Below are 1,153,433 nucleotides of genomic sequence, written 5' to 3' on the forward strand. Positions count from 1 at the left end.
ATCCTGTTACCGTTAGGTGGATCTGTAACTGGTTGACAGATCGCACCCAAAGAGTGCTTGTGAATGGTTCCTCATCCTCTTGGAGAGGAGTGACAAGTGGAATGCCTCAAGGATCTGTCCTGGGACCTGTTTCATTCAACATTTTTATCAACGATTTGGATGAAGGAATAGAGGGAATGATTATTAAATTTGCAGATGATATGAAAGAAGACAGAAGAAGACAGAAACAGGATACAGGATGACCTTGTCAGGCTGGAAAACTGGACTAAAACCAATAAAATGAATTTTAACAGGGATAAATGTAAAGTTCTGCATTTAGGTAGGAAAAATCCAATGCATGGTTATAGGATGGGGGAGACTTGTCTTAGCAGTAGTATGTGCAAAAAGACTCTAGGGATCTTAGTGGATCATATGCTGAACATGAGTCAACAGTGTGATGTGGTGGCTAAAAAAGGCAAATGCAATTTTGAGCTGTATCAACAGAAGTATAGTGTCCAGATCTGGTGTGGTCTAGTGGTTATAGTGTCCTCTTAGTATAAGAATGAGGAGATCTCAGTTCAAATTTTCATTCTGCTATGAAGCTCTGAGTGACCCAGTACCAAGCCCTGCTGCACCCCACTGCTTACCGTCCTCCATTGCGAAGACTGCCCATTTATACTCACTCTCTGCTTCCTATTACTCAGCCAGTTTTTGATCCACAAGAGGACCTGTCCTTTTACTCCATGACTCTCAGGCTTTCTAAGGAGCCTTTGATGAGGAACTTTATCAAAAGCTTTCTGGAAGTCAAGGTAAACAACATCTATCGGGTCTCCTTTGTCCACATGTTTGTTCACCCCCTCAAAGAACTGTAACAGGTTAGTGAAGCAAGATCTTCCCTTACAGAACCCATGCTGAGTCTTCCTCAATAACCCATGTTCATCAATGTGCCTACTCATTCTGTCCTTGTTAATGGTTTCTACCAACTTTCCCGGTATTGAAGTCAGTCGGTATGTTGTAATTGTATCCTGAATTCCGGCAACCTTCCATCTTCGGTATGCTGGCCAAATACAGAGTATATGTTGAAGGCTTTTAATATTTTTTCAGTGGGAATGGATGGATGAATCATTTTTTTTGGAGTTCAAGAACTCTAGTAGCATGAGGAACTCTCTTGCTTCGATAAACTTTGGCCCCATGTTATTCCAGCTACACATCAATGGTAAATCAAATTTAGGGTTGCCAAACCCCGGGTGGGGGCAGGGGATCCTGTGGTTTGGAGGCCCTCCCCCTGCTTCATGGTCATCAGAAAGGGGGGGAGGGAAATGTCTGCTGGGCACTCCATTATTCCCTATGGAGGCTGATTCCCATAGGGTATAATGGAGAATTGATCCATGGGTATCTGGGGCTCTGGGGAGGACCATAGCTACAGTGGGGCCCGGAGGGGCCAGGTCACTCAATTAAAAAAACCCCTTCCCTGTGTATGGCTCCTCCATTCAGTGGCAGGGCCAGCTACAGGACCCAAGGTAAAGGAGGCAGCAGTGGGAGTGGAGGGAAACTTCCTCCTCCTCATCTTCCCCTTCGGAGAAGGGCATGAGGGAGGTGACAGAGGAAGCGGGCAATGGGCTCCACATGCTTATAGCTCACCGAACCAGAGTTGTTGGCATCGTGCTCACCCTTAACCCTCCCTTCTGCTACCCTGTTTGAAGTGGTGTCCCTTCCACAGTCATATCAGGATCTCTGGGGATTTTTAAAGCCAACGCTCCCATGCCATTGACTACAATGGGCTTGATGCTGCCAGCCTTTTGGCAGGCTGCATCGATTTCTGGAGGACTTGAGCTTAGCTGCTTCACACAGATAGGACTGCTTTCCTTAAGCTGTAAATGACAACACCTCTGCCTAGGATTGCTCTGGAGGGCTCTGAGGCCACACCAGATTTGCTGCCAGTGCAGGACCATGCCAGCGACAAGGCCCCCTTCCCCTAAAATTTTATCCTCTGCCCCCCCTAAAATTTTCTGGCTACTGGCCTGTCTCGGGGGGGGGGGCTATTTTTTGAGGTAGAGGAACCAGATTTTCAGCATAACATCCAGTACCTTCCCCCAAAATACCTTCCAAGTTTCAAAAGGATTGAACCAAGGTGTCCAGTTCTATGACCCCCCCTAAAGAAGGTGCCCTTATCCTTCATTATTTCCAATGGAGGAAAGGCATTTAAAGGTGTGTGGTCCCTTTAAATGTGATGGCCAGAACTCCCTTTGGAGTTCAATTATGCTTGTCATAACCTGGCTCCACTCCCAATTTCTTCTGCCTCCACCCCCAAAGTCTCCTGGCTCCACCCTCAAAGTCCCCAGATATTTTCCTGAATTGGACTTGGCAACCCTAGTTAAGTGCATTAGCTTTCTGTATTTATTCACAGGGTGATCTCTATCTAACTGCATATAACTGAGCACTGATGATTAAAAGAAATCTTGCACTCAAACTGTAACACTTTTTAAATTCTGCTATTACCAGTAAAGTAAGAGATGGATCTCTCCAGGGGTTGTTTTGTAGAAAAATAGGTGGTGGAGCTCATCCAGGGATTGTTATGCAGCTGCACATGCTATTCAATGGACAAGGAGGTGGAACTCTCAGAAGGAGGAGATGGAACTCTCAGAAAGTTGTGCTCCTGTGAGCTCCCACTCAATCTGAGGCCTGGATATCTCACAGGTCCACATAGCAGAATGCAAACAGTTGTTACGAGCGGAAAACTTCAGGTTTTCTTACCAAGCAGTATGCATAGCAATCCAAAGAAGAGATCCATTGATGCCAATGGGATAAGAAGTGTATACTTCAGTTCGCAATTGCATTGGTATTCTCTTATTCAGACTGATACATGAACACTGTGGTCAAAACTTATTTGTCCATTTTTTTTCCTGTTTTAAATTATGTCACTTCATCGTTCAGTCCATTTGTTCCTGAGGTTCTTCTACTAAGTAGGTCTGCAAAATAATATTGAATTTCCAGTATGATGACTTCCACTTTTTTCCCTTTTGAAGGCTCATTTGCAAGCCTAATGGCCATGCTTTCCCCCTCCCCACCCTAGTGGAGAAAAAACCTAGGGGGCAAATTGCAACCAAGCTTGTAAGCTTTCTGATGAGTGGCATCTTTGCCAAAGGGGCAAGCGCTCAGCACAGCTGCAGGGAAAGAACCAGCTTTTTATACTTGCAAATCACATGCATTTACAATTAGTGTGGAAGAGTGCTTTTTCAATATTATACTCTGTGTGAGTATGTTTCGCTTGAATAAAAGGAACAAATCACTTAGAGGCTATTCTGTTCTGGAGGATTTTAAACGACACTTTAGCTACTAAAATGTTTATTTTCACCCAAATCAATTACTAGGAAACAGGAAAGGTTAAATCATTTGGAATCCTTTTTGGTAGTTCAAGGTTTTGTTTTGGTTTTTTTCTTTTTTTTTTTACATAAATGTTAGCTCAGTTTGTACTTCGTGCGGTAAAAAAAAAATCATGCTTGCAATCATATATGAATAATCATCCAGTCCCATGCCAAAACATAATATGGACACATTTAAACTAAAGCATGTCTTTTCAAGAGTATTCATAGTTCCTGCTAGGACAGCAGTATGTGTCAAACGACCCTTTGGTTGAGTGACAACATATTAAGTTCTCTGCCTTTGTGAATCTTCTAGGGAGGATGCTTAGGCATATGACCCACCAGGAATAGTGCTCTTAAACAAAAGTTCTGTCCATACACAGCAAAATTGAAAAAAAAAAATTGTCTAAAATTCACTTAGTACTGAGAGTGGGGCCCAGTCCTACATTCCCTGAACAGTCCTATTCATATAACGTAGGGAGTGGGACATAATATTCTAATGGGGGTACAAGCACAATTAGAGGCACCCATTCATTCCTTCGCTAATCAAGGACCACTACTATTAACATTCTATTAATTCATTTAAAACTGTTGAAATCATTATCATGAACTATCATGAATTCTTGGGGCAGAGGACGAAAGCCCATTCTAGGGGAAGGCAGGTTATAAATTGAAATAATAAATAAATAAAAGCAATCAAAAGATACAAATAGTGCTATAATGCAATGAAACTATCAACAATTACAAAATTATCATATACAACTTCAGTAATTAATAGCCACATATTCTCAGCACTAACCTAATCTACCTCACAGAGTGGATGTGAAGATAAAATGGAGGTGATGCTATATCCTGTAGGCTGCTCTGAGCTCCCTGAAGGAAGGGTGAGATAAAAGTAAGTAAGATAAAAGCAGATGAAATAGATGTGAATCACATGTGTCTCCAACTCAGTACGTGGCATGGCTCTTGCAGCCCCAAGAGCAAGATACGATTTTTGCATGTGGAAGATTTAGACTCAGTTCAATACTATGAGTAAACTGTGGCATGTTTGTGATGGGTGTGACTTGGTTAACTAAGTTTATTCATGCCATCCTTTCTTGTCCCTGTCTCCTCCTGTTGCATTGTGTATCAAGACAAAAAACATTCAACAAATTCCATGTAGTTATGATGTCCAGTTAGGCATCTTTATGGACTAAATTTTTTCTCCCACAAACTAGGTTTCTTAATCATAGTCTAATCCAAGTTAACAAACTGAGTAATTTGGAAATAAATAAATCATAGTCCTAAACAGAGTTATACTAAGTCCACTGACGTCAATGGGCTTAGAAAGGCATGACTGTTTATTTTAAACATATTTAGGGTTGCACTGCTAGTTTTTGTTTTTTTACAATACCCATTTTCAGACATCTTGACAATCCTAAGACAAGAGCAATCCTAAGGTGTGTGTGAAAGTACTCTGGGAGCCTACTGACCTGTACATTGGTGTATGCCTGAGATACATCTATGTAAGGGCCAGTTACAATGGTGCAGGTCCTCAGCACTGCTCCATCGCTGTTGTTCATCATCGGTGGGCTGCAGCTGCCACTGGTGTGATTGTGGGCGATTCAGGGATGTGACCTGAGTTAGTTCATTCCATGAGCCCTTTCAGCCTCTGCCAGAGGCAAAAAGTTACACCAACAAAAACATGGTATAGCCAATGGGACACAATAAAACTGAAAACTCAAGTCTCCCCCCATAGAATTGAAAACTCAAGTCTCCCCCCACCACTGCAGTCTCAGCACTTAGGCCCGGAGGAGGTCAGGATGCTGACTACAGGCTTGGCTAATCGCCTCCCTCCCACAGCAGCCAAGACCTCTTGCCAGTACCCAGTCATGGGCCCCTCCACCGTATAAAAACTCTAGCCAGGACTTCTCACAACTCAGTAGTTAGGGCATGCAGCATGGGACTTTGTCTTGGAGCGCCTTGCTATGCAGACTTAGAGCAAGTGGCAAGGCACTTTGGTGGTAGGAAAAGCACAGAGGGCACTTAGTACTGCCAGATGAGCACTTAGCACTAACACCCAAGGAGGAAAGCAAACTCCATTCTCTGTGGCTGACCTTTCCCATTTCAGAGCCGTTACAGATACCTCACTGTTGGAGACTCGGCCCAAAGGGGCAACCCTTCACTGACAGGTAAGCATGGGCAAGCATCCCAAACCTGCTTCCCCACTCCCCTCATTTGAGGCTGGGTGCTACAACACTGTCTCCTGCACTGAAGCCCATCATGGAATTCATGCAAGGGCAGCACAAGTCACCGTCACGCAGTTCCATGGCCCCCGACATGCCATTGAAAAAGATCCCAGGAAAGTTTCCCAGGAGATCTTGGGGGGCGAGGTGCTCTGTCATTTGCTTATTTCCCACCCTCAGCAAAGGACAGGACATGTTGGGGGAGGGGTCCTGCAGCTGCTCCACCATCGGTGGTCAACGAGCCTGACATGCGACCCTTTAACTCATTGCCTTGCAGAGTCAGAGCCATGAGCAGCAGCTGTAGGTATTGCTATGGATGGGTTGCCAGCAGTCTGTGAACACTTCAGCACAAGACAGGTGAGTGTAATTTGGATGGTAACATCATGTTCCACAAGGGGGGTTCATGGTGAAGCCCTCCCAATACACTCATGGCTGAGCCCAACATGACACTCGTGCCTGCTTGCTATGGCTGGACATACCTACTTTTCTGCAGGTGGATATTTAACAGGGAGATGTGGGTGCCCTCCTCCCCCATCACACTCTGCTCAGTCTGCCGTTGCAGCACCCCACCAGCCCTTCCAAGTTCCACCTACAATGTGATCCCACTGAGATGCTGGCCACGGCGGGGATTCTCAGCCATCTTCCCTGTGGCCCCAGGGAGACATATAGAGGAACAAGGCCTGATGCTGAAGGGAGATCAATGTGTCTTTTGCAAAGGGAAGTCCTACCTCAACAGCCTCTTGGAATTCTTGCAGGGCAGTGCTAGGGTTTTTGGTACCCTAGGTAAGCTGCCCACTAGTGCCTCTCCCTGAAATTTAAAAACCAGAGAATTGTAAGAGAAACTTGAAACTATTTACATTCTTAATTTACAGTTTTTTATTTTTCATTTTATTTGTTTTAATTGTAAGATTAAACAATAAAAATTGTGAGAATACTACTTGATCCTTTTAGTTGGAGATGCCAGTGACAAGACCTTGTGCATGCGAGAAAGATGCTCTACCACTGAACTGTGGCTCCCATCCCATGGCTCTGTTAAAGTAGAGTAGGAAGGATGAGTGGCAGCATACAACTTCAATAGGAGACAATTTTTAGAAACTGTAATTGACTCTTCTTCAGCTTTTACAATTGGTTAATTTATCCCTGCTGGGCTCTGAGGAGCACACTGTGCAGGTGCCATCCGCTTTCATGTTTCCTGGGTCAGTAACAGACCTGGGGAAAGTGAAACTGACCAGGCAGTGTGTGCGCTCCTTGGAGCCTGCTTTCCATTGGGGAAGGCAGGCTCCAAGAAGTACACACATTGTGCGTGGGGATAGGAGGTACCGGTGACACCCTAGGCAGCCACCTACTTGGCCTACTCCCACACACCGGCCATGTGAACAAGCATGTAGATAATGGTAACCTGATAGACCAGGAGTGGTCAAACTTGTTTAAAGTAAAAGCCACAACACCAAACACTCATACTCCCAAAATACATTCAAAAACAATTCCTGAATAGTTTAAAGACTGTGTACAGAAGAAATCTGCATTACTAAGTTCAAGTGAACACGAACCAGAAGAACCATGGGTTGAAACAAAGAGATATTATCAAGGAAAAATGAGCAAAAAGACTATTCCTATAGCCAAAAGAAATGAAAAGCCTTGATGAGTGGATGGTGAAACACTTAAAATTGCTGAAGATAGATAAAAAGCAAAAGTATAAAGGTGACAGAAATAGGATAAAAAGTCTAAATGCAGAGTTCCAGCAACTCGCACGTAGAGAAAAAGAACTATTATAACAATCAGTGTAAAGAAACAGAAGAGAAAACAAAAAAGGAAGAACAAAAGATCTGTTCCACAAAATCCATGAAATAAAAGGGAAGTTTAAAAGCATGGTTAGGCATGCTGAAAGATCAACTCAAATATTAATTGAACAGGACAAAATAAAGAAAATATGTGAACAATACTTTGAAAAACTATACAGAAAGGGTGGAAGGATAACAGATTCCTTCCAGGAAGAAAATTTGAAGAACCTACAATTTTAGAAAGTGAAGTGAAAGCTTCAATGGAAACAATTGGGAGAAACAACTCACCAGCAGTATATGGTATAGCAACAGAGTTATATCAAGTCAGAGTTATATCAGAGTCATATTAAGAGGAGGACAATGAAGATGGTGAGGAGTCTGGAGACCAAGTCCTATGAAGAAAGGTTGAAGGAGCTGGGCATGTTTAGCCTGAAGAGGAGGTGGCTGAGAGATGATATGATCACCACCTTCAAGTATTTGAAGGGCTGCCATATAGAGGATAGTGTGGAATTGTTTTCTGTGGCCTCAGAAGGTAGGACCATTAATTTTAATGGGTTAAAATTAAATCAAAAAAGTTTCCGGCTCAACATTAGGAAGAACTTCCTGACCATTAGAGCGGTTCATCAGTGGAACAGGCTTCCTCAGAAGGTGCTGGACTCTCCTTCCTTGGAGGTTTTTTAAACAGAGACTAGATGGCCATCTGACAGCAATGAAGATCCTGTGAATATAGGGGCAGGTATTTGTGAGTTTCCTGCATTGTGCAGGGGGTTGAACTAGATAACCCTGGAGGTCCCTTCCAATTCTATGATTCTAAATCACAGGAACAGTCAATCAAATTCTTAAGTTAAGACTATGCCAACAAATGTGGAAAACAATACAATGGCCCACAGACTGTAAAACAATGCAATGGCCCACAGCTATATAAATGTTGCCTTTTCTGTTTTTGTTCTTAGACTTGAATACAGAGAATCTTCCAAAGGCTTGGAAAGGTCCTGTGGAACTGTTGACCCTTTTGCTTTTGAACCTTTTATTTCTTTGCTCCCTACACTGAGTGCCAGATGCTGGGAGCCAGGTCACAGGAATAGATTTTGTGACCCTGCTATGGGCCTTCTGTAGCATCTGGTTGGTCACCATGGAAAACAGGATGCCACTGATCTGATTCTCAACCTTCTTGGATGTTTGGAACTAGTGATATGGCGCTTTGGGTCCCAGTCTTCGGTGTTTTGTTTTGCAAATATGAACATTTTGTGAGAGCATCATATTATCTGGAGGTTAATAGCTATAAATGGTTTCTTTCTGAACATTCTTTCAAGATAGAACTCAAAATTCCTTTTTACATAAATCCAAGTGCCTTTTTTAGTGAAACAACTCTAAGAGGATAATAGGTAGATGAAGAATCTCTTAGGCATCTACTTTGCATTTCTATAGCTCCCCTCATTTAAGACACTGCAGACACTTTACAAACAATAACATGTTTAGCTTCACAAAGCTTTGGTGAAGTATGCATTTATCCATAGTTTTTGTGCAGGAAAACTGAGGCACTGAGAATAGTTTTTATATATTTTTAAAAAACATTATTTTGAAGCACTTCCATTTTCCTATGTCCACCTTGTGTATACGGTAAAATTGTCTGTTACCCCATCATCAGTCTACTTGTAGGCATCTGAACCAAACTACCATTTCAGAGGGCACAAGGACTTCTACCTATGGAGAGCGATTTTTCCCTCCTCCTCCTTCCTGCATCAGCCTGAATCTCCCTCCTCCCCCCCAAAAAATTCTGTTCCTAAGGAGGTATTTTAGGCTGCTGTTGGATAGTGAGGCAGAAAAAATTGTACTCAGTCTTTATGCCCACAGTCTTGACTCAAGTTTCTGTTTATTGTATTTTAAATCCATTTCATGACTTTAATGCATGATTTGCGTGCTTGATTTAAAGTTGTGAGCTAGAATCCATACATCTGTATTTCTTTGTGCTATCTATAAGCAGGGTTTTAAAAAAATGTCTAGGTACTGGTCTGCTTGTTCCAGTTCAGTCCATAACAGCTCTAACTATTGACTGTCCTCCATTGTCTGGATCCCAATCTTGATACATTAGCTTCGCCTTCTTTTAGCCACCACCCCCATACCGCAATCCGAATTGAAGGTCCCAGCAGCTGCTGTTTCCATTTTGAAAGCACTGGGGAGATCCATTCATAATCTCTTAGAGTTTTGTCTAGTTTTGTCCTTGCAACCCACTGAAGATGACTGTCAAGCGCCTTTCCTCTTAGCCATTAATACTTCATGGTGACTGCTTGTCTTTTGTTTTAAATCAAAGCTGTTTTATTGTTAGAAACTCAGGAGCTGTACCAAGGACACAAGCTTTGGGAGTAATGACGTACACACAGTCACACAGTTGCTATATAGGATATCATCAAAGGTTACTATATAGATGCATACTTGAGTCACGGGTTCAAAGATTGCTAAACAACTTATCTATTTTATTACTAAGGAATTTAGGCTATTGGAAACATCAACCATTCTCACACTATTCTGGGAGAAGATAAGAGTTGTCTGTGTGAACCTGTGGGAGAGGTGACTTGAAAGTAATGCCAGCCAGGCTGTAGCATAAACATCCTTGGGCCAGATGGATTTATTACTTGCCCCATTGTTGTAAATAAAGGGGGAAGCAGAAGAGAGCTGGTGACCTGCTCTTTCTCTAGAAGAAAAATATGTTATAGAAATAAGCGTGCTTGACATACTGCCCCTCCTAAACCCCCCTTTGGGTTTTTTAAGGATATTTAGCATAGAACTGTTTAATCAGCGCTGGTGCCCTCACATTTGAGCTAATTACCCATTCATCATGTGCGGTTGAGAAATGTTTCCATCTAATCAGAAAATACAATACACCCCGCTTCAGCTTAGCATCTAAGATCTCTTTTACTTCATGGTGATTCTGATCCCCCACTGGAATAGGTTCTGGAGCTTTGGGTCTGGGGTGCCAGGGCGTCGCTCCAGGATCTCTCCGAAGTAAATTGCAATGAAAGATGGGATGTATCTGAACAGTTTTGGTAATTCGAGTTATACAGTCACTTTATTGATTACACGTTTAATACGGAACGGTCCCAAAAACTTGTATGCCAGCTTTTTAGAAGTTTGTGGTAAAGGCAAGTTCTTGGTAGACAGAAACATGGTATCTCCCACTTTAAAATCCCAAGCAGGTGAATGAACGATGAATGCTTGTCGTAATGTTTTTTGTAAGTCTCTTTAGCCAATTCTAGATTTTCTTGGATGTTGTTCCAAGTTTTTCCCAACTTTCCCCACCACTGCTCAAAAGTCGATGGGGTTTCAGGCGTTGCTCCTCCCGGTAGTTGTGGAAAGGGTTTCCCTTCATAACCATTCACCACCATGAAGGGGGAGGATTTGGTGGAGCTATTTATGCTGTTATTATATCCATATTCTCCAAATGGAAGTAACTCTGCCCAGTTCGACTGCTGATAGTTCACAAAATATCTTAAATATTGCTCCAATAGCGCGTTTATCCCCTCCGCCTGCCCATCAGTCTGGGGGTGATACGCTGAGTTCAATCCCTGCTTGATCCCGGTTAACTTACAAAACTCCCGCCAGAAGTTGGCAACGAACTGTACTCCTCTGTCATTAATTAACTTATCCGGAAAAGAGTGTAATTTCACCAAGTGTTGGAAAAATAACTGGGCTAGTCTTTTAGCCGTGGGTATCTGAGAGCATGGGATAAAGTGAGCTTGCTTAGAGAAGGTGTCCACTACTACCAGAATTATGGTCTTTCCCTGAGAAGGGGGAAGTTCCATGATAAAATCCAATGACACTACGGACCATGGTCTGGTTGCTGTTTCCAATGGTTGTAACAACCCTGGGGGTTTTCCCCCTCTCCTCTTAGCCATTAAGCATATTGGGCATAAAGCAACATAGTTAGATATGTCTCTTTTCATAAACGGTCACCAGAATTGCCTATTCACTCGATGCAGGGTTTTGACGTATCCAAAGTGCCTGGATAGTTTGTTGTCATGACAAAATTGTAGCACTTCTTTCCAGAGGCTCTCTGGCACATAAAGTTTTTTGTCCTTATACCAGAAGCCCCCTTCCCCCCTTTTCACTCCCTCGGATACTACATCTCCTTCTTTTTCCACCTCTTTAATCAGTCTTTCTCCCCCCCACTTCTCATCTGGTTTTTCGCACTTTGCTTGTGAGCAGGTAGTTACTACTCCCCCCAGATGGTTGGGGGAGATGAATGAATCGATTACCTCCTCCCTTTGGCTATTGTGCTGGGGAAGATGAGATAAAGCATCAGCCAGAAAATTCTTGGATCCCAGGATGTGTTTCAGTTTGAAATAAAATTTAGCAAAAAATCCCGCCCACTGGATCTGTTTCTCAGTTCGCTTCCTGCGACCTGTTAGAGCTTCTAAGTTCTTATGGTCGGTCCATATCTCAAATGGGACCCTCGCTCCTTCTAACCATGATCTCCATGTCTTACCGCGAATGTTACAGCGAACGCTTCCTTGTCCCACACCGACCAGTTCCTCTGATCTTGGGAGAACTTTTTAGAGATGTAAGCACTCAGTTTTAGGGACCTCCCCTCATCTGGTTGCAAGAGAATTGCCCCCCACAGCAACATCGCTGGCGTCACATTGGACCACAAAGGGTTTTAACTCATTGGGGTGAATCAGGATGGGTTCACTGGTGAACAATCTCTTTAACTTGTTGAATGCCTCTTGACAGCTTTCTGTCCAATTTAGTTTTGCTCCTGGCTGCTTGGTCTCGAGACCTCTTCCTTTCATTTTAAGGAGGTCTCTCAAGGGGAGCATGGTGTGGGTGAACCCTTATATAAAATTATGGTAAAAATTTGCGAATCCGATGAAGGATTAGAGCTGTCTATGTGTCCTTGGGGGTTGTTAATCTAGCACGGCTTGTATTTTGGCAGGGTCCATTGCCAAACCCCTCCCCGACACTCAGTAGCCCAGGTAATCCAATTCTGTCTTATGGAACTCACACTTGGATAGCTTTGCATACAGTTGGTTCTCATAGAGCAGGGGTAGGGAACGTTGGCTCTCCAGATGTTTTTGCCTACAACTCCCATCAGCCCCAGCCAGCATAGCCAATGGCTGGGGCTGATGGGAGTTGTAGGCAAAAAATCTGGAGAGCCAACGTTCCCTACCCCTGTCATAAAGGGTTGCTAAGACTTCCCTCACCAGTGTTACATGTGAGGGGAGGTCATTGGAATAAACAATTATATCATCCAGGTACACCACCACCCCTCGGTACAAATACTTTCACAGGACTTGCAACCCAAATGGCATGACTAAGTATTCAAATTGCCCAATCGGTGTGTTAAACGCCATCTTCCATTCATCCCCTTCTTTTATGTGTACCCAGAAGTAAGCGTCTCTTAGATCCAGCTTGGTGAAAATCTTTCCCTCTGACACAGTGCTTAATAAATCCTTTATTAGGGGTATGGGGTATGTATTTGATGTTGAAATCGTGTTGATCCCCCTAAAATCCGTACATAACCTGAGCCCCCCGTCTTTCTTCTTCCTAAAAAGCACTGGGGGAGCATGCGGGGCTGTGGCCAGTCTGATGTACCCCCGCTTTAGGTTCTTATCTAGAAACTTGCGGCGCTCTGCTTTTTTGGCCCACCCCACAGAGTATAGTTTAGCTTGCGGGAGGCTTTGCCCCAGAATCAATTCTTTGGCACAGTCAGTATCTCAGTGGGGGGAAGTTCATTAGCTTCTTCTTCACTGGATACCTGTTTTAAGTCTCTGTACTCTTTCAGAATCGATCTCACCTCTTCTATGGTGAGGCATAGTTTTTCATTCAAGGGGGGTGGTTCTGGGCCCCACTCCACATTCCATTGATGAGGCTCACACTCTCCATCTCTAAAGTCTATGATCTGGTCTCTCCACTTTATGTTGGGTTCATGTTTGGGCAACCATCCCACTCCCAGGACAATGTCAAATGATGATGAAGGGGCCACAACAAAAATCTCTGTGTCCCAGTGGTCTTCTATCCCCACGGGCACTCCTTGGGTTTGTTCCATGCAGGGTTTCCCCTTCACTACTGTCCCATCCATCTGTTCAAATTGTATGGGGTGTTGCAGTGGACTCATAGGGAGTCCGAGAGCTTCCACTTGTATGGGTATGATTATGTCTCTGGTGCACCCAGAATCTAGTAGTGCTCGGGCGTGTATAAAATGTTTAAGTCTAGGGTTCAGTAAAGTCAGTGGAATGAAAAACAAAGTCCCTGTAATTCTCACCCTCAGTGGCGCCGTTAGTTCCACAACCTGCTGCTTGACACCTCTCAATGCAGGTCGATCCTGTTTCCCACCGGCTCATCTCCCCAGGCGTCTTCTCCCATTTCGTTGATAACGATGATCTCCTCCTCCCGTGGGGCTGCAGACGCTGACCTGCCCTTCGCTGGTTCTTTCGCTTGTCCCTTCACCTTCTTCGCTTTGGGTGTGCCGGTCTTCAAGGTGAGAGGGGGCCTCGAAGCCACTCAGGGCAATTTGCCACCATGTGGTTGGGGTCGCTCCATCGAAAGCAGCACCTGGGGCTGGTTGGTTTAGTTGTTCCCCCAGGCTGACCTGCTTTCCGCCCTTCTGCTTTTGCCCTCGGCCGAGACTCACGTCCCCCCTTACCCCCTTTTTGCTGTTGATGCTGGAGAGCCACTCTCTTCATGCTGGTTTCTACTTCTCCTGCCAGTTGCACCCACCCTACCAGTGTGATAGGGCGAGCCTGTTGGAGGGCTCGATCCAGCACGCTGGCATTCAGGCCCCTCTGGAACTGCTTGATCTTCATCTGCTCGTTCCACCCTCCTACTTTAGCTGTGTTGGCCCAAAACTCTGCTGCGTATTCTCTCATGGTTTTGGACCCCTGTTGTAGGTCTCTCAGGGTCATCAGCGCTCGGGTCTCTAGCAGGGGGTCTTCGTATTGCATCAGTAGTGCTCGTAGGAACGCTGCCACCGTGTCTAATTCAGGGCTCCAGGTCTCATACAGGCTTACGTACCATCTTTTGGCTGCCCCCTTCAGTTTGGATCCCAAGTAATCCACTCTGCTGAATTCATCAGGGAAAGTGTACCCCCAATAGAACATAAAAATGTTAGCTTGTATTGAAAAGTACTTCACCTCTTCGTGGTCTCCGTCGAATGTGGCATCCAGCTCACGGCCTCAGCCATAATCCCTCTGCAGCGGCAGCAGCGGCTGAGGTTGTTAGGGTAATTGCCCCCCTCTTTGTGCCGGAGGTTGCAGTGCCCGGTCTAGTTGCCTTCTCACTTCTTGGGCCATGAATGCGTTGTTTGCTCACATTTCTTCTCTTAGACCTCTGGCCATCTTTGCCATCTCTACCCTCATCGTTTGGAGGAAGTCCCTTGGGTCGGGGTTTTGTTTTTCCTCCTCCTCGTCTGGGATCAGATCAGGGCCTTGTTCTTCCAGACCATCTCCTCCACTTGCCTCCAAGGTGCCTTGGTCACTGTTGTCCCCCATCAGTGTGCGTAGGGAGGGGCAACACTAGGATCACCTCTCTCTAAGCAGGTGCTTCATCCATTAGGCTAGTGGACCTTCTGGAGCACAATCCGTTGGGGTTATGAATAGTCGCTGTATGTGCAGCGGAGACCCTTGCCCTGCTGGCCTCCTGGCATCAAGTATATGCCACGGATGTTGTCTTGGGGCTGTGCTGGGTCCTTGATGCTCACCAATTGGTTGTTCTGGATTTTCGGGGGCTTCTCCATTATCTGGGGCTTTCTCCGCCATTGTGGTAGAAGTTTCCAATTCGGTTACGTCCCCAAGTGGGATTACTCTCAAAATGTCAAGTGCTGATATTTCTCCATAAGCAGTCTTTTGTTTTAAATCAAAGCTGTTTTATTGTTAGAAACTCAGGAGCTGTACCAAGGACACAAGCCTTGGGAGTAATGACATACACACAGTTACACAGTTGCTATATAGGATATCATCAAAGGTAACCATACAGATGCATACTTGAGTCACGGGTTCAAAGGTTGCTAAACAACTATCTATTTTATTACTAAGGAATTTAGGCTATTGGAAACATCAACCATTCTCACACTATTCTGGGAGAAGATAAGAGTTGTCTGTGTGAACCTGTGAGACAGGTGACTTGAAAGTAATGCCAGCCAGGCTGTAGCATAAACACCCTTGGGCCAGATGGATTTATTACTTGCCCCTTGGTTGTAAATAAGGGGGGAGCAGAAGAGAGCTGGTGACCTGCTCTTTCTCTAGAAGAAAAATATGTTATAGAAATAAGCGCGCTTGACAATAACAGGATCTGTAGCTGAAAATGGCACCAGCAGCTGGGGCAATATTTGTCTGGAGTACACAGATATTTGGGACATCAAACAATTGCCTCTTGAGTTTTCAGCTCTCCTCTTTGTAGTGTTGTATTTGCTAAAGCATCAGACAGGAAACTATTGGGAAGAGGAAGCTACTTATGTTCTTACCTTAAACAGCACTTGGAATGTAATGCTCTTCTTGTTCTACCTGCAGTGGATCCATTATATTTTGACAAATAGAGGTATGTTGCATAAATGTGACTGTTCATAGACACATGTTTTTCCGTATAAGAAGATTCATGAATGACTCACTAAAAGAATATTAAAATATAAATTCAAGAGAAAAACTTTTTTTAAAAAAAATCAAAATTTGAAACCATGACAAGAACAAAAGCAGCAAAAGAATAATCTCTAAGCAATAACACATCTATCAGACAGTAAAATAAAAGGAGAAAAAGTTCAGGCATAATTTGAAACTAGGGCTGGCCCTGCCACTAGGCAAAATAGGTGTCAGTCTAGGGTGTGGCCTTTGGGGGGCACCAAATTGGATGCCTTCCATGAGACTCCATGACTTCACACTGCTGCTGCTGGCCAGCTTCCCTCCTGGGCTTCCCCTGTGCAACAGCTGGGAGCCTGTGTGGGGATGTGAAGGGGTGGCAGATGCCTGCAAGGGAGGGCTGGCCCTACCACCTCCAAGAGGAGTCTGGCCGGGAGCAGCCTTTCCACAGGCTGACCTGGGAACATCCCATTGAGCCCCCACTCCAAGGCGGTGCGGGCTGTGCTCAAGAGCTGCCAGGTGAGTGGGAAGAGCCTTGATCTCCCACCCCAATGGCCAGCCTCGACGCATCTTGGCAGGGAGGAACAAGCCGTCATAGTGAGGAGGAGGAGCATGAGTAGTTTGCATGTCCACTGTTGGCCCGGGGAGGGTTTTTGGGGATTGCAAGCATGCAGCTCGAGCTGGTGCTGGACCCTTTCCTGCCCTCGAATAAACCCCAGATTTGTCCTGGCTGTGCCTGGCATTGGAGCCACCCCCAAGCCAGCTCCTTTGCCAAGGTAGACAGGGGGGAGGAAGGGGGGGCTCTCCCTCCACTTTCTCTGCTTTGATAGATCTAGCCTCCTGGAGTTTGTCTAATTGTACAGGCTAGGTTTCCTCCATCACTTTTTGTGGATGTGAGTTCCACAAGAGTCTAAGAACTGCCCTGCCACCTCAGACCAAGAAACGTCAGCATCCTCATTCCAGCAGAGGTCAGCCAGGCATTTCTGGGAAGCTCTCCAAGTTGCAAGGAAGAAGAGGAAGGCAAGAGATCAAAATAGGAGTTTTGCCTAAAAAAAATTATTTCGGCTTTAGCTTTGGTCAACAAGAGCCCACATTGTCAGGTGCTATGAGTGAACCCTTGTGAGGTAGCCAGGCTACTAAGGGGAGCAATTTCCCCCCCACCTCAATGACTGCACAGTAAATATCTGTTCATTGTATCTGGTGTCATGGTTAGAGTGTTGGACTTATTCTGGGGGACATGGGTTCGAATCCCCACTCTGTCAAGGAAGCTTGCTTGGACCGCTCACACACTTTCTGTTTAACCTACCTAATGGGATAAAACAAAAGTTCAGGAGTACCTTGAAGACTCACACAATTTGTGGCAGGGAATGAGCTTTTGTGAGTCACTCATCCCCCTACCCAGTGACTGAATCAGGGGAAAAAATATCATAAAGAGGCTGCCCACATAAATTGGGCTTCATAATAAACCCCAGGAGGCTATCCTGACCTGGCCCTTCCTTTGAAGCTATGCTGGTTGGCTTTGCATAAAAAAGTCTTTTTAGAAATTTAGGAGCTTTGAGTGGCCAAACGTTACCAATCAGATGCTAATCAGATGCAAGACTGGGGTGGATAATTATTCTAGTGTCAGCTCCCGGAGACTTGAACTCAGGACTAGGGGGAGAGAGGTGAATTCAAATCCCTGACCACCTTCAAAGCTCAGAGGGTCACTTTCCAGTCACTATCAACCCAACTGAGACCAATTTCAGTTCACGGAAGGAAACTTTTCAAGCCTCTTGAACAGGCTAGATATGTAGAATGCAGCTAAGGGGGGGGGGGTGGTAGCATCAGAACGCTTCAAAATACATGGCACAAAAGTCAGATAAATGCACTAGGGTTGCCACTCTGGTTTGGGAAATACCTGGAGATTTTTAAGGAGGAGCTTGAAGAGGATAGAGTTTGCTGAGGGAGGGACTTCAATGGAGTATAATGCCATACAGCCCAACTTCCAAAGTGGCCATTTTCTCCAGGGCAATTGATCTCTGTCACCTGGAGATCAGTTGTAATCCATGAGATCTCCAGCCATGACCTGGAGGATGACAACCATAAAATGCATGCATGTTTTCCGTTATACTAATAGCCACTGGCATATAGAAACACTCAAGCTTGAGAGTTGATGCAGAATGCTGTAGCAGGCAGTGGGCATAGTGGTTAAGGTTGGGTTAGGGCTAGGGTGGTTGGAGTTCGAATCCTGCTTGGCTATTAAGCTTGTTAGGTGACTTCTGTCACCTCCCTCACAGGGTTGCTGTGAGGAGCAAATGAAGGTGGGGAAATCTGTACATGATGGCTGGAGTCCCGTGGAGACCACCTCTGTTCATCTTTTGCCTTGAAAACCCTCAAAGCCAAGGTTAATTAACTGCAGTTAGTTTATGAAGCCAGGTTTAATGCATATTTCATTGTTTAGCATGTCACTAGTAACTGTCTGGATGTGCATTTGAAGCCTACCAACATCATAATCTGTTTGGCAAGGAATGCCAGTGATATCACTATCTATCATTTTGAATTTCCACACCTCTCTGACTGTTCCAGAAACCCTGACAAGGTAATGGGATGTTTTGTATCACCTATGCAGTTTTCCAGTAGTACAAGAGCTGTAAATCTAAATTAATGCCTTAAATGTCATGTTTACCTCTACATTTCTGCATTAGCATTGACCTTCTCATACCGTGCTTTACTCTTGAGTGCTTTACTCAAAAGCAATGGATTTCAAAAGGAACAATGAATAGGCATCTCTTTACAACTAGGTCTAACTTACATCCATGTTTTGTGTATAATATAGGCTTTTTTAAAAAAGTCAAAGTCAAAACCATTCATCCTTTTCATTTATTGGGCATTTTGGGTTTTATGTATTTGGCTATACTCTAAAACATCAGCTCAGTTCACTGAGATGATAAAGAAGGCAAATGGAATGACAGGGAAAAGATTAAAAATAATGTAGAAAACTGTCATTGCAGAAGTCCTTGATATGACCATACCACAAATAATATGTTTATCTGAGGTCACCCTGTCTCAGTAATGACATCACATAGCTTGAAATGGCACAAAGAAGGACAATAGAAGACTATAGTAATGCAATTACTTTTGAATAAACTACAAGGTTTAAAAAATTGGCCTCTTCATTTTAAAAGAGCTGTAAAGTCATCAATAGGTATAATGGAGACCATGAACACTATGCAGAAAGAGAACAGTTTATTTTCTCATAAAAAACAAGAAGTCTTTATTAAGTGATATGTTTAAGTTTTGCAAGATCAAAAACTTGAATTTCAGGTAGATCATATACACCAGCTTGCAGGGGTATGGAGCCATATCAGACTTTTATTACTCATTCATACAATGTTCCTAATACATTATTTTTATTCTGACATTTAGAAATGCTAGTTATTCTGGTGCCTGTCTGATTTCTGGATTCTGAGATAGTGGGACTATAGCAGTAGAGGAAAAGAGTAACTCTGCACATGTGCATGGTAGAGACATCTGGGATAGGACTATCTTGGCTGGCATTCAGTATTCCCAACAATCACTACACCATCTAAATGGCTCGGGGCGTGCTGCCTGATTCTGTGTCAGCACATCCATATTTTACTGTTATTTAGGATTATATGCATGCTAAGCAGGCAAAGGGGAGGCTTTGCTTGTATATGCTGGAAGTAAGATGGGGCAGGCTGAGACAAGGTTGGGGGGGAGTTACTATCAGTGCAATTACCAAGAAGTCCAAAGCTGAATCCCATGGGTTCCCAAGGCTGTTGCATACAAGTAACCAAACTTTTTGTTTATTTTATTAAGATATTATGAAGTTTTATTGAATTCCTGTAAAAACAAAGAATTATTCTACTGACAACACAGTGTCTAAAGTCATACAATAGAAAACAAGAAAAATAGCTTAACTGTCTAACGCACTTTCAGAATTTATATTAGATGGCATAAACCTTAAGTCCGAGAAACAAAGGCCATAGCTGATATGTTTTCTACACTGCTATCTATAGCAATATAAGCATATCATAGTCCATATCGCAATATAAGCATAAGTCCAGGCCTTCAGTCCATGAGAATTCAAGCTAATCTCTCCCCCCCCCCCCGGTTCTTAATTATAGTTTTTTGGTCAAATAGCACCAGGTGATGATGACATCCCATCAGTGCATAGTCTCACTAGAACCCTCTAGAAAATTCCCTCATCACTGCTGACCTCCTCCCTCCCATTCTGTGAGCCACAAGTTCTCATAAAAAGCTAATTACCACTTTCCAGCTCTGGCCTTGAAGATAAGGACTATGTAAGCTGAGAGATCAATTAGTGTCACCTGCAGGAGGGAACAAGAAGAAGAGCAGGTGGAGACTGGATTTATTTCCTTTCCCTTCCCCTTCCTACAACAGACACATTGTGAGGTAGGTGGGGCAGAGAGAGCGCTTCAAGAACTGCTCTTGAGAGAACAGCTCTGAGAGAACTTTGACTGACCCAAGGTCACCTAGCAGCTGCATGTAGAGGAGTGGAGACTCAAACCCAGTTCTCCAGATTAGGGACCAATGCTCTTAACCACTACACCAAACCCTTGAGGGGGGAAGCTGGGGGTACATTGCCTCACAGCAGTCCTAGAATTACAACCTTCCAAGCCCATTGACTTCAATGGATGTAGAAATGTATAATTCTGCCATTTGGTGGCTGAGCCCACCATGTTGCAGCCTTCTAATCACCTTGATTGCCCTCTTTTGTACTTTTTCCAGGATTTAAAAGGTGTTTGCAGGTTCAAAAAGTCTGAGGATTCCTGGCTTAGACACTAGGGCTGCCAACACCATCTTGGTATCTCCCACTAATTTCTAGGAGCTTCCATACAGAGGGTAGAGACTGGGGAGGGAACACAGGAGGGATGGGTTGTCATATAGTTCACCTTTTGAGGCTGTTTTTGCTCTAAAGGAGTTCATCTTTGTAGTCTGGAGATCAGCTGAGGTACTTAGTCAGGGGGTGAGGTTCTTTACCAAGTCTTTGGGACGTCAAGTATATGATGTCTTCCCAATTGCCTTTCTGCATGTACTTGTTAACCAACTCAAAGAACTCTAAGAGGTTTATAAGATGGGACTTCTCTTTTCAGAACCCATGTTAATTTTCCCTTTGCAGTCTTTGTTCCTTGATGTGCTTAATAATTTTCTTTAATAGTTTCTTCTAATTTACCTAGAACAGATGTTATGCCTGTGGATAATAATAGAGTAATAGAATAATAGAGTTGGAAGGGACCGCTCGGGTCATCTAGTCCAACCCCCTGCACAATGCAGGAAATTCACAAATACCTCTCCCTAAATTAACAGGATCCACATTGCTGTCAGTTCCTTTGAACAGCTTCTTAAAAACTGGACAATACCTAGCAAATAACACACCAGCAAATAACACTTTCAATGCACAGCAGCCAAGAAGGTCAGAGCGCCCACTCCGGTTGCAACTCCGCCTACTCCGGTTGCAACACGGGGCCACTGAGGATGTTCTCCGCAGCCGAGAACGAAACGTCTGGAAGATAAACTTTCTCCAGTAGAACACGGCACTTGAGCCCGAAAGATTCTACAAACCCTAATGATGTTACCAGCCGTGAAAACCTGAAATCTTTGAACACACCAGTCATTTAGCAAAGAGGCTGATTTTAGCAAAAAGGTATACATGCTTGTTAGGAAGTGCGTCTTGGTCCCCGCAGGGAGATTTTTTAAGATGTGATATAACTTTTTTGAACCTACTTGAAACAAAATGATTTCCCTACCTCAGTGCACTCCAGTAACCTTGCTTTTCATGTAACATATATCCCAACCCAACTGGAAAGCCAACTCAAGTGTTTACTCTAATAGTCATAATGTTTAAAATTAATCCGTAGCAGCTAAATCACCCCCTAACTTAATCATTGGATCTCATGATCTTTCTCTGGTTCATCAACATTCTTTAGTTAACAGTGATTCATATGCTTTTCACTGCAGCATTATAAAAATAACCAACTGTCTATTTAATGTATTTGTTCCAAGCCTCAGAAGTCCTTTGATAGCTGAACTTTTCTTATTATACAGAAATAAAGGTGTTTTTGAAGCTAAAACTATTTTGCATTACAAGATTGATTGTCATCAAATCTCTGGCACTAAGTTCATCAAAACATTCTCCTAGAGAATCAGTCTGCAGTGTAATCACATTAAGAACAAAAGAGCCTGTTGAGTCAGACTAGTGGTCCATATAGTCCAGCATACTGTTTCACACAGCAGTCAAATAGTTGAGGGCCAATCAAACAGGACATAGAGGCTGAGGCCCTCCTCTCCTAATTCCTCTCAGTGTTGGTAGAAATTGCTGCCTCTGTAGATAGAAGTTCCATTCACTCACTATGGCTAGTAGCCACTAGTAGAGGTTTCCTCCATAAATCTATCTAAGCCAATTTTCAAGTTCTTTATGCATGTGATAATCACTATCTTCCCCATCATTACTCATTGAGTAAATAAGTATTTCCTTTTGTCCATCCTGAACCTGTTTCCCAATAATTCCACTGAGTACTTTCAACCTCTAGTGCTATGGGAGAGGGACAATAAACTCCATGCCATATGTAGTTTTATAAGCCTCTGCCATGTCTCCCATTAGCCCTCTTTTTTCTAAACTGAGAAGTCGCAGATTCGCCAGCCTCTCCTCATAGGAAGGTGGGGCAGCCTTCTAATCACCTTGATTGCCCTCTTTTGTACTTTTTCCAGTTCTACAATATCCTTTTTGAAATACAATGGCCAGAACTGCACACAGTAGTCCACATGAGGCCACACCATAGCTTTATATAAAGCCATTACAATATCGGACATTTTATTTCCAATGCTTTCCTAATAATTCCTAGCATGGGTTATCAATAGATTTAAAATTAGGATTTGTTTTTTGTTCTAAGACACATCACCTTACACTTACTCATACTGAACTTCACTTGCCACATTGTTGCCCACTTACCCAGTTTAGGGAGCTCCTTCTGGAGCTCTTCACAATCCACCTTGGTAATTTGAAAACTTGACTGCTACATTGCTCTGTCCCAATTCCAGTTCATTTAAGAACAAATTAAATGGCACTGACCCCAATACTTATCCTTGTGCAACCCTGCTGCTCACTTCCCTCCATTACAGTCCAGAATCATAGCCTAAAAGCAGTCTACAGATCCAACAAATCAACATTTCTTTTATTGGTGCATTGTCACCAGATGAGCAGAAATTACTATCAATTGATAACATTTGATTTGCAAATATTCAAACTGATTGTTAGTGGTATGAGATGTACTTTTCTATAGTGGGATTTCACACCATTACTGTATCAATACTAGGCCTATGTGGGCAGATAATAGCACATGAATCTTTTCAAATTGAAAGAAAGTGAGTGATTATAATAAGGTAATAAAAAGGTACATGATTTGCCTTCTTTGCATTATTCCAATGTGAAATGGACCTGAGATTCCCAAATGCTTCTAATTTGGGGAGGGACGGTGGCTCAGTGGTAGAGCATCTGCTTGGTAAGCAGAAGGTCCCAGGTTCAATCCCTGGCATCTCCAAAAAAGGGTCCAGGCAAATAGGTCTGAAAAACCTCAGCTGGAGACCCTGGAGAGCCGCTGCCAGTCTGAGTAGGCAATACTGACTTGGATGGACCAAGGGTCTGATTCAATATAAGGCAGCTTCATATGTTCCTTCCTTCCTTCCTTCCTTCCTTCCTTCCTTCCTTCCTTCCTTCCTTCCTTCCTTCCTTCCTTCCTTCCTTCCTTCCTTCCTTCCTTCCTTCCTTCCTCCCTCCCTCCCTCCCTTCCTTCCTTCCTTCCCCCCTCCCCTCCCCTTCCGATATTTTTGTATTTTGTCATGTCAACCTCTGGTGACTGGCCCCTACTGGAGGCCTGGAGAATATTCAAGGAGGTGGCTGAATAAGCCTGCCCCTATCTCCTGATTGGGTATTTCAAGGACAGTCTCCCATCCAAGTACTAAAAACAGTTGACCTTGCTTAGCTTCCAAGATCTGATGAAATAGGGCTTGCCTGGACTATCCAGGTTGTGCTTTTTTAGCTACATTTCCTGATGCCCAACATGTCATCTTCACAAATCCACTAAAATTTATCCGAGGACTGTCATGGGGAAAGCCATTGCTCAGCCTCAGAAGTAGCAAAGCATTTATATTTTGCAACAGGCCTCAGATTCAGCAAGAGCTCACAGGAGTACAGCTCCTGAACCTTTCTGACAGCTCTACCTCTTCCTCTCCACCTACCTTATCCATTGAATAGTAGGTGCAGCTGCATAACAATCCCTGGATTAGGAGAGTGGGCAGCTAGCCAGCCACCAGGGGCTTTGCCACGCCCCCAACAGCCCTCATTAACCCCTGGAGAAGCCTGTGCCACACTTTCTCCACTTCTTATGTGATTTGGGGTAGTGGGTGGCTTGCTGACCTTTTGACCTGGGGGGGCGGCCCAGGTGAGCCCTAGGTGAACAAGGCCTGCTTGGGCTGGCTGGATCTCTAGCCAGCCCAAGAAGGTCTCGATTGCCCAGGGCTCTCTTTTCTTGCAGTGGGTTGCTTTTGGCTTGGGGGGTAGGGTGGCATGTGCTAATAAATTATGCTAATGAGCTCCACCACCTATTTTTCTACAAAATGACCCCTGCTTTGCAAGCAGAAGATCCCAGGTTCAGTTCAGTAAAAAGTTTCAGCTCAGAAGGGATGGAAAAGATAGCACTGGCCAGGAAGACCAGTGGTTTGAATTTGTATGCCAGTCTTGTAATATCATAAATGGTCATGTTGGTCCATGCAAAATCTAACAAAACCAAAACAAGATCGGTGTAATACCATTTATCAAGACCAACCAAATCAACCCAAACATTCTATATAACAGTTTCATATATCCGCTAATGATCTTCATAGGCTCACCACCAAAGGCTATGACAGAAGGAAAAAGGAAAGGTCCCCTGTGCAAGCACCAGTCGTTTCCCACTCTGGGGTGACGTTGCTTTCACAACGTTTTCACGGCAGACTTGGGAGGGATAACTTGCTGCTCAAAGAATTCCCTTGGAGAGTCTAGTAATGTGTTAGTGTCATCTGATATTTAAAATTTCACTCAGATATCACAAGAAACTGAGATTAAACAGAGTCAGTCTGTTTGCTGTATTCACGCTTCCCTTGCTTCTCCCCTACTTGAAAAGACACCAAGCTCCAGTTTGATGTGATGAAGTTCCAGTTTGGCGTGACACCCAAATACTGGGGCTTAGGAGAATTGGACTGTGTTTATTCCCTACCTAACATAAAGTTCAGTTTGCAATCTCAGTCTGTGTATCATGGATGTTCCTGAGAAGAAAAAGACTGTAATGGGTGCTGTTCTACATGATCAATCACCTAAAGTGATTCTTACAAAACAATGTTGGCCCCACTGAAAATATTTCCCAAAATAGTCTGTCAGTTTTTTACTGGGTTTGGCAATTACTGATGCAACAGAATATATCTAAAATGGTGTTATGTTCTTCACCACTGTCCATTCTTCCGCCCTGAAAGTCCAAATCTGGGATATATATGGCCCTGCAGTAAAAACCATCATTTTGCTCTCTGAGGCTAAATGAAGTCAAATTCCAACCCCCCATCCCATCTCACTGACAACAGAAAATAAAATATTAAACATTTGGAAAATTTGGTGCCCTTTAAAGGCACCCCATATCTGCTAATGAAGGTCTTCCAATTGGGTAAGCCCTATTTTGGATTGAACTCCTTGATGTGAAATGGTCTTAATTTAAACTAAGAATGTGTATTTCTTGCCCAAGTCATGTATCTAAATGTCCTTTTGATAACACTCTTCCAAAGGCTTCACAAGGGTACACAAATGGCAGTCACATCCCTATGGGATTTACCACATATCCCAGCAGAGTGACATTTTTAGCATGCTTTTCCAAGTTGTTACATTAACAAATTTGCACTGATTTCCTTCTCCTGTCATCTAAAGACCACCTTGTAGTAAGACAGTGAACTTTTACAGCATTCCGGAGCTGATGTACTGTCTAATGTCACAAGTGTCTGCTCGCATTACCTCATGAAGGCTTGAGAAGATTCTACATTGTGCTTTCCATTTGAGTTTGATTTGACAGAATCAGTCCCCACACTAGCTCATGGCACTTATCAGTTAGTCAGCCGTCCTAGGGGAAGAGAATTTAGAGTGCACCATATTCTGTTTTCAAATCAAGCCTTGTCCCCTTAGGAATCTGACTGCTGCATTATTAATCAGGGTGCCATCAGCCATACCACCATGCATAAACATTCAGTCAGATAAAAGACTACATCATTATGTTAACTCTTTTTTTTTTTATCAAGTTCATTCATCTTTTAGTGATCTGAAATGGAACTCTTAGGGACAATGAAGAACTTTCCCCTTCCAAATCTGTATACCTGAGCAGTTACTACCAGACAGGAAGACATAAGAATGATTAAGAAACATCTACTTAAGTACAATTATAACAGTATAATCTGCAGAGCATGATGTGTTTGTCCTACTCAGTTTGTTGGTATTCTTCCACCTGGAGAGCTTCCTGATTACTGCTCATATGTGACTGTTCCTTGCTATAGATGTGCCATAATGTTTTGCAAGGGAAGTATCTTAAGACATCATAATCTGATAGAGTATGCGATTCTGGGGCAGGTAGTGTGGACACCCTGCATCACATGACCTTTGGATGTGATTACTTTTCTGGGCTTAGAAAATCTTAAATTCTTCCTTTGCTCCAAAATATAGATCATATTGAGACATTACCTCTTTTATGAGAAGATAATAGCAGATGTATCACTCCTTTAGCTGCAAGATTTTATGCATCTGCGACAAATTTTCATAGCCATTCAAATGCAGTCTAGTTTCTCCTGAATTTTAGTAAGTATTTATTTATTTTGTAGGCTTATGTTCCGCCTTTTCCCGTAAACAGGCTCAAGGCAGATCACAACATATAAAAATAACAATAAAAACCTACATATCAAAGTTAAAACACCAAATTAAAATTAACAGTAAAAACAATAAATAAAACATACCACTGGCAGACAGGGCACAGCATATCAATAACCAATTGTAGGTCCACCTTCAACTATGGTAATAACGGCTCTGTAATAAAGCATGATGTCACCACAAGGGAGGCCAAATGATGGAATAATAGGACGCTTGCTGCCTCAACCACAGGCCCAGCAGAACAGCTCCATCTTGCAGGCCCTACGAAATGGCAGTAATTCAGGTAGGGCCCGGATCTCCACAGGGAGCTGATTCCACCAGGCAGGGGCCAGGGTCAAAAAGGCCCTGGCCCTCGTTGAGACAAGTCGGAGGTCCTTAGGGCCAGGGGTGGTCAGGAGGTGTTGCGTAGCTGATCGCAATGACCTCTGGGGCATATATGGAGAAAGGTATGGAGAGTATATGGAGAAAGGTCCCTCAGGTATGTTGGTCCCAGACCACGTAAGGCTTTAAATGTCAGTACCAAAACCTTGAAGTGGATCCAGTACTTGATACGTAGTCAGTGCTGTTGGCACAGCACTGGCCGAATGCTTGCTCACAAAGGCAATGCAGTTAACAGCCGTGCTGCCGCATTCTGCACTAGCTGGAGTTTCCGGATCAGCCACAAGGGTAGGCCTGCATAGAACGAGTTACAGTAATCCAACCTGGAAGTGACTGTTGCATGGATCACAGTAGCTAAATCCTGGGGGGATAGGTAGGGCGCCAGCTGCCTGACCTGCCAAAGGTGGTGAAAGGCAGGTAGAGCAACTGCTGTGACCTGGGCCTCCATGATAAGTGAGGCATCCAGTATCACTCCCAGACTCCTCACCTGAACTGGGGCAAGAGATGCACCATCCAGGGTTGGGAGTCGGAGGCCCAACTCTAGTCCCCCACGGTTCAGGTACAGGACCTCCGTCTTGGTTGGATTGAGTTTCAGCCGGCTTTGTTGCAACCATCCAGCCATAGGCCCCGGTCAAATGCTCCAGAGTGATGTCTGAATGGCCGTCCATCAACAGATAGTATGAGGTCGAAAAAGTATACCTGAGCTCCTTGGGGGAAGGATAAGGTAGAAGTGTATATCAAATAAGGGGGGGGGGAATACTTGCCTTTATAGTAGAAACAGATAAATGAAATTATGTTAGATTAGAAAGATTGGATATTATGGTACTTTGCACAGATGCCAATAAGCAACAGAATATAGAGTGTAACTACTTATTTGCATACTCAAAACAATGGTAAAAATTTACATCCTTCAGTGATATATACAGTGTTAATTTTAAAGAAACACTTATTAACAATCTGATCCTGAAGACATTACAAAACACTTTTGATGTTATAGGAGCAATGAGTAAGTGTTCCTCTTTTGTTTATTTTTATATTGCTAATATTTATTAGTTCCAGTTCTCAGCTTTTTTATATTGGTTTTTGTAGATTTGTTTGTATTTAATAAATATTTTGTAATCTATTTCTCAATGTATACTACTGATTTATTAATTCACAAATAATGTTGAAAATGTGTACATTTTCCAGAAAAAATGCAGTGTGAGGAACAAAAAGTAGAAGGAAAACAAGATCACTTCTCACAAGGGAGAAGAGAAGCTGAAACTCAGAATGGCTTAGGTCAAAACAACATAGATCATAGGTGAAAAATTGAAAATCATACATAGCGACAAAAATGCAAGCTATAACTGGAAGTGCCCTGACCTCACATGCTTGCAGGTTCTTAAATAGCTTTGGTATGAAGTGCAACAGGATTCCTAGGGCTGCCAACCTCCAGGTGGTGTCTGAAGATCTCTTAAGATTACAACTGATCTCCAGGGAACAATGATCACTTCACTGGAGAAAATGGATACTTTGGATGATGGACTTTATGGCATTAGAATAATAGAATCATAGAGTTGGCAGTAACCTCCAGGTTCAGGGTTTCCTGAACAATGCAGGAAACTCACAATTGGAATATTATACCCCATTGAAGTCCCTCCCCTCCCCAAACCCTGCCCTCCTCAAGTTCCACCCTCAAAATCTCTGGGTATTACCCAGACCTGGCAACCCAAGTTTCTACTGCTCTGAAAGCACACTGAGATCCACCAAGAAGTGAGGGAACCAGGGAAGGAAGTCTACTAGCCTAAGGACCAATCCTAATCTTACTGCACATGGTGGTATTGGGTATAACATTTGAAAAGGCTCTCTGTGGGTTTCAGATTGAGGTAAAACTCAATTAACTCACCATCCGTCATGAGAGCATAGTTTTATCCAGTGCTTGACAAAAAAAGGAAAGAGGAAAAAAACCCACCTTAATTAGGGCTGCCATGACACAGTTGATTACTATATTTGAAGAGACTGGAAAATTCCAACATGGGAATTTTGCCTCTGTGATTATTTATTTATTCAACTGATTTTAAAATATCAATATTTTGTTTTTTCACAAAGCTGAAAGTGGATTGCAAACAATCTTAAAAGTTTTCATTTAAAGCAAAAATAAAACATGAATGCATATAATATGCCATCATGAAAGTCACTAGCAAATTTCATCACCACAACAAAAGCATTTCAAACACAGTAAAATCAGAAGCAAGGTTATGACAGAGCAACAAAGTTTCAAGAAACTAATAAACAAGATGGATAACAGCAGTATCTAACAATCCTGAGTCAGCAGAAAGCCCTGAGGAAAAGGACTGTCTGCCTAAATAAAGCAGGGTAGGTACTGTATGCCCAACTTCAGGGTTGGGTGGCTATGGAGACAGTTCCAGAAATAAAGGAAGATGTGCATGTCGCTTAGTGGAAAGGGATAAGGAGCAGAGGCTGCTGTGAAGAGGGCAAGAGGCTCATAAGGCTCACTATGTGCAAATCGTAATTGAAGAATGTAGAGCTCACTTCTGATCCTAAGGCTACAATAAATCTGGTGTTTTTCTTCCTTCCCATAATGGAAAGTGAGATGGATAGATGTATAATCAAGCTCAGCATATGGGGCAATGGTCATAAGGGTGCATCTGAGCAGCATCTTTGAAAGGGAACAGATGTGAGCATTATGCACAATCATCCTTGCAGATCACATATGCTTGCAATGGCATCCCATGCTGTTCCCTGCTTGTATACAGTTCATACTGCAGGCACTAGCAACTGTGGGCAGTGTGCTATAGTGTGCCTGGTAGGAATAATGTTCTGCCTTCATTTGCAGCGAGTTGGGGTGTGTGCTTTTTCAGAGTTCTTTCTTCCTGCCCCTCTGATTTAGTGACTCTCAAAAAGAGAATCTGAGAAATAAACAATCCTGGTACACGCACCCGTTAATCTGCTATTCCAAATGCCATGAAAGGGTAAGCAAAACTAAAGTGCAGGGGAAGGGAAATACAAACAAAACAGTAAAATTAGTATCACATTACTTCAAATCTCCCCTGGTAATTTTCACCCTCATACCAAGATGTAGCTTTTGTTTAAATCATATAGACCAGCATTTGGAAGTGTGTTCTGAGAAGAGGAAAGAAAGTCCATCTGAAACTTCATGTCAGTAAACGTACAAAAATGAATTAAAGTCTGCTTCTAATTTCCAAACATATGTACTTCAATGAATATTAAATGGTAGACCTATATCACCATCATGACTTATTTACTCAGTAGGGGACTTTAAAAAAATAATAAAAGGACCAGAGTTTGCTTTGGAGGGTGAAACTCCAGTGTAATTGAGTTTAGAGTGGTAAAACCACTAAAGAGGCCATGGCCCCAGAGAGTTCCCTGAAACCCACCTGTCAAGTAATGTTACATCACAGCTCAAACAAGCCATGCCATCTTGTTCCTGCGAAAGCCTTTTGTGCCTGGAGGGGGTGGGGATTGGGAAAAAAATGAAGTTGCTCCTAGGGAAGGGAGGGGGTAGAATTTGACAACAGCTGCACAGTGTCAGCAGAAATAATGATCTGAAATTCAGCCTCTGGGGTGCCAGGCTGGGCCCTAATTCTGTAAGGTGTCATGTTTAGCATTGTGGCACCGTTAAGCAGGAAAATAACAGAGTGGATATTAAGCACTTTTTGGCAAAGCAGAATGAACAAATGAATGAATGGCCAAACAAGAAACCTTGGGGTGGGGGGGAAGGGGAATTGATAGAGTAAGGGTGAATTGCTTCTAAAGAGTACCATGCACTAATGTGGATTTGAGCTGTTTTGAAAAAAGGTGCATTTTGTAGTGAAGAAAAGGAAAGTTCTTGCTGCTTGAGCAGGTGTATTAAGAGTAAATGGGGAAAATGTGGACTCAAATGCTTCACTCCTTGAGTTAAATAATTGTTGTAGGAAGACTTGAATGGCCCAGGGAACTGGTAGTAATAACATACAGAGCATCTTCCATTTAGATTGTTGATGTGATCCAGACTCTCTCTGTCTAAAGCCCCATTAAGTCCCATCCACTGAAGTTATAATATCTGTGGAGAATTTAGTTTTTCAGTGGAAGCAACAAGAAGTCAACACAACTATTTGACAATGGTTTAGTGATTGTGGCTCATATGGAAAAGGGACTCTAGTCTTCCTCCTCACACCATTTTATTGGAACTCCCAAGCCATGTGCAGGATTTACAATTTTCAGAAGCTTTAAAACTATGGGGAAAAATCCAGCTTTTCCAGTCCTGAGGGATGGAAAGGCAGAAATGGTGTGTGTGTGTGTGTGTGTGTGAAATATATCTTCCTATGAAACCCAAAATTTTTCTACAGCTTTGACAACATAAAATGCATAATTTATGACCTACTGAACAAACTTGTATGATTTGGACAAAATAGGAGTCAAGTTGTATCTTTAAGACCAACAAAGTTTTATTCAGAATGTAAGGAAGATTTGGTTCTCACTTGATTATTGCTGGACCTATTGAAGATGGAGGAAAAGGGGCCTTGAACTCCAGAGCTGTTCGTCAGGGAAACTTTCCAAACTGTGAGATTGTGTTAGAAAGGGGGAGAAACACCAGATGAGATTGTTTTCTCAAGCTAAAGCAGATAAGCACTGAGTCACCTGCTTAGCAGAGTGAATGAAGCCTCTCAAATTTGGCTTATTTCAAAGATTCTTCCTTAGGGCCAGATTGTTTAGAAAATTGTTCTTGCTGGTACATATCCATTATGTCCCTATTATTATCCCATGCAAATGAATCTTCTTTTTTTAAATGTACTTTGATTTACTGTGGTAATTAGTGGTAGCAAGATGACAGGAAGAGAATATAGCATTTGACAGGGTTTCATCAGTCCTGTATATTGAAGACTGCCAACCTGCTTACCTACAGGAGCTCTCTTGCAGACGGAGTTGTCCTGCTGTAACTCACTTTGGAACAATGATTGCTGTGAGTCGATTGTCAATTGCTCTGAAACTCTGGTGTGACCCTGGAATTCAGGCTTATTGAAAACTGAACTCAGAACAAGACAACTGCTGAGAGATGCATACACAAAAACCTCAATCTGCTTGGGAACTCATTTGAGCTGCATCCCTCCTCCAACAGGGGAATGGTGGTTAGGATTTCAATTAGCTTTGTTGCTTTTCCAGTGTATTCTGGGGGGTGTCAAGAGAGTCTCTTTGCAAACAACCTGCAGCCTCCAATTATGTTTAGCTCCAGATGCAGTCCCAGGAGCAGTTTTGCAACAATCGTATATAGAAAGTTGGGGGTTGGAGGTGCTACTGCTTCCTGGAGATAACCTTTTCACAAAAAATCAAGCCAACATGGCACTATTATCATAGAGAAACTAAAAATATCAGCATATACATTTTACAGGTGGTGAATGACATATTACTCATGCATCAAAATGATCCACTGTCTTATGCCTTGATCACAAAGAAACTAAATAATTTTGCATTGAATTTAATGAAAGGTAACAGGGTTATTGTTTTTGCTTCAAAAACAATGTATCTGTTTATTCCGTTTCTTTTTTAAAAAATTCTCTTATTCACCTCCCCTCCCAGAGTTTCCTTTAAACTGTGTGTGTGAGGGACCACTCATTAACACAGGAAGCCCCCAACTCTCAGCAGCAATTGAGAGCCACACAGGGTCTTGTACTGCCCATTGCCCATTTTAAGAGTTTGGGAGTTATATTCTGTGAACTGCTCTGCTCAGGAGGGAGGGGGGAAATTAGGAGGGACATTGCCCCCACCCCCAATGTTATGGATGGTTGCAGCTTTAGGGATGGAGGGTGCATACATTATTCTTCCCCATTTAAAAACTCAGGGCCTGATGCAAAGATAATTTAGTACTCTTTCATTGCCAAAGGATTCTCTTAGAACTCAGAATCCCATATTGTTTAAAAACTGTTAAATTACACAAGTCAACAAACACGAGTCTTTATTGGGTCCATTTTGAAGATGGCCATAAAGAACTAATAGATACACTTAAGAATGGTGTTTTAAAATATATTCAAGAAAAATACTGGTCAGGAAACATTTACATGATCCTAACCTAAATAAAGAGATTTGCTGCTGGATCCCATGTGTGCTTACTTAGAAATTCTGCTGAAGGAAGCATTTACAAGAGTGCAGTCTAGAAAAATGGCTACTTTGCTCTAGCATGTATTCTTTCAAGGGGAGGATAGATATTCATCAGCAATCGGGAATAGAGATCAGTTAATCCACACTACACAGACGAATGTCATTAATTGTATAGGACCACAGTTCAGCAAAACTGATGTAGACCTGCAATAGGATTCTCCTGTTTGCTAGGTGGAAGGTTGGAAGGAAGGGAGCTTTGGATGGTACTATGCATTCTATACCAAGGAATGAGATCCCAGTCTGTACATTCAAGGTTTTTCATCTTTGGGTAGGGATGCCAGACTCAAGGTGGGACCTGGGGATCCCACAGAATTACAGATCATTTCCAAACTACAGAGAAAATGGATGATTTGAACTCTATGGCACTGTATCCCACTGAGGTATCTGTCCTCCCCAGACTCCATCCCCAAATCTCCAGGAGTTTTCAGCATGGATCAGCAACCTTAACCTCCCTTCCCCAACTGGTGGGCAAGGGGGATCTGACAACCTGATTATTATTATTTGTTTATTTATATTCTGCCCATTTCCCATAGGGGCTCAGAATGGAGCACAACATAAATGATAAAATCACCATAAAATCACAACAGCATAACAATAAAAAACAATTACAATGTTCAGTCAACAGAATGGTTGAGCAGGACTATATGGTAAGATGGTGTAACAATACAATACAGCGAAACAATGCAGTAGAATAGCATAGTAGAGGAGGCCAATCGATCTAATGAATAGATGCCCATTGCCTCACCCAAAAACCTGGGGGAACAGCTCCGTTTTACAGGTCCTACAAAAGGCTAACAAGCCAGGTAGGCCCTGGATCTCCATAGGGAGCTGATTTCACCAGGTTGAGGTCAGGTCCGAGAAAGACCTGGCCCTGGAAGAGGCAAGACGGGCATCTCTTGGGCCGGGGACAGTCAGTCTATCTTGGGAGGCCAAACAAAGCGACCGCCGGGGCATATTTGGGAAGAGACGGTCCCGCAGGTATGTTGGTCCCAGGCCACGTAAGGCTTTAAAAGTCTGAAGCGAATCCGGTACTCTATAGGCAGCCAGTGCAGGCTGCGGAGCACCGGCTGCATGCTCGCCTGTACAGGTGATGCAGTCGATAGGCGAGCTGCCGCATTCTGCACTCGCTGCAGTTTCTGGATCAGCTTCAAGGGCAAGCCAGCATAGAGCGAGTTACAGTAATCTAGTCTGGAAGTGACCATTGCATTGGTCACTGTAGCCAGGTCTTGGGGGGAAAGATAGGGTGCTAGCTGCCTGATCTGCCGTAGATGGAAGAAGGCAGACCCGGCAGCTGCCATGACCTGGGCCTCCATAGAAAGTGAGGCATCCAGGATCACTCCCAGACTCTTCACCTGTTGGGTCGGCACTAACACAGCACTGTCCAAGGTTGGGAGCTGGGTGCACAACCCCCCCCCCCCCCCTTGACTTAGGCACAGGACCTCTGTCTTAGTTGGATTTAACTTCAGTTGGCTCTGCTGTAACCATCCTGCTACGGCATCTAATGCCTCAGACAGATGTTCAGGGGCAGAAGACGGTCTGCCATTCATTAACAGATAGAACTGGGTGTCATCAGAGAACTGGTGACAACCCAATCCAAAACCTCGGGTAATTGCGGCAAAGGGGCACATATAGCTGTTAAATAATATGGGTGAGAGAATAGCTCCCTGCGGCACTCCACATATAAGTGGGTGTCGCAGGGAAGTCTGCTCGCCCAACATCACCTGGGGGCTATGGTGCTATGTGCTTTCCTCTGCCCACTTTTTGTCCTTTTTGTCCTTGGGGAGGGATGGTGGCTCAGTGGTACAGCATCTGCTTGGTAAGCTGAAGGTTCCAGGTTCAATCCCTGGCATCTCCAACTAAAAAGAATCCAGGCAAATAGGCGTGAAAAACCTCAGCTTGAGACCCTGGAGAGCTGCTGCCAGTCTGAGTAGGCAATAGTGACTTTGATGGACCGAGTGTCTGATTCACTATAAGGCAGCTTCATATGTTCATATGTTCACTGGTGATGCAGAAGAAAAAGATCACTGCAGGCACTAAGCTGCAATAATACTCTCTACAATGACCACAGTAGCCTCCTCAACGGAATGTCTGCTGCTGAGAAAGTGGGGAACTGGGCTGGGGCATGAGGGATGGAAAAGCATTTCAGTGGTAGCACCCTTGTGTAATTACTAAATCAATTAACATCCTGTCACAGGAACTTTCTGCTCTAACTGCTTATCACACCCTCAATGTTTTTCTGGTTTCTCTAAAGACTGCTGGGTAGCCTTCCAACACCCACATGGATAGCAGTGTTTCCCAACCTGTAGCATACAAACCACCTATAATATAGTGAGTTTAATGCAACGAAGAGGCAAGGTGATAGTGATCATCAGCTCTTTATTAGGTACAACATAGTATAGGGCTGCATTCAAAGACTGGTTAACTGGGCCCACAGGGCCAACTATATACAACTAAGGATTCCCACGCAAGCATGTTATTGGATCATTCAAACCAGCAGGGGGCCCGGGATTAGAGCAGGACAGCAGGGATTTTGGATCCTGCTGCCCATTGTTCCTGAGTCCCCAAGCTCAGTCCTTATGGCTCCAATGAGCCCTACAGGAACACCAAATAAGTCTTCACTTAGGTCCACATATACAATACCACCAGTGAGGCCTACAACAGCAGCAGCAGCTACTGATGGGAAGCCAGTTGTGCGTCTGCAGAGTTGCCACCTTTCGTCTCCAGGACTCTTGTCGTTTTAGAAAACAGCAACTAACAGATATCAATGCAACAGGTACAGCAGTAGCCAGCTTGAGAATACAGCAAGAGACAAAACTGCACCTTTTAAATCTAATATTTGCTGTACAGTGCAGAGACACTGCAAGAATAGAAAGGTTAACAAGCCCATTTACAGGTGCAGCTTGAAGAATTCACTCCATGGCAGTAATAACAATGAGTAATTGCCTGTTGAGCTGTATCTTCATCTTTCTAGTAAGTAGCGATTGGGAACCCTTTCTCTGCCTTGCTACTCCCCTCAGCTGTCTTCACTTAAGGGGAGAGTCAAGTGGGATCCGGGGCTGGAAGCCTGCATCTGCCCCATGACCTTAATACTTACAGCACAAGAAAGGGTGACGAGAGGTCCAAAAAATTCAGTATCCTGCCTCTCTCATCCTCCCCTATGCATGGCTGCTTTGACAATACTAAAGACTGTTGCTGCAATGATGCACACTGGAAGAGTGTGTGTGTCATCCCCTTACACTCATTATTTGTTTGTAACCACTCAAAGGCTTAGACTGCTTCCTAGCCAAAGCTCTGAAATTCTTATTTAAAATCCTTATTACATACAATAAATGATACACAATTGCATACAATAAATGGTAACCATGTAGGCAAATATTTAAAGTACATAATCTAGTAATGAGGGGAAAATTCAGATGAGCACAAATTTTTGCAGACACTAAAAAAAAAAAAGCATAGATTGTTTTTAAAAATCCTTTCGCCAGCAACCTTTCTTTTTAATTTTTACCACTAGATGGCACACGTACTCTCAGAATTACAGCCTCTTGTTTTACTCAAGGTTCTGTCCCTTCTTTTCTTTTTTATACACTTTGGAGTGGTTGGTGGTAAATGTGGTGTTTCAGTTCACATTTTGGGGAGTGAAAGTTATAGTTGTACATATTCAGGATTACAAGGGCTCAAAAGATATCTGTGCTGAGAAAGAGGGGCTACTACAAGTGAGACCAAGTCAGGCATTACACGTTACTAAGGGCTTATCTAGGTAAATATCCATTGCAGGGGTTTGTCGATGTGGATTGTGGGGTGAGTAGTCCTTTCCCCACCTTATGTTCATTTCCTGATAACTATTTTCCTCCTTTCTCAGTTGGCGCACTAGGAGCAGGACCATGGTGTGTGGGGGGGGGAGGGGGGGACTTATGCAAAATTCCTAGGGATAAAGTGAGCTTGCAGGTCCAGTGAAGCTAGAACTATCCTGCATTCAAGGAATGCATTTAAGTTCTTTTTCTTTTAGTGTAGTTCTTCACTGAAGGCACCAGGGATGCACGCAAGGCCCAGCAGAGCAAACAGAAAGAAACTCTGACTTCCTGATTCTGTTTGCCATTTTTAGCAGTGATTTTCATTTTATTTTATTTGCAGCCATGGCTGCAAACTTATTATGAGGCTGAGGAAACCATTGTCCTATCATGAGTTGTTCCTGAGCTCATCAGCCAACCTGATAGATCAAGATGGGTAGCTGTGTCAGTCTGTGTGTAGCATAAGGTTGCCAGGTCCAACTCAGGTACTATCTGGGGTCTTTGGGGGTGGAGCCAGGAGCATGTTTGTGACAAGTGTGATTGAATTCCAAAGAGATTTCTGGCCATTACATTTAAAGGGACTGCGCTCTTTTTTAATGCCTTTCCTCCACTGGAAATAACGGAGGATGGGGGCATTTTCTTTTGGGGCTCATAGAATTGGACCCCTGGTCCAATCATTTTGAAACTTGCTGGGGGGGGGGTGCAGTTGAGGACAAGCACCAGATGCTATGCTGAAAATTTGGTGCCTCTACCTCAAAAAACAGCCCTCCAGAGCCCCAGATACCCATGGATCAATTCTCCATTATACCCTATGGGGACCAGTCTCCACATGGTATAATGGAGTGGCCAGTGGACATTCCCCCTCTCCATGCTTACTGATAACCCTGAAATGGGGGAGGGCTTCCAAAACAGTGGATCCCCTGCCCCGAACTGGGGATTAGCAACCCAAGAGAAACCATGGATCAGAGGAAGCAAAGGAAAGCCAAAACTCCACAGAACTAAGCCTCACAAAAATCAGCAAAAATGAATCCAAAGTTGAATTTTATAACATAATCAATCATAAACATTCAAAGAAAGCCACAGAATATTCCAAAGAAAGCCACAATACATTTAAATAAAGCTACAAAAAGGATTCATCCAAAGGAACATTCATAACACAGTCTTAGAAAGTTCTCATAAAGTGCATATTCTTCAGGTGTGTAGAACACGTCCAATATCCAGATGCGCAGCTATGCACGATCCATTCTTGTGCGACAGGTCAGTACTCCAGTTTCCCATTTCACAAATGCTTTTTCCAGCTTAGTGCTTTACATTTCAGGATAAGGCAAAAACACTTCAAGGCACCTTGCAGAAACTCAAGTGCAGCAGTTCAAATTCTTGTGCACAGACCCCGGAAGGAGAAAAGGGGTGGGTGCCTAGAATAATAGAATCATAGTGTTGGAAGGAACCTCCAGGGTCATCTAGTCCAACCCCCTGCACAATGCAAGAAACTCACAAATACCTCCCCCTAAATTCACAGGATCTTCATTGCTGTCAGATGGCCATCTAGCCTCTGTTTAAAAACCTCCAAGCCTGTGTGTGTGCGGGAAGACTGGGGGTGGGTTGTGGTTTGCCTGTGTGGGGATGGGGGCACCTTGCCTGGGGCAGCAGGCATGCCCCCCCCCCCAATTTTTGAGTGGGTGCGCCATTTTTTAGTTTTGCTGCCACTAAAAAAAAGGCAGATTTGTCCCTGCTGTGACTTGATGGTACTTTCTACCACTGCCTATCAAGAGTACTTTTGCAGCTAAAGTTCATAATGTCTTTTTTGTCTTGTTTTTTAAAGCCTTGCCAATGTGTTACGTGGCATTTAACATAGAGAAGAACTATTTCTAGTATGAATTCTAGTCTTGAAAGGAAACCCATTCTGTGATATTGCATGGCAATGATAATCCTATTGTAAAACTTCCTCATGAGAACTTGTGATTGAAATGGTTATTTCAAAAAATGCATTTGTCTGGAGAAAGTGATGTGAAAGATTTGGCATATACTTCCATTGTAATTATCACATAAAAATGTTGAGACTAGGAGATGGAGAGTGAACCAGGAGCTCTTAATCTGTGGGCTGATACTTGAGAGTTCAATTAAATGCTGGAGAGAACTCCCTTGTATATCTGTTGAATGAAACTTAGTAGGTCCCATTGACCTTCATTTTCTGATCAACATATGAATACCATTGGTCATGTAGTCTATTGTGGTTTTGGATTTTGACTAATAAATCTCTATGTTTCAGTTACAATATTTTAATGCTTTTTAAAGGAGAAACATGAAAGATCATGAAAATTATATATGAGATGTAGAGCTGGGGCAATGTCTTTGATTATGGAGTCAACTTTCATGTCTATTTCTCCTACTTCCATATGGTTATAAATAGCTTTAAAAACAGAGGGAGAGATTGTGGGAATAATGATGCTCCGCATCTTTTTTCTTTTCTGTACAGTAAAACTGAAACCGTAGAAAGTAACTGTATGTTTCCCTCCTAATTTATTTATTTATTTCATTTGATTTATATCCCGCCCTCCCCGCCGAAGCAGGCTTAGGGTGGCTCACAGCATAAAATCACAGCAGACAATTAAAATAATAAATATTAAAAATTACACAATTCAGCATTTAAAACAGAATATTAATTTTAGTGCTATTTCAGTGGCAATGGCATTTCTTCAAATTCTCTGAGATACAGGCGCTATGTCAGTTAAACGCCAGCTGGAAGAGAACAGTCTTACAGGCCCTGCAGAACTGCATAAGGTTCCACAAGGCCCTCACTTCTTCTAGCAGTTGATTCCACCAGTAGGGGGCTGCAATCGAGAAGGCCCTGTCTCTGGTGGTTTTTAATTTGGCCTCCTTTGGCCCCGGGGATTACTAGTAGATTTTGTGATCCCGATCTAAATACCCTCTGGAGAACATGTGGGGAGAGATGGTCCCTAAGGTTGGCAGATCCTAGGCCATACAGGGCTTTAAAGGTAATAACCAGCACCTTGTAACAAATCCGGTATACTATTGGCACCCAGTGCAGTTCCCGCAGTCCCAGCTGTATGTGCTCCCACCTGGGGAGCCCCAGTAACAGCCTGACGGCCATGTTCTGCACTAGCTACAGCTTCTGGGTTTGGCACAAGGGCAGCCCCATGTAGAGGACATTACAGTAGTACAACCTCGAGGTGACCATTGCATGGATCACTGTTGCCAGGTTGCTGCGCTCCAGGAAGGGGACCAACTGCCTTGCCTGCCTAAGATGGAAAAAAGCGGATTTAGCAGGGGCTGCTATCTGGGCCTCCATTATCAAGGCAGGCTCCAGTAGTACCCCCAAGCTCTTGACCTTGTGTGCCATTGTCAGTGGCACATCGTCAAATGCCGGTAGGGGAATTTCCCTACCCAGACCGCCGCAACTCAGGCAAAAGACCTCTGTCTTCGCTGTATTAAGCTTCAATCTACTCAGCCTAAGCCATCCAGCCATGGCTTGTAGCACCAGGTCCAGATTTTCTGGGGGACAGTCAGACCAGCCATCCATCAGCAGATAGAGCTGAGTGTCATCAGCGTACTGGTGACAACCCAACCCATACGTCCAGGCAATCTGGGCAAGAGGGCACATATAGATGTTGAACAACATCGGGGAGAGCACCGCCCCCTGAGGCACCCCGCAATCAAGTGTGTGCCTCCTGGACAGTTCACCCCCAATCACCACCCTTTGTCCCCAACCATCTAGGAAAGAGGAAAGCCATTGCAAGTCCAACCCCTGAATCCCTGTGTTAGCAAGGCGGTGGGTCAGCAACCCATGGTCGATGGTATCGAACGCTGCCAATAGGTCCAACAACATCAGTACCACTGAGTCGCCTTGATCCAGATGCTGCTGGAGGTCATCCACTAGGGTGACCAGCACTCTCCATCCCATGACCTGGGCAAAAGCCGGACTGGTGAGGGTCTAGAACGGAAGTGTGAGGACTAGGACGGAAGTCCTAACACATGGCTGAAAATGTGCATTTTCATAAGGTCCTCACTGGCCCAGTGAACCGGCCTTAGAATATTCTGAGCCTGAACAATTTGTTATTGTACCAACCACAGGATTAAGCATTGCTAGTAACACAACCCACACTTCAGACATATCAGGCTGCATCAACACATCATTATATATTGCACTATTGTCACTCTATATTCCTGTATTGACATGATAATCTAGTTGTAAATTATGGCTAGTACTGTGCAATGGTAGCACAATATGCAATGAAGGGTGGATGCTGCCTCAGTTGTGGGGGATGAATAAAAAGCTCTCAAGGTAAGTCACCATCATGTTCACAGCCCAAGACAAGGGCAGGCCAATAAGACTTGGTTTTCCAGCATATATCTTTTCTTAAAACTATTATATGGAGTAACAGAGATTTGTCTCAAGTGTTGGCCCAAATTGCTGGATACTATCTACTGACATAGCCCTCTTAATGGCTAAAGAAGGACAATGGCAAAGTCCACTAATCAGGTCATAGTCAGATGGAAGAGGGTTATGCTAGCATTTGGTTTCTCCTCATCTTCTTTCCAGGTTCCCTCTCTAAGAAAATCCTTTGAGTTTTCCTCCTTGCTCTAGCTAGTGTGTTTTGCCATTCAAACATGCACATAATCTTGTACAATGACTTGTAAGAACCACTGGTCTTGCCAAGACACAGTCTGTTTCCATTGCTTGGAACAAGAATTGAAACTCTAGCAATGAAAGTAGAAAACATCTACTCTTTCTTCATCCAAGCTATCCTTACAGTCCAACTATGCTAAGTGATATGATTTTTGGGTATACACACCTGAGAAAGGTAAGATTCTTAACAGTAAACAAATCAGGGGTCAGGAGACAGATATATTTTGTCCACACAGAGACACACAACAAATATTTTCAGAATAAATAAGTGATGGTAATCTCATTATTTATATCCAATCATTTTCCAGGCAGAAGCGTGAATTTTTGTGGTGGTACTAGAGTTTTACTCTAAAAGGAAATAATTGGAATGACCATTATGCCATATCAAAACATCACACAGTTATCACATTAATATGTAATTTGTTTTTTTAAAAAAGATTTGCTTTTCATTGCATATTTACAAACAGGCAGATATGACTCATTGGAAGAATGTAGTCTACAGAGTTATATATAACTGTACAGAAAAATTATGGCTATGTTGTAATGATGACTTAATTATACACAATGATTTAACTGTCTATGTGAAATACCGTGCACAGTTTAATTGGCAATCAAACCTGAACATTAATTATGTTGAGCTGTACATGTATTAATCTACTTTTCTGTAAAAGTAAAAACCATCATTCATTCTGTACAGCATGCTGAAGGGTTCAGAGCTCCTCTTCTGGTGGTTTTGCCAGTTCCATATCCAAAGGGCACTCCTGTGACCTTCATGATTCAACACCTTTCCCCCACCTTATTGTCTTTTCGGGTCCGGGCTCAAATATTTAACTGTATTCCAGCTTTTAATTGAAAGGTTAGCCCATCCTTTAGAGATGTTGGTTTTATGACCACCCTCTAACCTGAGGATTGTTTTATGTAGTCTACCAACAGTTTTATGCTGTTGGATAGAATTTTTTAAAATGCTATGCCTCCTTTTGGGGATTAGATATCTCCAGTCCAAATATATATCTGAAAAATACCTTATTGGTATTTTCTGGATATAGTCAGCTCTCCAGATGGTATCTGGGATTTTTTCAGGACACCAGAAGATGGGTCCTGAAAAATCTCAGAAATATTCAGTAATAACTGGAAACATTGGGAGCCAGCTTTTTTAGGCTCCCAGGATAAATTTTCTTTATTTTTTCAGTGAGTCTGTGTCTTCCTGGATCTTAGTATCAGCTTGCCGTGTTGGCTTGGCTTTGATTCTGGCCTTTAAAATTGGTTTTGGTCTTGCAAGATTATATTCTTTGTACAAGTTGTTTGATGTTGGGTTTGCTCTTTGTGTTAGATTCTTGGATCTGACATTGGCTGTTGGTCAGAGTCTCTGTTTTTACATTTGTTGGGTTTGCAACAGCAGTTCTATTTGGTTTAGCTTGGACAGTTCCCTGGTTTGACATTGGGTTGAATGCTCGAATTGTACATTTGTTGGGACCCCCTGATTCTGCATTGTTTTTTGGGGCTTTTTGGTGTTGTCTGGTTTGAGAGGCTTTTGGACAGATGTTGCTTTTCTTGCTGTTTTATGTTTTTGTCTATTCTTTACCCTGGAGAAAGCATGGAATCCCACCTCTGCCCCAGAAAACACTGAAGGATGGCTGGAGGCACCTGGTTCAGTAACCAACAGAATTGGATCTATCTTTCCAATTCATTTGAAATGTGGGGGTTATGTAAGTACAGGTACCAGCTGCTGTCCTGCAATTTTGGTGCAATCTGCTCAAAAAACAGCCACTTCAGCCCTCTAGAAATATTCCCATAGGGAATAGTGGAGCTGAATAATCTTGGAATCCTGGGGGGGCGGACCTGTATCCAAATACCAAATCAGTATTTGGAACCAGGAAACCAGGTAAACTGATATTTTTCAGCTACCTGATATCTGTGTCTGGAAAATATTGGGGGGGGGGGGTTGTTTTTTGGCTGCACATCCCTATTTGGGGATATTAAACTGATTTCATAAGAACATAAGAGAAGCCATGTTGGATCAGGCCAATGGCCCATCCAGTCCAAAACTGTGTCACACAGTGGCCCCCCCAAAATTATATATCTATATATCTATATATCTATATCTATATACACACACTGTGGCTAATAGCCACTGATGGACCTCTCCTCCATATTTTTATCCAATCCCCTCTTGAAGCTGGCTATGCTTGTAGCTGCCACCACCTCCTGTGGCAATGAATTCCACATGTTAATCACCCTTTGGGTGAAGAAGTACTTCCTTTTATCCATTTTAACCTGACTGCTCAGCAATTTCATCGAAGGCCCACAAGTTCTTGTATTGTGAGAAAGGGAGAAAAGTACTTCTTTCTCTACTTTCTCCATCCCATGCATTATCTTGTAAATCTCTATCATGTCACCCTGCAGTCGACGTTTCTCCAAGCTAAAGAGCACCAAGCGTTTCAACCTTTCTTCATAGGGAAAGTGCTCCAAACTTTTAATTATTCTAGTTGCCCTTTTCTGGACTTTCTCCAATGCTATAATATCTTTTTTGAGGTGCGGCGACCAGAACTGCACACAGTACTCCAAATGAGACCGCACTATCGATTTATACAGGGGCATTATGATACTGGCTGATTTGTTTTCAGTTCCCTTCCTAATAATTCCCAGCATGGTGTTGGCCTTTTTTATTGCAATCGCACACTGTCTTGACATTTTCAGTGAGTTATCTACCACAACCCCAAGATCACTCTCTTGGTCAGTCTCTGCCAGTTCACACCCCATCAACTTGTATTTGTAGCTGGGATTCTTGGCCCCAATGTACATTACTTTGCACTTGGCCACATTGAATCTCATCTGCCACGTTGACGCCCACTCATCCAGCCTCAACAGATCCCTTTGGAGTGTCTCACAATCCTCTCTAGTTCTCACCACCCTGAATAATTTAGTGTCATCTGCAAACTTGGCCACTTCACTGCTCACTCCCAACTCCAAATCATTTATGAACAAGTTAAAGAGCATGGGACCCAGGAAGGTGAGGGAGAGATTAATCCTTCCTGTCCCAGCCCTGAAGCCATTAGGATCCTTCCCCCCAGGTTTCTTCATAAGATTAAAGTAATATGATCACAGATCTCCATTGTATTTGATCCCTAATGTTATTGGTGAATTAGGATTCCAGATGTGCTGAGTGCTGCCACTTTCCTTTAAAGTCAGTATATGCAGCAAAAGCTTATCAACTTTAAAAATCAGACCAATTTCGCACTAGTGTTTAACCCAAGGTGGCATCCCATTTTTCTCCGGGGCATTTGCTGGATTTTGCACATGTTACTCCGCATCCTCGTTCTGATCTGCGGCTTAACCATTTCCACCACACAGTATCGGAATGCTCATTTTTGCAGAGTTTCTGAAAACCTGCGGATCCAATCCAAGGACTTGCAGTGGGAAAATCATCCCATTTCGCAGCAACTGCTTTTGGGGCGTTACCCTCCATTGCCGGTTAGTCCTCCCACTGCCTCCCCTTTTGACGTCTTACACAAATAATCAGCCGTAGAACCTAGCAGTGTGTTCACATATGACTTCCGACATGTACCCGCCATTTTTGGGGGGGCATTTTAACTTGATTGCATTACAACGATATTTCACAGCGGCGAAAATCCATTAAATGCAACACGTCATCATACATGAGGGTTGATCCAAGTGGGCAGCCGTGTTGGTCTGAAGCAATAGAACAAAGCGCTAGACAAATGCACCTTTAACACCAACTAAGTTCTATTCAGAATGTAAGCTTTCATATGGCTTTGACAGACAAAGCATAAGGGTTTGGCACGGACCTTCAGACTATTAACACCACAGATCTCGGGACTTCCACCCCTGATTCAACTCCAGGTGAGTTTCTCGACCATGCATTGTTCCTTGAACTATAACTTTTTTGAATCCACCCCCCTTTTCACTCCTAATCAAACCCACATTAAGGAGTCTTATCTACTTTTCATTGAATTCAACTTTCTCTCGGGCCTTCTTTTGTCATTAAATTCAACATTCTCTCAATGCCCCACCTCTTAAAGGGCTCAGGAAGATAGAGCGGGTGCTTGGGGGAGGGGAGTGAGGAAGCAATGATGGGGAGGTGGCAAATGAAAACTAGCCCCCCCTTTTTTTTGCTCCAGCAGTTTTTAACATGTGATTGGAGAGGCTAACATGCCGCGGAGGGGGAACACTTTCATGTAGGGCTATGAGGAATTACGCCGTATTTTAATTGAGGAGGGAAGTGATCAACTTATGTCACCTTGGCAGAAAAAGAGGAAACGTTGTGTTGGGCTGTTGGGCTGATCCATTAACACAGAGATGCTGACCCACCCCTAAAACTTTGCAAGGTTGATTGAGTGATGGTTCCTGTGTGTTGCCTTTATTTTCCCTCCCTGAGCTACCATAATCGGATTTATTTTGCATCATTTCTATAGGCTCCAGCTGTGTGAATATTCAGAATACATTTCATGACCAAAGTCTGCCTGCTAAAGATCCATGTATCACTGACGAGTCTATGAGGGGTAAGTGCAGCATGCAGTCCTTTCAGCCACAGACCCTTGAGAGAGCAGGGATGTGGCCTATGCATACCTTTCCTATAAATTAAAAGCATTGGCCATGTCAGAAATCCAAATGCGCATTGTTGAACTTTTAACACTTATAACCCTATTACCACAATTTAAGATACTGAGATCCCTGTATGGTGGAGAGTTCCTGGACATCGAGGAGACTGCTTTATGTATTAAGAGCTCTTTAAATTGTAGTACATTTTTTAACAAAGGACACTGGAAGGTATTAATGTAACTGACAATTATATTTGTGACTACTCAACAGGCGGAGGACGGAGTAATGTGTCACTTTTTTGATGACGGTGATGAGGAAGAGGGGTGCACAACTGAAAGGCAAGGAGCAGGGGAAGCTGTCCTGTCGGAACAGGAAAGAGGGGAAGGAGGTATGTTCATGTGCTTGGTGATTACTCCACAGCTGCAATGACCATAAATGCAGTAACACAGAACATGTCTAAAATGGTAATTTTTATAAGTATTCAAACATGGGTTACAGGAACGCACTACTTCAGACAAGCTAATCTTTGTCTCATTGTGCTTTCAGATAGTTCAGGAGAGGAGAGGCCTGTATCACCAAGACAGCAGATGAGAAGTGAGAGAACGAGGCACAGCGACAATGGAGGGTTGCCATGCTGAATGAGGTCGCTACTAAGATGATGAATCGGAGTCATTTGGATCACACTGATGCCATGGAGTGCTTTGACAGTCTGATAACACTGGAAAACCGGAAGTTCTCTGTCTTAGCAGAGGAGGGGGAGTGTGACAGACAGGCATTGAATGAGGCCACACAGAAAACTGTAGATGTGATGAGGGCAGCCATAGATATGCTAGCCAATATAAGTGAAATTTGCAAAGGCAGTAGGGCAGAGACAAGGGTCAGTGATCTACCAGGCACTGGAACATCTGTGCTGTCACACATAGGCAACTACATGTTTCCTGTGTCTGTAACCATAGTTGGGCAACATTGCCATCAGATATAGTTTACCCAGCGTTGGCAGAAGACACTATGCCTGAGAGTCAGAGCCTCCTGGGCAATACTCCCTCCTCAAGTGACAGCAGGGTGGCTTCCCGTAGAGGCAAGAAATGTTCATGCACAGGAAAGCAGCAGGTGTATTTTGAGCCATAATCAAATTGCCATAAGGATAGATAAGGATAAATGCATGGAAGTATTGGATGGCAATTGCACACATATAATACTTGCTCTATTACAGATGTAAATCCTACTATACTGTTATTTTGTTGTGTGTTTATGAAATTTTATTTAATGGGTTGAAGAAGAAATGCACATCAAGGGACGTTGTAACTTAGAGCCATAATTTCCTTGATTCATGACTGATGTTAACGATGCTAAAATTTATCTTATTATAATTGCACAACAAAGGCAATCCATTCATATACAACAGCTCTAAAGTTGTTGTGCTCTTCTTGTCAGGTTTCTCTGGCTAAAGTAATGTTATAATGTTATTTCACTTTTAATAAAGTTATGTTTGGCACAGCTCACACCGTAGGACTTAAAAATCATTTTAGTGCAATGGCAACATACCAGAGAACCATAGAGTAACATCAAACATGATATTTTATTTATTATAACAACAATAAGGAATTTTTTTAACAGAATACTAACAGGGGAATATTGCTGTTTGCTTGCTATTTCTCTCTTCCCCAACACCCCACCCCCGTTAATTCATTCACCCTAGAGTGTAACGATCTCAGCTCTCTTTCAAATCTCCACATCCTCTTCTCCACGGCATCCATTCTTCTTGGGAAGGCACTGACTGAAAGTGAAGAGGAAACCCTGTAAACTAAATGTCTTCATCCATGCATGCAAATGACTCACATGAAATGACTATCATGTAATTATTGAGCACTCACATGTAGACCTGCACAGGGCCTCTAAGTGTGAGAACGCAGTGAGGAAATTCTCCCCAGGGCCTACTGCTTGAGGTGTGTCAGATCCTCCAGATGACCCTGCAATGTAAGCACACCCTCCATCTAAGCAAACTTTCAAAATGGGATGCATTGCTTTATCGAGCTTCTTCAGTAAACCTTGTTTACTTCACTGCCTTTCAGCAATGAGCACTTAATGGTGCTACAGAAGCCCACACTGACCATCCTTAAATCTTGGAGAAGACAATTTACTCATATAATCATCTCACATAGCAATTTGAAGGGGCGTAATTTAAGTTAAATCTGCAGCACCTGAAACTGCTGACGCGGGACGCTGTTGGCTGCAACCGTGCTCCTGTGAAACTGCCACACAACGCACTTCGGCTGCTGCGATTTCCTGTGGTTCCTCCTGCTGCTCCCGCTCAGTTCTAGGACTAGTGTTACTTAAGATGCGTGATCACAGAATATATTTAATACTGGCAAAACATGCATACCTGAAGCATTGCATGAGCATTGGTAGATTTAACATGGTAATCATCTGCACGCTAAGAGACATTTGGAATTTTCACTGCAATAGCGCTTTTTTACTCCCTCCATGCCACCCGCCCTCTCTTCCTTCCTTCCTCCCTCCCCGACCTACCTAACTACCGACCTGCCTTCTGGTCTTCCCTCCTTCCTTCATGCCTTACTTAATGCCTTCATCCCTTCCTCACCCACCTCCCTTGCTCAATAAAGGAATGTATGAGCACCAAACGTTGGCATTCACATACTGCCGCAATCAATGTAAAGTTATTAGCCATCTCACTTCAACATCAGGTTGCTTTAACGTATATCAGGTTTAGCCACCCCTGCTCACAGCTACACTTCTTACGTTCAGTCTAGAGCACCTGAGACAGTAGACGCTTGATCAGGTGGTGTACGGCCGTGCACCTCCATTGCCACTTGAAGGCCCTCCCCGCTGGATCTGCGTCACCCTCAGCATCCTCTGGCAGCTCCTGCCACAATGGCATCAGCTCATGGTGCCCAGGTCTTGGACGGGTGTCAACTGGTATATGTGATGGAAGCATTGTTAGCAATCCAATGAAAAAAAGTCATACCTGCAATCACTGGGAATTAAATTTATGTAATGATACGTGCTGCCTCTGCCTACACACAGCCAAAGGCATCTTAAAGCTGTGCTTAATTGAACGTCACTGGGGACTACCCATTTGTTAACAAAAGACAATGCCATAAGCAGTGGTGCATCTAAGATGCATCTAATAAGTCCTGTGTGTGGAGTTATAATTTGAGAGCCATCACCATTGCATTGGTGAGTGTAAGCTTGGGCAATGCTACCATTGCCTGTTGAACCAAAATTGCTCTGCAAATTGGAGGCCCTATTTTTAGTTCTAGAAGCCATATCAGAACAGAAAATGAGGGGGGGGGGGAATCATTCTCATAGTACTTATGCCTTAAAGCAGTAATAAGGAATGAGGGGGGACACTTGTGTGTTGGGATCATACTCACAATCATGGTGTCTATCCTCCCAGCGTGGTCTCCCAGCAAGCTCCCACAAGCACAGCATAGTGTCGTGGTGTGGTGTCCTACCAGACGCCCTTGGTATCCCTCTCCAGGCCTGCAGACTTGCCATGAAATTGCACCGCAGTCTCTTAAATTTAGAGCGGCACTGAGCAGTGTTCCTGTTGTAACTCCTCCTTCCTAGCCTCCTGGAAATTGCCTCATAAATTGCCCTGGTCTCAATGTGTGTGCTGGTCATTAGTTCCCCTACATGGCTGCTCCTTTCAACTATCTCCAGCATAGCATTCACTTCATCCCTTTGCCAAAAAGTTCCTCTTTGCCGCCTGGCCGCCATTTTGAAACTGTTGTATTGTAACAACACAGTTTCACGTTAGTGTGATATCAGCCACCCCCCCTTTTGAATTATCCAATCAGGCGGCAATGCATGAAATGATGGACATAAGAGAAAATAAGGCAAGCATAAGCACCTTTAATAACCCCGTGTCCATTCCAGTGTTCTCCCCCCACCACCAAAAAAAGAACACCAAACGGTTATTTTAGTGCCATTTATAAGGAACAGGTTTTAATAGCAGCAGTCAGGAATACAGTAGTGAAACAAATGGTGCAATAACTTTATTAGATAGGAAAGCATTTAGTGTTACAAAGCAGGGAAGGAATACTGGCATGGTTTGATTTCTTAGAATTTCTCAATAGCAATGTTATTATGCAATGACATAACTGCGCAAGCACAAGAGTTTTTCAATGACAGTAAAGTTAATGGCTGGCTTTCAGGAGCCAGCTGAGTCAGCGGGACAGATTAACAGAATCGAATTTAGAGAAAACTGCAAATTTATCTACGGTTTCTGTAAATGAACTCCGCGACAGCACTGCGCACAATTTTCCTCCTCTCTAACTGCCTCCTGTTAATAACCCTGTAGTCAGCCTCGTCTGGTTCCGGGCATAATGCTGTTTCCTGCTCTGCCATATCAAGGTAAACTTCATGACCCTTTTCTTCACATATGTTATGAAGGATAATGCATGCAGTGACAATGGAGAAAACGTTAGCAAGTTGAACATAGAGTCTTGAAGATATCACACGCCAACAACCCTTAAGTCTTCCAAAAGCTCGCTCTACAACGTTCCTGGCCCTGCATTGTCTCTTATTAAAATATTTCTGGATGGCCCCCATAGGTTTCCTGAATGGAGTCATCAACCAAGGCCTCAGTGGGTACGCTCCATTTGCCAAGACAAGCGGGGGGACCCTCACATTGCCCAAAGTAACCTTTGGATTCCCAGGTACAAAGATTCTGGCATCCATGCTGTAGTATAGGTTGCTGTTGGCGAAAACAAAGGCATCATGAGTCTTGCCACTGAACCCAACCTCAGCATCAATAAACCGACCGGTATGATCCACCGTGCCTTGGAGGATCATCGAGCAGTACTGTTTTCGATTACTGAATTCCTCAATTTTTCTCCCAGGCGCGTGTATCGGTATATGCGTCCTGTCAACAACCGTGAAAGTATGAGGCATTCCAAGCTTCCCAAAACCATCCATAATCTGTTGATTAATAAAACACAGTGGATCAGTTACCGGTTATCAACATAATGCAATGCAACGGCCATATATTAGCAATGGAGAATCACCCCTCATTAAGCTCCACCATGTAACTCTAACGTTATAAAGCAAAACTGGCTAAGAAAATAATAATAAAAAAGAAAATCATACCTTTTCAATCTTGTCACCAAGACATACGACCTTGGAAAACAGACGTGACTCGAGGGCTTCACAAATCTCCATCGCTATTCCAAAAATGGTGGACACGCCAATGCCGAACTGAACACTGACCAGACGATAGGTTATTCCATTTGAAAGATACCAGAGTCCTACAGCGAGCCATTTTTCTGAGTGGACAGGAGACCTCATCCTTGTTTGTCTGTCCATTTTATCCTTAACAACAGAATAAATCTCCATGAAGGTTCCTCTGCTCATCCGGAAGTGTGTTATTCTGGAGAGCCAGTTTGGTGTAGTGGAGAGCCAGTTTGGTGTAGTGGTTAAGTGGAGAGCCAGTTTGGTGTAGTGGTTAAGTGTGCGGACTCTTATCTGGGAGAACCGGGTTTGATTCCCCACTCCTCCACTTGCACCTGCTGAAATGGCCTTGGGTCAGCCATAGCTCTGGCAGAGGTTGTCCTTGAAAGGGCAGCTGCTGTGAGAGCCCTCTCCAGCCCCACCCACCTCACAGGGTGTCTGTTGTGGGGGAGGAAGGTAAAGGAGATTGTGAGCCGCTCTGAGACTCTTCGGAGTGGAGGGCGGGATATAAATCCAATATCTTCTTCTTATTATTCATTGCTCGTCACTCCAAACAGCGAGCATGAAATTCTCCCACCAATCTACGCTACGGGGGTACACCCAATACCTGGGTGACAAATGCAAGCTGGCAAGATAATGCCAGCGAGGTATATTGCAGTGAGTGCCAATTCCATGCAGTCCAAGACCGCTATCGGACACCGACGATGAGAACAGAGCCCTGAAATTGCACCTTTGTTTCCGGGATCTATTGGCATGTGCATTGATGAGTTGGCTTGCTGCATGTAGGCACAAAACCAGCACCTCCATCATGGAATAAAGGCATGCCACACTCTTGGTCTCAAGATTCTCCATTGTGAATGTGGATATCGCAATAGAAATGGCTGTGGGGGATGCTAGAACCAATAGTACAGGATGCTAGAGCCAATAGTAAAGCTCAAACATCACACGTGATGCAGTTAGCCCGCAAAAAAGGGAAGGAGGGACACCATTCAACGTTGTTACGTTGTTACACAATAACACAACCAAGCATGCACTTAAAAAAAAAATTGAATGATAGGACTTTGATGCCAATCCGATGCTAATGCGAAAAGTTTGGCGTGGGGATGCGCGCAAAGCGACCTCGCAAAAGAGACCATGGTGCGAAATCCGTGAAAATGATCCAGAAAGAATCACTCCACAGATAAATGGTAGGAAACGCTAAATGCGAAATCGGTTTCAGACTGCATGCCCATCAGAGTGGCTCATTCCAGGGATACCTGCTAGAAATCTTCAAAATTTAGCTCCCTTGGTAGTAATTTAACCAATTGGCTTTCCCTCCGTTTCTTCTTTGCTGAGGGAGATGAATTCATTTGCAAAGCAATAAAGTGACTTTTATAAATGTCTTATTTTTCTCACAGCAAATACACACAACATATCATTGTTTTCATTCCATATAAAACTAGAATGTGATAAAATATGAAATTCATTTAGTATCGTTATCTCAGTTGTGGCAAAATATTGTATGCAGTCAAATTCACAGGCATAGCTTTGTAAGTACTAAGAAGTCACTTGCTCTCCATGAATCCAATCACCACGGCAGGGACACCTAAAATCTGGAATACACATCATTCTATAAAAGCAAAGTTGTCCAACCTCAACTCTTTGTTACTAAATTCATGCATATACTTTTCAGACTTGGGAGGCTACTGAGCAGGAAAGTTGATATTGGACAAATCTCTGATTAGACCCTTTGTAATGTTAACCATCCCCACTGTGCTGGAATTGATTACTCACATTTGGAGAAAGGCTATTTGAACAGTAAGTCACTTAGTCATATTCTCATTTTCACACACCATTCAGTGTCCTCCTGCCCATTCTTTACTCCTTTTCTCACAATGGTATGCACAGCTTTTCCCTCCATTGTTTGGCATAGCTGAAAAATGGCTTTGAGAAGAGAATGGTGAGGGAAACAGATGGAAATCATTCCCCACTGAAATGGTTAGCATAACCCCAGCAAATGTACAGCTGCGACATTTGCATCTCCCATGCAGCAAAAAAAGAGAAAGAAATTAGTGGCACTTCAATCAAAGAGATGAAGTAATTGCTACAAACAAGTTTAGGGTCCAAGTCTGAGCACCCTTCATTCTCAGATGAGTGCTTTGAATGGAAGGGTTTTTAGCACCTTGCAGAATATAGCACTTAATGAGGTTTAAGTATTTTTAATAACAAGCAAACAAACATGTTGCTTGCTCATTATGTATATTTGGAGCTGAGAATACAATGAATGAAGCTAGAGTAAATCTGAACAGCAGATGTGAATACCGAATCTGGATTTGCATTTCTCTTTAATAATATGGATTGCTGTTTTGGTAATCAGACCAGCCAAGGTTCAAATAAAATTGAATAAAACTCTTTCTAGAATGACCTCTGTTTTCATGGCTATTGATAACCAGCACTGGATAACCAACAATCTGATGTAAGACTGGCTTTGTAAGTATCACTGCTTTATAATTATTTGGTTTCTGGTCTTCGTGTTCATGAAGAAGCATCTGAAAAGATGTTACATGCTGAATGCTTAATAACCAGTAGTATTTTCATTGGCATCCACTGAAGTATGCATGGTATAATAATGTGATATTAGAATTGTCTGAGGGGAAGGTATGCCACTCAACTAGTCAGCATCTGGATCATGGACAGTCCTGTCAAAATAGTTGCAGCTGCAGGGTAGCAACTATCTACCATGCAGGGGGAAAATTGTTTTCTAACACTTGTCCTCTGAGCTCCTTTAATGCAGGATGCCACACATTGAACCTAGGCCCTTCTGTATACAAAGTGTGTGCTTAGCCACTGAACCATGGCCAGCTGTAGCAACTGGGGACAGAATCTGATAAAATTTGAATGAATTCAATAGACCTGATCAGTCCAGGTATAATAAGACCCATGCTGCTATGATTACCTCCAACAGGATGACATTTTCTATAAGCTATCAACGTTTGCACCAGTACTCCGCATCTTTATTGCAGTCGATACATAAGTGCTCAGTATTGTGCATGCACCACTGGGATGCGTAAGTGTTTGAAGAATCGTTCCATGATGTTTGAAGAATTGTTCCAGGGTGTAGGTACTCTGAAGGATGAGTATAACAAACTTAAAAAAACAAAACAAAGTATTTAATACACAGTGTAATAATTAACTATTAAAACCAAGACAGATACACAGAAATGTTGAAATCCAACCTATAGAAATTGCACATCACCTGAACAGGAACCACATAACAAAATATCTAATAAAAAGCCACTAGACCAAATGCATTTCAGCTCTGAGAGCCTTATTCAGTGGCCTAAAACCAAATAGCACACACTTAAAACAAACAGTAAAAATTAAGGGCTGGGTAGGTTTGTAGTATTTCCTAAAAATAATGAAAAATAAATCATTATTACATTATTATTAATCAAAAAATTGAAAAAGGCTTAAAGGGAGTGATAATAACTTACACTGTAAGGATGGGCTTCAGGTGAAAATTAGACCTGTATATAATTCTGAACCAACCAATAAAGAAGATAGTGTCTCTCTCAAATTATTTTGTGGAAAAGAAGGCATGTCTTCTGAAATATCTTCCACGGCCCTTCTCTATTCTTATCCTTTTTTTATTAGAAAAAATAATTTAGAAATTTTTTAAAGAAGAATTATATTATAAATATGAACCTGTCCCTGGCCAATTGTTCTATGATGCCATTTCTTTCTATCAAGCCCCCATCTTGCTTCCACTGAAAATGGTGAATTTTGAACTGGTTTTAGTGATGCTTGACTTTCAGCTTCTCTGAAATCACAAATGGTTAGTTAAAAGTGACTTTGCCTTTGACTCCAACCAAAAGAAATTTCAAGCAAGCATCAGCATGTATCGCTTTCATTCAGAGGGAACAAGCAAATTTACTGCTTACTGCCCATCTTGCCTGCTGAAAACAGATGTTCAGTGTTACTTCCAGTGTGCTGTCATCTACAGATAGACAGGTGAGTTTTGCAATCTTTATTTTAAGGGCGAGGGTCTAGAAACATGGCTGAGGACACAAATTAGAGCACATAGCATATGGCAGGAAAGAATTATAATGCAGAAGAAATTTGGGTGACAGTTAAAATGCTGAACAGCACAACTGCAGAAATAAAATTAAACCTTGTGTGAGTGTGTGTATGTGTGTGCACAAGGATGTGTGTCGAGAGAGAGAGATTGAGATCCTTTTATATTAAGTTTAAGAATTATATGCATGAGAAACATAAACTATAGCCTCATTTACAAAACAATACAGAAAAGCACAAAATATCAAACAAGTCACAGGATTCTGGTTACAAGGAAGAATCTCTTCTATAGATATTATCCATAAAGATCTGGAAATCATTAAGATACCAGTTACTATAGCCCAGACACAATTCAACAAAACACTGGATCAAAAGAAAACCAATAGCTATTAACAGGGCTTTTTTTGTAGAAAAAGCCCAGCAGGAACCAATTTGCATATTAGGCCACACACCCTGATACCACCATTGTTTCATACAGAGCTTTTTTGTAGAAAAGCCTATTTGCATATTAGGCGACACCCCTTGACACCAAGCCATCCGGAACTGCGTTCCTGTGTATTCCTGCTAAAAAACCCCCTGGCTATTAATACTTAAATGCAAATGCTGGCTCATAGAAAAGAGGAAAAAATTGTGGCACCTTTCATGAGTCATTGCGTCTTCATACAGCTATAATCTGAGTCCATCTGTCCTATATACTGGAAAGTGCAGTGATTTCAGATGCTGAATGACATTAGCAGACAAATGACAATAGCAGGTTAATGTAGGTGTGATAGGAATAGGTGTGATATGCAGAAGGGTAGTATGTATGGATAAATCAGCCTTGGTAATGAGACAGGAAACTTAGATCTTGATTAAGTCCAGGTGGATGCATTGTTGCAAGTTGTTTCAGGCTGTCTGAAAACTAGCTGTGTGGCAGAGAGGTGCCAACTACTCTGCAGCTGTTTTGTGCTGTCATCTGTAGCCCCTTAAAACTTTAAAACAGGTGTGTCAAACATGCAGATTGGGGGCCGAATTAGGCCCCCGGAGGGCTTCTATTAAGCAACTGGCTGTCATCTGCTTCCTTCTCCCTCGCTCGTTTCCTTCTGCATAACAGCTTGCCTTGCCAGGCTTGCTCAATTGCACAGGAGCTACAGAGCAAAACCTCTATTTTCTCCATTGGCTGATGCTCCTCCCTTGGGGAGGAAGGGGGGAGGAATAGCTTGCTTTGTCAGACTCTCTCAATCAAACAGCAGAGCCATTGAGTCAAGCCTCTCTTCCTTCTATTGGCTGAGGCTCTGCCCCCCCCTCGGTCCCTGGGGAAGTAAAGAAATAGCCAGAGCTTCCTTTGCTCAGTTCCCTGGATCTCGTAGGAGAAATACAAAGAAAGCATCTTTAAGACCAATAAGTGCTAATGTTTTAAGCATGCTTTATGTTTTTTAAAAATATATATATATTTGTGTTTGTCTGTGTTCTTTATAAAATTTATATCTCTGTTACCTAATCTTAAATAGGTACATACATGGCCTGGCCAGACATGGCTCAGCCCAACCCAGCATGGTGCGGCCAAGCAAGGTCTCATTTATGTCAGATCCAGCCCTCATAACAAATGAGTTCGACACCCCCGCTTTAAAAGGACTGTAAAACAGTGGCCAGCAGAAAGGGATGGAGATCTCCTGGTAAGATCTCCCAGGAAGGGAAATCCTCCTCTCCTCCTTTATGGTGGCTGCAAAGAGTCCCTGCCACCAAGAAGGAGGGATGGAAGTAATGTTTCCTCTAAGCTCCACAGTACTCTGGGCAAAAATTCTACCTCATGGAGTTGAGTGAGTCTACATTGTGTAAATTAGTTTTTTAGATGATGATTTCCAAAACTTTGCAATAATCTCAGAATGAAATTTTAAACTATTTTTAGCCTTCTCAAAAGTGCTACCTGTTCCACGTGCAAGGTTGGAGAGACAAGCACAAATTAGAAGTCTCAATGTGTGGATGAGACGATGGTGTAGGGAGGAAGGGTTTAAGTTTGTTAGGCACTGGGATGCTTTCTGGAACAAGCAGGAGCTGTACAAAAGAGACAGTCTCCACTTGTCCCCAGATGGAACCAAGCTGCTGGTGCTTAAAATCAAAAAGGTGGCAGAGCAGTTTTTAAACTAAATCTTGGGGGAAAGCCGACAGCAGATGAAATGTCTCTGGTTCAGGAGGACTCATCTCAAAGAGATGAAGGGTTAGCTGTTATTTTTTTACTGGGTAATGGATCAGAGTTGTCCACTGAGATGGTGACAAACAGTATGGAGTGTCTGCCAAAGTCTCGAGGCAGCAGGAGGAAGGTTAGCGGGCCTAACTTGCCTGGGAAATTACAGATGTTTGTATACAAATGCTAGAAGTGTTCGAAATAAAAATGGTGAGTTGGAATGTTTAGTATTGGGGGGAAACATAGACATTGTGGGAATTTCAGAAACTTGGTGGAATGAGGAGAATCAGTGGGACACGGTGATTCCTGGATATAAGTTATATCGGAAGGATAGGGAGAGAAGGGTTGGAGGTGGAGTGGCTCTGTATGTTAGAGAGGGTATACAGTGCAGTAAGAGTGAGGTCAAAGAATTAGATTCCCTTCTAGAAATGCTTTGGGTTGAAATAGAGGGCCCAAAAGGAAATTTAACTATGGGAGTTTGTTATCGCCCACCAAATCAAAAGATAGAGGATGATTATAATATGATGGAAGGATTAAAGATAGCGGCTAAACGTAAAAACCTAAAAATCCCTGTGATGCCAGCTAAATTTTTGGGCATTAGCACTTCCTAGCACAGCTTAGAGGGAACATCAGAGGGAAGATCTACTGGCAGTGGGATCAGCCTCACACTCAGTGTCTGATAGATCCTAAGAAATGCTTAGTAGTTTACAGTACAATAAATGCATGTACAAGATAATATATATGCTCTGATTCACATAAGCTGATGATGGAGTAGATTTTGGGACACTTAAAAGGACCACTGGAATAAGTGGAAATTTTAAAAAAGAGCTTGTACATGGATATGTGGTTTAGAAACCAGAGCTGAAATTTTAGTCCATTTACCATGTTGCACAATATAGCTCAGGGGTGTCAAACATGTGGTCTGAGGGCTGGATCAGGCCCCTGGATGGCTCCTATCAGGTTCACAAGCAACTCACTGTCATCTGCTTCCTTCTCTCTCTTGCTGCCTTCTGTGTTACACTTGCTTTACCAGGCTTGCTCAGTTGCACAGCTAAATGTAAAAACTGTGTCGTAATAGGTGATTTTAACTACCCGCAGATTGATTGGGTCAATATGTGTTCTGGTCGAGAGAAAGAGATTGAGTTTCTTGATGCTCTCAATGACTGTGCTATGGAGCAGATGGTCTCAGAACCTACCAGGGGTGGGGCGATCCTGGATTTGGTCCTAAGTAATGCCCAAGACTTGGTGAGAGATGTAAAAGTGATTGCGCCGCTTGGGAGCAGTGACCATAATGTTATTGATTTCACCGTTTGTATAAATAGGGAGTTGTCCAAAAAGACTGCCACAACCACGTTTAACTTTAAAAGGGGTAAATACACTGAGATGAGGAGGCATGTGAGGAGGAAGCTGAAAGGAAAGGTACATACGGTCAAAATCCTTGGGGAAGCTTGGATGCTATTTAAAACTATAATCCTAGAAGCTCAGATAAAATACATACCACAAGTTAGGAAAGGCACAAACAGGCATAAGAAAAGGCCTGCGTGGTTGACAAACAAAGTAATGGAAGCTGTAAAAGGTAAGAAGGACTCCTTTAAGCGGTGGAAAACCAGTCCAAGTGAGATTAGTAAAAGGGAACACAGGCTGTGGCAAATCAAATGCAAGACTGTGATCAGGCAGGCAAAAAGGGACTATGAGGAGCATATTGCAAAAAACATAAAGACCAACAATAAAACTTTCTTCAAATATATTAGAAGTAGGAAACCAGCCAGGGAGGCAGTGGGGCCCTTGGATGACCATGGGGTAAAAGGATTACTGAAGGAGGATAGGGAAATGGCTGAGAAGCTAAATGAATTTTTTGCCTCCGTCTTCACTGTGGAAGATGAGAACTTTTTGCCCGCCCCAGAACCACTAATTTTGGAAGGGGTATTGAAAGACCTGAGTCAGATTGAGGTGACAAAAGAGGAGGTCCTACAACTGATAGACAAATTAAAAACTAATAAGTCACCAGGTCCGGATGGCATACATCCGAGAGTTCTGAAAGAACTCAAAGTTGATCTTGTGGATCTTCTAACAAAAATCTGTAATCTTTCATTGAAATCTGCCTCCATTCCTGAGGACTGGAAGGTAGCAAATGTCACCCCCATCTTTAAAAAAGGTTCCAGAGGAGACCCGGGAAATTACAGGCCAGTCAGTCTGACTTCAATACCGGGAAAGTTGGTAGAAACCATTATCAAGGACAGAATGAGTAGGCACATTGATGAATGCGGGTTATTGAGGAAGATTCAGCATGGGTTCTGCAAGGGAAGATATTACCTCACTAACCTGTTACATTTCTTTGAGGGGGTGAACAAACATGTGGACAACGGAGACCTGATAGATGTTGTTTACCTTGACTTCCAGAAAGCTTTTGATAAAGTTCCTCATCAAAGGCTCCTTAGAAAGCTTGAGAGTCATGGAGTAAAAGGACAGGTCCTCTTGTGGATCAAAAACTGGCTGAGTAATAGGAAGCAGAGAGTCAGTATAAATGGGCAGTCTTCGCAGTGGAGGATGGTAAGCAGTGGGGTGCCGCAGGGCTCAGTACTGGCTCCCATGCTCTTTAACTTGTTCATAAATGATTTAGAGTTGGGAGTGAGCAGTGAAGTGGCCAAGTTTGCGGATGACACTAAATTGTTCAGGGTGGTGAGAACCAGAGAGGATTGTGAGGCACTCCAAAGGGATCTGTTGAGGCTGGGTGAGTGGGCGTCAACGTGGCAGATGCGGTTCAATGTGGCCAAGTGCAAAGTAATGCACATTGGGGCCAAGAATCCCAGCTACAAATACAAGTTGATGGGGTGTGAACTGGCAGAGACTGACCAAGAGAGCAATCCTGGGGTCGTGGTAGATAACTCACTGAAAATGTCAAGACAGTGTGCGTTTGCAATAAAAAAGGCCAACGCCATGCTGGGAATTATTAGGAAGGGAATTGAAAACAAATCAGCCAGTATCATAATGCCCCTGTATAAATCGATGGTGCGGTCTCATTTGGAGTACTGTGTGCAGTTCTGGTCGCCGCACCTCCAAAAAGATATTATAGAATTGGAGAAAGTCCAGAGAAGGGCAACTAGAATGATTAATGGGCTGGAGCACTTTCCCTATGAAGAAAGGTTGAAACGCTTGGGACTCTTTAGCTTGGAGAAACATCGACTGCGGGGTGACATGATAGAGGTTTACAAGATAATGCATGGGATGGAGAAAGTAGAGAAAGAAGTACTTTTCTCCCTTTCTCACAATACAAGAACTCGTGGGCATTCGATGAAATTGCTGAGCAGACAGGTTAAAACGGATAAAAGGAAGTACTTCTTCACCCAAAGGGTGATTAACATGTGGAATTCACTGCCACAGGAGGTGGTGGCGGCCACAAGTATAGCCACCTTCAAGAAGGGTTTAGATAAAAATATGGAGCACAGCTCCATCAGTGGCTATTAGCCACAGTGTATGTGTGTATATAAATTTTTTTGCCACTGTGTGACACAGAGTGTTGGACTTGATGGGCCGTTGGCCTGATCCAACATGGCTTCTCTTATGTTCTTATGTTCTAAAGCCTCTATTTTCTCCATTGGCTAACCAGCACATGAAGCAACTTACGTACAAAAGCTCACAATGCCCAGTCATTTCATGTTTTCATGTGGGTCTTAGCTGAAAGCATTGACCACAAGATTTCTATAATGAATGTCAATAAATTAAAAGTAGGTTTGCAACTTACAGACACACCAGAACACCTGAACAGCATACTCAAGACATAGACATTGTCTTCAGATTTTGATGCAATAATTCAAAGCAAGAGGTGTCAATTATTTATTTATTTGGCTTATATTCCACCCTTTCTCATAACGGTCTTAGGGTGAATCACAACATGAACTGAACAACAATAAAAAAACCTCTACCAGGTGTAGATGTGTCTACAAGACATCATAAAGTGTACAAAAACATCAGCTTTCTCAGAACTTCTCCTTGCATCAGATATAGTCTCTTCATCCAGTCAATGTACCATTTGTAGCTGATATGTCCATAGACTTAGAAGTGTTCTTGGGATTTGGCAGCAAGCATAAAACAAATTTGAGGGGGGGGGGGTTTCCTGAGCTGACAGACTGTGTGAATAATGTCAAATCTGAAATAATTCTAAATATGCCTCTTGATGCTGCATCACAGACTGCAACAAAGATCAAAATTCTGTTGCACCAATTTAAGATCCTGAGCCTCAGTTACATAACACCCCAAGTTGCACCACTCTTTCCATTGCCTCAAATATACTGCTTTCCATTTGAGCAACTACAAAAGAAAATCTCTTTAGGCAGCTCACAGCCGACTTCTTCTTTTATCTAAAGATGCACTCAGTGACTTATTCACGTATCTTTTCTTTTTCCCAAGTGAAAGAGTTTTTAGAGTTTCAGTAAACCTGACAGCTGGGGCTGGCAAAGCAGGGCTGCATGGGGTCAACTGGAGCTTAGTGAGAAGCACTGAGCCTCAAAAAAAAAAAGCTGCCAGCGGCAAGGAAGGTACAGGATGGGTTGTGCTTCAGCCCTGCCTGGAGAAAACATCTCAAAAGCACCCAAATCCTTTCCATTGCAGTAATCTGTCTTTGTATAATATACTTTTTGATTATGGCCATCAAGTAGTGTGTACACAACCTGCATCCATTCCTATTCCTGCCTTAGCTTCAGGCCTAAGCTTATTTTTCTTATCTCCAGATAGGATAATAGGAAATAGAACGCATACCTCGAGCTCTCAGCAAGTTTATTGTACTCAGCTCACTGATATGTCAATCATGCCGGTTGGGTTTTGTTATCACTTTTTCATTTACTTTGGTCTCTCACCTACGGCTATGATCTCATCGGCCTCTCACTCACTGCATAGGGTTAGTCCAGGTCAAGTGTTGAAAGGGAAAAATTTGCAAGGGAAAGTTGAGAAGTGCAGGAAGTGGGAGTATTTTTAATAGCAGATATCCGTATGCCTGTTCTTGTGGCATAGAAGTACCCAGGAGTATAATCATAAGAATTTTGGCTTAAAAGAGAAAGTGGAAGGAAAGTACAGTCAGTATGGAGCACCTAAGGTAAAGGAACTAACTTTGGGCATTGTGCAACTATACGTTAAATTGGAGTGGATCTCTTTAGGACTGGCTTTGGCCTCTTCTGATCTGTTCATCCCTAACCCTTTTCTGAGCACTGAAATTGCCTTCTAGAAATCCTGAGTATATTTTTTCATCTTCACTCAAAATTTTGCTCCTGGACTTTCTCCTCTACACTTGCTTGCTTCACTGCGATTCTTGTCATTGATTTATATAAGTTTCTGCAGGATATGCATGCCTAACTTAAAAGCTGCTTGAAACCATGGAGGAGGGGAGGGGGGCAGGTTTAAGAGTTCCTTTGTTCTTTCTTGAGAAAGCAGTTTAGTGCCCTGTTTCCCAGGAAAGATATCATCTTTATGGTTTCAGCACCTTTTGTCCTGTGGAGTCAAAACAAATGCTTTCTTTTAAAAGGAACTACTTTGCCTAAGCATTCTATCCTATATTATCTTCTACTTTAGCCATATGCACTACTACTTATAACAATTTTATAAATACAAATCAGATTGTCATAGCTGATCTATAGGTCTGAGAAACATCATAGGTACCAACAACTAGTAGCAAGTGATGCTCAAAAGGACATCTGCTGTCGTTAACTAAACAATATGTGCCAAACAGAAGCAAAACATCTACACATGGCCTTAGATCCAAAGCTTCCTGGAAAACCTTCATTCAAAAATAGTCTTGGAAAGTCAGCAGCAACTCAGTGACTAAAACGTTTTCAGAGCCAATTCAGGGTTTTAAATGTAAATGACAGTCAAAACACTGCAGCAAAACTGAAGTGAAGGCAGATTGTAATGTAGATGGTCACTTTCAGAAGCACAGCATTACTGGATCTTTTGCCCAGTGTAAAATCAGCCACAGTCAGGCTTTCTGTACATAAACAGGAACTTTCTGCATGTTGTTTTTTACACTGCATTTCTCAAGTACATTTTTCTACTGGAATTCAAACAATTCCTATAAGAAACATTCCTTTAGCTAGAAATTCATGGCGGTGATTCTATCCAAAGGACAGAAATAAGCATTCATGTGAAACATTTTAGTACTATTTGCACATTTCCCCTTATGTCTCTGTAAATAAATTAGACATTGACTTCTTTCAAAATGAAAGCAGAAGATCGAGGGACAGAGACTACAATATCTCATAGCAGGTGAATTCTTCCACAGAGCTCTTGTTGACTAGGTGTAGTCCACTAGGAAGATGCCCAGTGACACTAGGCAGAAAGGAAAAATCCAAGGAGAAATATGTGAACTCATGACAAATCCAATGTGCAAAATTTTCTAGATATGATCTCTGTTATGAAAAGAAAGGGAAAATGGTCTTTACTTGATGGGAAATCCCTTTCAAGCAAGGATTCTCCATAGAAAATAATGAACCCTCCACAATTCAGAATTCCAACAAAACAAAACTCAGATCCAAATACCAGAATGGTAGTGGGGTCCCCAAGTAATTCACTTCTCCATTTGCATTACAGATATGCATTCCAATAACAAATATTGAATGTGCTGTCAGTCTTAATTAGGAATTAACACATATGAGGAAAATGAAGGTTTGTAAAGGTTTATGGGTTCCCACGAACCACAAACCTCCATGAACCTTTCTGTTTAGCGAACTGGTTCATGGTTCATGATGAGGCATGGCTTGCAAAAGCCATTTAAAGGGTTCCCTTTAAAAGGCCTTTACAAGCCAAGCTGCAACTCACAAATGAACTCAGAAGGCATTTAATTACCTTCTGAATTCACTTGCCAAGTTGTTCCACAATAGCAGTGCAGCTTAGAGAAGGCTTTTAAAGAGACCATGGTCTCTTTAAATACCTTTTCCAAGCCCCACTGCCAGCATCAGCCTGTCAACATGAACCACATGAAACTCCCAAAGCCATCAGCAAAGTTCGTGGGGATGGGATGGCACGAGCCAAGCCTGGTTTGTGACAAATTTTAGTTTGTAATTTGGTTTGTGCCCATTCCTAGTTTTAATCATTCCACCATGTATCAGACTGACTGTTTTTTAAAAATGTCACATATATGTTCATTTGTTTGTATATACATTTTTCATGCCAGAAAAATCACAAACATTTGAAATTCAGTTGCAAAGCTACTCAAGGGATATTTGGAAAGGAAGCTGTATTAGTGATCTCACAGGTAATAGCCAATAGTCCCCCCACCCCCCGTAGTTCACCTGAACACTGTAAATTCATGGAATCACAATTTCTAAACATTCCCTTGAGGTAGTGATTAAAATAACAGACTAGGATCTGGGAAATACAGGTTCAAATCCCTGTTACACCATGGACACTTGCTGGGTGACCTTGGCCCAGTCACACGCTCTCAGTCTAACCTACCTCACAGGGTTGTTGAGCCTTAAATGGAGGAGAGGATAATTATGTAAGCTACTTTGGGTCCCCACTGGGGAGAAAGATGGGATATAACAAAAAAACATGGAGAGACTATAGATCTATAGATCTGTGGTAACAGCAAGCCAAGTGATATATTTGTTTTGTTGTGATATTTGGTTTGGATTAGGATAGATGCGGGGGGAGAGCTGATGATATCTTTGGCTGGGGGCCCATGGTGGCTCTTGGCAGCCCTGCAGATGATAACCTATGGGCTTCTTTTGTCATCTGATTACAATATTCTCTGGCCTCTGGTGAGAGGTCAAAAAGCTGCAATCAAGTCAACAGTGCCGTGTTGCTGCAGAGAGTAAGGTACCAGGGCCCTGATGGCAGGTCCCCCCAATTTGGCATCTTAGAAGGCAAAGCATTTCATAGCACTACATATCCATGGAAAAATAAACTTCATCTGCTGATTTCCTCGTCATGCAGCTGTTCAAGGCCCAGACTCACTGTCCATTAAAAAGATGGCTACCATAATGGCTCTATAGATTTGATTTTTGTCTTCCACAAACAGCCCAAGTGCCATAAGGCAGGAGCACTTCTTAGCATCTTCCTATATAGGAAGAGAGGATGATTTGACAAGTAGCAGTCACCAAATTGCACCTGCAGTCAGATTATTATATACTGGGACACATTTCTGGGTAAATCCTATGTTTCTGTTTGACCTTCTCTTTAAACCTCACTTTGAATCTGACTCTACCATAATTGCAGCTCATCGCTTTATCACCATAATTGAACTGTCCTCTGTCACCTTTTTCTTTCCTTCACATCACCGACTGTGATGTAACCACTTATCTGTCTGAGGCTTGAAGGAAAAGTGAAGGAGGTTTTCTTAGCCTGAAGGGTCTTGATACAGGTGAATGATTAGTTGCTAGGTAAGCAACTTGGTTCCCAACACATAGCTGCCAGTTATCGAAAGTATCACATCATTTATCTTCTAGGACTTAATCCAAATGGCAGCAAAGATGGCTGAGGCCAAAGGATGACACACTTTCTCAGTTAGTTTTATCATACAGGACAGCATCTGGAACACTCTTTTGAGGCACTCCCTCAAAGCCAATTGGAGGAAATCCACTCCCCAAAGAACTGAGATATTTATAGTCCCATTTTGGCTAAGCTCAAAATCTCTGAAGTGTGAGGTGGATGTAAGTGGAGGTTTTTTTCTGTGTGGGTTTTTTTTTTTGCAGGTGCATTATGTAGGTGGAACTTCTTCCCTAATCTGAATAATGGAGTGAACACTACCCTGTTTGATTGCAAATCACAAGCAACAGCCTTGAAATCTTTAAAAAAGATTAAAATAATTCTACATTGTATTGTAATTGATTTTCACATGTGTTCTTACATAGCAGCTCTCACACACCCCACCCCCCATCTAACCAATCCATCTGACAGGGGAGGAAAACTGACTTACAACTGAGCAGACAGGTTAAGACGGATAAAAGGAAGTACTTCTTCACCCAAAGGGTGATTAACATGTGGAATTCACTGCCACAGGAGGTGGTGGCGGCCACAAGTATAGCCACCTTCAAGAGGGGTTTAGATAAAAATATGGAGCACAGGTCCATCAGTGGCTATTAGCCACAGTGTATGGAGCACAGGTCCACCAGTGGCTATTAGCCACAGTGTATGTGTGTATATAACATTTTTTGCCACTGTGTGACACAGAGTGTTGGACTTGATGGGCCGTTGGCCTGATCCAACATGGCTTCTCTTATGTTCTTATGTTCTTACAACAGAGGTGTTTCTCTCATTTTCTTGAGCCTGTTGATGTGGTGAGAGCGGTGGGGAAATGGCTTAGCTTGTCCATCCTTGCCTCTTTTGCCTAACTGGGTTTCTAAACTGGATCCCACATGCTTTGTGCATTCTTGCAGTCATTCTAGGAGAACTGTTGTGCAGGTACAGAAGCAGCCCATAATCTGAAATGTAGCTGATTTTAAATGATGCCTTGGTTCTGGGGCATATTCGTAATCCAAGCAAACAAAGAAACAATGTGTGTGCCTGAACTGTAAGTACCCACTCAGCCACCATGCAACTAGGTAGATTCCAAACTGCTTGGAATACTGTTTTTTTATATTAAGAAAAAATCACTGCAGTCATCAACATTTATTTAGGTATTTATTTATTTCAATACCATTATATAACATTATAACAATATGTGCCTCAGGTTGTCTGAATTCCCACCTTTAATTTATTTTAAAAGTATGCCTCTAGCTCCTTTTGTTGTGGAGATAAAAGGGGAAAAGCAGTCTCTGCAACAAAAGGAGCTAGAGATATTCTTTTTAAAAACAATGAAAGCTGGGAATTCATATAGCTGGGAATTCTTAACAATATAACTATATTCAATTATCAATTTAAAAAACAAAAAGCCCCCCAGTGGTGGGGAAATGGCTAACATAAGGAATGAGGCAGGGAAAATGGCTGCTGTGTGCACAGGACAGGGGAAAAAAAATCTTTCCTACCCATGCAGCAACCATCCAGATTTTGCTTCAGCCTTTACCAAATGTTCACAGTAATGCAGGTTTGGGAAAGATCAGAGAAAAGCTAAGGAAAACTGGAAGGTACATGAATGCACCATGGTGCTTTGAGGAAACAGGGGTGGGGGCAAAAGTTGGACCTCTTCACAGTAGCACTGAACCCTTAGCATATAACCTGTTTGGGAAAAGGTCTAAGCTTCAGGTACTAGTTTGGTGAGAGCCAGTTCGATGTAGTGGTTAAGTTTGCGGACTCTTATCTGGGTGAATCTGGTTTGATTCCCCACTGCTCCACTTACAGCTGCTGGAATGGCCTTGAGTTAGCCATAACTATGGCAGGGGTTGTCCTTGAAAGGGCAGCTGCTGTGAGAGCCCTCTCAGCCCCACCCACCTCACAGGTATCTGTTGTGGGGGGAGAAGATATAGGAGATTGTAAGCCTCTCTGATTCAGAGAGGCAGGCGGGGTATAAATCTGCAGTCTTCTTCTTCTACTACTACTATAGAACCTGAGAAAGCTCCTATAACTTCCTCAAATGTGACTGTGGCTCAATAGTATAGCAGCTGCTTGGCAAGCAGAAAGCCCAAGGTCCAATCCCTGGCATTTCCAGTTAAGAGATAGTAGGTGATGTGCAAGACCTCTGTCTGAGACCCTGGAATGCTGCTGCCAGTCTGAGTAGACAATACTGAGTAGACAATACAAGAGTCTGATTCAGTAAAAGCAGCTTCATATGAAGTTGAAAGGAATTTTAAGGGTCAGTGCTGTAGGCTGTACATAGTGATACCTCTGAACATCCTCAGATAGTATCTTTGCCTTCTTTAAGAGACAAGAAGAACCAGGAGCCTTGAATTGCTGGTGAGTCAGTTCAGGTCTCATCTCATCTCATCTTCTGAATCCAATCATTTCTATCCCTTCTCTGAAGGGAGGCCATCTGTATTTCCAATGAATTCTGGAGCTGTGACATCTCTAACACATCTCTATTTATTTTAAATAGAGGAATGACAACACATGCACATCAGTGTTACCTATAACCTACAGACCAAACAATTTGTGGGTTATTGAAGCCTTAAGGATGTGCAGCTAGCAAGGTTCATGTTGCATCTTAGCAGAAACAATCATTATAAAGTTGCAATTCTGTTGCTTCTCAGGTAGGAAGTAGGCTGTCAAGGATAGGCTGGAGTCTACTTCCAGGGTTGGAAAATGGTGAGCTAAGTTGCTTTCCCTAACGGGGGCAGGCTGGCACTTCTGTTCAGGGTAGTAAAAGGCAAATTAATGCCTTCTGCCTATATTTCTCAGCTAGAGAATTGTCCAAGATATGCACAGATACTTTGAGGAGACTTACCTTGGCTGAAAGGGAGTCCCGGGGGACGGGGGGCTCCTTTGAGGCTTTGAGGTATCTCCAAAGAGAAGTTGCATATTCATCATCTGCAGAAGTTTCCAGAGTCATCAATTTGGCATAATCTCGACAGGATCCAAACCTTCTTTTACAATTTTAAACATCTAATCTACAAAGGACTGGTGTTGATTTGGTTAAACTACGGAAAAAAAGGTGCTTTTTGCTATCTCTTCATTCCGGGACTAATTAAAGTTAAATAAAACAAAAGTGAAAGGTGGGAATTGGAAATACTGAAAGCCTGAAAGGAGAAGATAAGGGGCTAAATGTGAACTTTGTAAACTTAAAAGACAGTGTTAAAAGAAGAAAGGAATTTATTGTTTAGTCTATCTGTGGTTGAGGAGGCAGCCCCCAGCTTCACAGAGCTGAGCGTTCTCAGTGAACCCAGGAAATACGTCAGATATCATGAGATTTCTCTACCAGTGAAACGAGATTTGAAGGCAAGAAAAGCAGGAAGTATTGGAGGAAGAAGAAGGAAGTCAATGAAGTAAACAGCATACTCTAGGATTATAATACCAGAGAGAAACATCGGTGGCCATTGTTTTATTTTTATTTTTATTTTTTATTTATTTAGGATTTATATCCCGCCCTTCCCACAAGTGGCTCAGGGTGGCTTCCAAAAATTGGTCAAACATAAAAATTAAACAATTTTAAATATATAAATAATTAAACATTTAAACAATTGGGAAGACTAAGTTTTAACATCATTTTTAAAGTGATTGGGACATTAAAAATTGGTGGAGTTAACAGATCTGGCAATTAAAAAATTACTACTGTTGAATAGTAGATAAGAAGATTTGAACTGGTAAAAGGGTAAAGAGAAATTTTTTTTTTTAAGTGAAGCAAACTTTAAACATTAATATCTGAGCCTGGGAGGCTCAGAGGACAGCAAAATTGGGTGCATTGGAAAGGGCAAGCTTCACTTTATCAAACCTGATGGTTCAAATTTAATTTGGTGAGATAAAAATCTTTGATTTTTTTTTATATGTCAGACCCGAAACAAACTCGTGCTAGGTCTGCTTCAATAGAGAAAATGCAAGCCCAATTAGATGCAATGAAGCTAGGATAATGAAGGGAGTGAAAGAAATGATAACTGCCTCTAAAAAAGAAATAAGAAAGGATATTGAGGACTCAAAGAAAGAATTAAAAAAAGAAATAGAGAATCTCAGAAATGACACTATGGTAATAACAAAGAAAGTACAAGAAGTGGAAGAGACAGTGAAAACACATGACTCCACCTTGTTAAAATTACAAAAAGTGACAATTCATGACTGCAAACTGATGGAAACTCAGATCCGTCTGAGAGATGTACCTGAAGATGAAGAATCAGACCTGAAAGAATACATAATAAAAATAATTGCAGAATTTTTGGAGGAAGATCCTGAAGGGAATAGAAATATGTATGACTATATGTATAGAGTAAATTCACTCTATGCAAAAAAGAACAATCTGCCAAGAGATGTGGTCATAAGATTTATGACAAAAGAAATGGTGAGAAAGATCATGGATAAAAACTGAAGAGTGTTTGACAGTGGGAGGCAGTGGAGTAAGAATTATGAAAGAACTGCCAAGACAAGTGCTAACTGGCAGAAAGGCATATAAAAATTGACAGACAAACTACGTGACAATGGAATGAGGTACAGATGGATAATACCTGAAGGTTTGAGCTTTGAACTTCAAGGGAAAAGGATTACAATCACAAATACACAGGAACTGCATAGATTTTATGAAGAAAATAAAGAATTTGCACCATGATGGATTACAAATTGATAACTTGGAATGTAAATGGACTCAATTCACCACAAAAAAGAAAGACAACGTTTCATTGGATAAAAAAACAAAATTGTAATATAGTATGTTTACAAGAAGTGCATATTAGACAAAAGGATTATAAATTTTTATGGAATAAACAATTGGGACTAGAATTTTTTACATTGGCTGAACAGAAGAAGAGAGGAGTAGTCTTTTATATTAAACAAGCATTAGACCCGAAATTGGTATTTAAAGATAAAGATGGAAGATATATAGCAGTGGAAATTACTTTGAATGCCAAAAAAACGTTGTTGGGACTTTATGCTCCAAATGGTGCTAAAGACATTTTCTTTAAAAATATTACACAACATTTTGATGAAGTGACCTATGACTTTAACAGAACAATTCAGAATACGATAGATAGATCTGGGAAGAAAAAAAATGATAAAGAAGGGAAATTGCCAAAGTCTTTTTTTGAATTGGTTAAACAGGAGAGTTTGGAAGATATATGGAGGAAGTTTAATCCTGAAGTACGAGACTATACCTTCTTTTCAGCTAGACATAGCTCTTTCTCTAGAATTGACATGTTATGGGGTACTAAAGATTTGGGACTTATAACAAAGAAAATAGAGATATTACCTAAAATAGGAGCTGATCATAACCCAATAACATGGATTACAAAACTGTCGAAAAAGTCAAAAAGATGGAGATTAAATGAAGATTTACTACCAAATAAAGAAATAGTAACATCTCTAGAAAATGAAACCAAAGCATACTTCCAAGTAAATGACAGAGAGGATATAGAATTTCAGATGGTATGGGATGCCTACAAGGCAGTAATGAGAGGATTACTAATAACATTGAATAATAAAGACAAGAGAGCAAAAGATAAACAGATGTTGGACATTCAAAATGAAATTAAGAAAAAAGAAGGTGAATTATGGAAAAGGCCAGGAAAAAAAGAAAATTATAAGGGAGATTACAATATTGCAAGCACAAATGAGACATCTGTTAAATAAAGAATTGGAATGGAATTTGAAAAAATTAAAACAGAAATCTTTCGAGGGAGCGAATAAACCTGGAAAATATTTGGCCTGGCAATTGAAGAAAAAGAGAGAAAGTAAAATTATTAATAAAATTTTGGTTGATGGAAGAGAGATGGTAGATCAAGAAGGAATAAAGAGAGAATTTTTTTAAATATTATGCTAAACTATTTAAAGGTGTTAAAGTAAAGAAGGAAAAGATGGAAGCGTATTTGCAGAAGATTAAAATAGCACCCTTAACTGATTATATGGAAAAAGTTTTGAATGATCCAATTGAAAAAATAGAAATTGAAGTAGTGATTAATGCAATGAAAACTGGAAAGGCACCTGGACCAGATGGATTTACGGCAAAAAAATTTAAAACGTTTAAAGAAGAATTAATACCGAAATTTCAAAAATTAATGAATATGATAAGAATAAATGGGAAAATACCAAATACATGGAAGGAAGCAGTAATTTCGTTGATTCCAAAGGAAGATGTCACTAATGTAAAGAACTATAGACCAATCTCATTATTAAACAATGACTATAAGATATACACAAGAATCTTAGCAGAACGGCTTAAACAATATCTAATAAACTTTATAAAGGAAGACCAAGCAGGTTTTCTCCCTAAAAGGCAAATAAGAGACAATATTAGAACTGTTGTAAATATTGTAGAATACTATGAAAGACATCCAGAGAAGGAAGTTGAATTATTCTTTGTGGACGCTGAGAAAGCTTTTGATAATTTGAATTGGGACTTTATGTTTGCAGTAATAGAGAAAATAAAGTTGGGGGGGGAACTTTATAAGAATGATAAAAGCAATTTATACTGAACAACGTGCAAGGTTATGTATAAATGCAGATCTTACAGAAGAAATGATAATCAGCAAAGGTACAAGGCAAGGTTGTCCGCTTTCACCATTTTTGTTTATAATGACTCTTGAAATCTTATTGATGCAAATACAAGATGATGAAGAAATTGAAGGAACGAGAATTAAAGTATTTTCCTATAAATATAGAGCATTTGCAGATGATATAATGTTTATAAATGATAATCCTATGCAAGTAACACCTTTGTTGTTAGCCAAAATACAAGATTTTGGAGAATTGGCGGGACTTTGTTAATAAAGAAAAATCAAAACTTTTATGTAAAAATATGCAAGTAAATAAACAAAAGGAACTGCAGAGGCTAACGGGTTGTGAGGTTACTTCTAAAGTAAAATATTTGGGTGTGGAAATAACAATGAAGAATATGGATCCGTTTAAAAACAATTATGAAAAGTTATGGCGTAAAATGGACGAAGATATGATAAAATGGAATAAGCTTAATTTGTCACTGCTTGGTAGAATAGCTGCAATTAAGATGAACATTTTGCCAAGAATAATGTATTTGTTTCAAACTATTCCGACTGTGAAAGACAGTAAACAATTTAATAAATGGCAAAGAAAGATTTCAGAATTTGTATGGGCCGGGAAAAAACCAAGGATTAAAATGAAAGTTTTAACAGATGCTAAAGAAAGAGGAGGTTTTCAACTACCAGATTTAAAATTATATCATGAAGCAGTTTGTCTAGTGTGGATAAAAGATTGGGTGATGCTGTTGAATAAAAAACTTTTAACATTGGAAGGTCATGGAAATAAATTTGGCTGGCACGCTTATATATACTATGGAAAGAAAAAGTTGGATGGTTTTTTTTCTCACCATTATATAAGAAATAATCTACTAAATATTTGGACGAAGTACAAGAAATATGGTGATGAGAGAAAACAACTATGGATAGTGCCAGCAGAAGTAATAAGAATAACAACTGAGAGTTTGGATAGATAAAAAAGTAATTATTAATGATGTAAGAAATTGAAATTTGTTACCATATGTTACTAATAAAATTGTTTGAAGATAAGAGTAGGTTGGAGTCAACATGGTCACTGGAGAAAGGAGCAACAGTCAGAAAAATCTTCCCTTTAAAGTAAAACAACAACAGATTTCTTCCTGATAACTTAAACCAATAGATTTTTGCTTTAACATTTATCTCCAAAACCCTTGAATTCCAAAACAACAAGGCTATAAAGGATAGCATTTCCTCTGAACCATCCCTGAGAATGCATGGTATCTGAGTCAAATTCTGTGAGCCAGCCCTCCTGTGGACTAGAGGTCTAGGCTTCCTGCCTCTGTGGTTGAATCAGCAGATCCTACTTTGGCAAAGATCTCAGCTGACAGGTCACATTAGGAATTGGGTCAAGTGTGGCTCATTCAGCAAGGTGATCCGGCCTTCAGTCAGCAGAAATTTGCAAGGCTAAGCTAGTGATCCCTCAAGGGTTTGCTAACTTACAGTACAAATCCATGCAGAGTTGCTCCAGCCTAAATCCGTTTAAATCAATAGGTATAGTCTATTTGCTTGTGGTCCATCTTCATGAATGTGAATGACAACTGCTATCTCAAGGACAATATCTTCCCTCATTCTGTATCAGGAGTATGACCTTGTGAAGTTTCAGAAACTAGATTCCTGTTATGCACTGCTGAAAGATGGGCAGTTCCTCAAATCAGATGAAATTAAATAAGAAAAAATTTCCCCTTCAAAGAAATGAAGATGGCTTTCCTGATTAAACTTGTGTTTATAACAGACAGAATGATATGCAGGATCAGTAGAGGATTCTGGGTGTAGTGTATCAGGAGCTTCAAGCAAAGACCCTTTGTTTGAGAGGCTCCTGATGGCTGCACTCAGATTGGTCGCTCTTGTGGAACCAGCCAATTAGGAAATATCCATTTGAATGAAGCCCATTGCTGAGTCAGCCAGTTAGGTAATATCTATTCAAATAAAGTCCATGCAAATGAAGGATCCAAGTGCCTGTTTTTCTATTGGGTTGTTTGTTGATGGAGGTGTGTTTTGAGCGAAGTTCTTGTGTATATAGTTGCATCTTGCTGCATGTGTTTTCAGAGTGTGTTCTCGCTAAATAAAGAGCTATGCTGAAATCACTCTAGCGTCTGAACCCACTACCTAACACTGGGGAAGTTACAGTGGCTGCTTCATCCAAAGAATTGGGGTCCAGTCTACAAAAGCTTATGCTGAATTAAAGCCATTGTTTGTCTTCTGGGTGCTGTGGTGGAACAGTTCTCCTCTGGCCTGCAGGTCCTGTTCCACCCTGCCCTATTGGGTTTTCCCAGCACCTGAAGGAGCTTTTCTCTCTCTCAGTTCTACTGCCACTGCCACCTGACTTTTGTAGGAATTGCCCTCTGGGAGGGTCAGGACACCCAGCTTCCCTTCCACTTTCTGAGGCCTTGCCTCTGCTGTGTCTCCCACTACCCAGAGGGACCACTAACTTCCTTTTACACTACTAGGGCAGTAGTTACTTGCCAGCTGACTGCCCTCCCCTTCCTCCTGATGCTCCTTTTAAAATACCATATCCAAGATGGTGGGGGGGGGTGGGTCTGTGTGGTACAGAGAACCACTTCAGGTCAAAAGTTATTAAGCATTTATTTAAAAGCAGATGTTCACAATACTTTTAGCACAGCATCAGACTGAGCAAGGGATTCAAAAGGAAAGGGTAAAATGCAATTTCTCTATTCTATCCCTCTCTACATGCCCTATCAGTTGTTAAATATAGGGCAGGCTCCTTAGCTTTGAAAGTACCAGATGTTGAAGGATAAGAGGGGGAAAGACAGAGATGAAGACATATTAGACCAGGGTTGTTGAACTCATTTGTTATGAGGGTCGAATCTGACATAAATGACACCTTGTCAGGCTGGGCCAGGACATGTCTGTACCTATTTAAAATTAGATAGCAAAGATAAAAACTTTATAAAGGACACAGACAAACACAATTAAAGGGATTTTTTTTTTTGTAAAACATGCTTAAAAGATTAGCATGTGTTGGTCTTAAAGGTGCTTTCTTGGTAGGGTGGCCATAATGTCTGAAGGCCAGCCAGGGACACCTTGGGGGGGGGGAGGTAGGGGTGCGTGCGCGCGAAGCGCGCGTCGCCGGAAACAGGAAGTGACGTCACTTCCGGTGACGTCACTTCCGGTGACGGCACGCCACAGCCAGAAACAGGAAGTGACATCACTTCCTGTGACATCACTTCCCCCACGCCACCTGCCGGAAGCAGGAAGTGACATCACTTCCTGTGACATCACTTCCCCTGCGCCACCTGCCGGAAGCAGGAAGTGACGTCACTTCCTGTGACATCACTTCCCCTGCGCCACCTGCTGGAAGCAGGAAGTGACGTCACTTCCTGTGACATCATTTCCCCCGCGCCACCTGCCGGAAGCGGGAAGTGACATCACTTCCCCAAACTGCCACTGCTGGAAACAGAGACTTCTGGTTACATTACCACCCCCAAAATATACAACTTGAAAAAAGAAGAGAAACTTCACAATGTTCCCTGCTAAAGAAAAAAAAGGCTCCAACAGCAACCCCTCTTGAGTCAGATTCACAGGAAAACAATCCACTATCCTTGATACCTGCTTGTGCTGACAAACATTTCAACAAGACTGCCCACAATATCAAAGGGTCTTGATCAACCCAGTAATAGCAACAAAGCAACCCCTATCTACAATCAAACTGAGATCAGCAGCTAAAGCCACCACTGCCAGTCTGTGTCCTGTAGCCCAGCCTGAAGGCAGGCGGATACAGGTCTAGAAAAGCAGGTCCTCCCCAAGCAGCACACAAAAAGGAAAAGGTGTTCAGGTGTCACTAAAATACTAAGAATTGCAGTCATGATTTCATCACCTCTGGAACTGAGATCACATCAGTCCTACATGCAGAATTGCCTTTTTAGCCTCCAACAACTTGGGAGCAATAGACTTAAAGGAATGTGAATGGATGGTCTCTTATTCACCCCACCCCACCCCTACCCCAGGAACCCATCTAACACATTATAAACAGATGACAGCCCAGCTGGCATGACTACAAGAACAACCATAATATCACAGGCACTCGGTGGCCAATTTGTTTTATGAAGGTATTTCAGCTAAATAAATTTAAAAAAACAACAGGCATGCAGGGTTTGCCAAGAGTTCATGGCTGCCTGAGGTCAATATACCACAGTTTTAGAGTCCAGCAGACAGATTGATTTGTATTCAAAATTCTAACTGGGTATGTTAACTGAGGTCAGTTTGAGGAAGAAAATAGCTGGCTTTGCCCTGGGTCACCACCGATTAAGACATACTGAGGCCAGTGGTGGGATTCAAATAAATTAACAACAGGTTCTATGTCCTAATGACCATTTTAACTATACCAAAAGAATCTACCTTCCCAAGCAGCCATATTTGCCAGGGGCACTGATCTTGGTCAACTGGAGATCAATTATAATAGCAGAAGATCTCCAGGTCCCATCTGGAGGTTAGCAACCCTATGACACTCTAACCACTATATCATACTGACTCTCCTCGTGACTTATCCACAAAGTTGCTAGAAATACAGGCAATTCTGAAATGTCAGGCTCTTAAATCACTTGAAAGAAAACTGCATTTCCTCACTAGTCTTTTTTTCTCCCTCCCCTTTTTTCATACTTAATATTCATCTCAAGGAAGAATTCTGGAGACGCTGAAAGCTTGCACTCATTATTTTGTGATATTTTGACTGGTAATAATAATAATGATTGTGATGATGATGGTGATGGGATTTATACCCCACCCTTCACTTGCGGTCTCAGAGTGGCTTACAAGCTCCTTTCCTTTTCCTCCCCACAACAGAAACTCTGCGAGGTTAGTGGGGCTGAGAGAACTCTTTCAAGAACTGCTCTTGAGAGAACAACTCTGAGAGAACTGTAACTGATCCAAGGGCACAACAGCAGCTGCATGTGGAAGAGGTGGAAATCAAACCTGGTTCTCCCAGATTAAAGTCCACGCTCTTAACCACTATACCAAACTGACTCTTGCAGTCCTGTCATTTTGGGATTCTTCTCATGGATCAAAATGTCTGCCTCCTATGTTTATTTATAAAACATCAGCAACTTGCTTTAATCCTTTAAAGCAACATCTTGCTAGACAGATACACTGGAGATAAAGAAAAAAGACCTTTGTGTTTAGACAACAAAGAAAGACTCAGCTTAGCCACTATCCAGGGGAGATCACGTGATTTACAAACAAAGAGACATTTCTTCTTTTGGTTAAAGGTAGTAATGGAGCATAATGCATTATCTTAACAGTATGAAATACAAGGCACCAACTGCAATATGTCAAACTGCAAGACAGGGCGTTACACGGTGCTTTAGTATTGATACACGTGCATTAACATGCATATGCACTAGATCGCAGAATGATGCACACGCCTATCCCAATTCAGTGATTTAGCATCTACAGCAGGGGTCAGCAACTTTTCAGACGTAATGAGCCAAACTACATCAAAGTTCAGAGCAAGAAATCAACGAAGAGCTAGCATAAGAAGGTCTATCTGCATAAATGAGAATATGTATTTTAATGTGGTTGATCACTGACGTGTTGATTAATAATCTGCAGAATTTCTGCAGCTCACATATTGGTTGTTGAGAAGTCCTTTATTAGGAAGTAGCACATTCAAGGGCCCACAATAAGTATTATATAGAGGAGCACACTGGGTGATTGTTTTAGTGCATAAATCTGTGCATGGATTCCTGGCAACTAGCATAGAAATTTTTAAAATAAATAATAAATCAAACTCTTAACCTCTTTTTTTGTGTGTGCAAAGCATCTCTTATAAAGTCCTTGAGTCCCATCAAAATCTTAGCCTGCCAGTTCGTTCACATACTGGTTATTCCAGGGAGGGAAGAAGGGAAGGAAGGGAGGAGGGAGGGAAGGAAGGAAGGAGGGAAGGAAGGAAGGAGGGAAGAAAGGAAGGCCCCCCCCCGCTTTCGGCCCCCTTACCTTCTTCCAGGGCGGCGACGAGTCCGGCGGCGAGTCCCGCGCTGGTCGCTGGAGGGCAGCAGCACAGCCAGGCAAGTCCGGGGATTGCTCTGCGCCTGGGCCGGAGTGCCCAGCCGCCGAGCAGGTGACGGGGGGCGGGCAGGGAGGAGGAAAGGCCGTGGGTGGGGGGGGGAGCTCATCGGAGGCCGCAGCCAGCAGGCCGCGACCCCCGATGAGCTGAACGGGACGGCGGCGGGCGGCGGGAAGGGGGAAAGGGAAGGCCGTGGGTGGGGGGGGGAGCTCATCGGAGGCCGCAGCCGGCAGGCGCGACCCCCGATGAGCTGAACGGGACGGCGGCGGGCGGCGGGAAGGGGGAAAGGGAAGGCCGTGGGTGGGGGGGGGGAGCTCATCGGAGGCCGCAGCCGGCAGGCGCGACCCCCGATGAGCTGAACGGGACGGCGGTGGGCGGCAGGAAGGGGGAAAGGGAAGGCCGTGGGTGGGGGGGGGAGCTCATCGGAGGCCGCAGCCGGCAGGCGCGACCCCCGATGAGCTGAACGGGACGGCGGTGGGAAGGGGGAAAGGGAAGGCTGTGGGTGGGGGGGGGAGCTCATCGGAGGCCGCAGCCGGCAGGCGCGACCCCCGATGAGCTGAACGGGACGGCGGCGGGAAGGGGGAAAGGGAAGGCTGTGGGTGGGGGGGGGAGCTCATCGGAGGCCGCAGCCGGCAGGCGCGACCCCCGATGAGCTGAACGGGACGGCGGTGGGAAGGGGGAAAGGGAAGGCTGTGGGTGGGGGGGGGAGCTCATCGGAGGCCGCAGCCGGCAGGCGCGACCCCCGATGAGCTGAACGGGACGGCGGCGGGCGGCGGGAAGGGGGAATGGCCGTGGGTGGGGGGGGGGAGCTCATCGGAGGCCGCAGCCGGCAGGCGCGACCCCCGATGAGCTGAACGGGACGGCGGCGGGCGGCAGGAAGGGGGAATGGCCGTGGGTGGGGGGGGGAGCTCATCGGAGGCCGCAGCCGGCAGGCGCGACCCCCGATGAGCTGAACGGGACGGCGGCGGGCGGCAGGAAGGGGGAAAGGGAAGGCCGTGGGTGGGGGAGCTCATCGGAGGCCGCAGCCGGCAGGCGCGACCCCCGATGAGCTGAACGGGACGGCGGCGGGAAGGGGGAAAGGGAAGGCTGTGGGTGGGGGGGGGAGCTCATCGGAGGCCGCAGCCAGCAGGCGCGACCCCCGATGAGCTGAACGGGACGGCGGCGGGCGGCGGGAAGGGGGAATGGCCGTGGGTGGGGGGGGGAGCTCATCGGAGGCCGCAGCCGGCAGGCGCGACCCCCGATGAGCTGAACGGGACGGCGGCGGGCGGCAGGAAGGGGGAAAGGGAAGGCCGTGGGTGGGGGGGGGAGCTCATCGGAGGCCGCAGCCGGCAGGCGCGACCCCCGATGAGCTGAACGGGACGGCGGCGGGCGGCGGGAAGGGGGAATGGCCGTGGGTGGGGGGGGGAGCTCATCGGAGGCCGCAGCCGGCAGGCGCGACCCCCGATGAGCTGAACGGGACGGCGGCGGGCGGCAGGAAGGGGGAAAGGGAAGGCCGTGGGTGGGGGGGGGAGCTCATCGGAGGCCGCAGCCGGCAGGCGCGACCCCCGATGAGCTGAACGGGACGGCGGCGGGAAGGGGGAAAGGGAAGGCTGTGGGTGGGGGGGGAGCTCATCGGAGGCCGCAGCCGGCAGGCGCGACCCCCGATGAGCTGAACGGGACGGCGGCGGGCGGCGGGAAGGGGGAAAGGGAATGGCCGTGGGTGGGGGGGGGAGCTCATCGGAGGCCGCAGCCGGCAGGCGCGACCCCCAATGAGCTGAACGGGACGGCGGCGGGCGGCGGGAAGGGGGAAAGGGAAGGCCGTGGGTGGGGGAGCTCATCGGAGGCCGCAGCCGGCAGGCCGCGACCCCCGATGAGGTGAACGGGACGGCGGCGGGCGGCGGGAAGGGGGAAAGGGAAGGCCGTGGGTGGGGGGGGGAGCTCATCGGAGGCCGCAGCCGGCAGGCGCGACCCCCAATGAGGTGAACGGGACGGCGGCGGGCGGCGTCCTGGGCGAGGGAGAGAAGGGAGGAAGGAAGGCTTACCTTACCTTAGCTAGTGGATGGCCTCCCTTCCGGCGGGCGGGCGGGAGGCGCGCAGCAGCGGCTGATACAGTGCTGCTAGGCATGCGCAGAGCCCGCCACCCCCCCTGCGCACGCGCAGGGACACCGGCTCCCTTACTGGCAGCCTTCCCCGCCCGCGCCCGCGGCCACCTGGCTAAACCGGGACGTTTTAATGGTCCCGGTATAGCCAGGGCGGGAGGCGGGAAACAGGGGCCAAAAACGGGAAAGTCCCGGGCAACCGGGACGGTCTGGCCACCCTATTTCTTGGGATCCAGGGAACTGGGAAAAGGAAGCTCTGGCTCTTTCCTTCCTTCCCCAGGGGACCAGGAGTGTGTGTGTGGAGGAGCTTCCAACAATAGAAAGAAGAGAGCCTTGGCTTAGTAGCTCTACTGTGAGACTGAGAAAGCCTGGCAAAGCAAACTCTCCCTCCCCCACTTCCTCCTCAAGGGAGGAGCCTCAGCCAATGGAGAAAATAGAAGTTTTTCTCTGTAGCTCCTGTGCGATTGAGCAAGCCTTGCAAAGCAAGCTGTTATGCAGAAGGAAGGAAGAGAGAGGGAGAAGGAAGCAGATGACAGTCAGTTGCTCGGGGGCCTGATTCAGCCCCCGGAATGCATGTTTGACACCCCTGTATTAGACTGTATGAAAAAAATTCAGAATCACTGACCAAACAAATGCAAGAGTTGACCTCAATTGAAACAGTGTGAAAAACATACCAATCAAAGGATTAAAAAGAAATCCCAGAAGTAAAACAGGAATTAAAAGCAGGATTAACAGATATCCAGAATAAACTGCAAGAAAATTCTCAAGCGATTGAGAAAGTTCAGGATAATCTTAAAGACCTGGAAATACATCAAGAAGCCCAAGATACCCACCTGCAGGGCTTTTTTCCCTGCTGGAGCCCACAGGAATGGAGCTCCACGTGGGCTGGCCAGGGCTCCAGCTGGCCCTGCCCTTCATGCAGCAGCCATATGCCTTCAGGCCTGGTGGTGTGGCCTAAAATGCAAATGAGCTCCTGCTGGGCTTTTTCTACAAAAAAAGGACTGCCTGCCTAAATACCAAAGATCAAAGAACTGAGATTTTAGAGGTCCGTAACAGTCAACCATCTAGGATTTAGAGGAGTTGATGACAATTTTGGCAAATCAAATCTGGAAGATTTGTCTCCACAAAATACTACAAGACTATATATAGATCCAAGAAGATTTCCCAGATATTGACCAGATATATAGAGTCAAGATTAACATCAAGGAACAGACTACCTTGTGATATCCTGGTTAAATTTGCACACAGAAAGTCAAGAGATACCATACTGAAAAAACAGACGGACACACCCCTTAAAATTGCCAGCAAAGAAATTAAGATATTTCATTTACCCATAAAAGTCCTGAAGATTTTGATTTTCTATGGCAAATTCTGCAAGTAAAACAAATAAGATACCATTGGAGAACTCCATATGCCTTAGAAGTTTTGCTACCCAAGGGCAGAAGACTAATTTTGAACCAAGGAACAAGCTAAAAAACAGGCAGAAGAATTAATGGGGGATACTCAGGAAGATCCTAAAGTTCTAAGGACTCTGAGAATCCAAAGAAAAACATTTTGAAAAGCACCAGATTTTCTACCAGACCTGTATCTAGGATTTTATTCTGGAGGGGGCATTAGGCAATGCTAATTTAATTAACAAAGCATAAAGAAGAGTGGGAGATCTGGGGACCAGGAAAGGGTGTGTCTGGCAGATTTGGGAGGGGGCACCAACCCCATGGCCCCTGCCTAGTTACAGCCCTGTGTTCTACAGGGTTTCCTTTACCTTCCAGCCTCTTTCAGGTGTGCAGGCCAACACATGGCAATAGGTGCCTCCTCCAGACAAGAGTTCTGTCTGTGTCACTGGAATCAACACCAAAAAACAAAAACAAAAAAATCAGTTCCTCCTTGCTCCCAGGAGTTTTAGCCTCTCTTTCTCCACCCACTGACCAGGTCAGGCTGGATCAAAGAAGCTTTTCCTGAAGTCTCCAGGAGTTTCTTCCTGAAGTCCTTAATACCTCCAAATTTCTGTTCCCCATTGGCAGTGTGGTGGGAGCTTGACCATGCCGTTGTTCCTTGCTAGACCTATTAGCGTTTCTAAGAGGGTGGCTGAGGTAAGTCTAGAAAGCCACTGAACTGATTTCCCCATTCCTGTCTGTTTTCTGCACAGAGAGAAAAACTTTTAACCTCCTGGTGAAGGTTTTCTCAGTTCAGACCTCTCCAGCAAAAAAAAAAAAAAAAAAAAAAAATTCTTCACAGATGCCATTAGACTACTGTTTATTTTTGGTCCTGCACACTATTATAGCTGCCTCTCTGAAACCTTTGTCTCTTATGCTGGCTATAAGACTGTGCTGTGGAGCATGGCTGGTATTAGGAGCTGAGGAAGAAATCACATTAGCCCAGTGACAAACTATTTCACTTTGAATACTAGGAAAATGCAGCAGCTCAACAACAGAATCAGCACCAAGTCAGATCTAAGCATTTATTGCTCTATAAACTGATTGCCTGAACAGATCCTACCAAAGTTAGTTTGGAAGTAAGCCCCTCTTGAACACAGTGGGTGCATATGTCTCTTTCTCTTTTGGCAACTGATTTCTAACATATATGATTATCTGTTAAAAATCCTTCCATAAACCTCTGTTCACCAGCCTCAAGATGGCACTACTGAACCGCTTCACATTCCACCGGAACAGTTACATAATCTTGTTTATAGAGCAATGGGGTCATTTGAAAGCTAAGATCACACAATGCTAATTTGACCAATGACTTTCAACTCCTCCCCCGCTCACTTTGGCAAAATGCCTCTTATGTCTAGATGGAGACTTCTAAAGGAAATGTTTGTGTGTGGATGTGCTGCCAGTGAAGCCTTGCTCCCTGAAAAATGGCTGGGATTAAGTTTGGATTACTGTCCAATTATTATGGCTCCCTTGGAATTTATTGTTTTACTTTCTTGTTGTAGAGGACAATGATGCAGGAAGTGCTGGCCTTAATTCTAGTTGTTAGTGAGGCTTCTTAGTCTAGTGCTATCCTGAGGACTTTTTCATTCCCATCTTTATCATGAGGGTATAGATTAAATGCATGATCCCATCCAGTGTTCAAGATGCTGTAAAGGAGATAGAATCACACCCAAATGCCTTTGTATTTGGCACAACATGCTCAGAAGTTGTACTGTGACTGGGAAGACAACTCAGCATTTCCCCAGTGAAGAAGACTCAAAACTGCAGAGCTGCTGAGTTGGCACAGAGGAAGAGAAAACTGTGCTCAGAAACGGGCAGAATATGTGGTGGATGCAGAAGTGGTTAGGTTGGTCTCTGTCAGGGACTCCAGGGTTTGAGATAGAAATATCGTACTCCAACAGTGTTACCCCAAGCAGAGTTACACTGTTCTAAGCCAATTGACGTTAATGAATTTGACAACACCTTAGCATTTAAGCAAAGCAAGGCTACTAGACCCTAATGTAGCAACTACTTGGGATGGGCTGTGTACCCTTAAACTTCAGAGCCCTCTTTTAGATACAGAAAGAAACAGGTATGCACAAAGATGTGGTTTGCAGATTGGCAGTCAGCATAAAGTCTCTCAACTGGACAGGGCTGATCTTCTGTTATTACTCAGTCACAGAGTGCCACTTTCTGCCTGCTGCATTTCAGATTCCATGTTGGCCACAGGTTAATTCTAGCTATAGTTCAAGCTTAAACACCATCATTAGTTCCAGCAACTGGAATCAGGCACTCTGGGCTGGAGAATAACCACTCCAGCTCTGGCTCTAGGTATCTGCCCAGGATCATGGACTGGCCCTGATAGATGCCATCCTACAAAGGCCCTACCAAGATGCCATCCCTCTTCCCCCCTTGCATAGGTTCAGTGCAGAGCTCCAAAAACATATGTGAACTCAAAAACAAAATGCCAGTTTTACAAAACCAACAGCAGACTGACTCAGAGCCATGCACGTCCACTACTTGGATCTTAACCAGCATGAGTGGATTTCCATTTGAGGAAGGTAATGGATTCTTCTGTGCTGCCCAAAACTGTGCTCTGTCCAATCAGAGGACCACCAAGAACGGTGCAGAGCAAAATGGAGCTCTGCAGCAGGAGGGAGGGGGAAAGCAGTAAAAATGGCCCTTGGTTCAATATCGGTTGTCAAATATCTTCAAATATGGGAGTTAAGCAAGATACTTTTAAGTCTTTTTTCATGATTTGGGTGCCTAAAGGAAGGAAGATTTTCACCAAGTTCTTCTTATCAAACAGAAGCCTACAGCCAAAGGGTTGACTTCTTGGATCAAAGAAACATTCAAGTCCATCTCTTGACTCTCACTGCTCCTTCAGGTTTGCTAAGTTATAATGCTGCAGGGACGGTAAAAACTACAAATGGTAAGCTATAAAACTGGAAACATTGTACTCACTTGGATGCCTAGAACACAGCCCCCAGACCTTTCCCTCAGGCCTGTTTCTCCCATGTCTTTATCTTTAGTTCTATAACACATTCCACTATGTACTCTACTACTTTCCTTCAACTGTCTTTGAGAATAGCCTATATTCCCTGTGCCTGGGGACCAGCTTCCAGTCAACTTACCACTTGTTAGCCTTCCATGTACATCTCCTTCTCCACAGATGTTGTTTTAATGCCAGCTAAACTATTTCACAGGAGCTGACTTGTGAGAGCATTTTGTTGCTAACTGTCATGGGTGCTGGGGACCCTTCAGAGGAAGTTGAGTCTGATGAGGAAACTGTGCCCCCGCCACCTGCACCAGTGCCCCTGCCTCCTGCTGGAGAAGATCCCAGCCCCCCTGCCTCGCCCTCTCGGGTGGCTCGTGTGCGTGACCGCCTCCGGCAGGACCTCAGGGATCGGAGGAGGGCGGCACGCTCACAAGCAAGACGCTCCCTGAGCCCTGAGTTCTGAGAGGATTCTGGCCCTTCTAAGAGCAAGGATGCTTGAGTGGTAACAGGATCCTGGCTGCCTCCCTGAGCCAGCAATTAGCCCAAACGGGCAACAGCCAGCAGAGGGCTATATAGCTGTGGGCTTTGGGAGGAAGCTTTGTGGAAGCAACTAGTCATCTCCCTGACATTCTAGCATCCACTCCGGCTTGACTTTGGTTCCTGACTCCCTGACTTTGGCTTTGGACTTCTGGACTCCCTGACCTCGGCTTCTGGACCTCAGACCTGCGATACTTCTACAGTGATTCGGATTTGGCGCCTCGGACCCTCCTGCTTACTGGCTACAGACCTCGGACTGCCTCTGGACTTTGCCTGACCCGGCCCCAGCCGTGACAGATTGCTTCCACCGACAAACACCCACTCCACAGGATGGATGCTGAAGCAAGTGAAACCACAGAACTACTGGCTGCGCTCCAAGCCCAGGTACAGCAGCTAACACAGGCAGTAGTGCACTTGCAGCAACAACCTGCGGCCAGTGCTCCAGCCAAGTGCCCAGTTCCCCCACCTGACAGATTTGGGGGTGCCGTGGAAGAATTTCCTGCCTTCCTAGCACAGTGTCGGCTGTACTTTGAACTGAGAGCACGGGACTTCCTCAATGACAAAACCAAGGTGTGTTTCGTCATCAGTCTGTTAAAGGGGCAGGCGGCCAAATGGGCCACACCCTTGCTGGTCGCGTCCTCTCCCCTACTGACTGATTACCAGGGGTTTGAGGCCCACCTGTCTGCTGCTTTCTCAAACCCAGTCCAAGCAGCCACAGCCAACCGGAAGATCAGGGCACTGAAACAAGGCAACTCCTCGGTGGCTCAATATGCCACTGAATTCAAGCTCCTGGCCCAGGACTTGGCGTGGAATGAGGCTGCCCAGATGGACCAGTTTACTGAGGGGTTGGCAGAGGAGGTCCTGGATGAACTGGCCAGGGTGGAGCAGCCACCCACGCTCCAAGAACTTATCACCCTCTGCCTCCGCATCGATGGCCGCCTGGAAAGTCGCCGCCAAGCCAAGACCAGAGGGCGCCAGCTCCCTGCGCCGTGCTACCTGGCTCCTCGCCCGTCCCCAGCTAGTGCCAGCACCAAGGATGAGCCTATGCAGCTTGGAGCTGCTCGACCCCGCCTGACCCCAGAGGAAAAGACCAGACGCCGCACGCAGAATCTGTGCCTCTACTGCGGCACGGCAGGCCACTATGCCTCTGGCTGCCCTGCTAAGCATCGGATACCTGGACCTTCGCTGCCACCGCCGCCAAAAGGGCAGCCCCAGGCGTAAGTGGACCCCCCAGCCTGGGGCGACTAGCTGGGTCCTCCGAACAGCGGGCTGATACCCCAGGGCCATTCCTGCTACCAGTCAAACTCCGTCTGCCTGACGAACGCTGGCTGTTCGTGTATGCCATGCTGGACTCGGGAGCGGCCCACTGTTTTATAGATGCCGCCTTTGTGAAGCAGCACCAGATCCCTGTGCAGACAAAAGGGATTCCGTCGCTGGTGGAGGCTATTGACGGGCGCCTCCTCCGTTCTGGCCCCGTCACCCAGGAGACCTGTCCCATCACCTTCCACGTCCAGCAGCACCAAGAACAGCTGCGGTTTGATGTCGCCCGCATGCCTCGCTTCCCGCTGATTCTAGGCCTTACCTGGCTGAAGCTGCACAACCCCATCGTGGACTGGGCCCAGCAGGAACTACGCTTCCGAGACCCATGCCCCCATCTGACTCCTCCCACCACTCTAGCAGCTGGCATCCCGAGTGGTGGTCCTCAGCTCCCTCAGAAGTATGTGGACTTTGCTGATGTCTTCGAAGAGACAGGAGCTGATCAGCTTCCCCCTCACCGGCCCTACGACTGTGCCATTGATTTGGTACCTGGGGCACCACTCCCGGTGGGGCGTCTGTACCCAATGTCGGAGCCGGAGTTGGCAGCTCTGCGAGACTTCCTGGACAAGAACCTGAAACGCGGATTCATCCGACCCTCAACCTCTCCCCTATCTGCTCCAGTGCTCTTTGTGAAGAAGAAAAGTGGGGAGCTCCGGCTGTGCAATGACTACCGGGCCCTGAACAAGATCACCATCCGCGACCGGTACCCTCTACCACTGATCCCTGAACTCTTGGATCGCCTAAAGGGGGCCCAAATCTACACCAAGCTGGACCTCCGTGGAGCGTACAATTTGGTGCGCATACGGCCCGGAGACGAATGGAAGACCGCGTTTGGGACCCGATACGGGCAGTACGAGCACCTGGTAATGCCCTTCGGACTGACCAACGCCCCCGCTGTCTTCCAGAGGTTCATGAATGACATATTCCGGGACCTGCTCGACCGCTTCGCGATCATATACCTGGATGACATCCTAATTTACTCCCGCAATCCTGCCCAGCACGCCGAGCACGTCCGCCAGGTCCTGCAGCGCCTACGAGCCCATGGTCTCTACGCCAAGCTGGAGAAGTGCGACTTTGACCTGCGCTCCGTCGAGTTCCTTGGGCACATTGTGTCACCGCAGGGGATCCTCATGGACCCGAAAAAAGTAGAAGCGGTCCTGACCTGGCAGGCTCCTCAGAATCGCAAAGACCTGCAGCGGTTCCTCGGTTTTGCCAACTACTATCGGCAATTCATCCCGGCCTACGCATCCCTGACCACACCCCTGACTCAACTACTCCGCCCCAAAGAACCCTTCCACTGGTCCCCAGAGGCCGATAACGCCTTCTCCACCCTGAAGACTCGCTTTGCCACCGGGCCACTCCTGAGATACCCCGACCCCCAGCTTCCCTTTACGGTGGAAGCTGATGCCTCCAACGTGGCCCTGGGAGCAGTGCTGTCCCAGCGCGAGGAGCCGTCCCAGCCACTCCAGCCCTGCGCCTATTACTCGCGGCAGCTCACTGCGGCAGAGAGGAACTATACCATCTGGGAGAGGGAGTTGCTCGCGATCAAGGCGGCGTTTGAGGTTTGGCGACATTACCTCGAAGGGGCTCACCACCCTGTTCAAGTGCTCACCGATCACCGGAACTTGGAACACCTCCAGACCACCCGCCGTCTCAACCAGCGCCAGATCCGGTGGTCCCTATTCTTCTCTCGCTTCGACTTCCGGATCTCCTACATCCCCCATACCCAGAACCGGAAAGCAGACGCGCTCTCCCGGAAACCGGAATACGCCCCTGCCTCAACTGAGACCGCGCCCGCTGCTCCAATCCTGCCGCCCTCAGTATTTGCAGCCACCTCCACTTCACCAGCACTCGTGGAGGACATTCGGGCTAGCCAGGCCAATGATCCCTGGGTCCAGCAACACCTCCAGGCTCTCCAAGATGACCCAACAGGGGAGTTCACGACTCGAGGCGGCCTCTTGCTACACCGTGAACGCCTCTATGTGCCGCCCGGGCCCTTGCGGGCAGAAGTGCTACGCCTGACCCACGACTCGTTACCCGCCGGGCACTTTGGACAGCATAAGACCACCCACTTGCTGACAAGGGAATTCTGGTGGCCACGAGTTCGCGCTGATGTTGCCCGCTATGTCAGCTCCTGTGACGTCTGCCGACGGGCCAAAGACATCCCAGCCAAACCCTCAGGGTTGCTGCAGCCCTTGCCCACATCTTCAGGACCCTGGGATACCATCTCGATGGACTTCATCACGGAACTCCCACGCTCCAAGGGTCAGACTTGTATCTGGGTGGTCGTCGACCTATTTACCAAGATGGCCCACTTCGTTCCGTGCCCGAAACTCCCCACAGCTCAGGAGACGGCCCAGCTTTACCTGCAACACATCTTTCGTCTGCATGGACTCCCAGCCCATCTGATCTCCGATCGGGGCCCTCAGTTCTCCTCTCGGTTCTGGCAAGCCCTCCATTCCAGCCTGGGTACTCGAGTGCACCTGTCCTCAGCCTACCACCCACAGACAGATGGCCAGACAGAGCGCACCAATGCCACGCTAGAGCAATATCTCCGCTGTTACACCTGTTACCAGCAGGATGACTGGACCGCTCTATTGCTCCTAGCGGAGTTTGCATACAACAACGCAGTCCATTCATCCACCCAAATGACCCCGTTTGCTGCAACCTACGGGTACCACCCTCGGTTCTTCCCAGCGATCCTACCACCCACGAATGTCCCCGCCGTCGATGCCTACCTGCAAGAACTCCGTGCCAGCCAAGACTTGCTCCAAGAGCAGCTACAGCAAGCCAAGGAGGCATATAAACGGGCTGCGGACCGAAAGAGGCAAGAAGGCCCTCCAGTGCAGCCGGGGGATCAGGTGTGGCTCTCAACTCGCTACCTGCGCCGGCCTGGTCGGTCTCACAAGCTGGATGCACGGTTCATTGGACCCTACCCCGTCGTTGAACAAATAAACCCCGTCGCCTTCAGGCTCCAGTTGCCACCCCACCTCCGCATTCACCCCGTGTTTCATCGCTCCCTCCTTGTTCTGGCTGCACCCCCTGACCCAGCTCGGACTCCTTCCCCACCGCCGCCACCACCAGTGTTGGTGGATGACGAGGAAGAATATGAGGTGCGCCAGATCCTGGACTCCCGGTACCATCGTGGAGGCCTCCAGTACCTGGTGGACTGGGAGGGATACGGCCCAGAAGACCGGTCTTGGGAGCCCGAGGACAATCTTCATGCCCCGGACTTGGTGCACCAGTTCCACAACGACCACCCCGACCTTCCAGGTCCCTCGACGGAGGGGGGCCCTGGGGGGGGGGATAGTGTCATGGGTGCTGGGGACCCTTCAGAGGAAGTTGAGTCTGATGAGGAAACTGTGCCCCCGCCACCTGCACCAGTGCCCCTGCCTCCTGCTGGAGAAGATCCCAGCCCCCCTGCCTCGCCCTCTCGGGTGGCTCGTGTGCGTGACCGCCTCCGGCAGGACCTCAGGGATCGGAGGAGGGCGGCACGCTCACAAGCAAGACGCTCCCTGAGCCCTGAGTTCTGAGAGGATTCTGGCCCTTCTAAGAGCAAGGATGCTTGAGTGGTAACAGGATCCTGGCTGCCTCCCTGAGCCAGCAATTAGCCCAAACGGGCAACAGCCAGCAGAGGGCTATATAGCTGTGGGCTTTGGGAGGAAGCTTTGTGGAAGCAACTAGTCATCTCCCTGACATTCTAGCATCCACTCCGGCTTGACTTTGGTTCCTGACTCCCTGACTTTGGCTTTGGACTTCTGGACTCCCTGACCTCGGCTTCTGGACCTCAGACCTGCGATACTTCTACAGTGATTCGGATTTGGCGCCTCGGACCCTCCTGCTTACTGGCTACAGACCTCGGACTGCCTCTGGACTTTGCCTGACCCGGCCCCAGCCGTGACACTAACAATTTGAGAAAGTATAATAGCTATGGATACTCTGGATACTCTGCATTGGCTCAGTTATTTGGTTTCAATGCTTTCACTGCCCTGACCACAATATAAAATGGATTCAGATCTGATATGAAACCAAACATTGTGTACACAAAACTGGCTTGATGCCAGAGCATAAGCTCTTAAAGTGGAGCTTATGGCCAAGGCAGCTTGGTGGTGCTGTGGCTCAGTGGTAGAGCATCTGCCTTGCTTTCAGAAGGGCTTCAGCATCTCCACTAAAAGAATCAGGCTGTAGCTAGGTGATGTGAAAGAGCTCTTCCTGAGACTTTGGACAGCTTTTGCCAGTCGGAGCAGTTCCATGTGTTCAAACTGGGTGCCAGGCCTGTCTAAACAGGGTTGTTGCTGCCTCCCTATAAAGTGGGTTGTGTTGATGGAGATTCTTCTTCCCCCATATCTAAACTTCCCAGCTGTTTTTCTCCCAATGGGACTCTGAGATAGGATGTAAACCATTCAGGGGGGGGGGGTGGAATTGGCTAGAAGGAAGTTTGACTGAAGAGAAGCATGTGTACCTCCTCTCACCCTGTCTCTAATAGGAATTTGGCATGCCCCAAATTGGGTTGTCATGTCCGTTTTGGCATTTTGTAAGGAACTGTTAAGCCACCCTTTCAGATAGTCTTCCTCACTAAAAGTGAGATTTGGCAACAATAGATATTTGGCAATCATACTGAATGTAGCACAATCTACTATAGTGACTGTAGGAATTAGGGCAAATGTTATTGGCTCATAAATGTTATTGGCTCAAATGTTGTTTGTCATAAGAATGATCTTGTCAAATCAGGCATATCGACTATAAGAAAGAGGATTAAAGTGCTTCAAGAGCTCTTGTTCATCTGCTGTTTCGCCTACTAGATTCATTCAATCTGATCTATGGTTTCTGATCTTGTGCTCAGTCTTCTATACCATGACATATATGAAGTTGCCTTTAAAGACAACCCAGAAACCAACTTGTGTAAAATGCAGTTGCCTCTTTGCTGTCTGAGATTACCCAGCAAGGGCACATCACAACTGGGTCATTTGCCAGAGATAAATTTCTAGTTCAGACTTTTGCCTTTAAAACCCTTCATTACTTGGGACCCACATATCTAAAGTTGCTTCTCATATAAACCCCATGTGCCAACCAGTGTTCCCTCTAAGCTGAGTTAGTGTGAGCCAGCTCAGTTTTTTAGCCTCTGACTCACACATTTTTGTCTTAGCTCAGGAAAAATAGCCCCAGAGCAAACTGATTTATACAGCAGCTCACAAATTTAATGCCAGTAACTCACAAATTAGAATTTTTGTTCATAGGACTTCACAGCTTAGAGGGAGCATTGGTGCCAGCTATGCTCTTCAAATCAGCTGCTGCTTTCAATCCTCCCATCTAGGTTTCTCAGATCTTCCACTGCCAATGTTACAGAACAGCTTCCCAGAGGAGGAAAGGAGTGCCCTGTCACTGCTGGGTTTCCACAAGAATTATAAGCTGTTCTATTCTACAGTGCTTTTCTTTATCAGTTTCTAAAATGCAAGATGGTTTTCTCTTAACAGAGTCTGGTGTTTAAGCTGTGGGGTGAATTTTGAATGGGATGCTCCCTGCCCTCTCTGAGGTGGTCTGGCAAAAAGAGGAGCAGTCCCAAATTCTCCCAAACTTGAGGCTTCTGTGACTTAAATAAACCAAGATGGTCTCCTTTGGCTCCATTTCCCTTCTCACAAGACCCCAAGACCTTGTGAATCTTTTCCCCTCCCTTGGGCTTAGGGCTAGGGTTCTCTGGACTGGTGCCTTCCTGAGGTTCCAAGGGCTACTGCTTCTGGGAGGCCTGGAAGGGCTGGTCAATGACTGGTGGCACATGCTTCCATTGGCCAGCTGATTGGCACAGCTGTTCTAGTTGGCCCTGGCCATGCCCCAGCTTCCCCATGAATGGCTCTTGGTGGAGCACAGCAGTGAGGTGGGGCTCCCTTGGTAGGGTGCATTTTGGTGGCATGGGTCTTGGTTTCTGGACAGTGGAATGAAATAAGGAAAACTACATCTTCATTGAGAGTGTGCAGAGCATATTTCTATCACTACTAAATAACCACAATCACCTGTAACACATTAAAGAAATAACTAAATGAAAAATGAAATGCACATCTGATTGCTAAAAATAGCAATAGGCAACAAAGGTAACTCTCCTCACTTGCAGTGCTGATTTTCTTTGTTACACAAGGTGGCAGAGGGGAGAAGAAACTGGGAAGAAAGAGAGAGAGTTTGCTGATAATAAAATAACAGGTGCCTTATTCAACTAGAAGAGCTGGACTCTCCTCTGCTGAATGAGGCCTTTTTCATATTCTTGGCTCCTTTTCAGTTTTGATGTCCTATGACAACAAACCATTGTTGTACATATATTTTTCTTTGTTTACTGGTAAAATACTTTTCTTTGTTTAAGCAACCACCTGGGGTGTATTTTTTTCCTGGCCACCCTTTCTTGGCAATATGCATTGAAGTGGCTCATTTTAGGACCTATCACCCACACATTAGTAAGCAATATCCCCCAAATACAGCAACTTACTTCTTACAGGTGTTTCTCCTGTTTGTTTGTTTTTAAATTCTGACATATAAATTTTCTGGGGCTTTTTTTTTTTTTTAAACATTATGAGTCTTTCTAGAAAACACTGCCCCAGAGAAGCATTATTGAGCTTTGGAGAGATTCAGCTTCTCACAGAAAGGTGACCTGATAGAATTCTACAAAGCTAGTGTCAGTAATTAAATATTCAAGGAGAGGGGAAAGCAGCCAAAAAAAGAATTCCTCCTCCTGTGAAAGTGTATATCAAGGTCTGGGACCTTTGAAACAGCTTTGGAGTCTTACAAAGCACAGTGACTGGTGTCACTAAAACTAGGCTTTGTTTGTGGGAGATCTTTTTTTCTACCCCATGGAATTTGCCTCAGGGTAGAAAATAGACCTGAAATACAATCTGTGAAAATTTTTTACATCATTGTCATGTTATCTTCCTTTATATTGGAAGAAATAAGATTAAACAAACAGCCAGGCTAATAATGTCATAAATCTAAACAGGCTAGCATCTCTCCCTGATGGTTGGGTGCCAGAAGATATCCAGTGGTCTTCATGCATTCCCAGTAGTTTTCCATATGGACAATGTGGAACCCAATGCAGTATGTAATTGTAAGGAATCCAGATTAGCATGAGGTCCCAGTGGCACCAATGTGTTGCCTTGTAGTTTAATCCTATAGAGTCGTTCATATTACTAATTGCACGTGACAATGTGTGCATTTGCACTGTAGTACTGCAATGGCAATATTCTTGTGTCTGAGGATATGAAAGAGAATGAAGGTCTGGAATAGCCTTTTTGCAGAAAGTGTAAAGCAACATTAGATGGAACCTGATGCAAGGCTGCTCAGAGGAAGGCTTGGCAGCAAGTCCCAACAGCTGAAATGGAGCAGATGGCTGAATCTGAAGATGTAAACAAAAGTTGATTAAGCAAGCAATGCAGTCTGGTAGATGTCAAAAGTTTGAAGGATGGAAAAAATGTTTGTCTGGAACTATCTACATGGAATTTTCCCCCTATTCTAAGGATGCAAGCATAAGCACTAAGACTGATTTGGTGGTTGAATATTATTCCCTCCCATAAACTCAAAATTAGCCTGGCAGTGAACATATGAAGCTGCCTTATACTGAATCAGACCCTTGGTCCATCGAAGTCAGTATTGCCTTCTCAGACTGGCAGCGGCTCTCCAGGGTCTCAAGCTGAGGATTTTCACGCCTACTTGCCTGGACCCTTTTTGGATATGCCAGGGATTGAACCTGGGACCTTCTGCTTACCAAGCAGATGCTCTACCACTGAGCCACCGTCCCTCCCCAGTGGGGAGGCTAAGATAGAATCTTCTCCTTGGCATGCTTGTATTATATGTGAAAAGTGCTATTCTTGCTTGGAAACAATCAAATATTGAAGCCAAGTCTTCATCTGGAGTAGAATGAAGTGGCAGAAAACTGAGGAGGCTGAATGCATGGTACTACTGTTAGAGGTGGTCCCTCTCACTGACTTTGATTCAGGAGTAGATGTAGAAAAGCCATTCCCTCCACCCAACTGGCACATTGTTCATTTTTCCCCAAGCAGGGAATGTCTCAAAATGCCACACCACTCCCAGTAATGTTATCAGAGGTTGCCTAAAGTCACCTCACAGCCTACTTGTAACCCTCACTGCCACCTTCAATTTCCCTGTACACTCTTACCCAATTCACCAAGCCTTTAAATTGGCTGCTGTGGCAGGTGGCACTGGACTGGTAGGGATCAGCAGCTAGCCAGTCAGTGAGAGGGAAGGAAGGAAGTCTCCCTGACCCTTTACATACTGACAGCTTACTGTGGAGAATTCAAGCAGTTAAGCCTTTAAGCTTGACTTTGGATTTGTGTGCCTGCCTTATGCACTATTCTTTTTTCTCCAGTGTATTTATTTTTCAGCTGCAACAACAGCAACAACAACAAATGCAGCTTCTCTTTATTAGGGTGGGAACATAATTTGTGATGGGGGGGTGGTAGGGTCCAAAGTTTTTTTTTAATTCATGCAATTGTCCTATCACAGCTGTGCAGTACCATCCATCAAGCACCTCCCATTTAAATCCACATGGTCCAAGTTTTGCACATGCCGTTTAGCTTCGTTCGTTGAATGAAAAGGAAACAAAAGGAACACAGGCAAAGGGGAGGGGGGAATCCACTCTTAAAACTGACCAGACTTTTTTTCCTGAAATACACAAGCAGCTGTGAAATCCCATTTTCCATTATGCTGAGCACTAGGGGATTCTCTGCTGGGTTATCAGCCACAGTGAAAATGGGAAAGAGTCACATGATCTCATGTTGAGGGGAACATGTTGAGTTTGCAGAATGCATGGTAGAACCCGCCAACACTGGCATTGCAAGCTGTGATTTTATCATTGGCAAGTGTGTGTGTGTGTCTCTCTCTCTGTGGGAATGCTAAACTCAGGCCCGTATCCAGGATTTGAAATGTCAGGGAGCTTTTAAATTTCTCAGGGGGCCTCACAGGGCCTTGTTGGGTGGGAGGAGGCTTGTGGTTGCTGCTGCCCCCCTGTCATCACAGGGTTACCAAGTCCAATTCAAGAATCTGGGGACTTTGGGGGTGGAGCCAGGGTGTGACGAGTATAATTGAACTCCAATGGGAGTTCTGGCCATCACATGTAAAGGGACCACACACCTTTTAAATGCCTTCTCTACATTGGAAATAATGAAGGATAGGGGCATCTTTTTTAGGGGCTCATAGAACTGGACCCCCTGGTCCAATCCTTTTGAAACTTTGGGGCTATTTTGGGAAGAGGCGCTGGATTCTATACTGAAAATTTGGTGCCTCTACCTCAACTACCCTCCCAGAGCCCCATATACCCGTGGATCAATTCTCCATTATTTTCTATGGGAATTAGTCTCCATAGGGAATAATAGAATGCTCAGCAGACATTTCCCTCTGCTCCCCCCGCTTTCTGATGACCCTGAAGTGGGGGGAGGGCTTCCAAACTGGGGGATCCCCTGCCCCCACCTGGGGATTGGGCAAACTGGAAACTGCAGTGTACTGATTAGCAAACACTAGAAATAAACCACTGCGTTTTTATGTTGCAAATAAATGCTTAAGCAATTTCTTTCATAATGATACAATTATATTATTATCATCACAAACCAAAATTCATTAAATATCCATAGAAAAATCAAAAAGTTATTTCACACCACTCTTGCAAGGTAGTCCTTTCAAAATCAAAAAGTTATTTGACATCACTCTTGTAAGGTAGTACTTTACAGTCCACGGTCTCAGTTCTCCTTTGATTGATGGACGTAGACAGTACCCCGCGTGTATATGATTCCTCCTATGGGTAGCAGACCGAAGTCTGACAGGTGCGGCGGCTACACAGGTCCTAGGTTCAATTCTGTGTTTTGTTCACCTTCCACTGGCCGCTTTCTTTTAGCTTTGGAACCTGTGCTAAAGGCAATTGCTCACAGATTACAATACAATGTTACTTTGCAGCTTTCTCCCCCTCTCAATGAGGCACCATTTTAATCTTAGGTGGAAAGAATGACCTCATTGCAGCAGTGGAGGAGTGGCCTCCAAGGGGTAAAAAAAGACAGGGAAGTAAAATTTGAGGGAATATTTATGCTTTGAATTGCCTTTGGCTTAGAAGTGAAGTAATGGGAAGCATTGCCACTATCAGAAAAGTTGAGAATACAGTGAATGTAAAGTGAACTGAGAGATGAAGGGATGGAAATCAATGTAGAAAAAAGATAACCCAAGTTGAAAGGGGGGTGGGATGCAGAAAGAAAAAGAAAATGCAACAAAGATGCATGGGGACAGCAAGGGAAACTGTTGTTGTTGTTGTTCAGTTGCACAGTCGAGTCCAACTGTTTGCGACCCCATGGACAAAGTCACGCCAGGCCCTCCTGTCTTCTACCATCCTCCAAAGTCTGCTCAAATTCATGTTAGTTACATTAGTAACGCTGTCCAGCTATCTCATCTTTTGCCATCCCCTTCTTCTTTTGCCTTCTGTCTTTCCCAGCATCAAGATCTTCTCCAGGGAGTGCTCCCTTCTCATTTGGTGGCCAAAGTATTTGAGCTTCAGCTTCATCATCTGACCTTCCAGGGAACAGTCTGGGTTGATTTCCCTTAGGACTAACTGATTTGATCTTTCAGTCCAAGGGACTCTCAAGATTCTTCTCCAGCACCACAGCTCAAAAGCATCTATTCTTCTGTGCTCGGCCTTCCTTATGGTTCAGCTCTCACAGCCATACACTACTACTGGGAATACCAACGCTTTGACTATATGGACTTTTGCTGGCAGGGTGATGTCTCTACTTTTTATTATACTGCCCAGTTTCGCCATAGCTGTCCTCCCAAGGAGCAAATGTCTTTTAATTTCATGGCTATAGTCACCATCTGCAGTGATCTTGGATCCCAGAAATGTGAAGTCTGTCACTACTTCCATGTCTTCCCCTTGTATTTGCCAAGGTGTGATGGGGCCGGATGCCTTGATCTTAGTTTTTTGATGTTGAGTTTCAAGCCTACTTTTGTGCTGTCCTCTTTCACCCTCAACAAGAGGTTCTTTAGGTCCTCCTCACTTTCTGCCATTAGTGGTGTTATCTGCATATCTGAGGTTGTTGATGTTTCCCCCGACAATCTTAATTCCGGTTTGTGCTTCATCCAGGCCAGCATTCTGCATGATGTACTCTGCATATAAATTAAATAAGCAGGGTGACAATATACATCCTTGTCGAACCCCCTTTCCTATTCTAAACCAATCAGTTGCTCCATATCCCATTCTGACAGTTGCTTCTTGACCCTTATATAGGTTTCTCAGGAGACATGTGAGGTGGGCTAGTACTCCCATCTCTTTAAGGACTTGCCACAGTTTGTTGTGATGCACACAATCAAAGGCTTTAGCATAGTCAATGAAGCAGAAATTGATGTCTTTCTGATACTCCCGTGCTTTCTGCATAAGTCAGCAAATGTTGGCAATTTGATCCCTAGCTCCTCTACCTCTCTGAAACCCAGCTTGAACTTCTGGTAGTTCCTGATCTACATACTGCTGAAGCCTAGCTTATAGGATCTTTAACATGACCTTGCTGGCATGTGAAATGAGTGCAGTGGTGCGATAGTTTGAACATTCCTTGGCATTACCCTTCTTTGGGATTAACATAAGAACATAAGAGAAGCCATGTTAGATCAGGCCAATGGCCCATCCAGTCCAACATTCTGTGTCACACAGCGGCCAAATATATATATATATATATATATATATATATACACACACACACACACACACACACACACACATACACACTGTGGCTAATAGCCACTGATGGACCTCTGCTCCATATTTTTATCTAACCCCCTCTTGAAGGTGGCCATGCTTGTGGCCGCCACCACCTCCTGTGGCAGTGAATTCCACATGTTAATCACCCTTTGGGTGAAGAAGTACTTCCTTTTATCCGTTTTAACCTGTCTGCTCAGCAATTTCATCGAATGCCCACGAGTTCTCGTATTGTGAGAAAGGGAGAAAAGTACTTCTTTCTCTACTTTCTCCATTCCATGCATTATCTTGTAAACCTCTATCATGTCACCCCTCAGTCGACGTTTCTCCAAGCTAAAGAGCCCTAAGCGTTTCAACCTTTCTTCATAGGGAAGGTGTTCCAGCCCTTTAATCATTCTAGTTGCCCTTTTCTGAACTTTCTCCAATGCTATAATATCCTTTTTGAGGTGCGGCGACCAGAACTGCACACAGTACTCCAAATGAGACCGCACCATCGATTTATACAGGGGCATTATGATACTGGCTGATTTGTTTTCAATTCCCTTCCTAATAATTCCCAGCATGGCGTTGGCCTTTTTTATTGCAAACGCACACTGCCTTGACATTTTCAGTGAATTATCTACCACGACCCCAAGATCTCTCTCTTGGTCAGTCTCTGCCAGTTCACACCCCATCAACTTGTATTTGTAGCTGGGATTCTTGGCCCCAATGTGCATTACTTTGCACTTGGCCACATTGAACCGCATCTGCCACGTTGACGCCCACTCACCCAGCCTCAACAGATCCCTTTGGAGTTCCTCACAATCCTCTCTGGTTCTCACCACCCTGAACAATTTAGTGTCATCCGCAAATTTGGCCACTTCACTGCTCACTCCCAACTCTATATTGGAATATAAACTGATCTTTTCCAATCCTGTGGCCACTGTTGCGTTTTCCAAATTTGCTGACATAATGTGTGCATCGCTTTAACAGCATTGTTTTTTTAGGACTTTGAATAGCTCAACTGGGATACCATCATCTCCGCTCGCTTTGTTGTTATAATGCTTTCTAAGGCCCATTTGACATCACACGTCAGGATGTCTGGCTCGAGGTCAGCGATTTCATTGTCATGGTTGTCAAGGACATTGAGATCCTTCTTGTATAATTCTTCTGTGTATTCTTGCCACCTCTTCCTAATCTCTTCTGTTTCTGTTTGGTCCCTACCATTTTTGTCCTTTATCATGGCCATCTTTGCACGAAACATTCCCTTGATTTCTCCAATTTTCTTGAAGAGATCTCTTGTCCTTCCCATTCTATTATTTTCCTCTATTGCTTTGCATTGTTCCTGCAGGAAGGCCTCCTTATCTCTCCTTGCTGTTCTCTGGAAATCTGCATTCAGTTGGGTGAGTTTTTCCTTTTCACCTTTGCCTTTCGCTTTCCTTCTTTCCTCAGCTATTTGTAAAGCTTCATCAGACAGACACTTTGCTTTCTTGCATTTTTTGTGGGGGGGGGGGGGATGGTGCTGATTGCTGCCTTCTGTAAAGTGTCACGAACCTCTGTCCATAGTTCTTCAGGCACTCTGTCTATCAACTCTAGTTCCTTAAACCTATTCTTCACCTCCACTGTATATTCATAAGGGATGTGATCAAGATCAAACCTGATTGGCCTAATGGTTTCCCCAGTTTTCTTCAGTTTAAGCCTGAATTTTGCAATGAGTAGCTCATGATCTGAGCCACAGTCAGCTCCAGGTCTTGTTTTTGCTGGAGCTTCTCCACCAGAGCATAAAAGGTCCCTGAGTCCCCTTCTTCTCTGTGTTTTCCCAGTACCATGAATGCTACTTTGGCATTGTCCAAAGCAACCAGATATACCCTGGGAGATGTTGTACTCAGAATGTCTAACATTAAGGTATCAGGCTTCCTAATAGAGCCAGTTTGGTGTAGTGATTAAGTGTGCAGACTCTTGTCTGGGAGAACCGGGTTTGATTCCCCACTCCTCCACCTGCACCTGCTAGAATGGCCTTGGGTCAGCCATTGCTTTTGTAGGAGTTGTCCTTGAAAGGGCAGCTGCTGTAAGAGCTCTCTCAGCCCCACCTATCTCACAGGGTGTCTATTGTGGCAGAAGAAGATAAAGGAGATTGCAAAATGGTGTAATTTTGTGTGCTCCAAGCAGAATGTATATGGACATTGCAGTGTTTCTGGAATTTAAAGGAGTCGCCAGTACTCAAACTCTTGATCTGAAATAGAGGAGGTCCATTTGATGGGCAGTTGGCATTTCCCACTTCTGGAAGCTGCTGGGGAGGAACGGCCAATTTCTAGTCATCATTTTGGAGGAAGAACATAAAAGAATTATACCACCTGCTCCATGAAACAGACTGTGTACACAATTCTTTGCTCTTGTGATTTGATATATGTCAAATCTACAACTAGACCAACAAAGATATGGATCTTGGAACACCAGTTAAGGGTGAAGAATAAAGTGACAGGTGCCTCGTTAGTGGAGCACTTCATGAAACTACAACATGATCCTGATTTGTTGAGGTTCTTCATTATTGTCAATATACCTTGGGCTTTTAATTCCATTGACATTAGGAAATTCAGGAGAAGAAATGGATCTTGAGACTGGACACTTTGGTTCCAAATGGTCTGAATAATGAATGGGATTTGTCTTGCTTTCTGTGAAATTAGTCTAAACTGAAGAAACCGTACTTTTGTGGTAAGTATTGTTGGTTGATACTTGGTAAAAAGATTGTGTTGTCCTTTTAGTGGAACATTTTAGTGATGTGATTAACTGCTCCTGGTATAATTACGGGCTTTTTAAATAGATGCATTAGAGATTACTTTTATCTAAACATTGTAACCTGAAGGAAGTATACAGTATTTTGAGCATTCCTTTTTGAGAAGTTTCTTTGATCTTTGTAAAAGTATATACATGTCATTTTTCTGGTGTGAACGGGTATGTATAAAGTACTGCAAGTATTACATTTTATAATTTCAACTTGAGTATAGCTTGGATGAAGCCTCAGCAAAACTACGCATGAAATACTGGTCTGCCTGTCAGATACACAGTGGGATTCAAGATGGACTGCATTTAAGACTTTGAACTGTCTATATTAGGTATTCTTTTTGGAGCGGAAGATTTCCAACTATTGAGAAACTGTGTCTTGGGGCCAAACAAAAAGATTTACTTATTGGATGTGGTTGGTTTCTCTGTTCCATTTTATGTTTATGGTGTATGTTTTTTATTCTGCATTGTCTTGTATAAGATATTTTGATGATTATTCCTGAATTATTTTGATAATCACATTACAAGGATTATATTTGTATTATTTGTAATTTGAGGCTTGTTTGTGCATGGAGGCTTTTTGTTTTTGTTTTATCTACTATATCCGTTTCTCACTTGGTTAAACTCTAGGTTGTAGCTGTAGAACTTTCACTATTACAGCTGGTCTTCAGATGACAGAAATCAGTTCACCTGGAGAAAATGGTTGCTTTGGGGTCTTGGAGGGTAGACTCTATTGCATTATACCTGAAACCCTGCCCTCCTCCCCTCCCCAAATCCCACCTCCTTAGGCTCTATTCCCCAAATCTCCAGGTATTTCCCAACTCAAAGCTGGCATACCTACCACTAGGCCTCAGGCTGCTGCCATTAGGACTGGCTGGAGTGTGCCTCTGATGTAGTTTAAATGTAGATGATAGAGTTGCCAACCTCCAGATGGGGCCTAGAGATATTTTGGAATTACAACTTATTTCCAGACTACACAAATCCATTCCCCTGGAGTAAATGGCTGCTCTATGTCGTCATATCCTGCTGAGATCCCTTCCTTCCCTTTATTTCACCACCCTACCAAATATCTCAGAGTTGGCCAGCCAGGAGTTAGCAAACGCAGCAGAGGAAAAGGGTTCAAACAAAATGAAGAGAGGAACAGAACAAAAGTTTTTCTTTTCTTACTTGTTAATATTTATCTGAAAGGTTTTTTTTCCCTTTTCGTTTTGGTTCACTGCTCAGTGTATTTCCACAATCTGCACCTTGTTTTTCAGAATGTAATTTGAATTATGCCTTCCTGTTGGACTCGAAATAGACTGGACCACCGAGGGGAGGTGTTATGAAATGACATTTCATAAAAGCTATTCTCTGTTCCATTACACTGTACCCTGCCGTGTCCTTCATGCCAGTTATTGATCAGAGAGTCATTCAATGCAAAAAGGCTTCTCTTTGAGCTGGGGCTTGGGATGTAATAATAAAGTAGGGCATTGATTAGTGGAAGGCTGTCAGAGAACTCCTTCAATCTGATCCTGATGTACTGTACAACTTGGGGTGGTGATGGAGAAATGGGACAGATCATCTGGGATGTAAAATGTATCCCCTCCAAACTCAACTCCTTTATTTAGTTTAGCCTTAGCAAAATAGTTTGGTAACAGCAGGATGCTTCTGTATGAATGAAAATGACAGGGAATTTTTAAGCTAAAGAAGCTAGTGAATCAGTAAAAACTACTGAATTGCAGAATACTAAATACAGGAGAACACAGATGTGCTAATAGTACTTAGCAGTTGTATGGTATTGTCAGGGTTCAAACCACCTCACCCATGTTACCATAGTAATCCTTACAATTTGGTAAGGTTGACAAGTATTATAATACCCAAACTCCAGATTGGGGGAGGTGCTAGGGAAACTTTTCTTAGGGCCATCACTTGAATTTGGAGGAGGAGGAGGTCTGGCCATTTATTTTACTGGCCAGCTTTCTGGAGGGCTGCAGCCCTAGAGGCCCATTGGATGCCAGGAACAAGCTGAGCCAAGCCCCTACTGCTCTGTGTCAGAAGGAATACTCCCTTGGAGATGGAAATGCAGTGCTAGTGTAAGAATGTTCTATGTCAATGGTCTCTAGTCTTTCCAGGCTCAGAACCCACCTTTCATCCCAGGAGGCAGCATGAGATCGGCTAAGCTGCAAGTACATCACAGTCATGTGACAGGAAGAGGATGAATCACAAGGTGAAATCCGCCCCCCTTTTCCTCATGTCCCATGGTTTTGACCAAATCCCCTCATCCCTGTGTAGTTGCTTTTTAACCATTAAAGGATATGATGAAAGAGCCATTATACATTTCTCACATACTTTCTTGAGTTTTACCACAATTCCTTCTTGAGTTTGAAGAGATAAGGCAATAGACAAGTGCACCTTTAAGACCAACTAAGTTTTATTCAGAATGTAAGCTTTCATATGCTTAAGAGCACACAAAAGCTTACATTCTGAATAAAACTTAGTTGGTCTTAAAGGTGCACTTGTCTACTGCTTTGTTCTATTGCTTCAGACAAACAGGCTGCCTACTGGGATCTATCTGAAGAGATAAGGGAGTGGTGAAGTGTGTATGTATTTACCTGAATGATAGGATTTTTCAGAACTCATTAATTCATAGGGTTGCCTTAAGGGCACATAACATACACAATAAATAAAATCCTGGGTGTTTCAGCTCTGATACTTGGCACAACACTATAATGTGTGAATTAGAGTTGTGTACATGGATACACACAACAGAAAACAGAAAATCACAACTTCCAAATTCATGTCCACCATATATTTATAGATCCAGGTTTCAAACATATACCAGGATATCACTGACAGGCAAGTATCTCCCACACAGATGTCACTCACACCTTCACTAAGAATGGTAAAGCCACTAAGAATGGTAAAGAACTAGACTCAAAACAGCTTACATAAGCAACACAATTTAAAAAAAACCCAAAACCCTGCACAGAATAAAGTATCTTATCTAACTCACATCCAGAGGGAGGATTCAGTTTATTATATTATTTACTAGATGATTATTATCACATGATAGTCCAGTGATTGACAGCACAGTGTAGATCACACAGTGACTCAAAACATTTTTTTCCTCTGTAGCCATTTCTCATAAGATTGTCCACATATGAAATTAGTTGCTGACAGCCTAACTGAATTCAAGATCAAGAGTTAGGAACTGAACCTAGATCTCTTCAGTGAGAGCCCTGACAAGTTAACCATTAGTAAGTAAGTAATAAGTTTATTATGATCAAAGATCAGAAAATACATTGAGATATTACATATGAATTAACTACAAAAACACAGCCAACTATAAAAACACAGCCAGACAAGTTAACCATTATACCAGATCCATACTATAGAATCCCTTTGTGATAGAGAATCTGAATTCTACCTTTTCAGTCTATATTTGCATCTAAATCATGCTTCCTAAATCATGCATTCCTAAACGGAGTGACACCCTTCTATGGCCATTTTAAAGTTGTAATTCTGCTTAGAATTGCACTGTCAATTATTAAGCTTGTGAACCTTCAGAGGGTATCATCTGTCCTTCTAAAGGTGAAATTGCTGTTATTAGTACTGAGCCCATGGTATAGGAAGGACCATAAATAAATCTTGGAGCAATTGTCAGAAATGTCCCATTTAATTCATCGGGTCTTACTCCTAGGAAAGTGTCCTCAAAATTTCAGCCCTTGCCTCTGTCTGGGTCTAATTAACTCCTGTCAGTCTTATGTAACTTGTATTACCAAATGTCTCTCAGCAGTCCAGTGGAAAATGTCTGCTCACTAGACTCTGCAACACTTGATTGCATTTGAAATGTGACACTGTCTAAGCTCTCTTTGATTCTACATACAATTTGCTTCTTCCCACCTGCATGCCATTTAGAGCTATGTACTCTAAAGGACAGCCAGTGTGGTACAGCAAATTAAATCTTGGATACTTAAAAAAATAAATGAAACCTGGGTTCAAATTCCTACACCACCTTGAAGTTCAGCTCACTTGGTGACCTTGGGCTTCTTACTCATTCTTACCTACCTCACAGAATTATTATGAGGATCAAATGCACACTGCTGCTGTGTGACCCTTGAAGAATGGGTGGGATGAAAAATATATTTAAAAAGGAAGGTTTTTCCATCTATTCCATTGTGTGTGCCCTTTGATTAATCTTAGACTTTCACGTCTGAACATTTTAAATCCAAAACATGAACACATGACCATAGGTTCAAAACTGTAGAGAGCCAAGTGTTGCAAATTACACTGCCTTAAATATATTTTTTCTGCATTCAAGTTTTACCTGACTTATGGAGGGGTTTTCAAGGCAAGAGATAGTCAGAGGTGGTTTGCAACTGCATGCCTCTGTGTTGGAATTCTGGTATTCCTTGGTAGTCTTCCATCCAAATACTGACAAGGGTGAACCCTGCTTAGCTTCTGAGATCTGACAAAATCTGTGCTATCCAGGTCACAGCACCTTAAATATATCCAGCATACTATTCCCAGTAGAAAGTTGTCTTAAATAATGCATCTTATAAGGTGTCAATGCTCTTTGCATACAGATATTGAAAACATTTTAACTAGACAGGCTAGACATTCATATAACTATGACTGTGTCTCAGAGCACTGTTTTTGTTTTTCAAAATGCTATAGTCCTCATGACTGGAAATAAAAACATGAGAAATATTTGTGGTGTCTGTTAAAAGTTTATAAAGCTAAGGGCTTCTGAACAAGGCTTACGGGGACAATGGGGAATAGTATTGTGTTTCACTGCATTAAAAACTGCTTTATAGCAGTTGTGCTAGAGGTTGCAACTAATACTCCCTCTAAGCTGTGAAGTCTTGTGAGCGAAAATTCTAGTTTGTGAGCTGCTGGCATTAAAGTTGTGAGCTACAACATAAATTAGCTTGCTCTGGGGCCATTTTTCCTGAGCTAAGACAAAAATGTGTGAGCTGGGCGCTAAAAAACTCTGAGCTAGCTCACGCTAATTCAGCTTAGAGGGAACACTGGTTGCAACACAAGTCAGCAGAAATAGACTGCTTTCAGTTTCTGCTAGTTTGCTATGACCCTCTGCAGTTACTTGGGAGTCTACCAGGCTGCAAATTAACTTGCACATCAAAGATGCGTTTGTTTTATATACACATTCTAAATTATTCTTGGATCTTGTGGATACTTTATTTGGTTAATAAATATTTTGTATTTAAATATAGATGTAAGCATGGTGCTTTTCTCAAAACATGCTAAAGTAAAAATGCTGAAGAAACGGAAGAAGAAGGATGAAACAAAAAGTAAGAAGAGGGTTAGTAACAAAAAGTAAGAAGAGTGGACTAACTGTAGAAAGGCCACTATCTCTTTAAAGGCCAAAGTTCAAAAGTTCCAAAAGCAGTAAATATATCACCATTGGATAGTGCAACTATGGCTTTGTTGGATTTAATTAAAGGTCTGGCGGTATAGCTGGACTCAGATTCAGAAGCAAGTCAATATTGTTGTAAGGAATGCTTTCCTCCAGTTACATCTCAGCTGCATTCCCTCTTGAACATGGCCAATTGAATTATGCTGACCCATACACTATAAACTCTAGATTGCTGTAATGAACTCTACATGGGGCTGCTTTTGACTTCAGTTAATAGGGAATGTCCCTGCCTGGTTACTGATGTAAGCTAGTAAAATTCTGCAGTATTACAGAAATATTGAACCATCTACATTGGCTTCCAGTTTGTATTTGAGCTCAATTCAAAATGCTGGTTTTCACCTTTAAAGCATTTCAGGTATATTGAACTCATCTGTTAAGAGGGCCAGATTTGACATAAATGAGACATTGTCGGACCAGGCCATGTGTGTCATAGAATGTAATGCCAGGTAGCAGACAAATATACTTTAAAAAGAGCACAAACACAATTAATTTTTTTTTACTTAAAATAAAACATGCTTAAAACATTAGCATGCTTGAAATATTTTGTTTTATAGTCTCTGATAAATGTCACCTCTTGCTATGAATTATTGCATCAAAACCTGCAATGTCTGTGCTGTACCAATGTCTGCTGTGGTGCAGGGGATGGTATGCTGGGTCAGTAGGCACTCGGCAAGGCGGGCCTCCCAGTCCCTTTGGATAATGCAGTGGAGAGATTCCTTAGTTGACCGAACCTTCCTTTCGGTTTGACGGTTTGTGGCTGGGTGGAAAGGGGCTGACCTAATGTGTCTAATCAAGTTTCGGGTGCAAAAATCTTGAAGCTCACCCAACATAAATGCCATCCCACTATCTGAGATGAGGGTATCTGGCAGGCTGCATGTTGCAAAGACCTGGTGGAAGGCAGCTATGGTGGCCCGGGAGGAGGTAGACGCCACGGGGACTATCTCGAGCCATTTAGAGTAGGAGTCCACAATGAGAAAGAAAGTCCAAGTGCAGGTGGGACCAGGGGTTGCGTGTGGACTCCCAGTGTTGGGCTGGAGCCCAGGGCAGTGCTGGTTGGGTTTCCTGGCAGGGTTGGCATTGGGCAACCCAGGACTCAATCGCCTCATCAATCCCTGGCCAACAGACATAGCTATGGGCGAGTGCCTTCATCTGGACAATCCTCGAGTGGATTTCGTACAGCGCAGGGAGGACTCGCTGATGCAGCGCCGGGGGCACCATCACTCTACTCCCCCACAACAAACACCCCTTGTGCACTGAGAGTGCACCCCGGCCAAACACATATGCTGTAAAATCTGGGCCCACCCAGCTGGTGGGCCATCCCCTCCACATCCAGTCCAAAAATCGGATTTTTTTCCTTGGCGGATAAGCGGGCAATGTCCTTTGCGTGCACAGGGTGGTCTGGGAGGGACTCAATGAGCACGATCTGGTGCACCGTGGCAGGATCCCCGATGGTAACGACAGGTGGCTCAGAGTGTCTGTTTGTGGTCCATCGCCTTCCCTGGGTGGTACTAGAAAACATATTGGTACCCCACAAGGAAGATGGACCACCGCAAGACCCATGGCGACAGCATCTGGGGTATTTGGTGGTCAGGGGCAAAGAGGCCAAGCAGCGGTTTATGGTCTGTGAGTATGGTGAAGGGTCAGCCATAGAGGTAATCATGGAACTTTTTAACCTCCGCCACTATGGCCAGACCCTCCTTATCTATCTGCGCATAATTACGCATTGGTTTCTGTAAGGTCCTAGAACAGTAAGCCACTGGGACATCGTGGCTGTCTGGTAACACATGAGCCAGGACCACCCCCACCCCGTATGACGATGCATCGCAAGCCAACACGATGGGCAGCTGCTCGTCAAAGTGAGCCAACAAGCTGTTGGAGGTTAGAAGGTCCTTTACCACCTGGAAAGTGGTGAGTAGCCAGTGGCCCCAAACTCATGGAGCCCTGTTGTCTAACAGGTGGTGGAGCAGTTTGGCCATGGCTGCCTTGTGCGGTAGGAAGACGTGGTAGAAGTTCAAGAAGTCAAGAAATGCCTGTAGCTCTGCCTCGTTGGTGGGGGCCAGTGCATCAAAGATGGCCCAGATCTGTGATGGGTGGATGCCACTAGCCTCCGCTATATAACATAGTCAGTTTTAGGGACCCCCAGGATGCACTTTTCTCGCTTGACCTTCAGGCTGACTGAGTCAAAGTGCTGCAGCACTGCACGGAGGTGGAAAGCAAACTCCTCTTCCGATGCAGTGGTAATCAGCACATCGTCTAAGAATGGTTGGATCCCGGGGATGCCTTTTAATAGAAAGTCCCTTAAGTTCTGGAGTTCCTGAACTTGAGGTGCTTGGCTTGGAAAGTGCCCCTGTGTGCCACGATCATTTGGGCCTTGGCTATGGTGACGTCTACTGGGAACTGTTGGTAAGCTTAAGCTAGATCCAACTTGCTGAAAATTTTAGCCCCAGTCAGTGATGCTAGAACATGGCTGACCACCGGAACTGGGTAGGCATGGTCCTGTAGCACCCTGTTAATGGTGCATTTGTAGTCTGCGCAGATGCAGACTCTGTCATCGGTCTTCACTGGGGTGATAATGGGTGTCTCCCAACATGTGTTGGTGACCAGCTCTAAGACCCCTTGCACCACAAGGCGGTCTAACTCCTCTTCTTTCTTAGGTTAAGGGCAAAGGGTACATGCTGGGCCTTCAGCCATATGGGCTGCACGTTGGGGCTGAGCTGCAACGCTACTGTGGGCCCCATATAAGTCCCTAGGGTCCCATCGAACATGGATGGGAACTCCCCACAAATTTGCTGACAGTCCATGCTTATGGGGGGTATGGTGAATTCCTGCCACCCTGAGTGCCTTCATTAGTGTGAGGTCCTGGAGTCTCCCCAACTTACTTTGCATCTTCTCATCCTGGAGGCTGGCCACAAAGCGATCAAGGAGGGCTTCCTCGAGGTTCAAGAACATGCACTTTAGAGCCAGCCGGCAGAGCTCAGCAATGAATTCGGTTGCAGTCTCTTCTGACTTCTGATTCTGCTTGTGGAAGTCGAGTCAGTGGGTCATGAGAGTTGGCTGGGGTAAGAAGTGCTTGGATATCTTTTCCGCCAGAGTTTTGTATGTTGCCTCCTGGAGCTTGGTGGGTGAGATGAGGCCTTCTGCCAACCGCAAAGTGGCCATGTCTCAGATGATGAGCAGGAAAGACTTCTGCTGTTCCTTGTCTGTAATCTTATGGTACTGTGGTTCAGCCGCTTCTCCCAATTATCCCACATGTTGGGGTGAACTGGGTCGAATTCCGGGATGTACCTGTGCAGTTTGGGAGTGGCAGCCATAGTAGGGCCAGGTGGTGGTGTCCATTGGCGGTGGCGCTGGAGCTCAGTGTGTTGGGCGGTGCCAGTCGGTCCTGGGCTTCGCTCATCCAGATCTCATCCTCATTGCCACTATAATATAGCGGGTTCAACGCAAGGAAGAGGTGGTAGTGATCATGGCTCTTTATTTCAGTAAAGCATAGTATTGGGCTGCACTCTAAGACAGGAGAACTGGATCCACAGGGCCAACTATATACAAGGTTCCTGCACAAGGACGTTATTAGATCATTCAAACCAGTAGGGGGGCCATGACTGAAGCAGGGTAGCAGGGATTTGAATGCTACTGCCCATTGTTTCTGAGTCCCCAAGCTTAGTCCTTATGGCTCCAATGAGCCAGGCAGGAATGCCCATCGTAGTCTTCACTTATGTCCTCATATACAACATTCAATGTCCAACTTTCACACCCATACATACTAATGAGGAATACTGTGGCATTACCTTGATCTTGGTCCCCAGCAACACATCCTTACACACACACTCTTTTCTAGTTCCTTCATGGCTGCCTTCCCAATTTCAATTTCTTTCTGATTTCATGGGTGCAATCTACCTTTTGGTTGATGATGGAGCTTAGAGGAAGTATTGTTCCCCAGTAGACAGTACTGTTGCCTTCTTGATGTTCAGCTAAAATCCTGCTTTGACACTTTCTGCTTTAAAAGCTGGGTTTTAAACCAAGGATTAAAGTGTGCAACCCAATCAGTACGAGTCTTTTCCACTGTTGTACATCTACAGTACCCACAATTTAACATAAAGTCTGCTTAGATCAAAGGAAATAACCTTTCGTTTGCTTGTTTGCTGAATTGCAACCATAATATGTAAAAATGTAATAATTTGTTTCTTTTGCATAACTAAATTCTATGTGCAAATATGCAATGTCACTGGCAGATCCAAATAAGAATGGAAAGGCAGGATACATACATTTTAAATAAAACAAATTATAAAGAAGGAATAATAATAATAAAATAAAATTTTATTTATATCCCCCCCTTTCCGCCGAGGTGGGCTCAGGGCGGCTAACAACATTTCATAAAAATTATACAGAGTTTAAAATCACATTAACTTTAAAACATTCCAATTAATCAAGTATTATACAGGTTTCCAGGTGCTAATTCCATTTATAAATGATAATAGGAAAAGTCACCCAACAGCGGTCTCTCAGCCAGCAAAGGCCATCCTGAAAAGGGTGGTCTTGCAGGCCCTGCGGAACTGGTCAAGGCACCGCAGTGCTTGCACTTCTTCCGGGAGCTGGTTCCATAGCTGTGGAGCTGCGATGGAGAAGGCCCGTGTACGGGTGTTTTGGAGTTTGGCCTCCTTTGGTCCAGGGATAGTCAGCTGGTTCTTCCCTGCTGACCTCAGTGCTCTCTGGGGTTCATATGGGGAGAGATGGTCCCTCAGGTAGGCAGGTCCTCGACCATATAGGGCTTTAAAGGTAATAACCAGCACTTTGTAACGAACCCGGTAGGTAACTGGCAACCAGTGCAGTTCGTGTAGCCCCGGCTGTATGTGCTCCCACTTCGGGAGCCCCAATATCAGCCTAGCCGCCGCGTTCTGCACCAGCTGCGACCTCCGGGTTCGGCACAGAGGCAGCCCCATGTAGAGGGCATTACAGTAATCCAATCTTGAGGTGACCGTTGCATGGATCACTGTTGCTAGGTCCCGGCGCTCCAGGAAGGGAGCCAACTGCTTTGCCCGCTTCAGATGGAAAAACGCCGACTTAGCAGTGGCTGCTATCTGGGCCTATTTTTAAAGTTAATAGAACTTTTAAAAAGTATAGATACATTGCAAACTCGAAACGCCAGTCATGAAAGACAAGTAGGAAAATTAAAAATAAAAGTAGATTTCTGAAGATACTGTTCTATGAAACGAAATGTTTGTGTTGAACACTTGAACATTAATGAAAATTAACAATGTTACCAATAATTTACTTACAACCACGTATTTGATATTTTCTAACTAGCCTTTTTTTCAAGCCCCCCTGCCTTTGTTGCTGTACAAAAAGATTTGTCTTTGTAGTGATAGCAGCTGATGGATCTCTTCATGGATTACATCTGCTTTATGTTCCAGGCAATGATCTGTAAAACACACTTTGACAAAATAACATCAGTAACGGCAGGAAGATACTGGAGCTGACAACATTTTCACATTATTATCTCACCTTTTACCTTTGGTTTTTGAGCTCTGGAAATGTTCAGCTTATGCACATTTGTCAAATGGACTTCACTGATGCTTCACTAAAAGGAACAGTAGATACTGTAATTTTTACAGTAGAGGGTTTTTTACCCACTGAAACACAACCTTTATGGGGGGAGGGGTTTCATACAGGAAAAAAATGCCCAGTTTCTTCTGAATGTCCATATAGTTGGGTCATCATCAATCACTGTAAATCTACTGATTGATAGCTTTGCACTAGAAAGGGACTCAAGATTGGCTTCAGATTTTTGATAACACTGAACTGCTTGTTTCAGGATGGACAAAAGAAAATACTTTTTAAAGCAATGAGTGATTAAAATGTGGAATTCACTGTCAGAGAATGTTGTGATGGCTGCCAACATAGATAGTTTTAATGGAGTTTAGAAAGATTCATGGAGGACAGATCCATCAATGGCTACTAGCTATGGTAACTAACAAAAACTTCCATGTTTGGAGGCAGAAAACTTCAGAATATGCTAGGAGGCAACATCAAAGAAGGCCTTGGTCTCTGTTGCTGGTTTTCTAGGGTAACTGATGGGCCACTGTGTGAAATAGGATGCTAGACTAAATGGACCACTGGTGTGATCCAGCAGGTCTGTTATTAGGGCTTTTTTTAATACCAGGAACTCCTTTGCATATTAGACCACACAACCCTGATGTAGCCAATCCTCCAAGAACTTACAGTAGGCTCTGAAATAAGAGCCCTGTAAGCTCTTGGAGGATTGGCTACATAAGGGGTGTGTGGCCTAATATGCAAATGAGTTTGTTACAAAAAAGCCCTGGCTGTTATTAAGAGTTGAGGTTATATGCAAGCCATAAACAGAGCCAGTTAGCAATGCAGGCAAAAAAGTAATCAATCAGAAATCTTGAATCTAGGTTTCTAGACCCTGACCTCTCCTCCTGCTGAAGAAATTGCTTGGCACCTAGAGAAAGACCAAGTACTCTTCACTCTAATAAGTAGCCCAAAATCACATGTTCTGGGCACTGCCTGGTCTGCAAAATGGTTCTGGTTCCACACAAATTGGATGCCAGCAAACACAGGCCAGAGACATCTGGGCAAGGATTTTGTAAAGTGTAATGTCATGGGTTTGTCTGCTAATAACTCTGTCTCCACTTTCAGACCATACACAATGGCAATAATGGGTATTATCGAAAAGACATTGTTTCACCTTAGACTAACCATTTTCTCACCTGGCCTGACCTCCCCTGATCTGTTTACCATTATTATTAAGCCTTCCAGCCATCCCTGGTAGCTTCCCTTTCCAATAACAGAGGGTTGTCAAGCAACCACTGATTACATTAATGCACAATATCAGAAATTCCTCCAGATTGTTGTCAGTTCTTGGGAACACTATTCAGCATTTCCCAACACATTGTTTTACTTCCAGCAAATCCCATCAGAATATTGTTCGAAGGGGAAATCATGTAATCATGCCCTGTGGTAGCATTTTGCCCTATAAATGGACATGCTTTCTCATGCAGTGTGTGTGTTTTCCTGGATCCAAACTACATACCCAAGCCACTAGGCATCTTGCTTTTCTCCTAGACCTTGCCTCTGCTGGATTGGTAACTATAATCTCCTCCAAATCTCCTATATCCCCCCCCCCCCAATCTCCTATATGTCTGTTTTTGTATGCATTTCTTTCTGTAGGTGTGTTATTTTTGACAATATTCCCTTTTAATAAGAACATTTCTTGATTAAGCAAACTGTCTGGTTCAGTATCTGAGAGTTTCTCTAAGGGAAAAATCCTCGTAAACTCTGGTAGAAGGATCTCACTAGACAACCCCCCCCCCACCGTCAGCAACCACTGTCTCCTTGCTAACTCCCCCAACAAAAACAGGAGCATTTGGGGTAACAAGGTGAGCTTTGTGGCAGATGTGCTATCACACCCTAGAGAGCCCCTTTATAAAGACAGTTTCAGAGAGTAACTGTATTGGTCTGTAGTACAGCAACTAGATTTGAGTCCAGGAGCACCACCTTAGAGACCAGCAAGATTTTTTGGATATGAACTTTGGAGAATCAAAGCTCACTCCACTGAATATCAAGTCAGATACTGATGAAAGAAGTTTTTCTTTTCTTTTACATTATTTATGGTCCACCTTTCTCCCCAGGACTCAAGGTGGATTACACAGAGGGAGTCAGTACAATAAACAAGACGGAACGTTCAGTAAACAATGAAATAGGATTTGGGATGCAGATCCAACTGAAATGAAGCAAAGCATAAGAGATAAAATGTCACATTAAATGATGCAAAGTTACACAAGAGCCAGCCCACAGCAAACTATACACATTAATACAGACCATAGTCCCCAAGTAACTTTGTGAAACCTTTTGTAACAGTGCTAATCTATTGCCTGCATAGAAAAGCCCTCTTGAATACCGTTTTGCACAGTTTGCGGAAAGCCAGGAGAGTGGACGCTTTCCTGACTCTTCTCATGTAGACCATTCACAAGATGGGGGGCCACAATGGAGAACTAAGGTATGCGTACAGGCAGTTGTCAACTTTGCCCATTTTGAAGATCTTTGAGTTCAGTGGCTTGAGCCAGAGTCTGAAGTGCAACAGGTTCTCTCTGGCCAAGCACATGACTAAACTCCTAGCATTTATACCCAGCCTGGCCAATTTGTGGTGATTAGTTTTTTGCATCCTGTTACCTTGAGCATCTGAAACAGCCTCTGAGGCCCAGTGTGAAGCTTGGTTTACCTTTTGAGTTCTTTGTTCTGAGTCGGGGAGTCCTTGATGCCAGCCTCCCAGCCATACATACAATCTAAAGATCTGGGATGCAGCCTTTAGACATAGTAACAAATCTGCTTTTTCCTACTGCTGTTCAAAGGAACTTGAAGTATTTAAAGTTTTTATTGAGAATATAAAAGCAAAAAAGCAAAAACACACATAAAATACGAGAAGGCTTCTGATTTTCTCTACAACAAATAAAGGTTTGATTACAAAGTTTTACCTTGCCGTCTATATAAAGAGCTCTGCGTTTTTTGTATCTTAATATATTAATAATCAAAACTACAAATTATCAAGTCATTATTATTTTTTTCCTGCAAAAAAGTCAATAAGGGGTTTTCAACTTGTAATAAATGAGCTAATTGTCTTTCCCCTAACCAAAGCAGTAAGTTTAGCCACTGCTATAAGGTACAACAATTTCTCCAGCCATTCTTCTATTGTAGGTATTGTCCAACACTTCCATTTCTGTGCGTATAATATTCTTGCTGCTGTAGTCATAGTTCCATGGCTTCTTTCCAACCAGTTGTCCATTAGCCTAACAAACGGGACTTTGGTTTCAATTATATATTAGTCTTTAAAATCTTTTGTATTAATATTTGTACTTTGCGTCCTTTTTTTTTTGGCTTTCTTACAAGTCTACTACTTGATAAAAGGAAGGAAGTTTTGATTCTTGAAAGCTCATACTGCAAAAATCTTGTTGGTCTCTGTTGTATATGTGATCAGAATTGTGACTATTATATGGAGTTCTACAATTTTCAAATTTTTATTAAGTTTGGATACAAAAAGGAAGAATAATGTGGGATTACAGAAGCAAAAATAAAGGGGGGAGATACAAGATAGAGAAACAAAAAAAGAACAGAGAAAAGCAGCAAATATATCTGTTACATTTCTACCTCAAAGCATAATACCAAATTCCTTCTACCTGCAGGTCTTTAAATTTTTACCCATTGTAACCATTAAATTCTACAGTCTTATTATTTCAGTATATACTTTTAACTATTCTATTGCTTATAATATAAATCTAAACTATTAATCTTCAGTACATACAAGTGAGAAAAGCAGAAAAGTCAACCATGAAACAGAGCTAACTGGTTAAATTTAGCAATATTAAAAATAAGAGCTAACTAGTATTAGCAATAACAGTATTAGCAATTAACATAAGCATAAAAATAAATATAGTTTCTTTATCCTTAATACTAACTTACTTGTATCTAGCAGAGGAAAGAAAAGAAGAACAAAAAACACAATACTTTGTCTATTTCAATATAAACAGTTTCTCCATTCAGAAATATCAGGAGCAAATCTTTAAGATTACAAAATATTTGTGTTGTCTGCCTTATTACAAATTGACCCAATTTAATTATTTGTCTACTTCGAATGTTTAAAATTCTTTAAATAACTTTTGGAGAATATAACTCCTATTTTCATATAACTCTAAGAAGCACAAGTTTGATATGCAGTAACTGCCTCATCTCCCACACTTGTTTATTTTTACCTAGAGAAAAAATCATACAATCTCCATAGCCCTCTCTCTATTATAACTTAATTGTAAACCAAATCAGTTTGAATATCTATGTTCAGTCCAATTTAAGTTATTGAAAATTCTCAAGTTTGTTCTTTGTCTTTTTGAAGCCTCCCTCACGGAGAAGGGGGAGGATTAGCCTCCTCTTCCCCTTTCTTTTTGAACAGTTTCAATTGATGTTATGTTAAAAGATCCATTAGTCGGTAGTGGTAGAAAACAGACTTACTTGCATGGTAGAATTTCAGTGATTAAGGTAGAAGAATGATGCATCAAAGCTTGTTAAGAGAGGAAAGCGGTCAGGCATTCACCTCTTGCTGCCAAAATGGCGACCGTGGAGGCAGAGCACCAGAGGAGACAGGAAGAACAGGGAACAGCCGCTGTTATTTCCCTGGCTAATTGTAGAGCTCCTTGCTGTCAGGAGACCCTTCCAGGGTCCCCCTTGAGATGCTGCGGCTGCGACACCCCTCCTACCGCCCGATTTGGAAGGGTCGTTGGAGACGAGCTCTGAGGACCACCACCGAGCTTGAGGCACTGAAACCTGGAAGTCTATTATATGGAATTCTTGCCTGTAAGACTGAGCTTGGGGACTCAGGAACAATAGGCAGCAGGATCCAAATCCCTGCTGCCCTGCTCCAATCACAAGCTCCCTGCTGGTTTGAATAGTCCAGTAGCATGCTAGTGCAGAAACTTTGAGTGTACATATAGTTGGTCCCATTGACCCAGTCCTCAGTCTTTGAGTGCAGCGCTACACCATGCTGTATCTAATAAAAGAGCTATGATCACTACCACCTTGCCTCATCATTGCGTGGAACCCACTATATTATAGTGGCGACGAGGATGGGATCTTGGTAAGCGAGCCCAGCAGCAACCGGCACTACACTTCAGCCTCTGTATCCAGCTCTGTGCACTGCATCACCAGTGCTGATGATGGCCGCTACGCCAGGAATGATTCCAGAGTTCAATGTGGCCAGCCCAGAGCGGTGGGAGACATGGCTGGAGTGGCTGAAGAACTTCATCCATTACCATGGTGTTGAGGGTGCCAAGAAGAAATTGCTACTGCTCAGCTCTTGCAACATGAACACCCTGGAGCTGGTGCAGGGTCTAATGGCGCCTGTCACCCTCAAGGAAGCTACCTTGAAGAACATTACCTCCGTCCTCATGACTCACTTCACACTACAGCCGATGGTCCTGGCCTGCAACTTTGATTTCTCTGAGTGCCGCCAGCAGCCCAACGAGTCCGTGGGAGACTTCATTGCGGCCCTAAGCCAGCTGTCGCAAAATCAGACTCGGAAGAATCAGGGGGAGTCAACGCTCCCAAGCTCCACCGCGCAGCACTGAAGCACCAGCCACCATGTGCGACTGAGACTGCACCTGCCTGAAAGTGCGCCAGCTGTGGGGAGCCACACGAGCACTGTTTCTGCAGGTTCCGGGACTCCGTCTGCCACCAGTGCAGGAAGATGGGTCACCTGGCTTGAGTCTGCCGCTCCAACTCCACTCCAAACCGAGAGAACACCACCCGATGCAAGAGCAGCAGGAATGGCCACCACCATGAGGTCGTCATTGCAGAGGATGCCAACACCCTCACTGGGTCAGTTAGACAGGTATGCCAAATCACCATGAATAGGTATGTGAACTCCCCTGATAAACTTAAAACAACTGTATTCATTGAGGGCACTCCATGTAAAATGCAGATTGACTCGGGGGCCACCCATACCATCATATTGGCCCCGACCCTTAAGAAACTGCTCGAGGGGGGACCCAGGCTGCATCCATCCTCCATCGTCATCTGGGATTTCCAGAAACGGGCAATAGGCATTGTAGGAGTCGGGGTAGTCAATGTAAAATATGGGAACATCTCGGGGACCCTTCCCTTGCTGGTGACTGAGGGGGATCTGAGCAGTTTGTTAGGCCAGGCTTGGTTTGCACCTTCGGGGATCCGGGTGGAGGGAATCCACCACACTTCCATGAGTATGGATTTCCAGAACATTTGTGGGGAGTTCCCATCTGTTTTTGATGGAACACTTGTGACCTATATGGGATCCTCTGTGACGCTGCAGATCAACCCCAAAGTTCAGCTGAAGGCCCGGTGGATACCCTTTGCATTGAAACCAAAAGTCGAGGAGGAACTAGACCACCTTGTGGCACAAGGGGTCCCGGAGCCAATGCATGTTGGGAGACTCTGATTGTCACCCTGGTGAAGCCTAACAGTAGTGTCTGCATCTGCGTGGACTACAAATGCATGATCAACAAGCTGCTGCAGGACCATGCCTACCTGTTCCTGGGGATCAACCATGTTATAGCTTCTCTAGCAGGCACCAAAATTTTTGGAAAGCTGGATCTGGCCCAAGCATACCAGCAGCTTCCTGTTGATGATGCTATGGCTGAGGCCCAAACCAACGTTACATATTGGTGCGCTTTCCGGGTAGCGCCTCCAGTTCGGTGTCAGCGTGGCCCTGGGGATCTTTCAGAACTTAATGGATTCTCTTTTAAAAGGCATTGCTGGGGTCCAGCCATTCTTACTATTTTATAATTGTTATTGATTTTAACTACAAAAGAAAAAAGCATAAGCATAGATACAGAAAAAGAGGTGGGGAGGGCATATACAGAATGGGAAAGGCAGGGGGGAAAAGAAAATACAAATATATCAATTTTAAATCTACCTCCAAATAAAATATCCAATTCATTCTACCTGCAAGTATAAAATTCTCCATATATTTTACCATCTTTATCTTCCATTATAAAACATTTTTACTAAGCTTTATTTGCAATAAAGTCTAAACAGTTCTTCTTCAACACATTTAAGTATAAACAAGTCAGAGCAGTCTCAGCACGAAACTAACTTAACCTTGTTAAAAACACAGACTAATTTGCTAGTTCAGCACTATCCTCATTAACATAGATACAAAAAAATCATATCTTTATCCTTAAAAAACTAAAAAGAAATGCAACATAGTATTTTGTCTGTCTCAATATAAACAGTTTCTCCTGGGAGCAATATTAAAAAACAAATCTAGCAGTTTACATAACATCTGTGTTGTCTGCCTTTTTAACAATTAGTCCACCTCTTGTATCCCTATTGGGCTAGGAAAAACAACTCTTTATGACCCCAAAATAAAAATCCCATGCCTGTTCTTATTGAGAGTTACATACCCACCAAGATAAGAACATTTCAGGAAACCCTTCTTTCTAAAAAGAAATCTATCTCCTGAATGAATGAATGAATGAATGAATGAATGAATGAATGAATGAACTTTTTATTACGGTCATAGACCAATATAAAAATTATAACACATCATGTAAAACCCCTCCTAAAATACATAAAATACAATACAATACTTAAAACTTTTCCGCACCTATACGGGGATAACTAAAATATAATTTAATCAATTTTAAAATCCAGAATCAGTTCAAATTAATATAAAATCCTTTAAATCCGAATATATAAAATCGTTTATAACCTAAAATTCAAAAAGATCATACAAAACCTACCATTTCTTGTTTCTTAGTATGGAACTTCACCAGGTAATGGCAGAATTTAGCTATCTGTCTAGAGATAGATGGACTTGCATCCACCAAAATTTTCTCCAAACACGCCCCGTCGGCATCTGCTATTGGTTTGACTACAAACGGGGAAACAAACCTGTCCCTATATGCTTGGTAGAATGGGCATCGAAAAAACATATGAATCATCGACTCCACCTCTCCCATAGCACAAGAACAGTGTCGATCTTCATACGGAACTTTTCTATATTTCCCTTCTAACACTTTTGAGGGCATGGCTGCGCACCGAGCCAATGTAAAGGCTCTTCTGTGAGCTGGTACCTCCAAATAAGAAAAGTACTTGGCCATCCTCATAACATATTTGGTCTTGGTAGACGCCAAGAAAGAAGGGGCCTGTTCTAGATCCCTTTGTCTCTCTATATCACAGATTCTTTGTTTGATAATACTTTTTGCTTTGGCATTACTCTGCATCAAGAGGTTTTCAAGTGAGAATCCTATACTTTCCAAATTGCTTTCAACCAATTGCAGCCACCTTGGCCTATATAGGTCTTGAATTATTAGAGGAAAGAGGCCTTTTTTGTTTGTATAGATTCTTAGCCATTGGTATGCCGAAGACAACATAATTCTGGCTTCAATTCTCATTTGCCCAGTTTCTAGTCGCAAAAGGGCATTTGGCACACCTTGCGGGAGCTGCAAGATGTTACGGAGAAATTTAGATTGTACTTTCTCAAGAGCCTGTAATTTTTTAGCCGAGATGCCCAGGTTAATACCATAGAGCAGTTGTGTTAAAACTTTATATTGGAACAGTTTCAGTGCTGCAGGAACATAAAAGCCCCCCTTGGAACGAAAAAATCTCAGGATAGTGTACATTGTTTTCTCAGCTTTCTCCACCCTCATATTACAATGTTCAGTATAGGCGCCTGTATCCTGAATTACCATTCCCAAATACGTAAATTTTGTTACTTGTTCTATTTTCTCCCCTTTCATCATCCAATACCTCTTCTTGGCTTTTTTACCAAATGCCATCACTTTTGTTTTTTCAAAATTTATTACCAAACGTTCGTTTTCACAATACTTAACAAAGCTGTCTAATGCCCTCCGCAACCCAATAGGTGTTCTAGATAACAGTAACACGTCATCTGCATATAGCATTACTGAAAGGTGGTGAAGAGCCAGCTTTGGGGGGTGTAATTTAATATCAGTCATATGTTCCACCATATCACTGATGTAATAATTAAATAAGATGGGGGCCAAAAGACAACCCTGTCTTACACCCTTCTTAATTTTTATTGGTTCTGTGGGTAATTCTTGCGTATTGCATCTCACTCTAAGAAATGATTCTTCATGGAGGCCACGAATAAGAAATAGGAGCCTTTTATCAATATTGGAAGCCGCTAGTTTTTGCCACAATCGTTGCCTTGAGATGGAATCAAATGCTGCCTTTAAATCAATAAAAGCCGCATATAGAGCGGTTGTACCTTTGCCAGAGTACTTCTCAATTAGCTGTTGCGATAGGAGGCAATGCTCAGTTGTCGACCTTTCCTAAATCCAGCCTGTTCCAAGGGGATAATTTCTTCTTGTTCCATCCATATTTCTAATTTTTCTAAAAGATAAGATAAGATAAATTTATTTTTATATCCCGCCCTCCCCCGCCAATGGCGGGCTCAGGGCGGCTCACAGACACGGAACACCGTGATATAAATAAAATACAATATAAAACAAACAATTTTAAAATACAATTCAGTTACAAATTCAATCACATAGTTAATTAGATGGATAAAACGGTGCTATAAAGTGCAATAGATCGCGATCATGTACAGGATGGCGGGATGGCTACAGATCCGTTTAACCAGGTTCTGTCCCAAAGGCAAGCTGAAACAGAGAGGTTTTGCAAGCCCTGCGGAACTGGTTCAGGTCCCGCAGGGCTCGCACTATCTCTGGAAGTTGATTCCACCATCGAAGGGCCATTGCTGAAAAGGCTTGCTCCCTGGTTGTCTTCAGTCTAGCCTCTCTTGGCCCAGGGATTTTTAAGAGGTTTTGGGAGCTAGATCTCAGTGCTCTCTGGGGAACATATGGGGAGAGGCGGTCCCTGAGGTAGGCAGGTCCTCGGCCATATAGGGCTTTAAAGGTGATAACCAGCACCTTATAGCGAACACGGTACACAACCGGCAGCCAGTGCAGATCCCGCAGCCCAGGCTGCACGTGTTCCCACCGAGGTAGTCCCAGCAGCAGCCTGGCCGCCGCGTTCTGCACTACCTGAAGTTTCCGTGTTCGGCATAAGGGCAGCCCCATGTAGAGGGCATTGCAGTAGTCTAGTCTCAAGGTGACCGTTGCGTGGATCACAGTTGCTAGGTCGCTGCGTTCCAAGAAGGGAGCCAACTGCCTCGGCCTCTTGAGGTGGAAGAAGGCGGATCTGGCCGTGGCAGCTATCTGGGCCTCCATTGATAAAGAGGATTCCAGTAGCACTCCCAGGCTCTTGACCCTGCGTACTGGTATCAGTGGCGCACCGTCAAAAGCCAGTAGGGTGATCTCCCCTCCTGGTCCGCCCCAGCCCACGCAAAGGACCTCAGTCTTCGCCGGATTCAACTTCAGCCCACTCAGCCTGAGCCAGTCAGCCACGGCTTGTAACGCCTGGTCCAAATTTATAGGGACATCACCAGTCCGGCCGTCCATCAATAGATAGAGCTGGGTATCATCAGCGTACTGATGACAACCAAGCCCGTACCTCCGTGCAATCTGGGCAAGGGGGCGCATGTAGATGTTAAACAACATCTATTTATACAAGGGCCGTTTTCGCACTAGCGTTTACTCCGGCGTAGCACCTCATTTACCTCCGGATCTTTTCCTGGTTTTCCCACCTGTTGCTCCGGCGCTGCGGTTTGCTCCGGCGCTGCAGGGGTTTCACGCCGGAGTATCTAGATCCACCCCCTTCCAGAGTTTTTGAAAACCTCCGGATCCACTCCGGATCCACTCTGCGGAGTTTTCTGTGGGAAATCCATCCACGCCGGATCGACTGCTGTGTGGGCGGCACCCTCTCCCTTTCCGTCCTCCCACCCCATCCACCCCCTTGGCCAATCATCAGCCTTTCGCGGCGCTTCCCCAAAGTGCCGGCACGGCCATTTTTTTTAAAAAACTTCACAGTTTTGCGTAATAGCGATATTTCGAAATTAACAAAGGGAAAAAAAAAAACCCTCCTGGAATAGCCTCAATTGCCACTTCAATTGGTTTTGTTAGAATTTTTTTTTATTATTATTGACTTTAGTTGCGTAATTTCGCTGTTGCGTTATCTCGATAATGCGAAAACGACCATTGTTGGGGGGGGGGAATCTAGTGCCGGTGCGGGCCAAAGCGTTCATGTGTGTGTGTTTTAAAAAGGGAATGCCTCCCTCAGCTGTGCCACCAGGATTTCTGGACCTGCACAAAATCGCCATGTATAAAATGGGAAGTTGGAGTCCTGCATTCTTCTCCCTGGCTACATTCCGCTCGGTTAGAAAATAGACGGAGCTTGCTCTTCACACACGCCACAGAAGGGGAAGGAGAGAATGGGGCGGGGGGGGGGAGCTCTGGCAGCAGGAATCAGTCAGGTCCCCGTTGCAAGCGCCAGCCGGAGAGGGGAAAGAGAGCGGAGGAAATCCCAGCTTCATCACCCGGGAGGGAGCGAAGGGAAGAAGCTGCCACACACACACACACACACACACAAAAACCCCTCGATTTCTCTCTCTTCGTTATTGCGATATTTCGCAACTTCAGAATTTGGGGGGGGAATATAGTGCTAGGATTCTCCACTGTGAATGCTTCTGTTAATACATAAAGGGCTGTGGAGGATTCTACAGCTGCAGCCAATCCATAAGCAGCAGCAGCACACGTGATGCGGTTTGTCCACGAAAGGAAGGGGAGGGAACAGCTCGATGTTACGTTAGTACGTCATTACGCAACCAGACTTGCGCTTAAAAAAAAAATGATTGACAGGGCATCGAACTCAAGTCGATGCCAGTGGGAAAACGATTTGAGCCGGGGCTTCAGGGAAGGCAACTCCGCAAAGAGTCACTAGTGGGAAAACGAGAAAAATGATCCGGACATAATTGCGCCGCGGAATAAGGGGAGCAAATGCTAAGTGCGAAAAAGATGTCTTGTATAAATCTTACTTATAAAATTTAAAAGACTTATGGGCCTATAATTGGCGGGATTATTTCGATTGCCTTTCTTAAAAATAGGGACAACTATAACTGTTCCCCACTGCTTTGGAATTCGACCTGTTTGATCAACATAAGTAAAAAAAGATGCCAGAAACTGTGCCCACCAATTTACATTCTCTTTAAGCACCTCAGGTGGTATGCCGTCTATACCTGGGGCTTTCCTATTTTTCAGTTGCATTATATGGGCTTTTATTTCTTGTGTACTAACTGGTGGCCACTGAGGGAGGTGCTCAATGTTATCTGAAAAAGGGGGTTGAACATTGTCATCATATAAATTCTGAAAGAAAGCAGTCCATGTTTCCACTGGGATATACGTGTCCAGGGGAAAGGTCGTCTTAAACCCCCCAATCTTTGTTAGTTTCCAAAAAAGTGTGGAGTTTTTTAGTTTAACAGCCTGTATCAGTTCCTCCCATAGGTGCCTAGTATGTTCTTTCTTCTTCCTTTGAATAATGTCTTTATAGGTTTTTTTATGTCTCAATAGGGAATTTTGTGTCTCTACCCTTTTTTCTATGCTACTTCTCATCGCAAGGTAATACAAACGATTTAGTTCTTTTTTTGCTTGAACACATTCAGAATCAAACCAAGGTTTGGTTTTCCTATGATGCTGATGTAATCTATTCCCTATTGGTACTGTCATAATAGAGTAAATCTCCTGAATTATATCTTGGAAAACTATTAGTGGGTCTTGGTTTTTCTCTAAAGCTGTAAACACTGACACATGCTTCAGCAAATTTTCTGGAGTTAAGATTTCTTTCACTTTTTTATCCAGTTCCCCATTGTACTCTTCTCCCCCTGATTCCTATCCTTGTTGTATAACGTGCCTCTTTTTGGTTAGTATTTAATGGGAGCGCTATCTGCAGACATAGAGGTAGATGGTCACCCTCCAAGTATGGGAATACTTGGAAATTTTTAATCAGAGGTAATAGAGAATTGCATACCAGCATATAATCAATAGTGCTCATTCTATTCCCATGCATAAAAGTGTATTCGCCTGGATAATCGCCATAGAATGCCCCATTTAAAATATGAGGCTCTCTTCTACCTGCTAATATAGCTAAACACAGGCCAGCAAAGTTTGCCTTACAATCTTTAGAATTTCGTGTGAAGGAGAGTCCATTCTGGCCTTGCTCCTGCTCATCTAGTAGGGAATTATATATTATCTCCTGAATTATAGATTAACTTGTAGAATTACCCATATCTATAACAAACATAGAAGCTAATATCATTATCTATTAAAACAAGTTCAGCAATTTGTCAGGAAATTACGTTATCTGCTTTCTTAAAAGTTAATCTAAGATAACTATTTTTACATAAAATTCTTTTCAAAGACTTTTTAGTCCTTTAACTTTTAAATCCATATTGTTTTAAACAAGACAACTTATTGTAGCCCAAAAACAAACAAAAACAAAAAAGGGAAAAAAAATCTCACTTAGCCTTCTAATTTCACATATCAGATTTTCTTACAAAATCCATGTCCAGCTATCCACTGAGAAAAGTCTAGTTCAGGAGGCTCTTCTTTCTGAAAGATTTCCACATCATGATTTTCTGGTTAAAATGCATCTTCTTACTTCTTAATGCAGTCATCCTTCTCAAAGGAGGTGAGAAAAATTTCACAGCCTTTGTTCCTCTCAACCTAGCTTGAGTCGGTCTCCATTTCTAGGCTTTTTTTAAAACTACGCCACAAGATTCCCTTTTAATTTTCTTTTGTTGATTTCCCAACAGCTCAGTCTCCCATTTCAATTTCACAGAGATCACCAGGTTCTCTTTAGCACTTTGCTCATGTAGATTTGAGATTTCACTAGCTTTCAGCAAAAAATCTCTCATTTGCTTCTTAACCAAGTCTGCCAGTAAACCAAGATCTTGCCTCAGATATTTCAAACTGCTTAAAATATATTTTTATAAGAAATTTCGCTTAGCAAAGCCATTTTTCTCAGCCAGCAAACTCAGTCCATTAATCCTGTATAAAATGTAGCTCAGAGTCCCAGATAGCCCGTCCCTCCCGGTCTCCTCCAACTGAAGTTTTAGATGCTAATGTATGAATTCCAAATCAGACAACAAGGAAAAATCCCTCTAACAGGTATTTCATTTTGTTCAAACTGTATTACAGCCAAATAATAGTCTCTTTAACAAATATCCAATTATGATCTGGGTTGATTTAAATGTCCATATTCTGATTAGTTCAAATTGTTTACAGTACTTAGAGATGCTCTTTGACTTTCCATGGCCTCATTCACAGGGAAATTAGAGATATCGATCTCTTTCCCTTTCTTTGAACTACCAAGTCATTAAAATGTAAAAAGGATCCATTAGCCCTTGGTAATTGAAAGCCGACTTACTTGCATTGCAGAATTGTCATGCTTGAGATAGAGGGGTGATAAATCAAAAGCTTATTGAAGAAAAGAAAAACTAGCAATCAGGCATTCACCTCTTGCTGCTGTAATAGCGATCGCGACAGGGAGAGCTTCAGGGCACACAGAAGGAACAGGAGCAACTGCCGTTGCGCCCCCGTCCTACTGTGAAAGCCCCATGCCTAAGAGACCCCCAGGGTTTCTTTGGGGGTGTCACATCTGTGGCACCCCTCCCCCTGCCCTATCAGGGGGGTCACAAGCAGGAGAGTTCGCGAATCTGCCTGATAGCAAGGCGACATAGCCCGGAAGTGGCTCCAGCCATTCTTTGATGATGTGCTGATCTCTGCAGCCATCAAAGAAGAATTCGCCTTCCGCCTCTGTGCAGTACTTCAGGAATTTGATGAGGCGGGTCTCAAGGTAAAAAGGGAGAAATGTATTCTGGGGGTTCCTATGATAGACTTTTTGGGCTACAAGGTGTATGCGAGACAAGATCACAGCCATCTGTGACACACCAGCTCCCACCAACAAGGCTGAATTACAAGTGTTCCTCGGTCGTCTCAATTTTTAGCACACCTTCCTTCCCCACAAGGCGGCAGTAGCACAGCCCCTGCATAGGCTCCTGGACAAACGAGTTCCGTGGGTTTGGGGTCTCCAGCAAGCCACCAGCTTTCAGGTGGTAAAGGACACTCTAACATCAAATAGATTGCTGGCGCACTTTGATGAGCGGCTGCACCCCTATGGGGTAGGCGCAGTCCTGGTTCACATGCTGCTGGATGGTTGCGAGGTCCCAGTAGCCTATTATTCAAGGACATTGCAGAAACCGGAGTGCAACTATGCAGAAACAGACAAGGAGGACCTGGCGATCGTGACAGGGGTTAAAAAAAATTATGATTACTTATATGGCTGGCCCTTCACCATCCTTACAGACCACAAGCCCGTTTGGCCTCTTCGCCCCAGATGCTGTTGCCTCGAGTATTGAGGTGATCCTTCTTCCTTGCTGGGTACCAGTATGCCCTCCAGTACTGCCCAGGGAAAGCGATGGGCCATGCGGACACCTTGAGCCACCTGCTGTTGCCATCAGAGGACTTGGATGCTGCCCCGGTGCACCAGATCCTGCTGCTGGAATCCCTTCCAGATCTCCTGGTCTATGCTAAGGACATTGCCCGTTGTTCTGCCAGGGATAAGATCCTCTCCCGGGTTTTGGACTGGGTGTTGAGGTGATGGCCCACTGGCTGGGTGGGCCTGGAGTTTATAGCCTTTGCGTTCTGCCGGGATGAACTCTCAGTTCATAAGGGATTTGTTGTGGGAGTGTAGGGTAGTGGTGCCCATGGCACTGAGGCAGTGAGTCCTCACAGCGCTGCATGAAACCCACCCGGGAATCATGTGCATGAAGGCACTCACCCACAGATTTGTCTGGTGGTCCAGGATCGATGATGCAATCAAGTCTTGTGTCGCCCAATGCCAGCCATGACAGGAGACCCAACCAACTGGGCACCAAAGCAGCACTTGAAGTCCACGCGTAACCCCTGGTCCCACCTTCATCTGGACACCTTCATCTGGACTTTGCAGGGCCCTTCCAGGGACATTCTTTCTAATTGTGAACTCCCACTCGAAATGGCTGGAGGTGCTTCCAGTGGCTTCCACCTCCTCCTGGGCTGCCATCAGTGGACTCTGCCAGGTTTTTGCCTTGCACAGCCTACCAGACACACTCGTTTCTGATAATGGAATGGCTTTCACTTCAGGGGAGTTCCAGGATTTTTGTGCCCGGAACCTCATCAGGCATATAAGGTCTGCCCCCTTCCACCCGGCCACCAATGGCCAAGCTGAAAGGATGGTGCAGACAACTAAAGAATTACTCTGTCGCATCATCCACAGGGACTGGGAGGCCCACCTGAGAGTTCTTACTGGCCCTCCACTGCCACCGGCTGCAGCCTGGCTGAGCTCTTAATGGGCCAGCAGCTATCTACCTTACTGAACTGGCTATACCTGGACCCTGCCTTAGAGCTTCAGAAGGTACCAGAGGTAGTTTGGGCGCTCCGCAGGTTAGATATAGGGAACCTGGTCATGGCTAAGAACTTTTTTGGGCGGCAGCATGGATTCCAGCAAGGGTTGCCCGAGTTCTGGGGTCCGTGATGTATGAGGTAACCATGGAGGGTAGGTCCACTCTAAGGTGGCACATAGACCAGCGGTCTCGCAATGTACCAGAGGAAGAGCTAGAGGACTACAGTCCTGATGACCAGTCTGCCGCTCCGACTCCTCCCCAGACCGACTTAGCCGAGTCTGAAGCACAGGACCCCGCTGTTCGGGCACAGCCGGCAGTCACAGAAACCAGGGAACCACTGACCCGTAGCACCACCTCTCCGGCCTCCCCACTCGCCGCTACTGAAACTGTGACCACGCCGCCACCCATTCCAGAGCCCAGGTGGTCCACGTAGGAGCATCGCAAGCCAGCATATCTTAGGGACTATGTCTGCTAGGCTTGTGAACTTGGGGAGGAGGAATGTTGTATATGTGATTGGAATTGTGACTTTTATATGGAGTTCTTGCCTGGCTCATTGGAGCCTGTAGGACTGAGCTTGGGGACTCAGGAACAATAGGCAGCAAGATCCAAATCCCTGCTGCCCTGCTCCAATCATGAGCCCTCTGCTGGTTTGAATGGTCCAATAGCATGCAAGCACGGGAACTTTGAGCGTATATATAGTTGGCCCTGTTTTCAGTCTTTGAGTGCAGTGCTATACTATGCGGTATCTAATGAAACAGCTATGATCACTTCCACCTCGTCTCATCATTGCATGGAACCCACTATATTATAGTCTCTAAGGTTCTACTGGACTTGATTGTAGCTGTTACAGAGCCCTCTTGGAAACAACTCCAGAAGCCATCCTCATTGCATTCATATTGGATGCACCACACAAGAAGACTGACCTGGTTTAGAGTCTCATATGGGAGTTTCCCATCCCTACAAATTAATACTTGGCAAATCCTTTGGAGCTGTGTAGATCTGTCATCTGCCCCCCACCCCTCCATCCTAGTGCTTGCATCACTGGTGCTTCATAAAAGCATAAGCAGAGCCCTGCTGGATCAGATCAATAGTCCATCTACTCCAGCATCCTGTCTCACACAGTGGCCAAGCAGTTCCTCTGGTTGGCCAACAACAGTGCACAGAGGACAAGGCCTTCCCCTGGTGTTTCCTCTTGGCTCTGGAATTCAGAGGATTAGTGCCTGTGAATATGGAGGTTCCCCTCAGTCACCATGGCTAGTAGCCATTAATAGACTTCTGTTCTATGAATCTAACCCCCCTTTTAAAGCTGTTTAGTCCTGCTGCTATCACTACATTATCTGGCAGCAAATTCCACTTTCTGTGTAAAATAGTATCTCTTAACCATGTTTCTTTCCCCCATCTCTAAACTAGCTTGCATCTGAGTTTTAGCGCATAAAAGTGTTTGCTGGGATAACATTTCGTTAGTCAGATGACATAAGACTTTTTTTTTTTCTCATAAAACAACTGACCAGCACCGGCGGCTAACCCTATAGAACCGCGTTCCTCTCGTCTCCCCCCGCCCCCTCCCCCTCCCCGTCTCGGGACAGAGGCCTCTCTTCATATTTTCTCCATATAAATGCTATTTGCCGCCTAATACCCAGGGTTGAAACGCTATGCATGCTTACTTTCGAGTAAAGTCTCATAACTTCAGTGGGACATACTTCCAAATAATCACGCATAGGTTTACCCCCAAACGAGAAATCTACTAACTCACAACGTAACCTCGCCTAAAGGACTGGCCAGGCATTTTGCGTTTTCCTATTGGTCAATGATGATGTAATATGACAGTACATACGGGCATTTCCTGTCCCCCCCCCCCCTCGGCGTTCCTGTTAAATGCTTGAGACAAATCCTCTCCAACCTTTAACCAATCAAAGGCAACAGAATTTTTTGCTGCCTTACAGAGGGAGGGAAGGGTGACTGACTCCGTTGGTTTTCAAACACCACCCTCTTTTCCACCTGTTTCCCCACCCCCAATCGAAGCACAGGATTGACGCCTGCGTCCTTGGCTATTTGAGAAGCTGTCATGAAGGACGCGGAAGCTAGCTAAATGGGCAACGTCTGTAGCCAATGGTAAGACGGAGGCGACGACGAGGGTTGGAGGCATGTCAGATTGTGTTTGCCACGGAAAAGGGGAGGCTGGAAGATAAGTTAATTGGCACTGCTATTGACCAATGAGAATTTAAACGGCATAATCTTTTTTTTAAAAAATAATACGCATAGAAAAGAAGAGGAAGGGGCAGTCTTGATTGGCGGCAGCTTCGACCAATAGATACTGATTTGCGAGGGAGGCGAGCAGCCAAATAATATTGGGAAAAAAAATAGGCTGGAGAATAAATGACAAGCCAACTAGCCAACTGACACTTAAGAAATGAGATTCTGACAGGGACGACATCCACTAGAAATATGAGCCTTCAGCCGAGTTCGAGTGACAGCTACAGTGACCAATAGTAGGAAGGATAGCGGAGCCGGCAGTGCTGAATCCTCTGAGGCACTTAGTAGGCGAGGGTGTGCTCTCCTCGTCTTCCCCCCGCCCGGTGCATTCTGACGTTGCGTAGCGGGGAGGGAGGGCCCAGTAGCGGCCGCTGGGACGGGGGCTCCCAACATGTCCGTGCTGCTGGTTGTGCTCGGACTGCGAGAGCGGCGGACAACGAAGCGAGAGGCCAGTTCGTGAAGCAGCAGTGAAGGAGGCGGCTTGAGTGCAGCCTGGCTCTCATCCGGGGCCTCAGACAGTCGGGTCTGCTTAAGGGAGCAGGAAGACTTCGGCGCCAGGTACAGGCCCGGGCCGGTTCCCCTTAGGTGGGAGGGGGGAGAGCGAACGAGCGAGCCGTGGACGAGCCCTTGGCGGGCTGGCAGGCCCGAAGCCTCGAGCGCCATAAGAAGATACGAGGGGAAGAGGAGGGCCTAGGCCTGGGCCTAAGCTGGCGTTCCGGGCGTCGGCGGCGTCGGGGGCTTCTGCGTAGTGCGCAGTTCGAAGCGGGAAGGAGGCGGGATGGGTGAAGGATCTGTGGCGTAATATGTGGGGAGCGGGGTGTGATTCGGGGGTTATAGGTCAGAGGAAAGGAAAAGCGGGCTGGTTGGCGGCGTCTTTCCCAGCCGGGCCTACTGGGTCGTGCTGAGTGAGAATGGAGGTTCTTTTGGGTCCGGGGGGGGGGGGGGTTGAACGCGGTGTGGGCTGCCGAAAATGGTGGTGGTTCATCGAGGTCAAAGATCGAGCCATTGTCTAGATTATGTGGGAGGAAGGAAGGGGCGAAGCTGCCCCCCCCCCAAAGCACAATACCCCGTTATTTAGTTCTTGGATATGACTAATAAATGACTTGTTTGGGCATTTTTATTCCGCGTCTTTCTGCCTTCTATAACAGAAAGTTTAAAATCTCTGAACACCTGAAATCTGTGGACTAGTTTTTTCAGACCTTGAAATGGGCCAGTTTTAATTTGCTATGTTGATTGCACCGGATAGGTTGGATGTTTGACCTTACTACTTCGTTTAGTAGAGATGTGATGTTGTTTTTGGTGGTTTCCTTTAGGAGAACTGAGGATCGTTGTGGTAAGCAAAGTTCATGAACAACTGCGGCTCAAATTCTGGCTTGGCTTTGAGTTTGCTGGCTGGTCTGGTGATCATGATTTAGACCCAATAACATGCTGAATGCTAAGGTGCAAGAAAATGAAAACATGGTACACATTAGTGTTTTTCAAGTAAGATGGCTTGTAGGTCTACATTGTTTTGTTGTATTTTCTTACTTTAGAATTGGTCAGATGAAAAAGCAGTATCTTGGGACATGGCATGTGGGCCAGGGCTGAACAGCGAGTGTGATGGATTGAAAGTTTGAGTCTAAGCTTCTGCAGAGCCATGAGTTGGCTGGGCTGTGGTTTTTAGAATATAAAATTGTTACTGGAAAATGTGTGTTTTTGATCCTTTAGACCATTTGGAGTAGAGAATTTGTATTATACTTGCATAGATATTTAGCAAAAAACTATTGTGGCCTTGGTGCATACATCAGTATTGCGGGAAGGAGGTAATTTGGTATAAACATTGCTTAGGATGGCATTATTATCTGTATAAGTCTGTTGAAATCAGTGGGTTTAGGAGGGTGTAACTTTATTTCAGATTTCACTGTAAATACTAGTAAATACTTTTCAAATTTTAGTATAGTTTGTGGAGAAGGATGTGCATTTCATGCATGGAACTGACAGTTAACATTAGAATCAGTGGCCATAGTATGTTGAAGCAGTTAGTTTTTTAAGTTTCCATCTTCCTACTTCATGAATGTGGGTCACCTAGGAGCAGGAGCCTGGATCACAGTAGTTGGTAGTTGTATATAAAAGCAGGCTCTCTTCTGCAGAGGGCTAGTTGTGTATATATATCTTAGTGCCTACCCAGGACTTCCCCTGAGGCTTCATGCACAGCAGTCAGTTCTTTTTTACTCCTTAGTAAAGCAGGCTGGCTTGCCTACCAGGTAGACTACTAAACAAATTGCATCAATGCATCTGCAGCCCCTTTGTGAGAGAAAGATGAGGTATCAATGAAGTAAATATTTGTTTTTGTCTGAGTTGTAACTTGAATGTCCAGCTGAAGGAAAAGATTTGGCACTGATACCTCTGGTTGTTGATCCAAGTTCTTCTGGCTCTTCAAAGGTTAAGCCTGGAGTATTTTGTCTTCATCTGTCAGTATATCGGAAAGTAGTCTTGTTGCTTAGTATTTCAACTGTATTAAGTAGCAGTTGCCCTCAGAGGACCAAACATTGTTTGCATTGCCATATTGAGCTCCATGCATAGTGCTGTATATAGTAAGGCAGTTGTGATGAACTGCACTTTTTAAAAGCTTAGATGTGTGTTGCTGTACAAACAGCTGAAGGACTGTGAAGAGTTAATTCTTCAGAGAGCCTTGAGTGACAGGCTGTTCCAAAAGATCTGATTGGTTAGCATCAGCTGAGCAGAGAGGGACTATGGAACTGGATGGTGAGAAGAATTGGGTCTGTGTTCAGTCCTAGGTGAGCAGAGTTGAGTACTGATAGTGTCAGAATTCAGCCCTGAGTGAGAACAGTTTAACCACAGGCAGGAGAACTGGGGAAAAGTTGGCAAGGAAGTTTGGGAAGTAGGCAGAGACTCCCATTTGGACCAAGGAGAGGGATTAGATCTTCTAGAGCGAGAAGAAAATTCCCTACCTAGTCAAAAGGGACTTAGCTCTGAAAAGTACAGAGATCCCTGGTCTGATGTGGTTAGAAACTGCCTTTAGAGACCTAAAAGTTAGTTAAAAACCAAGATGAGTATTGGTGGTTCAAGAGAAGGAGTTTGGGTGCTGGAAAGAGTGTACCAGCCTTCTGGAAACCAAAGAATTTCAGAGTCAGAGAATACTGAAAGAAAGTGTACTGGTGTGGTTGAGAAAATACTGAAACAAAAGTGTCTTGAGATAAAGTTTAAGCAACTGTGACTAGCTTAAGAAACTCTTATTAGCCTGAAATACAAGAACTAAGGTTTGTGCATGCATTGGTTTTAGCTCAGATCTATCTATATTGAGTTACCTCAAAAGTTTCAACCCCTGATTTCACCTGACCTTTCCCCTCCATGTTGAATAGAATATTTTGTTAATTTTGAACTACAAAATGTCTCAAATGCCATTTTCAGTGTACTGATTGAAGTTAAAAGAGTGACCCTGACCCTTCCCTCATGTCCCTGGAGCCAGCAGTTAAATATCATACTGACACAGGGTGAGTCAGCCAGAGTTCTTCAGAAAAGAAGAAAACAGACCACTAGGGCTGCCCAGTCAGAAAGGGAAATAAAGGGAAAATCTTGCTTCTGAGGGAGGGGCAGCATTGTTGAGGCTGCACACAGGGTTTAACATAGCATGTGAACTCTCTCAGTTGAGAAGGGTCATCATGGCAGGTGTCCAGGAAAATACCTGGCTGTTTTTAACAGCTGGCTACCATAGTTTAGCGCTGTTTAAAAATTCTGACCCTGTAGTGGGTGCAGCCACAAAATAGCTGCCACAGGAGGTGGTGCCAGCCACAAAATGACGACCATGGCTTACCTTCAGTCACACAGTGAAGATATTTGTGTTGTGGTGGCAGCTGCTGCCAAAGCAACTTTAAAAACAATCTTCACAGCCAGTCAAACCTCCAGTGGCCAGTCAGTAGGCTGCTGGCCCTGGGCAAAAGCCCCACTTGCCCTGCTGACTTTCTAAAATTGCTAAGTGGGCTCCAGGAAATATGTTGCCCAGGCCTATAGCTATGTTGGGACCCCATGGGGTTCCAGCCCCTCCAATTAACCTGCCAAGATCTGTTTCTGGCCCCACCAGTCAGTCCTCCATTGCTCGCATGAAGCAGCAGTTCTTCTGGTTTTTTTGCCTGGTGTTATGTGCAGCATGCCTGGGCTTTGCAGGGCTGGAGTGGAGAGGAGTGAGGGGAAGAGGGAGAGGGGCAGGCGAGAAGCCTGGTAAAAAGGGAAGCACTTTATATGTGTCTATTGGGGCTACTTGGGGGGCTGGAGCAAAGATGAGCAAGATTGGGCTGGGGCTGCCAGTGGTGACATGCCCACCAGTCCTCTAGTTTCTCCCCTGCCACCAGCAGTGGGAAGAAGGAAGGAAGGACCTTCTCATGTTCGTTGGCAGCTCTTGCAGTTAGGCTGGCCAAGGAGAGGTGAGGAGGGTGCCCACAGCAAGGGGAGGAGTGCTGGTATGCACGTCATAAGAACCATAGTCCTGGCACACCCAGGCACAAGCTGTGGCAATGTGCCCTTCCTCTCCTCCCGCTGGCACTTCAGTCCTCTGGCTGCCACCACTGCTTTGCTCGCCCTTTAGCTGAGGGGCTTGCCTCGACATCCGGACCATTGGTGGGGGGTGGCTCTCACAGGCTGTGGCTGGGCCCTGAGGCAGTGCTCTTGAAAGCAAAAATGCTGCCACCCTTCTTTTGGATTAGCACCCCTGCAGTGTCCCGATCATGCCTGATGTAGTGCAGCAGCCCTCCTTCCATCTTTCCCCACCAGCAGCGGAGGCTCTATCACTGCTGGAAGCTTTGCCCTAGTGCTGGGGGGGGGGGGTTTGCTGCAGGGGTAGTTATTGGTGGCCCACTGGCCCTCCCCCAACAATAATGTCTCTGTGCCCCACCAAATTTGAAATTCTGGCTATGGCCCTCTGGTGAGTGTCATGGTGCCCACATGCACCATGTTGGGGACATAATTGATCAGGTGAGTGCTACATTACAGGCCATGGTCCTGTTATTGATTCCAGTGATTGTTTGGAAAATTGAGCATATTGGTATAAATCATGGCAAAGCAGGAGTAAAAAAGTTTCAGATACACTGGAGTTTTTCTATGACTTTGTGCTGTTTTTTATGATTGTTTAAAGTCTTGCCTCACCTGTGATGTGCAAATAATTTTCAGCTTTACATACATGATAGGATTTTTAATATGTGGCTATAAGTTAAAGCCTTTAATTTCACAAACAGCTGCCTATTCTGGTGAGGGCTACTATGTTCTTATTATATATAAGTGTATAAAGCTGTTGCTACTGTTCCACTATTAACTTTCCATCAATTGAATTTGGGTAAGGATAATGGGCTTAGGCAAAGTTATTTACCAGGCTGCCTAATCCACCCCTTTGATGCCAGCTGCCTCTTTTCCTTTGCTTAGTTTTCTGTCAGCAGTGCTATGGACTTGTAGCCTTAAAAGGGATAGGAGTGCCAGTATATGTAATCATGGTTACAGTATTTTTAAGGTTGGAAATGGATTGTAGGATCGTCTTGGTTACCTCTGTAGACTTTGAAGTGGAAAAGTGGACTCAGACTGCAGTGCTTTTCCCACCTGGGAAAGAGTAATGAAATGGTGGCAGTGGAAAAGAATAATGAAGGAAAGAACAGAGGAAGTGCTGACATTTTCCCTACGATAATTGTCACTTGCCCCAGGTTTACAAGGAAGTAGAAAAGCTGTACCTGTAGGCTTATGTACATTGTTCCTGAATTTTTCAGGCTAGGAGATTCCTCCTCTCCCCCAGTAGAAACAACGAGCGGGATTGGAAGCTTACTTTTAGGCAAATGCAAGTCTAAGTTTAAAACTTTTCTTCTAATCCTTAAACATTTTGGATTGCCTTGTAAATAATAGCTCAATAAGTATTTTAAGCAGAGCTTACTGATGTATCCAGTTTGACTTGACCATACTCATAGTGTAATGGTGATAATTTGTTTCATAATCAAACTTACTTTCTTCCGATGTTGGCTGTAACTATAGCATAGCTTAATTTTCCTTCTATGTACAAAAGAATGTTTCATACACTTGAAAGTAGAGTAGCCTGTTTCTTTCCCACCCACTTAGATTTTAGTACTCTGCATTGTCCATTACACCCTTTGATTATTTAGTGGCTAGGGTTAAGGGTGAAACTCTTTCAAGTTTTACATTTTTAATCTATTTTGCAGTACTACCGAGTTATACAGGTAAAATATATTAAAGACTGATTAACCACAGGTACTAAAAAAAATTAAGAATCCGTTTACTTGTATTCCTTTCTATTCCCTCCTCTTCCTTGCTATTAGAAGGACTTTGGTATAGGGATCTCTCTTGCTACTAAGTAAGTAAAATATATTAGTGCCTTGTAAACGGCATTCAGAAAGATGTTCAGACTGAGCTTTGGTGAGTCTGAGTGGAAAGGAATTTAATGACTAGATGTCATGATGATATCTGATAAACATATCACCAGCGATCTTTAGTAGGGAAGTACCGTATATACTCGAGTATAAGCCGACCCGAATATAAGCCGAGGCTTCTAATTTTACCCCAAAAATCTGGGAAAACTTATTGACTCGAGTATAAGCCGAGGGTGGGAAGCGCAGCAGTTACTGGTAAATTACAAAATTAAAATACTGGTAGATACCAATAAAACGACATTAATTGAGGCAGTAAACTATTGTTCTCCCTCAGAGGTTGTCGGACATCTCTGTGGGTTATTCCTACTATTCCTTCAGGGAGGCAGGAACACTTTTTTCAACTTCCTGTTGGCGCCTTCGGAATAACCCCGCCCTCAGTTTTGTTCCTGCCTCTACAGGGAGCAGCAGCACAAGGCTAGGCTCAGCCTTTTTTCTCTGTTTCTTCTTCTCAATTTCCATTCCATATCCTTTCCTTTCCATATCTACTTATCCCTCCTTTTCCTTCTGCCTTTGCTGATCAAAGACTACCGAGGAAACTTGTTCTGGGTCGTTTTAGAATGGCCTGTAGTAGGGACGGTTTCCTATCGGACGAGGAGGGAGAGTCGCGCGCCGCGCTTCTAGCAGCGCCGACTCACGTCGAAGGAGCCGACCTGCCTTTGCGGCTTGTTCGCGCCCTTCCTGACGCGGCCGCAGACGAGCCAGCTGCCAGCGCCAAGAAACGGCGCGTAATGAAGGCCCAGGCTACGTCCCTCGGGGCGGCAGCAAGCAGCGGCGGCCATTTTGGAAGTGCGGAGCGTAGCTCTCAGACCTTCCAACCCCCAGGAGCAGGCACTCCGGAGACTCGGAACTACCTGCAAACGCGCATCGAAGGCTTCCAGGACGGGGGTAACGTACAAATGGGCAACCCTCTGAATCCAGAGGCTATGCTTTTTATTAGAAGAGCTATGCAGGAGGAAATGGGCTCCTTTTGCGCCCGGCTGGGGCTTCTCCCTCAAGGATCAACCTTTCCTGCAGACCCTCCCCGCTCTTTCTCCTGGCCCACTAAGGCAGCGCGAAAGGCCCCAGTGCAGTCTTCCCAATCCTTAGAGCTCGAGACTATGGCATCTGACTCTGACCAGGAAGACAGGGAAGAGGGGGAATGTTTCTCTGAGGAGGAACAGGAGGAGGTTAAAATTCCTGAACAGGCTAGTCGTTTCTTCCATCAGGAAGATTACCAGTTTCTTCTAGCCAAAACGCTTTCAGCCTTAGAAATTGAGGAGGGCCCTATTGATGAGGAAGTCAAGGTAGCTAAATCTAAGAAGTTTAAGTCAAGAACCAGTGGTAATTCTGAGTTCTTGCCCAGGGGGGAAGCTTCTGAACAAGTCTTCCCTTTTCCAGAATACTTTGAAAAGCAGGTTAGAGCAGAATGGGAAAAGCCAGCTTCCCTTAAGCAGTTTCCTCACTTAGTAAAGAAGTTATATGCACTGCCTGCCTATACCAATGAGTTGTTACAAGCTCCAACTGTGGACGGCCCAGTAGCAGCTCTACAGTCTTCGGGACTGGTTTCAGAGGACGGCCAGGGTTCTCTTAGAGATCCCCTGGACAAAAAAGCTGAGGCAACCTTGAAGAGATTGTACGAATCTGTGGCCATGATAGTTAAGGCGTCCTCCGCGGCCTCCCTGGTCTCCAGGGCGTCCATTGTTTGGGTACGTAAGTTACTCCAGATGTTACCAGAGGACAACAGACGCATGTTAGAGGGCGCCTCACGCATCCTTAAGGCAGCGTCATTCACAGCTGACGCAACCTTAGATATACTGACCTTTGCCTCTAAAACAATGGCTTCCGCTACTGTGGCTAGACGCCTCCTGTGGCTTAGGGCTTGGCAAGCTGACTTCCTCTCTAAATCCACAGTGGCAGCTTATCCCTTTCAAGGGGATCGTCTCTTCGGGGACGCTTTGGACAAGATCCTAGTAGAGACTAGGGATAAAAAGAAGGCCATGCCCAAATCCATTCGGAGGAATGAAAAGAGGGGCCCTCAGTCCTTTCGGACCCAACATTCCTTGGCCAGATATCGTTCTGAATCAAAGAAGTTTAATTGGGAAACACCAAAGAATTCCTTCAAAAGAGGCTCATTCGGCTCCAAATTCAATCGTAATAACTTCTCCAAAATGGACAAGCCTGACAGAGAGGGCAAGTCCAAGCAGGCATGACTACGGTCACGTACCGGTGGGAGCTCGACTACTCCACTTTGCAGAAGCCTGGGAGGCCTCTCAGGCAGACCAATGGTCTTTAGAAATTGTAAAAGAGGGGTATTCAATAGAGTTTCACCGCATTCCACCAGACAGATTTGTCAGATCACCTTCCCCCAAGCAGAAGCACAAACGTCTCATCACCTCAAAAGCAATTCAGCATCTTATCGACATTCGAGCAGTCGAACTAGTCCCAGGGTTGGAGAAGGGGAAAGGCGTATACTCCATCCTTTTCACCATACCCAAGAAGAATGGCGACTGGAGGGCCATCTTGGATCTCAAGTTTCTAAATCGCTATGTCAAAGTACGTCACTTCAGAATGGAAACCTTGAGATTCATTATGGACTCTCTATTGTCAGGGGAGTACCTCACTTCCATAGACCTGACCGAAGCTTATCTCCACATCCCTATCCACCCTTCTCATCGTCGTTTTCTAAGGTTCGTGGTACTGAATCAGCACTTCCAATACAGGGCCTTACCCTTTGGCCTGTCAACAGCGCCCAGAGTTTTTTCCAAAATGTTAATTCACCCAATAGCCCAGCTGAGGAAGCAGGGTATTCACATTCACCCCTATCTGGACGACCTCTTGGTCAGATCCAACAGCAAGGAGAAATCCCTTCGGGGGACAACTCTGGCCATTCAGTGTCTTCAGTCTCACGGATTCCTGGTGAACAAAGAAAAGAGTTCACTTCAGCCGAGTCAGAGGTTGGAGCACCTAGGCGCAATGATCGACTCCACTTGCAATTCGCTATTTCTACCTCTGTCCAAGGCCAGGGCCATCAAGGATTTGGCTTCCAGGGTCATCCAGAGCAAATCATCACCTCTGATGTTGCTTGCCAAACTAATGGGATTTTTGATATCGACCATAGACATGATTCAATGGGCCAGATTCCATTCCAGGCCTCTTCAACTGTTCCTACGACCATTTCAACTTCAGATAATGGAGAGAAAGGCCATAAATCTGATAATTCCGTTGTCAGTCAAGAGGAGTTTGCGATGGTGGACGGACTTGTCTCATCTTCGTCAGGGCAAGTTGTTCCATCCTCCCTCATACCTGGAGGTATTCACAGATGCCAGCCTGGGGGGCTGGGGAGCTTCTCTTCAGGACAAGCCAGTCCAAGGCAGGTGGTCTCAGTCCGAGAGTCTGCTTCCCATCAACCTGCTAGAAATCAGAGCCATACGTCTAGCCCTGGTTGCATTCAGGACCCAATTGTTCCAGAAGCATGTGCTTGTCAGAACGGACAATATCACAGCCAAGGCGTATCTGAACAACCAGGGGGGCTCCAGGTCTTCTCAGTTGCACCGGGAAGCATCAAGAATTCTGACATGGGCAGAAAAACATCTGGCCTCTCTAAGGGCGGAACACATCAGAGGCCAGGACAACATACAGGCAGATTGGTTAAGCAGACAGGAAATCTGCGAGGGCGAGTGGGCCCTCAGCTCAGACATATTCGACCTCATATGCCAGCGTTGGGGTCTACCAGAGGTGGATCTTTTCGCTTCAAACACAAATTCGCAACTACCAAGGTACTTCACAAGGTTCTCCCATCCAGAAGCCGAACAGACAGATGCCTTGACAGCCATATGGCCTCCAGGTCTCTTGTATGCGTTTCCTCCGGTCCCTCTAGTTTCTCGAGTACTGCGGAGGGTGAGAGCTCTACAGGCGGAAATCATCATGGTAGCTCCCTATTGGCCACGGCGTCCGTGGTTCTCAATGTTGACAGAGCTATCAATAGACCTTCCAATGTCACTTCCAGTTCCTCCCGACATGCTTCATCAGGGTCCGGTGTGGCACCCCGACCCGGGGTGGTTTCATCTGACCGCGTGGAGATTGAGCGGGAGACATTCAGAAATCTAGGTTACTCTCCGGAGGTGACGGACACTATGCTAGCATCAAGAAGGCCCTCCACAGTTCGCATATACAACACCACCTGGAAGGCCTTTGTCCGATGGTGTCGTAGAAAAAAGGTTCCTTCGCTTTCCCCTTCCATTGCGGAGATCCTAGCGTTTTTACAGGAGGGCCTGGAGTCCAGGTTAAAACCAGCTACGCTGAGAAGGCAGATAGCTGCCCTGTCCACTGTCTTACCGGTCGTTGGAGGGTATAGGCTATCTCAACATCCACACATCCAATTATTTTTGCAGGGGGCAAAATCGAAATCTCCTCCGACAGTCCATCGCTTTCCGTCTTGGCGGCTCCATACCGTTTTATCAGCGCTTACCAAGAAGCCATTTGAGCCCCTTCGAGAGGTGGACTTAAAATGGGTGCGAATGAAAACTCTCTTCTTAGTAGCCATCACGTCTGCACGTCGAGTCTCGGAACTGGGGGCCTTATCAGTGAAGGCGGGTCTTTGCGTGTTCCACAAAGAAAAGGTGGTTCTGCGCACGGATCCCTCCTTCATTCCTAAGGCTGCTTCTAGGTTCCACCGCTCACAAGAAATCTACTTACCCACCTTTTGTCCAGAACCCAAACACCCAAAGGAGGTAGTCTGGCATACGTTAGATGTCCGCAGGGCCTTGAAGATTTTCATTCTACGATCTGAGTCAATTAGAAAAACTGAATCCATGTTCATCAACATCTCTCCTCCAAGAGTGGGAGACAAGATGTCTAATTCATCCATCAGTGCAGTGCTGAAGGCCTGTATCAGCGAAGCATATAGGGCATCAGGGTTACAGGTACCTGGAGGAATCACGGCACATTCTCTTAGGAGTGCCTCCACAAACGCGGCACTGCTGAATAGGGCTTCAGTCGAAGAGGTGTGTAGAGCTGCTACTTGGTCCTCTCCGTCTACATTCATAAGACATTATAAGATCCATTCCATGGCATCAGCAGATGCAGCATTTGGGAGAAAGGTATTACTGCATGTTCTGGGGGAGGTCAGCGATGAAGACCCACCCGATTAAAGGGGACTGCTCTGATAGGTCCCACAGAGATGTCCGACAACCTCTGAGGGAGAACGGCCCATTGGACTTACCGTGAGGGGTCCTTCTCCTCAGAGGTTCGGAGGACATCTCGCCACTCCCAGATTCATTTCATCGCTTAGGTTTCTTTCTATAGCCTATCTCCCTTGTACTGTGTTACTTTCAGTATTATCGGAGTTCAAGTTTACAGTTTACATGTTAAAACGAGTTGTTAGTTGTGTTTATAGTCCTTCTAGTTAGAGGGAAGACGACACTGCTTTCGGAGTCCCACAACTGAGGGCGGGGTTATTCCGAAGGCGCCAACAGGAAGTTGAAAAAAGTGTTCCTGCCTCCCTGAAGGAATAGTAGGAATAACCCACAGAGATGTCCTCCGAACCTCTGAGGAGAAGGACCCCTCACGGTAAGTCCAATGGGCCGTTCTGCAAGTAGAAAAGAGGGTCAACCTAAACAATATGGTATCAACAATAACTAAAAAGTACAAAACCTTAGCTCAGGTAAGGGGTCTGAGCCGGCGGATGGGGTGAGAAGCCTTGGGGCCAGCATGGGCGAGGCTGGGGGAGGCCTAGGCCCCAATCCGTGTGTCCGGGGAAGCCGCGGGAAACCAGCAGCTGCTTTGTAGGCAGGTGGGCAGGCAGGACGGCTTCCTTTCTGCTCCTCTCGGGCTTCCCAGGGTCTACAAGACGGCGCATGGAAAGGAGTCCCCCGCCCACTTGCAAGGAAGGAAGCAGGAGGGAAAGAGGGAGGAAGGAAGGGAGCCCCCGGGAGGGAGGGAGGGAGGCAGAACTCTTAGGGCGCGGAAACAAGAAGCCGGGGAGCGGTTTCCCGGCGAGGCCGGCGTGCTGTGGCTGCTTCACCCGGAGGCCTTCGGGGAATGGAGCAAGCGTACTGGCAGGCAGGCCTCCCCAGCCAAGGAGCTGCAGAGAGGGACAGACGGATTGCCAGCCATTGTCCCCCTCAAGCTCAGTCGGCGGAGAACCACCCACGGCCCCCTGCCTGGGATCCCACCAGCCACGCTTCTGGCCGGGCAGGCGGCTGATTAATCAATAAAATATGCAGGTGTATGGGCAGGCCAGATAGTGACTCGAGTATAAGCCGAGGAGGGGGTTTTTCTGCCCAAAATTTGGGCAGAAAAACTCGGCTTATACTCGAGTATATACGGTAAGTACATTTGCCTTACCTGCATATCTATATCAGCTAGCCCTGAAATATGACAGAGCTTTGTTTTTAGATTAAGATTTGTGACATGGTGGCAAATTAAAATCTTTGTGTTGGGTCTGCAGTCGTAATTAGAACGGTTCAAGTTGTGAAGTGACCCTTCTGTCATATGTTCCCATGCCCTAATGTTCACCTTGTTTGAAGTCACATTAGACCAGACGTTGTACAGTGCTCTTAGAATCAGCAAACAGTAATACTGCAATGTTATGTAGAAGTTAATAACAGAGTACATAATGGAATGTGATGTGTGGCACGAGTCTGAGTACAGTTAGATAATTAAATATAAAAGGAAGTCCTATTCTTTATCTCTCATAAATATATAAATATTTAAGCTTTATATCAAAAAAGCATTTTGAAGGCATATAAACATTGACAGTAGAACTACTAAAGGCTTTACCAGCTGCCTCTTCATTGACCGCTTGTGAAGTAGGCTGACTCATTAGAGTTCAGAAACAAGTGGTCCTGGGCTGGTGGTAGTGATAAAGACCTGTTGTGTATTGGTGGCAGGGCTAAATGGCAGTGAGATAAGAGTAATTATAATGTATTATGTTCATACATAAGTGGGAACATATTTCTGCAGCTGTAGTACAAGAAATTCTTTTCTGTAAAGTGTTGTGAACTTTCAAATTGTGGTGTGTGCAACTTTTGTTCATTATTAAGATTGGGGTTTATCTCATGCAGGTTGCTTTAAGATGTTTCTGGTAATAGGGTTGCCGTTTCATAACTAGTTGACCAGTTTTTCCTCTAATAACACTTGTATTTTCAAATCTTAGCTGGTTGCAGCTTTGTGTTGTCTGTCCCCTGCTTTCAGTTTCACTTTGGTTCTCAATGGAGAATTTTTCACCCATGTTCAAAATCTCCTGCCTTTAGTGTGATAGAGAAGATCCTCTAAGTGCTCTTTGAGTACAACTGTCAATAAACTGATCAAAAGGAATAAACCTTTTAAGACCTTGGAGCCCCAAAAATGATCCTTTGGATTTTTTAAATAGGACTGTTTGATTCACCTCTTTCTTTACTAGTGCTGTGCAAATGATCTAGTCCCAATTTTGAACACATGAAGCTGTCTTATACTGAATCAGACCATTGGTCCATCAAGGTCAGTATTGGTTAGTCAGACTGGCAGGAGCTTTCCAGGTCTCAGGTCTTTCACATCACCTGCCATTTGGTTCTTTAGGCTGGTGATGGCTGGTGATTTGAACCTGGGACCCTCTGTATGCAAAGCAGATGCTCTGGCATTGAGCTGCAGCCCTTCCCCACAAAGGGAGCCACTACTTTGTATCACAAGATTAAACCGATATTAATTTTAATTTATAATATTTTAGTCTAGAATTAATACTTTCTCATCTTTAACATCACAGTTATGGTTTAGATATGTGACTAAGCCTTGAAGGAACTTTCATACTCACTTATGCTAACACTTTTGTGCCCCAACACCTCATGGCGTGTTCATGGGTTGACCCAATATCCTTCACTGCATCAGGTAAATTAGAAGTATCTTACAGCTGAAGTGTAGTGTTAAAGGTTTTCCTTGCCTCAAATATTAAAAATGGCACTGAAGTGCACTTGTTACTTGGAATGAGCTTTTGTTACGAACACTGGAGTTTCTTAAGTGTACTGCCTAATTCAACCTAAAGAAGAACACTGGGAAATTTGCATTGTCTGGATTACACTGCAGATTGCCCTGTACTAGTAACGTGAGCATAAAATTAATACACATTTTCCTGGATAGTTGGTTGATCCCTCACCAACAGTAGATATCAACTGGGATGTGTGATGCTTTTGGATTAATTTCTTGTTCCATGGTAATTCATGTACCCAAATATATTCAACAACACATCCTTATTTTTAGAGTTCTTGTGAAATAGTCCATGACTTTAAAATGCAAATTAAGTTAATGTTGAAGTAGTGTTTATATAGAAACAAATTATTCAGGTTCTGCAACTGTACTTGTCAGTGGTAGCCATAACTTTCTGATTGAAGAATATTTGTTCCAGCACAGAGAAATTGACAGGAGCTTGTCTGTGATCTCCATGCTGGGCTTTGGAGGACAGCAGGAAGTCTTGCTTCTTTTACATGCAGTGGAAATAGTGGGACTCTGTAGTGTGCCTGCGTTCCTCTTAATCCTTTGAGCAAGAAAATTTTTTTTTCAGGGAAGCAGGGACTACAAGTTTTGGTTGTCAGGTTTGTAGAATCCTTTTGCTGTAGCTTTTCTTGAATTTGTCAACTTGAAAGAAAAACTGCAAAGGGTCATGTGGACTTTCAGTGTGACTATGACTTTAACCTGTGTTTTTCATTTCCATACAGATTGGCCACTAGGAATTCAGTATGGCTTTGTTATTTTATTTATGTTATTTATAGTTCACTTTTCTCACTAAGACTCAAGACAGATTACATAGTGTAAGTTAAATATAATCACCAGGATGGGACATCGAGTAAACAAAGCAATATAGTTTGGATTGTAGAAATCTGAAAATGGAACTGAAATAAAGCTTAAGCGTCTACATGTGACATGTTAAGCAATACAAAATTACATGGAAGGTTTATACTTAAAGCAGCAGACAGTATACCCAAGTGATATATACAGTAATATAGTCCATAGTCCCTCTACTTTTACCAAAGCATATTTCTGAAAAATTTTGTTGCACAGGGCTGTGCTGCAAAAAAAGCTGCACAAGAAAGAGCACAAAACAAACCTCCTCCTAAATAATTCAGTCTTGCATCATTTGTGGGAAGCCAGGAGATTGGGAGCCTTCCTGGCTTTCCACATCAGACAGGCCATTCCATAAGCTGGGAGCCACAACAGAATGCATTCGTATGGGCAGTTGTTGAATCTGTCAGTTTGTAGGGCAGCAGCTGTCAGAGGCCCTCCTCTGATGAACAAAGTATCATGATGAAGCATGGAGGGGGGATGCTGCCCCACAGATATGAGGGGTGAGACCATTAAAGGCTTTGTATAATTTGTGCCCAGTAACTGATGGGGAGGTGACCAATACTCTCTCTAAGCTCTGGAGTCTTGTGAGCAAAAATTCTACTTTGTGAGCTATTGGCATTAAGGTTGTGAGCTACTGCATAAATTGGTTTGCTCTGGGGCCATTTTTCCTGAGCTTAGACAAAAATGTGTGAGCTGGTGGCTAAAAAACTGTGAACTAGCACATACTAACTCTGCTTAGAGGGAACACTGGAGGTGACTGCAGAATGAGAATAATATGCATACTTAGTCTAGCTCCTGGTGATAACCCAGCTACAGTGTTCTGTACTTGCTGGAGTCTTCAAATTGATAACAAGGGAAGACCTATGTAGAGTGCATTAAAGATTTCTAACCTCATTATTCTCCCGAAGGTGGAGGACATCTTGGGTGTTTCCCACCGTCCAATCAGGGAGGCAGGAATCTTAAAGTCTTTCTCTTCCTGTGGCTGTGGGAACCACCCCTTGCTCAGTTCCTGTCCTGCCTCGGCAGGGAGAGCAAGCTGTTAGGATAGGCTCCTATCCTTTTTTCTATTAATTTCTATGTAAAAAAAAATACCTTCCTCTTCTTTTACCTTCGATTTGTTAACTAACTCCTACTTCCCCCACTCTTCTCCGTTCTCCTCTTGTTCTTCCATTTCCTTCCTCACCTTCTGAGGGGAACTGCGTTGCGGCGGCCTAGAGCCTCAGGAAAGAAGCTGCGGTGCGAAGAGGAGACCGAATGGTGTCCCGTGCGAGAGACGACTTCCTGGAATACGACCCCGCATCAGACGTTTGGCGCGGGGTCGAAGCTGAGAAGCCTTCCGGAGCCGGTGTAACCAACAGGCTTGCTGTGGCTACCGGCAGAGTGCCCTGTAGTGGCAAACCGCAAACGAGCGGAAGAAAACAGCGCTGGTCTTCCTCTGCTACGGAAGAGGCGCGTGGTTCAGACATCTCCCCCGGGTCCGGCGGCCATTTTGAACTGCGAATTTTGGCGCGAAACGGAGCCCATCGGTGGCAGAGCACTACTGGCCAGCAGGAATTCCCAGAAGTCAACCTCCAGTCGGGAGACTTTGGCCACAGAGCCTTCCAGCCCGGGCAGGATGATGCACAGCCCTTTCAGCCCCATAGGGTAATGTACCCATGATGGGAACTTCTTTTGTCTCTGAATTTTTAGAGTCTATTAAGCAAACAGTGGGTGCTGCAGTTAGGGCAGCTTCTCACAGGAGACCCTATGCCCCAAGTTCTCGTGCCTCTTCCATGTCACCCTCCCCTAAGAGACCCAAGGATCGCGCCTGGCTTACCAAGGCGCAAAAGAAGACATTAGCCAGTGACCACGGGAGTGAGAGATCTCCTGACGGGGATCAATCAGAGGACTCAGTTAGGTGGGACCGGGAGGAGGGCGAGTTTATATCTGATGAGGAAATAGAAGACATTACAGTCCCAGAACTTTCTTTATGGTTTTTCAAGGCAGAAGAGTACCAACCCCTCTTGGCTAAGGTTCTGGCAGCGTTAGATCTTTACGAATCTCCTGAAGAGCAGGAGACCACCAGCCCTCTCACTAATCCAGAAAATAAGCCCAAGGGGAACACTGAGTTGTTCCCCCGGTACCGTTCTTCAGATAAGGTTTTTCCCTTTCCTGAGTTCTTCGAATGCCAGTTAAAATCGGAGTGGGCTAAACCAAGTGCTAACCAACAAGTTCCTAATTTCATTAAGAAGCTGTATGCCTTACCCTCCTTTGCTAACGACATGTTGCAGGTACCATTGGTTGATGCTCCAGTCTCGGCTCTGCAGTCACATGGACTTCTGGCTGAAGATAGGCATGACTCGGTCTGAGACAACTGGGACAGAAAGATTGACCTGGCTCTGAAGAGGAGCCATGAGGCCACGGCCTTGGCCATTAAGACAGCAGCCACAAACTCTTTAGTACCTTGAGCAGCAGTTGTATGGATACGGCACCTGACTCAACTGCTATCCGATGCAGATAAGAGGATTCTTGAAGGCACCAACAGGCTCCTTAGGGCGGCTGAATTTTCTGCAGATGCCTCCCTAGATACGCTTACCTTCTCCTCCAGAGCAATGGCCTCAACCATAGTGGCAAGGAGGGGTTTATGGCTGCGTGCCTGGCCGGCAGACATTCATTGGAAGTTTATCGTTTCTTCTTACCCTTTTCAAGGTGAGAAGCTGTTTGGAGACGCCCTGGACAAAATTCTGGTGGAGATGCGAGACAAAAAGAAGGCCATGCCTAAGTACCTTAGGCGTTCAGACAGGAGGTGCTTTGGATCTAATTCCTTTCGTGCCTCCACCAGCAACCCAAACTTAAGCAGGACTCTAGGAAATCATCCTGGGGGCAGTCCAGACAAAACTTGCGCAAGAATTTTTCTAACTTACCATTTCAGAGACATCAGCCTGACAGATCAGACAAAACTGAGAGGCATGCCAAGCCCAATAAGGCCTGACTGGGACTCCGTCCCAGTAGGGGGTCGCCTTCTACATTTTCACCAGGCCTGGGCAGCCTCGCAAGCCGATTCTTGGACTCTAGAAATTGTATCTTGGGGCTATGCAATAGAGTTCAAAAGAACTCCTTCAGATCATTTTCTCCTCTCTCCTCTTCAGTCAAACCCGGTCTGTAGGGACATCACCTTCAAAGCAATACATCATCTATTGGAGAGCCCAGCAATAGAACTAGTGCCGCGGCAGCAGAGATGTCAAGGTGTCTATTCGATTTTTTCCCGGTTCCCAAGAAAAATGGGGACTGGAGGGCAATTCTGGATTTGAAATTTTTGAACGGAGCCATCAAACGCCGCCATTTCTGAATGGAGTCCATCAAAAGCATAACGGAGGCCCTTCAACATTATGATTACATGTCATCCCTGGACCTGACAGAGGCCTATCTACATATCCCAATTCTGCTGGCACACCGTAAATTCCTTCATTTTTGTGTGGACGGTTCTCACTTCCAATTCAGAGCCCTGCCTTTCGGCCTGGCGACTGCACCAAGAGTGTTCCCCAAGGTATTGGTGAATCTGATAGCACACCTCAGACAGAAGGGAGTACATGTGCATCCGTACCTCGATGATCCGTTGATAAGGTCTGCGTTGAGGATGAGCGCTACACAGGATGTTCAACACACTAGTTGCCTTCAGCAGCACGGTTTTATGATCAACCTCCCCAAGAGTCACCTACGCCCGACACAGAGGTTGGAACACCTGGGCATGGTCATAGACACAAACCTGGATTCCCTCTTTCTTCCAGAGGAGAAGGTGTTGAAGACCAAGACATTGGTACAACAGGTGATCCAGGAGAGAGCATCGTCTCTCCAGTCCCTGGCAAGACTTATGGGTCTGTTGATTTCGAACCTCGAGGTGGTTCAGTGGAGGAGCTTCCATACCAGGTCATTACAGATGTTTCTATGCCCTTACCAGCTCCAGATCATGGAGAAGCGTACCATGTCCCTTACAGTACCTATGGAGGTCAAGGAGAATCTGTTTTAGTGGACCAAGGACACCAACCTATGCCAGGGGAAAGTCTACAACTCTTCTCCGACGCCAGTCTCCCGGGTTGGGGAGCAATGCTCAACGAGAAACCCACACAGGGCCAGTGGACTACCAAGGAGACAAATCTTCCAATCAACCTCCTAGAACTTCGGGCCATTCGATTGGCGATGCTGCATTTCCAAGATCAGGTGACCAATCAGCATGTTCTGGTCTGGATGGACAACGTAGCGACAAAGGCATACCTAAACAATCAAGGGGGATCCAAGTCTAGTTCCCTCCACAAAGAGGCCGTGAAGTTGTTCAGGTGGGCAGAAGGTCACCTGAGGTCAGTCAAAGCAGAACACATCAAGGGGACCTGCAACATCAATGCAGACTGGCTCAGCCAGTCGGGGGAGTGGTCCCTCAACAAGACACTATTTCAGAAGATTGTGGAGCATTTCGGTCTACCGATTCTGGACCTCTTTGCCTCTTATCAGAATCACCATCTGCCAGGTTTCTTCACGAGGTACTTCCACAGACAGGCAGAGTCCACGGACACTCTGACATCTCCTTGGCCACAAGGTCTTCTTTATGCTTTTGCTCCAATTCCAGTCATTCCAAAATTACTCAGAAGAATCAGGCTATTGAGAGCCGAGGTCCTGCTAGTTGCTACTTGGTGATTCTGATAAATCTGGTGTCCTAGGTTTTCATCAATCCATCACATGTCAATAGAGGAACCATTTCATCTTCCAATTTGGCCAGACATGCTGTTACAGGGGCCGGTTTGGCACCCACATCCCGACTGGCTGCGATTGACCGTGTGGAGATTGAGCGGAGATCTTTACTAGAATTGGGCTATACAAGAGAAGTGACAAACACCATTTTAGCTTCCAGAAAGGATTTCACTACACAGATTTACAACACGCCATGGAAAGCGTTTCACAGGTGGTGTTGAAGAAAGGGTGTGGATCCCTTACATCCTATGATCCCAAAGATTCTCCAATTTCTCCAGGACGGTCTTCATTCTAGTCTGAAACAGGCTGCCCTTCAGCGTCAGGTTGCAGCTCTGTTTTCCGTGCTTCAGCAAGTGGATGAAGTTAATTTATCATCCCATCCTCATTCGTCGTTTTCTTAGGGGGGCTTCTCTGAGTTCTCCTCCACAAGTTCATCATTTTCCTACCTGGCAACTTAATCCAGTGCTCTCGGCATTAACTAACCCACCATTTGAACCTCTAATGTCGGTTCCATTGAAAATTATGCGTATGAAGACTATTTTTCTGGTGGCAGTAACATCGGCTAGAAGGGTTTCCAAGCTTGGAGCTCTATCTGCTAAATGGGAGCTGTGTGTCTTTCACAAGGACAAGGTTGTTCTCTATCCAGATCCTACCTTTCAGCCAAAGGTTTCTTCTAAATTTCACAGAAGCCAAGAGATTAATTTGCCATCCTTTTGCCCGGATCCCAAGCACCACAAGGAGTGCACATGGCATACTCTAGATGTGCGTAGGGCAGTCAAGATTTACCTGATCAGAACAGAACCTATTCGCAAGTCCAATTCTATGTTTACCAACATAGCAGCTCCCAGGTTGGGTCAGAAGATGTCCAGATCAGCCATCAGTTGTGCCATAAAACAGTGCATAGCAGAGGCATACAAGGCACTGCATCTCAAGGTACCCCCAGGGATTACTGCTCATTTGACCAGAAGTGCGGCAACCAATGTGGCCTTTGACAAGAACGCCTCTGTCAAAATGTGTAAGGCAGCTACGTGCTCTTCCATTTCCACATTTGTACGCCACTACAAATTGAACGCAAATGCCTCAGCAGATGCAGCATTTGGCAGACGAATCTTGCAGCACATACTGCCAGAATAGGGCGATCCCCCCCTGACTAACATACTGCTCTTGGAGCACCCAAGATGTCCTCTGCCTCTTAGGGATAACGACCCTTGGCACTTACTGTGAGGGGTCCTTCTCCTAAGAGGATAGGAGGACATCTTGCCCTTCCTTCTATCGCCCTATCTGTTGAAAATACTTCTCTTTGCACTTATTCTAATACTTACTGTTCCAGGTACTGTTACCTATTTCCAACGTTTACGTTGGTAGTCAGGCTCCTGGGTTATCTGTTTACTAGTTGGCTCATCATTAGTTTTTTCTGAGTGGTTCTATATGACAGTTCTTTTACTGCTTCTCGGAGTCACCCGAACTGAGCAAGGGGTGGTTCCCACAGCCACAGGAAGAGGAAGACTGTTCTGCCTCCCTGATTGGATGGTGGGAAACACCCAAGATGTCCTCCTATCCTCTTAGGAGAAGGACCCCTCACGGTAAGTGCCAAGGGTCGTTGTAGTCTCACTGTAACCATACATATCAGCCATTTCAAGGTAGCGGACCATCTTGTGGGCTAGACTTGAGTTAGAAGGTGTTTTTTGCAGCTATGTTAACTTGTTTCTTCAACAGCAGTGCTGGATCCAGTATAATCCGTAGGCTCTTAAGCAAGTCAGCAAGGGTCAGCTGAACCCAATCAAAAGTGAGTAGCACAGTGTCTTCAAAATCCCTACCTTTCCAACCAGTATCATTCCTGTCATATTTCTGTTTGTTCCAGTTTGTTCAGTTTCACCTATTTAATCGCAACAGGTAGGTACTGGTTTAAGATTTCTACTGCATCATATAAGGGTTTGGGTGTTATCAGCATATTGATAACAGCCAGCTCCAAACAAAGCTACAAATGATTTCTCTTAAAGGCGTTACATAGAGGTTGTGTAATATGGGGATAAAATTGCACCTGGTGAGTCCCATAAGACTGCTCGCACGCTAAAGATAACTGGTCTTGAATGGACTCTTTGAGTCCATTCTGTGAGGATCATTTAAAGCCAATTTAAGGCACATCCCCTGATACCTGCTTCTGTATCCAAACTCTTCAACTGGATAGTATGATCTACTGTAGGGGTGGGTCTACCATAGGGGTGGCCAAACTGTGGCTCGGGAGCCATATGTGGCTCTTTCACACACATTGTGTGGCTCTCAAAGCCCCACTGACCTGTTGGCTGGTTTGGAGAAGGCATTTGTCTCTTTAAGTAACTTCTCCAGGCCAAGCCAGCTTGAGAATGCATTTAAAGTTGCTTTCTTTCCATCTCCCCCTCATCTGTTTGCCTCCCTTCCTGAAATCTAATGAAATCATGAAATTTCTCCATGAAATCTGATGTTCATGCCTTGCAGCTCTCAAACATCTGACATTTATTCAGTATGGCTCTTACACTAAGCAAGTTTGACCACCCCAAATCCACTGTATCAAAGATGGCAGATAGATCCAGTAGGAGCAACAAAGATGCATGACCTTTGTCATATGGAGATCATCAGTTAAAGCCACCAGGACCATGTCTGTCTGTAGCCTGGCCTGAAACCATATTGAAAAGGGTCCAAAACACACGAGTTATCCAAGAAGTCCCGGAGCTGGTCTACAGCTGCGCTCTCAATCCCTTTTTCCAGGAAGGGCAGATTAGAGGCTGTGTTAATTGGCCACATTAATTTTTTCTGTAGGAAAGTTTTTAAAACAAAATAATAATGGGCAGATAAATGTATCTTTGGCCAAGGAAAGGTGGCATGAGTTTGTGACTGATTCATTAAGCACCTAGACAAAGAAGCAGAATGCTGCTTTGTCTAGGTGCTTAATGAATCAGAAAAAGAAGCAGAATGCCTAATTTGTCTCTAGACCCCAATGTAAGTAGCATGCAATCAATGTCGGTTACAGTTTGCACTGGGATTCTGCAGAAATTGAAGGACTCACAGAGATAATAGCTACCTCTCCTCCCCGCCCTAAGGTGCAGGGTTGGTGGAGGACCACATAATCAGTCAGTTGGTTGGGACAGACACACATAATTTCCTCCTAGCCATGTCTCATTTATGCATGCCAGGTCAATTTTCTCTTTTCGTAACATCCAGAAGAGCCTAGCAGTTGTTTGCTTCACTGACTTGGTATTGTTGAGTATGATTGAAGAGGTGGGAGAAATAAGAGGAGCCTTTGCATCATCAGCTCTTGGGATGCTACAGAGGTTAGATAGGTAGTGAGCATCCTTTCCAAATGCTGGCCATCTTTGATAAATGCCCTTTCTATATCTACCAGCTCTCATCTGTGCTGAAATAGCATCTTCATCAAACATCTTGCTTCATGTTATGTTTGCTTCCAGCACCACTAATATAAACCCTCCATGTGCAATATGCTGGTGTCTACAGAGAAAAAAATACAAAAGGAGGAAGCTGTGAAAGAAATTAGGAATAATTAAAAAAAGTTCATGGCCAAAATTACTAAGAATAATGTTTACTACATTGAAGAATAAAATGATAATGTATAAAAATACTGTATATGAAATTATTTTAAAAGTGCAAATTACATATCAATTACAAAGGCTGAACAATATACATCTCAGTATCTTCATACAAACTGACTCGAAGACTGAAGCCCTCTTTGGGTATACACACACAACACTTCAGCAATTATTTATACACAATCTTGATTCATCACACCGGAACAAAGTCTTAACAGTGGAGATGTACTCCCTTCCAAAAGCTCCTGTGGATGTCCACAGATGATCTTTGGTGTTCCCACATGTTCTGACAATGGACTGCTAGCTGTTGAGCCGTTTCATGATAGCTTTGTCCGGCGAATGAGCCTCTCAAAAAATGAATTCAATCTTTTTTATTTATGGTGTTTACAGAGAAGCCATACAGCAGTCCAGGGCTACAGTCATGGTATGTACACATTAACATTGTTCAACAGGTGTTGTCCTGTATTAGTACTGGTCCTGGTTACTACAAAGTTACTGGAGTGGCTGTTCCTTCTTTTGCTCATTGTGTGAAATGGCTGGGTCCCAGGCTTAAAGCCACAAACAAAGTGCTGGCTTTTTGTTCTGGCCTCTGGCCAGTGTGAAGCTTACAAAAAAAGCAGAGATGCCAGATTAGTAGAAATCTTGAGTATGCAGAAAAAATGCTGCATATTTGCTTTTGTCAAAGAAAAAAATTGTGGTATTTGCTTGGCTCATTAATTTGAATCCAGAAATGATGCACAAGGTCCAGCCTTTCTACTATATATTACAGTAAAGATGAACTGAGAGTCTGTCAGGAAAGGGGGGGAAATCCCTATCCAGGATTCTTGAAAACATTAAGGGCTTGAGCAGCTGTTCTTCCCACTCCCCCAATTTTTTTCTTTTTAAGTGGCTTTTTGCTACTTTCAGCATTCTGTCCTTTCCATAGCATTCTCAATCCTTATTGAGCTGGTTTTATTTTTTGATTAATTTATAAAGTCATATTTTTGTTCATCCTTGGGGAGTTCACTACGTAGTGATTCTGCTTGGTCCATGTGCTTTATTGACACTGGGTCAACACTGGTGATTAAAAGTAGTTGGTAGTGAAGAAGTGGTAAAGACTGGGGAATCAGTTAAGTTTATAGCCAAAACACTGGTGCCACCAGATCATGTTAATAGCATATACTTAAATATAAGTAAATTTAACCATTCTACATAATAGACAAGGTAATATGATTTTGAAGCACAAAGTACAGTTCAACTCTTTTATTACTGAAATATTTCTATGGGGATATTCCGTAGATTTTGTGCTACTGTGTACAGGATAAATAAACATTTACTCAAATTGAAGTACAATTGTAAACACTTCATCAGTATTTTGCCTTTAAGTGTGTGGTATTTTGAAATGTGGACCTTTGCCAATGCTGGAAATCTCAGGTCAAGATTTTGATCCATGTTAGTATAGAACAAAGTTAGCAGTAGCAAGTGCTAGACTGCTAGGCTTAAAGTGTCCCATTGATTTAACATTTGTACACACCAGAGTGTTTAAAAGTCATGAATGAGTTGTCATATTAAATTTGCCTTTAAAATATTTGTTTTTATTATAAATGTTCTTGTTTAATAAATACTGGCAGACTGGTTTTGGGCTGTTCTAGTAGCTATTCTGATTACTATAAGTATGTGGAATTAGCATTGTACCATTAAGAGCGCTGAGAATTTGCTGTGGACCTGTTAAGTAGCTTTAACATTTAAGAATATAAGAGAAGCCATGTTGGATCAGGCCAACGGCCCATCCAGTTCCAACACTCTGTGTCACACAGTGGCCAAAAGCTAGGTGTCATCAGGCAGTCCACCAGTGGGGCCAGAACTCCAGAAGCCCTCCCATCATGGACCACCAAGCACCAAGAATACAAAGCATCAGTGCCTCAGACATAGTGTTTCATCGGTAAAAAGGTAAAGGTAGTCCTCTGTGCAAGCACCAAGTTGTTACCGATCCATGGGGTGATGTCACACCATGACGTTTCCTTGGCAGACTTTTTGTTACGGGGTGGTTTGCCATTGCCTTCCCCAGTCATCTATGCTTTACCCCTAGCAAGCTGGGTACTCATTTTACTGACCTTGGAAGGATAGAAGGCTGAGTCAACCTTGAGCCATCTACCTGAACCCAGCTTCCACCGGGATCAAACTCAGGTCATGAGCAGAGCTTGGACTGTAGCACTACCGGTACCTTGTGGCTTATAGCCTTTGATGGCCATCTGCTCCATATGTGGTATTGACTATTTGGCTACAAGTGTGGCTACAAGTGTAAGATGAGGTTCCTTGCATATTCTAACCTTGGCCAATTATTTGACTACTTATGTAGTTTAAAAATGCTTAGCAGATCTTGGAAGAAATAGCAATACCAGACATGTTCAGTTGAAGAACAGGCCACAGTTTCTTCAGTGCATTGTTTTCTGGTTTATGAAAATTGTTAGTGTTGAATTATGTATTTAGAAGAAAGGTTATGATTAAACCAGTGTATTTTCTTAATCTATGATCATTTAGGGCTAATTCTTAATTTAGTACAGTAAAACACTGTATAGCAGCTAATTGGAAAATGTCAGAGAACTTAATTATGGGTTGATATCAGGAAATCTATAAAGTTGTTTTTACCAAAGTAATATACTATTCAAGATGCTAATGCATTGAGTAATTCAGTCAGTTTATAATGGTCCTTGAACACATACTTGAACACAATATGGACTTTGGCTTTTTCTCTCCCCCCCCCCCCTTTGTTTCTCTTTCTTTTGGATATATTTTTTGTAAAAAATAAAAGTAAGTTGGGTGGATGTTAATATTGGTATCCCTTACAGATCCACTTTTTTCCATGAAAGACTCTGTAGTCTGACTTGCCAGCTTGGTTTGGTATTAATATGCAGTCCAGAGACAATTACATAGTATTTAATCTACAGGGAGCACTGAAAGAGAGGAGGCTCCAGGCCTTGGTTCTAGATTTAATTAATTTATTATGTCATTGTTAAAAATAATTCCTTATACAAAACTCACTGATGGACCTGATGGCACCTGGGGTTTTTTGCCACTGTGTGACACAGAGGTTTGGACTGGATGGGCCATTGGCCTGATCCAACATGACTTCTCTTATGTTCTTAACTCTAAAGTGCTACAACAAGGAATACCTAAATGCTTAATAGAGAACTCTGTTCATAGTATATATCTTAGAAACTTATATTATACAAATATTGCATGTTTGAAATTTAAGAACAGGGACCTTTACATTCTATTATAGTGATCAAATGCTAAATTTTCCAATATGCTATACCATTAAGTGACTTACAGTGCAATCCTAATGGTCTTAGACTGGAGTAACTCTCTTTAGGATTGCACTGTTAATGTGCAAGTTTCTATAGTCTATAGTATGGATAGTGTTCTCTATTAAGCACTTAAGTATTCTTTGTAGTAGCACTTGTGAGTTTTGTATAAGGGATTGGTTTTAACAGTGACATCAAAATAAGATCGCAGATCATAGCTTGTTCATGCATCCCAGTTAGTCTTCCACTTTTTTCCTTTCCCACTTCTAAATAGAATCTTTAGATGTTGTGAGCTTAAGCCTCACTACATATGCATTTCATTTGCTGTTGGTTAGCTACAATGAATGGGGGAGGGGAGAAACTTACGCTAGCCAAACTTCTTTCTCCTTGGCTAAGGGTAGGCATGCTGCTTCCTCCTAACAAACTGCATCTGATAGCTCTTCTCCCTTATTTATTTTGGTGTTTTGATGCCTTTTAAATTTCCTTTCCGGAGAAGCTAAAGCCTCTGAAGAGTGTTCCTGCTTTGTGAGTCATCACTCACAGAGAAGGAAGTCTTGGAGTGATAGCAGAGAGAAAGACAGAGTATGCTTAAAAGGTACCACTAAGAGCTGAATTTAGTGGAATCGCAAAGTTTTCTGGTGTTCTTTGCTTTCTTTTCTATATGCACGAGTCTAAGATGGGCAGTTATACTTGATAACAACTGCAGTTCTAGCATTTAAATGTCACAGTAAACCAGTTAGTACAAGTCAAATGCAAATTGTGGTTTAGAATCTTGGTTTAGCACTCACTTATAAACCTCTATTCAGGCAACCTGCATTCAAACATGATGCTAAATTGCAGTTTAATCAAACTAATTTATAAATGAGTATGTTAGATTTACTTAACAGCCAGAAGACTTTTACTCACTGCACTCCTAATTTGGTTGTTTTCATCCTATAAAAAAGGCCGCCATGCTGGGAATTATTAGGAAGGGAATTGAAAACAAATCAGCCAGTATCATAATGCCCCTGTATAAATCGATGTTGCGGTCTCATTTGGAATACTGTGTACATTTCTGGTCATCGCACCTCGAAAAGGATATTATCGCATTGGAAAAAGTGCAGAAAAGGGCAACTAGAATGATTAAAGGGTTGGAACACTTTCCCTGTGAAGAAAGGTTAAAACGCTTGGGGCTCTATAGCTTGGAGAAACGTTGATTGTGGGGTGACATGATAGAGGTTTACAAGATTAAGCATGGGATGGAGAAAGTAGAGAAAGAAGTACTTTTCTCCGTTTCTCACAATACAAGAACTCGTGGGCATTCGATGAAATTGCTGAGCCAGTCGGGTTAAAATGGATAAAAGGAAGTACTTCTTCACCCAAAGGGTGATTAACATGTGGAATTCACTGCCACAGGAGTTGGCGGCAGCTAGAAGCATAGCCAGCTTCAAGAGGGGGTTAGATAAAAATATGTATATGTGTGTATAAATTTTTTTTGGCCACTGTGTGACAGAGTGTTGGGCTGGATGGGCCGTTGGCCTGATCCAACATGGCTTCTCTTATGTTCTTATTGCAGTTCAAAAAGTTCCAATTTCCCATTTATTACGATCAATTGACCAGCAATAACAATATACAAAAACTTAAAGTCACAGACCATAATTTCTGACTACATAAAAGCATTCTCATATTTTACTAATGTTAAACCTTAAAAATGGCATTATTAACGATCTCTACTTTTTAAAAAACTTCTAGTTATTTATGGCTAAAAAACAATATTTTGCTATTGCCTGAGTTATAGACTTCTTAGAATTTTCCAATAAGCATTTCAGTAGCATGACATTTGCAAATTTCAGATAATTATCCAGAGGTTTAAATTTAGAGAGTAATGGAAATATTAACCGTTGTCTTAAAAAGTTAAACTGAGTGATGCTTGGAGCATGTACTCTGTCCTTTCTTTACCATCATAACAATGGCACAATGGCACAAGGAAAAAAAAACTCCACATGGACTCCTCCAGAAGGTAGAAATGCCACAATAGATCACTACATAGAATGCTTTCATCATAGAGTCCAAAAACACCACATACAACAGAACTTCAACCATGCTTTCACCATAGAGTCCAAAAACACCACATACAACAGAACTTCAACCATGCTTTCACCATAGAGTCCAAAAACACCACATACAACAGAACTTCAACCATGCTGGAAAATGCCATAGACATAAGAAAATAAGGGGAAACCCCCCCAAAAGCACCAGGAATACAGAGCATCACTGCCCCAGACAAAGAGTTCCAGCAATATGCTGTGGCTAATAGCCACTGATGGACCTCTGCTCCATATGTTTATCTAATCCCCTTTTGAAGCTGTCTATGCTTGCAGCCACTGCCAACTCCTGTGGCAGTGAATTCCATGTGTTAATCACCCTTTGGGTGAAGAAGTACTTCTTTTTATCAATTCTAACCTGACTGCTCAGCTCAGATGATATTTTTATTGTCTGGACAAATGGTAAAGAAGTCCTGGACACATTCCATCAGGCATTCCATAACTTTCACCCCACTATCAACCTGACAATGAACCAGTCTAGGCAAGAAATAGATTTTCTAGACACCACCGTACCAATACTTGACAGATGCATAGACTCCACCTTATACCAGAAACCTACTGACATACTTGCATGCCTCCAGGTACCATCCTAAACATACCATTTGATCCATTGTATTTAGCCAGGCTCTATGCTACAGCCACACTTGCTCCAGTCCCACTGACAAGTTCTCACCCTAGGAATCTATAAGAAACCGTTTTGGAACTAAAGTATCCACCTGATGAAGTCAGGAAACAGATTAACAAAGCCAGAATGATACCTAGAGAAAGGCAGCTACCCCCCCCCCCCAAAGACAACAATAGAACACCACATACACCTCTCAACCCAAAGCTGTTCAATGCATTATCAGTAATTTACAACCTCTATTGACTTTCACAAGTACGGGGGTGGGGGGGGTAGCAAATCTTTTCTTGCACACAGACAGCTTCTCACCCACAATAATGCAGCTTCTCTTTCGAACATGGATATTGGTACCAGCGCTTGTAATAAACTCAAATGCCAACTTTGGTGTCACATACACCCAAACAACACAATCACTGGACCTAATAACATAAATTATAATTACAAGAGAGCCAGTTTGGTATAGTGGTTAAGTGTGTCAACTCTTATCCAGGAGAACTCCACTTGCAGCTGCTAGAATGGCCTTGGGTCAGCCATAGCTCTCATAGGAGTTGTCCTTGAAAGCACAATTGCTATAAGTTCTCTCAGCCCCACATACATCACAGGGTGTCTGTTGTAGGGGGTGGGGAAGATAAAGAAGATTGTAACCGCTCTGAGATTCAAAGCATAAGGTGGGATATAAATCCAATATCATCTCAGGCTCATTCACTTGTTCATCTTCTAACTGTGTATATCCCATTAAGTGCCAACAATGTCCTTTCATTTTCTATATAGGACAAACAAGTCAAACCCTACACCAAAGGATAAATGGACACAACTCTGACATCAGAAATCACAAAACTGAGAAATCAGCCTTCCAGAACATTCAATGCGTGACCTCACAGTAGCTGTGTTATTGTAAAGGAACTTCAAGAACAGAATGGAAAGGGAAATTGCTGAATTACAAATTATTACAACACATGGATCAAACATCTCCAGCAGGGATATTGGTTTTTTTTATCTCACTACATATGCTAAATTCAGTCCTTACATCTGTATTCTCATCATGAAGGGCTACACATTCTTTATTTTAGTGTATTTTTTATTTGAAACAGAGTAGTGATTGTAATGTAATACAATGAATCAGAATGGTATATTGGAATGCATTCCTTTGGTCTGGTGACAGAGGAGACATAACACAGCACAACAAATCACCCCATCTCGAGAAAAAAGATACCATCAGTTACCTCCACACTTGGGAGGAGACAGATGGAGTGTGACATCAGAGTCAGATGATTACTTTTAACCGGGGTGGCAAAACTTGCTTAATGTAAGAGCCACATAGAAAAAACATCAGATTTTGAGAGCTGCAAGACATGAACATCAGAATGATGTTTGAGAGCTGGAAGGAAGTAAATGGGAGGAGGGAAGATGGAAAGGGAGGTAGAGATGGAAAAAAGCAACTTCAATTACATTCTCCAAGCCACTGGCTGACTTGACTTGGAAAAGTGGTTTTAAGAGACAGATGCCTTATTTAAACTGGCTGATGGGATGGGGGGAGGGGCTTTGAGAGCCGCACAATATGTGTGAAAGAGCCACATGTTCCTCCCGAGGCGCAGTTTGGCCAACCCTGCTCTTAACACTTTATAATTAACACATCTGACACATTTATTTCCCTGTTCACTCCCGGAATTGATAACTATAAACTTATCAGCAATGATAACTTTATAAACTTGTTATTCTTGTTTGCATCTGTTAAAACATTTCACGGTATCATATGTTTGCAAACTAGTTTGTTGTTCAACCTCTGCCTTATTTGTATGGACTGATAAGTTTAATTCCATTCTTTCTGATGAAGTGTGCGTGCACATGAAAGCTCACACACTGAATAAAACTTTCTGTAATGTACCATTGGACTATCAAATATATTATGCTCAGCCGTGATTATTGGCTCTTGTAGTCTGTTAATTTTCAGTTAGTGGCTGTATAACTGGGTTGGGACACTACTGTATGTTGTAAATCCAAGAACAGGAAGACACAATTGAATGTTTTGGGAGATTATAGGTTTATTTTGACACAGTGGCTGTGAAATCCAGTTTAATGCTAAATATTCATAAGTACTAAACATTTATCATTATTTACTTGATTTATACTCTGCTTTTCTTCCCAGTGGGAACTTAAAAGTTATTTAATTATTCTCTTCAGTTTATCCTGCAACAAACTTATGAAATAGATTAGTGTGAGAGTGAGTGGGCCAAGGTAACCTATCAAGTTACCAAGGCAGAGTAGGTATTTGAAGCTGGGTCTTCCAGACCCTACCTAGTCTTATATTCTGACCACTACACCACACTGGGTTTTCAATATAAAATATTTTTTTTTAAAAAAAAATGTTCAGTTAATGCTACTTTAGCAGCTGTATCTTAATTTTTGTCCCCCTTGTCCTTGTGAGAGGTAGGAAATGTTGGAAGTTGTAATTGAAAATCAGATTTTGTAATAAACTGTTTTGGATGAAATGCAAACAATAGGATTACCAACATTTTAATATTTAGTTAAATTTAATGTTGAAAATGCAATATGTTATAGTATTGTGTACAGAATTAAAAATAAACATACTGAAAATGCTGTATATATTTACGGTACACATGAGAATTAGCATTACCTAATGCTGTAGCTACCCTGACATGGATGGCCCAGGCTAGCTCTATCTTGTCAGATCTCAGAAGCTCAGCAGAATTGGCTCTGGTTAGTACTTGGAAGGGAGTCCTCTAAGGAAGTCCAGCATCGCTATACAGAGACAGGCAATGGCAAACTACCTCTGTTCATCTCTTCTTGAAAACTCTATGGGTTTGCCTCAAGCTGGCTCCAATGATGGCATTTTACAAACAATGCTGTTGATGGTTATATATAAAAATCTTAATGCTATGTATTTTGAGTGAGTAAAACCTAGTCTTAAAAACCATTTCACTCATGTCTATGTTGAGAGAGCTTTTGTCAGATTTTGTTAATTTAAAAAATGGCAATTTTGGAGACTGGGAAAGGTATGAAGACATGAATTTTGTGTGAAGATGTAAAGAAGCATTCTTAACTTTTCTGTTTTACCTACCCCCCCTCCCCAGGCCTTCACACCACTTGTGGGATTACCCAGGATTGTTTAAAGTTACTTTAAGAGAGGAGAAAACTGGCAGACGTTCAAAACCTTCCACTGAAGTTAGATGTCCAGCCAAACATTTCTAAGGGTTGGAAAACTTTTCATCCCCACCATGTTTCTTGCCTCCCTGTGCAACCCACAGTTCTATTCCCGGGGCAGAATCTTCTTAGAGGGGAATTATGGTTTACTAGGAATAAGGCCCATTGGGGGGGTGGGAAACACAATGGGCTCTAGGAAGAGGCTCTGGGAGACTGTCCCCCCTTGCTGCTTTCCCTCCCACCCAAGTGAAGGCATTCACTCCCTCCCCTTCCCCAACTCCACGGGATTTGATCTCTGCCATCTGGAGAGCAGTTGTAATTCTGAGTGATCTCAGTTTGAATGGTGGAGTCTGACATTGTAGCTGTCTTAGGTTGCACCCCTCCCCATGCTCCACCCTTCAAATACCCAGGAATTTACCAATCTGGAGTTGGCAGCTGCTTAGTTGAACCGGCTGTCATAGGGGGGCTGTTGATGAACAAGAGCAAGCAGTTAGGCTTAGTTAAGTCATACCAGTCAGGTGGCATCAAGTCACCCAGAGGGTGCAGCCAGGCCTAGGGAAGCCAACCTCTAGGTGGATCCTGAAGATCTTCCAATATTACAACTGAACTCCAGGCAACAGATCTCTCTCTCCCTGGAGAAAATAACTGTTTTGGAGGGTGGACTCTGTGGCATTATATTCAGCTGAGGCTTCTCTCCTCCCAAAGCCTCACTTCCTTAGACTCCACCACAGAATCTCCAGGAATTTCCCTCCAACTTGGAGCTGGCAACTGTATTCAGGACTGGGTTCAATGAGTTCTCCATCAAAGGCCAAAATAGGCCTGGAAAGGTCCTATCCCCTTGCTTTTACTGAGGGAACAAAGCTTGGTTGCGTTTTACTGACAGAAGCAACAGCTTCTGTTAGTTGCCTAGCAACAACTTCTGCCTAGAACAGGGATGGCCAAACTTGCTTAATGTAAGAGCCACAAGACATGAACGTCAGATGTTTGAGAACTGGAAGGAAGGAGAAGGGTGGGAGAGTTGAAAAGAAAGCAACTTTAACTTTAAATGTATTCTCCAAGCTACCAGCTGGCTTGGCTTGGAGAATTGATTTAAAGAGAAAATGCCTTCTCCAGGCTGGCCAACGGGATGGTGGGGGCTTCAAGAGCCACACAATATTTGTTAAAGAGCCACATGTGGCTCCTGAGCTGCAGTTTGGCCACTTCTGGCCTAGAAGCTTCCCCAGTGACCCAGTCATCATCTGTCCAGCAGTGGGCAGGGAACAGTGGAGTCAGCCAGCAGGAGTCCAGAGGTGGTGACTAATGTGTGATGGGCCAATGCTTTATGGAGTGCATCCTTAAGCCAATGGGAGACCTGGATTTGGGTTCACCATAGGGCTTTTATTATAGAAAGGATTGTGAACTACACTTCAATTGATAGCCTGTTGGCCAGATCTTATTTGCAGTGGTACTGTGCTTGGTTCTAAGTAACCCCAGTTAAACCTGAATTCTAAAACCTTGCTTGATTTCTGATTGTAGGGAGAACTTTGGAATGTTGAAGTGGTCCAAGATCTTATGTGTTATGAAGTCATAATATTATGAAGCACTGACTCTGAATCCCACTGTGAATAATATATTTCATTGTCGTAAGATGTATTGATGGCCACTAGCTTTGATATGTTAAATAGACAACTTCACTTGTTATTAGCCACAATGGCCAAATAACATCTCCATTTTCAAAGGCAGTAAAGGTGTAGATATCAGTTGCTAGTGGATGACATTAGGAAAGGGTTACAGGTACTTTATGCCCTGCTTGTGAGCTTCCCAACCATATGGTTGGTCCTTGAAGTAGATGGGTCTTTGGCCTGATTTAGTAGGGCTATTCTTAGGTTAATTGCCTTTCTGATTATAAGAAGCTGCTTGCCCTTGCCAAAATGGTATGAACATCTCATAGAAGAGATAAAATGTTACAAAAAGCTGCTGCTTTTGGTTTTGTCCGAGTTCGTTTTACATGTTTCGGTGTTTTGTGCATAAAATGCTCTGTAACTGTGAGCCCTTATTTCTGCAGTTCCGTATCAACATTCGAGCTGTTTGGCTTCAGCTCACCCACACTGCTTTCTGTTATTTACTCCCAGTAAGAGAGATCTTTTTCTTTAGATGATATCGTTGTATTTTGTTTCATTGCTGGACATACTAGGTCTAAAGGCCATGCACTGGATGACCACACAGACAACCCAGTCTGTCATTTGATAAACAACTGGTTCCCTCCCACACAACTTCCAGTCTAAAGACAGAGTGGGAAACACTATGGGAAGGCCAGAACAATAAAATCCTTAAAATCAAATACTGTGTTCATGGCCAGATGCATCTTATAAGAACGATAGAAATATGTCACTCTGTTGCAGGTTGGGCATGCAGTTAGTGCTTGCTAAGAGGGCAGACCCCACCTGTGTGTCTGTCTTATACTGTTCCCTTGACAGTCTGATATGTACTTCTCATGTCTATTTATCCCTGCTGCCTCCCAAACTTTTCCTGCATGCATAGGTATCTGACTCTTTCAGGGAAAACTGCTGAGCCAAATGTCCATATTTGTGAAGACATGGAAGTCAGTATTATGACAGCTACCATAACTAGCAGTGTTTGAAATTTGAGTTTTTTAATTAAATAGAAGCATAAACAGTAGTGCCTTGTTGCACCTTTACCTGAAATGTCATGTAGTGTTCAAGATGCCACTGTGCCAAGAAATTTCTAAGACACCTGTAACTGAATTGCTTCAATGCTGAATAGTGCTTAATCTACTGTAGAGCCTGACCAAATTATTTATAACTCTTATGAGTCACTTTCCTGTTAAATATTCAAAGTGTTGTACAGGTCCATCCTGCAGTACATTTTGAGCCTTCAGCCTCCTGAAAATATCAAAGTTGTCTCTTCAGATAGCCTTAGCCTCTTGTACAACAGCATGACTGCTTATATTTTAGTCATTTTAGAAGGGCATTCGAACTCATATACAATCTAAAGTGAAGTGAGGCAAGATGGAGAAGTTTTAATACTATCATATTGTTAATCACAAAATCATCATGACTATGATATCTCTGATACTTACCTGCTTAAGCCAGTGTTAACTACATGAACTGTGCCCTCCAGGTCTACCAGTTGGAATGGGGGGGAGGAAGGGGTAGTGTCAGCTGAGGCAGCTTGTGTGCTCTGTGGTGGTTGATCCTGGGAAAGTGGTGAGAAGGGAAGAGAATAGGTAGTTGAGCTGTGGAGATTGTGGAGGAGGCAGCAGAAACCACAGTTCCACTTTCTGTGTTCAAAGCACAAAGAAGGCAGAATAATTTTTGTGTATGATGTATCCAGGAGCACCCTAGAACAAGACTGTGTTAGGTGAAAACTTGGTCTGGTTGCCTGAGCATTAGCTCCAAGTGTTTGGAAACTCGTTGAGCTCTTAAGCTCATAGTGAGTGCTTCTGATGGCAAGATATCTAGTCACATTACCAAAAACGTAAGGAATTATGACTGAGGCCAACTAAGTATTTTAACACTTTGTAGAATCACATAGTTGTGTATACATGATGCGACTAAATTTTGGTTAGTTTTGTCTTGCTAACAGTCCTGCCCTATTTTAATGAATAGTTAAAGCATACGTGTTCTCTGGTCACCTTTAGTGCCCATAGCTTTAAGAAATGAATGCTCTCAGTGGCCATTGCTTAGGAACTACAGCAGTATCGCAGCTTTTATACCTTGGTTTCTGTCAGTAAAAGTGCCAGGACCCTTTTCAGGGTTGTTTGGTCTTTAAGAGAACTGACTAGGACCAGGCCTGGCAGCAGTTACCAGGTGACTTGTGTGATTCATCTGTAGTAGCTTGCTGCTGTTCAATAGCATTTACTCCACAAAAGCCAGTGTTGTGTAATGGTTACTTTCAGATGAGGATCTGGGAAACCTGGGTTCCATTCCCCCCTCTGCTGTGGAATATCACAGGGTGATGTTCAGGTAGTCATATACCTTTGGCCAGGGGTCATTTTGTTGAAAAAAGTTGCAGGAGCTCAGTAGCATCTCATTTGCATATGCCCCAGGATCTGTGTGCAGCGGGAAGAGAACTCCCCACTGCATGCAGACCCTGGCTGGAGGTTCAGGAACTGCGCTCCTGTGAGCTCCTGCTAAATTCAAGCCCTGCCTCTGGCCTACCTTAACCATGCATGGTTATTGTGAGGATAAGATGCAGGAGAAGAGAATAATGTAAGCTGCTTTAAGAATATAAGAACATAAGAGAAGCCATTTTGGATCAGGCCAGTGGCCCATCCAGTGCAATACTCTGTCACATAGTGGCAAAAAAAAACCCAGGAGCCATCAGGAGGTCTACCAGTGGGCCAGGACATTAAGAACATAAGAGAAGCCATGCTGGATCAGGCCAATGGCCCATCCAGACCAACACTCTGTGTCACACAGTGGCCAAAAATTTGATAGATAGATAGATACACACACACACACACACACACACACACACAAACACTGTAGCTAATAGCCACTGATGGACCTCGGCTCCATATTTTTATATAACCCACTCTATGCTTGTAGCTGCTACCACCTCCTGTGGCAGTGAATTCCACATGTTAGTCACCCTTTGGGTGAAGAAGTACCTCCTTTTATCCGTTCTAACCCAACTGCTCAGCAATTTCATCGAATGCCCACAAGTTCTTGTATTGTGAGAAAGGGAGAAAAGTACTTCTTTCTCTACCTTCTCCATCCCATGCATAATCTTGTGAAACTCTTATCAAGTCACCCCGCAGTCGACATTTCTCCGAGCTAAAGAGCCCCAACCACTTTAACCTTTTTTCATAGGGAAGTGTTCCAACTCTTTACTCATACTAGTTGCCCTTTTCTGCACTTTTCCAATGCTATAATATCTTTGTTGAGGTGCGGTGACCAGAATTGTACACAGTATTCCAAATGAGGCTGCACCATTGATTTATACAGGGGCATTATGATACTGGCTGATTTGTTTTCACTTCCCTTCCTAATAATCCCCAGCATAGTGTTGGCTTTTTTTTATTGCAGTGGCACACTGTCTCGACATTTTCAGTGGGTCATCTACCATGACTCCAAGATCTCTTTCTTGGTCAGTCTCTGCCAGTTCGGACCCATCAGCGTGTATTTATGGATAGGATTTCTGGGCCTAATATGCTTTACTTTGTACTTGGCCACATTGATGCCCACTCATCCAGCCTCAACAGATCCCTTCGGAGTGCCTCACAGTCCTCCCTGGTTCTCACTACCTTAAACAGTTTAGTCTCATCCACAAACTTAGTCACTTCACTGCTTACTCCCAACTCCAAAACATTAATGAACAAGTTAAAAAGCATTGGACCCAATACTGAGCCCTGTGGTATCCCACTGCTTACCACCCTCCACTGCGAAAATTGCCCTTGATACTCATTCTCTTTTTCCTATTAGCTAGTTTTTGATCTACAAGAAGACTTTTACCCCATGACTCTTGAGCTTACTAAAGAGCCTTTGATGAGGAACTTTATCAGAAGCTTTCTGGAAGTCAAGGTAAACAACATCTATTGGGTCCCCTTTGTCCTCATGTTTGTTCACCCCTTCAAAGACAAGATCTTCCCTTACAGAACCCATGCTGAGTCTTCCTCAATAACTTGTTCATCAATGTGCCTGCTAATTTTCTCTTTAATAACAGTTTCAACCAACTTTTCCGTTATTAAAGTCAGACTGACTGGCCTGTAATTTCTTGGATCTCCTCTGGAACTCTTTTTAAAGATGGGGTGACATTTGCTACCTTCCAGTCCTCAGGAATGGAGCCAGATTTCAGTATTTTGTCAGGAGATCCACAATTTCACCTTTGAGTTTGTTCAGAACTCTTGGATGTATGCAATTCAGGCCTGGTGACTCATCAGTTTTTAAACTATCAGTTATAGGACCTCCTCTCTTGTCACCTCAGTGTCCCCTGGAGCTGCATTTCAGGCCTCAACAGGACAGCAGAGGAAGAGTCCTGTTAACAGTAGTCCCTTCAGTCTGATTTGATTTATTAGATTTATATCCTGCCCTCCCCACCAAAGCAGGCTCAGGGCGGCTCACAACCAGTAAAAGCAATACATTCATTCATTAATTAAACATTAATTAAACATATTAAACAATTCATCAGTAAAACAATTTAAACAATTTAACAGTTAAAACAGTTCAGTGCTGATATCATTTGATTTCTGATGGTATTCAGTGCTCTTAAGTATCCTTTATGTTACTATATTGGCAATTCAGTTAAAGGCTAGCCGAAATAATGTTGTCTTACAGGCATTGCAGAACTGGGTGAGGTCCCGCAAGGCTCTGACCTCTTTTGGCAGTTTGTTCCACCAATGGGGTGCAGCGATTGTGAAGGCTCTGGCTCTGGTGTTTTCAATCTTGCCTCCCTCTGCCTGGGGATTGATAATAGATTTTGGGTTCCAGATCTAAGCACCTCCTGGGGAACGTGTGGGGAGAGACGGTCCCTAAGATAGTCAGGTTCTTGACCATATAGGGCTTTAAAGGCAATGACCAGCACCTTGTAGCAAATCCGGTATACTACTGGCAGGCAGTGCAGCTTCCGCAGCCCCAGCTATATGTGCTCCCACATGAAGAGCCCAAATAACAACCCAGCTGCTGCATTCTGCACCAGCTGCAGTTTCCGGATTTAAGACAAAGTAAGCCTCATGTAGAGGGCATTACAGTAGTCTAGCCTCAAAGTGACCATAGCATGGATCACAGTTGCCAGGTCACCGCAATCGAAGAAGAGGACCAACTTTCCTAAGATGGAAAAAGGCGGATTTAGCAGTGGCTGCTATCTGGGCCTCCATTGTTAAAGAAGGCTCCAGTAGCACTCCCAAGCTTCTGACCTTGGGCGCTATTCTAAGTGGTGCATGATCAAAAGCTGGTTAGGGGGATTTCCCTATCTGGACCGCCGTGATTCAGGCAAAGGACCTCTGTCTTCGTCAGATTCAGCTTCAGTTGGCTCAGCCTAAGCCATCCTGCCATGGCTTGCAGCACCAGGTCCACATTTTTTGGGACACAGTCAGACTGGCTGTCCATCAGTAGATAGAGCTGGGTGTCATCAGCGTACTGATGGCAACCCAGTCCATACCTCCGGGCAATCTGAGCAAGGGGGTGCATGTAGATGTTAACCAACATCAGGGAAAGCACCGCCCCCTGAGGCACACCGCAATTAAGCGGGTGTTTCTGGGATGACTGTCCCCCAGTCACCACCCTTTGTCCCCAACCTTGAAGGAAAGAGGAGAGCCATTGTAAGACCAAGTCCTGAATCCGTGTCAGCGAGGTGGTGGGTCAGCAACTGATGGTCAGCTGTATCAAACACAGTCGAGAGATCTAACAACATCAGTACCGCTGAGCCACCTCGATCCAGATGCCACTGGAGAACATAGTCTGCAAGAACATCTGGTAGATTCAACTCAGTATGTTGAAATTAACATAAGCAAAAACATGCTCCTGTCCTGAGGAGCTCAAAATGTAAATTTCAGAGTTAACAAGAGATTAGGGTATCAAAATGAATTTATATAATTTACATGAACTTGACATGAGACTGACCGGCTTCAGGTTCCTGTTGTGGAGAAAGGAGTGGTTTAAATGAAGTAAATGATAGCTATAGCTGAATATGGGTGCTGAATTTACTTTGGAGCCTTTGATGAGGAGCTTTATCCAAAGCTTTCTGGAGGTCTAGGTAAACAGCATCTACTGGGTCACCCTTGTCCATGTTTGTTCACCCCCTCAAAGAATTCTAAAAGTTTAGCAGGACAAGATCTTCCCTTACAGAATCCATGCTGATTCTTCCTCAGTAGCTTTTGTTCCTCGATGTGCCTACTAATTCTAGCTTGACTAATGGATTCCACCAATTGATATGGTATCAACATTAGACTATCTGGTCTGTAATTTCCCAGATCTTCTCTGGAACTTTTTTTTTTTAAGATGGGGATTACATTAGGTACCTTCCAGTCCTCAAGAATGGAAGCAGATTTTAATGATCCTCAAGAAGCTTTTATTGTTAGTTTTTATGGGTTTCTTTTGCAATTTTTGTTGTTGTCCTTTTTTCATGTCTGATCATCAACCTGCATTTTATTTGCCAAAGCCTGTGCTCCCTTTTGTCTACCTCATTTGGACTAGCCTTCCACCACTTAAAGCAGAGGTGTTTAAGTCATTTGTTATGAGGGCCAGATCTAACATAAATGAGATGTTGTCGAGCCAGGCTATGTGTGCCATGAAATGTAATGCCAGGTTGTGGAGATACAGACTTTATAAAGGACACAGACAAAGATTTTTTTTAAAGCTTAAAACATGCTTAAAAGATTATCACTCTTGCAATATTTTGGTTTTTTAACGGTCTCTTATAACAGACACTTCTTAGAATCATAGAGTTGGAAGGGACCCTCAGGGTAGCTAGTCCAACCCCTTGCACAATGCAGGAAATTAACGAATACCTACCCCTAAATTCACAGGATCTTCATTGCTGTCAGATGGCCATCTAGACTCTGTTTAAAAACCTCCAGGGAAGGAGAACCCACCACCTCCCAAGGAAGCCTGTTCCACTGAGAAACTGCTCTGATGGTCAGGAAGTTCTTCCTGATGTTGAACCGGAAACTCTTTAGATGTAATTTCAACCCGTTGGTTCTGGTCCTACCTTCTGGGGCCGCAGAAGACAATTCTGTACCATCCTCTATGTGACTGCCCTTCAAGTACTTGAAGATGGTGATCACATCATCTCTTAGCCACCTCCTCTCCAGCCTAAACATGCCCAGCTCCTTTAACCTTTCCTCATAGGACTTGGTCTCCATCTCCATCCCCATCTTTGTCACCCTCCTCTGGGCCTGTTCCAGCTTGTCCATATCCTTCTTAAAATGTGGTGTCCAAAACTGAACACAATACTCCAGGTGAGGTCTTATCAGAGCAGCGTAAAGTGATACCATCGCATCACGTGATCTGAACACTATACTTCTGTTGATACAGCCCAAAATTGCATTTGCCTTTTTAGCCACCACATCACACTGTTGATTCATGTTCAGTGTATGGTCCACTAAGACCCCTAGATCCTTTTCACATCCTTTTAATACTACTGCTAAGACAAGTTTCCCCCATCTTATAACTGTGCATTGGATTTTTCCTGTCTAAATGCAGAACTTTACATTTATCCATTCTAAAAATAATTTTATTGGATTCAGCCCAATTTTCCAGCCTGTCAAGATCATCCTGTATCTTGTTTCTGTCTTCTACTGTGTTAGCAACCTCACCCAATTTAGTATCATCTGCATATTTAATAAGCATTCTTGCTCTAAATTATTGCACCCAAATCTGAGGGCAATGTCTATGCTGTAGCAATCGAGTTCGCTGTTCATGTGTTGATCAGGTATGTATCTATAAGTTGTAAACCTACTTTTGATTTATTGCCATTCGTTACAGAAATCTCATGCTTTGAACTTAACACCCAGGGGAAAACATTAAAAGGCTGGGCATTGCAAGCTTTTATATGTAAGTTGCATCATATGCTGGTCACGAACATGCAAAGACATCATGGCACAGACTGAGGACCATGTATTGTCTTCAAAACTATAGTCTTCCCCAGAGAAATAACTACAGCTCCAACAAGGCAGTTCAAGAATAGAGAGAGATTAATGTATAGTGGTCAGTATGAGCCTGCTTATCTAGGAAGCCTAGGTTAAAAATCCCCAGTATACAAAGGAAATGTGCTGGGACTTGATCTGGACACCCATTCTCAGCCTAATCTGCCTCATTGGCTTCTTGTTATTCCTCGTCTAAATAATTCACATTGCTTTCTACTAAGAAGGACTGGATCGTGCCGGCATGAATACAGTGAAAAGGGGGAAGCAAAACCAGTTGCATCCAGGAGAGCCCTGGCATAATGAGCCAACAAACACACACATTCTCTCATTCTCTATTTATCGGCAAAAAACTCATACCTCGAATAAAACTTTGTTGGTCTTAAAGATGCTTTCTTTGTATTTCTCTCGTGTGATCAAGGGAACTGGGCAAAGGAAGCTCTTGCTACTTCCCTTCCCCCCCTCTGTCTCCAGGGAACAATGGGGGAGGAGCCTCAGCCAATAGAAGGAAGAGAGGCTTGGCTCAGTAGCTCTGCTGTGCAATTGAGCAAGCCTGGCAAAGCAAGCTGTGATGCAGAAGAAAGCAAGAGGGAGAGGGAGAAGGAAGTGGACAACAGCCAGTTGATTAGGGTTTGATTTGATACCACTGACTTAAAAGAATCCTTATTTTTTATTGCTTCCATTAGTGTGTTAGCCATGTAGGCCTTTTTTATACCTATTCATACCTTTCCTAACCTGCAGTATACATTGTACCTGAGCTTCCAGGATTGTAGTTTTAAATAGTTTCCAAGCTTCTGAAAGGGGTTTGACCCTCCGTGCCTTTCATTTCAGTTTCTTCTTTACAAGCCCCTTCATTTGAGAGAAGTTGCTTCTTATGTCCAGGAATCACTGTATCTCAGTGATTATTCTCCTCCTAAAGTTAAATGTGGTTGTGTTGGTCTTTTTGTATAACTCCCTATCTACATAGATGCTAAACTGAATAGCATTATGGTCACTATTCCCAACTGGTGCTATCACATTTACATCTCTCACCCAGTCCTGAGCATTAGTTAGAACCAAGTCTAGGATCACCTCCCCATGGTAGGTTTTGTCACCATCTGCTCCATGGTGCAGTCATTGAGAGCATCTAGCAACCCAATCTCTTATGACTTGGATATATTGACCCAATCAGTTTTTGAGTAATTAAAATAACCTGTTATTACCGTTAATTTGTCCATTTGCTTTCCTTAATTCTTTTGCTGTTTCTAAATAATCCTGTAACCTTTAACCTGGTGGACAGTTAACAAATTCCTAGAGTTAAGCTTCCTTTTGGTCCGCTGCTCCCACCTACAGTGTTTCTGTAAATGAATATTTTTTAGATTCTCAGTTTTACTGGGCTGTATGCCCTCTCTGACATAGAGACACCCTGCCTTTAACCTTCGCTCCCTGTCCTTCCAATATAATTTATGTCCAGGAATCACTGTATCCCAGTGATTTTCCTCCTCTCACCAGGTTTCTGAAATGCCCACAGTGTCTATGTTATCCTCTTAACATTAAATATTCCACCTTCCCCATTTTACTTTGGACACAGCTAGCATTTCAATGTAAACATTTATAGATCCCCAGGTACGTTAGGTCTTCAACCTTCCTCCTGTGGCCTCTAGACCTTGCTGGGCACAGTCAGTGTTGTTCATCACTCTCTCAGGGGCCAGTCCTAATCCGCTTTCCTTTAGAACAGTAACAGCTACCCCTTAATTTCTTAGAGATTAGCCATCCCAAATCAGAGACATTTAATCTCTGGTTGTCTTTCCCCCAGGATTTAGTTTAAAAACTGCTCTGCCACCTTTTGGATTTTAAGTACTAACAGCCTGGTTTCTTCTTGGGACACGTGGAGGTCATTTATTTTGTACAGGTCTTGTTTGTTCAAAAAAGCATTCCAGTGCCTAACCAACTTAAACCCTTCCTTCCTACACAATGTCTCATCCACACATTGAGACTCTTTATTTGTGCTTGTCTAACTGGCCTTGCACATGGAACAGGCAATACTTCTGAGAAGGCTACCTTGGAGGTCTGCCTAGCAGCCTAAATTTTCCCTGAATGAACACACAACTACATTACTTTACATTGGTGGTGTCATTTATTATGACTACTGGCTCCTCCCCAGCACTGTCTACCAGCCTGTCTAGACCATGTGTGGTGTTTGCTATGTTCTTGCCAGTATGTGGGTTCATACCCCATGTATCTACCTAGAATCATAGAGTTGGAAGGGATCTCTAGGGTCATCTAGTCCAACCCCCTGCACAATGCAGGAAACTCATAAACACCTCCCCCTAAATTCACAGGATCTTCATTGCTGTCAGATGGCCATCTAGCCTCTGTTTAAAAAACCTCCAAGGAAGGAGAGCTCACCACCTCCCGAGAAAGCCTTTTCCACTGAGGACTCGCTCTAATGGTCAGGAAGTTCTTCCTAATGTTGAGCCGGAAACTCTTTTGATTTAATTTCAACCCACTGGTTCTGGTCCTACCTTCCAGGGCCACAGAAAACAATTCCACACCATCCTCTATATGAAGATGGTGATCATACATCTCTCAGCCACCTCCTCTCCAGGCTAAATATCCCCAGCTCCTTCAACCTTTCCTCATAGGACTTGGTCTCCAAACCCCTCAACATCTTCGTCACCCTCCTCTGGACCCATTCCAGCTTGTCTATATCCTTCTTAAAATGTGGTGCCCAAAACTGAACACAATATTCCAGATGAGGTATTACCAGAGCAGAGTAAAGCGATACCATCGCATCACGTGATCTGAACACTATACTTCTGTTGATACAGCCCAAAATTGCATTTGCCTTTTTAGCCACCGCATCACACTGTTTACTCATGTTCAGCGTATGATCCACTAAGACCTCTAGAGTCTTTTCGCACATACTACTGCTAAGACAAGTCTCCCCATTCTGTAACCATGCATTGGATTTTTCCTACCTAAATGCAGAACTTTACATTTATCCCTGTTAAAATTCATTTTATTGGTTTTAGTCTAGTTTTCCAGCCTGTCAAGGTCATCCTGAATCCTGTTTCTGTCTTCTTCTGTGTTTGCAACCCCTGCCAATTTAGTATCATCTACAAATTTAATAAGCATTCCCTCTATTCCTTCATCCAAATAATTGATAAAGATGTTGAACAAAACAGGTCCCAAGACAGATCCTTGAGGCACTCCATTTGTCACCACTCTCCAAGAGGATGAGGAACCATTCAACCAGTTACAGATCCACCTAATGGTAACAGGATCCAAACCACATTTTACCAACTTGTCAACAAGGATAATATGTGGAACCTTATCAAAAGCCTTACTGAAATCAAGATAAACGATGGCTACGGCATTCCCCTGATCCAGCAAGGTAGTCACTTTTTCAAAAAAAGAGATCAGGTTAGTCTGACATGACTTGTTCTTGAGAAAACCGTGCTGGCTCTTAGTAATCACTTCCATCCTTTCTAAATGTTCCAGGACATGCCTGAGGATTGAATCACAAAGAGTTTCCCTTTCTACCTCCCCAGGGATGGTTCTTTAGTGTGAAGGGATATCTGTTGACAAAGGATATCTGTAGAAGTCTAGAGTCCCTTCTGAGGGAACATTCTCCCTTTCTTCAGTGTGGTGCCCTGTTTACCCTCAAGCTCCCTGACAGTAGCAGGGTTGGCATTCTAGGAGTGGGAGACATCTCACAAGTCCCTGAGAGTTTTATCTGTGTGCCTAACGGGCTGTCTTTGCTTCTCCAGGTCATTCACCTTGGCCTTGAGTAGATGCAAGCCATTTCAGCAATTCCTTTCTCACTCAGACACACCAGTTTCCAAAGAATCGCTGAAATAACATGGTCTTTTGGGCAGTCTAGTTTGAACCAGGCCACCCAGCGGATCAGCAGCCAAGGCTATGGGGAGAATTCTTCCTGGAGGATTGGCTGCTTTGAGGGCTCTCTTGGGCAGTCTGGTTTGTACCAGGCTGCCCAGCAGAGCCTCAGCTGTCCCTGCATGGAAAGTGTTCCCCACAGGATCAACTCCTTTGTGGCCTCTTGTGGGCATTCTGGCTTGAACCAGGCTGCCCGGCAGAGTCCCAGCCAAAGACAGCTTCTGTGAGCTCTCTCAGCCCCACCCACCTCACAGAGTGTCTGTTGTGGGGACAGGAGATAAAGGAGATTATAAGCTCTGAGACTCTGATTCAGAGAGAAGGGTGGGGTATAAATCTGCAATCTTCTTCTTCTTCTGTGGTGGTGTGACTTACAAAAGCCATTTGAAGGGATATTCCCTTCCCTTTAAATGGCTTTTGCAAGGCTCACTGCCCTTGAGTGAAGTCCAGGTGGCAACTTCGCTGGGTCATGAAACAAACTGGTTCGGTAACTGAGGAGGCTCATGAAGGTTCATGGTTCATGTGGCCCCATAAACCTCCGTTTTTGTGGTTGGTGCCCATCCCTACTTCTAGCTTTCCAGCTGCTGGGGGAGATCTGGCCCTGTCCTCTCCCAGGTGTTTTCCTTGGGGCATTGCCCTTTTGTGAGGGGCACCACTAATTCAATTGGTGAGCTCCCTTTCCCATGCTGAGTATGCCAGTGACAGGGAAGTCATGGTGGCCACCACTGGGAGCTGAGCAAGCAGCCCTGCCACCACCCTTTTCTCCTACTTCTGGCCCAGCTGAAGGGTTGTTCCCCCCTCATGCAGGTGGTTATGATGAGGAGAGTTACACCCACTCTCGACAGCCCCCCAGTGTCTCCTTCCCACACTGAGCCCACAGGTGGTGGCAGCAGGGAAGTCACAGTGGCCACCACCAGCAGCAACGGGGGCTCAGACAGCAGCCCTGCTGCAGCCTCTCCTCCATCATCACCTCCTCCTTTGGCTAGGAGGAGGAGGGTAGCCATGGAGAAGACACCACGGTGAAGAAGAAACATGGTGTGGGGGAACGGGGGTGGTGGCCAGGGCCGGTGCATGAGAGTAGGCCAAGTAGGCGGCTGCCTCGGGTGCCACTTGACCTAGGGGTGCCATAAGGCGTCCCTTCTCTCCATGCCTGCTGCCCTCTCTCCCAGTCCCCATGCTTGCCTCCCCGTGCTCGAAGCGCACACGGCCGATGACGCTTCCTGTGAGCACTCAGGCTGGGCTGTGCCTGCTTCAAAGGGCTGAGCGCTCCTGCAAAGTGCGTGCAGCCCAATGACGTCAACCTTTGGTGATATCATTGGGCCGCGCGTGCGAGAGAAGAGACCGGGGGTGGGTGGGGGGGACAGGCCTCGGCCTAGGGGCACCTGAACCCCTATCGCTGGCCATGGTGGTGGCACCTATCTCTAATTTGAAAGGGGGCATTGCCCTTTGTGTCCCTCCGCAGGTTACGACCCTGACACACACACACACACTTTTTAAAACTCACAAAATTTTAAAAAACTCATCTTTATGTAGAAAATCATGATTTAAATCAAAGTGAGTACACCCCTAAGTGATAATGTCCAAATGGGGCCCAAAGTGTCAATATTTTGTGTGGCCGCCATTATTTTCCAGCACTGCCTTAACCCTCTTGAGCATAGAGTTCACCAGAGCTTCACAGGTTGCCACTGGAGTCCTCTTCCACTCCTCCATGACAACATCACATAGCTGGTGGATGTCAGAGACCTTGTGCACCCTCCACCTTTCGTTTCAGGATGCCCCACAGATCCTCAATAGGGTTTAGGTCTGGAGACATGCTTGGCCAGTCCATCTCCTTTACCCTCAGCTTCTTTAGCAAGGTCCATCACCTTTACCCTCAGCTTCTTTAGTGGTCGTTTTGGAGGTGTATTCGGGGTCATTTGGAGGAAGGGGATCATGCTCTGCGTCAGTATGTCACAGTACATGTTGGCATTCATGGTTCCCTCAATGAACTGTAGCTCCCCAGTGTTGGCAGTACTCATGCAGCCCAAGACCATGACATTCCCACCACTGTAGGCGAGACACATTTTCTTTGTACTCCTCACCTGGTTGCCGCCACACATGCTTGACACTGTCTGAACCAAATAAGTCTTATCTTGGTCTCATTGGACCACAGGACATGGTTTCAGAAATCCATGTCCTTAATCTGCTTGTCTGCAGCAAACCGTTTTCAGGCTGTCTTGTGCATCATCTTTAGAAGAGGCTTCTGGGACAACAGCCCTGCAGACCAGTTTGATGCAGCGTGCGGTGTATGGTCTGAGCACTGACAGGCTGACCCCCCCCACCACCACTTCGGCCTCTGTAGCAATGTCATGGTCTGGGGCTGCATGATTGCTGCCGGCACTGGGGAGCTATGGTTCATTGAGGGAACCATGAATGCCAACATGTACTGTGACATACTGAAGCAGAGCATGATCCCCTCCCTTTGGCGACTGGGCTGCAGGGCAGTATTCCAACATGATAACGACCCCAAATACACCTCCAAAACGACCACTGCCTTGCTATAGAAGCTGAGGGTAGGTGATGGACTGGCCAAGCATGTCTCCAGACCTAAACCCTATTGAGCATCTGTGGGGCATCTTGAAACTGAAGGTGGAGGGTGCACAAGGTCTCTGACATCCACCAGCTACGTGACGTCGTCATGGAGAAGTGGAAGAGGACTCCAGTGGCAACCTGTGAAGCTCTGGTGAACTCTACGCCCAAGAGAGCTAAGGCAGTGCTGGAAAATAATGGTGGCCACACAAAATATTGACACTTTGGGCCCCATTTGGACATTATCACTTAGGGGTGTACTCACTTTTGTTGTCAGCAGTTTAGACATTAATGGCTGTGTGTTGTGTAATTTTGAGGGGACAGCACATTTACACTGTTATACAAGCTGTAGACTCACTACTTTATATTGTAGCCAAGTGTCATTTCTTCAGTGTTGTCACATGAAAAGATATACTTAAATATTTACAAAATGTGAGGGGGTGTACTCACTTCTGTAACATACTGTATGTTCCACTGTATTTCATTCTTCTGTCTGAATATAAAGCTTTATTTATTTGCCAGGTCTTTGATTTTGTATCAACTTAGCATGTTTTTGGACTTTTATGATTTTGTTCAGTTTTGCCTTATTTATTAACAGTACTAAAAATTCTGTGTTCACTTTGTTGCCTTTTAATTTGAGGCAGCATTGTCAATTTAAGCTTTTTTTTACTTTGTTATTTTGACTTCTCCTTTTTCTTTTGTTTTCTGTTGTGTTCCAGTCTAAGCTCTATATGAAAGATGTACTTCTTTTTTCGTATGACTGGAAAGTACTCGTGTGTAAATATTTTAAAAAATTGTCTCCATTTAATGTAAAACGTCTATTCTCCCTCTGATTTAAATTTGAACATAAACATATATTAACTTATTAGGCTGATCACTGTGTCCATATTTATTTTTCACTCTTTTACATTATAAGCTTGGATATAAATGTTTTCTTCCTGTATAGTGCTCATAATATATTCTCTGTAAAATTACTTATCTGTGTGTGTGATCTGTCTCTCAAAATCATAGTACCTTACCTGGTGAACTTTCATAGAATCATAGAGTTGGAAAGGATCTCCAGGGTCATCTAGTCCACCCCCCCTGCACAATGCAGGAAACTCACAAACACCTCCCCCTACCTTTCATTGTTTTCCTTAGTTTCATTCACTCCTGCAATTGCAAGTTCCAGTTTCAGCCACTGCCATTTGAGGAGAAGCTTGAGGGAAAAGATCCTACGGTGCATTTTATTGCACAGTTGAGTTGGCAGGTGTCATGGGATATTATGCTCGCTGGATGCTGTTACCAAGGTTACCTAGGATGCAGATTCTAGAAGCTCTTGGGGAGAATAAAAAGGCAGTTGTTTAGTCTGGGAGCATCATTTGTAGAGAACATAGAAAAAGTTTGGCTCCTTTGGTGAGTGAAATGAAGAACAGAGTACTCATCCCAAGTTTAAGTTTCCTTTCCCAGGGAGAAGAAAATGGGAACAGATCTATTTCTAGTCAGGCATGCATAAACTGTTGATGGTGTGACAGGGTTGAATTAGTCAAACTTTCGTCTTTAGTTTACCTGAACTGGTAGTTGGTATGTTTGTTGATATGTATATTACATACACACACTTGTATTGTTCTTGAATTCATGTATCTATATACTGATGTATGAGAAATATTTGGAAGTGGATTCTGAATATTTTATGTATTCATATGTAGTGATTTGAATCCTTATTATTCATATCAGTTTACACTGATAACTGCATTTTGTATTATTTTACAACAGCTAATAATTCTTCATTTGTGTAGCGGCAAGGCTTAATCAGTCAAACTACAGAATGTTTCCCAGGTTGAGAAATTGCTATGGCAACAGATTTATGGTTCTGTTGGACTCTTTACTTTTAACCATTTAAAATTAGAATGTAGCATTGTTTATGCAATTGCCTACACAATGCTGCATGATTTTTCTATGCTTGGAAATTGCATGGATATGTAATTCCTGATGGATAGTAATGTTTAGTCTGTTGCTGTAAGCATCAGCATTGGTGACCAGTGAGTTTTTATTGGCTAAGCCAAGTATTCTTAGGCCACAGAGGCAGCTGCTTCAAAAGGTTTCTGCTCTGAGGCCATAAACACAGTGTCTCCCTCACTGAACTGTTGGTTTTTGGTTTTAGCCTCCCCCCCCAAGAATGTTTGTTTCCTGCATGGTCTCAAGGGAAGCTTTCCAAATCTAAGTCTGTACCCAGACCTGGAAAAAACTTGGCACTCTGCAGCTCACTCATCTCAAGGGAGTCGCCTGAAGTTCCCTGTTCGTTCTCTTGCATTCAAGATTGTTTGGATTGTATCCCTTAAACCCAAAAGCAAGTGGGCACTGGGTAACAAATTGACAATCAGCAAGGCACTTCCAGGCACTGTTGGAGATCTGTAGTACAGTGATTACATGATATTCTTCTCCTATGTCTACCATTAAAGCCTGTGATGACATCATGCGTGGATCAAGATTGGCATTTGCCATAGAAAAGAGTTTTTCTGATGTGATGATACAGGAATGTACTGTGACAGTTGGGTTAAAGACCCAAAGATAAAAGAAGTCAGAATGTGAGGGCCCAGTAGTTCCATATCTAAACATAAATATTACCAAATATACAAAATATGTGTATTTATTACAAACTATATAAAAATGAATTTAGGCCCAAATAGTAGCCTCAAATCAGAATACTATCATACAGTTAGACATTTCATTGACCTTCATTGACCTCCTTCAGTGGTCAAACAATGTTGTGATGCTATGGCTCCAAACATTACAATGATAATACAGTTATTTCTTAAACTTGGACTAAGTTAAAATTGTTCTGCAGGAGAAAGGGAAAGAAAAAAACATTATTAAAATTAGTACATTATTATTAATATGACAAAGATTGTTCAAAAATATTTTGAGTTATTTATAATCAATATCTGTTGAGGCAGAAATACAATTCAGAGGCCTCATTTTAAATAACCTGCTGTCCTGGTCAGGTACATGTGTCTTGAATGGTAAATTCAGTCGTGTAGCTTAAAAAGTATCCAAGGATATCCTGATGAACACAGTTTTTTAAATATTATGGAGAAGAACTCATATGACATGAAAAATTAAAATCAAATAATAGTACATATCCATAGAGATTAATTACCTTCCTCACCTGCTCCCCCCCAAAAAATTTAGATGCAGTCTGATGCCATTAGTATGTAATATTGTATAGTGCAAGTATGCTATCCATATATATCAGGCAAGGGAAAGATGCTATAGAATGGAGAAAAAACACACATTGTGCATGTGACCAACCACAGGTTACAGAAGGGATGGGGGAAGGGAGAAGATTCAGATGTGTTAATAAATACCAGTATTACCTCACACAATAGATTAATACTATAAGGACAACATTCTATCAAACTATAATGGGGTAAAAGCCCACAGGGAAAAAAGCTCACAGAAAAAAAACCCATAGAAAATGCCCACACGGAAAGAAGCCCACATGGGAAAATACCATGTAAAGCACCATAGATACTTATAAATCTTCTTTGTAGTCCCTGTGCAGTCCCACACATGGGTTCGTGCCATTGCTTGAAGCTGACCTCGGAGAACTCCAATAGCAGCGTAGTATGTTTTGGCAGGCTCTTCCCCTGCTCTGGGGATCAAGCATGCAGTGCACATGCCTAGAGCAGAGGAGGAGTTCTGCTGCTCACTGTTTCTTTTTTGCCGCCGCCCTTACTGGGCCTCGCTGTGCTAGCTCCTTTCCTCAGTGTTTCCATTTCACCTTCAAATTTCGCTGTTCTTCATCTTTCTTCATCTTTCTTCCTCTTTGTTGTTGTCTTCTGAATGTTTTTTTTTTTAAAGGACCCTTGTAAGTTTTTTCTTGACTTTCTCCCTCCTTTTCCGCCCCCTCTCACCCTGGCGGACAAGAAAGTGATGGCCACCTTTTAAAAAAGGTGCCTCAAGTGCCGAGCCAAACTTCCCTCAACAGACGGACGTTCCTACTGTCTTTTGTGTTTGAGGGAAGGGCACAAAGTAGATAGTTGTGTCCACTGTTGCGGCTTTGGAAAACAGATGCGAAAAAACCAAGCTGTGCGACTCCGAAGCTACTTACTTACTCTTATGCCCCACTCCGACACTTCGAGATCATCGCCACCTTGAAAAGTACCATGTAAAACACCAAAGATACTTATAATTGTGGATTACCATTCACCTCCATTTATGAGAATGAACAGGTATTACCTATATTTTATGTTCATTCTCATAAATGGAGGTGAATGGTTATCCACAATTACAAGTATCTATGGTGCATTACATGGTATTTTTTCATGTGGGCATCTTTCCATGTGGGTTTTTCCTGTGAGCATTTGTGACCGTGGGTTTTTTCTCTGTGAGCTTTTTTCCTGTGGGCTTTTTTCATGGAAACCTGTGAAACACATAACCCAGTATAAAATTAAATTGGTTTCATTGTTTTCCAGTGCAAAGAATTTCTCATATTGTGAGAGAGACTGCAGTCTAAATCCATAGACAAATACTAGCCAATGATAGTTTTCAGTTGAATATAAGGCATTCAGATGTTGCATAATGCTTGTCTTTTAGCTTCTTCCTGTTCATCTGGCCTCTGACTAGGAGCTGTTAACCAATAATGAAGCTTCTTCCTGACTCTGGTACAAAATCCATTCCAAAAAAGGGGAGAGATGAGTTGTACTTCGGTTTAGGGCCTGTTGAATTGTATGATCCTCTAGAACCAACTACCATCTCAGACTTGACTCTGTAGGTCACGTGTTGACAATTTATACATTTTCCTTAAACTTGCTGTTAAAGTATAGTTAATAGGGGTTCTCATTGTTTCGAAGATATGAGAGAATAGGAGCCTCTGAGGGGCATTTGTAGCTTGCCTTACTCAGTGGTTCAGTGTGTGATATGTCTGTGAGGGACAAGGCTTAGCCATGTGGGTTGGTGAAAAAAATTAGAATCAGGATCCATGGCTTTCTAAAATTTGAGGATTGCTGTTGTAGGGCCTTTATATGAATGAGTTTATTGAGCAGATATATTTCTAGCAGTTTGACAAATTTATGTAGATCTTGTGTAGCACTTTGTTAATATATAAGGAGTTTACCATATTCTTAAACTGAGGCACTAATTATGACTTTCATTTCTTTTAGGAAATCCCAGATGTTGTGTCCTGTGCTATCTGAAGCTTAATCTCTTCTGTAGTAGTTGGCGGAAGGAATGTAAACATAACATTTTAAATCTGTGAAGAAATTGGCAGAGGTGCAGTTGACGGGTAAATAATCTTGTGGAATTGAATGTGTTGGAAATTGTCTTCACCCAGATGTTTAACCCACGGGGCTGATCATATCTGGAAAGCATACATGTGCACAACAGTATTAAATATTCTCCATTGTTTGTGAGAGACACCATTCAGGTTCAAGTTCTTAAATCTAGGCCGTAATAATACACCATGTTGTAGTGAGTTGCAGTAGCACAAGTAGTTGGCCTATGATACATTGTGTTCTCTTACACAGATCAGCATTAGGATGTTGCCCAGCACTGCTTTAGGGATTTTGTCATAGCCAAGAATAGCTCCCATATCTTTCAAACCTCAGTCAGATGGTTGCCTTACAGTTACAAAAGAAGCTTTTCTTGTTTGCTGTATGCTGTACTTTTGTGCATTGCGAATCTTGTTCTGTAGAGCTAGTTTTGGCAGTACCCTAGCAACGGGCAGTTCCTATAGTTTCTTATAGGGAATTTGAGACTAGTTGAATGTGGACCTATAGGCACTTGTGTATCTCGTTAGTATAATAATACTAAGTGTATAATATATAATGTTTTTAACATAAAGTGTAAATACATTATTGTTATGGCTTGAAATCACTATAACCCAGCATAATATATTCCAGTGTAATGTAGTGGGTTTGGAGTGTAGGCTTCTAGGTGTGAATCCAGCATGGCCATATGTGGGGTGATGCTGGAACTGAATACTGTTGCAATAAACTGCCACAAATCTGGTGTGACTTACATGGAGGCAAACTTTACTTCAACCATCCTGGGATCTCCAAAAAGCTGGTGACTGAGGTTGTAGGAACTATGTAGACAAAAAGCTGAACTGCATGGGATGCTACAGTGAGGAAAGTGATCTAGGTGAAATTACTTGCGTTAACAAAGCTCTCTTTGCAAATGTAAGGACTGTAGGAAGAAGGGGAAGTTGGTCATGATTTCAGGTGTTCCATCTTCTTGCTGCAGCTCCCTTGGCAGAGTTGCTTTTTTGTCTGTGTATGAACTGTAACTTTCAGCATCAGCCTTTTGGTTATTGAGAAAAAGGATGTTTGTTGCATTCACACTTAGTAAGATTCAGACATTGTAGTTTGGTAGACTGATTTAAGTCATTTTGAATATTACAGTTACATACTTAAAGCTGTACAGTACTCGGCTTAGTTCCTAAAGTATTTGGTAAGATCTCATCAGTTCTTACTGTCTCTAGCTCAGTATCCTGGTTATAGAGTGAAAGTAATCATTAGCTTACAAGGTTGAATGAGAGAGAGTATAAAGAATTTTGGACATAGGTAAGCTAGCTACATTTATACAGATATGAGTCATAATGCTCATGTTCATGTTCATAGTCATCTTGCAGAAAGCTTCTGTATACTTCACTGTTGATCAGTGGTATTCTTGCCAAGGGTTTCAATAAAAGTAACTAACTCTTAATATAGCATTCATCTGGTATGCTGAGCGGGGCCTTTTGAGTGTCCTGTTACACTAGTGCATCATTGGTTCACAAAGCATAATGGGAGCTAGTTATTTAGTGCTCTTATTGATTTAAAATAATTGTAGTAATTTATTCCAGAGGTGGCCAACGGTAGCTCTCCAGGTGTTTTTTGCCTACAACTCCCATCAGCTTCAGCCATCAGCCATGCTGGCTGGGGCTGATGAGAGTTGTAGGCAAAAAACATCTGGAGAGCTACCATTGACCACCCCTGATTTATTCTATACCTGTTGTGTCGGAAACAAGAATGCTATTTTTGTAATAGCTTAAATTTTCCAGGCTCATGTTTCAGTATGCATGTTAGAAAGTACTGTGTTCTATGTTTACATTACCATTTTTTAAACTCTTTAAATGGTACTTAAATTGCAAGGCTTCCTGCATGCAGTTAAATATGCCTACATTCTCTGCAAACAACTGTGTGCATTGAACTAAATGTCCTAAGACGATCACATATTTGAATCTAGGAGACTATGAGACAATCTACATATTCAAAAGACTCTCTTGGTGCATAGTTTTTGTATAATTTCAGGCTGTGGTGAGTGGAGAATAAGTATACTTGACTTGCTGTTCTGTATAAAAGCAGCAACACAAACCCCTTATTTTTGATAGAGAAAGCTATTGTGTTGGGATGAGAGTTTTAGATTAGGATTCTTATTTTTTATATGCAAGATGTCCTTATATGAAAAAGTATTTATATACAGTTTCAATGTAGTCTGGTTGTACCATCCCTAAAAAGTTGTACAACGTATAATTCTGAAGATACAAATTGAATTCATTAGTGGTGTTTCTTGGTTAAGCTCTATATCTGAAGTCTGTCAGTTAAATGTTATCACAAACAATTGTGATTTTCCAAAGCTGCTGTTTACCATTGTTATTGTGGTTGTCTTAGCAAATTTTGCTTGGCTAATGAAGGTATTTCTTGCATTTTGCAAGAAAATTTATTTTTTATTGATGATTAATTCACTTGTTTTGCAGATTTTGTTGCAAATTAAGCAAGCATGGGTGCATTTTTGGATAAGCCAAAAACTGAGAAGCATAATGCTCATGGGACTGGAAATGGTCTGCGTTATGGGCTTAGCAGTATGCAAGGATGGAGAGTGGAAATGGAAGATGCTCACACAGCTGTTGTAGGCATTCCTCATGGCTTGGAGGACTGGTCCTTTTTTGCTGTTTATGACGGTCATGCAGGTTCTCGTGTGGCAAATTACTGCTCCAACCACTTATTAGAACACATCACTAATAATGAAGACTTCAGGGGAACAGAACAGCCCGGCTCTGCTCTTGAACCTTCCGTGGAGAATGTAAAGAGTGGAATCAGAACTGGCTTTTTGAAAATTGATGAATATATGCGCAATTTTTCAGACCTTAGAAATGGCATGGACAGGAGTGGCTCAACAGCAGTGGGAGTTATGATTTCACCTGAGCACATTTACTTTATCAACTGTGGAGACTCACGTGCTGTTCTCTATAGGAATGGACAAGTCTGCTTTTCAACACAGGATCACAAGCCTTGCAATCCAAGGGAGAAGGAGCGAATCCAGAATGCAGGCGGGAGTGTCATGATTCAACGTGTTAATGGCTCGTTAGCAGTTTCTCGTGCTCTGGGGGACTATGACTACAAGTGTGTTGATGGCAAAGGCCCTACAGAACAACTTGTTTCTCCGGAGCCTGAGGTTTATGAAATTGTAAGAGCAGAAGAGGATGAGTTTGTTGTCTTAGCTTGTGATGGAATCTGGGATGTAATGAGCAACGAGGAGCTCTGTGAATTTGTTAAGTCTAGGCTTGAAGTATCAGATGATCTGGAAAAAGTGTGCAATTGGGTGGTGGATACTTGTTTACACAAGGTATGTAACCTGTTCTTGTCATGAATTTCATCTCAAAAGATGCAGTAAAGTCCTTGGATCTGCTGTACTGTGGCAAAAGTAGTAGATGGTTATAAAAACCGAAACCCTAGTAAAATAAATGGTAATTTGACAACTCTTCTGCATTTGTGGTTAGTGTCTTGTTATGTTTCATTGAGGGATTACTCTGAGAATAAACTTGCACAATTTCATACTTGTTAGGAATTTATATGCTCATTGGATTTGGAATCCTCACTGTATTGTATGCAATATTATATTGAATTGTTTTTATCCCAAGCCCTAAATTTTCATTAGAGTACTTTCTTTCTTTGAGCAAGATATTTTAAATGTCCAAAAATTATGAGACTTCTGGAAAAAAAAGACAAACTCCTCTGTTTTACCCAGTCTCAGGAATTGCTATGGCCCGCATCTAAAAGAGAGCCTCTAATTTACAATTGTTGAAGGTTTTCTGAATTGTTAAGTGATTTTTCCAAACCAAAGTATTTTTCAATCTGGTATTGTTGTTTAGTGTACCGGTATTGCTTTCAGGATGAAAGGAATTCTAGACTTGGAGTGTCGTGTATAAAACTGAGGATAGATTGTTCATTTCCCCCTCCTTTCCCAAACTCATGAATTCCAGAGCTGTGGGAGAGGTAGACATGTGCAGAAACATTATGGTAATATTGACAAAATCAGAATTTGATTTTTTCCCAGGAAAGAAAACTTTCATGGTGCCAATTTATCAAATTTTGATCAACTTTTAGCATTATTTCAGTATTCAGAATCCAAATGCAGAATTGTATGATGCTTAAAGTATTAAGAGTTCAGTGGTTTTTCTTGATCTCATCTTCTTATGGGTTAATGTGAGAGATGACAGTAGTGTTTTTAGTACTGTTGGTGTAAATTTATATTAAATTGCCTGTCAGGAAGTTACAAAGTATTGCATTAGATGTCTGGGAGTCTAATAAGTCACACAGGAAAATATGGTTAGGATAATTCTATTTACGTAGAACATGATGGTGCTCAGGAACACCTTTCCTGACACTGCCAAGTGTTTCTAAATAGTAGGTAGGGCTTTTTCCCAGCAGGGCTTCTGATCAGTGACTGGAGATCTTATTGGCTGTGCCACCATAGCACAGGGATCTTCACAAGGACAGAAGGTGTGTGTATGCAGGAAAATGTTTTTAAACAATGTGTTAATTTTAAAAGGCATCCTGTTAACAGGACTTCTGCCTGAAGTGTTGAAGAATTACCGTATTTTTCGGTCCATAAGGCGCTCCGGACCATAGGACGCACCTTCCTCCTGGGGGGCGATCCGCTGCCTCCGCCTCTGACCCTGGTGCTTCCCCCGCGCCTGCCTGCCTGGCTCCAGCTCTGCTTCCAGCAAGCGCTGGGATCGCTCTACGCTACCCCCACCGCAAACCCAGCGCTTCGCGAGCACCGGCTGCAGAGGGGGCAGCGTGCTTCCTCCGTGCCTGTCTGCCTGGCTCCAGCTCTGACGCTTACAGCAAGCACCAGGATCGCTCCCTCCACCCTCCGATCCCAGCGCTTGCTTTAAGCATCAGAGCTGGAGCCAGGCAGACAGGCACGGAGGAAGCACGCCGCCCCCTCCGCAGCCGGCGCTCGCTCGGGTTTGTGGAGGGGGCAGGTGCTTCCTCTGTGCCTGCCTGCCTGCCTGGCTCCAGCTCTGATTCTTAAAGCGAGCGCCGGGATTGGAGGGCGGAGGGAGCGATCCTGGGCGCTTGCTTTAAGCATCAGAGCTGGAACCAGGCAGACAGGCACAGAGGAAGCACGCTGCCCCCTCCACAGCCGGTGCTCGCGAAGCGCTGGGTTTGCGGTGGGGGCACCGTGGAGCGATCCCAGCGCTTGCTGGAAACAGAGCTGGAGCCAGGCCGGCAGACGCGGGAGAAGCTCCGGGATCGGAGGCGGAGGCAGCAGATCACCCCCCCCAGAGGAAGGTACGTCCTATCGTCCCTTCGCTCCATAAGACGCACACACTCCCCCCCCCACTTTTTTTGAGGGGAAAGTGCGTCTTATGGTCCGAAAAATATGGTACTATTGAATTATGCATGGACCTTACTCCCTGAGATTTTGTCATTGGTGCTGCCTCTTGTGGCAGCTATTTTGTAGCTGGCTCTCTTATGTAGCAGCTTTCTTTTGGTTGCTCCCACCATCCAGTATCTGAATTCTAAAGGTGTCTGAAGGCTCAGAAAGGTTGGACACCCCTGATACAGAACATTTTCTTCAGGAAATCTGCTTGAAGCAGCTTTATTAAGTACAAAGAACAGCAACTGATCAGGCATTTGGAGTACCATCCTGATGAGGAAAGGCTGGAGAATCTGGGTCTTTGGTCTAAAAAAAAAATGAAGAGGAGATGTAATAGAATTATACAATTATGTGTGAGGCAGTTATAGTGGATAGAGAGAACTCTCTTCTCCCTTTTCCATAATGTTAGAACTCTGGGTGGGCACATGTTGCAGTTGTTGAGAAATAGGTTCAGGGCAGACAAAAGGAAGTACTACTTTGCCCAACAGGTAATTAAACTATGAAATTTCTTGCCGGTTGAGGTGGTGATGGTCATGAGCACAGATAGTTTTAAAAGGGACTTTGATTCATGGAGGGAGAGGTCCATAATTGGCTACTGGCCATGGTGAGGAAGACAGCAGCAGGTGAAGCCTTCAGCCTCCGTGCCTTGTTTGCCTCTGGGACAATTGGTTGGCTGCTGTGTGATACAGTATACTGGACTTAATGGACTACAGGGCTGATTCAGATGGTTATTCTTATGTTTTTATGTTCTTACAGTTTGGTGTAGTGGTTAAGTGCACAGAGTCTGATCTGGGAGAACCGGATTTGATTCCCTTCTCCTCCACATGCATCTGCTGATGTGACCTTGAGTCAGTCACAAGTTCTTGCAGAGCTGTTCCTCTTGAGCAGTTTCTGTTAGAACTCTCTCAGCTCCATCTACCTCACAGGGTGTGGGGGGGGAAGGGAAAGGAGATTGTAAGCCACTCTGAGAGTCCTTTAGGTTGTTTTATTGTTATAATGTGACTGTCATCGAATTGTGACTGTTGTTAGCTGCCCTGAGCCTGACTGGGGAGGGTGGGATATAAGTGCAATCAATAAATAACTAATCTCTTCTCTTCTTAGTTTGAATTTCATCTTTTAAAGATATCAATTGTGAATAAGCATATGAGGTTTATTTTAGGTGGAACAATATACACTAAATATCTAAAATGTACTGTTTTTTCCTTTTCAAATATAGGGGAGTCGTGATAATATGAGTATTGTACTAGTTTGCTTTTCAAATGCTCCTAAGGTCTCAGATGAGGCAGTGAAAAGAGATGCAGAGTTGGATAAGCACTTGGAATCACGGGTGGAAGGTAAGCAATCACATTCTGCATTCAAAATTTTTCTTACAATTTGAGTCATATCCACACATTGAACAATTGAAGCAACTTTAGGCAAAATTAGACCACTGTTGAACATTGTGGTCAAAAATGTTAACTTTCTAGAGGCTGGCTTATTGGCTCCTCCTGATGAAAGGTATCTCGGGAAGCAAAACAAGCCCTATTGAAGAGCAGACAAACTTGCTTGTTAGTCAGTAGTAAGTGTTGAATAATTAAGAACTTGTGCTGTATGTGCCTGGATAAGCTAAAACAGCTGCACAATTAATGTCTTGTAAACTTTGTCTCCATGTAAGTACACAGACTGAAAGATAAGTATTGGCAGCCTTGGTCAAATTGGTTACTCTTCTTTGAGGGGGGTGGTGTTGGGTGCATGTGGTGCTCTAGAACTTAACATATTACTTAGCAACAGCTTACTTTTTAAACTCTGAGAATTCTGTGTCCAATGCCTTTAAATGAAAGTCTAAATAGAAGATGAGGAAAAAAGTCAAATTGAATTGGCTTTCTTGGCTTCTTCTTGTAACGTATAGTATCAAATTAAAGTTGCTAAGTTTTCTTGTGCTCTCTTCCATATTTAGAAGACTTTATAAAGGAGTCAACATTCTGTTTACATATAGGAGGGGTTGTGATGGAGCCAGCCTCTAAGTTAGAGAAAGGCTGTGCATACTGTCCTGTTGGATTTAACTCTAAATACAAGATTGGGAAGATCCCATGAGAAGGAGAGATGTGTTGGGTTTTAGAAAATTGTTTAATTGTTATCTTGGCAACCGGTAATAATATGTAGGCCACAGAGAAGAGAAATGGTTTGATTATATATTGTTTCCTAACTGGCTTTTTATTTTTTGAAAACATACCACTCGTTATTTATTTATTCAACTTATTAATTGCCCCATCCCGGCTAACAGTGGGCTCTGGGCAATGTACATCAATAATAAAAGTACATAAATTTTCAATCAGTAAAACAGTTCAAGCCCAAAACATATATTTTGCACCTCTTCCCTGATGGTTCCTTATTAATTTCTTATATTCCAGACTGCTGGGTGTCATATCGAGGGGGGAAGAGCCCAGCTCGGTAACTGTTGCTGACCTTACTCAAAAGCCTGGTGGAATATCTCTGCATTACATGCACTGTGGAATTGCATAAGATTCCACAGGGCCCTTATGCATCTGGCAGGGAGTTCCACCAGGTCAGTGCTAGGACTGAAAATGTCCTGGCCTTGTCAAGGACAGCCAACTTCTTTAGGGCCGGAGATCACCAACAAGTTATTACTAGTAGAGTGTAATGCTCTTCCAGAGATGTAGTGGAGGAGGTGGTCCCATCAATATCTTGGTCCCAGACCTCTCAAGGTCTTGAAGGTGGTAACCAGAACCTTGAATCTGACTCAGTACTTGACTGGAAGCCAGTGTAGCTGATGCAGCACATTTTGAATATGTGCTGACCGTGGTGTTATTGTCAGGACTTGCACTGCCGCATTCTGGACCCATTGGAGCTTCTGGGGCAGATCCAGGGGCAGAGCAGTGTAGAGCGAGTTACAGTAGTCTAACCTAGAGGCAACTGTTGCATGGATTACTGTGGCCAGATCAGAGCTAGACAAGAGGGGAGCCAGTTGCTGAGCTTGGCGGAGATGAAAAAAAAATTCTTAGCTCTTCTTCCAAAAGTCAGATATAAAAAGTAAAATACAAAAAGTAAACTCACATCACAAAACTAGATAGGTAAGAAGTAAAACCAACAATTTAGAATAGCTGCATTATAGCTATGGTCACTGTGTGTGTCCAGGGAAACAGAAATACAGCATGAGGCTTTTTAAAAGGAAACTTTCCAATGAACATATGAAATGTAAACCAAGCATTCTAAAATGCAAGCTTGGTTATAAAAAAGGTAAAGGTAATTCCCTGTGCAAGGACTACTCGTTTCTGCCTCTGGGGTGACGTTGCTTTCACAACGTTTTCATGGCAGACTTCTTACGGGGTGGTTTGCCATTGCCTTCCCCAGTCATCTACACTTTTCCCCCAGCAAGCTGGGTACTCATTTTACCGACCTTGGAAGGATGGAAGGCCGTGTCAACCTGAAGCCGGCTACCTGAAACCAGCTTCTGCAGGGATTGAACTCAGGTCATGAGCAGGGAGCTCAGACTGCAGTACTGCAGCTTTACCACTCTGTGCCATGGGGTTCTGTAGCTTGGTTATACTCTTCACTTAACAGGTCATGACTGAAACATTACTAATCTTCAGTGGCTAAAGTATATCATAATTCTGTATTACTGATCAGTTGAATATATACAGGCAAAACTGCAACAGTACTCTTGAGAAGTTTGTAGATTAGCTCCCGTTGAAACTGAAATCAAGTCAAGTCACTCAGTACCTTTATTGGCATAAAGAAGCCTAAATCCTGAAATGAAGAATTCGTTAACTTGTCGTTTATTAGATTGATTGGTACCTACTACTCCCTCATTGATACCCAGTGCTTTATAAAATCATGCACAGTTTGGAGACAGTTTACAAAGAACTTTTTTTCCTCCTAAAATATTAGAACTCAAGTGAAGCTGACGGGCAGTATCAGGACAGGCAAGAGGAAATACTTCTTTACATAGCAAGTGATTAAAATATAGAATTCACTGTCAGAGGATGCAGTGATGGGCATGGGCATAGACGGTTTTAAAAAGGTATGAGAGAGATTCCTGGAGGATAAGTCTGTCATTGGTTGCTAGCTGTGGTGACTGGCTGGAATTCAGAAGCTGATTGCTTCTGCATGTGGTACAGTGGTTCTGTTAAATCAGGGGTGTCAAATTCATTTGTTATGAGGAACGAATCTGACATAAATGAGACCTTCTCAGGCTGGGCCTTGTTGGGCTGGGCCATATGTGTACCTATTTAAGATTAGGTAGTAGAGATATAAGAACATAAGAGAAGCCATGTTGGATCAGGCCAACGGCTCATCCAGTCCAACACTCTGTGTCACACAGTGGCAAAAATTTTTATATATACACTCACACTGTGGCTAATAGCCACTGATGGACCTGTGCTCCATATTTTTATCTAAACCACTCTTGAAGGTGGCTATACTTGTGGCCGCCACCACCTCTTGTGGCAGTGAATTCCACATATTAATCACCCTTTGGGTGAAGAAGTACTTCCTTTTATCCGTTTTAACCTGTCTGCTCAGCAATTTCATCGAATGCCCACGAGTTCTTGTATTGTGAGAAAGGGAGAAAAGTACTTCTTTCTCTACTTTCTCCATCCCATGCATTATCTTGTAAACCTCTATCATGTCACCCCGCAGTCGACGTTTCTCCAAGCTAAAGAGTCCCAAGCGTTTCAACCTTTCTTCATAGGGAAAGTGCTCCAGCCCTTTAATCATTCTAGTTGCCCTTCTCTGGACTTTCCCCAATGCTATAATATCCTTTTTGAGGTGCGGCAACCAGAACTGCACACAGTACTCCAAATGAGACCACACTATCGATTTATACAGGGGCATTATGATACTGGCTGATTTGTTTTCAATTCCCTTCCTAATAATTCCCAGCATGGCGTTGGCCTTTTTTATTGCAAACGCACACTGTCTTGACATTTTCATACGCAAACGCACACTGTCTTGACATATAAACTTTATAAACAACACACAATTAAAGATTTTTTAAAAACTTAAAACATGCTTAAAAAATTAGCACTCATTGGTCTTAAAGGTGCTTTCTTTGTATTTCTCCCATGGGACCCAGGGAACTGGGCAAAGGAAGCGCTGGCTCTTTCCTTCCTTCTTCGGGCCAGGAGGGGGAGGAGCCTCAGCCAATAGAAGGAAGAGAGGCTTGGCTTTGCCAAGCTTTGCTGTGTGATTGAGAGAGCCTGGCAAGCTCTGCATCCCTCCTTCCTCCCCAAGGGAGGACCCTCAGCCAGTGGAAAAAATAGAGGTTTTGCTCTCTATAGCTCCTGTGCTATTGATTAATTCCCAGCATGGCGTTGGCCTTTTTTATTGCAATCACACACTGTCTTGACATTTTCAGTGAGTTATCTACCACAACCCCAAGATCTCTCTCTTGGTCAGTCTCTGCCAGTTCACACCCCATCAACTTGTATTTGTAGCTGGAATTTTTGGCCCCAATGTGCATTACTTTGCACTTGGCCACATTGAACCTCATCTGCCACGTTGACGCCCACTCACCCAGCCTCAACAGATCCCTTTGGAGTGCCTCACAATTTTCTCTGGTTCTCGCCCCTCTGAACAATTTAGTGTCATCTGCAAACCTGGCCACTTCACTGCTTACTCCCAACTCCAAATCATTTATGAACAAGTTAAAGAGCATGGGACCCAGTACTGAGCCCTGCGGCACCCCACTGCTTACCGTCCTCCACTGGGAAGACTGCCCATTTATACTCACTCTCTGCTTCCTATTAATTAGCCAGTTTTTGATCCACAAGAGGATCTGTCCTTTTACTCTATGACTCTTGAGCTTACTAAGGAGCCTTTGATGAGGAACTTTATCAAAAGCTTTCTGGAAGTCAAGGTAAACAACATCTATCGGGTATCCTTTGTCCACATGTTTGTTCACCCCCTCAAAGAAATGTAACAGGTTGGTGAGGCAAGATCTTCCCTTACAGAACCCATTCTGAGTCTTCCTCAGTAACTCGTATTCATCAATATGCCTACTCATTCTGTCCTTGATAATGTTTTCTACCAACTTTCAGACTGACTGGCCTTTAGTTTCCCGGATTTCCTCTGGAACCCTTTTTAAAGATGCAGGTGACATTTGCTACCTTCCAGTCCTCAGGAACAGATGCAGATTTCAATGAAAGATTACATATTTTTGTCAGGAGATCCACAGGTTCAGCTTTGAGTTCTTTCAGATCTCTTGGATGTATGCCATCCGGACCTGGTGACTTATTAGTTTTTAATTTGTCTATCAGTTGTAGGACCTCCTCTCTTGTCACCTCAGTCTGACTCAGGTCTTTTAACACTCCTTCCAAAATAAGTGGTTCTGGAGCAGGCAAGCACTTCTCATCTTCCACAGTGAAGACAGAGGCAAAAAATGCATTCAGCTTCTCAGCCATTTCCTTATCCTCCAGTAATCCTTTTACCCCTTAGTCATCCAAGGGCCCCACTGCCTCCCTTGCTGGTTTCCTGCTTCTAACATATTTGAAGAAATTTTTATGCTCCTCATAAGCTTTTTTTGCCTGCCTGATCACAGTCTTGCATTTGATTTGCCACAGCCTGTGTTCCCGTTTATTAATCTCACTTGGACTAGCTTTCCACCGCTTAAAGGAGTCCTTCTTACCTTTTACAGCTTCCATTACTTTGTTTGTTAATCATGTAGGCCTTTTCTTATACGTGTTTGTTACTTTCCTAACTTGTAGTATATATTTTATCTGAGCTTCTAGGATTGTAATTTTAAATAGCCTCCAAGCTTCCCCAAGGGTTTTGACTGTATTTACCTTTCCTTTCAGTTTCCTCTTCACATGCCTCCTCATCTCAGAGAATTTACCCCTTTTAAAGTTAAACGTGGTTGTGCTGGTCTTTTGGGACGACTCTCTATTTATACAAATGGTGAAATCAATAACGTTATGGTCATTGCTCCCGAGTGGTGCGATCACTTTTACATCTCTCACCAAGTCTTGGGCATTACGTAGGACCAAATCCAGGATCGCCCCACCCCTGGTAGGTTCTGTTACCATCTGCTGCATAGCACAGTCATTGAGAGCATCTAGAACTTCAATCTCTTTCTCTCAATCTGAATACCTATTGACCCAATCAATCTGCGGGTAGTTAAAATCATCTATTACAACACAGTTTTTACGTTTAGCCGCTATCTTTAATCCTTCCACCATATTATAATTGTCCTCTATCTTTTGATTTGGTGGGCAATAACAAACTTCCATAGTTAAATTTCCTTTTGGGCCCTCTATTTCGACCCTAAGCATTTCTAGAAGGGAATCTAATTCTTTGACCTCAGTCTTACTGGACTGTATACCCTCTCTGACATACAGAGCCACCCCACCTCCAACCCTTTACTCCCTATCCGTCCAATATAACTTATATCCAGGAATCACCGTGTCCCATTGATTCTCCTCATTCCACCAAGTTTCTGAAATTCCCACAATGTCTATGTTTTCCCCCAACACTAAACATTCCAACTCACCAATTTTACTTCGAACACTTCTAGCATCTTCAAACACTTCTAGCAATCTGAACAGTTATTAATCTTAAAATGCAAAATTCTTTGCTCAGGCAATGATGTACAAATGAAAAAGCAGCTGAATTCTGCTGCTTGTCTAAATTGAGCAGATCAGTATTTTACAGAGATCTGGCTTGGTAGTTTTGAAGAGTAAGGGACTGAGCAGTGCACTGAAACTTGGACCATAAACTTTGTAAATCAAATACATAAAGGTTCAGACTTGCTTTTGGCTAGGCAATATGCCTGTATACCTTGAAGAATAACTTTGCACCCATAAAGGCTAGTAACTTGCTCCATTTTTTAAGACAAGTTTCTTGGAAAGCTGACTTCTGCTACTGTTTCTCTGTGCTACTGTAGAATGATGGTATATGTATAGTTATACTTGTGACTTGTCAAGCCAAAAACAGCTGCCTAGCTTTGTCTGTTTTAAGTGTATTGTCACCTAACAGCACCTAGAGTGATAGATAACAAATAAAAGCTAACATACATTAAAATATCAATAGTAGTGGAAAGAATAGCAGTTCAGCATACACATAAAGGCAGAACAATTTTTTTAAAACCCATTTAAAGCAAGCAGTGACTATATTTTAAACTACCCAGAAATTTCCCTGGGCTTACAGAAGCGATGGGGCTAGTAGGCTGTGATTGGCTTGACTGGTATAAAGATGTTTAGGCTTCTGTTCCTTTAGTCTAGGGGTGTACATTTTTTAAAAATGGGGGGGGGGGGAGCTGGATATCAGGGAGCTGGAAAATATCTGTATTTTTGGTTTTCTAGATTCCAAATATTGGTTTGGTGTTCGGATGCTTTTGGAGTGGGAGCTGGGGATTCCAGTATTTGGCAAATCTAGGGGAGGGGGTTTGGTTTTTTAAAAGAAATTGCTCTGCAGCTGCTGGTGCCTATCCACAGAAGAACCCTCAAGTTTCAAGTAGATTGTGTCAAGGGGTCACATTCTATGGGCTCTTGTCTAAGGTGCCCCAGGAATCCTCTATTGTTTTCAATGGGGAAAAATTTAATGCTTTCTCCAGGGCAGATGGCAGGAGCCAAACACACTTGAGCATGCATCTGCTGGTTAAATGCCTCCCAAGCATACTGAAACAAGAAGCCCAACAGAACCAATGCAGAACTAGGGAATCCCAGTGGAACCACAATCTAGTGTGGTAAGCCTCAAAGAACCAATGTTAGAGAATTCCAGCAGAACAAATTTAAACAAGGAGACACTTTCACAAGCCCGACAGAATGAATGTCAATGCACAAAAGCTGAGCAGAATTACAAGCTAATGTGACATTGCAAACCCAACAGAATCAAAGTCACAGAATCTCAGCAGAACCAGATAACTAGGCACACCTTGTGAGATATAGGCACAAGAAAAGCACTTCCCGAAGCAAGGCCTCAGAAAGTGAGGAAGGGGGGTTGTGCACCCAGATTCTTTTCTCTGCAGTCTGTAGCCATCCCTGGCTAAGGAGAGGAGTGTTAGAAGCTGCAGTAGCCCTTCATCAATGATGGTCCTGTTCCCTTGTCCCACCCCTGTAAAGAAGAAACACAACAGCATTGTTAACCTTCCCCCTCTTCCCTTTAGTGTTCTCCTTAGCCCTTCCCTCAGGGCTCCACTGCACACCTCTTCTGCTACTCTTTCTGTCCCGTTAGCTAGAGTCTTTCTCCAACAAGTTAGGTACCCTACTAGCTGCACTGTGACCTAACTGACTAATCTTTTTTCAGTGTCTCATCCATTTGCATACCCAAGTATACTCAGCCGAGCCTTGCTTCGCTGAATTTATATTTGTTTAGTGACTTTATGTTTTAAAAGATTTTTGGAAACTAACCTGGAGATGGAAGTGAATCCTTTTTTAAAAAGCCCTAATGAATTGTGTTTAGGGTTTCCTGACTGTTCAGCGAGCAGAGTCTAATTCTTTTTTTTCAAGAATTAAGCAGCTGCCTCTTGAATAGCAGAACTCAGAAAGGTCAACCTAAAACTGCCTGGCTTCAATTGTTTCAAAGCCCAGATTATTTACAGCTAATCTGGTCGACTGTTAACAACCTGGCCTCTTAATCACCTAACACTAGCCTAATAAAGGTGGAACTAGCCCTAGACTGAGGTTTGTGCTTTTTACAATTCCTCACACACCTTTATTAAATGTTACCTCTTATTAAAACCTTACAAGTAATTGTTTTACAATTAAATGGCTCAAACCAACAGGAACATTACAAAAACTCCAAACACAGATCCCTTATATGTGATTCTTTTAATCTGCTAAAAACATTCCCATGATTCTACGTACCAACTCACTGCCTACTTATAATAATAATAATAAAATTTTATTTATATCCCGCCCTCCCCGCCTAGGCAGGCTCAGGGCGGCTAACAACATGTCCATACAATAATTATACAAAACTTTTAAAATCAGCATTAGTCTTAAAACCATTCTAATTTACAATTAACAATAAATTAACAATAACAGCATTTCTGGTGCTATTCTGTCAGTTAACATGATGGCGAAAGTCACTTAGGCGAAAGTCACTTAGGCGAATCCATCAATCCAGCAATCCTTCCATCAGCAGTCCTCAAAGGCCGTCCTAAAAAAGGATGGTCTTGCAGGCCCTGTGGAATTGGTCAAGGCTTCGCAGGGCCCGCACCTCTTCCGGGAGCTGGTTCCATAGGTGTGGAGCTACAATAGAGAAGGCCCGTGTGCGGGTGTTCTGCAGTTTCACCTCCTTTGGCCCGGGGATAGCCAGCTTGTTTTTCCCTGCTGACCTCAGTGCTCTCTGGGGCTCATATGGGGAGAGACGGTCCCTCAGGTAGGCAGGTCCTCGACCATATAGGGCTTTAAAGGTAATAACCAGCACTTTGTAGCAAACCCGGTATGTAACTGGCAGCCAGTGCAGTCCGCGCAACTCTGGCTGTATGTGCTCCCACTTCGGGAGCCCTAGTAACAGCCTAGCCACTGCGTTCTGCACCAGCTGCAGCTTCCGTGTTCAGCACAGAGGCAGCCCCATGTAGAGGTCATTACAGTAATCCAATCTTGAGGTGACCATCGCATGAATCACTGTTGCTAGGTCCCAACGCTCTAGGAAAGGGGCCAACTGCCTTGCCCACTTCAGATGAAAGAACGGCGACTTGGCAGTGGCTGCTATCTGGGCCTCCATTGATAATGAAGGCTCCAGTAGAACTCCCAGGCTCCTGACTTGGTGCATCGCTTTCAGCGGTACACCGTCAAAAACCGGGAGAGGTATTTCCCTCCCCAGAGCGCCGCGGCCCACGCAAAGGACCTCTGTCTTCGTCAGGTTAAGCTTCAACCCACTCAGCCTAAGCCAAGTTGCCACGGCCTGCAATGCCTGGTCCAGATTCCCTGGGACGCAGTCAGGTCGGCCATCCATTAGCAGATAGAGCTGGGTGTCATCTGAATATTGATGACAACCAAGCCCAAACCTCCGGGCAATCTGGGCAAGGGGGTGCATGTAGATGTTAAATAACATCGGGGAAACGCTCTAGGAAAGGGGCCAACTGCCTTGCCCACTTCAGATGAAAGAATGGCGACTTGGCAGTGGCTGCTATCTGGGCCTCCATTGATAATGAAGGCTCCAGTAGAACTCCCAGGCTCCTGACTTGGTGCGTCGCTTTCAGCGGTACACCGTCAAAAACCGGGAGAGGTATTTCCCTCCCCAGAGCGCCGCGGCCCACGCAAAGGACCTCTGTCTTCGTCAGGTTAAGCTTCAACCCACTCAGCCTAAGCCAAGTTGCCACGGCCTGCAATGCCTGGTCCAGATTCCCTGGGACGCAGTCAGGTCGGCCATCCATTAGCAGATAGAGCTGGGTGTCATCTGAATATTGATGACAACCAAGCCCAAACCTCCGGGCAATCTGGGCAAGGGGGTGCATGTAGATGTTAAATAACATCGGGGAGAGAACTGCTCCCTGGGGCACCCCACAACCTAGTGTGCGCCTCTGGGACAGCTCACTCCCGATTGCCACCCTTTGTCCCCGTCCTTTGAGGAAGGAGGAAAGCCATTGTAAGGCCAACCCCCTAACCCCTATGTCAGCGAGGCGGCGGGTCAGTAACTGATGGTCAACCGTATCGAACACTACCAACAGATCTAACAACATCAGCACCGCCATGCCACCTCGATCCAGATGCCGCTGGAGGTCATCTACCAAGGCGACCAGCACTGTCTCCGTCCCATGGCCCGGACGGAAGCCGGACTGGCAAGGGTCTAGGATGGAAGCGTCATCCAGAAAACTCTGCAGCTGCAACGCCACTGCCCTCTCGATAATTTTACCTAAAAACGGTAAATTAGACACTGGTCAGTAGTTTGCCAATTCGGCCGGGACTTAAATTAAGAATTGCTGCTTGCCATTCCCATTTTGTCTGATGAAGTCTGCTTAGGAACATACAAAAGCTTACATTCTGAATAAAACTTAGTTGGTCTTAAAGGTGCACTTGTCTATTGCTTTGTTCCACTAGCCAGTTACCAAAGAAAAACAGTAACCACTTCAACTAGAAGGAGCAGAACAACCCCCCCTCCAACTGTCAAAAAATTCAAGTGCAAAAAAGGACAGTCCCCAAGTCCTCTTTTCATCCCTTCTCCCTCTTTGCTTCTTTCCTCTTCCTATTTCTCTATCAATCTTCCCTCTAGCTCCATCTCTTTTCCCTTCCATCTGTCAATCTGCCCCCCTCCTCTGATAACCTATCCAATCCAAATACCATTATTGGCATAGAAATGAAAAGTACAGCATAGCAAATTTACATGGAGTTTCAGCTATAAAAACCAGTCAAACATCAAGAAGGGGAGCTAGTTTTTTGCTCCCTAATTGTTAGGGCAGCCAAAAGGTACTTTGCAACCAGGCTTGTGATATGGGAACATTGGTCAGATAGTAGAAAAAAAACTAATTTCGCTTCAGGTAATCCATAAAAATTAAGACAGAATAGGTTTGATTATGCAGTCCTGCACTTCCCCATAAAAATCACAATAATGTAAGACATGGGCAACCGTTTCAAGGTGCCTTCAATTACATGGGCAGACTCTGTCCTGATAAGGGATGTTGGCAAACCTCCCAGACAATACCACTGAAGGTAGAACATAAAAGAGTGGCGTAATATTGCAGGTTGGAAGAAAAAGGTGACTAGCACAGATTTTCGGACTTCCCTCAAACAATTTGATATTATATTATGCCAGGAAACTTGGGCTCAGAGGGAAATACAATTTGAAGGTTATAAGTCCTGTTCCACGCCAGCAATTAAGCTTAAGCGAATGGGCCACTGTAGAGCAGACCTGTGTTGTTTAATTTCTTACCAGATTAAAGCAGAAACTACCTTTTTGCCCCCTTGCTCTTCACTGGCCCAGGTGCTTTTGCTTAAACTTTCAGCCCTAACATTAATAAACAGAGACCTTTCAGCACAGAGGAACAGTTTTAGCATGTATATTGAGAACCTGGAGCAGGAGTACCCCTCTGCCGAATTTATAATTATGGGTGATTTTAATGTTAGAATAGGTAAAGATAATAACACGATATGTACATCCTTGGGTCTTGATCTGCATGACTCCCCAAATTCCTGATTTTTTCAAGGAACTCTTAAGGACCCCCATGTTAATGCAGCGGGAGTATTCCTGGCAAATTTTTGTATCCCCTCTAATAGATCTATATTAAATGGGTGTATGCAACATGACTTGCTGGGGGAGTACACATTTAGTTCCAGATTAGGCAGTAGTGTTGTCGATAACCTACCCTCTGTTTCCCCCCTTTTCTCCATTTCTTCATCTGAACTTCTTTCCCTCTTTCTCTCAACTACTCCCACATCCTTGGCATTCACTCATGCCTGCCCTTGCTCTCTTCCCACCTATGTCCCCATCTTGGCACTCCACTAGCCCTTCATTTTCCCCCTTCTCTGTTCCCCCAAAACAAGCCGTCCTGAGCCCATCAGGGGAGGGTGGGACACAAATGTAATAAAATAAATAAAAGAAAAGAAATTCCCCTTCTTTCTCTCCCTTCAAGCCAATACCCCCCCCCCCCATATTTCACTTTCTTTTTCCCTACCTTTGAGCTGGCAGCTTCTCCCCCACTTGCTTCTTTCCCCCTCCCTCCATCATCCCCCTTCTTTCTCTCCGCAACCCAGTGCCCCCTTTTTTTCTTTCCCTCTCCCCACCAAGCCAGTCTCGCTTCTTTCTCTTGTTTTTGTTTTTTTTTTTGTGGGGGGGATTCCCTGTGCTGCTCCTAACTGCCTGGGCTGCCAAAGTAGCAGAAGCTCTGCACGGAGGAGGTGGCAGCAGCTGCAAGTGAACCTGGCAGGTAGGCAGATGCAGCTTCCCAAGCCCCTCTGCCTTGGCCTCTGGTGCTGCCCTCCCTCTCTTCCCCTGCAGATACAGAGCTGCCACTAGTTCTGGGCAGGTACGTAGTGCCGCAGCCAGACTTCTTCTGGCACTTGTAGCTGGCCCTTTGTGGGCGCCAGCTGGCTTTGGATCATGAGCACACCCTGCTTCTGGCCACCACCAGACACCTCTTCACCTGGGGTGCTGGCAGGTGAGTGGAGGGGAGGGAGGTTCAGGGGTGGGTCCAGTCTCTCTTCTGCCCCAAAAGCAGCAATGGTGGTGAGCCCTGTGCGGCTCTCACCTGCCTGGCCCACCAAAGCTTCCCTCTCCTGGCAGCTATGGCAGTTGAGTCCTGTGTGGCTCCCAGTCTCCCTCACAGCTGCAGTTCCCTACCAGTTCCTAGCAGTGTGTTTTCTGTGCATGCACAGGAAATACTCTTTTACTTTTGGGTGGATTTAAACATCCCCTGTATTTATTTATTTATTTTTATTTTAGTATATTTCTATTCCGCCCATTCTCCGTAGGGCTCAGGGTGGAGTGCAATATATGATGAAACAATAAAATAGTTTTTATTAAAACTATTTTTAAAACTATTTTTAAAATAGTTGCATCGTTTTTTAAATATGTCAGATTTTTCTGCACACCTGGAAAGTGCTCCAAGTGTGCAGGGAAAAAACTGTTTACCCTTCATGTGGCCCCGATATATAGGAATAAGTATCTGCACAGAGGGGCCATGTTGGGAATTAGATATACCAGGGGTGGCCAACGGTAGCTCTCCAGATGTTTTTTGCCTACAACTTGCATAAGCCCCAGCCATTGACTAGGTTGACAAAAAAAAAATCTGACAAAAAAAACCATTGGCCACCCCTGAGTTATATTCAGATGTATTTGGTTTTGCTATATCTAAGTGTATCCCTGGAGAAATTGTGACTTGATGTTGGGAAAGCACAAGCCTGGCTCTTCAATGAATGAACCTGGGAGTGGTTAGTAAGACTGGATTAAAAAAAAAAAAAAGTCCAGTAGGTTCTCCAGTTCACTCCTGGTTGACCTAGTGTGGTCCTTGTCCATTGGGATGGGGGTAGATCAAGATGGTCTGCAATTAGTCTGTATGAATAGAAAACAGTAGCACCTTAAAGACCACTACAACATTTGTTAGTCTTTAAGGTGCTACAGAACTCTTACTCTTTTCTTTACTGCCTTGGGACAGGTGGGAGTAAGGAGGCTTGTAGAAGAATGCTGGGGAAACTAACTTTTCAACTTCTTCAGTAGTGATTCCTAGTTGGATTCCTAGTCTCCCCCCCAAAAAATCGTTGTATACTTTTGCCACACATTTCCTCTGAATTCACTCTGAAGTCTGCATTTGAAAAAGGAGGTACAGATTCACCTTCAGAGTTACCTGTTCTGCTATGGCTAGCTAAAGATCATTTTCGTATAGAATTTTCATTTTTTTTGATTAAACTAGCTTGGCTCACTAAAGATCTTATTCTTAAAACTATTAGTGATCGTTGAGCTTATTCTTAAAACTGTTAGTGAACGTTGAGCTTGCAAATTTGCTTTGCTTTTACAATTTTTTTTTAATCTGTAAAGGTGAACTCTAATAAGTTCCTTTTGATATGGCTATACAGTATCACAAGTTTGCTAGCCTCAGTAGTGTGGTGCAAAATTTTTACTTTCTTGTGGAAGGTTTTGTAGTAGAATTAATAATGGTCACATGAAATAGCTCTTCATGACAGTACCTGCTTCATGGGGAAATTGTGGTTTTCAATTTAGCATTAACTTTATGTAGGACTTTTAGAACAGGGGAGGGAGACAATGCCTTAAAGTAAATCCTCTAAAAGAAGGTTTTTCTTAGATTGTTGCCACTTTATTACTTAGCAAAATATTGTAATTTAGAATGCAGTATGGACATGTAGTATAGTTTGCATTTAATGAAAGTGAGTTGGAATTGGGAACATCTTCTGTATGACAAACTAATATAGTATAAATCATTTAACCTTTTTTTGTATAATTTTTGAGCTGTAAACCAGATTGCATTCTACAGTTACCTTGAGCTCTTCAGTTACCTTGAATTCAGAGTGCTTAATAATTTTTTGCAGTAAGTAGAACATATAAAAAGTTGATAAAATAGTAGTTCTAGAGATCTATAATGAAAATCAAGACTGGTTGGTTCAAGTCAGTGTGGCTTTAATTCCTGTTCTGAACCCCTTATACTTCTTTGAACCACAGTTCCTTCATATCAGTACACTACAGTTTCCTTCATATCAGTACACTACAGTACTTTAGTGGTATAACATTTCTGGACATTTTGAAGCCCATGGAAGGAAGTATATGTTCTGCTTTTGGAGAAAACTCCAATATATGCAGCACTTTGCATAAACCCAAAGCATATTTTATTGCTTTAACAACATAAAATGCATTAATCATAATTTAGCATATAAACTACTATTTGGCATGTTTGTGAAATATAAAAGCATAAATGCTTTAACTTTGTGCAAGTTTACTTGTAAATAACTGAGTACTGGAGAAAGACAGATCTATGAATTGCTGTACCCTTGGAACCTTAACGCATACATCTTGAAAGATAGAGGAAAAGTTGAAGATTTTCCAGTGAAGAACAAAAAAAGTGTAATTTGGACAAAAAAACTCATGCATTGTAATAGAGAAGCAGCATATTTGTGTTAAATTTTGAAAATGCTAAACTGTTCTGTTGTGTATTGTGCACACTGTAGTATTTTATTTATGCTGAAAATTTTTACATTGCCTCTAAAGAGGACTGTTTGAGGAGGCTCACAAATACAATAAACCATATAGTCTTTTAAAAAAACATAAAAAACAGGACAGAGCATAACACATTGGCACAGAGCATTATATTCGGTAAACAGATAGTTGTTAGGCTACAGCTTGCCATAATGTGATCAGTGTTGACCACAACTATCCTATCCAGTCCTTTTATTAGTTCATTTAACCAAAGGTCTTAAACCAAAATTACAACAATTAGTCATCATAGGATTGTAAATAATTGAAATCAGAAGCAACATTCCAAGATAAAGTATTCAAAGTAAAAAACAGTATAAAAGATGATGATGATGATGATGATTATTATTATTATTATTATAACTTTCTCTCCCACCCTCTCCACAAGCGGACTCAGGGGCTAACAATCAATTCAGTAACTTCAAACAATAAATACAGTTAAAACATATTAAAACATTTTATGGTGCTGGTGGTAAAAGATGGTATAAAAGCTAGAATATTTCTAGTAAAATAAAATCAACCTAATCACTGTAATCACAATTGGAATACAAGTAGAACCCCTCAGTAAGTTAAATATATATATCAAATTCTTTTATAGTTAGAGCAGCCAGCTTCTTTGATGTTTTACAGAAAGCATCGTCATCAGGAATTTTGTAACAGAGTAGTTTCTGGATTAGTAGCTGCCAATAGTAGAGAAACCACCCATAGTTCAATAGGTAGTTGTTCAGAGAGAACTGGGATTATCCATAGAGACTTGGGAACCACCCAGTGTTGGCAAAAGAGTAGAAGCACTGAATGCACAGTCAGAAAGGTGGTCTGAATATGGTACTTTAAGAAAGTGTCCTGTTAATTCAGCTGTTGGAAAGGTATTCATTCTAGCAAGTGTGAAAGCATGTCTATGGCTGGGTGGTAAAAAAGATCTCATGTACGAAGGAAGAGTCACAGGAGGAGGAATTTCTAAAGCAAGAGTAGAGTAAAGCTTATACGTCTTGCTGGGGCTAAAGTAGTGGCCTGATCTAAATAAATCACCTTCGACCTAGTCTGCTTCAATGCTTCTTGGTAAGTTACACTATTCCACTGTAGGAGGAAAACTCAAGAGCTCAAATCTAGCATCTATATATCTTTCCCAACCACTTCTATAGTTGTCCTCCTTTAACAAGTGTAAGAGGCCTCCTTGGGCATTAAGCACTGAACATAGGACTTTCAGTCTCAATTTAAAAGCTGTGATCCAGGTAGGGTTGCCAAGTCCAATTCAAGAAATATCTGGGGACATTGGGGGTGGAGCCAGGAGACATTGGGGGTGGATCCAGGAGCAAGGATGTGACAAGGACAATTGAACTCCAAAGGGAGTTCTGGCCATCACATTTAAAGGGACAGCACACCTTTTAGAATGCCTTCCTTCCATAGAAAATAATGAAGGATAGGGGCACCTTCTTTGGGGGCTCATAGAATTGGACCCCCTGGTCCAATCCTTTTGAAACTTGGGAGGTATTTTGGGGAGAGGCACTAGATGCTATATGGAAAATTTGGCACCTCTACCTCAAAAAATAGCCTTCCCATAGCCCCTGACACCCGCGGATCAATTCCCCATCATTCCCTATGGGAATCGTTCCTGGAGGTGCATAGTGGCTTTGGGGGTGGAGCTTCCCCCGCCGGCCAGCTGGCTGGGGGAGGGGGGAAGCCTGTAAAACCAGGGGATCCCCCGCTGGGACCTGGGGATTGGGAAGCCTAGATCCAGGCTCTAGACCAGTGTTTCCCATTTGCAGGGTCACAACCCAGTACCGGGCCACGGAAGCCTCACTACCAGGTCACAAGAAAAGCCAAAGCTAGCCCCGCCCCCAGCAAACCATGACCTCTGCTCTGCTTCCTTCCTTCCCCTGTGTCTCTGTTGTGCAGAGAAAAGCTAGCCTTGAAGACCAGCACAGACTGCAAAGCCTGAGCTCCACTTGGCTTCCTTCCTTCCCCCATCTCTGTGTTGTGCAGAGAAAAGCTAGCCTTGAAGACTGACACAGTCTTCAATGTACCATCGAATAGGGCCGGGGCAACGGGTGAGAGCCGATCTGGGTGGGCGGAGGCTCTGTGGGGGGGCAGGCGGCTGGGCTGCACAAGGAGGGCTATGAGCAGTAGGCAGGTGGCTGGATGGGAGGCATGGCAGAGGAATCGTCCCAATCCTTCACATTCCTTGCTGATGTTGCCTGCCCCCCTTTTGCGGTGCCCAGGGCAAACTCCCCCATCTGCCCCTCCCTAGATCCGGCCCTGCTGGAAGCTGATTTGGCTCAGCTGAGGATTGAAAATAGGCCCTATATACAATCCCACCTGTGTGCATGCTTCACAATTATGATTTTCCTTCTTCCACTTTTAGATGTCTTGCTTTGTTAAATGCATATTCAGCTTTTTAAAAAAATCTCAGCTACCTGATCTACAAACCTAGTTTGCCTTTAAATATGTTGTATGCTGTATTCACATTTATAGAAGTCATTTGCCAGCTGTCTCCCATTTAAAGATTGTGGGACCTAATTGTGGGCTGACGGAGGAAAGTGATGCTTGAATAGGCCTGAAAATTCAATAGCTGCTTAAAGCATATTTCATTGTTTGGTGCATACTGGATCAGCAGCTACTGTGCCGTAGACCTCTTACTGTACCTGCTTACCTACCTGCCGTTTTCCCATCACATCTCATTTTCTTAGTAATATGTCTTATCACCTAACTGTTTTCTCCAGAGAATCTACTATCTCTACCCATCATTCCGCTAAGAATTTTCAGCTCACATCTTATTCTACCTTCACTTCTTTACTTCAGCCATCTTGATTTTCAGTCAGCATACTTGTCTGTTGTACCGGTATTGTTTTCTGCAAATATTCTGTCACTAAGCTGTATGTAAGCTTTTTTCTTAAGCAGTCTCTTCTGTGAAACCCTTCACTGCGTATCTTGTCTGTCCTTTCTCTAAGGCCTTAATCTGTTCTCCAGCTGGATACCTGCTTGTCCTCTGTCTTGTTTCTTTCACCCCTATGTCCTGTGTTACTTGGTTTCCGTTCTTAACCAATAGCTTCTGTTTTCTTGCCTGTGCAGCAGTGCATCCTTGATCCCTGCATAGCATTCATTTCCTCCTGTCCTTACATCCTGTATGGGGTTCTTCCATCTACTTTACTCTTTCACTTATGTCTGGAAACTGTACAATTGTTTGATAATCTATTGCTGATCTATTCAACCAAGTATATAAATGTTCCATAATGTTATAGTATCTCAACCAGCAGTTAGTAACAATTTACAGCATGGTAACATACGTTTTTTATATTACATGCTTCTTTCAGATTATTTTCCTCCAACATGGTTCATATCAGTTGAGAAGTGCAGGCCACAGTCTTCAAACTTGTAAACTTTAGATGAGAGAGGCAGGAAAATAGAATGGAGAGAAAACAGTGACAAAGGTTTTTCTGCCCCTTCTGGAGAAGCATTCCTGCTGAAAAAGACACACAGAAACTAAGAGGTTCTTTGTTCTAAAAAACATGTTGACCTCCAAACCAAAGGACTGTAATAAGACGATTATTCTCTCACAGTAATCTTTATAATAATATATAATAATATAACCTCTTTTCTTGCCACCCTCCATGTCTTCAGAAGGTCTTGGGAATCCTCACTCGCTATAGATGCTTATATCATCCCTTGTAGCTATTAAATCAGCTATATTTCTGTACCTTTCTAATGGAGTCCATTTGTAATGTTTTACCTTGTATTTTGCTAGATTCTATTCTTCATTAGGCAAAGTAGACTTATCTGTCAACAGTTAGTAGTGGTCCTCTCCAGTTCATGGACTTATTAGTTTAGTTTTAGTTTAGTTTATTTGATTTATATCCCGCCCTCCCCAGTGAAGCAGGCTCAGGGCGGCTCACAACACAATAGAATAACAAAAACAGTTATATTAACATTAAAATAAACAGTTTAAAAGTTTAAACAATTTAGTGCCTTTGATGTGTTTAAACAATTTAGTGCCTTTGATGTTTTTAAACAATTATGCCTTTGATTTTTTTAAAAGCTGGCTATTTGGTAACATCTCCCTCCTCCTGTTTTCTGTTTCATGCCTTCAGTATAAATACATCTGCCTAATGCCCACGTCATGCATCTGATGAAGGCTTATGCTAGAATAAATTGTTAGTCTAGCAGCACTTTAAAGATCCCTGCTTTTCTTTTGCGCCAACAAACTCACACAGTTATTTTACTATTTCAGATGACCATGTAAGCCGCCCTGAGCCTGCCTCAACGGGAAGGGCGGGATATAAATGGAATTAAATAAATAAATGACTAGAAACCCCAAGGATGGGACTGATGATGGTTTTTCATGTTTTTGTGTAATACACTTGACTTTTCTTTTTTAAAAAATCCTTTAGGCATTATTTTTTGGTTTTGTAAATGTTTGCATGGATGACTATGGTAATGTGAGGTATTGTAGATACATTGGCCTATATCCAGTCATTTGCACAGAATGTTGGTTTATCACATGTGCCTCTCGGTTCTTGCAACCGCTTTCAGAACACAATTGTTCCTGGGGTTGCAAACCCCTGTGTGGGTCCAGATGCTGCAGTGGGGAGTTGGAATGAGTCATTTCACCACCTTCTGTGTCTTCTGTCAGCACAACTCCACTAATGGAAGAGCGAAGAGAAGGGGTATTTTATCCCCCCCTTCTCCTCACTGTACTGCCCCTACACTGTACTGTGTAGTTAGCTATTCCTCCACAAAGTTTCCAATCCTAGGGATGCTTCTGAAGGGGCTGCCAAAATTAAGGGGAATGTGGGAAAAGTCCATGCCTGCATGATTGAATTGACCTATTTTTATGGCTGCTGTTGAGTAGTAATAGGGTGATTATAATTTACTCCTTCTTGCAGAAGTGGGAAGGAACAGCAGATTGAGATGTAGTAGAATTGTAGCCAGTTAAAAAGCTTTAAAAACTGAAGGAAAACCTTACAATTTTTAAGACATCTCTCATGCATCAAGGAGATGACCCAGTCTCATGATGTGTTTGTCTCCTGCATTTTCTGCTTATTGTATGGCATTCCTGATTACCAGTTGCCCCATAACCAGCTCTTTGATACACATGGAGTTGTGCTTGCCACAGGGCTGCATTTATTGGGAAAGAACAGGAAAATACTAGGCTGTCTTAGTTCATTTGATGGGTTTCTTCCTACATGTTTAGGTAAACTACTGCTTTTAGCAGTCAGTAGGATACGTATAGCACAAATAGTGAATTCAGTATTGGACATGGAAATAAGCTCTGAACATGGAAATAAACCCTGGCCTATCTCTCTCTCTCGGCTTGACTTCGCGAACGAAGATTTAAGAAGGGTGCAGTAGTCCACGTCTGCTGCAGGCTCGCTGGTGGCTGACAAGACCAATGCGGGACAGGCAGATCCGGCCACAGTGGCTGCAGGGAAAAGTCTGATTTGGGGTTGGTGCTGTAGCAGTGCGATTCTTCCTCAATCTCCTTTTGTCCTCAAGACCAGCTATGCGTGCGTTCTCAAAGGAAGAGACAGCCTGGTGGATGGTGTGCCTCCATGCTTTGCGATCTGAGGCTAGGTCAGACCACTGGTGATGGTTGATGCGACAGGTGCCAAGGGATTTCTTCAAGGAGTCCTTGTACCTCTTCTTTGGTGCCCCTCTATTTCGATGGCCGGTGGAAAGTTCGCCATACAGGGCAATCTTGGGAAGGCGGTTGTTTTCCATCCTAGAAATATGCCCTGCCCAGCGCAGCTGCATCTTCAACAGCAGTGCTTCGATGCTTGTAACCTCCGCCCTCTTGAGGACTTCAGTGTTGGTCACAAAGTCACTCCAGTGGATGTTGAGGATGGTGCAAAGGCAGCACTGATGAAAGCGCTCAAGGAGTCGCAGGTGATGATGGTATAAAACCCACGATTCGGAGCCGTAGATGAGGGTTGTCATCACAACCGCTAAGATAATTGAGAAAGAACATTTACAAGTGGCATCCAGACTAAAAACACATTACACAATCAGTGGCTATACAATACAAATAAATATGCCCATGCAAAAGATACTTCATGCTTGGTACCTTAATCTAGGCAAGAACAGAAGTCTTCAAAAATCATGTCACTACATTTCTTCAGCTCTTGATTTCCCAATACATGCATGTAACAATTATGCTATTAGAGTGGTAAACTGAAGTTGAGACTACTGTGATCCAAATAATATTACATTGTGGGAGGGTTTAAACATAATAGTTTGTGTGGAATTGGAGAGACCAAAGAAGAAATCTGGAACTATAGAGGTAAGGTTTGATACATGCAGGCAGTATATTTTATGCAATGTTTTGGTCTTACTTTAAAGTGTAGATTAAACCACAGCAAGCAGACCAAGCTCAATTTGCAGATTTATTCATTTGGATGTAAGTATGTGAATGTGGAGATCCTGTAATGGCAAACCATGGTTTTGCTATTGGATATCAACTGGAAAGACTTTCAGATGAACCTTATGTTTCAAATGTACTTTGGTATCACAATACAACAAACATGTAGAGATTCTCAGTTGCCTCATACAGTTTCTATATTGCTAAACCAGAGTATTCAACAGAATAAGATGCCCATCTTTTTTCAGTCCTATTTGTATTGCTTTTGATTTTTTTTCCCCACAGGAATTTCCCCAGTCATTCAATGTTCTGTACGTTGGATGAACTATAGCAACTTTAAGTGACATGTTCTTGACAAAGAATGAACATTAGAGTATTGAAGGCATTTTATTTCAAGAATAGAAGAATGTAAAGAAAACAGAAGAGAATGCGAAGAGCACAGACTTATTTTTCATTACTCTTTGTCTCCAAATTCCCCTTTCTTTCAATAAATACTCTAACTCAGCAGCCCTTTGACAGATGTCTGTTGCTTCCTTAATTAAACAGTTAAATTTATACACAAAGAGGTTTAGGATTTTGCATCAAATTGGACAAGAACATAAAAGTTAGCCTATTATATGATATTTTGATAAAACAAGAAAAACTTAATAGCATTGATTTTTATTTAGTCTAGATCTTTGTCTTCATTGGTGTTTATTATGTTCAGTCAGAAATACGCCTGAACAATTTGAAAACATTAACTGTTGTCACAGTTTGCATATTTGTGGGGTGAAAATAGTGTGTGTTAACATGCCTTAGATTAAAACCAAGGAGCATTTTAAAATTGTGGGCATCAGTCGTGGACATTTTAACAAGAAGAAATAAGAAAGTCTGGCTGGACTTATGAACATATGAAGCTGCCTTATACTGAATCAGACCCTTGGTCCATCAAAGTCAGTATTGCCTTCTCAGACTGGCAGCGGCTCTCCAGGGTCTCAAGCTGAGGTTTTTCACACTTATTTGCCTGGACCCTTTTTTGGAGATGCCAGGGATTGAACCTGGGACCTTCTGCTTCCCAAGCAGATGTTCTACCACAGAGCCACCGTCCCTCCCCAACATTTTAAAAAGAAGAAATAAGAAAGTTTGGCTGACTTGCTTTTAATTCACAGCTTCATATTTGATTTCTTCTTTCCCTTCCTTTTATAAACAAACATTAACTTCTCTTGCATTATAGTTGTTTTTCCAAGTTTTGAATTGGTCCTGGAGATAAGCTCCATAAGCATAGAATTTAGTACTAGGTGTGACTTCATTACAGTAACTGTGTCCCCCCAATGCAATTTTCTAGTTTGAGGCTGTTCCAGCATATGTAATTGGATTTAAATGATATAAAATTGGTGCATATAAAATGATTACAATAGTGATAGACACAGGGAAAATTTTGTGTAATGCAGAAACAGTTGAAGGTAATCCAGAAAGGAAGCAGACAAAAGGAGGTGGCACCTGAAAACTGCTTCTAAAAATGTCATTGGTTGAATCTTTATTCCTTCAACTACTGATCATCTGAAGTAGGAGCACAGTTTATATTTCAGGCTTTATGAAAAATTCAGTGTAGATGAAAAAGGGCACTAGGGGAAGGGAAATGTAAGGAATATCTGTGTCTGGCATTGCTATGGTGATGCAGGAATAGTTGTTTGAAATATATAATACAAAGTAAATATAGAAGGGAAGAAACGAGTTGCATGATTTGAAGTAGTAAATTTTTACAAGAAAGTTCTAAAAGAAGATGGAAGAAAAGAGCCACAAATGGAACAGGGCTTTCCAACTCCTTTTGTTTTCTGCCAATGGTACAAAATACTGCCCCCTGGTGGACTCCTGGAACCACGTTCAATCTGTAGAAGACATAGTGGGAGAGGGGATATCAGCAGAAAGTGCTGCCACCCAACAGGAGGAGTATCTGCTGGTGGAAAATGGCCACTTGGTATGACAGTAACTGGGGAAAAGCTTTGCAGGGTTGCCTGCAGGAGGGAGCAAAACATCACTTTACTCAGAAATATTTTAAAAATCTCAACCAATAGTATATGTGGATAAAGGTGTTTACGAAGTCAGGAATAAGGTAGCCCCTGACCAGGTGAAGAGTAGCAGCTATGAATGGCATGTGTGTTTGAGTACACGTAATAATTCCACAAGTTCCATCAATAATTTAGTAGCATTAACACAAATTTCAGTTGGTGATTCTACTTCACAAAAATAAATAAGAATTGTGGTATGTTATCTAAATTCAATGTACACTTTCTGTTTAGGTAACTGAACAGAAATATAGAAAATATAGCACAGGATCAAACGAACCATGCAACTGATTCCTTGCCCAAGAGTAATTTGTACACAGTGATAGCCCCATGCTACAAATATTTCTTGCTGAATACATCTCATTGCATCGTTTTTTAAATGTACTCAGTCATTGGGACAGGTAACTGTATTACAATCAAGTGCATTACATTATAAATCTGTATTAAATTGACAAAGTCCTGTAAGTGACAACTTGGATTGTTCCATTTAAGTGGCATTGCTTTTCTCAGGCCCTTGACCTGAGCACTAGTGTTAAAATAGAATATTATTTTTATTTCTCACTGAAACCTGTGTTTTTCTATGCTAAAAACCTTCTGTTTTCTGTGAGGCCCAAGTGTGATATTGCTTGCGTTCTTCTAGAGAATGGCTGACAATGAAACCATTTTTCTGTTTCTCATGATGTTCTAATGCTATGAGTTTTCTCTGCTTTACACATTGTTAAATCAAGTGCCAGTGCCTGAATGCAAATAATGCTTGCATAAAATCTTGCAGTAGTTTCTGGTTTGTCACAAGAGCAGAATTTTAGACACCAGTGATGGTATTGGTTGTCTTTTCTGAAGAGAATTAGTGTTTATGCACACACTGTAAAACTGCCATGATTTACCTTGTTGATGCACTTTTTACAAAACTTTCACTTAATTTTGTGTGGGGAACTGAAAAATGACCTTCTCTTCTGACCTGTAAAAATATTTATGCCTGATGCTTACACATTTTAATCACATATGGATTTTTGTCTACTTCCTGTTTTTAATAATTTGAGGATTCTCTTTTAAATAGAAATTATGGAGAAGTCGGGTGAGGAAGGAATGCCTGATCTTGCTCATGTAATGCGCATTTTGTCTGCAGAGAATATCCCAAATTTACCACCAGGAGGTGGTCTAGCTGGCAAGTAAGTACAGAATGTAAATTAACCTCTGATTTATTACTCTGAACCAATGTGCTTCAGTTTTAACCAAAGCCCTTACTGAAACAATGTATGCAAACAAATCATATCATTACATTGTTCAGATGTTTCAGTAGCACATGCTTTTCATTCCAGGGGAAAAAAATCGATGCCAGTGTATTTTTGAAGAGAGAAAAAGTTGCCATGTATCCTTGTATTAAACTAAATGTGAAAATGTAACATAAACTTGTAGTTATTGCTGCATCTTTTAAATGAGAGCCAGTTAGGTGTAATGGTTAAGTATGTGGACTCTTATCTGGGAGAACTTGGTTTGATTCCCCGCTGCTCCACTTGCACCTGCTGGAATGGCCTTGGGTCAGCCACAGCTCTGGCAGAGGTTGTCCTTGAAAGGGCAGCTGCTGTGACAGCCCTCTCAGCCCCACCCACCTCACAGGCTGTCTGTTGTGGGGGAGGAGGAAGATAAAGGAGATTGTGAGTTGTTCTGAGACTCAAAAGATTTGGAGTGGAGGGCGGGATATAAATTCAATATCTTCTTCTAAATGTGTTACCTGTAGCAGCTGTTGTTGGTATGTTAAATGCATTTTACCTTGGCCTTACAAAAGAGATCATTTTAGTTTAACTCACTCTCTAGATTGAGAAGTAAGCATTTGGTTAAGGCTCACTTTGAAAGCCAATCTATTTGTTCCAGAAAAGCACTCAGTAAAGGCTGCCTTGTTTTACAGTGTTTTTGTGTTTTACAGTGGTGGTGATGCAGAAGTCATCATGGTTGAATGTGCTTGCCCCTCTGCCCCCCTGTCATTTAACTAGCTTCCTGTATATAGAAAGCTAGCACATTGGCTACTGACTTCACTTGCTTTCTTTCTGGTTCTGATCTAGAGGGACATTCAGTCATGAAGTTTTTCGTCTTCATTTGGAAGTGGTTTAAAGCAGTAGTCTGTTTCTATGGAGTTCAGAGTCCACTGAGTTTTAAAAATGTCTGGGGGAAAACTAACAAAGAATAAAAGAACTGATATTAAATCAAGAACACTAATTGCACAGGCCTTTAGTGAAGAGTGAAATAGGATAAGATACAATGGGTTTGATTCACCCAGGTTTTATATACCTGTATTTCTGTACATTGCTTGAATATTTAATATATTGGCTTTAGCACAGTTTATATCCTTGTAGTTTGCAAGTTGCTTACTTTTGCTTTTAAACTTTGTGATTTGTAGAGCTGCAATTTGACTGCTTACATTTTATCAAAATGGTTTTAAGTAGGCAATATTTTTTTTTAAAAAAAAACCCACACAATTGCTTACAAAAACAGTGGATAACATTTCCTACCTAAGAGAAATTCTTTTTGACAAAGGAATTATTCTTCTAATAATTTTCACCCTTATGTGCATCATCAAAAAGAGTATCCTCCTTTTTTCCTGAAGCTCATTTAAAATTTATGCAGTTTTAATACAATGAATTGACAAGGTATTTTAAGATTGTGTGACATCCCCTTCGCATCAATTGTGGCAGTAGAGCTATGCACATGTGGCTTCTGTGAAACTGATCTAAGCCAAAGTATTTTCCCACCAAAATAACTACTTTTAAATGGTATTTCATGCTGCATTAGATTTCAGTTAAAACTGTTGGCTTATGCTTCTCAAACACTTGAAATTGTGAATCTACTAGGATCTGGGAAGCAGCAAAATTCTTAGTTAAATATTAGAGATTTGAGATGAAATCACTTAGTACAATCCTGTGCAGAGTTGCTCCAATCTGAACTAATTGACTGAAGTGGACTAATGACTCTGCATATGATTGTCCTGTTAAAGGCCACTCTTGTATTTCTCAGTAAAATTTACAGTAGCTTTGTACGATAAGGGACTATTTATTATCCCAGTCTTGAAGATGGAGTGGCTTTGATATACTTTGTATGAACTGTTACTGAATTTGTGGCTGATGTGAGATTTGAAAGGGGGACTAATTCATTCACTGTGCTGTGCCAGATCTGCCTTTCAAAGTAAACGTGGTTATATATGTATTCCTTCAGAATATCCATGTCAGTACATAAGCTATCAGAAACCAAGGAACACCAGAGTAAAAGTAGACCTTTATTCTCTGCTGCATGCCCCATCCTAAACATGTCTGTTTGTAATAGCTGGGAAGGCTCAGAACCTAGCTACCTAACCTTATTTCACAGACATGTACTGATAAATTAGAACCCGTATTAGTAGTAAGAATTCATGACTCACCACACTTCACCCAAAATAGGCAATACAGAATTATACCAAGCTTGTCATTGGTTTAAAATATAAATCCTCCAGTTTTAAAAAATTCTCAAGTTCCATAGCAGGTTTCAAGGAGGTGTTTTTTGTCTTGCTCATGTATGCAGAAATTTAAAGCGATACTTACGTCACAAACTTATGCTGAACAAGAAAATGAATGGCTTCTGGAGCTACTTCAGATGTTACCAAGCTACTCGGTGCTCTGTTACCAGTCCTTAGCTTTGTGAACCTTTAAAATACATCTGCTTGCAATCTTTCTTTAGAGTAGAGGTGTACATTCTACTCTGAGTCGATCCCCCCTCCACCCCCCCAAAAATAATTACCAGTATTTTTTCAGTTATATATCAGCCAGGGTATTTTTCTGTCTATCCGATTTTTTTGGCTGAGCCCCCCAAAATCCTGAAACACCAGATAGCTGGTGTTAAAGGGTGTTTAAAGGGATTGCAGTCCTTTTAAACACCTTCCAGGTAAAGCTGTGGCTTGGAGAAGACATTTAATGGGGCCACAAGCCCTAAATGTCTTCAGAGTTCAGCTGTGGCTTGCAAAAGACATTTAAAGGTACCACATTCCCTTTAAATGCCTTTCTCCCAGCCATTGGAAACAATGGAGGATGGGGATGCTTTCTTCAGGGGCCCATAGTATTGGACCCACTGGTCTAGTCTTTTCTAAACTTTTGGGGGGAGGGTAAGGAGAGGTACCAACAGCTATGCTGCAGTTTTGGTGCCTCTGCCTAAAAACCCCCATTTCCAACAGAGCCCCAGATACCCCTGGATTGATTCTTCATTATACTCTATTGGGGGGCACTGACTGTAATGGTCTCCATAGGGTATAATGGGGGGGTGGAATGGCAATCCCAAATATTTACCAAATCCAAATACTGTACTGGTATTGGGATTTGGAAATACCTGGAAATATCAATATTTTTTGGGATCAATATACCTGAATCAAAAGGATTCCATTTTTGCACACTCCTAGATGAGAACTTAGCATATGAAGTATATGTGTTAATGTGTGAATAAGTGCATCAAAAATAACTTTAAAACATTTATCTTCATTCAGGCGAAACATTATTGAAGCTGTTTATAACAGACTGAATCCACACAGAGAAAATGATGGGGTAAGATTTACTTTTGCTGGCTTTCATTGATGCAGATGATGAAATTTCAGTGCAGGAGGTTATTATGTATATGATAAACTACTCTGGTCATTGCCACTTGTGGCAGAATGGGACTGCTCTGGCATTCAGACTCTGTCCCATCCTGGCCTCTGAGGTTTTTGCAACACTTGGAGAGGCTTTTCTTCTCTCTCTCTGGTAACCTACTACCACCTGACCTTTGTACAGAATTGTTTGCTGGGAGGTGCAGGACTTCCAGGCTCCCTTCCACATTCTGAGGGTTTGCCTTTGTGCCCCCCACTGCCCAGTGTCTGGTCATGGGAACGGTTTCGTGCCTTGTGTGCCCTTGAAGGAATAGAAAACTGCCTGCCTTGCCCCTGGCACCCCTTTTAAAATAGTGTGTCCAAGATGGTGGAGGTCTATGTGGCATAGAGAACTACTACCAGAATTATAAAGTGTTTATTAAAAAGAAAATGTTCACACACATGCTTTTATCACAGCACCAGATTGAACAAGTGATTCAAAAGAAATGGGTAAAAATACAAATCCTCTGTCCCTTTCTCTATGCATGTTCTATCAGATACAGGACAGGCTCCTCTAGTTTAGGAAGTCACAGATCTCTACAGAGTTACCATTACCTTGAAGATCTCTCCAGCTCTTCTGAGGCAACTCTTGCAGACCTTAGCTAAGTTTTGTCTGCTCTCACGGATTTAGCCCCAAAGAAAGAAACTTCCTCTGCACTGCAAGCAGTTTTTATCAGATCTGTTTCCCTACTCACTGACCAGGTCATGCCAGGTCAGAGAGGTTTTTCCTGAAGTCTAGCACTTACCACCTCCAAATATCTCTTGCCTGCTTGGAAGGAGGGGGGCTGGCCCATCCAATTAGTCTTTAGCTGGACCTATTAGCATTTGTTTAGGGGTGAGTCCCTTCTAGCTAGTATAGCTACCATCCCTGTCGATATGTGCTTCCTCCTCCGTGCTCATTCTCTGCACACACAGAGAGGAAAAAAACCCAAAGGAAAAAATGCATCTCTTCACCCCACTCATGAAATACCTTTAAATTTAAAGGGGTATAAGTTTCCCAGAGCATCTTGTTCAGAAGATCAGATTTTGAGTCCAGTGGCACCTTTAAGACCAACAAAACTTTATTCAAGGTATGAGCTTTCGTGTGCACAAACACTTCTTCAGACACAGGTGTGTGTGCACATGAAAGCTCATACCCCGATTAAACCTTTGTTGGTGTTAAAGGTGCCACTGGACTCAAAATCTCTTCTACCTTTTCAGACTAACGCAGCTACACACCTTGTTCTGAAGATATTTTATTATAAATGGCTGCTGTTGCTTTAAGAGTCAACAATTTAAGCATTCTTTTAAGACTGCTTTCAGTGGAGTGTTAAGTCAGAAGCAGGCACAAACCTGCTTTACATGCATCATTTCAAAAAATCTATTGTCCATTATGGACTTGGATACATCAGAGTCATTCTGTGGTTGGAATGATTTCTGTCCACAGACTTTGACTTTCTCACCTCGTTTCTCCTGCTGCAGTCTAGAATATCCCCAGAAATACTGTTTCTGAGAGACAGAACACTCCCAGGAGCAAGGATTTTGGGGAGCATTTTGCACTGCAGCTTCTGGGTGAGGCATGGAAATGTTAAAAATGATCCCTTCTAGCTAGTGTAGCTACCATCGCTTTCTATATGTGCTATGATTTTGGTTTGCAAAAAATTGGAGTATAATTATTATCTAAATGACACAATACCATTAATGTATAAAGAGTGGAAAGTTATTTGCCTCTGTTGTAGTGTACAGTAGCTTTCAACATCTAATTGGTGTTTTATTCTGGATTATATAAAATTTGTTGTGGGCAATTTATTGGACTGCCTTTTTCTTCAGCTTTGGTCCAAACCTGCCTCGGTATGTGTATCCATTAATTTCTGAAGCTCAGCATACTCCACCTACATCAAATGAAGCCATGCTGTCAGAACATGGCAGTCACCACATGGTGTAGAGTGAGCTGGTTTTATGTCACAAGTAATTCAAGGGTCCAGCAAAGATAACTTGGTGTGCCATGTGCTGTTTTCATTGATTGTGTGTTATTCTCCATTAAACCTTTATGTACAGATTTATCAGAAATACCTATATTAAAATGAGCAAATAATGATAGTAGATAAGCCAACCTGAGATGACACTGAGTAGTAAAAGCTGTTGTTTATGTGTCTTTTTACTAAGTATATCAGCTTGTTCAAATGTGTTGTAGTCAGTGTGAACAGCTTAATTAAAATGTGTTAAATGAACTGTTACTCTAGTCTGTTGAATTAAGCAATGTTTAATTAAATGTTTAATTGCCCCTCCCCTTATATCTCGGTTTTAAACACCTTGGTGTTTTAAACACCAAAGCTCTGTTTGGGGTGAATTGACTTTCAAATGAACGTAATAGTGATCTCAACCTTAGCTTTGTAAGCCTTATACTTCCACTAGCATAAGGCTTTTCAGCAGAAGGGCATCAGAGGATACCACTCATATTTTGCCATGGAAAGTACTGAGTACTGAGAAATGGTTCAGAGGTAATGCAAATCATAGCTTTTCATTTTATGAACTAGCCTTGGGTTCTTGTGTTGCTTCCGTGTTTCACACACTGCAGTTCCTTTCCCCCGGGGGGGTTCATTGCATCTGAACCATCAAAATATGTCTTGCCCTCCAGAATAGAACTGAAAACTACGGCTTAACTATGGATTTGCAGTTTTGGCTTGGAGGGCAAGAACAAGCCATAGTTTTCTTAATCCAGTGCAAGGGCAAACTCTAGCTCCAAGATGTTTAGGCTTGTTCATGCAACACCACACATGAAATGAAGCTTTAGTATGCTTTCCCTTGACAGCTGGGATGGGGACATATTGGATACTTTCCCTTATCTTTAACCTTGAAGACAGAAATAGCACAGCAAATTGTACAGGAGCTGCTTTCTGTTACCTTCAGAATAATAACAATACCTTTTATTTATATCCCGCCCTCCCCGCCGAAGCAGGCTCAGGGCAGCTAACAACAAAATCCAATATACATAGTACAAAACAACGTTTTAAACCACAATTAATTAAAAGCTATTAAAATTCTAAAACAGTAAAATTAACATTTGTGCAGTAAAATTAACAGTAAAATTAACAGTAAAATTAACATTTTATTACCTGGATGGCGAACTTACTTAGCAGTTCTAGTCTGTGAAGGCCATTTGGAACAAGATGGTCTTGCAGGCCCTGCGGAATTGCTCAAAGTCCCGCAGGGCCCGCATTTCTTCTGGAAGTTGGTTCCATAACTGTGGGGCCATAACAGAGAAAGCCCGGGTACGGGTACTCTGAAGTTTTACCTCTTTTGGCCCAGGGATAGTCAGCAGGTTCTTCCCTGCTGACCTCAGTGCTCTCTGGGGTTCATGTGGGGAGAGACGGTCCCTAAGGTAGGCAGGTCCTCGGCCAGAGGTAGCAAGATTCCCCCCCACACACACTAATGTAGGCTATGAGCTGCATATTGACTGTATCCAGCAGCTTCTGATTGTTTTTGAATATTTCCTGTTAGAAAACCTTTGAGTTTTGACTTGCCGGTCTTGGTTGATATGGCGTGGGGCAAGGTGTAAAAACATAAGAACATAAGAGAAGTCATGTTGGATCCGGCCAATGGCCCATCCAGTTCAACATTCTGTGTCACACAGTGACCAAAACAAAAAACAGGTGCCATCATTAGGTCCATCCATGGGGCCAGGACACTAGAAGCCCTTCCACTGTTTACCCCACCACAAGCACCAAGAATACAGAGCATCAGTACCCCAGACAGAAAGTTCCAACAATATGTTGTGGCTAATAGTCACTGATGGACCTCTGCTCCAAATGTTTATCCAAGGCCCTCTTGAAGCTGGCTGTACTTGTAGTCGCCACCACCTCCTGTGGCAGTGAATTCCATGTGTTAATCATCCTTTGGGTGAAGAAGTACTTCCTTTTATCTGTTCTAACCCAGCTGCTAGCAATTTCATTAAGTGCCCATGAGTTCTTGTATTGTGAGAAAGGGAGAAAAGTCCTTCTTTCTCTACCTTCTCTGTCCCATGCATAGTCTTGTAAACCTCTGTCATGTCACCCCTCAGTCAACGTTTCTCTAAGCTAAAGAGCCCCAAGTGTTTTAACCTTTCTTCATAGGGGAAGTGTTCCAACCCTTTAATCATTCTAGTTGCCCTTTTCTGCACTTTTCCCAGTGTTCTAATACCTTTTTTGGATGTGTGACCAGAATTGTACATAGTACTCCAAATGAGAGGCAACCCCATCAATTTATACAGGGGCATTTTGATACTAGCTAATTTGTTTTCAATTCCCTTCCTAATAATCCCCAGCATAGCATTGGCCTTTTTTATTGCAGTCGCACACTGTCTCAACATTTTCAGTGAGTTATCAACCGTGACCCCAAGATCTCTCTCTTGGTCAGTCTCTGCCAGTTCACACCCCATCAACTTGTATTTATAGTTAGGATTTTGGCCCCAATGTGCATTACTTTGCCCTTGACCATGTTGAACCTCATTTGCCATGGTGACGCCCACTCGCCCAGCCTCAACAGATCTCTTTGGAGTGCCTCACAATCCTCTCTGGTTCTCACCACCCTGAACAATTTATGTAACAGGTGAGATGGATACCAGTATGTAACAGGCATGTAGCAGAGACTCCCATTAATATATAAAAGTTATAAAATTTAGCATGTTACAAGTATTTCAGCTGGGCTAACATGTTCTCTGCTTAAGCAAATCCTGAATAAATAATTAAGCTAAGAATGATACCTTACATCAGGGATGGCCAAATGTATGAGCCACATAGAATAAATGTCAGATATTTGAGAATTGGAAGATATGAATATCAGATGCTTGAGAGCCTCAAGAAGGGCAGGCAGGCAAATAAATGGGGTGAGGGACGGGAGGGGAGGTGACAAGAAAGCAACTTTAATTTTAAATGCCTTCTCCAAGCCAGTGAATGGGGTGCTGGGAGCTTTGAGAGCCACACAAAATGTGTGAAGCAGCCACATGTGGCTCCCAAGCTGCAGTTTGGCCACCCCTGCCTTACATACATTCATTGTGAGTACATGTCCAGAGCTGGTTTGGTGTAATGGTTAAGTGTGTAGACTGTAATCTAGAAGAACTGGGTTTGGTTCTCCACTTCTTCACATGCAGATGCTGGTGTAACCTTGGGTCAGCCACAAGTTCTCAATAGAGCTGTTCTCTCAGCTCCACCTATCTCACAGGGTGTCTGTTGTGGGGAGGGGAAGGTAAAAAAACCCTCCAACTGATAAAATTAGAGGATGCATGTAAGTATAAAATTAGTTTTGCAGCAGTGAAAGTAACTAATTGAAGAAGAAAACTCACACATAATTTAGAAGAAAAGGTGAAGAGATTGGATTTGTACCCGCCCTTCACTCAGAGTTTTAGAGTGGCATACAATCTCCTTTCCCTTCCCTTCCCTCTCCACAACACAACAGACACCCTGTGAGGTAGGTGGGGCTGAGAGAGGTCTTTTGAGAACTGCTCTTGAGAGAACAGCTCTGAGAAAACTTGTGACCGATCCAGGGTCACATCAGCAGTTGCACGTGGAGGAGTGGGGAATTATCAGGCAAATAATTTAGTTTAGGAAGTGAACAACAAAGACTTTCTGCATATAGTGGCAGGGAAGGGAGCTCCATAAATGAATTGTAGCTACAGGAAAGTCCCTTTCCCTCATGGCTTATGACCCTGCTGATCTTAATATGTTCTTTTGTATGGACTTCGTTGCATGTTTAGATTCCTGGTGATTAAAAGTTTTACACGTTTTGCAAAACTGTCATAAAAAATTCCAAGATGCAAATCACTTATGGTGTTTCCTTAACTTATGACAACATGCATAATTAAATATGGCATCAGTCAATACTAGCCATCATGGTAAAATGGTATAATGGGTAAGTATCTCTATTCTGGAGATCCAGGTTTGATTTTCCACTCCTCCACATGAAGCCTGCTGGGTGACCTTGGGTTAGTCACAATTCTCTCAGAACTTTCTCAGCCCCACTTACCATAACCTGTTGTGAGGGAGAGGAAGGGAAGAAAATTATAAGCCACTTTGAGACTCTTTAGGGTAGAAAAAAGTGAGGTATAAAAACCCAGTTCTTCTACTACTAACAGGCATATGTTTTGTGAATATTTTACCACAGTTAAAACTTGTCTGCATATTCATTAGAGATGCTTGTTCAGAATGCCACTACCATTCCAAAACTGATATTTAAACCCTTATCTGAAGAGTTCGTGTTTTACAAATTTATTTTGCTGTGTCTTCCTGTGTTGTTTGTATTTGTCTTTTCAAACCTGCCATTAAATGAATACTTCATAACTCAGGTTACTAAGAAGGTAATTCTTAATGCAGTTTGACAAGAGGACACAAACTAGAAAATGAGTGCATAAAATATGGTTCTCTGAGTTACCAGAATTCTGGAAGAAGCTTCAGTCCTATGAGAGCAATGATTCTAGTAATTGGTGTGAGGAGCTGCCAGTGGTTACCTGTATTTGTATTTCATAACTGGGCAGCTGTAGTTTTAATAGTGAATTGTTATTCTATGCAGTGTAGAGCTTTTCAGACTTCTAGTACACGAACTAATTCACGGAACACAGTTTTATTGATGAAATCAAGTACTAGTCTTCTAAATGTTCATCATGTATGAACTTCGCTAGTTTGAGGTAAAACTTTTATATTTTCACATTTTCAGTGTGATCAGCATAAGCCTGTTCAAAATGAAGTCAAGTGATAGGAGGCCAACGTAGAAGTAGGATTGCTGAAACAGGTTAACATTTTATTGTGTTCTAGTTGGTTTCAAGGTGCTACAAGCAGAGCAACCCATCTTTGAAATGCTCCTGGGATCAAAGGACTCTTTGGAAGAGCATTGGGAATGATTGGCAGGGTGGGTGTCTGCAGCAGTTGGATAACTGGTAAAAATCACTCTGCCCCTCTGCAGTTAGAAGAATTTTCAGTGCAAAAAAAGCTTTGGCTCCAACCCCACATTTCAGAAGGCTTATAGTAGTTCAGTGAGAGATTTTCTTGGTCTTCTGGTGTTTGAGTTTTGAGGATGTCTGCTGAAAAATTTATAAAACCAAAGATATTGTACAGCAACCCCTGTTGTGTTCCTCAGGTAGGATCTGTCCTTGGGCGAATGTAGTTCATTGTGTTTCCATGAATTAATCAAGTTGGCAGGAAGATTTCCCTGGGCTATTTTATCCGGATAAGCAAAAATTCCTATATAAACTTTGTATCTAGACCATCTTTTTTAAAAAGATAAAAAGCAACTAATTTTAATTAAGCTGTTCACAGATTTGTTGTTTGTTGGTTTCAAACGATTTAGCAGATCGCAGCTTTCAAAGATCTAAATTATAAATGGCATCCAGCAGTTTACTATGAACTTGAGTGAACACCATTTGCATCAGATATATTATAACATTATGATGTGTGGGTTTTTATGTTGATCTTGCCTTTCACTGTCACAAACTGGAAACTAACCAGTAGGATGTTCAAAGAACTTCCATAAATGAAACCTTGCAACAGTACTTTGAGATTGGTTGAAAGCTTGATTTGGGGGCACAGAACTTTTTTGTAGCCTGTCTAATGTATTAAATACTTTAAAATATCCTAGTTTCCTCTACTGATTCTGGGGTCTTGAATCTTAAATAAGGACCCTGACGTAGCTGCTGAATGTGGAACACAGGGAAAGTTGGTGGAAGCTCTCAGACAAGTGAGAATTACTCATAGGGGGAACTATCGCCACCTTCTGGAGGACGTGCTGATTAGTTACAGGCTAGCTAAAATGCAGGGAGAAGAATGCACTGCTGATGAATCGGCTACAGCATCAACTTCAGATAATGGTGATGGATCCAGTAACACCCAAGCAGGATGTGAGAGCCAGCTTCCTGAAATGCAGAATGCTAATGAAGATTCAGAGATGAATGATGAACAGTGTAAAGAAAAGTTGTAATATTTTCACTTGCCATAGAGTTGATTGCTTCTTATATTAATCCTTCACAGTATTTGTTACTCATCCTAGAAATCTAGTTTTACCCTTAATTTTAATTGTAAAACTACTTAACAAAAGGAATGCTGGTGGGGGTGGAGTGGGGGTGTTCTATCCAAGAATCTTAAGGCATTATAAACCATAGTTTATAGAATGTTTTGTCACCACAAGTTCCCTATGCGGGAAGAAATAGAGCACCTATGCTTGCAGAAATAGGTCAAGAGTTGTATGGATTTACATTTCATGGCATTAGGCTGGAACTGTTTTTCATAATAAGAATGCCATACTGTAAATGCATTTTGGTGGAAGGTAACTTTTAGATTTTAATTACGTTTTGCTAAAGCCTAAAATTGCCATCCAGAATTTTTAGTTTGCATATCCCACATTCTTTGTGATATAGATATTGCATGTTTGTATTTGAATTGGTCATTCTACTTTTCAGGCTTCAGGCATGTTGCATTAGTAACTGAAATAAATGGTGTGGTATCAGGCTGTAATTTGGACTATATAATCTGTATGCAATTTTCTAACACTGTATTCAGGATGAATTTGTAGCACTATGTATCCAATGGATAAATGTACTTATAATTAGTGTTTAGTTCCAGTTGATGTTTCAGATCAAATAAAGAATGTGTGGAATAATTTGAATGTATATTGACTTTATTTAAGCAGTTTTGCTAATAGAAACTTCTCTTAAACAGAGCAACTATAAATTGTTGGATTATCTAGGCAAAATTTACTGAATTGCATAATTTATATGGGGACTTCATTAATGTTAACTAAGTTTTTATTCCATTAACTGACTGTTTTAGTTTGGAAATAATGAAGTTAAGCATTGCTATTTACTTTTTTGGGTCTCCTTTAGCAAATACTACTACATATGTAGTTCAATTGGTATACAATGAGAAGAGTTAATAGCTACAAAAATGTGGATAGCTTCTGGTACCTTTGTTGGTGTATTAAGCCCTTCTCTGCCTCTTGGGATGTGATCAGTGTTGCACTCACAGAATGCTCACTCAAATGTATTTATATGAACCAGATTCAGCCTGGAACTCTTAAAAGTTTTAGATGGCTAAAAGATAGACAAACTTACTGGGTAATACCTTTTTTTTTGGGGGGGGGGGGGGTTGGATTCATGACAGTTTATTATTTTATTGCTGTCTGAATTATGCTTGGGGTGGGGGGAGACCATATGGTGAAACCTCCGAGAGTCTGGCCTGAAAGTATGAAGATGTGGCCATTTTTATGTTCTTCTGTATAATATATCTTACACTGGGATTCAGGTCAATATGGATTTTACATTTTTGAGGTCAGTTGAGTATTAACAATTTCCCTCTTCTCTCCCTGTAGGGTGCTGGCGATCTAGAAGATCCATGGTAGCCTTACAGATCTACTAAAATGCTTTTTGAATATGAAAAATGGGGGAAAAACTTTTAATCAGTTTTCTTCAATACAAGGGAAAAATTCTGGTGGATTTCCAACACTTTTGTGAAATGGGCAGAGAAATTATTAGGATTTTCCATCACTTGTTCACATTTGTGTTTTCTGATATTGCCACTCTTAGCATTGCCTGTACTACAGTATTCTTACCAGCCTTGGGCATATTGGTTACATCTTTATGGAGCCTCAGCCCTTAAAAAACCAAGGAAGGAATAATGCTGGGAGCACATCACTAATTGTACATAACGTACCATGGGATTGTAGTTGTACTCTGAAGACACACTATGATTTAACAAAACTTAACAATATGAACACGACAAAGTGCAGATAATTGTAATGAGACAGTTACTTACTTCACGTTACCAAGATGGAAGGCTTTTGAAGCTCGGGCTTGGAAGTCATTTCAGTTGGGCAATATGCTATAGGATGTGTATTTTTTTAATTTTTCCAGTTTTACCTGTATTACCAGACTGTTAGGTTTTTCCCTACAGTGTCCAAAAAGTGATATGTTGCCTACTGCTTGCTTAAGAAAAATTGTATTTGGCAATAATATAAGGAGATTTTAGGCATCTAAAACCAATATGAATTTTACGCATGTGTATAACACATCCTTAAACTCTTGCTAGAAGAAATCTTTTTAAACCAAACAAGTTAATTTATGGTTAGTTGTAATTTGCTTTGACATCTCACTCATTGCTGCAAGTTTTTTTAATGCTGAATATTTGCCTTTATTATAATGTAAATTGTGATTTTGTTCTAAATGTGGTTTTCTATAGTTTTTTCCTTTGATTTCTATCCGCTTAAGAGAAGAGAGGTCTTATGTAATATGGGTATAATTTTTAATTGTTTGCATTATTTACAAAGTTCAAATTATCACTTTGAGATTACTATAAATACAACTAAAATTATCTATTTTAAATCTAAGAAAATATTAGAGATATTTTCATGGGTTCAGTGACCTTTCATTTTATAAGCAATGGGCATGGTACAGAGTGGCCGTCATGTAAGGTACTTGAAAATTCTTAGTTTAATTCTATTTTTGCAATAACTTTATTTTTTTCTTAATTCTTTTGAGTTGTGCATGTATTGAGTCCAGTTAATGCTGAAAGTGGAGAAGAGTAAAGTATTTATCTAAAAAATAAATAAATAAAAGCTATTGGGGAGGGGAAACAATGAATGTATCCATCTGTACATGATTGACATGCTGTGGATGCCTTGTAAACATTTTCCTATTTGTTTAAACGGTGTTTCAACCAGGATGTAATTGCCCTTGTGTGTAGTTTAAGCTAACGACAGTCATCAACTGGTTTTGTGTGAAATGAAATTCATGGTATTTTTCTGTAACTTCCCCCCACACACATACTTGAGTGTAGGTCCATGTACACTCTTTATAACCTGGTGCCTACAGGCAGCTTTCCCAATCATTTGGTTCATTGTGTATCTGATTTTGGGGGAGGGTGGGGGAGGGAGTCTAGAGAGGATTATTGCCACAATATATTTTATTTATTCATTAGATTTTAGCCTTGTAAGTTAAAGTGTTCTAAATGATGATGTTAACAGGTATTTGTCCCTACTGGGGTTTTTTTGGGGTTGTTAAAGCTAGGGAACGAAGAATGCAAAATGGTTTATTGTTCAGACTGTCTGCTCTGGTCCAATCCTGTACTGATAGTACCTTCCCAGTATGATATTGTGATGTTTCATACAATACAGTGAACATAACCAACTTGTTATCTTCAATAAAGGATTGCTAAAACAGTGAAAGGTGCTGTTTGTGGGAAAGGATTTAGTAAAAAAGCTATTGCTTTGTGCAGATATGTTCTTATTTGCATAATACAAATGTGATTTTTAATCTAATAAGAGCTTGGCCCTTTTATGTTTGGATTCTGAACAGCAGTTACATGTTTTTGCAGTCCACAGATCACTATAAATTACAAGCTTATGCTGCTGTATAGTTTCAAGTGCAAGGGTAGAAATGATTTTTAGCAGTTCCCTCCACAGCAGCCCAAAGTGGCTCCGGAAAAGTTGTTTCTGGAGTGCAGGGCATCCTCCCTGAAATAGATTGAAGGGGATTGGTGGAAGTTGTCTCCCATCTACAGAAATTGTAGGTGGGATCCAAGAGCATAAGAAGAGCCCATTGGATCAAACCGGTGCTCCATCTAGTCCAGTATCCTGTCTCACATAGTGCCTGACCAGTTACGCTGGAGGCCCACCAACAGGGCATAAGGGCCTTTAATTGATATTGCATCCTGGCACTGGTATTCAGGACGTAAATGTAAGATCAATTTTACATCTTAGTACTAATGGCGGGAATTAAAATTTTTGATGATAATGGGGAAAAGATGATATTATTATTATCATAATTTGAAATGTCCTCTACTGTGATTGGTATAATTGACAAAAATACGCACTTCCAATTTTCATTTTGATGGAGAATGGAAGTGTCTATACATTATGGTGGATTTGTTGTACTGAATGCCAACAAACACCCTGGTATAATGCTTGATGGTGAGACCCTCCATAAATTGATGTCCTTTCTGCCCTCATCAGGGTCACCAAGAAGCTAACAGGACATACATACATACATGATAAAAACATTTTAAAGCTGCTAAATCCAAACACATCATTAAAACTAAACTTGAAATACAATACATACTAAAATTTTAAAACAGATCAGGAAGGAGGGATCATTTATGGATCACTGTACAAAACAAGTCTTTATATCTATTTGGCAGAAGATGACAACAGAAAGAGAAGACGAGTCCCTCTGGGGTGAAACTGCAAAGTTTTGGTGCCATAAATGAGAAGACCCTCTGCTGGATTGCTGCCTACCTAATATCAGATGGCAGAGGCACCCAAACCAGAACTGGCACCCAAACCAAAAAGCAATGATAGTGGTTGGGTTGGTTCATAAGAGAGTAGGTGTTCTTTTAGGTATCTGGGTTTTAAGCAAAAGAGGGCTTTAAAAGTCAACAGCAGCATATTGAATTGAACCTGGAAACAATTGAGAGCCAGCATTGATGGTATAATACTCCAGTCAACATCTTGGCTGCAGCATTCTGCACCAGTTGAAATTTTAAACACTTTCCAAGGGCTATCCTGTATAGAATGTGTCACCAGAATCTAATCTAGATGTAACCAGGGTATGCAGCACAGTGGCCAGACTAACCTGATGAAACTGGTGAATGACACTTCTGGTCACAGATGCCACATGCTTACCTGGCAGTAAGTCTGGGTCCAAGAGCACTCTCAAACTAAACATCTGTTCTTTCAAGGGTAGTGCAACCCCATCTTGCCAGTATTATGCTTCAGTTAATAATAATAATAATAATTTTATTCTTATACCCCGCCCTCCCCCGCCAAAGGCGGGCTCAGGGCGGCTCACAGACATGGAATCCCATGATTCAGTAAAACAATACAAACAATCTCAGTACAATCAATGACAAATAAATTATATAAAATAGATAAAATATATAAAATAGGTGCTAAAATACTGAAGTCGTAATATCCACAAGATGGCTAGGTGGCCGCATGTCAAGTTAATCAGGTTCTGTTTCAAAGGCAAGCTGGAAAAGAAATGTTTTGCAAGCCCTGCGGAATTGATTCAGGTCCCGCAGGACTCGTATCATCTCTGGAAGGTGGTTCCACCAACGCGGGGCCATTATAGAGAAGGCTTGCTCCCTAGTAGCCTTCAACCTAGGTTCTCTTGGCCCAGGGACTGTTAGAAGGTTCTGAGAGCTAGATCTCAGTGCTCTCTGGGGAACATATGGGGAGAGGCGGTCCCTTAGGTAGGCAGGTCCTCGGCCATATAGGGCTTTAAAGGTGATAACCAGCACTTTATAGCGAACACGGTACACAACCGGCAGCCAATGCAGATCCCGCAGCCCAGGCCGCACGTGTTCCCACCGTGGTAGTCCCTCTAGCAGCCTGGCCGCCGCGTTCTGGACTACCTGGAGTTTCCGCGTTCCATATAAGGGCAGCCCCATGTAGAGGGCATTGCAGTAGTCTAGTCTCGAAGTGACCGTTGCGTGGATCACAGTTGCTAGGTCGCTGCACTCCAAGAAGGGAGCCAACTGCCTCGCCCTCTTAAGATGGAAGAAGGCGGTTCTAGCAGTGGCAGCTATCTGGGCCTCCATTGATAAAGAGGATTCCAGTAGCACTCCCAGGCTCTTGACTTGCGCACTGGTATCAGTGGCGCACCGTCAAAAGCCGGTAAGGTAATCTCCCCTTCCGGTCCACCGCGGCCCACGCAAAGGACCTCAGTCTTCGCCGGATTCAACTTCAGCCCGCTCAGCCTGAGCCAGTCAGCCACGGCTTGTAATGCCCGGTCCAGATTTATAGGGACATCACCAGCCCGGCCATCCATCAATAGATAGAGTTGGGTGTCATCTGCATATTGATGACAACCCAGCCCATACCTCCGTATGATCTGGGCAAGGGGGCGCATAAAGATGTTAAACAACATCGGGGAGAGAACTGCTCCCTGGGGCACACCACAATGAAGTGGGTGCCTCTGAGACAGCCCCCCCCAATTGCCACCCTTTGTCCCCGACCTTCAAGAAAGGAGGAGAGCCACTGCAAGGCTAGCCCCCGAATTCCTGCGTCGGCGAGGCGGCGGGTCAGCAGCCGATGGTCGACCATATCGAACGCAGCCGATAGGTCTAGCAGCAGCAGTACTGCCGAACCGCCTCGATCCAGTTGTCGTCGGAGGTCATCCATGAGGGCGACCAGGACTGTTTCCGTCCCAAGTTAGGAGCTTGCACAGCCAAGGAGATATGTGGGGCAGTGCAAAGATAGAATTTAAAACTGATGCATAAAGCAGGATGCTAAAACATGCACCTTGATGAAGAAGGTTGAAATAATGGAAAGGCTAAAACTTAAAACAAGCAAATGGAAATGTGTTATCCAGTAGCAAGCCTGGCCAGGACTGTAGACTGGATTGAAACACAAAATCAATTAGAACTGGAGTCCTGAAATATAGAAAGGATTTTCTAAACAAAACACTCAGAAAAGGTCAAACTCTAACAAGATACTATAGAGGCATAAAATAAAATAGATAAGCATGTAGATGCCTCTTTCCACAGATAAGAGGTTCACCAAATAGCTAAATAGGAAGATTAATATGCACAGTTCATAGATGGAAATAACTATAAATGACATTAAGAGAGCAAATGAAGATATACATTTGAGGAATGCAGAACATTATTAAAGTCTAAATTTCTAATGAAGACCAAGAGTTTTCAGGAATTCTGCCTAGTGAATCACCAACAGATCTAGAAAAGGTATTTCTATGAGAAACATGACACTCAGAGTAATTGGGTCACTGATAAGACAAGGTATTAGTTTTTCAAGACTTAAAAGAGAAGATGCACAATGAGAGGGTAATTTTATCCAAGGAAGGGTACAGATGTTCTTCTATAACACATGCTATAACTTCAAATGAAAAGAGGTCTTGTAGGAACCAAAATTTGTGAGGTAGAATTTTAAAACACTGTTCTTTTCAGAAAATAAAAATTCAGAGCCAACAACAAAAAGAATGTTCAAATTTAAATGAATAAAAATTGTGAAGCAATTCAAAATAAGATGAAAAATTGTGATAAATGTAAAACTAATAGCCTTAACAGGAGACAAAATACATAAATACAAACAATAGAGACTAGTCATGGATTTCATTCTGAGTTGCAAAAATAGCCACCAAATTCTCTGGAGAAGGCTCTTGCCCAGCCTCTTCCAGCGTTCGAGGCTGAGATTGAAATTGGGAATCAGATTTGGGAGACCCTGATGCCATGCCATCTTTAGCCAGGTGAATACAACGTGCCAGAACTCACAAAACACCTGCAAAAGAAAACACAGCAGCATGTCTGCACCCCCAGGTAAGGGGGGAACTGGACCATGCCAAGTAAATAAGACCAAATTCAATTTGAACCCACATTTGGATAAGAACCTTCATTTTCACTCCTGGTTTTCAATGTCTGATTAGCATGTTCCACAATAGATTGACCTGTGGAATTACATGAAATGCCATGCTGGAATTAAATGTTCCATTGTGTACAAAAATCAACAAATTCAGAAAAACAGGTAAAACAAAATGGAATTCAGCAAAAGAAATACAAAAATATACCGTATTTTTCGGACGATTAGATGCACCGGACCATAAGACGCACCTTCGTCTACGTGCGCAAATGGCCATCTTCGGTGATGCAGGTGCCATTGCAGCCTTCGGGCCACCTCGGCCGGGGGCTGCACGCAGGCGCAGGAGAAGCATGCCGGCGCCTGCGAAGTGCAGGATTTGCGGTGAGGGCAATCTCGCCGCTTGTCTCCCAGCCAGGCGTGCTTGCCCAGCGCTTGCGTGCCTGGCTGAAGAAGAAGATGAAGAAGAAGATATTGGATTTATATCCCGCCCTCCACTCCGAAGAGTCTCAGAGCGGCTCACAATCTCCTTTACCTTCCTCCCCCACAACAGACACCCTGTGAGGTGGGTGGGGCTGGAGAGGGCTCTCACAGCAGCTGCCCTTTCAAGGACAACCTCTGCTAGAGCTATGGCTGACCCAAGGCCATTTCAGCAGGTGCAAGTGGAGGAGTGGGGAATCAAACCTGGTTCTCCCAGATAAGAGTCCGCACACTTAACCACTACACCAAACTGCCTGGCTGGGAGTCAAGCGGCGAGATCGCTCCCTGCAAAGTGCTGGGTTGGCGATGGGGGCAGAGGGAGCGATCTCGCCGCTTGTCTCCCAGCCAGGCACACAAGCGCGGGGCAAGCACGCCTGGCTGGAAGTCAAGCGGCGAGATCGCTCCCTCCGCCCCCATCGCCAACCCAGCACTTTGCAGGGAGCGATCTCGCCGCTTGTCTCCCAGCCAGGCGTGCTTGCCCCGCGCTTGCGTGCCTGGCTGGGAGACAAGCGGCGAGATCACTCCCTCTGCCCCCAGCACTTTGCAGGGAGCGATCTCGCCGCTTGTCTCCCAGCCAGGCACGCAAGCGCGGGGCAAGCACGCCTGGCTGGGAGACAAGCGGCGAGATCGCTCCCTGCAAAGTGCTGGGTTGGCGATGGGGGCGGAGGGAGCGATCTCGCCGCTTGTCTTCCAGCCAGGTGTGCTTGCCCTGCGCTTGTGTGCCTGGCTGGAAGACAAGCGGCGAGATCGCTCCCTCTGCCCCCATCGCCAACCCAGCACTTTGCAGGGAGCGATCTCGCCGCTTGTCTCCCAGCCAGGCACGCAAGCGCGGGGCAAGCACGCCTGGCTGGGAGACAAGCGGCGAGATCGCTCCCTGCAAAGTGCTGGGTTGGCGATGGGGGCGGAGGGAGCGATCTCGCCGCTTGTCTTCCAGCCAGGCGTGCTTGCCCCGCGCTTGCGTGCCTGGCTGGGAGACAAGCGGCGAGATCACTCCCTCCGCCCCCATCGCCAACCCAGCACTTTGCAGGGAGCGATCTCGCCGCTTGTCTCCCAGCCAGGCACGCAAGCACGGGGCAAGCACGCCTGGCTGGGAGACAAGCAGCGAGATCGCTCCCTCTGCCCCCATTGCCAACCCAGCACTTTGCAGGGAGCGATCTCGCCGCTTGTCTCCCAGCCAGGCACGCAAGCGCGGGGCAAGCACGCCTGGCTGGGAGACAAGCGGCGAGATCGCTCCCTGCAAAGTGCTGGGTTGGCGATGGGGGCGGAGGGAGTGATCTCGCCACTTGTCTCCCGGGGTCTGCAGGCCTCTCCCCCCTCATCTTTTAATATTCGGACCATAAGACGCACGCACTTTCCCCCCCACTTTTGTTTGGGGGGGGGGGGGAAGTGCATCTTATGGTCCGAAAAATATGGTAGATAAAGGCCTTGTCTAGCATGTACAAAACTAACAGGCACATAGTAAAATCTGTTATCCCCCCCCCCCCTTGTGTTCTTACAACAGGGAGGATGTATGTCTGGAACCATCGTTTGTTACTACTGTTTCCAGAGGGGAAAGGTTTTCAGATGCACGCTTTTATGGGCAATGTGAAGTCACCAGGGCCATTTTTACTGCTGGTGTGTGTGCATGTGAGACCATATCTTAATTCTGGAAAATATTAGAACACACTTGAGATTAAATCAAGAGAAAAACAAAATTAATTCTATATCACATGGCTGATCAAGAATGTTTTGTTCCTTTTTTCCCTGAAAAGAAAAGCTAGGGTTAAAAATGAGGTTGCCATTTGCTTTTCAGGGCAATAAAGGGTTACATGCCTTAACTCCATGCAAAAAAGCACTAAGCTATTTATTGTGCAGTGAAATTCTGCTCATTTCCTGTTTCCTCTCTAAAGGCAGAGAGAGAGAAAAAAATGGCTGGAAGCACATGTCGCTATGCCGTTCTGGTATTTTGTTCTGGTAATTATTCAGTTTTTCCTTTTCAAATTGAGTCAGTTTTGCCCCCCACAAAAGGGTGGCTTGCAGGGCCGTTTTTTTTTCTTTTTTTTTTCTTTGTTTGTTTTAATTTTAAAAAATTCTTCTATGGGGGAAGGAGCAACTTTTGTAAAAAAAATCTGGCTGGGATTTTTAAAGTAATGACATCTGTCTGTCTGCCGCTTCTCTATTGGCAGTAAGACTTTGTGGGCTGTTTTTCTGTCTTCATTGCACAAGCCTGTTATTTGTACTTGGTCCGCCTTGCAGGGCTGGTGTGCAAGTTCAGAGCAGAGTTGTTAGCAATGAGGAAAAAAAATGGGTAAGTGTGCCAATTTCTTTTGGTTCCTACTAAGCATTCAATTAAATTGTTAAGCAGTCAGATTAAAACATAAAAGGAAGTACTTCTTTACCTGAAGGGTGATTAACATGTGGAATTCACTGCTACAAGAGGTGGTGGCAGCTACAAGCATAGCCAGTCTCAAGGGCAGATAAAAATATAGAGCAGAGGTCCATCAGTTGCTATTAGCCACAGTATAAATATGCATATATATGTGCATGTGTGTATGCATAAAAAAACCATTGGATTCATATTCCGTCCTCCACTCAAGAGTCTCAGAGCAGCTCACAATTTCCTCTATCTCCCTCTCCCACAACAGATGTGGGTGGGGCTGAGAGAACTGTCACAGCAGTCGCACTTTCAAGGACAACCTCTGCAAGAGCTATGGCTGACCCAAGGCTGTTCCAGCAGTTGCAAATGGAGGAGTGGGGAATCAAACCTGGGATTATTAGCCCAATGTGAACACAAGAGAACAATTTTGCTATGTCTAGTCAAAAGCAACAAGAATGGTTTGTCTAGTGTTTTGGCATTTTAGGTAACTGAAAGAAAGAATAAATAGGGAAGTGACATCTTTCAAAGTCTTGTCAGCAAATGCATTGCCCTGAGCAATCACATCAGGAGGATTAAAATGACTTTAAATAGTGAGCAATGAGAAAAGTAACAACAAGAAATCAAAACCTGCAAGATTAAAAATATAGCCAATCAAATCAAGGTCAATTTGGAGAGATACATGCATAAAACATGAAATTGATGAATCAAATTAAGTGCATATAAGGTATCAACTTTTAAGTTGAAAGCCTGTGTGAATAGTAACAATTTCAGCCTGCTGCACTGAGCATTGCCACAAAGTAAAGTGTGTCCTTTACACTTCCCCCCAGCAAACTGGGTACTCATTTGATCAACCTCAGAAAAATGGAAGGCTGAGTAACCTTGAGGCAGCTACCTGAATCCAGCTTCCACCAGGATCAAACTCAGGCCGTAAGCAGAGCTCAAGACTGTAGTACTGCAGCTTTAACACTCTGCACTACGGGGCTCTTTTTGAATCCAAATTAGCATTTTCCTTGGCCAATTTTATCATCAGTTTTGCGGCTGCATCAGGATTATCAACCTGTCTTCTGATTGCTGCTTGAAGACAATTGATAAAGACTAAACATGGCTCTTGTGGCTTTTGACAGACAGTTGCAAAACTATGGGCTGGTTTCCCTATGCCCATATCTCTGATAGTCTTTACCGATAAAAGGTCAGGCAACTGACCTTTTATCGGTTCAATGTGGCCAAGTGCAAAGTAATGCACATTGGGGCCAAGAATCCCAGCTACAAATACAAGTTGATGGGGTGTGAACTGGCAGAGACTGACCAAGAGAGAGATCTTGGGGTCGTGGTAGATAACTCACTGAAAATATCAAGACAGTGTGCGTTTGCAATAACTGCGGGGTGACATGATAGAGGTTTACAAGATAATGCATGGGATGGAGAAAGTAGAGAAAGAAGTACTTTTCTCCCTTTCTCACAATACAAGAACTCGTGGGCATTCGATGAAATTGCTGAGCAGAAAGGTTAAAACGGATAAAAGGAAGTACTTCTTCACCCAAAGGGTGATTAACATGTGGAATTCACTGCCACAGAAGGTGGTGGCGGCCACAAGTATAGCCACCTTCAAGAAGGGTTCAGATAAAAATATGGAGCACAGGTCCATCAGTGGCTATTAGCCACAGTGTATGTGTGTATATAAAAAATTTTTGCCACTGTGTGACACAGAGTGTTGGACTTGATGGGCCGTTGGCCTGATCCAACATGGCTTCTCTTATGTTCTTAACTCTTCCCCTGTCAAATGTACAGGGCAAATAGACAACATTTCTGCCAATTCTGGGACATCTTCCAATTCAGCCTGATGAAGTTCCTTCTCCAAAACTGCACAGACCATGCATCCCGGGGCATTAGAAGGTGGGCCCACGGGTGGATCTGTTGGTGGAGGAGGGGGGAAAGGAGGAGGAAGAAGAGGAGGGGCAGGGGGCACAAGTTGAACACCAGTGCTTTTTAGGGAACAATCTTTGGAGAGCTGGCTTGGGTTAGAAACGGGCATAAATTTCTCTACTGCATACCTACATTTATGCTAGACTTGCAGAAGTTCAATAGAAGCTCGGGGCTCTGTGTGAAAGGTCTTCCCTATCTTCTCCCAGTCCCGAAGTTTAAAGGAACCTCCCTTCGGATACCAGGGGCATTGCTTACTGATCTCTTGTAACAGAGAATTAAGTTGGCCAGAAGTCACGGACCCACCGGACTTTTGGATCAAAAACTTTAACTCACCTAAATGTTTCTGCTCAGCCTGAGAGAACTTTCTACCCATACTTACCAAATGAAAGGGGTTGTTTGAGAACAATGAAGAGTGCACTCAAGGGGCCTTTGCCAGGCATTTGATAAGTAGGAGCTGAGCTGCTGGGCTGTGCCAGGTGATACCTGAAAGCAGGAGCTCTCCCTTGTCCCAGGAGCTGGCTGTCCTTGCTTTGGTGAGCTGTCCCTGTTCGGGCGCCACTTGTTGGAATGAACCACACAACACGCGTGTTGAGGAGAAAATGCTTCTGCCTTGCCTCTCTGAGCAAGGATTTATGGCCGAGGACCTGCCTACCTTAGGGATCGCCTCTCTCCATATGTTCCCCAGAGAGCACTGAGATCCAGCTCCCAAAGTCTTCTAAAAATCCCTGGACCAAAGGAGGCCACACTGAAAGTAACGAGGGAACAGGCCTTCTCAGTAATGGCTCCCCACTGGTGGAATCAGCTACCGAAGGAAGTGCGAGCCCTGCGGGACATTAATCAATTCCGCAGGGCCTGCAAAACTACCCTCTTCCAACAAGCTTACAGGGAACTCTGAATATGACAACTAGCCATCTGGATAGACATCCTACTGAATATAGCACCTTTAATTTATTATGTTTTTATAATTTTTATGTACCTTTTAAACTGTATTTTAACTGTATTTTTTATGAATTGTATAATTGATCATGGTATACCATGTCCTGTTAGCCGCCCTGAGCCTGCTCCGGTGGGGAGGGCGGGATACAAATAAAAATTATTATTCTATTATTATTTATCTCTGCATCAGTTGCGCCAGAAATCAGCTTACAGCATTGAACAGACAAAAGCACTCACAGGAAGACATCAGCCCATGAGGTCATGTCTACCTAGTCTACAGAAACTAATACCAGCTCAGCAGTTGTCAGGAATAGATTTATCTGAAGAAGCAGAAATGCGGTTTGAATACGGGTGTAAGGCTCTTGTGCTCTTGTGTCATCAGAATTACAGGGAAGCAGGCTGGTGTGCTGATTGCATGATCCTCCCACAATCCAGGAATGTTTGGTGTTTGTATAGCCATCACTCATTCAGTCACCTTGCTTAAAAATGGAATGTTTGAGACTAGTTGATAGTTATTGAAGTTACTTGGTCTGGGAGTAGGTTTCTTTAGTAGTAGACGTACCAGTTTCTTTCTAAGCTGATGTGAAGACCCCATCTCTTAAGGAGACATTAACTCCCCTTTGGATCCACTCAGCTAAATCCCTCCCAATCACATTTCAGTAGCCATCAGATGGTAAGCCTGAAATCTCCAATACCCACCTTCAGCAGGGCATACATGTTTGCTTCCTCCTCCTCTAATTTTATCCTCATAATAGCTCTATCCGTTGATTAGATTGAGAAATAGACTGGTCAGTCACCACCAAACTTCATGCCATTTTCTCCTTGAACTTAGTGTAACATTCTAACCCCTATATTATATCAAACCGGCTCTCCTGTCATTTTAAAATATTGGAGTTTAAAATACAGGTTGTAATGCATATTTACAGGAATTATAAAAGTAATTCTTTTGAAATGTCTTCTCTGGATTTTGTTTGATAGCACAATTTAAATAACTTTGCATCTTATATAAAACAAGCAGAGGCCCACAGTACTCACAGGGGGATCCCTTCACCTTCTTAGCTGCCTGCTGCAGCTCCTAGCCACCTCCCTACCATCACCACTGCTATACGGCCCTTGTGGCTTCCTACATCCCCCCATCATTGCCACTTCCAGCTGCAAGCCTGGCACAGTGACTGATAGACCCACTGAGGCCTCCCTCGCACACACTGTCATCTCCATTCCTGGCAGGGAACCTGGCACAACTTCTGGTGGGCTTGCTGCAGCTTCTTCCTTCACCATTGCTGCCACTGCTGCTGGGCCTGGCTTGGCTTCTAGCCACCCTCCACCACCAGACCTACCGACAAGAGGAGTCAGGTGCGTTGTCTGCACATGCACGGGAGGATTAATCCCCCAATGTATTTTTTAAAAAGTTTAAAGATTTTTCTGCAAACCTGGAGTGGACTAGTCATTTTAGGCCCAACATAACAGAACATAAGCTATCAGCCGATTCCAGCAAAATGATGCAATTCAGACATTGCTGTATTGTTCGACTTATGAAAGCTTTACATATATGGGAAAAATTATTTTTATCCAAAGTGGTGCACTGAGTATGTTGTCCTTGGTGACATTTTAGATAAAACATGGTATTAAGAACATAAGAGAAGCCATGTTGGATCAGGCCAACGGCCCATCAAGTCCAACACTCTGTGTCACACAGTGGCAAAAAATTTTTATATACACACATACACTGTGGCTAATAGCCACTGATGGACCTGTGCTCCATATTTTTATCTAAACCCCTCTTGAAGGTGGCTATACTTGTGGCCGCCACCACCTCCTGTGGCAGTGAATTCCACATGTTAATCACCCTTTGGGTGAAGAAGTACTTCCTTTTATCCGTTTTAACCTTTCTGCTCAGCAATTTCATCGAATGCCCACGAGTTCTTGTATTGTGAGAAAGGGAGAAAAGTACTTCTTTCTCTACTTTCTCCATCCCATGCATTATCTTGTAAACCTCTATCATGTCACCCCGCAGTCGACGTTTCTCCAAGCTAAAGAGTCCCAAGCGTTTCAACCTTTCTTCATAGGGAAAGTGCTCCAGCCCTTTAATCATTCTAGTTGCCCTTCTCTGGACTTTCTCCAATGCTATAATATCCTTTTTGAGGTGCGGCGACCAGAACTGCACACAGTACTCCAAATGAAACCGCACCATCGATTTATACAGGGGCATTATGACACTGGCTGATTTGTTTTCAATTCCCTTCCTAATAATTCCCAGCATGGCGTTGGCCTTTTTTTATTGCAGACGCACACTGTCTTGACATTTTCAGTGAGTTATCTACCACGACCCCAAGATCTCTCTCTTGGTCAGTCTCCGCCAGTTCACACCCCATCAACTTGTATTTGTAGCTGGGATTCTTGGCCCCAATGTGCATTACTTTGCACTTGGCCACATTGAACCGCATCTGCCACGTTGACGCCCACTCACCCAGCCTCAACAGATCCCTTTGGAGTTCTTCACAATCCTCTCTGGTTCTCACCACCCTGAACAATTTAGTGTCATCCGCAAACTTGGCCACTTCACTGCTCACTCCCAACTCTAAATCATTTATGAACAAGTTAAAGAGCATGGGACCCAGTACCGAGCCCTGCGGCACCCCACTGCTTACCGTCCTCCACTGCGAAGACTGCCCATTTATACTGACTCTCTGCTTCCTATTACTAAGCCAGTTTTTGATCCACAAGAGGACCTGTCCTTTTACTCCATGACTCTCAAGTTTTCTAAGGAGCCTTTGATGAGGAACTTTATCAAAAGCTTTCTGGAAGTCAAGGTAAACAACATCTATCGGGTCGCCTTTGTCCACATGTTTGTTCACCCCCTCAAAGAAATGTAACAGGTTAGTGAGGCAAGATCTTCCCTTGCAGAACCCATGCTGAGTCTTCCTCAATAACCCGTGTTCATCAATGTGCCTACTCATTCTGTCCTTGATAATGGTTTCTACCAACTTTCCCGGTATTGAAGTCAGACTGACTGGCCTGTAATTTCCCGGATCTCCTCTGGAACCCTTTTTAAAGATGGGGGTGACATTTGCTACCTTCCAGTCCTCAGGAACGGAGGCAGATTTCAATGAAAGATTACAGATTTTTGTTAGAAGATCCACAAGTTCAACTTTGAGTTCTTTCAGAACTCTCGGATGTATGCCATCCGGACCCGGTGACTTATTAGTTTTTAATTTGTCTATCAGTTGTAGGACCTCCTCTTTTGTCACCTCAATCTGATTCAGGTCTTTCAACACCCCTTCCAAAATTAGTGGTTCTGGGGCGGGCAAAAAGTTCTCGTCTTCCACAGTGAAGACGGAGGCAAAAAATTCATTTAGCTTCTCAGCCATTTCCCTATCCTCCTTCAGTAATCCTTTTACCCCATGGTCATCCAAGGGCCCCACTGCCTCCCTGGCTGGTTTCCTACTTCTAATATATTTGAAGAAAGTTTTATTGTTGGTCTTTATGTTTTTTGCAATATGCTCCTCATAGTCCCTTTTTGCCTGCCTGATCACAGTCTTGCATTTGATTTGCCACAGCCTGTGTTCCCTTTTACTAATCTCACTTGGACTGGTTTTCCACCGCTTAAAGGAGTCCTTCTTACCTTTTACAGCTTCCATTACTTTGTTTGTTAACCATGCAGGCCTTTTCTTATGCCTGTTTGTGCCTTTCCTAACTTGTGGTATGTATTTTATCTGAGCTTCTAGGATTATAGTTTTAAATAGCGTCCAAGCTTCCCCAAGGGTTTTGACCGTATGTACCTTTCCTTTCAGTTTCCTCCTCACATGCCTCCTCATCTCATTGTATTTACCCCTTTTAAAGTTAAACGTGGTTGTGGCGGTCTTTTTGGACAACTCCCTATTTATACAAACGGTGAAATCAATAACATTATGGTCACTGCTCCCAAGCGGCGCAATCACTTTTACATCTCTCACCAAGTCTTGGGCATTACTTAGGACCAAATCCAGGATCACCCCACCCCTGGTAGGTTCTGAGACCATCTGCTCCACAGCACAGTCATTGAGAGCATCAAGAAACTCAATCTCTTTCTCTCGACCAGAACACATATTGACCCAATCAATCTGCGGGTAGTTAAAATCACCTATTACGACACAGTTTTTACGTTTAGCCGCTATCTTTAAGCCTTCCATCATATTATAATCGTCCTCTCTGTTTTGATTTGGTGGGCGATAACAAACTCCCATAGTTAAATTTCCTTTTGGGCCCTCTATTTCAACCCAAAGCATTTCTAAAAGTGAATCTAATTCTCTGACCTCAGTCTTACTGGACCGTATATCCTCTCTGACATACAGAGCCACCCCACCTCCAACCCTTCCCTCCCTATCCTTCCGATATAGCTTATATCCAGGAATCACCGTGTCCCACTGATTCTCCTCATTCCACCAAGTTTCTGAAATTCCCACAATGTCTATGTTTTCTCCCAACACTAAACATTCCAATTCACCAATTTTACTTCGAACACTTCTAGCATTTGCATACAAACATCTATAATTTCCCAGGCGAGCTAGGCCCGCCACCTTCCTCCTGCCACCTCGAGACTCTGGCAGACAGTCCATATTGTTTGTCGCCTTCACAGTGGACAACTCTGGTCTGTTACCCGGTAGAAAAATAGCAGCTAACCCTTCATCTCTTTGAGACGAATCCTCCCGAACCAGAGACATTTCATCTCCTGTCGGCTTTCCCCCAAGATTTAGTTTAAAAACTGCTCTGCCACCTTTTTGATTTTAAGCGCCAGCAGCCTGGTTCCATCCGGGGACAAGTGGAGACCGTCTCTTTTGTACAGCTCCCGCTTGTTCCAGAAAGCATCCCAGTGCCTAACAAACTTAAACCCTTCCTCCTTACACCATCGTCTCATCCGCACATTGAGACTTCTAATTTGTGCCTGTCTCTCCTGCCCTGCACGTGAAACAGGTAGCACTTCCGAGAAGGCTACCTTGGAGGTCCTGGCCTTAAGTCTCCCGCCTAGCAGCCTAAATTTTTCCTCCAGGACCTCACGACTGCATTTCCCGACATCGTTGGTGCCAACATGCACCACGACCACAGGCTCCTCCCCAGCACTGTCTATCAGTCTATCTACTACATGCGTAATGTCCGCTACCTTCGCACCAGGCAGGCAAGTCACCATACGGTCAATACGCGGTTTCGCCACCCAGCTGTCTACTTGCCTAAGGATCTAATCACCAACTACCAAACCCCCCCCCCTCTCCTCCTGCTCAGGGATGGTTCCTTGGCGCGAAAGGATTCCTGCTCACCAACCGAAGAAGAGGTCCCTTCTGAGGGCGCATTCCCCTTGTCCTCAGCACGGTGCCCTGTTCCCTCTCGACCCTCTCGCTCTCTGGCAGCAACGGGGCTGCTACGTTCAGAGCGGGACTCATCTAATACGCCCCCGAGAGTCTTCCCCAAGTGCCTAACTGACCGTCTCTGCTTCTCCAGGGCAGTCACCTCGGCCTCAAGGGTACGAACTCGTTCCCTGAGGACCAGGAGCTCCTTGCATCGAGCACACACCCAAGACTTCTGTCCTTTGGGCAGATAGTCATACATGTGACACTCAGTGCAAAACACTGGAAAGCCCCAAACCCCCTGCTGGCATTCTATCTTCATGATATATATATATATTAAAATATACAGTCCTCTTTAAATGCTGTTTGTTTAAGTGGCTCCCCTTCTGGAGGGTCAACTTACCTTACCTCAACTTACCTTATTGGGAACTTACCTTATTTGGAGAACAAGGAAATCAGGGATCTGGGTTCCTGGCCCTTAGAGAGCCCCTAGGCCAAGAGCCACAGGCCAAGAGCCCTTTAGTTCTCGCCCTTCGGCTCGCGTCAAAGGCTCGCGCCTTTGGAAAGGCGCAGCTTAAAATGCAAAGAGGGTGGAGCAGAGACACTCCTCAGCAATCAGTAGCAATCACTCTTAATCTCTTTCACCCTTAGGCCAGTTAACCAAACAAAGAGCAGTCAACCAAACAAAGAGCAGTTCCCCAGCTATCACACCTTAGAATTTTAGGCAGCCCCACAAACTTTAGAATGAAGTCCTTAGAATGAAGTCCTTCAAAACTCAGAAATTCTCAGCAATTTCTCCAGCTGTCCCAGCTATCAGAGCTGCTCTGCTCCTCACAGACGTCTGTGAAGTCTTGGCTTACTCCCAAATCAATCTTCTCTCTTCATTGCCAACACCACTACCTTTACTTTCTGTGTTCTGGTTTTAAGACCTCAGTAATTTGGTGCAAAGTCAGGAATACAATAAATTGGTGTGCAGTCAAACTATATGTATGTTGACTCAGATGGTAAGTCCCACTGTTTTCAGTAACAACCTTAGAAGGCCCAGTTGGCTGCTGCATGCTGCCAACTTGAAATTCAGGCTTTGTAGGGGCTGCTCTGTGGTGAGTAGTTGGTTTGAGGGCACATATTATGTATATGGAAGGGTTCCTTTCCCTGCTAGAGGTTTGCTATGGTTCGCTAATGTCTAGTCATGTAATGAATGGCAGCACACACCTGGATTTCTCTGATGGAGCAATTCTCAAGTGATTTGGGCTTTAGATAGCAAGTCTGCTGCTGATTAGAGCCATGCCTCTCTATAAAACATTGGCTAACTTCAGATGATCTTTGCTTGGTCTTTTTTCTACTAGAATATCAAAAGAGGTCCACGCAGGAAAAACATCAGCATAGTTGCAAGAAATGTTTTGGCTGTTGGTTTTTACAGTCTTGAAAGGTGTAACTGTCATTTGAAAATGCAGTTTTTCAAAAACATGTAAGGCAGTTCAAATTGACTGCAAAAGGTTGAGAAACTGACCCAATGAAAAGGCGGTTGCCTTGCTACTTTTGCAGTGGAGAACTATGACAATATGAACATATGAAGCTGCCTTATACTGAATCAGACCCTCGGTCCATCGAAGTCAGTATTGTCTTCTCAGACTGGCAGCGGCTCTCCAGGGTCTCAAGCTGAGGTTTTTCACACCTCTTTGCCTGGACCCTTTTTTGGAGATGCCGGGGATTGAACCTGGGACCTTCTGCTTCCCAAGCAGATGCTCTACCACTGAGCCACCGTCCCTCCCCTATAGAGAGAACCTGTGTTCATAATACCAGCATAGTTTATCTTTGGTGTGATGTTTTAATTGGTTTCCTGCCTTATCCTCTTTGTGACTCATTAGTATTATCTAAACTTAGCATATGTGGGTTGCAAATTCTTACCCAGTTGTTCAAATCCTGTATCTTGCTCATTTAAAGATGTTGCTTCCTCTTGTGGTGCTAAGGTCAACATAACTTGCTCTGATATAATCTGGTTTCAACACCTTGAAATGAATTATTAAATGTGGGGAGTATTTAAGTTTCCTATGTTGTATCTTTTTTCACCTTGGTCATGACACTTGAGAATCAAATACCATTGTCTTTCAAACATCCCAGCAGGAATTCATGTTAAGGCCACAGGCCTGAAAAAGTAACATGGCATACAACCTTTGTGTTTTATGAATGTCTTTCCCTGTCGAAGTATCCCTTATCTAACAAAATAGGACTTTTCTCAGTTACCTAATATTCACTTGGGGTTCTCAAGTGTGTCTGAGCTCTCATTGATAGTACTGAAGATCCATACCCTTTGTTTTCTGATGGATTGTGCCCTTTTTTCCATATTTTACATGAGTTTATTAAACTACTTCTCCAGGACTGAACCAACAGGATAATATGAGATAGTGTGTAAGTGCACTAAGGATATTTAGAAGTTCCTTGCTCTATTCCTTGTGAGGAAATAAAGGGGTGCAAACACCTATTGTATTTAAAAATCTCTCATGTGCCTGGTAATACAGCACCTATGGTCTAGCTTCCATTTGAAAAAAAATAACTGGCTGCTATTAGAATCATAAAGTTGGAAGGGACATCCAAAGTCATTAGTCCTACTCCTTGCACATGCAGGAAATTCACAAAATACCTCCCCCCCCCCCACGCACGCTGAACCCTGCTCCATGCCTAGAAGATGACCAAAAACCTCCAGGATCCCTGGCCAAACTGGCCTAGAGGAAAATTAATGCCTGACCCCAAAGTGGCGATCAGCATTTCCCTGGGCATGTACGACAGGGCCATAAGCATTTTGCTCATTTTGTTATTGCCTGATGCTGTATAGCTATCTGAAAAGGGAACTTTGACTCTGAAAATCTCAGTCTTCAAATCAATATAACTAGGAAAGGTTTAAAAAATAAAATAAACTGTCAAAGCTTTTATGAAGAGGCACTAAGGAGTGTAGCTCTTCAGTTAAAAAATAAAAACAGGTGAATTATAGAGCCAAATTATTAAAAACCAGTTCTTCACACATGACCTACCACCAGTTCTTAATCATGCCATGTCAAATGTATAACTTCCTTCAACCTGAAGTAAAGACACTATCTGGGTTTTGAACTGGGCAGCAACTTCATTGCAGCTGTGCAGGATGTTCAGTTCTACTAAACTGAGCTGTTCTGTTCTAAGTTGGTTATGGGAAAGAAGGTATTGACTCTCAGTCCCATCTAGTCACAGGCATATTATTAAAACTGCTGGGAAGAAGGGCTGGTGTTCTCTCCTTGCTCTAAGACAGAGGCCATGGCTCTAACTAAGGATATTCTTTGAATACACATCTGCAAGAAGTGAGAAACACAAACACCAAACAAGTGTTAACACAGAAAAGAAGCAAAGCTTTAGCTGAAATTCCTTACATAACACGAGCAACAGGTCTGCACCCTGAATCCGGAAGGCTCCTGCGCTCACAGCAATGAAAACAGCCTTGATCTGTGAAGAATGAGTGGGAAGGATGGATTTCCCACAAAGTAAATTCCCTATGCTTTATTGGGAAAGCCCTGCAACAAAGATACCTTGTGGATAATGCAGAAGCCTAATGAGTTCTTTTTGCCCTAAAGCATATAATAAAGGAGGTATGAACAGAACATAACTAAAATCCAGTATTAACTGGCAGTGTAGTATTGCAAGCCAAAGGCAGTGTTCTGTTGGTTGGACCAGTTTTTACCTTTTCCTCTTTTCCAAGGAGCTCAGGATCGTGTCCAGGGTTCCTCATTTTATCTGCACAGCAACTTAAAAGGTAAGTTAGGCTGAAAGAAAGTGACTGATCCTAGGTCATGACCTATGACAAATCTTCTTAGTCTTTAAAATGCTAGTGGAGTCTTCTAAATACAGACTAACATGGTTACCTATCTTCACCTAGGTCACACAGTAAAGGATAATGGGTGAAAAGCATGGTGGGAAGCCAGTGTGGTGAAGTGGTTAGAGTGTCAAATCTTGGAGGCCCAGGTTCAAATCCCCACACTACCATGCAGTTTGATGGTGACCTTGAGACAGTCATATTCTCTCAACCTAGGGAAGAGAGAACCCTATCCTCTTCCCTGAGTTTCTTGGGAAAAGAGTGGGTTGTAAATGCCCTAGATAGATGATAGAGAAGTGTTTAACTGAAATCTGGTTGCAACTGTGATGTTCTTGTTTGCATAAGCCATAAGAGTGCAAGTACCATACTGTATTTTCTGGTTAATCTGTAATGTTTTCTTGGTGACTTTAAAGGTGGGTCGTTGTCTGATAAGAAGAATTAAGTATTTTCCTGAAAATGGAAAAGGGCAAGATAAAATGAGCTGCTGAATTATTGTCAAGAGCATATTTCTTGGCAGAAGAACCAGGGTGGAGTCACTATCTAAGTTAGCATTAATCATAACACTTTTTTAAAAAAAATGTGTTTGAGAATTTGTATCCTGCCTTTCCTTGTGCCCAAGATGGATCACATCATAAAAAAATACAGTACAGAACTAAGTGATAAGTAAACACAAATGTTTACAAAAGTTATGCAATTCCTGCTATAAACACTACACAACTACCTTGCACAATTAAAAGCTTACCAAGGTCTTAACAATCTTTATGGAAACGAAATGTAGCTACTTACCTATAGAGAGCTGGTTCCTGAAAAGACGCTGTTTCTTATGTTTGTAGATTTAACTCGATGGTGATAGGCAACTGCCAGTAAAGATAGTTGATCCAAGCCAGAGAGGTGCATAGCTGGACATGGAGTGAAGCTGTCCAGGTATGCAAATCCCAGGCCATATCAGACTTCAGTCAACACACTGAAATTTACCCCAAATCAAATTGTTCATTAATCTGATGAGAATGGTTTTAGCCAACAAAAACTTATACCATGATAAATTAGTCTCCAAGGTGTCAGCAACACTTTGTTTATATTACTCATTATATGTGTCCTTTTTCAAATTGTAGAATATAACCATTTCTTAAATCCTGCAGGAGCCCATATGTAAAATCATGGAAGTCTTTTCTCCTTGGTAAGCAAGTCAATTCTGGGATTAAAAAAAAAAATTCCCCCAATAGTTAAATTTTTAAATCACATCTTTCCCAAGTTCAAGGTGGCTCTTATGTGTCAGGAACCCTAAGGGATGGTGTGGGATGTTGCACAGTAGATTTCAGCTGAAATTGCCCATCCCCATCTTGTGGAATGGTCTAACTCAGTATAAGGCAGCTTCATATATTCATGGACTGCACCTACTGTGTTGGTATAGAGTCCATAGAGCACAGCATGATTAGAGCAGGTGCATCTATTCTGACAGCTCTTGACAGGTCAGGCTGATGCAACCTTGGCAGAAAGCAGGTTGGAGCTGGATTGTGCCTGGAAAGCACCTGCTGTGAGTCAGCATATTTCATGGACAGATGTGATTGGCTGACCAAATGTATATAAGATGAACAGTGCCAGACGAACTCTCTCTCTTACTTGAACGAGTTACTGGCGAAGCATTTTGATCCTCAGAACTGTATATTGGTTTCACTGCACCACTTCTGTGAATGCCCTTGTATATAATACACTATTTAACACAAGGTGCTGGTGTGTGGCTCATATTTTTACTCGTGACGACCTGGTGGCTTTTTGCTGTTCCTTCCACTCTGTACATGCTCTACTGACATACTGAAGTGGTTGCTAGCAGATCACTTTGGTAACCAATGTGGTATAGAGATTAGAGTAACAGACTAGGGAGATTCAAGTTCAAACACCCACTCAGTCATGAAGTTCTTTGGATGACCTTGGGCCAATCACTGTCACTCGGTGTAGGATATTTAGTAGAGTGCATGAATGCACAGTGGAATAAATGCATCATAAACACTTGTGTGATTAACTTGTACAAAAAGTTTGCTACAAAACTTAAGGAAAAGGGTTGCATGGAGGACAAATAACAACAGCCTAAGTAGCTCATCTTTCTAGTTTCTACTGCATCTTGCTTCTTTGTTTGTTGCAGACTATAGATTCTAGAACAAAGAAAAGGAAGTTTTCCCAAAAACTCCACCTCCTTGCGTACATGCAAAATAGCATGTACCTTCTCCAATACATTGATTAGCCATTAGTCAATCTTAAAGTAATCTCATTAAGAATGAGACCATCCCTTTGTTGGTGGGAAGATTCTACTTGACATCTAATTGGCCCTACGCTAACTAGCTATCAACTCACAGAAACTTCAGCTTAACCCTTTCATGAATGAAGGAGTGGTAGTTGCAAAAACCCAGCACAGATCAGCTCACCTCATAGAGTTGTTGTGGACATGAAATGGAGGAGGAGAGAATCATGTACACTATCCTGAGCTTTTCAGGGGAGAAGGGCAGGATAAAAATATGATGAGAATGATTGGGGGAGGGGAGGGAGGAAATCTCCACTGGAATTAGAAAACCAGCATAGTGCATAAAGAGGGGATATGGAACATTTCTCTTACATGGACTAATTGCATGGAATATTAATACAAAAAACCCCCAAAACACTGAAACATGGATCCACCTGCAGCCTGAAATGGTACCGTCCATTCTACCACATAAGGGCTTTACCACGACCATATGCATGTATGACCCAACCCTTAGAGATCCCAGCTTCAAAGGTAGAGGAAGAAGGGTGAATTTAGCCTGGAGAGGAGGCAGCTGAGAGGTGATATGATCACCATCTTCAAGTACTTGAAGGGCTGTCATGTAGAGGGTGGTGTGGAATTGTTTTCTGTGGCCTCAGAAGGTAGGACCAGAACCAATGGTTTGAAATTAAATCAGGAGAGTTTCCAGCTCAACATTAGGAAGAACTTCCTGACAGAGTGATTCCTCAGTGGAACAGGCTTCCTCGGGAGGCGGTGGGCTCTCCTGGTGGGCTCTCCTTCCTTGGAGGTTTTTAAACAGAGGCTAGATGGCCATCTGACAGTGATGAAGATCCTGTGAATTTAGGGGGAGGTGTTTGTGAGTTTGCTGCATTGTGCAGGGGGTTGGACTAGATGACCCTGGAGGTCCCTTCCGACTCTGATTCTATGAATTTAACTTCAGAGCATTATATGGACATTTATTGTATATTACACTCACACTTTGTGTATAAGCAGATTTCTCTCTGGTTTTGGTGTTACTTAAAAAAAACTATTGAATTAATGTGCATAACTCCTTTTCTGCTTTCTGTTTACTGTGGTTTATAGTAGCAAGTAGAAAGCAAAGGGGTTAAATGGCTCTGAGCCATTCAAACCAGAGTGGCAGAGAGCTCCTCACTGCTCAGCTGTTTTTCATGAAGAGCAGAAAGCAGAGGTTTAAATGGCTCTGAGCTATTTAAACCCCTGCTTTCTACTCTTCATGAATTGCATCAAAATTCATGGAAGTTCATGGAGGCTCTTCGGTTTGTGAACATAATTTCATGAACCACTAACTGGCCAAAATTCATGATGAACTTTAGTTCATGAACCAGTTTGTGTCCATCCCTACTCTCAACCCCAATGTTGGCAACCCTAATATACAAAGGAAATAAATAAACAGTTAATAGGCACAGGAGCCCTGCCAGAAAGAAAAGGCACAATCTTTTATGTATTCTCTATTCCTGAAACATAATTTTTCTACTCAAGTCCAAATCTTAGCTGGAATAAAACTAGATCTTTGTTCTTGTTTTGTTTTTTGGGTAACATTTTGCCATTCTGAGAAGAATAACCCTTTGTGTAAAGGCGGAGGAGTACTTCATTCTTTTAACCTGCGTCAAACTTTGGACTGGTTGGTCAGGTTTATTTATAAACCACGCATTAAGAATGCTTCTTCCTCCTTCCTGCGTTCAAAGGTATTCTTGCTATCCTTTCCCAGCTGCAGTGACTCTTCTGAGAGAGACGAGACTGAGCTGAGTCAAAATGATTGAAGAGGAAACGAGGGCTATCTCTGTTGAGATGAGGGAGAAAGAAGGCTTGGAGAACAATGGGTTTGTTCAAAGTGAGGACACAGATGAAAAGGAGGCTGAGAATGCTAGCCAAGAAAAGTTGCCAAAACCATTCCTGCTTGGCGTTGAACCAGGAGCAATGCAAGAATTATCCATGCAGCCATATGCTGGCATGCCCAAAGAGGTCCTCCTTCAGTTCTCAACTCGGGCATGCTACAGAATTACCAGAGAGATCTTTTTTTGGTTGATCATTGCATCTTCACTGGTCCTTGTTGCAGCTACAGTTGCCATCATTGCCATGTCCCCAAAGTGCCTTGGCTGGTGGCAAGCCAGTCCCATTTACCAGATCTACCCTCGGTCATATAAGGACACAAACAAAGATGGTAATGGAGACCTTAAAGGTGGGTATATCAAAATTTCTGTCAGAGTCATGCCAAAGAGAGCTTTAAGTATATTTATTTAAATTACCTAGGACTCACCTGTGAAGCAGGTTACAGAACTAGATGGAATAAAAGTTAGTTGGGTTGCATTGCCTGATAGAAAATGTTATCAAAACAAGCTGTCAGTTTTGGGTCTAGAGAATGTGAAAATGATTGTCTGTCATATTCTAGAGCAAGGAACCTCTCAGGAAATTAGAAGTCCTTGAGAACAGTAGACTTGGAAATGCCAGTTTGTGAGCACTGTAAATTAGATTAATATGTGTGCCTCTAACAAATGTCGCATCTGTGAGCATGGGTGTGGCTAGTGAAGATATTTGTGAGGTTTGTAGCTAGTGAAACTATTTTCAGGGCTAATCTAATAAAATAACAAACATTAGTTAACAGAATAAAGACAACCAGATTGAATCTACATAACGTATCACTACTATTCAAATAAGATAACAATTTATCTTAAGGCTTGCAGAAATAGGTGAATATTTCTATTTTCTGGAAAATTATATGATCCAGAGGCTACAAGGTAAGAGGAATTGTTGCTAACGCAGCTGCTGCCCTTGTGTTAATTTTTGAGCAATGTTAAATAGTTCTGGTTAAAGCAGAGCAGTTTGGTAACTGGAAGAAGTGGCCACAGTGAGACAACAAGCAATCATAAATGCAGATTTCACCTCGCAGAAAATAGAAGGTTGGACTTTGACCCTGAAACTATTCTTACCTCCTTGCCACTTAGAAATCTTTCCAACTAAGATTCCTTGGAATTAATCTTAGAAAGTTACATTGTTTCACATGTCAAAAACTTTAATTTTTTTGTATTTGAAAGGTTTTCTACTTTTTGTCCAAAGCAGACCACTCCAAATTAGTGCTTTAAGTCAACAGTGTTGTGTTCAGTGAACAAGCAAAACATCTCTACTCTTTCAAGATAATATCTACTCTTTAGTCCTGCTACTCCAGTCATCAGCCTGTTTTACTGGAGGGTCATTTTGGCAAGAGAGAGGGGTTAAGACAGGGGTGGCCAAACCTGCTTAGAGCCAGACAGAGTAAACATCAGATGGTTGAGAGCCGGAAGGAAGGAAGGAAATAGATGAGGGAGAAGTGGGAAAAAAGCAACTTTAACTTTAAATGCATTCTCCAAGCTGCTGGCTGGTTTGGCATGGAGAAGTGATATGCCTTCTCCAAGCTGGCCAATGGGGCAGTGGGGGCTTCAAGAGCCACACAATATGTGTGAAAGCACTACATGTGGCTCCCAAGCCGCAATTTGGCCACCCCTGGGTTAAGAGCGAAAATCTCATGCCCCATTCCCTCAATTGGGCTGCTGCCATGTTATTGCCACAGAGTCTGCTTCTCTAGCACTGTGTGGTGATTGGAGACTCAGGTTTGAATCTCTGCTCTGCCATGAAAGCTTGCTGGATAACCTTGGTCCAATCAGATACTCTCAGCCTAGTCTACCTCACAGGGTTATTGTGAGGATAAAATGGAAGAAAGAATCACAGCCACTTTGGGTCTCCATTGGGGAGAAAAATGGAGTATAAATATCTAAGCAAATAAAAATAAATCCACACACTTCTTTAGTGAATAGCAGTTCAGGTGCCTTCTCAGAGGGCCAGACGTAGCCCAAAGAAGGTTAGTTTCTGATCTTCATCACCTGATTTTTAATTTGCCCTTGCTCAGCAAGACAATAGAGATAGTGATGGCAGAACAACTCCTAGATTTCTTGGATGACTAATTTACTGTAGACCGCTTCCATTCTGGCTTCAGGCTGGACTACGGGATGGAGACTGTGCTGGTAGTTTTAGATCAGGGGTGGCCAAACTGCAGCTTGGGAACCACATGTGGCTCTTTCACACATAGTGTGTGGCTCTCAAAGTCCCCACAGCCTTCTTGGCTGCCTTGTAGAAGGCATTTCTCTCTTTAAATCACTTCACCAAACCAAGCCAGCTGGTAGCTTGGAGAGAGCATTTAAAGTTGTTTCCTTTTCCTCTCCCCCATCTGTTTGCTTTCCTTCCCTTCCTCCCTCCTGTCTTGTGGCTCTCAAACATCTGGCATTCATGTCTTGTGGCTCTCAAACACCTGACGTTTATTCTATGTGGTTCCTACATTAAGCAAATCTGGCCACCTCTGCTTTATATTATCCCTGTTGGAATGTGAACAAGGGCTGTTCCTCTCTGTTTCCCTTGCTGTGTATGTACAGATGAACAGCATCTGACAATGTGGAACATGCATTTTTTTTTTAGGCATTTGGAGGTAGAAATAGAGATTAAGGGTTCTGCCTTGGACTGGTTGCTGCTGGAGCCCAAATGTCATCACTGTGGGACATTGCTTGTGGGATTCCTCAGTGCTCAGTGTAAAAACCCAGTGCTGTTCAATCCTTAGGAGAATCATTCATGGATCTAGAGTAACCTGTCATCAATATGCTGATGACACCCAGCTCTATATTTCTATATCCAAATCCCATTATGATGTTGTAGAGCTCCTGAACTTGTGCCTAACTACTGTGGTTAAATGGTTAAGGGTGAACTAGCTGAATCTGAATCTGAACAAGGGGGAGGTCAGGCTGACTGGGAGGGCTGAGGTCTTGAGGGATATTGTGCTCCCCATCTTTGATGTGACCCAGCTAATGCTTGCCAACTTTTTAAAGAGCCTAGGTGTTATACTGCATCCAGCACTATTTCTGGAACAAAAAGTTAATGCAGCTGGAGAAAAGGCATCTTACCAGCTTTATCTAGCATATAAGATGGCTCCTTACCTGGCCTCAGCTGATCTGGTCACATGGATCCATTCTATGGTTAGCTCAAGGGCTAGTCTATTGTAATGCACTCTATATGATGTTCTGCCCTTAAAGACAACTTGGAAACTCCAGTTGGTGCAGAACTCTGCAGTCCAGTTACTATAGAGCACCAGGCAAGACATGAACATCACAGCCTCATCTGAAGAAGTGTGCATGCACACGAAAACTTACATTCTGAATAAAAGTTTGTTGATCTTAAAGGTGCTACTTGATTCTGCTTTGTTCTACTGCTTCAGACCAACACGGCTGCCCACCTGGATCTAGCCACTCTGCAGATACTCCATGGGTTACCAATCAGTTACTGAGTTCAGTTTCAGGCCCTTATTATCACCTACAAAGCCCCTAGTTGTGGCTGTAGGACCACTTCTCCTACTGTGCCTCTATGTTCCATTGTGACAACTTCACTTGTCCAAACAAAGCCTTCTAAAGGTGGCACCTCCCCAATGGGTAAGACTGGCAGTTTATGCATACTCTTAGTGGTGGCTCCCACCTTGCGGAATGGCCTGCCTGAGAAGGTCAGGAAGGCTCCCACACTTCTATCATTCTCCAAAATGTACAAAATAGTTCAAGAGGGCATTTTATTAAGTATTTTAGAACTGTAGTAGAATGGAACAATCCAGGAGGGCACTTTTATAATGGAACAGGATTACAGTCCACTGTGATGGTTATTGTAAACATCACCTGTTTCTATTGCATTGGCTTATACCTTGCAATCCACTCTCTGTATTGTTTATAGTATACCTTGCTTAGATACGTTGCAGTGTTATGTAATTCTGTCATTCTTATCCTATTGCTCTGTTCATTGATTGCTGGCGCTGCTTGCACTGTTCTATGTCCTGTAATCCATCTTGAGCCTCATCAGTAAACAAATAACATAAAATAAAAATATGGAGACTACCTGTAAATATCCTTGTGACCTGTTAATACCCGAGTGAGCCATTGGCACAATAACTTTTTTATTTTGAGTCGGTGCTACAATAACCTTTTATTTCTCTATTAAATGAGAAGTTAAGAGTGCCTGTGTGGTGTAATGTTTAGAATTTTAAACTGGTGCTGGGGAGACCTGGATTTGAAGACCCACTCAGTAATGAAGTTAATCTCTGGCCAGTTAATCTTTGACAACCTAACCTACCTCACTGGGTTGTTGTGTGGGTAAAATGGAGGAACAGAAATCATATATGTACCTTGACTTTTATATGGTGTTGTCAACAGGAGAAAAATGTAATGTTCCTTCATTAGAGAAGGATGAATATATGGAAATGGGCAGCTGAAGCTTTGCATGGCATGGATGTATATAACAATACTTGGTGAATAACATCCCATTAAGCCCCCCTGTCTGTCTGTCTCTCTGACTACCTATCTACCTCCTGGCCCATACCTGGAGATTTCCCCCCAAGCTTTTTGGCACAATTCTTACCTCTATGGTGGGAGTGCGATATTAAAATGATAGATGGAGGCTGCTATTCTAATTATTTCCCTGATCAGGTATTCAAGAAAAGCTGGATTATCTCCAATATCTAAATATCAAAACCATTTGGATCACATCTTTTTACAAATCTGCTTTAAAAGACGTTGGTTATGGAATAGAAGATTTTCAAGATGTGGATCCTATGTTTGGAACAATGAAGGATTTTGAAAACTTGGTTGCAGCAATCCATGATAAAGGTTAGCTTTGATTTTTCTTTTTTCTTATATATATTCAGAAAAAAATAAAAAAAATACTGTGTGGTATTTAAAAAAAAATTCTTAAACTAGCTTAATGCCCATCAGTATGACAGACAGATGGAAAGCCCATGAATGTCAGGAGGTGCAACAGTAACAAAATATGGTTTCTACCCTGGGGGAGTCCCAGCAGCCTTTTAGGTGGGTAGCCATGTTGGTTTGCGGTAGAAGAGCAAGATTCAAGTCCAGTAGTACCTTAAAGACCGAGACCATTCTGCCTGAAGATCTCCATGACTAAACATACTGATAATTGGTGTCCAAAACCAGTTTTACATAGGACCATATTTGCTAATAAATGTGGAAGCTGATGTCTGTACATGGATTGTGGTGGTTGTGCAGGTAAGGCCTCCAACATCCTGCAATCAGGGTTGTGTGCTTGGTGGTCTCTGCTGTACCCCTGAACATAGGGATGGCCAGCTTCAGTATTCACTTTCAGCTCAATACATTTTGCCACTTGAGGGCACTCATCAGTTCACAACCTTTAAAGGCCCATATTTGCATGGACAGAAGAACCTTTGATCTGACCCAAAATGTTTTATTGCCAACAAATAGAGATTTGACTAGGTGGCAAGTCTAAGTTCACGGCGTTTGTATGAAGGACTGGAACTGTTGATCTACATGGCCTTTTAAATTGGACGGTCCTGAGCTGAGTTATGCCCTTCTAAGTCCATTAAAGTCAGTGGTCTTAGTTGGTGTAACTCTGCTTAGGAATGCAATGGAATTTATTTATTTATCTATTGCTTTCAAGTGGCAGAGAATTTATGGCAAAAGATGCTCAGAGGTAGTTTGCCATTGCTTGGCTCCTTGTAGCTACCTTAAACTCTCCATCTAAGTAGTAACCAGGGCTGAGATCTGAAGAGATAAGGGTAGTCTGGGCTATCCAGGTAATCATGTTTATAGCATTTTTCCTAAGTGCTCAATGCGTTTCACTTAAGATTTACTCGGGAAACTTCTAAGATAGACCAGTATTGTAATCATAATGGAAATACTTTGTGTCGTGTTTGACATGCTGTTACGCACATCTTGATTTGTAAGGTTTAAAAGTGATAATGGATCTAATACCCAACCATACCGGCGACAAGCATAAGTGGTTTCAGCTTAGCCGCAATCGGACTGGAAAGTACACAGATTATTACATTTGGCATGACTGTGAACACATCAATGGGAGAACCACACCACCTAATAACTGGGTGAGTACACCACTCTGACAATAAAGAATTCATCAGCTGAAGAATACCTTACTATGCTATAAAAAAAATCAAGCACTGAGGATACAATCATACCATTTGCTTCAAGGGCATGCCTTTTTGGTGTGATGTGTGTTGCTGGAAATTCAGGATTTTGTCCCCCTGGTTTATTCTTTTTTATATTTGTATTATTGTAGTTCTGTTTGAGTCCCTGTTTTGGAGGAAAAGTAGAATCTAAAATGTCAGGTTAAAGACATAAACACAGCTAACAATGGGATCCTAACTAGGATCTATTGGAGTCAATGGAGTTAGAAGAACGTAACTCTGCTTAAGTTGTTGATCAAAGGATTTGGTGAGGGCTGCAGGAAAGTGTAAAAAGGGATCTGAGATATTCACAGATGGAAAGTTACACAGGATGGAAAATTACTAACTGGTCTGGATGCTCATTTTTTTTCTTTTCCTGAAAAAAAGCACTTTTTGTTGCTACACCAATTCTATGCTGCTGTAATAGTTTACACAATGAAATAAAACGCCAAAGTCTGTTAATAGCTACTAACCTGCATACCAGCTAAGGTCTTGCAAAAGAGCACTGCCTTGGTCGAGCAGTTTAGTTTAGTTAAGTTTCAGTCTAATGCCAATCACACTTTGTTAGGCATGTAACTGTTTAGCAAAAGAACACACATTCCAAATATTTAATTGGAATGCTTTAGAATGTAAATATTTGTGTAATTAGCATTTTTGTTAAAAATGTGTAGTTTTGCTACAGTACAAAACCTATTAATTGCAAAAACAGCAGCACTGTTTACAAATATATCCTTAAGAAAGAACCTGCTGCTCAGTATATTGACTTGTAAAAATTTCACCTTCAAGGAGAAAGCTTTATATCATTTTATTCAGCTCTTTCTCCAAGGAGATCAGACTGTCTACCCCCTCTCACTTGGTCTTCACAGCGACCCTGTGAGGTAGGTTAGGTGAAAGAAAGTGATTATCCTACAGTCACTAAAGTGAGGATCTGAAATCAAATCCTAATCCAATACAGTCAGGGACAATTGCATAGGGTTGCTGACTTCTAGGTGGGGCTTGGAGATCTCCCACTATTATACTGGAGAGCCATTGCTAATCTGAGTAGACCCGAGGGGAGTGCGCAGGGGAAAGAAGGATTGCCATGTCATGTTTTCCCAGGCTGAAAGCATTTTTTCAATTTTCTGCTGTGATCCTTGTGCTTTTTCTAGATGTTTTATTTTTAAAATTGCATTGCAAAATCCCAGTATTCCCTCACCTTTCTGTTTTAAACAAAATACTTAAGGAGTTTTAAGCATGTTTGTATTTTAAGTTTAAAAATGGTATATTTAATTGTGTTGGCCTATGTCCTCTATAAAGTCTATATCTCTGCTATCTGGCATTACATTCTAGGACATGCATGGCTCAGCCCCACAAAGTCCCATTTATGTCAGATCCTGCTGTCCTAACAAATGAGTTTGACAGCCCTGCTGTAGAGTCTTGTGAGCAAAAAATTCTGCTTTGTGAACTACTGGCATTAAAGCTGTGAGCTACTGCAGAAGTTAGTTTGCTCTGGGGCCGTTTTTCCTGGGCAAAGACAAAAATGTGTGAGCTGGAAGCTAAAAATCTGTGAGCTAGCTCACATTCACTCAGCTTAGAAGGAACACTGAATAGGATTCCATGCACATTTACTTCAGGGTCAGTACTGTGAGATTGAAGGGAATTATTTTGGATTTGACAGATTGGTGTTGTTCAATAATATCCATCTAGCTATTCAATATGTATAATTATATAAACACACACACACGTATTTGCAGATGAGCTCACAGTTCATCTGAAAATGTTTAAATTTGGTGATTGTTGATAACACTGGCAGATAAACTATATGTATGGATTCAGCAAGAGGTTCAGTCCATTACAGAATTAGATGGTGTTGCATTTTTCAGCTTTGTTTTATCTTTATTCATGATTTTGCTTCTTTTGCTGATTTTTTTCCATCTTTTTACAAAGAGGTTGTGGGGAAGAAGATGCATTATACATGACTAGTTCATTGTCAGATATTCCTTGTTCATTGGACATCCCAGGCAAGGAGCTTCCTCACAGCTGTCTCTTGTCCATGCCAACCATGACATCAGAATCAAACAAACCAACTAATTGTTAGATCATTCCTTTGAGGGCGGGGGGTGGGGGGTGGGCAGTGTTTGAGACGGAAAAGACATTGGGAACAGGCTCCACTCTCACTTTCCATACTTCAGTTTGAGATCAGCTCAGTTCAGAATACAAGAATTTCCTTGAAAGGAAAGATTATGGGTTGGGGAAGGATTGACAGTCCTTGCCATTTGCTTTTCATCTATTTAATATCCGAGCACAAACACTAGTTTCAGCAAATAAATAACTTTAACAGCTTTTCTGCATCCAGAAGTTACTTTTTAAAAAATGTTCCATCCTGTAGCATACCTGTATTTTGTAAAACGGACTTTAATATCTTATTTTGTCTGGTCAGCAATTAATCTGTTTGAGCCTATAAAATCAAACAGTTTGGTGTAGCCAGTTTGGAAGAGAGATGAATTCTAATCCGGGAGAACCAGGTTTGATTCCCCACTCCTTCATATGCGCCTGCTGAGTGATCTTGGTTTCAGTCACAGTTCTTGAAAGAGCTGCTTTCTCAAGAGCAGTTCTCGAAAGAGCTCTCTCAGCCTCCCTATCTCACAGAGGGCGTTTTCGCACTCACCTTCAGCCGGCGCGACCCCCCTCTTCACCGCGCAGGATCTGCGCGGATTTCGCACTAAATGCCGCGGAGCAGCCGGAAGAGCTGGAAGCTCCCGGCACAAAAGCCGCTCAAACGTAAACCGCCAAAAAGCAGTTTCCGTTTGCGCAGCTTTTGCGACGGGAGTTTCCGGCTCTTCTGGCTGCTCCGCGGCATTTAGTGCGAAATCCGCGCAGATCCTGCGCGGTGAAGAGGGGGGTCGCGCCGGCTGAAGGTGAGTGCGAAAACGCCCAGAGTGTCTGTTGTGGGGAGGGGAAGGAAAAGGAGATAGTAAGCCACTCTGAGACTCCAAATGAAGGGCAGGGTATAAATCCAATCTCTTCTTCTAAAATTAGATTACAGTAGCCTGCTTCAGATGTGTTTCCTTCTGGACCATTCTTTGTTTTAATTGTTAATAGCAGTTACCAGCCTTGAGTCAGAGAAGGTTTTGCTGAAATCCCAACTAAAACATGTATCTGGCAATAAAGGTGGGATGAAAATGTTTAAAATAAATAAATGAAATGAAATAAACCTTGTCTGCTGTCTGGAGCTTCCACTGAAAGCAGCAACCCCATGGTGAGGTCTCTTGCAATAGCATTAAGATACGTAATTTATCTATATTTTCTAGCCCTTGCCAATGGCAGCCAATATTTTAAAGAGGAAATGGGGAATTATGCAATGCACTGCTAGCACAAAGGTGAGTGTACTTAGCAATTATAGGAAGAGAGAGACTCCCAGTTTCAGACCAACATATGCCTCTTTCTCTCCTCATGCTATCCAAGGATTTCAAAGTGGTATCATGTATCTAATTATGAACCTGCCCCCTATGCAGAGAATGGGCCCATCTACAGACAGGAAGGTATTTCTCTACTGACATAGAACATCCCATAGGGTAGCAGAAAAATACCAAAAAGAAAGAAAAAACCCACAACTTTTTGTGAAAATATTGAGCTCTCTCAGTGCTGTGTCACAAGATCTCAGCCACCATTTTGAGGCAGAAGCAGGCTGGAGATGAAAAGTGGACCTTCTGCCTAGGGTTGCCAATCCCCAGGTGGGGGCAGGGGATCCCCCGGTTTGGAGGCCCTCCCCCCGCTTCAGGGTCGTCAGAAAGCGGGGGTAGGGGAGGGAAATGTCTGCTGGGAACTCTGTTATTCCCTATGGAGATTTATTCCCTTCGAAAATCATGGAGAATTGATCTGCAGGTATCTGGGGCTCTGGGGGGGGGCTGTTTTTTGAGGTAGAGGCGCCAAAGTTTCAGAATAGCATCTAGTGCCTTTCCCCAAAATACCCCTCAAGTTTCAAAAAGATTGGACCAGGGTGTCGAATTCAATGAGCCCCAAAAGGAGGTGCCCCTATCCTTCATTATTTCCTATGGAAGGAAGGCATTGAAAAGGTGTGCCGTCCCTTTAAATGTGATGGCCAGAACTCCTTTGGAGTTCAATTGTGCTTGTCACAGCCTTGATCTTGGCTCCACCCCTAATGTCTCCTGGCCCCACCCCCAAAGTCTCCTGGCTCCACCCCCAAAGTCCCCAGATATTGCTTGAATTGGACTTGGCAACCCTACTTCTGCCACATGAGCCAGGTAGGCGGTGGCAGTGTAAGCAGGTAGGCAAGTGATAGCCCTTGCTGCCCCACCACCACTACATGAGCCAGGTAGGGGGAAGAGGCAGCAGCAATGTTGCAGGTGGGTGGGAGATGGAGGGGAAGTAGGAGATGACACTGCCTGCTTGCCATGTGCAAAGGACAAGGCAGAACGAGGTTGCAGCACTCCAAGCAGGTGACGGCAGCATTAATGTAGGTGGATGGTAACTGCCACTGCTCAGTCCTGCCACTGTGAGCCAGTTGGCAGAGGTGCTGCTGCTGCAGGCAGGTGAAAGGATGTTGGAAAGGAAGCTGACACAGAGAAGAGAGAATAGGATTCTCCCCATGAGTATCATGGGTCCTTGCTTAAACAGCATAATTAAAACATCCATATAATCCCAACTTTATCTAATAAAGTTCTGTGAACACTGTGAAACGTCTACATTAGTTACTGTCAAATAATTATGGCATAAAAATGGATAGATGTGAGCAGACTTAAAAAGTCCTCACCCTTCAGTGGCATATTTGCGAAGCAAGGCCAATTAAGGTATTCCGGAGTTCTAAGGCAACTACAGAGAAGGCCCTGATGGGCATGAAGGCCACCCTGCCCTCTCACTGACCTGGAACCTTAAGAAGGACTTCCACTGATTCCATATATCTTTGCCTATCAGTTAAGCATTCATTCATTTATATCCATTACTAATACCTACCTTTCTTTCCATTGGGATTCAAAAATGGCCTACATTGGTTCCCCCTCTTCATCTTGATCTTTACAGCAACCCTATGAGGTAAGTTGAGAATAGGGGACTGGCCCAAGGTCAACCAGCAGTTCCCCATAGCCAAATGGCAATTCATACCTGGCTCTAGCAAATTCTTACCCAGCACTTTAACCGCTATGCAATGCTTCAGTTTCTATAGTGGAAGGAAGAGAGACTTTTTTCCTTTATGGCACCTCAGTTGTGGAACTCCTCCCTCCCAATCTGCTGGTGCTAGATATGACTTTTGCTGTCAGGTGAAGATGTACTTGTTCACAGACTTTTTGTTAATCAAGATTGTTTATTGTTACGGTAGTTTGTTGCTGTTTTACTGGATTTTATTTTGTTGATTAATTTATATTTTAGCTTTTATTAGTTTACCTGTTTTGTTTTAATTTTGTTGTTTTAGCTTTTATTAGTTTACCTATTTTGTTTTAATGTTATTGTGTGCTGTTTTAAATGATTTAAGGAACTTTGCTTATTCTTCTTTTGGGTTGTTTTGCTGTGGTTTAGGTAGTGCATTCATTGACATTCGTTGTATGTTAACATTTATTATAAACTATTTATGTATTTATTTAATGCATTAATACCCCACCTGTCTATTCAATGGGGGACCCAAACAGCCTATATCCTTCTTGTCTCCCTCATGTTTTCCTCACTAGAACCCTGTAGGGTTGCCAAGTCCAATTCAAGAAATATCTGGTGACTTTGGGGGTGGAGCCAGGAGACATTGGGGGCGGAGCCAGGAACAAGAGCGTGACAAGCATAATTGAACTCCAAGAGAGTTCTGGCCATCACATTTAAAGAGACAGTACACCTTTTTAAATGTCTTCCTTCCATAGGAAATAATGAAGGATAGGGGCACCTTCTTTTGGGGCTCATAGAATTGGACCCCCTGTTCTGAAACTTGGGGAGTACTTTGGGGAGAGGCACTAGATACTATACTGAAAATTTGGTGCCTCTACCACAAAAAACAGCTCCCCCAGAGCCCTCGAAACCTCCAGATCAATTCCCCATTATACCCTATGAGAATCAATCTCCACATAGGGAATAATGAAGTGCTCAGCAGACGTTTCCCTCCCCTTTCCCTCCCCCCTCTGCCCCATTTCTGGTGACTCTGAAGGGGGATTGGCCTCTCTACTCATGAGTTGCTGCCAACTTCTTCACAGCAACACAGACACACCATCCCAAGAGGAAGCCTTTCAATCGGAGACTGAAGCCTCCGGAGGTGCAAAGGCATATGGTCCTCTGGGGGCGGGGCTTCCCCCCCACCAGCCAGCTGACTGGGGGTGGGAAGGAGTCTGGGAAAGCAGAAGAACCCCCACTGGGACCTGGGGATTGGCAAGCCTAGAACATTGTGAAGTAGGTTAGGCTGAGAATGTGTAACAGGCCAAGATTACCCAGTGAGCTTCCATGGCAGAGCAGGGATTCAAGCCTGGGTTTCCCAGATCCTAATCAGACACTGTATCATTTGGTCCTCTACCTTTGGGCTGAGGGGGCAGGACTGAAGTTTATGTAAGGGGGGATTTTCTTTAAGAGAAGATGCTCTCTTGCAGTGTAAAATAAACAGAAACCAACCTTGGCCCTTTCCCTAAAAGACAAGGTGACAACTAATACAATATATTAGAAAAATATGAAAGTTATGAAATCATTTGTTCATGTTCAGCATTCTAATGATGATGAATCTCAGAAATCTGATTTTAAAGGAGTATTCTTTATGCATTCAGGTGAGTGTATTTGGGAATTCCAGCTGGCAGTATGACAATGTACGAAACCAATGTTATTTTCATCAGTTTGGAAAAGAGCAGCCTGATCTGAATTTTCGGAACCCAGATGTTCAAGAAGAAATTCATGTGAGTATCAATTAGTAACCATATTATTAAGAAATTTGGATAGTCCTCAGGAATATGATTAATTGAGCCTTGTTTTATACTAACTTGGAATTTGGTGCAGAATAATGAGTAAAATGCAAACAATCAGTAACCTATTTTGATTATTTACTTTTAAAAAACTCATAGGCATTCTCAGGGGTGAAATTCTAGCAGGAGCTCCTTTGCATATTAGGCCACACAATCCTGATGTAGCCAATCCTCCAAGAGCTTACAAAAAAGAGCCTTGTAAGCTCTAGGAGGATTGGCCACATCAGAGGTGTGTGGCCTAATATGCAAAGGAGCTCCTGCTAGAATTCCACTCCTGGGCATTTTTTTATGACTTACAACTCATTAATGCATACATTTGTATGTAATACAATTTGACCCTGACTCTTGACTTCCCTGTTAGGTTATAGCTCCCAGAAGTACAATGTGTATTATGAGTGTGCATTCAGTTCAGCCAAACCAAATAAAACCCTGAATAATAGCTGATTCGGCTGTATTCAGCCCCATTATACCCTATGGGCCATTGAGGTCAATGGCAAAATAGGGTATAATGAATTGTGCCTGAGGGGAAGGAGGTTTGAGGTAGAGGCTCCAAATTTACAGGGTAGGTGCAGGAGCCTCTTCCCAACAGAACCTCCAAATTTCAGAAATATTGGACCAGGGGGGTCAATTCTAGGGGCATCCAAAATTGGCCCTTTTCTCATATGGTAGGAAAAAAAGCAATTAGTCACTTTTCCCACTGAAGTTACAGCTGGGCACATAGCACTGTTATGCTCCTTGCAAACAAGCACCCTCATCACAGTTGACTTTCCACTGCAGAGATTCTCTTGGAGAATCTAACTGCTGACTGGGGTAGTTTTTTCAACCATAGGGAACAATAACCCTTTTTAGATGCCCCTAAAATAGGAACCCCTAATCCAAACATGGAGGTTCTGGTGGGGAAAGGCACCAGAAACAGCCCTGTAAATTTGGTGCCTCTCCCTCAAACCCCCTGCCCCTCAAAGTCACATTTCCCACTGGGAATTATTAGGAAGGGAACTGAAAACAAATCAGCCAGTATCATAATGCTTCTGTATAAATCGATGGTGCCTCCCCATTTGGAGTACTTTGTACAATTCTGGTCACTTCACCTCAAAAATGATATTATAGTATTGGAAAAAGTGCAGAAAAAGGCAACTAGAATGATTAAAGGGTTGGAACACTTTCCCTATGAAAAAAGGTTAAAACGCTTGGGGCTCTTTAGCTTGGAGAAACGTTGACTGTGGTGTGACATGACAGAGGTTTACATGATTATGCATGGGATAGAGAAGGTAGAGAAAGAAGTACTTTTCTCCCTTTCTCACAATACAAGAACCCATGGGCATTTAATGAAATTGCTGATCAGTCGGGTTAGAACAGATAAAAGGAAGTACTTCTTCACCCAAAGGGTGATTAACATGTGGAATTCACTGCCACAGGAGGTGGTGGCGGCTACAAGCATAGGCAGCTTCAAGAGGGGAATGGATAAGCATATGGAGCAGAAGTGACTATTAGCCACAGCTTATTGTTGGAACTCTCTGTCTGGGGCAGTGATGCTCTGTATTCTTGGTGCTGGGGTGGGAAGGAACAGTGGAGGGGTTCTAGCTCCACTGATGGACCTATTGATGGCACTTGGTTTTTTTCGCCACTGTGTGACACAGAGTGTTGGACTGGATGGGCCTTGGCCTGATCCAACATGGCTTCTCTTATGTTCTTATGGCTGATTGCTTTTATCCCACCATAGGGGAAAAGGGCCAGTTTTGGTGCCCCTAGAATTGGGCCCCTTGGTCCAATCTTTTTGAAGCTTGGGGTTTCTGTGGGAATGAGGCTCCTGCAGCTGTCCTACAAATTTGGAGCTTCTCTCTCAAACCCACTGCCCCCCCGCTGCCATTCATTGTACCTTATTTTGCCATTGACTTCAATGGCCCATAGGAAATAACGGTGGGATAGGGGCACCCTGGTCCAATTTTTTTTTTTTGAAACATGGGGGTTCAGTTGGGAAGAGCCTCCTGCAGCTACCCTGACGATTTGGAGCCTCTTCCTCAAACCACCTCCCCCCAGGCACAATTCATTATACCATATTTCGTCATTGACTTCAATGGCCCATAGGGTATAATGGGGCCGCATATTCCAGAACAGCCTAATATCTCCCATATAATGAATATCTCTTGTATAGTCAGGCATAGCTGAATCTAGTATTCAGAAATATTTAGTCCTCCCAATTATCTTGCCCCCGAATAACCCTGAATCTCGATTTTATCAGATTTTTTTTTTGCACAACCCTAATGTATATTAAACAGTCAAGATAGAGTTGGAGCAGTAGGTCAAATAGTGAATAATGCATAGTGAAATTGGATAGGAATGTACCTCTTCAGGCTGCAGATGGGGTGGTATTGCATGCCTGAAGACTTAGTCATGGCAGGAAAAACCTTCCTATTGAAGGCTTCAGCTTTCTTACCAACATGCTAGGTTTCTATATGAAGGTAGCACACTCATTTGGTGGAGCATTCAGGCATGACACTTGCCTCTTGCAACCTGAAACAGTACTATCCATGGAAAGATATATCATATTATTTTGCTGATAGTTTCATAAAATCTACCCATGGTATATAACCTGGAGCATATAACCTGGAAGGAAGTTTCAGAATTTGGAGAAGACCCTGAAGGGGGGGGGGGTGCGGTTTGCTATCGATTGCTGACAGTGAAAACTTGAGTGAGGTGCAGACTCCATGACCAGGGTTCCCAACTTTGTTGAACCTGCATTTTTTTAAAAAAATTTTTAGAGCAGGTAGTGGGTGCCACTACCAAATGACTGCTATGTAGAGAGGGGGACCCATCATAACATGACTGTTATGGAGTGTTTTGTCAACTGCAAAGTATTAGGAGGTTCGGAGCAAATTACCTTCTTATGAAGGAGGCAGCTCGTTCCCGAATGAGAGCTAGCACTAAGGTGATATTCCTTGGTTATTCTGAGGTTTTTCCTTCTTCAATGAGATGCAAGAAATTCAGGACAAGTTCTTTTTGGGCAGAGGTGGGGAGGAGATATACCTTGGGGAAGAAATAACTAAGCACAAAGATATACTGTATATGAATGAGTACCACTGTGCCCATGGGTATCTTGTTGATCATGACAGCTGTTCTATGGTATATAAGAGGATTTGCCATTTCAAATTAAGACTATATTATGTAAAAATGGTTCTGGCCACTTTCTTCCCTGAAACATCATATTGTATTATCTAGATAACTGTGAAATATGTTAAGTAAAACATGAGTTTGGGGAGTTGAGCAAATCCATGTTCTCAATTTTGTACTTAGGATGTGATCAAGTTTTGGCTTGGTAAGGGCATTGATGGACTCAGTATTAATGATGTTAAATTCCTTCTGGAAGCAACACACCTGCGAGATGAACCTCAAGTGAATAAATCTCAAGATCCGGTAAATGGCTTTTCTGCATTTTTCCTTCCCCGGGAATGATGCAATGACTGTCAGGTTACAGTTGACTGCATGTCAGTTGCATCAATGTTGGTTGTGTTATTAGCTGATGGTTTCAGCTTTTTAGGTCTACAGAAAGTACTGTAGAAACTTGCAGTACAGTTTGATATCAGCTAGATAGAAAGTTCTACCATGAGCAATAATGTGATGGATCTAACCATTCTCCAAGGAGCCTTCCTGCAGCCTAAGGAGACCCTTTCCAATGGAAGAATCACTTAAATTGCAAGAAGGCTTCAAACTTTGTTCAGTGGTATGCTAGGATGGAGGTAGGGTCCATTCCTTTAGCAGTACAGGATTTGGGTGAAGGGCACACGCTTTTATGCCTAAGGTTCCAGTCTCACACATCCTGACAATTCAAGTGTAAAGGATAGTAACACTGGGAAAGACCTAAGGCAGATCTATCAATTAACCATGTTAGGTAAATAGATCCTTCATTTTCAGAGGCAGTATAACTCTATGTAACAGAATTTGGAGACAGAATGCATGGGAAGTTATTGCCTATATACAGGTATTTTTTTTTTCCTAGAAAAAGAGGTGCTGGAACTCTCAAGAGGGAAATGAAGGAGAAACACATGGGTGCTGCTCATGAACTTTTAACCATTTTTTGAGAATTTTATTTCCACAAAGAAGTTCCAGAACTGCATTCCACTGTGTTCCCCCAGAAAAAAAGCTCCACTTATATGTCTGACTTAGAGCCAATTTGGTGTAGTGGTTGGGAGTGTGGACTTTAACCTGCTGGTGTAAGCTTGAGTCAGTCACAAGTTCTTTCAGAGCTGTTCTCTCAAGAGCAGTTCTCAGCTCCACCTACTTCACAGGGTGCCTGTTGTAGGGATGAGAAGGGAAAGGAGATTATAAACTGCTCTGAGACTCCAAGTGAAGGGTGAGGTATAAACCAACCTCCTCCTCCTCCTCTTGTTGTCAGTTTTCCAGAAATGGTGGCCCAGCCCTTATTGGAAACAGAATACTTGACTAGATGGATCTTTATTCTGATCTGTGTTTTTAATTTTTTGTGAGCTTTTGAACAACCATTGCTATTTGGTACAAGTGCTGGCCTTACCTGGTCAATGGTTGGTCTCAGTTTAAGGCAGTGTCATACGTTTCATCACCATCGTCCATTATCATCAAAGTATCCAAAGCCAGTCCCCAAACCAGAAAGTGATCTAGTAGCAGTACATCAAATTCAAATAATTGGGCAAGATGGTATTTTATATATAAGGAATGCAAGTCAGCCAGGACTATATGTATTCTTCCTTCATGCATCTGACATCTTCCAAAAGTTTCTCTCTCAGAAAATATGTCCAAAGAACCCTCAAACTTTCCTAAGTACAACCACCAACAGGTTTTTCTTGGCTTACACAACACGTAATTGCCCCATCCTGAGAAATGCAGGCTGTGGGGATAGGAATAATTACCCCTCTCTGACACTGGTGTCGTGCAATGCCAGATCAACCAATAATCAGATCGCAGTTCTCTGGGATTACCTGGTGAAACAGGAGATAGACCTGGTTTGCGTGACCAAGACCTGGGTGCAGGATGGTGAAACAGTTGCCTTGCAGCAGTTGACCCCCCCCCCCCGGTGTTTCTTGGCCCTCCACAAGTCTCAGACAGATGGGGGTGGGGCTTTGGTTTGCTGATCCAGGACTCTTATCCCTTTAGGGCACCCCCTGATACAAAGATTGCTGGCATTGAATGTGTGGGCCTAGTGTGGGAAGCCAAGGAGGACTTGGCCATTTGGCTGGTGTACTGTTCACCTAACGCCCCAGCCAGTATCTTGCCTGGCCTGATGGAGGTGGTGTCCGCCTGGGCATTGGAGTATCCCAGGCTTTTAGTCCTAGGGGACTTCAGTGTCCATGCTAAAGATGCAACCTCCTTGCAGACCAAGGACCTAATGTCATCCATGGCGACATTAGGGCTCTCCCAATTTGTTCTGGCCCCTACACATCAAGCAGAACACATGCTGGATCTGATCTTTGTGTCAGGGATTACAGTGGACTGTATCACCACAGACATGGTGTCATGATTGGACCACTTTGCCTTGAAGGCCCGGCTATGTGCTCCTGGCCCTCCCTGTTTAGGCAGAGAGCACATTTATGCTCGCCCGCGGAGCCTGATGGACCCCAATGCGTTCCAAAGGGCTCTGTGGAATCCAATTTCTCCTGACAGCCTATTAGATGGTGTAGTGGATGATTGGCATATCCATCTTTCCGAGGCCATAAATATGGTCACCCCCCTGGTGCCCTCTTCATCCTCATGATCACTCAGCCCCTTGGTATTTCATGGAGCTGAGACAAATGAAGCAAGAACTAAGATGGCTAGAGAGAGGGCCAAAAACCAGTTTACATTTGCGACGCAAAAGCCGCGGGATTTTGTGGCTCTTCCGGGTTCTGCGGAGCAACGTGTGCGAAATCCGCGCAGATGCTGCGCGGTGAAGAGGGACGTCGCTGCCGAGTAAGGTCAGTGCGAAAACGCTCAGAGTGTGGCGAAGAGTTCGCAATGAGGCTGCAAGAACATCTTATAGGTCCTTTGTTCAGATCTATGAGATGACCATGGAGGCCACTAAGGAGGAGTTCTATGCAGCCTCCATTGCATCTGCAAAATCGCGTCCAGCCCAATTATTTAGATTAATTTGGTCTTTGACTTCTTTGCCTCAAGGCACCCCAAATGTTAGTGAATTGGTTATTGGCTGTGAGGCTTTTGCAAACCATTTTGCAGATAAAATCTCGTTGCTCCACCGTGACCTCCCAGCCATTGTCCATCCATGGGTCTGGTTCTGGACCACTTCAGCCCACTCTCTCAGGAGGAGGTTAATAAGATCCTGGTGGCTGTGAAACTGACCACTTGCCCCCTTGATCCTCACCCATCATGGCTGGTAAAAGCCAGTAGTGATGCAGTCGAGATTTCCTTGCATGAGATTGTCAACACATCCCTGCTATCAGGGATGTTCCCAGGGGCTTTGAAGGAGACAGTGGTTTGCCCTCTCCTGAAAAAAAATCTTTGGACCCAACAGTCCGTACTAACTACCGCCCAGTATCGAACTTACCATTCCTTGGCAAGGTACTGGAGAAGGTTGTGGCAATGCAGCTCCAGGCCTTCTTGGAGGAAACTGACATCCTGGACCCCTTCCTGTCTGACTTTTGCCCTGCCCATGGGATGGAGACAGTGCTGGTCATCCTAGTGGATGATCTCCAGAGACATCTGGATTGTGGTGGATCGGCACTGCTGATACTTTTAGATCTATAGCAGTGCTTGATATGGTCGACCATGAGGTGTTGACTCACTGCCTCACCGACACGGGGATTCGAGGCTTAGCCATACAGTGGCTGACCTCTTTTCTCCATGGTCAGGGACAGAGGGTGACTCTTGGAGGGGGGGGGGGCGTTATCCCAGCAGCACACACTTGAATGTGGTGTGCCGCAAGGGGCAATCCTTTACCCTATGCTATTTAATATCTATATGTGCCCCCTTGCCCAGATGGTCCAAAGATATAGTTTGGTTGTCACCAGTATGCTAATGACACCCAGCTCTATCTGCTTATGGATGGCCATCCGGACTTCATCCCTGATGAATTGGGTGAGGCATTGCAAGCCGTGGCTGGTTGGTTGCGCCAGAGCTGACTGAAGTTAAATCCATCTAAGACTGAAATCCTGTGTCTGGATCAGGAGGAGGGGGAGCAGGAAGTGGGATCAGGCTCCTGCCCTTTGATGTCACTCAGTTAGTGCCATTGACAGAGGTGAAGAGCTTGGAGGTATTCCTGGATACCTCTTTATTTATGGAGGTCCATGTTGCCACCACTGTAAGGGCTGCCTTTTTCCATCTAAGGCAGGCCCGACAGTTGGCCCCCTACCTTACTTCTCATGATCAGGCCAAAGTCACCTCCAGATCACCTCGGTCACCTCCAGATTAGGCAATTGTAACTCTCTCTATGTGGGGCTACCCTTGACACTGCTCTGGAAACTCCAGCGGGTGCAGAATGCTGCAGCCCAGTTTTTAGCATCAAGGCCTATTTTTTATTTTTATTGGTGCTGCATGAACTGCACTGGCTACCTCTCAAGTACTGGATCCGTTATCCAGGTGCTGGTCCTTACCTTTAAGGCTCTTTATGGCCTGAGGCCTGCATATCTCTGGGATCGCCTCTCCTCAAATGAGCCCCCGGGCTCTGAGGTCAGCTGCACAGCAGCTTCTTGTGATCCCTGGTCCTAAGGATGTCTGACTGGCTTCAATGAGGGCCAGGGCTTTTTCAGTCTGGGCCCCTACCTGGTGGAATGAGCTCCTGTTGGAGATCCAGGCCCTGCAGAACTTATCCAAGTTTTGCAGGGCCTGTAAGACGGAGCTCTTCCGCCAAGCTTTTAATTGATCCAGCGGGTGGCCCCTGAAGTCATCACTTCCCCCAGTACCTTACCACCTAGGTGCTCAAGCTATGCTGAATACTACCAGCCTATATGTGGCTTTATGACTTGCTGCCAATGACGTGGATCATGGTTTTGATCTAATTTGATAATTTTGTAATTATGATATCGTTTAGCTTGGATGTGGTTTATTTAATCTTGCTGTGATTTTTTAAAATATTGTAAGCTGCCCTGAGCCCGCTTGAAGGATAGGATGGGGTATAAATCGGAAAATTAAATTAGATTAAATAATATTCAGTTAGGATAACAGAAATCTATTATTTATTTATTACTTTAAATTTATATCCTGCCCTCTCCGCAAGCAGACTCAGGGAGGCTAACAATCAATTATGTAAAACAATTTAAAACCAATAAAATACATTTAAAACATTTTGTGGTGCTACACAACATTTTGATATGGCAGGATCTTTCTTTTTCTGTTGATGATCCCATGATATTCGTAGCTCCTCAGTAGTGTGAGGTGGTGGTTCTCTCCTGGATTCAGGTGTTGAAGGCCTGTCGAAACAGTTCAGTTTTACAGGCCCTGCGGAATTGTGAAAGATCCCGCAGGGCCCTTATGGCCTCTGGGAGGGCATTCCACATTTCTGGTGCCGGCACTGAAAAAGCCCTAGCCCGAGTGGAGTATAGCCTGGTTTCCTTTGGTTCGGGGATAGACAATAGATTTTGTGTCCCTGAACACAGTGCTCTCTGGGGAACATGCGGAGGAAGGGTGTCCTGTAGATAGGCAGGCCCCCGACCATAAAGGGCTTCACTCAAAGCTCTATGAAAAGCCCTCTCAGTTCTGTCCCTCAAATGTGCCCCCAATCTGTAGCATTGTTCTCATATTGAAAAATTAGTTTGTGGATTTACTACAAGAACTTTGAAATGGAAAACAGAGAAAAACACTTGGGGATCCAAGAGAGGGGATCCTATCCTCATCCCCACTCACTGGGCTGCTCCCACAGCAGCTTGGGCTTCTGTTGTTCCCTCCCGCACCTCTAGCTCTGCTGGCTTGGCAGCCAGGGAAAGGCAGTGACTACTCCTGTGTCCTGTTGCCTGCTTGCCTTCAGCATCACTACCATGGTGGGGCCCTGGGGGAACAGCATCACCACCTTAGTGGTCAGGATGGCAGGGAAGGGGGTCACACATCTCCTCCTCCACGCAGCACATGTGTTGCCACCTCAGTGTTGCCATCTCACTGCCAGGGAGGGCTGGTGTGTCTCGTACTTCCTCCCCTGCCCATTTCCAGTTTTGCAGCCTCAGTGGCTGAGGAGAGTGGAGTGCAGCAGCTTCCCTTCCCCCTTTCACGTCCCCTGTCTGGAGAACTGTTGTGTGCATTTGTGTAAACCTCTACTTTGGAGTTTTTTTGTTTTTGTAAACTCCATTTTTTTTTTTTTACTTTAAGGATTTTTCTGCAAACCTGAGTCTTCCCCCTCCCCCCAGGTCTGTAGAAATATCTTTTCTGTATCTACATGGCTCCCTATATTAAAATGTAAGTATCCACAGATGGGGGCATGTTGATTATTATATGGATAGCCTTGACACACTGACACTGTATCCATTTTTAAAAATGTTACTTTCAAATCAGTGCACAGATTTGAGTGGATTATGACAACAATCTCAGAAAAATGTACACATGTTCTGAGCAGCAGCCATTTTTTAATATGTCTGTCTCTGGAAATCATTTGAAAAAGCAGTTCTCCAGAGGATTAAAGACAAATGTCCCATTGTTTTTCAAGGACAGCATTTCGGTCTATTCTGAATTGTATCATGACTATACCACTACCCAAGTTGGCATGCATGATATAGTCCGCAGTTTTCGACACACCATGGATAAGTTCAGCAGTGAGCCTGGTAGATACAGGTAAGAAAAGCAATGTTTTTATTATTTGATTAGCTGTTAATAGCTACCCAGTGAACAGGTTGAAGTTGTTAAGAGGTAAGAGCAAATGTGCTTTCCTGCCCACTTGTATTTGTTGGAGCAAAACAATACAGACTTGGGCAAGATTGCTTGCACTGAGGGATGCATGTAGTAGACCAGCCACATTAGATGGCCAGTTTATGGTCTGTCCAGGAATAGGAATGGAAATTATCTCCTACTCAGTATTTCTCAGCCATTGCAGCTTCTTTAAAGTCAAACATGTTTATTTACTTAGGAAATGTATATGCCACCTCTCTAGGTCTGCTCATATTGATACAGGCAGCTGATTATCCAGTCATGATGTAAAATTCAGTTATTCATTCCTTTATTTTAAGAGTCTCATTTTACAAGACAGTGCCCAGTACTATCAGTTCTTCATTTTGGCATATATGATATTGGTTCATATATATTTTGACAAGAAAAAAGGGTTAAGAGTTAGAATCTGAGCTTGTATATAAACCCAGCCAAGTGTAAATTGGTAATTAAACAATAGACAAAGAAACACAAACTGATGTGACTTTTACCTGGTAACAAAGGGGATGTGGGATGTCTCATCTTAACTAGCTCATTCCCAAGGGTGGGAGGAGGGGAACACCATTCCCAGGTGAGCTTTTCACAATGGGCGTTTTCGCACTGACCTTCTAGTGGCGCGACCACCCTCTTCACACCGGAGGATCTGCCCGGATTTCGCACAAGAAGCGCCGGTGCACCCAAAAGAGCCGGCGACTTCCGTCGCGAAACCCGCTCAAACGGAAACCGCCAAGAAGCAGGAAAACGTTTGAGCGGGTTTCGCGACGGAAGTCGCCGGCTCTTTTGGGTGCGCCGGCGCTTCTTGTGCGAAATCCGGGCAGATCCTCCGGTGTGAAGAGGGTGGTCGCGCCACTAGAAGGTCAGTGCGAAAACGCCCAATGTGTCATACCCTGGTCAAAACATTACTGTAATGAAGTAAATCTTTCAGGTCCATGGCAGTTAACCAAATTATCATCTCACCTCTTCTCACTTTCAACCTACAGCTAGTTTCAGCAGGTAGCCATGCTGATCTTTAGTAGAACAGCTAGATCTGAGTCCAGTAGCATCTTAGAGACCAACAAGATTTTAGTGGTATGGGCTTTTGAAAATCTTGTTGGTTTCTAAGGAGCTACTGGACTCAAATCTAGCTAACCTAAAACTAAAAATTAACAAATTTCAAATCTTAGCACTGTCTCCCAGTAGACAGCTTCTATTGGCTGGTTTAGAGCACCACTCTCATTGGGTCCTGTTTTGCTGGGAAGTTTTTAATTTAATGTTTAGATTTATATCCTGCCCTTTCTTGCAAGTGGGTTCAGGGTGGCTAACAACAGAAATTTAGGCACTTATTACAGATTAAAAATAAAACATCATAATAACATAACAGTATAAAAACAAAGGCAATACACCATCACAAACACAGATGGAAGCCAACAACAGTGTATAGGCTGATATGCATCAACACAGCACAGTCACCATGATGGTAAGGTGTTGGGGAGGCCAGTTAATACCTGCCAGATCAATTAAAAGCCTGGGAAAGAACTCTGTCTTGCAGGCCCTGTGAAACCTCAAGAAGTCCCCTTTTTATTGTTCTCTGTCACATATAGCCCCTAGCATTTCACTGATGAAACTTGGGATGTACTTCAAAATACATATTCTCAGACCAAGAGTTATTGCCACATGCAGGACTGTTTCTCCAGCCAACTGCTTGGTGATGCACAGTGAAGAAGGAACCAACACTCTGCAAAGGCTTGATTTCTCCTGGAGCAGTCCCAGCAGCATTGCCATTGGTGTATATAGGGGAAAGCTAAGAGTGGGGAGAGATCCTGTTAGAGAATTTGCACGCCGTCCAGGTGGCAGCGAACACTGATGGTGTTGATCCTATGCTACTGTGCTTGGATTGTGCTGTGTACACTTACTGGTGTATACTGTTATCTACTGAAGTGTGTACTGATTACTGTATATGACCTTGGCCTGGCAATGACTCTGAATAATGGATACTGTCCTGGTAAATATATTCTACCATTGCATACAGTTCTCTCTCTTGTCTATTAATTCCTGTGTTTGCCTGTCCCTCTCCTTCAGTGTCTTCTGCTGCGTGCAAATTCTCTAACAGATCCCCTTGCAAATATTGTGGGTCTTCACTTGTGACTCACTGATATGCTTATTAACAGTTACTGCCTTGTAAACACTTGCTGGGAAAACACTTTGTCATATAACAAGTAAAGTAATGGCCAGGATCCAAGGGGATGTTAGATGAAGAATATGTATTTTGGGATCTGTTCTAGGCAGAAGTTTTTTATTTTGTTTTTGCTATATTAAAGTGAATAGTATTGACTATATTTTTATAAATGTTACAAGATGTCTTTTCTTTTGAAGATTTATGGGCACGGGAGCCAATAATCTAGAGAGTGTTGAAGGAACTATGATGTATTATGGGACACCTTTTATTCAAGAAGCAGATTTCCCTTTTAACCTTTTGCTCATGAACATAAAAGAAGTCTCTGGAAATAGCATTTTTGAAATTGTAGCTGCATGGATGAAGAGTATGCCACAAGGGAAATGGCCAAATTGGGCGGTAAGCTTCTGATCCAGAGGGGTTACACTTCAAACAGCACTTCACACAGTATAACTTTCGCGGCTCATTTCTTATTTATTTATTTACTCACCCTCTTTTGTCTAAGGAGTCAGGATGACATATGTAATGGACAATCAAAGATTAATGCCTCTCACAGAGTCTGAGAACCTTTGAGTGACATGCTGTTCAAATGGAATTTTGCGGAGAGTATCGGTTTGGAGTGTCAGACCTTTTTCGCACACAGCTCACCTTGCAGTCACAATCCTGTTCCCTCCACAGCATCTGGTCAGATTTCCCACCATTTGCACCGAAGTTACAGGAAGTGCCACAGCTTTTGCGTAGCAAACGTAAACCGCTAAAACCCAGTTTATGTTTGCTACGCAAAAGCCGTGGCACTTCCTGTAACTCCGGTGCAGATGGTGGGAAATCCGACAGATGCTGCGGAGGGAACAGGATTGTGACTGCGAGGTAAGCTGTGTGCGAAAACAGTATCAGTTTGGAGCAGGGAGTTGGACTAGATGGTCTGTATGGCCCCTTCCAACTCTATGGGCGTTTTCGCACTGACCTTCTAGTGGCACGACCACCCTCTTCACACCGGAGGATCTGCCCGGATTTCGCACAAGAAGCGCCGGCGCACCCAAAAGAGCCGGCGACTTCCGTCGTGAAACCCGCTCAAACGGAAACCGCCAAGAAGCAGGAAAACGTTTGAGCGGGTTTCGCGACGGAAGTCGCCGGCTCTTTTGGGTGCGCCGGCGCTTCTTGTGCGAAATCCGGGCAGATCCTCCGGTGTGAAGAGGGTGGTCGCGCCACTAGAAGGTCAGTGCGAAAACGCCCTATGATTCTATGAGCTTAGAAATGACAGTTGGGAACTGACAGTTGAAGAAGAGACAATTTAGCACTGACTGAAACTGGGAAGGAGGCGAAGAAAAGAAGATCCCCATTCAGGCTGAAAAGGGAGAGACCTTCTAGTGAAGAGAAGTAATTCCTGCCTAGTGAAATGGACCGATTTCGCACTCAGTTTACCCCGCTGTCACGTTCCTCTTCTCTGCGCAGCATCTCTTGGATTTCCCACTATCTGCACCAGAGTTACAGGAAGTGTCGTGGGTTTCACACAGCAAATGGAAACCGCTAAAAACCAGTTTCTGTTTGCAGCGTGAAAGCCGCAACACTTCCTGTAACTCCGTCACAGATAGTGGGAAATCTGATGGATGCTGCGCAGAGAAGAGGAATGTGACCATGGGGTAAGCTGAGTGCTAAATCGGTCATGGAGATAGCTCTAAACAGAGGAGTGATACCTTGGTCTGTATATAGAAAAAGATTTGGGGGGGTTGGTCTCCTCCTAAAGAAACTAGTTTGCAGCTCAGGGTTGCTGTTCAATCTGCAAATGGAAGCACAGATCTCCTAAGTACCTTTTGCCAGCTTTGGGTGGTGTGTTAGCTGCAGCCCTTCCTTGATAGGCATATTCAACCAAATGCTCAAAACAAACACACACAAGTGACTGGTTTCATGGCTGTGAGACAGTTTAATGACCGGGTACATGGAATCAATGCTGTGTTATCCTGGACTGTGTCATAAAGCCAGGGGTCCTTTTGTAGAAAAATAGGTGATGGAGCTCATCCAGGGATTGTTTTGCAGCTATGCATACTATTCAATGGACAAGGAGGTGGAACTCTCAGAAGGAAGAGGAGGAACTCTCAGAAAGGTTCAGGAGCTGTGCTCCTGTGAGCTCCCACTGAATCTGAGGCCTGCATAAACCACTAAAGAAACATGGCAAATACACTCCTGTGCCACACACTCCAGCATGATATTGGACAAGTTCATAATAATCAGAATGATGCTGTTATTTGTCGATTTGTACTCCTTTCTCTGCCTTTGTGTAATAAAATAAGGTACCCTGCTGTTCTGATTTAATATTTTTTTGCGCAGAGGTTTTAGCTTTGGTAATTAGACTTCTTCTGACAAGACTGTTCCTTTGTGTTCAGTGACCTTAGAGCAATTTATTCCCCTTTTCTCTGCTTGTAGTGAAATCTCTTTTAATGGAAAGCAATATTAAAATACTTTATTTCAAACATAGAATGATTAACAAGCATGTAAGTACTCAGTCAATATACTAGAATTATGAATGAGGAACTATAATCTACCCAAGTACTTTAGAATACATGCAATTTTAAAAAATGCTTACCTCACTGTAAATGCCAACTTTATTTATTTAAAAAATCGCTGCATTCTGTTGTAAGATATGGCCACTGTGGATTTTATGATGTTGATAACCTGGACTCGTATCTAGCCCAAATATCTTTTAAAAATTATGATAATAAAGTAAGTTATTTTGTATTTTAGATTGGAGACCCTAACAGCGCTCGTATTGCCTCTCGGATTGGAAAGGAATACATAAATGTCATGAACATGCTTCTTTTAACTCTTCCTGGAACGCCCATTACATATTATGGTGAAGAGATAGGAATGGAAAATACCCCATCACAAACTGTGAGTTAAATACTCTGTGAGTTCCAGTCCACAAAGTTAGATCCAGTTTGGTGTAGTGGTTAAGTGCATGGACTCTTATCTGAGAGAACCGGGTTTGATTCCCCACTCCTCCACTTGCACCTGCTAGCATGGCCTTGGGTGAGCCATAGCTCTGGCAGAGGTTGTTTTTGAAAGGGCAGCTGCTGTGAGAGCCCTCTCAGCCCCACCCACTTCACAGGGTGTCTGTTGTGGGGGGAGAAGATAAAGGAGATTGTAAGCTGCTCTTAGTCTCTGATTCAGAGAGAAGGGCGGGGTATAAATCTGCAATTCTTCTTCTTCATCATCCAGGTGGGCAGCATCAGAGTGCTCTGGAAGAGGCTGGTCTTGTCCCCAAAAGAGAACCAATGTCATATCGTGGTTACAGCAGGGGTTCCCAATCTTTTTGGACTTGTGGGAACTTTTGAAATTTTGAGAGGGAGTAGTGAGTGTCAGGCCCAAAGTGCCTTCTTTATGAGACTCAACCAAATCCCATATGGCTTCCACATGAGACAAAACCAAACCAAACATAGTACCTTTGTCCTCACTGCCCAAAAAAAAGTACAGAAGGGAAATGAAATGAGGTGGGGGAGAAGAACTGAGCAAGAAATTGGGGAATAAAAAGAAAAAAAGGAAAGGGGGGGAGGTAGTTAAAGAAAAAGAAGGTGGACTAAAAAGAAAGGTGAAGGGAAAATGAGTCACAATTCTTGGTGCTCACCACTTCACCTGATCCCTCAGTGGCTGTGGCTACAAAGCTAGGGTTGCCAGGTCCCCTTGCCAGGCAGGGGGATTTGGGGGCATTCCTGAGGTGTGACGGGACATTGTGCAATGTCCCTGATGTGATGACGTTATGAGTGACTTCAGCTTCCCCAGTGTATGCTGGGAGACAAGCTCGGCAAAGCAACAAGAATCACGCAACTTCCTGACCTGATAACTTCCTTTCTCAATTGGTGGAAGATAGCTCAATTGGATAAAAGATAGCTGAAGATAGCTCAATGGCTGATAACTTCCTTTCTCAATTGGTGGAAGAAGCCACTAGGGGTTCGGCTGTTCTAGACTTAATATTAAACAACAAGGAAGAGTTAGTAGATGGGGTAAAGGTGGTGGGGATTTTAGGGGGAAGTGACCATGTGCTCCTAGAATTCCTCTTGCTATGGGGGGTGGGGGGTGGGGAGGAGATTCGTAGCATGACTTGTAGGTTAGATTTTCGTAGGGCTAACTTTGTGTTTAAAACAATTTATTATACTGTAATATATTGTAATAATACTTATCATCTGTTATTAAAAAGTTAATACATATACATTACATTTTCTAGACCCTCCCCCCCCCCTTTTCATGACCCCTGGCAGTATATTTTAATTAAATTGCAAAAAAAGGTAATATTATCTATTAAAGAATCTTTATAAAAAATCTTAAAGCAAAAAGAGAAAAGGAAAGAAAAAAACCCAGATTTTATAATTGTAATCCATCTTCATAATAATCCTCTAGTCCTTATCAAAAGAACAAAGAAAAATATATTCACATAGTCTCGCTTTTTGACTATAATCCATTTATCATTCCTTTAGAGTTCAGCCATTGTCAAAAATGGCCAAATATTCTTTAACATTCCATTGTTTATCAACATATTTTTGAATTTTCCCCCACTCATTTTTAAACTTCTCTAAATCATATTCTTTTAAGATTCTTGTAAGCTTGTCCATTTCACTCCAATGCATAACTTTTAGAATCCAGTCCCACCTTTCTGGTGTTTTGTCTTGCTTCCACAACTGTGCATATAATGTCCATGCAGCTGAAAGCATATACCAAATTATCGTTCTGTTTTGTTTACAGTCTTGTAGTAATTCTTTCTCCTGCATTTTTTGAATAGTGGAATCCACTGTGTTTATTCTTAAATCTTGGCCTTTCACCTTTTCTTCCATCTTCTGAACTTTCTTTAACGCTGCTTGAGAATCTTTTCTTAGATCTTCAATTTCTTTTTTGATTTCTTTTTTAACTTCTTCTGCACTGGATTCAATGTCTTTTTTTATTTCCTTCTTACTTTCTATTAGTGACCCCTTTATTATTTTTACCAATCTTGCCTCCATAGCATCCATTGCCTCCTGCCATTTAGCCATTTTTGCTTCTTCAAGTGACCCAGCCCTCAGATTCGCTTTGCACCTGATTTTTGCACAGACATCACTTCCTGTGATGCCTGCCCATTGCTTAAATAGGCTCCAAGGTTGACTGCACAAATTCAATTTTTAATTACACTGTTTTATAGATTAGACCATGCCCTTTTGTATGAGCCCAAAATCGTCGTTTTCTGAAGCTCCTAAGTCCAGATATTAATTTTTTAAAGTTTCAATTTCTTCAAAATGGCATCCGCAGCTTTTCTGTCCCTTTTAAAAAGTTTTTCCTTTTTTCTCCTGGACTGCACCAAAATTGATTCAAAACATATAATCCAATAGATTTCACCTTTTAGTGATGATATCTGCTGGCTCTCCTATTTTTTAAAGTCACGTTTTCTTTTAATTAATTTTTAAAATTTTGACCTTCTTTTAATGGCCGCTGATACTTCTTTATGATTTAAAGTTCTAGAGAGGGCTGGGAGGCTTACAGTTTTCCCTATTCTCAATGGCTTCTTCCTTCCTTTCTTGCCACGAAGTCTCATTTTCAATGGTTAAGAAGTCTCACGTTATTTCTGTGACTCCAGGGGGTTGTCTGGCCTGACCACAGGTATTCAAAACAAAGTTTGTTTTTCCTCTTTTAACCTTATTTTTCCAACTTCGTTAGTCCCAAAATTACCCCCTCCTTTATGTTCCTTATTTTAAGATGACATAGTTGGATCCAGACCTTTATTTTTATTTTAGATTAGTCTTATATTAGTCCCGGAGTGATAGATACAAATCTTTTACCTTTAATGCTGTTATCCTCCTGCACACTGCTCTTTTCAAAGATAGATGTTAATGAGTGCCAAAGAAGCCTTGAATCTTGGTGAATTTAAGTTAATTTAATGACCTCAGAAATCCTCTGTAGACGATCGAATGCAATCCTTCTCCGGGGACTCTTCAAAGCCAAAAAGGAACCCCACTGGAATTCCTCGTCAGCCAAAGTAAATCCCCTCAGAATTTAATATGCATGTCTTGGCCTTCTCCCTGCCTGGAAGAAGTAGGCAGCAGGTGTTAAGATCACCTTCTCTGCCCAGAATAGAGGCTCTGGTCTGCTCCTCGACTGAGAAGCAGCTCCATGATCCAAGCCCAGAAGTCTTTGTAGGGCTAACTTTGATGAGCTCCAAGGCTTGATGAGGGTTGTACCATGGGAGAGGGTGCTGGAAGGGAAAGGAGTGAGTGAAGGGTGGCCTCTTCTCAAACATGAGCTTCTCAAACAAGCCCTCATTATTCCCAGCAAGGTGTAAACATGGTAAGGGATCCCAGAAACTGATGTGGATGAACAGAGAGCTCCAGAATAAGCTAAGGGAGAAAAGGGAAATGTTCAGGAAATGGAGAGAAGGGCTGACCTCTAAAGAAGATTATGTGAGAGTTACTAGGTACTGCAGATCAGCCATCAGAGAGACCAAAACTCAGTATGAGCTGGGTCTGACTATGAGGTCTCACTACAAGAAAAATTTCTTCAGATACATGAGAAGCAAATGCAAAGTAGAGGAGGCAATTGGTCTCTTATTGGGAGTAAAAGAAGAAACTCTGACAGAGGACAGGGAAACAGCAGACAGGCTTAATGATTTTTTTTTGCCTCAGTTTTCTCCCTGAAGAAGAATTCAAGCCCATCTAGAGTTGGTAGAAGACTTAACAGAATGCTTAAGAGGCTCGTTGACATGGGTAGAGAAATTGTGGAGAGGCACCTGGCTGCACTGAATGAGTAGAAATCCCCTGGGCCAGATGCTGTGCACCTGAGAGTGCTCAAAGAACTTCCTAAAGAACTAGCAGAGCCTTTGTCCATCATCTTCAAGACCTCCTGGAAAACTGGGGATGTCCCACAAGATTAGAAGAGAGGAAACATTATCCCAATCTTTAAAAAAGGGAAGAAGGATGAACTGGGAAACTACAGGGCAGTTAGTCTGACTTCTGTTGCTGGAAAGATATTTGAGCAGATTTTAAAGGGGTCGATCTGTGAGCATCTGAAGGATAACTTGGTGATTTGAGGAAGTCAGCATGGATTTGTCTCCAAAAGGTCTTGCCATACCAACCTGGTTTCCTTCTTTAATCAAGTAACAAGTTTACTAGATTGTGGGAACGCTGTTGATGTGGTTTATCTGGATTTCAGTAAAGCTTTTGATAAGGTTCCCCATGACATTCTGATGGGCAAACTGGAAGACTGTGGACTGAACTATAGGACAGTTGGGTGAATAGGAAAATGGTTTGAGGACTGTACCAAATGAATGATTGTCAATGGAGTTTTGTCAGATTGGAGAGAAGTGTCCAGTGGGGTGCCACAGGGCTTGGTTTTGGGCCCTGTTCTTTTCAACATTTTTATCAATCATCTGGATGAAGGGGTAGAAGGGCTGCTCATAAAATTTGGTGATGATACCAAATTGGAAGGAGTAGCAAACACCCAGGAGGCTAGTTAAAATTCAACAAGATCTGAATAATCTGGAGAAGTGGACAGTTGCGAACAGGATGCAATTCAACAAGGAAAAGTACAAAGTCTTACATCTGGGCCACAAAAATGTGAAGCACAAATACTGGATGGGGAATACACTTTTGGAAAGTAGTATGTGCAGAAAAGATCTTGGGGTACTAGTGGACTGTAAACCAAATATGAGCAGTCAGTGTGATGACATGGCAAAAAAGGCAAATTCAATCCTGGGTTGTATTAAAAGGGTTTGTGAAGAAAAGGAGTAGTCGGGAGCCAGTTGCTGTTGTGCATTTCTCTTTATTCAGTCCCTGTTACAGTCTTTCCCCTGGCATGAACGGTGACCTCCCCCATTTGGCCAGGCCGGTTTATATCTATCCTTCACCCACGTGTGTCCCGTGTGCCCTAAAGGGCCCATCGCCTCCTGCTATTCCTCCACAGGGCTATTGCATCAAAATCACAGGAGGTCATAGCTCCACTGAACACTGCCTTGGTCAGGCCACACCTGGAATATTGTGTGCAGTTCTGGAAGCCTCACTTCAAAAAAGATGTGGACAAAGTTGAGCGAATGCAAAGGAGAACAATGAGGATGATCAAGGAAGAACCCTATGAGGAAAGGCTGAGAACCTTGGGAATGTTCAGTCTGGAGAAGAGGAGATTGAGAGGGGACATGATTGCTGTCTTAAATATCTGAAAGGCTGTCATTTAGAGGAGGGCAAGAAGCTGTTGCACTTGGCAGCCAAGGATAGGACCCAAAGCAATTGTCTCAAATTACAAGCAGAAAGGTACTGGCTGGATATTAGGAAAAATGTTTTTACAGTCAGAATAGTACAGAAGTGGAACCAGCTGCCTAGGAAAGTGGTGAGCTCCCCTTCATTGGCAGTCTTCAAAACACAGCTGCATGATTATTTGTCAGAGATGCTTTAGGCTGATCCTGCATGGAGCAGGGGATTGGACTAGATGGTCTGTATGGCCCCTTCCAACTCTATGATTCTATACCCAGAAGTGACATCCTTGTGTTGGGGATGTCACACAGGGGATACTCTGGTTTCAAACTCTATGGTTAAACTGGGCTTAGCAAAAAACAAACATTGTGATGTATTGGCTAACAATGTTTAGTAAAACCATTTAAAGAATCATATAATCTTTTTGTACAGTACAATTTTACAAGAATCTTATGCTTGCAGACTGCAGCATAGCTGCTAGGCTGCATGAGCAGAGTTTGCTTCCCTGAATGGGAAGAGTCAGGGGGCGCCCATTTCGGCATGCAGAGAAAAAGGCGGGAGAAAATCTGCGCTCCTCATCGGCTCCTTCGTCTTGACAGACGATCGGCTGAGGCTGAGGCTTTTCTTTTGTTTTTGGCTGGATGTCGGGGTTTGTTGGGGCAGTCGACTGGGCAGTGGTGGGTGAAGCGTCGGCTGGAGCGTCAGTGTCAGCTGGAGTGTCGGCTGCAGTGCTGCGGGCTGGCAGCAGCATCGGAGGTGGTGGAGGACGTGGCGTTGTCCTTCTTGTTGGCTGAGTCTGCCTAGGGTTTGGGGTCTGCTGGGGCAGGGGTTGTGGAACCCAGGGGTTGGTCTTTCCCCTTTTAATTTTTGAGGGTGTGGGCCTGTGGGGCAACCTGGGTTTTTTATTATTGCCCTTGAGGTTGGCAGGTGACCATTTTGGAGAGCCTCCCCCTCCCCCCCATTTTTCTCCTACTGGGGACATTGGTGTGCAGCAGAGGCTTTTGTGGCCATTTTGAGTTCCATTTCTTCTTCCAGGGGGAAGCCATTTTAGAGTGGAGCTGCAGGAGGCCATTTTGTGGTCTTGTGCTTGCTATTTAGATGGCTGGTGGAAAAGGGTCGGGCAAGCCCAAAGGAAAAAAGCCAGCGCCTAAGGCGCCCAAGGCTCCTGCGAAAAGGCCACCACCACCGTTATCCTCTTGTGATGCGGAGGGTGATATGGTGGTTGATTTTAATATTGCTTGTAGATTGAGAGCATTGGAACAGGCAGTGGGCATCCTTTCTCCAGGTGGGGAGGATGGTGTGAGGCAATTTAAGAAGGGTAAGCAGGCGAGTATTCTCACCAGGCTGTCTATTCTTGAGGGTAGGTTTGGTGGAGTCGTGGCTGGCAGGGACGCTGGCCTTTGTAGTCCGGATGTGGGTTTGATGGCAGCATAGGGGGTTGGAGCATAGGGGGTTGGTTTGCCATTGGTTCCTGCTGGATTCGGAGGTAGGTTGGGTGATAATTTACAGGTGGGGCCTGGGCAGGTTTGGCCATGGGGAGCATGGGGGCCTGCTTCGGCGATCGGGCAGGGCACTTCCATGTCAAGCGCGGGGGTGCCTGCCTCCTCTGTGTTGGGTGCGTTTCAGAATTGGCTTGGCCATGTGGGCAAGGCGTTCCTAGTGTGTACCCGGGTGCAGAGCATCCTGACATGGCTGGTTCTTTTAGCTGGTTCCTAGCATCCTGGCATGGCTGGTTCCTGGCACCCTCAACATATGGGATGGTGCCTTTTGCTGCTTTGTCATTTAGGGAGGTTGCCTTGCCGCTGGGGGACCACTTGCTTCCTGCTACTAGGGAAAAAATATTTAAAAAGTATGTGGATATTTTTTTTTCTTCTCTTTTGGGAGGTTGAGAAAAAAGACAAGGAAGAATTGGATGAGAAAGAGAAGGAAAAATTGAAAAAACGGAAGGTAGACAGGACCTGGGCTAATTGGCTTCCTGGGTTCTGTATTTATGCCGGGGTGATTGCGAGGGCGCAGCCGTGGCGGGCAGCATCCCTGTTCCAGTATTTGGACATAATTTATAAAGGCTATACGGCCTTGAGTGGACCAGCCTGGTTACAATATGACCAGGAATTTAGGATGAGGGCTGCCCTGTATCCGTCCCTTCAGTGGGATCGGATCCATCAGCAGCTTTGGCTGCAGAGTTATGTCCCCGGCTAGGCCTAATCTGGGTGATCACTCTGATAGTGGTCACTTGGTGAGTAGGTCATCCACATCAGCTGCTGGTTCATCAGGCTCTCCCTGCGGTGCAGCGGGGCAGGCTGTTCAATCCTGCATGCTCTGCTGGGAATTTGGATCCCTTGGGGTATGTAATAGGAAGGCGTGCCAGTTCAAGCACGAGTGCCCCATGTGTGGTGGTTCCCACTCATTTGACAACTGCCCTAGAGCCCGTGGGCGTAAAAATACAAAGAAGCCTGGCGGGAGCGGAGGTGCCTTGCCAGCTAAGAAAGGGGCCCAGCCCGGTGCTGAGCTGACCTGTCCTCGGAATGGGGACAGACTTAAGCCTCTGTTCAGGGTAGGAATAGGCTTTTTTTGGCCTTCTGCCTACATTTCTGAGTCAGAGATTTGTCCAAGATATGCACAGAAACTCAGAGGGGGTTAACCTTGGCTGATAAGGCGCTCCGTTGGGGGCTCCTTAGAGGCTTTGAGGAACCGCCGGGGAAGAGTGGCATTTTTCATCATCTACAGAGGCTTATAGAGCCATTCAATTGGCATAAGCTGACAAGATCCTAAGCTCTTTTGGGACTGATGAACATCTGATACTTGAAAAGATCGAAGTTATGCTGGATATCAGTGGAGAGAGGTACAGATTATAATCTTTCGCTCCGGGACTTTTTTAAGGTAAACTAAATAATTTTGGAAGGTGTGAATGAGTGATCTAGAGAGAGGGGAAGAAGAAAAGAAAGATTGAATTTTGGACTTTGTTAAAATAAGGACATTGCTAAAAACTGGGAAAGAAGTCATTGTTTGGATTACTTGTGGTCACTGAAGAATGCATCATCGTCACAGCTTTGCAACTCCTTCAAGCAAAACAGGAAGTACGTCAAAGATCGTGGGATTTGGATACCATTGAGAACGGGATTTGGTGCCTACCAAAGTAGGAAGTAATAGGGGAAAAGAAACTAACAAAAATCGCGAGACTTGGATACCATTGAGAACGTGACTTGGTTCCTAGCAAAGTAGGAAGTAATAAGAGAAGAGAGAAAATAAAACTTTTAAAATTAATATTTGAGCCTAGGAAGATCAAAGAACAGCGAAATTAGGCTCATTTAAAAGGGCAAGTTTTAAGCTACTGAATCTGATTATTGGACTTCGATTCTGAAATGTGTAAATTTTTGTGGGTTATTTTACTGTCAGAACCAAGAGCAACACGTGCAAGAGCTCTTTCCTTAGAAAAAATGCAAGATCAACTAGAAGCAATGGAAGCTAGGATTATGAAATGAGTTGAGAAGATGTTAACAGCTTGTAAAAAAGAACTTAAAAAAGATATTGGAGATCTTAAAAAAGAAATGGAAGATTTTAAAAATGAGGTGGTGGTGGTTAAGGAAAAAGTCCAGGAGGTTAAGGGAAAAGTCCAGGAGAAAGTTAAAATGCATGATTCCACCTTATTAAAGTTGCAAGAGAAGGTGACAATCCATGACTGCAGACTGATGGAAACCCAAATTCGTCTGAGGGGAGTACCTGAAGAGAAAGGAACTGACTTAAAGGGATATATTGCGAAAATAATTGCTGACTTTTTGGAGGAAGATCATGAAGAGACTAGAAATATGTATGACTAGATGTACAGAGTTAATTCATCATTTGCCAAGAATAACAAGCTGCCAAGAGATGTAGTTATAAGATTTATGACAAAATAAATGGTAGGGAAAATCTTAAACAAAAGTTTTCAAAAGACTTTGACAGTAGGAGGGAGCAGTGTCAGAATAATGAAAGAGTTGCCAAGACAAGTGATAAATGATAGGAAAACTTATAAGAAACTGACAGAGAAACTGCGTGTCAATGGAATAAAATACAGATGGATAATACCTGAAGGCTTGAGTTTCGAGCTGCATGGAAGAAGGATTACAATTACGAATGCACCCAAGCTGTGCAGTTTTTATGGAGAGAATAAAGACTTTGCACCATGATGGATTACAAATTATTACCTTGGAATGTAAATGGACTAAATTCACCGCAAAAAAGAAAAGCAACATTTCATTGGATTAAAAAGCAAAATTGTAATATAATTTGTTTACAAGAAGTCCATATACAACAAAAGGATTATAAATATTTATGGAATAAACAATCAGGACTGGAATTTTTCTCATTGGCGGAGCAAAAGAAAAGAGGCGTGATTTTTTATATTAATCAAAAATTAGAGCCAAAATTGATATTTAAAGACAACGATGGAAGATATGCGGCAGTAGAGACAACAATAAATGCAAAGAAAACATTGTTAATCGGACTGTATGCACCAAATGGCACAAAGGATGCTTTTTTCAAAGATATTATCCAAAAATTTGATGATGTGACTTATGACCAGATATTGATGATGGGGGATTTTAACGGAACAATACAGAATATAATAGGTCTGGGCAAAAAAGGAGAACTGCCAAAATCTTTTTTTGAATTGGTTAAACAAGAAAATGTGGAAGATATCTGGAGAAAATTCAACCCTGAAGTAAGAGACTATACTTTCTTTTCAGCAAGACACAATACTTCTTCCAGAATTGACATGTTATGGGGTACTAAAGATTTGGGCCTCATAACTAAAAAAGTAGAGATTTTACCAAAGATAAGTGCTGATCATAACCCAATTTTATGGATTACAAAACTGCAAAAAAAAAAAAAAAAAATCAAGAAGATGGAGAATAAATGAAGATTTGCTACAAAATAAAGAAACAGTGACATTTCTAGAAAATGAAACTAAAACTTTCTTCCAAATAAACGATATAGATGAAACAGAATTTAAGATGGTATGGGACGCTTATAAAGCTGTAATGAGAGGGATACTGATTACATTAAATCATAAGGATTTAAGAGCGAAAGAAAAACAGACTAGACATTCAAAATGAGATAAAGAAAAAAGAAGGGGAACTGAGAAAAAGGCCAGGGAAAAAGAAAATTATAAGGGAGATTACTATATTACAAACCCAAATGATACATTTGCTAAATAAAGAAATTGAATGGAATTTGAAAAAATTGCAACAGAAATCTTTTGAGGGTGCAAATAAACCTTGAAAGTATTTAGCTTTGCAATTGAAGAAAAAGAGAGAAAGTAAAATTATTAGCAAAATTGTGACTGGTGGAAGAGAGATAGTAGATCAAGAAGGAATAAAAAGAGAATTTTTAAGTAGTATGCCAATTTATTTAAGGGCGTGAAAATAAGAAAAGAAAAGATTGAAGCGTATTTGCAAAATGTCAAAATAGCACCCTTAACGGAAAATATGAAGAAAATTTTGAATGATCCAATAGAAAAAGTTGAAATTGAAGCAGCAATTAATGCAATGAAAATTGGTAAGGCGCCTGGGCCAGATGGATACACGGCTAAATTTTTTAAAATTTTTAAAGAAGAATTAGTACCAAAATTACAAAAATTGATGAATTTGATAAGAATGAAAGGGGAAATACCAAACACTTGGAAGGAAGTTCTAATTTCGTTGATACCCAAAGAAGATAGAGATGTCACGAATGTACAGAACTATAGACCAATTTCATTATTAAATAATGATTATAAGATATATACAAGAATCTTGGCAGAACAACTTAAACAATATTTGATTAATTTTATAAAGGAAGATCAAGCAGGATTTCTCCCTAAAAGACAAAGAAGAGATAATATAAGAACAGTTGTAAATATTGTAGAATATTATGAAAAACATCCAGAAAAGGAAGTTGCATTATTCTTTGCGGATGCAGAGAAAACTTTTGATAATTTGAACTGGGATTTTATGTTTGCAGTAATGGAAAAGATAGAACTTGGAGAGCACTTCATAAGAATGATAAAAGCAATATATATGGAACAGAGCACAAAGTTGTGTATAAATGCAGATCTTACAGATAATATGATGATTAGTAAAGGTACAAGACAAAGTTGCCCGCTTTCACCATTGCTGTTTATTATGACTCTTGAAATTTTGTTGATGCAAGTACAAAATGATAAAGAAATAGAAGGACTGAAAATTAGAGGATTTAATTATAAATACAGAGCATTTGCTGATGATATAATGTTTATTATTGAAAATCCGATACAAATAACACCTTTGCTGTTAGCTTACAAGAATATGGAAAACTGGCGGGATTTCATGTTAATAAAGAAAAGTCAAAACTTTTATGTAAAAATATGCAAGCAAACAAACAAAAGGAATTGCAGAGTTTGACGGGATGTGAAGTTGCTACCAAAGTAAAATATTTGGGCTTAGAGATAACAATGAAGAATATTGATTTATTTAAAAATAACTATGAAAAGCTATGGCATAAGATGGATGAAGATTTGATGAAATGGAACAAACTTAATTTGTCATTGCTGGGCAGAATAGCTGCAATTAAGATGAATATTTTGCCGAGAATAATGTATTTGTTTCAAACCATTCCAATTGTGAAAGACAGTAAACAATTTAATAGATGGCAAAGGAAGATTTCAGAATTTGTCTGGGCTGGGAAAAAACCAAGGATTAAAATGAAAATTTTAACAGATGCTAAAGAAAGAGGAGGATTCCAGCTACCAGACTTAAGAATATATCATGATGCAGTTTGTTTAGTATGGATAAAAGATTGGATCACCCTGTTAAATAAAAAAACTTTTAATGTTGGAAGGTCATGGAAATAAATTCGGCTGGCATGCTTACATGTATTATGGGAAGAAAAAAATGGATGGTTTTTTCTCTCACCATTATATAAGAAATAATTTGTTAAATATATGGATGAAGTATAAGAAGTATGGTGATGAGAAAAAGCCACTATGGATAGTGCCAGAAGAAGTGATAAAAATAACAGCTAAGACCGAGGAAGAAAGAGGGTTGTCATACAATCAACTATTAAAAATACAGAGTGGCAAAAGACTACGATTTGGACGATGTTTCTGGTAAGGCTCTGTTGTTAAGGGATCTGCAGCTATTTGCAGGTAAGGCAGTCATCACTGTCCGTTGCTCTAAGATGGATCAGTTGCAGAAAGGTACGGTGCTCGAGTTGGGTAGTTGTTCAGAGCTTGAGCTGTGTCCAGTTACTGCGTTGGCTACTTATTTGGCCGTTAGGTGGCCCATGGAGGGGTTTTTGTTTATACATTTGAATGGAACAACATGGGGAGCTGTGTGGGAGCTGCTTGCCAGTGGTGCTGAGCCAGTTCCTGCCACCATAGCTCAGGTGAAGCAGGCAGTTACCACTTTGGCCATGGCCAAGGATGAGCAAGCGCATGCACAGCATGTTATTCAATTAGGTCTGCCAAGCTCCCACTGGGGGTGGGGGGACGAATCCCCTGGTTTGGGGGGCCCCAAGCTACTGGCATGGAGCAGGCCACTGGAGGGATTCCTGACATCCTGGACCCCTTTCAGTCTGACTTTTGCCCTGCCCAGGCTACTATATTAACACAGGCTACTATATTAAAATGTAGGTTGACTTCACTTTTATTGGCCTGATTGCACTGCTTTTATGTTGGCCCGTGTATGAGTAAAGTTTTCTTGTCAACATGGGTTGGCTTGCTGGCAAGTTGACAAACCGCACAAATGACACCTGGCTCCTTTGAAAGGCAGTAAAATGTATTTGAGTCCAGTTTAGTAGCCTTGTTCCAAATTAAAAGTAATCTCTGACAGTTGAACATTATTGTTTCATTTTGTAATAAATAATATTGTCTTTTGTTAGGCAGCCTTTTCAGAAAAGTCACCCATGCAATGGAATCATAGTCCTCATGCTGGCTTTACTGAGGGTAACTCAAGCTGGACCCCTGTCAACTCTGACTATCCAAATATAAATGTAGATGTAAGTATGAAGGCTGACATTGTTTTCTCTCTGCTTCAAAATAAAAAGGGAAAAAATTAACATGAAGAATTATTATTTTATTGATCAAGATGACTGCTTGAAGTTAAAATCAAGATATTCAAAAACTAAGGGGAACAATTTAGTCCCTCAAACAACCAAAAGTCCATGCAAAGTGATAATCACAGCTGTGTGTATCAGAGGGACTGGATGGTTTCTTGATTGGGCTATCAAATGTTCAACAAGCCATTGAAAAATTGGGTCATCTTTAATATTTTCTTTCTTTTTTCATTCCATATTACAACATTTCAAACCCCCAAAGGTAAACAAATATGCCCTTAACTCAACCCGAGAATGTAATTAGGACTGCAGACAAGCGATATACATTTGATGAATGAAAAATAGTAATAAATAACTCACAGGCTTGCCTATTAACATTACCCTCCCCAGTTGATCAACTAATCCCTCCAATTAATCAATTAATTGATCTACCAATTTGTTTCATGATGCTTTATTATTTATTATGACTAGACGGCTAAATGATATTTGTAAGGGTCACCGGAACTGAATGAATGTTAAAAGCCAAGAAGCTAGCATATTTTCAGCAGCTGCTGTTGCAGCTGAAGCTACCATTGTTTAAGGCCCAAATCTGACAATCTTTATAGGCCCAATGACACCAGATGGAAACCATGTAGATGTACATTTTAATTATGTTGTAGTTTTTAATTAACGGTACTTATCTGATGTTTTAACCTGACTGTAATCCTTCCTGAGCCCGTTCAGGGGAGGGCAGAATATAAATTCAAATAATAAATAGCATATAAGAAACCACTCAGCACTGAAACCATTATGTTGCAGGTTCAAAAGACTGAACGGAATTCTACACTCAAAATGTATCGAGAGCTCAGTTCCCTTCGTGCCAATGAGCTTCCCATTAATAGGGGATGGATGTGCTATATTTGGAATGACAGCAATATCTTTGTGTATGTGAGAGAACTGGATGGCTTAGAAAAAGTGTTTATGATGGTCTTGAATTTTGGAAAGGAAACCACAACTGATCTCCAGGTTTTGGATCTTGACCTACCCTCAGAAATTATTATAAAGCTAAGCACAAACTTTAACAATAGTGGCAAAGTTGTAAATACAACAGCTATCAAAACTGAAAAGGGTGAAGGACTCATCTTGCAATACAGGACAAGCAAGCCAATCCACAATAAGGAAGCTTTCAAGGATAAGTGTTTTGTTGCAGAAAAGGCATGTTATTCTAGTATGTTCAATTTACTCTACATGTACTGCTAAGTGGCAGTGACAGTTAATTCAAAGTTTTTGCCTTGACAAATTGGGTGCATGTTCTGTGCAATAAAAGGATGTTAGTCTTTCCACTAGATTCAAATATGTTTCATCTCATTCAGATATGTGTGTTAAGTGCCATCAAGTTGTTTCTTACTTATTGTGACCTCCAAGACATCCTAGGCTGATTCCTGACAAGCCTTTGTTCCACTTCCATGCTTTCCCCCACAGCATCTCTGCCTGATTTTGCACACCCTGCTTGGGGCTGCAACTTACACATGCTGCCACAGCTTCAGGATTCTCTGAAAACCAAGATCCTGAAACGGTGTAGGAAACTTGAGAAAGAGGAGGAGCAAGTTGCGGCCCCACGGCAGCATGTGCAAAACTGGGCAGAAGAGCTGTGGGAAAAATGAACATGAGACCTGACAAAGGCTAGTTAGGAACTGGTCCTCCTGTTAACGGCCTTGGTCAGGTATTGCAAAATGAGGGCTGTGGCTTCATTTTTTTGTATTTGTATGTATGTGTGTATTGTTACTGGAATTGGGGGGGTCTCCTAATTTTTTTTTGGGGGGGGGATATTAGCTCTTAGGAGACTTTGGCTGGCAAGAGGCAGTAACAGGGGATCTTTTGCGCAAATTGTATACCAGAATTGTTCCTTTAGAGAACTCTCAGAATAAACCCAAGTGTTGCTTAACCAAGGGAGGTTGTTTATTACTAGAAAATAATAAAATAATTCACACATACAGAAAATAAGATTCACACTGGAAACAAACATATAAGCTTAATAGAAATTACAGAGGTGAGAGGGATATAGCAGGGATTTGGGGAAAATATAGTTACCATTCAGAGGTTCAGGAGTCCATGGAGCAGAGGATGTGATTTTAGAAAGTGGTTCAGAGTTTGGGGGTTGCAAGTCCCAAGTAAGACAAGACACACTCACTATGGGAAGTGCTAGTCTAGATATACGCTAAAACATTACTTGGGGGCATGCTGTTGTAGGAAAAGGAAAGGTCCCCTGTGCAAGCACCAGTCGTTTCCGACTCTGGAGTGATGTTGCTTTCATGTTTTCATAGCAGACTTTTTATGGGGTGCTTTGCCATTTCCTTCCCCAGTCAGCTACACTTTCCCCCCAGCAAGCTGGGTACTCACTTTACTGACCTCGGAAGGATGGAAGGCTGAGTCAACTTCGAGCTGGCTACCTGAAAACCCAGCTACTGCCGGGGATCAAAGTCAGGTTGTGAACAGAGCTTAGGACAGCAGTACTGCAGCTTTAACACTCTGCGCCGCGGGGCTCTTGTACCTGCCCATTAAAACAATGTACTGATGGAATTAACTGGGAATAAAACAATGTGCTGGAAAATTATGAACGGGGCTCCCAGGAAAAGACAAAGAGGCTGCCATATTTGCATCCCCACCTGTGTGGGGGTGGGTTTCTCGGTGTAATCAGGAACTGCTACCATGTCTTGATGTTATTTTACCAAGAAGGTAAGCATGCTAATGTTTGCTGATGATCCTAGATTGATGAAGAGAAAAGATTACCCAGCTGTGTGAATAGCCCATCAATTAGGGTGACCGGATCAGGAAGGGAGAAATCAGGTGTTAGAATTTTGCAATAAGGCGTGATTTCTCCTTTCCAGTGGGCTCCATATAGATAGGAATACCACTTTGTTTTGGATGGGGGGAAAACCTAGTGCATGGAAATGCCCTACAGCCACCTCCCAAAATAGCAAGTCAGACTTGTGTTTAGCTGCCAGGAACCATTTTGTTTTTGGCCCAACTCCATCTTAGTTGTTACTGTACACTTCCAGACCCCATTCTGGCTCACAGGCTGGCACCTGTACTTTAAGAGAATTGGGGATGAAGGATAATGAGGGATGTCTTCTTCCCAGTGTGCTCTTCACAAGGATACATAGGGGGTCTAACAGCATGTGTGCCTGGAACTGCAAGTCATGGCAACCTCTGGTAACTGATGCCTACTGGGGGCCTGGAGGATATTCAGAGAGGCAGCTGAATAAAGTCTGCCCCTGTCCTCCTGATTGGTATTTCAAGGAGGTCTCCCATCCAAGTACTAACCAGAGTCAACTCTGATTAGCACCCAAGATCTGTCAAGGTTGGACTTGCCAGGGCTATCCAGGTCAGGGTGAGGGATGTGACTTCCTTGAGTCAATCCATTTCATGTTGGGTCTTCCTCTTTTCCTGCTGCCTTCAAATATATATTGGCTTAATTCTGACAAACCAGAGTTTGGCACTAAATGAACAAACCCAAGGGATCTGTCGTTTTGATCCTTAGCCTTGTACATTCCCCTCCTTCTTTTGCACACCATAATATAGTTAATTATTTTGTCTTTTACAGCAAATGGATTTTGCACTTGTTATATAAATCATGATTGCAAACAATAAGCAATCCAGTATACACTTTGGTGTAATCAATTTGATCCTATGATCCATGTAGAACAGGTCTTTCCTATATCCTCCCTGCCCTGACAATACTTTCATGCCCTGAGAAAGTTATTCCAAGAGTTGTGGGACTCATGTGCATTTACAGCTAACTGGGTTCTGTGGCTCCAAAAACAAGTTATTGGATCTAACTGCTAATTAATTACCATGTGGGAGGCTCTATTGGGAAGGGGGGAGAGAGAAAATTGGTTCCTTTCTTCCTACTTCAGCAGCAACAGAAGAAGATGATATTGGATTTATATCCCGCCCTCCACTCCAAAGAGTCTCAGAGCGGCTCACAATCTCCTTTACCTTCCTCTCCCACAACAGACACCCTGTGAGGTGGGTGGGGCAGGAGAGGGCTCTCACAGCAGCTGCCCTTTCAAGGACAACCTTTGCCAGAGCTATGGCTGACCCAAGGCCATGCTTAGGGTGGCCAGACCGTCCCGGTCTCCCGGGACATTCCCGGATCTGGCCACCCAATCCCGGATCCCGGGCTGCCTATACCGGGACCCCCCCCCCCCCCAGTGTCCCTGGCTGGCCTTCAGACATTATGGTCACCCTAGCCATGCTAGCAGTTGCAAGTGGAGGAGTGGGGAATCAAACCCGGTTCTCCCAGATAAGAGTCCACACACTTAACCACTACACCAGACTGGCTCTCCAGCAGAGCTGTGCTGCCAGGAGTGTCATAAAGGATGATTTTGCCTCTTTCCCCTTGTACCCTCCTGACCCACATGGCTACTAGTTCACACAGGTCTTACAATGCCTGAGTTAGAAGTGAGTGTTGGAGGGAGAGGAGCATGGGAAAGATCTGTGATTGTCAGAGCCTTCTGCTGATGGATTGCAGCATCCAACCATATGTCTGAACCAAGCCACAGAGTGATGGCACAACTGCTCCCCATGAATCCCATTCCTGCTGTACTTGTCATTGTCACTGTTATTCTGGGAGGTAGCTGTCCCACCTATGCAATATTTATGTCTGTTATTATCTAATGAAACATAAATGGATCCTAAATTCCATCCCTCCCACATCAACAAAACCAATAATGTTAAACTTGACAGGATATTTTCTAGAACAAAGGAATTTATTTCTAATTGTACTAAACATTTTATTTAGTAAAAATAAATGTGGAGGAATCATCTATTTTTGAGGAATCTGATAAATTACAAATTAGCTATCTTTACTCTGAAATATTACATCTGATTGCTGTAAGAATCACATGGATATCTTCTCATTCAGTCAAGGCTGTTTTATCACTTGTAACTCGAGCTTCACTGAGTCATTTTTGCATATCAAGTCCAAGCTCACTGTAGAGAAAAGCTAGTTGAACTGCAACCTAAAACAATTAAAACATTTAGTTATTAAAGATCAACACACTCTTTGTAGTCTTCTGCACACTTCACAGGTATTTCTAGCTCTTTACAGCTCTGTTGCTGGTCCCCTTCCCATGCTATTCGTGCTCCTCTCATACTGTAGATAATAATGTGGGTTCTCCCGCAGTCCAAAGAGTAATCAAAGTTCTTCCTGCTCAATTCTCTTTAGAAAATGGCAGCTGCTGTAATGGGCTTTTCTCTGAGATCAGAAAAGCTTCCTGTGAATTGAGCATTACTGTCAGGTATAACACAGCTTGTGGCCAGAACATAAGCAGCATCTCTGAAGCCAGTGTTACTAAATGCTTTCAAAATTGCTTTGCTTCCTTCCACCATGTATGAAGAAGTGTGTGCATGTAACCTATATTAATTATCCTATGTTTTCATGAAGCTGAATACTGTCTAGAAAAATGCAGTTATGATTTCTTTGTACATTTAGGTTCTTAATTGCACAAACCACATCCACTCACCCACATAAATAAATATGCTCAGGGCTTTTTTTGTACAAAAAGTCCAGCAGGAACTCATTTGTATATTAGGCCACACCTCCTGACATCACCATTGTTTCACACAGAGCTTCTTCTTTTTTTTTTAGAAAAAGCCCAGTAGAAATGCATTTGCATATCAGGCCACATTCCAACACCAAGCCAGCCAGAACTGTGTTCCTGTGCGTTCCTGCTCAAAAAAAGCCCTGAATATGCTTCTGATACACACATTAGGATACACAGGATATACAAGGAATATTGCTACTGTCACTAATGCTTTTTTGGAGTAAGTGTTGCAGAAAGCCTCCCCTTCAGATAAGGGTACTGCATGACACAAAAAGCCCAATCCACAGCCACTGCCAGTCTTCAATAATGCTAACCAGGTGTCTGGATAGGCGAGGAACGACTGGGTCCCTTTTCTTCCTGACGAATGTTCATTGCTATTGAAGCCAATTTCACTAGCGCAGCACATGTGTGGCCTGGCTTCTACTTCAAGATTTCCAGCCCAAGGAAGTCTATAAATGGTATCTGTTTTAGAGTGTGTTTTCTTCTTTTGAATTGGAGTCATATTGCAAAAACTTATGTACAAGTGCAGCAAATGTTTATATAGGGCTGTTAATCTCTGTTGGAAAGTTTTGCTACTATAGGGATTAACAGAAGTATTATTTTTACAATACTAAAGCAATAACATTATAGTTAAAATAATATAGCTAGGAAATTGATGAAATATGAGTATAAATTACTCTTACACACATACTCACACAAACACACCAGTCAGTCAAAAGCTATTTCTGTACTTTATTGACATTACTGATGTCATGAGCAATCTATATGTACTAATTAATACAAATGTTTCATACAATGAGGTGAATATTGGACATTCAGAAAATGACACTGATCTGCAGAATCCCTGTCCTTATGAATGTGTTTATCAAGCGTTCCACAACCATGCACCTGGCACAAGCCTTATTTCTTTTGCTTTCTGGGAATATAAGAGCATAAGAACAGCTCTGCTAGATCAGACCAGTGGTTCATCGAATACACCAGAGGTGCCCAACGGTAGCTCTCCAGATATTTTTTTGCCTACAACTCCCATCAGCCCCAGCCATGGGCCATGCTGACTGGGGCTGATGGGAGTTGTAGGCAAAAAACATCTGGAGAGCTACCGTTAGCCACCCCTGAAATACACCATCCCATGTCACACAGAGGCCAACCAGTTGCTCTGAAGGGGAAACCATCAAGGCACAGAGGCCAAGGCCTTCCCCTGAAGCTGATGTGGCAATAGGACAGCAGGGCATATGGCAAACCTCCAAAAATAAAATCCCATTTGAATGGAAAGGAGATTGCATTCAGAGCTGGCTGGAAGGAGAGATGTTAAGTAGTGCTGAGGATTTATAGGGATGCTGCCAAATTAATCTCTGATAGGCATTCTTCCTGGAAGATGCCATTACAATCTGAGTAGTCTGATCCACAGAACTGAATTGCATGTATATTCTTTTTGCTTGTTTTCCATCAGTGTGTTCCAGATTTTTGGGGAAGATGTGCATTTGGATAATATGCACATATGCACACATATCATTCCGGAGGGATTGACTGTAACACACTGAATGTCTATCTAGCCATCCAGATATACAGATATATATATACACAAACACAGTAAATAACAAAGTATGTATCTTGTGCATATCCACATAAGATGTTCAATGAAATTCACACTGCATCATCAGAAATGTCACTCCATCCCTTTCCTCCCTCAATTTTACCGCAGTAATATTCCATTCCACATGACATTTATATAACGGCAGGGAGGGACTACAAGAATTAAAAGCAATGTATGTTTATTTACAAAGTATTCCTTAGATGTTCATATACTTTGAGGTTTCCATTTTATCGCTAGACATGAAAGCTATTTTCTCCTGATTATGCAGAATAGACCTACAATTGTCTGTGGGGTTCTCTGGTCAATTTAAAAAAGTGTGTAGGGTTCATACCTGGTTTAAAGAATCTTCCCAAGAAGATGCACAATGACTGCCTCCTGGCTGCACATCTAAAATAATATTAGGCATCTGAAGACCTAAAACAAATATAAAATGCCAACAGAGGGTAGTTAAATTCTGGAGCAGAACTGATGATGTGGTGTTATGATATATAACTAGAATTCCATCAAAGCCAGTAGGAAACTGCCTGACAGTACTGCCCAGGATATTTGTCCGTCCTCTTGGCACCAGCTATCCTCTCTTCCACTGTGCCATGCCCAGTGCTGCCCTGATGGCATTTGCACTGTCCAGGGTACTGAACGCTCAGACTGTAGTCACAATGCCTGGCAACTGGAGTTGCACTTGCCACATATCCTTAGCTCTCCAAGGTTGGTACAGATTTTGGGAAAAGGTCAGAGAGCTGAGGGAAACCTTTTAAAAAGTAGGAAATGGCTATTTCTTATTGACTTTAATTCTGAGTCCCAAAGGTTACATGGCTGATAAAATTCATTATAGAAACAAATAATGACCCTAGTTACTGAATATACATATACGAAGTCAAATTTAGTAAAATAAGATCACTTAGAAAAAAGAATGATCCTGGTTACTGAGAACAAAATTGCAAATACAAAGTCAAATGCAGTAAAACAAGGCCACTTAGAAAACTGTAATCGAATAAAAGCAATGCAAAATGCACTCAGCATTTACAACTCATTTTTAGAGCACTATTTTCATGCCATATTCCTATATGATGATTTAGCCAACTACATATAAATGGAAGAATTTCTGAAGTTACCTTTCTCATCTGTGCTTTTGGTTTGGGCATGATCTCTTACAGCTCTTCTAAGTTTACAGACATATCTTAACAGCCCTTCAAGAGGTATTCGTTGATCATTTTCACAGACTGTGATGAAAAGAGAAGGATAATGCTGGGTAGAGGAAGAAAAAAAAGGAGGAAACATCTGAGTTAGAGGGATGTAGTTACTGATGCCAGGCTGTGCAGTCATTACTTTGTACTGTGCTTATACTTGGTCATTATGGGAAGATTGTGTCTATTACTTATTAACAGTTGCATTTGCTTTCTGTTAAGCTGTAAACAACTGCAATTACTGAGACTGGGAACAATGGCCAAGGAGAACCTGTCAAATTCTCTCAGAACCATTTTTTATCTATTCAAATCCACCTGGCATTCCGCAAAGGATATTGGCCTTCTCCCTCTTCACTTCTTTAAATCTTGCCTAGAGAACTCCAACACTTGCAGGCATGTGCAGGCACATGCAGGGGCAGGCATGACACTGCTGGTGTTGCCTGGTGAGCATTTTGACCTATGAGCTAACAGTACAGTTAACCAAGAAGTTTTCCTGAGCAAGACCCATTGAAGAAATGGGAAAGTATACAAAAGCTATACAGTTTATAAAGGAATTTTTGATCTGCTTTCTTCTGACTTCCTGTTGTTTGACTTAGATTCATATTTGAGAGCTGGGCCTGGAGATGCACTATCTATAAAATGGCTACTGGCAGAGTTTGGTGTAGATGTAACAGTGGCTCTCTCTTAAAAATGACTGAGGAATCAGGAAGCAGTTGGGGGAAGTGTCTTCTCCCAGTCCCTTCCCTTGCTCTGGAGAGTGAATTTTTCTTCCAGATTTAGCTGTGGTTAACAGAAACACTGGTATCAATCTTACCCGCAAAAATCTAAAACTATAGCTCAAAGTGGGTTTCAGAGAACCCTAGTTAGTGTTACTTATGGTTACGGTTCATGCTGATGGCTTGTATTTATACCTTAGTTCTTTGTGTACTTCTCTCTGTGAGTTGTGGAGTAATCTTCTGCTGAGCAGGACATTTAGTCTGGTACTGGGCAGTCCTGCTTCTGCAAGAACAATGTTTTCCAAGGAGCCCTAAATTGCCCGGCACAAGAAAAACTGCCCTGCACTGAAGGACTGCCTCCACAGCACCCAGACATCTACATGTGAGAAGCAGAGCCACTTGATCCAATCCACAGTTAGGGCAGGAGGAGGAAATTCACCTTTCAATAGGGAGAACATAGGGGGAGCATATGTGCATTTCCAAGGTTAGGTTCTAACTTTTTAAATCATTGTCACACAGAACCCAGCACTATTTCTGCATGTGCTTAGTTCAAGAAAATCACTTTAAATATGCCATGAGTTTGCAAGTAATTCCCCCCCCCCCAGGCTGTATTCTGCAAAATTCTACCTCTGGGAGAAAAATTTGCTTTCATAGTAGGACACATTTAAACAAGGCAGAAAAAAGACAGGTTGCTTACCTGTAACTGTACATCTTTGAGTGGTCATCTGTGCATTCACACTCATGGGATAGAGCGCCTGCGCTGATCCTCGAATCGGTACCTAAAAAGCCTGGGATTTTTTCATGCTCGGCACCAACGGGCATGCACAGGCGTCCCAGTGCGCATGTTTGCCGGCGCGAGGATCCCGCCAGTTCCTTCCTGACCACTGGAAGCCCCTACTGGAGGGATACCATCAGCAGTGGGGAAGGAGGGCAGGTAGTGTGAATGCACAGATGACCACTTGAAGATCTACGGTTACAGGTAAGCAACCTATCTTCTTCGTGGTCTCTGTGCTTCACACTCATGGGAGATTAGCAAGCAAGAAATACCTGGAGGCGGGAAGACGGTCAACCAGAAGAAACAGCTTGCAGCACCACAGCTCCCAGACGAGTCCTCTGTTGAGCATGCACGTCCAGCACGTAGTGCTTCATAAAGGCATGTGGAGAGGACCAGGTGGCAGCCTTGCAAACGTCTGTCAGGGAAACGCCTTTCAGGAACGCCACCGATGTCGCCATCACTCTTGTAGAGTGTCCGCGAATAGGCCCAGGTAACGGCTTCTTAGCCAACAAATAACACAGTTTAATAGTCTCAGTGAGTCATTTTGAAAGCCACTGAGACGAGATTCCGGAACCTAACTTAGTAGCAGCATAAGAAACAAAAAGATGCTGGTCCTTACGAAAACTTTTGGAGCAACTCAAATAAAACAAAAACACTTAGCCTCTAAAGCATGCAACCTACGTTCCTCATCCGAGGAAGGTGTAGGATAAAACGTTCTAAGTTAAGGTGGAACTGAGAAACCACCTTGGGGAGAAAGGAAATATCAGGAGCTAAGGACACTCCAGACTCCTGAAAAGCTAAATATGGGTAGTCACAACGCATAGCCGTGAGCCCCTATGAACTGAACTGTCTGTGATGGAGTAAGGTGTGATTTCTCCAAATTGACGTGCAGACCCAAGGTGTGAAGAAGACGAAGAGTGGTGGCAATATGGTTTGACAAACTTTCCTTTGACTCCACCACAAGGAGCCAATCGTTGATGTATGGAAAGATGACTACCCCTTGAAGCCGGAGGTGGGCAGCCACAATGCTCATCATCTTCGTGAACACCCGAGGTGCAGTGGACAGGCCGAATGGAAGGGCCTTGAACTGGAAATGTTGAGAACCTACTGCAAACCGAAGGAAACGTCTGAACGCAGGATGGATGCTGATGTGGAAGTAGGCATCCTTGAGGTCCAGCGTTGCCATCCAGTCCCCTTGGTTGATGAGGGGCAGAATTGTTTGGAGAGTGGACATTCTGAACTTCTGGTACAGAATAAACTTGTTCAGATTCCGAAGGTCTATGATTGGTCTCAAACCCCCGTCCCACTCGGGAACCAGGAAGTAACGAGAGTAGAAGCCACCCATCCTGGCCTCCACCGGGTCCCGTTCTATGGCGTATTTCTGTAGGAGGTTGCTCACCTCCGCTAGCAGAGGTGGGGAAGGGGGTGTGGTGATTACCACAGATTGGTTCGGAATCTGAGCAAAATCTATTTTGTAGCCTTCCGCGATGATGGAAAGCGCCCACCTGTCCATAGAGATGGACTCCCAGGCCGACAGGAATGGGCGGAGGCGGATGGACGAAGAAGAAGTGGGGACGGTGACACGTGCTACCAGAAAGTCAAAGGCCTTGCTTTTGAGGGTGAGCGCCCTTGGACTTGCCGGTGGTCTGTGCAGAACTGTAGTGGTTTCGATTGTTCCCCCTGTATGGGGACCTACTCTCAGATTGGGCAGAGCGAGGTCTCCATTGCTGTTCCGGGGAAAGCTTTTGATATTGTTTCTTGGCCCAGGGTTTGTGCCACTGTTTTGGTTTAGCAGCTCTGGAAGATGCTGGGACACCCAGGTTCCTGGAGGTCTTTATGCTCTTATCCATTTCCTGAAGAGCATTGTCGGTGGTCGAGCTGAAGAGGCCTTCACCCTCGAAGAGCAGATCTTCAACGAAGGCCCTGGTGTCTTGCTGGAGGATCATTGACCTGAGCCAGGAGTGGCGTCGGAGGCAGACAGCAGAAGTGATGGTTCTTGCTGAGACGTCCACCATATGCTTTGCTGCAGCCAGTTGTTGTTTGGCTACAGCAAAGTTTTCCTTCTGCAACTTCTTTGCAGCAGACCTCTTCTCACTCAGGGAAGACAAGAGGGGGTTAAGTTGTTCCCACACTGAGTATTGGTATCTAGCTATGCACGCAGCATAGTTAGATACCTTTACTCCCAGCGCCTCAGCAGAGTAAAACTTCCTCCCGACATTGTCCAGCTTCTTTGCCTCCTTCTCTGGTGGAGAGGAGTGCGTCTTGTGGGCCTTTGACGAGGAGGATACGACCACTGAATTGGGCTTTGGATGTGTGAAAAGAAATTCTGCACCGGCCTCTTGGACGCGGTACATGTGGTCCAACCTTCTTTTATTTTTTAAACTCATTTTTTTTTATTTTTTCCAATATTTCTACAGTTTGCCAAAACAAACATAGCATAGTTTCAAACATCAATACAAAATAGACAAATAAAACAACAATTTTCCCGCACTATTAAGGAGAGAAAGAAACCCCCCCCCCCACTTAACCTGTTACTCCAATACCCACAGCCAAGACTGAGGGCCCCGTCTCAGATAAATCGCACTCTTTAAAGCAATATAAAGTTTAAATACTTTTTTGGCATTTGATTTTTTTCCGATGAGTTGGCATTTACGTAGTCAAAAAAAATAAACCATCTTTCACTAAAGTTTTCTCCTGCTTTAGGATTGTCGCTAAAAATGAGTTGCGAAGCAATTTTGTCCTGTATAATTATATCCCACACTTTCTGGAACCATAGGGTTAGTGAGGGAATTCTCGCCGCTTTCCAACATTTTGCTAACAAGGTTTTCCCTGCCAAAATCAAGAGAGAAATAAGTTCCTGTTTCTGTTTGGTGTAGTTGTTATCCGGCCAAAAATTAAGCAAGATAGACTCAGGAGTGCGGGGAACGGGTTCATTAGTAATGTCTTCAATTTTATTTATCAAGGCATTCCAAAAGGACTGTACTTTTGGGCATGACCACCAACAGTGGAAGAAAGATCCAACTTCACCACATCCTTTCCAGCAGAGAGGAGTGAAGCCTTTTGATGCATGGCTCAGAGACAGGGGGGTCAGGTACCATCGTGAAGATAGTTTATACTGTTGGAGTTTGAAATTTGTACACTGTGACCTACCCAATGGAGATGACCATACCTTAGACCATTGCTTTTCTGACAATTTAAGAGAGCAATCTTTGCTCCACGCATTTTGTTGAATTGACTTCTGTGACCAAATTTTTTTATTTAATAAATTATAAATTTTTGAAATCACACCTCTCATAGTCGCGTTTTCATTAAGAATTAATTTTTCAAAAATATTCAATTGGTCTGTAGGTATCATGACAGGAATTACTTTATTTAATGTGTCGTGGAGTTGGTGGTATTCATAACAAGGGATATTGGTCTTATATTTGGATTCTAACTGACATCGGGTGAGCAATTTTCCTTTGGAACTGACATCAGCAATTCTTAAGATATTCAGCTGTCTCCAAGTTTTAAGACTCCCTTCAGAAGTTCCCGGAGGAAACCAAGGTTGGCCCAAGAAGGACATGACCGAATTGGAAGGCTGAACCACAGATGTTCTAAACTTGTCCCATGTTTTCAAAGTACAACATAAAAAAGGGTTAGTTAACAATACTTTGCTTCTATCAGCCCTAGAATTCCATAGGAATTCTCTAAGACGTAGAGGATGGATACTGGTGGATTCAATTTGAATCCAGGGCAGATAACATTCCTTCCTAGCATAAAGCAAAACATTATGTAGCTGAGCTGCCACATAGTAGCTGTTCAGAAGTGGTGCCGCCAGCCCTCCCTTAACGACCAGTCTAGATAGAACATGATACGAAATCCTAGGTTTTTTGTTGTTCCAAATGAAAGAAGACAGGCATTGTTGCCAAGACTGCATATCCTTGACCGAAATAGGAATAGGTAAATTTTGGAATAAAAAAAGAAATTTAGGAAGAACAAAAGTTTTTAATAGATCGATCTTTTCAATCAAATTGAGCTGCAGCTTAGCCCAGACAGCTAAATTGGTTTTAGTGGATGTAAATAGCTGCTTAAAATTGGCATCAAAGAGTTTAGATAGATCTAGAGGTATATGGATTCCCAAATGACGCCATGATCTGGTAACCCATATAAAAGAAAAAAATCTGTTCTAAATGCAGATAGACATCTGGAGGCACATGAATCGGGAACAACTCTGATTTTGACATATTTATAGTTAAACCTGAGAAATCCTTAAATAAGGCCAAAGTTTTCATTAGTTTTGTTAGAGATTGCACCGGATTAGTCAAATAAAAAACAGTATCGTCGGCAAAGAGACTGATTTTATGAGAGACGCCTCTCACTTTAATGCCTTCAATTTCAGGATCTGATCTAATTAAATGTGCTAATGGTTCCAACGATATAGCAAATAGAATTGGAGAGAGCGGGCAACCTTGTCGTGTACCTCTAGACAAACGTATTTCTTCTGATCTATAATTATTAATAGTTAGTTGCGTTTTAGGATCCTTATAAATGGCCGCAATTGAATTAAGAAAGTTCGGGCCCAAACCCATATGGTTTAGGACAGCTTTTAGGTACTTTATTTCAAGCATGTTGAACGCTTTCTCCGCATCCAAAGAAAGAATTAATGAAGTTAGTTTAGAGGACTTACCATGGTGTATTAAATTAAGAGTCCTCCTTATATTGTCAGAGATGGAGCGACCAGGAATAAATCCTGCTTGATCTTCATGGACATAGGTGCAATAATTTTGTTTAATCTACGGGCTAAGACAGTTGAAAATTTTTTAAAGTCGTAATTCAATATTGAAATTGGTCTATATGGGGTTTTGTTTATCCTTGCCTATTTGGGGTTTTGTTTATCCTTGCCTTCTTTATGAATCACTATCATTTTGGAATCCTTCCATGAATCCGGAAGGACTCCTGTTTCCATAGCCAAATTGCAGGTTTTCAAAAGGGGTTGTAACACGTCAGAACTAAATTTCTTATAAAATTCTACCGGAAAGCCATCTTTACCCGTAGCCTTATTGTTTTTTATAGACGCTAGAGCCTCTAGAATTTCCGAATCCGAGATTGGTCTGTCCATGAAGTCAGTATCCTCCTTAGTTAATTTCCTATCAAATTTAACCTTTGTTAGAAATGTTTTAAAGTCCAGGTCAGCATCAATAGAGGAAGAGTATAAGGAGGAGGAGTATTCCTGAAATACCTTAGTGATTTCCTGGGGTGTAACACAGGTATCATCTTGAGGTGAGAGAACAGAATGAATTATTGTAGTTGCACTCTTTTGATGCAGCCTAAACTTCATAAACCTTGGAGATTGTGAAGTTTTAGTGACAAATTTTTGTTTTAAATAAAGCAATTTTTTTGTACGTCAGAGGTTTCTAGCAGCTCCAATGTTAGCTTTTTCAGCAGTTTTTTCCCACCAAATTTGATATGTTTCTTTTCTAATTCAGCTATTCTGAGTTGATGCTCTTTTATTTTTTTGCATCTATCCTTGTGACATGCCGCCGCAATTGAGATCAGATTTCCCCTAAGCACAGCTTTGAATGCGTCCCAGATTAAATGTTGTGAAACTCCACAATTTCCATTATGAAGGAAGTAGTCCTGAATTGACTTCCTAATTTTCCCACAGACACTCTCCCTGGAGAGAAGTAATTTGTTCAGAGTCCAAGTGGGGACTTTATTATCAGAACACAGAAATTCCAGCTCACCGGACACCCAAGAATGGTCAGAAATATTTCTTGAGCCAATATCTACACTTTTTACAGACTTTAAGAGATTTGGTGAAACTAAAATATAATCAATTCTGGTGTAAGAGTTGTGTACGTGGGAAAAAAAGGCAAAGTCTCTTGCTCCCTGATTGAGTGACCTCCAGACATCCACCACATTAAAAGCATTAAAAAGATCATGTAAACCTGTCTTCTTAGATGACCTAAGTTTAGTCCCACTGTGGTCCGATCTGTCCAAAGTAGGATCCACTATGTAGTTCAGGTCTCCTCCAATGATGAGTTCCCCTTGTTTAAAGCCCATCAGATCGGCAAAAGTGTCCTCCAGAAACTTTAATTGGCCACTATTTGGAGAGTAGATAGAGGCAATGGTTAACGGGTGGCCATTCAGGATACCTTTCACAAAAAGATACCTACCACTGGGGTCAGCTTTCATGCCCTGTAAGCTAAACGAAGTTGTTTTCGAGATCAGGATTGCTACACCCCTCGCTTTAGAAGACCCAGTGGCCTGGAAGATCTGAGTAAACCATTTAGAACGTAACAATGAAGTGGTTTGTTTTTTTACGTGGGTTTCTTGCAAAAAGACAATTTGTGGTCTCTCCTTAGTTAAGAAATTAGAAATACGCGCCCTCTTGATCGGGTTCTTAAAACCCCTGCAGTTCCATGTGAGGATTTTTACTGGACTAGCCATTTTAAGAATAGGAGAAAAAAATAAAGAAGGACTAAGGGCCCACTACCTGGCTGTGAGGTATTGGAGTAGCCTAGTATCCTAACACCCAAAACAAATCAAAAGGAAGCCCACCGAATAAATTAACACAAAAAAAATTACAATCAAAAGGTCCAATAACAACTAAAGAAATAACAAGGCGGGTAAAAATAATAAACGAGGTATTTTAACCTTCCTGGTATACCTCAATAAAATGGTAATGCAAACTTTAAATAAAAAAACTACTCTTCAGTAAGAATGCCCTAATACGGGTAACTTTTCAAAGCCTCCCTTGAATAAGGAGGTTAGGGAAAGACACCTGCTCGTGTTTCTCTTCTTTGAAATTCCTACTCTCCTCTCCAGAGGGCGAGAATAACCAACAAAAGAACAATATTATAGTTCCCCATCTTGCCCCCTTCCCCAGTATTAACAATAAGTAACAAACTCTTTCAGGCCAAAGATATCAATTCAGTAAGCAACACAAAATAAAAATATTGATTATCACATCCCCGTGCATAACTGTTAATACAATCAATTTTGATGTGCCATTTCCAGGTAATAGTTGACCTAATAAAGTATACGCTACATAAATAGGTGTCTTCACATATAACTTCTTATATTTCCAATTATTTCATTACCCATGAAGTAAGAGAAGCTTCATATATTTACTCCTCTAGATATGAAATAAATGAAAAATTTAGCATCTTGAAATTCATCTAAAGCATTTCATCAACTGTTTATGAATAAAGCAATGTGAAAATAGAATTGAGTACCATAGACTGTCTTCCATGCATTAGTCAAGTAAATCAAATTTTCAAACTCTATAAAACTCATAGAAATACAAAGTTGATTAGTTTTGTAGTACAAAATATACAAAAAAATTCATTGTTCCTTTAAAAGTATGACTCTAATATGAACATACATGAACTACACTCAGTAAGGGGACATTTGAATGAGGTTGTGGAAAATCAAGGATGCACATAAACCAGAGGGTACTAAAGTGGGGTTGCTAGCTACTTAAGTTGGATTTTAATTGAATAAATTTTCCCATATGATTCAGCAACCCCGGGGTTCAGTTAATCATAATATATAAACCTCAAGGTAATAAAAAGGAAGTAACATTTCAAAAAAACTTTTAAAATTTAACAATAATTGATTGCCTTCCTAAGAAAACTATATATCTATTCCAGTACCTAGTAATTAATTAATCCCAATTTACATCTAGATTATTATATAAATAGAATAGCCAATAAATTTCATCCCTGTAGTTGCTAAATTAATCAGATTGCCTGTCTTATGAAAGTCCTATTAATATCATAAAAAAAATAAAATTGATAAAATTGATTAGCCCTGGTGTAAGGAACATCCTGAGAGAGACAAAAATCTCTCTCTCTCGGCTTGACTTCGCGAACAAAGATTTAAGAAGGGTGCAGTAGTCTGCTGCAGGCTCGCTGGTGGCTGACAAGACCAATGCGGGACAGGCAGATCCGGCCACAGTGGCTGCAGGGAAAAGTCTGATTTGGGGTTGGTGCTGTAGCAGTGCGATTCAAAAGTGCGAGACAAAAATAGTGCACCAAAAAAGGGTCAAGTTCTACTATGAAAATATTCAAATGTTTAAACTGCCTCACCTTTAGAAGCCTCCTGTTATAATTAGTAGAAAATAGATAACTATTTGAAAAACAAACAGCTCTAAAGTAGGCTTGCTGGTTGCCTGTTTTACACTTAACATTCTAAGTACTCAACAGCCATAACAACAAATAACAATGTAGGTTGGATAAATCCAGTGAAATAAGGAGAAGGAAGAAAGCCTTTCCTATTCAAGATTTAGCACCAAAACTTCCCTATATAACATCCCCCCTTCCCCCTCCCTGTAGCTGTATGCTCATTATCCACCAGCCATTACAAAGAACGAAAAACTAAGACCCGCTCCCATCAGTACAGTTCAGAGGGGAGTTCAAGGTCTGAGAGCAGTAAATTAAGGGGATCGTGTTAAGGTGCAACGATAAAGCGCTATGCAGCCGCTTCTTCCTCAGACCCGTCAGACGTTTGATTTCTCCATCCCGGAAATAGCTGCCATAAGTCGTCCTTCTCTTCCGGAGTTAGTTTTAGCGCCAAGGCTTCCATCAAGGCAATCCCCGATTGTGCATCAAAGGCTCTATGCAGGACGTCATTTCTGAAGAGTAAAATCTCAGACGTTGGGCTCCAACGGAACCTCAAGTTGTTGGCATGCAGTTTATTCATAATGATTTTTAAGTTCTTTCTTTTTTCCAGCGTATCAGGAGACAAGAATGTCTCAGGAGAAATCGCTTCTTACTGACTTTCTAGGGCCCAGTCTTTGTACTCTGACTATATTGTCAGCCATGTTGCCTGGAAACGAGAGCTTTTCTCGGAGCCATTGCGCAATAAATAATAAAAGGTCGCTTTTATCTTCAGCCCCCTCCACAAAGCCATGTAGCTTCAGGTTAAGAGCTCTCCATTTGTTCTCCAATATTAATATTCTATTTTGTAACTTCATTTCATTGTTTTTATAGGAGGTAAGTTCTGCTTTAATAGACAGCCCCAGCTCTGCTGATGTCGCCGCAATTTTGGCGGTAGTAGCGAGGTCCTCCGTTAACTCCTGCACTTTTTCTTTTAAAGGCTTAATGTGCTCAATTATGGAGTCTTTAAAATATTTGTTAATGTCCAGTCGTAGTAGGTCAAGATCGCTACAACGAATCGGGCCATCCTCCTCACTACCCAAAGCATTAGGGGTAGAAGGTTGATTTAAAAGAGAGGCAGCAGGACTGAGTGCCATTTTCCCAGGGGCCGGGGAACATGCAAGCAGGCCACCAACCTTCAAGGAGTTTTCCGGAGAAAAGTAGCTTGGAACCACGGCTTTTTTTTGCTGAAGTCAAACCCTTCTTTTGCCGCACCACCTTTCCTTTCACTTTAGAGGACATTGGAGTTTATTATATTGTTGAGATATCAGACTGGGGAAGGAGGCAGTCAGAGCTCACTTATTCTGCGTCTGCCATAGTCGAGCGACGCTCCGCCCCCCCCCCCCCGGTCCAACCTTCTTGATGACACAGGTATAGAAGCAGGCTTTGCCCAGGGCCCCTTCACCACCTGTAAGATGACCTTCGTAACAGGCAGGGCAACCGCTGTAGACGTATCCCGCTGCATGATGTCGGATACGGTGTAGTCTACTACACCGGACATGGTGTAGTCAACGGGTTGCGGTTGTGTCACCGGGAGAGAGTGGGAGAGTGCCATCCTCTTCACCAGGTCCCCATATGACTTTAGATCCTCTGATGGTGAAATGGGAAGATCCTCAGTGGTATGAGACACTGGCGAAGGTTCCAAAGCCCTGTCTGGATCGTCGGTACCAACCTCGGAGTCTGATGATGAAGACTCTCCCAAAGAATGTTCCAAGAGCACCGGCGTTGACTCTCTGACGGGTGACCAGATCGAAACCGATGACCTAGGCTGGACTTCCTCCACTACCATCGATGCCAAGGGGTGCCGCCTAGAGTGCTGGGAAAGCCTGGACATATGGGACGCCTCCGATTGCTGGTCCCAGTCTGCAAACTCCCGAGGGGGTACCACTGGTACGGCGGGTATGGATAGGCGTAGAGAGGCCACTGGCACTGCTCCCACGGTGGAAGCGGTGGAAAGCTACGGTGGTCGGTTCCAGCTCTCTCTGACCTCTTGCCTGACCCAGTGGTGCCAACGGCTCCATTGGTGCCGACACCTCCACCTCCGAGACAGAGTCGCTCTCACTGCGACACCTGAACCTGAAGAATGGGAGCGCTGAGTGAGGTCGATGTCTTGCTCCGATGCCGATAGACGCAACTGCTGCGAAGCACTGCCTCTCGACACCAAAGGGCTACGATGTGGGGACGCCAAGATCTTCCTCGGTGGAGCAGTTGACGTCGAAGCGTCATGAGAAGGGGAAGGAGTGCGGGACGATCTCTTCTTCCGCTTCTCCTTAGATTTCACCTTCTTCAGTGTGGATGATCAGGTCCCCGAATCATCCCGACGCTTTTTAGCTGGGGTGTCCACTGACCCTTCAGAAGGTCATTTTGTGGAACGGCCGCACTCGACTGGCATCTCGGTCCTGATCGGCAATGTATCAGCCGATGTGATCGTCGGGGCTGCGGCCTCTCCCATCGATACCAACGGGCCCGATGCCATCTTTTGAGGACGAAGTGCTGACTCTACCAATGCAGCCGAAAGCCTCGCCGCTTGATTCTTGCGAGTTTGCTTGGAAAAACTCAGGCAGTGCAAGCAAGAATCCATGCGATGTCCCTCGCCCAAACAAAGAAGACAGAGGGAGTGGCCGTCGGGGGGGGGGGGAATCTTCTTCCCACAGGAGCGGCACCTCTTAAAAAAACCCCAACGTCTTTCCATAGACGCCAAGGAAAAAACCCACCCAGGAAAGTCTCTGAGGGGAAAAAACGAGGGAAAACTGGGCCCCGAAGGGCAAGTCCAGCAATTTTTTTTTTAACAATACTAACTATCTAACAACTAACTAACTAACTACACTAAGAAAATAACGAACGGGCTATATACAACAAGAAAAAGCAATCGTAAGATTACTTTACCGGCCGGGGACACGAAAGGAGATCCTCTCAGCACAGCGGTCAGAAAGGAACTGGCAGGATCTTCATGCTGGCGCCGGCAAGCATGCGCACTGGGATGCCTGCGCATGCCCGTTGGTGCTGAGCGTGAAAAAATCCTGGGCTTTTTAGGTACCGATTCAGGGATTGGCGCAGCCATTCTATTCCATGAGTGTGAAGCACAGAGACCACGAAGAAGATCATTTAGCTGTACTACAGTCCCATTATACAAAGCCTTAACAAGATTTAATAGTGCTTGAGTATAGCAAACACTGGTTGATGAAGACTAACCAATTTCAGCTACCATTTACATCTTTGTTCTTGGTATAACTTGAGAAATACGAATCTGATTCATCAAACTTCATTTAAAGAACCCTTAGTATGGAAGATGACTTTGTTTTTTAAGATAAAACTCTGTTGTATAATTAATCATCATATGATATTGTTATACACAAGGAGCAATCCAGCTGATAGTTAAGCACTTTGAAGACCTGCCAATTTTAATGAGAGAGTTAAGCAACCAGTAAACTGTCCTATATCAAAATCTTTTGAATCCTTAAGATGAGTTAGACTGTGACAATTGTTAGCAACTTCTCATAGTTTTCAAAATGTCAACAATTTACTTATGTATGTTGTAGTTATAAGAAACGATGACCTTGTACCTTCTCACTACAGAAATTGTACCTGTGGTCTTATATTCTGATAGGGGCAGTAGCTTTTAATGTATTCTTTGCAAGTCTCATCAACCAATGGATTTCCCCATTCTTCTTGCTCTTCAATGGTCAAAGGGAGATAAGGATCCAACATTGTGTTTAACAAATCCAGAAAAGGAGACTGTGAATCAAACCAACATTTTTTTACACATTTAAGATAATAGCAATGAATCAAAGGACACTTGTTGACAGACATTGTAAGATTATCTGTATTTTCTACTCTCCCTAATGAGGTTCTATTCTCAGGGGGTTATTAAAAAATTGTAACAGACTTTGAACAAATCTTAACTCATGCCACTGTTAAAACAGCTAAGGGGGAACAATCTTTTCCAGTAATAATTGTTTTTATTCTGACATTTTTTCTTTATATCATGCAAATCCACCTCATTGCCCTCTGATATTCTGATATTTTAACTCTCACATTAACTTTAATCCTGACCCAGATGGTCCAGGCTAATCTGATATCATCAGATCTTGGAAGCTAAGAAAGATTGATTCCATTTACTATTGGATGGGATTCCAAGGGCTGCTATGCAGAGGCAGGCAATGACAAACCACTTCTGAACATCTCTTGCCTTGAAAACCCTATGGAGTCACCATAAATCAGATGCAATTTGATGGCACTTTCCACCACCAATCTAGTTTGTGGATCCATCTAGATTACTTTTTCTCTTCTGGATCATCAACCACTTCCTTGCAGATCTGAAGTGGGATCCCTGGACATGATCTTTATTGTATTCTAATGACCAAACTATTTCTCTATTTCCTTTTGTGTGGGATCACTGCTTTCTTCTGGGAGATCTGGCAATCTGGTATGTGACTGTGAATGAACTGCCAATTGAAATGGACTGCATGGTCACATATGTACTGCAAAAACTTTTTAAATTTACCTTTCTGCCCAGTGAACTAAGAATACACAGATCCATCAGCAATTAAGGGCTAGAAAGAGTGAGCTTAAGTTTTGGCTTAGTGATTGGACAAGAGAAGAGTAAGAGTGTAGTCTAGTCACAAGTGTTCAAAACACGTTGTATTTTAGATGCAAACACGTCTGTGTTTGCATCTATAAATAGGATACAAAGATACTAGAAGACCTCAGAAACTTCCATTCTAAAGTGATCCTTGAAAGGGTGCTCTGAACTGTGAAGAGGAACGAAACGAGAAATTCTCACCTGTAAAACCATTGCTCTGATAAGGTGAGGATCGTTATTGTACAGAGCTCCTGCAAGAACTCCTCCAGCACTCAGACTTGCCAGGGCGGTATACAGAGGCTGAGAAAACCCCAGTTTGTGCAACAAGTTTATACAAGCCTTAAGATCATGTATACCATTATGCTTCTTAGTAGTACATCCATCTTTATGCCACCCAAGGCCTAACTCTCCTCCACCTCTGGAATAAAATGATTACACAAGCCTGTAAAAATCTATACATCTTTTGACAAACAGTCCCATTACTTCCTAATTTAATATAAATGAAATGTTTTATATAAATTTCAAAACATGGATGATACAAGTACTTAGATTTGGAAATGTCTGCTTAAAGCTTACAGAGTTTATAAATTTATAGTTAAAGAACCACTAAAACATCCAACATTTCTAGTTTAATTTTAACCCCTGGATCCCAAGTCTGGGGTAAAATCCTACTGCAACTGCTTTTTTTTTTTTTTTGCACAATGTCTAGAGAAATAGCTCTACATTTTCCCTCTTATAAAAAAGAAAACCTGTACATCCCCGAAGTACAGCTGCTTATATTTTATTCTACTCTGGACACCAAAGTGTGATTGGGGTACAAAACAACCATGGAAGTATACTGATTTTGACTTCTGGGGTGTTTTTTTACCCCAGCTCATTAAACGTGTTTGTGGTAAAAACAAACAAACCAATGAGTTTTTCCATCAAAAAACATTGCTCCAGGGAAGAATGCTAAGTATTCTGGAGAGATTAGTAAATTTTTGAAGTGGTATATTAGAGTAAAATATTTCAACAACAATTAAAATTAATATGCACAATAATGAAACACAGGGTAATAATTATAAAACTGATTTCATAATTTAAGTACATATAGCTCTCACTCTCTAGGTCCACCTTACACTTTAGGCAGGCCAAATGTGTTCCCCCTGCCTCATGAAACACTGGCATCCATATGTGTTCCAAAAGTGATAAAAGAGCTGACCAGGAGAAGCCTCCCTGGACAGGAAATTCCACAGCTGTGACAATGCTACTAAGAAGGCCTTAAATCTTGTTATACCATGTGTGTACCATGCCTAACTCTGCAGGACTTGAAATATTTCTTTCTCACTACAGAAATTAAATTACAGCTCTTATTATAAACAATCTTTACAATAATGCCCTTGAGTGTAGAATTCCACTAAAACAGAAGTCTTGCCCCTCCTCCTTTGTACAAGTACGAGCAGCACAACAGGATGTAAGGGGGAGGAATCTTTGTGCACCTCCCAGCCATTCTTTTCGGCTTGATGGAAGAGTCTTGTACTCTGTTGGACTCCTTCAATTATGGGTACTATGCTTGTGATGTCAATGGAACAAGCCTCAAATGTTTTGGTGTTCCTTGAGCTGTATCCTTTGAAGGGATTCTTATACTAAGAACACATTTTTTAAAAGTGTTGAAATCATTATAAATCTTCTGAAAGGCTGAGAAATTTCATTTTATGGAAGCTGTCATTTTGGCCTAAGCTATGTAGTTGCTTTTAAAACTTAACACCCTCCCCCCATTCATCAGGGTTTTTTCAATGCCTGAGTTAGGCATGCTACTTAGAAAAGACACACACAGATACTGACAGAATTATTCGAATTGCATAAACAACCCAAAGAGCATTTCTTGACTTACCAAGAAAACTACAACACAGAACAGTTGCTGCAATAAAGTCTATTTAAATATTGTAGAGAAGCAGGGAAAGCAGAAGGACAAGTAATTTGCAACATGCACTGTGGAACCTGAGATCCATGAGCTTCAAAAGTGACATTTCTGGGTCCTGCAAATCACACACTGGATGAGATCAACTAGGTCCCATTTCACAGGATACAGGAGAAATTAGGAAAATAAATTGCTCAAACTAATGTCCTAATGCCTGTCTCTTTCTTTCTTTCTTTCTTTCTTTCTTTCTTTCTTTCTTTCTTTCTTTCTTTCTTTCTTTCTTTCTTTCTTTCTTTCTTTCTTTCTTTCTTTCTCTCTCTCTCTCTCTCTCTCTCTCTCTCTTGTATTCTATTTCTCTTTGGGCTTTCCTGGAATAATTTCCAGTGATTTATACCCTTTCTGCTACTGAAACCAAGGGCATGGTCCCAAGGATACACAAAAGGAATTAACTTCCATTGAAACCAATTAGACTTACTTCTATATAGTATGTATGATAAGGGCAAGGATTAAATAACCATACTTTTTACTTATTTATTACATTTATAAAATTCCAGTATTTCAGCTAAATTAGGTTGTGGAGTTGGTTTCCTGTGATAAGTTATATGTTAGGTCCAGTGTCTCAAAAACAAATAATAATATTTGTCCATATGAAAATACTGTGTTCCCAATTTTCCAAACTATGCAGGGGAAAAATCGTATTATTTTGGAATTATTTTTAATTAGACAGTGATTACTTAGAATAGGGGAAGAGCTAAAAATGCATTATATACAGTCACAAAAGAGAAAGGGGGAAAGCACAAAGAATAATTTATCTAGCAAACAGAAGCAGCAAGGTTAAATATTTGTATGATTGATATACCACTGAAATAACTTATACAATTTCAGCAAATGCATGTGTTATATTATCTGACCCTGGATGAGGGTATGTCTTCACAAACTGAATGTAATATCACAATACCCTTTAACTTACCCTTTAAGCATAAGGAATAACGTGGTAGAAAATTAACACTTAGAATAGCATGACAGGAATCTAAGAAATGAAAAAGCTGAACCTGAAATAATTTTCAGTGTTCTTAAACCAAAGAACTTAAATCATTGTATTATCATCTGGTGAGTTTTAATACAGCTTACTGGTAAGCAGTGCATTACATATATTTATGGAGGAATCACGTTATGAATGGTATTTCATTGGAGAAAACAAATGCAAATAGAAAGAGACTTCCCGTGTACACATTTCCCGAACAGCAATCAATAAAACAAACAAAAAACAAAACAAAAACACACAAACCAGTTTAGTAATATATGAAGGGCTTTTTTTTTTCTGGGAAAAGAGGTGCCAGAACTCTCAAGAGGGAAATTGAAAGAGTAACACATGGGTGCCCCTCATGAACTTTTAACATTTTGTTTCCACAAAATGGTTCTGGAAATCTGTTCTGCCACATTCCCCCAGAAAAAAAAAAGCCCTGAATGTACATAACTTACCTAACATGACAGTATGCTAAGATCCACCCATCCTCGATTAACATGATATTTTCTGGTTTAAAGTTCATGTTCACATCTGTGCCATAAGCTCCATATACATGAATCAGAAGTGGCTTCCTGCATAGCTTCACAGAACTGGGCTTATGAAAAACTGTAATTGGCACCCAAACGTCATCCTAGAAAGGAAGGAGTATTTTTCATTTAAGGGTATTTCAAAGTTCACAAGGAACACAGGGAAATGAAAGCTTCAATTATACATTTTTAAATGTGTTTTTCTTATTACAGTAATTCTTCTGTACTTTGACTGTACCCCCCCCCCCCCCCAAAAAAAAAAAAAGCACTCTTGAATAATAAACCTGAGATATTGGCTTGCTGCTGGGTTGATTTACCAATGTGAAGCATAAAATTCATTTAAGTGCGACCCCAGAAAAATCTATAAAATAAGAAAACAACCAGCTCCTCCAGCACACTCTAATCATACCCCTATACATTAGGAATAGCTTAGTTTAGCACTTAGTGCACCAGCAATCTTTTGTTATGAACTTAACATTTCTATAAACATATATATTTATTTTACAGCTTCTAGGGTCATTAGGAATTTTTTCCTTTGTGACTGGCAATTCACAGTAGGCCAGCTCTTATAATTTTAATTCCTTTTGCATCTCACCCAGGATATCATACACATAAATATTATGGGAGATTAATTTTTCCCAATTGTTATATAGCCATATGAGTTTCCCAGACAGTTCCAAAATGTCCTTCACAAGTACTTTCTTCTACTGCAGAGTAAGCCAGGCATTAAAGTGAAAAGAGCCATCCCAGTAAACCTTTTGTGCCATGATATTCTCTCTTGGTCAAAGAAATACACTGTCCCCTTCTCAAAAATACAGCTGTAAAAAGAAACAGTAAAGCTCCTGAACCCCTCTTTTCTGTGCTGAAGGGAAAAATGGTGCCAACTGAATGAATGTGGAACCCAGAGTCCTTTTTATACTGTCAACATTCCCATCCAGATACTGCTCAAAAGACAGTGAAGGAATAACTGAGAATCTTACCTTGCTTTTAGCTTCTAAGTGTACAGCATGACAGTTCACTGCAATGGATACCTCTTGTTCAGTGAGCTCAATAAGCTTGTTTTCTACCAATAAATACACAAAACGTACTGGAGGATGAACAGGGGAGGCAAGCCAAAAATAGCAAGTGCTAGTGGTGTATTCAGGATGAGGCTCCAATTCAAATGAACAGGCCCAAGCAGGTAGCTGAAAAAAAATCCCAGCAGTTGTTAATATCCCCCAGCCTTTGGCTGTCTTTACAGAACTATATTCGATGCCGCCTCTTTGATGAAAGGATCTGAACTTCAAGCTTAATTAACTTCGGCCTGTGTGTCTGCTAGGAGTTGCAGTCCCACCCCCTTATAAATTAAAAATGTCGAAAGAAACACCATGACAAAGAGGGCAACACTTTAACTACTTTTTTTCTCCTTTCTCTAAAAGCTACTTAATGAGGTTCAACAAGTAATTGAAATGGAAAACAAAACCTTATGTCAATTTGAAATAAAAGGAGCAAACAAAATCATAATCAAATGCCTTAAACAAAGCACAAAATTGAGAATACATATAAGAAATATTATAATACACATGCTATTTGTTTAGGAGTTTCATATACACCACTGCTTTATTAGGAAGTTTTCAAAATCTTTTTCTTCTCTCGAGTCTACTCTTTCTTCCCAACTTGAAAAACTGCCAAGTCAACGTCAGCTATTGCACTAAGGCCATGAGTTGGCTCTGGAGTGCTCAGCCACTTACAATCCCTGCCTCTGACTTTGTTCCCAATGCTAGCCATTGTGAAGAACAAAATCATTTTTTTGGCACAGCTACACTCAGAAACTCAGGGCTATTATGTCTTAAGACTTCAACACTCCTAGAAATGAAAGGAATCAAGATTCATTCTCTGAGACCAGCAGGGTCTCTTACCCACTGCTTACTTTCTTTTAAGGAGTTCTGGTTAGTAGGTTGATAAAGGCTTTGGGAATTGTGGCAGTCGGAGTCAAAAAGCTTCACACAGAAAAACTGCACTCCGTGTAATTGATTAAAACCTGAAGAGGATCAATCTTAAAAGTCTGGAAAACCCTACAGAATGGGTACTATATTTAACTTGAATGCTACCATTAGGAGACTAGTTGGAGAGTGTATAGGTTTACCCTTTTATTACAAGCATGTGAAGTGAAATCTTAAAATATTTTTGGATAGCTTGATTTTAAGACTGGAGCTGGTTAGGGTTTTTCTGAGATAGATCTTTTCCCCATTGTGTTTGAAAAGTTAAAAAGGAAATCAGCCTAGGCAAAGTAATACTGTATTACAAGGAAATATTGTTTACTTTAATTGACCCAGAACAAAATTCAAGTTCAATGGCACCTTTAAGACCAACAAAGTTTTATTCAAGGTAAAAGCTCTCGTGTGCATGCACACTTCAAATATATTGAAGTAGAAGTTACCAGTCCATACACATAGGTATAAGGTGAGCAGCAAATTAGCAGACAACATAATGATGTTCAACAGATGTGAAGACTAAACAGGAATAACAAGGTCAGTTTTATATGGTCACCATTTGTTTGGATTTAATTTCAGGGGGAATATAATGAAGCAAATAAATATATCACATTTAGAGATTGATGTGTAAATGTACCCTTCTTAATTGTGGAATGCTGAGAGTAATTAACTGAGTCCCTGTTGTTCCACTTCATCCATCTCCTCTCAAGCATGGAGATAACCAACAGCATCCTTTTCTTTAAGCTGAACTGACTACTTGTGCAGTATTATGTCTTCTCTGTCACCAGACCCGAGAAATACATCCCAATCTACTATTCCAAATTACATTACCTTCTACTATTCATTGCATTACATTACAACCACTATTCCACATATTACAATAAAATAAAGAGAATTATGGCCTTAGTGAGAATACAGATGTAAGAAATGAATGAGATTAGCATGCGTAGTGATATAAGAAACCAATATCTCTGTTAAGTACTAGAATTTTTTGTTTCAAGTGTTAAAACAACTTGTAATTCAGCAATTTCCCTTTCCAGCCTGTTCCTGAAGTTCCTTTGCAATAAAACACATATTTTGAGGTCACCCAATGAATGTCCTGGAAGGGCGACGTGTTCTATAGGTTTCTCAGTCTTGTGTCTTAATGCCAGATTTGTGCCTTTTTTTCTTTTGGCCATTCATCTTTTGGCAGCCTGTTTACCCTCTGTAGAGAATGGAAGAGCAATGTTGGCATTTAATGGCATATACAATGTTAGAAGATAAGCAAGTGAATGAGCCTGAGATGTTGTAGTTGATGTTGTTAGGTCCAGTGATTATATTGCCTGTGTGTATCTGGCAGCAAAGTTGGCATCTGGGTTTATTGCAAGCTCTGGTACCAGTGTCAATGTTCAAGTTAGATGATGTATTATTGTGGGTGAGGAGTTAAATGTTTAAGATTGAGGGGCTGTCTGTATGCAAGAAAAGGTTTGCCCCCAGTGCTTCATCAGGTGGATATTTTAGCTCCAAAAAGGTTTGTTGTAGATCCCTCAGGTGAGAATCTCTGTCTGTAGGATTAGAACAGATGTGGTAGTGTAGAGCAATGCTGTAGACCAGTATTTCCAAACCTTTTCGACGTAGTGGTATCTTTGAACTCACTCTTCATATCTTATGGTACCCTTGAGGAAAACACCTATTTTTAAAAAACTGATTTACTTCTAGTTATGTGAGAGACATAATAGTTTATTATTGTTAAGTTTCTATTTATTCATTAATTAATGATGTGAAAATGAACGTAATTTAAATTAATTAAATTAAGATAGAATAGTCAGTAGCATGTAGGAAAAAACAGGTTAATAGTGCAATCCTAAATGGAGTTTCATCCTTCTAAATTCATCAGTGTCAGTGGGTTTAGGGTATTACTCTGCTTAACACAGTATGGTTAGCCCTTGATTGGGTGCACTACAACTTTGCAGCCATTCATCCAAGGGTGGCTACTTCGAACATGGCCAGTATATGGGAGTAGGCCATGTAGGCAGCTGCCTATGGTGCCACAAGGCACCCCCTTCCCACATGCCAGCTGGCACCGAGCCAACTTCTCCCCCTGCCTGAGACTTGGGGGGGGGGGGGAGGAAAGTGGCGGCTCAGCCTCACTCCCAGGCTGCCTCCCCTTCAAGGGAAGGCAGCCTGAGAGCAAGGCAGAGGCCCCACACCACCTCTTTCCCCCACCTGAGACTCGAGCAGAGGAAAGAGGCATCTCGGTCTCACTCCCAGGCTGCCTCCCCTGCAAGGGAAGGCAGCCTGAGAGCAGGGCAGAGGCTCCACATTGCCTCTTTCCCCCCACCCGAGACCTCCATCGATCAGCTGGGGTCTTTAAATGGGAGGGGGAGCAGATCAGCTGTTTCTCTGCCTAGCGGGAGGTGGCAGAAGCAGCCCTACCTCCCCTCTTTTTAAAGACCCCCCATGGGGGGCAGGGATAAAGTGGCGCGGGTGGGGCAGCTGCCTGGGGTGGCAAGAATTCCAGCGCTGCCTTTGACTCCAAAATAAACCTAATTAGAAAACATGTCTAAATACTCTGTGCTATTCTTTCAGATCATTAAAAGTAAATGGGAGCTGAGGAGGTGACCTGCCTGGGAGAGTTGTGCTGCAACTTAATGTGACTCGTGGGAGGATCTCTCCCCACACCTTTGAGGGAGGGGGTCCATTTTGAACCAGTTCAGTGCCCACCATTTTAGGTGCCTTAGAGAAGAGAGCCAGAGCTCTTGCTGTCGTCAAGGCCGCCCTCATGGCACTCGATCTCTGCCTCCCCTCTCCATCCCCTTGACCCACTTATCTTCCAGTAGTCCTGGCTTTGTGCAGTTTCCTTGCCTCACTGCCTCCCACTCTGTGTATATGGAATCATGCTCAGCAGCCACAAGAGCCCCGGCCCCCAAGACTTGCCCAGTCAACTTTCCCCTGCATGCCATCCTTGTGGCACAGTATGTTGCTGAACTTGCTGCTTACTAGTCTGCCATCAACTCAATACTAGGGTCAGTGGTGGCGCCCAGCCGTCAATTCAAGGGATGGAGGAGGAGGAAAGCAGCTGGGTGATCTGCCTAGTGGTGCAGTGAAAAAGGGGCAGAGAAGTCGGGCATTGGCAGCAGTAGCTGCAGGCAACATGTGCTGCTCTGCTCACTGCCTGCTGCTGATCGGCACAGCATGCACAAAAAGGATGCCAGGCAGTGTCTCCTTGTGCATGCATATGACAGCGCTGTCAGCCTTGCATGCATGCATTTTTTGGAGTCGCCCTGTGCCTGGCTGGCCTCGTCAGAGGGAGGTGGCAGGTGTTGGAGGTTGGCTGGCATTGCGGTACATCTACATCTTGCGATAGCTCTAGGAAGTGCTCGTGGCACCCCAGGGTATCACGGAACTCTGGTTGGGAATCACTGCTGTAGACAATAGACTGGTATGTTTAGGATGGTAGCTGGATGCATGTATGTTTGTCAATAAGTAGGTTTCCAGTATAAGGTGGTGTCTGTCACGTAGTGTCTAGAAAATGTATTTCTTGCATAGATTCATTCATTGTCAGGTTGATGGTGAATGAAAGTTGTTGAATGCCTGGTAGAATATGTCCCAGGCTTCTTTACCATGTATCCATACCATAAAAATGTCAACAATGTAATGCAGGTACAGGAGAGGTGTGAGTGTGCAGGAGTTTAGGAAGCATTGCTCCAGGCCAGCCATGAAAATGTTAACAGACAATGCAATCACTATCTAAGGAAACTATGTAAATCTCAGTCTGATTTTTGAGGGCAAACAGGCTACCACAGGGAATGCCAGAGGAAAAAATTGTAGCAATCTCAAAGCCCAGTTTCTGAAGGAAACTAGTGAGACCGGTGGTTTCTGATAGGAACTCACATTTATACTCTGAGAATCCTTCAGTTGAAGGAAGGCCAGCCTTTGCCTCAATAATAAAAGCTTGGCTGATAACTGTTTTGCACATTCAGGAGTCAACACTATGTGTTATCTGTAAATAGGTTTAAGCTTCATTACTGAATCTCCTTATTTCTTCTACCCCTGGTGGTTTTTTAGTCCTGTTCTTCTGATGTCTTATATGTAGTAACTGCATCTAGAAGGATTCGGGTAGAGACTATAAAAGACTCCCCTCCCCTCCTCCCCTTCCCACTAGGGTGGCCAGACCGTCCCGGTCTCCCGGGACATTCCCGGTTCTGGCTACCCAATCCCGGCTCCCGGGCTGCCTATACCGGGACCATTAAAGGTCCCGGTTTAGCCAGCCCCGGAGGCGGTGGGCCGCGGGCGCCGGCGGGGAAGGCGGCGAGTGAGGGAGGGAGCGTCCCTGCGCAGGGCCCCTGCGCACGCGCAGGGATGCTCCCTCCCTCACTCGCCGCCTTCCCCGCCCGCGCGCGGGGCCCGGCGGCGGTGGCGGAGGCCTCCCCGCGGCCTCCGCTGGTCCCTGGAGGCCCTCCAGAGTCTCTGGAGGGCCTCCAGGGACCAGCGGAGGCCGCGGGGACGCCGCGGAGCACCCGGCGCTGGTCCCGGAAGGCCTTCCAGAGCCTCTGGAAGGCCTTCCGGGACCAGCGCCGGCCAGCGAAGGCCTCCCCGCGGCCTCCGCTGGTCCCTGGAGGCCCTCCAGAGTCTCTGGAGGGCCTCCAGGGACCAGCGGAGGCCGCGGGGAAGCCGCGGAGCAGCCGGCGCTGGTCCCTGGAGGCCTCCAGAGGCCAGCGCCGGTAGCGGAGAGGCCCGGCGCTGGTCCCTGGAGGCCTCCAGAGGCCAGCGCCGGCAGCTCCCTCCCTCCCTCGCCGCGAGGCCGCCGCCGCAGTCCCGCAGGACTCGCCGCCGCCGCCGCTGGACTCTCCGCCGCCCTGGAATCAGGTAAGGGGGCCGAAAGCGCGGGGGGGGGGGGCGGGGGGGCGGCCTTCCTTTCTTCCCTCCCTCCTCCCTCCCTTCCTTCCCTCCCTCCTCCCTTCCTTTCTTCCTTCCTTCCCTCCCTTCCGTCACTCCCTTCCCTTCCTTCCTTCCCTCCTCCCTTCCTTCCTTCCCTCCCTCCCCCCTTCCTTCCTTCCTTCCTTCCCTCCCTCCCCCTTCCTTCCTTTCCCTCCCTCATGTTCTTATGTGACACAGAGTGTTGGACTGGAGGGGCCGCTGGCCTGATCCAACAGGGCTTCTGTTATGTTCTTATGTGACACAGAGTGTTGGACTGGAGGGGCCACTGGCCTGATCCAACAGGGCTTCTGTTATGTTCTTATGTGACGCAGAGTGTTGGACTGGATGGGCCACTGGCCTGATCCAACAGGGCTTCTCTTATGTTCTTATGTGACGCAGAGTGTTGGACTGGATGGGCCACTGGCCTGATCCAACAGGGCTTCTCTTATGTTCTTATGTGACGCAGAGTGTTGGACTGGATGGGCCACTGGCCTGATCCAACAGGGCTTCTCTTATGTTCTTATGTGACGCAGAGTGTTGGACTGGATGGGCCACTGGCCTGATCCAACAGGGCTTCTCTTATGTTCTTATGTGACGCAGAGTGTTGGACTGGATGGGCCACTGGCCTGATCCAACAGGGCTTCTCTTATGTTCTTATGTGACGCAGAGTGTTGGACTGGATGGGCCACTGGCCTGATCCAACAGGGCTTCTGTTATGTTCTTATGTGACACAGAGTGTTGGACTGGATGGGCCATTGGCCTGATCCAACATGGCTTCTCTTATGTTCTTATGTGACAATACTGACTTTGGTGGATCCAAGCACTGATTCAGTGTAAGGGAGCTTTGTGTTTGTGACTGGAGTGGACAATACTGACTTTGGTGGACCCAAGCACTGATTCAGTGTAAGGGAGCTTTGTGTTTGTGTCTTCTGGTGCAATTTTGTTCTCAGATCCTGTATTTACTTCATCAGTATATGGGATAAGGCACTTTCTCAACTGTGCTGCATAATGCAGCCTATTTATTTTGTCCTGTTTGCTCTGTTGGCTCTATCTGCGCCACCTTCATCACTTTCGGGGTGCGGATCCCCCAGTGGGGTGGTCTCCCGACTCCCTCCGCCGGCTGTTTCTGATAGCCCTGCGCCCCCTCTTTCATTTGATATGTGTCCCGTGCGGGTGCCACCCTCCCGCCGGGAGATGCCGCAAAATGAGCCCCCTTGAGGCTTATGGCGGCAGGGCTCGAGGGAAGCGAGCTAGACTGCTGTTCTTTTGAGGGGTTATAGAGTGTTTCGAGCCCGTCCCTGTGGCATCGGTCCCATCGTTGTAGGGCCCAGGGGGCCGGCGCAGCGGCCTGCTGAAGCAGCCTGTCGGTCACTTCCGGGTTCCTGTCCTGCATCTCGACCTGTGTTATTAGTGACAGGCTGCTTCGGCGGGCCGCTGCGCCGGCCCCCTGGGTCCCACAACGATGAGACCGATGCCACAGGGACGGGCTCGAAACACTCTATAACCCCTCAAAAGAACAGCAGTCTAGCTCGCTTCCCCCGAGCCCTGCCGCCATAAGCCTCAAGGGGGCTCATTTTGCGGCATCTCCCGGCGGGAGGGTGGCACCCGCACGGGACACATATCAAATGAAAGAGGGGGCGCAGGGCTATCAGAAACAGCCGGCGGAGGGAGTCGGGAGACCACCCCACTGGGGGATCCGCACCCCGAAAGTGATGAAGGTGGCGCAGATAGAGCCAACAGAGCAAACAGGACAAAATAAATAGGCTGCATTATGCAGCACAGTTGAGAAAGTGCCTTATCCCATATACTGATGAAGTATATACAGGATTTGAGAACAAAATTGTTTCCGGCGGTGATATTTGGGGGATTTTTGGGGACGTCACAGGAAGTGCTGTGAAGTCACTTCCTGTTTCCGGCAGTGGCATTTGGGAGAAGTGATGTCAGAGGAAGTGATGTCACTTCCCGTTTCCGGCAGGTGACGCGGGGAAATGATGTCACAGGAAGTGGTGTCACTTTCTGCTTCCGGCGGTGGCATGACATCACCGGAAGTGACGTCACTTCCTGTTTCCGGCGGCACGCGCACTTCGCGCGCGCACACCCCTACCTTCCCCCCCCCAGGTGTCCCTGGCTGGCCTTCAGACATTATGGTCACCCTACTTCCCACTCTCTGCCCACAAGGCAATGAGAAATCTGCGTGAATGAGAGGGGACTTCGGCTTTCCCTTAGCCCCTCTTCTTTCCCCCTTTCTTCAGTATGGCCACCACTGTTCAAGCTCTGCCCTTCCTTTCTCTATCCACAGCCTGAAGCACAGATAAGGCTTGTCTCTGTGCAAACTCCTTCACACAAACTCCATCTTTGGCCTGCTGTCTGTAGTCCAGTCAGTAGTTTCTTGTTTCTGCATGGAAGAGCAATCAGGTACCCTGGTTGAGAATTTTGACCTGAGTCTCAGATCTTTAAAAGGAATAGATCCTTATTGACTAAAATTCAATCTCAATTCACTAGCATGCAAGGGAACTAGAGCACTGTATAAAAACAGTATAGGGTGTAAAAGAACTAAGAAAGGAAATAAAACCCATAAAACTAAGTTGTACAGTCACTGGGGTAACCTTGGCATACCCTTTCCTGGAATGGACATGAATCTTTTGGGACTTTGAAAAGCAGAGGCTGGCCAAGTCATACCTCATTTCCCCTCTTATTCCCTGATCCTTAGCTTGTAAACCTCTGACAAGGTGTCCAAACGGTTTAACCCATCCTATCTCAGCTGGGAGGGTTTCCCTTTCAACTATCATGAAATTGGGTTTGAGTATCCATGTGTATCATTGTGTCCATTTTCTCCAATCAAATCAAGGCACACATTCCAAAACCTTTATGGCTTAACTCAGGATATCAAATAGTCATCTACATTGGCCCTTTCTGGCAGGTGGACAAATGGTCATCTCCATTCTGCTTATTTATCACTGTAAAGGAAGCTAATTTCTTCACAGCTTGAAATCTGAAGAACTGATTTGCTTCTTTCTCAGGAAAGTATGTTTTGTGAGATCAGGGCTTTCCTGTGTGTTAATGCATCTACATTCTTGTATTATAACAGAGACCATTCTGGTCAAACTATGTAGCACACCACCTCTGCTTAAACAGCATTTAAAACCCTGACCTTCACGGATGGGAGCAGACAACACAGCTATGATGATGCCTTTGTGGTATGTCAGAAACCTAGATCAATGATCCCTTTAATTTTATCTAGCCCTCTTTATCCCATTCAGATACCCCATCCCATCATGTTCATTTGTTCACGAAGGCAGAAAAGTATTAATTATCCTTTAAGATAGGAAATTCCATCCAGTCTGGAAGCACAGACAGTTATCACAGACTCCCCCACTGGCTTTATCACACAGTTTCCATACTGGCAAGGTGTCAATCTAGTTCTGGGAATTTTTCATGCCCCTGTTTGGGGGGGTATGACCCTGAACTTTCTTTTCAAATTCTTTACAATTCATCTTGCCCTTTAAAGTTTCTGTTGGACTTTGCACACTCCCAGTGTTACTACTTTAGGAACAGGTGTCTTCAGTATGGTGGTTTATTGCTTCTGATGCCTGCGTCTGAAAAGTATTTTGTCTCTTCCATGTTAAGGCATGCTTGAAAAAGCTAGGTCTATGGGAGAAGAGCCATAAGGCCAGTTCAGGACCCTTTATCACCTCAGTTGGAAAAATACCCATCAAACAGGAACCACTGAGGGAAACTTCTTGGAAGAGCATGCAGAGAGAATGAGATAGCAGGTGGGTAACCCCATTTAAGAGCCTCCTCCTTCTCTGCCTCATTCAAGTGGGCAGTTGGCTCACCCTCAATTCCTGTATCAGCTGGAAAAGAGGGTCTATTTTATTTATTATTACACTTTATCTTGTCCTTCCTCCAATGAGCTAAGTGTAGTGAACACTGTTTTCTCCCCCATTTTATCTTCATCACAACTCTGTGAGGCAAATCAGGCTAAGAGAGAGGATGACTGGCACAAGATAACCTAGCAAATTTCATGACAAGCAGGGATTCAAACTTGGGTCTTCCTGGTCCTAGTCTAACACTTTAACAGCTATACCATACTTGGTCTCATTATCTGAAAAAGTGAGCAGTGACTCATGAAAGGTCATACCTTGCTACAAATTCTGTTCATCTTAAAGGTACACTTTTCTGTTGCTAAAGACAAAAAAACACAACTACCGATCTTGATCTTACTCTCATTATGTTAAGGTTAAGATAACTTTCTAGTAGATAGCAGAAAAATGTAGAAGGCATACCCATGTCACTTTTGATCATGCTCCAAACTCCTATGCAGTGGTTCCAATAAGGAACATTAAAAAGAATAAACGGGAGAGTTGCTGCAGCATAAATGTCGCAGAACTGATACAGAGTGGTGTAATGGTTAGAGTGCTGGACTTGGATTTGTGAGATCTGGGTTTGAAACCCTACTTTACCATAGAAGCTTATTGGGGGACCAGTCATTCTTTCAGCCTAACTTACCACATACTGTTGTTGATAAGAGGATAAAAAGGAGGGATGAACACTTTTGTAAGGGGCTTTGGGTCCACATTGGGTATAAAACTGGGGTTGTTGTTCAGTTGCACTGTCGATTCCGACTCTTTGCGACCCTATGGACAAAGTCACGCCAGGCCCTCCTGTCTTCCACCATCTTCCGAAGTCTGCCCAAATTCGTGTTTGTTACATCAGTAACACTGTCCAGCCATCTCATCTTTTGCCGTCCCTTTCTTCTTTTGCCTTCTGTCATTCCTAGCATCAGGATCTTCTCCAGTGAGTGCTCCCTTCTCATTTGGTGGCCAAAGTATTTGAGCTTCAGCTTCAGCATCTGACCTTCCAGGGAACAGTCTGGGTTGATTTCCCTTAGGACTGGCTGATTTGATCTTCTTGCAGTCCAAGGGACTCTCAAGAGTCTTCTTCAGCATCACAGCTCAAAAGCATCTATTCTTCTGCGCTCGGCCTTCCTTATGGTCCAGCTCTCACAGCCATACATTACTACTGGGAATACCATCCCTTTGACTATACGGACTTTTGTTGGCAGGGTGATGTCTCTACTTTTTATTATACTGCCCAGTTTCGCCATAGCTGTCCTCCCAAGGAGCAAACGTCTTTTAATTTCATGGCTACAGTCACCATCTGCAGTGATCTTGGATCCCAGAAATGTGAAGTCTGTCACTACTTCCATGTCTTTCCCTTCTATTTGTCAAGGTGTGATGGGGCTGGATGCCATGATCTTAATTTTTTTGATGTTGAGTTTCAAGCCTACTTTTGTGCTGTCCTCTTTCACCCTTAGCAAGAGGTTCTTTAGGTCCTGCTCACTTTCTGCCATTAGAGTTGTGTCATCTGCATATCTGAGGTTGTTGACGTTTTTTCCCGGCAATCTTAATTCCGACTTGTGCTTTATCCAGGCCAGCATTCCGCATGATGTACTCTGCATATAAATTAAATAAGCAGGGTGACAATATACATCCTTGTCGAACTCCTTTTCCTATTCCAAACCAAACAGTTGTTCCATATCCCGTTCTGACCGTTGCTTCTTGACCCTTATACAGGTTTCTCAGGAGGCATGTGAGGTGGTCTGGTACTCCCATCTCTTTAAGGACTTGCCACAGTTTGTTGTGATGCACACAATCAAAGGCTTTAGCACAGTCAATGAAGCAGAAATAGACGTTTTTCTGATACTCCCATGCTTTCTCCATAATCCATCGAATGTTGGCAATTTGATCTCTAGTTCCTCTACCTCTCCGAAACCCAGCTTGAAAGTCTGGTAGTTCCCGATCTACATACTGCTTAAGCCTAGCTTGTGGAATCTTTAACATGACCTTGCTGGCATGTGAAATGAATGCAATGGTGCAATAGTTTGAACATTCCACAGCATTACCCTTCTTTGGGATTGGAATATAAACTGATCTTTTCCAATCCTGTGGCCACTGTTGTGCTTTTCAAATTTGTTGACATAATGTGTGCATCACTTTAACAGCATCATCTTTTAGGACTTTGAATAGCTCAACTGGGATACCATCATCTCTGCTCGTTTTGTTGTTAGTAATGCTTTCTAAAGCCCATTTGAGTTCACACTCCAGGATGTATACTGGGGTATATGTATATAAACAAATGACAAATAAGTAAAATTGTTTTAAACTTGCTGCTGTACACTTTATGTTGTTTTTGTGTCCTTGCAGCTTCTGCTGCTTTTTAAAGCTTCCTTGAGTCTAAGGAGAGGAGATAGAGTCAAGGCCCAACTAGAAATATCAACAGCTGAACCGATGTTATTCTATGACAGAGGACATCATAGAATACCTTAAGATCTCATCTACTGAAGTACCAGTAACAGTACTACCATAAGAAGCTGTAGAACCAAATTTGAGTCCAGCAGCACCTTTAAGACCAACAAAGATTTATTGAAGGTATGAGCTTTTTCGTGCACACAAAAGATGGTATCAAAAACTATTTGCTATTGGTCAGTCTTTTAGCAGATATTTTTACTTTATAACAGAAATTCTAGGGTCACAGCAGCAAACACATTATTCCTAGGTGCCCTCTCTCAGATCAAAGAGCCCAGGCAGCCCTTAGGTTTACTGAAGGGCTATGGATGATGAAAGACAAGGGAGGAGATGCAAGATACTTCCCCAGATTTGTAGTTTGAGGGTGCTGCTGGACCTAGGTCTGCTGTTGGGTAACAAAATGGCAGCAATGGCCAGGGGTATTGCTCACCAGCTTTGGCTGGTGGGTCAGCTGTGGACCTTTCTTGGCAGGAAAGATCATGCCACCATGGTGCATGCCCTAGACTAAATTACTTCCATGCATTCTATGTCCTTGAGGACTGTCCAGCAGTTATGGTTTGTACAGAATTCTGTAGCCAGAATGTTAACTGGAATGGGTCACAGGGACCTTGTTCTATCTATCCTAGCTCCTAATTTGCTTCCAGGTTCAATTCAAGCTGCTGATATTAATTTTTAAAGCCCTATATGGCTTGGGACTAGCATACCTTAAGGACTGCCTTCTCCCATATGAACCTACCCATCCACAATAGTCATCTCCAGGCCCACCTTTGGGTTAGGGTTAGAGTTAGGCTGGACAGGTGGCAACCCCAGTCTTCTCGGCTGGAGTGTCAAAGCTTTGGAATTTTGGACATTCATCTGTCTCCCTGTATCATTGCCTTCTGCCAGTGAATAAAGACTTTTTCATTTTATTTGGCATAGTCCAATAACTGTTATTTGTCCTCCTTCCCAGTTTTGATATATATTTATTCATTGAATTATTTTATATATGAACAAATACCCTTTTAATGTTGAAATATTTTAATGTCTTGATGTTTGCATTTAAATGGAAAGGCAGCACAGAAATAGTTTAATAACACAGTTATATGGGTAACATGGCTATCCCATTAAGATGCTGATGCTGGACCTCAGTCACATTGAGTAGGAACCTTTGTTTTGGAGCTCAAATATGAGTTTGCGATATTCATACTCTATTATTCTATACTGCCTCTCTCAGTAGTTCATTTTAACATAACCTGATTACTTCTGATAAACTGAATGAATGTTTTGTTCATCTCAAAAGATATGAGGCTAACTGATAAACTACCACAACCAACCTGTGCTTCCAAGTTTATCTATCGATCTTTTAAACGTAAAAAAAGGGTATTTTAAATAAAACATTTACCTTAACCCTGTGAATGGAGTTTGATGCTAGAGAAATATTGTCTATGTAGAGGCGACCGTAGTATTTAAAAAACACAACACAGTGATCTTTAAACATCTCCAGTTCAATTAATTTGGACTTTTCTTTTACTGCATATATGGACTGCCAATTCTCCAAACCACATGAATCAACTGGAGCCTTTATCAGCTATAAAACAAAGAAAAATCCACATGCTTATATTGAAACTAAAATTGTATGACACATGAACATTCTTGGAATGTGAGGGACACAGGCTTAGTTAACTTAGACTTGCATTGTGATAACCTTCCATTGGTGATTGGTTACATACATCTTAGTAGCTAATTTGGGATTCTCTGGGGAGGTAGCTGTATTTGTCCAGTTTCATAGCATCTGAAAGTAGTCAGGTGTTTCATCCTTAATTCCTAGTTATCTTCAGATGAAATGGTGAACCTACAATCTCTTTCCCACTGTCCCCTGAAGCAGGAGGTAATGTATATATACTATATATGGCTGTTAACTTTTGACCACTTGAGGGTAATAGAACAAAGGAAGGCATAACCAACCGAATAACACATTTTCTGCTTCTGCTCAAGTACCAGCCATCAATCAATATAGTACCCAGCTGAACAATGTTTGATATATTTTTTTTCAACTTCTTTTGCAGCATTTCTATATGCTTCCAAACATCTCAGCAGGAAAGACAATAAAATGATGAAATGGAGTCCACAAGGGCTAAGGAATGGAAATAGGCAGAATCATCCTTCTAGAACAGCATATATTGTAAAAATGAATGTAATGACAACAGCTGTGAGGGATCTACACACTGAGGACTGAAATGCAATAAAAATGGGGTAGGAAATAGCAGCATGAACTCCTTCACACTGGAACTAGAGTCTTTTAAAAAGATAACATAAATCTGGATTTTTAAAAATAGCACTATACCTAACCCAGCACTGTGAAATATCCATTGAACACAATATCCATGAATGGAATTGTGCAGTCTTGCTACATGACAGGTAACCAGTTGTTGATTTTAAACCAAACCAAACAAAATATTTCAGCACTGAGATGCAGAACACACAGCTTTAGTAAAAGGTGACCACAAAAAATAAGCAGAAGATTTATGAAATGGGCAGGCACTGCTTTATGGGAAATCTGAAACTTCACTCATATTTCTATCATATCTTTATCCTGACCTTTATTTAAGACCAGGACAGTGTACATAATTTCATCCTTCACCATTCAATTTTTACAGCAATCCTTTGAGATAGGTTAGACTGAAAGAAAATGTGTAGTCCAAGGGCACTCAAGTGAACTTCATGGGGGGATCAAAATCCAAACAATATATTTAACATAAAAACAAAAAAAAATTGAGATGAGTGCTCCCACATTGGGTAGTGTGGTAGGGGCAGGCACCAGGGCTGTAGCAAGGATATTTCCAGTCAGGGGGCAATGGAGGGAAGCGTTCTGACAAAATTAAAAATAAAACAATTACAATTAAAAAAATACAACAAATTCCAAAAATACTCACTTCCTTCCCTCTCCACTCACCTTGGCCAGTGGATCAAGGGGAGGAGGAGGGGGGAGAGGAAGTGCTACACATGGCAGGCAGAGCTGTGGTGGGGTCTCAGCTGCAGTCTGGTGCAAATGGCATCCCTGTTTTTCCCCTCAAGCATTAATGGATTGGAGGACCAGTGTGGGAATGGAGGGTTGGGCAAAGTTGAGGAGGAGGGCAGGGCAGGGTGCCAGCAGGTGGAGCCGGGCAGGCAGTGCACTGATGCAAAACCCCCTAATAAGGTCCATGGCACTGTCCCTCCAGGAATGAGCACCTGCCTCAGCTCCCAGCACTGCTTGTGGAAGTTGTCTAGAAGAGCAATCCTAGCAGCTGCCCTTGCTCCACTGTTCCCTTCCTCCCCAGGTACATTAGTGCTGCAAAAGGAAGACATGGTCCTAGTCCCTCCCTCCCCTTTCATGCAGCCCCCCTTCTTCCCAGATGGCATCTGCTACATCAGACAGGAATCTATCTCCAGCTTTCCTCCAGACAGTGCTGGCTTGAGAAGAGCTCCCAAGGCCCTGGCATGGCATGGGTGTGGTTCAGTGCTACCCTTCTATCCATTTGCCTATTTGCTCCTCCCTCCACCAAGCGAAGGCGAGTTTTGGGGCTGGCTCAGCTGTCTACTGCCAGCTCCCTCACTTTGCCTGTGCCATCCCCACCCCCAGGTCTCCCTCACTCCCTTCCTGATGGGAAGTCAGGGAACCTTGGCGGTAAGTTGGGGAGACAGGTCCTGAAGGGCCCTGCCATAGCTATAGGCCTGGCAGGTACTAAGCCTCTGAATGATGATGATGATATGGAACTTTAGAGTTCATTTCAAAATGATGAGACCATAGTTGGGAAGATAAATTGTAACTGCAACTCTCGGCTTGGCTTCGCGGACGAAGATTTAAGAAGGGTGCACCCCACCCAAACTGCAACTAGTATTATTAAAATGTCTGAAATTAGTGTATTTTAATTTAATTTAATTTAATTTTTAATTGATACCCTGCCCTATCCCACAAGCGGGCTCAGGGTGGTTTACAACACTAAAACAACAGGACTTCCGGGGAGGAAAATGGCGGGCTGAGTTGTCTCTCACATCGGGAGCAAGCTGAAGATCTTGTTCGGGGTAGTGGAGGGCAATCTAAGCCCACTGCCTACCTTTCTCAGTGAGAGAAAGGACCAAGACATGCACTTAAAACTTTGGAAGAGATTTACCTTGGCTGAAAAGGAACCCTGAAGGGGGTTCCTTTGAGGCTTTGAGGGGTCTCAGAAGTTTGCATAGTTATCGTCTGCAAGATCTTTCAGAGTCATCGATTTGGCATAAGCCCGTCAAGATCCTAACCTTCTGGGACAATTCTAAACAACTAAAGTTTTGGAAGACCAGTGGAACTTGGATAAGTGAAGAAAAAAAGGTACAGAAGCTCTCTTTTCACTCCGGAGTTATTTACAGACTAAAGGGATATATTAAAGGTGGGAAGAAAGGGAAAATATAAAACTTGCAATTAGAAGAAAGAAGTTGAGAAGTTGGGACTGTTTTAATACAAAAGACAGTGTTAAAAACTGCTAAAATTCGAAAAGGAAATTTAGTTGTGTCTACTTGCGGTTTGCGGTTTCCTGAAATGTAAATAGCCACGTTGCATTGGAATACTACTGGAAAAGCTCTTCAACCCTTCTGAGCAAGACAGGAAGTGCGTCAAGTATCGTGAGATTTCCATGAGAGTTGAAGCTGATAGAGACAGGAAGCAGTAAAGGAAAAAGCCTACTCTACATCATAGAGAAACATCGGCAGCCATTGCTGGGAGGTCCGATTTAAAATATTGTTTTAAAAAGAACTGGGACTTTAAAAATTGACAGAATCGACAGGAAAGAGGGTAAGAGGACAAGATCTATCGACTAAATTACTGGTGGGCTCCTGGGAGGACTTTAAAAGGGAAAAAAAATTTTTTTTTAAAGGGGAAAAATCGCGGCCGCCATCTTGGAATTTTTGAAGGCTTTTTTGATAAATATCTTGGCTTTGGAGGCTCAGAAACCAGCGAAAATAGGCTTGCTGGAAAGGGCAAGCTCTGCTCTATTGAACCTGACTGTCAAATTTCAAATTGGTGAAACTAAAAATTTTGTCATTTTTTAAAGGGGAAAAATTTCTTTAAAAATATATATCTGGGCTTGGGAAGCTCAGAAAAGAACAGAACAAAGACTAAATAAGAGAGAAAATTTAGACCTTTTGAACTTGGTAGCCAAATTTGTAAATTGTGAGACGGAAATTTTTGGTATTTTTATTTTATTTCCCTGCTTCTTGCCTAAATGTCAGAGCCCAGGCAGCCCCGAACAAGAGCCCTCTCATTAGAAAAAATGCAGGACCAAATGGAGGCTATGGAAGCCAGGATTATGAAAGGAGTTAATAAAATGATGCAAGAAATGAAGGAAGAACTTATTACAGTAATTAAAAAAGAAGTGGATGACCTTAAAGGCCAAATTGGGAAAATAGACAAGAAAGTACAGGAAGTGGAGGAGAAAGTTAAAGTACATGATACCACCTTGCTGAAAGTCCAAGAAAAAGTGACGATCCACGAATGCAAATTAATGGAAAATCAGATACGCTTGAGAGGAGTACCTGAGGAAGAGAATGATGATCTGAGAGGATATATAATAAACATAATTGCAGAATTCTTAGAAGAAGACCCTGACAAGACTAAGAATATGTATGATCATATGTATAGAGTCAATTCGTTACACGCCAAAAAAAACAACTTACCAAGAAATGTTGTTGTAAGATTTATGACAAAGGAAATGGTGGGAAGGATCATCAAGAAAAACTTTGAACAGTCATTGATAATAAGAGGTAGCAGAGTGAGAATAATGAAGGAGCTACCCAAAGAAGTGATAAACGACAGGAGAACATATAAAAAGTTGACAGAAAAACTGAAAGACAATGGCACAAGGTACAGATGGTTAATCCCTGAGGGTTTGAGCTTTGAACTTCAGGGGAAGAGAGTAACAATTACAAATGCTAGAGAGTTGAGGAGATTTTTTGAAGAAAATAAAGAATTTGCACCATGATGGATTACAAATTACTGTCTTGGAATGTTAATGGACTAAATTCACCACAAAAAAGAAGGGCAACTTTTCATTGGATTAAGAAGCAAAATTGTAACATAATTTGTCTGCAAGAAGTACACATCAAACAAAAGGATTATAAATTTTTATGGAATAAACAATTGGGAAGGGAATTCTTTTCATTAGCCAAACAGAAAAAAAGGGGAGTAGTCATTTATGTTAAACAGGACTTGGAGCCAAAACTGATGTTTAAAGATAAAGATGGAAGATTTGTAGCAGTGGAAATAACATCAAATGGGAAAAAATGCTGTTATTGGGACTATATGCACCTAATGGTGCAAAAGATGTTTTTTTTAAAGACATTATACAACAACTAGATGAGTTGACCTACGATCAAATACTCTTAATGGGAGATTTTAATGGAACAGTTGAGAACTCATTGGATAGATCCGGAGGGAAAAAAAATAGTGTGAAAGAAGGGAAATTGCCAAAGTCTTTCTTTGAGTTAGTCAAACAGGAAAACTTGGAAGATATATGGAGAAAGTTTAATCCTGAAGTGCGGGACTATACTTTTTTTTCTGCAAGACATAAGACCTTTTCTAGAATTGACATGTTGTGGGGAACTAGAGACTTAGGCCTTATAACAAAGAAGATAGATATTTTGCCTAAAATCGGTGCCGACCATAACCCAATAATGTGGATTACAAAATTGTCCAAAAGACTGAGAAGATGGAGACTGAATGAAGATTTGCTACAGAACAAAGAAACAGTGACTTTCCTGGGAAAAGAGACTAAGGAATTTTTCCAAATGAATGATAAAGAAGATATTGACTTCCAGACGGTCTGGGATACTTATAAAGCAGTAATGAGAGGGTTGTTGATTACATTGAACAACAAAGATAAAAGGGAAAAAGAAAAACAATTATTGGACATTCAAAATGAAATAAAGAAAAAAGAAGGTGCGTTGAGGAAAAGACCAGGGAAAAAAAAGATTCTAAGGGAAATATCAATATTACAAACTCAACTAAGACATTTACTAAACAAAGAAGTGGAATGGAACTTGAAAAGGCTTCAGCAGAAATCGTTTGAAGGAGCAAATAAGACAGGGAAATACTTGGCGTGGCAGCTGAAAAAAAAGAGAGAAAACAAAACAATTAGTAGAATTGTAATAGATGGAAGAGATGTAGTTACTCAAGAGGGAATAAAAAGAGAATTTTTTAAGTACTATGCCAAGCTGTTTAAAGGTGCTGAAGTAAAGAGAAAAAAGATAGATGAATACTTACAGAAAATAAAAATTGAGCCTTTAACTGAAAATATGAGAAAAATTTTGAATGACCCAATCGAAAAAATAGAAATTGAAGCAGCAATTAATGTGATAAAGCTCCCGGGCCAGACGGTTATACAGCTAAATATTTTAAAATTTTTAAAGATGAATTAATACCAAAATTACAGAAGCTGATGAATGTAATAAGAGCTAAAGGGAAGGTACCAAATACATGGAAGGAAGCTGTTATTTCTTTGATACCTAAAGAAGAAAGAGACGTCACAAATGTGAAAAATTATAGACCAATTTCACTTTTGAACAATGATTATAAAATATTTACAAGAATTCTGGCGGAACGACTTAAGCAATATCTGATAAATTTTATAAAGGAGGACCAAGCTGGTTTTCTCCCCAAAAGACAAATAAGAGACAATATTAGAACTGTTGTAAATATTGTAGAATACTATGAAAGACATCCAGAAAAGGAAGTAGCACTATTCTTTGCAGATGCAGAAAAAGCATTTGACAATTTAAATTGGGACTTCATGTTTGCAGTGATGGAAAAAATGGAGCTTGGAGAAAGTTTTATAAGAATGATAAAGGCAATATATTTTGAACAAAGGGCAAGGTTGTGCATCAATGCAGATCTTACAGACGAAATGAAAATTAGTAAAGGTACTAGACAAGGCTGCCCGCTTTCGCCATTGTTGTTCATAATGACTCTTGAAATTTTACTGATGCAGATCCAAGATGAAAAAGATTTAGAAGGACTACAAATAAAAGGGTATACCTATAAATATAGAGCATTTGCGGATGATATAATGTTTATAAATGAAAATCCCTTACAAGCTACACCGTTGTTGTTAACGAGAATACAAGAGTTTGGGGAGTTGGCAGGACTTTACATAAACAAAGAAAAATCAAAAATTTTATGTAAGAATATGCAGAAAAATAGACAACAAGAACTACAAAGACTAACGGGTTGTGAAGTTACCTCTAAGGTAAAATACCTAGGGGTAGAGATAACAATGAAAAATATTGATCTGTTTAGGAACAACTATGAAAAGCTCTGGCGCAAAATAGAAGAAGATATGCTAAAGTGGAACAAGCTCAATTTGTCATTGTTGGGCAGAATAGCTGCAGTAAAAATGAATATCTTACCAAGGATTATGTATTTGTTTCAAACTATCCCCATTGTGAAAGATGCTAGGCAATTTGATAAATGGAGAAGAAAAATCTCGGAATTTGTGTGGGCCGGGAGGAAACCCAGAATTAAAATGAAAGTCCTGATAGATGCAAAAGAGAGAGGTGGGTTTCAATTACCAGATCTGAAACTGTATCATGAAGCAATTTGTTTAGTATGGTTGAAAGAATGGATAACGTTATTAAATAAAAAACTTCTAGTGTTAGAAGGCCATGGGAAAAAATTCGGCTGGCATGCCTACTTGTATTATGGGAAAAAGAAGATGGACGGTCTTTTCTCTCACCATTATATAAGGAGCAACTTACTAAATGTGTGGATAAAGTACAAGAAATATGGCGATGAGAGAAGACCTCTGTGGATAGTGCCGGCTGAAGTGATAAAGTTAACGGCCAAAACAGTTAAGGAAAAACAACTATCATACAACCAACTACTAAAAATACAAAGTGGGAAAATAGAAATGAAAACTGCAGAAGAATTGAACTATAAATATGATTGGTTTCAAATGCAACAAATAAAAAGCTTGATGGAGAATGATATCAAAGCTGAAGGAATAAGGAAAGAGCAAACAGAAATGGAAAGAGTTCTGCTTGGAGATAATGAGAAATTAATTTCAAAAGTGTACAAATTACTTTTACAATGGACTACAGAAGATGAAGTAGTGAAATCTCAAATGATAAAATGGGCAATTAATGTAAATAAAGAAATAAAAATGGAATCTTGGGAACATTTGTGGAAAAACTCTATGAAACTCGCAACATGTCATAGTATTAAAGAGAACTGTTTTAAGATGATGTATAGATGGTACATGACTCCAAAAAAATTAGCAAAGATGAACAATAAGATGCCAGATAGGTGTTGGAAATGTAAAAAGCATGAAGGCTCTTTCTACCATATGTGGTGGACTTGTGAAAGAGCTAAAATGTTTTGGCAGATGATTCAACAAGAGATATCTAAGATCCTAGGATATGAATTTAAAAAAGAAGCAGAGACATTTTTGCTGGGATTACAAATGGAGAATTTTCCAAAAGAAGATAGAACTTTAATATGGTACTTGCTCTCAGCTGCTAGGACATTGTATGCGCAGTTGTGGAAGCAAGAAAAAATACCAGAAAAGTGGGACTGGACTTTAAAAGTTATGTCATGGAGTGAAATGGATAAGCTAACAAGAAAATTAAGAGACTGTGATTTAGAACTCTTTAATCGGGAGTGGAAGAAATTCAGAAGATATGTAGAAAAAGAGTGGAAAATAAAAGGACACTGGACAATTTTTGAAGATTAAGACCTTTAAGACAAGAATATAACTTTTGAAGGGTTTTCTTTCTTTTCTTTTTTTTTTTCCTTAATCAATTTTCGTTTTTTCTTGATAGTTAAAGGTACCTTTAATATCTGTTTTCTAAAAAATAACACTGGCGGGGGTCAATTATTGGGGGGTGGGGTGGGAGGAAAGTAAGATGTGGGGTAGAATGATGCTTTCATCTTAAGGCTTTTTTTTTATAAGCTGTAGAAATAGTTCTACTACCATATGTTACTAATAAAATTGTTTATACGTACAACACTAAAACAACATTAAAGTAAACCACATCAAAATTAAACAGCATTGTAACTACAAATATGTCAAATCAAATCAGAAAACCAGTAAAATCAGAAAACCAGTAATATTCCGAGTCCAGTACAAGGTGTTGGTCATTACCTTTAAAGCCCTATATGGCCTAGGACCTGTCTACCTTAGGGACCGTCTCTCCCCACACGTTCCCCAGAGAGTACTACGCTCGGGTTCACAAAACCTGTTGGTAGTCCCTGGGCCAAAGGAGGCCCGCCTAAAATCCACCAGGGATCGGGCCTTCTCAATAGCGGCACCCCATTGGTGGAACCAGCTGCCGGAGGAGGTACGGGCCCTGCGGGACCTAGGGCAGTTCCGCAGGGCCTGTAAGACAGCCCTCTTCCGGCAGGCCTATAACACCTAACTGATAATGAGAACACCTCTGGATGGAACAAAATGCTTTTATAGACCGCTGATTTTATCTTATCTTTGTTTTATTAATTATGGTTTTAATTGTATTTGTAAATGTTTTAAATCAAATTGTATGAATCACTATGCTGTGAGCCGCCCTGAGACACTTCGGTGAGAAGGGCGGGATATAAGTCCACTAAATAAATAAATAAATAAATAATCCATATAATTGGCAACAAACCACACAGCAGCATGTAGTTTGGAAGCTTTCAACACAACTTAAGCACCTTGATAGTAGGGTGCTGGGGAAGCGGTGACTTCAGAGGATGCCTGCTGGATCAATTAAAAGCCTGGCGGAAAAGCTCCATCTTGCAGGCCCTGCGAAACTTGGATAAGTCCCGCAGGGCCCAGATCTCCAGCAGGAGCTCATTCCACCAGGTAGGGGGCTGGACTTAAAAAGTCCTGGTCCTCGTTGAAGCCAGTCAGGTGTCCTTAGGACGAGGGATCACAAGAAGATATTGTGTAGCTGACTTCAGAGCCTGGGTGGGGAGGGGCTCGTATGGGGAGAGGTGGTCCTGAAGATATGCAGGCCCAAGGCCATGAAGGGCGTTAAAGGTAAGGACCAACACCTTGAAACGGATCCAGTACTCAAGGGGGTAGCCAGTGCAGTTCGCACAGCACCAGATGAATCTGTGCCCGTATAGGCCTCGATGCCAAAAACTGGGCTGCTGCGTTCTCTACCTGCTGCAGTTTCCAGAGCAGGATCAGGGGTAGCCACATGTAGAGAGAGTTACAATAGTCTAATCTGGAGGTGACTGTTGCATGAATCACTGTGGCTAGATCATGGGAGGTTAAGGTTGGGGACCAGCCTTTTGAACTATTTGAATTGCAGGTTGTATTTTAATGGACATCCAAATGTGTATCTGGTATGGATGCTGTGCTATCCAAATGTTCCACAGCTAAGCTCTTAAGACAATGTCAATAGTTACTAGCAGGTCAATATCTCATACCTTGTAGCCCATTGGGTCCCCATATGTAGTAAGAATGTACAAATCATTGTTTCTGTGCTCAACATGGTAAATAATTCCTTTTGTTCGTTGTTGCACGAGAACAGGAGGCTTAAAAGGGTGGTGACAGTCAACTAGCCACACTTCAGAAGTTGTCTTGCTATTACTATTTATAGTCAGAAAGCGCTTGTCTTTTGTGCAGTAGAGATCCACAAAATATCTGTAATCAAATAAGAAACAATGTAATTGTTAGGGAATATAGCACAAGTTCATCAGTGGGACATCCACGATATCTCGGCAGCAGAAAATGGCATAAAGGGTAAATGCAGAAAGTTATGTGGAGACATGCTATATACAGTATCCAATTTGTGAATGTGCATAAACTTAGGAACTTCATATATCCTAACAGATGAGATCCAAAACCCAGCAGTAGTTTTATATATGAACCCCACGAAGAGATGTACTGCAGCCATATCTAATGACATGGAAGGTGTAACATGAGAACTGTTATACGAGTGCCTACCTCCAAGCACATAACACTGTATAAGAAGGAATGGTCGAGGGGCCTGCTGAGAATCCATGATGAAGCTTCCATAGGTAACTTGTCTCTAGTAATTAGCAGCAGGAAAAAAGAACCCTCAGTTGTCCAAAGATTTTTTTTTAAGAATTTTTAATATTTTAAAAAGAATTTTTAAAAAGATCAAAACAACACTGAGCATAAAGCATATCATAAAGTCCTATTCAAGAATTAAAGCATATGACGAGTAATGTATAATAAATTCATTGACAACTCATTCATCCAGAGCACTGCTAAGCCATTGAATGAACTTCCTCATATAACACGCGGCCAAAGTGTAAAAGCTACATAAAATAACCCTCCAGATTTCATTCCCCTATAAGGAAAAAAAAGTTCAAGTAGAAATGATACTGCTATTATAGCCTAAATGTTCAGACTGATTTTTGATATTCAGTAATGACTGGTGCCTTCTACTCTGCACCCAATGCAACAAACTATATATGACTAGATATATAAAGTGAAATAGGGAAAAATGATCTTTTCTTTTGGTGCCATTTTAAATTATCTGTCCTGTTCCTACTTTAAAAAAATGCAAATTATTTTTGAGCTGAATAGATAAGTGAGAAAAAAAATCCAAATATATTTTCCTGTGCTATATAATGCAGTTATTTTCTACGTAACACTATTGGACTAAAAAGCTAACTCCTCATTTAATAGTCAATAGTCATAAAACCAGCAAAGCTGCTCTATATATGCTATATATCTACATGGAATATGTTGAAGTTTTGGCACTGTTAGCACTGTAGGGATTACTTACTTAATTCTATCAAGAGACAGCTGAAATAGCTTTTATATACTGTGATTTTTCTCTCTCTAAAAAGAGTTGGCAACTTGAACAACTTCACTATGGCTGACGTTATGTGATCTCTAGACACGTGCATGCATGTGTGTGAGAGAGAGAGGGCAATAAGAGCTGACCACTGTCAGGTACAGATGACTGTGCTAGATAGATGTTTAATCTAATCCACAATGACAGTCCTTCATATATGCATGAACTCGCTACACAGTCTTACTGAAGGATGCTCTGACATAAGAATGACCTTGACATTTCTAAACTCATTTACTTAGATATCCTAATATAGACTGCTTAAAAAATAGCACACGATAACAATACAGGGTAAAAACAAAATCCTTTTACTCTTGAACTTTCTCTTGAGCCTTGTTCTTCTAGAATGTAAGCTGGCTTAGCAGAGAAATCATTTATTCATTTCAAAACTGTAGTCTGCAACACAGTAATGTTAAAGGCTTGGTGTAAATGTATGGCATTTACACATGGCTAGTTTAATATATTTTACATCACTTCAGTGGCTAGATCAATTCTTAGGTTATTCAGGATTTTTCTTCTAAAGAAATCAGTTGCACCTCTAGAAGTTTGCAGATACAAAGCTGCCTTAAACTGAGTATCACAGACACTAGCACTCCACCTAATTACCATCTGCGGCTGAATGTGAGCTTTCTGCTTGCAAAGCCAGTGTTCTATCACATCTACACATAAAGAACACATAGCTTGCTTGGATTTGATGTTGTCTTGAGTAGTTCTCTCTGCAGCCCCACAGCTAGATTCTTCTCCTGCACACCCTCCCCCCTCAGATATCTCTGCGCATACCCTGAAGGGCCCAGTGAACACCTTCCCGCTCATACCTCCTTTGACTGATCAGAAAGCAGCCCCACAGACAAGTTTCTCTGAGCCCGTGAGCTATTAGGGAGTTATCCTTCTTAGTTGCTTTCTTTTTCTAGTAAGATGGATGTTAATCGGTAGATGTGAGTTTTAATGCAAAATGCAAAGCCACATAATGAGAACTCTAACCATAATGTATCTGCTTACCTTGCATTTTGTTCAGTATACACCAGCTCAAAATGTTTTTTACTAAAATCATACAAATATACTTCATGACACCGAAGGTTCTTCTGGACTGTATAAAACAGAATATCATGGGTAGCCCATTCTAGGGAGAGGGAAAGGAAAGTCAAATAAATACTTGGTTATTATAGAAAAAGTATTATACTGTTGGGATATGCAAAACAATTTAATTTAATTACGGTAACTCAAATAACTGGAATGCAAACAAACAAAAGAAAGCTTTTCATGTTTACAGCAGTACATGGTTCTTGAGATCCCAGTCATTAACTAGAGGCCTAAAATTAATGTGGAAAGCAACAAGAAAACATTGCAGAGGGTTAGAATCTTAATATATTATATTTTCTGCTTCCTGGCACAATATGGGCAACATTCATTGCTGCAGTGGAGCTAGAATAGTTAAAGAAAGAACCTTCAAAGGCCCTTCTATTAGGTATAATTGTATTTCTGTGAGCACTTAAACTAAAATACTTTAATGCTGAGAAACCAAAAAAAATTCCTATGGTTAGAATTTTCACTGTAGTGAGTTATGTGTAGAACACAGATGTGGGCACTTGCTGGATACTAAGCAATAACAATCATACGTGTCATCTTGTGAGAGATATATAGTGCATATATTGTGAAAGATAATATAGTCCAGAACAAAGACTGGATTCTTCTATCATATGGAAAGACCCAAAGGAAGATTGTTGTCATAATACAAACCAAGGGAGAGAGTTGTTTTCAGTGGTGTGAATTTACAAGTAGGGATTTGTTTCCAAAGGGCACTGACAAGTTAATCTAGATGGTTTGATGGCATATGCTATAAAACAAGTGTTTTATAAATATTGCTTACCAAAGCTAAATACATTTGGAATAATATGTTCTATTACTGGCAATGTATTCAGTTTCACAAAGACAGAAACAGACTCTTCAGAATTTGCACTTTTAATACCAACAGCGATATATTTTTGATCTGGGGAAATCCGGATGCGCTGGATAAAAAAACCACGAAAGGGCAGATCTTCCGTACTAAGTAATACTTCTACATTTCCTTCATCTAAATATACAAGAGAAAAAGACAATGCTATTGTAACAGAAGTAACACAAAGAACCACCAACTGCTTTTGCATACACTCTTTTGTCATATATAAATGAACATTTTTGAAATGAGTTAGCACAGCAAGCTGACTGAAGTCATGATTCATCCCAAAGGCACAAAGTTGTGACTAGGAGTGTCAGGTCTTTGGCTTCAGTGGAAGACTCTCTGCCCTCTGCTAGCTGTTCTTGCTCAGCTGGGCAGCAGAAGAAAAATGTGGGGGATGAGGGCTGATCAGTGATCAGGCTCCTTAGTAAGCTCGAGAGTCATGCAGTAAAAGGACAGGTCCTCTTGTGGATCAAAAACTGGCTAATTAATAGGAAACAGAGAGTGAATATAAACAGGCAATTTTTGCAGTGGAAGATGGTAAGCAGTGGGGTGCCGCAGGGCTCAGTACTGGGTCCCATGCTCTTTAACTTGTTCATTAATGATTTGGAGTTGGGAGTAAGCAGTGAAGTGGCTAAGTCTGCAAATGACACTAAATTGGTCAAGGTGGTGAGAACCAGAGAGGATTGTGAGGCACTCCAAAGGGATCTGTGGAGGCTGGATGAGTGGGCATCAGCATTGCAGATGAGATTCAATGTGGCCAAGTGCAAACTAATACACATTGGGGCCAAAAATCCTAGCTATAAATACAAGTTGATGGGGTATGAACTGGCAGAGACTGACCAAGAGAGAAATCTTGGGGTCATGGTAGATAACTCACTTAAAATGTCAAGACAGTGTGCGATTGCAATAAAAAAGGCCAACACCATGCTGGGAATTTTTAAGAAGGGAATTGAAAACAAATCAGCCAGTATCATAATGCCCCTGTATAAATCAATGGTTCGGTCTCATTTGTAATACTGTGTACAAGTCTGGTCACCGCACCTCAAAAAGGATATTATAGCATTGGAAAAAATCCAGAAAAGGACAACTAGAATGATTAAAGGTTTGGAACACTTTCCCTATGAAGAAAGGTTAAAACGCTTGGGGTTCTTTAGCTTGGAGAAATGTCAACTGCGGGGTGACATGACAGAGGTTTACAAGATTATGCATGGGATGGAGAAGGGAGAGAAAGAAGTACTTTTCTCCCTTTCTCACAATACAAGAACTCATGGGCATTCAATGAAATTGCTGAGCAGTCGGGTTAGAACAGATAAAAGGAACTACTTCTTCACCCAAAGGTTGATTAACATGTGGAATTCACTGCCGCAAGAGGTAGTGGTGGCTATAAGCATAGCCAGCTTTAAGGGGGGATTGGATAAACATATGGATCAAAGGTCCATCAGTGGCTATTTGCCACAGCGTATTGTTGGAACTCTCTGTCTGAGGCAAGTGATGCTCTGGGTGCTTGGGAGGGGTTACAGGGTGAGGGCTTCTGGTGTCCTGGCCCCACTGATGGACCTCCTGATGGCACCTGATTTTTATGGCCCCTGTGTGATACAGAGTGTTGGACTGTATGGGCCACTGGCCTGATCCAACATGGCTTCTCTTATGTTTCTGGTGATGTGATAGCATCACTTTTGGCATAACCAGAAGTGATGTCATCATCTAACTGGCAATGTCGCTACTTTACTAGCAAGGGTCCCTACTGGCAAGTCTCATACCAGCTGCCAGCCTCATGCTGGCAACTCTTTTTAAGACTAATTTAAGTCCCATAGCTTTAGGTGGGACTTAGACAGCAATCCTAAGCAGCCATATTCAGGACTGTTCAATGGGGCTTACTATCAGAAAAAATGTTCTTAGGATTGCCCTTTTAGTTGTGAGTAACTTCAACCAAAACTGTCCATTCTAACCACTGTTACTGTCATATAACTCAATTTGTTCTGGCTAAGTGTCTGAGATTTCACAAAAGATTAAAAATGCAACCTGTGTGGTAGTCTGGGAGGTGTCAGTTCAACGCTGCAGAACGCTGTGGCACGGCTGTTAATGGGGCTACCACGACGGGAGCACATTCAGCCAGTGCTGAGAGAGCTGCACTGGTTGCCTGTTGTGTTCCGAGTTCACTTCAAGGTGTTGGTACTTACCTTTAAAGCCCTTTATGGTCAGGGACCTGCCTATCTACGGGACCGCCTTTCCCCATATATCCCCCAGAGAGGGAAATCTGCTGTCTGCCCCTGGCCCAAAAGAAGCCAGGCTATGCGCAACAAGATCCAGGGCTTTCTCGGTGGCAGCACCAGAACTTTGGAACACCCTCCCAGAAGCTATAAGGGCCCTGCGGGATTTGTCGGCGTTCCGCAGGGCCTGTAAGACCGAACTGTTTAGACAGGCTTTTCTGGTTGACTGAAAATGGGCTGCCACCGGACATCCTACAGAAGCTGGCGATCATAGTCAGAACCCAATACCGCCAGACTGGATTGAGACAGCGCAAATAGTTTTAAATTGATAAGTGAATTATGGTTTTATATGTTTTATGGAATTGATTGTTTTTATGATATTGTAAGCCGCCCTGAGTCCGCTTGTGGAGAGGGCGGGATATAAATGTAAAGTAATAAATAAATAAAATAAATGCCACCTCAGCTATGAACTCGCAAATTAAAAACCACTCTCTCTCAGCTGCATTCCCCCATCTACAATACAACGCAAATACTACCAGTTTCTGTAAGGTTACTATGTAAATATGAAACACCTTGAACATTCTGAAATAATGCATACAGTCAAGGCATTGTTACTTTTTCCTGAGGATCATCTTCTGTAGTTGAAATGAACAATGACATCTGCAGAATTAGTCCACTAAAGTCAGTAGGTTTAAAATTTAGACTTCTATATTTAAAATTTAATTTAGAATTTAAATTTAAAATATGGAATTCTAAATTTAAATTTAGACTCACTGAGAATCCAAAGATTTCAGAATTGTGTATCTTTTCATAGGATGGCACTGTAAATAAGTTGTGGCTTGTGAACTGTGAACATACTGCTGAGGATCCTTCTAAATATGAAGATGATTCGGGAATGAAATCAGGTGGGAAGACAAAGACTGGATAAAGAACAATGAAATACTTATGTGCAGTCCTAAAAACCACTTTCCTGTGAATCAGCCCCAATGAACAGACATGAGGAGGATTGCTCTCAGACAGAGCCCAATCAAGATCTGAATCCAGATCCTCCCTGATGTGAGAATCTTTGTTGCATTGAAATCAGAACAGAATGCTAAAAATATTCCCCTTATTGATTCAAAATTAGGGTTCAACAATGACAGTTATGTGGGGACACCCTCACTGATCCTTGTCAAAATAAATCATGAATATGTAAAACTAACTATCTAGGGAGTTTTGGGATTCCTGTCTTGTATACTGTGATTTCCTACCTGCTTCTTCCAGCCTTGAACGACATATGCAGCCATTTTCTTCAAAGTAAACATATTCTCCAAACCTAATCTGTTTAAAATTAAAACTTGTATGAATTCAGTACAAAATATGCAGAATTAGATCATGTGCCCTCACTGAGAATCCAAAGATTTTCCTGAAGTTCCTGTTCAACAAACTGTGCTGTTCTGTTTTATGTAGCTTGTGCAAAATCAGAACATTTAAAATAACAATGGATACATTATGGGTGAAAGTATGACCTATTAATATAATGAGGCCTATTAATATCATCATAATGGAAAACACCACAACGTTCTAAAGCCCAAATTGCAGATGGAAAGAATATCTTGGTTACAGTTATTTTGACAAACATGCTTTACGGTTATAATCCTAGGCACAGTTACCTAGTGGTATACGGTTCTGGAGGAATAGAAGCATTTAAAATAATGAATCGTTGGATGTCTACAAGATGTGTTGCTTGCTGCTTTTGTACCTCAGTGGGAGATTCTTTCTTTAGATTTTTTTTGCAGCATCTAAATTTGTCTGCACTTTCATCTACACTTTCACCCATAATCAGTATCCTTACCTTTACAAACCTACAGATATTCCTGCATTATACTTCATGGCTAGAAATTATTCTGCATTTCAGGATTGTAAAAATGGCCACTGTTCTATTTCTGCAATTGATGGCTTACGTATTTATCCCACAATATTCTTCATCTGGTTACAAACATTCACAGCTGTCTATGCTTTTGATTCAGTTCATTCTGAACTTGCCGTTTGCCACAAATATTTATAAATAAGGTCTAGGATCTCATCATGACACATCAGAGGCCATTTAAAAAAATAAAAGGGAATCAAAAAGAAAAAAGAAATTGGATATAAACATACAATCACGCACCTTAAAAAAAAAACTGGGTCACCAAACTGTGGAAAAAACGCTGGAAAAAAGTTTGAAAATAGGAGCTGTGAACTAAGAGGTGAAGATGCAATGACTGGAATGTAAAAGAACAGATGAAATAGCAGATTGCTCTTAGGAGGAATGACCTGGGTGGTCAGCTAATGTGAGTCAGATGTTCTTAGGTGTCCTCCAAGTGAGTAGGGAATGCCCTCATTTGGCAAAACTATGGCTAAACTTCCTTTCTGGTGAACTAACCTGAAGAATCAGTTTATATGGAAGGTTGCATCACAACAGTCTATATAGAGAAAGAATAGCAGATATTCACACCACATGCAATATATAACAAAGAAGCCTTGTGACACTTGGAAGATTAACAGATTTATTGTAGCATGCATGAAAGAAGAAACTGACCCACATTTGACACAGAATATGACAGCATTCAGAAACTCACAGAAGAATATGTCAGTCTACCAGGACACACTATTAATAGTGACCTGAAAGTTACCATTCAACAAACTTCAAAAGTAAGCCCCAAAGGGAAAAGTGCCAAATTAGAATTTATCATTAGGTTTAATTGTAATAACCAGGACTTTAACAGATTTGACTCCTTTGTTACGTATTTACTTCCCTCTGGGGAGGGATGGTGGCTCAGTGGTAGAGCATCTGCTTGGTAAGCAGAAGGTCCCAGGTTCAATCCCTGGCATCTCCAAAAAAGGGTCCAGGCAAATAGGTGTGAAAAACCTCAGCTGAGACCCTGGAGAGCCGCTGCCAGTCTGAGAAGACAATACTGACTTTGATGGACCAAGGGTCTGATTCAGTATAAGGCAGCTTCATATGTTCATATGTTAGTCTTTATAGATATTAAATTGTTTCACATAAACAAGTATTCTCTACTATCATCAATTACAGCTGTTGTGCTTTTCTTGTAGTAAGTTGAATTTTGCATGGAGTTGTGACAAACTTTACATTTTGCATATCATGAAATTTTTTAGCTCACTATTCGCAACTCTGCCTCACCATCCCCCTGTATATATAATTCTACTGACTGAAGTTTCACTTCAGGCATCTGATAAAGTGAGATCTAGCTCGTGCTTCAGCAAATCTAGTAGTCTTTAAGGTGCAACATGACTCCCACTGGTTTTTGCTACAACATGAAGCATAGCTATGCTACTGGAATTAGCACATCGTAATACTTCCGTATAAACCTTCTGAAGCAAATCTCATTGATACCAACAACACCTAATATTAGGAAAATAAAGGACAAATCATATATATTTAGAGATCTTAAATGTGTCAATGCAGATGACTGCAAAGAATTAAAGGGCTGCCTCATGCATACTGTAAAATAAATGGCTTTTAACAGGAGCTCAAGACATTTTTAACGCTGCGTAGTTGCCTAATGTTATATATCAGGGGTGGCCAACAGTAGCTCTCCAGATGTTTTTTGCCTACAACTCCCATCAGCCCCAGCCAGCATGGCCAATGGCTGGCTGGGGCTGATGAGAGTTGTAGGCAAAAAACATCTGGAGAGCTACCGTTGGCTACCCCTGTTATATATGAATACTCAGCCCACATAACAAGAAAACAAATTTCACCCCATTACTACTTAAGCATTCGTCAAAAAATTTGCAGGATCAATCTAATTATAATAAATAAGAGTAGCTTTTATAGGGCCACTGCATTTTTAATTACTTTCTGCATTTATTTTCTTACTTACCATCAAGCTGTCTAGATTAGATGAATACTTCTCATAATGAGTTTCCAGTCGTTGCTTCAATCTCTCTGTCTTTTCTGTGTAATTTGATTGAAAAGCACTCCAGTGTTCCTGCTCTGACTTTAGCAGATCCTAGTATAAACAAGTCAAAAGAAGCAAGTGCTGGGGGGACTGTACTTCTTGCCTTGCAACACAAAACTATACTAATCAAATTTGGCCCTTCAGCACTCAACTGGAACTGGGATTCTTAATAATAGCCTTTTAACAAAACAGCCTTTTAACATAAGAACATAAGAGAAGCCATGTTGGATCAGGCCAATGGCCCATCCAGTCCAACACTCTGTATCACACAGTGGCCAAAAAAATTACACACACACACACACACTATGGCTAATAGCCACTGATGGACCTCTGCTCCATATTTTTATCTAACCCCCTCTTAAAGCTGGCTATGCTTGTAGCCGCCACCACCTCCTGTGGCAGTGAATTCCACACGTTAATCACCCTTTGGGTGAAGAAGTACCTCCTTTTATCCGTTCTAACCCGACTGCTCAGCAATTTCATTGAATGCCCACGAGTTCTTGTATTGTGAGAAAGGGAGAAAAGTACTTCTTTCTCTACCTTCTCCATCCCATGCATTATCTTGTAAACCTCTATCATGTCACCCCGCAGTCGACGTTTCTCCAAGCTAAAGAGCCTCAAGCGTTTTAACCTTTCTTCATAGGGGAAGTGTTCCAAACCTTTAATCATTCTAGTTGCCCTTTTCTGCACGTTTTCTAATGCTATAATATCCTTTTTGAGGTGCGGTGACCAGAATTGCACATAGTATTCCAAATGAGACCGCACCATTGATTTATACAGGGGCATTATGATACTGGCTGATTTGTTTTTAGTTCCCTTCCTTATAATTCCCAGCATGGCGTTGGCCTTTTTTATTGCAATCACACACTGTCTTGACATTTTCAGTGAGTTATCTACCACGACCCCAGTCAGTCTCTGCCAGTTCACACCCCATCAACTTGTATTTGTAGCTGGGATTCTTGGCCCCAATGTGCATTACTTTGCACTTGGCCACATTGAACATCATCTGCTACGTTGACGCCCACTTACCCGGCCTCAACAGATCCCTTTGGAGTTCCTCACAATCCTCTCTGGTTCTTACCATCCTGAACAATTTAGTGTCATCTGCAAACTTGGCCACTTCACTGCCTACTCTCAACTCAAAATCATTTATGAACAAGTTAAAGAGCATGGGGCCCAGTACTGAGTCCTGCGGCACTCTACTGCTTACCGTCCTCCACTGCGAAGACTGCCCATTTATACTCACTCTCTGCTTCCTATTAATTAGCCAGTTTTTGATCCACAAGAGGACCTGTCCTTTTACTCCATGACTCTCGAGCTTACTAAGGAGCCTTTGATGAGGAACTTTATCAAAAGCTTTCTGGAAGTCAAGGTAAACAACATCTATTGGGTCTCCTTTGTCCACATGTTTGTTCACCCCCCTCAAAGAAATGTAACAGGTTAGTGAGGCAAGATCTTCCCTTACAGAACCCATGCTGAGACTTCCTCAATAACTCGTGTTCATCAATGTGCCTACTCATTCTGTCCTTGATAATGGTTTCTACCAACTTTCCCGGTATTGAAGTCAGACTGACTGGCCTGTAGTTACCCAGATCTCCTCTGGAACCCTTTTTAAAGATGGGGTGACATTTGCTACCTTCCAGTCCTCAGGAACGGAGGCAGATTTCAATGAAAGATTACATATTTTTGTCAAAAGATCCACAAGTTCAACTTTGAGTTCTTTCAGAACTCTTGGATGTATGCCATCCGGACCTGGTGACTTATTAGTTTTTAACAAAATAACATTTATCCTGATTATTGCTAGGATTATGAAATCTGATTTGGCCTTTCAGCAATCTGACTGGGAGGATATTTTAATCTGCATATTTAATCTTAGAAAGGCTAAGTAAAAAAAACCCCAAGGATCTACTTTCTTCCTTACAGGCATCAGCTACTTAGTGCCCCTGACTTAACTGTCTGAGGAAAAGAATTTCTTATCAGAAAAACAGGAAGTGACACTTCTGATCACAGGGTTGTTTGCAGTCTTCTCTACTTTGTACAGAAGATCAAGAAATTCCTGCAACGATTCAGAGTTTGTTGTCTAGGAAATAAATTAACACACACAGCAAGCAGGAGGATGTGGAATAATTGGGTGCTGGGGGAAACCTGGAAAGCAGTAACCCCCAAGAAAATGCAATCCTTGTTAGAACTGTCACAGCTTTTTAATAGTATTGCCCATGTTGCATTGTGTGTGGCACAAAACCATTTGTGAATGATGAGCATGAGAACAAGCAGGCATTGTGCTTGCAGGCCTATAAATGCATGACATCATCAGTTTTCAATCTTCCAGCAAGCACGCATACTTTGTCACAATACTGTTAGATCACTAGCGGATCTTATGGGCAAATGCGAAGGGTGATGCAAGCTTTCCATTATCTACCCAGGTCTGCCAACACATGAAACATAAAGCAGCGAAATCTTCTATCTGAGTAATGTGTCTGAGGGGAAAGGATTGCATCTGACCTATTTAATGCCCACTTAGCGGAACCCTGTCTTTGCTGTCACATGAGGTCCTGTAATAGGAAGCAGAGAGTCAGTATAAATGGGCAGTCTTCGCAGTGGAGGACGGTAAGCAGTGGGGTGCCGCAGGGCTCGGTACTGGGTCCCATGCTCTTTAACTTGTTCATAAATGATTTAGAGTTGGGAGTGAGCAGTGAAGTGGCCAAGTTCGCGGATGACACTAAATTGTTCAGGGTGGTGAGAACCAGAGAGGATTGTGAGGAACTCCAAAGGGATCTGTTGAGGCTGGGTGAGTGGGCATCAACGTGGCAGATGCGGTTCAATGTGGCCAAGTGCAAAGTAATGCACATTGGGGCCAAGAATCCCAGCTACAAATACAAGTTGATGGGGTGTGAACTGGCAGAGACGGACCAAGAGAGAGATCTTGGGGTCGTGGTAGATAACTCACTGAAAATGTCAAGACAGTGTGCGTCTGCAATAAAAAAGGCCAACGCCATGCTGGGAATTATTAGGAAGGGAATTGAAAACAAATCAGCCAGTATCATAATGCCCCTGTATAAATCGATGGTACGGTCTCATTTGGAGTACTGTGTGCAGTTCTGGTCGCCGCACCTCAAAAAGGATATTATAGCATTGGAGAAAGTCCAGAGAATAATAATAATAATAATAATAATAATAATAATAATATTTTATTTTTATATCCCGCCCTCCCCGCCAGGCGGGCTCAGGGCGGCTAACAGACATGGGGTCCCATGATTCACATTAAACAATATAGCAGGCATGGGAGTCCCATGATTCACATAAAACATAGCAATTTAAACATTAATTACAAATAAGTTATTTAAAATACATAAAACATATAGAAGGGCAACTAGAATGATTAAAGGGCTGGAGCACTTTTCCTATGAAGAAAGGTTGAAACGCTTGGGACTCTTTAGCTTGGAGAAACGTCGACTGCGGGGTGACATGATAGAGGTTTACAAGATAATGCATGGGATGGAGAAAGTAGAGAAAGAAGTACTTTTCTCCCTTTCTCACAATACAAGAACTCGTGGGCATTCCATGAAATTGCTGAGCAGAAAGGTTAAAACGGATAAAAGGAAGTACTTCTTCACCCAAAGGGTGATTAACATGTGGAATTCACTGCCACAGGAGGTGGTGGCGGCCACAAGTATAGCCACCTTCAAGAGGGGTTTAGATAAAGATATGGAGCACAGGTCCATCAGTGGCTATTAGCCACAGTGTATGTGTATATAAAATTTTTTGCCACTGTGTGACACAGAGTGTTGGACTTGATGGGCCATTGGCCTGATCCAACATGGCTTCTCTTATGTTCTTATGACTCACAGGCTGTGATTTGCTTGAGAGCATCTAATTGTGTCACAGTGAAACTAAGGTGGATGGAAAAATAAGAGGGAGTCTCCTGTAACTGGTGCTGAGATTTGTTAAAGGATGAAATGTAAAAATAATAATAATCTGTAAAGAATAACATGATGGATAACCTTATGATGGATACTTCTTGAACAGATCAATGTCCGCAACGCTCTTTGTCCCCTCCCTCCTTTAATTGTTAGCATTCTAATCACACATCATTTGGAAAAGATTTTTTTTCAGCTTACAGTATTTTAAATTTTACTCAAACCCACGTTTTGCTATTTAGATTATTACAGAAAATAAAGAATGTCAGAAGGAAATAAGCCCAGCTTGAATCTTTTCTTCAGACTGTGCTATTTAGATTTTATACTTACAGAATCAGGAGACCCTTTAGTGCAGAACTACAGCTATCTCAATTAAACAGCAAACCTAAGCAGAGTTACAGAGTTATTTTTTTAATGGATGTGACTTTCATAAGGTGTAAACTTTACTGATATTTAGGTTTGAACTGCAAGAGTCTTGCTGCATATGAAGGCCTACCAAATTAACTATGGCACAAGCTTTATCCTGGTTATTACATTTCTAGTGGTCAGATTTTAAAATAGATAGAATAGTAAAATGGGGGGTTGGTAACAAGAAAAGTGTATCTCCTAAGTTCATTGGAAGAAGAGCAAGCTAAAGATGTAGCAGATAGCAGATAAATAAGATAATACAATTGAGCCAGAAATTATTAGATGCGAGCCATGAACTACCAGCAATGCTGATTCTGTGAATGAGCATCATGAGAGGAAGGGCAGGAAAGGTTGCATCAGTGCTTATGTCTCGTGTCCCTTTCTTACACATCCAAGGAAATGCTGATTGCCACTTTGTGGACAGGAAGCAATTTTCCCCAGGCCAGTTTGCCCAGGGATCCTGAAGGTTTGTTTTTTTTTCTTTTTGCCACCTTCTGGCCATGGAGCAGGGGTAACTTGGTGTGTGTGTGTGAGATATTTATGAATTTCCTGCACTGTGCAGGGCATTGGTCTAGATGACCCTGGAGGTCCCTTCCAACTCCATGATTCTATGATCAAGCAGAATGGAATTTTTAAAACCTTTTCCAGCCACAAACCCTGTAGTGGTTCATGGTTTACCTGGAAGAAGGTGGTGCTTTTTATTATGTGAAATCAAATTTTGTACCTTGCAAGAAAAGAGCCTCAGTGGCTGAATGCCTCCTTGGGAACTTGGCAGAACACAGGCATTTCTAATGTTCTTTGTGAAAAATATTTGTGGTTTCTTTTGATTATAAAGTCTTAAAGTGGGTGAAAATTTGGAACAGTTTGCACAGTGTCCAACAGTGTCCTTCAAGATCTGAAGAAAATATTTTGTGCCTAAATGCATGATGCCAAAAATCTTCAATATGTCAACTCATTCTTCTTTAAAGCATTATCAGATGAGATTACACCAGGCACCGTTGCATAATATGAACTAATGTTACAATGCATCCACAAAGGTGAACAATCTTCAATGTCCCAGGATTCAGAGTAAAAACTAGAAAAGAAACAAGAAACTGTAATTTTAATGGAAAAGAAACTAAAAGCAATCTAAAGACTGAGTCTCTTTATTCCATTCTAAAATTGAACTTATATTAAAAAAGAAAAACGTTTTTCTAAGAATGCATAATGCCAATATCACCATACTAAAAAGATATCCCACAATCAATAATGGATCTTAAGTTATTTCACAAAATAAGCACCGAGAACTCTGTAATATCTCCTGGCCAGATCTCCTCCCATCCACTATTTCATTAGATCTGTTAGTACAATACAAAAGGGCAGTGGAAATTACACAGACTCATTAGAGGTTGAAAGACCTACAGGACTTCATGTAATAGGCTCTGTCTGCATCAAGTTGAATCTACTTGGAAATGTTCTAAAGTCATGAAAATCTGACAGAGAAGCAGTCCTAACCTCTGTGTATATTCACAAATGTTCACATTTTCTACCATAACCCTGCCCAACTGTGATATATCATGTCGATTACAGAGAGCCAGGCATTTATGATTTCCACTAGGAACCCATAAAAAACCCCCCTCAGGTTTAGTGCTGTTAACCTGAAACAGGATGCTGTCAGCCATCTGGCAGGGTACAACATATTGCTAGTACACTAAATTCAGCTTCATCATAATTTGTGCAAATTTTACTTACAAAACCCTCACTTTTCCATGTACACTTCAGCAAAAAAAAAGTTATCCTATCCCTCTTGAGCACTGGACTAGGACTTGGGAGACAGTTCAAATCCCCGGTCTATCAAGAAAGCTTGTTTGGCGACTTTAGGCCAGTCACACACTCTCATCCTAGTCTACCTCATAGGGTTGTTATGTGAGGATAAAATGAAGGAAAGGAGAGCAGAACAATGCAAACCACTTCAGGCCCTCACTGGGGAGAAATGCTGGGTATAAATGGAATAAATAGGTAAGTACGTAAATAAAGTGTGCATTCTCTTTTGACAGCTACTTGGTAAAAATGGTAGGATACACAAGACTGGGTACTCGAATGGCAATGCTATTTCAGCCTTTTGTTTTGGCAAAAATGCATTTGGATCTAGATTAACGATGTGGAAATAAAGTTGGTGCTTCCTTTTCTATTAAACAGGAGGCAGGATTTTGTGTTTTTTAATAAGCAACTCACAAAAATAATACTTTGAAAAGAACTTCAGTGTTTCTGTTCTGACTTTAGCAGATCATAGTATAAACAGGCCAAAAAAGCAAGCGTTTGAGGTACCATAGTTTGCTGTGCAACACAATACAACACTAATCTGATCTACCAAGGCATCAAGTTCTAAGTGTATGTGGAAATGTAGTTTGGCATATAAAAAGGACATGGCACTTCTGCTGGTGTCTTTTCTGTCCTTGTACATTAGATCAGGGAATTCCAAGGCTGATCGGTAAGTAGACTGCTACAGCATCAGTCTCAACACCACACAGAGCAGATATATATCACCAACAGGTGCGAAAAGGAACATTTTATTATTTCTTATAGGATGTAAATCAACATACATAAGAAGCAGAGGACTATGGAATAATTGTATGCCGGGGGTTCTTCTTTCCAACAGATCTAAAGTAGCAAACTTCAAACAAATTCATTGCTTGATACACTTTTGAACAGCTGCTCATACTGCATTGTGTGTGACACAGTAAGTGATGATCTTCAGGACAAGTTAGAGTTGTGCATGTTGCCTTCAGTTCTGAAAACCCTAGGGATGATTACTGAAAAGTAAGTTTCATAAGGTTGCATACAATCTGTTTCCTAGTAAATGTACTCGATATTACCACTTTAGCCGTAGCTGTTTTATACATCTTTGCAACGCTGATCTCTTCAAATTTTAAGTAACAAACCCCTGCCCCCCCATTTCCTAACAACACCAGATTTAGGATAGAGTTTGGCCAGACCCAGATTTTGGCAACAGCTACGCTCCAAATTCTGTCCACAACAGACGCAGTAGCCATTCTTAATTTCCGCATTTTATTAATAAAATAGTTGGAGGAGAAATTACCTCTTTTACCTTTTGTCTCTCAACACGATAGAATTTCACTTTCCAGGAAACACTGGGAACACCGCTGCTTTGTAGCAGATCATCGACAAGCAGCAACTGACGCTCTAATAATGATGACATCAAAGAAATGCGCCTGATTCTTTGAGTTGCCCACAGGAGATATTTAGGATGCCCTTGCCCACAGTGAAGATGGAAGACAAAAGTAGTCTTCCTCAGTCATCACTTTGCCCTTACTCACCATGGCGATCGCCCTTCGTAACTATCTGAATCTTTTGTCCGCCCAAATATAAAATGGCGACCAGTTTGAGTCGTTCCGTCCCCATTTTGGATTTGGGAATTCAAATATTCAAACCGAGCCTACATTATTATCCAGTAAATAAAATTAACGAAATAGTGTGGACTGAACTGCCGAGTTTTATCTGATTATGAACAGTTTCTCTCCGCGTTGTCTCTTTACAGAGAGATAATCACGGGTGAACTCCCCCCCCCCCCGCTCTTATTCCAGAAACGAAGTGCTTGGGAAAGAAAACTTTGTTATCTTTTCAAAATTCTGCAGGTCGGAGAGCACAGGAGTTAAATCAGGGGGTATAAAAAGAGAAGTTTCTTAGTGTATCGGAAAGAATGAGGTTTCATACAGTGCAACAACTCGCTCATAATCTCGGTCCGTCGCGTCCTGGCCCACACACTGCTGCAACTGTTCTGTGCCTCTTTTTCGCCCTTCTCAAAGATGGTTTCTAACGGTCTCTGCTTGCTAAACGGGCGGTTCGATGAGCGACTGTTCCTCAGTAGGACTGAGGCAAAAGCTTTTCAGTTCTGAGCGTGCCCCACGTGCCCGGGGAACTGAAAGCAGTGGTTCTCCCACAGTGAGTCTGGAGTGACTTCCAAGCTCCACCTGCTTTTATCGGGGCACGTTTTCTGTTTTGTAGCCTAAACCTGGGGAAGAATTGAGAAGATGACTGAGGCAACCTCTAGCATTCTTCCTCCTTCTCCTCCTGACGCTGACAGGTGTCAGGCAGGGAGAGAAGACGAAGACGCCGGGGAAGCCAGGAAAACAAGCAAGCAGGCAATCGCTAAAGCCCGCTGGAAGCTGCTCAGACAGGTACAACAACCACTATAATGTTTCCCTTCCCGTTTTCCCTCAAGGACTTCCTCAGCGTTATGCATAAATTCTCTAGCAACTTCTTGGTGGGTCAAAAAACGCTTTGCTGTAATTTTTTTCCATTCACCTCTGCGATATCTGGAAGGTAAGTAATGAACGTTTATGGTTAGTTATCTGCAAGTAATTGACAAGAAGTTGATAGAGCATAAGTTGCCCAAAGATTGCCCCTCAAGAGTTCAGTGTTGAAGGAGCTGAACTCAAATGCAGTGCAGTTTCGTCAGCTAGAATCAGCTGGGTGCTGTGGATCATAATTCTGCGTAGCTGGTTTTTTTGTGGGTCACCAGCTCTTCTGTTACAGTGGTTTTGCAAGCGGGTGCTGGAAAGGCTTCTGAGTAGAAAATGAAGCCTTCCCCTACTTTTCGTTTGCTGCACTGAAAGAGAAAAGACCTTCAGGTGCGGTGTGACACAGAAATGTACATCAGTCAAAACAGCTATTCCAGTAAAATTCTGGTGTTGTATCCACAGCATATAGTTGCTTGTGTTGTCACTGTGTGTGGGAGCTACTCACTGTGTGGATAATAAAACAGACCTGTGGCTCCTCAAAGACCAACAATACTTTATTCTAACATCCTTCCCCCTTTCTTTCCATCAAATCACTGACATATGTAGGGTTTTCAAGGCAAGAAATGTTAAGAGGCAGTTTGCAATTGCCTGTATCTTTGTAGCGACCCTGGTGTTCTGGGTTATCCAAGTAAGGACAATTCCAGTTTCCCCCCCTTATCTTCTGTATTGAAAGTTTGCCTAATGAGGATTAACGCATTACATGCAGGGCTTTTTTTTGTAGCAGGAACTCCTTTGCATATTAGGCCACACCCCACTCATGTAGCCAATCCTCCTGGAGTTTATAGTAGGCCCTGTACTAAGAGCCCTGTAAACTTTTGGAGGATTGGCTACATAAGGGGGGGGGGGGTATGACCTAATATGCAAAGGAGTTCCTGCTACAAAAAAAGCCCTGCATCTGAGGGCTCTAGCCTGCAAACGATGCAGGAATAACATTTAGTAGTGTTTATGGTGCTCAAGACCTATTTATTTTTGCTGTAATAGATTAAATGGCTATTCCTGTGGAATTATCATCTTGCAGACAATGTGTGCCATTATCTTTGCCAAAGCTGCAAATATCGTAAAAGTGTGCCATGAATTGTGTTTTTAAACAATTTTATTGATAACGTATGGTAATAATTTCCATTAATAACTTCTTTTCATCTATCCCGTATGCTTCTTTCTAATCACCCCTCCCCCCATTACTTGACCCCCGTCAGTGTTATTTACTCAAAATACTAATATTAAAAGGTACCCTTAATTCCTAAGAACTAAAATTAATATTCTTCTTTCTTCTAAAGTTTAATCATTATCAAAAATTGTCCAATGTCCTTTTACTTTCCACTCGTCTTCTACATAACTTCTAATTTTTTTCCACTCCCTTTTAAAATCTTCTAAATCATAGTCTCTTAAAGTTCTTGTTAATTTGTCCATCTCACTCCATGTCATAACTTTTACAATCCAATCCCATTTTTCTGGTATTTTTTCTTGCTTCCATAACTGTGCGTAGTGTCCTAGCAGCTGAAAGCAAGTACCAAATTATAGTTCTATCTTCTTTTGGAAATTTTTCCATTTGTAATCCCAACAGAAAAGTCTCTGCAACTTTCTTGAATTCATATCCCAAGATCCTAGAAATTTCTTGTTGGATTATCTGCCAATTCTTTTTCGCCCTTTCACAAGTCCACCACATATGGTAGAAAGAACCTTCATGTTTTTTTACATTTCCAGCGTCTGTCTGGCATCTTGTTATTCATCTTTGCCATTTTTTTAGGAGTCATATACCATCTATACATCATTTTAAAACAGTTCTCTTTAATACATGTTGAAAGTTTCATAGAGTTCTTCCATAAATAGTCCCATGTATCCATCTGTATTTCTTTATTTACATTTATTGCCCATGTAATCATTTGAGATTTCACTACTTCATCTTCTGTAGACCATTTTAAAAGTAATTTATTAAGTTTTTGAAATTAAATTTTTATTATCTCCAAGCAGAACTTTTTCCATTTCTGTTTACTCTTGTCTTATTCCTTCAGTTTTAATATCGTTTTCCACCAAACTCTTTATTTGTTGCATTTGAAACCAATCGTAATTGTTTTTCAACTCCAGAGCAGTTTTCAATTCTATTTTGCCACTTTGTATTTTTAATAGTTGATTGTATGACAGCCATTTTTCTTCACCTGTCTCAGCTTTTTTTTTTATCACTTCTGCTGGCACTATCCATAATGGTTTTCTTTCATCACCATATTTCTTATACTTCATCCAGGTATTCAACAAATTATTTCTTATATACGTGGGGATTCAGGGGTTGGCTTTACAATGGCTTGCCTCTTTCCTCAAGGGTCGGGGACAAAGAGTGGCGATTGGGAGTGAACTGTCCTGGAGGTGCCCGCTTGATTGCGGGGTCCCTCAGGGAGCAGTTCTTTCCCCGATGTTGTTTAACATCTACATGCGCCCTCTTGCCCAGATTGCCCGGAGATATGGGCTGGGTTGCCACCAGTACGCTGATGACACCCAGCTCTATCTGCTCATGGACGGCCAGCCTGCCTGTGCCCCAGAAAACCTGGACCTGGCATTGCAAGCCGTGTCTAGATGGCTCAGGCTGAGCGGGCTGAAACTAAATCCAGCGAAGACAGAGGTCCTTTGCTTGGATCGCCGTGGTCCAGGGAGGGAGATTCCCTTATCTGCCCTTGATGGTGTGCCTCTGACAGCGGTGCACATGGTTAGGAGCGTGGGGGTGCTATTGGAGCCTACTCTAACTATGGAGGCCCAGATAGCAGCCACTGCCAAGTCCGCATTTTTTCATCTTAGGCGGGCAAGGCAGTTGACCCCTTTCCTGGAGAACGGCGATCTGGCAACAGTGATCCATGCAACGGTCACCTCGAGGCTGGACTACTGCAATGCCCTCTACATGGGGCTGCCCCTGTGCCGAACCCGGAAATTGCAGCTAGTGCAGAATGCCGCTGCCCGGCTGTTGTCAGGGCTCCCTAGACGGGAGCACATTCAGCCGGGGCTCCGGGGACTGCATTGGCTGCCGATAACATACCGAGTTTGGTACAAGGTGCTGGTTATGACCTTTAAAGCCCTTTATGGCCTGGGACCTACCTACCTTAGGGACCGTCTCTCCCCACATGTTCCCCAGAGAGTGCTGAGATCGGGGTCTCAGAACCTCCTTATAATCCCTGGGCCAAAGGAGGCCCGTCTGAAAGCGACCAGAGACAGGGCCTTTTCGATTGCAGCCCCCTGTTGGTGGAACCAGCTCCCGGAGGAGGTGAGGGCCCTGCGGAACCTTGAACAGTTCCGCAGGGCCTGTAAAACAGCCCTCTTCCGGTTGGCATACAACTGACTGATATCGGGATGCCTGAATATTTAAACTTACGAACATCAGAATATTGAACATTGGAATACTTGAAGAATTGATTTAAGGAAGAGGTAGCATAGTGAGTTTTATGTATTTTTATGTATTATTGTATAATTATTAATGTATTTTAATGTATTTTAAACTGATTTATTGTTAGCATTTTGTATTGTAAGCTGCCCTGAGCCCGCCTTGGTGGGGTAGGGCGGGATATAAATCGAACAAATAAATAATAAATAAATAAATAAATATAACGGTGAGAGAAAAAAACTATCCATCTTTTTCTTCCCATAATACATATAAGCGTGCCAGCCGAATTTATTTCCATGACCTTCCAACGCTAAAAGTTTTTTATTCAACAGCGTCACCCAATCTTTTATCCACACTAAACAAACTGCTTCATGATATAATCTTAAATCTGGTAATTGGAATCCTCCTCTTTCTTTAGCATCTATTAAAACTTTCATTTTAATCCTTGGTTTCTTCCCAGCCCATACAAATTCCAAAATCTTCCTTTGCCATTTGTTAAATTGTTTACTGTCTTTCACAATCAGAATAGTTTGAAACAAATACATTATTCTCGGCAAAATATTCATCTTAATCGCAGCTATTCTTCCAAGCAATGACAAGCTTATTCCATTTTATCATATCTTTATCCATTTTACGCCATAGCTTTTCATAGTTATTTTTGAACAGGTCAATATTCTTCATTGCTATTTCCACACCCAAATATTTTACTTTAGAGGTAACTTCACATCCTGTTACTCTGCAACTCCTTTTGTTTGTTTACTTGCATATTTTTACATAAAATTTTTGATTTTTCTTTATTAACATAAAATCCCACCAGTTCTCCATATTCTTGTATTTTAGCTAACAACAAAGGTGTTACTTGTGTAGGATTTTCATTTATAAACATTATATCATCTGCAAAGGCTCTATGTTTGTAAATAAATCCTTTAACTCTCAACCCTTCTATTTCTTTATCATCTTGTATTTGCATCAATAAAATTTCAAGAGTCATTATAAACAACAAAGGTGAAAGTGGGCAACCTTGTCTTGTACCTTTGCTGATTATCATTTCATCTGTAAGATCTGCATTTATACATAACCTTGCACGTTGTTCAGTATATATTGCCTTTATCATTCTTATAAAGTTTTCCCCCAACTCTGTTTTCTCCATTACTGCAAACATAAAGTCCCAGTTCAAATTATCAAAAGCTTTCTCTGCATCTGCAAAGAACAATGCAACTTCCTTCTCTGGATGTCTTTCATAATATTCTACAATATTTACAACAGTTCTAATATTGTCTCTTATTTGCCTTTTCGGGAGAAATCCCGCTTGGTCTTCCTTTATGAAATTTATTAAATATTATTTAAGTCGTTCTGCCAAAATTCTTGTATATATCTTATAGTCATTATTTAGTAATGAAATTGGTCTATAGTTCCTTACATTCGTGACATCTCTATCTTCCTTAGGAATCAAAGAAATTACAGCTTCCTTCCATGTATTTGGTATTTTCCCTTTTATTCTTATCATATTCATCAATTTTTGACGTTTCGGTACTAATGCTTCTTTAAAAAAATTTTAAATTTTTTGCCGTATATCCATCTGGCCCAGGTGCTTTTCCAATTTTCATTGCATTAATCGCTGCTTCAATTTCTATTTTTTCAATTGGATCATTCATTTTTTTTTTCATATATTCAGTTAAGGGTGCTGTTTTAATCTTTTGCAAATACACTTCCATCCTTTCCTTCTTTACTTTAACACCTTTAAATACTTTAGCATAGTACTTGAAAAATTCTCTCTTTATTCCTTCTTGATCTACCATCTCTCTTCCATCAACCACAATTTTATTAATAATTTTACTTCCTCTCTTTTTCTTCAGTTGCCAGGCCAAATACTTTCCAGGTTTATTCACTCCCTTAAAGGACTTCTTTTGTAATTTTTTCAAATTCCATTCCAATTCCTTATTTAACAAATGTCTCGTTTGTGCTTGTAATATTGTAATCTCCCTTATAATTTTCTTTTTCCTTGGCCTTTTTCTCGATTCCCCTTCTTTTTTCTTTATTTCATTTTGAATGTCCAACATCTGTTTTTCTTTTGCCCTTTTGTCCTTATTGTTTAATGTAATCAGTATTCCTCTCATTACGGCTTTATAAGCATCCCACACCATCTGAAATTCTATATCATCTTTATCATTTATTTGGAAGAAAGCTTTAGTTTCATTTTCTAGCTATGTCACTAATTCTTTATTTTGTAGTAAATCTTCATTTAATCTCCATCTTCTCGACTTTTTAGACAATTTTGTAATCCATAATATTTGGTTATGATCTGCACCTATCTTCGGTAAGATCTCTATTTTCTTAGTTATAAGGCCTAAGTCCTTTGTACCCCATAACATGTCAATTTTGGGAAAAGTATTATGTCTTGCTGAAAAAAAGTATAATCTCGTACTTCAGAATTAAATTTCCTCCATAGGTCTTCCAATTTTTCTTGTTTAACCAGTTCAAAGACGGATTTTGGCAATTTTCCTTCTTTATTGTTATTTTTCCCCCCAGATCTGTCCAATGTATTCTGAATTGTTTCATTAAAGTCTCCCATAATCATGACCTGGTCATATGTCACTTTATCAAGTTGTTTTATAATGTCTTTAAAAAAAACATCTTTTGCACCATTTGGTGCATACAGTCCCAATAATAAGGTTTTTTCCCATTTATTATTACTTCCACTGCCACAAATCTTCCATCTTTATCTTTAAATATTATTTTTGGGTCCAATTCTTGTTTAATATAAAAAAATCACACCCCCTTTCTTCTGTTCAGCCAATGAAAAAAATTCCAGTCCCAATTGTTTAGTCCATAAAAATTTATAATCCTTTTGTTTAATATGAACTTCTTGTAAGCAAATTATATTACAGTTTTGTTTTTTAATCCGATGAAATATTGCCTTTCTTTTTTGTAGTTAATTTAGTCCATTTACATTCCAAGATAATAATTTATAATCCATCATGGTGCAAATTCTTTATTCTCTTCATAAAATTTACGCAGCTCCTCTGTATTTGTAATTGTAATCCTTCTTCCTTGTAGCTCAAAGCTCAAACCTTCAGGTATTATTCATCTATACCTCATTCCATTGTCACGTAGTTTTTCTGTTAATTTCTTATGTGTTCTCCTGTCATATATCACTTGTCTTGGCAATTCTTTCATTATTCTTACTCTGCTTCCTCCCACTATCAATGTCTTTTCAAAAATTTTATTCTAGATTTTCCCCACCATTCCTTTTGTCATATATCTTATAACCACATCTCTTGGTAAGTTATTTTTCTTGGCATATGATGAATTCACTCTCTATATATAATCATACATATTTCTAGTCTCTTCAGGATCTTCCTCCAAGAAATCAGCAATTATTTTTATTACATGTTCTTTTAAGTCTGTCCCTTCTTCTTCAGGTACTCCTCTCAGACATATTTGTGTCTCCATCAATTTACAGTCATGGATTGTGATTTTTTCTTGCATTTTTAATAAGGTGGAAGCCTGGAGTTTAACTTTCCCTTCTACCTCCTGCACTTTTTTTGACACCACCAGTGTTTCATTTCTAAGCTCTTCCATTTCTTTTTTAAAGTCCTCAATATCTTTTTAAAGTTCTTTTTTGCAAGCATTTATCATCTTTTCCACCCCTTTCATCATCCTAGCTTCCATTGCTTCCAACTGATCTTGCATCTTCTCCAATGAGGCAGCCCTTGCACAGGTTACGTTTGACTCTGATATTAAAAAACAGTGAAAAATTTGATATCACCAAATTAAATTTCAGCTATCGGGTTTGATAGATTAGAACTTGCCCTTTCAAATGAGCCTAATTTCACTGTAGATCTAGATGTATGTAGTAGTAGTAGATCTAGATGTAGTAGATCTAGATGATCTAGATGATGACGATGGTGTCTACATCCGCTATCGCACCGATGGCAGCCTGTTCAACCTGAGGCGACTAAAGGCCCACTCCAAGACAATGGAAAAACTCATCCGAGAGCTACTGTTTGCTGATGATGCTGCACTCGTCTCCCACTCGGTATCAGCTCTGCAGCATATGACGTCCTGCTTTGCAGAGGCTGCCAAGCTATTCGGACTAGAAGTTAGTCTGAAGAAGACAGAAGTTCTCCACCAGCCTGCACCCCAGGAAGATTATCACCCTCCCTGCATCACTGTGGGTGAATCAGTTCTGAAGACAGTCCAGCAGTTCAGCTACCTGGGGTGCATCATCTCCTCAGATGCTAAGATCGACAAGGAGATTGACAACAGGCTGGCAAAGGCAAACCGTGCCTTTGGCCGACTGCACAAAAGAGTGTGGAGCAACAAGCATCTGAAAAAAGGCACAAAGATCAATGTTTACAAAGCGGTTGTGATGACAACCCTCATCTATGGCTCCGAATCGTGGGTTTTATACCGTCATCACCTGCGACTCCTTGAGCGCTTTCATCAGCGCTGCCTTCGCACCATCCTCAACATCCACTGGAGTGACTTTGTGACCAACACTGAAGTTCTCAAGCGGGCGGAGGTTACCAGCATCGAGGCACTGCTGTTGAAACTGCGCTGGGCAGGGCATATTTCTAGGATGGAAAACCACCGCCTTCCCAAGATTGCTCTGTATGGCGAACTCTCCACCGGCCATCGAAATAGAGGGGCACCAAAGAAGAGGTACAAGGACTCCTTGAAGAAATCCCTTGGCACCTGTCGCATCAACCATCACCAGTGGTCTGACCTAGCCTCAGATCGCAAAGCATGGAGGCACACCGTCCACCAGGCTGTCTCTTCTTTTGAGAACGCACGCATAGCTGGTCTTGAGGACAAAAGGAGATTGAGGAAGAATCGCACTGCTACAGCACCAACCCTAAATCAGACTTTTCCCTGCAGCCACTGTGGCCGGACCTGCCTGTCCCGCATTGGTCTTGTCAGCCACCAGCGAGCCTGCAGCAGACGTGGACTATTGCACCCTTCTTAAATCTTCGTTCGCGAAGCCAAGCCGAGAGAGAGAATTTCACTGTCCTCCGACCTTCCCAGGCTCAGATATTAATTTTTAAAAATTTAGCCTCCCAGTAATGGCCGCCGATGTTTTTCTGTGGTAATACAATCCGAGAGTAGGTCCACTTCTTCAATAATTACTTCCTGCTTTGCTTGCCCCAAGTCATGTTCTCATTGGTAACAAAGTCTCACGATACTTGATGTATTTCCTATGTTGACTGTAGAAACTGCAGATCTTTGATGATGGTGCTTTCACTCCACAACCGCAGGTAGACAAAACAATAAATTCCTTTCCAATTTTTAACACTGTCCTTAATTTAACAAAGTCCAAAATTCACCCCTTCTCCTCTTCTTCTTCCAAGCTTTCAAACTTTCTCTTTCCCACCTTCTGATATTATTTTGTTTTGCTTTAAAATAGTCTCGGAATGGTAGATAACAATCAGCACCTTTTTCTAAGGTTATCCAAATCAACACTGGTCTTGTACAGCATCAGATGTTTAGCAGTCTCAAAGAAGATTAGGATCTTGTCAAGCTTATGTCAAATAAATGAATTTGTAAGCTTCTGCAGATGATGAATATGCAACTCTTCTCCGGGGATTCCTCAAAGGAGCCCCCCCCGGAACTCCCTTTTAGCCAAGGTAAATCACCTCAAAGTTTCCTTATGCATATCTTGGACTAATCTCTCACTGAGAAAAGTAGGCAGAAGGCAAAAATTTGCCCTTTACTACCCCGAACAGAAGCTCCAGTCTGCCCCCCTTAGAGACGCAGGTCAGCTCAGCATTCTCCAAATCCCGGAAGTCCAGTGTGCCATGAATTGTTAGTGGTTCAGAGTTTAAGAATATTAGAACTAATGTGTTAAAATATCCAACCATTTTAGAAGAGATGTTAGTGCTTGGCAGTGGTATGAAATGAAACATACATTAACTGAGCGATGAGGAAAACTTGGTTGTTACAAAAAGAACCTTAGGATACTGGATTTCTTCTAGCTTCTGACATATTATTTTAGGACTCTTATCAACAGAATAGTATTAATTTTTTACCAGATGTGTTTGAATTGGATTCTCAATTTTTCTTAACTACAAGGGCTCATTCACAGAAATGTGCATCACGGCTGCAGTATCAAGCAGTCTTGCCAACTCCCAGTTAGGAGATTCCTGGGGATTTATGGGTAAAGTCTGGGGTAGGTCCTCAGGAGTTGTTAATGCCATTGTCTGCCTTCTAGAGCTGCCATTTTTTCAAGGCCCCACATGGAGGTTAGCAAATGTCATATTGAGTGACAACTTAAAGATATTAAGCTGTCAGAGCTACATTCTCTCTTGGCTTGGCTTCGCGAACGAAGATTTAAGAAGGGTGCAATAGTCCACGTTTGCTGCAGGCTCGCTGGTGGCTGACAAGACCAATGTGGGACAGGCAGGTCCGGCCACAGCGGCTGCAGGGAAAACAGAGCTACATTACAGATAGAACTTTTACATTCTCTGTATCAATTCAAAATACTATGTTTTTCAATGGACCCATCCAGCTCCCACTTCTCAGGTGCTGACAAAACAAGTGCTATAGGCATGTGTAAGCCAGCCCTTCTTTGGATGTGAAATCTATATTGAACAGAGATCCGGTTTTAATATGGCTTCCTGAGTGCTGGTGCAAGGGGGTGAATGAATTTGTCCTCTTGTACTAATGCTAGAGCTGAAAAATTCAAGTATGAGCTCTCTTAGTGCTGGTATGATCACACTACCAGAATAAAGCTTCAGTTAACATATTGCAAGGTGAAGCCTGATTTTGTCTGAAGCATGGTATCAAAATAATATTTATTGCTTTTTTGTTTGTTCCCCAACTTTGTTAACTTTTATAGACAAATAAGAACTGTAACTTCTCAAGTAAATATTTCTGCATAAAAATGTGTATCCAAGCAAAGATTTTTGGCAAATGAATAAGATGGGCAACGGCCCTTCCATGTGCATTCTCTGTCATGGCTTCTTCCTTGTTGAACAGGCTGCTCAAAGAGGTTAGGTCCCCCACTTCTATAAATTTGCAGAGTGTGCAGAACAGAAATGTTCAAGAGGGCATTTTTTATAAAGGATTTAGAACTGTAGTATAATGGACCAGCTAAGAGGCCATTGTCAGGGAATAGGATTGTAGTCTGCTTCATTGCTTAGTGTATACATAACCTTGTTTTGACTGCACTGTATTCTGCCTTTGTGATTCACTTTCTCCATTGTAGTATGTGATGCGTTTGCATTGTTTTCTAATCCTATACTCCTAGTTCTGTTGCATTGTTTATTGTATGTTTTTATGTTGTCTGAATTTTTTAAAAATATTTTGTAATATGCCTTGAGTTTCAGTAAGAAAGGTGGCTGTAAATGAAGTGAATAAAATCAACTAAATGAAATCAACCAAAGTGCTATGATGTCACAGCCTTTAAACTAATTTCTGATACTAGGTGGTTTTGTCTCAAATCTACCTAGTTGTTTGCAACTAGATTTTAATGATACTATCCCATTTACACACTCATCTGTTGAGAGGAAGATATGCTGATGCATGTAGTTAGCTCAAAATGATCAACCTAGTGCCTCTGAATGTTTGTTCTAATATTAGGTTATAATCTGATTTAGGCTTTGTAACTGTGATGTGTAAAAAAAGTGGTGGGATTTGATGCAAAGGATGAGGCTATTTGTATATCATGCAAATATCGGTAGTGTTCAGATACAGCATAAAAAACCTCTAGATTTTGCATACATGCTGTAATTTGGGATGGTGGAAGTGCAGTTTTTAAGGTTTTATACAAGTCCAGATGCTGATAGAGAGGGAACATGGAGCAGACAGGAGATGGAAGTGATACAAGTGATACAAGCCTATTACATTCAATAGAGTCTGGCTTGTAGGGGTGCAATGCTATTTCCATAAAATCTGAGAAAACTAAAGCATGAATACCTAATGCAGCATTAAAATGAATAAGAAGACAAATGGAAATACAGAGTTTCTAGCTGGATTTAGTTGAAACTGGGGTGCAGCCTTTGTAGGGAGGAGAGTCGGCAGCAGAGGTTTAGAGCATGTGTCGATCTGTGTCAGAAACATAGTTACTGTGGCTCCAGAAAACAGTGAAAAAAGAGGCTGACAAAGTATGGAACAAGCGAAACTGTGAGGACTCCTTTCTATACAGTTCCTCCTCCTTTTTCTCTTCATTACAACATAAGTGGAACTTTTAAGGACTCCACCTGTTATGTATATGGACTCAAGTGAAGACTTTGGGTGTGCCTGCCAGGCTCATTGGAGCCATACGGACTGAGCTTGGGGACTTGGGAACAAAGGGCTGCAGGAGCCAAATCTCTGCAGCCCTAGACCAATCGCAAGCCCCCACCGGTTTGAATGACCCACTGCTGTGCTAGTGCGGGAATCCAGAGATGTATATAAGTTGGGCTGGTAGGCCTCATCCCCAGTCTTGTAATGTAGCCCTATCTTATATCATGTCTATTAAAGAGCTTGTTATCACTCAACTGGTGACTCCTCCATGCATAGAACCCACTATATTATACCACCCCACAGCACTTATTTATGAACTGAGATAAGGCTGTTGCCTATGAAGAAATTTTGAAGTATTGGGGGAGTACTGATACCTTATTGTTCCTTTGTCCTTTTGTCTTATATTTGCACTAAATCAAATGCATGTACAAACATTGAGAGTGTGAATATTTATTGTTGACTGGTGATTTTTTGTAGGGAGGATGGCTGTCCAAATTACTCAGCAGCTGTTCGCTGAAGGAACATGTGTTTGATTCAATTATGTTCTACTAAATTTCAGACACTTTAAACTTTCTTCAACCATTATAATTTTTGTGGACCAGCCATGCATCAGGGAAGATCACGTGGTTGCCATTTTGTGTGATAGTAAAGTGTATGTGTTTTCCTCTTCCAGTATACATGAATCATTCTGATTTATTAGGGTACTCATTCACATGTTCTAAAGTAGGAAAATATGTGCTTTCCTCTGTTCATGTGTAATGGGGATAGCACATATTCAGAGGATTCCCCTCCCCCATTTTTTGGTGATGCTATTTAAGCAGAATGGGGATGAGTAAGTGCTGTGTTTTTTGTAATACAAAAACTCTTTATAGATTTAGCATTGTTTTTAGGTAAATTAAGAAGTCCTTATCAAAGAATGGGGAGCAATGAGACCATACCAGGAGAAGAGGGAACACATAGCTCTGACATATGACACTCACAGCCACCTTGTAGTTTGGCTGATGTATGTGAACTGGGCTGTCTGAGGTCCAAGGTAGAAGGAATTCAGCAGAGAGGGTTCATTTCTTAAGTTTATTCTGTTTGTCTGGGTTCATCTTTTGGGTTTGTTCCACAGCAAGCTCATCCTCAGAATGAAAACTTCAGATGGACTGCTGCAGATTAGTTAAAGAACTGCACTTTTCAAAAGAATTTGAAATCAAACTAGAAGTAATTTTAATGAACATTGTTAAGCAGGGCTTTTTTAAAATCAGGAACACACAGAAATGCAGTTCCATCTGGCTTGGCGTCATATTAGAATAAGGCCTAATATGCAAATAAGTTCCTGCTGGGCTTTTTCTACAAAAAGCCCTGTGTGAAACAATGATGTTGGGGTGTGGCCTAATATGCAAATAAATTCCTGCCCAACTTTTTATACCAAAAGGCGCCGATAGTACTTAAGCTTTATTTTAGACGCCATTCGCAGGCATGAGAATGATACATAGTTTTTTTCTGTTACCCACCCAATTCTGCTACCCAGCCTGCCCCCTCCCTCTCCTCTCTCTCTCTTTCTCTCTCTCTTTCTCACTCCCCCTCCCTCCCCCCCTCTTTTATGTGTCCTTAGTGACTATTCCCATTTGATTTTCTGGATCATGTGCCTGTTACATTGGTCCCTGGGGCACATTAATTTAGAATGGCTGTATAAGGTAAGTTAGTGATCCTTGAAGTTCACTCAGAGGGCATCATGTAAACAGAGATTACTGTCTTTCAGCCTTTCAAAACATTTACGTGGCCAATCCTGAATAGATTGTCACCTTTTGCTTTTTGCCCTTGTTTCTAAAAAGCTGAACAGTATGATTAGGACCTTATAAACTAAGCTTGTAAATGTTTCCAGGAGAATGTTTTTTTAAAAAAAATATAATGCTATTAATTTTTTGTACAATTAACTGTTATAATTTATGATTCCCTGTTTCTGTTTAGATTATTTGGAATTGGTTTGATCCTAGAGCTCTTCTAGATGGGCTGGGCAATTCAGTTCACTTGAGATAGCGGCTGCTAAACTCGAGTTCGGCACCAGTTAGGATCCTGTGCAATTTTAGTATGATATGCAAAAGCATAATATAGCAGAAGAACCATTCTCCCAGTACCCTTCACATCCTGTTGTCATCTGTCAATCACAGAATCATTCTGGGTTATACCCTGCATGGGAGACACCAAACTGAAGTATAACAGTGAAGGCATACCAATAAGATGTCCTGCTGGCTATAGGTCATGGATGACTATAAGGATTTATCATTAATTTCTTTCCTCTTTCACCAAGGAGCTCAGGATGGCATTCACCACCCCCCTTCTCAAAAGAACCCTGAATCATATTTGTCAGAGAGAGGAACTGGAACTAGAATCTAGGCTTCCCAATCTAGTGAGCAACACTCTAACCATACAGCCATAGGGATACATAAGAGAGAAGCACATGATCAGGCCTTGATGGTTTTCATGACCCTTTCCCTGCCTATCGTCTTGGGCTCTGTATTGTGGGAGAAATTTTGCTAGTGTTATACAGATGGGAGTTGTGGGACTTGGTCCTGGGTGGGCTAGGATAGCAGCTAAGTAAGCTCCTCCACATCTCTCTCACTATAACTCCATCTTCACCCATTCCCACCTCCTTCTGCCATCACAGTAACAACACTGTATGCTGACTTAAATCTAATGATGGCATAATTATGTTACTATGCAGGCATGATTTGGAATTATGTTGGCACAGGGGATTTAGTGGTAATTTCATGCTTTTCCTATTAACCTATTTGGGTTAAGCTTGCTTAGGCATCAATGGCATTTAATTTTTTTTTCATTAAGTGGATTTTTATTAGCTCTAAGAATGATATTCCACTGAGTAAAACAAATAACATTTGAGATGTTCTTGCTTTTTCATGAATATTCATGATTATCATCTAGATTGATTTATTGTCAATTCAGTTGGGGGGCGGATAATATGCCACTGCCTTCTTAGCTGCATTGCATCTGCGCTGTATGCTGCCCCCTGCCTCAAGATGTTATCCTGTCCCACAGCTGGGCACAGCCTTCCAATTTATTTTTCACTGCTGTATTTCTTTTCCCCTAGTTATTTAATATGCATGACTTTCTGACTTCTCATTGGCTGAGTTCACACACTACAGCAGCATGGGAGCAAGGGAATCTCACCTATGCTTGTTGTTGCTTCTGAATTGCCACAGTATCTGTTATCTTGCTATAAATGTCATATTTATAGAGCTGGGTAAAATGTGGTGTCCAATCAAAGATTAAAGAAAAGTTAGGAGTTTCTGAGTGATTGGTCAGCTTTCTTGAGGACAGATGTGGTTGGTGTAGCCCCCCTCCTTGTTTGTTTATATCACACTTTTCTTCCCCCCCCCCCAAAAAAAACCCCCAGATTCACAGGAGATATGGAGGAGGGGGCTTGAGAAAGCAAAGGAGGTCTTTCTATGTGCCTTGGAAAAGTCTGACTTTTTTCATAGGTAATAGCTGTCAGGTGGTTTCAATTGGTTCTCAAGAACAGGATGAAAAGTAAAAGGAAAGATGGGCCCTGTACATCAACATATAATATGATAATGAAAATATGAAAGGGAGGAGCAGGATTTTAAGGTACAGATTATGTAGTGATGCCATATACTTACAGTTTGTATATGCTTATAGAAATAGCCACTGTTCCTACTTTTGATGTCTTATGTGAAGTCTTTGCATGTCCAAGATATATGTTTACAGAGCCTCTCTATGCAATCTGAACCCTGCATTTCTTTGGGGGTGAAGACTGTGCAGCTTGTAGATTCTATGCAGAAAAGCTGCTGGCAGTTGGGAACAGGAACAGCTTTGTATAGTCTGGCTCCTTGCTCCACCCAGTTCATGGATCCCTGGATTGAATGTAGTCTGTACAATGCTTTGATGGTCTCTTAGATATGCTGTGTACTCTCTAAAGGGTTTTAGATTAGATCTAATCCCTTGAAATGTGCCCTGGTAGTAACCAGAGATCAGCATTCAGTACAGCTGCTAGATCTCCCAATGACCCATTCTCATCAGTATACTGCAACGCATTCTACAGTTTATTCTTCCAGATGGGCTGTAAGGAAGCCCCAGTAGAGTATATTGCAATCATCTAGCCTTGAAGTTGTGAAGACATAGATGGTGGCCAGGTGGCAGTTTTTTCAGTACAAGAAACTTCAGTTTGTACATTGTTTTAACATTTTGTGATGTGCAGTTAAATTGAATAGTAAATATATATATTTTAATTTTAAAGGTTCTGAAGCAAAAACATGTGAAGTGTATGCATCTTCAGCAAGTATCAGTAAGGAGATTTGCTTCATTTAATCTCTTCTCAGTAAGAGAAGATAGCGGAAAGGCAGCTGAAGATGGCCATGGGACCTGGGTTCAATATGAAAGCATCTTTTATCCTCAGTATAGTATATTTTTAAGGTAAGATTTTAATCTAGTTTTTCAAGTATTTTTGGCTGATGTATGTCTGACATATATTGCTTGATTTCCTGATTTTCAGTTTTCACTTGGATCAGCCTGAAGAATAATGTGAAGAGTAATTATTCAGTAAAATTACTATTATTGAACATTCATTTGAATGGGGTTTTGTCTAATTAAGATAATATGTATCAATTTACTTCTGAATTAAAATCTAATGTGAACTTATCAGTTTCTGATCACATATGAATTCTATTTAATGTAGGAGTAAATTTGGAAATAGGCTGAAATGAGATTTAATGTGAGTTTTATTTGTATTAATTGCTGCTATAAACAAATGTGAATTTAACTGTGTATATGAAAATCCTCTTTGATCTTTCAATAATCTTTTTGGTCATTGTACCATCCTCTGCCATACAGGATCATGCATGGAGGGTAGCGTTTGGATTTAAGGGGGGAATACTATGCAGTAGACCTGCACAAGTGCTTGATCTTTCATCCAGTACCATTACTATTACTGTGATTTCTCTGTGGCCCCTTATTGACCTAACTGTTGCCATAGCTGCTATAGTCTTCCCATACTGTCATTTAAAACACAATATGACTTGATTGTGAAACCATAGTTTAATTAAAGTAATTATGGCTAGAGTGATCATTTGAATATACTAACTACTTAAAAAGGTAAAGGTAATCCCCTATGCAAGCACTGAGTCGTTACTGATCCATGGGGTGACGTCACATCATGATGTTTTCTTGGCAGACTTTTTATGGTAAGGAAAATCAAACAAGGATCAAAACCATGGTTTGAAATTGGGTTGTTATTAACCATAGTTAGTCTTTGAGGTTTTGCTTGATGAATGAATATGGACATCCTTGTTTGTTCCTTGGTATTGTCCTTGCTGCAACACAGACTGGGTTGCTGAAAATCAAACAAGGATCAAAACCAATACCGCTTATATTGTACTGAAGCAGCGCCATAGAATGGTTTTAAAACTGAAATAAGTAAATTATGGTTTTATATGTTTTATTGGACTGATTGTATTGTATAATGTTGTGAGCCGCCCTGAATCTGCTTGTGGAGAGGGCGGGATATAAATTGAATGTAATACATAAATAAACCATGGTTTGAAATTGGGTTGTTATTAACCATAGTTAGTCTTTGAGGTTTTGCTTGATGAATGAATATGGACATCCTTGTTTGTTCCTTGGTATTGTCCTTGCTGCAACACAGACTGGGTTGCTGAAAATCAAACAAGGATCAAAACCAATACCGCTTATATTGTACTGAAGCAGTGCCATAGAATGGTTTTAAAACTGAAATAAGTAAATTATGGTTTTATATGTTTTATTGGACTGATTGTATTGTATAATGTTGTGAGCCGCCCTGAATCTGCTTGTGGAGAGGGCGGGATATAAATTGAATGTAATACATAAATAAACCATGGTTTGAAATTGGGTTGTTATTAACCATAGTTAGTCTTTGTGGTTTTGCTTGATGTACGAATATGGACATCCTTGTTTGTTCCTTGGTATTGTCGTTGCTGCAACACAGACTGGGTTGCTAACTGAATCTCTGTAGGTGTGGTAGAAGAAAGAGCAAAACATTTAAAACATTGTGTGTTGAATCCTTAGTTTAACAAACTTACTATAGTTAGAATAGAACATGCTTTTGCATTATGTTAAACTGAGCCAATGAAAGGAATCTTTAGGAAGTGACATGGTACTACAGGAGACCCAAATATCTGTTTCTTGAAGTTTCACATATGTTTGAGACTAATTTGGGTCTTATCTGAACCCACTTGCATATCTTCTTTCCCTCATTTGCTCGCAGCACTTTGGAAATATGGAGAGAAAAGTGACTTTGGGTGGCCATTAAAACAGAGAAACAATAGTCAGGGCCAGGGGTAAGCACCTGCCAATTCTCTGCTTATGTATGTTATATGTAGCTATGCCATAAAGGTGGCATGAGAAGTGATGGTAGTGTATTCAGATCTTTATTTGCAAGTTGCTGCAGTCTTCACGCCCCCCCCCCCCCATGTTTTACACCAGCTGATGCAACTAGTTTGGAGAAGAGGGGTGTGTGAGGGGACTGGTATATGAGTTCAGTACTTTTTGCTTGATGGCAACCTACACTTGAACACATGGAACACTGCTATCCTGTTTAATTCATAATTTAGCACTATGAAGTCTCCTCTCTGATCTTCTTAGCTTCATGGCCTGTTGTGTTATTATTTTTAAAATATTGTAGCTTTCTCTCTTAGCGACTTGGTTATCAACAGGGTGGAATTCTATCAGGAGCTCCTTTGCATATTAGGCCACACAGCCCTGATGTAGCCAATCCTCCAAGAACTTGCAAAAAAGAGCCTTGTAAGCTCTTGGAGGATTGGCTACATCAGGGGTGTGCGGCTTAATATGCAAAGGAGCTCCTGCTAGAATTCCACCCTTGGTTATCAGAAAATGTCAGAGTACATTTGTGGGCCAAAGAGAGGAATGCTTCCAGTAAGGAGACTTTGAGCATGCTGTGGAATCTCACAGAAATCAGTGATGTAACAGTCACAGGCATGAAACAGCTTAAAAACCCTGCAGAAACTATTACAAGATTTTTCCTGTCTCACCAAAGCACTGTAATGAATTACCAAAGTTAGATTTATAGTTTCCCCCCCTCATTTTTTATATTTCATTCACATTTGAGGCTTGTGATTCCTAGCTGGAAAACAGCAGTTTATGCATCCTGAAGATTATACTTTTCTACAGAGCTTTTTTGTAGAAAAAGCCTAGCAGGAATTCATTTGCATATTAGGCCACACACACCGGTGTCAAGCTAGCCAGAACTGCGTTCTTGCTCAAAAAAAGCACTGCTTTTCCAAAGTGTCTTATTAGACCTTCTGTGGATGAAGTATTGGTTGTTTCTTGCTTAGACTTTTGTGGAAGGCCTGACTGACTGAATCCACAAAAATAATTGAACTGGTTCTTAAACTGAAATTTCTTAATAGAATGAGATGTAGACAAGCAAAATTCTTTAATACAGGCATATCCATAAATAAACTTTCCTAAAACAGTAACTAGGTGTTTGTACCTAAAGCTGTTATCTCCCCCAAATATAACTGCACTAAGCTCACTCTTCCCAAAGATTCAGAGGAACCTGGCAACCAGAAAGGTATTAAGACCAGGCCTCCCATCTCACAGTGGTCTGTCAAAGGCAGGCCATGTGGAGCCAGTACAGACTCCATCTTTGAACCATCCGAACCAGACCCAGGGGAAGATGAGCCAAAAAGAATTCTGAGAGCAAGAACGTACACAGGATCCCATGACTGATACAATCAGCAGAGATAGTCAGCCTTGTCTCCCTAGTAATCCATAATCCCATCTCCTCTAACTCTAGCTGCACTATCTCCTGTGAAACCATTGAAGGTCTAGTACCTCTCCCCACTCAACATCGAGCCACTGACACATAAAAGCACAAACACTGGTCACCTTCTGGACTTTGGATGCTTAAGCCAAGCATCTTATACATACCCAGTTTTAAACTGGCTACTCATTACACCTTGGGCCAACCCATCCCTGGCTCCCCAAAGCATATTTAAACTGGCACTCTGTGTCCCATTTTTGTACATCTCTTGAGGTGCCCATAGGAGTGTATCCTCAGAATCTGTCTGAGCCTTTGACATAAACCACTGACCAGCCATGTCTCCCCCGCCTCCTTCCTTCACATGGATTCCAGACTTCAGGATCAGGTAAATATCACCCTGATCTAAACTAACTTGTCACTATCGATCACCTCTCTGTTTCTTAGGGGTCTCTGTGTTGAACTCTAGTTATTATTTTGCTTGAGTGATTAGTGTGAAGTTATATGTCAGGGGTGACCAACGGTAGCTCTCCAGATGTTTTTTGCCTACAAAAAACCATTGGCCATGCTGGCTGGGGCTGATGGGAATTGTAGGGAAAACATCTGGAGAGATACAGTTGGCCACCCTGTTATATGTTTATCCACAATAAAATTCCAATTATTCAATTAAAGGCCTCTTTCTTCCATTGGTATCTCTTGCAATTTGGCCCTCGTATACACAGAATACAAAGAACCCTTGTGCACGTAGATTGCCCTGTGCATTTATAACCAGACCCAGGCAATCCATGTAACAAAGCCATTTGGTGTTAGTACTGTCCAAATTCCAGCAGGTTGTCTTTTTAAAATATTTAACTGCGCTGAAAGAGTCTTTAAGAAAAATATTGTTCCCTTAACAGTGAGAAGTTTCAGGGATAGTGCTTTCATGGCTTGATCTCCTTTGGAAGACTGCACTGAAGACTTCAAACATTGCAGTATTGCCTTTATTTACAGTTATAGAAATAGGGCATATGTGGAAGTAAAGGGGCAAACATATAGAATGAAAGTTGCCAGCTCTGGATTGGGAAATACCTGGAGATTTTGGGGGTGAAGCCTTGGTAGCCGTAGAGTCTAGTTTCCAAAATAACCATTTTCTCCAGTAGAATTGATCTTGTGGGGATCAACTGAAACAGTGGGAGATCTCCAGGTATTACCTGGAGTTTGGCAACCCTAAGACAACAACTGTACTACCCTACATCAGATCAGAGAGAGATCTGTCCCCTCATTCTCCCCTCCATATTGGCTGGCTGGCTGCTTGGATTCAAGAGTGAATTAATACCTCCTTGAGACAGGGGATGGTCATTGTGGTGCATGCCCTAGGTGTATCTTGATTACAGTAGTACAGTGCACTCTACAGGGCGGCTAACAACATACACAGGTATACAATACAATACAATAGGTATACAGTCATTAAAATTAACACTATTTAAAACAATTCAGTTCGGTTCATAAAAGCAATTCAATAACAAAATCATATTGGCGGGTCCCTTTATTTAACCATCATAAATCAGCAGTCCGTAAAAGCGAGCTTAAAAAGGGTGGTCTTGCAGGCCCTGCGGAACTGGTCTTAAAGGAGACCTTCGGCGTAGACAAACCACCCCGTAAAAAGTCTGCCATGAAAATGTCGTGATGCGCTGTCACCCCAGAGTCGGAAACGACTGGAGCTTGCACAGGGGACCTTTCCTTTCCTAGGCTTAGGGAAAGGCAGTAACAGTGGAATGTTTATCAATAAACAATCAAAAGTACACACGTACAAATCCTTGACTTGAATACTGTAACTCACACTACATGGGCTTGCACTTGCAATTGATCTGGAAATTCCAGCTGGTGCAGAATGTGGTGGCATACCTGTTGACGGAGCTGCCTGTACCGGCACACATTTGGCTGGCGCTCTGCCAACTGCACTGGCTACCGGTTGAGTACCGGATCCATTTCAAGGTTTTGGTATTAACCTTTAAAGCCTTGCGTGACCTGAAGCCGACATACCTGAGGGACCACCTCTCCCCATATATGTCCCAGAGGGCCTTACGTTCTATGGAACAAGACCTTTTGGGATATGAAGTGACTGAGAGAACGACTGAACAAAGCAGGAGTCAAGTGGCACCTTTAAGACCAACCAAGTTTTATTGGGAATGTAAGCTTTCGTGTGTTCTCTAAGCACATTTCATCAGATGAGGGGATCAGGTATAGTGGGCTGAAATACATTCAGTTTGTTGTTTAAGAGTGCAAACTGTGTTCACATGATAAAACGGTGTGACTTGGCCGTTTGGTTTGGATAGCCATAAAAGGTAATAAAGTTCCCTGCCAATTGGTGTTTTTGCAAATCACAGAAGGACATGTATTTCCTAGTTGTAGGCTACCTAATTTACTTATCAGCATCAATCTATACATTATAAATATCATTCTAGTTTGCCATTAGAAAACAAGAATACATAAAATGAAAATGGGTTAGGTATATGTAATGAGATGAATAGCCAATATTCCTTATTTGAGTATGTCAATATAAAACATTATTCTGATACACTATTATAAAAGAGAAATACACTGGAATACTGTGGATGTATAGCTATGCTTACTGAGAGTGGGTTTAGCATATGTAATGAGATAAAAAACCAATATCCATGTTCAGTCCTGGGGAGGTGTTTGTTCCAAGTTTCATAATAATTTGTAATTCAGCAATTTCTCTCTCCATTCTGTTCTTGAAGTTCCTTTGCAGTAAAATAGCTACCTTGCGGTCACCCATTGAATGCTTTGGAAGGTTTATAATGTATAGATTGATGCTGATAAGTAAATTAGGTAGCCTACAACTAGGAAATACATGTCCTTCTGTGATTTGCAAAAACACCAATTAGCAGGGAATTTTATTACCTTTTATGGCTATCCAGACCAAATGGCCAAGCCACACTGTTTTATCATGTGACCAACTGCATGTATTTCAGCCCACAGTACCTGATCCCCTCGTTTGATGAAGTGTGCTTAGAAAGCACACGAAAGCTTATGTTCCCAATAAAACTTGGTTGGTCTTAAAGGTGTACCTTGACTTCTGCTTTGTTCAACTGCTTCAGACCAACATGGCTGCCCTCTTGGATCTATCTGGGAGAACAACTCTTTCCTGTTCTTCCCTTGAGTCTTCAGGTACATATTGTGTATAGAGGTAGAGATATGTCTATGATGACTACACATAATGACTAAACCCAAGGAATATAGTAGAGCCCTGCTTTGAAATTTGCCTTTTGTGATGTAGACAGTTTCTCCTCCGAGGAGTTTTGTTCATGGGCTTGAATTTTAATGAAGTAGCCAACAGCCTTATTTGCTGTGTTATTAATAGTGTTTAGCATTAGTCTTTAGTATTTTGACAACTTTTTATTGAAGTATTGTGTTTTATAGCAATTCTTTCAGTACTGGATCTTGGCTCCCCATAGTACTAATGTTCAAAGGGTACAGTAATACTTGGATTTTATCCAGACATTTGATTAAGATAGATTTGAATTTTCCCAAGCCTTGATATCATTCCCTTGAAAGCCTGCTGAGCATCTTTGTGCTGTCAGGTATTATCTTGACAGGGCTAAATACTGTAGAAAGTTCACAAGGTTGTCTGTGGCTCATGGCAAACAGTCTAAAGGCCAAGCTATATCAGTTCAAAGGCTATCAACAAGGATCAAATTGTATATTCAGATATGCTATGAACTAAGCTAGAGTTATTGCACTACGGGCCTTGAACATCATTTTGCCAGCTGAGTGGCATCTCCAATCATGTGCTTATTGTTGTGACCTTCCAAGCTTCTAACTCCAGGCTTGGATCAGAGAAAATGATGATGGCAGATCTAAGCCTAAATCCAAATTAAATGCTTAGTTAGGGATAACACTAATTGCAAAGGGGAATTTGTTTTCCACACCACAAAACATTCCAGTTGCTGAAAGATTAATGGAGCTTAAAATGGAAGACTTTATTAAAAACAATGTTATAATAAATATATGTTACAACATTCCACAAATACTAAGTTGTCAAAATTACATCCTAGAGGGGAAAATATTTCCCCTGTTCAGACTGTTTCCCCATTTCTCTAAGGACCAAATTCCTTTCACTTAGACACTGTTTAGCCTGTAGTGGAGAAACTATGCACATCCTTCTCTTGATGTATTTATTCCCAGTAAAAACATGGTTGTCTTCTAGAGAAGCTGGATAAAAGATATTTCACAAAGCAGGGCTTGGCTTGAAAAAGCATGGGAAAGAAATGCATTTTGAAATGTGCCTTAACAAGAAAGACAAAGTACTGAGTGGATAGCTGGATAGCCGGTAGCGTCAGTGGAATATTCAGGCCTATTTGGGAAAAAGTCTCTCTTTACGTTTCTTGTTCTTCATGGAAAGATGACTAGCTAGGTAGTATTATTTCTAAAAAACCCTAAGGGTTATAACTAATCATACTATTTCAAAAACAGGTAGTTTGACAGTAAATATTGAAAACATGTTTCAGTAACGTTTTGAGTTTTTTTAAAAAGCTCAGTGCCATTTTTAGGTTGCCTTAGAAACAGTGACATTCACTGGCTGGCTTTGTAGCCACATGAGGCTATTTGACATGCCACCAGTGGCTCTTCTGAACATTGTTTCCCAGTTAGCCTGGTGCACCATGTTCTGGGAATGTGGGCAAGGCTTTTTTTGACAAGGACTTGTGGTTGGCAATTGTTTCCATGTGGACTGGGTCAGCTTGCCCTCCTCAAAGCCTCCAGACTTTCTCATCTTGTGTAGCTGCCAGAAGGACAGTAAGCTGGCCTTATAGAAGAGAGAGTAAAACCACCAACACTAAGGCAACCACTACCTCTATGGCAGCCACCCAGGAAAAGAGCAATCTGGGCACAGTAGAGCAGGCTGGCCAGCCCTGTCCTTCTCTGGTTACCTTGCCTGGACTGTTGAGCCTTATGCAGTGGAGAGATTGGGAAGTTAAGCGATGGGAACCCTTTCCATCAATTCAGATACACAAGGGCTGGCTGGTTCAGCAGAGATACCCTTACAAGTTTGGAATTACTCTGGTAATTAAAGATGTTATTGTTGTGTATTTTATATGAATAGTTATATCTCATATTTCCAGGTGGGTAGCTGTGTTGGTCTGAAGCAATAGAACAAAGTTGATTTTATTTTTTTATTTTATTTCTTTGGCTTATATCCTGCCCTCCCCGCCGAAGCAGGCTCAGGGTGGCTTACATTTCATAAAAGTCACATAAAACCCAGCATCAATATAAGCCTCAGTCCTAAATATATAAAAATACAGAATAAATAAAAACATAAAAAGTATTGGGTGTTATTTCGATCTCAGAAAGGAATAGGTCTTAAAGTCACGATTGTGCATTTGAGGTGGGCCAGATAGTTCTGTTGTTATGGACCAGATGGTTCATTGTCTGTTGTCATTGATCTTAGGTAGCAGTGGTGGAAGAGCACTGTTTTGCAGGCCCTGCGAAATTGTGCAAGCTCTTGCAGGCCTTAACCTCCTCTGGAAGCTCATTCCACAAGCATGGAGCTACAACAGAAAAGGCCCTGGCTCTGGCCTTGAGCACCAAAACAAGCACAAGCCTACAATATGAGATAAGCTTACATTCTCAAAAAAACTTTGTTGATCTTAAAGGTACTACTGGACTCCAACTTCCTCAAGCAAATTTTGCTACCCTGACTGAAGTGCTCTCTGAGGAAGTTGGAGTCCAGTAGTACCTTTAAGATCAACAAAGTTTTTTTGAGAATGTAAGCTTATCTCATATTGTAGGCTTGTGCTTGTTTTGGTGCATGACATACAGTAGAACGGCTTTTTAAATGGAAATTTTGAGTGTGGCTTTCTACAAGGCATGAAGTAAGTTCTATTGCCTTAGAAGAAGTGTTGTACTTAGGGTACAGAGAAAAATGGATACATTTTGTCTTTGGAGACTCGTTGGAACAGTCGATGATATCTCTACCTTGGAGTGAAGATTGTTTTTTTAATCAGTAAATTTAGTAGCACTGGTTTTTCACTTATTTGTTGACTATTGATTTGTTGTAAAATTACGGGCTGATTTTAAGCAATTAGAATGGAAATAGGGTTCCATTGATCAGCAAATTAGATGCTAACTTAGAAAAGGCATTGCTGATTGCTTAAAGCATATGTTGAATTGTAGGGAAATGCTACAAAAGGCAATAGTTCTATTCCAGGCTCTGATTTTGGGAGGAAGAGAAGAGGAGAACTAAATTGTTAATGAATTAAAGTTTCAAAAGTGATGGACTGTATTTAAAAACTATCTCTCAGAACTTCAGTTTACTAGTAAAGCCCAGAAAAATAATGTATAGAAAGAAAACCCATGAATAGTAGAGGATATAAATACTTTAAATCTCATTTGATAAAAAGGAAGGGTTTTTTAATATAACAGACCCAGACTTCACCTAGTCTTTTTCACTGGCAGATCAGAAGAACTGTGGTACATCAAAGTATTTGTAGAGGAGGTTTTGGAAGGCCTTACTACTGAAACTCTAAGTAATCAGTAATAAGAATAAGTAAACAGTAATAAACCAAAGATACTCTAAATTAAAGGAAATAATTTATATATAATATCTGTTCAGACATTTCTCCCTAAGAGGCGGAGGACATCTAGGGTGTTTCCCACCGTCCAATCAGGGAGGCAGGAATTTTTCAAAATCTTCCTTCCTGTGGCTGTGGGAACCACCCCTTCCTCAGTTCCTTTCCTGCCTCGACAGGGAGAGCAAGGCTTAGGATAGGCTCCTATCCCTTAATCTTTATTTCTTATTTTAATCTTTATCCTTCACTCTTCTTCCTTCCCTTATACCTTTAAAACAAACAAACAAACCTTTCCCTCCTGCTTCTTCAACTTCTTTCCTTGGTACCTTCTCCTTTAACGAGGAGAGCTGCCTCCCCCCCCTCCTCTTGCCTCCTTCCTCCCTCAACGAGGAGAACGGCGCAGCAGCGGCTCAGGCGCAAAGCCGCGGTGCGAGAAGAGCAGCGGCGCGAGGAGATGGAGAGGCGCTTTAGGGATGTCTTTATGGGAGACGATGCTCCCGCAAGCGGCCGGAGCAGCACCGAAGAGACGTCCCCCGGAGCCGGCATGACGTCGGGTCTTGCCTCGGCTGCCGGCAACGTGCCCTGTAGGGGCGGGCCGCAAAGGAGCGGCAGAAAGCGGCGCTGGTCTTCCCCAGCTGGGAAAGAGGCACGCGTGGCTGGGACTTCCCCCGAAGACGGCGGCCATGTTCCGGAGCGCAAAAGGGCGCGAAACGGAACAGAGCGGCAACGAGGGACTGCGGGACGACAAGGAACAGTGGATACCAACCCCCCGCCGGGAGATTTTGTCCAGGAGGAGGCCCAGCCCATTCCAGAGCTCTTCCAGCCCCAGAGAGGCTTGGGTAACGTACCCCACATGGGATCTTCATTTATTTCAGAATTTTTAGAATCTATTAAACAAACCGTGGGGGCAGCAGTCTGGGCAGCCTCTCATAGCAGGCCAGGCCCCTCTAGCTCTTGCTCCTCCTCCAGATTCTCTCCCCCCAAGAGAACCAGAGAGCGTGCCGGGCTCCCTAAGACCCAGAAGAAGTCCCTAGCCAGTGACCTCTTGGAAGAGAGATCTCTTGACGGAGACCCGTCTGAGAGCTCTTATGAGGGAGACCAGGAGGAGGGCGAATTCCTATCAGATGAGGAAATAGACGAAATGCCTGCCCTGCAGCCACCTTCACGGTTCTTCAAGGCAGAGGACTACCAGCCCCTCTTAGCTAAGGTGCTGTCAGCACTGGACCTCCACGTTCCCCCTGAGGAGCAGGAGACCAACAGCCCTTTAGCTAACCCAAAAAATAAGCCCAAGGGGAATACCAAATTATTTCCTTGCCTGCGGTCCTCTGAAAAGGTTTTTCCTTTTCCAGAGTTTTTCGAACGCCAACTAAAATCAGAATGGGCAAAACCAGGTGCTAACAAACAAGTTCCAAATGCGATTAAGAGGTTGTATGATTTACCCCCCTTTGCCAATGACATGCTGCAGGTCCCTCTGGTTGATGCCCCAATCGCAGCTCTTCAATCTCATGGGCTGCTAGCCGAGGATGGCCATGGGTCAGTCAGGGATAACTGGGATGAAGATTGACTTGGCCTTGAAGAAGAGCCATGAGGCTACGGCCTTGGCCATTAAGGCATCCGCCACAAACTCCATAGTTTCTAGGGCGGCAATTGTTTGGTTAAGACGACTAACCCAACTATTACCAGAGGCAGACAAGAGGATCCTGGGGGGCACTAACAGGCTCCTTAGGGCAGCTGAATTCTCTGCAGACGCTTCCCTGGACGCTCTTACTTTCTCCGCCAGAGCGATGGCGTCAACCACTGTTGCAAGGAGGGGCTTGTGGCGCCGGGCCTGGCCTGCAGACGCTCATTCTAAATCAATAGTTGCAGCCTATCCCTTCCAGGGAGAAAAGCTCTTCGGGGACACCCTAGATAAGATCCTAGTGGAGACGCGGGACAAGAAGAGGGCCATGCCCAAGTACCTTAAACGTCCAGACAGAAGAGGTTTTGGGTCTAGCTTCGGGCCATTCGTCTAGCACTGCTGCACTTCCAAGACGAGGTCACGGGACAGCACGTGCTGGTGAGGACAGACAATGTAGCAGCAAAAGCATACCTAAACAATCAAGGGGGGGTCCAGGTCTGGTGCCCTCCACAGGGAGGCCATGAAGTTATTTGAATGGGCGGAGCTCCACCTAAGATCAGTAAGGGCAGAGCACATCAAAGGGGCCTACAACGTCAAAGCAGATTGGCTCAGCCGGGAAAGCATACAATCCGGGGAGTGGTCCCTCAACAAGTCTCTTTTTCAGCAACTAGTGAATCACTTCGGGCAGCTGAGGGTGGATCTATTTGCCTCCTATCAGAACCACCAACTACCTCGGTTCTTCACGAGGTACTTCCACAGCCAGGCAGCAGCGACGGACACCCTGACGTCTCCCTGGCCACAAGAGCTTCTGTATGCCTTTCCACCGATCCCAGTCATCCCGAAGCTACTCAGAAGAATCAGTCTGTTGGGAGCAGAGATCATTCTGGTTGCACCCTGGTGGCCTCGACGTCCTTGGTTCTCATCAATCCAGCAGATGTCGGTGATGGAGCCCCTTCACCTGCCAATCTGGCCAGACATGCTATTACAGGGTCCAGTGTGGCATCCACATCCAGAATGGCTGAGATTGACTGCATGGAGATTGAGAGGAGATCGCTGTTAGGTTTCGGCTACTCCGGTGAAGTGACGGATACCATCCTAGCGTCCAGAAAGGAATCCACTACACGGATCTACAACATGTCATGGAAGGCCTTTCACAGGTGGTGCCGGAGGAAGGGAGTGGATCCCCTCCACCCTTCAGTTCCTAAGGTCCTCCAGTTCCTCCAGGACGGACTTCACTCTGGTTTGAAACCGGCCACGCTTAAGCGCCAGATCGCGGCCCTGTCCTCGGTGCTTCAACAGGTGGATGGCGTTAGTCTGTCATCACACCCTCATATTCGTCGCCTCAATGAGCTCCCCACCTCAAATCCATTGCTTCCCTACCTGGCGCCTGAATCCAGTACGTTCAGCCTTGACAAATCCGCCATTTGAGCCCTTGATGTCAGTACCTTTAAAGAAGATGCGCATGAAGACTATCTTTTTGGTGGCAATCACCTCAGCCAGAAGGGTTTTCGAGATCGGAGCCCTGTCGGTCAAGCGAGAGCTATGTGTTTTTCATAAGGACAAGGTGGTGCTCTATCCAGACCCTACCTTCCAACCTAAGGTCTCATCCAGGTTCCACAAGAACCAGGAAATCAACTTGCCATCCTTTTGCCCGGATCCTAAGCACCCCCAGGAACGCATATGGCACACCCTGGACGTGCGCAGGGCGATCAAGTTATTCCTGATCAGAACCGAGCCCTTTCGTAAGTCGGATTCCATGTTCATCAACATAGCAGCTCCCAGACTGGGCCAGAAGATGTCCAAGTCGGCCATTAGCTACGCCATTAAACAGTGCATTGCAGAAGCGTACAAGGCGATGCACCTCAAGGTACCTACAGGGATCACTGCTCATTCGACCAGAAGTGCAGCTGCCAATGCCGCCTTTAACAAGAACGCCTCTGTCGAAGAGGTGTGTAAAGCGGCGACATGGTCGTCTATTTCCACCTTTACTCGACACTACAAATTGAATGCCTATGCATCGGCAGATGCAGCCTTTGGCCGGCGAATCCTATAACATGTACTCCCCAAGTAGGGCGATCCCTCCCTGACTAACATACTGCTCTGGGAGCACCCAAGATGTCCTCCGCCTCTTAGGGAGAATGACCCTTGGCACTTACCGTGAGGGGTCCTTCTCCTAAGAGGACAGGAGGACATCTTGCCCTCCCTTCTCTCGCCCTACCTTGGGCAGTACCTTTTTTCCTTTACCTCGTCTGCCAACTTACTTCTGAGGTTTTTTCTCATTCATGTTGTTAACTGTTACCTGTTACTCCATGTTCCCTTTCCTATAAGGGCCTGTTTGGTCAGTCTGTTGGGTTAACACCCACCTGTTCCTTTTCCCTGACCAACTGTTAGTTATTCTGTTAGGAGTATGTTTTTTCATTAGGTATAAGTTTTTTCCTTTTACTGCTGCTCGGAGTCACCCGAACTGAGGAAGGGGTGGTTCCCACAGCCACAGGAAGGAAGATTTTGAAAAATTCCTGCCTCCCTGATTGGACGGTGGGAAACACCCTAGATGTCCTCCTGTCCTCTTAGGAGAAGGACCCCTCACGGTAAGTGCCAAGGGTCAATCTCTGGTTGAGGTTTTCTTCTTAAAATTTGTTCAGTAATGCGTGTTTATCCAGGATCTACTTCAGGGGTGTCCAACCTTTTGTCTTTCCTGGGCCACATTGGAAGAAGAATTGTCTTGGGCTGCACATAAAATACACAAACACTAACGATAGGTGATGATGAGCTAAAAAAGGTCCATGCATAATTTTCGCGATATCCTCCACCACATAAAAGCAGAAAGGGGGGATCAGTAAAAAAAATCATTCCATCCCTCCCAGAAAAACAGGGCTTTAATGTCCTTTCTGCTTCCAAGTCCTGCTGTAGATGGCCCAGAGCTGAAGCAGGAACCATGCCACATAAGCCCCACAAGGCCTAGACCAGACCACAGTGAAGCACAAAGAGAGGGGAATCAGTGAAAAAAATAATCCCATCCCTCCCAGAAACACAGGGCCTTAATGTCCTTTCTGCTTCCAAGTCCTGCTGCAGATGGCCCAGAACTGAAGCAGGAACCAGGCCAGGCAATGCATTAAGCCAGGAGTAGGACTGGGAAAGGTCTAGCTACCTCAGTCACACACCCCAACCATAAAAGAAAAAAAAAAAAGCATAGCATCAGAAAATGTGCCAATATGGTGTCTACCAGAAGCAAACAAGAACCAGGCCAGACTGCAGCAAGCCCCACCATAAGCCCAGACAACTATAGTGACCTCTTCCACAAGACTGCCCCCCCCCCCGCTCTCACTCTCTTACTTGGAGTCCAGAGAGGCTTACTGCAGGCTGCACACAAAAGAATAGGAGCACTGAAAATGTGGAATAGGCTCTGCTGGCCAGTGAATAAGAGAGGCTCAACCAGGCTGCAATGCTCTCACTACTAGTAGAATATTTGTATCTGGCAGGCCTCTATGTCAGTGTTGTATAGTGCCCGCCTACTCTTAAAACTGCCCAATTGAGAGCCTGATCCACTATGACAGCACTTTACACCAACAAATGGGGATAGATTCAGGAGGAAAATTGAGGGGGGGGGGTCACCCACTCTGCCTTCCTCATCATGAGTGGTTGTTATAAGGGAGCCCTACTCTGAATTTTCCCCTCCCAGCCAGCATAGCCCATCTACTGCTCAAACTCCCCCCTCCCCACTGTTCTCAGGAAAATGCCTGACTTTCTGATTCTCACTTCCTTTAAGAATGATCATTGAGAAATGGAGAGCAGAGCCAGGAGGGAACTTACGTTTCAAGCACAACAAACAAGTAACCTTTAAATGTTCGTTGCTTTCTAGAGAAAATAGGCTTTTCTCTAGATAAGGCAATCAGTAAACATAATATATATATATTCTTAAAATGTAGGCACACTCAATGGGTCAAGATTTAAGCCTTTAATCTCCTACCCAGCCGAAGAAGTTCCCTCTTCCATTTTGGAGTTCACAGGCTACTCCGGGACACCTAAGTACATTACAAAAAGTCTCTTCTCTATTTACAATATCTCATTACTTACTTTGTTTGGCCCCTGACTCTCATTTACTAGATTCCTCATATGACAGAGTATCATATGTTGTGTTCCCTGATCCTAACAATCTCAGCAAAACTTTAGCAAAATGTATGTTTAGCCAAACTGCCTCAACAACCCCAACAAGCAAACAAACCTATTTTCCCCATTCCTAATTATAAGCACTTCATATGACTTTTTACTTCTAGTCATGTTACTTCTAGTCATTTATAAATGTGTACCTACCATTTAATAAATAGTATAATTCATTCACTTTGTTTAGGTGTAGACTCTTGTTTAAATGCCAGAGTGGAAGGTATGGCCAATTGGTTGCACAGATTCCAGACCAATTGGACAGAAGGGTATACCCCAACACTTTCCTCCACAATATCACCATAGGTCAGCCCAAGGGTCTCCCATCTGGGAGCAAATACGCTCCTCCGCTCTCACCTCTGTGCTGACAAGGATCCTTGTGCACGTTCCCAGAGTGCCCATAACTTTGGTGTATTAATTCCTCGCCTCTTCAGGCAAACAGAGTGATTACCGCAGGCCTCCGAGAATGCAGGGGGTACCCCAGGTCCCTGTCCTTAAGAGATGGCAGAGAGCAATGAGAGAGAGATCTACACAACTCGTTGCTCCAGGCTGCCTTTGGCTGATGTGGAGGTAAGATCATGCTGTGCTGTGGTTTTTGTTGTGTCCCAACGGGAAGGGAATCACTTGCGCTACTAGCCTGCCTGATGCATTAAGCATAACAGTTGCTTTTATTCAGGCTTGCTGTAGTATATCTGACTTCCCATTCTACCTGGGCATTTACATCCATGCTGGGAATTATTAGGAAGGGAATTGAAAATAAATCAGCCAGTATCATAATGCCCCTGTATAAATCGATGGTGCGGTCTCATTTGGAGTACTGTGTGCAGTTCTGGTCGCCGCACCTCAAAAAGGATATTATAGCATTGGAGAAAGTCCAGAGAAGGGCAACTAGAATGATTAAAGGGCTGGAGCACTTTCCCTATGAAGAAAGGTTAAAACGCTTGGGACTCTTTAGCTTGGAGAAACGTCGACTGCGGGGTGACATGATAGAGGTTTACAAGATAATGCATGGGATGGAGAAAGTAGAGAAAGAAGTACTTTTCTCCCTTTCTCACAATACAAGAACTCGTGGGCATTCGATGAAATTGCTGAGCAGAAAGGTTAAAACGGATAAAAGGAAGTACTTCTTCACCCAAAGGGTGATTAATATGTGGAATTCACTCCCACAGGAGGTGGGTGGCGGCCACAAGTATAGCCACCTTCAAGAGGGGTTTAGATAAAAATATGGAGCACAGGTCCATCAGTGGCTATTAGCCACAGTGTATGTGTGTATATAAAATTTTTTGCCACTGTGTGACACAGAGTGTTGGACTTGATGGGCCGTTGGCCTGATCCAACATGGCTTCTCTTATGTTCTTATGTTGTTATCCTCCTCTTACTTCAGGGCATAAACATTTATCACCACTAGTTAATTTTCTTTGTTATATTAAGTCTCATTTTAATATTAACTAGGCATTAACTTATACAGTTTGGGCCTCTGCCGTCTTTATAAGGCTGACCGATAACTTAACTGGATCTTTGGGTCTTCTTCAGCACTCATCGTTTTCTTTTAATTGCTCTATATTGGGGGAGGGAGCCAAAATTCCCTTCTTTCCAATCTGCTCTTATAGCTTGTGGGGAGACTTGTCCTCCTCCCAAGAGATGGTGGGGGATCCACTCCTATGGCCAATAGATGTCTCATATCCAAACAAGTATAGCAAAAATAATTAGAAAAGGAATCAGTATGTATATACATGTCTCCTGTTGCTCTGATTCTCCAGTTACATTCCCCTCTGGAATAATTTCGTGGCACGGTCTCCTTCAGAAAGGGGGTAGTCAGGGATTCTCTGTGAGGAATAGGGGCTGTGTGAGTGGTGGAGTGCACTTGGACAATTTAGGGAATGTAATCTTTCCTTATCTGTTAATTTTCCTTCAGGAGAGATTATTGGGCTGGGTGTTTCCTGAGCCAAAAACAATTTTGGTGGGTGAAGATCTGATATCTGCCTGAATAGCCAGAACCTTTCAGGCTTTCCCGGTCTGTGTTGAAAATAAAAATGAGTCTTCCAAGTTCTTGTGTGGAAGTGGAGTTGGGTTTTGTATTCTACCTTACCCCAACCTCCTGCTGTCCCTTCGTTGTAATGCCAAATTCTATATTTAAACCAAGGACAGATATCCTGATTCAGTAATTATTGGACCATATGGATGTTGGAAGGGGGTCTTCAAATTGACAACCAAACATGGCCCAGCACCAAGTTGGGGACCACCCTGGGTCATCTTCCTGTCCAGTCTTGGGGGCTAAAGGCAAACATATGGCTCAATATTCCGCTTCTATTTCCCTGTTTTCGTTACCCCGTGAAACCTCTCCAACTACTACCAGTTCTTCCTCTATAAACAAAGAGGCCTCCTGCACTGCCTCTATGTCTTCTGGTTCCCAAGGATGTAACCCCTGGTTTAAGGTTTCTTCCCACCAATACTCCTCAGAATATATTGACCCTTCCGAGCTTGACGTGTCTGATTCAGCTGAACTTCCTGTATGTAATTCCACCTCTCTACACTGGAAACAATTACTTGAATGGAAATTGTTTAGATATGGAATATTATATATAATCTGATTTTCCCACCCTTCTGTATAATTGGTGGTCTCCTCTCCAGCCCTTGTGTTAGTTATTTCCCACACCCGAATGTGGTTGTTACCAATTTGCCTAAGAAAATACCAATTATTCCACCAGGCCCTCCAATCCTCGTTCCGTGTTTTCCCTTGTTTTCTAATCACCCAGGCTGTTGTATCTTGATCGGTTCCTTTCCAAAGTTGGAACCTATATTTAGGGCATAAGTCCCCCTCCCAGCAAAGAGATAGCTTTCCTTCTGTTGCTACCCAAGGACGGACTAATGCCTCGAATCTTTCCTTCTGTCCAAAACCCCCAATCATGTTTACAGAAGTCATCCATGAGTCATTCCCAGTCCATAAAAACTGACAACTATTACACTCGGTTGGATATCAGCAACTGGCCCAGTAGTTTGAGAAAACAAAGGTTAAATGGGGGCAAAAGGAAGTGATGCCCTTGGGTTGCCAGCTTCAGGAATTTGAAGAATATGTGGCATCTCTTTCTTCTTTAGTTTGCTAGTTTTCCTAATCTTTTCTTGGGGCAACACATAAGGGCCTAAGTGTTACCGAATACTAAAAACTGTTCCAGGAACACGGTGCTCTTAATTTCTTTAGAGGTTGACCTCAAAACCCCAACTTCCTTTTAAAATTTCCTTAAAATAAGCAACCATTTACTCCAACAGAGTTATGAGTCCTGACTGACTCCCTCCCATTGTACCAGACAGACAAGACAACTGAGCACAAGGGGTGAAGGGTGGTTGGACACCAGTAAAGGATCTGGTGCCCCAGAACAGAAAGGGTGCCCTTAGCAAGTGCTTCCTCCATTTCCTGACCCACCGCGATTGCCCGGCTGGGAAATGAAGTAAAATCAGGAATTTGGACTCACTTGGCAATTGAATTGCCTCTCATTCACACACACGCAAGCCACAAAATCCAAACCCAAAACCTTATCACTGCCGGTGGAGCAAGATTCCTCTGATCCACTCTCAAGGTCGGGATATAGGGGGTGATCAAGCTCCTCTTCACTTCAAACGGAAGTGGCCAGAAACCCAGTTACAGATACTCACCTCCGGAGGATTTTCCCAGGGTTCTGGTTCAGCCTTCTGCCAGGCTCATTGGATGATCAGGGCGGTGGTGTTGGACCGTCAGAACTTGGGAAGCCAGACTCGATCAAAAGGACTGTAGCGCCTAGTCAAGGTCCAGGAGTTCCGCAGCACGAGGCCGGTGGACCTGAGGGCCAAGGGGGTCTAAAGGACCCGCCCGCCTGTAGCCCCCTTTCCCAGCTGCACAGTGCACCAGAAAATGTTGCAGGAAAAACACACACAGACCAGCTCGAGGACAGGTGAAGCAGACTGGTTTATTTCGGTGCTGATACCCGCAGCAGGGTCTAGCGACCCAAAGAAGCCAAGTACCCCTTTGAGGGCTACATAGAGTTTTTATACCTTCAGATGTCAGCGTAGGCAGGTTAAAATAGCTTTTCATCTTACACTCTTACATCTACAATTTCCAGCGTGGGCGGCCAGCATTTGCCACTCCCTGCTACATAACACCTTTTTGTGCTCAAGCATAGCATATCTTGCATATTGCCTGTTTTCTGACTCCTTGCGATTTGGCTCTTATTTCCTGTTTTAACTGAAGCGTAGCATCTATCATGTGATGCCGATTCTGCTGTCTTCTACCCACCACCTGCCTTTTTGTGTGGGTACAATTCTAACACTTGACCTTTTAAAGACATATTTCCCCCTTCCATTCCTGCCTCAAGACCACCTCTCTCTGTGTGTCTCTTTTCCAGTCCCAGCTACAGAGAAGGATAAAGGGGATTCTGAAACTCTCACAGTGAAAAGATGGAGGGGGAATGCAACAGAATCCACCTGAGGCAGTGGAGCATCTCCATTTTGGGGACAGCAAGCCCAACTCCACTGCACACACACCACCTCCAACCTTCACAGACAGGGGCCAGCAGCCCTCCAAAAGGGAAAACTCCCACTCCATCCCACGAACCAGCCCAGGAGCTTGGCAGGCTGGCTCTTCTACTCTTCAACTTTCCCAGAGAGGGGCCCACAGCCACCTCTGATACCTCCAGAACACAGCTGAGGGATCTTTGTCCTGGGTGGGAGATCCAGAGGGGCCACAGCAGGAAGAAAGAAGAGCTGGAGAGCACCCAGGAACAGAGGAAGAGCACTCTCACACACATGCTCTGAGTCAGCTCTGGCGCCCTCTTTATTGGTAGGGGGGAAAAGCAAGCAAGAGGAAAAAGCAACCAGATGTAGCCTCAGTCCCAAGATCTGTTTCCGCTGCAGCATGCAGTTCCAGGTGCTGTTTTAAGAACGTTTATGAGTTTGTGTTGGGGCCACATTCAAAGCCATCCAGGGCTGCAGGTTGGACAACCTTGATCTACAACAATGAAGACTTATGCAGATAACTTTGTTTCTATCTATAGGTTGCTGCCATGATAATTAATCTTGCTTTCCTATGCAGCTAGCTAATTAAAACATCTCTCAACCTATTCTGCATTTCTTTTTGCATCAATGCCAAACTTGGCATTTTTCTCTGAGTTTCAGTTTGGTATTTGATGTTCGCTATTTTGTCAAAACTCGCAAATTACACTATGTACTTTTTTGTGCTAACCAGAATTCTATACAGTACTTTGTAGGACCAGTGCAAACTATAGTTTGCTGCTTTGGATGTAATTATGTAAACTGTAATTTGGCTGTGAACTGAGAAATAACAAATTACAAGTGGGAACCCACAACAAAATGTTCTGTGATGCATTTTGGCTTGTGGCTTCCACCACACACACATTGGTGTAGGTGATGAAGAGGTCTGCAGTTCCCAATCTCTGAGGCTTCTTCGACCTCCCGCACATTGGCCTTGGAGGTCGAGAGTGTTGGTGTAAAGAATCTATGTAAACCCAGTCTGACAGCTATGCTTTGACAGCTGGTGATCTAGCAGGCATGCTAGGTCACAATGACCTTATCAGCAGGCCGGTTTGAGCTGGCAGAAGCCAAGAGAAGAAACCTGCTGAGTCAGCATGACAGTGCCCAGCCAGGATTGGCTGGTAGAACTATAAGAAGACTGTGTGTGGAACACACAGGTCTCTCTCTGAGAGTTGGTGTGTAGGCGGAGCATTTTGTCTGTTGGAGTAAGGTATTGGACTGCACTAGTGAGCACTTATTGTATATATCTGTAAATACACTATTTTGGCACTAGTTGCAGGTGTCTGGCTGATTTCTTTCCTGGAGCCCTGTGTCGGGCAGGTCACCAAGCTCACTCTGCTAACTCCCGCACCGACAGGGTTATGGGCCCAGCACGCTTCCGCTGCGCGGAGGAGCACCGTGAGAGTTGAGCTGACCGAGAGTTTGGAAAGAGCCGGAGGCGAGGAACGCCGGTGGAAGGACAAAGAAGCACCAGCTATCTCAGTTTGAGAGCCAGAGGGACGACGGCAGCCAGCTGTGTGGAGAAGTCGGCATCATGGCTCAGCAGCAGCTTGCAGTGGCCGTTGAGAAGCTCAACTCAGCCAATTACGCGGTGTGGAGCCTGAGAATGGAACACTACCTCAAGTGTGAAGGGCAATGGCTGTTTGTGAGTAATCCCCCTGCAGCGTTATCTCCTGCCCAGACTGTGTTAGCCGATAAGGCACTGGCAAACATCGTGCTGGCAGTAGGAGATGACCAGCTAGTATATGTGCGAGGGAAGGACACTCCCAAGGCTGCCTGGGACGTGCTCAGTGGGGTTCATGTTAGTACCACTGCCGGCTCCCTTATGGACTTGACTAGGAAAATGTTTCGCACTGTTATGCCAGCCGGAGGGTGTGTGAAAGACCACATCAAGAAGCTAACGGACTGTTTCGTTGAGCTTGAGGCCAGAGGCAAGACTGTAGCTCCCGATGACCGCGTTTACATTTTACTGTCGTCGTTGCCGCCTGAGTTTACTCCCTTGATAACTTCCCTGGAGACAGTGGACGTAGCGACCCTGATGATGGAGTACGTCTGTGCCCACCTGCTTGATTTCCAAGAGAGGATTGCGGCAGTGAGCTTTCCGGGGGTGTCGGCCCAGGAGCGTGCGGCTATCGGCTCGTCCGGGAAGACAGCCAAGAGTGAGCCAGCTTTTGCTGCTGGCAGACGTCCAAAGGCTAAGAAAGAGGAGCCGACTGCAATGGCAGTCCGACGCTGCTATAGCTGTGGGTCGTCACAGCACCTGCTTCGAGCTTGCCCAGAGAGGGGGAAGCGGCGTGGACGGAGGCAGCGAGAGCGGAGGACCACCAGCCCGTGTGAGGAAGGAGCCCGGCTGGTCACGTCTGCAGTAGAGAGCACAGGGTCTGCCTGGATTTTAGACTCTGGGGCAACGAGCCATCTCTGCTGCAAGAAGGAACTGTTGAACAGTATTGACATTCCTGAACACAGGCATGTTAGATTAGCTAACGGGACCACTGCCAATGCTACTTGCTCAGGCAATGTGAAATTTCCTGTGTTAAATTGCACTTTGCAAAATGTGTTATGTGTACCCTCACTACAGTCAAACCTGCTAAGTGTTAGCACGCTAATTGACCAGGGATACCAGGTGAGGTTTGAAAGGACCTGTTGTAAAATCCTGGGAGGTGGGGGAAAGTTGCTTGTAACTGGAAAAAGAGAAGGTAAAATATATGTGGTCCAGAATGAATGTGCCCAGGTGGCACAGGTGTCAAATGAGCCTGTGCACGATAAGTGTATACATTTACTGCACCGGAGACTGGGGCACTGCGGGTTTAGAGCGTTGAAAAAAACCCTGGAGTTGGTGCCTAGTCTAAAAGTGAAACCTTGCAAATGTTACTTGGATTGTCAGGTCTGCAAGAAGACCAAAAGCAGGGCATGTGCTGTTTCTAAGGAAAGCACAAGAGAAAGTGAGCGTGCCCTAGAGCTAGTTCACTTAGACGTGATTGGCCCATTGCCAAAAAGTCTGTCGGGGAGGAGATACTGCTTAGTGGCCACAGACGACCATACGAGGTACTCTTGGGTCTTTGCTATGGTGCATAAATCTGAAGTGTATAAGGTGTTCACCAGATGGGTCAAAGCAGTTGAGAGACAATTAGGTGTAAACCTCCTGGCTATTCAGACCGACAGAGGGGGGGAATTCTTATCAAATGAATTGAAATGTTGGCTGGAGAACAAGGGCATTGCCCACCATTTAACGAACCCAGCCACGCCCCAAGAAAATGGGCTAGCGGAGCGCACAGGAGCTGTGTTGCAGACGTTAATGTACAGCATGCTTGAAGATGCAAGGTTGCCAATTTGCTATTGGACTGAGGCTATGTACTGTGCTGTGTTTGTGCATAATCGTGTTTGGTGTGAACCCGTAAATGATTTGCCCTATAAGAAGCTGTATAACAAGTGTCCAGATTTAAAATTGTTGAGAGTCTTTGGGACACAGGCTCGGGTTGGCATCCCCTCCGAGAGCAGCAGGGAGGGGGATGTCCGGGCAGAGAGCCTGACTTTTCTGGGCTACAAGCCAGAGGCCAGGTGTTATCGCTTCTGCGATAAGAGAAAGAAAATAATCCTCAGTAAAACTGCCCAGTTTAATGAGGAGTCCAGCTGGGCAAGATTACACTCCCCGGAGAAACAATTTGTACTGCTGCCAGCAACTGATAACGGTGCTGGAGTCCTGCCAGAGGTAATTAAGCAGGAACATTCTCCCGACCGGGAACTGGCAAGCAGAGGCTCAGAGAAACGTGAGCTCCAAGGTGGTTCAGAGCCTGAGACGGAGGGTCAGGAGGTGGAGTGTGAAAGTCAGGAGGTGCAACCTCTAACCACAGGGGCAGAACAACCAGCCCAGGAGGTGGGAACAGATCAGCCTGGAGAAGACAAGGCCGGTCCTAGCACAGAGCCACGGGTGTCTGCTAGAACCACAAAAGGCAAACCTCCTGCCAGGTATAAGGTACCCTATGTCACTCTGACAGTCAAACCAGACCCACCTGGGTTTGAAGAAATGCTAAAGGAAAAGGCTAAGAAGTGGAAGGCCTGGGTGGCAGAGTGCGAGGCAAAGAACAGGGAGGCTGAAGCCAAACGCCAGAAGGAACTGGCTGACCAGGATAGTGATGACATTTTTTATCACCAAGACGAGTTCCTGGACTGGTAATTACAAATGTGTAAATATGAAATGTATGTTACTGTCTGCATGTGAACATGAAAACTGTGTACAGTGGTTGGGTGTACTGGGTTCAATAGATTAGGAGGTGTGTTGGTGTAAAGAATCTATGTAAACCCAGTCTGACAGCTATGCTTTGACAGCTGGTGATCTAGCAGGCATGCTAGGTCACAATGACCTTATCAGCAGGCCGGTTTGAGCTGGCAGAAGCCAAGAGAAGAAACCTGCTGAGTCAGCATGACAGTGCCCAGCCAGGATTGGCTGGTAGAACTATAAGAAGACTGTGTGTGGAACACACAGGTCTCTCTCTGAGAGTTGGTGTGTAGGCGGAGCATTTTGTCTGTTGGAGTAAGGTATTGGACTGCACTAGTGAGCACTTATTGTATATATCTGTAAATACACTATTTTGGCACTAGTTGCAGGTGTCTGGCTGATTTCTTTCCTGGAGCCCTGTGTCGGGCAGGTCACCAAACTCACTCTGCTAACTCCCGCACCGACAGAGAGCTGCATAGCGTCCAACCTCCAAGCCTTTCCTCCTGACACTGGCCTTGGAAATCGAGAGCTGCACTGAGAGCCAGTTTGGTGTAGTGGTTAAGTGCATGGACTCTTATCTGGGAGAACCAAGTTTGATCCCCCACTCTTCCACATGCACCTGCTGATGTGACGTTGAGTCAGTCACAAGTTCTCACAGAGCTGTTCTGCTCAAGAGCAGTTCTGGGAAAGCTCTCTCAGCTCCACCTACCACATAGGGAAAGGGAGGGGAAGGGAAAGGAGATTATAAGCCACCCTGAGACTCCTTTGGGGAGTGAAGGGCAGGGTATAAATCCAATCTCTTATTTTCTTCTTCTTCTTGATCTGAGGCTTCTTCTTCCCTCCCACATGCACCTTGGAGATTGAGACCTGCACAGCTCCTGATCTCTTAGACTTCTTCCCCCCCGCCCCGCACCAGACACACTGGCGGTGGTGTCAGTGTGGATGGCTGTGGCAAGTCGAGCAGCAACTAAGACAGGTATTGCCATGATGGCTTTCCTCAGGGCTTCAGCAGCTTGTTCAGTGCTCAGCAGGTACATTTTGTGCACATGCACAGAGAACACATTTCTATTGGGGGGGGGGAGTGCCCCAAGTATGTAGAAAAGTCTCTTTCCCCTCCACATGCCCCGTATCTGCGGAAATAAGTCTCTGAACATAGGGGGTATGTTGGGAATTAGATATATAGATATGGTTGTGTACAAAGGGCTGATGGAGGGAGGAGCAGAGAGTGTGAAATCTTGCAGGCTCTTCTCTGTAGCAGCAAATAGTGGTTTCCTATAAGGTGTGCAAATTCCTGTAAAGGAAAGTATCCTTCATATAGCTCAGATGTAGATCTTCCAGGTTTCTGATGGTCATTGCCAGGAGTTTTAATTGTGCCTGGGAACCAACTGGAAGCTAGTGAAAGTATCTGAGTATTGTAATATTATTTTTGAGAGAATTTAAAATCCAGCACTCCTGAGACTAGCTCAAGGGAGCTTAAAAATTTAATAAAATATATATGAAGAAAACATAGAAACTATTCCATAAAAATGAACTATTCAAAACAAGCTGGCAGCTTTATATCGCACTCTAGTCATGGGATTGGAGTGACCTGCAACAATTTTGTGCTGGGGGAAAAACCCCAAGCTTACTTGCATAAAAACAACACAAAACCACCTGCTAAAAATATCCTTAGAACTGTCCTTAGGCTAGAAACAAGCCATAAATAAAGCTAAAACATCTTAGTTAAAAGACTGGGCAAAAAGAAATACTTTTGGCCTGGTATCTAAAAGATGATAAAGTCAGATGAGTCTCAAAGTTGAAGGTATTACAAAGCCTTGTCTTTAGCAGCTGCCTACCTCACCTCTCCAGGTAGAACACAAGGATCAGGGCTTAAGGGGCAGGTATTAACTGGTGGGCTGGACATTAAAGCCCTAAATGGCTTGGGGCCAAGATACTTGAAAGGTAAGAGCCAGCACTTTAAATTGATCCTGGAAACAAACAGGCACCCTTTGAGCAAAGGGATGATATGATCTATAGCCTCTAATAGTAGTCTGATTGCTTCATTTTTGGAGCAATTGGTTCATCTTCCCAAACTTCTTGGGACCAAAGGGGCATCCTGGGCTCTGTTGGAAGAAGAGGTTGCTTAGGAGCAATCATATTCACTACCCAAGCCATCTCTTTATTCCACTGGTTAACCAGGGCTATGATAGGAACACTAACCTTACAGATAGGAAAATCTCCAAGAGATGTCAGGAAACTCTTGAGATCAATCAGTGTTCTGGGATGGATCGTCTTAACTACCACCACCCCACCCTTGCAAAGGTTCTGAGTCTAAACCTCACAAAGTAACAATCGGTCTATAACAAGAGTGGAGTGGAAAAATTCCCTTTTACTGAGTCATGCATTTTGTTATTGGAGAAAATGAAATCAAGCTTCTGTCCCACTATTTGTGAAGTGACCAGAATGTCCTGAGATAGCCATGTGGTTGTAATGGTGGCCATGAAGTCCTAAGGCTTAGGACTTAAGCTGTTCCCATCTGGCCACTGAACACTGAAATCTCCAACAACAAACAAATAACCCTGGGATCCTCAATGTAAAATCTGAGACCACTTCTGTTAGCTTAGCTACAGAGGCCATGGGGCAGCAGAGTGGGTAGTAGACCAATAGAATCCTTCTCCGGTTGATTCCTGAACAGGGCAACATGGATTAATGGAAAATAACCTACAGTTATGAGTCTTTCATCCCAGACATGGTTATCCTGATAGGCTGTGAGAGAGGTCATTAAAAATTTCAGTAACTACGGTATTTATACCATTGAGGATGCTACTGCTGCTTCTACTACTACTTGCATTTGTGCGCAACTTCTTAGAAAAACGAATGGATAAGAATTCACAGTCTTTCTTGTGCTTAGTTTTTGGAGATAGTTGTCCTTCACTCTTCCCATATGCTATCACCCTGAGTTACCTTACTGTTAGCCTTGACTCCAGAAGTTTGGGAGTTATACTACAGCCCAGGAACAAACAGAAAAGGACTGTGTTCTTCTGCCAGCTACCATGCTCCAGGGGCTTAGTTTGCTCTTGACAGAGTAGGAGGTGACAGGTGGAAAGGGCATAGCTATAGCTACAGTTTGAATTTGGAGAACCCCACTGAGACTGTCCTAAAGTTTAATGGCACAAAATAGCCAGTGGCAATGATGCCTCTACTGTGCCTCCACAAGCAATTAGTGGGAAAATGAGCCTGGTTATTGACATTATTATTAGAGTTTGTGTGCGTGCTGTCAAATCACTTCTGACTTGACCTCTAAAATACTTTATTGTTCACAGCCTTGCTCAGGTCTTGCAGACTGAGGGCTATAGTTTCCTTGATAAGAACATAAAAGAAGCCATGTTGGATCAGGCCAATGGCCCATACAGTCCAACACTGTGTCACACAGTGGCTAATATATGTGTGTGTGTATACAGTATACACACACACACACACACATATATACTGTGGCTAATAGCCACTGGTGGACCTCTGCTCCATATTTTTATCCAATCCCCTCTTAAAGCTGGCTATGCTTGTAGCCGCCACCACCTCCTGTGGCAGTGAATTCCATATGTTAATCACTGTTTGGGTGAAGAAGTACTTCCTTTTATCCATTTTAACCTGACTGCTCAGCAATTTCATGGAATGCCCACGAGTTCTTGTATTGTGAGAAAGGGAGAAAAGTACTTCTTTCTCTACTTTCTCCATACTATGCATAATCTTGTAAACCTCTATCATGTCACCCCGCAGTCGACGTCTCTCCAAGTTAAAGAGCCCCAAGTGTTTTAACCTTTCTTCATAGGGAAAGTGTTCCAAATCTTTAATCATTCTAGTTGCCATTTTCTGGACTTTTTCCAATGCTATAATATCCTTTTTGAGGTGCGGTGACCAGAATTGTACACAGTATTCCAAATGAGACTGCACCATCGATTTATACAGGGGCATTATGATACTGGCTGATTTGTTTTCAATTCCCTTCCTAATAATTCCCAGCATGGCGTTGGCCTTTTTTATTGCAGTCACACACTGTCTTGACATTTTCAGTGAGTTATCTACCACGACCCCAGTCAGTCTCTGCCAGTTCACACCCCATCAACTTGTATTTGTAGCTGGGATTCTTGGCCCCAATGTGCATTACTTTGCACTTGGCCACATTGAACCTCATCTGCCACGACGCCCACTCACCCAGCCTCAACAGATCCCTTTGGAGTTCCTCACAATCCTCTCTGGTTCTCACCACCCTGAACAATTTAGTGTCATCTTCAAACTTGGCCACTTCACTGCTTATTCCCAACTCCAGATCATTAATGAACAAGTTAAAGAGCATGGGACCCAGTACTGAGCCCTGTGGCACCCCACTGCTTACCGTCCTCCACTGGGAAGACTGCCCATTTATACTCACTCTCTGCTTACTATTAATTAGCCAGTTTTTGATCCACAAGAGGACCTGTCCTTTTACTCCATGACTCTTGAGCTTACTAAGGAGCCTTTGATGAGGAACTTTTTCAAAAGCTTTTTGGAAGTCAAGGTAAACAACATCTATTGGGTCCCCTTTGTCCACATGTTTGTTCACCCCCTCAAAGAACTGTAACAGGTTAGTGAGGCAAGATCTTCCCTTACAGAACCTATGCTGAGTCTTCCTCAATAACTTGTGTTCATCAATGTGCCTACTCTTTCTGTCCTGATAATGTTTTCTACCAACTTTCCCGGTATTGAAGTCAGACTGACTGGCCTGTAATTTCCTGGATCTCCTCTAGAACCCTTTTTAAAGATGAAAGTGACATTTGCTGCCTTCCAGTCATCTGGAACAGAGGCAGATTTCAATGAAAGATTACATATTTTTGTTAGGAGATCCACAAGTTCAACTTTGAGTTCTTTCAGAACTCTTGGATGTATGCCATCCGGACTTGGTGACTTATTAGTTTTTAATTCGTCAATCAGTTGTAGGATCTTCTCTCTTGTCACCTCAATTTGACTCAGGTATTTCAACACCCGTTCCAAAATTAGTGGTTCTGGAGCAGGCAAACATTTCTCATCTTCCACAGTGAAGACTGAGGTAAAAAATGCATTCAGCTCCTCAGCCATTTCCCTATCCTCCTTCAGTAATCCTTTTACCCCTTGGTCATTCAAGGGCCCCCCTGCCTCCCTGGCTGGTGTCCTGCTTCTAATATATTTGAAGAAATTTTTATTGTTGGTCTTTATGTTTTTTGCAATATGCTCCTCATAGTCCCTTTTTGCCTGCCTGATCACAGTCTTGCATTTGATTTGCCACAGCCTGTGTTCCCTTTTATTAATCTCACTTGGACTAGCTTTCCACCGCTTAAAGGAGTCCTTCTTACCTTTTACAGCTTCCATTACTTTGTTTGTTAACCATGCAGGCCTTTTCTTATACCTGTTTGTGCCTTTCCTAACTTGTGGTATATATTTTATCTGAGCTTCTAGGATTGTCCTTCTTACCTTTTACAGCTTCCATTATTTTGTTTGTTAACCATGCAGGCCTTTTCTTATACCTGTTTGTGCCTTTCCTAACTTGTGGTATATATTTTATCTGAGCTTCTAGGATTGTAGTTTTAAATTGCCTCCAAGCTTCCTCAAGGGTTTTGACTGTATTTGCCTTTCCTTTCAGTTTCCTCTTCACATGCCTCCTCATCTCAGAGAATTTACCCCTTTTAAAGTTAAACATGGTTGTGCTGGTCTTTTGGGGCAACTCCCTATTTATACAAATGGTGAAATCAATATTGTTATGGTCACTGCTCCCAAGTGGTGCGATCCCTTTTACATCTCTCATCAAGTCTTGGGCATTACTTAGGACCAAATCCAGGATCGCCCCACCCCTGGTAGGTTCTGTGACCATCTGCTGCATAGCACAGTCATTCAGAGCATCTAGAAACTCAATCTCTTTCTCTCGACCAGAACACATATTGACCCAAATCATCTGCGGGTAGTTAAAATCACCTATTACAACAGCTTTTACGTTGAGCCGCTATCTTTAATCCTTCCATCATATTACAATTGTCCTCTATCTTTTGATTTGGTGGGCGATAACAAACTCCCATAGTAAAATTTCCTTTTGGGCCCTCTATTTCAACCCAAAGCATTTCTAGAAGGGAATCTAATTCTTTGACCTCAGTCTTACTGGACTGTATACCCTCTCTGACATACAGAGCCACTCCACGTCCACCTCCAACCCTTCCCTCCCTATCCTTCCGATATAACTTATTTTTCCTCCAGGTCCTCACAACTGCATTTCCCCACATCGTTGGTGCCAACATGCACCACGACCACTGGCTCCTCCCCAGCACTGTCTATCTACTACACGCATAATGTCCGCTACCTTCGCACCAGGCAGGCAAGTCACCATACGCGGTTTTGCCACCCAGCTGTCTACTTGCCTAAGGATCGAATCACCAACTACCAAGACCCCCCCTCCCTCCCTGCCCAGGGATGGTTCCTTGGCGCGAAAGGATACCTGCTCACCAACTGAAGAAGAGGTCCCTTCTGAGGGCGCATTCCCCTTATCCTCAGCACGGTACCCTGTTCCCTCTCAACCTTCATGCTCCCTGGCAGCAATGGGGCTGCCACGTTCAGAGTGGGGCTCATCTAATAATAATAATAGATTTTATTTATATCCCGCCCTCCCCGCCTAGGCGGCTCAGGGCGGCTAACAACATTCCATACATTAACATAAATAGGTAAAACTTTAAATTTAACAATTAAAAAATTTAAACATATAAAAACCAGTTAATTGAGTTAAAATACATAATTTAAGTTACATTAAATGTATCTGGCAGCAATAAAACTGTTCTGGCGCTGGTTCTAATACGTCCTTGAGAGTCTTCTATGAGTGCCTAACTGACTGTCTCTGCTTCTCCAGGTCAGTCACCTCAGCCTCAAGGGTACAAACTCATTCCCTGAGTACCAGGAGCTTCTTGCATCAAGCATGCACCCAAGACTTCTGTCCTGTGGGCAGATAGTCATACATGTGACACTCAGTGCAAAACACTGGAAAGCCCCCACCCCCTTGCTGGCATTCTACCTTCATGATAGCTTTATTAAAATATACAGTCCCTTTTTAAATCCTGTTTATTTGGCTCTCCTTCTGGAGAGTCTACTTACCTTATTGGGAACACAAGGAAAATAGGAATCTGGGTTCCTGGTCCTTACACAGCCCCCAGGCTAAGAGCCACAGGCCAAGAGCCCTTTAGCTCTGGCAAGGTGCAGCTTAATAATGCAAAGAGGGTGGGGCCTCAGTCTGCCCCAGGAACACAGCCACTCCTAATCAATCAGCTACAATTATCTTCAGCCCACTCAAACCAAACAAACAGCAGTTCCCCATCAACCACAACCTCAAATTTTCAGCAACTTTCCCAGCTGTTTAGAAAGCCAAACCTCACCCTTATAGCACTTCTTATCTGCTCTCTCTCAGAGCTCTCTGTAATGTTATCACATCAATCCATCTCATGTTGGGTTTTTCCCTTTTCCTTCTGCCTTCTACTTTTCCTAGCATTATTGTCTTTTCCAGCAACTCTAATGTCTTCTCATAATGTGAATGAAGTATGATAACCTACGTTTTTAGTTATTTTAGCTACTAGGGAGAGTTCAGGCTTGATTTCATCTATAAGAGTTCAGGATTCTTTAATATTTTCAGGCACTTTTTAGAGATGAAGATGAATAAAAGTCTGGGATTTTGGAATGGGAAGTTTTGATGGCTTGCTCATTAAGCTTATGACTGCTGAATTCCTAAACAATGCAAGCACAGATAGTCATCTAGCTAATGTTTGAGGGGCCATTATCTAGAACTTGTATTTCTCAGGGTTTTTAAATTCCATATGTAGGGTGGCCAGACCGTCCCGGTTGCCCGGGACTTTCCCGTTTTTGGCCCCTGTTTCCCGCCTCCCGCCCTGGCTATACCGGGACCATTAAAACGTCCCGGTTTAGCCAGGTGGCCGCGGGCGCGGGCGGGGAAGGCTGCCAGTAAGGGAGCCGGTGTCCCTGCGCGTGCGCAGGGGGGGTGGCGGGCTCTGCGCATGCCTAGCAGCACTGTATCAGCCGCTGCTGCGCGCCTCCCGCCCGCCCGCCGGAAGGGAGGCCATCCACTAGCTAAGGTAAGGTAAGCCTTCCTTCCTCCCTTCTCTCCCTCGCCCAGGACGCCGCCCGCCGCCGTCCCGTTCACCTCATTGGGGGTCGCGCCTGCCGGCTGCGGCCTCCGATGAGCTCCCCCCCCCACCCACGGCCTTCCCTTTCCCCCTTCCCGCCGCCCGCCGCAGTCCCGTTCACCTCATCGGGGGTCGCGGCCTGCCGGCTGCGGCCTCCGATGAGCTCCCCCACCCACGGCCTTCCCTTTCCCCCTTCCCGCCGCCCGCCGCCGTCCCGTTCAGCTCATTGGGGGTCGCGCCTGCCGGCTGCGGCCTCCGATGAGCTCCCCCCCCCACCCACGGCCATTCCCTTTCCCCCTTCCCGCCGCCCGCCGCCGTCCCGTTCAGCTCATCGGGGGTCGCGCCTGCCGGCTGCGGCCTCCGATGAGCTCCCCCCCCACCCACAGCCTTCCCTTTCCCCCTTCCCGCCGCCGTCCCGTTCAGCTCATCGGGGGTCGCGCCTGCCGGCTGCGGCCTCCGATGAGCTCCCCCCCCCACCCACGGCCTTCCCTTTCCCCCTTCCTGCCGCCCGCCGCCGTCCCGTTCAGCTCATCGGGGGTCGCGCCTGCCGGCTGCGGCCTCCGATGAGCTCCCCCCCCCACCCACGGCCATTCCCCCTTCCCGCCGCCCGCCGCCGTCCCGTTCAGCTCATCGGGGGTCGCGCCTGCCGGCTGCGGCCTCCGATGAGCTCCCCCCCCCACCCACGGCCTTCCCTTTCCCCCTTCCTGCCGCCCGCCGCCGTCCCGTTCAGCTCATCGGGGGTCGCGCCTGCCGGCTGCGGCCTCCGATGAGCTCCCCCCCCCACCCACGGCCATTCCCCCTTCCCGCCGCCCGCCGCCGTCCCGTTCAGCTCATCGGGGGTCGCGCCTGCCGGCTGCGGCCTCCGATGAGCTCCCCCCCCCACCCACGGCCATTCCCCCTTCCCGCCGCCCGCCGCCGTCCCGTTCAGCTCATCGGGGGTCGCGCCTGCTGGCTGCGGCCTCCGATGAGCTCCCCCCCCCACCCACAGCCTTCCCTTTCCCCCTTCCCGCCGCCGTCCCGTTCAGCTCATCGGGGGTCGCGCCTGCCGGCTGCGGCCTCCGATGAGCTCCCCCCCCCACCCACGGCCTTCCCTTTCCCCCTTCCTGCCGCCCGCCGCCGTCCCGTTCAGCTCATCGGGGGTCGCGCCTGCCGGCTGCGGCCTCCGATGAGCTCCCCCCCCCAGCCACGGCCATTCCCCCTTCCCGCCGCCCGCCGCCGTCCCGTTCAGCTCATCGGGGGTCGCGCCTGCCGGCTGCGGCCTCCGATGAGCTCCCCCCCCCACCCACGGCCATTCCCCCTTCCCGCCGCCCGCCGCCGTCCCGTTCAGCTCATCGGGGGTCGCGCCTGCCGGCTGCGGCCTCCGATGAGCTCCCCCCCCCACCCACGGCCATTTCCCCTTCCCGCCGCCCGCCGCCGTCCCGTTCAGCTCATCGGGGGTCGCGCCTGCCGGCTGCGGCCTCCGATGAGCTCCCCCCCCACCCACAGCCTTCCCTTTCCCCCTTCCCGCCGCCGTCCCGTTCAGCTCATCGGGGGTCGCGCCTGCCGGCTGCGGCCTCCGATGAGCTCCCCCCCCACCCACAGCCTTCCCTTTCCCCCTTCCCGCCGCCGTCCCGTTCAGCTCATCGGGGGTCGCGCCTGCCGGCTGCGGCCTCCGATGAGCTCCCCCCCCCACCCACGGCCTTCCCTTTCCCCCTTCCTGCCGCCCGCCGCCGTCCCGTTCAGCTCATCGGGGGTCGCGCCTGCCGGCTGCGGCCTCCGATGAGCTCCCCCCCCCACCCACGGCCATTCCCCCTTCCTGCCGCCCGCCGCCGTCCCGTTCAGCTCATCGGGGGTCGCGCCTGCCGGCTGCGGCCTCCGATGAGCTCCCCCCCCCCACCCACGGCCATTCCCCCTTCCCGCCGCCCGCCGCCGTCCCGTTCAGCTCATCGGGGGTCGCGCCTGCCGGCTGCGGCCTCCGATGAGCTCCCCCCCCCACCCACAGCCTTCCCTTTCCCCCTTCCCACCGCCGTCCCGTTCAGCTCATCGGGGGTCGCGCCTGCCGGCTGCGGCCTCCGATGAGCTCCCCCCCCCACCCACAGCCTTCCCTTTCCCCCTTCCCGCCGCCGTCCCGTTCAGCTCATCGGGGGTCGCGCCTGCCGGCTGCGGCCTCCGATGAGCTCCCCCCCCCACCCACAGCCTTCCCTTTCCCCCTTCCCACCGCCGTCCCGTTCAGCTCATCGGGGGTCGCGCCTGCCGGCTGCGGCCTCCGATGAGCTCCCCCCCCCACCCACGGCCTTCCCTTTCCCCCTTCCTGCCGCCCACCGCCGTCCCGTTCAGCTCATCGGGGGTCGCGCCTGCCGGCTGCGGCCTCCGATGAGCTCCCCCCCCCACCCACGGCCTTCCCTTTCCCCCTTCCCGCCGCCCGCCGCCGTCCCGTTCAGCTCATCGGGGGTCGCGCCTGCCGGCTGCGGCCTCCGATGAGCTCCCCCCCCCACCCACGGCCTTCCCTTTCCCCCTTCCCGCCGCCCGCCGCCGTCCCGTTCAGCTCATCGGGGGTCGCGGCCTGCTGGCTGCGGCCTCCGATGAGCTCCCCCCCCCACCCACGGCCTTTCCTCCTCCCTGCCCGCCCCCCGTCACCTGCTCGGCGGCTGGGCACTCCGGCCCAGGCGCAGAGCAATCCCCGGACTTGCCTGGCTGTGCTGCTGCCCTCCAGCGACCAGCGCGGGACTCGCCGCCGGACTCGTCGCCGCCCTGGAAGAAGGTAAGGGGGCCGAAAGCGGGGGGGGGCCTTCCTTTCTTCCCTCCTTCCTTCCTTCCCTCCTTCCTTCCTTCCCTCCCTCCTCCCTTCCTTCCCTTCTTCCCTCCCTGGAATAACCAGTATGTGAACGAACTGGCAGGCTAAGATTTTGATGGGACTCAAGGACTTTATAAGAGATGCTTTGCACACACAAAAAAAGAGGTTAAGAGTTTGATTTATTATTTATTTTAAAAATTTCTATGCTAGTTGCCAGGAATCCATGCACAGATTTATGCACTAAAACAATCACCCAGTGTGCTCCTCTATATAATACTTATTGTGGGCCCTTGAATGTGCTACTTCCTAATAAAGGACTTCTCAACAACCAATATGTGAGCTGCAGAAATTCTGCAGATTATTAATCAACACGTCAGTGATCAACCACATTAAAATACATATTCTCATTTATGCAGATAGACCTTCTTATGCTAGCTCTTCGTTGATTTCTTGCTCTGAACTTTGATGTAGTTTGGCTCATTACGTCTGAAAAGTTGCTGACCCCTGCTGTAGATGCTAAATCACTGAATTGGGATAGGCGTGTGCATCATTCTGCGATCTAGTGCATATGCATGTTAATGCACGTGTATCAATACTAAAGCACCGTGTAACGCCCTGTCTTGCAGTTTGACATATTGCAGTTGGTGCCTTGTATTTCATACTGTTAAGATAATGCATTATGCTCCATTACTACCTTTAACCAAAAGAAGAAATGTCTCTTTGTTTGTAAATCACGTGATCTCCCCTGGATAGTGGCTAAGCTGAGTCTTTCTTTGTTGTCTAAACACAAAGGTCTTTTTTCTTTATCTCCAGTGTATCTGTCTAGCAAGATGTTGCTTTAAAGGATTAAAGCAAGTTGCTGATGTTTTATAAATAAACATAGGAGGCAGACATTTTGATCCATGAGAAGAATCCCAAAATGACAGGACTGCAAGAGTCAGTTTGGTATAGTGGTTAAGAGCGTGGACTTTAATCTGGGAGAACCAGGTTTGATTTCCACCTCTTCCACATGCAGCTGCTGTTGTGCCCTTGGATCAGTTACAGTTCTCTCAGAGTTGTTCTCTCAAGAGCAGTTCTTGAAAGAGTTCTCTCAGCCCCACTAACCTCGCAGAGTTTCTGTTGTGGGGAGGAAAAGGAAAGGAGCTTGTAAGCCACTCTGAGACCGCAAGTGAAGGGTGGGGTATAAATCCCATCACCATCATCATCACAATCATTATTATTATTACCAGTCAAAATATCACAAAATAATGAGTGCAAGCTTTCAGCGTCTCCAGAATTCTTCCTTGAGATGAATATTAAGTATGAAAAAAGGGGAGGGAGAAAAAAAGACTAGTGAGGAAATGCAGTTTTCTTTCAAGTGATTTAAGAGCCTGACATTTCAGAATTGCCTGTATTTCTAGCAACTTTGTGGATAAGTCACGAGGAGAGTCAGTATGATATAGTGGTTAGAGTGTCATAGGGTTGCTAACCTCCAGATGGGACCTGGAGATCTTCTGCTATTATAATTGATCTCCAGTTGACCAAGATCAGTGCCCCTGGCAAATATGGCTGCTTGGGAAGGTAGATTCTTTTGGTATAGTTAAAATGGTCATTAGGACATAGAACCTGTTGTTAATTTATTTGAATCCCACCACTGGCCTCAGTATGTCTTAATCGGTGGTGACCCAGGGCAAAGCCAGCTATTTTCTTCCTCAAACTGACCTCAGTTAACATACCCAGTTAGAATTTTGAATACAAATCAATCTGTCTGCTGGACTCTAAAACTGTGGTATATTGACCTCAGGCAGCCATGAACTCTTGGCAAACCCTGCATGCCTGTTGTTTTTTTAAATTTATTTAGCTGAAATACCTTCATAAAACAAATTGGCCACCGAGTGCCTGTGATATTATGGTTGTTCTTGTAGTCATGCCAGCTGGGCTGTCATCTGTTTATAATGTGTTAGATGGGTTCCTGGGGTAGGGGTGGGGTGGGGTGAATAAGAGACCATCCATTCACATTCCTTTAAGTCTATTGCTCCCAAGTTGTTGGAGGCTAAAAAGGCAATTCTGCATGTAGGACTGATGTGATCTCAGTTCCAGAGGTGATGAAATCATGACTGCAATTCTTAGTATTTTAGTGACACCTGAACACCTTTTCCTTTTTGTGTGCTGCTTGGGGAGGACCTGCTTTTCTAGACCTGTATCCGCCTGCCTTCAGGCTGGGCTACAGGACACAGACTGGCAGTGGTGGCTTTAGCTGCTGATCTCAGTTTGATTGTAGATAGGGGTTGCTTTGTTGCTATTACTGGGTTGATCAAGACCCTTTGATATTGTGGGCAGTCTTGTTGAAATGTTTGTCAGCACAAGCAGGTATCAAGGATAGTGGATTGTTTTCCTGTGAATCTGACTCAAGAGGGGTTGCTGTTGGAGCCTTTTTTTTCTTTAGCAGGGAACATTGTGAAGTTTCTCTTCTTTTTTCAAGTTGTATATTTTGGGGGTGGTAATGTAACCAGAAGTCTCTGTTTCCAGCAGTGGCAGTTTGGGGAAGTGATGTCACTTCCCGCTTCCGGCAGGTGGCGCGGGGGAAATGATGTCACAGGAAGTGACGTCACTTCCTGCTTCCAGCAGGTGGCGCAGGGGAAGTGATGTCACAGGAAGTGACGTCACTTCCTGCTTCCGGCAGGTGGCGCAGGGGAAGTGATGTCACAGGAAGTGATGTCACTTCCTGCTTCCGGCAGGTGGCGTGGGGGAAGTGATGTCACAGGAAGTGATGTCACTTCCTGTTTCTGGCTGTGGCGTGCCGTCACCGGAAGTGACGTCACCGGAAGTGACGTCACTTCCTGTTTCCGGCGACGCGCGCGCGCTTCGCGCGCACGCACCCCTACCTCCCCCCCCCCAAGGTGTCCCTGGCTGGCCTTCAGACATTATGGCCACCCTATCCATATGTACTGATGTCTACTTATTCAGCCTCCTGCTGTTCTGCATCTCAAACCTTTCAAGTCTTGTGTTATATTCATACATAACTCCACTGATTTTAGTGGGCATATTTGTGAACTTTGCATTGAAGTTAAGGCACTTCATGCCAGTTCTTGAATTGTTTTTAATTCTCAGTATGTCTTTTTTATTTCAGCATTATGTTTGGGAATATTTCTTTCCATTGAACTTCTTGAAAGGCACTTTGTCAGTCCTTGAATTGTTCTTAATGCTCAGTGTGTCTTTTTTTGTTTTCTATTTAAGCATTATGTTTTTCTTTCCATTTAACTTCTTGAAAGGTACATTTGAATTAAACAATCTTGCTTGATATGTGTATGGCTGACAGGAGGGACAGAGTTGTGTGTACATTTTTATTTATTAACATACATCAGAAAGAAATGAAGGTTAGACCATCCTCTGTTCTTTGTGTATTACTGCTGTTGCTATGGCTACTGCTGAATTGGTAAGCTTATACTCTTGATCTTGCCCTAAAGTGGAGGAAAGGTAAGAAGTCAAGACTGACTTTGCTATTGACTGAGAAACATCATACATGTGCAGCTATTTCCATGAGGCAAGAAAAAATTGCACTGTTGGAAAGGCAATTTATAAATAAGCAACCTAGACTTGCTATGGGTAGATTTGATCTGCGGTATAAAAAGGATAAAATTTGAAATATCATACAGCATTAGATTTCAGTGTGCTGTTTTTCAAGATCTTTGCATACCATGGATAACTAATAATGAGAGAGCTTTGCTTGAATATACTTACAATATCAAACTCACTGGGCGTTTTCGCACTGACCTTCAAGTGGCGCGACCACCCTCTTCACACCGGAGGATCTGCGCGGATTTCGCACAAGAAGCGCCGGAGCACCCAAAAGAGCCGGCGACTTCCGTCGCAAAAGCCGCTCAAACGTTTTCCTGCTTCTTGGCGGTTTCCGTTTGAGCGGGTTTCGCGACGGAAGTCGCCGGCTCTTTTGGGTGCTCCGGCGCTTCTTGTGCGAAATCCGCGCAGATCCTCCGGTGTGAAGAGGGTGGTCGCGCCACTTGAAGGTCAGTGCGAAAACGCCCACAATGTTGCTAGAGTCTTAGAGAATTATTACGAGAATTGTCTTGTGGGTTTCCACAAGGCTTAGTTGTATCTCCCACACTTTATGTGAAGCCCTTGGGTGAGAGACATCGTGGGTTTGAAGTTGTATATCACCAGTATGCTGCTGACAACCAGTTCTGTGTTCTTTGTCCACATTGCCAGATACTGCTGTTATAGTGCCTGGGTGCTGTGGTCAAATGGCAAAGGATAAACTTGAAGGACCTTGTGCTTTCCGTATTTGATGGGGTTCAGCTGCCCCTCACTGAATCAGCTAGGAGTCATAGAATCATAGAGTTGGAAGGGACCTCCAGGTCATCTAGTTCGACCCCCTGCATAATGCAGGAAACTTAAATATCTCCGCTTAAATTCACAGGATCTGCATTGCTGTCAAATGGCCATCTAGCCTCTGTTTAAAAACCTCCAAGAAAGGAGAGCCTACCAGCTCCTGAGGAAGCCTGTTCCACTGAGGAACCGCTCTAATGATAAGGAAGTTCTTCCTAATGTTGAGCCGGAAACTCTTTTGATTTAATTTCAACCTGTTGGTTCTGATCCTACCTTCTGGGGCCACAGAAAACAATTCCACACCATCATCTATATGAGAGCCTTTCAAGTACTTGAATATGGCGATCTCAGCCTCCTCCTCTCCAGGCTAAACATGCCCAGCTCCTTCAACCTTTCTTCATAGGATGGTCTCCAGACCCCTCACCATCTTTGTTGCCCTCCTCTGGACCTGTTCCAGCTTGTCTAGATCCTTCTTAAAATGTGGTGTACAAAACTGAACACAATACTCCAGGTGAGGTCTTACCAGAGCAGAGTAAATTGATACCATCACTTCATGTGATCTGGACACTACTGTTGATACAGCCAAAAGTTGTATTTGTCTTTTTACCCACCGTATCGCACTGTTGACTCATGTTCAGTGTATGGTCCACTAAGACCCCCAGATCCTTTTCAAACATATTACTGCTCAGACAAGTCTCCCCCATCCTATAGCCATGCATTGAATTTTTCCTATCTAAATGCAGAACTTTACATTTATCTCTGTTAAAATTAATTTACACTGAAAAAACAGGTTCTTTAAATACTTCTTTGGTCCTCTCCAGGAAAGCTGGCAACTGAAAGACTCCATTTGTACCAAAAAGTCTAGAGTCTAGGGGTTATAATTGATCCAGCATTATTGTTGGATAAGCAACTTAATTCAGTTGCAAGAAAGCTTTTTTCCAATTTTATTTAGCCTGGAAGATGGCTCCCTACCTTGATCTGCTTAATCAGACCATGTGGATTCATGCAGTAACAAGAAGGCCAAAAAATGGAGTCTCAGTGTGTAAAGCCAATAAAAGAAAATCAATGGGGAAATACAGCCATTCAATAAAGTATGCAAACTTTCAAAAATTGCATCAAAAGCGTTCATATATATTCAAAACTCAGCAGCACACGGCAAGAGCTAGGCATAAGAAACACAACGGCAATTAAAGATGCATTACATATGTAACAGTAAAGAATCACAAAGGCAAAAAACAGACCACAATGTTGCTGTTCACAGTCACTGCCCCAGAATAGTATAGGGATGCTCAAACACAAAGTCTTGATATTTTATAGTGAAGACTTTAAAAAACCTTTTTGGTACAAATGGAGTTTTTCAGTTGCCAGCTTTCCCAGAGAGGACCAAAGAAGTCTTTAAATAATCTTTTTCTGAAGAAGTCCAAAACTGTCCTGGAAAGATGTGTAGTCTGGAATCTCAACATGTTTTCTGCACTTTTTCAACCTCACTTTTTAGTGGAACCCAAACTTTTAAGCATTAATTTCTAGCTACAGTTTCAATTCTTATTCTGGAGTTGGTACGCTAATGGGCTACATTAATTGATTAGATGCGATGGTTGATGCTGAGTCTGATGTGATGAACTTTATGTGTGCCAACACTACTTTCAGTGGAATAATTTCCCCTCATGCATTGTAAACATGTTTTAAAATAATTGATAAAAATATATTTTATTTTTGTAAGCTTTACAAATCAGTAGGTATTTTTCATGTTCTCATGTAAGCATATTCAAAATAGTAATTTTTTTTTACAAGCTCTCATCCTGCGTCTTGGCTGTTCACACCTGTTTAATTTTAATATGCTGTATATTAGTGTGATGTTTTCTTTTTCCTCCCTCTAGTGGTGAGACATTTTTCATGATACTGGTGGAGGATATAACCTTTTTTTTTTTCCTTTTTAAAAGGAGGAATGAAGAATAATTCTGTTTTGTGTGGTGACTTTCTTCCTTAGATGTTACAGTGGACTCTTAAATGTTGAAGATGTTCTGACAAGTTTTGACAATACAGGAAACGTTTGTAAGTACTTTATTTTTCTTGAAGTAGAGGCTTAATAGTAGAAATATAGTTTATGCTATTATGTGCAACATTTGTGCCAGTGCTATTAACTTGCAGTGCCTATACAAATACTTAGACAGTTGTGGCTTTATTCAATTCAAAGCACTTAACTACTGGTACACCATTCTGAGCTGTGGGTCACTAAGTATATAAGCCAATTCTGTGTTTTCTGTGCTGCCAAATACTTCCTTGTGGCTGCAATCCAAAACATTTTTCTGGATCTGTGACTTCTCAGTCCTTGCCTCATCAGTAACTTGTTTCTGAAATGTCCTGGGATAGCTTGTCAGGTGATACAGAGAGCTGTTGTTGGAAAGAGGGGTCTTGTAATCCCTGATGTGCACATGGTGTTCAGCAAAAATGTTTCTTTAAATAGTACAGAGCCTTGCATGCACAGGAGCGGTTAGTCCAATCTGTCCTTCTGTCCAATCTGATGCTGAACCCAGCGAAGAAAAAGGTCCTGTGGCTGGGCTGGGGTGGGGTGGGGAGGAGCAGGGCCAGGATTTTAGCTTCCCACTCTGAATGGGGTAAATCTGATGCCAGCTTCCTCCATCAAGAGTTTGAGGGTGACCCTTGATGTCTCTTTTACTTTGGAGGCACAGGTCGCTAATATGGCCAGGATGGCATTTTTCTGTCTTTGCCAAGCTGGTCCCCTACCTGTCCTGCACTGATCTAGCCACAGTCATCCATGCAACAGTCACCTCTAGACTGGATTATTGCAACTCGCTCTGTGGAGGGCTGCCCTTAAACTTGTTCCAGAAACTTCAGCTGGTCTGCTATCTGTCCTGCCCTGATCTAGCCATGCAACAGTCACCTCTAGACTGGATTACTGCAACTTGCTGTACAGAGGGCTGCCCTTGAACTTGCTCCAGAAACTTCAGCTGGTCCTTATGGGTATCCCCTTGAGTATGCATATACAAGCTGTGCTCCATCTGCTGCAGTGGCTCCAGAATGAAGACCAGATCATGTTCAAGGTTTTGATACTCACTTTCAAAGCACTAAATGGTCTGAGACCATCGTATCTGTGGGGCCACCACTCCCTTTATACCCCTCAGAGAACTTTATGCTTAAATGGTGCTAACCTGTTGGTAGTCCCTGGTCCCAAAATGGTCTGGCTGTCCTTGGCCAGAACCTTTTCAGCCTTGGCCCCAGCCTGGTGGAACTCTCTTCCTGGTGAGATATGGGCCTTGCAGTACTTGACACAGATCTGCAGAGTCTGTAAGACTAAGATGTCATGTTACTAGCAACGGTTAGTAAGATCAGTGGTCTCTTGGGTTTCTTTCCCCTCATCTTTTTATCTCCATACCTCCCCGGTTAAGAACTTCCCATCAGTGGAATATGATGTCATGCTAGCCATTACAGTTGCTTGCAGGAAAGATGTGTGATGCCATCTAATAATGTTGGAATCTAAATGTATGTATTTATTGCTTATTTTATTCTTCTTTATAGTATGTTTTTACTCTGTACTGATGAGATATGTTGTCTGCCACCCTGAGCCCAATTTCAGGAAATGGGCAGGATAGAAATGATGATGATGATCTACCGTCTCCTTCCTAATTTTTACATCTGATCTTCACCAGTAGGGCTACTGCAAATATGTTACTGGGTGCAGAATACATTTTTAAATGAATAGAAGACAACTTATTCACTGGTTAGCAAGAGAAGTGCTCTCTTTTGTTTGATACCTGTCAGTGACTCATCCTCCCAAGTTGCAAAACTATTGATGCCTTGTTTCTTTTAGGAAAAAAATTTTGGTAGTCAGCTTCGGCTAGGGCAAAAAATAAAACAGCAGTTCATGGCTTTTATCTTTGACTGTCCTCCTGATAACAGTGTAATTATTTTAGTGCTGGTTAATGCTGGTGTTGATACTGAAGCCAAAAAGATGGCTGAAATTAAGTATGGCTTTGCTTTGGCAGGGATATGACATACTTTGTAAAGCAACCTTCACACTGATGGTGCTATATATAAAATAAAACTAGGTGGTGAAAACTTTCAGATCAAGACTAAAATCTGCTTTGTACTGATTAAAGCAGTTCTGACAACCTGATCTTATGTAGAGTTATGCACAGCTGCATTCACTGATTTTAACAGGCCTAAGCATACTAGAATCATACAGTTGGAAGGCACCTCAAGGGTCATCTAGTCCAACCCCCTGCAAAATGCAGGAAATTCACAAGTACTCCCACCCCATCCCCAGTGCCCCTTGCTCCATGTCCAGAAGCAAGGCTGGCTTGCCCACTAGGCAAATTAGCCATTTGCCTAGGGCCCTGGGAGGGGGGCATCAAATTGGGGTCTCCCCCCTTCCCCTCCCCATACCCAAGGCAAATGCCTGATTTTCCTCCCCCCACAATGAAGAACAAAACTTGCTATCCCCCCTTCCTCCTTTCCCTTTTGCAGCGCTGCATGGCAGTGCCGGTGGCACCCCCTGCACACTTGCTCCCTTTGCTCTTTCTCTTGCGTGCTCTGAGGAGCACTGCTAGAATCTACCCTACTGACTTTGACACTGTGGCCCAGGCATCTGAGCATTCCCTCTTAAGAGAACACTGGAGGAGGCTTTGCTCCCTTCTCACTTCCAGTTCCAGAAAGGAGGGGGAATGAAGCCTCCTCCAGCGTTCTCTTAAGAGAGAATGCTCAGATGCCCGGGCTGTGGTGTCGAAGCCAGTGATCGAGGGAGGAGGGGGGAAGGGGGCAAGCAGGGGAGGGGGTGGCAGTTGCCCGAGGTGTGTGCACCCGCCTAGGGCCACCAGGGGTGAGGGGTGGCAGACTGTGAGTCTGCCTGGGGTGCCAGACACCCTAGGGCTGGCCCTGCCTAGAAGATGGCAAAAAAACCTCCAGGATCCCTGGCCAAATTAGCCTGGAGAAAATTGCTCCCTGACCTCAAATTGACAATTGGCCTTTCTCTGGGTAAGAAAGAGCCATGAGAACTAAGCACTGATGCAACCCTTCCTGCCCTACTTCTGATGATCTGTTTAAGTTCACAGAATCAGCAGTACTGTCAGATGGCCACCTAGTCTCTATTTAAAAACTTCCAAAGAAGGAGAACCCGCCACCTCCTGAGGAAGCCTGTTCTACTGAGGAACCACTCTGTCAGGAAGTTCTTCGTAATGTTCAGCTGAAAACTCTTCTGCTTTAATTTCAACCCATTGGTTCTGGTCCAACCTTCTGGGGCAACAGAAAACAACTCTGCACATAGTCTGGGCTATAAGGCTGAACTATAACTCCAACCTTAATTTTTCACTAATTGCATATGTATTTACATCCTTGCTGCCCAAATATATCTTCCAACTAGATCTGTTCAAATACATCTTCCAGCCCAAATATATCAAAGGGAATGTTGACTTTGGGTAGCTTATACTCCCAAAATCTTGTGGTCTCTGAGTTGCTACTGGACTTGTATTTAGGTATTCCAGCCCAAAACTTTCTGTCTCTCTCACCCTTCTTTTTTCCTGGCTGTTTCTTTATCCCCTCTCTAAAAATCCCTATGCATAGAGCCTTTCTAAGGGCTTTAATGGGAATGATGCAGCATGTGAACATAATGTCTGTGGAAAGGCACACTGTTATCTTTTTGCTCATAAACAGTTCTGCCCCAGAAGTGTTTCTCTTAGCAAAAACTTATTCTCTGCCTAGAGTTTGTGATCAGTGAATGGTTGAGATTTCAAATGGTTGAGTACACACACACCATCAGGAGCTGGTATGGCATGGATGCCCCATCCTGTTTTATAGTGTGGGTGGAGCTATGATTCATTTGGGTTGTCTAGGTTTTAGTACTGGCCCTGGATAATGCAGACAGAAAGTTATCCTGGAAACATGAGTAAAACACAGAGAGAGAGCATCTAAATTGTTTTTAAAACAATATATTTTCAAGTTTATGTAAAATTATTAATGCTTAAAATACCAATATCTTTCCTGTGCTTCTGCTATGTTTTTTTTTAAACCCCAACAGCATATAAAGAGGAAAAAAAAATATTTTTGTAGTTCAATCAAAACATTTTTCCTCCACAGGCCATAACATGAAACTGTTCTTCTTAAATAGTTCTGATTCACCTTGAAATTTGTCTTTGTTTTTTATGAACCTGAGATTACACTTCATTGCACACTGACATTTCAGGAGCAGAGAAATGTCTATTTCACAAACTAACTTTTGACCTCTAAACAACAAGAACAACAACAAAATCTAAAGGATAGGTAATTGTGTAGGAAAAATGCTTCACGCAATTCAGTCTCAACTTCAAAGCATTTGTCCTGGCTGGATGCCTCAGGCTTTATTATAGTCAGTCCAAAGAGTACTTAGAGAAATATGTATCTTGAAGTACTGCCAGGTAGGAGAAACAATTCACAAATTTACAGGAGAATGGAGTTTCATTGGATTTACAAGTTGCCAAGGGAATAATATCGACACTAGGGGAGAGAATTCCTTGTGTGTGTGTGTGTTGAAATTGCTGATGACAGCACAATGTGAAGCTGAAGCACAAAAAACCAGAATGCTTTAGATTTTTTGATAATGCATTTCCCCCCAATAATTCTACCGTTCTGAATATAACTATTACAACTGTATCTGAGGGACATTTTTTGAAACAGTATTCCAATATTTCTCCTGATCATTCAACCATATTTTTTTCTGTTGGCTGAACTAATAATTAAATCTCTCCCCATTATCTCTCCTCTGTTCGAAACAAATGAGGCCTGATTTGGGAGAGCCCTTTCAGTGTTCAGACTCTAAGCTTGACAGGTACATTTGTGTGGCACATTTGGCTCCTAAAGTTTATATTGTAGGATTAAAATAACACTCATTTGCTAAAAATGCATTTCTTGAGTTTGCATAAGTTTTTTTTCAGAGTCCAAACCATTGCAGATAATATGCCTCCATATATCTTAGCTTTTATTATGTGGTTTAATAGATGTTTGGTGTAATACAGATACATTTTCCTTTCTACATTTTGTTCTCTAAACAGTCAACTTCCAAAGCAGAGTGGTAGAAATATCCAGTAAATTAGACATTAGTTTAGAGTAAGATGTTGCCACTAGCTGGCAGCATTATATTAAATATGAATAAACTTCTTTAAAGCAGTGCATAATAACATTTACCAGTAATTGTCTGATGCAAGTAAGTGTCATCCTGAGAAAACAAATTAAATTAATTCTTCCTTGGATTGCTTGTTAAGGTAGAACCTGTGAAAATGTGTCCCTTTGATGAATAGTAGATGTAACTACACTGAACTTTTCCATTGCAGAAGCGTACCTGAAAATATTAATAGGGAATGGAGAATTCTTTCCTTTAAAAATAGACTTTGGGGGTTAATCTTTACTGTTCCTTGATTGGTAGGAAACTATTTGGTGTATGTATTTTATTTGTGATCAGTCTTGGTGGTCTTCATTTTCATACAAAGCATGACAATAACACCCAGTGCACCTCTCTCTTTCTATATGCAAACCCTTCTGAAATACAATGTGCATGTATGGATTAATAAACATGTGTTATATTAAGGCTCTGTTTAAACAGCTTAGGGAGCCCCATGGCGCAGAGTGCTAAAGCTGCAGTACTGCAGTCCTAATCTCTGCTCACGACCTGAGTTTGATCCCCGGCAGAAGCTGGGTTTTCAGGTAGCCAGCTCGAGGTTGACTCAGCCTTCCATCCATCCAAGGTCGGTAAAATGAGTACCCAGCTTGCTGGGGGGAAAGTGTAGATGACTGGGGAAGGCAATGGCAAACCACCCCGTAAAAAGTCTGCTGTGAAAACGTGAAAGCAACGTCACCCCAGAGTCAGAAACGACTGGTGCTTGCACAGGGGATTTTTCTTTTCCTTAAACAGCTTGCAGTTAAGAGATGGTTAATTACCGCTCTACTAAGTAGTTAATTGTTAGAGTCAAAGATGTTAGCACATTGCCTGTAATTGATTTTGTTGATATTTGTCTATGGAATATATTATTCATAAACTATTTGCTGAAAAAGCAAGATGCTTGGTAGTTTGAGGAATAGAACTCTGAGTGTATGTACCTTTTCAGGATCCTTATAGAAAGAATTAAGGGGGATTTGGTGCTGTTTGCAAAACAGAGATGATCACCAGCACTTCTCTTCTATACTGCAGTTGCACGCAATATAATATGGTATCCTCATTCTTCTATGCTATGGTACTAGAAATTGGGGCATCTCCTCCTTCTGCCATGTTTTGGGAATATAGTGCATGAAGGACTAACAGGCAGAATTCTTCCAGAAACCAGTAATGTGTGGGAGAGTTGGTTATGGTCATCTTCATGCTCAACAGGCCCAACTTAGTAGGCTTGCCACCATACAGCTTCAGAGAAGATTGGCCATTTTGTTGCCCAGCTGTGTTTTTCTTTCTGAAGCTCAGCTTCAGTACTAAACAAAGGGCAATTTCTGATGTGCACATGCTTAAATGAATTAATATATGCAAATTAGCAGTAGCTGTCTACCTATAATAAATAAAATGAGCATGTCTGTATGTTTTATTTTCTGGAAGAGGTGGCAACCATTAGTGTACTGCTAATTTGTTCAGAGTAATTCTAATCTGCTGATGGCTCAGGTGGTCAAGTGGTCCAAGGCTTATAAACTTCTCTTGTTATTCAGGGAAGGCCATTCAGTTTTATATATATGAGTTTAATTGTTAATAAAAGCAAGGCATTCAAAGATGCTCATAGTTTTGGAAAGAACAATAATTTTTGTACATGTACTTCACTGTAAGTGGAAAAATAAAATTGGTAATATCTGTTATGGTGGCTGAGTATGCAGAAGTAGCCAGAAATACTTGCATGTGTATATAAATAAGTATTATGTACTGCCATGTCACACCTATAGAAGCCATGCTTAGTTTATGTGATTTTGATAAACAGTGTATTTGGAAGTGGATTAATTGTTTAAGGAGAATGTTCTTTAAAGTTGGTTAGCATTGATGTAGTACCTAATAGTAGTTGTACCTGCAGATGCATAACAGAGGCCATTCTTATATTTAAAAAGTTACCTTTTTAAAAAAAGATAGTGTATGGACAAAACACACAAAATGAGAAGGAAAGAAATTGCTATAGTAGAATGAAAGATTTAAATAAAATATTGTTTCTTCCAGAAAAGGCTCATCAACTTATTTACAGTTTCATTTTTTAAACCCTGACTTCTAGAAAGGTAACAGTGCAACCCAGTGCAGAGTTAATTCAGTCTAAGCTCATGGAGTGTAGTAATTGCATAGAATTGCACTAACAATGCAATATTGAGCAATAGGAATGTACTGTAACAGTGTAGTCCTGATCCTGCTTGTGGAGGACAGAATAGAAATCCAGATAACTAAATAAACAAACAAATACTTAGCAAAGTCACAGTGTTCTAAGCCCATTAAAATCAAAGGTGTGACTCTGGGATTGCACTGCAAATCATATCCTAAACGACCTGACTATGAGTAAATTTAGCAGGACTTCTGATTAAATGTATTTAATGGTGCATATTCCTCAAAAAGTGTCCTTAAGAGCCTAAGACTTGGACACACATTCTTTACCAAATGGATAACATAATTATGTCAATTATGATGAAAACAAAGCTTTAAATAGAAATACTGAATGTCTGCCTGGGGAAATGCTTATTCTGAAACTAAAGGAGCAGCAGGGGGCGCTGCATGTACAGAACTGCCTATGTAGATGCTCCACAGTAGATGTAATAGACAGGTGCAATTGCAGTTTTAGGATGATCAATACACTGAAAAATCTGTAAAGTATGGGAGAAGGGGTTATTAAAAACTCTGATATTAAATACCGCGTAAGACATGGGAATAAGACGGCAGTTTATGTGACCCTAATAGATTAATACTTGATGAGTGATGAGTGGCTTGCATATGTGGTTCATATATAAATAATTACTCTGTTTTGTTGCATTTTGAAATCTTCTGAACAGTAGCATGTATCCTCTGCCATAAGGTGGATCTGATAAATGAGAAAGTTGTTGGCTGTTTTTTCTTCTATTGAGGAGGTGTGCATTTGAATATGAAAAGCAAGGTATTTCAGTTTGTAAACACTGGATGCTATAGCACACTATAATAATGCCAGAATAGACTGTTTTTTAAATCAAAGATAAAATCTGTACAAAATTATGTTTCTTTGCAGAGGCTTGGGATCAATGTATTTTTTCTTGAAACAATAAGAAAAATGTATTTGGTTTTGTTTGGTAACAGAGAACTAAAATTCCTCTAGAGCTGTATGTAGAATCTGTGGCTCAGTAGGCTGCATATTTGTTGTTTGTACTGAACTTCTGCTCATGTTCTGCTGTGTACTCAAGAGAGATTCCTTAAGACTTCAGCTATCATTTTAGCCCCCATCCAATCCTCCACGCTCTAAAGCAGGGGTGTCAAACTTGCAGACCATGGGATGCATGTGGCCTGTATAGGACTCAAATCCAGTCCCCCAAGCAACTGTCTTTTCCTGCTTCCTTTTCCAGGGCTGCTGCTACAGCTGCACAGTAGTTTGATTTCCCCCCAGCTCCCTCAATGGCTCTTTGCTTCCTGTTTCCTGCCTCCCCCCCCAACACACACAGAGAACTTCTGCTTCCTTCTCTCTAGCTGCTCCTCCTCTTTTGGTAAGGAAGGAAAAAGAGAAAATAAAGTTGGAGTGAGTCCCATGGGAGGTTTAAGACCAACAACATTTTATTCCAGGTGTAAGCGTTTATGTGCAAGTATATTTCTTCACAGGGAGGGAGGGTGGGTGTATGGATTCTTCTGACAAGCAGAATGTACAATGAGGAAATTATTTTGGCTTATTCTGAAAAGTTTTTTTTTTAAAGAATGGATTTCTTTGTTCCTATCCCGATTTATTTTTCTTCAAAAAGACCATGATTAGGAATAAGAATACTTGAACTTATATTTTGGAGAGTGGAGTGATTTTGATGCCAGACGATAATAGCAGACATTGGTAATGAGACAGGGGAAACTAGCTCTCAGTTCACCAGGAGGATGCACTGTCTTGAGCCTCATTATCAATTGCAATTCAGCAGTCTCTCTAATCTTCCTTTAAAATTCCTTTGTAAGAGCACTGCTTCTCTTAGGTCAGCAACTGAATGTTGTGGTTTCTAATGTCTGATTTATGTCCATTTATTCTTTGCATCCTCCTGGACTAAATCCTCGTGGATGGAATTGAGACCTAGGTTTCCTGTTTCAATAGCAATGCTGGTATCTCCATGCCTACTACCCCTCTGCATATCACACCTAATCCAATCAATCCTGCTGTTGTCATTCACCTGCTATTGCCATTTGAGATATGAAATCACCTTGATAAAGTTTACATCTCTGGTATCTCATGTTACATTTTATGGCATGCAAGGCCTGGCCCAACAAAGCGACACTTATGTCAGATTCAGCCCTTGTAACACGTGAGTTCAGTACCTCCGCTCTAAAGTGTTCCATGAGTGCTCAGGCTGATTGAGAAGAAGGGGATCTGAATAGGGAGAATAATTAATGGAGAAATAGAAATATATTGCCCTCTGCTCTCATTCTTTAGTAAGTTATTTAATGGAATTTCTGAAGAAATAGGACTATGTAGCAATTTTTGTTTCATTTTATTTTTGTATGTACATAGTGCTTGCATGTATTACAACATATTTGTTTCTAAGCTTAGATTTGCCATTAGCATTTAATTATAAAATAATGCTATTCAGTTATTTGGCAAGGTAGAAATAGAGTCCTTTTCCTCCCACCTGTCCTCCTGCATATCAGTCAACTGAGGAAAGGCTGTCTTTTTCTGTTTCTTCCTCTGACTTTCCTTTCACTGACTTGAAATGTGAAAGAACAAAGCAGTAGACAAGTGCACCTTTAAGACCAACTAAGCTTTATTCAGAATGTAAGCTTTCGTATGCTCTTAAGCAGACTTCATCAGACATATGGGTATGGATGCAGCAATTCTTAATATAAGTTTGCAGTGTGGAATCATCGGGATGTTTTTAGCAGATAAAAAGAATCACAAATAGGGTGTGTTTGTTAGTGTAGGACAAAATGACTGAAAAAACACTAGGTGATAAAAAGCAGACTGCTGTTGTAGGAGTGCCATAAATCTAGGTAACATTCTGGCTTTGTTCTATTGCTTCAGATCAACATGGCTGCCTACTGGGATCTATTGAAATGTGAAGTTCTACTCACTGGGCCTACAGGTTTCTCCATAGGTCTCACTGGATGGCTCAGAGATACCTGAGTTGCTCTGTGGACTCAGATTGTGGCAGCTCCCAATACATTACGCCTGGATGGAGATGCCATCATGCTACCTAGGGAAAAGGATAGGATGACATTTTTTAACGTCAAGAGAGGCACGCACTGTTCTTGCATTTCTTGTAACATGTCACTCAGATTCAGTAGTAACAAGGGAGTGATCTACATCCTGCTTGTGCTTTTGGATAATCTCCTTCTGTTTTTAATGCCTCACACTGTGTGTGTGGGGGGGGGGGAGGTGCGTGCGTGCACACACAAGTATGAACACCTCTTTACTTTCTTTTCAGGCAAAGCATTACCATTACTAGATGGCATCTTCCTATTCTTGATGTCTTTCATTGTGGTTGGCTTGTCCGAATTTCTCTCTCTGCTCTTCAGGTAGAAATCCAATTTTTTAAAAAGATGACTGTGTTTTTTATTCAAATTGGACAGAGAACACAGTTCTAAATATAAGAATCTCAAGTCATCAAATGCAAAATATCAGTCCATTCTTATCTGTGTTTTGGTATCACAAAATTATAATATAGTGCTTATACAGTATTTCTGGGGTGTTGAAAGCTATTCGTTATCTTAATAATTCTAACACAGCTTTGTACAGTAGATCAGAATTATTATTTTCATAGTGTGGCTGGGTTGCTGAGAATGAGAAATAGTGACTTGCCTAAGACTACTCATTGAGTTCATGGCAGATAGGAGATTTGGACTAAGGACTTCTTGGTATCTTAGTCACTGTGCTCCAGTAGCTTAGTTCCAAAGACAGAATGAATATTACTAATGAAAATAACTGTATACAGTTCTAGCTTGTTTCTTCAAAAGCACGTTCAGAAGTATTATCGATACAATTCCTATTTGGAATTTCATTCTATTCTTCTGTAGGGGGAGCCAGAGAAAGAAACTAGAATGGGAAACCTGTTTGTATACAGTGATGATGTACCTTATGAGGATTTCAGAGTTCTGTCTTGGCAAATCTCTCTTCTGAGTTCAAGATTTACTAATCTTCTAAAAAGTATATTATAAATACATTACTATATATCCTATGTAAACTGTGACAAGAATTATGACTCTTTCATTTTCATTGAATTGCACTTTAAGAAATGATTTTATGTCCTTAATTAGGCTGAGCAGAGGAGTGGAAAAATGATTATTTTAATTAGCAATGAGTTTCATAGCGTTTGGAAATTTCTCTTAAATCACCTTTTAATTGAGACTAAAATGGATTGAAATTACAAATGCTAAATGTAGCTGATCTAATATTTCCTAAAATTACCATATTATTCTGTTATTATAAAACATTGTGACTAAAAGACAGGTAGGGCATAACTTCACAAAATAAAATCTTAATGTGATATATGCTAACTAGTAACCTTGTTCCTGTTCTCCAATGATGTTAACTTTAGGATTTTTGAAAAAAAATATCTGCAGGTTTTGGGAAGTAATTTTTTGTTGTTGTATATTTAGTTCAGTTGTGTTAATGTGTCTGGTTTTCAATTAAAATAAATCAGAAACTAAATGAAGTAACTTCCTGCCAATAATAATTTTTTAAAAAACTTGAAAGCATATTCCATGTTGTTGTTGTGAGGATAAAATAGAAGAGAATTATGTTGTAAGCAACTTTGAGTTGCCCTTGAGGAGAAAAGCAGTGTATAAATAGCAAATAAAGTAAACAGCAGCAGCATCCTAAAAACTGAAGGAAGAGCTTTTCTGCATGAAATTAAAATGTCTGATTTTTTAAAATTATCCCATTACTTGCTCACAAGCTATAAATATGCCAGGTTTTCTCTCTGCAGATGGTTAGAATTACATGTCTATTACTAATGTTCCCTTTCTCTTAACAGGTTATTTATATTTGCACCAGTAAGTAAAATGTATTTATTCACTAGGAATAAGGCTCATTGTGAAAATAAATACAATGGGGCTCTAGAAAGTGGCTCTGGGCAAGTGCCCTGGCCTTGGGCACCCAGGGTCAATTTTGCTGTAGCATCATAGCATGATGACGATCATACAGATGCCGAAGCTCAGCATTTCTTTAGTCTGTGGTGTGTTATTGCTGCATTTTCCAGTCATATTCAGCCTTGCAACATTTAGCATCAGCATGTGGTGTGACATGGGTTTTTTGGCCTGACCTGGTTGTGTTATGGTATACCATAGAGTATGTGCCTCAAGGTGGCCATTTTCTGTAGGGAAATCAATCTGACTTCAGTTTTCCATGTCCTCCCCCGCTCCTGCAGCCTCTGCCTAGGAAAAGAACAGTCTTTCTCCCTCTGAGGCAGTCAGACATCTTGTGGGTGATTTCCTATCCTACTTGTAGGGAGGCAGGAACAAACTTTCAACTTCCTGTTCCTGCTGGGAGTCACCCATTTTCTTCAGTTTGTTTCCTGCCTCAGTAGGGAGAACATCTCAATAGGCTTTATCTAGCCTCTTTCCTTTATTCTTATATCATCTTCATTCTTCTACTCTAACTTAAAAAAAACCCTTCCTTGTCCTTTCCTATCCCCTCTACTCTATTTTGTCTGTCTTTGCCCTGTGCTCCTCAAAACAACCCAACAAGCTCCGCCTGCCATTTTCAGGCCCCTCCAAGAGACTCTGTTGCTGGAGTTGAGGCACCCGACCAAAGTGGTCCTACCTATGCCCAACTTGGAAGAGGACTTCTTGTCCGAGGGCGAGAAAGGGCTCCTGGGCATCACCGCCGATGCAGGGACCGGCAAGACCCACTCGCGGCTTGCTGAGGCCTCCCGATCACAGCAGGGACCAGATAGCTGCATCATCGTTAAAAAGCACGCCAAAAACACGGCCGCTAAAAAGGGAGCGAAAATTAGTGGCGGCAGGAAGAAGCAACGCCCGAACTCCATGGCCTCTTCAGGAAGCGGTGAAGCTAGTGTTGCGGCGGACCAGGGCTCACAGAAGGGGGCTGCAGGTGTGGATCCATTCCCAAAGGAGTTTAGAGCGCCATTTACATGCAACTCATGAGTAGACGCAGTAGGGAGCCAAACGGACCCAAATGAAGGAGAATTAATTCCTGTGCTTCTGCCACATGATTTCTTTGTTACTTTTAAAGAATAGTTAAGAGCGGAAATCTTGGAATTATGTAAGCCTAGGGGAAGAAAGTGTCACCGCTCTCCCCCTTCTTCCTCCTCTACCTCTCCTTCAGTGTCACCACGCAGAGGGTGAGCTGGGCGCTCGAAGCATACATGACCCACCAAGGCAGCCCAAAAGCAAGGCAGTGCTAATAGACCAAAATCCCCACTTAGAGGTGATGAGTCTGACGACAGGAGAAGTGATAGAGAAGGAGAATTCTCTACAGATGATGAGGAGGGAGACGTTGAAGTTCCAGACCCTGCCTGCAGGTTTTTGAATGCAGATGACTTCCAATATTTACTATCTAAGACATTAGCAGCATTAGATCTAAAAGATGACCCAGATATGGCAGACATTGAGGGAGAAGCCACAAAAAATAAGCGTAAAGAGGGGGACAGCGAATTTTCCCCCAGATCTATATCATCAGAAAGGGCATTTCCATTCCCGGCATACTTTGAGAGACAGATGAGGGCGAATGGAAAAGACCCTGTGCTAACAAACAATACCCAGGCTTCCTAAGGAAATTATACAATCTTTACTCATTCACTAACAATTTTCTGCAGATCCCTCTGGTAGCTGTCCGCATTACAGCCCTTCAGAGTGCTGGGTTGGTTTCAGAGGACGGGTATGGAACGCTCAGAGACAACTTAGATAAAAAAATCTGAGTTCGCTTTAAAAAGAGTTCAGGAAGCATGTTCGATGTCCCTAAAAGCCTCAGCAATCGGCATCTATGGTATGGATGCGAAAATTAATATCAAAAATTCCCCAGGAAGACTCATGTACCCTGGACGAGGCACAAGGGGTTCTGAAAGCAATATCATTTTTAACTGATTCTACCCTTGACTCAATGGTCTTTGCTTCTAGGGCCAATGCATCCTATACTGCAGCAAGGAGATCAGGGCATGGTCAGCAGACCACAAATCCAAAAATATAGTTATGGCCTACTCCTTCAAAGGTGGCCTATTATTCAGGGATGCCCTAGAGAAAATCTTAGTTGAGACAAAAGATAAGAAAAAAGCTATGCCCAAGTTCATACATTGGGGGGACAGAAGGACATCTAATCCCTCTTCCTTTCAATTCCAGCACAGCCTACCACGCTTTCGCCAAGATACAAGGAAAGGATCCTGGAACGCATCCAACCAACGCTTCAGAAGACCCAGATCTAACAAACGATTCAACAAGCTGTCCATGCAACAGGACAGACCCGACAGAGACTCTAAATCCAAAGCATGACTATCCAGAGATTTCCGTTGGAGCAAGACTTCTGCACTTTCAACGTCATTGGCAAATGACGTCAGCGGACAACTGGTGCAAAGAAATAGCTTCAGACGGATACAAAATAGAATTCCAGTCATTCCCTCCCCACAGATTCATATGCTTACCGGACCACAGGAACCCCGTCAAGAAGACAAGAACACTCCAGGCAATCCAACACCTACTGTCCATCAAAGCGATAGATCATGTTCCATCAGAAGAGAAGACTGTTGGAGTGTACTCAGTCTTTTTTACAGTTCCAAAAAAGTCAGGAGACTGGAGGTCGGTACTGGACCTAAAATACCTGAACAAATTTGTGCAGACAAAACATTTCAGGATGGAAACGATGAAGACCATAGCGGAGTCCGTGCAACACTAGGAGCTGATGACATCAATCGACCTTTTGGAAACATATCTTTATGAGCCTCAGAAAGTTTCTAAGATTCTGTTATGCCGACAGACATTACCGATTCAGAGCACTACACTTTGGTCTGTCATCAGCACCCTGAGTGTTCACCAAACTCCTAGCAAGCCCAGTCATATGCCTCAGGGAGAGAGGTATTCACATTCACTCATACCTCGATGACATCCTGATAAGTGCACCCAACACTGCAAGAGCACATCAGGACACGGCCACGACAATCAGATGCCTTCAGAACTCCAGGTTCATAGTGAAACGCCAAAAGAGCTCTCTTCAGCCATCCCATCAAATGGAGCATCTGGGAGTGCTCATAGATACCAAGAAGAACAAGCTATGCCTACCACGCCAGAAAGCTTCAAAGATACAGGAAATGGCCAAGTCGATAATAAAGTCCAGACAATCAGCTCTTATGTCGCTAGCAGCACTGCAAGGCATGATGGTTGCCACTATGGACACGATGCAATGGGGGAAATTCCACATCAGACCTCTCCAGGAATTTCTGTGGCCATACCAGAGCAAAATTTCCAGAAAAATGAACATATCTTTGAAGGTAAAGATGAGTCTTCGTTGGTGGACAAGACCTCAAAATTTGACACAAGGGAAATACTTCTGGTTCAAGGAAATGATCCAACTGTTTACAGACGCCAGCCTGACGGGATGGGGAACAACACTTCAAGAAGTCCCAGTGCAGGGCCAAGGGTCGAAGAAAGAGAGGAAACTCCCTATAAACATTCTGGAGCTAAGAGCGATCAGGCTAGCTCTTATACATTTTGCACCTCGGCTCCACAAAGCCTATGTCCTCATTCGCACGGACAACGTCTCAGCAAATGCGTATGTAAACAAACAAGAGGGATCCAGATCCAGGGCATTGCACGGGGAAGCATGCAAACTGTTTTCCTGGGGCCAGGAACACCTATCATCTATCAAAGCGGAACACATAAAAGGGACAGCCAATATACAAGCGGATTGGCTAAGCTGCCAGACAATCGATATGGGAGAATGGGCACTCAGCTAAAAATCCTTCTGGGAGATCCTAGCACACTTCGGAGAACCGACCATCGACCTGTTCGCATCACCACTGAATAACAATCTCAAATGCTTTTACTCCCATTATCACCAGTGAGGAGCGGAAGCAACGGATGCGTTGACGACGCAGTGGCCGGAGGAGCTATTATACTTATTTCCGCCACTTCCACTACTTCCCAGACTGATCAGAAGGATTCAGGCTCAGGAAGCAGACGTAATCCTGGTAGCATCATATTGGCCAGGGAGACCGTGGTTTGTGGATCTCCAGGAACTCTCTATCTCTCATCCATTAACACTGACGGCCCGTCCGAACATGCTCCGTCAAGGCCCCATCTTCCACCTGCGACCAGAATGGTTTCATTTGACCGCGTGGCGGTTGAAAGGGAAAAACTGTTCCGCTCACGCTATTCCGAACAGGTAGTCACTACCATGCTGGCTTCAAGGGACGCCTCTACAGTTAGGATCTACAACACAACTTGGAAGGCGTTGGTTAGGTGGTGCCTCAGAAAACACTGACATGTGCTACATCCAAAAATCAAGGACATTTTATTTTTCCTACAAGACGGCTTATCCTCAGGATTAAAGGCGGCCACTCTACACAGACAGGTGGCAGCACTGTCTTCAGTCCTACCCAAGTGTCTGGGAGTGTCAATCGCATGGCATCACCACATCCAACACCTCCTAAAAGGGGCAGCCCTGTCGCACCCTCCACAGTCCCACAGGTTTCCTACATAAAAGCTTAACACAGTCTTAGCCGCATTGAGCAAAGCTCCGTTTGAGCCAATCAAAGACATTCGTTGTCAGTACTCAGGATGAAAGCTCTATTCCTAATGGCGGTCACATCGGCCTGTAGGGTATTGGAGCTGGGAGCTCTCTCAATTAAATCCAACCTTTGTATCTTCCATAAAGACAAGGTCGTCCTGTTCACAGATCCTACATTTCAACCGAAAATAGTATCCAAGTTTCATTCGTCACAGGAAATTTCCTTACAATCGTTCTGCCCCAACCCAAAACACCAGACAGAGAAAATGTGGCACAACCTGGACTTTTGCAGAGCACTGAAAGCGTACATTCTTAGGACCGAATCCATAAGGAAGACGGGTACTCTCTTCATAAATCTTTCTCCCCCACATACAGGGAAAAGTATGTCCAGAGCGGCAATCAGCAAGGCGATCCAACTATTCATAACGGAAGCGTATAAGGTGCAAAAATTGCCAGTTCCAGCAGGCATAACAGCACACTCTGTAAGGAGCGCAGCTACCAGCACAGCTCTAGCAAATAGAGCATCAGTTGAAGAAATCTGCAAGGCAGCAACGTGGTCGTCTGTATCCACATTCATCAGACACTACAAAATTAATACATACGCTTCTGCAGAGGCGGCCTTTGTCCACAAAGTACTGCAGAGCATTCTGGGGCTCACTGACTAGGTTACCCTCCCCGACTATGGGACACTTTCTCACACTTTCTCTGAGAGCCGATAAGACCTGTCTGTGTGAATCAGGGGCAGAGGCACTCTACACCGTTACTGCAAGGTTACTCTAAACATCCTGGGTTCAGATGGATTTATTATGCCCCCTTTCATTGCAAAGGTGGGGGAGAGGAATAGGCCAGGGAGGTTTTCTGCTTCCTCTTAGGTATGCCTATTGTGTATGTAGAAATAGCATGCTTGACAGTTCCACCCTCAGATCTCCAGGAATTTCCCAACCTGGAGTTGGCAACCCTATCTCCTTCCCTGGCAACCATCAACCTACCTTATCTGTCCCTCTGACTTTAGCTTTCCACCTCCTCCCCCCTCCCTGCAGGGTCTACCTAGGTAAATTCAGTCTTTCTCCACAGTGTGTGTGTGTGTGGGGGGGGGAACCAAAGCAGCTTACATGATTCTCCTCTCCCCCCCTGTGATCTGTACAACTACCCTGTGTGCTAGATTCTGCTGGAAGTCTGGCTGGTCCAAAATCACCCAGTCAGCAAGAACCTGGGTCTGGCATACCCTGCTCTGAAGCACTGACTGCTATGCCACACTGGCTGTCATAGGAGGGCTGCTGCTGAACAGTAGCAGGCAATGAAAAGACCACTGAGTAGAATAATACTTCCAAATTTGATTAAACATATATTCAATTCAGTTCTCAAATTCTTATATCAATTAGTAAAGCATTTATTCAACACATAGACAAAGTTCATTAACAAATTTCAGACACAAAAACAAATATGCTGGTCATTCCAAACAAATGGGTCTTGGGTCTTAAACTCTAAACTCTAACTGGGAAAATGTAGCCTAACAGGATGTAGACTTAGACTATAAAATTACGCTTTACTATAGCAATATGTTTTATGCTTGACTATCTTCTGTAACTGTGTAACTGTTTTCTGAAATGCACTAAAGTTTCTAAGCTGTTTTGCCTCTTGGCCTATATTTTAAGCCTTCTGTCTAAAGGAGAAACTTGGAGTCTAATAAAGCCTATCTGTTATGAAGTGTGTATTAGCCTTCTGATAACTGCTTTGTTGTTTTGTGTTTGGGTTACTAAAGGTACAGTAAGGTGTACATAAAGTAATCCAGCATCACAATGTTCCCTCTGAGTTAGTGTGAGCTAGCTCACAGTTTTTTAGCCTCTGGCTCACACATTTTTGTCTCAGCTCAGGAAAAATGGCCCCAGAGCAAACTAATTTATGCAGTAGCTAACAAAGTAGAATTTTTGCTCACAAGACTCTACAGCTTAGAGGGAGCATTGATTATGTCCACTGTTGAATATAAAAGAGTTGCATTTAGACATCACTATATATTTAACGTATGGTGCCACACATGGTACTGCTTAACAGTTCAGACAGCATGATGTTCTTAGATGGAGGGTACCTGTATAGAAAAGTATATTTCACGTGCTTGTAGCTTATAATTCATACCATTTTTACACATGATTAAATTTTCTACAATATTCTATTCATGGCTTGTTCATATGTGATTTTCACATGTCTAATCTGTAGCAAAGGACTATGCATCCATCTGTATGGGTGGATCAAGATGGGTCTCTATGTTAGTCTGTATGTATCAATGGAAAAGATCAAGAGTCCAGTAGCACCTTAAAGACTAACAACAACAAGAAGAGAAGATATTGGATTTATACCCTGCCCTTCACTACGCAAAGGAGTCTCAGAGCAGTTTACAATCTCCTGTCCCTTCTCTTCCCCGCAACAGACACCCTGTGAGGTAGGTGGAGCTGAGAGAGCTGTAACAGAAACTGCTCTTGAGAGGAACAGCTCTGTGAAAACGTGTGACTGACTCAAGGTCACATCAGCACATGTGAGGAGTGGGGAATCAAACCCGTTTCTCCCAGATAAGAATCCACGCACTTAATCACTATATCAAACTGGCTCTCTATGTATTTGGAGGTCAGCATAAGGACCCAATGTCCTTTATTCTGACTCTAGTATAATTGTAATCCCTCCCCATTCAGTTTGTACATTTTGTTTAGGGCTCTGAGCCCCCATGGGGGGAATGGGCGGAATATAAATAAACTAATAATAATGATGATGATGATGACTGGCTCTTTGATTTGTTGCTTTGTTTAGTGAGAAATATATAAAATAACACAAGTGCTAAAAAATCTATTATGGGAAAGAAAACATTGTGTCTTAATTTGCAAATATTCCTGCTTCGCTTGTAGAACAACGGTGAATTATGAAGGTATTTATCAAATCCAACAACACTAACAGTTGTACTTCCCTGTCTTTAAGTTAAATCTACACAACTGTGATGGCTGAGACTAAAGTGCACACAGGAAGCAGAAAGAATCCTTGAAATCATGAGCTCAACAGTATCCTGGGGGGTTCTTGATGGACCGATGGTAATCGGATTCATGTGAAGCATATATTGCAAAATATTTGCTATTTCACAAACAAACTGAATGCCAGGCAAATACTCTACAGGAACCAAGATCTTACCAGACTCTCCAATCAGTGTAAAAAGTATTCCTGATTCAGTGCTGCTTGATGACACTACTTACTATAGCTAGTGGTAGCCTCCTGCAGGATAAGATTATTGCAGATTTGACAGTCATTGCAGTGCTCCAGACCTGTCAGATTCAAGCCTGATTCCTGTTTAATTAAATGCCCCTATTCTAGCCCAGAATCTTACAGTTTGTTCTTTATATAGGTTTTAGCACTTTATTCTGAACATGGTTTTTAGGAAGCAACCTCCCCCTTGTCCTTGGATTTCCATATTGTATTTACTGGCTTTACAAGACTATTCCTTGTGGCATTAATAGTCTACATTCCATCATGCTTCTGCCACATTCATGGGGTAAAATCTTCTGATCTTTACCCTCATTTAAAATGCATAATGATAATGCTTACTGATTCCACCAACAATCAGTTATACTAAAGTTGGTTTAATAATTTTATTCAGTGTTATTTTGCTTGCACTGCTTGAATGATCAGACCTATTCCTACAAAGTATAGCAAGTGACTCTGGTATGATTTCAGAATCAAGTGTTTAAATTTGCTTGTACACATCATAGTTTGACATATTGGGAACTCTTGATATTCCGGCTAATAAGGTATATCACTTATTATCACATTAAATATTTATTCGAGGTTCATTAGGTTTGTAAGCATTTGATTTTCATTAGGTTTTGGTGAGGATACTCATACATACATAATCTCTTAAATTGTTTTTAGAATCTTGTATTGCTGTAATGTTATAGTCTTTTAATTTTTTTTCTTTATACAAAAGTCAACGCAGAACAAAATCCATCTAGTTGGTGCAAAAAAGTCCTCCAACTTGAATTGCTTAGGTTGCTTGTGTGTTGGAGATACATTCTCTCCTTCAAAAGGGTATGGTCTTTTCTTCTGCCCCATTTATTAGCCAAAGAGACTTGAAGCTCCTCTAATTTCCTTGCAAATCTTCCACATTCCCTTCTGCCACTATAAATCCTGCACTTAAGTCCGACTCATATGTTTTTTCGATGCCCATTCCACCAAGCATATAGGGACAGGTTTGTTTCCCCATTTGTAGTTAAACCAATAGTAGATGCGGACAGGGCGTGTTTGGAGAAACTTTTGGTGGATGCAAGTCCATCTATCTCTAGACAGATAGCTAAATTCTGCCATTACCTAGTGAAGTTCCATACTAAGAAACAAGAAATGGTAGGTTTTGTATGATTGTTTGAATTTTAGGTTATAAACGATTTTATATATTCGAATTTAAAGGATTTTATATTAATTTGAACTGATTCTGGATTTTAAAATTGGTTGAATTATATTTTAGTTATCCCTGACCTGTATAGGTGCGGAAAAGTTCTAAGTATTTTATTGTATTTTATGTATTTTAGGAGGGGTTTTACATGATGTGTTATAATTTTTATATTGGTCTATGACCGTAATAAAAAGTTCATTCATTCAAATCCATCTAGTTCTATATGGTGAATTGTATCAAATTGTATAGAAAGAACCAGTGAAATGCCTTGACTATAAACTTAGATTTGGGAAAGTTGATATTTTCATGAAGGAGATAGTGAAAACATCCATCCTGTGTTCTTAGGAGGATGAGAAGATTATGTTGGATTTCTGAATTGTTGCCAAGTGGATGATAGGCCTCCCTGATGGGTATTGTATCTTGAGACACAGTACTTGTATTCTGTACTGTATTCTGAATCATCAAATGTTAGAAATATTCTCTAATAATATTCATTATCAATGTTTGCTATTGATGTGAAGTGTATTTTCACCAGGTTCCATATTGAGAGATAACCCCTTCCCCCCCTTATAATCTGATTTCTGGATCTACTAGCAGAGGTTTATGTAATGCTGTTGGTGTGCTGTGATGTGCTGCAAACCTAGTCTGAAGCCTATCCTATTGCAGCAACATAGGAAGAACAGGACGGATGGTGGGTTGAATTCAATGGAGTATTTTAGCTAATATTACCTCTTTTTCTAATACAACATAGCATTGTATTCTGGGATAAAACCAGGCTTGAGAGAGTTTAGGATACTGACAGTGCAATCCTGTGGGGAGTTATTCCAGTTGGAGCAAAGCATAAGATCACTCTGTAAGAGACACTTCTCATGCACAGTGCCCCCTGATACTACCCAGTTCTGATTTGTATGCTGGTGAATTTGCACTGGTGTGGTGAACTAATGCCAATGTGGGATTTTTTTAAATAACAACAGCATGGTTATTGACCCCCTGGCTAATGCTCAGGGCCACAGAATTGCTCAGTAAGTAGTTTACTGTATTTGATCATACCCAGAAGGCCAAAAAGCGATACTGCTATATTTGGGTTGGTAATTACAAAAGCATGTAAAAGGGTGTCAATGTAATTTGTTCTGAGTTTGAAAGCTGTTACTAGACTATTTTTATTTGTAACTTTATTTTATCAGGTTCAAGAGTTTCCTACATAAAGTCATAATTGGTTGCATGATATTCGTCATAAAAAAGACATTAATCGTTCAGTAAAAGCACACTGAAATTACACAGTACTAATTGGGATAGGTAGAACACCAATCTATGATAGGAAGCATATGGTCTTGTCTTTGAGGACAGAGTGAACGGATTAGTCGTTAGTAGAAATAGGCACCCCTTCTAAGCCACTCACCCAGGTAACCTCTTTTTAAACTTTACCTTCATCACTGTTTAATTACATTGTGTCTGTCCTGTTCACTTTTGCCATGTCTGTTTTACAAGGACTGCTGCTGCTGCCATCACAACATGTGGCTGTTTTCCATTTCTTCCAAGGAGGTCAGGGCAACATATATGGGAGTTATCCCACTGTAACCTAGCAAAAATGCTGTGAGGCTGAATGAGTGAAACTAGTCCAAGGTCATCTAATGAACATTTAAATTGACATTTGTAATCCCCCTTAAGGCACAAGGAAAGGTGTGATATAAATATTTTAATAAATAAGTTATGAATCAGATACATTTACAATCTTAGCATCTGCACAAATCTGAGTGTTTATTTATAAACCATACTTTTGTTTTCTACAAAATGTCTCACACAGCAATGGCCCTTAATAAATATTTATTAGCTGCTGCCTACTCACCTTTTGAGTGGAGGAGGAGAAAATTGAGTGTCTGACCTTAGGAAGTGCATATCTGATGCACAGCATACTTTCCTCCTGCATTGTTAATGCATTACTTCTGTTGAATGCAATATTGTAATTGCATTGTAGAGTCAATAGAAGCTTTCTATATACTCTGTTTATTAGTAGGCTTTTTATATCACAGGTTGTGAAAGGACATTGCAATACCCTAAAATATACTTTATATTAAAGGTATGAATACACACACACACACATATGGACATATGCATTATTATGCATATATTTAAAAGGTAAAACTCCATAATACATTATAACCTAAAAGTTAACATATGCTGTATGGAATCTTCCTGATTAATTTTAAAATGTATGTATAAAATAAAGGGATTTCTTAACATATATCTTGTATCTTTTAAGAAGGTTATACTCATCATAAACATTGTATTGTGATATAATCTTAGTGAAGGACAAATGGTAGCATGTTCTTAGGATTTAAATTTAAGGGCTTTACACTGCAACCTTTAACCCCAAAGAGACGCTTGAGTAGGCCTTCACTTATTTTCTAAGTGAACATGCTTGAGTAGCTAAGGCTATGGTTTCATGTAACAGGGAGATACATTTTTTTAGATCCTTCACTGATTATATTGTGTGAGGGTCAGCCCTGTGCCCCATTTGTAAAACCTGGGTCGTAATAAAGACTTGAAGGTCATGTTTTCAAGTGCCCAAACCATTACCATGCACTAATAGACCTTGATAGCTCATTTTGTAGTTTTTAGAGATAAGCTAGGACATTGTTTGGTCTAATTTCAAATCCTACATCTCCTGTGTTGGGTTAATTAACATCTACTAAATGTTTCTGGCGGAAGGCTTAGAATTAAACAGATATATATTTTTGTGGGGATAGATAATTCTGAAAGCATTCAAGAGATAACAGCAATACGGAGTTAAAATTGTGCTAAAGATCCAATTATTAAAGTGTTTGAATGTTAATGTAACAGACTTTATGGATATGATTGGACAGATATGGTAGAGTGTTCACTTGTGACAAGCTAATCTAGTTCTGAAAATGAGTCTTATTTTTGTTTACTGACCTTGTTTATCATCTGAGGCTCAAAACAGATTACACAAAATAAATCAATTCAGCCAGTAGAAAGAGATCTGGTAAACAATGTAATATGACTAGGTTTACAGCAATCTGAAGCAAGGTATAAATATAAGACACAATATGTTAAACAGTGTAGAAAATGCTATTATGTAAGTATAAAAAAAACAAAGCAGCGAGAGTAGGATATTACATACAGCAAAGAGATAATTCTGGGCCATTCTATACAGTTTCTAATTTCATTGCAGTCACATGGGTTTATAAGGGAGTAATTCTGTTTAAGATTTCACTGTTAACTAAATGTTAATATTTTCATTTATAGTCCACTTTGCTAAGTGGGATCCAAGATGGATTATAAGTATGATTAAAAAAATCTTTTCACTCAATCAGAGAAGTTGTCACAAAATAGAACATTTGAATTTAACAGCAAAAATGTCTAGAAAGGCAAAATAATGCAATTGGTCTGGGACTGCCGAACAAAGGAAAAATCAAACCAATACATACAACCATATATGTTTAGGTCAACAAGACAATAACTGTGGGAAAGATTTTATCCCTACTAAAAGTCACCTCCTAAGCTGAACCATTATTGTCCAGCTTTGTTCCTTCTACAAGAATGTTCTCCTGAATAATTCTGTCTTGTACATTTGTGAAATTGGGGGCCTTCCTAATAAACTCAGGTAAACCATTTCACGATGTAGGAATCACCATGGAGAATGCAAGTAACAAACAATTGCTTAGTTTACCTGATTGCAGGCTTTGCTCAGATGAGCAAGGCTGTCACAGCAGAACATAGCAGGAGGGGTGGTCCTGCAGGTTACATGGGTACATTAAAGGCATTGTAGGTGATAGCACCTTGAATGGAACCTGATAACTGATTGGTAATCAATGAAGTGGGAATGTTATGAAAGGGAATGTTATGCAGATTACACTTGGCACTTAATAGTAGCATTCTGTACCAACTGTCATTTCCTAATTGTCTTCAAGGGCTGAACCATGTAGAGTGCATTGCAATGGTCTAGTTTCGAGGTAACCATAGCTTGGATCTACATGGCCAGGTCAGTAGAGTCAAGGTGGGAGGGCCCTTCTTCTGAGTGGAGTTGGTAGAATGTTTGTTTTTTTTCTGGTTGCATCAGCTTGCATCTTCAGCAATAAAACTGGATCAGATATTATCCCTAGGCTCAACTGAGTTAGTGAGAGTCAGCTGGATTCCATCAAAAGCAGGAAGCACTGTGTCCTTTAGGAGCCTGATGTTCGCATTCAACATCATCTCCATTTTTTCAGGGTTCACTTTCAGCTTGTTTACCTAAAGCTGTTTGACTGCTCTACCATGTTACCAGACAGTTTGGAAAAAGACATTTAGAGCTGTGTGTTATCATTGCATTGATGACAGCTTATTCCAAAATCATGAATGATTTCTTTCATGGGCTTTGCATACAGATAGAATAGCATGTGCAGCAAGACTGGGCCTTGTAGAACCCCACAAGGCAGGTCTCACACCATGAACCTGAAATGGAATTTCATAGTGTCCTTGGGTTCAGTTTAACTAGGGCTAGTGATAGTTCAATACAATAGTGAATCATGACAGAGCTGAACAGAGGTGGTAGATTTGTACATGAAAGGAGAAGAGTGGAGGGAGACAGCAAATTTCTTGGAAGAAGGGCTATGATTTGGTAAGCATATGATTTACCTTCAGATTTTGCTGTCCCCAGTTAAAGGATGTTGGGTAGTTAGTGTTGGAAATTACTTATGTTGTCTAAGACCTTGAAAACTTGTTTCTTATCTGCAGGCCACATCACTGTGTCCCTTACCATTGGCTAGAGCAGCAATGCTGACTTAGGGATGCAGAAATATTTGGCTTCCCTTGAAAAAACAAACAACCATTGGCAAAGGAATCTGCCAAGTGTTCTCATGAACCGTTGTCTCTCAAAAAGAGAGAGAAGAAAATGTGTAGAAGTTGATTTCAGTGTAACCCCACAAATTTGATCAAATAACCCTAACAAGCATCCTGTCTCTGCTCCATGTCATAGAAGAAACATGTAACAGGTACCATTAAACCATAGTTTCTTGTTATGTCTTTCCTGACTATGAGGCTACCTATGCATTTACGGCCAGGCTGAGATAAGAACCCTAAGAACATAAAGAGAAGCCAGGTTGGATCAGGCCAATGGCCCATCCAGTCCAATACTCTGTATCACACAGTGGCCAAAATATATATATATACACACACACACACTGCGGCTAATAGCCACTGATGGACCTCTGCTCCATATTTTTATCCAATCCCCTCTTGAAGCTGGCTATGCTTATAGCCGCCACCACCTCCTGTGGCAGTGAATTCCACATGTTAATCACCCTTTGGGTGAAGAAGTACTTCCTTTTATCCGTGACTGCTCAGCAATTTCATTGAATGCCCACGAGTTCTTGTATTGTGAGAAAGGGAGAAAAGTACTTATTTCTCTACCTTCTCTTATCCTTTTTGTTCATAAAGGATGCTCTGTGAGATGCAGGATATACAGTTCTGGTCTCTCAGTCTCAGCACCCAATTAGGCTATACTTGCAGTTGCTGAGGAAGTTTAGGCTGAGTGTTATGAGAGTGGCCCAAGGTCTTCCAGCAATATTCCATTACAGAGTGCGAATTCGAACCTTAGTGTCTTAGATCTTAGTCCCACACAGGAATTACATTTTATATTTTGGATAATGTCAAGTTCCATTATGAATGACTAATAGTAGACTCTGGTTTCTGTTTTTTGTCACATTCATGCAACAATATCCTCAACTATTGTCCTATTCATGTGACTTCATCAAAAGAACTTTTCTATTCAAGCTCTGTGCAATGCTTGTCCCTCAAAACAATTTGGTTTGCAGTCCCAATACCCAACATGCTGCCAAATGGAGCCTGAGTTTTTTTGGTTGCCATGGAGATAACAGACCTGCTTTTCTTTAGAGAAGCAGAGACTCTGTTTCTTGTACTTCTGTTGGTACCAGTAAAGATGTCCTTTTTGAATGCAACAGTATTCCTGTATGAAAGAACTATCTGTGTAAGAAGCATATCATATTTGAAGTGGCTCTTCTAAATCATCACTAATTGATTGCACATTATGAAGACAATACTGTTGATTATTCTTGATATGTTTCTTTTGTTTCCATAGGAGGCACCTTTTGGAAGAAATCAACAACTAAACTATTAGATATGAAAAAAGAAGTGTAGAATGTGGTTAGTTATGTTTTCAGAATTGCAGAAGTACAGTTTCTTTTAATGGCATTTAAAGGTCATCATAGACTTGTATGATAGTGTGGTCTTAGTATATAGCATTGTTAGAGATAACAATGTATTACAGAATAAGCAGAGTATCGTTTAAATACAGATCAAGGACAGTCAATATGAACTAAATTTCTGTGATTTATTTTTCAGACTAAAACATCTTATGTTAAAAGCTTCCTTTTTCTATACAATTCAGCCATGTTATATAAAAATAGAAACACAATGTGTGTGGTGTATGCATAATTTTAAATATCTTATACCACTGTTGTTATAGAACGCAACATTATATTCAAATATTGTAATATTTTCCAGTTTTTATTTATATTCTCATGCTGTTGTGAATGAACTTCTGCTAAAAATGTATTAACTTTAAACAGTAATAATAAAGATAAGTTACATATTGTGAGATAATTTCTAAATGACCAACATAATTTGGAACTTTCCTTCATTATCCGGGTGCGGTATTCTGAAACTGCTTTAGCATAGTCACCAAGAGAAAGGTATAAGAATGAGAGCCCTATAGATGATTTTTAAAAAACCTTCCTTACAGGAATGTTGTAAGAATTTCTTACATCATATTTTGGCGCATTTTGAAGAGTTAACATCTCTTATATAAATGGTAAGCATCATTTTGGTGAGTTGATGCAATTAGGCTTTAAAAAGGCACATAAACTTTTCACAGATGTTTCTAGCCTGTGTCAATGATTTCCATTATTTTGCTACCCTTCCTGCATTAGCCCTCTAATATGAGTTAATGCAGTATTCTTTGTAAGGTTTGTCGGAAGTTAGCTTGCCCGGGAGTTGGGTGAAAGCTTCAAATTATAGCACTTCATTCCATGGAATTTGTAGAACTTGGGGTGTACCACCTTATATTGTTAGTGTAGATTGTACTGTTGAGTGCTCTTCTTAAATATTCATTGCAGGTGGAAAGCGAGAACAAAATTAGCTTAGTTGTCTCCATAATGTGCTAATATATTATATAAAGTGAGCTTTAATGTGGGGAAATAAACCCTCTTCGTTTGCAGGCTGAAGTAGTACACTGCAGGATTCTTCTGCGTGCATGTCATTCTGTATAATTTCTGGTCTACAAATGCAATAGAATAAGATGGGAGAATGGGGAAGGATGTAAAATTGTCCTATCTTCCTTTTTCTGACAACAGAAGAGGCAAAATGGTGATTTTTCTCCCTTTCTTCTCCTCAGTGCTGCTCTCAGATCTCCTTGGCTGTTGCTCTACTTGGGACCTACTATCCTGAGAGTCAACTTTCTTGGAGTTGTAAGAGTCTTCTGGGAAGAAGATAGGGATGCCAGCCTCCAAGTAGGACCTGGGAAAACCCTGGAATTACATTTTATGGTATCGCTTTACTCTGATCTGGTAACACTTCACCTGGAGTATTGTGTTCAGTTTTGGGCACCACATTTTAAGATGGTTATAGCCAAGCTGGAATGAGTCCAGAGGAGGGCGACAAAGATGGTGAGGGGTCTGGAGACCGAGTCCTATGAAGAAAGGTTGAAGGAGCTGGGCATGTTTAACATGGAGAGGAGGAGGCTGAGAGGTGATATGATCTCCATCTTCAAGTACTTGAAGGGTTGTCATATAGAGGATGGTGTGGAATTGTTTTCTGTGACCCCAGAAGATAGGACTAGAATCAGTGGGTTGAAATTAAATCAAAAGAGTTTCTGGCTCAACATTAGGAAGAACCGCCTGACAGTTAGAGTGGTTTCTCAGTGGAACAGGCTTTCTCAGAAGGTGGTGGGCTCTCCTCCTTGGAGGTTTTTAAACAGAGAGGCTAGATGGCCATATGTGTTTTTATGTATTTTATGTATTTTATTGTATAATTATAATTATTAATGCATTATTAATGTATTTAAATTGATTTTGTTGGTTTTTATGTTGTAAGCCGCCCTGAGCCCACCTCGGTGGGGTAGGGCGGGATATAAATAGAATAAAAATAAATAAATAAATTTGACAGCAATGAGCATCTTGAGAATTTAGGGGGAGGTATTTGTGAGTTTCCTGAATTGTGCAGGGGGTTGGACTAGACGACCCTGGAGGCCCCTTCCAACTTTATGATTCTATCTCTTCTCCAGACTACAGAGATCAGTTTCCCTGGAGAAAATGAATGCTTTGGAAGTTGGCTTCTATGGCATTCTATGGCATTCTAAGGATCCTGTCCTCCCCAGTCTTCATCTCCAATCAGGAGTTTCCTAACCTGGATCTGGTGACTGTACCCCTCCCATCTGCTGCCAGTGGCTGAAGGGACCTGGCAACCCTAGAAGGAGAGCACTGTGGGATGAATTTGCATGTCTTTTGCTGACAGATTGTGGGATCCATCACACTGTGCCAACTGGGTCACCTATAATGTAACTATTGTGGTAGACTATTTAGCTGGCAGACAGGTTTTTTTTTTAAACTGAAGGAACATTAAAATGTGATTGGAAGTGCCTCTCATTCTGCTGTACATGTAAACCAAGCCATGTAGAATGGGTCTGGGATACTCAGTGGCTTGTGGCCCCTGTTAATCTCTAGATACAGACAGCTCTGAATCTGCTATTGCTATATTGGGTTTGTGTATGATGGCTCCAAGACTAAGCAGTAAATGCTGGTGACAACCTATTTCAGTCATCTGCTGTATCATTTTTCTCTCTTTTGCTATAGAAGAACTGTATTTAAATCCTTTCAAAGTTAGAAAATGTATAGGTCAGGAAAGACTGGACATATTATTGTGGAACCTAAGATTTGGTTGTGGAATCTCTTCACAAAGACATTTTTATTGCTATGTATACTCTCTTTCTTGAACATTAAGTTACACAAGCTCAGAAAGTATTATAAAATTATTATACTCATGTTCAGCAGCTATTTTTCAAATGTAACTATCTTGGCTATTTCATTTCTTTAAGGCACCAGGGCACAATAAGCACTGATTGCCTATGAAAATTCATTTTATAAATTCAGCCTTTTAGTAGGAACCATTGAAGGGAAAAAGTGATTTTTAAAACCATTGGCAATCTATTTTCATGCATTTGTTATAACCAAAAGTGGCTTAACTAATTTGCACTTTAAAAAGTAAAATATACTTTTATATCTAGGGTGGTAACCTGCACGACAAGACCAATCTTGTAGCTATTTGAAACAGGTCCCATTTTCAAACCTTTGAAAGTTTAGTCCTTGTATATTGCAAGAATACATACTGTTGCAAACCTCAGAAACAGGTCCTCAGTACCATGGAGAGGAGTGGCCATTCTTTTAAACATAGGATTAATCTTTTTCTTATCTGGAAGGTAGCTTGTTGCAACTGAAAAAAAAATCATTTTCTAGATCTCAGTTTGACTTAGTTTGTTTTAAGGACAGTTGCCATTCTCTGGCTGATTTGTTCCTTCATGATGTCTGAGATTATTTGAAAGGAAATATTGATACTGCATATCTGTGTAACAAATGTGGCAAGGAAACATAAATAAATTGTTCTTATGGAAAATGGTGTGTTTCTCTCTCTTGCTTCTGTGTTCTGATATAGGGTTATTTTGTATCTCCTTTCTGGAAGTGTATAACTTTATGTGTAAATGTGAATTTCCCCCTTTTTAAAGATAGTTTAGGCCCTATTCCTTTCACCTCCTGTGTGAAATAGATTTGCAAATTTAGGAATCTGTTGGAGATGTTTGCTTGGTTTGTTGAGAATTGTTTGTTTTAGCAGATAATTTTCCTATGTCAAGAAGTGAAAATGTTGGGAAGGCAGTCTCTCTCATCAGTGGACAAACAATGCCTCAAAATTAAGCTAATGGCCCCCTTCAGTGCAGAGAATAGATGGCAACAATTGTAGGTTCAGACTAAACCCATGACGACTTATTTGGCTGTTAGGTGTTAATGCAAATTTGTTCTTCAGCTCATTCAACCCTTGGGCTTCCATCCTTTGATTTAATTAAATGTAATTGGTTACATTGCTCTTCTCAGGCCCCTGAGGTGTTTTTGTTTATTGCTTACCCTTCCCAATAATACTTCAATTCAAGGCACAAACCACTGGATAAATAAGAGCCTTTTATCCTGTGCTGGGGAGATTAATCTTCTCAAATAGTTTGGTTTACTGTTAAAAGTAAATGACCAGTGAAATAAACTCTTTGGGTGGCAAATGTGGTATATCCAGAAGCAAGGAATTAAGTAGGATAAATTACATGAGATTAGAAGAAGGAATGGAAATTGCATAGCTAAATTGGTAAAGGATTGTAACCAATGTAAGTAAGAGCTATTGACACTTTAATAGAGTTCAATGGTGACTGACTGCTCTAGAGTTTACACCCTATTTATGAAATCCCTAGTAAAATTAATTCTTTTAATCATGTAACTTTGTATGCTTGTATTTAGCCTGTGTTAACAAAAGGCTATGAAATCTTAGCATTCCCATAGGATAATTAAATTCCTTTTTTAAAATAAAAAGACATACTACTTACTTCACTCATTTAAATCCTTTAAAAGTGAACAGTTATCAAATATGAAACTAGCTCTAATAAAATGTGGTATCTTTTATTAGAAGGCCATTGTTTCTCCACTATATCACTTAGAAATCTTCAGTGTTGTATTTTGACAATCTTTCCTATCAATCTTGTGAAAGTATAGAAATGAATTGTGATTGATACAGGCAGTTCATTTATCCTGATATTTCAGTTCAGCCTTTTAGCACACTATCTCTTAATTATGACTTTCTCATTTAGTTGAATGTATATGAGATATAAAAATAAAATGACTTCCAAGGGTCCTATCGTGTTTTTCTTCTCCATATTTTTCTTTCTTTTTTACTGAATTGATTTGTTGTCAATTGTGCTGTACTACTTCCTAGTAATGCAGCCAGATTCCTGTTTTTCTTCTTTTAAAGCCTGCCTTGGATTTTGCAAGATAGAAAACAACTATGCTTCTTATTGGATGGGTACAAATCGTCTGGGCCAGATGGTACGGACACAAGAATCCTCAAAGAACTTTCTAGAGGTATTGCAGAGCCTTTGTCCATCATCTCCAAGACCTCCTGGAGGACAGGGGATGTGTTACAAGACAGGAGGAAGGTGAATGTTATCCCAGTCTTCAAAAAATGGAGGAATAATGGCCCAGGAAACTGCAGGTCATTCAGTCTGACCTCTGCCCTAGAGAAAATACTGGAGCAGATTTTAAATGGGACAAGTTCCAAGTATCTGAAGCAAATTTGGTGATCCAAGGAGTCAGCACAGATTTGTTTCCAGCATCCTGCCAGATCGACCTCATTCCTTCTTTGATTGAGTGACAAGCTTTCTGGATCATGGGAATGGTGTCAATGTTGTTTAACTGGATTTCAGTAAAACTTTTGACTGGGGTCTCCATGATGTTCTGATGGGCAAACTAGAGGGCTGCAGACTGTGCTGTAGGATAGTTAGGTGGATAGGGAACTGGTTGGAGAAATGGCCCAAAGAGTAGTTGTCAGTGATATTTCATCTAATTGGAAAGAGGTATCCAGTGGGGTGCCACAGGGCTTGGTTCTGGGCCCAGTAATTTTTAATATTTTTATAAATGATCTGGATGGGGGGGTGGAGGGACTACTCATTAAATTTGCAGATAGCACCAAATTGGGAGGAGTAGCAAACACACTGGAAGACAGAAAGAGAATTCAATGAACACACTGGGAAAGTGGGCGGATATGAATAAGATGCAGTTCAACAAGGATAAGTGCAGAGTTTTACATCTGATTAACAAAAATGAGAAGAGTGCATACTGGATGGATGATACATTTCTGGATAGCAGTGTGCGTGAACAAGATCTTGGGGTATGGGTGGACTGTAAGTTAAATATTTAACTTACAATTCACCTCTGCTTTCAGCCACCCATTTTCACACATTCCCTTGCTCTAGGTTTAAGCTTTGCACCAGCATCTCCATTATAATATTAAAGTTATTGTTCTCTGCGCAAACTATCTGCTATCTATCTGCTATCTATCTATCTATCATCTATCTATCTATCTATCTATCTATCTATCTATCTATCTATCTATCTATCTATCTATCTATCTATCTATCTATCTATCTATCATCTATCTATCTATCATCTATCTATCTATCTATATTTTCATTTTGACATTATGTTGTAATTACTACTTTACAGTTTTTATGTTTTTCAATCTAGCAGAACCTGAGACTGATTAATAGTCCAGAAGGTGTCAGGAACCCTGCTTCAAAGCAGACCTTGAGCAAATACTTTCCTCCTCCTTCATCCAGGATCTTTTTTCAGGGTAATGCTAAAGTACCTCTCATCTATACTGGTTTGGACCAGCACTATAGCAATAGATTACTTTCCTCTCATGTATAGTATAATGGCTACTTAGACATTTAATTACCAGTTTATGATCACTAACTTCAAGAGACCTGCAGTTTTTGGTAGTTCCTTTTAGAACCTTTTGGGATCTAAGTGTTGTATAGGATCTTTGGAGTGGAGACATTACTATTATTAACGAATGCCAGACATGCTATGCAACATATGTGTGAAAATGAGTAATGATTGGGGAGATTAGCCCCATGTAACTTGACCATGTATCCATGGAGTGCATTAATTATTTTTTTTACTATGTTTATTTCCATTTTTCTTACTGAGACTCAAGGCGGATTACACAGTGTAAGTCAATGCAGTCAATAAGACCAGACATCTAATAAACAATGTAACAGAACTAGACTTACAGAAATCTGAAACAAAGCACAAGTACTTGACATAATATGTCAAGCAGTGTAGGAAGCAATTGGGGGTGGGGGGAGCAAGATAATATATACAGCAAGCAGATAGTAGAGTCTGCAGTCCTTTTGCCTTTATTAAAGCACCTTCCTGAACTATTCTGTTATAATATACCCTATTACATTTACAAAAATGCCCCCTTGAACAATTGTGCTTTACATAATTTGCATAATGCCCAAAATGCCAGGGCCTTTCTGGCTTTTTCATGTAGGGCATTCCACAGGTGCGAACTACAACAGAGAAGCACATGTACAAACATTGCTGATCTTGCCCATTTGTAGAGCGACATCTGCAAGAGATGACTGAAACTGTCATGGCATAGCATAGGTGGTACAGGTAGGAGGGTCCAAGGCCAAAATCTTGAAATGAACCAACCCCAATTGCATAACACATGTACAATTACACATAAAAACCAGTCACATCATTTCTTCTCCAAGTATAAAATTGTTGGCATAAATTATAGCACAGGACAACATCAGGAGGTTAGGTCCACCCATGGCTAGGGGCCCCGTACAGATAAGATTCTGACTCTTGAACACAAGATTTTGGACCTGGTCCCTCCTCCTTATCCACATTATCCCCACTAGCTTATTGCTGCTTGGATTTTTAAGGCTTACTCCCAGCCCAAATCCCTCCCCTCATGCTGGTGGGCAGCACAAGGATAAATCCTAATGCATGGTAGCTTCAGCATAGTTTGGTGGCAGAAACATAATGGGTAGTGCCGTGCTACAGGAGCCATCAAGAAGAAAGGAAGTGATGTCTGGGGACCACGAACCACCTTAGATTCCACACAAAACATCAACATAGTACCTTACATGGATGTTAAAAGCGTGCATGAAAGTAAAGCTGTGATCACAACAGAAGAATGATATCATAAAATTCTGCTTAGAATCATAACTTTCCAGATATCTGAAGGTTTTACAGAGTACAATAACATTGTGATAATGGAGGTGCTGGTCCAAAATTTATACCTATGACAAGGGAATATGTGAATATAGGTGCTTGAAAGCTTATTTTGGAGTGCCAGAACCAGCACTGGACTGGTTTGGACGGTACTTGGTGGTCCAAATATTATTTAAAAGTACAGCTTCCCCCTGGTTTCTGCATGTGCATTTGTCATGGCCCCCCTCCGCTTTGGACCAGCTGGTAGAAGAATGGGGCTTTGGACCAGGAAACAGCATAGGTCCACTTGGAGGACAGAATCCTCTGAATCTGGGGGTGTATGATACATGCTGCAGAGCTTTTAAATTGTCTATAATATTTGTAGATAGACAGACAAATAAGGAACTGGGAACCAACTTCACCTTCATAGGATAAAAGTGAACAATTTCAGGCCTGGTATTTATCGTAGTGTTTGTTTGGTGTGTGTGTGGGGAATATAGCTTTTGCTTCTGTCCTCTCCACACCCTTCATCACAGAAGGTAGAAGCAAAACTTCCCTCTTCACCAGAGCAAACAGGGAACCCTTTTACCTATACAGAAACAAGAAATATTTTTAGAAACCCCTGAAAACTGCCAGTCAGGATGATAATCTGTTGAGTCATCCTCCTCTTGCTGCTGGTTCCATAACCCTTGCTTCATGCAATGGCCCTAGAATAATAGCAGTTTTTGTATCAGATGTAGTTATATTAAAGAGGTGTTTCAGATTTTGATTGGTTAATTTCCAAATGTACATATCAGAAGAAATGCAACTGAAATTCCAGGATATTCTGCGCTCGATAGTGACAGTTTCTGCGCTCGATAGTGACAGCTTGAAAAATCTTTTTTCTTTATTGGGTTGTCTGCAGGTGACCATTTATCAAGTGCTATCTCAACCCAATGCATGTGCTAAAGCTTTTGTCTTTATCATCCTGCCAAGTGATAAGGAAAATTTTGCCACATGTGAGGTGCTTACCTGGATGGATATAGGCTATGATATGAACTGTTCTGAAATTTGTATTAAGTTGTATGAGTCATATTTCATTTTAAAGTAGTGTTAGAACTTTGTTCCAACTCTTCATGACTTAAAATAATTCAAAATATTTCAGCTTTTTCTGAACCTTTTTTTTGTACCTTTCTCTTTTTTGAGTGTTTGATTTTCTTTCTGTGGCTCAACCTACAAATTAGGCTATAATCCTTTTGGCATTATTTTCTTTTTTAAAAATCACCTTTCTTGAGATGATTCCAGTGTGTGTTGGATGGGAATATTTTTTGGTTTCCCCCCTGACCTTAACCTTGCTGTAATTGTGAAATGCTTGCAAAACTCCTTTGAGTTATAAAAATAGGCTTGGTAATTATGTGTTTAAACCTCTGTTTGCTTTTTATTTCTTTTTCATAGCATTATTCCTAGATTAGAGGGGGAAAGTTTACATTTATGTTATCTAAAGGTCACTTTTAAAGACAGTTTTGCCACTCATTATCCATATTTTATCCACTTAGGTAGCAAATACAGGTTTTAATTGAAAGACTGCATTTAAAATTGTCTCAATATAATAAGATGTCTCTTGTACATTGTTAGACCTACTTTTCACTAGGTGAAATGCATATGTATGAATAAAATATTATAGAAGAATCATTATGAATTGAAGGTCCTATTCAGAAAAGCCCTTCAGATTTCTATAGGGGGTCAGAACACTTCTAGAACCAAGAAATGGAATGTAAGCAATATTCTTTTTCCATACACTGATGCATACAAATATAATGCCAGAGGTAGAACTATATCATATCTACAGCCAATTAATGATATTTTGTCAGTAAAGAAAGGTAATGTGTTACAGGTAAGGTATGACTAAGTTGAAGTCCTGTCTCAGGAGACATTGATGATAGTTCTTTTCTTCACAGAATTTTTATAATTATGTCTTTGTGTTGTTATAGTATATTTCTTTATATACAGGCATGAAGGCCAGTAAAAGCCAAGTAACTCTATGGAAAACAGATTAAATAATGTTTAGAATTTCATGAGCTAAAGGGTCAGAGATCTGAGAATCTAAAATTTGACTGTTAAGACATCCTGGAGGAAAGTGAAGGAGAGACAATGACTGCAAATCTGACAGAATCAAAGAACATACAAATAGAGTAAGTTTCACTGAAAGTTAGCCATACTGATATATTTTGATAATGATGTTAAGATAATTTTTAGGCTCATGAACAGAAGTTCATGATGAATTTTGCCTAGTTCATGAATGGAAGTTCGTGAACTGAAGAGCCGCCATGAACTTTCATGAATCTTAAGGCAGTTTGTGGCAGCTCATGCAGAGTGGAAAGCAGGGGTTTAAATGGCTCCAAGCCATTTAACCATGTGCTTTCTGCTCCCCATGACCTTTTGAGGGGAGCAGAAAGCATTTAAACCCCTGCTTTCTGCTCACAACAAAAAGTGGCAGGGAGCAGAAAACAGAGGTCACAAACTGAAATGAACCAGTTCAGTTGGTGAGCCAACCTCCCTGTTTATATTGGTTTGTGGTTTAATCACAAACCATGAACCGCAAAATGCAGTTCATGCCCATCCCTAATAATTATGCCCCTTGAAAAGTTAGATTTGATTTTGTCATTTTTACCCAAAGCACCTATTCTACGCTTTAAAAGACCTTGACTGCTACTTATGCCCTTTGTACCCCAGTATTTGAAACAAAATAGTCAATAATATCAATAGGCTAGGTGATTAAAAAAATGAATATTTATAAATAATTCTCTACCATAGTTTTACTAATAATTTTGCTAACTGTGTAAAGAAACAAATCTGAATGGTTTATAATGTACTTTGTAACTAAAATTATTTTCAGAGGCGATGTTTGTAATTTCTACAGCAGGTTTAGGGTGAAGACATGTTTTATTTCTGAAGGATAAATTTTACCATATCCTGATCAGAATTACTGACTATCGGAAGAGTTATAATGGTGCCTGCAGCAATGTGTTAATCATTCTCAGGAACCTTTCCACTTTTCTAGGGGAAAGCTGATCAAGTAAGCTTCTGCTAATACCAGTGTTTTGATGGGACACTGATGGCATAATTAATATATTTGTATTAATTATTAATATATTAATATACCTATATTAATTGTATACTTTACATATTTTAGAGTGAAAAGGCCTGGGAAGCTCTGTCATGTGTAATTTTTTATAGTTGTGTCTTTTTATTTCAGACCACTTTAATAGAATTGTAGAATCACAGAGTTGGAAGGGGCAATACAGGCCATCTAATCCAACCCCCTGCTCAATGCAGGATCAGCCTACATCATCCCTGATAAGTGTTTGTCCAGCCACTGCTTAAAGATCGCCAGTGAGGGGGAGCTCACCACCTTCCTTGGTAGCTGATTCCACTGTTGAACAACTCTTACTGTAAACAAGTTTTTCCTAATATCCAGCTGGCACTTTCCCACCCTTAATTTAAACTCATTATTGTGAGTCCTGTCCTCTGCTGCCAATAGGAACAGCTCCCTGCCCTCCTCTAAGTGACAGCCCTTCAGATACTTCAAGAGAGCAATCATGTCCCCCCTCAACTTCCTCTTCTCCAGACTGAACATTACCAAGTCTCTCAGCCTCTCCTCATAGGTCTTGATCTCTAGACCTCTGATCATCCCCATTATTCTCTTCTGCACCCTCTCCATATTCTTGTTTGACATGAGGCCTCCAGAACTGCACACAATACTCCAGGTGCGACCTGACCAGTGTACAATGTGATTATAATATCTTGTGATTTGGATGTTATGCCTTTGTTGATACACCCCAAGATGGCATTTGCCTTTTTTGTTGCTGCATCACACTGGCTGCTCATATTTAACTTAGTCCACCTATACCCCAAGATCTTGTTCATACACACTGCCACCCAGAAGTGTATCATAAGAACATTAGAATATAAGAGAAGTCATGTTGGATCAGGCCAATGGCCCATCCAGCCCAACACTCTGTGTCACACAGTGGCAAAACCCCCCAAGGTGCCATCAGGAGGTCCATCAGTGGGGCCAGGACACTGGTAGCCCTCCCACTGTTGCCCCCCCCCCCCAAGCACCAAGAATACAGAGCATCACTGCCCCAGACAGAGAGTTCCAGCCATACGCTGTGGCCAATGTTCCCTCTAAGGTGCAGAGTCTTGTGAGCAAAAATTCTGCTTTATGAGCTACTGGTATTATAAAGTTGTGAGCTACGGGCATTAAAGTTGTGAGCAGCTGCATAAATTATTGTGCTTTGGGGTCATCCTTCCTGAGCTAAGACAAAAATTAGGGTTTGTAGAATCTTTCGGGCTCAAGTGCCGTGTTTTACTGGAGAAAGTTTTCCTTCCAGAGGTTTCGTTCTCAGCTGTGGAGAACATCCTCAGTGGCGTTGCAGCCGGAGCAGGCGCTCTGACCTTCTTGGCTGCTGTGCATTGAGGTAATTTGTCACATCTGTATGTCCATTTGATCTAACTCTGACAGCTTGCCATCATGAATCAGAGTTAGATGACAGCTCTTAATTAGATTGTGTTCAAGATTGGCTAATCAATCAGCCAGTCAGGATATATTCTGGCTAGGATCCACACCACACAAGAGAGACAGGAAGAATTGTGATCAACTCATGGCAAACACAGGACACCTGGAAGATAAGAAGGGACAGGCTTAGGGCAAGTAGCCAAGGAATGCTGCATGGTATAGTGCAGAAGCAGGTTGGCTAGTTGCCATAGTCTTTTATTTGTGTGTTCCTCTGTGCATGCTGTATTATTTTTGTTTGGTTTTTATCTCCTTTTTTATGTTCCCCTTTCCCCTTTTTGTAAATAAACTTTGTACATATTTTTCTATAATTTGACTTTGTGTTCTGTAGACCTGTGACCAGGGATTCCACTAGACCACAAGAACCCATTGGGTATTGTTTTGTAGGTTTTTAAAAATTATTTTTAGTTATTTTTCTCCCCTCCTTCTAGCAGGTCTGAAGGGCGTGGCCCAAACCCCCTGGACCTGGATGTCTGTATTTTGACATAGTGGCAGCTGTGTGTTTAACATGATGGTAACAGCTGTGTTTCTTGATATGTCCATTCCAGGTTCTGCAACCCTGCTTCCCTACCTTGTGTGTATGTGTGCACACATACATGTGCAGGGAGCTGTTTGTGCTGTGGTTCCTCAGCCAACTGAAATCACATCTAATTTCTTTATCATAGCTAAACATTTTATTTCCTTGGGACTGCTGCTCTTTAATAGGGCAATCCTGGCATCTGTTCATTCTAAGTGTTCATGGACTAAGTCAGCGATCTCCAGTGTGGTGCTTATGGCACCATAGCATTATCCAGACTTTTCCTGGTATGTGTTTCTTCCCCAAAGCAAAGAACCAATCTTAGATTTTTGTTACTGTCGTGAAGCAGGAGGTGCTTCAGAAGAAGCCCATGAATAAGCACAGAGGAGTCTCGCGTTGAATTTATATTTGCTATTGAAGACTGTTTCTTAAATTGTGATATTTAGTTCTTACTATTTGTATGTGAATTAAGAACATAATATACACTGTGGCTAATAGCCACTGATGGATCTCGGTTCCATATTTTTATCCAATCCCCTCTTGAAGCTGGCTATGCTTGTAGCCGCCACCACCTCCTGTGGCAGTGAATTCCACATGTTAATCACCCTTTGGGTGAAGAAGTACTTCCTTTTATCCGTTTTAACCCGACTGTTCAGCAATTTCATCGAATGCCCACGAGTTCTTGTATTGTGAGAAAGGGAGAAAAGTACTTCTTTCTCTACTTTCTCCATCCCATGCATAATCTTGTACACCTCTAATTGTGATCACCAATTCTATTTCACTATCTGTATTTACTATGAGTATATTTCAATAGACAGATGTCTACTGGTATTTGATAATATTTTGATGGTCTACTCCTGTGTTTCCCATATTTGCACATTTCACACACTTGGGGTCCCTATTGTTTGGCTTATTCTGATTGGGACATTATGGCACACAGTCTTGAAATTTTCACTTTCCAATGCTGAAAAAGAGAGGCTCATTTCTAGTTTACCAGATGCATTTGATGCTGTTTCTAATGATGATGCAGACTGGAAGCAATTTTCTAACTTGTATCAGAAGAAAACAAGGACTAATTTCTATCCTATTTTTCTGAATCAAAAGAGTCCAAGCAGTATCACCTCAGTGCCTATAGGGAGCAATAATTTAGAAACAGCTGCATCCATAAAAGGAAGTTATGCTTGGAGACTTATAACACTTTGTTCAGCTTCCCAGAGAGTTGTGATTGGTCCCACTCCCATTTTGTTGTGGTACCCAATACTTGGTCTCAACATTCCAATTGTTACCACACTGAACATACTGGAAAAGTGGGTGGATGTGAATGATACAATTCAACAAGGATAAGTACAGAATTCTACATCTGGATAATAAAAGCATTCATACTGGATGAAGGACATACTTCTCTTATCTGGGAGAACCAGGTTTGATTCCCCACTCCTCCACTTGCACCTGCTGGAATGGCCTTGGGTCAGCCATAGCTCTGGCAGAGGTTGTCCTTGAAAGGGCAGCTGCTGTGAGAGCCCTCTCCAGCCCCACCCACCTCACGGGGTGTCTGTTGTGGGGGAGGAAGGTAAAGGAGATTGTGAGCCGCTCTGAGACTCTTCGGAGTGGAGGGCGGGATATAAATCCAATATCTTCTTCTTCTTCTTCTTCTCTGGGAGGCAGTGTGTGTGAACAAGATCTTGAGGTATGGGTGGAATGTAAGTTAAATATTAGCACAGTGTGATTCACAGATTAAAAAAGGCTAATGCAATCTTGGGGTGTATCAATAGAGCCACAACTTGCCAGGAATAATTTAGGCTGATCCTGCATTGAGTAGGGGGTTGGACTAGATGACCTGTATGGCCACTTCCAACTCTATGGTTCTGTGATTCTAAGTTTAACAAAATGAGGGACTCCTGAGCTAAGCCCTGCTGCTGTTGAGAAAAGTCTGAGCATAGTTTATCTTAATTTCAGTAAGGTTTTTGATAAGGTTCCACTAGAGCTGGCATGTCTGAGTAGGCCAGGTAGATACTTGCCTAGGGTGCCACCTGGCCATGCAGACAAGCTGACCCCTCTGCACATGCTTTAGAGTGCCTGCCCTGCTGCTCTTAGGAAGGTGAGAGTGGCAGAGCAGTGCAGGCCACAGTGGCGCATGTGCTCCTCAGAGCCTGCCTTCCCCAAGGAATGCGCCCCAAGAGAAGGCAGGCACCATGAAGCACACTGCACACACATCGCCTAGCCACTTTTCGGAAGTACATGTGTTTCGGAAGTACATGTGCTGCCCAGTCGCTTTTGCCTTCCCTGGGCCTGTGCTTTGGAAACACAGACCTGGAGAAGATGAAAGTGGCAAGGAGATACCTATGCAGAGCTCTCCTTGGAGTCTGGAAGGCAGGCTCTGAGGAGCACACTGTACATGCATGGTCCTGCTGCTCAGGAAGGTGAAAGCAGCTGGGCAGTGTGCGCAGAGGGCGCTCCTTGGAGCCTGCCTGGAAGAGGATATAGAGGATGGTGCACAGTTGTTTTCTGTTGCCCCAGAAGGTCAGACCAGAACCAATGGGTAAATTAAATCAAAAGAGTTTTGGGGTAAACATGATGAAGAACAGTAGGAAGTTAGAGAAGTTCCTCAGTGGAACAGGATTCTTTGGGAGGTGGTGGGCTCTCATTCCTTTTTTGGAGGTTTTTAAACAGAGGCTAGATGGCCATCTGACAACATTGCTGATTCTGTGAATTTAGGCAGATCATGAGAGGGAGGGTAGGTGGGGTTGCATCAGTGCTTAATTCTCATGGCCCTTTCTTATTTGTCCAGAGAAATGCTGATCGCCACTTTGGGGTCAGGAAGCAATTCTATGCAGGCCAGTTTGGCTAAGGATCCTGGAGGTTTTTTGGGGGGTTTTTTTGCCATCTTCTGGGCATGAAGCAGGGGTAACTGGGTGTGTGGAGAGGAGGTATTTGAATTTCCTGCATTGTGCAGAGGGTTGGACTAGATGACCATGGAGGGCCCTTCCAACTCTGTGATTTTATCCTGGGCTCGATAAGAAACATGCTGCTCATTCATTTGAGGCAAAGGAGAGGAGGCCTCTATTGAGGCAAAGTTATATGGATGTGTTAAGATTTCTCAGACATGGTTGTGCTTGCTCAGTGTCTAGATCATTGGATGTAAAGAAGGGAAGGCTTCTCTGAGGAGTGATCCAACAACCTGCTCTCTGCATGCACATGCATGGTGAAGAAGTAGAGTTTTGCCTAGGGTTGCCAACCCCCAATTTGGGGGAATCCCCTGATTTAGAGGCCCTCTCCCTGCTTCAGCGTTATCAAAAAGTGCGGGGGGGGGGTTGAATGTCTCCTGGGCACTCCATTATATTCAATAGAGACTGGTCCCCATAGGGTATAATGGAGAATCAATCCATGGGTATCTGGGGCTGTGGAGGGGCTGCTTTTTAAGGTAGAGGCACCAAATTTTCAGTATAGCATCTGGTGCCTCTCCTCACCCCTCACCCCATTTTAAAAAAGACTGGACCAGGGGGTCCAATTCTGTGAGCCCCCCAGATAGTGCCCCCCTCTTCCATTATTTCCAATGGAGGGAAGACATTTAAAAGGAGTATAGGGAGAACTCTCTTCAATCATGCTCATCATACCCTTGCTCCTGGCTCCATCCCCAAAGTCTCCAGATATTTCCTGAGTTGGACCTGGCAATCCTAGTTTTGCCACAGCTACTAGAAAAATGTAATTCTTCCTGCACAGTGGAGAGTCTTCATTGATACTGAACTGAACATATTTGAAAGATCATCTCCTCTCATATATCCCTTTGCACCAACTACGATAGTCAAGACGATGCCCATGTAGCCTGGGCACTATTGAAACAGTTTCTCATGTTTTATTAAACTGCCCTTTTTATATTAAGATTTGAGAAAAATTCTTGAACTCTTTCCTTTGTACCTGGTGTGGTCTCCCCAATTGTATTAAGGTCCAGCACTTTCTTTTGTGTTATAACTCTTTCATAACTTTTAATGTTCTTCAGTCTGCAATCTGAATTAGGGAAGCTATTAACCGATTAATAGAGTTTTGGCTGGTTTTATAATTGTTTTGACTGCTATTTTTTTTTTAAAAAATTATGCACTTCAATGCTTTTTGTACTTTTGATATGCCAATAAAGGTCATTCTGTCTGTCTGTCTATGATTGGCAAGCTGCCATCTGTTGACTGTCTACAGTAGTCAAGCTGCCATATCCCATCACTTAGGGTGGCCTGTCTGGCACCAATCAGAGTCCAGACTTTTTCCGTTGTGACTCTGTGGAATGGGTTACCTGAAGAAGTGACCCCTCTCCTCCTTGGAGATCTTTAGGAGGCACTGCAAGGCCTGCCTGCCAGGGCTTCTCATGACTTTTAAATGGGAAGCATCTTTTAAAGAGGGGATGGGGAGAGATTTGGGGTTTGCTATTTTATTTTTTGTTTTGACTGAAAATGTTTTTAACCAGCAGGAACTCGTTAGCATATTAGGCCACACCCCCTGACATCGCCAGAAGGATGGTCATCCAGCCATGCCCACCTCATAGAGTTTCTGGTGATTGATGCTGGAAATTCTAGAGGGAGTAAAGACACTATAGTCACTCCAGCAGACAAACACCACACATACCTTAGCTTTAAAGAAGTTTCCCACAGAGTTACCAGAGGTTGCCACGTTGCTAATTTTTTAAACAAGAAACAGAACACTGATAAACTCAGAACTGTGCATGTTTAAATTTCTGAACATGTTCTGAGGAATAAAGGAAGCTGACATAGAAGGGTTTTTCATATACCTTCAAAAGGTGGGAAATTAATTATAAAGTAAAAGCAGGGGTGGAATTCTAGCAGGAGCTCCTTTGCATATTAGGCCACATACCCCTGATGTAGCCAATCCTCCAAGAGCTTACAAGGCTCTTTTTTGTCAGCTCTTGGAAGATTGGCTACATCAGGATTGTGTGGCCTAATATGCAAAGAAGCTCCTGCTAGAATTCCACCCCTGAGCAAAAGTATAAAAAGGGAAAACATTTCATTTAAAATCATAAGCCCCCCCCCCCCCCATACGCCAGAAAACCTGGCTCTTTAGCTCAGTGATAAGGATCCTAAGAACACTCTAGCAATTGTGGCATTTGTATCAGTCCTTTTTGGCACTTGCATAAAAAATGAAATAAGTGTCTTCTGCTGCTCAAGATTCTGGAATCAATGTGCTTCTAAGGACACAAAAGGAAAGGAAATCATAAGGCACTAATACTGGTGGAAAACATAAATGTATATGAAAAAAATGAAACCTGAGGGGAGAAATTAATATTTCTAAAACAGTTATTTGATTATTTGAAACTGTTTTCAAAAGCTGACTAGCAATAGGAAGCTCTCTCATTAAGTAAAAGGGTACCTGAAAGAGATATCTAAATATAACATTTAAAAAGAGAACATTCACAAGCAGAATACAAATCATCCGAATAGTTGTTCAACTTCCCCCTCCCCAAAGCAAAAGGAAGAAACATGGAGTAATGACTGTGACAATGGTGGAAATAACCATATTCAGTTCAAATGAAGTCACCCCAGGTATCAAGAACTATTTAAAGCAGCGTGACACAAATGTTTGTGGAATGAACTTTGAAGAGGGAAGACAATAATAGTAATAATATAAAAAATAAATAATATAGAAAAAACTTCTGAAGATAGCACATGAAGTTAAGACACACACATATGCACAGCAGCCAAAATAAACACAGCATGCACACAAGAGAGTTGTTGAATGTAACCAAGTTTCAACCAAGTTCTTCAGAGTAACACAAGGAAACCAAAGGTTCTAGTTTACTATTTACTCTATTTTACTGTGCAAATGACTTCTGAAATGAATGTAAAACAAAAGCAGACACTGGGCTAGTTTCTCTTTCTTACTCATAGTTTCACAGTTCACTGGGAGCAGCCATATTCTTCTGTTGGCTTCTCCCACCCCCACTCAGACTGGTTCCCTCAGATTTAAAGGCACACACACTTTCCAAAAAGGAAGCAGTTCCCCAGCTGCTTCTAGCCTTCCAACCTGGAAAGGCACATGGTGGCTGTTGGGGCTGGGGCTTTCCCACTGGCCAGCTGGCTGGTGGAAGAGAGGAGCCTCCAAAACGGACCTGGGGACTGACAAGCCTAGGAGGAAGGCACTTAGCAGTCTTACTAAGTGCCTGCTTTCTCAAAGCCATGCAATTGGAGAAAGCAGGCTTGGAGAAAGGCAGGCACTTCAAGAAACAGTTCCCTAAGTACCTGCCTTCAAGCCAGCAGGAATGCTCTCCAAGCCAGCCGGAATACTCTTCCACCCAGCAGAAACTCTGTTCCTGTATGTTTCAGCTCAAAAAAGCCCTGTTTTTAGCTAGTGTTGTAAACCACCTTGGACCACAATAAAAGGTAGGATATAAGTGTTTTTATAAAATAACACAGAAAACTTAGCAGCAAACCACAACAAAAATATGACCTTTCTCTCCTAATTTATTTAAATTGATTAGTTGTATGCTAATAGTATATGGAAAGTAATAGAATATATGCTACAAAATCACTATCACTGAAACAGCTTTGAATTGATAATATCTGATGTGAGTCCAATGAATAAAGTCAGTTGATGGCCTGTTGCCAGAAACCAAATCACTCTAGGCTGAATGAATAATAATATGTTTTTGATCATTTAAAATAAATTTAATGAGGATGTGATTACAAAATGGCTTCAAACTAAACTTTCTGTTGTAAACTATGAGCAGGATTGCCAATGATATTTGGATTACTGTTTCATAACATTTAACTGCTGGAAACCAACCTAATAGATATTTTTTAACATTTCTAACCTGGCCCGACAAGGAGAGCCATCAAATGACTGATATTTAATTGAGTTATAATCAGCTATTTAATCATTAAAATCTAAACAAATTGCATATTACTTTAGCTTCTGCAGAGGTCCTCTGTTTGAAATCCAGAAGAAAATGTAATGCAAGTTCCACATGCACAAGAAGGGGTTTAATGTTCTTCCATAGTTGTGAAATAGCCACCAGAATGTCTCTTCAAATAATCTTTTTTGTCCGTGATTCTGATGAAGTAAGCATTTTTTGCTCATGCTACAATAGTGAATCTATTAACTACACTTATCAGTTACTCTTAGATTACCCAGTGGGACCAAGGGAAAGGCTGTTTTTAAGGTATGTAGGTTCCATTCCCTCCTGGGCTTTTCAGTAAAAAACAAACACTTCTACACTAATGTAACTAAAACAGAACTAGCTAATTAGGAAAATTCTTGATTGCCTCCCCCTCTCCATTTGTCTCCTTCTCTTTCCTGGATAGCTCTAACCATGGGCATAGTATGTTTATATTGGTGTTAGCCATAGCCAGTGCTGATCACATTCCCTAAGCACCAGGATTTGCAAACATACTGGAAACTTTATTCAAATTCTGGTTGTAAGGATAGTCCTGCTTTATGCTGAATGTGGATAAGCGTGGTTTATAGCAGTGAGAGTAATGTTACCCTATAGTAGTGAGAGTAATCTTATCCCATAAAACAATAGCACCAAAATGTTAACTTTTTATGTTTTTAAGCTGTTTTATGGTTTTTATGTCTTTTATATGTTTTATACTCATGCATACGCATGAGCATGTAAGCTGCCCTGAGCCCGCTTCAGCGGGGAGGGTGGGATATAAATTGAATCAAATAAATAAAGTTTAAAAACAAGCCATGGAAAGGAAAGGTAAATTAATGTGGGATAATCATGTATCATACTGCCAGTTGTTATACATGATTAAAGATTGACAGTGTGATGTCTCTTCTGGGTTTCTGAATTACATACCCTAATACAGATCATGGAGCATTGGTGCACCCTGTTCAAGGTGAGAGAGTGGACTACTATGTTTGGCATCAGATTTGAAGATTCTTGAAGGGCAATGGTGTTGGCAGTGCTTTCTTGTAGCTTATCTGTGCTGTTTCAAATGTATGAATACTGCCCAAATTGAAGTCATTTTATGGAAGTATGTATTGAGAGAGATCTACATAATGGATTTTCCCCACTTTCTTTTCTCCCAGCAGCCCTTGTCTACAATGAAAAAGTGATGCTCAGGCTTGGTGTACAAGAGTGAAACCCACAGAACACAAGCAGTTGCAGTTAGGACAAGGAACACATGTGAAACTCTTGCCTCTACTGCCAGCTCAGAGTAAGAGGCATAAAGGGGTCTAGAACAGGGAACACAAGTGAAACTCTTGCCTCTGCTGTCAGCTTAGAGTAAGAGACATAAAGGAGTAAATTTACCTGATTCTTCTTCTCAGTAAAGTTTCCCATATTATATGGCCTTTTGTTCATGTTGGTCTCCCAACCCCTGGTATTGTCTTTTTGGGCTGATGCAGGGCAGCTAAGGAGAAACTGTTTTCAGCTGGTGGTATATAGGATCAGTCCACACAGTATAGCCTTTTTAGGCATTTGGAAATGTGATATCCCATTAATAAAGAGTTACGGGACAGGCTGTAGGTGCTTTTTCCTTTCATCTTTTGATGATGCAAGGCAGGGGAAAGTTTTCTTTACTGGTCTGGCTGTTGTCGGTAAGCAATTTTGGATTTTTAAAGATTTTAAGTATTTAGAATTATGTAGCTATGGACGTCTTTTCTATATTAGTTTTCTTATTACATATTATGTCCTGACTAGGAAGCATCACTAGGATCTTTTGAATCAACTACACGTGTTTACAAATAAATGCTGAACACTTATTCATTTGTGTTGCATTTTACTGCTAATTCCCAACACATTTTTAGTCAATAGAAGTTTTGTAATCTGGCTTTTGTTAAACCTCTGTATCTTTCTCTCTCTTTTTGTCCCCAGCAACCATTTACCATGTAAATTAGGTTTTCTTGTGTTTAATGTTCTTCATTTTTATAAAACAAATACATCATTAATCTGATTATGTTCTTGGATGGGAGCGATGTCCTATGATCACTATGGATCATTTTACCAGGCATACATCCAAACCAAGACTGAAACAAGCCACTTACTGCCTGGGAACCATTTTTTTGTTAGGATTTTTCAAGAATAGGGAATGCTGGCTTAATTGAAAACACTTCTTAAAATTTAGTAGTCTCTCTTTTCCACAAGTATAATTGAATTATAATGATTCAGTGCATGAAATTCTGATGCATTGTTCATTTATGTTAGAAGGAGCAATTCGTTTCTTGAGCCAAGAGTTCTGGTAATTCCATCCTTTATTTAGCATATTTGTATGCTGCCTTTCTGCCTTTGTAGGCTCTCAAGGTGGGGAGAAATTCAGAATTAAGATATAAAAGCAACAGTATTCACATATAACTAAAACAGTGCTTCAGTTGATAAAAACTGGCAAAACCAGAGCCACTGACACTTAGTCTGATCCAAAGATCCTTTGGATTATAAATGTCTTTAGATTGCTCGGGAAAGCTTGTAAAGTGCTTATATTGTGATAAGGCTGGTTCCTGCAGGATAGCACCAACCACTGAACTCAGAGCTTGGGCAGGGCAATGTAGGCAGAATTGGTCCTTCAAATATTCTGTATAGGGCCTCATCTTTGAATTGAAAACACTGGAGCAGCAATAATTAAATATTTATTTCAGCTAGTCCCAGTGAGGACTACAGCTGCATTTTGCACCAATTGCAGATGTAAAAGGCTTGTGATATCCCTGGTAAGTATTGCTATATGATACTGCACAGATGGAATGATGGCAGAAGAGCGGTTTTCTTTACCTTCATCATGGGGTAGGTTCTAAAATGGATTCTAGCCTTGGCATGAGTTTTCTTCTGTTATTGGTCTAACTTATCCAAAGAACATAAGAGCCCTGCTTGATCAGACCAGTGGTCCATCTAGTCCAGCAGCCTGTTTCACATAGCAGCTCAAATCAGAAACAATTGTCTAAAAACAATATTTACTATTACACTATCTGTTATGTATAATAAAGATTTCTTCAGCCACAATTCTTCAACAATAGTAACTCAGTTACAATAGTTATTCAGCATGTATACATATAACACTATAACATAAGATCCTCTTTGATTCACATAGCAGCTGGTCTGCTGCCATGGAGGACCAACAAACAGGGTGTAGAGGCCAAGGACTTTCCTTGATGTTGCCTCTTAGCAATGGTATTCAGAGGTTTGCTGCCTCTGACTATGATGGTTTCCTTTAGTCATCATGGCTAGTGGCCGTCGATGGACCTATCCTCTATGAGACCTAACTCCCTTTTACACCCATCCATGCTTGCGACCATCACTGTGATCACTGGCAGCGAATTCAACCATTTAATTACCGGTTGATTACAGAAGTACTTTTTTTGTCATCCCGAATCTATTTCTGGGGTGTGGTGTCACAGCTGAGGAGAATGGATGCATAGTTAGCTAGCTCTCCCAGACTCCAACGAAAAAGCCCTCTAGTATAGCGAGATAACTACTCTTATGGGAAGAAATAAGAAGAAAGAAGGGAAAACAGAACTTTTGTAATTGACAGCAAAACTCATGTGGAGATCTCCTACTTAAAAAAACAAAAAATAAAGCCAGACGGGCAGGACCAATGGGGAAATCAAAATGGTGGCAGGTTCTATGGAGATGCAGGAGCAAGCTACTTCAATAACAAACGGAGAGAAACAGTGGCAGCATAGTACAAAATATTAATCCAAACAACTGTGCCAAGAAAACCAAAAACCAAATTCAAAATACAAAAAATCACATTTTATACAAGTGCATAAGCATAAAAAAATTCTTCCAACAATTCCACAAACAATTAAAAATAAAGTTCCATACAGAATACATCAATTTCAATGGATGACTCCGAAGAAAAATTCAATCTTCAAGGGGTATGCTCACTCCCAAAATTATTTGCAGAATGGAGTCCATCCACAAATATCAGCTTCAAAGGAAAAATCACCTTCACGTGATCGCCAGCTTAATACCACATTTCACAGATTACAGCTTCTTCATAAGCTGAACAAATAAACTTGCATAGTCATCTTGACTAACTCTTGCACACGCCCATTTTCAAATACTCAAATGACGGATGTTGTTTGTCCAGGAATCTCTAAGGGCCTCGGTCCTACAGTGTTCACATGACTCAAAACTCAGAGGGCATTTTGGTTTTGTAAAAACCCTTCACCTCATTCAATTTTGGTGACTGGGGCTGCGACGCGATGTTTCCCAATACGTCACAGGCTGCCCTATTTGTCTAATGGCCCAGAAAAGGGCAGGCATGGGTGAGTTACAGCCCCTTAGCATTTCAATGGACTTTATAACTGACCTCCCCCTTCGCCCCGTAATTTGGGTAGTGGTGGACACATTCTCCAAGCAGGCTCATTTCATCCCCTGCAAACAACTTCCTACCGCTAAGAAACTGGCTCAGCTGTTCCTACAAAACATTGTTAGGATCCACAGTTTCCCAAACAAGGTCATATCTGACTGCGGTCCTTAGTTCATTGCCAACTTCTGGGCTCAACTATGCAGGTTAACCGGCATGGAACAGGGTCTAAGTTCAGCGTACCACCCCCAGACAGATGGTCAAATGGAATGCATGAATGCCGTGGTTGAACAATTCCTCCATTGTTACATTTCTTTCCAACAAGACAATTGGGTTCCTCTGCTGCTGTTCGGAGAGTATGCTTACAATAATAGCGTCCATAGTGCCACTAATGCTAGCCCATTCTTTGTAGTGAATGGTTATGAAGGTAAACCCTTCCCAGAGCTGCATCCCAGCCCAAAGTCTTCCCCAAATTCACAGAATGGTGGAAAAATATTGCTCAGGGGTGGGGCACCATTCAATCTGAACTCATAAGGGCTAAAGAAACATACAAGGCACAGTTTGACAAGAAACATTCCAAACTTTGGGACTTGAAAGTGGGAGACTCTGTCTATATTTCCACCAAGCACCTCCCGAATTCACAGAACTCTAAAAAATTGGGTCTCAAATATTTAGGACCCTTTCCCATCAAGCGAATAATTAACAATCTGACTGTTGAACTCGAACTGCCTAAGTCTCTTAAACATGTGCACCCATGTTTTCACGCTAGCTTCCTAAAATGTGACCCCACTTTTGGTTTCGCTTATCTGCGTAATTAGTTACTCCAAGCCTTTCTGCTGGCCTGAACCACAGCTTCAAGGCCAGTTGCCGAACCAGACACTGATTAGAAAACACCTGCATTCCCAGGACTGTTGTAGGGAGGGTTGTAAATTGCCTGCAAAATGTTCCCACTTACCATTCCCGCTTTTACTTGAAATTATTACGGTTATGATAACATATATAAGGGGGCCTCTGAGGGAGAGTGCCAGTCTTTGCAAAACTCATTTTGCCTCCATGCCTGTCAGTGAATAAACCTTCTATTTTTTGGAATCGACTGTGAGATTTCCTGAACTGCAGGAGGGTCTTGACAGTGCAATGCCAATTAAAATAAAATAAATAATGGGATGGCAAAAGTTGTTAAACTTTTTATAGGCAATAAAAAACATAGGATAAAGGTACATACTTTCTAGACAATCAAAACAAGGAGGAATATAGTTCCCTAAACTTTACAATTATTATAAAGCCAACTAGTTTGCTAAAATATTAACAATGCTAAAAAAGAATAACATTCCAGATTGGGTAACTAGTTTTAATGAATACACACAGCTATATGATATTATAGATGTGATCTGACAAGGACCTAAAGACAGACCAGAGACAATATTTCCAAACAATTTTTAAACAATATTTTGAATATTTGGGACTTTTAAATCAAAATTCATACCAAATATCTCAAGATTTACATCATTTATAAGACAAAAATGGTACCCCCCTCTCCCAGCTTAAACAAACATGAGTACAAACACTGGCTAAAAGCAGATATAACAACATTGAAAAATCTTACAAGTAAAAAAAAATTATGGAGAAGACAGTATTGGAAATTGAGATAGGAATGCAAATTCCATGGTATCAGTATTTACAAATAAATCATTTATGTATGCAAAAAGTGTCAAATATAAACAACCATTAACTGAATCTGAAGCACTGATTCAGTCAGTAAATGTCAGCAAAAAGGAGTCATTTTGAGATTATATCAAATTTTACAAAATATAGAAGGATACAAACCTCTATCTTATCAAAAGAAATGGCAACACGTTTGTAAGACTCAATCTCTGATTTATGGGATATGATCTGGAATAATATAGAGAATATCTCTTCAATAATCTTTCTAAAAACCCAGTCATTCAGAATAATGACATTTTGGTATTTAACACCTTTGTAGGAAAGGAAAGGTCCCCTGTGCAAGCACCAGTCATTTCTGGTGACGTTGCTTTCACAGCATTTTCATGGCAGACTTTTTACAGGGTGGTTCGCCATTTCCTTCCCCAGTCTTTTACACTCCCCCCGCCCAGCAAGCTGGGTACTCATTTTACCGACCTCGGAAGGATGGAAGGCTGAGTCAACCTTGGTCTGGCTACCTGAATCCAGCATCCCTTTACTGACCTTCGATGGGGCGCCTTTAGTGCCAGCTTCGAGGGTCAAGAGTTTAGTGGTTCTCCTGGAGCCTTCATTAACTATGGAGGCCCAGGTGGCAGGCACTGCCAGATCTGCATTCTATCATCTTAGGCAGATAAGACAGTTGGCTCCATACCTGGAATGCAGCAACTTGTCTACAGTAATTCATGCAATGGTCACATTGAGAATAGACTACTGTAATGCCCTCTACGTGGGGCTGCCTTTCACTCAGACCCGGAAGCTGCAACTGGTGCAGAATACTGCGGCCAGGTTGGTATTGGAATTGCCTTTACAGGTGCACATCCAACCTGCACTGGAGACACTGCACTGGTTGCCTGTAGTGTTCTAAGCCCAGTTCAAAGTGCTGGTTACGACCTTTAAAGCCCTATATGGCTTGGAACCTGTCTACCTTCGGAACCGCCTTTACCCACATGAGCCCCAGAGAGCACTATTATCAAGCTCGTTAAATCTGTTAAAGATCCCTGGGCTAAAGGATGCCCATTTGACCACTACAAGGGCAAGAGCCTTTTCCGTGGCTGTGCCTGCCCTCTGGAATGCCCTCCTGCAGGATTTATCACAAGACATATCTGTTCAGACAGGCTTTTAATAACTAAATAGAGGTACTTTTAACATCTATGGGGGTGTGCACTGTCTACCCCACAATATCATAACAAATAAATTCAAAACAGACAGAACGCCATTTGAACTGTATTTAAACTGTTTTAATATTTTAATGGTTTAATGTTTTATTGTTATAATGTGAATCTGTCATCGAATTGTGGCTGTTGTTAGCCGCCCTGAGCCCGTTTGGGGAGGGCGGGATACAAGTGCAATAAATAAATAAATAAATAAAATAAATGATAAAGTTTATAGTTTCATCTAAAAATTAACATCTTATTGATGTATACATTTTGAACTATTGCATTAATCTTGAATAAATAACTTTATAATAATAACTGTAACATTTTAAATATAGGATGGCTGTGATTTTTAAACATTGCTTCAGAATGCCTTTTCCTTTACATATTTGTGAGAAAATATTTCTGAGATATATTGAAGGGAGGGGCTGTGGCTTGGTGATAGATCATCTGCTTGGCCTACAGAAGTTTCCAAGTTCAGTCCCAGCATCTTCAGTTAAAAGGATCAAGTACCATGATGTGAAGGACCTCTGCCTGAGACTCCAGCAAGGCGCTGCTGGAATTGGTAGACAGTACTGACTCTTTCGGACCAATTATCTGATTCAGTATAAAGAAGCTTCATATGTTCAAAATAAAATGTTTTACCTCTTTTAAGAATCACTTTCATTACCTATCCTACCTTTTATTAAATGTACCTATTTTATATGTGTTATTGAAGTAGCTCATTTTTGCAGAATAATAATCTTTTAAGAACACGTTAAGGTGACACTTAAATTTTAATTTTGGGGGGTATTGTGCTAATGAGTATGGTTTTAAAATCTAGGACTAAGGCTTATATTTATAATACTTTAAGCACGATTATGATATTAAAAACTTTCTAGTGATGTAGGTGCAGTACCACAGATAATGAAATGTCACAATGTCACCCTAGATTAGGGTTTTATTTGTTTTTTTTTTAAACTGCTAAATAATTTAATTTAAGTACAGTATATAATACCAACAGCGTTCTCTAATCTTTATTATGTGAGGCTTAACTAAAAAGGTTATACTCTAAAAACTCAACCAAATGTGATTTTGTTGACTGAAAAACTAGGAAATGAGAAAATATTAAGCCTCATATTGAATCAAGATATCTTGTTTTCTGTTTAGTTACTGGAAATTTTATTCTTCAAAGTTATTCCCCCACCACTGCTCCTTTTAGTTTATAGTTTTTGTTCCTGCTTCTCTTAGTGGATATTGGTTTGGATGGGCTTTGTCTGTCTCCTAGGGTGGCCATAATGTCTGAAGGCCAGCCAGGGACACCTTGGGGGGGGGGAGGTAGGGGTGCGTGCGCGCGAAGCGCGCGTGCGTCGCCGGAAACAGGAAGTGACGTCACTTCCGGTGACGTCACTTCCGGTGACGGCACGCCACAGCCAGAAACAGGAAGTGACATCACTTCCTGTGACATCACTTCCCCCACGCCACCTGCCGGAAGCAGGAAGTGACATCACTTCCTGTGACATCACTTCCCCTGCGCCACCTGCCGGAAGCAGGAAGTGACGTCACTTCCTGTGACATCACTTCCCCTGCGCCACCTGCTGGAAGCAGGAAGTGACGTCACTTCCTGTGACATCATTTCCCCCGCGCCACCTGCCGGAAGCGGGAAGTGACATCACTTCCCCAAACTGCCACTGCTGGAAACAGAGACTTCTGGTTACATTACCACCCCCAAAATATACAACTTGAAAAAAGAAGAGAAACTTCACAATGTTCCCTGCTAAAGAAAAAAAAGGCTCCAACAGCAACCCCTCTTGAGTCAGATTCACAGGAAAACAATCCACTATCCTTGATACCTGCTTGTGCTGACAAACATTTCAACAAGACTGCCCACAATATCAAAGGGTCTTGATCAACCCAGTAATAGCAACAAAGCAACCCCTATCTACAATCAAACTGAGATCAGCAGCTAAAGCCACCACTGCCAGTCTGTGTCCTGTAGCCCAGCCTGAAGGCAGGCGGATACAGGTCTAGAAAAGCAGGTCCTCCCCAAGCAGCACACAAAAAGGAAAAGGTGTTCAGGTGTCACTAAAATACTAAGAATTGCAGTCATGATTTCATCACCTCTGGAACTGAGATCACATCAGTCCTACATGCAGAATTGCCTTTTTAGCCTCCAACAACTTGGGAGCAATAGACTTAAAGGAATGTGAATGGATGGTCTCTTATTCACCCCACCCCACCCCTACCCCAGGAACCCATCTAACACATTATAAACAGATGACAGCCCAGCTGGCATGACTACAAGAACAACCATAATATCACAGGCACTCGGTGGCCAATTTGTTTTATGAAGGTATTTCAGCTAAATAAATTTAAAAAAACAACAGGCATGCAGGGTTTGCCAAGAGTTCATGGCTGCCTGAGGTCAATATACCACAGTTTTAGAGTCCAGCAGACAGATTGATTTGTATTCAAAATTCTAACTGGGTATGTTAACTGAGGTCAGTTTGAGGAAGAAAATAGCTGGCTTTGCCCTGGGTCACCACCGATTAAGACATACTGAGGCCAGTGGTGGGATTCAAATAAATTAACAACAGGTTCTATGTCCTAATGACCATTTTAACTATACCAAAAGAATCTACCTTCCCAAGCAGCCATATTTGCCAGGGGCACTGATCTTGGTCAACTGGAGATCAATTATAATAGCAGAAGATCTCCAGGTCCCATCTGGAGGTTAGCAACCCTATGACACTCTAACCACTATATCATACTGACTCTCCTCGTGACTTATCCACAAAGTTGCTAGAAATACAGGCAATTCTGAAATGTCAGGCTCTTAAATCACTTGAAAGAAAACTGCATTTCCTCACTAGTCTTTTTTTCTCCCTCCCCTTTTTTCATACTTAATATTCATCTCAAGGAAGAATTCTGGAGACGCTGAAAGCTTGCACTCATTATTTTGTGATATTTTGACTGGTAATAATAATAATGATTGTGATGATGATGGTGATGGGATTTATACCCCACCCTTCACTTGCGGTCTCAGAGTGGCTTACAAGCTCCTTTCCTTTTCCTCCCCACAACAGAAACTCTGCGAGGTTAGTGGGGCTGAGAGAACTCTTTCAAGAACTGCTCTTGAGAGAACAACTCTGAGAGAACTGTAACTGATCCAAGGGCACAACAGCAGCTGCATGTGGAAGAGGTGGAAATCAAACCTGGTTCTCCCAGATTAAAGTCCACGCTCTTAACCACTATACCAAACTGACTCTTGCAGTCCTGTCATTTTGGGATTCTTCTCATGGATCAAAATGTCTGCCTCCTATGTTTATTTATAAAACATCAGCAACTTGCTTTAATCCTTTAAAGCAACATCTTGCTAGACAGATACACTGGAGATAAAGAAAAAAGACCTTTGTGTTTAGACAACAAAGAAAGACTCAGCTTAGCCACTATCCAGGGGAGATCACGTGATTTACAAACAAAGAGACATTTCTTCTTTTGGTTAAAGGTAGTAATGGAGCATAATGCATTATCTTAACAGTATGAAATACAAGGCACCAACTGCAATATGTCAAACTGCAAGACAGGGCGTTACACGGTGCTTTAGTATTGATACACGTGCATTAACATGCATATGCACTAGATCGCAGAATGATGCACACGCCTATCCCAATTCAGTGATTTAGCATCTACAGCAGGGGTCAGCAACTTTTCAGACGTAATGAGCCAAACTACATCAAAGTTCAGAGCAAGAAATCAACGAAGAGCTAGCATAAGAAGGTCTATCTGCATAAATGAGAATATGTATTTTAATGTGGTTGATCACTGACGTGTTGATTAATAATCTGCAGAATTTCTGCAGCTCACATATTGGTTGTTGAGAAGTCCTTTATTAGGAAGTAGCACATTCAAGGGCCCACAATAAGTATTATATAGAGGAGCACACTGGGTGATTGTTTTAGTGCATAAATCTGTGCATGGATTCCTGGCAACTAGCATAGAAATTTTTAAAATAAATAATAAATCAAACTCTTAACCTCTTTTTTTGTGTGTGCAAAGCATCTCTTATAAAGTCCTTGAGTCCCATCAAAATCTTAGCCTGCCAGTTCGTTCACATACTGGTTATTCCAGGGAGGGAAGAAGGGAAGGAAGGGAGGAGGGAGGGAAGGAAGGAAGGAGGGAAGGAAGGAAGGAGGGAAGAAAGGAAGGCCCCCCCCCGCTTTCGGCCCCCTTACCTTCTTCCAGGGCGGCGACGAGTCCGGCGGCGAGTCCCGCGCTGGTCGCTGGAGGGCAGCAGCACAGCCAGGCAAGTCCGGGGATTGCTCTGCGCCTGGGCCGGAGTGCCCAGCCGCCGAGCAGGTGACGGGGGGCGGGCAGGGAGGAGGAAAGGCCGTGGGTGGGGGGGGGAGCTCATCGGAGGCCGCAGCCAGCAGGCCGCGACCCCCGATGAGCTGAACGGGACGGCGGCGGGCGGCGGGAAGGGGGAAAGGGAAGGCCGTGGGTGGGGGGGGGAGCTCATCGGAGGCCGCAGCCGGCAGGCGCGACCCCCGATGAGCTGAACGGGACGGCGGCGGGCGGCGGGAAGGGGGAAAGGGAAGGCCGTGGGTGGGGGGGGGAGCTCATCGGAGGCCGCAGCCGGCAGGCGCGACCCCCGATGAGCTGAACGGGACGGCGGTGGGCGGCAGGAAGGGGGAAAGGGAAGGCCGTGGGTGGGGGGGGGAGCTCATCGGAGGCCGCAGCCGGCAGGCGCGACCCCCGATGAGCTGAACGGGACGGCGGTGGGAAGGGGGAAAGGGAAGGCTGTGGGTGGGGGGGGGAGCTCATCGGAGGCCGCAGCCGGCAGGCGCGACCCCCGATGAGCTGAACGGGACGGCGGCGGGAAGGGGGAAAGGGAAGGCTGTGGGTGGGGGGGGGAGCTCATCGGAGGCCGCAGCCGGCAGGCGCGACCCCCGATGAGCTGAACGGGACGGCGGTGGGAAGGGGGAAAGGGAAGGCTGTGGGTGGGGGGGGGAGCTCATCGGAGGCCGCAGCCGGCAGGCGCGACCCCCGATGAGCTGAACGGGACGGCGGCGGGCGGCGGGAAGGGGGAATGGCCGTGGGTGGGGGGGGGAGCTCATCGGAGGCCGCAGCCGGCAGGCGCGACCCCCGATGAGCTGAACGGGACGGCGGCGGGCGGCAGGAAGGGGGAATGGCCGTGGGTGGGGGGGGGAGCTCATCGGAGGCCGCAGCCGGCAGGCGCGACCCCCGATGAGCTGAACGGGACGGCGGCGGGCGGCAGGAAGGGGGAAAGGGAAGGCCGTGGGTGGGGGGGGGAGCTCATCGGAGGCCGCAGCCGGCAGGCGCGACCCCCGATGAGCTGAACGGGACGGCGGCGGGAAGGGGGAAAGGGAAGGCTGTGGGTGGGGGGGGAGCTCATCGGAGGCCGCAGCCGGCAGGCGCGACCCCCGATGAGCTGAACGGGACGGCGGCGGGCGGCGGGAAGGGGAAATGGCCGTGGGTGGGGGGGGGAGCTCATCGGAGGCCGCAGCCGGCAGGCGCGACCCCCGATGAGCTGAACGGGACGGCGGCGGGCGGCGGGAAGGGGGAATGGCCGTGGGTGGGGGGGGGAGCTCATCGGAGGCCGCAGCCGGCAGGCGCGACCCCCGATGAGCTGAACGGGACGGCGGCGGGCGGCAGGAAGGGGGAAAGGGAAGGCCGTGGGTGGGGGGGGGAGCTCATCGGAGGCCGCAGCCGGCAGGCGCGACCCCCGATGAGCTGAACGGGACGGCGGCGGGAAGGGGGAAAGGGAAGGCTGTGGGTGGGGGGGGGAGCTCATCGGAGGCCGCAGCCAGCAGGCGCGACCCCCGATGAGCTGAACGGGACGGTGGCGGGCGGCGGGAAGGGGGAATGGCCGTGGGTGGGGGGGGGAGCTCATCGGAGGCCGCAGCCGGCAGGCGCGACCCCCGATGAGCTGAACGGGACGGCGGCGGGCGGCGGGAAGGGGGAATGGCCGTGGGTGGGGGGGGGAGCTCATCGGAGGCCGCAGCCGGCAGGCGCGACCCCCGATGAGCTGAACGGGACGGCGGCGGGCGGCAGGAAGGGGGAAAGGGAAGGCCGTGGGTGGGGGGGGGAGCTCATCGGAGGCCGCAGCCGGCAGGCGCGACCCCCGATGAGCTGAACGGGATGGCGGCGGGCGGCGGGAAGGGGGAATGGCCGTGGGTGGGGGGGGGAGCTCATCGGAGGCCGCAGCCGGCAGGCGCGACCCCCGATGAGCTGAACGGGACGGCGGCGGGCGGCAGGAAGGGGGAAAGGGAAGGCCGTGGGTGGGGGGGGGAGCTCATCGGAGGCCGCAGCCGGCAGGCGCGACCCCCGATGAGCTGAACGGGACGGCGGCGGGAAGGGGGAAAGGGAAGGCTGTGGGTGGGGGGGGAGCTCATCGGAGGCCGCAGCCGGCAGGCGCGACCCCCGATGAGCTGAACGGGACGGCGGCGGGCGGCGGGAAGGGGGAAAGGGAATGGCCGTGGGTGGGGGGGGGAGCTCATCGGAGGCCGCAGCCGGCAGGCGCGACCCCCAATGAGCTGAACGGGACGGCGGCGGGCGGCGGGAAGGGGGAAAGGGAAGGCCGTGGGTGGGGGAGCTCATCGGAGGCCGCAGCCGGCAGGCCGCGACCCCCGATGAGGTGAACGGGACGGCGGCGGGCGGCGGGAAGGGGGAAAGGGAAGGCCGTGGGTGGGGGGGGGAGCTCATCGGAGGCCGCAGCCGGCAGGCGCGACCCCCAATGAGGTGAACGGGACGGCGGCGGGCGGCGTCCTGGGCGAGGGAGAGAAGGGAGGAAGGAAGGCTTACCTTACCTTAGCTAGTGGATGGCCTCCCTTCCGGCGGGCGGGCGGGAGGCGCGCAGCAGCGGCTGATACAGTGCTGCTAGGCATGCGCAGAGCCCGCCACCCCCCCTGCGCACGCGCAGGGACACCGGCTCCCTTACTGGCAGCCTTCCCCGCCCGCGCCCGCGGCCACCTGGCTAAACCGGGACGTTTTAATGGTCCCGGTATAGCCAGGGCGGGAGGCGGGAAACAGGGGCCAAAAACGGGAAAGTCCCGGGCAACCGGGACGGTCTGGCCACCCTACTGTCTCCTGATAATAATTGCCCTGTTCTAAGTATATAGATTAAGTTATTACATGTCTATGTAAAAAGAAAGTGGGGAGGAGTAACATAGTAGAAAACGACCAGGATCAAAGTAACAGTGTAATTCTTATGGGCAGTCACCTGTTTATGATGACATAGGTCACACTGGTATTACAGAAAGATTACACTAAATTGTTCAGGGTGGTGAGAACCAGAGAGGATTGTGAGGAACTCCAAAGGGATCTGTTGAGGCTGGGTGAGTGGGCGTCAGCGTGGCAGATGTGGTTCAGTGTGGCCAAGTGCAAAGTAATGCACATTGGGGCCAAGAATCCCAGCTACAAATACAAGTTGATGGGGTGTGAACTGGCAGAGACTGACCAAGAGAGAGATCTTGGGGTCGTGGTAGATAACTCACTGAAAATGTCAAGACAGTGTGTGTTTGCAATAAAAAAGGCCAACGCCATGCTGGGAATTATTAGGAAGGGAATTGAAAACAAATCAGCCAGTATCATAATGCCCCTGTATAAATTGATGGTGCGGTCTCATTTGGAGTACTGTGTGCAGTTCTGGTCGCTGCACGTCAAAAAGGATATTATAGCATTGGAGAAAGTCCAGAAAAGGGCAACTAGAATGATTAAAGGGATGGAACACTTTCCCTATGAAGAAAGGTTGAAATGCTTGGGGCTCTTTAGCTTGGAGAAACGTCGACTGCGGGGTGACATGATAGAGGTTTACAGGATAATTCATGGGATGGAGAAAGTAGAGAAAGAAGTACTTTTCTCCCTTTCTCACAATACAAGAACTCGTGGGCATTCGATGAAATTGCTGAGCAGACTGGTTAAAACAGATAAAAGGAAATACTTCTTCACCCAAAGGGTGATTAACATGTGGAATTCACTGCCACAGGAGGTGGTGGCGGCCACAAGCATAGCCACCTTCAAGAGGGGGTTAGATAAAAATATGGAGCAGAGGTCCATCAGTGGCTATTAGCCATAGTGTGTATATGTGTGTGTGTGTATAATTTTTTTTGGCCACTGTGTGACACAGAGTGTTGGACTGGATGGGCCATTGGCCTGATCTAACATGGCTTCTCTTATGTTCTTATGTTCTTACACCGGTGTAATGTTCTCAAAATAGCCTGGTGCAGATGACAGCCCTATGTCTTCACTGAACGGGTGGCAAGGGAGAGTGGGCTGGTCACTCCCCCTCCCTCCATGCATTTGTTGATCTTCAGGAATGATTGTAGAGGAAGTGGCCAGCAAACTCTGCCTCCCTTTTGTGATATATTTATTGTATTGGAACAGTCTGCTCCTCCCCTAATATCTGTATGATTTAGTTTGGTCTTATTGAATGGAATTCTTGTTTCAGTTTCCGGTTTTTTATGTTAGCTGAGGTTGTTGGTTGTTGGAGTTGTCTCTTTGCAAATAAATGACTGATGTTTTGAGCCAGTTTGTCTTCTGAATGGACCTGAGAACAGGTGCCTGAATGAGTACTCTAATCTGGGAACCCACAGCCAAAGGAGAACAGTACACTCATGATTTGCAAAGCTCAGAAAGCAGTGTTTCTGATTATGAAGATGGGGCAACTTCCTTCATTTGCTAACCCTTGTATATGACCAGGCCATGCTGGGTTGGGCCAGTGCATTCATGCCCACACTCCCTCCTTATGCATTCAGTGACTGTGTGGCTGTATTGTTCTGTATTTGACTACTGTTATGCAGTTGTAAACCCAATGCTGGCATGGCTGAGCTGGTGTAGGGCCCAGAAATGGGCATCAACAAGGTTGCTTCAGTGCAGGGTTGTGACTTAGTCATTATCATAAACCTTTCCTGAATTCTTATCTCTCAGTGCTAGTGTAATATTATACTGGTACTGATGTAAGTAGGAGTGAAGAACAATTTCTCTTCCTACCAGCCACTTGCCATGTCTTCGTAATCATGACATGCCTTCATATACTGGCTGAGAAAACAATCCTAAACAGGTCTACTCAGGCATATAAAGGGGGACGCCTAGGGAAGTATTGTTAGAATTGTACTGTAAGCCTGCAGCTAGTTGCAACTCTTTTGCGTGCTATAAAAACTTTAGCCAAATAAATCAGTCTCAGGACACATAACATGCGGCTGCATCTTTCTCGTCTTGTGATGTGCGCACTTAGATAGGGTTGCCAAGTCCAATTCAAGAAATATCTGGGGGCTTTGGGGGTGGAGCCAGGAGACTTTGGGGGTGGAGCCAGGAGATTCTGGGGGCGGAGCCAGGAGCAAGGTTGCAACAAGCATCATTGAACTCCAAAGAGAGTTCTGGCCATCACATTTAAAGGGACCGCACACCTTTTCAATGCCTTCCCTCCATCCCTCCATTGGAAATAATGAAGGACAGAGCCACCTTCTTTGGGGGCTCATAGAACTGGACCCCCTGGTCCAATCCTTTTGAAACTTTGAAACTTGGAGGCCTCATCTTAAAACAACAGCCCCCACCCCACCCAGAGCCCCTGATGCCTGCAGATCAGTTCTCCATTATACCCTATGGGAATCGGTCTCCATAGGGAATAAAGTGCCCAGCGGCCATTTCCTCCCCTCCCCGCTTTCTGATGGCCCTGAGGCAGGAGGAGGGCCTCCAAACTGGGGGAACCCCTGTCCCCACCTGGAGACTGGCAACCCGATGAGGACGAGACAGCGGAAGGAGGGATCTTAGAATCATAGAGTTGGAAGGGACCTCCAGGGTCATCTAGTCCAACCCCCTGCACAATGCAGGAAACTCACAAATTCCCCCTAAATTAACAGGATCTTCATTGCTGTCAGATGGCCATCTAGCCTCTGTTTAAAAACCTCCAAGGAAGGAGAGCCCACCACCTCCGGAGGAAGCCTGTTCCACTGAGGAATCAGAATCAGAGTTGGAAGGGATGGTTGATATGGGAAAATCTCTGTAATGCTGCTTTTTGATTCATGGGTGTGAGTGGTGGCTCTGTGGACTTAAGTGCAAGGCACTATACTCTCAGGTCCTTGCAGCAGGATCTTTTGGCATTTATTTTTCTGCTGAGAGATTTTAGGGTACTGACAAGCTGTTCTGGCACTGTACCTTCATCCTGAGCTTAAGACTGAGCTGTAACGTCTTGCAGGTGTTTGGTCATATAATGAATGTGATCTAAAGTGCTTTATTTCCCTTTCCTTGGCCCAGTGGATAACTTCTTGCTAGTTAATTGTTCCCATAGTGATTTCTGTGGGATTAATGAAGATAGACTACAAATCTTGTAGTGTTGACATGAAGACTGAAGTATAAATTATTCAACAATTTAAACTGTTTATGTGCTGGTCTATAAACCTCTTATATAGAATTTGAGTTGAACACAATTTGATGCTATTTAACGGAATCAGAAAATTCAAGTTCTCTTTTCTTCATAGTGGCATTGAATCCCATCCTATAATACTGCTGTGTTTGGTGTGTGCAGTTTATAGACAGTTCTTTTCATATATGTTCCTTTTTCTTTAGGATGTATTCATATTTTATAGAGAAACCAGGGCAGAGATCATTCTATTACATGATGAAGCTCCTTGTATTCTTCTCCCACTGGGAAGCTGCTGTTCAGTCAGTTCAAGTGGAGTCATGTGGACTGTCACTTGAAGAAGAAAGAAATGTTGTCCACCTTACAGTAATTTACCTCCTTCGAGAAGCATTATTCACACGACTCCAGCAATCTACTTTTCCCCGTTGCAAAGGCTCTTCTGTCTCAATAGTAATAGGAGAACAGGAGGTAAATCAATGCCTGTAGTGCCTTCTATACTTTTGATAGCAGAGGCTTCAAAGACCATGATGCATGAGGAACAGATGCTGTTGCTAAATCATTTTCTATCCATAAAATATAAGGCTTAAATGTATCTCAAATACCAGTCCCTTTGGCAAAATGTCTTCAAGAGCTAAACTTAACATAAATGTGAGAATGTTGTCTCCCCCTTTTTGTTTTACAGTCAATTGGTTCTTCTCTCATACTTGTAAGGCATTTTGAATGAGATTGCTCACTGCCCAAGGCTACTTATACTAAACATTCAGAGTATAAATGGAATATAAATGGCAGCTTAGTTTCTCTGTTTGTAGGTATGGGTGGTGTCATTGTACAGTACAGTTTTTATACTCTTAGCTCCTTGGAGTTCAGTCTTTCTTTCCCCACTGAAAAAGTTTCTCATTCAGTTTCTGATAATTTGGAGCTATCAGCACAAACAGACTATGGCATCCACCTAAAATACAATGTGTTTCTGCAACAAACTAGTTTGCAATAAATGTGTAATGTATGAACACTCATTAAGTTTCCATGATTAGCCATGGCTCCCCCTTTTTACTTTTTTAAAATGCCCAGTTATGTTTGTATAATACTCTTTTGAGCTTTCTTTTAGATATCAGTTCAGTAACTTGGACAAGCTGGTAATGGCAGAATCCAGTATTGCCTTCCTAAACAGACTTATTGTTCCAAATCCCTTGAAGTCAATGGGATTAAGGTGTATGTGTGTTTTGCAAGAAGTTTATCACCTTTCAGTGCTGAGCCTTTCTTGGAAAAGCTGAGTTGAGACATGGTCATTTTTGCCTTGGGAACACCAGAATTAGAATCTGCGTGGGGCTGTTAAAAGTGTCTCAGAACCATACTGGATTTGTAATGGTCATATAGTTACCTGGCATGTTAGGAGCATGTAACTCCAATATTTTTTCATCTCATCTGGCTAGCTGTTCCCTTTGCAGCCCAATTAATGGGCTTTGACCTTTAAATCAGGGGTGCCAAACATATTGCCCAGAGGAGGGAATTGGCTCTTATCCATCCTGCAAGCGACTGGTGCAAGCAAGGAAAGGCAGGAGGCTGCTCATGAGTGGTGGTGCACAGGCTCACATGATGAGTGCGTGATTGAAGCTGTCAAGAAATGAAAGGAAATGGCTAGGGGGTGGGTATGGTCTTTCATGGTGTGTGTGGGGGGAACTAGTCTTGCATGTGATTAAATACATTAATGGGTTATTTGTGGATTCCTCAGTGAAACAATTGCTTTCACTCCTAGGAGTCAATTACTTTTGTTTGTAAAAAATCATATTGTTAACTTGGTTTGCCCATATGCAGGGTTTTTTTGTTGTTGTTGCAGGAACTCCTTTGCATATCAGGCCACGCACCCCTGATGTAGCCAGTCCTCCTAGAGTTTACAGTAGGCCCTGTACTAAGAGCCCTGTAAGCTCTTGGAAGATTGGCTACATCAGGCGTGTGTGGCCTAATATGCAAAGGAGTTCCTTCTTTAAAAAAAGCCCTGCCGATATAATTTATAAAGTTTGCAGCTCTGGTATCTGGCATTACATTTTATGGCAGACATGGCCTGGTCCGATAAAGTGACTTCAATGTCAGATCTGGCCCTTATAACAAGTGAGTTTTGAAACCTCTGCTCTAAATTGTCTGAGACTGAGATGGTTGGAGGACCACAAACCCTTTGATATAACTCTGCCTTTGATATAAATCTGCATTCATGTACACATGAAATTCTCAGTCTTTGAGTCCTCCCACTATTTGAGATATGGGATAGATGATGAATGAGACAGAAGCTTGGATTGTAGACCTTTGTTCCACTTGCATTTCTCTTCAGCTGTTGTGGAGGTGGTTCTTTGCTGTGGAGTGTGTTCCTCTCACACTAGGTGCTTTGGAGCTCTGTGAAAAGCATTGGAAATACTAGCACTACAACAATATGCAGTCTGTGATGGAGGACAGCCTCTGCAAGAAAGCCTATTCAGTTGTAGCTAAATTATGTAACAAGCTTCCTAGAAAGGCCTGCCCGGCAATTGACAAAAACATGGTAATTTCAGAAGACACTTGAGCTGAGCGGGACAAGAAGAAGGCCATGCCCAAGTATCTGAGACGTTCCGACAGAAGAGGGTTCGGATCTAATTCCTTTTGTGACTCCGCCAGCATCTCCAAACCTAAACAGTATAGAAGATCATCCTGGGGACAACCCAAACAGAATTTCCGTAAGAACTTTTCCAATCCCCGATTTCAGAGAAATCAGTCCGACAGGTCAGACAAGTTCGAGAAGGGCTCCAAGCCCAATAAAGCATGACTGGGACTCCATCCCAGTAGGGGGCCGCCTGTTACATTTTCACCAAGCGTGGGCGGCATCGAAGGCTGATTCTTGGACTCTGGAAATTGTATCGTGGGGCTACCCGATAGAGTTCAAAAGGACACCTCAGGATCGTTTCATTATATCTCTTCGTTCAAACCGGGGACGAAGAGACATCACCTTCAAAGCAATACACCATCTACTAGAAATCGCAGCAATAGAACAAGTCCCTCTGCAGCAGAGATGTCAAAGTGTTTATTCTATTTTTTTCATGGTTCCCAAGAAAAACGAGGACTGGAGGGCAATTCTGGATTTAAAATTCCTGAACAGGCATATCAAGCTACGTCATTTCAGAATGGAGTCCATCAAATCTGTAACGGAAGCCCTGCATCATCAAGATTACATGTCATCGCTGGATCTAACAGAAGCCTATCTCCATATCCCGATCCTGCCTGCACATTGCAGATTCCTTCGTTTCTTTGTGAACGGGTCCCACTACCAATTCAGAGCCCTGCCATTCGGTCTCGCAACGGCACCGCGGGTGTTCACCAAGGTATTGGTGAACCTGATACCACACCTCAGGCAGAAGGGAATACACATGCACCCTTACCTCGACGACCTGCTGATAAGATCCACGTCGAGGAAGAATGCAGAGCAGGACGTTCAACGTTCAATCAGTTGTCTTCAGCAACACAGCTTTATAATCAACCTATCCAAGAGTCATCTATGCCCAACTCAGAGACTGGAGCACCTGGGCATGGTCATCGACACAAACTTGAACTCTATCTTTTTCCCAGAAGACAAGATACTGAGGACCAAGATGTTAGTACAACAGGTGGTGCAGGAGTCATCGTCATCTCTTCAGACTTTGGCAAGACTTATGGGCCTTTTGATCCCAAATCTAGAGGCGCTTCAGTGGGGACGTTTTCACACCAGAGAGTTACAGATGTTTCTACGCCCATATCAAATCCAGATCATGGAGAAGCGTCCCATGTCACTGGCGGTGCCCAAGATTGTCAAGGAAAGTCTTCTGTGGTGGACCAAGAATGCCAACCTGCGTCAGGGGAGAATATACTTCGCGGAGAGAGAGATACAGCTGTTCTTGGACGCCAGCCTCTCACACAGAGTCAATGGGTGACCAAGGAGTCGAGCCTCCCGATCAACCTCCTGGAACTTCGGGCCATTCGTTTGGCTCTGCTGCATTTTCAAGACCAGGTGTCTGGGCAGCATATCCTAGTTCAGACGGACAATATAGCAGCCAAAGCTTACCTAAACAATCAAGGGGGGTCCAGGTCCAGTTCCCTCCACAAGGAGGCTGGGAAGCTGTTCGAATGGGCGGAGATTCACTTGAAGTCGGTAAGGGCAGAGCATATCAAGGGGACTTGTGATATCAAAGCAGATTGGCTCAGTCAGGAGAGCATTCAATCGGGGGAGTGGTCTCTCAACAAGACTCTTTTTCTAAAGATAGTGGAGCACTTTGGTCCGCCGGTGTTGGATCTATTTGCGTCCTATCAGAATCACCAACTTCCTCGATTTTTCATGAGGTACTACCACAGTCAGGCAGAGTCCACGGACACTCTAACATCTCCCTGGCCACAAGGCCTTCTATATGCCTTTCCTCCAATCCCGGTCATTCCGAAGTTACTCAGAAGAATCAGTCTACTGGGGGCCGAGATCATCCTGGTTGCTCCCTGGTGGCCTCAGCGTCACTGGTTCTCATCAATCCAACAGATGTCAATAGCAGAGCCATTTCGTCTGCCAACATGGCCAGACATGCTGTTACAGGGACCGGTGTGGCATCCTCATCCAGACTGGCTGAGATTGACCGCTTGGAGGTTGAGAGGAGATCATTGTTAGATTTGGGTTATACAAGCGACGTGACGAATACCATCCTAGCTTCCAGAAAGGACTCCACGACACGGATTTACAACATGTCATGGAAAGCCTTTCAGAGGTGGTGTCGGAGAAAGAATGTGGACTCACTGCATCCTTCTGTCCCTAAGATTCTTCAATTTCTTCTTCAGTTTCATTCTGGCCTGAAGCCGGTTACCCTTCAGCATCAGGTTGCGGCCTTGTCTTCTGTACTCCTGCAGGTGGGCAGCGTAAATCTGACATCACATCCTCATATCCGTCGTTTTCTTAGAGGGGCTTCTATGAGTTCTCCACCACAAGCTCATCGCTTTCCTACCTGGCGACTGAATCTAGTGCTTTCTGCTTTAACAAATCCACCATTTGAGCCTTTAATGTCTGTGCCTTTAAAGATGATGCACATGAAAACTCTTCCTGGTGGCGATAACATTGGCCAGAAGGATATCAGAGATCGGAGCCTTGTCGGTTAAGCGAGAGTTATGTATGTTCCACAAGGACAAAGTGGTTCTTTATCCGGACCCTACTTTCCATCTAAAGATCTCGTCTAGGTTCCACCAAAGTCAAGAAATCAATTTACCATCCTTTTGTCCGGATCCTAAGCATCCCAAGGAATGCACATGGCATACCCTGGACATGCGTAGGGCAATCAAGGTTTACCTAATTAGAACTGAATCTATTCGTAAGTCAGACTCCATGTTCATTAACATAGCAGCGCCCAGATTGGGTCAGAAAATGTCCAAGTTGGCCATTAGTTACGCCATCAAGCAGTGTATAACGGAAGCGTACAAGGCATTACATCTTCAGGTACCTTCAGGGATCACTGCATATTCGACCAGAAGTGCGGCCACCAATGCAGCCTTTAATAAGAATGCCTCTGTTGAGGAGGTGTGTAAAGCAGCTACGTGGTCGTCTATTTCCACCTTTATCCACCACTATAAATTGAATGCATACGCGTCGTCGGATGCAGCCTTTGGTAGATGAATCCTGCAACATGTGCTGCCTGAGTAGGGCGATCCCACCCTAACTGACATACTGCTCTGGGAGCACCCAAGATGTCCTCCGCCTCTTAGGGAGAATGACCCTTGGCACTTACCGTGAGGGGTCCTTCTCCTAAGAGGACAGGAGGACATCTTGCCCTCCCTTCTCTCGCCCTACCTTGGGCAGTATCTCTTTGTATCTAGTTTTGTAACCTTCATCTAAGGTCTTTTCCATGCTAATATCTGTTACCTGTTTTTTACCTGTTTATTCCCTATAAGGGTTTTTTCTAGTCGGTCTGGTAGACTAATGCCATGGTTTCTGACTGACTGTTAGTTTTTTACATTAGGAATGTTTAGGTATGACATTCTTCTTACTGCTTCTCGGAGTCACCCGAACTGAGAGAGGGGTGGTTCCCACAGCCACAGGAAGAGGAAGATTTTAAGATTCCTGCCTCCCTGATTGGATGGTGGGAAACACCCAAGATGTCCTCCTGTCCTCTTAGAAGAAGGACCCCTCATGGTAAGTGCCAAGGGTCGTTTTGATTAAATAGAAATAATTGTGCTGGTTTATACAATTTGATGTTTGACTCACAGAGAGTCCCTATGGATGCAGCCACTTGGAGGGAGTAGCACATGATCTGGCTTTCCTGTGAGTACTTATTAATGAAGTTACACTAGTTAGTATGCTGTTGTTTCCTGACAGTTGTATCCATGGGCCACTTGATATGGCACATGTAAAATATAAACTGGCCTGTACTATATGGCATAGCACCTCACTTGGTGGTTTTAAAATTTTATTTTTAAAGATAAATTCATGTGGTTAGCTGTGTTGGTCTGAAGCAGGAGAATAAAGTTTGAATCCAGTGGCACCTTAAAGACCAACAAAGTTTCATTCTGGGCATATGGTTTTATGTGCATGCACACTTCTTCAGATGCACTGTGTGTGCACATGAAAACTGATACCCAGAATAAAACTTTGTTGTTCTTAAGGGTTTCTCTGGACTCAGATTTTGTTCTCTTATTTTTAAAGAGTTAGAGAAAGATCTAAGATGTTATACAACAAAAGGAATGGAAGCTGTGAGAGCCTGTGGAGACCCAGATTTGAATGTCCATTTTGCCAAGAAAGCCTGCTGGGTGAGCTTGAGCCAGTCACACAACACTCAGGATAACCTACATAACAAGTTTATTTTGAGGATGAAATGGAGAGGAGAATGATGTAAGCTACTTTGGGTCTAGGCTTCCCAACCCTCCCGCTCTGGCAGGGGACGCCAGGATTTTCACCCTCTTCCCCCGCTCCCCCAAAAAACGGAAGTGGGGGGAGGGGGGGAAATGGTGCCACGAACATGGCGAGCCGCCCCATCCCGGAGTGGGCGACGACGCCCCCTCCCCCCGCAGCTGCTCCCCCGTGGCGCTGTTGGGCCAAAGGCTGCCGAGGGTGGGCAAGCCGGGCAAGGGGGCTCTGCTCTCAGCCAGCAGAGCGTAGCTGGAGGCCAGCACGTTCTTCTTGCCCTGCGCGCACATCCGTCCCACCACCCTCCCGACCACCTCGTGGGGGCTGGAAACCTGCAAGGGACGGAAGCGGGACATGCGCTCAGCGGCCGGCAGCAGGGCGGGCAGCCCCACGAGGCACTGGGCCAGCAGGCCGCGGTAGGCCGGCGCGTCTCCCTCCTGCAGCAGCCCCCGATTCCAACCCAGAGGCGGAGCGCGCAACGCCGCTGTGCTGCTGCCCCCCCCCCCGCAGCTGCTCCTCCGAGATGGGCCCAACTTGAGCCCATCTCGGAGGAGCAGCCACGCTCCCCGGCGCCGTTTCCCCCCCTCCCCCTAGCTCCACCCCAGTGTCTCCTGGCTCCACCCCCAAAGTCTCCTGGCTCCACCCCCAAAGTCCCCAGATATTTTTTAAATGGGACTTGGCAACCCTATTTGGGTCTCCATGAGATGCATAAATAATATATTCTAATAGTCACCTGTGTCCTCCGTCTGCAGATAACTAAATCCACTGATTTGGGGCCATCCAGAGGCTGAACAGGTTTTATGAGAATTAAAAACAAAATAGGGGTTTTAAAATCCCTTAAAAAGTAAAGCAGCATATGTACACAAGTTCACAGAATGCTCTTTCCTTCTTACCTGTGTGGTAGACCCTGGGAGCTTTTGTGAGTCATTTAGGAGCTGCTCCAGGCCTTCCTATAGTAGTGGCAGACTTCAGGAGCTGTTCAGGGCCCTGCTACAGCAGCGGCAGATACCTGGAGCTGCTCTGGCCCCGCCACAATGGTTGTAAGGAGTCATTAAGGCCCTGCCATAAGAAGATGAAGAAGAAGATATTGGATTTATATCCCGCCCTCCACTCCGAAGAGTCTCAGAGCGGCTCACAATCTCCTTTACCTTCCTCCCCCACAACAAACACCCTGTGAGGTGGGTGGGGCTGGAGAGGGCTCTCACAGCAGCTGCCCTTTCAAGGACAACCTCTGCCAGAGCTATGGCTGACCCAAGGCCATGCCAGCAGGTGCAAGTGGAGGAGTGGGGAATCAAACCCGGTTCTCCCAGATAAGAGTCCGCACACTTAACCACTACACCAAACTGGCTCATAGTGGATGCTGGGCATTGCTCAAGGCTCTACCACAGCAGTGGCAGATGCTGGATGCTGCTCTGGGCCCTACCATGGTGGCGGTGGATACTGGCTGCTGCTTCAGACCCTGGTGCAGTAATGATGGATGATGCCAGGAGCTGCTGTGGGCCCAGCCACACCAGCAGTGGATGCCAGGAACTATTTGAGGCCCTGGCACTAGGGTTGCCAATCCTCAGGTGGGGGCAGGGGATCCCCTGGTTTGGAGGGCCCCCCCCCTTCAGGGTCGTCAGAAAGCGGGGGGAGGGGAGGGAAATGTCTGCTGGGAACTCTGTTATTCCCTATGGAGATTTATTCCCATAGAAAATCATGGAGAATTGATCCGCAGGTATCTGGGGCTCTGGGGAGGCTGTTATTTGGAATAGAGGCACCAAATTTTCAGTATAGCATCTAGTGCCTCTCCCCAAAATACCCACAAAGTTTCAAAAAGATTGGACCAGGGGGTCCAATTCTATGAGCCCCAAAAGAAGGTGCCCTTATCCTTCATTATTTCCTATGGAAGGAAGGAATTGAAAAGGTGTGCTGTCCCTTTAAATGTGATGGCCAGAACTCCCTTTGGAGTTCAATTATGCTTGTCACAGCCTTGATCTTGGCTGCACCCCTAATGTCTCCTGGCTCCACCCCCAAAGTCCCCAGATATTCCTTGAATTGGACTTGGCAACCCTACCTGGCACAGTGGCCACATATACTGGGAGCTGCTTCGGCTCAGCAATGGCAGGCACTGGGATCCACTCTGGGCTTAATGTGGCTCCCAGATACTGTTGCCATCAGGCTCCAAGGCTCAGCAATGGGTGGTGGGGGGAATAGGATCCCCAAGTTTTGCAATCTCTACTTGTATAGACTATTCTAGTGGCTGTTCTCTTTGACTTAATGCTATAGCTATGTGAAAGAAACCCAAATAAATGGTAGAAATGATCTGTGGAATAAACGTAGGTACAAAGAACAGTGCATGAGGCTCTACAATGCTGAAAATAACTAGGTCTGGGTATGGACACTACCTGTAAATATTGAGAATACTGCTTGGAGTTCTAGGGGGAAAGGCTGGAAATAAATTTTTTCCCCCAATGCTTTCTCAAGAATAAGCCACCTCTTATCTGATGGAAGCCCTGCCGCTCAATAAACATCACATCTGTTCAGCCTACTGGCCCATGATCTAATAATATAACCAAAGGCAACCCCCCCAATAAAAATCAATATAGACTTTAAAACTCCCCAATAAAAAAAATGATCCTTTCTCTCCACTGCTTTATCTAGCTGTTACTCTGCCCACCAATGTATCTGACCAATGTCACACAGTGGAGATACTCAAGTTACTGCTATACCTCATTCTCTTAATTCCACCCCACCTGCATGTTCCCCATCTTAGAAAGAGAGGGAAAATGCAAGAGCTTTCAAAATAATTCTGTTAGTTGATTAATCATCATATGGCTGTGTGTGTGTGTGTGTGTGTAATATAGCCAGGGGATCCTAAGACTGTTCAGTCAGAAGCTCTGGCTCTTTTGCATCACTAGGTGGCAAGCTGGACTTGTTTTTAAGGCAAGAGATGTTTCAGAGGTGGTTTGCCATTGCCTGCCGCTGTGTCATGCCCCTGGAATTCCTTGGAGGTCATCAAGTACTAGCCAGGGCTGACCCTGCCTAGCTTCTGAGATCTGGCAAGATCAGGCAAGCCTGGGCTATCCAGATCAGGGCCCCATCCCAGTATTCAGTGTTATCATCTATAGACATACAACCGGTTTCATGTTGGGAAACCCCAGTTCCCTCATTGGTTGGGACTGCACTGCATCAATTTTTGGCCTGTCAAACTACCAGTCAAGAATACTTGCTTGTGCCAATGGTTCAGCCTGCTCCTTTCTCCCGCCCAAGCGGCTATTGCTAGCCAGCAAAGCTGATTCTCTCAGTGTAATGCGACCAACCTTAGTTCTTGCAGTTATTGGCTCTCCCTGCTACCCTGTTGGCTGAGCCACCTGTTGTACTGATTCACAGAGCACAGAAAGAAACCCTAACCTAGAATGACTGAGGGAGGGAGAATGTGGAAAACAAGTCAGAGAAGGGCTTCCTTTGATTGGCTGAGAACTCCTTTGGAAAGGGGAAAAAATGGTGTCCTCTGCCAACTGACTAAAGAGACTGTTGGTCTGAAAGGTCTCACTACAGGCCTCTGAGGCAGAACTCATTGGGGCCAGGTCTGACTATGGCTGCCAGTTCCAGGTTCTGTGGTGGAGTCTGAGGAGGGCAGAGGAGTCAGGGCTTCAGAGTGGGACCTGCCAGACCCAGGTTTTTGCTGTGGGAGCTGACTAGGTGATTTTGAACCAGTCACCGACTTCCATCCTAACCTGCCTCATGGGGTTGTGAGAGGAGAATGATGTAAGCTGCCTTGGTCCCGTCCCCCCCCACTATGGAGAAAGACAGCTTATGTAGATGCTGCATGGAGGTGGAAGGTGATGGAAAGCTGAAGTCAGGGTCAAATAAAGGGAAGGAGATAGGGTTGCCAACTCCTTAAGAAATTCCTGAATATTTAAGGGGTGGGGTTTGAGAAAGGGTGGGGTTTCAGACAGGTACAATGTCATTTCCCCCTGGGGAATCACTGTAGCCAATCTCCAGGTGGTGCTGCTTGAAGGGCGCTTGGTGTAATTAGTAGACTGATCAAAGCCACCAAGTAATACACCGTCTTTCAGTTGGCAAAAACATATTATAAGGATTGTGTACAACACATAATAAACAATACAATCTCCAGGTGGTGGCTGGAGATCACTCAGAATTACAACTGCTCTCCAGTTGGCAGAGATCAGCACCCCTCAAGGTGGGGGAAGTGAATGCCTTCAATTGGGTGGGAAGGTGGCAAGGGTGGGGCATGAGTGAATACCAAGAGTTGGGGGAGGGGAAGACAGCAAGGGTGTGGGTGAGTGAATGTCATGGGTGGAGGGGTAGTGGCATGCCAAGGGTTCAGGGTGTAGTGTATCGGCAGCCATACGCGCCATGCGCAGAGGCGACTGGGCTGTCCCAGGTGCCTCCAGCGCGGGGCACGAAATCCCCCGCCAATCACCAGCCGCGGCGGGAAGTTTAACAGGTCAGGATTGGCCTGACCTGTCCAGTAGGCTGTACCGGGGACTGTACATAAGCGGGACCCGGCCTGCGTGTTCTCTCTCTTGCAACATGCTCCCAATAAAGAATGTTGCCCTACTCGCGTCTACGGACTGAGTACGTTACACTGGCGACGAGGATGGGATTCTAGCCTCATTGGCTACGTAGGAGACCAAGGGCACCACCAGGCCACGACTGCCGCCGCAGCCACCATGGCCAACCAGGGCGGAACCACCGGTCACGTCGAGCCGTTCGACCCCACGAATCCAGAGGCCTGGGAGTCCTACCTGGAACAGGTCGAATGCTACCTGAGGGCCAACAAAGTCACGGAGGACAGCATGAAGAGGGATGTTCTCCTGAGCGTCTGCGGGGCGGCCACATTCGAGATCGCCAAAGGTCTCTCGGCCCCCGCCCGCCTCACGGAGAAGTCCTTCGCGGAGATCAGCAGACTCCTCACAAGCCACTTCTTGCCTCAGCCATCGCGGGTGGCCCGCCGGTTCCTGTTCCACAAAAGGGACCAGGCTACAGGCGAATCGGCCGCCGACTACTTGGCGGCCCTCTGCAGGATCGCCGGGAACTGCAACTTCCCCCAGCTGGAAGACACCCTGGCCGATCGCTTCACGTGGGGCCTCCGCGACGAGAGGCTCCAGCAAAAGCTCTTCGCCAAGGAAGAGCTCACCCTCCAGAGCGCCTTCAACGAAGCCGTGGCGTTCGAGAGGACCTCCAGGACCTTTCCCAAGGCCCGGACAGACGCCGTCCACCACGAGGAGCAGGACCACGACCGCCCGGAGGAGGGAGAAGCCTACCAGCTGCGTCGCCCCGCCGGGCCGCCCAACAGAGCAGCCCAACGCCCCCGAGCGCCCGATCGACCACCACCGCCAGAGAGGGTCCCTGCCACCAAGTGCGCCAGCTGCGGTGACCCCCACGACCGGAGAGACTGCCAGTACCGGACCTCGGACTGCCGGAGCTGCGGGAAGACCGGCCACATTGCCAGGGCTTGCCGAGCCAAGCCCAACCGCCGGAGGCCGACCACGCATCACGAGTCGGCGGAGTTCCACTCCACAGACTCCACGTCCCTTCAGGTACTGAACTTGCACCTCGCCACCCCCGACAAAATTAAAATGGCGGTCCTCATCGGAGGGAACCCCTGCCAAATGGAAGTGGACTCAGGTTCCTCCATTTCCATTATAGCAGAGGAGACCCTGAGGAAACTGTGCCCCCGCCAGCGGCTTCAACTAAGACCGGCGGACTTCATACTTCGGGACTTTCAGAAGAACCCGGTGCAGATCGCGGGGTGGGCGCGGGTGCAAGTCGAGCGGGGGTCCTTCTACGGGCCGCTGGACATCCTGGTGGTAAAGCGCCAGCTTACCACCCTGCTAGGACTAGCGTGGTTCAAACCCCTGGGGATCCGCTTGGAGGGGATGGGACAAACCCTAACGCCCAGAGGGTTCGGGGAGATATGCCAAGAGTTCCCTGACGTATTCGACGGTTCCCTAGGGAGCTACAAAGGGCCGGCCATCTCCCTACCACTAGACCCCACGGTCAGGCCGATTCGGCTCAAGGCAAGGAGGGTCCCGTTCGCCTTGAAGCCAAAAATAGAGGCCGAACTAGACCGCCTCACGGCCCAGGGAGTCCTGGAGCCAGTGGACTACGCCATTTGGGAGACCCCCATCGTAACCCCAATCAAGCCAAACGGGGAGGTGCGGATCTGTGCAGACTATAAATGCACGATAAACAAGGCACTGCAGGATAACCCCTACCCAGTGCCGGTGGTGAGCCTCGTCCTGGCTGCCCTCGCGGGGTCTAAAATCTTCGGGAAGCTGGATCTGGCACAGGCCTACCAACAGCTTCCGGTAGACAATAAGACGGCCGAGGCCCAGACGATTGTGACACATAGGGGGGCCTTCCGGGTGAGGAGGCTACAGTTCGGGGTAAGCGTCGCTCCGGGGATCTTCCAGAGTATAATGGACGCTCTTCTTAAAGGGATCCCCGGAGTCCAGCCGTTCTTCGATGACGTTTTAGTCGCCGCCCCGGACCCCGAAGAGTTCGGCAACCGCTTACGTGAGGTGCTCTGCCGGTTCCAGGCAGCGGGGCTCAAGGTTAAGAGGGAGAAATGCTTGCTGAAGGTCCCACGGGTGGAGTTCCTGGGGTTCGCCGTAGATGCAGCAGGAATCCACCCAACGGAAGAAAAGACCCGAGCCATCGTGCAAGCCCCAGCCCCCACCTGCAAAGCGGAGCTACAAAGCTTCTTGGGGGTGCTTAACTTCTACCATTCATTCCTCCCCCACAAGGCAGCCCTTGCAGAGCCCCTTCACCGGCTGTTGGACAAAAAAGCCCCTTGGGTTTGGGGCAAACGACAAGCCACCGCGTTTCAGGCGGTCAAGGACGTCCTGGTGTCCAACGCGGTGCTCCACCATTTTGACGAGGGCCTCCCCGTCATCCTGGCCTGTGATGCATCACCTTATTTGGTGGGAGCAGTCCTGGGGCACCAACTCCCGGACGGGAGGGAGGTACCGGTAGCGTACTACTCCCGCACACTGACTCCGGCCGAGCGCAATTACGCGCAGATAGATAAGGAGGCTCTGGCAATCGTGGCGGGGGTCCGCAAGTTCCATGAATACCTGTACGGCCGGAGGTTCACTATTGCCACGGACCACAAGCTTTCCTAGGTCTGTTGGCCCCAGACCGGCAAACCCCCCAAATCCTATCACAGCGCGTGTTGAGGTGGAACCAATTCCTCAACTCATACACTTACACACTGGTCCACCGAGCCGGCAAAGCCATGGGTCACGCGGACGCACTCAGCCGGCTGCCACTTCCTGAAGTAGGTCCAGACCCGGCCCCCGCACATCAGGTGATGCTAATGGAGGGCCTCCCAGAGCAGCCCCTCCATGCTGAGGAGATCGCCAAGGCCACCCAAAAACACAAAACGCTGGCACGGGTGCTCGACTGGGTGGTGAGGGGCTGGCCAGAAGGGAACATGGGGGAAGAATTCAAGCCGTATAAGACCAGGAGGGAGGAACTAGCCGCACACAAAGGGTGCATATTATGGGGAAGCAGGGTGGTGGTCCCGCCCCCGCTGCAAAAGCGTGTTCTGGAATCCCTACATGAGACCCATCCCGGCATAGTCCGAATGAAGGCGTTAGCCAGGAGCTACGTCTGGTGGCCGGGGATGGACGGGGAGATTGAGAGCTGGGTCCGTAGGTGCCAGACATGTCAGGAGACGCGGCCCGAGCCTCCCAGCGCCCCCGCCACACGATGGGAGTCCCCCAGGAAGCCATGGTCGCGCCTCCACCTCGATTTCGCGAGGCCATTCCAGGGGCAAATCTTCATGATAATCGTGGACGCCTACACCAAATGGCTGGAGGTCATTCCTGTAGGGTCCACCTCGTCCGCCGCCGCCATCCGAGCGCTGCGCAGGGTCTTATGCACACATGGTATCCCGGACACCATAGTCTCGGATAACGGGGCCGCGTTCACCTCGGCGGACTTCCAGGCGTTCCTCCGGAGATATCTGATAAAGCACATAAGGTCTGCCCCCTTCCACCCGGCCACCAACGGCCAGGCAGAGCGGATGGTCCGCACAACCAAAGAAGCCCTGAGCCGAATCGTGCAGGGCGACTGGGACCACAGGTTAGCCACCTTCCTTTTCGATAATAGGGTCACCCCCAACCCGGCCACAGGGGTCCGTCCGGCAGAGCTCCTCATGGGGCGCAAACTCATCACCCACCTAGATAGGCTACACCCCGACAGGGCCCTAGACACCCGCGGAAGTCCCGAGGTCCGGGACGCAGCCAGGGGTTTCTTCGCGGGCGACCCGGTATACGCCCGGAACTATGCCAGGGGGCCCGAATGGGTGGCGAGCCGGGTGTTACGAGTAACGGGGTCCCGCCACTACGATATATCGACCGAGGGGGGCCAGGTATTACGGCGGCACATAGACCAGTTACGCCGCCGCACGCTACTGGAGGAACCTGCGGACACTGAAGAGGCGAGGCCCAGGGAGGAGCCAACCGAGGGCCGACCTGAGGACACGGCCCCAACACCGGCTACACCGCCGCACGAAGCGCCGGGACCGTCAGAGCTCGAGAGACCGACGGAACCAGACCCGCAGCCTCCGGCCACATCACGGCCCCCCGACGCACCAGTAGCGGAAGCCGCGCCGCCTCCACCGGACCTCCCCAGAAGGTCCACCAGGGAGCGCCGACTTCCCGCGTACCTTAAGGACTATGTTCATTAACCAGGGGGGGAGGGGTGTAGTGTATCGGCAGCCATACGCGCCATGCGCAGAGGCGACTGAGCTGTCCCAGGCGCCTCCAGCGCGGGGAGCGAAATCCCCCGCCAATCACCAGCCGCGGCGGGAAGTTTAACAGGTCAGGATTGGCCTGACCTGTCCAGTAGGCTGTACCGGGGACTGTACATAAGCGGGACCCGGCCCGCGTGTTCTCTCTCTTGCAACGTGCTCCCAATAAAGAATGTTGCCCTACTCGCGTCTCCGGACTGAGTACGTTACACAGGGTATTTAAGAAGTGGTTTAGGTGGGTGGTATTAGGATGGGAGGTAAAAAGACATCAAGGGTCTGGGGGAAGTGAATGGGTGGGAAGACAGCAACAATGGGAGGCACTCTTCCAAACCTCTTTCTAGGTTTGCAAACCTCAAACAGGTACAATTCCATTTCCCCCTAGGTAATCACTGTTGCCAATCTCCAGGTGGCAGCTGGAGATCATTCAGAATTACAACTGCTCTCCAGATGGCAGAGATCAGCACCCCTTGAGATTGGGAGAGTGAATGCCTTCAATTGAGTGGGTGGGAAGATGGCAAGGGGGGCACTTGCACAGAACCTCTTTCTAGAGCCCATTGTATTTTTCTTCACAACAGCCCTTATTCCTAGTAAAAACATAAGAACATAGGAGAAGCCATGTTAGATCAGACCAAAGACCCATCCAGTCCAACACTCTGTGTCACACAGTGGCCAGAAAATCCCAGGTGCCATCCCAAGGTCCATCAGTGAAGCCAGGACACTAGAAGCCCTCACACTGTTGCCCCTTCCAAGTACCAAGAATACAGAGCAGCACTTTCCCCAAACAATATGCTGTGTAATAGCCAGTGATGAACCTCTGCTCCATATGTTTATCCAATCCCCTCTTGAAGCTGGCTATGCTTGCAGGTGCCACCCCCCCCCCCCCCGTGGCAGTGAATTCCATGTGTTAATCACCCTTTGGGTGAAGTATACTTCCTTTTATCCATTCTAATCCAACTGCTCAGCAATTTCATTGAGTGACCATGAGTTCTCGCATTGTGAGAAATGGAGAAAAGTACTTCTTTCTCTACCTTCTCCATTCCATACATAATCTTGTAAACCTCTATCATGTCACCCCTCAGTTGACATTTCTCCAAGTTAAAGAGCCCCAAGCGTTTTAACCTTTCTTCATAGAGAAAGTGTTCCAACCCTTTATTCATTCTAGTTGCCCTATTCTGGACTTTTTCCAAAGCTATAATATCTTTTTAAAGTGCCAGCAGCCTAGTTCCCTTTTGTACAGCTCCTGCTTGTTCCAAAAAGCATCCCAGTGTTATCACAACTTCAGGCCACATAGTTGCTGGTAAGCTGGGAGTAGGGTTGCCAGCTCTGGGTCAGGAAATACCTAGAGATTTTGGGGGTGGAGTATGAGGAGGCCAGGGTTTGAGAACAAGAGGGGCTTCAGTGGGGTATAATGTAGTTCGTAGAGTTCATATAATTTCATCTGTAAATAAGAAAATATCTATTAATATAGTAAAGTATATCATTTAATAGGTTAAAGTAAATTGTTTTATAGGGTCAGTACAAAATGAGTAATTTGAAGAAATTTAGAATTGAACTCACTGTGATGTGGAACAGCATTATCAAATATAGTAAAAGAATGTATGGACTTCTCCCATTTTTTGTGTATAATTAATCTCCTCTCTGGTGTCTGCTTTTTTAAAAAAGAACTTCACTCACCTTGTTGAATCTTATGAATAGGAACAGTCTATATTCTCTTTATTGTCTAGCTTTCCATAGCAAGCACAATATATGCCTGCATTTTTGTCCTATAAGCAGATCAAAAAGTGATAGGCTGGGAAATGTTTTAATATTGTTGCTTTTCTTTCATTTCAAAATAAACTTGGCTCAGTGCTTTATAGATATGTATCAAAACAAATGTATTACTCAGACATGCACAATTTATTCATATATGTGAGTGCTCTCTCTCTCTCTCTTTCTTTCTAGCTACAAAATCTAGTTTTGGTAGCTTAGCAGAGCATTTTAGGCTAACAGGAAAAATTTGAGCAATGGTAGCTCTTAGAGAAATATCTAGACTTGTGATAAGCAGGGGTGTACTGAAGTGTCATGAATACCTCAGTTCCAGATGGGTCAGCTTTAGGGGTCAAGTTGTGAAGAGAAAGCCATCACACACACTTCATCAACACCGTGGAATGAGAAACCAGTGCATTTACTGAGCAATGGATTTCCAGTGAACATATAAACTAATTGGTGGATGAACATGCCCCAGGAGCAATGATTTTAAGGTCATAGCAGGCTCAGTGAATTGTGCTGACTTACACTGTGCCTCTCTGATAGCTGATCTTACCAATGAGCGGTTTAGAGGCATTCAAGCCTGAACTCTCTTCCATGCGCCTTGAATGGCATGTCAGCGGTCACTGTTTCTGACATCCTTTATATTTGTCCAGTCAGCTCTAAATCTTTAGGTTGGGCTTCAGTGTACTCAGGAAAGAAAAAAAGAGAAGCAATTATTTTCAGTCATTGAGTTCTGAAGACCTTCGTGTTAATTATGCCAAACACAGCGAGTTCATCAACAAACTAGAAATGCTGAAATGAAGGGGGAGAGAAAGTGGACTACAATAGAGATATTTTAAGAAATAAGCCTAGGTTCTCATTAGAAGTTTACCTCTCTAAACTTTTTTATCTCAACTATATTTTTCCTATTTTCATCCCTGATTAAAGGTTTGATTTATAGAAGGCATGTACAAAATTTACCTGTGTGCCATTTTATGCAGCTAGTGTTTCATTTAAATCAGGTCATTTTTCTTCCACATGGATTATTATTAAATGATCCTTGTCCATAGAGGTGTAAAATTTCTGGAAATTCTAATGCCATACAGTAAAACCTGGTTTTTTAAAATAGAAAGATAGGGAGAAATTGATTTTTTGCTTATTTCATAAATATAAATATAAAACTAATTCTATAAATATAAAATGGATTATAACTCAGCATAAAAATATGCTGTATGGCACATTTATGAAATTTAATGGGTTTTTTACATGTGAAAATACTTTCTCTGTCAGAGAGACCTGAAAACTGCTGCACTGTGTGCTATTTTAGCACTTTTTTGCTATCTGAGAGGTAGGGGAAAATAAAGTTAGAAATAGAAAAATCCACATTTTAAATAAACAAAAGGAAGTGTATTGTTTGGACAAAACCAATCTCATGTAGTCATAAAAGACTTACCAGTATATTTAGATACCAAGTTTAAACTTTTTAACACTGAAAATGTCTCTTTTATTACTGTACTATTATCCTTTTACATATTATGGCACATTAATTGTTCTTGAAATTATTGAATTTAAACAATGAATATGTCATTGAAAATGTGGTGCTGATGTTTACAGTACTCACAGGAATTATCATTCAGTTATATTTCATAGGGTTTTTCATGTTTGGAAATATCAAAGGGGAAAGAGGGACCAGGGGAGCCTTTTTTCCTCCTGGGGTATTGAGACATATGCAGTTGAGGAGATGCACTATACAGAAGATATTAGGTACATGGACTATTTAAAGGGTAAGTTTTTGTTGTTCAGACCTAGCATCATGTTTAAATTGGGCCTAAATTCCATAAAAATGTTCACATTCACATAACTAACTGCTGGATAACTGGATCTTTATTTCAGTGCAGTCTTAGAAGGCTGTAATTCTGGTTGTAAATCCATTGAATGCTTCGGTGGGATGAAGCACCACTGAATAAAATGGGAGTTGCTTTTGAGTAAGCTTTTGAGTAGGTTTGTTCCTGCTGCTGAGGCTTGTAATGCTGCTTTCTCTAATATCAAAGTCTTTTTATTTTTTTGCTGTTGAGTTGCAGCAGACTTATGGTAACCCTATAAGGCTTTCACGGCAAGCGACATTCAAATGTAGCTTGTCATTGTCTGCCTCTGCATAGGGGCCTTGAACTTCCATCCAGAGCTCCCAGTCCATCCTGGTTTCCCTTCCAGATACTAAGCAGAGCTGACTCCTTAGCTTCTGAGATCTGACAGGATTGGGCTAGTCTGGGCTCTTCAGAGTACGGTATCTAGAGTGTTATGTAATTCTAATTCCGATATATACTGTAAATATATACAACATTTGCAAGGCATTTAGTCCTTAAAATAAGGATTTTGTATACAATTAATGCTACCATTATTGTGTTATTGGGCATGTATATTAAATTTATAGTAGTTTTTGGGTGGAAACAGTGCATATGAAGAGGGCTATTGTTGTATGGCTATTTTCAAGGTATAGGTGTTATAGTTTGTTTTAATTAATGTTCTACTGGTTTTTAAGGTTAAGTTAATGCTTAATTTAATGTTCTTAATGTAATGGTTTTAATTAATGCACCATTGGTTACTATGTTGTTTATTAATGTTTTATTTATTAATGTACCATTGGTCACTGTGTTGTTAGCCGCCCTGAGCCTGCTTCGGCGGGGGAGGGCGGGGTACAAATAAAATTTATTATTATTATTATTATTATTATTATTATTATTATTATTATTATTATTATTATTATTATTATTATTATTATTATTAGGTGAGGCAGAAAGATTTCAAGTTTTTTGATAGCACCACATGATTTTAGGTGCTAGCACTGCAGAGGTAGGGGAAAAAATCTCCTTGGAGATGGTCATCTAATGCTTAGGACCTTCCTCAGTTTGGGAGTCTTCCACAAAGTTCTGTTTTTGCACACATTCTGATTATTTCAGTTACATTTGTCCAGGAGTAGACTTTATTGAAGCTTGAACCTCAGTAGATTTGAGGACTTGATAGAGAGCATCTTTGTAAGATTATGGAGGGGTTATGGTAATCTGTGCAATAAGGTTAAAACTGGTATTCCCTTAAAAAGGAGTGTCACAACAAAGAATGAGGGAGAAAATTTACCAAAATTTGAAATAACAGTGAAAGTGATTTCAGTGGAAAGGTAGGACTCTGTTCACAACAGCAGTGTTACCCATGTTTTCCAGATAACATAACATAACAATTTTATTTATAGCCCGCCCTCCCCGCCGGAGCAGGCTCAGGGCGGCTCACAACAAAATTCCATACATTAGTTATACAAAATTTTTAAACAACTATATTAACAGTTTAATTAAAATTCTGATTAAAATCTAAAATTAATAAAATAGTATAATATGATATGCTCGTGCTATTTTCCGATGGCAAGTCCCCTAGCAGCTTCCCTCTTAGTTAGTGAAAGCCAGTCGGAAGAGGATAGTCTTGCAGGCCCTGCGGAACTGTTCAAGGTCCCGCAGGGCCCGCGTTTCCTCTGGAAGTTGGTTCCATAGGCGTGGAGCCATAGTGGAGAAGGCCCGGTCGCGGGTGCTTTGCAGCTTCACCTCTTTCAGCCCGGGAGTGGTCAACAGGTTTTTCCCGGCTGACCTCAGTGCTCTCTGGGGTTCCACTGCTTCATTACTTGAAGAGACCAAGTGTGGCAAAATGTATCACATAGACAGTATGTCATAGAGGTATGTATATGGCAAGGAAAAATATTCAAAATGCTAATTGCTAAACCAGTTAAATGTGCCACAAGTGAAATGGAAGGGGCATGATATATGTCCTCCTCTGTGTTTAGTGTGCATGTGTAATTTATGCTGTAAAGTTCTGTGGGTCCCCAGTAGGAATCCAGTAGCAGCTTTAAGACCAACAAAGTTTTATTCAGAATGTAAACTTCTGAATAAAACTTCATTGGTCTTAGACACCTATTTTGTTCCATTGCTTCAGACCAACACAGCTGCCCACTTGGATCTATCTATGTGGGCCCCAAGTGTTCATCAATATAAAAAAATGTTCCCCACATTATAGTAAAGTTAGATTTTGTTGTTGAGAATTTGGTGTACCAATAATCATGGATACTTTGGGTTTGTAGCCAGGAGGCGCTGCTTGCCTTTATGGGAGCACATCACAAGTAGTGGGATCCCCAGTTCCTGACCCCAAATGGAAGCTGCTTGTCAGAAAACAGGCCAAGTGAAGCCACTCTCTACAAAGGACCAGAGAAACATGTCTGGGCTTGTTCTGACTGCACTGAGATTACAACATAGACATCCTTAGTGGACCATACGCTGAACATGAGTCAACAGTGTGGTGGCTAAAAAAACAAATGCAATGTTGGGCTGTATCAACAGAAGTATAGTCCAGATCACGTGAAGTGATGGTGTCTCTTTACTCTGCTCTGGTAAGATCTCACCTGGCGTATTGTGTTCCGTTTTGGGTACCACATTTTAAGAAGGATATAGACAAGCTGGAATGGGTCTAGAGGAGGGCGACGAAGATGGCGAGGGGTCTGGAGACCAAGTCCTATGAAGAAAGGTTGAAGGAGCTTGAGATGTTTAGCCTGGAGAGGAGGCAACTGAGAGGTGATATGATCACCATCTTCAAGTACTTGAAGGGTTGTCATATAGAGGATGGTGTAGAATTGTTTTCTGTGGCCCCAGAAGGTAGGACCAGAACCAATGGGTTGAAATTAAAAGAGTTTCCGGCTCAACATTAGGAAGAACTTCCTGACTGTTAGAGTGGTTCAGTGGAACAGGCTTCCTCGGGAGGTATTGGGCTCTCCTTCCTTGGATGTTTTTTAAACAGAGGTTACATGGCCATCTGACAGCAATGCGGATCCTGTGAATTTAGGTGAAGGTATTTGTTAATTTCCTGCATTGTACAGGGGGTTGGACTAGATGACCCTGGAGGTCTCTTCCAGCTCTATGATCCTTCTGGCCAGCTCCTTTCTCCCTCCCAATGGAATGTATAAAACAATAAGGATTCCCCAATAACGTATTGCTGATATCTTAATCTCTGTTTAGCTACTAATGGTCCATCTTCCTATCTTCCTGCTACAACTCAGCATCTTTTGTTTACCTCTGTGCTAATACAAGACATGTTACACAAATCTTTTGTTCCCAACCTGACTCCTCAGAGTATCGAAACTGAAGTGATACCAAACTTTAAGCCCATCATGGTCCATTCTGACAAACATTAAGGGTCATTGTTGCCTATTGTCTTGAATTGGGAATCTATTCAGGTACCAGTAAGAGCCATCATAGCTCTGGGAGGGTCTCCACCCCTCCAAATCCTATATAAACTGAGTATAAATCCCACTACCTTGTGCATTCTGTAAGGTGGCATATATAGTTTGTTTATCATATTTGGTGGAATTGTGAAATAGCCAAAAAATACTGGGCTTTAGTTAACATGTGGACTCAGAAAATATTAAAAATTAAAATTTGTCATACCCCTGAAATGTATTTATTAAATGTATGTAAAGAAAACTTACCCAAACATGACAAAAAATTACTGTTACATGTAATTACTACTGCGAGAATCTTTTATGCTAAATATTGGAAAATCTCCCAAATACCAACTAGAAATGAATTTGTACAGAGATTGTTAGAGGCTGCAGAGATGGACACTCTCACTGTAAGACTTAAGAGGAGGCAATTTGGAAGAATGTAGAAAGACTTGGAATAAGCTATACCAATGGATAAATAATATAGATAGTTAAGGAAATAAGTTGTTCACTAGAATTTTCCTAGATGCTCCTTGGTGGAGGGGGGTGGAGGGGGGTGTCTGGTGTTTGGCTTAGTGGGGGTCAGATTTTGCTTTTCTTTTTTTTTTTATGTATAACACAATTTGTCGTTAGTTATTATATATGGAACTATGGAATTGTTTAATTATTTATAGAATTATGGAATGTCAATAAAACCTGTTATTAAGTAGTTAAAAATATATATAGTTTGTACCCCTTGTTACTCTCTGTAATTGGGTCTCTTAGGCATGTCACACTGGTCGTGCATGTCCTTATCTCCATTTTTCCTGCCATACGGACATCTGCTCATCTGGAACAAGTAATATTGCCCTCTTCAACAATCTCTAAAATTCCCTATCGCTCACATCTATTTTCCTAGCTTCTTGATGGTATGTATTGTATTGCTTGTGTGTGTGATTGTATTTTTCTACATATTTTTCTAGTAAACATTGTAAAATATTTTAACTCTGATAATGTCCTGCTGATACCGGACCTTCATATTATTGGTGGAAAGATGTCTGCTCTAATTGGCTCTATCTAAGTCTCCCTCTTGCTTATTCCCCATCTACAGAGGAAACCCCCAGCATTTCTAGTAACAGGTTTGTGACTGCTAGTGATATGTATAACTGGAGCACATATTGAATCAGGTTAACTTTACAGTACTAACATTAACCCCCCCCCCCCCCCCCCCCGAATACAACTGTAAGGAAAAGCCCTCTACTTTTCATACATATGGACATCGTGATCACCAGTATGGTTGCCAGGGTGCCTGGAGTTTTGACTCACACACATCTGCTTTAAGAAGTGGACTTTGCCCACAGTTTCTAAGGCTTATGTGGATACTATAAGCCTCAGCTTTGCAGCAGCATTCTACATCTCTGGATGGGTGTTAGCCAGAACTACAGACGAGCTTCCAGCTGCTCCTTGTGTGCCCAGTCTTGGCCGCTGCAGTGGAAGAAGCCACGCCACCATGTTTCTAGCCTGTTTCCATGAACCAAAGGCTAACACCACCAGAATCCATCTTGTTTTCCTGATTCCATATCCAACAGCGGCTTCAATTTCTGCATAAGGCAATCAAGCTTCTCCAGGCATGGATCCTGCCAGACTACTCAAGCCTTTGTCTAACGAAACCCAGGACAAAGACTGGTGCCAGGAAGAAGACGATGGAAGAGGAAGACCATCTTCAGCAAAAGCCAAGTTCCATTGTAAACCGGGTGTTATCTAGGCCAACATTTGATTCTCTATTGTCACCTTTTTAGATAAGTCCATTTAATCTTAAGTGTTCCCCACCCAGTAATCACTTCTATTCTTCTTCCCAACTGTCACTTTGGAGCCTCCCCCTGGTCCGTTTCAATCTGAAAGTTCTCTCAGGTATCCAGGATCCAGGCAAGTCCATTGGTCAAGAGCAAACACCCAATTAGGTGTCACCAATGCACTTTCTATTGGCTACTGCAGTAGTCCAGCCCTATGGTCACTGCAGAGCCTCCCTTTCTCCTCCCTCATACCTCCCATACCCTGAGGGTCTAAGGTAGTCTATTTAACCTCTGACCCAACTCCACTCATGTGTGCATCTAACAGTACCCCAGTTCCGCTGTCTAGATCCATCCCCAATTCTGGCCACAGTTTTGGGTCCATTTCCCCCGTCCTCTTATGTCGCCATTGGAGCCTTCCTTGAAGACTACGATAGATAAATATCACCCTGTTTGTCTACCCATGCGTTCCTCTCTCTCTCTCTATATATATATATTTCCTAGGACTATATGTGTGATTGTATGTGTATTTTTATCTTGTATGGAAGACTGTATTTTTCTCAATGAATTATAATTGGTTTTACTAAATTAGAGTCCCCATTATTTAAGCATTACTCTCTGGTTGGTTAATCTTGTATACATTGGGAAAACGATCCCTAGTGATCCACCTGACTAATTCCCCAACCTCGTTTTGAGGGCATTTTGGCTTACACAACTATGCCCATTAATTTGGATTATTTATTAGTTAATTATCCATATCTTTTCAACCACAAACTCATGAAGGAGATGGTGGCTGCTTCTCATGCAGTAACTTCCTAGACAGCTCAGTTACATGCAGGCAAACTGCATTCCATGTGTAATATCTTTTTGCAACATATATATGTGATGAGTCTCATATGCTCATCATACTTGGGGATGGGGTATGTGTGTTTCCATGTAGGTTATCCTACCATGTGAAAATGTCCTGAGTCTCATAGCCAGTGTTCCAAAATACTAATAAGCAGTGTATACTAAAATTTTGGTCTCTATTTCTTAGCTTGCTTTTTCAGTTTGCCACTTGGAATGGTATCACAATCAAAATGGGTAGCTCTTTAGTAATCATAGAACTAGAATCTGAAGAACTGGATGGATTTTTGCAGAATGGGGTGCCACATAGATCCATTATTGCTATCAATTTTAGGTCACTATAATCTTATTCCCATTAATTTAGCAAAGTGTGACCCTTGCTGCTATTGGTTATGCCTCTTCTCAGATTAACCAAACATAATCATAGTCAGGATCAAATATGAAATTAATTAAACGACTGTCACATGTATTATCAGAAGCAATATTATAATTAAAAATGGATTTCTGGAAATCTCATGAAACTGTCATAAAGAGGATGCTTATCATCATATGATCTCATTTCATAATTCCCTATTTATCTTTATGACTATATCAGTTTTATTGTATGATCCAGACAAAGGTAAGGAATTTTAAGATACTTAGATTTTTATGAAGAATGTAGGCACTTGTCCTGTGGGATCTGAAAGTGTGGCTCATAACTTGAAGGTTTAGTTCCAGGAGAAAAAATTGGAATAATGACAAAAGGAAACAAAACTGTATGTTCAGATGCAGGTTGCTTCCCCTCCCCCCAAAATCTTTTAGAAGAAACATGAAATCTCAAGAAATAGGAGAAATGTTTGAGTTTGTAGTTTAAATACAAAACACATTTTTGTACAGATTTAGGTGTTCTTTTGGCTCTTCTTCTGCAGCTTTTAAGGGCTTTTAAAGAAGGAAATGTTTTCTTTCATATGTTGTACTTGAAAAATTAAAAATGGTAAAGTATGTGTTCAGTGCATGATGAGGTGGGAATAAATTTCACAGTTATATTAAATGTTCAGAATAGATAAGAGGTTTAAAATATCCCTTTTGACTCTTGCTTAATGTTCTCCAGATATAAGTGTAAATGACTTTTTTACACAACGGTATTAAAAGTCCTTCTTCCCACTTGATACTGTGACTAGTACACCTTATACAATTTATCAGTCTATCAAGGCAGAACATAGTCAGCAAATCCATCAGAAATCCCTATCTTTATCAAACACTTGTGAATGTTTACATTCTATGGTATGAGAGCTCAGACATCATTTACCTTTACAAACTGCAGGCTACTGGGGAGAAAACACTTTTCATTTTCAGATGTGCCCCTGGTTTTGTAGATATCTCAATCACTCATTTTTATTTTCCTCTACTCCCTTTGGTAGAAAATGGAAATGTCTTAGGAGAAACATAGAATTTTTTGGGCATTGTCTTCTTGCAGCTATACATTCTGATGTTTGTTCTATCCATAGTCTTTCCAACCAGCTCTTATGTTTTGAAGTCCTGTGTGTTGTTTAGAATATAATGACAGTTATATTTCTTAGAAGACAGCACAAAAGCCAGGATTTTGCTTTCTTCTTTTGATTGTTGTTGAAGTTTTTCTTTTCAAGTTATTTTTATGATATCTTGGTGGAACCCAGTACAGAGATCTTGACATGACTTGATACATCCTGTAAAAATATAGTTGAATTGAATTTTTGACACTCTTGACACTCTTGATCATAGCTGTCTCTCTGGGAGTCTTATGATGTATTGTATCAGATTCTAATGTGGAATGGTTAACCATGACACCATGAAATCACTATCAGATTCTACTGGGTATCATGGCAAAGCTTGCTATCATAGCAATCTTTTGAGATACCAAAGAAATATGTGAAAGTTTGTGAAATTGCTTGCTGCTGTTACAGCAATCACAGTGCTGTGCTTGTTTCCAGGATCAATTACTAGAAATTCTAGCCAACAAAGGGAAAAGATTTGGGCTGCATTTAGACATCACAATATATTATGCTTTGCTTAAAATGCAGCTTCTTTAACAAACATGGGTTAGTCTTCCAGATGTACAGTATGTCACAGAAGTGAGTACACCCCCTCACATTTTTTAAATATTTAAGTATATCGTTTTTATGTGACAACACGGACGAAATGACACTTGGCTACAATGTAAAGTAGTGAGACTACAGCTTGTATAAAAGTGTAAATGTGCTGTCCCCTCAAAATTACGCAACACACAGCCATTACTGTCTAAATTGCGGCAACAAAAGTGAGTACACCCCTAAGTGATAATGTCCAAATGGGGCCCAAAGGGTCAATATTTTGTGTGGCCACCATTATTTTACAGCACTGCCTTAACCCTCTTGGGCATAGAGTTCACCAGAGCTTCACAGGTTGCCACTGGAGTCCTCTTCCACTCATCCATGACGACGTCACGTAGCTGGTAGATGTTATAGACCTTGCGCACCTCCACCGTCCGTTTCAGGATGCCCCACAGATGCTCAATAGGGTTTAGGTCTGGAGACATGCTTGGCCAGTTCATCACCTTTACCCTCAGCTTCTTTAGCAAGGCAGTGGTCGTTTTGGAGGTGTGTTTGGGGTCATTATCATATTGGAATACTGCCCTGCGGCCCAGTCTCTGATGGGGGGGCGGGATCATGCTCTGCTTCAGTATGTCACAGTCCATGTTGGCATTCATGGTTCCCTCAATGAACTGTAGCTCCCCAGTGCTGGCAGCACTCATGCAGTCCCAGATCATGACTTTCCCACCACCATGCTTGACTGCCGGCAAGACACACTTGTACTCCTCACCTGGTTGCCACCACACATGCTTGACACCATCTGAACCAAATAAGTTTATCTTGGTCTTATCAGACCACAGGACATGGTTCCGGAAATCCATGTCCTTAGTCTGCTTGTCTGCAGCAAACCATTTGCGGGCTTTCTTGTGCATCATCTTTAGAAGAGGCTTCCTTCTGGGATGACAGCCCTGCAGACCAATTTGATGCAGCGTGCGGCGTATGGTCTGAGCACTGACAGGCTGACCTCCACCCCTTCAACCTCTGTAGCAATGCTGGCAGCACTCATATGTCTATTTCCCAAAGCGAACCTCTGGATATGACGCCTAGCACGGGCACTCAACTTCTTTGGTCGACCATGGCGAGGCCTGTTCTGAGTGGAACCTGTCCTGGTAAACTGCTGTATGGTCTTGGCCACTGTGCTGCAGCTCAGTTTCAGGGTCTTGGCAATCTTCTTATAGCCTAGGCCATCTTTATGTAGAGCAACAATTTGTTTTTTTCAGATCCTCAGAGAGTTCATTGTTGTGAGGTGCCATGTGGAACTTCCAGTGACCAATATGAGGGAATGAGAGCGATAACCTGCTCCCCCTTCACATCTGATACCTTGTACCACTAATGTGTCATATGACACCAGGGAGGGAAAATGGCTACTTGGGCCCCATTTGGACATTATCACTTAGGGGTGTACTCACTTTTGTTGCCAGCAGTTTAGACAGTAATGGCTGTGTGTTGCGTAATTTTGAGGGGACAGCACATTTACACTGTTATACAAGCTGTAGTCTCACTACTTTACATTGTAGCCAAGTGTCATTTCTTCAGTGTTGTCACATGAAAAGATATAATTAAATATTTACAAAATGTGAGGGGGTGTACTCACTTCTGTGACATAGTGTATATAATACACTACAGTTTATCTGTAAATCCCAGTTAGCCTGCTACTCCTTCTCTCCAAGAGGAATCCTTGGATGTTGTTCCAAGCCTCCTTGGATTTCAGGCTTTTTCCAGATCCTTAGTACATATGTAGTCTGCTTGCCAGTGTCTGGCTAAAATAAATAGGAGGAGAATGGGGAGAGGAGTAGAAACTAAGGCAAGTAAAGCCTTTTCTTTCTCATTACTCTGTTAAGGATCATTTTCCCTCCTCCCTCTTTTTTGTCAATATGCTTAAATGAAATCTTGAACTTTAAAAATTCTGAACAAGATTGATCTGCTATAGTCTTTTATATACTTTTTCTCTTTTCCAAGTTTTCAGTCACTGTCCTTGTCTCTCTTTCTGCCCAGTCATTTTCTTAACTGCACAGTATTTGTGGAACATAATATTTGTTTTACACCCCCTCACAGTACTCCATTTCATCTCATTCAGGGTCGCAAAAACTGAAGAGGATTGTGAGGAGATCCAACAAAAAGGATATCTCCAAACTGAATGAATAGGAAACACTGAGGCAAGTGAAACTTGGCATGTTCTAGTGCACTTCACCTCAGTTTCTTAACAGCTTCATTTCCCTTATAGCTAACACATGGCATAGTCCTCCTGACCTGGACAGATGAGACTAGCCTGATCTCAGCAGATCTTGGAAACTAAGCTGGGTCAGTATTTGAATGGGAGATAGGGTTCCTAGCCTCCTGCTGGGGGTTGGGTTTTCACCGATTTTGGGGCCTCCATCCTGCTGCCATGGAACTGGCTGGTGGGGGAGGGAGCCCCACCCTTGAAGAGCACTGTTGTGCCCAATGTGCCTGGTGCGACGATATCACCCAGAAGTGACATCATTGCACCAGGCATATTGCACAGGGGATGCTCTATCATTTCCAGAAAACCTCTATGATAACCAGGGTAGAGGACCAGAGTCCCTTGCTGGCAGCCAGATAAGACCTGGCAACCCTAATTGGAGACGACCAAGGAAGTCTAGGCTTGCTACACAGAGGCAGACAAAAGCAAAGCATCTAGGAATGTCTCTGGCCTTGAAAACCCTAAGGGTTGACATAATTTGGTTGAGGCTTGATGACAAAAAACAAAACAGAACAAAAACACACACAATATTGTTCCACAGTCATTGCTCTTTAAGGTTTCCTTGTTAAAAAGTTTTCCTTTTTTCTCCTAAATTATATTTATTCCAGAGTTTCCAGGAGCACAGCTGTTTTTTGTAGCACCTGGAGTGTTTGCTATACTTTGAAAGGTGCCACCTGTGCTACTTCATACCTATTCCTTTTTTTTTTTATGTGCCACCATTTTTATTAGGGATGGCTCTCTTTCCCAGTATTGGATTGATTTCGCTGTATCGCCATGGAAGATGACCATTGTGATGTACAGGAGATAGCCCTTTCCCTGAAAGGAAAAACAGCCACCCAGCTGCTTAATCCTTGAGCATCGCCCAGTTGCTTAATCCCTGAGCATCACTTTTCAAAGGGTGATGGAATGTTGAAGGGAATTACAGGAGTAGTTAGTTCAGGTCTTTCTTAGGAAGAGTGCAATGATAGTTCAGGCCTGCCTCAGCAAAAGGGCAGTTTAAGGGGTAGCTCTGCCTGTTTTGTGGCAGAGTGGTTTCGCTCTACCTGGGTGAGAGAACAGATAGAGCTATTGGTACGCCTGTCTTTGATGCTGAGCAGACCTTGTACCATTTCATCTGACTCTTCAGAAATGGCAGGTTGTTGTGAGTGGAATCTTGAGTCTGTGAAAGAATTCAACCTAGTAGCTAATCTGTGAAAGGTAATTTGTACCTGAAAATAGTAACGAGAATTCAAACCACATTCTGAAGCCATAACGAGCTGAAATGTATGTGCCTCAGCCAGCCATGTTTCTCTTTTGACTACCTAGAGACCTGTGCTGTTGATCTATTCTTTAAAAACAACCTGTAAATTGTTTTTGTTGGTCTTAAAGGTGCTATTGGACTCTAACTTTGTCACATTGCTTCAGACCAACATGGCTACCCACTTGGATTAACCAGTAAATAAATAAATCTTCTTCGTTATTTACTTACAAATTCTCCCTCAATGATCTCTGTGTTCTTTCTTTCTCACCACAAAACTGATCTCACAGCAGTGAAAGCCTTTATACTTACTACCCTAAGAAAATTTCATAACTAAGTGGAAAATTTACATGAAAAGGGAACCTTGTCCCCCAAAATCATAAGAGGCTGTGTTAATCCCATCATTTGGAAGAAAGGCCTGTCACAACATACACTGGATTTGGGGAGGGTTGGCATGAATTTTATTTTCATTACAGTTTTAATTTTGGAACAAATCTACTCTCTACAGCACCACACATAAATATTATTTAATTCAGTGGGACTTAATTCAAAGTAAATGAGGCTCCCGCTCAAATAAGTGTGGACATGTTTGCAGAGGGTTTTTTGGGAGGATGGAGCACTAACTAATGCAGACTTGGTTCAGAAAGGTAATTAACAGTGGGAAGCAGCAGCCTTTTGTTTGACATTACCTCTGTGGACATCCACAGCGCCCTTTTAAAGTGACCATTCTTCTAGGTATATATCACATGAAAGAAACTAGCATTCATGATATTCTGTTGTCTCAATAGAATCTGGAAAAAAAGAAGGGGGAAAAGGGTGTCATAGAGTCAATGGAATGACAAACTTAGTCAAAAACTTTAAAAAAGCAGAAACAAAGGGTGTTTTTACATTCAGTTTGATCCAGAGTTTTAGAGTCTTCAAATCGCCTGCCACTGTTCCGCTGTAATTATTTTCCTTTTACATTTAAGAGTTTCAATTTGAGGGGGGGGGGGTGTCTTTGATCAGAGGGCAACTGGAATACCAGTGCTTAGTTAAATGTATGTGATTGCTTGGAAATCATGTCAACACTGCAAAAACAATACAAATTTAAATCACTTGATGAGGCAAACAATGATATGTAAAAATTTCAAGTGCTGTCAGTTCTCATGCAAATTACTGCACCTTGAGGTGGCTTTTGGAGGAGTCTTTTAAAACGCAGGAAAACTTTTGCAATACAAGTTTGCAATGCCCGTAGAGAAAAGACCAGACCAAAACTAGCCTAGAGAAAAACGCTTTTTGTTGTTGAAACCCATCTCACTGAAACAAATGTAAATGCCTAGGGAAGCAACTATGCGAAACAGTTATGAGAACATTATGTAATGTAAAAGGTGAGTTTACAATGTGGAGATAGAGAGTTGCAAATTGCCAGTGTAAAAAACACCCAAAGTAAAAGGACACCATGAAGAAGAACAGCTGTCTGCTGCTTCAACTTGAAGTGGGGAAGCAACTGAGAAAAGCCAGAACTGTATTTTTGTGTAGAAACACCCATTGTACTCTTGAGGTGAAAAATCCTCACTTTAAAAGTGACCATTCTGATGGGATCAGAACAGTCAATAATTGATCAGCTGTAGATCTTAGAATCATGAGTGTAACAAAAATGAAAAATGCAAATTCTGTACTAGGGATTATTATGAAGCGGAATAAAATAAGACAGCCAGCATCATAACACCTTTGTGTGGATCTATGCTGAAGCCATATTTAGAGTCATGGGTGCAGTTCTAGCTAACATAGGATATTGTAACCCTGGAAAATGTGCAGAGCATGGTTTACAAAATGATCAAGGGTTTGGAGCATCTTCCTTATAAGGAAAGGCTAAAGAATATAGGGCTTTTTAGTATGGAGAAAAGGCTATGTGGGTAAGGCAGCATGGTGGATGTTTAAATAATTATGCATTGAGTGGAGCAAGAGACTTGTTTTGGGGGCATCTGGTTGGTGAAACAGGATGCTGGACTAGAAGGACCCTTGGTCTAATCTACTATGGCTGTTGTGTTCTTTGTCTTCTCTAAGGAAGATGATAAAAGTTTGGGAATAAATATATAATCAAGGCCACATCACTAATTTAGTTTTTCCTGGGATCTAAAGGGTGGTTTCGGGGTGGGGGTGGGGTTCTTTATGGCAAGGCAGGTATTACAGTAGGTAGGTGGCAAAATTTCTATTCATTGTAGCATTTTTTGGGGTGGAGAAATATCCTTTTTTTAAAAGTTAGCAAACTGAATAAAAGCTGGTGATTAGATTTGTTGTCCCAGTGCCTTGTCTTTTAAATTCTGTCTTTGAAGATACTGAAGTCTCTGAAACATCATCCTGCTTAGTGAGTCCACTTTAGCTGGATGGGAGGGCATGATGAGAAGGTATGTGTCCTGAGAGAGCACTATCAGTCATTGTATGTTTAATACTCAGTGGATCCAAGGTATTGGAAGGAAGCATTAACGCAGAGTGACAGGAGAATTCTAATAAAGTGAGCTGAGAGAGGAGATGGACAGTTGGATAGAGAAAGGAAAATATCAGAGTGAGGAAAAAGCAGAAATACTGGGAACTGGGAAAGAAATGCGTTGTACAATATTTAATGTGTTTCAAAGATAGCTTGCTAGGTGTTCATTTATATACTTAAAACTAGGGCTTGTTTTTGAGCAGGAACCCAGTTCCGACTGGCTTGGTGTCAGTGGTGTGTGGCCTAATATGTAAATAATTTCCTGCTGGGCTTTTTCTACAAAAAAGCCCTATGTGAAACAATGGTGACATCAGGGGGTGTGGCCTGATATGCAAATGAGTTCCTGCTGGGCTTTTCCTACCAAAAAAGCCCTGCTTAAAACATTTATATTCTGCATCTCTCCCAAAGGACCCGTGGTAGGTTGCAGTAAAGCAAAAGCATGTAAGTAGCAAGACATATATACCAAAATTAAAGCAGACTTATGAGCCAGAAATAAGACCATAATGAGTGCAAACTGAATCATGGTGTCAAGCGTGCTTATTTCTGTAACATAATTGTTTCTTAGACAAAGAGCAGGTCACCAGCTCTCTACTGCTTCCCCCTTATTTACAACCATTGGGCAAGTAATAAATCCATCTGGCCCAAGGATGTTTATGCTACAGCCTGGCTGGTACCACTTTCAATTCGCCTCTCCCACAGGTTCACACAGACAACTCTTATCTTCTGCTAGAGAAGTGTGAGAATGGGAGATATTTTTAATAGCCTAAATTCCTTAACAATAAAAGAGATAGTGTTTAGTAACCTTTGAACCTGTGACTCAAGTATGCATCTGTATGGTAACCTTTGAAGATATCCTATATAGCAACTGTGTAACCCTGTATATGTCATTACTCCCAAGGCTTGTGTCCTTTGTACAGCTTCTGAGTTTCTAACAATAAAACAGCTTTGATTCAAAACAAAAGACTGCTTATTGAGAAATATCGACCCTTGACACATGGTACATTAAAAACCCTATTTAAAAGTTCAGTTTTGCCATGGTTCTGGAAAGTCATTCTGCCAAGTGAGGTAAAGGCATCCCTCACATCAGCAGGAAGGTCATTCTACAATGCAAGCACCACTGCAGAAAAAGCGGTAGTATGGGCAGCCAAAATCAGAATTTGCCGGAAGCATGGTGCCAGAAGTAGGCCTTGATTGGTAGAATACAATTGCTGTTGGAGAGCTGGTTTTGTATATCTAATGGCCTCAGATTATGGTGAGCTCTAAAAGTAAGAATCAAACCTTGAATTGTGCTCAGAAACAAATTTATAAATATACATATTTTGTTGGCTCCAACTAGCTGTCAAGCCATGACATTTTTCACCAGCTGAAGTGTCTTCAAGGGCAGCCCTGCAAAGTGTTAAGCCAAATGCCCTCAAAACGAGGTTGGGGAATTAGTTTGATGGACACCCGGCTTTAATAGGAATCTTTTTACCAATGTATACCAGGCTCAATCATCCAGAGAGTAAATGCTCAATAAAAGGGACTCTAATTTAGTAAAATCAATTGTGATTTATTTTAGAATAATAGTTCTTTCACACAAGATAAAAATACAAAACAGTCACACATTCACACAGGTCTAAGAAAAACAGATAGATCGATAGGGGTACATATAAGGGTAGACATACAGGGCGATATTACCTCTCGCAGACTCCAAGGCGACAGTTGAGGGAATGGGGGAAGGGCCCGAAACTGATCAGGAATCGGGGATGTATCTACACAGCGGTAAATGGGTTGCTGAATAGAAGCACACCTGTGGGTAGCTAGTCCACAGGTTATAAAGAGTCACCTACGTCCCGAGGGGATGAGAGGTGACTGGGAGGGGAGATGGGAGGTTCTGCTGATGACCATGAAGGCTGGACATCGGCTGAACCAATGGTGAGTCTTTGGTGACACCTGATTGGATGTTTGCTTTGACCAATGGACATCACCTTCGTCCTGGGCATCCTGGAAACTTCCAGGTTGCGACAGGGCCTGAGGCGGCTCCGGTGGTATCAGTATGGAAATGGCTGGGTGCTTGGGATGAGATGGGATTATCTGGGAAGGTGACAATAGGGAATCAAATATTGACCTAGGTATCCCCGGTGTAGACAAAAGGCTTGGATGTGACAGGAGAGATCCTTCCTCTTTTTCCGTCCTCTTCTGGGCAAGAGTTATTGTTCAGGATATTGCTAAGCAATTAGGATCAACAGTTGAACTGTTAATCTAGTCATAAAACGGATAGGTTGCTTGCGGGCTAGGAATGACTCAGGGTGCGTACGTGAGACTCCTACTAAGAAGGAATGAAGTCTAGCCTGGCAGGAAGATGGCTACATGTGGTGTTAGCGAAACACAGTGGTTTCCATGCTTAGCGCTTCAACACCGGTCGCCTGGACAGCTCCGTGGCGGCGCAGCTTCTTCCTCACCATGGCGGGCCCGCTCAGTGACGGGGGAAACGTTCATATATGTTGGCAAGCACTTCGTGCCTGTTTAGAATGCCAGCACAATAATGCTGCTTGTACACATGAGTCTTATTTAGTTCCTGGATGGCTTTACTCGCACTCTCTGGCCAGACGGGTGCAAGCTCACTTCTCCAGGCGCCCTGGCAACCATGCTTGTGACTATAATATAGGAAAAGAGGGGTCATTTCCTCACAAAGCCCCTCAAACAATAACCTAATGTGGTTATCAGAAGGTTTTGTTGTTGTTGTTCAGTCGCACAGTCGAGTCCGACTCTTTGCGACCCCATGGACAAAGTCATGCCAAGCCCTCCTGTCTTCCACCATCTTTGGAAGTCTGCTCAAATTCGTGTTTGTTACATCAGTAACACTGTCCAGCCATCTCATCTTTTGCTGTCCCCTTCTTATTTTACCTTCTGTCATTCCTGGCATCAGGATCTTCTCCAGTGAGTGCTCCCTTCTCATTTGGTGGCCAAAGTATTTGAGCTTCAGCTTCAGCATCTGACCTTCCAGGGAACAGTCTGGGTTGATTTTCCTTAGGGCTGACTGATTTGATCTTCTTGCAGTCCAAGGGACTCTCAAGATTCTTCTCCAGCACCACAGCTCAAAAGCATCTATTCTTCTGCGCTCAGCCTTCCTTATGGTCCAGCTCTCACAGCCATACATTACTACTGGGAATACCATTGCTTTGACTATACGGACTTTTGTTGGCAGGCTGATGTCTCTACTTTTTATTATACTGTCCAGGTTCACCATAGCTGTTTTCCCAAGGAGCAAACGTCTTTTAATTTCATGGCTACAGTCACCATCTGCAGTGATCTTGGATCCCAGAAATGTGAAGTCTGTCACTACTTCCATGTCTTCCCCTTCTATTTGCCAAGGTATGATGGGGCCGGATGCCATGATATTAGTTTTTTTTATGTTGAATTTCAAGCCTACTTTTGTGATCTCCTCTTTCATCTCAACAAGAGGTTCTTTAGGTCCTCCTCGCTTTCTGCCATTAGAGTGGTATCATCTGCATATCTGAGATTGTTGAAGTTTTTCTTGGCAATCTTAATTCCAGCTTGTGCTTCATCCAGGCCAGCATTCTGCATGATGTACTCTGCATTTAAATTAAATAAGCAGGGTGACAATGTCCAGATCACATGATGTGATAGTATCGCTTTACTCTGCTCTGATAAGGCCTCACCTGGAATATTGTGTTCATTTTTAGGCACCACATTTTAAGAAGAATATAGACAAGCTGGAACGGGTCCAGAGGAGGGCGATGAAGATGGTGAGAGGTCTGGAGACAAAGTCCTATGAGGAAAGGTTGAAGGAGCTGGGGATGTTTAGCCTGGAGAGGAGGCGGCTGAGAGGTGATATGATCACCATGTTCAAGTACTTGAAGGGCTGTCATCTAGAGGAGGGTGTGGAATTGTTTTCTGTGGCCCCAGAAGGTAGGACCAGAACCAATGGGTTGAAATTAAATCAAAAAAGTTTCCAGCTCAACATTAGGAAGAACTTCCTGACCATTAGAGCAATTCCTCAGAGGAACAGGCTTCCTTGGGAGGTGGTGGGCTCTCCTTCCTTGGAGGTTTTTAAACATAGGCTAGATGGCCATCTGACAGCGATGAAGATCCTGAGAATTTGGGGTAGGTATTTGGGGGTTTCCTGCATTGTGCAGGGGGTTGGACTAGATGACCCTGGAGGTACCTTCCAACTCTATGATTCTAATATACATCCTTGTTGAACTCCTTTTCCTATTCTAAACCATATCCCATTCTGACAGTTGCTTCTTAACCCTTATACAGGTTTCTCAGGAAACATGTGAGGTGGTCTGGTACTCCCATCTCTTTAAGGCCTTCCGCAGTTTGTTGTGATCCACACAACCAAAGGCTTTAGCGTAGTCAATGAAACAGAGATAGATGTTTTTCTGATACTCTCGTGCTTTCTCCATAATCCAGTGAATGTTGGTAATTTGATCTCTAGTTCCTCTACCTCTCTGAAACCTAGCTTGAACTTCTGGTAGTTCCCGATCCACATACTGCTGAAGCCTAGCTTGTAGGATCTTTAACATGACCTTGCTGGCATGTGAAGTGAGTGCAATGGTGTGATAGTTTGAACATTCTTTGGCATTACCCTTCTTTGGGATTAGAATATAAACTGACCTTTTCCAATCCTGTGGCCACTGTTGCATTTTCTAAATTTGTTGACATAATGTGTGTAACACTTTAACAGCATAATCTTTTAGGACTTTGAATAGCTCAACTGGAATACCATCATCTCCGCTCGCTTTGTTGTTAGTAAGGCGTTCTAAGGCCCATTTGACTTCACACTCCAGGATGTCTGGCTCGAGGTCAGCGATTTCACTGTCATGGTTGTCAAGGACATTGAGATCCTTCTTGTATAACTCTTCTGTGTATTCTTGCCACCTCTTCCTGATCTCTTCTGGTTCTGTTAGGTCTCTTCCGTTTTTGTCCTTTATCATGGCCATCTTTGCACGAAACGTTCCCTTGATTTCTCCAATTTCTTGAAGAGATCTCTTGTCCTTCCCATTCTATTATTTTCCTCTATTGCTTTGCATTGTTCCTTCAGGAAGTCCTCCTTATCTCTCCTTGCTGTTCTCTGGAAATCTGCATTCAGTTGGGTGAATTTTTCCTTTTCACCTTTGCCTTTTGCTTTCCTTCTTTCCTCAGCTATTTGTAAAGCCTTATCAGACAGCCACTTTGCTTTCTTTCATTTCTTTTTCTTTGGGATGGTGCTGACTGCTGCCTTCTGAACAGTGTCATGAACCTCTGTCCATAGTCCTTCAGGCACTCTGTCTATCAACTCTAGTTCCTTAAACCTATTCTTCACCTCCACTATATATTCATAAGGGATGTGATCAAGGTCAAACCTGAATGGCCTAATGGCTTCCCCAATTTTCTTCGGTTTAAGCCTGAATTTTGCGATTAGTAGCTCATGATCTGAGCTGCAGTCAGCTCCAGGTCTTGTTTTTGCTAACTGTAAGGAGCTTCTCCATCTTTGACTGCAGAGTATATAATCAGTCTGATTTCTGTGTTGCCCATCAGGTGATATCCATGTGTATAGTCGCCTTTTAGGTTGTTGGAAGAGGGTGTTTGCTATGACCAGTTTGTTCTCTTGACAAAACTCTATTAGCCTTTGCCCGGTTTCATTTTGTTTTTGCAAGACCAAACTTGGCAGTTTGACTTTCTATTTTGGCATTCCAGTCCCCTATGATGAGGAGGGCATCTTTTTATGGTGTTAATTCTAGAAGGTATTGTAGATCTTCATAGACCTAGTCCACTTCAGCCTCTTCTGCATCAGTGGTTGGGGCATTGACAGATTATACTGTGATATTGAATGGTTTGCCTTGGATATGGACCGAGATCATTCTATCATTTTTGAGATTGTCTCCCATTACTGCCTTCCTCACTCTCTTGTTAACTATAAAGGCCACACCATTTCCTCTTTGGGACTCTTGGCCACAATAATATATGTAGTGATCCACTGAGTTAAATTCACTCATTCCCGTCCATTTTAGTTCACTGATTCCCAAGATGTCGATGTTCAGTCTTGCCATCTCTTGTTTGACTACATCCAGCTTACCTTGATTCATAGATCTTACATTCCACGTTCCAATACAGTATTGTTCTTTGCAGCGTCGAACTTTTCTTTCACCATCAGACACATCCATAGCTGGGCATCCTTTCGGCTTTGGCCCAGCTGTTTCACTCTTTCTGTGGTTACTTGGACTTGCCCTCCGTTCTTCTCCAGTAACATATTGATCACCTGACCTGAGGGGCTCACCTTCCAGCGCCATATCTTTTAGCCTTTTGTTAGTGTCCATGGGATTTTCTTGGCAATGATACTGGAGTGGTTTGCCATTTCCTTCTCCAGTGGATCACATTTTGTCTGGGTTCTCAGCTGTGGCCTTTCCATCTTGGGTGGTCCTGCATGGCATAGCCTAGAGCCTCACTGAACCACACAAGCCCTCTTGCCACATCAAGGCAGCAATCCATGAGAGGGATAAAATATACAGTCCCCCTTTAAATCCTGTTGTGTTTATGTGGCTCTCCTTTTGGTGGGTCGACTTACCTTTTTGGGAACACAAGGAAAATAGGGATCCGGGTTCTTGGTCCTTCCTGGGCTTCTTACAGAGCCCCCAGGCTATGAACCACAGGCCAAGGTGCAGCCTAATAATGCAAAGAGGGTGGGGCCTCAGTCCGCCCCAGGACGCAGACACTCCCAATCAATCAGCAACTATCACCTACAACCCACTGAAAACAAAGAAACGGCAATTCCTGTGCAATCACACCAACCCCACAAATTCAGAATTCTCAGAAACCACACAAACTCAGAATTCTCAGCAACTTCCCCAGCTGTTTAGGAAGTCAAGCCTCACCCTTACAGCACTTCTTACCTGCTCTCTCAAGTGCTCTCTCAGAGCTCTCTCTTTTTTGTAGAAAAGGTATATTTGCATATTAGCCCACATCCTCTGACATAAAGCCAGCCGAAACTGCATTCCTGTGCATTCCAGCTCAAAAAAAGCCCTTCTTTTGCTTGTATGTGTGCACACCAAAGTATGTAATTGACTATGAATGAATTCTAGTTCTTTTGGAATGAAGTTAATACAACTTCTACTGAGACAGCAGTTTTTTTGAGGTCATAGATAAGTACCTGTTACTCCAAGGACATGTAGACAATAAAAGTGCTTCACTGTAGAACTCATGGTAGTTCAAGTTTTTGGTTCCAAAGAAATGAAAAGGGTTTATTTAGGTTGTTGAAGTTCTGTGGAAGAGATTTAATTGACTTTCCCCCCCCAGTAGTTCATGCCTAACATTTGTTTTCTTTGTGACTGAAAACAATGACTGTATTTTCAAGGACTTAGATGACAATTCCAAGGTGTGCCAAGAGTTCTCTTCCAGGATACACCAAGAGAAGCTTGCATATTCAGGGTTTCTGTAGAGCTTCTCTATTAACATTGAGCCAATTTAGACTTTTAGCATCAATTAGATTAAGTTACTTCAATCATTTCTTGTTTAATTAATTTATTTGCCGTGCTATATGTTTAGCTGCTGTTATCACCATTCTGTTTTACTGTGCAAGTGAGGAAATGACTGTGTGAACTTAAACACTCGCACCTTTCTAAACTATTTATTTATTTACTTATATTTTGTTTGATTTATATCCTGGCTTCCCTGCAAGTGGGCTCAGGGTGGGTTACACAAGTCAACTCAGCAAATGTAGTGACTGTAATAAACAGTAGGTTAAAATAGTTACAACAGGAGTAAAAACAATCTTAAGCTCATTAGGCTTAAAAGGGTGCACCTCTGTTTAGGATTGCACTATATTGGTTTTCTCTTAACCTGGATAGGCCAGACTAGTCTGATCTTGCCAGATCTTAGAAGCTTAGCAGAGTTAGCCCTGTCTAATATTTGGATGCGAGATCTTCAAGGAATACCAGGGTCATGACACAGAGGCAGGGAATGACAAACCATCTCTGAACACCCCTTGCCTTGAAAACCTTTCAGGGTTGCCATAAGTCAGCTATGACTTGATGAGAGGGTGGGAATCTGTTTTACCTTTGCATAGCTTTATAGCTGAAGGTACATGCTTAACAGGCAGCTATTGATGGCCTGTGCAGATCACAAGTGCCTGATGAAAACAAGGAATATTTTGATCATTTTAAACCTTGCAAAAGATGCAGTTTTTAAAAAACTGACTGGCAATATATATTTTGCAAAACAGAAAAAGTAATAAATAGGTAATATACAAGTTTAATAGTGAACTACAACTAGTAAATAAAATGTCAACACCTTTTTAAAATTGTAGATACCTATTGATTTATATCATGCTTATTGAATTATGCCTGTCCAAGTTTTTATAGAGAATCCACTTAAAGTTAAATTTTACAGACTTGCCTTGTTTGACCTTTCGAACTTGATATGACAATTTATTCATTAGTAATGAGTATTATATGAAGCTGCCTTATACTAGATCAGTCCATCTTGTTCAGTACTGTCTCATCTAACTGGCAGCTGTTCTCCAGGAACAGAGGAAGAGTGGTTTCCAGCATGAGCTACCTGAGATCCTTTAACTGGAGATGATGAGAATTGAACCTAGGCTCTTCTGCATGCTAAGCATGAGCTCTTTCATTTTGTCATGGACTGATTCATATTAGCTCTGTAATGATAGCAGCATGCTGCTATCCCAATGATTAACAATCACTATTCCAGATATAGTTAGAAATAATGAGATCTGTTTCCCCCCCCCCCCTCAAAAATATCTTGTATGTAATCAGGATATATGTCAGGGATGGCCAACGGTAGCTCTCCAGATATTTTTTGCCTACAACTCCCATCAGCCCCAGTCAGCATGGCCAATGGCTGGAGCTGATGGGAGTTGTAGGTAAAAACATCTGGAGAGCTACCATTGGCCACCCCTGGTGTATGGTATGTATATCAAATGGTATAAATTTATTTTATTTACTTCATTTATATCTCCACTTTTCTCCTCAGTTGTTACTTGAAGACACAGTCTCCTACTTAACTTTATGGAGACAGATTGAGAGGGGGTAACTTGGAATCCCTGCCAATGTTTATGGGGATTTTTCTCTTAGAGAACTCCCAAAGTAAACCAGTCAGGTGTTCAACCAGTGAGGCTTTTTATTAAAAGCAATAGAAGAGAGCAAAACACACGCAAGCTTGCTAAGAGGAAATAAAAGGGAGAAGAGGGAGAAAGCAATTCTGGGGAAGGCTATAGAGTTATCAGTCTCAAAAAAAGAGGTCCGTGGAAGTGGCAGAAAAACAACCAGCATTTCAGAGAGGAAGAGGTGTGAGGTATGGCGCCCAGATTACACATTGCTATGGAGCAACATGCTTGCAGTTATAGTGTTCCCTGAGGCTATGTTGATGTGCTTGCCCACAAACAATACTTTGATTGGTTTTTCTAGAGGTAAATGATAATTCTGGGTGATATTTGATATGTACATTATGTTTGAGCTGACCTTAGGTGGCATATAGGTGTAAATGACTTTTGATGGCCTGGTGATTGCTGGATGGGGAAACTACCAGGTTTTGTGATTAGTGTTAAGTGTTGCTAAATTGGGGTAAAGGGTTGAGGGAAGTGGGGCTGCAGTTGATAAGATTAGTTCACTGTGAGGTGGTAGTTTCTTAGGAGCCTATTGTTCCTAAATTATGCATTTCCTTAGGGTGGGGAGAGGGTCATTAGCTGCTTTTGATTCGCCTTTAAAAATATTTTCCCAGGCTCCTTTCTGACTTGTCTCTGGCTGGTATCCATTTTTTGTCTTTTTGGGCCAGACAGTATTTATGATTTCTGAGGTGATATTTGTATGAAGAGCGTTAAAAGACAGTATTCATGATCTCTTTCCAGGGATCATTTTGTAGAAAAATAGGTGATGGAGCTCATCTAGGGATTGTTATGCAGCTGCACATACTATTCAATGGACAAGGAGGTGGAACTCTCAGAAGGGGGAGGTGGAACTCTTAGAAAGGTTCAGGAGCTGTGCTCCTGTGAGCTCCCACTGAATCTGAGGCCTGCCTCTTTCTATGTGCTAAACTGCTCCTTCTGTGTGAGAAGAGTCTGACAGCTAACACAGCGGGGGCCCAAAGTTGCTTCCAACATTCTCCCCTTCTCCATTTTATGCTCACAAGAACCTTCTGAGGTAGATTAGATAATCCTTTGGTTCAAGCCCTTTCCACCTACCCTCTATTTTTTCATGCATTTTCATCTAATCAAAGATCTGTGTTTTCAGCCAACAATAGTTTTATGTCTGTACTGTAAGTTATGGTTCACACTTTTCTCCGGAATTTTGTTTTAAACATAGCTCCGGAATTTTGTTTTAAACTTGTTTTTTAGAGAAAACAGCAAACCATAGTTAGGTTTTATGTAATAACAAGCTAGGATTTGCAGCAAACGTGGAAATCTTTTAACTAGATTATGGAGTACAAGTGGAGGAGGGTGAGACAAGGTTGAGGGAGCGTATGAGCACCAGGATCATAACACTAATCCATGTTTGTCTTTGTGTTTGAATCATTCCAATGCCCTTTATGTACTCAGTATTATTTTACATTGTATGTATGTTTGTGTAGGAAACCTCTTTTGGGCTCATTTTTCTTTTGAGTTTGATCTTCTGTAGTTCCTTAGCAGCAGTCTATATTAATGAAATAATACTAACTACAAACAAGAAAGTCAGTAGTCTGGCTCTGGAATTCATTAGACAGATTTGCAAATCATCTCTGATTATTTTGGTAACTAGAGCTTGTGGATATCCTTAAGCTATTCTGGCATGCTATTGGGCTTGTGATATCCTGCTGTGTAAGGATGCTACAGCTGCAAGTTTTAGATGCCTTTTTTGTAGTTAATCGTAACAAACTACACAATGATACATTGACTATAGGCAGATAATTTCTTATTGTGTAAATTGTCTAATTGATTTGCCACAGAAATATCAGTGTTATGTGCTTTCAGTATTAACCCCCCCACCCCCATATTATATATTCACAGCAATAATACTTGTTCATGCTCTTAGGGATATTAGGCAATTTGGTGGTCTTTTATTCTTTGTCTACTAATATAGCCATTGTGTGTTTAAATGATAGCAAAACTCATCAAGTTTAGAGACCTTGTGTGCACACATTCAGTAAGCCTCTTGTCTTCTCTAATGTCCAAGACAGTCAGGCACAAATGATAAGTACTAGATTTACAATAAAAGAAAATAGGGTTTAATTTAGTTCAAGTCAACTATCTCGTTTAAAATTAGCCCAGGGGTCTTGTAAATAATGCTGGTAATCGAAATTTAATAATGCACATTGCCCAATTGTTTCAGTGTATGATACAGGCTCAGTGCTGTAGTGTTTTGACAGCCCATTACTGAATGTAATGAACAGCTATTTTTAAACGGAAGAAATTCAAGTTGACAGCTTGGCAATGGAATTCAGCTAGTGGCATAATTTTTGTCATCTTCAGGGCACAGAGTAGATTTCAGTTTAGTTTAAAGAATTTTACATCATAAACTTTATAGAGCAAACAGGTTTTTTTAAGCATTCTTTTTACCCATCAATTTCTGGACTGGTTGTTTCTAAAGCTTTATATGATAAAAGTATGAGGACAGCACCTATTTTGAAGTACACATTCTATAAAGAAGTGGGGCTCAGTGAAGTATGTTCTGAGTTCAAGGTTGAAATTAATATAAAGTTCCCACAATAAGTGACATTGGGTGAGGTGTGATGTATGCAAGCCGAGGTATTTATACAGGCCTCAAACAAAACACAGGTTGGCGCTTCAGTTGGCTGAGAGTAACTTAAATTTCTGAATGGTGCTGTCGTTTCTTTGCAAATCCTCTTCATTCTCTCATTGACATAATGGATCGCTGTGCAAAACAGCCATACCTAAAGTGACTGCCAGTAGCCTGAACTAATCTTACAACAACTCTCACAAGTGTAAACAAAAGATTCCCTATGATATAATGAAATTCCATATAACAAAATTCCATATAATGTAGTGAAATTTAATGTGGGTTTCTACAAACATCAAATTTTGCAATCCTGCTGTCACTTCTATCTACAGTATGTGAATTGCATCTAGCCTGGCATACTCAGGCCTTCCCCCAAAATAGGACTCATGAATATAGAAGAAATAGCATGAAAATTCAGAAGTGCTTAGCAGGAAATATAAGTCCTGACAAATGCAAACTATGTAAAATTCCTCCTGCCTGCAAACTATGTACTTCAGTTTCAAGTGAATTTATTTGGTGCTAAGTCCCATGAAAATTAGTAGTGGGGGAGGGAAGGGGAGAAAGGAACTACATAGGAATGTATTACGGTGGTAAATGCCAAAACAAGAAATCAGGGAGCATTCAGACCTAATTCAGGTTGGGGCTTGCAGGCTGCTCACAAGGATAATGCTACTAGAATGGGGTTTTGAGTGTGAGAGGAGGACAAAAAGTTTTCCTATCAGACCCAACACTGAAGACTGTCATTTGCCCTCCCTTCATACAAAAGGAAGGAAGCAAGCAAGCCCTGCTCTGAGGAAAACCCCACATCTGTTCTCAGGGGAAGGAACAGACTTAATGTTGTGAGGCTTATTGCATCTTGAGAAGCCTGGAGACTGTCAAGCATGCTATTTCTAAGTGCTAGTTTTATCCATACCTTTCTTCTCTTCTCCCCCCTTCTCTCCCTTCCCCCCTGTGGATGCATAATAAATCCCTCTGAATTCAGGATGTTTAGTGTAACCTTGTATTAATGGTGTAAAGTGCCTCTTCCCCAGATTCACACAGCCATGTCTTATCAGCTAGCAGAGAATGTGTGAGAAATTGAGATGTTAACAGTCCTTAGACATAAAAGAGATACTAGCGAGTAGCCTTTGAACCTTCAACTCAATTTGCATCCTTATGTTATTCTTTTGAAGTTATTGGTAACCCTGCCTCTTGAAGTAGTCTATAAGATACTATTCAGTACTGTGTCAATCATTACTTCCAAGGAATCCTTCCTTGGAGCAAGTCATGGAGTTTTCAATAAAACAAGTATTTGATTAAAAAACAAAAGCTTGATTATTGCGAAATATCGATGCTTAACATTTTGGAAATAATCTCACTTGGGAGTTTAACCGAACTGGCAACTTTCTAAGCATATGGCGGAAAGAACTCCAGACAACGGAAGATTCCCTACAACTCCGGACAGGCTGCGAGGCGAGCCTAGAGGAGACGGTGCTGGGGTGCGAACACCGCTGTGGCACATCATCGATGCTCACAGAGTCACGGGGAGAGGATCCCCCTTGCAAATCCAACAACTGTTCATCACCCCTAAAGTGTGGGTCCCCTGAACATCCACCACCCTGATGGACAAGGCACTGGCTTGGAGAGACGTGATCCTAGCACTACCCTCCCTGTGGGCGAAAGTGGGAGAAGAGAGCGACCAGGACGGTTCGAGATCAGGTGGAAGGGGCGGTCGAGATGAATGAGAACGACCGAGACCAGATGAGGAGGATGAGGACGGGGGTGACAGAGATCAGCCGTGCCCGGACGAGGAGGAAGAAGAACCTGATCCTGATGACAGGGGACTCTTCCAGATGGTGAGAGACGAGATGGCTGAAATGGCTAAATGCCTGAGAGATGAGATGCAAGCCAATGCTACTTTCATGGCGCAAGAGATGAGAAGGCAACTAGAGAGAGTGCTGCAGCTGCCAGACCCAAGAGGAGGGCAAATACCTCCTCCGTTGAGACAACTGCCAGTGCTGCCACCTCTACTGCCCCTCATCGCGCGTGATTATGGGAGAGGAAGAGAACTAGATGCCACCTTCGACGGAGATCCAGAAGAGGTGGAATACTTCTCAATTCAAGCAAATAGCTTCATGCATTATTGGGGAAACACCTTCCCTGACGAATTCAGCAGAGTGGACTACCTGGGGTCGAAACTAAAGGGGGCTGTGAAATGATGGTATGTAAGTCTATACGAGACCAGCAAATGGAGATAGAGCAGTTCCAGAGGGGCCTGAATGTGAGCGTACTGGATTGGGCTCTGCAGCAAGCATGTTCCAACATACTAGTGGGGTAGGTGCAACTGGCCGGAGAAGTTGAAACCAACATGAAACGAGTGGCCCTACAATGGCAACAGCAGCAAGGGGGTAAGGGGGGATGACCTGCACTGAGAGGTGCCAAGCAGCAGGTCATGGAACTAACAGCACCACTAAGGGTGAGAATAACTGGAACTTTATTTTTCATCCTTTTGACTCTGTTAAACCCCAAACTAAAGAGATTTATTCATGCTAGAGACATAATTACGCCCAAATTGGTGAAAGCTTTGGGACTCCATAATAGCCCTTTACCTCACCCGATACAGTTTGAACAAATGGCTGGAACTATAATGAGAGGGGAAGCTTGCACCGAGCAAACCCAAGAAGTACCAGTGGAAATAGAAAACCATTGAGATAAGGAAATATTTGTGATAGCCCCCTCTTCCTCTTTTGACATTGTGCTAGAGGTGGGGTGGCTTTCCAAACACGAGCTAAATATAAAGTGGGGGGAACAAACCATAGACTTTACCAATAACGGAGATTGGGGCCCAGAACCACGCCCTAGGAACGAGAAGCTGTGCTTAACCATTGAGGAAGTACAGTCGATCCCTAAGGAGTACAGAAACTTAAAGTGAGTGTTCAATGAAGAGGAAGCAAATGAACTCCCCCCCCCCCCCCCAGGAATACTGACTGTGCCATAGAACTGATCTCAGGACAGGAACTCCCGATAGCTAAACTGTACTCAATGGGGTGGGCCAAAAAAGCCGAGCTACGAAAGTTTTTGGACAAAAATGTAAAGAGGGGCTTTATAAGACCCGTCACCGCACCCCATGCCGCTCCGGTGCTTTTCCGGAAAAAGAGAGATGGGGGGCTTCAGCTTTGCATGTATTTTAGGGGGATTAATGGGATTTCCACCTCTAATACCCCATACTGCTGATAAAAGACCTACTTAGTACGGTGTCCGAGGGAAAGATTTTCACCAAATTAGACTTGTAGGATGCTTACTTCCAGGTGTGCATAAAAGAAGGAGATGAATGGAAGACCACGTTTAATAGGCCCATGGGACAATTTTAATATTTGGTTATGCCTTTTGGATTACAAGGAGCCCCAAGGGTTTTCATGAACTTTATAAATGAAGTCCTACACCAGTACTTGTACAAAGGGGTAGTGGTGTACCTGGATGATATAATTATTTATTCCAAAGACTTGCAATCTCATGTGAAATTGGTCTGGGAGGTGTTGAGAACCCTTTATGAGAATCAACTGTACACCAAACTACAAACTTATTTAGTATGATAGCGTCTAGGAGACTAGCAATCATTTGTGCTTCCCTCTGTGTCCAGATGATCTTGGGTAAGTTAGATCAGTGGTTCCCAACCTTTTTTGCACCAGGGACTGGTTTAGTGGAAAACAATTTTTCCATGGCCCGATTGAGGGGGGGGGGAGTATACTGGGGTTATTGCCACTCCAAGCTGCCCCCCTACCCTGCCCCCGATGAGGGTCTTTAAATGAGGGCTAGGCAAAGGTCACTGCCGCAATCCCCCTTACACTCAACCAGGACCCAGAGAGATGAAAGAAGTGGTGCTTTGGATCTAGGCCACACTGCCTCTTTCATCCTTCCAGGTCCCTGGTGGGTGAAAGGGGTGGTGAGGCTGCTCTGGCTCTTTTGGCAAAAGGGGTGGCAGGGCTGGGGCAGCAGGGCAGCGGCTGGGGGGTGCCTGCCTAGGGCACCATGCACCCACGGGTCAGCACTGGGCAGCAGCAACTCGAAAGTTTTCCCCCATATCCTGGTTATGATTTGGCTGTTTGATTTTTAGTTAAGTATTAATCTGTTGTGAGGGGGAGAGGAGCAAGGAATTCCAGCAACCGCCGTCACCCAGTATCGTTTGAAGAAACTCAAAAACTTAAAAACAACCCTTTAAAAGAAAACCCAGTAAAATTGTGTCTGTCTTGTTTCTTTACAATGGTTCTCAAATATCATGTGTCAGATAAGCTGTATATACTTTCTTGTTGAAAAGGAGGTTGCATCTGCATTCTATTGCAAACAGTATAAACAGAGTGTCTTTAGAAATACATTGATATGGCAGCTGGAATACAAAAGCATCCTTCCAACATGTTGGGCATGAGAGATGTAAAAAGAAAAAAAAACCCTTTAAAACAAGTACTTGCTTTCAGTTTGAGATGCCTATTTTGGACCAGCAGAAGACAAGGGACAGAATGGTGTACATTAAATATCTCTAAACTCTTATGTTTTCCACACAAAGATTGGATTTTATAGTTTCCTTGTTGCTGCTGCAACTGCAGGTAAAGCATGGCAGCAGCAGGGCTTTCACATGGCAGGTTTCCCTGTCATAGTCCCCCCCATCTCCCTGGGGCCACCAGAGCTTTTGCATTTTTTAAAAAAAATTGGCACCAGACAGTGGCAAGAATTATTTATATCTGCAAAATGGAAATCAGACTAAGCTTAGAAGAATGGGAAAACAAACTTGCTGATATGTTATAATGGCAAAATTAACAACTTATTTTAGAAACAGATCCAACTCAAAAACTGAGGAGAGATGAAGTTTCTGTTATGAAAACAAGAGACAAACTTAGAATGAGAAACTAAATGTATTGTAGGGCATACAGATGAGGTATAATGCAGAAAATGGAGAAATAGTTTTGAATATAAATGTATAAAGAAGTGGATTTTGAACAAAATATTTTTTACTTTTTATTTTTTATTGCAAGATAGATAATAGATCTCTCTTTTAATTTTGGTATATTAAGATTATAGCTAATATGTAGTATTGGTAAAATATGTAATACAAAACTGTATCAATGATGAAATCATTGTAGAAAATATTTTAAAAATCCTAATAAAAGGGATGCCAGGGAGAAGTATTTTTATTAACTTTTGTTTAATATACTCTAAATACAACAACCTTTGATAGATATAATTATTCCATAATTCCTACATAACTTCTTTTTTCTGTACACTTTTAACGTTTTTTAAAATAAAAATATTATTAAATTGGCACCAGAATATTGTTATATTGATACACCATTGTAATTATAGATTTAGCAGGTCTTCTGAATTCTTGACTTTTGTCTTTAAAAAATGTAAGTCTCTAGTGTCTTTCGTTGTGAAGATAGGCCTTTTCCCTTACATCTCTGCAAGATAATGACTGACTTTTCTTTTAAATGAAAGCTAAGAATTCAGATAACCTGCTACAGCTGTTATTACAATATAGGCTTCCCAACCCTCCCGCCCTGGCGGGGGACCCCCAAATTTTCAGCCTCCTCCCCCGCTCTTAAAAAATCTAGGGGCAGGGGGGAGAGAGAACATACCTGTAGGCATCATGTTGTTTTACAGCTTGGGATCCGTTTTCAAAATGTGTCCCTTTAAGGCTGCACAGGAAACAGGAATGGCCCCTCCCTTTCTTTTCCTGTGCAGCCTTGCTTTCGTTATCACAGCGAGCAATTTCTGCTGGAAGAAGACCAAGTACGGTAAGTATTTGTGTGTGTGTGTGAGAAAGAGGGAAGGGGCAAGGAGGGGGGATTCCCTGGTATGGAGGCCCTCCCCCCCTTTAGAAAGCATGGGGGGGAGGGAAATGTCTACTAGGCACTCTATTATTCCCTATGGAGAACGATTCCCGTAGAGAATAATAGGGAATTGATCCATGGGTATTGGGGGCTCTGGGGGGGGCTATTTTTTGAGGTAGAGGCACCAGATTTTTAGTATAGCAGCTAGTGCCTCTCCCCAAAATACCCCCCAAGTTTCAAAAATATTGGGCCAGAGGGTCCAATTCTATGAGCCCCAAAAGATGGTGCCCCTATCCTTAATTATTTCCTATGGAAGAAAGGCATTTAAAAAGGCGTGCTGTCCCTTGGAGTTCAATTATGCTTGTCACATACTTGTTCCTGGCTCCACCTCCAATGTCTCCTGGCTTCACCCCCAAAGTCTCCTGGCTCCACCCCCAAAGTCCCCAGATTTTTCTTTAATTGGACTTGGCAACCCTATTACAATAGTACATAAATATAATATTATAGTTTACGTTTTTTTTTAAAAGTCCCTTGATGGTGGGTGGAAGCAATTACTACTGTGGGGGCAGAGTCAGAGAAAATGGCTGCCATGTGGAATGGAATATCCTGAGTTTCCTCAAACAGCAGCCATCCATGCTTTACTGCGATCTTTGGAGCAAAGCAGGTTTGAGAAAAGATTGAAGAAAAGTTGGAGAAACCCCAGCAGGTGCACAAATGCACCATGATGCTTTGGGAAGGCAGGAAAACACCCAGCTTCCCAAAAGCATTGAACTTGGGGCAGATAACACATATAGAAGTCATCTCTGTTTGGTTTGGATTACACTGTTTATTTTTGTTGAATTGTCATGAACAGTAAACATACCATCACGATAATGAGTTTTTATTAAGGCCATCTAATTAATTTAGCCTGCACAGTTATAAGAACATAAAGACATGTTGGGTTAGGTCAGTGACCCATCCAGCCCAACACTTTGTGTCATATAGATGGCCAAAACCTAGGTGCCATCAGGCGGTCCACCAGCAGAGCCAGAATTCCCCAAGTCCTCCCACTGTTGCTGCCCAAGCAGCAAGAATACAGAGCATCACTGTCCCAGACATAGTGTCCCATCTATACCTAGCCACCTCTGCTCCATATGTTTATCCAATCCCCTCTTGAAGCTACCTATGTTTGTAGCCTCCACCACTTATTGTAATGGTGAATTCCACATGTTAATTATTCTTTGGGTAAATAAGTTCTTCCTTTTAATATTTTATCTGTTTAATTAATTTCATTGTCTACAAGCCCTTGTATTGTGAGAAAGGGAGAAAAGTACTTCTTTCTCTACCTTCTCTGTCCCATGCACAATCTTGTAAACCTGTATCATGTCACCCCATAGTCATTATTTCTCCGAGCTAAAGAGCCCTAACCTCTTTAACCTTCTTCATGGGGAAAGTGTTCCTTCCATCTCCTTAATAATTTAGTTGCCCTTTTCTGCACTTTTTCCAACGCTATATCTTTTTTGAGGTGTGGTGACCAGACCTGTACACAGTATTTTAAATGAAGCTGCATTTAGGTTTATACAGTGACATTATGATACTAGCTGATTTGTTTTCAGTCCCTTCCTAATAATCCTTAGCATTTGCCTTTTTGATTGCAGTTGCACACTGAATTGATATTTTCAGTGAGTTATCTAGTACAACTCCAAAATTCTCTCTCCTGGTCAGTTAGCACCAGTTGCACTCCAGTGTGCATTACTTTGCACTTGCCCACACTGAACAAGTGCAATGTTGACAATGTACCCTGCAATCTGCTCTAAAAGAATGATTTACATTTTTGAGTTCCAGCTTCAGAGCCAAAACATCTAGATATGAAGACCTGTGGCTGCAAGCTCCTGCCTTGACAGGGAGGGTGTTTTTAACCTAGTAGTACAGTGACTGCAGTCAGAGTGTTCTGGTCAGAAAAAGGAAAGACCTGGGTTTCATTTATTTATTTATTTAATTTATAACCTGCGCTCCCCACCAAAGGCAGGCTCAGGGCAGCTCACAAACCAAGGGTCAACACAAACACATTAGTGTGACCGATATACTAAAACAACAATAAAACATAAAAGCAATTTAAAACAAATGCATGTGCTTTAATCATAATTTCAGGCAGTGATTTAAATTCTGGTGGTTAGCTATACTCAGAGGTCTCAGGATCACCATAGCGCAGTGAGGAAGGCCATTGGTGGTGTTCTTATGGGCCAGTCCCATTGCTGCAGATGTTACCATTCATGTAAATGCCTGGCGGAAGAGTGCCATTTTGCAGGCCCTGAGGAACTGTAAGAGCTCTCGCAGGGCCCTAACCTCCACCAGCAACCATTCCACCAGCTAGGGCAGCAACAGAAAAGGCCCTGGATCTTGTTGTTTTGAGCTTTGCTTCTCTGATGCTGGGAACTGTCAACAGGTTTTGAGACCTGGACTGAAGTGCTCGCTGGGGTATGTGCAGGGAAAGGGGGTCCCTAAGGTATGCAGGACCCTGGCCATATAGGTAATAACTAGCATCTTGAAGCGAATCTGGATCAGGATCATCCGATTTCTTGATTGACCACTAACCTGGATTCTAAAGGTATTTAACACCAGTGTTTGAGATGCTAAGGACCCTCTGCCAACAGTGTGTTTAGGTCTTGCCAGAGCGGCTGGAATGCATTCCTAAATAGATAATAATTCCTGAACAAATAATAAGTGCAGTATTTGTTTATAAGTATTGGTTTGGCCTTTTCCCTCTGTAAGATGAATACTGAAATTGCTTCTTTTAACATTTTTTAAAAAAGTATTAAATAATTAATTACAACACAATATACTATGCAGTAAATCTTTACATATCCCAGAATACAATGTTTATCTTCACAATAACAATACTCCCCCCCTTTGTATTGTAGATAATTGTTTTATAAGTATCTGCATTTACTTTAAACCAAAAATAAAATACTATGTTCAAGTTCATTAATACAAGAAGTCAACCATGTTACCTTTTGATATTGCAGTTATGACTTATGCGAATCCATTCAAGATTGTCACTGTCTACTTGGTTGGTGAGCATTCCCAATGTAGTCTAAATTAGTTAATATGAATAAAAAACAGTACAACTATTCATTGGTATAGGTATAAATCAAATGGATTAATTAATGATACTTTGTTCACAGTATTGTCCTGTTCTCTAAACATTTTTAGCCATATTGACCATTTATTCACAACACCTGTAGAGGTGTTCAGTTTAGTTTGTTGTGCAATCCAATCTGAAGTTTTGTTCAGCAGGAAGTAGTCCCATATTTTTGGTACCACTGATGCATCAGTGGATAGGATTCCCAATCTCCAGGTCCCAGCAGGGGATCCCTTGGTTTTGCAGGCTCCTTTCCGTCCCCAGTCAGCTGGCTGGCTGGAGAAGCTCCACCCCAACAGCTACCATGTGCCTTTCCACTTCGGACAGCTAGAAGAAGCTTGGAAAGTGCTTGCTTTTTAGAAAGTGTGTGTGTCTTTAAATCTGTAGGAGCCAGCCTAAACAGGGCCGGTGTGAGCCAGCAGAACAACATGGCTGCTCCCAATGAACTGCTAGAAGGGAAGAGAAAGCAGCACAACAAACAGGGTTTGTTTTACATTCCTTTCAGAAGTCATTTGCACAGTAAAATAGATGGCTACATTCAACAACTCTGTGAGTAAATTGCCCCTATAAAATCACAATGGTGTGGGATTGCAAACCATTTGTTTTGGCTGCTCTGTGTGTGTGTGTGTGGGGGGGAGAGGAATGATATGCAGCTGCTGGGAGATGAGGAAATGAAGACTATTCATGGGAACTGCACCGCTGTATTTTTATTTATTTTTGGGAATGTGAAAATCTGGCTCCACCCCCAAAGTCTTCTGGTTCCATCCCCAAAGTCCCCAGATATTTTCTGAGTTAGACTTGGCAACCCTATCAATGGAAGATTTTGTGACTTCCCATTTTAGGCCAGAACATGTTTTGCTGCTGTCAGGAAGATAGTAATGAAATCTTCTACATCTTGATGAATCTTTATTTTGGGCCGCAAGTCAAAAAGAATTAAGGTTGGGTCTTTGGGAATATAATATCCTGTAATTAGGTGGATATATGCTAGAATTTCACCCTGATTGCTTCTTGTTTGAAAATTTTTGCAGTATGGTTTCTTTCAATAAATCTTATTCTCTCTCTCTCTCTCTCTGGAACTCTCACTACAAGTCTTCTCCCTCCCTTACCGAACCTGGTAGGGAATGGGAGTCCTAGGAAAGTACTCCTAAATTCCCTAACCCTTACTCCCAATTCCAAATCATTAATGAACAAGTTAAAAAGCAGCAGACCTAGTACAGAGCCCTGTGGTACCCCAGTGTCTTCCACTGTGAAAACTTCCAATTTATACTCTGTTTCCAGTTAATTAGCCCACTTTTAATCCACAAGAGGGCTTTCCCTCTTTTCCCATGACTACTGAATTTACTTAAGAACCTTTAATGAGGAACTTTATCAAAAGCTTTCTGTGTCACTCTTGTCCATATATTCATTCACCTTCTCAAAACCTCTAAAAGTTTAGTGAGACAAGATCTTCCCATACAGAATCCATGCTGATTCCTCCTCAATAGCTTTTGTACATCAATGTGCCTCCTAATTCTATCTTTGATAATGGATTCGCCTGACTTACCTGGTATCAGTGTTAGACTGCTTGTCCTGTAATTTCCCAGATCTCCTCTAGTGGGGGTTACATTGGCTCCAGTCCTCAGGAATTGAGGCAGATTTTAGTGATAAATTGCATATTTTTGTCAGGAAATCCACAAGTTCACATTTGAGTTGAGAATAAAAATGCATTCAGATTCTCTGTCTTTCCCCTGACATCCTTTAGTAAGGGTGCCACTAAAAAGCCAGGCAGAATGTAGTACCTTTACCAGTGAGACCTAGGTTCATTTCCCCACTCAACCATGAAGCTCATTGGGTAGCCGAGTTGCCAGTCAGTGCCTTGTGGAAGGGTTGCATGGAGGCAGCACCCTGGGAAAAACTTTAAAAAGAAAAATAAGGCCTAGAGCAATATGATGTCACTTTCCTTTTTTCCCAGAAGTTATATCACAGTGCATACAATGCTGTTGCCCCCCATGTCTCCACAAAGCCCCCACCAATGGTCAGGCAACCTTAGATTAAATGCCGCTTTTGAAGATGTCACCTGGGGAACACTGAATCTCTGGTCCTTTGGACTTGAGATGTATACCTCCAAGCCTCTGGCTGTGAGATTTTTTTAAAGTCTACATTTATGGGAACACAATCTCAACACCATATCAAAAATAAAATGGGGGCAAGGGACAGAGAGACAGTAACAGGTTTTCAATCTTAACTGAACAAAAAATGATGACAAGCGAGGAACAAATAGGCAAGTGGGGAAGACAATGCAAATACTAAGTTTTGGGAATTACTATGCTACAAGTAACTTAAAGGTATACAAAAATCACACAAGAATCTGTGGAAAAAACAATAACAAGCAAATCAAATGATTCCTTATTTGTTTGGGGCTCTGGCCAGGAGCTCCAGGTCTGCAAAAATCCCAAGAAAATTATATGCAAGATCCAGGTCTGCTTACAAGGGCTGCAGTCACACACCCTAAATGATGCACTTTCAATCCACTTTCAATGCACTTTCCAACTGGATTTTACTGTCTGAACTGGCAAAATCCAGTTGGAAAGTGCATTGAAAGTGGGTTGAAATCCAGTTGGAAAGTGCATTGAAAGTGGGTTGAAAGTGCATTATTTAGTGTGTGTGACTGCAGCCAAGGAGATTTTAATAAGCAGTTATCAAGCTTACAGAAATAGCAGGCTAAGCTCCCATCTGCTGGGTCTCAAATGTGTACAAGCACAGTGAAACTTAGCCACACCTCAAGTCGAGATGCATAGCTAAAACTAGGGCTTTTTTTGTAGCACGAACTCCTTTGCATATTAGGCCATACACCTCTGATGTAGCCAATTCTCCAAGAGCTTAAAGGGCTCTTAGTACAGGACCTACTATAAGCTCCAGGAGGATTGGCTGCATCAGGGTTGTGTGGCCTAAAATGCAAAGGAGTTCCTGCTGCAAAAAAAGCTCGCCTAAAATGAAGCATTTTATACCCTAATTGCTGGTTGTGAGTCCAAAGAATAATTAATTCAGCTATCCCAAACACTGAGATCAATCAATCAATTTTATTTATATCCCGCCCTCCCTGCCAAGGCAGGCTCAGGGCGGCTAACAACATCAGTCAATACAGTAAGTTATACAATGGTTTAAACAATAACTAACAATTAATTAAAATTCTAAAAACAATAAAAACACTAAAATTAACATCTTGGTGCTATTCCAGTAGGTGAAAAGAATCATTCAAGCAGTCTCCCAGTTTTTAATCGGTGAAGGCTTCACCAAAGAGGATGGTCTTGCAGGCCCTGCGGAACTGTTCAAAGTTCCGCAGGGCCCACACTTCTTCCGGGAGCTGGTTCCATAGGAGTGGGGCTATCACGGAGAAAGCCCGGGTACGGGTACTCTGCAGTTTTGCTTCCTTCGGCCCTGGAATAGTCAGCAGGTTCTTCCCTGCTGACCTCAGTGCTCTCTGGGGTTCATATGGGGAAAGACGGTTCCTCAGGTAGGCAGGTCCTCGGCCATATAGGGCTTTAAAGGTGATGACCAGCACTTTGTAACAAATCCGGTATGTAACTGGTAGCCAGTGCAGTCCGCGCAGCCCTGGCTTTATGTGCTCCCATTTTGGGAGCCCCAATAGCAGCCTAGCCGCTGTGTTCTGCACCAGCTGCAGCTTCTGGGTTCGGCACAGAGGCAGCCCCATGTAGAGGGCATTACAGTAATCCAGTCTCGAGGTGACCGTTGCATCAATCACTGTTGCTAGGTCCTGGCGCTCTAGGAAGGGGACCAACTGCCTTGCCCGCCTTAAATGAAAGAAGGCTGACTTAGCAGTGGCTGCTATCTGGGCCTCCATTGATAGTGAAGGCTCCAGTAGGACTCCCAAGCTCCTGACCCGGTGCGCCGCTTTCAGCGGTGCCCCGTCAAAAACCAGGAGAGGTAATTCCCTCCCCAGAGCGCCCCGGCCCACGCAAAGGACTTCTGTCTTCGCTGGATTCAGCTTCAGCCCACTCAGCCTTAACCAGGTTGCCACGGCCTGCAATGTCGGGTCCAAATTCCCTGGAACGCAGCCAGGCCGGCCATCCATTAACAGATAGAGCTGGTTGTCATCTGCATACTGGTGACACCCAAGCCCATACCTTCGGGCAATCTGGGCAAGGGGGTGCATATAGATATTAAATAACATCGGTGAGAGAACCGCTCCCTGAGGCACGCCACAGTCTAGTGTGCACCTCTGGGACAGCCCGCTCCCGATTGCCACCCTTTGTCCCCGATCTTCGAGGAAAGAGGAGAGCCATTGTAAAGCTAACCCCCTAACCCCTACGTTTGCGAGGCGGCAGGTAAGTAGCCGATGGTTGACCGTGTCGAACGCGGCCGACAGATCTAGCAGCATCAGCACCGCCACACCACCTCGATCCAGGTGCTGAGGTGAGCCAAGCCATCTGGCATCTAGTGGTGAGATAAAACAAATCAGGCTTTGAAGATAAGAGCTGCTAACAAGCATGAGAGAGAAATATATTCTTGGGAGTGATCTTGGTGGCAGGCTTCCTTGTGGCATCCACTTATATGTGAAGTGCTGCAGGGAGCCATTCTCTCGCCAATATTATTTAACATCTATATGTGCCCCCTTGCCCAGATTGTTTGAGGTTTTGGGCTGAGTTGCCACCAGTATGCTGATGACACCCAGCTCTATCTGTTGATGAGTGGCCGGCCTGTTACTACCCCTGACCAGTTGTCTGAGGCATTGGGAGCCATGGCTGGGTGGTTACAACAGAGCTGGCTGAGTCGGGGTGGGGTGGGTATGGGCATCCAGCTCCCAGCTTTGGACGGTGCCACATTTGTGCCAGCCCAACAGGTAAAGAGTTTGGGAGTGACCTTGGATGCCTCCCTTTTCATGGAGGCCCAGATCACGATGGTTGCCAGGTCTGCCTTTTGTTATCTTCGGCTGATCAAGCAGATAACATCATATCTATCCACGCAGGACCTGGCTACAGTGATCCATGCAATGGTCTCTTCCAGACTAGACCACTGTAACTTGCTCTATGCTGGTTTACCCTTGAGATTGATCTGGAAACTGCATTGGGTGCAGAATGGGGCAGCTCGCCTGCTGACTGCACCACTTTTATGGGTGGGCATTTGGCCAGCACTCCGAAGTCTGCACTGGCTGCCCATTGAGTACTAGATCCGCTTCAAGGTTTTAGTTCTAGTGTTTAAAGCCTTACGCAGCCTGGGACCAACATGCCTGTGGGACCGTCTCCTTCCGTATATGCCCAGGAGGTCGTTGCGTTTGGCCTCCCAGCATCTGTTGGCCATCCCTGGCCCAAGAGATGCCCACCTTGCCTCAACTAGGGCCAGAGCTTTTTCAGTCCTGGCCCCGACCTGGTGGAATCAGCTCCCTACAGAGTTCTGGGCCTTACCTGGCTTATTAGCCTTCTGTAGGGCCTGTAAAACGGAGCTGTTCTGCCAGACTTTTAGTTGAGGCTGCGGGCATCTATTCTTGATCTGGTTGGCCTCCCCTATCGGTACTGTCACCTGTGCTACAAAATGGATTATCATCTGCCTTCTCCATGAGATATGATGTGAGACAGCCAGGCTGGGCAATATGTGATGATACGGAAAACTTCTCTGAGTGCTGTTGAGTTGCCTGTTTTTAAAATGCTTTTATTGCATTATATTGTTTTATCATATGTTGTACTCTGCCCTGAGCCCTACAGGGAATGGGCGGAATAGAAATATACTAAAATAAAAATAATATATAGTTGCTCAGAGTTCCCATGAGAACCAAGGTACTTATTCTTGCAGCAGTCTTCTCTTAATCTTAATTATTTTACCTCAGTATCAGAAAAATGAGTGCCTAGTGCAGCTCAGACATCAAGTCTAAGAAGACAAGGAGGTCCAAAGGAAACTGCCAGAGAATGGAGATGTTAGATTTTAAAAACCCGTTACATCTACAGTGGTGATACCCATTTGCTTGTTATGGTGAGTGAAATAAGAGCCCATGTGTCACCCTGTGAATAAAATCTCTAAAAGTCAATTATATGGAATAATCAGAAGTCTGTGTTATTGTTGCATGAAAACTGACCCTCGTTTTCCCCAATAATCCTGTTGAGCATCCTTTTCCATAGTAGCACAAAGCATTGTGGTGATGGGCATGTAGCATTCTCTCTCTATTTCTTTTTGAATATCAGATACCAACAGCTCTTGAAATATCAGCTAGCAGGAGCAGGAAAAAGAAAAGAGAGCTGTCACTTTTGTGTTACAGAATTCTTAGCTGCTAGTGTTCCATTGCATAACACTATTGCTTGATTTGCGACTGATGGAATAAAAGCATGGCATGGTTCCAGAAGACTAAAGTAAAAGAGGGCTATGGTATAAAGAAGCTGATTTGTGTAATGTGAGGAAGTGAGTGAGCTGTGCTAAAATCATACAATTGGGTTATATTTGACAATAGCACTGGTAAGCAACTGTTGCTGGGCATAACTACATATATTTATTCCTGTTAATAAGCCATTAATAAGTGACTTGTGCTCTGCTACAAGACTGATGTTGAAACTGTTGTTCAAGACACATTGAAGAAATGAGACATGCTGTTGGTCTAGGTGATATAATTTACATCAGACCTTTTCCTTTTATTGTGGCAATCCTATAAAGGTTCTTTTTGCCTTTGGCAAAATAACAAAATATCTTTGTGAGTGGTCTGGTGAGACTAATTCAGTTTTTGCGCAGTTGGTGTGTATCAGTGGGCTTGATACCGAGAGCCCAACATCAGTTTCCCTTGTGTTGGTCCATGAAGGTTGCACCGAACCTTTTATTAGAAAAACAGCCTCCATTAGCAGCAACACATCAGTACTTGGGGGAAAGGTCCCTGCTCTGTTTAAGAGCAGTGCTTAAGGGGCTTTTCAGTGGTTGTGGGATGCTTGAGAATTAAGCAGTTAGGAAGCTCTTTCCTTCGATAATTTCTGAAAGAGTATTCATCAAGAGCAGTACTTCCAGGAACATCTTTATTTGTCTTAGGTGTTTTTGTGAAAATAAGGTTACTGTTTAAGACAATGCTGAAATGACTGGTGATTTTTTTTTCTCAACCAGAAACCAGAGCAGCATTCTGTGTGTTAAATAAAAATTTAAAAAATGAGCAGAGCAGCCCTCTTGTTAACTAATAGAGTCCTAAGTGATTTTTCCCTTCCTACTTTCCAGTCATTGTAGACATTCTTGCTAAGTAGACCTAACACAGTACTAGTATATTTTATGTTAGCAAGCCATGATAGCAAAGTGCTTGGAGTTCAGGGGGCATTTGTCTCCTTTCTTATAAATTCATTTAAGTACCAGTCTTGCCATAGCTTTAACTGGGGCAGACAACCATACAAATGACTTGAGATAAAATGAAAATAATGGACTGAGCTGGGTGCTGGGGGTGGTAGTTACACTGCATGCACATCAATAAGCATCGAGTGTTATTCTATGCTAATGTAAGCCTGATGGATCAGCTTTCGCTTTTAGCCTAGAGGACCATTAAGCACTGGAAGCTGGGTCAAACTGATATAGTAAGGCAGATGTACCCCAAAGGTTGGCAACAGTAGTTAACGAGCAGTAATTCACAGTGTGCAAGACTAATTCTGCTTAAAATCTTCATGATGAGGACATGGATCAGAGAAAAGATAATACGTTTTGCTTATTAGAATTGTTTTGATGTGCCTGGACTTAGTAGAATGCAAAACAGAGCAAATAATCAACCTGTTAATGTTAGATTAACAGATGCAGTTGAATATTAGATGCAGTTGAATATTCTCATTATATTCCCAAACACTAAATCATTGCAAAACGGGTTCCATAAAAATGTAAATAGATTGTTCAAGCAGAATGATACATAATTGAGAGATCTGGCATGTCATCTCAACTGGAATTAAATATTATGTGTAGTTATTAAGGTTATTTTGTGGCCTTGAGAGTATATAGGTATAATAGGAAAATGAAAAGTAATATGATATGAAGTCAACTTGGAGGGGGGGGACCAGCATCATATAAGGCTTTGAAATAGACTCCTGGGTATTGCCTTGACACTTCTATGCACTGAAATTTCATCCTTTTGTTGTGCTTTATGTATACATACTTATTAGATACATCTAGAGCTATATGGATTTCAGAGTGAGAGTCCTACAGACATTCCAGTGCATGAACCTAGAAATAGTGTGAATGAGATTCACACCTGTAGAGTAGTCAGCTAAACCCATTTATCCTTTTATTGGCTGAACTTGTCCACAATGGAAGTGAGTGATGAAAAACCTTGAATGTGTAGGGTTTCTGTTACATGCATGTTAAATCCAACTCCTCCATATCTGCTTCCAAATATTTTAAAAAAAGAAAATTCAGCATTCATCTTAATACTAGTGGAGTTGTGAGTTGAAACCTAGTGAAATCAGAATGTTCATACTCTCAATAAAAATAAAGTTACCAATTTTCAACTTGATTTTCTTTAAACTTCTGAGTCAACAGTGTGATGCGGTGGCTAAAAAGGCAAATGCAATTTTGGGCTGTATCAACAGAAGTATAGTTTCCAGTTCACGTGATGTGATGGTATCGCTTTACTCTGCTCTGGTATGACCTCACCTGGAGTATTGTGTTCAGTTTTGGGCACCACATTTTAAGAAGGATATAGACAAGCTGGAAAGGGTCCAGAGGAGGGCGACGAAGATGGTGAGGGATCTGGAGTCCAAGTCCTAGGAGGAAAGGTTGAAGGAGCTGGAGATGTTTAGCCTGGAGAGGAGGTGGCTGAAAGGTGATATGATCACCATCTTCAAGTACTTGAAGGGCTGTCATATAGAGGATGGTGTGGAATTGTTTTCTGTGGCCCCAGAAGATAGGACCAGAACCAATGGGTTGAAATTAAATCAAAAGAGTTTCTGGCTCAACATTAGGAAGAACTTTCTGACCGTTAGAGCAATTCCTCAGTGGAACAGGCTTCCTCAGGAGGTGGTGGGCTCTCCTTCCTTGGAGGTTTTTAAACAGAGAAGCTAGATGGCCATCTGACAGCAATGAAGATCCTGTGAATTTAGGGGGAGGTGTTTGTGAGTTTCCTGCATCGTGCAGGGTGTTGGACTAGATGTCCCTGGAGGTCCCTTCCAACTCTATGATTCTATGAATTGAATGCTCTGAAATGCATGTGCAATGGTGCCCATGGACACAAATGTTTCCTGCCCTTCTCTCCCCAGCAACCCCTTGAAACTCTGAAAAACTAATGTTTGAGGCTGCATGGACAAAGGCCAAACAGCCTGGTGAACTTCAGAAAAAAAGGGGGAATTGGGCAAAATCACTACATTTTACTCTTCTGAAGTGGTATAAGACGCTCACTTGGTATAAGAGCAAGGGGGGAACTTGCTCAGCTTCCCCCTCCTCACTGCTCTCCTCTGGACCCAGTGGCTTTCTATTCTCATGGTCTTTATGATCTTTAGCATTAGATTTTCAGAGATCTTGGAAACTGCTGGCAGGAAAAAAGTTTTGTGTCAGATCATATTTGGCTAGTATTTCATAGGATCTAATCCATTTTCCATGGCTACATTCAAATAATATTTTTTTAAAGTTTCATCATCATTACTATATGTAATTCTCACCATGGCCCCATCTGCAGATACTTAAATCTGCGTATCATGGTCATGTAAAGAGAAAACAGATATTTCTACAAAATTTAGGGACTTTTAAATCCAATTTTTGCGGAAAAACCTGAAATCTAAAAAACATGCACCAGGGGATCAAAAGTCCCCCAAATAAAAGAAGTAACATCAGTAGCTTTAAGAAAAGAATGCCAGCTATACCCATCTTTGGCCATTTTGAGGGTTGCCTAGGGTTGCCAAGTCCAAGTCAAGAAATATCTGGGGGCTTTGGGGGTGGAGCCAGGAGACTTTGGGGGTGGAGCCAGGAGACATTGGGGTGGAGCCAAGATGAAGGCTGAGACAAGCATAATTGAACTCCAAAGGTCAAATGCTGCGCGACCCTGCACTTGTGACGGGAGTGGGGGGTGGGATGTGGCTTGGCCTCCGCCGGCGCCTTCCTGCGAACGGGGCAGGGGCCTCCACTTGCCTCTCTGAGACGGCTCTGCTGGATGTGAACACCGGCCACAGCACCGACCGACAGCAGCACCGTCACCCCAAGCACCACCTTGGATACCGCCGACATGTCCCAGGACGCGACGTGCCACATGGAGCATGCGCCCGCCTCCCCGCGCACAGCCCTCCTGCGCATGACTATAGGCTTAGCGCGCCGAGCGCATTGTTCCCAGCCGGCCAACGACCCCCAGCCCAGGTAGTCGAACGCCGAGAGTGACCGCCTGTTCCTGGAGCAGCTCTGCTCCAAAGAGCCTTCCAGGGGCGACCCCCACCCCCAGAGAGCAGGGAGCAGCCTGAGGCCCAGTCAGCTGCGTGTGGTTCCGCTCGGGAGCCTCGTGGTGCAGCTGACCATCTGCCCGGCTGGCTTGTGTTCAAACGTCGCCTGTCAGAGGAACAGCTATGGAGAAGAGGCGGCATCTTTGGAAACGCTCCTTGGCGCCGTTTCCCCCCCTCCCCCTGCTTCCATTTTTTTGGGGAGCAGGGGAAGAGGGTGGAAATCCTGGGGTTCCCTGCCAGGGTGGGAGGGTTGGGAAGCCTAGGGTTGCCTAACCTTCTAAGTCTTGGGTTTTGTGAAACACAGCTGTTTGGGTAGGAGTAAAGTGCACTAGGAGGCCAAAACAGGCCAGGAAAGGGTCCTCCTCCATCATGTCCCCTGATATAGGAGAATCACCTGGCCTAGTGGCTTGTGTGGCTTGGGCCCAGTGGCCAGACTTTTCCTGGGGAGAGCCTGCTAGAGGGAGGAGGCAAGGAAAAAAAGCTAAAGACTGGGGTGGGGGCAGTTAAAAATTGGCAGGTGGGTGAGCAGGAAACAAGAAAAGAGGAAAGGCTATGGGGGTTGCCAGGAGAGTGAAAGAAGAAATAGTAGTGGATTGCAGTACAGAAGAAAATGAGATCCCACCCTGTATGTCTTTGTGGGTTTGCATTCTGTTTGCATTCTGATAAGTGCATGATCTTCAGGAGTTAATTCTTTAAGAAAAGAATAGGTAAAACATGGTGGCAATTGTATCCCTAATCTCCATTCATTGTTTAATATTAACAATATTTTCATGAGTTTCAATGAAATCAATAAGAACTTCCATCTTCAAGTGACTGTTGTCACTTTGAATCAACAAAATATTTTTAATCAGATAATTCCACTCTGTGGTAGATACTTTGGGTCATATTTTGTTCATTGGGATGAATCCGGCAGTCCATCAATGGAAAATACTAATGGATATAGGTTTTTTTCCTTGTTCCCATCCCCCAGCAATCCATTCTGAACTTAAGTAAATTGATTTATGAGGGCTGTGGGACCATGTGGACTTAAATCCACATAGGATGAAGGGCTTGCACTGAGAAAGGATAAGAGGGCCTCTCCCACCGCTACCACTGGAGCTGGGCTGACGGAAGAGGAAGAAGAGTGCATTTTTTGCACCAGATGCTTTACTACAGTAAGTATCTATTATGATAGACATAAACTCTGCTTTATCTTTAGGGCTGTTGTTGTTTAGTCACACAGTTGAGTCCCACTATTTGTGATCCCATGGACCACATCACGACAGGCCCTTCTATCTTCCACCGTCCTCCTAAATTTGCTCAAATTCATGTTTGTTGCATCGATAACACTGTCTAATAATCTCATCCTTTGCCATCCTTTTCTTCTTTTACCTTCAATCTTTCCCAGCATCAGGGTCTTCTCCAGTGAGGACTCCCTTCTCATTTGGTGCCAAGGTTTTTGAGCTTCAGTTTCAGTATCTGACCTTCCAGGGATTGACTGATTTGATCTCCTTGCTGTCCAAGGGACTCTCAAGAATCATAGAATCATAGAGTTGGAAAGGACCTCCAGGGTCATCTAGTCAATGCAGGAAACCCACAATGTACAATGCAGGAAACCCACAAATACCTACCCCAAGAGTCTTCTCCAGCACCACAATTCAAAAGCATCTATTCTTTGGTGCTCGACCTTCCTTATGGTCCAACTCTCACAGCCATACATTGTTACTGGGAATACCATTACTTTCACTATAATGTCTTAAGGGTAATATATGGCTATTATTTTACAATCTAAGAGCTTGTATATTTTTGTTGTATCGTTATAAAATGTTTCAGACTGTAAAAGGGAAAATGTTGTTATATCTACTTCCCCTACTGAAGAAATGGTGTTTGGGCAGAAACTTAAGAATATTGGATGTCAGTAGTTTTATACTTGTATATCTTCCCAGGATGAAAACGTCAATTGGTATAATTTTGCCTATATTTAGCAGGTCCTCTGTGATCTTGAAGAAGTGCTTTGTGTGACACATGGGTTGAGTCCCAGGAGAATGTATGAAACCTTCTGAAAAAATTTGAACAAAGGGAAGAAGACTTAACAGGAGGATGAAACAGAGGAACCACATTCAACTCTCCTTAGGAATGCTATAAATATAGTATGTGGAGAGATGGGATTCGGTTCCAATTACCATTTCAGTACAGGAGAAAGCTATTTTTAGCACCATTCCAGTGGAATGGCTCAGGTCAAGTGCACCATATAGAAAATAACTCACCCATAGCGCAAACATACTATGGAACTCTATAGTAATCCAATGAGCAGAAAAGATAGTGATTTTTGTTTTTTGTTACTAGCCAAACTGTTTAGCTGTTTGGGCAAAATGCAATGGATATTAAGCTTAGTGTAAGTAAGGGGCTCTAACTAATTGCAGAGCTATCCAGTATTGTGTTGATCTGTAGGCAGTGTAAGTGCTCATTGAAGGTGAATTTCTATCTTTTTTTTTCTTTCTTTAAAAATTGCTAAAACATTTGTGCTTTCTACTATATCAAAGGGGCTTGGTCATTATTTGTTGCTAAGTATTTCAGTATGTTTCTCTTTAGGGAGCATATGAGTGGGAGGACAGGAGTCATTGAAATGCAAGCTATGGCATGTTGTTTATGTTTAAAATAGGACTTAATAAATAAAAACTGTATAAGCTTACATTGCATTGTGGCTTAAAAGAAAAAGGCTTTTTTTTATACGTTTAAAGATATTTAAAATACATTCTGTCCTTAGGGTAGCTCTGCAGTTTTACTGTTCTTGAGTAGACACTGTAATTTAATATTACACCTACAAAGAAAATTACAGTTTTTAAACTGTTTATACCAAGCTCTTTCAAATGAAGATACTGTAAAATTCTAAAAGTATGTCATTGCAAAACTGAAGTAGGGATTTTTAATACATTGTTGTAGGCCAAAAATCTTGCAAAATGCAAATGATCCCCAACTTAGCCAATAGGTGGTCCTTGCACAGCTTTTCATATTACAATATCATTTGATGAGACCTACATTAGGAGGTCGCCTTGTTGTTAATGTATATTTTTGACAGAGGTAGTTCTCTGTTAATTTTCACTACTATGACAATTCTTTCACCTTTTTAAACCCCATTATATAATGCCTTTGCTGTAAGAGAATGAGAGAGATTAGCAATAATTGATTTTATGAATATTTTTATTTTATTGTCCTTTCAAAGACCCTTGGCATCTTAATGACATTAGACATTAATGACATAACCTAAGGTTGAAAAGAGAAATTAAATAATCAGTCCTGCATAATTCAATTAAATAATATTTTATAGTAAGTGGCAGTTTGAAGCAGGAATGCTACCCATTGTAAAATATGGTTCACAAGTGGGCAGTCATGGTCAACATGGACACTTGAAGCTGCCTTAATACTGAATTAGGCCATTGATCTATCCAGGCCAGTATTTTCTACTCCTACTGGCAGTGTCTCTCCAGTCTCAGAGGTATTTTATTGTATCTACTGCCTAATCCTTTAAACTGGAAATGCCAGGGATTGAACATGGTAATTTCTGCACACAAACCATATGTTATACCCCCATGGTCCCTTCCTATGAGCTCCATGTGAACATAAGCATACTCCCTTATTTAGCAGATATTTCTGGTTTAAAACAATTTTATTTGGTAACATATGGTAACAGATTATATTATATTTCTTGCATCATTAATAACTTTTTTTATCCATCCCATATATTACTTTCTACCCACCGCTCCCCCCATTTGTAATCCCAACAGAAAAGTCTCTGCAACTTTCTTAAATTCATATCCCAAGATCTTAGAAATTTCTTGTTGAATCATCTGCTAGTACTTTTTTGCTCTTTCACAAGTCCACCACATATGGTAGAAAGAACCTTCATGCTTTTTACATTTCCAACATCTATCTGGATCCTATTGTTCATCTTTGCCATTTTTTTAGGAGTCATATACCATCTATACATCATTTTGAAACAGTTCTCTTTAATACTATGACATGTCAAGAGCTTCATAGAATTCTTCCACAAGTATTCCCAAGTTTCCATCTGTATTTCTTTATTTACATTAATTGCCCATTTAATCATTTCAGATTTCACTACTTCATCCTCCGTAGACCATTTTAAAAGTAATTTATATATTTTTGAAATTAATTTTTCATTGTCTCCAAGCAGAACTTTTTCCATTTCTCTTTGTTCTTTTCTTAATCCTTCAGTTTTGATATCATTATCCACCAAACTCTTTATTTGTTGCATTTGAAACCAATCATATTTATTGTTCAGCTCTTCAGCAGTTTTCAGTTCTATTTTGCCACTTTGTATTTTTAATAATTAATTGTATGACAACCACTTTTCTTCACCTATCTCGGCCGTTAATTTTATTACTTCAGCTGGCACTATCCATAGCGGTCTTCTCTCATCTCCATATTTCTTATATTTCATCCATGTATTTAACAAATTATTTCTTATATAATGGTGAGAGAAAAAACCGTCCATCTTCTTTTTTCTATAATACAAATACGCGTGCCAGCCAAATTTATTTCCATGACCTACCAACACTAAGAGTTTTTTTATTTAACAGCATTATCCATTCTTTTATCCACACTAAACAAACTGCTTCTTGATATAATTTTAAATTCGGTTAATTGAAATCCACCTCTCTTTTGCATCTGTCAAAATTTTCCTTTTGATCCTTGGTTTCTTCCTAGCCCACACAAATTCTGATTTTTCTTCTCCATTTATCAAATTGTTTACTATCTTTTGCAATAGGAATAGTTTGAAACAAATACATTATTCTTGGTAGAATATTCATTTTAATTGCAGCTATTCTGCCCAGCAATGACAAATTAAGTTTATTCCATTTTAACATATCTTCATCCATTTTACGCCATAGCTTCTCATAGTTATTTTTGAACAAATCAATATTCTTCATTATCTCCACACCCAAATATTTTAACTTGGAGGTAACTTCATAGCCCGTCAGTCTCTGCAAGGCCTGTTGCTTGTTTATTTGCATATTTTTACATAAAAACTTTGATTTTTCTTTGTTAATACAAAGTCCCGCTAACTCCCCATATTCTTGTATTTTGGCTAACAACAAAGGTGTAACTTGTATAGGATTTTCATTTATGAACATTATATCATCTGCAAATGCTCTATATTTGTAAGTAAATCCTTTTATTCTTAATCCTTTTATTTCTTTATTGTCTTGAATCTGCATCAATAATATTTCAAGAATCATTATAAACAACAGTGGGGAAAGCGGACAGCCTTGTCTTGTACCTTTGCTAATTGTCATATCTTCTGTAAGATCTGCGTTTATACATAGCCTTGCACGTTGTTCAGTATATATTGCTTTTATCATTCTTATAAAGCTTTCTCCCAACTCCATTTTCTCCATTACTGCAAACATAAAGTCCCAGTTTAAATTGTCAAATGCTTTCTCTGCATCCACAAAGGATAATGTGGATTACAAAATTGTCTAAGAAGTTGATAAGATGGAGATTGAATGAAGATTTACTACAGAATAAAGAAATAGTGACATCCTTAGAAAATGAAACTAAAGCTTTCTTTCAAATGAATGACAAAGAGGATATAGAATTTCAGATGGTCTGGGATGCCTACAAAGCAGTAATGAGAGGAATATTGATTACTTTGAATAATAAAGATAAGAGAGCAAAAGAAAAACAGTTGTTGGACATTCAAAATGAAATAAAGAAAAAAGAAGGGGAGTTGAGAAAAAGGCCAGGAAAAAAGAAAATTATAAGGAAAATTACAATACTACAAACGCAAATGAGACATTTGTTAAATAAAGAATTGGGATGGAATTTGAAAAGATTGCAGCAGAAATCTTTTGAGGGTGCAAACAAATGTGGAAAATATTTGGCTTGGCAACTGAAGAAAAAGAGAGAAAATAAAATTATTAATAAAATTGTGGTAGATGGAAGAGAGGTGGTTAACCAAGAGGGAATAAAAAGAGAACTTTTTAAAGTATTATGCCAAGTTGTTTAAAGGTGTTAAAATAAATAAAGAAAAGATGGATGAGTATTTACAAAAGATAAAAATAGAACCTTTAACAGAAAATATGTGAAAAGTTTTGAATGATCCAACTGAAAAAAATAGAAATTGAAGCAGCAATTAATGCAATAAAAATGGAAAGGCATCTGGGCCAGATGGATATACAGCTAAATACTTTAAAACCTTTAAAGAGGAGTTAATACCAAAATTGCAGAAGTTGATGAACATGATAAGAATAAAAGGGAAAATACCAAACACATGGAAGGAAGCTGTTATTTCGTTGATTCCAAAGGAAGCCCCACCAAACAATGGGCACATCCACAAACCAATTGCCCTTTCATCACACCCCCTCCAGCCTAGAAACAGCAGCTCTCCAGCAGCCCTGGCTCCACTCAATGCACAGCAGCCAAGAAGGTCTGAGCGCCTGCTCCGGCTGCAACGCCACTGAGGATGTTCTCCGCAGCTGAGAACGAAACGTCTGGAAGGAAAACTTTCTCCAGTAGAACACGGCACTTGATCCCGAAAGATTCTACAAACCCTGAAGATAGAGATGTCACAAATGTAAAAAATTACAGACCAATTTCGCTATTAAATAATGACTATAAAATATATACAAGAATCTTGGCAGAACGGCTTAAACAACATCTGATAAATTTTATAAAGGAAGAACAAGTGGGGTTTCTTCCCAAAAGGCAAATAAGAGACAATATTAGAACTGTTGTAAATATTGTAGAATATTATGAAAGACATCCAGAAAAGGAAGATATTTAGCAGATATTTCTCTTTCTCTTTATTTACAATCCTTAACCATGGTGTGTCCTGTGGCTTCCCATGGTGTGTCCTGTGGCTTTAAGAATAAGTATGCTCAATGTCTCCCTAGGGTGAGAAACATATTTATTCAGAAATAAGTGATGCTGATTTCAGTAAGATTAATATCTCTCTTCATTATTGCTTCAAACTCAATCTATGCTTCATCCTTCTTTTACTTTCTCAAGCCAAGCTTGAGAAAGTAATGAAATGATTTGTTGTTTTTGCTACTGCATAATACAGCACCTTTTGGTTGAATTCTCTTGGTACTTGGGCAAAATATTGTTGACTGGCTGGAACTTAGGCAAAAAGTATCAAGTACTGCAGCGAGCTCTTTTGTTGTTACTAATGAGTACATTTTGTTTGAGTACTTAGTTAAATCCAGCGGCCAAGACAAACAGCATGGCTAGAAATTGTGCTGTGGGAGACATGGATGGGAGGGTGGCAAAGGACAGGCAAGGCAGTTTTTTGGGTGGAAGCCCCTGTGGTATCAAGTGTATCTGACACTAATTTCTTATTTTTGTATGGCTCTATGAATAAGTGTGGAGAAGAAGAGAACAAAAAATGAAAAGTGATTCCCCTGGCTATTGAGGAGTGTCTAGTCAAAACAGCAATTCTGAAGATGTGCTTCCAGGTTATAGCTGCCCCTTTTAGTACACATATGCATGTTCCTGTGTTATACACCTGTTCCTGTCCCATCTATACCATGGTCAGTACCATTTACAAGACAAGCAGTTTTAAAGTTCACTCATAAGAGATACTTTTAAAAATGTAATCCTTCACCTGTAGCCTGAAATGCTAGTCCATTCTACAGCCCTTAACACTGTCATATATAGGGTTGCCATGCATGTCCTTGCAGCCAGTGGGAAACCGGAGGGGAGGCATGGGGACAGCTGTCAGCAACATCATGCCTCTCTAGGAATCACTGGAAACTCTATGGTAAAACTATGAAGTTTCCATCAATTCTTAGAGAGGAATGGCATCACTTCCAGGTTTTTCCATGGTGGCAGACAACGGAACTCAGGGCAGGGGATCCTGTGCCCCTGGTGGGGGGACAAGCAATGCTACTACACTGCCACCTCATTCTGCTGCATGTGTTAGTCCTGGGCAAAGTCCCAGTATGGTCAGTTGGGGTCACTCCCAGTTATGTGTGCATCTGTCTTCCAAATCTGATGTGTGTTCATTGGGAAATAAGTCCAACTGAAGTCAGTGGGGCTTGTTTCTAAAGTAATTGCAGATGCATTCTGCTAATTTACTAAAATACAGCTATTTGTGTAAAATGTTCTTCATGTCTGAGATATCATACAGGCAGAAGTCCCTAACATGGTCTTGTTCTGTACCTTTAGAATCTTGATTAGTAGAAACTGGAAACAAACTGCGCTATCTTATGCAGGTGGCTGCCACTTTATACAGCACTCTGGGCATGCCAATATTTTGCCCAAAACATACAGCTATAGTGGATAGTTGCTTAATAATCACCATATTTATTATTTACAAAATGCCTAACAGCTGGCCATGGAGCAATGAATATATTAAGGGCAGGCTCAGACTGCTCTTTTACAGATGACCCCTGTTGTCTAGTGAGCTTCAGTCAATCATGGGTCCTTACTATAGATCCAATGTAAGTATTTGAGATGCACAGCTTCGCTTGCATTTTGTTTACCACTGCAGATTCCAGGGTGCTGCTCACACTGCTCTGTGGAAGGTGAAACATCTCAGAGAGTTTCTGTGGATCTTCTTCGTGGTCTCTGTGCATCACACTGATGGGAGAAGGCGCCGGCGCCGATCACGATCGGTAACTTCAAAGCCGCGGATTTCCGCGCCCCCGTCCCGGTGCGCATGCGCAGGCACTCCCCTCCCTGCGCATGCCCACCAGGACAGGAGCGGACATCCCGCCAGTTCTCTTCTGACCGCCGTGGAGATCAGTCGATTTCGCTACGGTCGGTGGATTTCTTCAGTTGTTCGTGGATTTGCGATAAGATATCAGTGATTCGATCTGTGAGTGGGGGAGGAATAAATCGTTTGTTATTTTTCCTGTTTCCAGTTTCCCTTTTCCTCCCCCCCCTCCCCCCCACGTTTTCCGCACATGGAAAAGCGCTGGGGCTTCTTTAAGAGTTGCAGGAAGTGTGGCAGTAAAATTGCCCCTCCGGACGGCCACACCCTGTGCTTACTCTGCCTGGGCGAAACGCATAAGCCGGACTTCTGCGCCCATTGCGCGAAGTTTTCCAGGCAGACGAAAAATCGGACGGCTCGCCTTGCTGCAGCCCTGATGGAACAAGCGCTGTCTCCTAGTAAAATGGCGTCCGCAGAAAGCGCGCCAAAGTCCTCGGTGTCGGTGGTTGATACCGACAAGACCTCTTCTGACGCCGATCGCCCCCTGAAAAGAGCGGGCTCGGCTTCGAGATCGGATGCCTCTACACCGGCAAAAAGGTCTAAGGAGGACAAAGGAGCTGCTTCGGCACCAAAGAAGAAGAAGAGAGCGGATAAAGTTAAGCACGTTAAACCCGCCTCTCGCTCCTCGCCGGAGTTCCCACCGGACCCGACTACTCTTATTGTCCCGCCGCTGAAACTACTCGCTTCTCCGCCCCATCGGCAGAGCCCCCCGATGCTGCAGTCGATGTCGACGCAGATTGCGATATCATCGGACTCCGATCGAGACCTGGATCCAGCTCAGCGGTCGGGAAGGGAAGAGAGTCCTCTGGACATTGTGCAGGTACACCAGAGCAGCTCCCGGGAGCGCTCTGGCGGAGATCGACGGGAACGCTCTCGGAGCCCCTACAGAGTCTCCCCCCTCATTCTGAGACGCGAACCAGTACAGAGGGATCACTCGGACAGCCCGCATCGGGATGGATCCTGGAGCCCGCGACGTCGACGGAGCTTGCGGGTATCGAGAGACAGATCCCCTGAGGACCGGTCCGCTGAGAGACGTCATCACTCCCCAGAAATACGGGCACCACCCACGCTGCCATGGGACCAACGTCAATGGCAGTACCTTTATGGGGCCTGCCCAATGCCATCTATGTTTCCTTGGTTCCCTCCCAGGCAGTCTGAGTGGGACCAAGGCTCGGAGGCATCCTATCGATCTAGAACATCATTCCGACCGCAGAAGCGTGCCCCGTCGGCATCGATGTCGAAAGCCCCGGTGGAGGAGCCCCCTAAGAAGAAACCTTCGACCCCGAAAAACACGACCCCGGAGCCGGCTCGGGACCGAGCGCCACACCCTTCTGATCTGTCCGAATCTCCTGAAGGTTCACCGAGGTCGTCGGGGGAGTCGGTATCGGAGGAACAGGCCCAGTCCTCTCCGGAAGAATGCTCACCTTCCAATAAGGTCGGTGAAGACCAGCCTATCTCCCCCTCGGAGGACTTAAAGTCGTACGGGGACCTAATTAAGAGGATGGCACAATCTCTATCCCTTTCGACGGTGCAACCACAGCCCGTCATCACGGACAGTGTTTTCGACATCGTACAGAGGGATACATCATCTGCGATAGCCCTTCCCTTCACGACGGTGCTACTGCATACGGCCAAAACATCGTGGGACAAGCCTGCGTCGACACCTATATCGTCATGCAGGCTTGACCACATGTACCGGATACAGGCTATGCAGAGCCTTTTTGCCAGAAAAGAGGGCGAGAGACATTATAGACCTGATTCGGGTGTTCCAGGAGAATCGGTCAGTTACCGCTCTCCAAGTCCAACGGCTGTTGGGCCTGATGGCATCCACAACAGCGGTTCTGACCTTTGCCAGGTTCCACATGCGCGTCCTTCAGCTGTGGTTTCTGAAGGTATTCAGATGCGGGCAAGATTCCCCTCTCCGCAGACTCTCCATCCCAGAGGAAGTGCTGGGGACACTGATATGGTGGCAGCGCAAGCACAACCTACTCGAGGGAGCGCCCTTCTACAAACCGCGTCCTACCGCGACTCTGACATCGGACGCATCCCTTTGGGGATGGGGTGCGCATGTCAAGGGTCTATGTGTGGGCGACAGATGGCCCCAGGATCATTCGCAATACCATATCAACTTCCTGGAGCTCCTGGCGATCCACCACGCTATCCTCTCTTTCAGGCCCCTGTTGGCGAGCAAGACAATGGCCATTCTAACCGACAACACTACGGCACTGGCCTATATAAACAGGCAAGGGGGCACGGTATCTCGGAAGATTTGCCTATTGGCTCTGCGGATCTGGGAGATCTGCAGGGAAATGAACACGTATCTGATAGCAGCCCATCTTCCAGGAGAGCAGAACATGTGCGCAGATTTTCTCAGCAGAGGGGGTGCCTCCATACACGAGTGGGAGCTCAACTGGACCTTCCTGCAGCCAGTTTTTCAGAGGTGGGGGACACCAGAAATAGACGTATTCGCCACCCGCGACAACAGGAAGTGCAGACGCTTCTGTTGTCGAGGGGGAAGGGACCCGCTGTCGCTGGGAGACGGACTCCTGCTGCACTGGGACAGTCACCATGTCTACCTATTTCCTCCGATTCCCCTCATTACCAGGGTGGTGCAGAAACTGTACAGAGAACACCCGAGAGGTGTTCTGATCACCCCGTGGTGGCCCAGGCAACACTGGTTCGCTCCCATTCTGAGGCTGTCCAGGGGCATCTTTCACCACTTTCCCACAGTGCCGGACCTGCTGGTTTCTCAACAGGGGCAAATAGTCCACCACAATGTCCCACACCTAAAACTTACGGCGTGGAAACTCGAGTGACTCAGTTTTCTGCAAGGGCTCAGCATGTGCTTCTTAACTGTAGACGGGAGTCCACTAGGAAGTCATATGCCTATAAATGGACTCGATTTGTGCGATTCGTCTCTGAGATTGGGGGAGACCCGAGGACTGCGGGTCTTTACAGCATTCTAGACTTTTTGCTTTCATTATTGGACAAGGGGTTGGCGGTATCCTCCGTTCGGGTATACCTGGCGGCTATTTCAGCCAACCACGAATACATTGAAGGTCACTCTGTGTTCTCATACCCTACCGCTAAGAATTTTCTGCGGGGTCTGCTGTGGCTGTACCCTTCAGCCAGGAACCCAGCTCTGTCTTGGGATTTACCAGGGGTCTTAGAGGTTCTCATGGGAAAGCCCTTTGAGCCAATGGCCACGTGTTCGTTGCAGCTGTTATCGTGGAAAACGGCTTTCCTGGTGGCTGTTACTTCGGCCAGGAGGGTCGGCGAGCTGGCGGCTTTACGCTGCGATGATCCCTATCTTCAGTTTCGACCGGACGGGGTGTGGTTACGCCCGGATGTGACTTTCTTACCTAAAGTAGTGTCCTCTTTTCATATGAACAGGGATATTTGTCTGCCAGTGTACTTTCCAAACCCGTCTACGGATTCGGAAAGACGCTTTCATGCCCTGGACGTGAAACGGGCACTTTCCTTTTATTTGCATAGAGTGCGGCCTTCATGCAAGGACCCGCGCCTCTTTATCTCATATGCGTCAGCTTCCTTGGGGCAGAAGGTTTCGTCGCAGAGACTGTCTAAATGGTTGACAGAGACGATCAAGTTATGCTACCTTTTGCGGAAGCGGCCGTTGCCTGGGCCGATTAAAGCACACTCCACAAGGGCAATAGCTACCTCTGCGGCATTCATGAAGGGAGTGCCGCTGCGGGACATTTGCAAGGCGGCTACCTGGTCCTCTCCGCATACGTTTATCAAGCACTATGCGTTGGACCTTCAGTGGAGGCATCGTTCGTCTGTGGGCCGTGCAGTTCTGCAATCGCTTACCCTTTGATGGACCGTGCAACCCTCCTCCAGGTAGGCTGCTAGCTTGCTATTCTCCCATCAGTGTGATGCACAGAGACCACGAAGAAGATAAACAGGTTTCCTACCTGTAACTGATGATCTTCGAGTGGTCATCTGTGCAGTCACACTACCCGCCCACCTTCCCCACTGCTGCTGGTCCGTCTCAAGGGGCTCTTGCAGCGGTCAGAAGGAACTGGCGGGATGTCCGCTCCTGTCCTGGTGGGCATGCGCAGGGAGGGGAGTGCCTGCGCATGCGCACCGGGACAGGGGCGCGGAAATCCGCGGCTTTGAAGTTACCGATCGTGATCGGTGCCGGCGCCTTCTCCCATCAGTGTGACTGCACAGATGACCACTCGAAGATCATCAGTTACAGGTAGGAAACCTGTTTAACTTTGGTTGTGAGACACCCAAGTCCAAATAACCAAATATTTATCAAGTTCATTGTTTTGTTTTTAAATCAGCTTTTGTATCTCTACCAATCCGCATGAAGAAATAAGTAATAAATGTAAAATGAGATTAAACTGTACTATAACTAGTTACTGAACTCTTTGGATTGATGAGGAGCCCTTTCTAAATAAATAAAACCAAGGAGTACATATATGCTATTAGGGTAGGATTTGTTGCATATGTTCTGTATGTAAGGGGTTGGGTTATTTTTTCTTCTGCTGAATTAGTTAAATGATGAGTGTTGAAAAATGGTATTGCTTTATTGAAATATCAATAAGTGTGTTTATGTCACTTGTTTAGACAGTTGCTTTACTATTGTTTTAGCTTTTGTTTTTGTCTTTTGTTGCCTGTGCATATTCTTTAATGTTTTGCTATAAGCACAGATGAAGAATTGAGGCACATCATTTGATCCATACTGCTGTTGAACTACAGTCTCCCAGTTCACAGCACAGTGGTTGCGTTACTGTGTTCAGATTTTATTTATTGTGATAGCCGGAGTGCTACTTGACTCTAACTGAAAGGGCCTCTGTTATGAGATTCTTTATGGTGGAATACTACTTTACCTTGGCTTATGAACACATTAAAGCCCTGTTTTGCGCTTTGTTTTAGTATCCTTTCTCACAATGATATGAAGTTTCTCATGTACAGAGCAATAATGAAGGCAGTACATGGTTCAAACTAATCAGCAGCATCCAAATGAAATTCAACAGGGACAAAATCCACCAGGCTGAAAAATTTCATTGTAGAAGAGATGGGTATGGCAAACTGTATCATGTGTGTTTATTTCCTTCAGTTAGAAAAATGTATTTCCTTAAGAATATTTTTGAAAGAAATTTAAGAATTTCATGGTGTGGGGGTGAGTAATCAGTAAAAAGAAGATTGATCAAAATGTCTGCACTTTTGTCACTACCAGTGTGGTCTGTTTTGAGAGAGATCTTGGAGTCATGGTAGATGACTCACAGAAAATGTCGAGACAGTGTGCCGTTGCAATTTTAAAAAAAGGCCAACGCTATGCTAGGGATTATTAAGAAGGGAATTGAAAACAAATCAGCCAGTATCATAATGCCCCTGTATAAATCAATGGTGCAGCCTCATTTGGAATCCTGTGTACAATTCTGGTCATCACACCTCAACAAAAATATTAGAGCATTGGAAAAAGCGCAGAATTATTAAAGGGTTGGAACACTTTCCCTATGAGAAGAGATTAAAATGCTTGGGGCTCTTTAGCTTGGAGAGATGATGACATGATAGAGGTTTACAAGATTATGCATGGGATAGAGAAGGTGGAGGAAGAAGTACTTTTCTCCCTTTCTCACAATAAAAGAATTCATGGGCATTCAATGTTGGGTTACAATGAATAAAAAGAAGTACTTCATCCAAAGGATGATTAACACATGGAATTCACTGCCACAGGAGGTAGTGGTGGCTGCAAGCATAGCCAGCTTCAAGAGGGAATTGGATAAACATATGGAGCAGAGGTCTATCAGTGGCTATTAGCCACAAGGTATAGATTGAACTCTGTGTCTGGGGCAAGTGATGCTCTGTGTTCTTGGTGCTGGGGGGGCAACAGTGGAAGGGCTTCTGGAGTTCTGGCCCCACTAGCAGACTTTCTGATGGCACTTTTTTTTGGCCATTGTGTGACACAGAGTGTTGGACTGGATGGGCCACTGGCCTGATCCAACATGGCTTCTCTTATGCCGTTATGTTCTTAAGTGTTATGGAAAGTAGCAACTGTTTTTCATCTTCATGTTTTCTGTGCAGTCCCACAAGGGATTGCCTCATTGCAGGGCCTGCTGTGAAAAGAGAGAATTCCACAAGCCTCTAGACAAGTCCTTTGATGAATGCTCCCCCTACCCTTCATCAGAGGCAGATTATTTGGTCACATGATGGTGGGGGAAGGAACATACTTCCTTCAGTTCTCTTTCTGCCATCATGGAGAGAGAACATACCATGAGCTTGTTCTAGATAAAAATCACCTCAGCAGGTTTTTTTTGCGGCTTTTGTGACTAGATTCTCAATTTTGATGGCCCTTTTTTAAAAAAGTGCCAGGTCTGTGGCACAAAAATGCCACAAAATGATGACCACTCTAAGTGCTAGATGTGTTTGTGGGAAGGACATAATATCAGCACTTGCCAGGTTTGCCATCTCTTCACACCAAAAGTGCATCAAAACTGAGATCAGTGTCTAAAAACAGCACTATGGGAAAAATCGGGTATTCCACTGAAATCTTCAGAGCCCTCTCAAAAGAGAGCTCATTCTCCCTCTATGGCCTCTAGTCTGTTTTTGAAGCTGAAACTCACCTCTGAAGGGGGCACATCTGCATAGACAGTGGCCTCAGAGGCCCCTGCAAAGAAAGCCAAGAATAAATGCAAATACTTGGAATCAAAGAAATCTCATTTGGACTTAGCATCCACTATGGTGGTGAAGTCACCAGGTGGCTCCCCAGCTTAATGCCATTCACCCTGATCCCCTCAATGCTGATGCCTGTTGCTGACAAAACCCCAACACTCTCCATCACTCTGAGGTCAATGTAACTTGACTTAGTGAGGCTTCAATATCACCAGCTAGACGTCAATCACACAGTAGTCCTAGACACTAAACACCATCACTGACTCCACCACACAGGTAAAACTCAGTGCCATAGATCTCATTTGCTACAAATCCATTATCCACTTCATCAGTGTCATAGCAAGTCTTCTGATGGAGAGAGGATCCTCAGTCAAAAATCATGGGTGCCATCCCTCTCCTTGAGTTTGACCCTTCATTGGAGGATGATTGAGGTCCCACCAGTCAATAAGCTCCAAGAATAACCACATTAATCCAGTGGGTCAGGGACTGAATTTCCACATATGGGACACTGGCCTCCACCCTCATTATAGAGTTTTTATCCCCCATGGATGTTACCACTGTGTGCTCCATGAGATGCAATTTCCCCTTCTAGGATTTGCAACCCCCAACAGGCTTTCCCTACTGGGAGATGAGCTCTCAAGGTGTACTCATGAGTGAGTGTCCCCACCAGAAACCTGTACTTCCCTCACATTACCTGATAATAACGTTGGAGATCTGGCTTCAGTGTCTCCAACAGAGGATGTTTGGCTACACTCAAAACGGCTTATTAGGATGGCCAAGGCTCTTGAGCTGGACTGTACTTCTTTGGATTTGACATCTTTAGATCTGATCATAAGCACACTATATGCCACAGAACTGGGCCTGGTAACATTGCTGTTGGTGAATGGCTTAAAGGATATAGTAGCTAATGCCTGGGCCAGGCCAGTAACTGGACAGGCATCCACTAAGAAGGTGCATAATCTGTATAAGATTAGGGAAGACAGCTGCGAATTTCTCTTCCAACATCCAACAGTCACTTTCCTAGTTGCAGAGGTTTAACCTTCCAAACAAAGAGGGTGTCCCCATTCATTGCCCCTTAACAAAGAGGGATGTAAACCAAACATGTTGGGAAGAAAGATATATACATCAGCAGCATTGGGTCTCTGTATCACCAATTTCAAGGCAATAATGGGATTTACCAGATGTTTATCTGGGAAAGGATGCCCCAGCACCTAGAGGGGCTCCCTGTGGACAAAAAGACACTGGCTAAGGTTTGGTAAACAGCAGCTAAATGCCTATAGGCTTATCTGAGATGCTTGTAGCCAAGTTATGGGCAGAGGGGTAATTCAAAACAGAGATATGCCTAGTGATTAAACATCTAGAGACTGAGGCAAATGGTTTTCCCACCATAGGATCATCTACAGGGCGATCACATTGAGTCATATGATGCCCTTAACAAGACTGCTTTTAGACTGTTTTTAACTCTGTTGTAACTGTTTTAATCTATATATCTGTATATTACAGTCATTTGCTGAGTTTCATGTAACCTGCCCTGAGCAGGTTACATGAATAAAAGAAAATAATATAAAAGACACCTTTGGCTGAAATTCTTCAAGATTTCTTCAAGAAAATTGGAGAAATAAAGGGAACATTTTATGCAAAAATGGCCATGATAAAGGACAAAAATGGTAGAAGTAGAAGAGGTTAGGAAGCGGTGGCAAGAATACACAGAAGAATTTTACAAGAAGGATCTCAATGTCCTTGTCAACCATGATGGTGAAATCGCTGACCTTGAACCAGACATCCTGGAGTGTGAAGTCAAATGAACCTTAGAAAGCATTACTAACAACAAAGCGAGCAGATATGACGGTATCCCAATTGAGCTATTCTAAGTCCTAAAAGATGATGCTGTTAAACTGATTTAATTTAATTTGTGATTTATACCCTGCCCTATCCTGTTAGGCAGGCTCAGGGTGGCTTACAACAATAAAACATTGCAGTAACAATAAATAAAACATCCAGTTAAACACGACAAATTTAAAATATCTCATAAACATAATACATAAAATAGAGGGTCACAACTCCAACAATAATACAACCAGAAGCCACCGTTCAGCAGTTGGTACGACTTCAGCTGGTTAACACCACTTAGCACAGCTTCAGGTCATTGACACCATTCAGACTCTTGACCAACTCAAGCACAAGAATAGTAAAGTGCTGGGGGAAGGTTTCAGAGGACGCCCGGTAAATTAAAATTCTGGTAGAAGAGCTCCATCTTACAGGCCCTGCAAAACTTAGGTAAGTCCCACAGGGCCCAGATCTCCAACGGGAGCTCATTCCACCAGGTAGGGGCCTGAAATGAAAAGGCCTTGGCCCTTGTTGAGGCCAACCGGGTGACCTTAGGACCAGGGATCACAAGAAGATGTTGTGTAGATGATCTCAAAGCCGGGGGGGGGGGCTCATATGGGGAGAGGTGGTCCTGAAGATATGCAGGCCCCAGGCCATATAGGGCCTTAAAGGTAAGGAACAACACCTTGAAACGGACCCGGTACTTGATAGGGAGCCAACGCAGTTCGTGCAGCACCGGCTGCATTCACGCCTGTATCGGTCTCAATGCTAATAACCAGGCTGCTGCGTTCTGTACTCGCTGGAGTTTCTGGAGCAGAGTCAAGGGTAGCCCCACATAGAGAGAGTTACAATAGTTTAATCTGGAGATGACGGTAGCATGAATCACTGTGGCTAAATCACAAGGTGCCAAATAGGGGGCCAGCTGCCTTAGATGGAAAAAGGCAGTCCTTGCAGTGGTGGCAACTTGGGCCTCCATAAATAAGGTGGCATCCAGGACATAAGAACATAAGCGAAACCTTGTTGGATCAGGCAATGGCCCATCCAGTCCAACACTCTGTGTCACACAGTGGCCTATATATATATATATATATATATATATATATATATACACACACACACACACATAGACGCACACACATACACACACACACTGTGGCTAATAGCCACTGATGACCTCTGCTCCATATTTTTATCCAGTCCCCTCTTGAAGCTGGCTATGCTTACAGCCACCACCACCTCCTGTGGCAGTGAATTCCACATGTTAATCACCCTTTGGGTGAAGAAGTACTTCCTATTATCCGTGACTGCTCAGCGATTTCATTGAAGGCCCATGAGTTCTTGTGTTGTGAAAAAGAGAGAAAAATACTTCTTTCTCTACTTTCTCCATCCCATGCATAATCTTGTAAACCTCTATCATGTCACCCCGCAGTCGACGTTTTTCCAAGCTAAAGAGCCCCAAGCATTTTAACCTTTCTTCATAGGGAGTGTTCCAAACCTTTAATCATTCTAGTTATCCTTTTCTGCACTTTTCCCAATGCTATAATATCCTTTTTGAGATGCGGTGACCAAAATTGTACACAGTATTCCAAATGAGACTGCATCATCGATTTATACAGGGGCATTATGATACTGGCTGATTTGTTTTCAATTCCCTTCCTAATAATTCCGAGCATGGTGTTGTCCTTTTTTATTGTAATCACACACTGTCGACATTTTCAGTGAGTTATCTACCACAACCCCAAGATCTCTCTCTTGGTCAGTCTCTGCCAGTTCACAACCCATCAACTTGTATTTGTAACTGGGATTTTTGATCCCAATGTGCATTACTTTGCACTTGGCCACACTGAACCTCATCTACCACGTTGACGCCCACTCACCCAGCCTCAACAGATCCCTTTGGAGTGCCGCACAATCCTCTCTGGTTCTCACCACCTTGAACAATTTAGTGTCATCTGCAAACTTGGCCGCTTCACTGGTTACTCCCAACTCCAAATCATTAATGAACAAGTTAAAGAGCATGGGACCCAGTACTGAGCCCTGCGGCACCCCACTGCTTACCATCCTCCACTGTGAAGACTGCCCATTTATACTCACTCTCTGCTTCCTATTAATTAGCCAGTTTTTGATCCACAAGAGGACCTGTTCTTTTACTCCCTGACTCTCAAGGTTACTAAGGAGCCTTTGATGAGGAACTTTATCAAAAGCTTTCTGGATGTCAAGGTAAACAACATCAATTGGGTTCCCTTTGTCCACATGTTTGTTCACCCCCTCAAAGAACTGTAACAGGTTAGTGAGGCAAGATCTTCCCTTACAGAACCCATGCTGAGTCTTCCTCAATAACTTGTGTTCATCAATGTGCCTACTCTTTCTGTAGTTGATAATGGTTTCTACCAACTTTCCCGGTATTGAAGTCAGACTGACTGGCCTGTAATTTCCCGGATCTCCTCTGGAACCCTTTTTAAAGATGGGGGTGACATTTGCTACCTTCCAGTCCTCAGGAACGGATGTAGATTTCAATGAAAGAGTACATATTTTTGTCAGGAGATTCACAAGTTCAACTTTGAGTTCTTTTAGAACTCTTGGATGTATGCCATCCAGATCTGGTGACATATTAGTTTTTAATTTATCAATCAGTTGTAGGATCTTCTCTCTTGTCACCTCAATCTGACTTTCAACACCCCTTCCAAAATTAGTGGTTCTGGAGTGGGCAAACTTCTCATCTTCCACAATGAAGACGGAAGCAAAAAATGCATTCACCTTCTCAGCCATTTCCTTATCCTCCTTCAGTAATCCTTTTACCCCTTGGTCATCCAAGGCCCCACTGCCTCCCTGGCTGGTTTCCTGCTTCTAATATATTTGAAGAAATTTTTATTGTTGGTCTTTATGTTTTTTGCAATATGCACCTCATAGTCCCTTTTTGCCTGCCTGATCACAGTCTTGCTTTTGATTTGCCACAGCCTCTGTGTCAAGTCTGATGTTTCAATAACGAGTCCTTGTTGATAAAGTAGCAAGTTTATTGTAACATATTGCAAGACTGGTCGACAGAGATTGAGAGAACTGGCGAGCATATACAAAGGGCAAACATTTAAGGTGCAGATCGGAGGAATTCCTACGGGGGGGGGGCGCCTAAACGAGCACATTCACACATCGTTGTTACTTTATCGTTCTCAGGCCTGGCTGGCCTTGGGCACTTCCTTGGTACCCATTATCTTTGAGAAGGCACAGTAATCTTTTTCTCATAGCTAGTTGCAAAGCTTGGCTACATAACAAAGGGAAGGAGGGGGGGAAGGAGAGGTTGAGCTAGCAGCACTTGAATACAGTATGGCTTTTACCCAGGAGTCATTTCCTGAACCAAAGTTTGAAAATCTATGCTAGTAAAATATAACTCAGACTTGACACTCTGTTCCCATTTATTAATCTCACTTGGACTAGCTTTCCACCGCTTAAAGAAGTCCCTTTTACCTTTTACAGCTTCCATTACTTTGTTTGTTAACCATGCAAGCCTTTTCTTATACCTGTTTGTGCCTTTCCTAACTTGTGGTATATATTTTATCTGAGCTTCTATTTAATTAGTTTTAAATAGCCTCCAGCTTCCCCAAGGGTTTTGACTGTATTTATCTTTCCTTTCAGTTTCCTCTTCACATGCCTCCTCATCGCAGAGAATTTACCCCTTTTAAAGTTAAATGTGGTTGTGCTGGTCTTTTTGGGCACCTCCTTATTTATACAAATGGTGAAATCAATAATGTTATGATCACTGCTCCCAAGTGGTGCAATCGCTTTTACATCTCTCACCAAATCTTGGGCATTACTTAGGACCAAATTCAGGATCACCCCACCCCTGGTAGGTTCTGTGACCATCTGCTCCATAGCACAGTCATTGAGAGCGTATAGAAACTCAATCTATTTCTCCCAAGCAGAGCACATATTGACCCAATCAATCTGTGGGTAGTTAAAATCACCTATTATGACACAATTTTTACATTTAGCCACTATCTTTAATCTTTCCATCATATTATAATCATCCTCTATCTTTTGATTTGGTGAGCGATAACAAACTCCCATAGTTAAATTACCCGGTAGAAAAGTAACAGCTAACCCTTCATCTCTGGTTCCATCTGGGGACAAGTGGAGACCGTCCCTTTTGTACAGCTCCCGCTTGTTACTTCGGCGGGAGTCAAGTAATGGGGGGAGGGGGGACTAGAAAATAGCATATGGGATAGATAAAAAAAAGGTATTAATGGATATGGTTACCATATGTTATCAATAAAATTGTGTTTAAAAAAAAACTGATAAAAGGAAGTACTTCTTCACCAAAAGGGTGATTAACATATGGAATTCACTGCCACAGGAGGTGGTGGCGGCTACAAGCATATGTGTCTTGCTTCCCTACACAATGTGAGAGAACCTGTTCTTCCATTTGTTAATGTAAAATTTTGTCGGCATGTTGTCTATGGATATCAGGAGATGTTTTCCCCATAGTATGTTGGTAAAAGAAGCGAAAGCATATTTGATGACTCTAAGCTCTAGTAGATTGATTGCAGTCTAATCTTTTCAGGAGACCATCATCTGCTGACTCTAGCTGAGTTATAGTGTGCCCTTCACCCTCTCACAGAAGCATAAGTGAAAAGTTGTTTGCAAGCATATATGGATGTGAAGGTCAGCTGGCTTAAGAAGTAATTTGAAGCTTAGGCTGAAGTGTTCTGAACAAATTTATATGAGCTCCAACTAGACTTTTAATTCCTAGTGGGCATTGTATATTGAATTATAAAACATAACATGATTAGTGGTTGAAGGAAGAATACTTGTGCCAATTTCTAAAGTGGATTATAATTCTCTGATGGTGGATGTTATGGATATAACCCTTTAAATTGCTTTTTTTTTTGGTTTGAATATTTTTGATATGGTTTGAAAATTTTTGGCTTTGGATTTATTCTTCCACTTTTCCTCTTTTTATTTACCAAACTTGGAGTATTCCTTATTTTTGCTATCATTTTTTGGGGGGAGTGCCTGGTCCAACTTGTGTTTTTTATTTTTCTCTTGGGTTATTTGTTTAATTTTTAGTTTTTGATCTCAGTTGTGGATTACAAATAGGGTATTCAGCCCTGGATTACAAATTTATACCTTGAAGCAGTCGAATGATCCTGTAGTGACTTGGATTTCAGTTGAACTATCGTTGGCAGAAGACCTGTTATAGTGAATTGTTTTTGTTTTAGTGAGTTGAATTGTTTTGGCTAAGTGGTATTAAGGGTGTTTTATTAAGAAACCTCTGTTTATCTTAGTTTTATTATTGTTTTGGGTATGACAAATTGTTGATAGAAGCTAGAAGGCTGTTTTCCTTTTAAAATCATTCCATAATAATGGCACTGTCTGGCAGAGATTAGCTTATCTGTTATAAACAGGAATACTGATTTCCAAAACAAACCCTGAAGAGGCAGCATAGAGACCTGGTGGCTGTGAATGCATTTATTTTAATAAGAATGGAAAATAAAGCTACGATTGGCTTTAAAGAAACAGTAAAAAAAAAAAAGGAAATCGAGAAGGAAAACCACCAATATCTTCACCCAGCTCCGCATCTGGGCCAGGGAAATTTATGACCATGCAGGGAAATATGAAAGAGATGCAAAATACTCTATTAACTACCATAGCACAGTTGAATAGTAAAGTAGATAATATTGGAGAACAGATGGCAGAGATCAAACAACAGCTTTTGGAGAACAGCAAACAGACAGCAGATACCAATAAAGCCTTGAAAGTATTAGATGGCCAGGTGACAGATAATACACAAAAGGTGGAACAACTGGGAAAAGAACAGAACATACATGATTCGACACTTGCAGTTGGAAATAGACAGAACTGCCTATATGCTGAGGTTCCAAAACATACCAGAAGAGAAAACTGAAGATTTGCAGAATATACTAAGTGAAGCCTTGGCTGAAATTCTACAGGTGATTCCTCAAAGGATGGAAGAAGAGTTTGAGTTAGACAAGTGCCATCAAGCTTCACAAGATGGAACAAACTACCCAGTGAAGTCCACTTGAAGCTTACAAGAAAGAGGACCAGAGATGATATTTTGAAGCAAGCAAGAGACAAACCTATGATGGTAGCTGGAAATATGGTGAAAATTTTAAGAGAGGTACCATGGCCAGTGAGACAAAAGAGAATACCAAGCTTTAACAGGCTTCCTGAGAGAAAGAGAAATACCCTATACATGGCTAATGCCAGAAGGCCTTCTTTTTACGTACCAGGATAATAGGTATGGGATAAACTTAATCTTCAAAGCCCAGAATTTTCTGGATAGAGTGAAGGAAAAAGAGGGGAAGGAAAAGAAGGATGATGAAGAGGAAGGAGAAAGCTCTGGTGAAGAGAATCCAAATGAACCACGGAGATACCTGACAAGACAGCAGACTAAAAAAGATAGTGATAAGAAAAATCCATAATGGCTTCAATAGTTTCTATTAATGTGAATGAACTCAATTCTCCTGTCAAAAGGAGGAAGACCTTCAGATATTTGACAAAATTGGAAATGGATATAATTTGTTTACAAGAAACCCATGTTTTAACTAAAGACCAACATCTTTTGAAAAATAAGAAACTTGGTAGCTTATTCACAGCAACAGATATGAATAAAAAGAAAAGGGGAATGGCAATATATATTAAGGATAAATTCAACCCACAACTGCAGTACGCCTCTGAAGATGGAAGAACTCTTAGTGGAAATTACAGTGGAGAATAAAAAAATCCTACTGGAAAATATTTATGCCCCAAACGATCAACAAGAGAAATTTTTTCAAGACTTAACATCTTAAACTATCAACATCTTAACATCTTAAACATCAGCCGCCCTGAGCCACTTGGTGGGAAGGGCGGGATATAAATCATAAATAAACTAAACTAAAACTAAAAAATTTGGAATATGTGGAATATTGTTTAATAGGAGATTTTAATGCAGTTTCTGATAGACAACTGGACAAAAAAACACATAAACAGATTAAAAGTAAAAGTCCTCAATTGCCAATAAGTTTTAGGAAGCTAGCAGAAGAATTGGATTTGGTTGACGTATGGAGAACAAGATACCCAAATTCGAAATACTTTACCTATTACTCTCCTAGTCATCAAATGTGGTCAAGAATTGATATGTGTTGGCTTTCTACAAATTTGGTCAAAGATTTAGTTGAGACAGAAATTCAAACAAGAGTCATATCAGATCATAGTCCTGTAATGATAAAGTTCAAAGGTACGCGAATAAGAAGATCATGGAGGTTAAATACCTCAATTTTGAAAGATAAAGATTTTCTCAAGGAATCTAAGGTTGAAAAGAAATCTTTTTTCAAACAGAACATAACACAAGATGTAAAGATGCAAGTAGTTTGGGATACTGCAAAAGCATACTTTAGGGGTCTCGCAATCAGATATAGTGCCAAGAAAAAGAAAGAAAGAATTAAAAAACTTTCAAAAACTAATGTTGCAAGCTGGAGAAGCTGAAAAGAACTTAAAAAAAAAACAACCGACAAGACAGGAGTTCCAAAATAAGGTGAAAGAAACACAATACCAATTGAACTTGTTACTCATAGAGGAGATGGAGATAAAATTGAGATATGCCAGACAAAAAATTTTTGAGCATGCCAATAAGCCTGGAAGGTGGTTGTCCTATAGGATGAGAAAAGAGAACACCAAAAGAATAATACTGGTCTTGAAAGATGAGAATAATAAAGAGAAAGCTCAAAAACAGGAGATATGTCAAATCATGGAACAATTCTACAAAAAATTATATGAAGATAAGTTCACAAGACAGATTTAGAAGATTACATTAACCAAAACAATCTTAACAAATTTACAGAACTGTAAAAAAAATTAAATGAACCAATAACAATAAGGGAACTTGGAGACGTAATGGCATCTCAAAAGAATGGTAAAGCCCTGGGTCCACATGGACTACCTGTGGAATTCTACAAAGCTTATGAGGAGTCTTTACTGTTACCATTTAAGCGTCTCCTTGAAAAGATTCAAGAAGAAGGCCAAATACCAGCTTCTTGGCAAGAAGCTACAATATCCTTAATCCCAAAAGAAGGTGCGGATTTGAAAGACATAAAAAATTATCGTCCAATCTCTCTTTTAAATGTGGATTATAAAATCTTTGCTGCAATATTGGCACAACGTCTGAAGAAAGTTCTACAATCTACAATACATAATGACCAGGCTGGATTCCTTCCTAGAAGATACTTGAAAGATAATGTCAGAACAGTTTGTAATATCTTGGAATATTATGAGACTCACCTAGAGAAACAACTGGCATTAATTTGCTTGGATGCTGAGAAGGCCTTCGATAATGTTCGTTGGCAATTTATGTTACAGCAACTGAAAGGTATGGAATGTGGTGAAATTTTTTTGAGAGCAATATACTCTCTTCAAAGAGCAAGGGTGACAGTGAATGGTGAATTAACAGAAGCAATTAATATTCAAAAGGGTACAAGACAAGGCTGTCTGTCAAGCATGCGGGTTCAATGACGAGTCGAAGTTGATACAAAGACTACGTTTATTGAGATACCGATACTTTCTGTGTAACAGGTCTTGAGAGTAATGCTGCCAATACATTGATACAATACTTTTAAGGCTTACTTCAAAACGATTCCAAGGGAGGGGGGTGCAGGGTAGCACTCAGACATAAACTATCATAAATGTCTACGTTCCCATAGTGTTATCAGGACTCCGTCCTTGCTTTCCCCAGATGTCCCGTACTCCCTTACATGAATGTATGGGAAGGTGCTGATTACTTCTTCTCATGTTAGTTTCAGTTCTCACTAATTCTACTTGTGAGCCATAAAGCAGGAGGGGGGGGGGGAAGGGAAAGAATAACAAAGCTGACAAAGTAGGATCCTCCATGATACTTCACAGACCAGGTTTAGGCAGGACCCTATAACAATCAATTATCAATGTTATTTCACCATGCTTGACACTGTCCACTGTCACCACTACTTTTTATTATTTTTAGAGATACTGAATAATCAGATAAAAGAAGACACAAGTATCAAGGGAGCGGTGATAAAAGGTGAACAATACAAACTAAGAGCTTTCGCAGATGATCTAGTCTTTATATTAGAGCAACCAATAGACTCAATAGACTGTCTTATGAACAAGATCATTCAATTTGGTTACTAGGCAGAACTGAAGATCAATTACCACAAAACAAAATTTTTGACAAAGAATATTACGATGGAACAAATTCAATCTCTTCAGCAAAATCAGGGTTTTTATATGAGAAAATCAAATATCTAGGTGTACTTATCTCAAATAAGTGCAGCAGTTTAAAAATGTACAAATATGATAAACTACTTAAAGAAATTAAAAAAGACTTGGAAAAATGGCATGATTTGAATTTATCCTTAATGGGAAGAATAGCTTCAATAAAAATGAATATCCTACCAAGGTTATTGTTTTTATTTCAAACTATTCCAGTATTTTTAAATAGTGGTTTTTTTCAAGAATTGAATAAGATGGTCTCTAAGTATATTTGGCAAGGCAAAAAACCTAGAATCAAACTAAAGACATTGCAAGACTCTAAACTGAGAGCAGGTATGGGCTTCTCAGACTGGCAATTGTATTACAAAGCTTCTGTGTTCTTGTGGGTAAGAGACTGGATACTATTGAATGACAAGAGGCAACTGCTGTTAGAGGGACATGATCTCACTCTGGGCTGGCATGCATATTTATGGTATCAAAGACTTAAAGGACATTCCTATTTTAAGAACCATTGGTTTCAGAAATCTTTGTATCATACATGGTCATAGTTAAAAACGAGAATTTACCAAAAAATTCCAAGATGGGTATCTCCAGTGGAAGCATTTACTCATCCAAATCTTTTAAAACCTAATCAGAGTTACAGATATGATGACCTGTTGGGAAAAGACAATCAACTGAAAACTAGAGAGGAGTTTAAAAACATGGACATTAAAATGAATTGGTGGTTGAGAATGCAAGTCGAATCTAGGTATATCAAAGACAAGACAACTGGCTTTAAACACAGAACAATACCCATTTGATAAAATTTTTCTAGGCCCTCAAGAAAAGCTAATCTCAAAATTACGTGCATATTTACTACAGATGAAGACACAAGATGAAGTTGTAAAAGACTGTACGGTCCAATGGGTGAAAATTTTGGGTCATAACATTACATTAGAAGAACAGGAGAGATTGTGGAAGTTCAATATTAAATTAACTAGGTCAGTAATTTTTAAAGAAAATTTGTATAAGATGTTTTATAGATGGTACTTGACTCCACAGAAATTGTGCAAGATCTATACTAATATGTCTAATAAATGTTGGAACTATGCTAAACAGGTTGGTTCTTTTTATCATATGTGGTGGACATATGAGATGGTGAAGGACTACTGGATAATCACTCATGAATTACTACAGAAGATTATGAAGACACAGATTCAATTCAAACCAGAGCTATTTTTATTGAATATATTTCCTGAGGACTATTCCAAAGAAATGAGACATTTGTTGGCATATTTCAATACAGTAGCCAGGATTCTCTTTGCGCAGAGAGGGAAATCCCAGGAAATCCCCACGAGAATGAATTTAGTGGGGAAAATTCTGGAAACAGCAGAGCTGGACTTTTTATCCCAGCTCTTTGCTGGGAAATCTAAGGATGAAGCAAGAAAATATTGGTTGACATTTTATGCCTGGCTAGATACGCAAGACTCTTAAGATCCTCTGGTGTGAATTTATATCTCCTTTTTCCTGTATTCTGTATTACAAGATTGCTTTTATTGGAAATGTCAAATTTAATAAATATTTTAACAAAAAGATTTAGAATGCAAAATATCAAAATGTTGATGATGCAAAGTTTAGAGATAACAATATGTGACAACCTCTGTATTTTAAGAAAGTATTGCAGATGTAGACTTGTATTTTTTGAAAGTATTCTCTATGCAGATTAAGACTGATATGTAATCTTTATTTCTTATCCCTTCCTATTCCCTATTCCTAATTCTTGGAAACTAATAAAACTTTTTAAACTAACTGCTCCTTCCTAGCTGGCCCAATGTCTCGCTTAAGCCCCTCTTGGCATTCTGGCGTGTGAGACGTGACTGACAGGAAAGATCAAAAAGGCTTCCCCTTCAATTGCTGCTTCCCAGCTGACTGGGTGTCTTGCACACCAGAATGCCAAGGAGCATAAGTCCTTTCACATTCTGGCGACCGAGACCCCACTGACATGATGCATGAAAAAGAGACTTCCCCTTTAATTGCTCCTTCCCAGCTATCTGGGGCTTGGCATTCTGGTACTTGAGACGTGACTCACAGAAAGCATCAAAAAGGCTTCCGGTTTAATTGTTCATCCCAGTCCTGTTTTGACCCCCTGCAGCTGCTTCTGCTTCCCTCCCGGTAGCACATTTTATGCTCAGGTCCCTGCGGCGCACTGCCCTGGGCGTGCTCCAGTGCTGCCATCCACTCCCCGGCAACTGCACTAAGAAAGCCCAGGCTCCAGGCAGATGAGCAGACAGGGCAGCGAGAGAGAGAGCGAGTGCAAGATGAGAGAGTGACAGCGAGGGGGAAAACAGCAGCAAGAGAGGGAGAAAAGATAGTGACAGGGAGAGAGGGGGGAGAGTGAGAGAGCGGCAGCAAGAGAGGAAGCAGGAGAGCGACAGTGACGGGGGAGAGCCAGAGAGCTAGAGACAGAGTGCAAGAGAGAGCTGGGGCCAGGCTAGCTGACCACTGGAGGGAAGCAGCAGCCAAGCCCTGTGGCCCCAACACCAATATTTTTTCTCCAAGGCCCCTCCACCCAAATTTTTCTGGCTAAGGGGCTGCCCAAAAGTTTTAACCTTTCTTCATAGGGAAAGTGTTCCAACCCTTTAATCATTCTAGTTGCCCTTTTCTACACTTTTTTCAATGCTATAATATCTTTTCTGCGGTGCGGTGACCAGAATTGTGCACAGTATTTCAAATGGGGTCACACCATCGATTTATATAGGGACATTATGATACTGGCTGATTTGTTTTCCATTCGCTTCCTAATAATTCCCAGCGTAGTGTTGGCCTTTTTATTTCAGTGGCACACTGTCAAACCTGCTTCAGACCCATACCACCTGCAACAGATCTGCTGTCCATGGGTCTGATTTTCCATCATGACGCAGGCACACTTCTCCTCACTGCATGCTTAATTTCTCCATAAACCAGCGGTCAGGAAGAATTGCTGAAGTATTAATCTTTTCCTGTAAACCATCTACTAGGAAGTCATACAAGGCCAAGTGGTTCTGTAGTCTGGGTGTCAGAATGATGAATTTAAAATGACAGCTGTCTGTTATCTGAATTTTTTTTTGAATATTTAGTCTCTCTTAAGGACTCAGGCCTTTCCACATCCTCAGTAAAGGTGCACATGGCCACAATCTCCACCTTCCATGTAGGCATAGACTCTATTCCTGTCTTCAACCCCATGTTCTAAAAGGTTTCTCAAGGGCCTGTAAAATTTACAACCCCCCTCCCCCGCATTCCCTCAATAGAGTTTGTCCCTAGTATTATCCCAACTCATTCTTAAACTTTTTGAACCCTTGGTTACATGTGAGTTGTCTTTTACTTTCTTACAAAATGACTTTTCTGATAGCAGTCACCTTCCAGGAAGAGTGATGGAATTATGAGCACTGAGATGTGACCGACCCTTTATAAGGTTTCATAGGTACAATGTGGTGGTTCTCCTAAGTATAGACTTTCTCCCAAAAGTTGTCTCAGAGTTCCATATGTCACAGGACCTTATTTTAGCAATGCTCTTTCCTGATCAACAATCTGTAGCAGAACAGATTCTACACCCAGTGGATATGAAGAGAGCATTACTGTTTTATTTAGAATGCACATCTCCTTTCAGAAAAGACAATAGCCTGTTTGTCTGCTTTAAGGGTGTCAATAAGACTCTTTCTAGGTGGGTCATGGCAGCTGTTAGAATGGTGTACAACAGAGCAAAGGTGGAATGCACCCTCCCTTTAAAAGCTCACTCAATGAGGGCCCAAGCATCGTCAGCAGCATTTGGATGCAACATTGACATACATGAGATCTGTAAAGCAGCAACTTGGTCCTCACCATCCACATTTGTTGCGTATAAACAATTTTTATTAGTAACGTATGGTAGTAGAACTATATCTACAACTTATAAAAAGCTTAAGATAAAAAAAAACATCATTCTACCCCACATCTTACTTTCCTCCCACCCCTCCCCCCATTACTTGACCCCCGCCAGTGTTATTTTTTTTTGAAAAAAACAGATATTAAAGGTACCTTTAACTATCAAGAAAAAACAAATATTAAGAAAAAGATCCCCCCTTCAAAAGTTATATTCTTATCTTAAAAATCTTAATCATCAAAAATTGTCCAATGTCCTTTTATTTTCCACTCTTTTTCTACATATCTTCTGAATTTCTTCCACTCCCGATTAAAAAGTTCTAAATCGCAGTCTCTTAGTTTTCTTGTTAATTTGTCCATTTCACTCCATGACATAACTTTTATAGTCCATTCCCATTTTTCTGGTATTCTTTCTTGCTTCCACAACTGCGCATACAATGTCCTAGCAGCTGAGAGCAAGTACCATATTTGTTAATCGTTACTTAATCAATGTAGATTCCAGGAGAGAAGTGGATGTGGGGAAAGCAGTATTGCAGTTATTATTCTGGTAATTAGCTCACACCCACCTCCTTGGTAAGTGTGCACAGAAGACATGAAACATGGTTGCATTTACCTGTAACTGATGTTCACTGAGTCATTGAATCATAGAGTTGGAAGGGTCCATACAAGCCATCTAGTCCAACCCCCTGCTCAATGCAGGATCAGCCTACAGCACCCCCAACAAGTGTTCGTCCAGCTGCTGCTTAAAGACTACCAGTGAGGGGGAGCTCCACAGCAGTGAAGAGTGCTGAGGGAAGAGTGCTCCCTCCCTCTTCATCAGATGTCCAAATGGGTGAGAAAAGGTTTCTGGCTCTGACAGATGGGAGGGGAGCACTCATCAAAGGAGCTTTCTAGAAATGTGTGAACTTCTTTCTTTCTGCAGAAGGCAGGACTGGATCTACATGTTTTTTGAGGGGAGGGGCAAAATTAAAAAATGGTGCCCCCTTATGAGGCATTCTATCTTATGGTCCCATAGAATACAATGGACTCCATACCCAATTTAACGCCCCCCCCACCGACGCCTGGGGCAAGCACCCCCCTCTGCCCCCTCACCCCCAGATCTGGCCCTGGCAGCAGGACCTGCATCAAGGCATTCATTGTGTGCTTGCACAGAATATTTGATGAATATTAATTACAGAAGAATTTATTTAGAAATAAATCTGTTTAGGATTTCGCTCATTCCTGTGAGTTGGAAATGCTTGGAAAACATTTGCACTGAAATTTGAATTTATTTTCAAACTTCAAGGCTATTTTTATGAACATAACTTGAACATTGTATACCCCAGTTAATCTTTTGGTGTCTTGCATTTTCCATCAACCTATTTCCCTTTCAATTTTGTCTCCTCAGAAGAAAACCCTCTCCAGTTACAGTCTTTCCTTGCCAACACTGTTATGAGATGAAATGTTACAAGTGAGTGGGGAAATCTTTGCTCTTCTGCAAAATTGCCTTTATTGAATTGAATTAGCTGAGTTCAGGTCTTGCTACGTTTTTGCCTTCCTACTTTTCCTGTGAGCAGAAGTTGGAGTTTGTTTTACAAGACATGAAAAAGCTTTTAAACTAATGTGTTTGAGGGAAAGCGGCAGCAAATGTGGGGACACCTGCTGTTAAGAAAAGTGCCTGCACATTCAGCACACTTATGTCCCCAATAGAGGGAACTGCTGAGTAAAATGATGGCCACTATTGTTCAAGTCCTATAGGTGGCAGCAGTTACTACAATTTAAGAACATAACAATGAAATGATTTGCGGGTTTGAGAATAAAACTGACATGAGTTAAACTAATGGGATCTTTATTCTGTAAAGTGGTCTTCTTTGAAATATGATACCTGAGAAAAACACATTTTTTTTAGTTTTCCTTTTAAGATTTAAGGGGCTTATCTTTCTTTTAAGTTCTATTTGTACTTTCAGTCTTGTCCCCAGCCATATTTCAAAAGGGCCATAATTTTATGGCGTCACGTTATGAAATACCCGTCTCTAAGTAACCTATGAGAAAAGATCCTGTGATGTGTTTTTTTATTTAAAAAATCATATAATACTCTATAATTAGTTTTTAATGTGGCTACCTGTCTTGCAAAATATTGAGCAAGTTTTAGTGGAGAGCTTGAGAGTTGGCTGCACTTTGAAAAGTAAGCTTGGATTGAAGGGCTATGGTAAATGAAATGTTGATACTTTGCATCTTCTGAAAGACCTAACTTTTAAGAAAAACTCCATTATTTGCTTGCATAAGGGACTGAAAACTGTAGGTATTATATTTACTGAATCACTCTCATCTTATGGGAAAGAGGATAGCCTCCTCACCTGACTTTCATATAACAAAGAGCTTTGCTGCATTGTACCAGCTGAACATTATATTAAAAGTGTTATGGAGAATTACCACTTTTGTAACATTGTGATTTTGAGAGGCTAGTGTGTTGTACTGCTTTGGCTAAACATTATGTAAATTTACACTTAAATATATGTGTGCTATATATGTGTGCTCCCATTTGTCTCACTGAGACTCAAGGTAAATTACATGATGTGTTAGTACAATCAATAGCATGAGAAGACATAATAAACAGTGCAATAGGACTAGGCATAACAAGGCACACGAGTATTAAATACGCTGCTTTAAACAATGCAAGAAATGGTATTATATGGTATAACGTAAGGACAAATATAATGCAGTGAGAAGAAGAAAAAAACTTATAGCAACAAGTAATCTAAGTAGTAGTATAGTCCACAGTTCCATTCCTTTTAACTGAAGTATTTTCCTGAATCATTGTTGTAATGCAACTCTGTTTTCTTTTTTAAAATCTCTCCAGAACAGTTCTGTTTTTTATAGTTTGTGGAAAGCCAGAAGTGTGGGAGCCTTTCTGTTCTCATCAAGCAGGCTGTTCAATAGGGTGGGGTCCAGTACAGACAGTGCATGTGTATGGCAGTTGTTGATATTGCTCTTTTATGGGGTGCCACCTGTGGAAGGCCCTCCTCAGATGAGTGAAGCTCTTGTGGTAGAGATAGGGGAAGACACAGTCCTACAGGTATGTGATGGCGTATTGTATTTAATCCAGTAACTAATGGGCAGCCAATGGATTGACTGCAGAATGGGTGTAATCTGCATGCACCACTGAGTTCCTGGTAATAACCGAGCTTAGGCTTTTGCACTAACTGGAGTTTCTAAGTAGAGTATATTACAGTAGTCTAGTCTTGATTTGACTGTAGTATGAATTCATGTTGCCAAATCAGCCAAGTCAAGGTAAGGAACCAACTTCCAGGCTAAACTAAGTTGGAAGAAAGCATATTTTTGCAACTGTATCAACTTTCTTCCTGATAGGGCTGCCAACCTCCAAGTGGTGGCTGGAGATCTCCTGTTATTTCAACTGATTTTCAGGTGATAGAGATCAGTTCACCTAGAGAAATTAGCTGCTTTGGAGCTGGACTCTATGGCATTATACCCAACTGAAGTGCCTCCCCTCCCCTCCCCTCATCTTCCTCAGGCTCCACCCCTCAAATTTCCAGGTATTTCCCAACCCAGAGCTGGCCACCCTACTTCTCCAGCGATAATGCTGGGTCCAGTATAATTCTAGGCTCTCAACCAAGTCAACAGGGTTCAACTGAACCCTATCAAAATTTGGAATCCATTGACTTCACTCTTTTTAGATGGTTTCATACCATTTCATTGCATAGTAGAAAGCCAGCTAAAACACGATGAGATGTTGTGGTTTTCTATACAAGGCAGATATAGCATTACATTTTTCATCCAAACAGAAAACAGTGGATTCACCTGGTTTCTCTGAACACAGCAGGATTCCATGTGGATTTGTCTGTATATGTGAAGCTGCTGTTCCACATCTACAGTGGTCAACCATCACATCTGGGATGAGATCTGGGTTGACTGTATGTCCAGTGTTAAATTGAAAGTGTTATGGAACACATGAGACAGTACTGTAAGACTAGTTAGTATTTAATCGGAAGCACATTTTTGAGTCATTCTGAACATTAATCAAAGCAACAAGGAGTGGGTGGGAAGTAAGTTTCTGAGACATACAGGCAAGAAGGAGATAAAGTGCTGAGGTAGGGAGGAGACAGTACCTTGCTAAGTTGGTGTTCATCATAGTTATATTTACAATTTTCCACAACAAAGGAAGCCAGCATGGTTGGTCTAGACTGTGTTGGTCTAGAATGTGGAAGTTTATTTATTTATTTATTTATTTATATTTATTTATTTAGAATTTATATCCCGCCCTTCCCACGAATGGCTCAGTTCAAATCCCCACTTTATTTATTAATTGTTTTATTTATGATACCAGCCTTTCTCACTGAGATTCAAGAAGGATTACATAGTGTAAATTAAATATGATCAACAGGATGGGGCATAAACAATGCAATAGGATTTGGATTGTAGTAATATGGAACTACCATGGAAACTCACTTTGGACTCTTTTACCAATCACTTTCTCTCAGGCTAAGTTGCCCCATAGGGTGGTGATTGTAAAGAGGATAAAATGAAAGAGCAGGGAACAAAGTTCTAAACCACTTTGCATTCCAGAGGAGAGAAAGCAAGATATAAATTACATAAATAAAATAAGCATATCTAATTTCAAGTAGACTATACTAGACTGTTTTACATACAGAGAGATACCATGGCACAAAAAATCTGTTGACTATACTAAGCTGTTTTACATACAGAGAGACACCATGGCACAGAAAATCTGGTTTCTGAACCCATATTTGACCTTTGGAGACCCTGTCACATTCCCAGTGCCATCACCAGAAGCATGACAGTTTCTGAATCCCTTTGCTTTTTGAATTGCCAGCCCTTGCTGATGCAGCAGTAAGAGGAAAGATTTCTTTTTCTAGTGCCTTCAAAGCTGCTCCAGGAGTTTCACATAGCTTTCCTTGAGTTGCTGTCATCCTTTGTATAAATGTTAGACACCCTAGTAATTGTATATCCCTGGATAATAGGAGCTCTGGAGACTGAGGATCCCCAGCATGGCATGCACTTAAGTTCTTCACCAGGCTTGGACCAGTGGGCGGGGGATGGTCTTTTTCATACGGGAGGATTGCTCCTTCAGGGTGCTTCCGCCACCAAAGATCGTGGGCATAGAGTGTGCTGGTCTGATGTGGGACATGGGGGAGAGTTTGGCAATCTGGCTGGTGTACTGTCCGCCTAATGCACCGGCCAGTGCCCTACCATCCCTGATGGAGGCTGTAGCAGGCTGGGCATTGGAGCATCCTCGGCTTATAGTCCTGGGTGACTTCAATGTCCATGCCAAGGACGTGGCTTTCACTCGGGCGATGGACCTAGTGCTTTCCATGGCAGCACTGGGACTCTCCCAATATATAACAGCGCCTATGCATCGGGCTGGGCACACATTAGACCTGATCTTTGCGGCAGGAGGTGTAGTGGATCAGATTTCTGCCGAGGCAGTGCCATGGTCTGACCACCATGCCCTGAGAGCTCGTATGGTAATTCCACCCCTACCCCGTTTAGGTGGTGAGCAAGTTTTAGCTCGCCCACGAAGCCAGATGAACCCTTTGCAGCTTCAAATGGTTATGCAGGATCCCTGGCCCTCTGGTGACTCATTGGATGAGCTGGTGGAGATCTGGAATAACCAACTCTCTACAGCTATCGACGAGATCGCCCCCCTGACATCCTCTTCATCCTTGTGTACGATCCGCTCCATGGTATACCCTGGAGCTGCGATCAATGAAACGGCGATTAAGATGACTAGAGAGACAATGGCGACATGTGATGAAGCTACAAGAACATCTTATAGGTCATTTATGCGGACCTATGAGATGGCAGTCTGGGCCATAAAGAAGACTTACTTTGCGTCCCGGATTGCATCTGCGACCTTGCGCCCAGCACAATTGTTTAGTATAATTTGGTCATTAACAACTTTACCGCATGGTAAACAAAACATTAGAGAATTGGAAATTGGCTGTGAGGCTTTTGCGAGTTTTTTCACAGATAAGGTCTCGTTGCTCTGACACTTCCTTCCCGCCATAAATGATACAGTGAAAGAACTTGGGGCACCGAGTGCGTCTTCGGATCTAATTCTAGATTCCTTCAATCCACTCAGCCTGGAGGAAGTCAACAGGATCCTTTTTGTTATATGCCCTATGACCTGTGGGTTGGACCCGTGCCCGTCCTGGCTTATAAAAGTTAGTCAGGCGTTGCTACGTGAACCACTACAAGGTATTGTCAACAGATCCCTGGTAGAAGGGATCTTTCCCACACCTCTTAAAGAGGCTGTGGTCTGTCCCCTCTTGAAAAAACCATCTGCAGAACTGGCCGTATTGGCGAACTATCGGCCAGTATCAAACTTTCCCTTTTTGGGTAAGGTTATAGAGCTGGTGGTGGCAACTCAGCTACAGGGATTCCTGGAGGACACTTCCGCACTGGATCCATTCCAGTCCGGCTTTCGACCAGGTCACGGAACGGAGATGGTTCTGGTCGCTCTCATAGATGACCTCATGTGACATCTGGATCAGGGCGGCTCAGCAGTGCTGTTATTATTAGACCTGTCAGCTGTCTTTGATATGGTTGACCATCAGCTACTGACTGGCCGCCTTGCCGACATGGGGATTCAGGGGTCTGCCTTACAGTGGCTGACCTCCTTTCTCCAAGATTGGGGACAAAGAGTGGTGAAAGGGGAGGAATCATCCCAAAGGCACCCATTTATATGTGGTGTGCCACAGGGTGCGGTTCTGTCCCCGATGTTCTTCAACATCTAGATGCACCCCCTTGCCCAGATTGTCAGGAGGTATGGACTGGGTTGTCACCAATATGCAGACGACACCCAGCTCTATCTATTGATGGGTGGCCAGTCCAACTGTACCCCAGAAAATCTAGACCTGGCTCTTCAAGCCGTAGCATCTTGGCTCAGGCTGAGTCGGCTGAAGCTGAATCCGATGAAGACGGAGGTTCTCTACCTGAGCCGGGGTGGTCCGGGGGGGAGATCCTTCTGCCAGCTCTTGACGGGGTGTCACTAATACCGGCCCCTAAGGTCAAGAGCTTGGGTGTGCTCCTTGAGTCCTCCCTTACAATGGAGGCCCAAGTAGCAGCCACTATTAGATCTGCCTTTTTTCATCTTCGGCGGGGGCAGCAGTTGGCCCCTTTCCTGGAGCACAATGACTTAGCAATGGTGATCCATGCTACGGTCACCTCAAGAATAGAGCACTGTAATGCTCTCTACATGGGGCTACCCTCGACGCTGACTAAAAAACTACAGCTAGTGCAGAACGCTGCGGCACGGCTGTTAATGAGGCTCCCTTGATGGGAGCACATTCAGCCAGTGCTGAAAGAGCTGCACTGGCTACCAATTGTGTTCTGAGTCCATTTCAAGGTGTTGGTATTGACCTTTAAAGCCCTTTATGGTCAGGGACTTGTCTATCTGCGGGACTACCTTTCTCCACATATTCCCCAGAGAGCACTGCGTTCAGGGACAAAAAATCTATTGTCCATCCCTGGACCAAAGAAGGCTAGGTTGCGTTTGACAAGAGCTAGGGCCTTCTCGGTGGCAGCACCAGAATTGTGGAATGCTCTCTCGGAGGCCATAAGGGCCCTGCAGGATCTTTCTACTTTCCGCAGGGCCTGTAAGACCGAATTGTTTCGACAGGCCTTTGGTATTTAACCGGGAGAGAGCTGCCACCTGATATCATATAGAGTACTTGGTGATCACTGTCTGAAAAGAAGAACCTGCCTATATTGTACATTGTAGCGATACAGCACCATGAAATGGTTTTTTAAAAATTTAAAATTGTAATTATGTTTTATTGGTTTTATTGGTTTTTAACTTGTGAAAATGAATGTTGTGAGATGCCTTGAGTCCGCTTGCAGAGAGGGCGGGATAGAAATGTAATGTAATGTAATAAATAAAATAATAATAAGTGGGATGGCATCACAGGTGGAATTCGGAAGGGCTTGCTGGCTGAGATGCCCTGTTTCAAGAGGAGAGCTTGAACAGGGAAGAACTGATTGATGAGGTGAAAGTAGTGGGCATCCTGGGTAGTAGTGACCATATGATTTTGGAATTTATAGACTTGGGGAAGGAAAAAGCTGTATGTAGTAGGGTTGCCAAGTCCAGTTCAAGAAATATCTGGGGACTTTGGGGGTGGAGCCAAAACTAAGCATAATTGAACTCCAAAGGGAGTTCTGGCCATCACATTTAAAGGGACTGCACATTTTTTCAATGCCTTCCTTCCATAGGAAATAATGAAGAATAGGGGCACCTTCTTTTGGGACTCATAGAATTGGACCTCCTGGTCCAATCATTTTGAAACTTGGGGGGTATTTTGGGGGAGAGGCACTAGATGCTATACTGAAAATTTGGTGTCTCTACCCCAAAACAGAGCCGCCCCAGAGTCCCAGATACCCGCAGATCAATTCTCCATGATTTTCTATGGGAATAAATCTCCCTAGGGAATAATAGAGGGCCCAGCAGACATTTCCCTCCCCCCCCCCACTTTCTGATGACCCTGAAGTGGGGGGAGGGCCCCCAAACCGGGGGATCCCCTGCCCCCACCTGGGGATTGGCAACCCTAGATGTAGTTACTAGTCAGACATTTAGATTGAACTCCAAGAAAGCAAATTTTGACAAACTTAAAAATCACATGGTCAGAAATACTTAAGGAGAAGGGAGTTCAAGAGGGGTGGGAGTTTCTTAAAGTGAAATATTGAAGGCACAATCACAAGTGATTCCTATGAGAAGGAAAAATGGGAGGAGCCTAAAGAAGCCAAGATGGCTCCATAAGCAGCTTTCTAAAGACTTGAGAAATAAAAAGGCTAATTTAGGAAATGAAAGGAAGGCCTATAACCAGTGATAAATATAAACAAATAACCAGTGCTTGTAGAGAGATAGTTAGAAAACCTAAAGCTCAGTTTGAGCTTAGACTAGGGAGAGATGCTAAAAAGAACAACAACAACAACAAAAGGTTTCTTTTCTTATGTTCAAAGTAAGAAAAAGAGCAAGGACATGGTAAGCCCCTCATGGGGACAGAAAAGTAAAATTGTAAGGTGATGAAGAGGGAGCAGAACTGCTCGATTCCTACTTTCCCTCAGTTTTTTATTGCAAGGGAAACATTGCTCAATATGGCAAAAATAGAGCACAAGGTGAGGGAACAGCGAGTTGCAGCCTAGGTTCTGCATTGGAGTAGTACGTAAACACCTAGTTTCTTTAAGTGAAACAGTCCTCAGGGCCAGATGAATTGCATCCAGGAGTTCACCTTCTGTCCATTATTTTTGAGAAGTCTTGGAAACCAGATGAGGTGCCAGAAGACTGGAGGTGGGCAAACGTTGTCCCCATCACCAAGAAGGGGGGAAAGGAGGATCCAGGTAACTACCGACCTGTCAGCTTAATATTTATACCTGGAAAAGTTTTAGAACAAATCATTAGTCAGTCCTCAAGCATTTAGAAAGGATGGCTGGGATTACTAAGAGCCAGCATGGTTTTCTCAAGAACAAGTCATGTCAGTCTAACCTTATCTCTTTTTGAGAAAGTTACTACCTTGCTGGATCAGGGGAATTCTATAGACATAGTTTATCTTGATTTCAGTAAGGCTTTTGATAAGGTTCCACATACTATTCTTGTTGACAAATTAGTAAAATGTGGTTCGGATCCTGTTACTGTTAGGTGGATCTGTAACTGGTTGACAAATCACACCCAAAGAGTGCTTGTGAACAGTTCCTCATCCTCTTAGAGAGGAGTGACAAGTGGAATGCCTCAAGGATTTGTCCTGGGATCTGTTTTGTTCAACATTTTTGTAAGTTATTTGGATGAAGGAATAGAGGGGATGCTTATTAAATTTGCAGATGATACTAAATTGAGAAGGGTAGCAAATATGGTAGAAGACAGAGTCAGGTTACAGGATGATCTTGATAGGCTGGAAAACTGGGCTAAAACAAATAAAATGAATTTTAATAGGGATAGATGTAAAGTTCTGCATTTAGGTAGGGAAAATCCAATGCATAATTATAGGATGCAGGGAGTATGTGCAAAAAGGATCTAGGGGTCTTAGTAGATCATTCACTGAACACGAGTCATCAGTGTGATGCAGTAACTAAAAAGGCAATTTCAATTTTAGGCTGTATCAACAGAAGCATAGTATCCAGATCATGTGAAGTGATGGTATCACTTTATTCTGCTCTGGTTAGACCTCACCTAGAGTATTGTGTTCAGTTTTGTGCATCACAATTTAAGAAGGATATAGACAAGCTGGAATGGGTCCAGAGGAGGGTAACAAAGATGGTGAGGGTCTGGAAAGCAAGTCTTATTAGGAAAGGTTGAAGGAGCTGAGTATGTTTACTCTAAAGAGGAGATGAATGAGAGGTGATCTGATAACCATCTTCAGGTATCTGAAGGCCTGTCGTATAAAGCAGGGGTGGCCAAATTGGCTTGGAAGCCACATGCAGCTCTTTTACAAATATTGTGTGACTCCTGGAGGTTGAGGAGGAACTTAATGCAGGCTTACTCTCAAGCAGGCATGCTTAGCATTGGGACCCTAGTTAGCCTCTGAGTGCCTGACCCATAGGTAGGCAATGATTTTTGCCATGTATGAAGCAAGGAGGGAGGGGGAAATAGGGAGGCTTTCAAGTTCTTCTCCGCCACAGAGGTTGCCCAGAGACCTAGAGTCGGTGAAAAGAGCACAAGAGCCTAGGGAGCCACTGGAAAGAGGAATGGACTTAAAAAGGGTAGCACAGGGTTCCCCACTAGTTTCATAGATCTTGTAGGAGTTGTATTTACTAACCTTAGTGTTAAGGCAAAGAGAGATGCATATTGATGCAAATGGTGGACAGTGATTTATACAATACATGTGTGTTTCCTTCTCCCACTGGTGCCAAAATAATTCCCTAACCCTTCCCTATGCTAGCTAGTCCCAGCTTTTGTTTTTTAAATGTCTCCTTCTAGCATGGTCGTGTTATGAAGTGCTTACATATGTATTTTATCTTTCTGTGCAAAGAAAGTATTAAAAGTTTTAATAAAGATGTGTGTGTAATATTTGTTCATGTCTTGTGGCTTTCAAACATCTGACATTTATTATATGCGGCTGTTACGTTAAGCAAGTTTGGCCACCCCTGATATAGAGGATGGTATGGAGTTTTTTCTGTTGCCCTGGAAGGTTGGACTAGAACTAACAGGTTGAACTTGAATCAAAAAAGTGTTTGGCTAAAATTAGGAAGAACTTCCTGACAGAGTTGCTTCTTTGTGGAACAGGCTTCCTTGGAAGGTGGTGTGGTCTCTTTTGGAGGTTTTCAAACAGAGGCTAGTGATTTGTCAGCAATGCTCAAATTGTGTTGATTGCATCATTACTGTTTTGTTGGGGGGGGTTTGGCCATCTGGGCATGGAGGTAACTGGGGGTGTGGGTGAAGTGTTTGGGAATTTCCTGCATTGTGCAGGGAGTTGGACTAGATGACCCTGGAGAACCCTTCTGATTCTATGATTGCTTGCAATCCATCACAGCAGCAGCTCAAGCTTCTGATTTGCAAGGTAATGTGTTAAAGGGACACTTGCCAAGCTGAGTCGCTGCATGCAGTAGAGCAGCTGTCAGACCCCCATGCCCTGTGCTCTGTGGAGGGTGATAACCAGGCTAATGACAGAGCATTCCCCTCCCATATCACTAGGCGAACTTCCTGGAGAATTTTTCTCTTGGTATATCAGGTGCCATGGCACTGTGCAGCCATGGTGCATATCACCCCATGCCTTGATTCACTGCTGGGCATGAGTGTTGTCACAGCACCCAACATCAAGTAAGGGGGACGGGGGAGCAGGTTTGGGATTGTTGCCCTTATTTACCTGTCAGTGTGTCATTGCCCCTCTGGGGCAATCCAATGGTGGGGTATCTGTTAAAGTGCTGAAATGGGAGGTCACGCACAGAGTACAGACTTTGGTCTCCAAGCGCTCACCCTGTAGTGCCAAGTGCCCCTGTCTGTGCTTTTCCCACCATTAAAGTGCCTTACCGCCTGCTGTAAATTCACGTAGCAGAGAGCTTCAGGACAGACTTGGAAGGTGTTCTGGTGGAAGTTTTTGTAGGATGGGGGGGCATGATTGGGTGCTGGGGAGAGGGTTTGGCCACCTTGGGGAGGGAGGTGATTGGCCAAGCCTGTAGCTCCTCTGAGCCTAAAGGGCAAGCTTGCAGCAATGGGGGAAGACATGATTATCAAGTTCAATGGATGTGATGGGCTACACCATGATTTTGGTTGGTGTAACTTTCCACCTCTGGCAGGGGGTGTTCCCAGGCTGAAAGGGCTTAGGAAGCTGACTAGCTCTGGCCACATTTCCAAAACTTTCCACAAATACACTGGTGCAGGGACCTATGCCTCGGTAGTATCTATGGGCAGCCTCCCATTAGTGCATTATTAGTGCAGTCTGAAAGGGATCTTTTACTCAGTTTCTTTTACTCAGTTTAAAAAAATAAAACTGAATATTTTCTTTCATGATTCACATAGTATGGATGGGAAAGAACTGTGTAAGGAGGAAAGGCGGGCATGCTACAAGTTTGTATCAGGACCAGAGAAATGATGCCTGAGATCTATCTCTGTTATCCAAAGCAGTAAATGAAAAGTATATGTTTATCTTCATATCTTCTGTGTAGGCATGCATTGGATTGCCTCAGGGCAGGCCAGCCACAGAGAGGTTTTCTACTAGCTTCTAGAATTTTAGAGTTGAGAGCTTTCCCTCCCCTTGGCACAGCAGAGCTACAGACTCTGTTCCCACCCAAATGAAAATGTGACAAGGGATGGAGGGAACACTCTTCCCTCAGTCCTTTTTCTGCTGCCATGGAGAAAGGACCTGTTTCAGCTTCTAACAATTTCTTCGGGCAATCTCTTCAACAAATGGCACTTTTAAAGAAATGACACAGTTGTGGCACAAAAATGGTTCAAAACTATGACCATGACCAGTGCTTCATGTGTTTAGGGGAAGGGAATAATCTGTCTTCTTTATAAGGCAAGAAGCAAAGCAAGAAAGGACTCTTTGCCTCAAGGCTGCTTTGTGGGAGCAGTCTGTTGGGGTTCTGAAAACATTGGATTCCCCTCAAAAGAGATTTAGGACCTCAGTGGTTTCTGTGCCAGTTGCAGTTCTGAAAACATTGGATTCCCCCAAAAGAGAGGCAGGACCCCCTTGTTGGTCTCAGTGCCAGTTGCAAAGTTGAAGCCTGATGCCACAGGGGTGACTCAGGCCATGAGAGTGACTTCTGAAGTACCTATGAAGAAGGCTAAAAATTCACAGAATCCTGTGAATTTAGGGGGAGGTATTTGTGAGTTTCCTGCATTGTGCAGGGGGTTGGACTAGATGACTCTGGAGGTCCCTTCCAACTCTATGATTCTATAAGTCCGAACATTTGACTTCATCGACTACTCGACCCCAATATACTGGCTTCGACATGATATTGAAACCACTGATCCAGGATGTGGTGCAGCACCAACAATCCAGCTCCCCTCTAAGTCAATTGCTGATTCTCTCAATGTTGCCACAACACTGAAAGGATCCACCTTGGCATCAATCATCATCAACTCAAAATTGACCTTGTCTCCCCATCATTCAACATCAAAATACCCTCCAACCTGAAGATTTTGATCCCTTCACCATCAAAGTCCCAACAGTTGATGGCGTCATCAGTCCTTTGATGAAAGCACAACACACTTCCAAAAACCCCGTACTCTGTCTCCCTTCATGACTTTGAAGCAATATCAATCATAATCACCCCTGTACAGAAGGCTTCAGCAAACAAGTCAACCTCAGTTTCCGATACCAACACTTCCCAGATGTCAGAATGGAGTTCTCAAGCACAATGCGGGCAATTCCCCCCATTGTTCATGCCTCCATGGAACCAGTGGGATCCATCCTCCTTCCTTTCTTGACAATCGCCTACCTTTCTCACTAACCCTATCATAAGATCATGATAATCAGACAGTCATAGATCAACCTGGGACACTGTACATTCCTATGCAGACCCAGAGACACCACCAGACCAAGACTTGGAAAATGGCCTGGAATGTACTTCCATTCCCTCACCTAATGACACTGTGGGAGACCCCATGCCTGTTTCACCAACAGAAGACTTCAAGTTATATTCTGAACAATTTATTAAAATGGTTAAAGCATTACAGGTTAAATACACACCACCAGAATCAAGAGTTGAAGACCCAATTATGAATGTTTTGTAGTCAACTGACCCGGGCTCAATACCCCTACCAACGGTGAAGGGCATCCTAGAGATCACAAAAAAACAGCCTCTAGTCAAACCTTTACTAAGAAAGTGGAAAACCTATACATTATTAGAGAGGAGAAATGTGGAATTCCTACTTCAGCATCCCCCAACTAACTCTTTAGTGACAGAAGTTATCCCATCCAAACAAAATGCAGGAATGCACTGAGCCCCTCTTGATAAAGAGGGCCGCAAGTTCAACACTCTAGTTCACAAAGTCTACACATCAGCAGCTTTAGGCCTCTGCATAGCCAATTTAAAGGCAATTATGACAGATTTATTTATGGGAACAAATCTCTCAACACCCGATGATGGAAAGAATCAGGCAAAGTCAGAACAGGCAGAGAGAATAAAATTGGGAAAATAAGAACTTTATGCATTGAGACATGTTGCAAATGCATGTTGTGGATGTGGACAGTGGCCTCAATAATAGTTATCAGATGATATTCCTTGCTAAGAGCTTCTACCTCCAGACACTAGGGACTTTGTGGAGGATCTTCTGTTCAAGGAAAAAACCCTGTTTAGTGAACAAACTGATGCTGTGCTTGACAGAATTTGTAAGAACAGATTGACAGTCAAGTCTCTGGGTATCACTTTCCAGCAATCAGGAAACTTCAAACCCAGGTACTTCCTAAGACACACTCAGCAACCTCAATTTAGGAACAACAACACATTTTATTTATATCCCGCCCTCCCTGCCGGAGGAAGCCATACCTATTCCAACGTGCCAAAAATGACTATCATCTCTCTTTTGTTACTCAATCCCAAACTAGATGGCAACAACCTAGGCAAAGAGGCCACCAAGGTCAATCTCCCAGAGAGCCCTCATTGAAGGGCAAACCACTCTGATGACTGCATAGCTTCCCACAATTTGCTGATATGCTGTTCTCATTTGTACATCTTTGGTGTTCAATGTTTGGGTTTTAAGTATTATAAAGTTTGGATATTTTCTGGAATTTAAATCCACTCATTATTGTATTAATTTCAACTCTAGATGGTGAGATTCCAACTTGCTCCTTATAGCAAGAAATTCAGCATCTCCTTCAAAAGGGAGCTGTGCAGGTCGTTCCCCACTCAGAGGAACAAATGGGTTTTTATTCCAGCTCCTCTTTAATAAAAATGGAAGTGGTATGAAGCCTATCTTAGACATAACTCAACAAACACCTGAACATCTGCAAGTTTTAGATAATAGCCTTCTAGACAAAGGATAGCCTTACTGACAAAGGATACTGGTTTGCAATCCTGGATTTAAAAGAGGTATATTTCTACATGACTGTCCATGAAGACTGTAGGAAATTCTTCAGGTTTAAAAGTAGAGTTGCCATTTTGTTTGGCTGCAGCTCTGCAGGTCTTTACAAAATGCTTCTTAGCAATCATAGCTCACTTACTCTTGAGATGCTGTTTGATTTAACTTTTCTTGGATGACTGGTTGCTTGTTGGACAATTAAAAACACAATTGACAGAACAGATATCTTTAATTATACATATCTTAGAATGGTTAGGAGTAGTGTTTCCTCTAAGCTGAGTTAATGTGAGCTAGCTCACAGTTTTTAGCCTCCAGCTCACACATTTGTATCTTAGCTCAGGAAAAATGGCCCCAGAGCAAACTAAATTATGCAGTAGCTCACAACTTTAATATCAGTAACTCATGAAGTAGAATTTTTGCTCACAGGACTCCACAGCTTAGAAGGAGTATTGGTTGGTAGTTCTCATAAATTTCCCAAAATCCATTCTAGTCTCCATTCAGAATCCAGACTGAGCAAGACTCAGTACTGTCTCCCATAAGGTATACTTTCCAGTGAATAAAGCCGGAACAATACATAAATGGGTACTGAGATTTTCTCATTCAAGATTTCAAAGAGCAGTTCACATTCAAAAGCTTTTAGGCCTGATGGCTTCCACCACAACCATGATTTGGTGTGTGAAGCTTCACACAGTACCTCATTTACGATTTACATAGTACCTCAACATTTAAGAAAGACAACAACCTCTTAGTCTGTTTCAAACACCCAAACAAAGAAAGGCAGTATCATCAGAAATCCTGCCTAAATGGGTGGCAACTGCAGTTAAGATGTCCTACATGAGAGCAGGTTTAGAATGCCTGTCTCCCCTGAAAGCACATTCAACAAGAGCTCAAACATCTTCAGCAGCCTTTCAATGCAACCTCAACATCAGGGAGATCTGCAGAGCTGCAACTTGGTCCTCTCCATTGATGCTCATCAAACACTACTGTTGATGTAGATTCTAGGAGAGAAGCAACTGTTGGAAAAACAGTATTACAATTACTATGTTCCACACCCACCTCTGTGGTAAGTGAGCTTGCTAATCTCCCATGTGAGACTGCAAAGAAGATATGTAGTTAAAAACATTGTTGCACTTACCTGTAACTGGTATTCATTGAGTGTCTTCTGTGCAGGCACACATCCCTCCCTCCTTCCCTGCCGTAGCCCATGCACCTTATTTATAATCTCCACAGTGGCAGAGAGAGGATTGAGGGAAAGACTGCTCTCTCAGCCACTCATCATGTGATCATTTGGGTGGGAACAGAGCCTGTAGCTCTGCTGTGTTGAGGGGAGGAGGAGCAATCAAGTGTGAAATTCTAGAAGCTAGTAGAAAATTTCTCTGTGGCAGGCCTGCCCTGAGGCAGTCTCAAATCTGCCTGCACAAAAGACACAAAGATAAAAATCAGTTACAAGTAAGTTCAACCATGTTTTTCCAACTCAATATTTTGTTTTTGTTTTAACTGTTTTAAACATTGTATATTTACTTTATTACTGAATGTGTAATTTTAATACTCATTAATTTAATTGTTTGTGGGATTTTGTGTTGTGAGCCGCCCTGAGCCTGCTTTGGCGGGGAGGGCGGGATATAAATCAAATCAAATAAATAAATAAATTTGGAAAGCAAACAGCTAGAAATAATTGAGGTCTGCCTCTTTTCATTTAGGTTTCAATAATCCTTGGAAGGGAAAGAACAAAAAAGGGAGACTACTCCCAATGAATATCTATCAAAAGAAGAACCCACCGGATTTGCCCTTTATTTCCCTTACTCTTCGCTATTATTATAGAGCCTTAGCTGAGGCAAGTCTATGGAACCCCTTAATCAAGGGAGTAATCACCCATGGCTCAGAGTGGTAAGCTGCAGTATTGCAGTCCAAGCTCTGCTCATGACCTGAGTTTGATCCTGGTGGAAGCTGGATTCAGGTAGCTGGCTCAAGGTTTACTCAGCATTCCATCCTTCTGAGGTCAATAAAATGAGTACCCAGCTTGCTGGGGGTAAAGTGTAGATGACTGGAGGAAGGCAATGGCAAACCACCCCATAAAAGTCTGCCAAGAAAACATCATGATGTGATGTCATCCCATGGGTTGGTAATAACCCAGTGCTTGCACAGGGGATTACCTTTACCTTTAATCACTGGCAACAAAAAGCATAAAATTTCTTTTTTTGCTGATAATGTTGTGATATATCTTACTTCACCAATAAAATATCTGAAAGTTATAAAGAAGACATTACAATTATTTTAAGAAAATCTAATGACTTAGAATCAACATGCAAAAAACTATTTTGGACCGCATTAACCTTTCCATAAATACAGAAACAATACATAGAACTTTTATCAATATACTTGGGTAGAAGAGAGTTGGGGATACCTAAGGATTTCAATGCAAAAAAAAATTGTATTTCTAATTTGTTAAAATATAATTTTAATGCATTCTATAAACAAATAGTATCACAATTATAAAAACAGAATAAACAATCATTTTCATGGCAAGAGAAGATTTCAATTATTAAAAGCTTTATTTTACCAAATTTTAATATTTATTTTGTAATATCTCTATTGAATTGTCTGAGTATCATTAAATCAATTCATTTGGGCAAATTCTAAACCACATATTAATTTTCCAACTTCATGTAAATAAAAAAATAAAGATGGACTCCAGATTGCCAATTTAAGAGTTTATTATTATGCTTCAAATGTATCTCAAATGATTCAAATATTAAGAACAAACCCAAGTGAAGCTTGGTTTTCAATAGAACAAGAATATGCTGATCTCTTCTCATTAAGAGGTACTATTTGGACAAAACATAATAATCAATCTCAGCAAATCCTTTTTTGGAAAATATGTTGTGAGTCTGGGATAAATTAAGAAAATATATTGCCCTTAGCATATCCCCTGTGGCCAGTATATTAAATTAAATTTGGTTCCCACAATTTTTATTAGCCAAACCTTCACATCCATGGGCAATTAAAGAATTGGATATTTTACAGGAGTGGGTACACAATGGGAATATGATTACAAAAGCACAGGCAGAAAAAAAACTGGGGGACTCTATGAATTGGTGTTTTATATTTCCAAATTCAAGATCTTATATCCTCTTTAATAAAAAAGGAGTCTTTGAATGGCATTTAACACAGTTTGAACTTATGTTAAAAGAACTGGGACAAAATGAAAAATGACTACTTTCAAAATTATATAAATTTATTATAGAAATATTTTATCCTTCTCCAGCATATATTAAACATTGGCAATGAGAAATAGCAAAGTATATCAACTGGGATAGCATACAGATGTCTCCATCCAATTCCTCTAAAATACTGAATATTAGGACACAATACTATAAGAAGATATCACAATGGTATTTAAGCCCTTCTAGAATTAATAAAATTATAGAATCATATAGTCCTAATTGCTGGAGAGGTTGTAAATATAAGGGTACTCTGTATCACATGTGGTGGAGCTGCCTACCAATCCAAAATTTTTGGAAGGAAATATATGAAACGATATGTATTTTTAGATTTTCAGTTCCTTTAAATCTGAATTTACTACTATTTGATACATGGACGAGTTCAAGTTTCAAGTTTATTTCAACTTATATCCTGCCCTTCCCACCAAAGTGGCTCAGGGCGGCTCACAGCACATAAAATCTAACATAAAATTATTGAATTTAAAACATCTTACACAGTTAAAACAGTAAAATAAAACATATAACAGCGGTCTATTAAAACTACACTCAGTTTCTAATGCCAGTTAGTTATAGGCCAGCCGGAAGAGGGCTGTCTTACAGGCCCTGTGGAACTGGCCAAGGTCCCACAGGGCCCTCACCTCTTCCGGCAGCTGATTCCACCAGAAAGGGGCCATTACAGAGAAAGCCCTGTCCCTGGTAGATTTCAGGCGGGCTTCCTTTGGCCCGGGGATAACGAGCAGATTTTGAGATCCCGATCTCAGTACTCTCTGAGGAACTTGTGGGGAGAGATGGTCCCTAAGGTAGGCAGGTCCTAGGCCATATAGGGCTTTAAAGGTAATAACTAGCACCTTGTACCGAATTCGGTATATTATTGGCAGCCAGTGCAGAATCCGGAGCCCCGGATATGATAACCTGGTTTCTGCTTTCGTGCACATCCCATGTCTTGACCGAAACAGTTTCGCATTCCTCAGCTATTTCACTTCAGACAATGTCTCATGACTATTTTGTGTAACTCAATAAAAGGCTGGACCAGAGTCCAGCAAGGTGGCTCCTGCTACGACCTGAAGGCTGACTGCTTGACTCGTTCTTTGCTACATAGTAGTCCATGAGGTTAGATCATGTCATAAATGTAAACTTTATTTACTGTAGATACTCTCAGGTATTAAGTTATCATTTGTGGTTTTAGTTTTCATGGTATATTTTAGGAAACTAATGGACTAATGATTTTGGAGCTTAGCTGTTCTGAGATGTGGTAGCAGCTTCTCCACCAAATTAATGCTCAGCTTTGCAGAAGTATATTTTGGATGTGGTCCTGACAAATTCTAAATATTATGCTTAAGAAAATTAATTGAAGTTGCAATTGGAGTGAGTACAAAGGAAGGCTATAGGATGATCCAAGTAATAGAGAACCAAACTTGTAATGCTGCTTTAAAGCAACAAAATATATTTTGCCTAGGATGAAGAAAGCGGAGAATACTTGTATGATTAGGTTATACAAATATATGGCGGCATTTAATAAAAGAGAGAGGAGAACTTTTTTAAGGTTCCCAGAGGACATGGGTAAAAGCAAATATCCATAAACTGTTGATAAAACTGAGTTTCATTGCAGTGAAACCTACGTAATTCTTTTAAATACTAAGCCAGGTATACATATGAATCTCAGTTCAGTATGAACTCACCATGTTCTCTCAGGTTAGCCTCCATTGCTTATCCTTAGCATCTACCTATAATAAAAAGATGATAGTAATAAATGACCTTTTTTTTTGAAGGATGAAAAAAAATGTTTGTGATGCATTTTATAAAGGATACTTTCAAATACTAAGTATTGTGAATATGGTGGAAAGGTTTATCAGTTGCATGTGCTGATATTTTGCTTGAGCCAACATCTTTCATTCATCATAAATCTGTTGGTATTTCATAACTTCTTTCTAGGTTTTTTTTGTATTTGTATCAGCATGTGTGTGTGTGCATCTGGAAGGCATGGCGCCCTCTAGTGACTGACCCCTACTTCAGGCTTTGAGGATATTTGGACAAGTGGCTGAATAGCCTGCCTCTGCGTTCCAACTTTGGTATTTCAAGGAAGTCTCCCGCCCAGGTACTTGCCAGAGTTGACCATGCTTATCTTCTGAGATCTGACAAAATCAGGCTTGCCTGGGCTATCCAGGTCAGGGCTCCCAGTTTTTAACAGGATCTTTTTTTAGAATGATCTCAGCACATACATACTTATTTGATTTTTATTTCCCCCAATTGCTAAGGAGCTTGGAGTGGTTCAAGGACACCCTGTGACCTTCATGGCTTTTTGGAGATATGGACTTATCTTCCTGTTTCCCAATCAACTTTTGCAACTTTTGTTATAATATTCATCAATAGGGATGGGCAAAACCGGCTCAAGAGCCAAAATACAGCACAAACTTGGGCCAGTTTGGGGTCATCAAACCAATATTTACTGGACTTTTGTCTGGCTCAGCTGTTCGGGGCCATTTAAATCTAACAGCTGAGCAGTGTGGGATCTTCAGCTGAGTTGTTAAGTTTAAATGGCTGCAAGCCATTTCACCAGTTGGTTTTGCTTCTATGTGATTCAAAGTGGAGGGAAGCAAAATGGATTGGTGAAATGGCTGGCAGCCATTTCAACCTCATAGCTAATGGGTGGACTTGCCCCACTGTTAGGTTGACATGGCTGTGAATCATTAAACCCACTTCCCCCTCCACTTTGAAGCGGGTTTGCCCATCAGCTGTTAAGTTTAAATGGCTGTGAGTCATTAAACCCATCTGTTTTGCTCCCCACTGCTTTAAAGTGCGGAAGCAAAACAGATGGGTGAAATGGTGATTTCAGATGTTGAATGCAATAACAGATGAATGACAATAGCAGGTTTGATTATATTAGGTATGATATGCAGAGAGGTTGTAGGCATGGAGATACCAGCAATGGTAATGAGACAGGAAACTTAGGTCTCAGTTCCACCCAAGAGGATTCATTTCAGAAGGATGCAAAGAATCAATGGACGTAAATCTGACATTAGAAACCACAACATTCAGTTGCTAAGCTAAGAGGAGCAGTGCTCTTACAAAGGACTTTAAAAGGGAGATTAGAAAAAGTGACTGTTGAATTGCAATTGCTAATGAAGCTCAGACAATGCATCCTCCTGAACTGAATTGAGAGCTAGTTCTCCTGTCTTATTATCACTGTGTGCTATTATCATTTGGGATCAGAAATCACACACAAGATATAAGGACTAATCCAAATGTTCTAATTCTTAATAAGATATTTTTTAAAGAAACTAAATCCAGATAGCAACAGAGAAATCTTTAAAAAAAAATAATTTTCAGAATAAGCCAAAATATTTGTTTCAATGTACATTGTACTTCTTAGAAGAATCCATCCTTCCACCCACCCTGCCTCCAAAGTGTGATTGCACACAAAATCTTATACTTGGAATAAAATGTTGTCGGCCAGTTTGGTGTAGTGGTTAAGTGTGCGGACTCTTATCTGGGAGAACCAGGTTGGATTCCCCACTCCTCCACTTGTACCTGCTGGAATGGCCTTTGGTCAGCCATAGCTCTGGCAGAAGAACAGTGGCAGCACAATATATGAAATACAAAAATACAAAAATACAAAATATTGTGCACAAACAAACACTCTTAACTGGTGTATATAAAGTTCTATTATAATGAAATGAACAGCCCACAACAGTGGGCATACATTCATACAGTATAAATAGAAAACAACAGTCTCAAAACAATACTCCAAGGAGGACCCCACACAGTCACAGTTTTCCAAAATGAGTACAAAGACTCAAAAATAATGTTCCGCAGGAGTCCCTCCGTTGTTTGTTGACTTCTGAAGGACAAATTCTAACCTTCACGCAAACCCCGGATTTGATTGCGTTCCGCTGCTCCTGCAGCTTCCTCGTAAGTCAAACTGCAAACAACAAAAGTGACCGATAAAAACCACCCTAAACCAAAGAGATACCAACAGATACAGTTGGTAAAACAACCTGAAAACTCCAGCCAAGTTCTTTCTCAAACGACCATTTAGGTATCTTAATTTGCGGCTTGGGCTGCCAGAGCCCACGGCTTTTTTTAAAAAGGACGGACACAGCTGTTGTTACTCAACCATTTAAAGGAGACCACACCACAATCTACCAACATACCCAAGAAACAAAATACATTATATATAACTAGAGAAATCATTGTGTTGATTAAGGCCAGAGGATTCAATAGTGTTTAAACGATGTATCCACTGTGCCTCTTTTTGTAACATGGTCCTTTGTAAATCACCACCTCTACTTTCACCAATTTTCTGAATCACAAAGAATTTTAAGGCTTCTAAGTTATGATCAGTCTCAGTAAAATGTTGAAGGAGAGGAACACCAGGAACTTGATGGCGAACCCTTGAGATGTGTTCCAAAACACGTGTCTTAATCGCCCTACGGGAACATCCTATGTACATTTTAGAGCAATCTCCACAGACCAGGGCATAGATGACCCCTTTAGAGTCACAATTAGTGAAACCTGTCAATTTAATGGTTGTCTGGGATCTAGGATCCACATACTCTTTTATTTGTAGAGAGTACTTACACGCTTTGCAACCCTTGCAACAGAAATGACCAGGGGGCAATCGAGAAGACGTCTGTGCAGTATTCAAATCTGTATGCACCAAATAGTCCCTTAGATTCCTAGATCTACGGAAACCAATTATAGGTGGGGAGGCACATCCTGCAATGCTGGAAACAATACCCCAATGGCGCAAAATGATATTTTTAATCGCTAATGCCTTCGGAGTATATTGTAATGAACAAAATAATCTTTGATTTTCCCTAGCCTCTCCATTCTGTTTGTTCGAACGCTGAAGCATAAGGGAACGTTCTTGTTTGGCAGCCCTCGTCTCCGCCCCTTTGATGACTGTTTCTGGATAACCCCGTTCCTTAAACTGCACTGTCAGTTGATTACACGATTTTTTATACTCAGTGACTGAGGTGCTGTTTCGTTTCATGCGTAAGAATTGCCCATAGGGTATATTATTGCGCAAAACGGGAGGATGGAAAGAGTCATAATGTAAATACCCATTCTTAGCCACCGCCTTTCTATGGTTCTTAATAGCTAGAGTATTAATAGCAGTGCGATACACCACCGTGTCCAAAAACACAATGGTGTCAGGATCTCTATTAAACGAAAACTTAATGCTAGGGTGACAAGAGTCCATCCATTCAACTAAACTCTCCAATCTTTCTGCATGCAGAAAGGGCAGCTGCTGTGAGAGTCCTCTCAGCCCCACCCACCTCACAGGGTGTCTGTTGTGGGGGAGGAAGTTCTGTGAGCCATTCTGAGATTCAGAATGGAGGGCGGGATATAAATCCAATATCTTCTTCTTAAAACTGCCATGAGAATGCAACATTGTTCTCTCTCTCTTCCTCCCTTTCCTCTCTCTTCCTCTCTAAAAGAAGGAGATGATGATATTGGATTTATATACCGCCGTACACTCTGAATCTCAGAGTGGTCACAATCTCCTTTACCTCCCCCCCACACAACAGACACCCTGTGAAGTAGGTGGGGCTGAGAGAGCTCTTACAGCAGCTGCCCATTCAAGGACAACTCCTTTGAGAGCTATGGCTGACCCAAGGCCATTCCAGCAGCTGTAAGTGGAGGAGTGGAGAATCAAACCTGGTTCTCCCAGATAAGAGTCCGCACACCACTGCATCAAGGTTGCTAGTTTGAAAAGCCAAATTTGTTACCAGCACTAGTCTACATAAATCTATAAAGGTATATAATGAATATATATGAAGGTTAATAAATATTAATATTATAATACATAAATCAATGCAGATATACATGTGTATAAATGCATATATCAATACATAAAACAATATAAAGGATATATGAATATGCTTTGGATAATTGAACACTCATCAGCAATGACAATGTAGCAGGGAAAGTCCTGTGCCGTCCAATCAATAGTAAATCATACTCACAAACGAGGTCTGAGGCAAGGTCAGGAAAACAGCTTCTTTATTTAACATGCATAACCGCTCTATACACGGGCTTCAGAGAAACTCTGAGCAATGATTACAGTTACCTGCCATCCCTTATAGGGTGTCTCCACCCACTCATTATCTAAAACAGTCTCAGCTTCCCAGGTCCCTGGGACACTGACAAAAACATGCATCGACCACAATTTATGTGATGTACTAGTCTGTTGGTTCTTTTCCTAGGCCCGTCCCCATATGGCCCCTCCCCTGCCAGCTGCACCCTGTTTCCTCATCAAGAATACCATCACACACATTCCTTATTGCTAAATTGCTTTTATCTTGCATATATGTTCTACCTACAGAAAAAGGAAGTTCTTCCTTAAGCTTGCTGCTGGGGCTCCAGCTAGTCTTGAGCAACCTGCGGTTTTGCTAGAGAAGTTACAAATTTTGCTGCTTGCCTTCTTCGTTTGCTTAGCTGGCAGCCAGTTCCCCTCTTGCTTAGGCAAAAGATTCTAAAAGCATTTCTGTGGGCCTTATTAATTCCACCCTTCTCTACCATTTCCAATTATCCAGCAATCCATATTTCCCTTTATCAATATCCCTTCTTACTCTGCCGTCTCATTCCCCTCTTTCATGCTTTTTGGCCTGACTCTTCAGGCTTAAGCCTGACCAACATTTCTAGTCCACCTTCACAAACTCTCATACACATATCAACACCAACCTATTAAAACCAATACTTAGAACACATCTGGAATAAATTTGATAACCATTTGAACAGGCCCGCTCCAGACCCCAGGACTGCACCATTACATTACTACAGTCCCTAAGCCTGGAACAGGTCCAATCATGGATCTTTTAACTCGATCAACTGGCTGTTGCTTGAGGAATTTCTTCTTCCCGAGCGTAGAGCAACTGAGCTCCCTAGCTGCAGTCGCACAGGAGCTGACCGCTCCTCGCCCAGGGAGAGTCGTCTCCGATGCCTGTGGAACCCTGCCATTTCCGGTAGGCCAGGATCCAGAGGGCGTTGCCTGTGGAACCTCACTACGGCCGGTGAGTGAGGTCCAGAGGTCGAGCTTCAAGCAATCAGGTCTGGGAGCAGAACTGCACCTAGAAAGCCTATCTAGGAAAATTTTGATTAAAACTGTATAGCAAAACAAGGTCAGGTTCAATACAAGCCTACCCCATCATCATAGCATATAGCATTTCTTTCTGGGGCTGGGTTTTCTCATTTTAACAATTTTCCTAAAGGGCCTTTTATGAATAAAATCACAAAGAACTGAATCTTTTGTCTTACTTTTGCTAAATATCTTACTATGAACAAAAATTTAATATGGACAAGGCACTGGGCAATGCGTCAAGCTAAAACTAGCTTGGGACACATTTCGACTACCCAACTCTCACCAAGGGGTTTCTCCTACCTTCCCTTCTTCTGGGGCTGTCTGATCAGCGTGCTCCATGGGCAAACAAATCTCATGCCTAGAGCTGCTGCTAGCAAAGGAAAGTGGCTTCAAAACATTAAAAAAATCAAAATAATCCAAAAATTATTTAAAAAGGAACAAAAAGAGTCCCCTCTTTGTAGCTTCACACAGAAACTTAGCAAATTGGACTTTCTTCCGGACTTTCTTCTGGGCCCTCTCCCTTCTGGAGAGGCTCTTGTAGGCTCACACCTCGTTCTGGGACTGGGACAGCTGCTTCTTCCGTGCTTCTACCATTTCCTGGCCATCTCCTTCTGGCGCAATCCGGCTACAGCCTTCAGGCGTGAAACTTCCTTGATGCCAGTCAGTTCCCCTTCGTGGATTTGTTCGATCCTGCTTCGCTGCTGGGCAGCGTTCTCCCTGCCAGCTGCTTGGCCCCTCTTGTGGGTACCCAGGAGCTCAGCGTCGCAGACATCGGGACCTTTAGATGACCCTTGGTTTCCTTATCTGGATCGGCCCTTCTGCTAAGGTTTTCTCTCTTATCTTTTGCAGCAGCCGCACAGGGAAAAAGACTATTGAGGGAGGCATTTCAGCCCACAGCTTCCTCTGGAGGCCCTCCACTTTTCGGGCCGGCGGTTTGGCTCGATGCTCATAGCCTCAGCTTCCTGCTGGCTGAACAGCAACTTTCTCCTTCAGGCTGGACTCAGCTTCCTGCTGCCTTCGCCTGATATCTGGAGCCGACTGTAACTTCGTGGTTGGTGGACAAAATAAATCTGGTGGGCTTCACACAGGCATCTGGCTCTTAATGGGTTTTATGCCTGCTGGTAGAGCCTGTTGGCAGAGGCTTACTAGGCAGATGGGAGCCTCCCTGTTGGCATCTTACTCGAGGGCAGTTGTTTCTTCACTTCCGCAATTTTGGAGGATTATTTCAGGGGCACTCAGCAAGCACTTTAAAAGTCTCTTCTCCCTTGTGTCCAATGAATACATTGTAACCTGTCATGGGCCAGGAGCTTGGGAGCCCTGGATCTGCTGGAGGGACATCTCATGGCTGACGGGGATTTCTTCTGAGAAGGTAAGCTGACCAGAGGCAGGGGACTTGCTTCTGGGGAACTTCTCTCTGGGAGAGCCCATAGATCTGGAACTCTTTGGTTCTTAATCAATAAAGGGGGCGAGGGTGAGGTCTAAGTGGCAAGAGAGGAAGAAGCTGGGAGCTTTGCGTTGGGCTTAAAGGACCAGCTCCCCCCAAGGGGCAGCAAAACGCTGCTCTATATCTTGGCATTTAATTCCCAGGGGCTTCCTAACTAAAAGTGCCTTGTCCTGAGACTGAGATGCCTGTCCAGGGACAGTATATCTGACAACCATATGCTACTTAAAAGTACACATTAATACGCTTAAGTAAAACGGGAAGCATATCAAAACACAAATGTGACATGATTAATGCTTTTAGGTGCTCTTTTACATGGCCTCACGCGGCAATATTATTGCAATCATAAAACAAAATAAAGCACAGTTTTCCTGGTTAATAATCTTTGGGGTTGTCTCCAGGATTTTCTCCCGGGGTAAAACACATCCATTTTTATTGCAAGTTGCTAGGCAGCCTACCCACACCCGCGCTCAGAAAAAACAGGAAGTGCGAGTGTGAATAAGCTACCCAGCAACCCGCTCCCCCCGTTTCCTCCGAGCGGGGCCAGCGTTATGCAATACTACAGAAATATTTCACATCACCACAAGCAGCCTTTACACCATCCAGCTGCCTGGGGTGCTGCGAAACCTGTCTGCGGCTTTTCCACTGTTCAGCAGACAACTTCTCTGCAATCAGTGCAATTTGAAAAATTTTCAAGAGTTATGTGACCTTTTTGCCTCCAGCATTTTAGTGTGGGTCAAAACATACCTAGTCGTCACACACCAAGTGAAATTTATAAACGGTTCTCTCTTCCACACAGTGATATATGGGCTTGTAAATTAAAGCTTGAGCCACTTGCTGAGCTCTTCCAGTAATGGTTACACAAGCAAAGGGGCAGAAGCTGCTGTGGCCCATACTAGGGTCACCATTGATCATACCAGAGGGTAGATGGCATTTTATTTCCAGGGTCCCAACATTCTGGACCTGGGTCACCTCCAAATACCAATAATCAACATCGGCCCCCCACGAACACATATGGGACCGCTTTAATAAGTCTACAATACGTCTCCCCTGACTGACAGACAACTAGAACACAAGAACAGGGAGGGGTAACATATATGGGATCCTATTCAGCCGCTTCTCTGTGGTCTCGGCCCACCGTGCTCACGCAGGCGGGAAACGCGGTACTGACAGATCCACTATCGCTTCAATACGAAGTATTGTCTCAGACACACGTCATGCACACATCAAGCATACCAGACAGATATGTTACTTTTAAACCCACAATTTCCCTAGACAACAAACACAAAATTTCCCCCAATAATTCCCTATTGGTGGCAGAAGGATCCATTTCGTCCCTTCCCCAGACAGACAGGCGAAGGACATGTAGGCTCCCCCCCAGCCGCGCTGGTAGGGAACCCTGACCTGTCAATTTCTCGAGGCAAGCACATTTTCCAGGGCGCTGGTATGGAGAGAACCACTACCCCTGCCAGCGGGCTGTACTAGGGTGCTGCCGGTGCATGCGGGTGGTTAGGCCGCCGGGATGGGCATCAGGCGACCCGTTTGGTCACCTACCCTGTTAGAGAGGTTTTATTACTGCAATCAGACTGTTTCAGGTGAAGGAAATCTATCACGTTGAGCATAAGGTCCTGTACTGTCAGGGCCCTGGGTTCAAGGCTCTCTACTTACACTACGGAGTCTTCCAAGCACAGCTGGTTCCTATTGCCCCCTCGCCAGTCCGAGATTAGGCCATCGGTCAAAGGTCAACTGAAGACAGGGCGGGCAGATGAAGGTCAGCCAGAAAGAAGGCTGGGAGCTCCTTACCGTGAATCTGGCCCTCCCCGCCAACAGCAGCACTCGGCCGGGCTAATCATCAGGGGCTAAAGGCCCCTGTCCCATCTGGGTCGCCAAATTTATGTAGCAGGGAAAGTCCTGTGCCGTCCAATCAATAGTAAATCATACTCACAAACGAGGTCTGAGGCAAGGTCAGGAAAACAGCTTCTTTATTTAACGTGTATAACCGCTCTATACACGGGCTTCAGAGAAACTCTGAGCAATGATTACAGTTACCTGCCATCCCTTATAGGGTGTCTCCACCCACTCATTATCTAAAACAGTCTCAGCTTCCCAGGTCCCTGGGACACTGACAAAAACATGCATCGACCACAATTTATGTGATGTACTAGTCTGTTGGTTCTTTTCCTAGGCCCGTCCCCATATGGCCCCTCCCCTGCCAGCTGCACCCTGTTTCCTCATCAAGAATACCATCACACACATTCCTTATTGCTAAATTGCTTTTATCTTGCATATATGTTCTACCTACAGAAAAAGGAAGTTCTTCCTTAAGCTCGCTGCTGGGGCTCCAGCTAGTCTTGAGCAACCTGCGGTTTTGCTAGAGAAGTTACAAATTTTGCTGCTTGCCTTCTTCGTTTGCTTAGCTGGCAGCCAGTTCCCCTCTTGCTTAGGCAAAAGATTCTAAAAGCATTTCTGTGGGCCTTATTAATTCCACCCTTCTCTACCATTTCCAATTATCCAGCAATCCATATTTCCCTTTATCAATATCCCTTCTTACTCTCCCGGCTCAACAATACTATTAGGAACAGGGCTTTTTTGAGCAGGAATGCACAGGAGCGCAGTTCCGGCTGGCTTGGCACAGGAGGTGTGACCTAATATGCAAATAAGTTTCTACTGGGCTTTTCTACAAAAAAGTCCTGTGTGAAACTTTGGTGACATCAGGGTGTGTGGCCTAATATGCAAATAAGTTCCTGCTGGGCTTTTTCTACCAAAAAAGCCCTGATTAGGAACATCAATAGACTGTTTTTGAACCACAAAACCTTGTCAGGGACTTGTACCTGACACAGAAGGGGGTGTGTGTGTGTGAGAGAGGAAGGGCAGGTTTGTCTTTGTACCTCTCTTGTGTGAAGCAGATATGGAGGTCTCCATGTGCCTGTGTGTGAGAGAGGGAGGGGGGAGAGAGGCAGAAAGCAAAGAGCCACTGAGGGAGCTGGACAAAAGCAAGGTATAGTGCAGCTGCAGTAGCAGCCCTGGAAAAGAAGCAGGAGAAAGAGGTTGCTTGGAAGCCAGATTTGAAGCCTCCCCAGACTGGGTGTGGCCTGCTGCCCAGACGGTTGACACCCCTACAACAGTCTATCAGCCTATTTCTCACAAGCATGAGGTGTTACTCATTGGTACCATATACCCACTGTCATGAGCCCTGAGAAGGGGGAGCTGGAAGGGTTAACAGACCAGGAAGAACCAACAGCTGGCCCATCAATCACTCTTCCCACATTCCAGACACACCCACCAGCTGTTGACAATCAGTCTCCTCCAAGCGCTCCCCCTCCCATCTCAAGAATGCGCAGCTGTCTTTGACAAACACTGACAGAGCACAGGCGTGCCGCGTGCCAATGCTTCTGATCTCTTAGCCCTGATTACTAGGAGAACTAGAGCCATTCAGAGAGCAGGCTGATTGGGGCGCCCATATAACTTACGCTCGGGACTTGGCAACCTTGTGGAAGCAATAAGTTGATTCCCTGGCTTGCATCCATGCTCCTTCCTGATTCCAGTTCCTGACCAGTTTGAATTCCTTGGCACCCTGACCCTTTGACTTTGGACACTGACTTCTGCTTCTGGTTTGCGATTCTGCTGTGGTGACTCAGCTCCTGATTGACTTCTTGAACTTTGACTTCGGACCAGCTTTAGACTCCCTCCTGCGCCCTGGGAACGTGACACCCACCAACAATAATCAGATATATTGTGCTCTCTCAGAATTATGCTGTTATGTTTTCCAGAGTGGGAAAATAGCAGGGATCAGGACACCTAGAATGTAATGGATAAGCCTTACCCTCAGGAAACCACCTTCATGATAATGGTGTCAACTTTGCCCTGTTAATGAAAATTATAATATTTGCTGTTCTGTTTTGAGAATTATATTTTAAAAACCTAGACAATATAATAAAGGGTTGCCAATTCTCCAAGAGCTTACAGTAGGCCCTGTAAGAAGAGCCCCATAAAGCTAGAGATGTAAAATTTCCAGAAATTTTGAAGTTCAGATCCCCCCTCCCCCCAGTTTTTTTCCATTCCCCCCCCCCCTGGAAAAAAATGGAGTTTTTTGGAAAAATTGAAGAAAAATGCTACATTAGCACTTCTTTTTTCTTTTCCAGATTGAAAGTCATTCAAAATACGACTATGGGCAGTTTTAGTTGGCATGAAATATCACAACTAGCATATTAAAAATATAGTGTATATAAATAATTATTACAAACAGAATTTACTTTTTAAATTATATTTATTTGTAATTGTAACAAATGGAACAAAAATTTCCTGAACTGTTTACTAGTTTATGTGGAACAGACAAAAAAACCTCCACAAAACAATTTTTAAAAATCCAGAAGTGACAATTATTCATATTTCCTCTCCACAGTATTAAATAAAAATAAAAAAACTCATTCTCATAAAAAGAATTGAAGAGGGTGGAAGTGTACAGGGAGTGTAGGACTAAGTTTCAATGAATGGGCATGACCTAGCTTTGAGGATCCCTGGCAAGTGTTTGTCCAGCCACTGCTTAAAGATTGCCAGTGAGGGGGAGCTCATCACCTCCCTCTGTTGCTAATTTCTCTGTTGAACACCTTTTACTGCAAAAAAGTTTTTCTAGCCGGTATCTTCCTGTCCTTTATACAAACCCATTATTGCAAGTCCTATCCTCTGTGGCCAACAGGAACAGCCTCCTCCCCTCCCAGCCCTGTAGCCAGAAAATTTTGGGTGGAGGGGCCCAGGAGATTAAAAAAATGGGGAGGGCACGGGGCTTGGTTGCATCTTCCCTCCAGCTCCAACTCTCTCTCGCCCAGCCATTATAAAACACTTTGATTGACAGTTTTAAAAAAAAGTGGGTTCCATTCAGACTGAGGTCTTCGTAAATGTACAAGGAAGGAGATGATTGGAGGTGCTGGCACTAGGAAGGAGGGGTAAAAATGAGAGGGGGAGGGAGGGGGAGAGTTCCCATCATGTGCTTGATACCTTATTAAATAAAAAATGGGGTAAGGGCAGGGGTTATTTTACAGTCCTGTCGACATGTGAATTTCTGATCTGGCCCCAGTCTCTCTCTCTCTTTCACAGTTGCTCTCTCTCTCCCCCCTCACTGTCACATGTGTTCTCTCTCTCTCCCGCTCTTCCCTTTCCTGTTGCTTCTCTCTTGCACACTCTGTCGCTCTCTCTCACTGCTGCTCTCTCACTGTTTCTCTCCCCCTTGCTGTCACTCTCTCTCTTGCTCTGTTGCTCTCTCTTGCTCTGCCCCTTACTGTTGCATTTCTCTCGCGTGCTCTGTCACTCTCTCTTGCTGCTGCTCTCTCACTGTTTCTCTCCCTCTTGCTATCGCTCTTTCTCTGTCACTCTTTCTTGCTGCCGTTCTCTCGCTGTTTCTCTCTCACTCCTCTCTGTCTCTTGCTCTCTCTTCCCCTCTCTTTTCCTTGGGTCCAACAGAGGGGCCCTACAGAGGGAAGGGGGGTTAAATAGAGCAGCCTGCCCCCCCACCGCATAGTTACAGTCCTTCAGATACTTCAAGAGAGCAAATCATGTCCCCCCTCAACCTTTGCTTCTCCAGACTGAACATTTCCAAGTCCCTCAGTCATTCCTCATAAGGCTTGGTCTTAAGGCCCCAGATCATCCTCATCACTCTCCTCTGCACATACTCCATACTGTTGACATCCTTTTTGAAGTGAGACCTCCAGAACTGCACACAGTACTCCAGGTGCGGCTTGACCAATGCAGTGCACAGAGGGACTATGACATCTTGCAATTTGGATGTTATGCCTCTTTTGATGCATCCCAAGATGGCATTTGCTTTTTTTGTTGCCACATCACACTGGCTGCTCATATATAACTTACATTCATATTTAACTTATCCCCATATTTATGCTGTGATAATTGCTGCCAATTGGGAATATTTTTAATCTTTTCATTAGTTTTTTAAAGAGCCCTAAGAGGACAGACACACACACAAAGAGAACATCTGGTAACCCTAATTCAGTGATTTACAGATGTGTGATATCTCTGAGCCCCTGGTGACTGCTTGACTTGATGTTCATAAATATCAAAGGTAACTTTGTAAACTCTCCTGCTGTTGATTTATTTACACAATTTTTAGCCCCTCTTTGAGAGTGGACTGGACTTATGAGGTGACAATGATATATATAAACCTGACTACTTTTAGGAGGGAAAAATTAATAGGTTGTTCCGAGATACAGAACTGTTTTATGGGTTGATACTGGAAGAGATAGTCTTGCAGGTTTGTGAGTCCCAGGCCATGAAGGATTTTGATAGGTAATAAAGGCTTGAATTAAATTCAGAAATGAATCAGCAACAGTGTAGAGATCTCCAAGTAACTGTAATACTTGCCATCTGGCTTTCCTCAGTTAGGATGTAAGTTGCCGCCTTTTTCAGCTGTAGGTTTCCAAATTATGTTCAAACAGACCCCATGCACAGCACACTACAATATTATGACCCTGAGCCTAGTATTGCATTGATCATTACTGGCTGCTTTGCTGAGTCAGAAAAAGGGGCCATCTTCCAAACAAAAGGCAATTGACAGGAGGAGGTACTTTTTACTACCCCTTCAATCTGTTTCTCTACTAAAAAAGACAAGTGTAAAACCACCCTCAAACACTTTACTGAGTTTGAGAGGGTTAGATGTGCCCTGTCAATGGTAGGCAACACATCTTCCTCCAGCATTTCCAGCCAGCATCATTTCTGTCTTGTCTGGGCTAAGCTTCGTTTTCTGTTAGCCTTTTGCCCAGGGCATACAGGCTGTGGCCCAGAACACAGCTGCTTCTGAGGTCTTAGATAATACAATGTATAGTTGGGTGTTGTCAATATTCAGAGCTATATATGATCTCACATAAAGGTCTTACATATATATTAAACAATGTGGGAGGCACTCCACAGGACAAATTTTAAGACACTGATTCTGAATCTTACACCACAGCCTTTAGACTGTGGCCAGATTTTTTTTTTAAGTTCATTTCAATTTCTAAGTGTCTTAGGAAAATCAAGTGATTCACTGTATCAAAGGCTGCTATTGATCCAACAGCAGTAACAAAGAAGCACACATTTTATTGGTTTATAAAAAGAGATAATTCACTAGAGTGATTGGCTTGTTTTAATGGCGGCTGTCTTATTTTTAATGGCCTGTTGTTTTCCATTGTTACTTAAAATAAAATTGCAAGCCACCTCAAGCAGAACTTTGCAGAAGTGACACAGAAATATTGCAAGCAAATTAATTAAATCAAGATGTATCCTAAAGCCAGACTGAAATTAGTCACAGGCAGATAAATCATCCAGGAATCCCTGGAGTCATTTTGTCAGCACTGGCTCTATAACTTTCCCCCTAAAATGCAAATTTGAAACCAATCTGTAGTTAGCTATGACCTTCTGATCAAAAGAACACATCTTTAACAGAGGGTTTATTGATGCTTCCTTTGGTGCTATTGAGAAAATAATCTCAGGTAACAAGGTATTAATAATTTTAATCAGAAGTTCCCTTATTTTACTGCAGAAACTTTTATAAACCAAGAAGGACAAAGAAAGGCAAGATCAGATCAGAAATGTATATTATACTTGCATAATTCCCTAGGTAATCATGGGACTTGTCTCACCTAATGACAAAATGTTCCTCTGGTTGGCTGGCTTCATGTATTCATGATTCTGTAGCATATGGAGATGTAGAAAATGCTATAGTGGAAAGCCTATAGAAGTACTTGCACAGGTGCAAAGCTATTCAATATAACCTTGATTTAAAACTGTACACAAAAGCATCGGAGTGTTTCTAGAAAGGGTTCAACTTGTGTGTAAATAAAACATTTGATCACAATACATTCAAATGTTCATCACTTTCCCCCCCCAAAGTTCTCAGCTCTGGAAACCATCTATACGTAATCTTTCATGGGTATAAGTTTGACTATTTTTCATCTGTTTGGGAACAAATAGTAGATAGACTTTCTTACCGACAGGGTTGGTTATAACAGGAACAGAAAGCTAAAGATATTGCTGGTTATAATATTTTATTTTCTTTACAAACTGAATTACTATGTCTTTTTATAGTTATTTTAAATGAGATGGTTGCTTTCATATGCGTTTAGTTCTTTTTCAGTATTTGTTTACAGCTCTGTTTATTTAAGGCATGTGGCATTGTTGTTGCTAGGTTTCCTTTATTGTGACATTTTCTTTTCTTATAAAGCAAACATGTTTTTAAATCTGCAGATAAGAAAAGTAATTGTAGGATTCTGTTAACTATGGTAGTAATTAACGACAGAAGACTGCTGGAAATCATATTCAAACTGAGCAAATTTCCAAGAAGAGGGGACAAACCTCTTGTAGTAGATCTATTTGTATCCTTCTGGGAGATAAATTCTTGAAAACACCTGCCATTTGGTGCAATCTCAAGACCTGAAAAGGCACAAAAATTGCTCTTCAAGAGTATTTGAGCCAGAAATAAATCCTCTTAGCTACAATGTGCATCTAGAGAAAGGGGTAAGGTGGGGGATGAGCAGTCCAAACCAGGGAAGCATGTCCATCAATTCAAGCATATTTTGCAGTAGTGATGTGACCCTAACATTTTAAGCTGTTTTTAAAGTATAAATAGGTAAATATTTGCTGTGCTTGCAAATGTTTTATTTAATCAAACAAAATTGTAATGTTTTGATAATTGAAATATTAAACAGTATATAGGCAATATATACTGGTTTGCTGTAGATATTGTTGCAAGATGCAGTGAGCTTCTATGGCCTGAATGGCCCCTTCTAACTTGGTGATTCTAATAAATGAGTCTTGAAACTATAAACAGTGAGAACAGTTGTTAGAGTCAGTTTATACATTATATGCTTAAAGCTCTCCTGGGCCTATATGACTTAGGGAAATAGATGTTTTGAGTTCTCATGGCAAAATGCTTCACACATAGAAAAATAAGGCAAGTTCTAACATAGCCTACCTTTGACATGCTGGTTTTGTATATGCCTGAAGTGTGTGCTGTTTTTTTTTTTTTAAATGTCATGGAACCAGAGCTCATCCAGTATGTAGGATTGCCAAGTCCAAATCAAGAAATATCTGGGGACTTTGGGAGTGGAGCCAGGAGACTTTGGGGGTGGGCCCAGGAGACATTGGGGGTGGGGCCATAAGCAAGGTTGGAACAAGCATAATTGAACTCCAAAGGGAGTTCTGGCCATCATTTTTAAAAGGACTGCACACCTTTTAAATACCTTCCTTCCATTGGAAATAATGAAGGATAGGGTCACCTTCTTTTGGGGCTCATAGAATTGGGCCCCCTGGTCCAATCTTTTTGAAACTTGGAGGGTGTTTTGAGGAGAGGCATCAGACACTATGCTACAAATGTGGTGCCTCTACCTCAGAACCCCCCCCCCCCCCCGAGCCCCAGATACCTGCGGATCAATTCTCGATTGTTCTGTATGGGAATCATTCTCCATAGGGAATTATAGAGTGCCCAGTAGACATTTCCTTCCCCCCCCCCCACCGCTCTCTGATGACCCTAAAGCAGGGGGGAGGGCCTCCAAACTGGGGAATCCCCTGTCCCCACCTGGGGACTGGCAACCCTATCCATTAGACAGGCTGAGGTGGTTGGCTAAGGCATCAAAATGCAGGGGTGGCAGGGCCACAAAATGAGCCTTGCCAGTGGAAAGTGGCAGCTCTGAGTGGTACTCCCCCCAGCCTCAGTGCTGTCACCTAGGTCTATGGCAGAGTGCCATGGCTGCTGGGGTCTATTTGCCTGACCTATCTTCCACCTGGCCTCTCCTTTGGCCCTGTAAAAGAGATAGGGAGGAAGAGTAGGGGATCACCAGCTCCACTACTGCTACAATCACTACCAGGCTCCATGCCCACCTTGCTTGCAGGTAGGTGGTGGATGGCTCATTGCCTGCCTGGGTCTGTGCATGCCTAGGTTACAGAGGCTTGGATTGTGGAGATTTGCCCCATTGCTCCACCATGGTGAAGGAGAAAAGGAAAAAGAGCAGGTAACTTTCTCCAGCTCCTCTGCTAGGCTCTGTTTACCTGGTTAATGGCAGCAGTGGGTGGCACCTTGCCCACCAGGGTTTGTGCATACCTGGAAATGGTGACTCACACTGTTGCCTGGTCTGCCATCTCTTGGGTTGCCCCTGTGAAGGAGAAAGGGATTGAGGAAGAGCAGGTGACTGCCAGCTTCTCCTCTGCTACTGTGCTCTGTGTCCACCCAGCTCATGGTACTGCTGCTGTTGGACTTATACCATACTGCAAAAACATGGTTTTGAAGTATGAATCCTCAAGGTTTTTGCATTGAGTGATCCCAGTATTACCATAAAATAAAATATTGTGTCCATGGGCAGAGCTTGCACCACAGAAATCATGGATCTACAGATTTGTGTCAACATCATGCTGCAAAAACAGGATCCTCAGGATTTTTGCACTCACCGTTAGACCACCTATAATGTCAATAGCCACAGATCAGATAGCAAAAATCACAAATTCACAGCTTCATGGCACCACATGTGATGTGATACATGATTTGATGGTGATATTGGGGTGCCTCAATGCAGGACCCGTGCTTTGGAAACATTTTTTTTCTTTGTGATGCCACAAAGCTGTGGATCCATGATTTCTGTGGTGCAAGCTCTGCCCATGGACACTATATGTGATTTGTGGCAATGCTGGAGTAATCAGACACAAAAACCCTGAGGATCCATTCTTCAAAACCATGTTTTTGCAGCATGGTGTTGCCACAAAGCCATTGTTCTGTTATTTTTGTGGTGTAAGCTGTGTCCCTGGACACAATATGTGATTTGATGGTGATGTTGGGGTAACCCAATGCAAAACTCCTGAAGATCCATGAAGGTCTGTGCTTTGGAACCATGTTTTTTCACTGTTGTGGTTCCACAAAGCTGTGGATTTGTTATTTTTGCTATCCAGTCTGTGGCTATTTACATTATAGGTTGTCTATGTGGAATGACCAATGCAAAAATCATGAGGATCTATGGTTTGGAGCATGATTTTTGCACTGCTGTGGTACCACAAATCTGTGGAGACATGATTTCTGTGGTGCTGCCTATAGTCTAGGACATGGTCTACAGTATGATGGTGGTTTTATTTTGTTTCAGTGTAAAAATTATATGAATTCATGAGGATCACTGTAGATCTGACTTTTACCCAGACCCCAAAGGGGCAGAGTGTGTTAAACACCCCTACTGTAAACTGAAAGCATCCATATAGGGGGTTTATGTTTCCCCTTGTGGCTGAGGTCCCTTAAACTGCAGAGGAGCAATTGGCAACACTTTCCTCACTGGAATAGGTTTTTAAAATTGTCCCACAATGTGGGGCTGGAGGACAAAGAAGTCCCTAAACACTAGCACGCAGAAAAAACCCAAAAAAGGTACATAACATTGATTGCATCACCACCAGGCTGTCTTGAAAAATGATCCAATTACGACCCAAACGAACCACCAAGAAAAAGAACTGGATCATTTTCCAATTTGGACAAGCTGTGAGCAAATGATCCGGTTCAAAACGACCCACTAATCAGCTATTTTGAGCACAAAATGTGATTCGTAGTCTGTTTTGTTCCCATGTCTAGTATGAAGCAAACTGTTACCGATTTCCCACTCTCCTTACTTCGCTCTCACACTCCTCTGGAGAGCAAGTTTGGTGTAGTGGTTAAGTGTGTGGACTCTTATCTGGGAGAACTGGGTTTGCTTCCCCACTCCTCCACTTGCAGCTGCTGGAATGGCCTTGGGTTAGCCATAGCTCTGGCAGAGGTTGTCCTTGAAAAGGCAGCTGCTGTGAGAGCCCTCCTAGACCCACCCACTTCACAGGGTGTCTGTTGTGGGGGGAGAAGATATAGGAGATTGTAAGCCGTTCTGAGTCTCTGATTCAGAGAGAAGGGCGGGGTATAAATCTGCAGTCGTCTTCTTTTCAGTTGGGCTCCTATCTGATTTCACACTATCTGCCCCGGGTCTGCAACTAGCTTTGCCTTTTTCACGCGGCAAACAGAAACTGGTTTTTAGAGGTTTTTGTTTGCTCCATGAAACAGGTGAAGCTAGTTGCAGCCCCGGGGCAGATAGTGTGAAATTGGACAGAAGCTCAGCTGAGACAGGACCCTGAGAGCGGCGTAAGGTGAGTGGGAAATTGGTCTGTGTCACAGAAATACTCCTGTGTTATGACAGCAGTGAGTAGTGATGCTTGGGTATTTTTGTCTTGAGGTTTGTCTGCTATCTCACAATTCCAGGAAGCATCCGGAGAGTAATCATCAAAGTTACTGAGTACACTGTCCTTGAGAATTATGGGATCCAGCTTTGTTTTAGTGTTACAATTTCATTCAGGGGTCATTTTGAAGACATATAGGTGGTGGAGCTCATCCAGGGATTGTTATGCAGCTGCACATACTATTCAATGGACAAGGAGGTGGAACTCTCAGAAAGCTTCAGGACCTGCGCTCCTGTGAGCTCCCACTGAATCTGAGGCCTGATTGCACTGCTCCTGGTCCAGAGTTATTAGTCACCCATCCATGTGTCTGTATATGAGCCTTTTCACACAGCCTATGTATTCCGGTATGGAAGCTGGTCAGTTACTGAACAGTAATGGGTTTCTGCTGGCATTTCAGACAGACCCGACTCAGTAACTGGTTGCTATTGGAATACTCTCACCTTTTCACACAGTCCTGTGGCTGTCCCAGTAGTGAGGCATGCCTGAGTCGTTACTAACAAAGAGCAGCTTCTTCCAGTTTTCAACCCCTCCTTCCAGGTTGAAATCGGTATGGAGCGCTGTGTGAAATGTCCAGTATCTAATCTGGGAGCAGTTTTCGCGTCCTTTTTTGCCCGCCGGCGCACAATCTCCGGCTTTTGGGGGGGGGGGGGACGTCCGGCTAAGATTGATATAGCGCTATAGCGACGTATCACAACAGCACCACCATAAACAGATGTTGCTAACCTAGCCTGATGTGCAGCCATCCATGCCCACAAGCTATTGGCTGGAAAGTGACTTGTGCCAAGCTGCAGCAGGTATAAATGTCAGGGGGGGGGGGAAGCCACAGATTTCTGTGGGTTGTAGTTGGTGAGCGGATTGTCTGGCTTAATAGGTTGGTGAGTGGTTTGTCAGGAATTGTGAGAAGGATGAGTGAGTCAAGAGGTGTAGTTTGGCGTGAGCAGGAGATTCTGGATCTCCTAGCAGTATGGGGAGATGATGAAATCCAAAAAGTCTCAATACTGTTGTGATGGAAACCATGACTATTACAACAATAGAACTAATAGAACAATAGCCTTCCACACAAACCATCTGTCTCACCAATTACTGTTGGTCTGTTCTCCCGCTGAAACCTGCTGCCCTATGGGCATCCCTTCTCCAGGAGGCAACAGCCCTCAGAATCACCTTCAAACCAATCTCATTCCCCTGTCTCCTGTGTGGGCATGGAAGTGATAACAACAGGTGACAGACCAATGCCCGGTGCCCTGATCTCCCGCTTGAACTGTGTATCCAATGGGGCACCTGTTACTAAGTTTCAGCGGCAGCGATCTCTGGCATCTCAATGGAGCCCAGGCATCCTTATGGTAGTGCTGTTCTGATATGTCGTTATAGCGCTATAGCGATCTTAGCCGACATTCCCCCCCCCCCCCAAAAAAGCCGGAGATCGCGCACCAGCAGGCGAAAATGGCTGGTGCTGGTGGAAGCGAGATAAAAGTGGAACAGTGTGAAATGGCTTGGTTCAATCACGGAACTGTATCGGGAAAAAAAAAATGTGTCTGAAAACTCCCATCCCTGTCTCGGATTACTGCAAGGCCGCACAATACCGACTCCCTTCCGGTTTCCACTGGTAAGTGTGAAAAGGCCGTATATGTCAGTGAGTGAATATATATGAGGAAAGGGGAGAAAGACTAATTTGGATGGTTGGAGGGCTTCGGGGGTAAAACAGAGATAGCAGTACGGAATAGCAATGTGTCATGACTTCTCAGTTTTAAAACAGGAGAAAATCATTTTTATAGGTAAGTTGAATAAGTCAGGCATATTATATTAAAAACAAGTAGTTCTCAGATGTCACCATATAAGAGACCAATTAAAACTAGTCCAGCTTGTGTTCTAAGTGAAGAATTTCTATAGATCCTGTAGACTGTAACAATTTTAAAGAACCTTCAATTATTGGAGAAAATTGGATAAAAAGATTTTTTTTTCTTAACCTGAAAGATTTGGGTAATAAAAGTCAAGATTTCTAAATTATTTAGTAATTTGGTTTCATTTTTAACACAAAATAACAGCTTTTCAAACATTTCATACAAAGTTCAAACTACATATGTTTTAACACTGCCAAATAAGAAGAAATGTGTTACATTAAAGTGCATGCTGTTTGTGCATTTGGAAATACCAATCATTTTATAGCAATTTTGAGTTATTTTTCTGTCACTTTGTATTCCTATTCAGAGAGATATACAAAAACTCTCACTCAGAACAACTCCCTTAGGGTTTACTCATGGATGTCAGCAGTCACAAGCAGGAGGTGTAGTGCACAACAAGCAGAGGTCATAAAAATGTTAACTTTCAGTGACTTGCATGTATTATTGTCCTTGGTATTGTGTTCTCTTGAAAATCCTGGATGTGCAATTTGGTTCCACTTTTTTTTAAAAAAAAGTTTGGTGTGGGAAAAGAGACAAATGCTAGCACGCTTCTTTCTTAATCAGATATTTTAAAGCACTAAATAATCCCTTCATCATGGTTATACTACAGCATAGCAGCCAGATGAATGGCTAATACTTAACAAAATGACTCCTCATGATCACAAGATAAGTGTGCATTCACACTCATGGGATAGAGCGCCTGTGCCTAAAAAGCCCGGGATTTTTTCGCACTTGGCGCCAACGGGCATGCACAGGCGTCTCAATGCGCATGCTCGCCAGTGCCAGAGCGAGGATCCCGCCAGTTCCTTCCTGACCGCTAGAAGCCCCTACTGGAGGGAGACTGTCAGCGGTGGGGAAGGAGGGCGGTTAGTGTGAATGCACAGATGACCACTCGAAGATCTACAGTTACAGGTAAGCAACCTGTCTATCTTCTTCGTGGTCTCTGTGCTTCACACTCATGGGAGATTAGCAAGACATACCCAGAGGGGGGAAGACGGTCAACCGGAAGAAACAGCTTGCAGCACCGCAGTTCCCAAACGAGTCCTCTGTTGAGCATGCACGTCCAGCGCATAGTGCTTCATAAAGGCATGTGGAGAGGACCAGGTGGCAGCCTTGCAAACATCCGTCAGGGACACCCCTTTCAGGAACGCCACCAATGTCGCCATCGCCCTTGTAGAGTTGCCCTGAATAGGCCCAGGTAACGGCTTCTTAGCCAACAAGTAACACAGTTTAATAGTCTCAGTGAGCCATTTTGACAGCCTCTGAGATGAAATCCTGGAACCTAACGTAGGGGCAGCATACGAAACAAAAAGCTGCTTGTCCTTGCGAAAACTCTTGGAACGACTTAAATAAAACAATAAAACACGCTTTACACCTAAAGCATGCAACCTACGTTCCTCATCCAAGGAAGACATAGAATGAAAACTTCTAGGTTGAGGTGGAACTGAGAAACCACCTTGGGGAGAAAATATCAGGAGCTAACGAAACTCCAGCTTCCTGAAAAACAAGATAAGGGTAGTCACAACGCATCACCGTGAGCTCCCCCGCACGACGTGCTGATGTGATGGCTACCAAAAATGCAGTCTTACATGAGAGAAGCTGTAACGAACACGTGGCCATCGGCTCAAAGGGACGACGAGTCAGTCTGTCCAACACCAAAGTCAAATACCACAACTGTGGGGGCAATCTGGATGGGGGATGAAGCCTAAGCAGACCCTTCAAAAACCTCTTAGAATGAGTATGTGCAAAACCAGAATGTCCCTCCACTGGTTCATGGAACGCAGATATTGATGCCAAATAAACCTTGATGGAGGAAAAAAGGCCAGCATCCACAAGGGATAACAAAAACTCCAAAATTACTGACAATCCCACCCTTTGGGGAGAAACTGAAGGATCAACTAGGAACTGAAGGAACTTCCACCACTTCCTATCATAGGAAACGCGGGTGGAAAGTTTCCTGCTATTCAGGAAGATGTGCTGGACTCTGATAGAGAACCCACAGGGTTGATAAGCCACACTGTCAGCTTCAGGTGGGGGCACGTTGTGATGGAGTACATGACCTCCCTGAGCTGACATAAGGTCTGGTTCCGCCGGGAACTGGTAGAAGACCCTCCTTGCCAATTGGAGCAGGATCGGGAACCAGCTCTGGTGAGGCCACCAAGAAGTCACCAGGATGCAGCATGGTCTCTCTCTTGCGATTTTGTTGACCACCTTCGTCAACAACGGCAGAGGCGGAAACAGATAAAGGAACCGACCTTCCCACGGAAACAGCAGACCGTCTCCCAATGACTCTGGATCCGCACCCCTTCTGGAACAAAACAGAGGACACTTCCTGTTCTTGGCTGTGACAAAGACATCCACCTGAGGATACCCCCAAAGCTGAAAGACAGGTTGGAGGAAGCGCCAATGCAGTTCCCACTCGTGCGAGGAAGCCACGCCCCTGCTGAGGGAGTCTGCCTGCAAGTTGAGGACCCCAGGGAGATGTGCAGCCTTCATGAAGATGTCATAGTCCAGGCACTCCGACCACAGGGCCAGTGCCAATGCACAAAGCCGTCGAGAGACTGTCCCCCCTGCCTGTTGATGTAGCACTGGGCAGTGGTATTGTCTGTTAGCAGAGCAACAATCTTCCCCACCACCAGAGGGCGGAAAGAGCGGAGAGCAAAATGAACTACCAGCAGTTCTAAATAATTTATGTGGCAGTGAGTCAATTTCAGAGGCCAAAGGCCCCCCACACACAGACCAACCATGTGGGCCCCCCAACCCCACAAAGATGCATCTGTTGTGATAGTCACAGAAGGTGCAGGGAGATGAAATGGAGCTCCCTGACAAATGTTGCTCTTTGACTTCCACCATTGCAGAGTTTGAAGAGTCACAGGTGGAATGACAAACCTCTTTCGAGGCGAGTCTCTCAATGGTCGAAACTGACGAAGAAACCAGAGTTGTAGGCCTCTCATCCTCAGCTTCGCAAAGAGTAGCACGCTTGTCGTCACCTCCATCAGCCCCAGCATCCGCTGCAGCTGCTGCACTGTGCCCCACGTTCCTGCCTCTCTGCTGAGGCAGGAACGCACGATGCAGGTTTGTCTCCAGCAAAGCCCCTATGAACTGAACTGTCCTCGATGGAGTAAGGTGTGATTTCTCCAAATTGACCTGCAGATCCAAGGTGTCGAGAAGACGAAGAGTGACGGCAATGTGGAATGACAGAGTCTCTTCTGACTCCGCCACAAGGAGCCAGTCGTCGATGTATGGAAAGACGACTATCCCTTGAAGCCGGAGACGGGCAGCCACAACGCTCATGATCTTCGTGAACACCGGAGGTGCAGTGGACAGGCCGAACGGAAGGGCTTTGAACTGGAAGTGTTGAGAACCTATTGCAAACCGAAGGAAACGTCTGAACGCAGGATGGATGCTGACACGGAAGTATGCATCCTTGAGGTCCAGCGTTGCCATCTAGTCCCCTTGGTTGATGAGGGGCAGGATCATTTGCAGAGTGGACATTCTGAACTTCTGGTACAGAATAAATTTGTTTAGATTCCGAAGATCCATGATTGGTCTTAAACCCCCGTCCTGCTTGGGAACCAGGAAGTAATGAGAGTAGAAACCTCCCATCCTGGCCTCCTTCGGAACCTTCTCTATGGCTTGTTTCTGTAGAAGGTTGTTCACCTCCGCCAGCAGAGGTGGGGAAGGGGGAGTGGTAATTACCATGGATTGGGTCGGAATCTGAACAAAATATATTTTGTAGCCTTCCTCTATGATGGAAAATGCCCACCTGTCAGTAGTGATGGACTCCCAGGCTTACAGGAAGGGGCGGAGGCGGATAGAGAGAGAAGAAGTCGGGACGATGACGCGTGCTACGAGAAAGTCAAAGGCCCTGCTTTTGAGGGCGCGTGCCCTTGGACTTGCCGGTGTTCTGAGCTGAAGTGAAACGATTTCTGTTGTTCCCCCTGTATGGGGACCTGCTCTCAGGTTGATTCGAGCGAGGTCTCCATTGTTGATCAGGGGAGAACTTCTGGTACTGTTTCTTTGACCAAAGCTTGTGCCACTGCTTCTGCTTTGCAGCTCTAGATGATACCTGCACTCACAGGTTCCTGGACGTTTTTATGCTCTTGTCCATTTCCTGGAGCGTACTATCAGTGGTGGAACTGAACAAGCCTTCACCCTCAAAGGGCAGATCTTCCACAAAGGCCCCGGTATCTTGCTGGGGAGCCGTGGATTGAAGCCAAGAGTGACGCCGGAGGCAAACAGCAGAGGTAATGGTCTTTGCTGAGACATCGACCATATGCTTTGCTGTAGCCAATTGTTGTTTGGCTACAGCAAAGCCCTTCTTCTGCAACTTCTTTGCAGCCGATCTTTTTTCATCACTCAGGGAAGACAGAAGGGGGGTAAGTTGTTCCCATACCGAGTATTGGTATCTAGCCATGCATGCAGCATAGTTAGATACCTTTACTCTGAGGGCCCCAGCTGAGTAGAATTTTCTCCCCATATTATCTAGCTTCTTTCCCTCCTTATCTGGTGGAGAAGACGTGTTTTTTGGGCCATCGATGAGGAGGAAACGACCACCGAATTAGGCTTCGGATGAGTGAAGAGAAACTCCACTCCCGACACATATGGTCCAGCCTCCTTGATGACACCGGTGTCGACGCTGGCTTTGCCCAAGGATCTTTCACGGCTTGAAGAATGACCTTCGTTACCAGTAGGGCAACCGCTGTAGATGTGTCCCATTGCATAATGTCAAACATGGTGTCGTCTACAACGGGTTGTGGTTGGGTCACCGGCAGTGAAAGGGAGAGTGCCATCCTTTTCACCAGGTCCCCATACGACTTCAGATCCTCCGAAGGTGAAATAGGAAGATCCTCAGCCGTATGATACACAGGCGAAGGTTCCAAAGCCCGAACCGGCTCATCGGTACTGCCCTCAGAGTCCGATGATGAAGACTCTCTGCGCAGGGAGTGTTCCAAGAGCACCGGCGTTGACTCCCTCACATGCGACCGAATTGACCCCCACTCCGCATCTGTTGGGCGGGATGGAAATCGATGCCGATGGACGCCTTCTGGATTGCTGAGAGATTCGGGACATGTGAGACGCCTTGGACTGCTGGTCCCAGTCTGCAAACTCCCGTGGAGGGTACCATTGGTATGGTGGATAGGGATAGGGATATGGAGGCCATTGACGCTGTTCCCATGGTGGAAGCGGTGGGAAGCGATGAGCTATTGCAGTCAGTTCTAGCTCCCTCCGACCTCTCGCCTGATCCATCGGTGCCGAAGGCTCCATCAGCGCCAACCTCTCCACCTCTGAGACCGAATTGCTCTCGCTGCGCCGCCTGAACCCTGAAGAGTGGGAGCGCTGAGTTAGATCGATCTCATGCTCCGATGCCGATAGGTGTAGCTGCGAAGCACTGCCTCTCGACACTGAAGGGCTACGACGCAGGAACGCCAAGATCTTCCTCGGTGGAGCTGTCGATGCCGAAGCATCGTGTGAAGGCGAAGGAGTGCGGGATGGTCTCTTCTTCCGCTTCTCCTTTGATTTCACCTTCTTCGGTGTGGATGATTGGGTCCCCGAATCATCCCGACGCCTCTTAGCTGAGGTGTCCACAGACCTTTCAGAAGGCTGTTTAGTGGAACACCCGTGCTTGACCAGCATCTCGGTCCTGATCGGTGAAGCCTCAGCCGATATGACCATCGGAGCTGCGGCCTCTCCCATCGGTACCGACGGGGTCGATGGTCAAAGAGGGCGAAGTGCCAACTTGACTAGCGCCGCCGAAAGCCTCACCGCTCGATTCTTCCGAGTTTGTTTCAAGAAACTCAGACAGTGGGTGGAAGAATCCACGCGGCGTCCCTCGCCCAGACAGAGAAGACAGAGGGAATGACCATTGGGGAGGGGGCAATCTTCTTCCCACAGGAGTGGCACCTCTTAAAATGCCCCCAGCATCTTTCCATATACGCCCAGGAAAAAACCCACCCAGGAAAGTCTCTGAGGGGAAAAATAGGGGGGAAAACTAAGCACCGAAGGGCAGTCCAACAAACTTTTTTTTTTTACAACAACACTAGCTATCTAAACTACTAATTAACTAATTACACTAAGAAAACAACCAACGGGCTATATACAATAGACAGAAGCAATCCGAAAATTACTTTACCGACCGGGGACACGAAAGGAGATCCTCTCAGTACAGCGGTCAGAAAGGAACTGGCGGGATCCTCACTCTGGCGCTGGTGAGCATGCGCATTGGGACGCCTGCACATGCCCGTTGGTGCCAAGCGTGAAAAAATCCTGGGCTTTTAAGGTACCGATTCGGGGATTGGCGCAGGCGCTCTATCCCATGAGTGTGAAGCACAGAGTCCACGAAGAAGATCATATTCCCAACCACAAACAGCCACTGACAGTGCCAAGCCTCTGCTTAGGCCACTGTACATAAACCAACCCCTAAAACCTGAACCAGCCCTTGCCGCAAGTTGGCCAAAAAGGCCTCATTGCCCTTTACCGAAAGATGGACCTCATCTTCCCTGCACAATTTCGGAAGGCTAGACTGGATGGAAGGATGAGGCACATAAACTCCAAGCCCCCTGCCAAGGGGTTTTCGCAAGGCCCTATTGGCCTTAATCCAAGCCCGCTCCAAACCCGCTGGGTCTCAAGCTGCCCGCCAAACACGGCACGGCAACATGGCCGACCACAGGATAAGGACATCCAGCCACCTTTTGCTAATCACGGCGATATCAGCCTGGGCCTGAATCGAAAGGGCCTTCCCCTTCATCAAGCCCAAGTCGTTCTCTCCCAGATGTATCACCACATTCTGCGGAGGGCCCCTCATGCCCCCGAACAACAGTGGCAGGAGCCCCGACCACCTCATACCCCAGCAACCCTGCCACTCAATGATGGCTCTGTCACTCAGGCTCAGCTGCGAACCAACCGGCGTCCATCAGGCCTGATGTGCCGCCCAAAAAACAATACTGTGGCCACATATAAGGATCCTTTTCCTTTCAACGCCAGCCACAGCACCTAGAAGAAAAAAACCATTAAAACTATTGAACAATAAAATGAACAATAACCCAACAAACAAACGGTAAAAGGGGGGGCAGCTAACTTGGAGAGGTCCCAGCCTCAAGGCCATAGCGGCTGAATATAAGATTGATAGGCCCTAGACTTCCAACGTCCCACACGACGAATGTCCTCTCTCCCGTAACCCAGTGCTGCTGCCGTGGAAGCAACCCCAACCCTAAAGGAATTGGTACCAAATTTTACCCCCTGGAGACCCAGCAGGGCCAATGCTCGGCTCGTGATGGTCCAAAATTGATACTTAGTCAAAGGTGACTTATCCACGTGGTGGAAAAGAGGACCATCCAATCCACCGCCTAATTCTATATAGTGCTTAAGTGCGGCGACAGGGCATAACTCCCTCTCCGAACAAGGCCCAATCATGACCGTGCAGCCATGTTGCTTCTGGTCCATCTTTGTACGACAGACACGAAACGCCACCTGGTCACCGGATGATCTAAAATCCCTGAACTGCAGGGCCCTTTCAGAAGCATCGTTATGGGAGAGTGCTACCAACTCAGACACTGAAAGCTTTGAAAAAAGCCGTCAATGCAGCACAATGGAACAGCGCCTCCTCATAAACTGAGCCACAAACTAGAGCCCATGTGGCATGAAGCCCCATGAGGATCAATGGCGAAATAGGCTATCTACTGTCAACCCGAGGACCTGTCTCTTGTGACCATCCCTCTAGCATTTTTTGTATGCGAAAATCCTTAGTCGCATCCAGATGCCTGCGCGCCTTATTCATGAAAGACAACGCCGCCATCTGACCCCTGATAGATTTTACTGAAAGGTCCCGCTCCCTTTGCTGGACACAAAATTGCAACAGCTGGTCGACAGGAACAGGCCACACATCTGGTAACCCAGCCCCCTCCCTGAAGGCTAAAAACTGGCTAACCACCTGGTCATACGACCTTTTAGTGCTGGGCGCTATGGCAAGGTGGATTGCTCGGCTAACTTCATCCCTCCAATCTGCCATAATTCCGCTGGGATGCGCACAGGAAACAGGTCGGCCTTTGGAGTTAACTGATGAAAACGCTCCATCTGTTGGCGAGGCAGGGCGTCCGCCACACCACTACAAATGCCAGGAACATGCTTTGCCAAAAACAAGATATTTAATTTCAGACAGCGCAAAGTGAATGCCCTGACCAACCTCATCACCGGAGGGGACTTAGATGTCAAACTTTTAACAGCATGAACTACAGCCATGTTGTCGCACCAGAAGTGCACCGTGTGATTAGCAAGAGCATCACTCCAAAGGAAAACGGTCACCATGATCGGAAAAAATTCCAAAAACGTTAAATTCTGACATAACTTGGAACCCACCCATTCATGTGGCCATTGCTCGGCACACCAGTGCCCCCTAAAATAAACCCTGAAACCGGTGGAGCCCGCGGCATCCGAGATGATCTGGAGCTCTGCTTCCAGCTGCATATCACTCCGACAAAAGGAAATGCCATTGAACTCCTTCAAAAATGTCTCCCAAACCCCAAGGTCACTGCACATCTCCCTAGTGACCCGGGTAAAATGATGTGGGAAACGCAGGTCGACCATCCCGTCACAAAATTGCCTTAAAAAAGCCTTACCGGGGGCCACGACTTTGCATGCAAAGTTCAAATGACCCACCAACTGCTGCAACTCAAGGAGGGTGACCTTACGCTTACTTAGTACAGATCTAATCCAGGCTAAGAGGCTCTCACGCTTATCCTCAGGCAACCTGGAAAACTGGCGCACAGTATCGAGCTCGATACCCAAAAAGGTCAAAACCGTAGTTGGGCCCTCCGTTTTTTCACAAGCCAGTGGCATACCTAATTCTTTGGTTAACCCCACAAAAGCCATTAACATAGAAAGGCACTGCCCAGAGCCTGCAGGGCCCACAAAAAGAAAATCATCCAGATAATGTGCCGTGTCCCGCACCCCAGCTCTAAAACATAACGCCCGTTCCACAAATGTGCTAAACCGCTCGAAAGCGGCACATGAAACTGAACACCCCATCGGCAGCGTTCTGTCAACATAATAACTCCCCTCAAACGCAAAACCTAACAATTCAAAATCCCTCGGGTGCACAGGGAAAAGGCGGAATGCTGACTTAATATTACACTTTGCCAACTCCGCACCCACTCCACACCACCGGACAATCTGCACTGCTCGGTCAAAAGATGTGTATTTTACCAAACAAAGCTCAGCCGGGATTGCATCATTCACTGATTGCCCCCTGGGATAAGAGAGGTGATGAATTAACCGAAATTCGACAGCCGCTATCTTAGGCACAACCCCCAAAGGAGACACCCGCAAATTTGGCAGAGGAGGGGATGTAAAAGGGCCTACCCTCAGCACACTCCTTCCTAATCTTTTCCCTCACAATATGCTCCAAACCCCTAACCGAACACAAATTAGAACAAGAAAACAGGGTCCGTGGAACCTGATACGGGATTCTAAAACCGTGGGAAAACCCCTCCAAAAGGTAACATGCGTCTTCCAAACAAGGATAATCCCACAACAAATACCTAAGAACCCTCAGCTGAATGGGGCTGGGCCCCTTTTGCAGGATGATGATGAAGAAGATGATATTGGATTTATATCCCGCCCACCACTCGGAAGAGTCTCAGAGCGGCTCACAATCTCCTTTACCTTCCTCTCCCACAAAAGACACCCTGTGAGGTGGGTGGGGCTGAGAGGGCTCTCACAGCAGCTGCCCTTTCAAGGACAACCTCTGCCAGAGCTATGGCTGACCCAAGGGCATGCTAGCAGGTGCAAGTGGAGGAGTGGGGAATCAAACCCGGTTCTCCCAGATAAGAGTCCACACACTTAACCACTACACCAAACTGGCTCTCTGCTGCCTCTCTGCTGCCTCTGCAGAGGATGCTGCCTCTGCCTGCCGCCTGGCCGCTTGTTAGGTCCCCTTGGTTTAGACCTGTTACAGGCTGTGAAAGCATGAGGCCCTCCACAAAGTGGGCACTCGTGCTTGTACTTACAAGCCTTCCTGGCAAACGCACCTTGGGAGGTAAACTCCCAGCAAAGCAGCCGTGGCTGAACCGACTGCCCCGCAATCGCGCGGGAGCCAGTAGGAATCGCTGTCTTCTGGACAAGGTGGCCACTATCATATCTCTCTGCCGCGTTTGGCTTTGCGGGCGCCATGAGCTGCAGCCATAGCTGCTGGTTAAGCTGGTCCCATGGGAGGCCAGGATTAACTGCCTCTCGCATGCAGAATTGCTCATCATACTGGAGCCAAGCCCCACCAGTAAAGTCATTATACGCCCTGTATATAATGTCACAGTACTGGAAAAAGGGAGCTGCCCACCAAGGCTGGGCCCTGGCTATGACCCCCGCATAAATAAGAAAACCCGGTAACCAATTCGACCACGTTCTATCCACTTTCCTCCGCTTCAGCTTCTCCTTATCTTTCTCATCGAGCTCATCCTTTGACTTCTTTTCCAATTCCCTATACAAAAGGCTAAATACATCTACATATGTGCCTTTTAAAATCTTATCCCTGGTAGCAACGGTAAGATGATCACCCAGAGGCATGGCAGGGTTTCCAAACGGCAAAGCGTGAAAATCCACCATGCTGTAAGGGACTGGTGGGTGAGATGGAAACCCCCAAATCCCGCTCTGTTGTGAGGACCAAGGTGATGACATGGAGGGGGCCTGCTGCCAACCCCATGGTAAAACACCACTCGCCGTCGCATGTCCACTTGGCCCAAGGCCACTAACTTGACCTCCACCCACGGGGGCCAAATACCACGGCGCCCAAGTGCTCTCCAAAGCAGGCGTCATGGCAGAACTACATGCTTGCGGAGACGGGATACCTGAAACTGCTTGCTGCACCACAGGTGGCCCCGCCCCTAAATAGGTAGCCCCTAACACCTGGGACCCCCAACCGGCCTAGGACACGACACCAAACTGGGACCCCATGGCCATACCGCCCCCTGCTGCCGTGCAGGTAACTTACCTTCAACCTCGGGTGGCACTACCACAATTGCCTCAGGCTTGTCCCTCTGCTCATCTTGCAGCACTACTTCCTTTGTGCCGCCACTGCTTCCCTCGGCACCCTGCAAAACAGAAAGCCGAGCAAGCACCTCCTTTTGGAAGGATGTGGTGGCCGCTCTCCCAGACCCCAAGAGCCCAGTGGCTCTCCAAGAAGGGCCACCAACCCCTCTTGCCTCCTCCATGGCAGCCAGCTGCTCCATAATGGCCTGCCTGGTCCGTGCCTCCTCCCCATCATCCAGTGGGGGCTGGTCGGGGGGGGGGCACTTAGGAGGCCTCTTTGCAGGTTGCTTACCTTTGGTATTACCCTGTACCTTCTTAGGCCCCATACTAAAGGCAGCCGCACAACTAACACCCACACAAAATTGAAAGAGTTGTCCAGGAGAGGGCTCTTACATCCTAACTGCCACAAAGCCCCCATCCTCCCCCAGTAGGGGCAACAGGACACCTGCAGGGCACAAACAATGCCCCTAAAATCTCCCCGGACCAAAAGCCCCCACCACCAGGGCCCACGCCGTGGCACACGCCGCTATCAAACTCCCAAGGGCTCAACGCTCCCTCAGCGTGACTCCAGGAAAACAAACCACGCGGCCCTGATCACACCGCCGCCTTCCCATCACGGGCGCAGCTGCCCGCTTCAACTAGCTGACTACCCGACGCTGCTTGCTCTTCCCGGGTGCAAAAATGCCCGTGTCAACCAGGCAGCTCTTGACGCTGAGGCCCCGATACGCTCCAGAAACAGCAGGGCTACTCTGCTGACTGAGAGCAAATTTGAACTGCGCATTCGGGGGCAGGGGAGGCCTTTTAAGGCCGCACCTCGCCCCAAACCGATGTAGGAAGAGTCCACTGACTCAGATCCATCCGGGGAGGCAATGGATGGCCCCCAGCCTCAGCAGTTGATAGACCGCTCGGCTGGGAAGGGGCTGAATTACCAGCTGCTCTTTGCTCTGAGCTAGTCATAAATGCAGTCACTTTCCAGGTATTGTCTTCCATATGAATTAGGGAATGCTATCCTGTATAGAATAAATCATTTGTACCTTTAATGGATCACATAGTATATGATTTGAACATGTTCTGTTTACTTCTGTGCTGCACTCTGTTGAATAGTTTTATTTAATTCAGTTCTTTAGGTTTATAAGCAACCTCATTCTGAGGTTTCAAGGTGGATCACAAAACCAACACAGAAAATCATCTTGTTGGAAGGGACTTCCAGGGTCATCTGGTCCAACCCCCTGCATAATGCAGGAAATTCACAAATGCCTTTCTCCCCCGCACATCCCCAGGGACCCCTGCTCTATGCCCAGAAGATGGCAAAAACCTCCAGGATCCCTTGCCAATCCAGCCTGGATAAAAATTTCTGACTGACCCCAAAGTGTCAACCAGCACTTCCCTGGGCATGCAAGAAGAGGCCACAAGAACCAAGCACCGACACAATCCCTCCTGCCCTCCCTCCCACAAGCTGCCCAATTGACAGAACCAACATTTCTGTCTGATGGCCATCTAGCCTCTGTTTAAAAACTTTGAAGGAAGGAGAACCCACCACCTCCTGAGGAAGCCTCTTCTACTGAGGAACTGCTCTGTCAGGAAGTTCTTCCTAATGTTCAGCTGGAAACTCTTTTGATTTAATTTCAACCCGTTGGTTCTGGTCCGACCTTCTGAGACTACAGAAAACAATTCTACATCATCCTCTATATGCCAGCCCTTCAAGTACTTGAAGATGGTTATTGTATCACCTCTCAGTCATCTCTTCTCCAGGCTAAACATACCCAGCTCCTTCAACCTTTCCTCATAAAACGTGGTCTCCAGACCCCCCCCCCCCACCATCTTCATTGCCTCCTCTGAACACATTCCAGCTTATCTATATACTTTCTAAATTGCAGCACCCAAACCTGAACACAATACTCAGTGAAACAGGCTTCCTCTGGAGGTGGTGGTCTCCTCCCTTGGAGGTTTTTAAGCAGAGGCTAAATGGCCAACTGACAGCAATGTTGATTCTGTGAATTAGGCAGATCATGAGAAGGAGGCATCAGGTGCTTAATTCTCATGGCCCTTTCTTACATGCCCAGGGAAATGCTGATTGATGCTTTGGGGTTGGTCAGAAATTTTTCACTGGGCCAGATTGACAAGGGATCGTGGAGGTTTTTGCCATCTTCTGGGCATGGAGCAGGGGTCACTGGGGAAGTGGGGATATGTGTGGAGGGGGAGGTATTTGTGAAGTTCCTGCATTATGCAGGGGATTGGACTAGATGACCCTTGAGAACATAGGAACATAAGAGAAGCCATGTTGGATCAGCCCAATGGCCCATCCAATCCAATACTCTGTGTCACACAGTGGCCAAAAAAAACAAGTGCCATCAAGAGGTCCACCAGTGGGTCTGGAAGCCCTTCCACTGTGCCCCCGCCCAAGCACAAGAATACAGAGTATCACTGTCCCAGACAGAGAGTTCCAACAATAAGCAGTGGCTAATAGCCACTGATGGACCTCTGCTCCATATGCTTATCCAGTCCCTTCCAAGTCTACGATTCTATGATTCTATTCTATGATCAAAAGGGAAGAGGCATCTTTGTATCTGGAATGTTAGTGTATAATACATCTTGTATCTGGGTATAACATTGTATGTTGCATCTGGAATATTAATATATTATCTCCACTGACTTACCGATACCTCATGAACAGTCACTCAACCCCCGGGGCTTCTGCTTTTCTTGGATCAAACGATCAATTTCCCATTAGTTGCTGCATGGCCACATATTGACTCATGGCTACCTCCAATTTCCCTCACAGCTTCTGAATCTCCCCAAAACCAGAGCAGGAAGTTGCGAGGGAAATTGGAGGGAATAGTAGAACGAAATGCCCCCATGCAGCAACTGGTAGGGAGTTGTTTGCTTGATCTGAAGAACGCAGAAGCCTGAGGGTGGAGCGACTGCTAGTGAGGAATTAGTAACTGTTTCCTTTACGACAGTACTCAGTAGCTTCTCAGGCACCTGTGGTTCTTCTGAGATGTTGTACCAAATGTGGTACCTGCTCAGGGCCGGATCTGGGGGGGGGCAACGGAGGGGGGCGTCAAATTGGGTATAATAATAATAATAATAATAATAATAATAATAATAATAATAATAATAAATTTTATTTATACCTCGCTCTCCCCACCGAGGCAGGCTCAGGGCGGCTTACAAGGCATGGTATAAACCATGTTATAACAGTAAAACAAAGTAATATAATTGATAAAACAGGATAATACAATTGGATACAATACATAAATTAAGCATTAAATAAATAATCTAAAAACAGTATAACTTAATGGTGCTACAGTCTCAGTTTGTACAAGATGGCTTGATGTTACTACTAGGTTTCATCTTAAAAGGCTAGTTGAAAGAGGGCGGTTTTACAAGCCCTACGGAACTGATTGAGATCCCGTAGGGCCCGCACCTCCTCAGGCAGCTGATTCCTCCATTGGGGTGCCTTTATAGAGAAGGCCTGCTCCCTAGTTGTTTTTAATTTGGCCTCCTTAGGCCCAGGGATTTCCAAAAGATTTTGTGAACTGGATCACAGTGCTCTCTGGGGAACATATGGAGAGAGGCAGTCCCTAAGGTAGGCAGGTCCTTGGCCATATAGGGCTTTAAAGGTGATAACCAGCACCTTGTAACGAACTCGGTATTCAATTGGCAGCCAGTGCAGTTCCCGCAGCCTAGGCCGCACATGTTCCCACCGAGGTAGTCCCACTAACAGTCTGGCTGCTGCATTCTGCACTAGCTGCAGTTTCCGAGTTCGGTACAGGGGCAGCCCCATGTAGAGGGCATTACAGTAGTCTAACCTCGAGGTGACCGTTGCATGGATCACTGTTGCCAGGTCACCGTGCTCCAGGAAGGGGGCCAGCTGCCTCGCCCGCCTCAGGTGAAAAAAGACAGATTTGGCAGTGGCTGCTATCTGGGCCTCCATTGTCAAGGTATGGAATCCATTGTATTCTATGGGACCATAAGATAGAATGGCCCATAAGGGGGTGTCATTTTTTAATTTTGCCCCCCCCCCCCTCAAAAACATGTAAATCCAGTCCTGTACCTGCTATATATTTCAGGAAAGTGTTCAAGGTCCTTGCCCGGTAGAGTTTGTGGTTGGTAAGTGGTTCCCACCTTGGAACAGCTGCTGCTGGAGAAATGGGTATACTGTGAGTCTCCCTGAGGTGCAGTCCTCATGCCATGGATGGAAGTAGATACCGCTCTTTTAATTGAGGGTAACTGCAAGTTGTATACTGAGTACTATTACTCTACAAAAAGCAATGCTTTGATTTTTGAGGAAATTGAAGTCTCAGTGATCACCTCAAAATCTCTAGGTAGCACTATCCCCTTCTAAATACTATTCTGTTGGAATTTTGTATTATTAGGCATTTGGGACATCTCTTAACACCTTAAACTTTCCAAACAAATAAATTATTGTTATTCATGATGGATAAATTTAAATAAATGTCCTCTGTTGCTGTTTCCTCTCTGATTTTCAGCTTCCCAAATCATGAGCTGCTTGAAGGACCAGTGATGTAAATGATATATAAATAAAAGGAAGCAAGAAGCTATTTTCATGTGTCTTGTAGATATAGACATTCATTTTATGACAATTTTTCCATCTTTTCCTGAACCCTTTAAAGAATGATGAGATTAGTTAAATGATCCATAAATTGTCATTTGCATACCTGAACAGTATCTCTTAGATAATTAGCAGGGGTTGGTCATTTTGAATGTAGAATGTGACATTTTTATTAACAGAAAATGTCTCAACAGTCTATAGTATGATATTTGTCAGTATTACAGAATTCTTCATTTGGGTAGTAGAATTTAATTGCTAAGCTTTCACTTTTACTAATGAAGAGAAGAAAGATCACAATAATATAGGCTATCTAGCTGTGTATCTGTCTATCTAATATATATATTTCATGGAGTATGTGCATATAAATTTAAACATTCTACAAAAATTTAGTGTCTTGAAGCTGTGATCTGCTTCAGGAGCTGATAATTCAGTGAGCCCTGGATATTGAGAACCCTTCTTTCAAGATCTTCCACTGAAGTTGCTGGAGAAGCCTTATAAGCCAGAGTTTCTGTAAACGACAAGGGTCTATAGAAGGAGGGAGGTTTTTTAATGATTATCAAATTAAAAGTGAAGAAGATTGACATTAACTTTCTAAAAACATTAAGGTTGTCTTCAGAAGTCACCATATATTTTGGTTTATTTAAACTTGACTTTTTTCTGCAAAAACTCTGTTTAGTGTACCAGACATACATAGCAAGTTCATAAATCCCAGTTATTGCATTGGATTGTTACACCTGAATTTTAAGCTATATGTTGCTGTCCTTAGTTAAGCATGGCTAAGACTTACCTCTCCAGTGTTTGCGGTGCAGGAGCTGGATGAGGCTGAGAGAAGGCAGGCCTGGTCATGTTGTGCCCTCTGGCAGGGCGAGCTGGTTGCTGGTTCTCTGGTGGCCCAGCATGGCAGGCCATGAGTCACAGCATGGGGTGGGGGAGAGCTCGTAGGGACTATATAGGCATGCCCTTGCTGGGATCCAGCCTCTTTGTTTTGCAATTTGCTGACTTGCCCATCCTCCCTCCCTTGGTTTTGGTTATAAGATGTATAATTTCATTTACTCTGCTCTGTTATTGTCACAGCTTAGTGGTTTAGGCATTGGGACAGATCCTTTGAGGGGATGATGGCCTGCATGTACACCTCCCCAATTTTGGGGGCCCCCATAAGGGGCCTTGGGGGTGTGGACCCATTCAACTGCATGCCTGGGTAGGGGCTGCTGGCTGGTTTCAACCTCCAGGTGGCAGGGAGACCATGTTGAGGCTGGCACCTACATGTGTCTTGATAGCCTGTCACTCCACGGGTAATCCCCCAGCAGGTGGGATGATTGGGTGGCAGGTGCAATGCCTGATGTTTGGATCTGTTCCTATGCAGCACCATTGCTCCTTTTGCTTGTGTTCATAAATAAACTGTAGCCATGTTTTACCACAAAACAGATTGTACATGTTTAATTTCTTCCAGTATCTCATCTTCTACCCCACAGCATACATTGGAAGTTTTTAAAAATCATATTTTCTATAATAAAATAATTATCTTCATATCGCTCAGAAAATGATTGTGAAAATAAGCATCTGTTTCTGTTTACTCAGTTAGAACTATGAAAAGATAGTGTGATATTACTTCTGGCCATTAACTCCTTTGTTCTTTTGAGATATCCCTTGGCAGATGTGTCTTCTTATGTCTACTTGTGCTTATTGGTGTTATAAAGTAGGTAACAATTTTGTTAGTGATGTTTCTTTTGAAAGGGCGGTTATTCATCATACTAGATTCCTCCCCCCCCCCCCATGTAGATGAATTGATTTCTGTCTGATTTGCTTAATTTCTACTGTGTTGGAAGTATTTTCTTGTCAGATTATGATAAGAAAACTACCATTTTATTTTTACCTTGTTCTATATTTTTATCTGGACCACTACATCTTCCCTGAGCTCATTTATTTCATCTTGTTTCGGTAATTTAGACTGTAACTCTCTCTGTGGAACCATTATCTCAGTGGCAGTGGTGACCTTGTCCTGATCAGGGCTAATGGTATTCTTGTTTTATGAATAGCAAAAAAGTATGATTAGTATCCGTATTTTAAGAGTGGAAAGCGAGATTAGTTGCCTGATGATGCTAAACTTAGGTCTTTAAAAAATCTTCCGCATTAAGTATTTCATGTAGATATTATTTATTTATTTATTTTATTCGATGAATCGCCCTATCCTGGCCAGTGCCAGGCTCAGGGCGATGTACAACAGTAAAATCAGTTACATTTATATATATATATGATCAATTACATTAAAAATTACAAACCCTGATGGCATCTTTAAAGTGCTCTTATTCAGTTATTGGATCACATCAGGGGTGGGGGGATCCCCCCAAGAGGAGGTGGAGAGGAAAAAGTGCCAGGATGGCAACCGTCGCTGTCCTCATGCAAATGCTTGGCAGAACATCTCTGCCTTACAGGCCCTGCGAAACTGTAAAAGATCCTGCAGGGCCCTGATGTCTTCTGGCAGAGTGTTCCACCAAGTTGGGGCCAGGACTGAAAAAGCCCTGGCCCTTGTTGAGGACAGCTGGACCTCATTTGGGCCAGGGATCACCAGCAGATTTCAACTACTGGAGCACAACGCCTTTCCAGGGACATAGTGGAGGAGGCGGTTCCGTAGATGCATCGGTCCCAGACCACTCAAGGATGTAAAGGTCATAACCAAAACCTTGAATCTGACCCAGTACTCAACTGGCAACCAGTGTCGTGGGTGCAGCACAGGTAGAATATGTGCCGTCCATGGCGTTCTTGTCAGGACTCGCGCTGCTGCATTCTGAACCCATTGGAGTTTTCTGATCAGATTCAAAGGTAGGCCAGCATAGAGCGAGTTACAGTAGTCTAGTCTGGAGGTGACTGTTGCATGGATTACTGTGGCTAAGTCCGAGAGAGATAGGAGGGGAGCCAGCTGCCAGGCTTGTCGGAGATGAAAAAATGCCACCTTGGCAATATGTGTGACCTGGGCTTCCACTGAAAGTGAGGTATCCAGTGTCACTCCTAAGCTCTTGACGGTAGGCGCTGGTGTTACTAGCACTTCATCAAGAGTCAGCAGTCTATGCTCCAGCTCCAACTCTGCTCCCCCCAACCACAGAACCTCCTTCTTTGATGAGTTCAGCTTCAACCTACTCTTCCTTAGCCAGCCCACCATGGCTCCCAAACCCTCAGCCAGAGTTGTGGGACTGTAGCCAACTGGTCATCCAACAGCAAATATAACTGGGTGTCATCTGCGTATTGATGACATCCCAGTCCAAAGCTCCATACCTGCTGGGTAAGGGGGTGCATATAGACATTGAATAACATTGGGGAGAGGGATGCCCCTTGTGGAACCCCACGTAAAAGGGGCTATCTAATGGACACATCCTCACCTTGTGCCACCCTCTGTCCCTGACTGTGCAGAAAGGAGGAAAGCCATTGCAAGGCCACCCCACGAATTCCCACATTGCCGAGGTGGTGAGTCAACAATGCATAGTCAACCGTGTCAAACGCTGCTGTAAGTTCTAACAATAACAACAGCGCCAACCCACCTCGATCCAGCTGCTTACGGAGGTCATCCATTAGAGCGACCAGGACAGTTTCAGTTCCATGGCCAGGGCAGAAACCAGACTGGAATGGGTCTAGTGCCGATGTGTCCTCCAGAAAGCCATGAAGCTGCTCGGCCACCACTCTCTCAATTACCTTGCCCAGAAATGGCAAGTTTGAAACTGGGTGGTAATTGGCTGGATCTAAAGGATCCATTGATGGCTTTTTTAGGAGCGGTAAAACCACTGCTTCCTTGAGGCCCTCTGGAAACACCCCTGTCTCTAGGGACAGGTTGATGATCTCCTTCATAGGGCCCCAGATCCTCTCATCGCCAGCCTTAACCAGCAACGAGGGACACAGGTCAAGTACGCAAGTGGTGGGCCTAACAGCACTCAGGACTCTTGTCAACATCAGAAAAGGAAAGTAGATTGAAAGAGTCAGAAACTGCGATGGATTGACAGGACTTTATCCGTTAAAAACCTCATAAATGCCTCTGAGTCAATAGCCGAATTTCTACCACTATTTGAACCTCCTGATGTGATGGATGCTAATGACCGAATTACCCTAAACAATTCAGCTTGGCGTGAATCTGCGGATGCGATGGAGGCTGAGTAGAATTCCTTCTTCGCAGCCTTCACTGCCATCTCATAGGCTTTCACAAGTGTCCTATGAGATGTTCGTGTTGCCTCATCGCAAGTACGCCACCAAACTCGCTCTAGTTGTCTGAGCTCCTGTTTCATCTCCCTGAGTTCTTCTCTATACCAGGGGGATGATTTCCCACGGGAGCGGAGAGGACGTCGGGGTACAATCTCCTCAATGGCTTCAGTGAGACATGAATTCCAGTCTCCTATCAGCTCATCTAGAGAGATGCAGGAGGGCTGTGGATCTCGCAGAGCATTCTGGAATCCAATAGGGTCCATTAGTCTCTGCAGGCGAGCAAAAATCACCTTGCCGCCTAGACAGGGGGGAGTGGGAATGTCCAGCAGGGCCTTCAATACCAAGTGGTCTGACCATGGCACCTCTTTGAGGCCAGATTCACATTCAACCCCATTAGGCTCATGTTTCCATTTTCTATATTGCTTCTTCAGTTCAATATAATATTTGTGCCGACTTTTTCCTTTTTTCCTTTTAATAATACATTTTCTTTATATATAGTCCATACTTTCTGTATTTTTCTGAATTTCTTCACACAATTGGGTGATGTACAAGGTAGAAACAAAATAAATTAATCTCGAACCTCTAAAAGGACCTTTTAAAAGAAATTTCCAGGAACAATTGGGCTAAGTGATTACTTTGATAAAAAGATATGTGTGTACATGTGTTAACAAACCCCACCTTGCAAAAAGAGGCCCAGAGGTTGTTGCAGTGGCTGAATTCTTGGCTCACATGCTTGTTTCTTGCAGTATTCTTTTTGCTTTTTATAGATGCCCAATAGGGATGTGCAAAAAAAAAAAAAATTCACGGATTCGGAAGTATACGGAGGGAAAAAATTCGGAATCCCCATATACTGCCGAGTACCGCACTCGGAATAGCTGCATATATGGTAGATGCATGGCTATTTCCGAATATACGGCCCTATTATACCCTATGGGCCATTGAAATCAATGGCAAATAGGGTATATTTGAAGCCGCCTGGAGGGGAGGGGGTTTGAGGGAGAGCCCCCAAATATGCAGGGGACCTGCAGGGGACGCTCCCCTCCAACCCCCCCAAGTCCCAAAAAGATTGGGCCAGGGGATCCCATTCCAGGGGCACCCAAAGAGGGTGCCCCTATTCCATCATTATGCCCTATGGGCCATTGAAATCAATGGCAACATAGGGCATAATTAGAGGCTACTGGGGGGCAGGGGGTTTGAGGGAGAGCCCCAAAAACTGCAGGGATCCCGCAGGGGACTCTCCCCTACAAAACCCCCAAGTCCCAAAAAGATTGGGCCAGGGGGTCCCTGTCTTTGGGCTCCCCAAAAGGCCCATTGCCAACAATGATGGGGAAAGCCCAATTAGCCACTTCCTCACTGTAATTGTCGTAGGAAAAGTGGCTCTGGGGAGCAGGGGGTTTTGAGGAGAGCCCCCCAAACTGCTGTGCAGCTTCAGGGCACTGTCCCACACAAAACCCTCAAGGCAAAAAAAAAAATTGGACCAGGGAGTCCAATTCCTGGGGCACGCAAAGCCAAACCTAACTTCACACCAGAGAATCTCTATAGGACCCAAATGCACTACATCCCTCTATCTACTCTATGAACCCTGCAGGCCTGGAACCAATATAAACTCAGTTGCCAACATCACTGCCACAGAAAACACAATTGGCTCAAGGTCTGCTCTGCAGACCTGGCTGCAGCAAACCCAGATGCCAGCTCTCCAGCCCTGCCCCAAACAACACGGGGAGAGCTGGCCAACCACAACAAGCCTGCTGGTTCTGGGTCTCTCACCCAGGTGCCAGCTTCCCTGCCACAGAACACACAATCTACAGATGCCAGCTCTCCAGCCCTGCCCCAAACAACACGGGGAGAGCTGGCCAACCACAACAAGCCTGCTGGTTCTGGGTTTCTCACCCAGGTGCCAGCTTCCCTGCCACAGAACACACAATCTACTCTATAAAAACAAGAAAGTGACCCAGCCCACACACACCCTCACCAACCCCCACACCAACCAGAGGTAATTAAAAAAAACCAAAACAAAACCAGCAGAATCACAAAAGGCCAAGTGTTAAAAAAAGTGGCCTTTTCACCAACAAGAAAGCTCAGGCCAAATAAGTCAACAACACCCCCACCCCCAAACCAGGAAAAGGGACAACAGGAGAAAAGGCCAAGCAACTCAAGTGTTAAAAAATGGCCTTTTCACCAATAAGAAAGCTCAGACCAAATCAGTCAACAACACCCCCCCCCTAAAACCAGAACCAGGAAAAGGGGGACAAAAGTGTTCTTTTAAACAATGGAAATTAGGCCAAACAGCACCCCCGCCCCCCAAGAACCAGAAGAGAAGAGTAACAGCAGCAGCACAACACAGCAGCAACAAATTAAACACTGAATACTTTTAAAACAGTAAAAAAATTAACTTTTAACAATACAGGAACTTTGCCAACCCCTCCCCCCCAAAAAAACCCTTCACCCTAACCCCAAGAAATCCAAGCCACCCAAATCAGGAGAAGTAAAAGGACACTGCACTTTTAAAAGTCCTCTCACTAAATTAAGATATGGGCAAATTGGCAAACCCCCCCACCCCAGGCCCCCTCCCCAAGCAGAAACCCCTAACCCCAAATAAGCTACCCCACCACCACCCAAATCTGGATAAGTAAAGGGACTCTGAGTCTTAAAAAGTCCTTTTACCAACAATAAATAAAAACAAGAACCCCAAGACTGTCTTACCTTGTCTTCTCTAGTCCAGGGAAGTCTGGTAAGGCTGAGTCAGAGAGCAGCAGGCAGCAACTAAGCCAAGGGCCAGCCAGCAGCAGCACAATCTCTCACACCAACCAACACAGCAGCAATGGAGGAGTCCAGCCAGGAAGACTCCTTAAAAAGGATCTCTGGCCCTAAAGAGAGCAGTTTCAAAAAATAGCACTGCTCTGTGATTGGCCAAACAACAGTGCTTACTTGGATACCCAAGTAAGCAAAAGATCAAAAGAACAACAATGTTGCTGATGGCTGGGCCATCAGCTACACAACAGCCCTGCAAAGCATGCATTTGTAATGCATTTTGCAAATGCATGCTTTGGATTGGCTGCTGGGGCTCCTCTTCCCCCTCCCCCACTCCCTGATCCCAGGGAGGCTATGGGAGAGGCAGGAAAAAGCTATCAAAGGTGGGAAAGTAGGCAAGCAGCTCCCCTGAGGCTGCAGAAGCCACTTTCCCGCCTTTTGCATTGACATCCGTATACTTCTGAATATCTATTCGGAGGTATACGGTGAGCCGTATTCGGCTGCCGCATAATGGGTTCCAATTGGAATCGGCTGTAAATATGGTTCGGCCGAATCAAATGCACACCCCTAATGCCCAATTCTACTAGAAGGATTATTTGCTTCACAGACATTGTCAATCCCTTGCTGACTTCTGTACTTCATTCAAATCCCAGACAAAGCAATTATTATTCTGTTTGTTTTTTATTGACCTTGTGTTTTTCATTTTGTCTTGTGAATGTTCTGTTCTAACTCTCCTTGGCCTTCATTCTCTTTGTGGCCAATTACTTTAGGATCTCCATTTCTCTTCCATTTTTCACATCCTTTCACAAGCCCCACTTCTATTTTTCCTTATTTCTTCCTATCTGCATTGTCTCTTAATCTTGTAAACCCCTGGAGGGGTCAGGGTTTTTTTTGCCATCTTTGCACATAGAGCATGGGTAACTGGGAGTGTGGGGGGAGGTATTTGTGAATTTACTGCATTGTGCAGAGGGTTGGACTAGATCTGGGTTGTCAAACCCATTTGTTATGAGGGCTGGATCTTCACCTTGTTGGGCTGGTCCATGTATGTCATAAAATATAATGCCAGGTAGGGGAGATATAAATCTTATAAAGGACACAGACAAACACACACAATCAGCCTAATCTACCTCATCGGCTTGTTGAGCCTCAGCCAACAGAAGGAAGAGAGGCTTAGCTCAGTAGCTCTGCTGTGCAATTGAGAGATGTGGCAAGCAAATGGAACCACAGAGGTTCAGCTGCAGAAACTAACCAACACAAAACCCCTCTCCATGTAATACAAGATCAAACATTCGTCATTGTAAACAGTGTGGACAATTTCATGTGTTTAGTAACAAATAAATCCCAGTCACAGTGATAAATGATAAGCAATTTCAATACAGCAGAAAATCCTTCTGAAGCATGATGCACATCCTATTCCTACAGTTTCATGGATCAGTGTCCAAATGTATTGTTGCTCTTATGAATGTCCGACGACATATAGAAAAACCGGTCCTATGTTGTTTCAAGTCCAAAGATTCTTCCTCCATGTATGTCATAAAATATAATGCCAGGTAGGGGAGATATAAACTTTATGAAGGACACAGACAAACACACACACTCAGCTTAATCCACCTCATTGGCTTGTTGAGCCTCAGCCAACAGAAGGAAAAGAGGCTTGGCTCAGTAGCTCTGCTGTGCAACTGAGAGAGCCTGGCAAAGCTAGCTCTCCTTCTCCCACTTCCTCCACAAGGGAGAAGCTTTGCTCTGTAGCTCTTGTGTGATTGAGCAAGCCTGGCAAAGCAAGTTGTGATGCAGAAGGAAGCAAGAAAGGGAGAAGGAAGCAGACAACAGTGCATTGCTTGCAGGCCTAATAGGAGCCCCCTGGAGGCCTGATTCGATCCTTGGGCTGCATATTTGTAACCCTTGGACTAGCTGAACCTTGGAGGTCCCTTGCATTGCAACTCTGTGATTCTATAATACTATGATTCTATAATACTGTGATTCTTTATTTGCTATAGGGACAACAGTTGACTATATAAACCTTTCAAATATCATGTATAGTTATGACCGGATATGATCCTGAATCATTTCACTCCACTCAGCTTGGGGGAAGTAGACAAGTTCCTCTGTACTGTGCATCCCACTACCTGCAACTTGGACCAGTGGCTGTCCTGGCTGATATGTGCTTGCCAGATGGAACTACGAGCCCCGTTGCAGGAGATTATCAACAGGTCCTTGAATGAAGGAAAATTTCCCACACCTCTTAAAGAGGTGGCGGTTTGCCCTCTCCTCAAAAAAACATCCTTGGACCCAGCCACATTGGCAAACTATCGGCCAGTGTCAAACTTGCCCTTTTTGGGTAAAGCTATTGAGAGGGCAGTGGCAGTACAGTTACAGGAGTTTTTGGATGACGCTTCTGTATTGGACCCATTTCAGTCCGGCTTCTGGCTGGGTCATGGGACAGAGATGGTACTGGTCGCCCTCATAGATGATCTCTTGAGACATCTGGATCAATGAGACTCAGCAGTGCTGTTGTTATTAGACCTGTCAGCTGCGTTTGACACAGTCGACCACCAGCTACTGTTTTGCCACCTTGCCGACATGGGAATGGGGGGGGGGGGTCTGCCCTCCAATGGCTTACCTCCTTTCTCCAAGGCAGGGACAAAGGGTGGATATAGGGGAGCAGCTGTCCCAGAGACACACATTTGTACGTGGCGTGCCTCAGGGGGCAGTTCTCTCCCCAATGTTATTTAACGTCTACATGCGCCCACTTACCCAGATTGTCTGGAAATATGGGCTGGGTTGCCACCAATATGCGGATGACACCCAGCTCTATCTATTGAAATGTTTAAATTTTTATATTCTTATGTTAGATTTTATATGCTGTAAGCCGCCCTGAGCCACCTGGTGGGAAGGGCGGGATACAAATTACAAATAAACTAAACTAAGCTAAATTGATGGGGGGCCAGTCCAGCTGTGCTTTGGGAGATCTGGACCTGGCATTGCAAGCTGTAGTGAAATGGCTCAGGCAGAGCAGACTGAAGTTGAATCCAGAGAAGACAGAGGTCCTGTGCCTAAGTCATGGTGGCCTGGGTAGAGAGATCCCTCTGCTGGCCTTTGATGGGATGCCATTGGTGCCAGCTTCAAATTTAAGAGCTTAGGGGTGCTCCTGGAGTCGTCGCTGGTAATGGAGGCCCAGGTAGCAGTCACTGCCAAAAATGCATTTTACCATCTCAAACAAATAAGGCAGTTGGCTCCATACCTAGAGCGCAGCGACTTGGCAATAGTGATCCATTTCATTTCATTTTATTCGATTTATATCCCACCCTCCCCACTGAGGTGGCTCAGGGTGGCTCACAACATAAATTTCTAACAATAAGATTAATGAATATTAAAATACATGAAATAGTTTACAGCAGTTAAAACAAGAAAACAAGAAAACGATCTATCAATGTGCTATCCTACATCCTTCCTTTGGGTTTTTTCTGGTACCGGTCAGTTATATGCCAACCGGAAGAGGACTGTCTTACAGGCCCTGCAGAACTGCCCAAGGTCCTGCAGGGCCCTCACCTCTTCCGGTAGCTGGTTCCACCAGCAAGGGGCTGTAATCGAAAAGGCCCTGTCCCTGGTTGACTTCAGACGGGCCTCCTTTGGCCTGGGGATTGTTAGCAGATTTTGAGAACCAGATCTAAGCACTCTCTGGGGAACATGTGGGGAGAGACGGTCCCCAAGGTAGGCAGGTCCTAGGCCATATAGGGCTTTAAAGGTAATAACCAGCACCTTGTACCAAACCCGATATATTATTGGCAGCCAGTGCAGTCCCCAGAGCCCCGGCTGAATGTGCTCCCACCTGGGGAGCCCTAATAACAGCCGGGCGGCGGCATTCTGCACTAGCTGCAACTTCTGGGTTCGGCACAGGGGCAGCCCCATGCAGAGGGCATTACAGTAGTCCAATCTTGAGGTGACCGTTGCATGGATCACTGTTGCCAGATCGTCATGTTCCAGGAAAGGGGCCAGATGCCTTGCCCACCTAAGATGAAAGAATGCGGACTTAGCAGTGGCTGCTATTTGGGCCTCCATTGTCAGGGCAGGCTCCAGCAGTACCCCCAAGCTCTTGACCCTGTGTGCCATTGTCAGTGGCACACCATCAAAGGCTGGTAGGGGAATTTCCCTTCCCGGACCACACTGACCCAAGCAAAGGACCTCTGTCTTCACTGGATTTAGTTTCAATCTACTCAGCCTGAGCCATCTAGCCATGGCTTGTAACGCCAGGTCCAAATTTTCTGGAACACAGTCAGGCCGGCCGTCAATGAGTAGATAGAGCTGGGTGTCACCAGCATATTGGTGACAACCCAACCCATACCTCCGGCTCCGGGCAATCTGGGCAAGGGGGCACATGTAGATGTTGAACAACATTGGGGAAAGCACCGCCCCCTGAGGCACCTCGCAATCAAGTGTGTGCCTCTGGGACAGTTCACCTCCAATTGCCACTCTTTGTCCCCGACCATCGAGGAAAGAAGAAAGCCATTGTAAGGCCAGCCCCTGAATCCCCGCGTCGGCGAGACAGCAAGTCAGCAACCGATGGTCAACCATGGTTGAATGCTGCCGATAGGTCTAACAACATCAGTACTGCCGAGCCTCCTTGGTCCAGATGCCGCTGAAGGTCATCCACCAGAGCAACCAGCACTGACTCCGTCCTGTGACCCGGGCGAATGCCGGACTGATGGGGATCGAGAACGGAAGCATCCTCCAGAAAACTCTGTAACTGCAATGCCACTGCCCTCTCAATGAGTTTACCCAAAAAGGGTAAATTCGAGACCGGCCGATAGTGCGCCAATTCGGCCCGATGTAGCATTGATTTTTTCAGGAGAGGGCGGACCACCGCCTCTTTAAGAGGTGCTGGAAAATGCCCTTCCATCAGGGATCTATTCATGATATCCCGTGCAGGATATCTGAGCCAGGAGGGGCAAGCTGGTCACAAGTTGTAGGGCGTGCAGACAAGAGGAACCTGTCAACTTCCCCCAGGCTGAGAACATTGAAACAGTCCAGAACATGATCCGAAGACAGGCACGGAGCCTCGGGTTCACATACTGTCTCCAATCTGGCGGGGAGGTTGCGGCGGAGTGACGTGATCTTATCTGCAAAGAAATTCACAAAAGCCTCACAGTCGATCTCCAATTCCTTAGAATTTGGTCTGCCTTGTGGCAGCGTTGTAAGAGTCCGAATTGTATGAAACAATTGTGCCAGGCGCGAAATTGCAGTCGCAATCTTATCCGCAAAGTATGTTTTCTTTGCGGCTTTGACTGCCATCTATAAGACTTCATAAACTCTCTATATGATGTTCTAGTCACTTCTTGAGTATGCCGCCATTGCCTCTCTAGTCATCTGAGTCCTCGCTTTAATTGCCACAACTCCTGGTTATACCAAGGTGCCGGCTTTGGACGAGGGTGCAGAGGACACCTAGGTGCGATTTTATCGATGGCTCTGGAGAGTCTGTCATTCCAAGACTCCACCAGGTCATCCAAGGAATCGCCAGGAGGCCAGGGATTCCGTAGAGCCATCTGGAACCGTTCCGAGTCCATCTGGCTCCGTGGGTGAGTGAAAATACGCTCTCCGCCTAAACGGGCTTGGGGTGGGACATCCACATGAGCCTTAAGGGCATGGCACTGCTTCAGCAGTAATATCGTCTACTAAAACTCTCACCGCGAAGACCTAACGTGTGCCCCATCTGGTGAGTGGGCGTTGTAAGAATTTGGGAGAGTCCTAGCGTTGCCATGGATAACACTAGGTCCATTGCCTGACTGGAAGTCGCGTCATCGGCATGGACATTGAAGTCACCCAGGAGGCGAGTAATTTAACCTGGCCCCACTACCTGCCACCGTCGGGATGAGACACAGGCTGGAAGGGGGTCGAGCACTGTCATGTCTCAGACTCCTTCCCTTATAATTCTGCCTGTTCCCACCATCATACCTTCCCCTCCCCAGGAGTACTGGAATCCCCAGGCCAGTCATCTCCTGCTGGTGTCCACCAGAACTTCAGACCGGTGAAATAGCTGAACCTACTCCCTTCTCAACCCTCCCTTCTCTAGCCAATCTATCAATTATGCTAACCTACCAATAGGGTCTAATGGTTATTTAATTAAAACCCCCACCCCAAATCTACCCATTAATTCATTAGCTAAGAAATAATTAATTAACTCCATTGGCTCCTTAAGTATAAAACCATCCCAATCAATTACTCTTCCCCAATTAATTTGCCACAGATACAGTTTCCTCAAATTAGCCAATTAATGAAACAGTAATCTAATTTAAATAACCAATAAATTATCATCAGCAATCCAATTCTGTTAATATTGGCAATTAAGATCAACTAGAGTTAAAAGGAGTTAAAAGGGGTTTAAAAGAACTAAATAAAGCGCTGCTGTATTTAAAGTGTCGGTGTCTGTAAAGTGCAAGTGTTCTTGTTCTTGGGGCACGCCGATGTCCGTAAAGTGCAAATGTTCTTATTCTTGGCGCGATAACCGTAAAGTGCAAGTGTTCTTGTTCCAGGGGCGTGGTCATACCCAGGGGTACAATAATGCTGCCGGGCTGTCTGGCGAGCCTGAAGCAACCCACCACACAACATAAGGGACCCAGGGGGGTGCCAGCCTCCCTGTGCCCCACCAGTTGCGCAGCTGAGCCTCTCAGGGACCCAGAAAATCACAGGCGTCATACACTAGCCTGCAGATGTCTCAGCCCTGCCAGGCGATCTTCCGGGCACACCACACTGCTTGCCGCTGGTCTTTTCCGGCCTGTTCCGGCTCCCCAGTTCTTCGTCCATGGCGCGGTCATCCCCACAACCCCACCAATCATGGCAGCACAGGGGGGGGAGAGGGATAGGAGCCATCATCCCATCGGTACCCCAAGCTACCTCGGTACTTCGCCGTGTCGTCTCTCCTCACAACTCGACCATCGCCTCTCCCAACAGCTCGGCCGGCACCGCTGCCTCCAGCCTCCTTCTGGCGTCCTCCAGCTTCCCAGCCTCGATTTTTCCCACTCCGCCATGCAACGATCCATGCAACGATCACCTTGAGCATTGACTACTGTAACACCCTCTACATGGGGCTGCCCTTGACTCAAATTCAGAGGCTGCAACTGGTGCAAAATGCAACAGCCAGGTTGTTAATGGAGCTGCCTGTATGTGTGTACATTCAACCTGTGCTGGAAACATTGCACTGGTTGCCTGTGGCCTTCCGGATGCACTTCAATGGTCCTGGTCATAACCTTTAAAGCCCTATATGGCCTGGGACCTGCCTACCTTCAGGAGTGCCTCTCCCCACATGTGCCCCAGAGAGCACTCCGTTCAGGGTCTCAAAACCTTCTTAAGATCCCCAGACCAAAAGAGGCTCAACTGTCCAGCACTAGAGCCAGAGCGTTCTCAGTAATAGCCCCTGCTTTGTGGAACGCCTCCCCAAAGACATCAGGGCCCTGTGGGACCTGCCACAGTTCCACAGGACCTGTAAGACTGAATTATTTAAACTTGCTTTTAACGGTTGAAGGGAGGTAGCTATTACTTCACAGCACTGACAATCCCACTGAATTTTATACTGAAACAAGAACATCAGAGAAATTAGAAATGTATATCTTGGCTTTAGGATTGTAAATTGTATGAGTGATTTTATTATGTATCTTGTTTTTAATATTTATGTGGTTTAATTTGTTGTTAGCTGTCCTGAGCCCATTAGGGGAGGGCGGGATATAAATTTGATAAAATAAAATAAAAATAAATCCTGTACCAACTAATCATGAATGCAGTTCATCAGATATTTAGAATGTACAATCTCTGTTAAAGTCATGGTTGCCATTGATAACCACATGAAATCAGCCAATCATCTTTTTATATTTCTGGTATGAGAATTAGTCTAGATTTTACAAGCATATCTGCCATCAAGAACAGCCTCACCATGTTTCTTTTGCACATATTGCCAATAATATCTAGTAACAACAAATTCATTGCTATGTTCACAGTTTCCCTAACCACCCTGGATGGCAGTCAGAAAAGTAGAGTGGAGATGGGAAGTTCTGAACATGGCAGTGTTTATTTATCTAGACGTGAGGTGGTGTTGGCAGAAAACACATTACTGCTACTCTCAAAGGAAGCTACATGTGTCTTCTAACATTTTGTATGCCAGAAATAATCCCTTATAATGACTAATCAACCATCGTATACATCATTAACTTCATATATTATTTTTATTTTAGTCTTTCTGATTACGTGATACTATAATTTGTTCTTCTTAAATGCTGAGAATGTTATATTTTCCCATACCATTCTTTTGATAATAATGCCCTAATATTAGTCTGAGTCCTTGGTAGATCTCATGCACCTTGAAGAAATTGTACCATATCTGATTTTTTCCCGCAAGGATATAATGCTTTCCAAGGGGGTTGCTATAAAAACTGGTTGGTAAGAAGGAAAAATGTCTGGGTGTTAATGTAGGAAACCAAATAGGAAAGATGCTACTGACACTGAAAATACCTAAGGAGAAAGGCTCCTTTTTCATGACCCCTCCCAGACTTAAAAGAAGGTTAGAAAGACTCATTCACATATAATCTGCAGTATGCCAAAATTAGTGATATGCAGTACTTGTTGGAGTGCAAGTGTCCTTAACTGTCTGATTAGGCTGTATGTCTTTGACAGATGGAGCTTAGCTGGGCATGACGTATCCAGATGAAATGGATCAAGTAAGTGTTCATGCTGGTGACAAATATGAGTGAGAAAATGTCTTTGAACTTGTCATTTTTGAGAGGACAAAGTTTTATTCAGAATACTACATAGGACTATAAGTAGAGTTTGTGGAGCAAGAAGTGCAGTATGCTGGCCTTATGTTGAATTATTTTACATCACATTATATTTAGTTTGTGATGCTACATACTTCTTGCATTACAGGATTTGATCCAGTGTTAGTAATCTTAATACCTGCAGTTATGTTTTAATTTCCTGTGTTCATTGGTTTCAGAATAATGGAAGGGAAAAAAAAAAAGATTCCAAACTGAGTTTTTTATGGTAAAGCTGCAGTACTGCTGTCTGAACATTCTGCTCATGACCTGAGTTCGATTTCGGCAGAAGCTGGATTCAGGTAGCCGGCTCAAGGTTGACTTAGCCTTCCATCCTCCCGAGGTTGGTAAAATGAGTACCGGTACCCAGTTTACTAGGGGGAAAGTGTAGATGACTGGGGAAGGCAATGGCAAACCACCCCATAAAAAGTCTGCTGTGAAAACGTCATGAAGCGACATCACCCCAGAGTCGGAAACGACTGGTGCTTGCACAGGGGACCTTCCCTTTTCCTTGGCTTGGTAAATTTTGTTTGGTAAGTCAACATGTATTGCATATGACACAAACTTTTGTTAACCCACTTTCAAAGAGTAGCAGCAACTATAATGTTCACTTCAGCCTTGAAAACGTTGCAAAAGTGCTGGATGCTTACTTCACTGACATTATTTTTATTTATATGACCAATATCTGGAAAGACTAGCTCCATGAACCTTTGGAGGCTGAAAATTTCAAAAATAGTTTATAATGTAGCATGGTAGGTGGGAATCAAACACTCCACTGTGTGAGATTAAGCAAATATTTCGATCTCAGTATATTTAAATCTTAACAAACAAGCTAGAGATTAGAAGTATGAACAGAAAAGACATATGTTTCTTCAAACCTGAGGGAAGTTCTAGGTTTGCAGAAAAATCTGAAAAAAGTACATGGCGAATAACCCCCCAGTTCTGGTAGCTTTAAGAAATAGATGCCCTCAGTAGCTGTTGCTAAGCAACCAAAATAGTATTGCCAGCTTTCCACGCTTGGTTTCTGTCTGTAAAAGGAAGGGGGAAGGGCAGGACCCTTTTAAGAGTTGTTTTGGCCTTTGAAGGCCAGGCCTGGCAGCAACCACTGGCTGACTTCCCACCACCTGACTTCCATGGCTTACTAGGCCTGGCTGCTTGGTACTGTTCAGCAGCAGCCACCGCATGAAAGCCAGTGTTGTGTAGTGATTAGAGCTTCGAACTAGGATCTGAGAGACCAAGTCTGACGTGGAAGCTCACTAGGTGACTGTAGGCCAGCCACATACTTTCAGCCTAACCTACCTCACAGGGTTCTTATGAGGATACAATGAAGGAGAGGGAAATGTTGTCAGCTGCTTTGGGTTCCCATTGTGGAGAAAGGCAGGGTATAAATGAAATAAATTAATACTAAATATAGTTGAAGATGGGGAGCAAATAAAGCTTAGTTGCTGGATGGCAGAGAATGAAGTAAGGAAAGGGGAAAGGATGTGAAGATTGCCAAGAAAAGAGAACGCAGCAGTAGTACAGAGGGAGAGAGGATGCAGGAGAAAGTGCAGTGCCCCCCTGCAGGTTTCTTGCAGGTTCCCTACCACACAATTGGGTTCAAGCCAGCTACCAGTGTGCTGGGCCATAGTTTGCTGGTTGGGAAAGAGGGAAAGCTTGAAGATGGGGGGCAGTAAAGATGAAGGACAGATAAAAGTAGGCTTTTAGGGAAGGGGAAAAGGAAATAGCGGGGAGAGGAAAACAAGGTGCCCCTCACAAGTCCTTTCAGTTGTCCCACTTGCAAAAAACCTTACAACAACCTGTGTATTACAAAAACACGAAATGAACTGGTCATACAAAATTACTGACAATCATTTTTGCATTTTAAAAATAGTAACAGCTCTGAAATAATAAGTTAGGATGCAACAATGGCATGGAACAGAAATCAAAATTTCCCCATTTCCCTTAGTATAAATAAGAAAGCTCTCAGATTATAGCCCATATTTTCCTGCCCTTTCTTTGCATTATTAAATGTACTTTTGCTGCTATGAAAAGAAAGCATAATTTAGAAATTTTAAAGAAGAAAATTCTATTTATAAAACCAAACCTGTCTGTTTAATTTTTTTCTAATAAAAATGAGAATAATATTTTTAAAGGGGCATGGAAGTTATTTCTGGAGACAAGCCTTCTTTTCCACAGAATAATTGGAGAGAGACACTGTCCTCTTAGTGGGTTGGTGAAAAACTATATACAGGCTTGATTTTCATGTGAAACCCAGCCTTATATTGTAAATTATTATTAATCCAAGCCTTTTCAGAAATTGTTAATGATAATGTAATAATGATATACTTTCATTATTTTCAGAAAATACTACAAACCTGCCTGGCCCTTAAGTTTTACAATTTGTTTTAAGTCTGTGCTACTTGGTTTTAGGCCACTGAAGAAGACTCTCATATGTCTGGCCTGGTGGCTTTTTATGAGATATTTTGTAATATGATTCATGTTTAATTTATGTGTTATTTCCATAGGTTGGATTTTAGCATCTCTATGTAACGATCATGTTTAATTGTCAATCGTTATCCTGTATAATAAATACTTCGTTATTTTTAAGCCTGTTACACTCAGCCTTCTGAGTACCCACACTGTTTCCATGGTTGGGTTTCTCCCCCTTTGCTTCTTTTTTTTCTGAGAAATAGATTCAGAACAGACAAAAGAAAATATTTATTTACTGAACAAGGAATTAAATTGTGGAATTCATTACCAGTGGAATTAGGATGGTCACCAGGGCTTTTTTTGTAGCAGGAATTTACATCCTGCTACCACGTATATAGTGATTATGGCAGCATTTAAGGAAGACATTTGTTTCAAAATACATCAAGGTTAAATAACTCTATAGATGCTAGGTATGCATGTGAGAGAAACCTTTACACTGGGAGTGGGATTGAAATATATTGATAACATTGTTGCAGTTATGGAATTAAGAAATTTTCACTACAAAAATTCTTAAAATACTTTGATTTGGTTTTGCACCTAGAATAATAGAATCATAGAGTTGGAAGGGACCTCTAGGGTCATCTAGTCCAACTCCCTGCACAATGCAAGAAATTCACAAATACTGCCCCTCTCCTAAATTCACAGGATCCGCATTGCTGTCAGATGGCCACCTAGCCTTCGTTTAAAAAACACCAAAGAAGGAGAGCCCACCAACTCCCGAGGAAGCCTGTTCCACTGAGGAACCGCTCTGTCAGGAAGTTCTTCTTAATGTTTAGCTGGAAACTCTTCTGATTTAATTTCAACCCGTTGGTTCTGGTCCTACCTTCTGGGGCCACAGAAAACAATCCTGCACCATCCTCTATATGACAAGTACTTGAAGATGGTGATCATATTACCTCTCAGCTGCCTCCTCTCCAAGCTAAACATGCCTAGCTCCTTCAACCTTTCTTCATAGGACTTGGTCTTCAGACCCCTCACCATCTTCGTTGCCCTCCTCTAGACCTGTTCCAACTTGTCTATATCCTTCTTAAAATGTGGTGCCCATCACTTCATATGATCTGGACACTATACATTTGTTAATACAGCTCAATATTGCAATTGCCTTTTTAGCCACTGCATCACACTGTTGACTCATGTTCAGCATATGGTCCACTAAGACCCCTAAATCCTTTTTGCACATACCACTGCCCAGACAAGTCTCCCCCATCCTAAAACCATGCATTGGATTTTTCCTACCTAAATGCAGAACTTTACATTTATCCCTGTTAAAATTCATTTTATTGGTTTCAGCCCAGTTTTCCAATCTGTCGAGATCATCTTGGATCCTGTTTCTGTCTTCTACTGTATTTGCAACCCCTCCCAATTTAGTATCATTGGCAAATTTAATAAGTATTCCCTCTATTCCTTCATCCAAATTCTTTATAAAGATGTTGAACAAAACAGGTCCCAGGACAGATCCTTGAGGGACTCCACTTGTCTCTCCTTTCCAAGTGGATGAGGAACCATTCACAAGCACTCTTTGGGTGTGATCTGTCAACCAGTTACAGATCCACATAACAGTAACAGGATCCAAAGCACATTTTACCAACTTGTCAATAAGGACATTGTATGGAACCTTATCAAAAGCCTTACTGAAATTGAGATAAGCGATGTCTACAGCATTCCCCTGATCCAGCAAGGTAGTCACTTTCTTAAAAAAAGAGATCAGGTTAATCTGGCATGACTTGTTCTTGAGAAACCCATGCTGGCTCTTAGTAATTACAGCCATCCTTTCTAAATGTTCCAGGACTGATCGACTGATGATTTGTTCTAAAACTTTTCCAGGTATAGATGTCAAGCTTATGGGTTGGTAGTTTCCCGGGTCCTCCTTTTTTGTTTTCTTGAAGATGAGGACAACATTTGCCCGCCTCCAGTCTTCTGGCACCTCACCTGTTCTCCAAGAATTCTCACAAATAATCCTGAATATACAAAGCACAGGCCTTAGAACATACTAAGAATCTTGTTTCTCAGTTACGCATATTTCAAAAGCCCTTTGTTGTTATTGTTCAGTCGCACAGTCGAGTCTGACTCTTTGCGGCCCCATGGACAAAGTCACGCCACGCCCTTTACCCATTTAAAAATGGCCCTTTACCCATTTAAAAAGACCCTTTACACATTTAAAAATGCAAGCAACATCTCAATAATTGCCTAAGATAACATACCCTTAATGCATGGAAAGATCATTCCTATCTTAAACCTATTATTTCTCCTAGGTGCAATCATCAGCCACTCATAAGAACATAAGAGAAGCCATGTTGGATCGGGCCAATTGGTCCAGAGTGGGGTGGAGTTTCACTGTATATAACCAGGCCAAGATCTGGGGTTTCCAAGCTTGTTTGTACATCGTTGAAATCGCTTGAGTAAAAGATGTTGATCACTACTCTGGGAGTCCTCATTCTTTTCACTGAAGTCAGTATTTAACACTACTCCTCTATTATTCCAGTAGCTAAGACAATATTATTTTTATAGAAACCCGAATGTGGACACTATATTCCAGGATATGCCCATCAAGAGCCATCATACCTTTTGTGAGAATTGGGAAACCACTTGAGTCATAAGACTCCCCTCTGCCCCTTCACCCCTCCCAACCTGCTGTATAAATATAGGTGCTCTCCCACAGGTCAGTGTATTCAAAGGGCACCCATGTATAGAGTAGCACCCTCAAGTATTCTTGCTTGGGCCTATCTGAAGTTGTGTATGCCTGCCATCCACAACCTCCTTTCATGGACTTGATAGGTAAATATTCGTACAACCCACCCACCCCTTTCTCTCATCTCCCTTCTAACCCTTTTTTCCCTGTCGTTTGCTCATATGTATGATATGTAACCCCCTTGTATTTATGTTTTCTTTAATAAATTCTTTATATTTTACCATCGCTTGATGTCTGCGAGGAGTTTTATCCATTGAGACTGACCCTGGTATACAGAGATGATGTTGCCCACCTGTTATTCCTATCTGTCACCCCAAGTCAGCTAATTTACCCCTCTAAAAATGAGACGACAACAGTTACAGCATTATCTTTTAACCCTTTTCATTTTCTAATTTTCAAGGACTTGATTTTTCATTTTTGTAATTTTCTTTCTTATGGCTTTTTATGCTATCACACTGTTAGAAAGCACACCTGCACAGAAAAATGCTTTGGAAACTTTCAGCATTATCCCTGGAATGGGCATTTGCTTCCCTTCCTCTTTAGGGAGCTGTCCTGTCCATGTATCCTGAAGGCAGGGGCTTTAGTTTCACTCTTTATTATGTTTTCTTGGATGTGTAATTTTTCACTTTGTTGTCTGATTTTCTGCTAGCTGTGCACCTATGGTGCAGGAGATTATTTAAAAAGGAATCTTTTGACTTATAATGTCACATTTAATCAGGGCTTTTTTTGTAGCAGGAATTCCTTTGCATATGAGGCCACACACCGCTGATGTAACCAATCCTTCAAGAGTTTACAGGGCTCTTGAGAGCTAGTTTGGTGTAGTGGTTAAGTGTGCGGACTCTTATCTGGAAGAACTGGGTTTGATTCCCCACTTACAGCTGCTGGAATGGCCTTGAGTTAGCCATAGCTATCGCAGGAGTTGTCCTTGAAAGGGCAGCTGCTGTGAGAGCCCTCACAGGGTGTCTGTTGTGGGGGGAGAAGATATAGGAGATTGTAAGACTCTCTGAGTATAAATCTGCAGTCTTCTTCTTAGTATACGGCCCCATATATCCCCCAGAGAGCACTGAGATCAGGGACAACTGTCTGCCCCTGGCCCAAAAGAAGCCAGGTTATGCATAACAAGATCTAGGGCTTTTTCGGTGGCAGCACCAGAACTTTGGAACACCCTCCCAGAAGCTATAAGGGCCCTGCGGGATTTGTCGGCGTTCCGCAGGGCCTGTAAGACCGAACTGTTTAAACAGGCTTTTGTGGTTTGATTGGAAAAGGGCTGCCACCAGGACATCCACAGAGTGCTGGCGATCATAGTCGGAAAGTCAATACCGCCTATATTGGATTGAAACAGCGCTAGAATGTTTTTAAAATTGATAAGTAAATTATGGTTTTATATGTTTTATTGAATTGAATTGTTTTTTAAGATGTTGTAAGCCGCCCTGAGTCCGCTTGCGGAGAGGGCGGGATATAAATGTGAAGTAATAAATAAATAAATAAATTGTAAGCTCCAGGAGGATCTGCCTCATTAGGGGTGTGTGGCCTAATATGCAAAGGAGTTCCTGCTACAAAAAAAGCCCTGCATTTAATTATATGTTTAGCGGTGGAACTATTTGTTTAGACCTTGATGTATCCATAGTGATCTATTAGGAAAGGAAACAAATTTGATTTATGTGTGGATGGTGTGAGAGGAATTGGTTCTTTCTTTCCCAGTTTAATTCTGCTGGTATTCCACGTGGCTGGGCATTCAGTTTAAAGTCTGTAGCAAAATATAGCAAAACTCCAGTGGCATCTTAAAAAATTGACAACACTTATTTCAATATGAGCTTTTGTGAGTCTCAGCACATGTCTTCAGCTATCTGAAGTCAGCAGTAACTCACAAAAGCTCATATTGAAATAAATGTCAGACTTTAAGTTGCCACTGGACTTTTGTTTCATTCCGTGTAAAACCTGCCTTTTGATAGGATTTCTGTTGGTTACATATACTTTCAAAGTCTTCTCATGGATTGATCAGGCAAGTTACTGTGGCTGTTTCTTCATAGCATTTATATTTTAAAAATTGTCCTGTCAAATTATTTTTTCAAGGGACTGAAAGGTTTCACAGGGATCTGTGTTGTTATTTATATGTATATGGAGAAAATTGCCATCTGTGAGTAATTTGAAAAATTTCAGCCGTTTGAGCAGTACTGATCTAGAAATTGAATGGGTTGAAAATACAATATTCCAGTGCACTGCTGCATATATAATATATGTGCAGCTTATGCTGAGGTCTTTTTCAAAACATTTACATTAAACCTGTCAGATATTTATGAATAGCAAAAATTAATTTCCCCCACTTCTGTCATCAGTTAGAGAAATGGATTTCAGCACAGATGACTGTCAGTGTTTCCTGCATACCAGCACAGCTCACTTCAGTGTCATAGAATTACACCAGGTGGCCTGCTAAGAGTCAGCTTAATGTGATTTCAAATGATAGGGTAGGGAATGTGAGGAAAATTAAAATAGTATCATACTTATGATTTAAAAGCAAGTTAATTATAAGGGCTTGTTAATAAACAAAGACAAATTCAGGCTGTATTATCTGTTGTATAGTGTATCAATAATATGATACCACAATCCCCTCTCATACTCCCCCCCCCAATTTAAAGCTATATATCTGTTTTGATTTAGAAATATTTAATTATTAATAGAGGTTGCCCACTAAAGACTTTTGGCGTTCCTAAATAATTGGTAAGCATAGCTTTAAACTTCTCAGTTATTAGTAAAAGAAAATAACACTGTTTTGCTGACAAGAATAGCACAGTTTGCACAAACTGTCATCCCCCCCACTTGTAAACTGAGTACTTTCTACTAATTGACAGCATATATATTATGGATTAATATATTCTAAAGCATTTTAATCCAGTCAGTGTTTTATGAGGCAACTTTGTTGTATATGCTGGAGTCAAAATTAATCCAGTTATTTCAGTCTATGCTGATATTCTGTTCTGACACTTGGCCATATTTTTGGCTTTTTTATTGATAATTTCCCAGATTATGATAAATTACAATCATGACTTGAGTTAGATAGGGACAACTGTATGGAAGATGAAAGAAAGTACTTGGATCTGTGCCCTTCATGTGATTTGTGCCTCTCAAACTGCTATGCTTCTGCTTATATAGTTGTACCATTTTCTTGCTTCATCTTATGGTGTAAACTGCTAGATCAGTCATTTTACAACACAGGAAGAAATAGGTTATTTTATGCTAGTTTGTAGATTTTTATGGAATAACCTTGCCACCAGCTTGCACAGTATTGTGTGATTTGCTACTAGTGCACAATGTACTATGAAGTCTGGCTATAAAAGAGATCATAAGGGGATCTAGACTTTTGCACAGAAAGATTCGGGCCACATGTGTATGAACTACATCACAAAGTATAAAGATTATTGGGAAACTGAGGACCAAACCCATCCTGATTTGTTTAGATAAACCAAGGTCAGCCCCTGGTTTGTCTTCATACATAAGGACTGCTGAGAGAGGAGAGTGGTTTTTAAAATAGTTTTTAGTAACATTCATCTTTTTAAAAATCAGCACAATAACAAGTCAGTGAGAAAAGTTTAGCTTAGCACTGTTTTTGAACTTTGGTCATAGTTTGTTAACTTTTAAAAGTGAATGTTTAAGTCTTTCTACTGATTTAATACCTGAACTTGACCCCTGAAACTTAATATACTTTCAGACAAGTGAGATATTTTTAAAAAGAGCTGAATGTGCATTTTGTCTTAAATCTGAAAATATCTATAGAAAAAGTAAGCACGTGAAACCTCTGGCAAAAATATTCTGAAAAACTTTGATTGTCACAGTACATGCAAATATCAAAAGGGACCCATAAATTTAATCTCAAAACTTCTGCGGACTTTTATTTATTTATTTACAATATAAATAAAAGCTGCCTAAGGCAACAAAAAATGTCTAAGGCACAACCTCACAAAATGAATAAAGGAAGTTATGAAGGAAGGCCCACGGAGCAGAGTGGTAAAGCTGCAGTACTGCAGTCGGAGCCCTCTGCTCACGACCTGAGTTCGATCCCAGCGGAAGCTGGTTCAGGTAGCCGGCTCCAGGTTGACTCAGCCTTCCATCCTTTTGAGGTCGGTAAAATGAGTACCCAGCTTGCTGAGGGGAAGTGTAGATGACTGGGGAAGGCAATGGCAAACCACCCCGTAAAAAGTCTGCTGTGAAAACGTTGTGAAAGCAACGTCACCCCAGAGTCAAAAAGGACTGGTGCTTGCACAAGGGACTACCTTTACCTTTTTACCTGAAGGAAGACTACATTTCTGTTAAGAAAAGTAGTTGATAAATACAGTAAGCTTTTCAGTAGTTCACAATATTATCCCTTATAAATCTCCTGAGCTGTTCCGTTATGCCCTCATGAACATTTCTATTTGACGCATTCTGAGAAATGTGGTGGCTTTCCTGACCACCTCAGGCAGGCTGTTCCACAAGATCAGGGCCACCCCAGAAAATAAATTTGAATAAGCAGTTATCAGTCTTACCTATTTACAGGGTGGCATTTTCTGAGGGATTTGTTCAGATGAGCAAAACTGTGAAAGACTTGTGTAAGAAAGGAGTAGAGGATTTTTCAGCAGGTTCAAGGAAAACATGCCAGAAGTGCTAGTTGCCTGACAAATAGAATTTCATGAGAAATTGGGGGTGGGGGGGTGGGGATAACTTCCCTGTGCATCTGATTGGATTGGAGGAACAATTTATTCCTTCTTGCATTTTAAAAAATGCCAAAGAAACTGCTCATGAGTTTCCTGCATTGCCAGGAAATTTGACCCTAAGTGGAAAGATATTGTCGGCAGTCAAATGTGACAGTAGGGAGACTCTTCCCTCTGGTGTACTTCTTAGAGACTTCAGGATTCATTTTCTGAAGCTATATCAGAAGGTTACCAATCCCAAGGTGGATCCTGGAGTTCTTCTGGAATTAAATCTGATTTCTAGACTATAGCTATCAATTGTCCTGGAGAATATGGCACCTTGAATGAGGACTTTCTGGTGTCACATCCCTTCTGAATGCTCTCCCCTCCCAGGCACTGTCCCAAATTTCAAGGAATTTTCTAAGCTGGTAACCCTACAGCACTAGTGGCGAACCTGTGGCACGAGTGCCAGTGGCGGCACTCAGAGCCCTTTCTGTGGGCACATGCACTCCCTTGCCCCCTCTGTGCATGAGGCTCAGCTCCCCCCCACGCCTTCCCTCCTTCCCCAGAGCTGCAATGCAGCCGTGCTCCATGGGCTCCCCGCCTCCTCAGAGGTGCGCCAAGCCGCGCTGTGCTGTAGCTGGACCCTACCGGCTTTGATGCGGCCAGGATGGCTTCTAACTCTTTGAAGCCTGTGCGGGAGAAGGCTTTGCTCTTCCTCATTTCTGGCTTCAAAGAGTTAGAAGGCACGGCAGCCGCATCAAAGCTGGTAGGGTCCAGATTTGGCACAGCACAGCTCAGTTCACCTCTGAGGACGAGGAGAGGCCATGGAGCACGGCTGCATTGCAGTTCCGGGGAGGGAGGGAAGGCAAAGGGCAGCTGCAGGGGGGCCATGGGGGGGAGCCAAACCTCATGGGGGGCAGGGAGCACGCGTGCCCACAGAGAGGGCTCTGAGTGGCTTGGTTTGGAGAGGAATTTAAAGAAATAAATGCCTTCTCCAAGCTGGCCGATGGGGCGGTGGGGGCTTCGCGAGCCACACAATAGTTGTGAAAGAACCATCTGTAGCTTCCAAGTCACGGTTTGGCCACCTCTGCTCCAGGTGGTAGCTGGAGGTTGCTGGCTTTTACAACTGATCTCCAGGTGACAGAGGTCAGTTCGCCTGGAGAAAATATCTGCTTTGGAGGGTGGACCCTGTGGCATTATACCCTTCTGAGCATGGGTTCAGAACAGGGTTGCCAACCCCCAGGTGGTGGCTGGAAACTTCCTGGGATTACAACGAATCTCCAGGCGATAAGAGATCAATTTTCCTGGAGAAGATGGCTGCTTTGGAAGGTGGACTCTGGAGTCATATCTCATTGAAGCTCCTCATCTCCCCAAATTTAGGCTCCTTCCCCCAAATCTCCAGGTATTTCCCAAACCTGGCAACCCTAACTGGGCCTCTTTCAGAGAGACAACAGGGCACTCCAACCTTTTGAGCTCATGGGCACCTTTGGAATTTTGACATGGGGGGTGGGTGCAACCACAATGCAGCCCCCAAGCACAACACACAGAGGAAAATTCCTTGCAGGTGTTCCTGTAGTTTTAGGGAGGGGGTTAGATGGGACCCACTAAGGCAGGGGTAGCCACAGTTGCTTAACATAAGAGCCACACAGAATAAATGTCAGATGTGTGAGAGCCACCAGACACGAACGTCAGATGTCTGCGAGAAGGAAGGGAGGGAGGGAGGGAGGGAGGGAGGAAGGAAGGAAAATAGGTAGGGAGGGAGAGAGGGAGGAAGGAAAAAAAGCAACTTGAACTTTAAATGCATTCTCCAAGCCACTGGCTAGCTTGGCTTGAAGAAGTGGTTTAAATAGACAAATGCCTTCTCTGGTGGGGGCTTCAAGAGCCACACAATGTGTGTGAAAGAGCCAGTTTGGCCACCCCTGCATTAGAGAGACGGGTATAGGGCAGCTTCACGTTTTCATGTGGCCAAGACCTGGTTGCGTTTCATATTTCAAAACTGTTGTGGCATGGTCCAAGCCGAAGGGAAGAAGAGAGCATGGGTGTGTGGGGATGGGGTGGGGGGAGGAGAGATCGGGGCCTTGAATCAAGCCTTCCTTCCCCAAAAGGACACTGAAGTGGTTTGACACACTCCCCGCTTCTCTTTTATCATCACGACGAACCTATGAGGCGGGTTAACTCAGAGTATATTACTGGTCCAAGGTTTCCCAGCAAGCTTCCAGGGCAAAGTGGGCATATGAATCAGGACTTTCCAGATCTGATTTGGACACCCTAACACCAGCTCCTGCTAAACACACTATATTTTAATGTATTCTTTTTAACTAATGGCAAACTAGAATGATGTTTATAATGTTTGTTACAAGTTGAAAAGTAAATTAGGTGGACAGGAACACCTCTGGGAAAAGCATGTTCTCGGTTTAACCCAGACTTGCAAGCAACAGAGCAATGAACAGTCTCCATTTATTGCCTTCTGACACTCTCACCATCATTCTCCTATTCTGACATGTTACTATTTTGTTGGTTTCCTAAGCAAATGCTATCCAGACCAAATGTTCTTTCAGTTTGTTAATTTCACTGAGTTGTTTTTTTTCTAAACTAAAACCTCAGTATTCAGGTTAAATTGCCGTGTTGGCACTTTGCAATAAATAAGTGGGTTTTGGGTTGCAGTTTGGGCACTCGGTCTCTAAAAGGTTCACCATCACTGCCCTACAGTATCAGGATCCCTCTTTGATCTTGCTACCTATAGCTGATCTATGTGTGACAAAAAATTGCAGTACAGTGACATGACTAAGCAGGGGGAGACTCCCGCTGACTCCCTTTCAATTTCACACATATATGCTTTCACATGTACACAATTTAAATCATCCATTTAGTGGAGGATGAAAAATCCTTCCATTGAAATCCCACTCATGATTTGCCGAGAATCCTGATTCAAATCTTTCGCTATCAGTACTCAAATAGAACAAGATCACAAAGATATATAAAAAGATGCTTGAGCCTCTTTTGCAGACTGGTTCATTGTGCATTTTCTTTTTCTGCCTACTGTGGAAGTATACGTTCTCAAAGAAAGAATGAGCAGCTTGGCCCACCCCACCCTTTGCCTGGCCCTGTCCCGCTTCAAAGAGAACCAGGAAGAGGTCACCTCCTTTCTTGCAAAGAAAGAAGGAGGCAGCCTCTTCTCGTCTTCCTCTGAAGCCGGAGAGGGCCAGGCAAGGGGCGGGCCAAGCCACGCGTTCTCAAAGAAAGAATGTGCAGCTTGGCCTGGCTTGCCACCAGAACTAGAAAGTCACTCATAGCTCTGAAGGGAAATAGCTGGGCATTTTCTTTCTCTTTCTCTTAGTTGGTAGATTTTAAAATGTTTAATCCCATTATTAACTGTATGTATGTATGTACAGTTTGTATGTATGTATGAATATATGTTTTATAACTGATTGTAGAAATTTTACCTTTGTTCCCTCAGCACAATTTATATGGGTTACTGTAACCGGCATTGGTTTTATCTGTATTGTTTTTGCTGGCCTTTGTTGTGAATAAACTTGCTTGAGGGAGCCGGGAAGAGGCTGCTTCCTTCTTTCTTCACAAGAAAGAAGGAAGCGACCTTTTTTTGGCTCCTTTTGAAGCGGGAGAGGGGTGGGCTGAGAGTTTGCGTAAAGTCCACATGGCCTGAAGGCGGGGTTCTGCCTGGGGTGCCAGAACCCCTAGTGCCGGGCCTGCATGTCTGCCTAATCAGCTGTTAATATCTCCAACCCTTTAAATTTTAGAGTATTTTCTGTGGGATTTTGGAGGCCAGGTCTTTCCTTAGTGTTTAATGGCTCTTTAAAATTTAAAGGGAGGGAGATACCACCAAACAACTGGTAGGCAAGACCAGCCTCTTTTCTATCCCTTCCTCCCTTTTTCTGCTGCCCCAAGAGGCAAGGGAATGTGTGTGTGTGTGGGGGGGGGGTAGGAGGTCTATCATGGTCCTGAATTTTGGGACCCCTCCAAAAAACTAAAAAATATCCTGAAACTGTAAGAAGAGTCCTGAAAATTCAGGATCACAAAAGGCATTTCTTCTTCAAATCTGGATTCTAAATTAACCCAATTTTTAATATGCACTATTTGTAATGGCAACTTGGACAGAACCTACTTTATTAAGAAGCACATTGCATTTGCTAGTGTGTATATGAGTATATTATATATTTATAGATTATGTCAGCAGTATGAACCAATCCTCAACTATTTTATGTACTTATCTTTGTATATACAGGTTAGATAAGTTGCTAAAAGGTCAACAAATATAGACTCAGAAATTGCTTTTAGGAGTAACAATTGCTTCCTTAGTCTTTTTTGTTATTTATTTGTTTAGACGAGCTTTCAGCAAAACTTTGCACTACTGAAAACTGGTGATTTGAACTGATTCTGCCCCTACTGCTGCAGACCCCCCTTCATCTCTCTGTATTAGATCTTTTATTTGTGCAACTGAAATATTGATTATTAACATCAATTGATACAACTTGAGCAGTAGCAATAATAACTGAAAGTCCCTTGGGATCAGATTTGTGACCCTTCTTGTGTCCAAGCTAGATATGTAGCTTTAGACAATGGGTTATTCAATCTCTGATGCTTAACTCAGAAAAGATAATTTGTTAGCTACATATATGCCTGTGTCCTGGGCTTCCAACCTTTAAAATGTATTCATTATGGTTAACACCTATGTGTGTTGCTTCCCTCCTAAGACTTAAATCAAACTAACTTCAGCCTCATTCTGCCATGACCATTTCCATCAGCACAAGTACTTGATCTGTTTTCACGTTTTATGAAATCGATAAATCTTATCCCTAAAGAGTCCAGCAGGCCTTTGATTCCTGACCTGACATTTGCTAATGCTATTCCTGATGACCTGCCACTACAGATCTTCAGAACTGCAGTCTGTGTTTGACAACACTCATAATATGAATCAATATTCAGCATTCAGTCAGTGAGTTAGGGAGTCATTTTATTGCTCCAAAAGGCTGCATTGCCCCTGGGCAGCTGTCAGAAATGGGTAGTTATTAATAGTCCTCTCTTTTCACTTAGCATAGTCAGTAGGGGTCAGACACAAGATGATTTAATCAGTTTATGATATCCATGACAAAGAACACTTAAAATATATCAGAAAATTTAGAAAGAAATGTCCCTGGGCTGTTATAATCACTTCCGTCTTCTATTTCCTCTCTCTCAGAGGTTGATAGAGAATGCTTGTGGTTATGGTCATTTGTTTTAGCTTAAAGACTTCTGTATTTGTTTTGTGGAAATCTTATTTGTCATGCTATATTCAGGATCACTTTTACTGGGTCATTTTTCATTGAGTTAGGTTGTGATTGTGAAAAGGTAGAGGAGCTGCACATATGTCAAGGCATCACAGCTTCAAACAGAAATATTAATCACATTTTTTCCCTTCTAAAGTTCTAGAAGCATTGGAGAAATGGTGTGCATAAATCTAGCCCTGGGCATCTTTATCATATGTGACTGAGTTTTACAGAGAAGATCACTGTAGGTGTCACTGACCTTGGTAGTGTTACAACAGTTATATTTTTCACATGGATGGCTAAACAGTTCTTGAACAAATCTTTTCGACATATTAAGCACGCGTAAGGATTTTGCTTAAAGATCAGCCATTCCATTTCTCTGGATCCGTATTTTCTACTCGTTGTGGATGTTGTATAAATTACCATTCCTTAAGTGTAAATCTTAGCATCTCCACAAGGCAATCAACAGTAGTATGGTTGCAAAACATATATTTAATTTTCCACCTGATTTTTAATTCTACAGCCTTTCTAGGAAATAGTTTCAAAACCCACGTTTTCCCTCAGCATTTGCCCTGATCCAGCATCAAGAACTTAATATGTCATCTCCAGGTAATAGATGGTTCAGCCTTTCTCCACGAGAAATTGGTGTTCACAAACCTTCTCATATCAACATTATTACACAGAAGTAAATTCCTTATCCACTAAAAAGCTTTCAAAATGAACCCAAAGTTTTCTGAAAGGGAGTGGGGGTTGGGGGAAAGGAAACACCATGCTGTTATCTATCTGGGGCAGGAAAGAAATAGAAAGGAAAGAGGCACCAAGAATATAACACAGATTTTAAAAACAGCAGTTTTAACTACTTACTTTTCACTGCTTTCCTATACCTCTATTGGTCTTCTATGATGTTCTATTGCCAGTGATACAGAATATAGCTTTTAAAAAGTGTTATCAGTGTGGCCAGCATTCCATTTTTCCTGTTGTGATTTATGGAATGCTATGGGCACTTTGCACAAGAAAGCGTATTCCATTCTAAGAACAGTGATTCATTATGAGCATAGTAATATGTGCTAAATGTGATACTGGTCTGTCTCTGAAAATGGCAAAGCTTGCTCAAAACATTTTGATTTCTGATGTGAAAAAATCTAAAAGCCCTCTTACAGAGTAAAGCTCTAATAATACTTAAAATAAGAAATGATTTGCTACCATTTAGTGGCATCTCCATAACCTTGACCTCTGAGGTGGCTATTATTGGCCTAGATCCTTGGTTCCCAATAGCTTTAAATACATGCCCCAGCCTTATATGATGAACTGTGACATTTAACTTTAACATCCATAGTTAAAAGACTGTGTTTTCCAATTGAATTTTTCAGAACGTTTTTTACCACCCATCCCAATATGTGTCTTTCTTCCTGAAATGGTGCACATGGTCTCTGACCTGGTGTTGAGGCTCCCATGGTTTTTAGACCTTGGTGACTTCAGCATCATTGTCAGTGCCCCTTTGGCTCAAGCAGTTGCAATGACAATGATAGGTTCCACTAACATAGAAGGTCATACTCAAACTTATTTTCAATGGTGATCAAAAGCAGTATGTTTTGGTAGTAGAGAAAAATTCTATAGTTTATAGACAGACCATCACATGATGAATTTTAGATCCAAGTGGGTAGCCTTATTGGTCTGAAGCAGCAGAATAAAATAAGAGTCCAGTAGCACCTTTAAGACCAACAAAAATTTTTTTTTTAAAATGTTGTAAATTGATGTATTTTAAAACTTAATCCTATGTTAGAACTTTTGTGTTGTGAGCCGCCCTGAGCCGCTTTGATGGGAAGGGCGGGATATAAACTAAATAAAATGAAATGAAATGAAATAAGCTTTCATGTGTTACACTCACACACTTCTTCAGATACAATGAAATGGAAGAAAAGTCTTCGGATTTATAGAGTTGAAAAAAATGAATTAGGAGATAACATGATGTAAACATTTTGAGACAAAGCAGGGACAGCAAGTCAAGTACACAGACTCAACAGCTGCATGGATCCAATTAAGGGGAAACAACATTTGACACAATAAACGTGTCAAAATAGGAGATAAGTGTGTAAGAGAATCTTTTCTAATTGTGGGAAAGTTAACTTTATGATGCCATCTGCCTCCCCTCAAATGTGAAGGTGACAGACACTTTATATTGTTCTAAATACCATACCAATACGTTGATAGAGCCAAGTAGTCAGCTGTGTTGGTCTGAAGTAGTAGAACAAAATAGGATTAGTTTTATTCAGAATGTAAGCGTTCGTGTGCTCTCTAAAGTACACAAAAGCTTACGTTCTGAATAAAACTAAGTTGGTCTTAAAGGTGCAACTTGACTCCTATTTTGGTATACCAATATGTTGTTCTTAGAGGTGTTATCTCTGAAAAAAAATCTATTCCTATATATTGCATTCTATTAGAAACACTATTTCATTATATTATTCAAAAGGGAGAAAAGAGAGAGAGTCATAGAGAGAAATGGGAATGCATAAAAATACATAGGATGTATAGTCCTAACAGAGAATGTACAAAAGAGGGGAGGGGGAGATGGATAGAGAGAGAAATGCATAAAAATACAAAGGATGCATGTTCTTACAGAGGATGTATAGTCCTTTCTGGTGAGAATGAGTTCAACATATATAATGAGATAAGAAACTGATATCTCTGTTAAGTCCTGGATGGTGTTTCTTCCAAGTTTTGTAATAAATTGTTATTCAATTATTTCCCTTTCCATTCTGTCGTTGAAGTTCTTTTGCAATAGAACAGCTACTTTAAGGTCACCTATTGTATTTCCTGGGAGGTTAAAGTGTTCTCCTACTGATTTCTGTCTTTCAATTTTTTCAACTCTGTCTATATATTTTCAACTCTGTCTATATATATTTCATTGCATCTGAAGAAGTGTGTGTGTAACCCATGAAAGCTTATAGCAGGGGTAGCCAAACTTGCTTAACATAAGAGCCACACAGAATAAACAGGTGCTTTAGAGCCACAAGACATGAACAAGGAAGGAAGGAAGGAAGGAAGGAAGGAAGGAAGGAAGGAAGGAAGGAAGGAAGGAAGGAAGGAAGGAAGGAAGGAAGGAAGATGGAGAGAGGTGGAAAGATAGCAACTTTAATTTTAAATGCATTCTCCAAGCCACCGGTTGGCTTGGCTTGTAGAAGTGATTTAAGGAGACTCTCCAAGCCGGCCAATGGGATGGCGGGGGGCACACAATATGTGTGAAAGAGTCTCCCGAGCCACAGTTTAACCACCCCTGGCTTCTACGTTGCATAAGACTTTGTTGTCTTAAAGGTGCTACTGGACTCTTACTGAATTATGATGAATTTTAGTCTAACAGGAACTCTGCATAGTTGGGGAGTCATTAGAATTATTCAACTCTGGAGGTTGATGGGCCTAGAGGGGGAGCTCTAATGGCTCACATTACAGTCAAAGCTCTGATTGATCTCTGGAATCAGGAGGTGACCAAGATGGTAGATATATATTTTTTTCATGTAATAGGGTCCAATTAGTTGACTGGTTTACTGAAAAATTAGGAATGATGAAGCATATTGGCAAACTTTGTTGTTCAGTTTCACAGTTGAGTCCAACTCTTTGCAACCCCATGGACCAAGTCATGCCAGGCCCTCCTGTCTTCCACCCTCCTCAGAAGTCTGCTCAGTAGCGCTCTCAGCTAATCTTATCTTTTGCCATCCCCTTCTTCTTTTGCCTTCTGTCTTTCCCAGCATCAGGAAACTACCAGAGCACAAATAAAGGAAGGTTAATTATAAACAAATGTAGAGCAGTTTTGCATACTATTTTGTGGTGATGATGGTAGTGAAAGGGTCAGATTTCTTTGCCACCACTGCATCTATGCAAAGCTGAGCTGTTCTCCATCTGGCCACTTTTGTTATATACTCTGAACATTCAGTAATTTGTTATAGCTCATTTTGCAGATAAAATGTCTACTAAAATTTAGATATTATCAGTCTTACAAAACATTTTTTCTAATGTTATTGGAGCCCAGGGCAATTGCTATTGCTGGTAGAGTCCAGTTGCATCTTAAGAATGTCAGTAACATGAGTGTTGTTGGACGGTATGCTGGTAGCATTTATGCTAAGTATTGTGGGCTGTAAAGCAACTTTATTGTAACAAAGAATATCATTTGTACTTTATTCCCTCCTTGCAGCTGCACAGTGAGATGTGTTATTTAAACAATCAGTATCAGCTAGATCAGTGGTTCCCAACCCTGGAGCTGGGGACATCTGGGGGAGGCACAGAGTTATTGTAAGAGGTCACAAAGCATTGTCAAGTTGATCTTTATGTTATGTCAATGGAGGCCCAGATAGCAGCCACTGCCAAGTCAGCATTCTTCCATCTGAAGCGGGCAAGGCAGCTGGCCCCCTTCCTGGAGCGTCGCGACCTCGCAACAGTGATCCATGCAACGGTCACCTCAAGACTGGACTACTGTAATGCCCTCTACTTGGGGCTACCTCTGTGCCGGACTCGGAAGCTGCAGCTGGTGCAGAACGCGTCGGCCAGGCTATTATTGGGGCTCTCAAAATGGGAGCACATACGGCCGGGACTGCGCGAACTGCACTGGCTGCCAATTACCTACCGAGTCCAGTACAAAGTGTTGGTTATTACCTTTAAAGCCCTATATGGCCGAGGACCAGCCTACCTAAGGGACCGTCTCTCCCCATATGAACCCCAGAGGGCACTGAGGTCGATGGGCAAAAATAAATTGACTATCCCTGGGCCGAGAGAGGTCAAACTTCAAAACATCAGAACTCGGGCCTTCTCAGCCGCGGCTCCTGTACTGTGGAATCAGCTTCCGGAGGAAGTGCGGGCCCTGCGGAACCTTGACCAGTTCCGCGGGGCCTGCAAGACCGCTCTTTTTAGACAAGCCTATGCTGATATCTGCTGAGTTGCTAAGAATAAGGAGCCGCCATCTACTATACGACTATGGAACCATCTAAACTGGCAGAACCAGCGCCAAACAAGTTCATTGCTGCCAGATTTATTCTATGTAATGAATCATGTATTTTAATTATTTTAACTTAATTAACTGGTTTTTATGTTTAATTTCTTTAATTGTTAAATTTTAAAGTTTTATCTTTGTTAAATATGTGAAATGTTGTTAGCCGCCCTGAGCCGCCTAGGCGGGGAGGGCGGGATATAAATGTAAATATAAATAAATAAATATAAATAAATGTGTTTCTGATTCAGCAGATACTAACAGTATAAAACTACAAACATGTGAGGGGACTGCAAATTTTTTTGATGTTAAAAATGGGTTCTCATACTTGAAAAGGCTGAGAACCACTGAGCTATATTGCATTGCCTACTTTTGCACTCCAGGAGCACCTATTTGAGAAGTGATCGTAAGTTTAACTAGGTCAATGAGCAGATATAGAAGGTGCATAGAAACACTAGTAGTAGTAGTAAGTCTGTTCAAAAGCTTGAACTGATTTCCCCTGTTGTGAACTGATTTCCCCTGTTTCAAATTGCTGGGGCCCACAGAGATGGTTTATTGGCAATTCAACAATCGAGCAAACAAAAAATTTTAAATACTTGGGGATCACTTTTAACCACAAGTTAAGCTGGGGTTCACATCGTAACAACACCATCAACTTGGCTAAGTGTTCAGCTGCTCAAATTAAACAGTTTTTCTTTGCAAGGGGCAACCAATTAGTTCCAGCAGCTATTAAAGTATTCAAAGCCAAAACGCTTGCCCAAATCCTCTATGGTATCCCTATATGGATCTCAGCTTTTACCAGGAAAGTGGAGGGCATTCAAGCCTCATTCTTTAGACAAATTCTTGGTTTGCCAAAATGTGTGTCCTACTTTGCTCTCTGCTCTGAAGTGGGTCAGTCTTTGGTGGAGACAAAAGCCTGGATTGCAGTGTTTAAATTCTGGATCAAAATTCATTTTAGAACAGATCCCAACAGCCTTCTTGATTGTATGAAAAGAGACCCATATATTTCGTCCTGGACAGCAGTGCTTCTGTCTAAACTCAATCAATTGGGGTTAGAGGTAGATGATTTTTCTACCTCTGAAGAGTCATATATCTTCAGATGTATTAAACTGAGACTGTGGGAATTGGAGGAAACGAAATTACGGCCAACTCTCCCTTATACTTGCTCTCCAGCTTCCTTAGGTCTTTATGCTTTTTGTGGCAAAATGCCCAATTATCTATCAGACCTAACCACTCCAAGTCATCGCAGGGCATTTATGTTGGCCAGACTAAACGCGTTTCCCTCCAAAGTTTTACAAGGGAGATATCACCGAGTCCCTTTAGCCGACAGACTTTGCTCCTGTGGAGCGAATACCCCTGACTCAATCCAGCATATATTGCTTGAGTGTTCTTTTTACCATAACCTCCGTAAAGATTTATTTGGCAAGCTTTCTTTTTCTCCAGATTTGTCTATTCTGCCACCCTGTTATTATTTATTGAGTGATACTGAGGGGGTGGTTAGTGAGGCTGTGGCAAAATTTCTGGCTGACATCCTTAAATTTAATTCTGACCATGTTTGAATGTATCTGTAAGCTCGGTTTTATTTTGATTTTATCTCCAATGTTTAAATTTTTATATTCTGTGTATTTTTATCTGAATCTATTATGCCATTAAAGGTTTGGTATGGTATGGTATGATTTCCCCTGTTTTTACTATGTACTTTTTAAAATTGGAGGATGCTGCAGCAAAAAACACCATAACAATGCTAGCATATTCATCCAGATTCATTCAGACACATATAAACAGCTCACCAAACAGCTGGTTTTCTGCTCACAACTGGCAAGCAGGTTGTGGGTGCTCAAGCATGCCTAATTCGGTCCTATCGTCTCTCTTATTTTGCGCGGCAAACAAAATATTTCTGTGCCAGAAAACCCTTGGGGAAAATATCCCTCTCTGGACACACAGTGCCTGAACACTTTAGACAGATGCTGTAATTTTGAACTGCCATACTGAACTCTTTGTTGAAAAGTCTGTGACATCTTCAGTAAGTGGCAGGCACTATATTCAAGTGCCTGTAATTGACCAGTACAGCAGTTGACATCTGACATTCAGTTGACTGAATGACCCAGAAGGTTATGTAGTTTAGAATATAAAATCTCCAGCCTTTCTTCAGTAACTTAGAATGACTGTGACAAGGGCTAAACTACCCACAAATGACTTCTTAAAAACAGATCCTCCTGAAATCTAACCCTCTGTAAAATGTACTCGTTGTATATAGTATTACCAATTGACTTTGACATACATCTTCATTTTGTTCAATATGAGCCATGATTATGATTACTGAAACTTATGAATATATTGTCCACATTGCAGTTCATGATAAAGTGAAACCTAGTTGAGGTCTGTGTTTCCAGGATATGTTAGCAGTTATGGATTATTAAACAATGACAAAAAATGCATAATAGCAGGTATCTTTTGGGTTGTGTATCTGTTCTCCACTTGTGGTACAATATATTCTTTCTTGGCTAGGTTGATATGTGGTGGAGGCTGATCAATTCAATAGACGTTGGATCAATAGACATTGCATCAAAGAACCACTGTAGTGTTGTGGTTAGTGTGTTTAAGTAGATTCAATCATGAGGCTAAGGGGGCAACCTTAGGCCAGTCACTATATCTTAGGTTATTCTGACTCACAACCAGGTAGGTGTAAGTGGGTGTTAATGATGGCCATGAAAGGAATAGTAGAGGCAATATGCCAGTGAATACTAGATGTCAGCAAAAGCAGTTTTGAGGAAAAGTTAAAGTGGCTAAAAAATATAATACCGTTACATTTTGTTTCTGTGAATTTCATGTATACCCTACTTTTCTCACCAGTGAGGCCCCAAAGTGTCTTACATCATTCTCCCCTCTTCACTTTTATCCCCACAACAACCCTTTGAGGTGCATCAGGCTAAGACTGTGTGACTGCTCCAAGGTCACACAGTGATCTTCCATGGCAGAGTGGGAATTCAAATATGTCTATTAACTTTGAAAATGGACATGATTTAGCCATAGTTATATGTTACTAGGTCTCTGATTTCAATGGAAATGTAAAGCAATTGCTTACTTCTCTTCCTTGCTGGGATGAACATGGTATACTCAATGATGGAGTAAGAGGCTATGCTACATTTACATCTGTGAGACTCAGGTGTCCCTGTGAATGACACAAAGTTACTGAATAGAAGAAATTGTTTTGGTAAGTTTTTGAAAACAACTTTTAAAAATAGAAATGCTGTTGCCATGTTACAATATTGTTATATTGGAAGTAATTGAAAATGATATTGCACATCTCACAATAAGATGAATATATTTTATGGGAAGTTAATTGCAGTCTTTTAAAAATCTTGAAGTAGAATTTAGTGTTCCTATCCCTACTGTCCTACTTTGTGTGGAAAGCACAGGAAGAATGGCTTGGCCCAAAAGTGCATTTTCTGCAAGAAAGTGCATTAAAGTACCTGTTAGTATAACCCTGACAGGCATGAAAACAAAAGTATGTCTCTTTGCTAAAGATGATCAATTGTAGTATTGTTGACAGATAGTCCCAGAGAACCCTGCCCTGTGTTGCTCACTTTCTGTTCCTCAAGAGCATTTTAACATTAGTGATTAGTATGCATTCCATGTACATTACTGTTCCTGGGCAGACTGAGAGGTATCTATTTTTAAGTTCTATAGTAATTTATGATTTTGTGAGCTAATACACCTACGGACAGTTTAAGAAATGTTTAGTTCCATTCAGTATGATAACCGGATGACTTGAAGCGCAAGTCCATTGTGGTACAAAAATTAGGTGTTACTAGGGTTGCAATGTCATATGGTGACTATATGGTCTGGATTGATGATATGGCGAGGTGGAGGAGTAGCCTCCATTAGGGGTGTGCATTCGGTTCGGCTGAACCGAATCAACCACCGAATCACCCCTGATTCGGCTGTATATGGAATCGCATATAGCCGAATGCAATTGGGGCCCATTATGCGGGAGCCGAGTATGGCTCCCCATATACTTCCGTATAGATATTCGGAAGTATATGGAATTCAATGCAAAAGGCGGGAAAGGGGCTTCTGCAGCCTCAGGGGAGCTGCTTGCCTCCTTTCCCGCCTTTGGTAGCCTTTTCCCGCCTCTCCCATAGCCTCCCTGGGATCAGGGAGGGGGGCAGGGGGAAGAGGAGCCCCAGCAGCCAATCCAAAGCATGCATTTGGAAAATGCATTGCAAATGCATGCTTTGCAGGGCTGTTGTGTATCTGATCCCCCAGCCATCAGCAACATTGTTGTTCTTTTGATCTTTTGCTTACTTGGGTATCCAAGTAAGCACTGTTGTCTGGCCAATCACAGAGCAGTGCTATTTTTTGAAACTGCTCTCTGTAGGGCCAGAGAACCTTTTTAAGGAGTCTGCCTGGCTGGACTCCTCCATTGCTGCTGTGTTGGTGTGTGTTGGTGTGAGAGAGAGATTGTGCTATGCCGGCCCTTGGCCTCAGCTGCTGCTGCTCTCTCTCAGCCTTACCAGACTTGCCTGGAGTAGAGCAGACATCCAAGGTAAGACAGTCTTGGGGTTCTTGTTTTTATTTTAGTTGGTAAAAGGACTTTTTAAGACTCAGAGTCCCTTTACTTATCCAGATTTGGGTGGTGTGTAGCTTATTTGGGGTTAGGGTTAGTGGGTTCTGCTTGGGGAGGGGGCCTGGGGTGTGGGGTTTTTTGCCAATTTGTCCATATCTTATTTTAGTGAGAGGACTTTTAAAAATGCAGTGTCCTTTTACTTTTCCTGATTTGGGTGGCTTGGATTTCTTGGGGTTAGGGTGAAGGTTTTTTTGGAGGGGGGGGGGTTGGTAAAGTTCCTGTATTGTTAAAAGTTATGTTTTGTACTGTTTTAAAAGGATTCTGTGTTTGATTTGTTGCTGCTGTGTTGTGCTGCTGTTGTTCCTTTTCTCTTCTGGTTCTTGTGGGGGGGGGGCTGTTTGGCCTAATTTTCATTGTTTAAAAGGCCACTTTTTAACAGTTGAGTTTCTTGGCCTTCTCCTGTTGTCCCTTTTCCTGGTTCTGGTTTTTTTAGGGGGGAAGCTGGCACCTGGGTGAGAGACCCAGAACCAGCAGGCTTGTTGTGGTTGGCCAGCTCTCCCCATGTGGTTTGGGGCAGGGCTGGAGAGCTGGCATCTGTAGATTGTGTGTTCCGTGACAGGGAAGCTGGCATCTGGGTGAGAGACCCAGAACCAGCAGGCTTGTTGTGCTTGGCCAGCTCTCCCCACGTTGGTTGGGGCAGGGCTGGAGAGCTGCCATCTGTAGATTGTGTGTTCTGCGGCAGGGAAGCTGGCACCTGGGTGACAGACCAACAGGCTTGTTGTGCTTGGCCAGCTCTCCCCGCGTTGTTTGAGGCAGGGCTGGAGAGCTGGCATCTGGATTTGCTGCAGCCAGGTCTGCAGAGCAGACCTTGAGCAGATTATGTTTTGTGTGGCAGGGTTCATAGAGTAGATAGATGGATGTAGAGCATTTGGGTCCTATAGAGATTCTCTGGTGTGAAGTTAGGTTTGGCTTTGGGTGCCCCAGGAATTGGACCCCCTGGCCCAATCTTTTTGGGACTTGGGGGTTGTAGGGGAGAGGCCCCTGCAGGTCCCCTGCAAATTTGGGGGCTCTCCCTCAAAACCCCTCCCCTCCAAGTGGCTTCAAATATACCCTATTTGCCATTGATTTCAATGGCCCATAGGGTATAATGGGGCCGTATATTCGGAAATAGCCGCGCATCTACCGTGTATGCGGCTATTCTGACTACGGAATTCAGAAATATACGGGATTCCGTATTCCCCCCCCCCCCCGGTATATTTCCAAATCCGTGTACCACCGAATTATTATTTTTTGCACATCCTTAGCCTTCATATATGGCAAGTTGTCACACACAGACCATACACAGATTTATTTTCCAGTATGCTGCACTGGAGAGAAGACTTTCTCATCTTTGCTGCCTCATTTCACCCCCACAATGTGTATAGAAAACAGACATTCTGCTTTCCAGGATTGAGTACACCATTGGTTTCTAAAATACTCAGAGAAATAAGAATATGTAACTGTTGCCCTATAAGGTTATGGATGAACTGTCACCATATCATAAGCCATGAGGAATTTTGATGGCACTTGAGGCAAGCAGCAAGATAAGAGAATTCATTTATGAATGGGGTGCCACAGGGCTCAGTACTGGGTCCCATGCTCTTTACCTTGTTCATAAATGATTTGGAGTTGGGAGTAAGCAGTGAAATGGCCAAGTTTGCAGATGACACTAAATTGTTCAGGGTGGTGAGGACAAGAGAGGATTGTGAGGCACTCCAAAGGGATCTGTTGAGGCTGGGTGAGTGGGCATCAACGTGGCAGATGCAGTTCAATGTGGCCAAGTGCAACGTAATGCACATTGGGGCCAAAAATCCCAGCTACAAATACAAGTTGATGGAGTGTGAACAGGCAGAGACTGACCAAGAGAGAGATCTTGGGGTCATGGTAGATTGAATGATTAAAGGGTTGGAGCACTTTCCCTATGAAGAAAGGTTAAAACGCCTGGGGCTCTTTAGCTTGGAGAAACGTCGACTGTGGGGTGACATGATAGAGGTTTCCAAGATTATGCATGGGATGGAGAAAGTAGAGAAAGAAGTACTTTTCTCCCTTTCTCACAATACAAGAACTCGTGGGCATTCGATGAAATTGCTGAGCAGTCGGGTTAAAACAGATAAAAGGAAGTACTTCTTCACCCAAAGGGTGATTAACATGTGGAATTCACTGCCACAGGAGGTGGTGGCAGCTACAAGCATAGCCAGCTTCATGAGGGGGTTAGATAAAAATATGGAGCAGAGGTCCATCAGTGGCTATTAGCCACAGTTTGTGTGTGTGTATGTGTGTGTGTGTGTGTGTGTTGGACTGGATGGGCCACTGTGTGCCACTGTGTGACACAGAGTGTTGGACTGGATGGGCCACTGGCCTGATCTAACATGGCTTCTCTTATGTTCTTATGAAGTGGAAGATTTTCCCATGGAAACAACTGAGCAAATTCATTATTTACAAAGCCATATATACTTGAATATTCATTTTCTAACAGGCATCCAAATGGAGTAAAGATTCTTGACAGGAATGTATCAAAAGTGATTGGTAATATGCCCAAACTAGTAATTGGCAATATGCCCAAATCTAACCAGTGGGTTCCATAAAATTTATTTTTACTGCCTTGTTCATTTCTCCTGAATTCCTTTGTGCATCCACAAAGTCTCTCCTGAGGGTCAGGGGAGAGGATCAAAGCAATATGCTGTTTGGCATTAATGACTGCAACAAGGAGAAATTGGTCAGAACTGTATCCTATGCAAGTGGAGCTAGCTCAATAAACAGAGGAAACCCTTACAAAGTATCTCTCTATCAAATTTTTATTTTGCCCTTTCTCCATGAGCATTCATGGTTTCCTTTCCTCATTGTATTCTAATACCAACTCTGGATTAGGTCAGTAGGTTTAGAGAGTGACTGCCCCAAATTTATCCAATTAGAGTGGACAGTTTAAAAAAAATCTCCCAGGTCCTAGATTGAAATTCTAGATATAATGCTGCACTGGTTCATTGACTAGGGGCCACTTTGGTCAATTTTCCTGTTTTTCTGCAGCCCCTGAGGGTCCAAATCCTCAACAACTTTTGGGGGAGGGTGCAGGAGGGTTCAAGGTGAAGAATACAGCCCCCCTTATTGTAACTATTATGAAATCTTTTTCTGAATTCTTCTATTATCAGTAAACTAATCTGTCTTTAGATATGGCAGAATATTTATGCATATTAGGTTTTGATATGAAATATTCCTGCAAATTGGGTTTCTAAATCTTTCATTAAGAACCACCATTTGTGATTTCATTTCTGTACCAAGATTATTCCTTTATCAGATATTATTTCAGGTGGATTTTAACTACAAATTGATTAACTCTGAAGTTGCATCATGCTTAATATTATTTTTACTGGATTAGTCTCCAATCAGGTATTTAGCGGAAGCTCTATAGATAGATCTAATACAAATATTCTCTGTATAAGTAGTAGGCTCTCCCCAATAATATGAAACTCTTCCAAATAAACATTTGATATAAAACTTATCATGTTGCACTGGAAAAAATTATTGTCAGTATACTTGAAAAACACTCCTTGTTAAATCCTATGAAGAAGAAGAAGAAGAAGAAGATATTGGATTTGTATCCCGCCCTCCACTCCGAAGAGTCTCAGAGCGGCTCACAATCTCCTTTACCTTCCTCCCCCACAACAGACACCCTGTGAGGTGGGTGGGGCTGAGAAGACTCTCACAGCAGCTGCCCTTTCAAGGACAGCCTCTACCAGAGCTATGGCTAACCCAAGGCCATTCCAGCAGGTGCAAGTGGAGGAGTGGGGAATCAAACCCGGTTCTCCCAGATAAGAGTCCGCACACTTAACCACTACACCAAACTGGCACCAAATTGTCTTGTGAAACAGATAAAACCTTCGTTCTCCAAATGCAGAGATACATTGCAATCATAATCAGGCTTCTTGTTATAAAAAATTCAAAGGCAAATAAATATTTTTAATGATCAATTTATGACAAATTGCTAATGAAACTTTGTTCCTTTTGGAGGTAATAAATGCTTCTATTTTATAGAAATATATCTATTGGCTATTTTCACATAATTCACATAAAGAGTTTTGGAAAGTCTAATATCTGTCTCCCTCTTGTGTGGGAAATTGACAGCATGCCTGGATGGTGAAGCCATTTCTGTATTATGTAAATTGAAAGTTTAGTGTCACTTTAAATATTAACAAAATTTATTCTAGCATAAGCTTCTATGAGTCAGCCCTCACTTCTTCAGATGCAGATGGAGTGCCTAATCATTTTACATACTCTCATATGACCAAAGGTTTTGAGGGGGAGAGAGGAAGATGCGGTGTTGTAGCAAAGGGAGCCCTGTTGTAAAGATGCTGGTCATAATGAATGGTGAGAAGAATCAGAGGTTCTTTCCAATCTCCCTTGGGATGCAGATAAAAAGAGATCCAATAAAAAACAATAATTTGTTCAGAATGGGTGTGGAAAATAGGCAGAATAGGATAAACAGAATGTAATCTTCAGAACATGCAGAACAATGCATAAGAAGACAGACTTCTGTAAAGGATCCGCTGAAGAACAATCACCATTATATCTGAAAGGAACAACTCGTGGATTTTTCAGCACTGATTTTCCAGGGTTCTGGCATGCTTACCAAGGTTGAAAATCCACATGTTGTACCTTTTTGACAAAATGGTGATTGCGCATAATTAGATGTAGTGCTTTCTCCCTATATGTTGTGTATTAGTTGTAATGCCAGGAAAGAATTAACATGTTACCACATTCCTAAAAGATGTGTCCTATTGAGCTATTAACAATACTGAGTGAGGACATTCAAGTCTCTGTTTAAGCTAGCATTCTTTTTTCTTCTTCTTTTTTTGGCATGAATCCTAATTCAGCACTTCCATTGGATTCTTCCTTTGAAGCCTTTTTTTTTGGGGGGGGGGGAGAGTGTTGGAGAACAGAGAACTTTACATTTGCAAACGTTATGTCCCTAGAAGATCAAAATGTTCCCCCATTGGTTTTTGAATGCTGTGATTTTTAAAATGTCATATTAAGTCCATTTCTCCTGTTGAGTATAGACTTTCCCATTTGTCCAGTGTGGGTAGCAGAAGAGCATTGTTAATGTATGATGACATGTGTTACATTAGAAAGATAAGCACATGGATGAACTCAAGATAGTATAATAGTTGTTATTAATTGCATTGCCTAACTATATATGGGGACAAAATTGGCATCTGGATTCACTGCAGGGCTTGGTTCCTGGGTTTGCCGCTGGTGGGTGGTCCATCATTAATGGTGTGAAACTGCTTTAGATGGGGGGATGCTGTCTGTAAGTGAGGACAGGCCTGTCCTTCAGCTTCAGGGAAAGAGAACTGTTCTAATCCAGGAAAGTCTGTGGGTCACTGATGATGTTTCAGAGAGATTTGAGCTTCCTCTATAGGTGACAACCAAAGGTGTTCTGCTGCAACAAACTAACATGGCTACTCCTCTTGATTGTCTGTTACTTGTACTAATTTGTCCAAATCCAGATCCATGCCAGCACACAAACAGGTATGCATTATTTGCTTGACTGAGGCCCAAAGTAAAACATCACAAACTGTATTGTATATTGATTTCAGCTTATGGAAGGAACATGGAAAAATACCTCTTCCATTATATCTCCAATTTATATTGTTGTTTTTTTTATTTTAAAAAATATAAGTGCATAGGTTAATAAGAAAATCAAGGTATCCCTCCCAGCTACTGGATCAATACTGTTCACCCATTTGGAAAGCCTGAAGGTTGTCACTGAAAGAAGTATTATACACATGTAAAGGGAAACTGGTTTTTTCCCCCACATACAGACAGAATTAGCCCTTTTTAAGGGGCATGATGTTTTTAATGTTGCAGTTCATGTTACCTTGCCACAATGCACAGAGCCAAGTGTCTTTCTGAGATTGTAAAGTTTTACTATAAAATGTGTTCATGCATATTGTACATCATAATTTAGTCATGACAGTATTATGTTCTAAGCCTGAATGATGTATCTGACTTCTTTTCGGCAAATTGCAGTACTTCTCTCCCCCCCACCCTGGTCTTTATGATGCATTAGTGACAGAAATGTAATATGCTACTAGAAAGAGTTTGGAGCAGAACAGGTATCGCAGATTCATAGACAGCAATTGTTGACTTTGTCAATGAGAAGCTGAATTTTCACTGTGGGAGTCAAGGGAGAGCTAAGTTTGGACTGATACTCATGAGACTAAGGAACATTCTGTCCTGCTCTGCCAACTGGAGGTAAGTCATTGTGATGACAGTAATTATTAGGGAGGAATGGAAACACCTCTTCAGAAAGTCAGTTAAATCTGGTAATTGGGTATCATTCAGGATACATGGATCTAAGGAATAAGTACCAAACATTGTATCTTCAGGTTCTTCCAGAACACAGGAAAACCCATAGCAACAAAAAAAGACCCATAATGAAATTATAACTGTGCGCAATGACAGAGATAGAATGCAAAAGATATTAGTTCATCCTCATCAAATATTTTCAAAGGATCCTTTTTAAAAAAAAGATTCAAGCAAATATCACACTATTCTGAATGCTTATGTTAAATTGTGCATATGCTGGGATATTGCAGCTTGCACTGTAGCGTAAATGTAACTTCGTGGAACATGCTGAAGCAAAGTGTAGTAAGCAGAAATAAAAATCTATAATGGAATTCAGTATCATGACTGAAGAGCCTCACAAATTGAAATGATTGTATGGGTGCAGTGGTAGAACTGAGATACGTTTCTTGGATATCTTTTTGCTGCTGGGTTTTGTTTGTTTATTTTTGACAATATCAGCTACTATTTAGACACTTACAGGTTTTGGAAAGATTAGAACAGAAGGTTGTGGGATCTAAGTGTATAAAATAGCCTAATAATGTTTTATTCTTTTTGGAACAAATCTGTTGCACAAAATGTCAGAAGAGTCATTTTGTTCATGTCAGTTATTTGAAAGTAATGGAAAGATGCCAAAGTGAAAGCCCAGTAATTCATGCACTGGTGTAATGGAGCAAATGAAATGCAAAGCTCTTGTACAGGTCCAATTTCAGCACCAAATGCTTACCTGTCAGTCAGCAAAATTGTCCCTGAATAAAAATGAACCCATCTGAGAGAGGAACGTTTTTAATATACATCACATTCTTTGCATCTGTCACGAGGCAGAAGAGCCCTGGAGAAGGAGAAAAAATGCTGAAAAGGAAATCTTAACAAGACTCACAGTGAGTTGGCACTGAACCATGTAGCATTCACTTGCAAAGCCTTGGGTTTGTTCTCTCTTTCTGGTGTTGCACCTGTTTGCTATCTTTTATCTTCCAGGATGGGCAGGTGATTTCCCCTAGGCTATGATAGACTTGACCAATCAGTGATATGAAGGGAAAGCTTTAGACAGGTAGCTATTGACTTCTGGTTGCAGCTGTGGCTTGTGTTTGTGAAAGAGCCGATGAAAAGTGTTTGGTTAGGAAATACTTGAATACCTTTTGAAAGTATTTTTGTGGCCCAAGGCGACTGAGATTTCTCTATTGGTTCCCTAAAAATCTGTTCACATTGCTGGGGAAGCATCTCCCACTAATTAAGCTGAGATACTGAAATAACACTGTAGAGACCCAAACTCATGAGAAGGAATCTGAATTTAGAGAAGGTCAACTAGTTTGGGGTTAGGCAGAATTGGAAAGCTGCTCACCACATGGTGTGATGTGGTGTGTGCATTTGCAAACCTTAGTCAGCGGCAGACTACTTGCCCATCTGATTGAGTCTATCTGCTTCCTGCCTGTGCTGTTGAATGCCAGGGATATTCTCTCTGCTCCTTGTGCCTCCAGAATCCACCTACTTGTACCTTTATCTTATCTGCCCATCTTTCTGTGGTCTTCCATCATTGCTTTCCATCCCATGTCACTGTTGAGGAAAACTGAGCTCAGGGTAGGATGTGCATGCCAATGTGTTGCATGTCTTCAATTGTGGCTGTCCCATGTCCTCTGCATTGTTTTTCCCCTTACCTATGCCAGTATTCTTTGGGTCTGCCCCGGGATTGTGTGTACATGTATGTACATAACCACAAGGGATTGTGTGTACATGTATGTACATAACCATAGGATTCTGAGGATTTCCCCCACAGCTTTATTCCACTTACTGCTCTCTGCATGTTAGTCTGATGCCTTCTGTCTGAGCCTTCCCATTTGCTCTCTGTTACAATGTCTGGCGTTTTACACGGGTTCTGCTTTTGTGTTCTGATGTGGATACACTGACTTGCTTGTATTCCTCATCAGTAAAATGGGCAAATGCTTTCTGTATATGTGCTTAATTATGCTACCACATGGTGCTTAGGTGTGGTTTGGCTCACTTGCATAAATTGTTTGCTTTACATGTGTGAGTTTTCTGCCCTGAATTCAGCTGAGACTCATATTTTGTCTTGAGCTGGGTGCTCTCATCTGTAAAATGGATAAATTTTCCATTTTAAATTTATTTAATTCTTTAATGGTACACTGCATAAGTTAGGTACAAGCTGAGTAGCACCTTAGAGACCAACACACTTTTGGGGGTGAAAGGTTTTGAGAGTAAAAGCTCCCTTCATCAGACAGGAACTGTCTGATGAAGGGAGCTTTGATTTTCAAATGCTTGCATCCCCCAAATTTTGTTACTCTCTTAGATGCTACTGGACTTGAATCTAGTTATTCTACTGCAGACAGGGGTGGCCTGAGGGCGAATGGCACCCTAGGCAAACTCCCGCCCCCCCTCCACAGCATCCTACTCCACAGGGCCACTGGATCCCGTCTCCTCCTGGCTTCCCTCCCCACCACGGCCGCGCCTCCTCCTTCCTCCCTTCCCTCCCTGGTCAATTTCAGTGCCAAGGAACCAGTGCTTGAGCACCGTACTCCCCGGTGGGCCATCTAAAGCCCCCCCCCAAATGAACACCTGATAAAGACTCAAACACTTGCTCAAAGTCAGCGCTGCGGGGCCGACCAGCTGGTTGGCTGCAGCAGGAAGGAAAGGGGGTGCACCACCACCACCTCCCACTTCCTGGATGGCTGGCCGCAGCAGGAAGGAAAGGGGGCATGCCGCTACTGTCTCCCATTTCCTGGATGGGAAGGAAGTGGGAGGAGAGAGCGGTGGCATGCTGGCCGGCTGCACAATGCTGACTTTGAGCGAGTGTTTGAGTATTTATCAGGTGCTCAGTGGGGAGGGGTGGCTTTAGATGGCCTGTCGGGGAGTGCGGTGCTCGAGCGCTGGTACCCCGGCACTGAAATTGACCAGAGAGGGAAGGGAGGGAGGAGGCAAACTAAGCATTTGCTGAGGGAGGGGGGGAGCCCAATTTGGCACCCCCTACCTCCCAGCGCCCTAGGCAATTGTCTAGTTTGCCTAGTGGCAGGGATGGCCCTGACTGCAGATCAACTAGCTCCTGAAACTTGCTACATAAGTTATATATTACCTCCTGAAACTAGCTACATAAATTGTATATTATACATACAATTTCATAAGCCCATCTCTCTTAATCTTTGCCTCCACTGCTGGAATCAAGACAGTTGGAACTTCCAATAACATCAGGAAGGAAGGAGGGCAAGTCCCTCTCAACCTTGAAGATCTAAATGGTGGGAAGGTGGAATATCCATATCAATTTATGAAGCTACCTACTACTAAATCAGACCACTGATTGTCAAGGTCAATACTGTCTACCTTGCTACCTGATTCTTTTAATTGGCAATGCTGGGGATTGAACCTGGGACCTTCTGCAATTCTCTACAATCTCTGTAATCTTTCATTAAAATCTGCCTCCATTCCTGAGGACTGGAAGGTAGCAAATGTCACCCCCATCTTTAAAAAGGGTTCCAGAGGAGATCCGGGAAATTACAGGCCAGTCAGTCTGACATCAATACCAAGAGAGAGATCTTGGAGTCGTGGTAGATAACTCACTGAAAATCTCAAGACAGTGTGCATTTGCAATAAAAAAGGCCAACGCCATGCTGGAAATTATTAGGAAGGGAATTGAAAACAAATCAACCAGTATCATAATGCCCTTGTATAAATCGATGGTGTGGTCTCATTTGGAGTACTGTGTGCAGTTCTGGTCGCCGCACCTCAAAAAGGATATTATAGCATTGGAGAAAGTCCAGAAAAGGGCAACTAGAATGATTAAAGGGCTGGAACACTTTAAAAGGACAGGTCCTCTTGTTGATCAAAAACTGGCTGAGTAATAGGAAGCAGAGAGTGAGTATAAATGGGCAGTCTTCACAGTGGAGGACGGTAAGCAGTGGGATGCCGCAGGGCTCGGTACTGGGTCCCATGCTCTTTAACTTGTTCATAAATGATTTAGAGTTGGGAGTGAGCAGTGAAGTGGCCAAGTTTGCGGATGACACTAAATTGTTCAGGGTGGTGAGAACCAGAGAGGATTGTGAGGAACTTCAAAGGGATCTGTTGAGGCTGGGTGAGTGGGCGTCAACGTGGCAGATGCGGTTCAATGTGGCCAAGTGCAAAGTAATGCACATTGGAGCCAAGAATCCCAGCTACAAATACAAGTTAATGGGGTGTGAACTGGCAGAGACTGACCAAGAGAGAGATCTTGGGGTCGTGGTAGATAACTCAATGAAAATGTCAAGACAGTGTGCGTTTGCAATAAAAAAGGCCAACGCCATGCTGGGAATGATTAGGAAGGGAATTGAAAACAAATCAGCCAGTATCATAATGCCCCTGTATAAATTGATGGTGCGGTCTCATTTGGAGTACTGTGTGCAGTTCTGATCGCCGCACCTTAAAAAGGATATTATAGCATTGGAGAAAGTCCAGAAAAGGGCAACTAGAATGATTAAAGGGCTGGAACACTTTCCCTATGAAGAAAGGTTGAAACGCTTGGGACTCTTTAGCTTGGAGAAATGTCGACTGCGGGGTGACATGATAGAGGTTTACGAGATAATGCATGGGATGGAGAAAGTAGAGAAAGAAGTACTTTTCTCCCTTTCTCACAATACAAGAACTCATGGGCTTTCGATGAAATTGCTGAGCAGAGAGGTTAAAACGGATAAAAGGTAGTACTTCTTCCCCCAAATGGTGATTAACATGTGGAATTCACTGCCACAGGAGGTGGTGGCGGCCACAAGGATAGCCACCTTCAAGAGGGGTTTAGATAAAAATATGGAGCAGAGGTCCATCAGTGGCTATTAGCCACAGTGTGTGTGTGTGTGTGTGTGTGTGTATATATATATATATATATATATAATTTTTTTGCCACTGTGTGACACAAAGTGTTGGACTGGATGGGCCATTGGCCTGATCTAACATGGCTTCTCTTATGTTTTTATGTTCTTATGAGTGCCTTTCAGCAAGAGAACAAAATCTCTTTCAATTTGCCTTTCCCAATTCACCAAAATTGAACTGATGGAATGCTGGACATCTGATATCGTGTGAAATGAATCATTAATGGTCTTGCCCAACTGAGACATGTATGAGGTGGCGTAAGCAAATTTTTTGGCTAGAATCTCAATATTCATGGAATCTAGCACAGCCGCTCCCCCAGCGACTGGCGCAAGCCAGTCTCCTACAGACTTTCCAACCTTTACTGCTGGGTTCCACATATGGAGCGTATTGAGGGAGCCACTCCGTAGAGTTCAGCCCGGTAAGGCTGACACGTATATCTTTTAGCAGCATTTGAGGTTGAAAGAAAACCTGTTCCCTTATCGTTATCTACCCGATCATTCACTACCAGTGGCACCAGATCAGAAGGAAGTTGTGTTTTAAGTCAGAATGCTTCAGGCAACACCATTTTTCTTCCTGTCATAACCATGTGCGGCATGTGGCCGTGAATGGCAGTAGTTCCTCTGATGGCTTCTCATCCCAATCCCTACCTGAGGATTTAACTACTTTGCATAGAGCTTCCTTGATGGTCCTATTAGTCCGTTCGATGGCCCCGGATGCTTGAGGGTGCCCAGCAATATGAAATCGCTGCTCTACTCCTAGGGCTTTACAGAGTTCCTTGGTTACTTCCCCAATGAAATGTGAACCCAAATCGGAGTCCATGACTCTAGGGATCCCCCAACGAGTCCATATGTGATTGAACAGAATTTTAGCCGTGGTAACTGCTGTGTTGTATTTGCATGGGAATGCTTCGACCCATTTGCTGAACGGGTCAATTACAGTGAGGCAGTACCGGTTTCCTCAAGCTGTATGAGGGAGGGGGCCGATAAAATCAATTTGTATATGTGCCCAGGGCTCTTCTATTCTCTGGTGCTGGATGGGAGCTTTGGGGCCGTTGGAATCATCATTTACCATGGCACACGCTAGGCATTATCAACCCATTGGGCAACCTCTTGCCACATGCCTGGCCACCACCCGGTTTCTTTCACCCGTTCCAGAGTTAGATCTTTTCTTCTGTGCCCTTGCTCATGTACAAATTTAATTAGATCACCCCTGACTTGAATTGGTACAATCCAATGTTTTTCCCCTTTGCTGTCAACTGCCCGGTAAATCCTGTCCTGTTGCTCAATCCTATATCTGCCTGTGCTGTCCTTCTGAGCTTGGGCTAACTGGATTACTTCAGGGACATCTTTCTGGAGCTCTGCCAGGTCCATTAGGATCTCCCGCTTTTTACTCTGCATTCTGGTTGTTACTGGGTGCAGAGGAAAAACCAGAGGAGAGCGGAAAGGGTTGGTGTCTGCAAAAGCGGCTTCTTTTGCAATAGCGTCTACCCGATTGTTCCAAATGCTGACTTCAGTGTTATTCCTCTGATGTCCTTTTACATGTGTAACATGAGTAGGGTTTGTCCTTGCTTCTACCTTGTCTGCTACCTGGATCCATTTTTCAAGGTGTGCGACTGGTTTCCCTTCACTATTTTTCCACTCTTGTTGTTTCCATATGGGAAGCCAAACTGTTACTGCTTGCACCACCCAGTGAGAGTCAGTAAAGATTGCCAATGGAACAAGAGGTTCAAAATTGAGGATGGCTAGCGCAGCTTCCACTTCTGCGGCTTGACTGGAGTGAGGGCGGACTGTCCCTTTAAGGACAAAAGAATCCTGTACCCAGATGGCTCCATAGCCGGTTCGAGCAGAGCCGTCAACGTGGAAGGAAGACCCATCACAGAACCAACACACAAATCCCTTTTGTTTGGCTTCCGCTAAGGTCGTTCCTCCCATTGCTGGCCAGGGTGCATGTTGCACAATGGGCAACGGGCACTCGTGCTCTTCCCCAGTTACTATGAGACCATATGGGGTCTCCTTTTGAAAGTCTACCCCTCTGTTAGTCAAGGCTAGTGTCCACTGAGCAATGCGCTAGTTGGAAACCTGCCCATCTTTCACTTTCCCTGACAAGATGTACTTGAGAGGAGAATGTGTGGTCTGCACAACTACTCTAGCTCCCTCTATGATGAATTCCCAGTGAGTAAGGCTCCAGACAAGCGCTAGACAGACTTTCTCACACAGGGAAAACTTTTCTTCCACAGCAGAGAGGTTCTGTGAAGCATAGGCTATCACTCGCTGGGTCCCTGTCTTCTGTTGGATTAGGGTGGCGCCTAAGCTGTGTTCAGAGAAGGCCAATTGAATATGGAAGGGCTGTGTCACATTGGGGTGTGCAAGAGCAGGTGCTTTTGCTAGGCTCATCTTAAGCTCTACAAATGCTTTCTGCTACTCAGGCCCCCAGCGCCAAGCCACATCCTTTTTCAATAGATCATAAAGAGGGTACACTTTCTCTGAAAACAACTCAATGAAATCTCTAGAGAAGTTGAAAGTTCCCAGTAGGGCTCTCAGTGAATGGGTGTCTGTGGGAGCGGGGAACTTAGAAATTACTTCTATTCTTTGGGAGTCGGGTGTCCTGCCTTCTGCCCCTAGAGTAATTCTTAAGTACTTCACCTCAGTTTTTACTAGCTGAGCCTTTTCGCGGCTTGCCTTGAACCCAGTTTCCTCAATGATACTGAGCACTTCCTCTGTGACTTCACGGACCTTTTGTTCCGTTTCTGCGTGTATAAACACATCATCAACATAGCTTAACACGTAGTCCCTTGAATCCGTTTGCAAGTGGTCCCACATTTGCACTACGTGTGCTTGGCAAATACTAGGACTTGAGTGGAAGCCTTGGGGTGTCCGCTTAAAGACGCACTGCTGGCCGCGAAAAGTGAAGGCGAATTTGTACCAACAGGACTCATGCAAGCGGATAGAATGGAACGCATTGGCCAGGTCCAAAACGCTGTAGAATTTGGACCCTGCTGCAACGATCTCATTGTATTTGGCAACCACAGGAGCAACAGGAGAAGTCACTGCATTCAGAGCTTTAAAATCGACTGTCATTCTCCATGTAATTCCATCTACTTTCAAAACTGGCCACAAGTGGGCACTGGAGATGGATTACATTGGAAGAATGACATCCCATTTTAGGAGTCCCTCGATGGTTTTCCCTATGCCTGTCTCTGCCTCGGCTGGGTATTTGTAATGACGCTGCAAAGGGGGATCCTTGCCTTCAATTAAGACACAGGCTTTCTTTACGGTTCCACACTCGGCTTTGTCAGTGATCCATACCCTGGGAAACTTTTGGATCCATTCATCATTGGAGAGGGGTGCTAGTGGGAGAGGTGCCTTTAGCGCTGTGCACTGGTGAATAGCATTAATGAATTCTGGCCCTCCTGGAATCTGCCGTAGGAGGCAGTTGGCCATATCAATAGTCAGCTTATTCTTGTTTAGGAAAGGAGCTCCTATCATGCCATCATCTTCTCCCTGATTGCTACAGGATTTCATGACAGCTTGCAGCTTGCCTATGGAGACTGGGATATTCTTCCAGATATGCGAAGCATAGCTACTGCCTGCATATCCTGCCAGTTCCATGGTCCGCTCTGTTTGAGTTCCTTGGGACACTAACCTAGGATGGAGCACATTAATGGAGGCCCCGGTGTCCACTAGCAGAGTGGCAGATTTACTGTACCCTGGAGCTTCAATGCCTGCCATTACCATTGGTCTCCCCCACATGTCAGGCTGTAATCTAGCTATGATTCTGTTGGGGAGATCAGTGGGCTCCGGGCATCCCTAGCACAAATCCGGACTTTGGGAAAATGGGTTGTGCATGCAGTCCTGTGTTTGCACACAAGCCATGGGAGTGTGTGGAGCTGGCGGTGGAGGGAGAGGAGGCGCTGATGGTACTACAGTTCCTCTTTACTTCATTATCTGGGCTTGTCTCCAGAGTAATACGGAGGTGGCTGCCTTGTTGTATGGTGTGACGGAACCGGCCCGATTCTGCCTTCAGACCCGGTCCCGTCAGCTCCCTATTGAGTCGCCAACTCCTGGAGGGAGCTATTTCTCCTCCTGCCCCTTGGGCTCGCTGCCACCACCTGCTCAGTCCCGGGGTTCAGATTGAGAGGAACAGGACTCCCAATCCCCCTTTCCAGCTATGAGGCCCGGCCTCAAGGTCCTCTGCCACCCTGTACTTGGGTTTCACAGAGACCTCAGCACTTCTTTGGGGCACCCCTGGAGGATTGGCACCTTATCCGACTGCATGCCTTCCCCCCTTCACCTGGGGCCCCCTTCTTAACACAGCGTGGTCTAAAGCGGTCTGGGGATCTATGTGGTACAGAGTTTGACTGCCAGTATTTAAACAGTAAAAATATATTTATTTAAAAAGAGAAACAGATAGGGAAAGAAAAACAAAACAAAAACAGTTGCGTTTAAAAGGTTAGCACAGCACAGCACAGCACACGCACAGCAAACAGCCTGACAAACAAAATGTGTTATAAACGCGTCCTGCTGGCCCTGATCTAAACTTGCCCTGTCTTGTGAACTACTTACTTAGTCTGCCTGCCTGGAGCCCAGGCAGGAGCCTCCATTGCTCACCACATGCTCGCTCGAGCGCTGGCTTCCAACTCCCGTTCTCTTCCTGCTAACACACATGCCAAGAACAAAAGCACTTCCTGCCTCTCTAGGAGATTTTCCCCCTAGCGTTGTTGGTTTGGCTCTGGAAGGGAGGGGGGGAGTGAGGGGAAGGCTACAAAGCCTGCTGAGGGATTTACTGACCCCTGCCAAATGAAGCACCACCACTGACTAAAATGGCGTTTCTCCACATATGGCTCCATATTCTCTCCTGCATTAACCAGGAATCCCCATACCTGCCTTCTTTTCTCCCTTTTGGCCTGGGTCTGCTGGCGGACTTCACTCAAGTCTGGGTACAGACCTTGCTGCTGCCCAGATTGGGTGTTTCCTTCCTGAAGGGGTTTTGGGTTCCCCTGGCTTGCTATGCCTTGGGGTACATCGCCATTGTTCACGAAGGGGTTGTTATGCTGAATGTTGGCAGACTGCTTGTGCTTCCCTGACTTCCCTCCTTGTTTTGCTTGGCCTCCTCCGCTCTTATGCGGTGGAGCCTCTTAAGTGTTTTGCACTGAATTTTGAGTGTTGGCTTGCCTCTTTTGATACTGGGAGTGAGGTCCATTGTTTGCATACGTTACAGTATTAATAGCCTCCTTCCCTTTCTCCTTCCCAGCTTTACTGTGTCTCCTCAGCTTATTTATGAATCTGCTAACATGTGCTATGTTAGCTTCCAAGTCGTCCCACTCTGGGTCTCTAACATTTCCTAAGCCTAATAGCTGCTGCGTGGGCATGTTAAGTCCCATAATGACGTCGCTGACAAATCCCTCGTTATGGTAGTCAGGTTCGGCACTTTTGGACGGGAATATAGCATCCACTGTTGCTGCTAAGAATTTTTTATTTGCTAGATAGTCGACTGGATCCTCATCATGACCCTGCACAGTTTGATGGTAGAGGTATTTTATAGTATCTCCATCCCACGTGGCAGTTATTATATCAGCCATCCACTCAAGGGTAGTGAAGGCATTTAAGTCCTTGCGATCTATAGTTTGTACTATGGTGGTCAGCTCCTAATCAGTTGCAGCTATCTTTAGGACCTGGTTCAATTAATTGATTGTATTGCCCGGATATTGCTTCCAAGCCATCCACAAAATGGATGTGTCTCGAGTGTATGGCCCTAAAAATTGGTGCACCATTTTGACGTCCTCCAATCGCCAAGGTCTAGTTTCCCTTACTATTCTTATAGCCTCAGATCCATCCTTGCTCCTGGTTGTAGTTTTCTTAGTAACCACGGGACGGACTGGGACTGCCTCTTCTAGGTTGTGGAACTCAACTGCTTCGTCCTCTCCTGATTCCTTGTCCGACAAGAAATCATACAAGGCAGAGGGCGAAATAGCTGAGATCAGAGCTCCCTTTACTTCCAATTTCTTTTTGAGATCTTCTGTCTCTTTTTGGCAAGTCACGTGACTGACCACGTCATGTGTCTTCTTGTTTTTCTCTGCCAAATACTCAGCAACGTGCTGTAGCTTGCTGACCTGAGCTTGACTTTCTTTGAATTTTTGCTCAAATTTGGGTACTTGTTGCTGCGCTCGTTTTAAGGCTAGAAACATGTCCTAGTGAGCAATGGTCAAGGTGCGCTTTTCCAATCTAATCTGCAACACCTCTTCCTGCAAATCTCCATTCTCTATCTCCAAGCTATTATTTTCCTTCATAATTTCTTGGGTATAGGCATCATGGGCCTTTTCTAGCTCCAAGATCTTACTCTGGGCTTTGGCCACTTCTTGCTCAGATGTTTTCAGCATGTCTTCCTTCTCAGCTATATGGCTTTTACGTAGCTGTTGTACCTCTTGGTCCTTTTGCTCCAGCTGTTCCTGCAGCTGTTTAATAACAGTGGAGCTATCCTTGAGGGCTGTGAACAGTCCCCATGATGCAAAAAGGTCTTGCTTACAAGGGCTAAGCTTTGCCTTGATGCAATGATCTTGGAATGTATCGCAGAAGAGTTGGTAGGGATCAGGACTGGTAAATGATCCTTTCAACAAGGGGTTACTCCCCTTCTTTGCGAGGCATTTTTCTAGCTTCAAGAGTCCCTTCTCTTCTTTTGCAAAGAATGCCAGGGTAAACACGTGGGTTGGTTTCTTGGGGGAAGTTCAATGCCCTAACACTAAGGTTGCTTTGCAAAGGCGAAGCGGACCCCGGGACTTTTGAGGAATCAATGCCCTAATACTAAGGTCACTTTGCAACGGCGAAGCGGACCTTGGGACTTATGGGGGAATCAATGTCCTAACACTAAGGTCATTTTGCAACGGTGAAGCGGACCTCGAGACTTTTGGGGGAATTAATGCCCTAACACTAAGGTCACTTTGCAATGGCGAAGCAGACCCCTGGACTTTTGGGGAATCAATGCCCTAACTCTAAGGTCGCTTTGCAATGGCGAAGCGGCCCCCTGGACTTTTGGGGGAATCAATGCCCTAACACTAAGGTTGCTTTGCAACAGCGAAGCGGACCCTGGGACTTTTGGGTGAACCAGTGCCCTAACACTAAGGTCACTGCGGTAGCTAATTGCAGACCCCAGGACTTTTGGGGGAAGATGCCCAGACAGCTGATCCATTTAACTTGCCCAGCCCTAGGACTTGTTCTTGTGAGGTGCCTAGCAAAAGCTGATCCGTTTAACTTGCCCAGCTTCTAGGACTTTTTACGTGTGTGGATGCGTGTGTAGTGTGCATGTGCGTGTGTATGAGATACATGGTGCTCCAAGTAATGAGAAAAAGAGGGAAGGGGGCCTATCCAATCTTAAACAGTCCCAACCTATCCTTACGTTCCCTCCCCAGACAGACGCATTGAGAAAGGCCTCGGGACAGTGGCCGGACTTCACAAGATTCTCCCCTTGCAATCCAAGCAGGCTTAGCCCCTTTACAGGCGTTATCTGGCCCTCTGCGTGCGGCTAAAGAATCTGCGCTGAATGATAGAGCGAGAGCAGCCCAACCCACAATATAGAAATGCTCTCTAGAGCCGTTCACACAAGTCAAGAGTCACTCACTCATTCACACAACAGCCTATCTAGCAAGATCTTCTGGATGGTGTATACCCATGTCTGGTTATCTGAAGACATGCGTGTCGACTCGCATGTGTTCACACAGTCAGGATTTGTCCAGAGCTTTCTCCAACAATATCTGTAAGCCAAAATGCCCTCAAAACGAGGTTGGGGAATTGACAGGTGGGCACCTGGCTTAAACGGGATCTTTTAACTTATGTATACAGGATACACATCCAGAAATTATTGCTTAAAATTAGCAGGGACACTAATTGAGTAAAAACAATTAAAATTTATTCCAGAAAAATATAGGTATACATGTAAGACTAATAATAATAATAATAATAATAATAATAATAATAATAATAATAATAATAATGTTTTATTTATATCCCGCCCTTGCCGAAGCAGGCTCAGGGCGGCTAACAAGACATGGTGTGTGTACCATGATTATAATACAATTGATATGATAAAATACAATTAATAAATACAGTTAAAACAGTTGCATAACATTTTTAAAACTACAATAAATTAGGGGTGCTAATAACTCATAAAGCACACATATAGTCCTAGGAAAAATAGAGAGAGATATAGAGACAACACATGGATAGACAAACAGGGTGATAATTACCGACCGTAGTCTTCAAGGAAGGCTCCGATGGCGACAAGTGAGGACTAGGGGAAGGAGACCCTCAACTGATCAGGAATCGGGGATGTATCTAGAGGAGCTGGGTCACAGGTTATAAGGACTACCTTGTGTTTAAAGAATTTTATTAATAACACATGGTAACATTATCCATTAATAACTTTTTTTTATCTTCCCCATATGCTATTTTCTAAATCCCTCTCCCCCCATTACTTGATTCCTGCCGATGTTATAAACTTAAAATGTTAACACTTAAAGGTACCCTTAAACCATATGAACCATATAAACCTAGATTCATGTTCTTCTTTTTTCTAATATTAATCATTATTAAAAAATTGTCCAATGTCCTTTTATTTTCCATTGTTTTTCTACATAACCTCTAAACTTTTTCCACTCCTTTCTATAAACTTCCAAATCATAGTCTCTTAAGATTCTTGTTAGTTTATCCATCTCACTCCATGTTATTACTGTTGTAATCCAATCCCATTTTTCTGGTATTTTTTCTTGCTTCCATAACTGCGCATACAATGTCCTAGCCGCTGAAAGCAAGTACCAAATCAAACTTCTATCTTCTTTTGGAAATGTTTCCATTTGTAATTCCAACAGAAATGTTTCTGCTACTTTCTTAAATTCATATCCCAAGATCTTAGAAATTTCTTGTTGAATCATCTGCCAATACTTTTTTGCTCTTTCTCAAGTCCACCACATATGGTAGAAAGAACCTTCATGTTTTTTACATTTGCAACATCTATCTGGCATCTTATTGTTCATCTTTGCCAACTTTTTAGGGGTCATATACCATCTGTACATCATTTTAAAACAGTTCTCTTTAATACTCTGACATGTTGAAAGTTTCATAGAGTTCTTCCAAAAATATTTCCATGTATCCATCTGTATTTCTTTATTTACATTGATTGCCCATTTAATCATTTGAGATTTTACTACTTCATCTTCCGTAGACCATTTTAAGAGTAACTTATATATTTTTGAAATTAATTTTTCATTCAAGCAGAACTTTCTCCATTTCTGTTTGCTCTTGCGTTATTCCTTCAGCTTTAATATCAGTTTCCACCAGGCTCTTTATTTGTTGCATTTGAAACCAATCATATTTGTTATTCAACTCCTCCACGGATTTCAATTCTATTTTACCACTTTGTGTTTTTAATAGTTGATTGTATGACAACCCTCTTTCTTCATCGGTCTTAGCTGTTATTTTTATCACTTCTTCTTCTTTTATCACTTTATTAATCATATTATCTGTAAGGTCTGCATTTATACACAACTTTGCTCTCTGTTCTGTATATATTGCTTTTATCATTCTTATAAAGTGCTCTCCAAGTTCTATCTTTTCCATAACTGCAAACATAAAGTCCCAGTTCAAATTATCAAAAAGTTTCTCTGCATCCGCAAAAAATAATGCAACTTCCTTTTCTGGATGTTTTTCATAATATTCTACAATATTAACAACTGTTCTTATATTATCTCTTATTTGTCTTTTAGGGAGAGATCCTGCTTGATCTTCCTTTATAAAGTTCATCAAATACTGTTTAAGTCATTCTGCCAGGATTCTCGTGTATATCTTATAATCAGTATTTAATAATGAAATTGGTCTATAGTTCTGTACATTCGTGACATCTCTATCTTCTTTAGGTATCAATGAAATTACAGCTTCTTTCCAGGTATTTGGTATTTTCCCTTTTATTCTTATCATATTCATCAATTTTTGTAATTTTAGTATAAAAATTTAAATTTTTTTAAAAATTTAGCCGTATATCCATCTGGCCCAGGCGCCTTACCAATTTTCATTGCATTAATTGCTGCTTCAATTTCAATTTTTTCAATTGGATCATTCACAATTTTCTTCATATTTTCCGTTAAGGGTGCTATTTTAACATTTTGCAAGTACTCTTCAATCTTTTTTATTTTCACACCCTTAAATAAGTTGGCATAATACTTAAAAAATTCTTTTTTTATTCCTTCTTGATCTACTATCTCTCTTCCACCAGTCACAATTTTACTAATAGTTTTACTTTCTCTCTTTTTCCTCATTTGCCAAGCTAAATACTTTCCAGGCTTATTTGCACCCTCAAAAGATTTCTGTTGCAATTTTTTCAAATTCCATTCAATTTCTTTGTTCAGCAAATGTCTCATTTGAGTTTGTAATATAGTAATCTCCCTTATAATTTTCTTTTTCCCTGGCCTTTTTCTCAGTTCCCCTTCTTTTTTCTTTATTTCATTTTCAATGTCCAGCATCTTTTTCTTTTGCCCTCTTGTCTTTATTATTCAAAGTAATCAATATTCCTCTCATTACTGCTTTATAAGCATCTCATACCATCTGAAATTCTATATCTTTTTTATCATTTATTTGGAGGAAAGCTTTAGTTTCGTTTTCTAGAGATGTCACTATTTCTTTATTCTATAGTAAATCTTCATTTAATCTCCATCCTTTTGGGGTTTTTTGCAATTTTGTAATCCATAATATTGGGTTATAATCAGCACTTATCTTTGGTAAAATCTCTACTTGTTTAGTTATGAGGCCCAAATCTTTAGTACCCCATAACATGTCAATTCTGGAATAAGTGTTATGTCTCACTGAAAAAAAAGTATAGTCTCTTACTTCCGGGTTGAATTTTCTCCAGATATCTTCCAAATTTTCTTGTTTAACCAGTTCAAAAAAAGATTTTGGCAGTTTTCCTTCCTTGTTGTTACTTTTTTGTCCAGATCTATCCATTTTGTTCTGTATTGTTCCGTTAAAGTCTCCCATCATCAATATCTGGTCATAAGTCACTTCATCAAGCTGTCGGGTAATGTCTTTGAAAAAAGCATCTTTTGCACCATTTGGTGCATACAGTCCTAATAACAATGTTTTCTTTGCATTTATCATTATCTCTGCCACCACATATCTTCCATCCTTGTCTTTAAATATCAATTTTGGCTCTGTTGATTAATATAAAAAATCATGCCCCCCTTTCTTTTGTTCCGCCAATGAAAAAAATTCCAATCCTAATTGTTTATTCCATAAATATTTGTAATCCTTTTGCTGTATATTGATTTCTTGTAAACAAATTATATTACAATTTTGCTTTTTAGTCCAATGAAATGTTGCTTTCCTTTTTTGCGGTGAATTTAGTCCATTTACATTCCAAGATAATAATTTGTAATCCGTTATGGTGCAAAGTCTTTATTCTGTTCATAGAAACTACACAGCTCATGTGCATTCGTAATTGCAATTGTAATCCTTCTTCCATGTAGCTCAAAACTCAAACCTTCAGGTATTATCCATCTGTATCTTGTTCCATTAACACGCAGTTTCTCTGTCAGTTTCTTGTAAGATTTCCTGTCATTTATCACTTGTCTTGGCAACTCTTTCATTATTCTAACTCTACTCTCTCCTACTGTCAGAATCTTTTGAAAACTTTGGTTCAAGATTTTTCCTACCATTTCTTTTGTCATAAATCTTATGACTACATCTCTTGGCAGATGTTCACCAGTCCCAAAGAAGATTAGGATCTTGCCAAGCTTATGCCAATTGAATGGCTCTGAAAGCCTCTGTAGAAGATGAAAATGCTACTCTTCTCCAGGAGCCCATCAAAAGAGCCCCCAACAGAGCTCTCTATCAGCTAAGGTAAACCCCCTCTGAGTTCTTGTGCATATCTTGGACAAATCTCTAGCTGAGAGATATAGGTAGAAGGCCAGAAAGAGCCTTTTCCTACCCCGAACAGTCTGTCCCCGTTAAAGAGACAGGTCAGCTCACCATTTCCCTAATCCCAGAAGTCAGGTTATAAGGACTACCTTGAGCCCTCAGGGGATGGGAGGTACAGGGGTGCATGACCTCAGAAAAAGGGGAGGCTCTACAGTGACCACAAGGGCTGGACTTCTGCAGTAGCCAATAGCAAGTTAATTGGTGGCACCTAATTGGGTGCCCATAACTGACCAATGAACAAGCTTGGGCCCTGGTTACCTGATTGGACTTCCAGGTAACAATGGGCCAGGGTGGGAGGCTCCAGGATGACCATTAAGGGAAAGAATGGGAAAATTGTTAAGATGGGGGGTACGTAAGTCTATCAAACTTATCTAAAAAGGTTACAATAGATGGCCAAATTGCTACCTAGGTAACACCCAGTCTATACAATGGAACTTGGCTCTGGGTGAAGATGTTCTTACTCTTCTTTGATCTTCTATTGGCACCAGTCTTTGTCTTGAGTTCCGTTGGACAAAGGCTTAGGCGGTCTGACAGGATCCACGCCTAAGATAGGCTTGATGGCTCTTATGCATAGGTGACATCTGTTGAGTACGTGAGCCTCCCGCTTTGCTGTAATGGAGTCTGGCACTGCAGGAAAATAACTGCTGGTGGTGTTAGCCTCCCAAGATGGATTCTCTGGTCAAGGCTGAAAACCGCTTGCCTGGACAGTTCCTAGCGGCACAGCTTCTTCCGCTCCACGGCCGAGATGGGTGTCGCACAGAGCGACTGGAAACCATCGGTTCTTCTGCATAGCACTCCTCCAGAGGCACTGAGTGCTAATGCAACGTTGTGGCTGTTAGTACTCATAAGTCCCTTCCAGTTTGATAGACAAAACCCATGTTCTCCTGGCAGATGTGTGTGAGCTGAGTCTCCAGACACCCTGGCAACCCAGCGAGTGACTACGATGTTCTGGAAATAGGGGTATTTTCCTCACACCTTCAAGCTTCCCCAAGAGTTTTGACTGCATTTACCTTTCCTTTCAGTTTCCTTTTCACATGCCTCCTCATCTCAGAGAATTTACCCCTTTTAAAGTTAAAAGTGGTTGTGCTGGTCTTTTGGGGCAACTCCCTATTTATACAAATGGTGAAATCAATAACGTTATGGTCACTGCTCCCAAGTGGTGCAATCACTTTTACATCTCTCACCAGGTCTTGGGCATTACTTAGGACCAAATCCAGGATCGCCCCACCCCTGGTAGGTTCTGTGACCATCTGCTCCATAGCACAGTCATTGAGAGCGTCTAGAAACTCAATCTCTTTCTCTTGACCAGAACACATATTGATCCAATCAATCTGTGGGTAATTAAAATCACCTATTATTAAAATCATCTGAGCCCGCCTCGGTGGGGTAGGGCGGGATATAAATCAAATAAAATGTTAAAATGTAAAAAAAAATATTATGACACAGTTTTTACATTTAGCCACTATCTTTAATTCTTCCATCATATTATAATCATCCTCTATATTTTGATTTGGTGGGCGATAACAAACTCCCATAGTTAAATTTCCTTTTGGACCCTCTATTAGGACTTCATGAAGAAAACTTATCCCATGATCCTAGAATCCAAAGCGCTCCTGCTGGCACCACAGCCAATGATTCACTTCAAGTATGGTCTGCTCCCATTGCTTTCCTCTTCCTTTGATGGGAACGATAGATAAGAAGACCACCTGTGCCCCCTGTGCTTTCAACTGCCTTCCAAGAGCTTCATAGGTCTCCTTAATTCTCATGATGGTATTCATGGCTGTGTCAGTCGTTTCCACAAGGACCATCACAAATGGGTATTGATCAGTAGGTCTGATCAGCTTTGGCAGTTTATGTGTAATATCTTGAATCCTTGCCCCCAGCAAGTAACACATCTCTTGGAGAAGAGGATCAGGCCTCGGCATGTGACATTCCATACTGCTGAGCACCACTTTCCATTTCTTTCCACTTCCTCATTGTCCCATGCCCTCTTCACTCCCTCTTCCAAGTGCTTGTGGTTCCTCTTCCACCCTTGACTCCATCACCATCTCAAGTGCCTCAAATGTATTCTTGAGCTCTAGGGAACCTAAACACAATCTTAGTTGACGTCTTTGGATTTGTACTGCAGAACTGAGTGGAGGCTCAGAAGGTAGATCAATGTTTCCTTCTTCTGTTTGAGTGTTTTCATCATGCCTCTGCTGAGTCTCCACCCCTTTACATGCAGCCAGCTAGGAGATCTTGGGTCAGTCACAGTTCTCTCAGAGCCTTTTCAGCCCTATCTACCTCACATGGTGTCTGTTGTGGGGAGAGGAAGGGAAGGTGATTGTAAGCTGCTCTGAAATGCCTTTGGGTAGTGAAGAAAAGGATATAAAATCAATTCTTCCTCTTTCTTGAAAATCCCTGTAGCCTCTCCCCTTTTCCTTCTTCCATCACTTCTCCTCACCCAGCACCTAACTTATCTTTACCTGTCTCAAGTCTTCAGCTTTCCCTCTTTCCCCCATGGCAACCTCTTCCTGGGAAAACTATGGACCACTTGTCTTATGCTGGGCTCAGTTGTATGTTATAGATCCACAAGAGCTTGGAAGGGCACCTTACTTTTCCCTGTATCCCCCTTCCTCACGTCCTCTTTCCCTCCTTCTGTGTTCCCCTGTGTCCTCTCCCCTTTTGTAACTTCTTTCTTTTCTTACCACCCAGCAACCAATCTACCTATTATCTACCCCCCCCCCCCGCCCAATCTTCAGTTATATTTATTATTTGTTTACTTCAGTTATACTCTGCCTTTCTCCAAAAGCAACTTACTTCATTTTCCTATCCTCTTTTTTATTCTCACAGCAAACATGGATGCTAGGTTAGAATGAGAGTGTGTGACTGGCCCAAAGTCATCTAGTGAACTTGTTGGCATACTGTAGATCCTAGCCTGAAGCTCCATGACTACAGTGGCTTTTGTGACATGGCTGTTATTAATCAGCAGCAATCAGCCAGACCTGGGAGAGTCATGCAAGTCCGATAGTAGCAAGTTTCCAATTGGTTGCTGCCAGCCGTGACCCTGATGAGTCCTCCCTCAAAATCCAAGCCAGCCTGGAAAGGGCCTTGCCCTCTCCCTCTGCCTTTGCTGACAAGAGAGAAACTGGAAGGCTGGCAATCTTGTTGTGGTTGCCTAGCCATGACCACTGTGAGCATCCATTTCTTAAAGCTACAGATACCTCTTTTATCCTTTTGTGTTTTTAACCCCTTCCCTTTTGTAGATTTAATTTTTTTAGATTTACAGTTTTTCTCCAAATCCAGGGTATTTTCCAGCTTTCTACAAATATCTGTCTTGACTGCCCATGTATCACAGATATGGCCACACTGAGAATTAAATATCTTGATGTATGATATTTTTACCAAGAGGACAAATGTGACAAGAAATGTGTGTGGTGTTTACATTTTGAAATGACATGGGTAGTGGGAATGTTACCAGAAATGCTCAGAGTGCGTAGGAAAACTGTGTTCCTGTATATCAAAGGATCTGTTGTCTGTGCTTCTGTAAGACCTTGTGGTGGGAATAGCAGGCAGTGTGGGAGACAGCACTGAAGTTTTAATCAATATTGGGCATATAAAATTAACAGAAGTAAAAGCAGGAAAATACAGGTACAGATTGAGAGAGTAATATAAAATACTGAATTGGAGGTATTAATGAACTTTAGATGACCAGATCACAACAGTATGTTTGAAATCAGCCTTAACTGGCAAATTAGATAATTCCTAATGGAAGCCATTCCAGCTATACTAGATGTTCCTTCCTTGGGCTAGTCCAAAAGTCATAACCCATCCTCTATGTTTGATATGAGCGTAAAGTGTCCCCAGAAAAGAAAAAGAAGGGGGAAAGGGGTGTAAGAAAGTAAGGATTTAGATTGTCCCTTTGAACAGCACTGGATCAGGAGGAAGAGAAGGGTTAAGGCTGGAAAGAGAGGAGACAATGATGGAGATGGGAGGAAAAAGAGATTAAAGAAACAGAATGGCATGTTTTAGATATTGTCCGATCCAATGTAGTTGAAGGCGTCTGAAGTAGTAAAGGGAATCTTTGTACAGTTATTTCAGTAGTGGAGGAGCAATCTTTGAGGATGCAGTTGAACTTTTAAACCACTAAACCTGTCCTATAGTGATGGAGGAGCAGTCTGGAATAGAAAGCTGAACCCAGTCTGCTCAGGCCAGGATACTGCTTTTATCCTATTTTTTGCTCATTTACTACTGGGGCCAAATTCTATTGATTTGTATTTTGGATCCTCTATATCACTAGGTCAAATATCCAGAATTCTGTCTGTGATTATAGAAATTCTAGAAACCCTGTTCCTACTGGAGAAAAGTCAGAATCCTGGTTCTTATTGGGAAAATGTTAGCATTTGGGCCATTATTGTTGGATTAGAATTTTTGTATAGGCTACAATCAGAAGAGCAGAAAACATCCAAAAATGGTCTTGAAGGAGAGGGGGATGATGGATACCAGGTGGGGTAGTGGGGAGAGGGGACAGATCTTTGAGGGATAATTGAATCACCTGAGTGGTAAACTTAATGAATGTTTGCTGACAAATGCCTGGAAATGGCTAAAGGCCCTTTCTAGAGAAGCCAGTGTCATAAGGCAGATTGAATCAGTCCTCTGTCATTCATTGGTTAGAATTTTAGAGTACTAAGTTCAGATGTCACATATCTGTGGATTCCAGTGTGCTCATCATTTAATGATTGCCTGGTTCTCAGTTCAGTCCCCATTGGCTAAGGAATCACTTCTATCAGTGCTGATCGGATAAGCTGTTAAAACTGGAAAAAGCACCTGCTTGGATCAAACAGAAGTCTCTTTGCAGATCCAGGAAGTTGCTGCTACTGTTATGGGGATTTCAGTCCTGCCACTCTTCTTCTGATGGAGAACATAAGAACATAAGAGAAGCCATGTTGGATCAGGCCAACGGCCCATCAAGTCCAACACTCTGTGTCACACAGTGGCAAAAAATGTTATATACACACATACACTGTGGCTAATAGCCACTGATGGACCTGTGCTCCATATTTTTATCTAAACCCCTCTTGAAGGTGGCTATACTTGTGGCCGCCACCACCTCCTGTGGCAGTGAATTCCACATGTTAATCACCCTTTGGGTGAAGAAGTACTTCCTTTTATCCGTCTTAACCTGTCTGCTCAGCAATTTCATCGAATGCCCATGAGTTCTTGTATTGTGAGAAAGGGAGAAAAGTACTTCTTTCTCTACTTTCTCCATTCCATGCATTATCTTGTAAACCTCTATCATGTCACCCCACAGTCGACGTTTCTCCAAGCTAAAGAGTCCCAAGCGTTTCAACCTTTCTTCATAGGAAAAGTGCTCCAGCCCTTTAATCATTCCAGTTGCCCTTCTCTGCACCTTCTCTAAAGCTATAATATCCTTTTTGAGGTGCGGCGACCAGAACTGCACACAGTACTCCAAATGAGACCGCACCATCGATTTATACAGGGGCATTATGATACTGGCTGATTTGTTTTCAATTCCCTTCCTAATAATTCCCAGCATGGCATTGGCCTTTTTTATTGCAAACGCACACTGTCTTGACACTTTCAGTGAGTTATCTATCATGACCCCAAGATCTCTCTCTTGATCAGTCTCTGCCAGTTCACACCCCATCAACTTGTATTTGTAGCTGGGATTCTTAGCCCCAATGTGCATTACTTTGCACTTGGCCACATTGAACCGCATCTGCCACGTTGACGCCCACTCACCCAGCCTCAACAGATCCCTTTGGAGTTCCTCACAATCCTCTCTGGTTCTCACCACCCTGAACAATTTAGTGTCATCCGCAAACTTGGCCACTTCACTGCTCACTCCCAACTCTAAATCATTTATGAACAAGTTAAAGAGCATGGGACCCAGTACCGAGCCCTGCGGCACCCCACTGTTTACCGTCCTCCACTGCGAAGACTGCCCATTTATACTCACTCTCTGCTTCCTATTACTCAGCCAGTTTTTGATCCACAAGAGGACCTGTCCTTTTACTCCATGATTCTCAAGCTTTCTAAGGAGCCTTTGATGAGGAACTTTATCAAAAGCTTTCTGGAAGTCAAGGTAAACAACATCTATCGGGTCTCCTTTGTCCACATGTTTGTTCACCTCCTCAAAGAAATGCAACAGGTTAGTGAGGCAAGATCTTCCCTTGCAGAACCCATGCTGAGTCTTCCTCAATAACCCGTGTTCATCAATGTGCCTACTCATTCTGTCCTTGATAATGGTTTCTACCAACTTTCCCGGTATTGAAGTCAGACTGACTGGCCTGTAATTTCCCGGATCTCCTCTGGAACCTTTTTTAAAGATGGGGGTGACATTTGCTACCTTCCAGTCCTCAGGAATGGAGGCAGATTTCAATGAAAGATTACAGATTTTTGTTAGAAGATCCACAAGTTCAACTTTGAGTTCCTTCAGAACTCTCGGATGTATGCCATCCGGACCTGGTGACTTATTAGTTTTTAATTTGTCTATCAGTTGTAGAACCTCCTCATTTGTCACCTCAATCTGACTCAGGTCTTTCAACACCCCTTCCAAAATTAGTGGTTCTGGGGCGGGCAAAAAGTTCTCGTCTTCTACAGTGAAGACGGAGGCAAAAAATTCATTTAGCTTTTCAGCCATTTCCCTATCCTCCTTCAGTAATCCTTTTACCCCATGGTCATCCAAGGGCCCCACTGCCTCCCTGGCTGGTTTCCTACTTCTAATATATTTGAAGAAAGTTTTATTGTTGGTCTTTATGTTTTTTGCAATATGCTCCTCATAGTCCCTTTTTGCCTGCCTGATCACAGTCTTGCATTTGATTTGCCACAGCCTGTGTTCCCTTTTACTAATCTCACTTGGACTGGTTTTCCACCGCTTAAAGGAGTCCTTCTTACCTTTTACAGCTTCCATTACTTTGTTTGTTAACCACGCAGGCCTTTTCTTATGCCTGTTTGTGCCTTTCCTAACTTGTGGTATGTATTTTATCTGAGCTTCTAGGATTATAGTTTTAAATAGCGTCCAAGCTTCCCCAAGGGTTTTGACCGTATGTACCTTTCCTTTCAGTTTCTTCCTCACATGCCTCCTCATCTCAGTGTATTTACCCCTTTTAAAGTTAAACGTGGTTGTGGTGGTCTTTTTGGATAACTCCCTATTTATACAAACGGTGAAATCAATAACATTATGGTCACTGCTCCCAAGCGGCGCAATCACTTTTACATCTCTCACCAAGTCTTGGGCATTACTTAGGACCAAATCCAGGATCGCCCCACCCCTGGTAGGTTCTGAGACCATCTGCTCCATAGCACAGTCATTGAGAGCATCAAGAAACTCAATCTCTTTCTCTCGACCAGAACACATATTGACCCAATCAATCTGCGGGTAGTTAAAATCACCTATTACAACACAGTTTTTACGTTTAGCCGCTATCTTTAAGCCTTCCATCATATTATAATCGTCCTCTCTCTTTTGATTTGGTGGGCGATAACAAACTCCCATAGTTAAATTTCCTTTTGGGCCCTCTATTTCAACCCAAAGCATTTCTAAAAGTGAATCTAATTCTCTGATCTCAGCCTTACTGGACCGTATATCCTCTCTGACATACAGAGCCACCCCACCTCCAACCCTTCCCTCCCTATCCTTCCAATATAGCTTATATCCAGGAATCACCGTGTCCCACTGATTCTCCTCATTCCACCAAGTTTCTGAAATTCCCACAATGTCTATGTTTTCTCCCAACACTAAACATTCCAATTCACCAATTTTACTTTGAACACTTCTAGCATTTGCATACAAACATCTATAATTTCCCAGGCGAGCTAGGCCCGCCACCTTCCTCCTGCCGCCTCGAGACACTGGCAGACAGTCCATATTGTTTGTCACCTTCACAGTGGACAACTCCAGTCCGTTACCCGGTAGAAAAATAGCAGCTAACCCTTCATCTCTTTGAGACGAGTCCTCCCGAACCAGAGACATTTCATCTCCTGTCGGCTTTCCCCCAAGATTTAGTTTAAAAACTGCTCTGCCACCTTTTTGATTTTAAGCGCCAGCAGCCTGGTTCCATCCGGGGACAAGTGGAGACCGTCTCTTTTGTACAGCTCCCGCTTGTTCCAGAAAGCATCCCAGTGCCTAACAAACTTAAACCCTTCCTCCTTACACCATCGTCTCATCCACACATTGAGACTTCTAATTTGTGCCTGTCTCTCCTGCCCTGCACGTGGAACAGGTAGCACTTCCGAGAAGGCTACCTTGGAGGTCCTGGCCTTAAGTCTCCTGCCTAGCAGCCTAAATTTTTCCTCCAGGACCTCACGACTGCATTTCCCCACATCGTTGGTGCCAACATGCACCACGACCACAGGCTCCTCCCCAGCACTGTCTATCAGTCTATCTACTACACGCGTAATGTCCGCTACCTTCGCACCAGGCAGGCAAGTCACCATACGGTCAGTACGCGGTTTTGCCACCCGGCTGTCTACTTGCCTAATGATCGAATCACCAACTACCAATACCCCCCCTCTCCCCCTGCTCAGGGATGGTTCCTTGGTGCGAAAGGATTCCCGCTCACCAACCGAAGAAGAGGTCCCTTCTGAGGGCGCATTCCCCTTATCCTCAGCACGGTGCCCTGTTCCCTCTCGACCCTCACGCTCTCTGGCAGCAACGGGGCTGCTACGTTCAGAGCGGGGCTCATCTAATACGCCCCCGAGAGTCTTCCCCAAGTGCCTAACTGACCGTCTCTGCTTCTCCAGGGCAGTCACCTAGGCCTCAAGGGTACGAACTCGTTCCCTGAGGACCAGGAGCTCCTTGCATCGAGCACACACCCAAGACTTCTGTCCTTTGGGCAGATAGTCATACATGTGACACTCAGTGCAAAACACTGGAAAGCCCCCAACCCCCTGCTGGCATTCTATCTTCATTGTATATATATATATATATATATATTAAAATATACAGTCCTCTTTAAATGCTGTTTAAGTGGCTCCCCTTCTGGCGGGTCAACTTACCTAAACTTACCTTATTGGGAACTTACCTTATTTGGAGAACAAGGAAGCCAGGGATCTGGGTTCCTGCTCCTTAGGGAGCCCCTAGGCGAAGAGCCACAGGCCAAGAGCCCTTTAGCTCTCGCCCTTCGGCTCGCGCCAAAGGCTCGCGCCTTTGGCAAGGCGCAGCTTAAAATGCAAAGAGGTGGAGCAGAGGCACTCCTCAGCAATCACTCTCAATCAGCAGCAATCACTCTCAATCTCTTTCACCCTTAAGGCAGTCAACCAAACAAAGAGCAGTTCCCCAGCTATCACACCTTAGAATTTTAGGCAGCCCCACAAACCTTAGAATGTAGTCCTTCAAAACTCAGAAATTCTCAGCAATTTCTCCAGCTGTCTCAGCTATCAGAGCTGCTATCAGAGCTGCTATCAGAGCTGCTCTGCTCCGCTCCTCCCAGACCTCTGTGAGATGTGCTCAGCCTTTGGCAAGGCGCAGCTTATGGGAGGCGCAGCACATGGGAGGGCTGATGTTGACTACATTTTGAAACAGAACACACAGCTCTCAAAACAATGTGTTTTGGAAACCCTCCTGGTGTAATACCTTGATATATCCAGTATAGAAAGGAATTTGTCTAAGAACTAGAGATGCAGTTCCTTTCCTCTCTTTAATTGTGGTAAACATCAGAGAATTCACACAAAGACACATACATGGTGAAAATGTAGTTTGGGTTTTGTTCATAGTAAATTAGCCATAATAGTTCCATCACAAACATAATTCACATCTCAGTCCAGTGGTGCTGCAACTTGTATTTAAAGTAGTGCTGGTGGTGAATTCACAATTGTTACATGCCTGATCCTAGCCTAGAATGTACTCAGTCCCCAGGCCTTACATACTAGCTGTCATATGTTTGTGTCCCCCCTTTTATTCCCCCCCCCAGGCATGAAATCTTTCTTTTAAAATGCCCCCAGTAAGTCTGTTGAATTAGTTCAATGAGTAGCTTCAAGACTGATATAAAATAACTAAATGACAAACCCCAAAGTTCCCAGACTTTTCACCATATACCATGTATGAAAAGTTTGTAAAAAAAACAATTCTTGCAAATGTGTAATGATCCCTTTATCTAGTTTATGAGCCAACCACCAAACCTTGAAAGTAAAGTGTGTAGCATTAGAAGCACATTTTTCTTTATCAAGCCAAATTGCCTATATTTACTAAGGATCCAAAAGTAAGATTTTAGGGGGGGATTTACTTGAAACCCTCATAAGCAGTAGATGTGGAAGAGAAGAGAGGCAGGAATCCGTTGGCTCTTCAGCACTGGATTTATTTTAATCCTCTGACTTGAGTGACTATTCCTTGTCTTGTAGGTCTAGAAATAATCATACTTGTATTAATCTATATTCCCTGACTTTTGTAAGATGTGAAAATAGTGTTTTTCACCAAATTGTCACTTATTATCATTCATTTAGGGCCACTAACATAGAAAAATGTTTTGGCTACAATGTCAACAGAATAGGAACAATTTGATGTTTTCTTTTGATGCTGTTTGTTGATATCTAGACCACTGCAGCTTGATTGCCTAACATTAAACCTATAATAACAGTGCAATCATAGCAGTATCATCATGAATGTTGTTACAATGGAAACAACATTTACACTGCTTCAGAATAGTAATTATCAAACTTTTTGTCATGAAGCGCTTATTTGCTGGCATTGATCTGCCCCGGTCAGTTGTTAGCTCTTCTCATCTGAGGTGTATATTGATTGTATAATCAGTAGATAGAGGCTGCGGGCAGATGAAATTCAGTGTTGTTGGCCAAATTATTGGCTGCTTGCCTGTTGACCTGGACCCTGCTGGTTGTACCTTAGACACCGGTGGGATTATTACTCATTTTGGTGACCCTGATTTGACAGAGAACTCTGTATCATTAGAAAGGATAAATGCCATCCTACTTTGCTGCAGCAATAGTTGAGTACATAGGAGTCTGTCTGTGGATAAAATGAAAATCTTATACATATGTCAGCAAGAAAGTGGTTCCAGAAAAGGAAAAAACCTCCACTGATGTTCTGTCCCATTGTTTCATATCTCATGTATGCCTAACTGAACAGTACTGCATCCAGGGCTTGAATTCAGCAGGAGCTCACAGGAGTGCAGCTCCTGAACCTCCAGCCAGGGTCTGCATGCAGTTGGGAGTTCTCTCCCCGCTGCACACAGATCCCAGGGCATATGCAAATGAGATATGCTACTGAGCTCCTGCACCTTTTTTCCCTACAAAACAACCGCTGACTGCATCTCATATTTTTAACGACTTTCTCCAGCATGGAAACTTGACCCGAGTCAGTGAGTTTGGTTGGTGAGAGTTATTTTTTGGGTAGGCAATGGGAATAGAAGGGAGAGATTTTTGTATAGTGGGTGGCAGTGCTGCTCTGTGAGTCTTAGATCTACCTAGTTTGTTCTTGTATATGGCTGGGTACTTTGATAACATAATATTATGTATTTTAGTTATTACTTGATTTATAACACCACTTTTCTCCCTAGTTGGGATCCTAAGTAGCTTGCAATACTCTCCCCTTTTCCATTTTTTCCTCACAACAACCCTTTTTGATATTATTGGCTGAAAGTGTGTTACTGGCTTAAGGTCAGCTGACAAGCTTCTACTGCGACATGTGGATTTGAACTTGGGTCTCTCAGATCCTACTCTGTTACTCTAATCACTACAACATGCTTGTATAGCTCTGAATGCTGCAGTTTTTCTCTGCTATTATAATCATGCAAGGCTATGGAAGGTAAATTGCTGGAGTGAGTGATGGAAGACATATAGAAAGCACTTGCCTTTTGTACAATCTCCATCCTATTCATCATAATGTGATGAGTTTCTTAATTGCCTCACTTCACACTTACTTTATGTATAGGGCTGACAAACCCCTGGTCTGAGTGGGGGTTCCCTTGCCCAGGAGGTTCCCAACCCACTGGCCCACATTGGGCTGGCACGGGGAACCTCTCCCTACGTCACTGGTGCAATGACATCACCCAGAAGTGATGTCATCATGCTGGTGCACAGCAGTCACTCTAGGCGTTTCCGGAAACAAAAGGTACCATAGAGTTTTCCCCCTCTCAAATGGCTAGAGCATCCGTGAAAACCATAGAGTTTCCCCAGAAATGCCTAGAGCAGCTGTGCACAGTGTTACCAGCACAATGATGTCATTTCCATGTGACGTCATTGCATCGTGCACACGCAAAGCGCGTGTGTGAAAGTCCCCTGCTCCGAGACATGAGGGACTTGGCAACCCTATTTATGTAACACCAAGTACGTTCAAAATAAGATCTCAGTAATATATGTTTCACTGTTAAATGAGCAATGTAGACCACTTAAGATACAACTGAATTAAATAAATAAAAGGGGGCAGACAAAAGGTAGATTGGTGGGTGGATGTGAAGCACAGAAGAAAGCAGGGAAATGTGAGGATATGGGAGCTTCCAGGAGGAGGGAAAGAGGAATTGGTGTGGGGAGGGGGATAGAGGGGAAAGTGAGATGCCCCCCTGCAAGTCCTTGCACATTCCCCCTCATGTAAATGGGCACACCTCAGCTGACATCTTGTAATTGGGGCATAGTTTTCCTGGAAAGAGACTGTTAGGGAGAGGGCAGGAAGGACAGCTGAAGATGGAGGGACAGATAAAGATAAATTGGCTGGTAGTGGGAAATGAGAGAATAAAGCAGGAAAAGGGGGGAGGCTATGGGGGCTTTCAGGAAAGGAAAAGAGGATCTAGTGAGGGAGGGAAAAATAAGATGCCCCCAGAAGTTCTTGCAGGTCTTCCACTTGTTAAATCAGAATTCACTAATTGACTTTTGATTGTACAAGGAGTGGAATCTGGTTGTACACACTGCCGTCCCTTTTCACAATGAATACATTTAATATTCTCTCACATACATACATACATATTTTTCTAGATAAATGAATGAGAACAATGATGTAGTGTCAATCCATAGCTTTTCATTACATCTGAATCTTCCCAATATGATAGGACATGAGCCATTTTTTTAAAAAAAAATACTGGAAGTGCCTGCCTTGTATGTGCAGTGATGATAGCCCAATGCACATGATAGTCCCATGTGTTCACTTAACATGTGGGCAGGGAAAGCAAGAGCAAATATGCTGGCCCTGACCCTTGCATCCATGTAATTGTCTGGTCATCTGCAGAGGTGACTGTTCAGATAAAGTGGCTATGGGATCTCTCCCTCCCCATGATCAGTAACGCTAGCTTTTCAAGGTCAGTGAGTGCAGGGAGGAAGAGTTCACACATCACAGTTGCCCCTGTGAATGACCAGGCAATCACATAGAGGCAGGGGGTGAGACCAGCACACTCACTCCAGCCTTCACCTGTGTACATTCAGTGAATGTATGAGGCTATCTGCTATTGGGCTAGTGACTTACTAGATTGTCATAAAGATTCTTATGCTATCATGAAAGCATATGCCTATGGTTCTCATAATCACTGGGCCTCATTCTTCCCCTTTGCTCCATAGCTAGGGTATAGATATGCTCTTCCAGGTCCTAGCTAAAACATGACCTAGCTAAAGCTGATAATAAGAGTGGACATTTCATCACAGCCCTGACAGGACCAATCAGTTGTATCATACATGATAGCAGTGGGGTCTAGTTGTGCATACTGGTCATCTGCCATCCTTCTTTCACGATGAATACATTTAATTTTCTCTCACACATATTCATACACATTTTTTCTAGATAAATTAAGACCTTGTCTTTGTCATCCTGGTAGAAATATTGTTCTCCTATGTTTCAGAACTGAGGGCCATATCAGAAATATGTCATGTGGTGAAAGGCAATCCCTGATATGCATATTTACAGATTGTATTGCAGTTACACTATTCATTTGTTATCCTCAGATGTGATGGGCATATGGCAGAAGACCAAATATGCTTTGGGTATGTTGGATTTAAGGAATACTGTGGGTTCAGATTTTATTAAAGTTATATCCTTGTTAGTTTATTGATTCCTTATTTATTGAAAATTCTATTGTGTCTTTTTATGATACTGACTATAGTAGACCAAGTGACTTATAAGAGCCTATTAAAAGCAATTACAAACCTATGATGCCAATAAACAAATCGATAAAATGTAGACTTAAAAAATATTTAAAGCTATTCAGTAGCAGATAAAAACAGTGTTGGATCAATTTGTTCAATGACTAACGATAAAGCAATTACAAACAACAATAAAATACAAAACAAATTAATACATAAAGCTAAATCACTAATCAATCAGTGATTAGTGACTTCTCCAGGCAGCAGAAAGTTGCCAGGGTGTCAGGGACCATAGCTGGATGGCTGCAGCAGAGGAGGAAGAATTGCAGATTTATATACTGCCCTTCTCTCTGAATCAGAGACTCAGAGTGGTTTACAATCTCCTATATCTTCTCCTCCCACAACAAACACCCTGTGAGGTGGGGGGGGGGCTGAGAGGGCTCTCACAACAGCTGCCCTTTCAAGGACAACCTCTGCCAGAGCTATGGCTGATCCAAGGCCATTCCAGCAGGTACATGTGGAGGAGTGGGGAATCAAACCCAGTTCTCCCAGATAAGAGTCCACACACTTAACCACTACACCAAACTAGAAGTTAAATCTAACAAAGATGCAGGTCCTGTACCTGAGTTGGGGGACTGGGGTTGGGAATCAGGCTCCCAGTCTTCAGTGGGTAGGGAGCCTTGGGGCAGTGTTGGATTTCTCTCTTTCCATGGAGGCCCAGGTCACTTCAGTTGCCAGATCAGCCTTTTAACATCTTTGACTAGTCAGGCAGCTTGTTCCCTACTCACTGAGACTTAGCTACAGTGATCCATGGAATGGTCACTTCCAGTTTGGATTACTGTAACTCACTCTATGCGGGGCTACCCTTGAGCCTGATCAGGAAGTTGCAGCTAGTGCAGAATGCAGCAACATGCCTGCTGATGGTGAGTCTTCTGCAAGAACACATTCAGCCAGTGTTGTGCCAACTGCACAGGCTGCTGATTGAATACCAGATCCAGTTTAAGGTAATGGTCTTGACCTTTAAAGCCCTATGTGGGACATCATACCTGTTTGACTGCCTCTCCCCTGGAGAGCTTTATGCTCTGCCAACCAGCACCTCTTGGTGGTTCCTGCCCAGTCCACCATTGTGAAAAAGGGGCTAATTGAAAAACCTTAGTATTAAACAAAGGGAAAAAGCTGAGTACATTCTCAAGACTGATTAACCAGTGTGAAATTTAAAAGGCAAACTAAAACAAGCAATCTCTAAGAAAAAGCACTTTAACATTTGTTATACCTTCAGTGAAAGCCAAACAGTCCTAAGTCTAAAAATGGCTCTGGTTTATTCAGTAGCATAAGATGTAGTTCTGTGATTATATGTAACTTTATGTCTACCGATTCCAAATCCCAAATACTGTGTAATTATCTATTCCCTTCCCTTCCAATTTGTTTAAATAAACCTAAAAAACTGTTTAAATCTTTAAGTGTCTAACATTCCATTTCTGAAGGGGAATTTTGGTAAAATTGATGCAACATCAGGGTGATTGTTTTATAGAGGTGACTTATAAGACATTCACCTTGTCACATTAATTGGTGGCAGCACCATGATTTGAAATAACCCACAAATGGTTTTCCCCAACAAAAATATAACAGTAAACTATATAACTTTCAGAGTTAGGGCTGTTTGGCTTTTACTGAAGGTATAACAAATGTTATACCTTGATTTCTTTAAATCAAAGACATAAGGGAATGGGGTGGACTGAGAGGAACAAAGTGTCCCTGGAAAATCCCTCCCCTGTAACATTGCTTGGAGGAGATAGGATTGTTGGTGTCAGACCTGGTGAGGAACCATTGGACAACTTATTACTGTACAATTTCCCCACTCCTCTACTTGCAGCTGCTTGAATGGCCTTGGGTCAGCCATAACTCTGGCAGAGGTTGACTTTGAAAGGGCAGCTGCTGTGAGAGCCCTCTCAGCCCCACCTAACTCACAAGGTGTCTGTTGTAGGGGGAGAAGATATAGGAGATTGTAAGCCGCTCTGAGTCTCTGATTTAGAGAGAAGGGCAATGTATAAATCTGCAACTCTTCTTCTTCTTCTTCAGTTTGCAAACTTGCCTGGGCCTGGTGATGGCAGCAGTCACTACACAACTCACAGAATTCACTGTAGCCAATATAATATCTTCGACTGTTTCTTGGGCAGCAGCTTAGGTGCAAAACCTGAAAGAGGCCCTAATCTCATTTAGTGTTTCTGTTCTAAAGCTGCTATTTAAGCATTTGGGTTTTAGCATGGATTTGTTGTTCTCAGCAGTCTTGGGATCCCAAGAATGGGATTCCAGCCAGAATATTTAGTCCAGGGCTGTCAAACTCCCAGCCCATGAGCCACACCTGCCCCACCCAGGCCTTCAATCAGGCCCATGGCAATTTTCCCCCTCCTCCGCCCTCTTCTGTACTCACTTTTTGAAGTTCAAAGGCTGCCTACACTGTTCCCAGCTTCTTCTGCCTTGTCTTTGCCTGCTTCAGCTGGAAGATCTTTTGAGCTTGCAAAGCTGCAAAGAAAATGCGAAATGGATTTTTCATTCTATCTGGGCTATAGAAAATGGAAAAGCCTTTCCATGTTTTCCTTGCAACTTTGTCTATACTGCAATGCAATTCAGTGGAGTGGAACTAAAGCAGTTTCACTTTTATGGCCAGTTGAATCTCTTTGCAAATAAAGGGTTGATACTTTGAGCCAGCTTATCTCTGCTGAATGGACCTGAGAACTGGTGCCTAGTGAGTACTCTAACCTTAGAACCCACATTACACTGGAGAGCCATTGTCAATTTGAGTAGACTCGGAGGTAGAGGAGAAGCTTACAATGCCCAGCTATTTCATGTTTTCCTAGACTCAGAGCATTTAATAGTTTTAATTTCCGGTGTAATGGTTGTGCTTTTTCTGTGTTTTATTATAAAAAATGCATTGCCAAATCCCACTATCCCCTCACCTTTCCATCTTAAACAAAATATCATAAGAGTTTTAAGCATGTTTGTATTTTAAGTTTAATTTTTTGTGTGTTTCTCTGTATCCTTTATAAAGTTTATATCTCTACTAGATCCACACCAGTCTGGCTTCTGCCCGGGCCATGGGATGGAGACGGCGCTTGTCGCCCTCGTGGATGATCTCCAGCAGCACCTGGATCAAGGCGGTTTGACAGTGCTGTTGTTAGACCTATTGGCTGCGTTCAATACGGTCGACCACTGGTTACTGACCAGCTGCCTTGCCGATGCAGGGATTCAGGAGCTGGCCTTGCAATGGCTTTCCTCTTTCCTTGATGGTCGGGGACAAAGGGTGGCGATTGAGGGAGAGCTGTCCCAGAGATACCCACTTAATTGTGGGGTGCCTCAGGGGGCGGTGCTCTCCCCGATGTTGTTTAACATCTACATGCGCCCCCTTGCCCAGATTGCCTGGAGGTATGGGCTGGGTTGCCACCAGTACGCTGATGACACCCAGCTCTATCTACTGATGGGCAGCCGGCCTGGCGATGTCCCAGAAAATCTGGACCAGGCACTGCAAGCTGTGGCATGCTGGCTCAGGCTGAGCAGGTTGAAGTTGAACCCAGTGAAGACAGACGTCCTGTGCCTGAGCCATGGTGGCCTGGGAAGGGAAATTCCCCTACCGGTCTTTGATGGTGCACCACTGAAAACAGTGCGCAGGATCAAGAGCCTGGGGGTGCTACTGGAGCCTTCCTTGTCAATGGAGGCCCAGATAGCAGCCACTGCTAAATCTGCCTTTTTTTCATCTGAGGCGGGCGAGGCAGTTGGTTCCCTTCCTGGAGCGTGATGACCTGGCAACAGTGATCCACGCAATGGTCACCTCGAGGTTAGACTACTGTAATGCCCTCTACATGGGGCTGCCCCTGTGCCGAACCCAGAAACTACAGCTAGTGCAGAACGCGGCGGCCTGACTGTTAATGGGACTCCTTAAGTGGGAGCACATACAGCCTACGCTGTGGGAACTGCACTGGCTGCCAATTGTGTACCGGATTCGTTACAAGGTGCTGGTTATTACCTTTAAAGCCCTATATGGCCGAGGACCTGCCTACCTTAGGGACCGTCTCTCGCCATATATTCCCCAGAGAGTACTGAGATCTAGCTTGTAAAATCTGCTGAAGATCCCCAGGCCGAAGGAGGCAAAATTGAAAATGACAAGGGAGAGGGCCTTCTCAGCTTCAGCTCCCCACTGGTGGAACCAGTTACCAGAAGAGGTACAGGCCTTGCGGGACCTTAACCAGTTCCGCTGGACCTGCAAGACCATCCTCTTCCAGCTGGCTTTTTAATGGGGAATTATTGTACCATTGTCATCCAAAGCTATGTTACACTAAGATCGTAGCACCAAATTAATCCGTGGTTTTAAATTGTTGTTTTAATTGATGATTTTAATGTAATTGTATATTTAATTGAGGAATAACTGTTATATAATTGGAGTGTTTTATTATTGTACCATTGTAATGTCGTATTTTATGTTATGTAAGACGCCCTGAGCGTGCTTCGGCGGGGAGGGTGGGATATAAATTAAAAATTATTATTATTATTACTACCTGGGATTATTTATTTATTTTTATTTAATAGGCTTATATTCCACCTTTTCCCGTAATGGGCTCAAGGCAGATCACAACATATAAAAATAGCAATAAAAATCTACATATCAAAGTTAAAACACCAATTTAAAATTAACAGTAAAAACAATAAATAAAATGCACCATCGGCAGACAGGGCACAGCATATCAATAACCAGTTGCCCTGTAAGAAGCATGATGTTACCACAAGGGAGGCCAAATGATGGAATAATAGGACGCCCGCTGCCTCAACCATAGGCCTGGTGGAACAGCTCTGTCTTGCAGGCCCTACGAAATGGCAGTAATTCAGGTAGGGCCCGGATCTCCACAGGGAGCTGATTCCACCAGGCAGGGGCCAGGGCTGAAAAGGCCTTGGCCCTGGTTGAGGCAAGTTGGACGTCCTTAGGGCCAGGGGTGGTCAGGAGGTGTTGCGTAGCCGATTGCAACGACCACTGGGGCATGTATGGGGTCCCTCAGGTGTATTGGTTCCAGACCATGTAAAGCTTTAAATGTCAGTACCAAAACCTAGAAGCGGACCCGGTACTCAATATCCGGTACTCAATATCTTAGCCATGAGTCATTCCAACCAGAGACATTTAATATCCTGTTGGCTTCCCCCCAAGATTTAGTTTAAAAACTTCTCTGCTACCTTTTTGATTTTAAGTGCTTTTAAAGGTGTCTTTGGAAAGCTTATATTTATTTTGATAGTCTGACTTGATAACATTTCAAGACTAAAGCCTTTTATGCTGCCTTTAAATGTAACTTCCTACTGATGATTACAAATATGCAAATTTTGTTAGGAAGAGGCCAGCTAGGTTTTAGTTTGTAGGCACTTGTTTAACTATTAGGGCTTCATCAAGAAGGGTAAGTTTTTATTTCTGATTGCTAAATATTTTCCTATGATATACTCTCTGGCTTCTTTTAGAAATTCTGTATGGAAGTTGAGTAGCCATTTGCTTCATGGCAACCCTTCAACCATATTCTGCTTGTGTGTAAGTGCTCTGTGCGTGTGTGTGTACCTGAAGGTTTTGTGTTGACATACTTCAGGTACACACACATGTGTGTTGAGTCCAGTGACACCTATAAAGCCAACAAAATTTAATTCTGCTTGTAAGTGAGAACTGAGTGACACTACATGTGTAGTGAGATAAAAACCTGATAGCTCTGTTAAGCCCCGGGGTTCCATTGTCCTGAGTGTTGCAATAACTTGTAATTCAGCAGTCTCTTGTTCAATCTGCTTTTGAAATACCTTTCTAGTGAAACAGCTACTTTGAGATTCCCCCACTGAGTGCCCTGGGAGGCTGAAATGTTCTCCTACAGGTTTCTCAGTTTTGTGATTCTTGATGTCAGATGTGTGTCCATTTTGACTCTAATTAGTCCTTCCTGGCAACTAAGTCCCCTGCCACTGGACTCAGACTTTGTTCTACTGCTTCATACCAACATGGCTACCCACTTGAATCTAAAGTTTTCCAAATGTGTTGAGTTGGGTGGTGGTGGCACAAGTGGGGATTGCATAACACTCAGTATTCCAGTCTAGGGTTGCCAGGTTTTACCTGGCTCCAGTGAGGCAAGTTCCTAGCACACACAAAACATGTTCGCCATGATGCTGTCACCCAGAAGTGACGTCATCATGTCAGGCATGTTGCACGGGGGACATAGAGTTTTTTCCCACATGCTAAAGTGTCCCCTGCATGATATGCCCAGTGTGATGATTTCACTTCCAGGTAGCATCATTACAACTGGCAGGTTGGGTGCTGACGGAGCTCTTTGGGGGTGGGGATCCCCCTGCTGGCCAGCTCCATAATGGTGAATTGGAGGCCCCAAAACAAGAGGAACCCCCGCCCCAGTGGGAGGCTGGGAACCCTATTCCAGTCCATAACTGTATTGTATTTGCATTGCATAGGGAGGTGCCACCAAAAGGCATGTTTGAGCACTGAAGTAGCTCTCAGAATTTTCTGTGACTCTGAAAGTGATCACATTGGATCTGAAAAATAACAGTTTGTGTCTCAAAATCAGAGGATTATGCTCCTTCAGATCATACATCCACAGATTCCTCCATATATCCTCTGATGAGCTGTATCATGAAACCCTGAAGGAAAAGTGGGTTGCATCATTAGGATACCCCTACTTCAGAGTAATGATGAGTCTGGGGAGGTTTTAAATTATTGCTTTGGTACATGAGATCTGACAACGAACACAGGGGAGAGGGCCATAGAGTTGTAGATAAACTAGCTGTCTTCTATAACATCTTGGCTGTATTTAGTGAGCAGCTTCCAATGCAGTATACACTAGGAGTGGACCTTAGTGTAGATTAACAATGAGTTGGGTTCAGAGGCTGTTCTTCATTCAAGCAATATATGCCAGATGAACCTGACAAATATGTTCTAAAATACAGTGATGTGGTCTTGCAACATGCCATCTCAAAAGAAAAGTTTACCTGACTGTGAATCTCAGCTGTTGTACTATGTGGTGACAACACCAGTGGAACCACAGATGGAGAAATGTAGTGGGGGTAATTTTTTCATAAGCAGAAAGAGTGCCAGCTGTGGGAGAACTTCCTGCAAGCCTCACAGCATCAATGAAGTGCAGGATTGCCTGTAGGTTGGCACAGCCAAAGAATTTTAATATCTCTTACCACAGAAAAATACGCAGGAAAAATACAGAAAAAGGTGACTGCACCAATGCAGAGTCCAGAAGCTGTCCAGAAATATATGAAGCTGTCTTATACTGAATCAGACCCTCAGTCCATCAAAGTCAGTATTGCCTACTCAGACTGGCAGTGGCTTTCCAGGGTCTCCAGCTGAGGTTTTTCATGCCTGGACCCTTTTTAGTTGGAGATGTCAGGGATTGAACCATGCAGGTTCAATCCACCTGCTTACCATGCAGATGCTCTACCACTGAGCCACTGTCCCTCCCCAGAAAGAGAAGAAAAAAAGAGGTGCAGTGGGAAAGCATGTGTGTAAGTGCTGTCAAGTCACTTCCAACTTATGAATTAATGACCTCCAAAACATCCTAATTAGTGGGAAAATATATTTTATTCATTTTTGTAGATTCCTAAGTGTTTCAGACACCTCTTTATCAGGAAATCTGTAAACTGGCCATCTCTGTGCATACTCACACTGTAATAAGATGAAAAAAACATTAGGGTTTACTAATAGTTGATTTTAAAAAAAACTCTTAAGACAGTTCATGTTAATGTCTTAGTTTGTTAATGTCTTAGGTTCAAAACACTGTTCTTGTTTCTTCAAACTGAAAATAATAATAAGATATTGGATTTATACCCCACACTACACTCTGACTCTCAGAGTCTAAGAGCAGCTTACAATCTCCTTTACCTCCCCCCCGCCCCCGCAACAACAGACACCCTGTAAGGTAGGTGGGGCTGAAAGAGCTCTCCCAGAAGCTGCCCTTTCAAGGACAGCTCTAAAATTGCTATGGCTGACCCAAAACTATTCCAGCAGCTGCAAGTGGAAGAGTGGGGAATCAAACCTGGTTCTCCCAGATAAGAGTCTGCGCACTTAACTATTACATCAAACTGGCTCTCTAAAAATAGTATCTTTAAACAGGAGCAAAACTGGGGTGAATTATTAAATATACAATCAGGGAGGGGTGCATATACTCAACAAAAAAAAAATTCTGCCTCATGTGAAAGTGTGTTTTTGAACTCTGGATGTTTTGGTATTGTCATCCTCAATTAATTCTACCACCATAAATATTACTGGTTTTGTGGGACATTTTCTACCCAGAGACACACTGGACTTTTACTTGGGATAGAAATTATACTGTAAATGCAATATGTGTAAGGTTTTTAAAATGACTTTTGTTTGAGACTGGAAATAATAAAAATCTGTTCATTCTAGCTTGATCCTTTGATGGATTCAGAAAATTTTTAGATGATTTGGAGATCCTATTAAAGTCACCTGGCTCAGCAGTAACAATTTATGCCATGTGGACTTGCTGTTACATGAAACTTTATAGTTTTCTAACCTAAATGGAGTTATGGTTTTCATTTCAAAGGCAGGAGTTATATGTGAAATGTGTTTTTTAAAGATTAAAATATTGCCTGGTCAAATAGTATTTTGATCCCCATTGAATTTGTGCCGTAATTTATGGTGCTCATTAGTCTCTAATCACCCTTTAATGGGGTTAATCTGCATGCAGGAATTTTGGGTTTGGCGTCACCTTGGTCACAGCTTTTGTTGAAGCAGCTGATTGGTTGCAGAAAGCTTTTTAAACACATGGCCAGATGTTAATTTGAAAACTTCTTAGCCTTCTATGGCACTTAAGTTGTCTTCTCTATGCATTTTGCTGTTCATGTTTTCACACATAAAGATAGGTAGCATGGGACTGGATTATATGGTTGAATAGGAATTTAAAATTAAGCAAACTGCTGTTTCATTTTGTCAGAGAGGATAAAGGGGGGATATACTGGGAAACTAGGGTTATATTTTAAAGGTCTTTGAAACAATAAGTAGATCATAAAAGCTAAGCTAGATGTAAGCCTAACCCAGTGTCGTCCAGTAATTGGAATGCTTCTCCTAATCTTATTTCATCTTTTCAGCATGTAATATTTATACATGCTTGTAATGGTTAAACTGCATTTAATGGATGAATTTTCATTTAAAAGTAAGAAAGATGTTCTCCACTTCGAGCAGCAGGTGTGTTTTTAATCTTTAATAGGTCACCTTCCCCAGTGCAAGCAGGCAAGCTGTTATTGATCAAAGAGGTTTTGTTGGGTAGCTCTCAGATTATTGAGTGACAAACTTTATTGAATTTGACTTAACAGAAGTCAGAAGACAGCTGAAGCATAAGAGCTTGCACTACCATCAGAGTCATTTGACGACAGCCAGGGAGCAAGGCTCAGCGATGGATACTGAGCTCTTTGCTGGCCCTTGGAGATTAACTGAGCAGCCTTCCTACCAATTCCCAAGCCTGTCAGCAGAACCAATTAGATTTTCAACCAGTAGACAAGAAGGGTGGCACTTGGGGACCTTTTTGCTTTAGGTCGAAGGCTTTTCAGACTGCGATGAGATGACATTGATGATGACACGTTGAGCATTGGTTGGCTTTAAGACAAGTTAAATTAGCAGTCTTGAAATGATTCCAACTGTCTCCTGACTTCTCACTGTTGCCATATTCAGTGGATCCTGTCAGCAGCAGGTTGATGACTTAATAGTCTTTCTTGAGTGGATTTGAGCACTTTGGCTGTGTGTTTATGTGTAGTTGTCATGCTTAAAATATTCATATGAAGGTTTGAAATATTTATTTGAAGGAGCCTTCTGCAGAGTTCAGCAGCAAGGCTCTCAGTGAGTCTGCCTACTTTCCCCTTTTCCTTTTTGCTGCTTTAAGTGTGTGCGCGCACACACACACATATAATATTAAAGAACAGACCTTGACATTATTGCATGACATTTTTGTACTTATTGGGAGTGTGGTACACTTAGGAAGTTTCTCGGTTGTTCCTGCTTTTTAATTTCAGATCACAGAACGGTGATTTTCAAGTTCCTCTTCCGTAAACACTAAGTTAGTGTGGGAATGGTTTTTGATTTAGGGAGAATATGTGCTACATAAGCTCTAGGGACTGCTTGGAGTTAAAAAGGTACATTTGCCTTGTGTTATTTCTTGGTCTAAACAGGTAAAGGCAGATAACTTACAAAGTGGTCCAAAAACAAATGGGAAGGGACCTAAAGATAATGTCCTACTACAAAGTGCCTGAGGCTACCAGTGCTGCTGTACATGGCACCACTGTGAATATTTCTTTTGAATTTTAATCAACTGTCTCTATAGTATTTTTTCCAGAACTAGACAGTCTGCATTACACTGATGCAGATTCCTTCTTTTCCTATAGATTTTCTGGGTTTTGTAAAACACCTTTATTGTGCATCACTATGGAAGGTATGTTAAAGCTTGATACTTTTGGAGCCTTTGAATAGAATCCAAAGAGTCCTTGTGGGTATATCTGTAGGTGGGTGTGTACCAGGATTTGCCTTAGTCATGGCTCCTCAAGCTATTGTCATCAGTCAGCAGCCTGTAGCAGCTGATGCTGATGCTTGGCCAGCTGAGCCTGTTACCACCTCTGTCAGTGACTCTCAGGTGGCAGAAGCAGGCTCTTAGGCACCAGTTGCTGAAGTTGCTAAGAACAGTGTGGACCCTAGCACCATGGGCACTGAGACCACAGAGGAGGCAACCCTGACAGGCAGTGAGCCAATGACCCGGGATTCAGGAAAGACTGCCTCCCCTCCCCTTTCCCCAGAGCCAAGGGAATGCAAGAGGCAATGGATGTGCTTGGAGAGGAGACTGAGTGTGTGCCTCACAACCTGGCATTTACCAAGTCAGGAGGAGCACCTAGGGCACCTGGGGCTAATAAGCCAAACTGACAGCTCCCCTGCAAGTTCAATGAGACCCAGCTGTAAACTACCCATAAAACATGGGACTTCAGACAGCTCAGGTGTGGGAGCAACTAAACGCCATGTCCACATCACCTGACCCTGATACCTTTTGTGATTTCTGAACTCCTGGCTTTGACCCACTGACCTGCTTGACTGTACCTCTTGAACCTGCTTGTACCTTGTTTCCTGGATTCTTGACTGGCCTCTCTTGTGTATGACTTTTTGGCTACACTAACTTGGCTACATGAATTTGGATATGCTCTCCTACATGAACTTGGTTAGTGTCCCTGCTTTGTTGCCCTTAGTTTCTACTGCCTGAATTTGCCCTGTTCTGGGACAGCTATACTCAACAAGCCACTCAGAAAGATTCTCCAGACATTCAAAGTGGGTTATCAATATGCATACAAGATTCAAAAGATTCACACAAAATCCTTTGGATCTGCAGTCTTGAGCAGGAAGAAATAAAAAAAACCCTATCAGTTAAAAAAATATGACAACTTTCCATCTCAAGGTGCCTATGGGAAGTTTTTCTAAATTCCTAGCAGACCAACAGATTTGTATTTTAAATTGATTACAATCTACTGTTCATAGTCCACGAATTCAGAAGATGAACATTAGTATGTAATTTTTGACTTTATCAACTTATGCCTTTAAGAGCAACAATTTATAGAAAAGAAAGCAATCTTCTGTTCCTTATTTCTTCTGCATTTTTTTAAAAAAAATCTTATAGAAAGCTGTTTTAATGGTGACTATGCAGTACGACTGTACTTCTAAGCACTTCCAACATAATTATTTAGGAATGTTTTTTCATTAGAGAAAAGAAGATTGGGTTGGACCAAAGGATTCTTTGTTGCTAAAGGAGGAATCATCTTCCAGCGTGGGAAGACTTCTGCTGCTGGATCAATACCCCTGCTGATAGATCAGGGGTGGCCAGCGGTAGCTCTCCAGATGTTTTTTTGCCTACAACTCCCATCAGCCCCAGCCAGCATGGCCAATGGCTGGGGCTGATGGGAGTTGTAGGCAAAAAACATCTGGAGAGCTACTGTTGGCCACCCCTGTGATAGACCAAAGCTTCTAGGAGAGGAAGGCTCCACATAGAGAACAAACTTGCTGGATCTGGCTCAGTATTATTATTTACATTTTCCTCTTTTCCTCCAGTGAGCTCAGGGGAGCATATCCAAATCATTCTTTACAACAACTTTGTGAAGCAGGTTATGTTCAAAGTTAATTTATCTAGTCAGTTTTATACAGCTAGCCAGGGTACCCTGCCCCCTCCGAAATCGATGGGGAGCAGCTGGGGCACCCTCACAGTGCGCTCTGCGGCAAAGGTGCGTGACCTTTGCCACAGAGCGCACTGTGAGGCTGCCCCTGCTCCATCCCTGTGTCTGATGCAGCTGGCAGAGTGACAGGCAGATCTTCTTCGTGGTCTCTGTGCTTCACACTTATGGGATAGAGCACCTGTGCCGATCCCTGAATCGGTATCTGAAAAGCCTGGGATTTTTCTGCACTCGGCGCCAATGGGCATGCGCAGGTGTCCCAGTACACATGCTCACCGGCGCCAGCGTGGGGATCCTGCCAGTTCCTTTCTGACCGTTGCGCAGAGAGCCCTTTCATGTCCCCGGTCGGTAAGGTAGTTGGTGGATTATCTTTATTGTTGTAAATAGCCCGTTTGTTGTTTTTCTTAGTGTAGATAGATAGTTATTAGATAGTTAGTTAGTTTAAAAAAAATTGTTGTTGTTGGACTTGCCCCTCGGGGTCTTTCCCCCCGTTTCCCCCTCGCAATTTTTTTCCCCTCGGAGGACTCTGAGTGGGTTTTTTTTGTGTTTGGCATCTATGGAAAGACGTTGGGGTTTTTTCAAATGCTGCCGCTCTTGTGGGAAGAAGATTGCCCCCCCAGACGGCCATTCCCTGTGCCTTCTCTGCTTGGGTGAAGCGCATCACGTGGAGTCGTGCTCGCATTGCCTCCACTTCTCCAAGCAAACCAGGAAGAATCGGGCGGCGTGGCTTTCAGCTGCCTTGACTGAGTCGGCATTTCGACCTTAAAAATCGGCATCGGGCCCGTCGGTATCAACGATGGCAGACACTGCGGCCCCGACGGTCACATCGGCCGATGTGGCGCCTGTCATGACCGAGATGCCGACCGAGGCTCCTCCACAAAATGATCCCATGAAGGATCAGTGGATACGCCCGCCAAGAAGTGTCGGGATGACTCGGGGACCCGAGCATCCGTACCAAAGAAGGTGAAGTCCAAGGAGAAGCGGAAGAGGTCATCCTGCACTCCTTCACCCTCATGCGACGCTTCAGCACTGATAACTTCTGCTCCGTCGAGGAAGATCCTGGCGTCCCCGTACCGCAGCCCGTCGGCATCGAGAGGCAGTGCTCATCAATCCCATCTCTCAACTTCCGAACACAAGATCAACCTCACTCAACGATCCTCTTCTTCTGGGTCGAGGTGACGTAGTGGGAGTGGTTCGATCTCCAAAACAGAGGCATCGGCGCCGATGGAACCATCGACCCCGATGGAGCCTAGAGGCAGACGAGACCTGGAGCCTTCCATGGTACCACGTCGTTTCCCACCGTTACCACAATGGGAGCAGCGTCATTGGCCGCCCACCTATCCGTACCCTTATCCACCATATCAGTGGTTTCCACCAAAGGAGTTTGCGGAAATCGGAAACAGCAATCGGAAACATCCTACATGTCGAGGCTCTCGCACCATTCCAGAAGGCCCTCGGCATCAGCATCGATCCCTCCGGAGAGGCGTACTGCGCTAGCAGCTGAGACTCATTGGCGAACATCGGTATCGACCCGTTCACCCATCGAGGAATCGACACCAATCCTCTCCGAGCATTCCTTACAGAGAGAGTCTTCCTTGTCGGACTCTGAGAGCGGTACCGACAATCCAGAAAGAGCCTTGGAACCTTCCCCAGTGTCCCATATGGCCGAGGATCTCCCCATCTCGCCATCGGAAGATCTGAAGTCGAATGGTGAGCTGGTGAAGAGGATGGCAACCTCTCTCTCTCTCTGCCTGTGACGCAACCACAACCCGTTGTGGATGACAATGTCTTTGACATTATGCAGCGTGATACATCTACAGCAATCGCTCTGCCGGTCACCAAAGTGATTCTTCAGGCAGTCAATGAGCCCTGGAAGAAGCCATCTTCAATGCTGGTGTCATCTAGGAGGCTAGACCACATGTATAGGGTCCAAGAGGCGGGTGCAGAGTTCCTTTTCACTCACCCGAAGCCAAACTCAGTGGTCGTCTCGTCCTCCTCCAAGGCCCGTAAGGTCCACTCCTCCCCACCTGTCAAGGAAGGGAAGAAGCTGGACAACATGGGAAGAAAGGTTTACTCTGCAGGGGCCCTAGGAGTAAAGGTATCTAACTATGCTTCATGCATGGCTAGATACCAATATTCCGTATGGGATCAGCTTACCCCCCTCCTCTCTTCCCTGAGTGAAGATAAAAAAAGCTGCTGCCAGGAAGCTGCAAAAAGAAGGCTTTGCTGTGGCAAAGCAACAATTGGCTGCAGAAAAGCACATGGTGGATGTATCTGCAAAGACCATCACATCAGCTGTGTGCCTCCGTCATCATTTCTGGCTAAGATCAACAGCCCTTCAGCAAGACACTAGGGCCTTTGTGGAGGACTTGCCCTTTGAGGGAGACGGCCTCTTCAGCACCACCACAGATAGTGCGCTACAGGAGATAGATAAAAGCCTGAAGACCTCGAGGAACCTTGGGCGTTCAGGCCACCTCCAGAACTCCCAAGGCAAAACAGTGGCACAAACCCTGGGCCAAAAAGACCTATCAGAAGTTCTCACTTGAACAACAATGGAGGCCTCGCTCTGCCCAACCTGATAGCAGGCCCGCATATTCGGGGAATAACAGAAACCGTTATGGCTCCCAGGCCACTGGCAAATCCAAGGGCACTCGTCCTCAAAAGCAGGGCCTTTGACTTTCTTGTGGCACGCGTCATCGTTCCCACTGGTTCTACGTCTATCTGCCTCCGCCCTTTCCTACCTGCCTGGGAGTTGATCTCTAGAGACAGGTGGGCACTGTCCATCATAGAGGAGGGCTACAAAATAGAATTTGTTCAGATTCCAAACCAATCCATGGTAATCACCACTCCCCCTTCCCCACCTTTGCTGGCGGAGGTGAACAACCTCCTACAGAAACAAGCCATAGAGAGAGTTCCGATGGAGGCCAGGACAGGAGGTTTTTACTCTCATTACTTTCTGGTCCCCAAGCGGGACGGGGGTTTAAGACCAATTATGGATCTTCAGAATCTGAACAAATTTATTCTGTACCAGAAGTTTAGAATGTCCACTCTGCAAACTATCCTTCCCTTCAACAACCAAGGGGACTGGATGGCGACCCTGGACCTCAAGGATGCCTACTTCCATGTCAGCATCCATCCGGCGTTCAGACGTTTCCTTCGGTTTGCAGTGGGTTCTCAACACTTCCAGTTCAAGGCTCTTCCGTTCAGCCTGTCCACTGCACCTTGGGTGTTTACGAAGATGATGAGCATTGTGGCTGCCCATCTCTGTCTTCAGGGAGCTGTCATTTTCCCATACATCGATGACTGGCTCCTTGTGGCAGAGTCGAAGGAAAGTTTGTCAACCCACATTGCCATCACTCTACGTCTTCTCAACACCTTGGGGTTGCAGGTCAATTTGGAGAAATCTCACCTTACTCCGTCAAGGACAGTGCAGTTCATAGGGGCCTTGCTGGATACGAACCTGAATCGCGCATACCTGCCTCCGCAGAGAGCGACGGACATTATCAGTCTGGTGTGACTTCTGCAGAGGCGAAAGTGGGGCACAGCGCAGCAGCTGCAGCGGATGCTGGGGCTGATGGCGGCGACGACAAGCGTGCTACTTTTTGCGAAACTAAGGATGAGAGGCCTACAACTGTGGTTTCTTCGCCAGTTTCGACCACTCAGAGACTCACCTTGAAAGAGGTTTGTCACCCCATCCGTGACTCTTCAGACGCTACAATGGTGGGAGTCAGAGAACAACATCTGTCAGGGATCTCCCTTCCATCTCCCGACTCCCACTGTGACTATCACAACAGATGCTTCTTTGTGGGGTTGGGGGGCCCACATGGAAAGTCTGTGTGTGGGTGACCCTTGGCCGCCAAAACTGACTCGATGCCACATAAATTACCTAGAACTGCTGGCAGTTCATTTTGCCCTGCGCTCTTTCTGCCCCTTGGTGGCAGGGAAGATTGTAGCACTACTAACGGACAATACCACTGCCCTGTGCTACATCAACAGGCAGGGAGGGACAGTCTCTCGTCGGCTCTGTGCATTGGCGATGGATCTCTGGTCGGAGTGTCTACAGTGCGACATCTTTGTGAAGGCTGCTCATCTCCTAGGGGTCCTCAATAGCAGGCAGACTCCCTCAGCAGGGGTGGGGCTTCTCCACACGAGTGGGAACTGCAGTGGCGCTTTCTCAAGCCTGTATTCCAGCTTTGGGGGTACCCGCAGCTGGATGTCTTTGCCACGGCTGAGAACAAGAAGTGTCCTCTGTTCTGTTCCAGAGGGGGAGCGGATCCAGCATCATTGGGAGACGGCCTTCTTTTTCCTTGGGAAGGTTGGTTCCTCCACATGTTTCCGCCTTTGCCGTTGTTGACAAAGGTGGTCAAGAAGATAGCAAGAGAGAAACCATGCTGCATCCTGGTGACTCTCTGGTGGCCTTGCCAGAACTGGTTCTCGATCCTGCTCCAACTGTCGAGGGGAGTCTTCTACCAGTTTCCGGCAGAACCGGACCTCCTGTCAGCCCAGGGTGGTCACGTACTCCATCACAACATGCTCCACCTGAAGCTGACAGTGTGGCTCATCAACCCTTGGGGTTCTCTGACAGAGTCCAGCAAGTCCTCATGAACAGTAGGAAACTTTCCACCCGCGCTTCCTATGACAGGAAGTGGAGGAAGTTCATTCAGTTCTTAGTTAACCCTTCAGTTTCACCTAGCAGGGTGGGATCGTCGGTAATTTTTGACTTTTTGTTATTCCTAGTGGATGCTGGCCTTGTTTTCTCCTCCATTAAGGTTTATTTGGCAGTAATATCTGCATTTCATGAGCCGGTGGAGGGATATTCTGTTTTTGCGCACCCTCACTCTAAGAAGTTTTTGAGGGGTTTGTTTAGGCTGCATCCACCATCAAGATCGCCCCCGCAGTTGTGGGATTTAACTTTGGTGCTGGACAAACTAACTCGGCACCCCTTTGAGCCGATGGCCACATGCTCTTTGCAGCTCCTCTCATGGAAAACTGCATTTTTGGTTGCTATCACATCAGCACGTCGTGTTGGGGACCTCACAGCGATGCGTTGTGATTATCCCTACCTTGTTTTTGGAGAGGCTGGAGTTTCCTTAGCTCCTGACATTACTTTTCTTCCTAAGGTGGTCTCTCAGTTCCACCTCAACTTAGAAGTTTGGTTGCCCACTTTTTACCCTATGCCTTCCTCGGATGAGGAACGTAGGTTGCATGCTTTGGACGTAAAGCGTGCTTTGTTGTTTTATTTGAACCGTTCAAAAAGTTTTCGTAAGGACAAGCAGCTTTTTGTTTCATATGCTGCCCCTAAGTTAGGTTCCAGGATTTTGTCTGAGAGGCTCTCAAAATGGCTCACTGAGACTATTAAACTCTGTTATTTGTTGGCAAAGAAGCCGTTACCTGGGCCTATTCGCAGACACTCTACAAGAGTGATGGCGACGTCAGTGGCATTCCTGAAAGGCGTGTCCCTGACTGATGTTTGCAAGGCTGCCATCTGGTCTTCTCCGCATGCCTTTATGAAGCACTATGTGCTGGACGTGCATGCTCAGCAGAGGACTCGGTTGGGAACTGCGGTGTTGCAAGCTGTTTCTTCCGGTTGACCGTCTTCCCGCCCCCAGGTATGTCTTGCTTGCTAATCTCCCATGAGTGTGAAGCACAGAGACCACGAAGAAGATAGACAGGTTGCTTACCTGTAACTGTAGATCTTTGAGTGGTCATCTGGGCATTCACACTACCCGCCCTCCTTCCCCACTGCTGACGGTCTTCCTCCAGTAGGGGCTTCCAGCGGTCAGGAAGGAACTGGCGGGATCCCCGTGCTGGCGCCAGTGAGCATGTGTACTGGGACGCCTGCGCATGCCCATTGGCACCAAGTGTGGAAAAATCCCGGGCTTTTCAAATACCGATTTGGGGATCAGTGCAGGCGCTCTATCCCATGAGTGTGAATGCACAGATGACCACTCGAAGATCTACAGTTACAGGTAAGCAACCTGTCTTTCTGCAGCGGGCTCTGCAACGCAGGCGCACTGCTCCCCCACAGCCACTTTCACTGGTATTTCCCTTGCCATGGAGGCAAGGGCCATTCCAGCACCCTCCTGAGGCTTGCACTGGTGCTCTTACCAGGGCCGCACCCCAGGCAGTTGCAAGGCTGATGTTAGAAAAAGATTTCAGGACAGCCACATTGAGAAGTTCGGAGGTGGAAGACATGCAAAAAACATGCAATTGAGAGCGAGGTGTGCGTGTTGGCATGGGATAAGTGAGGGACTGAAGGCACCTGGGTCAAGGGAATCCTGCAACTGAGAATAAGTCTGTTGCTGCAAGCCTGCTTTGTAGCCCCATGATGCCACAAAAGTCTTACGAAGTAGGGGAAGCTAAGGGACAAAGTAGTAGGGATTTTGCTGTGAATACATTCAGTGGCTGGACTTACCATTTTCAAAGGCAGCAATTAGATGCAAGCTCATCACTCAGTTTGTGCTGAGCAGCTGTGAATGCCTGATTGAACCAGTTTGTATCAAGCCTTCCCCAAACTCTGCATGCACAAGGACACTATTGATTCAAATTGATTGGCAGCCTTTAGAATCACCAAGGACTACTTAGCCACCTACCAGAGGGAAGGATGTTATGAAAAGCAGCATTTGTTCAAGATTGGTCGATATTATTTGTGAGTGATTTGAACCAATTTACATCAGGGTTCCCCAGAACTGTGCATGTGCAGGGGGAAAAAATCCTGATTCACACTGGTTGGCAACCATTAGAGACACTAAGGACTACTTTGAATGACACTGAAGGATAGTATTTTATTGCACAGCATTTATTGATGTGTGAGGAAAAAACCCCTTACAGACATTGTAATTACCAGCTTGGTTGCCAGAGCACCTAGAGAAGTGACTCGCACATGTCTGGCCAGAGAGTGTGAGCACACCTATCCAGGGGCAAAAGGGACTTATGCAGTACAAGCAGCCATAATACTACAAAGGCACTCCAGACCGGTACAAGAGTGCCCACCAGGAGAACGGATGGTTTCCCATCGTTCCGTATGATGTCCATCCCAGCCATGGAGCAGAGGAGACTGCGCCGCCAGGAGCTATCCAGGTGAATGGTTTTGAAGCGCTGACCATGGAATCCACCGTGGAGGGCTAACACCACACGCAGCCATCTTCCTACCATGCTTGACTCCATTCCAGCGAAGCGGACGGCTCATGTACACACCAGATGTCACCTGTGCCTGCAAGCAACCTACCCACCCCACGAGTGGTTAATTGACCAACCGCCACTTTCTTTGTTTGACGGAACTCAAGACAAAGACTAGTGCCAAGGAGAAGACAGAAGAAGAGGAAGACCATCTTCAACCAGAGCCAAGTTCCTTTGTACAAACTGAGTGTTACCTAGGCCATGATTTGACTCTCTATTGACACCCTTTTAGATAAGTCTAATAGTCGTAAGTATCTCCCCACCCAGTAATCTCCTCTGTTCTTCTCCCCAACTATCATTTTGGAGCCTCCCCCTGGTCCATTTCAACCTGAAAGTTCACTCAGGTATCCAGGATCCAGGCCAGTCCATTGGCCAAGAGCAAGCACCCAATTAGGGTGGTGAGAACCAGAGAGGATTGTGAGGAACTCCAAAGGGATCTGTTGAGGCTGGGTGAGTGGGCGTCAACGTGGCAGATGCGGTTCAATGTGGCCAAGTGCAAAGTAATGCACATTGGGGCCAAGAATCCCAGCTACAAATACAAGTTGATGGGGTGTGAACTGGCACAGACTGACCAAGAGAGAGATCTTGGGGTCGTGGTAGATAACTCACTGAAAATGTCAAGACAGTGTGCATTTGCAATAAAAAAGGCCAACGCCATGCTGGGAATTATTAGGAAGGGAATTGAAAACAAATCAGCCAGTATCATAATGCCCCTGTATAAATCGATGGTGCGGTCTCATTTGGAGTACTGTGTGCAATTCTGGTTGCCGCACCTCAAAAAGGATATTATAGCATTGGAGAAAGTCCAGAAAAGGGCAACTAGAATGATTAAAGGGCTGGAGCACTTTCCCTATGAAGAAAGGTTGAAACGCTTGGGACTCTTTAGCTTGGAGAAACATCGACTGCGGGGTGACATGATAGAGGTTTACAAGATAATGCATGGGATGGAAAAAGTGGAGAAAGAAGTACTTTTCTCCCTTTCTCACAATACAAGAACTCGTGGGCATTCGATGAAATTGCTGAGCAGACAGGTTAAAACGGATAAAAGGAAGTACTTCTTCACCCAAAGGGTGATTAACATGTGGAATTCACTGCCACAGGAGGTGGTGGCGGCCACAAGTATAGCTACCTTCAAGAGGGGTTTAGATAAAAATATGGAGCACAGGTCTATCAGTGGATATTAGCCACAGTGTGTGTGTATATATAAAATTTTTTGCCACTGTGTGACACAGAGTGTTGGACTGGATGGGCTGTTGGCCTGATCCAACATGGCTTCTCTTATGTTCTTATGTTAATTAGGTGACACCAATGAACTTTCTATTGGTTGTCACAATAGTCCAGCCCTTATGGTCACTGCGAAACCTCCCCTTTTCGTGAGGTCATGCACCAGCTGACCACCTTCCTCCTCCCTCGTACCTCCCATCCCCTAAGGGCTCAAGAGAGTCCTTATAATCTGTGGACTAGCTACCCACAGGTGTGCTTCTATCAGTATCCCAATTCCGCTGCATAGATCCATCCTCAATTCCTGATCAGTTTCGGGTCCCTTCTCCCACTTCCTCGCTCTTCACTATTGGAGCCTTCCTCGAAGACTACGATAGGTAAATATCACCCTGTTTGTCTACCCATGTGTTCCCCTATCTCTCTATCTATGTTTCCTAGGACTGCATGTGTGATTTTATGAGTATTTTATCTTGTATGGAAGGCTATATTTTTCTTAATACATTTTAATAGTTTTACTTAATTAGAGTCCCTAATATTTTAAGCATTACTTTTCTGGACGTGGAATCCTGTATACACAGGTAAAAGATCCTGAGTGAACCAGGTGCCCACCTGACAATTCCCCAACCTCGTTTTGAGGGCATTTTGGCTTACAGATGGCTGATCTATATGATTTGTGAGTGATCTAATTGTCTATTTAAACAATTGCCAGCTGTGAGCCAGGAAGTAGAGTTGCATAGGACTGCTGAGTCTAGAACAGAGACCTTGACAGGAAATTTCAGCCATTTGTGGCTTCTACTGTCACTGTAGTATTGGCAGCCCTAAGAAGCAACAAAGCCAGGAAGCATTGGGTGGTATTGGTAGGGATAAATATCATATACAGATCTGTTCTTTGGTTGCGTTGTCCCAGTTTCCAAATACTATCATTCAAGTTAGAAATTTCTTTCCCTCCCCCCTCAGTTACACATTATATTAACCAAATAAGTACATGTGCTTTTTTACAAAAAATTATAAGAATCTTTAAAATTCACTGGTTATGCAGCTGTCTTTAGCTATCTTTTTCATCAATATTTATGTCCAAGAAGTCTTGCAGCAAAAATGGGGTGGGGAATTAGGCTAAAAAGCAACCTGTCATTATACTATAGTAAATTGAGTGTGGGGGTTGTATTATGTAGAATACAGATAAATAAGAAAAAATACTTTGTCAGGCTTTCTTGAACAATAATTTAATACCCTTGGCTTCCCTCTCAGATGTTTGTTTCTGATAACATCTAGAAGAGAAAGTGGTTGTACTGGTTAGTTCTGAAACTAAGGCAAGGAAGCTGCGAATCTATTACATATGGAAAAGGGGAAAAAAGAATTCTCCATCTAGCTGCTAATTTATACTACATATAGTGGCCCCATAGCGCAGAGTGGTAAAGCAGCAGTACTGCAGTACTGTGGTCTGAACTCTCTGCTCATGACCTGAGTTCGATTTTGGTGGAAGCTAGATTCAGGTAGCCAGCCCAAGGTTGACTCAGCCTTCCATCCTTCCCAGGTCGGTAAAATGAGTACCCAGCTTGCTGGGGGGGAGTGTAAAAGACTGGGGAAGGCAATGGCAAACCACCTCGTAAAAAGTCTGCCGTGAAAACGTGAAAGCAACGTCACCCCAGAGTCAGAAATGACTGGTGCTTGCACAGGGGACCTTTCCTTTTCAGGACTTTAGATAAAAGAGTTTTGCCAACAGGAATTAGAGTGGGTAGTTTGTTTTTTATTTCTTACATATTCAGTGGAAGCAAGTTTAACGTTAGAATATCACAATCTAATTCTGACTATGATTAGCACCACTACTTCAGAAATATTTCATAAAGAAGGGAACAAACATTACTGCCAACATCTAACAAGCTTCATGAGCCGAAGGCAATTAACCCTGAAGTGGGACATGTAGGTCAGGAAACTGAAACAGGAGGAATAACAATGTCAAGAATGCCAAATAATCACCTCCATTAGAAGTGGAAAAGAATGTTAGATTCCAAACAGCAAGTGGCTGGGAAACTGCCAAGGTAACAATGATAACATTCATACACAGGTCAGATGTCATTACCAACCTTTGGTTAGTTCTTCAGGAGAAAGAAAAAGAAAGACAACAAACAAACAGGACTTGTTCTGTTTTGTCAGTGCATCTGGAATCCTGGAACGATTCCTTAGTTAATAGAATTTCAGTGTGCCTTTTTATAGTAAATCTGCATTAAAATCTATCCATTTTATATTAACAGGCCAGGGAAGGGAGAAATGATACTGTGGAATAACAAACTACCAAAATGGAGCTGCAAAGATAGTAGTTATAGACTGGTAATAAGGGTTGTCATGTTAAAGGCCAATTTGTATGTTACAGGAACAAAGTGCTTGCCAGCTTCTTCTTGTAGCTAGACACTTCACCTTTCTGATAATACTTAAAGGAATTATCTGGCAACTTTCTAGTGTTGGCACCTACAGCTCCCAGAAAGTGCTACCCACATGATATACCTATGTTACTCCAATATGGTGTTCAAATGTTTCTGGAGCAGAAAAGAATCTGACCATGTGGTGGTAGCAGCATCCATGTTGTTCAGGTGTCAAATAAGATCATACAGCATGTTATTATTCATAGTGACTTAGATGTCAGGAGCACGCATTTCATTGGGTGCCTATATTTCTGATTTTATGGTGATGGTGTATTACCTAAATCAGTCCTTGTGTCAGGCCTGTCACAAGAAGGGCATTCCCCCTACATGTGAAAAGCCAAATATGAGTTCTGAGGCAAAAAGGGATCTTTTAGTCTATTGTATATATGGCTCCCAGTTTGGCACAATAAATCTTTGAGAAAGGAAAAAGAGAGAGGGATATTCAGGGGTGATGCTGGGGTTTTTGCTGCCCCAGGCCTGCACCCCCCCTGCACCTCCCATCCCTGCTCCTGCTCCAGTTTCAGCCAATCCCTATCATTTACATCAGTGCCTAGTCATCAAGCCCCCTTCCCATCCCTTTTCACTCCAACATACAGTTCAAATATACATGCCTGAATGCACATCTTTGTGTTCACTCTAAGGGCCCACTTTCTGAATTGCACCCCCAAATACCTTGTGCTTGGGCCTCTGAGGCTGTGCACGCTGGTCATTCACACCTCCCCTTTTCCCACAGATTTCTGCACATCTGGATGGTAGATATTCCTGCAACAACTCTCCCTTGTCTTATCCCCTATTCCAATCTATTTTTCCATATTTTTACATTTCTCTTAATAAAATCTTTATATTAATTTGAAATCTGATGTCAGTGAGAAGTTTTGTCCCTGAGAACTGACCCTGTTATACATAGGTAGTGTTTTCTGCCTGATATTCCTGTCCGCCATATTTGGTCTCACACTAATTCCCCCATCTAAATTTGATACAAGGCAGATCAGGCAAAAGCGGTAACAAGAGAAAGAAATGTTACTTATTGAAATAAGAGTACATCTTACAAGGCATATTCATGTAGGTACATTTAACTTATTGTGAGTAGATTAACTTCAAAAAGGCTTACTTGCTACAGTTCCAAGCCAATGTAAGAGAGAGAGGAGGAGAGGTCCTATATAAGATTAATCAGAAGGCAATCAATGGCCAAAGAGGCTCAATATCTAACCAAAAAGAGAGTGGGGTCATGTGCATCTGAGTGAGAGAATTCTCTTAACCCAGGGAATCAAATATGCAGCCCATGGGCTGCATCTGGCCACCACAAAGCTCCTATCAGGCCTGCGAGCAACTGGCTGTCATCTGCTTCCTTCTCCCACTCTTGCTTCCTTCTGAGTCTCAGCTTGCTTTGCCAGGCTCTCTCAATTGCACAGGAGAGCTACTGAGCCAAGCCTCCCTTCCATTGGCTGAGGTTCCTTCTCTCCTCATCAGCTTACTTTCCCCAGTTCTCTCAATTGCAGGGGAAAGATACAAAGCACCTTTAAGACCAACAAATTTTACTAAAGATATGAGCTTTTTGCATTGCTACAGAGAGAGAGTTTGTGTGTGTGTGTGTGTGTGTGTATTTTGTTGGGCTTGTTATGCCAGAACTCTTGTGGCAGCTGGGTTTGCCTTCCCTTTATCGCTGTATTAATGTCCTCTTGATCCAGTCTTTCTCAGGCTGTTTTTATACTGACAGTTTCTCTCTTTCTCTGCATTATTATTATTATCATCATCATCTGTTTATTTATATTCCGCCCATTCCTCATAGGGGCTCAGGGCGGAGTACAACATGAATAGTAAAATCACAATAAAATCCACATAACAATAAAACAGCATTACAGTAAAACCAATTTCAGTATACCGTCCAACAGAATAGTTCAGCAGGACCAGATGGCATAACAATACGATGCAGCAAAACAGAGCAGTAGGATAGTACAGCAGGGGAGGCCAACCGATCTAATGAATAGATGCCTGCCGCCTCACCCAAAAACTGGCGGAACAGCTCCGTTTTACAGGCCCTACGAAAGGCTAGCAAACCAGGTAGGGCCCGGATCTCCATAGGAAGATGATTCCACCAGGTTGGGGCCAGGACTGAGAAAGACCTGGCCCTGGTAGAGGGCCACCTTTTAAAACTCACCTTTTACATTACACAACGGATGCACCTCTGTCTTGCATTGGAGCTTCCTGAAACATCTAGATTTGTTTAGGTGAAATAGGTGCCAACTCTGCTGTTGCCTTGGTTTTCTTAAAGCCAGTTTTGAACGGGGGTTTTCTGCAGGTTCAGATCTAAAGCTGTAAGTCTAGAAGTTTTCCTCCAGAACTCCTCCCCAAAGCCCCATCCTTGCGAGACCACTGATTCAGGAAGTCACTAGGTGTGTTGCTCAGAGGTGTGTTGGTGTGTGCTCTCCTCCTAGTTGGGCAAGAACACGCCCCACCAGCAGCCAGGCAGGGTGACTCAGAGGAGAATGCGTTCACAGTGTGCTCCCAGAGGTGCTCCATGCCTCCGAGAGTGAACTGAGCAGGCCTGGCACAGCTGGAGCCTGCCCAGCCCTCCTTACATGCCAAATAGCCTGCTCTTCCCACAGGTGGGACTGTGGCAGCTGGGCAGGCAGGTGTGGAAAGGTGCACGGCAGGTGCCAGCCTGGGGTGCCTGAAGTCCTAGCACTGGTCCTGCCCGGGTCCTGGGCAGGCAAAAGAGGCAATTGCAACATTCACACCAAGTGGTGGAGAAGTGCCCTGCTGCCCCCTTCACCTGCCTGGGATCTGGGCAAGTGAAAGAGGTGGTGCACAGCAGCAATGTGTGCACCATCATGGGGGGCAGGGGTCCTTGCCTGGGTGGCAGGACCCTTGGCCAGTGCATGAGAGTAGGCAAGGTAGGTGGCAGCCTGGGGTGCCACCTCACCTACTGGGCGCCCCCTTCTTGCGACTCTCAGCTGAGAGTGGCTGGATGGTGCATCAGCAGCACTCTCCACTAAACCTGGCTTCCCTCACAAGGGAAGACGGGCTTAGAGGAGAACGCAGTCTGCCTGACTGCTCTCGCCTTGAAAGCAAGAGCAGCTGAATAGGGTGCGTTCTTCTCCTCCAAGCTCAGAGGAGAAGGGTGAATGCTCTTGTCTTCAGGCAAGAGCAGCCAAGCGGGGCATGGATGGCTGGATGAAACCCCATTCCAGGTTTTTGGCGAGGAAGACCCACGGGGCTGCTAGCTCCGGTTCGGACATGGGGTAGAGCCGCCCCATAGGCAGGGGTTCCCCTGGTACCAAATTGATAGCGTAGTCATAAGGCTGGTGCAGGGGGAGCTGGTCGGCCCCCTTTTCCTCAAAGACATCGGCAAAGTGTGTAGGCCAGGGAAGCAGAGGACCAGCAGTCGGGGTGGCAGCGGCCAGGGTGGCCGACTGGGCCTGGTGAGGACAAGGGCCCTTGAAGCTCAGCTTTCCTTGTGCCAAGTCCACGAGGGGGTTGTGCTTTATGAGCCAGGAGAGTCCCAGAATGAGGGGAAAGCGGGGCATGCGAGCAACATCGAATAGTACTTGCTTGTGTTGGATCTAGAGCGTGACTGGGTGGGTCTCCTGGGTCACCTGAGCGGAGGAGGTGCCTGTCGATGGCTTCGACCAGGTCGGGGTGTCTTTGTCCTGCACCGGGATCTTGCATTGCTTCACAAAGGCCATGTTGACGAAGCATCAGGCGGCCCCGGAGTCGACCATGGCATAGACCAGGGATGGCCAACGGTAGCTGTCCAGATGTTTTTGCCTACAACTCCCATCAGCCCCAACCAGCATGGCCAATGGCTGGGGCTGATGGTAGTTGTAGGCAAAAAACATCTGGACAGCTACCGTTGGCCACTCCTGGCATAGACGAACAGCCAGTGCCTGTCCGGCAAGCCGAGTGTGACTGGTACAAGGAACGGGTGGCAACATAGGGTTCAGGGGACCCGGCTAGGTGCCCCAAGTCGGGGGGTCCACTCAGACTTGAAGCTGGTCTTTTACTGGCAGCGGTGGCATGGTACTGGACTGGGTGTGCTTGGTGGGGCAGCCGGAGGAGAAGTGCTCCGCCCTTCCGTAGTACAGGAAGAGAGTCTGTGAGCGGCGCCGTGCTTTTTCCTCGGGGGTGAGCCACAACCGTGCAGCTCCGAGTTGCATGGGCTTGAGGTCGTCAGTCTCAGGACTGGTGTGCATTGGGGTTGTCACCGTCGCTAGGCGGTGGGGCAGCTGAGAGGGATGGGCGCTGCTTTGCGTTTGGCGGCGGCTTTCCAGGCAGCCATCAATGCAGAGACACAGCATGATTAGGCCTTGCAGTGTGACCAGTCAGTCTACTCGTGCCAACTCATCAAGGACTTCGTCAGCCAGCCCCTCCGTATACTGGTCCATGAGGGCAGCCTCATTCCAGGCGAGGTCTTGGGCCAGAAGCTTGAACTCGGTGGAATACTGAGAAACTGAGTCCCTACCCTACTTCAGGATCCAGATCTTCCGATTAGCGGTGGCTGCTTGCTGGGGGTTAGCAAAGGCTACTGCCATATGACCAGAAAGCCCTGGTAGACAGTCAGCAGGGGCGATGGGACTAGAAGCAAGGGGGTAGCCCATTTAGCTGCCTGCCCCTTTAAGAGGCTGACAATGAAGCATACCTTGGTCTTGTCATTGGGGGAGTCTCTGGCACGTAATTCAATATACAGCTCCTCCTCATCAGGGCTCATGACCCCCTGACTCTTTTCCTCCCTCCTTAGGGGACCAGGAGGGGGAGGAGCCTCAACCAATGGAGAAAATTGAGGGTTTGCTCTGTAGCTCCTGTGCGATTGAGCAAGACTTGCAAAGCAAGCTGAGATGCAGAAGGAAGCAAGAGAAAGGGAGAAGGAAGCAGACAAGAGCCAGTTGCTTGGGGATCTGATAGGAGCCCTCCGGGGGCTTGATTCGGCCCCCAGGCAGAAGTTTGACACCTCTGAGAAAGGGTTAAATATGGGTAGGAAAGCAGGAGAGAAGAAATCATATTGTGCCTGTCTTAAAGTGGAAGGATCCAGTGATTTCATGCTCATGATGGTAGAAGAAGATTCTGGAGCAGAACCACCTACTAAGAGGAGAGCTCGGGATGCTCATAGATTTACCTTGGTGTTAGAGAAGGCTTGCTGTTGTCTTAGCTTAGTGCAGAACTAAGATCTGCAGTGGCATTTGTCTAAAGTTTTGTACCCTGGCTGCCATTGATCAATTTTTTATTTGCATTCTGATTGGTGGAACTTTAGGAGCCTATAACTCATTAGTGGATCAAAGATCCAGGCTATGATAGGATAGTTTAGTTTTTATATGGTTGAAGGGGGCATTTGATGGGGCATAGGAAATGTGTTGGAGGGGATAGCTGAGATGGTTCTCAAAGTAGGTGATTGAGATAGAAAGTGGAGCAACCTTGGCTTAGATCTGCCATTGATAGACAGGAGAAAAACTGATGGCCCAACCTGGGTTTATGATTTAATCATTTGAGAGCTGTGTTGTGACGTAGTTTTCAAGCACTTTAGTTATTGTACCATAACTTAAATTGGTGTTCATTGGAAAATGTGTGAAGTCCTATGAAGGTTAAGACAAAGGAATTTTGATTGATGTTCTCTCAGAATATTAAGGAGCCACATCCTCTCGAAAGCACCTATGGGCGCTTCTTGCCTTGATTGAGAGGCTCTACTTTTAATGAGAGGCCCATATTAGACTTTTATGCACTTCTGGTACCTGAAGTCAAAAGAATCTCAGGCAGTATATGACACAGGTCTCAATGTGTAGGGGTGTGCCATGTAACATGTGGGCGCCCCTGCAGTATGTCTAAAGGAACATGAAATTTCTTATCACACCAGGGCAGCATCAGCTGTCAGAGGGTGAGCCTCCTCACTTTATTATTACAGCGCAGAAAGGATCTGTTACTGCTGCATATAATAGCCTTCCCTTGCCATTAATAGCACGTTGCATCAAGGAAAACAAACCATCTATGGCAGGATAGCATGTGTGCCAGCAGTGGCATATCAGGCAATGGTGCTTCGCATCTGGGTGACATATCTACTTGAGCAGCCATGGCACTGACAACACAGCTGGGTCCAGCATTGTGGGAGAAGGCAGTGGGTTTGGCTTAGGTCTGCCAGTTGCCTGCCAGACCTGTATAAGCCACCAGCGAAGTCCAAGACAAAGAAAAGAGATGCTACCAATACTGCTGGGACTTGATTGCTCCACATGTGTCTGGCCAAGCACACTCACACACACAGTTTTCCAGCAACATGTTGACAGGTAGCACTTCTACACTGATCTAGTGTATCACCTATACCTCCAGAACCTCTCATCTAAAGTTATACATGTGGGTGTACTGCTTCTTTCTTTGAGGTTGAATTGGTGCTGTGGATGGTTTTTGTTGGTTTTTTAAAAGATATCAGTTACTTGCAGAGACTTACATGTGATGAAACTATTAGAAATGATATTGGAATGGAGCTATTAAATAAATAGGGTTTTTTTTAATCATTCACCAGTGCCAGAAGATAAAAGTTAATTGTGAGCAGTAACTAATGTACTAAATTTCAGTAGTTGTTTTGCACTCTTTAGCAACTAATTGCACAAGAAAGTGGCATATCTATAGCCTGTGGCATAAACCAAGCAATTAGGAAGTTCGTTATTTGAATACGCCACCTTCAAAGATTCACAGTGAGTTACCTAAGCTAAATTTCACTTCGCAGTGGTTGTTCTTTCATTAACTCCTTGTGAATACTTCATTGTAAATATTTTTATCTACAAAAATAACCAAGATTTTTGAATACCTTTTTCCTTTGCTATCAAGTCATAGCTGACTTATAGTAACCATATAGGGTTTTTTAGGCAATAAACATTCAGAGGTGGTTTGCCATTGCCTGCCTCCGCATCTCAACCCTGGTATTCCATCCAAATTCTAGTCAGGGCTGACCCTAGGGTTGCCAGCTCTGGGTTGGAAAATACGTGGAGATTTTAAGGGCAGAGCCTGAGGAGGTCAAGGTTTGGGGAAGAGAGGGACTTCACTGAGATATAATGCCATAGAGTCCACCTTTCAAAGTGGTCATTTGCTCTAGGTGAATGTAATGGCAGGAGATCTACAGATACCATCTGGCAACTTTAGCTAACCCTGCCTTGGCCTCTCTTAAGAACTTAAATCATTTTGACATAGCTTTTTTATTTCTTTTATTCCTTAATGGTTTGATATAGAACATTAATTAAGTACCTGGCCTATGCACTTAGACTCTTTGATGTTTAATTCTACAGATTCTATTTTATTACCTTCCTGTTATTGATTTTTTTGCTAACAGCAACACATATCGTCTAGGGTTATTCCTATAATTATTAAATTTCTGAAATGCATTTTAGGACCTATTTTTCTCTTTAAATCATTTGAAGGATTTGCTTTGGGTGTTAAATTTACTTTCCCCATTCCATGTTTCCTTGCACCACTGAATAGATTACCAATGGTGTCAGCCATGAAACCACCAAAGAGTGTAAAGAATATGGGTTAGGTCCTCCCATTCCCAAAATATGAGTGATATTGGACTCCCTTATCACAAGATTTCTTGTGATTTTTCTGTTTTTATTTAAAATTATTGTAATTTTAAATATTGTTAGAGAGACGGTCCCTAAGGGAGAGACGGTCCCTAAGGTAGGCAGGTCCTAGGCCATATAGGGCTTTAAAGGTAATGACCAACACCTTGTACTGGACTCGGAATATTAGTAATTTATCTGTCTGAACAGAGGGGCCTATCAGTGTAAGCCTAAGTCCGGTGAGGTTGGCCTAGCACCTGTACCTCTAGTAATTATCGTGCAGTTTCGTATTATTTATTTTGTTTATTTATTTACATTATTTACAGTCCTTCTCATAGGGATTCAAGGCAGGTTACATGTAGTGAATCAGTACAGTTGACAAAATGGGACATTCAGTAACCAATGTATTAGGATTTTAGATCCTCCAGAAAGAACTGAAGCATAGTATAAGTATTCACATCACATTAAGCAGTACAGAAATTACAAAAACAGGATCCTACTTTCAGTAAGCTACACACAGCCATATAGACCACAATCCCTGATCATTTATCCAAGTAAGTTTATAAAACTACTTTATATAGTGCAACCTTATTACCTGTGCAGAAAAGCCCTCTTGAATAGTTCAGTTTTGCGTAGTTTATAGGAAGCCAGGAGAGTGGGAGCTTTCCTGATCTCCTTGCACAAACTATTCCACAAGGCAGGATCCACAGTGGAGAAAACATATGTATGAGCAGTTGTTGATTTTGCCCATTTGCAGGTTGGCACCTGCAGAAGTCCCTGCTGTTGAGCAAAGTTGTCATGGTGGAACACAGGGAGAAAGGTAGTTTTCCAAATAAGAGGGGCCATGAAGGGCTTTGATAGCTAGTACCTTAAACGAAGCCCAGTAATAAATGGGCAACTAATGGAGTGTGCAGAATGGAAGTAATATGCATTCTCTGTCTAGCTCTAGTTAACAGCGGAGCTGCTGCATTCTGACCAGTTGGAGTTTCTGAGTTGATATTGAGGAAAAACCAATGTACAGTGTGTTACAGTACTCTAAGTCTTGAAGTTACTGTGGTGTGTATGAAATAGACCCAGTCTTAGAAGGGAAGCGGATTGCAATTGCATTGGAGTCCAACCCATACTCACCACAACCCACCAATAACACAGTAGAATGCTGATGATGCCCCCATATCATCTGTATATGGAAGTAGTCAGCTAGCATGCACTGATGCCAACAGTTTAGGGCTCCCAAACTATTCCTGTTATTCCAGATATCCTGGAATAGTAACTGATCTCCTGACTACAGAAATCAGTTTCCCTGGAGGAAATGGCTGCTTTGGAAGATGCTGTCCCTCCCAGATCCCCCCCAAAAAATAATCTGCAGGAACTTTCCAAATTGGAGGTAACAGCCCTATGTCTCTTTGAAATTACTCTGTTGTTTGCATGCAGAAGACAACAAGGGAAGAATCGAAAGGCATACAATATCTTTACACTATAGGGTGGGCCAAACAGTCCACCTAGTCCACCCTAGAAGAAACGTAACCCAGAGAACCCTGAAGAAGCCAGGAAGACACAAATAGCATTCTTTGGAGCAGGATTTCCGGTCCCAGCGCCTCGGGGTTAAGAGTGGCCATGGACTTGCTACCGATGGCTGCTCTTGAATCTGGCAGTTGGGGGGTCTCTGCTGGGAGACTCAGCTCCAAGACCCAGGGACTCGACTCCAAGACCCATTTTTTAATGGCACTAGAGGTGACTGCCAGCTTCTTCTCTCTTAGTGATTTCTTAATGCATCTTTTTTTCCTACTGCATCTATCAAAACTATACTTTGCAAGTGTAATGAAGATTTCTTTAAAGGGTATTGTGGATTTTAAAAATCTAATTATATACCTATATCTGGTGGTTTTGGTTTCTGGGCTGCTTACCAATTTTTATTCTTCCAGCAGTGTTTTGGTTATGTGTGACCTTAGAAGGAGTTGTTTTAATCTCCTTCTAATTAATAGTTACTCTTAGCTGCACTAGGAGAGTCAGCTTGGGTTGATTGGTTCTTCCGGAATGCCCATTTTTGGTTTGTCATTAGCCAGCTGAGGGGGATTTATACTGTTTCCCAAAACCGCTTTTTTCAGGACTGTTTTTCTTGGCAAAAAGCCATCCTGTTTACCAGCTGGTGATTATGGGGTTGTGTAAGTCATATTCGTTAGTTATATTTTATAACGTTGTTATTTTGTTTTCACCAGTCTATTCTGAAACTGCCTGACATCTCAATAAATATTTTTGCTTATCTTTGAGCTGTGTTGCCTTGTCTGTCACTGTAAAGAAACACCTTGCTCTGCCTCGGAGTATAGGTTGTTTACAGCAAGTACGTTGTTTGCAGCAAGTAAGTCCGATTTACAACGTTACCAATTACTGAAATCCCTATTATAAAACCAAATCTGACTGTTTTGAAAGGGGGGGAGGAGGAGGGAAAGCCCCCCCCCCATATGAGAGGTTTCTGAAAGAACATACATATTTGGACAGACTCAAGGTTTAAAATTAAGCAAGTACTAATTGGATTGTGGACATAATATTTTACAACTTGAACAAAAGCTGACTGTGACTTTAAATGAGAGAATTGCACTTGATGATTTATTCGGATTGAACTGATTTAAACTGGAATGTAAGAGGAAAATATCTTTTACATGGGTATCTGGAAGGATTTGTTAATTTGAGACTCTGAGTTATTACTCAGCATTGTTATTGGACTGAACGATTGTGTGGGGAAGATGGCGCAGCAAGCAAAAGTGGATGATTTAAAGGATTTTATGGCTACCTTATCTTCTATAAAATAAGGAATTGGTCTCTTAAAGGAGTTGATAATAGATCGGGTGCAGCAGTTTCTGATGAAATGTAATGAAGTTGAAACTATACAGATGCAGAGAGATCAAGGTATTCAAGATCTTTCTAATGAGCCGAGAAAAGTGAATAAGCAAGTGTCTGAAAATGTCTTAGGTGAATCCAAAATGGAGGTGACATACACAGTTTTGCAGGAGAAACGAAAACTACAACCTATCAAGATCAATAGTTTGGAAGTATTTTGGCTTCTGCAGATTTTTGAAATTTGTTTTCTTTTGTTTGTTTGTTTGTTACCCTATTCTTCTGCATATGATATAAAAATGAGTATGTATTGTCCCTAATAATTTAAATCAATTTGAATAGTTTTTTAAATATATGTCCCACCTTTGTCAGCATACGATAACTTAGAGGAACCTCTAATCATGTGAAGATTTTTTTTAGTAAATTTTTAACTCAATTTGCATAAAGTAATTTAATGGAATTTGTATTCTCTCTTTCTTGGGTAGTAAACAAGCCTGTACGACAGATTAGGATTTCTTGTTCTCCCTTCTATTTCTATAAATACTATGATATTTGGGTATATGTTGTTTCCAAGAAGTTTTAATTAATTCTGAATAACTCTTTAAGTTTATATTTTACTGTTGTCAATTTATGCATCTTAGAGAATAGATGTGCTTTATAATTCTGGAGATCTGCTCTTTACGTTTAGCTTGAAAATTACTTTTATTAATATAGATAGTTATATGGCTGTACTGTGAAGTAAACAAACCTTTATGACAGATTAAGAATTTTTATTTCCCCTCTCTTATTTTTCTTTTCTCTTGTTTTTAATTATTTTGTTTGTTAGTTCTGTTTTTTCCCTTCTTTCTCTTTGTAAGTATTAAGGATAATTGGATATTATTTTTAATTTGATTAACATAACTAAGAAATCACACAAAAAAGTCACAAAATGTTTGTAGAATTTAATGGTAATATTTGGTTAAAATATGGAGGCTTGCAAGTAGATTGAATCTTATAGATTTTTCTGTAGTAGAAATAATTGTAGTGTGTATATTTTATTTTTTCTTTGTATTTTACCCTCTCTTTCCCTTTTATCAAAACTCAATAAAAACCTGAAATGAAAAATGCTTTCTTTGGAACAAACATGCTGAGAATTTCGCAACAAGTGTGTTCAACAGGTGGACCTGTTGGGTTAGATCCAGACTAAATTTTCTATTAGTCCTTCCACTAGAACCCACATAAAATGCTGCTCCTATGGGACCCATGCCATGAGCGGGGGAGTTCTGTAGCAGTAAGAGAGAATAGGTAGAACCAATAATTTAGTTTGGCTGCTTCTGTACATGTACAGTAAGTACAATTGATTTCTCTCTAGGTAATGTTTGAGTGAGACAAATGATGTTGGCATGGTCAAAAGCTATAGTTCCCATGTGGATGTGTGAAAACGGTTATGTACAAGTAGGCTTCCCAATCCCCAGGGCCCAGCGGGGGATCCCCTGGTTTTACAGGCTTCCCCCCTCCCCCAGTCAGCTGGCCGGCGGGGGAAGCCCCGCCCCCAAAGCCATTATGCACCTCCATGAACGAGTCCCATAGGGAATGATGGGGAATTGATCTGTGGGTATTGGGGGCTCTGGGGGGCTGTTTTTTGAGGTAGAGGCGCCAAATTTTCAGTATAGCATCTAGTGCCTCTCCCCAAAATACCTCCCAAGTTTCAAAAGGATTGGGCCAGGGGGTCCAATTCTATGAGCCCCAAAAGAAGGTGCCCCTATTCTTCATTATTTCCTATGGAAGGAAGGCATTGAAAAGGTGTGCCGTCCCTTTAAATGTGATGGCCAGAACTCTCTTGGAGTTCAATTATGCTTTTCACACCCTTGCTCCTGGCTCCGCCCCCATGTCTCCTGGCCCCACTCCCAAAGTCTCCTGGCTCCACCCCCAAAGTCCCCAGATATTTCTTGAATTGGACTTGGCAACCCTATGTACAAGTGATGCTGATCCAGACTGATTAGTAGCTATGAATGCTGATCAGAAAAACACCAAATGTTAGGACTTTAAAAACACTGTGTGATTTTTTAATATGACTTTTATTGTTCATTCTTCATTTAAACAATTGGGGCAGTTGAGCATGGGCTAACGTACACTGTTTATGACTGCCTGCATGCATGAAAAGCAGTCCTGTGAACAAGCTTGCTCACAAGAAACCTGAATTGCCAGCTGAACAACTGGCTCCCAGTGCTGGCTACAGACAAGCAGGTTTGAAGCAGCAGATGCTGGAACATTGTTAATTAGGTCTGTGCTATATGTAATATAAGGTCAAGCTATTTTAAGAGAATAACTACATTGTCCAAATCAAATCCAGTGTATAATCCAATGATTGTTCTGACTGAGCCCCTAATTTTATAGCAGTGTATCAGAACACTTTATCATTTATGTTGTGCTCCGCTCTTAGCCCCTATGGGGAATGTGCGGAATATAAATAAACAAATAATAATAAATAATAATAATAATAACACAGCCAAGATTGGATCTAGCCCATTTTAAGTATCATAAAAGCAACATGTTAATGTGGGTCCTTGAAGACTAGCAACTTTATTGTAGGATAAGGCTTTCGGACTAGAAGTTTGTTTAACCTCTCTATATACTATACCTATAATATACATATATATATATGCATATAAGTACAAAATTAAAAGGTTTCAAGCCCTACAATTCTGCCATTAAGTCCCACCTCAGAAAGATTTTTCTCTGCTTTCCCATCCTCTTCTACATATGTATACTAGTCTAAGATAAACTATTTCCATATTCAGTAGAACCTTGCTGATCATATGAAGGTTTTTTTTTTGGATTTTAATGGAATAGAACTTGGAAAAGGAGCTTTGAAGCCACTATGATGTGTTGTATATAGACCGGTGCAGTTGAGCCTATAAACTGTATTATTCCAGCTTCTATAGTGCCAGTACTGTTTAGTTCTTGCCCATAATAGACAGTTCTACATACTCAAAACATTATTAGTCATGTATTTTACAGGGGTTGCTAAGTAATGATCTTACCATACAGAAGACAGTTTACCCTGCACATTTTACAGAGTGGAAGAAAGTTTTGCATCTTAGTTTGAATCAGGTTTTGGGATGGAAAGCTGAATTATTAAACAGGGCTTTTCTGCATGGGTAACAGGGTGCACTGTACAAAATGGTTTACAAACTTACTTAGACAAATGACTAGGGACAGTTGTGTATAGCTTACTGAAAGTGGGTTCCTGTCATTTAACTTTTGCACCACTTAATGAGTCATATTAATATTTATGCTGTGTTTCATTCAGGATGGTTTCAGACTTCTGCAACCCCAATGCATTGGTTATTGAATGTCTCCTTTTGTTGATTGTACTGACTCACTAGATGTAATCCACCTTGAGTCTCTTCCAGAAAGGCTGACCATAAATAAGGTAAACAATAAATAAATAAATAAATGTAAAGTCTTCTATCGCTGTCCTGTAGTTTTCCATGTGCCTTCTCTTTTATATTCTCTTTTGCTGGCCAGAAATGTGTTAGAGGAAGTTTGTTTACTAAAATGTTTTATTGCAGATCTGATACTTCAGAAATGTTTGCATTTCTGAACTCTTTGTGATGCCTTAGCAATAACATCTTCTGTAAGTCTGAGCAGATAAGATGTCAGTGTCATACCAGTGATCAGCTAGCACTCCTGTATTGAACTGATATTACTGATAGTAATACAATATGATAAGAAGGGAAAACTGTAAATCCTGATAAAGTCATCTTATGGTAGGGAAGAGAAATGCCATTTCTGCCAGTTTTCCACAGTAACCTTTTGAGTAGTATTGCTATCAATGCTTTGTATACTCCTGATGCACTTCAAAGAATAGGGGATCATTGGCTGTTTGTCATCAGTAAGTTATTTGGGGTTCAATGTTTTTGCATAGTCCTTGCTGGCAATGTCTGGCAAGGGTGAGTTCTGGAGTTTCACTTCTCCCTAGAAATGGCCTGTATAATCCCACTGCACTAATCAAAGTTTGAAGCTGTTCTTCAGCCTAAGGAGCCTTCATCCAATTTAAATGTCTCTTCTTTGAATGGAAGACTCACTTAAGTTGGAGGAAGGCTGTTTAACTTGGTGAAACATCTATCTGTTTATGGGAGAATAAACACCCAATGTCTCTAAAATTGTGTTAACTGATCCCTGCTTCATGCTACAACACACCTAAAAACAAATAGAGATTGCTATCATCCTACCTCCAAGTGGATTTGTTGGGAAATTTGGGTTCCTTTTTTGTTTACTTGGCCTTTGATTCCAAATGTGTTCTGCCTTCCCTAGCTAGCATAACCATCTGTTCTGCTGGTGAATGCACTGAGTGCAGTTAAGTGCCCAAATTATAGCCGTATGCAGGGACCAGCCAGCTAGCAACATTACCTTCTCTATGTCATATGCCAAAGCCATATCGGAGGAAGACATAACTTTAGACATGAACAAAGTTTCAAACTTTAGCTAATAGGAGGAGGCTCCATGTTTCTCAGGATCCCTTCTTATCCAGGACTCCACCCCGCCCCCCCAAACCTCCTGTACATCTGCTAGGGTGCCCAGTTTACCATTAAATTATGTTTTCATCCAAGTAAATGTAGAAACAAATTGGTATGATTTTCTTGCATCCATATCACAGCTTTCATGGTAAGGAATCACATTGGGGTATGCATGTGTCCTTATACCTTTTGGAGATCAGGTGTGCACAATAATGAGTATTGAAGACATTCTCTGTTCCTTTCCAACATGCAGACAACATTACCTTCTTCCATGTGGTGATGACCCAGTCACCCTATAACTGGATGTTCTTGTCCACTCTACTGGCATGTCTCTTTTTCCATCTTCATCCCCAAGCACATGTAGTTAAGCTGCCAAGTAATAAGAAGGAGGGGGGGTTGTCTGCAGAGCATTGTAATGGCAGGATTCCTGAAGCCATATATTAGACAGTATTTATAGAATTTAGGCTATTTGGATTACTGTACAGGTGAATTAAATCTAGAAAGTATTTTTGTGGTCTATAGCAGGGGTGGCTAACGGTAGCTCTCCAGATGTTTTTTGCCTACAACTCCCATCAGCCCCAGCCATTGGCCATGCTGGCTGGGGCTGATGAGAGTTGTAGGCAAAAAAACATCTGGTCTATAGTATGTTGTTCATGTCCCTGCCTTTCCAAGCATTACATGTTCCTGAAATACTGCTTCTGCCTGAACCTTTTAACTCTAAGTATAAACAATTGCTACTGCACCATAGTATAAGTAACAGAGCTACAGAGACCAATATGTCTGATTGGTCCAACCTTGATTTGAATTTCTGCTGTCAGACAGCCTTATAAGATAGAATTGAATATGCTGTGCAACTTGGAAACATACCCCTCTGTCAAGCATGGTATCTTTAGCATCACTCTCAAGAATATGTTACACTGAAAGTATCGGTCTATCAATAAACGTAGTTTTGTATCAAACTTGACTCATCATTGAAACTGCATGCTTGACACCCCTCTCTCCACTGACTACAGGAAGAGATATTGCTTCAGATGCTACCGTGAATGCACTTATGCTGGAATCTCTATTTCTTCTAGCATTAATGTGCCTCTCTAGAATCATGTATCAATAGGGATGGATGTAAATTCCACCTCAACTACAGTTTTGCCATACCGCTTCTCCTATAAATATGCAACCACTTTGAAAGGACACTGGTGAATATCCACCAAAACAATCATAGATTCATGATAGTTTTGCCTTCAAACAATTTATTTTGTTTATGAATTATGTACTTTGAAAGTATTCTATACAAACTACAAGAATGAAAGTCTAACATAACTATAAGGAAACATGTCTTTTATTCAGAGGCTGCTATTATTTAGCTTCCTCTCCCAAAAGACCATTTGACTATAATTTAGGTATGAGTAAATATCTATACAACATTAGGTACTTACTGTATTTCTCGTGTTGAACATACAAATAAGTTAGTAACTTGTCATCGCATTGTTTAACACATATTTTTATTGTTTTGTTATGTGGAAGAATAACAATAATAATAAAAAACCAGAACTCTTATTATAGTATATGAATAGTCATAGCTGTGACGGCAACAATAGCTCTCCCTCTTCCATCACAGAGCAGAGCCAATAATTATTTTGGGAGCATACTATGTACAATTAAGCCACAATTTGTGAGAAATACACTAAGGGAAAAATGTGACATGACATGAAGTGCAACATAAAGTTGTTCAATGAAACATAATTGCACCAATTACATTTAAAATATTTATTTACTTGCCAAGAAAGAAACAAGATTTTTAAAGGCTGATTATTTAAAGTGACACCACAAAAAACTTTGATCTCACTGAAAAAAAGCATTACAACAAGTTAACACTGTGAACAGATGAAAAAGAAATTTCATGTTTTTAATTAGAATACCGGCTAAATGAAACATGAAATTCTCATAGGCTTTGCTATTCATATGTACAGCATTAATAGTTAAAACACTGTGTACAGGGTTTTTCTACAAAAGAGCCCAGCAGGAACTCATTTGCATTTTAGGCCACACCCCCTGATGTCATTGTTTCACACAGGGCTTTTTTGGGTAGAAAAGACCCAGCAGGAACTCATTTGCACATTAAGCCGCAGACCCTGATGCCAAGCCAGCTGAAACTGCGTTCCTGTGCGTTCCTGCTCCAAAAAAAAGCCCTACCTGTGCATAAATCTTGTGAGCTATAATATGTCAAACTACCTATTCCTGATTTGCATGGATGGGAAAGCTAAGTGAAATTTCTAAAACAAGCATGTTTTGTTTCTCTAAATCCAATTGGTGGGGGAAAAATATGTGGGGGAGTCCATTCTCTTTTACAAACACCTGAAAAGTATCTGATAGCTTGCAATAGTAAAAATGAGAGAAGAGTCAATCTGTCCACAGTCGGTCAACATTGGATGCTTTCTCCAAAATATTCCTAGTCTCTAATTCCTAATCTTTAGAATACTCATACTCATAGATAAAAGTCCACCAAATTCTTGGATAAGCCCATTCTTAATTGATGTTCAAAACTGGGGAGGGAAGTGTCAAAATTATTTTGGAAAGTTGTATTTAGTCCAAACCCTCTTCATTGCCCTTTATCCTTTCAGGTTTAGATGCAGAAGTGCAATCCTAAACATGTATACTCAGAAATAAATTTCATGGTGTTCAGTAGTACTTACACCATAGCAGAGAGCTAGGATAGAAGCTGGGATAGGAGATGGAAAGTGAAGAGCTGGGATAGGAGATGGAAAAAATCAGGGAAAACCCTTTTTTTTGACCAGTCCCCTCCATGGCCTTTCTCCCAATTTTTGTGATAGAAAAATTTGAAAATTTAGGGTGTACTGAAAAAAAAATATCCTATGAAATATTTTCTCTTTTAGGATGAGTGAAATATTTTAAAGACAAGGTGGTCATAGTGTAGGCATATATAGCTCTTAAATCTAAGGTGCATTTCTGGATGGATAAAGATACCTAATCTTTATGATGGGATAACACAGGGCTCTCCTAGTTTTTCAGCTGATGCATACCTTCTTTTGGCCTTTTGACCTGACTTGAGGTTGACCTTGTGATCTGTCTTTTTACCTCTCTCTCAAACTACTATGACACATACACACACATTGGATAAAGACAAGCTTATTGTCCTACTTTGCAGGAAGGAAAAAAGTCAGAAGGAGATGGGGCAGAAAGCACCAGAGTGACAGAGGAAAACAAAAAAGTTTCATTAAGAACTTAGTTCTCTTCATCCAGAGCGCAAAAACTAAATTGCATGTACTAAAATAGCATAGGGCAGGGATGTTGAACTAATTTATTATGAGGGCCAAATCTGACATAAATGTAGGGTTGCCAGGTCCAGCTCAGGAAATAGGGTTGCCAAGCTCCCACCAAGGGTGCGGGATCCCCTGGTCTGGAGGGCCCAAGCCCGCTGGCAGGATCTCTGCCCCTCAACAGCCCGTCACCACTTTTGGTGGTTGTAAACCTGTATGAAAATAGATTTTATTGTATATTTTATCATAACTTTACATGTTGTTTTTAATTGTTGTTAGTGGCCTTGAGCCTGTTAGGGCAGGATATAAATATGATCAAATAAATAAATAAACAAACATGCCCTGCATGATGATGCAACCCGGAAGTCACCTGGGGATGCTCTAGGAATCATGATAAACCTTTATGATATTATAGAGTTTTATAGTGAATCCTAGAGCATTCCTGGCATGACACTTTAGGAATCATGGTAAAACTCTACGGTACCATAGAGTTTTTTTGCACGTCCTAGAGCGTCCCTGGTGTGACGTCCCCAGTGTGATGACATCACTTCTGGGTGATGTCATGGTGCTGCATGTAATTTGTGTGCAATAGAAAACAGTTCCCCGCCGCAATTGAGGAAGGCTTTGGCAACTCTATCAGGAAATATCTGGGGACTTTGGAGGTGGAGCCAGGAGTAAGGTTGTGACAAGCAGATTGAACTCCAAATGGAGTTCTGGCCATCACATTTAAAGAAACTGTGTTCCTTTTAAATGTCTTCCTTCAATTAGAAATGCTGGGGGATAGGGGCACCTCTTTTGGGGGTTCATAGAATTGGATCCCCTGGTCCAAACTTTTTGAAACTTGGAGGGGGTTTTGAGGAGAGTTTTGAGGTACCAGATGCTATGCTGAAAATGTGGTGCCTCTACCTCAAAACACAACCGTCCGAGCCCCAGATACCCATGGATCAATTCTCCATTATACCCTATGGGGTTTGGTCTCCATAGGGTATGATAGAGTGCTCAGAAGACATTCCCCTCTCCCATTTTTGATAATCCTGAAGTGGGGGGAGATCACAAAAGTGTGGGCTTGCAAACTCTCTTTATTTGGGCTGCTTTTCAGTGTGTGTGCATGTCCATTTAAAAAGCCATGCTTGGAAATGTTCCAAAGCCTGACAAAGGGACTCAGGGGTATGACAAATTTCACTTTCATTTTATGGAAGTACTGCTGCCAGGGTAGGTAAAAAAAGAGAATGAGGAAATGAACACTGTATTCAGGGGAACTACACTGCCATATTTTATTTATTTATTTATTTAGGGAATAGGAAAGCCTTCTGGCTCCACCGCCAAAGTCGCCAGATACTTCCTGAGTCAGAACTGGCAACCCTAAAAGGAAATGTGTTGGGTGCACTGGGTGGCTATCATTATGGCTTCACTTATATCAAGGCCAAGACCATGGGCAGTGCACCAAGAATTATGTGGACAGTATATATAAGCAGAGAGGAGTGTACTGTAGTAAGGAACCAGTTTACAAGTGAAGGATCTCCATTCCCCAGTTCTCAATCTCTTACTTACCTTCTCACCTGGCACAGCCTGCCCTATCAACTTCAAACCTCATAAGGCATTCAGTGCTCCCTCCCTATTATTTATAGCATGGTATGAGAAGGTGCTCCACACTACTTGGTGTATTGGAGGTATCTAGATTATGAGGGATTAATATATTAAGCCTTTAGTCAACCAATCATTTCCCCTGTACTCTGGAAACCCTGGCTCTTTTGCTCAGTGATAAGGATCCTAAGAACACTCTAGCAATCGCAAAATTTGTCTCAGTCCTTTTAGCCCTTGCATTAAAAAAAAAGTGTCTTCTGCTACTCAAGATTCATGAATCAATGAACTTCTAGGTGTACAAAAGGAAAGGCAAGTTATTGTAGGTAGATGATGGCCAGATGAGAGAGAGGGAAGATAGAATGTTCATAGAGATGTTGAGGCAGCATGTCACAAACATGTGAAGTGTTGAAGGAAAAGGCAAGGGCAGTCCAGGCTGGAGGCAGGAAGAGAAAGTATGCAAAGGAGAGGTTTCATGAAGAACGTGAGCTCTCCTTCACAAGCAAGTGCCTGAAAAGTTTGACAATCAGCTAGTGGGAGTGGCTGAGCTGATTTGCACAAGGTAAAGAGAAGGTGATAGAGGGCCTTTCTATAGGAATTCTAACTCAGGGACTTGTTGCTTGAGTCTTCTATAGCAGTTTTATGCGGAAATATTGGAAGTATAGTACTGAACTCTAAGGAAATTGAAACACTCCCCTATTGGTTTTTAGTATTTCTACTTCCAACAGCTCATTCTTTGTCCATTTATTCTGCTGTATAAAGACAGCACTTTTTGGGCAATGCGAATGGCTGAAGGGCATTGCTGGCGCAAGGTAGCATACATCTAATCATATTAGAGAAAGTACAAGTGAATGAGTGCTTGGCTGATGGAGCTGGATACTGTAATAGCGCCAGTTAAGTAGATGTGGGGACAAGGGTTGGCATGGCGTTTGTTGCAAGGATTGGTTCCTACTTTTTAAATTCCATTATGTGATTTATCATAGCTGTCTGTAAGCAAGGACTGATCTACCCACAAGACCTGTTAGAGAAAGATCATCTTTCAAGGGAGGCTATAGATGCCTGATCATGTCCTGAAATGGTTTCAGCTGTGAACTTTAGTAGCAGCCAGTGGAATTCTGTTGTTTTCACTGCTGGACAAGTATTGTAGAAAATGACTCCTTGGTAGCTGTCTAGCCTTTGTCAATCAGTCTTTTCAGTCCCTCAGGTGGATACTGTAATTTTAGGAATGCTTGGTGTAAATAAATCCTGAAGGTGTTTGTCCTGGTCTGAAGAGCTGATGGAGACATGCTTGCATCTCAGGGCTTGGCTGTAGACCATGTAGTGTGTTCCTGAAGGCAGCTGGAAATGTATAGTTAAGTGTAGTGATCAGCAGGTGTCCATACAGAGTGGTGGTTATATGTGCATCATGTTGTTAGATCATGGTGTTCACAAAGCTGATCTGCTGCATGGATTGGTCCAGACTCAGATTAACAATAAAGTAGAATACTACTGAGAGAGGCACAGGAAAGGCTTTGTATAGAAATATGAGGTGGAACTGCTCAACTTTTTTGCTTCAGTCTTCTCCCTACAGGGGAACTGTGTGATCGTAGCAAAAGTAGCAGGAATGGTGAAGTGACAGGATCACAGCTCAAGATTGATAAAGATGGATTAACAACTGTTGAAGAACAGTTAGCAAAACATAGTTTTTAATTCAAATTCCACAGGAATATTTAAAACCTCTTAAATGTAAAATGGATGATGAAAATGTCTAGGGAAGAATGATGATCCTGTTCTTAAATTTTGCAAAATGTAATTTTGAGTCTGGGAACATGTACAGCTGCATTTGGAAGAAAATAGTCTGGATCTGAGAAAAATTCATTCTGTTCATAAGTGACAGATAGTCTGTGCTATTGTTACAGTTATTTTCCTATTTGTTTTATCAATGGGCTGTGGATTTATTTTGGTAATTCCTATTAATGTTAGCATAAATCCCCTGCTCACTGTTGGGAGACTAAACCCTTTCATCTTCAGTATGTAAATTTTCATGCTTATAATTTTGAAAAATATCCAGACTTTCTCCCTTGATGATAGAGTGAAATGCTGTCTGGCGTTGTAGCCACACCTACATGTGCTTTGGCACTTTATTAATTATACAGTCCTAAAATTAAATGGTCACAGACAATTCACAGGAAAGTGCTAGAATTTTACTCTCACTTATAAATTAAATGATGTAATTAAATCCCACTTTTTCAAGTCTTGCAATGCAGATACCTTCCGTCTGAAATGATAGCAAATGTTTCGTGGACCAAACTCAGAGGAATCCCTAGGTTTTTTGTAAATAAAATGTGTTTATGGTTAGAAACCATAATAATTATATAAGTTTCTTTATAAAACATAATTATTTTGAGTATAGTCCAGTTCTACAAAACACTAAAGATATGTGCTTTGATATAATTATATCCTATAAGCACCTTTCTCCTACATTATAGTATGATTTAAATCTACACCATAATTTTCTCTCATGTAAATAGTTTCTTTTTGCTACACTCTCCTTTCATGCACAGTGTGAAGCTGGAGTAACACCATTAACTTCTCTGAAAGCACTCTTCATTTATAGTGTGGATTCTGTATAGTGTCAACTCAGGATGCAGCAAAAGTATGTAAGTGTTGAGTATCAGATCAAATGTTGGAGTTTTGTGGCTTCAGAGATCTTTTTTGATGTATTTCAAACTGTGGATCAGAAATTTGTGCCTAGCCTGATTATTTTTACTTATATTGGACACTGTACAGATGGGGAACAGTACAGTTCTGATGTCTCTTCATATTATCATAACAGAGTCCATGTCAGAGCTTAATTGTAAACAGAGAATCCAGCCTTTCTTGGTTGTAACATTGCAAGACTCCTGAGTAAATTTAGCAGTCATGGGATAAGACAACAGTGGATTAAAAACTGGTTAAATGATGTCCTGACCTGGATAGTCAGATCTTGGAAGCTAAGAAGGGCCAATTCTGGCAAATACTTGGATGGCAGACCTCCAAGGAATACTAGAGCTGGGATACAGAGGCAGGCAATAGCAAGCAACCTTTCTGAATGTCCAAGCCACCTCTCTGAACATCCACCTCCCTGAACAACCATGACTTCCAGGCATGCATACGCACAAAATTTAATAAAAAGGTTAAATGATAGGAAGCAAAAGATTAAGAATAAATGGACAGTTCTCAGAAAGAAATGAACAATGGAGTCCCACAATGATCGGTATTGGGGCCAATACTGTTTAATTTATTTATAAATGATCTGGAACTAGGTGTAAGTAGTGTAGTGGTCAGGTTTGCATATACAAAATCATTTTGATTTGTGAAAATCAAGGCTAAATGTGAAGAGTTTCAAGAGAATCTCCACAAACTGGGTGAGTGGGCAAAAATGTGGCAAAAAAAAAAAATCAGTGTTTTTAAGTGTAGGGTGATGCACATTGGGACAAAACATCCCAACTTCTAGTATAGGCTACTGGGGTCTGAATAAGCATAGACTACTGGGGTCTGAACTGAGACTGATAGGGAGAAAGATCTCAGAGTTGTAGTAGATGGAAGTCTCAACCCAATGTGCTGCAGCAGTGAAAAAGGCACTCTGTTTTAGGGATTATTAGGGAAGGAATTAGGAAAAAAAACAGCCAATGTGAAGAAGAAGATGATTATATTATTAGATTTATACCTTCACTTTGAGTCTCAGAGTGTCCTACAATCCCCTTTATCTTCCTCCTCCACAACAGACATCCTGTGAGGTAGGTGGGACTGAGAGCTCTTCCAGAAGCTGCCCTTTGAAGGACAGCTCTGCGAGACCTATGGCTGACCCAAGGCTATTTCAGTAGCTGCAAGTGGAGGAGTGGGGAATCAAACCCAGTTCTCCAAGATAAGAGTCCACACACTTAACCACTACACCAAACGGGCTCTCTAAAGCCTCTGTATGGACCTATGGTGTGGTCTCATTTGGATACTGTGCAGAGTTCTGGTCACTATATCTCACAAAAGACATTAGAAAGCTGGAAAAGGTATAGAGGAAATGATGTAGGTGATTATGGGGGTTAGAATACTTTCCCTATGAGGAAAGTGGGAAGAGTCTAGGACTTTCCAGTTTAAAAACGAAGAGAAAAGGGGGACATGATAGGGGTTTATAAAATTATGGATGGTATGGGGAGAGATGACAAAGAGGAATTTTTCTCCCTCTCCCCAAAGGCTAGAACTTGAGGGCATCCAATGAAGCTGATGGGCAGTAGGTGGAATGTGCTGCCAGAGGATGTTGTGATGCCACAGGCATAAACAGCTTTAAAAGGGGATTAGATAGATTAATGAAGGCTAAATCTATCCATGACTACTAACCATGAGCCTCCACATTCAGAAGCACTAAACCTCTGAATTCCAGAGCCAGAAGGCAACATCAGGACAAGGTCTCAGCCTCTGTGCCCTGTTGTTGGACCTCCAGATAAACTGGTTGGCCACTGTGTGAGATAGGATGCTGGACTAGGTAGACCACTGGTCTGATCCAACTGGTCTGATCCAATTTATGCTCATTTTGTCTCTCAGTAGAAGCAATGGAATGGAAGCCATGTTGGCGTTTTAACTTCCTGCTATCAAGCTGGTGAAGGTAGCTTCTCTTAGAGGGTGAAAGAAGCATAAATAAAAGGCCTAATTGAGAATAATTAAGAGAGTTCATTATGTTGGTTTCTAGCCCTGATGCAAATATGTTTGAATAAGAAGAGGCTGAGATTTTATTTATTTGTGCCCAATCATTCCAATTGCTAATGGTGGTAAAATAATATAAAATTAAAATACAGACACGCAGTGTGTCATTGCATCACTTAGAAGCAGAAAAATGACATACTAAGAGTCTAGTCAACTTCATCACCATAAATTAGTGAGCAGGATTTAATGGGAAAATGCTCAGTGATGTCAAGGAACATCTTTCCAACTTTTGGAATGTAATATTCATCAAAATCAGAGGAGGACACCTTTAGCTAGTTGGCAGAGGCAGAGCAGAAGTCTGCATGTTAAATTTGAGCTGGGTGCACCATGAAGGAAAGTGAAACTGGGCATCTGAAGCAGGACTGACAAATTTGTTGCCATCTCTAGGAGTGTACATTTACACTGGGCTGTGCTTGCATATTTGTAATAAAAACAAATATTATGACACCATAAGTCGTTGATGCTCTCAGACATAGAAAACCCCATAGAAAACTTAACACTGTGGCTCTTCTCACTGCTTTGAAATGGGAAGTTCATAACATGGTATTAAAAATCCTGCCCCTTTAAAGGTTCTGTCCTTCCTCACTCCCTTGAAGGACGTATGTAATTTATGAACGATTCTGAAGCTCAGAATGTTTGTCACAAGACAGTAAGGACGGAGTACAGAAGTTGCTGAAACTACAAAACCATCTAAAATATATTTTAATTTAAAAGAGCTATTTAATATAGTGCCTGATCCTATATGTGTTTGCTCAGAAGTACATTTCATTCAGCAGGTTTTACTCCCAAGCAAATGTACACTGAATTGCAGTCTTGTCATCTTACACATTTTATATATTGTGATGCTCTTCTGAAAACATGATGATCTGTCCTGCCTGTCAGCCCTCTCTCTGATACTCTATGATCGTTTTATTATTGATTCAACTGAAAAAGGTTGACCACTTACAAAACACTGTGAAAGGACATCTTTTTCTTTTATAAGCTTTTAATAAGGTCTGTCTTAAAAACATAATATAATGTAGGAAAATATGTATTTTAGTAACAAACATGATATTGCTTAGAGATTGCAACTAATTGTTCCACAAAACACACATACATTGTTTATTGATGGCAAACTGCTTTTTGGACAGCATCTCTAGCTTGTATTCATTTTTTTCATTCCTTTTGTTAATAATACATTGTTTTAATAATGAATATCAAAATTATAGCGATTTACCATTTTAACAGTAAGAAACTGGGGAAAAAAGGTATTTCACTTCTGGATTAATGCTATTAACATAATGGTATTTGGCACGAGCTGTAAATAAAGAAAATAATATTAATGTAGTGAACAGCTAATCATGGATGGTAGACTTTGAAACATATGTATGAATGCAATACTTAATATGTGTAATAAAGAAATTTGAGCATTGGGGTAGTCAACAAAATAGGCCTTTATTCTTACTGCAACACCACTATTCACATGTGTGCACTCTCTGTGTCCATATCTAAATGTTGAGAATGTAACATTTACCTTTGGTTGTCATGTAGGATTTCCCAGTGGTACGGATAGCACAGTATCAATATGCTTTGATAGTTGTTTGAAAGCTTAAGAGTGTCATTTGGGTATGCAGTCCAGCATCAACCTGCACAGTGAGGTGGGGTGGCTATTTGTCTTAGACTGAGTGTTTCTTCTTTCACATTTTCCCAGTGCTGATGGCTGCATGCAATGATTTGTATTCCAACTACAGGGCATCAAGGACATAATAAGTATCCTTGTTTAGAATAATTTGATTAGAAATTCTGCCTTAACTGGTGGAGATAATCTCTGGACTGGTGTTGGAAACTGGTGTACTGAGAAATTTCAATATACAGGACATCTTGGTTACCATGATCACCTTGGTTTATTTCAGAGCTAGGAACTTGAAAATGCAAATATCTGCAGTGTTAGTGGCAGAAAACTCAGGCTGAATTTGACAGAATAGACGTACATCCTGAAAAATGGCAGAGATAGGGGTGAAGAAATGTTGCTTCAACCGTTGATTAGTTGAATTCAGCAAAATCATTTAGATTAATTTAGCAACTGGCTACTGGTTTTTCTGATGCCCCAGAAAGAGGCAGTTATCAGACCAGTATTATACAAACCTTTGGCAGGTAAGCAGATATTAACAAACTATCAACTCTGCCTTTTTCTGGACAAAATTATTGAACAAGTGATGAAAGAACAAATCCAGGCATTCTTGGATGATATACCTGATCTTGACCCTTTTCGATCAGGCATTTAGGGCCTTGATTGAGGACACTGACTGCTCTTCTAGGGGGGAGGGACGGTGGCTCAGTGGTAGAGCATCTGCTTGGGAAGCAGAAGGTCCCAGGTTCAATCCCCGGCATCTCAAAAAAAAAAGGCAAATAGGTGTGAAAAACCTCAGCTTGAGACCCTGGAGAGCTGCTGCCAGTCTGAGAAGACAATACTGACTTTGATGGACCGAGGGTCTGATTCAGTATAAGGCAGCTTCATATGTTCATATGTTGTGGCATTGTTAAATTATCTATTAATCCAAATGGACAACAGTACAGCATCCCTGCTGCCTTTGGGCTGCTTTTGACTCTGTGGAATGTACCATACAGCTGAAGCACCTGTAAAAGGAAACAGATCTAAGTGGAGAACTATTTAAAATAGTTTCAATCCTTTTTAACAAGCTGTGATCCAAGGGAGATGCTGGATCAGATCCATGGGATCTGAGGTGTATGTGGAGCCCTGCAGGGCTCTGTCTTTCCCCTGTGTCATTCTATATTTCAGGGTTCACAGATAAAAACTGCCAGAATCAGGAATAATTTGTAACAAGTTTAACATAAAAAGCATTGAAAGCATCTTGTACAGCTCTGTAAGCCCTGTTGTACGACAAACTGAGATCATGTGATTTTAGGGCAGGTCCACAAATTTATTGATTCTATAAAATACAAGGGAACATCTCTAAATTGGAAATGACTTCAGAGAGTTGTTCACATTATATTATCAACCAATTAATTAATTTCATTAAGATCCAGCCTTTCTCACTGAGACTCAAAGTGGATTACAAAACATAAAAGCTATACATGAGATGTCCAATAATGCAGGCTTTACAAAATTAGAAGATAATGCAAATGACAGAAATTAACATGACACACTCTGAACAATGCAGAAAATGGGTTACAAAAGTAGAAGACAAGGGAGCAACAGTAAGAAATAATCATAATCACCTGTGCAATAGACTACAGTCCTACTCCCGTTATAAAAGCACCTTCTGGAACCATTCTCTTATCAGGCCCATAGCTACGGGGGGGGAGGTCTGGGGGGCGAAGGCCACTCTAGTGGAACCTCCCTTCCCTCTGTAGGGCCTCTCCATTGGTAGGGAGAGAGAGATTGTGGCAAACCTCCCTCATTCTGGCGCCCTGCCGCACTCTGGGATGCCCTGCCACTTCCCCAGTGCTGCCGCTGCACCCCAGCCTGGCCTTGTCCTTATCATTGTCATCCTCCTCCTTCCCCTGGTACTCTACACTGGAGTGGTGCTGCAGGGTGGCCCCAGGGAGGAGCCGCCCAAGGGGGCGGGAGGCCAAGCTGGGCATGCCCCTCTGCCGCAGCACATCCCAGAGGCAGCCATGCTTTGCCCCACTCTGCAAGACCCTTCCAGTCCCCCAACTCTCTGTGTCTTTCTCTCAGAGCAGTGGCTCCGTTCCCCCCTCCTGTTTGGCATCTGCATGCCCCCTGCCAAGCTCCACGGCAGCCACCCACTCCCCATCCTGCCCCTTGCATCATACCAGCGAGCCCCCCGCCAGCCTTCCATGCATGCCTGGGCAAGCAAGGAGCCAGCCCTGCCCCCTCCCTCCCTCCCTCTCCAGGCACCTCTGCTGCACTTCCCAAGCCAGCCAGGCCTTGGCCTGGAAGAGGAGAGGGAGAGCAAGAGAGCAAGTGGGGGGAAAGTGAACTGCGGCTGGGTGGGCTGGCAGCTGGAGGGGAAAAGCAGCCATGCCCTGTGCCCCCCCCCCAATTTTTTCTCCTGGGCCCCTCCACCCAAAATTTTCTGGCTACAGGCCTGCCCATTATCCTACAGCACTATTTCTTTCATAAAAATGACCTCGTAGACATTTCTGCTTTGCTTGTCATGTGGAATGAAATAAATGTGGGAACCTATCTGACCTTCTGAGGCAGGCTGTTCTACAAGGTGGAGGGTACAACAGAGAAAGCTTGACTTTTTGGTGGAGAGTTATTGGTTGGCAACACTTCTGCAACAGTGGTGATATTACTGTACTACAGACAGGCATTGAGTCGCATTTTTGAGTCCCTAGCCTTCTTTACTAGGGCAGCAATTCCTTGCTTACTTTTTTGTTTCCTCCATGCCTTGTCTACAAGCAACAGAAAATCACATGCAGAAGCATTTGGCTTGCTGCCTCTGGAAACAGTACTTTGAGTTTTGTAGATCTCATCCAGCAGGATGCTGTTTATGTTCGTACATGAGTCAGATGTATTCATCAACAGCATGAAACAATTGCTCATTATATTCCTTACAGCAAAAATGTACACTGTGATGTACAACATATTTTAAACCTATAAATTATAAGATATTGTAAGGTATGAATTATTTGCCTTCCACTTTAAAAGTAGAGAAGCTGAAATAAAGAAATATGGTAGTAAGTCCTAACTCTGCAAAAGTCAGGGACTGGGTAGGAAGTGCAATTATTACTAAAACCTTCTGCACATTGGAACTCCTTGGCCACTTACCATTTTTCTAGTCCACTTGCCTTCACAAAACATTTGCCAGCTGGTGATCTTAGTGAAATCTCTGGATTTTATTTTGCTCTAAATGTACAGCTATTTCAATCTATTTTATGATAGTATCTATAAAGGCAAAACAAGATCCAAAGCAGGTGCTAGTCAGAGATCTTGGGATCTGGCCATACGTTTTTTTACTTCATAACAGCATCCTATTTGTCACACTACATAAGAATAGCAGTCTGTCAAGCTGAGCATCCTGCCTCCAGCACTGTCCAACACCTGATGCTGTGGAGAAAAGCAGAAACCTTCTGGTTATAGGCAGACAACTGTGCAATGCTTTCAGATGGGAATTACCTTCTTTGCCCCTGCAGCATATTACCCATATCCTCAGGCCTGGGATTTGATTTCGTAACAGCAGGAGTAATTTCAAACATTATTATGGGATGGACTCCAATTTAAAAACAGCACATGAATGTATTTGATTTTTAAAAAATTGAGCAGATAGATATTTAAATGTAGGGTAATCCATTTTGGTTAAGTAATAGATATTGATCATTAAATTCTCTAGATCTCTTAAGAACCATACACAATATTTTTGTTCATTCAATAATACATCTAGTATTAAATCACATGCAACCCAGATGTTCCATAGTATGGTTTCTTTGCTTGAAAGAGTTACATTTTCTGTGCATTTTAATTACATTTAATTCCTATTACAGAATATCATGTGTATATGAAGTCATGTAGTTTTAGTCAGTCACATTTAAATGTCTTCTGCTGTTTCTAATTGAAGTGGAAGTGTAGCAGCCCACTCAGTGCATGATACTGTGCCTGATTATCCAAACTGTTCTGATGGGGCCTGAAACTAATTAAAAATTGAGTATAAAGACTTACATGAGAGTAGAGGATCTCCAGCAGCCCCAAAAAGCAAATAGAATCAGGAGACATCCCACACCCAGCAGCAGATGTTGCAGCACCTGAAGAACAAGCTGTATGAGGAAAGGCTGAGAGATTTGGGAATGTTCTGTCTGAAGAAGAGGAGGTTGAAGGTGACATGATTGCTCTCTTTAAGTTTTTGAAGGGCTGTCACTTGGAGGAGGGTAGGGAGCTCTTTCTATTGGCAGTAGGATAGGACTCACAATAATGGGTTTAATTTAAGGGTGGAAAGGTACCAGCTGGATATTAGGGAATTATTTTTTTACAGAGTTGTTCAGCAATGGAATCAGCTGCCTAGGGAGGTGGTGAGCTCCCTCTCACTAGCAGTCTTCAAGCAATGGCTGGACAAACACTTGTCAGGGATGGTCTAGGCTGATCCTGCACTGAGCAGGGGGTTGGACTAGATGGCCTTATGGCCCCTTCCAACTCTCTGATTTTATATGATTCTATATATGATTCAGCAACCAAAAGGAGTGAATGCCAGAGTCTAATGAGGCAAACCAGACAAGGCTTGCCCAATCCCAGGAGATCTTACTAAAAGGTGCCCCTTCTTATCCATCTTGAATTAACGAAGGAGCACCTGCATGATAGGTCCTTGAATGTAGGTGACACTTAATGCCAGGGCCTGGACTGAACATTCATACTTTGGTGCTGGTACAAACTTACTGTAATGGAAGGCACTGTAAAATGCTAGTGTAAATGAAGTCCAAAACAGATTAACCTCAAAGTCAGACCAACAGATTACTGGAAGCTGCTGTAAAAATGCAGCCAGGCCACCAAAGTTTATTGGAAGGGCATCTGGTTCATGAGGAGTGGGTCTCCTCCAACCTTCTGTTGCCTTGTTGACTTCAAAAGAGCAGCAGGGACCTGGATAGCCCTGAGCCTTGATAAAGAAGGATATAGTGGATAGGTGAACAGCCATATTCCTTAGTGAAAGCCTGTGTTCCTTCATGAAAGCAAGATATTGAAGAACCAAGGTCTCCACAACAGGCCATGCCCACCCCCCCTCAATTAGAACAGACCAAAGCAAGGAAGGCTTCCACTGCCTGGGAGTATGAGGAGGGGGGTGAAAGAATTTAATACTCTCTGCAAGATCAATCTGTGCCACTATACCTTGCTCCACACCTGCCTGTATATCTTTCATGAAGGAATCTACCAAGATATAAATGAATCAGCAGAAATAAAGATGTGGAAGCAGAATGTATTTATATATTTTAATGGCAGCTTGACTGATGGTGGGTCTAATTTGTATACAGGTATGATTTTGTGAAAGCTAGTGGATGGAGCTCCAGATTGCACACTTCCCAAGTTACTGCTGGTGTTTGAAAAGCCATGCAGCTTGCATGGGAGGGAGGATGGGGACTGATGAAGTACAAAGGCTGCTGGGCAAATGGAAGTACTGTAGGTGGTACATGGGAGCATGCTAGCCAAAATGGTGCTACCAAAGAAAGTGGCAACACAGTATATAACAGAAGAAAAGCACCCAGCAACTGTGTACAAACCACACAAGAAAATATATAAATCATATAAAATCTCTCTTTGTTGTCTCTGTTTGTTTGAAATAATACCGAAAACACAGTATGCAAAAATATGACTAAGGAAAAGGATCCACAAGGCTCAGACATCAGATGTCCAGAAACTGCTTAGTCCTTCACTCCTCTTGTTCAATTCTATGTGGAATCCAAATTCTCAAGCTGGTACCTAATGGAGTTGTGATTAAGTAGTCTTAGTTGATGTCAAAAGGAAAAGTATAGCAGATCGGCTCTATGAGGAAGCATTCTCATGCAAAATGTGATCCAAAAGTTGACAGGCACATAAAAAAGGAGAATTACCCTTGGAGCCTGGATTTTCAAGGAATTTGGATTCCACAGAGAATGGAACAAGAGGAGTGAAGGAGTAAGCAGTTTCTGGACATTTGATTTTTGAGCCTGGTGGATCCTTTTCCTTAGTGATATTTTTGTATACTGTGTTTTTGGTATTATTTCAAACAAACAGAGACAACAAAGAGAGACTTTATATGATTTATGTCTTTTATTGTGTAGTTTGTACACAGTTGCTGAGTGCTTTTCTTCAGCCAAAATGGTGGGTATTTTATAGACAATTTAATGATGGGGTTTTTGTGGTGTAATGTTGTGTTGCCATTGGGGGTATGCCTTAGAAAGCCACCTAACCATGCTCTGTCTATAACATCCTCCCTTGCCATTGCCACTGAGGTTCCACTAGGACATCACTGATAGGGCTTGCTGCTGGTATGTCTTCAAATTTTGCTGGCAATGGGTTTAGTCACCATCCTTAACTGTTTGGAGACAGTTAAGACAGAGTTTAGGATTGTACATGGTGACCTGTTGTTTTGCTGAGTGTACCTATTCACAAACTAGCTACTGTCAAAAATATTTTCTGAATGCCAAATATTTGTCTATTTGGTCCATATACTTGTTCAAGTATTTCATTAGTCTAGCTATTATTACACATATAGACATTATAATTGTATAAATACATTATGCCTCATATTTTTTTTCTTGTTGTTTCACTGACATCTTGTTAGATCCCCTCATGAGACCATTTCTTTTCAGTTCACTACATTTTATGAAACAGAGTTTTGCACATTAAACAAAGATTTATGAAATATAAGAAAAATCCAGTGGTGTCAAATATTGCTACAGCTACTCGAGTCTAGGCACGCTTGGTTAGGTCTTCGTTAAAGGGCATTAAGATTGTTCTTATGATTGATAACTTTTTAAGCTATCAAGTGGAAATCAAGTGCAACTTGGTTGTCTGAAGAAGTCCAATCTCACTGCATGCTTTGAAATTCTGCTTCTTGAATTACTCTTTATGAATTGCAAGAAGAATGTGCCCCCAGGTGTCTTTTTTTCACTGCAGATACATAGACTGGAAGGATAGTGCATGGGAGTATAAAGTGTAATGTATAAAGTGGCCCTTAAGAAGAAATGTATCTTGTCAGATATGAAACATCTTTATGCTTGAGATGTACTTCATCAGATTTCACTGTAACGGAACTGTCCATGGTTCTGGCATAGAGAGTTAGGGGGGAAATATCCCTTTAAGGTGCTAGGGAAATGCAACCATTTTTAAAGTTGCTTTTGTTGTTGTTGTTCATTTGCTGCTAAAGTTGAATCAGGAATTCTCTTTTAATTTTGTACTTTTTCATGCACATAGTACTATTAAACTTTGATAATAAAATCTGCAAACTATGATGCTATGTATGCTTACTGGGGCGGTGGGGGGGGGGGAATCCCAGGAAAAACATAGGAATGAGTCTGATATGGTCTCTACAAGTAGAATGAGGATGCAATCCTTCTTCCTGGGAGTAAGCTCACTGAATAAAATGAAACATGCAGTTGTGTAGACCGGTTTAGGGGACTCCCTGGAAATGATGTCATTCCAATCCCAGGAATTGTCACTACAGTTTGAGGACTTTCAGTTCAGATTCTGGGGACAGAGAGTACTGTCCTAAGATGGCTTCCATGAAGGTAGTTTCAGAGGGTAGCCATACTGGTTTGCAGTAGAAGGGCTAGATTCAAGTCCAGCACCACCTTAGAGACCAACAAGATTTTCTGGGTATATGTTTTTTTAAAAAAATATTATTTATTTATTTTATTCAATTTGTATCCAGCTTGCCCCACAAGCAGGCTCAGAGTGGGTTCTGTCAAAGCTTCTGTAATCAGATTCAAGACTTGTTTCTGTCACAGGGAGCTTTGACTCTTGAAAGCTCATACCCTAAAAAATCTTGTTGGTGTTGCAGGGTCTGTAAGGTTGGTTTCTAAGGTGCTACTGGACTCAGATCGAACAATAGTACAATAGTTAACTCAGAAATAAGACCCATTTTATATAATGAGGCTTATTGCTTGGAAAGAGGCCTTCAGCTCCTTCTGCTTTCTGACATTTGACCCATTCTCTTGACTTTTCTGATCCATTGCCTGTTTTATTTGCACCTTCATAATGAAGGTCAGTTATCTTGAGCTGCAAGTGCCACAGCAAGTTTCCAAGGCGATCAGGCCATTTACCACATTCATGAACTAATCCCCTCATCATCTCACCAGATTAGCTACATTTGATTATTTTAAGTTCACTTGGAGAACCCATTTGTGGTGAAGATTTTGGCATTCCTAACTACTACCCAGCTGTGACGGAATCGAAGGGTTAAAGTAGTAGCTCAGGACTCAAAGAGCACTGAGTCATGTGACCCGAGGGTGGGGGCCAGGTGCGCTCAGAACTCTCAGGTCTGGAGTGGGGGGTTAACTGTCAGAAAACAGTCAAAAACGGAGTTGTTGGAGACAGAGTGCTGTGAAGGAGACTTCGTGGGGAGGGAAGCTCTCGGTCGGCTCGGTGAAATCAGCCAGGTGGCTGTGGAGGGCATATCTCTTGGTCGCGGGTGCCCTCAGAGAAAGAGGAGGGTGACAAGAGAGTGCCAAGGTGGAAGACAATAGAGGTCACAGACATATTTTACACTGCTCCTAAGAATGTATAAGGTGGCGGAGGGAGAGCCGCAGGTCTGAGGGAGTCAGGAAAGCTGGGAGCTGTCACACCAGATGACTCCAGGGACCAGGCACATAAAGCCCAAAAGGCCAGCCTGAGTAAAGTTTTGGAGAAGGGAATAATAAAAGGACTGTGAACCCTGAAAAACCTCAGTGCCCTACTGAAGGTGTCAAACCTACAGCCTGTATATAAATTGTTATTCATAAGAAGACACAAACTATGTTCTGTATAAACATCTCATCACCCCTAGTTCAAGCCTACTGTGGTTGATTGTTTCGATCTTCGGTGCCTGAGTCTTTGGGAGAGACATCTATTCAGCAGTGACCCCCTCATTAGCTATCAACAGGACCCCTGAAGTGACTAATATCATTATATGTCCTTGTGCAGTCACAGAAAAAGGCGGGCAATAGGCAGGCAATAGGCGGCCATTGCATTAAATGGTTATACCAGCACAAGTTAAAGGAGATTTCAGGCAGACTAGTGTCTCTTTTTATCCATTAAACCAGTACATCAGACATTGGATTAGATCCTACCAGCTTTTCCACTGACTCTTGCCCAATTCCTCTGCTTGCTGCATCCCCGTCTTTGGGAGACAATAGGGTCTTCTTCCATTTTTACAAAATGGAAAGCTAGTATTTTATTTACTTCATTTATACCCTACCATTCTCCTCTTGTCCATTTTTTCCTTGCAACACCCATGTGAACGATCACATTGCACTGACTCTTCAACTCAGAATCCCCTGGAGCTTGTAAAGCTTCTGTGTCCAACTTTCTCTTGCTGCCTGGACTTTTCAAGGCAAGACATTCTTGTGCTGTCTGCACCTTTCAAGAGAGCAAAGTTGAAGGTTGTCCCACCTCCAGCTTCATAGGAACTGGATCTAATAGAATATCTGTTTCTGAATTTGTCATAATATTCTATCAGTTCTAGCACAAGTGGAAACTATTGTGCACACAGGATATATGGGCAATCAAATACTGAAAAATACCTCAGCAGAACACATTTGTGTCATGTTTCAGTTTTCATAAAATGGGTAGAGTTGAGAACAAAGGATTAGTCATAATTGTTTTCAAGACATGCAGCAGACATTGACTACCACTTATTTAAAAAAGATACAATGCCTACCACAGATAATGGGTGTTTGCTTTTTAAAGGAATAGCATGACAGCACTTGGTGCTTCACTCAAGCTTACTAGCAAATAGGCCAGACCAGACTAAGATGACTGTTCTGTCCAAACACAAAGGTTGGATATATTTCCCCTCTCATCTTCCTAAGTGTGTAATCAACTTCTAAAGGCGATCTGCTTGGGTGTTGGTATTTCTCACACTCAATAGCTCTAACACAGTTAAAAATACACCATTGGGCATTTTGATTAACATTACAGTGATCTGTTTACTTATAAGCAGTCTTTTTATGCTGTCACATTAACGATTGGACAAGAGTGTTTAACATAATCATTTGAGGACATATATTTCTTAAAAATACTGAATTACTAATAAAGCAGGGAGATATGGTAATAATGAAAGAGGTAGTGCTATTGGCATTGATTTGTGGTATGTATAACGCAGAGAAATTAGAGTTCTGCTAGGTTTATACTATACCTGTTTCTAGGGTTGCCAAGTCCAATTCAAGAAATATCTGGGGACTTTGGGTGTGGAGCCAGGAGACTTTGGGTGTGGGGCCAGGAGACATTGGGCGTGGAGTCATGAGCAAGGTTGGAACAGGTACAGTTGAACTCCAAAGGGAGTTCTGGCCATCACATTGAAAGTGACTGCACACCTTTTCAATGCCTTCCCTCTACTAGAAATAATGAAGAATGGGGGCACCTACTTTGGGGCTCATAGAATTCCCCCCCCCGGTCCAATCCTTTTATTTATTTATTTGATTTATATCCCGCCCTACCCCACCGAAGCGGGCTAAGGGCGGCTTACAATACTTTTGAAACTTGGAGGGTGTTTTGAGGAAAGGCATCAGATGCTATGCTACAAATTTGGTGCCTCTACCTCAAAGAACATCCCCCCCCCCCCGAGCCCCAGATACCTGTGAATCAGGTACCTGTGAATCAATTCCCCATTATTCCCTATGGGAATCGTTCTCCATAGGGAATAATAGAGTGCCCAGTAGATGTTTTCCTTCCCCCCTCACTGCTTTCTAAAGCTTTCTAAAGTGTGGGGAGGGCCTCCAAACTGGGGAACCTTCTGCCCCCCCCTCTCTCTCACACACACACACACACTTACTGGGTCTGGTTCCTCCACAACTTTACTTGCTCTGAAAACGAAAGCAAAACAAATGGAGGGTCTGTGCTCTGATGAAACTGCTGCTGACCCTTCCCCATGAAGTGCTTCCTGTTTCCTACTCAACTTTAAAGGCACACATTTTTAAAATGGACCTATTTGCAGGTTTCTAAACCTGCTGGAGCTCTAGAGATACATGGTGACGTCTCCCCGCTGGCTAGCTGTCTGGGAGTGGGGGGAAGCCTGTAAAATCAGGGGATCCTCCGCTGGGACCTGGGGATTGGGAAACCTACCTGTTTCACAAGTCATTGGACAATGGAAGCTAATATTATTTTAACCAGATCTCTAGTTTTTTACCATAATGAACATAAAGATGTCAGTTTTCAAAATTTCCTCTTTCCCTATATCATCTTGTATTGATCCTCCTTGATAACTTCAGGAAGAATATATTCAGACGTTGAAAGGCTAAAGTTATTTCAGTGCAAATGGGAGGGGGGAAGCAATGAAATAGAAATTTGATATTGTAAAAGTATGTCTGCATCTGTTTTCTTTGGAGGTTAGCTTTGCATGAGATGATATAATAGGCATCCAGAAGCAAAGCTAGATCTGGGGATGCAAACTGCAAAGCTTCAAATGTAACTCCTCTGAAGTATAACTCCCATCTAGAGTTTCTGAACTCCCAAAGACATTTTCCCGACTTCCAGTTTCAGCAACACGCGATTAGAAGCGGCTCGGACTGGTGTGTCCAGAGCCGTGTCTAAATTGGACCATTTGAGGGGTCGCCCCTGAAGAACGACTTGACTCTGGAGCCCAGGAAGGGTCCCATAAGGCAGGGTTCTTGAGCGGTAGAATGGGAGTGTTAGCGGAGGCGGTTGCCCCCCGATCCTGCTTGTTCCTAGCCTCATCGCTCCGATCGCCATTTTTAAATAGCATGAGGGTCAACCGTCCGCTTTCTTCTTGCACTCTGTACTCTGTACTTAAGAAACTCTGCACTATCAAGACAAACTGCATCTATCCTACTATTACTGTAAGTGTTCTTTCTTCATATTATTGATGTAAATGGCAGTATCTCTGACAAGCAGGGAAATGGAGAACCGGGGCTGAAGCAGAGTCTAAGTGGAGGCAAAAGATTAAGAAGGGGGGGGGGCACTCTCTCTCCTTCTTTTTCAAGGCTTGTAAAAGTTTCTGCCTATCCTGGTAACATTTATGATACCTGCATGAGGAGAATCACACCAATCTTTAGTTATACAAGAGACTTGATGGCTGAATTTCATTGACTTTTCGGGGGGGGGGAGTTTTGGATTTTGGGAAAGTTGCTTGCTTGCAAGTTTATATGGATGTGAAGGACAGCTGGCTTAAAAGTACTTTGAAGCTTAAATTGAAGTGCTCTGAATGAATTTATAAGAGCCCCAACCTGACTTTTAAATGCTGGTGGGTATTTTATATTGACTTGTAAGACAAGCAGGATCTCTGGTTGGAAGAAGAACATTTGTGCAAATTTCCAATGTGGATTTTTACTTGTTGGATGATATGGATATAACACTTTAATCTTGTTGTTATTTTTTTCCTTCTTTTTATCTGTGGCTGGAATATTTGTTTGACATGGTTTAAATATTTTTGGCTTTGGATTCTTTCTTTTTTTACTCACCCTATCATTTTTTGCTTTTTTCTTTGGGAGTGCCTGGTTTCCTTTTTGTTTTTTTGATTACCTGTTTAATTTTTAATTCTTTATTTCACTCTTGGATTACAAATAGAGCATCCAGCCTTGGATTACAAATTTATATCTTGAAGTTGTTGAAATCTGAAGTCGTTGAAACACGTTGTAGTGACTTGAATCTGAACTGAATTATTATTGCTAGAGGACTTGTAATAGTGAATTGCATTTGTTGTTGTGAACTGAATTGTGTTGCCTAACTACTATTAAGTGTGGTTGGCTAAAAAGTCTTGTTTATTATTATTCTTACTATTGTTTTGGGTACCACAAATTGTTGATAGAAGCTAAAAGGCTGTTTTCTTTTAAAAACTATTTCATAACAAGCGTATTGCTTGGTGGAGATTAGCTTATCTGTTATAAACAGGAACATCAAGTTCCAAAACAAACTCTGAAGAGGCATTATTGGACTTGTGGCTGTGAATGTGCTTATTCTAATAAGAATGGAAAATAAAGCTGGGATTGGTTTTAAAGAAACAGTAAAAGAAAAAAGGAAACTGAGAAGGAAAGTCGCCAATTTCTTCACCTAGTGCTCCACCTGGACCAGGGAAATTTACGACCATGCAGGGAGATATGAAAGAAATGTAAAGCACCTTAATGCATGCTATAGCACAGCTGACTAGTAAAGTAGACAATATTGGTGAACAGATGGCAGAGATTAAACAAAAGCTTTTGGAAAACAGCAGACAGACAGCTGAGATTAACAAAGCCTTAAAAGTATTAGATGGCCAGGTGACAGAGAATATTCAAAAGGTGGAACATCTGGAAAAAGAACAGAATATACATGATTCAAGACTTTTGCAGTTGGAAGTAGACAAAGCTGTTGAGGTTTCAAAATATACCAGAAGAAAAAAACTGAAGATTTACAGAAAATTTTAAGTGAAGCCTTGGCTGAAATTTTACAGGAGATTCCTCAGAGGATGGAAGAAGAGTTTGATCAAGTTAGACAGGTGCCATCAGGTTATACAAGACGAAATAAATTACCTAGTGAAGTTCATTTGAAGCTCCCAAGAAAGAGGACTAGAGATGACATTTTGAAGCAAGTAAGAGAAAGACCCATGATGATAGATGGAAACATGGTGAAAATTCTAAGAGAGATACCTTGGCCAGTGAGACAGAAGAGGAGAGAATACCAAGCGTTAACAGACTTTTTGAGAGAAAGAGAAATACCCTATATGTGGTTAATGCCAGAAGGCCTTCTTTTTACTTACCAGGAGAATAGATACAGGATAAATTTCATATCCAAAGCTCAAAATTTTTTGGAGAGAGTGAAGAAAAAAGAAGGCAAGGAAAAGAAGGAAGATGATGATGAGGAAGAAAGTTCTGGTGAAGAGAATCCAAATGAACCACAGAGATATCCCACAAGACAGCAAACCAAAAAAGATAAGAAAGACTCTCGGCTTGACTTCGCGAACGAAGATTTAAGAAGGGTGCAGTAGTCCACGTCTGCTGCAGGGTCGCTGGTGGCTGACAAGACCAATGCGGGACAGGCAGATCCGGCCACAGTGGCTGCAGGGAAAAGTCTGATTTGGGGTTGGTGCTGTAGCAGTGCGATTCTTCCTCAATCTCCTTTTGTCCTCAAGACCAGCTATGCGTGTGTTCTCAAAGGAAGAGACAGCCTGGTGGATGGTATGCCTCCATGCTTTGCGATCTGAGGCTAGGTCAGACCATTGGTGATGGTTGATGCGACAGGTGCCAAGGGATTTCTTCAAGGAGTCCTTGTACCTCTTCTTTGCTGCCCCTCTATTTCGATGGCCGGTGGAAAGTTCGCCATACAGAGCAATCTTGGGAAGGCGGTGGTTTTCCATCCTAGAAATATGCCCTGCCCAGCGCAGCTGCGTCTTCAACAGCAGTGCCTCGATGCTTGTAACCTCCGCCCTCTTGAGGACTTCAGTGTTGGTCACAAAGTCACTCCAGTGGAAGTTGAGGATGGTGCGAAGGCAGCGCTGATGAAAGCGCTCAAGGAGTCGCAGGTGATGACGGTATAAAAACCCACGATTCGGAGCCGTAGATGAGGGTTGTCATCACAACCGCTTTGTAAACATTGATCTTTGTGCCTTTTTTCAGATGCTTGTTGCTCCACACTCTTTTGTGCAGTCGGCCAAATGCATGGTTTGCCTTTGCCAGCCTGTTGTCAATCTCCTTGTCGATCTTGGCATCTGAGGAGATGATGCACCCCAGGTAGCTGAACTGCTGGACTGTCTTCAGAATTGATTCACCCACAGTGATGCAGGGAGGGTGATAATCTTCCTGGGGTGCAGGCTGGTGGAGAACTTCTGTCTTCTTCAGACTAACTTCTAGGCCGAATAGCTTGGCAGCCTCTGCAAAGCAGGACGTCATATGCTTCAGAGCTGATACCGAGTGGGAGACGAGTGCAGCATCATCAGCAAACAGTAGCTCTCGGATAGGTTTTTCCATTGTCTTGGAGTGAGCCTTTAGTCTCCTCAGGTTGAACAGGCTGCCATCAGTGCGATAGCGGATGTAGACACCATCGTCATCATCTAGATCTACTGCGGCTCTTTGAAGCATCATGCTAAAGAAGATCGTAAAGAGAGTTGGCGCAAGAACGCAGCCTTGCTTTACACCTGTGCCTATTGGGAAGGGCTCCGAGAGGTCGTTGCAGCAGTGGCGTAGGGAGGGGGGCGCGGGGGCGGGTCGCCCCAGGTCTGGGGGGCCCCCGCAGAGCCCCGGCCGCTCGGGCACCGTCAGGCACCGGCTCCCGCTTCCCTCCCCGTGCGAGACCCTGGGCTGGCGGGCAGGCGCAGGCCACTGGTGGGAGCCCCCGACGCAGAGTCCGCGAAGCGCTGCTCGCCGCCAGCGGCAGAGCGCGGCGTCCCCGAGGCGCCCTCGAGCCGCCGCAGCTCCTTCCTCTCCCTCCTTCCCGGCAGGTGGCTCCGCGGCGCGATGGGCAGAGGGATGGTGCAGAGGCTGCCGCTGCTGCTGCTCTTGGGGCTGCTGCACTGGGGGCCCGGCGGCGGGGAGGGCAGGAAAAGCTGGAGGTGGCGGGAGCAGCAGCAGGCGGTGGCCCGCGAGCGGAGCGAGGCGGCCGGGCAGCCGGTGGAGATCTTCCCGCTGGACTTTACCACCGTCGAGGGCAACATGGACAGTTTCATGGCTCAGATAAAAAGTCTGGCCCAGTCGCTGTATCCTTGCTTGGCGCAAAACCTGCACCAGGAGCTGAGGCTCCACTTGCTGCTCAACAGCTCGGTCACTTGCAGTGACGGCAGCCCTGCCGGGTGAGTGCTGACTCCTACCCGCCCCCCACCTCCTCTTGCTCGGGGATCCTCGCTTGGGTCATCCCGGCCTCTTCGGAGGCACCACTGGCAGCTTACCTGCCCACCGGCCTCTCTCCTGTGCCTCTTAGGGAGCAAAGGGGTACCAGAATACCCTTAGTCGCTTCTTGATGGCCCTCTCCGTCCTTTCCTTACCCTTAAATTTTTTTTTTTTAAAAAAAATCGGATTATGGTTCTCTGTCACTCCTAGTTTATCAATGCCCTGCCTTCCCTAGTCCAAAGCTCTGAAAGTAGTCACTGGAGATGGATGGAGATGAAGTGTTTCATCTTTTGTAGAAAAGGCCCCCAAAGTGACACCACTTCCTGTTCCCCCCCCCACAAGTGGTGGCCATCCTGCGGAAGTGACATCACCAGAAGTGACATCATATCCTGTTTCTGGCAGCGTGCACACACATAGGGGGGCCCACATAAATCTTGGGCCCCAGGCCCCCAAAGCCCTAGCTATGCCCCTGCGTTGCAGTGTCTGACTTGACGTCGCTGGTCTTCATGTAGCTGGATGATCATCCTGAGGAACCTTGGGGGACATCCTAAACGTTCCAAGATTTGCTACAGGCCTTTCCTGCTAACGGTATCGAAAGCTTTGGTAAGGTCGACAAAAGTCACATATAAACCCTTGTTCTGTTCCCAGCATTTCTCTTGGAGCTGCCTGAGAACAAATACCATGTCGGTGGTGCTCCTGTTAGCTCTGAAGCCGCACTGGCTCTCTGGGAGGAGTTCTTCTGCAATGGTGGGCACCAGTCTGTTCAGGAGTATTCTGGCAAGGATTTTGCCTGCGATGGAGAGCAGGGTTATCCCCCGGTAGTTGGAGCAGTCTGACTTTTCCCCTTTGTTCTTGTGTAGAGTGATGATGATTGCATCGCGAAAGTCCTGTGGTAGTTTGCCTTGTTCCCAGCAGGTGACAAGTACTTTGTGAAGTGTGCTATGTAGTACTGTGCCCCCATGCTTCCAGATCTCTGGTGGGATTCCATCAACTCCCGCTGCCTTGCCACTTTTCAGTTGCTTGATGGCTTTAACAGTCTCTTCTAGGGTGGGGATCTCATCGAACTCTGTTTTCACTGGTTGAAGTGGGGTGAGGTGGATTGCTGAATCTTGAACTACGTGGTTGGCACTGAAGAGAACCTGAAAATACTCCGACCACCGGTTCAGTATGGATGCCTTGTCCGTGAGGAGCACTTGGCCGTCTGCACTATGCAAGGGACTCTGAGCCTGATATGATGGGCCATATACTGCCTTCAGGGCTTCGTAGAACCCTCTTAAATCTGCACACAGATTGTCTGCACACAGCTGGGTTCCCTCTGCAAGCTTGGTCCACCACTCGTTCTGAATGTCTCGAAGCTTGCGCTGGAGGTTGCTACATGCAGCGTGAAAGATTGCTTTTTTCCCGGGACAGGAGGGCTGAGCAAGATGTGCTTGGTAGGCAGATCTCTTTTTCGCTAGTAATTCTTGGATCTCTTGATTGTTCTCGTCAAACCAGTCCTTGTTCTTCCTTGTGGAGAACCCGAGGACTTCTTCAGAGATCGACAGGATGGTAGTTTTTAAGTGTTCCCAGAGTGCTTCTGGAGAAGGGTCTGTGGGGCAACTGGGGTCCTCAATTCTTGACTGGAGTTTTGCCTGGAAGGCAGCTTTAACTTCGGCTGACTGAAGGCTGCCAACCTGAAACTTCCTCCGAGGGATACCTCCTCTCCTGGGTGTGGGTTTAAAGTGAAGACAGAGATTGCAGCGTACAGGACGATGATCCGTATGACATTCCGCACTGGGCATTACTCAGGTGTGTAAGACATCTCGAAGGTCTCTCTGGCGCACCAAATGTAGTCGATAAGGTGCCAGTTCTTGGATCGTGGGTGCATCCAGGTTGTCTTCAGGCTGTTCTTCTGCTGAAAGATAGTGTTGGTGATGGTGAGCTGGTGCTCCGTGCAGAATTCTAGCAGGAGGCGCCCGTTATCATTGCAGTTGCCAATGCCGTGTTTGCCAAGTACTCCTTTCCAAGCTTCCGAGTCTTTACCTACTCTGGCTTTGAAGTCGCCAAGGATGATCACCTTGTCCTCTGTAGGGGTCTTCCGTACGAGGCTGCATAGATCAGCATAGAACTTGTTCTTTTCTGCAGGATCTGCTTGAAGGGTTGGGACATACACACTGAAGAGTGTTGCATGCTGCTTGTTTTGAAGTGGGAGGCACATGGACATGATGCGATCTGAGTGACCTGTTGGCAGGTTTTCGAGTTTGGAGGCAATGGAGTTCCTGACCATGAAGCCAACGCCAGAAAGGCGGCTCTCAGCCTTTGACTTACCTGACCAGTAGAGGGTATAGCCAGCACCATGTTCTTGAAGACTACCTTCCTCAGGGAAACGGACCTCACTGAGAGCTGCTATGTCAATATTCAACCTGAGAAGTTCGTGGGCAACTAGAGCAGAGCGTCGTTCAGGGCGACCACTGTCTACTGTGTCAAGCATGGTTCTGATGTTCCAACACGCAAGCTTTAGTCTTTGCACACTTTGTGAGGCAGGTGCATGCCTTTTCTTTGTTGTTATTTTTTGACCGCAAGTAAGGATGCCCGTTGACCGCGGCTAGCCAACTGGGGTGGGGGAGACGAGCTTTGTTTAGGCCACCTTTTCTAGGCCCCTCTCCATGTGGAGCAAGCAGTGCTGCCCCTAGATAAGGCTGCTTGGTCGTTCAGGCTGCTGCCGAAAAATGCTTTAGTCTCCGGGTCAGCATCAGGCGACCAATACCCTGAACCGCCTACATGCAGGATCGGGACTGCGGCTTCCAGTGGCATCTTCCACCTGCCGTTTTGCCCCTTGCCCATCGCTGCAGGACTTGGTGTGTTGTGGATGTGGATATGCCCTTCAGGCCTGCGCAGAGGAATTTTTAGGTGAAGCACAGTGTGCGCGGTACTGGCTCCACCCTTTCACCTTGGGGTCATCTGCCATGGCCCAGTAAGCCGGGACGCCGGCAGCGAGTCCTCCAGGTGGTAGGTGTTACATTAACGAGCTCTATCTGCCCGGGTTTGATGTTAGAGTTTTCTTTCTCTTGGCTGGCGAGGTTGGTGAGCCCAGCCTGCCCATCCAGTTATACCGCCGGACATTCGGTCGCACCATGACGTGGCAAACTCTGTGAGAAACGGGGGGGACCAGCGGGAAGGTGTTGCCACAGATGCAGTAATGCAGGAGAGGCCATTGTAGTGACCATCTGCCAGGCATAGCCGGACAGTGACCACGCGGCGTTCACTACACCGGGAAAGGAGAGGCTATGTATTGCGCATACACTTTCCCTGGGGGGGCAGGATACCCAAGAGGGAGCCCACCCCTCCCCCCATCCCGATAAGAAAGACAGAGATAAGCAAAACCCATAATGCTCTCAATAGTTTCAATTAATGTGAATGGACTTAACTCTCCTGTCAAAAGGAGGAAGACTTAGATATTTGATAAAAATGGAAATGGACATAATTTGTTTGGAAGAAACTCATATTTTAACTAAAGACCAACATCTTTTGAAAAATAAAAAACTTGGTAATTTATTTACAGCAACAGACATGAACAAGAAGAAAAGGGGAGTGGCAATATATATTAAGGACAAATTTAACCCACAATTGCAGTATGCCTCTGAAGATGGAAAAATTGTATTAGTGGAAATTACAGTGGATAATAAAAAAAAATTACTGGTAAAGATCTATGCCCCAAATGGCCAACAAGATAATTCTTTCAAGACTTGCGCCTTAAATTATCAAATTTGGAATATGTAGAATCCAGCTCTAGAAATCTGCTTGTAATCCCTGGGCCAAAGGTTGAAGTCAACTAGGGACAGGGCCTTCTCGATCACAGCCCCTTGCTGGTGGAACCAGTTACCGGAAGAGGTCAGGGCCTTGCGGGACATTAGACAGTTCCGCAGGGTCTGTAAGACAGTCCTCTTCCGGTTGGCTTATAACTGACCGGCATTGAAACATTGAAATATTGAAATATTCTGGTGGAAGACTATAAAATAGCACACTGAGACTGATTGATGTATTGATATATTAGTTGTTTTAATTATGTAAATTATTATTGTATTTTAATTCTTGAATTTTATTGTTAGAATTTTTATGTTGTGAGCCACCCTGAGCCTGCTTTGGTGGGGTAGGGCGGGATATAAATCAAATAAATAAATAAATAGAATAGAATAGAATATTGTCTAACAGGAGATTTCAATGCAGTCTCTGACAGACAACTGGACAAAAAAACGCACAAACAAAGCAGAAGTCCTCAATTGCCAATAAGTTTTTGGAAATTAGCAGAAGAACTGGATTTGGTTGACGTATGGAGAACAAGATATCTAAAGATTTCACCTACTATTCTTCTAGCCATCAAAGTTAGTCAAGAATTGATATGTGTTGGCTTTCTGCAAGTATGATCAAAGATCTCGTTGAGACAGAAATTCAAACAAGAGTTATTTCAGACCACAGCCCTGTAATGATAAAGCTCAAAGGTACACGAATGAAAAGATCATGGAGGCTAAATATCTCAATTTTGAAGGATAAAGACTTTCTTAAAGAATCTAAGGTGGAAATGGAATCTTTTTTAAAACAGAATATAACGCAAGATGTAAAGATGCAAGTAGTTTGGGACACTGCTAAAGCTTATTTCAGGGGCCTTGCAATTAGATATAGTATTAAGAAAAAGAAAGAAAGAACTGAAAATTTTCAAAATCTAATGTCACAGCTGGAGATGCTGAAAAGAATCTTAAAAAACAACCGACTAAACATGAATTTTAAAAAAAGGTGACAGAAATGCAACACCAATTGAATTTGATACTTATGGAGGAGACAGAGATTAAATTGAGGTATGCTAGACAAAAAATTTTTGAACACGCCAACAAGCCTGGAAGGTGGTTGGTTTATAGGATGAGAAAAGAAAAGTCCAAAAGAATAATTACGATCCTGAAAGATGAGAATAATAAAGAGAAAACTCAAAAGCAAGAGATATGTCAAATCGTGGAACATTTCTATAAAAAATTATATGAAGATAAGCAAGCTCATAAAATAGATCTAGAAGAATATATCAAACAAAATAATCTCAATAAATTTACAGAAGAACAACAAAACATTTTAAATGAATCAATAACAATAAGGGAACTGGGAGATTCAATGGCATCTCAAAAGAATGGCAAAACTCCAGGTCCAGATGAATTGCCTGCGGAATTTTACAAAACCTATGAGGAGTCTTTACTATTACCATTTAAGCATCTTATTGAAGAGATTCAAGAGGAAGGCCAAATACCAGCTTCATGGCAAGAAGCTATAATATCTTTGATTCCAAAAGAAGATACTGATCTGAAAGATATTAAAAACTATCATCCAATTTCCCTTTTAAATGTGGATTACAAAATTTTTGCCGCAATATTGGCACAATGTTTGAAGAAAGTCCTACAGTTTACAATACATTATGACCAAGCAGGGTTCCTTCAGGCAGACAGGTTAAAACGGATGAAAGGAAGTACTTCTTCACCCAAAGGGTGATTAACATGTGGAATTCACTGCCACAGGAAGTGGTGGCGGCCACAAGCATGGCCACCTTCAGGAGGTGTTTAGATAAAAATATGGAGCAGAGGTCCATCAGTGGCTATTAGCCACAGTGTGTGTGTGTGCGTATAAAATTTTTGCCACTGTGTGACACAGAGTGTTGGACTGGATGGGCCATTAGCCTGATCTAACATGGCTTCTCTTATGTTCTTATGTTCTTCCTAAAAGATATTTGAAAGATAATGTCAGAACAGTTTGTAATATCTTGGAATATTATGAAACTCATCCAGAGAAACAATTGGCTCTAATTTGCTTGGATGCAGAGAAGGCATTCGATAATGTTCGTTGGCAATTTATGCTGCAGCAACTGAAAGGTATGGAATGTGGTGAAAATTTTTTGAGAGTAGTAGAAGCAATATATTCTTCTCAAAGTGCAAGGGTGACAGTGAACGGTGAACTAACAGATGCAATTAATATTCAAAAAGGTACAAGACAAGGCTGTCCATTGTCCCCTTTACTTTTTATTTTATCTCTAGGGGTAGTGAATAACCAAATAAGGGAAGATACAAGTATCAAGGGAGCTATGATAAAAGATGAACAATATAAATTTAGAGCCTTTGCAGATGACCTAGTTTTTATACTAGAGCAACCAATAGATTAAATAGACTGCCTTATAAACAAGATTAAACAATTTGGCTACTGGGCAGGATTGAAGATCAATTACCACAAAACAAAATTTTTGACAAAGAATATGACAATGGAACAAATTCAATCTTTTTAGCAAAAATCAGAGGTTTTGTATGAGAAAAGAATTAAATATCTAGGTGTCCTTATTTCAAATAAGTGTAGCAGTTTAAAAACAGACAAGTATGATAAACTTCTTAAAGAAATTAAAAAAGACTTGGAAAAATGGCATGACTTGAATCTATCCTTAATGGAAAGAATAGCCTTAATAAGGATGAATATCCTTCCAAGGCGATTATTCCTGTTTCAAACTATTCCAGTATTTTTAAATAGTGGATTTTTTTCAAGAACTGAACAAGATGGTCTCCAAATATGTTTGGCAAGGCAAAAAACCAAGAATCAAACTAAAGACATTGCAAGATTCCAAATTAAGAGCAGGTATGGACCTTCCATACTGGCAATTGTATTACAAAGCTTCTGTGCTTTTGTGGGTAAGAGACTGGATACTACTGAATGATAAAAGACAATTCTTGTTAGAGGGACATGACCTCACTATGGGCTGGCATGCATATCTATGGTATCAAAGACTTGAAGGCCATTCCTATTTTAAGAACCATTGGTTTTGAAAATCCTTGTACCACATGTGGTCATGGTCAAAAATCAGAATTTATCAAAAAATTCCAAGATGGGTCTCTCCAGTAGAAGCATTTACTTATCCCAATCTTCTAAAACCAAATCAGAATTATAGATATGATGACTTGTTGGGAAAAGATAATCAGTTGAAAACCAGAGAAGAGTTGGAAAATATGGACATCAAAATGAACTGGTGGTTGCGAATGCAAGTTGAATCTAGGTATGCCAAAGACAAGATTACAGGTTTCAATATAGAACAATATCCATTTGATAAAATATTTTTGGGTCCACAGGAAAAGCTAATCTCCAAATTATATGCATATCTACTTCAGATAACGACACAAGACGAAGTTGTGAAAGATTGTATGGTTCAATGGGCAAAAAAATTTGGCCACAATATCACATTAGAAGAATGGGAGACTGTGGAAGTTCAATGTTAAATCAACTAGGTCAGTAATTTTAAAAGAAAATTTATATAAGATGTTTTATAGATGGTACTTGACTCCACAGAAATTGTGTAAGATTTATACTAATATGTCTAATAAATGTTAGAAATGCACTAAACAGGTTGGTTCTTTTTATCATATGTGGTGGACATGTGAGACAGTGAAGGGTTATTGGAAAATAGTACACGAAATATTACAGAAGATTACGAAGACACACATTCAATTCAAACCAGAACTATTTTTATTGAATATATTTCCTGAGGACTAGACCAAAGAAAGGAGACATTTGTTGGCACATTTCAACACAGCAGCCAGGATTCTCTTGGCACAGAGATGGAAATCTCAGGAAATTCCCACAAAAATGGACTTCGTGGGAAAAATTCTGGAAACAGCAGAGCTGGACTTTCTATCCCAGCTGCTGGCTGGATCTAAGGAAGAAGCAAGAAAATACTGGATGAAATTATATGCCTGGTTAGATACTCAAAACTCTTAAGATTCTCTGGTGTGAACTTCTTTCTCCTTTCCCCCTGTATTTTATATTACAAAATTGCCTTTACTGGAATTGTCAAAACCAATAGATATCTTAACCAAAAGATTTATAATATAAAATATTAAAATGTTGATGATGTTTAGCTTAGAGATAATACTATAGGACAATTTATGTAAAGAAAGTATTGCAAATGTAGACTTGTACTCTTTGAAAGTATCCTTATGCAAAATAAGGTTAAAATGTATTATGCTCTCTATTCCCTCTACTCCCTACCCCTATTCTTTCTGAAACTAATAAAACTTTTTAAAATTGGACATTTTCCCAAATTCAAGAAAACCCATTACTTCATTTCATCTAGATACAGCATGAATTTGTTAGCCCTGTCCACTCTCACCATATTTCTGTGCTTAGGTTAAGACAGAGGTGTCAAACATGTGGTCCAGGGGCTGAATCAGGCCCATGGAGAGCTCTGATCAGGCCCCCAAGCAAATGGCTGTCATCTGCTTCCTTCTCCCTATCTCTTGGTTCCTTCTGCATCTCAGCTTGCTTTGTGAGGCTTGCTCAATTGCATAGGAGCTACAGAGCAAAACCTCCATTTTCTCCATTGGCTTGGGGAGGAAGGGGGGGAGGCATAGTTTGCTTTGCCAGGCTCTCTTGATCACACAGCAGAGCTACTGAGCCAGGCCTCTCTTTCTTCTATTAGCTAAGGCTCATCCCCACCACCACCACAGTCCCCTGGGGAAGGAAGGAAAGAACCAGAGCTTCCTTTGCCCAGTTCCCTGGATCCCATGGGAGAAATACAAAGAAAGCACCTTTAAGACCAATGAGTGCTAACATTTTAAGCATGTTTTAAGTTTTTAATATATATATATATATGTGTGTGTCCTTTATAAACTTTATATCTCTGCTATCTAATCTTAAATAGATATACACGTGGCTGGGCCAAACATGGCTTGGCCAACCCAACATGGCCCAGCCCAACAAGGTCATTTATGTCAGATCTGGCCCTCATAATAAATGAGTTTGACACTCCTGGGTTAAGAAATAGTGAGTTTTCCAGCACCATCCAGTTACTATTCTACTTCAAGGTACATTCCTGCTTCAGAGTATAAAGCTCTCCTGTGTATTACGATCTGTAGAGTTGGTGCGGGGACAGCTGTGCATAAAAAACCTTTGGGGGTTAAGGAGTGTGGAACAGGACTTTCTTAGTAGTGGCTTTGATGGCCCAATGTTTAGTGACCCATGTGTACGTACTTATTTAGGAAAAACTGTTAACACTATTCTCTTTCGTCAGGCTTGCACTCTGGAGGTCCTAGAACCTTCTGTTTGTTCTTTTTGTGAACTGGTTAATAAATTTTGGACAAAATTCAGCCCAGATTAAGCTTGCTTCCTTCCAGTATGACAATTAAGTTTTTCTGAACACTTTCACTTCTCCTTTCAGAAGACTGCTGCCACCAAAGGGTTGCTGAAGAACTATAGAATCATAGAGTTGGAAGGGATCTCCAGAGTCATCTAGTCCAATCCCCTGCACAATGCAGGAAATTCACAAATACTTCCTGCTAAATTCACAGGATCTTCATTGCTGTCAGATGGCCATCTAGCCTCTGTTTAAAAAATTCCAAGGAAGGAGAGCCCACCACCTCCTGAGGGAGCCTGTTCCACTGAGGAACCGATCTAATAGTCAAGAAATTCTTCCTAATGCTGAGACGGAAACTCTTTTGATTTAATTTCAACCCACTGGTTCTGGTCCTACCTTCTGGGGCCACAGAAAACAATTTCACACCATCCTCTATATGACAGCCCTTCAAATACTTGAACATGGTGATCATATCACCTCTTAGCCACCTCCTCTCCAGGCTAAACATCCCCAGCTCCTTCAACCTTTCCTCATAGAACTTGGTCTCCAGACCCCTCACCATCTTCGTCACCCTCCTCTGGACCCGTTCCAGCTTGTCTATATCCTCCTTAAAATGTGGTGCCCAAAACTGAACACAATACTCCAGGTGAGGTCTTACCGGACTAGAGTAAAGCAATACCATCACATCACGTGATCTGGACACTATACTTCTGTTGATACAGCCCAAAATTGCATTTGCCTTTTTAACCACCACATCACACTGTTGACTCATGTTCAGCGTATGATCCACTGAGACCCCTAGATCCTTTTCGCTAAGACAAGCCTCCCCATCCTATAACCATGCATTGGATTTTTCCTACCAAAAATGTAGAACTTTACATTTATCCCTGTTAAAATTCATTTGATTGGTTTTAGCCCAGTTTTCCAACCTGTCAAGGTCATCCTGTATCTTGTTTCTGTTCTCTACTGTATTTGCAACCCCTCCCAATTTAGTATCATCGGCAAATTTAATAAGCATTCCCTCTATTCCTTCATCCAAATTGTTTATAAAGATGTTGAACAAAACAGGTCCCAGGACAGATCCTTGAGGCACTCCACTTGTCACTCCCTTCTAAGAGGATGAGGAACCATTCACAAGCACTCTTTGGGTGCGATCTGTCAACCAGTTACAGATCCACCTAACCGTAACAAGATCCAAACCACATTTATCAACTTGTCAACAAGGATAGTTTGTGGAACCTTATCAAAAGCCTTACTGAAATCAATATAAACGATATCTACTGCATTCCCTTGATCCAGCAAGGTAGTCACTTTCTCAAAAAAAGAGATCAGGTTAGTCTGACATGACTTGTTCTTGAGAAAACCATGCTGGCTCTTAGTAATCACATCCATTCTTTCTAAATGTTCCAGGACTGACTGTTTGATGATTTGTTCCAAAACTTTTCCAGGTATAGATGTCAAGCTGACGGGTCAGTAGTTACGTGGATCCTCTTTTTTCCCCTTCTTGAAGATGGGGACAACATTCACCTGCCTCCAATCTTCCGGCACCTCTCCTGTTCTCCAAAAATTCTCCAAAATTATTGCCAGAGGCTTAGAAATTACATCTGCAAGCTCTTTTAGAACCCTTTGATGCAATTCATCTGGCCCTGAGGACTTAGTTTCATTTAAAGAAACTAGGTGTTTATGTACTATCCCTATGCTGATCCTAGGTTGAAACTTCATACCCTCCTTATATGTTCTGTTTTTGCCATGTTGAGCACCGTTCCCTCAGAAGAGAAGACTGAGGAAAAGTAGAAATTGAGCAGTTCCGCCCTCTCTTCATTACCTGTTACCTCTCTTCATTACCTGTTCTTGCCCTCACAATAGGCCTACCATGTCCTTGCTCTTTTTATTACTCTGAACATAAGAAAAAAACCTTTTTTTGTTATTTTTAGCATCTTTCTCCAGCCTAAGCTCATACTGAGCTTTAGCTTTGCTAACTTTTTCTCTACAAGCACTGGTGATTTGTTTATATTCATCCTTGATTATAAGGCCCTCCTTCCAATTCCTAAAGGAGTCTTTTTTTATTTCTCAAGTCTTTAGAAAGCTGTTTATGGAGCCAACTCGGCTTCTTTAGGCTTTTTCCATTTTTTCTTCTCATAGGAATTGTCTGTGATTGTGCTTTCAGTATTTCGTTTTTAAGAAACTCCCACCCCTCCTGAACCCCCTTCTTCCTAAGTATTTCTGTTGGGCTCAGTGCGGATTACTACAGAATAAAATAGTTAAAATCGCACAATAAAACAGTTAAAAATTAAACTGTTAATACCATTAAATAAAAATGAAATATACTCTACCACAATATAACATACTCTACCGCAATATAATATACTCTACCACAATATAACATACTCTCATAGCGTCCGAAGATGCAGGAAGATGATTGCTGATGCTGTTAGCCCTTGTAATGGTTTCCAATGGGAGGGCTGAAAACCGCATAGACAGTTCATGGCGGCCATGCGATCTCTGGTTCTACAAACCGGGGGACTCACGCACAATAGCAGTCTGGGAGTCCTCTTGCCAGGTTTGAAGAGAAGAACCTGGAGATAGCTGCCCCTCCAGTCTGTCAGATGCCACAGCTGGGACTTTTAAAGATGCTTTGACCTGCGGGGAAGAATGAGGAGACAGGAAAGCCTGTTTTCTGATAGCCTGTCTGAAGAGAAGTGCATTTAAAAAATTCAGGCTAGACCATATATTTACACTACTGATTAGCTTGTGAAAGGCAGCTACTGCTGCGGCTCTTTGTAAAGTTGAGAGCTAATCTGCAAATACTTTTCTATGTTCTTTGGGAGTTTAAATCTTTCTTCTTTTCATATGTATTAACTTGTTTAGGGCTTTGGAAAATTAGAATGTAAATGTATTAAATGTATTGAAGAAAGGTTTTGCTTTTTGTCTAGTAATAAATACAGTTAATAGGACAAAAGTTGACAAAGAATCCTGATGTTTTGTAGCCCTTAAGTTTACCAGATGATAACACGTGGAAAGCAAAACTACTCATTCATCAAAAATCAATAATGTGCAATTAAGAATAAAATGGTTAAAATTGGAAAACAAATCAAAATTAACAGAGTGAAATACATGTTTTTAAAATTAAAAAAAATGTGCTTTTAAAAAGAGAGAGGGGAAATTAAATTGATATTTTGGTCCTGAAAGCCTTTAATTAATGTGTAGAAAATAGACCAGGAAGCATATGCCAACCAATTCTGGTGAAATTTAGCATTGTACGTTTATTGTCAGCAACATTCACTGTTGGTTCGTAGTATTCTTAATTTACCAAATGAAGGAGAAGAGAATAGTTCTTAGCATTCATGTGTGTCAATAAACATTGCTTTGGCTGTGCAGGATGATAATTGCTCTGTCTGCACTTTCTTTGGCACCTACCAATCGCTGCTAAATAGCTACTAAATAGCTACTAAGGCACAATTGTGTGTGAGCATCAGCAGTTAAAAAATACTGGTAGACCTTAGCATCCTTTTGTATTCCTTCTAAGGAACATTCTTCATATTTTTGATTGGATCACTATTTACGAACACACTCGCTTCCTGAAATGACACCTGGATAAAGTGTTTTTCCCTCCCCTTTCCAGGAGAGGAATTTGATTTAAGTAAGAAAAGCTTTCTCTGCTTTTTAGGAACAACACAGACATTTATGGATTCAAAGTATCTGGTAACTGGGTCTCAAGCTGAAGCCAAATTCATGAAATCATCATCTTCATCTCTCGGGATAGTTTTGTAATCCCCCCCCCCCCTTTCCCGAGTATGTAAAACTGACTTTTAAAGTGTTTAGTGGATAATGGATCATGTAAGGTCAGTACTAGCCATAGCTATTATGGCTATTATTTTCCCTTTTCATGGGAGGGTGCCCAACAAAATGAGATTGTCACACTCCTTTTTTTGAGAGGGAGAGAAAGAAGGAGAGAGAGAAGACAGCGACAGACAGTTAAAAGCCTCTTCATGTAAGGATGTTATTTCATAAAGACACCAGCACTGGATTATCCCCTTCACTTTAAACTTCTGCCAGCTTGTACAAAGAGATAAAACAAAATAGCCCTGGTCCCAGGGGTGGAGGAGTGCTGGCTGTATCTGCCTGTGTCCACAGCTTTCATTTTGATTAGTCACATGTGAGGAAAATTCACTTAGGCTGAGAGGTAAATTTAATACCAGTTATGCCCATGCTGTTCATATCACAACCATTTTCACATGATGCCACTTAATTCCCTAAGAAGCAGAAAGGTAAATCGGTGGCTGGCCAGCTAAGGTGTCATAATGCATTAGGACCAGGGCTCACTGCAGGGGATAATGGTTCTGATTGCTGTTGACTCATGTCTCCACCAACTGCCTCATGTAAAATAAGTGACATTTAAAAGGCATCAAAATGTGAGAAGAGGTAAAAAAAAAAAAATAAGGCAAGCACTGTACTAAAGTTGCCACCTGAACGCTAAGTCCCTTTTTCACCCTAAGTGGTATAAAATGATAACGCAACATGCCATGGGTGACCTGCACTAAGCTTTTAACTTCCTGTCTTGTGTTTTTAGAGAAAATCTGTAAAATTGCTTCTGGGAACTGCTCCAACATGTTATCATTATTTCCAATTTAATTCCCCCCCTTGCTTTTCTGCTTTTGCCCTTGGATATCAGACTATTCATCTTTTTAAAGGCTTAAGACTGAATCGAGTTAGGCAGTGGGTATACAACAAGAGGCAGCTTGGTCTCTAAAGGCCCATTTAAGTCTATTTTTATAAAGAGAATCAAATTCCAGTTTACAGTAAGCATATGCTTCAGTTGACATCTGTTTCGAAGACTTGGATGCTTTGTTTGCATAACAGGCACCAATAAATGGCCTTGTTTTAAGTCTGCTCACTCGGTTGTATTTGGGTTGTTCAGCTGGGGATTTGAGTTGCAGCTGATCCCCTACCGCTTATAGCAGATAGCAAAAGGAAAGGAGGGGGCAAAAATCTGAGAAGCCCAGGCATATTTATTAATGCAGATTTTAACATTCTCAATGAACTACTTAGCCCGTGTTAGATTACAGCCAAATCCTTATTTGATCAGGCAGAGGAGCAAGCCATGCTTCAAACTACCAAACTGCAGATTAGAAAAGTTGGTTTCTTTTCTCTTTACTTCCACTGGTGTCATAGGTAGGACTGTGTAATAGAAACGGGGGAGATCGTTTAACAAATATGAAAAAGGAAATTTATTTCTAATGGAATCAATATAAATAATGGAACACATGTAAATATAGCATTAGGGGTTTTTTCCCTGTAGGGAGAGGAAAATCTCATATAGTTGTGCTGTCTTTTCTGATACGGGTTGTAATGTATCATGCTACTTATCCAGAAATGTGGATGAAAGAATGTTTTAAATGAATAATTGTGATTCTTGTTTTAGTAGAAATGATTTTATTGTCATGTTTTGGATTGTAGCCAGAGTGCTACAGCTATTCATAATTTACATACTGCCTATATTTTATTCCACCATTTCTCCAGTAAGTTCAAGTGGCATATCTAAATCTCCTCTCATTTTATCCTTACAATAAGGTTTATTTTCAGTTTTTTTGTACAGCACTTGTACTGCCACAACTACTGGAGCTGTAAACTGTGGCCTGAGCAATTCCTGGAGTTTTGGGGGCAGTGCTTATGGAAGGGGGAAGCTGGGAAGGGAGATTTTCCCTACTATAGACTCTATACTTGCCCTCCAAAGCTGCCATATTCTCCAGGAAACATGGTCTTTGTAGTCTGGAAATTAGTTGTAAATTTGTAAGAACTCCAGGCCCCACCTGGAGGTTGGCAGCCCTAACCACACATCTGTACACACATGTACCAGAACTTTTTTCTAACTACAAGGAATACAAAAAGAGTATAGAAAGACAGCGCTTACTATAACTTTTGTATTTTTTCTCATTTATTTAATTTTAAGAAGTAAGCATTCTAACTCCTCACTAAATCCCTACTGCACCGATGGTTTGTTCCTGCTATACTTTCCCCCCAGCTGCACCAGATGAGTTATGCTGCATATTAGAATAACCTCTCCAATGCAATGCTATTTTGTTATAGTCTTGCTAACTGAATTTTAAATTGTAATCTCACACTGTAGTAACAGCTTCACAGGACTTTCATATCATGAAAAAACATGGGACTGCAACCAAAAAGTCAGCCCTATGTCTATTTCCCAGCAGGCCCATAGCTATGAGGGGGCCTGTGGGGACACAGCCCCCAACTTCTGGGTGAGGGCCCCTGACTTGGGGCTTCCAACCAGACCCCGGGGCCTCTGCTGCATCCTTGCATGCAGGGCAGGCAGCGGAAGCAGTCCCAGCCTCTAACTCAAGGGGGAGGATCGGACTGCTTCTGCTGAGGCCTGCCTGCTATTTGAGTGGCGGGGAAGGGAGGCAGCAGCAGTGAGAGCCCTTTCCCATCATGATCCTAGTAAGCCCTCTCCTCCCAGCCTCCGGCCCCTGCCTCCTCCCTCCCCCCACCTTGGGATTCAGATCGCGCTGGACTGGGCAGCAGGAGCTGTCGCCGGCCTCACAGCACCATTTAAAGGGCCCGCCTATCAGCTGGTTGATGGGGCCTTTAAATTGCTGGTAGAATAAAAAATAAAGAAAGAAAGAGCAATCTAAAGTGGTTTTAAAGCCCCCTCTCCCATTACCTTGTAGCAGAATTGGAGATCTCCTGCTGCTAAGAGTTGGGAGGAGGCAATGCACCTCAATTGCTGGCCCCACTAAGCTGACCCCTCTTCCTTCCAGGGCCAATGGCGGCAATGTCCTTGGTGCAAAGGTCACTAAGGTGCTGCTCCAGATGCCTGGCCTTCAACCACCCCCCCTCGTCTCTGTGGGCAGCCAAAGACAATGGGAGCGTGGCTCCAGCTGGCAGGGAAAGCAGCGGGAGCATGAGAACCGCTGGGCAGTAGAAGAGTCTGAGCATGTGTGGGGGAGTACCCCTTCCCTCTGTCAGCCCACTTTAGCATGGGCAGCCTGAGTCTCCGCCAGCCTTTCCAGGAAAAGTCACAAAGAACTGCCCTCAGATGAGCTGAAGCTAGCAAAGGGGGCTGCACACCAGGTCCCCTTTCTCTCCCCCTTCCTTCAATTGGTCTTTGGACCTTCAATTGGTCTTTGGAGGGAGAAGAAGACCTGGTGTGTGGGGGGCAGTCCGCGGCAACAATCAACGTCTCTGGAAGTCACGCTGAGTTTCAGCAGGGGACCTCAAGAATGAGGAGGACGCTGTTTCTCAGGCATTTTTGTACTGCAGGCAGGTACTAAGAGGAAGGAGGAGGAGAAGGAGAAGAAAGAGAAGGAGTTGGGGAAAGCACAGCGAGGGCGGAGACTGTATGGTAGTAAGCCAGCAGCCTTCCTCCTCAAGTGGCAGTGGGAGGGAAGACCACGGGGTTGGGGCTGCCTGCTATGTGCCCCCTGAAAAAATCCAAGGCCCCCTGATTCCTCAAATTCTGGCTACGGGACTGTTTCCCAGTCTCCTCCTAAAACTTTGTGGCATATAGTTCCACCTTGATCATGGTAGAATTTAATGCTAAAGTAGAAATTCAGGTCATAGTAGTGGTGGAACAAAACACCAATTTGTACTCTGTGTGATTTTACTAAGCCTCTGAGCTTGGATCCAGTGGTGCACATTTGGAAACATAAATAGACTTAGTGAAGTTGTGCAGTGTTTGCACATGATCTTGTGGAAGACTCTAGTGCTTTTCTCCCTATATAAATAGTACCCATAAATGAGCTCCCCAAGACTTAGCACAAGTGGAAATGCAAGTGGGGATACAATAACTTTGATTTAGTGCAGGAAGCTACTGTCGTCTTTTTCTTGTATTACCACTGGTACAAGAGCTCTAGTAGAAGCAGAAATTTTATGCTAGATACCATCCATAATCTACATTTTGACTTGCTTGAATTTGTGTGAAAATTGTTCCCTTTGTTTGCTATTCTTGGCTGCAGTGAATTTGAAGACTTAATGCCTGCAAAACATTCCACTGGGAAACATCATCAGTATGATTCTCCTTAGCATCATGAACTGCCATTCCTTGCTCCCTTTCACCTCCTTCCTCCAAATTATTATATGGGGCTCTGTAATAGTTTACTGAGTGTGTGGGGTTTTTTTTCAAGTGGATTTACTTATCAGCTTTTTCTAGTGGTAGCAACAACCGAAGTGGGAAATGTATCTCTCCCATTTACTCTTATCCAGTACACCTACTTTCTTTTTTTTTCTCTTTAATTTTTATATATGGTAAAAATTTCATTGAAGAGAGGTTTTAGATGACAGGGCTGTAATTTTAAACCCAATAGAAGAGGTGTAAGCAATTTGAGCTTAGCTGAAGCATAATCTTAGGTTGTCAAGAAGAAACCCATTCTCCCTATGCTAATCAATCAGTATATCAAGCGACCAATCATCTCTTCAGCTTAGCATATATCCTAAGGTTTGATATATCTATTAACTGCCCATCATGTAGCTGGTCTCCGGATGATGAGATTCCCCTATCTTGGCACTTTGGAGGCAGACAACTGAGCTATCACAGCCTAGGAGAAATACCAAAGGGGAGATTTCATTCCTATTCTAGAGAGCAAAGACAATCCAGGAATTTAGAAACACAGTCTCAGAAAAAAGAATACACAGGAAATTACCTTTTTCAATATCATGTTGTGTATGTGCAAATTGTATATATTTTTCTTGATTTTTTTCGCTCTCTCCAAAACAACAATAGGATTTTCATCATTTAGTGTGATCGAAATCTCCAGCAGAACATTGTGTTTGACCTTGTTGTTAGCTGTTAATTACAGGTGACACAAACAGAGTGCTGTAATTAATAAAAATAATATTTCCTCTATTATTAGAGGGTGATCAATGCACCAACAGAGGAGAACTTTTATGACAATGCCATAGAAGTCTGTTTCAACCTGAAGAAAAGAGCTTATTTTTCAGAAGAGTGCACACTGGCTTTTTCATATGAAAACCAGAAATTCAGATCTCATCTAGAGAAACATGGTCAAACTGCCACATGATCTGTCTGATAGAAGTGTACAAGTGTGTCTTAATATTTCAAGACCATATTGGAATGAGATTTTTATAAAATAAGGAGTCATTTATTCTACAGTCACTAAAATTTATTATGTTTTTTCAGACAATGTGCAGGTATTTCAAAAGTCTGGTTCTACAATATGCATTGTAAATAATCACAGTGTGATAGAATATGAATACAATCTCACATTCTGTGTATTTGAGATATGAATTAAAATTTAGACAGTTTAGACAATAAACAGGGTTTAATTGACCTAGAGCTTAATACAGGTGCCACATTTAAGAAATCTATCGTAATTTAAAAACAAAACACTTATATAACATGTTGACTTTACTAATGTCCATGTTATTCAATAACCTGCTTTAAACTTCCTACCTCCTAAACTACAATATGGAAAACAATGTGTTTTATGTGACTGACAGTAGTATCCTATGCAATTCATGGGCTTAGACTGGAGTAGCTCAGCATAGTGAAGAGAAACTTTGTGTGAAATTGAATTATGTGATTTTTTTCTTTTATGTTTGTGCTTTAACCCAAAGCAGCTTGCATGCCCAACAGTGTGCTGCACTCCTATACAATTTCTTCAGCCTAAGCCTACTGACCTAAACGAACCTAGATTAGAATAACAATACATATGACTGCACTAGAGGAAGGGTCCAGAGGCTTCATAATTAGCCCTTACCAGGCTTTATTCCTGGGAAAAGTAGTGCCAGAACTCTCAAGAGGGAAATGAAGGAGAAACACATGGGTGTCCCTCATGAACTTTTAAATATTTTTGGAGAATTTTGTTTCCATGAAGAGGTTCCGGAACTCCATTCCACTGCATTCCCCCAGACCCCCCCCCCCCAAAAAAAAAGGCCCTGGCCCTTACTCCTCCAGATCTTTCCTAGCTTACTATCAATGCTCCCCACTCTTTTTCTTTCTCAGAGAAAGTTACAAGATCTGTTGTACCTGCCATATCTTCTCCTCTGTGGATGAACAGGCTGCTTGGAGAGGACAACTTTGAGCTGAAAAATGACCATTGGGGATAAGTTGCTTTTCCCTGCCCACACTTCAGCTCAAGTTCAGCCTTTTTAATTTTTTTTTACGGGAAGAAAAAACAATGGGACTCCACAGGACAGGAAGCTTTTGCAATCTCACAAATGGCCAGTCTTGCCAAGTAGCACAGTTAAGGACTTACTTTGAGGTTAATTTCTTTTGGGTTTCATTTACACTGGCATTTTATGGTGCCTTCCATTGCAGTGAGTTTGTACCAGCATCAAGGTGTTAAGTGACATCCAGATTCAAGGACCTACTATGTGGGTGCTCCTTCATAAATCCAAGATGGATCAGAAGGGGCAAAAGTCCCACCTTTTAGTTAGATTTGCTGGGGTCGGGCAGCCTTGTTAGAGCAACTCATACTGTAAAAACGTTTTTCCTAATATCCAGCTGGTACCTTCCCGCCCTTAATTTAAACCCATTATTGCAAGTCTTATCCTCTGCTGCCAACAGAAACAGCTCCTTGCCCTCCTCTAAGTGACAACCCTTCAAATACTTAAAGAGAGCAATTATGTCACCCCTCAACCTTCTCTTTTCCAGACTGAACATTCCCAAGTACCTCAGCCTTTCCTTGTAAGTTTGGTATCCAGGCTTCTGATCATCCTCTTTGTTCTCTTCTGTATCCACTCTACATCCTTTTTGAAGTGAGGCCTCCAGAACTTCACAAAGTAGTCCAGGCACAGCCTGACTAATGTGTTGTACAGTGGGACTATAACAACTTGTAATTTGAAAGTTAGACCTCTTTTGATACATCCCAAAACTGTCTTTAAGTCCTTAATGATTCCAGACTTTTAATAATAGTTTTAGGTATTTTGTCAAACCAAATGTTATAGCTAAATGAATCTATGCCAATGGGTAGTCTCAAAATATTAAGAAGCATGATTCTGTGAAATATGTGTGGGAGCAGTATGGTGTAATGGACAGAATGTTGGACATGGAATGGGGAGACTGTGATTCATATTCCTGCCCAGCCATGATACTAATTTACTCAGCCTCCCATTTGTAACAATAATGTACTCAAATTTGAGTACCAATAAATTTAACTCTTCATTTAAGAAATTTTGTGCCAGTGGAGTTGGGTGAAAGCCAAACATGGCTTAACTCAGTGACAGAACCATAATAAAGTTGAGATTTTGACTGTTTCCTATGCAAACCTAGATCTATTAAAATATCAAAAACTCATAAGGTTTCCTGTGAATTGAAATTGTTAAGTTTGTTCTGCCCAAGTTCATACAAGGTAGTCAAAATATGGCTTTTTTGTCTACCACGCTTTGTTTCATGGTCAAAATTCCTTTCTATGACCCAATGTGAATTATAAACATTGCTATAGTTGTGAAAATAATATTCTGTTGTTAACTCCTAGAGCTAGTACGTTAGACAAATAATGTCCTGAAGCCAGGTCACTGGAAAAGTGTTCAGAATGGCCTGTGTGGGAGGTGTCAACATGTCCATGGCCGAACAGTTTCAATGGGGTTTATTAGCCCTGGAAAGTTTGTTTTGTGTAAAGAAATCTGCTAGAACAGTGATTCTCATCCAGGGGAGTGCATGCCTCTAGTGGGATGCCAAAGTAGTCTAGGTTTTTCATCACAATTACCAAGAATTGCTCTTCCCCCCAATATCCAAGTCCACCTGCAAGCATGACATGTAGTTTCCTGCTTCCCTTACCTGCCATAAATTATCTATCTGTGACCTTTTGACATGTTAGTACTAATAACAGAATACCTAATAACAGTACTAATACTATTAATAACAGAATGCCTGTAAACATATAAATGTTCTTCTTGAGGAAAGAAATGGACTTTTGATTCTTTGACAGTGACGTGAGACATAAGATATGGAAGGCTAGGAGCCTCTGCAATAGAAGATGGAAATATGAAAAAAATGGAATGAAAACCAAAGTTTACTCAGATTCCAGCTATGGATCTAGCCTCCTTTAAACTGCCTGTGTTAAGGGTACCAGATTGAGACCTTACATTTAAAACAGATACTTCATGAGCAACAAAAATACATCTAACATGAGCAACATCTAACATAGTTCCATTAATGCATATTTATTCTGGCATAAGGAAAAAACTATTAGAATTTTTTTTTGTGTGCAACATACTTCCAGTTAAATCTAATTATTAATATTCTGCCATCTCAGCTGAAATGAATTGTACCCTTTGCTGTTTTTCTGTTCTCCAAATCAGAAGTTTTATAATTAATTAATGCTAATGAAGTATATATTGTTTGGGCTTATTATGTGACAAACTCAGATTTTCAAATGATAAGTAAGAATAAATACTATGAGAAGGAGTATCACTTAGCTCCCACAGTTTAATATTAAATATCTCAGTAAGACATAGTTCATAAGAAGAAATATTACTGCAACAGCCAAAGTTATTTTTAAGTGATACACTACAGTTACAATTACAGATGTAGTTAAACATTGTTTGAGATTGGTTTAGAAAAAGGATATTTTATGGCCTAGAAGAACAAGGAATAATGAGCAATATGACCCAACAGTTCAATAGTGAAAAACAGGAATGATTGCATGCCATCATCTCCAGTTAAAGTCTTTCAGGTAGCAGAGCCTTGGGGAAATTTCTGTTGAGATCTGGGAAATGATTGCCTTTTAGACTAGGCAATACTTGGCTAAATGAATCAATATCTGGGTCACTATTAGTCAGTTTCTTATGCTAAACTATTTACCAGGAACTACCAAATCAGTGGAGCATACTTAAGCAGATCTGCTCTGAAGTAAGTCTCATATTTTTAGGATTGCAGTTTTAGTGTCTCGAAATCAACAAGAATCTTGTGTCCATCATGCTAGTGAATGAATAAGGTTGGTATCTAAAGGCATTGCTTATGCTCCAAAACACAGTAGAACAATTCTTAAGAAAATAATCTAATTAGTTATCACTATACCGACTATAGTTAGGAAATGCAGAGCTATTATCTAGACTCTAGGTTCATTTTTTAAAATACAAGGTCAGACTTACCATTCAGCATATCCCTAAAGCAGCACTTCAAAGGCATTTTATGGAAAGTCTTTTACTTCCTAACATCAGCTTGATGTATGTAAAAGCAAATAATGGTCAGTGAAAGTAGGATGAGAGAAAGCTTGATAAGCAGAGGCCAAGGCTGAAGAGAAGCTATATGGTTCCCAAGATATGGTTGGAAGAGCACATAATAGAGCAATCTTGTGGAAAATAAGTGTGCCATTCCAACTGATGAAACATGAAGGGGAGGGCCCATGGCTCAGTGGTTGAACATCTGCTTTGCATGTGGCAAATCCCAGGTTCAACCACCAACATCTCCAGCTACAAGGATAAGGTAGCAGATAAGATGAAAGACCTCTGCCACAGCCAGTCTGAGTAGACAGTAAAGCCTTTGGTGGAACAAAGGTCTGATTCAGTATAAGACAGTTTCATGTGTTCAAGAGATAATCAAGTTCTGTGACAGAAAAAAGGCTGGCTAGAAGTGAAATATATAAATAAACAAGTAGATGCTGAGTTCTAGATGTTTGATATCAAGGCTGGCTAGAAGTGAAATATATAAATAAACAAGTAGATGCTGAGTTCTAGATGTTTGATATCAAGGCTGGCTAGAAGTGAAATATATAAATAAACAAGTAGATGCTGAGTTCTAGATGTTTGATATCAAGGCTGGCTAGAAGTGAAATATATAAATAAACAAGTAGATGCTGAGTTCTAGATGTTTGATATCAAGGCTGGCTAGAAGTGAAATATATAAATAAACAAGTAGATGCTGAGTTCTAGATGTTTGATATCAAGGCTCTAGAATCTTGATATTAGTACTTGATTTAGAAGACATTTTCTGAATTCAATACTTTCTACTTCCCCAGTTACACTAGCCTGCTGCAGTTCCTCTATAGAAGATCCATGTACATAAGTCTGTCCCCGTATCCCTATGGCTAAATTGAGTTGGGTGGAAAGCCGTATTTCACCTATACTTGAGAAAAGCAGGATGGAAACCTAATCCTGTACACTAAATGCAGAGATGAACAGATGTGTTATTTATCCTCTAGTATCCCCAAAATGAAGCTATGAGATGAAGACACACAATGTATCTAGAAAACTGGGTGACTGATATATTGATTTGCTGTGTTTTTATTCTTCCCTTCCTAGGACAGCATGCAAAGTTTGAAAACTAATCAGTAAATAATCAGACAACAATATAAAAGCAACTTTATAAAACCAGAGCTAAAATTTATAAACCCATAAAGCAATAAAATCCTACCAATAAAACAAAACCCGCCCAAAAGATCTGAAAGCTAAGCAACAGTAAAATAGACAGGTTATTTGGGTGGCTGGACTGAGAAGTGGGAGAGCCACTACATTTAATGGTCCTGCAAAATAAGACTTGTAATCACTATTCCCTGGAAGGTCAGCCTTTTAAAATGAGGAGTTACAGAGCCTAGGGGCCACAGCTGAAAAGCCATCTCCCATGTACCTACCAACATCACTTTACTCAACGCAGACAGTTGCCAGCCTCCAGATGGGGCCTGAAGATCTCCTGTTTTTACAACTGATCTCCAGCTGGCAGAGATCTGCTCCCCTGGCTGCTATGAAGGGTGGACTCTATGGCATTGTACCATGCTAAGGCCCCTCCTTTCCCCAAACCCCACCCTCTCCCAGATCCATACCCAAAGTCTCCAGGTGTTTTCCAACATAGATCTGGCAATCCTGTTCATGGAGAAGGCCAACACCTGTTGATGTTAGGCTAAGGACAGGTTTACACGGATGATGACAGGGCCCTCATATACCTCAGTCAAAGGCTCAAAGCTTTAAAACACTAGGAATATTGCATTTGTTTCAAGATTATTCTAAATTTCTCTTCCCTGCTGTTTTGATTCAAAGATCCCTGTTTTGATTTTGCATCTGTCTTTTACTAATTGAAATCTGAGGCTATTTTTCTGTTTCCCTGTGCTGAGTTTTCCCATACAATATTTAGCATTGTTTGTCTATAAATGGTGCATAAATGCCATCAAAGGAAACAAATCAGGAACACCAGCAGCACAAACTGATGAAACAAAAAGATTCATAGTGACAATATACAAAAACAATGAACAACACAGTAGGACATATTCATACACCCAGTGTTTAATAGGTATTCTATATTTGTAAAAATAGTGAGGTCGCTGATAATGAAAATAGTTATTGAACTGAAAACAGCAACTGCTTTAAGACATCCTTTTTTGTGTACACAACTTTCTGCCTGGAACGTGAACGAACTCTCAGAATTCATGACAACATGTTTAAATGGAAAAGCTATCACTTCAGCTATCATAGAAATGTTCCCTTCTTGCTTCTCAAAACGAGTGCTCATTTAAATCAGATATTATGAAAAACCCAATGGCTAATCCTAAATTCAGGTATACTACCACTCTAGCTAGGCAGATTGCTAGTTGATCATGCTAAGATGCTTCCTTATCCATTATTGGATCTGGAAAAAAAGGAGGATTAAGAATTATCTGACTTCTCCGGTAATGTGCAAATCATCTAAAAGCTCAGCTTAGAAAGGTCTTAGAATGGAGTACAGCATCCAAATAATAACATTTCAGAATTTTAATAGCTTAAATGTACAGCAGAACAATTCTAAGTGAAATTTAAGTCAACACAATAGAAGCAGTAACCGTTATGTATTTCACTTACAGTCTTTTGTTACTGGTTTAGAATGATTTATCGTGACATAATATTACTTTAATTTTAGAGTTTAAAGTTTTGCTTGCCAAAATGTAGCAGTTAAAATGATGTTTGTTGGTTGAAAACAAATTACAACTGGGTTAGAGAATCATCAGGACCATAATTCAAATAGGTAAATGAAACAAAAGGAGCCAAACATGGAGTCCTTCCAGTTTTTAGTTTTTCATGGTGTTCTTCTTTTCTGTCTGCCTTGAGTATGTAAAATAAACAATATCAATAGGCTTGAAGACGTCCCCCCCCCCCGCCCCATTCACCTCCTATATTTTGAAGAGAAGGGAAAGGAATAGGAAGTAGCAGGCAAGCTCTTAATGTTCCATGTTTGCATTTTTAGACCTTTGCTGGAGATTGCTGCTCCAGTGTTTTTTATCATTTCCATCGCTTGGATACATATGCTTGCCTTTTCAGAAATCTGTGGAAAGTATTTAAAAAGAAAAGAGAAATTGCTGGTATTTCAAAAAACAAAAAGCCCACCCTATTATAATGCATTTTCAAATATGTCAGACACATCTTTGTTAAAATTAAACCAAGGATTGGTTTTGAGCGAATAGCCCTATATCCTTACAGATGCTGTGGATGGATGCATCTAAGCTGCTTATTATATTGATGGGTTTTGCTGCTCTGCAGCAAATGAAAACAGGCAGCTGCTTTCTCCATCAAAGCAAAAGGCAGCCTGAGTTTTTATTAAACGAGTGTTCATTTCTTCTATTGCCAAAATTCTTCCACAAAACAAAAGAGCAGTTTTAGCACATTATTGCTTAACTAGACATGAACAACTGACAGCAAGTGATAAGCCTGTCTGCTTTTCACAACTGGTAATCATTTTTTGGAATAGATGTTTTAATATAGTTGAATATAAAATTTTGCAATTTACATCTACAATAGTACATAAATTTATAGATCCAGCTTGTTGCTGGAGAGTGAAGGCTGGAATCACAAAAGACTTGTTCCAGTGTTGTTTAATTTTTAATGATTATTTGAAAACCATGTAAAGAAAATGAAGTCAAAATTCACTCAGCTGACACAAAAAAAGTGGTAAAGACAATAATACAAGCAGCCTTGTATGGTTTGACAGCTTTACCAATATAACCCAGTTCCAGAACAACTACACTTCTTACTTATTTCTGCCTTTCCACAGTTCCATCACTTGTCTTAAGTTTATGCTGAAAAAAAGAAATCTGCAAACCATCATGTTTTCTTTTTAACATTGAATAATAAGGAGAATGAAAGGGTGTGAGAGAGAATACTGAGGCCATTTTGGCCAAGTTCAGCCTCAGCCAGCTCTTACGCACACTTTACAAAGGCCTGTTGTAAATTTGTCTTTAGACTGAAGGGCAGAAATGGGCATACTGCCCCTTGGAATGTTTACCGCCCCTCCCACCTTTTTTTTTAAAAAAAGTCCCAGCAGACATGCGCATTGCCAGATCATCCAGGAATCTGAGGTGACGCTTCTGCTTCTCCAATCAACACAGGATCGGAGGGGGGGGGGACATTATCCCACTCTTCAGAACAGGAAAAAAATCTTTTTTTTTCAATGTGGAGGATTTCCAGATATCATTGTCACTTCCAATTTCTAGGAAATTAATTCCTGGCAGTTCCCTGGTTTGAATCCGCAATGTTAATTCCGGAAATTTTCCCCCTTCCCTCCCCTGCCTCTGAAGCATTGTTTGATTTCCCACCTCCAAACAGTTGGGCACATGTTCAATGGACCCCCCCCCCCAGAAATCAACATCTGATCACGCATGCTCCAAGAAAAGAGCATGATAGTTTTGGATGTGTGATCGCTCAACAACAGAATGAGTCGCATTCTTGGATGCTCGTCTGAACAGCCCTGCATCGAATCAATATTCAGCGGTTCAAATTTGAGTGCTACACACCCGCTTTTAATGTGAGGTGTGGCCGCACCCCTAGATTATCAAATGTCTCTTTCTCCCTCCAGTCTGAAAAAAGAAGATGGAGAAAGTGGGCAGACTGGGACATAATTGTATCAAGATTCACAATGATAGTGATAAATATGGCCAAATGTGAAATGGATGTCTAATACTAAAATGTAGAATATTCAGTAGGGTTGCCAGGTCTTACCTGGTTGCTGGCCGGGGATCCTTCTCTGTGGTTATCATAGAGTTTCCCCCAAAATGCTAGAGTGCCACCATGAAATGCCCAGCATAATGACATCACTTCTGGGTGATGTCATTGCACTGGGCACGTCATGGCATTCTGGTGCTCTTCCTTGGTCGATTTCCCCCTATTGGCCAGGTCCATGGTGGTGTCAGTGTAGGGTTCATGGACGCTCCAACAGTGGACAGACTCTTTTCATTTGAAAATAAGTTTCATTTATTGGATACATACATGTTACTGCTACGAGAGTTCTTTGAAAGTGATAAGGTACACACAAACTAGCTTGGCCTTTATGGCCCAGGATCAAAGCTAGGGGGTTTCAATCATTCTTACAATACCGTTGCATTCTACTTCTAAGAGGTGCGAGGTTCACACCCTGATATCTTGCATAGCTAGCCGCGTCCGTCCTCTCTCCCCCACAGGCGGCCTTGCATCGGCTGAGAGCTGGCCACATAGTTTGCACTTCAAACACCTTTACAGCTCTTGGCGCCAAGCTCCTCTCCCCCCCCCCCCACTTCTCCTGCTCTCACAGCTAAATTATAGTTACAGGTCACAGGGTTAGTAAGCAATACAACAATTTAGGCATTCTGGTTAATATCAATTTGAACACAAGCTGACAGGTGGTGGGTTGGAGGCCCTCAAATCAGAGGAAACCCCACCTGCAACAGGGGATTGGGGACCCTAATATTAAGAAATGTCAGTGATTTGTAGTAATCATAGGGAAATTTCATGAAGAAAAGCTGAAATTATAAAAATTCTCAGTATGTTTTTGGAGTTTGGAATTCATATTCATTTACTTTCTGGGAGGATATTGCAGGTGAATCCAAAGGGACATGCATGGAACTTCCATACATGAATCATAGTTTCTGTAGAAACTTTCTTGCTGAGTCCACCATTTTCCTTGATGACTCCTCCATGAAATTATATATGTACAAGTAAGCTGGGGCTATAATTGTAAGACACAGCTGGGCTTTTGGAGGGGCAACAAACCCTGCCCTTTTGGAATTGTTTATAGGGTTCTCTGATGAACCTAATTTGAGTCTTTTGCAGTTTAATGTTACAATAATGCTCTTAAGCATTACTAGTGTACTCTTTATCTGCTAAATCAATGATGATGATTTCTTTTGAGTGGACACTGATGGTATAGCCCAGAGGTGGCCAAGGGTAGCTCTCCAGATGTTTTTTGCCTACAACTCCCATCAGCCTCAGCCATTGGCCATGCTGGCTGGGGCTGATGGGAGTTGTAGGCAAAACACATCTGGAGAGCTACCCTTGGCCACCCCTGGTATAGCCTAATCATGCAAGATTGTCTTGTGCAATATAATGTTTACAGAATGATAAGATTTTCTGGGAATCCTATTTTTAAAGCCATCTTTTTGATACAATGTTGAAGGAGAGTATGGAGGAGAATATGAAAAGTTCTGATTCACTAATGGTGATATGTCCAAACAGATTCCCCTTGAGAAACAAAGCTCAGGAACAGGTTTAGTTTTTGCTCAAAGGGACAGATTGTTCTTGATTACTTAAGGTTGATTTATAGAAATCAGTATTTAATAGTGATAACAGTAAATACCCTAACTGGCTTAACTCTTTAAAAATCTTCCAAAAAAAATCAATCTGAATTGAGCTGTGGTTTGCATCAAGCTGAATAAACCTTGGAGTATTCACATGACTGGCTCGTCATAACAAAACACATTGAAAAAATCAGATAGTATTGTGGAGAAATCAGCATTTTGATTTCAGGATAGAGAAATACAGTATAGGTGGCTTCAGACAATGCAGTAAAATGAGACCATAGAAAGAACCTGCTGTTCCTAACCAAAAGTATGTGAAGCCCAATATTGTGTTTCCAGCAGTAGCTGGTGGCTAATTGCCTCTGGGAAGCCCATATGATGTGCATGAAGGTGATAGCCTTCCTGCTTTGTTTGTTCTCAGAATCTGATTGTGGGGGAAATGGAGACACAGGTCGCTCAGGCTCAATCTACAGATTTTCAACCTCAGAGACTGTGACCAGAGTTTAATTCCTGTATCTCTTCTCCCATGGCTAAAGAAGCAGCAAGGACAAGAACAATAGCCTAAATATTATATTGGTTGATTGGTCAGAGAGCATTACATTCACCTTCTGAAGTTTCAAGCAGTAATTTTTCTTCTGTCCTGATACCTGCGTACTGTGGGCAATTTATAGCCCAACTGTTTGTTAATTTTCCAGTAAACTCTCCAATCTGGGGCCCAGGAACATTTGTTTTGAATGTTTTTACTTTTAGAAGCTTTCCCTAAGGATATTCCTTCCAACAGTGTATTTTTAATAACTGTACATTCTAAGCATATATTATAAGTATTTATTTATTGCATTGCGCAATTAAAGATGGTAGGACATTAGTTGATATGCAGTAGATGGCCACAAGGAATATGGCTTTTTCTGCAGTGGCACCAATTCCTTCCTTCCACTATTCACCAGATGCCTTCTTTGTCAAACTTTAGGCACTATGTTAATACATTATTATTCACCTGAGTGTATGATTTTTTTTTTACTCAGTGTTTAACTGATGTTTTAGTAAGTTGGCCATGGTTTATTTTTCAACACCCATTTGCTCTGACTCGTGGGCTGTAAAATTTATTATTGTATTGTATCATTGTAATATACATTCATTAATAAAAATATATTAAAATGTATTTATTTACTTCATTTGTGTCTGTGGTATCAATATAATTTATTCATATATTTATAAAATGCATGCGTGTTAAATGTCATCAAGCTACTTCCGACTTGTGGCGACTCTATGAATTTTCCTCCAAAATGTTGTATCATTAATAGCCTTGCTCAGCTCTTGCAAACTATAGGTTGTGGCTTCCTGTATTGGGTCAATCAACTTTATCTTGGGCCTCTTCTTTTCCTCTTGAGTCTCCCTTTTGTTCAGTGATAGAGCCAAGGAATATTACGGCTTTTATGGGGCGGGGGGGGGGGGTTGTGTTATGATCACTAACTGCTTTTTGGTGATTCCATTGCTTTAAACTGATCTAGTAAAGAACATAAGACCATAAGAGAAGCCATGTTAGATCAGGCCAATGGCCCATCCAGTCCAACACTCTGTGTCACACAGTGGCAAAAATTTTTATATATATATATACACACACACTGTGGCTAATAGCCACTGATGGACCTCTGCTCCATATTTTTATCTAAACCCCTCTTGAAGGTGGCCATGCTTGTGGCCGCCACCACCTCCTGTGGCAGTGAATTCCACATGTTAATCACCCTTTGGGTGAAGAAGTACTTCCTTTTATCCATTTTAACCTGTCTGCTCAGCAATTTTATTGAATGCCCATGAGTTCTTGTATTGTGAGAAAGGGAGAAAAGGACTTCTTTCTCTACCTTCTCCATCCCATGCATTATCTTATAAACCTCTATCATGTCACCCCGCAGTCGACGTTTCTCCAAGCTAAAGAGTCCCAAGCGTTTCAACCTAGTACTAGATTAGTTGGTTCAGATGTAAAACAAACAAAATATCACCATCACCCACTTTTAAATTAACTATGGTTAGTGAGCCATTCCACTAACTGTAATTAGTTAGGATCTGAAACCATGTTTTGAACTCAGTTTATTGACTGCAATTAAAACTATGGATTCACATGCAGTATAATTCAGGAATTGCAGCTAATCTTGGAATGTCCCCTGGTGTCACACTTACTGCTGTGCAGGCTAGACTACCAGCTAGGTCTGTGAGGAGCAGGCAAGGGACAGAATGATGGTACCGGCACTTCTGGAGGCAAACCAGGATTCAAATGATCACCTGAGTCTCACTGGTGTCTCACAATTTAACTGCAGTTAAGAGAAACCATAGTTTTACCTCATGCATGAAATGAGTTATTGTGGGATAGAAATGTTTGATTTTTTCTTTTAAAAACCCTAAGTTATTGTATTGCAAACCATCCAGTGATGTTTTAAATTAACTACAATGGTGGCTAGAAATCATTTAAGTATCAATTTCTCAAGACATCTAAATATATATTTTTAATCCAGGCATTTTATTTCCCTACACTTCTACATACAAGACAAGGTTTTTGCAACATTTGTCCTCATTTATGTATGTGTGCATGTGTTTGTATACACAATCCCATCCCCATAGTGACTCATATTTCAGTTTTATGATCCCATTAATGATTACACTGTTATTTACACATGAACTTGCTATAAATAGAAACATCATAAAACCTTTGTGGGAGGCAGAACAGTAATTATCACCTTTTAGGTCAAAACAAACAAACAAAAAAAGCAAAAATAGATACTGGGTGAAAGTCTGGCACTGAAACAACATGCAAACAAAACAAAATGATGCCAGGCTGTAACCTATAAAGGAATTCATTTTATCAATTGTCCGAAATGAACACAACATCCAAAAAGAAAGACATGCCAAGGAAGCTTCTAAAACTCATCCCCCAAGAAACCTATCTCAGGAAGACTGTCCCAACAGAATAGGATGCCAAAGACACAGTGGGATACAATGCCTCCCAGAACCACATAGCATCCACCAAGGTTTGCTGCATAGAATATAAGTGAATTATTCACAGGCTGATTATTTAAGAGAAATTCATTATTAAGCCAGTTTGATACATTAGAGGTACATATAAAAACAACCCAACAATCCATTGTACCATGCCCCAAGTTGGGGGAGTGAATGGGGACAAAGGGGGCAGCAGCTCATCTGCAAAGAAGAGAGGGTGTAGAATTCAGTCTCCAGTGGTCAGGGGACTCGCTGCTAGTATGAACTGATAGGAGTAAAGACAGCAATTGGATGAGAGAGCAATAAAGTGGGAGAGGCAGGGAGAAATTAGCAAAAAGGCAGGGGCAATATGAACCAGTGATTAGAGAGAAGGAACAATCAACTTCCTGGCACTTTTGGGACATCTGAAGGCTTCACAACCACCAGATCCTCCCAGTAGTGAAGTCATTTCTAGCCAGATGGGAAAAATAGGCACATGTTGCTTTAGCATGGTCAGTGGTAACTTAGTTAAGAAGCTGCAGTTAAAGGACTCTAAGAGCATTCCCTCCCCATAGAAACAAATCTGGAGACTGGTGAGGAAGCAAGCAACAAAGATGGCATGTGTTGTTACTGCAAGCAGACCTCCTTGTCTTAGTGTGGCCACTAAACCCAAGCTCTCCTGGCTACAGTACACACATGGAAACAATTGACCAATCAAGAAGAAGAGAAGGAAGAGAAGATTGGATTTATAACTCACCCTTCTCAGAGTCTCAGAGCAGCTTACAATCACCTTCCCTTCCCGCAACAGACACCCTGTGAGGTAGGTGGGGCTGAGAGAGCTCTTTAAAGAACTGCTCTTGAGAAAACAACTCTGAGAGAACTGTGACTGATCCAAGGTCACCCAGCAGCTGCATGTGAAGGAGTGAGGAATCAAACCCAGGTCTCCAGATTAGAGTTCACCACCCTTAACCACTACATCAAACTGGTTGTCAACCAAATGAATCTACCAAATGAATATTGAGGGTATAAGCAAGTCTAAATGCCAATACTTGTCTCAAATCTTACTGGCCAATAAAATAGATTCAGCTCTTGTTCAAGAAACTCATCTTGATAACAAAAATCAAGCCTGCCACAGAGTGAAAATTGTGGGATATAAAGTTATTGGCATCACATACCATCATACCTGCAGCATAGTGACTTATGCCCAAAGCAACATTGAAAATGTGAAGCTGGTATTGACCAACATCCACAATGACATCCACAAACAGTCCTTCTCAGGGGTACAGGAGACTGCATCCGAATCTGCCAAATGAATATTGAAGGTATAAGCAAACCTAAATGCCAATACTTGTCGCAAATCTTACCAGCCAATAAAAAAGATTTAGCTCTTGTTCAAGAAACTTATCTTGATAACAAAAATCAAGGACTTCTGGGGTTGGATCATGGAGAGTTAGGATGCTTCTCCAAAGAGGAGCGGACAGGAGCCTTTGTTTTTGGGCAGAAAAGGTGATTTCAACGCCAATTGCCTACTTTTCTCAGACAGGGGAAAGGCCAAGACATGCTTTGGAAATTCTGAGGGAGTTTACTTTGGCTGAAGAGGAGTTCCAACAGGGCTTCTCCAAGGCTTTGAAGGATCCCAAGCAAAGGATTGCATTCCAGCATCTACAGAGGTTTCCGTGGTCATTAAATTGACTTAAACCCATCATGATTCAAGCCCTCTTTGGACTATTCATTTATCTTCAGCAAGAACGGTGTTAAGGAGGATATATTTGATCCCAAGATAAGAAGATCGTTATCTATCACTCCGGGACTAATATAAGCTATTTGGGAAATAAGGACTAAAATTTGGAACTAATTACAACTTTCTAAAGTTAAGAAGAAGGGAAGGGGGTAATTTTGGGACTATTAGGATCTAAGAAGACAAGTTAAAAGTTAAAAAAAACCCTTATGTTTGGAATACCTGTAGTTTCTGCAAAATCCCCCATCGTCACAGAGTTGCTGAACCGGAAGATGTCACAGGAAGTGGCGTAAACATCGCGAGATTACCTGATCATAGAGAATGGGACTTCGTGGCAAGAAAAGCAGAAAGTAGAACATGAAGAAAAGCAGGAGAAGGTCAAGAGAATGGGACAGGTCAGGAGAATGGGACTTCGTGGCAAGAAAAGCAGAAAGTAGAACATGAAGAAAAGCAGAAGAAGGTCAAGTTTTCAACTTCCTGAACCCTCTAGGACTAATCAATCATAGAAAAACCTCGGCGGCCATTAAAGGAAGGTGAAAAACTGAAAAAACTTTTTTAAAAAAAGAAAAAAAAAGAATGGGATTTTAAAACTTGGTGCAGCCGGCATATTGTTATAATAAGGTGAAACACATTGGACTATATAATTAGAATTAATTTTGGTGGGCCCAAAGAGAAAAAAGTTTTTAAAAGGAGCCAGAAAAAATCGCAGATGCCATTTTGAATAAATTAAAACTTTAAAAATTAATATCTGGATATAGGAAGCTCCTAGAACGGTGCTTTTGGGCTCATTGGAAAGGGCGTGTTCCAAGCTATCAGAATCTGTATTTCAATTGTGAATTGTAGAGACCAACTTTGGAGCCTATATTTATAATGGGAGGACAGTAATGTCTGAACATAAGGGGACAAAGCTTCAGCCGAGGGCCTGGTCTTTGGAAGAAATAAAGATGGCCAAAGTTAATGAACAACTTGAAGCCATGGAGGCCAGAATGGTCAAAGTGATGAAAGAATTAATTACTGAAAATATTAAAGAACTGAGAAAAAGACATTAAATCAAGTGCAGAAGCAGTGAAGACAGAAATTAAAAAAGAAATTGAGGATCTCCGAAAAGACTCACAAGCAACGTTAAATAAAGTGCATGTAGTTGAAAATAAAGTAAAAGATCAAGATTCCATGATTACTAAGTTGCAGGAGAAAGTAGTTATACAAGACTGTAAGATAATGCAGAACCAGGTACATCTGTGAGTAGTTCCTGAAAATGAAGAATTTGAGTTGAAGACATATATAATAGGTATAATCGCTGAATTTTTGGAGATGGATCCTGATCAATCTAGCTATGCCTGTGACTATATATATATATATATATATATATATATATATATATATATATATATATATATATATATATATATATATATATATGGTCAATTCAATGTATGCCAAAAAAAAAAAAGCTACCAAGAGATGTGGTAGTAAGATTTGTATCAAGAGACATGGTTGGAAAACTTTTAAATAAACAATTTGGAAAACCAATGGAGGTTAAAGGAAGCAGAGTGAAAATTATGAAAGAGCTGCCAAGAAAGGTCATAAATGACAGAAGACTTTACAAGAAATTAACTGATAAACTACGTGACAAAGGTTTGAGATACAGATGGATTTTACCAAAAGGTCTAAGCTTTGAATTGGAAGGAAAGAGGATTATAATTAACAATGTCCAAGACCAGAGGAGATTTTTTGAGGAATAAAGGGATTTTGGGGATACAGAATAAGTGAAGAATCATTATGGATTACAAATTATTATCTTGGAATGTAAATGGACTAAATTCACCACAAAAAAGAAAGGCTACATTTCATTGGATTAAAAAGCAAAAATGTAATATAATTTGTCTACAAGAAGTGCATATTAAACAAATGGATTACAAATTTTTGTGGAACAAGCAATTGGGTACAGAATTTTTTTCATTGGCGAAAGAAAAAAAAAGGAGAGTGATTTTTTACATAAAATAGGAACTTAACCCAAAATTGGTTTTTAAAGATGATAATAGAAGATATGTAGCAGTGGAAGTGTCATTAAATGACAAAAAGACATTGTTAGTGGGATTGTATACCCCAAATAGGGCAAAGGACTCTTTCTTTAAAGAAATTGTACAGCAATTGGACCAAGTGGTATATGAACAAATAATGGTGATGGGAGATTTTAATGGAATAGTTAAAAATATTTTAGACAGATCTGGAAAAAGAAATAAAGAAGGGAAATTACCAAAGTCTTTTTTTGACTTAGTGAATCAAGAAAGTTTGGAAGATGTTTGGAGGAAATTTAATCCTATGGTGCGTGATTACACCTTTTTTTCAGCAAGACATAATTTTTTCTCAAGGATTGATATGTTATGGGCTACAAAAGATCTTGGACTTATGACGAAAAAAAATAGAGATTCTTCCTAAAGTGGGGGCAGATCATAACCCAATAATGTTGTCAGCAAAGTATGCCAAAAGGACTAGGAGGTGGAGGATAAATGAAGATTTACTACAGAAAGTAGATATAGTGGCGTCTCTAGAAAAAGAAACTAAAGCTTTCTTCCAAATAAATGAAAAAGAGGACATACAATTTCAAATGGTGTGGGATGCGTATAAAGCTGTAATAAGAGGCATTTTAATTACATTGAACAATAAAGACAAAAGAGCAAAAGAGAAACAAATGTTGGATATTCAGAAAGAGATTGCTAAGAAAGAAGGAAAAGGAACTTAGAAAGCGACCGGGGGAAAAGAAAATTATAAGGGAGATTACAATATTACAGAACCAGCTAAGACATCTGCTAAATAAAGAAGTAGAATGGAATCTTAAAAAGATTGCAGCAGAAATCTTTTGAAGGAGCAAATAAACCTGGGAAATACCTGACCTGGCAAATGAAAAAAAAAAAAAGAGAGAGAGTAAATTTATTAACAAAATTGTGTCAGATGGTAAAGATATTGTGGACCAAGCAGGAATGAAAAGGGAATTTTATAAATATTATGCTAAGTTGTTCCAATGTCAAAATGTGGAGCAGAGTAAAATAAATGTTTATTTACAGAAAATACAAGTAAGTCCCTTAACAGAAAATATGCAAAAGGTCTTAAATGAACCAATTGGAAAAACAGAAGTTGAAGCAGCAATAAACTCAATGAAATTGGGAAAAGTACTGGGTCCAGATGGTTTTACAGCAAAATTTTACAAAGTCCTCGCAGAAACATTAGTACTAAAACTTCAAAAATTGATGAATATAATAAGAACTGATGGGAAAGTGCCAAATACATGGAAGGAAGCAGTAATTTCGTTGATACCAAAAGAAGATAGAGACACCACAAGTGTAAAAAAATTATAGACTAATTTCACTACTTAATAATGCTAGGATACTAGCAGAAAGACTCAAACAGCATTTGAACAATTTTATTAAAGATGAGCAAGCAGGTTTTCTTAACGGGAGACAAATTAGAGATAATATTAGAACTGTCATAGACGTGATTGAATATTATGAGAAGCACCAAAAGAAGTGGCATTATTCTTTGCTGATGCAGAGAAGGCCTTTGATAATGTGAATTGGGACTTTATGTTTGCAGTGATGGAGAAATTAGGATTAGTAGAAAATTTTATAAGAATGATTAAGGCAATATATACTGAACAACAAGCAAGACTCTGTATAAATGCAGATTTGATGGAAAATATGATAATCAACAAAGGTACGAGACAAGGTTGCCCTCTATCTCCATTGATATTCATAATGACTAGAGATTTTGCTTATGCAAATACAAGAAGATAAAGAGATAGAGGGACTGAAACAAAGGTTTTCCCTATAAATATAGAGTGTTTGCTGATGATGTAATGTTTATTAATAAAAAGCCTATATATAATACCATTGCTGCTTCACAAGGTACAAGAGTATGGAGAATTGGCAGCATTTTATATAAATAAAGAAAAATCAAAAATTTTATGTAAAAATATAACAAAGAATCAACAGGAAGAATTACAAAATGCAACAGATTGTGAAGTTGTTTCAAAAGTAAAATATCTGGGTGTGGAAATTACTATGAAAAATATAGATTTATATAAAAATAACTATGAGAAGCTTTGGCATAAGATTGATGGAGATTTGCTAAAATGGAATAAATTGAACTTGTCTTTGCTGGGCAGAATTTCTGCAATCAAAATGAATGTTCTACTAAGAATTATGTTTTTGTTTCAGACAATCCCAATTGTGAAGGATTACAAACAATTCAGTAAATGGCAAAGGAAGATTTCAGAATTTGTGTGGGCTGGGAAAAAAACAAGAATTAAAATGAAAATTTTGACTGATGCAAAGGAAAGGGGAGGTTTCCAATTGCCTGATTTAAAGTTGTACCACGATGCAGTATGTTTGGTGTGGATCAAAGAATGGATGATGCTATTAAATAGAAAACTACTGACACTAGAAGGTCATGGAAATATTTTTGGTTGGCATGCTTATATGTATTATGGGAAAAAATAAGATGGACAGTTTTTTTCACATCACTATATAAGAAGGAATTTGCTGAATATATGGTTAAAATATAAAAAAATGGGGATGAGAGAAAACCGCTTTGGATTGTGCCAACAGAAGTGATAAAATTATATTCAGAGTTCGGAACACTACAGGCAACACTACTACTGGGCTCGGAACACTACAGGCAACCAGTGCAGCGTCTCCAGTGCAGGTTGGATGTGCACCCGTAAAGGCAGCTCCAATATCAACCTGGCCGCAGCATAAACTGCCATAAAAGCAGGGCAGCAAATCCCCTCTTCCACCAATGCTCCTAGTGACAACCAAAAAAATTAGGACATGATGCACACTGTGCAGTGACAAGTTCTGCCCCCAGGAGGACAAATGAACACTGTCAAGTCTTTACAGGATCTCAATCCTGAAAGAAATATTCAGGTGGTGAATCACCAAACCAGCGGCATCTTCAACGCAGAGAACAGCAGCATTATCAACTTTCCTTTTCACAGCATCAACCTTATCTGAATGAGCTGTTCCCCTCCAAAAGCATCTCTCAAGTAACCCAGATGAAAACAGCTGAGTCTGAGGGAGCTTAGCTCAAAGCTCCTGTAGATCAACTTGAATGGCAAGTGCAAATTCAACGCCCTTCCATTCTAATATGTAATTTCCCACCAATTGAATCATGATAGGATCAAGAGGACATTACGAGGTTATTGCATAAGGAACAGTCAGCAAAGAGTCCCAGCACATTTATCTGTGTCTCAGCCATCAAGGCCACAGTCAGTCTTGGAGACCCAATGAAGCTCCCCATCCAGAAAGAAATGTGTTAATAGCCAGCCCAGTGTACTGCACTGTGGCTAATGATCCACACCAGCTTGCAGTAACCTTGGAAAGCTAAAAAGAAGATAGATGAGAGGCAGTGTCAGCTACAGGGTGGATGAAAGAAGAGGAGGAGGAGCTTGGATTTATACCCCACCCTTCACTTGGAATCTCAGAGCAACTTACAATCACCTTTCCTTCCTCTCCACACAACAGACACCCTGTGAGGAAGGTGGGGATGAAAGAGTTCTGAGAAAACTGCTTTTGAGAGAACTGTGACTGACTCAAGGTCACCCAGCAGCTGCATGTGGAGGAGTGAGGATTCAAACCTGGTTCTCCAAATTAGAGTCCACTGTGGATCTCCAGTGCCTGATGAAGCAGACAAGCTCCACTGAGCAGCTGATGTAGCTGCGCAAATTCAAAAGGAATGTGAGCCAAAGTTCTCCAGAGGAAGACTGGCAGCTGAGAGCACTGCCTGCAAATTTAGCATATTAGGTCACACACTCATTAGCATATTAGGCCACACCACCTGGGATAATCAAGTGCAAACTGAACTGTGACATTAACTTTTCCAGGCCCTGCAGCAATTCTGGCCGGCCAGCCAGGCCCCAGGGAGGCTGCCATACAATACATCTGGGCCCTGTGATCCCTGCCTGGCCCTGGGGAGGTTGCTGCACAGCGTGGTTGCGCCCCACGATCCTCGCTGGCTGGACAGGCCCCAGGGAGGCTGACACATGGCTCAGTTCGGTCCAGCAACCCCTGAGGGCCACACCAAGTGATCAAATCAAGCTTGAATTCTCCCTAAAAGCTAAAATAACCAAAGTTAGGTTTTTATACTTTGATCACATTATAAGACAAGAGTCACTGAAAAATATTCATAAATGCTCAGAAAAGTTGAAGGCAGCAGGAAAAGAGGAAGACCCAAGATGAGACGGCCCTCAATTTGCAAGACCTAGGCAAGGCTATCAGTAATAGGATATCTGGAAGGATATTCTTTCATAGGGTTGCCATAAGTCAGATGTGATTTGATAAAGTATGTAGCATGTAAACTGAAATCATGCCTATAAAAACAGTGACCATAAAAACAATATCATCTTAAAAGGGTTCTGAACAATATCTGAAAAGCCAGCAAGAACCAAATAAGTTTTAGTTAGGCTTAGATCCAGTGAAAATACATGATATTTAAATTAATGTTACGTTGGTAAATGCAAGTCCAAGCCCCATTTTTCTCAAAATAATATGGAATTAGGGTTGCCAATCCCCAGGTGGGTGCAGGGGATTCCCCAGTTTGGAGACCCTCCCCCCACTTCAGGGTTGTCAGAAAGTGGGGGGAGGGGAGGGAAATGTCTGCTGGGAACTCTATTATTCCCTATGGAGATTTATTCCCATAGAAAATCGTGGAGAATTGATCTGCGGGTATCTGGGGCTCTGTGTGGGCTGTTTTGGGGGGTAGAGGCACCAAATTTTCAATTATGCTTCTCACAGCCATCTTGGGTCCACCCCTAATGTCTCCTGGTTCCACCCCCAAAGTCTCCTGGCTCCACCCCCAAAGTCCCCAGATATTTCTTGAATTGGACTTGGCAACTCTATATGGAATGGAGGGACTAGGGAGAGGGACTTAACAGGAAAAATTTATGCAATTGAAAGGAGGAGTATTTGAATTACTGTGTGTGGTAATTATCCATGCAAATAGTCTAGATCAGTTTCCCCACAGCCAGTTCTCCATGTTCAATTTGGGAAGCAAGTGAGGTTAACTTTTAAAACATAATCCTAGGAGATATGGGCAGGAAAAGAATCAAATACTGGCCTATCACTTGCTGATAATCCCACGCAAAAGTCCTTCTAACTCCTGCATTAATATTTCAAGGAAACCTTGTGACTTGCTCCTAATTTCTTGTATTCTTAGGTGCTACTCACTTGTCTCATAAATTTCAGTTGGAACCACTGAGTTCAAGTGATGTGTGATGTAATTTCAACAGGGAGCAGTTGACCATTTCTTAATTCTACCACTGAAACCAATAAGATTTTGAAAGGCTTTATTTGAAGTGGATTGTACCTGGCATCTGAGTTGCAATGTGTTCAACCAAACAGGATCTTGATCTATAGCTATATTACACCTTTGTCTGCATATTGAATATAGGTCAGTGCAAGGGAGTAGAAGGCAAAGTGCAAACTCCTCCACATGGATTGTTAAGCTTATCCTTATTTTGAAGGCCATCAAAGAGGATTACCTACCTGTTTAAGCAAGAGAAGCTTTTCCTTTTACTAAAATTAACAAAGGTATTCTTGCGGCTGACTTACTGCTTTCATGGGTAGTGCTGTGTACTTCTGTAAATGAGGTCTGAATTTGCAAGAAACATTTCACAACCATGCCAGTATCTGAATGAATATTGAGGTTGTAGTTTATAGTCCTAAATGACAGTGGAAAACTGCAATGATTTTGTTGTGTTGTGTATATAAAAGACCCTTTTGCAGCCATCCCTGGTGATTGTATAAGGAGGTGCTACTAACAGGGAGCTGCAGGCTACATTTGCGTTATAGCAAGTTGGATGAAATAATGCTCATAAATTAAAGGTCAGGAATGTGTGTCCAGCTTAAAAGAATGAGAAATTCAGAAGCTCAAGATCTCTTTTTCAAATGTGAGGGGTTTTTGAATTTAACTAATACTGGATTGAAATTTACTAATTGAATAAACTTGTTTATTTTAAATATCATTAGTAACCATGAAAAATCCCTTTGATTACATCATTTTACATACTTAAGATGCTTTTATAGAGTACTTGTCTGTCCCAGGGTTGTATGCACCACTTTTTTTAGAGGATTTGGTAGTTCTGACAAGGCAAGAGGCTCAAGCAGAGGCACAGCCTACTGATAGTGGCAGTCTAAAGATCACCCAGATGACTGATAGACTTCCCTTCCTGGCAAGAAGCTCTGTTGCAAGCCCTAATACACAGCAAAATGGGGTGAGGGACCTTCCTTCCTTATTCTGCACCCCCCCCCCCTCCAAATCTTGGCCACAAATTGTATCACTGAGTTTTCTGAACTTTCCTGTGCTTTTACTGAGGCAACTTCCAGGGTGTCAGAACTAGCTACCCCTCCTGCAGCCAGCTTTCTGACTTGGGTTCCTTTACCTCCATCTTCTACAGGAGGTCTAGCTGTCTCTCTTCTCTAGTTTCCCTCTCTGCAATGAGATGGAGGCAGGTTTTATCTTTCTTTTCTTAACTCTTACCCTCTGTTCTTCCTCTGTTCTTTTTCTTCCTAGTGCCAGCCCTCTGCTCTCTTTGCTTCCTCTGTATCCTAGCATTACCATCACAGTTGAGTGGGCAAGCCCATGCCATCCTGCGCTTTCCCAGGGCAGCTTCAGCTGAGCTTCCTGGTCACTGCCAAGTAATTGTAGCCCCAGTTGTTAGCAGACTACAGGTACCATCTACAAAGGACTGTCTTTATACTGATGCAATTCTTTTCTGTGTCAGTGGAAACCGGGACGTATCCCAGGCAGACTGGGAACTGAATACTGCATCATTCACAGTTTTTACAACTACCACCAACACTGTTCTCTTAACTGGGAAGCTTTTTTCCTGACAGTTGCAAAACCTCATAGACTTGACTGATACAACAGCAGCCTTGCTTGTACACAGGAGGAGGAACAATTGCCTCAGCAAAATAGAGCACATTTTGAAGATTATATAGCACCAGATCCTTTTTACAAATTTAAATATTCAGATAAAGTTCTAAGAAGACAACCAAGTTTTATCTAGGGTAGACAAACCTTAGAAATCATTTGATTCTCTGTGTTGGAAGTATTTTTAAAATTTACTTACAAAGGACTCTCAACGAGGGTTGCCAGATCCACCCCTCCACTGGATGTGGGGGAACTCCTGTTTATACAGGGTGCTTCCCTGCCACCAGCCAGCTGGTTGGCAGGGAGAAATCCTGCCCTCAGATGGCCTGAAAGATGATATATTGACATTACTCAGAAGTGATATCATCATGTTGCTGATGTTGGGGGGCTACAAACCATAGTTTTGCACAAAAACTAAAGCGTTACACATTCACTGATGTTGGCAACATGATGTCACTTCCAGGTGATGGTATCGCAATGCATGTGCAAAGCACATGCAGCAAAGGATCGAAGAGAGGACCAAGGATCCCCCTGCCGGCTGCCAGATAGGACCTGGCAACCCTACTGTCAGCCTGGTCTACAAATGCAGAATGACTGTACCATTTCAGTCTGCAGTTACAGAAAACAGGTTGTTGTATGGTCCCATAAAAAATCCCATCCAGTAAAAAAAACCCTTAGTTTTATTTATTTATTTTTTGTTTAGGAAAAAATCAATATGCTTTTCAATAAAACATTTTAAGACAAGGAACAGCAGTACAATAAATAAAATAAAATAAAATAATAAAACCAGTGAAACCATCCAGTAACTGTTCTGAACAGCAGTGCAAAAATTATTCAGCAGTGAAAGCATAATCTGAATTAAACAGCCCAAAGTCCTGGACTTAATTGACTACTTGTGAAGGAAAGTGCCACAACATAATAGTATAGCTGAAAACAGCTCAGCCATTGCCAAGTCTTTTACAGTAATACTTGCAGTAAATTATCAATACTATAATAGCAATGAACACAGTAAAGGCTTAAGGTTTAAGGTAAAGAGAATCTTTCTGTCTGCTACATTAGTTTTGCTTTTGTTTTTCCTTAAAGGTCATCTATTTTTAAAATTCAACAATGACATCTCCTCCTGCTTGCATTTTGAAGTAGTGCAATCTACCTGAATCATGCCACCTCAGGATTCTACCACCACATTTTGTTAAATATGGGAACCAAGCCTTGGTGAATTTATGAAGTGTCATTTTACCATAGGAGGCAGATTTAAGCTTTCAATCCTAAACCATCCATGAACATTTATCAGGCTATGACACAATGTGGATATAAAACTTTTGTTGTGCACCACATGTTATTTATCCTTCAGTACTTTGGAATACTCTAGGAGCACAGAATCAAAGCAACATCCAGAAGGAAAACCTGCCTTTCCATTGATGGAGAGCAAGGGAAGGAAGAATTTCAGTAATTACATTTGAAAGGCAACTAAAGTGGAACATTGGCATTTTCCAGTTTGATAAGTTTTCCATTCTAAACTCATTAATATAGATGAATCCCCCTTCCAAAACCCCCCAGAAAATGGGGAAAATTATTTGGTGGGAATTATTATAATTTTTTTTTTGGCCACTGTGTTACACAGAGTGTTGGACTGGATGGGCCATTGGCATGATCTAACATGGCTTCTCTTATGTTCTTATGAAATTTTTGTAGTACAAAGGACTGAGGTATTGTTGAACCGAGACAATATTGCCCTCCTCATAGAAAGAACATAAGAGAAGTCATGTTGGATCAGACCAATGGCCCATCCAGTCCAACACTCTGTGTCACACAGTGGCCAAAAAACCCAGGTGCCATCAGGAGGTCCATCAGTGGGGCTATCAGACACCAGAAGCTCTCACCCTGTTGCCCCTCTCAAGCACCAAGGATACAGAGCACCACTTGCCCCAGACAGAGAGTTCCAACAATACGTTGTGACTAATAGCCACTGATGAGCCTCTGCTCTATATGTTTATCCAATCCCCTCTTGAAGTTGGCTATGCTTGTAGCCACCACCACTTCCTGTGGCAGTGAATGCCATGTGTTAATCACCCTGTGGGTGAAGAAGTACTTCTTTTTATCTGTTCTAACCTGACTGCTCAGCAATTTAATTGAGTGTCCACGAGTTCTTGTATTGCGAGAAAGGGAGAAAAGTACTTCTTTCTCTACCTTCTCTCCCATGCATAATCTTGTAGATCTCTATCATATCACCCCTCAGTTGACGATTCTACAAGCTAAAGAGCCCCAAACATTTTAACCTTTCTTCATAGGGAAAATGTTCCAACCTTTAATCATTCTAGTTGCCCTTTTCTGGACTTTTTCCTATGCTATAATACTTTTTTTGAGGTGTGGGGACCAGAATTGTACCATCGATCACCATCAATTTATAAAGGGGCATTATGATACTGGCTGATTTGTTTTCAATTCCCTTCCTAATAATTCCCAGCATGGCATTGAACTTATTTATTGCAGTCGCACACTTACTTGACATTTTCAGTGAGTTATCTACCATGACCTCAAGATCTGTCTCTTGGTCAGTCTCCATCAGTTCACACCCATCAACTTGTATTTATAGTTAGGATTTTTGGCCCCAATGTGCATTACTTTGCACTTGGCCATGTTGAACCTCATTTGCAATGTTGACGCCCACTTTCCAAGCCTTAACAGATACCTTTGGAGTGCCTCACAATCTTCTCTGGTTCTCAGCACCCTGAACAGTTTAGTGTCATCCGCAAACTTAGCCACTTCACTACTTACTCCCAACTCCAAATCATTAATGAACAAGTTAAAAAGCATTGGATCCAGTACTGAGCCCTGCGGCATCCCACTGCTTACCACCCTCCACTGAGAAAATTGCCCATTTATACCCACTATGTTTCCTATTAATTAGCCAGTTTTTGATCCACAAGAGGACTTGTCCTTTTACCCCAAGAGTCTTGAGCTTACTAAGGAGCCTTTGATGAGGAACTTTATCAAAAGCTTTCTGGAAGTCAAGGTAAAAAACATCTATTGGGTCCCCTTTGTCCATGTTTGTTCACCCCATCAAAAAACTCTAACAGGTTAGTGAGACAAGATCTTCCCTTACAGAACCAAAGCTGAGTCTTCCTCAACAATTTTTGTTCATCAGTGTGCCTGCTAATTCTCTCTTTGATAATGGTTTCCACCAACTTTCCCAGTATTAAAGTCAGACTGACTGTCCTGTAATTTCCCAGATCTCCTCTGGAACCCTATTTAAAGATGGGGGTGACATTAGCTACCTTCCAGTCCTCAGGAATGGAGGGAGACTGGGACATAATTAACAATTACTGAAGTCTTTGCAAAGACTTAGCAAAAATGTAGTACTCACCATTGTAACAGCAGTAGCAGAAGGGATCCTTCCTGATAAGCACAAAGGATCCCTTCTCTTGAAGCAAATGTTCATGCGAGTAGTGAGCTTGGTAAACTAATGGTAAACTAATGAGACTTGGTTCCTGCTTTGGAATTTCAACAAAGCTTTGCAGTTGTTTGACTCTGATCTAGCATACTGTGATAGTGTGTATGGATTATCCCTTTCTGTTGGCTGCAGGCCACAGAGGATATAATTTAAATCCTAATGATACCATGGCTAATGAAGATTGCCCTTTAGCTGACAACTACTTAAAGTTAGCACCATCCTTTGGATGTACAAACATTTCAACCACTGGCTAATATTGAAAGTATACAATAAGGTAACTGTGCTGGTAAGAAATTTTGCTTATATTTCAGAAGATCCAGGCTGTTGCTACTATTTTGGCCTCTATTTATAATTTGTTTAGTGTCAATAATAAATTAAGCACAGTTAAATTCAAAATGCGAGGGTGGGATGTCCTGTGAGGCAAGCCATTGTTGTTAATACTAGGAATAAGGCCAATTATAGGAATAAATGCAAAAGGCTCTAGAAGGAGGCTGTGGGCAAGTGCCTGGGGGGGGGGTGGTGCTGGGGAGGGAAGGGAAAGTTAGGGGGAGGGAAGGGAAAGATGGGGGGGGAAGGCATGTCTTGAAGGCAGCTGTTGGTCATGTATTTTATTTGTAAAGAAATTGCAAAGAATTCAAAATGCAGATGCGTTTTTGACAGTTACTTCAGGCACTTGTTATCTGTTTGTGAACTGTCTGTGTGCCTGTTGTTTGATGAGATCCCTTTATTCAGTGGTCATGTCTTGTGCCTCTGCAGTATAGACAGCATGCATGTGCAAAGATTCTAGCATTAATTTGTTGTGACATCATAGCATGATGATGATCGTGCAGGTACTGAAATTTATCATTCTTTTTGTCTGCAGTGTGTTGTTGCTGCCTTTTCCTGTCATATTTCTCCTTGTGGCATTTAGCATCAGCATGTACTTGTGATGCAAGCTGCCTTTTTTGGCCTGGAATAGTTGTGTTATGGTATACCATAGAGTATGCATGTCAAGGCGGCCATTTTCTGTAGGGGAAGTGATCTATGTTTGTTTGGGGAACACTGTTATTTCCAGGAGACCTCCAAGCCCCACTGGGAGGTTGGCAACCCCAGTGAACTTTGAAGGGGAAGATTGGGAGATGTACTGAACCTCAGGGCACATCTGTCCTAGCACATCCCAATGTCAACACCAAACTATTTAGAATGTTGGGGTCAGCACTTGAACATTGGTGCGAGGAGAAGATTGTACATGTGTGATGGCACACAGGGGTGGCTGTGCTGCTGCAGGCTGGCGCAGTGAGTTGGAAACTCAGGCCGCTCTCCCAGTTTGAATTGCTGAATGCCTTCCAAAGCTGTCCCCTTGAAAGGATGAAATGGCAGCATTAAAGATGAGCCCGGTAAGATCACTCAAAGGGTGCCAACTGCACTGTAGCCTCCAGTCCCAGTGACTAACATCCCAATCCTCCTACCCTGGCTGGTATCCCAAATGGCCTCCAAAACTCTCCTCCCTGAGGGTGGTAATGGCAGAATCAAAGATCTGTGAGACTTTAGAGAAGCCTCTAAACTTGTAAGGCTGCCACTGCTGCCTTGTAAGGCTGCCACTGCTCTCTGAGCCTCCAGGCATGCTGACATGAAATCCTCCCCACTTCTTTCCACAGGCACTCCCTTCCACTTCCCCCTGGCCAATCTTCTTAATATGATGCAAATCTTGTCCCCTCAGAAATGGGGACATCGGTGTTAAAGATCGGCCTTGTGTGGTTGCACATAAGGGCGCTGTGGATGTTGCAGCCTCCAGGTGCAGTGACCAACGACTCGAGGCCTCCCGCCTTGGAAGGTTTCCCAAAACTGCTCAGATGTCTGCACCCGGAAGGAGGGAATGATGTTGTGAAACACTGTCCCTGTCCAGCAGCACAGAAGGCCTTTTCTGCCACTGCAGTCTCCAGCTGTCGGGACTTAAAGGCCAGGCCACCTTCCCTGGGCAAGCAAGGGAATGGCGATGTTTCAGAGCACAATGGAGCAAGGGGTGGGGGCAATGCACATGCATCAAAAATGAGTCATTAACAACATGAATTGCCTTATATATTTATAGAATTACCATATTGTCCATGGAGGGGACTAAAATGGCATTTTACGGTAATCTTGTGAATGAGACCATGACTGAGATGGATTTTTGAAGTGTGCATCTGGGTCACACAGCTCACGCTCATAGCCATGAGAATGTAAAAACGTCACTTACAGAACTATCCTAAGCAAGTCTACTCACTCCTACTCCTGTGTGGTCAATAGGATTTACTCTTAGGAGTAAGCCTGAGGAGTAATCTTAGGATTGCATTGTTAAACTCAATTATTTTCACATTTTCAGAATATCAGAAGATGGCTGATATACTGAAAACATTTATCTCATCATTTCATGATCTGGCACACAAAAATGTATATTTGGTAATTTCAGCTGCCCCCTTTTTCTATGGAGTTACTTATAAATGTTATTTTTACTTCATACCAACTGTATGAGCTAGGTAAATTCAAGACAGAAGGTTACTCAGTGAGCTTCATAGCTGAATGGGAATGTGTGGTATGGAATCTAGCCACTGTATCACAATGGCTCAAGCAAATTTGATGTACAGATTGGTACAGTTTCTGAAAACACAATTGCACACAGGCCTTTTTTTGTAGCAGGAACTCCTTTGCATATTACACCACACACCCCTGATGTAGCCAGTCCTCCTGGAGCTTACTTTAGGCCCTGTACTAAAAGCCCTGTAAGCTCTTGGAGGATTGGCTACAACAGGCGTGTGTGGCCTAATATGCAAAGGAGTTCCTGATACAAAAAAAGACCTGATTGTACATATTGTGTGTATAAGACAAAGCCAAAAAGAGAATATCTTGTACTATTTTCCCTGTTAAGTCTCTCACAATTTTTGAAAACAATACAAAAAATTCAGTTCAGTTAGATCTAACAAGTGTTTTTTAAAAATATTTTTAAACATCTGTTCTTTAAAACTGACCACTGCTGTATTTTATTGTAGGTATCTGGCCTTCTGAAGAGGTGCTAGCTTACTACTGCCTCAAGCACCATGAAATGTTCAGGTACAAAGACAACCCATAAAAACCCTTTCCAATCCATTAGCTTTATTATATCTGCATAGTAAAGATTGCTATGATTTAAGTCGTCAGATTCAGTTTTTGAAAGTTCAAGGTGAAAGCATGTTGCTCTTAACAAAGAATTTGGAGCTGCCTTTGGGTACTAATATTGCACAGCAAGCTTTCTGCTATATGTCAAAGACTTTTGATTTCCACTCAAGGCGTTTTATTTCACTTTGATTTTTGGGAAACAAAAGTGAGATGCCAATCGATCAGCACTGATTGTGAAGGTCAGGGAGGGAAATAAAGCCATTCTTTACATTGACTTCAATTCTGAAAGTCATCAAAGTGCTGTCTTGGAAGGTGTGTCATGCTTTCAAACCAGTTCTTTGGCATCAGGCTTTTCCTGCCTTTTCCTGTGTGTTTTGTGCCATTTTGTATTTCTGTGTATTTTCCATACATATATATAATATTATTTTAGTCTCCCTCTCTGTCTCCATATTAAATGCACAGGTACAATAAGAGAAAGAACTGAGAGACAGTAAAAGCTGAGCTGAAACTGGATGTAGGGTATTTGTGGACCCAGGGGCACAGAGAGGGAGGAGCGCAGGACAGCACTGATTAACCCATACACTGGATCTGGGTAGAACAGACCACAGCTTTATTGACTGCATTGTATGGGATGGATCCTGAATTGGGCGACCTGATGAGCCGTGCCCCCCAACCCACCTTCATGGGCTGCATTTAAGGAGTAGTGAAATTGCCCTTCAGGAGCCACATAACTGCTGGCCACTATGTAGTTCCCCTGCCACTCAGTGATGAGAGCCTCACTGACAGCCCCTGAGTTGGGCATGCTGATCTATTGGCTCCACCAGACCCCTAGTGGGAGTCCTCATAACCATGAGATGCAGGCATCACCTCCCTAGCCAAAGGATCCATCCCAGTGCCAGGGGGATCTCACCCAACCTTTCACGATCTAGGCCTAGTGTAGCCTACAAGCTCCAGAGAAGCCTGCATATGAGTGACTAGTGGGCCTACATCTCCCAGGATCCCTTCTGTTCCTCTGATAGGGTGGCAGAGCTTTTGGAGGGAAAACTGGCCAAGGAGGGGTGGGATCTGGGAAGAAAGCATAAAAGGCCAAGCCACAGACAGGGTGTGTTTTCTCTGGAAAGGCTGCAGGGAGAAAGAAAAGTAGGAAGCTGGGGGGTGAGTGTATTTGGTATTAGTCAGACATATCGGGGCTTTTATTTATTTCCACCAACCCTTTATTCACTGTTGCACTAAATGTTTTACTACTAGGGTTGCCAAGTCCAATTAAAGAAAAATTTGGGGACTTTGGGGGTGGAGCCAGGAGACTTTGGGGGTGGAGCCAGGAGACATTGGGGGTGGAGCCAAGAACAAGGATGTGACAAACATAATTGAACTCCAAGGGAGTTCTTGCCATCACATTTAAAGAGACAGCACACCTTTTAAAATGCCTTTCTTCCATAGGAAATAATTAAGGATAGGGGCACCATATTTTGGGGCTCATAGAATTGGACCCTCTGGTCCAATCGTTTTGAAACTTGGGGGGTATTTTGGGGAGAGGCACTAGATGCTATACTAAAAATTTGGTGCCTCTACCTCAAAAAATAGCCCCCCAGAGCCCCCATACCCACGGATCAATTTCCTATTATTCCCTATAGGAATCGTTCTCCATAGGGAATAATAGAGTGCCTAGTAGACATTTCCCTCCCCCACCCACGCTTTCTAAAGCGGGGGGGGGGCTCCAAACCAGGGAATCCCCTGCCCCCTCCCTCTCACACACACACACTTACCAGATCTTCCTCCGGACAACTCTACTTCCTGTGAAAACGAAAGCAAAGAAAGGGAGGGGCCGTTCTCAGAAGCCCTTTCTGCTTCCTGCTTCCTGCCCAGCCTTAAAGGGGCAGACATTTTGCAAACGGCTCAGGAGCTCTACAACATGAAGCCTAAAGGTATGTTCTCCCCCCCCTCCACCCCCACCCCCGCTTCCAGAGTTTTGAAGAGCGGGAGATGAGGCTGCGAACCCAGAAGTCTCCCGCCAGAGCGGGAGGTTTGGGAAGCCTATTTACTACCCAGTTGTTGTTCTAGAGCACTTGTTGTTTGAATTGTTGTTAAACTACCCAGGTCCTCACATCTCTACGGTCATGGTTAAAAATTCACTTAGAGTCTTACAATGTAAGAACATAAGAAAATAAGAGAAGCCATGTTGGATCAGGCTAATGGCCCATCCAGTCCAACACTCTGTGTCACACAGTAGCCAAAAAAACCAGGTGCCATCAGAAGGTCCATCAGTGGGGCCATCAGACACCAGAAGCCCTCATCCTGTTGCCCTCTCAAGCACCAAGAATACAGAACATCACTTGCCCCAGACAGAGAGTTCCAACAATATGCTGTGGCTAATAGCCACTGATGGACCTCTGCTCCATATGTTTATCCAATCCCCTCTTGAAGCTAGCTATGCTTGTAGCACCACCACCTCCTGTGGCAGTGAATGCCATGTGTTAATCACCCTTTGGGTGAAGCAGTACTTCTTTTTATCCGTTCTAACTCGACTGCTCAGCAATTTAATTGAGTGTCCACGAGTTCTTGTATTGCGAGAAAGGGAGAAAAGTACTTCTTTCTCTACCTTCTCTCCCATGCATAATCTTGTAAATCTCTATCATATCACCCCTCAGTTGACGTTTCTCCAGGCTAAAGAGCCCCAAACATTTTAACCTTTCTTCATAGGGAAAATGTTCCAACCCTTTAATCATTCTAGTTGCCCTTTTCTGGACTTTTTCCAATGCTATAATATCTTTTTTGAGGTGTGGGGACCAGAATTGTACCATCGATCACCATCAATTTATAAAGAGGCATTATGATACTGGCTGATTTGTTTTCAGTTCCCTTCCTAATAATTCCCAGCATGGCATTGGCCTTATTTATTGCAGTCGCACACTTACTTGACATTTTCAGTGAGTTATCTACCATGACCCCAAGATCACTCTCTTGGTCAGTTTCCTCCAGTTCACACCCCATCAACTTGTATTTATAATTAGGATTTTTGGCCCAAATGTGCATTACTTTGCACTTGGCCACGCTGAACCTCATTTGTCATGTTGATGCCCACTCACCCAGCCTCGACAGATCCCTTTGGAGTGCCTCACAGTCTTCTCTGGTTCTTAGCACCCTGAACAATTTAGTGTCATCCGCAAACCTAGCCACTTCACTGCTTACTCCCACCTCCAAATCATTAATGAACAAGTTAAAAAGCATTGGACCCAGTACTGAGCCTTGTGGCACCCCACTGCTTACCATCCTCCACTGTAAAAATTGCCCATTTGTACTCGCTCTCTGTTTCCTTTTAATTAGCCAGTTTTTGATCCTTTTACCCCATGACTCTCAAGCTTACTTAGGATCCTTTGATGAGTAACTTTATTGAAAGCTTTCTCTCTTTCTGGAAGTCAAGGTAAACAACATCTATTGGGTTCCCTTTGTCCACATGTTTCTTCACCCCCACAAAGAACTCTAACAGGTTAGTGAGACAAGATCTCTTACAGAACCCATGCTGAGTCTTCCTCAATAACTTTTGTTCATCATTTGTGCCATATATTTTATCTGAGCTTCTAGGATTGTAGTTTTAAATAGCCTCCAAACTTCCCAAAGGGTTTTGACCCTATTTACCTTTCCTTTCAGTTTCCTTTTCACATGCCTCCTCATCTCAGAGAATTTACCCCTTTTAAAGTTAAAAGTGGTTGTGTTGGTCTTTTGGGGCAACTCCCTATTTATACAAATGTTGAAATCAATAACATTATGGTCACTGCTCCCAAGCAGTGCAATCACTTTTACATCTCTCACCAGGTCTTGGGCATAATTTAGGACCAAATCCAGGATCGCATCCCGATAGGTTCCATGACCATCTGCTCCATAGCACAGTCATTGAGACTGTATAAAAACTCAGTCTCTTTCTCCTGACCAGAACACATATTTACCCAATCAATCTGTGGATAGTTAAAATCACCTGTCTGTCTGTCTGTCTGTCTGTATTAAAACAAGTGTCCTAATTGATTCATTTGTGTTTTCACAAAGGGGTAAAGCTTTGCTGTGTGCCTGGCAGGCTGCTGCCTGCTTTTGCTCTCATCTCTCTGATTTGTCAGCTGTGGAGCTTTGTTTTCTGAGGTGAAAATCAGTTAATGGAGACTGCAGATAGTTGAACAGGTGTCTTGACTCACTCAGAAACCCAAAATTCAGGGAATGCATTCCTTCCATGTTGGCTGGGAACCATTGTTGCCCCTCTCCAGGTTTGGGGTGGAGATCACTCAGAATTACAACCGCTTTCCAGATGGCAGCAATCAGCTCCCCTGGAGAAAATAACATAAGAAAACCACTGGAAACAATGTAACCTCCATGTAAACCATGTGTGAATATATTTAGTGCAAAACTGAAAAGAACAAGAAGTATAGAACACTGAGTATACAATATATGAAATGTCCCTACAAAGTCTTTCCACAGCCTGATAAATGGCTTCTTCAAGTAAACACAGAGGTGGGTGAAAACTTTTCAACTCCAAATGGTGTGAAGAAAGTAAGGAACCACGATTTCGATAGTAAACACTTCATCAGCCTCCTTCTCCCGGCTTTGTAAGGAGCTGTCATTAATCACATAACAAATCGCGAGGAGTCCTGCAATAAGTGGTCCCTTACTTTCTCCGCACTGTTTGGAGTTCAACGCTGAGCTGAAAAGTTTTCACTCACCTCTGTGTTTACTTGAAGAAGCCATTTATCAGGCTGTGGAAAGACTTTGTGGGGACATTTCATATATTGTATATTCAATGTTCTGTACTTCTTTGTCTTTTCAGTTTTGCACTAAATATACCCACATATGGTTTACGTGGAGATTACATTGTTGTTTCCGGTGGTTTTCTTATATTGTTTACTCAATACACCGGCTCCAGTTGTGTTGATTACCCCTGGAGAAAATGGCTGCTTTCCAGGGTGGACTCTGTCGTTATCCCCTCTATGTTATTATACTGTGGGTCATTATATCCCTCCTGTTTTGATCCACACTTTTCAGACCAGTCACAGACTTTCAGTCTAACCTACCTAGCAGCATTGTTGTGCAGATCAAAAGTGGGAGAGGAGAATGATGTGAGCTACTTTGCTCCATACTGTGGAGAAAGAATGTACTTTTCCTAGGTAGAGGCTGCAGAGAGGTGGGAGGAGATGTAAAGCTGAAGACAAATCAGTTCCCCTACAGAAAATGGTGGCCTTGGGTGGGTTGGAAGACACCAAGGTTGGGGGGAGTAAATGCCTTCACTTGGGTAAGTGGATGGGATGACAGCAAGGGTGGGTGGGAACAGTCACTCAGAGCTTCTTTCTAGAGCCTGTTGTATTTCCCTTCACAACGGGCCGTATTCCTACTGCTATTATATTACAAAACCAATTCCAAAAACACTCTTCCTAAAACACACACAAAAATTATATACCCAGAAGTATTATAACGGGATTAAAGGTAGTTAAATACTGTAGCGAAGCATGGGTTTCACACTAGTCTCCCATAAGATCAGGTTGTTCTTATGTGGGTGTTTTAGAGTTAATTTCCCAACAAGGGTGTTATTTTGAGAGAAAGTTGTACAGTGACCTTTCTCCTTGGCTTGAAAGAAGAAAAGTATGGCTTAATACCTGGGGATCAAGGTTTTTTCCCCATAAGCTGTCTTGAGCCACCGTAGTCAATGGAAAAGGCTGCATATAAACATTTAAGTACATAAACTGGGGCATTTAATAATAATGCTATGTACTTTAGGGCAGAAGTGAGTTTTAATGAGTAAGACACAGTGTAATCCTACTCAGTTGATTCTCTCCCCTCCAACTTTGTAATTATATATTACTGTACTGTATGGAGGTGTCACCCAAAACCTGTTTAGGCGGAGAGCGTATTTTAGCTCACCTGCGGAGCCTGATGGACCCGGAACGGTTCCTAACAGCCCTACGGGACACCTGGCCCGCTGGCGATTCCCTGGATGATCTGGTAGAGTCCTGGAACGATGGGGTCTCCAGGGCCATCGAGGAGATCGCACCCAGGCGCCCTCTGCGCCCCCGCCCGAAACCGTCGCCTTGGTTTAACCGGGAGCTGCGGCAACAAAAGCAGGGACTCAGACGACTGGAGAGGCAATGGTGGCATACTCGAGACGAAGTGACCCGAACATCTTATAGAGAGAGTTTGAAGGCCTATGAGATGGCAATCAAATCCGCAAAGAGAGCATTCTTTGCGGCTAAGATTGCATCCTCAACTTCGCGCCCGGCACAACTATTCGACATAATTAGAGGACTTACAATGCTGCCGCAAGGCAGGCCAAATTCTATTGAATTGGAAATAGGCTGTGAGGCTTTTGCGAAATTTTTTGCGGATAAAATCGCGTCACTCCGCCCCGACCCCCCTGCCAATTTTGAGACAGTTAGCGAACCCGAGGCCCCGAGCCTGTCTTCGGAGTATACTCTGGATGGCTTTAGCCCCCTCAGCCTGGAGGAAGTTGACAGGATTCTCTTATCGGCTCGCCCAACAACTTGTAAATTGGACCCATGCCCTTCCTGGCTTATTAAATCTTGCCAGAGGAATCTTAGATACCCTGTACGGGATATCATAAATAGATCCCTAATGGAAGGGCACTTTCCAACGCCGCTCAAAGAGGCTGTGGTCCGTCCCCTCCTAAAAAAAATCTTTAGATCCGGCCCAATTGGCACACTATCGGCCGGTTTCAAATTTGCCCTTTTTGGGTAAACTTATTGAGAGGGCAGTGGCGATGCAGTTACAGACTTTCCTGGAGGACGCTTCCGTCCTTGACCCATTTCAGTCCGGCTTTCGCCCGGGACATGGGACGGAGACAGTGTTGGTTGCCCTAGTGGATGACCTTCAACGGCATCTGGATCGGGGTGGCTCGGTGGCGCTGATGCTGTTAGACCTGTCGGCTGCGTTCGACACGGTCGACCATCGGCTACTGACACGCCGCCTCGCCGACGCGGGGATTCAGGGGTTGGCCTTACAGTGGCTTTCCTCTTTCCTGGAAGGTCGGGGACAAAGGGTCGCAATTGGGGGGGAGCTAGGGTGTCACCAGTACGCTGATGACACCCAGCTCTATCTACTGATAGACGGCCAGCCGGTCTGCGCCCCGGAAAATCTTGATCGGGCACTACAGGCCGTGGCTGAGTGGCTCAGACTGAGTGGGCTGAAGCTAAATCCTACGAAGACAGAGGTCCTTTGCTTTGGTCGCCGCGGCCCGGGAAGGGGAATCCCCCTACCAGTTTTTGACAGTGCGCCGCTGACGGCGGCGGACAGGGTCAGGAGCTTGGGGGTGCTATTGGAGCCTTCCTTAAAGATGGAGGCTCAGATAGCAGCCGCTGCCAAGTCCACATTTTTTCATCTTAGGCGGGCAAGGCAGCTGGCCCCCTTCCTAGAGCACAACAACCTAGCAACAGTGATCCATGCTACGGTCACCTCGAGGCTGGACTACTGCAATGCCCTCTACATGGGGCTGCCCCTTTCCCGAACTCGGAAATTGCAGCTGGTGCAGAATGCCGCGGCCCGGCTGTTATTGGGTCTCCCAAAGTGGGGACACATTCGGCCGGGTCTTCGGACTCTGCACTGGCTTCCAGTGATGTACTGAGTCCGGTACAAGGTGCTGGTTATTACCTTTAAAGCCCTATATGGCCTGGGTCCTGCCTACCTGAAGGACCGTCTCTCCCCACATGTTCCCCAGAGAGTACTGAGGTCAGGAACACAAAATCTCCTCACTATCCCCGGGCCAAAAGAAGCCCGCTTGAAATCCACCAGAGAAAGGGCTTTCTCCATTATGGCCCCTACATGGTGGAATCAGCTGCCGGAGGAGGTGAGGGCCCTGCGGGACCTTGTTCAGTTCCGCAGGGCCTGTAAGACGATCCTCTTCCAGCTAGCCTACACCGAGCTAAGATGAGAACTCAATGTAGCTTGGCCAGACGTCTGTTTTATATGTAATTGGAATGTTTACTGGTTTTTAAGGTTTTAACTGTTTTAACTGTTTAATTGTTTATATATTTAAAATTGTCTAATTTTTATGTTTGACCAATTTCTGGAAGCCGCCCTGAGCCACTTGTGGGAAGGACAGGATATAAATCACGAATAAATAAATAAATAAATAACAATTACTGATAATTACGGAAGCATCATTCATACTTTCAGAATCCAAGATGCTTCCACAGAATCCAAGATGCTTCCAAAATACATGTACAAAATAAGTACCCCCCCCCCAAAAAAAAAATCCTTTTCAAAGTGTGTGTGATGAAAACCATTTAAACTCTTTTAAAATTATTTAGCAGAAGAGCACTAACATTTTATTTATTTATTTTGCAAATTTATAGTCCGCCCTTTCCCAGGATGGGCTCAGGGCAGATTACAACACAATAAAACAGTTAAAATCGCACGATAAAACAGTTAAAAATTAAACAGTTAAAACCATTAAATAAAAATGAAATATATTCTACCACAATATAAGATACTCTACCACAATATAAAACTGATAATCAAAAGTATGCTTCATGCTGCAAAATAGGTCAACTACTCACCTTTGAAATATAAAAAAATAGCAATAGAACACTTTCTAAACTAACCTTTTATCTGATGGGGGGTGGAAAATTCAAATCAAAGTAAATAGGCTAGTTTTTAGGCAGTGTTGCAGAACAATAGCACAACAGACCTGAGGGGATCTGATCATTCTTAGTCAAACTACCTGTTACATGGGACCCAAAAGCAAACCTCTTGCTATGTTAACATATAAGATATGAAGTGGCCTGATCTGGGGGGCTACTGTGGAAGAGAATGTAAGCCAAATTGCCCTCAAAGAGAGGTTGGGGAATTTAAGTAGTGGGCAACTATGGCTCAGCAGCATACAGAATCTATGTATACAGGAGATAACCTCCAGAATTTCCCTCAAAATAACAAGGAGAATCTTTGTATAAAATATAAAATGGTTTTATTAGGAAAATCAGTTAACCATACAAGGAAATAAATACATTCAGCATTCATACAGTTCTAGGAAAAATAGAGATAAAATTGATAGGGGTCACATATAAGGGATAATACAGATAAGGTGATGCTTTACCTATTGTAGTCTTTAGGTGAAGTTGCAATAACGATGAAAAAGGAAATGGGGAGCAAGACACGGCTCGCGTATCTTACTATTTGGGACCCGAAACTGATCCGTTTTGGGGGGATGAGTCTAAACAGCAGGGTAGGTATACTGTCAGATGCACACCTGAGAAGCCATGGGTTAGATCTTTTAAGGACTACCCTGTACCCTCAGGGGGTTGAGGTCAGATGACCTGTGACATGGGGTCAGGTGAGTTATGATGTTGGGCCATGTGATAGGTGACCTCAGAAAAGGGGAGACTCTGTGATGATGTTTGGAAAGTGACAGGAGATGATGGGATTAACTATACTAAACAAAATTATCTACAGTGACATTATAGGGCTGAATTGTTATCTAAAGTGACACTCAACCTACACAATGGCGTTGGTCTCCGGGTTGGACTTGATCTTTGTCTTCTTCCCATCTTGGCTGGCACAGTCTTTTGTAAGATGTATAGCTTGGAATGTTTGGCATGATGCACGCAGAGATAAGCTTGATTGCTTTATGAAAATGTCTGGATTGCACATTGAGTACGTGGGGCTCCTGCTTCGCTCTCATGGCATCCAAAGATGCAGGAGGATGATTGCTGATGCTGTTAGCCCTTGTAATGGCTTCCATCAGGAGGGCTGAAAACCACATAGATAGACAGCTCATGGTGGTCACGCGATCTCTTGTTCTGCAGAGCTCGTACATGATAGCAGTCTGGGAGTCCTCTTGCCGAGTTTGGGCCCATCCATGAAGGCACTGTCTTTGTGCCTGTGACCCAAGCAACTTACATAGGCCTAGTAGGAAGCTGATAGCTCGGCCTATGCCCAAGTGTAGATGTGTGTAAGTTGGAAGTCCAGGCGTCCTGGCACCAAAGACAGAAATCATGATGTCTGTATAAGCATGAGGGAGGGGGCTTTGGCTCACAGGAAAGGTATCCCTGCTGATTCTTCAGAAGACCGCCATTTGTCTCTAGTGAGAGACAAAGTGTGCCATCCTCCATCCAGGACCAGCGTGCAAGAGTAGGTTAGGTAGGCAGCTGCCTAGGGCACCACATGGCCACAGAGGCAGTAGGCAGGTGCCCCCTCCTCCTCCCCACTTGCGCCATCCTGCTGTGTGCTGTTCCTGCCCTGACCTGGGTGGGGATGGTGCACAGCATGTTCACTAGCCTTGGAGGCATTCAGAGCAGCTTCTAATGCCTCTGAAGCAAACAAATGTACTGTGAGTCCCACCCAGCTCCTTCTGAGTCTGTGTAGACGCAAGTAGGTTGGGGTACGCTGTGTGTTTTCTTGGCACAGAGGCCTTTGGAGCAGCTTTGAATGCCTCTGAGGTGAGCAAACATGCTGCGCACCATGCCCAGCCCTTTCCAGGTCTGGAGGGCTCCTGAGCTGAGCAGGGACTGTAGGGCGATGTGTACCCCTTGCCTATTGCACCGGAAGTTCCAGCGCTGCCTCCATCTCATTTCCCATCACTGTTACCTTCACTGAAAGGTATTTAACTGACAATAATCAAAGAAATTGATCTCTCTATGTTCCCAGCTAGAAATATGTTTCAAATGACAATTTTTCAACTTAAAATTATTTTATATTGAATTGTTAGCCATTTGTGTTTTTATTTGTTTTATTACATTTCAATTGTATTTTGCATATTTACAGTTTTTTTGAAATATCTTTGATCAGATTTTAAATAGAAGTGATATAAAATGCCTTAAATAAGTAATAAATAAATACAGAGGGTTTTTAAAAAATTATCCCTTATCAAAACACAGAAGTGATCACTTGCACTACATAAGATGTCTTCTGACTATATTCCATTATAGATGTCCATCATCTGTATGTGAATGAACACTGGACTAACTGTATTTTAAATGAACAGCCTGCTTTGATGATTAACTGATTCTGATTGTACTTTCCTCATCATAAAAATGGACCAGGGATCAGCTCACCACAAGGCTAATTTCATGATGTTTAATCACATCTCCTAACAGCCACTTCATTGCAATTTTGCCTTCCATTTGTTAAATTTGCACACTATTATCATTATATTTATTTATTCAGGGAAAAAGTATTTTATAGAGTATTTTTCAGTACATCAGCATAATTATATGTGCCAAGGGCAGTGGTAGGGAGGGACTATATTCCCACCTGTGTTTTAGATCACATTTGGTTTTCCACAGGAATGTATTTCTGCTTTCTTCAGTATTTCTGTGCTATCCTAACAAGTAGGTTCTCTGCCAACATCTCCATGCAGCTATGTTGAGGTAGGACCTTCTAGTGTCTTGTCAGGGGAATGGGTCTTCTGCCCCTCTTGGTCCTCTTTGCACATTCCCCAAGGGGTAGCAAAAGTGCCTTTTTATTCACATTTTATGACCATAAGAACAGCAGTGGGAATGAGAACTTTCTCCATAGTAGTCCACCAATAGCTTCATTTCTGTGAATTTGTTTCATTAGCTGGGGTTGTTCTTGGTTTTCTTAATTGTTTAGTTATTTTGGCTGAGCCACTTGTTTTCTTTCCTTGAGGAAGTTTCTCTTTTTCTTCACACCTGTGCTCTTATGGAGTTGCAGCTGGAGGACTTGACAACACCTATGATTTTCTTTGTTTTCTTTAGATGGGTAACACAATGCAGAATGCTGTGTTTGTTGCCAAAAACATACCAAGCAAGTTTTGCAGAAACTGTTCCTCTAAATTCTGTGCTTTACTGGGGGAACAGGCCTTTATGGCCTCCAACAGGATTACCTTATGGAAATCTCATTGGAAGCATTGGTTCTGAAACTATCTGTTATTGATTTTGAAATGGTTGTGACCACCTTGTCCCATCTGCTTTGGAGTATCTCTGTTTGCTAAGATCAATCAGAGAGTGCCATCTTGGTAGAGTGGTTAGAGAATCTAGGTGGCCTAGGTTTGAATCCCCACTCTACCATGAAAGTTTGCTGGGTGACCTTTGGCCAGTTACACACTCTAAGCCTAACCCACCTCATAGGCTTATTGTGAGGATAAAATAGAAAAGGAATGGATGGATAAAAGGAAGGGATAAAATGGAAAAGATGTTATAAGCCGTTTTGGGACCCCACTGAGGAGAAAGTTGGCATATAAATGAAATAAATAAAACATGTCCTGAAATAGGCTGTGGTAAGCCTCCCCTCAGTTAAAAATCATAATGACTACTGAATTTTCAGCTCCTTCAGACTCTCAGACATCACATAGGCCAAGCTTGTCCAACCTGAGGCCCGAGGATGGCTTTGAATGCGGTCCCAACACAAACTCAAACTTTCTTAAACCACCACTTGGAACTGTGTTTTTCAGCGGCAGCAGATCCTGGGACTGAGGCTACATCTGGTTGCTTTTTCCTCCTGCTTGCTTTTTCCCATTACCACCAGAGAAGGCACAAGAGCTGACTCAGAGCATGTGTGTGTAAGTGCTCTTCTTGTACTCAAGGCGCTCTCCAGCTCGTCTTTCTGCTGTGGATCTCTCACCCAGGACAAAGAGCCCTCAGCTATGTTCTGGGGGTATCAGAGGTGGTTGGGGGCCACTCTCTGGGAAAGTTGGGGAGTAGCAGAGCCAGCCTGCCAGCTCCTGGATGGGTTCGTGGGATGGAGTGGGAGTTTTCCCTGTTGGGGGGCTGCTGGCCCCTGTCTGTGAAGGTTCGAGGTGGGGTATGTGGAGTGGAGCTGGGCTTGCTGTCTCCAAAATGGAGATGCTCCACTGCCTCAGGTGGATTTTTGTTGCATTCCCCCTCCGTCTCTTCACTGTGGTAGTTCCAGAATCCCCTTACCCTTCTCTGTAGCTGGGACTGGAAAAGAGACACACAGAAACAGGTGTTAAGAACATAAGAGCAGCCATATTGGATTAGGCCAATGGTCCATCCAGTCCAAGACTCTGTGTCACACAGTGGCCAAAAAAATTATATATATATACACACACACACACACACACACATATATATACACACTGTGGCTAATAGCCACTGATGGACCTCTGCTCCATATTTTTATCTAACCCCCTCTTGAAGCTGTCTATGCTTGTAGCTGCCACCAGCTCCTGTGGCAGTGAATTCCACATGTTAATCACCCTTTGGGTGAAGTACTTCCTTTTATCCGTGACTGCTCAGCAATTTCATCGAATGCCCAAGAGTTCTTGTATTGTGAGAAAGGGAGAAAAGTACTTCTTTCTCTACATTCTCCATCCCATACATTATTTTAAGAACATAAGCGAAGCCATGTTGGATCAGGCCAACGGCCCATCCAGTTCAACACACTGTGTCACACAGTGGCCAAAAAAATTTATGTATACACACACACACTGTGGCTAATAGCCACTGATGGACCTGTGCTCCATATTTTTATCTAAACCCCTCTTAAAGGTGGTTTTGTAAACCTCTATCATATCACCCCGCAGTTGACGTTTCTCCAAGCTAAAGAGCCCCAAGCGTTTTAACCTTTCTTCATAGGGAAAGTGTTCCAAAACTTTAATCATTCTAGTTGCCCTTTTCTGCACTTTTTCCAATGCTATAATATCCTTTTTGAGATGCGGTGACCAGAATTGCACACAGTATTCCAAATGAGACCGCATCATCGATTTATACAGGGGCATTATGATACTGGCTGATTTGTTTTCAATTCCCTTCCTAATCATTCCCAGCATGGCGTTGGCCTTTTTTATTGCAAACGCACACTGTCTTGACATTTTCAGTGAGTTATCTACCACGACCCCAAGATCTCTCTCTTGGTCAGTCTCTGCCAGTGCACACCCCATCAACTTGTATTTGTAGCTGGGATTTTTGGCCCCAATATGTATTACTTTGCACTTGGCCACATTGAATCTCATCTGCCACTTTGACGCCCACTCACCCAGCCTCAACAGATCCCTTTGGAGTTCCTCACAATCCTCTCTGGTTCTCACCACCCTGAACAATTTAATGTCATCTGCAAACTTGGCCACTTCACTGCTCACTCCCAACTTCAAATCATTTATGAACAAGTTGAAGAGCATGGGACCCATTACTGAGCCCTGCGGCACCCCACTGCATACCGTCCTCCACTGCGAAGACTGCCCATTTATACTCACTCTCTGCTTCCTATTAATTAGCCAGTTTTTTATCCACAAGAGGACCTGTCCTTTTACTCCATGACTCTCGAGTTTTCTAAGGAGCCTTTGATGAGGAACTTTATCAAAAGCTTTCTGGAAGTCTAGGTAAACAACATCTATTGGGTCTCCTTTGTCCACATGTTTGTTCACCCCCTCAAAAAAATGTAACAGGTTAGTGAAGCAAGATCTTCCCTTACAGAACCCATGCTGAGTCTTCCTCAATAACCTGTGTTCATCAATGTGCCTACTCATTCTGTCCTTGATAATGGTTTCTACCAATTTTCCCGGTATTGAGGTCAGACTGACTGGCCTGTAATTTCCTGGATCTCCTCTGGAACCCTTTTTAAAGATGGGGGTGACATTTTCTACCTTCCAGTCCTCAGGAACGGAGGCAGATATCAATGAAAGATTACATATTTTTGTCAGAAGATCCACAAGTTCAACTTTGAGTTCTTTCAGAACTCTTGGATGTATGCCATCCGGACCTGGTGACTTAGTTTTTAATTCGTCTATCATTTGTAGAACCTCCTCTCTTGTCACCTCAATCTGACTCAGGTCTTTCAACACCCCTTCCAAAATTAGCAGTTCTGGAGTGGGCAAACAGTTCTCATCTTCCACAGTGAAGACGGAGGGAAAAAATGCATTCAGCTTCTCAGCCATTTCCCTATCCTCCTTCAGTAATCCTTTTACCCCTTGGTCATCCAAGGGCCCCACTGCCTCCCTGGCTGGTTTCCTACTTCTAATATATTTGAAGAAATTTTTAATGCTGGTCTTTATGTTTTTTGCAATATGCTCCTCATAGTCCCTTTTTGCCTGCCTAATCACAGTCTTGCATTTGATTTGCCACAGCCTGTGTTCCCTTTTATTAATCTCACTTGGACTAGCTTTCCACCGCTTAAAGGAGTCCTTCTTACCTTTTACAGCTTCCATTACTTTGTTTGTTAACCATGCAGGCCTTTTCTTATACCTGTTTGTGCCTTTCCTAACGTGGTATGTATTTTATCTGAGCTTCTAGGATTGTAGTTTTAAATAGCCTCCAGGCTTCCCCAAGGGTATTGACTGTATTTACCTTTCCTTTCAGTTTCCTTTTCACATGCCTCCTCATCTCAGAGAATTTACCCCTTTTAAAGTTAAATGTGGTTGTGCTGGTCTTTTGGGGCAAGTCTCTATTATACAAATGGTGACATCAATAACGTTATGGTCAATGCTCCCAAGCGGTGCGATCACTTTTACATCTCTCACCAAGTCTTGGGCATTACTTAGGACCAAATTCAGGATCACCCCACCCCTGGTAGGTTCTGTTACCATCTGCTGCATAGCACAGTCATTGAGAGCATCAAGAAACTCAATCTCTTTCTCTCGACCAGAACACATATTGACCCGATCAATCTGCGGGTAGTTAAAATCACCTATTACGACACAGTTTTTACGTTTAGCCACTATCTTTAATCCTTCCATCATATTATAATCATCCTCTAATTTTTGATTCGGTGGGCGATAACAAACTCCCATAGTTAAATTGCCTTTTGGGCCCTCTGTTTCAACCCAAAGCATTTCTAGAAGGGAATCTTAATTTTATCTTAACTCACATAAACTTATTATATCAACTCAGCTACTTATATTCCACTTTAGTAGTGAAATATAAGTAGTTGAGTTAATATAGTAAGCTTATGTGAGTTAAGATAATATTAAGATTTGAATAACTTTTAGTGGTGACTCCATGATTATGAACTTTATGGTTAATGTTTAATAAGTATTAATTGAACTTTTAAAATAGAAAGAAGAATGGATTATGGTTAATTGATTAAATATGCAATATTGACGAATAAGTGTTAAGAATTAAGATAAGAAATAATAATAGTAGTTATATTGGCGTTAAGATAAAGTTAAGTGAATGACAAATTTTGGTTAAGATTCTATATATGTGGATTTTTACTTTTAAAAGGTTTTTAATTTGTTTTCTAAACATGCGGAGGTCATAGGGGTGGGAAATTATGTAATGTATTGAAGAATTATATTTAAATTTTTATGTATATCTTTCAATATATTGCAAAATAAAAAAAATTGTACAAAAAAAAAGAAACCCAATCTCTTTCTGTCGACCAGAACACATATTGACCCAATCAATCTGCGGGTAGTTAAAATCACCTATTATGACAGAGTTTTTACGTTTAGCCACTATCTTTAATCCTTCCATCATATTATAATCTTTTGATTTGGTGGGCAATAACAAACTCCCATAGTTAAATTGCCTTTTGGGCCCTCTATTTCAATCCAAAGCATTTCTAGAAGGGAATCTAATTCTATGACCTCAGTCTTACTGGACCATATACCCTCTCTGACATACAGGGCCACCCCACCTCCAACCCTTCCCTCTCTATCCTTCCGATATATCCAGGAATCACCGTGTCCCACTGATTCTCCTCCAAGTTTCTGAAATTCCCACAATGTCTATGTTTTCTCCCAATGCTAAACATTCTAACTCAGCAATTTTACTTCGAACACTTCTAACATTTGCATACAAACATCTATAATTTCCCAGGCAAGCTAGGTCTGCAACCTTCCTCTTGCCACCTCGAGACTTTGGCAGACAGTTCATACTGTTTGTCACCATCTCAGTGGACAACTCTGACCCATTACCCGGTAAAAAAGTAACAGCTAACCCTTCATCTCTTTGAGATGAGTTCTCCCAAACCAGAGACATTTAATCTCCTGTCGGCTTTCCCCCAAGATTTAGTTTAAAAACTGCTCTGCCACCTTTTTAATTTTAAGCGCCATCTGGTTCCATCTGAGGACAAGTGGACACCGTCTCTTTTGTACAGCTCCTGCTTGTTCCAGAAAGCATCCCAGTGCCTAACGAACTTAAACCCTTCCTCCTTACACCATCATCTCATCCACACATTGAGACTTCTAATTTGTGCCTGTCTCTCCTGCCCTGCACGTGGAACAGGTAGCACTTCTGAGAAGGCTACCTTGGAGGTCCTGGCCTTAAGTCTCCCGCCTAGCAGCCTAGATTTTTCCTCCAGGACCTCACGACTGCATTTCCCCACATTGTTGGTGTCAACATGCACCACAACCACTGGCTCCTCCCCAGCACTGTCTATCAGCCTATCTACTACACGTGTAATGTGTGCTACCTTCGCACCAGGCAGGCAAGTCACCATACGGTCAGTATGCGATTTTGCCACCCAGCTGTCTACTTGCCTAAGGATTGAATCACCAACTACCAAAACCCCTCCACTCTCCCTGCCCAGGGATGGTTCCTTGGCGCAAAAGGATTCCCACTCACCAACTGAAGAAGAGGTCCCTTCTGAGGGTGCATTCCCCTTATCCTCAGCACAGTGCCCTGTTCCCTCTTGACCCTCATGCTCCCTGGCAGCAATGGGGCTGCCATGTTCAGAGCGGGGCTCATCTAATATGCCTCCGAGAGTCTTCCCCGAGTGCCTAACTGACTGTCTCTGCTTCTCCAGGTCAGTCACCTCGGCCTCAAGGGTATGAACTCTTTCCCTGAGGATTAGGAGCTCCTTGCATCGAGCACACAACCAAGACTTCTGTCCTATGGGCAGATAGTCATACATGTGACACTCAGTGCAAAACACTGGAAAGCCCCCACCCCCCTGCTGGCATTCTACCTTCATGATAGCTTTTTAAAAAATATATACAGTCCCCTTTAAATCCTGTTTGTTTATGTGGCTCCCCTTCGGGAGGGTCAGCTTACCTTATTGGGAGCACAAGGAAATTAGGGATCTGGGTTCCTGGTCCTTACACAGCCCCCAAGCTAAGAGCTACAGGCCAAGAGCTCTGGCTAGGCGCAGCTTAACAATGCAAAGAGGGTGGGGAACACAGCCACTCCTAATCAATCAGCAACAATCACCTTCAATCACCTTCACCTTCAGCCCACTCAACCAAACAAACAGCAGTTCCCCAGCAACCAAAAACTCAGAATTTTCAGCAGTCACACAAACTCAAAAATTCTCAGCAACTTCCCCGGCTGCTCACCCTTATATCAGTTATTCTCTGCTGTATCTCAGAGGGGTGTTCCCCCCACCCAGAAGTCTCTGGAGAGAGAGGTTTTTTTAAAAGCATGTAGGAAAAAAACAGGCCTGCTTTAAAAACAAATCAAGGACACCCCCCCTTTTTTTGCTCCTGACAGTGAGTCTTCTGCGCTCAGGTCTGCCTGCCTATCAGTTTTTATAGGCCCTCTCTGCAGCCTCAGTTCCCCCAGTTCCCTCTGGACCCCTCATTTGAATCACTTGTTGGTGCTAAGCAGACTGAATGCTGGATTAAATTGGGCAGGGACAGGCTGCAGGGAGAATGACAAATAAGGAAGAAGGAGGAGCAGAGCCTGAGTCCCTCACAGGCTGCCTCACACCTGCAAATGGGCTGTTTGCTCCTCCCTTTGTTCCTGCTAACCAAAGTGCCCACTGATGCTTTATGTAAGGAGCCCACCCTCACCTATCTGAAAGAAACATAGTGGAGAGAGAAGCATGCAGCTACAGAAATTGGGATCAGACAAAGGAAACCAAACAAACCCTATTTTCTCTAGAAAGCAAAACACGTTTAATGGTTACTTGCTCTCCATTTCTCAATGATCATTCTTAAAGGAAGCAAGAATCAAAAAAGCCTGAGAACAGTGGGGGTGGTGTTTGAGCAGTAGGAGAGCTATGCTGGCTGGGAGGAGAAGATTCAGGGTTGGGCTCCCTTATAACAACCACCCATGATGAGGAAGGCAGAGTGGGTGACACCCCCCCATTTTCCTCCTGAATCTATCCCCATTTGTTAGTGTAAAGTGCTGTCATAGTGGATCAGGCTCTCAGTTGGGCAGTTTTAAGAGTAGGCAGGCTCTACAAAACACTGACTTAGAGGCCCGGCAGATACAAACATTCTACTAGCAGTAGTGAGAGCATTGCAGCCTGGTTGAGCCTCTCTTATTCATCGGCCAGCAAAGTATGTTCCACATTTTCAGTACTTCTATTCTTCTGAGAGCTGCTTGCAGTAAGCCTTTCTGGGCTCCAGGAAAGAGAGTGAGAGCTGGGGATGGGGTGGGGGGTTGGTCTTGTGGAAGTTGTTGTGAAAGTCACTATAGTTGTCTGGGCTTGTGGTGGGGCTTGCTGCAGTCTGATCTAGCTTTTGTTTGTTCCCGGCAGGCACCATATTGGCACATTTTCTGATGTTATGCTTTTTTCCCCTTTTATTGTTGGGGTGGGTGACTGAGGTAGACTGGTGGTCTGCTGCTGGCTGCTGGCTGCTGCCTACCCTGGGCTAGACCTTTCCAAGTCCTACACTTGGTTTAGTGCATTGCCTGGCCTGGTTCCTGCTTCAGCTCTGGGCCATCTGCAGCAGGACTTGGAAGCAGAAAGGACATTAAGACCCTGTGTTTCTGGGAGGGATGGGATGATTTTTTTACTGATCCCCCCCCCTTCTGCTTATATAAGGTGGCAAATATCACAAAAATTATGGAAGAACCTTTTTTAGCTCATCATCAGCTATTGTTAGTGTTTGTGTATTTTATGTGCGGCCCAAGGCAATTCTTCTTCCAACGTGGCCCAGGGAAGCCAAAAGGTTGGACACCCCTGACATAAGCTAAAGTGGAAGAAGAAGAAGACTGCAGAGTTATGCCCCGCCCTCCTCTCTAAATCAGAATCTCAGAACAACTTACAATCTCCTATATCTTCTCCCCCCACAACAGACACCCTGTTAGGTGGGAGGGACTGAGAGGGCTTTCACAGCAACTGCCCTTTCAAGGACAACTCCTGCAATAGCTATTGCTAACCCAAGGCCATTCGAGCAGCTGCATGTGGAGGAGTGGGGAATCAAACCCAATTCTCCCAGATAAGAGTCCTCACATTTAACCACTACAACAAACTGGCTCTGGAAGCTAGGTGGACCCCAGTGGTCTGATTAAGTACAACATGGTTTCATAGGCTGATTACAGACTAGCACTTTGGGCCGACTCAGAGACGCCTCTGAAGTCAGCCCAAAAAATCTGTTCAGATGGCAACATCTGCTGGCCATCCTCCTCCCATCCTCACCCCGTCCTCCAGGCGCCTGAGACTGGCTCAAAAAGTTACCACTTCCATCCAAAAAATGAAGAATGAGAATCTTGCATCCAAAAAATGAAGAATGAGAATCTTCCGCTGCTCAAAATTTGTTAAATCAATGAGCTTCTAAGGGAATAAAATAAAAGGAGCATCAGCTCTTCAGTAAAGCAGTATGGCTGATGCTCAGCCACAGGCAAGCAGCCCGTCTTTGCTGCAAAGCATGAAAAAGAAACCACAGACGATAACATTGGTTTGGAGTATTATTTGATTGTAAATATATTTATCCATGATCAGATTTTGAATCTTTCTGTAAATCTCATCCCTGCCACTGAAATTTCTTTGCTCCCTCTTTCTCAAAACATTACCACAATGGTAACCTTATACATAATTCAGAACCTGAGTGGTCATATGCATGAACACACAGGACTCTGTGTTCAAGGGCTTCCTGTTTGTTTCAGTGAAAAGAAAAATTAAATAGTTGTATATGAATTTGCTATTTGTGTTTATGAGAAATGTCTAACGTCACAGGAGAGGCCAAAATCCCTTCTGGTTCATTGATATATGTTGAAAACTTTGTCTTGTGAAAAGCCAAGGTTCCTTTTGGCCTAAACAGATGATCATTGTGCTGTGCACTTAAGAACAAGGTCTGCCAGGTTTGGGACTGGCAAGGACTTTCACATTTAATTCTTATTGTATGAAGTTCTTCAAATTACATATTTATTGAAAAGTCAACCATGGCTCCTCAAAGAGCTTGTTTATGCTAATAGTGCATGTTTTAACAAGCACTATTATCTGTAAGTATATACTTATTTACACGAAGGTTTTCAGTGATATGCTTTAAAGAAAATAACCTTATTGGGAATACATACTGCCTAAATAGTAACTTTTGTACAGAACAAGGACCATTTACATGAGAAATGTGCACTTTAAGGGTTTTCACTTAACCACTTTTTATATTTTTTAAAAAATATAAAAACACTGTTTATAGAATCTTATGCACTTCAAATTTGCTTTGTAGCTCATTTTTTTATTATGTTCATGGATTTGTTTGGGGTACTTGAAATTCTGCCTGTTATTTAAATAGTAAAGTTTCTTTCATTGTATATGAATACCATGTATGAAGGCTGTGATGTGAGGATTGGAGGGAAGATTTTAATAGGGTATAGGGGTAAGATTCACAACAGAGTATATTTTAATGAGCATTTGTTATGGTTATTTTTATACCTCATAGGGATCACTGTGGGGGGTGGGGAGAGGAACTTGTGAATTCCCTGCATTATGCAGGGGGTTGAACTAGATTACCTTGGAGGTCCCTTCCAACTCTATGATTCTATGTCTACTCGCGTATGGTGGGCTGAGTACATTAAAATGTGTAAAGGAATGAAGAGAGAATTTGTACTAAAATGTATGTAGTTATGGGGGAATTCCTAAGATACCACTACAAGTCTTTGAGGGAGAGGATTTTCCTCCTGGGGAACCACTGTTGCCAATTTCCAGGTGAGGGCTGGAGATCATTCAGAATTACAACTGCTAGCCAGATGGCAGAGATCAGCTCCTCTTGAGGTGTGTGGGAGGGGATTAATGCCTTCAGTTGGGTGGTTGGAAGACAGTAGGGATGGGGGGGCTCTCTTTCAGAGGCCTTTAGTGGTATCTTTCCAAGTTGGTGGGAAATTCCTGGAGATTCTATGATGGAGTTTGAGGAGGGCATACGACTTTGGGCTTCAGAATGGGGTCTTGCTGTGGAAGCTGAGTGGGTGATTTCGATCCAGTCACAGACTTCCAGCCTAACCTGCCTCACAGGGTTGTTGTTCACATCAAAGAGGGGGGAGGAGAATTAAGTAAGCTGTTTTGGTCTACTGCACACTGTGAAGAAAGACTCTCTTTTTCCTATATAGAGGCTGCAGGGAGGGGGAAGGTGATGGAAACCTGAAGTCAGAGGGACAGATAAAGGGGAAGAGACAGGGTTGCCAACTCCAGGTTAGGAAATTCCTGGAGATTTAATGTTCATTGTGTAATACACAAGTGATACTATTAGAAAATCTCTGCTGCCATTTTATTCTTTATTACAGCCTATTTTACATTTTTAAGATTGCCTAATTCAACCAAAAATTATACCATCCATTACTGCTACATAGATAATCATGTACATAAGTGCCATCAAGTTGCAAAACATATGGTGACCCCAGAAAGGGGCTTTCAAGGCAAATGAGAAACAGAGGTGGTTTGCCATGTCCTTTCTCTGCAGAAGCATCCAAGTACCAGTCCTGCTTAGCTTTTGAAATCTGATGAGATCGGACTATACTATGCCACTTTCCCTCCACATAGATAATTACAGGAGAACAGTGATATGAGTCCACAAAATATCTTACCCAAAAAATATGCAGGTCACAAGCAAAGAGTCCCTTTTAAGAAGAAGCTCCCAGTCAATTTAATTTCCCATATTTATAAGTTTTTTAAAATCCCCCCAAATAGCTAGCTCTCCTGCTTGATAAGAGCTTGTATTCTAGACTAATTATCTTGTAACTTCAAACACCATACAAAGTTTTTTATTCTTGAATATCCATTCTTAAAAATATAAAAATTGTCAGTTCATTCTTGCTACTTTTTATCTTAACAAAATATATTTTAAAATAGTGTTTACAAGTTTCTCATACCTATGAATATGTGTTGGTCATCAACAAATGCCCACCATCTTTGAACTTTATCTTCACATATGTTCCCCAGAGAGCACTGAGATCTAGCTCGCAAAATCTCCTAATAATCCCTGGGCCAAGAGAGGCTCGATTAAAGGCAACCAGGGAGCAAGCCTTCTCCGCAATGGCCCCTCGATGGTGGAATCATCTACCAGAGATGGTGCGAGCCCTGCGGGACTTGAATCAATTCCGCAGGGCTTGTAAAACATTTCTTTTTCAGCTGGCTTTTGAAACAGAACCTGGCTAAACTGATGAAATTGATGTGTAGCCATCCAGCCATCTTGTGGATATTATGACCCATAGTAATGTAGCACCTTTTATCTATTTTAACTAACTTATTTATTATGTTAATGATTTAAAATTGCTGTTGTATTATATTGTTTTATTGAACCATGGATTTCCATGCTTGTGAGCGGCCCTGAGCCCGCCTTTGGCGGGGGAGGGCGGGATATAAGAATAAATTTATTATTATTATTATTATTATTATTATTATTATTATTATTATTATTATTATTATTATTATTATTATTATTATTATTATTATCTGTGAACTTGGGACATTCATACCTTTCTCAGAAGCTTCTGCACCTGGACCTCAATACATAATATCTATTGATATGGATTAGATGGCTTCTAATCTACATAAGGCCATATGAGTGTGTTACTCCTTTTTTTCTTGCCCTTCTCCAAGGTTATTTATTCTGAATCTCTACACTCCCTTTTGGCATTTTTAGCTGAGAAGCTGAATTAATTCTGTCTCTGGTGTGCAGAAATATCCCGCATGATCTTTTTGGGGAAGTCCAGTAACTGTTCCCCTATACTCCTGGCCACATCTGTGACAATATGTGATAACTAGGACAATGGAGCAAAGAGAAGGATACTCAGCCCCCCTCTCTTTCTCCTTCCTTGTTCTCACACCTACATACCCTCTTTCTCTCCCCTCCCCACTCCCCATGCCATTTTTTTCTCTTTTCCCCACATTTCCTTCTTTCCCTTTTGCAGTATTTTGGAGGAAGTGCCTCCCAGTAACTGTTAGAATCATAGAATCATAGAGTTGGAAGGGATCTCCAGGGTCATCTAGTCCAACCCCCTGCACAATGCAGGAAACCCACAAATACCTACCCCAAATTCACAGGATCTTCATCACTGTCAGATGGCCATCTAGCCTCTGTTTAAAAACTTCCAAAAAAGGAAAGCCCACCACCTCCCAAGGAAGCCTGTTCCACTGAGGAATCGTTCTAATGGTCAGGAAGTTCTTCCTAATGTTGAGACGGAAACCCTTTTGATTTAATTTCAACCCATTGGTTCTGGTCCTACCTTCTGGGACCACAGAAAACAATTCCACACCCTCCTCAATATGACAGCCCTTCAACTACTTAAAGATGATGATCATATCACCTCTCAGCCGCCTCCTCTCCAGGCTAAAGATCCCCAGCTCCTTCAACCTTTCCTCATAGGACTTGGTCTCCAGACCCCTCACCATCTTCGTTGCCCTCCTCTGGACCCGTTCCAGCTTGTCTATATCCTTCTTAAAATGTGGTGCCCAAAACTGAACACAATACTCCAGGTGAGGTCTTACCAGAGCAGAGTAAAGTGATACCATCACTTCACGTGATCTGGACGCTGTACTTCTGTTGATACAGCCCAAAATTGCATTTGCCTTTTTAGCCACCGCATCACACTGTTGACTCATGTTGAGTGTATGATCCACTAAGACCCCTAGGTCCTTTTCACACATACTACTGCTAAGACAAGTCTCCCCCATCCTATAACTATGCATGGTTTTTTTCCTACCAAAATGCAGAACTTTACATTTATCCCTGTTAAAATTCATTTGATTGGTTTTAGCCCAGTTTTCCAGCCTGTCAAGGTCATCCTGTATCACAAAAGGGGGGGTGTCCTCTGCTGCATTGAAAGGAAGTTGTTTTGATCTCACTATCAAATATTTTTGGTACAGATAGGGGTTCTTTGTGTGTGGGCATATCAAGAAAACAAAATGAGAGAGTAAAGTATGCTTCTCTTATATTGACTTTATTCTAATGTACTCCAGTTTATTTAGCAATTTAGGCAGTACATAATTGTGGTAAGTTCTTAGACTATTACTACAATTATTAAAACAAAAAAAGTGTTCTGATTCATTCAGGATCTGCCCTAACAACAAATAGCTTCCATGGTACATTTCAAAATGCAGGTGTTCCTAAATAAAATTCTTGAGCCTTGAAAATCTCCCTTAAATATCAAATCACTAGGCAAAGTCTATCAAAATGATTTCCATATTGACACTTCACCTACATTCTTACTGGTTGTTCCTCATTTATGCACTCTCTGTAGTCTGGAGGCTTATCAAAAGCTAAAGCTGGTAATTTCCTATAAGTTACGAAACTGTATTTTGGGGGAACCCTTGTACTTTTATATAAACATTTTTGGGATAGTTTTAATCTTCATATGAAAGACCTATTATAGCACCTTAATGTTAATTTTAATGTAATTTGTAAATTGATTTATGATGATTTTATTTGTATGTATGATTTTATTGTATTGCATTTATACGTTGTGAGCCGCCCTGAGCCTGCTTGTGCGGGGAGGGCGGGATATAAATAAAAGGTATTATTATTATTATATTTTGTATTCTAGTATATTTTGATGTTGGTAACGTTACCTTTTTTGAAAGTTTTTTTTTCACCAAAAGCCTTAAATAATTCAGCAGAGAAATTACATTTTACGATATAAATGCTCCATGGTTTGCTGGTGCCTAGTAATATTAGAATAAATTAAGAACAATGTGCACATCAAATATACAACATTTTCATTTGACAACTTTAAGCAAATTGCTGACGTTTTAAAGTTATTTTGCTCTACTTGGCATCAGCCATAATCATGCTTACTTTTGAACAATCCTACTAAGAACAATGGAACTTGTTTAAAGGACATTTAGTACCAAAACAATTGCATGGAGTTTAATTTTTTTTAAAAATCATCAGGCGCTTTTGTAGGCCATTTGCAATTAAAGTGCTAATTTATGAGCCAAATTCTCTACCTGTATGTAACCTTTCTTTAAAATTAAGGTATGTCTCTTATTTTAAATGCTATAGTTTCTATTACAGTTTTTAAATATTTCATTCTATAGTTCTTCATTGGGTGGGAGGAAGACAGAGAGGGAGAAATAATATTAATTCTTTCATTTACTTGTCTAACTGTTTTTGAAGGGATGAATGTGAATTAACAGTGTTATCCTTTCCTAACAATTATCTTTCGCTACTCTAGCTAGTTTAGTTCTAAAAGACAGTGCCATTGACAAGGGGGAAAAAAGAACCTTCTCAGATTTTTCAGCTCAGCGGTGGTAATGTTGCACTGAACACTAATGAGGGAACCCCCACTGGTTTGCCTGCTTTGTGACTTTTCTATTTCATAATTATTTTTAAAACGCAAAACGACATGAGGTAGCCCGGTCATGTCTCTGCTACTTCCTGGTACCTCAGTGCTCACTACAGATGGCAATTTGTTCTTGTAACATATATGTCTCTCTGACCATTTTCGTCTAATTTGTATGGGTTCTACCATTTCCTTTCTCTCTTTCAGGGGCCTTGCTGTGTGTGAGCTAGGGGGTGGCATGACATGCTTGGCTGGGCTCATGGTAGGTCTTTTCTCAATTCCAATCCCATTCAAAGGGAGGAACAAAAGGAAAAAATGTTCCAGTGCCTCCAACTGCTGGGTCAGAGAACTGTCAACAGAATCAGCTGCGGTCAAGCTGCAGAGTCTTGAGAGACCTTCTAGATTGACTTGCTTTCGTATCATATTGATTTTATGGTTGCCTCGATGAGCAGAAACATTTTACCTCAGTGTAGTCAATATCTCTTGTTGTGACATTCCAGGCCACGTACAGTCTGTCTTTCATTGCCATAGCTGAAGCTCCCCCCCCCCTTTCAGATTATAGCCCCCCATTTGCTAAGATACAGGAATAGCCTGGCGAATCACAGTTGGAGCACCATGATATAGCTGCTAATGTTTTGCCTGCATTATTACACCAACAAACATGATCCAGAGCTCTCGGTAATTAGATTCTTTTGAATTAGATTGGCCATTCAGGAGCGTCGTTCACCATTCTCTGGGTTCTGAGTCATGTATTCAGGAGATATTATGTAGCAGTGCAGTGCATTAGACAAGTTTTTATGTCTCTACAAATAAAAGCATATTGTTACACTGATTGGCATTTGACAAACCTGTCGTTCTTACACAATGTGTCGAGGTTACAGCCCAATGTGCGAGCATGTCAAAGCTCACAAAAAAATTACCCTTACAAAGCCATCTGCCTGCAATGCAAAGTTATATGAAGGGCATCAGGCAGTCAGACAGAAGCAAGCTGAAAGGCAGAGTGACAGCCTCGTATGATGGCTCTACTAGATAAACAGAAGCCCGCAAATGAAAGCCTCTCAGAATACCATCATCCGCTGTCACAATGCAATTACGGAACAGAATGATAGCAAGATAGAGGCTCCCGCAAATGGAATGATAAAAGTATTGACTGATTTGATTGAATGATTAAAATAATGCAGACATAAAATGAAAAAAGATTGAAGACTGTTACAGAGAAATAGGTGAGGAAGCATGATACTGAAGGCTTGTCACTCCTGTCTTCACTTCCACACAGACAAGCATATTTGCTCATTGTTTGCTGTGCTCTTTTTTTTCCCCCTTCCAGGTTGCTATTTCTGCAGATGTCAAAGAAGTTCTGTTAACTGATGGAAATGAAAAGGCCATCAAAAGTATCCTTATTCAGATAGAAAACTGGTTTGTTGGTCTTATTCCTTTTTTTCACTATCTGAGCAACAATTGATACGAATGCAGCAAGGGGTAGTTATAATAATGTATGTATATACACAGACATCCACTATAGGTAATTAAAAATATGTAAAATTATTGAAATAGATCCCAAGTGTTCCCTAAAATAAATTCACATTCTCTTTGCATTGAAAAGTATGTAAATGTAGAGCGAAAGCAGCATACATCATGATAAATTCTAGTCCCAGTGTAAGTATTTGAAGATTTCATTCAAATAAGATCTGTTTGAAAATCAACATAAGTTTTAACAATTAATCCCAGTTTTCTTTTTTCTTTTTTTAATCGTCTGCTTTACTTTTGCCCTGATTTCAGATATTAACATTTTAATAGCACGGTATTTAACTGATTTCTGCATTTTGTTTATACTGCACCATGTACACAAATTTCACACCAACTAACTCTCCTAAACTTCAAATGAGATGCATCTTTGTTTAATTGATTACTTATTGGCTGTTATTTCACGTAAGGCAAGTTTTCTCAAATATCTGCTCTCCATTCAATAGTGTTACATTATTTTATTCCAATAATTTTTAATGCTGATTAATAAGTATTCAAGTAAACATATTTGCTCTTTCATATCGTTACAAATTATATCCTCTGAGCTGTCTTCAGCAGCAGAAGATCTGAGACCCACAGTGAATATTAATGGCTGAAAGAAAATGAGAGGGTAAAGTGGAAGGTATCTGTTTGCTTTGGTTCCTTGATGATAATGATGTTGGCATATTAAGGTTCTTCAGAATGGTCATACACTAATGTTCATGTTATGACAAAGTCTATTTGTTACTAACAAATTCCAGAGAACTAGCCATGTCAGTCCATTGTAGCCAAATCAAAAAGGAGATTTGTAGCAGAAGCATATTTATTATGTCATAAACTTTTGTGGATGAAAGCTCATCTGATTCAGTGGGCTCTACCCACATAAGGTTATGCCATAATCAATCTGTTAGTCTTTAAGGTACCATAAAATCATTTTCTCTCTCCACACAACATTGACCTTTAACCCCAATTTAACAAGTTTTTAAAATTATTATTTTAAAAGAACCATTTACAACACCCTTACAGTATTAACATAAAAATATTTGCTCACTCTTCAGAATTTCATACAGTTTCTTTGAGAGGTACAGCCATGTCAAATATTTAGAGGATTTAAGGGAATAACACAGTCCTAATTGCTGACACATCCTTTTGAAATGTGACTTACTGAAGCTTTAAAACTTCCTTTTTTCCTCTTCAGTTATGTAGGGTTACCATTTCCGGACAGAAAATCTTTTTGATTTTGATACTTTCTAGCTGGAATATCGTGTGTGAGATATTGCATTGTACTTTTTATTTCATACCACTTCTGAAAACGTAAAAAAGAACACAAAGGGATTTTTGAAATCCCATGTTAAAATCAATATACTTAAAGAAAAATATATTATAAAGAAAACTAAATCATGTAAAGTTTAAGCAAGCTTATGTCTAGTTTCAGATTGCCTACAAATGAACACTAAACAAATATAATAGTTTCCTAAAGATCTATCTTAAAGCTTTATTGCGTTGAAAACTTGTCATGATCCAACATACTACCCAAGTAATAGATCATGCTTGGGACTGAAATTGTGTATTTTATACTCTCCCCCCCCCATTAGAGTATTGAATAGTTTAGATTTTGCAATGTTTAAAATGGAACAATAAAATGGGAAATTACGTTATGATTTTGTGTCCCATTATATAGTAAAAAGTACTATTTCTAAAGAATTTGCAAACATATTTTAGATAAAACTCATTTTATGTATTTTGACTAACTTTCATTAGCATTTTCAAGAGGCTATTTTCTTCCCAGTTGTGTAGCCTAATATATAGAAATCCACCTAAGCAAATGCGTTGCATTATGCTGAAGAATTCTACATTTCGAGAACTAATAAGTGCTTTGTGCTATATTGTCTTGCTGAGCTACTAAATTCAAATACCCTTCTATTTCAAAATTAGAATTTATTTTTTCCCTTTTTTCAAATCATTTGAACTTTACATTATGCCAGTTATATTATAATATCAAAATATCTTTCTAAAAAGTCAAAATGGTGTCAACTAGGAAGAGGAAAATCACAGTCAGAAGCCAGGAAATCACTAAGCAAGCCTGCTAATTATTCTTAATGGGCAAGATGAACACATTAAGAAACAAATGAATACAAAAAAAAAAAAAACATCAGTGCAGTAATTGAAAATCGACCTGGCAATAGTACATTGCATCTGAGCATCCACTTTTATATCATCATTGTTGTCATACTTATTATTGTTGCTGTTATTAGCATTATTCACAGAGCATACCTAGGTGTCCTGCTTTTGTGAACTCTTGCATGGGGGTGGATTGGGATTTATTTTTCAAAAAATAATGCCAAATGTATTATGTTACCTCCCGTTTGATGGATTTGTGATTCTCATTTGTGAGAATAATTTTATTTACTTATAGGGATGCCAAAGCATGTGCTCTCTTAATACAAAATCAATATATATCTGTTCATGAAACACATATGCTTGCTTCTCTGTTAACTGTTTTGAGCTTCAACTTGATATCTTCTTATATTTTATATATGTATATTTTAGATATACTGACATGTTCAAGTGACATTGTTCACTTTATCATCTGTGGCAACTTAATATAATTTAAGTTGCTATAAAATATAGCTGCATTCCATGCACTAAAAGATATTCTGCTTGCTGCTAGTTACTGAATTGGTAAAACTTAAACATTTTAAAGTAGCATTTTAATCTTTTGATATTTGCTAATCAGAAAGGGTATTGAAGGAAAAATTAATAGTGTAACCAGAACATCGGCTTTGTATCATATAACACAAATTACATCACTTAGGTTACTATATAGCTCTTTTAATCTTAGTTGCATTTTTAATGTAGAAAAAGTCTTTATTAATTTCTTCATGTACTTGAGGCAGTTTCCAAAACTATAAATGCAGAAAATCACAATCTAAAACTATAAAACAGAATAAATACTCAAAGCCATTTTCTAAAATACCTGTATAAACTTTCAAACTATAAAACCATATCATCAGATAACACATCTAAAAAACTTATCCTCATCATCTCAAAACTGCAGCTATAAAACCTAAAAACAGATTTTAAAATTGATTACATAGCAACTTAAAAGGTTAAGACAGATTTAGAAGTCTAGGACCGATACAAATCCTGATGTGCTAGCCAAAAAACTAGGAGAATAATAATAAAAAAGAGCTTTGATGGTGCCAGAAAGTTAATACATTTGGCATCCGGTAGACAGATAGAGGCAGAGCATTCCATGAGAATTGCAAAGAGATTTCTGCAACTGAAAGGGCCTTTTCTCTCCTGACCATCGGCATAACTTCTGAAGACAGGAGGACATGAAAGGACCCCAGATGATGACCCCTCCCCTGCACACACATGCTTAAGCAGGCACATATGGGAGCAAGGCAGTCCTTTAAATAGCCTGGGCAAATATCATTTAGGAATTCAATAGTAAGAATGAGCTTGGAAACAAACAGCAGTTCACAACATTGTTTTTTTACCTATGCCATTCCACTTTGGGGCATTTTTAATATATCATGACTATCTCTCCCCCACACACACACATTTCTGTATTCCTAGCTATTACATTGCTTATCAGATGTCTTATTCTGCTGATTGCACTGATTCTCTCTCTCTCGGCTTGGCTTCGCAAACGAAGATTTAAGAAGGGTGCAATAGTCCACGTTTGCTGCAGGCTCGCTGGTGGCTGACAAGACCAATGTGGGACAGGCAGGTCCGGCCACAGCGGCTGCAGGGAAAAGTCTGATTTAGGGTTGGTCCTGTAGCAGTGCGATTCTTCCTCAATCTCCTTTTGTCCTCAAGACCAGCTATGCGTGCATTCTCAAAGGAAGAGACAGCCTGGTGGATGGTGTGCCTCCATGCTTTGCGATCTGAGGCTAGGTCAGACCACTGGTGATGGTTGATGTGACAGGTGCTAAGGGATTTCTTCAAGGAGTCCTTGTACCTCTTCTTTGGTGCCCCTCTATTTCGATGGCCGGTGGAGAGTTCGCCATACAGGGCAATCTTGGGAAGGTGGTTTTCCATCCTAGAAATATGCCCTGCCCAGCGCAGCTGCGTCTTCAACAGCAGTGCCTCGATGCTGGTAACCTCCGCCCTCTTGAGGACTTCAGTGTTGGTCACAAAGTCACTCCAGTGGATGTTGAGGATGGTGCGAAGGCAGCGCTGATGAAAGCGCTCAAGGAGTCGCAGGTGATGACGGTATAAAACCCACGATTCGGAGCCGTAGATGAGGGTTGTCATCACAACCGCTTTGTAAACATTGATCTTTGTGCCTTTTTTCAGATGCTTGTTGCTCCACACTCTTTTGTGCAGTCGGCCAAATGCACGGTTTGCCTTTGCCAGCCTGTTGTCAATCTCCTTGTCGATCTTGGCATCTGAGGAGATGATGCACCCCAGGTAGCTGAACTGCTGGACTGACTTCAGAACTGATTCACCCACAGTGATGCAGGGAGGGTGATAATCTTCCTGGGGTGCAGGCTGGTGGAGAACTTCTGTCTTCTTCAGACTAACTTCTAGGCCGAATAGCTTGGCAGCCTCTGCAAAGCAGGACGTCAGCTTTGATTCTTAGTGAGAAAAGACAGCTATAAATAAAATAAATACATAAAAATATATTCATTAGGAATTTTAAGCACCAGTAAGATTTGTACCAGTAAGATTAAGCACCAGAACAGGGGCCAGATTCTAGCCAGCTATCTTCCAGGGAATGATCTGAGTGGAACCACTATCCTGAAGGATCACTGGCAGCCGGAAGTAAGCTATGCAAGGCCCCACTTGATGTACCAGTGCTGCAAGGGTCACTCAGCTCATAGCTATCTAATAACATAAGCCAGGGGTGGCCAACGGTAGCTCTCCAGATTTTTTTCCCCCTACAACTCCCATCAGCCCCAGCCATTGGCCATGCTGGCTGGGACTGATGGGAGTTGTAGGCAAAAAAACATCTGGAGAGCTACCGTTGGCCACCCCTGAGTCATAAGCAATGAGTTTGGGCACTTCCTCCTTCACTCCTTTCAACTGGCAGGATGAGACAATGGGTGACCCAAAAACAATTGGTGTCACTGACCAGGCCTGAACTGATTGGTCCGTGTAGTCTCAGCTTGTAGATCTAAGCACTTCAACTTTGTGGCATTGCTTCTTAAGGAGGAACACTCTACCAGCAACCCAAAACACTTGGATTGTCTGGATTAAATATCAGTTTATTGCCTCTATTCAGTTTATCACTGCCAGCAAGCACCTATTCAGAATATCCACTGCTTCACCTTACTTGAATGAAATATAAAAGCAGAGATGTATGTCATCAGCATATTGATAATTTTGATGCCAAACATCCAGCTGGCTTTTCCCAACAGTATCACATAGATGCTGAACAGAGGGTAAATGGTATGGAGTTTAACAAATAGTTCCCCTCCAACACTACATTCAAGAACTAGTCAGCCAGACAGAACCACCAGAGCCTAATGCTCTAATATTCAACTCAGCCAACCAATCTGATATGATAATATAGTTGAAGGTATCAAAAGCTGCCGAGAAGTTCAGAAAAACCAACCTGGGCTTGCTCCTGGCAGTATTTAAATATAGTGTGGAAATTTCACATTAATTGACTGGGCTTTTAACTAGACAAATTGAATGTGTGATTCTTGTGAGAATTCTGACAGTGTTCTAGCCAGCATGGTTGTCATTGTCAGCATCCGCCCATGTGCCAAAAAGAAGATAGCAGCCTACCAAATTGGAACTGGGTGATGACATAGTAGGACAGACTTGTTTCTCTTTCTGTACTTACATTAGTACAAAACTTCCTGCATGCCATTAAGCTGTTTTTAGGGCTATTATTTAAGGCCATTCTATTTATCTAAATCAGCATTTTTAGTAGAAATATGTTTTCCTGGAATATATTTCCAGATAAATATGTTCAGGATTGTAGTACTAGCCTGTCATTTAAACACCTAACCATTTAAGCTCAAGCTCACAAAAGCTTACACCACAAAATTTTAAGGTACCACAATCCTTGGCATGCCTCTGACTAACAATGGTCTCTTTCTAGAATTCTAAGCACAATAACCTAGACATGAGTTATGCTTAAATTCATGAAACTGATTTCCAAATAAATGTTTTAAAGATTACGATTACAGAGCTGGAAACAGTATAGAGGAGGGCAACCAACTTGATTAGGGGTTGGAGCATCTTCCCGAAGAGGAAAGTTTGAAAGTCTGGGACTTTTCAATTTAGAAAAGAGATGACTAAGGAGTGGGGGGACATGATAGAGGTGTATAAAATTATGCATGGTGTGGAGAGAGTTGACAAAGAGAAATTTTTCTCCCTCTCCCAAAATACTAAGGCATGCAATGAAATAAATGGGCAGTAGATTCAGGACAGAAAAAAGGAAATACTACTTTGCACAGATAGTGATTAATCTGAATTCACAACCAGAGGATGTAGTGATGACCACAAGAATAAACAGCTTTTGAATGGCTATTAGATAGGTTCATGGAGGGTAAGTCTATCAATGACTTCCAGCCATGGTTGCTGAGGGGCAATAATCCTCTGAATCCCAGAGCCAGGAAGCAACATCAGGGGAAGGCTTCAGCTGTCCAGAGGAACTGATTGGCCACTGTGTGGGACAGGATGCTGGACTAGATAGACTACTGGACTAATCCAGCAGGGCTCTTATTATGAGATATATCCATTGGTCATATAGGCACCTTTGGGGGCCCTCACTTTCATACAGCAGCAATGACCCCGAAGCCCTGTGACCCAACATGTAGGTTAGAAGTTGCTCAGAAAAGCAAGCCTACTTTGCCACCTGGAGGGGGTTCTTTATAAGTGCCTTATAAATATCATAGGGAGACAAAGTAAAAAATTAAAGGGATAGGTTTTAGGATAATTTAACAGATATCAGTGATAGGGATGATCACAAAATTCTATTAAATACTTCACAAACTTCCCTTCCCCTGTTTATTAAATAGAAACCCAATCAAAGCTTATTAAGTAGAAGAAAGCCCTCTGATTCCAGAACTTACTATGGTGTACATGCACTCAGAAATCAGAGCTATCAATTTTCTCAGTTCTTATGGTAGAGAAGAAGAAGACCATAGATTTATACCCTATCCTTCTCTTTGAATCAGAGTCTCAGAGTGGCTTACAATCTCCTTTATCTTCTTCCCCCACAACAGACACCCTGTGAGGTGGGTGGGACTGAGAGAGCTGTCACGGAAGCTGCTCTTTCAAGGACAGCTCTTGCGAAAGCTATGGCTGACCCAAGACCATTCAGCAGCTGCATGTGGAGGAGTGGAAAATCAAATCTGCTCTGTACTTACGTCAGTACAAGACTTCTTGCATGCCACTAAGATGTTTTAAGCATGCCATTAAGCAGTTTTAAACATGCAAGACAGATTTTCCCACCCATTGCTCATTATTATTTACTCTGACTTTGCAGCTGTTAAAGGACATTTCTTCTACATTTTAAAAAAAATATATAAATTCATTATTATTAATAATAATATAAATTCATATATAAATATCATTATCTGTGTATAAATTCATTATTATGAATAATTATCTAGCAATAAATTCAGGAATCAACATACTTTGAAGAGAAAAAGTAGGGTTGGATTTAGCGATCATTTTCTCCTAATGGAATTGCATGTCAACCAATGGAGGAGAGGGCCTAATGTCTGCAACCCTCCCACTTCAGACCCTTACATCATGCCTACTGGTTCTCTGAGTTTCTGGGACAGCATTTCAGAGAGTGCAGTTGGGCTGCACTAGGATGGCATAAACCATCCATTCTGTGAGCAGAGGCCTGATTGTGCATTAAGTTAATAATATTTACCACAAAAGAATTGCAATCATTTTTATCTAATCATTTCAATTTTATGGGTGTTTCTTAACAAGTGTGTTATAGATGTAAACGACATTATCAGAAGAAACCAAAAGGCAGGCATGTTTAGAGTTCAAGCTATTTCAAGTTGGTAAGATATTTCTTGTATAATTACTTTTCATTGAAATGTGCCCTTCTTAAAATCACTGAAAGGTAAGTAATTAAAAGCTGACTTTCAGTCTTGTTCTTGGTTTTTATTTGAAATTGTCAAGCAAACATTATATTACATTTTGTAGTATATATAGTTCTGTGTTTTAAGAAAACCTTTTGACATCAGGCTTTGTTATCAAACCATTTCACTTATCAGTGCTCTTATTGATATCACTGAGACCACTTCATGATAAATGAAATGTTTTCTGGAAGCAAAAAAGAAATTAGGTACATTTCTTGTTTATTCTCAGCTGCAGAGTTCAAATTCAGATATCATGCTCATTTTTGGCAACCCATTTATGCTAAATAAAGGACAAATAATGCTTATTAGCAAGTATATCTATATAGCTCACAGACTTTTAGTCAGGAGAAAATTCTGTATATAAAACACAAAGTTTAAAATAAAATAAAACCTCCCCCCCCTCACAAGCTAAACAATTTATAAATAATAAATTCATTGGTGAAATCTGTCTTAAGAGTGGCTACTTGGCCATAGCACACTGCATGTTCATGAAAACCCCAGTTCATAGACAACCTGATTCTGTAGCAAAGGAACAATATGTATCTGGTACTCAGAGTGGTGCAACGTTGGTCAAGGAGTATTTTTATATATCATGAATCCTAAGTAGATGCAATTTTGTTTTGATTGATTAAAATATTTAAACTCTATCAAAAAAATAAATACTGAAGGTAGCTTACAATATTAAAATTCATGCAAAACAGTTAAAATAGATAACAGCAACCATTAAAAGTTACAGTGGACACGAGATTTAACTAACAATGGCCTTCTGGATCTTTATTATTATTTGTTTTTATAATTTTTTTTATTGATTTTAACTACAAAGAAAAGAAGCATGAACATAGATACAGTATAGAGGGGGAAAGGTAGATACAAAATGGAAAAGACAGAAACAAAGAAAAATACAAATATATCAGTCACAGTTCTACCTCCAGATGAAATACCCAATACTTTTTACCCGCAAGTATAAAATTCTCCCCATATATTTTACCATCTTTATATTTCATTATATCTTTCTTACTAAACTATTACTTAAAATATAAGTCTAAACAATTCTTCTTCAACACATAAAAAGTATGTCTCAACAGAAAGCTGGCTGGCTAAACTAAACCATATTGGAAGCACAGACTAACTTGTTAATTTTGCAATATCAACGTTAGAGTAAACATATGAAATATCGTGAAGGCACAAACAGACTTGTTAATTTCATAATATCATCCTAGAATAAACATAAGGAGCCCATATCCTTATCCTTAACAGGCTAAGAATAAAATATGATAATTTATGTGTCTCAGTATGAATAATTTCTCCAAACAAACATACTAAGAGCAGATCTGCTGGATAAAAAATAATTGTATTGTCTGCCTTCTTAATCATTGATCCAAATTAACTGTATATTTATCTAACATTTTAACAAAACCTTTCCATCCTTAGAATCTCCCTTGACCTTTTAAAATTACATATTAATTCTTATCAACAATTCCATATTTAATTACCCACAGAGGAAACCACAACTCAGAAACCCTTCTTCCCAGGAAAGTTTTTACATCCTGATTTTTTACTACTTAATTCAACCATATTAAGAATACAAACTCGCTTATTAGTTTGACAATATCTTCATTACAATGAGCATAAGAAACAAATATCTTTATCTATTAAATGCAAACCAAATTGAAAGGTAATTGTGTTATCTACCTTCTTAAGTATATAGCCTTTTAAAATCATATATAAGTTCTTACTGTGAGTTCTATATCCAACTACCCGCAAGGTCTGCCAACTTGCAAGTTAACTACATTATCTGTTTTCTTAAAATTTTAAAAAACTTTTCATTTCTTTAGCTTTTATATCCCTATTACTCCAGAAAAAAACAACTTAATATAACCCAGACATCACACTTTGCCTTTTAAAATTGCATGTCAGTTCTTATTGAGAGTTCCATATCCAACTATCCACAAAGAGAGAGAGTTCAAAAATCCTTCTTCCTGAAAAATTTCCACATCTTGATTTGTTGGCTGAGATGCACCTTCTCTCTTCTCAATGCAGTCATCCCTCTCAGTAACGGAGGAAAGAATTCTACGCCATTGTTCCTCTCAGCAAAACTTCACTCAATCTCGATTTCCGGTCTTGTTTTATAACTGCGCCATAAGGTTCCATTTTGGTTTTCTTTTGTTCATTTTGCAGCAGATCACTTTCCCCTTCTAATTCCACAGACATCACCAGAATCTCTTTAGCCCTCTGCTCATGTAGATTTGAGATTTCGCTAGCTTTCAGCACAAAAGCTCCCATTTGTTTTCTAATCAACTCCGTTAATGAACCAAGATCCTGATCCATAGTAAATCTTTTTTGTAGAACATTTCGCTTGGCAGTGCCATTTTTCTCTGACAGCAAACTCAGTCTCAGTCTCTTAATACAAGTTGAAAAGTAGCTTAAAGATCCAGTTAGTCTGTCATTCCAAATCTCCTCCAGCTATGATTTTAAATGTTATCATTTCAGTTGCAGTTGGATGACAGGGACAAATCTCTCTAAAATATATCTCGTTTATGTTCAGACCATATTGAAGCCTAATAATAGTCTCTTTAACATATATCCAATTATAATCCGGGTCGTGTATTCAGTCAAATTCAAATTGTTACCGATACTTAAAGTTGCTCTTTAACTTTTTGAGGCCACATTCACAGGAGTTCCGCAGGGCCTGTAAGACCGAACAGTTTAAACAGGCCTTTGCTGTTTGACTGAAAAAGGGCTGCCACCGGACATCTTATAGAATGCTGGCGATCACAGTCGAGAATTCAATACCATCTATACTGTACTGAAACAGCACTATAGAATGGTTTTAAAATTATTATAAGTAAATTATGGTTTTATATGTTTTATTGGATTGATTGTATTTTATGATGTTGTAAGCCGCCCTGAGGCCGCTTGTGGAGAGGGCAGGATATAAATTGAAAGTAATAAATAAATAAATAAATAAATAAATAAAAGTAGGCGTGTAGTTGACCTCTTTCCCTTCCTTTGAGCTGCCCACTTGCTGTTATGTAAAACAACCCATTAGGTAGTGGTATTGAAAGCACACTTACTTGCCAAGTAGAATTGCCATGCTTGGGGTAGAGAAGCAATACATCAAAAGCTTATTGAAAGGAGCAAAATAAAGCAGTCAGGTGATCACCTTTTTCTGCTGAGTCAGCTATCATGGCAGCGGAGCCTCGGGACATGCAAGAAGGACAGGAGCAGCCGCTGCTGTGCCCCTAACTTCCCGCAAAAGCCTCATGCCGAAGGAAAACCCCTCCAGGGTCTCCCTATGGGGGAGTCACGTCTGTGGCCCCCCTCCAGCTGCCTGATTCAAAGGTGCCGCAGGAGGACGATCTGCGGACACCCCTGAGCTCAAGGCAACGTAACCCGAAAGATCCTTTTTAAAAAAAACTCTTAGTTGATGCAGGGTTGGAATTCTAGCAGGAGCTCCTTTTCATATTAGGCCACACACTTATAATGTAGCCAATCCTCCAAGAGCTTACAAAAAAGAGCCTTGTAAGCTCTTTGAGGATTGGCTACATCAGGATTGTGTGGCCTAACATGCAAAGGAGCTCCTGCTAGAAATTCACCCCTGAGTTGATGACAGAGGACCTCTAAGGAAGAAACCATGCAGGATCTCACTGTAGAGATTCCTTTGATAGGATTTCCACAATAAAGGCCTGAGCCATTTAGGACTAGGGATTTTATTTTATTTTATTAAATTTATATCCCGCCCTCCCTGCAAGCGGGCTCGGGGTAGCTAACCAACCATTATGACCACAGAGCATAATATCATAAAAAAGTCAATAACTGTTTATATACACTAAAATACAGCACAAACCTCATCACAAACCTAATTTCCTGATGAACATCATCAGTTCATGGTTCAGGAACCAGCGATTCATGCCCATCCCTATCCATGACCCCCCATTTGGTTTCAGAGGTTTTTGGGATTTGTGTTGGGAAACAGGGAGGGGGAGACATATCACTGAAATGACTTGTTTAATTTCAGCAATACCTTTCACTTCCTCACACTTCCAAATGTTCTCTTTAGCTTTTTCAAGCCACACACAAATGTAGTCCCAGTGGTGAGTTCACCCAGAAGTTTACCCAGATCTTCCCCTGAACCTCATGAACTGAAACAATTCAGAAAACAAGGAGTTTTGAGGAGCTTCGTGGTTCAAGTGACATCACAAACCTGTTCATTCCTATCCCTATTTAGGACCTTAAAGAATAACACCAACAGTTTTTATGGGGACCCCAAGCATTCTAGAAGCTAATGTAATTGGCTCAAAATGAAAATCGTGTGCTCATTGATGCCATTTGCTGGAAACACCTTGACTCCCACATTCTGAACCAAACCAAGTAACACTTCTAAGCCATCCTCAAAGGCAGCCATGCATACAGCAGATCACAGTAGTCTAAACTGCAGTAGTCTAATCTGGACGTTATCAAGGTTTGTGTGACTTGGCTAGGTCTGTGTTTTCCAGAAACAGGCACAGTTAGTGAATTATCCATTTGGAAAAACTCACTTATGGGTACCTCCATCCACTAGGCATCTAAGAGCATTCTCAAACTGCAGGCTTCCTCCTTCAGAGGCAGTCCAACCCCATCCAATACAACCTATTCCCAGATCAGCTTAACCCCTGACCCAGAGCACTTCCATTTCATCTAGATTTGAGTTTGTTCACCTTCATACAATTCCGTACAGCTTCAAGACACCAGTTGAGCTCTTCAACAGCTTCCCTGGATCTTGATGGAAAAGTGAGATAGAACTGAATGTCATCCATATGCTGGTAACAATTCACTCTAAATCTTTGAAAGATCTCTCCCAATAGTTTCTTGTATATGTTAAAAAAGCATAGGAGACAAGATGGAACCTTGTTCCCAACACCAGTTTTTGAAACAGAAAAGACCAAAACCAATCTAACACAGTAACACTTAGATTAGAAGGATACTACTGTGAGGTTCAACAGAACTAACAGGGGTATACTGCTTCTGTTGGAAAACTATCATAGATAACCCACTAGGTTTATCAAAGCTTTTTTTGGGCCATGTCTGGATGCTAGACAGACTGAAAGAGATCAAGATAACACTTTCCTTAAGAAATGTGAGGCGATGCATGCCTGTCATCTTCCATAAGACTTTGCTCAAAGAAAGTAGATCCAATATTGGCCTGTAATTGTTCAAGTCAGCTGGAACAATTTGCCCCCCTAGTCGGAATAAAGAGGCAGACACAGAATATTGGGAAACGGGCCACTTTATTTAATTAACACAATTAACACGGCAAGGGCAACCTACGGTGGGACAAGCCCTGGGGTCTTCCTCAGACCCCGCCAAGTCCCACGAAGGGCGAGTCACCCTGCCCCCAGCACAAGCCATAAGATTCTGGCTAATGCCAGGCCGGCCAGGCCAAACCCTCCTCAAAACTTCTGCCCCGATACCCAGAAGGAGGCGAATCTAGGAGGAGGCATGAATACGATCCGCATTATACAGCATTGAGCCGTAAAGCCCATCTGCCGCTCCTGCGTATCGACTGCACGAACAGGTGCAGTTGCCTGGGTGCTCACCTGCAAGGTATAACCCCCTTGCACCTTCTGCCAAGTGACCAAAATTAAAACCCCGCACCCTATTACCTAATATCCACACCACTGTTGGTAGTACAAGGTAGGCGAAAAAACATCCCACCACAGGCCAATCAGATGAGATGAAAAATTCCTACCTGGCCCCTAATAAGGCGACCGGTTAAACCTGTACTACACAGGGTGGGAGGGTGGGCCGAGAGCGGCAACGAGCCTGAACTGTGAGGGCGGGGTCCAGGCTCCAAATAGCCCCGACGCTCCGCCCGCCTGCACTCCCGGATGGGCGGGAAGCTCATAGGCAGCCTCCCCTCCTTCCAGGGAGGCAAAAGGCGACCCCTTGGCGCGCAGCCGCTTTGCGGCGCGGCCTGGGCGGGGCCGAATTTTGTTCAATAAGAGTCTAGCAAGTTCCTTTTTAACAGATGATGTAATTTACTGACCCGTCTGTGAAGGATGCATCTATGATATTATCATCCATGAAGACAACCTCTATCAAATTTCACTACTAGAGACAGGGGTCCAATAATCATGAGATAGGTCATGAAATTCCAGATATTCTGTCTACATCCTCAGAACAATGTGAAAATAATCCACAGAAACCTGATGAGCAGAGGTCCCAGGAGGATTTAACATGTCTGTAGAAGATGTGGCATCTAAGTTTGATTGAGCGTGAGTTGTTTTGTATATAAAATATCTAGCAAATTCATTACAAGTTTTAAAATAATCTTCTGTTTGCTTCTAGAGGTCTAGATGCAACAGTCCTCTAACAATTAGCCTCAAATCTAGCTTTCTATCAATGTCAACTTTCTAGCTATGTAGTGTTACCCAGTCATGTGTCATTCTGTTTGTGGCAAATGTTGGAACATTTTAAGGATAGGCTTCAATCTACTTAATCTAGTCTAGAACCTGTTCACTTGCAGACTGCTGTGGTTTGAGATTCATCACCTAAATAGAATAGACAAAAGATGGACATGTATAGAGCTAGTAAAAGAGCTATTACAGTGATGTATGCCTAAAACTTCAGTTTTATTTCGCTGGAGGACTGAGAAAGAATCATTGGAAGAAATCTCTTTTAGGAAACTGTGACCTCTGATGCCTGTAGCCAACACACAATGAGTATTTTCATTTGCTACACAGCATTGGTTAGATGTCAAACAAGTAGGGTTTAAAGCAATCAGTTCTTTTCTGCATAATGTTTGCTAAACATATATATATAAAATGCTGTATTATTTCAGGTTCCAAATGCACTGTCCACTTTCATCTCATTGTGAATTGCCCCCCTTTTGTTTCATGTGCACCCATATATTCTGTGGGCTTCAAATTACCATGTAATGTGTTCACGACTTCATCTCTTGTCAAGATTTCCAACCTGGTCTTTTAGATATCAATCAAAAGCACATTTTCAATGATGTCCTCATTTACATTTATCTAATGTTTAAGGTCATTTGTGATCATTTCAGTGTATTTCAGCATATGGAATCAGTGAATAATAGATTTCAGCTCCATGCTGTGAAGAAAGATTGTGTTTTTACAAGACATAATGTTGTTTACTGGGTGTTAATAATCACTAATTAATAAACATATCTAGACTTTTGAAATGTTGCATTTTCTGGAATAAAAATGTCAAGTGTTTAACTTCAGGAGCACAATAGCATTTTCTCCCTTCTCCCTTAAAATAATTACATTATAGAAAACCTTTATAATACAATTACTGTGTCCAACAATAAACATCTTAAAATATACAATGAATGTCCACATTAATTTTGACCAAAATACCACTTTGAATCTGTTCTGCTAATTACGAAAGGATTGGGATTTCCCAAAGCTACACAACCCACGCAGTCACCTCACACAGGAAATCTCCAAGACAGTGAATCCCTCTGATGGTTAAGGCAAGATATGGGAATCCCACTTGATACCATCAGAACTGCCTTTTACAAGGATATCTACTAGTTAACCATACGCCCTTTCCTTCATTTACATCTGTTTTAAATGCATCAAACTCAGATCTGCAATTTCTTTTCACCTTTATTGTACTCCTAGAACAACACTCATAGTTTTTTTATCTTCCCAAATACAAACAGCAAAATAAAATTCTTAATTGCCACAACTTCTTGTGAAGTAGCTTATTTCCAGCATTTTAATCCAGTGGATTGTCTGTATGTATTGTTTCTTCACTGGATGTGGCCAGAGAGATGCCCAAGAAGACAGGTGTTCTCCTGCCATCAGTATCCTTAGCATTTAGGATTCAGAGGTAGTTTAAAAGCCTTCCACTGCTTTAAAAAAATTCTCTATTGAAGACAGGTGATTACACATTGTAAATAAAACCATCTTTTAATTCTCCACATTATTTCCCATTTTGAAAACTAAGTTGTGGTGTTGTGTCTCAAAATATACATATTCTTGAACTAGCGACATCTGAAAGTAGTACAATTTCCAGTGTGATTTCCAGTACCAATACCATTTACAAAATGTTTTCATGGAGGCACTGTAGATCATATACATATTTCATGTGTTTGAAATAATATCCACAAGAGTGCATGCGGACTTGTATCGTACCTTTCGAACACAGAAAAAAGGTTGTTTTCTATTTTAAAAAATCTCTAGTTCCATCAAAATGTGCCAGTAAATTCCTGGTTTAATCTACTTCTTCCTTGAATTAATGGCTGTTTGTTATTTATTTGTTTATCATGCAGTTCATTTCTCTCTCTCTCTCTTGGATTGCTGCCTTGAAGTGGCGAGAGGGCTTGTCCGGTTCAGTGAGGCTGTGGGCTATGACATGCAGGGCCACAGCTGAGACCCCAGACAAAATGTGATCCACTGGAGAAGGAAATGGCAACCCACTCCAGTATCCTTTCTAAGAAAACCCCATGGAAAGTAACAAAAGGCTAAAAGATATGGCACTGGAAGATGAGCCCCTCAGGTCGGAAGGTGCCCAATATGCTATTGGGGAAGAGCGGAGGGCAGATACAAGTAACCACAGAAAGAATGAAGTGGCTGGGCCAAAGACGAAAGGATGCTCAGCCGTGGACGTGTCTGATGATGAAAGAACCATCTGATGCTGCAAAAAACGATACTGCATTGGAACGTGGAATGTAAGATCTATGAATCAAGGTAAGCTGGATGTGGTCAAACAAGAGATGGCAAGACTGAACATTAACATCTTGGGAATCAGTGAACTAAAATGGACAGGAATGGGTGAATTTAACTCAGAGGATCACTACATCTATTACTGTGGGCAAGAGTCCCGTAGAAGAAATGGTGTGGCCTTTATAGTTAATAAGAGAGTGAGGAAGACAGTAATGGGATACAATCTCAAAAATGACAGAATGATCTCGGTCTGTATCCAAGGCAAACCATTCAGTATCACAGTAATCCAAGTCTATGCCCCAGCCACTGACATAGAAGAGGCTGAAGTGGACCATTTCTATGAAGATCTACAACACCTTCTAGAATTAACACCAAAAAAAGATATCCTCCTCATCATAGGGTACTGGAATGCCAAAGTAGGAAATCAAAAGGTAACTGGAACAACTGCCAAGTTTGGCCTTGGAGAACAAAATGAAGCCGGGCAAAGGTTAATACAGCTTTGTCAAGAGAACAAACTGGTCATAGTAAACATAGGGCGTTTTCGCACAGGGCTTACCCCAGTTTACATTTGCGACGCAAAAGCCGCGGCTCTTCGCAGCTCTGCGGAACAGTTGGTGCAAAATCCGTGCAGAAGCTGCGCGGTGAAGAGGGACATCGCTCCGGGGTAAGCCCTGTGCGAAAACACCCATAGTAAACACCCTCTTCCAACAACCTAAAAGGCAACTCTACACATGGGCATCACCTGATGGGCAACACAGAAATCAGATTGATTATATGCAGTCAAAGATGGAGAAGCTCCTTACAGTCAGCAAAAACAAGACCTGGAGCTGACTGCAGCTCAGATCATGAGCTACTCATTGCAAAATTCAGACTTAAACTGAAGAAAACTGGGGAAACCATTAGATCATTCAGGTTTGACTTATGAATATACAGTGAAGGTGAAGAATAATTTTAAGGCACTTAAGTTGATAGACAGAGTGCCTGAAGAACTATGGACGGGAGTTCGTGACATTGTACAGAAAGCAGCAATCAGCACCATGACAAAGAAAAAGAAATGTGAGAAAGCAAAGTGGCTGTCTGATGAGGCTTTACAAATAGCTAAGGAAAGCAAAAGGCAAAGGTGAAAAGGAAAAATTCACCCAACTGAATGCAGATTTCCAGAGAACAGCAAGGAGAGATTCCTGAAGGAACAATGCAAAGCAATAGAGGAAAATAATAGAATGGGAAGGACAAGAGATCTCTTCAAGAAAATTGGAGAAATCAAAGGGACGTTTCGTGCAAAGATGGCCATGATAAAGGACAAAAATGGTAGGGACCTAACAGAAGCAGAAGAAATTAGGAAGATGTAGCAAGAATACACAGAAGAATTATACAAGAAAGATCTCAATGTCCTTGACAACCATGATGGTGAAATTGCTGACCTCGAGCCAGACATCCTAGAATGTGGTCAAATGGGCCTTAGAAAGTATTACTAACAACAAAACGAGCGGAGATGATGGTATCCCAGTTGAGCTATTCAAAGTCCTAAATGACGAAGCTGTTAAAGTGATCACACATTATGTCAGCAAATTTGGAAAACACAACAGTGGCCATAGGATTGGAAAAGATCAGTTTATATTCCAATCCCAAATAAGAGTAATGCCAAGGAATGTTCAAACTATCACACCATTGCACTCATTTCACATGCTAGCAAGGTCATGTTAAAGATTCTACAAGCTAGGCTTCAGAAGTACGTAGATCGGGAACTACCAGAAGTTCAAGCTGGATTTCAGAGAAGTAGAGGAACTAGAGATCAAATTGCCAACATTTGCTGGATTATGGAGAAAGCACGGGAGTATTAGAAAAACGTCTATTTCTGCTTCATTGATTACGTTAAAGCCTTTGATTGCGTGGATCACAACAAACTGTGGCAAGTCCTTAAAGAGATGGGAGTACCACACCACCTCACATGTCTCCTGAGAAACCTATATAAGGGTCAAGAAGCAACTGTTAGAATGGGATATGGAGCAACTGATTGGTTTAGAATAGAAAAGGAGGCTTGACAAGGATGTGTATTGTCACCCTGCTTATTTAATTTATATGCAGAGTACATCATGCGGAATGCTGGCCTGGATGAAGTACAAATCGGAATTAAGATTGCTGGGGAAAACATCAACAACCTCAGATATGCAGATGACACCACTCTAATGGCAAAAAGTGAGCAGGACCTAAAGAACCTCTTGTTGAAGTTGAAAGAGGAGAGCACAAAAGTAGGCTTGAAACTCAACATCAAAAAAATTAAGATCATGGCATCTGGTACCATCACACCTTGGCAAATAGAAGGGGAAGACATGGAAATAGTGACAGACTTCACATTTCTGTGATCCAAGATCACTGCGAATGGTGACTGTAGCCATGAGATTAAAAGACGTTTGCTCCTTGGGAGGTCAGCTATGGTGAATCTAGGCAGTATAATAAGAAGTAGAGGCATTACCCTGCAAACAAAAGTTCATATAGTCAAAGCAATGGTATTCCCAGTAGAGTATGGCTGTGAGAGCTGGACCATAAGGAAGGCCGAGCGCAGAAGAATAGATGCTTTTGAGCTGTGGTGCTGGAGAAGAATCTTGAGAGTCCCTTGGACTGCAAGAAGATCAAATCAGTCAGTCCTAAGGGAAATCAACCCTGACTGTTCCCTGGAAGGTCAGATGCTGAAGCTGAAGCTCAAAACTTTGGCCACCAAATGAGAAGGGAGCACTCCCTGGAGAAGATCCTGATGCTGGGAAAGACAGAAGGCAAAAGAACAAGGGGACGCAAAAGATGAGATGGCTGGACAGCATTATTGATGTAACTAACATCAATTTGAGCAGACTTCGGAGGATGGTGGAAGACAGGAGGGCCTGGCATGACTTGATCCCTGGGGTCACAAAGAGTCAGACTCAACTGTGCGACTGAGCAACAACATTTTTATCTTCCCCTCCCTCCAAAGAGCTGGCATGCATCAGTCTCCCCTCTTCCATTTTATTCTCACAATAGCACTGTGAGGTAGGTTAGTCTGAGAGAATGGTCTAAGGTCACCCAAAGAACTTCACTGCCCAGGGAGAATTTGAACCTGGGTCTCCCAATAGTTAGTCCAACACTTTAATTGCTTCACCAAGCTGGCATACAAGTTGAACAAATAATGACAAATATAAGTAGTTGGGAAGGCTGATTTATGGAAATGAATCTCTTTTTCATTGATTCTGAAAGATTATTGTTCTATTTTAAACTGTTATCATACCTCTGCCATGAGACACACAGTACATTGGAGGCCCAGTGCCAACAGCAGCTTATTACCAATATTAAGGTTCCTTTCTGGCTGTCTTTGTGTAGTTTGTGTTGCCTACCATGTGAATGTCTGCCAAGCACGTATCTTTGTATAAGAGTGTCTTAGAAAATGTACTGTCAAGTATGTTGTTGCCATGGGCAAACCACCTTTATTACGCCTTTGTGCAATGGCACATGCATATCACAGAAGTGTGATTGCATCCTGTCCCCTTATTTTCATCATACATAGCTAAACTTAATTTTATTAAGGATCTCCAAATACCTAAGCTGGGAGTAACTGGACTATTTAATAGCCACATCTTATGTTTTTGATGAAAATGTAGAGAGGGGGGGAGGTTGTGTTTACAGTTTGACAGCCAGTTTTGTCTTTTCCCTTCCTCCAAAGGCCTTTATGAACCTTTTCTAAAGGATGAGCTGAGTTTCATAACTCTATTGGAAATTTGCCATCACTGTGGGTCTTCCAATGGCAAAGTGACCCAGGATGACTTGAATATAATGCGTGGGAACTGGCAGCCAAGACACAAAAATCTGTGCATATGAGTTTGAACAGTTTTCCACCAGCCGTAGGTGCAATCCAGGTCATTACATCAAGGTCAGAAAAAGCAGCAAACTGTGTGACTGCAAACAAGGGTGTTCTTGATAGGAGTCATTCAACTAAATCAGTTATTGCAGAGGACAACTTTTTATGATTTCAGAAACTGAGTCACGTAGCTGAGAGGCACATAGGTGCTGGCTGGCAACCTAGTACAATTTTATCACACCATTTCTCTAAAGAGCTTTCAGGGTCCATCAGGAAGGATTGATTCCAGTTAGACCAACTTTCCTGGACAGGAAGGTGAAGCAGTCAGTTAAGAGGCAGGCAGTGAGGTTATGGACAAACATGAGGTCATGTCCAGTAAACAGAGAGTAAAGCCCAAGGCAGGAAGCATAATGTGGCAGCAGAAATTTGAGTCTGATAAGCAAGTAGTGCAGTCAGGGGCAGGAGGCATAATTGTGGTGGACAGAAGATCAAAGTCCAGTAAACAAGCAATGCAGATCTTGCCTCTTTCCTGTTAAAGCGTTGTCTGTGTCTGCTGGGTTGGCCTGCATTGCAGTTCCCAAAATGACAACTTCCATAATGCCACTGTGGCTTGCTTCTCTGGGCTTGCCTGTGGCTGCTGTGGTGCAGGTAGAGTTGCCAACTCTGGGTTCAGAAATACCTGGAGATTTGAGGGTAGAGCCTAGGAAGCTGGAGGGAGGGGAGGGATCTTCAGGGTATAATGCCATGCAGTCCACCTTCCAAACCAGCCATTTTCTCTAGAAGTAGAAGAAATTGAAATTGAAATTGTACAGCACCATGGAATGTTTTAATTGTGATTGTATTTTATTGGTTTTAATTGTAAATATAACGTCTGAACTGGTTTGCACTGACTGTGAGCCACCCTGAGTCTGCTTGTGGAGAGGGCAGGATAGAAAGTTAAGGTATAAATAAATAATGTTTAAAATAAATAAATGATTTATGAGATAAGTTGTAATGCTGGGAGATCTCCAGCCACACCCCCACACCTCGAGACTGGCAAAGCTAGGTGCAGGAAGTACGGTGCTTGGCCTTGGTTCCCAGAGTCCTGGATTTGAAACACTATAGTGTTTTCAGGGAGCTCAGGAGATACATGGTTCTCCTTTCCCCCATTTTATCCACAAAAAAACAGTATGAGGCAGATAGGCTGAGTTATTAGCCTAAGGGCACTCGAATAGTTACCAGAGGGAATGAGGCTTTGATCCTGGATCTCCCAACACTCAAACCACTACACCTCACTGGCTTTCATTTGGACTTCCTTCCAGCCCAATTTGTAGAGGACTGGAAAAAATGAAATATTATAGGGGTGGCCTTTTGACAGCCTGAGAAGAGTCTGTAAAATTGTTTCATGTAGGACAAATTTGAACAAATGTAGTAGGCTTATACTGAATCAGATTATTGGTCCATCAACATTATCTATTCAGTCTAGCAGCAGCTGTCCAAGGTATCAGACAGAGAGGTCTTTCACATCACCTCCTGTTTGGGGCTGGGACTGTGGCCCCAGTATATGTATTTTCAGAAAATACAGCCCTGAACTCCACAGCAGTCTCAAGGTTGGCCCAACCCACAGACTCACCAGGGTCTCATGAGGATGGATGGTGGCTGCAGTCAAGGCCCAACAAGGCAGCATGCCAAGGGCAGGCAACTCTGACCACAGCAGCAGGAGATGGACTTACCATGGTGCCAGCCACAGCACCACAGAAAAAGCCCATAGACAGTCCAGGAGCAAGGGACCACTCAGGAAGGCCCAGGCATGGTGGGCACCACAGGCATAAGCGAAGAGTGACAGGTTTGACAGGTGTACCCTTGGCGGCCAACAAAGCCTCAGGCCCACTCTAGCCCCAGGAGACAGCAAGGGAAGCTGGTCTTCACCAGGAGACCAAGGCAATGGCCCGTCCTCCAGGCTAGGTCTCAGTGGCAACAGGAAGCCAGGAAGGGCAGGTCCAGCCCATGTATATGAAATATATAAGGATAATTACAGTACTGGAATGAAACAGTGGAGGTATGGAATCTATCATCTGCAATGACCTCAGTGTTAATTTCCAGGGATTTTCACAGACTACCATACTTTTCTTTTTACTTAAAACTTCTGAGAGATTTAAATTACAAAAACACTAAATGACTAACAACTCTTCACCTGAAGTGCTGGATCTATCTTAAGTGGCTATTGTTCTGTTAACTTAAACTTTTCATTATGTTTGAGTCATTTAACATGTCTCAAGTTGGAAAAAAAATACCATGAGAAGAGGGTGGTTGAAAATTGCAGGAAGTTACTTGTTAATGTAGAATAATTCATAAAGAATGAACCTGCACAATGATTTATAAATTTTAATCCTCCTTTAGAATCAGTTTCAGGTGAGATTAGACCAGGGTTATCCATGCACTAATCACTGTCAGGTTAGCTTACTGTAATGCAATGTAGTCGGAGCTCACTTAATGCATAGAAATGCAAAGCCATATGTGTGTGTGTTTCTATTATTTTGCTGTCATTCCTCCTTCATTGTTCATTTATTTATTTAAAACATTTTATGCTGTTTAATTCAGCTGAATATTTTAATTTTACAGACTGCTATACTGTTTGTTTTTACTTGATTGTAGCTTTCTAAAGTTGTATCATTATAGCTTTATTGGAATGTGGTATTTTAGAGCCAGTGTGGTACAGTGAGATCCAATGTGTATTGTATAGTGGTTAGAGTGGCATACTGGGATCAGGGAGACAGATCAAAACCCCACTCTGCCATGGAAGCTTGCTGGGGAAGCTTGGGCTAGTCACACACTGTTTGTCTAACCTACCTCGAGGGATAGCTGTGATGGTAAAAAGGAGGAGGTGAAAATTATACAAGCCACTTTGGTTCCCCGTAGAAGAGAAAGTAAAATGCAGTTAAATATATAAATACAGATCTGTATAACTTTAGGGTGTTTATTGTTGCTGTAAGCCATGGAAGTGTTGTTTATTTTTATATTATACAATAATGTAACTGTGCTAGTCTGCCTTGACTCCCAGTACAAAAGAAAACAAATAATAATAATTCTGCTACATAAAAACAAAACACAGGCAGCATTTAGGGGCACATTTATTCTGTAGCAGTGATCCCCAATGTGATGCATCTGCTAATGTTTCCTGATGGCCACTTCCTTCTTCAAAGTAAACAGCCAGTCCAGGCATTCTTCCATCTCATTGGAGTAGGAGGTGCTTCAGAAGAGCCCATGAGGCTGCTGTTTCTGCAGTGAATGGTGGAGGAAAGTGCAGTCAAGTCACAGCCAACTTAAGGCAACCCTATAGGGTTTTCAAGGCAATAGATGTTCAGAAGTTGTTTGCCATCGCCTGCCTCTGTATAGACCCTGGACCTCCTTGGAGGTCTCCCATCCAAGTACTAACAAGGACTGACCTTGCTTAGCTTCCAAGATCTGAGAAGATCAGGCCAACATGCCATCAAGGTCAGGGCCTGCAATGAATATCCATTCAAAACAGGGATGCCAGATTCCCTTGGTGGAGGTCCCCCAGTTTTGGGCCCTACCTCTCTGCTGCCAGCCAGCTAGGCAGCAGGGGGAATTACCCCCCCAAACTAGGGAAGAATACAAAAATTAAATGTAACATGCCTACATGACCCAGCCGCCCTGAGCCTGCCTTGGCGGGGAGGGCAGGGTATAAATAAAATTTTATTATTATTATTATTATTATTATTATTATTATTATTATTATTATTAGAAGTGACATAGACAAATTGGGGGCGATGCTCTGAGCATCATCCCCCAATGCCCTTGACTTTCCTACAACACATCTGGGTCACATAGGCACGTCTCATTTATTTTTTGTGTTCCTCCCCACTTCTGGTAAGTCTGCCCTCCATTCCCTGCTGGCAGGTCCAAGAGACATGGCAACCTTAATTTAGAAATAGCTGTTTCAGTTATAGGAAGACACTTGATTTGAAACTTCTCAATATTTTGCAGCTGGTGTCAGAACCCATGGCAACCATTTTGTTATAGTACTCACATAATGTTCTCAAAATTCCAAGAATATCCACAGGATAAACAAGACTGGAAATCCCTGTTTTGTAGAGATGGGAATGAAGTGCCAGACCCATGTTGCACACCATGGTATGTACTTATAGCGGCCTATATGTTTCTGCAAATGGGGCTATTAACCAACAAAGGTGGCTGTGCTCTTCTCAGTATATGATGGGAACTTTCCTGTGTTTGGATGTTTGTTCACAACAAGTCTCCTTTAAGCATACTCTGTATGAAAAAGATGCTACTGCTGCTATAAAGAGATATAAACAAACAAGCGAGGACTGCTGAGCCTGGGATCAGTTTCCCAATATTTCTACAGCTGAAGAGCTGAATGCTCCAGGGTCAAGGGTGTTGGAGAGTTGCTTTGTCAGTGGGATGGAGGTGGTTAACTAATCTTACTGTTAAGAATGGACTGCTCCTCTCTACTGAATCTTCTCTTGTTTATGTGTCTCAGGTGTCTTACAGCAGTTGTGGCAGCCAACTTTGGTTGTTCCTGGATTGTTTGTGCATCTTATGTCCAGACTCTTTTTAGGGTTTCAAGAAGACAAAGGCTATCCAGCTGCCCTTCCAGTTTTTGTTGTTGTTTAGTGCTCTTTTTCCAAAGTTTCCTGTTATTGTATCCACAATGATGTGATGAGAACAGAGTGCTGGACATCTTGATCTATGTTGCACATCTTGATCTATGCTTGCTGGGCTTATATATGCCACTGGTGTTGTTCTGTGAACAACTTTTGGATCAGTTGGGGTCCTACCCTCGGATATGGCTGGGGCAGAGCAGCCATCTCAGACCCTCAGTCTGACAGTGGTTTTCTTGTGATTTAGTTGTGGGGGAAGTGATTTTCTTGTGATTTAGTTGTGGGGGAAGTGATTTTCTTGGGATTTAGTTGTGGGGGAAGACAGGATCCCAGGTAAGTAGATCACTCCTCTCTCCCCTACCACACAGTTATGGTGATTTATAGTTATGATGATATAATAATATAAAATGGAAAGATTTCCAAGAAAAAGAATAAACAATTTTTTTCTTGATAGCTTTTCAACCTCTGTAAGAGTTTTCCTGTGTATTATAGAACAGTCTCAGCTGGGAGCCATGGTCTCCAGATTGCAAGACCTGAGCAAGGCTGTTAATGATAGGGCTTTTTGGAGGTCGTTGATTCATAAGGTTGCCATAAATCAGAAGTAATGTGACAGCACTTGATACACACAATATACAGCAAGTTTGTGCCTTAATGTCCCAAACATGTTTGAACAGTATGCAAATAATAAATTTTAATTGTAAAAAAATGGGGATAGTTTGAGACATGACATTCTGATGTAGTCTGCTTATCTGTTCAATTTTTAGTAAAGCTACAAATTAAAATCTCAGTTTTGATTCTATTTAATGCCGGTATGCTGAGTGGGAAACTCTTACTTCCATACCTGAAGACGTGTACATGCACACAGAAGCTAATAGCACCATTGTGATTTATTTGGTTATTTTACTGTTATGGTTTTAATACTGTTTGCTAATGTTGCCCTGTTTATTTTATGTTGTTAGCCACCTCGAGTCTTTGTAGAATGGGTGGGATATAAATCTAATGTAATAAATAAATAATATCTGGATTAAAGCGTTGTTGGTCTTAATGGTACCATGATGAGACTCAAACTTTGTAACATATTCCTGTTTTACAACTTGTTTTCAGAATTCTTGTCCTGTTTTTAAAAATACTCCCCCCCCCAAAAAAAAATATAGATGGCTTAACTCTCATAGTTGCAGAACATTTTAAGGAAATAATTAATTCATTTGTGTAGGCATTTGCATCCAGAATTGTGTATGGTTTGCTTTTTTCAACAGTTCTTGCTTTAGGGATTTAGATGAACTCTGAGAATGCAAGAACATAAGAACATAAGAGAAGCCATGTTGGATCAGGCCAATGGCCCATCCTGTCCAACACTCTGTGTCACACAGTGGCCAATATGTGTGTGTGTGTGTATATATATATACACACACATACATACCTATACACACACACACACATACATACCTACACACACACACACACATATATATACTAATAGCCACTGATGGACCTCTGCTCCATATTTTTATCCAATCCCCTCATAAAGCTGCCTATGCTTGTAGCTGCCACCACCACCTGTGGCAGTGAATTCCACATGTTAATCACCCTTTGGGTGAAGAAGTACTTCCTTTTAGCCATTTTAACCTGACTGCTCAGCAATTTCATTGAATGCCCATGAGTTCTTGTATTGTGAGAATGGAAGTACTTCTTTCTCTACTTTCTCCATCCCATGCATTATCTTGTAAACCTCTATCATGACACCCCGCAGTTGACGTTTCTCCAAGCTAAAGAGCTCCAAGCGTTTTAACCTTTCTCCATAGGGAAAGTGTTCCAGACCTTTAATCATTCCAGTTTCCCTTTTCTGCACTTTTTCCAGTGCTATAATATCCTTTTTGAGGTGCGGTGACCAGAACTGTACACAGTATTCCAAATGAGACTGCACCATCGATTTATATAGGGGCATTATGATACTGGCTAATTTGTTTTCAATTCCCTTCCTAATAATTCCCAGCATGGCATTGGTCTTTTTTATTGCAATTGCACACTGTCTTGACATTTTCAGTGAGTTATCTACCATGACCCCAAGATCTCTCTCTTGGTCACTCTGCCAGTTCACACCAGCTACATACTCAGTCAAGACTCAGTTACATACCTAGACAAGCAATTTACTCATCTGTTCATCTTCCTGATGTCTACAGTTTTTCAAGAATGGACAGTTCCATCATAGGTGGTGTGTGCAACCACTTTTGAATGCATCTTTGCCATTAAAAAACTCATTTCACATGGAATGCTAATATGTCTGAGAAAGTTTAACATGAACCACATCATACATACTAGGTTTCCCATGTGCAGGGAATTTGTTGACATTTGAATGTAACTTAGGGGCTTTCTCCCTTGATCTGAAATGCATCTTATACCCTGAGAACTGCCACCAGGAAGACTTCCTTGAATCTTTTATGCTGAAGAGTAACCATATTAATTAAAACTGCTAAAATCAAGTTCTTTATCTCAACCAGAAGGTGGCAGATACAAAATAGGCATATGTTAGCTTTGTTACCTGCTCACAAGACTTTGAGAAGGGGACAGCTACAAATAAAATCAAACAAAGCTTAGTTCTCAAAGCATTAGCTTTACACTTTCATCCGTTAGGATTTTCACCGTTAGAGCTAGTCAGTGTTTGTAGCCACTCTGGCCTAGGATATTATTCCAAGAAGAACTTAGCATGCTGTTTCTGGACATTAGGGTGAGTATTTGAATAACTTTTCCACAGCCAGAGAAGACCTTCCAGCTGAGATAGGGCATAGAACAAGAACTGTCTGTAGAAGAGGGCAGAGGTCAATTTTTCAAAAGTCAAAAAATGTGTTTTGAGCCATAGATGATCCTTCTTCAAGGAATTGTTTGTTTGTTGCATTTATGAATTGCCTAATCCCCCTAATTGTGGGGCTCTAGGTGATTAAAAACAATAAAACCATAAAATCATTATCAAAATACATTGCATTACATTAGTTTAAAATCAAGAGGCAAAATTTGCAGTTCTCTCCCATTTCTGGCCTGTGGGTGCCTTGTGGTTGTAGGGGAGAGGAATTGGATCAATCAAAGGGACCTAGAGCAAGGAAAAGGTGCCAGCTGTGATGTAAACTGTCACTGCTCTTGACCAAACACCTGGCAGAACATCTCTGCCTTATAGGCCTTGTGGAATTGCATAAGATCCCACAGGGTTGTGATGTTATTTGGCAGAGAGTTCCACCATCTTGGGGCCAGGACAGAAAAGACTGTGACTGAGGACAACTAGATATCTCTGGAGCTGGGGATCACCAACAAGTTGCTGGCCCAACCTGTGGACCTCTGATGGCACGGGTTTTTTGGCCACTATGTGACACAGAGTGTTGGACTGTATGGGCCATTGGCCTGATCCATCATGGCTTCCTAGAGCAAGGAAAAGGTGCCAGCTGTGATGTAAACTGTCACTGCTCTTGACCAAACACCTGGCAGAACATCTCTGCCTTACAGGCCTTGCGGAATTGCATAAGATCTCACAGGGTTGTGATGTTATTTGGCAGAGAGTTCCACCATCTTGGGGCCAGGACAGAAAAGACTGTGACTGAGGACAACTAGATATCTCTGGAGCTGGGGATCACCAACAAGTTGCTGGCCCAACCTGTGGACCTCTGATGGCACGGGTTTTTTGGCCACTATGTGACACAGAGTGTTGGACTGTATGGGCCATTGGCCTGATCCATCATGGCTTCCTAGAGCAAGGAAAAGGTGCCAGCTGTGATGTAAACTGTCACTGCTCTTGACCAAACACCTGGCAGAACATCTCTGCCTTACAGGCCTTGCGGAATTGCATAAGATCTCACAGGGTTGTGATGTTATTTGGCAGAGAGTTCCACCATCTTGGGGCCAGGACAGAAAAGACTGTGACTGAGGACAACTAGATATCTCTGGAGCTGGGGATCACCAACAAGTTGCTGGCCAACCTGTGGACCTCCTGATGGCACTTGGGTTTTTTGGCCACTCTGTGACACAGAGTGTTGGACTGTATGGGCCATTGGCCTGATCCATCATGGCTTCTCTTATGTTGTTATCTGAGGACTATAGCAGTCCTGGTGGTGGTCCCACAGATACATTGGTCCCAGACTACTCATGGCTTTGAAAGTCAAAACCAAAACCTTGAACTTGACTCAGTGGTCCACTGAAAGCCAGTGCGGGTGACACAGCACAGGTTGAATATGCACTGTCTATGGCATTCCCATCAGGACTCGTGCTGCCACATTCCGGATCAATTGGAGCATCTGGGTCAGTCTCATGGACAAACCAGCATAGAATGAGTTACAGTAGTCTAGCCTGGAGGTGACCATTGTGTGGATTACTATAGCTAAGTCAGGACGCAGCAGGAAAGGGCCAACTGCTGAGCCTGGTATAGGTAGAAAATGCTAGCCTGGCTGTATGTGTGACCTGACCCTCCATATTCAGGGAGGCATCCAGAATCACACCCAAGCTCTTGATGGATAGTGCCAGTACCAAAGGCACCCCATCAAGAGCAGGTAATTTGAATCCAAGCCCTGCCACAGAACCTCTGTCATTGTCATATTCAGTTTCAACTTGTTCTTTTTAAATCATCCCACTATGGCCTCCAAACCCATGGTCATATTATGTGGGGTGGCATTCAGGTCGCCATCCAGTAGCAGGTATAGCTGGCTGTCATCAGCATACTCAAGTCCAAAGCTCTGTGCCCTCTGGGTGAGGGGGCACATGTAGATGTTAAAGCCATTGAAGGACCACCCCATGAACTCCCACGTTGGCGAGGCAGTGGGTCAAAAGATCATAACCATGTTGAATGCTGTTGTAAGATCTAATAATAGCAGCAACGCTGACCCACCTTGATCCAGTTGCTTAGGGAGATTATCTGCCAGTGCAACCAAAAGTCCCCGCCCCATGCCCAGGACAGAAGCCAGACTGGAACTGATCCAGTGCTGATGTCTCATCCAGGAAACCCTGGAGCAGTTCAGCCACCGCTCTCTCAATTACCTTACCCAGGAACAATAAGTTTGAAACTTTTTTTAAGACCACTGTAACCACAGCCTCCTTGAGGCCCTCTGGATAGGCCCCTGTTTCCAGGGACCAGCTGACAGTCTCCCTCAACAAGTCCTGTATCCTCTCATTCCCAGCTTTCACTAGTTACGACAGGCATGGGTCAAGGAGGCGTGTGGTCAGTCTGAAAGCACCCAGCATCCTGTCAACATCAGCAGAGGAGAACAAGATGAAGGTGTCAAAAATCAAATCCAAAGGTGCCCAAGGAGCCTCCAGTTCCCTTACTATATTTATTTAATTATTTTTTTAATTGTATCAATGTTGGCTGGCAGGTCATGGTAGAGTGAAAAGACTTTGTGATAAAGCTCACAGATGTGCAGCTTGGAAATGCACAGATACACAGCTTGTTCTCAGATGCAAAGCTTGGAAATGCCTCACATATATACTGATACAGTTTTGGATTGACAGGAAACATGCATTGAGTTACTAGAAAACAACAGACTAAACAATAATCTAATCCCAAATATTTAACTTTCTAATTTTGGTTTCATAGTATAACATTTGGGGTTTTTTCTTCTTAGAATGTATAGATATTCTACACTTTTTAGCCAGGAAAGAGATTAAATTAACAAGCACTCAGAAGGCTGCAGGTGATGCTGGCAGGCCTCAGATTTAGCGAAGCTCACAGGAGCACAGCTCCTGAACCTTTCTGAGGGTTCCCCTTCCTCCTCCCCACCTTTTCCATTGAATAGTAGGTGCAGCTGCATAACAATCCCTGGATGAGCTCCACCACCTATTTTTCTACAAAGTGACCCCTGGATATTCATGCCACCTGTCTTGACCTGTTTTGTTTAGGTGATAGCAAAGAATCACACCTTCTGAAATAAATTGATGAAAGAAATAACATTTTAAGGTTCTTGTTTGTCTTCATGGGATCTCTTTCTATGGAATGAAGGAGCAGTGATGGTCCTTGCAGTCAGCAACTCAACAGCCTGCTGCCATTGCTGTTTCAGGATTCTAAAAAAAAAAAAAAATCAACTAAACTAACAATGCCACCAACTTACCTTTACCTAATTTTCACTGTTGTAACCTAAGTTTCCACGGAAACAGGGTCGAAAAAGCCGCCAGTAACCAGCAGGCAGCCCGCAGCTGAGAGTGAGAACTCTCCTTTGTCACTTTCCACTAGTGGATGCACGCTGAGCACTGAAAGTGCCAGTTGCAAAGCCACCTAGGTTTCTAAAATTTGCACTCCATTTATAGTTTAAATGGGGTGAAAGTGTTGTGTGTTGGGGATGGGGTGGTGATTAAATTCACCTACCATTTTTCTCCCTTGGATTGGCACAATACATTCCAGGAGGGTAAACTGGTGAATGAGTTCTGTTTTATTTGGTTAGTCAGATATTTGACATAACTGTAAGCATCAGGAGCCAATCAGATTTCTCCCCCATATACATTATGTTACATACCTCTATACAGTTTTATGTGTTTGCACAGCATCAACATTTTTCGAGAACTAGAGACTGTACCTCTGTTCTCTCCACATTTCTCAACAATAAGAACAGTTTTCCTCTCAATGAGAACTAATAAATAACAGACATGAAACACATGATAAGAATGCAGAAGACTTTTAACCAGGAGTAGCTTTCTTGCCACATTTGAATGAACAAATTTTCTGGTCAAGATGCACACAAAACTGAAATGAACATGTTCAAACTGAAAAATATACTCTTGCCCTTTTTAAAACCTGTCTAGAAGGAAAGTTTCCTACTTTGATAAGGAGCAAAAACAAAACAGCAGAAATTTTGAAATCTCCATTGGTCATTATTACTAATTACTATTACTAATTTTTGTAAACCATATATAGATTTTTTTTTAAAAAAAAATTAAAACAATCTCTCTTTTTGAGGAGGATTTGGTAATTTTTTATATTTTAGAATTAAATAATATCATCTGAGATAGGTGTATTTTGGAAGGCAAAATTGTTGGCACAAAAGTATGGGCATTCTTTCATGTCCCTCCTCCTTTAAACCCTAGGGAATAGTCACTTCATCACTGAGAAATTCAACTGGTTTGCCTGCCAGATGCCACTGAGAGCCAGGAAGGAATGCTGTATGTTGCAGTATGTAGTTGTATGTTGCAGTATGCAGTTCAGTAAGCCACAGGCTGATTTCACTGCATTCATATTAATTTAATGTACAGGTGTAAATGAAAAAAAAATCTGTAATCTTATTTCTTAGTTCTTAGAGGATTATTGTAACAGCTGCCTTTGTCTCTATAAAGACAAGATTCTGTTGCTTTAAGATCTGAACTGCAAAGTAAATGTTGCATACTCACTTGGAAATATTTCTTTATGTGTTCTTTTTTATAATTACCTCTCTGTACTTTTTTATGGGGGGGGGGTGAATCTTCACATCCTATGCCAAGAAAGTATAAATGCCTTTCTTTAAAAGAAAGAAAGAAATCCAAAAGCTGAAAACATGTAAGTCTAATTTTAAAAATCTTTTTTTCTCTCTCTAGCATTTTACGATGGGATAATGAGACAGATGTCTCTCAACTGGAAGGACATTTTGACATTGTTATGTGTGCTGACTGGTAAGTACATAAAAATCATAAAACTCATGGGGGGGGGGGGGGGGACAGCTTCACTGGAGTGATTGTGTGCCGGGCTGCTAGCTGATGGCTAAGCCAAGTCAACAAATGAGGCACAAAGCCACCTTAACCTCAACAAATTAATATTCATCTCCATGTGACAGTTATAAGGTAGTCTTCTATCACACAGTAACTTCTACCACATTATTTCCCAAAGATTGATTTTGAGAAGCATTTCCATTTTCTGGAATTGCCTCTGTTTCATGCTTGACGTATCAGTAAATGGACGACTTAGGCAAATTGCAAATAATTATGGCTCAGTGAGGAACAGTCTGGAGAAAAGGGAGTTTATCAACACAAACAGCTCAATTAGCTTACTTCTTAGGAAAGATCTGACTATTGATATAAGAGGATATATATTCTGTGCTCCCCTGTAAATCTTTGGGGGATTCCCCCCCCCCAGTTTCTTAAATATGCCAAGCAAAAGTGATAATAAGCATACTCCAAATGACATTCTAATGTTTGAATTAATAGTAAATTAATTGTATTGAAAAAATGGAGGGGGACACATACCTTTGATTGACTGACAAGTTACAGAATAATATATCGGTGTGTATATTTAAGAATCTCAGTAGACTTGGCTGCTGGTACAAATGAGATTTTTAATTCTGCTGACTGGCCCAATTGTTGCAGCATGGTGATTTCAGAGTACAGAACTTTAAAAACAAATCAAAAATTGCAAAAGAACTTCTATGAGGTTTTTGAGTATGTTTAAAAATATTTTTGTAGAAGTATAATTTCATATAAATGCAGAAACTCAGCTTTGCTTAACTTTTCCTTATCAGACAAAGGGTGAGAACCAGATCAGGATAGGGATAGCATACAGGAAAAGAAAAGGCATACGTAACTGTTAAACAGGCCTGCTTTACAAAAGGAAGTTCAATCCAAGTCCTTCCTGAAATCTGAATTATTAAAGGAAGCAATAAACTACCAATTCTGTTTTAAAGATGTTACACTGACTTCTCATGAGCTACAGCTAGTTTCATTACACTTAAGAAAAAAATGCTTCAATTAATGGGAAATTTCTAATTCTGTTGAATGAAGACGTATTTCTTTGTTCTTTCCTTTCTTGCTTTGTAAATTAACCGTGAGTGTGACAGGGCTCGGTTTCCCATTACATTTTCTTTCTGAAAACTTCTTTGTTCCCCAAAAGGACAGACATGGTTTTCCAACTAATCGCTGATAATGTGCCTCAGAGATGCATCATCTGATTAAAATAAGGAGCTAAACAACACCATATGATTTCAGCAAGTAATTTAGTAAATGCCTTCCTCACTAAATATTAGAATGGATACTCCAGGTTTCATTGCACAGATGAAGTTAATGCTGGACAGGATTAGATCAGATTAAGTATGAAAGTCAGATCAGAGTGCTGGCGGACATGAGCAGGAGGGCAGCAGTCTTCTCGGAGGCTTAGACAAGGCTCACATATGGATGTTCTCCAGATTATGTGGGTGAAGCAAGGTCTTGCCAAGAGATTTAGAGTTAAATTTGTTCTTTGCACAAATATCAAAACAACCTGGCCATGCCATCTCTTATATTCCTAATACTCACACCATGTTATCCTATTTGTACTGTAGAGAGTAACAGGAAACAAGTTGGAGTCTGGTATTTTGTTCATTATTATTCTTGCCTAATATTCCTCTCATCTTTTGATAAATCTGTGGGCATGTGGGTATTTTTTTTGTTTCCTTAGAAGACAAAAGACTGAAACAAGTGAAATAAACATTCACTTGCTGGGTTTACATTGACAAAATATGAATAAATCATTTTTCATAAACAACCAACTTTTAATTACAACACTGGTATTTTTAATACACAAATTACTGTGATTTGTATTACCCCAATGTAAAATGCAAGGGTATGTCTATGTTTCTTTACTTAATATGAATTAATTTTCAGTTACAGCTTTCTGTGTGGATTGGTAAACCACATACATATTGTGTCCTATAAAGACTTACACCTTTGTTTGGAAAGTCTATGGTTTTAGTCGACAGGTGATAATTGTAATTCATTCTGTTGAGTTCTACAAGGACTCTTAAAATACTTATCCAGAACACTGTCATTCACTAAAAACTGGAATAAGAACAAAGCAGAAATCTCAGTTCAAAAATTAAGTAAAATAAATTTCCACTGAAGGTGGCATTATCTGATTCTCTGAACAGCAAACCAGTGACACTATTTGATTCCATTTACAAGAAAACAAGTTCCATTCATAAGCATATTCCAAACTCACACTGAGATTCAGCTAAAATGCACATGATTACAAAGAGCAGTGCTATGTTTATATTCTTAAATCAACCATATATTTGCATTCAGTCTTTCAAACACCTTGTGTGCAGAGGTGGGGAATACATTAATAGAGTGTATTACTACATATCTCAATGTAATATATCAGTTTGATTATAAAATAAGAGACAAGCTGAAATGGCTGATCATTAGTTTACCACTGGGAATGGATGAAGTTTTTTGACTATTAAAAACATGTGTTAGTGAAAAAAAAATACCAAATAGTTTTAAAGAAAGCACCAGGCAACATTCTTATAAAGATTTAAAAAGTTATTTTTAGATACAAGAATGTTGTACATTTATGGAGGTATAAGTGAAAAAATGTAGAGTTGGGCAAAAGGAAGATGACCTTTTAGGTCAAGTCCACATGTTCACTTGAAAATAGAGCAAACAGGGAAAAGACATAAGATTTCTCGGACAGCAGCCCAAACCCTGACTAACAGGTCACTGGAGCTGGACTGTGATTATATGCCATTTCAATGGGCAAAGAGGTGACCCCCTGCCTTCTGCTTACCAAGGTGCCCCATTTCTTCCCTTTTTTGTTTATGGCACACTTGGGTTTACACTTCTCTCTGCAGCTCCTATGGGCCATAAAAGCTCACCAGAACCTGTGTAGATGGCAGGGGATTTTGCTTTGCCTGATGACCTTCAGGCTGGCTCAATAGCCCTTTTGAATTAAAACTAGGTCAATCGGTAACTACTGGCCAATGTTGGGATCCTGGCCCCATCTGTAACCCTCTGCTTCAGTGCATCTGTTCACAATTGCTACCCTCCATGTAAAATTATTATGGTATTTTGTGTCTCATAAACAGTTTTCCATAACAATACATTAAATATGTGGTTTCCACATGACATCCAGGATACTAGGATTATAAGTGCTTTTACGACTATGATAGCAGCAACTGAAGAGGTTTGTAAGAGTACAATGGTGCTGCAGTACAATAGACTGAAGGTTCTACTTCAAAGATACCGCAAAGGAAAAAAAGTTGATGGTATCCAGCTTTTTTAAAAAACAAAGCCATCTGAATAGCAAAAATAAATCTGCAGGGATGGGGGGAATCAATTGGATTTTACCCAAGAAACGTATCTCTGTCTCTTTGATTTTTGTGCAGTTGGCAGGTATACATTTATTTCAGGCATCAGTCCATCCATTTACATAGAGGTATAGCTTCAAGCCTGGCACCCACAAATCATACAAGCCCACATCTGAATTCATTTCAAAGCTCACAATGAAATCAGCACCAACTTCATATTGTCCAAGTACACACAGCAGACCACACCAACAATGTGCATGAGAGTTCATTGAGTTTAGAGAAATAACATTGTTCATTTTTGAAATTTAGTTGCTTCTACTCATTTTCAAGGAAATCTGATGGTGTGGAAGGAAGGACATTTCCTCCCTAATAAATGTGTTTTAGAGCATGACAGCTTTGCTGTTTATTGAAGCTGTGCAAAACTGTAAATGACAGTGAACAGTGAACGACTGGAAATCATGTCTGAAGCACCAGCTATGAAACTGTGATACTTGGCTGCCACATTACATGCAAAATAAAAAGATTTGACATGATAGCTTATAAAATATAAACATGTATTCATGCTGTAGAGATGTTTGTATTAGCTCATAGACAATGGTATAAAGAATGTGGGATTCAGCTGAGAGTGGGGTTTTTAAGATTAAAAATTGCCTTTTCTATCATCACTACTCTACAGTATAGGTGGGCAACTGGCATATCTTCTCTAGATTCTGCCCTTCCATACATGCACATGCACATGCATCACATGTACATTATCTTTCTTGCTGCTTTTGCTCAGATTTTCAGTTATTCTGCACATCCACCAGGGTAGCTGTTTTAACAGTCAGTCCTATAGATAGATCAGCTGCCTTCTTTGTTTTAGTACAGGATAAATAGTATCCAGGGCTGGCTCTAGCCTGCCTGGCGCTCTAGGCATGGCTAACTTCTGCCCTACCCCGTACTGATAACATCACTGAGTCACATGGGCAGGGTCCAAATTCGGTACCCCTAGAAGGCTGGTGCCCTAGGCAGTCGCCTAGTTTGTCTAGTGGCAGAGACAGCACTGATAGTATCCCATTTTAAAAGCTGAAGGGATAGGTGGGAGGAGACAAAGGGCTGTGTTCAAAGGACAAAGAGGTCCACTTTGAACACAGAAATGACTATGCTGGGGTCAGAGAATTTGTCCATACAAAAACTGTGTGGAACAGTGGCTGTAATAAGGAGAACTGGGTGACATTAAGTGAAAATGCTGGCTTAATCCAGCCCTAGGTTTTCACACCTTAATACCTAAGTGGGGCTTCTGTGGTTGTACCAAGGAACAAGAAATAGCAGAGGGGGGAGGTACTTCAAAAATGACAGCTCCAACTAAATGCCTTTCGTGGAAGTTAGTGTTTGAACTGTGCCAGCATATTACTCTTGCATTACATTATAGTATTGATCCCAATTTCTGAAATCCCAGCTATCTAGATAGAAGCCACTAGTCACTGGCTAATCATTGTTATTGTGTAGAGAAACATTTCTGGCTGAGGCGTGAGATTAAAACAAATGGTTACATGCTACAGAGTTTGTTCTTTGTTTGTTAAACAAGTGCATGAACATGAAGGAATTTAGACCTCAATGTCTCCTTCACAGCAATGTGTAAACATATGTAATTAGCCTTGTACTTATCTGCATTAGTATCATTAGAACTGAAACCCCTTTTTAATCTGGATTCTCTTCTCTTCTCAATGTCAGCCTGTTTCTGGACCAGTACAGAGCTAGCCTTGTGGATGCAATAAAGAGATTACTCCAGCCCAGTGTAAGTATGTTTCTATTTTCTCCTGAACACGGGCTTCAGAATAATTAGTCTGTGCACAATGATTGAGAGAGTAATGGAATGGCAGGATTAATGTCATGTAATACTTTAATACTTATTATGTCCAACTTCAATTGAGTCTTCTAATCTATCAGATTCCTTCCTAATCATAAACTGGGAAACTTCTTATACTTGGCCTTCTGATAAGGAACACAGTGGGTAGTAAAATAAATGAAACCGTTTCAAAGATAGTGTGAGATTATTTTTATCAAAGCGTTTCTTGAGTATTTCCCTTTGATAACAATGTCTTCATATTAAAGTAAAATTCTGATATTGAAAGTTTTTATGCTGGCTTCTGTCATTTGTAATCCCATCAATGGTAACCTTTGTCATTGTGTATTTATTTATTGTAGTGCTATTTTTTTATTCCTTTCAATGCTGCTTATATTAAATGAATAAAACCCTTAGATTGATCCATAGCCTAAAACTCTGGTTGTTTTGTTTTCCCCTCTCCCTCTCTCTTTTCTAATGCAGTAAGCCAAGTGCTTAAAACATTAAAAACCATAGTACACAATAAATTCTACAAAACATATGAAACCATTTCTGCATTTATATATGCCAGAACTGGGTATGTTAATATGCAAGATCTGCAGCCTAGTCCTCTGTATGATGGGGCTTATTAACTGGGCATATTCCCATATTTGTTTGTTTACCAGTTTCTAAGAGGATTTTTTAGCATTCCAAAGTAGTGTGCAACAAAGCTAAAACAATATAACATCAATAAGACACTTAGATGTCAATGAAAGCAATATTACAAAAATAATTTTTAAAATAATATAGTGGGCTGGATATAGCAATCCATCAGCAGCTGGTGTGCTGATCACTTCCCTGCAGCAGTCCTTTCTGATCCTCAGAAAATTGATTCCTGGGTTCCTGGTACCCATGTGGACTAAAATCCACCTGGGATGGGGGTTGTATTAAGGCAAGGAATGTGAAATCTCCCTCTTCTCTCACTTGCATCAGCCCAGCTCCATTGATGAAATAGGCAGGAAAGGTGATATCACTCCTTACCCACCTCAGTGTAAATCTCTGACCTTCCATATGGATTCCATGACTATGGGAATCATCTTCATCAAGGTTGGAAAGGACTGCTGTGGTGAAGGGATTAAGTGAAAGAACCACATTAATTTTAATGTCTGTCCTATCTCCAAAGTTTCAAGGCCAGCAACAATTCTTAGAGGCAAATAAAGCTCTTAAATGTCAAACATATTAAAGTAGATTTACCCCTTAAAGAATGTTCTTCTCATCCCTGACTATAAAATGCCTGCCTTAATAAAAAATGCCTTGGTTTACAGGAGAGCATTTTAGAGGATGGGCTAGACACATGTTTTAAAGTACTCTTTTGTTGAAGAATGGCATTAATAATCTCAGCCAGCAATGATCCTAGCTTCACATAGTTGTTAAGCCAGGATAGGCATGAATCCAGTTCACCTGACTAAACTGAGAAGCCCAGACTATCACACTGCTGGTTTCAGTAGGTCTTGGGGCAAGGGGGGGGGGGATGTTGGAAGCAAATTCACCTTAATGAAACTAACTATTGTGTGACTCCATTGCTACCTTAGTTTGCTTCATTTCCCCCACCTTGTTTGAATCGTCTGTATGATTAATCCCTGAAACATTTGTGGGGTATCCATACTATAGACTTAGTCTAGGTCTAAGTCCCTTCAAGGGAGCCGTGGGACACTTCTCAATACTACAGTTTTCAGGATTCTTTGGTAGAAGAACCAATATAAATATAGGCTGTAGATGGGATCTTGCTTTCAACATGCCCTGCATTTCAAAGTTTGGTACCCTGTCTAGCAAACCTTGGAAAGCAATGAATTTTGTTGATTCTCTGAACAGTAAGCCCTTTGGGAACCTTTGTATTATGCCTCTGTCATCAATCTTTGCATTACGTCCTGAACTGTTTTATGCCACGCACATGACTGGAAATGCAATTCCAGTGTGATTTGCTTGGCTGGCATCTGAGCCCTGGCAGAACCACTTGTATTTCCTTTTATTTCCTGAGCAATGATTATGTGAGGCCCAAAAAGGGGCAAGATGATAAAGTGGTTTTCTGTTTACTGTATCTTGAATGAGATTTTGACCTCAGTGCTTCACAAGTTGTTGTTTCCGTGTCTTGAAGAATGTAACTAAAACACATTAGCTGTATTGTATTGTAAGCTCATACTTAATTCATATTACATAGTTGCATCTAGGTCTCCACACATTTTTGAGTTTTCCAGCATTGTCCTTGTATGTGTTTCTAACCATCTTTCTTCGTAGTTAATTAATGTTTGTATTTTCCCAGACTGAGTTTCATTTTGCCATCATGTTCATTTTAGCACCCTTTGCACTACTGCCTTTTTTCTGAGTGAAGATGATCTAATGTGTATTGTGCTCTCTTCTCAGAAACACTAGGTTGATGCTATTTATGGAGCAAAATGCTTCCATTCCTTTTTAGACAGAAATATAGCTAAAAAATAATATCCAATCCCACAAGAGGGTAGCTGTACCAGGGAACTGCTTTGCTCTTACAGTACTAGTAGCAATACAGATTAGAACCCAGGGTTTCATCTGAAGATAGCCATCCATTGACAGAAGGCTTATTTATCAGTGAAACATAGTGTGTGTGTTTAATTGCCCCTATAGACCATCATTTACGTGTCCATGCTGTTCCTCAGAGTCTTCTGTCTCTCATGAGGAGTATTTCATGGAGCTTAGTCAGTTGCATGGGGCTGTGGGGAGGGCACAAAAGTTTAATTCCATCAGCAGAACTCATACAAGTTACTAGCCAAGTCTATATTTTAGAAGGCATTCTTGGATCCCCTCAAAGTACACTCTCTAGAACAAAGCCCATGCTACCTGGAGCTGCACATTGCAGGCAAAATAAGTTCTGACAAATCCATTGATTATGGTACCTTGAAAAAATTGTATTTCCCAGGATCCCTTTGCCTGTTATACACACAGTGGTAGTGGCATTCTGTGCACCAAGAAGGGTGGACTCCCAGGGAACACATCAGTGTTTTCTTTCTCCTGCTACCAACAGTACTCCATGCCAAGTGAGTAGAACTGAGAAACTGTGGTTAGCCTTCAGAAGCCTCATCGGGCTCCTGATGATGTCATCAGGAGTGTGGTAGAATTCTCAAATTGAAGAACTAGAATTGTAAAAAGCCACTCTGTGTTGAGTGGGGCAGTGCCATGGCTTATCTGTTTTCAGTGCAGACAATCCTAGTTTCATTTTTTGTTTGGGTACCTTTAATCCCTTTTTCTCTACTCAGTGTGGTCTCAAAGTCACTTATACCATCACTCCCCACACAAACAACAGAAAACTAAAAAGGTTTAAATGAAATTAACAACAAATCTACCCTCTGCCATCCACAAAATAATGTACGGGGGGGGGGGGGGTCAGAATAGTTGGTAGGTCTGCCCAATAGCAAGAGTCTCTTGGCAAACAGACAGGCACTCAGTCCCTAGCATCTCCAGTCTAGGTACTAAGTGATGTGAAAAACTCCATCTGGGCCTTGGAGAGCAAGCCACTTCTATTGGCAGACCAGTGATCTGAATCAACATAAGGGGGCTTCATAGGTTCATACTCTAATACTTTTTGAAAATATTTTTTATTTGCTGAGCCCATCCTACACTGACCTGGAAACAGAAGAGGGCATATATATAATGCAAATGTAAATGGACATTCTGCATTGATTCAAGTTGTTCTGATTATTACGTGAAATATCTCTCTATTGTTTGTGTTAGTAGATAAATTTATTGCAGTCACTTTGTTTAAAAAATACACTTAAAACTTTGTTTAAAAAGGTTTTTTGCACTTATTTTCACAGTTTGTTTCTTTTGCACCCTGAGATTATGGCAAAAAGTAACCTGAAAATGTGCAACTCCACCCTAAATCTAAGGGAAATGAAGCATGAAATATATCTAGATTTTCTTTAAAACTTGACAGTTTTTGGCATATGTGATATATGTAACTATTTTTGCATTTTCCTGTTATCCGTATTTTCCAACAAAACAATAAATGTCTTTCATTTTTGATCTGGTTTACATTAGAGCTGTTTATATATAAATATATATTAAATGAATGTGTGCAATTTCTTTTTAATATTCTAGGGAACAGCAGTGGTATTTGCTCCACTCAGAGGGAATACTCTGAACCAGTTTTGCAATCTAGCTGAAAAAGCTGGTTTCTCTATCCAAAGACATGAAAATTACGATGAGCACATTTCAAACTTCCACTCCAAGGTTAGTTTTCTGCTCATGTTAGATAACACTTTAATCCGCATTGCATTTTGAAGAGATCATGGTCCTTTTGGCAGGTAACCTAAATGTTTGATTAAAGTACTCTTAGGTATGCGGCTTCTAAATAGCTATTTTTTTGTATCTGATTATTCTGCGTGGTAGAACCATCCTTTATCTTTGCATGTCTAGAAGAGCTTTATAGAAGCTTCTCCTGTTTACCATTTCCTCAGAACTAATCTGTTCATTCATAAGGGGTCTAATTCAAAACATTCAGAGGTTTAATTTAGCTCATCATATACACATCTATGGCAAGCAAGCACCTACATTTTAAGCAAAAAATCTTGCAGCTGTTAACTCTGTTAAATGCCAAAATATATGGAAATAAATACAAGGTGAATGCCTAATTGTATCATATTGTGGTTTTAAATCCTTATCTAACTCTTTTATAGCTAGGTCAGTTGGCAGCTTCAAGCTGCTAAATCACACACAGAATTTCACACTTGTGGGGTTATATGTCGGATCTGGGCACTACAAGATTTAGGTCAAAGGCACTTATCTGAGTACAATTTCTAAGCTTGCTTACATAAAGCAACTGCTATCACTCGCCTCTTTTATGACATTCAGGTGTAAGTAATATAGGACACAGAGAGGGTATTTCACAGAAAACTTTTAGGAATTACCTTATTTCTCTCCCATATTTTATAGTCCTGCGGATCAAAATCCATTATTACTTGGGGGTTTTAGTTCACTGTGTACAGCTGGGCCTATAATTCACTGTACAACTGACCCTGACAACTGGGCTGCACCAAAGCCATTTCTGTTCCTGTCCTTCTTCCTTTTCCTTTTGTCAGTTTCCATGAGAGAAAAGGAGTTGGATGAAGTTTCCAAAACCCCATAACTGGTCCTATGTGGAACAACCATCAGACAGGAGCCACAGTTCACCATCAGGGATTCCTGTGTATTCTGACTCTCTGCATTAGTTGGGTATTCCTGGTTCTAATTCAACTTATCTTTGCCAAAAAGGATATGTGAGACGCAGCCAGCATTGCACTGCACTGTGAAAAGACAGAAATTATATGAGTGGTGCTTTCATGGCTCCCTTTCTGACTTCCAACTTTAAACCAGAAGGCAGAAGAGGAGATGAGATAACTCTCTTAGTAACACTGTGTTTTAATGGTACTGGATTATAATTGGGTTGTCATCATGGCTTTCTCTGATGGATGACATACGCTAACTTGCATATCCATCTCTGATACAGAGAACTAAAAGCAGCACAGGAAGGAAAGCCATTCAGAGCTGCCATAGAGCTTCACTCTGTTTCTACAGTGCAGCTCTAAAGCAGCTGCTATTGCTGTACTCTGATTCATGACCACAATCCATGGGGTCAAGACTCTTTAGTTTCTTTAGGCTTGGCTTGGAACAATAAAGCAGGACATGAGTGGTGCCTTAGCTGGATACTGTCAAGGAAAGGGTTAATATTGCAGCAGCAGGAAGCCAGAGCAATTTATTTTGATACAGTCGAGCAAGTGATATTTCATCAGCAATATCAAGCCAAAACTAGTTGCAAGCAAACCAGATTCTGCGAGCTACAAGCTAGTGTAGAAGCTATTGCACCATCAGAGGACTTGTATACTATATACCAGGAAAAGCTATACATGGTTCTGTCCCTTGGCTGAATTCTTGCAACTTCTTGGAGAGCCAGGATTTGGATTTGAACTTTCACCATCTTTCTAGGGCTTTAGTCTGTGCTTACTTATACCCTGTGTCATATGGCTCTAGTGAGTAAGAGTACCCTGGAATCTCTTACGATGCTGTACCTGGGGCCACTGTAGTGCCCATTCCTCACTGAAAAACTAGGATTGTGGGATGACTGTTGAAGGGGATCCAGCTGCTGCTTTGAAGGGACTTCCTGGCCAAGTAACCTCTGGCTCTAGGGTAGTCTCAAACACTCTCCTGACCGAATGTGTATATAGGAGATTAGTGTTTCTGATGGATCCATGGCCTGATGTTATTTCTGGTGTTAGATGGAAAGCGACTCATGACAGTTCTCTCATCTCCTTCTCAACTTACTGGTGGACATTTGTGCTACCGCTTTTGTTTTGCTTCTGAATCTAAGAGGTGTGGTGGTGGCAGCAACTAAAATGTCCTTGCACTCAGCCACTGGATCGCAAAATTTTGCTTAGATGCATCAGCATAACTTGGAAGTTTTTTAATAGCCTTATTTATGCCCATGCAACTCCTCATGAGTAAATGGTTTGTGTGACGATACCATACTGCACCCTGGTAAAATCTGTGCCTGCCTATACCTGACCATCCTTAGTGGTAGCCTCTTATTATGTCAGGAAGGCCTCTGCCGCTATCATTCTGCAGGTGAATCACCTTTCTGCAGGAGGGAGATGTTTTAATGGTGGGATGTTGTGTTGTTAGTTTTATGATTGAGTATGTACTATTATATGTTTTATTGTGTTTACTTCAGTTTTAATATCTTCCTGCTGCAATCTGCCTTGAGTTCCAGACTTCTAATATCCTAATGCACTGGTTATTGAATATCCTATTGTGTTGATTGTACTGACTCACTATGTGTAATTCACCTTAAATCCATGTTGAAAAAGCAGACTATAAATAATGCAAACAAATAAATAAAATGTATTATAGCCATTGTAAATGCATTTTTGATATCAATTTATAGCTATTGCACTGGATTCTCAGCTTGACCCTTTGTGACCTATACATGCTTACAATCTAGTTCTTTCTGCTTGCTAATTGTTCCGTCTCAAATATCTTGGTGCTGTTCAAAAAAAGACGTGGTTGGACCAATTTCACTTGATGACCTACCACCTGGGATTGTCACCTCTGGTGCACTTGCTACTTCTAGGTCTCTGGCCTTTACTTATGTTTCTTAGTGATACTGCATAAGCATGTATAATATTGTGAGAATCTTATGCTTGCAGACTGCAGCGTAGCTGCTAGGCTGCATGAGCAGAGTTTGCTTCCCTGGATGGGAAGAGTCAGGGGGTGCCCATTTCGGCACGCAGAGAAAAGTCTAACTGTCAGATCTGCGCTCCTCGTCGGCTCCTTCGTCTTGGCAGACGATCGGCTGAGGCTTTTCTTTTGTTTTTGGTTGGATGTCGGGGTTTGTTGGGGCAGTTGACCAGGTAGCGGCGGGTGAAGCGTTGGCTGGAGCATCGGCTGCAGTGCTGCGGGCTGGCGGCAGCATCGTAGGCAGTGGAGGACGTGGCGTTGTCCTTCTTGTTGGCTGAGTCTGCCTAGGGTTTGGGGTCTTCTGGGGCAGGGGTTGTGAAGCCCAGGGGTTGGTCTTTCCCCTTTTAATTTTTGAGGGTGTGGGCCTGTGGGGCAACCTGGGTTTTTTATTATTGCCCTTGAGGTTGGCAGGTGACCATTTTGGAGAGCCTCCCCCTCCCCCCCATTTTTCTCCTACTGGGGACATTGGTGTGCAGCAGAGGCTTTTGTGGCCATTTTGAGTTCCATTTCTTCTTCCAGGGGGAAGCCATTTTAGAGTGGAGCTGTAGGAGGCCATTTTGTGGTCTTGTGCTTGCTATTTAGATGGCTGGTGGAAAAGGGTCGGGCAAGCCCAAAGGAAAAAAGGCAGCGCCTAAGGCGCCCAAGGCTCTTGCAAAAAGGCCACCACCGCCTCTTCTGATGAGGAGGCTGATATGGTGGTTGATTCCAATATTGCTTGTACATTGAGAGCATTGGAACAGGCAGTGAGCATCCTTTCTCCAGGAGGGGAGGATGGTGAGAGGCAATCTAAGAAGGGTAAGCAGGCGAGTATTCTCACCAGGCTGTCTATTCTTGAGGGCAGGTCTGGTGGAGTCGTGCCTGGCAGGGACGCTGGCCTTTGTGGTCCGGATGTGGGTTTGATGGTGGCAGCTGGAGCATCGGGGGTCGGTTTGCCATTGGTTCCTGCTGGATTCGGAGGTAGGTCAGGTGATAATTTACAGGTGGGGCCTGGGCAGGTTTGGCCATGCGGAGCATGGGAGCCTGCTTTGGCGACCGGGCAGGGCGCTTCCATGTCAAGTGCGGGGGCGCTTGCCTCCTCTGCATTGGGCGCGTTTCAGAATTGGGCTTGGCCATGTGGGCAAGGCATTCCTAGTGTGTACCCGGGCGCAGGGCATCCTGGCATAGCTGGTTCCTTTATAGGGGCACCCTCAACATATGGGATGGTGCCTTTTGCTGCTTTGCCATTTGGGGAGGTTGCCTTGCCGCTGGGGGACCACTTGCTTCCCACTACTAGGGAAAAATATTAAAAGGGGAGTACATGGATATTTTTTTCTCTTCTCTTTTGGGAGGTTGAAAAAAAAGACAAGGAAGAATTGGATGAGAAAGAGAAGGAAAAATTGAAAAAACCCGAAGGTGGACAGGACCTGGGCTAATTGGCTTCCTGGGTTCTGTATTTATGCTGGGGTGATTGCGAGGGCACAGCCGTGGCAGGCAGCATCCCTGTTCCAGTATTTGGACATAATTTATAAATTTATAAAGGCTATATAGCCTTTAGTGGACCTGGTTACAATAGGACCAGGAATTTAGGATGAGGGCTGCCCTGTATCCGTCCCTTCAGTGGGATCAGATCCATCAGCAGCTTTGGCTGCAGGTTATGTCCCCAGCTAGGCCTAATCTGGGTGATCGCTCTGATAGTGGTCACTTGGTGAGTAGGTCATCCACATCCGCTGCTGGTTCATCAGGCTCTCCCCGCGGTGCAGCGGGGCAGGCGGTTCAACCCCGCATGCTTTGCTGGGAATTTGGATCCCTTGGGGTATGTAATAGTAAGGCATGCCAGTTCAACCACGAGTGCCCCATGTGTGGTGGTTCCCACTCATTTGACAACTGCCTTAGAGCCCGTGGGCGTAAAAATACGAAGAAGCCTGGCGGGAACGGAGGTGCCTTTCCAGCTAAGAAAGGGGCCCAGCCTGATAAGGGTGGGACCTCTTGAGCAGTGGCTGTTGAGGTACCCTCAAAGGGTTGATAGTTTGTATTTGTTAGAAGGTTTTAAAGTTGGGTTTAGGATCCCTTTTCAGGGTCCTTGAGTTCCGTTTATGTCAGGAAACCTTAAGTCAGTTCAGGGCTTGGAGCAGGTCATTAGGGACAAGTTTGCAAAAGAGCTGGCTGAGGGAAGGATACTGGGTCCTTTTTCACATCCTCCAGTGAGTACTCTTGGAGTCTCACTTTTGGGTGTGGTGCCTAAAAAGGCGCCTGGTGAATTTTGTTTGATTCACCATTTGCCTTTTCCTAAAGGGAAGTCCGTGAATGATGGGATCCCGGAGCACTTATGCTCTGTTAGGTACACCAGCTTTGACCAGGCTATTGCCATGGTGAGGCATTGCGGGGTGGGGGCAGAATTGGCAAAATGCGACATTAAGTCTGCGTTTCGCCTTTTACCTGTCCATCCTGATGATTTTGAACTTCTAGGGTTTTCTTTTGAAGGTCAATTTTACATGGATAGAGCATTGCCAATGGGCTGCTCTGTGTCATGTTCGGCTTTCGAGCATTTCAGCACATTTTTGGAATGGGCTATGTGGGAGAAAGTGGGTTTGCAGGATGTCGTTCATTATTTGGATGACTATCTATTTGTGGGTCCCGAGGGGACTGGGCGTTGTGGGCAGTTGCTGTCTGGCTTTGTTGAGCTGGTGGCGGAGCTTGGGGTTCCTTTAGTGCCTGAGAAAACTGAAGGTCCGACCCAGAGGTTGACCTTTTGGGGGATTGAAATTGACACTATTGCACAGTTGTCTAGGGGGCCTCTTAAGAAAATAGTGGAGCTGAGGGCTAGGATTTCTACCTTTCTTCTTAAAAGGAAGGTTACTTTGTTGGAGTTGCAGCAGCTAGTTGGGCACCTCAACTTTGCTTGCAAAGTGGTTACTCCTGGGAGGGCTTTTCTTAGAAGGCTGTGTGATGCTATGGCAAGGTTATGCTTGCCTCAGCATAGAACTAGGGTCACCTGCAGCATGAGGGATGATTTGAGGATTTGGCAGGAATTTTTGGAGTCCTTTAATGGAGTCTCTTTTTGGAGGGATGACATGAGGCTCAAAGCTGAGCTTCAGGTCATGTCTGATGCTGCTGGTTCCTTGGGTTTTGAAGTCTATTTCCGTGGACATTGGTGCGCAGATAGTTGGCCTGACTCCTGGGTAAAGGTTGGTGTGAACCAGGATCTTACGTTTCTTGAGTTCTTTCCTATTTTAGTTGTGGGTTGGCCGTGGGGGAAGGATATGGCCAATCACACTGTCCATTTTTGGTGTGATAATATGGCGGTGGTCCACATCATTAATTCCCTTTCATCCAAATCTGGCCGGGTTATGAGATTGGTGAGGGCCTTCACTCTGCACTGTTTGCGGCTTAACATTTTGTTTTTAGCTAAGCATGCTCCTGGGGTGAGTAATGGGGTGGCTGACGCTCTAGCTCATAAAGAGATGGAGAGGTTTTGTCAGCTGGCCCCAAATGCCGACAGAGAGCCAGTGCCAATGCCCCAGGAGCTATGGCTGATTGGAGAGCTGAGGCCTTCAAAGCGATAGGTCTAGCCATTGCGCCCAGCACCATAAAGTCTTACGAACGGGCTGTGCGGCAGTTTGAAAACTTTAGGGCTGAGGTAGGGTATTGCAGGGTTTGGCCCCTCCCAGTGGAGCATTTGCTCCATTACTGTGTTTCGCTGTGAGGTAAGGGGTTGGCCGTGTGATACATTAGGTGGCGCCTGTCTGCATTGGCTTTTGTTAGTAAGGCGCTGGGTTATAGGGAAGAAACAGCTGACTTTCATATTCGAAAGCTGCTGGAGGGGTGGGCCAGAGAGGCCGGTCCCAGGGTTGATATGCGGAATCCTGTGTCTCCTTTGATTCTGCGGGGTTTGAAGAGGGTTTGGGACATGGTGTGTGCTTCGTCATTTGAAGCATGTTTGTTTTACGCTGCGTCTTTGTTAGCTTTTTTGGGGGGGGGCTCTTAGAGTAAGTGAGCTGGTGGCACAGTCTAGAAACGATGTTTCTGGTAAGGCTCTGTTGTTAAGGGCTGGCAAGGCAGTCATCACTGTCCGTTGCTCTAAGACGGATCAGTTGCAGAAGGGTACGGTGCTCGAGTTGGTTAGTTGTTCAGAGCTTGAGCTGTGTCCAGTTACTGCGTTGGTTGCTTATTTGGCAGTTAGGTGGCCCATGGAGGGGTTTTTGTTTATACATTCGAATGGTAGCCCGTTGACGAAGCATCAGTTTTGGGCAGTAATGTCACGGGCTTTGGGTGAGTTGGGGTTGTCTGGGGTGTGGTTTGGGACCTACTCCTTTAGAATTGGGGCAGCCTCAACAGCAGCTGTCATGGGGTATCCTTCCACTTCCATTCAAAGATTGGGCAGGTTGCGTTCCTCGGCCTATAAGGCTTACGTGTGACCTCTTATTAGGCCGTGAGTGACTTGGTGTCTGTTTATTGTTGGTTCTGTTCTTGTTTTACTGTTTTTTCTCTTTAGATGCTGTTGTTCCTGGCCAGAGGAGCCGAGTTCTTGTATGCGGCCATAGCCACGTATTTTGGGCCGCTCATCAGGCTCGGAGAACTGCGGTTGGCTCTCAGCTGGGACTCAGCCAGCATGTGTGTATTGAATGGTGGGGGCGCTGGGGCCTTCAGTGGCCGAGCCTGCCTTTGTTGTTTAAAGATTGTGTGGGTCCTCCTCCTCAGGTTTTAATTGTTCACCTGGGAGGTAACGATCTGGGACTCTTAAAGGGCAAAACCATAGTTTGGCAGGCCCGGGATGATTTCCAGCACATTCGGGAGCGATGGCCTGGGACCACCATAATTTGGTCAGCCATGCTGCCCCGCCTGGTGTAGTGTTGTGCTTGGGACCCTGCAGCTATAGAAAGGGCCCGGTATAAGGCTAATAAGGAGATCAGGAAGGTGCTGGAAAGGGAGTTGGGCCACTATTTGCCCATTTTGTTGAAATTTCCTGACCTCTACAGAGGGGATGGGGTCCATCTCTCAGAAAAGGGTAATATGCTTTTCCTGAGAGATTTGCAGCAAGGGTTGTGGGTGGCTTTGGGCCTCCCGGTGGGCGCTAAGCTCTAAGTAGAGACTTGGCCTTAGTAGTGGCAGAGTTTGGGGGTTTAGGGCCCTATGCAGCTAGGGGAGGACTGTGAAGCATCCCCCTTTTGGGGAATTTGGGGTCTGGCATGATCAGCCTTCGGGTTTGAAGACCTGGGTTTGGAGAATGCACTGTCGGGGAGCCTCGGCTAGAGGGTGCCTTTCTCACGAGACGTGCATCTGGGTTTGGGCCCTCTGGTGTGTGCCTCCCTGCTGGGCCTGCCTGGAGGAAGCTGAGTAACACTCAGCTCCGGCTGGGGGGCTGGGTCTCTTGCCCGTTAATGGCAGGGGAGAGGTCGCGGTGACCCCTAGCCCTGGCCAGGCCGCTGGTGGGGTACCCTTGCTGTTTATTAGAATATTGAATAAAGTGTCCCAATTTTATACCAATACTCTGTGTCTGACTATTTATTCCATCCTTGGGGAGCAAAACATGGTTGATGAGAGTACAGAGTCAATAACTACTGGGAGCTCCGGAGAAGAGCAAGGTAGACTGACAGTATAAACCTTGAGAACTCTGTGCTGGAAGTAAACCCTATTGAATAGGCCTGAGTAAGATTCTGAGTATACCTGCTTAGGATAGCATTGAAAGAAACAAAATCAAAGACTCCGCTTAGCTCACCAGTTAGCCTAAACAGGAATATAAGTCTTTTAGGAAGCAGTAGAACTCATTACTACACATTATATATGCCAGTTTGGTATAGTGGATAAGTGTGTGGACGCTTATCTGGGAGAACTGGGTTTGATTCCCCACTCCTCCACTTGCAGCTGCTGGAATGGCCTTGGGTTAGCCACAGCTCTCGTAGGAGTTGTCCTTGACAGGGCAAATGCTGTAAGAGCTCTCTCAGCCCCACCCACCTCATAGGGTGTCTGTTGTGGGGGAAGGAGATTGTAAGCCGCTCTGAGACTCTGATTCAGAGAAAAGGGCGAGGTATAAATCTGCAGTCTTCTTCTAACATAAAGAGCCAAACTAATAACTAGGTTTTTCCACCATCCTTCCCAACCAGTGGAGGGATGGTGGAGCAGCAGAAAGACCCATCTGACATGCAGTGCCATTTCTATGTCATTGACCACATGACCCAGAAGTGGCGTCATCACAACAACAACAACAACAAAATTTTATTTGTATCCTGCCCTCCCCGCCAGAGCAGGCTCAGGGCGGCTGACAGCATCAATTCAAATTTCAATTATACAAGGAAAAACAAAGAAAACAAAATTACATTTAAACATTGAACATTAAAATTCTGGTTAAGTTTAAAAATTAATTAAATTAAATTGATAAAAGTGCTAATGCTATTTGTTCTTTTATGATGGCGGTTATCATTAGCAATTTCTTTCTTCATCAGCGAAAGCCAGTCGGAAGAGGAAGGTCTTGCAGGCCCTGCGGAATTGTTTAAGATCCCGCAGGGCCCGCATTTCCTCTGGAAGTTGGTTCCATAGGCTCGGGGCTACAGAGGAGAAGGCCCGGTTATGGGTGCTTTGCAGCTTCACCTCTCTCGGTCTGGGAGTAGTCAACAAGTTTTTCCCGGCTGACCTCAGTGCTCTCTGGGGTTCGTATGGGGAGATCACTTCCAGGACATCAGGGTGACGCTCTGGTATTTGGGAAAAAACTCAATGATAAATTTGGTTTCTATCATAGAGTTTTTGCCCAAATACCAAAGCATCACCCCGATGACCAGATGTGATGACATCACTTCCGAGTCACATGGGCAGTGATGTAAACACATCACTGTACTTCAGATGGATCTCTTTCCTTGGGGGGGGGGTAAGTTCCCCCCTGCCAGCCAGCTGATCAGTGGGAGCCTGGCAGCAGGGGACCACCATCTCCACCCGGGGGGGGGGGGGCAGGTCTGGCAATCTTGCGAATAATAGAGATCCATTGTCTTTAATAATCACATTGTCTGCCCTTCTCTACAAAAAGGAGTCTATTTCCCTTGCAATATTGCCTCAAAACATCCTGGAGGAAGTTAGTTCATTATTTAATGTTTTCCTAATTAGCCAATATTAACCAATATTGTCTTCTTTTTTTGCAAGAAAAATAAATCTAGTTTTCAGAATTAAAAAACTACAAATTGTTTTGCTGGGATTTTTAACTTTTATTTCAGTTAGTGGTTGCTGCAAATCCTGCCATGAAAAGTTTACACACTGAGTGGGAATTTTTTTTCATGCTATATGTCCTTTCCCAAACCTCATTTTTCCCTAGGATGTGTTTGCTCCCCAAATGAAGGAGAGGCGTTTTCCTTTCGGCTTCATGTTATCCTCTTATCCCTACTGTTTTGGAATAGAGCGTAACCAGCTGGAGAACTGTAAGAAGCCTGATAATGCAGCTATTTTCTGCTGTCCCGTCTTAATCTTGTTACACAAATGGTTGTGGAGAGATTCATGAATTTTAATTTTGCCCTCTGCATTAGTACCTCATGTCACTCATACACAGCTGCCTTCTATGGGGAGTTGTTCACCCCACCTCCTACAACAGGGGAAAAAATGAGTTACAGTCTTGGCAGTAGTGCAAGTAACACACACATACACACACACACACACACACAAAATCCAAAGATTTAGGCAACCACCCATGAAGCTGATTAACAGTCAGTGATCAGGAGGAACAGCTTTGCCTCTTAAACTTTTCACCTCTCATTGTTAGCTGTGAAATTTTATTTCCGTTCAAAAGCAAGCCTGTAATCAAAACTGGGCCTTCCTATGCTGTATGCCAGGGCTTTTGTTTAAAATTGTACCCACATCATGGAATTGCCTCTGGTCAAGCTTAGGGTATTTTTTAAAAAAATGTGGTAGTGTTGCTTTCTTTTTAGCATGCGTGCAGCCCTCCCCCCTCAAGAAACCTGTTGTTTTCTTCTCTTTTTTAACATTAATCTTACCCAGTTGATAATACACTAATCTTCAGAATATGAAGTGCATAATTGCTGTATTCTGTCAAAATATACATTTACAAGCTTGATTTGCTTTCTGTGCCAATATATATTTGAATCTACTTTTGCACAGGCTGAACAATATACACTTTTTCCTAACGCCTAAGATGCATTTTCCTCCTCCATGGAAATAATAAACATATAAATATTAACACATCACTGATTTGTATTTTAATAATAATATACTAAATTAGTAGGGTGGTTTTGTGTGCATGTGTTTGTTAAGGACAACTAAGATATGAGCTTTAGATGTTATGTCAAAAGAATGGTCATATTGCCTTTCCCCTTATCTGTTTGAAATGCCACATTATGAGTGGCTGGTGCTTATAATCTGTATGATGTGCTGTTGATAATTGTGGCTACTGTAAAGGGTAAACAGTATGAATTCCTCTCCTGCTGCTGCTGTTCACCCCGTGGGTCTGAGTGTGTTACATCCAATTAGGAGGTAAAGCATAATGCTACTAAGAGCAGCCATATAATTTATTTCAGTCCTCATAGGCCTCTCTCACTCTTCTCTTCCCTCCCCCTTGCCTGCAAAATTGAAAAATTGTTTTATTCACAATTTGCTTTTTGTCGTTCATGGGATTCAAAAGGCAGGTTTATGAGGGATTTTTTTTCATTTTGCAAAATAACAATCATTAATTGGGCTCAGAAGTGCAAGCTTGATGTGTGCAATAACACTGCATAATATTCCAGACTGGAATGTATGCGCTGTTTGCAAATGGGTCTGTATGCATATATGAGTACAATAATGTTATGTTTCCAATGCACTTATAGCTGGATAACAGGTTGCAGTAATACACGGCTTTGTGGCATTTCTTTATTTGTTTAACATCCCCCTGCTAATCTGGAATGGTGTGGCTGCGTCTGAGATTGTGCTTAAATTCTGTAATGGATACTTTGTGCTGGCCGCCAGAGGTCACTAGAGAATTCAGGTTAAAAGAGGCATGGGGGCATATCAAATCTGCCACAATCCTAAGCAAAAACAATTTCTGCTATGGGTTTACTTTAGAGAGTTTGCAGTACATTTGTTAGGTTAGTGAAGCAGTTGACCCAAACTGTAGCATAGGATTATGACTGGCAATAGGAATGTCCATTAGTTTATTCTTCAAGAAAATAATTTTTGCCAATAAAATATGCATATGTACATGGGTTCTTCATTTCCATGTCAGCAAACAGATTACAAAGTGCAACAGAGGACAGCTTTTAATTGAAGTGTTTCATTCCATTTTTACTTATTTTTTAAATTAGGAAATGTTTCTAAATTAAAAGGGAAAGAAGTAAGAAAAAACCTGTTTCCCCTTAAGACAGTAGTTTGTTTATTCTGGTATAAGCAACAAAAAACCTGTTTCCCCTTAAGACAGTAGTTTGTATATTCTGGTATAAGTCCCACAAATTTTCATCCACAATAAATATTCAAGGGGTTTTTGAGTCATTTTTTGTGATTTTAAAATAAAATGTGCTGGCTGTTGGAGGGGAAAAAGAGTTTGTGGGATATAAAGTCAGATATCTAATTTACTATCCTAAAATGCAGTCTGGTGCAAGTAAGGAACAATTTTTATCCAGACAGAATTTCCTCAGTACTAGAGTCAAAGGTATGACAGTACTCATTGCCATTCCTTGGTTAATTTTGAACATCTTTAGAAGAGTGGATTTGAATTTTAACGTAAATTGATGCTATGGGTTAATTTTGAACACCTTTAGAAGAGTGGATTTGAATTTTAAAGTAAATTAATGCTATGGGGGAAAGGCATCATGCCCATAGATAGTAGGTTATATTGTACAGTCAGAGAACAGAAGATGGAAAACAACCATGTTTAAATAGTAGTAGTAAGCACTGTGAAACAGATCAGCTAATATCTGTAACTCATATCACAGAGGACAGAAGAAACTTGTCTGAATTGTAAACAGCAGCATCCATTAACTTATCTTCCCTAGTATGTTTTATATTTGTTTTGTTCTCCTCTTTATCTATATATTTCATTATTACACATAGAAAATGGCTTTAGTGAAGGATTTTAACCTTATAGTAAACTTCAGACTGATTTGGATTGCTGCTTAAATTTAGTTTATACCAACAGGAAAATACATCCCAAATTTAATTCTTGGATGAATTATCTTTTTTCTACTCAATGCATATTTAATTTTTTAAATAATTAATTTTATATTGTACATGAGTTGATGAGTTTCATATAACCTTAATTCTAGAAGCCAAGAATGGGCTTCAGATACTTCGATATTAAAAAGAACTGAATTGCATTTTATTAATATATGAAATCTCCCAGAGAATCCTTCAGAATGGTTACAGTCCTGTTATGTATTACAGTTGACTGGCCACCTTTAATGTAATATTTACTATGTCAGAAGTCCTACACTTTTTATATGGCATTTTAGCCTTCGTGCATTCATATATTTTAATCAGCCCCCTAACTGGAATATGCCTTAATTAATCAATTATTAATGTATACTATATTGTATGCATTTTCCCTTTGATTAAGAGGAACATTTTTTGTAGTACAACTGGAGAGAAACGAATTTACAAAACTGAGAAATTACTAAGTGGCATACTATCTGACACTAAACTGTAACTGTTGCTAAAAGCAATTTAGTCTTTTATACCATTTATTCCCTTAATTAGACTGTTTTGTGTCCTTGCCATGACAATGTATTAATGGTGCTTTTCTTTGTTTTGTTTTGTGTCATTTACAGTTGAAAAAAGAAGAAAAAGAGACTTACGATGAAAATCTCCACTACCCATTCCTTCTTATTTTAACTAAACATGCATAATATATGTGGCAGGTATATTTTGATTACAAAGAAAAAAATAGCTACATGAATATACCACTTTAAGACAAAGCAACCCCAGTTTGCTGAAACAAGAAACCCCTGAACTGTAAATATATAATTCCTAGAACTTTCTATCCCTAGCTTTTTCTTTAAAAGCCAGTCCAATGAGATGAAGTCTTTAAGAGCTCAATTTCTCACCCCCCCCCCCCCATGACTTCCATCATGCACCCAGTTGCTTCATCTTGACAAAGAGTGCTTCTGCGATTACATTTGAATGCATCTGTTTTGTGGCTGTGTTTGGCCATCTGTAAAATGCTGGAGGATTCCTTGTTCTAGTAAGTGAAGAAAAGAGAGAAGCTGATAATTTGGGAGCATTGTACACATCCTATTGCATTCTATATGCACTTCATGCTATATTTTCATTTTCCCCCTCTCTCCTTCACTATTTTCAAAAATGGCTTTTCCTCTCCCCACCCCCACCCCCCGGAAAACGTTTCAAACTTGCCTTGCTTGATTACTTAATGTTTTTTGACGGGATTTTTTTTGTTCTCACCCCGTAGATGTATAAGAAATTACTGCCTCAAACCAAAGCCTCATAAACTGACCATTTGTCCTCTAGACACAATGGCTTGGCCAGCCCTCTGCTCCTCCTCTCCAATTATGTGTGATTAGTCTCAGTGTGTTGTGTCAAGAAGGGGGAGTGTGCTGAGTACTTATTATCTGTTTAGGTACAAGAAGAGCACTGTGGCTATGAATGAAAAGTGAGCCTTTATCAGTGCTGAAATCTAATTGCAACTGTTCCACAGATCTCTTGTTAAAAATAGATCCTTGCCTGAGAAAGTCTCAATGCTACTGCAATTGCAAGGGTTTTTTTTTTCCCTAACAGAGACATACAACCTCCACTCCCAAAATTAATGTTCCAACAACTTGTTTTAACCAGTGCTTCACATAATGGGTGAATGTTTACTTACCATAAACAATAGTAATAAATGGGACAAAACCGTTTCTCTCACTGGTCTAACAGAGAAATCTAAGGTGCTGGCAGCCTGAATTTTAAAAATTCTAAACTCCATCCCCTCCCAATATTTTTTTGAAATGAATCCTGATGATATCACAGACAAATGCAGTCCATTGTGAAATTGATTGATGAAACACATTAAAATAGTTACCTTTGGAGTGTTGTTTTTCCTCTCCAGTTTAACAAATTGAGTTGTACACAAAAGTCCTGTTTCCTTCAGTGCTCTCCTCTAACGCATTTCTTCATCACCGGTTTGCATGTCCTTGTATTCAACACTTTTTATGCTCCATTAGAGCACCTATATGGATCTCAGAAGGCATGGGTCAAGTCGCAGTTAGATCATACATTTCTTTCTCACAAAAACCTGAATTGCAATGCCAAGTGATGGGCTAACATCACAATAACAGCAATTTATTCCTCTTTTGATAAAACAGCAGTCTATTCTCAGTGTTGGATAAAGACCAGGGGCAATGCAAACCAGCCATTTATCCTAGTATTTCAGTGGTAGATCTCCTTTTATGGATTTTATGGATTTCACATTGAGACTCTTACTGTGTGGAATTTCTGCTAAGAAATTACGAGAATTTAGGAACAACAGATGTTTATTGTTGAGGGAGTTCTCCTTCTCAGTATGTGTCCTATAGATACAGCATACCCCAATAAGATAGGTGTTTAGTGTAAATCTCAGAATGGACCCACAAACATTGGTGAAAGTATAAACCTTCTGTGCCTTTACAAAAGTGCTTAGGAACAGGACACATTGATGAACATGCCAACTTTTAGCTAATGACCCTGGAAATTATTAGTACACTCTTTATTTCTCTGAGGAGATAACAAGTATATCAAAATGAACAACTAATTATTGTTGTTTGTTTCTTTTCCCTGCCTGTCATGTCAGTACAAGCTGGTGTCTCAAATGCAGGCTATTATCCTGTAAGGGTTTAATTGAAGGGGTCTTAAGAACACGATCCTGCAAACATTTATGCATTGAGGCTGAATGGTGAAGCGAAATTGCTCATGCATATAATTGATGAAAGAACTGGGGCCCTCAACTGTAGCATTTGCTGTTTATAATCATTGTGTGAATAAACATTTTGCTTTCAGTATACACCCTAAGAAAAAACATAGTGGTGGTCTTTTTGTGTTTTATTCCAGGGATGTTCTTCTCTCTCTCTCTCTCCCTCTGTGTGTGTGTGTTTATATATATATAATTTACAGCATATTACTGGGGAAGTGTGGAGAATTTTTATAGGAAATGATATCAGGAAAGCACCTATATGAATAATAAATGTATACATAGATCTGCATACATACCACCCTATTTTAATTGCAATCCGTCTGGTCTTTCTTACATTTGAGTTTAAGTTGCACATTACATAGTACTTATTACTGTATACCTTGAATAAAAGTTGCTTAATAAGCCAGTGCCTTAAATGCATATAAATGTAAAGCACTTCATAAGGGCTGGCAGCCAATGGAGACAATGCATTTGTGTGACTTTGCTCATAGAGTTATAAGGAGCTGAGGGGAGAGCCTGTCGCTCTTCTCATTCATATTGAAATGGCAGCATAGGACCCTTTTCTTGTCATAAACTGCAGCAGGAATAACACTGGTGTACCAAAAAACTAAAACATGAATATTGGAACTGAAATGCCAAGAGAAAGCTAAGGAAATATCAGCATCTTTTTAAAACTATGAAATTAGTATTTTAAAACTATGAAATTAGTATCGATATACATATAATTACTATAAGAGGCTTCCTGAAAGGTTGCAAAGTCAACCTTTCTTCAATCAAATAGTGAAACAATTATGGGAAAGAAATAACTTACTGCAAGAAGGGGGAACATAGATGAAGCACTAGAGATGGTAAGGCTGTTACAATTAAGCCATCTGTGGGGAGTTTGCAGTTGTCATGCATAGGAAGAAAGCAAGGACTTCAGCTTGCTCTTCATTTACTTCATTTACAGTGTGTTGCTTGCACTGTGCATGTGCTGTGTCCCCTGATTTTTATTTTGAGGTCACATAAAGGATAAAGCTTTTTTATTGGCAGACCCAGCTTAAGTTGGGGGCCGCAAGGGAAATAAGACAGTTTTTAGTCTGAGAGGTTATATACTCTGGGTTGATCCCTGAGCTGGAAGGCAAGGGCAAATTCCAGTAAAAATAATTCAGAGAGAGAGGAGGAAAGGAAACAAAAGTCAAAAGCAAGGTGAGGTGGGACAGGCAAAGGAAGAAAGAGCAAGGCAAGCTGGGATCATAAGCCAGAAAAATCACAAAAGTTTTTTGGTTACTGAGACCAAAGGGCTGAGTCCAACACAGAAAGCTGCCATGTGTCCATCTCCAGCCAATCAGAAGCTGAGAAAATAAATGTTAATGTCTCTGAGCTGTTATTTTATACACATGCCCAAACCTGGAAAGTGGTAAGCTAATTCAGCTCTGTCCTGAGAAACCCCTCCAGTTGTTCATATGTCATTGTACACTTGGTGACATTTCATCTCTCCAGTAAAGCTGGATGAATGCATGTTTGATCTGGTAGGGGTTTTGCAGCAGTTAAGACTTTCCACAGCAGCAGTCTGATCCTAACCGTTTTTATTGTGTGGAAATGTCACTGAAATCATTGTGCCCTGCTTCTGTGTAAGTATGGTTAGGATTAGACAGCAAAAGAGTACAGGCTGAGTTCCAGCTCCCTTTCCCCGTTCTCATTGCCACTGCCCGTGTCACCTCATTACACATCGCTGTTGTATTTATTTCCTCTGCAACAGTCTATTCTTAATTGATCTAAAAGCCAAGAGAAACATATTCTGATATAATGACAACCATATTTTGTGCACACAGCATATGACTTGCACTCCTTGGACACCTATCACCAGAATTCCTGAAGCTATTCCAAAAAGAATGGACTGCCATCTCAAACCACAGCTTGATCATTCAGACAGAATGAGAATCCAGTTTTCCAAAACCATGATTTGCAAATCACCTTCAAACCACAGTTTGAGATTCCAGTTTAATGATACATAGCAATGAACCAGGCTTTGGTTAAATCATGGTTTACAAACCATGGTCCATTATTATATCTGAGAATTCCTGAATAAAAATAAACAAAATAGGGAGTGATTTATGAGGGACAAGTGAAAAAAAATAGTGACTGTACCCAGTGTACAGATATTTGGAGCATATGCAAGCCTTGATGTTCCTTATCTACATGTGTAATAAAGAATCCTAAAACAATTGCTTCAGGTTGAGAAAAAAAAATTTACAGCCAATCAGGACTTTTACGGTTATTCTTTCCCAGTATATATTGTTTTTGAAAGTTCACCAAATTTACACAAGCTCCTGAACTCATTATCTTGTATTCCACAGTGCCTATTTTGTCTGGACAATCATGTGCAGTGTCTTTATTTGCATGTTGCCTTAATAGAAGAAGAAGAAGATGATGATGATATTGGATTTATATCCCGTCCTATACTCTGAATCTCAGAGTCTCAGAGCAGCTCGCAATCTCCTTTACCTTCCTCCTCCACAACAGACACCCTGTGAGGTGGGTGGGTCTGAGTGGACTCTCACAGCAGCTGCCCTTTCAAGGACAACCTCTGCCAGAGCTATAGCTAACTCAAGGCCATTCCAGCAGGTGCAAGTGGAGGACTGGGGAATTAAATCCGATTTTCCCAGATAAGAGTCCACACACCTAACCACTACACCAAACTGGCGTAGCCAGGATAACTTATAAATATAGGGCTAGGTGCTTTTTGATGACAGTGGAAGACACTAGCAGATCTTTGCTACCTTCCTATTCAATTAGCAGCCACACATGAATGTCAGTTTATGTTGGCTAAAATTATAATGGCAGTTGCATTAAGGAGAAAGGAGCAGTTGAAACCACGCTTCCTGTTGCTTGCATGCATGGAGTGCCTCTGCCAGTATAAAGTTTCTTATGCCAGTGGCATAAGGGGCATAGGATCTTACCCATTGCAATAAAATCACTAAAAATAATGGGCTGGATACTGTAACTCTGTTCTGCTCATGGAACACTGGTAGCAAAATGTAGTCATTGGATCCAGCCCCCCCACCCCGCCACCAATATATCCAATGAAACAATGTTACGCAGTTTAGCTGGTGTATGAAGCCATTGCTGCAGTATTTTTAGAATGTTCTTTCTCATTTGCACCCATACCATGAGGGTTACAAAGATATTGTGTGAGATAATCCACTTCCTGTATTGTTTTAGTTTATCTGCCTTTGATAGTTTGTTGTTTGCATTATTCCCTAATTCTGTAATCCTAGTCCTACTGCATTGCTCACTAGTTATTTTATGCTGTCTGGCTGTACTGTTTGTAATCTGTCTTGAGTTACTGCAAGAAAGGTGGACTACAAATGAAGTACATAAATGAAGAACTCCATTGCAAATAGAGATTCGGCACATTTTACCATGAATATGTCTGACAGTCAAGTTTACCCTGTTCAAAGGTGTCAGTCCGATGTGAGCTGAGCACCTTGTCTGTTTAGTTCCTGCTGAGCATCCATGAATGCTTGCCAAATAGGTTTGCATCTGTTTTAAGCAAAATTACCTATATGCAAAAATACTGCTGATTCAAACTGATCATTAGCCATTACTGTTTCTAGGAACTAAGATAAATACCAAGGAGTAGGATTTTATTAAAACAAAGCATTTATGAAAGATTTCATACCACCTTCTCTGAAATCACAGAGCTCAGGGTAGTTAACAACAAAAAACTATGCAAATTAAAATCCAGAATGATTAAAATAGCTAAAAAAGTATCAGATGATACCAAATCAAATTTACAGTTTGCATTACTGTCTGGTAATAACTGGGAAAGAAAAAAGTGGGGGAGGAGAAGGGAGTGCCAGATAAGGTGATGCCAATTGCTATTAGCAACCAAAAGCCTGGTGGGACATCTCTGCCTTGCATGCCCTGTGGAATAGCACAAGGTCCCGCAGGACACTGCGGATGTTATTTGGCAGAGAGTTCCACCAGGTAGGAGCCAGGGCTGAGAAAGTTTTGCTGGCTCCGGTTGAGAACAGCCAGACTTCTTTAGGGCTAGGGATCACCAGCAAGTTGCTCTCAGCAAAGCATAAAGCTCTTCAGGGGACATAACAGGGGGCAGGCACAAACCATGAAGGAGTAAGTTAGAGTCTTACACCCAGTTGCACTATACTGCAAGGTTAGGGAGGAATGCAGCTAGATTGGAGTCCAGTAGCATCTTAGAGATCAAGATTTTTAGGCTTTCAAGAGCTGAACTTCCTTTGTCAGATACCTTTGCTTTGGGTGAGGTCAGACGTTCAGAAAATCCCGCTACGAGCATGAGTGGAGTTCAGAATCATGTTGGATTTTAAGCAGTTGTCCAAATGTCAGCATCTGCGAATGGTGGTTAGCTCGTTCGAGTCCCGCATTGAGACGACTGGGGCGCGGACTAATTTGATACTGCTTTAAATCCGGAACAAAATTCTTCTGACTGTTCCTGAGCAGAATTTCTCTGTTTGAACGCTCCATCATTGGCAACTCGTCGGAAGCACACCACCACTTCCCTCCCAAAGCCCCCTGCAAGTGATATCACTGCGCCAGTGAATGAGCGAGTGAATGTTGGCTTGATAAATCGTTTACCCTCCCCTATGTCCAGAAACAAAACTCACTTATGAAACTAGATGTGAACTGATTTGAATTCCTGGGGTTTTTTCTGCACGCATAATGCTTGTGCTGGAAAAGTGGTGCCAAAAGACTAGCAAAACTGTTAGTGATCCGACCCATTTAAAAGCGACGCGCTGCAGATAGCAGGCATCACTGCACCTGCGCTAATGCAGATTGACATCTCATGAAATGAAGTCCGGTAGAGCACTTTGATTGACCAGCGACGGGATCCACATGGGATAGAACAGGAGCCTGGCTGTTGTCTGATCGGAAAATTGGTTGTGCGGATTATAATAGAGGCGCGTTGCAGATGGATTTAATGGTGAGTGTGACCGCACCCTTTGTCTCTCAAAAGTTTTTGACTCTTGAGAGTTTAAACCCCAAAAATCTTGTTAGTCTCTAAGGTGCTTCTGGACTTGAATCTGGCTGTTCTACTGCCAACCAACACAGTTGCTACCCTCAGAAACAGGAAGAAATATAGGGCGTTTTCGCACTGACCTTAATCGGCAGTGACGCCCCTCTTCACCGCGCAGGATCTGCGTGGATTTCACAACAATTGCCGCGGAGCACCCGGAAGAGCCGCAAAGTCCCGCGGCTTTTGCGGCGCAAATGGAAACTGGATTTTGGCGGTTTCCATTTGCGCCGCAAAAGCCGCACTTTGCGGCTCTTCTGGGTGCTCCGCGGCAATTGGTGCGAAATCCGCGCAGATCCTGCGCGGTGAAGAGGGGCGTCGCTGCTGATTAAGGTCAGTGCGAAAACGCCCATAGTGAAGCAACCTTCTAACAGCTGTGATCAGACTGATGAACTGTCAAGCTGATTTTCAAACACACTGATCCCTTGTTCAAGACTGGCAAAAAGGATGTGAGCCACACTGGTGGGCCTTTGAGCATCTCCAGTTAGGATTGCAGTTCTAGAGTTCAAACATTCATTGCCTTTTACTGTTCTGGAGCAGAGTACCAGTTTTATTTATTTATTTATTTAATTGGATTTATATCCCGCCCTCCCCGCTGAAGCAGGCTCAGGGCGGCTTACAAAAATTTATATTAGTTCAGTAACCATTCTTCAATATTCCTGACCTTCAGCTTTATAACCTATATCATGTGATATTGATGAAATATGAGGATTCACCTGCTATTCTTTCTCAATGATATTTGTCTTCATGTGAGGCATAATAGGTGACAACACTGTTTCACAGAGGTCATGAAATATATGTTTGGTCCTAGGAAAACTAGAAATTGTACCTCATCCGTACTGGATCTCTTTTTTAATTATGAAGCTGCCCTGGGAATAGAGTTCATCTATGGAGGTCTGACATCCATGCAAGAATGGGCCTTTTCTATGTTGGCACCTAGCACCTGGTCTTTTTCAAGCACCATGGGAAGACTTTACCTGTAACTTTGGTTAATTTTCCTTTGTTGCTGTCAGTAGGGTTTTATTATTGTTGAAAAATATATTATTGTACATTTGCTTTTAGTATAAGGTTTTATTGAATTGTGATTTTATGCATTTTATCTGAAAGCTGCTTCTGTGGTTGAGAGTCATGGTATACAGCTTTAATTGAATGACAATAAATAAATACCAGTCTGCATTTCTTCCCCCACCCCCACTCCAATCAGCCCAGATTGCATGTGCAAAATACCAGGTAAACCCAACATTTGACCAGATTGTGATTACTCACAGTGGCAGAGTAAATTGAATAGAACATCATATAAAAAGTAAAGGCAATCCCCTGTGCAAGCACCAGTCGTTTTCAACTCTGGGGTGACGTTGCTTTCACAAAGTTTGTCGGCCCCCTCCCAGCTGAACGGCAGCGCCGCTTTCAGGCTGGGGGCCAGGTTTGCCCTCCCGGAAGGAGGGAAGGCTGGCGTCAACTCCCCGACATACGGGAAGCTGAGGGGGCATGGCGTCGGGGCTATAAAGCCCTGGCCCCAAACAACGCAGTTCTTTCTGGCTCTCGAAATGGGAGAGCTGTGTTGCTCAGGAGCTGAGAGAGGCCGGAGAGAGGGAGCGCGTGTGGGCCATAGCGCTGTGCGAGCGGGGCCAAGTTTGCTTATAGCAAGTGCAGAGCGTGTGGCAGTGCAGTGCGAGGCTTTTTGGAGTGTATAGCTCTGTGTTCAGGTGGCCAGGGCTGAGGGAGGTTTTCTTCGGGGGGGTTGGACGGGGGTAGGGAGGCTTTTGGTGAGGGAGTTGGGCCTTGGGCCCCCCCTCCCTTGTATTATGTGGAGTGGTGAGAGGCAACCAGGGGGTGTTGGGCTTTCTCCCCCCCCATTTTTGTTCTCTGTTCCACCCTCCCCTCCCCCTCTTCTGGGGCCTATCTAGGAAGTACAGTTGGTGCAAGGTGCACCCCCCATCTCCATTTTCAGGTACACTCCTGTCTTGGGAACCGGGTGCCTGGGAATCATCTGGTGGGGGTGTGTTTCTTCAGGGACAGGTTAAGTAGTGGTGGCATGGCACCCAAGAAGGGTCAGGGCCCGTCCATGGGGAAGCAGCCCGCAAAGAAGCGAACCCAGCAGCCCACTTCTCCTGGTGATTTGGGCGAGGAGGCCCACCTTAGGCAGGCCATTATTGGGCAGCTGGATGCGCTGGAGCAGCAGAGGGGCGCGGCCGGGGTTCCTACATGGGAGGGGCGTCCGGGCAGTCTTCCAAATTGACCTTTGAAAAAGAGGTTCTGGCTCGCCTTTCTGCTTTGCAGGGTACAATGGTTGGTTTGGACGTGCGGCAGGAGCCTGACCGGGAGGACGAGGCTGATACGGAGGTGGTAGACAGCAGGGAGCGCGGCACCCATGGAACGGAAGGGGAAGTAGTGCATCCAGCTCCGTCTGTGGCAGTGGCCGTTTGCCCTTCGGGGGTAACGGGTAAGTCCCCAGCACAACCCCAGTTGCCAAGCTGGCCATGGGGCCCAGTCCAGCCTAGTGCCCCATAGGGCTTGGCAGGTCCGGTAGTTGCATCGTCAGGACAGTCAGGGCCTTTTGGGCAACAGGCGCAGACTGGACCCTCCTGGGCTTGGGGCCCACCTTGTGCAGTGCCTCAATACCAGGGTTTTGTTGGACCTGTTTCACAACCCTCTGGGCAAGGGATGGCCACAACTTCGTCACAAGGCACTGCCGCTTCTGCGGCGATGCCGGGGGTACTGCTGTGGGGGGGGGACAGCACCAGTCTCAGCAAGATGGGTGGCCGGGTTATCAGTGGGGTACCTGGCATTATCTGCCCAATCCGTATGGGTCCATCCCCTTCCATGTCCTGCCATACGGTGACACTGCTCTGCCATTAGGGGATCATTTGACAGTTGAGACTCGGGATAAGATCTTGAGGGGCAAATACTGGATGTGTTCAGTCTTCTCTTTAGAGAGCTTAAAAAGAAAGACAAGGAGGAGCTCGGCAATAAAGAGAAAGAGAAGCTGAAACGTCGTAAGGTGGACAGGACCTGGTCCAACTGGTTTCCGGGTTTCTTGATTTACGCGGGGGTCATAGCAAGGGCACAGCCTTTACGGGCTGCGGCATTGTTTCAGTATTGTGACATAGTGCACCGTGCATATACGGATTTCATAGGTGCAGTGTGGTTGCAATACGATGAGGCCTTTAGGATGAGGGCTGCATTCAATCTGGGGCTCCCTTGGGATCAAATCAACCAGCAGCTTTGGTTCTAGTTGATGTCCCCTGCGAAGCCCAATACAGGGGACAGGGCTGATAGCAGGCACCTGATACATAGGCAACAGAACAGCGCAGGGGCCCGCAGTTTAGCGGGCCAGTCGGTTCAACCCCGGCTTCTCTGCTGGGAATTTACGTCCAAGGGCATGTGTTCCAGGAAGGCCTGCAAATTCAACACGAGTGCCCACTGTGCGGGGGGCCTCACGCCTTTTCAGCCTGCAGTAAATCAAAAGCAAAGGCTGGCACCAAGTGCCCTAGGGGGGGAGGTAGCCAACAGCCGCCTGGAAAAGGGATCCAGTCCCATTCATCTGAGGGTACTTAGAAGGCTGTTGGCTAGTTACCCCTTGACGGCTGATAAGGATTATCTGATGGATGGTTTTACTCATGGATTTAGGATTCCATACCAGGGACCTAGGGTCCCTGGTTCGGCCCCTAATCTGCGCTCGGTGATAGGGATGGAACATGTGGTCAGGGCCAAAATACCGAAGGAATGTTTCAAAGGGAGGGTCATAAGAACATAAGAGAAGCCATGTTGGATCAGGCCAATGGCCCATCCAGTCCAACACTCTGTGTCACACAGTGGCCAAAAAATTTATATATACACACACACACACACACTGTGGCTAATAGCCACTGATGGACCTCTGCTCCATATTTTTATCTAAACCCCTCTTGAAGGTGGCCATGCTTGTGGCCACCACCACCTCCTGTGGCAGTGAATTCCACATGTTAATCACCCTTTGGGTGAAGAAGTACTTCCTTTTATCCGTTTTAACCTGTCTGCTCAGCAATTTCATCAAGTGCCCACAAGTTCTTGTATTGTGAGAAAGGGAAAAAAGTACCTCTTTCTCTACTTTCTCCGTCCCATGCATTATCTTGTAAACCTCTATCATGTCACCCCGCAGTCATTGGCCCATTTGAGACCCCGCCAATACCCACATTACGGGTATCCCCCTTAGGAGTGGTGCCTAAGAAAGCGCCGGGGGAATACCATCTGATACATCATTTGTCCTACCCCAGGGGTGGATCTGTGAATGATGCCATCCCGGAAGTTCTTTGTTCTGTCAGGTACAACTCCTTTGATCAAGCGATCAAAGTGGTTTGGGGTTGCGGTGTGGGGGCCGAAATGGCAAAATGCAACATTAAGTCTGCATTTCGTCTTCTGCCAGTACACCCAGAGGACTTTGATTTGCTCGGTTTTGCATTTGAGGGGAAGTACCGTACTATGTGAATAGGGCCCTGCCCAGGGGCTGTTCAGTGTCCTGTGCTGCTTTTGAAAGGTTTAGTTCCTTTATGGAATGGGCATTGCGGGCAAGGTCGGGGTTGAACGACACCATTCATTACCTGGATGACTACCTTTTCGTGGGTCCCGCTGGGTATGGACAATGTGCCAGATTATTGTGAGGACCTTGCCCGGAATTTGGGGTGCCATTGGCACACGAGAAGACAGAGGGCCCCACTTACTTTTTTAGGCATTGAGTTGGACACCATGCAGCAAACCTCAAGGCTGCCGACTGACAAAGTGGTGGGCCTTTGGGCCAGGTTGGCTTCTCTTAAACAGCAGCGCAAGGTGATGCTGTTGGAGCTTCAGCAGCTGGTGGGGCATCTCAACTTTGCGTGCAAAGTTGTAGCCCCGGGAAGGGCATTTTTGCGACGCCTATGTGACACAATGGGGCCCCTGAGGCTCCCTCACCACAGAGTGTGAATGACCGCCGGTATGGGGATGGACTTGGAAGTATGGGAAGAATTTTTGAGTTCCTTCAACGGAATTTCATTTTGGCGTAATGACTTGAAGTTAGAAGCGGCAATCGGTTACACCCCCCCTGCTATACAACGGATGGGCCAGTGGCGGTCATCAGCTTATAAGTCATATGTGCGCCCGTTGGTTTAAATAAGTTTCGGGGGATGTATTAGCAGTTGTTGCCCGTTGGCATGTTATTTCCGGGATGTGACCTTTTTTCTGTTTTTCAGGTGCTGTGGCTCGTAGTGCAAGGCATCGCATCCTCATCTGCGGGCACAGTATGGTGTTTTGGGCAGGCCACCAGGCTAGGAGATCCCCAGTTGGTACACATCTGGGTCTCAGCGAGTGGGTGACAGTGGAGTGGCTTGGTCGCCATGGCCTGCGTTGGCTGGGCATCATGCCGCTGCTTTTATGTGGGAGGAGGGCGCCTTCTCCAGACATCCTAGTCATTCACCTGGGCGGGAACGATCTTGGCTTTATGAAGGGAAAGGCCCTTTCCTTGCAAGCGCAGGAGGATCTGCAGGCCATCAAGCGGAGATGGCCGGGGGTCCTTTTGATTTGGTCGGCAATATTGCCACGTAGGGTCTGGCGGTCTGCCCTCTATCGTGGGGGGATTGAGTGTGCCAGACGCAAGGCCAATGGGCCTTGCAAAAGGCCATGGAAGGGGGCTTGGGCATATTCCTTCCCCATCCAGCAATACAGGTAGAGAATGCCGACCTGTATAGGCCGGATGAGGTTCATTTATCTGAACTGGGAAACCGGGCCTTTTTGGATGAGCTAAGGAGGGGTTTGCGGTCAGCTCTGGGCCGCCCAGTGGGCGCAAATGCCTAAGCAGAGGCTTGGCAGTGACAGTGGCAGGATGAGGTATTGGCTACAGTATTTTAGGGGAGCACCTATGGCTCTGCACCAGTTGGTGCTGGTGGTCTGTACGAACTGTAGATGGGCTTTACGGCTCAATGCGGGGAGTGCAGATCACAACAAAGCCTCACCGGGGCGGATCCTTCCAGTGAGTTGGATGCCAGCATAAGTGGAGGTGGAGTTTGGGCCTGGCTGCTCAGCACCAGCCAGATGATATTGGGCTTGTGCAGGGGGCAGGGTGGCTCGCCATCCCAGGACAAGGCAGGGTCCTGGGTTTGACCCCAGGACTTGTCCTGTTAGGCCTAGACCTCTTGCTATTCCAGCTCGTTCAAGTTATGTTTAATAAAGCGACCCAGTTTTCATCCAACACTGTGTCAGCCTCTTCATTCCGACTGGGGGGGGGGGCAATCACGGCAGACTTTTTACGGGCTGGTTTGCCATTGCCTTCCCCAGTCATCTACACTTTCCCCTCAGCAAGCTGAGTACTCATTTTACCAACCTCAGAAGGATGGAAGGCTGAGTCAACCTGGAGCCAGCTACCTGAACCAGCTTTCACTGGGATTGAACTCAGGTTGTGAGCAGAGGACTCCGACTGCAGTACTGCAGCTTTACCACTCTGCGCCATGGGGCTCACTAGAACATCATATACCTCCCTTCTTATGTACACACACAATCAGTCCAGGCTAACTATGGAAACACAAACAAAGTAGTGCACACTGAAGGCTGAGCCTAAAGGTGCATATGTGATTTGTCATGGAATCTAAATATCAATGGGTGAACCTGGTTTCAAAGAGTAATTAGACATTGCTGTGTCATATTTGTATCACAGTGGCATCTAGAAATCCCAATAGATATTGTGCTTCAATCAGATCTATAATTAATTAATTAGAATATAGTACATAGGGAGACTGCTTGTTGAGAGAAATTGTACTTTCGTGATGCGACATCACCCCAGAGTCAGAAACGACTGGTGTTTGCACAGGGGACCTTTCCTTGAAGCCCCGTGGTGCAGAGTGGTAAAGCTGCAGTATTGCGGTCTGAAATTTCTGCTCATGACCTGAGTTCAATTCCGGTGGAGTCTGGATTCAGGTAGTCGGCTCAAGGTTGACTCAGCCTTTCATCCTTCTGAGGTCGGTAAAATGAGTACCCAGCTTGCTGGGGGGGGGGGGGGGCGGGAAGTGTAGATGACTGAAGGCAATGGCAAACCACCCTGTAAAAAGTCTATCATAAAAACGTCATGATGTGACATCACCCCAGAGTTGGAAACAACTGGTGCTTGCACAGGGGACCTTTCCTTTCCTCAGTGGTGTGTTTCATGTGTGTGTTTAAATGCAGATTCCATGAAAGAAGTGGAAGCCCATGGTTGAGGCACAGGGCCCAGTTTATGGAAGAACAAGCCATATTTTTTTTCTTTCATGCATGCAGTTTCTTAGAATCATAGAGTTGTAAGGGACCTCCAGGATCATCTAGTCCAACCACCCCCTGAACAATACATGAAATTCACAAATACCTCCCCCTAATTTCACAGAATCAGCATTGCTGTCAGATGTCTATCTAGCATCTGTTTATAAACCTCCAAAGGAGAGCCCACCACCTCCCAAGGAAGTCTGTTCCACTGAGAAACCACTTTGTCAGGATGTTCTTCCTAATGTTTAGCTGAAAACTCCTTCAATTCAATTTCATCCCATTGGTTCTCGTCTGAACTTCTGGGGCAACAGAAAACAACTCTGCACCATCCTCTATATGACAGCCCTTCAAGTACTTGAAGATGGTGATCATATCTCAGCTGCTTCTTCTCCAGGCTAAATATACTCAGCTTCTTCAACCTTTCCTCATAGGACCTGGTCTCCAGACCCCTCCTCATCTTCTTGCCCTCCTCTGGGCATGTTCCATCTTGTCTATATTCTTCTAAAATTGTGGTGCCCCAAACTGAACACAATACTCTAGGTGAGAGTATTTAGAGTATATGAACAGAGTAAAGAAGCTGTAGTGACATGGGGACCAAACCACAAAGGTTCCACTCCAGTGTCTCATGATTTAGACTTCCAAAGGAGGGGAAAAAATACATCAGCAGAAGACAACAAAAGATATGAGCCAAGTGCCCTTAAATATCCTCATCTAATGTTCTGTGGAGATGTTGCAAAGATAGTCTGTCGAAGCAAAGGGTCTTTAGCCTTAACTGAACAGGTTATGAGCTTTCATGGCTTACAGATGACATTACCCAAAACATGAAATTACCTAAAAACATTGTTAGTTAAGTAGTTCATGATGGGAAGCCACAGTTTACCTATAAAAACTCATGCCACAACAAATATGTTCACCACCACAGGAATGTTCTGTGTTGTTCTGCCTCATTTTTTATTTCATTTTACATGGCTGGCCAGGATGGGACACATGAGTAGTATCAGCACCTGAAATTCTGCATGGTGTCTCAGTGGATACTTACACTGAAAGGCTGGTCCTAAGTTATAAGTCAACACAATCTCTTTTAAAAAGAATTTTCCATTTGAGGCTCTTGGCCAACCTAAGTTCAGCATTTAGGCATCTTCCATATGTCCATCAGGGACAGTGGATCCAATAGGTCTTCATGAATCTAAAGTATGTGGAAGATCGGGGGGAGGGGCAAAGAAGTAAATCAGATGGCAACCCACAGCCTTAGAGGACACATTTTTGGCCCATAAATCTGGGTTAAATTCAACAGCTGTTGAGTGTTGACTAGCCAAATGTTGTGCACAACTCTAGAACATCTGAGCTATTCTCTCCCAGAACAGGACTCTCAGTGGTTAGACAAACATAACCGCCAACAGAGGATTTAAGTCAGTACAATTGTTTTTTCCTTAAATCAGAAGTTAATTGAGCAGTATTGAGTAGAGTGCTGACTTTTCATTTTACATAAGAATCTACTAAGCCAAAAGTTGCACTGAGGATTCTGCTTGCTCTCTGTGTGCCCTCAGAGTGCGTGAATTGTAAAAGGCTGTTAGCCTCCTCTCCCCCCCCCCATCTTCAATTAATGTAGTTTTAAAATGATTAAACATATCATGCTGTGACATCCAAAATGTCAACAAGCCCATAAACCTGGAAGACAGGAAGGTAATAAAATAGGTAATAGGAGATTCAGGAGTTAATAGAGGCCCTGATGTGTGAGTGTATACAGTAGCTATATATTGGAAACAGTGCAAGTGAAGATGGCTTAGCATTGCAAACTGAGGAAGAAAATTGTTTTTAATTAGCACCTTCATAAGAACTGCTGATTAATACTGTTTGGTTTGGTGAAAAGCTTTCAGCTGAGTAATTTGTACAGCCATTACAACAGTTTTGTTAGAACAGGGACTCCTGTTGTTAAACACAAACAGCAGATGATAATGGTGGAAGATGAGTTTGTCATGTAACAATTTACCTTATTGAAAAAAGCTTTATATAAAACCCAATACAGTAGTAGGTAGCAGCAAAAATCACATATTTTAAATCCTGCCCAAATTGCAGTGTGCTGTGCGTGTGTCTTTTCCCCCCTTCCACAGACTAGAAAGAGATTTTATATCATTTATAAAATTATATATACATTTTAAAGGTGTGGAAGAAGAACTGGCCACTATAATAGCAAAGCTTTACATTGGGACACTGAAGTGCTGGTGCAGTATAGTCAAACATTTTATAACAAGATGCAAAGTAGTTTAAGGCAGAGGTGCATAATTAACATTGTTCCCCAGCAAATCTGTGCAGATTCCTCAGTCTGTAAAATTATATTCCATGTTTGTATAAAGTGCAGCATTTAGACCCAAGATATTCTTCCAGGATGTGCATTATTCCAAGCTGTATGATTATTTATTATTGACTGCCTTGGCATAATGCTTTCTCATCCATTGGACAATTAAGATTCAAAATCTCCACTGTCGTTTTCCCTAAAAGGGTAACATGCATATTTCATTTCTACCCAATTGGATGTTTAGTGCAGTGTAAAGAAAACAGGAGAACTTTTTTAAAAAGAAAAAAAATGAAATGAAATATGATAACAATGAAGGCATATGTGCATTAAATTATTACACTAACCAAGGAATAGCTGATTGGGGTGCCAGAATAGAACATGAGAGGTCCCCCCCCCCCCCTTTTAGACAGGCCTTCGGGGTAATAACAAGGGGTTGAGACTCACGACAGTGCCAAATAAGCTTTATACAGCATAATAGTCTGCAAAGAAAAGCCACAGAGCACTAATGTGAAAGAAGAGCTGTCCACCACATGCAGCAAAAATCACCAAAGGTCATTTTATGGTAGCAATTGTGACACAAAATTGGTGGTCATGCTACATGTCTAATACTCAGCGCAGCTTTATAAATGATGGGCCCCTAGCGATGGCTGTCATTAAGTGCTTTCATCATAATAAACTTTAAACTGTTGGCTTTATGAATCACCAGCCAGCTTCAGCTGTTTGGTGGATGGCGCTTGCAGTGCCTTAAGTGTGACAAGGCCTATTAGGAACTGCAACCATGCTTCAAGCGTACTTGGCTTTCCCACTCCTGGGGTGATTGCAGCCTATTAAACGGCATCTGGGAAGATTTTCCTCCAGCAATCTCTGATCAAGAGCTTTTTTGGGCTTTGACCTGCATTTCCTTCAAGACTTTCTCCAAGGAGTTTTATAAGAGCAAAAACTCCAGAGGATTTATAGCCACTTCTGATTAATACCTTTTCAGGGTCCCCCCCTCTCTCCCCCTCTTGCAACTCTCCCACTGGTACATGGAGAAAAGCTTTCATTGTTCCTAAGGTGCTTATTTGTGACCTTTTCTCTGCTTTTCTGATTCCCTCTAACATGTTCTCAGTGAAATCCTTGGTGTGTAACCAAGACAGTTGTTGAGTTGTTACAGCTTTAGAAAGAGAGAAAGGCTTTTAGGATAACACCCCCCCCCCAGCATTTTTGACAACTCCTCCCATTTAAAATTTCAAAAGTGATGTCATTAGCAGAGCAACTAAAATTAGCAATCTCACCTCCAAATCCTTGTGGAAAATGTACATTCCATATAAAGAAAATGAATAGCCAACTCATTCTAGGAGATGGTTCAGTATTTAATATAATTCAGGGCTCATTCACATGATTATGTTTATACACAAGCTATGCTTTATACTATATCATACCAATGACCTATCTAATCTAGTATTATCCATTCTGACAGGCAGTGGTTTTTCAGGACCTCAGCACAGTTCTTTCCCAGTCCTGCTACCAGAAAGCATAAGAACACTAGAGCCCCGCTGAATCATATCAATGATCCATCTAATCCAGCATCTTGTCCCACATAGTGGCCAACCAAATGCACCAAAAGGCTCACAGCAGGGCCACAGTGGGCAGAGCCTTCCTTGTTGTAACTCCCCAGCATCTGACATTCAGAGATATGTTGACCCTAGCCAACAGTCATTGTTGAGTTTACCCTATGAAATTTGCCTTATCCTCTTTAAAAGTGGATACTACCACTTTTCCTTTAAAAATGATTATATTTTAACCCCTTTCTTAATAATCTCTTTTCTATCTTTTTGAGGGGGGTAGAAGACCCCAACAAAGTCAAAACACTGAAAAGGAAGCAGTTCTACCTCTTACCTTGCTCCTTTTGTAGATGGGACATTTCCAGATCCTTGTCTACAAGGGGGACCACATTGGCTAAGCATTACATGATGCAGGAGATCTATTGCTTTCCTCACCAGTCTGACTTTCTTAAAGGGGTCTCAAGCTTCAGCCTCAAGTTGGCATGTAAATGGCCTTTTCAACGCATTCAGAATTGCTCTGCTGCTAAAATCTAAACTCCTGCATGAAGATTTGATGAGCGACATTATATTTTCACTCTCTCTTTGCTTATGTGAAATGTTTTTATTTCAATAATTAATTACACAATAATTTGTGTAAAGGAGTACATGCAAGTGGGCAGGCAGCCAACTACATTGCCCACTGATAACCAACTGGTGTCATTTACCGACTGGACCTGCATTAAGCCCACGAGAAGTGAATATTGGAGTAAGTTTGTGTGTGAGGGCCATCAGGGACAGGCTGTGGTAGGTAGATGTGGAAAGGGGTGGTCTACTCTTCTTCCCTCCTTACCTAAGTTTCTTTTAGAGCTGTTATAACTGACCAGAAGGCTGAATTTCACCTCTTCCATGATTCTGGTGCTGAATCAGGCAGACTTGGAGTGCCTTTTGCATGGGTAACCAACTTGGGCTTAGTGGGGAACATTCCCCAACAGTGATGAATTTAATGGAATCAACGCTAGCATCAAAATTGTTTTAAATCATTTTAAATTGTTTTAAAATTATTTAATCGGTACTAATTATTGTTAAATTTTAAATTGTTGCTTACTATTTTATTGTTTTAGTTGAATGTTGTTAGCCGCCCTGAGCCTGCTTTGATGGGGAGGGCAGGAAATAAATTTGAGAAATAAATAAATAATAACTCTTAATGGTGGTTTCAAGCTAATTCATAATAGTGTGAATAATGCATGTTTAGGGATCACTCATCTACGAATGCAGAGTATTTAAATTTACAAGGCCAGCGTATTTTTTGGATCTTTTAACTGAAAATGTTAACCACTTTTTATTTGTGTTGCATTTTTCTCTCTTTATTAAACCTATAAACATAGCTAGGGAGTCCAATCTCTTCCCCAAAAATCTCTTGCTGCCCTTTCTGGCTGACTCAGGTGGTGGTGTCGTAATGCTAAAAGCTTTAAATGGGTAAAACCTTCTTAATACTCCTATTAACAACTCTTCTAATCCATGAAATGTAATAGCAGAACTTTTAGATGAATGTCTCAGAGGTAGACCATTAAAAATAAATTGCTCAACCTTGGGGAGATTAGAATTAGTCTCCAGCTAGAAGCACCTTGGGGTGGTTGGGTGTGAAGCCAATTTCTGAAAGCCCATGTTCCTATCAACAACAGCATCAGCCTCTGCATTTTTACTAATGAGGAGACAATAGCAGCAATCATTAGACTTAGCTGTGGATTTGTTACCTCTAGGAAGCAAATATGCAAAGTGGAAGGGGAGGGGGGAATATTAATCATGGCAGTAGGATTCATGATTTGAAATGCTTTTGATTTTGAAACAGAACAAGGTGGGAGGAGAGAACTCTTGTAAACAGTCAACAAAGTACATCAAAGTCAGAGGAAGCAGTGAGGAGCAATTATTGTGTGTGTTAATTAACAGTAATAATGCACGGAAGGTACATACCATAGCACCTTTTCATGTTCAAAGGACTTTGCAGACTAGCTAATTAATGCTCGCAACAGTCATATGAGATAAGTAATTGTGGACTGGCTCTCCTGCATTTTCTGTATGAGCAAAGGAATACAGACATATGTAACTTGCCCAAAGCCCTTGGAGTCATTGTCACAGTTAGCACTAGAATTCCACCCCATCTTGCTGAATGTTACATATCCTGATGTACATTTATTTTTATTTATTTATTTATTTATTCGAGATTTATATCCCGCCCTTCCCACAAGTGGCTCAGGGCGGCTTCCAACAATTGATCAAGCATAAAATTTAAACAATTTTAAGTATAAAACAATTAGATACTTAAACATTTAAAACCTTAAAAACCAGTAACATTTCAATTTCATAAAAACAATTAAACCTTAAAAACCAGTAACATTTCAAAAGGTTTGGAACACTGCCATGGGAGGTGGTGGTGGCTACAAGCATAGCCAGCTTCAAGTGTGTGTGTGTGTGTGTATCTATCTATCTATCTATCTATCTATCTATCTATCTATCTATCTATCTATCTATCTATCTATCTATCTATCTGTCTGTCTGTCTGTCTGTCTGTCTGTCTGTCTGTCTGTCTGTCTGTCTGTCTATCTATAATTTTTTGGGGGGCCACTGTGTGACTCAGAGTGTTGGACTGGATGGGCCATTGGCCTGATCCAACATGGCTTCTCTTATGTTCTTAAGGATGTATTAGGTTACTGGCCTGTGACATGTAAATAATGGTCTTTGTAAATAAATATCCATTCATTCAGTGACTCGTGATAAAATTTTCTCTCACCCTTAAAGTTCTCTGGGTGATCTTGGGCCAGTCACTATCTCTTGTGGGGAAGTCAGACTCATGTATATGGACCTGAGCTCTGTATAGGAACACTAGGATAGAAAGATAGGTTCATCATTAAAGAGCACCTTGCTTCTTTAAGATTTTTGAATTGATACTGTGAAGTACTTGCCTGGCTCCTGACATCCCAATTGTTGCGCTAGAGCCAGACTTCAGCATTTCCCAAGGGTCCTCAACCCTCCCTTCCCTACCAGACTCCGCTTCCAAAGTGCCATTCCTGCCAAAGCCAAGGCCCCAGAGGTCAGGCACGGTGCAGTTGGGGTGCTGGCCAATGAGACACGATTTTGTTGGTGGGCACCTGAGGCCCCGATTAGCTCAACTGACAGTGCACCCAAGCCTCCCCTGGCCCTAGTGCCTGAGCCTTCCACAGAGGAGGGTTCCCAGCCCAATAGGGCAGCTGGACTCCACAGGAAGACATCTGCTGCCCACTGCAGCTTGCCCCCTATGAGATGCACCTACTATAGCTCCTAGGCACCAGCTGAAGCTGGGGAGAGTGATCAGTAGGGGATGGGGGGTGAGATTGGTTCAGGGGAAGGGGCCAAGGGCAGGGGAGAAAAAAAGGCAGAAAGAGAGGAGTTGAGGAGGAGATGCTGGTGAGCAAGACTGAGACAGATAAGCAGAGAGAGAGCCTGGTCTGACCCAACCCAGAAGAAGCCACCCCAAGCCTGAGAGGAAGATAACTGGTGCCTACAACCACCTCTCTTGAGTGGTCTGAGACTGCCAGGACAGCCTTCAGTTCCCCATTCACTCTGGAGGCCTGTGCCTGGGTGCTAGCCAAGGGACAGCATAACAGTCTGATCACAAGTATGCACCCTAGGTCCCTGGTCTACTGTGTGAATCTGCAAGTTTGGTATCTATTCTGTTCCATCAATACTTTGGGCTTTCACACTTTCCTGGTGACTGTTAATCATCAGCTTTTTTTTGTTGAAATTTTTTTTGTTGAAAAATTGTTAATTTGTTGTTCAGTGGCTGAACAGAGGCTGAACAGCAAATTAACTGTAACATGATGAAGATATTTTTAAGGTATGCTGAGACAAAATAGAAGTTAGGTTTATAGGGTCAACAGTTGTTTGGATTTAATTAAGGGGGAACACCAGTAAAGCAATAAATATGTCAAAATAGAAGATAAATGTGTAAAAAAATCCTTTTGTGGGAAGTTAACTGAGACTCCAAGCAAGTATTGGAGTGCATAAAATCAGACGTGCCATTGGAAGGAAAAATCACAAAACTGCAAAGGGCTTATTTCAGCCATGTCAAGCAGAAGAACTCACAAGGAAAAGCAATTATGCTTTGATTGGTTAGGAGCAAAAGGAAACCAGGCCACCAAAGACTAGACACCATAAAAGTCAACACTAGCATAAGCATGGAACATCTAAAATAAACAGTACAAGATTTGAAAACATGGAGAGAGATGGCCCATAGAATCGCAAAGAATTGGACACAAATGAATGGTTAACAGCAACAACTGAGACTCATTCTGGTGCTCCATTCATCTCCTCTCAAACATAAAGGTAACAAACAGCATTCCCCACCCTGTACCCTTTTGTTGCTTCGTTGGTCTTAAAGTTGCCACTGGGCTCTATTCTATTGCTTCAGACCAACATGGCTGCCCACCTGGATCTATCTTCCTTGTCTTGTTGTGTGCTTTCAAAGAAAAGAAATGTTAAAGAAATCAGAATAGGCACTATATAAAGAGGACAGATTTATTTGTAATTATTATTTATATATCAATTATAATATCTAAAGTTTGCCAATCACAAGCCATCCTGAGCCTGTTCATGGGGAGGACAGAATACAAATAGAAATAAATAAATAAATAAATAAAATTTATTATCTGCGTTTCTGTATGTTCAAAGCTCTTAATGTACATTCTTTCAAAAAACATTGCAACACTTCTGCAAGATAAGAGACAAATATTCCTATATTGATGGGCACTGATATTAACAGTAAAATCCTAATTATGCCCTTCTAAACCCATTGACTTTGCTTAGAATAGCACTGTTAGTTGTTTAACAATACACAGTATCCCAATTCACCAACCAAAGCCAATATACCTGACCTGGATAGCCCAGGCTAGCCTAATCCTGTCAGATCTCAGAAGTTAAGCAGGGTTGGCCCTGGACAGTACTTGGATGAGAGACAGGCCCGCAGCCACGGGAGGAGGCCCGGGGGACACGGCCCCTCCACCCAACCCCCCCTCGAACCTTTATGGCCCCTCCTTTCCCTGGCCCCTCTCTCCACCACCACTTTTCTCCCCGTGGCTCTAGTGGCCCCCCTCCAAGCAGCATCTCTCCCTCCCTCCCACTCACCAACCCACTCACCCACCGGGCGAAACTGTAAAGAGTGGGCTCCTGGGGTTCTTGCAAGGTGCCCCCCGCCCCTGCCGATCAGGTGATTGGCTGGAAAAGCCACACCAAAGCTGGCGGTTCCTACACCGGCTTTCCAGTGTGATCAGCAAGTTCAGTGCTGGCTGAAGCGTAGAACTTGCTGATCGTGCCAGAAAGCTGGTGTAGATATTGCCGGCTTTGGAGCAGCTTTTCTAGCTGATCACGTGATTGGTGGGGGGGCACCTTGCAAGAGCCCCAGGAGCCTGCTCTTTACAGTTTTGCCCAGTGGGTGGCTGGGAGGGAGGGAGGGGGAGGTGCTGTGTGGAGGGGGGTGGGGCCACCCAAGCCACGGGGAGAAAAGTGGCAGTGGAGAGGGTGGGGACCACCAGAGGGGGGCCTCCATCCAAAAAATTTTTCCAGGGGGCCCCCCAACTGGAATTTTCTGGCTGCGGGCCTGATGACAGACTACCAAGGAAATCCAGGGTTGTTCTGCAGATGCAGGCAATGGCAAATCACCTCTGAATATCTCATGTCTTGAAAACCCTAAGACAGGGGTGGCCAATGGTAGCTCTCCAAATGTTTTTTTGCCTACAATTCCCATCAGCCTCAGCCAGCATGGCCAATGGCTGGGGCTGATGGGAGTTGTAGGCAAAAACATCTGGAGAGCTACCGTTGGCCAGCCCTGCCCTAAAGCATTTCCGTATATCAGCTGAAACTTGGGGGGGAGGGAGGAAACAAAAAACAGTGACTTTGTTTAGGATATCCTTGTTAGTTGCTTAACAATATGCAGCATCCCAATTCACTGTCAAAAGCCAATATACAACATTAGCTTACACAAAGCCCTTTATTAGCTAGATTGTTGATCTTGGCTAGGCTGGATTCATGAATGGTTGATATCTATAAATTCAAGGACCCAATCCACTATGGGAGATCACACCTTCAAGCCAGGTATGTTGCTGGATGCAGATGTGCATCTGAATATACATTCACAATGCAGTGTTTTTGTGAGCCCTATCAAACTGTATAGGCGCAAATTTTGATGTGGAGATCATACCTCCATCTGGGTGGGCTACCAGCAGTTATGCTGATCAGTGATTTAACCACACTGGAATCAAGGAATGTATAGTCTGTCTCTTCTTAATAACATCTTTGACTTGTGTGCATGCAAGGTTCTACCAGTTGTGGCATCCATCGGTGGTTTCTTTCCCTTCTCAGGTGCTGACCCTAACAGAGGAGAGAGAAACTGCCTTCTTTGCCAATTTTGAAAATTTCCTTCAGTCTTCACTGTATTTCTTTCCACTCACAGACTGAGCTCTCCTCACGATGTAGATTCTGACAAGCAAAGTACCAACGTGGGTAACAGCTCAGATTTCACTAGAAGGAGATTTAGACCTCCTGCAGACAACCTACCCTCCAGCCTATCAATCCTTAATGGTGTTCTTTGTTTCTACCCCATGGGAGGAAAATAATCCCCACATACTTTCTACACCTGGGCTAGGAAACTGCAAACTTCCACCTCCAATTTGACACCTTGAAAAATGGACCAATTTGCTAACACATTTCTTTCCCCTGCAAGGACTAAATCCAGTGTGAATAGGCCTAAAGCTGGTGGCCTTAATTAGTTTGGAAGTTATCAAGCACAAAGCCCACCTGTTTCAGAATGAAAACAAATGTGCTTCTTCATGAACCGCATGACAATCTTCACAACAACAAACATCAGTCCCAAACAGGAAACTGTGGTTGATGTCATGAGGCAGTGGGACCCCCAGTGTGGCCCAAAAGAGATAATGTTGCTTCAGGCCTTAATTGATTTAATTTAGTAGAAGCTCAGTTGAACTGTGAACTCACTAATTTCCAGTCAGTTTACTCAAATGTAAAATGTAAACAATCTATAAAGATCTATTAATTTTCTTGGTAACTTTGGGAATGAATAGAAAATACTTTGGGAAACTCCTAATAATTTATAATATAATAGAAATTTTAAATTGGTCTTTTACTGTTTTTACTGCTGACTATTTTTATGATGTATCCCGCCCTGAGCCTGATCTCACCTGGAGACTAGCAACTGTGGTTCCCCAGGAGGAAAGGCCTTTCCCTCAGAGGCCTGTAAATACCTTAGGAATTTCCAACCAACCTGGAAAAGTATCACTAAAGCCCCTGGATGAGTGCCCCCCCACCCTTGCTGTCTTCCCACGCACATTCACTTTCCCCTCCTCAAGGGGAACTGATCTCTGGAAAGGTGGCAGCCTGTTTTTCTGCTGCTATGGAACTGGCCCCTCCCTGCTGTAAATGAATGTTCCTTTTGTGTCAGTTGAAGAGAAAGAACTGCTACTGTTTTGTCTCATGAACATGTCTCTCACAGTTTACTGTTTGCTTTGCGGCAGTGTTGTTTGTGTGTGTGTGTGTGGGAGAGATGGACTGTCCTCGACTTCCTACAATGGGTGAATAAATTTCTTATTAATCACATCTTGATCTTGCCCATTTGCAGCTTGGCACTGCAGAAGACCTTTTACAGATGTGCTATGCAGGACCACAGGTGGAGGGGTGGTCATAGAGATATAAGGGTCTGAGCCATGCTTGGCTTTGTACCTGACAGCACCTTGAACTGAACCAAGTAGCTCATGGACAGTCAATAGAGTGATGTAATGTCTAGTTTCTGATATTAACCAAGCTGTGGCATTCAGTACCGACTGGAGTTTCCAGGTTAACTTCAAGGGCAAACTCTTGTGGAGTGCATGATAATAATCTATCATGGGAGGGCTAGATCAAGGTAGTGGAGTATCTTGATTAAATTGAAAGAAAGTTTTTATTTTGTTCACAGTTGTATTCGCTTGCTTCCTCAGCTATAATGCTGAATCCATATCTAGGCTCTTAATCGATTCATCTGAATTCCATCAAAGGAATGTCCTTAAAGGCCTCAGCCTTCCCAACTAAATAAGTTCAAAGCACATCTCAATACCTACTTTTACCTCCAAACATCTCAATGAGATGGCATGATATAAGTTGAATCTAATGAGAGCAACAAAAAGGCATGGCCTTTGTCTACATTCAGATAGAGATCACCAGCCAAGGCTACCAGCACTATCTCTGTCCCAAAGCCTAAGGTGAAAGTAGATTGAAAAGGATGCAGAGCACTTTAATTATCCAAAAAGACCTGGAGACAGTTCAGAGAAGACCTCACACAAAGATGAACTTAAAATGTACTCTATCTGTTAGGCAAACAACCAAGCAATAGAAAGCCAGTTTGGTGTAGTGGTTAAGCGCACGGACTCTTATCTGGGAGAACCAGGTTTGATTCCCCACTCCTCCACTTGCAGCTGCTGGAATGGCCTTGGGTAAACCATAGCTCTCAAAGGAGTTGTCCTTGAAAGGGCAGCTGCTGTGAGAGCCCTCTCAGCCCCACCCACCTTACAGGATGCCTGTTGTGAGGGGAGAAGATATAGGAGATTGTAGGCCGCTCTGAGTCTCTGATTCCGAGAGAAGGGCAGGGTATAAATCTGCAATTCTTCTTCTTCAATTTGTCTAGTAGACTTAGAATGCATGTGGCAGGATTACTTACTGCATAAACTACACTACAGACTTTAACTATCATTTCTTCTTCTCTGGGAACTCCAGGCGTTGTAATTCTTTGCAAAGGATTTTTCAGTACTAGCTCATACCACAGAGATATCTTAATATAGTGAAATCCCCCTCCTTATACACTGACATTACCTCCTCTGCCCAGCCCAGTGACTCTGAGTCCTCAAGAGTACAGACCAAGGAAGAGCAGAGGTGCCTACTGCCAATGTTCCAGCATAGTTAGGTGCCCTCACTGCCAAAGCCTGCAAGGAAGACCTCACCACTGGCCTCTGAAATAGCCACCAGGCAGAATGTAAAGCCAGAATCATAGTCCCCCACCAACCATGGGAATGTTCTCACTCTGCAGGAACAGTGGTGGCTGAAGGCCTGAGCCAAGGTGGCCCAAAGGAAGCAAAGTGTTCAACTGGCTGCATGCAACCCCATCCCAGAACCAAGCAGCAAGAACAATAATTCTTCACAGGATCCTGTCCGAAGCACAGTTGAGCTTCAGGAGCTCAGTTCAACATTTGCCAGCAGGGCAGCTGAGCCTGATTACTTCCCAGGCTATTTAAACCGAGGCCTGGGAAAGCTGCCTGGCTGGATAAAAGGTCCACGAGCTCCACATTCTGCTCCTTACCCTAATTTCTAGTTTTTGGTGGCCAACATCTATCAATGCTCCCAAGCCTCATCATCTAGACCCTAGGGTACTGCTTCAGAGGAGACCTGACCGGACCACTCCGCAGGACACACACATATACTGTGACAGCACATAATAGCAAGAGACTTCTCACCAGCAATTCCTACTCACCAGCAATCCCTACTGCCCATTGTTGCTTTGTCAACCAGCAGAAGAAAAATAACTTGAAAAATCACAGTTGATATGATAGCATTAAATAATTTTTTGAAAAAACCTAAAGCAATGTCACATGTCTCCTGAGAAACCTCACATGTCTCCTGAGAAACCTGTATAAGGGTCAAGAAGCAATGGTCAGAATGGGATATGGAACAACTTATTGGTTTAGAATAGGAAAAGGAATTCAACAAGGATGTATATTGTCACCCTGCTTATTTAATTTATATGCAGAGTACATCAAGCGGAATGCTGGCCTGGATGAAGCACAAACCGGAATTAAGATTGCCGGGAAAAACATCAACAACCTCAGATATGCAGATGACACCACTCTAATGGCAGAAAGTGAGCAGGATCTAAAGAACCTCTTGTTGAGGGTGAAAGAGGAGAGCACAAAAGTAGGCTTGAAATTCAACATAAAAAAAACTAAGGTCATGGCATCTGGCCCCATCACACCATGGCAAATAGAAGGGGAAGACATGGAAGTAGTTACAGACTTCACATTTCTGGGATCCAAGATCACTGCAGATGGTGACTGTAGCCATGAAATCAAAAGACGTTTGCTCCTTGGGAGGACAGCTATGGCGAATCTGGGCAGTATAATAAAAAGTAGAGACATCACCCTGCCAACAAAAGTCCGTATAGTCAAAGCAATGGTATTCCCAGTAGTAATGTATGGCTGTGAGAGCTGGACCATAAGGAAGGCCGAGCGCAGAAGAATAGATGCTTTTGAGCTGTGGTGCTGGAAAAGAATCTTGAGAGTCCCTTGCATTGCAAGAAGATCAAATCAGTCAGTCCTAAGGGAAATCAACCCTGACTGTTCCCTGGAAGGTCAGATGCTGAAGCTGAAGCTCAAAACTTTGGCCACCAAATGAGAAGAAAGCACTCACTGGAGAAGATCCTGATGCTGGGAAAGACAGAAGGCAAAAGAAGAAGGGGATGGCAAAAGATGAGATGGCTTTTACTGATGTATCAAACATAAATTTGAGCAGACTTTGGAGGATGGTGGAAGACAGGAGGGCCTGGCATGACTTTGTCCATGGGGTCGCAAAGAGTCGGACTTGACTGTGCAACTGAACAACAACAAAAAAGCAATGTCACCCTAAGAATTGCCAAAAGTTCTATGGTTTTACTGTAGAATTTCCAGCAATCTCTGCAGTGGTATGATCATGTTTTCCAGGGAAAGTGGTATAACACTGTTGCTCTAACAGTGCCCCCATATCCCTGCCTTTTCAGATTCCTGCTGGCTGGCAACCCTAAAATCTATTTTTTTAAAATTCTGCCATTGTTTTAAGGAGCTCAGGGCAATGTACACAGTTCTCATCCCCTTGAGGTGATCCAGCAAGCTTCATAACAGAGTAGGGATTTGGGTTTCCTGGGTCCCATAAGATAACCACTATACCACACATGTGCTCTTTGATTACCTTGACAATGACAAGTCACTCTTTTTGAATGTTAATTCCCCACCTACGGTAGTTATAATAGACTACCTTGAGGTTATCATAAGGACAAACATCATAGGCTCTTAGATCATTACAAAGATTTTTAGAGTCAATAATAAAAAGAACAAAAACTCAATACTCATCCATTTATCCTTATTTTTAATCTTTCTGGCATTAAGTAATTTTTCCAGATTCAGCTGTGATATATTATTGCAAATAAAAGAACACTGACATTATTTATTACAGGAATATTAAATCCCAGACTCAAGACTGTAGAAATTAGACAAAAACAGAAGCTTAAGTACTTATGATACTATTATTTGCTTTCTTAACTATTCCAATGTATTTTCTACAGGGAATCCTGTTAATGTGAAACAAATTTATAAATATTTAACAATTCCTTCTAATTTTCAATAATTATATCTGTACTTTACTTAAACCAGCAGAATCCCCAGAGTGTTAATTTATTATAAATAATGTATATAATTTTGAATAAGAATTATCTACTGCTGGCTTGTAAACTTTTCAGTGCCCTTGTATGGGTATATGCCTAGAAGTGACATTGCTGTGACTAGCTATCCTTCATAATCCCTCTCTTCAGACAAAAGGCTCTAAATACTGAAGATGTTGTGTGGGCGGAGAAACATTTTCCAAACAAGTAGTTTTTCCATTCCATCCCAGGTAACAAAGAGGTCTCTGGAATTTTCTGTGGGCCTTGTCAGAGTTGGCCTCTGGGGTCTTATGACCACCTGCTGCTTAAGCCATTGGTCAATAGATTAACTGCAGCTATTACTAAATGCTTAGAAAAGCAAGTTATGTGGCAGAACAAACAAAACCAACCTGTATTTTAACACATGTAAATTCAAAATTTAATAAATTGGAAGATGGGGGAACAGAACTGTAAAGCAGAAAGGAGGAAAGTTGTTTGTACACATTTTCTTTTTACAAGCAAAGTATCAGATTGCAGAAAAAATGTCTTCATGGTATTTGATGCAAGAAAAGAATCTCTTTTTTTTGCCATTGCAAGAATCGTTCAGCACTTTTTCCCTTTGCTCCTTCCTTTTTCTGTTTTATCTACAGTTGTTCCTCAAACACACATATTTTGGATGATGCTGAAATGGCATTCAATTGGAAGACTATGGGAGCAGAAAATCACAGTAAACTGCTTTCAGAGGTGATCCAATGCTAACCATAAAAGCAAGTATTGTGAGTGCACATATACACCAAAGGCCTGAAATTGTTCTTATTATATGACCAGACAAAAGAAGATTCATCCAACTGCAGTACTGTAAAGAAAAAAGAAAACAACCTATGCTTCTCTCACTGTCTCCTGAGGTTGGAAGAATCTCCTTAGATTTTTCACTGGTGTCATTGTAAGGGTGTTTACCATAATATCTCTGAAGGAGCAGTTCAAGTGAGAAGAGATTCTTAGGTTCCCAAAAGATGAGTACAGTAAATTGAATATATCTGCATGCTTTACGGTAAGGCTGGGAGTTTAGAAGGAAAACACACCATATCTATGTATCAGTGAAATAAAGAACAGGCCATTATTCAGCCAAAGTGCAGTTCTACATAAAGCACTTGTGGTAAGAAACACAAATATTAAACTTGTACTTTCCACAGCAAACACAGGAAGCATGGGTGTCATATATGCATTGTTAAATACCTGTATGTGTTTTGGAACTACAGGCTGATCCGAGCTCCCTGATGGGTGTGCATATATTTCTTGTCATCCCTTCATTCACATCTGTCAACCCTGATTGGGCTTGAGTTCCATGATACACGTACATGGGCATTTAATATAATGGATATGTAAGATATACACTCTTTACTGGTTCACTGTGAGAAGAATGAGTTTAACACTTGTATTTCTTGCAGAAATCATAATTAATTTAATATATATATATATTTCTTTAAAAAAACAGCAAAAGAACAAGAAGTGGGGAAAACCCCTCAAAATTCAGCAACTAAATAGATTTTTTAAAAGAAAAAGTAGAGACAAAAATACAACAGTGGTGGCAGATCTACAGATAAGTTTCTATAAAAAGATTTCCAAATAAGTAAAAATAAAATATGCCATGCATTCAAATATTGACGAAGTTCTAAGGTCCTCAGTTCATTGATTTACCAGAGGCGGGCTTTTATCCCTCCAGTGTTGTAATACAAGCCTTTTAGCTGTAGTAAGGGGCACAGAGGGTCCATTTTAGTTGATCATCAGTTAGCCTCCAAGAGATGAATAAATAGTTTAAAAGTGCATAAGCATCCTCAAAAACTCTAATACAGAATTGATATGTGTAATAACTTCTTCCCAGAAGAACGTCTAGGAGCAAAGGACTTTGGGACACCTAATGCCACAGGGCCATATTTAGATACCAACAGATGCTGCAATTGTAAATACTGCAATTCAACAGAAGTCGGCATGTTATATCTAGACGTCAGCTGAGAAAATGACAAAAATTCATTGTCACTGTCTATCAATTAGTCCAATGTAAAAATTCCCCATTGGTCCAAGGCTTCCATAAAAAACATTTTTTCCCAATTTCTATGTGTGGTTTGACCCATAAGATTAACTGAGCATGTAAATAGATCAAATTGATATTGCTGTTACATTATACACCATTGTTCTCTAGCTGCAGAAATTGCAGAAGGAATGGGATTCCCTCTAGCATAAGCAGACCGTACTGCATTGCACTTAGAGAGGGACACCAGATAAGAGGCCTTCAAAAGAGCCCAATGGCCAAACTGCAAAGAGTGTTCCCAATAATTAGTACAAGTTAACAAGTATGCCTGGTGCTATAAACTAAGATAAGGGAAACCAAATCCTCTTTTATTGAATGGAAGTTGCATCCTCTTTAAAGAAATCTGAGGTGGTAAGGAACCCACATACATTTCCAAAACAAAGTATTAATTTTATGAATATACCTGCAATGTATATAGAAAGGAATTGCTCATAAAATATAAATAACCCCAGGTATAATATTAATTTTGAGTGTATTTACTTTGTCCCATAAAGACAAGTTTCAAGTTGCCTATCTGTCCAAATCCAAAGATATATCAGTAATTAGATTGTTAAAGTTTAGCATAATCACATGCATAATATCTCTAGGAATCAACATTCCAAAATAAGTAATGACCTCTGAGTGCTACAAAAAATGTCCATAGGCAAGTATACTCTGTGTGATATATTATCTACCAGTAGCATCAACTCAGATTTTCCCGTTAATCAAATATCATTACAAGTCTCCAAATGTATTATCATATTCATTAATGCAGGAACAGAAGACTGAGGTTCCAAAATAAATAATAAAACATTTGTCTGCATAAAAATAATTTTAAATTCCAAAGAGTTATGTACAAAGCCATGAATATTATTATTTTGTCTGATGGCACAAGCCAGAGATTTTAGATATAGATCAAAAATAAGAGAAGAAAGAGGGCAACCCTGCCTATATACCACTCTCAAGAGGGAATGACGTAGAAATATGTCATTAGTTAGCATCCTGGATCCGGAAGATGAATAAAGAACTTCAAACAATCATGAGGAAAACCAAATTTTGTCAATGTAGCAAAGATAAATTTGCAGTATATGTTTCCAAAAGCTTATTCAGCATTGTGAGAGAATGGCAACTTGATCAGATCCCTTTCTATTTAAAGCAGCCTAAGGGTGCTTTCACACAAGAGATTTGGCCCGACCTAGCCCCATCTCCCATTCGGATTAAATGTGCACAGTCACACAAGCACATCCGCCCTCCAAGCTGCACCTGTTCTCACCCTGTCTCCAGACGCCTTCTATTAGGGCTGCCAAGTCCAAGGAGAGCCAGTTTGGTGTAGTGGTTAAGTGAGTGGACTCTTTTCTGGGAGAACTGGGTTTGATTCTCCACTCCTCCACTTGCACCTGCTGGCATGGCCTTGGGTCAGCCATAGCTCTGGCAGAGGTTGTCCTTGAAAGGGCAGCTGCTGTGAGAGCCCTCTCAGCCCCACCCACCTCACAGGGTGTCTGTTGTGGGGGAGGAAGGTAAAGGAGATTGTGAGCCGCTCTGAGACACTTTGGTGTGGAGGGCGGGATATAAATCCAATATCTTCTTCTTCTTCAATTCAAGAAATATCTGGGGACTTTGGGGTGGAGCCAGGAGACTTTGGGGGTGGGGCCAGGAGACATTGGGGGTGCAGCCATGAGCAAGGTTGGAACAAGTACAATTGAACTTCAAATGGAGTTCTGGCCATCACATTGAAAGGGACTGCACACCTTTTCAATGCCTTCCCTCCATTAGAAATAATGAAGGATAGGGGCACCTTCTTTGGGGGCTCATAGAATTGGCCCCCCTGGTCCAATCCTTTTGAAACTTGGAGGGTGTTTTGAGAAAAGGCATCAGATGCTATGCTGCAAATGTGGTGCCTCTACCTCAAAGAACACTGCTCCCCCAGAGCCCCAGACACCCGCAGGTCAATTTTCCATTATTCCCTATGGGAATTGTTCTCCATAGGGAATGATAGAGTACCCAGTAGACATTTCCCCCCCCCCCCACGCTATCTAAAGCTTTCTAAAGTGGGGGGAAAGCCTCCAAACCGGGGAATCCCCTGCCCCCACCTGGGGATTGTGCAACCCACAAAGAGCAACACAGATAGTAGAGCAGGGAAAAATGGTAAAAACCTCTGTGAAGATTGAATTTACTTATACAAAGATTGAATTTACTTACAAATACAATAAATACAAATATTAAGTGCAAACAAAGGAATGTCTATGGTCCCACCCGCAGTCATTTAAAATGGAAGTCCATGTCCATAGTTTCTTAATAACAAGGTGTGGGTCAGGATTCCAACGATGCAATTCTCCACAGAGACCAATGATCCTATGTTCAATTGCACAGCGAGGCACAAAGTGATATGCGATGCGGTAGTACTTTATCCCATGTTTCGCTGTTTCTTCTACGAGCTTTTACAAAACATTTCACCAATTCAATGCTGCTACTTCAGATAGCTTTCCTCAAACTGACCATATTTGAGGAAAGCCATCTGAAGTAGCAGCAATGAATTGGTGAAATGTTTTGTAAAAGCTCGTAGAAGCAAACAGCAAAATGTGGGATAAAGTACTACCACATCACGTATCACTTTGTGCTTAGCTGTGCAATTGAACATAGGAGCATCGGTCTCCATGGAGGACTGCATCGTTGGAATCATGACCCGCACCTTGTTATTAAGAAACTATGGACATGGACTTCCATTTTAAATGACTGTGGTAGGGGCCATAGACGTCCCTTTGTTTGCATTTAATATTTGTATTTATTGTATTTGTAAGTAAATTCAATCTTTGTATAGGAGGCTGGTCTTCACGGAGGTTTTTACCATTTTTCCCTGCCCCACTTGGGGATTGGCAACCCTCCCTTTCTCTCTGTCTCTTTCTTTCTCTCTCTTTCTCTCTCTCTCACACACACACTTACTGGGTCTGGTTACTTGCTCTGAAAACAAAAGCAAAATAAACGGCTGCTGCTGACCCTTCCCCATGAAGTGTTTCCTGTTTTCTGCTCAACTTTAAAGGCACACAAACAATAGAAACACACACATTTTAAAACTGGACCTATTTGCAGGTTTCTAAACCTGCACGAGATCTAGAGGTGCATGGTGGCTGTGGGAGCAGGGTTTCCCCCTGCCAGCCAGCTGGCTGGGGGTGGGGGGAAGCCTGTAAAACTGGGGGATCCCCTGCTGGGACCTGGGGACTGGGAAGCGCACCTCCTATCCAGATAAAAACCACCTGGTTTTTCCTGGTGGTGTCTCCCTGAATTGCATTTAGGTTGCATTTCCGCTGGCTGTCTGTACACCTGGGCATAACTCATAAGTGAAAGAGCAGTGTGATCATGCCAAGCCATTTCCTGTGTGTTCAGAGTTTCCCCCCCTAATCCCTCTCTGAGGAGTGCTTGTGCACTTCTCTGCTTGAGCGCACACACTGGGGGACTTTTAGAAAAACAAACCTTTCTGCAGTGGGTCTGTGGTTGAGGCACACTAGCTGTCTGAATTAGCAACCACGGACTGCTGCTGGGATCCTGCTGCTTCAACAGCCAGTGTCTGAACCCTCTGAAGCGGACCAAACTCAAACAGGTTTTTTGGTGACAAGATAATATTGTATCAATTTCCCAGTGTGGTAGAACCCTAAGATTATCAGAGCCCCGCCTACCTTATGTAAATCCTACCTGATCTGTGTACCAAAATTGTAACAACCTTTAGAGGTCTTGTAGCAAGAATAGTAGTTAATATTGTAGCATTTACATCAAAGAAATAAGTTGTACATTTGCACACCACATATGTGGGTGCATTCACACTACCCTAAAAATGCATTTTGCAACTGGATTTTTACTATGTAATGGCAATAATCCAGTTGCAAAATACATTACTTAGTGTAGTGTGAATGCACCCTTGGTCTTTGCCAGGTTTTGGGATCGCAGTGATATAGGCATCATATAATGACAATAGCAATGAGTCACATTCAAAACGTTTGGGAAAGAAGAAATCTGAAAAGGTTATATACCATTCAACAGGCAACCTCTCCAGTCCTGGATATTTGCCATTATTCATGTTCATTGTCACAGCCTTTATTTCATCCATGTGCAAATATTCTGTTGCTGAATAATATCTAAACATGGATGATCAAGGTGAAAGAAAAATGTTTCAAATGTTTTTTTCTGAAAATTTTCCCTTTGCTGCACAGTTCAGAATAAAATTCACAAAACTGTGAACTTTTTTCTGGTAAAGGCAGTAAGCATTGTATTCTTTCTATCCTTGATCAAAGCAGTATAGTTCTTATTCTTTTGCTGACTTAAATGATATGCTAAAATTTTATCTGGTTTCTCTCCACTTTCCCAGTATGACTGGCACAGACAAGTGAAAGCATATTCTGCTTTCACTGATAGTATATTATTTACAGTATATTCACATTTAACCTTTTGTGTTTCCTGGTGTGGGAGATACAGCAAACTGACTGAGATATTCCTTCCTTCCTTCCTTCCTCCCTCCCTCCCTCCCTTCCTCTTATATCTTGCTCTTCCCTGGCCAAGCAGGGCACAGGGCGGCTTCCAACAATTAAATCTATAATAAAATCAGGATTACAGTTTTGAAAACCAATTTTTCAGGTTAAAATGTATCTTTCAAAGCTACTTCTTTCATTTCTTTAAGCTTCTTCTTATGAGAAGCATATGCAATGATTGTCCTAATTAAAGCTTTACAAGCATCTCATTCAATAGCACAAGTACTAACTGTTCCTTGGTTAATACTAAAATACTATACCTCAGTCATCATCTGATTTCTAAAAGTCTCATCATTAAGAAGAGAAACATGCAATCAACCAGGAGGTCTAATCCAGCCTGGAAACTGAAGGACTAATTATATAGGGGTGTGGTCAGAAATAACAATAACATCTATATTACAGGCAATATTCTGGGACATTAGAGAAACTGAAACAAGAAAAAAATCTAACTGGAAACAATTATAATGCACAGATTAAATAAAAGTACATTCTCTGTCAATTGGGTGAAATATACACCAAGGATCAATCAAACTTCATTCAGCCATATAGGCTTTGAGTGTAGCCACTGTGGGGCTCATGGGACCTGCATGTACAAAAGCCATGCAGAATTGGGGCTGCAATACGGAGGGATTGAATTCAGTTGTAAAAAGTGGACTAGTTCTTCCAATCCAATATCTTTAAGCTCTTGGAACCTTTTTATTTCTGTCAGAGAATTTAAGCACAGACTTTAACTCTTCCACTGAAATCAGTGACAAAGTGCTACATTTTGCCTGGATCTTGGTTGTAATGTTTTTTCTTGATCATTTACTGATCTTATAGCAATATTATTATTATTCTATCTCACTTTTAATTTGACAAGTGATTTAGCAGTTTTATAGTGCTTGTGTTTTGCCTTTTGCAATGGAATATCCCATAAAACAGATGCAGACTCACCAAGCTTTTGTGTGTGCAGTCAATACATATATCTATGTACAACTGCAGCTACATATCAGTGATCATTTGGACTGAATCGAGTGAATGAGAATAGGGATGAACATCCCCATTCAGAGAGAGTGTGTGTTCTCAAACAGAAATGTGTGTAGTAATGAATGATACACAATAGCATACAGTGGCCTCCCCTGTATATTTTTTCATTGTGTCCCACTGAGTCATACAATTGGCTTGTCATGGTCAGTGTTTTGTCAACAGCACCAAGGTCACAGGCAAAAGTTTTCCACAACTACTACTTCCAGATTCTTCTAAGTGGAGATGCAGGGACTGAATCCAGGACCTTATGCATGTAAAGTAGATGTTCTTTCAGTGAGCTATGGCCATTGAAGCAAAGGCTCCTTTGTCACCTCTGTTACAAAATGCTTCCAGTAAAGCATTCACTGTTAAATGTCTTGTGGAAAACTGGAAGGCTACCTAAGCTAAACAGCATTTGGGCTGGGACACCCCCCCCCCAAAAAAAGTATAAATATGGATGCTGTTCCCAGATTATCCAACAAGAGCATGGGGAGTATTTATCCCAATAGGCTCATGATGCTGTATTCCAAGCAGTTGTCTGAAAGTCAAAGAGAAAAAAACATGGAAACTACATCACCAGCTATATAGGACTTTTCATTGGCAGAAACAATATTCATGCCTGTTTCCCAAAATCATGGTGTCATGCAGCACTTTTCCTAGAATTCATCTGCAGTACAGAAAGGTTCGTCTGTATATCATTTAGATCTTCAGGGTAGCTCACAAATATATTTCAATAAAGTTGTTTTCAACGCCACATTTGTGGGCTTTTGTATATCTATCTTCTACCTCAGAATAAACTATATTCACATGCACCTTGCCTGATTCTACACCAGAAGGTGACATTAGAAGGCATACCTACCAGCATGTCCTTCAGCAAGGTCTTTTGGCAATGCCTTGGCAGTGGATGTGGGACAAAGAGTAAGCTCTTGTTCTTTCATTTGCTGTGCTCCGTTTTGGATAAAAAAACGGTGACGTCAAATAGTCTATCTGACAAATAATACAACCCCAACCAATTGTGAGGAAAAAACCCCTTACAGAACATCGTGATTACCAGCTTGGTTGCCAGAGCACCTGGAGAAGTGACTCACACATGTGTGGCCAGAGAGTGTGGGTAAACCTATCCAGGGCAAAAGGGACTTATGCAGTACTAGCAGCCATAACGCTACAAAGGCACTCTAGACCAGTACAAGAGTGCCCACCAGGAGAACGGAAGACTTCCCGTCATTCCGTATGACGTCCATCTCAGCCATGGAACGGAAGGGACTGTGCCGCCAGGAGCTATCCAAGCAAACAGTTTAGACATTCTGACCATGGAATCCACCATGGAGGGCTAACACCACACGCAGCCATCTTCCTACCAGGCTTGACTCCATTCCAGCGAAGCGGACGGCTCACGTACACACCAGATGTCACCTATGCCTGCAAGCAACCTACCCACCCCAGGAGTGGTTAATTGTCCAACCGCCACTTTCTTTGTTTGACGGAACTCAAGACAAAAGACTAGTGCCAAGGAGAAAAAAAGAAGAGGAAGACCATCTTCAGCCAGATGTTACCTAGGCCATGATTTGACTCTCTGCTGTCACTCTTTTAGATAAGTCTAATAGTCCTAAATATCTCCCCACCCAAGTAATCTCTCTATTCTTCTCCCCAACTGTCATTTTGGAGCCTCCCCCTGGTCCATTTCAACCTGAAAGTTCACTCAGGTATCCAGGATCCAGGCAAGTCCATTGGTCAAGAGCAAGCACCCAATTAGGTGCCACCAATGAACTTTCTATTGGTTGTCACAGTAGTCCAGCCCTTATGGTCACTGTGAAACCTCCCCTTTTTGTGAGGTCATGCACCAGTTGACCCTCTTTCTCCTCCCTCATACCTCCCATTCCCTAAGGGCTCAAGAGAGTCCTTATAATCTGTGGACTAGCTACCCACAGGTGTGCTTCTATCAGTATCCTAATTTCCGCTGCATAGATCCATCCCCAATTCCTGATCAGTTTTGGGTCCCTCCTCCCACTTCCTCTCTCGTCACTATCGGAGCCTTCCTCGAAGACTACAATAGGTAAATATCACCCTGTTTTTCTACCCATGTGTTCCCCTATCTCTCTATCTATGTTTCCTAGGACTGTATGTATGATTTTATGAGTATTTTATCTTGTATGGAAGACTATATTTTTCTTAATAAATTTTAATGGTTTTACTTAATTAGAGTCCCTAATATTTTAAGCATTACTTTTCTGGATGTGGAATCCTGTATACACAGGTAAAAAGATCCTGAGTGAGCCAGGTGCCCATCTGACAATTCCCCAACCTCGTTTTGAGGGCATTTTGGCTTACACAATGGAGGCATAATCTGAAATGCAATGGGATCATAATGGTTTTTATGGTTCAGTGCATCTTCTATGTACTTAATAGTCTGCCTGCCCTCTTTAACTAGTGATTATGATGATAACAACCAGGAAGTATGGAAGCACATGAGACAGTTTGTGTGCTGCAATATACCACAGATGGTGTGTGTACACTCCTGATGCAAACAAATCTCAAGACCTACATCTTCTACTCCAACCCTTATTTTAATTTTCCATAGTTTTTTTTTAAAGAGTTGGAAAATATTGCCATAGGAAGCTACTTGAGCTTTGGGGCATATTTCTTCCAAGACCACAAAGCTCCAGCCAAATGGAGAAAGAAGTTGAAAATGTGTGACATTACCACAGCCAGCTCCACAAAGATACTGCAAATCAGTTTCCTTGGGCTCCCCCATGGTTTCTGACACAGTAGGGCAGCATTTAGCCTCATATAAACACAGATAAGATAAATGGTTTATTGTCGCACAGTGGGTATTTCTACCCTATCAGCCACCATTGCTGAAGTCTGAGCTGATAGCTGCAACAAGATACTTTAATGCCATTGATATCTCCTGAGTTTCTTTTTTCATAGGCATTTATTTTGGATTCACCAGATGGGTCAAAGAAACTGTGTTGCCTCCTATATTTCTTGCCTCTTATCTGAGATCAGAAGAGCGGAGATGGAAGTTGCTAAGAACATGCCTTGTCCATTTCTCCCAAACTATTTAAGCCAGGATGATAGAGAGTAATAAAAGGAGAAACTGTCTATGGCTCTGGGGAACAGGTTTTAACTCTTGTTGCTCTGCCTGGGTTATAAATAGATACCTGTTTTGCAGTCTCAAGGAGGGTAGTAGGGCAATGTGGCTGGGAGGGAAATAACACACATAACCATACTTTTGGTGAAAACAGGGCCACAGCTTATTTATTAACACACAGAAGTAGGAGCAAGGGCACAGCATAGGGACGGATCCAGGCATTGGGCGATCAGCCTGTCGCACGATGATCCCGCTACCCGGCCTGCCTGCCGGGAAAACCGAGGAGTGGCAAGACATTGGGGACATAGATGGGCACCAGCCTCTACCTGCCCCCTGCTGCCACCTAGTGGTGCGAGCCAGTTGGCAGCCCCTGCCTAGGCATATGGCTGAGAGGCTGTACCCCCAAGGCCCCTTATGGAGGCCCCCAAAATGGAAGAGGCAGGCATGCAGGCACAGCCTCCTCCCCCAAAGGATTCACCTCAATGCCCAAATTGCCAACCATAAGCTGTGACAAAACAAGCAGCAAGCAGAACTACATAACAACCGGAATAAAAACTGTGACAATAAACACAGGAAAAACAGGGAACTAAACAGACTCAAAACCTAAAGGGTGGGTGGGTGGGCAAGCAGGCAAGTGGAGGCAAAAAGGCCATGCTTGCATCTTAGCAAGCTTAAATAGCCTCAGGGTTTCTGCACTTGGCTTCCAAACCAATCCCAGCACTTTCCGTGGCAGCAAGGATTGATCTGGACTGGCTGGGCTGCCCACCTCCCTGGCTGTGGCGTGAAAGCCGGCTGCAGACTCCCCCCCCCATCATCCACCTCCAGGAGCCACAAATGAGAGCAGAGGTGAGTGTTCCAGTCGTGCTTATACCAGACTCCCCCCCCACCTCAGTACTGGGGCTACAAGCAACCTTCAGGGAGATAGCGTGGAAAGGATGAGTTAACCCACTTCCTTTGCCAGTTTGGCAGCCATGATCCATTTTGGGGTTCCCACCGTCACTTTTTAGTACTGAAATCCATGTTAAACAATAATGTTTTAAAGCCTAAATCCATGTTAAACTATATATTATGCTGGAACTCCACATCATAGAGGGTCAAGACCACATGTGGCTTGATCTCTTTGTATGTAGGTCCTAGGCTAAATATGAACATACAAAATGTAAATAAAATGAACAAAACATTATATTCTACAGTAAACATTAAGAAAAAGGGGGGCACTGTCAAAGTAATGGATAGAGAAAGAAATTAAATGAGACAATACACTTTTGCATATCTGTAGGGTTAAAAAAAGACATGTTCCTGACCAACTGTAGAATGCTCTCATGAACTCTTCAGCTGGTCAGGAACGCTTCTTTTTTATTCCATCCATGACTAGACCCCACTCAGCCTTTATTACTCCTTGTTCTCTTAGATCTTGGTAATGGATGCTTATAAAGAAGTAAGTAAGGCTATTCCTGTTATTAATAATGAAAACTCTGAGGAGACAAGTATTCTCTGCTTGAAAAGTAGTTCTCCTTCTCTTGAAAGCAGTGGTCCACCTTCTCCTGAAAAAAAATCATTGGACCTGGCCATATTGGCAAACTATTGGCCAGTGTCAAACTTTCCTTTTTTGGGCAAGATTATTGAAAGGGCAGTAGAATTGCAGTTACAGAGTTTTTTGGAGGACACTTCCGTGCTTGACCCTTTTCAATCTGGCTTCCGCCCAGGTGTGGAATGGAGACAATTCTGGTCACCCTCATGGATGACGTCCAGAAGCATCTGGATAGAGACGGTTTGGCGGTACTGTTATTGTTGGGCCTATTGGCTGCCTTTGATATGATCGACCATCAGTTACCTTGCTGATGCTGGGATCCAGTGGCTCTTCTCTTTCCTCCAGGGTCGGGGACAAAAGTTGGCAATAGTGGAGAAGCTACATGTGGAGTGCCACAAGGGGCAGTTCTCTCCCCGATGTTGTTTAACATCTACATGAGCCCCCTTGCCCAGATTGCCTGGAGGGATGGGCTGGGATGCCATCAATATGCAGATGACAGCCAGCTCTATCTGTTGGTGGATGGCCAGTCTGGCTGCACTCCAGAAAATCTGCCCCAGGCTTTACAAGCCATGGCAGGGTGGCTCAGGGTGAGTCGACTGAAACTGAAACTGAATCTGATGAAGATGGAGGTCCTTTATCTAAGTCGTGGTGGTCTGGGAGTGGAGATTCCATTACAGCTTTCGATCGGGCACCACTTACATTGGTGCCAAAGGTTAAGAGCTTAGGGGTGCTCCTGGATCCTTCTTTAACAATGGAGGTCCAGGTAGCAGCCATTGACAAATTGGCCTTTTACCATCTCTGGCTGATAAGGCAGTTGGTTCCCTTCCTTGAACACAACAACTTGGCGGCAGTGATCCATGCTACAGTTACCTCGAGATTGGATTACTGTAATGCCCTCTACATGGGCTGCCCTTGTCTCAAACCCAGAAGCTACAACTGGTGCAGAATGCTGCAGCCAGGTTGTTACTAGGACTTCCCTTGTGGGAGCACATTCAGCCTGTGCTGAAAGCACTACACTGGTTATCCATCACATTCAAGGTGCTGGTTCATACCTATATGGCCAGGGACCTGCATACCTTCGGACTGCCTTTCCACACTTGTTCCCCAGAGAGTACTATGGTCAGGGTCCCAAAACCTGTTTTCAATCCCTAGCCTTAAGGAGGCCAGGCTCAAGACAACCAGAGCCGGGCCTTCTCTGTTGCAGCTCCATGCTGGTGGAATGAGCTTCCTGAGGAGGTTAGGGCCCTTTGGGATCTCTTTCAATTCCACAGGGCCTGCAAGACTGTGCTCTTCCACCAGGTTTTCAATAGCTAAGATTGGAGACTGCAACAGGAATGAAGTTTTGAACCACCTAAAGCTCAGGCTTGACTTTAGGATTTTTTTATGGAATAACTGGTTGTAGCAGCTGATGTTGAAACAGGTACAGAATGAAAAGGCAACTATCCACCATCATGTAGTACTACTGTAAGACCATTATAGCACCAGTAATATTTTGTTTTAATGTATTATGTCTGTCTTTGTTTTAAATTGGTTTAATGTAATATTCTATGGATATGTAAGCCACCCTGAGCTTGCTTCAGCTGGGAGGGTGGGATATAATTTGAATAAATAAATAAATAGAGTGAGCCTATTCCAGCACCAGAGGGGGCACCCAGGGGACAGCCCAATGGAGGAACACCAACACTGGCTCCAGGGTCAGGAATAGGTCCTTGAGTGGGTTGGGGGCACCTGGGTTGGGGGGGGCAGGCTAGCCATCTTCCCCAAGGGCCCCAGAGGGAAACATTGACCATCACACTATGGTGAGCGAGTGTACAAGAGGGGGGCTTGCTTACAGCTTGTTTGGGACACGGAAGAGACGGGTGGGACAACATCCTTGAAATCATGGTCAGGGTTTGGGACGTGGAAGAGATGGGGGAAACAACATCCTCAAAATCATGGTCAGGATAGGGAAGAAGAGTCCTTCGTAAAATGTGATCCAGGCTGAAGATGTGGAGCTGGGTGTGTGACAGAGATGTGGGAGAAGTCTCATTTCCCACTTATGTTTTGTATGTTTCCTCGTTGCTGTGAGAAGCAGGGTGGTGTCATGGTTCAGGGAGATCAGAGTTCAAATCTCTACTCTTGTCTGTTATATGATGAAACTCCTTGGGTGACTTTGGGCAAGACATTGTGACTGCCTAATCCATCTCACAGTTGTCAAGGTAAGGTAGAAGAGGGAAGAACTGTGTACACTGCCCTGAGCTCTTTGCAAAAAGAGTGGGATGAAGCTGTACTAAATAAATAAATAGCGAAGAAGGAAGACCTTTCTGGGGTTTGAAATGTGAGGGCAAGGGCAAAGGCTTTTATGTATAGTTTTTAACCAGTTACCTTACCTGCCTTGGGTTCCAGTTGCCCACAACGAAAGCAGCTGCAGGCTTATAACTGTCTCAATAAATAAATGTTCTTATAAAGTACTAGTTAACCTGCTTGCTTCTAAAGCCCAATGTAGGCAGGGGATGAAGCGGTTTCCCTGTGCTCCGGGGACAATGGCACTCAGCCAGCCACAGCCTCCAGCTACCAGGCTGGCATTAGCCAGCCGGCCATGGCAGAATGACAATACTTCTGGTGATGCCAGAGGGTTTGGCCTAATATGCTAATGAATTCCTGATGGCTTTTTCTACAAAGAAAGCCCTGCAAAATACTAGCCAAGGCTGACCCTGCTTAGCTCCTGAGATCGGACGAGACTAGGCTAGCCTGGGCTATCCAGCTCAGGGCTTGAGACTTCTTACAGTAGAGAAAAGCAGATAATAATAATAAAAAATCTTTTCTTTTCTTTTCTTTTCTTTTCTTTTCTTTTCTTTTCTTTTCTTTTCTTTTCTTTTCTTTGTCTTCATTGTTTACTATTGTACACATGACAGTGTGCTAAGAGGACAAAGTTATATAGACACTGGTCTATGCATTCTACCACAGAAAGTACAAGTGGGAAAGTAAATTCATCCTGAGGGTATTTCCATGGTTTAATATAAGGTAGCTTTATATGCACAAGAATACAATCCTATCAGTATAGTTATATTGGAATAATCCTGATTAAACCCAGTGAGAGTTATCAAAGATTTCAGGTTTTCATGGCTGGTAACATCATTAGGGTTTGTAGAATCTTTCGGGCTCAAGTGCCGTGTTCTACTGGAGAAAGTTTTTCTTCCAGACGTTTCGTTCTCAGCTGCGGAGAACATCCTCAGTGGCGTTGCAACTGGAGCAGGCGCTCTGACCTTCTTGGCTGCTGTGCATTGAGTCAATGCACAGCAGCCAAGAAGGTCAGAGCGCCTGCTCCGGCTGCAACGCCACTGAGGATGTTCTCCGCAGCTGAGAACGAAACGTCTGGAAGAAAAACTTTCTCCAGTAGAACACGGCACTTGAGCCCGAAAGATTCTACAAACCAGTGAGAGTTCTTTGTTAATATGCATATAATCATATAGAAAATCACTGAGGCTCCCTGGCCACTGGAACTGGAAAAACTATTTAGTAGCAAATCTGATTTAAATTTTGAAAAAGAACAACTTTATTCTTACCTGCTAGGTAGCTCAGAAGGAGGGGCAAAAAGGGCTGCCCGCCCCCCCCCCCCCCGGTGCCATTATCTCACTCTTTCTTTCTTTCCTTCTCGCTAGCTGACCAGGCTGAGACAATATCAGAAGGGAACAGGCCCAGAAAAGGCAGCCTTCAGTGTTTAAGGGTGCTGCTTTTGAGGAGTTTTTTTTTTTTTTTAAAGACATGAACTGAAATTAGAAGCAAACATCAGTGGATACAAAGGTCTTAAGGCTGCAGTAAACGGCCCTCGAGATCACTTGGTCTTGCCCTCAGGAATTGCTGAGTTGAGCTGAGACACATGGCAATCTCCCTGGGGCCCGGCTGGCCGGCGAGGATCATGGGGCCTGGCTGCACTGTGCATTGACTTCCCCCGGGGCCTGGCTGGTCAGCAGGGATAGCTGCAGGGCCTGGAAAAGTCAGTTCAGGTAAGTTTTCCCCTCATTTCTTTATTTCCCTTTCGTTTTATTTCTCCCTCCCTTAGGGGGAGGTGTTTGTGAGTTTCCTGCATTGTGCAGGAGGTTGGACTAGATAACCCTGGAGGTCCCTTCCAACTCTATGATTCCCCCTGTTTCTTTGTTTTCCCCTCATTTCTTTATTTTTCTTTTTTGTATTTCTTCCCTCCATTTCTTTGTTTTCCTTAATTCCCCTTTCTTCCCCCTTTCTTTCTTTTTCTTTCTTTCCATTTCTTCCCCATTTATTTATTTCCCTTTATTGTCCCTTCTTCCTCCCTTTCTTTTTCCTTTATTATCTTTTCTTCCCCCATTTCTTTATTTCCCTCTCTTTCAATTTCTTCCCCACATTCATTTGCCTTTCTTCTCCCCCTTATTTCCCTTTCATTTCTTCCTCCCATTCTTTCTTTCTTTCTTTCCATTTCTTCCCCTCATTTCTTTATTTCGCTTTATTCCCCTTTTCTTCCCCTCATTTCTTTATTTCTCTTTTTTCCCTTTTCTTCCTCCCATTTAATTTCCCTTTCTTCCCCCCATTTCTTTATTTTCCTTTATTACTCTTTCTTCCCTCCATTTCATTTCTCTTTCTTCCCCCCATTTCTTTATTTCTCTTTTCCTCTTCCTTCCTTCTTCCCTTTCTCTCTCTCTCCCTGTGGAGCCTGAGTTGTGGGCACCACCAGTTCAATTTACACTTGATTATCCCAGATGGTGTGGCCTAATATGCTAATGAGTGTATGACCTAATATCCTAATATTAGGGGATGTGGTCTAATATGCTAATGAGTTTATGTTGGGCTTTTTTTTGCCTAGGGTGGCAGGCCAGGGTGAGTGTGTTTTTGTGTGCCAAATTAGACTCTTCCCACATGACTTAAGTTGATAATTTTGTATGGCCCACGAACGATGTTATAAATATCTAAATGGCCCTTGGTAGAAAAAAAAGGTTTCCCACCCCTGCTTTAAACAGAGCATGTGACCCAGGGCCTGTCTTTTTTTTTTTTTTAATTCTTCTGAAACGTCACTAGCATGACTTCCTACAAGAACTTGGAAGAATTGTAAGTTTTCTCAGCCTTACATTCTCAATCAGAATGCTAAGCCTTGTGTCTTGGCATATTGTATTACTGTCAGAGAGGCAGAGCTGGCTTCAGGGTATCTGGCACCTGAGGCAAGGCCGCCCCCTGCTGCCTCTCACCCTGCTGCCTGCACCCTCCCTCCCTCCTGGTGAGGGAGAGGGTGAGTGCCACAGCCTAGGGCTGCCTATTGGATGGGCCGACCCTGCAGAGAGGGCTAATGTCCAGAAGTAGGCAGGCACCTTTTTAATTCCCATTCAAAGAAGAGGAGGAGAAGATTGGATTTATACTCCACCCTTCACTTGGAGTCTCAGAGTATCTTACAAACTCCTTTCTCTTCCTCTTCCCACAACAAACACCCTGTGGGGTAGGTGGGGCTGAGAAAGTTCTTTCAAGAACTGCTCTTGATAGAATAGCTCTGCAAGAACTGTGACAGGCCCAAGGTCACACCAGCAGCTACATGTGGAGGAGTGGGGAATCAAACCCAGTTCTCCCAATTAGAGTCCTTGATTTTAACCACTACACCGAACATCTGTCAGGCACTTAAGAATGTCCAGTGGGAATGCTTACTTTTTTATACTTCATTTTTCTTCCCAATGGGCCTCCAAAGTGGATTAAAACATTCTTCCTTCCTCCATTTTATCCTCACAACCCTGTGAAGTATGTTAGCCTTAGAGTGTGTGATTGGCCCAAGGTCACCCATAGATTTCCTGGTCAGCTGGTTGGCTAAGGTGACCAAATATATATAGAGCGAATGAAATTACTAAGAATCAATAATATCAACAATTATAATTATATTCTCGGTATAATTTTTTCTCCAAAAATTTGTGTTTGTAAAACTTGTTGACTATTCTTAGTTGGATTGGAAAGACAGATTGCAGGACAGCATTCGATCCCCTTCTTGAAGAAAGATTTGAACATAAGAACATAAGAGAAGCCATGTTGGATCAGGCCAATGGCCCATCCAGTCCAACACTCTGTGTCACACAGTGGCAAAAATTTTTATATATACACACACACTGTGTATATAGCTGTACCCAGATGCCTTTATGAGACTTCCCAAGTTTCAAATCCTCTTGGTATTTAGGTTGTAAAAGGGGTTGCCTGTGAAAACAACTAATCCATAATAATCTTACTGTCCAAGGGAGTCTTGGCTGGAAGAGGGGATGCGATCCTCACAGTTACATCTAGATTAGATTACTGCAATGTGCTTTACATGGAACTGCCTTTGGAAAATGTTCAGAAATTTCAACTAGTACAAAATGCTACAGCCAGGATGTTGACTGGATTAGGACTTAGAGACCATATAACTCCCAAGTCTTGGCTCACCTACATTGGCTTCTGATTAGTTTCTGGGCACAATTCAAGTGGCTGGTCTTGACCTTCAAAACCCCATATATTCGGAGTAGGGCTGCTAAGCCCCTGGTCTGGGCGGGAAACCTCCCCCTGCGTTGCCAGTGGGGGGAACCTCCCCCTGCATTGCTGGTGCGATGACGTCACCTGGACGTGATGTCATCAAAATGGCACTGCCATGCGGGGCTGCTCTAGGCATTTCTGCGAAAACTCTATGGTTTTCCTGGACACTCTAGCCATTTGGGAGGTAAAACTCTATTGTACAATAGGTGCCATAGAGTTTTAACCTCCCAAATGGCTAGAGCATCCAGGAAAGCAATAGAGTTTCCTTGGAAATGTCTAGAGTGGCCCACATGGGCGCCGCCATTTTGATGACATCACTTCCAGGTGACACTATTTTGTCACGCGCATGTGCATCATGTATGCGAATGTCCCCTGCCGAGGGATGATGAGGACCTGGCAACCCTAATTCGGAGTAACATACCTGAAGGAGGATTTAATACCTTATGAACCTACATGACCCATATCTTCGAAGGCCCTGCTTTTGGTGCCCTGCCTTCTGAGATTAGACAGGTAGTAACCTGGGAGAGGGCTTGCTGAATCACACACCAAAAGATCTGGAACTCTGTCCCTAGCAGTGTACTCTCTAAGCTGAGTTAGAGTGAGCTAGCTCAGTTTTCTAGCCTCCAGTTCACACATTTTTGTCTTAGCGCAAAAAAAAAAAAATGGCCCCAGAGCAAATTAAGAACATAAGAACATAAGAGAAGCCATGTTACATCAGGCCAATGGCCCATCCAGTCCAACACTCTGGTCGTTTTCGCACTCACCTCCAGCCGGCGCGACCCCCCTCTTCACCGCGCAGGATCTGCGCGGATTTCGCACTAAATGCCGCGGAGCAGCCTTTTGCGCCGGAAACTCCCATCACAAAAGCCGCTCAAACGTAAATCGCCAAAAAGCAGTTTGGCGTTTGAGCGGCTTTTGCTCCGGGAGTTTCCGGCGCAAAAGGCTGCTCCGTGGCATTTAGTGCGAAATCCGCGCAGATCCTGCGCGGTGAAGGGGGGGTCGCGCCGGCTGGAGGTGAATGCGAAAACGACCTACGTGTCACACAGTGGCAAAAATTTTTTTATATATACACACACATTGTGGCTAATAGCCACTGATGGACCTCTGCTCCATATTTTTATCAAAACCCCTCTTGAAGCTGGCTATACTTGTGGCCGCCACCACCTCCTGTGGCAGTGAATTCCACATGTTAATCACCCTTTGGGTGAAGAAGTACTTCCTTTTATCCGTTTTAACCTGTCTGCTCAGCAATTTCATTGAATGCCCACGAGTTCTTGTATTGTGAGAAAGGGAGAAAAGTACTTCTTTCTCTACTTTCTCCATCCCATGCATTATCTTGTAAACCTCTATCATGTCAACCCGCAGTCAACGTTTCTCCAAGCTAAAGAGTCCCAAGCGTTTCAACCTTTCTTCATTGGGAAAGTGTTCCAGCCCCTTATTCATTCTAGTTGCCCTTTTCTGTTGACGCTCACTCACCCAGCCTCAACAGATCCCTTTGGAGTTCCTCACAATCCTCTGGTTCTCACCACCCTGAACAATTTAGTGTCATCTGCAAACTTGGCCACTTCACTGCTCACTCCCAACTCTAAATCATTTATGAACAAGTTAAAGAGCATGGGACCCAGTACCGAGCCCTGCGGCACCCCACTGCTTACCGTCCTCCACTGCGAACACTGCCCATTTATACTCACTCTCTGCTTCCTATTACTCAGCCAGTTTTTGATCCACAAGAGGACCTGTCCTTTTACTCCATGACTCTCAAGCTTTCTAAGGAGCCTTTGAGGAGGAACTTTATCAAAAGCTTTCTGGAAGTCAAGGTAAACAACATCTATCGGGTCTCCTTTGTCCACATGTTTGTTCACCCCCTCAAAGAAATGTAACAGTTTAGTGAGGCAAGATCTTCCCTTACAGAACCCATGCTGAGTCTTCCTCAATAACCCGTGTTCATCAATGTGCCTACTCATTCTGTCCTTGATAATGGTTTCTACCAACTTTCCCGGTATTGAAGTCAGACTGACTGGCCTGTAATTTCCCGGATCTCCTCTGGAACCCTTTTTAAAGATGGGGGTGACATTTGCTACCTTCCAGTCCTCAGGAATGGAGGCAGATTTCAATGAAAGATTATAGATTTTTGTTAGAAGATCCACAAGGTCAACTTTGAGTTCTTTCAGAACTCTCGGATGTATGCCATCCGGACCCGGTGACTTATTAGTTTTTAAGTTGTCTATCAGTTGTAGGACCTCCTCTTTTGTCACCTCAATCTGACTCAGGTCTTTCAACACCCCTTCCAAAATTAGTGGTTCTGGGGCGGGCAAAAAGTTCTCATCTTCCACAGTGAAGATGGAGGCAAAAAATTCATTCAGCTTCTCAGCCATTTCCCTATCCTCCTTCAGTAATCCTTTTACCCCATGGTCATCCAAGGGCCCCACTGCCTCCCTGGCTGGTTTCCTACTTCTAATATATTTGAAGAAATTTTTATTGTTGGTCTTTATGTTTTTTGCAATATGCTCCTCATAGTCCCTTTTTGCATGCCTGATCACAGTCTTGCATTTGATTTGCCACAACCTGTGTTCCCTTTTACTAATCTCACTTGGACTGGTTTTCCACCGCTTAAAGGAGTTCTTCTTACCTTTTACAACTTCCATTACTTTGTTTGTTAACCATGCAGGCCTTTTCTTATGCCTGTTTGTGCCTTTCCTAACTTGTGGTATGTATTTTATCTGAGCTTCTAGGATTATAGTTTTAAATAGTCTCCAAGCTTCCCTAAGGGTTTTGACCGTATTTACCATTCCTTTCAGTTTCCTCCTCACATGCCTCCTCATCTCAGTGTATTTACCCCTTTTAAAGTTAAACGTGGTTGTGGCGGTCTTTTTGGACAACTCCCTATTTATACAAATGGTGAAATCAATAACATTATGGTCACTGCTCCCAAGCGGCGCAATCACTTTTACATCTCTCACCAAGTCTTGGGCATTACTTAGGACCAAATCCAGGATTGCCCCACCCCTGGTAGGTTCTGAGACCATCTGCTTCATAGCACAGTCATTGAGAGCATCAAGAAACTCAATCTCTTTCTCTCGACCAGAACACATATTGACCCAATCAGTCTGCGGGTAGTTAAAATCACCTATTACAACATCATGTCACCCCCGCAGTCGACGTTTCTCCAAGCTAAAGAGTCCCAAGCGTTTCAACCTTTCTTCAATGTTCTGACAGTTGCTTCTTGACCCTTATACAGGTTTCTCAGGAGAAATGTGAGGTGAGCTGGTACTCCCATCTCTTTAAGGACTTGCCCCAGTTTGTTGTGATCCACACAATTAAAGGCTTTAGCATAGTCAATGAAGCAGAAATAGACATTTTTCTGATACTCCTGTGCTTCCTCCATAATCCAGCGAATATTGGCAATTTGATCTCTAATTCCTCTACCTCTCTGAAACCCAGCTTGAACTTCTGGTAGTTTCCAATCTACATACTGCTGAATCTATGTACTGCTGAAGTTTAGCTTGTAGGATCTTTAACATGACCCTGCTGGCATGTGAAATGAATGCAATGGTGCCATAGTTTGAACATTCCTTGGCATTACCCTTCTTTGGGATTGGAATATAAACTGATCTTTTCCAATCCTGTGGCCACTGTTGCATTTTCCAAATTTGCTGACATAATGTGTGCATCACTTTAACAGCATCTTCTTTTAGGATTTTGAATAGCTCAACTGGGATACCGTCATCTCCGCTTGCTTTGTTGTTAGTAATGCTTCCTAAGGCCCATTTGACTTCACACTCCAGGATGTCTGGCTCAAGGTCAGTGATTTCACTGTCATGGTTGTCAAGGACATTGAGATCTTTCTTGTGTAATTTTTCTGTGTATTCTTGCCATCTCTTCCTAATCTCTTCTGCTTCTGTTAGGTCCCTACATTTTTGTCCTTTATCATGGCCATCTTTGCACAAAATGTCCCCTTGATTTCTCCAATTTTCTTTAAGAGATCTCTTGTCCTTCCCATTCTATTATTTTCCTCTATTGCTTTGCATTGTTCCTTCAGGAATGCCTCCTTATCTCTCCTTGTTGTTCTCTGGAAATCTGCATTCAGTTGGGTGAATTTTTCCTTTTCACCTTTGCCTTTTGCTTTTCTTCTTTCCACAGCTATTTGTAAAGCCTCATCAGGCAGCCACTTTGCTTTCTTGCATTTCTTTTACTTTGGGATGGTGCTGATTGCTGCCTTCTGTACAATTTCATGAACCTCTGTCCATAGTTCTTCAGGCACTCTGTTCATCAACTCTAGTTCTTTAAACCTATTCTTCACCTCCACTGTATATTCATAAGGATCAAGGTCAAACCTGAATGGCCTAATGGTTTCCCCAGTTTTCTTCAATTTAAGGCTGAATTTTGCAATGAGTAGCTCATTATCTGAGCCACAGTTAGTTCCAGGTCTTGTTTTTGCTGACTGTAAGGAGCTTCTCCATCTTTGACTGCAGAGTATGTAATCAATCTTATTTCTGTGTTGCCCATCAGGTAATGTCCATGTGTAGAGTCACCTTTTAGGTTGTTGGAAGAGGGTGTTTGCTATGACCAGCTTATTCTCTTGACAAAACTCTATTAGCCTTTGCCTGGCTTCATTTTGTACTCCAAGGCCAAACTTATCAGTTGTTCCAGTTAGCTTTTGACTTCCTACTTTGGCATTCCAGTCCCCTATGATGAGAAGGACTTTTTTGTGTGTGTGTTAGTTCTAGAAGGGTGGGGAGGGGTGAGCTCCCTCTTGGGTATCCTGCCCCCCCAGGGAAAGTGTATGCGCAATACATAGCCTCTCCTTCCCGGTGTAGTGAACGCCGCGTGGTCACTGTCCGGCTATGCCTGGCAGATGGTCACTGCAATGGCCTCTCCTGCATTACTGCATCCGTGGCAACACGTTCCCGCTGGTCCCCCCCGTTTCTCACAAAGTTTGCCACGTCATGGTGCGACCGAATGTCCGGCGGTATAACCGGATGGGCAGGCTGGGCTCACCAACCTTGCCAGCCAAGAGAAGGAAAACTCTAACATCAAACCCGGGCAGATAGAGCTCGTTAATGTAACACCTACCACCTGGAGGACTCGCTGCCGGCGTCCCGGCTTACTGGGCCATGGCAGATGACCCCAAGGTGAAAGGGTGGAGCCAGTACTGTGCACACTGTGCTTCACCTAAAAATTCCTCTGCGCAGGCCTGAAGGGCATATCCACATCCACAACCCACAACACACCAAGTCCTGCAGCGATGGGCAAGGGGCGAAACGGCAGGTGGAAGATGCCACTGGAAGCCACAGTCCCGATCCTGCATGTAGGCGGTTCAGGGTATTGGTCGCCTGATGCTGACCCGGAGACGAAAGCATCTTTCGGCAGCACCCTGAAGACAACCTGGATGCACCCATGGTCCAAGCACTGGCACCTTATCGACTACATTCTGGTGCACCAGAGAGACCTTCGAGATGTCTTACACACCCGAGTAATGCCCAGTGCGGAATGTCATACGGATCATCGTCTTGTACGCTGCAATCTCCGTCTTCACTTTAAACCCACACCCAGGAGAGGAGGTATCCCTCAGAGGAAGCTTCAGGTTGGCAGCCTTCAGTCAGCCGAAGTTAAAGCTGCCTTCCAGGCAAAACTCCAGTCAAGAATTGAGGACCCCAGTTGCCCCACAGACCCTTCTCCAGAAGCACTCTGGGAACACCTAAAAACTACCATCCTGTTGATCTTTGAAGAAGTCCTCGGGTTTTCCACAAGGAAATACAAGGACTGGTTTGACGAGAACAATCAAGAGATCCAAGAATTACTAGCGAAAAAGAGATTTGCCTACCAAGCACATCTTGCTCAGCCCTCCTGTCCCAGGAAAAAAGCAATCTTTCGTGCTGCATGTAGCAACCTCCAGCGCAAGCTTCGAGACATTCAGAACGAGTGGTGGACCAGGCTTGCAGAGAGAACCCAGCTGTGTGCAGACACTGGTGATTTAAGAGGTTCTACGATGCCCTGAAGGCAGTATATGGCCCATCATATCAGGCTCAGAGTCCCTTGCGTAGTGCAGACGGCCAAGTGCTCCTCACAGACAAGGCATCCATACTGAACCGGTGGTCGGAGTATTTTCAGGCTCTCTTCAGTGCCAACCGCGTAGTTCAAGATTCAGCAATCCACCTCACCTCACTTCAACCAGTGAAAACAGAGTTGGATGAGATCCCCACCCTAGAAGAGACTGTTAAAGCCATCAAGCAACTGAAAAGTGGCAAGGCAGCGGGAGTTGATGGAATCCCACCAGAGATCTGGAAGCATGGGGGCACAGTACTACATACCACACTTCACAAAGTACTTGTCACCTGTTGGGAACAAGGCAAACTACCACAGGACTTTCGCGATGCAATCATCATCACTCTACACAAGAACAAAGGAGAAAAGTCAGACTACTCCAACTACCGGGGGATAACCCTGCTCTCCATCGCAGGCAAAATCCTTGCCAGAATACTCCTGAACAGACTGGTGCTCACCATTGCAGAAGAACTCCTCCCAGAGAGCCAGTGCAGCTTCAGAGCTAACAGGAGCACCACCGACATGGTATTTGTTCTCAGGCAGCTCCAAGAGAAATGCAGGGAACAGAACAAGGGTCTATATGTGACTTTTGTCAACCTTACCAAAGCTTTCGATACCGTTAGCAGGAAAGGCCTGTGGCAAATCTTGGAACATTTAGGATGTCCCCCAAGGTTCCTCAGCATGATCATCCAGCTACATGAAGACCAGCGAGGCCAAGTCAGACACTGCAACAACCTCTCGGAGCCCTTCCCAATAGGCACAGGTGTAAAGCAAGGCTGCGTTCTCGCGCCAATTCTCTTTACGATCTTCTTTAGCATGATGCTTCAAAGAGCCGCAGTAGATCTAGATGATGACGATGGTGTCTACATCCGCTATCGCACCGATGGCAGCCTGTTCAACCTGAGGCGACTAAAGGCTCACTCCAAGACAATGGAAAAACTCATCCGAGAGCTACTATTTGCTGATGATGCTGCACTCGTCTCCCACTCGGTATCAGCTCTGCAGCATATGACGTCCTGCTTTGCAGAGGCTGCCAAGCTATTCGGCCTAGAAGTTAGTCTGAAGAAGACAGAAGTTCTCCACCAGCCTGCACCCCAGGAAGATTATCACCCTCCCTGCATCACTGTGGGTGAATCAGTACTAAAGACAGTCCAGCAGTTCAGCTACCTGGGGTGCATCATCTCCTCAGATGCCAAGATCGACAAGGAGATTGACAACAGGCTGGCAAAGGCAAACCGTGCATTTGGCCGATTGCACAAAAGAGTGTGGAGCAACAAGCATCTGAAAAAAGGCACAAAGATCAATTTTTACAAAGCGGTTGTGATGACAACCCTTATCTACGGCTCCGAATCGTGGGTTTTATACCGTCATCACCAGCTACTCCTTGAGCACTTTCATCAGCGCTGCCTTCGCACCATCCTCAACATCCACTGGAGTGACTTTGTGACCAACACTGAAGTCCTCAAGAGGGCGGAGGTTACAAGCATCGAAGCACTGCTGTTGAAGACGCAGCTGCACTGGGCAGGGCATATTTCTAGGATGGAAAACCACCGCCTTCCCAAGATTGCTCTGTATGGCGAACTTTCCACCGGCCATCGAAATAGAGGGGCACCAAAGAAGAGGTACAAGGACTCCTTGAAGAAATCCCTTGGCACCTGTCGCATCAACCATCACCAGTAGTCTGACCTAGCCTCAGATCGCAAAGCATGGAGGCACACCATCCACCAGGCTGTCTCTTCCTTTGAGAACGCACGCATAGCTGGTCTTGAGGACAAAAGGAGATTGAGGAAGAATTGCACTGCTACAGCACCAACCCCAAATCAGACTTTTCCCTGCGGCCACTGTGGCCGGATCTGCCTGTCCCGCATTGGTCTTGTCAGCCACCAGCAAGCCTGCAGCAGACGTGGACTACTGCACCCTTCTTAAATCTTCGTTCGCGAAGTCAAGCCGAGAGAGTTCTAGAAGGTGTTGTAGATCTTCATAGAAATGGTTCACTTCAGCCTCTTCTGTGGCAATGGTTGGGGCATAGACTTGGATTACTGTGATATTGAATGGTTTGCCTTGGACCGAGATCATTCTGTCATTTTTGACATTGTATCCCATTACTGCCTTTCTCACTCTCTCGTTAACTATAAAGGCCACACCATTTTTTCTACGGGACTCTTTCCTGTAGTAATAGATGTAGTGATTAAGGATGTGCAAAAAAAAAAAAAATCAGAATTACACGGATTCGGAAGTATACGGGGGAAAAAAAATTCGGAATCCCGTATACTGCTGAATACCGCACTCGGAATAGCCGCATATACGGTAGATGCGTGGCTATTTCCGAATATACGGCCCCATTATACCCTATGGGCCTTTGAAATCAATGGCAAATAGGGTATATTTGAAGCCGCCTGGAGGGGAGGCGGTTTGAGGGAGAGCCCCCAAATTTGCAGGGGACCTGTAGGTGACTCTCCCGTACAATCCCCCCAAGTCCCAAAAAGATTGGGCCAGGGGATCCTATTCCAGGGGCACCCAAAGAGGGTGCCCCTATTCCACCATTATACCCTATGGGCCATTGAAATCAATGGCAACATAGGGCATAATTAGAGGCTATTGGGGGGCAGGGGGGCTGAGAGAGAGCCCCAAAAACTGTAGGGAACCCACAGGGGACTCTCCCCTACAAAACCCCCAAGTACCAAAAAGATTGGGCCAGGGGGTCCCTGTCTTTGGGCTCCCCAAAAGGCCCATTGCCAACAATGATGGGGAAAGCCCAATTAGCCACTTCCTCCACTACAATTGCTGTGGGGAAAGTGGCTCTGGCCAGAGGGGGGTTTGCGGGAGAGGCCCCAAAACTGCAGGGCAGCTTCAGGGGACTCCCCAGCATGAAACCCCCCTGGCCGAAAAAGACTGCACCCATCTGTGGGCACCCCAAAAGGAACACTGCTCTCAATAGTGAGAAAAAAACAATTAGAGCCACTTCCTCACTGTAATTGTCGTGGGAAAAGTGGCTCCGGGGAGCAGGAGGTTTTGAGGAGAGCCCCCCAAACTGCTGTGCAGCTTCAGGGCACTGTCTCACACAAAACCCACAAGGCCAAAAAAAAAAAAATTGGACCAGGGGGTCCAATTCCTGGGGCATCCAAAGCCAAACCTAACTTCACACCAGGGAATCTCTACAGGACCCAAATGCACTACATCCCTCTACTCTATGAACCCTGCAGTGCAGGCCTGGAACCAATATAAACCCAGTTGCCAACATCACCACCACACAAAACACAATCTGCTCAAGGTCTGCTCTGCAGACCTGGCTGCAACAAACCCAGATGCCAGCTCTCCAGCCCTGCCCCAAACAACATGGGGAGAGCTGGCCAACCACAACAAGCATGCTGGCTCTGGGTCTCTCACCCAGGTGCCAGCTTCCCTGCCACAGAACACACAATCTACAGATGCCAGCTCTCCAGCTCTGCCCCAAACAACACGGGGAGAGCTGGCCAACCACAACAAGCATGCTGGCTCTGGGTCTCTCACCCAGGTGCCAGCTTCCCTGCCACAGAACACACAATCTACAGATGCCAGCTCTCTAGCCCTGCCCCAAACAACACAACTCTCAAACAAGAGAAGTGGTGGACCACCACACCTAGCTCCACATCATTCTGTATCTGACACAAAGCAAGAAGCATTTTGACTTACCTTGAGTGATGGATGGTTGGCTGGTCCAGGCTCTTTTGCGTTACCCAGGGTGCACCACGAGGAGGCGAGCCAGAATTGCACCCCAAATGAGGAAGATCACTGTGAGGGCCTCAGATTGTGTGAGAGGAAGGCAACCATTCCTTCTCTCTCAGCTCAGCAGTAACACACCTGCATCACTGTCCCATTAGAGGGACCTCAGCATTGGTATGGCTGCTGGCTGCCTGTCATCATCACTGGCACCTCCCTCTTTCTTCCTCCTTCCCCTGAAAAAAAAACCTGGGTTATCCTGGCTGAGCCTGTGGGTGCTGTCGGTTACAGTTGGGGGCTGCAATGGCCCTTTCAATATTATTAGGCATGTGTGGATGGAGGACTGGAGAAATTTGGATCGCTTTGCAGTTTTTAAACCAGCATTCACTTTTGGTTTGGGGAGGGATGAGGGGAAGGATGCACTGCCAATCAATTTGTGAGTGAGTTTTTGGGCTGTCTTTTGACTCTAGTCAATTTTTAGTGGAGGAGCGTTTTACAACCACCTTCCAAGCGCGGGCCAAGAGAGGATGCAGGCACAAGTAGGTGCTCACTTCATTAACTCTCAAAGTCTACGTTCGGGGAGCCGAATATAGGCAAGTTGACCTTCAAGAAGACCAACTGCTCAACTGTCCAGGGTTGCAGGAGATTGCAATGTGGGCAGACAATGTCGCCCATATGTGAAAAGACGCACTCGCTCTGCACGCTTGTCGGTGGGCATGAGAGGAACGCCTTGGCCATGGAGGAGAGGGCCGGCCAGACCCCCTCCTTCATGACCCAGTAGTCCAAAGGAGATGCTTCCTGCGGCTCGAGGGGCTCAAAAAGATAGTCCCTCACCATCGCAGCACCCGTCTTCACTCTCGGTGCTTCACCGCTTCTAGAGGGGCCAATGACCCACCCCATGAATGTCACCTCAGCACTCTTCGTGGCGTGAGTCTGGTGGGAAACACTGCCTAGCTGGGGAGGTTGGGGATGAACAGCAGTGGAAGTGGCAGATGAGCTGCTTCCACCCCCCTCCTCCTCAACTACTGGCACTGGGCCCGCCCTGACTCTGGAACGCTCGACCTTCTGGGAGAGCTCGTCTCACCAGCAATCGAGCTCGTTGGCCCGCTTGGCGACTGTGCCCTTAAGGCGCGGGTCTAACATGCTCGCCATCATGTAGACCTTATCCTGGGTGAAAGTCTGAAAGCGGGCCTCAAGGCCTTTTTGCAGCTTAACAACCAGGGTGCGCACCACTGGAAGAACGTCTGCACGGCCTTGAGCTGGCACTAGAAATGAGGCCAGATCCTCATGGGCCATCTGGACCATGGGGACGACCAGTGCGATGCTCGCCTTGTCAGACGAGAGCAGTTCTGTGTAGGTCTTGAAGGGCCCAAGAACCTCCACAGTCTGAGAAATGACCACCCAATCTTCTTGGGTGAGACAGTTCTCATCCCGAAAGACCCTCGTCTCAGAAACAAAGGCATCCAGGGCTGCTCTCTGCTCCACCATGCGCTCCAGCATGGCACAGGTGGAGTTCCAGCGTGTGCTGACGTCACCGATCAGGCGGTGCCCTGGCACGTCTGTCAGTGTCTGTTTCTCACGCAGCCGATATGAGTCCGTATTGTTGCAAAAGAAGTGACCCGTGATGTGCCGACATTTCTGGAGCAGAAGTCGGTACTCATGAGTCGTGGCTAGATACAGACGATCCTGGTTTTTTGTCTGTCCCAATGCATCCTTAACCACGAGGTGGAGAAGGTGGGCCATGCAAGGAAGGTGGTTTAGGCCCTGATGCTGGACAGCTGCCTTGATGTTGGAGCCACCATCAGTCACCACAAAGCCTGTGGTGACGTCCCCGCTGCCTACCCAGCCCTCTAACTGCCATGAGAGGATGGCTCTGAGAGTGTCCGCTGTGTGTGGCGCGTCGACTGCTTTGACGTGCAGCAAGGCCCAGTGATAGCCGGCCTGGCGGCCCTGACCCTGCCTGTCGCTACTGCCACCCCCACCCTGCAGCTCTCTGGGTTGCCACCAATGCGCAGTCAGGAGGAGATACCCCTCGAACGCACGTTGCGAGCTCCAGATATCTGAGGTGAAATGAACAGTCCCCCCCAGCAGCACGGGACAAATGCTCCTTCACCACAGATCTGGTCGCCCTGAAAACAGCTGGCACAATGGTCCCGCTAAGGGTGGTTCTAGCAGGAACTTTGTACCAGGGTGCCAGGTACTCGAGCAACCCTAGCATCCCAGGATTCTCTACCACTGAAATTGGAAGCCCATGGGTGACCGACCTGGCAAGGTTCCAGGCGATCACCCTCCTGCCGTGCCTGATTCCCCCTCTTGGCACAGATGTGCCAACCCTACCAAAAATCTCAGGCAGAGATGCCTGGCGTCCCTGTTCTCCTATGGAACGCTCCTGAAGAGCGGAGGTAGTCGCGATGGGACGGACCTCCCGGCTGGGTGGTGTTGTTGGCCGCTTGGGCAACACAGCACCAGCCTGCTTCTCCCCCATAAGAAGCACCCCCGGGTGGTGCTTCCGCAGGTGATTCCGCATCCCCCCCGGAGTCAGGTGGGCTGGGTCCCGCCCACGACTGATCCGGGCCCTGCACAGCTTGCACTGCATATAGCGTGGATCCTCCATAAGTTGGAAATGCTTCCATACTTCGGAGGTGAACGGATGCCCAAACTGACTGGCAGGTTGGGTGTCCGAAGCCACCTCCTTTGAGGTGCTCAGGGCAGACACATCGTGTCTCGGGGTGGCAGGAGGGGCTGGCCACCAGGGGGAAGTGGGCAGAGATGGAGGCACCTTGTGTGTCTCCATCTCTTCCCCCTCCACACCTTGCGGCCTCCCCTCCTGGCCATCCCCTGAAGGACTGCTGGTGCCTGAAGGAACCGAAGAAGGGGGCTGGTCCTCCTCAACCACCTTCTCCTCCAGCTCCTGCATGACACTCTGCACCCTCCTTGGGGTGATCATTTTGGACAGAAAACTGTCCCCAAAGCTCATCTCCAAGGAGGGCTGCTCTTGCTGCCCCTCCTCTGGCTGCTGAGGCTGAGTGACATCAACTGGAGGAGAGACTGCATGAGCAACAGACCCCTGCGCAGTGCCAGCACCTAATGGCACCTCTGCTGGGGGCGCCCCAGCAGCAGCCTCAATGAAGGGCCCAAGGCGGGCCTTCTTCTTCATCACACTCCTCCGGCCAGAGGTCGGAGTGCTGGTAGGCGGCTGTGGAGTGGCCCCACGCACAGGTGGAGGGGAGACCTGGGTCCTCCCCCTCCCCTCCACCCCTCTAGTCTTCTCCTTGGCCTTGCCCCCCACCAAAGCTTGTTTATTTGTTTTTTTGGTCCCTAACCTGTCCTTCTTTGGGTTGGGGTAGTAGTCGTCTGGTAAAGTTTAGGAGACTAGGTGATCCTGCCTCTACCTGGCTACAGTTTTTAAAAGGCTACCTTGAGATGAAGGCAATCCTTGTTATATCCTCCTAGTTAAACTTCTCCTAACTAGATCCTGGGACAAACCTGATTTCCTTGCAAACTAGAAATCAGGTGTCCCCTATAACTTGAGAGAAGCTGTGGTTTACCCTATGGAAATCTAAGGATGCACTGGCTTTCAGTGGCCGAAAGCCAGATGCACTGCTGCAACCCTAGTCTCTTTAAAAGGGAGCCTGATGTGGCCTAGTAGTCACGCTGCCTTTTATGAGAAACCTAAAATCTTTTTAAATCACCCCTATCTGGCCTACTTGAATTTTGAAAGGAGATAAAGCCCTAAACTGGATTAATTTTGTTTTAAATTTCAAAAAAACACAATCCCTAAAAACACCCTTATTAGTGGGGCAGCCTATTTAGTGGCCCTAGACAAACCGAGAGCACACTCAGATCCCAAAAATCACTCTATAAAAACAAGAAAGTGACCCAGCCCACACAGCCCACACACAACCTCGCCAACCCCCACACCAACCAGAGGTAATTTTAAAAAACCAAAACAAAACCAGCAGAATCACAAAAGGCCAAGCAACTCAAGTGTTAAAAAAGTGGCCTTTTCACCAATAAGAAAGCTCAGGCCAAATCAGTCAACAACACCCCCAGCCCCACCCTCAAACCAGGAAAAGGGACAACAGGAGAAAAGGCCAAGCAACTCAAGTGTTAAAAAAGTGGCCTTTTCACCAATAAGAAAGCTCAGGCCAAATAAGTCAACAACACCCCCCCCCCCTAAAACCAGAACCAGGAAAAGCGGAAGAAAAGTGGCCTTTTAAACAATGAAAATTAGGCCAAACAGCACCCCCCCCCCCAAAGAACCAGAAGAGAAAAGTAACAGCAGCAGCACAACACAGCAACAACAAATCAAACACTGAATACTTTTAAAACAGTAAAAAACTTAACTTAACAATACAGGAACTTTACCAACCCCTCCCCCCAAAAAAAACCCTTCACCCTAACCCCACGAAATCCAAGCCACCCAAATCAGGAGAAGTAAAAGGACACTGCACTTTTAAAAGTCCTCTCACTAAATTAAGATATGGGCAAATTGGCAAACCCCCCCACCCCAGGCTCCCTCACCAAGCAGAAACCCCTAACCCCAAATAAGCTACCCCACCACCACCACCACCACCCAAATCTGGATAAGTAAAGGGACTCTGAGTCTTAAAAAGTCCTTTTACCAACAAAAATAAAAACAAGAACCCCAAGACTGTCTTACCTTGTCTTCTCTAGTACTCCAGGGAAGTCTGGTAAGGCTGAGTGAGAGAGCAGCAGGCAGCAGCTGAAGCCAAGGGCCAGCCAGCAGCAGCACACCAACCAACACATAGCAACAACACAGCAGCAATGGAGGAGTCCAGCCAGGAAGACTCCTTAAAAAGGTTCTCTAGCCCTACAGAAAGCAGTTTCAAGAAATAGCACTGCTCTCTGATTGGCCACACAACAGTGTTTACTTGGGTAAGATCAAAAGAACAACAATGTTGCTGATGGCTGGGCCATCAGCTACACAACAGCCCTGCAAAGCATGCATTTGCAATGCATTTTGCAAATGCATGCTTTGGATTGGCTGCTGGGGCTCCTCTTCCCCCTCCCCCCCTCCCTGATCCCAGGGAGGCTATGGAAGAGGCGGGAAAAGGCTACCAAAGGCGGAAAAGTAGGCAAGCAGCTTCCCTGAGGCTGCAGAAGCCACTTTCCCGCCTTTTGCATTGACATCCGTATACTTCTGAATATATATACGGAAGTATACGGGGAGCCGTACTCGGCTGCCGCATAATGGGCCCCAATTAGAATTGGCTGCAGCCAATTCCGTATACGGCCGAATCAGTGGTGATTCGGCGGCTTATACGGTTCGGCCGAACCGAATGCACACCCCTAGTAGTGATCCTCTGAGTTAAATTCACCCATTCCTGTCCATTTTAGTTCACTGATTCCCAAGATGTCGATGTTCAGTATTGCTATCTCTTGTGTGACTACATCCAGCTTACCTTCCACGTTCCAATGCAGTACTGTTCTTTGCAGCATCGGACTTTCCTTTCACCATTAGACACATCTACAGCTGAGCGTCCTTTTGGCTTTGGCCCAACCACTTCACTCTTTCTATGGTTACTTGTATTTGCCCTCCGCTCTTCCCCAGTAGCATATTGGGCACTATCACTATCAGGCAGTAAAAAATGCTGTCCCTCAGGCCCCAGACAACTGAGACTGAATTCAGCGGGGAGTATGGCATGCATGATGGATTCTGTTCAAAGACTAATATGTGTGACTGAGTCACATAAAAATGTGTAATGCAGAACCTTTCTGTGTTGCTTTCTGTGAACCTTTCTATATAGATGGGATTTCTGTAGTGTTTCATATCCTACAGCTTCAGCCTTTTCTTCCAATCGATTTTTGTTTGTTTGTTTGTTTGTTTATTATGGACTGTCTATGTCCCCAAATCCTGTATATTTATTTTATTTTATTTACATAATTTATAATCCACTTTTCTCAGTGAGACTTAAGGTTGATTACACTTTTAGTATCTCTCAGTCATTCAGTGGATCTTACGTTTAAGATAATGATACAAAAATATTTTTAATCAAAGGAACAGCATTAGCATCTTCATAATTAGTTTCCTGAACAAATGAGTTACGTTCAACAAGGCACATTCCTGGTCAAGCACATTTTAAAATGTTTGACATATTACAGATTCTACACTAGCAGTCATTAGTTTATTTATTTAAAATGTGTTACATGGTTGCTAATCTAGAATGCTGAACTTCAAGATGGGCATGCTCTTGTTTGCACAGAAACCTAATCATTTTTTTTCTTATTCATTTTCTCTAGAGGATGAGAAGTTAAGTTGTCCTGAAGCACATACTGCTATGTTTTGGTTCTTTAATCATTTTGGATTTTGGCTTTGATTCTGACTTTTTTTTTTGCAGGAAAAGAAAATAGAACATGACTTAATTTCACATTTTCATGTGATCTGTGCTTCCATGTCAGCACAGAGTAGCCAAATCCAAGCAGGCATTCTGTCACTTGAAAAGAGGTATCCTCTCTACTGCAGTATTTGGGGAAACCAAAATACGTAGGATCTCCCCATGCATTCTGGAGGATACATGGGACTCTGAACTGGTGGATTAAATGTTATTATGCTCAAGACACTTAAATCTGTGAGGAAAAGCCCCCTTACAGAACATCGTGATTACCAGCTTGGTTGCCAGAGCACCTGGAGAAATGACTCACACACGTCTGGCCAGAGAATGTGGGTAAACCTATCCAGGGGCAAAAGGGACTTATACAGTACAAACAGCCATGATGCTACTAAGTCACTCTAAACCAGTATAAGAGTGTCCACTAGGAGAACGGATGGTTTCCCATCATTCCGTATGATAGCCATTCCAGCATTGGAGTGGAGGAAACTGCGCTGCCAGGAGCTATCCAGGCGAACGGTTATGAAGTTCTGACCATGGAATCCACCGTGGAGGGCTAAAACCACACGCGGCCATCTTCCTACCCGGCTTGACTCCATTCCAGCGAAGCGGACGGCTCACGTACACACCAGATGTCACCTATGCCTGCAAGCAACCCACCCACCTCAGGAGTGGTTAAATCGTCCAACCGCAACTTTCTTTGTTTGACGGAACTCTAGACAAAGACTGGTGCCCAGAAGAAGACAGAAGAAGAGGAAGACCATCTTCAGCCAGAGCCAAGTTCCTTTGTATAGACTGGGTGTTACCTAGGCCATGATTTGACTCTCTATTGTCACCCTTTTAGACAAGTCCAATTGTCCTAAGTATCTCCCCACCCAAGTAATCTTTCCATTCTTCTCCCCAACTGTCACTTTGGAGCCTCCCCCTGGTCCGTTTCAACCTGAAAGTTCTCTCAGGTATCCAGGATCCAGGCAGGTCCATTGGTCAAGAGCAAGCACCCAATTAGGTGACACCAATGAACTTCCCATTGGCTATCGTAGTAGTCCAGCCCTTATGGTCACTGCGAAGCCTCCCCTTTTCGTGAGGTCACGCACCAGCTGACCACCTTCCTCCTCCCTCGTACCTCCCATCCCCTAAGGGCTCAAGAGAGTCCTTATAATCTGTGGACTAGCCACCCACAGGTGTGCTTCTATCAATAACCCTACTTCCGCTGCATAGATCCATACCCGATTCCTGATCAGTTTCGGGTCCCTTCTCCCACTTCCTCGCTTGTCGCCATTGGAGCCTTCTTTGAAGACTATGATAGGTAAATATCGCCCTGTTTGTCTACCCATGTGTTCCCCTATCTCTCTATCTATGTTTCCTAGGGCTGAATGTGTGATTTTATGAGTATTTTATCTTGTATGGAAGCCTATATTTTTCTTAATATATTTTAATGGTTTTACTTAATTAGAGTCCCTAATATTTTAAGCATTACTTTTCTGGACGTGGAATCCTGTATACACAGGTAAAAAGATCCTGAGTGAACCAGGTGCCCACCTGACAATTCCCCAACCTCGTTTTGAGGGCATTTTGGCTTACAAATCAGTTTTTAAATGTCAAGTGCTTCAGTGTCATATTGCAGTGTTCCTGGTTACGTATGTTTTAACATTTAATACATACACATTGCTATGAATATAAAATAGTCATTTTCCAGACTGAATTTTCATATGCAAGAGGGTCCATACTTCTAGGGGCAGAGTCCAGCTGCCATATTTCCTCTGTAATGCAACTACTACCTGATCCTTTTACCTGCAAATGCTGGGGGCAGAACCTGAGACCTTCAGCAGATGCTCTGTGACTGAGCCATGGCCTCTCATACTTGAAGTGACTATGTCACAAATGCTGATTAATTCTAAAGCCCTAAATAGTACTGGACCAAGAACTGTCTGCTCCTCCCCTGTGAACTTGTTCATCAATGTCAATCATCAACAGTGGCCCTCGTATAGGCATCCCAATGAGAGGCCCTTTTCTGTGCTGGGACAAAGCCTCAGTTGTGTGTGGGGGGGAGACCCATCACATTCACCATCTTTTTAATGATTTAGGTAGCTGCTGAGGTCTTTTCCATTGAGCTGAGCTTTTAATAACACCTAATCCTTCCTTTGTTTTAATCATGTCTAGCATCACTTGTAGACTGCTTCTGATGAATAACTTATTTTTATTGCTGTTCATGTTTATTGCTTTTTTATTTTTGATATTCTACTTTTCCTTTGTGGAGACTCAAAATAACTTATCACTTTGTTTCCCCCTCCTCCACTTTATCCTCACAACTACAACTTCTGGGGCAGGATAGTCTGAAAGAGGGTCCCTCTGCAAGCTTTCATAGCAGACTCGGAATTCAAATCTGGTTGACTTATCACATACCAACCAGCCTGATACTCTAACCACTCAGTCAGACTGGCTCTCATTTATTTATTGCATGTTATAATGTTGTTATGACTTTGTTAGTTGTACTGAAGGCTCTTCTGAACAGAAAGGCTGGCTAAAAATGGTTAAATCAATGCTGACACTTTCTGCCTTGGCTGCCCAAGATCTACCATTCTTTCTTCCATTGACCTTTTCTCTTGTGAAGAAAATCGTCATCACTGTTGTTATTTAAGTATTTATATATTGTCCTTCCATCCTAAATGACACTCTAGGATGGTTTATATTTATTTATGTATTATTTAGATATACCACCCTTCTCTGAATTCACAGAACTCAGAGCAGTTAATAACAAAATTGCAATTAGATTTTTTAAAATGTCAATAAGATACACATGAGAATCAACCAAAGTGAAATTGAGAACAACCAAAAAACCCTTAACTAAAGCCAGAAGCAATTTTTAGGCAGCTGTGTTCACATCGTAATCATTTGCCCCCACAGCAATGCTTCTTAAAGGTCTGTTAGAAGACCAGTTTTACCAATTGGCAAGCAACAAGTAGGGATGGGGGCAGGCAGGTTTCTCTTGGAAGACTATTCTAAAGTTAAGGTAATGTTATCAAAAAGGTGACATGTTGGCCTTGCAGCCCACTATACTGCTGGTGGTACGGGGCATGCAGAAAAAAATGACAGTGCTCAGAAGATCTACTTAGGTGATGATGATCCAAAAGATCCCCTGGCCTCAGATCATTTAGAACTTTAAGGTCATGACTAACATTTTAAATTGGGCCTGACAGTGCAGTTCAGGGCTTTTTTTGTTAAAAACCCCCCAGCAGGAACTAATTTGCATATTGAGCCACACCCCTTGATGCCAAGCCAGCTGGAACTACATTCCTATGTATTCCTGTTCAAAAAAAGCTCTGCATTTATTTAATTTAATTGTTTTTTAAAGATCATCAAAAATACATCAAAATAAAGATAAATGGCAATTCATTGATAAGAATTTAGGGCTGAAATCACTCGTGCACTGAAAAGCACATAGAAATGTGACTTGTAATTGATCTTCTTACATGGACATGAAGCAATGCAGAAAACTGGTGCATGCACATTTAAAATTGATTTTCATGCATCAGAAACCATACACTCATGTATTTAAAACTGTCTTTCACATGTGCACGCCAAGGAAGATTATTTGAGCACAGGAAGTGGCATATGTGAATTTAGGGTTGCCAAGTCCAATTCAAGAAATATCTGGGGACTTTGGGGGTGGAGCCAGGAGACATTGGGGGCGGAGCCAGGCGCAAGGGTGTGACAAGCATAATTGAACTCCAAAGGGAGTTCTGGCCATCACATTTAAAGGGACAGCACACCTTTTAGAATGCCTTCTTTCCATAGAAAATAATGAAGGATAGGGGCACCTTCTTTTGGGGCTCATAGAATTGGACCCCCTGGTCCAATGCATTTGAAACTTGGGAGGTATTTTGGGGAGAGGCACTAGATGCTATACGGAAAATTTGGCACCTCTACCTCAAAAAACAGCCTTCCCAGAGCCCCTGACACCCGCGGATCAATTCCCCATCATTCCCTATGGGAATCGTTCCTGGAAGTGCATAATGGCTGTGGGGGTGGAGCTTCCCCCGCCGGCCAGCTGGCTGGGGGAGGGGGGGAAGCCTGTAAAACCAGGGGATCCCCCGCTGGGACCTGGGGATTGGGAAGCCTATGTGAATCAGGTTCAGAAGTTTCACCACTTTTAAGGTTTTATCACAGATCCTTTCTGCTTTCTGTTCTAATTTGCTGTTTGGGGTCTTACATGTGTATTTTGTTTTGCCCTTAATTTTTTTTTACAATGTGTTTTTATTATATTTGATCTTGGGGGCCCTGATTGGGCAGAAAAATAAGATATAGATAAGTGATTAACTAAATAAATTGGTGGCAGGATTGCACCATAATTTAAAAAGAATATAGATAAGCTGGAACGTGTCCAGAGGAGGGCAATGAAGATGGTGAGGGGTATGGAGATCAAGTCCTCTGAGGAAAAAGTTGAAGGAGCTGGGTATGTTTAGCCTGGAGAGGAGAAGATTGAGAGGTGATATGATCACCATCTTCAAGTACTTGAAGGACTGTCATATAGAGGATGGTGCAGAATTGTTTTCTGTTGCCCCAGAAAGTAGGGCCAGAACCAATGGGTTGAAATTAAATCAAAAGAGTTTCTGGCTAAACATTAGGAAGAACTTCCTGACGGTTAGAATGGTCCCTCAGTGGAACAGGCTTCCTCAGGAGGCATTGGGCTCTTCTTCCTTGGAGATTTTCAAACAGAGGCTAGACAGCCATAAGAACATAAGAGAAGCCATGTTGGATCAGGCCAATGCCCCATCCAGTCCAACACACTGTGTCACACAGTGGCCAAAAGAATTCCACATGTTAATCACCCTTTGGGTGAAGAAGTACTTTCTTTTATCCGTTTTAGCCCAACTGCTCAGCAATTTCATCGAATGCCCACGAGTTCTTGTATTGTGAGAAAGGGAGAAAAGTACTTCTTTTTCTACTTACTCCATCCCATGCATAATCTTGTAAACCTCTATCATGTCACCCCGCAGTTGACATTTCTCCAAGCTAAAGAGCCCCAAGCGTTTCAACCTTTCTTCATACGGAAAGTGTTCCAACCCTTTAATCATTCTAGTTGCCTTTTTCTGCACTTTTTCCAATCCTAAAATATCCTTTTTGAGGTGCAGTGACCAGAATTGTACACAGTACTGCAAATGAGACCGCACCATCGATATATACAGGGGCCTTATGATACTGGCTGATTTGTTTTCAATTCCCTTGCCATCTGACAACAATGGTGATTTTGTGAATTAGGCAGATCTTGAGAAGGAGGGAGGGAAGGGTGATTAGTTCTTGTGACCCTTTCTTACATGCCCAGGTAAATGCTGACTAACATTGGTGTCAGCCAGCAATTTTTCTTCAAGCCATTTTGGCAAGGGATCCTGGAGGTTTCTGCCATCTTCTGAGCATGGAGCAGGGGTCACTGGGGATGTATCTATGTGTGGGGAGAAGGTATTTGTGAGTTTCCTGCATTGTGCAGAGGGTTGGACTAGATGACCCTGGAGGTCCCTTCCAACTCTATGACTGTATGATTATATGAACAGTTATGACCAAATCAGGTCCAGAACAATTGCTCCATTAGATCCCCGAGGTCATGGAGGGGGGAGGCCTAATAGAAGATGACATCCAGTGCCTTAACAGAAGGCCTGGCAGAAGAGCTCTGTTTTATTTATTATTTATTTATTTGATTTATATCCTGCCCTCCCCGCTGAAGCAGGCTCAGGTTGGCTCACAACAATAAAATTACAATAACAATTAAAATTTCATAACATTAATACATCATAAATTAAAATTCAACAGTTAAAAACAATCTGGTGCTAACATCATTTGGTGTTATTTCACTTCTGATTCAGTATTTCTTAAATCTTCTCCTACAGTAACAGTGACTCAGAATCAGTTAAAGGTCAACCGGAAGAGTGTGGTCTTACAGGCCTTGCGGAACTGGGCGAGGTCCCGCAAGGCCCTCACTTCCTCTGGCAGTTGGTTCCACCAGTAGGGGGCTGCTATTGAGAAGGCTCTCTCTCTCTGGTGGACTTTATTCTTGCCTCCCTCAGCCTAGGGATCGCTAATAGATTTTGGGATCCAGATCTAAGTACCCTCTGGGGAACATGTGGTGAGAGACAGTCCCTAAGGTAATCAGGTCCTTGGCCATATGGGGCTTTAAAGGTAATGACCGGCACCTTGTAGTGAATCTGGTATCCTATTGGCAGCCAGTGCAGTTCCCGCAGTCCCGGATGTATGCGCTCCCACCTGGGAAGCCCCAATAACAGCCTGGCCGCTGCATTCTGTACTAGCTGAAGTTTCCGAGTTCGAGATGGGCAGCCCCAAATAGAGGGAAATAGAGCCCCAATCTCAAGGTGACTGTTGCAAGGATCACAGTTGCCAGGTTGTCGTGCTCAAAGAAGGGGATCAACTATCTCACCCGCTTAAGATGGAAAAATGCAGATTTAGTAGTGGCTGCTATCTGGACCTCCATTGTCCATTTACAGGCCCTGCAGAACAGCAGCAGGTCCCACAGGGCCCTGATCTCCAATGGAAGCTCATTCCACCAGGCAGGGGCCAGGCCTGAAAAAGCCTAGGCCCTACTCAAGGCAAACCATGATTTCTTTTGTCTAAGGAGGTTAAAATCAGCCCTGGATGCCACCTGGCCATCCAGAAGGAGCAGTGGAGCCAGAAATATTCCTAAAGTGCAGAATTCTGTTTTCAAGAAGATTCTTACCTCAGCCAGCAAATGTACAACATCCATCCCCAGATAAGTAGTGGTCTTTGTCTTTGTCGGATCAAGTATCTGGTTAATTCCCTCATTACTGATTTCCAGCTGGTTCATCTGGTTTCCTGTTACAATAACTATACACACGCATTAAAAAAAGTTAGAAACAAAAAGGTTTTCTAAATATTGTTTAGGCAAGCCATTACACATGTTTCTCTTTCACATATTTCTCCCCAAAATTCAACAGTAAAGACATAATATTTCTGGAAGTTTTGAAGCCATCAGGAAGGGACCCCCATTTTTCCTAGAAAAAAGAAAGAAACGTGTGGGGGAAATGAAATATATGCATTACTTGCTTTCCTATCTAACTTAAATTTATTTTACCACTTCATACTATTGGGCATATTTATGGAGTTTAAACATATATATGTCTTTGTTTTCTATAAGCAAACTTGAAAGAGAACTGCAAACTGCTATACCCAAATAGAGCCTTAGCACAGGTTTGTTAATGTTTGTCATCTCAGAGGCAGGAAAAAGAAATGTTGGAACTAGAAAACAATCTGGGTTGTAAACAAAAGAAACAGTATTATTTGGGCAGAAACAGTCTTATACAGTCCTAGTAGATTATCAGTATTCAGATATCAAGTTAAAACTTATAGCATTGAAAACACATGAACTTTAATAATGCACATTTACCAAGTGCATTGACTTGAAGGAACAGTGGGGTGGGGGGGGCATTTGAGGCTGCAGTGAGAGGCGAGTCATGTACCTTGGGCTGTCTGCTAAAATGGTCCATTGGATGCTGGCCATAAACTGTTGCCAGAATTATTCATATTTAAATAATAACTGCATCCTTGAAAATATGTTGCACCCATCTACAGTATATTCAGGAATCATCATGATCCAGTGCTGTAGACTTTCATGCATTTTCATGCTACACACCCTGTGTGGGTAAAAATATGCCTTTAAAAGCACTGCAGTCATTCCCAAAAAGCAAATATTTCATAGATTTTTTTTCAATGGTCCCCATAATTTCCTGATTTTTCTAATGGAAAAATGGGGAGATGTTCTTATGAACAACACACACCCCCCCAATGTTTGTGTAGTTTTTGTGCTGTTTTTCTCCTGGACCGTCACATTGTTTTTTTGAAAAAACAACGTTGACATTTTGTTCATTCTTTAAATAGAGACAGGTTGGAAAGTAACAGGAGGCTTCATATATTCAAACATTTTTGAACTGTTCTGCAGTGTAGATTCTAAATGTACTCTAAGAAGAGGAGGGGGAGAGTGAAAGAAGAGAGAGAGAGAAAGAGAGAGAGACAAATCCCAACTGATGACTGTCTTTCTCTAAGCCTTTCCAATCAGAGGCTAGCAGTTAAAATAATCCTTACCTACTGGGCATCCAGTGGAGTTGATCTACCTTTTCTGTTGGGAGGTTCATGTCCAGTCAAGCTTGATTAATCTGGTGTGAGCCCTGAATGATCGCAAATATAATGCCAAACAGCTACACCTGTTTATCAAGTCAGTTCATTCCCCCTCCCCGACTCCACATGGAAAAAGAGCATTAATTAAAACAGTAAACAAACCAGTTCCTATTCTAAGTCAGAGCTTCAGGCAATGAAGAGATAACTCAGACTCTTGAGAAGAGGGATTTCAGTTAATTTATGGAATCGACTGTCATTCTCAGGGCAAGGGGGCTTTACTCAGGAAGGAAATTGAAGCATACAACCAGTGTTTAAATACTTACTTTTCACAGAATATCTTCATTTTTGTCCTGTTAGGGTTTTGTAATCAGTTTTATTTTGACTTTTTTTTGTGGGGGGTGGCATGCACCACTTGATTCCTCTTCCATATTTCCTCTCATCACAAAATTTTCTGAAGAAAGAAGTAAGTTGTAGGGTTGCCAGCTGGGAATTCCTAGAGATGTGAGGGTGATGACTGAAAGCAGAGTTTGAGGAAGAAAGGGATGTCAGCGTGGATGTGATGCTGTAGTCAGCCAGCCCTCTGATGTGGCCAATTCCTCCCATACAATCAATCTGGATATAAACCAAAATTCCAGAACTCCAGGCCCCACGGGATAGTAGTATCCCTTGCTGCAGTGACCACAAGACGCGTATCACGGTGAACATGGAAATACAAAGGAGGTAGATAATCTGTATCAGGACTTTTGTTTGTAGAAAAAGCGCAGCAGGAACTCATTAGCATATTAGGCCACACCCCTTATGCCCAAGCCAACCAGAACCACATACCAAGGGAGACCTAGCTTAGCATAGTCCACTCTGAATGCCAGCAGCTCCCTGGGGTTTGTGGTGGAGACCTTTTTTGACAGGAAAAAAAAACCTTGTACAATCTACACACAAAACATGTTCTCCACTAGTAAGTCATTCCCCCCTCACACTCTGCCTTGTATAGTCCACCAATTGGTCCACCTTACACAATATTGTCTATTGTGACTGGCTGTGGCTTCCAGACTTTTAGGCTGATAAAGGCCTTTCCGATTACCTGCTACCTGATATTCTTTAACTAGAGAGCCCATGGACTGAACTCAGGATATATCTGAATGTCTAAATAAGTCTGTGGTTTGGATCACAAACTGGTTCTTGTTGCTTGGAGATCTCTTCAGTTAACACCTGGTGGGATCCTCATCAAATTAGCTGTACTGAAGGAAGCCCAGGGTTTGAATGTCTCTATGTCCACTGACATTTTGAATAGGCCATAAAAATATAACTGGTAACTCCAGTTGCACATTGTGCACCAGAGAAGAAGGGTTATAACTGAGGAAATTCATAGGAAGATGGTTTTCCTAAAAGAGGTTGCTATATGAGATAACTTTAGAGTTTTTGATGCAGTCACTGTAAGTTAAAATCTGCAAGTGTATCACTGGATCATTCTGCATCTAATTAATCAGGTAACTGTGTGAATTAAGTCAACTGAATTAATTTTTAGGACTGAAAAAAAACATACTTTGGTTTGGTAGTGGAATATGCATCTACAATTATATTGTTATGGACTGACTATCACTTGGTCAACTTTAGACTCACAGAATCTTATGCTTGCAGACTGCAGCATAGCTGCTAGGCTGCATGAGCAGAGTTTGTTTCCCTGGATGGGAAGAGTCAGGGGGCGCCTGTTTCAGCGCGCAGAAAAAAAGGCTCCTTGTCGGCTCCTTCATCTTGGCAGACGATCGGCTGAGGCTTTTCTTTTGTTTTAGTTGGACGTCGGGGTTTGTTGGGGCAGTCGACTGGGCAGCGGCAGGTGAAGCGTTGGCTGGAGCGTCGGCTGGAGCGCCGGCTGCAGTGCTGTGAGCTGGCGGCAGCATTGGAGGCGGTGGAGGACATGGCTGAGTCTGCCTAGGGTTTGGGGTCTGCTGGGGCAGGGGTTGTGGAGCCCAGGGGTTGGTCTTTCCCCTTTTAATTTTTGAGGGTGTGGGCCTGTGGGGCAACCTGGGTTTTTTATTATTGCCCTTGAGGTTGGCAGGTGACCATTTTGGAGAGCCTCCCCCTCCCCCCCATTTTTCTCCTACTGGGGACATTGGTGTGCAGCAGAGGCTTTTGTGGCCATTTTGTGTTCCCTTTCTTCTTCCAGGGGGAAGCCATTTTAGAGTGGAGCTGTAGGAGGCCATTTTGTGGTCTTATGCTTGCTATTTAGATGGCTGGTGGAAAAGGGTCGGGCAAGCCCAAAGGAAAAAAGCCAGCGCCTAAGGCGCCCAAGGCTCCTGCGAAAAGGCCACCACTACCGTTATCCTCTTCTGATGAGGAGGGTGATATGGTGTTTGTAGATTGCTTGTAGATTGAGAGCATTGGAACAGGCAGCGGGCATCCTTTCTCCAGGTGGGGAGGATGGTGAGGCAATCTAAGAAGGGTAAGTAGGCAAGTATTCTCACCAGGCTGTCTATTCTTGAGGGCAGGTCTGGTGAAGTTGTGCTTGGCAGGGACGCTGGCCTTTGCGGTCCGGATGTGGGTTTGATGGTGGCGGCTGGAGCATCGGGGGTCGCTTTGCCATTGGTTCCTGCTGGATTCGGAGGTAGGTCGGGAGAGAATTTACAGGTGGGACCTAGGCAGGTTTGGCCATGGGGGCCTGCTTCGGCGGCCGGGCAGGGCGCTTCCATGTCAAGTGCGGGGGCACCTGCCTCCTCTGCATTTGGCACGTTTCAGAATTGGGCTTAGCCATGTTGGCAAGGTGTTCCTAGTGTGTACCCGGGCGCAGGGCATCCTGGCATGGCTGGTTCCTTTATGGGGGCACCCTCAACATATGGGATGGTGCCTTTTGCTGCTTTGCCGTTTGGGGAGGTTGCCTTGCTGCTGGGGGACCACTTGCTTCCCACTACTAGGGAAAAATATTAAAAGGGGAGTACGTGGATATTTTTTCTCTTCTCTTTTGGGAGGTTGAAAAAAAAGACAAGGAAGAATTGGATGAGAAAGAGAAGGAAAAATTGAAAAAATGGAAGGTGGACAGGACCTGGGCTAATTGGTTTCCTGGGTTCTGTATTTATGCCGGGGTGATTGCGAGGGTGCAGCCGTGGCAGGCAGCATCTCTGTTCCAGTATTTGGACATAATTTATAAAGGCTATATAGCCTTTAGTGGACCAGCCTGGTTACAATATGACCAGGAATTTAGGATGCGAGCTGCCCTGTATCTGTCCCTTCAGTGGGATCGGATCAATCAGCAGTTTTGGCTGCAGGTTATGTCCCTGGCTAGGCCTAATCTGGGTAATCGCTCTGATAGTGGTCACTTGGTGAGTAGGTCATCCACATCCGCTGCTGGTTCATCAGGCTCTCCCCGTGGTGCAGCGGGGCAGGCAGTTCCACCCCGCATGCTCTGCTGGGAAGTTGGATCCCTTGGGGTATGTAATAGGAAGGGGTGCCAGTTCAAGCACGAGTGCCCTATGCGTGGTGGTTCCCACTCATTTAATAATAATAATAACTTTATATTTCTATCCCGCCCTCCCCACCAAGGCAGGCTCAGGGCGGCTCACAGCATAAAAATACATTATACATCGAGTTATACTTATAAAATCATGGTTAAAACAAATTACAGATTATATTAAAATTAACATTTGACATTTGACAACTGCCCTAGAGCCCGTAAGTGTAAAAATACGAAGAAGCCTGGCGGGAGCGGAGGTGCCTTTCCAGCTAAGAAAGGGGCCCAGCTTGATAAGGGTGGGACCTCTTGAGCAGTGGCTGTTGAGGTACCCTCAAAGGGTTCATATTTTGTATTTGTTAGAAGGTTTTAAAGTTGGGTTTAGGATCCCTCTTTAGGGTCCTCAAGTTCCGTTTATGTCAGGAAACCTTAAGTCAGTTCAGGGCTTGGAGCAGGTCATTAGGAACAAGATTGCAAAAGAGCTGGCTGAGGGAAGGATACTGGGTCCTTTTTCACATCCTCCAGTGAGTACTCTTAGAGTCTCACCTTTGGGTGTGGTGCCTAAAAAGGCGCCTGGTGAATTTTGTTTGATTCACCATTTGTCTTTTCCTAAGGGGAAGTCCGTGAATGATGGGATCCCGGAGCACTTATGCTCTGTTAGGTACACCAGCTTTGACCAGGCTATTGCCGTGGTGAGGCGTTGCGGGGTGGGAGCAGAATTGGCAAAATGCAACATTAAGTCTGCGTTTCGCCTTTTACCTGTCCATCCCGATGATTTTGAACTTCTAGGGCTTTCTTTTGAGGGTCAATTTTACATGGATAGAGCATTGCCAATGGGCTGCTCTGTGTCATGTTCGGCTTTCGAGCATTTCAGCACATTTTTGGAATGGGCTGTGTGGGAGAAAGTGGGTTTGCAGGATGTCGTTCATTATTTGGATGACTACCTTTTTGTGGGTCCCGAGGGGTCTGGGCATTGTGGGCAGTTGCTGTCTGGCTTTGTTGAGCTGGCAGCAGAGCTTGGGGTTCCTTTAGCACCTGAGAAAACTGAAGGTCTGACCCAGAGGTTGACCTTTTGGGGAATTGAGATTGACATTATTGCACAGTTGTCTAGGGTGCCTCTTCAGAAAATAGTGGAGCTGAGGGCTAGGATTTCTACCTTTCTTCTTAAAAGGAAGGTTACTTTGTTGGAGTTGCAGCAGCTAGTTGGGCACCTCAACTTTGCTTGCAAAGTGGTTGCTCCTAGGAGGGCTTTTCTTAGAAGGCTATGTGATGCTGTGGCAGGGTTATGCTTGCCTCAGCATAGAACTAGGGTCACCTGCAGCATGAGGGATGATTTGAGGGTTTGGCAGGAATTTTTGGAGTCCTTTAATGGAGTCTCTTTTTGGAGACACGACATGAGGCTCGAAGCTGAGCTTCAGGTCATGTCTGATGCTGCTGGTTCCTTGGGTTTTGGAGTCTATTTCCATGCACATTGGTGCGCGGATAGTTGGCCTGACTCCTGGGTAAAGGTTGGTGTGAACCGGGATCTTACGTTTCTCGAGTTCTTTCCTATTTTAGTCACCGTTTGGCTGTGGGGGGAGGATATGGCCAATCACACTGTCCATTTTTGGTGGGATAATATGGCAGTGGTCCACGTCATTAATTCCCTTTCATCCAAATCTGGCCAGGTTATGAGATTGGTGAGGGCCTTCACTCTGCGCTGTTTGAGGCTTAACATTTTTTTTTTTAGCCAGGCATGTTCCTGGGGTGAGTAACAGGGTGGTTGACGTTCTATCTCATAAACAGATGGAGAGCTTTTGTCAGCTGGCCCCAGATGCTGACAGAGAGCCGGTGCCAATGCCTTAGGAGCTATGGCTGATTGGAGAGCCGAGGCCTGTAGAGTGATAGGTCTAGCCATTGCGCCCAGCACCAGGAAGTCTTACGAACGGGCTGTGCAGCAGTTTGTAGATTGTGCGGCAGTTTGAGGTAGGGTATTGCAGGGTTTGGCCCCTCCCTGTTGAGTATTTGCTCCATTACTGTGTTTTGCTGTGAGGTAAGGGGCTGGCCGTGCGATCCATTAGGGGGCGCCTGTCTCCATTGGCTTTTGTCAGTAAGGCGCTGGGTTATAGGGAAGAAACAGCTGACTTTCGTATTCGAAAGATGCTGGAGGGGTGGGCCAGAGAGGCCGGTCCCAGGGTTGATACGCGGAATCCTGTGTCTCCTTTGATTCTGCGGGTTTTGAAGAGGGTTTGGGACATGGTGTGTACTTCATCATTTGAAGCATGTTTGTTTCACGCTGCGTCTTTGTTAGCTTTTTTGGGGGGGGTCTTAGAGTAAGTGAGCTGGTGGCACAGTCTAGAAACGATGTTTTTGGTAAGGCTCTGTTGTTAAGGGATCTGCAGCTATTTGCGGGTAAGGCAGTCATCACTGTCCGTCGCTCTAAGACGGATCAGTTGCAGAAGGGTACGATGCTCGAGCTGGGTAGTTGTTCAGAGCTTGAGCTGTGTCCAGTTACTGCGTTGGCTGCTTATTTGGCAGATAGGTGACCCATGGAGGGGTTTTTGTTTATACTTTCGAATGGTAGCCCGTTGACGAAGCATCAGTTTTGGGCAGTAATGTCACGGGCTTTGGGTGAGTTGGGGTTGTCTGGGGTGCAGTTTGGGACCCACTCCTTTAGAATTGGGGCAGCCTCAACAGCGGCTGTCATGGGGTATCCTTCCACTTCCATTCAGAGATTGGGCAGGTGGCGTTCCTCGGCCTATAAGGCTTACGTGCGACCTTTTATTAGGCTGTGAGTGACTTGGTGTCTGTTTATTGTTGGTTCTGTTCTTAAATGTTTTTTTTTTTAGATGCTGTTGTTCCTGGCCAGAGGAGCCGAGTTCTTGTATGTGGCCATAGCCACGTGTTTTGGGCCGCTCATCAGGCTTGGAGAACTGCGGTTGGCTCTTAGCTGGGACTCAGCCAGCATGTGTGTATCGAATGGTGGGGGCGCTGGGGCCTTCAGTGGCTGGGCCTGCTGCCTTCATTGTTTAAAGATTGTGTGTGTCCTCCTCCTCAGGTTTTAATTGTTCACCTGGGAGGTAACGATCTGGGACTCTTAAAGGGCAAGGCCTTAGTTTGGCAGGCCCGGGATGATTTCCAGCACATTCGGGAGCGATGGCCTGGGACCACCATAATTTGGTCAGCCATGCTGCCCCGCCTGGTGTGGCGTTGTGCTTGGGACCCTGCAGCTATAGAAAAGGCCTGGTATAAGGCTAATAAGGAGATCGGGAAGGTGCTGGAAAAGGGGTTGGGCCACTATTTGCCCCATCTGGACATTTTGTTGAAATTTCCTAACCTCTACAGAGGGGATGGGGTCCATCTCTTGGAAAAGGGTAATATGCTTTTCCTGATAGATTTGCAGCAAGGGTTGAGGGTGGCTTTGGACCTCCCAGTGGGCGCTAAGCCCTAAGTCGAGACTTGGCGTTAGTAGTGGCAGGTTTTTGGGGTTTAGGGCACTATGCGGCTAGGGAAGGACTGTGAAGCATCCCCCTTTTGGGGAATTTGGGGTCTGGCATGATCAGCCTTCAGTTTTGTAGATCCGCGTTTTGAGAATGAAGACTGTCAGGGAGGCTTGGCTAGAGGGTGCCTTTCTGGCGAGACGTGTGTCTGGGTTTGGGCCCTCTGGTGTGTGCCTCCCTGCTGGGCCTGCCTGGAGGGAGCTGAGGAACACTCAGGTCCAGCTGGGGGGCTGGGTTTCTCACCCGTTAATGGCAGGGGAGTGGTCGCGGTGACCCCTAGCCCTGGCCAGGTTGCTGGTGGGGTACCCTTGCTGTTTATTAGAATATTGAATAAAGTGTCCCAATTTTATACCAATACTCTGTGTCTGACTCTTTATTCCGTCCTTGGGGAGCAAACATGGAATCTTTACAGTGGTGGGGCACACCAATTATGATGGGCTGTCCACTATGGGTTCTGGATGGGTTCCTGGTAGTCTTTGATCAATTTCTGGTTGGTATACCATATGTTTCTGTTGAAGTCATGGTGAATCTCTGGAATAATGTCATGACCCTAGATATGTTCTCTCATTCTGTTTGGATCCTTGATTTAACTGGCAGTAATAAAGTGAGTGGGTGGAGGAATAGAGTATAAATGGAGAGATACTTGAGATGACCATAACAAAATATGGATGAGCTTGGGGTAAACACATGTTTATGCCTACAAGGTAGTAATGATGAAGCTTCTGTTATTTGACCAAATTAGTCTGGGTGGTGAAGGGGTTTTTATATTCTGCCCCTGAAGATGGAAACTTGGAATATTCTGTGGTTCACTGTGATCTGTTTGCTATGTACATCACAGACAAAATTGTTTGCATCTGCCACAACCAGGCACAATTATCCATGCTCTGACTACCTGCTGGTAGATTCACTATAACACGCTTTACCTTAGAGGACTTTTTGGAAGCTTCTACTGGCATAAAATGTAGCAGTTAAACTATTTGCTGAGATAACTTGAGAAAACAAATCCTGGCAGTATTAAAACAACTGCACTTTTTAAAATAGCTACATCTTTATCTTTTGTGCAGTTATTACTGCTGCTGTGCTTTTGTTATCTTTTTGAAAATGATTGTACAATGTGATGTGATATATATGTGTGTGTGTGTGTGTGTGTTCTCTTTTGCATGATTAACCCTTAAAATTTGCTGTTAAAAATAAATATAAATGTTTTTTAAAAAACAAACAAACAGCTACATTGCTGATCTTGGCACAAGCTAAGATGCTGATTATGATATTTAAAAGGCCTAAATGTTTTGGACCAGGATACCTGAAAAACTGACTAATCTCATATGTATCTACTTGGCACCTAATTTTTTTTCCCCCAGAGGTCCTACTATGTCTGCCCCCAGGCTATTACATGGGTGAGGATCTCAGAATAAAGCTTTTTTAAAAAGTGATGCCTAAATTGTGAAATAACCTCCAGATGTTGATTGATATATTTATTTTTCTTCAGGCCTTTTGTTGTTGTTTTTCAGTAGTTGTGTTGTTTTAATTATGGTGTTACAGAATGTTCTTTGACTTATGTCCTTGCTTTTAAAAATCACTGCATTAAAAAAATTGCCACTTTTAATGTTATATTGCTGCTATGTTGGTTTTATTGTGTTTCATTATTTTATTGCTGCTAGTGTAGTTTTTATTATTCTGGTGTTATTCATTTTAGTGGTGTTTTTGTTCCTATTTCAGTGCAGTCTTTTAATGTATACTTTCTGTATAATCTTTTAAATTATTGTGAAAGTCACCCACTGTGATGATAGGTGGGGTATAAATATATTGAATAAATAAAGTTTTGAGATGATTTCATTTGTAACATGCCTCATTCACACAGGCAAGTTACCACTTGATTCTGCAATGAAGTGAAGTCCCGTGTTAAAGAACCAGCCCCATCTCTCAACCTCAGTTTCCACATCTGTAACATTTAGAATGATAATTGTGCATGCTGGAAACAATGATGCCTCTGAGTTTAATCCCCTTTTGGAAATGCAATCCCTAATTAATGGACATACCGTAAGCTTGAATCGTTCCACAATTAAGCTGCACAAGCCCTGCCCAACACAAAGTTAGGAATCATCCATACTAAGCATATGTATGATTCATAGAATCCTTGAATGAGAAGATGGTTTGAATTGCTACCGTCAATTGGTGCCGTCTTCCTTTCTTTCTCTGATTGTTTTGCAACTCACATTTCTGTTGGGACTCTGTAACTTAGGTAATTAATATATTAGATGAATGTTTTATTTTTACTTGAGGTGGGATTTAGAATTCTTCCATTTGCAAAATCACAATCAAATTGCAGTTTTCATAAAATTATAGACAGTCCAAGGCAGAAAGACGAATTTCCTCTGCAAATCTTTGTCATTTCATCCTTCTTGAGAGAACGAGTAATGTCTACTACATATTTCAAGTCATTCTGCTTTACTTGTGGCATATCCAGTAATCATGTTGACAAATTAATGGTAGAGAATTAGTTGTACATTAAAGATTGAAACTGTATTATGCGGTACATTGTCATAAAGAGATATAAAACAATGGGGAAATAAATGTAAATGAATTCAAGCTGGTGACATGTAAAACACTTAGACTGACATCTGTACACTTAACAACTTCCCAAGCAGCTGTACTTTATTAAAATAAAGTAAATGCTAGGTGTAAGAAGAAATGGGAAGGAAGTAGGAAAGTAAATCCATCATTCATCTCAACTAAGAGCTTGAAAGTATTGCATTCCCAGTTGATCAAGTGGACTCTGGGACAAACTGAAACTTTCCATTGCATTAGTTGCTGAGGTGTAAATTGAAGTTTGTGACATGACATTTGTGATCACTGTGTTAGATTAACATCTGAGAGACCCAGGTTTGAATCCCCACTCGGCTCTGGAATCTCACTTGGTAACTTGGACTAGTCACTTTCTCTGTCTGCCTAACTTCCTGCTTAAGGTTGTTGCTGTAAGGATATAATGGAGGAAAAAAGAATGATATTCTAAGCTGCTTTGGGTCTCCAGGGGACCCACAAACTCCACAACTCTTACTGTAAGGAGGATAAAACCCCATCTATCAAGAAATGCATTTTGTGATGTACCTGAGTGTTGCAAGGATTTCCCAGCAGTCAAAGAGATGTTCTCTTGCACTAATGCAGGATCTTAACATTTGGGTTCCAGTGCTGGTGTCACAGAACTGTGTTGCCCCCCCCCCCCAACTCAGAATAAAGAGGCAGACACAAGAACTGGGAATAACTTCAGGCCACTTTATTACTTATTTACACTACTGCAGCAAGGGCATGCAAGGCAGGCATGGCAGGTATCAGCCCTCTGACTACCTCCTTGATAGCATTCCTGGGTGAGCATTCCTGCCCCAGGTGTGAGCCATGTCCCTGGCCTGCTAAGCTGACTAGAAGCTGCCATTTTAAGGGCCCTACCTCCCTGGGCCTTGAAGCCTGCCTAACCAGTTTCCCTACCAGAGCAGTTCCTGAGGCAGCCCCCATTCCCCTCCTTGAGCCACAAAGCCTGCAGACAGATTCTGAGGGACCCCCTTTTCCCCCAAATGGGGTAGTTGTTCTATGGTGCTCAACATATCTGCTTTACCTCTTTCCACCAATCTGCCCCCTGCTCCTAGAGTGACCAAGCTAGCTGTTGTGTCTTGCAATTCGGTCCTGAATTCACAACACAGTGCGTGTGTGCACGCGCAGAGGTGACCAGTGGGAGACCGCAGGTCACCAGATGTAAGGATGTAAATACACTCTGCCTATGAAGATCTGTGGTGGGAAGTTTAGCTGGCCAGGATTGGACCTGGCCAGGTAAGAGGGTTGTTCCGGGAGATGTATATAATCGGGGACCCGCCCCCGCCATGTTGTCTTTGTGATGTATTCGCCAATAAAGCATGTTGCCTTCTACAAGTCTAGTAACTCAGTACGTTACACTAGCTAAGGGCTCCACCAGCTCCAAAACAGTCTTCCTTTGCACACCATGCAGGGTAGGGCAAAAAAAAAAAAAAAAACCCTGCCCAGTCAATCATGGGGGAGGTGTAAAAATTCCCACCTATCCCCAAATTGGCAACAGGCGCAGCCTGCACAGCATACAGGGCAGGAGGGTTGGCCGAGTACAAGGTGCAAAGAGAAGGAGATCCAGGAGAAGCCAGCCTATATTACCTGCTGGCTCCTCCCACAACAGCTACCCGAACTAGTATACTTGCATCACACCCCCATCATCCCATGGGTGGCAAAGGCAGTCTCCACCTACAGGTGCTGTTTGGCCCCGTGGTCAGGGGAGCCGTGTCAGGCTTGGAAATTGTGTTATGACATTACCTCTAGTCATGGAATTACTGGATGACCTGAATCAAGCTATTTTCTCTTTTGGAGTTGAAATGAGTGGTCAGGAGCATTGTGTGATATACCTTTTGCTGTACCACTGTAGACTACAGGTGAATGATCCCATCTTAAATACTTTCCCTGTAACCCTCCAAAAAACTAGTATGTCCAGGGCTTTTTTTGTAGAAAAAGCCCAGCAGGTATTCATTTGCATATTAGGAAACACCCCCTTTCATCATCATTGTTTCACACAGGGCTTTTTTTGTAGAAAAAGCCCAGCAGGAACTCATTTGCACATTAAGCCACACCCCTGACACCAAGCCAGCCGGAACTGCATTTTCATGCATTCCTGCTCAAAAAAAGCCCTGAGTATGTCAAAGGGAAATATTCTGTTCTGGGTTTCTCAATATTGGAGACAGGCCTGTAGCTACAGGGGGGCCTATGGGGGGCCTGCCCTCTGACTTCATGTCAGGTGCCCCAGACCTTCCCTTTCCCTGCCACTGCTGTGGGAGTGAAAGATGAGAGGCTAGGGCCCACCCCTCCCTCTCCACACAATTTAAATTGCATGGGAAGGGTACACAGTAACAGCTGCTGCCACTCCCATGGCATTTAAACGGCCTGTCGATCAGTCAGGCACCCTGAATCAGGTGCCCTGAGTCACAGCAGCAGTGGCTAGGGGAGAGGAAATGCTAAGTGCCCCCCAACTTTTTTACATTCTCCCCAACTTTCAAAACCCTAGCAAGGGGCCTGATTGGAGAGCATCCATTTATGCAGTCCCTACCTGCTGCTTGAGGTGGTACAGTTCTGCAAAAGATACATTGACTGATACCTGCGAAATATGTCAACACTACAATCCTAAGCAGAGTTATGCTCTTCTAAATCCACTTAAATCAAGGGCCTTAGAAGAGTAAGACCCTATTGAACTGAAGGTTTCTGAGTTCCCCATCTGTAAAATGGGGAATAATCAGAATTTCCTTCACTATGACATGTAAAACTGCTCTTCCCCCTCAAATCAAAGCAAAAAAGCACTGAAATTAACACAACCCACCATTCCATCCCATGTGAGGGTTGACTTGCTCTCTGTTCCAACTTTGGTCCTGATTTGAAGGTGAAAATTATATTCCATATTTTCATTAAAATGTCCCATTCTTAGACGATCATCAACTTTCTACTAATTTGTAGGCAACCTTACAATTTGGAGGAAGAGGTCTTGCCTCCTGTTTCTAGGGAGAGGTAGACAACATCTCTTCTTAGACTGGGCTTATAATTATACAGGTTGCTATGAGCTATTTTGATGGCAATTTCTGGGTCTCTTAGGAGTAACTTGACCATTTGGGGTAAACTTTGAGTCTTGCACTCTAACAATGTTGATACTTTTGAACAAAGTTGGAGTCCAGTAGCACCTTTAAAACCAACAAAGTTTTATTTAGAATGTAAGCTTACATTCTAAATAAAACTTTATTGGACCTAAAGGTGCTACTGGACTCCAGCTTTGTACTATTGCTCCAGACCAACACGGCTATCTACAATGTTGATACTTTGTCAACAAACAAGTATGAGGATGAAGATTTAAAAAAACAAGCCATTTCCAACCATTTTGTCACACTGAATGATTAAGAAGGTTTAATTTTCTGGGGCCCTTATGGGCACATAGCAGGCTGAGTACACCACTTTACTTTTGCTTTTACAAAACATTTTCATTTAGACTTGTGGGACTAAGAACATAAGAGAAGCCATGCTGGATCAGGCCAATGGCCCATCCATTCCAACACACTGTATCACACAGTGGCCAATATATATATACACACACACACACACACACACACACAAACAAACAAACTGTGGCTAATAGTCACTGATGGACCTCTGCTCTATATTTTTATCCAATCCCCTCTTGAAGCTGGCTATGCTTGTAGCCACCACCACCTCCCGTGGCAGTGAATTCCACATGCTAATCACCCTTTAGGTGAAGAAGTACTTCCTTTTATCCACTTTCTCCATCCCATGCATAATCTTGTAAACCTCTATCATGTCACCCTGCAGTCGATGTTTCTCCAAGCTAAAGAGCCCCAAGCTTTTTAACCTTTCTTCATATGGAAAGTGTTCCAACACTTTAATCATTCTAGTTGCCCTTTTCTGCACTTTTTCCAATGCTAGAATATCCTTTTTGAGGTGCGGTGACCAGAATTGTACACAGTATTCCAAATGAGACTGCACCATCGATTTATACAGGGGCATTATGATACTGGCTGATTTGTTTTCAATTCCCTTCCTAATCATTCCCAGCATGGCGTTGGCTTTTTTTATTGCAATCACACACTGTCTTGACATTTTCAGTGAGTTATCTACCACAACCCCAAGATCTTGGTCAGTCTCTGCCAGTTCACAACTCATCAACTTGTATTTGTAGATGGATTCTTGGCCCCAATGTGCATTACTTTGCACTTGGCCACATTGAACCTCATCTGCCATATTGACGCCCACTCAACCAGCCTCAATAGATCCCTTTGGAGTACCTCACAATCCTCTCTGGTTCTCACCACCCTGAACAATTTAGTGTCATCTGCAAACTTGGCCACTTCACAGCTTACTCCCAACTCCAGATCATTAATGAACAAGTTAAAGAGCATGGGACCCAGTACTGAGCCCTGCGCACCCCATTGCTTACCGTCTTCCACTGTGAAGACTGCCCATTTATACTCACTCTCTGCTTCCTATTAATTAGCCTGTTTTGACTGTACAACGCTACACAGGGACATTGTTACAGTAAGAGTAAAACATGGCATCTCCTCCTGAAACTGTATGATGTATGTAATGTACTGAGTGAAGAGATGTGTTGAAGGCAACATACTTTATTAGCGGGTACATCACAAGAGAGAGAAATGCGGGCCAGGTCCCGCTATATATACAAACCCCCGGAACAACCTTCAGCCTGGCCAGGTCCAATCCTGGCCAGTTAAACTTCCCACCACAGATCTTGATTGGCGGAGTAATTTTGCGCGCTACACCCAGTGACAAGTGGACTTCCTCTGCTCACCTTCTGTAGCGTTTCCTGCGCAGTAACTTCTGGACTGAATTGCAAGACATAACACTCCTCCCCCCCTAGTTCAAGACACATAGTCCTTCAAGTAAGCTGGTGCCCTGCGCTCCCTGGTTGACCTCCTCAGGGTTATTTGGGGCGTTGGAGTGGCCGCCGGTGATGGGGTTTCCTCTCGGGGACTTGACACCGGCAGAGGGCGGTCCGACTCTTGTTGCTGTTCTGGAACCTCTGTTCTTGGCGGGTTGTGTCCTCCGCTGTGTTGCTTTTCCGCTCGCATGGTCGGCAGGATCGGCGCCCTCTGAGCTGCTTCCAAGGGTGTTGTGGCTACCTCTCTCCTGCTTGCCGCTTCCCCAATCGCTGTTGATTCTTCTGGCAAGGTGCGGCAGTGCAGCTGGTCAATATGCCTCCTTAGGATCTGACCCCCATCAGACAAGATCTCTTATAAGCGGGATCCTGTTACCTGAAGCACCCGGCCAGTAACCCACTCCGGGCTGCTTGTGAAATTCTTTGCATAGATCCGACCCCTTGGAAAGAATCCTCGCACAGCTTCCCTGACGTCGGGGGAACTGCGGAAGTCGGTAGCCCTGTCCGGATGTAGCCTGTCTAACCTCGTGATCAATTTCCTCCCCATTAGTAATTCGGCAGGGCTTGACCCCATGACGGGGTTAGGGGTGATCCTGTTGTCAAATAGAAAGGCTGCCAGGCGGTGGTCCCAGTCACCCTGTACAATGTGACCCAGGACCTCTTTGGTGGTGCGCACCATGCGCTCTGCTTGGCCGTTGGTGGCCGGATGGAAGGGGGTGGACCGAATATGCTGAATGAGATATCTATTCAAGAACTCCCGGAATTCCCAGGAGGTGAAAGCGGTCCCATTGTCCGTGACCAGGGTATCAGGGATTCCATGTGTGCAAAAGACCCTTTGCAAGGCTCGGACCGCTGCTGCTGTGGAGGTGGAAGCTATGGGGATCACCTCTAACCAGTTGGTGTATGCATCGACCAAGATGAAGAATATTTGGCCCTGGTATGGCCCCGCAAAATCTAAGTGAAACCGGGACCACAGCCTCCGGTTGGACTCCCAGTGGTGGACGGGGGTGTTAGGCGGATCGGGCCGAGACCCTTGGCAGGTTTGGCACCTTCTCACCCACCCCTCTATTTCGTCATCCATACCCGGCCACCATACGTAACTGCGTGCCAGGGCCTTCATCTGCACTATTCCCGGGTGTGTTTCGTGTAAAGCTTCTAAGACTTGCTTCCGCAGTGGGGGGGAACCACTACCCTGCTACCCCAGAGTATGCACCCCTTGTGTGTGGACAGCTCATCTCTGCACGATGTGAACACCTTGAATTCTGTGTCCAGTTTGCCCGTGGGCCACCCCCTTCCCACCCAGTCCAAAACACGTGTGAGTATACGGTCCCTCCCTGTGGCCCAAGCCACCTCAGTGGAGGGGCCGCTCGGGCAGAGTCTCCATAAGCATCACACGGTGGGCAGGGGCGGGATCTGGGTCTGTCGAGGGTAGCGGCAGGCGGCTGAGGGCGTCAGCGTGCCCCATAGCTTTGCCCGGGCGGTGAACCAGGGTGTATGTGTATGAGTTTAGAAACTGGTTCCACCTCAGGACTCGCTGTGACAAAATTTGCGGGGTCTGGCAGTCTGGGGTGAGGAGCCCCAGGAGCAGCTTGTGGTCCGTGGCAATCGTGAAACGCCTACCATACAGGTAGTCGTTGAATTTATGCATGCCCGCCACAATTGCCAAGGCCTCCTTGTTGATCTGAGTGTAGTTGCGCTCTGCGCGGGTCAGGGTTCTCGAATAATAGGCCATGGGAACCTCCCTCCCATTGGGGAGTTGGTGCCCCAGGACTGCACCCACCCCGTATGGGGAAGCATTGCAAGCCAAAATCAGTGGTAGGGCTTCATCAAAATGGTGAAGCACCACGTTGGAAATAAGGAGGTCTTTGCCTGAAAAGCGGTAGCCTGCTGCTTTCCCCAGACCCACGGGGCGTGTTTAATCGAGCAGCCTGTGGAGGGGTTCCGCTATGGCCGCTTTGTGGGGCAAAAACGAATGATAAACATTTAATAATCCCAAGAAACTTTGTAGCTCCGCCTTGCACGTGGGGGTCGGGGCATGGACTATGGCCGTGGTCTTGTCCTCTGTCGGGTAGATTCCCGCGGCGGCTACCACATAGCCCAAGAACTCCATCCTTGGCACTCCTAGTGAACACTTTTCCTTTTTTACTTTCAGACCCGTCGTCTGTTAGCGGCGGAGTATCTCTCTCAGGTGGCTGCTGAACTCCTCCACGTCCAGGGCAGCGATCAGAACGTCATCAAAGAACGGTTGCACTCCGGGGATCCCTTTGAGAAGAGAGTCCATTGTGCTCTGAAAGATCCCCAGAGCTACACTAACCCCAAATTGTAACTGCTGCACCCGAAAAGCTCCCCTGTGGGTCACAATAGTTTGAGCCTCTGCTGTCTTGGCATCTACCAGGAGTTGCTGGTACGCCTGGGCCAGGTCCAGTTTTCCAAAAACCTTGGAGCCAGCTAGGGCCGCCAGGACGTGGCTGACCACCGGAATGGGGTATGGATTGTCCTGGAGCGCTTTATTGATCGTGCACTTATAGTCAGTGCATATTCACACATCCCAGTTCGGCTTCACTGGCATGACTATGGGTGTTTCCCAGGCAGCATAGGATACTGGTTCCAGCACTCCCTGGGCCGTGAGTCGGTCCAGCTCCGCTTCTATTTTAGGTTTTAGCACGAACGGAACTCGTCTGGCCTTCAGTCTTATCGGTCTAACAAGGGGATAGAGAGGTAGGGTGATGGGCAGCCCCAGGGACCCATCAAACACTTCAGAGAATTCCTGGCACACGTTCTCAAAGTTATTCGTTTGCATCTGCTGCACCCCCACTATTTGAATACCTAGCAGTCGAAACCAGGCCATCCCCAGTAATGTGGTGAGCTGGCACTTTACTACGAGAATGTCCAGTGGCCCCCTGAAGTTCTTACGCTCTACCCGTACCGTGGCCCAGCCCAACACGTGCACGGGTTTTTTTTGGAAGTCCCGTAGTATAAAATCAGCCGGTCTCAAATTGAGCCGGCGCCGGGGGCACAATTTTCTTAGGGTCCCCTCCGAAATTATAGAGATGGAGGAGCCCGAGTCCAACTCCATTTGGAATGGAGCGACCTCGATAAGGACCGACAGTCTGACCTTGTCGTGGGCGGTAAGGGGCAAGTTCATTACCTGCAGGCTAGTCGATGCTGTTGTATGGGCATCGGTCAAGTCATGGTGAGCGGTCTGGCGTCTGTGATTGGCCTTGGTCCAGCAAGCCCACACAATGTGGCCCACCTTTCTGCAGTTCCTGGAGTCTATGTTGCGATAGGGACAGTCCTGTCTCTCGTGGGGATCTCCAGAGCTGGCACACTTCCTGTTGGCCGGTCTCTCTGTTGCTCATTGCCGCGTGGTTGCTCTCGGTCCTATTCCTTGTTGGCGGCGGAGCTGGTGGGCCTCTTCGTCCTCTGGGTCGCCCGGCACCATCTCTTCCTGATGGACTGTGTCTCCTCGCGGGTTGTTGTATGCTTTGGTGGTTCTCTCGAATGTGGTCGCTTCGTTGAAAGCTTGTTGAAGGGTGAGCTCCTCCTTCGCGAAGAGCTTTTGCTGTAGCCTTTTGTCTCAGAGGCCCAAGATGAATCGGTCTCTCAGGGCTTCCTCCCGTTTGTCGAATCCACAGTTCCCAGCAATCTGGCAGAGAGCGGCCAGGTAGACGGCTGCCATTTTTCCTGCCCCTTGATCTCTCTTGTGGAAGAGAAATCGGCAGGCGATGATTGATGGCTGGGGCAAGAAATGCTTGGTGAGGAGTCTGACGATCTCCCTGTACGTTTTCTCGGTGATCTTCACGGGGGCCGAGAGACCTTTGGTGATCTCGAAGGTGGCCTCCCCGCAGACGCTCAGGAGTACATCTCTCATGCGGCTGTCGTCGGTAATCATGTTTGCGCGTAGGTAGTATTCGACCCGCTCCGTGTAGGTCTCCCACCTCTCGGGGTTGGCGGGGTCGAACTCAGCAGGGTGGCCCGTCATTACACTCGGGTTCGCCATGGCGGTGGCAGGCGCTTCCGTCTCTCTCGGCTGCATGCCTTCCTCGTCTCCAGCCAGGTCAGTGACTTTCCGCTTGGGGAGTTACCTGGCTAGATCCCACCTTCATCGCCAGTGTAATGTACTGAGTGACGAGATGTGTTGAAGGCAACATACTTTATTAGTGGGTACATTACAAGAGAGAGAAATGCGGGCCGGGTCCCGCTATATATATAACCCCCTGGAACAACCTTCAGCCTGGCCAGGTCCAATCCTGGCCAGTTAAACTTCCCACCACAGATCTTGATTGGCAGAGTAGTTTCGCATGCTACACCTAGTGACCAGTGGACTTTCTCTGGTCACCTTCTGTAGCGTTTCCTGCGCAGTAACTTCTGGACTGAATTGCAAGACACAACAATGTGACTCAGAGTAGGGTTCAGATCTATACTCTACTAGGGAAGCTTACTGTATGACCATAGGTCAGTCACACACTCTCAGCCTAATCTACCTCACAAGGTTGTTGTGAGAATAAAATGGAGGAGGGGAGAATGATGTAAATTGCTTTGGGTTCCCATTGGGGAGAAAGGTGAGAGTATAAAAGAACAAAATGAATAAATTAAACAAATGAATGCTTCTCACTGATAAGAGCACACAAATACTTAGAACTCCATTGTCTCCCTCAATAACATTATAAAATTTTATCACTCTCTATAACGATATAGCCATTTTGCTGGTTAATACTAACAACAATGGATGATCAAAGTATATCACAGTAATTTTTTAAGTGTGGACTGGTTAAATTGGAGCACAGAACTAACAATTCACATCATGGTAACTTTGAGAAGGAACAGTTTTTGCTGCTTAAATCAGGTTTTAAAAATACACATATGTAGTGACAATGGGGAGGATTTTGTACAATCGCACCCTGAGTGAGCCTAATAAATACCAAAGAAAGATTACTTCCAAGGCTGCAACCCTCCAACTTTCTAGGAGAGTGCACACTACTGTGCAGGCTAATTATAAGGATTCAGTTTCCTGGTATGAAGGAATGTATTACCTGCAGCAAAGGATGCCTGAGCGGCCAGGAACCAGAGGGTCTAGGAGGAAGTTTGGCTGAATGCCGTAGTGAACTGAAGTCTGAGCCCTAGGTTTATACCCTACAATCCAGGCCCCTGCTGAGACACTAATCACTGGGCCTTTCTTACTGCTGTTGTCCAATCAATTCTTGAATAGCAAAACTTCACAATGCTGAGTATGAATTAGGAGGGTGGAGGAGTGGATTGGTGGAAATAAATGTGGGTGCAGGCTTTCCCCCCCCCTTTTTTTGCAACAATACCAAACCGAGCCATTGAGAGAGGACAACAGACAGACAAAGGCTGGGCGGAAATAGGAGTAACTTTTGGAGGCCTTCGGAGCTCTTGTCAATAAGAGTTAGCGCCATAATGGTAGCATTGGCCTGTCTTTTGTATTGTAGAATTGTTGTTTATAAGGTTGAGGTGTTTTTTTTTTAAAGTTGTGATTTAAAAAAATTGAACATTTTGTCCTTTTTTGTTCTTGCCTAGAAAATACTGGTGATTGCCTTGAATTGGGACTTCCTTATGTGTTTGGGGGATTTTTGTAGTTATTTAGGCCCTGTGTAAAGTACTTACATTTCTCTCACTCTTTCCTCTAAAGAATAGAAAGGCATCTTGAGCCACACAGATGTCAGATCTATGTTTTAAAATTTAGCTTTGTTTATCCAACAGAATGGAATTCATTACAATGCAAAAATGACTTGATTTTGTGACCCCTGTTGCTGTTGTTGTTTTTAATTCAAAGTGTTGACTATATCAAAAAGCTTGTTTGAAGGTCACAGGTTTATATATCCATTCTCAAAAGTGTTTCAGAAAATTCATATGGAGGATGCCAAAAGTGGAATATATGAAAACGTGCTCTTCATTGTTTACCCTAACCTTGCCACTATTATTAGATAGATGTGCACAGCAAAAAGCATTAAAGGCTATTATGAGCAATGCAAATTTATTTTTTCTTACTTGAAGACTTTGCATTTTAACCTCTGATCTGCAAAGGTCACTTTCTAATTCTTTTCACTTGGTTGTTTTTATAACTTCTGTATTTCAAGTCCAGGGGGTGGGGAAAGCTCTTTCAGGGGATTTTTTTTTCTTCTTCTATCCCTACAAGTAGTAATTTAATTCGTAACATTTGAATGTCTCATGTAATTCCAACACACTTTTCAATGATATAGTCATTTTGCAAACACGGTTTTCATTTAAGGCAAAGTAAAACAACTACAATCCATTCTATCCAGATAAATTGCCATTAGTAGAATCAATAAGCCGTCAAACGTTTAAAGGCATCCATGGATTCGAAGACATGTTAAAATGAAATGACTTTATTTGTATATCTGCATACAATTTGAATGGCCCTTTCAGATGGTTATCTACAGCTAATATTTCACTGTTACTTATTTCCTTTGCCTTTTGTTAAATAACCTTTCTTAGCTGGATCTTGTTGCTGCGTTCCATGCTAATTGCAGCTTACATTATATAAATGGCTTTGTAAAGAAAACTATACCCTAAACCTGGAAAGTTGCATGTTTCTATTTGCTCAAACCTTATTTTGCACTTATTTTGAGAGGGTCATTGCAAGGAAAGCTGGATAGGCAGGAAGAATGTCCCGTATAATAAGCTTAAACAGAACCTTTTGTTAAGCCTAGTATTCTCAGGCCTGAAAATTAGGCCTCCTTTTCCTAACTGCAGGCTGAAGTGGTTCATTACTGCAGCTTCCTTCTCTAGGCCTTGGCCCAGCCATTCCCAGTACTCAAGGTCTGTAACTTCCTTAAAAAGGAAGAAGGAAAACATGCCACACAAAGGTCTTGTTAGCACTTCCTATGCGAAATTAGCAGCTTTCTAAAAGGTACAACTCCAATTACCTCACATAGTGGGGACAAACACAAACCCAACAAAGACTCCAGTCTTGCAAATGACATTCTGTCTTTCTAGAGTTACTTCCCTAATTAGGAGTGAAGAAGCTCTATTCTAGTGAGTGCATCTATTTACAGTGGGGCACAATGCTTTAACTTGAGCGTCCTTCTGAAAGACCAGTGTTAAAAAACACAAGTGCTCTTTTGGCAAAGCTGTCTATGGAGAAGCACCACATTCCTAACGGTTACACCCTCTAAAGAGAGAGAGAGAAGTGTAGCAGCTCTTCCCCCCCCTAGTATTGTTCACACTTCAGGATTCATTTTAGACAATAAAGCTTCTGCCCAGTGAGCTCTGGGAATTACAGTGGACAATAGAGAGGCATTCTTAAGAGTGTCTAATGATGGGAAAAAAAAGAAAAATATTTATTGCTTTTGACAGTTTCACAAGGGGCAAAAATCCTTGTCATGGTTAAAGTTTCCACAGCTGTTGGAGGGAAAGGGTGGGCTCCTCCGGACTAAAACAGTTCCACTCTTTTGTGTAGGAGGCGAAGCACAAGAGCCAAGCTGTGAAATTAAAGAGTAAGTTCATTAAGGTAAGAGAATTGTACCAGCATTGCTGTCGATACAGATGTCGCCCCAGGGCCCGAAGCGCCCAACCTGTTTACATGGATCTTGCTTAATATAGGAACTGGCCTGCCCTCGTCTATATGCTCTTTGAAAAAGTCTAGTTTGTATAGATGCTGGCCAGTGCCTCCACATTTGCAGTCTTCCTGGGGAACTCTCCTGAAGTTTATTCTTGTTTCCAGCTGTAATCAAGTTTAAGAATATGTTAACTGTTTGTTTACATCCATCTTTTCTCTCTCACACACACATACCCCTCTGTTGTCTTTTGTATTGCCTAGTTTAAATTGTAAGTTCCTTTAGGACAGAGACCTGCCTTTTTTCTTTTCTTTTTGCTTATAACATTTTGTGAATAAATGGGTACATGTAAAGAAAGATACAAAACCAACATTTGTACATATGTATTTCCAGGGCTTTCTTTCTGGAAAAAAGGTGCCAGAACTCTTAAGAGGGAAATGAAGGAGAAACACACAGGTACCCCTCATGAATATTTAGACATTTTTTGAGAATTTTGTTTCCACAAATAGGTTCTGGAACTCCATTTTGCTGCCTTCTTCCAGGGGAAAAGTGTATTTCTACAAATGTGCATGTGCACATTTATGCACAGGCAATGTGTGTGAATTCCCTGTGTTTTATCTCAAATTTTATAAAATTTCTTAAGCTATCCATCCTTTTATTTAAAAAGTGTTTTGAAATGTACTGTAAATGCAATTATTAATATCTATTCTGTGTGAGGTCTGCTCTCAGAATATTGCATTTGGAGAGTGGCAAGCTATTCTATCTTCACAAATGATCACAGAATGTACAATTTTATTTTAAAGTTAATACACTTCTCAGAAAGAACAGCAATCATATCCCATAACTAAATGGTGCCAATTAAATATCCTGTGAGAGCTGGTAGTAAAAATATGTACTTAGGTTCTCCTCAAGCTTGTCTAACAGCAACGGTTAGGGTGCAAATGAAATCATGGTGATGTGAAATTAAGCCCCTTTGAAACTGATGGGACTTACACCTGAATATTTAGCAACCAAGCATCTCTTAAAGCAGAATATTTGCTTCTGAGCCTCCAACAGTGGAATCCTAAACAGGTGTGCTCAGAGTCCTACTGAGGTCTAGTCAATGGGACTTAGTGCCACAAAAATGTTCTTGGGATGGCACCATAAATCACTTGCATATAATGATCCCAATATTATATTTCATGTGCTCCTTCTTAAGCAATCAGGCTGTAAAGTTAATTTTAATGCTGTTGGAGATGAGGTGGACAGGTCATTAGCATTGTAATGTGATATGCTGCATCATAATATATGGCACCATGAATGAAAAGCAGAGAATATATTAGTTCCATCCTTTGGATGGCTGCGGTATAGCTGTTTTGTAAAAGATGTAAAGTGTTGTTCAGATTTTGTACCTGAGAATGTAGTTTAATTCTATTCACACTGCGGAGCTCCAGTGCTTTGATTAAATGAAACAGCTGTCTGAGGCAGTAGCTGATGTCACTGACATATCTTTCTATATCAGGGATAGGGAACGTTGGCTCTCCAGATGTTTTTTGTCTACAACTCCCATCAGCCCCAGCTAGCATGGCCAATGGCTGGGGCTGATAGTAGTTGTGGGCAAAAAAACATCTGGAGAGCCAATGTTCCCTACCCCTGTTCTATACCCTCTTCCTTAATTTCTAATGCTCCTGGGAAGATCTGAAATAGGAATTATTATATTAGGGCTTCCTAGATCAAATGTTTTGCCTGTGTTTTGGCGCCAGACCCATTTTAAATTAATGTTTCATTCTCTCTCATTCTAGCTAGTCCAGAAGTGAAATCTCCGTCTCATACTGAGGTCTGATTCTGTTCAGCAGAAGTCAGTCACAAAGTGTCCATTGACTTTGGTTGTAAAGTTGACCTATTATGGGTTGTTTCTCCCTTCCCCCGGCTATTGGCTTGGCATAGATACCTTAGGAGAGAAGGTAGATAAGCTTCAGGATGTGGTGAACAACACGAAAGTTCACAGGGGAATCTGCTATACCAAAGAATTGGAAGGGGAGGGGGATAGAGACAGAATATATTCCCTCCCCCCTCCCTCCCTATGTTTTTTGTGACAAACCAGAGAGCTGATGTCTTTGCAAAAGGAAACTGCTTGAAGTGACTTGTAACCTACCAGTCACATTTTAAAAGGTAGGATCACTGCTCTCTTTTTCATGTGTGCATAATAGGTTCTCTTTTGCTGCCTAAAGAATTATGTGAAACAGCAGAGCCGTGTGAAAACCTACAACTGTATAAAACCAATTTAGCATTTTCATTTCAAATGGCCCATGTGTTATGTAGCTTCCCAGTCTTGTTAGGGATAGGCTGGGTTTTCTGTACATCTCCAGACATTATTAGAATACTATGTCATTGTTTTAGCACATCAGTGACTTGTAAACATTTTGTTTTTCATACTTGCAGTGCTTTCTTGAACACTGCTTTTTAAGCTGATTTGTTCTATTTTTAAAACTAGAAAAGATGTAGAGAATTCAGCTCCAGGTATGGGGATGGGTTTCTTTTTTATTTCATGCCAATATCAATTTCACTGACAATTGCAATTATCAAAATGGTTAATGCTACCAAATGATTATAAGTCAACTAATAATGTAAAGTTTGCAGTATACAGGAATGCAACTGCCAAGGTAAACTTTATTTATCCTTGTAGAAAGGGGGGAAAAACCTTAATCCAAGGACAGAATTCTGCAATATCCAATAAATACATTTCTTGAAGAAAATGATGCTGAATCACTTTGATATATTTGGACTAATCCATGAAATGTTTTATTCAGCATTCTTTTGCAGTGGAAAGTAGGAAAAATATATTTGCAAATAAATTAGAATGTTGAAGATCCTATTAATTCCTGAGATGCTTCCGAGTGAGAGGCTGTTACTTTTAAAAACTGAATTAATTCCAAGTGTAAACTATTCACTGTGACTCTACCTACTTTCTAATCTCACTCTTAGAGCGGTATGATTTGGAACAGAAATGCATGCGTGCAAATGTAAATACGTATCAGTACATAGCCATAATTTTTTGAATACTCAATATGTACAAGATCAGAGAATCTCATGCCATATAATTTTAGCAACAATTGCTTGTGTGCCTGTGATGGATAATTTTCAACAAGTCCTGTGATCCTGATTTAGATATACATACTTGGATGTAAGACCCCATTGATTTTGAGTGAATTTATCTTAAATTGGATCACAACCGAAGTCATTTCTCTGGAAATACTTAATATCAGATATCTTTAATTATCACTTTAAAGAATTGCAGAAAGCTTTGAACAACTTCATTATTCTTTATGTTATTATTCTTTGTTAATAAGCCTTTAAAAAGTGACATCTGTTTCTCCCTCTTCTGTCATGTTCTGATCATAAAAAGGCAGTGCACTATAATTTGACGATGGGATTAAAACTATATGTTCCTTTTTCATGTGAGTTTACAACTAGTGAAAGTTAAAAGTGAAGCTTAAAAAAATTGTTACTCTCTTGGGAAAATGTATCAAGCTTGTGTTTTGTTATGCATATAGAGAAGTCAAAGCATGTTATCACTTAGATACATTTCCACAGTTCTGGTCCTAAAATTATGAAACAGAATATATCCAAACACAAAACTGTACCACTTGTTTGTTGTCCAAAGATTATTGTGAAACAGTTTTATTAAGGAGATGAGCTGCCCTTCCACTTTCCAGGTAAATAAAACTGGAAAATTTCCTCAGCAATTCTGCTGTGCTGCAGTTTTCATCTGTCTTTTGCAGACTCATATTACTTCTGCTCCTATTCTAGGGATTAGTTATTTTAACCTATGTATTAAATTTATCTGGAAGCTTAATCTAAGAGTCATTATATATATATTAACAGCAAAAATGTGACTTGCCATACACAATTTTAATATTTTAAGATATGCTTCTCTCCCATAATATCATGATTAGCAAACATACTTGGAGAAATTATGGATAAAGATACATATTGTGGATAGCAAAATAAATATTCAACTGCATTGCATTTCCCCTCCTTAAAAAGTTTTTTACGTGTCTGGGGAATAGTTTTTAAAAACAAGGAAGCTATTGCTTAAAAAAAACCTATAGAAACATCCAAAAATGGTTCCAGTCTCTAATTTAAAGGATGTGGATAAATTGTTACAACTTAGTACCTAGGCACTGTAGAATAATAGCATACTAACCAGCATTTGACAGAAAAAAATTGATATATATGTATAACAACAACAATAACCAAATGTATCTATAATATGTGTGTATATGTATATATAAGTATATAGAGTCTTTCTAGTAAGCATGACAACCCCTCCTGTGGTTAGGTTGCATGTCCCATCAACAGCATTTGGAAATGCTAGCTTCAAAATACATGCTTCCTTTCAGATTAGTCAAGTGACAAGATAGGTCTTCTTGATCAACTGCTCTGCAGCGACAATAGGTAACATAAATTTGAAGTTCATGCTGCCCACATGCTGTCGAAAATTGCTACCAAATGTCAGTATCTGCTCCCCATACACATAGGACCACTCATCCTGTCATTTGTCACATTATTAGTCTCCTTGCCAGCATCATCTAGTGATGAGTGAAAAGATTTAGAGCTTGGGTGGGAAGTTAATAGTGTGCTGATGCCACATCATGGATAGGTTAAGGAGCAGAGAGACAACTTGGTATGAGAGTGTCATTTTTGACAAATCCATGCTCCATGACCCACCTTCTTCTAACTGACTTCCCTCCATCTCATAGCCAGTCTCCAGCCTCATCTAATGAAGAAAAGCAGTAGTTTGGATGACTACAGAAGATGAGAGGGAAAGATGAATGACAAGAAACTAAATGTATTTAAAATATTTATATCCTGCTGTATTTTTTTTCTGACTCCAGGTGGGTTACAATGCAGCAATAGCTTAAAGAACACAAATTTATTTATTTTACTTCATTTATAATCCATCATTCTCTCCAATGGGGACCCAAAAGAGTTTATATCCATTTTATCCTCAGAACACCCTATAGGGTTGGTTAGGCTGACTGGGTGTGACTGGACCAAGATCACCCATTCAGCAAGCTTCCATGATAGAGTGGGGATCTGAACCAGATTCTAGTCAGACTTTCAAACCATTGTTCCACATTGGCTCACATGAACAAGAATTGTCCATACTATATCCTCCAGGGGAGTGAGGTCATGAAAAAAACTGAGGAGTGCCAGAGGTTGCAACCCAACAACCTTGTTTTTTCCTCCATCTCTAGAAATTATTTAGATGTCAAACAGGTCAAAGCAACTTGTAACTTATCTGTGAACTGCAGCCCATCAGCCATGCATGGCGGCTCAGCAGAGACTCAGCAAATTTCCAGCCTGAGCTGCCTGCCAGCAACTTCAAAAATAGGGTGGAGGGGGATGCATCAAATCTGACTGTCATGGTCACAAATAGTGTAGGTGAGCCATATCTTTCACCAAGCCAAGAAGGAGGATACTGTGAAACTCAGAAAACATCCAAAAAAGTGACCCAAAGTGTATCTCATCCCCTGACTAAAATATTCAGAATTTTAAAACATGGTAGCAAAGCAGATCCAGTTTCGAAAAAAAATAGGCCAGTGTTGTGCCATGCAAAAAAAGTACTGATGTCAGTTTAGCAGCACACTAGGAAAAGATGCCTAGTGGGAAAATAGTTGCTTGCTACAGTCAGATTCCATGTCATCCTTGCTTTTCAGCAAAACCAGTGCTTAAAGATATTAATTTTAGGGCAAAGGTGAACATGAGCAGACCTCTGCTGGTTCAGAGGAAAGTTCCATCTAGGCCAACCAGATGGGAAGGCAAACAAGGCATGATGGCAGCAACTTCCCCTGCTGTTTGACCACCCCTCCCCCCAAAAAACAACAACAACAACACACACAAAAAAACCCCAACGACCTGATATGGAACCTCTAAACATCAATGTTCTGACATGGCTAACAGTGGTTGACAGACTTACCTTCCTCTATTAATTTGGCTTCTCTCCTTTTAAAGTCATCCAAACTGCTGCCCATCTCCACATCTCAGGTCAATTATGTGTTGTGTTACTTTCTTTTTGTCTTTCCTGCATCTATTTATCCATCAGTTTCATTCTGGGACCCTATCTTCTAGTGTTATTAAAAAGGTGGGAAATAATTTCCTTTGAACCATGTTTGATTTAGTAGCAAGTCTAATGTTTTAAAATGTACTGTCTCATCCTAGCCAGAAGTCCACTGACTTCAACAGTCTTTAGGATAGCATTGTTAGTCCCAACTAGAGTACCCTAGTCCAGAAACATTTGCTGGCACAAGTGGTACATGAGCAGCCGCTAAAATGGAACCACCTACGAACACCTACTTTCAGTCAGCATGAAATGCTTCAAAGTGGTATAGAAAAAATAGCTATAGTGAGGAGTTGTTGGAAAGCAGTCACTATAGCAAAGAGTAAATCTTCTTATACAACAAACGTACATTAGGCCATGCATGTGCATAACACAACAGTTTCCTTGACTACTTCCACAAAGATTTAAGGATGCTAAGAAAGGGCATTTTGTATACAGAAAGTTCCAGAACCCCTCATAATCTCTAGTTTATAAAGATGTCAGGAAGAACAGAATCCATGTCTGCCTGGTATTCCTTCATCTACTTTACTACCTGGCTGCCTGTTTTAGAAAAATTGAAGTGCTGTCCCACAGACTGCTTCTTGGAGTTCCTATCTTCCTGGTGTTCATGTCCACATGTACCTGCTGATGTTACCTTGAGTCAGTCACAAGTTATCACAGAGCTGTTCCTCTCAAGAGCAGTTTTTGTCAGAACTCTTTCAGCTCCACCTGCCTCACAGGATTTCTGTTGGGGGGAGGGGAAGGGAAAGAAGATTGTAAACTGCTCTGAGACTCCTTCAGGTAGTGAAGGACAGGGTATAAATCCAATTTCCTCCTCCTCCTCTTTTTCTTCCTCCTCTTCCTCTTGTTCCTCATTGCTGCTGGGATGTTCACAGGAATATCATGCTGCAAAGTTGACCGGATTTCCTTGGATACATAGAATCATCCTGTGTTCCATTGTTGTGACTAGTTGTGGCATGTTTAGTTTAGTTTTATTTAGTTTTATCACTGCCTTTTGCCCAGATACAGGCAATTCACAAAAATATTTTTTTTAAAAACACAGAAATAATAACATTAGGTTGGATCATGCGGAACACTTCAAACGGTGGAAATGTATCAATAAAAGGAATTTAAGCTGCATGTTAAAAAAAGAAACAAAATTAATAAAGCAGTCAATAGGGTAAAACAGACTAGCAAAAATTAAACAACAGTACAACTAGCCAATGGTTAAAACTGGGAAACAGTATAAGCAATCAAAGAACAGACAAAAAGGGCTTCTAGTTTTGTTTTTTTTTAAAAAATGTTCTAGATCAGTCTGGAAGGCTTGAGGTGATGGTATGATTCTTACCTCCCAAGGGAGGGATTCCATAACCTCAAGACCTCTCCATTGATCTCAGGGCTCAGGCAGGTTCACATAGGCAATGGTGGTTCATCATGTACTTTCGATCCAGGACCTTGAACTGGACTTGGACACACACTGGCTGTGTGTGTAGTGTAATTGGTAAAACACTAGCCTTACATGCTCATTTCATTGAGTCCTGGCTGAGACTCCTGCTACTACATTTCATAGCAGTTGAAGTTTCTGAAGCATCCTCAAGGCAAATCCCCCAAAGAGCATGTTATAATTGTCTAATCTGGATGCATGTGCGATAATGGCCCTGTCAACATTCTGCAGGAATAATACCAAGCTAAGGCCATAAAACACACTCCTGGTAACTACAATTGCCTGCACCCATTAACAGTAGGACATCCAAGAATATCCCCAAGTTACATACTTGCTCCTTTGGAAAAGGATTGTAATCTAGGGCTGCCAACTTCCATGAGGGGCCTGGAGATCTTCTGTATTTACAGCTGATCTCCAAACACAGATATCCATTCCTGCAGAGGAAACAGCAGTTTTCAAAAGTGGACTCTATGGCATCAAAATCCCACTGAGCTCCCATCCCCAATGTCCATCTTCCCCAAGCACCCAACTACCACTCCCACACCTCCAGGAATTTCCCAGGCTGGAGTTGGGAACTCTCATCTAAAACAGGTTGCCTATTTATTTCCACAACAGCTTTATTTTCATACTACAACGCTTTTGTCTTGTCTGGATTAAATTTCAGTTTATCCACCTTCATCCAGTTTTTCACTACCTCCATGACTTTGGGATGGAGCACTTCAATAAATAGAAAATAAAGGGGACTCAGTCTGATGCAGGATTTTCATAGTAGTTCTAATTGCACAAAAATCCATTGTGCAAAGGCCTATGGGCTGCCAACTATTGACTCCAGCTGTGTCAGATTACCATATCAGAGTTTCCAGTCTTGTAGATGGTACTTAGACTGCCCACAACAATTTATTTGAGTTGCATAAATATTATTAATTTATTAATTAATTTATTTTATGGGATTTCTATCCCACCTATCCCACCCAAGCAGGATCTGCAATCAGCTCATTACCTGAAAGTTTCCTTGGCCTTCTATCTGAATGGAAAATTTATGTTAAAATATGTCTGAAGGGGTCTCCCATGATAGCCCTCTTGTGGTAGCATCTACCAACCTTTCTCAGAATCCCAAAAGTACCAACAGGCTCAGCAAGGTTCGACTCATTTGCTGTACATCTGGTATCAGAATTCCCTTCCCACTTACTCTCAAAGGCTGCTGCTGCCGATAAAAACTACTTTTTGTGATATAGAGGTGGTGATAATAAATAACAATTTATATAGGCATTTTAAGTGTTCTCAATGCTTCACGTGTTATCTCAGCAAACCTTACAACAGCCCAGGATGGCAGGCCAATATAATTATTCTTGGATTGCAGACAGGTATTTTGCCTAAGAATATTGAAACCATCTGGTCACATTATCCTCTTAGCTGAGGTGAGATTACTAACAGGGTCCTCCTGGATGAGACTGGAATTATGTAAATTTGCTGCTATATATTATTATGTAGATTAGATTTTGATGGGGAGATAATAAGAAGTATATAATAAAAAAGCAATTTTATTTTGGATTCATATATCCCTCCTAGTATATAGAAGAAGAAGAAGAATTGCAGATTTATACCCCACCCTTCTCTCTGAATCAGAGACTCAGAGTGGCTTACAATCGCCTTTATCTTCTCCCCCCACAACAGACACATTGTGAGGTAGGTGGGGCTCAGAGGGCTCTCACAGCAGCTTCCCTTTCAAGGACAACCTCTGCCAGAGCTATGGCTGACCCAAGGCCATTCCAGCAGTTGCAGGTGGAGGAGTGGGGAATCAAACCCAGGTCTCCCAGATAAGAGTCTATGCACTTAACTACTACACCAAACTGGCTTTCTATTCACCCTCCATTCAGTAAAAAATGAATTAGGAATTTGGAGATGGTTGGATAAACCTCTTCTTTTTCTAGCTACGTTTCTTGACTCTGATGTGATGAAACACCCCCTGCTTTTCTGCTCAACTTCATGGATGTGGTAAAGGCCAGGGCTTTTTTGTGGCAGGAGCTCCTTTGCATATTAGGCCATACACCTCTGATGTAGTCAATCCTCCAAGAGCTTACAGGGCTCTTAGTACAGGGTCTACTGTAAACTCTTGGGGGATTGGCTACATCAGGGGTGTGTGGCCTAATATGCAAAGGAATTCCTGCTACAAAAAAAGCCCTGGTAAAGGCCATCTTGCCCACATGGGTATGGACCGCAGCGTTCTCAATTTATGGTCCCTCAGGTGTCTTTATAGACATCTGCCATGAATGAAAACAGTCATCTGTATCTACCTTAATGCTATGGTTAGCAGAGCAGAAGCTGCATAGCATAGCTCCTTCTAATGATTCTCACTAACATTGCATATTTAAAAACTGATAGCCGGTCTTAATCAAAATTTCAGGGTGATATATAAATCTGCCTATCACAATTTTTATCCTGTCCTTCCGGGGAAACTCAGGCATCCTGCATGAATCTTTCCTCCTTATTTTACCTTCTCCTGGTGAAATGTGCTAGGCTGAGTGTGATTTATACGGGATCACTCAGGGAGCTTCATGACAGCATTGGGGTTTGAACCTGTATCTCTTCCCCCAGTTCTAATCCACACTAAAGAACATTGTTTTTTTTAAGTGTATATATATATATATATATATATATATATATATATATATATATATATATATATATATATATATATATATATATATATATATATATATATATATATATTTTAAAGGCACGGGACCTGCCTATTAAATTCAACAGTACTTGGGAGGGGGGGTTGTTCTTAAAGTCTACTCTCAGCATCTGACATTTATTTTGGAGCTTGGTCTTCCATGTACAAGTCATCTGCACTCTTTAGGGAGAATTATTATTGTGATAATTGAAATTCTCAGTATGGACTTGAGTATTATTGATGTTTGAGTGACAAAATACTTACATGTAACATGTACCTGTTGTGCTGCCAGGCATGATCTTTGAATCCAGACTGAAGCACTGAAAACAAACCGAGAATGACTCCTTTTTTTATGACATCCAGTCTGCGGTGTTAAGTGTTGGTTTATTTATGCGGCATTCTGAAAATTTGCTATCAAGCAAGAAACCATCCATCAACTGAGTACATAAAAGGCATTTGGCAAAGGGAATTTAAAGGACACAAAGAAAAGAAGAACCAAAATAGAACTCAGCCAGTCTTCTCAAAGTCATTAGTTTGGGCACCAAGTTAAGGTACAAAAGCATTTGCAACAACATTGTGGGAAGAGAGAATGAAAAAGAGGCTGTATAGCCATTAAAGCAATTAAGGAAAGATTAAGGTTGCTTGTTGCTGAAAGACCCATTAATCAATAGGCCAGAAATCACAGCATGTTGCAAGGGGGATGGGGGCAATGTGTTTGGGGGACAAACCACTGGCCCCAATTCAGGGATACCTGTGAACAATTGCGGACTGAGACCAAGAATTGACTCTGATTTGACTCTAGATGGCCCGAAAATAACCACATCCTCAAAAGGTGTACAAGGCCATCAGAATGAATAATATTGACTATGTGTTCAGAGGTATATCTACATACACTGGATGAAGCTCCATTTTATATAAACTGCAGGGAGGAAAGCCTCATGTGAATTGCACCTGTATCACATAGGGACAAAATATATCTCAAAGGAAAGGATGTGGAAGACCCATTAGTAGGAAATTGTGCTGTTTGTACAGAGAAAAGACCCAATGATATTGCTGACGCTGATACCTTCCATACAGACTAGAGTTTATCACGCAGGTCAGTAACTGTTTTCACTGTTGCTCTCATAAAATGCTCAGACCATAAAAGGTAATTGCTGAAAGCCAACACCAACAATACCATACTAGAATGCTACAATACAGTTCTGCTTGTTATATTCCAACTGAGTGCCTTTAGGCAAAAAAGGGAGCCTTTAAATGTGGGGAATAATAAGTAATAATAAAAGCCAAAATCAAATAAATGGGTTCTGTAAATTGAGTTGAGTGGAATAAAGTAGGCATGTTTATGACTTGAGTCATTTAACCAAATGTGAACTCTATTCAGTATTTGGAATTGTTGTGATAATTGTTTATTTAAATATCTAGTTTAGATGATGTAGGGTGGATTACAGTCTTAAAATAATGGGTTATAATAATGAATAACTACCAAATGTAGCCTTGGCAATTAAAAGAAAACAGACCCAAGCAGGTTTTACACAGTGCTGAAACAAATTTGCTCCCAAAAATTGTCTTTCAAGTTCTCATATGTTAATTGAATGTTGAATTTGTTTTAGCATTGCTGACTCAACATCCTTTGCAGGGGTTGGGGGGTATTTGATATTTGACAGTATTTGATATGGCTATAATGATATTTAGTATCTGAAAGCACTGAACAGCTGACATGCAATGCTTTTTAGATATTACAAGAAAGAAGGCATGCTTACTATTTAAGTACTGGAAAACAGAAAGCATTTACACTTTCCTATTTGATGCCCAGGAAAATCAAGAGATGAGACAGGGGGAAGGGGGATCAAATTGTTCTAGATAGTTGCTAGCGACTCTCATCTAACAAAATCAAGAAGTAGAAAACACATCTTAAATTCAGAGGTAAAAATTTTACTGTCAAAGTGTAAATTTGGTTTTGAAGTTTGAGGGGGTCAAAGTGAAAGCATTTGAAATATTTCAAAGAGCAATTTCTAGGGAATTTTGTACAAGTTTCTGACAGAATTATCAAGTTAATGCAAGAGGAAACACTGTAAATTTGGGCGGCATCTCTCTGTGCCTCTGTTGTCCATACTTGGTGCCCAGATGGAATCATTCAGAGTGAATTCTTGGATGTTAGGAAAACTACTGATAGCTCATGTGGAAATCAAGATATTTAGGAGTGAAAAAATAGTATTTTACATTTTGCCTGAAAGACAATAAGAAGCCTCTGCTGCCACAAAGCTTGGTGACTCACTATTTCCGTTCTGTAATCCTTTATGACCAAAGATAGGTTAAATGTCATTACTGACAGTCCCTCTCACACCAGGCCATAGGGGCTGACAACTGCTAGTACTTTAGAACTAAATCAGCCCTTCCCAGCCAAGCTGGCATCGCCAGCGATAGGCTGGGGGGCCGACAGTTGCTGGCCCAGAAGGAGAAGGGGCGTGCCGTTTGTCCCAGGCATCCGGGAGTTTGCTCTGGGTGAGGCGTCGGGGCTATATAAGCCCCGGCCCCGCCCAGAAGCACACAGTTCTTTTTGGCTCTCTGGGAGGAGAGCTGCATCAGGTTTCTGGCTGTCGGAGGAGGCCGAGGCGTTGCTGCATGGCGAGGGGCATTCTGAGCGCTGGCGCGGTGTGCGAGGCACAGCAGTCTGAGGCGCGTGTGCGGCGGCAATTCTGTGGGGCTTGTGGAGCCCGGATTCCAGGCGCATTCACCGGGGGTGAAGGGCTGGGTAGCTGGGCATTTGGGCCACACAATAGGGGAAGTGTTTTAGGGGCTTGGGTGGGCGTTCTTAGCCCCCCCTCCCCCCCATTTTACCTCAAGGTTGGGTGTAGCAGTGGGGGTTAGGAGTGGGTCCTGTTCTCCCCCCGCCTGAGCAATAATTTAATAGCGTTCAAGGGGGGTAATTTGGCTGGGAGAGATTTGACCTCCCCCCCTCCTTCCATCCCCCCCTTTTGGTTTTAGCCCACACTGCACAGCATAGTGGTTGTGTTGGTCGGGTGGGTGCCAAGCTTGTATAACCCCTGGACATAAGGGGTGGGGGCCGCCTTTGGGGCTTGCGCCATTTGGGTCTGCGGGGTTTTTTTCTGGATTGTCAATATAGCTCCCAAGAAGGGCCAGGGCATCTCTAAGGGCAAGCAACCTACTCGGCCCGCCAGGGGGCGGGGCCAACAACCTGGTCCCGATGAGGATGGGGGTCAAGAGGTTCAGTTAAGGCAGGCTATTATTGGCCAATTAGAAGCTTTAGAGCAGCAGAGAGGCGCAGCTGGAGCGCCCATATGAGAGGGGCACCGCAGAGCAACGAGGCGTTCTTCACAATTGACGTTTGAGAAGGAGGTACTGGCCCGTCTTTCTGCATTACAGGGCAAAGCTCCAGGAGTTGACATGAGGCACGAACTGGACCAGGAGGATGGTGCGGATGTGGGCGAGCGGTGGTCGATGAGCCCTAGCTTATTGGGGCAGCGGGAGATGTTGGGCAGCAGGCTCCGGTGATTGCTGTGGTGGTTAATTCCCCTGGTGATGTCAGTAAGCCCCCTTTTCAGCAACAGCCCCAGTCATGGCCTTGGGGCCCATTGCAACTATTGGTTCCAGCCACAGCGGGGGGAATACCGGAGATTCCAGGGCAGAGTGGACCTCTGGTCCCTCAATGTGTGGCTGGGCCATCATGGGCTTGGGGTACCCCTTGGGTATTGCCGCAAGGCCAAAGTGGTGGGGGTTCTTGTTCACAGGCCCCAGTGCAGGTAGCCGCCCCAGCCATGTCACAGAGCACCACGGCACAACAGGCTCCGCCTAAGGTCCTGCCTTGGGGTGGGCAAAAGCAGTTCCAGACCTATGGTGGGTGGCCGGGTTATCAGCGTGGTATGTGGAGTTACCCCCAAAATCCTTATGGGTCCATACCGTTTCATGTACTCCCATATGGTGATACGGCATTGCCATTGGGGGACCATTTGTCAGTAGCTACATTGCCATTGGGGGACCATTTGTCGGTAGATTTTGAGGGGCGAATATGTGGACGTGTTTAGTCTCCTCTTTAGGGAAGAAGGATAAAGAAGAGCTGGATGATAAGGAAAAGGAAAGGTTAAAGCGTAGAAAAGTGGATAGGACCTGGGCCAATTGGCTCCCTGGCTTCCTTATTTATGTGGGTGTCATAGCAAGGGCACAGCCATTTCGCGCGGCCTCGCTTTTTCAGTATTGTGACATAGTGTATCGGGCATATACTGACTTTGCCGGTGCAGCTTGGTTGCAATATGATGAGGCCTTTCGGATGAGGGCCGCAGTTAACCCGGGGCTGCCTTGGGACCAGATTAATCAGCAGCTTTGGCTGCAGTTGATGTCCCCGGCAAAGCCAAATTTAGGTGACAGGTCAGATAGTGGACACTTGGTACATAAGCAACAGCTTGCTGCAGGGGCCTGCGGTATGGCGGGCCAGTCGGTTCAACCCCGGCTGTTATGTTGGGAGTTTATGTCTATAGCAGCGCCAACCTCATGGCCTCACTGGATCTCTTTATTTCAGTCTCTTCGGGGTATTTTACTTGTTTATTTGATGGGACCACAGCAGCTTTGTTTGTTCTTCCCACAAAATATAGGCTCTTGAGAACTTTAACTTAAACCACAGATTTATTGTAACACAAAGTCTTAACTTGGGGATATGGGAGATATTTACACAGGTTAATACGTTGCTCAGTTGTTTCAGGCTTTACAATTACTTTTACTTTTCTTGGAGTCTCTCACAGTTCACAGTTCACAGTTTCCCTTTAACTCACTCTCCACCTCTAGCCAAGGTCTGGCCTCTTGGGATTGATGTGTCAAGTCTCACCCCTCGACTGGAGTCTCTCCTCTCAGCCCTCTTGGTGTCTCAGACCCACATCCACTCCCTCAACCACCTCACTAGATCTTCAGAGTCGTCTATAGGTGTTTGTGACCGTTCAGGTCTTAACTGACTCACACACACACAGCCCTCTTGGCTGATTTTGTCGAGCTTGCAGTCTCTGGAAGACTTCCCCGTCTCTGCCTCAAGCTCCTTCACAGGATCAGCTGCCCTCTCAGCCCTTCTGGTAGGCTCGAACTGACCCTCTCAGTCTCTGTCAGGTCCCCACTGACAGACTTCTCTGACAGGCACCTTCTCTGTCAGAAGCCAACTTGACTGAACCCTGCCTCAGCAGTTTCTCTCACTCAACTTCTTTTCCCTCCCTGAGAGCTCTGAGCACTTTGCCCCCACCCTCAGGTCACCTGACACAGCCCTGTGCGTCTTCAGTTTATGGTTAACCCATTGCTTTCCATCACAATGTCCAAGGGCGTGTGATCCAGGAAGCCCTGTAAATTCAAATACGAGTACCCGCTCTGCGGTGGGTCACATGCCTTCTCAGCCTGTAGCCGGTCAAAACCCAGGGCAGGTGCTAAGCGCCCCGGTGGTGGGGGCAACCAGCAGCCACCTGGTAAAGGGGCCCAGCCCCATCTGCCTGAAGGTACTCAGTAGATTGCTTAGTAGATACCCCCTTATGGCAGATAGGGAATATTTATGGGAAGGTTTTTCCTCCGGGTTCCGGATTCTGTACATGGGACCGAGGGTACCTTGTTTGGCCCCTAACCTCCGTTCGGTGATAGGTATGGAGCATGTAGTTAGGGCAAAAATAGACAAGGAGTGTTTGGAGGGGAGGGTCTTAGGACCCTTCAAGTCTCCGCCTGTTCCCAATTTACGAGTATCCCCCTTGGGGGTGGTGCCTAAGAAAGCGCCATGGGAATACCGTTTGATACATCATTTGTCCTACCCGAGGGGCACATCAGTGAACGATTCCATTCCTGATGTTTTATGTTTAGTGCGGTACACTTCATTTGACCAAGCGGTCAAAGTAGTGCGAGGTTGTGGTGTTGGGGCTGAGTTGGCGAAATGCGACATTAAGTCAGCATTTCGTCTTTTGCCAGTGCACCCGGATGACTTTGAGCTTCTGGGCTTCTGTTTCGAAGGAAAGTTTTACATGGACAGGGCCCTATCCATGGGTTGTTCGGTATCTTGCACTGCGTTTGAGTGTTTCAGTTCCTTTATGGAATGGGCGCTGCGGCATAGGTTGGGGCTAGGGGATACTGTGCATTACCTGGACGACTACTTTTCGTGGGCCCGGCGGGGTCAGGGCAATGTGCCCGGTTATTGCAGTCATTTCAGGAGCTGTCGTGGAAGCTGGGCATGCCCTTGGCGCACGAAAAGACTGAAGGGCCTAGTCCAGTGCTTACGTTTTTAGGAATTGAGCTAGACACCAATCAGCAAGCTTCACAGCTGCCTGTGGTTGGTCTTCGAGTTTTGTTATCCTCGCTCAGGAGGCAGTGCAAGGTGCCGCTGCTTGAGTTCCAGCAGGTGGTGGGACATCTCAATTTTGCCTGCAAAGTTGTGGCCCCAGGCAGGGCCTTTTTAAGGTGACTTTGTGATGCCATGAGACACTTGCGTCTGCCTCATCACAGGGTCCGAGTGACCGCAGGCATGCGTAGGGACCTTGAGGTTTGGGAGGAATTTCTCGAACCTTTTAATGGTATTTCATTTTGGCGTGAGGACTTAAAGATTGAAGCTGAGCTCCAGATATCTTCGGATGTGGCGGGAGCCACCAGATTTGGGGTTTACTTCCAGGGCCACTGGTGTGCGGAACAATGGCCCACATGATGGTTGGCCAGCAGGTTCTACAGGGACCTCACCTTTTTGGAATTTTTTCTCATTTTAGTAGCCGTTTGGCTTTGGGGGGAGCAGCTGGCCAACCATACTGTTCATTTCTGGTGTGATAACATGGCTGTAGTACATGTTATTAACTCCCTGTCCTCCAAAGCTGCATTGGTAATGAATCTGGTTTGAGTGTTCACACTTCAATGCCTTCAGTTGAACATTTTATTCCTGGCAAGGCATGTTCTGGGAGTGTGCAATGGGGTGGCAGACGCTCTATCTTGCCAACAGATTGAGCGTTTTCGCCAACTCGCTCCGGAAGCGGACCCACGGCCAGCTCGAATGCCTCAGGAACTATGGCAGCTTGGGAGGCTGAAGCTGGTAGGGCAATTTATTTAGTGTTGGCACCGAGCACCCGAAGAGCCTATGAAAGGGTGGGATTTCAATTTCAGGCCTTTAGGAGCGCCGCTGGATTGCCGGATAGTTGGCTGGTTCCTGCGGCGCACATTATGCAATTTTGCGTATATCAAAAGATAGAGGCTTCGGGCTTAAGTCAATTAAGGGTCAATTGGCAGCCCTTTCCTTTATGAGTAAAGTGCAGGGGTTCCCCAAGAATACGGGTGAATTTAGAGTCAGGAAGATACTTGAGGGTTGGGCTAGGGAGCATGGTCCGCGGGCTGACAACCGGCAACCCATATCCCCTTTGGTGCTGATGGGGTTGTATAAGGTTTGGCCAGCGATATGTTCATCTTTGTTTGAGGCTGCGTTGTTTCATGCGGCCTCTTTGGTTGCCTTTTTTGTGGCCCTGCGTATTAGCGAGTTGGTGGTACAATCCAGGATCAACAATTCTAACCGGGTGCTGTGTGCCAGGGATGTCAAAATTGTGCAGGGGCAAATTCTTTTGAGGTTAGGCGGTCCAAAACGGACCAGCATCAGAGGGGGACGATTATTACAATTGGCCAGTGTGCATTGCCAGATTTGTTCCCAGTCAAGGCCATGGAGCAGTATATACAGCTCAGGGGACGGGGGGCAATGCCCCCTTTTTTTGCAATAGTGAGCCCCCTCCCTTACAAAATATCAATTTTGGGCAGTGACAGGCAAGGCATTGGCGGAGTTGGGTCTTGGGGGTGTTAAGTTCGGAACACATTCCTTCTGGGTTGGTGCTGCTTCTACGGCAGCAGCGATGGTCTACACCCCCTCCACCATACAGCATATTGGCAATTGGTGGTCAGCAGCATTCAAATCCTATGTGCGCCCATTGGTCACTTAGGAGGGTGCAGGAGCAGTTGGGTTGTTTTGTTGCCTGTTGGCATATTTTCGGGTGTTGACATTTTTCTGTTTTCCAGGTGCTGTGTCTCGTAGGGAGAGGCGTTGGATCCTCATTTGCGGGCACAGTATGGTGTTCTGGGTGGCCCATCATGCCAGGATGTCACCAGTGGGCACATAGCTGGGCCTCAGCGAGTGGGCAACGGTGGAGTGGCTGGGTTGCCGGGGCCTGCGTTGGCCGGGGATCATGCCACTGTTGTTTCAGGGGAGGACGGCGCCTCCTCCTCATGTCCTAGTCATCCACTTGGGTGGTAATGACTTGAGATTCATGAAAGGGAAGGCCCTTTCTTTGCAGGCGCAGACAGATCTTTGGGCAATTAAGCGAAGATGGCCGGGTGTGATCCTGGTGTAGTCTGCGATTCTGCCATGTAGGGTTTGGCAGTCCGCCCTTTCACCTGGGGGGATAGAACACGCCAGGTGTAAGGTCAATCAGGCCTTGCAGAAGGCCTTGGAGTGGGGTCTTGGGATTTTCCTTCCCCATCCGGCAATACAAGTCGAGAATGCTGACTTGTATAGGCCGGATGGGGTTCATTTGTCTGAGTTGAGCAACCGGGCCTTTTTGGAAGAGTTTTCGGCAGGGGTTGCAGTCGGCTCTGGGCTGTCCGGTGGGTGCTAATGCCTAAGCAGAGGCTTGGCATTGGTGGTGGCATGATGAGTTATTGGCCACAGTGTTTGCAGGGGAGCACCTAAAGTTCAGCACCAGTTGGCGCGGGTGGTCGGTATGAACTGCAGATGGGCTGTACGGCTCAATGCGGGGAGTGCAGATCACTAGGGCGGATCTTTCCATGAGGGATTGATGCTAGCCCGGATGGAGGTGGGCTTTGGGCCTGGTCGCTCAGCACCAGCCAAAATATGGGGCTTGTGCTGGGGGCAGGGTGGCTCGCCCTCCCAGGACAAGGCGGGGTCATGGGGATGACCCCAGGGCTTGTCCTGTTAGGCCATACCCCTTGTCGTTTTAAGTTTGCTCAAGTTTATTTCCAATAAAGCGGCCTGGTTTTTATTCCAACACAATGTGTCAGCCTCTTCATTCCGACTGGGGGGGCAACTGAGTTCCATAACTGGAGCTAGCTTCTCATTTCCATGTATTAAGCCTGTATCTAAAAGACAGCTGTGGCAGACTGTACTTTAAAATCTTATGTGCTGTTTAAACAGGTAATAGACTGTGAAGGGTTAATTCCAGGGCTGTCTTAACGCATTGGCCTGATGAGCACTTGCCCGTGGGCCCCACGAACATAGGGGCCCCATACCAATTTTGTTGGAAGTGCCAATAAAATAAATAAATATTTAATTTTATGGACCATTTACATTTTTATTCCTGTGAGTAGTTGTCGTAGGGGCCCAGTACACTGCTTTGCCCGGGGCCCATAATGCTGTTAAGATGGCCCTGATTAATTCCTCACAAAGTCACAGAGTCTTGAGTGAGAGGCTGCTCCAAGAAATCTGATTGGTTATCATCAGTTAGCCAGAGAAAGTCTTGAAAGCTGAATGCTGAGGAAACGGTAATCTGAGGGTGCAGTCAAACTACAGGCTTGGCTGCACCTCTAATTTCTCTGGAACTATTTGTTCTGTAGAAATGCAATCACACACACCACCCTAATCCTGCCTCGCCCCATGGTCAAGTAATCAGACTGCCACTGTGCAGTCATCATAGAGAGGGTGGGTGGGCAGCTTTGGTTTTTTTTTTTAAAGTCTGTGTGTGTGCACAACCACTTACTTGCCATTGGGCAAATATGTGGTTATGTGCACATCGCTAACAGCGTGGAAAAAATGGCAGCCAGGGAGTGGAAGTCAGACCTCCTAAAGGGCTCAAGTGTGCTTCAGAGAGGTCAGACATCAGAAGTGCTCAGTGAGGCTGGCTCAAGCAAAAACACTGGACTTTATCTGGTGTTGGGAAAATCAGGGGTAAGGATGGGTGGCTGATGTGTGGGGAACGGAGAACAGATGTGGCTGTGGGAGAAGCAATGACAATGGATCATCTGACCATGCTCTGAGAGTCTAGCCCTGATGTAGAAGTGTTGGGTGCTGACAGAGCCTTAATTCAGCCCTGACTGAGAAAAGTCTAGTACTGACAAGTCTGACAACATAATGAGGGTATGGAGTTCCAACACCAAGTTTCTTTAAATGAAACCAAGTCCTCAGGGCCAGATGATCTGCATCCAGGGGCTTGCGGATGTAATTTGTGGGTGTAATTTCTGAGCCTTTGGCAATTATTTTTGAGAATTCTTAAAGAACAAGTAAGGTGCCAGAAGACTGAAGGCAGGCAAATGTTGTCCCCATCTTCAAGAAGGGGAAAAAGGAGGATCCGCGTAACTACCGACCCATCAGCTTGACGTTTATACCTGGAAAAGTTTTAGAACAAATAATCAAAAAGTCAGTCCTGGAACATTTAGAAAGGATGGCTGTAATTACTAAGAGCCAGCATGTATCTCTTTTTTTGAGAAAGTGATTACCTTGCTGGATCAGGGGAATGCTGTAGACATAGTTTATCTTGATTTCATTAAGGCTTTTGATAAGGTTCCACATACTATCCTTGTTGACAAGTTGGTAAAATGTGGTTTGGATCGTGTTACTGTTAGGTGGATCTGTAACTGGTTGACAGATCACACCCAAAGAGTGCTTGTGAATGGTTCTTCATCCTCTTGGAGAAGAGTGACAACTGGAGTGCCTCAAGGATCTGTCCTAGGGCCTGTTTTGTTCAATATCTTTATAAATGATTTGGATGAAGGAACAGAGGGAATGCTTATTAAATTTGCAGATGGTACTAAATTGGGAGGGGTTGCAAATACAGTAGAAGACAGAAACAGGATCCAAGATGATCTTGACAGGCTGGGAAACTGGGCTGAAACCAATAAAATGAATTTTAACAGGGATAAATGTAAAGTTCTGCATTTTGGTAGGAAAAATCCAATGCATGGTTATAGGATGGGGGAGACTTGTCTTAACAGTAGTATGTGCAAAAAAGATCTAGGGGTCTTAGTGGATCATACGCTGAACATGAGTCAACAGTGTGATGCAGTGGCTAAAAAGGCAAATGCAATATTGGGCTGTATTAACAGAAGTATAGTGTCCAGATCACATGAAGTGATGATACTGCTTTACTCTGGTCTGGTAAGACCTCACCTGGAGTATTGTGTTCAGTTTTAGGCACCACATTTTAAGAAGGATATAGACAAGCTGCAATGGGTCCAGAGAAGGGCAACAAAGATGGTGAGGGGTCTGGAGACCAAGTCCTATGAAGAAAAGTTGAAGGAGCGGGGCATGTTTAGCCTGGAGAGGAGGCAGTTGAGAGGTGATATGATCACCATCTTCAAATACTTGAAGGGCTGTCATATAAAGGATGATGTGGAATTGTTTTCTGTGGCCCCAGAAGGTAGGATCAGAACCAATGGGTTGAAATTAAATCAGAGTTACTGGCTCATCATTAGGAAGAACCTCTTGACAGTTAGAACAGTTCCTCAGTGGAACAGGCTTCCTCGGGAGGTGGTGGGCTCTCCTTCTTTGGAGGTTTTTAAACAGAGGCTAGATGGCCATCTGACAGCAATGTGGATCCTGTGAATTTAGATGTGAATTTTCTGCAAGAGTGTCTTTTGCCCCCCCAGTCGGAAGAACGAGACAACACGGTATATTGGGTAAAAACAGGGCAACTTTATTGAACTGAACAGCCTGGGGCAAAACTAACTACTACCGGACAGGCCAAGGGAAACACACCCGACCCTTCCCTGTCCGGATGGGCGAGCCACCCAGCCCCCAGCAGCAGCCCGTTTGAACCGGCTGCTGCCAGGCCGGCGCAGGCCGGGTATACCCCCAAATGGCACAGCTGCCCACCCAGGAATGGCCTACCAGAGGAGGGAACCCTATAGCAGGCAAGACAGCAGAGAGCCGTACAGCCCAGCTGCCGTCTGATCCCGCTACTTCCCTTAAAACTGGGAAAACCGTGGGTGCACACCGAAAACCTGGATACCTACTTAAACTCCCGCCAATAAAGTTACCAAACCTAACCCAACCCCAAGGCAAACAGTACAAGGTAGGCGAAAAACATCCCAACAATGGCCAATCAGGATGAAAAAATTCCTACCTGGCCCCGTGAACACGGCGACCGGAGAAGCCTGTACTATTGCAGTACGGGAGGGTGGGCCAAAGCCGCAGCGAAGTGCGTAGCTCTGGACGTGGCTAGACTTATAAAGCCCCAAACCACGCCTGGCAACATCCTCGGATGGACAGGGACCGTTTGCCTCGGCTCCATCTGGGGAGGCAAACACGGCCCCCGCCCTATGCCGCCGAATGTTGGCGCGGGTGGGAAGGGGCCGGATTGCCCCCCCAGTCGGAAGAACGAGACAACGCGGTATATTGGGTAAAAACAGGGCAACTTTATTGAACTGAACAGCCTGGGCCAAAATTAACTACTACTGGACAGGCCAAGGGAAACACAACCGACCCTTCCGGATGGGCGAGCCACCCAGCCCCTAGCAGCAGCCCGTTTGAACCGGCTGCTGCCGGGCCAGCGCAGGCTGGGTATACCCTCAAATGGCACAGCTGCCCACCCAGGAACGGCCTGCCAAAGGAGGGAACCCTATAGCGGGCAAGACAGCAGAGAGCTATACAGCCCAGCTGCCGTCTAATCTTGCTTCTTCCCTTAAAACCAGGAAAACCGTGGGTGCACACTGAAAACCTGGATACCTACTTAAACTCCCGCAACCACAATGCCAAGCCTCAGCTTAGGCACTTGGGCCCACCGGTTGGCCTAAGGCCAGCTGAAGCCCCAGCTGCAGTTCGCTCAAAAATGCCCTGTTGCTGGTCATGGATAGGTGGACACCGTCCTGCCGATACAGGTCCGCCCGATCCGACCTTATAGCCGGGTGGGGCAGATATACGCCAAGGCCCCCACAAAGCGCCTTCTTAATTGCTCTGTTGGCCTTGCGCCTAGCTCTCTCAACCCCAGCGGGGTCCCAAGCAGCTCTCCACACCCGGCGAGGAAGGATGGCGGCCCACAGTATGAGCACCCCGGGCCACCTGCTCCGAATCACCTTGAGGTCCTCGATCGCCTGAAGTGACAAGGCCCTCCCCTGCGCCAGGCCCAGATTGTTACCACCAAGGTGAATAACCAGAATCTGAGGCGGAGGACCATTCCTCTCCTAAAACAGAAGTGGCAGGAGTCCGTCCCAGCGAAGGCCCCGACGCCCCTGACACTCGACGACTGCCCACTCACTGAGGCCCAACTGCGATCCAATGGGCGAGCGCCGGGCCTGGTGGGCAGCCCAAAATACCATGCTGTGGCCGGCAATCAATATCCTCTGTCTGTCGCCCTGCGCCACAGCACCTAAAACAAAAGAACAGAGTAAGCAACATTGTAAAAACTAACCCCAGACTAACACCTGCTGGGTAAAAGTGGGCGAACATAACCCTTGTACGCCGAGGACCTCCACCGCCCCACATGCTGAATGGCCGGTCCAGGGTACCCCATGGTGGCTGCCGTAGATGCCGCCCCAATACGGAATGAGTGAGTCCCAAAACGAACACCAGCGAGGCCAAGCTTATCCAAAGCCCAGCTGGTGATGGACCAAAATTGAAACTTGGTCAATGGAGACCCATCTTCATGCTGGAATAAAGGGCCAATGTCGTCACCCCGGACAGCGATATAATTTTTTAGTGCCAGAACTGGGCAAATTTCCCGATTGTGGCACGAGCTCCAGGTAATCAACGTGCCTCTCTGCCTCTGGTCGGTCTTGGACTTGCACACCATAATGGATATGCGATCCCCAACAATCTTTACATTGTCCGACTGTAGTGCACGCCCAGAACGATCCTTCTGCGAGCTGACCACTAGCTCGCTGACCCTGAGCACGCCAAAAAAGGCGGACATAGCAGCCGCCTGAAACAATAATGCTTCAAAATCTGAAAAACAAACTGTAGGCCATACCCTCTTGAAACCCTTCAAAACGGCAGGCGAAAAGGGTTGCCAGGTGTCAGGCCGAGGCCCTTGTTCACGGGCCCATCCCTCCAACATCTTCCATAGCCTGAAATTGTCCGAGGCATGCGGCAAACCCCTTATTTTACTGGTGAACGCTAGGGCTGCCAATTTAGCCCTGATAGTCTTAATCGCAAGCCCCTTACCTTTCAAATCTACGCAGAACTGCATAAGATGGGCTGCTGGTATCGGCGACCGGTCGGCCAACCCTACCTGCTTCTTAAAAGCCAGGAACTGCTCGACAGAGCGATCATAGGCCTTTCGGGTAGAAGGTGCCAGAGCTAGCATCATTGCCCGGTCAGCCTCGACTCTCCAAGCCGCCACATCTCTGGGGGCATCCGAGCCAGCAGGAGGTCGGCTTCTGGTGCAAGCAGTCGAAATCGCTCCATCTGCTGGCGAGACTGAGCGTCTGCAACTCTGTTGCACACACCAGGCACATGCTTAGCGAGGAACAAAATATTTAAACGTAAACAACGTAAGGTAAAGGCCCTAACCAGGCGCATAACAGGAACTGATTGGGAGGTCAGGGAGTTGATCACCTGAACCACAGCCATATTGTCGCACCAAAAGTGCACAACATGGTTGGCCAAGTCCCCACCCCATAACTGAACTGCAACAACTATTGGAAAAAATTCCAAAAAGGTCAAGTTATGACACAGGTCAGTGTCCAGCCATTCAAGGGGCCAACTCTCCGCGCACCAGTGCCCGCGGAAATAGACCCCGAAACCAATCAAGCCGGCAGCATCCGATGTGATCTGGAGATCGGTCTTGATCCTCATATCCTCAGGCCAAAAGGAGACCCCTTTGAACTTGGACAAAAACTGCTCCCAAACCTCAAAGTCTTCCCTCATTCCCCGGCTGATCCTAACACAATGATGGGGCATACGCAACGCTCCCATAGCATCGCACAGGCATCGTAAAAATGCCCTCCCCCGGGCCACCACTTTGCACGCAAAGTTGAGGTGGCCCACAATCTGCTGTAGTTCAAGAAACGAAATCTTACGCATACCGCTCATCACTGCCAGCTTCTGCCGTAAGCTATCAATCTTTGCAGCCGGCAACCGAGAGGCCTGCCGCACCATGTCCAACTCGATGCCCCAAAAGGTCAAAACAGGGGCTGGGCCCTCCGTCTTTTCGTGGGCCAGTGGGACACCCAGGTCATTGGTTAATCGCAAAAAAGAGTGAAGAAGCCGGGTGCACTGCCTCAACCCCCGGGGGCCAACGAACAAAAAATTGTCCAAATAATGAACGGTATTGGTGGAGCCAACCCGCTCACGCAGGGCCCATTCCAAAAAAGTGCTAAAGCGTTCAAAAGCTGAACAAGAAATAGCACACCCCATAGGCAAAGCCCGGTCCATGTAAAACTTCCCCTCGAACATAAAACCGAGGAGTTCAAAATCGTCCGGGTGAACCGGCAACAGACGAAACGCTGACTTGATGTTGCATTTTGCCATTTCAGCCCCAATTCTGCAAGTCCAGACGACCTTGACCGCCTGATCAAAAGATGTACACCAGACAGTACACAAGAAGTCTGGAATAGCATAATTCACAGACCCTCCCTTAGGATAGGACAGGTGGTGAATCAACCAGAACTCCCCAGGCGCCTTCTTAGGCACTACCCCTAAAGGGGATACCGCAAGTTGGGAACTGGGGGCGAGTCAAAAGGGCCTAAAACCCGGCCCTCCTTGCACTCTTTACCAATCTTTTCCCTAACCACCTGCTCCATCCCCCTAATAGACTGCAGATTCTTAGCCATACAGGGTCCTCTTGGACCCTGAAATGGAATACTAAAACCAAAAAGGAAACCCTCCAACAGATATGCCCTATCACCTAATCTGGGATATCCAGCCAAAAGTTTCCTAAGAACCTTCACCTTGATGGGGCTGGGACCCTTTGCTAGCATCCTGGGTATTTCCCCCCCCACCTGTCTGCTTAGACCCCCCTCGGAGCTTGGACCTGTTGCACGACGACAGTGCATGCAAGCCTCCGCACAACGGACACTCGTGCTTGTATTTACAAGTCTTCCGGTTACAAACCCCCTGGGACGTGTACTCCCAACACAGAAGCCGGGGTTGAACCGACTGCCCCGCTCCTGTGCGGGGACCCGACATGCTCGCCTGCTTACTCACCAGGTGACCACTGTCGGACCTGTCCCCTGCGTTAGGCTTCGCAGGGGACATAAGCCGCAGCCAGAGCTGCTGGTTGATTTGATCTCACAGGATGGCAGGGTTCAATGCTGCCCTCATTCGGAACTCCTCGTCGTACTGCAGCCAAGCTGCGCCAGAAAAGTCCGTATAGGCCTTGTACACAATATCACAATACTGGAATAGCGGTGCCGCCCGCATAAATCAAGAACCCTGGTAACCAATTAGCCCAATTTCTTTCAACCTTTCTGCGCTTAATTTTTTCCTTGTCCTTTTCGTCCAATTCGTCCTTATCCTTCTTTTCAAGCTCCCTGTACAGAAGGCTAAAGACGTCGACATATTCGCCACGCAGAATCTTCTCTTGGGTGGCCACCGTCAAGTGGTCCCCCAACGGCATAGCCGTGTCGCCAAAAGGGCGGCACTGGAAAGGTACTGACCCAAAAGAGGATGGGGTCCAACCCCCCCCCACTGGGTGACTGGCCACCCAGCTACAAGCAGCCCTCGTTGGACCCACAGACCCCCCTAACGCTCCAGGGCCTATCATCGGTGAGGGAACCGACGTTCCCAGCGAATAGAGGGGGCCTCAACCACCCCACGGCCAAACCCCAGAGGTACCAGGCCTCCCTTGCTTACCTTCAGGGTCATCCACGCCAACCGCCACGACGATAGGCGCTGAGCCACTACCCCCATCCGAACGAGCAGGCCCTTCGGTGGGGTTACCTTCGTCTTCCGAATCCGTATTATTGTCGGGAGGCTCCAGGCTGGGCCCACTGGATGTCCTGCAAAGTAGATAGGCGAGCCAGGACCTCCTGCTCGAAGACCTTGGTGGACGCCCGCACCGCCTTGCGTCCCCGTGGCAGCCCAGTGGCCCCAAGGGCCAACCCGTGTTGCCGCTCCAAGGCCTCAAGCCTATCCACTATGGCCTGCCTAGTGCGGGCCTCCTCATCCTCACCTGGCCGACTAGGAACAGGCCTTTTGGTTGCAGCCTTGGCAGGCTGCTTACCCTTTGAACCACCCTGGCCTTTTTTGGGAGCCATTATGAACCAGGGGCTGCACACCACCCCTTCTCAAGTCCCAAGAACGACAGCACTAGCACCGGGGGGGGGGGGCGCTTCTACCCTACTGCCAACCCCACTGACTGGCCCAACATGCTGGGCAAAACGAGGAAATGGGGGGTAAGCCTCCGAGAGGGGTGAACACGTAGGCCCAGTGCCTCTGCTTGAGCGCGTAGCCTACCCTCCTATGGGGGACGACCACCCCACTCACACTCCCCAGCGCACAACAAATCAGCCCAGGAATGCTGGCCTGCTCCGTGGCCTTCCCAGCCACCGTTAACGCCGCCGCAAGAAAGCCACCGAGGCTGGCCTCGAGGAGCCGCATGCGCATGCTCCTCAGCTCCCGCGGCCACCGCCGCCCTCCGTGAAGACAACCGTGTGCTGCTCCAAGGGGGCCGAGAACACCCGTTCCGTGCCTCCCCAAGCCGCTGCAGCCGCCGATGAGCAGGCCTCACTGTGGGCCGTCCTGAAGAGCCGCACGCACTCGCTCTCTACCAAAGCCTCAGCGAAGTGCGTAGCTCCGGGTGTGGCTGGGCTTATAAAGCCCCAATCCATGCCTGGCAACATCCCCAGATGGACGGGGACTGTTTGCCTCGGCTCCATCCGGGGAGGCAAACGCGGCCCCCGCCCTATGCCGCCGAACGTCGGCATGGGCGGGAAGGGGCCAGATTATCTTTTCAACTGTTTATCTGGCCACTCTGGTACATGTTTGATTTCTGTTAACTAAACTGGATCCAAAAAAGGAAAGTAGCTTTAAAAGGTTTTCACAAAGGACTAACTCTGGACCTTTTAAATCTGTGTATACCAGGATGGATCTCTGTAGGGGTAGCCCAAAAATAAAATTACGAAGAAAGAGAGTGAAAGAGTGATTGTAAACACATACAAACAACTTTATTGTATAAAATAAAATCAAAAGAATAAAAATGTAAAGAACCTACAGTAGATATTGAGAACTAATTTCCTAAGTATCCACACACACACACAAACCTTAAATCATGGACGTGAATTCTGGAGAGGTCCAAGGGAAGATGCAGCTGAGATCCAAGGATCAGAGCGGGGAGCCAGTTAAGAAAGGAGAAAAAGCCTAAAAAGTGCATAGGTTCTTGACAGGAAACCAGAGTTCTGACTAACAGAGATCTGGTCCAGAAATCTGAGGAACAACTTTGCTAGGGCATGAGATCATTCTTTTATGGATAGAAGATCCCTGGGTACGTGGGATTTAGATTGTTCTGGCTGTGAACTGAGTCAAGATAATCTCACTGGCTGGTTTAAAGTTCTCTGCTGTCAGACTTTAAGGGGGATGGTGGGAGCCAAATCTGCACGAAAACAAAGAGCCTGGGTGAGGCAACACAATTAACATACTTTAATTAGGTTGAAGTAAGCCAGATCTAGTTGGTCACAAACGTTTGGGTGAATTAAGATAGCTTCTGAAACATGATAGGGGGGAAATTAATCACTTGAGTGACCTTCTTGATTGAGTAATGAAAGGAAAAATATGAACTGAACATTGGTTAATGAAATAGCAATTTCCTTGGCTTGGGCAGATACCTCTTATTGTCAGAATATTGGGGGATGTCTCCAGTGTTTAAAAAGTATTTTTAAACAATTTTGAGAACAATATGCCACTCAGTTGGGGAGATTGCATTTAATCAGTTTCTAATTCCAGCACACCCTTCTTGTTCTTTTGTAGTGCCATAGCTGTACCCAGATGCCTTTATGAGACTTCCCAAGTTTCAAATCCTCTTGGTATTTAGGTTGTAAAAGGGGTTGCCTGTGAAAACAACTAATCCATAATAATCTTACTGTCCAAGGGAGTCTTGGCTGGAAGAGGGGATGCGATCTTCACAGTTACATCTAGATTAGATTACTGCAATGTGCTTTACATGGAACTGCCTTTGGAAAATGTTCAGAAATTTCAACTAGTACAAAATGCTACAGCCAGGATGTTGACTGGATTAGGACTTAGAGACCATATAACTCCCAAGTCTTGGCTCACCTACATTGGCTTCTGATTAGTTTCTGGGCACAATTCAAGTGGCTGGTCTTGACCTTCAAAACCCCATATATTCGGAGTAGGGCTGCTAAGCCCCTGGTCTGGGCGGGAAACCTCCCCCTGCGTTGCCAGTGGGGGGAACCTCCCCCTGCGTTGCTGGTGCGATGACATCACTCGGATGTGATGTCATCAAAATGGCACTGCCATGCGGGGCTGCTCTAGGCATTTCTGGGGAAACTCTATGGTTTTCCCGGACACTCTAGCCATTTGGGAGGTAAAACTCTATGGTACAATAGGTGCCATAGAGTTTTAACCTCCCAAATGGCTAGAGCATCCGGGAAAGCAATAGAGTTTCCTTGGAAACATCTAGAGTGGCCACATGGGCGCCGCCATTTTGATGACATCACTTCTGGGTGATGCCATTTTGTCACGTGCATGTGCATCATGTACGCGAATGTCCCCCGCCGAGGGATGAGGAGGACTTGGCAACCCTAATTCAGAGTAACATACCTGAAGGAGCATTTAATACCTTATGAACCTACATGACCCATATCTTCGAAGGCCCTGCTTTTGGTGCCCTGCCTTCTGAGATTAGACAGGTAGTAACCTGGGAGAGGGCTTGCTGAATCACACAACAAAAGATCTGGAACTCTGTCCCTAGCAGTGTACTCTCTAAGCTGAGTTAGAGTGAGCAAGCTCAGTTTTCTAGCCTCCAGTTCACACATTAGAGGCTAGATAAAAATAGGGGATAATTAGGGGTTAGATAAAAATATGGAGCAGAGGTCCATCAGTGGCTATTAGCCACAGTGTGTGTGTGTGTGTGTGTGTGTGTGTGTGTATATATATATATATATATATATATATATATATATATATATATATATATATATATATATATATATTGGCCGCTGTGTGACACAGAATGTTGGACTGGATGGGCCATTGGCCTGATCTAACATGGCTTCTCTTATGTTCTTATGTTCATTCTAGTTGCCCTTTTCTGGACTTTCTCCAATGCTATAATATCCTTTTTGAGGTGCGGCGACCAGAACTGCACACAGTACTCCAAATGAGACCGCACCATCAATTTATACAGGGGCATTATGATACTGGCTGATTTGTTTTCAATTCCCTTCCTAATAATTCCCAGCATGGCATTGGCCTTTTTTATTGCAAACGCACACTGTCTTGACATTGTCTTGTCAGTGAGTTATCTACCACCACCCCAAGATCTCTCTCTTGGTCAGTCTCTGCCAGTTCACACCCCATCAACTTGTATTTGTAGCTGGGATTCTTGGCCCCAATGTGCATTACTTTGCACTTGGCCGCATTGAACCGCATCTGCCACGTTGACGCCCACTCACCCAGCCTCAACAGTTCCCTTTGGAGTTCCTCACAATCCTCTCTGGTTCTCACCACCCTGAACAATTTAGTGTCATCTGCAAACTTGGCCACTTCACTGCTCACTCCCAACTCTAAATCATTTATGAACAAGTTAAAGAGCATGGGACCCAGTACCGAGCCCTGCGGCACCCCACTGCTTACCGTCCTCCACTGCGAAGACTGCCCATTTATACTCACTCTCTGCTTCCTATTACTCACCCAGTTTTTGATCCATAAGAGGACCTGTCCTTTTACTCCATGACTCTCAAGCTTTCTAAGGAGCCTTTGATGAGGAACTTTATCAAAAGCTTTCTGGAAGTCAAGGTAAACAACATCTATCGGGTCTCCTTTGTCCACATGTTTGTTCACCCCCTCAAAGAAATGTAACAGGTTAGTGAGGCAAGATCTTCCCTTCCCTTACAGAACCCATGCTGAGTCTTCCTCAATAACCCGTGTTCATCAATGTGCCCATTAATTTATGCAGTAGCTCACAACTTTAATGCGAGTAGCTCATAAAGTAAAATTTTTGTTCACAAGTCTCCACAGCTCAGAGGGAGCATTGGTCACCAGGGAGATTTGTCTATCCCCTTTTTTGCCATCATCCACCAGTAGGCATTCCTTCAATGATCCCTCCTTCTAACCAATGTTTTATGTTTTGTACATCTTTTAACGATTTTATATGTATCTTAATTCTTTTAAAAGGTATTTTATGAAGTATATTTGGAAGGGGTTTATTTTAATGGTTTTATAATATAATGGTTTTATAATATAATTTTATATTTTAATTATTAGCTGCCTTGGCAGCCCTTGTAAGGACAGAAAGTTGGGTTAAAATTTTGTAAACGAATAAATTTACTTTTTATCTGCCTCCCATCTTCATCTATATTTATTAACGTGAGGTAAGTTAGGCTGAAATTATGTGACTGGCACAACATTACCTAGTGAGTTTCCACAGCAGACTGATGATTTGAACCACGACTTACATTGGCTTTCTTAGGGTGACTGCTGTTGAATAGTGACAAGCAGCCAGGCCTAGCTGAGTCATGGAAGTCAAATGGTATCAAGTCATCCAGTGCAATTAGGCCTGGCCTGGTAAGTCCTTCCTAAAAGGCCAAAACAGCCATGAAAACAGCCTTGCCCCCTCCCTCTGAAGTTTACTGACAGAAACCAAGTTTGGAATGCTGTGGTTGCCTAGCAGCTGCCACAGAGAGCTTCAATTTTTTAAAGCTGCAGATGAGAGCCAGTTTGGTGTAGTGGTAAAATGTGCAGACTCTTATCTGGAAGAACTGGTTCCTCACTTGCAGCTGCTGGAATGGCCTTGGGTCAGCCATAGCTCTCACAGAGTTGTCCTTGAAAGGGCAGCTTCTGTGAGAGCTCCCAGCCCCACCTACCTCACAGGGTGTTTGTTATGGGGGAGGAAGGTAAAGGAGATTGTGAGCTGCTCTGAGACTCTGAGATTTAGAGTGAAGGGCAGGATACAAATCTAATATCTTTTTCTCTTCTTCTTCCTCCTTTTATCAATGGCTGGGGCTGATGGGAGTTGTAGGCAAAAAACATCTGGAGAGCTACCGTAGGCCACCCCTGGTCTACAGGACAGCAGCAGAGACAAAGATTACTTCTTGTTTGAAGATGCTGGACCTCTGTTGCTAATCCTAGCACCTTCAGGCCTTTAGCTGCTAGCAATCAACTAGTTGCATGCTGCAGACTGAGTTTTGTAATATTATTTCATCTATTATTTTACTTCTTGTTAATGTTAACAGTGAGGCAATCCTTTCCACAGAAACTATCTCCTAGGCAATAATCCTGTGCATTTTTGGGAGCATAAGCCCACTAAACTTAATGTACCTTATTTTTAGGAAAATGTGAACTGACCTGCAAGTATCATAGAAGAGGGGGAGATTTTTTTTTAAAAAACCCAAAGCTCACTTTAAGTAGTCCATGAAACACAGATAAAAAGTACAGCTGTCAGAAATCAGGAGACAATTGTAAATTTGGGTTTGCTATTTACACTCACATGGAGCCATATCCCGTCTGTGCCTATATGAACCCTATCTACCTGAAAGGTAAACTTTTCTCACATGTGGCATCAAGAAAAGTGGTGAATGTCTTGAATTTACATAGAAGGTTATGTTAGAGTATTTTGCACGCAGCAGAAGAGCTGAAGGAGAGGGACAGGCAAAACACAGGAATTAATAGACAAGAGAAACAGCTGTATTCAATGGTAGATATATTTACCAGGAAAGTATCCAATATTCAGAGTCGTTGCCAGGCCAAGGTCATACACAGTAATCAGTACACACTTCAGTAGATAACAGTATACAGCAGTAAGTATACACAGCACGATCCAAGCACAGTAGCCTAGGATCCCCGAGGAGGTGCGGGCCCTGCGGAACCTTGAGCAGTTCCGCAGGGCCTGCAAGACCGTCCTCTTCAAATTTGCACACCCGGACTGTTAGGAAGATCAGAAATTAAGGAGCCGCCAACGCGGTTGAAGAACTATACCGCAGAATAACTCTATTTATTGAACTGGTTTTAATGTTATTAAGTTTATTGTTGATGTTTTATATTGTTAAATTTAAAGGTTTTATTATTATTATTGTATGTTTTTATAAAATGTTGTTAGCCGCCCTGAGCCTGCTGAGGTGGGGAGGGCGGGATAGAAATAAAATTTATTATTATTATTATTATTATTATTATTATTATTATTATTATTATTATTATTATTATTATTATTATCCAACACCAGCAGTGTCTGCTGCCACCCAGACAGTGGGCCGCACAGTACCCACAATCCTTACAGGCAGACTGAGCAGGCTCACTGAGCTTCCCTAAGTACACGTACCAATCATGCAACCTTACCAAAAGGTTGCATCAGCTCTGTGAGTCAGCACAAAGCCTAATTACAGGTGAGGTCATCCCACCTTACCTCAGTAACAGGTAACAGCTGGATCATGATGCAGCATGACTCAGCATGACATTGCAGAAACAACATTACTATTACTAAGATGGAGTCAGTCAGCCATTTTAGGACTGAGTTCCAACAGGTTATACACAAATTCTTTTATTATTGCATTAATAAAATATAGTAATACAGTAATAAATACAGTATAAATCCTAAATAACTCAATAAAATATATTTTAGAGATAAATACACTATAAATACATTTGTTGCCACAGTAATAAATATTATATACTGATACTTGTGTGCGACTTCTTTTTTTTTGCAGGGGATCCCAAAGTATATTTTAAAAAGAAGATGGTAATACTGGAGAGTGGACAGAGTGGCCATAGCATTACCACAGCTAACTCGAAACTACATGGGACTGAGAAAAGGTACTTCCACGGCAGTTGTTGTTACTTGCTGGCTACATTTCTCATTTAATATAGTTATGAAATCTATGCAGAGATTTCTGTTGCTGTACATTCAAACTAACAAGTCCATGGGTACAGTGCCCATCATCAAGTGGAAGGCACTTCCAATTGCTTAAGAGATAATCTGTAACTTTTGTGAGTTTTCCACTGAAGTTCTAATAGGGTTACCAGACATCAGCTGGTAACCAGTGAAAGAAGGAGAGAGATGGGGAAAGGGGAATAACATGCCAGTGGTGCAACATCACTCCCAGTGAATAACTGGAATATGACATCTGAATCCTAGAGCATTACAATGGCATCCCTTTGCCTTTCCAGCTGCAGCGGTTCTGAGGCTTAGATCACAATGTTGCCCAGCTACCCCGCTTTTGGGTTTTCCCCATCTCCACTGTTACTTTTCCCAAAACTGCTTTGGGCAGTCTTTCCTAAAAGATCATAGACAGAGCATATTGGGGGAAAGTGTGGAAGGGAAGGAGCAGATTTCTGCATGTTCCCATCTATAGTTAGTGACCCATCTGACTTTATTTCCCTCCAGGCCCCCCCCCCATTTTTCCACCCCACAATAAGCAAACTCTTTTGCTTTTGTTGTGTTGTGGTCAGAATGTTAGACTAGGACATGGGAGACCCAGGTCCAAATCCCCCTCTGCCATGGACTGAATGACTTTGGGCTATTTACATACTCTCATCTTAACCTACTTCACTGGGTCGTTGTGAGGATTTGGAGGAAAGGAGAAAAATGGAAGCCACTTTGGGTCGCTGTCAGGGTGAAAGGTAGCAAACATACTGCTACCATGTTACAACATCATAACAATATACTATCTCCTATTATTAAAAACAAACCAGCAACAAGCCTGTTGGGGGTGGGCAGGGAGAATGTCAGAAGTGAAGGGAATGAACAAGGAATTGCTCTATGCAGAGGCTCTGTGATGCCCAACTAATTCAGTTGCTAGGATCTACACCAAAAAGGCTATCAAGGAACAGGGCACAAAAACATCTCTGCCAATCTACCTAAATAGTTGCCATTAATCAGGGAAGACAATAACTGAGAAAGACAGATGTATGGTTTGAGTCAGTGTAAAGTAGTATCTCACATGTTCATTTGAATTAAAGTCTAGGCAAGGTATTCTGGATGCAGCCTCATCCAGTGTGTGCTGTACAGTGCCAAGAATATCACTATTAGAAATGCTAGACAAAAGCTAGGTATCCAACAAAAAGAGTAAAGGAGGATTGGCTCTCAAAAACTTATACCCTCAAAATCTTCAACAAGTTCCAATGTGCTACTAGACTTGAATCTAGCTACTGCAGATCATAGAATCATAGAGTTGGAAGGGACCTCCAGGGTCATCTAGTCCAACCCCCTGCACAATGCAGGAAACCCCCAAATACCTACCCCAAATTCACAGGATCTTCATCGCTGTCAGATGGCCATCTAGCCTCTGTTTAAAAACCTCCAAAGAAGGAGAGCCCACCACCTCCCGAGGAAGCCTGTTCCACTGAGGAATCGCTCTAATGGTCAGGAAGTTCTTCCTAATGTTGAGCCGGAAACTCTTTTGATTTAATTTCAACCCATTGGTTCTGGTCCTACCTTCTGGGATCACAGAAAACAATTCCACACCATTCTCTATATGACAGCCCTTCAAGTACTTGAATATGGTGATCATATCACCTCTCAGCCACCTCCTCTCCAGGCTAAACATCCCCAGCTCCTTCAACCTTTCCTCATAGGACTTGGTCTCCAGACCCCTCACCATCTTCATTGCCCTCCTCTGGACCCGTTCTAGCTTGTCTATATCCTTCTTAAAATGTGGTGCCCAAAACTGAACACAATATTCCAGGTGAGGTCTTACCAGAGCAGAGTAAAGCAATACTATCACATCACATGATCTGGACACTATACTTCTGTTGATACAGCCCAAAATTGCATTTGCCTTTTTAGCCACTGCATCACACTGTTGACTCATTTTCAGCATATTATCCAGCATAAGACCCCTAGATCCTTTTTGCACATACTATTGCTAAGAGAAGTCTCCCACGTCCTATAACTATGCATGGGATTTTTCCTACCGAAATGCAGGACTTTACATTTATCCCTGTTAAAAATCATTTTTTTGGTTTTAGCCCAGTTTTCCAGTTCAACAGAACTACCCTCTGAAACTACCTATTAGAAATGTTTCTTATAACAAAATGCCTCATTTAAGGAATATATTTGACTTATTTGCAGCCACTTCACTTTGAATAGCTTTGATCAGTTCTTTGCCTTCTAGCTGATGAATCTTCAGACAACAAAAATGTATATTGTTTGTTTTCTAGTATGTAACCTTGTACTTTGTACGATGGAACTCTCCATGTCTAGCTTTCCAGTTAATGGGGTTATCTAAATAATAATTTCTAATACCAGTATTCCTCCCTGTCCTTATGTCTTTATACATTGCAAATTTAATCTGTGCCCTTCTAATTCACTCTCCCAAGTTCCTAATGGAGGTACCTAAGGAACTCTGTAACTTTCTTCTGTTCTGCTTGGAATTTTTTCTATCAGCAAACAAACAAAAATACCCCTCTAAAGCCACATGTGCCAGCTACTTTTCCCAGCTTGTATACTAATTTCTGGAACTGTACTATAGCGAATATTTTACTGATTAGGCTAGAGCTATGTATTTCCATCTTTAGTTGAAATTTCATTGGGAACTGAGGTGAATTGTTTATTCATTTTGCTATTGGATAAAACCCCGCACCTAATTGAAATAACTTGCAACCAGCTATCCAGTCGCACATTTGCAAGAACGACATCATGGCTATCAATAAGAGGGTGTAATTGAGATTTGCCAGCTTTGAAACATGCCTTCCAGCTCATAATTTTGGGGGAGGGGGTCCAGGGAAGAAGGGTCTTAATATGCTAATGATGAAAGGGAACAGAGTGGGAGGGCAAGCTGCACATGTTAAAACCTGCACCTGAAATAATTGGAAATTGGCTTAAGGTGGAGGCGTGTAACTTGATTGATTTACCAGCTCTAGGGCACATTGCTTCATCTTCTGTGGCAGGGTCATCTTGCAATCCCTCATGTACAAGTGTAGTTTGGGGAAAAAACAGTTGCTGGTGGGATGGAGCTGACAGCTGAAAGGGTTGTTGAGGAGCCTTGAACATGGACAGGGAACAATTATTTGGGAATTCCTGCCCTACTCATGATGCCTGGAGGAAGCTTGTCTGAAGAAGTTGTTAAGTACTTTTCAAGAAAAAGGAGAAATGAAGGGAGATCTTATGAAGCTATGGGGGCCTGCTTAGGTAAGAGTGTGAAATATGGATAGCCTGACAATAGGGTTAATTACTTGCTGTACTTTTTTCAAGTTGAGCAGGTGAACAGAAGTATTGCATATTTTAATTGTTTTATTTTTACATATTTTGTTAAATATTTACAGCTTATTAAACTTATTCCATGACATTACATTTAATGAGCTACTAATATTTTAAAATATATTTGGATTTTAGGAAGGCAGTATGCTTGTCTCTTAAACCAGGTGGGCAGCAGCCCACCTTTTGTTTAGTGTCAGACATTTTTGCATATTACCCTGATCCTATACTTGATACCTATATGTTTCTGCTTTTAAAGCCCTTCATGACCCTGCACATATACCCAAGGGACTCACTCTTCATATGTAACCTTTCAGCTTAGGGTGATCTTCTTTTAAAAATGCATTGTTATGGTGGGGTAAATTTGAGTTACACCAGATCTATAGCCATTACTCTTTTCATTTGTTGCTCTCTGGGATCTGTTTTTTCTTTTCTTTTCTTGGTTCTTGTTTTCCAGAGGCACACACTTCTCAGAGCTGTACTCCTATCCAAGTCCATATACCCCATGTTCTTCCTGTGCTGTCTTCAGGATGTCTTGGGATTAGGGGTGAGTTCTTCACCATCAAGAACCTTTTGTTCTGTATTTCCCAAAGGTGTCAGACGTAATTGATAAATCATTGGATGGAAGCACAGTTCTGAGACTAGGAACTTAAAATTGAATTGCCATACTATTTCTTAGCTGCAGAGGCATATCCCTGTGGGAAATACAAAACCAAAACAAGAGGAACAAAGGGGTTTGGGTTGTGGAAATATCCTAGATACAACCTAATTTGTAAACTAGTGCATTGTCCTTTGGGTAGAAAATATATTTTCTTCGGATATTTTTTTCTTTGGGGTTCTTGGCAGGTGGGTCTAGGGGACAACTGTGGCAAAGCACTCTGAGACCACATATATACAATCCAATTCCAGACATTAATAAAATGAAATTTGTTCTGAGGTTTGAGAGGACTGGTCACAGCATGTGAACAAACTGAGATCTGAACAGGTATCTAATATTCTTACCAAGCAGAGTTGGAATAGGCATCTCTTTGTTGCTTTTTCACTTCTCCAGGCTGCACAAAACTCCTTTGTCTCAGCAGGCTTTTTATTTCATCTCTAACCTTGTGCCTTTTTCCAGGTACAAATCACTATGACTTATTGAGTTGGTTGGGTCCAACCCATTCTTTTATTCCCTGACAATATTTTGACAAAGCATATTCCCCAATGAGTTGTTTACTTGCATGAGAACATTCCTAAAGTAGGGAAATAAAACCCCTAATCTGCCTTGCTGATCACATAATATGAGACCCATAGCTCCTAAGCAAACAAAAGTTCCAACAGGACTACCGAAAGATGCTGTCAGAAGGATTCCCAGCAACAGCCATCAACAAGTAACACACAAGGCTTTGCACACAGTTGCCAATAAGTGTGGCTGGTCCAGTGGCCATCACCGCACAACAGGGCCATAGTTTTCCTAGGAAGAGGCTGCTGGTGGCAGGGGGTAGAAAGAAGGAAAGCAGAAAACAGAGGATCAGATAAATGTTGATCAGATAAATGTTGTAGCAGGAGGGGAGAGAGGTCATAAGGACTTTCAGGAAAGGGAAAGAGGAAAAGGAGAGGAGCGACAAGCAGAGTGCCACAAGGATCTGTCTTGGGGCCTGTTTTGATTAACATCTTTATAAATGATTAGGATGAAGGAATAGAGGGAATGCTTATTAAATTTGCAGATAATACTAAATTGGGTGGGGTTGCAAATACAGAAGAAGACAGAAATAGGATCCAGGATGATCTTGACAGGCTGGAAAACTGGGCCAAAACCAGTAAAATGAATTTTAACAGGAATAAATGTAAAGTTCTGCATTTAGGTAAGAAAAATCCCATTCATGATTATAGGATAGGGGAGGCTTGTCTTAGCAGTAGCATGTGCAAAAAGGACCTAGGGGTCTTAGTGGACCATACGCTGAACATGAGTCAAGAGTGTGATGTGGTGGCTAAAAAGGCAAATGCAATATTGGGCTATATCAACAGAAGTATAGTGTCCAGATCATGTGAAGTGATGGCATCACTTTGCTCTGCTCTGGAAAGACCTCACCTGGAATATTGCATTCAGTTTTGGGCACCACATTATAAGAAAGATATAGACAAGCTGGAATGGGTCCAGAGGAGGGCAATGAAGATGGTGAGGGGTCTGGAGACCAAGTCCTATGAGGAAAGGTTGAAGGAGCTGGGGACGTTTAGCCTGGAGAGGAGAAGATTGAGAGATGATATGATCACCATATTCAAGTACTTGAAGGGCTGTCCTAGAGAGGATGGCGCAGAATTGTTTTCTGTGGCCCCAGAAGATAGGACGAGAACCAATGGGTTGAAATTAAATCAGAAGAGTTTCCGGCTCAACATTAGGAAAAACTTCCTGGCAGTTAGAACAGTTCCTCAGTGGAACAGGCTTCCTTGGGAGGTGGTGGGCTCTCTTTCTTTGGAGGTTTTTAAACAGAAGCTGGATGGCCATCTGACAGCAATGCGGATCCTGTGAATTGGGGGGGGGGGGGTATTTGTGAATTTCATGTACTGTACAGGGGGTTGGACTAGATGACTCTGGAGATCCCTTTCAATTCTATGATTCTATGTTTCTATGAAAAGTGGGGGATAGGAAAATGAGATGCTTCCCAGGAGTCCTCGTGGGTTTGCACATGTGTGCATGTACATAAGAGATAAATCTGTGGGGAGAAGACCAAAGATGTTGTACAGGAAAGAAAACAAAACAAAAAAGAGGGGAAAAGCAAGAGATAGCATATAATTTATTTTCAAACAGAACAACTATTTGCTTTTTATACATTACAATGAATATAGAGGCACGAAGGAGGCAAAGAGACCACACTGTTTAATTGACATCACAAACATGTCTTAAAGTGAGGATGGCCAGTGTGTTTATTCTTTGGGAGTCTTTGTATTTGTCTTATAACATTTCTGGAAGACATACATTCAGGAATTACATTAAAATATTCAAAAGTACAATAATATTTATTATTTCTGTTGTTTATAAAGTGCCTAATCCACTAGGCACTGTGCCAAAATATGTTTAAAAGATGAGCTCACTTGCAGACATACAATGTTGAAAGGTAACACCAGTAGGACAAGAGAAAGGAAACAAAAGGAAAGAAGGAGAAGTCAAAAACATGAGAGGAGGTATGTTCTGAAATAGTGACACTGAAGAACGAGTCCAGCAGAGAAATGAATGTAGACATGGGGGGAGGGAGTTCCAGAGAAAAGGATCAGGGAGAGAGAAAGTAGAAATAACTTAAGGTTTAGGCAAGAGAACACTATCAATAGGCTAAAGTTAATAAAAAGACAAATGAACAAAATTAAGATAAAATAGGAAAATATCAAGGCATGAAAATATAGCTAATATGGCATATTAATTAGCATATTTGACCACAGTTATGCTATGCCAACTATGCCAACTCCTGGTTGGGAAATTTATGAAGATTTGAGAGTGGAGTCTGGGAGGAGTGGGGTTTTGAGAAGGGAGAGACTTCAGTAGGGTATGACTTTGGGCCTCATAAGGTTGCTGTGATGATAAAATGGAACAAGAAAGAGTCACTTATCAGCTTTTGCTTCTTTAAGGAAAGGCTGGATTTAAAAGTGTGATAGATTTGAAAATAAAAAGAGGCTTAAAATGCACCTAAAAAGTAAATGAAAGCCTATGAAAGAAAGGTTTCAAAAGGGAAATATAAGCAAAACAAGACACAGAAAGAAAAACAAGCAGCAGAATTAAAAAATGGAGTAATAAGGATGAATCTGGGGGAATCAAGTCAAGGAGAACAGTTGCAGTTATGAAGCCAGAAATGTTTGAGAACCAGTGCCCTTTGCAATAAAGGGCTATTAAAAAGAAGCATGAAGCTTTAGAACTTAGAGTGGATTTTGTTTTGTTTTATTTGTTCTGCCACCCAGTTGTGGTTCATCTAACATGACATGACTTGAGTGCTTCAGATAGCTTAAGTTAAAAAGGTTTGGTCCAGAAAGAAAAAACCTGTAAAATCCTATAAGTAACCTGGTCAATTGTTCTGTCTCAGCTCCTCCTTCCCTCCTTCTGTAAATTTCCCTGTAAGAGTTCCTGAGATAATATCTTCTTCATATGTCGAAGCAGTGAGCTCTGACTCACAAAAGTTCATGATGAAATAAATATTAGTTTCTAAGGTGCCGCTGTTTGTGCTGCAACCATTATTATACTGATGTAATGATAACATTTAGCAGAAGTTTAACACTCTGGGCCATGGCTTAGTGGAAGAGCATTTGCTTGAAATGTAGAAGACATAAGGTTTGATCTCCACTTGGTCAGCCAATGCCAGTCTAACCTCGATAGACCAATGGTCGGTCCCTGTGAGGTAACTTGATATGTTCATGTGAGAAGCTAGCTTGCTTAATTTTTTGTGTCCATTGTGTGTGTTTTTCCAACCAAGCATCTTATCCAAGATCTCACTTTAATCACAGTGTCAAAGAGGCAGTGTGAGTTACATCCCTTAACTATGAGGTCCATCCCTTAATGCTGGCAAAAGCCTCACATTTGATTAAGAATTCAGTAGTGGAGATTTTTGCCAGTGTTAAGCAATGGACCTCATAGTTGTCCAACTAAGTATGTTTCAAGCAAAGTTCAGTTTGGCCATAGTTAAAAATAACTATTAACAACAAGTTGCTAAAGGCATGAGTATAGATGCTTCCTGATGCTTCCTAGTAGGCCTACTATCAGATAACATATGCAAGGTAATATAATAAAGCTTTAATTCAGTGGCACCTTTAAGACCAACAAAGTTGTATTCAAGGTATGAGCTTTCATGTGCAACCACACTTCTTCAGATAAAATGAGAGGGAAGAAAATCATTCAAATTTAGACAGGTTTGAAAAGCAAATTAGCATATGATATGATGATAACATTTTGAGACAAAACAGGAACAAGCCAAATCTACAGGGTCAACAGATGTATGGATCCAGTTAAGGGAGAACAAAGGTTGAAACAATAAATATGTCAAAATAGGAGATAAGAATGTGTAAGAGAATATTTTCTAATTGTGGGAAGTTAACTGAGATTCCTTTATGATGCCCCATTCATCTCCCCTCAAGCATGAAAGTAACAAGCAGCACATTTTTCTTTTAGTTGGGGTGGGGTGCAGTATATTTCAGTTTCATTGCATTACATTACAATCACTATAGGTTGTTCTAAATACTATACAAATATATTATTTTTTAGAGATGTTATGTCAGAAAAAAAGCTATTCCTATATATTGCATTGCATTACAAACAGTATTCCATCATATTATTCAGAGAGAGAGATGCTGGGTCCAGACTGGCACTTTAAACTGATACAGAAATGGCCTGCATATGGATCAAAAAATCAAATCCAAACGCGCACATCTGCCTCCTGTCCCACTCCCGTACTCATCCTGTCTTTAGGCATCTCAGCCGCAGCTCAAAAGGCAAAAACCTCCGAGGTGGTAGCAAATTTTACCGCCGCACGTCATCTGCCTTTCCGGCATATGAACACAGGAGTGCGCAAGCAAGATGGATTGGTGGTGTGAATCTGCCAATCCACTCTAGGCGCCCACTGGTATTTTTTTAAAAAACTGCACCAAGAGGATGGTGTGCAACAACACTCTGACCACACCAAAGCACCTCCCATGCAGGAAATGGGGGACTCGCGTGGAAGCGTCTGATCAAGATTCAGCCGCTCCATTTTGAGCTGGTCTGATGTGCCCAAAGCTGCTGGTCTGGACCCTGCCAGAGAGAGAGATGCATAAATATACAGAAAATGTATAGTGCTTCTTGATAAGAATGAGTTTAGCATATATAACAAGATAAGAAACCAATATCCCTATTAATTCCTGGGTGGGGGGGTTATTCCGAGTGTTGTAATAACTTGTAATTCAGTAGTTTCCCTTTCCATTCTGTTCCTGAAGTTCCTTTGAAATAAAACAGCTACTTTGAGGTCACCCATTGAATGTTCTGGGAGGTTAAAGTGTTCTCTTACAGTTTCTCAGTCTTGTGATTCCTGCTGTCAGATTTGTGTCCATCTATCCTTTGGCATAGGGTTTGTCCTGTTTGCCCTATGTAGAGAACTGGAAGGCATTGTTGGCATTTAATGGCATATATAATGTTAGGAGATGAGCAAGTTCGTCCAGATCAATGGTACAGCCAAGAGCATCCACATGGCCCCACAATATGGCAACATTTTTATAGCTGATTTGTAACAAAGCTTCCTGAATTCCCACCCACTCATACTACTCCTATACCTATGCTACATTGATGACATTTTTATTGCCTGGACACATGCCTGGACATATTCCACCAGGCGTTCAATGACTTTCACCCCACCAGCAACCTGACAATGAACCAATCTATGCAAGAAATACATTTTCTGGACTCTACAGAAAGAATACACAATGGACAAATGGATACCACCTTAGTGGAAACCTATTGACCAACAGACATAGCTACATGCCTCCAGCTACCATCTTAAACATATCAAATGATCCATTGTATACAGCCATGCTCTACACTACAGCCACATTTGCTCCAATCCTATAGACCTGAGAGATTTACAACAAACCTTTTTGGAACTGAGGGATCTACCAGATGAAGTCAGAAAATAGATTAACAAAGGCAGAATGGTACCTTGAGAAAGCCTTTTCCAACACAGGCCTAAAAAAGACAATAATAGAACTCCACTTGTGGTCACATACAACTCTCAATTCAAAAGAGTTCAACACATCATCAGTTACTTACAACCTTTACTGGACAATGACAGCTCTCTTTCTGGGGGGGGGGGGGAATCTTTTCTTGCACACAGACAATCCCCCTATTTCCTCACCCACAATAATGCGACATCTAATTTGAACATGGACAGTGGTACCGGAGCTTGCAATAAACCCAGATGCCAATTTTGCTGCATCGGGCACCTGGACAACATAATCATTGGATTTAACAGCATCAGCTACAAATCTGAAGTGGTGTAGACTTCAAAGCCTTGATGCTGACACTCCTTTCTCTTGTCCATGCAGAGCTCCCCCTGTCTTTAGTTTATCATGACCAAACAATCTTTCACTTTCTTTAACTGAACTGTTTGCCCACCTACCCCTCGAATGAAACACTACACAAATTATGGATTCAACTGGGGATTTTATTTACACATAAGCTGTTTTGCACCATTACATACATCTTAAAGCATGAGTTGTACTGTTTGCTTCCTAACAGGGCAAACCCACCCTGGCTCACGGCTGCGTCCAAAAGCTTTCGGACCCTACTCATCACTGCCCGCATGCCAGTGCATAGAGGAGATGGGAGAGCATACCCCCGCCCATGACTGCAAAGCCTCAAGGTTGGTCATATGCTCCCCTGACCCCGAAGAGGCCCCCAACCAAGCCACCCAGACTGCCAAACCTCTAGTTAGCCAATTGAGAACCCTCCTCCCATTGCTGATATCTCGGGGTGCTTGCCAGCTTGAAACCCCTTCAACCCATGCTTTTCCTGCCATCCAGTTAGGGCCTAACCAGTGTTACCAGACCTGTTTATGCCTCACTCCTTCTGGCCATGCAAACCAGGCAAGAAAAGGCCCCCTCACAGCCAATTTGAGTGAGGCCCAAAAAATTCCTGCTCAGCCCCATAACTGGTGACAAGCTAATCTCACATGGTCTTAACAAGAGGGCTGGTGGGTGGGAAGCTCGCACTGGACCAGAATGGTCAGGGATGGTGGCAGCTGCCAGACCTGGCTGGCCAGCCACTCTCTGATTGGTCAGCTCTTCCACACTGAGTCTGAATAGGCTCTCCCCACCCTTGTGATTTCATCCAAAGGAGTGGGAGGTGGGCAATTGAGGTGGTTGTGCAATAGCCTCCACCGGTTTTGTGAACATTCTTTCCTTAGCAGCTTTCTCTTGATCAGTTAATGAACATTCCAGGACATTACAACAGGTTATCTAATGGCACTGGGTCATGGGATTCATAGATGGCAGCAAACAGGCACCAATTTTTAGCTTATGTGTGTGTGTATATATATACACATACACTATTGCTCATAAATTAAACTCCCTGGCCGATTTCGCACTAGAGCTTTAATCCTGGTTTAACTCTATCCCCAAACTGACTTTCTACACTAGAATCATAGAGTCAGAGAAACCAACTTTATGACTCTATGATTCTATGGTTTTAGTGTAAAAAGTCAGTTTGGGGACAAAGTTAAATCAGGATTAAAGCTCTAGTGCGAAATCGGCCCCTGTCATCTTGTGCTCCTGGCTTTTCCTTCAGACAGCTGAGATACATGGTCAGTATCACGACTCAAGCCAGTAGATACGGGATCAACTACATAAGACATGATTCAGAAAATTACGGCTATGCAGTTTTTGCAAAAGGGTTACTCTATCATTTTGCATCCATTTTACAATTTTCTAAGCAATGTGCTCTTTTTTCTTTTAGAAAGCACTCTTTGTTTTGAAAAAGAAGCCTCCTGCCAATAGATGTTAATTAAGAAATAGGGCTTGATATCAATGGGCCTTTCTCCTCCTTGCTTGTTCTGATTAGATACATCATCCATAAAAGAGCAGTATTTAGGGGCAGAAGAAATCCATTCACAGCCTATGTTCTTCTGCAGTATAGGCAATGCCAATGCATAGTGGCAAGCACTGATATTTAAATACTGTATAGCGTGTCTATTTACATATCTTAGCGCATTTTCTCTGCATGGAGTACATTTCAAAATAACCAGGATTGCAGGATGTTTGAGTTGGTGGCTACTGGATCTGTTGATAATTTTGAATAAGTAAATGCATCACCTTTTCGCTTCTCTTCCATTCTCCAAACTCACTCCCCCATCCACCCTTCCTTGCTTTCTTCTTTTCTACAACCAGTGCTTTAGATTGTATTAGCTGTAAACAAAGATGTATTTGTGGGGCAGTCGGTTTGAGTTTATTGTTTATGTAAATCTCTCCGAATGTGACATAGCCAGATAGCTTCCTATGTTGTGCTGATCCACATTTTAGGCCTGCAGCCAAAAGTATTTTATCTTTTTACTTCATTATAGTGATCTTCCAATTAGCTGTGGTCTGTAATACCCTGATTTTGGTGGCAGTGGTTTGGGAAGGATTGTTTGATAGTTCTGCTCGAGAGGCAAAATGAGGGGCCTTATTATAGAAAGTGCAGAGGTTGTGCAGTAACCGAGTTCTGTTGCTAAGTTTGCCGATAAGGGAAAACTGGCCCTTGAGCATCCATTCTATTCTGTATATTAACACTTCTAATCTGCAGTGCTGATAAAACTGCAAGCCATTTGCCTTTGGAGGAATTAGTTCTGCCTCACTTGTGTAACCAGGCGATGGTGATTAACCTTTAAACTGTCCAATATTCTCAGCAGACTCCTGCTCCAGATTAGAAACTATTTAGTTATGACCAACTAAATTAACAACATGCCTGCCTCTGAAGAATAAGATTTGGAAAGTATGCATTTTAAGGTGGAATTGTATTTAGAAACAGTGAAACATGCTTATTTTCTTCACACAAAATTTATGTATTGGTGCTGCGTAAGAAAATGCTTTCCACTTTTTAAGAAAAAAAATAAGAAGGGGGCAATATCTTACTTTTCACTCATAGTTATGTAGATTGGATTGAAAACTACGTGCACACATTTGACCATAGGTAATTGCTACCTTTTTAAAGAATATGTGTGTATCTGGTAGGTGACAGAGAGGTTTAAAGTCAAAACACAGTATTTATTAAAGGCTCCTGTGCCAAAGACCTAATGCATGGAGTAACTCCACATAGTATTGCACTGTGCATTACTTGGAAGGAATTTCCATGAACCTAAATGGAATTTACTTCTATGTAAAATCACCTTGATTTTAAGGTATATAATCAAGGTGAAATACTGGACCTGCAAACTTGAATCAGGTGATAAAGAAATCAGTTTTATTTCTGGAATGTTCGTGGATTAATTGGAGGGGCATATTTGAATTAAGACCAAGTAGGCACCTTTATTATTATTTTTTAATCAAATCAGGCGTTGTTGAATCACAGCCATAGGGAACTAAGAGGAAAATATGAAAATAGACTTTTCTTCATGCAAGTAATATAGTTTTTCTTCATTGAAGGTGGAAATTATCTTGTGCCAAAGGACAACTATTTGATAATTCTTTATAATAGATGCAAATATATGATTGATTAATGAGCTGAATGATTGATTGGTTTCCGGTCTTCAGTCAGTAGATAGCCCTAGTCAAAATACATTTTTAGGTGGCAATTTGATTATTTGGAAATTCTATGTAGATCAATGGGCCTTAATTCCAAGACAAATTGTCTCAGATCAGAATGCGAGCTGCCACAGATCTGAGATGGCTTGGAAGATTTCCTCAGCATAATACAACAGAGCAATAAGGAGAAAGACAGTCATAATGGGGATGCAGAGGACAGGCAACGTCCTTTTAAGCATAACTGGCTCTTCTCAATTTTTCTCAAGGTGCAGCTGAACAATGTAATAGATGTTTCAAATGACCATAGCAACACATTGAGTCAATGGCCTTCGGCTTTTGTGCTAACTTTGCTATTGTATCAACATTTTTTTTAATGTGAAACTTATCAGTTGAAATGTACCCTCCAACTCACATGGCATAAAGACAAAAGCAAGGGCATTGATGTAATAAATTGTACAGTGCTTGTCCGACATGCACGAAATGACCGTATTGTTCTCCCCTTGATAGAGAACAAAACCAAAATATCCCTTAGCAATGCCCCCCCAGTTTTACCAGTTTTATATTGGCTGCCTCCTTAAAAATTGCTAATCTAGATACTATATTAGTAGGATGTCAGTCAAACTGCAATCCACAGTGAAGCCTTCTTCACATACCAATTTAAATAATTCATGGTCCTTTCTTTGGCATTATTCAAAAGATCATAATAATTTTCTTGTGCCCACAGCACAAAAAAATCAATTATTTCCCCACAAAGACTTGAAAGTACTTAGCGAGTGCTGCAAGAAAAGCTGAGGGTTATATCAAATTGAAATTGCACTCATTACACATAACACAATTAGTTGCCACTAGTCTGGCCGGTCCTTTAATTCTGAATGGCATATCTTTATTATTACAGAAACAAGCATGCAAATGGCATTGTTCAGGATTTGCAGAAATCAATAGGATATAGTGCTGTGTGTTTGGTGGCCACTGTCACTCAATCGGCTGTGGATTTGAGATAATGTGTGTATTTGAATTAATGAAGGGAATGTGAGACATCATAAGTGACACCCAAATAAAAGAAATGGGTACATGATATTTGTAATTATTCTACTTGTGTTTTTGTTGTAAATACTTGTGCTTTTTGTTTTTTTAATCAAAGGATTAATTGCATTTTAATAAGGCATTATGATTTTCAGAGCTTTAGTTAATTAAAACTTGTAGTATATAATTATGAAGTGATGCTGAGATTTTTCTAAAGATCACCCATATGTTTTGAATGTGTACATTTTCACTCTTCTTGTTAAGCAGTTGCAACATGTTTCTTCCTGCCCCCTCCCCTTTTTAATGAATTATGTTTAAATGTTTCAGAGATGATGGGTTCGAATTTCTGGCTGATTTTTGTAAGTGGCAGCTACAGCACAAAACAGCCATGATCTTTTACATTGACTCACAGGCTACATTCCCTTCTGGCTTTGGAGGATGGAAGAGTCATTCCTGCATCTGCATGTGCCAGAAAAAACTTAATGTGGACATTGGAAATGGTATCCCCCAGCTGTGCAGCCCAGAAATCTTTTGGGAGATGTTGTATCTGCATAAAACTGGAACAATTCAGCATGTGAACATAATGTTAAAGTGCCCATGGGAGTATTGTGCTGACCTTTGGGGTTTCCACTGCTTCTGCTGAGCTTTCTTACCCACAAGGGGTTCTATATTCAAAAGTGTTATGGATACAGCTGTTTGTATATAGAGAGATGCTCCTTTGACTGAAATTAATCCCCTGAGCATGAAGTAACCGTGTGTGTGCATTGGTGCACATTCCAAGCTCCAGAAAGGGAGCCAGGTTAGTAAAGCATTTGGGATTCAAGGTTTATATAAGAATCAACTTACATATAATGTAATATTCAGGCATAGTGACAGGAACGAATGAGCTGCCATCCCTTGCATTTTTGTTAATTAAGTTCTGTTATCATCATTGTCATAATTTTTATTCTTATTTTAAATGTTTCACAATGATTTTACTAAAGTACAAATTTTCAAGCTGAAACCTACAATCTTATTTAGACCACCAAGCATGCCTTAAGGGTACACCTCCAGTCCCCATTTCAGTACAAAGAGCAGACCCAAGTGGGATCACCTAAATGAGAGGGATTCAGCAAGTTGTGGAAGGGACAAGAAATCGATTTCTATTCTTCTAGTGGGAATAACACTCCCAGTGTCGAGCTGTAGATAACAAAGGCATAAGCCTTCCTCAACAAATATAGCCGTATTTCCTGTGGGTATATATTATGGATGGATTGCTAGAGAGAAGCAGTGTAAGGCTAAAGCTTCATTAAGCATATCAGAGTCACTAGCTGCAGGAAGACTCTTAAGGGGGTGAGGTTTGCCAGTAAAGCTGCACCAAATAGTCAGTCTTGAATATTTTCAGGGTGGAAAGTATGCTTTTTGAAGAGGTTGAAATGGTCCTGGGAAACTTTCTACTTCTCATTTAAAAAGAAATCTAATCAAAGACTCTCACTAGTCTTTTTGTTAGGGTGTTGTTTGCAATTACTATACAATCCCAGCCAATCAGGAAGCACACAGTGAACATGATGACGCTCTAAATAGCTATTGAAGAGAAGGGAGGTAATTTATTACTGTTGCAGGATCATGCACCCTGTCTTGATGCACACCAACCCTCAAAGTGCAGTGCAGCACAAGAAGCACTGGCTCAGTTCTCCCAGCAACATGGGGACATTTTCCTGCCCTCCAGTGCTGCACTGCAGCATGACAAGACTAGGATGATGGGCTCAGTTGTCTTGGCAACATGAGGATGCAGCACCTGTTTGGCCTTGCTGTGCTGCAGCAGTTTCATAGTACCCTTACCACACACAGGGCAACACAGGAAATTGAGGTAGTGGGGAAATTTTCATGCTCTTACATCTCCCCTAAAAACTGAGGGGGGGCTGCTTTCTAGGAGAGGGGATAAGTTGTTATGCCTCTTGCCTCTTGGTGCACACATGGGAGAGAAGCAGCTATATGCTGAGTTGAGATCAGTGGTGGAGAGGAGTCCTTTTTAATCCTTTTGTTGTGTGACTCTGATGTCACATGGCTTTGATGACATGTTATTTCCTGTCATGGCTTGCAACTCATTGGATCCCATGCTGCCTTCTTGGAGTTAAAGGTGGATTTCAGGTCAGGAAAGGTAGAAGATCTTTGCTATTGATGGAATTATCATCCTTCCACCCCAAGCTTTAGCATTATCACATTTATTTCCTTTGGAAATTTATTCTTTCAGTGTATCTTTCTTTTGGGAGAGGTTCTGTTGTGGATCCCTCTTACTTGCCATCTAGAAGGTAGCTATCATGTTCTGTAGTGGCAAATTCCCTTTTCAGGAGGCTTCTTCTGGCTATCTCTCCACAAGATGTCAAGAAAAGGGCCTTTCTCTTTACAAGAATGTGTTACTGGGTAGATCAGCTCTGTTTCTGGGACGGGTGTTAAAATACAGCTAGGTCTGTGTTGTACTACTTGTATGCTTTTCTTTCATGTTGCCTTTGTGATGGCTTTGTGTTGGAAATTCCATTTGATTACACTTTGTTTAATACTAAAAGGTGCTTTGGGAGCTTGCCTAGGTAAAAGGTGGAATATAAGCAAAACTAAGAAATAAATTCCATATGCAACTTCAACATAAATCCTTCATTATATCTATAGGTAAAGATAAACATGAATCATATAATTTCTTTCTAACATAAGTGTTAGTATGAAAAACTGTTGCTTAGATTTCAGACAAACTTCCCTGAATATGCTATAAAATTAACTTCTGTGCAAGCTTCACCCCTTGCATATTGCTCTTCAGTATATTTTAAACATGCAACTACACATTTGAATCCCCTGTGACTGAGTGTCTCCTAGAATGGGTTTATTTTAAGTTATCCCAGTTGTGTTTTGATATTCCTGGAGCTGTCCAAGGTGAGGCAGTTTAAAGATAGAAAAGAAATTCAAGATGGCTCTTCAAAAAATTCACCTCCAGAGTTCACCACTTATTTAGGTATATCTAAAAATGTACTTTAAGTAGGATTTGCTCATGGATTTCCCTCCCCCCTCTCCCTTCCACAAGCTGATTGAAAAATCTAATATTATTAAGTTGGTCACCATATTCCTATTTTAACTGTCAAACCCCAGAGCCTGAGAGGCAATGCATTCAAAGCTTGCTAAAATATTTGCTCAGCAGCACTGTCCTGTTTGATGGAAAATAAACTCCTCTGGAACATCTCACCCTATCAGTCATGGCCTGCAGCAGGCAAAGAATGAGGGAAGGTCAGTCAATTATGTGTGGTAATCACCGTAAGCATATTATCTGAGACACAGATGTCTTCCCTGACCCCACACGACATAGCTATTAACCCCACAGCAATATAAAAATGGGGGGGAGGAGGTGCTGGTCCCTTAGGTAAACCAGACCTTTTCAGGCAGGACATGTCCAGCGGATCAGAAAAAGTTGCAAGACATAGAGACTGTTTTTCAGGAGACTGTCCAACAAGCTGACCTTTTGTCACCATTGTCAGTGAGGTGGTGTCTCCTCTCTGGGAACATTTCTATAGGCCTAGTCATGTGAGATAAATAGTTGCATCATCTGAAAATGAGACTCACAAATTGACTTGCGAGATATCACCACTGAATATTAGCTTTGGAATGCCACTTACTATTTAAGAAAAAGAAAGGAACGAAGGAAGAAAGAAAGAAGAAAAAGCAATTTGTGTGTTCCTGTATAATTTTTTTAAAAGTTGTCTGTGCCTTAATATTGATAAATTATAACATGAATATCACACAACTGCTTAATGTAATCCAAGAAACAAAGGTGCTTTTTTCATTACACAGTATGTTTACAACAACTACCTCTTTTCAACTTCAAAATTCGTTCACAAAATTAGAAAATGATCACGAGGGGCACAGAATACAGATATATATATAAAGAAACTCAATTCAAAACAACAAAAACATATAATTTTATCTTGTATCCAAACACTGATTTTAAAAAAATCATTGTAAATAAGGTCAGTTTCACAAGTGTCACTGAGAATTTTTTCTTTGTCTCTAGTGGAATTATGAAGATTATTATTTTCACAAGCTGTATGTGAAACGGTCACATTTTTCAAAAGATCCTCATCAGAGTTGTGGTTGTTATCTGATGGAACCTGTTCTTCTGTTCAGACATAACCTTAACGGTGATCATAACTGGTGTTTGATTCCTCTAATAGTAAACTGTCTGGCTCCTGTGAAGATAATGTAAACAAAGCTGCGCAACTTTACCTCCCATAAACTAAGTCAAGGTTGTTGCCTACTTGGGGCACTCCCAAAGTATGCAGAAAAATGTGACTTTATACTTTAACTAAAAAAAAGAGAGAGGAAAAAAAAATCTAAAAATAGTCTTAAGAGACGTAAAGACACTCCAGAAGAGAAAGGAGTCTGGAGGTGGGGGATCAGCCTGCACATGCACCTGAAAATTTTGAGAATCCTTGAAGGAAGAGGAAGTTTTGGGGGAATCTAGATAAGATTTCCAAATTGTTTCCGCCTCTCACAATTCTGCAGATGCCTCCAGATTTCACTATATCTAATATTAAACTGGGCCTGACCTGATAATTCAGGATAGTGGCATCTCACCATATCTCAGAAGCTAAGCAAGGATCTCCCCTGATTACCAAGGACGTCCAGGTTTGCTATGCTGAGGTAGGCAATGGCACACCACCTCTGAACATCTCTTGCCTTGAAAACCGTTTGAGGTCACCGTAAGTCAGCTGTGACTTGAAGGTGAAAAAAGAGAAATAGTAAACATACTGGCCCTTACTTATAGGGGTCTCCATACTTAGGGGTCTCTCCAGACCTGTAGGAGGAATAAGTTTTGAAATTAGCCCAAAAGGTACCCCCCCCCAAAAAAAGAGAAAAATCTGATTAATACTGAAAATGCTTCAGAAAGGATAGAATATTGAGTCTCAGTTGCAGGGAGAAAGGGGGGGAGAGGAAGAATCAGCTTGCTCCAGTCCTTAGTAGCCTGAGGAATCCTGGCCTGGGAGATTTTAAGGGGTAAGATTTCCAAATTGTCTTTTCTTTTCTGTGATTCCTTGTGGGCCTCAGCTGATGCCCCTTGTAATTTCCAATGTCATCTTGGTATCAAAAATTGAAATTATGCAGAGTATTGATTTGTTTTTATTTACAGTGGTATGAGAGGTCTCTTAATTGCCAGTCTGATCGCAAAGCTTGGTATTTCTCCCCCTCCCACATTCTCTCTGTAATTGATTTTTATTTGGCTATCTTTTCAAAGTAAAATATTATTGCTGCAAATTTAACTGCAATCCAGTCATGTCCCTATGGGTTTCAGTCTTGGTAGTACAATGAACAGAGAACAATCCAGCCTTTTTTGAAAGCCAACTTCCCTGTTATAAATTACTTTTGCCCTGCTAATTAGCAAGTCTACTTACCTATTCCTGCTACCCACCCACTATATTTTCATCTATCCCTTTCTCCTGTTCATGTATAAGCTTTTCAGTAATGAAGAATATCCAGCACAGAGGCCACAGTGTCCACTTTTCAGCATTAGAAATTACTTTAGAATTCCTTGATATGCAAAGCCCACTACAGATTTTTCCTGATACTGTACCCCCTAGATAAGCCTTATGAATGAGGGAATATGTCCAGGTGGTCAACAGCTATTTGAAGAGATTCCTTGAAGATATTCAGTTCTAGAAGAGCACACGAGCCATGCTGAATCAGACCAGTGGTTCATCTTGTCCAGCATCCTGTTTCACTCAGTGGACAAAGTTGCCCTGGAGGACCAACAAACAGGGCATGGAGTTCAAGGCCTTCTAACACTGGAATACAGGTACCAGTAGATGTGGAAATTTCCTTTAGAAGCTCTCTTGTAGCCGGAGCTCTTACTGCTGGTGTTCTTTGCAGCAACTCCTGGTTGAGTGGTGGACACAACTCTGTGGCACATACTCAGGTGAAGGTTTAGATAAAGTTTCCCTGGATCCAAAATTGCAGGTTTATTACTGCCATTACTGCTGCTTGCTGATATCTTGCGGCTGAACTGTCTGAAATTTTAAAGCAGAAAACAGTAAGAGGAGCTCACTGGCATGCTTTGGGCCGGTTACACTCTTTCAGTCTATCCAGTCTCACAGGGTTGTTGTGAGGATTATATGGGGAACTATGTAAGTCATCCTGAGCTACTTGGAAGAAGCATAGGATAAAAAACCCCAAATGTAATTACATGAAAAATAAACAAAAATCTCAAAGTTCAAGTAGCCCTGATCTCTTCTGCTTCTTAGATTGAGTCATGTGTTTACTTGGTTGTTTCAACGGGTAGTCAGACATCAACCTCCATGGATGTGATTTGAAGGCTAATCATACAGCAACCTTGCTGAAGCTAAGCACATTGAGGTTTGGTCATGGTTTGCATGGAAGACTTCTGGGGAACCCTAAGTATACTGCTTTGTGTGCTATCAAGGAGTAAAATAAAATAAAATAGAGCATACTTACTAATGCAGTGTCTGCCAATAGGAACAGTTTATTTGATAATAAGCTTAATTTGTGATAGTACCACCATCCAGCAATTGTGTAAATTATATCTTAAGGTGTGTGCTTGTGCACACACACACACATTATACTCTGTATGTGATATTATATACTGTCTTGTAGTAGTAGTAGGTTAAGAGCATTCTCTTCCCTCCTTTGGCTTCTTTGACAGTTACTGTGTATTGGCATAGCTCACCAATCTGAATGCACTGCTGCTGCTGTGCAAACTCATTGAAAAGAAACTTGCCCAGAACAATGATTCCTGCAAAGGTACAGTGGGCAGCCTCCTCTGAGTACATATTATTCCACTTCATCTCTGTCTTGGGTGATTTAGTGATCTGATCACAAATGACACAGACAAGCAGCAGAAATACCTGATGAATAGATGCAGAGATAAAGAGACAGGGAATTATACAGAGGCAGATCGGCCTACACAACAGTGGGTCTATTATGCATAAGGATCGTATCACTCCAGTCTTGGCTCATGTGCAGTAGCTCCCAATTTGTTTCTGATTTAAGGTGCTGTTGTTGACCTTTAAAGCTGTATATGTGGAGCCCAGCATTCCCTTAAGCACTCTGTTTACATATGAACCTACCTATCCACTCTGTCTATCACTGTCAGCTCTGTTTGGGTGCCCAACTTTCTGAGGTTGGTTGAGTGGCAACTCAAAGAGAAGCTTTTTGTTTGTGGCACCAAGATTACAGAGCTCCCTCCCCAGGGACATTCATCTGTCCCCTTCTAACATTGTCTTCTGCTAGTGAGTAAAGACTTTTGTTTTTGCCTCATATGGCATTCCCTCAATAATCCCCCCTCCCTGCCTAGGGTTGCCAGCTCTGGCTTGAGAAATACCTGAATATTTGGAGGGTGGAGCCTGGGGAGAGACCTGGGCAGAGTATATTAAGCCATAGAACCCACCCTCCAAAGCAACCATATTCTCCAGGGGAACTGATCTTGGTCATCTGGAAATCAATTGTAATAGCAGAATATAACCAGGTGCCACCTGGAGGTTGGCAATCATATCCCTGTCCTATGTTTTTAAGTATAGTTCTGGTTTTTAACACATTTTACTATGTGTTTTTATATCACTCTATTTTTAGTTATTACCTGCCTTAGTAGCTTAGGTTAAGATAAAAGGTGGGATATAAATCTTTTAAATAAGCACTCTAGTTTGCTGCTCTGGTACATATTTTTGGTATTACTTGTATTTTAAGGAATTTACTGGTTAGAATATGATGGGACCCCATTAATTGGATTGGCAGTAGCTAATACTTACATGCCTATCTAATTGCCCCCTCTCTCTGCATGAAAAACCTCTTGAATAATGGTTATTTACAGTTTAAAAAGATGTAGCAGGAAATCTGAGGATGGTCTTGCAGCAAATGCCATGGAGGTCCTAAACTAGCTAAAAGTTACAGTTTTTAATTTCTGCTATCATGATAGGTGACAGCACTGAGAAATGTCCTTGGCTGTGGCACAAAAACTATTGAACTTTCTTTCCAGAGAGATTTGTCTGTCCTCCTATACCATTGTCTTCTGCGAATGGATGAAGGCGTATCTGTTTTGTGATCTGTATGTGTACACAGATAACAAAACATGTGGCTTGGCCAATTTCCTCCTTCCTTATGCCAAGCTCAGCTGGTGCTTTTCCCCCCAACCACCATTGAACTCCACTGAGTACTTCTTTTCCTGTCACATATGGGGCAAGAGCTATTCCTCAGTTGGGATTGCAATATTCCCCGATGCCACTGACCTAATGGGCCTTTTCCCATTGGCCTTAAAGACAATCCACCTCTCTTCATACTCATAAACTGACTATACCGGTGTGCCCTGTTGTTGGCTAGAAGAGCATTTTAGGCTGCCCTGCCAATAGCATGTTGGTCTTCTCCAGGGTCTGCTATCAGGGACACCAGCTTGCCTTCTGCCTCCATAGCCAGGCTCCAAGGTTCTCCCCTTGACACTCATCCACCCATCTCCTTTGTGCCCCTCTCCAAGGGCAGATAATTTCCTATGCCTAGGGATTGGGTGAGGTATGATTTCCTCCCCATACTGCCTCTGTACTACTCATGCAATGCCATCAGCCTTGCTAAGAACTTCAGGGTTTTGGTTTTTTTAAGCTTCTTCACATTTGAAGAACAAGCGTTCTATCCTCTTTGCTATTTTCTTCCAGCGTGCATTTAAATGAAAATGGTAAATAAGATATTTGTTTGCAACTGCGCCGGCTGCGTGCTGCTCATTCTATTTTTGTGAGAGCAGTGTTGTGAGCATCTAACATGGGAACAAAAGTATGATTTTAATATAACAAAAAGGGGGTGTTTTTGTTTATCCCCTGCTGATCTGTAATCAAATGCACTAAGTATATGTGTGTGCGCTTGGTCTTAAACCTCCTCTGACGTCTACTGCGGTTTCGATTGTGAATCAAACATAAAGCAGGCAAGTCTCCTTTCTCCTCCTCATGCATAAGTATAATTCTACTTGGAGTATATAATCCATTTGAAATGAAGTGAGTCCCAGAGCAGGCTTCACTTTTGAAGAAGATCAAGTCAATTTTGTACCATGATTCATTTGGACTTAAGAAAGATGTTGACAGAATAAATTATAATCTTTTGCTCGCTAAACAGCAATGCAGACTGGAAGTAGCAAAGAATAACTGAGTTCATATATTGGTTTCTTTGGTTTTCAGCTGCAAAGAACTGGCATAGCATACCGATGCGCTTGGAAAACTTCAGACTCTAGTCTCTATTCAGAAAATAGATGTAAGAGAAAAGAGGCAAGCACGCATCTGATTTTTTCAGAGCATTTTCTTCTGAGACGGTGCCCACAAGCTGCTGTTTAAACTATGCACAAAGCAGTTTGTGGAGTTTGTGTGGCAGCTTTAAAAAAATTATTATTTTGATTTCTATTACTTCCTGTGAGACATTTCTGTTTGCGCTTCATTTTACATCTAATACTTTTCCTGAGCCTGCTTCAGTGGGGAGGGCAGAATACAAATCAAATCAAAATAAAATAAATAAATAAATTTCCTCTTATTTCACAGTTTTTAAAAGCTCTCCTATCAAATTCTCAGCCAGTTTGGTGTAGCAGTGAAGTGTGCAGACTCTTATCTGGGAGAACTGGGTTTGATTCCCCACTCCTGGGATGGTCTTGGGTCAGCCATCGCTCTGGCAGAGGTTGTCCTTGAAAGGGCAGCCACTGTGAGAGCCCTCTCAGCCCCACCCACCTCACAGGGTGTCTGTTGTGGGGGGAGAAGACATAGGAGATTGTAAGCCGCTCTGAGACTGATTCAGAGAGAAGGGCGGGGTATAAATCTGCAATTCTTCTTCTGCAGTTCTCAAACCCCTTTGTGGGTCAAGTAATTAACTAAACTAAATAAATAACTGACATATAGATGGCAGTTCCTGTGTAGTTCCTGTATCTGCCTCTATAACATCTAGCATATGTTACAATGTCATATCCTTATCACTGCTCCAAATTGCTGGAATCCTAGGACAGCATGACAACATGACATTGCAGAGAAGAAAGGGGAATCTAGATGAAAACAACACACGTGTGCAGGTTAATAACTTGTTTCAGTGCAGGTGTTTTGAGAGGACACTTTTGGAAGCAAAATTTGGGTGCTGGCATGCATGGTGTGTACATAGTCCTTTGGACAAATGAACACACTGGTCCTCTTCCTCAAAATCAAGCATGGTAGATAAAGGTTAGCATGGTCTCCAGATTAATTAGTTATGTAGTTCGGCAGTATAGTAGTTCACGCATTTCTGTGATCAATTCCCCTGAATGCATGAAGCTGCCTTACATGGAATCAGACCATTGCTCTCTCAAAGTCAATATTGTCTACTTAGACTGGCAGCAAGTCTCCAGGATCTCAGGGAGATTTTTTTCACATCGTCTTCTACTTGATCCTTTTAACTGGAGACGCCAGGGACTGTCTGCATGCAAAGCAGAAGCTCTACCACTGAGCCGTGGCCCCTACACAATTTCCTGGCACCTTCCTTTAAAAATGATCTCAAACAGCAGTACTGGGAAATAATCTTTTCTTGAGACCTTGAGGGGTTGTTGCTAATCACTGTGGACCATGCCAGGATAGGAAGACCATTAACATGTCCGGTCTGGCTGAAGCGTCTTTCTTATGTTTGAATCGTCAGGAAAAGCAATCAAACTTTGTGTCAAATATAAGCAGCGTTTCTTATGCAAGCCCTGGTCAACCACAAGTCACTCTTCCAATATTTCAGTAAGCCTCTTTCTATAAGGTTAATTCAGTCACTACATATTTGTGGAACTAGAAGTATCTTCATCTTTCTAAGGTTGATTGAGTGATGTGGCAACATGTATGCACCAGTGGCTTACATGTAAATGCACAATGCATTTGAAATGAAGTGTGACTTCACAGCTGAGGCCACAACACTGGGGCTGCTCTTCTAAGGTGGCGTTTAAGATCATCCAGTCACAGGTGCTAATGGGAAAATGCATCTTGATACTTGGCTTGGCCCAAAACTTCTAGCATTGCTAAACCCTGACCAGCAGTTCCGTTTTATAACACAATTTTTTTGGATCCTACTGGGGTAAGGCTAACCATGGCCATTTGCATGCTATCCTATGGGCTATGGTGCTCAAAGAGATCTTAAAAGCAAACGGGATCAGTGTTTATCTGTGCTGCACCTACCAACTATAGATGTGACTTCAAGTAGCTAGCATTCAAACAATTGGTTGTGTTACAGAAGCTAAAGAATATGCTTATATGAACACGCTGCAAGGAGCTTGTCCTTTACAATAATAAAGAGTTAAACAACAAAATAAGTACTTTTAAAAAGTCTGCCATATTTTGTGAATATGCCTTGGCTTTCTTAAGCCATACACTAGTCCCATATCACCCTCCACACTGCTTTCTAATTTGCACATTCCTTTTATGGAGCGTGCCACTCACTCTTCTCCATATTAATTTAAACTTGGTGATTTGTTTTTCTACTCAGGAGGCTAGAGGCTCCAGGGTTGTGACAGATTCTGGCAGCCATGAGCAGTGATTACTTTCCAGTTTGGCTAATGATATAATCCACTGTGGTTGCGGTTTTGCTTTTCTCTTTCAATGACATTTTCTGCAAGTGACACGTGTTGTATTTATAAGTGCCACTTAGAAAGATGTGTTCTGTAATCTCCTACTTATGCCTGACACTCTACACATGTGTTTATCTACAAGGAGTGATGACACTGCTTGTTATTTTTCCCCAGCACACTGTGCCATAGGAAGTGAGAGAGAAGAGCATCAGCAAAAGGCCATTTAAACTGGCAAAGAGTAACCTGTTGACATTGGTCATGAGTACTTTATGAGACACAGGCTTGGAAAGTCATTTGTTTCTGCTGAAAGCCAATCCTGCCTCTCAGGTGGGCCACCAAGGCCTTTGGAACACCCCTTCCCATGAACATCATTGCTGATAGCCAGACCAAAAGCCCTTTTCTGACATTTGTGAATGAGATATTTATGTAGTTCATTTTCTCAAGTTGAAACTGACTGTGTAAGTGGCATGATCAAAACAGGTTTTTTCCCCCCAGCTGCTGGAAGAATGTGACTAAATACTCATTTACCTGAAATCCACCCACATGCCACTGTGTATCCATCTAACCAAGTATATTCTTTATTAACTCTCCAAGGACACAATAGCCATACAACGAAGATCCTCAGCAAGAGCTTACACTGCCTGTGTAAGTGTATTTTTTTCCAAAAAAAAGGAAAAAAGAATCAAGCTCTTACCTCTCAAATTACATTCATAAAGCATTATTCAAATATGGGTAGGGTGGACTACTACAGAAAGCACAATGACCGTCTACAATGCACTAATTTTATTCCACTTTGACTTTGAAAATATAATCGGTACTTGCAAAAATTGTAAATACTACGGAATCATGCAAGAGGGATTATTCTGAAGTGGAAGTGCTAATACACCAGGCAAAATAGCTCTTTCTAATCTTAACTGGCTCCATTATCAGTGAAGATAACATCTGGCAACAATATTGTAAAGAGCACAAATGAATATGTGTATGTCTCTGTGTGTGTGCGCGTGCGCGCACATACAAAGAGAACCAAGTCATCTGGGATTTAAGGTGGCATTTGTGTTTTGGTACCAAATGAATTTCTTTTTGAACAGCAAAGCTTAGCAGACAGATGCTTAGGAAACAGATTTGTTTGACTAGAGGACATCTCATTCAGAGGTAGCAAACCATGGCATAGCAGTCTGGGAGGCAACACCAAACATCTGGGGAAGGCCTTGGCCTTCTACACCTTATTTGTTGGCCCTCCAGGGCAACTGTTTAGCTGGAATGCATGAAACAGGATACTGGATTAGAAGGAACACTGGTCTCTCACTGGTCTGAGAACCAGTTTGGTGTAGTGGTTAAGTGCATGGACTCTTATCTAGGAGAACCAGGTCTGATTCCCCACTCCTCCACATGCAGTTGCTGGGTGACCTTGGATCAGTCATAACACTCTCAGAGCTGTTCTGCTGAAGAGCAGTTATCAAAAGAGCTCTGTCAGCCCCAACTACCGCACAGGGTGTCTGTTGTGGGGAGAGGAAAGAAAAGGAGTTCGTAAGCTGCTCTGAGACTGAGTGAAGGGTGAGGTATAAACCCAATCTCCTCCTCCTCCTCCTCTTCTTCTGCTGCTGCTGCTGTCATTGTCTGTGGCTCAGCTACCTATGTAGAACAGCCAGGGCTTTTTTTGTAGCAGAAACTCCTTTGTATACTAGGCTACTCCCCCCTGATGTAGCCAATCCTCCAAGAGCTTACAGGACCTACTGTGAGCTCTTGGAGGATTGGCTACATCAAGGGGGTGTAGCCTAATATGCGAAGGAGTGCCTGCTAAAAAAAAAAATCCTGAGAACAGCAGTTTAACCAAATGGATATGACTATTTGCTACTAGGGATGGGCACAAACTGAGAAAATGCAGTTTGGTCATGGCATGCATGGTTCGCAAACCATTAACTGTCATGAACTTTTAGGCGCTACATGAACCAGTTCAGTTTGTGAGGTTCATAATGTGGTAGAATAGCCAACAGCATATGAGAGACACCAAACTCACAGGAGATTGCTGGCTGATTCTCCTCTACCTACCCTCCAAGGTTAGTAAGGATTGGATTTATGGGGTCTGAGTTGTGGCCCCCCCAGAGAAGATGACCCCCTGAAAGTGGTTTCTGGAAATAACAGGTACCGTTTCTGGAGGTTCAGAAGTGTATAGAACAGACCCTGTGCAAGCTAGAGACATCAAACTTGCAGGAGCCCTCTCCCTGATGCTCCTCTACAAGCCCTTTAAGTTATGTGCAGATTAGATTTAGGGGGTCCAAGTTATGGTCACCAAAAAAAGATGCCTCCAGAAAAGAGCTTTTGGGGAAAATGTCAGGTGCAGGTCCAAAAGTGCAAGCTACACACACCAACCACACAGGGAACCTGTTGCTATGAAGTTGCTTTGGGAACCTCTTTCTTTGGAGTTTGGTAAACATTTTGATTGAGCAGAGAAGGTCTGTTTGGAAATGTATTATTCATGAACCACCACAAACAGCTTGAAAGTTTGTGGAAAGTTTGTGTCAGTTGACCTGCCATGAACTTCAGTCTGCGAACCATGAACCAGCCAAAATTCATTACAACTTTAGTTCCTGAGTGGGTTCATGCCCATCCCTATTTATTACATCACTTGAGTTTCACTTCTTGCGTTCCAGACAGGATGCATACTTAGACAAATTAACATACCTGAATGGCACCACGTTCTCTTATTTCACACTGCATGACATAGTACATCTCTGCCCACTACAGGTCTTTGTTGTTCCTGACTACATTCCAGACAGAGGGTACATTCTTGACCAAATGAACAGAGCTGCTTACAAAATGTTAGTCTTCTTCCTTCCGGCATTCTGGAGTACATACTTTACACAATGAAAATACCTGCTTGCCAATGTATTCCATTGTTTCCTTCCACATTCCAGAGTACATACTTAGCTTAATGAACACATCTATCTGCCATAGCACTGTATTGTTTCTTTCTGTATTCCAAACAGACACAATCATTCTCAATACATTATGTATTATCTATAAGTGCCTGTTGTAAACAAACTGTTATATTAACAGGCACAGCTTATAAAGTATCATTATAGAGTAATCATTCAATCAATCACTTTTCTCAGAACCATCAGAAAAGATTTTTTCTTCCATTATTTGAAAGACAAATGTCTGATTTGCATTTACCTCTTCAGAATATGCCATAGAATTGTGTTTTGTAACTCACTGTTCTGAATGCTAACAAATGCCTTCTTTCCCAAAATTTTACCTACAGACAATTCTGTGCCAGCCTATTCCTACAGTTAAAATGAGATTTTTAGAAACAAGAACATAATTAAACCCTTCTGGGACATACCAAAGGCAAATATTGGTTAGCAGTTTCTTTCCAGCAGTGGCCAGTCTGCCCAGTGCTGGACTGCTGAGAATCACAATGGACCCTACAAATAGATTCCCTTTGTTGTTATTTTTCTGTCATGAATTACCTCCTCCCACCTATACACTTGACTTTCATAAATCAACAATTGGGAGGGGGGCGTGGAATCGAGTTGAGAATGGCAGATACCTGAAGACTGAGACATTCGACCTCCTCTCTGCTCACTTCAAGATGGTAACCTATCTAAATTTCACCTAGCCTGATATGAGGAAACTTAATGGAACTAAAAGAAACAAAAAGGAAACAACACATCAAATATTACTGCATTTTCCACCACTGGTCCAATCACTTCTTCACGGAAGAACTCCGATCACAAAATGGCTGCTGCAGCAGGCGATATGTCAGTAAATGAAGAACCTGTCACTAAAGGAGATCTTCTAACTTTTAAAGAAGAATTATTGGAAACACTTTCATACCTTTTAAAGCCTATTTCGGATCAACTAGCTGAAATCCGGACTAAACTACACGATGTTGCAGAAATGGCAGAAATGGAGATGGGCAAACTAGCTCAAGAAGATGCTAAACATTTCTTTCAATATGAACTGGTCCAAGGATAAAATTATGCAACTGGAACATAAACTACACCAAGCTCATTTAAAATTACGTGGTATGCCCGAAAATGTGGAAGGAAAAACAGACCTTGCAGCATATATTTCCTCGTGGCTAGCCACTATATTGGAACTTGAAAAAAATGTGGCGCCATTAATTGTTCAATCTTATCGCATTGGATCACCTAATAGAGTTTCGCAACGTGGACCCAGAGACATAATCTGTTTTACAGGATGTATGCACCAGACAAAAACTCCTCATGGAAGCTAAAAATAAAGGTTTTTTTCTTTACAATGAAGACAAAGCTTGTCTTTCTGGATCTTTCTCCAGAAGCTTTGCAGGCATGCTTTCTTATGAAACCCATTGTTGTAAAATTGAATCAAGCTAACATTCAATTCAAATGGCTCCCATCTAGGAAAATTCAGGTGAACTCTCAAGGTAAATCTTACTTCGCAAATGACTTGGAATCTGGACAAACCTTATTGCAAGCTCTAGGATTGGAGCCTATTCCTGAACTCATGAGGAAGACAAACAAAAGAATAAATCAACAACTAAAGGTTACCCATGCTGATTAGTCTAATGTGATGGGATCATCATTCACGATGCACCAAAAGATGAAACTTAAGTTGATGTAAGGGATTTTTATCAGAGCAACAGGACTCCCCTTTCCTCTTCAGCCCTAAGTGACCACCTGAATGCTGCTGCTGGAGCAGAGGATCCAGAAGAATGGAGGGGGGGGGAGAGTTGGAGGTGTGTGCAGAAGTAAGGTGGAGTTGGTGACAATCTTTCTGCTTCTATCTGTGGAAATGTTCTGCTGGATCTAATGTACATTGTGTAGCACTCACAAAAAAACCCTACTGTTCCTCATATCACATTTCCCTGAACAAACCAGCTTGCTGCGATGACTTCACCTTGTGCCTATCACATGGGCAGGGGAAATGATTGTGTGTAATAAAGGTTTGAGCCAAGCAGACTACTATATTTGACATTGCTAGTAACAGTGTTGACAGTCTGTGTCATGTTGTATGCTATTTGAACACAGAGAAACTGTGTTTCAAACTGAACCCATCCACCATTTCACTTGGCTGGAAACTGCATGTCCTCCTAGATCTGTGCAGTTGCTGCATCAGCATTGTGTCAAAGGATCTTCAAATCTCAGCCTCAAAAACCCTATCAAGCTGGATATGCTGCTGTCTAGGTGGTGATGAGCATGATGTATCAATTCTTTATTGAGGTGACACAGTGTCAGATTGTGGGTTGTCACAACATCACATGAACAAGTGGCACTGTTATATGATGGGGGGACCACAGTAGGTATTCCCTACATTAAATATCTGCTGATGTACAAGTATAGGAACAGACGTGGTCATATGGATATTGAACAAAAAGGTAGAAAGACCTGCCACAAAAGGTTTGTCCAGTTACTTCCAGTTAGAAGATGTGGGGAGGTATATAATGCAGCAACCTTGCTGAAGATAAGGAGATTTGAGTTTAATCTGTGTTCGGATAGGAAACCTTCTGGAAAAATGTTGAGGTATTTTAAGGAAGCAAGGTGGATTATAAGTGTAATAAATAAACTGTATGTGAAATTCAGCCTCCAGCTAATCTATTGTGCCTCCTTGATCTGTCATGCACCCTGATGCATAGTCCTCAAGCCTCTTCATAGAAGCTACTAACACCACAGTGTGATGGCTCCTCCTTCATCTAAGTTTGGATAGCTTTGCTGTTAGTCAAAACTGATCTTGCACTTCCCTAATAGAAGCAACACTGTTTATTCAGTTGCTTAACCTTCCCCCCAGTAACTATAATATTTGTGAATATTCACAAATCTTTAATGCTGTCCAGCTGACCCTTGCTGACTTGGTTTAGCACTTAGGGATTGTATTGGAACCAGTATTCATGCTGCAGAGCCAGTTTGGTGTAGTGGTTAAGTATGCGGACTCTTATCTGGGAGAACCGGGTTTGATTCTCCACTCCTCCACTTGCACCTGCTGGCATGGCCTTGGGTCAGCCATAGCTCTGGCAGAGGTTGTCCTTGAAAGGGCAGCTGCTGTGAGAGCCCTCTCCAGCCCCACCCACCTCACAGGGTGTCTGTTGTGGGGGAGGAAGGTAAAGGAGATTGTGAGCCGCTCTGAGACTCTTTGGAGTGGAGGGCGGGATATAAATCCAATATCTTCTTCTTCTTCTTCTTAATGCTTTTTTCAACTTAGTTCTGTAAGCCAAAATGCCCTCAAAACGAGGTTGGGGAATTGTCAGGTGGGCACTTGGCTTAGTCAGGATCTTTTACCTGTGTATACAGGATTCCACATCCAGAAAGTAATGCTTAAAAATATTAGGGACTCTAATTAAGTCAAATAATTAAAATTTATTAAGAAAAATATAGGCTTCCATACAAGATAAAATACTCATAAAATCATACACACAGTCCTAAGAAAATAGATAGAGAGATAGGGGAACACATGGGTAGACAAACAGGGCGATATTTACCAATCGTAGTCTTCAAGGAAGGCTCCAATGGTGACGAGCGAGGAAGTGGGAGAAGGGACCCGAAACTGATCAGGAATCGGGGATGGATCTATGCAGCAGAAGTTGGGATACTGCTAGAAGCACACCTGTGGGTAGCTAGTCCACAGATTATAAGGACTCTCTTAAACCCTTAGGGGATGGGAGGTATGAGGGAGGAGGAAGGTGGTCAGCTGATGCATGACTTCCCAAAAAGGGGAGGTTTCGCAGTGACCATAAGGGCTGGACTACTGTGACAACCAATAGAAAGTTCATTGGTGGCACCTGATTGGGTGCTTGCTCTTGACCAATGGACTTGCTTGGAACCTGGATACCTGAGTGAACTTTCAGGTTGAAATGGACCAAGAGGAGGCTCCAAAATGACAGTTGGGGAGAAGAATACAGGAGATTACTGGGTGGGGAGATTCTTAAGACTATTAGACTTACCTAAAAGGGTGACAATAGAGAGAGTCAAATCATGGCCTAGGTAACACCCAGTTTGTACAAAGGAACTTGGCTTTGGCTGAAGATGGTCTTCCTCTTCTTCTGTCTTCTTCTTGGCACTAGTCTGTCTTGAGTTCCGTCAAACAAAGAAAGTGGCGGTTGGACAATTAACCACTCCTGGGGTGGGTAGGTTGCTTGCAGGCACAGGTGACATCTGGTGTGTACGTGAGCCGTCCGCTTCACTGAAATGGAGTCAAGCCTGGTAGGAAGATGGCTGTGTGTGGTGTTAACCCTCCATGGTGGATTCCATGGTCAGTGCTTCAAAACCATTCACCTGGATAGCTCCTGGCGGCGCAGTTTCCTCCATTCCATGACTTGGATAGACGTCATACGGAACAACGGGAAGTCTTCCGTTCTCCTGGTGGACACTCTTGTACTGGTCTTGAGTGCCTTTGTAGCATTATGGCTGCTTGTACTGCATAAGTCCCTTTTGCCCCTGGATAGGTTTACTCACACTCTCTGGCCAGACGTGTGCGAGTCACTTCTCCAGGTGTTCTGGCAACCAAGCTGGTGATTACGATGTTCTATAAGGGTTTTTTTCCTTACCGTTCAGCCTGTAAGATGGCCATCTACCTCGACTCAGCTGATCTGGCCACCTACATCCAAGCCAAAGTAGCATAAAGACTGAACCACTGTAATAGTATTACATAGGTTTCCTTCAGCTGGTTCAGAATACTGCAACTCAGTTATTACCAACAGCTAGGCAGAGCATGCATATTACACCCATTCCACAGTCTCTTCATTGACTACCCATCAATTACTGTCATTTCAAAGTATCAGCTATCACGTACGAAGTCTTCCATAGCCTTGGTCCTTCATTTCTGCAAGACTGCCTCTCCATCTATGTCCTGCTGCAACAACTTAGTTCATCTAAATGGGTCCTCTGTAGGGACCAGGCAAGATCAACAACTGCTGCACATGTGCCTTCCCTGTAGTGGCCTCCACAATATGGTATGGCCTCCCAGAGGAGGTCAGGAAGTCTCCACTCTCCTGGCATTTTGCATACTATTAAAAACAGAATTGTTCAGGAGGGCATTTTTATAAAGGAAATAAGGCTACATCAGCCAGTTTGGTGTAGTGGTTAAGTGTGCGGACTCTTATCTGGGAGAACTGGGTTTGATTCCCCACTCCTCCACTTGCACCTGCTGGAATGGTCTTGGGTCAGCCATAGCTCTGGCAGAGGTTGTCCTTGAAAGGGCAGCTGCTGTGAGAGTCCTCTCAGCCCCACCCACCTCACAGGGTGTCTGTTGTGGGGGAGGAAGATAAAGGAGATTGTGAGCCACTCTGAGATTCGGAGTATAGGGCAGGATATAAATCCAATATCATCATCATCACAGGTAGCTCTAGAAAAATACACTGTGTTTCTACTTATGTGATATCATGTTCTGCATCACTTATGTTCAGTGTTTGTGGTTTGTTTGGATGACAGCTTTGTTTCAGATTTCTGCAATCCTAATTCTATCACATTGCTGTTTATTATATGCATTATCTTATTGATTGCATTGATGCGCATTGGGTAATCTGCTTTGAGTCTCAGTGAGAAAAATGGATTATATAGAAGGCTTTTTTGGTAGAAAAAGCTTAGTAGGAACTCATTTGCATGTTGGGCCACACCCCCTGATGTCACCATTGTTTCACACAGGGCTTTTATGTAGAAAAGGTCCAGCAGGAACTCATTTGCATATTAGGCTACACCCCCGATGCCAAGCCAGCTGGAACTGCATTCCTGCTAAAAAAAAGCCCTGATTATATATATAAAACATAGAATAAAAATTAAATAAAAAAGAATATGTAGGAAGCAAGACAAGAAGTGTCAACTTCTTATATAGGAATTACATATAGCAATCAATGTGCTAGACACCAGATGCAGTATCTTCAATAAATTCTGCTCTGGCCTTAGTCATGCATTACCAGTGCAATTTTCAAAAAATCATGGCATAATTCAAACCACATGTTGTTGAAGGAAAGCAAAATTAGAGCCCTTCCTAAATGTCATTATGAGATAACCAAGAGTTGTGCAGCTCAATTCTATCCATGTTTACTCAGAAGTAAATTTCATAAAGTCCAAGGAAGTACACATGGGATTCTAGAGAATGTTCCTGGCAAATAATTTTCTATATCAAATCCCAATCAATTTGATTTAACATTGGCACTATATTCTATACTTTCTTACAATAATTTGTTAGTATTATTTATGCTGCTAGATTCCAAATTTGGATACAAATTGCAGGATGGCAAACTTTAATTTGTAAATTAATCAGAAACACCACCCAAAAGGAAATTATATTGTAACCTGGGTAATACGCAATTTTATTTAAATACAATTGATTCGTTAAGAGATAGATAATTAATGAATCCTAAATTCTTTAATCAATTGATAGTCCCGGTAATTTAGGAACATTGTATCTGGAGGTTATCTCTAACAGCGCAGCAGTCAATATATACAAGATTAATTCCATCTCCTCAGACTCAGCTGAAGAAGTAAACCTTTACAAGCCATATTACAATGGTTACCAAAGCAACAAAAAGCCACAGCCACAAATTTTTAATCTAAATCCTCAAATTGAGGGGTGTCTAAGCTGGTGGCTATGTTTCAATCCATCTGAAGCACCGTTAATTTTGTAAATGGTGTCTATGGCACTAGGAATAGACATTAATGAGTGGCTTGGATGCAGTTTCAGAAATTCAGTGGAATCTGGGAGCACAGCATGTTTGACATTTTGCAGTCACATTCATCAGCTGTTCAGATGCTGGCTTCAAGCCTCCCTCAAAGAGGCATAACTATACATCTCTAGTTAGTGAGACTACCTTGGTATAATTCCAAACATTCCATCTTACTTGCCTGTCAGCTCTAATATGACCAACAAATGCACACCATCATAGACAGCGCAGAAGAGATAGGCTTGCTTTGCAGTGGCTGGTGCCACCAAGAGTAGGTTTAGGCAAAATCCCAAACAGCTCCAGGATCTCAGACAGAAAAAAACAACTTACAAACACCAGCTACCTATCAACTAGAGATTCCAAAGATGGAACTTGGACCCTTCTGCATGCCTAGAATATGCTTAATCAGTGAGACCCTTGGCTTAACCCTTTCCTAATGTGTCTTGACCTTGTCTTTTCAAGGTCAACACTCCTTACCTTTGTGGCTTTTTTGTAAGGTATTTATTTATTTACAAAAATATACACCTCAACTTTTTGCCTAGTCAGAGCCACTAAGGGGGCTGACAATTAAAGCACATAATTATAAAACACATATACAGCTTTAAAGTTCGGTGCCAGCACACTGAACCAGCACAGAAACAAATTGGAAGCCACTGTAGTTGGACCAAGACTGGAACAATATGGTCCCTACAACTGGCAAGGTCTTTCTTAATTGTAAATGAATGTATAATATCCCATAGTTTAGGTGTTTTATAAATAATAGAAATAGTAATACATAGTTTGTAGGATGTTAAGTTCAGTAACTCAAATTTGCTTTGAGTTTATCCTTATGATTTCTGAATGTCCAGCTAAACCTTTTCAACGGTCACTTCAAAAAAAGATAGCCTGAGGGATTCTGTCAGATAACATTTTTGCCAAGTGTCCAGTCCAATGAAACTCAGTCTGGTTGAGAAAGCATTCCATCCCAGAAATATTACTTCGAGAACTGTTTTAAAAATTAAGCTTTCTGTAATGCTTCAGTATTATATAAGTATAAATGGTAGTATAAATGGGCAGTCTTCACAGTGGAGGACGGTAAGCAGTGGGATGCCACAGGGCTCAGTACTTGGTCCCATGCTCTTTAACTTGTTCATTAATGATCTGGAGTTGGGAGTAAGCAGTGAAGTGGCCAAGTTTGCAGATGACACTAAATTGTTCAGGGTGGTGAGAACAAGAGAGGATTGTGAGGCACTCCAAAGGGATCTGTTGAGGCTGGGTGAGTGGGCGTCAATGTGGCAGATGAGGTTCAATGTGGCCAAGTGCAAAGTAATGCACATTGGGGCCAAGAATCCCAGCTACCAATACAAGTTGATGGGGTGTGAACTGGCAGAGACTGACCAAGAGAGAGATCTTGGGGTCGTGGTAGATAACTCACTGAAAATTTCAAGACAGTGTGCGATTGCAATAAAAAAGGCCAACACCATGCTGGGAATTATTGGGAAGAGAATTGAAAACAAATCAGCCAGTATCATAATGCCCCTGTATAAATCAATGGTGCGGTCTCATTTGGAATACTGTGCACAATTCTGGTCATCGCATCTCAAAAAGGATATTATAGCACTGAAAAAAGTCCAGAAAAGGGCAACTAGAATGATTAAAGGTTTGGAACACTTTCCCTATGAAGAAAGGTTGAAACGCTTGGGGCTCTTTAGCTTGGAGAAACGTCGACTGCGGGGTGACATGATAGAGGTTTACAAGTTTATGCATGGGATGGAGAAGGTAGAGAAAGAAGTACTTTTCTCCCTTTCTCACAATACAAGAACTCATGGGCATTCAATGAAATTGCTGAGCAGTCAGGTTAAAACGGATAAAAGGAAGGGTGATTAACGTGTGGAATTCACTGCCACAGGAGGTGGTGGCGGCTACAAGCATAGCCAGCTTTAAGAAGGGATGGGATAAAAATATGGCGCAGAGGTCCATCAGTGGCTATTAGCCACAGTATGTATGTATATATATATATGTATGTGTGTGTGTATATATACACACACACATATATATTGGCCACTGTGTGACACAGAGTGTTGGACTGGATGGGCCATTGGCCTGATCCAACATGGCTTCTCTTATGTTCTTATGTAGTATGTGGCGATCTCACATGAGGCTTCCAGAAACCACTGGCAGACCTTATCTACAACTTAAAGAACCATTCTCATAAAGTAAGCATAGTCAAGAGATGCTTCCTTTCTTGTTAAGATAGTAGGAATGTATGTATATATGTATGTACGTGTTGTGTGTGTGTATTTATGGGGAAGAGCTGCACAAAATACCATTGCCAGCCATTTTCTGCTTGAGGTGATTCTTTTCCACATCATGCACTGAGAGATATATCTGTTCATAAATCATACCGCTACTTTAAGATGTCAGAATAAATGGATGATCCTTTCAAGTGCTGCCAATCCATGCTGCTTACTAACATCACCAGGGCACTGAAATTTGCTTAGCACAGTGAAGAAGACCAACCAGAGGAATTTTGTCACTTGTTTCTTTCAAAATGGCATCTGGGTGGCAGGTAAGTACTATGCATGCTCTGTCTCTCTAAACAGCTAGAATTCTTTGCAATTCTCATTCCATTACTAACTTTAGAAGGCAGGGTGCTATCTTAGGCTGGAGGGAGTTCCTCCAGCTTTCCTTCAATTTAAGTGATTTCTTCTATTGAAGGAAGAGCCATTTAGATTGGAGGAAAGCTGATTAGGCTGGAGGAAGGCTTCGAAATTTGCTCAGTGGAGTGATAAGATACAGGCCAAAATCTACCCTTCTCCTGGAGAATAATCAACCCCCAAACTTCAAGGTGGTATTCACACGGGCAAATTGCTGCTGATTTACTGCTGGAACAATGGCTGTATATTTGACCTATGGTAGTTCTCCAGCATGCACTAACATCAACATAATGGCTCAATGCTAAAGAGTTTCATGTTGTCACTTACTCCATTTTCAGTGCACTGTGGTCAAGATCACATCAGTTAATATAACAAGCTGTAGATGGATGGAATGAAGCAAATGGCACGTTACAGCTAACTTTATTATCATCTAGTTTTAATTGTAATTATTATGTGATAGAGCTTAATCAAAATGCAATTAGTTCACACATTATGAACATGCACAGACAAAACTCTAGCCAAGCAAATGGTTGTGATATTTATACAATCAGTCAAATAATCCAGTTCTATATCTGGTGTAAACTACAGTACTGCTTGAGATTATAGTATCTCATTTCTAGAAAAAGTGAATGGAAATTCTCTAGGAAAACCTCTCTGTTATCATAGAATTATTGAATCATTTGCAGCTTTCAGCAGAATGTCAATTCCAGATTGTCTAAATTAATTTAACTGTAAAATGACTTAGGGAAAGGGAAATCATTATGTATCAGGTGCTTTCACACACACTAAATAATGCACTTTCAATCCACTTTCAATGCACTTTGCAACTGGATTTTACAGTGTGAAATGACAAAATCCACATTCAAATGGATTGTGGATTGAAAGTGCATTATTTAGCATGTGTACTAGCTTGCAGGCTCCAAGTATCAGGTGCCAAAAGTCAGGCAAGGGAGGGTTGTTCAGTCCAGAGTCAGGGGTCCAGAAGTCAAGCAAGGCAGAGTCAGTGGCTTACCATCTATCATACTCATTACAACCATGCCTAACAGTCTCTCTTGGTTGGTTTTTATAGCCCTATGCCTAAGGGCTGTGCTTGCTGGCAGGTGCTCAGAAGCAATCCTACAATTGCTCATCTTTGTTATCAGCTGGCATTGGGCCAGGAGGCATGCACTTTGCTGTCTTGTCTGTAGCTTTGTTCTGAGCTTCTGTATATGGTGCTGTAAAGGTGTTGGTGATATTGGTGGGTTGAGAAATGCCAGCTGAAATTCACCTGCTGAATCAGGGCTGGAGGGTGTTGGTGGCTCTGCACCAGTTGTTAGCTGTGAATCCTGACAAGCCTATAGCTCATTTTTCTGCTGGTCAACTACTGTTAACTCAAAGCTGGCAATACAGGACTTCTCTTCTCCTGAAGAGTCCACTGCAGACAAAGGAAGAAATACTCTAACATCTTGATTCTAAACATATTACATTAAAAAGTAAAATGGGTGTAGAATCACAGGGTTAAGGGTTCATAAAAGCAGAGGCCAGAAAAAATGTCAGCCTTTGCTGAGTCCTCAATAACCTCTGTGGCTATAAGTGCGTGTAGTCAAATCAAGGAAAAAAATGAAGATTTAGTCTTGTGCTTGAATCTCACTTTAGCCATGAACTCACTTGTGGCCATTTGATAAACGATGGAATCCTCACCTCAGCTGTCTCTATCTACAACATGTGGATTATAACAGTGCACTAATTTAAAGGACTGTTGTTAAAGGTAACTAGGACAATGCTGCCTGAGCCTGTCTGGGGGAGGGTGGGCTATAAATCTGATAAAACAAAATAAAATAAAAATGCTCACATTGAACCTTTCAAATGAGAAAGGGTTTACAATAATGACTGTCAAGGAGGATGACTCCATTAAAGTTAATTTCTTACAGTGGTTAGAACACTAGAGTTGTACTAAAGGGTCTGTGGTTCAGTTGTAGAGCATGTGGTTTGCTTGCAAAAGACCATTCTGTGCCTGACATCCTGGAGAGCCACTGACAATCAGCAAATGATGTAGTGTCCGTATGTGAGGTGAAGGGATGGCCATATGCAAAGTGATCACTCAGTAATAACTGGTACATATTAACCAGTATTTGTATGTACACATTACTTTTCAATCAGGTGCTCTAATTGTACAATTATAATTCTTGATATTACAAGGATATGATTATCTCTAAACCAAAGTCATACACAAGAAATGCACCTGTGGAGGTGATTTCCTTGTTCCTTCTGCTAGAAGAAAACACAGGAATTGCCAAAATATGAGCAGGACACAAGCAGGCATTAAGTGATAATGTCAAGAGTGGGATGGAAAGGATCTCTGCAGGTGACTGTAACAGCTGAGAGAACCAACTGCTAGCCACTACAGTCACCCAGAGACTTTTTAACTATGTGAAGGTTTATTCTTATGCTCCAGTGAGAATGGGCCCCATCTAAATAAATAAAATTTACAGCATTTTGAATGTGTGTGTGTGTATAGTACTGCTATCCTGGATGAGTATCAAGGGCTTGAAATCTTGGCAAGTGCTTTGTGTGTTAAATGTTAGCAATAATAATAGAAAGCTTAGAATAAAATATGACATCAGATCACAAAATATTTCATTCAAGGAAAATTCATTTATTTACGCTTCCGTCAACAAACTCTCCATCAGCATAAAATAGTCAGGTGGTTATCTCCCCTCCCCACATGGAAGAATACAGCCATTTTCGACCTGCTGTGTATTGTAGGAGAAACAGCAAGTCTCCAGCTGAGAAGCACAGACGTTCCAGAAAACGACTGTATTCTTTGTTAATTTGCAGGTTTAGCATCAATTAAAATGTTGTGATGTAGTTATTCCATGTTTTAGAGGTAAATAGAAGCCAATCATCCTGTAAGAAAAGTGTACAGTGTAGATTTCTTCTTTTTAACCCCTCATGACAAAATCAATTCTCTTTTCCATTTCTTTTAAGACATAATTCTGTTGAAAGCTAATATTACTCACTTTAATTTTATTTAATAATGTTAATATTAATGTATGATTTGCCAAATGTATAAGAAAATGTGACCAGTTAATGTTCAGCAGCATATTTATGGATAGGTGGTTTGTCTACAGCCTGACTATAATATCTGATGTGTACTTCTGCACAGTTTATTTGCCTTAAACTAAAAATTAAAATGGGGCTTTGAGCAATTCTAATAGATCTTAATCTATCCATGAATGGTGCTTAAGGCTAAAAAAATTGCAGTGGATGGCTAAAAAAGAAAGACCATCTTGTTGCTCTTGAGCTACCCCTTCCAATCCAGAAGATAGGCCTTATCTGCTCGGGCACTGGAGAAATGAAATGAATCAAAATGAACTACAATGCAGTCTCATTTATCCTAATGGCTGGGGGGGGGGGGCATCCAATCCATTCCTGTCTTTGGAGTAAACAGGGGCACTGTTTACATAAGGATGCATCACATCAGTATAGCACAACCCACCACCAGGCATAGAACAGGCATCCAGAACAAGGATCTTTTGACCAGCTATGTTTATTTTATGAGTTTATTTCTAACTGAGAGACTAGTTTATCTGCAATTCTATGAGGCAGTGAACAAAACAAAGGGAAATTTTTAAACAATGGTAAAGCACCAAAAGCAAGCATAAAGCAACCACAAATATGTATATATAATAACTTCCGTACCAGGAAAAGAATATCAGCTGAGTCAACTGCAAAACAGTTTATACTTTAAATCCAATTCTCCAAAAGCTAGATGGAAAACAAAGATTTTGAGTCATCCGAATAGTGATGCATCCCAATGACCCTGAACCTCCCAGGAATCAGCTGGTGGTTTTTACTAGGGTTGCCAAGTCCAATTGGAGAAATATCTGGGGACTTTGGGGGTGGAGCCAGGAGCAAGGGGCACCTTCTTTTGGGGATCATAGAATTGGACCCACTAGTTTAACCCTTTTGAAACTTGGTGGGTATTTTGAGGAGAGGCACTGGATGCTATGCTGAAAATGTGGTGCCTCTACCTAAAAAAACCAGCCCCCCAGAGCCCCAGATGCCCATGGATCAATTCTCCATTATACCCTATGGGAATCGGTCTCTATAGGGAATACTGGCATGCCTAGCAGACATTTCCCTCCCCCCCCCAAAGATTTATGAAGCAGGGGGAGAGCCTCCAAACTGGGGGATCGCCTCCTTCCCTGGGGATTGGGAACCCTAGTTCTTACACTTGATGGCTTGAGATTTCAGAGACCTCTGAGAGAGAGCAGAGAAGCTCTGAGAGAGAGCAGAGAATAAGTGATATAAGGGTGAGTTTGGCTAAGCAGCTGGGGAAGTTGCTGAGAATTTCTGAGTTTGTGTGACTGCTGAAAATTCTGAGTTTGTGGTTGCTAGGGAACTGCTGTCTGTTTGGTTTGAGTGGGCTGAAGTGGTTTGAGTGGGCTGAAGATGAAGGTGATTGAAGGTGATTGTTGCTGATTGATTAGGAGTGGCTGTGTTCCCCACCCTCTTTGCATTATTAAGCTGCACCTTGCCAGAGAGCTAAAGGGTTCTTGGCCTATGGCTGTTAGCCTGGGGGCTCTGTAAGGACCAGGAACCCAGATCCCTAATTTCATTGTGCTCACAATAAGGTAAGTTGACCCCCCAGAAGGAGAGCCACATAAACAAACAGGATTTAAAAGGGGATTGTATATTTTTGAAAAAAGCTATCATGAAAGTAGAATGCCAGCAGGTGGGTGGGGACTTTCCAGTGTTTTGCACTGAGTGTCACATGTATGACTATCTGCCCACAGGACAGAAGTCTTGGGTGTGTACTTGATGCAAGGAGCTCCTGGTCCTCAGGGAACGAGTTCGTACCCTTGAGGCCGAGGTGACTGACCTGGAGAAGCAGAGACAGTCAGTTAGGCACTTGGAGAAGACTCTCGGGGACGTATTAGATGAGCCCTGCTCTGTGGAATGTGGCAGCATGAGGGTCGAGAGGGAACAGGGCACCATGCTGAGGATAAGGGGAATGCGCCCTCAGAAGGGACCTCTTCTTCAGTTGGTGAGCGGGTATCCTTTCACACCAAGAAACCATCCCTGTGCAGGGAGAGGAGGGGGGTCTTGGTAGTTGGTGATTTGATCCTTAGGCAAGTAGACAGCTGGGTGGCAAAACTGTGTATTGACCGTATGGTGACTTGTCTGCCTGGTGCGAAGGTAGCGGACATCACACGTGTAGTAGATAGGCTGATAGACAGTGCTGGGGAGAAGCCAGTGGTCGTGGTGCATGTTGGCACCAACAATGTGGGGAAATGCAGTCGTGAGGTCCTGGAGGAAAACTTTAGGCTGCTAGGTGGGAGACTTAAGGCCAGGACCTCCAAGGTAGCCTTCTAAGAAGTGCTACCTGTTCCACATGCAGAGCTGGAGAGACAGGCACAAATTAGAAGTCTCAATGTGCGGATGAGACGGTGTAAGGAGGAAGGGTTTAAGTTTGTTAGGCACTGGAATGCTTTCTGGAACAAGCGGGAGCTGTACAAAAGAGACGGTTTCCACTTGTCCCCAGATGGAACCAGGCTGCTAGCGCTTAAAATCAAAAAGGTGGCAGAGCAGTTTTTAAACTAAATCTTGGGGGAAAGCCGACAGGAGATGAAATGTCTCTGGTTTAGGAGGACTCATCTCAAAGAGATGTAGGGTTAGCTGTTACTTTTCTACTGGGTAATGGGTCAGAGTTGTCCACTGAGGTGGTGACAAACCATATGGACTGTCTGCCAAAGTCTCGAGGCAGCAGGAGGAAGGTTGTGGGCCTAGCTTGCCTGGGAAATTATAGATGTTTGTATACAAATGCTAGAAGTATTCGAAGTAAAATTGGTGAGTTGGAATGTTTAGCGTTGGGGGAAAACAAAGACATTGTGGGAATTTCAGAAACTTGGTGGATTGAGGAGAATCAGTGGGACACGGTGATTCCTGGGTATAAGTTATATCGGAAGGATAGGGAGGGAAGGGTTGGAGGTGAGGTGGCTCTGTATGTCAGAGAGGGTATACAGTCCAGTAAGACTGAGGTCAGAGAAACAGATTCCCTTCTAGAAATGCTTTGGGTTGAAATAGAGGGCCCAAAAGGAAATTTAACTATGGGAGTTTATCGCCCACCTAATCAAAAGATAGAGGACGATTATAATACGATGGAAGGATTTTAGCTCTTTAGCTTGGAGAAATGTCAACTGCAGGGTGACATGATAGAGGTTTACAAGATTTCTCACAATACAAGAACTCGTGGGCATTCAATGAAATTGCTGAGCAGTCGGGTTAAAATGGATAAAAGGAAGTACTTCTTCGCCCAAAGGGTGATTAACATGTGGAATTCACTGCCACAGGAGGTGGTGGCGGCTACAAGCATAGTCAGCTTCAATAGGGGGTTAGATAAAAATATGGAGCAGAGGTCCATCAGTGGCTATTAGCCACAGTGTGTATATATATGTATGTGTATATATATATGTATGTGTATATATATGTATGTGTATATATGTATGTGTATATATATATATATATATATATATATATATATATATATATAATTATTTTGGCCACTGTGTGACACAGAGTGTTGGACGGGATGGGCCATTGGCCTGATCCAACATGGCTTCTCTTATGTTCATATGTTCTTATGAGATTAGCGCACTTGAAGGCCACCTCCTCCCATATTGTCCAGACTGCCCATTAATATCTTTTTCAGAAGCCCTGCTCTCTTGTGCCCCCCCCCATTTTCAGAAGTGCAGTGAGTGCAAACAGACAGGGTTTATTAATTAACCAATAAATATTACTTTGATGTTGTGATTAATACTATCAATAATATATATGATTATAATACAATATATGTGTATACTGGTAGACACAGTGCAGAACAAAGAAGAATGATATAACTTTCAATAGGATTCAAAATAAAAGTAAATTAATTAGGCTTGATAAAGCCAGTATGGTGCAGTGGTTAGCATGTTGGCCTAGTGAGCCCCAGATTAAAATCCTTTCCTGAGTGATGTTGAGTCAGTTGTCATTGTCTCTCATCTTAGCCTACCTAATGAGTTGTTGGGCAGATAAGATGCAGGATGGGAAAATGATGAGCTGTCGAAGGAAGAACATGATTTTTAAAAAGTAATAATGAAGTGGGAGGGAAGATGACATGATACAGCTGGATCTTGTCAGATCTCAGAAGCTAAGCAAGGTCAGCCCTGGTTAGTACTGCCAAGAAAGACTGCGGAGGAAGGCAATGGGAAACCACCTCTGCTTCTCACTTGCTTTGAAAGCCCCTTGCCAGGGTCGCCATAAGTCAGCTGCAACTTGATTGCACTTTACACAGACACAATAATAAAGTAGGATATAAATGCAGCATCTGTAATGAACAATTAATGAACAAAATACTTACACTTGGCATTTTTATAGGCTTTTAGAATAATTTTACATACTATAGTTTGGGTCCTATGACTCTCTTGTTATGTGTTCCTTCAAGGGAGAATAACTTTTTCTGGTGGAGAAAGGCTTCTGCTGGTGAGGGAGAAAAGTCTCTCTTTGTTGGTAGAAATAAAATTGAGATTTACTTCTAAATAAACCTGCTTAGGCATCCACCTTTGATATATATAAAGGATTGGAGCTAACTAAGAAATGTGATTCCTGCATCTGGAAAAGCCAATATGAAAGATAGCAACCCACGTGTCTAATCATTGCTAGGCTTCCATTTGGTTGAGGAAAGTGATGGAATAGCGCATGACCTGAAGGAGATATACCACTCAAAAGCTTCTTACTCTCACCTCATCATGACAGAATGAACTGTCTCATGAAGAGTCAGCAGGAAACCATAGCAAGTGTATTGTCATTCTGGAGGTAATATAGGCCTCTTCTTCTGTCCTAAAACCAAAAATGTTTATTACTGCTGATGTGTGTATTTTCCTGGTGTGTGTTTTGGTTTTTGACCCAGAAAACACCAATTTCTGCTGCACTGCAGTTTTGCAAACCTTTTTGCCAGAAATCATGGCAGGTTATGCAATGTCATATTACTTTGTATGACACAACAGAAGGTGGCGTGATGTGGGGCGACCAGGATTGTAATTGTTCTGCTTGAGCCACATGGGGTCAGGAGGAATTTAATTAGTTTCTCATAACGAAGCTTTGTGTGTAATGTCAGATGTATGCTTAGAACTTTGAAATTCCTACCTTCCCCTAAACAAGATCTGCCTTCAAAAACCAATTCAAAAAGGTTCCCTGAGGAAAATCAGAGTTTAAGGACCTTTATTTAGCAATGCCTGCTTAAAACAAATATTCATTTATTCTAAAATTTGAATCCAATTTTGCTTTCAAGAGCAAATCACAAAATTAAAGGGTACCCAATAACAGTATAACCAGAAATAAACAAGAACGTCCATAAACAATATAGTGTTTGTATAGAGTTTTCAGAGTTCTAAGCACTTTACCTTACATTAAAACAGCAATCCTCACAACATCCTGAAAAGACAGGCCAGTATAATTATTTCCATGTTGCAAATGGGATATTAACAGTGGCATTCTAAGTAGGGTCAATGGGCATAACACTGCTTAGGATGGCAAATATGAGATTGAGAAACAGTGGCTAAACCACCTACTTTATTTTATTTTATTTTTAATCCACCTTTCTCACTGAAACTCAAGGCAGATTACAAAATGTAACAATGAAACATGAACAGTATGAGAAATATATTAAATATTTTTGTAAGATTGAATTGCAAAGTTAGAATCCAAAACCTAGTGAATTTGCAGCTGAGACAAGATTCAAAGGAAATGCTTGCCTGACCAAAGTTTGTTCTTTTAGCTGCTATCCTATACCAATTCCCAAAGTTGTAACAAAACTAGGGATTGGCATGAACCAACTCACGAAGAATTTTGGTTGGATCATGGTTCACAAACTAAAGTTTGTGGCAGGTCAAACAGCACAAACTTGCCATGAGCTTTCAAGCAGTTTGTGGATGTTTGTGAATGGATACATTTCCAGACAGACTGTCTCCACACAAACAAAATGTTAACCAAACTTCAAAGCAACAAGGGAGTGACAGAATTCTCTAGCCTCGCTGCTCATCCATTGGACCATGCTGGCTCCAGTGTGTAATGCAGACAAATGATCCTAAGAACATAAGAACTGCCTTTGAGGATCAGAACAAAGACATTCTATTCCTAGCACCAACCAGCCAGCCAACTTTATGCCTATGGAAACTCACATGTAGGACACAAAAGAGAAATCCACCATCATTTGCCCCCATGAACTGGTCTTGATGTCCTGTTTCTGTACATGAAGTCACTGATAGTCCTATTCATTATTTTATCTAATCCTTTAAAAACCATTTTACTATTAAATATTTTATTATGAGTTGTATACCTTACATTTCCAAGTAAATTTCCCAGTGAAGCATCAATATCTGACACAGACAAATATGAGAAAGAGGTGTGGGAACAGAACCTTCTGGAACTCCAAAATATCAGTTCTAAGCAGCTGACTTTTAAAAAGTAATGTAACTATCACTTCATATCTAATTCTAGAACAGTGATCTAGCTTCATTAAACTCAGTAAGAATTTTTCTGTTAACTTCACTGGAGTATGGATTGTGTTTGATAATTTAGATATAAAACATCAAAGACTCAGGACAGTTGTTTTAGCCCTCTGGAATAGCCATAGATTGTGATTGGCTCTTTTACTAGGTTGCAGCTTTATTTCTGAGGCCAGGGAGGTTTTATACCCAAGAAGTCCTCATGTATCATAATACAGTGAAACCAATGAAACCAGACATGGTCACAAGAACTGGCAAATAAGGGATGCATTAAGAGATAAAATGTGGAAAAGTGTATGACATACACTGCCCTGAGCTCCTTGGTATGATAAAAAAGTACTAAACAGATCATAAAATCACATAATCATAGTTCTGGAAGTGACCATAAAGGCTATCTAGTCCAACCCCCAGCTCAATGCAGGATCAGCCTAATGTATCGCTGACAAGTGTCCCTCCAGCCACCGCTTGAAGACTGGCAGACAGGGGGAGCTCTTCATCACCCTAGGCAGCCAATTCCACCTCTGAACTACTCTTAATGTAAACAAACAAACAAAAAGTCTTACTATCCAGATGGTACCTTTTCAACCATTATTTAAACCAATTATTGCTAGATCTATCCTCTACTGCCAGCTCCCTGCCCTCCTCCGAGTGACAGCCTTTCAAATACTTAGAGAGCAATCATGCTCCCCCTCAACCTCTTCTCCAAACTGAACATTCCCAAGTCCCTCATCCTTTCCAGTTTAGAGGAGTGGTTAAGTGCACAGACTCTAATATGGGAGAATTGGGTTTGATTCCCCACTCCTCCACATGCAGCTGCTTGTGTGACCTTGAGTCAGCCGCAAGTTCTCAGGAGAGCTGTTCCTCTCAAGAGTAGTTTCTGCCAGAGCTCTCTCATCTCCACTTACCTCACTGGATGTCTGTTGTGGGGAAGGGAAGGGAAGGGAAAGGAGATTGTAAACTGCTCTGAGACAATTCCTCCTCCTCCTCTCATTGGACTTCGTCTTCATGCTCTTGATTATCCTTGTTGCTCCTTTGGCACATTATCTGAAAAGCAAGGCCTTTTAAAAGTGAGGCACACAGTACTCCAAGTGTGGCCTAAGCAAAGTGGTGTACAGTGGGCCTATAACATCTTGTGATCTGTTATGCCTGTGTTGATATAATATATGAAAAAGTTGTGAAGTTCATTTCGTTTTTACAATTAAGTGTTTTATTATGATACATTATTTAGGGTATGTGTTTTTTCTAAATTTCTCAGTGCAGTGTCAATATCTGATTTTGGTTGGGAAAGTGGTGTTGTGGGCAGAAATGTTGAAGAATATCAGACCTAAATAACTTGGGGAAATCATCTGTTTAGGGAAGTTGGTAGTATATTTCCAGTTTTATTCCAAGTGAGGGCTTCATTACAGCAGATCCCTACCAAACACTGAGGGAATTACTGCCTTTCTGCAGGGTGTATAAGCTGGAGATGTTCCGCCAGGCATTTGGTTGAGGAAAGCGATGGAACAGCACATGACCTGGCACTCTCACCCTCTCCATCCCCCCTGTGGCTCCCTCAGGTGGCTCCTGGATACATTTCCCCACCACCATCTTAGAATGTGCACTGTTTATTCTTGTACGTTATTGTTATTAGAATCTCTGGTTTTAACTTGTATTTATCATTTTAGTTTTGTTGTTAGCTGCCCTGAGCCCTGTGGCCTAGGAAATCCAATTTGTAAATAAATAAATAAATTGTATACTGTACAAAACTAAACCGAGTTATATCTTGCTTTAAACCCATTGGCTACAATCTAAGTCAACTGACTCTGCTTAGGACTGTATAAATAGAATGCCCTGCTGGAATATTTCTTTGGTACTGTATTCATCACAACATTCCTCCTGCAACAATGGAAATAACATATAACCATATCTTACAGTCTGTAAAGAAGATTCAAAGAACTGGGTTTTCCCATGTCTCTGTTTCATTGATAAGCATTTTCTAAAGCAGGGATCAAGGTGTAAAAATACCACATCCTCAGGAGTACTGAACTAAGATGACATCCAGTGAGGGGGAAAAATAAGATGCCTTCTGGGCATGCTATCAATTAAAGTCTCATTTTAGGCCACTTGGTTAGAAATCCTAAACTTCACAGTAAAATTCAATAATGTAACAAATAATTTATTGGTTGAAGAAAGGGGGCTAGCAAGAAGGTGGCTCCCTATCTATTCAAAGAGAGAGACAGCTGTAGCCAACTGGATTTATTTATAATAATATTATTTGGTAGCAAGAAACATACTGTGGCTGAATGTAAAAAAGTATATATTTTGATGAGTGAAAGAGATTAAGAAAAATCAGGCAGATTTTGACAGAGAATGGTGTGTAAATGAGAGGCATTATCGAGCCAAATCTGGCAGCTCCATTTTTGTTATGGTGAAAAATATCAGTATTATTTACTAAGAAGATTAGGCCTGAATTGGAAGAGAGGCTGGTTGTTGTGTGGAGATTGAGATAAGATAAAGGATTTTACCTTCTATGCGCAAGCCAAATGCAATCCACACAGGACTGTTATCTCCAGCACCGGCCGAGCAGAAGTATATTAAGATGTACATTGTAATTACCAGTGGCAGGAGTAGATTTCATAGAGACTGTTTTAAAACCCTAAGAAAATTCTGTTCTTTAATTATATGGCTTTGAAATTTTTTTCTTAGTTAATTGCAATAGAAAAAAAATAAACCTAATATTTGAAAATGATTCTTGCAGGAAAGCTTTTACAGTACAAGACAGTATTTGGCTGTTCTGTACTTGTTTTGCAGTTTAGCTTCTTTTTGGCATTGGAGCAGCAGACAATTGAAACTGTTAAATGTTTCCCTCATCCTCCCCCCCCCCCCTTATCCAGGATGCAAGATTAGCAAGGATTGAGGGGAAAGTAGGGGGTAAATCCTCTTTCCATGCCATAATTAATTAGTTCCAAAAATGAGCGGTGTGTTCATAAATCACTCATGGACACTGGTGATGGATTCTACTCCCTCATGTACCTTGGTGGTGATTGGTGAGGGAATTACTCTTGATACTTCAGAAATGTGTAGTGCTGAAAGGCAAATCCCAAAAGTGAACAAGGATGGGTATTTAGGCCAAAACTTGCTTATCCATTGTTTGTATGGGCAATGTAAGTCTAAAACTGAGCCTGGTAAGTCTTTGATCCTAAGCACATTTACCTGCAAATGAGTTATACTGAAATAATGTTATTTATATTATGTAAGTGTATATATCTATTACATTTTATGCTGCTCTTCTTCCAAACTATGCTTAGGTTATTATACAAGCTTCTTCCATATCCTCACAATAATCCTGTGAGAAAAGTTAGCCTGAGAAAGTGACCTGCCCAAGTTTTGTAGCTGTATGGAAACTTGAATTTGTGGAGCTCCCTTTCTAGTGTACACCATGGTGGCCCCAACTTCCTACTACACCACAGTGGCTCAAGCCTTGCCATTTTGTGAAGTTCTATCATTATGGATGCTACAAATATCAGTGGACTAAGCTATACTCCACCAAAAACTTGACTATTGATCCTCCTAATCAGGGCTTTTTTTTGTAGTTCCTTACTCCAAGTTTGTTCACATTTTTTGTTCCTAGTGGTGGCTAGGCTATATAAATCATACTTGTTATGGATTAATAAATATAAGAACATAGGTGTACTGTTGGAACAGTCCATCTAGCCTACCACCTTGTTTTACACAGTGGTGTACCAGATGCCCTGGTGAGGAAACAAAGAAGACATAGACGAGAAAGACTTCCCTGAAGTTGCCTCCTCACACCAATTTTCAGGGGGTTACTGCTGCATTCTGATTAGCTGCTAGTCATGTTCTTCATGTTAAATATTATGAACAGCCGGCTTTACAGAAGGTGCATAAAACCAACAGATAATTTTATAGTGACCACAAGCCCATACCAGGGGGAAGTTTTGAAACAAAGCGGCTGCTTACATGAGCCAAGCTGAACTGCTAGTTGGAGTCCAGTGGCACTTTTAAGACCAACGAAGTTTTATTCAAAATGCAAGTTTTCATGTGCTAAAACCACATTCCATCAGACAATAGTATGGAATGGAATTAGCAGTCCTACATATATAGAGTGGGCAGTGTATTAGTATGTATATATTGTTAAGGAAAGGCGCTGCCTGATAAAATGGAGTACCCCAATGCAAATAAAGAGAGAGGGTCTCCTGTTAAACAAAATGGAGTCCAACCAAAGACAGGTCAAGACAACACTCCATCCAAAACTGGTGGAGTGGACTCAGTAGAGAGCTTGTTTTGGTTGGCGCCTGCAGTCTGTTTCTCAGCGTAATCTCACCCATTCCCCCTCTAGTGCCTCCACCCAAACGGGATGCATAATAACATGGGAACTGCGGGTAAGTATAACTCTCACTCTGATCTTCTGTTACTTGCCAATTGTCCCTTCCTCCAGTCTATCACCTCTACCTTACTAAATCCAATCAAATGCATAACTCTGATTGATCCTACCCTTAAAGGTCTTTTGATCCCTTTTCTGAGTGCTGGACAAAAATCCGGTAACAAATTATGCAGTCACTCCAAGCTTATCATCCTAGCGAAATGTGTGAAGTTTCCCAAGATAGCGATTCAAGATAGCCATCTATGGAACATCAAAGCCCCTTTAGTAACTACCAACCCCCATCCGTCAAACCCCTATATAGTGTGGGTCAAGAACCCATCTCGGTGTGCGTTCTGTAGGGCGCCATTTGCCATCTGTAAACCCGTTACTCCTGTAATTGGGTCTATAGGGCATGTTATGCTGGTCGTTCACGTTCCTCTCCGTGTATTTTTCCATTGAACGGACATCTCCTCTTCTGGATCAGGTGAATATTACTCGCTTCAATGAACCTTAAACTCCTCTATCGATAACCTCTGTTTTTCTTAGGCTCTTGTTTGATTGTACAAACATAAGATCTGTGTGTGTGTGAATCTTTTTGCTATATATCCCAAGTAAACTCTATAAAAGTACAATTGCTTGGTCTATTCTTAGCTGAAAACCCGAACTCCATATTATTGAAAGCAAAGATCTTCGCTCCTAATTCGCTCAACCAAGTCTCTTAGCTAATTTCCCCATTATAAATAAGAGACTTAAAAGCATTGCCTGTAACAATATGTAGGACTGCTAATACCATTCCATACTATTGTGTGATGGAGTGTGCTTTTAGCATGCAAAAGATTACATTGAATAAACTTTTTGTTGTGTATATGGAATACTAGTGTTCCTGCCTGGCTCATTGGAGCCTTGAGGAGTGAGCTTGGGGACTCAAGAACAATGGGCAGTAGGATCCAAATCCCTGCTGCCCTGCTCCAATCACAGGCCCCCTGCTGGTTTGAACGATCCAATGGTGTCCTAGCACAGGAACCTTGACTATAGATAATTGGCCCCATTGGCCCAGTAACAGCAGTCTTATAGTTCAGCCTTACCATGCTGTAACAGAATAAAGAGAGCTATGATCACTGCAACTGCTTCTCCTTCATGCATTGAACCCACTATATAATAGTGGCAATGAGGATGGGATCCTGGTGAGTGAGGCCCAGCAACCTGCACCACGCATCACTGCCCTCCTAATCCAGCTCTGTCAACATGGCCACCGCACCAAGAATGCTGCCTGAGTTCGATGTGGCTCAACTTGAGTTATGGGAGATGTGGCTGGAACAACTATAATATACGTAGTTTCAGGAGATCGAAGGAGTCAAGAAAAAGGAGCTGCTGCTCAGCTCCTGCGGAATCGCCACCCTGGAGCTGGCCCAGGTCCTCATAGCATCCACCACACTCAAAGACATGACCTTTGATCAACTCATCACAGCACTAACTGACCATTTCATGCCGCAACCAACCTGTGTGACCCACCATTTCAACTTTTTCAATGAGCCTGCAGCAGACTATGTCACCACCCTGCGCAAACTGGCCCTCTGAGGCAAGTTTCCTTGCCTGGCTTTGCTCGACCGTTTCATCTTTGGTCTACAGGGTGAAAAGCTGTAAAGAAAACTCATGGGCCAGGAGGACACCACACTCCAAAAGGCAGTCTGGGAGGCGACCGCTTATGAGAAATCGAAAAGATCAACCCGTGACTGGGGTGCATCAGGCCAGCACATCATCCACTTCCGAGGACTCACATGGAGACGACACTCTCAAGCTGCACCACATGGTTCAGCCTTGCCCATCACCACATACCACCAATCCAATGGTTCCCAAGCCTGCGCCGGCTGTAGGGATCCCCATGAACATTGCTCGTGCAACTTCCACGATGCTGTTTGCCACCAATGCAGCAAAACAGGCCACATCACTTGAGTTTGCAGGTCCAAGTCATCCCAATCCATACCGGGAGGATCATCTCAATGCCACCGGGGTTGATGACAGGAGCCTGCCAGGAGTGAAGAACTACATACCCTCGACACAGTTACCACATCGCAGGTATGCCAGCTGCCCATGCCATCCCCGGACAAGATAAAGACCTCCGTGGTCATTGAGGGGGTTCCTTGCAGAATAGAGATAGACTTTGGGGCTACCTTTTCAGTGATCTCCATGGAAACCCTAAAAAGACTGTGCCAGGAACCCAGATTCTAGTCCATCACTCTAACCACTTCACTACACTGGCAATAATAAAAGCACACAGCCTTAACGTTTTTTCTAATGCAATTTGTGGTGTCACACTTGATGTGCATACCACTGGGTACATAGTTGTTTCTGGCAGAAAACATGATGGGTGTCACCATCAAGCCATGCATCCCCAAATAGCATATGCTAGGAGTTGCAGCCAAGTGTAACACTTTTTTGCACCACTTTGCAAATCTGATTTCATTGTAAAATGTGGAGATGCTTAAGACTTGGGTTTGGGGATGGATCCAGAAGGAACACTGGTGGCAAATATTAATGGAACTGAAGAACTTTATATCTCCAGTCACTTCATTTATTCATTGCATTTTTAAACCATTTCCCAAGAAAAGTTAGCAAAGCTCTTTATAAAAAAAATTCTACTGCTCTACTCATATGACATCACACACCAGACAAAATTAAGAGGAATGAGGGTAAGGGTGGGGAATCAAAGACTGTAAAGTGTACTATGGGACATCTGCTTGATTTTTACTTTAGGACCCAGTCAGGATGTCAGTCCTGTTCACAGGAGGTCCCATTGTGGCAGAGGGCAAGCTTGAGAGAACATTGGTGATATTTTCCTGCCACTCTTTGGACTATTTATAATGAGGACCATAATCTATATTCAGGAGATATGAAGACTAATTGTTCATATCTGGTGAATCCCAATCATTTTTAGCAGCTGTGTAGTTTTGCACACTGAGTCAAAACTGTCCCAGCCTTCATCTATGGACTGGGAAATGGTATCTGAGCATTTTAAACAGTATTTTTCTCCCTACCAAGGACCATTGCCAAGGATCACAGTCTAAGCCCCTTTGATAGATGGCTGAATAATGCTTTTCTCTGTGCGCTTTTCATAACAGCAATGTGTCCTTCATTAGCTTCTGAACCAGTTAATATTGAACACAATGTTTTAGTTTTGACATTTAACCATGTTTAATAGAATATTTAATCTCACTGTGAGTCTATTCATATTTAGTTCTTTTAAAACTGAGTTCAGAGGCAGTCAGCACCTTGCACCACCACCACACACACTGTACAAGGTTAACAGCAACTAAGAAGGCAGGATGTGGGAAAGAGTTTAACACCCCTCAGCATATTATTTGTTTATTTAAAACATTCATTAGCAATCTTTTTACCCAGCAGAATTCAAAGCAGCTTATGATATAATTAAAACAATTATTAAAAATGCAAAAAAGGCAACAATTTAAAACCTCTAGTTAGGACTGCCAATAAATTAAACCTAAATTAGTCAAATGTGGTCCTAAATAAAATTGTCTTCAACTGCCTCCTGAAGATTGAAGGTAAGGAGTCCAAGTACTTCTCCCTTGGGAGGCTGTTCCATAATTGTGGGGCAGACAATGAAGAAGTCCTCTCCCCAAGGACCAATAGGAAAATTCCAAGGACCAACAGGGACCCATCTGGATCCAACAGGTGCCTGAGGCAGATCATCTAAAAGAGTCCATCACTTCTGCAGAGGAAAGAGGAAGCAGTAAGTCTAAACTGAATCAGGTAATGATCTGTCCATAACAAGGGATTAAGTTTTAAGTCTGCCACTCCCAGTAGTATAATACCAATCCATTGTGTATTCTGCTAAATGTGTGGAGCCAGTAATTTCTTGGGACACTTCCATGGTTGTCATGGAGAACATGAAATCCTGATCTATTTCTGACAGCTTGACTTTGAAATGGATGTTAGTCACCCAGAACAACCAATCTTGGGGCATCCACTAGACTAGACCAATTTGGTTAGCTCAGGAAGAGGGACGATTGGGCAGTGGTGGACAGTATACCAGCAGAATTTTTACCACCCTAGTCACTAAACTTCAGGACTACACACTTAGAATTGACAGACTGCTGGATAAGAAACTGTGGTAGAAGAAGAAGAGGAGGAGGAAGAGTTAGTTTCTTTACTTTGCCCTTCACTACCCAAAGGAGTCTCAGAGTGGCTTCCCTTCCTCTCCCCATAACAGACACCCAGTGAAGTAGGTGGGGCTGAGAGAGCTCTGAGAGAACTATCATTGACCCAAGGTCACCCAGCTGGCTGCATGTGAAGGAGTGGGGAATCAAACCTGGTTCTCCAGATTAGAGTCCGCTGCTCTTAACCACTACACCAAACTGGCTCTCTACTAGATGTAGTTTTAGATTTTATATATTTTAAATTGGTCTTTTATTGTATATTGTTCGTATGATGTAACCCACCCTGAGCCTGTTCTACAGGAAAGGCAGGCTAAAAATCGAATTAAATAAATAAATACATGGATGGATGGAATCTCTACTTTCTCTCCCTAGATGGATGGAATAAAATAGACTGCCATGTCCCCCAGCTCCCAACTCCCTGGCTTAGTCTGCTGCTTTACAGACAAACCTGGAGGACAGAGCTCAGTCAGATTTACAACCCTAGCCTCATCTAGACAGATACAAAACTATCAAAAATATTGTGCAAAACACACTCTTGAATAGTTTGTACAAAATTAAGTATATTGTATTATGTCATATAATGAACAGCATACAAAAGTAAGCATACATTCATACATTCAGAAATTAAAGCCAAACAAGAGTCTCAAGTACAGTATTTCAGGGAGGTCCCCTCAAAGTCTCTTAATTTTTCAAATAGAGTACTAAGACTCAACAATAAAGTTCCACAGGAGTCCCTCCATTGCTTGTTGGCTTCCGAAGGAAAAATTCTTGCCTTCATGCAAACACCGGCTTTGATTGCGTTCCGCTGCTCCTGCAGCTTCCTCATAAGCCAACTGTAAACAACAGACGTGACCGGTAAAAACAGCCTCTACAAAAAAGCAATATTGACAAAAACAGTTGATACAACAACCTGAAAATTCCAGCCAAGTTCTCTCTCAAACACCCATTTCAGTATCTTAATTAGTGGCTTAATCTAACTGAGCACACGGATTTTTTTAAAAAAAAGACGGTTACAGCTGTTGTTATTCAACCATTTAAAAGAGACATAGTCCAAATATAACGACATACCCCAGAAACAACAAACACTATATATAACAGGAAAGATCATTGTATTGATTAAGACCAAAGGGTTCAATAGTGTTTAGACGATGTATCCACCTTGCCTCTTTTTGTAACATAGTCCTTTGAAAATCACCCCCTCTATTTTCACCAATTTCACCAATTTTTTGTATCACAATTTTTTTTTAAGGATTCTAAGTCATGGTCAGTCTCAATAAAATGTTGGAGGAGAGGAACGCCAGGAACTTGATGGCAAACCCTTGAAATATGTTCCAAGATACTTGTCTTAATCGCCCTGCGGGAACATCCTATATACATTTTTTAACAATCCCCACAAACCAGGGCGTAAATGACACCCTTAGAGTCACAGTTAGTGAATCCTGTTAATTTAATAGTCATTTGGGATCTGGGACCCACATACTCTTTTATTTGTAGTGAGTACTTACATGCTTTGCAACCTTTGCAACAAAAATGGCCAGGGGGCAATCGAGAAGACGTTTGTGCAGTCTTCAAATCAGTATGCACCAAATAGTCCCTTAAATTCCGAGATCTACGGAAACCAACTATAGGTGGAGAGGCACCTCCTGCAATGCTGGAAACAATACCCCAGTGTCGAAAAATGATGTTTTTAATCGCTAATGCCTTAGGAGTATATTGTAGTGAACAAAATAATCTTTGAGTTTCCCTAGCCTCTCCATTATATTTACTCCTATGCTGTAACATAAGGAAACGTTCTTGTTTCGCAGCCCTAATTTCCGCCCCTTTAATGACTGCTTCTGGATAACCCCATTCCCTAAATTGCACTGTCAGTTGATTACTAGATTTTCTATACTCAGTAACTGAGGTGCTATTTCGTTTCATGCGTAAGAATTGCCCATAAGGTACATTATTATGCAGAAAAGGAGGATGGAATGAAGCATAATGTAGATACCCATTCTTAGCCACCGCCTTTCTATGATTCTTAATAGCTAAAGTATTATTAGCGGTGCAATACACCACCATGTCCAAAAACACGATAGTATCAGGATCTTTATTAAATGAAAACTTAATGCTAGGGTGACAAGAGTCCATCCATTCCACTAAATTTTCCAATCTTTCTGCATGTTTCATCACCATAACGATGTCATCTACAAACCTGACAAAAAACAATTTGTCTTCAAAAAAAGGGTTCTTATTTTTGTTGCAATAAAAATCACTTTCCAGCACAGCCATAAATAAACAGGCAATAGATGGCGCAAAAGCACTGCCCATCGTGACCCCCTTGCATTGCAAAAAAAATTCATGGTCAAAACAAAAATAATTATTTTCAATAATCAGGTCCACTAACTCCAACACAAAAGGTGTAGGTGGATCTAAATCCTCTCTCTGATCCAAATAACACTGAGCTGTATTTCTCAAATCCTCAAAGGGGATGTTAGTATATAATGATTGGACATCCAATGTTACTAATGAGGCATTTGTAGGGATATTAAAGTCCTCAATCTTAGAGACAAAATCTGTTGTGTCTCTAATAAAACTGGGAATCTTACAAACAAAAGGCTTCAAAAAATGATCCACAAATTTAGATAAGGGTTCTAATAATGAACCATTTCCTGACACAATTGGACGACCAGGAGGAGGTCTGATTTCTTTAGGGAGGGCATAAAAAATAGGTACTCTAGGATGGGGGTTATCCAAAAATTCAAACTCTTTCTGGGAAATATACCCCATTTCTCTAGCGTCTATAAGTACCATCCTCACCAATTTCGCTATTCTTTCAGTGGGATCAGTGTTTAGACATGTATAATATTCCACATCCGCTAATAATGCTCCTACCATAAGGAGATAATCCTGCGTATCCTGAATAACAATCCCTCCTCCTTTATCAGCTGATTTAATCACAAGATTGGGATTCTCAGATAGTTGGGATAAAATATCCCTTTTCATGTTTATTTAAATTGTTGAAGTAAGGGTTTTGTCGACTCTCCAGTTGTTCCAAATCCTGAAGCACCATTCTCTCAAAAACAACGATGCGTGGATCATCATTATTAGGAATAAACAAAGACTTACGTCTAAAAGGTGTCCTTTGTTCACTGTCCCCCACATCTTGGCCAAACATATGTTTCAGTTTTAACAGATGACATAATTTAAATAAGTCAACTCTAATGGAGAATGAGTCATAGTAAGGGGTGGGAACAAAGCTTAGAACTAAGTTCAAAACCCTACGCTCATCATATGAGAGACGGTAAGATGATAAATTTATAACTAAGTCCGATATCTCCCCCTCCTTCCTGATGGTCCTCTGTAAAAATCCTGACCTTCCCTTGATCTGCTTCTAGTATTCCTATATGGTCTATAACGATCAGTATCATCCTCCTCTCCAGACGTATATGTAGAATCCTCACCCTCTGATTCCAAATCAGAAAAACGTCCTGCATGGTCTGCCCAAGATACTTTTTTCTTTAGAGTAGTATTTGTTTGCCACCAATTATAAACCTTCGACTCACTATAATCCTTCTGATCCCTTGCAAATTTTTTCACTTTTACTTCTCTTAATTTCTTCTGCCATGTCCCCCAGCTCCCAACTCCCTGGCTTAGTCTGCTGCTTTACAGACAAACCTGGAGGACAGAGCTCAGTCAGATTTACAACCCTAGCCTCATCTAGACAGATGTCTGTAATCCTGAATGGCAATAGTTTTTTTCAACTTACTGGCCAGACATTTAAAAGCTGGATCTTAAGGTCAAGGGGGCCAGCCATGGCACACCCAGGTCTCTGTTTGCTGGGATACAGACTTGAAGGAGGAGGAGTCAACCAGTGGCCAGGCCTCCTAGTTTGTGGCTTGGCAGCTGGGGGATTTGCTGAAAACTTCTGAGTTCGTGTGAAGGGGTGAAGGTGATTGAAGGTGATTGTTGATGATTGATTAGAGTGGCTTTGTTCCCCACCCTCTTTGCATTGTTAAGCTGCGCCTTGCCAGAGAGCTAAAGGGCTCTTGGCCTGTGGCTCTTAGCCTGGGGGCTGCGTAAGGACCAGGAACCCAGATTCCTTGTGTTCCCAATAAGGTAAGTAGACTCTCCAGGCAAGGAACCACATAAACAAACAGGGTTTAAAAGGGGACTGCATATTTTTAAAAGGCTATCATGAAGGTAGAATGCCAGCAGGGGGGTGGGGGCTTTCCAGTGTTTTTCATTGAGTGTCACATGTATGACTATCTGCCCACAGGACAGAAGTCTTGGGTGTGTGCTCGATGCAAAAAGCTTCTGATCCTCAGGGAATGAGTTCGTACCCTTGAGGCTGAGGTGACTGATCTGGAGAAGCAGAGACAGTTAGTTCGGAACTCACAGAAGACTCTCGGGGACGTGTTAGATGAGCCCCGCTCTGAACGTGGCAACCCCGTTGCTGCCAGGGAGCATGAGGGTCGAGAGGGAACAGGGCACCGGGCTGAGGATAAGGGGAATGTGCCCTCAGAAGGGACCTCTTCTTTGGTTGGTGAGCGGGAATCCTTTCACGCCAAGGTACCATCCCTGGGCAGGGAGAGAGGGGGAGTCTTGGTAGTTGGTGATTCAATCCTTAGGCAAGTAGACAGCTGGGTGGCAAAACCGCGTACTGACCGTATGATGACTTGCCTGCCTGGTGCGAAGGTAGCGGACATTACGTGTGTAGTAGATGGGCTGATAGACAGTGCTGGGGAGGAGCCAATGGTCGTGGTGCATGTTGGCACCAACGATGTGGGAAAATGCAGTCGTGAGGTCCTGGAGTAAAAATTTAGGCTGCTAGGTGGGAGACTTAAGGCCAGGACCTCCAAAGTAGCCTTCTAAGAACAAGAAGATACTGGATTTATATCCCGCCTTCCACTCCGAAGAGTCTCAGAGTGGCTCACAATCTCTTTTACCTTCCTCCCCCACAACAGATACCCTGTGAGGTGGGTGGGGCTGGAGAGGGCTCTTGCAGCAGCTGCCCTTTCAAGGACAACCTCTGCCAGAGCTATGGCTGACTCAAGGCCATGCTAGCACCTGCAAGTGGAGGAGTGAGAGGGACGGTGGCTCAGTGGTAGAGCATCTGCTTGGGAAGCAGAAGGTCCCAGGTTCAATCCCCGGCATCTCCAACTAAAAAGGGTCCAGGCAAATAGGTGTGAAAAACCTCAGCTTGAGACCCTGGAGATCCGCTGCCAGTCTGAGAAGACAATACTGACTTTGATGGACCAAGGGTCTGATTCAGTATAAGGCAGCTTCATATGTTCATATATATGAGTGGGGAATCAAACCTGGTTCTCCCAGATAAGAGTCCGCACACTTAACCACTACATCAAACTGGCTCTCCAGTGCTACCTGTTCCACTTTGCAGGGCTGGAGAGACGGGCACAAATTAGAAGTCTCAATGTGTGGATGGGACGATGGTGTAAGGAGGAAGGGTTTAAGTTTGTTAGGCACTGGGATGCTTTCTGGAACAAGTGGGAGCTGTACAAAAAAGAGGGTCTCCACTTGCCCCTGGATGGAAACAGGCTGCTGGCGCTTAAAATCAAAAAGGTGGCAGAGCAGTTTTTAAACTAAATCTTGGGGGAAAGCCGACAGGAGATGAAATGTCTCTGGTTTGGGAGGACTCATCTCAAAGAGATGAAGGGTTAGCTGATACTTTTCTACCGGGTAATGGATCAGAGTTGTCCACTGAGATGGTGACAAACAGAATGGACTGCCTGCTAGAGTCTCGAGGTGGTAGGAGGAAGGTGGTGGGCCTAGCTTGCCTGGGAAATTATAGATGTTTGTACACAGATGCTAGAAGTGTTCGAAGTAAAATTGGTGAGTTGGAATGTTTAGTGTTGGGAGAAAACATAGACATTGTGGGAATTTCAGAAACTTGGTGGATGAGGAGAATCAGTGGGATACGGTGATTCCTGGATATAAGTTATATCGGAAGGAACTAATAAGAACTAATAAGTCACCAGGTCCGGATGGCATACATCCAAGAGTTCTGAACTTGTGGATCTTCTGACACAAATATGTAATCTTTTATTGAAATCTGCCTCTGTTCCTGAGGACTGGAAGGTAGCAAATGTCACCCCCATTTTTAAAAAGGGTTCCAGAGGAGATCTGGGTAACTACAGGCCAGTCAGTCTGACTTCAATACCGGGAAAGTTGGTAGAAACATTGGGGCAAAGAATCCCAGCTACAAATACAAGTTGATGGGGTGTGAACTGGCAGAGACTGATCAAGAGAGAGATCTTGGGGTCATGATAGGTAACTCACTGAAAATGTCAAGACAGTGTGCGATATCAATAAAAAAGGCCAACGCCATGCTGGGAATTATTAGGAAGGGAATTGAAAACAAATCAGCCAGTATCATAATGTCCCTGTATAAATCGATGGTGTGGTCTCATTTGGAATACTGTGTGCAATTCTGGTCACCGCACCTCAAAAAGGATATTGTAGCATTGGAAAAAGTGCAGAAAAGGGCATCTAGAATGATTAAAGGTTTGGAACATTTTCCCTATGAAGAAAGGTTAAAACGCTGGAGGCTCTTTAGCTTGGAGAAACGTTGACTGCGGGGTGACATGATAGATGTTTACAAGATTATGCATGGGATGGAGAAGGTAGAGAAAGAAGTACTTTTCTCCCTTTCTCACAATACAAGAACTCGTGGGCATTCAATGAAATTGCTGAGCAGTCGGGTTAGAACGGATAAAAGGAGGTACTTCTTCACCCACAGGGTGATTAACATGTGGAATTCACTGCCACAGGAGGTGGTGGCGGCTACAAGCATAGCCAGCTTCAAGAAGGGCTTAGATAAAAATATGGAGCAGAGGTCTATCAGTGGCTATTAGCCACAGTGTGTGTGTGTGTGCGTGTGTATATATATATATATATAAATTTGGCCACTGTGTGATACACAGTGTTGGACTGGATGGGCCATTGGCCTGATCCAACATGGCTTCTCTTATGTTCTTATGTTTTCCTGGAATGGACCATCTGTATCCCACCACCATATTGCCCTTCCCCAAGATCAGGAAAATGGCAGCTTCCTTCCCAAGGCACTTCCTTTCCCCTCCAATAAGGAGACAGCTGAATATTGAATACTAGGATTCCCATATGCAGTTGCACACGGTTCTGATCAAGTCCAAAGGCTCCTACAGTTTGAAATAAAACTAAAATGTTGGGAGACCCAGTAAGAGATCTTTTGCATAACAACTGCTCAGGCCTTTGTTTTGTGTTGAAGTCTTTTTGCTTGATTTTTAAGCTTCATTATTATTCGAAGGCATATTGACTATGTGCACTTTGGAGCACAGAATTATTTTTCTGCTTGAACGAAATGTATTAATCTATAGCTCACTCAGAAAGGAAGCCCTCAGCACTTAGATATGATATACAGCCTTTAATATGCATTTTCTTCATTTTGATTTTGATTACACCCTGGATTATTGTGGACAGTAGGACTGGTATCCTGTATAAGTCAGGTTGTTTACCTGGTATGTTGCATTCAGAAGAGCTTTCTATGGTGTGTATGTGTTTGTGTGTGTGTGAATAGATAGACAAGCTATCTATTCTTACTCTAAAATCATGTACATCAAGATTAGGTGATCACTTTCACAAGAAACAGCAATAGATTGTACATATCAAGAACTGATTTCCCAAGCCGTTACAGCAAAAAGTACTGTCTTGTAGGTCACAATTTTATCCAGAGAATAACAGATCTTTTCAAAATCCATTAGCTGTTGATTCTGCTGAGCAGGCCTGAAAGGAATTTTATTTGGTGTGTTTGTGGCCACCTCTCCGGGTATCTGAGGTGTCTCACAACAGGAGTTAAAACCATAGTAACAATGCAATCAAATCAATTCTAAAAAATGGAATCTCTCTCTAGGATCCTTGTACAGAGGGCAGTATAGGATGTAGTGAGTTAAAAGATGTTGTTCACCATTATACTCTTTCAGGTTTTGTGCTGTGCAACTGCTCAGTCTTATTCCCAAGGAATAAAGCACTTTAAGTCATAGCTTGTCTAATGGATAGTTTTCTCCTTTTGGTATCTCTATGAAATGGTGAGACAACGGGGGGCGTGGGGTGGATGGGGATTGTAGTATTGTGGCAGTGTGTTTAGGGTACTGGAAAGGGATCTGGGAGGTCCAAATTAAAATCCATGCTCTGTGGTTCAAATCCAAACATTTTCTTAAAGCTTAGAGGGTTACACTGGACCAGCTATTCTCTCTCAGCCTAACCTTCCTCACATGGTTGAGGATAAAATAGTGGAGAAGTATGTATACTATCATGAGCTCCTTGGAAGAAGGGGGTGGTGGTGGTAAATAAATAAATAAATAATGGAACTGAGCCAGCTGGGCTTGGAGAAAAAGCCAGAAGATTGCTGCTGGGAAGGTGACTGGTTCTGCCCCTCCTTTTCTAAACTACTGGTGAGCATTAACTGAAGTTGCTTTGAGAAAGGACAGAGTTTTCCAGTCTATAATCACCTCTGCCACTGTGCAGTAATGTCTGCACAGGATAGGGTGGCGTTTTTACTTGCCTATTTATTTATTTTAGTGCTGCCAGGTTTTCATTTATTATATGTATTTGTAATGCTTTTTATCTTACAACATATGTTATCGCCTCACTGTATAAAAATACATTTAAGACAGCTTATACTATGTAATCATTTTCTATATGTTTTTTGTCTATATTTATTTATTTATTTATTTATATTTACATTTATATCCCGCCCTCCCCGCCTAGGCGGCTCAGGGCGGCTAACAACATTTCACATATTTAACAAAGGATAAAACTTTAAAATTTAACAATTAAAGAAATTAAACATAAAAACCAGTTAATTAAGTTAAAATATTTAAAATACATAATTCATTACATAGAATAAATCTGGCAGCAGTAAGTATATGTATATTTTATTATTATTATTCATTATCCATTTCTCTACACACTTTCTGATATCCATTTTACATTTTCCCCCCCAACCCACCCCCCTTAGTCTATACATCCTCTTCTTCTTCCAGCCAGGGACAAAGGACTACATAGCACACTTCACAAAGTACTTGTCACCTGCTGGGAACAAGGCAAACTACCACAGGACTTTCGCGATGCAATCATCATCACTCTACACAAGAACAAAGGGGAAAAGTCAGACTGCTCCAACTACCGGGGGATAACCCTGCTCTCCATTGCAGGCAAAATTCTTGCCAGAATATTCCTGAACAAACTGGTGCCCACCATTGCAGAAGAACTCCTCCCAGAGAGCCAGGGCGGCTTCAGAGCTAACAGGAGCACCACCAACATGGTATTTGTTCTCAGGCAGCTCCAAGAGAAATGCAGGGAACAGAACAAGGGTCTATATGTGACTTTTGTCGACCTTACCAAAGCTTTCGATACCATTAGCAGGAAAGGCCTGTGGCAAATCTTGGAACGTTAAGGATGTCCCCCAAGGTTCCTCAGCATGATCATCCAGCTACATGAAGACCAGCGACGCCAAGTCAGACACTGCAACGACCTCTCGCAGCCCTTCCCAATAGGCACAGGTGTAAAGCAAGGCTGCGTTCTCACGCCAGCTCTCTTTACAATCTTCTTTAGCATGATGCTTCAAAGAGCCGCAGTAGATCTAGATGATGACAGTGGTGTCTACATCTGCTATCGCACCGATGGCAGCCTATTCAACCTGAGGCGACTAAAGGCTCACTCCAAGACAATGGAAAAACTTATCCGAGAGTACTGTTTGCTGATGATGCTGCACTCGTCTCCCACTTGGTATCAGCTCTGCAGCATATGACATCCTGCTTTGCAGAGGCTGCCAAGCTATTTGGCCTAGAAGTCAGTCTGAAGAAGACGGAAGTTCTCCACCAGCCTGCAGCCCAGGAAGATTATCACCCTCCCTGCATCACTGTGGGTGAATCAGTTCTGAAGACAGTCCAGCAGTTCAGCTACCTGGGGTGCATCATCTCCTCAGATGCTAAGATCGACAAGGAGATTGACAACAGGCTGGCAAAGGCAAACCGTGCATTTGGCCGACTGCACAAAAGAGTGAGGAGCAACAAGCATCTGAAAAAAGGCACAAGGATCAATGTTTACAAAGCGGTTGTGATGACAACCCTCATCTACGGCTCCGAATCGTGGGTTTTATACCGTCATCACCTGCGACTCCTTGAGCGCTTTCATCAGCGCTGCCTTCGCACCATCCTCAACATCCACTGGAGTGACTTTGTGACCAACACTGAAGTCCTCAAGAGGGCGGAGGTTACAAGCATCGAGGCACTGCTGTTGAAGACGCAGCTGCACTGGGCAGGGCATATTTCTAGGATGGAAAACCACCGCCTTCCCAAGATTGCTCTGTATGGCGAACTTTCCACCGGCCATCGAAATAGGGGGGCACCAAAGAAGAGGTACAAGGACTCCTTGAAGAAATCCCTTGGCACCTGTCGCATCAGCCATCACCAGTGGTCTGACCTAGCTTCAGATCGCAAAGCATGGAGGCACACCATCCACCAGGCTGTCTCTTCCTTTGAGAACGCATGAATAGCTGGTCTTGAGGACAAAAGGAGATTGAGGAAGAATCGCACTGCTACAGCACCAACCCCAAATCAGACTTTTCCCTGCAGCCACTGTGGCCGGACCTGCCTGTCCCGCATTGGTCTTGTCAGCCACCAGCAAGCCTGCAACAGACGCGGACTACTGCACCCTTCTTGAATCTTGGTTCGCGAAGTCAAGCCGAGGGGGGGGGGGGTAAGCATTAACTGAAGTTGCTTTGAGAAAGGACAGAGCTTTCCAGTCTATAATCACTTCTGCCACTGTGCAGTAATGTCTGCACAGGATAGGGTGGAGTTTTTACTTGCCTATTTATTTATTTTAGTGCTGCCAGGTTTTCATTTATTATTTGTATTTGTAATGCTTTTTATCTTACAACATATGTTTATCGCCTCACAGTATAAAAATACATTCATGACAGCTTATACTATGTAATCATTTTTTTATATGTTTTTGTCTATATGTATATTTCATTATTATTATTCATTATCCATTTCTCTACACACTTTCTGATATCCATTTTACATTTTTCCCCCCAACCCACCCCCCCTTAGTTTATACATCCTCTTCTTCTTCCAGCCAGGGACAAAGGACTTGAAGCTTCCACTGAATGTCCACTCTCCTTTCTTCCTTCGCCCATTTTAGGTAGATCTGCCACTTTTCCTTAATTCTTGATCTTCTTTCCTCCCATGATTCTTCTTGAGACATTATAGCAACTATATCTGACTGAACAAAATCAGAGAGATAATTATGCCAAGTTCTTTCCTTCCATTTACTTTTATCCTTCCATTCTGCCGCTATTACCGCTTTACCCGCTGATATCATTGCTTTTAGTAAATCTTGATTATTCTTCCCTATTGTCTCATTCCCTAATACACTCATCTGCATTAATTCAAAGTTAATTCTTGGCTCTACCTGAAAGAATTTCTTTATCATTCCCACTACCATTTCCCATAATTTCTTGGCGTCAAGGCACTCCCACCACATGTGGGTGTACCATCCCTTCTCTTTCTTACAGTGCCAACACTTAGGGCTCAACCCAGGCAAAAGTAGCCAGAGTTCTATACCATTTAGTGAAAAATTTCAGTTCCATTTCTCTAACCTTATGAATTTTAATTTTTTTAAAACCTTCCATTAACTTCTCCCCTGTTTGTTTCATTATTTGGCCTTCTGAACTCCATGTCCGTTGAAGGTAGCTTATTGCTTCTTCGTTGCCTGAATTCATACTCCTGTATAAGATGCTTACTATTCCTTTTTTTGTTTTACCCATTAATTTATAAATCTTTTCCATAGGTTCTTCTTCATTTATATTACATTTCTCCACTTCCTTCTTAACTTTAGTGTACAATCCTGTGGCCTTAAGCCAATATTGTGCTCCTACCGCTTCTTGTAAATCCTGTAATGGTTTTAACTTATCTAATATTAACAAGTCTTCTACCCTTCTAAATCCTTTAATCTTAAGTAGTTCACTCCACCTATGCTCCTTATCTCCCTCCATCAACGTTTCTAATGGCGTCCATCTAGATACCCGATTCAGCCATTTCGGCTGCCACTTCTTCCACACCATTAACCCATTTTTCCTTGGTCCCACGTTTAAATTAAGTTCCTTCAGCCCCATGTTCGTAAAGATGCCATGTTTTCCTATCCCGTTATTAGCCTCATTCTCAAACCTTATTCATTTCTGATCCCCTTCCTTCTCTATCTCTAATAATGCCTTAAGCTGAAATGCTTCATAATAATTAATTATATCTGGAACTCCCCATCCAAGTTCCGATTGATGGTTGTATGCTAGCTTTTTTGGGATTCTAAGTTTCCTACTTCCAAATATCCATTTCCTTATTTTAGTATTCCAATTACTCATTTTTTGCTTATCTATCTCTAATAGTATCGTTTGAAAAAGGTATAACAACCTTGGCATCCAAAACATCGAAACACTCTTTATTTTAGTGGTCAAACTCATAGTTCTTTTTCCCCACTGCTGCATTTTTCTATATGTTAAGTTATGCATATCTACTATTGTTATTGTTCTGCTTTCTATAAATCCTCAATAAACATTTTAATTTTTTTTTAAAAAGAAAGGACAGTGTTTCACTAGATGCTTGTAGGCTGCTGGAGAGTGGTATTTTTGTTCTTTTGTGTGGTCTGTTGCTCATTGTTCTGTTTGCCTATCTTCTTGCCCACCCCCTCCAGAAATGTTCTCCCCCCCTCCATATGCTCCAACAGTCTGAAGATAATGAACATAATTAGCAAAACACCATTGGGGTTGGTATTTTATTGCTATTGTTTTACTGTACTAAAACCAAAAATTTATTTGATGTATTTTAATCTGATGTACATCGCTCAGAGCCTGGCCTTGGCCGGGATGGGACAATTGATTAAATCCAATAAATAAAGAAAATCATAGATACCTTTAAACCACTAACCAATTATGAAGCAGGAGCTATCCAGTGTTTTGAAGAGAGTGCCACATGTATGGTTATCTATACACTGCATGGAAATCATGGGTGTGTGCTCACTGCATAGAGTTCATGGCTCTCAGGGAGCAGGTTCATTCCCTTGAGGGTAGGATTACTGACCTGGAGAAGCTAAGGCTGAGAGAGAGGTTTGGGGAAGAGACCCTCAGAGATTTACTGGAACAGTCTCACTTCTGTGCTGACATTCTCCTGCACTTGTTGAGAATGAGAGTCTTGAGGTCAGAGGGAGTCAGTCTGAGGAGAAGGGATATGATCCCTTAGATTGGTTACCACTTTTCCATTCCTGGTATCTGGTTATGTCTGTGGGATGTTTGGTGTAATAACCAGGCCTCAGATTCAGTGGGAGCTCACAGGAGCCCAGCTCCTGAAACTTTCTCTGAGTTCTACCTCCTCCTTCTGAGAGTTCCACCTCCTTGTTCATTGAATAGTGTGTGCAGCTGCATAACAATCCCTTGATGAGCTCCACCACCTATTTTTCTACAAAATGATTCCTGGTAATAACACAGTTTAGGAAGTTGTCTCAGTCCTAACTGTTGATATGATGCTACAGCTGCACATGAAGGGACTTGACCTTCTGCAGCAGAAGCTTTATCAGATGCATATTGCACAGCATTTAGATGAACTATCTTGGAAATTCCAATCTTCTTTGTTATTTAGTTGAATATGGATTATATTTGTGGCCTGTCTAAATAGCCCTGACAATCCTGACCTCATCAGAGTTTGGGAGCTAAGCAGGATTGGCCACAGTTTTCACTTGGATGGGAGATCACCAAAAGAAGACCAAGGGGTTGCTACACAGAGGGACACAATGGAAAACCACCTCTGCCCATCTTGCCATGAAAACTATGTAAGATAGAACTTCACAGGGTTGCAACTTGACAGTGCACAAGTACTATTATGGGTCATATTTGCCTTACTGATCTTGAGCAGCAATTGAATCCAAGTCTTGTCCCCAATGACATGCTAATTTATCTTGTTCTTCAGAAAGAAAGTGTGATCCATCTTATTTTACAAGTGAACTCATTAAGCCTGTGTATATGGTTAGGTGGCCAATGTTTTTTAAATCAGTTTGGCTGTCACAAACACATGTGATGTCTCAGTTTGTCTTCCTTTCATATGACATGTGCGACATTATTCTCAAATATATGAGGGATTTCTGTTATAATTAAATGACAATAATAATGAGGCTATCAGCTTTGAATAATGGCTTATTTATTAGAGTTTGGGTTTATTAAGAATGCCTTTTCATTTTAAAAAATCTCAGGTTTCAGTTGTTCCCATTTATATATATACCAAACCAAATTTATACCAAACCAAATTATATATATATATATATATATATATATATATATATATATATATATATATATATATAAATTTGGTTTGGTATTTCCCATACATATTCTGTGCATAGCAGTGATGGCTAGCACAGAACCAATGGATTAAAACTCTATTAGATCCTTTCTAATGTTTTTATCTTATCCTTTCCAGTTTTTTTATCTTAAATTAATTAGCTTTACAGTGTTTTCTTTGCCCTTAGCTAACCCACTGACTATTTCAAGAAGTTGTTATTCCACAGTGCAACCTTCTCTCTCTAAATGGCTTGGCATACTGACTAAACTTGGAATAACACAGGGACACATTGGTGTAATTTAAAGACATGACATTACATCTTGAAATATGCTGCCACCATATTGGTGCTGGGCAGAATGACCATAGCATCAGCCTAGAAGCAGACATAATCAGATGATGAACAGGGCTTTGTTGGTATCCTAAGCTTCTTTAGCCTGCTTCCAACATAAATAGCATAACTGGAAACATTCCCATTAATATCATGGAAGGTAAAATACAATTGTCCTCCCTGATCTTCTGTATGGTTGCCAGCTCTACATTGGCAAATGGCAGGAGATTTGCAAGGTTTTAAGGGATGTGATATCCTTCGTGATCCTCTAGAAATTTACCCAATTTCTATGATAAAGACTATAGAGACTGGAGAAATTCCTACAGTGTAATCAGGGGACATTTTATAGAAAAATATGGAGCTCATTAGCATAATTCATTAGCATATGCTGCCCTCCCACCATCCAAAAGCAACCCAACACAAGAAAGGAGACCCCCAGGCGATAGAATGGCCCATAAGGGGGCATCATTTTTTAATTCCCCCTCCCTCAAAAAACATGTAGATCCAGTCCTGTTAGATTTTAAAAAGTTTTATTGATTTAAACTACAAAAAGAAGCATTGCAGAGGATACATAAGAAGAGGGGAAAAGAGGGAAAAGGGGCCTTTACAGAGTAGGGGAAAACAGAAACAGAAACCAGTACAAATATATCAATTATAATTCCACCTCCCAATAAATGCTGAAATCTTTCTACCTACAAGTATAAAATCTCCTTAAATATTAGCTTCCTTTCTTCTTTTACCAGAATAAAAAGAAGAATAATTCTTTTAATGAACTAGTGAAGCAATGTAAAGCTAAACAGTTCTTCTTAAACACAAATTAAATATAACCAGTTAATAACAAATATTTTTTCTTTCAAGACTGTCTCAACGTCAAATTTATCTAATTTAATTTACACCTATAATAAGTACAAATTAAGTTGTTGATTTAGCAAAATCCTTATTTTAAAAAGCACATGCAAATCATGTCTTTGTTCATAGCAAATTACATGAGATACATCAAATACAACTGAATACTTTGTCTATCTCCGTCTAAACCATTTCTCCTGCTAACATATTAAAAGCAAGTCTGCCAAATTACCAAGTCTGTCAAATTCCACAGCAGTTATGCTATCTGCCTTTTCACCCTTGATCCTATTCTTACATCATTAGAAGCAGTCTCACTAAATAGGCAAACTGTCAATACATCTACTATATAGAGATTTATGTTAACTACACTCATTAACATCTCTTCTTCAAGATCTCTCTTATTCTTTTAAAGTTTAACATCTGTTCATTATTAATTGTTACGTTTGCTTATTCATCAGGAAAAAAAAAAAAGAAACCAGATTCTAGAGTCCTTCTTCCCAAAGATTAAAAACTTTTAAGTTCCTTTGATTTCTGCACCCAAATTGTATCCGAGGCAGCCCATTTATCCACAGTTTATCTTTTGGTATCACCTTTCACTTCTTAGTCAGAGTTCCTTGTTCAGCCATTCACCAAAGCAGAAGCAAAAAATCCTAAATCCTTTTTCTGATGGCCTTCCAAATCCAAATTTGTTGACTGAAGTGCAGCTTTTCTCTTCTCAACATGGCCTGCCCCCTCAACCACAAGGGGAAGAATTCATTGCCATTTTTCCTTCTCCACTTGATTTTACTGCAGCTTAACTTCCGGACTAGTTTTGAAAGTGCGTCAGAAGAGACAATCTTATTTTTCCTTTGTTTGTTTTGCATAGTAACAGTTTCCCCTTCTACTTTCACTGCTATCAGTTCACTCTCTTTAGTACTGAACCCCTGTAGATTTACCATTTCATTAGCTGTCGGATATTCTTCCCTCAAATCATTAGCTGTCAGCATAAAATAATCTCTAAGAAGCTGCGTAAATGAGATAAAATCTTCCTTCAAAAATCCAAGATTTGCGCAAATATCTTTTCCATGTGCCATTTCATTAAACAGTGCCATATCAAAACTCAGTCTTTTAAATCAGATTATACATTCAAAACTCAGTCTCTTAGGTCAGATTGTACTTTCGCTTCTCTCCTGTTAGTCCCCGTTCTACAACAGCTTCAAGTGAAGTTTTAGAAGGCATTCTTTCAGTTACAGTCAGGTAATAGAGACAGAGCTCTTTTCTGTATATCTCTTTTGTGTTCAGATTGTATTGCAAATTCTTGATAATCTCTTTGATATATATCCAATTAAAGTCCAGGTCAATTTTAATAATTATATTCAATCCAGTTTAAATAATTAAGACTGCTCGTAGCGTTTCGAGGCCTTTTGAGCTGATCTTTGAGCTAGTCTTTTGTCGTTATGCAGAGTGACCCATTGGGGGGTAGAGTTAGAAAAAACACCTACTTGTTAAGTAGAGTCGTTGCTTTAGAAGTGGAAAAATGTTGCTTTAAAGATGTACTGGGGAAAGTGAAAGCATAAAAGCAGTCGGGAGTTCTTTTTCAGCTGATATGCCAGCTTTCATAGCCGCAGAGCTTCAGGATGCATAAGGAGCACAGAGGGCAGTTGCTGCTGACCCCCTCCCTCCCCCCGTGAAGTTCCCATGCTGAAGAAAAAGCCCTCCAGACTTTTACTATGGGGGCATCACTTCTGTGACACCCCTCCAATGGCCAGACTCAGAGTTGCCACAGGGAGAAGATCTGCAGGCAACTCTGAAGCCAAGATGACGGATCCCGGAATGATCCGGTTCTGTTAATGAGGGCTGCTGGGGGTGTGGCAAAGCTCCTGGAGGCTGGCTGCTCTCCTAATTCAGGGATTGTTATGCAACTGCACCTACTAATCAATGGACAAAGTCGGTGGGGAGGAGGAGGGGGAACCCTCAGAAAGGTTCAGGAGCTGTGCTCCTGTGAGCTCCTGCTGAATTCAAGGCCTGAGTGTAATAGAGGATGTGGCATCAATTCGGGGTGATGTTCTAAAAATTTCTCCAGTCTCTCTGGTCTTTGCCATAGAGATTCTGGGGAATTCATAGTGTCACATCAACACTATTCCTTCACCATTTTTCTCCTGTGCCAGAAGTCAGTGAGAATGAGGGATTGAGGGCAGGGGATTTGTCAGTGGACAAATTAAAAGCCTAGCCTCAAAACCACAGCACAGTTTAAGATACTAACTAAGCCTGAAACTAGCCACTATTCTCCCAAACACTATATAAACTCATCTAGAGGCTGCCTCTCTCTACCCTCATGTCCCTTAGAGCATCCTTAGAGAGTTTGATTATGGGAATTCTAGAAAAAAGGGCAAAAAAGAAGCACTTTGCATAAACAGCCAATGAAGAGCACAAACTGGTTGTATATTGTAACACTGAACAAATTGGGAGTCCAGTGGCACCTTTAAGACCAACAAACTTTTATTCAAAGTGTGAGGAAGTATGCATGCACCTGAAAGCTCACACTTTGAATAAAAGTTTGTTTTAAAGGTGCCACTGGACTTCCTCTTTGTTTTCTTGCTTCAGACCAACATGACTGCCCACCTGGATCTATATTGAAACACTGCCCTTCTGAGAACTTTTACAAGTACTCTATCTTAAGACACAAACAATAATTTGGGTCCTCTTCTCCTCCAGCTAGTGATGCAAGAACAACGTATTTCATACCATTAATCAAACTGATTGCTGCAAATGGCTTCTCATGCTTCCTCTGTAGCTGCTCTGTGTATTGCCTCAACTTTCTCTCTCAGAAATTGCAGCAGAAAATATGCAGTGTGTAGAAAGGGCGATGGCACTTGCATATGCTGGGAGTATTACCATACAGCATGATGCTGGTGTAACAGGGAACACTGGAAGTACAACCACATGCATTCTCTGTGTTGGCTCCTATCTGGTAGACTGGCCTGCCTGAGAGGACCAGAAAGGCCCCCACATGTCTATCATTCTGTGGAACATGCAAAATAGAAATGTTCAGTGGGGCATTTTCAAATAAAGAGATTCAAATTGCAATATAATGGAATGGTCTATGAGGGTGTTTTTATAAGGGAATAGGATTGTAGTCTATTGCAATGTTCACTGCATAGATCGTCTTCCTTTTGCCACCTTGAAACCCATTTTCTGAATATGGTATATCACCTCTTAAAGGGTCTTCTTTGTTTGTTTGCATTGTTTTCCAATTCTGTAATCCTGGTTCTATTGTTTTTTTAATTGAATGCCTCGTACTGATTGCTTTTTATATTTTGTAATTCTCTTTGAATCTCAGTGAGAAAGGTGAGGCATAAGCAAAACAAAGAAATTAAGTAAATAAATAAATCAAACACCAATATTTAGTTTGACACTTTCACAGCTGGTGTCATGTCTTTAGTTAATTTTTTTTGAGCTTTTACTCCATGCTTGTGGATAAAAACTTATCTCAGTAGAGTTTCACCATCCTTTACTGCCAGCATCTTTAGAAATCGTACTGTTGTTATAACACAAATTAACATCTTAAGGAGGAAGCTCTATTTATATCTGTGCAGTGAAGGTGGAACCTCTGTTTATGAACTTATGCTGGTGTCATTGGAATTTAATGTTCTCTGTGAAGTAACTGAAGAATGCATCTGTTTATTATACAGTAAAGGTTTCCACACTTTGCTGATAGAATATCCTTTCTACTGATTTATGTTCTGAGGGTGCTGCTTTATATCAGCAACTTCTCTCTATATAAATTATAATAGCCAGCCATTAACCTTTTCAATTACTTCTACTTTATCAAACAAAATGTGTTTTTCTTCTATGGCATGCTAGACAATTGCTGATCTCTGATTGCTCCCCAAGTCGGAATGAAGAGTTGGACACAAGGCATGGGTATAACTATGGGCCACTTTATTAAGCATAATAATAAAAATGGCAAGGGCACCCAGAACTGCAGCCTGGTCAGGGCTAGGGGTCTCAACAGACCGCTCCCCTGCCATTCATGAGTGAGAGACCCAGCCCCCAGCTGGAGCTGTGTGACACAGCTCCCACCAGGCCAGCCCAGCAAGGAGGCACGCCCCAGAGGTTCCAACCACCAGACGCACGTCTCAATGGAAGGCACCCTCTAGTCAAGCCTCCAGGACAGTCTGCATTTTCCCCACTCCAGGTCATCAAACCCAAAGGTTGATTATGCCAGACCCCTAACTCCCCAAACGGGGGATGCTTCATGGTCCTCCCCTAGCTACATAGTACCATAAACCCAGTAAAACCTGCCACTACTAAGGCCAAGTCTCTACTTAGGGCTTAGCACCCACCGGGAAGCTCAAGGCTATCCGCAGCCCTTGCCAGAGATCTCTCAAGAAAAGCATGTTGCCCTTTTCAGAGAAATGCACCCCATCCCCTCTGTAGAGATCAGGAAATTTCATAGAAATATCCGTATGGGGCAAATAGTGGCCCAACCCCCCTACCAATGCCTTCCTAATTTCTTTGTTAGCTTTGTAACAGGCCTGCTCAATACCTACAGGGTCCCAAGCACTGCACCACACCTGGTGGGGAATCATGGCTGACCACATTATGGTGGTCCCAGGCCATCTCTCCCTAATGTACTGAAAATCCTCATGGGCCTGCAAGACTAATGCCTTGCCTTTTACTAGCCCAAGATCATTCCCTCCCAGGTGAATGATTAAAACATGAGGAGGAGGGCCCGCATTCCCTCGGAATAACAAAGGCAGCAGGCCAGGCCACTGAAGACCCCGGCACCCCTGCCACTCAATAGAAACATATTGGCTGAGTCCCAGCTGAGAGCCGACTGAAGTTCTCTGAGCCTGATGTGTGGCCCAAAAGATATGAACTCGGCTCCTCTGGCCAGGAACAACAGCATCTAAAAAAGAAAAAACAGTCAAACTAGAACAAGAACCAGCAACATTTCAACCAAACAAATGAAGATAGGAACTGAGCAAAGGTTGAACATAAGATTTGTAGACCAATGAGCGCCAACGGCCAAGGCTGTGAATGGAGGTGGAAGGATATCCCAGGGCAGCAGCTGTAGAGGCTGCCCCAATTCTAAAGGAGTGGGTACTGAACCGCACCCCAGACAACCCCAGTTTAGCTAAAGCCCGAGAAGTCACAGCCCAAAACTGATGCTTTTTCAGTGGGCTACCATTAATGTGACAAAACAAAAACCCCTCCTTGGGCCCCTGAACTGCCAAAGAAGCAGCCAAAGTGGAAACTGGGCACAACTCAAGTTCAAAGCAGGTGCCCAGCTCCAACACAGTACCTTTTTGACGCTGGTCCGTCTTAGAGCGACGGACGGTAACGACCGCCTTTCCCCCTACTAACCTCAGGTCTTGTAGCAACAAAGCATTACCAGAAACGTCATTTCTGGACCCTGCCACTAACTGACTCTCACTGAGCTCACTGACTCTAAGAGCCCCAAAAAAGGCTACCAAGGACTCAGCATGAAACAGTGTGGCCTCAAAATAAGATGCATACATTGTGCCCCAAACCCCCTTTAGGCTCCTAAGAATTAGAGGGGAAATAGGTTTCCGCATGTCAGGCCTAGGTCTAGCCTCTCTGGTCCACCACTCCAGCATCTTTCGAAGATGAAAATCAGCTGTTTCCTCCTTATAACCCAGCGCCTTGCTAGCAAAAGCCAATGCAGACAGGTGCCCCCTAATGGATTGCATGCCCAGTCCCTTACATCTTAGAGAAACACAGTAGTGGGGCCAACACCAGGAGGGGCCAAACAATGTGATACCCTACCTTAGCCCTAAAGTCCTCAAACTGCCACACAGCACGTTCGTAAGACTTCCGTTTAGCCTATCACTCTGCAGGCCTCGGCTCTCCAATCAGCCATAGCTCCTGGGGCATTGGCGCCGGCTCTCGATCGGCATCTGGGGCCAGCTGATGAAACCGCTCCATCTGTTTACGAGAGAGAGCGTCAGCCACCTCGTTATTCACCCCAGGCACATGCTTGGCCAAAAACAATATGTTAAGCCACAGACAACGCAGAGTGAAGGCCCTCCTCAACCTCATAACCCGCTGAGATTTGGATGAAAGGGAATTAATGACATGGACTACCGCCATGTTATGGCACCAAAAATGAACTGTGCAATTTGCCATATAGTTCCCACACAGCCAAACTGCAACAAGAATGGGAAAGAACTCGAGAAACGTAAGAGCCCCAAAAAAGGCTACCAAGGACACAGCATGAAACAGAGTGGCACCTATCTGAATCCAGGAGTCTGGCCAACTATCTGCGCACCAGTGTCCATGGAAATAAACTCCAAAACCTAAAGACCCAGCAGCATCAGACATGACCTGGAGCTCAGTTTCAAGCCTCATGTCGTTTCTCCAAAAGGAGATCCCATTAAAAGACTCCAAAAATTCTTGCCAAACCCTCAAATCTTCCCTCATGCTGCTGCTAACTCGTTTGCTATGTTGAGGCAAGCTTAGGCCTGCCATAGGTTCACATAGCCTACGAAGAAAGGCTTGCCCCGGGGCCACCACTTTTCAAGCAAAGTTAAGATGCCTGACCAGCTGCTGTAACTTAATCAAAATGACCTTCCATTTAAGAAGAAAGGAATGAATCCTATTTCTTAAATCTACTATTTTTTGGAAAGGTATTCTGGATAGTTGCGCCAGGGTATCCAGCTCAATCCCCAAAAAGATCAGTTTTTGGGTCAGGCCCTCTGTTTTTTCCTGAGCCAATGGAACCCCAAGTTCTGCAGCCAGCTCAATAAAGCCAAACAACAGCCGTGCACAACACTCAGTCCCCGCAGGACCCCGGCAGTGCTGATGCTGTTGGACCTATCGGCGGCGTTCGATACGGTCGACCATCGGTTACTGACTTGCCGCCTCGCCGACGCGGGGATTCAGGGGCTGGCCTTGCAGTGGCTTTCCTCTTTCCTCGAAGGTCGGGGACAAAGGGTCGCAATTGGGGGGGAACTATCCCGGAGGCACACACTTAATTGTGGAGTGCCCCAGAGAGCGGTTCTCTCCCCGATGTTATTTAACATCTATATGCGACCTCTTGCCCAGATTGCCCGAAGGTATGGGCTGGGGTGTCACCAGTATGCTGATGACACCCAGCTCTATCTACTTATGGACGGCCGACCGGTCTGCGCCCCAGAAAATCTAGATCGGGCACTACAGGCCATGGCTGAGTGGCTCAGACTGAGTGGACTGAGACTGAATCCGGCGAAGACAGAGGTCCTTTGTTTGGGCCGTCGAGGACCGGGCGGGGGGGAAATCCCCCTGCCAGCTTTTGACGGTGCGCCGCTGATGGCGGCAGACAGGGTCAAGAGCCTGGGGGTGCTACTGGAGCCGTCCCTAAAGATGGAGGCTCAGATAGTGGCCACTGCCAAGTCCGCGTTTTTTCATCTTAGACGGGCAAGGCAGTTGGCCCCCTTCCTGGACCGCGATGACCTAGCAACAGTGATCCATGCTACGGTCACCTCGAGGTTGGATTACTGTAATGCCCTCTACATGGGGCTGCCCCTGTGCCGGACCCGGAAATTGCAGCTGGTGCAGAATGCCGCGGCCCGGCTGTTATTGGGCCTCCCAAGGTGGGGGCACATTCGGCCGGGTCTTCGGGCTTTGCACTGGCTCCCAATAACATACCAAGTCCGGTACAAGGTGCTGGTCATTACCTTTAAAGCCCTATATGGCCTGGGACCTGCCTACCTGAGGGACCATCTCTCCCCACATGTTCCCCAGAGAGTACTGAGGTCTGGGACTCAAAACCTTCTCACCATCCCCGGGCCTAAGGAAGTCCGTCTCAAGACAACTAGAGACAGGGCCTTTTCTACAATGGCCCCTACATGGTGGAACCAGCTACAGGAAGAGGTGAGGGCCCTGTGGGATCTTACTCAGTTCCGCAGGGCCTGTAAGACAACCCTCTTCCGGTTAGCCTACGCCTGACTGGATAAATGTAGCTTATTAGACTTCAGTGAATTATATTGAATAGTTTTAATGTTAAGAATCTAAGGTTTTTAGAAGGTTTTTAGATTGTTAAATGCTTCGATTTTTTAATTGTAATAATTCTGTACTTTGTTTTATTATTTTATCGTTTGCTGTAAGCCGCCCTGAGCCATTTTATGGGAAGGGTGGGGTATAAGTTATAGAATAAATAAATAAATAAATAAATAAATAAATAAAATAAAAGTGGTAGTCATCCAAATAATGAACGACATCCTGCAAACTGACTTTTTCGTGAACAGCACATTCCAAGAATGTGCTGAAACACTCAAAAACTGCACACGATACAGAGCAGCCCACTGGCAATGATCTGTCCATGTAAAATTGACCCCCAAAAGAAAATCCCAAGAGCTCAAAATCAGCAGGATAAACAGGTAAAAGGCGAAATGCAGATTTAACATCGCATTTTGCCAACTCTGCCCCCTCACTGCAGTGTCGAACCACAGCTACGTCCTGATCAAAGCTGGTATACCTAACAGAGCATAAATGCTCGGGAATCCCATCATTAACAGACTTTGGGGAAGGATAGATGGTGAATCAAACAAAATTCCCCAGGTGCCTTTTTAGGCACCATGCCCAAGGGGGAAACCCTAAGGTTAGGCACAGGGGGATTGGGAAATGGGCCCAAAATCCTGCCCTCAGCCAACTCCTTGGCAATCTTATCCTTAACTACCTGCTCTAAACCTTTAACAGAACTAAGATTCCCGGACATAGATGGAACCCAGGGCCCCTAAAAAGGAATCCTAAATCTGAACTTAAAACCTTTTAGCAGGTAAACGCTGTCAACCTTTCGCGGATACCTGGACAGCCTTTATCGGACTGGGCCCCTTTTCCAGCCTGATAATTACCTCCCCCACCTCCTGGTTTCTTTTGATTCTTACACAGCCGGGCTTTTGGACAGTTACTGAAGGAGTGAGAGCCGCCACACATGGGGCATTCGTGCTTGAACTGACAAGCTTTTCTGCAATGCACTCCCTGAGAACCAAACTCCCAACAAAGCAGGCGGGGTTGAACTGCCTGCCCCGCTGAGCCGCGGGAAGAGGCTGCCAAAACTGAAGAGGTTGCCACTGACCTGGCCACCAAATGACCGCTATCGGAGTGGTCACCCAAATTTGGCCGCACAGGAGATATGACTTGTAGCCACAGCTGATGGTGAATGTGATCCCACTGAAGGGAAGGGTACAATGCAGCCCTCATCCTGAATTCCTCATCATATTGAATCCAGGCAGGCCCAATAAACATTGTATACCCCTTATAAATTATGTCCATGTACTGGATAAGCACAGCTGCCCTCCAAGGCTGAGCACGCGCAATCACTCCAGTATAGATAAAAAACCCAGACAGCCAATTGGCCCAAGTCCGGTCCGGTTCAATTTTTTCTTTTTCCTTGTCATACAAGTCCTCCTTATCCTTCTTCTCCAACTCCAGGAACAGGAGAAAGAAAATATCGACATACTCACTCTTTAGGATCTTATCTTTTGTTGCAGGCAGCAAGGTAATGCTACGTCCCCAAAACGTAAGGCGGAAAAAGGGACTGCCCCGTAAGGAGAAGGAAAGCCCCAACCCCCCATAAAAGAGCCTGCAAGACCCTGCTGCCCCACACCTGACCAAACTCCACAAGGGCCACACTGAACAGTCAGCCAAGACCAATTTGGCTGCGAGCCCATGCCTGTGGGGGGAGAAAACCCAGAACTCACAGCAGGAATGCCAGGCCCGGCAGGCGTGGCATGACCTCATGGACCCCAAGGCCAAGCCAGCCCAGCATATGCCTGTGCAATGTCCCCAGCCTTACCAACAGATCCAATAGGCACCAGCATTGACCCGGGTCCAACAGCTCCTGACGATGGCACTGATCCCCCATCTGGACTGCCGAGACCCATGGCACTGCCAGCGATGAATGCACCAAACCTGCCCTCGAGAGTAGACAACCTGGTTAATATATTCGTCTGGAGCACCCTTTTAGAAGCCTTTTCCAATCCTACCTGCTCTGAAGGAGGAATACCAGACGCCTCCTCCAGAACCAATAGCCTTTGCATTATGCTAGCATTAACTTCCTCCTCGCCCTCATCATCGGAAAAAGATAAGGGCAGTGGTGGCCTCTTTGGCGGAGCCTTAGGGGCCTTTGGTGCAGGCTGCTTGCCCTTAGATTTTCCAGACCCCTTTCTATCTGACATCTTTGCAATGCCCAGGGCCTATTGAGCCTACAAAATACACCCAAGTGGCCCCCTATGAAGGCACCCCCAAAGCCGCCCCTCACTACTAAATAACAGCCCCTGGAAGCAGTAAAAAATGCCTGCCTATGCGAAGCTGTCCCAAGCTAGGGCAGATCCACAAAATGGCCTCCCCTCAAAATCCTCCTAAAATGGCCGCCTTCCCTAGGAGAAGAAAGGGAACCAAATATGGCCGCCGTCCCACAGAACAAGAAGGGGAAGCAAAATATGACTGACTCTGCTAAAACATCACCACCACCCCAACTCAACCAGGGGATCCAAACAACTACAAAAAACCCCTTTGCCCTGCAGAAGAAGGGAAAGGACAAAACACCCACACCCTTCAGCAAAAGGAAAAAACAATTTTAGCCACAGAAACACCCTTGCCACCCAATTATGGTGAAAGGGGGGGGGGTGCGATAATAAAATAATACACTGGCCGTCAACTCAATGCCCAACCAGACAGCCAAAGCAAACCACTCGAGCACACTGCTCCTTTCCTGCTTATCAGCAACCCAATCACTGATAAGGAACGTCAATGCCGAACCTGACTGGGGAGGGGCCTCAACAGCAGTCAAGGAGCCCCCACGCCTTCCCGGAGCGCAAGAAAACACTCCCGCCCAAACTGATCCTTGTCTGGGAACTGAAGCAGGGAGTGGAGGTCTGGCCGTTACAATGGCCAAGCCCCACCCCCTCAAACACGTGCCCAAATGGGCTGCAGATCCTCCCTTCCCTTCCAAGGAGGCAAAGCTTGCCCCAGCAGCCTAGCAGCATTGATGCAGGCTGCCAGCAGCGAATTGTAGAATCACAGAGTTGGAAGGGGCCACACAGGCCATCTAGCTCAAAACCTTGCTCAATGCAGGATCAGTCTAGAGCATCCCTGACAACTGCTTGTCCAGCCGCTGCTTACAGACTGCCAGTGAGGGGGAGCTCACTACCTCCCTAAGTAGTTGATTCTACTGTTGAACAGCTTTTACTGTAAAAAAACTTTTTCCTAACACCCAGTGGATACCTTCCCTCCCTTAATTTAAACCCATTATTGCAAGTCCTCTCCTCTGCTGCCAACAGGAACAGCTCCTTGCCCTCTTCTAAGTGGCAGCCCTTCAAATACTGGTTGTTTCAATCCTATATAACATTCATGTTCAGTCTTCCTTATGGTTACTGGATGGGCACAAACTAGCTCATTAACTAAAGTTTATGAGGAATTTTGAGCTGTTCGTGGTTTGCAAACTGAAGTTTATGACAGGTCAACCAGCACTAACTTTCCACAAACTTTCAAGCAGTTTGTGGAGGTTCTTGCCAGACTGCCTCTGCTCAAACAAATTTCAAAGCAATGGGTGGTGGTGGTGAAGTTTTCCGGCCTTGGGTACACTCTTGTCCATTTCAAACTAGTCGTGTCAGCTTCAAGAGGGTTCCTTCACCCACTCCCTACTATGCTGAAGTTCTTTCGTGTTCATTTCCCATTTTCTTGCACAGAGTTTGAAAAATCCCCCCCCCCCCCATCTTGGATTTGGGACTCTGTGGTTTGAGATCAGTCCTTTTAAATTTGCAATGCCAGAAGCACTAGATTCTGCTGGGCATTCTGCTCATTGACAATGGTTGCGCTGGACCTGCGATCCCCCCACCCTCCGGATTTCTTGTGATTCTGTTTTAAGATCAGTCCTTTTAAACTTGTAATGCCACAGTGGCACTGGCTTCTGTTGGGCATTCTGTACACTGAACTGGTTGTGCTTGGCTTGAAAAAAAGTCTCCCCTTCAGTTTGTACTGTAGTGTTTCTCTGATTTGACATTAGTCCTCTTTTACTTGCATTGCTATAGTGAGTAGTGACATGGGGTTGTGCACACTGAACTGGTTTTTCTGGGCTTACAAGCCCCTGCCCCCTGCTTGGATTGTGATTCTGTACTTCACATCAGTTTTGTTGAGCTGGCATTGCCACAATAGCACTGGATTGTACTGTGCACTAGTACATTGCAGTGGATTCTGCAGGGTACTCTGTGAAGAAGAGTAGTAGTAGTTGAATTTATACCCTACCCTTCACTCAGAGTCTCAGAGCAGCTTACAAATCTCCTTTCCTTCCTCTCCCCAGAGTAGTTCTGTCAGAGTAGTTCTGTCAGGGCTGAAAGAACTATTCTTGAGAGAACAGTGACTGACCCAAGGTCACCCAGCTGGCTGCACTTTCAGTTTCCACTGCAAAAATTCTCTAAGTGTTTGATTCTGTTCTTCTGGGCTTCTATTGCCCTTGGAGAGGAGGTAGAGGAGAGTCAGCCAGCAATCCTCTTCAGATTTGGTATCTACAGCACACCAGGGGTCCATTCTATTGCATCACAAACTGAGCTAAAAGTTCATGATGGACAAACTGGACATACCACGATTCACAAACCACAAACCACATTTTCCGGTTCATGACATCCCAGCCTACAATGTGATTAACAGCTGCTATGAATAGTGTGCATCTGGCTTCTCTGCTAATCTCTCCCATAGAGTGACAAATGTTTAACTGTGGGAGGTTGATGTAAACTTGTGAACATGGGTGAATTATGCCTATTCAATCAATTGGGTAGTTGGGGCTTTTCTGTCAGTCACTTGTTTGGAACTTAAAACTCTGGGTAAGATGCTTGACTCAGACATTGTCAAGTACCTTCGTCCGTTGATTTAAATAGATGAGATTTATAATTAATCTCCATTAGAGATGCTGTTAAAATCTCACAACTCCACTTTAGCAACCTGAACATTCCCCTTTCCCTTGTGTGAATCAAACCCATTGATATTTGGCTGCATCTACACATTATTGGATATTGTTGAGCAAACCAATAATTTGCAATTGGATTTTCCTGTGCAGGCAAGATAATCCAGGAGGTAAATGTTTGCTATAACTCAGACCATTTCTGCAGTAGTGAAAATTGATGTTTTTAAAACTGTACATTATGTAAAATTTTCTGCAGTCACCAGGTGCAAACCCAAAGTTTTCTCCTGCTTTTTTGGAACTTGCTAAACTGGGGGCTCAAAAAATGCAGGGTAAGGAGGAAAAAACTTTGAGTTTGCTCCTGGTGAGGAAAAATCTACTGTGGAAAATTTCACTTAGCGTGCAGTTGTTAAAACATCAATGCAGGGAATTTCACTACTGTGAAAATGGTCAGAATGTCCAGTTCTGTGTGGATATTTATGGTCATGCCATTTTCTGTTCTTTACATCAAATTTGCACTAGATTTTCCCAATTGTTTACAGTTTTTACTGTATTACTGCTAATTTTGTGTCATTGAATATAAATAGTATATGATGTATAACAGTACAGCAGTGTTCTAAATCCTTTAATGTCAAATGGTCTTAGGATATAGCTGTGCTTCGAATTGCACTATAAAGGGTGCAAATATGGCAGAAGAAACAAACCGGGAGCACCAGCAATAAAAAATGGGTGGCACACAAAGCCTCACAATGGTTACACACAAAAAGGGGGTGGGGAACCCAGAAAAGGGCCTATTTGTGCACCTTTAACTTCCACTGAAATATGTGGGACCCAACTCTGTAACTTTGTATGAATTATATTAATTTGCACATGTGTGGACAGGTCTTTGTTAGAACTTCACAGTGATTTTGCTGCTACTCTTACTTCTGTATGTATCTGAATGCCTTGCATGGTGCATGGAGGAGAAAATTGCATGGTTGTGCTGAAGGGCAGAATGTCAAAGACACGAGTAGACTTTCTGGTGAAAAATTAATTTCTCAACAAAGAAGACACAAGGGCAAATAACTCATTTGAAAGATTTAAAAAAGGTTAATTGACTAATTGGCAAATAGGATTAAATATTAACATGTGGATTACTTTCAGAGCTCTACTGTTTTGCAGGGTTTAAACCAAATTATGATTTTTCTGGTAAAAGGAAGCAGAAGAGAAACAATGAAAATGAAATTACAGTTGAAAATGAGAAAGAATATTATGGGGATATAAATGCCAACATAAGAAAGGCTGAAGAAAGACATACTTTTGTCATGAAGTTGAAAGGGCTGTGATAGAACCTTCAGTGTTTGCAGAGCATAAAAGCAATTGAAGACCATCTGAGATACTGTTTTACTACATGTGAATAGGACAAAAAAAAAGGAAATATGACTAGGTAATGTCCTGATCTGGATGGCTCAGACTAGCTAAGCAGGGTTGGTGCTGGTTAGTTTTTGAGTGGGTGATCACCAAGGTATCCAGGGTTCCTATGTAGAGGCAGGCAATGGCAAAACACCTCTGGATGAAAATCCTATGGCGTTGCCATAAATCAGCTATGACTTTGGGGAATTCTTATGACTGAGGGAGACCGGGAAACTATCTTGCAGTGCCATTCTAAGCAGATCCTTTGAAGCCCCTTGAATTATATTGACTGAAAGTGGTGTAACACTGCCTAGGATCGTACTGTTAGTAATAATAATAACAAATTTTTATTTATATCCCACCCTCCCCGCCAAGGCAGGCTCAGGGCAGCTTACAAGACATGGTACATACCATGATTTTACAATAAAATGCAATTAATACAATAAAATACAATTAAAATACAGTTAAATTACAAATGTATGAGTTTAAATTAAGTAAATAAGTTAAAACCAGTATAAATTAATGGTGCTACAGTTCAATACATATATAGAGATGGCAGGCTGTCATTACCAGGAACTATTAGGAACTATTGTCATGCCTGAGTACAGTGAGGAATTACATATGTGTGGAAGCAGGTTTTGACACATGTTCACAGGATGGTGGAAAACTGCCTACAAAAAATGTGAGCTTTGCAGGCACATGTCTCCTCCCCACGCAATCTGTACAAATGACTGTTTTTTTTAAAGTTGAAGATTTCACAGATTGGCTGTTCAGGAATGGGAACAAGAAGTCCCTACTAAAAAACTGATGACTTTGATTTTGACTATAGACATGAAGTCCTGGATGTTCTGCATGTTCCATTGGACCATTTCCTGCTCAATACCTAAGTAAAGTAAAAATGGAGTCTTCATCTGATGCCTGAAGTTCAGCAATATAGGCACCAGCAAGTGATGGCTGGGAGCTGATTCTAAAAGCAAGGTGCCACAGCAGAGAATGCCCTCTGTCTGGTAGCCATCTACATCAGCTCCAAAGCTGTGGTTACACAGATGAGGACTTTTGAGTAAGATCTTGACAACTTGGCAGGTTTGTGAAGTTCCATACATTTCAATAGAAAGTTCCATCAAAACTGAGGCTGCTATAGCTGTGGCTATTTCAGATGTATTTGCATTCCCCATGGAAAGCTCTTGCAATTGATGTTTGGACAGTATTTTTCTGCAGTGATGGGAGTGGATAAGGGGGAAATGGAAGGAAGATTTCTAATGCATGACTCAGATCTTCCTGCTCAGAAGGAACAATCCTAAGTAAGTTGACACAGAAGTAAGTCACATTTTATTCAACAGGGCTTACTCCCAGGGAAGTGTTCTGAGGACTGCAATCTACAACCATTGACTTTTTTTCTACAACCAGAGCTTCTCACCTTCATTTGCAGAGCATCTTCTCTAATAACTTGGTACTTTGTCAGATAAACATCAGGTTTTTTGTTTTGTTAACTCCTCCTTCCCACCCTGCTCCAAAGATACCAGATCTTGGACTTCTGGGATCGGAAAATGGCAAGCTGAGCTGCTTTCCTTAACGGGGGCAGGCTGGCACTTCTGTTCGGGGTAGTAAAAGGCAAACTAATGCCTTCTGCCTACTTTTCTCAGCTAGAGAATTGTCCAAGATATGCACAGATACTTTGAGGAGACTTACCTTGGCTGAAAGGGAGTTCCGGAGGGGGCTCCTTTGAGGCTTCCGGAGAGAAGTTGCTTATTCATCATCTACAGAAGTTTCCAGAGTCATTTATTTGACTTAATCTCGACAGGATCCGAGTCTTCTTTTACAACTTTAAACATATAATCTACAAAACACTGGTGTCGATTTGGATAAACTACAAAAAAAAAAGGTATCGATTGCTATCTTTTCACTCCGGGACTAATTAAAGCTAAACAAAACAAAATTAAAAAGTGGGAGTTAGATATAATGGAAGCCTGAAAGGAGGAGAAGAAAAGGGGCTAAATTTGAACTTTGTAAATTTAAAAGACAGTGCTAAAAGGAGAAAAGAATTCATTGTTTTGTCTATCTGCGGTTGAGGAAGTAGCCCCATCGTCATAGATCTGCAGCACTCAAGGTAAACACAGGAAGTACGTCAGACATCATGAGATTTCTCTACCAGCGAAACAAGACTTGGTGGCAGGAAAAGCAGGAAGTACCAGAGGAAGAAGAAGAAAGCAAGAGAAGCAAACAGCCTACTCTAGGATTATAATATCAGAGAGAAACATCGGTGGCCATTGTTGGGAGGACAAAGTTTTAGCAATGTTTTTAAAGTGACTGGCACATTAAAAATTGGTGGAGTTAATTGAGTTGGTAATTTTAAAATAAAGACTATTGGATAGTGGTGAAGAAAATTTGAATTGGATTAAGGGGAAAGAAGAAAATTTTTTAAAGTGAAGCAGGGGAAAAGAAAAACTTTAAACATTAATATCTGAGCCTGGGAGCCTCAGAGGACGGCAAAATTGGGTTCATTGGAAAGGGCAAGCTTCACTCTATTAAACCTGATGGTCCAAATTTAATTTGGTGAGATAAAAATTCTTGATCTTTTTTATATGTCAGATCCAAAGGAAATTCGTACTAGGTCTGGTTCAATGGAGAAAATGCAAGCCCAATTAGATGCAATGGAAGCCAGGATAATGAAGGGGGTGAAAGAAATGATAACTGCCTCTAAAAAAAAATGAAAAGATATTGAGGACTCAAAAAAGGAATTTAAAAAAGAGATAGAGAATCTCAGGAATGAGACTGTAGTAATAACAAAAAAAGTACAGGAGGTGGAAGAGAGAGTGAAAACACGTGATTCCACCTTATTAAAATTACAAGAAAAGGTGATAATACATGACTGCAAGTTGATGGAGACACAGATTCGTCTGAGAGGTGTACTGTCACGGGCTGGGGCCAGGCCAGGCGAAGTCCAGGGGCAGTCCAAGGTCTGTAGCTGGGTAGCAAGGAGGGTCCAAAGCGCCAAAACTGAATCACATTCCAGGTATCGTAGGTCAGAGGTTCAGAAGCCGAAGTCAGGGGGTCCAGAAGTCAATGCCAGAGTCAGGGGGTCCAGAAGCCGAAGTCAGAAGCTGAAGTTGATGTTAGAATGTCAGGTAAGTGACTAGTTGCTTCCACAAAGCCTTCTCTCAAAGCCCACAGCTATATAGCCCTCTGCTGTCTGTTGCCCATTTGGGCTAATTGCTGACTCAGAGGGCAGCCAGGATCCTGCTGAGACTCAAGCACCCTCACTCCTAGAAGGGCCAGAATCCTTTCAAAACTCAGGGCTCAGGGAGCGTCTTGCTCGTGAGCGTGCCGCCCTCCTCTGATCCCTGAGGTCCTGATGAAGGCGGTCATGCACACGAGCCACCCGAGAGGGCGAGGCAGGGGGGCTTAGATCTTCTCCAGCAGGAGGCAGGGGCACTGGTGCAGGTGGCAGGGGCACAGTTTCTTCTGCAGGCTCGGCTTCTTCTGCAGGGCCCCCAGCACCCATGACATGCACCAGAAGATGAAGAATCTGATTTGAAAGAATACATAATAAAAATAATTGCAGAATTTTGGAGGAAGATCCTGAAGGGAATAGAAATATGTATGATTATATGTATAGAGTGAATTCACTCTATGCAAAAAAGAACAATCTGCCAAGAGATGTGGTCATAAGATTTATGACAAAAGAGATGGTGGGAAAAATCATGAACAAAAATTTTGAAAAAACATTGATAGTGGGAGGCAGTAGGATAAGAATTATGAAAGAGTTGCCAAAACAAGTGTTAAATGACAGGAATGCATACAAAAAACTGACAGAAAAATTACGTGACAACGGAATGAGATACAGATGGATAATACCTGAAGGTTTGAGCTTTGAACTTCAAGGGAAAAGGATTACAATTACAAACACACAGGAACTGCGTTGATTTTATGGAGAAAATAAAGACTTTGCACCATGATGGATTACAAATTAATATCTTGGGATGTAAATGGACTAAATTCACCACAAAAAAGAAGGGCAACATTTCATTGGATAAAAAAACAAAATTGTAATATAGTTTGTTTACAAGAAGTGCATATTAGACAAAAGGATTATAAATTTTTATGGAATAAGCAATAGGGACTAGAATTTTATACATTGGCTGAACAGAAGAAGAGAGGAGTCATTTTTTATATTAAAAAAAGAATTAGACCCGAAATTGGTTTTTAAAGATAAAGATGGAAGGTACATTGCAGTGGAAATTTTATTGAATGCTAAAAAAAATTTTGTTGGTGGGACTTTATGCTCCAAATGGTGCAAAGGACACTTTTTAAAAAAAATATTACACAACATCTTGATGAAGTGACTTATGAGCAAATTTTGTTGATGGGGGATTTTAATGGAACAATTCAGAATACACTAGATAGATCTGGGAAGAAAAAAAATTGATAAAGAAGGGAAACTGCCAAAATCATTTTTTGAGCTGGTTAAACAAGAAAATTTGGAGGATATATGGAGGAAGTTCAATCCTGAAGTACGAGACTATACCTTTTTTTCAGCCAGACATAATTCTTTTTCTAGAATTGACATGTTGTGGGGTACCAAAGACTTGGGACTTATAACAAAGAAGATAGAGATTTTACCTAAAATAGGAGCTGACCATAATCCAATAATGTGGATTACAAAATTGTCTAAAAAGTCGAGAAGATGGAGAATAAATGAAGATTTACTACAGAATAAAGAAATAGTGACATCTCTAGAAAATGAAACTAAAGCTTTCTTCCAAATAAATGATAAAGATATAGAATTTTAGATGGTGTGGAATGCTTATAAAGCAGTAATGAGAAGAATATTAATAGCACTGAATAATAAAGATAAGAGAGCAAAAGATAAACAGATTTTGGACATTCAAAATGAAATTAAGAAAAAAGAAGGTGAATTAAGAAAAAGGCCAGGGAAAAAGAAAATTATAAGGGAGATTACAATATTGCAAACACAAATGAGACATTTGTTAAATAAGGAAATGGAATGGAATTTGAAAAAATTACAACAGAAATCTTTTGAGGGAGCAAATAAACCTGGAAAGTACTTGGCTTGGCAACTGAAGAAAAAAAAGTAAAATTATTAACAAAATTGTGGTTGATGGAAAAGAGAAGGTGGATCAAGAAGGAATAAAGCGAGAATTTTTTTAGTATTATGCTAATTTATTTAAGGGTGTTAAAGTAAAGAAAGAAAAGATTGAAACGCATTTGCAAAAAATCAAAATAGCACCCTTAACTGAATATATGGACAAATTTTTGAATAATCCAATTGAAAAAATAGAAATTGAAGCAGCAATTAATGTAATGAAAGTTGGAAAGGCACCTGGACCAGATGGATATATGGCAAAAAAAATTTAAATGCTTAAAGAAGAATTAGTACCAAAACTTCAAAAATTGATGAATGCAATAAGATCAGATGGGAAAATACCCAATACATGGAAAGAAGCTGTAATTTTGCTGATTCCAAAGGAAAATAGAGATGTCACAAATGTAAAGAATTATAGACCAATTTCATTATTAAATAATGATTATAAGATATATTCAAGAATCCTGGCAGAACGGCTTAAACAATATTTAATAAATTTTATAAAGGAAGATCAAGCGGGTTTTCTTGATCTTCAAGGCAAATAAGAGACAATATTAGAACTGTTGTAAATATTGTAGAATATTATGAGAGACATCCAGAGAAGGAAGTTGCATTATTTTTTGTGGATACAGAGAAAGCTTTTGATAATCTGAACTGGGACTTTATGTTTGCAGTAATGGAGAAAATAAAGTTGGGGGAGAACTTTATAAGAATGATAAAGTCAATATATACTGAACAACATGCAAGGTTATGTATAAATGCAGATCTCACAGATGAAATGAAAATTAGCAAAGGTACAAGCTTTCGCCATTGTTATTAGCAAAGGTACAAGCTTTCGCCAAAGGTACAAGCTTTCGCCATTGTTATTTATAATGACTCTTAAAATCCTACTCATGCAAATACAAGATGATGAAGAAATAGAAGGAATGAGAATTAAAGGTTTTACCTATAAATATAGAGCATTTGCAGATGATATAATGTTTATAAATGAAAATCCTATACAAGTAACACCTTGGTTATTAGCTAAAATACAAAATTTTGGAGAATTGGTGGGACTTTATGTTTATAAAGAAAAATCAAAACTTTTATGTAAAAATATGCAAGTAAATAAACAAAAGGAACTGCAGAGTCTAACGGGATGTGAGGTTACTTCTAAAGTAAAATATTTGGGTGTGGAAATAACAATGAAGAATATTGATTTGTTCAAAAAAAATTATGAAAAGTTATGGTGGAAAATGGATGAAGATATGTTAAAGTGGAGCAAGCTTAATTTGTCTTTGCTTGGGAGAATAGCTGCAATTAAGATGAACATTTTGCCGAGAATAATGTATTTATTCCAAACAATCCCGATTGTGAAAGGCAGCAAACAATTTAATAAATGGCAAAGATCTCAGAATTTATATGGGCTGGGAAGAAACCGAGGATTAAAATGAAAGTTTTAACAGACGCTAAAAAAGAGGAGATTTTCAACTACTAGATTTAAGACTATATCATGATGCAGTTTGTTTGGTGTGGATAAAAGGTTGGGTGACGTTATTGAATAAAAAACTTTTAACGTTGGAAGGTCATGGAAATAAATTCAGCTGGCACGCTTATATGTACTATGGGAAGAAAAAGATGGATTTTTTCCCCTCACCATTATATAAGAAACAATTTGCTAAATATTTGGATGAAGTATAAGAAATATGGCGATGAAAGAAAACCACTATGGATAGTGCCTGCAGAAGTAATAAAAATAACAGCAGAGTTAGGAGAGGGAAAATGGATGTCATACAATCAATTATTAAAAATACAAAGTGGGAAAGTAGAGTTGAAAACTGCTGAGGGGCTGAATTATAAGTATGTCTGATTTCAAATGCAACAAATAAAGAGTTTGGTGGAAAGTGATCTTAAGACTGAAGGAATAAGATGAGAACAAATGGAAATGGAATAAGTTCTGCTTGAAGATAATGAAAAATTAATTTTGAAAATTTATGTTACTTTTAAAATGGTCTACAGAAGATGAAATAGTGAAATCTCAAATGATTAAATGGGCAATTAATGTAAATAAAGAAATTCAGATGGATACATGGGAATATTTGTGGAAGAACTCTATGAAATAGAGAGCTCTCTATGAAATTGAGAGCAACATGTCAGAGTATCAAAGAAAATTGTTTTAAGATGATGTACAGATGGTATATGACTTCTAAAAAATTGGCAAAGATGAACAATAAGATGTCAGATAGATGTTGGAAATGTAAAAAACATGAAGGTTCTTTCTACCATATGTGGTGGACTTGTAAAAAAGCGAAAAAGTTTTGGCAGATGATTCAAGAGATTTCTAAGATCTTGGGATACGAATTCAACAAGTGGCAGAGACTTTTCTGTTGGGATTACAAATGGAAAAATTTCCAAAAGAAGATAGGACTTTAATCTGGTACTTGATTTCATCTGCTAGGACATTGTATGCGCAGTTGTGGAAGCAAGAAAAAATACCAGAGAAATGGGATTGGATTGTAAAAGTCATGACATGGAGTGAAATGGACAAGTTAACAAGAACCTTAAGAGACTATGATTTAGAAGTATTTAAGATGGAGTGGGAAAAGTTCAGAAGATATGTAGAAAAAGAGTGGAAAATAAAAGGACATTGGACAATTTTTGATAATGACTAAGTATAAGAGGGAGGAGGATATGAATATTGGTTCTTTTTAATTAAGGGTACCTTTAATACTAATATTTTAAGTATAGTACACCGGTGGGGGTCAAGTAATGGGGGGACGGGTAGGTAGAAAGTAATATATGGGATAGAGGGGAAAAGTAGTTATTAATGATGTAAGAAATTGAATATACTACCATATATTACCAATAAAATTGTTTGAAACAAAGATACCAGATCTTAATCAATGAAAAGCAGAGGCAAACTGGCTATTTAATTTACAAGGGAAGTGTCCTGCATACCACTGCCCTGGAGTGGTTGGAGGTCTGCTAGTGGCCAGAAACCAGCAAGGTCATGTCCCAGAGCTTTTCCAGTGCTCCAGGGTTTCATTTGGCAACCGTGATTGGCATCAACACGCCAGCTGCTTTCTCCTACGCTGATGCCAGTTGGTGCCAGTGTAGAAGAAGTAATGAATGACTGCTGGGTGATTATCATGGAAGATATGTCATAAGAGCATAAGAGAAGCCATGTTGAATCAGGCCAATGGCCCATCCAGTCCAACACTCTGGTCACACACACAGTGGCCAAAAAAAAGGAGGTTCACAAGTGGGGCTAGAAGACCTTCCATCAATGGTTACTGGCCAAGAAGACTAAAGATTATCTCCTTGTCCAGAGGAAGAAAAGATCTCAATACTAGCACTAGGAGACATCAGGGGAAGGTCATGGCCTCTATTTCTTGATTGTTGGCACTCCAGTGGAAATGATTAGCCACTGTGTAATAAAATAGAATGCTGTTGGTCTGATCCAGCAGGACACAATTTATTTGTTACGAAGTCTGTGCTGCTGGCAGGGTTTGGGATGAGGGGCCTCTGTAGTTCTAGCCTACAGAGGTTGTTCAGCTTGTCTTGCTCCTGGGCGATTTTAACTTCCCAGTCCATCCATGTTGAAAAAAGTCTGTTTCGCCATGACACTTGAAGAACTCCTGTGAACTGCTCTTGCCTTTTCTCAGATGAGCCTGACAGACTGTTTCAAATCCTTAACACCAGTTAGCAGTATTACATTGTCAGTTCTCAGCATTGCTCATCACAGTTGCCTGTCTGTTAGTTGAAGTACCTGCTTTCATGCCATTAGCATGGGGTACTAGTATGGAATCTGCCAGATAATGCAGCAACAGGTAGGCCACGTTTAACAACCATTTAGAGCCAGATAAAATTATACCAGAGGCTGCACTCTAATCTGAGATCTTACTTCAGCCTGCCATGATTCTTCTGACAGAGGCACACGATGGCTGTGAGGCAAGCACAATGTGCGGGAGGGGAGGGCCTTAATAATTCACTCTGAACCAGGGCACAGCCCTGGAGCCTATTCTATAAACTGGGGCTCACTCCCTACATGTGATACATTTATCAGATTTGAAGGTGGTCATGAAATACATGGCTAAGAGACTGGGCTGTGGAGCCTTTGAGATCTCAACTAGTTCACCTTGTGGTCAATACATTCAATATTACAGAAATCCAAAAAGGTTTGATAGTCCACTGAAGACAATAGAATCATAGAATTGGAAGGGACTTCCAGGGTCATCTAGTCCAACCCCCTGCACAATGCAGGAAATTTATAAATACCTCCCCCTAAATTCACAGGATCTTCATTGCTGTCAGATGGCCATCTAGCCTCTGTTTAAAAACTACCAAGGAAGGAGAGCCCACCACCTCCTGAGGAAGCCTGTTCCACTGAGGAACCGCTCTAACTGTCAGGAAGTTCTTCCTAATCTTGAGCCGGAAACTCTTTTGATTTAATTTCAACCCATTGGTTCTGGTACTACCTTCTGGGGCCACAAAAAACAATTCCACACTATCCTCTATATGACAGCCCTTCAAGTACTTGAAGATGGTGATCATATCACCTCTTGGTCACCTCCTGCTCCTAATAGTTGATACTCCAATGTTAATGCAATGTCAGTTCAAATTTTCATTAATTCCATGAAGTATTGGCTATGTTGCTACAGCACTACCAACTTCTTCCTGTTTCAAATATTTTGTCAGGCATAGGACTATTGGAAAAGTTCAAATAAGTCAATAAAGACATAGACTTGTAAATACATTCCTGATGGGACCGCAAGTCTCCAAAAATTCTCCAATAGGCAAAAATTTCTCCAATAGGCAGTCCTGAAGCAACATATTCATTCTTCATGGAATTAATGAAAATTTGAACCAACACTACATTAACATTGGAGTATCAACTTTATTAGGAGCATTATCTTCAGTGGACTATCAAACCTTTTTGGATTTCTGTATTATCGAATGTGTGTATAATGCATGGTTATACTTTTTAATCTTTTATAATAAATTGGATGTGGTAGGTTTCATAGTAATTTAAGTTACAGTTCATTATATACTGACATAGTCTTCTGTTTGGCAACCAGGACAGTGTGTTGATATGCTACTGGAAGCAGGATCTTCTACAGAGCAACCAGAGAAGGGACCTGATCAGCTACTAAAAAACCAGAAGTTGAAAAAATGGTCTCCAGAACAAAACAGAATCATCATAAGAGAACATAAGAACATAAGAGAAGCCATGTTGGATCAGGCCAACGGCCCATCAAGTCCAACGCTCTGTGTCACACAGTGGCAAAAAATTTTATATACACACATACACTGTGGCTAATAGTCACTGATGGACCTGTGCTCCATATTTTTATCTTGAAGGTGGCTATACTTGTGGCCGCCACCACCTCCTATGGCAGTGAATTCCACATGTTAATCACCCTTTGGGTGAAGAAGTACTTCCTTTTATCCGTTTTAACCTGTCTGCTCAGCAATTTCATCGAATGCCCACGAGTTCTTGTATTGTGAGAAAGGGAGAAAAGTACTTCTTTCTCTACTTTCTCCATCCCATGCATTATCTTGTAAACCTCTATCATGTCACCCTGCAGTCGACGTTTCTCCAAGCTAAAGAGTCCCAAGCGTTTCAACCTTTCTCCATAGGGAAAGTGCTCCAGCCCTTTAATCATTCTAGTTGCCCTTCTCTGGACTTTCTCCAATGCTATAATATCCTTTTTGAGGTGCGGTGACCAGAACTGCACACAGTACTCCAAATGAGACCGTACCATCGATTTATACAGAGGCATTATGATACTGGCTGATTTGTTTTCAATTCCCTTCCTAATAATTCCCAGCATGGCGTTGGCCTTTTTTATTGCAAATGCACACTGTCTTGACATTTTCAGTGAGTTATCTACCACGACCCCAAGATCTCTCTCTTGGTCAGTCTCTGCCAGTTCACACCCCATCAACTTGTCTTTGTAGCTGGGATTCTTGGCCCCAATGTGCATTATTTTGCACTTGGCCACATTGAACCGCATCTGCCACGTTGACGCCCACTCACCCAGATTTCTCCAAGCTAAAGAGTCCCAAGCGTTTCAACCTTTCTTCATAGGGAAAGTGCTCCAGCCCTTTAATTATTCTAGTTGCCCTTCTCTGGACTTTCTCCAATGCTCCATGCAATGTTATTTTGAATCAGGGCCTGAAGAGTGCAGATATTTGAAATGAATGTTTAAAATATGGAAAGAAGATGTCTCAGTTCTACCATCACTGAACAGCGACTAGCCGATCAGCACAATTTTATCATGTAAAACAACTTTTCCACAGCAGTTGAGCTAGATGAAATAAGAAACAACAGCCAACCAAATGGACAACATGAAGAACAAGAAATAAATGCAACCAACCAAGAAACAGGCCACAGAAATACAGTTGCTTTTGAAAGACCACTAATTAAGAGCGAGATATTATCAGGTCAACTCTGTGCAGGAAGAACTGAAGGCAAAAATTTTAGGGCATACTAACAAAGAAGACAGACAAAGATTCCTCTGCTTAGAACAACACCAAAGAAAGGATTTGTAAGATTAATTGAGAATATCAATGCAGTGATTGAAACAATTTCTACAGTAAACATAATTGAAACCAGTTGGTGTACAGTGTGGTGATTATAGTAATAAAATAGCTGGGAATGGACATTAAGAAAAATGCAGCTAAGGATTTGTAGGTGAACCCAACCTGGCAAATGAGATGAGGGGAGGGATTAAAAGAAAGGAAACTCAAAAATGAAAAAAAAAAAAAACCTCAGGAATGAATATCATTTATATATAAAAACAATAACTTAAGTTGCAGAAGAAATCAAACAAAAAATATTTGGAATTATTATTGTTATTGCTGTGAATTGTCACAGTCACATATTTGACTGGTAGATGGTGTTCTCAATCTGAGATTTAGCAAAGTTCTTGGGAATTGCAAATGTACCTTCACAAGATTAAGTGTTGTCGTTGTTAAACACTGATATTTATTTCTTTTCTACAGAATAACTATGTTAAAGGCACAATTCATCCAAAGTCTTCCAGTCCTTCTCAGCCTCTCCTGCCCACAATATTACACCACATACATATTGTTAGACTAATCATCCTGGAGTTCTATCTGGTTTACTGCCATATTGCTTTATTGTTTGATTGTGTATTGTCTGATTGTTTTAACTTGGTTTTTATCACATGCAACTGTTATTTATACTTGAATTGTTGTGAATTGCTCTGATCCCATTTTGAGATAGGGGAGGATGTAAACCAACCAACCAAACAAACAGATGTACTTTGGGGCCTTCTGAATTTCAGTGGGAGAAATTAAAGTTTATGTTTAATGCTTCATTTGAAAGCAATGGGGAATGAAAATATTTAACTGTGGTGGATCATTCCCTAGATATTCAAAGCACTTTTGTGGGTTTTTTTAAAACAAATATGCAAGCTTTACCTAAAATAATCTCTTTTGCTTCTATGAAATGAAGAATGAAACAGATCTTGTTTCCTTCAAAACATGCCATATTATAAAATCGCATCAGTGCCTTTCCTCTTCTGCCTGCCTCTTGACAGTATGTCATCTTGGAAAGGTCTCTGTCTTAACTTTCCACTACCCTGGGGGTGTCAGTGTGGACTGACACCGCCTTGAAAGGATGTGCATTTCACTAGCAAAAAGAGAATTATTGACACTAGGCATGGCCCACTGTCAACAGTCTGGCATATTATTGAGTGGTGAACATCTTTTAGCAGGTTATTAGCCCCAGAACAAATTCTGCTTTCAAAATATACCTTGGCATCTGCCAGAGTATGTTATGGCAACATTCTAAGCTGAATATTCAGGGGTAGATATCCCTTAACAATTTTCAGATTTTAGTTTGGGGACTGGTGTCCAAGTCCTTTTGATTGCTTTCTGAATGCTGAAAACACTAAAAAATCTGACACGAAACATGTGATACCTCCTGAAAATGGTACCATCAAAAGAGATGTCTTTCATTAATTTGTTCAGTTATTTGTTTTAAAAGGAACTCATAATTATAAAGTTAAAATGATGCCTGTTCTGAGTTATAGCAAATTCATATTTCAGAACTCCTTATTCCAGTTAGAATGTTGAATTCCATCAGTGGGATTTCAGTATGTGAGTCCACTGCCATGTGCAAAGGGATTCTATCATGTTCAATAGAATCTTATTTCACTCTTTCTCTGTCAGGGCATGTATGTGAGTGTGTATACAAGCACTGAATCAGGGCAGTCTGAAGTATGGGAGAACTATGTGCACCACCCAATGACAGAATTATGTTAAGCCCTGGGATTCTGCTACATCTATGTAGGGAAGAATCATGTTTCCTACATTTAGAAAGGGATACTACAGCACTTCATGGTCCTATTCTGATTGTGTCTTAGATGAAACCTCATTGCAGTAAACCCATGCGTCCCAGAGAATTTGGACCTGGCACTGCAGGCCTTGGCAACTTGGTTAAGGCTGAGTGGGCTGAAATTGAATCCAGCGAAGACAGAGGTCCTTTGCTTGGTTCGGGGTGCTCTGGGAGGGGAAATATCTCTCCCAGTTTTTGACAGGGCGCCATTGAAAGTGGCGTGCCGAGTCAGGAGCCTGGGAGTTCTACTGGAGCCTTCACTATCAATGGAGGCCCAGATAGCAGCCACTGCCAAGTCAGCCTTTTTTCATCTGAGGCGGGCAAGGCAGTTGGCTCCCTTCCTAGAGCGTCAGGACCTGGCAACAGTGATCGATGCAACGGTCACCTCAAGACTCGATTACTGTAATGCCCTCTACATGGGGCTGCCTCTGTGCCGAACCCGGAAGCTGCAGCTGGTGCAGAACGCGGCTGCCAGACTGTTGCTGGGGCTCCCAAAGTGGGAGCACATACAGCTGGGGCTGCGTGAACTGCACTGGCTGCTAGTTACATACCGGATTCATTACAAAGTGCTGGTTATTACCTTTAAAGCCCTAAATGGCCAAGGACCTGCCTACCTTAGGGACCGTCTCTCCCCGTACGAACCCCAGAGAGCACTGAGGTCAGCAGGAAAGAACCTGCTGACTATTCCCGGGCCAAAAGAGATAAAACTACAGAGTACCCGTACTCGGGCCTTCTCTGTTGTGGCTCCACACCTATGGAACCAGCTTCCGGAAGAAATGCGGGCCCTACGGGACTTTGAACAGTTCCGCAGGGCCTGCAAGACCATCCTTTTCCGAATGGCCTTCACCGACTAAGGAGAGAGACTGTTAAGTAAGCTCACCATCTGTATAATAGCACCAACATATTAATATTATTTTACCGTTTTAGAATTTTAATAGAATTTTAATTAAATTGTTAAATTGGTATTGTTAAATGCTGTATAATGTATGTATTGATTTGTGTTCTTAGCCGCCCTGAGCCTGCTTCGGCGGGGAGGGCAGGATATAAAGAAAATTGATGATGATTATGATGATGATGGGGGGAGGCATTGCATAGATGCAAAACTACCATATCAGCAGAAGTCTTCTTTCTGACATGCTAGTTTTTACCTGTAGGGAATATTGTATGTGGGAAATAATTCAAACATTTACTTTGCCACCTGATGTTTGAAGTGGTATTGCTTAACAACTGCTGCATTGCCATTTTACAACAACCCTATTTCTTTTCTTTTCTTTTTCTTGAACAATTAGCTCATTTTACGATGTCTTCTTGAACAATTATGTGTGTCATGAACATAGGCACTTTTTAAAGAATGGGCAAAATTGATTTTCTAGCCCCACCTTGTGATGTGTTCCTACACTGGTTGTCACACACTAAAAAGCAGCCCCATATCAAGCCCCACCCCTCTGTAATATGCACCTTCCCTTAGCTGTTTTGTCCCCCAAATCAAAATGAAGAGTCGGACACAATGCATTGGTATAAATAATGGGCCACTTTATTAATCATCATAATAAATGGCAAGGGCACCCAAACTGTGGCCTAGTCAGGGCTAGGGGTCTCAACAGACCGCTCCCCTGCCATTCGCGGGTGAGAGACCCAGCCCCCAGCCAGAGCTGTGTGACACAGCTCCCACCAGGCCGGCCCAGCAGGGAGGCACGCCCCAGAGGGTCCAACCACCAGACGCACGTCTCAATGGAAGGCACTCTCTAGTTCACTCCTACCTGCTTCCAGAAGTCTGGCCAGCTATCCGCGCACCAATGTCCGCGAAAAAAGACTCCAAAACCCAAAGACCAAGCAGCATCAGACATGACCTGGAGCTCAGCTTCAAGCCTCATGTCCTCTCTCCAAAAAGAGACACCATTAAAGGACTCCAAAAATTCCTGCCAAACCCTCAAATCTTCCCTCATGCTGCTGGTAACCTGTGTTCTATGCTGAGGCAAGTATAGTCCTGCCATAGCATCACAGAGCCTTCAGAGAAAAGCTCGCCCCGGAGCAACCACTTTGCAAGCAAAGTTAAGATGCCCTACCAGCTGCTGCAACTCGAGCAAGGTAACCTTCCTTTTAAGAAGAAAGGAATGAATCCTATTCCTCAACTCGACTATTTTTTTTTAAAGGTACCCTGGACAGCTGTGCTACAGTATCAATCTCAACCCCCCCAAAAGTCAGCTTTTGGGCCGGACCCTCCATTTTTTCCGGAGCCAAAGGAACCCCAAGCTCTGCGGCCAGCTCTATAAAGCCAGACAGCAGCTTCCCACAATGCCCATTCCCTTTGGGACCCACAAAGAGATAGTCATCCAAATAATGAATGACATCCTGTAAACACACTTTCTCCTGAACAGCCCATTCCAAGAATTTGCTAAAACGAAAGCTGAACAGGATACAGAGCAGCCCATTGGCAATGCTCTATCCATGTAAAATTGACCCTCAATAGAAAATCCCAAGAGCTCGAAATCATCGGGATGCTTTGGTTGAAGGCGAAATGCAGATTTAATATCGCATTTCGCCAACTCTGCACCCACCCCGCAGCATCTTACAATGGCTACAGCCTGGTCGAAGCTGGTATACCTGAGCATAAATGCTTGGGAATCCCATCATTAACAGACTTCCCTCTGGGGAAGGAAAGATGGTGAATCAAACTAAATTCACCTGGTGCCTTTTTAGGCACAACACCCAATGGGGAAACCCTAAGGTTATGCACCGGAGGATGGGGAAAAGGGCCCAAAATCCTGCCTTTAGCCAACTCCTCGGAAATCTTATCTCTGACAACCTGCTCTAAGCCCTTAACGGAACTAAGATTCCCAGACATAAATGGGGCCCAAGGCCCCTGAAAAGGAATCCTAAAACCAACCTTAAAACCCTCTAGCAAGTAAAAGCTGTCTGCCCTTCATGGGTACCTAGACAGTCAATGCTCAAGAGGACCCGCCTTTATCGGACTGGGCCCCTTTTCCAGCCTGATAGGTTCCTCCCCCCCCCCCAGGCTTCTTTGGATTCTTGCGTCCCCGGGCTTTCGGGCAGTTATTAAAGGAGTGGGACCCACCACCCATGGGGCATTCATACTTGAACTGGCAAGCCTTCCTGCTACACACTTCCTGAGAACCACATTCCCAACAGAGCAGGCAGTGTTGAATCGCCTGCCCCGCTGAACTGCGGGGAGAGCCTGATGACGCTGCGGAGGTTGCAGATGACCTGTTCACCAAATGACCGCTATCAGAGCGATCACCCAAATTTGGCCGTGCTGGAGACATGACCTGCAGCCACAGCTGCTGATGAATACGATCCCACTGAAGGGAAGGATACAAGGCAGCCCTCATCCGAAACTCCTCGTCATACTGCATCCAGACACGGCCGCTAAAGCTCGTGTACCCCTTGTAAATTATGTCCAAGTATTGGATAAGGGCAGCTGCCCTCCAAGGCTGTGCCCGAGCAATCACCCCAGCGTAAATAAAAAACCCAGGAAGTCAATTAGCCCAGGGCCGATCCACTTTACGCTTTTTTAACTTTTCTTTTTCCTTTTCATCTAACTCCTCTTTATCCTTTTTTTTCCAACTCCTGGAAAAGGAGGGAAAAAATGTTCACGTACTCTCCCTTCACGATTTTTTCCCTAGTTGCGGGTAGCAAATGGTTCCCTAAAGGCGAGGCTACATCACCGAAGGGCAATGTGGTAAAAGGAACCATCCCATAAGGAGAAGGGGTGCCCTAATTTCCCATAAAAGAGCCTGCCATACCATGCTGCCCCACACCCGGCCACGCCCCACAAGGGCCACATCGTCCATTCGGCCAAGCCCAATTTCAGAACGAGCCCGACCCAGAGGGGGCAACCAACCCAGAATTCACAGCAGGAATGCCCTGCCTAGCCGACGAGGCAGAACCTCAAGGTCCCCACGGACAAGCCTGCCCAGCATAAGCCTGCCAGTTGTCCCCGGCCTTACACACAAATCCAGCAGGAATCAGCGACGATCCAACTCCAGGGTTTCCTGAAGATGACCACCGGGGTGCAAGGCACTGCCAGCGACGAATGCACCAGATCTGCACTCAAGGATAGACAACCTGGTTAATATATTTGCTTGGAGCCCCCTTTTAGAGGCCCTATCCCTCTCCACCCCTTCTGAAGAAGGAATACCTGTCGCCTGTTCCAGAGCCCGCAGCCTTTGCATAATATTGGCATTAACAGCCACATCACCCTCTTCATCAGGTGAGGACAATGGGGTTGGAGGCTTCTTGGCAGGAGCCTTAGGGGCCTTAGGCGCCGGCTTCTTCCCTTTAGACCTCCCAGACCCTTTTCCACCAGACACCTTTATAAGATACGGTAGCACTTCAAAATGGCTTCCCGCAAGAGCCTCCTAAAATGGCCACCCTCCCTTGAAAAAGAAAAGGGACCCAATATGGCCAACACCCCACACACTTACAGACAAAAATGGCAGACCCAGCTAAGGCAACAATCGCCTTAACTCCCCCTGGGAGTCTCAACCCCCCACAAAAATTCTTTTCCCTGCCAAAAGGGAGGGAGAGGGCAGACCACCCCAAGCCCAGAAAGGACAATATCAACTACAGCTTGCAAGCTCCCTCTATTAGCCACCAACGACCCCAGAAACTCCTTCAGCCCACAGAACGAGCCACAGACAAGCTACAGACGAGCCACTCAAGAAGCCCCCAAATGCTGGGAAAAGCCCCTGCCGCCTTCAGGGACCCGCAGGCACCGCCGCCGCGCAACGGGGCCCCGCTACCACCAAGAAACGAAGGCCTCCAATCAAGCAAGGGAAAAACACGCCGCACAATGAAGCTTCTCGCCTGGAACGATCTTCTCCGGGACTGAAGCAGGGAGCGGAGGTCTGGCCGTTACGATGACCTGGCCCCGCCCCCTGAAATATGCACCCAAACGGGTCGATGATCCTCTCTTCCCTCCAAGGGGGCAAAGCCTGCAAATGCAGCCTAGCAGCGTTGCTGCAGGTTGCAAGCATAAAAATCTTGCTATTTGCCTAGCCAGTATGGGGAAAGAAAAATGCTCATAAAAATAATTTCAGGAAATAAGGTAATGTTAATTCTACATTAAAGAGAGATAGGAGGAACTTAGCACATGGTTGTTTTTTTCAGCAGAGGCCTGGTGTTTTTGTATCATCTGGTTTCACTTCAAAAGGTAACTGTGAGGAACAAAACAGGTGGATATGAGGAGTTTGGCCTCCTGCCCTGAAACCCTGAGCTTTCACTGAAGGCTTTTAGTTGCAGGGTTATACTTGAAATGTGGGTAGTGCTTTATTATGATTTTCTTTGGCTAAGATGAAAACATGACTTAAAGTATTCTTGAAAACATGATAAACATAAGCTGAATGCTTTTTTTAAAAAAAAAAATCTATGACCCTGGTAACAAAACAGGAAACAATTTCAGAACAGTGTTTCAATAGAATTGAGCAATGTGTTCTATTTTAAACAAAATCATTTTAAAATCATTTTAATTAGGGTAGAAATTATTGGGAGGGTTTTATAATTAACGAGCTAGAAAAATTGATTGGTGGCAAATTAATTAGGGAAGATATTTATTGGAAGGGTTTTTACAATTAATGAGCTTTTAGATTAAATCAATTGGATTTTTGGCTAATGATCGAGAAGTTAGGGAGTTAATTAATTAAATAGCTATATAGGAATTGGCAGATTAGTTTAACTAGATTAGTTTAATTAATTTATAAAAACAGATAGATTGGCTGGAAGGAGGGGTGAGAAGAAGAGGGTAGCTCAAAAGGCTCCACCGGACTAGGGATCATTGACAAGATGACTGGCCTAGGGATACCAGTACTCCTGGGGAGGGGAAGATATGACGGTGGGACGAGGCAGAGTTATAAGGGAAGGAGACCGAGACATAAGAGTGCTCGACCCCCTTCCAGCCTCCGTCCCATCCCGACGGTGACAAGTAGTAGGACCAGGCTGAATTACTCGCCTCCGTCACTGGTGTTATGCAACGCCAGGTCCATTAATAATAAGACCTCTGTCCTGCGAGAGTTTCTGACCGAACAGGACATGGACCTGGCTTGCGTGACCGAGACCTGGGTGCGGGAAGGGGAGACGGTAGCTCTCTCCCAGACCGTTCCCTCGGGATACTCGGTCTTCCACCAGTCACGGACTAGCGGGCGGGGGGGAGGGGTGGCTCTTCTCATACGAGAGGCTTACTCCTTTAGGGCACTTCCGGCCCCAGAGATTCCAGGCATAGAATGTGTTGGCCTGATGTGGGATGTTGGGGAGGGGTTGGCGATTTGGCTGGTGTACCGACCGCCTAACGCACCGGCCAACGCCTTACCGTCCCTGGTGGAGGCCGCGGCGGGCTGGGCGTTGGAGCACCCAAGGCTTTTGGTCTTGGGTGACTTCAATGTCCATGCTGACGACGCGGCCTCCGGCCAGGCGACGGACCTGGTGTCATCCATGGCGACACTAGGACTCTCCCAGGTTATTACAACGCCCACTCATCAGGCGGGACACATGTTAGACCTGGTCTTTGCGGCCGGAATATCAGTGACTGATATTGCAATGGAAGCAGTGCCATGGTCAGATCACTTTGCCCTTAAGGCTCGTATGGGAGTGTCACCCAAAACCTGTTTAGGCGGAGAGCGTATTTTAGCTCACCCGCGGAGCCAGATGGACCCGGAACGGTTCCTAACGGCTCTTCGGGACACCTGGCCTGCTGGCGACTCCCTGGATGATCTGGTAGAGTCCTGGAACGATGGGCTCTCCAGGGCCATCGAGGAGGTCGCACCCAAGCGCCCTCTGCGTTCCCGCCCGAAGCCGTCGCCCTGGTTCAACCAGGGGCTGCGGCAACAAAAGCGGGGACTCAGACGGCTAGAGAGGCAATGGCGGCGTACTCGAGACGAAGTGACCCGAACATCTTATAGAGAGAATTTGAAGGCCTATGAGATGGCAATCAAAGCCGCAAAGAAAGCGTTCTTTGCGGCTAAGATTGCGTCCGCAACTTCGCGCCCGGCCCAATTGTTCGACATAATTAGAGGACTTACAACACTGCCGCAAGGCAGACCAAATTCTATTGAATTGGAAATAGGCTGTGAGGCTTTTGCGAAATTTTTTGTGGATAAAATCGCGTCACTCCGCCCCGACTCCTCAGCCAATTTTGAGACAGTTAGTGAACCCGAGGCTCCGAGCCTGTCTTCGGATTATACGCTGGATGACTTCGACCCCCTCAGCCTGGAGGAAGTTGACAGGATACTCTTAGCTGCTCGCCCAACTACCTGTAAATTGGACCCATGCCCTTCCTGGCTTATTAAATCTTGCCAGGGTGACCTTAGATATCCTATACGGGATATCATAAATAGATCCCTGAGGGAAGGGCACTTTCCAACGCCACTCAAAGAGGCCGTGGTCCGTCCCCTCTTAAAGAAACCATCTTTAGATCCGGCCCAATTGGCAAACTATCGGCCGGTTTCAAATTTGCCCTTTTTGGGCAAACTTATCGAGAGGGCAGTGGCGAAGCAGCTGCAGACTTTCCTGGAGGATGCTTCCATCCTTGACCCATTTCAGTCCGGCTTTCGCCCGGGACATGGGACGGAGACGGTGCTGGTCGCCCTAATGGATGACCTTCAACGGCATCTGGATCGGGGCAGCTCGGCGGTGCTGATGTTGTTGGACCTGTCGGCGGCGTTCGACACGGTCGACCATCGGCTACTGAAGGGTCGCCTCGCCGACACAGGGATTCAGGGGTTGGCTTTACAGTGGCTTTCCTCTTTCCTTGAAGGTCGGGGACAAAGGGTCGCAGTTGGGGGGGAGCTGTCCCGGAGGTGCACACTTGACTGTGGTGTGCCTCAAGGGGCGGTTCTCTCCCCGATGTTATTTAACATCTATATGCGACCTCTTGCCCAGATTGCCCGAAGGTACGGGCTAGGGTGTCATCAGTATGCTGATGACACCCAGCTCTATCTATTGATGGATGGCCAGCCGACCTGCGTCCCGGAAAATCTAGACCGGGCACTATATGCCGTGGCTGAATGGCTCAGACTGAGCGGGCTGAAGCTTAATCCTGCGAAGACAGAGGTCCTTTGCTTGGGTCGCCGTGGTCCGGAAGGGGGAATCCCCCTACCAGCCTTTGATGGTGCGCCGCTGATAGCGGCGGACAGGGTCAGGAGCCTGGGGGTGCTGTTGGAGCCTTCCCTAAAGATGGAGGCTCAGATAGCAGCCGCTGCCAAGTCCGCGTTTTTTCATCTTAGGCGGGCAAGGCAGCTGGCCCCCTTTTTGGAGCGCGACGACCTAGCAACAGTGATCCACGCTACGGTCACCTCGAGGTTAGACTACTGTAATGCCCTCTACATGGGGCTGCCCCTGTCCCGAACTCGGAAATTGCAGCTGGTGCAGAATGCCGCGGCCCGGCTGTTATTAGGTCTCCCAAAGCGGGAACACATTCAGCCGGGTCTTCGGACCCTGCACTGGCTTCCAGTAATATACCGAGTCCGGTACAAGGTGCTGGTTATCACCTTTAAAGCCCTATATGGCTTGGGACCTGTCTACCTGAAGGACCGTCTTTCCCCGCACGTTCCCCAGAGAGTACTGAGGTCGGGAACACAAAATCTCCTTACTATCCCTGGGCCGAAGGAAGCCCGGTTGAAGTCCACCAGAGAAAGGGCTTTCTCTGTTATGGCCCCTACATGGTGGAATCAGCTGCCGGAAGAGGTGAGGGCCCTGCGGGACCTTGTTCAGTTCCGCAGGGCCTGTAAGACGACCCTCTTCCGGCTAGCCTATACTTAGCTTGAGAATTTTACTGTAACTTGCTGGATTCCTTTTATATATAGCTGAAATATTTATGTGTATTAATAACTAGGGTTTTATCTGTTTTATCTGTTTTATCTGTTTAAATATGGATCCCTTTATATGTGTAATTTTGATGGATCTACTATTGGAAGCCGCCCTGAGCCACTTGTGGGAAGGGCGGGATATAAATCTTAAATAAATAAAATAAATAAATAAATTTAATTATGTCTACTGCATTTTATCCCCAGGGGAAATAATTCCAAAATCCAAAGGCTGCTCTTGTTGATGCCAATAATGACAATCTCATTGACATCCTGGTGGAGTAGGATAAGCTTTCATGGAAGCTCTCTTTGTGTGGAGGCCCAGTGTCTGACTTTGCTGGTGTAAGCACTCAATGCTTTTGGATCTCCTTTAGAACTGAAATAAGGCCTCCTACATTCTTTAAACGCAAAGGTACACGATGCCATGTGGAATGTGTGGAATTGTGTTCCTTGCAAAATCTGTAGGGGATTGCTTAAGAAGAGGCTATTGATTCTGCTTCAGGGTATGCAGTAGATGATCATTCAAGACGCTTCCAGCTCAGAATTTAATTGAAATTTTATAGATTCTGATATTTTCAAAAATATTTATTTAATTCATTTATATGCCATTGAACCCAATGAGGACACAAAGTATCTTACACTCTTCTCTGCTCCCCACCTTATCTTCACAACAACTCCATGAGCTACAATAAGTTAGGCTGATGAAGGTTAGGTTAGATTGTCATATCTGACAAATGGAACTTTGATGAAAGCTTATACTCCCAAAATCTTGTTGGTTTCTTTCTTTCTTTCTTTTTTTATAATTTTATTGACAAAAACATCATCTTTTTACAAATTATTATATTATTCTATCAAACCAATCTTAATACATAGTTAAAAGTTCTTCTTATAACTTTCATCCTACTTATATACCACAGTCTTTAAATTAAACTATCTTACACATAGAACACAAAATCTTGTTGGTTTCTAAGGTTCTACTGATCTAGCTCTTCTACTGCAGACCAACATATCACCTAAAACTAAGCTGAGAGTGTGTGACTGGCCCAAGATCACCCAACAAGCTTCCATAAAAGAGTGGAGATTGAACCTGGGTCTCCCAGATCTTTAACCACTACACCATACTGGCTAATCTGTCCACTTTGCATATAGTGAAGATGCCCCCAGAATGAAGGCTGAATAGGAATAAAAGTTGGGGAGGAAGAGGGCAGACAGGATGAACAATACCCTTCTTCCCTAGCCCTACCTTTCACTCAGACTTCATTCTGGGGGCATCTTCACCATATGCAAAATGGATCATAGGCATAGCTTACCCCTTTACTTTTTCTGAGTTCTTAGTTAAAGCATCTCAGATGGAAGCATTCCTTTGATGGACACATTCAGCTTTATATGCAGGAGAATAGATAACATCTCATGTTTCTAGTTCTTGTGGTTTAATATATAATCTGGACGATGAATGATTGGGTAAGTGGTGATTAGTGAATGTCTGATCTGAAGTAGAGAGAGGTGGCCTTCAGTATCATTTCAATATTTCATTTAAATAAGGAAAATAAATACAAAAGCTGTGTTGTGTGCCTTCCAGTCACACTCTGGGATCCTATGTTTAGTTGTTCACAAGCTTTATAAATATCCACTGAATAAGTTAACCTTTGCTGTATTGTTGTTCTTCATACTTGTCCATAGATGGTTGGCTCTTGTTCTCTGAATTGGTACAGATTGCTTACAGAGAACATGAGAGCTTTCAGAGGTTGAATGGGTTACTTACAATCATTGAATCTGAAAAGGATGCATATATTCCTGGTTAAAGCCTGACAGGTACTTCCAGTCTCTGACTCCATGTTTGCTGACAGCAGCTGTTAATGATGATCTTTCCTGGGCTCAGCATAACTGAGAGTCAGCTCATCAATTTGCCACAGTTCATTTCTTTGTCTTCACTGGTATTGTGAACAATTGACTGACCTTGTCTGTTCAGGTGCGCAAAAGGATACTGTCCAAGCTACAAGTTGCTTTCATTATCATACAGATCACTGGTCACCTGGAGAGGTATGACCCTTGTAGGGATGTTCCCAATGAACCACAGATGTCCTACCGACATTATTTTCTTTTGTAATTGTTGCTTATTTAAAGAGAAAGAGAGAGACAGGAAGAGGAAGTTGAAGAGAAGGGAAGAGTAGAGAGAATGAGAAATGCTAACATACTGTAAAAAAAATGAAAAGTGGGCCATACACATTAAGGTACAATATGTATCCCAAATATGTAAAGATTGACAGCTATAAGTTACAATGGTGGTCAGTGACTTAGGACTGCATTGACATTCCTGACTTTATGGTGGTCCACTGTTGTTAAGATAGTTTTGAAGGGAGAGCCTCACTGCATAACCTCTTTCTTGTTTCTTCAAAGGGGGGCAAAACAGATTCTTCCCAAGAAAATCAATGAATGTGGAGCAGAAATATCTGAGACAAACTTACTGAGTCTTCTGTATGATAAAATATTCCAAATCCTTTAGCAAGCCTTGTTTATGCAATATGTTGATTTACAGCATGTAACAAATCTTTTCAGCCTAGCTGTGAATTTTAACTTTGGGAAGCAGGAGAGATCTCTCTAGCATAATGGCCTTTATTAACAGGAATCACGCTATTGGACCAAGTTAATAACATAACACTAGCATGCTGCTAAGTTGCTTTTGAATAATGCCTTTAAAGAATATGGATATGGTGGCAAGTAGTCCAATGTACAATCTATTTCCTTTGATGAAATGTTTCAAAAATGTTATTATGCTTCCCATTATCATCTGATTTTTTTTTAGCTATTCCAAGAGCAGTGCTTGTTTAAAATATGTGAAGCTTCTAGAGAAGCAATTTCTATTTGTACTCCCTAAATTATTAGTATATTTGACAGACTGGAAGTCAGATAGCTCTAAATGCTTTTCCTGATTAGTATTAATGAATATTATGTTTACAGAAACCTGCCTACAAGGGATTTGTGTGTGTGTGTGTGCTCAAAAAATGTTGCGTAAAAATAAAGATGCTAACTTAGGAAGATGTAAGATGTAAAATACATTACAAGGTCAAATCCAGCCTCAACTTCATCTCTCTTTTCCATTAATGTTTTTAGAAGGAGTCTTCTAATGCATAGGTGCTAGTGCTTTGGGATTTGGTATGAAGATGTGACACCTCATCTTAAATTCCTTAACCACATTTCTTAAGTTGACAGGGATGTCA

General features: G+C 43.0%; 4 protein-coding genes across 8 annotated transcripts; 3 read left to right on the top strand and 1 right to left on the bottom strand.

The window, feature by feature from the left end:
- Nucleotides 1–131,443: 131,443 nt before the first annotated feature.
- On the top strand, nt 131,444–231,272 carry PPM1B (protein phosphatase, Mg2+/Mn2+ dependent 1B). Of its 2 annotated transcripts, none has more exons than XM_060247570.1 (7): nt 131,444–131,730; nt 185,011–185,132; nt 187,587–188,455; nt 191,715–191,832; nt 216,531–216,642; nt 219,975–220,032; nt 227,736–228,713. In XM_060247570.1, the coding sequence occupies exons 3-7, from the start codon at nt 187,610–187,612 to the stop codon at nt 228,033–228,035; spliced, it is 1,434 nt and encodes a 477-aa protein (XP_060103553.1). In that variant the 5' UTR covers nt 131,444–131,730; nt 185,011–185,132; nt 187,587–187,609; the 3' UTR covers nt 228,036–228,713. The 2 variants fall into 2 exon arrangements, with proteins under 2 accessions (XP_060103553.1, XP_060103565.1); XM_060247582.1 differs by lacking the exon at nt 227,736–228,713 and adding an exon at nt 229,422–231,272 and having other exon boundaries at nt 131,449–131,730.
- Nucleotides 231,273–254,147: 22,875 nt separating this feature from the next.
- SLC3A1 (solute carrier family 3 member 1) lies at nt 254,148–296,978 on the top strand. The gene is made up of 10 exons (XM_060247597.1): nt 254,148–254,723; nt 259,027–259,206; nt 260,299–260,453; nt 267,260–267,385; nt 270,743–270,862; nt 277,044–277,168; nt 279,611–279,809; nt 282,150–282,296; nt 295,481–295,597; nt 296,453–296,978. The coding sequence occupies exons 1-10, from the start codon at nt 254,297–254,299 to the stop codon at nt 296,891–296,893; spliced, it is 2,037 nt and encodes a 678-aa protein (XP_060103580.1). The 5' UTR covers nt 254,148–254,296; the 3' UTR covers nt 296,894–296,978.
- Nucleotides 296,979–300,386: 3,408 nt separating this feature from the next.
- On the bottom strand, nt 300,387–363,421 carry PREPL (prolyl endopeptidase like). Of its 2 annotated transcripts, none has more exons than XM_060247610.1 (15): nt 363,170–363,421; nt 360,815–361,165; nt 355,688–355,816; nt 353,072–353,141; nt 349,540–349,743; nt 348,672–348,792; nt 346,273–346,489; nt 336,253–336,438; nt 322,672–322,875; nt 321,620–321,795; nt 318,439–318,655; nt 317,241–317,390; nt 303,949–304,081; nt 303,168–303,250; nt 300,387–300,657 (listed from the first exon to the last, which is right to left on the bottom strand). In XM_060247610.1, the coding sequence occupies exons 2-15, from the start codon at nt 361,013–361,015 to the stop codon at nt 300,601–300,603; spliced, it is 2,148 nt and encodes a 715-aa protein (XP_060103593.1). In that variant the 5' UTR covers nt 361,016–361,165; nt 363,170–363,421; the 3' UTR covers nt 300,387–300,600. The 2 variants fall into 2 exon arrangements, with proteins under 2 accessions (XP_060103593.1, XP_060103602.1); XM_060247619.1 differs by having other exon boundaries at nt 363,179–363,368.
- Nucleotides 363,422–363,915: 494 nt separating this feature from the next.
- On the top strand, nt 363,916–915,249 carry CAMKMT (calmodulin-lysine N-methyltransferase). 3 transcript variants are annotated; one of them, XM_060247632.1, is made up of 11 exons: nt 363,916–364,268; nt 380,243–380,418; nt 422,089–422,153; nt 829,228–829,288; nt 855,826–855,880; nt 856,946–857,009; nt 865,043–865,109; nt 889,844–889,918; nt 895,012–895,075; nt 899,234–899,365; nt 913,054–915,249. In XM_060247632.1, the coding sequence occupies exons 1-11, from the start codon at nt 364,122–364,124 to the stop codon at nt 913,129–913,131; spliced, it is 984 nt and encodes a 327-aa protein (XP_060103615.1). In that variant the 5' UTR covers nt 363,916–364,121; the 3' UTR covers nt 913,132–915,249. The 3 variants fall into 3 exon arrangements, with proteins under 3 accessions (XP_060103615.1, XP_060103619.1, XP_060103628.1); XM_060247636.1 differs by lacking the exon at nt 865,043–865,109 and having other exon boundaries at nt 364,004–364,268; nt 856,946–857,034; nt 913,054–913,144; XM_060247645.1 differs by lacking the exons at nt 855,826–855,880; nt 856,946–857,009; nt 865,043–865,109 and having other exon boundaries at nt 364,004–364,268; nt 913,054–913,144.
- The last annotated feature ends 238,184 nt before the right edge of the window (nt 915,250–1,153,433 follow it).

Source organism: Heteronotia binoei, chromosome 1 (genome assembly GCF_032191835.1).
Source record: "Heteronotia binoei isolate CCM8104 ecotype False Entrance Well chromosome 1, APGP_CSIRO_Hbin_v1, whole genome shotgun sequence".
NCBI classification, from domain to species: Eukaryota; Metazoa; Chordata; class Lepidosauria; order Squamata; family Gekkonidae; genus Heteronotia; species Heteronotia binoei.

Excerpts from the sequence above, each read along its gene's own strand:
- PPM1B (XM_060247570.1), top strand. The coding sequence starts at position 187,610 with ATGGGTGCATTTTTGGATAAGCCAAAAACTGAGAAGCATAATGCTCAT. Across the intron at positions 188,456-191,714 it reads TGGATACTTGTTTACACAAG|GGGAGTCGTGATAATATGAG; the intron begins GTATGTAACCTG and ends TTTCAAATATAG. Across the intron at positions 220,033-227,735 it reads CACACAGAGAAAATGATGGG|GACCCTGACGTAGCTGCTGA; the intron begins GTAAGATTTACT and ends ATCTTAAATAAG.
- SLC3A1 (XM_060247597.1), top strand. The coding sequence starts at position 254,297 with ATGATTGAAGAGGAAACGAGGGCTATCTCTGTTGAGATGAGGGAGAAA. Across the intron at positions 259,207-260,298 it reads TGCAGCAATCCATGATAAAG|GTTTAAAAGTGATAATGGAT; the intron begins GTTAGCTTTGAT and ends TTGATTTGTAAG. Across the intron at positions 277,169-279,610 it reads AGTGAGCCTGGTAGATACAG|ATTTATGGGCACGGGAGCCA; the intron begins GTAAGAAAAGCA and ends TTTCTTTTGAAG.
- PREPL (XM_060247610.1), bottom strand. The coding sequence starts at position 361,015 with ATGCATTTAGGCACAAAATATTTTCTTCAGATCTTGAAGGACACTGTT. Across the intron at positions 355,817-360,814 it reads TGAGGCTCTTTTCTTGCAAG|GATCTGCTAAAGTCAGAGCA; the intron begins GTACAAAATTTG and ends TGTTTATACTAG. Across the intron at positions 321,796-322,671 it reads ACTTAGAAGCTAAAAGCAAG|GATGACGTTTGGGTGCCAAT; the intron begins GTAAGATTCTCA and ends CTTCCTTTCTAG.
- CAMKMT (XM_060247632.1), top strand. The coding sequence starts at position 364,122 with ATGACTGAGGCAACCTCTAGCATTCTTCCTCCTTCTCCTCCTGACGCT. Across the intron at positions 422,154-829,227 it reads TGACAATACAGGAAACGTTT|GTATCTGGCCTTCTGAAGAG; the intron begins GTAAGTACTTTA and ends ATTTTATTGTAG. Across the intron at positions 889,919-895,011 it reads ATTGTTATGTGTGCTGACTG|CCTGTTTCTGGACCAGTACA; the intron begins GTAAGTACATAA and ends TCTCAATGTCAG.